The following is a 1,153,433-nucleotide window of genomic DNA, read 5'->3' as shown; positions in this document are numbered from 1 at the left end:
ATTCATATGCAGCCCCTCCTTTGAGGGTGCTGGGATGGCCGTCTCCCTGGGAAGTTATAAAAGAAGCTCCCTCATGAGAGCTCTGGGGGCAGAGTAGTTGAGTTTGGAGGTTTGGAAGAAGTTTGGAGATTTTTTTTACCCTTAGTTTGATTTTTGGCCTACCTGGGGGCTCCATCTTCTTGTGATCCTTGGGCCAGCTCAGGGACTCCACTCCTTTATCCTACTCCTTAGGTGCAGGGTGATTAGTCCTGGGTTATTTTTAGGGAGTTTTTTTTTTATTTTTTTGTAAGAAGACTGTGAGACCCCAGAGTCTTTACTCAGGGAGAGGTCTTGGAGAAACCTCTTTTTGGGGAACCCTGGGAAGGGATGACCTACCCCGCTGTGACCTGTTCAGAAACAGTGTCTTCTGAAGTTTGAATCTATTTTGGGAGCTAAAACCTTTTTTGGGTTTGTTGCCCAGTTTTGCTGTTCCTGGAGACAGGAACACAGAAAGCTGTGTGTTCTGAGTGGATCCCCTTCCCTCTGGGGATTTGAGCAAGGAAAAGAGCAAGAGAGTGAAAGAGGAAAAAAACCCCCAATGAACAGTGAGTAAAGCCTTCTGGAAGTCAGATGCCCCCCCCCCCAGTCGGAGTCTTCTACTCCTGGGGGAAGAGGTTTGGAACTCCCTGTGCCAAGACTATGTTTATCTTTTTTACCAGAATTGGAGGGGTTCTCCTGCGCCAACAAAGGATACCCTGGCCACTTGGAAATCTCACTTAGCCAAGCCCTGGACAGTAAGGGTTAGATTTATTTTTAAAAAAACATGCTTGCGTCCATGTGCATGCGCTACCTGGTGCACACGCGCACATGGATGCACAATTTTATAACTTATGTGCGCTGGTGTGCACATGTTATAAAATTGCAGGTGGCGTGCGCAAGGGGGGAGGGGCAGACATATGCAAAAATTGTGCGGTGACGCATCGTCTGGCTTCCCCAGTTTCCTCCCAGTCTGGTCCAATTAAGGAGTGGACTGGGAGGGAACTTCCCTCCCTAGGTACCCCTATTTTTCTTTTTAAATTACCTTTTGCTCTTTCAAAGGAGCAGTAGCAAGTTGCGTGTGCCAGCACCCTGCCGGTGCGCGATCCCCTCGCACAGTGGCAAATGGCCGCTGTACCGGACACATCTAGCCCCACCCCCCTGGACCGCTACTCTGCCGAGGTCCAGTTCTTGTGCACATATCAGGGGTTATGTGCACTGCCGGGCCCCTTTGAAAATGTGCACGGCCCGCGCAAGGCCCAGCCGCGTGCGTAACCCTGCGCAGGCCATTCAAAATTGAGCCTTATGGATTTACCAAGTCCTGGAAGGGGAGACATGCACAGTTAGAGAGATTGTAAGAAAGAAGAAATATTCTCTGTGGTGCTGTATTATTTGTATTTATTGTGCCATATATCATCTGCTTACCCATCAGTAAAGCATTTATTTTTGGACACTAAACTACAGCCCCCATTGGCACTCATAGCATCCACAGTGGGGAAAAGACAGGGTACCTCTTCCATGAATCAATATATAAAGGCAGCCCCAACACTCTGGGCCCTAAAACAGATCTTTTCCCCTCCTCCAATAAAGGACTCAGGCCCTGGGGAAAAAGACGTGTGTGAGCTAGCCTGAGTGATCCATGGTTATGGTGCCATGGTATACAACAGCACCTGGGGATGGGGTTACAACTTTTGAAAAATATTCACAAAACACAGTTCCCCTAGAAGTTTAAGTAAACTAGGGCCATAAGTTAGGGCAGTGCTTCTGAACCCGGACCTCAAGGACCATTTGGCCAGTCTAGCTGTCAGGATATCCACAATAAATATGTATGAGATAGAATTGTATGCAAGTCATTTTATGCAAATTTTTCTCATGAAAATTAAGGGACAGATTTTAAAAGCCTTGCATGTGTAAATCTGTCTGGATTTACGTGCGCAAGGGGTTACGCGCATCGAGCCTATTTTGCATAGGCCCGGCGACGCACGCAAGCCCCGGGTCGCACGTATGTACCAGGGCTTTGAAAAAGGGGCGGGAAGGGGTGGGGTGTGGGCGGGGAACCGGTCCGGGGGCGGTCCAGGGGCGGTCCGGGGGAGGGACTGAGGCCTCCTGCATATCAGCCGTGCCAGGGGATCATGCACTGGCAGCCGGCCGTCGCGCGCAAGTTGGCAGGCGTAAATAACAAAATAAAGGTGGGGGGAATTTAGGTAGGTCTGGGGGGGGCAAGTTAGATAGGGGAAGGGAGGGGAAGGGGGGAGTGGAAGGAAAGTTCGGAGCGGCCTCGGAGGGAATGGGGAAAGCCATCAGGGCTCTCCTAGGGTTCGGCGCGTGCAAGGTGCACAAGTGTGCACCCCCTTGTGCGCACTGACCCCGGATTTTATAACATGCGCGCAGCTGCGCGCACATGATATAAAATCGGGCGTAGATTTGTGCACGCCGGGTTGTGCGCACAAATCTACACCTATGTGTAGCTATTACAATCCAGGCCCAATTGTGGACCTTCTGAAAACCAGCCTATTCAGTTGGCCCTCAAGGACTGGGTTGAGACCTTTTGGCACTGGACTTTGGACTCAGGTAGGATCTTTTCATGGTGTGGAGCTCTCCCCCTAGGATTCCCAGTCTAATGGGCTATTTGCACAGATGAGTAGTCAGTGGCAAGCTCCCTCCCAGGAGCTGGCGAGATGAACAAAAACAAGCAAGCTGAGAGACCATATATATAGTTCAAATGTATAGTTTAATTTGTTGAATGTTTGTGAAACAGTGATTGACCTTTAGGAAATGATCAGTAAATTTGATTTGAACACCCAGTCTGAGTCCTGCCTGTCTGTCCTCGAGGAGAATACATCAGTAGAGAGATACACGTGTGCATTCGGTCCCTACGTATTGGCAATCCGCAACAGATGTGGCCATATTCGTTGTATTCGTGGGGAAGCGAAACGTATTGCGATTCCCCACAAATACACGAATCTTCGCCGAATTATTCGGCCGCCTAAAGAAATCAATTTAAACAACCCTTCCCTCCTGACCCCCCCCCCAAGACTAACCAAAACTCCCTGGTGGGACCCTCCTGACCTTCACAAGACTTGCCAAAAGTCCAGCGGGGGTCCGGGAGCGACCTCCTGCAATCCGGTCGTCGGATGCCAGTACTCAAAATGGCGCTGATTGCCTTTGCCCTCACCCCGTCACAGGGGCCGACGGTCGGCACCTGTGACATAGTGCATTTTATAATCTGTGCATGTTGAAGAAATTACCAGTTAGTCCATCAGTTTGCCCAGTCCTTCTGCAGCTCATCGAGACCTTCAGCCTAAACTTACCCCATTTCACCCAAACCTTCCACCCAGTCAGTACTACACAATAAACACATTTATTTTCACTTGTGCCAGATAATTAGCAGATGAAAAATGCACATGTAATCTGGAAAATATGGGATAGATTTTCAGATATACAAGCGGGCGTACGTGCATGCGCTACCCGGCGCATGCACATGTACGCCCAATTTTATAATTTCATGCGCAGGCGTGTGCAAGTTATAAAATTGGGGGTTGGCGTGCACAAGAGGGTGCACACTAGTGCACCTTGTGCGCGCCGACGCCCACGGGCTTCCTCCATTCCCTCCCAGGCCGCTCCAAAATTGGAGTGGCCTGGAAGGGAACTTCACTTCCCCCTAACCTAACCTTCCCACCCCCCTTCCCCTAACCTTCCCCCCCCCCCAGCCCTACTTTAAGCCCCCCAAAAGTCTTAACAAACCTTTTGTGCCTGCCTGGAGGCTGACGCAGGTTGCGCACACCGGCAATCTGACGGTACGCGATCCTCCAACACAGCGGCAGCACAGCGGTACATAATAAAGATACTTAGACATGTCCGGTGGCTTTACGCGCGTCGCCGGGCCTTTATAAAATAGGAACAGCGCCCGTAATCCCCCCTATGCGCGTAAATCCAGAGGATTTACGCGCATAGGGCTTTTAAAATCTCACCCTATATGTGTGTAAATGCCTGTAAAATAGCAGCTTACTTGTATGATTGTTAACCCCGCCCAGGAATGCCCCAGACCAACTTTATTTTTAAACGCTTAAATGAACATATGTGCCTGTTTTGAACTTTTATAAAATATGGAAATTGTGAGTAGAGGCTATTTTCTGTATTTGTTTGTTTTATTTTTCTATTTTTATATATCGCTAGTTTCCCCCAAGGTACAGTAGTTTATCATGGTTTACAGCAAAATAAGCAGCATAATAAAGATACATCATATACATAACATACTAATAAAACCAAAACCATTATGAATTAATACTTAAATGCTTCTTCAAAATAAAAAGTCTTCAATTTTTTGCAAAAGGACCAAGTCCTTTTCAAGACATAATTCAGAGCGGAAAGCATTCAATAGAATGGGGGCTGCATGAGAAAAGCCACTGGTGATATTTTCAACAAATTATCTGACTGCGATTTCAATATTCTTCTGGGAGTATACCTTCTCAATTTGTCAGCAAAAGAACAGGGTTCATTTAAATTCAAAAGTTTAAAAACAATTGTTAGCAATTTAAATTGCATACACCACTTAACTGGCAGGCAATGTAATTGGCAGGGCGCAGTGCTAATATGATCAGTACGTCCTAGACCTATTAAGATCTGACCTACAACATGCTGAATTAACTGTAGAGGTCTAGTATTAACTAGCTGTTTCAGTGGCTTTAACATTTTCAATTTAAAAAAAAAGTATTCATTAAAAAAAAAGTATATTAGCATATACTTATGAGGATCCAATGACTAAATTGATAATGGCTTAACAAAAGTGATAGTGCACACAAAAGTGCCAAATAGAATGCATAGTCACATTTGCAAATTTTATTGTGCACTAATTGGTGTTTTAGCGTGTGCTATTTTTTTGTTTGCAAAGCTGTTCACAAAGATTATGTTATATTGCTAATGAGCTGAAAAATCATACAAATCAGCTCATTAGTAATTCAGAAGTAGAAAAGGTTCAGGCAAAAAATTTGCAAATTTTGACATTTTTTTGCAAAACAATTACATCTCAGGAAAGTGTAGTTAAGATTTTTTGCCAAAAAAAATCAGTGATTTTTTGCAGATTTTTATTTTTGCAAAACACAGCCCTGCAATGCAATTATAATACTATCTAAAAGATCATCAACATACAAACCTTTCACTTTATAATGGCCCATTTCTGTGAAGCATATATCAGCATCTAAAAAATGGCAAAATAAGTTCAATCTGCAACATTTTTTGACCAAGATCATTGATGATCAACCAGTTCAGAAGTATTTAGGCCAACTGACCAAATAGCTCACTCTATACTGTAGTATCCCAGATTCCTGCCTCAAAATCTGTAGGCTGATGAATGAAAACCTGTGCTAAACTCTGGGCCAGGTTTTAGCATGGGTTTTGCTTTACTCATGCACAAGAAACCTGTGGTATCATGGGATCCATTAAGCTGACATACAAATGGCCCAGGAGTAAAAATCAAGCTTACTGGAAAAAAATGGACTTTCTTTTTACACACAAGCCATTTGCATGCCATTAAACTGCAAATCTGCAAATCATACAAATCAGCTGGGATGAGATCCCGGCTTACACAAGCACCATCCTGGGTGCTCCCGGCACCGTACCTAGCTATGCTGAGCCACACTTGCTCTTGCTTGAGAACATAGCTTAGCAAGGCAGGACCACTTTGGATCTGAGGACTGCTTCCTCAAAGAGTAGCTGCAACCGTTCAATCTTGCTGCATGTCATGACTGCCATTGACAGGATAGAAGAGGAGGAGGCAGTATGATGAACTTTCTTGTCACAATGAATTCAGGAATCTTCAGAGCTTAGACAGCTCAGAAAAAACAGTGAATCTATTCCCTAAATGTTCTGTGAGGTACATGCAAAAGTACTTAAACAGAATGCACTAAGAAGAAACTACTTGAGGAGAATTACAGAACTTTAAAAGAAAATGTGTTTTTATTGTGAGGTCCACATTCAGCTGTTGTGTAGCTCAACAAGCTAGCTGGATAAACATAGTCAGTGACACACTATCTTAGTTAGCCAGATAAGTTTATCAGGCTAACTTTAGGTCAGGTGTATCGACCAACCAGAGTTGGCTTGATAACTTAACTTGATAGCTTAACTCAGCTCCTCTCAATTAGGGCCTCAGAACACTTTTGACTTATCCAGCCAAATTTTAGCCGGATAAAAAGTTATCTGGCTGAAATTTAGCTGGCTAATGTCCAAACATTCATTTAGCTGGATAAGTTCTGAATTATCCACTTATATGCTTCTAAATATGAACCTCTGTCGGTTTAAGAACATAAGAACATGCCACACTGGATCAGACCAAGCATCCATGAAGCCCAGCATCATGTTTACAACAGTGGTCAATCCAGGCTATATGTACCTGGCAAGTACCCAAAAACTAAGTATATCCCACACTACTGATGCTAGTAATAGCAGTGGCTATTTTCTAAGTCAACTTGCTTAATAGCAAGTAATGGACTTCTCCTCCAAGAACTTATCCAAACCTTTTTTTAAACTCAGCTACACTAACTGCACTAACCACATCCCCTGGCAACAAATTCCAGAGTTTAATTGTGCTTTGAGTGAAAATGAACTTTCTCCAATTAGTTTTAAATTTGCTACATGCTAAGTTCATGGAGTGCCCCCTAGTCTTTCTATTATCCGAAAGAGTAAATAACTGATTCACATTTACCCGTTCTAGACCTCTCATGATTTTAAACACCTCTGTCACTTCCCCTCTCAGCCTTGTTTTCTCCAAGATGAACAGTCCTAACCTCTTTAGCCTTTCCTCATAGGGGAGCTGTTCCATCCCCTTTATCATTTTGGTCACCCTTCTCTGTACCTTCTCCATTGCAACTATATCTTTTTTGAGATGTGATGACCAGAATTGTACACAGTATTCAAGGTGCGGTCTCACCATGGAGTGATACAGAGGCATTATGACATTTTCGGTTTTATTCACCATTCCCTTTCTAACATTTCCTAACATTCTGTTTGCTTTTTTGACTGCCGCAGCACACTGAACCGACGATTTCAATGTATTATCTACTATGATGCCTAAATCTCTTTCCTGGGTGGTAGCTCCTAATATGGAACCTAACATCATGTAACTATAGCATGGGTTATTTTTCCCTATATGCATCACTTTGCATTTATCTACAATAAATTTCATCTGCTATTTGGATGCCCAATTTTCCAGTCACACAAGTTCCTCCTGCAATTTATCACAATCTGCTTGTGATTTAACTACTTTGAATAATTTTGTATCATCTGCAGATTTGATTACCTCACTCGTCGTATTCCTTTCCAGATCATTTATTAATATATTGAAAGGCATGGGTTCCAGTACAGATCCCTGAGGTACTCCACTGCCCACCCCTCTCCATTGAGAAAATTGTCCATTTAATCCTACTCTCTGTTTTCTGTCTTTTAACCAGTTTGTAATCCACAAAAGGACATCGCCACCTATCCCATGACTTTTTACTTTTCCTAGAAGCCTCTCATGAGGAACTTTGTCAAATGCTTCTGAAAATCCAAATACACTACATCTACCGGTTCACCTTTATCTACATGTTTATTAACCCCTTCAAAAAAGTGAAGCAAATTTGTGAGGCAAGTTTGCCTTGGGAGAAGCCATGCTGACTTTGTTCCATTAAACCATGCCTTTCTATATGTTCTGTGATTTTGATCTTTAGAACATTTTCCAATATTTTTCCTGGCACTGAAATCAGGCTAAATGGTCTGTAGTTTCCCAGATCTCCCCTGGAGCCCTTTTAAAACATTGGAGTTACATTAGCCACCCTCGAGTCTTCAGGTACAATGGATGATTTTAATGATAGGTTACAAATTTTAACTAATAAATCTGAAATTTCATTTTTTAGTTCCTTCAGAACCCTGGGGTGTATAGCATCCGGACCAGGTGATTTACTACTCTTCAGTTTGTGAATCTGGCCTACCACGTTATCTAGGTTTACCGTGATTTGGTTCAGTCCATCTGAATCATTACCCATGAAAAACTTCTCTGGAATGGGTATTTCCCCAACATCCTCTTCAGTAAATACCAAAGCAAAGAAATCATTTTAATTTTTCTGCAATAGCCTTATCCTCTCTAAGTGCCCCTTTAACCGCTTGACCATCTAACGGTCCAACTGACTCCCTCACAGGCTTTCTGCTTTGGATATATTTTAAAAAGTTTTTACTGTGAGTTTTTGCCTCTACAGCCAACTTCTTTTTAAATTCTCTCTTAGCCTGTCTTATCAATGTCTTACATTTAACTTGCCAAAGCTTATATTTTAGCCTGTTTCCTTGTGTTGGATCCTTCTTCTAATTTTTGAATGAAGATCTTTTGGCTAAAATAGCTTCTTTCACCTCACATTTTAACCATGCCGGTAATCGTTTTACCTCCCTTCCACCTTTCTTAAGGTGTAGATTACATCTGGACTGTGCTTCTAGGATTTTTTTTTTTTAACAATGTCCATGCATCTTTCACACTTTTTACCTTTATAGGTGCTCCTTTCAATTTTTTTCAATTTTTCTCATTTTATCAAAGTTTTCCTTTTGAAATTTTAGCACTAGAGCCATGAATTTGCTTATTGTCCCCCTTCCAGTCATTAATTCAAATTTGATCATATTATGATTACTATTGCCAAGCGGCCCCACCACCGTTACCTCTCTCATCAAATCCTGTGCTCCACTGAGAATTAGGACTAAAATTGCTCCCTCTCTCGGTTCCTGAACCAATTGCTCCATAAAACTGTCATTTATTCCATCCAGGAACTTTATCTCTCTAGCATTTCCCGATGATACATTTACACAGTCAATATTGGGGTAATTGAAATCTCCCATTATTACTGCAATACCAATTTGGTTAGCTTCCCTAATTCCTCACCATCTTGGCCAGGTGGACAGTAGTAGATTCCTATCACTATACTCTTCCCCAACACACAAGGGATTTCTACCCATAAAGATTTGATTGTGCATTTAGTCTCATGCAGTATGTTTACCCTGTTGGACTCTATGCCATCCCGGACATAAAGCGCCACCCCACCTCCCAGATGCTCCTCTCTGTCATTGCAATATAATTTTTACCCTGTATAGCACTGTCCCATTGGTTATCTTCCTTCCATCATGTCTCTGAGATGCCAATTAAGTCTATGTCATCATTCACTGCTGGACATTCTAATTCTCCCATCTTGCTTCTTAGACTTCTGGCATTAGCATACAAATATTTCAAAGTGTGTTTTTTGTTTGTATTTTCATTCTGCTTTTTAATTGATAGGGATAAGTTAGAATGTTTATGCTCAGGTGAGTTTTTAGTTGCAGGCACTTGAACTACTTTTCTTATTATTGGAACCTCACTGTTGGGATGACCTAATTCTAATGCATCATTAGTAACTTTCAAGATACCTTCCTCCGAACCATGCGCTGCTGAGCGACTGTCGGCTTTCCCCTTTGTTCTATTTTAAAAGTTGCTCTATCTCCTTTTTGAAGGTTAGTGCCAGCAATCTGGTTCCACCCTGGTTAAGGTGGAGCCCATCCCTTCGGAAAAGACTCCCACTTCCCAAAAGGTTCCCCAATTCCTTACAAAACTGAATACCTCTTCCTTGTACCATCGTCTCATCCACGCATTGAGACTCCGGCACTCTGCCTGCCTCTGGGGACCTGCGCGTGGAACAGGGGGTATTTCAGAGAATGCTACCCTAGAGGTTCTGGATTTCAGCTTTCTACCTAAGAGCCTAAATTTGGCTTCCAGAACCTCCCACCCACATTTTCCTATGTTGTTGGTGCCCACATGTACCACGTCAGCAGGCTCCTCCCCAGCACTGTCTAAAATCCTATCTAGGTGATGCATGAGGTCCGCCACCTTAGCACCAGGTAGGCATGTTACCAGGTGATCCTCACTTCCACCAGCCACCCGGCTGTCTACATTCCTAATAATTGAATCGCCAACTATAATGGCTGACCTAACCCTTCCCTCCTGGGCAGTAGCCCTGGGAGACACATCCTCTGTGCAAAAGGACAATGCACCACCTGGAGAGCAGGGCCTTGCTACAGGATCCTTTCCTGCTGCACCAGTTTGATGCTTTCCAATCATGAGACCTTCTTCTTCCAAGGCAGCACCCAAGCTTTACGCTCGTCCCAGGGCTTGCGTGCGCCACAGAGCCCATGCAAAATAGGCGCACCTATGCAAAATAGGCACGTGCAGAAGGTTTTTGAAAGGGTTACGCGCATAACCCTTTTAAAATCTACCCCTAAATGTCTGGTAGTGGCTTAGAGGGGAATGATGAAACTTTCAGTAAGGTGTGGGGAATTCATGAAGTGAAGTTAAAAGGCAGATTTTTTTTTTTAGTGTAAACGTGGCACCTGCCTATAAATTTAAGGATGAGCTAGGGTGGGTGGGAGAGGGGTGAGAGGGTTGGGAAAAACTTCTGCTTATTAGCTGCCTTACTGACTATTAAAAGCACAAACACACTAAATAGTTTACTTCTCAATACTTTAAAAAAAAATTTCCCAAGCAAAACTTAATGATTTCTTTCAGCCACCAGCAAGGTGATCCTTCTCTTTCACTACTCCCACTGAAGGAAAAAAATGGAGATATTCTTTAAAGTCAAACATTTTTACATCAGGAAAAAAGTGCTTTCATTTATTTCATTGGTTCTTATAAGGGGCAAAAATTCCCAGGGGTGAGTTCTGTTGTGTGAAGCTGGAAAGCAGGTATTTGTAAAATCCAATAATGTGGGAAGTGATCGTGTTCTGACTCTGGAGTTACATTTCCTGTAAGAAAAAAAAATGCCCAAAGCAATCCCACCTATTAGCATGCCTCTCTGCATTGTAGGGAAATAGCGAATATGATTATTATCATGGTATTTGCATTTAGATGTACTGACTTTATCCTGGTTTTTAACACATGATTTAGCATTTGGTTTTCTACGCAAAAGCCCCGTTAAATACCAGGGTTAATTTAGCACTGAAAAATGCATGCTAAAACACAGGTTGAAACTTGTGCTAGGGTCAGCCCATTTTATTACATTATCTCCCTATGTGTTCTAGAGAATTCAAGAGACAACAGCTCTACTAATCACATTATTTATTTATTTATTTACTTTGCATTTTTATATACCGACATTCTTGTATCAGATACAAATCATACCGGTTTACATTAAAAACAGAGTATGCAGGAAAATAGGTTTCCTAAGTCAAATACATTGAACATATTTAATAAACAAAGGATTACTAAACACTATGAAAAAGGTTAATTAACAAAGGAAAACTTAAGGGAATTAAAATAAGCGTAGCACAAAGGATTGCATGAAGGGGTGCACAAAGGGCAGTGCCCCTTTGGCGCACCCCTTCAGCACACGACGCCTAGTGGAATGTGGCCATTTACCGGCTCACCGCAGAGCGTGATGATGTCAGGGGGGGTGGGTCTCTTCATCCCTGAGTTCACAGCATTCTCAGTTTCAGCGCGAAGTGTTTTTTTCAATTTTTTTGGTCTTTTTGGTCTCTTTTTCTCTCAGCGATTGCCCCTAAAGGTGCCCGGTACTGGTGGGCTGCCCCTCCGCACCACTGCCTGGTGGAATGTGGCCGTTTACCGGCTCGCTGCTGAGCGTGATGACGTCAGGGGGGGCGGGTTTCTTCATCCCTGAGTTCACAGCATTCTCAGTTTCATTACTCCGCTATTGTCTGAATTGTATTGGTTACCAATGTCTCAGCCAGTGAATTTTAAATTGATTGCTCTTCTTTACAAAGCTTTCATGGGGAAGGTCCTGCATACTAAAAAGATTTATTAAAGTCATATTGTCCAATGCAAAGTTTATGCTCTGAGGATCAGGGGTTGTTGACTGTTCCCCTCATTGAAGGAAGTTTGTTTACAAATAATTCAAGGGTGAACATTTTCCATCATCAGCCCTATCCATTGGAATGCTGTCCTATCCTTAGCTTAATAAATCCCTGATTCTTTTCCCTATTCCAAACAAGGCATTTTAGTTTTTGCAAACATCTGACAGCTAATTGTCTGTTTAGCTAAAATGCAGAAGTTTTATAAAGTTTTATTAAGGTAAGTTAATTTTTTTGATTGATGTGTTTGCTTTCTTTGTTATTGTTGAATGTAAAACAATGTGAGATCCTCCCTGAATACATGTCCAGGTAAGGAGCAATATAAACTGCTTTTAAATAAATACATAATTAGCTAACAGCAGGTCCCTCCTAAAAGCCAAACAGTAAGAGGATAATTCTCAAAGTCATTTATGCAGGTAAATAACAACTGCCCCAGGTAAATTGGCTGGTCTGAAAATTGCCCTTTTCAGAGTACTAGGTTTCACAATACACAGACTGTACTTTTAGTCATATTGAAAAGGAATGATCCTCTGGACAAGTTTAGGCTAAAGGTAAAAAAAAGTGTGCATGCATTGTATTTTCAAAGGCACTATTTTTACCCTTTCAGCTGACTACATGATATTTATTTATTTATTTTATTTAATTTCTTTTACTATACCGATGCTCAAGACTAGGTCTTATCGTACCGGTTTACAATGTAACTGAGGGGAAACCAATTAACATCAAGGTAGAAAGTAAAGTTACATTAAACAGGGAGCGTAAAACCTGGGCAATGGAAGACAGTACAGAATTTAAACTAAGAAACAATTAGAGAGAGATAAATATATATATATATATAATCAACAAAAACTATAAGATACGTAAACATAGATTTATCCTAGGCAGTTATTAGCATGGTATGTCCAGTGGGAGAAGGAAAGGGTGAGGTTGGGTGGGGGGGAAGGGGAGAGGGAAAAGAGGGGGGGGGGTAGGGATTAAGGAGGGGTGGGAGAATGAGAGACAGTGATGGTTGAGGAGATCCTTCAGCGGTAGGCTTCTGCGAACAGCCAGGTTTTCAATTTCTTTCTGAATGTTGAATGGCATTGTTCTTGGCGTAAGTCTTGGGGAAGTGAATTCCAATGTAGTGGACCTGCTGTTGAAAGAGCACGCTTGTGAATAGAGTTGTGGACAGATGATTTGTTGGGGGGGGCCTTGAGCGAACCTTTGTAGGCAGTTCTGATCGGTCTTGCTGAAGTATGTAATTCGAGTGGGAAGGTGAGTTGGAGAGTGGATTGCTGGTAGACGGATTTGTGGATGATGGTGAGAGCCTTGAAAAGTATTCTATATTGGATGGGCAGCCAGTGTAGGATTTTTAGGATTGGTGTGATATGGTCCTTGCGACGAGTGTTTGTAAGGATCCTAGCCGCTGCGTTTTGCAGCATCTGAAGAGGTTTGGTGGACGAAGCGGGGAGACCAAGTAATAGAGCGTTACAATAGTCGATCTTTGAAAACAGTATGGCTTGAAGCACCGAACGGAAATCCTTGAAGTGTAAGAGCGGTCTAAGTTGCTTCAGGACCTGTAGCTTGAAGAAGCATTCTTTGGTTGTGGCGTTAATGAATTTTTTGAAATTCATTCTAGAGTCAAGGGTGGCCCCAAGATCTCTGACCTGGTTTGCTAATGGGGTGCTAGCATTATTTGCGAGGGGGTTGTTGTCACTAGGGGAGATAACCAGTAGTTCCGTTTTGGAAGTATTTAGGACCAGGTTGAGATATATCTCAACCTGATATATCATGTACTTTTCACATGATATATCATGTGCAAAGTACAAAGGCTATTTTAATGCACATACTTTATGCAAATTTTAAAAGCAAAAGTACCCATGTAGTTTCCTTTTCAAAATTCAAGTAAAGTATGCACGTTAAAATGACATGCTTGAACTGCAACCATGCAAGCTATTTGAACAGCTGTTATTGTTCTAAAGCTGTAGGTGTGTCTCCAGCTTTTCAGTAAAAGGGATCCAATCTCATACTTGTGTTTATTTGAAATTTGTATTAAATGAATGCAATTTTGATGGATGAGTCAGCAGCAGGGCTTAATTTGTGAGGGGAATGACTAGGAACACAATTCCAGCACTTTTTTTCAGGTTTAAGAGATAGAGTAGCAGGGGTGCTCTCTAGCCCCTCCCCTCCAGGAAGATGGCAGGGAAGAGAAGCAGAAAGGGTGAGCTTGGAGTACATAGAAAAGAGAATATCCACTGCTCCGTAATCCAGCCCCCTCCCTTCTTGTTCCCTCTCTCTCCATCTCTCCTCCTCTAGTACAGGGAACAAAAGGGGAAGGGTGACTCTGAAGCAGACTGTGCAGAGCAAAGAGCAAACAGTGTTTGAATTAGCATTTGAAAATTATAGGCAGCACTGCTAATTGGCAAGGCTTCATCCCTGGCCTTGATGAATGGCACTACTGCCCACAACTTTCAAGCTTGTATTAATTCATCGCCTATTGTGTCCATTATCAAAGACTTAATTTCTGGCAGAGTAACCAAGAACAGTATTCTGTCATCTTTTTTTCTGGGGCTCAAGAACGCATAGTAGCAGCGTATATCAGTTCTGGCTCCCCTAAGGAAACAGAACAGAACCAGTAGCTGCACAGATTGTTATGCCCCTTCCCCTTCGCCCTTGAATGAGGCAGAGAAGGACATAGAAAGTGGGAGCTTCTTACCCTCAGACAAGAGGGCTTTGATTTTTTTGAATTTCTGAGCACAGTTTATGAGGGACTACGGCCAAGGTTAAAAAAAAAAGACACGTAGTGAATGCCTGTAAAACCACTGCTTCTGCTATTCCTGGGTATATTAGCTTCCTGTGTATCATACCATCGTCCCACGTCCTGCCACCTCTGCAGTTGGTGACCATAATGGTGAAGGTGAAAAAAGTCAAGAAAGTGAATGAGGAGATGGGGGGGGGGGGGGGGGTGAGTGAGTGAAGGTATCAGAGGGAGGGGAAGAAGAGTGAGATGATAGGATATGGGAGGCCAAGAGTGTGTGAAGGGATCGAAAAGGCTGTAGATTGTGTGGGTCAGAGGGAGAAAGAGTGAATCAAGGATCAAAGGTGCTGCAGGATGTGCTGGAGGGTTGGCAAGGACTATGAGATGCGAGAGAGATGATCAGAGTGGGGGGGGGGGTAGACTGTGAGTGAAATGATTGGAGGGTTAGAAAAAGGATTGGGTGTGATGAGGGGAGGAGGGGCGGGAGAGAGAAGAGAGTGAATGAGAAGATCAAGTGGCTTTGCTCCTTTCCTTTCACTCCCAAGGAGGAAAAGAGCAGGTCATGCTTTTGAATTCCAGGCTCCATGGACAACAGACCCTGCACACCAGTCTGCTCTACCCCTTTCAGTGGAGGTGACCAGCTGATTTTGGCTTGAAGATGAAGCCTGTATTTTACTGGCTGAGGATATGGAGGAGGAGAGTTGCTTCAGAGAGTGATTTTCCAGGGAGACAAAGGGTCTTGAGGATCACCAGGGATAGGGGTTTAGACTAAAGGGCTTTAGAGCCACTTGGCGAAGAAGGGGACAGGAACCACAGTCATTTGTATAGGGAGGACTGGAGAAGGAGGATCAGAGTCACCAGGGCAGAAAGGAGAAGTGGGTTAGGAGATCCCCTCTCTCTTCTGCCTTCTCCTTGACCTAGTCATCCTGCATCCCTTGACCCCCAGCCATCCTTTGCTCATAAAGCATGTGAGGAATCTGAAGAATGTGTTCGGGTATATGTGTGTGTGGGAGAAAGAGTTACACCTGGCCCTGGACCCACCCCTTTGCACAGGATAATACCTGGCCCTGCCCATCCCGCTGCTCTCCAAAGTTCCACTTCCTTTTTGTCTAAATATTAAGCCTGGTCAGCAGTGAGCCAGCTTAGATCTTATCTGTTATCTCCTGGGTTCACATCCACTCAGGATTGACTGTCCTCCAGAGTTAGAGCAGAGGCAACACGTTCTACCTGAAATTTTACTTTTCAGGAAGATTCATTGAGTCTGAGGCCTTTTGGTTAAGAGTGTTGCACTTCCTGAAACATTATTGAACATCACAAGAAAGCAAGGAAAGACCCCTGCAGCCCAGACAGATATATGGGGCAGGGTACAATGTATGAAAATATTAAATAGCCAGATAACTTGTCACATATATTCAGCAAGATAAACATCCTGCTGAATATACCAGCCTTTACTTATTTGACTACATAACAAAAAACCTACTACTACTACTACTACTACTACTTAACATTTACCGGCTATGTTTGATTATAGCTAGTTAGCTTTGAGTTATTCAGCTTTGTGTAGCCAGACAACATGCTATTTAACTGGATATTTTTAAAAGATATCCAGCTAAGCAGTGCAATCATTAGCTTTCAAAATAAAGGTACAGAGGGTGGCCAATTCCCACCTCCCCCTTCTCAAAGCGTGATATTGAGGCCCTGACAGGCTGTAGTTTCCTACCCTCCCCTCAAACTTTTTTAAAGATTGACAAAGTGCAAGGTATTGTATGTCGATCCCCTGTCCTGGTCCCGATTGTCAAATGAGCAATTGGACTGCCTCCCCACCTTCTCCTCCAGCCACCTACAAAAACAAATCCTGACGCTTTCCCTCCTCATTCCCCAGACCCTCCCATCCTGCCTGATATCTTGTTTATCTGAATCAGGAGCAAAGGAACAAAAGATTTGCCATACTGGGTCAGAACAAAGGTCCATCAAGCTCAGTGTCCTGTTTCCAATAGTGGCCAATCCAGGTTGCAAGTACCTGGCAGGATCGCAAGGCGGGAAGATAGATGCTTATCCTAAAGATAAGCAGGGGATTTCCCCAAGTCCACCTTAATAATTGTTTATGAACTTTTCCTCCCGGAACTTGTCCAAACCTTTTTTTTTCTATTTATTACATTTTTCATATATACAAAGAATAAACTTTGCACAGTAATATGAGAGACACAAATAATTAAAGAACAAAAAATAAAATTATAGCAGTAAATAAACCTGCTAAAACAATCTTATTCCCTCCCTAAAGACCAACACAAGAAAATGAGGGGGAAAGAAAATTGAAGTGTAAATAGGGAATACAACATTGTATTTAAACAGCGTGAAATATACCACCCCTTAAAAATAATTTTGATGGATAACCTTAAGGAGCCTCTGGTTTTGATGTGATTTTAACCACTCTATGTATACCTTTAACATCTTTCCCCAAAGACTGAATAGAAACCGAGTACTCCTGGAGACTTCTCTGATGATTCTGGGCTACAATGTCTAACTTTTGAGAAACTGTTTCTAGAAGCTGAGACTGATCACTAAAAGTCAGGGATAAATTCTTAATGAAATCCCAAATTGTCAACAAGATAACCTTTGCCAGTTTGACAATCATAGAAGGGCTTGAGGAGCAACATGCTCACCTTTAGTTAGGGCTCCTGCCACCCGCAGACTCCCTACTGGTAGCTCCAACATAGAAATGCCATCAGCTGTGCCTACCTCCTAGCATCGCAAAAATGTGGAGGGAAAGAAGAACTTGCCCTGCTGCCAGCCTCAATGCTAACATCTCCTTCCATGTGTGCAACCCCATGGTGAGGTCATTATCCAGTGCCCCTCCACTGCCTGTATGGTGTTCCACTGGTCAGATACAGTCAGCCGAGGTCTAATACTCAGTGGGCTGAGAGAGACTTCCTCGGGCAAGTCCAAACCTTTTTTAAAACGCAGCTGCACTAAGAGCTTTCACTACATTCTCTGGCAATGAATTCCAGAGCTTAATTATGCGTTGAGTAAAAAAATATTTTCTCTTTGTAGTTTTAAATGTATCACCTAGTAACTTCATTGTGTCCCCCTAGTCTTTGTACTCTTTGAAAGATTAAACAAGCAATTAACATTTACTCATTCCACTCCACTCATTATTTTACGGACTTCTATCATATCTCTCCTCTGCCCTGCTCCTGCTGCCTCCAGCCCTGCTCTGACAGAGGCAGCACTGGAGGCACTAGGAGTGGGGTAGAGGATCTCTCACTCCCAGCTCTAATAAAAAAGGGATCAGGCTGGATGGGGAGGGGCCGGGAATAGGGGGGCGGCAGGTGAAAGAATTCTTCTTTGTGGGTAAGTAGGGAGAAAGGTGGGGAGGCAGCCCGATTGTGTGTTTCACAATTGGGACCAGAGAACGGGGACCAGCATACAATGCCGGGCACTTCATCAATCTTTAAAAAGGTTTTGGTGGATGGGAGAATACGGCCTGACAGGACTTTAACATCACGCTTTGGGGAGGGGGAAGAAAGGGATTGGCCACCCTCTGTATCTTTATTTTGTTAGTTAATGATAGTGTTTCTTAGCCAGACAACTTTTAAAGATATCCGGTTAAGTAGCACTATGGGACTGAGTGATGATTCCCAGAGGCCTGGAGACAAGCTAGTCTGATTCCAGCCTTACTTAAAACAGTATACCTTTATTACATCTTAACATATGCACAACAGTAGACTATCTTCCCTTCAGAACAGTGTACTCTCTTTACTGTTCTTAATGTAGTACTCACCAACTTTGTCTCAGCTTTGTCTCAGCTCAGTGTTTGGACAGTGTTACGTTACAGGAGCTGCCTTCTATCTGGAGATCTGTGCCTTGTCTGGTTATCCCCATTGGATCCAGGCTTTTATTCCCCAGTCTCTGGTTATGCCCTCTGAGCCCCACCTGCCCTGCAGGATTCTCCCATAGTACTATAATACAAATCCTGTGTGCAACGGTAGTGGGAGAGACTTTAAGTAAAGGCTCAATGTGACCTCATAAAGCGTGCCCGAAGGGCTACAGGCTTAAACAAGCTTTCAGCGGCAAGGGCCTTTTTTAATCATTGGTCAGAGAGAGTCATTTTTGGAAAGCTTCCTAGTGCGGAGCTGAATATACACTTATCTTATGAGCCCTCCAGTCCAAATTTTACAGGTAAGAGCTCCAATCTGAGGTACCCGGCTGGGTGAAGAAATCCGACACTGTCCGACACGCTGTGTTTCGGAGAACATCTCCTTTTTCAGGGAGTCGGATATAATTCTTGCCAGTGCTGGAAATACAGTAAAATAAGGTGTGTATACCCAAAACTCCTACTTGCAATTATTAAAGAAAGGTGGCGCCTCTAATAGGAGAAACTTACATATGTCAGTGAATCTTATCTGACTGTGATGAAGCGTTTCAATGTAGCTCTGCAATTTAACAATTGTGCATAAAGTGTAAGAAAGATAACTGGATAAATGGACCCATGTTGAAGATTTTACCTGATAGCCATACCCACTCACTTGCGCGATGCTGGTAAGCACTCTATCGCCTTGAATTGAACCATCTATCAGCAGCGGTGCTGGAGCAAATACGCTGACATTTAAAGCTCCAGCGGCCCGCCAAATTCTCAGGTCGATGAATCGGAAATGACCAAATTTGGGTACCTACGTCATCTGGTTGCTATCCTATTTATTTTTAATATTTAACACTTTTCTATACCGACCTTCATGAATAAATTCAAATCAAATCGGTTTACATGTAACAAAGGGTAGAACTTAATCAACCATTTAACAAGAGGCGAAAGTTACATATAACAAGGAGGTAGTAACTTGGGGGGCTAAGTTAGCCAGAGACAAAGGACAGCAAAACTGAATAAACTAAATAACAAAACAAAGAAACAGAGGCAAAATATCAAGCCTAAACTAGGTGGGGCACCTAGTCAGGTAAGTGGAGTCCTGTCTGGTAGAAAATGGATGGTTTTGAAAGTTAAGGGAAGGCTTGGAGGAAGAGCCAGGTCTTAAGTTTTTTTTGAAAGGTTAGAGGGCAAGGTTCTAGCCTGAGGTCTGTGGGCATGTTATTCCAAATGGCTGGACCCGCTGTAGAGAATGCTCGTTCTTTGGTGGTTGATAGACGCATGGATTTCTTTGGGGGGACTTGCAGGGTACCTTTATACGCTTCTCTGATGGGTCTTGAGGATGAGTATAATTTGAGAGGGATCTGAAGGTCTAGTTGTTGCTGATTATGAATGGTTTTGTGAATTGTGGTAAGGGACTTGTGCAAAATTCTGTATTTTATTGGCAGCCAATGAAGGTTCCAGAGTTTGGGAGTGATGTGTGCTCCTAGGTTGGTGTTGGTTAGGATTCTAGCTGCTGCATTTTGGAGCATCTGTAATGGTTTGATGGAGGAAATGGGGAGCCCAAGGAGGAGAGCGTTGCAATAGTCTGTTTTGGAGAAGAGAGTGGTTTGGAGCACAGTCCTGAAATCCTGGAAATGAAGGAGGGGTCTGAGCCTTTTCATAACCTGTAGTTTATAAAAACAATCCTTGGTAGTGTTGTTGATGGATTTCTTTAGATTCAAATGGTTATCGAGGATTACTCCTAGGTCCCTTACTTGTGTGATCTGGGTGTTGGGAGATGACGGATGGGTTAGTGCCGTGTGGTCAGAGGAGATGAAAAGGAGTTCTGTCTTGGTCATCTTGATGGTAGATGGTCCAAATAAGGGCATGTATGTCATTCGGGGCCATCTTGGTTTTTTCAAATGGTAGCAAGCCTTATTAGAGAGCCGTGGGTGATCCAAGTAGGGGCTTGTATGTCATCCGAAGCCATCTTGGTTTCTTGCAACAGCAGCAGGGTATGTTAAAAAAGTGGTTGATCCAAATAAGGGTACTTATATCATCTGGCACCATTTTATAAAATTGACAGTATCATTAAATCACAGTTACAAGATTCACAAGAACATAAGAGACCAGATTGTCAATTATGAAGTATGTGCGATTTGAAAGGCCCAATGGGGCTAACACATTGTCCCATGAAAAAAGATGCTATTGTGGCCAAAATATTGGTATCATGAGCAGGGATGAAAAGAAAAAAACAAAGCCTGCATAACCAGTATTGACTAAATCACTTTTAATTCACTATCTACCTACAGCTGGGCTTTTTATGTTAGCTGATACAAACCTTCTACTTCCTGGCTGTCCCTGCAACCAAGCCCACTCACAGTTTACTCTCTAGTTGAACTTTGGATTTTTCTCTACAGTGCAGTCTCTGAGCCATACCCTTTCACAAGCCACCATGCTCTGTGCAACCCTGTGCTCTGTACTTTGTTTTAGATCCACAGGCCACCTGTGTTCTGTACTACATTAAGAACCATAGGTCCTCTTCACAACACTCTGTACTCCGAACAAATACTTTCTTGGAGGCTGGGTTTTTTTTCTGTGAAAAGCTTTAGAAAAATTCCCATGTATTATACCATATATGGGACTGAGTGGTGATTCCCACAGGCCTGGAGACAAACTAGTCTCATTCTAGCCTTGCTTAAAACAGTATACCTTAATTACGGCTTCACACATGCACAACAGTAGACTGTCTTCCTTTCAGAACAATGTATTCTCTTTACTTACAGTTTAGTACTGCTTCCCTCAGTACTCACAGTTCAGCTTTGTCTCAGCTTAGTGTTTGGACAGTGTTGCCTACATGAGCTGCCTTCCTACCAGAGACCTGGCCTGGATTGGCTATCCCCACCTGGATCACAGTTCTTATTCCACAGAATCTTGCCCATAGAGCATACACTTGAGTATGTTGCAAAAAAGGAAGGCAGATATAATAGGTCTTCAAGAAACACACTTATCAGAAACCGAAAGTAAAAAACTAAAATGGGGATGGGTGGGCCAATGTTTCTTTGTGCCTGCCAAGGGGAGGAAGGCAGGTGCAGTGATCCTAATTCATAAGAATGTGAGATTTGAACTTATTAAGCAGGTATCAGATACAGAAGGGCGCATTCTTATCGTGGTTTGGAAATTACAGGGAAAGGAAGTCACCCTTTGCTCCACATATGCTCCGAACCAGTATTCTCATGTATTTTTTCAAGGTTTGGTGGGCCAATTGCTCCAGGTGCAGCAAAGTCCCCTGGTTCTGTTAGAGGATTTCAATTGTGTGCATGATTGCGAGTTGGATACTTCACAGACTTCTGGAAGAAGGGGTTTATCGGACAAGAAAGGGATTGCCTACCTATGTCGTGAGCTTTGCTTAATGGACATATGGAGGACAATGAACCCAAGTGAGCGGGATTACACTCATGTATCAAGGGCACATGCAACATTGTCCAGAATAGACTACATACTCCTTTCAGAAACACTGTTCCCCAGGGTCCAAAAAGCAGATATCGGAACAATATCCATCTCGGATCATGCACCGATAGGTGTAAACATTACAGAAGGGGGAGAAGCAACTACCACTAGGATTTGGCACTTTCCTGGGCACCTGGCGGAGGACAAAAACTTTCACGCCCATCTCCAAGCTAAGTGGAACGAATACACCAGCAATAATGTAGAACATAAGGAGGATCCAGGCTTGTATTGGGAAACCAGTAAAGCTGTCATGCGGGGGGAAATAACCTCATATGTGATCGTGCAGTCGAAAGTGATACATATTGTTTTTAGAAAGTCAGCTAAATAAGGCAAAGACTCAGCTGGGTCTTAATAATTTGGTGGCCAATCAACAATGTTGTAAGGAGTGTCTCAAATCGTTAAATTCGGCTCTACATATTCGGGCGCAGAGGACCTTATTAAAAGGGGCCCACAAACTGTTTCGCTATGGTAATAAGGCCGGCAAATTGTTGGCAAATTTAGTACGATCGCAAAGAGGGAAAACGTACATTGACAAATTAAAAGATCATCAGGGTTGCCCAATTGTCTCTAGTTCAGGGGTGTGTGCGGCTTTCCGACAATTCTATTCTGTACTATACACGGAAGATAGGATAGGAGGCCCCCAGGAAGAAGAGGCTTTCTTTAAAGGTCTCAAACTCCCTCAAGTAACAGAGGCACAGCTTTCACAATTAAATACACCTATTACCTTAGAAGAACTTCAAACGGTAATAAAACATAGCAAGAGAAACAAAGCGCCTGGACCTGATGGCCTCAGTGCCGAATATTATAAAATCTTGTGTAACCAAGCATCAGAAGCACTGTTGGCCTTCTTTCAGGAGGCACAATCCCTTAGGAGGTTTCCCGATGGGGTAACTAAGGCTTTCATCACAGTACTGGAAAAACCAGGGAAAAACCTATGAAAACCAGCAGCATATAGACCGATCTCCTTGCTAAACTGTGAAGCTAAACTGTTTGCAAAAATCATGGCTGATCGGTTGAGTAAGGTATTTCCCTCTCTTATTATGCCACACCAAGCAGGTTTTGTCAAAGGTCGAGCTATCTGTTCTAATATGGCTAAACTTCTTATTTCCCTAGAGGAGTGTCAAACCAGAGGTATTGGGGCGATGGTAGTAGCCTTCGATTCAGAGAAGGCCTTTGATAGGGTGTCATGGCCCTATCTTTTTTCGGTTCTAGATAGATATGGCCTAAAAGGCGAACTTGTACATAGTATATCTCTGTTATATCGCAACCCAACATCTGCGATCTTTGCTAACGAACAGGTATCTGAGGACTTCCCATTGTACAGGGGCACACGGCAAGGGTGCCCTCTCTCACCACTCCTTTATATATTGTCAATAGACCCCTTATTAAGAAAAATAGCAGAAGGCCCCCAAATACAGGGATTCAAGGTGGGGAACCAAAACTTTAATATCTCGGCGTTTGCTGATGATGTCCTAGTTTTCTTAACAAATCCACAAAAAGCTCTACCATTGGTATTACAAATCCAAGCTGCCTTTGGTACTTTTGCAGGCTTAAACATTAACACGGAAAAATCCGAAGCTATGGCAGTGGATTCCAAACTACAAAATCAATGGGAGGGTCCGTTTCCCTTAAAATGGGTAGACAAGGAAATGCGTTACTTGGGCATACGACTCACCAAGGATATTAACCTATTGCATAAAGCTAATATAGATCCACTCTTTCAATATATGGAAGAAAGGCTAAAAGGGTGGGCAAGCTTACCTCTGTCTATTTCGGGGAAAATATTTTTATTAAAAATGATGGCATTACCGAAATGGATTTATGTGATGCAGCAATTACCGCTTTGGTTGACTAGGGAGGAGATTGCCAAAATTAATAGAACAGTTAGGAAATACATTTGGGGTTCACATAAGGCACGTTTACCACTCTCTACCTTAATGTTACCTAGAGAACAAGGTGGACTCACATGCCCGAGTTGGAGGGATTACAATCTTACTTGTATATTACGTCATATTTATGATTGGATAAATGGCACTAATATGTATACCAACAAACAAAAAAAGAACCACAATGTGTCTTATTACTGTAAATACGAAAAAAACCAAAAAGACAATCAATTCAATCTTTAAAGCTGTGTGTACCCGAAGTGCTACTTCGGGTACACACAGCTTTAAAGATTGAATTGATTGTCTTTTTGGTTTTTTTCGTACTAATATGTATACTCCATTATCCTTCCTATATGATTGGTTGGCACCATAGAGGCCTCAAAATTTCATTCAGATACCAAAGGCCCTCATCCCAGGGCACTTTCAAAAGAGTATTCTTTTACGATCTGGGCGAAGTGCATGGCAATACCTTTGCAGGGTGAAGCTTCACCTTAACAGCATTGCTACTCCCTACTTGACCTTTGTGGACAATCCTCAATTCCCGAGTGGCCTTTCCTCTGATATATTCAGACAATGGTGCTCTGGAGGTCTGATCAGTGTCCTACAATGCTTAGAGCCCAAAACCATGGTGATCAAAAGCTTTTCTGAACTTCAAAACCAATATGGCCTGGTTTCGCGGAACTTTTACGGATATCTTCAGATACAACATTATATACACTCTTTGAAGTTTTCATTATCAGACTTACAGGCTGGTAGAAACCTTAAGGCATTTTTTTTGCAGGTAGGGAGGAAGAGTAACTCCAGTAGTGTCTTTTCCCGCCTCTTAAAAGCGATCAGTGGCCCTGATGCGTTGGTATCTATTCAGGAGAAATGGTTGAAACAGGCACAATTATATCTATTAATAGAGGATATTAAAAGTATATTGAAGGAGGGTTACAAAATCTCGGAAAATGTGTTGTTGCGGGAAGTGGGATATAAGGTTTTAAATTGTATGTATATGTCTCGTTCTTGGATGTACGCTGCAAAACTCTGTGATACTGATCTCTGTCTGAAATGTAAAACCGAAAAAGGAACACTCTATCATTGTCTTTGGGAATGCGAAAAGGTCAGTCTATTTTGGGATGAGATTATCACAGAAGTGGGTGGGATAATCGGTACCACTATACAAAAGGACCCGAAATTATGTCTTTTTCGACTTATAGCAGAATTGCTAGACTCTGAACAAGCCTTTCTGAGGAAAGCTCTGTTGATTGGATTGCAAACGATTATGGGCAGCTGGATTGCTATGGATCGTCCAATAAAAGCGCAATGGCAGACCAGATTGATTAATCTTATGCAATTTGAATACATGTCCGCTACTGTTAAACCGCTGACCGCATACAAGACCTGGGAAGGAATATGGAAGACATATCTGGCGACCCTTCCACAACACCAGAAATACTCCATCATATCTCTGCATAAAATGGATTATAAAGCAGCTTCCAGAGGTTTGAAATAATTTTCTTTGGAAATAATCTTCTTATGAAAATGACTTTGATCACAAACTTTGAAGGTACACGGGGGGGGGGGGGGGGAATTGACGAAGCAGTAAGAGAAACATATCAGAGACCATTTTGAGGGCGTAATGATGTATTAGCGATGATTTTTGGGTTTTGAGCTAATGTTTGCTACGCTGTTATTTGTATTTTATACTGAAAAAGTTAATAAAGAAATGATAAAAAAAAAAAAGTAGTAGAAAGCACAGAGAGGAAAGCACACACCAGAGAGTATATGAATATTGTGTGTGTGTGAGTATATATATAAAGTGTTTTAGTAATGGGAATTCAATATATTCCAGGTAAGAACCAGGCGAAAGTCAGTTAATCCTGTAAGATTAATATCTATGGCTGAATCTCGTGTGTTTTTAACAGCCATTGATAGAAAATTCATGTACTGCTTGAATCTGAGTCGCGAGATTGTGAAGGGAGTTTAAAATCACACATCCAGTTATCCAGCTATGTATATCTCTGCTATACCTCTGTCTCTCCAATAATAAGGAGAACAGAGAAATTAAAGTCCGGGAGAGAAGTTTATTTCCTGAGAGGGAAAAAGATTAATTAATGGCACCTGTTGTATGATAGCCAGATTCTCTATGAAAGAGGGGAACAGAAAATGTCAGTGATTATTTTTTGATAAGGTGTGTCTGGCTAGCTAATATGGGACTTAAGGGCCAATTTGCTTAAACTGCTTGCCTATATTACTTATAAGTAACAGAATCCCACTGCACAAAGTTGTGCTAATAAAGAAAATAGAGTCAAACACTTCACATTCAATGAAGAGAACAAATTAAATGTGGAAAGGATTAATACTCAGGGTTTAAAACACAGATCTGTGAGTGTGAAAAGAGATACAAATACAGTGGTGTACTATTATATTTGCACTGCAGCAAAGAAGAAAATCCTATTTTCTAAACCCAGGATATAAATATATTTCTACAAAGTGACTCAGCCTTATATTATTTAAGTGCCTGGTCCGGAAAACAATGACCTGTAGTAAGTGTATGAGTACAAAGAGAGAGAGTGAGAGTGTGTAATTTCTGTAAAACACATAGAAATTGCTGAAGCAATTCCTCTGTGCATAGATAGTGAGAGTGAAATGTAATTAATTTTTTATTTCATTGACTAAGCTAGCCCAGTCCAACAAGACTCCTGGACAACAGTTTGAGGGAACTCAAATGAGTACACTTGCATAAGAGACTTTCGGTGCCAGTGTATTTAGCACACTATTTCTGTTATTTAAAGCTTAGGTAGGCACAAAGTCAAGCCAGGAAATTACCCACCCCAATTGGATTCGGTGACAATGTCCCTCCAGTTGCAAAAGCTGCAATCCCTAACAGCAGTTTAGCCAGCTACGTTATCAAGCATCAGTGGAGGGTTCGAAGATTGACTGCAGAGCAAAGGAAACAGCTAAGTGTATCCATTGCAAAACCAACACAGTCTAGCTAGACTACAGAAAAACTGAGATATCATGAACACTTACACAGGGAATCCTAGGAAAAGAGATTGAAACCATCGTACTTATCTACCCGGATTTAAATATTATAAAGGAGAGAAAGAGAACACTTACAGAGTTCCAGTATGCAAAAGAGACATAAAGAGAGTAAAGTAGTTTTTTTAAAGAGAAAAGTGGCAAACATCTTGGGGTAAAGAACTGGGTCTATTCATTTTCATTTTTGTAATGTGTAGATATCTATTGAAATATAACAAGAACATTGTTAAACGTTAATCCTGACTGTTAATGCTATTGCATACTTGTTCTTAAAACTTGCTAAAGAGTAAAAAATAAAAGTTAATACATCCAGTTATTTACATATAACTGTATTCCATCTAAGTTATTTCCATCAAGACTTTGTCTTCCCTCTCTATCCCTGGGAGACTGCCTGGGTGGGTTGTGTCCCATATTTCTTTGGAAGAAGATGCAGCAGGAAGAAGAGCAGTTACATTTTTCCTCTCTCAAGCAGTACTTTGATAACATCTGATAGTGACTCTCTTATTAACATCTTTAACCCTATTAATTGAAATTTTTCACTCAGCCAAGGAAGCAGGAGAGGCACTTCCACAAAATGTCTGATTGGTGAGCGTGGCATGCTGAAAGATCATGACTGTTGTGAGAGAGACTGCTTCCCCCCCCCCCCCCCCAAGAATATCGATGGATTGACCATATTTCTGCAGGGAGGACAAACGCCCTGCATTGGCTTGATAGGCGGTTGGTCATTTTGGGCAGGTCAGTTAGCCATGCCAACCCAAGAGCTGGATGGCCATTTTAGGAAGGTCAGGGTATGTTGGTTATGCTGATAGTGGCCATGTTGGTGAGGTCAGGGTGAGGGCTATTGTCCATACTGGTGCAGTCATATCTTCATTGCATGCAGTGCAGCCATTTTGGAGGTCAAGTAGGGAGTGCACAAATTATATGACTAGGACATTGAATGTTAGGCACCTTTAAAAAAAAAAAAAGAGGTTTCTTGGCAAGAGAATGTTGTTCAATATGAGGCAGCTGGGGTGAATGTCGGCATATAAAAACAAAACAAATAAAAAAAAAGAGTTCACGTACAAAACAAAACAAGCAAAAAAAAAAACAAAACAAAAGAGGCACTCTAGGGAAGCAATTGCATAGTGATATTGATTTAGTGAAAGCTATAAGAATCTGGCAATATCATTGCACAAGTACCTTCTTGTCATGCAAATGCTTAATGCATTTTCTCCTGCAGTATTATCTTTTAGGTCAGCTGCCAAACTTACAATGGCCCCAAGAATTCAAAACTGAGCAGAGTGCCGAGAAGTGTAAGAACATAAGGGTGGCAAAGCAAAGAACACCTAACAAGAACAGTATGCCTAATGCTAGAACTGTATCAAAGAGAGCCCCTTGATGCTCCACAATATCCGAGGTCACAATGGAATACTCATAATATGATGAAAGAGCAATAGGAGCTAGAAGATTTAATGTTTGGGAGAAAGAAAGGGTGCATGGAATGCCATGGTAGTACACCTTTGAAACAGATTCCTCTTTAGTCTGGATATTTTGTGCTTTGAAAAGTTGGCATCCTAGGACCTGCAAGCATCCTGATGGGCTGTTCGATATCTGGTGCATACCTTGCAAAGTTCAGTTCATTTGTGCACTGGGTAGTGGGTAGACATCGGGATTCTCAAATATAGTATACTACCTCGATGACTTCCTGTTGATGACAAGATAGAAGACCTTGCCTCTGCATTTGTATTTCTGGGTATAGAGCTGAACATGTGAGCATGAGTATCTAGGCTACCAAGGAACAAGTCAAACAGTTGGGCAAGGCATTAGCAGCTTTAGAAAGAGCAAGAATGGCCACACTGGGACAATTTCAATCCTTAATTGGCCTCCTTAATTTTGCATGCCATTGGGAGGGTTTTCATCTGGAGACTAGCAATTTCAATATCAGGAGTTACTAAAAAGCGCCACCACTTCCAATTTAGAGAGACAGTCTGGCAGTAATTTCTTTGTATGTTCAATAGTGTGGTAATTTAATTTGGCCAGACCCACCCAGATTTAACAGAGAGTTGGAGCTTTTTACCAATGTTTCAGATGCAGTAGGTTTTGGTATTTACTTTAGAGGGCCCTGGTGATGCAGACGCTTGGCCTGAGGAATAGCATAGATTGGGGATCACTGGGCACATAACTTTCCTGGAGTTATTCCCGATAGCAATGGTCGATAGTGGTAGCCTTGCACATTTGGGTTAAGGAGCTATGTAATGTAAGCATTAGATTTAGATTGGACAACATATCAGTCATGAAGTCAATAAATAGACTTTCCATAAAGATGGTAGGTGGAGTTGTACTGCTAAGGGAGTTAGTGCTAAGATACATACAAAGTAACATTACTCTTCATGTGGTGCACATTTAGGGCATAGAAACAGCATTGCTGAGCTGACTCATTCTCTCTAAGTTGGCCTCATTCAGGACTCTCGCTCTAGAGGCAGACTTAATTGGAATACCAATTCCTGAAGAGGTTTGGAAGCTTGGCCCACCGAAGTTTGAAAGCTAACATTGGATTCCTTTTTTGACAATACTAAGCAGAACTACTTAAATGCTTTCCTCACCAAGAATGGCACTACCCTTACATGGACAATCAATATATACTCATGGGCTTGTTTCATACTTCAGCACAAGTGCAAGGGATCCACAATAGCAGCCCATCTAGCTGGCATAGCTTTTTTTTCTCCAAGGCACTGGGATATGAATATCTTGCAGCCTTCTTTGCTTTAAAGAGAATCAGATAGGGATTGGCTTGATCCATGGGAACACCATGGAATAAGAGGCGACCCATCACATATGAACACTTAAAGTGTATAATGCATGTCTTAGTTAGTGTTTATTACAGCCCGTTATGCTTTCTCATTAGCCTTTTTTACAGCTCTAAGAGTCAGTGATGTGGTGGCTCTATCCTCAGGAGAGGGGTAATCCTCTGGACTACAATTGAAAGATGTAGTTTTGGCTTGCAACATGGTGTCAAGATGTGTAGAAGAAATAATTGTTTTGTTTCATCGATACATTTTGCGGGGACCACAATTCATTTCTTTAGTTTCAAAAAGAAAATTGTTTATTTGATTTTTTTTTTCTGTTTGCCATTAAAATCAATGGGAGAAGCATTGAGCATATTTTGGGCTCCAGAATTAGTTACCTCATCAATTCTCACAGAACGTTTGGCAAGAAATTAATTTAGGAATGTGCATTCATTGGTCCATTCGTTTAATTTGTTTTGGTGGTGTGCACATATCTCACGACTGGAAGGTACACACACAAAACTGATAGTATACACACATTTAGGTGGGTGTCCATGTGCACACATATCAGTTTTTTGCACATACTTTCTGATCACGAAATACGCACACACCACAGAAACAAATTAAACAAATGGACCAAAGAATGCATGTCTCTAGAAATTATCAGGTGGCGAACAACTCTAAGCTATCTAGACTGTGGCAAAGTTGGCACTAAAAAGTGACACAGATAGGTTAAAGCTCCAAAATGGGTCAAAGGGGTACTAGCATTGGCAGGAGTTCTCCAAGGCATTATCAAAGAAGCAAAGAAGAAATCTAGTGTGGGAAAAACAATCCAAGGCTCCAAAAGAGGGCATCAGCATGAATGACATGAACCCTTGATGGCATTACGTGAGGCAAACTGGCACCAAAAGTAGAATCAGCATTCAAAAAAGGAATGAAGCATAAAAGGTGGCAGGAAAAGCTCCAAGACACTGATAAAAAGGCTAAGCAGCACAAAGAATGGCATCAAGACACCAGAACAACATGAGAAGTGCAAAGCAGCGAAGACTGGTAAGAACAATTCAAGATGTAAAATCTGGAATATGACAGGAAGGCACAGTGACTAGGGGTGTGCATTCGTTTTGAACTTAAATGTAAAACGCAACTTTTTTTTTTTTAACTTAAAAAAGTGATGAGGCGAAAACGATCGGATTTCCAACTTATTTAACATAGCTATGTTGAATACGTTGGAAATCGCGATTGTTGATCCTAAATAAAAATTTAAACCCCTCACCCTCCTTAATCCCCCCCCCAAGACTTACCAAAACTCCCTGGTGGTCCAGCAGGCAGTCAGGATGCCATTTCTGAACTCCTTTGCGAGGAGCACGTGACGTCGGCGTCACGTCGGAGTGACGCGGCGTCACGTGATTCCCCGCGCGTTCGCTCCGGGACCCTCGTTGCACCCAAAAGGAACTTTTGGCCAGCTTGGGGGGGCCTCCCAAGCTGGACTCCCCGCTGGACCACCAGGGAGTTTTGGTAAGTCTTGGGGGGGGGGATTAAGGAGGGTGAGGGGTTTAAATTTTTATTTGCACGTATGGACATAGACTCAACTTATGGAATTCTCCATATGTCCATATTGACCGAAATTGATCGAAATTGACCCCCCCTTTCGACTTATGGACTTATGAACATAAACTTTTGGTCTGCACATCCCTAACAGTGACAGAAAGAACTCCAAGGTATAAAGTCTGGGCTTGGCAGCTGCATAAGGGGTATAGCAGCAAGGCAGATTGGCATGGGAGTGCCAGTCATTCTGTTGAAGCATGCTTGCTAATTACAGATTCAGTACAAGAAAATGAACCGTGATAAGTATAATTTACTTGTCATAAGCTTTTATTACATTCTTTGCTTAGCTTGATCTAACTGCTGTGTGGAATTTTGATGTTCTTGTTAAATGGGTTTTCAGAAAGAAACATATATCACATACAGGACACGTAAATAGTTTCTAATGAATGTGGTTTGGTTTTCTTGGTAAGCTGCGATAGTTGCTTTATTTATAAACCTTTCCCCATATTCTATAGCTGAACTTTGGTTGTTCTATTTCCTTATGTTCTGGTTTTGCATATGTTCTTTTTGACTACTGTAACTACAGTATTATGACATTTAAAAAATCAAAATGGTTTCTTTTCTGGGACTGTGGAATGATAGCAAGTCCCCTATGGTGTAATAAGAGCCATGGCAAGTAGGCATGTGGCAGCAAATTCCCTAAGATGGTATTAGGGGTATGGAAAGCAGGAATAAGGTAACAATTCCCCTATGGTGGAATGAAGGACATGGTAGTAAGGCATGTGGCAATAAGTCCCCTATGGTAGTATTAGGTGTATGGCAGGTAGGTCTGTGGCAGCAAGTTGCCTATGGTATTATTAGGGGCATAGCAGGTAGACATGTTGCAACAAATCCCCTATGGTGGTATTTGGGGTATGGCAGATAGGCCTGAGGCAGCAAGTCCCCTATGGTGGAAAAAAAGGTATTATAGGTAATGGCATTCTCCCAAGATGATGTCTACAGAGGAAATGCACAGTATATCTCATGGTCAGCCATCAGGATCAGCATCACTGCATCTAGAGAGTAGCATTAGGCTGGATCACTGTGATATATTGTTTCTGTGGTGTGGTCTTGACAACAACTAACAGCCTCACACATGACTCACTAGGAAGGATTAGCTGCTAACTTGCATATAGTTACAATTACAAACTGACACTTGTTCTTCATTGATTTATATGGCCCCTAGACTTCAATGGTCTATAGAAATGAATAGGAAATTAAACAAATGGGATGAATAAGTTTCATTTAATTTGTGGGACCCCCTTCATGTGTTTCAGGGACCCATGAGAGAAACAAATGGGGTTCCATTCATTTCAGAATGCCCATTCATTTTAAACAAATGCACATCCCTAACAATCATTTGCAAATCCAAGGCAGATCAGAAGTCTAGAAGAGCCAAGATAGAGTTGAATATGTTACATGACTGTACTTACCCAGTGATGAACTTGAGGCACCATTAAGACCATTAAGACCTCATTAATATTTTACTATTTAGCCTTATTAATGAAGAATTTGCCTTTATTACAGGTATGGGTCAACAATTACATCACTTGTAGGTCTCTGGCATTTGTTTGTGCCTTGGGATCATAAGAGAAAAAATGAGATCTTTAAGGGAGCATTTGGATATGGCCAGGTTTAGGATCATTAAAACTTGGAAGGGCCACCCAGGGATGATGTGGGACCAGCTGAATTCTTTAATAATATAGATAAGTAAAACACAAACTCACCTCTTTGCTGTAATACTTTATCTGGGGGATAATGACTTAACAAAGATGACAGAGTGGAGTTGATACAGAGGAAGTAGAGAGAGTGCATTGCCATTGCAGAAAATTTCCTGCAGATCTGCATCATTTGCTCTTGCATCACCCTTAAGCATGTTTGGAGAGGAGAGTGACCACATCAAGCTCTAGAAAGAAGAAAAAGAAGGATAAGCAAATGGATGTGCCAGTTCATGCCCCTTATGCACGGTTTCAGCACACCCTACAACATAATTGCTGAGAGATGTAGATCTAGATTATGTACACTTGTCGGATATATGCTTAGAAATATATAACAGTGGCCTACAGGACCTTCTGGAAGCTTTGCTGGAGAGACATGGCCATAGCACTCAAATGGTGGGGACACCCCCCCCCCCCCAAATAAATGAGGCGTCATTACCAGTTGGCAGTGTGGGGCGGTGGCCAGCTGACAGAAAGGAACAATGTAAAAGGATCCCCTATGGTGTTTATAGCCCAATAGCATTTGTGGTGCTGTGATTTAAGTGCAATGGCTACGGCTATTTCTTTGCTTTGATGGCAGGAAACGCAAGGTCAGTGGGGAGGAATTTGGGGCCCCAAACTTTTACAGAACTGGGTTCTGGCAACTGATGTTCAAAAGGGTTATTAGTGGAACGGCTTCTAAGCAGCACATCTGAAGTTAGAGCTCAAGTTTGCTCATCCCAGGTGCTTTAATTAAGGTTCACCATTCTGATGTTATAATGGTTTGGGGAATTTATCTGTTGTGTATCAATATAATGGCAGTTTCTGTTTTGTTTAGAAATTCATAAGCATTTTCATGTTTGTTTCTGCTGCAGCAATGACATTTTCCATAGAAAAGAAAACTTTGAACCAGAGCCATGTATCCTTATTTGAGGAATCATAGATTTTTTTTTTTAATGAAGTGCTATTTATGTGAGAATGCACAAGAGAGAGGAGGATACTTGCATCTACACATACTGAGACAAAATAAATATAGTAATGGAGTTTCTGACTAAATCCATATGAGACTTAGAAAAGGGTTGGACATATCTCTGATTCATTTCATTTCATTTATTACTTATATACCGCAGTGGTTAGAAGAAGACCAGATGTAATATAATTCAAGCCTGGGTATCTATTATGAAATGATTCTATTGTTTATAGTATAATGATAAATGTAGTATATGTGAGAGATCACAGCAGTCTCTGGGGCAAAGAATTCCTATTTTTGGCAACAGAAAATGACACCTGATTTTGAATGACTGAGAACAAGATTATTAATAATTATAGTTATTAAATATGCTGGCACACTCACTTGGCCCCAATTTGAATCTAAAAATAAAATTGCTATTCTTACATGGAACCATCTTTCTTTTATTCCAGAACACCATAATAAAAGAACATTAAGAAAGGTTTTGGCTTGCTATTCATGATTTATTTTGAAGAGCATCAGTTGAAATAAACACTGAACAGGGAAGTAAGTGACTTAGGACAATTTAAGGAGATACACATACTATGCTGTAGCCAATAGAGTACTTGGAACTTAGCCACAATATATAAGCAATATGAGGTGAATAATTTTATTAAATTCTCTTTCTTGTTAATTTTGGAGAAGGAGGAAGGAAAGTGGAAGGAAGAGATATTTGTTTTATAAAAACTAGTAAGAGTGTATTCAGTAAGGGTGTGTATTTGTTTGAAACAAAAGTGTAAAACACGACAAATGACCCAGTTTTTGCTTATCTTAAACAAACTGAAAAATAAAAAAAATTAAATCAATTTTTTGTTGTTGGGAAGTGCTCACTATTAGCAAAATAGGGAGCACTATTTGCTAATAGGGAGTACTATTTGCTAATAGAGGGGCCGATGCAATACAGTGCGCCTATTTAACGCGTGTCCAACGCGGAGTGAATGGGATAGCGCTCATCACATGCAAATACATGTGAATGAGGCTATTACTCAGTCACTCCAATGCAAAAAAATAAATGTGCGTCTCAGACTCACAATTATCGCTCAGCTATTAACGCCTGCCTGGAGCAGGCGTTAATAGCTGAGCGCATTGAAAAGAAGTACAGAAAAGCAGAAAAAACTGCTTTTCTCTACTTCTTTTAAAAGTTTAAAAGTTAAGTTTAAAAAAAACAACCAAAAAAACCCCCGCCGGACGCATTGAAGACCGACGTTGATATACTCAGCGTCAGTCTTCATAATCGGCTGGCTGAGTTATGAATACCGATGCCGCGCAGTGGGTGCGTGCGCGGGAAGAAGAGACCATGCTAGTGTGGTCAGCATTGGCCCGAAGAACAGAAGAGAGATGCGGCCTGAAGAATGAGCAGCATGGCTCAGAGAAAAATGAAGAAGACCGTCCATCCCTGCGGCCGATGGGACTCCTTTCTCCACGAGGGCTGAAAATGAAGGAGGTTAAGGTTGGGAGGAGGCTGCTGCTGCCGCTAGTTCCAGGAAGGGAGGGAGGGAGGGAGAGAGAGTGAATGAATGAGCAAGCATGTGGGTTTGAGATCCTGTGTGTGTATGTGTGAGAGTGAGATAGCATGTATGTGAATGATTGAGAGCCTGTATATGTGAGAGTATGTCTGTGATTGAAAGCCTGCCAGCGAGAGAGAGAGCATGAATGTAAGTTTACAATTGGGAACCTGTATGTGTAAGTTTGTGATTGAAAACCTGTTTGTGTGAAAGAGTATGTGTGTATGATTGAGATCCTTTGTGTGTGAGAGAGATCATGTGTATGTATGATTAAGAGCCTGTGTGTATAAGTAAGAGAGAGAGCATGTGTATCTGTGTGTGATTGAGAGCTGGTTTACGTGAGAGAACATGTCAGTATGTGATTGAGAGCCTGTGTGAAAGTGAGAGAAAGAGAGAGCATGTGTGTCTGTGTGTGAATGAGAGCTGGTTTAGGTGAGGGAGCATGTGAGTATGTGATTGAGAGCCTGTGTGTAAATGAGAGAAGAGAGAGAGCATGTTTGTAAGCATGCGAATGAGAGTGTGTGAGAGAAAAAGACAGCATGTATGTGTGTGATTGAAAGCCTGTGTGTGTAAGCATGAAAAGATAGACAGGATGTGTGTAAATGTGTAATTAAGAGCCTATATAAGTGAGAGAAAAAGCATGTGTATATGTGTGTGACTGAGAGCATGTGTGTATAGGTGTGTAATTGAGAGCCAGTGTGAGAGAGAGCGCTTGTTATGCTCAGGCTTGTGAACCCTTGGACCGACGGGAGGATGGTATACCTTAGGAGGTGGATCTGTAGATTCTCCCATCGGGTGGCAAGGCAGAACAGAAGATGCGACCAGCTGACCCTCAGCACTGGAGACTGAGGTAGCTGTGGAGGCAGACGAGGAGTCGTGATATCGAGGAAAGAACTGAGTCTTCATCACTGGAAGCCCGCGGTCCCCCCGGGAGGAGCCCATAGGGACCCAGGCCGCTGGGACTTAGGTGGACCTTTGAGAGGTCAAGCAGTCATGAGGTCGGTGCAGAAGCTAACTGGAGCTTCACCCCTGGAAGCCTGCGGTCCCCCCGTGAGGAGCCAGTAGGGAACCGGACCCCTGGGACTTAGGTGGGCCCTTGGAGACGATGGCCCAGAGGAAGTCCGAGGTCAAGTGCCCGAGGGTCGTCGTTTACCAGGCCGAGGTCACACACCAAGGGATCGCCGCTTGCCAGTCCGAAGTCACACACCAGGAATCACCGCTTGCCAATCCGAAGTCAGGAACCAGGAATCACTAAGACAAGACAGGAACCAAGAAGCAAGGATCCAAGGCACAAGAAGACTCACCGAAGCAAGCAGACTCAAACAACGCTGGAAGGACGTTGCCAAGTCAAAGAATGAGCAGAGGAAGTCTCATTATAAACCTCCCCTGCTCTGGCTCATAAGAATCAGCTGTGGTCACTTAAAGGGGCGAGGTCCATTTAAATCTCGGAAGGAGGTGCGGCCATGTGCCTAAGATGGCGGTGGCCATCTTGGATCTCAGGCCACGGAGGAGAGCTGCCTGATGCCGCGAGGGAGGAGCAGGGACGGCTCCCGACCCGGCGGCCAACCCAGAGGCCCGCGCCATGGGAACAATGGGCACCAAACTACAGACTTCTCCCCTGTTGCTGCCGTGGCGGGTTGCCATCACGGTCAGGTAGGGGGGCGCGACCGCGGTTGTCTGCGGCCATGGATCACAACAGCGCTGGTATGTGACTGAGAGAGAGGAGAAAGTTCCAAGCAAACCACTCCTCCTACTAATTCAAAACAATCTCAGGAGACCTGGATATCAAATGTTCCCAGGTATGCAGAGGAAAAAAAAATTTGTATCCTTATTTTTTATTACTGGGTCTTTGTGTCTGCTATTTTGAAATATTTTATTGGTATCTAGAAAATTTTTATATGAGTTTTTAATTATTGGATATTCCACTCATCAGCTGTTTCGAAATAATCTGTTCTTTTTGTTAGTATGGTTTTACTGCTACTGATTTTATATTTCTTGATTTGTTTTATAAGGATGGGTGATGCTTCTTTTTTTTCCTTTATTACACTGCATACAGAGACTCTGGCTTGTTGCAGTTTCCAAGTCAGTTTTTTCTGCATGCTTCTAGTTATGCGTTTTGGTCTCTTAATTCCTTGTGAGGTGAGGGTCAGCACATGTGATTTAGGTGAGGTTTTCTGCTGGCGTGTAGTTTCTGTATAGGGCTCTATAGCAGCCTGACTTGGTCCATTTTCCTAATAGGAGATGTATTGGCGTCTTAAGGCCTGGTGTAATATTTTCAGTGTTGCCTTTTCTTAGGTAAGGTCGTTACTGTTTAAGTGCTGGAAATTGGTGCTGTTTTGGTGTGGAATGTTTACTATTTATGCAATTTCTGTTCAGACAGAATACATATCTTTTCCTTGTGTCATTTTAAACAATAAAAATAATTACAGGACCTTTACTTTTTATTTCCGCTGTGAATTGTAATGAGCAGTGTGTCACACATGTGAGCGTGGCCTGTCAGGTGTGTCATGATGGGAAAAAGGTTGAGAACCACTGGTCTAGCCAAGACCATATGGCTTCATGAATAAATGACACAAAATCTGATTATTCAAAAAAGGGTTGGTTCTGGCACAGATTTCTGAGATAACCAAAACAACATCTGGAAACAGCTGCAAATTTATTTTGCCTAGTTTATCCCTCATTCAAAATAACGCCCTAAGTACCTAGTCTTGAAAATATAGGCACACCCTCAATTATCAGAGGGATATTGAAATCTGGCTTTTTCATCCATAATACCATGTTTTTTGCAGGATTAAGCTTTAAATTACGAGGGTAAGTCAGTAAGTAAGTCACAAATCTCTCTACTAAGGTAATAAAAGATATATCTGCAATGTTTTCATATTCCATAGATGGCAGCACCTTAGAAGTGCTTATGTACATAAATAGTTATTTAAACTGTGCATGCGCAGGGGCTGTGTAGACAAGGAAAATGGCTGCCATGTTGACAGATTGTACGGTCGAAGAACAACGTGCTGTTGTCCAACTTTTATGGGCTAAGGGCATAGTGGCAAAAGACATTCATAAAGAAATGTATCCAGTATATGGAGAGAAATGTCTCTCGCGTAAAGTAATTTATAACTGGACCGATAAATTTGCACAAGAACGTGAATGACGAAACCAGACCTGGTCGACCTGTAGAGATTGAGACAGAGGCAACTGTGAAGCAGGTTGAAGAGATGGTTCGCGATAACCGGGAGGGTAACAATTGACGAAGTTGCCAAAGGAATTGGGTGTTCTCACAGATTAGCATATTCCTTAGTGCATGATGCATTGAACTTTCACAAAGTCTGTGCAAGATGGGTTCCCAAACAGCTGACCGAAGACAATAAGAACAACCGGATGGGTGTCTGTTTGGAAAATCACTACCGTTATGCAAATGAAGGTGAATCAATGATGGCACGTATTGTTACTGGTGACGAGTCATGGGTGCACCACTATCAACCAGAGGCGAAACGCGATTCCATGCAGTGGAAGCATCCACTATCACCGACACCGAGAAAGTTCAAGCTTATGCCTTCTGCAGGAATGGTGATGTTGACTGTGTTTGGGACCAAGTTGGGATACTCTTAACCAGTTTTCAGAAGCGTGGTGAATCTGTTAATTCGGCTTCCTACTGTGCTACTCTATTAAAGCTTAAAGGAGCTATTCGTAGAAAACACCCAGATCTGGAAAAAAGAGGAGTGCTGATTCTTCACGATAATGCCAGACCACACACTTCGAATGAGACTCGTCAGACAATTGCGAACCTGCACTGGGAAGTTCTTGAACATCCACCATACAGTTCGGATTTGGCACCAAGCGATTTTCACTTGTTTGGCAAACTGAAAAGCCATCTCGGTGGTAAACATTTCACCAGCGATGAAGAAGTGGAACAAGAGATGAAGAGCTGGTTATGATGCCAGCCAAAAGACTTTTACGCAGAAGGTTTTGACGGACTTTTCAAACGCTGGGACAAATGTATAAATGTTCGCGGCGATTATGTTGAAAAGTAGTTGTTTTTTCCAGAAAAACTGTTTGTGACTATGGGCCTCATTTTCTATAGTATCGCAGGCCTGAGATACTTTAGAAGATGAGGGACGGGGGGCCGAAACGGGGGGAGGGCCTGTGCTAGCCGGCAGTGATCGCACCATCGCGGTGCGATCGCTGCCGGTTTCGCACCCATTAGCGCCACCATAGGAGGTGTAGCTATTGGGAACGAAAGCTGCCGCAAAAACGCATTTACTGTTTTGCTGTCCACGGCGTCGGCACAGAGTCGGCCCCGGTGACGCCCCGACTCCTCCTCTTCCGGGGCCGACTCCACTCCCGACTCCACCCCCATCGTGTGAGCGGCGTGGAAAATGAGGCCCTATATTCTGCAATACAATATAATATACAAAAATAATTAAATAAATAAAATGATTTAAATCTTTGGTATGCCAACCAAGGCTCTGGGGCTGGAAACTACCTGTGGTATCTAATTGGAACTCACACTGATCTTGGGTTTGAAAAGGCAAGTAATGAAATAAAATATTCTAAAAATTCAAATGACCTTGTTCAGCTACAAGAGTCTTTGAGGGCAATTTTCAATAGTATTCTTTATTGATAAATGGATGTTTTCCTGCAGAGAAATCCCCTTTCAAAAAGCAGCCTCTCTACAAGTGTGGGGGAAAAAGGCAGGGCCAGGGCAACATTAAGGCCATCCTGGAAAATTACACATGGAGAGTTTATTTTTAATTCCTTGAACACGCTACTTATGGGTAGTTTGCACCTGCAAACTATGTTGGTACTATTGTACCTGCAGTTGGTTCCCTCTGGGGCTACCATTTTCAAAGAGAATCTCCACAAGGAATTTACCTTTGAAAATTAACTTGCAGTTCCACAGATTATCCTGAGCCTGCAAGTTCCATGGGGAGGCTGAAAATTGGTCTCATTTGGGAGTTTTTTCAGACTGGCTGCATACCTGTGAACATCACACTTATTTTTAAAGTGAAAGCATGCACCTCCTTTAACTTTGAAAATCTCTTAAAATAAAAATAGCTGCCCATATTAATACCTGCTATTTTGTTCACATAAGTTTTAGGAGAAAAAAATACATGCATGATTTTGAATTTTTAAAAGTATGTGTGTAGGTCCAATCCCTGCTCCCAAGAATGCCTCCATCTACTGTAGATAAAAGTACATGCTTACTGGCACTATGCACTTTAACTTGCATAAAGAGATGACTATTTCCAAAACAACCATTTCTACAGGTAAAGCACCATTGTAGCTGTGGAAATTGCATTGAAAATTACTCTAAATTTGTTTCACTTGAGGATTGGCAGATTTTGAGGTGTGTGGGGTAGTGACACCCCTTCCCAAGTGAACAAGGCAGCGTCTAGTCATGTGGGCCAGAAGGCAGAGAGGAGGTGAGACTTGTGTGGGCTTTTTGACTAGATTATATAACCAGGGAGCATCCTATATTTGTTTATGTACAGTGTTATGTACATCTAATAGAACTATAGAAAGGGGTATATAGAGGAAAAAATGTTATTTTGGTTTAATCATTCATTTCATAGGGCATCTCTACGAGTACCTGGTGGTCCAGTGGGGGCGCGGGGACCGATCTCCCGCTCTTGGGCCATCGGCGCCATTTTGGCCGCCACTCAAAAATGGCGCTGATGGCCCGATAAAAAAAAAACCCACCCAACCCTTTAAAAATGACCCCTTAGCTTCCCCCACCCTCCCGAGCCCCCCAAAACAATTTAAAATTACCTGGTGGTCTAGTGGTGGTCCCAGGAGCGATCTCCCATTCTCGTGCCGTCGGCTGCCACTCATAAAGATGGCGCCGATGGCCCTTTGCCCTTACCATGTGACAGGGTATCCGTGCCATTGGCCGCCGCCATCTTTAAAGATGGCGCTGGTCATCCAGTGCTCCTACCATGTGACAGGGGCCAGCCAATGGCACGGATACCCTGTCACATGGTAAGGGAAAAGGGCCATCGGCGCCATCTTTATGAGTGGCAGCCGACGGCCCAAGAACGGAAGATCGCTCCCGGGACCACCACTAGACCACCAGGTAATTTTAAAATGTTTTGGGGGGCTCGGGAGGGTGGGTTCATTTTTAAAGGGTTGGGTGGGGTTTTTTTTTATCGGGCCATCGGTGCCATTTTTGAGTGGCAGCTAAAATGGCGCCGATGGCCCGAGAGCAGGAGAGCTGTCCCCGCACCCCCACTGAACCACCAGGTACTTGTAAAAAGTTTTGGGGGGGGGGTTCGGGAGGGTGGGGGAAGTTAAGGGATTAGTTTTATAGGGTCGGGGTGGGTTTAGGGGTTGTTTTGGTGTGCCGGTTTTCCCGCCCTCCCCCCTCCCCCGATTTACGATTTTTCACGATAAATCGGGGGAATTTCTATTGTATCGCGACTCTTAACGATTTTTGACGATTTAAAAAATATCTGACAAATTTTTTAAATTGTCAAAAAACGATTCACATCCCTACCCTGTGGTGCTTGGACTACCTTGGTTACAAATGCACAAGCCACACTTCAATTGGAGCACCTTACAGTTGGCTCAATGGGACAAATCCTGCCATGGAAAGTGCTTAGAGGTTGTAATTCCGATGCCATGCCTGACCACCACCACTTCCCTTCCGGGCCTTCCGATACAGTACTCCTCATTTCAAGACATATTCTCCAAGAGAGCTGAAGATACCTTGCCGCCTCATCGCTCATTTGATTGTGCGATCAACTTGCTACCCAACACCGAACCACCCAGGGGAAAGGTGTACCCACTTTCTCTGATGGAAACAAAAGCTATGTCCGAATATATTCAAGAGAACTTGACAAAAGACTTCATCCAGCCTTCTAAATCTCCTGCCGGAGCTGGATTCTGTTTTGTGGGTAAGAAGGATGGTTCCCTTCGCCCATGCATAAACTACCGCGGCTTATATGCGATCACCCAGAAGGACTGATACCCATTGCCACTGATCTCTGAACTTTTTGATAGGCTCCAAGGAGCCAAAATATTCACTAAATTAGATCTCCGAGGAGTGTATAACCTGGTTAGGATACGCCGGGGCGATGAATGGAAAACCGCATTTAACACCCGCGATGGCCATTTTGAATATTACTATGGAGAGACTACCTGGGTATTGCCTGTGCTACAGGTCACTACCATATGGTCATTACTGAGAGACTCCTTTGGTGTACCTGTGCTGCAGGCCACGGCCTTTCACCACTACGAAGAGACTTCCTCGGCATACCCCGCCCTGCGGGCCACTACCGGATCTCCTTCTCTGAGGTATTCCCTCTGGGTATACCCTCTACTCTGACATCATCACTTCTCCTGCACTCCCACTCTGTGGGCTGTGTTCTTCTATCTATCTAATAAAGACTCTATTCCACAGCTGTCTGCTGGGACCACCCCTCCCGAAGGTGAGGCTCACAGGGCTCCTCCCTGTGGGTGGTGACACCTCTCACCTCAGCCCAGGGTCCACATACTAACAAACTATAACATCTGCAGCACTCCTTTGGAAATAAATTGTTAATTTCTCTCTGCTCTCTAGACTTCTTTTTTCTCATTGTTAGTCTGGGAGGAGCAGTTCAGTCAGCAACAGAAAACCTATAAAGGTAATAATGTATCTAAAATAATGAATATTTTTTTGGGGGATCTTAATTGTCTAGTTATTTTTTAGCTGGCCATGTTGAAATTAGAGATGTTTCGCAGTAAAAAAAAAATTTTCAGGATTTGGTTCATCTAAAATTATTTCAATTTTGTTTATTTGCTGAACCAAAATAAACATTAAATAAAAAACAAAAGAAATGAAAAGAAATGCCCCCTCCAACCTCACTCTTCCATAGCTTTCCTGGTTCCTTTACCCTCCTAGTAGTAGTATGGTCCAAGGTTTGAAATAGACTGAATCAAAAATTGGCATTTTGAGTTTGGATTCAAAGAAATGCAAATTTCTAGTTGCATTGGTGTTTTGAGATTAATTAACAGTACTGTGAGCTCATTTTATATAAAATGTACCTTTCTTTTGTCTGCTGGCTTGGTTTAGATAGATGTATTATTGCCACTATAATAAAAAGGATAATACATTCTTGCGTTATCAAAATGTATAATGCAACAGCAAAGGTGGCCCTGATAGCTACTTGGTGTACATCAAAAGTAAGTTTTTCAGTTTGATGTTTTTCTTCCAGCATCTGTTTATCTTGTGGGTCAAAATCATCTTTTGTTCTTTGCACATTTTGGGAATTACAGTCAATAACAGTGATGCCTGTTGATGAGGACAGCAGTAATATAATCAACAGCAGCCTTCTCCAAAGGAGATCTTTGCCAACATATCAATAAGACTTCAAAAAAGTGGATTTCCTTTGTATAACACATAAAAAATCACAAATTAGTTTTATCTTCATTGGAACTAGAACTTGGCTATCACAATTTTTTAAAAAGCAAAATATTTGAATAATTGTTTATATATGATTTTTTTTGGGGCAGTTTTCATATGAAATCTGTTTTGATCTCACATTGAAGAACTTCAGCATAAAACACCTATATATGTATAATATACGTATACTATATGAACTGCTCAAGATTGTATAAAAAAAATTCCGTGGAAAAAACTACAAATATTTAATGTTTACATTAAAAATAATACTTTTTCATAAATGACAAACGTTAAAATAAATGAGCAGTTTCTAACTTGATCGTTCCTATGTATCTTGTTACATGAATGCTCTTTGAACTGTACTAATTTACGTTTTACAGTCTTATTCTTGTACATTAATAAACACATACAACAACTTAATGGGGCAGATTTTTAAAAGTACGCAAGCACGTACTTTTGTTCGCGCACCTGGCGCAAACAGGAGTATGCCAGATTTTAATAGATACGCGCGTAGCCACACATATCTTTTAAAATCTGGGGTCAGCACGTGCAAGGCTGCACAAAATCGGCAGCCTGCGTGCGCCGAGCCACGCAGCCTGCCTCCGTTCCCTCCGAGGCCATTCCGAAATCGGAGAGGCCTCGGAGGGAACTTTCTTTCCAGCGCCCCCCACCTTCCCTTTCCTTCCCCTAACTAACCCGCCCCCCCAGCCTTAACTAATTCCCCCCCTACCTTTATTACAAAAGGTACACCTGCCTGAGGCAGGCGTAACTTGCGCGCGCCAGGCCAGCTGCCGGCGCGCCATGTTCTGGTCCGGGGGCTGGTCTGGAGGCCACGGCCATGCCCATGCCCCCAGAATGCCCCTGGGCCGGAACCACGGCCGCGGCCCCACCCACGGAATGCCCCCGAGACGCACTGGCCACGACATGCCCCTTACACGCCCCGGCATGCCCCACAGGAAAGCCCCAGGACTTACGTGCGTCCCGGGGCTTTGCGCGCGCCGGCAGCCTATGCAACATAGGCTCGGCGCACGCAGGGGGAGCTTGGGGCAGGTTTTCGGGGGGTACGCGCGTATCTCTTGCGTGTACCCCTTTGAAAATCTGCCCCAATGAATTTAACCACTATAAATTATGTGTATATGTATTTCGTTTATACAGTGAATTGAATTATCCCAAATCTCACAAATATGTAATAACCTGTTCCTAAAATCCTCACTAATCACAGATAAGCAAAAAAGTATTTCAAATGCTCACTATTTCAGCGAATCCTAATTAAAGTACCGAGGTGAGTTTAGTTCCTGCATGCTGTTTGGGAGCAGGAGAAAGGTCAGTTTTTCAAAGTCATCATGTCTAAAATGTGTTAAATAACCTGTTTCTTTTTACAGTAGGAGTGCCTACCCCATTCAGAGGCAAGTCAATGCCAAACTAGTTCAAGTGGTCTCCCGCGATGTTAAGCATTTTTTGCCTGAGCAGCATTTGAGCAGTTTCTGCTTAGTGAAGTCAGCAGAGCTACTGCCTTTCTCTTGTCAGAACTCCAGCTTAATTTATGTCCAGAAAAAAAGATTTTCACACTGTTTAAATGCTGAGTTGTACGATGTAAAAATATTGGTCTCTTCAGCCATCATTTCATCCAGCTGTGAGCTAGGATTTTACTGTGTTCTGTGCCAGGGGTCCCCCCCTGAGGAAGCCTTCACTGGTGAAACAAAGGCCTTGCAGGGAACCTTCCACCAGGCACAAGAAATAACACAAAACATAAGTTTATAAGAACAACTTATATTTTGTGAATGATAGTGTGTATGTGAATGTGTACTTTAATTAGGATTTGCAGCGAAAGTGAGCATTTGAAAATACTTTATTGCTTATTTGTGATTAGTGAGAATTTTAGGAACAAGTTATTCATATTTGTGATATTTGTGATCATTCAATTCATTTTATATATGAAATATATGTGCACATACTTTCATTAAGTTGTATGCATTTATTAATGTACAAGCATGTAAAACATGTAAATTTGTACAGTTCAATGAACATTTATGTAACAAGATACATAGGAAGGATCAAGTTAGAAACTTCTAATTTATTTTAACATTTTTAATTTAAGAATAAAGTATTATTTTTAATGTGAACATTAAACATTAGTGGGGGGGGGGTTTCCATTTGGGGAGTTTTTTGATATACATATATACACACCTACATGTATACAAAGAGAGAAAATGTGTGTGAAGGTGGTGGGTGAAGTCTATGGCCACGACAGGAATAATGATGCTGAGGACCCCAGGACCTAGCAAGCCTGGCCTAGGGTAAGGGGACAGAGTAGGACCCAAGTAATAGGCACCCTTGCCTTTCCTTCACAGTTTGAAAATAAGGGTATACTAGGGATGTGAATCGTTTTAGGACGATTAAAATTATCGTCCGATAATTTTAATATCGTCTTAAACCGTTATGGAACACAATACAATACAGATTCTAACGATTTATCGTTATAAATCGTTAGAATCGTGAGCCGGCACACTAAAACCCCCTAAAACCCACCCCCGACCCTTTAAATTAAATCCCCCACCCTCCCGAACCCCCCCAAATAACTTAAATAACCTGCGGGTCCAGCGGCGGTCCGGAACGGCAGCGGTCCGGAACGGGCTCCTGCTCCTGCATCTTGTCGTCTTCGGCCGGCGCCATTTTCCAAAATGGCGCCGAAAAATGGCGGCGGCCATAGACGAAAAAGATTGGACGGCAGGAGGTCCTTCCGGACCCCCGCTGGACTTTTGGCAAGTCTCGTGGGGGTCAGGAGGCCCCCCACAAGCTGGCCAAAAGTTCCTGGAGGTCCAGCGGGGGTCAGGGAGCGATTTCCCGCCGCAAATCGTTTTCGTACGGAAAATGGCGCCGGCAGGAGATCGACTGCAGGAGGTCGTTCAGCGAGGGTTCCGGCGCCTCGCTGAACGACCTCCTGCAGTCGATCTCCTGCCGGCGCCATTTTCCGTACGAAAACGATTCGCGGCGGGAAATCGCTCCCTGACCCCCGCTGGACCTCCAGGAACTTTTGGCCAGCTTGTGGGGGGCCTCCTGACCCCCACGAGACTTGCCAAAAGTCCAGCGGGGGTCCGGAAGGACCTCCTGCCGTCCAATCTTTTTCGTCTATGGCCGCCGCCATTTTTCGGCGCCATTTTGGAAAATGGCGTCGGCCGAAGACGACAAGATGCAGGAGCAGGAGCCCGTTCCGGACCGCTGCCGTTCCGGACCGCCGCTGGACCCGCAGGTTATTTAAGTTATTTGGGGGGGGGGGATTTAATTTAAAGGGTCGGGGGGGGGTTTTTAGGGGGTTTTAATGTGCCGGTTTTTCGATTTTTTCGATTTTTTAATGATTTTTCACGATTTTTCACGATATTTTACCCCCCCAAACGGCAACAATACGATTCCCTCCCCCTCCCAGCCGAAATCGATCGTTAAGACGATCGAGGACACGATTCACATCCCTAGGGTATACTACCATCTAATTGGTTGGCAGCCATGAAGGGATAATGTGAGTGATGTGTGGACAAGACATAAGAGGGAAGATGTTCTAAAGCTTGCCTCACTTTTAGCAGGACCTCAGTTTGAAAATCTTTGGAATGTTTGGTTTCTCAGGCACCAGAAGCTTGGGCCACTTTTTGGTGAACTCAGGCCTGTGTAGGACATCATCAGAGCATCAATCTGAGGTCGGAAATTTGACCGTGGCTATGATGCCACAAATGAAAATAGTCCATGTCAGGTCCAGAGGCAGAGCTGAAGGGAGTTCAGCAGGTGGCAGGTTTGGTGAAGCAGCTTTAAAGAAACAGAAAGGGAGAAGTTGGAAAGATGCAATTTACCCAGCCATGGTGGAGGCAGCAAAAGTGGAGCTGTGCAGTGGATGAGGTGCATGAGAATGATGAATTGTGGATGGCAAAGAAAGTGGAGGTGGGTGGAGGTCAGAAATGATGCAGCACATGGAAATGGGCATCAGACAGAGAGCAGAGTGGTTGGGGGACAGCAAGGATTGCAGCAGTCAAGAGGGGCTGATGTGATCCAGGGACAATGTAGTATGTAATATGGCATAGGGAATCAGGGACAGTGAGGATAGCAGAGAGGTCTGGGGTATAGTTTGTCACAGGAATCTCAATGCTCAGGGATGGCAGCAGGTAGGGGGCATGATTTGTCTCAGAAGTCTTATACAAGAAGAAGGGGGAAGTTAGAATATCCCAATACCGAGGTGGTTGTAAATGCTGAAAAAGCCATATGTATTTAAATATAGAACACACAAATTAAAAATGATTCCAAGCTGCTTGTATTATTTGAAAATAAGCAGATTGTAAGTACATATACAAATAGAAACACAAATAAACTTACTTTACAATGTCTGTTTGCAAATGCTAGAATTCTGATAAATAAGGCTGGAGAGTTAGAATATATGGACACTCTACCTGGGTAACATCAAGCTAGGTGGCGAGAACATTGCACAAATCTCATCTTTGGGTGAGTTTCCTCTCTCTGTAGGTCATCAAATCTTCACAAGAGACCACTGTTCTGTTCGTACATCTCACGTTGAATGTCAAAGTGGCCCCTAACCCCCTACACTAATACCTAAACCTCACCTCGAGTTACTAGGTGTGCCACCCATAGGGATACAAATATCTATCTAGGGAGAGCACATTATGGCTAGGCTCTCTCTCCCTTCCCCCCCCCACCCCCAAGCTAGGCTGGTGCTCTGGGACCTTCAAACCTACTAAAACAGTCTTTCAGGAGACATTGCAAAATGCACTAACACCATCCACCCTGTAACACAAGCTATCACACAGCTTAACACTACTGAAAAAGGTGTAATTAAAATCTACATTAAGCCTGTGCAATAGCATTTTGCAGACTAGCAAACCCAGCCCACTCCTCCTCTTTTTCGATAGGCGTTTTCTCATGCATTAACAGGGCTTTTCACATGTGATAAAGCCCTTAACACATGCGAAAATTCCTTAGCGCATTTTGATAAATGACGCCCAATGTTTATTAAAATAAAGAAAATAGTTCAACATTCATGGTTACTTGCAAGGCAAGAAGAATACCGGTACAGACAGCAGCCTGGTTAGCTGTTATGAGTTTCTGGAGCTCAGCAATCAGACTAAGACTACTTTAGCCATAGTAGAAGTTGTGGCTACTAGCATATAGGACAGGCTAGCAATGTAAGGGAAATAGATTGTGAGGTGAGGATGATGGCTTCTAGGAGCTTGACTAGGATATAGGAGAACTGTTAGCATTTAAGAACCTGCTTCTAACTGAAAGCTCACCAGGAAGTTAGAAAGTTCCAGATTGCTTTGAGTCAATAGGAAGAGGAGAGAAAACAAGGCAGAGATAGAGAGCACACCAGAACATATTCAATAAGAGTTCAGCAACATTCTAACAATAACCAATAAGAAAAAGAGAGCTCTACAACATGCAGATATCACAAACAACATGTGCGATATCACAAAATAACACTGGGTGGCAGCATAATAAAGAAACATATATACCGTACATACGGGGGCCGATGCAATATGGGGCGTTCGGCTTAGCACGGTCGTAAACGGGCGGTTGACCACACATTTTTCGAGCACAGGGGGAATGCGAATGCTATATCAGTTTTTATGCATCCTTAATGCATGCGGAAATTCTGCATGTACGGCATAACGCCAATGGCATGCAAATCTTAGTAAAATGCGTCAATTAGGAATTAGTACCCAATGCAATAACGCAGGCTGAAATTTTTTGCGTCTTTAGCGAGTTTTCTAGCGCTCGAAAGTTTGTGCCTGCTTTACACTGGTGTTATTGTGCTGATAGCTGCCGGTTTATGGGGTTTTCTGTTTCTGTAATAGATACTGTTTATTTCCTTGTCATGTTGACTTTTTTCTTGCGTCTGTGAGCAAGAATTAGGGCAACTACGTGGGCAGTAGCAAATAATCCTGTCAACAACAGAAGACCGGAAGGTCATAAAGACCGCACGGAACAGGCAGAGGCTAGGAAATGATTCTTTTGTTTTCAATTTTCATTGAAATCTGTTAAATTCACATCCAATTTTTGAGCCATTAGAAAGCAGTACATACTTTTTTGCTTTTGCACATTGAAAGAGAGGAAGTGCAGCTTCCGCTCTGTTCAGTGACATTACCAGCTTTACTTGCTTATTCTGGAATAATTCAACAGGAAAATGGTTAAAAATGCATCTTTAAATTCTGTTTATTGTCAGGAAATCTCTGTTAATAAAAAGTGGGTGCATTTTTATCTATTTGTGCCTGATAGTATGGTTTTCGTTGTTTTTGGTATAAGGTGGGAATCTCAGGATTTGTTTCCCAGTAGTTTACAGGAAATCTGCGTGAACTGGAGACAGACAAGGTGAAGTGGGATTGGCAAACTGGTGATTTTAATTACATGTGTGTTTTTTAAAAATATATCTACCTCCACATATAAATCAGAATTTTATTTGAACAAATTCCATTTTTTGCATGTAAAATATGTATGCAAGTATTTATAAAATAGGTAGTGAAAGTACATGCTTCCAATGCATTATAAGTCTTAGCATGTGCTGAAACATGTACATGTAGGTTGGAGGTTATAAAATACTATAGCAGATTTCCACATGCCCATATATGTATATATATCTATCTATATATATAGATAGATATATATATATGGGGCCAAGGGGAGATTTGAAAATTCCCCTTTTAAAATCACTTTGCATCTATTGTGTGTACAAATAAACATCTGAAATCCAATTAAAATGAACTATTAAAATTAGACTACAAAGAAGACCCTAGACCTAGTCTGATTGATTTGAATTGATTAGTTTATATATCAACTTTCCATGAAAGGTCAAAGCCTCATACAGACTAAATAGAGGATTAAAATAATCAATCAATAAAACCATACAGAATAAAACAATTCAAGACATAAAAGTAATATTATATTAATTAATTGGTTATTTTAAAGAAAGCCAGTTGTTAATCAGCTACAAGTATCATATTTCACACTGAAAAAGTGGAGCATACATTCCAGAACATGCATACATTTATATAGGAAAAACTACCATGTCTAATTCCTCTTGCCCCGTGACAGCTTCTATAAATTTGCTGTAAATCAGATGCAAAGCAACAAGTAACTGCCACAATTGCACAATTGTTTATTCTATCCAAAGAAATATCCCTTTCATGATTCTCCAAGACCCCATAACATATCTTGAGAATTTTATGTGAATTAGAATAGCTATAGTATACTTCATTTTTACCAAATTAAAGTATATCCAGTTTGAGATTGTAAACCAACAGATTTTACCTGGTTTTAAATACTTGGATTAAGGACATAAATTTGGTTCAAGATCCTAAATGGTGATTTTGTTCTATTCCATTTCCATGCAAGTTATTAATTAACATCAATAGGTTTAATTATAATGGTCAGTTCTACCAATGAATGTTCTGTAGTACTAATAATGTTAAAAAGGCAGGGGTAGATAAGAAATAATAATAGAGAGAATTAAGATAATTTTACGCTAGTTTTATAAACAATTAGGAATGGTCTCGAAACAGAATATGCTGTATATATGTAAGTTTTCATGAACTGAGCGGAAGTATTCCTGGAGGTGGGTTTGGCATTGTAAATTTTCCTGTTAAAAATAATCTGCATACTAGCAGGTGTACGTGTGTGTGGGTAGATCTGGTAGAATAATTTTAAATGCAAATTAATATATATAAATTTGTTTTGAAAATGTAACTTATGTATGTGTTTGATTTCCTAGTTAGACAAGCTGTTATTAAATTACCCCCTGAATAATCATTAAAATTGTGCTTGTTAATTGATTGAAGCATGTATGGGGTACAGTTGACCTTAGCAGAAACACATTTTGTATACTAATGCCAAAAATTGTTGCACAAATATTGCTAAAATCCTGAACTGTTGAGAAATCAAAGTAAACAAATAAGGAAAACATGCAGAGGTATGTTTTGGGAATGCTTTCCAACATATATCTATAGAAAGAGTATCTGTAGCTGTAGGATGGGTGGTAGGGGGTTGGGGCATATTTGGGCAGAATGGAGGGTGAAGGTGTTTGAAGGGTATGGGGTAGTGTGTTTAGCATATGTGTGTGTGTGTGGGGAGGGGTTGGGAGAGATTGTGCATGTGGGAGATGTCTGTGTGTGCATGAATTGGTGGGTGTGATTGGTGGAGATGTTTGGGGATGTGGGGCTTCGGGGTGAATATGTGGGGGAATAAAGGTGTATGTAGTGTGGGTGAGTGTGTGTGTGTGTGTGTATGTGTGTGTGAAGGGGTATTTGGGAGGATGTTGGATGTGTGTGTGTGATTTTGGGTGAGTAGGAGGTTGTGTGAATGGGAGGGATTTATGGAAGGTTGTGTTTATATATCATAGAGTGGAGTGTGTTTTTTGGGATGTATGGATGTGTGTTTGTAGATAGTAGATGTGGTTGTGAGTGAGTGTAGGCATGGTTTATTTTATTTTATTTTTATTAATTTCAACAAATATAAGCAAGATATTTCCTTATTACAGAAAATAAAAATGGTATCTCAGAAAAAAACCCATGAAATATAAAATTAAGAAAACAGGAATCATAGATACGTCATTTTCGAAAAAGAAATTGAAGAACCCAAGGGGCCACAAAAAGGGAGATATAAAGAAATCTACAGATAGAAACAGGCTTAACGTGCACAACAGACAACATTATCTTGGATCATTGGATGTATTATTCCCCAGGATGAGACAATGGAATATTTCTGGAATTAATGAAGGATTTAAGTTGCTCAGGAGGAAGAATACAAAGCATTCACTGTGGGAACAAATTACACATTTCCATGGATATCTTAATACAAATGAAAACATTGAAATAATCTGTGGTCTCAAAACAAGAAAATCATGTCTCCTTTCTTGGGTGACTCTAGTGAAGTTTGGGAAGATACGTATAGCTGACCATAAAAGGGAGCAGAAATGTTCTTAAAGTACCTCTTCATGACTTCACTCAATTCTTGTTCTGAAATAAAAAAAACAAGAATAGTTGATTGCTCAAAGATCTCAACTGTAGAGTCCTCAAGAAATTAAGTTAAATTTGCAATGACTTCAGGATGTCCATCTTCAGATGATCTATCTTTACTAGTACCCAGAAGAAAAAACAATTAATTAAGGGAACCTTCCCCACTTTGAAATTCAAAATTTCTAGGAAGAACTTTTTCAAAGTGTGAAAGGGATCCTCACCTATCATTCTGGGAAAATTCAAGAAACGGAGATTGAAATGCCTTATGCGGTTCTGGAGAAACTCCAGCCTATGAGAACAATTTCCAAAGTCTTTAGTCAATTTAAAATTGCAAGCCTGAGTTTGAGATGCAACCACCTCCGAAGATGCAATTTGAGATTTGAGATCGCAAATTTGGCCATCAAATTTTACATCTATGGAATCAACTTTTATAGTTAGAGTCTCAATCTTTGTTTGGCATTCTTTCATAGAGCCTCCAAATCCTACTATTAGATCCCAAAGGGCATCAAGAGTGACAATAACTTGTTTGAGTGGAGGATGGAAAAACTCACCCACAGACCCAGAAGAAGCTGCTCCTGGGGTAACTATCACTGACACTGCAGTGGTCTTCTACCGATCCTACTGAGTCCCAGCTGGAAAAGAGGAAACTGTAGCAGCTGCAAAATCCAAAGGAAACAATGCTTCTGAGAGACTCAGGGAAAGCAGAGGCAACAACGGCAGAACTCCACTGACCCCTGCTGCAGTGGAAAGTTGGCGGTAGCAAGCACAGTGGTAACAGAAGATCCAGGGGACTCAGCGTGACTTCCTCAGGTGATTCCGATGCTCTTTCACCGGTCATCGCAGCAAAGTCAGGTACCCCCTCATTTCCTGCCAATCCAAACGTGAAGGATGTTATCAAATGCTGTCTAGTGGGGAGGGAAGTGTCTGGAGGAAGACATGTACCTTCCCCTTTTGTTTGGATGGCATTTTCAAGGTAAAATTGAGCAAAGAAAGCAGAGTGTTGAGAGCATGTCCAGTTCACGCCACCATCTTGGCCCCCTCAGGTGTGGGTTTTTGTATGTGGAGATTGTGTGTGTTTGGAGGGTTGTGTGTTAATTGGATATGTGTGGAGGGGATGTGTGCATGGGGGGATCTGGGTTTATGGTATCTTTGTATATATGTATACTAATGATGCTTGAGAAACAAATTAATGAGAGATTGTAAGAATTTCAATACAAAAGACAGAATAATATGTCAAATATGTTATCTTGTTAATTTTTATTTCTACTTTATTTTATTCTATTTTATTTTTGTACTTCACATCCTATGTCCTTAAGACTAGATTTTAAAAACATACGCACGCACCTCCATGTGCGTGCTACATGGCACATACATATGGACACACAATTTTATAACATGCACGCACCGGGGGAAGATTTGACCAGTTTATGCTTGGGAATCCCCCAGTTTCCTCCCAGTCTGCTCCAATTAAGGAGTCGTTCTGTCGTTCCAAGTATAAAGATCACAACGATTTATAATAATGACATTCATAGGGATAAATCTGTAAATAATGACAGATTTCATAGGAAGTATTCATTACCAGGCATTAACATCTATCAATTGAATTGTTCATAAAATACATATTAGTTAAAGATTAACGGCAAAATTTTAAATCCCCTGCGCATGGAGAAACAGGGGTTATGCGCACAACCAGGCCTTGCGCGCATCCAGCACATCTTCAAAGTGGACTGAGAGGGAACTTTCCTACCCCCTACCTATCCTCCCTCCCTCTTCCCCTCTCTTCCCCGACCCCTTTTCAGGGCCTACCTTTTTTTTCCCTTTATTTCAGAATTTACGCCAGCTCCTGAGCTGGCATAAGTTGTGCGCGCCGGCAAATCACCGCTGTACCAGCTGCCTCCAGCTCCACCCCTCCCCGCCCCCTCTCCACCCCTTTTCTTGGGCCCGGCACCTGCGCATAACAGGTTTGTGTGTGTAGGAGGAGTTTTGGGGTATGGGGTTTTTGGGGCATGGTGGGGTGTGTGTAGGTATATAGGTGGGGGTGTGGCTGGGGCAAGTGTGTGTAGGGGATATGTGTATGAGCATGGGAGAAGGAGTGAATTGAGAAGCTGCATCATTTATTTCCCTGTCTGTGGGTTAGGAATGCAGGTATAGGTGTGGATTTGCTGGGAGCAGTAGTGTGTGCGGTATGTTTGTGTGGGATACATGTCAGGGTGTATGTGTAAGAATGTGTAGAATGTGTGTGTATGATATATGAGGATGTGGGAGTATGGGAATATTGGTGGGGTATGTTTTGTGTGTGTGGTGGGTTCTTCTGATGGTGAATGTGGGACAATGTGTGAAGGGTGATCTATGTGTGGGGGATGTGCATTTGTGGGTGTGAAGGTATTTGTGAGTGTGGGGTGTATGTGAGAATGTGCAGTATGTATGGGAAAGATGTGTGGATGTTGGAATGTGAGTCAGGGTGTGTGTAGATGGGTGGGTGGGTAGATATGTGTGTGAACTTTGAGAGTTCATTTTTGTGCCATTCTTTTCCAGTTGCCTCAGTTATTTCCATTTTTCTGTTTCTCTCTGTCTATCTTGCTATGTGGAAAAGTGCTGGACGGATGAGTGAACCATTTGTAATACAGTCCTGATTAACAGTATAAACAGCTTTTAGCAGTTTCTCATAGACATTAATGAGAATTTTTTCCCATTGAAAGCATTGGGGATATTTTTTTGGAGGCTTGGTTTTCTAAAAATACTGATCTGATGTTTTAGATTTTCAAACTCATCTGAGATATTCACATTCTTTCGCTTCATGGCAAATGTGTGAATTTCCATCCCGTTGGAGAATCATTGTGCCTACAGTTACAGATACAGTTATAGACATCAATCCCTTTTATGTAATTTTTTCCAACATTCCTTATGTTGGAAACGGAAAGCATATAAAGGATATTTGGTGGTAGAGACTTTTGGGTAAAATAATTGAATATGCTCCAGTTCAACAGCTGACACAAAAATGTGATGACTACAAATATTTAGATCCAAATAATTGTGGATTTCATGAGATTCATGGTACCAAAACTACCCTCCTGGCCCTAATGGATGATTTTCTGGTATTTCTTCTTGATCTATCAGCTGTCTTCAATATCATGGACCAATGCATTCTGTTGAAAATGCTGCTGGTCTACAGTATTGAAGACACTATGCTTAAATGGTTCTCTTCTTTTTCCCAAAACAGAATGCAAAGTGTTTTGCTTGGTGATTCCCTATCTCAGTCTAGGAACAACAGTATGGTATTTCTCAGAGGTAAGTGTTATCACCTTTTCTTTTTAATATTTATCTCCATAAGAAAATAAGACCAAGGTCCACCAAGCCCAGCATCTGGTTTCTGAAGGTGGCCAGTCCAGCTTGCAAGAATATGGCAGAGCCCATAAAGTAGATTATTTCCTGTTACTGCCAGGGATAGCAACAGATTTCTTAAGTCTATCTGGCTAATAATATTTTAGTGATTTTTTCTTTAGCCACTAGGGAAGCTGGTTAGAGAACACAGCCTACAATTCCAAATTTTTGCAGATGATATTTAGGTGTATTTCAGCTTGGGGGAGAATCAATCAGAATCTGTTGCAAAATTGCAATCCTGCCTGGATGCAATTAGTGAATGGCTTGGCATTTGTTATGATCAGGCTTGTGAACCCTTGGACCGACGGGAGGATGTGAACCCTTTATCAGTGGGATCACTGAAGCTCATTCGGAAGAGCTTCCAGAACTCTCTTAAATTGCTCAGGATGGGTTCATCCCATTCCCACAGGGGAGAAGCCCACTTTAGGGCCTTCCCTTCGAGGAGAGAGAGAATGAAGGTGGTCTTGGTAGCGTCGTCGGGAAAAAGTGCCGACTGCAGGCGGAAGTGCATGTTGCACTGGTTAATGAAACCCCTGCAGGACCGGGGTTCCCCAGAGAAATGTGGCAGTGTAAGCAGGCGGATTACTGAGCGGACCCCGGAAGCCACAGGCGGGGGCAGCAGAGTGGGGTTCATGGGCCCTAATGCCTCGAAGCATTGGTTCAGGCCCTCCACTGCAGAGACAAGGGCATCCAGGGTCTTTTGCTGGTCCATCAGATGCTGGGCCATTCCCAGAATGGCCTGGTGGGCAGATGCCTCCACCGGGTTCATGGACTTGGCAATCTGTTATGATCAGGCATGTGAACCCTTGGACTGATGGAAGGATGGTATACCTTAGGAGGTGGATCTTGAGGTTCCCCCATCAGGAGGCGAGGCGGAACAGAAGATGTGACCGGCTGACCCTCGGCACTGAAGACTGAGGCGACTGTGGAAAAGGCGAAGAGTCGAGACGTCGGAGAAGCCAACTGGGTCTTCGCCACTGGAAGCCTGCGGTCCCCTCAGGAGGAGCCCGTAGGGACTCGGGCCGCTGGGACTTAGGTGGACCTTTGAGAGGTTGAGGAGTTGTGAGGTCGGTGCAAGGGCTAACCGGAGCTTCGCCACTGGAAGCCCAGGGTCCCCCCAGGAGGAGCCCGTAGGGACCCGGACCGCTGGGACTTAGGTGGGCCCTTGGAGACGATGGTCCAGAAGAAGTCCAAAGTCAAGTGCCAGAGGGTCGTCGCTTACCAGTCCAAGGTCACACACCGAGGGATCGCTGCTTGCCAGTCCAAAGTCACATACCAGGAATCACCGCTTGCCAATCCGAAGTCACACACCAGGAATCATCACTTGCCAATCTGAAGTCAGATACCAGGAATCACAGAGATGAAACAGGAACCAAGAAGCAAGGATCTAAAGCACAAGAAGACTCAGCGAAGCAGACTCGAACAACCAAGGAAATTGCCATGTCAAGGAATGAGCAGAGGAAGTCTCCTTATAATCTTCCCCTGGTCTGGTGCATTGGAAACAGGTGTAGGCAATTAAAGGGAATAGGTTACTTTAAATCCAGTAAGGAGGTGCGGCCTCGTGCCTAAGAAGGTGGTGGCCATCTTGGATTTCTGGCCGCAGAGGAGAGCTGCCCGACGCCGTGAGGGGGGAGCAGAGATGGCTCCCAACCCAGCGGCCACTGCGGGGAACAACAGGCACCAGACTCCTGTGGCTTCCCCGAAGCTGCCTGCGGCAGCCCGCCACCTCGGGTCAGGTAGGGGGCCGCGGTTGTCTGCAGCCGCAGAACTCAACAGCCTTAGTATGTTAAACACATTCAAGGCAGAAATACTGTAAATCCATAAACCTTTCATGACAGGCTATATGCCTCTTTTAGTTTTAGATAATACTTTATTATGAGTAAAAGTATAAGCAAAAATTTATAGGTAGTGCTCAATAATGAACTAAATATGTGGTCACAAATTTCTAATGCTATGAGATCCTCTTTCTTTCATCTGTGTCTGATTTGCAATCTTAGCCATATTTGCACTGATCTGCACAAATTTATATTGTTGCAATTTGCTGTATTAAGATCCAATGTATGCAGAACACAATTGTAGGGATGAATTGTAGTTCTGAGGGTGTATGTGAGTGTGGGATAATTGTTTCACCTGCTCTGGAACAGTTACATTATTTTCTAGTGATTTTTAGAATTCAATTTATAATGCTACCTCTGGTTTTTAAATCCTTAATATTTTAACTTGCAAGATTGCTTGCAAGCCTATATTCCCACTAGGACAGAGAAATCATCACAGGAAGCTCATCTTTGCATTCCACTCATTAAGGAGATTAGATTATCTGAAATGAGGAAAATGGCCTTTTCTTTTGTAGGTCCTAATCTCTGGAATAGTGCCCCTAAGGCATTGTGATTGCTGGAGAAGTTTTTGAATTTCAGAAAGCACTGCAGAGTCTGTTTATTTTAACAGTACTTCTAACCAAAGACATTTGTGGGATGTCTCTTTCAGGCTTTAATTTGATATTAATTGCTGTGTTGAGACTGCTATATATATTCTTATAGTTTATGGAGGTCATTTTCAAAGAGTTACACTGGGGTTCACATGTAAAAATTGCATATACATACTTAAATAGCATGTATGGGCACACATGATATTTTATAAACCTCGAGAATCCTCGTGTGCTTGCAGTATTGTGTGTACATGCTAAACGGAAAAAAGAAGCAGTCCCGAGGCGGTTCAGAAATATGCACACAAGTTGCTATTTTGTAAGCTGTATACCCGCATACATTAGTGAACTTGTGTGAACATGTTTGTATTTGCTAATTGCTTCATGCAATTGAAATCAGAGTTTTCTTCTCTCTGCAGTTTTTGGATGGGAGATCTGGGCGAAGAGGTGAGGGGAGGGGCTGAATTGCTAGAGAGCCTAGGTAAAGGTACAAGTGAAGTGGAAGAGGCATGGGCGAACTGGAGGTTCCAAGGATGCAGACGAATATTTTCAAAAAAAGGAGTACGTGCAATCCTTATAAAATACCTGCACTTTGGGTTCTTAGAAGCAAATTGGTAGAATTATTATATGCACATTTTTTGTTAATTAGAGAATGCTTGTTCATGCATCGCAAATATACACACATACTTTTGGGGTGAAAATAAGTGTTACTTTATAAACTGTGAGGTCCATATTCAAAAGCATTTAGCTGGATAACTCAGAAGTTAGGGGGACCTAATTAGGAGGAGTTGTTAGCTGGATAATTTACCTGGCTAACTCCTATATACAGAGTTACTTGGATATCTTAACCAGCTAAGTCCAGTCGGTCCAAAGCGATGTCTTAAAGTTAGCCAGCTGACTTTAAGATAGCTGGCTATATTCAATAGTGAAGCTGCATTATTGAAACTACCTTCAAAATTAGCTCGATAAGTTTTATCTGGCTAAATTTATTATTCAGACAGTGACTGAATATGGACCTCTGTGTGGCTCCAGCACCACAGTTTATAAAATACAAGCTTACATTTCTTTGGGCCAATTTACACGAGCAAATGTTGTACCACGGACAGTTTTGAAAGTTTGGCTGCTTGTCTCTTTTTATGTTGATGCAAGTAATTGTCTGTATAGGATTTTGTCTATCTACTGTTATTTCTGCCTTATTTTTAAATGAGTGCTATTTATTGTTATTTTTTGCCACACTATTACCTGTAATTAGTGCATGTATTAGAAACAAAATAGGAAATAATAGTGACATTTCCTATTTTGTTTCATTCCATTCTCAAAATAAAATGACTGAAAATATGATAAATTTTGTCAGTTTTCATGTTTCATTTTGAAACTCCCTCCCCCCCTCAAAAAAATATCACTGGTCGGAGCCTCACCCTGGCAAAGGCTACAGACCAAAGCAGAGGCCATGGTCTATACCTACTGGGCCCTATTCTGAGGCCTCAGCTGAGACCCGAGCAAAGGTCCAGGCCCCAAAAACCTTGCCCCCACTTACCTGATCCATCAGGTATCCAAAAACATGGCCAAGATACAGGCCCAATACTGGGGCCAAGTCTGGAGACTGTGTTACAATGCCTGGCCACAGTCTGAGTCCAGACATGATGCCAATGCCCAGCCCAAAGTTCGGGCCCTGACATCTTGGCCCAGAGGTCGAGTGCTAATCCTGGGGCCTCAATCCAGGTCCAGATCCTGGCCTAAAGGCTGGAGTCCAGTCGTTATGCATGCTGTTCTCTTCTTTCTTCTGTCTTCTTACAAGTGATGGCATTTGCTAGGGACATGCCAAAGTTAAATAACTCTAGCACCTTTCTCTTCAGCAGAAGGTCCCATTTTGATGTACGGCAATTTTTTATTTTTATTTTATTTATTTTATTTTATTTAACATCTCTTTTATACTGATATCCGTTCGCACATCGCATCGGTTCACAATAAACAAAAACTTTTGGGCGGGGCCCTTACATGTAACAGATAACTTAGTGAACTAGGAAAAATACAATTAACTTTTGGGAGGAGCCCTTACATATAAAAAACATCAATGGGTAGATGCAATGCAATAGAACTGTAACTATAACTATATACATGAGAGTGCACAGTACAAAATCAGCGGACATAAGGCGTTCATAACAAAATAACAGTGTAAAATTCACAGAGGGGTTTTATGTAATAGGGGGTGACATGGGGTAGGCTTGTTGAAAGAGCCAGGTTTTAAGTTTCTTTTTTAAAGTGGGGGTATATGTCTCCATGCGAATACCATGGGGCAGGGAGTTCCATATGGTGGGGCCGGCAAGAGAAAAGGCTCTGTTTATAGTAGAGGAGAGTTTAAAAGATTTGATAGATTGGGCACGAAGTGTTCCTTGGAGGGCTGGGCGGGTAGGTCTCTTGGAGGTGCGAGGTAGGAGGGGGGGATTAAGCCAGTTGAGGTTGGAATTTAATAGACTCTTGTGTATGATAGATAGTGTTTTATATAGAATTCGTGACTGTATAGGGAGCCAGTGTAGTTCGATAAGTGTGGGAGTGATGTGATCTCTTTTCTTTGTGTTTGACAGAATCCGAGCGGTGGCATTTTGTAGGAGTTGTAATGGCTTAGTGTGTGTTGCAGGAATGCCAAGGAAGAGTGCATTGCAATAGTCAATTTTCGATAAAATAATAGACTGGAGTACTGTACGGAAATCAGTGAAGTGTAGTAGGGGTCTGAGTTTCTTTATTGTTTGTAGCTTAAAATAGCAATCCTTTATGATGGATTTAATGAATGGTTTAAAAGAAAGGTGATTATCAATAATGACTCCTAAATTACGAGTGTGCGATGGGAAATTGGTGGATGAGTAAGCAAGTGGGATGTCTGGGAGCGGTTGCCTATTAGATATGATTAATAGCTCAGTCTTGTTGGAATTTAGAGCTAGGTGCATGTCCTTTAGGAGTTGGTTGATGGAGGAAAGACAGGATTCCCAGTTTTGTAAAGCAGTTTGGATAGAGTCAGAGAAAGGGAAGATGAGTTGCACATCGTCAGCATAAATAAAATGCTTGATGTGCAGGTTAGTGAGAAGCGTGGTAAGGGGAATCATGTATATATTAAATAGTGTCGAGGAGAGTGAAGAACCTTGGGGCACACCTTGGGGAAGACTGATGGGATCAGATTCATAGTTGTCCACTAGGACAGTAAAAGAGCGATTTTGGAGATACGATTGAATCCAGGCGAAGGCATTGCCAGTGATCCCAATACTTCTGAGGATGTTGAGTAGGACATCGTGATTGACTGTGTCGAACGCAGCCGAGATGTCAAGCATGGCGATCAGATAGGAGGATCCTGAGTCGGTTCCTCTGATAAGAGTATCGTGTAGGGAGAGGAGCAATGTTTCAGTACTTAAATGCTTCCTGAAACCATATTGGGTGGAAGGAAGGATGTTGTTTTGTTCAAGGTGATCGGAGAGGCGTGAATTAACTAGCTTTAATTTAATTTAAATCAAATGCTATACTCCAAAATAACACCCTCCACTGAGGAGGAAGGCTCTAGAGTTAATTAACTCTGGTGTGTCCCCAGCAGATTCCATCATTTGAAAAAAGACAAAAGAAAGAAGAGGACAGCACTGGGCTATGTCCTGGCTTGGGCCTGGACCTGGGCTTAGACCTGGGGGGAGGCCCCTTCATTGGGCTGGGAAAACGCCCAGGCATCAGGACCCAGCCTCTGTGCTGGACCCCGGTGTCATATGGGTCCAGGTGAAGGGCCAGGCATTAGGACCCGGCCTCTGGACTGGACCCCAGCATCGAGACTGGGCCTTGCCATAGGACAAGCCTGATGTCCTGTCATCTAGACTCGCCTCTGGCTTTGGGATTAGGCTGAGTGTCAGGTCAGGCTGTAAAATCTGGCCTTTGTGTAGGGCCTAGGCCAAGGTCACGGCAACCTATGTGGCCTAGGCCTATGCAAGTCCAAAGCTTCAGCCTGGGCCTAGGACTCTTCAATGGATCCTTCCCCATTCTGGGTAATTTGGGTCCTGGGAGGATTCTGGTCCCAGCATTTTTTTGAGTGGGAGGGATGGATGGTGAGGATAGGAGACTTCAGGAGGCACAATTTATTTTTTAGATTTGTTTTTGGGTTTTTTTTTTTAATATTTTATTTTGTTTCTGTAAACTAAAATAATTGAAATAAACATTAAACAAAACAAAATTTCTGAAAAAAAAATATCCCAATAATGAAATTAAAAAACAAAACAAAATTTTTCTCCCACACATCTTTACTATTAATATTGTATTTTAATGTTATTTAGTATGCTTCAATCTGAGCCTGTATGGATGTGCAGATGCCAAATCATACAAATAAATACATGACTTGAAAGAAAAACAGTGAGAATAATTTTCAGCAGTTCATGGAGGCCTAATGTTTGTGTGTAGAAAGTATATTTATAAGTCTATTTTGAAAATTAGGCAGCACATGTGGATGCTTTGTGACATACGTGTACACATTTACATCTGTATAGCGAACAGAAGAAACAAGATCGGTATATGAAAACCTTTTATTCTGACTGAATATAAACACTACAATTATATAGCTTGACAGACAGAGTGGGAATCCAACCTCTCAATTTCTACCCTGCTGACATGTAGTAAGAGGTCCTTTTTTTTTTTTACCTTTTCTTATTTTTTACCTAGTCACCTATTATTATTTAATATTTAATATTTATTTTTTATCCGGTTACCCCGTTTTCTTTTTATGTTATCATTGATCTGCTGATATGCTTCGCACTAACACCAAGATGTATTTTTCGCACTTCACTGTTATCTTTACCTAATCGAGTGATCACTTTTCAATAATGTAATTATATTTTTCCATATAGGCACTAAATATTTTTTCATTTGCTGACATATCCCATCATTCTATCAGTAATCTGTTTTCTAGTCCTGGTATATGCCATTATGATGCCTTCACATCAGAATGGCATATATGAGGAGGAGGAATAGAGCTTAGTGGTTAGAGCAGTGGGCTATGAACTAGGAGACCAGGGTTTGAGTCCTGCTGTCGTTCCTTGTGACCTTGGGCAAGTCGCTTTACTCTCCATTGCCTCAGGTACAAACTTAGGCCTCGATTTATCAAAATGTGATAAGTATCACATGTGATATCAAAAGGGGTGTGGTTTATGCTGATAGCCAGTTTATTGCAATTTGCACTAATTACCTATGCAAAGAGCTAAGTTAGCGCAAATTGTGATAACGTTTTCAGACTTTGCAATAAGTGCCAGACCTGTTGCATTTCCTGCATACAACCACTGGAGGACACGAGAACAAGAGAGAGAGAGAGAGCAAACCTAGCCATAAAGTCCTCTCTCTAGATAGGTATTTGTATCCCTATGGGAGGCCCACCTAGTAACTCAAGGTCAGGTTTAGGTATTAGTGTAGGGGGTTAGGGGGCCACTTTGACATTCAAAGTGAGACATACGAACAGAACAGTTGTCTCTTATGAAGATTTGATGACCTTCGGAGTGAGGAAACTCACTCCAAGATGAGATTTGTGCAAGGTTCTCTCCACCTAGCTTGATGGACACTCTACCTGGGTAACATCAAGCTAGGTGGAGAGAACCTTGCACAAATCTCATCCTGGGGTGAGTTTCCTCTCTCCGTAGGTTATCAAATTTTCACAAGAGACCACTGTTCTGATCATACGTCTCACATTGAATGTCAAAGTGGCCCCTAACCCCTTACATAATACCTAAACCTCACCTCGAGTTACTAGGCGGTCCTCCCATAGGGATACCAATACCTATCTAGGGAGAAGACATTATGGCTAGTCTCTCTCTCTCTCTCTCTCTCTCTCTCTCTCTCTCTCTCTCCAGGAGCTTCAAACCTACAAAACAGGCCCTTCAGGAGACATCACAAAATGCATTAACACCTTACTGCCCTATCACACAGTTTAACACTACTGAAAAAGGTGTAGTTAAAATCAGCATTGAGTCTGTGTGATAGCACTGCACAGACTGGCAAACCCAGCCCACTCCTCCTCTTTTTCAGATTTGCATCACACCATACAATATGGTGCGTTAAAGGCGTTTTCACATGTGTTAAGGGCCTATTGCATGCATTAACGGGGCTTTTCACATAGACAAAAGTAAAGGTAAACAGATGAAACAAAAGAAACAGGACAACTCCATCTGCTAAGTGCTAATTGAATAAAGAACTCCTGTAACTACACCTTCAACTATTAACCAAACTCCACTCCTCCTCTGACATGCTTATAGAGGCAGTTTCAGGAAGCCAGTATGTATTTAAACAAAAAAAATTAATGCAACATACATAAACAGACCTACAATGCATAAAATGATGTGTGATGAATCACACAACGCGATGCAATATTTTGTTAATTTCTCTAATCACACCCATCTTTCTATCATGGGATGCTAACACACCACATTTGTGCTATTTTTACTTTGGCTTGATGAATCTAGGGGTAAGTTATGCCTATTCAATAGCAGGTCGAAACGTAGATGGATACAACTTATCCACCTAAACAGCAACTTCTACGTGGATAACTTAGACCTAGATTTATCAATCTGCTGTAAATATCGCATGTAATAGGAAAAGGGGCATCTTTTATGGTAATAGCCTAATTATTGCAATGTGCACTATGTTAGTGCTTCACAAAGGTATTACTGGAAAGTGCATTAATTTTTCCCACTTTCCAGTAATACCTACATAATTACATTACCCAGGTAGAGAGTAAATCAAGCTAGGTTGAGAGAATATTGTACAAATCTCATCACTGTGTGAGTTTCCTCACTCTGAAGGACATCAAATCTTCACAAGAGTATACTGATCTGTTCATTCGTCTCACTCTGCATGTAAAGGTGGCCTCTAACCCCTACACTACTACCTAAACCTCACCTCGAGTTACTATGTGGGCCTCCTATAGTAGCATAAATAGCTGTTTAGTATGTTACTAGCCCCAGAGGCTTGTGCTCTCTCTCTTTCTCTTCCCCTCAGGCCCTTCCCCTACTCTATTCTCCTCCCACATCTCTAGCCCTTCCCCAACCTAAAAATGCCCAAAATGGAACTTGCAAAAAAATCACAAATTGCATTATGGACATATCACACAGCTTAACACAATTGAAAAAGGTGTAGTTATTTTCAGTGTTAAAACTGTGCAATATCATGCGTTATGGCTTCATGAAGTCAGCCCACTTTTTCTGAAATCCCACCCCCGACTCCTCCCCAATTCCTCCCCTTTTAAAAATTTGCATCACACCATGCACTGTGGTGCTTAACGCATGCAAAAACGCCATAACACAATTTGATAAATGACCCTGTTTAGCCAGATAAGGCTAAAGATTCATCATTCTGTTATATTTATAGCATATGATGTCATGACAAAAAAGGGACAGGGGGCGATAGTGGGCAGCCAGCCTCATCATAGCCATTCATTTTCACCCGCTGCAGTTGCAGCTGCGCTGCCCACTATCGCCCCATAGCACCACACTAAAAGGTTGTGTTATTTCCGGTGCTGCTGCTGGCAATAATGTGTAAAACATTATCGCCCGCAGCGGTACCAGAAGTAATTTTTTTTGCCCACCCAAATCCCACCCTAACTCTGCCCTAACCACTACCCTTTCCCGAATTTAAATATTACCAATGCGATGAGGTAGTTATCACGTGCATTAAGGCCCTAATGCATGCGATAATGGCCTAAGTTACTTATTGAGATAGACTTTGAATATTTACCCCGTTTGTATTCACTCACTACTGTTAAAAACTCACTTTCAATTTCAAAATAAATAATATGTCTTACTATATGCTGCCAGTGCTTCAATTTTGAAAAACTTGAAAAAAAAAAGCTTTTAACATAGCAGCAAGTGAATACATTTTATTTTTTAAAAATTGTTTTCACTCTTGGAGTTTCATTTTGTATTATACTGCAAACTCTTTTAGACATACAAATATACATGAGCTTCCAAGACCTCACAGGCATCTTTCTTTTCTGAAGGTACCTATGAGATCCTGAATGCTCAATTCCCCTTCTTTAAATAAATAGATAGGACATATCCAGGAGGGCATTGTTAATGTTGAAGATGCTGCAGAGTAAAAATTCTGATGAAAGGAAATGAAAAAAATGAGACATGTTTTTTTGAGATCCAAGAGACTCAAAGAAATTCCTAGTAGTTGGGAAGTCACAGTACTATGCTAGGATTTTGGATGTGTAGTACCTCACCTTGTGTAGTTTTTCTGTAATTTATATTTATGTGTCTGCTATAAATACTAGCTATTTTCTGCCTGCTCTTGTTTTTTGATATGCCTTTTCTCAATATACAGGGGAGCTTGCACCATCTTAACCTGACTTGATTAAACTCAATCTAAAGTAATTATCTTGTTCAGTGCTTTCTGAAATTATTAATAAACAAAGGGTTCAGAAGCCTAAAATGTACTTGTTGCTCATGGCAACAGTGCTTAATTGAAATCTATATTAGCAGCACCTTAAGAAAGTTCACCGCAATTAAAAACTATGAACAAATAAATATATATTTAGTTAAATACAGAACACTTTTCTTGCTTTTCTGATGTGCTGCTTTCAAATGCCATTCAAAATTCAACTCAACCTATTGAGTGTGGAAAGTAATTAAATCATGTATGTTTTAATATATATTTATTATTAATAAACAATAGAGATGTGCATTCATTTTAAATGAATGGATAAAATAAAATAAAAATTGACACATTTGTTGTATTTGTGGACTCCCAAAACAAAAGTAGGAGGGTCCCACAAATGTATACCTCTTATTCATTTATGTTTCTCATTCAAGTCTATGGCACATTCAAGTCAGTCAGTCAGCAGTGCACTGCACAGCGCATGCATATACACTCTGTATATGTATCAGTGTGTGAAAGACATTTCTACACAAAGTAGAGTGGTACTATGAATGGTGGTACAGTATTAAGAAATACATTTCTTTATGATATCAAAACTCCAGTAGGCATTTCAAATTCAGTCATTTCACCGAGAGGAAAAGACAGATGTTCCTCTCCCTCTTATTTTGGAGCAGAGGGAAAAGGCAGCAAACCAAGGGGGTCATTTTCCAAGGAGTTACCGTGGGAGATAATTCCGCAAATCGCGCTAACGCAATTTGCAAATTTATTCAGGGGGCGGAGCATATGTAAAGTAGGAAAGTGTTATCGTGTGCCGCGAAACAGCCGCAGTGTTAGCACGGCTCCTAACGCGGCCAATAGCTACACCTCTTTCATTTGCGTTACGTTGTGCGCTAGAGGCCGGTAAAGGTTTATCGTGGTTCACGGTGTTTCCAGACAGCCTGTTTCAGTATGTGAGAGAGAGAGAGAGAGAGAGAGAGAGAGAGAGAGAGAGAGAGAGAGAGAGAGAGAGAGAGAGAGAGAGAGAGAGAGAGAGAGAGAGACTTGCTATAGTGCCTCCTCCCTAGACAGGTATTTGTATCCCTATGGGAGGCCCACCTAGTAACTCGAGGTGGGGATTAGGTATGAGTGTAGGGGGTTGGGGGCCACTTTGACATTCAACATGAGACGTACAAACAGAACAGTGGTCTCTTGTGAAGATTTGCTGGCCTTCGGAGTGAGGAAACTCACTCCAAGATGAGATGTGGACAATGTTCTCTCCACCTAGCTTGATGGACAATCTACCTGGGCAACAACAAGCTAGGTCGGCCCCTGTGACACAGTGAGGGCAAAGGCGATCTGCTGCCAGTGTTCAAAATGGCGCCGATCGCCTTTTCCCTCACTATGTCACAGGGGCCAACCGTCAGTACCTGTGACATAGTGAGGGCAAAGGTGATCGGTGCCATTTTGAGTATTGGCATCGGACGGCCGGCGTGCAGGAGGTCGCTCCCGGACCCTCGCTGGACTTTTGGCAAGTCTTCTGGGGGTCAGGAGGCCCCCCCAAGCTGGCCAAAAGTCCCTGTGGGTCCAACGGGGGTCCCGGAGCGACCTCCTGCACGCCGGCCGTCCGATGCCAGGACTCAAAATGGCACCGATCACCTTTGCCCTCACCTGTGACATAGTGAGGGAAAAGGCGATCGGCACCCTGCTGTCCAACCCTGAGGTTGCTTTTCCTCTTTTTTTTATTTATCTGCTTTTTCTGCCTCCGGGCAGGTTGTACCTCATTACCCAAGGAAGTTAATTTTTATTTTATTTTATAGGGTTTATTCCTTAGGGTAGTAACTTCAACTCTGTGCAGATTACTCAATTAACATAAATTACCAATTTCCTTCAGCTCCATACTTTAGCCATTAGGGATCTCCTGGGTTTTTCCCATGACACTTTCCAATCTTCAGAAAAAGATGTTCCCAGAAACAATAATATAGGAAAACATCATTGGGAGCTCAGTGAGAATATGGAAGAGAACAAGATGTTACCAGAAAGACACAGAGAGGATGCTTCTTTCTGCTCTGACTGAGAAAAAAGTAGAGGAATAAATGTATCACAGAAAAGAAGCAAAGAAGTTCATCAGAAAATTCTCCTGTACATGACCAAAGTGCCAGTAATATCACACCCAGAGAGGAAGAGAAATGGGATCCTGTAAAGCTGAAATCACACTAGAGATCTGATACTTAAGATAGCCAAATTACATATACAACCTATGGAAAACCCCCCAGTCAGAAGGAAGAAATTCAGGCACAACAGAAAACATGCACATGAGAGACCTTTTACATGTTCTGTATGTTACAAAGGTTTCAGTTGGAAGAGAGAACTAATGCAAAACCAGAAAATCAGCAAAGGAAAGAGACTGTGTTCAGGGCTGGCAGAACCACTAGGCAAGCTAGGCTTGGGCCTAGGATGCTGACCATTAGGGGGCACGAGTCATGTGGGGCTGTGAGTGGCGGTGCCAAAGAGGAGTGGAGATTCAACAAACTGCCTTTATTGATGCAAAGTTTGAGGGTACTTTTCACCCAAAGATTTTCCACCAATACTCAAAACAAAAGTATGCAGATAATTATTTCCTTGGAATAATGCACACTGATTTTAAAATACATCTATGTGTGTTATTTCCTCCATCGACCTAAAGAAGCCCTTGGAAATGCTTCCTGATAGTGTGGATAAAGTTGTGCTTTTTAGGTGGCTAAATATAGCCAGAGAAGTGATATATAAGTACTGAAAACTCATAATTTTATCCATATTGAGAGCATGCAATTTTCAAACTGCCCATTCCTGCAGGGGTAAAATGGAACAAAATATATAGCTGGATATATCTGGGTAACTTTATTTAGGATATCCAGCTAGATTTAGCTGGATAAGTTTGCCACTGAATATACTTAGATAACTTTACCAGGGTAAAGGTCACCAGAATAAAGTTATCTGACTAGACTTATCTGGCTAAATTTATTCAGCTAGTGCTGAGTATCAGTGCAAGCTAGATAAATTTAGTCATGGTCCTGAAATGCCCCCTGATCTGCCTTTTCTATCTACCTAAATTTTACCTGAGTAATAACTTACCCAGGTAAAATTTTACTGGTGAGAGGGACAGGAATTTTAAATTTTGGGGTTTGTCTGGCTATCCTAAATTTAGTCAGAGAAACCCTTCTGAATATTGATGTCATGGTCTTTTACCCACAGAAATTGTTTTGAAAATTGCTCTCTATGGGGCGGATTTTAAAAGGGTACACATGTTATAAAATCGGGCGTAGATTTGTGCTCACTGGGTTGCGCGCACAAATCTACGCCCGCGCGTAACTCTTAATATCCGACCCTATGGGTTTGCTTTTCAAAGCACTCTGAGGCCGATATTAAGTAGGCTGTTTAGTGGACAAGTTATCTGACTAACGTTAGCCAAATAACTTGTCCTATATATTCAGTGGGATAAATGTTCCGCTGAATATACTTGCTTAAAGTTATCCAGCTACAGGTAGCAGGATAACTTGAAAACCTGACTACGTTTGAATATAACTGGTTAGGTTTTCAAGTTATCTGACCATCATCTTCAAAGAGATCCAGTTAAGTAGCTGTCTATGTCACCCAAAAAGAATAAATTCTAAGGGCCTGCAGCCCAATTGTGAGTCTTTCCCTCCTCCACTCCCCTATACATAAACAGCCCTGTTAGGTCAAACAGCTCCAAAACACGAATGATCCCTTCCTTCCCCCTCACCCCACCGCCACTCCCTCCACCTCAACCTTTCCAGGTTTCATTCAAAAAGTTACCATTGGTACCCCCAGCCTTCATTTCCCCTCTCCCTGATTACAACAGAAACTGTATCACCTCTCCCCCACACTGGGCTCCCCTATCCCACTTCCACCCTCCCCCCTAGACAAAAAAGATCCCCTGCTGGGAGCCAGGGTCTTACCCACTCCCGGCGGCTCCACCTGAGCAATTTATTCTTCCAAAGAAGCAGTGCTGAAGCCGCCGGGAGGGAATGAGTAAGACCCTTGTTCCAGGCAGGGGATCTGTTTTGACATTTGGAGACCGGGGAGTCCAAGGTAGTGGGAGGGGTAAGACAGTTTCTGTTGGGATGGGTTGAATGAAACCGGGAAAGGTTGCAGCAGCAGTGGCAGCGAGGGTGAGGGAGAAAGAATCGTTCTTGTTTTGGAGCTGCTGGGCCTAAGAGGACCATTTACATATGGAGAGGCGGAGAAAAGGCCCATAATTGGGCTTCGGGCCCTTAGAATTTATTCTTTTTTTGGGTGACAATACTTAACCAGATACCTTTGAAGATATCCGGTTAAGTAGAAAGTTATCCGGCTACACGAAGGCTGGTATACCCGATATTTGGCTAGGTTAGCTGGATATCTTAGTCCCTCCTTGGAATGCCTCCGAAATGCCCGTTTATTATCTGGCTAAGTAGTTATACGGCTATAATTTAGCCAGATAAGTGGCTAAATAAACCATATTTGCCATTTAGACATATAACTTTTGAGTTTTTGTCTAAATGGCTTTTGAATATCTACCTTGCTATGCACAGAAAACCCTGTTTTATACACAGAAATCACACTGAAAATCATCATCTAGAGAACTCTGCAAGTAAAAGTATGCATACAACCTGATTTAATTCATAATTTTATTCACATTCCAAGGAGGCTTTCTGGGAATTTACACGACACACTCAGATTAATCTATCAGATTAATACCCTGTGCCAAAGACTTTAAAAACGTTTTGAAAAGTTATCTATTTCAACAGGCATTTCAAGACATCAGCAATTCGAAACTTTCTGAGCCCAGCCACAATTACTTTTGGGCAGAGAGATAATTCTTTCTAGATTTTGCCCAGTCCAGCTTCATTGATTAATGCTTTGTACAGCTTGCAGGGCTTAGTTTGCTTTTTGTCTTTTGTCATTTGTTTTTTTTCTTATGAACATGTTCTTGCTTTATTGTGAATGTTTTATTGTAACCCTCCCCGAACATTGGAGGCCACAGGTAACAAGTTCTTTTACCATAAATAAACAAACAAACAAATAAATAAACACACACACATGCTTTTGATTTCAAAGATACATGTAAATGTATATGCAGGCTGCAGTGCCATTTCCTTTCCGAACCGGAGGAGACCGGAGGAGAATTTCCTTTAACTTTGTTGCTTTGCTCACGCCCACAAGATCTGCATTTTGGAGCCCTGAGCCGCAGCAGCTTCATTTTCTTTCTTACCGGAGGAGAATTTCCTGATAACACAGCTGTTCGTGAGGTCAGGACGTCGGGGGTGGAGCAGGGCTCACGCCCATAAGATCGGCGTTTCAGAACCCTGAGTTGCTGCAGTGCCATTTCCTTTCTGTACCGGAGGAGACCGGAGTAGAATTTTCTTTAACTTTGTTGCTTTGCTCACGCCCACAAGATCGGCATTTTGGAGCCCTGAGCCGCAGCAGCTTCATTTTCTTTCTTACCGGAGGAGACCGTAGGAGAATTAACACAGCTGTTCTTGAGGTCAGGACGTCAGGGGTGGAGCCAGGCTCACGCCCATAAGATCGGCGTTTCAGAACCCTGAGTTGCTGCAGTGCCATTTCCTTTCCGTACCGGAGGAGACCGGAGGAGAATTTCCTTTAACTTTGTTGCTTTGCTCATGCCCACAAGATCGGCGTTTTGGAGCCCTGAGCCACAGCAGCTTCATTTTCTTTCTTCCCGGAGGAGACCGGAGGAGAATTTCCTGATATCACAGCTGTTTGTGAGGTCAGGACGTCGGGGGTGGAGCCGGGCTCACGCCCATAAGATCGGCGTTGTACCGGCGCACCGCAGCCGCCGGCGCGCCGCCAAAGCCGCACGTGCCTAAGGGGCGCACGTGGCTTTGCTCGGCTTAGCTCGGCGTGCTTGGCCTTGCTAGGAGCTTTGTCTGCTTGCTGTTCCCACTGCAGCCACAAGTTTATGAGAGAGACGAAACTAAAGAATTTGTCCGTGGTGAAGACCCTAAGTAAAGTTTCTTCAAGACGTGAGTTAATAACTTTATTTCTTCTATATTTAGGATTGAATTTTGCCCATGGTCTTTGTTATGCCACACACAAAGAGGAAGGCTAGGCTGCGGGATTTGTCCTCAACACTGTTAGACAACCAACCTAAAATTAAGGACTGCTTCACAAAAACTCCCATAGAAACTCCAGGAGGCATCGCTGATGGAATTGACCAAGAGCAGGGAGCAATCCATCTGACCCAAGATCTATCATTAACCCCTGGAGCGCCAGAAACACCTGAGCCACCATCTGGCAATAAAGTTGGGATCTCCTATTTAGAAGATCCCAAAATAAAATTAGATTTTTCATCTGCCTTAGTGCAAGATTTTGATGGGAGTACAAGTACCTCCTTGAATGTTCCAGAAATGGACTTTAAGGAAGGGAATGGTACTCCAATTCATCAAATTGCTGTTGGACTGGCACCAATAGAGGAAGGAATTGGGGATACCCAAAGAGGAGGAATAACTGAACTTACAGTAATTACACCAAGAGGATTTTCACTTAAAGAGATTGGGACAATGCTAGTGACATTACAGAAATCAGTAAATAATATTGCTAATACTTTGAAAGAAGTATTAAATAGGAATACGATATTTCAGACTAAAATCGAAAAGGTAGAGGAAAGGGTGAAGGAACTGGATAAGGTTCAATTCAACTTAATCAAGTCAGAGAAAATTCATAGTAATAAATTGGAAATGATAGAAAACCAAATAAGGCAGAATAATTTAAGGATACTCAATTTTCCCAGAACTCATTTAATTTCTGCACAAGACTTATTTAAAAGTTATCTGGTAAATATATTAGGTTATAGTAATGAAACTCTACCTGTAATTGATAAGATCTATTATATATCGCAGAATCAGAAAACTGATAAATTGAATCAGGAAAATGTCATTCAGGAAAATTTAAACCTATCTGATTTGCTGGAGAAATCTTTCGAAATGAATATAAGTCTTAGAGCCACCCTTATTGTACAACTTTCCTTCCTATCTGAAAAAGAATCTTTAATGAGATTTTACTTTAGAAAACAGAATAGTAAGTTCTATGGACAGAACATAAGAATTTTCCCCGATATCTCAAGGGAGACACAGTTGAGGAGGAAGGAATTTTTAACAATGAAAGGGTTGTCTCAACAAAAAGGGATCAAATTTATATTAAGATTTCCCTGTCGCTGCGTTGCCTCATATCAAGAGAAGAAATATATTTTTAATCAACCAGCTCAGTTGAAATCCTATTTGGATTCCCTAGCCTAATAAGTCTCTATTGGTACTGGAAAAGAGAAGGGAGGGAGACAGGACAAAAATTGAATATTATATTTTCTTTAAATGATACTGCTCTCTGGAGGTTTCTAAGTCTCTCCATATTCTTGATTTACCTGTTTTTATTTCTTATTTTTTGAATTTATAACGGAACTTGGTATGTTCTCTTTATATCTATATAGCAATGTGTAAGATTGTTTTTTCTTTCTGTGATCTGCTGTATATTGAAGTGAAAATACTCAATAAACAAATAATTTAAAAAAAAAAGTATATGCAGAAAGTTATACCTGCTTTGAGTAGAGTGTAAATTTCTTTATATTAGTCTGTGAGTGGTTCAGGCCAACCCACAATGTTCTAATGTGGACTTATGAGCATAAGTCTACTTTGAAAATTCAGATGAAAATCTGTGGGTATTTTCCCTCTGCAAATTTTTTGAAAATTACCCTGGGTAAATTATCTTGTCTAACACTAAAACCACTGAAATTGGCTGTACCCTAGAACAACTGAATCCATGTTTTCATGCATTCATGTTTTAGGCTCTAGAATTGAAAGAAAAAACATATTTGTATAAAAATTGATGCTCTGTAATAGAGATGTGAATCGTGTGCCTGATCATTTTAACGATCAGGTTCGGATGGAGGGAGAAAAAAATCGGATCGTTAGAGATGTGAATTGGAATCGGTTCCGATTCCAATTCACATCGTTAATTTTTTAGTGAGGCCTGAGCAGATAAAAAAAAACCCCGACCCTTTACAAATGACCCCTTTGCTCTCCCACCCTCCCGAACCCCCCCCCTAAATGTTAAAATCCCCGGTACCCCCGTGTGGGGGGGGGGGTTCCTGGCGCGATCTCCCGCTCTCGGGCCATCGGCGCCATTTTGGCTACCACTGATAAAAATGGCGCCGATGGCCCGATAAAAAAAACAAAACACCCGACCCTTTACAAATTACCCCTTTGCTTCTCCCACCCTCCCGACCCCCCCAAAAACCTTTTACATGTACTTGGTGGTCTAGCAGGGGGTCCGGGAGCCATCCCTTCAATCATACCCTCGGTGCCGGTGCTGGACTGTCACAGGGAGCGATGGTCGCTCCCTGTGACATAGTGAGGGCAAAGGCGATCGGCGCCATACTGGCAGTCGATCGCCTTTGCCCTCACTAACTAATAAATCTAACTCAAAAGACATTGACCATTATTATCCCACTAAAGTCATATTCCAGACAGTGACCAGGACTAATCCACATGACCAGGAGTAATCCACATAACAGTTTATCCAATGTAAATGCAACAAAAATCCTTTCAATGCACACCAAATCCTCTGTACCCCGTATTACAATATCCCTTCAATCTAGCTCAACTCCTCTTCATACAGTAAGGTAAAAAATAAAAGAAAATAAGAGCAAACTGCAGTAAATTAAGGCAACACCACCTCCAAAGTGGAAAAAGAAAATGAGTCACAGAAGCATCACTCCTAGTTAAAGCAAACTAAAGCAGAATTGTTTTCATTTAGACTTTGGACTGCATTTCTTAGGAATATCTTACATATGGCTCAAGGGGATAGATCTTTGAAAAGTAATTAATTTCTTCCAATTCAGTAAAAATATCTCCAGAAAATCAATACTAAAGATGCAAATTTGTTGAAATGAAAATGGAAAACAGGCCAAATAAGCCTGTTTTAATTTTGTATCAAATGAAACGAATTCCCCCCACTCAAAAAATGAAAATGTTAGTTTGCATGTGCTTTAAGCAAACTATTTGCAAATAAATAAGTACATGCTTTTTGCAATATTTTGCTGAAAATGAATGCAAACTGAAAACCAAAAAATAAAAGCAATAAAAGACCCACAAATGAAAAAGAAATATACCCATAAGAGGTAGATTTTAAAAACCTTGCGCACGCAAAAACAGCCACATATGCTCGTAAATGGGTCATGCAGGAGCTTCGCAAATTTTAAATAGCCGGAAGGGCATGCGTGCATTGATGTACACACCCACCCAGAAAAAGTAGATGGGGCATGGGCATTCTAGAGGCATGTAACCCCTAATTTTCCTGAGCCACCACACATATGTTACACATGCAATTTTGCTACAGCTCCTCAGTAGGCTTAAAAGTCTGATGAACATCACGGGGGGGGGGGGGGGGGGGGGGAGGGAAGAGAGAAAGAGAGAGAACCTCTTTATAAGGCTCAGCTTGACACTCAATATATGGACCATTGTAAGGGGGCACTTTGATTCAGGATGAGTTTTTGGCAGGTGGGTTGGGGTTGGGGGGAAGGTTTTACAGACACATTCAGAGGTATCCATTGTAAAACTGACATCATTAAATAAGTTTTGATCTTATAAGTGATGAAAATTCTAAGAAGAGGAGTTGATTTGTACACTGCAGTCTCTGCTAGCTACACTGTACAAGTCAACTCCATGGCCCTTTTAAAATCTACCTGTAAATGAATACAGAAATTAAATATTTGGCCATGCACATTTTTAATATGCACTTTCCCCATTTTCAATAATATGATAATTCTGTTTTGTCCAAAATTAAGAATATGCATTGTGTTAAGAAATAATTTCACAGTTTAATAAAGCTAAATAAATAGTTTCAGCTTTGCTCAACATTCTTTTTTCTTTTAAACTACTTTAAATAAATATATTACAGATGTGAGACAAATTCTATTAAATTTTATTGCCTGCTTGATTTCTGTCTGATCTTTCAGTAAAATTATATTCAAAAAAGAAATTAGCAGAATGATTCATAAGAAAATAAAATCTAATCTGAGAGACCAATAACATGAGGAACTTGTAAAAATGGTTTTTCATATTTTTCTTTGATTGTAGATAATAATGTATTGTGTGAAATAAATAGTTAATGCCTGTGGGTTTTTATTAATATAGTCTGTGCAGTGCTTATAGTATTGACAGTAACAAGTTAATATGAATACAAATCATGGAGACAAAATATTTGTGTTTATTTATTTAAAAATGTTTATATACTGCTTAATCAATAGAGGTAGGTCAAAGTGGTTCACAAAAAAACTACACATAATTTATCACAAAGCAATAAAAATAATATAAATAAATAAAAGAAAACAAAGTAAAATCACAATAAAAATCATTAAGCAAAATACAATAAAAAGCATAAAACATACGAAGAAAATCAGTGACTGGTGTGTGAGTGTGTGTGTAAGTGTGCTTTCAGGTTGCTATTTTGAAATGGACCAAAGATTGGTGATATTTGAGCAAGCTTATATCCATGTAGCACTTTAAACATTGAGGATCATTTCCCAGAACTGTGAAGAATTAAAATAATGAGCCTCAGGAAAATATTTCTAGATGATAACATATTATGACAAGAGGGTATGCCTCACAATGGTTGAATGTAAGGGTAGGGGGAAAAGGAAAACAGAGGTAGATTATTGCAGTGAACTGGTAGAATACTGGTAGAACCCATTAGCAGTGGTAAGAATTCTGAGAGCCAGTGTAGTGAGAGATAATCAACAAGAGAGTAGAAAAAAAAAAGATAAAAAAAAATATAAATATTTTGTGCAAAACACATTGTTAATCAAATGTACAATAGCTACAGAAAGTGCAGAACTGAAGTCAGGCGTGGATTTGCTAATAGGTCTGTGCCTAGAGTGGCAAAATTCTTGGGGAGGAACAGCAAGCCAGCTGAAGACTTCCTGCCTCCCAGCTCTGTTGAATCTCACTCAGTAGGGAAAAGGAGGGAGGAGGTGAGGATGGAAGGGAAAGAGCAAAGAAAAACTACTCTATTCCCTATTCCAGGCTCCACTGCCCCATGCCTCCCACCCCAAACATGGGAGTCTAAAAAAACCACTCTGCTCCCTAAACCAGCCCCTATTTCCCTGTCATTTGTAGATATAAGGGGAAGAATTGAGCATGAAAGAGATAGAGCAAAGAAGGCTGTGCCTTAGACCTTCTGCTCATTGTCCCTTGTCCAGGGGAGGGAGGGGGCGACAGCACAACTAGTGCCTAGGAATGGCAAAATCCTAAATCCAAGACAAAATGCAACTACCTCACCTAAAAAATCATATAAATCATTAAAATCATAAAAGATGCTGCAATTGATATACATGACCTTCGTACTAGGCGTGATCATAAAGTGTAAGACACTGATAGAACTCCACCTTATTTATAATCATCGGTCATCATTACAAAGTCTTTACAGCAAAGTAACCAAAAGTGAGAATAATATTTTTTAGTTTTTAGTATGCTAGTGAACACCTATTGTCCCATAGTTTGCTTTCTTTTTAAAATAAAGACCAAAACTTTTCATATGAAAGAGCTACTTAGTTTGTCATGTTGTACATAGATCTTGTCATTCCCATATTAATGCTGTACATATCTTCACAATTATTCAAAGTTTCCATAGTTGCTATTAACAATTATGCAAAGAAGTCATGGTGGCTTAAAGATGCTGCCAATGCAAAAAAGCCAGACATGGTCCGTCTTTTGGTAGATGGTCCTTCTTCTTGGGGCAAAAAGATGCATCTAAAACACACAAATTGAAGTGGAACAATTCTTAAAGAGCAGTAATAATAAAAAAAAATGTTTAAAGATAGCATGTACTTCCATGTACTTCCATGTATCAGCATTCGTGGATTAACAGCATCAGTTTCTGGCAAAACGTACCTGAACTATGCATTGCTTACATGCTTTTGAACCCTCCCTAATGTCAATCAAAAATGACGTAAAAAAAGAAATGATGGTAACCAATTAATAATGAAAAATAAATTGATTCATAACATGGAATACCATTCTATGGCAATATTGAGGCCATGAAGATGAACACTGTTTAAACCCGTAAATCCATTCTTGTTCTTTAAGATTCAATAAGAATTTTGGATCATTGACTGAAGTAAGTACAACCTTAGCAGAATGATGACCTGATTCATATAAGGCTCACAAAGAGTAACTTGAGTCCTAGTTTGAAATATGTTCTCAGGTACAACTTTAGCTAGCAAGGTTCTGTAAAAGAAGGTATTCTTAGTGGGTGCGGCTGCTTAAACAGGATGTTTAAAAGGATAAGGATTCAAAGCCCTGTGAAATAAATAACCATAAACAAACAAAAGGATAGAGATCCAGGATCTAACTACTGTATAGATTACCAATATGAATGTGTGCCAAGATGGGCAGCTAGTAATATATATGAGTAACTAGTGTGTATATTCAAGATATGTTTTATCCTATTGTGTTAATATTTGTTGAAACAAAAATGTAATGGTATTTTATCTAATACATTTTCCATATATTATTATGCAATTATGAAGCATTAATTTGGTAATTTTGTAACGGCCTGCATAAGAAAGTTGATAAACATGTGCATAAATTACACCAATTTTCACAGCAAACTTATATGCATATATTTGTCTTGAAAATTATCCCACTAACATTCCCTGCACACAATTACATCTACATTTATATACAGGACTTTTATGAGGAAATTAATACTCATGCTTTTGAAAATTCTAAATTATGCATACAAGTCCAAACCTCTCCATCTCTGCCCCTGGGAATGCCTCTGCTCAATCCGGGTAAACTGACATATATAAGACATATGCACATCAGTTTGCCAGAATACCAGGCTGCCAATTTTACAACAAGCTAGGTCCACTGGAAAACAATACTTTTTACACATGGAAAAACCTTAGAAAATTACCCTCTGAGAATGCAGTTTTATAACTGTGCATGTAGGGCTGAGGCCTGAGTGTCTTTTAACATTCTTTATACAACCTTTTTTTTTTTTTTTTTACATTGTAGCTCCAATAAACCTTAAGAGACTTCTTGCTGCATTCAGTACATGTACTTGAGTACACTTTTACCACTGATATTAATAATTCTATGGCTGGAAAATGAAGGGGATGTTGAATTTGAAAGCGATAGGGGGATTACCATAGAGCAACCAAAAATATATTCAACAATTTGTTTTCCAATCTGAAATGACTGAGGTTTGCCATGTGCCTTTTTTTGTGCCTCTTCAGTAACTGTGACTCACCTTAATATCACTGTTTGACATTAGAAGTCTCTCCAGAGAGGAAGGAGCTGATCCAGAAATGAGCTGGGTAAAGGTTATTAAGCTAAACACTTAAAATTCTGATCCTGCACAGTTCACTTTACCCCCTAATTAAATGGCAAGAAAAGTGATGTGAAATTGTCAATGTGCACAAATGCTGTATAGACCATTATCAGAGGGCAAAGAGTCTAGTGGGTATTCTAATTTTGTTCTTAATACTTCTGAGCTCATATTTGTGCATTTTAAATGATATTCCACCACTATAATTAGTTTTGATCAGGAAAAGAGCTCTATTGAAAAGAAGAAATTAAAAAAAAAAGTTTTAGAGTGCTTTACGAAGAGAAACCAAAAAGATAATATAAAATGGATGATTTTCTCTGTTCTCAGGATTTTTGAAAATTACAAGGAGTTATAAGTGCAAGGTTGAAAGTTCATCTCTACCAAACAAAGGGCCTCATTTTCCACGTCGCTTGCACGCGATAAGGGACCTTTCGCACGCGAAAAGTCCCTTATAGCGTGCGATACCAGGATGGGGGTGGAGTCAGGACGGAGTCGGCCCCGGAAGAGGAGGAGTCGGGGCGTCACTAGGGCTGACTCTGCGCCGACGCCGTGGACAGCGAAAAGGTAAGTGCCTTTTTGCGACAGCTTTCGCTCCCAATAGCTACACCTCCTATGATGGCGCTATTGGGTGCGAAACCGCGACGGTGCAATTGCTGCCGGCTAGCGCAGGCCCTCCCCCCGTTTCGGCCCCCTGCCCCTCATCTTCTAAAGTATCACAGGCCTGCGATACTTTAGAAAATGAGGCCCTAAGATACTATGACAAACATTAATTTGGAAAGCACTCTAAAACTTTTTTTTTTAATTTCTTCTTTTCAATAGAGCTCTTTTCCTGATCAAAACTCATTAAGTGCCGATGCACGATCCCCCAGCCTAGCGGCCCTAAAGAGGCCTCTGGCCTCTTCAACATTTATCTTCTACCCCTCTGCTTCCTGCTATCTAAGCTGAAAATCAAACATTTTGTATATGCAGATGACATACAAATTCTCATCCCTATAAGGAAGTCCCTTCAAAACACTTTAATTTTCTGGGAATATTGCTTTCAGGAAATCAGCTCGCTCCTTACCAAACTTAACCTTGTCATCAGCAAGCAAAAAACGGAATACTTCATCATCTCCCAGGATGACAACTTCATTCCTAGAGAGACATCTAACATTATAATTGATCAAACACAAAAAGACATTTCCTCTAATCTTAATCCTCTCGCAACTATCCTGGACAACCTCAAAAACACTTCCCACGTAAGAGATCTAGGCGTGCTTTTGGACAATCATCTGAACCTCAAAAGATTTGTAAATAACACAACTAAAGAATGCTTTTTCAAATTACAAGTTCTGAAAAGGCTAAAACCCCTGTTGCACTCACACGATTTCCGCCTTGTCCTTCAATCAATCATCCTCTCCAAAGTTGACTATTGTAACGCTTTGCTACTTGGTCTTCCAGCCAACTCCATCAAGCCTCTACAAATGTTACTGAATTCAGCAGCCAGGATCCTGACCAACTCGAATAAGAGAGAGCCATGCCAAACAGGAAGTCGATGCCGGGACGGAACACCGGCGCTCAGGAGTTATCTCACAGGTAACAAAGTTGTTTGAGGTGGATTACAACTTCAATATTTTACAACATAAATTAAAATGCCAGCCAAGTCCCAAGTACTCCATAGGATTATTCTACAACATTGTAGCACCATTGGAGATGCTGAGTCATTCAAGCCTCACATCCCAAGTCACAAACTGCTCCATGATATCATGCTACAGCAATGTAGCACCATTGAGGGACACAGGGTCATCAAAGCCTTGCCTCAGTTATCTAATCTCTATTACCAACAAAGTTATCTGTGGTGCAACAATACCCTGACAGATAGGAGAGCAGGAGTCGATAATTAAGAATGCAAATTAATTTAGGGTGGTGAACAGGCAAAGCCTCACCATCAGAGCTGAAGACTTGACAGGCAACTCATCTCACCTACCAATGCAACGTAGGAGCAGGAATACCCCACTACTTGGTATTCTCTACTTGACCAGTTTTCAAACATTGCACTTGCCATGCAGTGTAGGTCATAGTCAGCCACTGTCTCCCATGCTGTGACTGTTTCAGCAAGCCCCCTCCATGATTATCCAAACTATGCAATCCATCCCAAATGTGTGGGTTGATTGGGAAAACCGCCAAAAGAACAGCTGGTGGGCGGGCCACCTGGCCCACCTTTAAATCATACTTATCAGTCCAATCACCAGCATTTGCCACCTCCTTTGCTCCCCAAAGTTGTCCACCTCCATGGTTGATGTTGTTAATCCACACCACAAACCTATGGCTTCTTAGCTCCTGTCAGAAGAGAAGAAGATATGGTCTGCCACTTGACAATTATCAGATCTTAATTAATTCATTAATTGGTGTTATCTTTTTTTAAGTAGCCCAGGAATTGTCTTCATTTGTCATCCTCTGATGCAGTACTTTTGAAGGGTCACTGGATGGCAGGTTATATGAGTGCTTAGCTAGGTTCTTCTCCGCTTAGGATGAGAATTATAAATATATCTCACAACAAACGTACTCTCTCCTATAAATGAAATACTTGTGAACTAATTTGCTTATGCAAAAAATATATTAATGGTTTAAACGTGAAAAATTATTGGAGAAAAAGAGGTAAGTTTCATATTCAGGGTGCTCACCTCCGCGGCGTAGCGACCTTCTTGTGGTCTAATCATCAACTAACCTCCGTCCTCCTTTATGTGTTTATTTAATAGTTCAAAAAACAATTTTTGTTGATTTTCAATGTGTAAATTTTCTTAAAAATCAAATGTATTCTCCACCTTACATAATTGGATCATTAAATTTGCTTGTCAAACAGTCTATCAAATACTGCTGTTTAATGTCCCATTTCCTTTGTCCTATGTTCGGGGGAAATTATTTGAATTAATTTTAAACTTGTTCTCATTACAAATACTCTATAAATAATCTATAAATAGAAACGCCAATCTCTAAATTTATGGACGCTCGACTCTTATACTTTAAATTGCCACTACCATCAATGAAACAAAGTTATGACTTATCTCCCTAACTTATCTCCCTAACTATATGAGTGAACTTATCTCCCTAACTATATGAGTGAACATTGTATATTATGTGCTGATGGAAGTAATATGCATCTGTTCCCTTAAATACTTGGGCTATGGTGATTGTATGGCCCAAGGTTAGCAGGATATCTAAAAGAGGGCATTTTTGAAGGGTTTTTGCCCATTCTTCCTTCCCTTTCCAGAGGAGGATGGAGTATTAGGACCTCCAGGAATAAGATCTTCTGGAGTAGCCAGCCTGTGAACTGGTGGGCTCGGGGACATTCCCAGCAGGGAGTGGGACCCTGTATGGGTTCTTCCCCTCAAAGGGAGAGTCCCAAGGCTGTAAAGAAAGGAAAGGTTTCCCCATCTCCTGAAGAACCTATTCATGTAATTTTACACCTGCTAATTAACTAGCACAATTGATATCAGACTTCTCTGTTATCTGGTTGGATGGAAGAAATGGGTGGAGTTCAGGGCGAAGAACTGGGAGGGTCTCAATGACCTGGGGAAGGAATGGGTGACCTGATGGAGGTATTGTTACGGCTATGGCTGCTGTACAACCGCCTCACCAACAGGGGTCCTTCAAGAGCAGGCTCTCCTGACTGGCCCAGTCCATCTTCCTTGTTTTCTCTATGTTCTGGACTTCCCCTTATAACCCTGCCTGGCAGTTCCCTTGGTGCTTTGGCATCGAGCTCGCTTGGGCTCCCTGCTCTAGCCTTCCTTGCCTTGCTGTGCGTGTGGCCTTCGGGCCTTCTGCCCTGCCTTGCCTTGCTGTGCGTGTGGCCTTCGGGACTTCTGCCCTGCCTTGCTTTGCTGTACATGTGGACCTCGGGCCCTCTGCCTTGCCTTGCCTTGCTTGCCTCGCGGTGTGTGTGGCCTTCGGGCCTTCTGACTTGCCTTGCCTTACCCTGCCGTGTGTATGTGTGGCCTTCGGGCCCTCTGCCCTGCCGGGTGTGTGTGGCCTTCGGGCACTCTGCCCTGCCATGTGTGTGTGTGGCCTTCGGGCCCTCTGCCCTGCTGTGTGTGTGGCCTTCGGGCCCTCTTCCCTGCCGTGTGTGTGTGGCCTTCGGGCCCTCTCCCTTGCCGTGTGTGTGTGTGTGGCCTTTGGGATCTCTACCTTGCTACTAGGTGTCCTGACCCAGCCTGGACTCTGACTCTGCTTGCCTGCCGCCTGCCTTGACCCAGCCTGGACTCTGACTCTGCTTGCCTGCCGCCTGCCCTGACCCAGTCTGGACTTCGACACTGTTTGCCTGCCGCCTGCCTTGACCCATCCTAGACTCTGACTCTGCTTGCCTGCTGCCTGCCTTGACCCAGCCTGGACTCTGACTCTGCTTGCCTGCCGCCTGCCCTGACCCAGCCTGGACTCTGACTCTGCTTGCCTGCCGCCTGCCCCGACCCAGCCTGGACTCTGACTCTGCTTGCCTGCCGCCTGCCTTGACCCAGCCTGGACTCTGACTCTGCTTGCCTGCCGCCTGCCCTGACCCAGTCTGGACTTCGACACTGTTTGCCTGCCGCCTGCCCTGACCCAGCCTGGACTTTGACACTGTTTGCCTGCCGCCTGCCCTGACCCAGCCTGGACTTCAACACTGTTCATCTGTCGCATGCCTAGACCCAGCCTGGACTTGGACTTTGCCCCAGCAAGTACTCTGCTCCATTTACCAGCCATCACCCAGCTCCATATACTCCTGCCGCAACACTTCTCTCCCAGCCATCATCAGAGACCTTCCAGTTTCCCCTGTCTCTCTCCACCTGGAGCCACCCTTCTGGGTGGTGTTCACGACACCGGACCATTGCTCAAGCGTAACAGGTATTGGCAAACTAGTGATTTCAGTTACACACACATGTTTTAAAATATACCAATATCCATGTATAAATCAGGGTTTGATGTGAGCAAGTTCTATTTTTGCGTGTATATTATACACATATGTGTATAAAACAGGTAGAAAAAGTATGTGCTTTCTATGCATTACAGGATCCAGGCATGACCAAACATATGTGCAAATGATGGGGGGGGGGGGGGAATATACGTGCAGGTTTATAAAATACTGTAGTAGCTCTCTGTGCAGCCATATACATGCACATATGGAGCCATGCGGAGTTGTTTGAAAGTTATTCTCTTTCAGGCCGATACAGTGCAGTGCGCTCCCCTGAAACTAATAGCACCCGCAACATGCAAATGCATGCTGATGGCCCTAATAGTTATTCCCGCGTGATTCAGAAATTAGCGCCTACCCAAAGGTAGGCATTAATTTCTTCGGGCACCGGGAAAGTGTACAGAAAAGCAGTAAAAACTGCTTTTCTGTACACCCTCCGACTTAATATCATGGCGATATTAAGTCGGAGGTCCCAAAGTAAAAAATAAGTAAAATAAGTAAATAAATTTAAAATCAGCCTGCGGCTCGCGAGTTGAAAACCGGATGCTCAATTTTGCCGGCGTCCAGTTTCCGAACCCATGGCTGTCAGCGGGTTTGAGAACCGACGCCGGCAAAATTGAGCATCGGCTGTCAAACTTGCTGACAACCGCCGCTCCTGTCAAAAAAGAGGCACTAGAGACGCGCTAGTGTCCCTAGCACCTCTTTTTACCGCAGGCCCTCATTTAAATATTGACTCATGCGCACAGGAGAGTGGCCTGTGTGTGCGCCGGGAGAGTGGGCGCTCGCCCGCTCTCCCGTGACTTTTACTGAATCGGCCTGTTTGTTAGTAAATAATGAAGTAGTTTTGCCTATAGAATGCTATTTAGTATATCCTATTGGTACAAACTAAAGCAGGATTATTATGAACATCGAATGCTTATAACACTTTAAAGCCTCTGTTTCTCACAGCTTAAAGAATATATATTTTTATTTGAAATTCTTGCTTTCTGTAGTACATATGACAGCTGTCAAAAGTTGTTAGATGAACTTGTGAATCACACCGCTGCTATACAGATCCAGCAGATTTTATTTGTGTGTACTTATCCACACAGGTATAAAGACAGACCTGCAGTACATTTGGCAAAACACTTTTACTGTCAATATTATGTGCAGTGTTCACCACGTAAAGCTAGTAATAGTTGCCTTTCTGACATTTCTATTGGTATCTTGCTATGCCAGTGATTTGCAGTGATTTTCACCAGATGTTAAGCTGTCAGTAGGTCAGAGATGCATGGTGTCATGCAATGAGATATAGAACTGGCAGAGTTTATTACCATTTTCTTGCTTGATTGAAAATTGCCATGGTTCTTAATATAAAAAGGAAATGTAATTATGCAGCCCTGCCTAACCGTTGTAATGCATCATAAAGCTGAGTCTGCTGAGCATGCATGCCTGCTGTAAAGGATTCTGGGATTTGAATATTTATTTATTTATTTAAGGCTTTTATATACCGATGTTCCTGTACTAGTACATATCACATCGGTTTATATAGAACCAAAGTTGGAAATTACATCAAACAAGAGGGTACAGATAACAGGGCTAACTTGTAGTAAAGTCAAGTATTGCCACTTGTCGATAATAGATATTTACCAACTTTCAACTATACTACATCAGGGGGTTCCCAAACGTTGTTGGGAGCATTGACCCCTTTTCAACCTGAAAAATTTTCTTGGACTCCCAAATGCTTCCTTTTAATTTTTACCTGCAGTTGTATACCATATATAGAAAAGTTATTGATGTAATAACAAAGAAATAATTATAAGCACACCAGACCCATTCATAATATATAAAACTAATAAAATAGGGGGGGCGCTCTCGCGCGATACACAAGATGGCCGCCTGAGTCTAAGGCTCTGCGAGCCCCCGCTCCTTTTTCTAAGATTAACTTGGACCATCGCTTTATAACTGCTACTTTTCAGCGTATACATCTCTCTAAACCATGGCGACATCGAAATCTGGGAAAATTGAAGCGGCATTTGCTGCTTCGGCGGGTACAAAACGCTCTAAACCGGATCCCCCTTCTCCGGACAAACTGCCTGCTGCAAAAAATATGGCCTCCGCGGATCTGGTTTTGGCCGAGCTTAAACACTTGAAAGAACTTATACAACTCAATGTGGATAACACTACGGCTATTCGAGCTGATTTTCAGGTACTTACTACTCGTATGGACTCTTTTCAATCGAAATTAGACGACGCGGAATCGCAGATCTCGTCTCTATTATTAACAACTGCGTCACTTACCAAACTCCCTAACGACATGGAACAACTCAAAGCAGACTTGGAAGATCTCTCTAACCGTAACCGGCGAAATAACATCCGCGTTCTGGGGGTTCCGGAAGGCGCTGAAGGGTCGGATTGCATTCACTTTTTGGAAAAGTTTATCCCGTCGGTTCTGCAAATTACGTTTGAACAGCCCCTGGAACTGGAACGAGCACATAGGATACCTTCGAGGCCTATCCAACAAAATCGATATCCTAGACCACTAATTCTTAAATTGTTGCGTTACCCGCAAGTCCTGCAGATCTTCGCTACAGCACGGAGTAAATCGCCAATTTCTTTTCAAGGGAACACCATTCTTTTTGTTCCTGATCTTGCGAAAACGACGGCTACGAAAAGAAAATTGCTACTAGCGCTGAGACCCCGTCTACAGGCCATAGGTGCTAAATATGGGCTGTTATATCCAGCTCAAATGCGGGTAACTTACAATAATCGTACCCAGATGTTTCATACGCCGCAAGCTCTGGAGGATTTTCTTTCCATCCCTGAATCGGCTTCTGCTATGGTCACTTGAGTTTGACTTTGGCTGCCATCTGTTATCAGGACTGATTTCATCACCATGCCTTTGCATTTACAGGTATGGTTGTTTTTCCCAGATGGGATGTGTGCTATTTTTGGGTTACCATTTCTTTTGCTATGCTCCTACGGAGAGATCTGACCTTCTGAATTAAAATACATAACGTCTTTGACTTTCTCATTTTGTCAGCGTTTGGTCCTTCTTATTTATACCAAGTTGATCAGATGGAGCGGGGGACCAGGAGGTCGTCTGGTTCGCCCTGAGGTCACATATTTTGGCTGATAGACAGCCTAGTGCTGTCCATGCCTTTTCTATCATGGTTCTTCTTTTGTCTAGTTTAGTTGATTTCTATTTTTTTACTGTGACTCTGGCTACTATGGTAGGACACCTGGTCACCTGTGTTAAGTTTTTGTTTTTTGGTTCACGATTTAGGTTTTCTTTTTTCAGTTTTTCATATTCTACTGTCACTGTAGGAGAACTGGAAGTTGCACAACGCTGCTTGGTCATATTAAATACTCTCCCATGGCGCTCAATATTGCTACTCTTCATCTAACTTCATTGAATGTTAATGGCTTCTCACATCCGATTAAACGCAAGAAAATTCTCACGTATCTTCAGACCCTTAATACTGACATTGCTATGCTACAAGAAACTCATCTAACTGCAGCGGAGTCTCTTAAACTTAAACGGACCTGGGTTGGCCAGGTCTATTTCAGCTCGGCTTGGAAAAAAAAAAGAGGTACGGCTATCCTGTTTCATAAAAGACTTCCGGTCACGGTTACTCATCACCTAGCTGATCCTGAGGGTAGATGGAATTTAGTTCAATTTAGCTTGCAACAAGAATCTTTTCTACTGCTCAATATTTATGCCCCTAATTTGGACACTCCTTCTTTTTTTCATGATACTTTTAAGCACCTTTTACACTCTACTACAACTCAATGTCTCATTGGTGGAGATTTTAATCAAGTTTTGGATCCTGTGCTAGATAAAAAATCTACGGCACGTGCCACATTGACACGTTCCACTACGGCTATACGTCAACTTATTAAGGATTATGGGTTTGCAGACCCGTGGCGTTTACTCAACCCTACAGAAAAGGATTATATGTTTTATTCTTCACCGCATTCTTCTTTTTCACGTATAGACTTTTTTCTAACAGCTAATTCACTGATTCCCAGGATACTTTCAGCTCGGATTTGCCCTATTTTGATCTCTGATCATGCAGCTGTGACGATGTCTTGTTCCTTACTTCACCCACAAATAAATCATCATCAATGGCGCTTCAATTCATCGCTCCTTGCGGAGCCGGACTTTCACCCATTTCTGGTCCAAAAAATAGCTGAATATTTTCAATTTAATGCTACAGAGGATGTCTCGCCCACATCACTTTGGGAGGCTTTTAAAATTACCATCCGCGGAGAGATCATCAGCTATACTGCCAGACGGAATAAGCTTCGCCGTGCGGAATTGCAAACATTGCATGACCAAGTAGCACACTTAGAGACTGAGCACCTTCACCGCCCTACTCCTTTATCACTGACGACACTGATTAAAGCTCGATATCAATACAATAAGCTCCTTAGTGACAGAGTCAATTTAGGCATTTTTTCTTCTAAAGCTCAATACTACGCTGGCAATAACAATTGTGGTCATTTGCTAGCTTCTTACCTGGCAAAAAAATCTGAAAAACGTCGTATTGTGGCTATTACCTCCCCTTCTAATACACTGTTAACGGACGACTCAGCGATTCTCCTCGAATTTCAACGGTTCTACTCATCTTTATACCAATCGGAAGTGTCTCCATCAATGACTTCTCTCACAGATTTTTTGTCCACAATTGAACATCCTTCGCTGACTCCGGAACATTGTCACCAACTGGAAAATCCCATCACTCAGACAGAAATCACTGAGGCCATTGCTTCTCTACAGCTTAATAAAGCACCGGGCCCCGATGGGTTTACTTCGAACTTTTATGCTGCCTTTCAGCCCTCTCTTAGCTCTCACTTGTTGGATTATTATTCTTCCTTTTTGTCTCCATCTGGTATGTCTTCTTCTTTTACTCAAGCATGTATGATTGTAATTCCAAAGCCAGGTAGAGATCATACCTCCCCTGCTAATTATCGACCTATCTCTTTATTAAACACCGATTATAAGATTTTTGCAAAAATTTTAGCTACTCGTCTATCCAAAGTTATGTCGATTTTGGTGGAACCTGATCAATCCGGTTTTATACGAAATCGCCTAATCGCTAATAATGCCCGCTTATTCTTGCATGTTCAAAATGAGGCTTTCTCGGATCCAACTCCTATGGTGGCAGTTTCGTTGGATGCGGAGAAAGCCTTTGATCGTGTAGAATGGCCTTTTTTATTTTATGTTTTGCAATGGTATGGCTTAGGTCCCAATTTTTTAAACTGGATACGCTTAATCTATACGTCTCCTTCCGCTTATTTGTATGTTAACCAACATATTTCCTCTTCTTTTTCATTGCAAAGGGGTACCCGACAAGGTTGCCCCCTCTCCCCCTTGTTATTCAATCTGGCTTTGGAACCTTTACTTTCTGCTATTCGTCAAGCGCCTCAGATTCAGGGTATACCCATTGGTAATGAAACGTTTAAAATATCAGCTTATGCTGACGATGTTATGCTTTTTTTACAGAACCCTGATGACACTCTTCCGCACCTTTTTCAGCTCCTGTCTTCTTACTCTTCTATCTCTGGTTATAAGGTTAACTGGCATAAGACTGAGCTTCTTCCCTTAAACTATTCTGCTTCTTCTTTGGATCTTACTGCTTTTTCCCTACATCCTGTAACTAATGGTTTGAAATATTTGGGAATCAGATTTTTTACTAACCCTTTGGACACCATAGTTCGCAATGAAACTTATGTATTACAAGTGGTTAAAGATTTAATACTTTGCTGGTCTCCCTTACATTTAACTTGGTGGGGTAGACTAGACACGATTAAGATGGTGATTACACCGAAGATATTGTACACTCTCTCTATGCTTCCAATATTTTTTTCCGCTGATTTTTATAAGCACCTTGATCGCTTATTGGTCAAATTTTTATGGAAAGATAAACCACCCCGTATTGCTCTTTTTAAGCTCAAGGCTGCAAAATTATATGGGGGGGTTAATTTTCCTGACTTTTATAAATATCATATGGCGTATATGTTGCAACAAGGTTCTCATTATTTTGATTTTGAGCAACCTCTTCTTGAAGTACCTCGTTGGTTGTCCATTGAACGTTACTGTAATGCCCCTTTCCCCTTATACTGTTTTCCTGGTATGAAGCTCATAGCCTATGCAGCGGCTAATCCCATACTGCGCTCTTTGCATAGAGCCTTTATGGAATTTGACTCACAAGTCTCTGAAGTAGCGTCCAAGTGGCGTACTTCGGGCTTAGCTCCACTTTGGCGAAATCCCTTGTTGACTATCGGGGGTCAGCTGATTAATTGGACTCTTTGGCAAAAATGTGACATTTGGCTCCTCTCCTCTGTTTTAGATTCGGGTCAATTTATTACTTTCCCGCAACTTCGCTCTAAGTTTGGTATACCCGCCTCGCAATACTTTGCTTGGTTGCAATTGCGTTCTTTGTTTCAGAGTAGCCCCTCGCGGAACTTTGCTATGGACAAAGTTCCCCCTCTCCTGGAATTTTATTATACTCAAGGCCCAAAAGGTCATTGTATTATGTTTGATGCTGTTCTGTACGAATTATGAATATGTCTTAGGGATATTTGGACATGCTACTTCTTATTGTCCTTGGATATTTTTCTTTTGTTTTGTATATCATAAATCAATAAAAATATTTCAACTAAAACTAATAAAATAGGCTTATTAATATAAACTGAATACATATAATTGCAAAGCTCAGCCATAATTGTAAAATAATGTGCTAGTATGCTCAGTAACTTATATAGTGTAACTACAAGCAGTCACACAGCTGGATCTGTCTGATCTGGAGTGATTGGGGGAATGGACAGATGGAGAAAGAGAGAAAGAGAGACTGGTGGAAATGGACTGGTGGAAGGATGAAGAGTGAGAGATTGGTGGGGATGGACTGGTGGAGAGAAAGAGACAGATGGAAATGGACTCATGGAGAGAGACAAGCAGATTGGAGGAAATGGGCTGTGGAGGGAGAAGTAGAACTGGTGGAGGGACATAGAGGGAGATTGGTGGAGATGTACTGGTGGTGAGGGAGGGAGAAAGAGAGAGACTGGTGAGGATGGACGTGGAGAGAGAGAGAGGAAGACTGGGAGGGATGGACTGGTGGAAAAAGAGAGAGCAACCAGCAGGGATGAACTGGTGGAGAAAGAGAGAGAGAGAGAGAGTAAATGGGGGGGGGGGGGGGTTGGGCTGGTGGAGGGAGAGAGGAGGACTTCTTGGGATTGACTAAGGAACAGAAAATGAGATAGGTGGGAAAGAAGGAAGAGGGATGTTTGAGATAGGCCCACATCAATAAAGGAAAGAGGTGGAGAGAGGTTTGGTGTACATATTTCCCTCCCAGCCACCACCATGGTCATTTTTAAAATGAAAATTATTATTTTTTAAAGAAAATAACCTTTGATAGGGAAACCGCCCTGTTAATTTGATCTTGGTGTGGGTCCAATGGCTTTCTATGCCTGCCATTTTCCAAATTCTATACATGCAGAGATAGGACACCCCCACTCATAAAATAGAGGCACAGCTACAAACATTTTGCACCATTGTCACATGGAGCTAGAAATGCATATCAATGGCATCTCTAAATAGAAGAACCAAAAACAAAGAAACACCTGGCCAGTTTCAACCATCTAATAAAAATACTACTAAAATTATTCAAGAGCATCAATCAATAAAAATTCTTCTATATGGGAGTGAAGTCTGGGGTCTGTACAGGCGAGGATAGAATCTAGAGGCATACTTAAGGAGGAAGGGGGGGGGGAATGCCCCTGAGCAGAGGGTCATGGGGGGCATTGATGGCCGACATAGGGAGGCCCATACAGCCACTGTGGATCCCATCCCACTGGCAGCCGAAAAACAGGAAGACAAGCCTTGCGGATACTAGTGGATCTTATCCCACAGGCGACTAAACAGGGAAGCGTGCTGCTTCTATCCTGTGTGATGGCCACTGTTCCCTCTAAGATGCAGGCATGCATGCATGGCCATGCACAACTTTCTCATGGCTGTGCACAGCAGGAAGATTGGCGGAGCTGAGGTGGAGCTCATCCCGCCATGGCCTGAAGAAAATGTCACCTCCAAACCTCCAGTGCTCCTTCTCCATCCTGCCTGTCTGGCTCCAGAAAAAATGTTGCTGGAGTCATGCGGGTAGGAAGGAGGAGGAGAATCGGCCCACGTGCAGAAGAGAAGCAGCATTTGTAACAGGGCCACTGGGGATCCACCTCATGCCAGTCCGAGATGAGGAGGCCCAGTGGCAGGGCTGTTGTGGACTCCACTTCGTGGCAGCCCAAGAAGATCAGGGCCACCATGGAGCCTATCCTAGGCAACCCATGAAATGGCGGCCCAGAGGCAAGAGGGAGTGAAAGCCTGTATGTTCAGGAAGAGAGCATGTGAGAACCTCTGTGTGTGAGTGAGAGACAACATGTGAGTGTAAGAGTCTGTGAGTTTGTATGAGATAGCATTTGAGCATGAGAGAGCCTGTATGTGTGTGTGTGAGAGAGTGGGACAGCATGTGAAAGACAGAACCAGTGTGTGTGTATGAGAGAGAGACAACATATGAAAGTGAGAGCTGTGTGAGTGTGAGACAGCAGGTGAGAGTGAGAACCTGTATGAGAATGTAAGAGGGAGAGACAGCATGTGAGAATGAGAGCCTGAGTGTGTGTTTAAGAGAGGAAAGGAAAAAGACAGGTGGAGAGAGAAGAAACAGAAAAAAAGACCCTGTAAAAGGAATTGGCAAAAGACCAAGAAAGGGAAGGTGGAAAGAAAAGTCTGTGGCCAACCAATTAAAAAACTAATATCAGACAGAAAAGGTAAAAAAATATATAAATTTTGAATTGATAGTGATTGGCATATGTTATCTTTGTGAATGTGCAAGAGTAACACTTTATGCTGATCTCGCAATGTACGGGATCAGCATGGAGGAACTGGAATTCCCGCAAATTTTTAATACCACAGAGCCTGCACAGAGGAGGCAGTAGATCGGGCTTCAGAGCCAGTAGCAGTGATTGGCACCTACCCAATAGCCACGTGGCAGCAGTGACAGTGGCAGAAGAGAAATTAGAGCGGCTCTAAGGCTGCTGGCAAAAGAAAGAGAGGGGGTCTGTCTTTGGTGTGTGCATGTGTGTGAATGGGAGTCTACCTAGGGGTGGGTGTGTGTGTGTGTGTGTGTGTGTGTGTGTGTGTGTGTGTGTGTGAAAATGTATGGCTGCTTCCCTGGGGGCATGTCTGTGCATGAAAATGAATGGGTGCCTTCCTGGGGTCTATCTGTGTGAGAATGGGTCCCTGTGTGTGTGTGTGTGTATGTGTGTGTGTCTGTGTGTGTATTTGTGTTTGCATGTGTGTGTGTGTTTGAGAATTAATTGGTGCCTGCCTGGGGGGGTCTTTGTGAGTGTGTGAAAATGAATGGGAACTTGTCTGGGTGTATGTGTATTTATGTATGCATGTATGTGAGGGAGCCACTGAGAGTGAAAGTGCATGTGTGTGTGTGTGTGTGTGTGTATGAAAGAATCTGGGGGAGTAAGAGCTTGTATGTGGAGGGTGGGGGGAGAGACAGCCTGTGCATGAGAGTGTATCTGTTTGTGTCTGTTTGAAAGAGAGGTTGTGGGTGTGTATAAGAGCATGCATGTGTGTGCATGGGACAGTATATGTGTGATAGAGAATGGACATGCGAGTATGTGTGAGAGAGAGAGGATAAGGTTTGTGTGCCCTCCTAGGCTTCTAATCCTCGACAGTCTCAGGGTGACCGGAAATCAAGAGTTCCCAGGTATGGACAGCAGGGGCTTTTTTTTTTTAATCCTTGTTTTAATTATTGGGTGTTATTTGATATGTGTGCATTTTGTTTTTTTGGTGCTTTGGAAATTTTTAAAAAATGAATATCATTTTAATGAATAGAAGTTATTCTATTTGTCAGTAGTTTTAAAATATTCTTTTATTAATATGGTTTTACTATTCTAATTGATGTTTTATGTTTCTTGATTTTATTTGTTTTATGAGGAATGGTGGTTCTGTTTCTACATTGTTACACACGGAGTCTGGCTTCTTGGGGTTTCCATTTCAGTTTTTGCTGAAATATTTTTCTGCATATGGTTGATTCTAATTTGTGATCTTTTATTCTGTATTTGGTGCTCTGTACACATGACCAAGATGAGAAATTCTGCTAGTGTGTACGTGTGTAGGGATCTATAGCAATCGTGTTTGTTTTGTTTCCCCAGTGTTATGTTCGTAAGGTTTTGGGTGGACCCTTGGACACTGTGACAGGTGACCATGCCCACGGGGGGAAGTCCCGTGAGGCGCCACAGGTCAGGCTCAGCTTAGGACACACAACACAGAATTATCTTTTATTAAATAGAGTTGAGAAGCCACCAGAGGTGGCAGTAGTGACTGAGTAGAGATGAAGCCCGGCTGGGCTTGTAGTCCCTCAGGACACTGGAACAGCGATCCCTCAATAGCTGTGCTGTAGTGGAGAGAAACTGAGAGTGAGTACAGTGGAGCATACACAGGGTTCTGGTATGGAGCCTCGTAGGTTGATTACTCACACAGCGGTTTCTCCCGGAAGGTAACACAGAAGCTGGAATAGAGGTAGGCCCTCGAGGAGCGAGTACGTGGTTCCAGGGAACAGCTCTGAGAGAATATAGATGGTAACTCACTGATGGTGTAGGCAGCAGATTCTTCCAAGCAGAAGTGAGCTCAGGCAGTGAGTCCGGGAACATGGGCCCTTGAGGAGCGAGTACCAGTTCCAGACAGTGACCTGAAAGAAAAGAGAGAGGCCCCCGAGGAGCGGGTACCCCAATAGAGTAGGTCCAATTAAGGAGAGGCAGAGTAGCTAGGTACAGAGAGCGAATCCCATCCATAAGGGGTCCCTTGCTAACTCAAATAGTTAGCAAACAGAGTAGGCTTTTGTATCCGGGATGCGTGACGTCATCACAGGGGGACACCCTGAGGTTCGTGCCAAAGAAGGAATAAGAAGCAGGGGCCATGCGGCGCGAGTGCCCTATGGCAGCTGAACAACATGGTGGGAGGCAGCGCCCAGGCCGGACCAGGGACGCCAGAGAGGACGGCAGGCAGACGCCGCGGCAGCCAGACGTCCATTAACCGCGGGAAGAGTCATCAAAGAGGTAAGGAGGGTGGAGTGGAGATGTCGGGCAGCGACAGTCGTAACAGTACCCCCCTTCAAAGGGCAGACTCCTCTGTAGGTACCAGGTTTAGACTTCAAAGGATGTGTGAGATGAAATTGATGGAGCATCTCTTTATCAAGGATGTTAGTCTGAGGCTCCCAAGAGTTTTCTTCGGGGCCAAAACTTTCCCAAGAAAGAAGGATTTCAAGTGTTTTGTGTCATCTTCAGACATCAAGAATCTCTTCGACCTTAAATTCTAGGTCATCTTCTGCGTTGATGGCACGTGGTTCCTGAGTCTTGGAAGAGAATTCACTGAGTATGAGAGGTTTCAAGAGTGAAACGTGAAAAGCGTTGTGGATGTTTAGTCCGGGTGGTAGCTTCAGACTGCAAGTGATATTGCCAAGATGTCGGAGGATTGGAAATGGTCCATCGTAGCAAGGAGCAAAATGAGTGGAGGGTAACTTCAGTCTGAGATGCTTGGTAGATAACCAGACTTTGTCACCGGGTTTGAAGACAGGCGCTTGAGAATGGTGAGCATCATAAAACTTCTTAGCACGGTCACTCGCTTTAACTAGCATGTCTTTCGTCTGAGTCCACAAGTTATGGATTTCATCAGCAGTAGATTGAGCTGCTGGGGACGTCACTGAGACCCATCTTGCTGAAGCGATCAACTGTTACCCAGATGGTATTCATTCCTCCAGAAAGGGGTAAATCAATTACAAAGTCAGTAGTGATGTGTGACCAGGGCTGTTCTGGAACTGGCAGTGGTTGCAGCAATCCCCACGGTTGGCCAGGAGCAGGTTTGTGTTTGGCACAGTTCATACAAGATGCCACGTAGGATAGGGTATCTTTCTTGATAGTAGGCCACCAATAGAACTTCTGGATCTTGAGCAGGGTGCGGCGTTGACCAGGATGGCTAGCCAGCTTGGAATCGTGTGCCCAAAAGAGCACTTTCTTCCTGAGGTGTTAGGCACAATGATCTTACCATTGGGCACAGAATGTGTAGTCGCTAAGATGACTTTATTCGGGTCAATTATCTGCTGAGGTTCTTCAGGCACATTCTCCAAGAGAAAGGAGCATGACAAGGCATCAGCTCTGGTATTTCTGTCTCCGGGGTGATATTTAAGCACAAAGTCAAAATGATTGAAGAATAAGGACCATCTGGCTTGTCTGTGGTTAAGACATTGCGCATGGCGGAGATACTCTAGATTTTTATGGTCCATGAGTACGGTTATTTGATGTTGAGCACCTTCGAGCCAAGGCCGCCATTACTCGAATGCTAGCTTAATAGCCAAGAGCTCTTTATCTCCGAACCCATAGTTCTTCTCTGCCGGGGAGAAATGTCATGAGAAGAAAGAACAGGGACGTAAGGATTTAGAGTCTCCAGTTTGGCTCAATACAGCCCCCACGCCGACATCCGAAGCATTAATGTCTATAATAAATAGCTTGTTGGGGTCAGGATGCCGCAAGCATGGTTCTGAGGAAAAGGCAGTCTTTAATTTCTCAAAAGTGGAAATGGCCTCCGCAAACCATTTTGAAGCGTTGGCACCCTTGTGGGTCATTGTGGTCAAGGGTACTGTTAAAGAAGAGTAGTTCTTTATAAAGCTTCTATAATAGTTGGTAAACCCCAAAAATCATCTCAGGGCCTTCAGGCTGGTAGGTTGGGACCGATTTTTGATACTGTCTAGCTTTTGAGAGTCCATCTGGAAGCCATCTTTAGGCATGATATAGCCAAGAAAAGGCACGGAGTCTTTATGAAATTCTCACTTGGATATTTGGCGTAGAGCCGGTGTTCACAGAGTTGGCGTAGTACTTGCTTGACATCCTCTAGATGAGTGGGCAGATCCTGAGAAAATATCAGGATATCATCTAGGTATACCACAACACTCTTGTACAACAGGTCCCACAAGATGTCGTTCATCATGTTCTGAAATATAGCGGGTGCGTTGCACAGGCCGAAGGGCATTACTAAGTACTCAAAATGACCATCTCGACTATTGAAGGCTGTTTTCCATTTGTCGCCACTGCAAATGCAAACTAAGTTGTAGGCCTCCTTCAGGTCAAGTTTTGAGAATATTTTGGCCCCCTGAAGCCGGTCAAATAGCTCTGAGATTAAAGGCAGGGGGTAGCGGTCTTTAATCGTGATCTCGTTCAGACCTCAGTAATCGATACAAGGACGTAAGGTACCATCCTTCTTCCCCACAAAGAAGAAGCCTATGCCGGCTGGAGACTTCAATGGTCTAATAAACCCCTTCTGTAAATTCTCCTCGGTGTATTTGGACATCGCCTTGTTCTCAATCGCTGAGAGTGGCTAGACACGTCCTTTAGGAGGTTCAGTATTGGGTTTCAGTCTTATGGCACAGTCATAGGACCTATGCGGAGGAAGAATGTCAGCAGCTTCTTTGGAAAACACATCACTAAAAGATGCGTATCGGGGCGGCAGTCCTGGCATCACTGGAGTTGTAGGCATGCAGATGACAGGAGCAATCTCCTTAAGGCACTTTCCATGACAACCTAGGCCCCAGCAGGAGAGTTTCAAGGATGCCCAGTTAAATTGGGGTTGGTGCGACTGCAACCACGGTAACCCCAGGATGATAGGATGCTTGGCCTTCTCTAACACAAAGAAGGGAATTGACTCGGTATGGAGAGCTCCGGTGCGAAGAGTTACTGGTACAGTTTGGCAAGTCATATCACCCGGTAAGGGCTCCCCATGGATGGAAGATAGGAGAAGTGGAACCTTCAAAGTGACGAGGGGGATCCTCAAATGTTCTACTAGGCGCCAAAGAATAAAGTTGCTTCCTTCCCCTGAATCCACCAGGGCAAGAGTTTGAAACTCAGACGGTCCGCAGATCAAGGAGACTGGGAGAGAGCGCGGAGAAAAGGGCGTAGTAAGGCCTAAGGACAGTCCTCCTGCAGGACTTAGGCTCGTCCGTTTCCCAGATGAATTGGGCATGTTGGGACATCTTGACCAGCCTGTCCACAGTACATACACAGACCATGCCTCTTCCGAAGTCTTCTCTTTTTGGAAGTCAAATGACTGTGACCAAGTTGCATCGGTTCATCTCCACTGGCAGCAGGAATTACTGGAACCATCCGAGGTGCAGGATAAGCACTAGCCTCCTTCTGACCTGGTCCTCTATTAGGCCGGAGTTCTTTCACCTTATCATGAAGCCGGTGGTCGATCCTAGTAGCCAAAGCCACTAGTTCATCCAGAGAGTCAGGTGTTTCATGAGCGGCCAGCTCGTCTTTCAAGCGAGTATCCAGGCCTCTGAAAAAGAGAGTTTTCAGGCATTTGGGGTCCCAGGAGAGTTCTGTAGCAAGAGTCTTAAACTCTATCGCAAAATCAGCCAGTGGTCAGTTGCCTTGCTTCAGGTCCACCAGAGCAGAACCGGCAACGGTCACTTGGGCAGGATCATCGAAAACGGATTTGAATAAGTCCAAAAATCCATCTATATCCTGCAAAATAGGATCCTTGCGTTCCCACAGTGTAGAGGCCCAAGACAAGGCCCTTCCATCAAGATAAGATAGAATGTAAGTAGTCTTGGCAAAAGCTGTGGGGAGTGATAAGGCTGTAATGCAAAATGCCTGCAGCACTGGTTTAGAAAGCCCCTGGTTTTCTGAGTCTCTTCCAAGAAAAGAACTGGAGCAGCCAGCAGTACAGTAGTCTTTAAATTTACTTCAGGTAACTGACCTTCATTACTGGAAGTAGCGCCTTGGGTTTTCTGTGTGTGCAGCTGATGAAACGCTGAAGTGAGTTTCTCCAATGCATCTTGCTGTTCCGAAATGCGCAGGGCCAGGCCCGGAATGGCCTGCAGGGCATTGACCTGTGCCGGATCCATGGAGTTAGCAATCTGTTATTGTTTGTAAGGTTTTGGGTGGACCCTTGGACAGTGTGGCAGGTGACCACACCCATAGGGGAAGTCCTGTGAGGGGCCACTGGTCAGGCTCAGCTTAGAACACACAACATAGAATTATCTTTTATTAAACAGAGTTGAGAAACCACCAGAGGTGGCAGTAGTGAGTAGAGATGAAGCCCGGCTGGGCTTGTAGTCCCTCAGGACACTGGAACAGCGATCCCTCAATAGCTGTGCTGTAGTGGAGAGAAACTGAGATAGTGAGTACAGTGGAGCATACACAGGGTTCTGGTATGGAGCCTTGTAGGTTGATTACTCACACAGCGGTTTCTCCCGGAAGGTAACACAGAAGCTGGAATAGAGGTAGGCCCTCGAGGAGCGAGTACGTGGTTCCAGGGAACAGCTCTGAGAGAATATAGATGGTAACTCACTGGTGTTGTAGGCAGCGGGTTCTTCCAAGCAGAAGTGAGCTCAGGCAGCGAGTCCGGGAACATGGGCCCTCGAGGAGCGAGTACCGGTTCCAGACAGTGACCTGAAAGAAAAGAGAGAGGCCCCCGAGGAGCGGGAACCCCGATAGAGTAAGTCCAATTAAGGGGAGGCAGAGTAGCTAGGTACAGAGAGCGAATCTCATCCGTAAGGAGTCCGTTGCTAACTGGAATAGCTTGCAAACAGAGTAGGCTTTTGTATCCGGGATGCGTGACGTCATCATAGGGGGTTCCCCTGAGGTTTGTGCCAAAGAAGGAATAGGAAGCAGGCCTTGCGGCGCGCACGCCCTATGGCAGCTGAACAACATGCCGGGAGGCAGCGCCCAAGCTGCACCAGGGACGCCAGAGAGGTCGGCAGGCAGACGCCGCGGCAGCCAGACGTCCATCAACCGCGGGAGGAGTTGCCAAAGAGGTAAGGAGGGCGGAGTGGAGACGTTGGGCAGTGACAGTCGTAACACCCAGTGTAATATTTATAGTGCTGCTTTTTCACAGGTAGGGTTCTTGTTGTTTGAGCCCTTGCTATTACTACTGTTATGTTATGATAGGTTTGTTATATAGATTTTGAATATCTTTTTTGTGAGATTTTGTGTTAGTTCACAATATGTCTGGCAGTGGAAAGTATTTGTGCTGCTACTACTGTGAGGTGACATCAGAATTTGAGAACAGTTTTTTGTATGATGAATTGTAAGAGAAACAGTGGATGCACAGTGTGTTACAGAACTGGAGGTGCAGGATTTATATTGACATTCTGCCCCTTCCTATATTCTTTCCAGACTTCACTCTCATAGCCATATAGAATTAGTTGAATGAGGTTATCAAATAATTTTAATAGCAGTTTTACTAGATATGTGAAACTAGCCAGCTTTTAAAATTACTCAGAAGGCCCTTTGGATCATCTTATTGAGATTTTTTTATAGCCAGTTTTAAGGCAGGGGCCCATGCTAGGGAGATGGGTGTGATATGTGGAAATGCCATTTTGTCTTCCTCCCCCCCCCAAAAAAAAAAAAAAATTCTTCTGTCTAGAGATGCCATTGATTTTCTGTGACCTTAAGTATTAGTACAAGAAGGATGGGGGGATGCTGGAGAGGCACACATATGCATTAGCCCCCGGGTGCCAGAGACCCTGGGTACGCCACTTATAGATTCACAATATAAAACCTACAACTCAAGTTCTACAATACCCTGCATTCACAGATATGCTCCCAGCAAAGGTGTACAGCAGAACAAATATTCAAATTCTGTTGTCACCTTAGTAACAGCAACACAAATTCCCTCCACTACCAAGAACATAGTATAATAAAAAAATCCTGCAAAAAATGTACTCTGAACCTATAGGAAACCTGTTATGCCATAACACCCTAACTAGACGTACTCAAACAAAAATAACTATACCTAGGAAAAGGCAACACTGCAAATATTACACCAGGCTTTACAACACCAAGACCCCTCCTATTGGGAAAACTGGTCAGGCAGAATACCGTACCTGGGTCACACATGCAGAACAGAGACTGTCATGGTTGGAAAGCCCTTGGTACTGAGGGGTGATTGAACCTACTAGGCTCATTTCATCATTAGGTGGACATGCTCAGAGACTAAGTTTCACCTTTACCAACACCTTTCCCCACAGGTTAAGCCCTTGGGTTCAAATGCCGGCAAGTCTTAAGCAAGATCTTAATGAGTGAAGGAAGTCCAGAGGTAGGCCAAGGGACAAGGCAGGCAGCATACGAGCAAAGTTAAGGTCCAGGCGGCAATCGAGGTTGGCGGTGTGCAGGAAGAAGCAAAAATCCAAATAGGGCAGTCAGCATTCAGGCAAGTCAAGGAATGAACAAGATCAAGCACAAGAGATCAGTCTAAAGCGGCAAGGAATAAGGCAAGGAGGCAGACAGGACTGGGCAGGAAAAGAGGAACAAGACAGGAGAGTGAAGGCAAGGGTCAGAGCAAGGGACGCAGGCAAGGCTGGGTCTGGAGGTAAAGTGGGAGGCAAGATGACGTTGAGGCAGGAAAGGCAAGAGCAGGAAATGGAGCGGAGGCAGGATCAGGAACAGGAACAAGGGTAGGAGCTGGATAGCAACACGCACTGCAGGCTAGGTAGGTACACCTGTTGCTAAGGCGCCAACTAGAAGTGTGGCTGGGTATAAATAGCCAGCACTGATATCATCAGCCAGAGTCAACCCATCTTTCCTGCCATGGGGCCTTGACAATTCAGCGAATGGCTAGGAAGAGCATCACCAACTGGAAGATGATGGCAGCATCTGAGGGTGAGTGGAGGCTCACAATAGTGGTTAGTCATTTTAGATATTATGGCCCAATATTTTTATCAAAACATTGAAATTTGTTTAGTGAAGAAACAGGCTTGTTCAACAATGGCAGAAATACCTAAGGACATTTTTGTTTTTTAACTTTGTACATTACAACTCCATACTGTATATAAACTGACAAACATTTTAATGTAAAATTAATTAGGAAACCTGCAAGAAGTTAATGGGAAAAAATAAATGAAGCATGCATAGAAAAGATAATAGGAATAAAAGGCACAGTGTAAAGCATTGCCAAGAAAATGCTGGTAAATTGATTTTTCCCCCTCTTTGTTTATATAGAAATACAGTGATAAAGATGGGATTGAATAATCTCTAAACTAATTGTGCTTATTTTCTGAAGCACTGACTGCATAAAATATCAGTAAAAAAAGAAAGGTGAATAAAGTGTCAGGAATGAATGTATGCTCATTGAAAAGAGCAGGAAAGAGGCAATTAGCAGATGTTTTGAGTAAGTATGTAGGTACATAGAAGAAAAAAAAAGTTTAAGGAATGTGAAAAAGTAGGGATATTTCAGGTAATTAAAGCATTTAGACTTGCTAATTGAAAACCCATTAGTTTATTTCCGAACTTTGATTGTATTTCGCTTTGTGCAGTTGTGTAATTAGGCAACTGCTTAATTTAGTCATCTAAAGTACTTTCAAACACTTGAACTCACACATTGACCATAGCACTTTAACAAATGCATTAAACAAGTTTATATTGCTTACTTTTGTCTTTACCCATGATAAACCTGGCCTTTGCATTAGACTTCATAAGTATTTTATATTGTTCTACTTGAAGGAGGTTATAAATTGAAACTTAATAATTTAGGTATTGATTAAGCAGGGAATCATATTGGGAAATTGAAATTTTCTCATGTGCCCTATACATGGTTTTCAAGATAGTTAATTTAAGAATGGTCTAGGTCAGCATGTGTGCAGGATTTATAATACAGTGAATTCATCTTCACTATGGGCTGTAATGTATGATTATTTAAAAATCCTAGAAACATTGGCATGAAGAGGAAAAATATCTGAATTCAAATCAATAGTTTAATTTAACCTTGACTGTGGAATAGTTATACTTTTAGGTTCATAACTTTTCACTACATAAGCCTTATTTTACCAAGATTAATTCATTCCTTTATATCTTTATCTACCTCAATATATTAGGGATGTGAATCGTGTCCTCGATCGTCTTAACGATCGATTTCGGCTGGGAGGGGGAGGGAATCGTATTGTTGCCGTTTGGGGGGGGGTAAAATATCGTGAAAAATCGTGAAAAATCAAAAAACGTAAATCGCAAAACCGGCACATTAAACCCCCTAAAACCCCCCCCCGACCCTTTAAATTAAATCCCCCCCCCCTCCCGACCCCCCCCCCCCCCAAATGACTTAAATAACCTGCGGGTCCAGCGGCGGTCCGGAACGGCAGCGGTCCGGAACGGGCTCCTGCTACTGAATCTTGTTGTCTTCAGCCGGCGCCATTTTCCAAAATGGCGCCGAAAAATGGCGGCGGCCATAGACGAACACGATTGGACGGCAGGGGGTCCTTCCGGGCCCCCGCTGGACTTTTGGCAAGTCTTGTGGGGGTCAGGAGGCCCCCCCCAAGCTGGCCAAAAGTTCCTGGAGGTCCAGCGGGGGTCAGGGAGCGATTTCCCGCCGCGAATCATTTTCGTACGGAAAATGGCGCCGGCAGGAGATCGACTGCAGGAGGTCATTCAGCGAGGCGCCGGAACCCTCGCTGAACGACCTCCTGCAGTCGATCTCCTGCCGGCGCCATTTTCCGTACGAAAACGATTCGCAGCGGGAAAGCGCTCCCTGACCCCCGCTGGACCTCCAGGAACTTTTGGCCAGCTTGGGGGGGGGCCTCCTGACCCCCACAAGACTTGCCAAAAGTCCAGCGGGGGTCCGGAAGGACCTCCTGCCGTCCAATCGTGTTCGTCTATGGCCGCCGCCATTTTTCGGCGCCATTTTGGAAAACGGCGCCGGCTGAAGACAACAAGATTCAGTAGCAGGAGCCCGTTCCGGACCGCTGCCGTTCCGGACCGCCGCTGGACCCGCAGGTTATTTAAGTCATTGGGGGGGGGGGGGGTGGGGGGGGGGGGGGGATTTAATTTAAAGGGTCGGGGGTGGGTTTTAGGGGTTTTAGTGTGCCGGCTCACGATTCTAACGATTTATAACGATAAATCGTTAGAATCTCTATTGTATTGTGTTCCATAACGGTTTAAGACGATATTAAAATTATCGGACGATAATTTTAATCGTCCTAAAACGATTCACATCCCTACAATATATCATTCATCTTGCATAGATTTAGTATGCCCTTGGCCCAAATGGGCCCAGCTGAGTAGCCCGGCTTTGGGCTAGATTTTTATGGCCAGGCATAGAATCAGAGGGGCCCAGGGAGGCCCCCAGCTGGGCTGAGGAGGCTCAGTCAGATTGGTTAAGCCCCAGGCTTCTCTTTGCTGGTTGGAGGGTGGCTCTGGGATTCCCATGTTGGCTTTCTTTTTTTTTCTGTTTTTTTGGAGGGGTCTTTATGTTTTTTGTTTTTCAGTAAATGAACCAAACAAAAAAAAAAAAACCCTCCACATTAAATTAACTAACAAAAAAATGAAACCCCTTGAAATGAAAAAATGAACTAAAAGAAAAATTTCAAATAGCATACCCATATTACTCTCTTAAAAGCTGCCCTTCTCAGTTTTGTCCCATTTATCTTACATATTCTCAGTCATGGCCATGCTATCTTATCCAAGGCCTCTTGTTTATTTTCTATTATGTGTCCTGTTTGTCTGATTTGACTAGATTGTAAGCTCCAAGGTCTAGGTACTGTCCATGATGAGGGCAATTTTCAGAGGAATTTCTGCAGTTAAAGTAGTACTTTACCTAACAAAATGGCCCTTTAGAAAATTGAGTGAACAATACAAATGTATAATTCAGTAGGGATGTGAATCGTTTTTGAACGATAAAATTATCGTCAGATAATTTTAAAATCGTCCTAAATCATCAGAGTGCACGATACAATACAAATGCCCCCGATTTATCATCATAAATTGTCCTAAATCGTTAAATAGGGCACAGGAATTATTTGGGGGAGGGCGGGAAAACCGGCACACCAAACCCTAAACCCACCCCGACCCTTTAAAACCAATACCTTACCTTCCCCCATCCTCCCGAACCCCCCAAAATGTTAAATTACCTGGTGGTCCAATGGGTGGGGGGTCCCGGCACAATCTCCTGCTCTCGGGCCATCGGCGGCATTTTGGCTGCCACTAATTAAAATGGCGCCGATGGCCCGATAAAAAAAAAAACCCACCTGACCCTTTAAATCAACCCTCCTGACCCCCCAAAAACCTTTTAACATTACCTGGTGGTCCAGGGGGGCCTCGGCAGACGATTTCCCGTTCCCAGGCATCAGCTGCGCTAAAAAAAAATGGTGCTGATGCCCCTTTGCCCTTACCATGTGACAGGGTATCCGTGCCATTGGCCGGCCCCTGTCACATGGTAGGAGCACTGGATGGCCAGCGCCATCTTTAAAGATGGTGCTGGCCATCTTTAATCATCAGCCCCTATTATAGAGTATAGTAGGCACCTAAGAAAGATTTAGGGAAAATGGCCCATATTATGAAGGTCATGAAAACTATTGAGCATATGAAATATGCAAGCTCCAAACATCTTAACTCAGCTTTTTATGTTCTTACATTCCAGATGTTGCAAAACATGAAAAATAATATTCTGTAAATTAGTGATGCACAAATACATGAAACTGAAATTAGAAATAATATAACTATTATGAACGTCATGAAAACTATTGAGCATATGAAATATCCAAGCTCCAAGCTGGACAGATAGGCCCAGCGTTTGAGGTCAGGCCCTTGTAGGGACGTAAGGCTTGGACGGACAGGCACAGCATTTGAGGTCAGGCCCTTAAGGGACGTAAGGTCCAGACAGTGGTTGGACAGGCACAGCATTAGAGGTCAAGCCCTTGTAGGGACATAAGGCCTGGACAGTAGATGGACAGGTACAGCGTTTGAGGTCAGGCACTTGTAGGGATGTAAGGCCTGGACTGTGGATGGACAGGTAGTGTTATAGCTCAAGCCCTTGTAGGTACAGAAGGCCTGGATAGTGGACGGACAAGCACAGTGTTTGAAGACAAGCCCTTGTAGGGATGTATGGCCTGGATGGACAGGCACAGCATTTGAGGTCAGGCCCTTGTAGGGACGTAAGGCCTGGGTGGACAGGCACAGCATTTGAGGTCAGGCCCTTGTAGGGACATAAGGCCTGCTGAACGGACAAGCATTGTTAGAGGTTAGGCCCTTATAGGGATGTAAGGCCTGGACTGTGGGCGGACAAGCACAGCGTTTGAGGTCAAGCCCTTGTAGGGACGTATGGCCTGGAGAGTGGACAGACTGGCACAGCATTTCAGGTCAGGCCCTTGTAGGGACGCAAGGACTGGATGGTCAGGCACAGTATTTGAGGTCAAGACCTTGTAGGGATGTAAGGCCTGGATGGACAGGCACAGCATTTGAGGTCAAGCCCTTGTAAATATCCAGAAGCTATTAAATGTACTTATGTACTTCAGCTGATGACAAAGGAACTTGTAGATCTCTCAGAAATAAAAAAAACCGCTACTCAAGTTCAAATCTACAATATCAATCTTTGTTGACTATGGGAGCACAGACGATGAACTAGAGTGCAGCTACCACCCATTTTCTACAGTACTAGAAACATTAATATTGGCACCTAAGAAAGATTTAGGGAAAATTGCCCATATTATGAAGGTCATGAAAACTATTGAGCATATGAAATATGCAAGCTCCAAACATCTTAAGTCAGCTTTTTATGTTCTTACATTCCAGATGTTGCAAAACAGGAAAAAGAATATTCTGGAAAGAAGTGATGCACAAATACATGAAACTGAAATTAGAAATACTAGAACTATTATCAAGGTCATGAAAACTATTGAGCATATGAAATATCCAAGATCCAAGCTGGACAGACAGGTACAACGTTTGAGATCAGGCCCTTGTAGGGACGTAAGGCCTGGACAGACAGGCACAGTGTTTGAGGTCAGGTCCTTGTAGGGACATAATGCCTGGATGGACAGGCACAGCATTTGAGATTATGCCCTTGAGGGACGTAAGGCCTGGACTGTGATTAGACAGGCACAGCGTTAGAGGTCAAGCCATTAGGGACATAATGCCTGGACAGTGGACGGACAGGCACAGCATTTGAGGTCAGGCCCTTGTAGGGACGTAAGGTGTGGACTATGGATGGGCAGGCAGTGTTAGAGGTCAAGCCCTTGTAGGGACATAAGGCCTGGATAGTGGACAGACAAGCACAGCATTTGAGGTCAAGCGTAAAGCCTGGATAGACAGGCAGCAGGCACAGCATTGAAGGATAGAGGTCAAGCCCTCATAGGGGCATAAAGCCTGGATAGACAGGCAGTAGGCACAGCATTCGAGGATAGAGGTCAAGCCCTCATAGGGGCATAAAGCCTGGGTGGACAAGCAGCAGGCACAGCATTCGAGGATAGAGTTCAAGCCCTCATAGGGACGTAAGGCCTGGATGGACAGGCACAGCATTCGAGGTCAAGCCCTTGTAGGGACGTAAGGCCTGGATAGACAGGCACAGCATTAGAGGATTTACTTTGTGCAGGTATGTTGTCTTTTGATCTGTCACTTCTTCTTGAACTGGTTCACTGCCAGAAGAAAATGGCATCTTTTTCATTTCTGAAAGATAATTCAACAGAAGATGCTTTTAGAGCAATAGAGACTGCCATTTGTGAAGCAAGAACTGATCTGGAGATTATTTGTGAATACCCAGAAGCTATTAACTGTAGTTATGCATTTCAGCTGATGACAAAGGAACATGAAGAGCTCTCAAAAATAAGAAAACCGCTACTCAAGTCCAAATCTACAATATCAACCTATGTTGACTTTGTAGTTTACACAGTGCCTCTGTAAACTATGGGAGCACAGACGATGAACTAGAGTGCAGCTACCACCCATTTTCTACAGTACTAGAAACATTAATATTGGCACCTAAGAAAGATTTAGGTAAAATTGCCCATATTATGAAGGTCATGAAAACTATTGAGCATATGAAATATGCAAGCTCCAAACATCTTAAGTCAGCTTTTTATGTTCTTACATTCCAGATGTTGCAAAACAGGAAAAAGAATATTCTGGAAAGAAGTGATGCACAAATACATGAAACTGAAATTAGAAATACTAGAACTATTATCAAGGTCATGAAAACTATTGAGCATATGAAATATCCAAGATCCAAGCTGGACAGACAGGTACAACGTTTGAGATCAGGCCCTTGTAGGGACGTAAGGCCTGGACAGACAGGCACAGTGTTTGAGGTCAGGTCCTTGTAGGGACATAATGCCTGGATGGACAGGCACAGCATTTGAGATTATGCCCTTGAGGGACGTAAGGCCTGGACTGTGATTAGACAGGCACAGCGTTAGAGGTCAAGCCATTAGGGACATAATGCCTGGACAGTGGACGGACAGGCCACAGCATTTGAGGTCAGGCCCTTGTAGGGACGTAAGGTGTGGACTATGGATGGCAGGCAGTGTTAGAGGTCAAGCCCTTGTAGGGACATAAGGCCTGGATAGTGGACAGACAAGCACAGCATTTGAGGTCAAGCGTAAAGCCTGGATAGACAGGCAGCAGGCACAGCATTGAAGGATAGAGGTCAAGCCCTCATAGGGGCATAAAGCCTGGATAGACAGGCAGTAGGCACAGCATTCGAGGATAGAGGTCAAGCCCTCATAGGGGCATAAAGCCTGGGTGGACAAGCAGCAGGCACAGCATTCGAGGATAGAGTTCAAGCCCTCATAGGGACGTAAGGCCTGGATGGACAGGCACAGCATTCGAGGTCAAGCCCTTGTAGGGACGTAAGGCCTGGATAGACAGGCACAACATTAGAGGATTTACTTTGTGCAGGTATGTTGTCTTTTGATCTGTCACTTCTTCTTGAACTGGTTCACTGCCAGAAGAAAATGGCATCTTTTTCATTTCTGAAAGATAATTCAACAGAAGATGCTTTTAGAGCAATAGAGACTGCCATTTGTGAAGCAAGAACTGATCTGGAGATTATTTGTGAATACCCAGAAGCTATTAACTGTAGTTATGCATTTCAGCTGATGACAAAGGAACATGAAGAGCTCTCAAAAATAAGAAAACCGCTACTCAAGTCCAAATCTACAATATCAACCTATGTTGACTTTGTAGTTTACACAGTGCCTCTGTAAACTATGGGAGCACAGACGATGAACTAGAGTGCAGCTACCACCCATTTTCTACAGTACTAGAAACATTAATATTGGCACCTAAGAAAGATTTAGGTAAAATTGCCCATATTATGAAGGTCATGAAAACTATTGAGCATATGAAATATGCAAGCTCCAAACATCTTAAGTCAGCTTTTTATGTTCTTACATTCCAGATGTTGCAAAACAGGAAAAAGAATATTCTGGAAAGAAGTGATGCACAAATACATGAAACTGAAATTAGAAATACTAGAACTATTATCAAGGTCATGAAAACTATTGCTTGCCTCTGCTAATAGCCCTGGCACAGTAATTACACTGAGCAAAACGTGGGTCCTCTGTCACTTTAAAGTGGCTCCAGATCACAGATTTCTTTTGTGATCCCTTTTCTATAGCCTTTGGGGTGGATGCTGGCACTGGAGCTGGAGTAGTGGGTGTAACTGAGAAGCAATGCCAGGGGCATCAGTCACACTCTGTGCCTGCGCTGACTGCTCTTCCTCCTCATCATCATCAGTTTCATCTCTCCCCTGCAGCACTGGTGGCGGCTAAGACAGAACTAACTAATCATCCTAAACCTTCTTCAGCTCTTACTTCTTCCATTAGTGATGATGAGAATCCCACACAAGATGATTCTTCATTATAATCAGAAGTAAACAGTGCCTGCGCTACATTTTCAATGCTAAGTTGAGTCTGCTGTCACACTGCTGCTTTTGGGTCTCGCCCTTTTGTCTTACATGACACAGCCTTCCCTTCCCTCACCTCCATAACTACAGGGGCAGAAACAGGTGGTGGTGGTGATGCATCATCTTTAAATTTCAGTTTTTTCTGGATGGAACTGCCTGCCTCTCCAGAGATTTTAGATTGGAACAGGTCCCTTTCTAACTTTAATGGGGGACTGGCACTGCCTTTTGAAGTGCCTCTTCTGCCACTTGCAATCACTCGACCACATCTAGTATTCCCTGACATCATGGATTTAATGTCACTGCCTACTAGGGATTTCAATTAAAATAATTATTTCCAAAAGAGGCCTACTGGGGATTTGGCTTCAAAGAGCACCACTGTCCCAATATATATGTGAGTCTCCAAAACTTCCCACAGGCTCACGATGCAGTGCCTGGATGTACGGTACACTACAACTGGGACCACTGTATGTGCACACTCCAAAGTTGTAACTACAGAAGAGGCCTACTGGGGATTTGGCTTCAAAGAGCACCGCTGTCCCAATATATGTGAGACTGCAAAACTGCCCACAGGCCCACGGCACAGTGCCTGGATGTACACTACAATTGGGTCCGCTCTATGTGCACACACCAAACTTGTAACTAGGGATGTGAATCGTTTTTTGACGATTTAAAATATCGTCCAATATATTTTAAATCATCAAAAATCGTTAGAGCCGCGATACAATAACAATTCCCCCGATTTATCGTCAAAAAATCGTAAATCTGGGGAAGGGGGAGGGTGAAAAAACCGGCACACTAAAAAAACCCTAAAACCCACCCCGACCCTTTAAAATAAATCCCCCATCCTCCCGAACCCCCCAAAAATGCCTTAAATTACCTGGGGTCCAGAGGAAGGGTCCCGCTGTGATCTTCCACTCTTGGACCTCCGGTGCTTGTAGAAATGGCGCCGGCGCTACCTTTGGTTTTTCCGTGCGGAAAAACGATTTGCGGCAGGAGATCGCTCCCGGACCCCCGCTGGACCCCCAGGGACTTTTGGCCAGCTTGGGGGGGCCTCCTGACCCCCACAAGACTTGCCAAAAGTCCAGCGGTGGTCCGGAACGACCTCCTGCAGTCGAATCGTGTTGTCTACAGCCGGCGCCATTTTGCGCAAAATGGTGGTGCAAAATGGCGCCGGCCATAGACAACATGATTCGACTGCAGGAGGTCGTTCCAGACCCCCGCTAGACTTTTGGCAAGTCTTGTGGGGGTCAGGAGGCCCCCCCAAGCTGGCCAAAAGTCCCTGGGGGTCCAGCGGGGGTCCGGGAGCGATCTCCTGCCGCAAATCGTTTTTCCGTACGGAAAAACCAAAGGTAGCGCCGGCGCCATTTCTACAAGCACCGGAGGTCTGAGAGTGGAAGATCACAGCGGGACCCTTCCTCTGGACCCCAGGTAATTTAAGGCATTTTGGGGCATTCAGGAGGGTGGGGATTTATTTTAAAGGGTCGGGGTGGGTTTTAGGGTTTTTTTAGTGTGCCGGTTTTCCCGCCCTCCCCCCCCACTGGACCCCATGTAATTTAAGGCATTTTGGGGGGGTTCGGGAGGGTGGGGGATTTATTTTAAAGGGTCGGGTGGGTTTTAGGGATGTTTTAGTGTGCCGGTTTTCGATTTTCACGATTTTCACGATATTTTAAAAACCCAAACGGCGATGATCCGTTTCCCTCCCCCTCCCAGCCGAAATCGATCGTTAAGACGATCGATCACACGATTCACATCTCTACTTGTAACTACAGAACAGGCCTACTGTGGATTTGGCTTCAAAGAGCACTGCTGTCCCAATATATGTGAGTCTGTAAAACTGCCCACAAGCCCATGATGCAGTTCCTGGATGTACACTATAACTGGGACCGCTGTATGTGCACACACCAAACTTGTAACTACAAAATAGGCCTACTGGGGATTTGGCTTCAAAGAGCACCACTGTCCCAATATATGTGAGCCTGCAAAACTGCCCACTGATTCCCTTTGCACTGCCTTGTTGGCTTAAAAAGAGCACTGCTGTACCAATATATGTGAGTCTGGAAAACTGCCCACAGAAGCCCAGTGCACTGCCTTGTTGGCTTAAAAACAGCACAGAGAGACAGTCTGAGTTCAATCTAAAAAAAACTGCAGTTTAAAAAAAAAAGCCTGGCTGACACAGCAGCAAAAACAAAGAAATATCTTTTTCAATGGAAAATTATATCAAACTAGCTAGAAATTGAAGATATCTCATACCCACAACACCCAAATCCTGCTTGCAACCTACCCCAGGGGGGGTAAAATAAGCAGCAAAATGCCACTGCTAGCAGCTTGTCTCAATAAGAGAGACAGTCTGAGTTCAATAAAAAAAAAAGTGCAGTTAAAAAAAAGCCTGCCTAGCTACTTTGACACAGCCTGTCAAAGTAGCTAGCAATTGAATACAGGTTTGAGACACTCAGACTAGCTCTGAGCAAAGCCACCTCCCCGGACCACCCCCACAAAGAAAGAAAATGGCACGCCGCGTGCGTAAGGTATAAATATTATAGCATCATCAGGAACAGCATCACAGAGCACTGAGTGATAGCAGCGATTGGCTGCATTAGTAAAATGCTTAGCTCTGATAGGTTACATTCTCATCTCCTTGCCAACCTGTCTGACCCACTCTATGGCAGGGCTGTGAGGTCACTCATAAGCCATAGGAAAGGGATGGTTTTTGCTATGGATACTCCCACATGGCCTCCTCCTATTTCAAATGGCTGCTAAGAAATCACTGCGAACCAAAAGAATGAAACTAATATGATATGTTTTATTCGTGGGGGATCGCCATGCATTTCGCGAACCCATGAATACAATGAATAGGGACTTATGCATTGCGGATTGCACATTTGTTAAAAACAAATGCACATCCCTACTATTTTATAGAGCTGTGCAATCATTTATCATGAATTAGGCAATTTCAACGGGGCCGTGAACCCCGACACGGATTTTCCCCGAACTTCAGGGAAAATCCGTTTTTCAGGTTTGTATGGGGGAAGGGACACATTTTATTTTTTTAAATTAAAAAACACTCCAAGCATTACAATTAACTATAATACAAGCCGCCCCCCCCCCCCCCACCATCCCGATCCTTCCCCAAGACTTACTAACATCCCTGGTGGTCTAGCGGGGTCCCATGAGTGATTTGTCCCTCCGAGCCCAGCGTGTGTGCCTGCCTCACTCAAAATGGTGCCGATAGCCTCTGATCTATGTCTCAGGGGCTACCGGTGCCATTGGTCAGCCCCTGTCACATGGCCATTGGCGCCTTCTTGTGCTCCTGCCATGTGACAAGGGCTGACCAATGGCACCGGTAGCCCCTGTGACATAGTATGGGCAAAGGCTATCGGCGCCATTTTGATTACTGGCAGCCGATGACGAGATTGCTCCCGGACCCCCGCTGGACCCCCAGGGACTTTTGGCCAGCTTGGGGGGCCTCCTGACCCCTCCAAGACTTGTAAATAGTCGCTGGGGGTCCAGCAGGGGTCCTGGAGTGATCTCCTGCCCTCCTGGCCCCCAAGGCTTGCCAAAAGTCCCTGGGGGTCCAGCGGGGGTCTGGAAGCGATCTCATCGTCGGCTGCCTTGTGGGGGTCAGGAGGGTCCCCCAAGACTTGCCAAAAGCCCCTGATGGTCCAGCGGGGGTCCGGGAGCGATCTCCTGCACTCGGGCCATCGGCTGCCAGTAATCAAAATGGCGCCGATAGCCTTTGCTTTTACTATGTCACAGGGGCTACTGGTGCCATTGGTCAGCCCCTGTCACATGGTAGGAGCACAAGATGGTGTGGGCCATCCAGTGCTCCTACCATGTGACAGGGTCCGGCCAATGGCACGGATACCCTGTCACATGGTAAGGGCAAAGGGCCATCGGTGCCATTTTGATTAGTGGCAGCCAACAGCCAGGGAGCGGGAGATCACTCCAGGGACCCCCACTGGACCACCAGATACCTGTAAAAAGTTTTTTTGGGGGGGTCGGGAGGGTGGGGGAAGCTAAGGTATTAGTTTTAAAAGGTCGGGTTAGGTTTTTTGGTTATCGGCTTGGGCGCAGCCGATAAACAAAACCGCGATCGGGCCCGATGAGAAAAAAACACATGGAATCGGAACCGGAATCCGAACTGATTCCGGTTCCAATTCACATCTCTAGTGAACATATCCACTATAAAATGATAATAATAATTTGCTAAAACTGTTGGGATTTCAGGCAGCCCAGTGGATCAGTAGTAGGCATGTACAGAGGAAAACTTTTATTGCATTATAATTTCTTTTACTATGTTTTTCCTCTTTTCTTTGTTTCATTTCTTTTCACAGCAGATTGCAAAATGGAAATGAAATGAAAATTAGATGGTTTTTTTTGGGGTCATTTTGGATTAGAAATGACATGAAATAAAACAACATATTTTGTGGGTGTTTTCAATGTTGTTTAAATGACTGACATTCCTAGTCAGTAGCATTGCTGCCATTGACATGTGGAGGAACCGGGGCTCAATTCTAAGTCAGATCTTCTACTCCCCAGGTCAGCTGGTGCAGGAAATGTTACAGAGGCAGTATTCACAGCCCCTGGGGAGAATGAGTCTTAGTCATGGAATAAAAAACCAAACTTCATCTATTGCTGATCTCAAGTATTGTTTTATAGCAGTAGCCTACTGGTTTAGCAACCACAAACTCAAATTAACCCCCACCAAATGAGAACTCCTCTGGCTCAATCATCAAGGTAATCTCCTTCAATCCTTACCTTTCCTGGCAGGTATTCTCTTACAACCTTAGTAGGATGCCTAGGAGTTCAACCTGATTAGAATCTCATGATGGTAACTCGTATTTCTAACTTGCCAATTGTGCAACTACTTTGATAAACATAATCTAATCTTTGCTATTGTGATCAATGCTGTAATTAGCAGCTGAATCAACAATTACAACTCTCTATTTAACAGCATCTCACAATACAGTCTGAAGCGTCTTCAATGTCTACAGAATCCAGCTGCTAGAATCTTGGCAGGGGCTAAAGAAACTGACCTCATAACACAATATTATACCAACTGCACTGGCAAGCAATTGAAAGCAGGATATACTTTAAAAGCCTCTGCTTCATTTACAAGTACATGAATAAATAAGTCCATGAGTATCTCTCTCACGTTCTCTTCTTCAACACTCTTATTAGATATTGATCTCTGTTCTTCCACAAGGCTCTTCTCTCCTCTTCTCCTCTTGCTTCAGCTAGAGATTCCTAAATAAAACTTAAAGCCTTCAGTTGTTATGCATCAAAAACCTGGAACAAGATATTATTGCGATTACATTGGGGGCTGGTTACGTTTTTGAGGAGTGAGAAGTGAAGAAAGCATGACCTGACAGAGACTTTAAAGATTTTTGACAGGAGGGAGGGAAATCTGCTGAGGGATGGGATGGCCCACTCTCTTTGTTTAATACTTTTCCTTTTGACAGTGCTACTTAGCTGGATATTCAAATATTGCTGGTTAGGTTTCAAAGTTATACCAAACACAAACAGGATATAAGAACATAAGAATATGCCATACTGGGTCAGACCAAGGGTCCATCAAGCCCAGCATCTTGTTTCCAACAGTGGCCAATCCAGGCCATAAGAACCTGGCAAGTACCAAAAAACTAAGTCTATTTCATGTTACCGTTTCTAGTAATAGCAGTGGCTAATTTCTAAGTCAACTTAATTAATAACAGATAATGGACTTCTCCTCCAAGAACTTATCCAATCCTTTTTTAAACACAGCTATACTAACTGCACTAACCACATCCTCTGGCAATAAATTCCAGAGTTTAATTGTGCGTTAGGTGTGTTGAGTGAAAAACGCAAGATTAATGTGTCTTGAAGGGTGTCAGCAAGCCAGGAAGCCAGTGTAAGACCACCTCTAGGATGGTTGCCCAGTCTACTTTATCATCCACCCAAAAGAAAGTTTTTAAGAGAATAAAGTAGAAAATGTTCTTTTTGTATTTTTTAACTTCGCATTTAAAAATCAGTAATTTAGAGAAACAACAGTGTTCACTATCATGTCCCATATAGATGTGACAGAAAAGGCTCTGTAATGCACAGAACGAACCCTGACATCAGCCGATGTTTCACTTTCCCTGCATCAGGGGGTAAGAGATTTATCTTGGGTATGACATCTTCCTGTTGCACTGGAGGTGGACCCTTGGCTTTGTGCAGGATTGGTACGGCCCTCTGGTCGGACCCAGAGAGTGCCTGCCACCAGGAGTCGGAGCACACGAGGAGACAGAGGCAAACTGGAGCTTCACCAATAACAGTCCGGGGTTTCCGCAGGTTGAGCCCTTGGGTACCCGGACTGCCTTGACTTAGGTGGGCCTCAGATGGTCTCCCGGAGAGGTAGCGGAGAGGTGTGTCCACCACAAGCAATGGTGAGCGGCTAATGTAGATAGGATGGACTAGACCCGAACTGGAAGCTCCGGAGACCTCAGGGAGGTCACAGTTCAGGAAGGCTCTCTGGGCGAGACAGGCAGTGCCTGCGGGTCTAGTCGGGTGGAAGCCGCGACTGGATTCCCAGCAGGCTGGTCTGGTAGTCACAGTAGGCCAAAAGAGAGTGTCCGAGTAAAGCACAAGGGTCAGAGCCAGAGTATCAGTCCAGAAGTAGTCAGCCAAAGCAGGGGTCAATACCAAGGTCAGTCCGAGCGTAGTCAAGGCAAGCGAAGGTCAGTTCCAGGCAGCAGGCAAGAGAATGATCAGGCAGGCAGAGGTCAGTTCCAGGCAGCAGACAAGAGAATGGTCAGGTAGGTAGAGGTCAGTTCCAAGCGGCAGGCAAGAGAATGGTCAGGCAGGCAGAGGTCAGTTCCAGGCAGCAGGCAAGAGAATGATCAGGCAGGCAGAGGTCAGTTCCAGGTGGCAGGCAAGAGAATGGTCTGGCAGGCAGAGGTCAGTACCAGAGGTCAGTCCGAAGGGGTACTACCTGGGAAGGATGCAGGTACACATGGAGACTCAGGAACAGGGAGACGCTGGAATGAGGAGATGCTGGAGCATGGAGTAGGCAAACAAATAACACCACGGTGTCAACCCAATTGCCAAGGCGAGGTCCTGGGGGACAGGGGCCCAACAGTGCAGGAGCAAGTTGAGCAGGCCCAGGTATGGGCCTAGCACGGATAGGACACGCAACACTTCCAAATGTAGTGCTTCAAATTGGATCTTCTGATCTCCTCTTCTTCATCAGAAAGCAGCATGAAACCGATCGCATCCTGAGCAGCATTTATGTAAAAATGTCAAAAGAACTTAAAGTGGCAAGAAATGTCAGAGAAAATGTTAACTCCAATTCTGATTTTCAACATCTCTAGTTGAGCATTGTTCTAGCTCAGGACATACTTTTGAAGATCTCTGCTTTTGTGCACTTGCCCAATTGACAGCATCATGGCAAGGAGGAGATTACTCCTGCCAGCTGATACAATTAGAACAAAAGTGGATTTATCTTCTACAAACTCTTACACCTCAATGACTCATTTCAGAAATGGAGTTAGCAGTTTTTCTCTGACATTGCTGCTTTAAGTTCTTTTGACATTTTTACATAATGTCAATGCTGATAAAGTTTGTTTTATTGTAGGTCTTGACATCCCAAGCAGGACGCAGCACTTGTTCCAATGGTGCCGTCTTTAAACTACTGCTCGGGATGCGAACGGTTTCATGCCGCTTTCTGATGAAGAAGAGGAGGAGATCGGAAGATCCAGTTTGAAGCTACATTTGGAAGATCTCATACCCAAGATAAGTTATATTTCTGATTTAAACTGAACTGGAAACCCAAAGGAGTGGAGGGATCAACCAAGTCAAGGAGTGAGCATTTGGTCTCAACTCAAGTCTCTTATGATTTGCCTGGCTCTAGTTGTTTTCATCCTTTTTTCTCCTATTTAGATTCTTCTATTAAAAAAAAATATCTCTTGACTATAATTCTGTGAGATCTTTATATCATAAATGATTTAACAGATGATTTTCTGTGGTACCATTCCAATCTTATGAGATGAAAGGTTTTAGAACTAATTGGGTCCTTTTATCAGATAATGATGAAGGGATCTTATTAAACATGAAATCTTGTACCTTAAAACATTAGTGGGCCTTGCAAAAGCATCATCTCTTTCCAAATAATTTGATAGTTCTCCTTTAACTCATTGTATTTTTGGTGAGTCAACATGGTGTTCTCTTTCTACTTGCTGATTTAGATGAAGGACAAGCAATCTCTTTTGTATGTAGTTGCCATTCTATTTTTTTTTAATAGATTTATTCTCTGGCAACATATTAGTACTAAGGCAAGCTAATACAAAATGCACTACATACTTTCTATGTATTTCACTCTTGCCCATCTGCTCTTTTGCAAGTTCCCCTGAGAAACTCTGTCTGACAAGTCATCATCATCACCACCATCATCTGTTGTCTCAACTATATAACAGTTTCACCTCAGCAAAACCAAAGCACTGGAACAGTACAGATGCAGAATGATTTAGTAGGTAGAAAATAATAGCTTTGAGATGGCATGCTGATTCTGGTGTACCTTTTATAATATACTCATAAGCAAACTGACGGCAAGAAAGAAAAACTGTTGAGAAATCTATCTATTACATTAAATGTGAACAACAGTAATAAAGAATGCCATTAAATAATCTCTCTCAGTGTGGACTCAATGAAGAACTGAATTTAAATGAAATCCTGTGGGTTTTGAGTACTTCCTTGGAGAAATATCAAATGGACTCTAGAGGGACATGACCACCTTGTTTTGAAAATTTGGTATGGATATATAGCATCTTAGTTGCATGTTAAAAATATAAATAAATATAAGACATTACAGTACTAGATGATTTTGTTAACCTGTACAGAAACCAATTAGAGATGTTAATTGAATTTTCAGCAACATAGATTTCCTTTAATGTATTCAAGATTATTAGACTTCAGAATTCAAACTGGCTAAATATCAAGTCAGATAAAAGTACCAACTTGGCAGACTAATAGGTTTTCTTGGGTATCTATTTTGAGTAATCATTAGAGAAGTACAAATCTCATTTTAAAAAGGCAGACCCCCAATTCAATGAACCTGCAAAAATTCTGATGGTTTGTTAAACTGGTTTGACAAACTTTAGAATGAAAAACGTTTTAAAACAGTCTGCATTTGTGGCAAAATCTTCCTTAGACCTTTGAGAATTCTGAAATGACGTGCTTCAAATTGGTAGATCTGGTTCTGATTCTTACCAGATATGCCAGGGAAAATATGATACAGTTCTCTTAAAACTCTGGGGAAATTCCAAAATGTTGTTGAAGCTCAAAACTGGGGGAAATCCATCTACCTGAAGCTTGTTTTTTAAATTGGCTGCTATTGCTAGCAATGATGCTAGTATATCTAACCCTTTTGTCAGAAACAAAGATCTAAAAGACTGATAGTAAATTATTTTAGGACCTGCTTGGGTCTAAAAGCTAGTTAGGTATGGAACAAAAATCTGCTTGAATTTTGTGGATGTGTTCCTTTTTCTTTAAGTTAAATGGTGCAATTTTCAAAGAATCTGCAAAGCTGCAGACTACCTGGCTATATACATTATGCAAATATCCAAAGAACAATAAGAAATAAGAACTTGCCATACTGGGTCAGACCAAGTGTCCATCAAGCCCAGCATCCTGTTTCCAACAGTGGCCAATCCAGATTACAAGTACCTGACAAGTAACCAAACACAAAGTAGAACCCATGCTACTGAAGCCAGTAATAGCAGTGGCTATTCTCTAAGTTAACTTGATTAATAGCAGTTAATGGACTTCTCCAATAACGAATCCAAACCCTTTTTAAACCCAGCTAGACTAACTGCACTAACCACATCCTCTGGCAACAAATTCCAGAGCTTAATTGTGAGTTAAGTGGAAAAGAATTTTCTATGATTAGTTTTAAATGTGCTACTTGCTAAATTCATGGAGTGCCCCCTAGTTCTTCTATTATCTGAAAGAGTAAATAACCAATTCACATTTACCTGTTCTAGACCTCTCATGATTTTAAAGACCTCTATCATATTGTTTACATTGTTTCTCTTTGAAAATTCACAAAGTATGAAGACTAAAAGCATGTGTGTATTTTGTACTTGTTATTTGGCTGGGCAGCTAAGTGAAGTCGAAATAGTTTGGAATACATTTGGAAATCAAATATATGCATGCCATGGTGAGATCACACCTTGAATACTGTGTACAATTCTGGTCGCCGCATCTCAAAAAAGATGGAGAAGGTACAGAGAAGGGCAACCAAAATGATAAAGGGGATGGAACAGCTCCCCTATGAAGAAAGGCTGAAGAGGTTAGGGCTGTTCAGCTTGGAGAAGAGACGGCTGAGGGGGGATATGATAGAGGTCTTTAAGATCATGAGAGGTCTTGAACGAGTAGATGTGACGCGGTTATTTACACTTTCGAATAATAGAAAGACTAGGGGGCATTCCATGAGGTTAGCAAGTAGCACATTTAAGACTAATCGGAGAAAATTCTTTTTCACTCAACGCACAATAAAGCTCTGGAATTTGTTGCCAGAGGATGTGGTTAGTGCAGTTAGTGTAGCTGGATTCAAAAAAGGTTTGGATAAGTTCTTGGAGGAGAAGTCCATTAATGGCTATTAATCAATTTTACTTAGGGACTAGCCACTGCTATTAATTGCATCAGTAGCATGGGTTCTTCTTAGTGTTTGGGTAATTGCCAGGTTCTTGTGGCCTAGTTTTGGCCTCTGTTGGAAACAGGATGCTGGGCTTGATGGACCCTTGGTCTGACCTAGCATGGCAATTTCTTATGTTCTTATGTTTATCTCCCCTGATCTAAATATTCCTATTATTCCTATACTAATGCTTCTTTTCTCCTTGGCCTTAAATATGCGTGTCGTAGAAGCCCATGCTCACTTTTATCTGCTTTGAGGAGTGAAATTTTCAGTCAAGCCATTGTATTCAAGTAAATCACTATTTACTCCTGCAAAATGGTTTTGAAAATTGCTCTCTTGTGCTTTAGAACATGCAAGAGTAATTTACTATATTCTGACTGTAATTATTTATTACAGTAATATTCTAAAGAATATTTAGCACCTGAATCTTCCACAGAAATATGACTTAAATTGGCTGATCTTAACTTGAGAGTCTACATTATAATAGAAAATGTGATGTATATTTCACAATTTTAATGGATCATTTCCTGTGACATTTCATTACTGGCTTCCAAAATGATAAAAGAGGGCATTGTTTTGTTTATCTAACATTTCCCATAACAGGCACATTCTCTGTGAGGAGCTTTCATTCCAGATGTTTTTAGCAGGAAGATTGTGACAGAAAGATCTATTTGAAAACAATTATTAATTGTGTATCATAAACTGCATATTGATTTCAAGTGAAACATTTAAAGGTTACTGTTCAAAGCCATTTCCATGGTTAAAATTGTTATACTTGGAAATGAACTTTTAAAAAAATTGTCAACCCAACATGCATATTTGGGAGTATTTTACTCAGTTTGAAGAGGTGTTATTCTGAGCAAGGTTGAGTAGGTTTGGGATTGGCTGAAGATATTGTGCAGATGTTTCAAAATTCTGAAGATCTGCCTCTTGAATATTGGAACAAGAACATGAGGGAAGTACTAATTCAAACTGACCCAGTGAAAGTACTTTTGTAAACCCAAATAAAAAAAAAATCCTTTCCATGGTTCCATCCAGGGCTCTCACTGTTAAATAAACAGTTACACAATTTTGTAAGATAATGGGAGAAAGTTAGATAAGAGGCATGTGGATGCAGATGTGCATACATTTTTTGGCCCAAGATGGCGTCAGCTGTCCCTTGCTCCTACCATGTGACAGGGGCCGACCAATGGCACTGGTAGCCCCTGTGACATACTAAGGGCAAAGGCTATTGGCGCCATTTTGAATACCGGCAGCCGATGGCCCGAGTGCAGGAAATCGCTCCAGGACCCCCGCTGGCCACCCTCCCAAGACTTGCCAAAAGTCCCTGGACTTTTGGCAAGTCTTGGGAGGGTCAGGAGGGTGAGAGTTTTATTCATTAATGAAACATTGCATTCGTGGGGTTTTGCCATACATTTTGGAACCCACGAATGCAACAAATATGGACTATTACTTTGCGGATTGCACATTCGTTCAAAACGAATGCACATCCCTAATGTCTTTGCATGCTCATGTGACACCAAGCCTCCCAGGTACAGGTGCATAACTTGACATGCACACATTTGTCAGCTATGGGATGAGGCTGTAAAAAGGGAACTCTGTTATTGATATCTTAAACTATCTACCTGTACCTTTAGGCCGTGCCTTTAAGCTTCAGACCTAATTGTGATTTATAGCATTTCTAGAGCAGTTACTCTCCATGCTTGAGGCCCAGCTGGAGTCCCATCACACCTATGGCACTAGTTCAATCACATGTGAAGGCTAGGAGTTGAATGGGGAGGCCTGCCAAGGCAAACGCCACAAGCTAGGCCAAGCTACATACACTGTGTGGCAGTCATACACAAACTCTCTTGCAACACATGCCTCTTTTAGTCTCACTATCAGGCAGAAAACAAAAAGCAAGCACATGTATTTGGTGTTATCTTTACTTTGACTACTGTTTTTCAAGTACAGTCTACTTCTCCATTGTCAAGAGGAATCCTACGTAGGCATGCATCTTTTCTTCACACTGACCCAGACAGAGTATCAGTGAGTGAAAGAAAGATGATAGAGAGGAGAGCAGCAGCAAACACTGTATGGCCACTCTTCCCTGGAAGGGGATGGGGTAGTTGAGACCTAACAGGCAAAGTAGCATTCTATGAGGTTTTGCTGAAGTGGACTACCATTCAGCGTGGTGTTCACGGCTTGTGTGGGTGCACATGGGGGATCCAGGGATAGATGCATTCAGGGGCAGATTGACCTATTGGGGGATCGGGCTTCCCCCGGTGGGCCGGTCACTCCTGTCACATGATTTTTTTTTTTTTGTATTATAAAATTTCCAACCAAAGTATTAGGGGGTGCCGCGAGCAGTGGTATCCCAAGGGGAGCCAATGCCCCCGGGCGCAAGGAGGCTCATGCGGCCACTGAGCAGAAACACTATATAGCAGGCAGATCGGCAGGGCCGTGGTGGCGTTTAAACGCACTGATGCTCCTCCTCCTTCCTGCCTGTGCGGCCCCGGAAGTAAACGTTGCCAGAGCCGCGTGGGCAGGAAGGAGGAGAAGCATCAGCGCGTGTAGAAGAGGAGCAGCGCTTACGGGCCACTGTGAATCATCGCAGCGGCCCGAGAAGAGGAAGAGGCCCAGTAGCAGGGCTGCCACGGCCCGAGAAGATCAGGGCCACTGCAGAGCCCATCCTGCGGCGACCCGCGAAGAGGAGGCCCAGAGGTGAGAGAGAGGCTGAGGGTCTGTTGAGTGCGTGTGTGCATGTATGAGATGAGTTGAGAAATTGTGTGTGGGAGTGAGGATCTGAATGTTTGCAGAGACAGCATGTGAGAGCCTCTGTATGTGTGAGAGAGAGAGCATGTGACAGTGAGAGTCTGTGCTTGTGTAAGACAGCATGTGGGAGTGAGAGAGGGCCTGTGTGTGTGAGAGTCAGATGGCATGTGCCAGTGAGAGACTGTGTGTATGAATGATTGTATGAGAGAGAGCATGTGACAGTGAGAGGCTGTGTGTGTGTGTGTGAGAAGAGAGAGAAAGCATGTGAGAATGAGAACCTGAGTGTGTGTTTGAGGGAAGAAGATAGAGAGAAAAGAAATAGAAAAAAAGACAATATAAAAGGAATTGGCAAAATATAAGAAAGGGAAGGTGGAAAAAAAAGGCCTGTGACCAACCGATTAGAAAACTAAGATCAGCCAGCAAAGGTAAAAAAAAAATGAATTACTTTTTAGTGATTGGCACATGTAATCTTTGGGAATGTGCAAGAATAGCACTTTCTCTATGCGGATCTCACAATGTACGAGATCAGCATGGAGAAAGTGGAAGCCCATGGGGCCTGCACAGAGGAGGCAGCAGAATGGGCTTCAGTGTCAGTAGCAGCAATCGGCGCCTCCCCAATAGCCATGCGGCAGCAGTGACAGTGGCAGCAGGGGAATGAGAGAGGTTCCAAGGTTGTTGGCAAAAGAAAGAGAGGGGGGTCTGTCTTTAGTGTGTGCGCATGTGTATAAATGGGACTCTGCCTGGAGGTGTATGTGTGTGAATGCATAGGTGCCTGCCTGGGGGTCTGTGTATGTAAGAATGAATGTGTACATGCCTGGGGGATGGGGAGGGAGTGGTATGAAAATGAATGGGAGCTTGCCTGGGGGTCAGTGTGTGTGTGTGTGTGTGAGTGTGAAAGCATGAGTGTGTATGAGAAAATCCAAGGGAGTAAGAGTTTGTGTGTGTGTGTGTGTGTGTGTGTGTGTGTGTGGAGGGAGAGTGTCTTAGAGCCTGTCAGTGTCAGTGAGAGCGAGAGGTTATGGTGGGTATAAGATCATGAATGTGTATGTATGTGACAGTGTATGTGTGAGAGAGAATGGACATGTGAGTATGTGAGAGAGAGAGAGGATAACCTCCTAATCCTCAACAATATCAGGGTGACTGGAAATAAAGAGCTCCCACAGAAGGGGACAGCAGGGGCTTTTTAAAATCCTTATTAGTTTTAATTATTGAATGTTATTTGATATATGTGCTGTTTTGAAATATTTTATTAGTGTTTGGGACATTGTAAAAAATGTATATGATTTTAATTAATAGAAATTCTATTTATCAGTAGTTTTAAAATATTCTTTTATTATGGGTTTACTATTATAACCGATGCTTTATGTTTCTTGATTTTATTTGTTTTATGAGGAATGTTGGTTCTATTTTTCTATTGTTAATACATGGAGTCTGGCTTCTTGGAGTTTCCATTTCAGTTTTTGTCATTTGTGCTCCTTCATTTTGTATTCTGTATTTGGTGAGAGTTTGTGTTCTGCATGCAAAGACTGAGATGAAGCATTCTTTAAGCATGTGGTTTCTCTGTAGGGATCTGTAGTAGCTTGGCCTGTTCTGTTTTCCTGATAGGAGGTGTATTGATATTTTAGATTCTGGTGTAATATTTGTGGTATTCTTTTTCATAGGTGGGGTTGTTATTCTTTGAGTGTTGGCAAATAGTACTGTGTTGATATGGGAGGACCATACCGAAATATAGGGGTGTGTACATATATATGTAAATTATATGTAAATTATATATGTAAATTATACTGTATATGTAATTAGTTACCCATGGGCCAGTATGGAGAAAAATCCCCCGGGCCACTATTTTCCCACAATCCGCCCCTGGATATAAGAATTCAAAATAAATAAATAAATGGCGAACTGTTAGATTATGGAATACACAGCAGAGCAGCACTATATCTCCTACTTTGGGTGGGGCATACATTAAAGCTCCACCCATTTTGTCCAAACAGTGAAAATTACTTTTGAGAACTCTGAAGGGGCGTTCTATGACAAGTGGGCAGAACATAAGGCCTCGTTGTACCTCGTCTTTGCCAACATGTTGGGAACTGCAATGCGGGAGAGAAGTCAGGTCCTGCAACCTTAGCCGGAATCTCCCGCATCAAAGACAGATTTAGGGCATCAATCACAGCAGTCACTTTGAGATCTGGCTGCTAAACCTGTTGTAAGACAGTAGAAGCTAGCCTGTAGGTTAGCCTGAGCCTTAAAAACTTATTTCCCTACCCTAAATGCATGCAACATTTTTCTGGGACAGTATATGTCCAGGACAGCAGTAGCTAATTCTCGGTCAGATCTTCCGGACTAATAAATTGCATCTGAGGATTCCACCAAATACGCGGCAGCCCCTCAAAACCAAGCTAAGGCTACTCATTCATAGCAGTCAGCCAACCTTGAAGGAATACATAAGAGCTACCATACCTGTCCTAGCAGAAAAACCTCTACCTCATGGTCTGATTGGGCAAGTCCCTGCTTGATCTGCAGCATGTCCTCCAGAGATACCAATTTGTGAGCCCTGACACAGGGAATATGGCTGGCCCCCAAAATGCACAGGCCACTGCTTCTGGTTTAGCTGTCTGATAGCCAAGACAAACTGTGCTTGACATCCTGGCTGACCCATCACTAACACACCACACATGATCTGGAAGTACCAGCAATGTGGACACTTCAAGCTTGTGATTAACCAGTGAGATTTCAACTGCTCCAAATGGGAGGAAAGGAACAGGCCACTTTTTAAAGTGAATAAGTAGAAAATGTATAATGCCTACTGACACACATACAGCTTTGTGACAAGTACATTGTTTTCTCTCACATGACTAACTGACATCTGCAGCATGGGAAGAAAAAGGCAGGCCCTGGGGCAATGGCTTGCAGATGTAACTATACAAGACACTTGTCATGGCAGCGATGCTGTTACATCCCCCACGCCCCCCCCCCCCCCCCCATGTACGGCAACATGATTCGACTGCAGGAGGTCGTTCCGGACACCCGCTGGACTTTTGGCAAGTCTTGTGGGGGTCAGAAGGCCCCCCCAAGCTGGCCAAAAGTCCCTGGGGTTCCAGCGGGGGTCCGGGAGCGATCTCCTACGCTCCTGACATCGGGGGACAAAAAACAAAATGGCGCTGGCGCTACCTTTGCCCTGTCATATGACAGGGCAAAGGTAGCGCCGGCGCCATTTCTACAACGCACCGCAGGCCCGAGAGTAAAAGATCACACAGGGACCCCCGCTCTGGACCCCAGGTAATTTAAGGCATTTTGGGGGGGTTCGGGAGGGTGGGGGATTTATTTTAAAGGGTCGGGGTGGGTTTTAGGGATGTTTTAGTGTGCTGGTTTTCCCGCCCTCCCCCGATTTACGATTTACATGATATTTACAAAAACAAAACCGCGACGATCCGATTCCCTCCCCCCCCCCCCCGCCAGCCGAAATCGATCGTTAAGACGATCGATTACACGATTCACATCTCTACTAGCAAAGCTTTCTCATTCATGCTTGCTCTGGGAGGTGCCATGCTCTGTTCTAAACAAACAGTGCTCTGGCAGCTCAACTTCTCTGTTTAGGGACCCTACCCAAACACAGTCTCTCTGCACACTTTTTCTCTACCCTTTTTTTTCCTCTCACATGTAAAAAGATTTAAAAAGCTTGCCTTTCCAGCACTAACTCACTTTTTTTTTCTAACTCAGATGGAGATAATCTCCTTGGCCTATTTATTTTCCTGATACTCTTATGGCTGTCCCTGCAGCCAGGCCCAATAAAACGGTTTTCCTCTCTAAATTAAAAACGTTTAAACTGTTGTCTTTTTGTACTCCTTGAGCCACTGTCTTTAACACTTCTTAGTGCTCTGTGTACTCCTGTGCTCTGTAGAGATGTGTTTCGGCCAAACCTTTTGGTTCGGCCTTTGTTATCGACCCGCCGCGAGAAATTTCATTTTCCCGCAGTTTGGGCTGATTTTATTTCATCTGCCCCCCTAACCAAAGCCCGAAACATGCCCCGACCCTTTGGGGGTTGTAAAAAAAAACAAAAAAAACCCCCCCAATCCCACCCCAAACCTTCAAATTTAATTAATTGCAACCCCTCACACTCCCAACCTCCCAAGACTTGCCCGACCCCCCCCCCCCCCCAAGACTTACTGAAAGTCCCTGGTGGTCCAGCGGGGTCCCGGGAGCTATCTCCCCCTCTCGGGCCATCGACTGCCACTAATAAAATGGCCACAAAAAATGGTGTGGTCTATCCATTGCTCCTACCATGTGACAGGGGCCGACCAATGGCACCGATAGCCCCTGTTACATGGTAAGGGCAAAGGGCAATTGGTGCCATTTTGATTAGTGGCAGCCAATGGCCCGAGAGGGGGAGAATGATTGCTCCCGGGTCCCCGCTGGACCACCAGGGATTTTCAGTAAGTCTTTGGGGGGGGGGGGGTTCAGGCAAGTCTTGGGGGGTCAGGAGGGTGGGGGGTTGCAATTAATTAAATTTGAAGGATTGGAGTAGGTTTGGGGGTTTTTTTATGTGCCCTTTCTACCCCCTGAAATACGATGAGAAAACCACACAAAGTTTTGTGAGTTTTCTTATCGTTTCGTCGCCCCTGAAATGCAACAAAATAGGGAATATCATCTCTATTCCCTATTACATTGGAAATGAATACACTCCTTAGTGCTCTGTACTCTGTTTTGAGCCACAAGTCTTCTTTTCAACTCTCTATGTTTTAAACAGAAAATCTTTTCTTTGTAGACTGCTTTGCTTCACCATGCTCCCTAAGCCACACTCTTAAAACTTTTCAGCACTGTTTTTCCTCCAAACCTCTTGGCAGGCTACACACACAACAACTTTCTCTCTCAATCTCCCCTGGAGACGTGGGATTTCTCTGTGTCTTGCGTAGAGAAAAAAATTCCTCTTCTAAAACCGTATGTGGCACGGTAAATGAACGGTCAAGGCTTTATTCGGTGTTTTTATTTACAGTGCACATCAAATCACAGCATAACTGCTTACCTTCAGCAGTAAACATTGATATAATCACTATTTGAATACAGGCTTCATCTTTAGGACAGCAATGTTGCACAAAAGCTGCCTTCTCCTAGAGATTTGGACTTAGTTTACTGATCTCAGCTGGACTCCTCCTCTTAGCCTCCCTATCTGGGTTCCACCCACAGCACGCACACATGCACACACTCTCTCTCGGATTTAAGGTGGATCAGGAATCTAGCTTGGTCCTGCAAAAGTTAAGGAGGGAAAATAGGGTCAACTCATCAAAGAGCCATTTTTGAAAACTGGTCCACTATGATTCAGATGATAGTACAGCTATTAGTACAGGGCTTCTCAAACCTGTCCTGAGGACCCACAGTTAATCAGGTTTTCAGGATATCCACAATAAATTTGCATGGGTTAAAATTTGCATACTATTGAGTCTCAGTATATGCAAGTTTATCTTATGCATATTCATTGTGAATATCCTGAAAATCCAACTGGCTGTGGAGTCTCCAGGACAGGTTTGGGAAGCCTGCATTAGTAGGAGGTTTGTCGGTGATAAAGTAAATGGCCAATTGAGTCCATGCTTTCTCAGGAGCTGGCAATGGTTGATTCAGCCCCCAAGGGTAAGAACTGGAGCTCTTATTAACTGCACAATTAGAAGACTCCACATGTGCGGCACGATGTGGAGTCTTCTAATTGTGCACTGCCTAATACAGATAACTCAATGGCAGCTGATGAGGAATGACCAGACTCCTTGAATATCTGCCAGAACTGTTTCAGGTAGTTGTGCAGACTCCCACCACTCATTCCCAAAGAGTGAAAAAGTCTTATTTGTTTAATATGTACGTACTGATTTTATCAAGAGTTTTGCGGATCCTTCTTTGTTACCCGCCCCGAACCTTGGAGGGTGTGGGCTAAAAGCGATTTAAAATAAATAATTAAATAAATAGATAAAGATGAAGCCCAGGCTAGGGCAGAACTCACTAAGAGATAAATAATAAATATCACTGCAGTCTTGTCCAAGGGTAAGTTTGTGACCTGTAGCTCAAAGTGCACTGATTAATAAAATCATGGTAGACCTTAGGATCCCATTCATAACTGGGCAATGGTGGTAAGTGTGGCATGGGTCCCAGATGCCAGGTTGATGTAGCTGGAGGAGGTGCCGGTGCAGGTACGTGGATCTGCATGAAATCCATTCAGGCCGCAAGGCCTTGAAGTATACCAGTCATGCGGTTGAGCTGGTCTTGCTGCTGCTGGACCTGGAGCATCAACCCTGAGATAGCCTGAGCCAGGGACAAGTCCACTGAGCTAATGGCGTCATACATCTGTCATCAATATGAGCCCTTGGGCTCTGGCATGCCTTATGCAGCCCAGCAGGCAAACCTACTAGGCCCACACTGACAGCAGGTAGACTCGCGCTTATTAGGACTAGTTCTAGTGCTTCATCTATACCAGCCCCATTCCCCTCAGGTTGAGCCCTTGGGTTCCAAAGACTGGCAGGGCTTACATGAGAATCCTGTAAGGAGCAGTCAGATGATGTCAAGTAGTAGGCAGAGGTCAGGGCAGGCAGAAAAGAAATGGTGTCGAGCTGGTGGTGGAGGTCAGGTAGTGTCAAGGACTAAGCTAAGGTCAGGGCAGGTGGCAGACCAAAAGGGTAGTCAGATCTGAGGCCAGGATCAGAACCAGAAGTCAGGCAGAAACAGACAAACAAGACAAAGACAGGCACTGGGAACCAAGACATGGAAAGAACAAGCAAGGCAAGGCAGGGCAGGCAGGGCAAGGCAGCAACAATGCAGGACAAGGCAAGGTAACAAGGAGGTAAGACAAGGCAACAACAAGAAGGCAAGGCACAGAGACAATAACGCAACAAGCACTGCAGAAGCAGGAGGACCTGGTGTTGAATCAATGGGCTGGAGCACAGCTGGGGTTTAAATTCCAAGCCATGCTGACTTCAGCAAGGAATGCCACCAGATCTTTCCCGTGACGGGGTCCTGAATCCCAGGTCGAGTGCACATGTGTGCACCGAGGAGGAGGCATGGCACAATAGGCCAAACATGTTTTGGCAGCATCCTTGCTGCGAAGAGATCTCAGAGCATCCTGCAGCCTTCTCTGTGTTAGGTGGTAGGTGTGGCCGGTCGCGGACCTTCCACAGTCTGCCAAAGCATTACATACTTCTGCTATTGGTCAAATGTAAGTCTGAATAAAAGTATTTATAGCCACATATGAAATGCTTCAAGGTCTGGGTAAACTGGGTGGAGTTCAGGTTAAAGAATAGGAGGGTCTTGATGACCTAGGGGTTTGACTGAGCAGATTGGTGGATCAACTGTTTAAACTGGTCATTTTCTTCATGCACGCATGTTATAAAATTTCCTTACCTGAGCATGTAAATGCAGATAATTCCCTGCTGTTAATGTAAATGCTCAAAATAAGGAGCACCCATTCACATGATAATCCTATTTTATAACATCAACGTGCAGGATATAAGATTTCAACATATATGAGTGTGTGCCCATATGGGTGCCTGTGTGCTCGTTTGAAAGTTACGATTAACATGATGATGGTAAGCATCTGATTATTTTTACTTTCCAATGTCTTTCTAAAATTTTCTGTTCACATGGTTTTGACTATGAACTTCTTTGGAGCATATAACAGAGATGACGCTGCCTATGCTGCTACAAGCAGGATGACAAATTGAAGTCAGTTATTGAAATAATGCTGTAGATTGTGACATCTAAAGAGAATGCTAGAAAGATGGACCAAACCCCCAGCTGATGTTATGTAAAAATATGCAGCCATGAAATATGCACTTGCCGACTTCTTTGCAGATGTCTGCAGAATGCAGATAATCAGTATTCTGAAGTGGTTTGCAAATTAAACTCTACTTGACCATTTAGAGTTATGGCACTGTAAGGACAGAGTGACACAGTGGAGTAATGAAATGGCCTTTAATCTCTGGCAATGTGAATTATAATCTGCTTTAGGATGCAAGTGAAATTAGTTTGGTGGTTTTAGCTCACTGCTTTTGTGGACAATAGCCTTCTTACAAAAAAAGGGATAATTTTGCACTGTGGCGTAATGAACAGTTATTATCCAGAAAGCCTTAGAATGAAAAAGCCTGCTGGAGGCACCTTCCTTTCATCCATTCTGCTTAAGATAAAGGTACAGTACTTTAGTGTACTTCAAATGCTTAAATGTACCCATTCTGTACTGCACAATATTTGTTTTTCTTGACGTGAACATTCCTATTTCTAACAATTTCTATATATTTTATTGGCATTATGCTTCGTTCTGATTTTATTTCAAGCCTTTTCTTATTTGAGTGCCTACTATGAGCACTTTCATCTTGATACATTTCCCTATGGTAGAATGCCAATTTTAGTAAAGTATTTGTCATAGCATGTGTAAGAGTCACAAATACAGCAAGGCCTTCAAACATTGGCTACCATAACATGATGGACCATGAGGCAAACACATTTTTATCTCCATTCATAGTCCTTAGAACATGAATAGAAAAAAGCAACTGTTTTTCAATTCAAATAAAAATACTACTATATCCACTACAGTTTTACAGAACAGAGAGAAAGCCAGCTCAGTCCAAAAATGTATTCCATTGCAAGAACAGCATTTAAAATAATCATAGCTGGCAAAAAACTTGAAAGATAAGTCACAAAAATGTTTTATTAAGCATTTATTACAAAATACCATGGTTTACTCGTTTATTATTTCCATTTTTATGCTCAAATCAGTAATTCATATTCTTCCTTAGTGGAGACTTCTAATTCCATGGTTAGAGAACTGTAAAAAAGTACTAAAAATCCACTTCTGCTATTTTTTTTATTTTATACTAAAGTCAGAGATCTATATGTTCCCCTGCTGGAGACTTCTTCACAATGATTCATGCACTCATGGTTAAAAGACTGATAAAATCCAAACTTGCAATTTCCTAAAACATCTCAAATCCCAACAAAGATCTCTTGTTTCAACAACCTAATGTTGGCTTTCTCAGGAGATCACTCAAATTCAACAATACTGTTACTGACCAACAAACTTTTCATTTTTTATTCTATATGAGTGTTCTCAATTCAGGAACACATTTCCACAGATATTAATCATATTTGATAGAGAATTCTGTTTTCAATTCCTTAATACAAAATAGGATATTTAGCTTAAGGAGAAGATACAACCCTCAAATGTTCTTTCAAAGAAGAGCTTTTCTGTATCATTGATTTCAAATATCAGACTGACTTCTTCCCTCACAGATTCAGCTTCTTATTCTCCTCACAGGTTCGGACTTCCTGTATTTATAAGAAGCCGAACCTGTGAGGGGAGAAGCCAGTTTGATATTTGATGATTGATTATACTGGGGTGGTTTGTCCACAAAAGTCCTCAGTCAAGGTAAGAAATACCACTTCAAGAGCAAAATATATCTTAAGAGAAACCATTTCAATTTCCTGAATTTGATAATAGTTACAATAGTCAGAGAAAACTCATACAACATCAGGAAATCAGGAAATAGAACAACCACAGTTCAGTTACAGAATATGGGAAAAGATTTATATATAAAGCAGCCCTCATAACTTACTAGGAAAACCAAACTACGCTCATTAGAAAACATTTATATTTGCTGTAGGTGATATGTTTCCTTCAGAACTCCCATTTCACAAGAATATCAATTTCCACACAGTATCTAGATCAAGTTCAAGCAAGGAATGTAATAAAAGCTTGTCAAGAAAATAGTTATCACAGTACATTATCTTTATTGAATCTGATAATTGGCAACAACTGGTATCTCCCATGCCACTCTGCTTTGCTGCTATACCCCTCATGCTACACATTGGGAGTCTTTGTGCCATTCAGCCTTGCTGCCATGCCAAGACTTTACATCTTTGAGTTCTTTCTACCACTGTGACTTGCTGTTGTACCCCAGACCTTAAACCTTGAATTGTTCTTGCCAGTCCAGAGGGGCTGCTTTGCACCTATCATGTTTTGTTTTGTTTTTTTTTTTTGTGCCTTGATGCCACTCTTTGTATTGCTTGGCCCATTTATCAGTAACTTGGGATTTTTTTCTACTACCTTTTCTTCTTTTTTCCCCCTTCATGGTGCCTTAGGATGCTGATGACACTTATGGTGCCTGTTCACCTCTCATGGTACCATCAATGGTTCATGTCACTGTTGTTGGTGCCCTCTTTTGGAGCCTTGGGATGTTTTCATGCTAGCTTTCTTCTTTTCTCTTCTGATGGTGGCTTGGGAACTCCTACCAACCCTTTATGAAATAGGCTATCCATGCCACTTTTGATACCACTTTGCCACAGTCTAAGCAACTTGGAGTTCTTTTCCCCTTCTGATGATTTTTTTCCCAGGACTTCCATGAGAATTGATGAGAAAACCTGAATTCTTGAGCCCCAAATAGGCTGCAATATTTCCCCAATTGAGTTTAATGGCAAAAGAAAAAAATGAATCAAATAAATAAATGAATTTTTTTTTAGTTTTATTTATTTTTTTATGTATTTATTTATTTAGATTCTTTTATATACCGAAGTATAGCAGGCTGCCTTCACTCCGGTTTACAATGTAACAAACATCATACATAAAATGCATTCATAATGAACATATTGAAACATGTATAGACAACTAGTAACAATTCGGCATATGTCAGAAATGTGAGGATAGTTTTGAAACTAAAGAAACAAATTGGGGCCCCCACAAAATGAATGGATAAAATGAAATGAATTTTTGTCTTGTATACCACCCTACTAACCATTTTCTTCATTTTATCATTTTATCATAGTCTCCCTTTTGAAAATTAAATGCAGTAGATGTCCTTAGTATCTTCCCTTTAGTTATCAAGTCAAATTTGATCATGTTATAATCACTATTGCCAAGTGGTTCCAACAGTATTACCTCTCATACCAAATCATGTGTTCCACTAAGGATTAGGTCTAAAATAGCTCTCCCTCTTGTCAGTTCTTGTACCAGCTGCTCCATGAAACAGTCATTTATTTCATCTAAAAACTTTACCTTCTTAGCATATCTTCTTAGCATTCGTCCAATCCACTCCAGCATTCCTTCAGCCACTCCAGCATTCGTCCAGCCACTCCAGCATTCCTTCAGCCACTCCAGCATTCGTCCAGCCACCCCAGCATTTGTCCAGCCACTCCAGCATTCCTTCAGCCACCCCAGCATTCATCAAGCCACTCCAGCATTCGTCCAGCCACCCCAGCATTCGTCCAATCCACTCCAGCATTCCTTCAGAACTCCAGCATTCGTCCAGCCACTCCAGCACTCCTCCAAGCCACTCCAGCATTCGTCCAGCCACTCCAGCATTCGTCCAGCCACCCCAGCATTCGTCCAGCCACTCTAGCATTCGTCCAGCCTCTCCAGCATTCCTCCAATCCACTCCAGCATTCGTCCAGCCACCCCAGCTTTTACAGCAGTATCTCTAATCCCTAGCAACACATTCCCATCAACTTCGCCATAAAGATGCACCTTTGCACCATACCCACAATCTGGAACAAACACAGAATGCACACAAAACCTGCATATCATCAAGATGCACGACAACAAAGGCTAATCCCAATAATGATATTACCAATCACACAACTCTTAGGTCTCTCTCTGTTCACTCTAACTTTATTCAATGCTCAATCGCTCTCCAAAAAAATGCACATCCTCAATGACTATCTTATTGAAGTCAACCCTGACATCTGTGCAATCACAGAAACCTGGTTAAAACATAGAGATATTGTACTAACAAACCAGCTTCCCACGCAATCATACAACCTCTTCTCAATCCCCAGACCCCAAAAAAGAGGTTGAGGGCTCCTCCTGGCAGCAAAAAAAGGACTAGGCATAATTTTACAACAAACAAACACCTCCACCAAGCTAGAATTCTGCCTCTTTAAATCTGAACAACTTCAACTAGCCCTCATCTACGCCCCACCAGGAACCTTAGAATCAGACCCCTCTCCTTTGATTGAGCTTATAGCCAAACACATTAATGCCGACAAACCCGCAATAATCCTAGGAGACTTTAACCTGCATGTGGACACCTCCCCACAATCCATCAACTGCGTAACAGTTCTCTCCTCACTCAGCCACTTGGGTTTCACTCAAATTGTCAATAGCCCCATCCACAAGGCCACCCACATTGGACCTCATCTTCATTAACAATAGCTTTGCCATCCACTCCAATCCCACCTGCTCTCCAGTTCCCTGGTCAGACCACAGGGTCATCTACACGACCTTTAAGATCAAAATTCCTCCACCTCAAGCCTCCACCAAATCCACTTCAGGAAACCATGTTCACTAGACCTACTCAGCGAAAAGATATCCAAAGCACAAAACCAACTAGACCTCACAGACGCAACCACCTCATGGATCTATCTCACCAATAAAATTGCGGATCAAATCTGCCCAACATCAATCAAAACCATACAAACCACATTGGACAACAGAAAACCTTGGTTTACCTCCGAACTCAAATCCCTCAAGCAAACACTAAGAAATAAAGAACAAAGCTGGAGAAAAAACCCGACCACTTCATCACATACTATCTACAAATCCCTCCTCAACACGTACAGGAACGCCATCCTTAGAACCAAGAAAGATTTCTATGCAAAAAAAATCCAAAACTTCATTTTTGACTCAAAGGCACTTGTCTCCTATGTCTCTTCACTCACCAAACCTTCTCCTCCTACCATTCCAGATGACCAAGCACTCAACAAAGCCAACAAACTCGCCAACTATTTCAAGTCAAAAATCTCCAACCTTACCTATTCTCTCACAACCAACAGTCTCCCCCAACACACCATCTCATAATCCTGCCTCAACAAAACGCTAGTCTCGAGTCATTTGAGCGCACCTCTTCTCTTGAGATAGAAAATACCCTTAAGAAACTCAAACCATCCTCCCACCCATCAGATCCATTACCAACAAACCTGCTCATCGCCATCCCGAACACCATCTCAAAACCAATTTCTGAAATTATCAACACATCTCTATCTCAAGGCTTAGTACCTAACCAGTTAAAATTGGCAATCCTCAAACCTCTGCTAAAAAAACCAAATGCCTCTCCATCAGACCCAGCTAACTTCCGACCAATCGCGAACTTACCTCTCATTGCCAAATTGATGGAAAATATTGTCAACAAGCAACTGTCAGAATACCTGGAAGATCATTACATTCTGTCTCTGGCTCAGTACGACTTTCGCAAATCCCTAAACACCGAATCTCTCCTACTCTTACTCACGGACACCATCCTCGTAAACATGGAGAAAAACAATCCTACCTGCTTGTTCTCTTAGATTTGTCTGCAGCCTTTGACACGGTAAAACACACAATACTTTTAGACCAACTAGCCAACATAGGCATCAAAGGCTCAGCTCTCAGTTGGTTTCAGTCCTTCCTGAGCAACAGGTTCTATAAAGTCAGGATAAACAACAAGGAATCTCATCCCGTCCTTACAGAACAAGGAGTCCCTCAAGGATCTTCACTTTCACCCACCCTCTTCAATATTTACCTCCTCCCTCTCTGCCACCTTCTCGCAAACCTTAAGCTTACCTATTACCTCTATGCAGATGACATAAAAATCCTTATCCCAATCACAGAGTCCCTTCAAAAAAATATCACCTATTGGAATGACTGACTTCAGCCAATTAAAGACCTACTCTCTAGCCTCAAGTTAGTTCTGAATGCCAATAAAACGGAAATGCTCATTATCTCCCATGACTCACCCACCATCTCATCAAGCTCATCTCAACTAACAAACTCAAACATCAATTTCTTTCCTGAAGTCAGGGATCTAGGAGCCTGGCTAGATAACAACCTAAACCTAAAAAAGTTTATAAACACTACCACAAAGGACTGCTTTTACAAACTGCAAGTCCTCAGAAAGCTAAAACCCCTCCTTCACTTCAATGACATCCGGCTTGTACTCCAATCAATCATACTATCTAAGCTCGATTACTGCAACTCCCTTCTACTCGGACTCCCCACAAATACTATCAAACCCCTACAGATGGTTCAGAACGTCGCCGCCAGAATCCTCACAAACTCCAACAAAAGAGAACATATCACTCCATTCCTCCGTAACCTTCACTGGCTTCCCATCAAACACAGGATCCTCTTTAAAGTTCTCACAATCGTTCACAAAGCGACACACAAACTCGCTCCCGTCATGTTAAGCACACAACTTCAACCACATGCATCCTCCAGACCCATTAGAAGCGCATACTAAGGCACTCTGTATGCCCCACCTGCAAAAACATCACTAAGGATGAAATTTAATGTGGATAAGTGCAAGGTGATGCATATAGGGAAAAATAACCCATGCTATAATTACACAATGTTGGGTTCCATATTAGGTGCTACAACCCAAGAAAGAGATCTAGGTGTCATAGTGGATAACACATTGAAATCGTCGGTTCAGTGTGCTGCGGCAGTCAAAAAAGCAAACAGAATGTTGGGAATTATTAGAAAGGGAATGGTGAATAAAACGGAAAATGTCATAATGCCTCTGTATCGCTCCATGGTGAGACCGTACCTTGAATACTGTGTACAATTCTGGTCGCCGCATCTCAAAAAAGATATAATTGCGATGGAGAAGGTACAGAGAAGGGCTACCAAAATGATAAGGGGAATGGAACAACTCCCCTATGAGGAAAGACTAAAGAGGTTAGGACTTTTCAGCTTGGAGAAGAGACGACTGAGGAGGGATATGATAGAGGTGTTTAAAATCATGAGAGGTCTAGAATGGGTAGATGTGAATCGGTTATTTACTCTTTCGGATAGTAGAAAGACTAGGGGGCACTCCATGAAGTTAGCATGGGGCACATTTAAAACTAATCAGAGAAAGTACTTTTTTACTCAACTCACAATTAAACTCTGGAATTTGTTGCCAGAGGATGTGGTTAGTGCAGTTAGTATAGCTGTGTTTAAAAAAGGATTGGATAAGTTCTTGGAGGAGAAGTCCATTACCTGCTATTAAGTTCACTTAGAGAATAGCCACTGCCATTAGCAATGGTAACATGGAATAGACTTAGTTTTTGGGTAGTTGCCAGGTTCTTATGGCCTGGATTGGCCACTGTTGGAAACAGGATGCTGGGCTTGATGGACCCTTGGTCTGACCCAGTATGGCATTTTCTTATGTTCTTAGGAAATGAGCACTATCTTCTGCAGGCCCTCACCAATGGAACGCACTCCCCCCAGATCTAAGACTTGAACCAAGTCATCAGGAGTTCAAAAAAAAGCTAAAAACTTGACTCTTCCGCCAAGCCTTCCCAGATACTTAATGCTGCCTAGATGCAATAATAATCTCAATCATGGGTCTCCTCGTTGAGTTATACTAATCTGACTCCCTCGATCAATCACTGCGCCTGGTCAGTCGTTCCACTCAATTCATCTAAATGTTCTCTATCAGGTCATAGAGCTACGTTATATTACTATCACCATCTCCTGTCCATGGCCCCTCCCTCCCAAAGGTTCTCTCCCCACCCTTTTCCTACACAAGACACTTCCCCTCCCCTTTTATAACTTAAACTCTTTTAGGCAGTTCCAGGGTCTAATGCCTATAACAGATTTCAGCTCGAATGGACTTATTCAGATTTTTGTACTTGCATTCAATATTTTTCAGTAGTCATTCACGTTGACCCGTCCTCTTATTCCCCTATTAAGACACTGTGCTCAATGGTTTTTTGTATCTTTACTTTTTGTATCTGTACAAGGGGTGTGCATTCGGTCCCTATGTATTGGCAATCCGCAACGGATGTGCCAATATTCGTTGTATTCGTGGGGAAGCGAAACGTATCGCGATTCCCCACGGATGCAACTAATTTTCGCCGAATTATTCGGCCGCCAATTTAAACAACCCCCCCACCCTCCTGATCCCCCCCAACTTACCAAAACTCCCTGGTGGTCCAGCGGGGGGTCCAGAAGCCATCCTATGCACTCTACACCCTCGGTACCATTTCAAAATGGCGCCGATAGCCTTTGACCTGCTATGTCACAGGGGCTACCGGTGTCATTGGTCAGCCCCTGTCACATGGCCATCGGCACCATCTTGTGCTCCTACCATGTGACAGGGGCTGACCAATGGCACCGGTAGCCCCTGTGACATAGTAAGGGCAAGGCTATCGGCGCCATTTTGGTTCCTGGTACCCGACGGCACGAGTGCAGGAGATCACTCCCGGACCCCCGCTGGACCCCCAGGGACTTTTGGCCAGCTTGGGGGGGCCTCCTGACCCCACAAGACTTGCAAAAAGTCCAGCAGAGGTCCGGGCACAACCTCCTGCACTCGGGCCGTATTGCCAGTATTCAAAATGGCGCAGCCGCTAGCCTTTGCCCTCACTATGTCACGACCGTCAGCCCCTGTGACTTAGTGAGGGCAAAGGCCCGCACCATTTTTAAAGATGGTGCCGGCTGTCCATTGCTCCTACCATGTGACAGGGACCGGCCAATGGCACGGATACCCTGTCGCATGCTAAGGGCAAAGGGCCATCGGCGCCATTTTGTTTACTGGCAGCCGACGGCCCGAGCATGGGAGAATGCTCCCGGGACTCCCGCTGGCCCACCAGGTATTTAAAAATGTTTTGGGGGGTCCGGAGGGTGGGGGGATACTAACAAACTCATTTTAAAGAGTCGGATGTATTTTTTGGTTATCGGCTTGGGCACAGCCGATAAAAAAAAACCGATTGGACTGCAAGATAAACATTTCACGATGTGAATCAGAACCGGAATCCGAACCAATACCGGTTCCGATTCACATCTCTACTAATAAGCTTGGACAAAGCTTAGTACTTGTCAGCTGCAGTCCAGCAACTGCTAACGATCCCTTCAGTGAAGCCTCTGAGAGCAGCATCTGCTTTTACATACCTTAAGCTATTCACACAAAATCCAGCTGTCCAGATCCAGAAGAGATTTGTCTCAGGCAACGAGTGCTCAGAAAAAAAAAAAGCACTATCCACTCCCTCAGCTCAGCAATAGGGTCCAGCTTTGTTTCAGCCAGCCCAACAAAGGGCTCCAGCTTTGGTCCAGAAAAGGGTTCTAGATCTGTTCCAGTCATCCCAGAAGAGGATTTTTGCTCAAGCACAACCAGCCCAGCTGAAGGTTCTTCCCCAGATGCAGCCAGCCCAGCAGATGATGTCTCCACCACCAGTCTGCCCAGTAGGGGGCATTCATTTATATCCAGTATGCCCAGATGAGGGTCCCCAGCCAGTTCATCTAGCAGGGGGTATTCCTGCATATTGAGTCTGCCCAGAAGAGGGCACCTACCCACAGCCAGTCTGCCCAGAAGGGTGTGCCTTTCCACAGCCAGTCTGCCCAGCAGGGGTTGCCTTATCACTGCCAGTCCACCCAGAAGAGTGCATCTGTCCACAATCAGTCCTCCCAGTATGGGGCACATGTCCACAGCCAGTACACCCAGGGGAGGGTGTCCATCCACAGTCAATCTGCCCAGAAGGGGGAATCCGTCCACGTTGCAAGAAATGCTTACTCTGGCAAACAACTTCTCAGCTGAGTCTCGCCTTCCTATGACACACATAGAAAATGGGACCCAGGAGTAGGGGGTCTTTAGGTGGTAATGTTATGCCTTCACTGGAGCTACAACAGTTTTTCATTGCATTTTTCATTTTATTACAAAACAAATGCATAGCCTACAAGGTATATTTTTTTTGTTCAATTTCAGATGTTATGCTATGATATGGTATGCTTTTATACTTGCTTCCTTGAAGCAAGTTCAACCCAAGGCAATTTAGATCAATCAAGAAGTACAATAATTAAAATACAGCATGTAAATAATATAGCAATAAAATGCAACACAAAATACAGCATAAAAATTCATCAATAAGATAGAATCAAGACTCAGAAAGCATAAAATAACTCTACTTTTCACTAGCAGAAATAGTCACAATCAACCTAATCATTATCAGCGTAACAATTATACAGCTATCCACCATAATAAACCCTGTGACAAATTAACTCATCCAGCAACCCAAATAGCTTCTCCAACCCTAAACTCCCTTGTCCCCTGTTTGTCCCAAACCTTTTAGGAGTTACCTAAGAAGAATGTCTTGGATGATATCAGTGGGGAGGGGGCATGGTCTCCAGCATGTGGATGGTGTCAGAGGAGACATGGCCTGAAGCATGATGACAGTGTCATTGGTAGCAAGAAATTTGATCTGCTCATCGAAAAAGAGATAAGGTTCATGCATATAGCTATGAAAGAAATAATGAATTTTATGATTCAAAGCAGGAGGTCACCTAAAGGAGCCTTAATCATTTTCCATGAGATACACAGAGTCTTATGAGGCACATTTCTTTCAACCTAGGATTTAAATATTGTCCAAAGTTGACAAATTTTACTGACAGAATCTGGGTAAAATGAGCCCTGTGTCACTATTAAACTCCAAAGACAAGCCAATGGGGCATGCATAACATAATGTCAGTGCCCTTCATACAGCCTGCATTGATGAGAAAGAGGATAACATCTGGTGTACTGATAATGTATCACAGGTATCGCACAAATATGAATAAGAAATAGACTTCAAAGATAATTAATAAATAATGATTAAATAGCATATTAGTAGAAGCAAAAGATTAAAGCATTGCTTCCTTTATGAAAATATGAAAATGAAGCACTGACCTTGATTATGCAGGTCAAAAAACAATGTAGATTCATTTATGATATATTTCCATTCTATGTAATATTTTTAATATCATCATGAACTGTATAGTACATAGCAGATGTATGTAGCACTGAACAGAACCACACAGTAGGTTAACTTTATAACAGCCTACATACATTTCCAATCAAATATGTGTATGTTACATCAGTTATCAAATAGAATGTACATGCCACCAAAACTATCTGCACACATTTATACTTGCTAATTTGTGTGCAGAAATTTTCTGAGAAAATTAATGTGAATACCTTTTGCCCTCCAAATTGCATGTATGTGCAACTCCCTCCTCAATATTGTCCTGAGAATGCCTCTTTTAACTGTGAGTAAATTTATGTGCATATCAGGTTAACAATTTTATAGCAGTCTTTTTCTGTAGGAAAAATACTGTTTATGTATGGAAATGCTTATGAACATTAACCTCAAAATGGACAGTTCCTATTCCTTGGAGCTTATGATCTAGTCAAGACAGACAGACCAGGACAGACATCCAACAAAAAGATCAATTGAGAGACTTTGAGTTAAGAGAGTAAGGGGTGGATTTTAAAAGGTGCATGCGCACGTCCATGTGCGCGTGGTTCCCGGCACATACATATAGACGTGCCAATTTTATAACATGCATGTATCGCCACACTCTTATTATAATATACAATATCCTTGTGCACATACAAGCCCGATTTTATAATTAGCGCATGTATGTGCAGGCATGTGTCTGTCACGCATGCAACGGGGGAATTTTTAGAAAATATGTGCGGCGACACAGGTAGGCCTTTCCCGGTTGCCTCCCAGACCGCTCCAATTAAGGAGTGGACTGGGAGGGAAACTTCACTAAAACTCTAACCCTATCCTTCCTCCCTCTTCCTTTCTCCTCCCTGACCCCTAACCTAACCCTACCTATCCCCTAATTTTTTATTTTAATACTTACTTCTTCTCTGGAACAGAAGTATCTTCTGCACGCCGGCCAACTGCCAGCATGCGCTTCCCCAGGACAGTGTCTATTGGGGCTGTTCCTGCCCACACCTGCCCCTTCCCACCCAGACCATGCCCCCTGACCCACCTCTTTTACTTGGCCTGGCACTTCTGTGCATAACAGGGGTTACGCATGTGGCTAGGACTTTTGTAAAATCAGCAAGGTGTGCGCTGGGCCTGGCCACAAGCGTAACCTTTTGATTTTTACATGCGGGGCCTTTTAAAATTGGCCCATAAGGCTATTGCTGAGATGTGGTTTAATGAATTATTTTGATTATCATCAAATGTATCTGCCAAAATTCTCAGATATGTGCTCTTGAATTGTGTACGTCTTTCAAATTAGTTATTCTGAATGGGGTAGATTTCATAAAGCTGCACGCGGGCATCCATGTGCGCACGCTACCCGGCACATGCAATTGATGCCCGATTTTATAACATGCGCGCAGGTGTGCATATGTTATAAAATCGGGGGTTGGCACATGCACAGGGGTGCACAATTATGCAACCTGCGCACGCCGACGCCCACGGCCCCCAGTTCCCTCCCTTGGAGTGGCCTGGGAGGGAACTTCCCAACCCCTACCCTAACCTCCCTTCCCCTTCCCCCAACCAACCTGCCCCCTATATCTGTCCTACTCCCCCCCAAAAATTATTTTACCTGCTGCGCGCACCGGCACCTGGCCGGCACGTGATCCTCTGACACAGTGGTAAATGGCCATTGTGCTGGAGGGCCTCTGTCCCTGCCCTGCTCCCTGACCACCTGCCCACACCCCGCCCCTTTCCCGAAGCCCCAGGACTTAGACACGTTCCAGGGCTTTACGCGCGTTGCCGTGACTTTGTAAAATAGGCCCAGCCTGTGTAGGGCTTTTAAAATCTACCTCTATATGTGTAGATTATTTTATCATTAGATTAATATAAGCAAATCTGAAACAAATGTCAAACTGTTTTACCAAATTACACTGCATGCCTTTATATTTACATATAAAAATCAAACTTGTTTTTGAAAAACTCTTAAGAATGAATGAATATATAGATCAGGCTCACAGTAATCTTATAATAAACATTAATTATACTTGAAAGTGAGCTAGTCTGTATACTTTCCTCTTGATACATAATGCTTGGCTACTAGCAAAGAATTACAGATTCAAGAAATCAAGTTAATTTTAAAACCCTGAAGGAATATGACAAAAAAATGTAATTTAAAGTACAATAATGAAATGCGGTTTAAATATTAATGTTGTAAAAAAATTCCTAATCTATTCCTTTTCCGAGACCAGGCAAGAATAATTATTTTTGCTTATGATGAGAAAATGGGTGTGAGCTGGTATCTTGACCCTGAAATATTTCATACTCCAGTCTATATTTTTGAATTGCAATTTAAGAATTTAAGGTGGCTATGAATGAAGGCTTTGTGTGCTCATTAAGGTTGCTTAGCATACGCTCTTAATAACTTGCTGAGATATAAGTTCCTAGTGTGAACACTAAATCAGTCACTGAAGATGTTAATATATAAACAGTTATATTAGGTGGAATGGAGAACACAACATGTTAAACTAGCACAGACAAATTATGAAATTTATCAATTTCCCAATCAAAGGATGCTTTTTTAAAGAAAGCTTTGGTATTGATTTATTATACACTATGGGGCGGATTTTAAAAGGCGCGCGAATAGCCTACTTTTGTTTGCGCTCCAGGCGCAAACAAAAGTACGCTGGATTTTAGTAGATACGCGCGGAGCCGCACGTATCTACTAAAAACCTGGATCGGCGCGCACAAGGCTATGGATTTTGTATAGCCGGCGCGCGCCAAGCCGCGCAGCCTACCTCCTTTCCCTCCAAGGCCGCTCCGAAATCGGAGCGGCCTCGGAGGGAACTTTCCTTTGCCCTCCCCTCACCTTCCCCTCCCTTCCCCTACCTAACCCACCCGCCCGGCCCTGTCTAAACCCCCCCCTTACCTTTGTCGGGGGATTTACGCCTCCCAGAGGGAGGCGTAAATCCCCGCGCGCCAGCGGGCCTCCTGCGTGCCGGGCTGCGACCTGGGGGTGGGTACGGAGGGCGCAGCCACGCCCCCGGACCGCCCCGGGCCGTAGCCACGCCCCCGTACCCGCCCCCCAAACGCTGCCGACACGCCCCCGAAACGCTGCGACGACCGGGCCCGCCCCCCGACACGCCCCCGACACGCCCCCCTCGGAGAACCCCGGGACTTACGCGAGTCCCGGGGCTCTGCGCGCGCTGGGAGGCCTATGTAAAATAGGCTTCCCGGCGCGCAGGGCCCTGCTCGCGTAAATCCGCCCGGTTTTGGGCGGATTTACGCGAGCAGGGCTCTGAAAATCCGCCCCTGTTTGTCATAAGATTAGTGTTTATGTGTCATAGGATTGATGTTTATGTTTGATTGTACATCACTTTGTAGCCCTATAGAAAGACAACATTCATAAATGTAATACATAAATAAATACACAAAATAAAGATAACATTGATGGCCTACCTAATATAACAGATACAAATGACTGTATGCATGTAGGGGCGGATTTTAAAAGGCGCGCGAATAGCCTACTTTTGTTTGCGCTCCAGGCGCAAACAAAAGTACACTGGATTTTAGTAGATACGCGCGGAGCCGCGCGTATCTACTAAAAACCTGGATCGGCGCGCGCAAGGCTATGGATTTTGTATAGCCGGCACGCGCCGAGCCGCGCAGCCTACCCCCGTTCCCTCCAAGGCCGCTCCGAAATCGGAGCGGCCTCGGAGGGAACTTTCCTTTGCCCTCCCCTCACCTTCCCCTCCCTTCCCCTACCTAACCCACCCGCCCGGCCCTGTCTAAACCCCCCCCTTACCTTTGTCGGGGGATTTACGCCTCCCAGAGGGAGGCGTAAATCCCCGCGTGCCAGCGGGCCTCCTGCGCGCCGGGCTGCGACCTGGGGGCGGGTACGGAGGGCGCAGCCACGCCCCCGGACCACCCCGGGTCGTAGCCACGCCCCGTACCCGCCCCCAAAACGCTGCCGACACGCCCCCGAAACGCCGCGACGGCCGGGCCTGCCCCCGACATGCCCCCGACACGCCCCCCTCGGAGAACCCCGGGACTTACGCGAGTCCCGGGGCTCTGCGCGCGCTGGGAGGCCTATGTAAAATAGGCTTCCCGGCGCGCAGGGCCCTGCTCGCGTAAATCCGCCCGGTTTTGGGCGGATTTACGCGAGCAGGGCTCTGAAAATCCGCCCCTGTTTGTCATAAGATTAGTGTTTATGTGTCATAGGATTGATGTTTATGTTTGATTGTACATCACTTTGTAGCCCTATAGAAAGACAACATTCTTCCCAAGGGAAGAGAACTAAGCTTTTACAGCCTCAACTGCTACACCCTGTGGCTGTCCCTAGTGAGAGAGAATCGTCGGGAATTCAACTTGCCTTGCTCCAAGTGTGCCTGCTGAAGCCTCCCCGAGACCTGGTCCCTCCCCCCAGCGAGACGCCGACCCTCGGGTGACGTCATATTCAAGCGCGGAGTGGATTTAAAACGCTGACCAGGTCGGCGGCATTTGCCCAAGGGAAGAGAACTAAGCTTTTACAGCCTCAACTGCTACACCCTGTGGCTGTCCCTAGTGAGAGAGAATCGTCGGGAATTCAACTTGCCTTGCTCCAAGTGTGCCTGCTGAAGCCTCCCCGAGACCTGGTCCTTCCCCCCAGCGAGACGCCGACCCTCGGGTGACGTCATATTCAAGCGCGGAGTGGATTTAAAACGCTGACCAGGTCGGCGGCATTTGCCCAAGGGAAGAGAACTAAGCTTTTACAGCCTCAACTGCTACACCCTGTGGCTGTCCCTAGTGAGAGAGAATCGTCGGGAATTCAACTTGCCTTGCTCCAAGTGTGCCTGCTGAAGCCTCCCCGAGACCTGGTCCCTCCCCCCAGCGAGACGCCGACCCTCGGGTGACGTCATATTCAAGCGCGGAGTGGATTTATAACGCTGACCACGTCGGCGTCGCGCACCGAGCGTCGCGCGCCGAAGGGGCGCGCCTAAGGGGGTTTCCCCCTTAGTGCTCCCCCTTTGTGTCTCACCTTTGTGGCTCACTGACGACCGAGGGAAATTTGGAACTGTGTCTATTGAATTGTCCCAAGTTGTAAGTAATTATTGACTGCATCATGGAAGTATTTAATATTCCCTGTTTAGTAAATGCCCAGAGGCAACAGACTAAATTTAGGCCTAAAACAAAGATTTTAAAAGATCGTTGTCTTATTCAAATACCAATTATAAATAAGGCCTCGCTTTTAACGTTTACGGTTCTTTCTCTCTCCTTTTTCAACATCCAATCAATAGGGAACAAAATTCCAGTTTTAATTGACCATTTAGAAGAATGTAGTCCTGATCTGTGTGCAATATCAGAAACATGGTTGAAGCCCTCTGATGTAGTAACTGTTAATCAGCTACCTCACACCAACTATGATATCTTTTCTATACCACGTATAGATAAAAGAGGTGGGGGCCTCTTGCTATTAGCAAAAAAAAAATTTCAGCTGATTCAACAAAACGTGAAATTTCCAACTAGATATGAAGTGGCATTCTTTAAGTCTCAAGTGATCCAGATAGTTCTGGTATATACACCTCCTGGTCTTTTAGATCATAATTGTTCTCCTATTATTGAATTTTTGGCTTCTTCTATTGATTTAAATATTCCTAATATTTTGTTAGGTGATTTTAATTTACATGTGGATAAGTTTCCTTTACCATCTAGCTGTGAGACATTCTTAAATTCGGTGGAAGCTTTAGGATTCACTCAGACTATCAAAACTCCGACCCATAAAGCAGGACATATTTTAGATTTGCTGTTTATAAATGACGCTCTTCAGATTGAATGCCAACCTAAGACTGTTCCAGTGCCGTGGTCAGACCATTTTTTAATTACTGCTTCTATCTCTTTCAAAAATCCCTCAGTTAATTCAACAGTATCTAGTAAACTAGAAATTGAATTTATAAAATCGTGTTCTTCAGAGGAACTTATTGATAATCTTCCGGAAGTACTTACAAATCTTGATATTACTGATACACATAAAGCAGTGACATCATGGACCGTTTCTACAGCTGATCTAGCTAACAAAATCTGTCCCAAAATTAAGAAATGGATTACCCCGTCTAATAAACAAAAATCTCCTTGGTTTTCTCAGAATTTAAAAATTCTTAAGACAGGCCTGAGAAAACTGGAAAGAATTTGGAGAAAAAGTCGTAACTCCGATACCTTAACCAATTATAGAAGAGCTCTACATACATACAGGAAAGAAATCAATGTAGCTAAACGCAATTTTTATGCAGAAAAGATTCATAAATATCAATTTAACCCTAAACTATTATTTTCTTATGTTTCTGATCTTATTAAACCAAAGGGAAATAATTATTCTTTTGAGAACCAGAAAGAGAAAGCAAATGAGTTTGCATCTTTCTTTAAGAATAAAGTCCAGCTGGTTTTAAACGATCTAGATAATTTGCCGTTGCAAAATATAATCCTTCCTTGTAATCCCTCAGTCACATGGGATACTTTTGAATCAGTTTCTTCACTGGAAGTCTGTAATCTTATCAAAAAGATTAAACCAGCTTTCCATCCGCTTGATGCTATACCCACAAAACTGCTGAAGTTAGTTCCTGATATTATAGCCAAGCCTTTAGCAGATATTATTAATAAATCTTTGGAAGAGGGACATTTTCCAGATCTACTAAAATGTGCAGTTGTTAAGCCGTTATTGAAGAAAAGTAATCTTGACCCGGAAGTTTTGGCAAACTATCGTCCCCTCTCTATTCTTCCTTTTCTGGCTAAACTTCTAGAGAAAATAGTGAATCGTCAGCTAATGGAGTATCTTGATGATAATCATTTGTTATACCCCTCTCAATTTGGTTTTAGAAAATTTCATAGTACTGAATCTTTACTGATCTCCTTGACGGATACAATACAAAGGGGTTTTGATCAGAATAAATCTTATCTTCTAATTCTATTAGATATTTCAGCGGCTTTTGATACCGTTAAGCATGAAGTACTACTAACAAGGTTACATGAAATAGGATTAAAAGACTCAACTCTGGCATGGTTTAAATCATTTTTAGCTAATAGATCTTTTAAAGTCAGATTAGACATAACAGAATCAGATTCAGTATCAATGTCTACAGGGGTCCCTCAGGGTTCCTCGTTGTCACCTACACTTTTTAATGTCTATATGGCACCACTCTGTAGATTTTTAACTGGCTTGGGATTGGTACATTTTCTTTTTGCGGACGACGTCCAAATTTTGTTACCCATTGATGATTCTCTTCAAGCTACTTTGAAACTTTGGGAACTCTACTTTTCATCTATAACTCAACTATTATCGCATATGTCTCTTTCGCTAAATAGATCCAAAACGGAAATCCTATATTTGAGTAATAAAGTTACTGAGAAAATGGACAGTGAGATAAAATCCCTCTCACCGTCATATAAAATTAACTATGAAGTAAGAGATTTAGGCCCTTTTCTAGATGCTGAGTTAAATATGAAAGCTTATATCAAAGCTATTAATAAAGATGGTCTTTTTAAACTTAACATTTTAAAAAAAACTAAGACCGTTTCTTCATTCTGGGGATTTTCGCACAGTGCTTCAGGCTCTGATTTCTCCAAAGTTGGATTATTGTAATGCGTTATTGTTAGGAGTACCAAATGTCACTCTTCGCCCTTTAGAGCTACTTCAAAATGCGGCAGCCCGCCTTTTGTCTAATAGGAAGAAATTTGATCATATTACACCAGTTCTGATAGAACTCCATTGGTTGCCGATTCATGCAAGAATTCAATACAAATGTCTGACTCTTATTCATAAGACAATATATGGGGATCATTCTGAATGGCTTAATGCCTCTCTCAGGATCCATACTCCGGTTAGAAATTTAAGATCTCTGGGAAAAGCATTGCTTACAGTTCCTTCTCCAAAAGCGGCACATTTGAATTCAGTTAGGGACAGGACTTTGTCTTTGGCTGGTCCTAAAATTTGGAATTCCCTTCCTGTTGATATTAGAACGGAAACTTGTATCCAGAAATTTAAGAAATTGATAAAGACTTGGCTATTTGAACAGACTTTTTTAGAGTCAAGCTGAGTTATTTAACATCTTAGATTCTCCTATTGATTATATAGAATTTTAGTGTTATTGTTTTTTAAGTTTTAAATTAATCTAATTTTAGATTTTTTAGTAATATTTTATGTTTTAAGATGTACTATATGTGTATCAAATAGACTTAGAAATGTTTTTTAGAGAGATTATAAATGTATGATTTATTTTATTATTGATGTTAATTGACAAAAATGTGCGTCCTTATGATCGTATAGATCTGTATTGACGTTTTATTCTGTTAACCGTCTTGATTTCTTATTGAGGAAAGTCGGTATATAAAAATTTGTAAATAAATAAATAAATAAATAAATAAATAAATAATACATAAATAAATACACAAAATAAAGATAACATTGATGGCCTACCTAATATAACAGATGCAAATGACTGTATGCATGTAGGGGCGGATTTTAAAAGGCGCGCGAATAGCCTACTTTTGTTTGCACTCCAGGCGCAAACAAAAGTACACTGGATTTTAGTAGATACGCGCGGAGCCGCGCGTATCTACTAAAAACCTGGATCGGCGCGCGCAAGGCTATGGATTTTGTATAGCCGGCGCGCGCCGAGCCGCGCAGCCTACCCCCGTTCCCTCCAAGGCCGCTCCGAAATCGGAGCGGCCTCGGAGGGAACTTTCCTTTGCCCTCCCCTCACCTTCCCCTCCCTTCCCCTACCTAACCCACCCGCCCGGCCCTGTCTAAACCCCCCCCCTTACCTTTGTCGGGGGATTTACGCCTCCCAGAGGGAGGCGTAAATCCCCGCGTGCCAGCGGGCCTCCTGCGCGCCGGGCTGCGACCTGGGGGCGGGTACGGAGGGCGCAGCCACGCCCCCGGACCACCCCGGGCCGTAGCCACGCCCCCGTACCCGCCCCCAAAACGCTGCCGACACGCACCCGAAACGCTGCGACGACCGGGCCCGCCCCCGACACGCCCCCCTCGGAGAACCCCGGGACTTACGCGAGTCCCGGGGCTCTGCGCGCACCGGGAGGCCTATGTAAAATAGGCTTCCCGGCGCGCAGGGCCCTGCTCGCGTAAATCCGCCCGGTTTTGGGCGGATTTACGCGAGCAGGGCTCTGAAAATCTGCCCCGTAGTGCTCATGCTACATCTTGAAAGGGAAAGGGGAATCCTTTTATTCCTTCAATGTGCAAAGAGCATTGTAATGTGCCCTTGCAAGAACTGAATGTGATGGCCAGATATCCTAGGTCCTGCAATAACTCCTTTATCCTGTGACAAATTTGAGGATGGCCACTAAGTCTATAATCTTCTACAGCTATTTTAGATAACTGTGGCCTGTAAAAGAGCTCTGCAAGAAAGTAGGTTTTTGCTGTGTTTTGGTAATACAGGTAACACTGGTTTATCCCTGTTGTCTTGTGATTGTTGTGATTCTATGGCTACCAATAGCATCTGCACTCAACATTTCTATGAGGTTTTGTTGACAGTGTGAAGTGGATTAGACAGACATGGCATGGGAAGGGCCTGGATTATGGCAGCCTTTTCTCAGATGCCCCTTTTGATGTTCTGATAACCATATTTGATGTTTGATGGTTCTGTGGGTGGCTCCAAAGCTGCTATCTAAAACTATTCTTTGCCAAATATTATCCTTTGCTACCAGAGATTTCTAATGCAGTCTCTCCAAAAGAGTACAATAGAGTTTTCAAGTAACAGTTCCAGGTTCTTCTTCTCTTATTGAATGAAATGTCTATTGGAATGGTCATACCCCGCAGCAGCTCCTTAGCAATTTCCTCCTTCTTGTCCTCCTCCTGCAGTTCCTCTTTCTCCCTCTCTTCCTGTGGCTCCTGAGATATATGACGTATCTTTATTTTGTCTGGTTGTTCTTCTTTATGCTTCTTTCACCTCCTCTCCTAGGGTCCAGAAGCTCTTTTGCTCAGCACTGATAACTAGCACTGTTTACCAGGCTTACTTTTAAAACTTTTGAAGCAAAGAGGACAAAAATACTGCACATGCTCCATTTAGTGAGTACACACTAGTTAATGCAGTGTCCATATGCTATTTAGTGCATAGACACTACTATATTTTGAGTTACTATGGGTGCTAATAGTTTGCACATACTATTGAGCATATTTTTTAGCATATACACTAAAAATGTAGTAAATTTTGTATTAGATGATGCCTAAGGGGTAGATTTTAAAAGGTTGTGCGCACATGTCCATGTGTGCGTGCTACCTGGCGCGCGCACTTGGACCCCTGATTTTATAACATGCGCACGCAGGTGCGCTCATGTTATAAAATTGGGGTCGGTGCGCACAAGGGGATGCACAATTGTGAACCTTGTGCGCACTGACGTCCACGGCCTTCCCCCATTCCCTCGGAGGGAACTTCCTAACCCCCCTAACCTAACTTCCCTTCCCCTTCCCCTAACCCTCCTGCCCCCTAGCCCTATTGCGCCTGCCTCTGGCAGCCTACCGCCACGCGATCCTCTGATACAGCGGCAAATGGCAGCTGTGCCGGAGGTCTCTGGGCCCACCCCTTCTCGTCCCCCCCACCCCTGGACCACCCCACCCCACCCCCTCCCCACCCCTTTTTGAAGCCCCAGGACATACGCGCATCCCGGGGCTTTACGCACGTCGCCGGGCCTTTCTAAAATAGGCCCAGCACGCGTAACCCGATTTACGCACGTAAGCTTTTGAAAATATTCCCCTTAATTAAAATGTTTAGCAGGCATACTAAAAAAATTGTCAGAACAAGTTTTAGTCCATGGGCCCATACATGATAGTATGCAAATTGTACCCTAAAGCAACCTAAAAAATGCAAACATTTATATGGAATAGAAATGAATAACCCATGAGAACACTTAGAAAGCTTTGCAGCATAAAGAAAAATATCCAGGCTTGGATATTTGCTGCGATTCATTAAGAATTTTAGACATTCAAGGTCTATGTATTTGCTTTGTGTTTCCCCTTAAGTACAACTGTTCAAAATAGCAAAGCTATATTTATTTTAACAAGTAACATGAGGTTAAGTAATTGAAGTGGATCCAGAAATAATTTTATTTTCTTAAAAACTGAACTTAAAAATTCTGGCAAAACAGATAACCTATCCAGCTACAGTTATCTGGGATATTCAGTGGGTTAAACTTTCCACTGAATACCCTTAATTAAAGTTAATCTGGCAACTGTAGCTGGATAACTTTAAACCTAATTGGATATTTTTTGAATACTGCTGGTTAGATATAAAGTTATCTTGCTGCTGTTAACTGGCTAACTTTATCTTTAATTGGTTATATTCAAAAGAATATAGTGCCAAGCTGCAGGGGTTTAAAAAGAAAATTGCGGGCCTACGTGCCCTATCACATGCCTCCTCCTTCCTCTCAAAAGTTCAAACTTATTGGGCTGAACCTGTAGCCTCCTCATCTTAACCCCCTTCCATTTCACATTTCTATAAATAAAAGTGCTAGGCATGTGTTAGTCTCTCCTCTGCTCCTAGGTTCTGTCTAATTTTTTAGAAATCCTATCCTCCAGGACCCCCCTCTTCCTCCTCCACACTCCCATCTCAACCATAACTCTCTTGGTACCTTTCAAAAAGATTTTTCTTCAGCTCAGATCATGCTAGCAGCCTATTGTGACCCAGGCCTGACACTTCTTCCAACTCTAGGAAGCTAGTCTGGAAGTGAAAGCTTCTAGCAAAGAGCTTCTAGGGACCTGTGCAGGAAGCAAACACTTCCAGATTATCTCCCTAATGACAGAAGAAGTGTCAGGCCCAGGTCACAGTAGGTTGCTACTGTGATCTGGGCTGAAGAAAATATTTTGGAAGGTACCTAGAAGGTTAGGATTGGGGTGGGGTGGAGGGGGAGGGAAGGGGCTTTGGAGGGTAGGATTTCTAAAGGATTAGATGGGACTCGGGAATGTGAGGGTTTGGTTAGAGGAGAGACAGGCACTGGCTCTGGCCTTTCTATTGGTATGATTACGAGATGGAGGGGACTTGAAGCAGGAGAGGCTGAAGTTTTGGCCAGGCAGGGCTGAACTTTTGGAGTTCAGGTAGAAGGAAGGAGGAGGTTTGTGATAGGGCCTATAGGCCCATGATCTTATTTTCTTATTTAAACCCAACAACTCGGCATGTAACTGGTTATAGTCTTTTGATTAAAGCTAGTTAAATTTATTTGGGATTAAATTCCAGGATAACTTTAGACCTGCTCTCTGGCATGTCTAGATTTACCTGAATTACATATTTGGCTAACTCATCCTTTCCCTGGAATGACCGCAATATGCCCCTTTCTTATTCAGCTAAATCTTAGCTAGACAAGCAGGGGGAATACACAAATCTTGTCATTTACATAGATATCTTGTGAGTTTTCCATCTACATTAGAAGATAAGAACATAAGACATTCCATACTGGGTAAGACAAAGAGTCCATCAAGTCCAGCACCCTGTTACCAACAGTGGCCAATCCAAGTAACAAGGACCTGGCAAGTAACCAAACATTAAATAGATCCCAAGCTACTATTTCTTATTGATTAATAGCAGTTTATGGACTTCTCCTCTAGGAACCTATCCAAACCATTTTTAAGCCCAGTTACACTAACTGTTGCGCTGGAAGTGGACCCTTGGCCTGGTGCAGGTTGGTACAACCCTCCGGTCGGGCCCGGAAAGTGCCTGCCACCAGGAGGCAGAGCACAGGAGGAGACAGAGGCTAGCTGGAGCTTCGCCAATAGCAACCTGGGGATCCCTCAGGTTGAGCCCTTGGTTACCCGGGCCGCCTGGTCTTAGGTGGGCCTCACAGGGTCTCCTAGAGAGGAAGCGCGGGGACATGCCCACCACGAAGAAGGTTGCACGGTCGATGTACAAGTGGGAGAGTCCAGAGGTCACAGGAGGCCAGAAGAGAAAGCCCGAGTGGATAACAAGGAACAAGGGACTAGGGCAGAATATCAGTCCAGAATAGTCAGCTGAGGCAGGGGTCAGTACCTTTAATCAATCCAGGAGTGGTCAGGTCAGGCAGAGATCAAGTTCCAGGTAGCGGTCAGACGATGTCTGTGAACAGGCAGCGGTCAAGTTCCGGGCAGAAGTCGGATGTGGTCAGCGGACAGACGAGCCGTGGAGCAACTAACCCAAGAAGGAAGAGAGAAGTTGCTAAGGCGAGCCCTGAGTGTCAGGAGCCGCCTTATGTAATTCTCCAGGGGTTATGTCATCTGGAGGAGCCGGCAGTCTGGCGTGCCGTGGCCCCTTTAAGAACGGGGGAGGAGCGCGTGCGTGCGGCTAAGGAGCTGTATCGGGGAAATCGGCAGCGTCTCTGCCATGAAGCAAAAGCCTGCAGTGGGAGGGCAGGCCGCAGCACCTCCCCCGCTTTGCTTCACAGCAGGGCTAGCTCCGGGATGGCATGGGAAGGCAGGTAAGAGGGGCCGGTCGTGAGTCCTGCTACCGGCCGTCGCAACACTAACTAACTGCTGTAACCACATCCTTTGGCAAAGTATTCCAGAGCTTAATTATGCATCGAGTGAAAATGAATTTTCTCAGATTTATTTTAAACGAGTTACTTGCTAAATTTAAGGAATGCCTCCAAGACCTTTTATTATCTGAAAGAGTAAATAACTGATTTACTTTTACCTGTTCAAGTCTTTTATGATTTTGTAGAACTCTCAGCCATCTCTTTTCTCAGCCATCTCTTCTCCTCATACAGGAACTGTTCCATGCCCCTTATCATTTTGGTCACCCTTCTCTGCACTTTCTCCAGTGCAACTATATCTTTTTTGAGATGTGGTGACCAGAATTGCACACAGCATTCAAGGTACGGTCTCACCATGAAGTGATACAGAGTCTTATGACATCCACCGTTTTATTTGCCATTCACTTCCTAATAATTTTTAACATTCTGTTTGCTTTTTTGACTGCCACAGCACAGTGAGCCGATGATTTCAATGTATTATCTACTATGATGCCTAGATCTATTTCCTGGGTGGTATCTCCCAATATGGAACTTGACATCATGTAACTATTAGGGATGTGAATCGTTTTTTGATGATTTAAAACAATCGTCAGATATATTTTAAATCGTCAAAAATCATTAGAGCCATGATACAATAGCAATTCCCCCGATTTATCGCCAAAAAATTGTAAATCGGGGGAGGGGGGAGGGCGGGAAAAACGGCACACCAAAACAACCCTAAAACCCACCCCGACCCTTTAAAACAAATCCCCCACCCTCACGAACCCCCCCAAAATGTTTTAAATTACCTGGGGTCCAGTGGGGGGGGGGGGGTCATGTCACGAGTGCAGGAGATCGCTCCCGGACCCCTGCTGGACCCCCAGGGACTTTTGGCCAGCTTGGGGGGGTCATATGGGTTGTATGACATAGTGAGGGCAAAGGTAGCGCCGGCGCCATTTTGAATATTGGCAATACAGCCCGAGTGCAGAAAGTCGCTCCCGGACCCCCACTGGACTTTTGGCAAGTCTTATGGGGGTCCCCTGAGGAAGCCCTGTTGAGGGTGAGACAAGGATCCTTGTAGGGTCACTACATAGGAAAGGTTATTATACAGAAAGGACATTATAACAGGGTTAATATATATTGCAACATATTGTAAAAATCTCCTGAATGATACATAAGAAGGATATTGTACTGTAAAAGGTGATGGTGATGTTTTAAACAATATATGAGTGTATAGGTATGTGTGTGTTTGATGAATAGATGGGTTTTATAATGAGATGTGATGATATGTAATATACAGTATTTTATTATTTGAGGTGCACCTCAGAAAGTTTATACTGATTTTGTATTTTGTTGAATAATAAATGTAATAAATATAATAAACATGATTGTAATAGTTATTTGAACCATTGTTGTGGGAATATATGTAAATTATATATTAGACCTCTGTTTATATATATTATTGCTGTTGATTTCAGAGGGAATCATACTCCTTATAATTATCTGTCTGAACCACACCCAGATTCCAGCATTACTTAAAATAGTCTGTCCCTTTCCTCAATGCTTCAACATCAAATTCCTTTGTACTCCTTGCTCTAGCCACTTCTGTCTTCTGGCCTTCTGTGGTTTTTCCTTGTTTTGCCTTGTGGCCTTTGGGTCTTCTGATCTCTGTTTGCCTTGTCTTGTCCTTTGGCCTTTGGACCTTTTGACTTAGCCTTCCTTGTCTTTGCCTTGTGGCCTCTGGATCTTCAGCTTCTTCCTTGTTTGGGGCTTTCCCTGATCTGTGGGCTTGATGGACCCTTGGTCTAACCCAATATGGCATTTTCTTATGTTCTTATGTGGACTAGCCTGAGGCCTCTCTAGGTCTCTTCCTGACTTTAGGCTTCTTCTCCCTTGCCCCTCGGGACCTTTCTACATTGTTGCCTTCGGGCTTTATGTTCCATGTTCTGTGATATCCTTGTCCTGTTCTATCTTGTCCTGTCTCAGTCTGTCCATGTCCTAACCTTGTTCCAGTACCAGTTCCATGCTTACCCACACTGTGCCCCAGTGTACCTGAGTTTCACAGCACACTGAGCCAGTGATTTCAATGCTAGATCTATATCTTCTGGAAAGAAAATCCATTCAGCCGACTTCTAAGAAAAAACATCTGATGCTCTCATCAATTTGGAAGCCTTTCCTGAACTCTTCGCTGATCGCAGTGGAGGATATATCCGCCAATTGACTACTTTATCATTTGCCCACCCACAGGACAAACATTCCTTCTTTTCTTCTGGATCTTTCTTCTGGATCTTTTGGGGGGTTTTTCACCTTTTTGTAATGCTAACTGCAACTTAAGCTCAAAATCCTGCTATCAACGCACATAGTTAACCATATGGCTGGACCTTTCTAGTATGCTTAAGATGCTGGGGAAGGGTGGGAAGGGTGGGGTGGTTGGGATGGGTGGGTGGGTGGGAGGCTACAATAGGGTGTTATAGGGGTTGATGTTTACCAGGTTGTTCATTATTGTGTCAGATTTCTTTGATTCTATGCCTGGTTGTAGTTGTTTTGTTCTGATGTATGTTGAAATTCAATAAAAAGTATTACAAACAAAAAAAGTTATCCTTTTTGTTCCCGACAAGCACTTTTGACCTTCTGAGTCACTCCTACTGCTGTGACATCAGAGGATAACAGGTAAGGGATGAGAAGAAGAAGATTGGGTAGGGCAGGGAGAAATAAGGATATCTAGGGCTAGAAGAGGAACCAGAGGATCAGAAAAAGGGGAAGAGAAGAAGTAGAAAAGTGGAACTAAAAAAGGGATTGGGAAATGATGAAAGAGAATAAGAGGCAGCTGAAGAGGAAGATAAAGGAGAAGTAGGCAAGATTGGGATGGGGTGGGGTGGGGGAATCTGAAGGCATGAGTATGATAAAAGAGAAACTTAATATAAAGGTGGAAGGGAAAGGAGAGACATTTGAATTAGGGCAAGGGGAAGAGGTGAACTCGAAAGGAGGAAAGACAGGAAGGGACAACTGAAAGCATGGACATGTGGCAAAACAATAGGTGTCACTCTTGAGGAAAAAAAGGAAGGAAGAAAAGAATATGAGGGGATAATAGGGAATGAAATAGTGTAGAGAAGATAGAAAACAAAGAAAAAGTGATAGGGATGTGGAGAAGAGGAAAAAGTGAAAAATAAATCCAAATAAGTACTGGCCATTGGAAGGAAACTAGAGAGGAAGAAGGGGAAAAGGGAAATTGGAAGACCAGAAAGTGAAAACAGTTCTCCATTTATTTCCTCTCTTCTACTACTACTACTACTACTACTACTACTACTACTATTCTTTATTATTTCTATCATGGATTTCGGTTTGATTTTTGATTCCTGTTCTTTAAAATTTTGTTTTTCAATTCATATAGGGGGTAATTTTCAAAGGAGTTACACATGTAAATGTGACATACTATCGTAGCAATTTTCAAAAGCTATTTACTCGAGTAAAGTGCACTTACTTGAGTAAATCCTATGGACAATTCAATGGCATATATTGTAGCAATTTTGAAAAGCCCACTTACTTGAGTAAAGTGTATTTACTCGAGCAAAAACCAGTTTTGCTCGAGTAAATGCTTTTTAAAATCTACCCCATAATGTTTATTTTGGTTTGGTTCATTTGTCAAACCTAAATGAACATTATTTATTTATTTGATTAAATTATCTCTCTACAAAAAAAAATCAAAATGGGGTTTCCTGGGTTCCCCATTACTTCCTCGGGTCCTGGGGCCTCCATGGGCCCCTCTACTCTCCCCCACCTCCGCAATAGTCAAGGGTCAGGGCTGGGACCAGCCTGGGCCCCCTCAGCCACCTATCTTCTATAAATAATCCATGGTTGGGGCCTGCCCCAACACTCACATATCTCTTCCATGTGGGTCTTCATCCACAAAAGGAGTAGGAGTAATCCTCATTCATTTCTGCCCTGTCTTTTTCATCTTAAAAATGGCACTGACCAGCCTTGAGACCAACACCAGGTTTCATATCAACAAAATGGTACCAGTCTCAGAGCTGGCTGGAGCCATTTTATTATACAGCCATATATTTACAATCCTCCTTTTTAACCTTATCTGTACAACATCCCTATCTTCTTGTCCTTTTTCGCTGGAAAAATGAAGGAAAAAAATTTTGCAGTCAAATTGATTCAATTGTGATTGTGAGCGACCTTTGCTGAATATTACTCCAACTAGTTTATATTTGATTGTAAATATATTTGATGGTAAAAAAGAAAAAAAGTTGGATATCAAATGTTTATAAATAAATAAATAGAACAAAGAATAGTGCAGTTTCTGGAATCCAATAGTTTACAATACCAGAGACAACATGGTTTTACCAGAGGTCAGGTAATTCTTATCAATTTGTTTATCTGAGTGACCAGAGACTTGGATTAGGGGAGAGTACTACATGTAGTATACTTGGATTTCAGTAAGGGCTTTCACATGGTTCTGCATAAACAAATTCTAATTAATCTGAGCACTCTTGGTATGGGATTTAAAGTGACTGTATTAAAAACTGGTTGAGTGAGAGGTGACAAACGGTAGCGGGAAATAGAGTTCACTTTGAGGGGAGGGGTGTTATTAGTTGAATACCATGTGGATCAGTCCTTGGACTGGTTCTTTTCAACATTATCATAAGCGATATTGTGGAAGGACTAGCAGGAAAGGTTTGTCTTTTTGTGGATGATACCAAAATTTGTAATAAGGGAGACATACAATAGGGATGTGCAGGCAAAACGTTTTCGTTGCGTACGTGATCCGTATTCGTGGGGGGTCAATTCCGTTTCATGCGGAAGTATGGAGAATTCAATAAGTTGTCGATCTGTAAATACGTTACTACTAAATTAACTACAACCCCCCACCCTCCTGACCCCCCCAAGACTTACCAAAACTCCCTGGTGGTCCAGCAGTGGGGTCCGGGAACTCACTCAGACCCTCTGTGCTAGTTTCATCATGGCGCCGATAGCCTTTGTCACAGGGGCTACCGGTGCCATTGGTCAGCCCCTGTCACATGGCCATCGGCGCCATCTTGTGCTCCTACCATGTGACAGGGGCTGACCAATGGCACCGGTAGCCCCTGTGACATAGTATGGGCAAAGGCTATTGGCGCCATTTTGAGTCCTGGCGTCAGACAGCAGGTCGCTCCGGGACCCCCGTTGGACCCACAGGGACTTTTGGCCAGCTTGGGGGGGCCTCCTGACCCTCCCCAAGACTTGCCAAAAGTCCAGTGGGTGTCCAGGAATGACCTCCTTGCACGCTGGCCGTCCAATCCCAATACTCAAAATGGCGCCGATCGCCTTTGCCCTCACTATGATGGCGATCGGCGCCATTTTGAGACTCAAAGTCACCGTCCTGCCAATACTCAAAATGGCGTCTGAACTTATTTCTGAGAGTTTGGATCTTATAGGATTCTTGCAAGATTCACAATTTGAAGTTGCCTTGGAGACTGATAAAAATTGGACCATGAAAATGTTCTTTCAGGCTAGACAAAATCTTTTCCATGGATGTAAATTTGCTTTGTATCCAGATCTTTCCAGACTGGCAAAATTAATGAACATTTTTTTTTTTTGCTAAGAAGTAAGGAAAACATGCAGAGGCATAACTTCAGGATTACTTTCAAACAGATTTGTAGAATGTATTTGTGGTGTGCTGTAACATTTTGCGATAGCTATTCCATGGCCAGTGCCCCTTTTTTTGGCTGCTGCTCCAGTTCCTGCAGGCCTCAGTCTCCAGCTGCCATGGCAAGGGCTGCTTGTTTCCATAGGCATGCACAAGCGCAATGCCTCCAAATCTAAAGAAATATTAGCGAGAAGCCTACCTGTGGTGCACTGATGATGTCAGCAAACCAGAGTACTTAAGGATTAGACTTGTCGTTGTTTGGGGCCTCAACAATAGGTCTCATGCACTGGTCATTGATCCTGTGTTCCTGCCTTGCTGTTTTCCTCTGTGTCCCCAGCCTGCCTCCCATGTTCCTCTGCGTCTCCTGTCCAGCTTGCCTTGTTCTGCGTTTTCCCTGCCTTCTGGTGCTCCTCAGATCTCTGCCTTGCCTCTTTGTCCCTGCCTTCCATTCCTTGTCTCGCCTTCTCTGTCTTCCTTGTTGCTGACATGGATGGCTTTTTGGACTTTGATTTTGCCTGACCACCACTTCCTCTTACCACTGCCTGGATTCTGCTTCTTCCTGACCACGGCTTTCCCTGACCACTGCCTGGATTCCACTTCTGCCTGACCATCACTTGCCCTGACCACTGCTGATTTCCACTTCTGCCTGACCGCCACCTGCCCTGACCACTGCCTGGACTCCTCCTCTGCTCACAGCCTCCGGTTGTGACTTCTGTTTGGACTTCATCTTGCAGCCCCTTGCTTGTTATGACCCTGGTGGGGCTCTCCAAGTCTTGATGACCCACAGAACCCAAGAGCTCAATGTGCATGGGAGATGGATTCCTACGTCTAGCACTGGATGTGTAAATTATGTATAGTTTATGCTTCCAATGTAGCTTTGACAGAAGCTAAGCTGGAGCATGCCAGGAACAGTTAGGTGCATATCTCATTCCTGGCAGGGATTTCTGAGGTTTGGGAGGGTGGAAGGAGGGACTTGAGGGGGTGTAACACAAGACATGTCCATATCTCAAAGGAGGGGAGAAAATGGGGAGAGTGCTTCAGGGAAGGGGATGGGGATGGGGGGGAGGGGAGGCCCACCCACCTACCAACTACAATTTTATTTCATTTGAAAAGGGGTTGGGGTGAAAGGCCCAAAAGGGAAGTATTACAGATAAAGGAAGAAAGTTCTAAAGTGCCCATAACCCTTTACAACTTTTTTATTCTTACATTCAAAGTGCTACTGTTGTGGATGTGGTCCCTTGTACTGAGGTGGGTTGATGCAACCTGCAGGGAGGAGTCCGTAGGTTTTGATTTGTACGTGTACTTTGATATGTGTGGTGGTAGCTTTGAAAATACCTTTTGGTGCCATCTTTCACCAGTTGCTTCTGTTATTTTTCCCTGTTTTTGTCTGCTTCTGTTGCTAAGGGCAAAGTGCTAGAAGAGCCATGGTGGTGATGGTATGGGGGAGGCTTTTGGAATGCAACATTAGTTAGCATTATAAGAGTTCTAACAGTTTTCCATAGAAATTGGGAATTTTCCTTTAGAAAGTAATGAAGATTTTTTTCAAATGAAAGCAAAGGGGAGTTTTTGAAGGTTTAGTTCTCTGATGATACTGATCCAAAGTTTCTGATTTCTGAACTTGTCCAAGAAATTCACATTTCCTTTCTGCATGCCAAATTTGGTGACTTTCAGTTACTTTCTTTGGAGAATTATTGTGCCTATGGAAAGACAAACAGAAGGACAGACAGACAAACGTCAATCCCATTTATATAATTCTTTCCAACATTCCATATGCTGGATAGCAGAAAAAGAGAAGGAGTGGTTTCCTGGTGATGGTCATTGCTTGTGCATCTGACAGATGGCAGATATTATTTAGCTGGAGCAGTGTAGGCTGGGGCAACCAGACAGAAAGGATGGATCAAATGGTCCTTATTTGCTGACATCTACTATGCTCATATTCAATCATGATACTAATCAGAATGCTTTTAGAGTAATTAGTGTATTTGAAAAGACAAAGAAAAGCAGGATGGTTATTTGAGTCATTAATGATTTCTAGTGACTTTCACTGTAAAGATGACAGTATATTGGCTTACCAGATGTTGAATCCTGCTATGGGCCATTAACAAGAGAGTGTTCATGAACCAATTTCAAAACAATAGCAGCTGGTTTATTTCAGTTTACAGACATAATCACATGCATCTCATATAATATTCAATACTAGGTTGTCAGAGTTCTCATAAATTAAAGTTCTTGAGTGCTAATTACTTTATTTTAAAGGCACAGTCTTGCAGAATACATATCTTAAAACCCTATTGATATGACCTAAAATTTTAATCTGTTGAGGTTTTTTGTAAGCTAATGCTCTTCTGTACAACTATTTATTCAAACATTGTTCACAAGACTGCTAAAATAGAACTGGCAATCGCTAAAGGATTTCTATTCTGTCATAAAAGTTTTCAAAGCAAAAATTAAGAACACTGTTAGTGCTTAATAAATTTCAGAAACCGCAGTAAAATTGCCATGTTCAGGGAAATGGAATAGAAAGAAGAAAAAAATAATTGCTAGACAACAATATCTAATATTCCCAACCATGACAACTCGTTTTTATTGGCAATCTGATTCTCAAAATAATTGTGAAGTAAAAAGTTGCACTTTTCCTACATCTTCCTCTCAAATGTGAAAATCTAGAATAAATGATTTCAAGATCTATCCAGTCAAGAGTCAGGCTCCATATATGAAAAATAATAAAATATGTTTTAATGTAAGTAGAGAATCCAGTGAATGTCTACTAAGAGGAATGTATTATTTATACAGGGAGAACAGCAGTATTGTGGGTTTTAGCTTCCCCATGTGAGAATTTGAGATGGTAAGCTCCTTACCTATATAAACCCCATTACCATCTTAAGTTGTAGAATTTTTATTTGACCCTGTATGGTAAATTTGCAGGAATTCTTACTTGAATTCCATTCTAGCTGATGCAGACAGCTGTCTGAAGATTTGAGACTGTGCATTTAAGCATAGTAATATGGCTGGAACTGCTCAAGGCAAGAGAACCAAAGATGATGTTGCTACTGCATGCTAGGAAATAAACAGTTACCCTTCAGGAGCTAAAGTGTATCATATATAGTAATAAATGCAGTTGTTACCACTAAGAGGACAGTTAGATCATGCAGGTAATGCCTGACTGTTGCTTTGGTTAAGGAAGGTTCATACCTAATTGATAAGAGTATTGAATACTGACAGCTGATTTGTTAATTGCTTATTATCACACAGACCGATACACAGGTTGGACGCATGTTTTCGACGTGCTAGCTTTACCCCTTATTCAGTAACGGGTAATAGCGCGTCCAACCCCCCCCCCAAAAAAAAAAAAACAAAAAAAACTAATGGCGCCCGCAACATGCAAATGCATGTTGATGGCCCTATTAGTTATTCCCGCGCGATTCAGTAAGTAAAATGTGCAGCCAAGCCGCACATTTTACTTTCAGAAATTAGCACCTTCCCAGAGGTAGGCGTTAATTTCTGCCGCACCGGGAAAGTGCACAGAAAAGCAGTAAATGCTGCTTTTCTGTACACCCTCCGACTTAATGGTGATATTGTCGGAGGTCCCAAAAGTTAAAAATAATTTAAAAAGTTAAAAATAAATGATAATAATAATAAAAAAAAATCAGTCCACGGCTCGCGGGTTGAAAACCGGATGCTCAATTTTGCCGGCGTCCGGTTTCCAAACCCGTGGCTGTCAGAGGGTTTGAAAACCGAAGCTGGCAAAATTGAGCGTCGGCTGTCAAACTCGCTGACAGCCGCCGCTCCTGTCAAAAAAGAGGTGCTAGGGCCGTGCTAGTGTCCCTAGCGCCTCTTTTTACCGTGGACCCTAATTTGAATATTTTTTTTTAGTGAATCGTGTGCACAGGAGAGTGGCCTGTGCGCGCAAATTTTACTGTATCGGCCTGACAATCTACAGATCATATATAAGTGTGAATTTAAGCTGTGCCACTCAAAATGCTCCTGTTTTCTGTTGATAACCAGTTTTATCAGTTTGCATGTAATCTGATAACTAAAAAAAGTTTAACTGCTTCTGCCTGTCACTGTTTCTTAGAGGTTTTATTTTTGTATATTTATTTTATTTTATTTATTTAAGGTTTTTATATACCGGCAATCATGAGAACATATCTTGCTGGTTTACATGAAACGGGAGTGCATTAAATACATCAAACTAGAACTGAGGTGACCGAAGGTACAGTTACAATTAACAAGGGTAGCAAAACTTGGTGAAGAGGAAGAAATAGGAAAGAATAAACTGGTTAAACGATATACAAGTCACATTACAAGTTATGTGCAAATGGCATGATTAATGGCTGAATGTTTTAGAGGAGTCCTTGGATTGTGTCCTTGGATTGTGTCATTAAATTGTGTCTGGGAAAGCTTGCTTGAATAACCAAGTCTTAAGTCTTTTCCTAAAAGTTAGGAGACAGGGTTCTAGTCTGAGATCTGTGGGCAAGGAATTCCACAGAAGGGGGCCAGCTGTGGAGGTGGCGCGATCTCTTAGGGTAATGTGTCTAGTCGTTTTCGCAGGGGGAACTTGGAGTGTGCCTCTATAAACATCTCTGGTAGGTCTTGTCGAGTTGTATACTTGGAGAGGGAATTGAAGATCGAGGGAAGTGCATTGATGTATAGTTTTGAAAATGATACATATGGCTTTGTACATGATACGGAAGTATACGGGTAGCCAATGTAGCTCTTTCAGGATGGGTGATATGTGGTCTCTTTTTCTTGTGCCTGTTAGTAGTCGGGCTGCTGAATTTTGCACCATCTGTAATGGTTTGGAATAGGAAGAAGGCAGACCTAGCAATAGGGAATTGCAATAGTCTAATTTTGAAAAAATGACTGCCTGGATGATCGTTCTGAAGTCTTGAGCATGGAAGAGAGGTCTTATCCTTTTCAAAACCTGGAGTTTAAAGAAGCAGTCTTTGGTTGTTTTGTTGATGTGTGCCTTGAAGTTTAGCCGGTTATCCAATAACACTCCTAAGTCTCTAACTTGTGTGGTATGTAGGTTGGTAGGAAGAGCAATGTTAGGTGTATTGTTCTCAGGAGAGATGAGTAGGATTTCTGTCTTGGAGGAATTTAAGATGAGGTGAAGGCTGTTGAGTAGATGTTTGATTTTTTGGTGGCATGATTCCCAGTAGTCAAGAGTTTTAGAGTATGAGTCTTTGATGGGGATGATGATTTGAATATCATCTGCGTATAGGAAGTACTTTAGATTGAGGTCAGTGAGAAGTTGGCAGAGAGGAAGCAGGTAAATATTGAATAGAGTCGGAGATAATGAAGAACCTTGTGGGACTCCTATGGCCGAGTCAAATCTTGAGGATTCCTTGTTTTGGAGTTTAACTTTGTAACCTCTGTTATTGAGAAAGGTTTTGAACCAAGATAGGACAGTGCCACAGATTCCTATGGACGACAACTGGTTTAGGAGGATGGCGTGGTTGACAGTGTCGAACGCTGCGGATAGGTCTAACAAGATCAATAGGAAAGAGTTTCCTTTGTCGAGGCCCAGTAATATATGGTCTGTCAGCGAGGTGAGGAGGGATTCTGTGCCTCGATTTTTTCGGAAGCCGTGTTGTGGTGTGAAGAGAAGATTGTTGTCTTCGATGAAATCTGAGAGTTGGGAGTTCACTAGTTTTTCCATGATCTTGGCGATGAATGGGAGGTTAGCTATGGGGCGGAAATTGTTAGGGTCCTTCGGGTCTAGGTTAGGTTTCTTTAGGAGCGGTGAGATTGAGGCCATTTTGAGATCATCTGGTAAGGTTCCTTGGGCTAGAGAGCAGTTGATGATATTTTTCAATGAGGTGGCTATTGTGTCTGGAACAGATAGAAGTAGTTTGGAGGGGATGTGGTCTGCAGGATGAGACGAAGGTTTCATTCTTCTCAGGATGGTTTGTATTTCCGTGGAAGAGACGGGTTCAAAGGTGTTTAAGCTGACGTTTTTGTGGGCAGGTTGTTGATATGTCTGGAGGTCGGCTGTATTGGGAGGCAGTTGTGTTAGGAGATTGGTGATTTTATCTTGGAAAAACTGAGCGAGTTCTTCCGCTTTGGGTTGTGCCATGTTGCCGGGGATTTCTCGCGGAATGGTTTGAGTGAGGCTGGAGACATAAGCGAAGAGGGCTTTGGCGTCAAAGACCAGGCTGTGAATCTTAGAAGCATAATAGTCTTTTTTTGATTTTGAAGTGAGGGATTTGTACTGGTATAGTGTGGATTTGTATGAAAAGATGGTGATGTCACAAGGGGTTTTGCGCCAAGTCGCTTCTTTTTTTCTTAAACTTTGTTTTAGTTTTCTGAGTTCATTAGTGAACCAAGGTTGTCTGTTGGATGCATTGGTGTGAGATTTTTTTGTAGTTGAAGGACAGAGCTTGTTGGCTATGTTTTCTGTTATGTTGTTCCAGGAGCGAATGGCAGTGTTCGGGTCGGTGAGGTCTAATAGGGGGAGCTGTGAGACCAATTGGTTGTTAAGGTCTTCTGGTGAGCATCGCCTCTTGTAGTGGAATGAAGGAGAGGGGATGTAGGGAGTGTTGGATTTTTTCAGCGTGAATGAAGTAGAGATGAGAGTGTGGTCTGACCATGGAACCTTTTTGTTCTTCAGATTGGATGTAGTCGTAATGCCCTTGTTGACGAAAATCAAGTCCAGAGTGTGACCCGCTTTGTGTGTGGGTTCGTTGACTAGTTGTTGGAATCCCATAGCAGACAGGGCTGTGATGAGTGTTACACAGCTGTTAGATGGTGAGGGATTGTCTATGTGCAGATTGAAATCTCCTAAAATGATTGCTGGAGTATCCAGGTTGATGAGCATGGTGGTGATTTCAAGGATGGGGGAGACATTGGATTCTAGGAGTCCCGGGGGGGCGTAGACAAGAAGGATTTGAAGATGTTGTGAGGTGAAGAAGCCGACTTCCAGTTTAGAGTTAGAGCTGAAAGGATGTTGGGAGAAGTTGAGGCTTTTTTTGGTAGCCAGAAGGATACCACCTCCTCTTTTTTTCAGTCTCGGGAGTGAAAAAAAATCATAGGTTTGTGTAGGTAGTTGGTTTATTAAAGCTGTATCTGAGGGCTTAAGCCATGTTTCGGTAACTGCACAGATATCTGGCTTGGCGTCGGTGAGATAATCATTGAAAATTAGGGATTTCTTCGTTAGAGATTGTGCATTGAAAAGAGAGAGTGAGAAGAGGGAGAGGCCTAGAAGCTGGGTGATTGGTGTAATCAAGATTGGGGTGAGGGTTTTTAAGTTATTGTGAAGGGCTCGTCTGTTAGATGTTCTTTTAGGTAGGAGGCGGTATTGTAGAGTTGGTATTGGAAGAGCAAGAGACATTGTGGATGGTTAGCTGGCTGGCGCAGAGTGTAGGCGGAAGGCAGATGGGAGGATAGGCTGGGATTAGGAGATAAATAATTGGTTGGTTAGTGCTCTGGAAGAACGCTGGAAGGTTGCTTGCTGAATGGGCGCAGACTGGTTGGTTGCTGAGTGCTTGCTGAGAGGGCGCAGACTGGATGCTTGCTGAGAGGGCGCAGACTGGATGCTTGCTGAGTGCTTGCTGAGAGGGCGCAGACTGGATGCTTGCTGAGTGCTTGCTGAGAGGGCGCAGACTAAAGGGCGCAGACTGGTTGCTTGCTGAAAGGGTGCAGACTGGTTGCTTGCTGAGTGCTTGCTGAGTGGGCGCAGACTGGATGCTTGCTGAGAGGGCGCAGACTGGATGCTTGCTGAGTGCTTGCTGAGAGGGCGCAGACTAAAGGGCGCAGATTGGTTGCTTGCTGAGTGCTTGCTGATGAGTGCGCAGACTGGTTGCTTGCTGAGTGCTTGCTGATGAGTGCGCAGACTGGATGCTTGCTGGGTGCTTGCTGAGAGGGTGCAGGATGGTTGATTACTTAGAGGGCGCTGTATGGGCGCTGGATGGTTGCTTGGCGGAAGAGAGCTGGAAGGACGTGAGCATGTTGGATGCTGGTTGAGCTCTAGTGCGGTATTGGTGTGAAAACTGCTCGGGGACGCGAGGGTCGAAACGAAGGGGCGAAACAAAGGGGCAGGCCCCTTTGTCGCGCTCCTTCGTGCGCGCGACGCCCGGCGCGCGACGCCAGGGAGAGCGGTGGTTTAAATACCCCGCCGGTCGCACCTGTGACGTCACCGCCGCGACGTTTTTTGTGGGCGGTTCGGGGCGAAGGCTCGCGGCTTGGCTCGGGGCCTACTGGCAGCGTGGGCTCGTGGTCCGGGTCGAGGCCGGCTGGAGGCGAGGGTTCGCGGCTCCGATCAAGGCCGGCTGGAGGCGGAGGATCGCGGCCTTTCAGGTAAGTAAGCCGCTGGAGAGAAGGGCCGGCGATCGGCGAGGGAGCCCGATCGGGGGGAGCGGAACAGGAGGCCTTACCCCGACGGGCTTCAGTGCCGATCGCGCAGGCCAAGTTCACCGCTGGAGCCCCGTGGATCGAAAGGAGGATGAAGAGGAGAGCGGCGGTTTAAATACCCCGCCGGTCGCACCTGTGACGTCACCGCCGCGACGTTTTTTGTGGGCGGTTCGGGGCGAAGGCTCGCGGCTCGGCTCGGGGCCTACTGGCAGCGTGGGCTCGTGGTCCGGGTCGAGGCCGGCTGGAGGCGAGGGTTCGCGGCTCCGATCAAGGCCGGCTGGAGGCGGAGGATCGCGGCCTTTCAGGTAAGTAAGCCGCTGGAGAGAAGGGCCGGCGATCGGCGAGGGAGCCCGATCGGGGGGAGCGGAACAGGAGGCCTTACCCCGACGGGCTTCAGCGCCGATCGCGCAGGCCAAGTTCACCGCTGGAGCCCCGTGGATCGAAAGGAGGATGAAGAGGAGAGCGGCGGTTTAAATACCCCGCCGGTCGCACCTGTGACGTCACCGCCACGACGTTTTTTGTGGGCGGTTCGGGGCGAAGGCTCGCGGCTCGGCTCAGGGCCTACTGGCAGCGTGGGCTCGTGGTCCGGGTCGAGGCCGGCTGGAGGCGAGGGTTCGCGGCTCCGATCAAGGCCGGCTGGAGGCGGAGGATCGCGGCCTTTCAGGTAAGTAAGCCGCTGGAGAGAAGGGCCGGCGATCGGCAAGGGAGCCCGATCGGGGGGAGCGGAACAGGAGGCCTTACCCCGACGGGCTTCAGCGCCGATCGCGCAGGCCAAGTTCACCGTTGGAGCCCCGTGGATCGAAAGGAGGATGAAGAGGAGAGCGGCGGTTTAAATACCCCGCCGGTCGCACCTGTGACGTCACCGCCGCGACGTTTTTTTGTGGGCGGTTCGGGGCGAAGGCTCGCGGCTCGGCTCGGGGCCTACTGGCAGCGTGGGCTCGTGGTCCGGGTCAAGGCCGGCTGGAGGCGAGGGTTCGCGGCTCCGATCAAGGCCGGCTGGAGGCGGAGGAAGAAGGATACAAAGCCAGTTTTTGGGGTCTTCCCTGAGAATCACAAGGGATATTCTACACCTCCTAGAGCAGGGCTTCCCAAACCTGTCCTGGAGACCCCACAGCCAGTCGGGTTTTCAGGATATCCACATTGAATATGCATGAGATACATTTACATACCGTGGAGACTCAGTATATGCAAATTTATCACATGCATATTCATTGTCGATATCCTGAAAACCTGACTGACTGTGGGGTCACCAGGACAGGTTTGGGAAGCTCTGTCCTAGAGGCAGGAAGCATGTTCCTTTATTGCTCCCTTCTGGTTTATTTATTTAACCAGATCTCTAGGATTGAGACATGGGTTAGATGAAGAGGTCAGTTTGATTTTTCTATTTTTGTCATGGTTGTTGGAAATCTTTCTTTTGTGAGGAGGACTTTTTCCAACCTTACTATCTCCTGTTTGGTTTTCCTTTTTTTTTTTTAAGAATTAACTTTTGAGTTTTATCTGAGTAACCAAGGGCCCAAACTCAGCTTTCTACCATCTGGAGGAAGTGATGTCTCTCATAGAGAGAGAAACTCAAGGCTGACTGTGTCCTCATGAATGAATGGATCTGCATTCATTCCCTGAGAGAAGGACTTGGGGGAATGAGTAGAAGAGATCATCAAGGGAGGAGAACAGCATAAAGGTACCATTCAGGTACAAACCAAAAGAAGGAAGAGAACACAGAGTAACTGAAAATTGTTCTTGAAAATATCACAACTAAATTGGACTGAAATCCTATCTACCAGTTATTGGAAGGAAACTTAAAAATGTACTTCAATGATTGGCATGGAGTAGGAATTAAATTATTAAATGAAATATAAGAACATAAGAAATTGCCATACTGGGTCAGACCAAGGGTCCATCAAGCCCAGCATCCTGTTTCCAACAGTTGCCAATAGAGGCTACATGTCCCTGGCAAGTACCCAAACCATAAGTAGATCCCATTTTACTGATGCCAGTAATAGCAGTGACTATTCTCTGACAACTTGATTAATAGCAGTTAATGGACTTCTCCTTCATGAACTTATCCAAACCTTTCTTAAACCCAGCTACACTAACTGCACTAACCACATCTTCTGGCAACAAATTCCAGAGCTTAATTGTGTGTTGAGTGAAAAAAGAATTTTCTCTGATTAATTTTAAATGTACTATATGCTAACTTCATGGAATGCCCCCTAGACCTTCTATTATCCGAAAGAGTAAATAACTGATTCACATTTACCCGTTCTAGACCTCTCAAGATTTTAAAGACCTCTATCACATCCCCCCTCAGGCATCTCTTCTCCAAGCTGAACAGCCCTAACCTCTTTAGCCTTTCTCATAAGGGAGCTGTTATATTCCCTTTATTATTTTGGTCACCCTTCTCTATACCTTCTCCATTGCAACTATATCTTTTTTGAGATGTGGCGACCAGAACTGTACAAAGTACTCAAGGTGCAGTCTCACCATGGAGTGATACAGAGGCATTATGACATTCTCCATTTTATTCACCATTCCCTTCCTAATAATTCCTAACATTCTGTTTGCTTTTTTGACTGCTGCAGCACACTGAGCTGATGATATCAATGTATCATCCACTATGATGCCTAGATCTTTTTCCTGGGTGGTAGCTCCTAATATGGAACCTAACATCATATAACTATAGCATGGATTATTTTTCCCTATATGCATCACCTTGCACTTGTCCACATATGCATGGGATCTGCAGCACAGTGACAGAAGGGAGAATGGCTCATATGCACGCGGTGTGCAGCACAGGGGCAGAAGTGAGAATAGGCAAACACTTAATTATTTTATACTCTGTAGAGCTATGTTTAGTTAATAGCAGTGTACTTTGGAAATGCTGCACAGTACAAAACCACAAAGGACACGTTTTTTCTTTTTATTCAAGTTCATACACCAACTCCAGATCCCCCCCCCCCCCCCTATATATCCTCTCATGAAAGCATCACCACTCATGCATGGAGCTTGTCATACCTAACTGCCTCCTGACTTGTTCCCATCAACTACACGGGTATAATTCATGTTGCTTCCACCTGACATGCACCTATCAACCACACTGGAGCTTGTCACACCCTGCTGCCTCCAGATATATCCCCATCACGAACACTGGGGTCTGACTCAGCTTAAGTCCTGATATCAACAAAACTAGGACCTTTCACATAGTTCTTCTACCTGACATGTTCCTAATCACAACACGGGTTTCAGTCCTCCTGTTTTCTCCTGACATGTCACTATCAATAACACTGGAGCCTGTCACATCATGCTTCTTCCTGACATGTCCCCAACCACAACACTGGGACCTGACACTATAGGGGCCTGACAGCATATCCAGTAGCAGCCTTTCACTTCTGTACCACAACATCATCAGCACAAGTAGCATCAGCCTTACATTGCCATATACCTCATACAACCTCAGCTGTTTGATACATCTTCCTGTTATATTCCAAGTTTTTCACACACTGCAGTGTCATGACTTAATTGATTTCCTCTTCCTGCTTATCCTGAAACACCACCACAGGGCCATAATTCCACAGAATTCATCTGCCTGCTTAGCCCCAAGCATCATGGCAGGGTCATGACTCCACTGAGTTCTTCTGCCTCCTTTTCATCAAATGCCACCACCAAGGCATGATTCCACGGAGTTCCTCTCCTTCCTTTTTGTCAAATGCCACCACTCTGGCTTGACTCCATTGAGTTCCTCTGCCTCCTTTTTGTCAAATGCTACCACCAAGGCATGAATCCATTAAGTTCCTCTGCCTCCTTTTCCCCAAATGCCATCACTGAGGCATGATTTCACTGACCTTCCCTTCCTGCTTTACTCCAAATAGTTGTTGAGGGAAAAAAGTCAGGGCAGGTCAGTGGAATTATGCCTCAATGGTGGTATTAGCCAAACATGACCACTGAGATATGACTCTACTAATTTCCTCTGCATCTATTTCCCTATGTGCCATCACCAATGCTTGGCACTGCTCAGTTCCCCTGCCTCCTTTTCCTCAAATGCCACCACTGAGGCATGATTCCACTGACCTCCCCTACCTGCTTCAATCCAAGCAGTTGTTGAGATGAAACAGTCAGGGGAGATCTGTGGAATCATGACTCACTGGTGGTGTTAGCCACTACTGACTTCCCCTGTCTGCTTTGCCCCAAACAATTGTTAAGGATAAGCAGGCAGGCAAAGACAGCGGATTCACGCTCTTATCCTCTAAAGCCAATTCCCGACTCTGTGCTTTCCACCTGGTTGCACTGTGTGCTTGGAATAGCCTTCCTGAACTGGAGCAGCATGCTCCCTCTCTCGCTATATTTAAATCCAATCTAAAGACCCATCCTTTTGAAGTTGTTTTTAAATATTTGGCTTGATCGTCTGCTTTTAGCCTCATTAACTAGCTTACTTTTTCTTTCCTTTTATAACCATTTATTTGTTTAAAAACATTTTTTGTCCATTTATAATGAAAAACAAATCAAAACAAGCGGATCATATCTTAACATATATCAATAAGATCACAAACAAAAATTAAAACAAATCTAATTAAAATCTGTTAGCAATTAAATGCTTCTTTAAGCAATAATGCTTTGAGCTGTTTCCTAAAATATTTTAAATCAAACACCAACCACAGCTCTATGAACAATTCATTCTGTAGCTTTGGACCGATTATCGAGAAGGCTGGGTTCCTTATTGCCTGCAACCAAGCCTCCCTATATGAGGGATCTCTAAAAGTTTTGATTGGCAGATCATAAGCAGCGAACAGGTTTATAATACTTAAACATTTTTGCAAAATACAGAAACAATCACTTTTTAGAGCTTTGAAAACCATTATCAGCACTTAAAATTTTACCTGAAACACAATAGGCAACCAATGAAGCTGCCACATTTGGGAGTGATGTGATCCGTAATTGGCTTCTCGTAACTAAACATGCTGCTGAATTTTGTAACAGCTGCAAAACATGTAAATGTTTTAGAGGTAGACCCATATACAGAGACAATAATTTACCGTAGACAGGATAAACGCTTGACCTACAATTCTAAAGCCTTCCACATTTAGAATAGAACATAAATGGCGCAGAAGCCAGAGTTTAAAATAACCTGAAGAAAGAATATTATTCAACTGGGGCTTAAAATTCCAATTACTATTAAAAATAATCCCAAGATTCCTCACCTGATGATCAAAGGGGATTACATTCCCATTAATTACAATGGTTGATAACTTTTTTGGTCTAGGCCTTACAGAAATCCATAACGCCTTAGATTTTGCAGAATTCAAAACTAAGCCGTTGGAACACATCCATTCCCCAACTGCCTTCAGATATTGAATAATCTGAGAAAAAAGTCCATTATCACCTGAACTAGAAAAATATAGTTGAACATCATCTGCATAACATCTAAAAAAGATGTCAAAAGAGATCAACAAGGTGCATAATGAAAGCAAATAAATTTTGAAAAGCATGGGCAACAGAATAGACCGGTAGGAAACTTCCACTGAAGATACAAACCACTCTGAGGTATTAGAATTAATCTTCACTTGTTATCTAGTATTGAAAAAGGATTGGAACCATAAAATTATTTTATCTCCTAAACCCAGTTCCTTCAGTTGATGCATTAATATTAAATGATTTACTGAATCAAAAATAGAAGAAATATCCAAATATATAGCAATCACACACTCCCCAAAATTAGTTTTCTGCAGTATATAATCATTAACTGCAAAAGCTGTTTTGTGCTTTGATATTGCCTAAACCTACATTGGTTCTCATGGAAAGCACTATTTGTATACAAAAAAATCCTTTAACTGCTTACAAACTACTCTAACACCTTCCCAAGTGAAATTAAGTTAGAGATAGGCCTATATTCACTACATTGATCTGAGCCACAATTCCCATTTTTTAAAACTGGGCAGATTTGTGATCTCTTCAATCTACTGGGAACTATGTCCTCAGTCAAAGAGAGATTTCTAAATCAACCAAATATCAATAAACTCATCCTTTATTAAAGAGAAAATCCAAGATAGACACGGATCCAAAGAACAGTATGAGTTCTTAAACTCATTACTTTAGCCTCTATTTCTTTTCCTGAGACAGAGCGTTGTGGTAAATTGATATTTTGTGTGAGCTTGGGAAGGTTTTCGGGATTAATTAGCCATGTGTATTGAACATGAGGATTTTTTTATGTGATTGGTTAATATATGGTAGTAATGTGCAATAAAAAGGGAGATTGTGAGCTGACGTATCTAACACATTGGAGTATGTTGGCGAGCCCGTCATTTCCGGTGTGTGAGTAGCGTGATTTGGATAGCATCTGATGAGATATGTGAATTGTTTTCTTTCCTGCTTTCTTGGTTATAATAGAGTTTATTTTCGGGATGTAGTTGTTGCAATTGGATAAACTATGTGAAGAATCTTGTACCGTATTAAATTTATGAAGGAATTGAAATATAATGACCGGCTTTAAGTCTTTTTGATGTGTGAAGAATATGGGAGTTACAGGAAGTAAGCACATGGAGTGGTAAGTTTATAAATTTTGAGTTATAGAAATGGTGTTGATGGTAATTGTTTAATTAGATTGATTGTTACAGTTTTTACTGTGGAATATCGGTGTGAATGAGTCCCTGATGAAGCCCTAAGAAGTTAGGGTGAAACACATCTTTGTTGGATGGCTATAAGGAGTATGGACATAAAGTGCGGATTGAGGACAGCATGAAGATAAGAATGCACATGGCATGGGGACGGATAAGAATGTGAAATGAAGTTGATACTGTTATAGGTTAGGGCTCTGACCGACGGCCTGCAAATGCGCAGTAGAGAGCAGCTCTACCGCGCATGCGCAGGTGAGCACATCAGCCAGAGTTTGCCTGTTGACAAAAATGACGCTGGGAGGGCCCGTAGCAGAGGCGGCGGCGAGGACCCAAAGCGGCGGCGGCGACGAGGACCCGTAGCAGCGGCGGCGCGCGCGTGCCATCCGAAGAGGTTGAGAATTAGCTGGGAGAGGAGGGGAGTGACTGAGGGGAGGGGGAGGAAGGAGAGAGTGAGGTGAGAAGGAGTGGGAAGGAGAATAGAGGTGGGAGGAAGAATGGGGGAGGGGAGGGGAAAGTGGAAGGGAGAGGTGGAAGGGAGAATGAGGGGGAGGGAGAATGAGGGGAAGGGGAGGTGGAAGGGAGAGGAGGGGAAGGGAGAATGAGGTGGAAGGAAGAATGAGGGGAGGGGGAGGGGGAGGTGGGAGGGAGAATGAGGGGGAGGTGGGAGAGGGAGGGGGAGGGAGAATGAGGGGGAAGGAAATGGACCGAAAAAATGTTTTTAATGTAGCCCGTTGTTACAGGCTTAACAGCTAGTTTTGTTATAAGTGAGAGTAGCAGTATATTACATATTAGAAAATATGTGAGAATATTGTATAAAAACTCAGTATTTTGGGATATGAAACATATGACAAGTTATACTGTATGATTATAAAATTGTTGGAATTTTTGTAGCTGTTGACTATGATATATGTTTGTTTTTAATATGACTGGATGTGTGTGGATGTGATAAGTGTGAATGTGTTAGACAGTACTTATTTGTCTAGAAAGGAGTTTTTTATATATATATGAATAAACATTTTGTAAACTGAATATTATATTGTGATGTGCATAGTTCTCTAGAAGTGTAGCCACTATTTGAGTGTAGAGAACACTGTAATTCTATACCCTCTGTATTAGTGTTAGCTAGATATGTAGGCACATTAATCAATTGTCTTAAATTAAATGAAGACATCAATAATTCATATTCCTGAATCCCCATCATAAAAACCATATCTGTTTGGTATGAAATAACCATTAAAAAATCACATAATATAGACAAATCCCCACTTAAAAAACCCAGTGGGCAATATAAAAGGACTAAAACCCAATCATTCTATTTTTCACATTCATTTCCTGCCCCTAGTTCCAGAAAAATTTCCTTCACTGGAAATTGAGTTTTGAAAAATAATATCACCCCCCCCCCCCCTTTCCAACCATCTCTACTTTTATGTACAAACTGATAGCCCCTCAGGCAGATCAACTGTAGCAAAGAAAATCCTGATGCTGCATGCCATTTTTTTGATAGAAAAAACAAATCTGGACTTACATCAGATAAATACTGCTCAACCATTTTTATCTTTGTCTTAATAGAGCAGAAATTAACGTAAGCGATCATTAATACTGCTAACTCCTGGTAAACCAAATTAGTACCCTATATTGAAACTCTGATTGGATAAACCAAAACACTTGACCTAACCCTAAAAGATTCCTATGAAAGATTCTTACATGGATTATGTCACCCACCTCCTCATCACTGTTGAAATAGTTGACATATTAATAACAAAGAAGGCTAAAAACCACACACTAAACATCAGTTCAAACATTGGTACAAGTGAAGGGTCAAGAAAAGTATCAAAGCCCTTTGTTGTGGCCCTTCACGGGTGGCTTGCCGCCAGCAGGCAGCTTCTTTTATCGGTCCAACGATGCTCCAGCGATGACATCAGCATGGGTAGAGCTACTCAACTCTGCTCCAACAGATAGCAGGAAACCACAGCAAACAGTCAAATTATATGAAATGTCCCAAGTCTCTTCTCCTGAACATTGTTCTTAGCATCTAAAATATATTTTATGTACTTTTAACAGATTTTAGATGCAACTATATTTGATAAATGTTTGTATTTCTTTTATGTTACTTAATGTGAACCGTTCTGAAGGCCAGGCCGATGTGACGGTATATAAAAACAATAAACCATAAGCCATAACCATAAACCTGTATGTTTGCCTTATTAGATTGTAAGTTCAATTGAGCAGGGACTGTGTTTTTGGTGTGTTATTTGTACAGCACTGCATAGTATGTCATGTGTTGTTTTTATGGCTTCACTTCTCTATATCATCCTGCTTATCAGCTAGATATTTGTATGATCTTTCAAGTTTCTTGAGTTATTGATAGGTCACGGTAACAGAGTTGGACATTTCATCCACCCTCATCTCAATCTCCTCAACTTGGGTGTTGGTCTCGTTCACACTAGAGATCAACTAAGTACCTTATTTACCACAGTTGCTAATTGGGAATCCAGGCTGGCATATATTTTGGTAGAGAGTTAGTCCAGCATCTCTTTCATTGCTGCAATCATGTCAGAAGGAAGGGTCGAGTTGTTCGATGCAGGTGCACCAACAGCCATTTTATCCTCAGCCAATGCAACCTTGAGCCAAGATTTCCCACTATTTTATTAGGCTTCCCAGCCTGATCTAACCACAGCTCTGGCAGAGAAGCACAATTACAGTCCATATCTGTAACTTTGGACATTCCAGAAAACTTTATGATAAATGTAAGGATTAATGGGAATGCCTGTTGGAGTGAAACAGCTGAGCTCCTTCTCCTACCATAGCATCACATGATCCCATACATTTCTTTCTTTTTTTTTAACTATTTTGGCCACCTCAAGAAGCAGCAGAGAAGGTGGAGCAGGTGTCTCACATGCTGTCAAGAGTTTGAATGCTGCTGGGAGGAGGGGTGGAACTGAGCCACTTGGCCCTTTAAAAGATGGCTTCCCCAGGCTGTGGGGCTATCCGCATGTGCTGAATAGGGGCACTTACTATAGTATCTTTCCCATCAGTATTTACAAGGCTGTCACACTTATAACAACAACCTAGTAAATCCCACAATATTTATCCCAGAAGGAAAAATATTGTGGTTTTGTAAATAGACCCCATTGCCTGAACATCCCACCTCCAGGTCCTCTGACCAGATTGATTTGCCACAATCTCCCTCTGGTAAAAATATGCTTTCTCAGATCTCAAAATACACTAGATTCAAGATGTTTCACTATCCTATTCCTCAACAAGTCTCCATTAATTTTCACACCACTGGTCAGACTAACTAGTTTGTAAAATACATCTTCCTCCATATTACCACTTTTATAAATAGAGATGATATCCACCTTTTCCCAAACATGTAGAACTGCTGTCTCTAGAGATCTATTGAACAGGTCCTTTAGTAAACTTGCCAGATCCTCTTAGACCTCCCTTAATATCATAGGCTGTATCCCATCTGGACTTATGGCTTTGACTACTTTTAGTTTTTCTAGTTTTACATGAATGCTCTTCCATGAATGTTGTGGCATCTACCCCACTATCATAAATACATTTGTCAACAATCAGAGATCTTTGATTAATTCTATCTTCAGAGAAAACCAAACAGAAGAATTTGTTTAGAATATCTGCTTTTTCCTTAGGAAAAATATTGAATATTGGAGACATTAATCTGCTTGACGTAGCCTGGAGAATCCCTTCTGTGGAATCTACCAGAATTAGAGAGTTAGTGGATGCCCTTCAAGGGGCTCTGTTCAAACAAATGATAATAGAACCCACGACGGAGGAAGTTATACTTAACCTAAGGCTCACTAATGGGGATAGTGTCTCTAATGTCCGGGTGGGTGCCCATGTCTCTAATGTCCGGGTGGGCGATCATCACAGTATGGTTTGACATCACAAATAAGATACGGAGAAGTCACATGAAGACCTGAATTTTGAATTTCAAAAATACAGACTTGGTCGAAATGGGGACATACCTAGATGTAGAATTACTAGACTGGGAGAAAATGGGAGAGGTGGAACAACAGTGGGACAAACTAAAAAAAGCAATTACAAAGGCAACAAATATATATGCTCGAAAGTAAATAAAATTAAGAGAAATAAGAAACCAATCTGGTTCTCAAAGGAGATGGCTTAAAAAATAAAAGCAAAAAGAACAGTGTTCAAGAAATATAAAGGATCCCAAAAAGAGGAACACAGGAAAGAATATCTGGAGAAACTGAGGGAGATAAAGTAATCAAGAAAGCAAAAAGTTAGGCAGAAGAAAGGATTGCTAAAGAGGTAAAGCAAGGTAAGAAAATATTTTTCAGATACATCAGAGAAAGGAGAAAGATTTGAAGTGGTATAGTGAAACTGAAAGGTGACAAGGATCAATGTGTGGAGAGTAGGGATGTGAATCGGGCTTCGGACGATTGAAAATATCGGACAACATTTTCAAAATCGTCAGAAATCGGGGGCTCCCCCAAAACGATAGGAAAACCCCACAATATTTATTGTGGGGGTTTTCTTATCATTTTGGGGTAGGGCAGGAAAAACGGCACACAAAAATAACCCCTAAACCCACCCCGACCCTTTAAAACTAATACCTTAGCTTCCCCCACCCTCCCGACCCCCCAAAAAACTTTTTACAGGTACCTGGTGGTCCAGTGGGGGTCCCTGGAGCAATCTCCTGCTCCTGGGCTGTCGGCTGCCACTAATCAAAATTGCGCCGATGGCCCTTTGCCCTTACCATGTGACAGGGTATCCATGCCATTGGCCAGACCCTGTCACATGGTAGGAGCACTGGATGGCCCGCGCCATCTTGTGCTCCTACCATGTGAAAGGGGCTGACCAATGGCACCGGTAGCCCCTGTGACATAGTAAGGGCAAAGGCTAACGGCTCCATTTTGAATACTGGCAGCCGACGGTCAGAGTGCATGAGGTCGCTCCCGGACCCCCGCTGGACTTTTGGCAAGTCTTGTGGAGTCAGGAGGGTCCCCCAAGACTTGCCAAAAACCCCTGGTGGTCCAGCGGGGGTCCGGGAGCAATCTCCTGCACTCGGGCCATCGGCTGCCAGTAATCAAAATGGCGCCGATAGCCTTTGCCCTTACTATGTCACAGGGGCTACCGGTGCCATTGGTCAGCCCCTGTCACATGGTAGGAGCACAAGATGGCGCGGGCCATCCAGTGCTCCTACCATGTGACAGGGTCCAGCCAATGGCACAGATACCCTGTCACATGGTAAGGGCAAAGGGCCATCGGCGCAATTTTGATTAGTGGCAGCCGACGGCCCGGGAGCAGGAGATCGCTCCTGGGACCCCCACTGGACCACCAGGTACCTGTAAAATGTTTTGGGAGAAACAGGAGTGGTGTCGAGTGATTTGAGAAGGTGTGGTGATCCAAAAGAGTAGTATGTGATGGGGTGGGGGGGGGGGGTGTGAAGGGCTATTGTACACAAAGAAAGAGAGAGACCTTGGGGTGATTGTGCCTCATGATCTGAAGATGGTGAAGCAATGTGACAAGGTGATAGCTAAAGCCATAAGAATGCTGGGATGCATAGATATATGAATAATCAGTAAGAAAAAGGAAGTGATAATCCCCTTGTACAGGTCCTTGGTGAGGCCTTACCTGGAGTCTTGTGTTCAGTTTTGGAGACAGTATCTCAAAAGAGACAGAATGGAGGCAATCCAGAGAAGGATGCCAAAAATGGTGGGGGTCTCCATCAAATGACTTACGAAGAGAGACTGAAGGACCTAAATATGTATACCCTGGAGGAAAGGAGATGCAGGGGGATATGATACAGACCTTCAGATACCTGAAAGGTTTTAATGATGCACAATCAACAAACCTTTTCCATTGGAAAGAAATCAGTAGAACTAGGGGTCAAGTAATGAAACTCCAGAGAGGACGACTCAGAATCAACATCAGAAATATTTCTTCATGGAGAGGGTGGTGGATGCCTGGAATGCCCTTCTTCCGGAAGTGAAGACAAAAATGGTGAAAGATTTCAAAGGGAAATGAGATAAACACTGTAGATCCCTAAAAGTTAGAGAATGGAAATGAAGAAAAGAGTACATGGGGGTAACTTGCTGGTGTGGCAGTTACTACCCTTAACCAATAAACATTCATATTTTTTATGCAACTCCATTATTACTTTCTGCTTTAATGATAGGGGGAAAAAAGAAAAAGGGAATTAGATTTAGACAGCAACCAACAAGGACCCTGACTTTGATGGTTAGGGATACTAAGTATGGGGGTAACCTGTATGGTGAGGCAAATGCTACCAAAGCTTGCTGGGCAGACTGGATGGACCTGTTGGTCCTTTTCTGCCATCATTTTCTATGTTTCTATGTTTCTTACCAGAGATGTGAATTGGTACCGGAATCGTTTCCGGTATTGTACTTGTAGAACCACCGCGGGAAATCTTAATTCCCGCGGTTCTGAGCATTTTTTTTTTTCGATTGTCCTGAGCTGAAAAAAAACAACCCACCCCGACCCTTTAAATTTAATTATTTAGAATTCCCCACCCTCATGACCTTCCCAAAACGTTTCTAAAGTACCTGGTGATCCAGCGGGAGTCCCGGGAGCCATCTCCCTCCTCAGGCCGTCGGTTACCAGTAAACAAAATGGAGCCAATGGCCCTTTGCCCTTACCATGTGACAGGGGCTATCGGTGCCATTGGCCGGCCCTTGTCACATGGTAGGAGCAATGGACGACTGGTGCCATCTTAAAAAATGGCGCGGACGATCCATTGCTCCTACCATGTGATAGGGGCCGGCCAATGGCACCGATAGCCCCTGTCACATGGTAAGGGCAAAGGGCCATTGGTGCCATTTTGATTAGTGGCAGCCGATGGCCCGAGAGTGGGAGATCGCTCCCAGGACCCCCGCTGGACCACCAGGTACTTTAGAAAAGTTTTTGGGGGGTCGGGAGCATGGGGGATTCTAAACATTTAAATTTAAAGGGTTGGGGTGGGTTTGGGGGCTTTTTTTTCAGTGTGCCCTTTCTTCTCCACCCCCCCCCCCAAAAAAAAAAACGATAAGAGAACTACACAAAAATGTTGTGGGGTTTTCCTATCACTTTCGGGGACCCCCCCAATACCTGATGGATGAGAAAATATCGTACAATATTTTCATCCATCAGAAAAACGATTCACATCCCTATTTCTTACATGTTTTTCCTTGTTTTAGTTTTACCATCTCGTCTCTGGTCTTCCTCTATTCACTAACTTACCTGAAAAACGTCTTATCAGCTTGCTTTACCTCTTTAGCTATCCTTTCTTCCACTCACTCTTTTCCCATTCTGACTACTTTACCCATCTCTTCCAGCTTTTATCAGATATTCTTCATTGTGCTCCTCTTTCTGAGATGCTTTGAACATTTGGAATACTAATCTTTATTTCTTTATAACAAATTTATTTCACATGTATCTGTTAAATTGCCTTTTATTCTATTAAATTGTTTTAAAAATAACTGCAGAGCACTCATATCATCATAACAGCTTTCTTGTGATATAAGACACATCACAGAGTGGGCAATTTTCCCTTTTCTAATGTCTGATAGTTCTATAACTATTATGTAGCATTTATACCGTGTAATTATTTATCTAGCTTGGAAAATAAGGATCTCTATTTTAAGAATGCCGCATCAGATTTCCCATTATTTTCTTTGGAATTGTCTTCAACTTGTTTCTTTAATCTTCTTCTTCAGTTTGTGAGTTAAAATCTTTGGAAAGAAATGTGTATATTCCTGAATGACGGCATGAAACATATCCGGGCTATGATTTCATTATGCTAAGCATTCCTTGGCTGTTTGTTAATTACAAAGATTTATGTTAAATATTGTTTTGCAATATACACACTACACTCATTATAAGATGTTACTATCCCTTAGAGTCAAACATTTTATATATTAGAGCATGATTGTTGTAAAAAGAGTAATTATTGTTCAGTTCTAAAACAATGTATTCATGTTTTTTTAGAACTGCAACCTCATTCTAATAAATTTCTTTGCACATTTCTGATGTCCATGATATTTTATTCAAAAGTATTAGGCAGAGTTAGGTGTCTAAAAATACAACTGGAATGGTCTAGTTGAGATGGCAGAGGCAAAAACGGTAACAGAATTTTAAAAAGCATGGGATAACCACAGAGGATCCTTAGTTCCAAAGAAGTGAAGGTAAAGCCTGAGATCAACATGGATTTATGGTACTGCTACAAGAATTAAATTGGACAGACTAGATGGTCCTTACAGTCCTTAACATAACATAGTAGAATAGTAAATGGGAGTAGAAAAGACCAACATTCCATCCTGTCTGTTTCACTATTCCTAGGGATGTGCTGTCATTTCAAATGATATAGTAAATGTGAAAGGCATTTTCTATGTTGTTTCATGTCTGAAAGAAAATGAAAGAAATATTTATGAAATTTCATGCATTTTCTGTTTCTTTTCTTTTCAGTTTTAGAGCACTCTTTTGCAAAATGATACACATTAAAACTACAACTCATCCCAGCTTCAACTGCTATTTTTAATTAAAACTTGTGCTCTGATTTAAATAAACTCCCTAGGCTTTCTCTCAAGCTCCCACCCCCAGACCTCCCTGCATCACCTCCTGCTCCCACCCCAGCTTACTTTACAACTGTGACTGTAAATTACTTTTGATCAATGTACGGTAACTGTTAGTTCAAACTTGTTTTGTAGCCTGCCTTGAGGTCACTTGATGAAAAAGGTGGAATATCAAATGTCTTTAAATAAATAAGACTGCCCAAAGAATGGGGCTAGAATGATCCCAGTCACTCCTACTCCACCAGTATGGCAAACCAAAATGGTGCCAGCTGATGCAACACTGATTCTATTGTGATGTGCAGATAATTTTTAATTAACAGTGTAAATTTGGGGCTGAGGAGGTCCTAAACCTTGGCTGATTTCTAAGGGATTCAGAAGGGTCTGAAAGGTCCGAGGAGTACCTGGCTGGGTTTGGATCAGGCCAGCTGGGTAGGCTTAGGCCCCAATATCTTGGTGAAGGGTGGAGGGGTTTGAGGGGCCCAGGGAGGCCCCAGCTAGGCTTGGATTAGCTAAGCAGGGTAGGCCCCAGTCCCATTTAGTGGTGAGTCCATATCTATATTTTTTTGCTCTGGAAATTATTTTATTTGCTAATAATGAGTACTGTTTCCCAAAATGAAAACACATACACATTTTTGGGTAATCCACATCAAAACAAAATTGGACCATTTAGTTCAGATTACCCATTTATTTATTTAGCATTCGTTTATATACCGAGGTATAGCAGACATTGCCTTCACTCCGGTTTACATTATAACATTATAACAAACCAGTTACATTTAAATCCATAACAGTATAACAGAAATTGAATCAGAACAATAACTTAATAATAGTCAATGAATACATTATACATTAGATAAATGACTGTATACAAATCTTGTAGGGGGACAGTTGATACCGTAACAAAAACGAGAAAGGTTTCTGTGAATCGGGGCGGTCGTCGTAGGAGGGGGATTGCTAGCATAAAATGGAACGCGCAGTGGATGTGATCAAAGATTTATGCTCTGCTGTCATTGGGTGAGCAGCCATTGCAAGACTGTGTGAGTAGCCAAGCTTTAAGTTCTTTTTTAAAAGATTTAAAGTTTTCTTGCGAATTGAGGTGATGAGGTAATGAGTTCCATAATTTTGGGCCGACGATGGAGATGGCTCTATTTCTTGTGGAGGATAGTTTGGCTTGTGGTAGTGAAGGAACATCCAGCTGAATTTTATATGTTGACCTTGTTGTACGTGATGATTTATGTAAATGTATAATATTGTCCAGGGCAGTGTAGTCTGCTTTATGAATTGTCTTGTGTAGGATTATGAGGATTTTGTACTCTATTCTTTTTTCAATCGGTAGCCATTGTAAGTTGTAGAGTACTGGGGATAGTTTGGATTAAAAGTATATCAGAGCAGACTGCACTTTAAGATAATCTCACATCAAACGAAAAGTGCAGGGAGAGGGTCAATCCTGACAAAAGACTCCAAATGGATTTCAAAGTTGATAAAGATTTTTATTCATTTATGAGGCAACTCCACTGATTCAAATCCCAAGCAATGCTTTACGGCGTCCCCCGACACGGTCCCGTGTTTCGCCTAGGGCTGCATCGGGAGGGTAACACCAACAGGGTTTCTCAATAGGAAGGCTAAAGCAAATTGAACAAAATGTCAGGATGCTATATAGGACTTACGCCGATTAAAAATACAAACAATAATCATTCACCATAACTCTTACCTGACAGCTTGGTTTTCTGAATTCTGACAGGGAGCGCACTAACCCTAGACGCTGTCAGGTATTTCAAGGATAGCGGTGGCGCCAAAATCACAGGTGAACCAATGACGTGGGAAAATTATCCCCGTTCATTGGTTCCCGTTCCTGTGAGGTGCCCTAGCAGCATAGTATGTGACCAGTGCTTACTGTGAGAGATCTTATGTGAATAGAAACCATTCTATCTCCCGGTTAAGTCCCTTGGGGGTTACTGAATCTAAGATAAATATCCACCGCTGTTCAATGCGTCCTAGCTGTTCTGCATAGCAGCCCCCTCGAGTAGGACGTGGGAACACTTCAATGACACTGAACTTGAGGTCAGCGAGGTTATGAGATTTGTTTACCCAGTGCTCTACCAAGGGTTCGTTCTCTCTTGCGTGCCGAATGTTAGAGCAATGCTCTATAATGCGTGTTTTAACCATTCTCGTGGTTTTGCCTACATATATTAAAGGGCACAGGACACATGATCACGTAAATGACTCCTGAGGTGGTGCAGTCAGAGTAAGAGCGAAGTGGAAAAACTCTGTGAGATGTTGGATGAATGAATGAAGTGGTAGATTGTGTGTATGAACAGACTGTACAATGGCCACAGGGGTGGTGTCCGAATGTGTTGGGTGGATACCGTTGCTGCACTAAGTCTGCGTGAACAAGTTTGTCTCGTAAATTTTTTCCCCGCCGGTACGTGAACCGTAGGGGACCAGGGAATACCAACTGCATGGAAAGTGCACGCCAGTGTTTGCGGATCATAGTTGTGATTTGACGACTAAGTGTTGAGAATGGCAAAATACAGTTTGTGACTGCGGTATCGGAGCTAGAATGTGGGAGAAACAGCAAATCACGGTTAGTAAATAAAGCCCGTTTCATGGCTCGCCTAACTACCCGCTTAGGATATCCACGGGTCAAGAACCGGGCTGACATGATTTCTGCCTGAAGGAGAAATTCTTCACGAGTGGAACATAACCTACGAAGTCTGAAAAATTGACCCGTGGGGATGTTGTTTCTTAAGGGGCTAGGATGACAGCTGTGAAACTCCAGAAGTGTGTTTCTGTCTGTGTCTTTACGATGGATAGTGGTCAAAAATTGGGCATTGTGAACTAAAACTGTAATGTCTGCCTTTTCGTGGCAGAGTTTGAAGACTCCCAGATATATCCATCAGAAGGGTTTCAACATATTGCAACCTGGTTAAGATTCATTGACGACGTGTTTATGGTCTGGCTAGGTACAGAAATACAGTTGTTTCTGTTCATTGATTGGCTTAATGCTCAAGACTCTAATTTGCAATTTAATTTCAGTTGGCATCAATCACAGATAGCCTTTTTAGACATTACAGTTTTAGTTCACAATGCCCAATTTTTGACCACTATCCATCATAAAGACACAGACAGAAACACACTTCTGGAGTTTCACAGCTATCATCCTAGCCCCTTAAGAAACAACATCCCCACGGGTCAATTTTTCAGACTTCGTAGGTTATGTTCCACTCGTGAAGAATTTCTCCTTCAGGCAGAAATCATGTCAGCCCGGTTCTTGACCCGTGGATATCCTAAGCGGGTAGTTAGGCGAGCCATGAAACGGGCTTTATTTACTAACCGTGATTTGCTGTTTCTCCCACATTCTAGCTCCGATACCGCAGTCACAAACTGTATTTTGCCATTCTCAACACTTAGTCGTCAAATCACAACTATGATCCGCAAACACTGGCGTGCACTTTCCATGCAGTTGGTATTCCCTGGCCCCCTACGGTTCACGTACCGGCGGGGAAAAAATTTACGAGACAAACTTGTTCACGCAGACTTAGTGCAGCAACGGTATCCACCCAACACATTCGGACACCACCCCTGTGGCCATTGTACAGTCTGTTCATACACACAATCTACCACTTCATTCATTCATCCAACATCTCACAGAGTTTTTCCACTTCGCTCTTACTCTGACTGCACCACCTCAGGAGTCATTTACGTGATCATGTGTCCGTGCCCTTTAATATATGTAGGCAAAACCACGAGAATGGTTAAAACACGCATTATAGAGCATTGCTCTAACATTCGGCACGCAAGAGAGAACGGACCCTTGGTAGAGCACTGGGTAAACAAATCTCATAACCTCGCTGACCTCAAGTTCAGTGTCATTGAAGTGTTCCCACGTCCTACTCGAGGGGGCTGCTATGCAGAACAGCTAGGACGCATTGAACAGCGGTGGATATTTACCTTAGATTCAGTAACCCCCAAGGGACTTAACCGGGAGATAGAATGGTTTCTATTCACATAAGATCTCTCACAGTAAGCACTGGTCACATACTATGCTGCTAGGGCACCTCACAGGAACGGGAACCAATGAACGGGGATAATTTTCCCACATCATTGGTTCACCTGTGATTTTGGCGCCACCGCTATCCTTGAAATACCTGACAGCGTCTAGGGTTAGTGCGCTCCCTGTCAGAATTCAGAAAACCAAGCTGTCAGGTAAGAGTTATGGTGAATGATTATTGTTTGTATTTTTAATCGGCGTAAGTCCTATATAGCATCCTGACATTTTGTTCAATTTGTTTTAGCCTTCCTATTGAGAAACCCTGTTGGTGTTACCCTCCCGATGCAGCCCTAGGCGAAACACGGGACCGTGTCGGGGGACGCCGTAAAGCATTGCTTGGGATTTGAATCAGTGGAGTTGCCTCATAAATGAATAAAAATCTTTATCAACTTTGAAATCCATTTGGAGTCTTTTGTCAGGATTGACCCTCTCCCTGCACTTTTCGTTTGATGTGATAGTTTGGATTACCCATTCCTTTGAACCAAATGCACATCCCAACTGTTCACATCCCTACTTCATTTGTACCCACAGCTTTACCAGAGAGCATCCCACTACCACTTACCAGCTGCACTGACCCAGCCTGTTCCTGAAGAGTTGTAGCCTGATGGTACTAACCTGGCTAATCCCATATTTTACAGAATCACTAGGCTGTGCTTTTGCTGTGGTTTTTTTTACACTTTTCTACAACTAATGATCCTCTGGGCTTATCCCATTTCTTGTTGAATCCTATTACTGTTTTAGCTTCCACCACTGTTCCAATGAAAATATATTTCCTGTAGGGATGTGCAGAAGGAAAAAAAATGTTTCAATTCGGTATTCGTTTCGCCGGGACCCAAATCCATTGCATTCATTTCAGGGGGGGGGGGGGGGAGGCGGGAAACCCAATTTGTTGATTAGTTTTATTCGTTTTCCGATTTCCCTATTTTTGGCTGCAAAATTGGAGATTTATCAATTCTGATGAAACTTCTGAGGAGCAATCATCAGAACAAGAAAAGAGCTCCAAGTTACTTAGACTGTGGCAAAGTGGCACCAAAGTGGCATGAATAGCCTAAGGTACTTTAAAGGGGCAAAGGGGTACCAGGAGTGGCAAGAGTGCTTTAACAGAGGTGCAAAGCAGCAGCGAGAGTGTCAAAAACACACTACAGCTTCAAAAGAGAGCACCGATAATAGATGCATGCACCTTCGAAGGCAGCATGACAGGCAAAGCGGCAAGACAAGTGGCGTCAACATCCTACAGCACAATGAAGGGGGAACATAGCAAGCACAAGGACTAGCACAACACACTGAGGAACCATGATAGTGGCAAGAACGCCACAAGGATTTGAGTGAGTCATTTGGTATATGGCAGCAAGGCAGAGTGACAGAAAGATGATAGGGGCAAGACAGGCTGGCAGAGTGGAGGTAGTCTGGTCCCTGTGGTTTTGTTAGGGGCAAGACAGTCTGGCAGAGCTGAGGTAGTCAGGTCCCTGTGGTTTTGATAGGGGCAAAACAGGCTGGCCCCGGGGAGAGTTCCCTTTCCTTTGCATAGGTAAGGGCTCCCTAGAATGGGTTCACCCCTAGAGTGGGGTGTTTCCATTGGCATCTAATGAGCTCTCGCTGGTCTTTTAAAATCTGGTAGAGTTAGCAAATATACAAACGAGAATTTTCAAGGCCGAGGCAGAGCAGGGTATCATGTGAACAGCGGTTCAACATGGGTCAACAGGTACTAAGAGATAGGCTGGCCGTCTAACCCAGGGAGAGTTCCCTTTCCTTTGAGCAGGAAAGGGCTCCCTGGAATGGGTTGGCCCCTAGAGTGGAGCGAAAAGAGAAAGGTCCAAAGTGGTATAGCAAAATTGAAAGGTGGTAATGATCAATGTGTGGAGAGTGATGAAGAAATGGCAGAAATATTAAACGAATACTTCAGCTCTGTGTTCACTAAAGAAGACCCTGGAGAAGGACCATCTCTACACAACAAGAAACTGGAGGGAAGTGGAATAGATGAAAATCCTTTCACAGTAGAAAATGTGTGGGAAGAGCTAAAGAACCTGAAAGTGGACAAAGCCATGGGGCCTGATGGTATCCATCCAAGGATATTGAGGGAGCTCAGAGATGTTCTGGCGGCTCCACTGTGTGACCTGTTCAATAGATCCCTAGAAACGGGAGTGGTGCCGAGTGATTGGAGAAGAGCGGTGGTGGTCCCGCTTCACAAGAGTGGCAACAGGGAGGAGGCTGGAAACTACAGACCAGTTAGCCTCACTTCGGTGGTGGGAAAAGTAATGGAGTCACTGCTGAAAGAGAGAATAGTGAACAATCTACAGTCCGGAGAATCGATGGACCAGAGGCAACATGGATTCACCAGGGGAAGATCCTGTCAGACAAATCTGATTGACTTTTTTGACTGGGTAACCAAGGAATTGGATCAAGGAAGAGCACTCGATATCATATACTTGGATTTCAGCAAAGCTTTTGATACGGTTCCGCACAGGAGACTGGTGAATAAAACGAGAAGCTTGGGAGTGAGAGCCAATGTGGTGACCTGGATTGCAAATTGGTTGACGGACAGAAGACAATGTGTGATGGTAAATGGAACCTTCTATGAGGAGAGAGCGGTTATAAGTGGTGTACCGCAAGGATCGGTGTTGGGACCGGTCCTGTTCAATATCTTTGTGAGCGACATTGCGGACGGGATTGAAGGTAAGGTTTGTCTTTTTGCGGATGACACTAAGATCTGCAACAGAGTGGACACGCCGGAAGGAGTGGAGAGAATGAGACAGGATCTAAGGAAACTGGAAGAGTGGTCGAAGACATGGCAGCTGAGATTCAATGCAAAGAAATGCAAAGTCATGCATATGGGGAGTGGAAATCCGAATGAAATGTATTCGATGGGGGGGGGAAGGCTGATGTGCACGGAGCAGGAGAGGGACCTTGGGGTGATAGTATCTAATGATATGAAGTCTGCGAAACAATGCGACAAGGTGATAGCAAAAGCCAGAAGAATGCTGGGCTGCATAGAGAGAGGAATATCGAGTAAGAAAAGGGAAGTGATTATTCCCCTGTACAGGTCCTTGGTGAGGCCTCACCTGGAGTACTGTGTTCAGTTCTGGAGACCGTATCTTCAAAAAGACAAAGACAAGATGGAAGCGGTACAGAGAAGGGCGACCAGGAAGGTGGAGGATCTTCATCGGATGACGTACGAGGAGAGATTGAAGAATCTAAATATGTACACCCTGGAGGAGAGGAGGAGCAGAGGTGATATGATACAGACTTTCAGATACTTGAAAGGTTTTAATGATCCAAAGACAACGACAAACCTTTTCCGTAGGAAGAAAATCAGCAGAACCAGGGGTCACGATTTGAAGCTCCAGGGAGGAAGATTCAGAACCAATGTCAGGAAGTATTTCTTCACGGAGAGGGTGGTGGATGCCTGGAATGCCCTTCCGGAGGAAGTGGTGAAGACCAGAACTGTGAGGGACTTCAAAGGGGCGTGGGATAAACACTGTGGATCCATAAAGTCAAGAGACCGCCAATGTAGAGTGGGTGGCTCACCAGAAAGATGGCTACTGCCCGGAGACAATACCCTTATTAAATAAACATACAGATGCTTACTGTGACTCCAACATCGCTCTAAGCTTCAACGGCAAGAGGAAATGTGGAAAAAAGGATTTGCTATCACAAAGAGGGGAGTAGCTGGCTTGTTACGGCGGTTACTACCCCAAACCAAATAAGCCTAATACTTCACTTTCCAAGCATATACAGCATAGTTCTCTGCTTCAACGGCAGGGGAGAAGAAAAGAGGGTTCGCACTCACAAAGCAGGGAGTAGCTGGCTTGTTACGGCGGTTACTACCCTAAACCAAAAGGGCCTGATACTTCACTTTCAATGCATAACCAGCATGGCTCTCCGCTTCAACGGCAGGAGAGAAGAAAAACAACCAATAGGGGCTGTATGACATAGTCTGGGTAAAGGGAATAAACATGGGTGTAGCTTGCTTATTGCAGCAGTTACTACCCCTACTACCCCTAACTAATCAAGCTAGGTATTTCACTTGGATGCAGCTCCATCACTGCTCTCTACATTAATGGTGGGGGTGGAAGGGAAATAGAACCAAGAGTTAAGAGAAAATGATAAGTATGAGAGAAAAAAATGTGTGAAGCTTGCTGGGCAGACTGGATGGGCCGTTTGGTCTTCTTCTGCCGTCATTTCTATGTTTCTATGTTTCTATGAGCCTTCAAAGTGTGGCGATGTGGAGCAGGGTGCCATGTGAACAGCAGTTCAACATGTATCAACGGGTACTAAGAGATAGGCCGCCTACCCCAGGGAGAGTTCCTTTTCCTTTGAGTAGGAAAGGGCTCCCCAGAATGGGTTGGACCCTAGAGTGGAGCACAAGCCTTCAAAGCGTGGCGATGTGGAGCAGGGTGCCATGTGAACAGCAGTTCAACATGGGACAACAGGTACTAAGAGATAGGCCGTATACCCCAGGGAGAGTTCCCTTTCCTTTGAGCAGGAAAGGGATCCCCGGAATGGGTTGGCCCCTAGAGTGGAACACGAGCCTTCAAAGCATGTTTGTGTTAATTAAGTATCCATGCTGTGAAGGATTAGTATTTTGAATTGCCAGAGACTGAGGGTTCCCTTTGCAATGAGGATTCAGCCGTTAGGAAAAAAAAAAGCGCTGACATAATCTCTCGCCCAAATCTACAATATCAACCTATGTTGACTTTGTAGTTTACACAGTGCCTCTGTAAACAGAGGATGAACTAGAGTGCAACTACCACCAGTTTTCTATAGTACTAGAAACATTACTGTTGGCACCTAAGAAAGATTTCGGCAACATGGCCCATATTATGAAGGTCAGGAAAACTTTTGAGATATGAACTATGCAAGCTCCAAATATCTTAAGTCAGCTGTTTATGTTCTTACATTCAAAATGTGTATGGAGAGGTACAGCATTCAAGGTCAAGCCCTTTTAGGGACATAAGGCCTGGACGGACAGGCTCAGCATTCGAGGTCAACCCTTGTAGAGACATAAATCCTAGACGGACAGGCACAACATTAAAGGTCAAACCCTTGTAGAGACATAAAGCCTAGACGGACAGGCACAACATTAAAGGTCAAGCCCTTTTAGGGACATAAGGCCTGGAAGGACAGGCACAGCATTCGAGGTCAAGCCCTTTTATGGACATAAGGCCTGAACGGACAGGCACAGAATTCGAGGTCAAGCCCTTTTAGGGATATAAGGCCTGTACGGACAGGCACAGCAATAGAGGTCAAGCCCTTTTAGGGACATAAGACCTGGCGGACAGGCACAGCATTCGAGGTCAAACCCTTGTAGAGACGTAAAGCCTGGATGGGCAGGCACATCATTCGAGGACAAGCCCTTTTAGGGACATAAGGCCTAAATGGACAGGCACAGCATTTGAGGTCAATCCCTTTTAGGGACATAAGGCCTGGACAGACAGGCACATCAGAGGTCTTTTATTATTTGTGATAGTTGTGGGTGGATCCTTGGGCCAGTGGCAGATGACCACGCCCACGGGGGAAGATCCCAAGAGGGACCACCGGTCAGGCTCAGGGTTGGGAGACAGACACACACAAGTTCTTTTTTTAAACTGTTTTTGAGAACCACCAGAGGTGGCAGTAGTGAGCTGGAGAAGCCCAGCTGGGCTGTAGTCCCTCAGGCACTGGAACAGTGATCCCAGGAAGGCTGAGCTGTAGAGAAACTGAGATAGTGAGTAGGCAGAATATGCAGAGTTCAGGAACAGAACCTTGATGGTACACTCATACGATATCCTCTTAAAACAGCCCAGGAGCTGGAATGAAGTAGGCCCTCGAGGAGCGAGTACCTGGTTCCAGGGAAAGCTTTGAGAGAGAGATGGTAACTCACTCGTATTGTAGGCAGTGGTGACTTCCTGGCAGAAGTTATATTCGGTAGCAGGTCCAGGAACGTGGGCCCTCAAGGAGTGAGTACCGGTTCCAGATTGCGACCTGAAAAGCAAAAGAGAGAGCGAGGCCCCCGAGGAGCGGGTACCCTTGGTAAAGTCCGAGGAGGCAGAGTAGCAAGGTAAACGGAGAGCAAATCCTATCCGCAGCAATACCTGGAGGTAGCTAGGTAGTAAACCCTTTGCTAACTTGATTAGCTAGCAAAACAAGAGACCTTAAATATCTGGCGATGATGACATCATCTCAAGGGGACGCCCCTGAGGTTCGCGCCACAGCTAGTACTTGAGTCGGGGCAGCGCCGCGCATGCGTCCTTAGCCCTCAGGAGAACATGGCGGAAAGGCAGTGTCGAGCCGGTCCGGGGACACCGGAGAAGGTTGGCAAGATGATGCCGCGGCAGCCAAACATCCATCAAGCAAAGAGGGAGTGGCCAAAGAGGTAAGGTAGGCGCAGTGGAGACATCGGGCAGCAACGGTCGCAACAAGGTCAAGCCCTTTTACAGACATAAGGCCTGGACAGACAGGCAGCAGGCACAGAATGCGAGGATAGAGGTCAAGCCCTCGAAGGGGCATAAAGCCTGGAAAGACAGGCAGCAGGCACAGCATTCGAGGATAGAGATCAAGCCCCCATAGGGGCGTAAAGCCTAGATGGACAGGCAGCAGGCACAGCATTGGAGGATAGAGGTCAAGCCCTCATAGGGACGTAAGGCCTGGATGGACAGACACAGCATTTGAGGTCAAGCCCTTGTAGGGGCGTAAGGCCTGGATAGACAGGCACAGCATTAGAGGATTTACTTTGTGCAGGTATGTTGTCTTTTGATCTGTCACTTCTTCTTGAACTGGTTCACTGCTGGAAGAAAATGGCATCTTTTTCATTTCTGAAAGATAATTCAACAGAGGATGCTTTTAGAGCAATAGAGACTGCCATTTGTGAAGCAAGAACTGATCTGGAGATTATTTGTGAATACCCAGAAGCTATTAACTGTACTTATGCATTTCAGCTGATGACAAAGGAACATGAAGAGCTCTCAAAAATAAGAAAACCGCTACTCAAGTCCAAATCTACAATATCAACCTATGTTGACTTTGTAGTTTACACAGTGCCTCTGTAAACTATGGGAAGACAGAGGATGAACTAGAGTGCAACTACCACCAGTTTTCTATAGTACTAGAAACATTACTGTTGGCACCTAAGAAAGATTTCGGGAACATGGCCCATATTATGAAGGTCAGGAAAACTATTGAGCACATGAACTATGCAACCTCCAAACATCTTAAGTCAGCTTTTTATATTCTTACATTCCAAATATTGCAAAACAGGAAAATAATATTCTGGAAAAAAGTGATGCACAAATACATGAAAATGAAATTAGAAATACTAGAACTAAACTCAGACAGGCACAGCGTTTCAGGTCAGGCCCTTGTAGGGACGTACGGCCTGGACAGTGGATGGACAGGCACAGCGTTTCAGGTCAGGTACATGTGCTGATATTATCTGGAGCACAGGAGGCAGTTGGAGCTGCTGCAAGGCTTTCAATTGCTTTTATTCATCTTGTCATTCACAGGGAAAATTTGGACACCCAAGCAAAGGCATGTTTATTTTCAAAAACACTAGCATTTCCATCAACTCGGGTGCCAGCCTTGAGCGGCGAGGGCTCATCATATCCCCTGTCATTGAAAATACACATTTACTGGGCACACTGGTTGGTGGACATGACAGATATCGCTGAGCCACTTTATATAGGTGTGGCCAGACAGTGAACTTGTGTGCCCAATATGCCAGCGGATTTGTCTGCATGTCTTCTGTGGGATCTGAGAGATACCATGTCACTGACAGTTGTGCTGGTGTCTCCTTTGTTTGTGTGGACTGAGAGTCACTCATGCCAGCTGCTTTCTCTCTAGCCCATAGCACAAAAGATGAATCTTTATGGGCAACATGCTGTTGGCATACTGAGGTGGAGGAGAAGGAGGTACTAGCTGTCGCTGGGCCTGGATGTACACCAAAAGTGGGAATGCTGTAGGTGTGCACACCTCAAGCTTATAAGTACAAAAGAGGCCCACTGGGGATATGGCTTCAGAGAGCACTGCTGTCCCAATATACATGAGTCTGCAAAAGTGCCCCCAGGCCCACAAGGCTGGGCCTGGATGTACATTAAAACTAGGAATGCTGTATGTGTGCACACACCAAGCTTGTAACTACAAAAGAGGGCCACTGGGGATTTGGCTTCAGAGAGCACCCCTGTCCCAATATACGTGAATCTGCAAAAGTGCCCCCAGGCACATGAGGCTGGGCCTGGATGTACACTAAAACTGGGAACGCTGTATGTATGCACACACCAAGCTTGAAACTACAAAAGAGTCCCACTAGGGATTTGGCTTCAGAGAGCACCCCTGTCCCAATATGAGTGCTGCTCATGCTTGGGCTAGCAGAACTCTCTGAAGTGCCCGCTGATGTTTCCTCCTCTGCTTCATGCCTAATCTGTCTCTGCCTATGGCGCTCCTGATCACAGACTTTTGCTAACAGCAGTTCCTTCACAAATGAGAGACAATTGGACTGTAAGGCGAGTTTCCCTTTCACATGGGGATCACAGACTGTGGCGAGCATGTATGTGTGCTCTTCTGTTAAAGGCCCTAAGCTCTCTTGCACCTGCTCCTGCAAAATGTCCAGACAATGCAGCACCTCAGCTGTCATTCCCTCTTCCTGTTTAAAGCCCTCCAAATTTGCCTCCAGAAAATTAACTATAGGGATGATGTCAGCCAAGGTGGCACTTCTGGAACTCAGCTCCTCCGTGACATCTTTGAAGGACTGCATAATTTTTACCAGATGACTCATGACTAAACAATGATGATGCCCTAGCTGATTCTGCACACCTATGTCCATTGAACCAGAAAGTTCATGAAGGGGTTTCTGCAGCTCCACTAACCTCTGCAGCATCATAAAGGTGGAATTCCACCGGGTGGCAATGTCTTAAAAGAGACGCTTGTGAGGCATGTCCAAATCAGCTTTTGTCGGAGAACCTGCCCCGCCTTCACACTTCTGTGGAAGTGAGCTGCTATGTTCCCGCACTTGTATATTAATGTATGCAGGTATTCATTCTCTTGGTGATTGGACTCCAACCCCAAAGCTGACTTCACTACCAGGTGCAGAGTGTCTGCAAAACATTGGATGTTCTGAAAGCGCCTGTCGGTTATTGCCTTAACCATGTTTGCACCATTGTCTGTGACAAAGAACCCTGCCTGAGGATTCCTCTCTTGCTGGTATAGTTGCCAGCCCTCCAGCATCTGTCTGATGCATGCTAGAATGTTGGCTGAGGTATGGGCCTCGTCTGTCAGGTGGGTGTGTAGTAAAGCCCACCTCCACCTTTATACTTGTTCACTAATAGAGCTGCTGCCTGCCCCTGCCTTAGCCAGGTCCCACCAGTGTGCTGTCAGGGAGAGGTAAGAGTGTGCAGCATTCATGGTGGTCCAGATATCGCAGATGAAATGCACACTCCCCTGTGCCTTAGCTAGAAGCGCTTGGATGTGACTGTGACACTTCTTGTACAGGCTGGGGATGACCTTTCTGCTAAATGTGGTTCTGGAGGGGACTTTGTAATTTGGAACTATGACCCTCAGAAAATGCTTGAAACCCACATTCTCCACTATCTGCAAGGGATAGTCATCATGGGCAATCATTTCCCCAATGCTCCTGGTTACAACTTTTGAAGCTGCTTGCCTCCTACCCCAGGATAGCGTTACCGCACACCACTCCATTTCCTCCATGGTGGGTTGTCGCTTCTGCACATGGCAAGGGGCTGCTGGCCTGCCATCTGACTGCTAGAAGGGGCTGAGGGCATGGGGGTGACTGTTGCGTCCATTGCTGCTCGACGCCCTCACTCTGCCCTCTTTACCTCTGTGGTGACTCCCTCTGGGTCTGATGGACGGCTGGCTGCCGCAGCGTCTCCATGCCATCTCTCCGGCATCCCCGGACTGGCTCGATGTTGAAGATCCACCATGTTGCCTGATGACCTAGGGCGCGCGCACGCGCGCGCTCTGATTGAAGTACCAGCAAGGGCGCGAACCTCAGGGGCGTCCCCCTGAGATGACGTTATCCGCTTCCAATATTTAAAGGTCTCTAATTCACTATCAAATGGAGTTAGAAAGGAGAGGATTTGGATACCGATTCGGCTATGTTTCCTCCAAGCTACTCTGCCTCCTCGGACTTACCAGAGGTGCCCACTCCTCGGGGGCCTCGCTCTTTTGTTTACTTTCAGATTACAGATAGGAACCGGTACTCACTCCTCGAGGGCCCATGTTCCTGGACATTCTGAAGATTCTCTACTGCCTGGAAGCTATTGCTGCTATAAACAATTGTGAGTTACCATCGCTCTCTCAGAGCTTACCCTGGAAACAGGTACTCACTCCTCAAGGGCCTAAACCTTTCCAGCTCCTGAGCTTCCTTGAAACCTTATGTGAGTTTTGTCATCTAGTTCTGTTCATGAACCTTGTCTACACTACCTACTCATTTTCTACAGTTTTTCAACAGCTCAGCCATCCTGGATCGCAGTTCCAGTGCCTGAGGGACTACAGCCCTGCCAGGCATATCGGTTCACTACTGCCACCTCTGGTGGTTTCCAAAACCTGTTTAATAAAAGAACTATGTGTGTCTGTCTCCATACTCAAGCCTAGCCGGTGATCCCTCTCAGGATATCCTGCCGGGTGTGTGGTCATCTGCCACCGGCCCAGGGATTCACCATTACTATCTCAGATTCTTAACAGATATAACATATTGCTAAACACCAGCTCTAACACAGAGCTTTCATAAGAGATTGCTAACTCCACAGTCTAACTATCAGAAGATGTATTACAGATTGCTAACTCCTTAGCAAGACAACATCTGAGATATTACAGATTGCTAACTCCTATCTGATTGCTCCTGCCATCAGAGAGCGGTTTCATAAGTGTGAGTCTGCTCCTTTTCAACCACTTTACGCTGCCTGGAAAAAGGGGTCCCCTGACTGGTACTGCCACCATCCCCAGATGGCAGTACTGTTGTTGGGTGTTGCCTCTTCATATGATGTGTCATGCCAAAATTAGATAGATGTCCCATTTGCTTGCCTTTGCTAATAGCCCTGCCACAGTAATTACACTGAGCAAAACGCGGGTCCTCCATCACTAAAGTGGCCCCAGATCACAGATTTCTTTCGTGATCCCTTTTCTATAGATTTCGGGGTAGATGTTGGCACTGGAGCTGAAGTAGTGGGTACACCCTGAGAAGCAATGCCAGGGGCATCAGTCACACTCTGTGCCTGCACTGACTGCTCTTCTTCATCATCATCAGTTTCATCTCTCTCCTGCTGCACTGAAGTGGAGGCTAAGACAGGACTAACTAATCCTCCCAAACCTTCTTCAGCTATTACTTCTTCCATTTCTGATGATGAGAATCCCACACAAGATGATTCTTCATCGGAATCAGAAGCAAACAGTGCCTGCGCTACATTGTCAATGCTAAGTCAAGTCTGATGTCGCACTGCTGCTTTTGGGTGTCGCCATATTGTCTGGCATGACTCAGCCTCCCCTTCCCTCACCTCCAAACCTACAAGGTCAGAAACAGGTGGTGGAGATGCATCATCTTTAAATTTCATTTTTTTCTGGATGGAACTGCCTGCCCCTCCAGAGATTTTAGATTGGAACAGGTCCCTTTTTAACTTTAATGGGGAACTGGCACTGCCTTTTGAAGTGCCTCCTATGCCATTCCCAATCACTCAACCACATCTAGCTTTCCCTGACATTATGAATTTAATGTCCCTGCCTACTAGGGATTTCAGTTAAAATAATTATTTCCAAAAGACGCCCACTGGGGATTTGGCTTCAGAGAGCACCCCTGTTCCAATATATGTGATTGTGCAAATGTGCGCCCAGGCCCACGAGGCTGGGCCTGGATGTACACTAAAACTGGGACTGGTGTATGCACACACCAAGCTTGTAACTAAAAAAGAGGTCCACTTGGGATTTGGCTTCAGAGAGTGAGTCTGCAAAACTGCCCACATGCCCACTGATGCCCAGTGAGTGCACTGTGTATCTTCTTGGCTTAAAAGAGAACAAAGAGACAGCCTGAATTCAATTTAAAAAACTGCAGATAAATAAAAAGGATGGCTTGCTTGGCACAGCAGCAAAAACGAAGAAATATATTTTTCAATGGAAAATTCTATCAAAGTAGCTAGCAATTTAATATATCTCCCACCCACAGCACCCAAATCATGCTTGCAACCTACCCCGAGGGGTAAAATAAGTAGAAAAATGCCACTGCAAGCAGCTTCTCTCAGTGGCACAGAGAGACCATCTCAGATCAATAAAAAAAAGTGCGGTCAAAAAAAGCATGGCTACGCTAGCTGGCTGGCGGCAGCACTGCAGCCAAATCGAACAAATATGTTTTTCAATAGAAAATTCCATCAAAGTAGCTAGCAATTGAATACAGATTTCAGATACTCAGACTAGCTCTGAGTGCAGCCACCTCCCTGGACCACCTCCCCAGACCATCCCCACCAAGAAAGTGCGTGGCACACAGCATGCTTAACGTATAAATAGTGCTGTGTCATCAGGAATAGCATCACAGAGCACTGAGTGAGAGCGGCGATTGGCCGCATTAGAAAAATGCTTACATTGCTTAGCTCTGATAGGTTGCATTCTGGTCTCCTTGCCAACCTGTCTGACCCACTCTATGACAGGGCTGTGAGGTCACTTCTTACTCACAGGACAGGGCTGGTTTTTGCTATCTCCTATTTGAAATGGCTGCTAAGAAATCACTGCAAGCCAAAAGAATGAAACTAATATGATATGCTGTATTCGTGGGGGATTGCGATGCGTTTTGCGAACCCATGAAAACAACGAATAGGGCCGTATACATTGCGGATTGCCAATACGTTGCAAACAAATGCACATTCCTAATTTCCTGATGTTGTTCCTGAATCTCCTCCTTGGTCTTCAGAACATGACTCCTTCTAGAATTGTTTTCCTCTGAAAAGGTTTGCTTCTTGTATATCCTTTATGCTTTTGAGATATTTGAATGTTTCTCCTCTCTTACCTTTCATTTTGTATGCCATTTTAGTAGCCTTACTCTGGATTATCTCCAATCTATCTACATGTTTTCAAAGATAGGGCCTTCACAATAAGACACAATATTCTAGCTAAGATATCAGCAATGCCTGAGAAAGTTGTTTACTTTTTTTACTTTACTGAGTCCTTGGAAAATAGTGCATGTGGAGAGCATACTACATTATTTCCATTGAGCTCTTCAGCTCAATAAAGCATCATTTGCTTATAATGCTCTCTCATTAACATACCAGAGGGCACTAATTTTAGCACATCACTAAACATCATGAGGGATCATTTTAACATGCATTTTAAGGCTTTACTGCACTATTTTTTTTTTTTTTTTGTAACTTGAATTTTATTGAAACTTTCAGAATACAACACAAAACATGCCCATGGTCATACATGTCAACATCTAGAGTACAAGCAAACAACTGATATATTCCATTGATACATCACTGCATGATAACAGTACATGACTCTAACAGGTACATAAAATAGATTGTGTTGCCTCTTAAACACCCTAAAAGTACCACCCCTCCCCTTCCCATCCCTCCCTCCCCCAACCCCCAACCCGTCCCACCTAGTTCATATGTGTGAGCGAATGCCATTAACCAAGCATGCTATCTCCATACGCGTAGCTTTGAAATAGAAGTATGCGTGCGTAAGTCACAGGTACTGACCTGAATACCTATATCGATTTGGTGTGTAGCGGAGAGCGAACCATACCGACATACCTGTCAGAAAACAGTCCCTCAAACAATGGAAATCCTGTAGATCTACAATAACCCCTCCAGGGATCGAGAGCCTCCTGCTGAGCACCGCCACCCAATCTACTGTCTATCTAACTGAGATTATGCGCAAAGCACCTCATACCAACAGGTGTTTAAGGGGTTTCCATGTTGTTATATGAGCGGTCACCTTGCGGTACCGAAGGGCAGTGAGATACGCCAGCCTATGATGATGTTTTAAGCGACGCAGCAAATCCTCCCTAGTCGGAAGAACCGCGGTCCTCCAGCACTGCGCCACTGCCAATCTTGCCGCGATTAGCCAATAAAGACTTAACCGCTGTTGGAATTTATCTAGATTTTCCATTGGAGCATTAAGAAGCGCGGACAGGGGTGTCAGAGTGACCTGTCTTTGAAATACCTCAGTCATCCACTCACCCAGCGAGGTCCAAAACAATTGTATGTTCGCACAGCCCCACCATATGTGAAAATACGACCCAGTCTGTCCACAGCCCCTCCAACATAAAGGAGATATGGATGGATACATTATATGTAATTTAGCGGGGCAAAGATGCCAACGATAAAGCAACTTATAATTATGCTCCTGCAGTCGAGCTAAGATCAATCCCCGAGTGGCCCGTTGAAAAATTTCAGTTTGTAAGGATGGGGATACTGCACTATTTTTATACATATTAGCTTACAATGAGGATAACTTTCAAATAAATTCATGCGGCTCCATATTCATGCACATATGGCTGTATGGAGATCTACTACATTATTTTATAACCTGCATGTATCACATATGTGCAGATTTCAAAACACATGCATGTCTACTCCAAACATACTCAAGGATATAAGGTGACTACTGAAGTTTGTGGTGCACAGAAAATTTGCTGCTGACATATGACCAAAAAATAGGACTTTTGAGATCCTCCAACAAAATTATATCTAATCCTCTAGCAGGCTTTAAATCTCAGCATTGACCTATTTTATATACTCCAGGCCATAAAATGTTAATTAGATGTTGGTTTCTTTTTCATATAGTTCTTACTTTAAATCTAGTGTTAGATTAAAATGATTTGGGAGATCACGTGATGTGGTGGGCTTGCTAAGACGTGCTCTTGCGAGCTCCGGCTGTCTCCCCGGCGATCCCTCACCATCTTTCGCTTCCCCATTGATTTTTTGAGCTGGACTTGTCTTACTGCTTACTCGCTTTGGCCGGATTCTATCGTGGGCTATAAACATAGCGCTATATGGCTACTAGGACTCTTCGGAAAGAGAAAGACAAACCGAAGATTCCCCCACCCAAGATGGCGGCCGCAGCGCATATGGAACCAGAGGAAGAAGGCGAAACTTTGGAAGAGAAAATTTCTCAAGCGGTAGTGGCGGCGCTTGATATTCGCCTTCATCAGCTGTCAGACCAGATTGCAGATGTCAGGGCATCGCTAACAGAATTTGATGCACGGGCGGAACGACTTGAAGGCCGTGTGGGCCTAGCTGAGGACGATATTGGCGCCTTAGAGAAACGAGTGGAAGAATTGACCAAACAAGCGGCGGTAAGCGCAGAAAAAATTGACGACCTGGAAAACCGTTCCCGTCGGAACAATCTTAGGTTTGTGGGGTTTCCTGAAACCCTCTCGGAAGCTGATCTACCCCGTTTGCTTGAGGCTTGGCTGCTTAGCATTGTTCCGTCCTTGGCGTCCCCCTCCGGGGCCTACTAGAACGCGCACACCGGGTGGGGCGGCGGCCTGAGGGAGAGGCTGCTCGCCGCCCACGAGTGATACTCGCCCGTTTTCTACATTTTGCACACCGGTCGCTTGTGTTGCAGCACTTCCGGAAAGCCCGTGATCTCACATTTGAAACGCATCGTATAATGATATTTCAAGACTTTTCGCCGAGAGTTACCCTGCAACGCAAAGCCTTTAATGAGGTCTGTTCGGAGCTGGTGAATCGGCAGATCAGGTTTGCACTTATGTTTCCAGCTAAATTGAAGATCATGCACCAAGGACAGACAAAAATGTTTGACTCGGCGGGGGAAGCAAAATCTTATGTTCAGACTCTCCCGGGTCCGGAATTGCCGTCTACCTCGTGATTGCTGGCTGACGAAAGCGCTTGCTATACTACACCGGTGTCTAACCAACGCACGCCTGAAGTTTTCTCTTCATGCCTTGGTCATGATTGTTAATGCTAAGTTCTTCTGGTTATGGTTTGCCTTTCTTTTATGTGTGTGGTGCCATAATCTGTTGGAATTGTGATAATTGTATACACTGCGTCACAGTTGGTAATATGTGTGCCCCTGGGGATATATGACTAGGGGATCGAAAGTTTTTCTGTTTAAACTTTAAGCGAGGGGCCCCGGGGAGAGGCCGAACACATGGATATATCTTCGTGCTCTCCTCCCTATTTCCTGGTCTGTTTTAGGAGGATCGGGATTTGGGGATTTTCATGCTGAGTTGCATTATTGGGGAAATGTCGGGGTGGGGGGAGGGTGAAAAACCGGTAGAGAGTCTATATGCTGACATATTGTTCAATGTGTATTATGGGATTATCTTCATCTTTTGGGTTTGTAATATGTACTGTGTGGCACGGATTGAGCTTCAGAAGGGCTGGCTGATTGCCCACAAGTTGCAAACAGACAGGAGTGGGCATGCGCTTCCCAGTGGCCTGATAGTCTCTGCTAATGTCTCTTGAAGTAATAACCTGGAATGTAGCGGGCCTGGGCACCCCAATAAAAAGAGAGAAGGTATTAGCCCGCCTGGGCAGACTTCGAGCTCACATAATATTTCTCCAGGAGACTCACCTATCCCCCCAGGAGGCTCTTAAGCTGCAGAAAAAATGGGTAGCACAAGTGTATTCTGCCTCGGGAACCTCTAAAAGTAGAGGGGTAGCCATTTTATTGCATCAGACAGTCCCCTTCATAAAACAGCAAGTGGTGGCAGACCCCCAGGGTCGATATGTGTTGGTGAAGGGGCTGCTGAGGGGGTCACCGATCCTATTGGCATCGATTTATGCTCCCAATGTATATGACCACACCTTCTATACATCTTTGCTCTCCATTATCACTGGTTTTGGGGACTGCCCCATAATCATAGGGGGAGATTTTAATTTCGCAATAGACCCGGCGCTTGATAGATTGCCTCCTAGGGGTGGACACCAGATTAGTGAGCGAAAGGGACCCAGTTACTTATGCAAACATTTGGATTTGTTGGATCTCTGGCGGGTACTTCACCCAGGGGACAAAGAGTTCACCCATATGGCCAAAGCGCACCCATCACAGTCAAGGATTGACTATTTACTTATATCTGAACCACTCTTTACTAAATTTACTAGATCCTCTATTGAGAACTTAGTGATCTCCGATCACTGCCCGGTGACTGGCACTTTTCAGCCTGGGGGACCGGGTGTAGGGGGTCAATGGCGTCTCCCCACATCTTTAGTCAACGATCCTGCTTTTGCTGTTTTTTTAAGGGATAAGTGGCGGGTCTTTTTGGAATCTAATGCTCAACATGAAGACCAGCCGATTCTTCTGTGGGAAACAGCAAAATGTGTTCTCAGAGGGGACATTATCAGCTACTCTAGCTATAAGAAAAGGAAGCTGGATGGAGAGATAATAGATTTGGAAAAACGTCTTAGGCAGCTTCGACGCCAGGGATTAGGGCCAGGGGATAAAATGTGGAGTGACCAATTTAGGGAAACCCAGACAGCTCTAAATGATCTCCTTCATACTAGGGCGGCCCGCCACCTCAGGTATAAGCAATTTAATTTTTTTAAACATGGCAACAAGGCGGGACGCCTTCTTGCTTGCTTATTAAAAGCACAAGAGGCCTCTAAATTTATAGCGAATCTCAAGTCTGACAAGGGGGAAATTAAATCTACCTCCCGAGAAATAGCAGCAATTTTTTCAGACTATTATAAGTCCCTTTATTCGGCTGATCCGGTTGATGAGGGGAGAATTGCTGAGTTTTTAAAGGGGATTAACCTGCCTGGTTTGACTGAGGGCCAGACCCAGAAATTGCAGTCTCCCATAACTGAGGCGGAGGTGATTGCAGCAATCCAGACTCTTCCTAATCACAAAGCCCCTGGACCCGATGGGTTGACCTTGCTATTTTATAAAACTTTGCAGACAGAGATTAGTCCGGTCTTGCGGTCCCTATATGAGAAAATGGTGAATAATCGGGAAATGCCTCGCACTTTGAGGGCAGCTACTATTGTGGTTCTCCCTAAGGCAGGCAGAGATCCCCTACTACCTTCGTCATACCGCCCGATTTCCCTACTAAATTTAGACATAAAAATTTTTGCGAAAATTCTGGCCACTCGAATACAGCCTTTTCTTCCCTTACTGATTTCCCCAGACCAAGTGGGCTTTGTGGCTGGCAGGCGCTCTACGGTTAACATCCACAAAGTCTTAACTGCTTTGGAGCTCTGCGCGGCTGCTAAGGTTCCAGAACCATTGGTAGTTACGTGCGACGCAGAAAAGGCTTTTGATAGAGTCGCTTGGCCTTTTCTTCAACAAGTTCTTACTAAGATGGGTTTTGTGGGGAGAATTTATGATTATATTATGTTGCTATATTCGAATCCTACAGCCCGTATTTTGGTAAATGGCGACCTGTCGGAAGAGTTTACCTTGCAACGGGGCACGCGGCAGGGATGTCCCCTATCCCCGTTATTATTTATTTTGACTGTCGAGCCTCTGGTTTGTAAATTGAAGGTTACACCTGCCGTCACGGGTGTCACAGTGGGAACCAGCTCTTATCTTACTCTATTATTTGCTGATGACATTCTATTACTGCTTTCCAGGGCCAGACAGGCTCTTCCTGCAGCCTTGGACATTTTTCGGGTCTATCAGTCACTGTCGGGCTTTAAATTAAACCTAGATAAGACAGAGGCTTTGGATGTTGCGGGGAATCTACGTAATACCTGGGACAATTTTCCCGTAAAATGGGCGGAAGATACCATCAAATATTTGGGTATAATTATACATCCGGACCCCAAACGATGGTACGCTCTCAATATACCCCCCACTATCAACAAGATGCTACATAAAATGAAGGGCTGGCATTCACTTCCTATCTCTTTGCAAGGCCGGATTGCATTGGTAAAGATGGTTATTGCTCCCCTCTTATTATATAAGCTTTTAATGTTGCCTTTCCTTATTCTAGGGCGGGATGGCCATAAATTGCAGTCTGCACTGCGTAAATTTTTATGGAAAGATAAAAGAGCCCGACTCTCTTATCAGACTCTCATGGCTCCCCGAGTACAAGGGGGCTATGCTCTTCCCAATTTTTACCTCTACTCTTTAGCGGCTAATCTTAGATTTTTGGGAGACTGGCTTTTTGGCACCTCAGAGTACACGGCTCCCGAACTGATACGCCTGATGTTTATTCCTTACGACCCAAGTTATATTTTACATGCTCAATCACAAAGTTTTCAGAATCTGCATATTAACTTTACACTGGTCACCACTGTTAGAAAGGTGTGGAGGAGGACGCGGACCCTTATGGGATTGTCTCCCACAGTATCCCCTCAGTTCCCTCTGCGGGGGTCCTCCCTAACCTCCCTCTCGATGTTGCCTTCTCACCACCGTTTCTCCTTTGCTCCAAACTGGCCCCTTGGAGCTTTTATAGACCTTTCAACAGGCCAACCTTACTCGTTTGCTCAGTGTCAGACTAATTTGGGCTTTCGGCCCGAGCAATTTTTGCTCTATGGTTATGTCCGAGCGGGAGTGGTCGCTGCTCTGGGAGCTGATGGGGACAAATTGTCTAGCCCAATGTACACAGACTTAATTTCTTGTTTACAAATGCATAAAGGTACATTGTCATGTTTATACTCGTTTTATCTTGTGGTGCAACCGTACCGAATCTTTCAGAGGCTTCTCCCCAAGTGGTCCCGAGATTGTCATGAGGAGCTACAAGTACACATGCTTAAGAACTCTTACCTTTCCATCTTTTCCATTACTATTAATGTGGCTCTCCGGGAACTACAACAACGTATTTTTCACAGGATTATAGTTTCTCCTGCAAGGGCTTTTCATATGGGATCTATTCTATCGGCCAGATGTCTAAAATGCTCTGCTCCTGTTGCTACTTTGATACATTGTCTGTGGGACTGCCCGGCTATCAGAGACTTCTGGGATGCTGTACGTGGAACCCTCTCCACTATCTTCCGGATGGAGGTTCACTGGTCTTGTTCGCTGTGCCTGCTGAACAATGATGTTGGTGATGAGAGCCTGAACGTGGACAATCTGCTGTTTATCGCGAAAGCTTGCCTAATTGCAAAAAAATGTATTCTCCTGAAGTGGTTGGATAAGGATCCACCATCTTTGAGTCTATGGTCTTCCAAACTCACCGAGATGTACCAAATGGAGTATGGTTCTATGTACAAACATTTCTCTCCGCGGAAGAAGCAAGCTTTTCATGACATTTGGGCTTCCTACTATGAGACGTTATCTTTGACAGTTCGACTTTCTGCCCCACTGACCAGTGGTGACCGGCCTACATCAACTGTTACTTGAGACATTATGGGGGTGGGTCCTGCCGGGAAGGCTGATGCTTATGATTAGGTCGGTGGTGTTAGACTTATTTGCCTCAGTACATTGTGTTCTTTTACTTTTCCCATTGGAGATTAAACGGCTCTCTACCGGGGGGAGGGGGGGTGGGGGGGATGATTGTGTTCTGAATTTACATTGTTAGATTCTCTATTGTTACATTGGGATAAAAGGTTTGGGTGAAACAGGCTGGTTATTTGTACCTATGTTTTTTTTTTTTTGGATTGCTGCAATGTTATTACCTGTTTGCCCAATAAAACATATATTACAAAAAAAAAAAAAATGATTTTAGCATTAGAAGAAATCAGGTGCTATAAGCCTTATCTAGATTTGCAGAGTTTAGAACTCCAGTATGGATGTCTATTGCAAGTCTTGGGCCTCTGGGTCTATGAAGGTTCTGCTCCTGTATTAGCATGTTAGTCTAGACAGACTGGACTGAAGATTTCTAGGAAGCTGGCGAAGCTGTGGTCCCATTCATGAGGCACTTTACACAGTTCTCAAGGACAGTAGCTGGTCTGAACAAGGGTGCACACATCCTAAGGATATAATAGCTAGGCAGAAACAAGACACTCTGACAGGCCAATGCAATACCATGCGCTGGCCACAGTGCATGGCTCAGCACTCGATTGGACACATGTTTTGGACGCACGTGTCCATAACCTCAATGCAAAACGGGGGTTAAAGGGTCCAAAATGAGTGTCCAATGGAGTACGTAGATAATAGCGCTCATCACATGTAAATTCATGTAAAATCCGGCTAGACGTCGGAGGTCACGGCATGTGCGCATGCGCCTTTGCTGCCTTGAGCGCCCATATTGGACCTACAGGCGTGCACGTATTCATCTTTGCTGGCGGGGCTGCTGAAGCCACTCTCTCTCGCTGCCCTTCTACTTCTACTGCTGCTGCTGGGGGCTTGCGTGGCCATGGCCAGGGCAGGTGAGCAGGATCTGGGGGAAAGTTTGGGACAGTGAAATTTCGTCTCTCTCTGCTTGGGCTTGGATTGGATTGGGTTGATTTGGTTTGGGACTGGGCGGCTAAGTGCAAGAAGCATTTTTTTTCTGTGGATTGGGTTGGTTTGGAACTGGGCGGCTAAGTGCGAGAAGTATTTTTTTTCTGTGGATTGGGTTGGTTTGGGACTGGGCGGCTAAGTGCGAGAAGCATTTTTTTTTTTCTGTGGATTGGGTTGGTTTGGGACTGGGCGGCTATGTGCGAGAAGCATTTTTTTTCTGTGGATTGGGTTGGTTTGGGACTGGGCGGCTAAGTGCGAGAAGCATTTTTTTTCTGTGAATTGGATTGGTTTGGGACTGGGCGGCTAAGTGTGAGAAGCATTTTTTTCCTGTGGATTGGGTTGGTTTGGGACTGGGCGGCTTTTGGTGGTAGAATCAGATAATTACATTCTTGTGAATACAGACAGTGCAATGGAATGTATGGGATCATGCTGAGCCTTAAATACCAAGTTTAAAGCTTTAAATTGAATATGCTGAGCAACCAGTGAACCACACTAACGCAAGGGTCAGGGTAGGCGGTAAATTAGTAGGTTAAAGACACGGCAAGATAGCAGGCTAAAAAGGCGATAGTCGGGGCGCACTTTACTGTATGGGAGGGAATAGCTAATCGGATCGTTTACATGCTGCAGGCGGAAAGGGATACGCGTCGAGTTAAAGAAGCGGTAAGGATCGGTAAAAACAGATAGTGAATCGCGGGTTAGACTTACGCGGCAAAATTGTGAGTACACAGCAGGTTAGAAACGGGGTAACTGCGGCCGCGCTTTACTGTATCAGCCTGTAAATTTCTTATCCCAACCTCCCCTTCCTCACCTTACTACTGCGATGAAGGATGTTTCCAATATATATCTTCTAGAGTGGGAGATACAAATGTTGCTTCAACAACAAGCAATCCAATTAGTTCCAAAGAACAAAATCAATTCAGGTTATTACTCCCAATACTTCCTCATTCCAAAATGCTCAGGGGGTCTCCACCCCATTCTAGACCTCCAATCCCGAAACAACTACCTTTGGAAAGAGAAAATCAAGATCACATCCCTCAAGTTAGTTCTACCTTTCATACAGGAAAATAATTGGATGGATCTCAAGGATGCATATACTCACATTGCAATACATCCCTCCTGTTGGTGGTTGGTGGTGGTGGTGGTTGGTGTTGGTGGTTCCTGTGCATGCAGGTGAACTCCATACACTACCAGTACAAGGTTGTGTCCTTTGGTCTTTTCTTCGCTCCCAGAGTCTTTATCAAATGCCTGGCTGTGGCAGTAGCCCATCTGAGATGTCAGGGGATTCGACTATTCCCTTACCTGGACGATTGGCTAATAGTTTCTCCTGACCTGAACTAATTGTCTCACCAATTAGAGATTATAATCTCATGTCTAGAGTCTCTGGGTTTCCTTATCAACTACCCGTACTCAAACTGACTCCGATTCTTTGATTCATAGGAGACAGAATAAACACTGTTGAATTTCATGCATTCCTTCCCCAGGAGAGAATTCATCACCTAGGTACAGACTTACTTCTAAAGTCAAAAGTCACTGCCCATCAAATCCTAATTCTGCTGGGTCACTTGGTAGCTGCCATTCATGTAGTTCTACACACTTGCCTACACATGCAATGCCTTCAATGGGGATAAAAAGCACAATGGATCCAACATCTCCAACCAATGTCCACCATAGTGACAGTGTCGGAATCCATAGCAAAAAGACATTCGCTGGTGGTTAAATCTGGAAGCTCTGAAAGTGGGATCTCCTCTTCAGGATTCAGCTCGCAAACTAATCCTCACCACACAATTCTCTACACAAGGTTGGGGAGCACATCTCCTAAATTACAAGACACAAGCTCTATGGTCACAAGTCGAGAGGACGTATCCAATAAACCTCCTGGGACTCAGAGCCATGAAATAAGCTCTATAAGCCTTTACGCATCTATTAAGAACATAAGAACATGCTGTTGTGAACCTGCCCGCTAGGAGCGTGGGCAGGCTCCCTACCTCCCACGGCCAGTTGGGCCGCTGACGTATTTCCCTCCGCGGCAGTTGTGCCGCTGTGTCTGGGCTCTTCCCTGGCTGCCTCCTGCCCTGCGCAGCAGGGCTGAGCCGCTGGGAGCTCTCCCTCATGTCTAGGACCACCGCTGCTGCTCCTGCTCTCCCCGACATGCTGCAGCCACTCCCAGGGTCCTCGGGAGGCAAGGAAGCCGTCCTTGCCATGCTGGGGTCTTCAGCCAGCAGGGAAGCTGTCCCTGCCGGTGCCTGCTCCTGCCCAAGTCCTTGCCCAGCAAGGAAGCCATCCCTTCCAGTGCCTGTAGTCCTCCTACTCTCCCTGCTTGATTTCTTCATGGCTGAAAGCCACTCCTGCAGCCTGCCTTCCTCCAGCTTCTTGGCAGGGCTGCTCCCGCTGCCTGCCTGCTTCTTGGGCCTTCCACGTGGCTGGGAGAATGCCAGCAACGATCCTGCTTCTCTCCTCTAGCTCTTCTTAGGTGCGGGCGCGCGCCTCTCTTCTCCTTTTCAAGGACCAGCCAGGTGTGGCCCTCTCCTAGCTCCTCCCCAGGCATTGACCTCTTCAGCCCTACAAAAGGGCCCAAGTGTTCAGTCCAGCATTGCCTTCGCAAGGAGTTAGATGCTCCTGGATGTTCCTGTCCTTTGCTCCAGGAGTCTCGCTGTTCCATCGCTTCTTCAAGGTCCTGTGTTTCCTGTTCTTCGTTGGAGCTCCTCATCTTGTCCTGATGTCCATGTTCCAGTCCAGATGTCTGCCTGCTGTTCCTGATGTCCATGACCGAGTCCTGAGGTCTGTCTCCTGATCCTGTAATCCGTGTTCCAGTTCAGATGTTCGTCTTCCGCTCCTGATGTCCATGATCCTGTCCTGATGTTCATCTCCAGTTCCTGATGTCCATGTTCCAGTTTAGATGTCCTGAACCCCTGGTTTCTCCTTGCCACCCTTCCTGGCATGCCATGTCATAGTCCACGACCAGTCCCATGGACGGGCTGTGTAGGGCGCCTCGTGGTGCAATGCCTTCTAGAGATGTGAATTGGAACCGGAATCGGTTCCGGTTTTGGATTCATGGACTATCGGGAAATTATTTTTCCCATGGTCCAATTGTTTGTTTTTTTTAATCGGCTGTGCCAAGCCAATAACCCAAAAACACAGCCCGACCCTTTAAAATTAGTTCTTTAGTATCCCCCCACCCTACGGACCCCTCCAACCCCCCAATAAAATGTTTAAGTACCTGGTGGCCCAGTGGGGGTCCCAGGAGCATTCTCCCGCTCTCGGGCCATCGGCTGCCAGTAAACAAAATAGCGCCAATGGCCCTTTATCCTTAGCATGTGACAGGGTATCCGTGCCATTGCGCTGGCCGTCCATTGCTCCTACCCTGTCACATGGTAGGAGCAATGGACGGCCAGCGCCATCTTTAAAAATGCATCACCTTGCACTTATCTACATATTAGGAGGTCACACCCTCATGGTTCACACCAACAATCAAGTTGCCATGTTTTATATAAACAAGCAGGGTGGGACAGGCAAGGAAGCAGTTTGGATCTGGGAAGGGCACTCAGCAATTCAGTACTGTTGAAGGCAACTTATTTGTCAAGGATAGCGAACGTTAGTTGACCGTATCAGCAGAGTATTTCATCCCAATGAATGGTCGCTCAACCAATCAGTGGTGGACCAGATTTTCCTTCGATGGGGTCAACCTTGGATAGACCTTTTTACAAAAGAACAAAATCAAAAGCTTTGTCAATTTTGCTCAGTATACCCAAGCCCCCTCAGGAACAAACAGGACACCTTCCTGATGTCATGGTCTCGAAGCCTACTTTATCTATTTTCCTCCAATTCCTCTAATCTCAAGGCCAGTTCAGAAATTAATTTTGGACAAATCTTGCATGATACTCATAGCACCTGCATGGCTGAGACAACCCTGTTTTGCTTATCTAGTACAGTACTCCAAAACCAAACCCTTAAATCTCAGACAAGACCCAAACCTATTAACTCAGGAGGGTGGCACCCTCCTTCACCATCTTCACTCTTCCCTCCACATGATGGCCTGGATGTTGAACGTGAGATCTTGCAAGGCTTAACTCTTACAGATTATAATAGCAGTGACAAAGCCATAAACGAAAAAGAACTTATCCTTCAAATGGAAGAGATATGCCAAATGGTGTCTAAGTCAAAAAATGTCTCCATTTTCCTCGATACCTACAGAAATCCTCACTTACTCACATCACCTCTTCAAATCAGGCTTAGCTACTTCATCAGTACACCTCAGCACTATAATGGCATATCATGAGAGACCTAATGGCTCCTCACATCCTTTAATATCTTGTTTCATAAAAGGACTCTTTAATCTTCATCCTCCAATCCATAAACCCCCAGTCTCTTGGGATCTAAACCTAGTCTTATCAACCTTAATGAAAGCTCCTTTTGAATCTCTGCAGTCTTTTCATTTGAAATATCTAACTTGGAAAGGTGTTTTTCTAGTAGCAATAACTTCAGCCAGAAGAGTAAGTGAACTTCAAGCCTTAGTTCATTTCTCACCTTACTCAGGGGTTGATGCAATAAATATGCGTAGAAAGTAGGCGCTGAACAGTCAGTACCCACTTTCTTAACGCGCCTCAGGCACCCCCAAGGAGGGCACCATGCAATATTTAAATTAGGGGGTCGAATTAATAAGGAGGCACTGGGGTTGCTTGTGCATCCCTAGCACCTCCTTCTAACAAGAACCCGATCAGTGTCAGTGGTCCAGCAGTTAGGAAAACCAATGGCAAGTTTATCGGCATTGATTTTCCTAAACGGCGCACAGCCAGGGGGTTCAGGAAACGGACGCTTGTTATTCGAGCATCTGTTTTCTGCACCTGACTGCCAGTGTTTTTTTTTTCTATTTTTTAACTTTATTTAATTTTGTTTTTCCTCCTACTTAATATCACAATGATATTAAGAAGGAGGCAGTACAGAAAAGCATTTATTTCTGCTTTTCTGTACTGGTTTAAGGAGTGCTCAGCAATTAATGCCTTCTCCAGGCAGGCATTAATTGCTGAGCACTAAATATGTGTCCTAGATGCACATATTTTTTTTTTTGGCATCTGGAGTGAATGCTAATAGCCTAAATCACATGCATTTGCATGTGATTAGCGCTATTAGATTCACTCTGAATCAGAAGCGCGTTAAATAGGCACTAATCTCCTTATTGCATTAAGGGATTCATTAGCGCCTATTCAACTCGTGTCCGACTGCAGGTTATACAGTGCACTCGGCTGAGTGCACTGTATTGCATCGGCCCCTTAGAATTTTACCACGACAAGGTAGTTCTCCAGATTCATCCTAAGTTCCTTCCCAAGGTGGTTTCAGCTTTTCATATTAATCAAGATATTACACTTTCAATATTCTTTCCCAGGCCTCATGTAAATGAGAGAATTGATACTCCATACGTTAGATTGCAAAAGAGTATTAGCCTACTATAATGTTCCTACAGAACCGTCGAGTTTCCGTCCAATAGCCAACCATCCCATGATAGCAAAAATCATGGAAAAAATAGTCAACAAACAGCTATCAGATTATCTTGAGGAGCATAACATTCTCTCCCCCACGCAACACGGATTTCGTAAAACACGCAGTACTGAAACCCTGCTCATTTCACTAACAGACACTATACTACTAAACTTGGAAAAAGGACAAACATATCTTCTCGCTCTCCTTGATCTGTCCGCTGCCTTTGACACCGTGAACCATAACATCCTGCTGGAACAACTAACATAGGCGTCAAAGGCCCTGCCCATGATTGGTTCAGATCCTTCCTATCCAATAGATACTACAAAGTCAGGATCAACAATAAAGAATCTCCCCATGTTCGCTCCAACCAAGGTATCCCTCAAGGATCTTCCCTTTCTCCAACACTCTTCAACATAAAGCTTATACCACTCTGCCACCTACTCACTAGACTAAAACTTTCCCACTACCTCTACGCGGACAATGTCCAAATCCTCATCCCGATCAATAACTCTCTTCAAAAAACATTGAACCACTGGACCACTTGCCTCCAAGAAATTAACCAACTACTTGCTACACTCAACCTGGTTCTAAATAGTGGCAAAACTGAGATTCTGATCATCTCAAAGGAAATCCTCAACAAACCCCCAACATCACCATCCCCAACTCATTCGGTCAATTCAACGATCAAACCAACTCCTTTCGTCAGAGATCTAGGCGTGATCCTAGATAATCAGTTTAACCTGAAGAACTTCGTGAACACCACAGTGAAAGAGTGTTTCTTCAAATTACAAGTTCTCAGAAATTTAAAACCTCTTCTTCACCTCCAAGATTTTAGACTGGTATTGCAATCCATCATCCTCTCAAAACTGGACTATTGCAACTCCCTCCTGCTCAGACTCCCAGCTAACACCATAAAACCTCTTCAAATGGTTCAAAATTCAGCCGCCAGGATCCTCACCAACACCAAAAAAAGAGATCATATCACCCCCGTTCTTCAGCACCTCCACTGGCTTCCCGTCAAGTTCAGAATCCTCTTCAAAGTCCTCACGATTATCCATAAAGCTAAACACAACCTCACATCCATCAACACCACCATTCAATTCACACCTCACACCTCATCCAGACCCTTTAGAAGCGCCTATAAAGACACCCTGTTTGTCCCACAAGCAAAATCAGCCCTAAGAAAGAGGGCCCTCTTGACAGCAGGACCCCATCAATGGAACACATTGCCACCAGACCTCAGGCAAGAACAATGTCCATCTTCCTTCAAAAAAAGACTTAAAACATGGCTATTCAGCTTAGCCTTCCCGGACTCCTAATGCTATTCTTCTCATAATCCAGATTCCAGGCAAGAACAATGTCCATCTTCCTTCAAGAAAAGACCTAAAACATGGCTATTCAGCTTAGCCTTCCCGGTCTCCTAATGCTATTCTTCTCATAATCCAGATTCCAGCCTTTATAGTCTCTTAGTTCTGGCAACCTCCGACTGTTTATTCCCCCTATCTTCCCACCGTAATTGGCTCACACTTTGTTTCCCACCCACCCTTCCATAGCTTTCCACCGATACATATTTACGAGAAGTTAATTTATACGATATGAAATGTTCTGCCTACTATATATTAAGTTTATACTATATATCATGTTTATATTAAGATATGTTCTGCTTTATATATTAAGTTTAAAATTCTTTTCATATTTGGATGCCACCTTAGTTATGTTGCTCTCTGTTATATGTTATATGTTATTTGTTATATGTAACTCTCCTAAGCGAATTTTGTTGTTATCATGTAAACCGGTGTGATCTGTATTTGTACAGGAACTTCGGTATAGAAAAATTAAAAATAAATAAATAAATAAATATAAGCAAAGAATTTAGCCTCATCGCAAGTGTTCTCAATTATTCATATCATTCAACTCAAACTCACTAAGAGTGGCAGTTTCCAAAAGAACCATATCAAACTGGATCATAAACTGTATTCAGTTCTGGTTTAATTCAACACAAATTCCCTTATCAGGTTCAGTTTCAGCGCATCAACTGTGAGCTAAAGCTTCTTGTATAAATGTATGTGTGAAATGTTCCCATAGAGGACATATGTAAAGCTGCCACTTGGTCCTCAGTTCATACTTTCACTGCATACTACTGCTTAGACCATTTAGCAGCTACTGATAGTGGACTGGGACAGGCAGGATTATCCAGTGTGCTAGACCAGAAAACCATGTCCACTGTGGAGTAAAAAAAAAAATGGTAAGGTATGGTTTACTAGGTAAAAATAAACCAACACCTTTATTTCATACCTTGGGTTTTTCTTAGTATGCTCGGGACTCCCAAATAGCAGGACTAATTCAGCCTGCTTAACATGGAAAAAAGCAAGTTTGCTTACCGTAAACGGTGTTTTCCTTAGATAGCAGGATGAATTAACCATGCTTCCCACCCTCCTTCCTGGACATGTTGTTTTCTGCTTCTATATACTATTCTGCCATCTAGCTTTTTTAGTAACTGGTGACTTTAATATTAGAAAAGCACAATTATAATTACTATGTCTATTTATGTTTAGCTGTCTCTCGAGAGATTTATGACAGCTATATTAAAGTATATTATAGAATGATACAGTAGATTTATTCAGTGTTATTGGAGTGACATTGAGTTTGAGCAATTAATGCATGAATGGGAATATAAGTGTCAATATAAGAGTATTTGAATAAATATCAGATATATTCCAGAAAAATCATTCAACATAAGAGTGAGATATTTAGAACTGTATGTAGCTAAGGAAAGCTAGATATTTAAATATGAAGAAGAGAACAAAATTATATGTTGATAGTACAGAAAGGCATAAATCAAGAAGAAGAAAACACTCTAAAAGCTACCCACCAGTTAAGAAAAAGAAAACTTGCCAAGTTAGAGTAAATTTGATTATCCTTTGTTTTTCCTAGTTAGAATTCAGTTACAATAAGGTGCAACATTAGCACCTAGGTAACACACTGATACAGTATACAGAAGCTACACTGTTAGGAAGATTATATCTCTTTTTTATTTATTAAAGATAGGAAGTAGGTACAAACAGACAAAATAATAATAAGAAGAGGCAAGGCTATTCAATGCACTCAAGTAATGCACACAAATAGAAGAAAAAGAGACTTAAATATATAAGAAGAACTAAAGCTAAGTAAATACATAAACAAGCTTGTTTATAAATACAGTGAAGTAAAGAAAGGTTGCTTACCTGAGTAATAGGGACTGAACTGAATGACTTTTTTAAATACCTAGAAAGAAAGATAAACAAAAAGAAACACAAAGTAACAGTTGCAAAAAGGATTGTATTATATAAGTATAAGAAAAGTCTGATATAAGGTATAATAGAAAGTATTATATAGTATACTGATCTGAAGGTATTTCTTTAAGAGGAGGTTTATGAATGTTTATGATATTGCATACATTCATTGGAGAACTAAGAAGAGAAAAAATAAAATATTTAAGGTAAAGGATAACTATTAACATAGCATTGGCCTTTATTCTGTTTGGTTTTTTTTTTACCTCAGTTTCCTTTCCTAACCAGCAGCTGAACAATAGTTCAGGTGATAAAGGATATTATTACACTTTATCCTTTAAAATTACTTGATAAGGGATAAGGATTTTCACATATACCTCTTTACATTTAACAACAAGGTTCACAAATCCTACACTCAACCTTAAACTTGGAAGATAACCTGTATAAAGATGGTTTGTAATACAAAAACAGGCCCCCTCAGTATATCACTTTTTTTTAATATACAATTATTCAAGATGCAACAACACCACAACAGCCATAATAACAACAATAGAAAACATTTTTAATACACCACCAACTGATTTACCTGGTTTTGCTCCTTCAAGCCTGATTTTCTAGTGGCAGGAGTGTCCAGTTGCTATACTCGAGGCCCATCAGCCTGGGGAGAAAGCTGCGAGAGTCAGGGCTGGCAGCAGGATCAACTAAACCTCAGGGGTGGGTGGAGGACTCAGGGTAGTGGCAGAAGATAATTCCGGAATCAAGAAGGTGATTGCTTCCTGTTCCCTCCTCTCACTGCTTGCTCAGGGAGGGTGAGAGAGTCAGGGCCAGCAGCAAGAAAAATAATCCGGGGAGTGGGGGGGGGGGGGACCGAGGACGTGGTGGAAGCTTTCCAATATTGAGGGAGAAAGTCCCATGGCTGCAGTGCATAGCCACCCACAGAGTTAGGTGACACATGACCAGGATTTGTCCAAGGCAAGTATCCAACAGCAGGCAGCTGTAAGAGCCAGGAACAGGAGGACATAAAAAAATTCAGACTCACGGCTCCTCGATAGAGGATAAGGCTGGGACTCGGCTCAGGACTGGGAGGGCTTACCACACATAAGATACTATGGAGTGGACCACAGTCACACTAGAGAACTAACTCAAGGGAGTTGACAAACTAAAGAGTAGCAAATCATCTGGACTGGATTGTATGTATCCCAGCGTTCTGAAGGAACTCAAAAATGAAATTTCAGATCTAGTAGTTAAAATTTGTAAGCTCTCATTAAAATCATCCATTGTACCTGAGGGTGGCCAATGTACCTGGAGGGTGGCCAATGTAACCTCAACATTTAAAAAGGGCTCCAGGAATGATCCAGGAAACTATAGACCAGCGAGCCTGACTTCAGTGCCAGGAATAAAAGTGGAAACTACTCTAAAGATCAAAATCACACAGCATATAGAAAGACATGGCTTAATGGAACACAGTCAACATGGATTTACCCAAGTGAAGACTTGCCTCACAAATCTGCTTCATTTTTTTGAAGGGGTTAATAAACATGTGGATAAAGTTGAACTGGTAGATGTAGTGTATTTGGATTTTCAGAAGGTGTTTGACAACGCCCCTCATGAGAGTCTTCTAAGAAAACTAAAAAGTCATGGGATAGGAGGCAATGTTCTTTTGTGGATTACAAATTGGTTAAAAGATAGGAAACAGAGAGTAGGATTAAATGTCAATTTTCTCAGTGGAAAAGGATAAACAGTGGAGTGCCTCAGGGATCTGTACTTGGACTGGTGCTTTTCAATATATTTATAAATGATCTGGAAAGGAATATGATGAGTGAGGTTATCAGATTTGCAATAAAACAAAATTATTCAGAGTAGTTAAATCACAAACTGATTGTGCTAAATTGTAGGAGAACCTTGTGAGACTGGAAGATTGGGTATCCAAATGGCAGATGAAATTTAATGTGGACGTGTGAGGTGTTGCATATAGGGAAAAATAACTCATGCAGAAGTTAAACGTTAGGTTCCATATTAGGAGCTGTGACCCAGAAAAAAGATCTAGGCATCCTAGTTGATAATTGATTGAAATTGTTAGCTCAGTGTGCTGCAGCAGTCAAAAAAGCAAACAGAATGTTAGGAATTATTAGGAAAGGAATGGTGAATAACACAGAAAATGTCATAATGCCTCTGTATCACTCCATTGTGAGACCACACCTTGAGTACTGTGTATAGTTCAGGTCACCGCATCTCAAAAAAGATATATGTTGTGCTGGAGTTGGACCCTTGGCCTGGTGCAGGATTGGTATGGCCCTCTGGTCAGACCCAGAGAACGCCTGCCACAAGGAGACGGAGCACACAAGGAGACAGAGGCTAGCTGGAGCTTTGCCAATAGCAATCCAGGGTTTCCGCAGGTTGAGCCCTTGGGTACCCGGACTGCCTAGACAGGTGGGCCTCCGAAGATCTCCCAGAGAGATAGCAGAGAGGTGTTCCCACCACGAGCAAAGGTGCGCGGCTAGTAAAGAATGGATGGGCTAGACCAGGATCAGGATCACCGGAGACCTCTGGAAGGAGACAGGAAGTGAAGGTACTCCAGGCGAGATAGGCAGCACCTACTGATCTAGTCAGATGTAGGCCACAGGCAGTGTCCGAGCAGGCTGGTCTGGTAATCACAGGAGCGAACAGGGTATCCGAATGTAGAGCAAGGGTCAAAGCCAGGGTATCCATCCGAGGGTGGTCAGCAAAAGCAAGGGTCAGTTCCAAGATCAGTTGATACGTAGTCAAGATGAGCAAAGGTCAATTCCAGGCAGCAGTCAAGTGTGGTTAGAAGGCAGGCAGTGATCAGTTCCAGTCAGCGGTCAAACGTGGTCAGAAGGCAGGCAGTGGTCAGTTCCAGGCAGCAGTCAAATGTAGTCAGGCAAGCAGAGGTCAGTACCATGAATCAGTCTGAGAAGGTACGACAAAAGGAGGAACGGAGAGCAGGAATCAGGTGAGACACTGGAACACAGAGAGGACCATGGGAACACAGGAACGCAGGAGCTCTGGAACAAGACAGGAACACAGGAATGCAGGAACACTGGAACAAGACTGGATCAAGAAAGCAGGAGAACACAGGATCGAGGAACAGCAAACTAGCTACACCGAAGTGTCGACCCGAAGCAGTGCACAATGTACATGCTGCCAGACGAGGCGAGGTTCTGGGGACAGAACCTCGCCTTAAGTAGGAGCCTTAGGTGACGTCATCGGGCGGCATCCAAGATGAGCTTCCCACCCTTGGCCCTTTAAATGTTCTAGCGTCAGCCGCGCGTGCACCTAGGGGCGGGACCGAGGAGGTCAAAGACGTGGAGCCCCTACGGGAGCTCCGCTGAGAGGCCTGCAGCGTGGTGGAAGCCGGAAAGGGCCGCGGTGAGCGTCGGGGACGTCGGGATCTGGCAGCAGCGGCAAAGGAGTAGGAACCGGAGCTGGTGGAGGGAAGCACAAGATGAGCAGGCCCGGTCGCAGCAGTAACACGGCCGGGACGCGCAACAAAATAGTTGCACTGAGAGGGTACAGAGAAGGGTGACCAAAATGATATAGGGGATGGAACAGCTCCCCTATGAGAAAAGGCTAAAGGGGTTAGGGCTGTTCAGCTTGGAGAAGAGACAGCTGAGGGGGGATATGATAGAGGTCTTTAAAATCAAGAGAGGTCTAGAACGGGTAGATGTAAATCTGTTATTTACACTTTCGGATAATAGAAGGACTAAGGGGCACTCCATGAAGTTAGCAAGTAGCACATTTAAAACTAATTGGAGAAAATTAATTTTCATTCATTGCACAAAAGCTCTGGAATTTGTTGCCAGAGGATGTGGTTAATAGCTGGATTTAAAAAAGGTTTGGATAAGTTATTGGAGGAGAAGTCCATTAACTGCTATTAATCATGTTGACTTAGAGAATGGTCTCTGCTAATACTGGCATCACTAGCATGGGATCTTCTTAGTGTTTGGGTACTTGCCAGGTTCTTGTAGACTTGTTTGGCCACTGTTGGAAACAGGATGTTGGACTTGATGGACCCTTGGTCTGACCCAGTATGGCAATTTCTTATGTTCTTATGAGGCAAACATGCTATGTGAATCTGGCTTGCACATGCAGCGTACACAGTGCTGTAGCCAACCTATCAGCACTTGCCACCTAATATGTGCTGCGGTGGTAACAATTGATTAACTGTTTGGATAAAATAAAATGCATGCTACTGAAGATGAAAATCCAGAGGTGACGGGGAAGCCAAAGTATAGCATCCATTTTGGTGGTGCATGGAACACCTCGTTTCAATGTTGGTGGTGCCTGTGCACCACTGTGCACTATAGAAGAAACTCCCCGAATACACAAATTCATATTTGGTTACACACACATACCTGCAATGCAATGAATGTGTGTACTTTTCCTATCTACTTTATAACACTGGCAATGCAGGGATACAGGACACGGAAGGACACCCAGAGAAGCAGAGCAGGCTGCAGGATACTAAAATGTGTCCACAGAAACCAAGGAACAGGGAGTGCATCAAAAAAAAACAGACAGACAAACAGACAAGACAGAACAAAGCTGAAAAAGAATACAAGGCAAAACAGGGACATGGCAGATGAGACACCAGAAATTCAGTAGGAAGTTAAACAAGAAAAACACAATAAGGACGTGCATTTGGGAAAAATGAAATAGAAAATGAGACAACATTTCCTATTTCATTTCATATCATTTTCAAAATGAAATGATTTAAATTTGGACAAACTTTTGGTCTGTTTTGAAAATCAGGAGAAAAAATAAGTCACCCATCAAAGCCCGAAGCCGGGGCCTTGCATGGGGAATAGATTAAGACCCAAATCAGGGGCTTCAGCTTATACTTGTCACAGGGCCATGGCTTATGCCCAAGTATGATGCCAAAGTCTTAGCCTAGGCCCTGGCCTGATGCCGGGCCTCAGCAGAGACAGAGAAAAGGCCCAGGCACAGGAAATTTCTCCACCTCCACCTACCTTATCCATCAGAAATCTGATGCCACGTCCAGGCCCAGTCCTGATGTCTGGTCTTCAGCTTAGGCCTAGTTCTGATACCAGAGCACAATCCAGAGGCTGGGTCTTGACACCTGAGCATAGACCCAAGCCCAGGCCTGATGCCAGGGCCCGACCAGGAGGCCATGTCCCAAAGTCTGGGCCTCGACATAGATTAGGGCCCGCTGATGCCAGGGCCAGGTCCAGAGAATTAGCTAACTGACATCATGGTCTGGCCCCAAGGCTGGGTCACAACACCAGGCCCTCGGCACAGGGTCAGGCCCTGACCCCAGGCTTTGGCCTAGTTCCAGGCCCAGGCATCAGGACCTGGCCTCCAGGTTAGGCCCCAATGTTTGGCCTGGACTTGAGCTAAGGCCCAGGCATCATGATCTAGCCTCAGGCTCTGGCATTGGGACTGGGCCCAGACCCTGGTCTAGGATGAGGCCCAGGCATTGGAACCAGCCTCCAGAATGGGTCCCTGCATTGGCCTTGACCTGAGCATTGGCTTAGACTTAGGCCCCAAGATTGGAACCAGTTCTCCAAGCCTGGGCCTTGCTTAGGTTCTAGGCCAAAATGGTGGTACCCTGACTGGGTAAGTGGGGGCCAGGGAGGTCCTAGCCCCAGCACTTTTTGGGTGGGCGGGATGGGTGCTGGGGATAGGAGGCCTCAAGAGACCCCATTAATTTTTTGCCCATGTTTGGTTTTTTAATGTTTATTTTGGGTTTTTTTTTAAACTAAATAAATGAAATAAACATTAAATGAAATGGAATTTGTGAGGAAAAGTCCCCCAAAACAAATAAAAAAACAAAATGAAATTTTTACTTCTGTACACCTCTAGAACACAACACACATACAAAGACCAAGAAGGCCAGTAGAAAGGTCACAATTAAACAGAAATAAGCAAGACAGGAGCTAGAAATAGGAATTCATAAAGTAAGAAGATCCTCTAACAGGAAGGGTCAAATCCAAGACTAGAACAACGGCGAGCCAGCACAAGGAACAAGAAGACTCCATGATGAGATGGGAAGCTATGGGTGAGGCATGCTTTTAAGACATGCAGTGTTGACCCATGCGCCTTTAAGGCAAGATTGTGCAGTTCAGACTGCAGACCACTGAGGACATCTACAGGCAGGAGAGTCACACAGTGGCTAAGATTGTTTCAATTTTAAAACATGTATGCAAAATTGAAATTATCAGTTTGCCAATACCTCTACCAGTTAATCTAGTGCTTCTCGTGGTCATCGAGATCTCACTAGTTTTTACCCTGAACCTCCCAGTTCACCTAGACCACCCACCCAAACAATAGCAGACAACAGTTGAGTTTGATATCTATTGTGTGAGATAGTTAGCAGGTGCATCAATAAGTTGCCTAATGCACTTATGTAAGTCTCTTATAAATGTAGGCAGAGACGGTTCTATAATGAGGCAGGGTGAGGTGGCCGCTTCAGGTGGAAGAAATTTGAGATGTCAAAAAATACCTCTTTCAGAACATCGTTGTGGCGTCTGCCTCATACTGCCTGCCCTTACTGTGGCTGAGGGATACTGCGGGCTGCTGCGAGCCTGACAAGAGGGATGCTGCTGAGGGGCCACCACCGCTGGAGAACAGGTCAGCAGCAGCTGAAGATAGGAAGGACGCTGCTGTGGGCTAGCCAGGCCAGCAGCGGCTGAAGAGGGAGGCATGGCAAGAGGAGGGCAGGGGGCGGGGAAAGAGAGGGGCACCATCTCATCCCTTACCTCAGGTGGCAGACTGCCTTGAGCTGACCTGAATGTAGGGATTCTGTTAGCTCCCTACCAGTATTTAGACAGAATGACCCATTGGTGTGGGGATGAGGCAGAGCAATAATGCAGGTGTTTGGTTTACCTAAGTAGAAGAGAGTATTGGTAGGTTCCTCTGGTATAAAAAGCTAGACCACCGTTTTAGTGTGTAGATTCTTTAAGGTTTTTTATTTGTAGAGGCAGCATGCTTTGGCTATCTTCTGATATCCTGTTGTTTGATTTGGTGCCTCAATGGCGATTATTATTTGGATGGGAATTTCTTTCCACCCTCTTTATACTTTTCCTACTATTTTTTTAATAAGCTATTTGAGTTTTGAGTACCCATTAATTAGAGACTCAATTAAGTTAATTTCTTTCCTGCTCTAAAATCAAATGGGAGAGGTTCCCTTCAAGAAAGAAAAGCTTAATATCATCAAGATCTGAGGAAAGCAATAAATTCCAGCCATCCAAAGGACAAGAGAAGGGATGAAAGGAATTGGAATGGACCCCTTATAGGGCCCATGAACATCTACTGGAGATTTGGAGAAGAGGCGTAACAGGAGTTTGTTCTGATACTAAAAGGGAGATGAGGAGAATAATTGGTGCCATTCAGGTACTGGGAGGAAACTAAGGAGTTCAGAGGAGAAAACTGCATGGAGAGGTAGGAGCTAAATGCATAAAAATGGATTTCATCTTTAATACTTCACCAATATTGGGAGGGAAGCATTAACTTGCCCTATGCCATTGCTAATGGGATAGAAGAAACATTAAAAACTAGATGAACTGGCTTCAACATCTTAAACTTAAGACTATGAAAGAACAAAAATGTATTTAGAAGCACTTGTAACCCAAAAATTGACTTAAACAGCTGTAAAGACTCTTTTCAACATTTTACAACATTTCAGTAAAAGTATTGTTGGAAACCATCAGAGCTTCGAGTGACTTTCACTGTCTAGTGACTTTAACACTCATTAATAGGGGTGTGCATTCGGATTGACCGCATTAGTAAAACGCAACTCATATTTTTTTTTTACTTAAAAAATTGATTCGACATAAACGATCGGATTTCCCACATATCGAACATAGATATGTTCGATATGTGGGAAATCGCAATTGTTGAGCCAAAATAAAAATATAAACCCCCTCACCCTCCTTAATCCCCCCCCCGACTTACCACAACTCCCTGGTGATGGAGCGAGGAGTGAGGACGCCATTTCTGCAATCCTTGGCGAGAAGCATGTGACGTCGGCGGCACGTCGAGTGACGCCGGCGTCACGTGATTCCCGGCTCGTTCGCGCCGGACGGCTCGTTCGGCCCAAAAAGAACTTTTGGCCAGCTTGAGGGGGTCAGGAGGCCCCCCCAAGCTGGCCAAAAGTTTACCCCCAACCCCAAAAATTCCCCCAACACTAACAGTATAACCCCCTCCATCCTACACACACCTAACATCCTCACTTCTTTTGAACCCTCCTCAACACTAGAAATAGAAAACATTTTAAAAAAGATGAGACCCTCCTCCCACCCCTCAGACACTATCCCTACTAAACTACTACTCGCTATTCCTAAAACAATAGCCACCTCACTCTCCAAAATCGTGAATTGCTCCCTGGAACACGGCCTGGTACCCAACTCCCTGAAACAAGCTGTGGTCAAACCTATCCTAAAAAAACCCTCCCTTGATCCTTCCAACCTATCCAACCTCCGTCCCATCTCCAATCTCCCTTTCCTCTCCAAAATCATTGAGAAACTAGTTAATTCCCGCCTCTCTGACCACATAGAACAATCCAACATACTCCCACCTACACAACATGGCTTTCGTAAACACCTCAGTACCGAATCCCTACTCCTTTCCCTCACAGACACCATCATCAAAGGAATGGATGCCGGTAAATCCTATCTCATTGCCATGCTAGATATTTCCGCCGCCTTCGATACTGTAAATCATAACATCCTTATCAACACTCTCACCAGTATAGGAATCTCAGGTACTGCCCTCTCCTGGATAAAGTCCTTCCTCCAAAACCGCACCTACACAGTCCTCATTGATAATTTCACATCCCCCCCTGTTAATCTCGACTGTGGCGTCCCCCAAGGATCCTCCCTCTCTTCCACGCTATTCAACATTTACATGCTCCCCCTCACAAACCTCCTTTCTAACCTTGGTATTACACACTTCATCTATGCAGATGATGTGCAAATACTCATTCCTTTCACAGATACTGTACTCACCGCTCTACATAGATGGGACACCATTCTCACTTCCATTAACCAACTCCTCACCGACATGCACTTAGCCCTCAACCCTCAGAAAACTGAACTCCTCCTCATCTCCTCCAAACATGCACCCATACCCTGTCCCTCCACGCTTCAGACTCCTAACTTTATCTCCGACACAAGAAACTTGGGTGTTATACTTGACAACCAACTAACCTTCAAACCATATATCAAATCTATCGTTAGCAGTTGCTATTTCAAACTCCAAACCCTCAAAAAACTCAAACCCCTCCTCTACTTCCATGACTTCCGCACAGTACTCCAGTCACTAATTTTTTCAAAAATCGATTACTGTAACGCACTCTTACTTGGACTCCCTGCCACCCACCTCAGACCTCTCCAACTCCTTCAAAACGCTACTGCACGCATCCTCTCTAATGTCAAGAAGAATGACCACATTACCCCCACCCTCATCAACCTCCATTGGCTGCCCATCCATTCACGCATCCTATACAAGACCCTTACCCTCATCCACAAAAGTATTACTAATGAACACTACAACTGGTTAAGCCCACCCTTCCTCCCTCGTACCTCCACAAGACCTACACGCTCCTCCCTTCGTGGAACTCTTATCCCCCCATCTATAAAATCCACAAGACTCATCTCCACCACCAATAGGGCCCTTTCCCTCGCAGGCCCTTCCCTGTGGAACTCCATGCCACTTGACCTTCGCACCGAAACCTCCACACCCACCTTTAAAAAGAAACTCAAAACCTGGCTCTTCCTCCAAGCATACCCCCAATCACCTTCACCACCTATAAACACCTTAACCCAACCTCCATCTAGTACTAGTACTAACACCCCTACCACAGGACCTACACCCATCCCCTCAAGACAACCACAAACCCCTCACTTATCATCCACACAATAATCTATCTCTTATTAGCACCGTACATATCTTTTACCCCTTTCACTGTTGCCCTTGCGCATTTTCAAATGTTGCACACAACCTATGTACATACCACTTGTTCATTGTTTCCCTGTACATATTTTCTCCTCACGTTTCCGTCTTCACCCCCCCCCTGCCCCCCCCCTTTGTCTCGACCACCCCCTCCCCTCCCTCCCCTATTTATTTAGTTATTGATCTGTTACTATGTTCTAGGTTACACAATGTTCCTTGTAAAGGCTTTGCCTATATATATCCTTGTTTTAAGTTATCTGTAAACCGGCACGATGTGCAAACGGTTGCCGGTATATAAAATTAAATAAATAAATAAATAAATAAAACTTGCCGGGAATCACGTGACGTCGCGTCTGAGTGACGCGGCGCCACGTGATTCCCGGCTCGTTCGCGCCGGACGGCTCGTTCGGCCCAAAAAGAACTTTTGGCCAGCTTGGGGGGGTCAGGAGGCCCCCCCAAGCTGGCCAAAAGTTCTTTTTGGGCCGAACGAGCCGTCCGGCGCGAACGAGCCGGGAATCACGTGACGCCGCGTCACTCGACGTGCCACCGACGTCACATGCTTCTCGCCAAGGATTGCAGAAATGACGTCCTCACTCCTCGCTCGATCACCAGGGAGTTGTGGTAAGTCTGGGGGGGGGATTAAGGAGGGTGAGGGGGTTTAAATTTTTTTTTTGCACATATGTACATATACCCAACTCATTGGATTTTTTTTATGTCCATATTGGCCGCAAGTGGGACCCCCTTTCGGACATAAAAAATATGAACATAAAATTTTGCTCTGCACATCCCTACTCATTAATGCTGTTATCATAAGAACATAAGAACATGCCATACTGGGTCAGACCAAGGGTCCATCAAGCCCAGCATTCTGTTTCCAACAGTGGCCAATCCAGGCCATAAGAACCTGGCAAGTACCCAAAAACTAAGTCTATTCCATGTTACCGTTGCTAGTAATAGCGGTGGTTATTATCTAAGTCAACTTAATTAATAGCAGGTAATGAACTTCTCGTCCAAGAACTTATCCAATCCTTTTTTAAACACAGCTATACTAACTGCACTAACCACATCCTCTGGCAACAAATTCCAGAGTTTAATTGTGTGTTGAGTGAAAAAGAACTTTCTCAGATTAGTTTTAAATGTGCCACATGCTAACTTCATGGAGTGCCCCCTAACCTTTCTATTATCTGAAAGAGTAAAAAACCAATTCACATCTACCCGTTCTAGACCTCTCATGATTTTAAACACCTCTATCATATCCCCCCTCAGCCATCTCTTCTCCAAGCTGAAAAGTCCTAACCTCTTTAGTCTTTCTTCATAGGGGAGCTGTTACATTCCCTTTATCATTTTGGTAGCCCTTCTCTGTACCTTCTCCATTGCAATTAAATCTTTTTTGAGATGTTGCGACCAGAATTGTACACAATATTCAAGGTGTGGTCTCACCATGGAGCGATACAGAGGCATTATGACATTTTCCGTTTTATTCACCATTCCCTTTCTAATAATTCCCAACATTCAGTTTTCTTTTTTGACTGCCGCAGCACACTGAACCGATGATTTCAATGTGTTATCCACTATGATGCCTAGATCTTTTTCTTGGGTATACATTGCTGTATACCATGACTTAAAACTAGGATTAATTGTTGCAGTGCGAAGGACCTTGAATGTAATATTTTCTCCTGCTTAGTGAATTCTGAATTAAGACACTTTAGCATTATGAGGATTTTACCATCTGAAAATTTTCTTTGAGATATAGCCCATTATCTGGGTACAACCATCCCAGCGGTTACATAAAATAGAAACTTACTTATATAGCTCTTAGCCCTGCTCCAGATCACCCTTTCATTGGGGCCAATGCAATACAGTGCGCTCAGCCAAGCGCACTGTTTAACCTGCTGTCGGATGTGGGTTAAATAGGTGCTAATCCACCCCCTAATGCAATAGGGGGATTAGGTCCTATTTAATGTGCATCCAACGCGGAGTGAATGAGTTAGCGCTCATCACATGCAAATGCCCGCCTGGAGCTGAACTGCTCTTCTGTACTTTTTTAAAAGTAAAAAAAAAAAAGAAAAAAAAACCCTCTGCTGGCCACTTTGAAGACCGAAGCCGATATGCTCAGCATCAGTTTTCATAACCAGCCGGCTGCAGTAATGAAAACCTACACCAATAAACTCTGCATCGGTTTTCATAACCAGCTGACTGCAGTTATGAATACCGACCCTGAGTTTATCGGCGTCAGCGTTCATAACTGGCAGACCGCCGGTAACCGTGGGGTCATGTTAGCAAGGAGGCGCTAAGGTTGCACTAGCGACCCTAGTGCCTACTTGCTAGCGTGACCCCCTAATTTGCGTATTGCATGGCACCCCCCTTGCAGGCGTCATGTGTGCATTAAGAAAGCGGGCACTGAAAAGTCAGTGCCCGCTTTCCGCGAATAATATTGCATCGGTCCCATTGTAAGTGTGTGGGCGTGAATCCAAATATATGTACATATTTTTTTATGTTTATAAAATAACATGTAAGTACAAGTATGTATGCATACATATGCTAATTTTACACGTATAACTCCTTTGAAAATTCACCCCTTAATCAATACATCTTTAAAAGGCAGTTATTATTTACCTGATTTTTTTTCTGAAATTTGTTTATTGAGCCAAGACCAAAAAAAACATACAAAAACAATGGTCTAATACATAGCAATGCTAACCGATATGCCATGATTTCTTCCTACATTAGACTCTACATTCCTAGACAATTACCATCCAGTTTCAAATGTATCCTTTTTAGATAAAATTATAAAACACACACTGGCCACTCAACTTGAGTGAACACTTAAAAATAGTATTTTAGACCTCCTACAAGTGGTATTTACTCAAGATCATAGTATAGAATCTGTACTTTTGGCCCTAATGGGTGATCTGTGGTGTGGTCTAGATCAGATAAATTTAGTGCTGGTAATACTGGACTTATCCATAGCATTCAGCACCTTTTACCATGGGAGACTGGCTATTTTACTATATGACATAGGTTTAAAAGAGACTGTTCCAAATTGGTTCACTTCCTTTTTGAAAGGGAACTCCCAAAGCGTTAAGTTTGGCTTTCATTTATCATCTTCTTGGCAGCTAAAATATGGGGTGCTTCAGGCCTCCCTTATTTCACCCAAGCTGTTTAATGTTTATATCCAACTGTTAGCAAAGTTAATTAGAAAATTTGGACTAAAGATTTGAATTTAGGCAGATGGCATCCAGCTGTATGCCACATTGGGGAAAGATTGAGTAGAGATATTAGCTAGGCTTAACAGCTGATTTATAAAGATAGCAAAAAGGATTCAAAACAATTACTTATGCTTAAACCCTGCTAAGACAAAAGTTTTGTGGGTACATAAACTTTCAAAGTCAATAACAGGCCCATTGTTGTTACTAGATGGTACATTACTTCCAATAAGTACATAAGTACATACCTTAGGCAAATTTAAATATATCCTCACAGGTTGCATCAACTTACCTGATTTCTTTTTTGCAGCTTTGAGTGGCAAGCTAATTATAATCCTTCTGTGTAGGGATATGTTTTCATTGAAATGAACTGGGACATTTTAATGAATTTTCCCCATTTCATTTAATTTTTTAAATAAAATAAAAGACAAACAGGCATAGTTTCATTTGTTTTCCTTCATTTTGTTAAAAAAAAAAATGTCCAGTTCCCATAAAAAAAAAAAAAAAAGTAAAATCCTTCTGGACCCTTTCCAAATGTCCCTAGCCATCCCCAGACCCTCCTACCCCATGAAGATTTTCACATCTTTTTAAATCTCCTTCAGGGAGGAGCAATCCTTACTTGCTCATGACCTCCTGCTACCACTGTTTCAAATGGTGTCAGAAGACAGAGGCCAGCACCATTACTACTTTCTCTCATGCAAAATGGCTTGAGCCTGAGTCTGGATGGCGTCATTTTGAATGGTAGAAATTAATAATTTAGCTGTCCTCATTCTGCTGATACCATTTCAAATAGTAGCAGGACAGTTATAATGTTACACAAGTCCTGAAGTGCAGGTGAAAGATAGGGAAGGTTGGAGGCAAATGGTATGGATGAGAACTATTTGTAGATTTATTATTACTATTCTTATCATCTCCAACTATGTGAGTAACGAGCAGATGAATGGGCAGAGGAACAGAGCACAGAGTGGTGACACCTCTGAATTCCATCTACTCTCTGCTTGTTGAGCGCTAAAGGAGAGAGGGAAGGGGGTTGGAAGGTTCTGTGGTTGACATTGGTTAATTTGGAATAGGTTGCACTTGCCAGCATTTTATTGGGTGGGCACCTTCAGCAATCAGCGAGTGTGTGTGTGTGTGTGTGTGGATGAGGGGGGTAATATGGAGAGAAAAGTGATAAACAACCGTTTTGGTCTCCCCAGCCCTTGGACGCAATTGGTGCTTCATGCTAAATTTAATTGTATGGGAAGCTTTGGCATCACTGTGACTGTCCAGCCTGTGAGTTAGGAATACCCTGGAAACCTTAGTTCCACATAGGCATAGTGGGGAGCCATGCCAAAGTGGCATCCCAGCCAATAATATGGTGAGGTCCCAAGCTGCACTTATTGGCTTATAGATTGGTTTGCTTACTGCATGGAGTGTCCTCAGCTAGTAATATTGTGTTACATATAAGCTGGTTATTTTGCCTTGGCTTGGCTTGGCTAGTCTCAGGCTGAGGCTCTTGTTTGTGTGTTTATTAGTGATGGGTTCCTTAATAAAGCTAAGTTCATGACTGTGTTATTGATGATGGGTTTTCAGGGAGGGGTGAGAACGACCATCCCAGCTTCCCCTGTTATTAAACAAAGTGATTTCATTGTCAAGATACAATTTATTAGTTAGTTTAAAATGTTCATTGTGTATAGTATGCGGCAATGAATCCATATGTGAAAATGTGATCATCTTTGACCAATAATGCTGCTTTAACTCTTTTTGATTTTTTTGAAATAATAATTTATGTTGCCAGTTTGTTCTCCAGTTTTAACTTCTAGGGTGAGGCAATAATCTAGGACTGCACTGAAGGAAAGTAGGATAGAAGTGATGAGAAAACCAGAGAACAAGTTGGGTCTCTGATATCATAACAGGAAGGAAATTGGACTACATAGGCCTTATGGTCCTTATCTGCTATCATGGTTTGTGTTTCTGTGTAAATTCAAGTCATACCATCCTGAAATCTGATTCAAATTTATTTCATTTGTATTCTCTAAAGAATTTAATATGAAGTTTATAAAACATCTAGTTCTGAGAGTGGCAGCATTCACATTTCTGAAGTCATAGTTGTCATAGTAGTAGTATGCTGGGATTTTATTTAGATCGATTATTATAGTAAATATTACTAATAATCGGAATTCTGGCTAAGTAAGATCTTAGAAAAGAAACAGCATAGCTGATGTTTACAGTGAAAGAAAAACATGGTGCAAAGTAATTTGTTTTCATAAAATACTGGATATAACAATTGTTTTCAGCATTCCAGTTCCATGTTGCAAGACAATGATCGACTGGCCTAGAACCTAATTCTAAATGAACTCTCAATACAAAATACTGGGTGCAGTTACATGTAAAATTATGTATCCAGGCTTTTGTGGTCCTGTTTTCCTATCTAAATGGAAATAGATACCAAAGTTATAGAATTTTTTTTATTTTTTGGAATATTCACTATACAGAGGCAGAGTCTTAGTGGAATGCAGAGCAAATGCACAAATGACAACAGTAGTATGCTATCCTGCATAGAATGGATGAGACATCATTTGAATTTAATTTCCATCACCTGTTCGATGACCATATGTTACAACTAAATTGAATGCATCCATTTTCTTTATAAAGACATTTTCATTTTACTCAATGTTGCACTGCATGCGGTCTTTAAATTATAATAGACTCGATTCATCCAAAAGCTTTTTGCCCTCTTGAGGGTAAGTAGAACCATAAACTCAAAATAACAACTGTTGTGAAAGCATTCAGGAGATATTTAGGGGGGGGGGGATATAAATTATTTGCCATGGCCTGAAACTGAATATTCAGGAAGAGGACTCACTGCAAATATTTAATGTATACTTTCCACTAAACCCACAGACATGTCTTCAGACAAGTATATATATGCTCTGCTTGAGGCTAGAGTAATTTTGACTCATGCCATAGTTGCAGAGCTCTCATTATTTCTTTTGGAAGCCATTTTCTAAAAAGAAATGTGTCCTTTTGGAAAGCTAGCTACAACCAAATCTCTTCTTTTACCATCTTGCATAGAACCTAAAAAAAATGGTAAGGACTTTTCCTATTTTTAAATGCAAGCTAACATTTTCCATGCAAAAGCTGATTATTTTAGGGACAATACTGCTTTTTGCACAGGATATTGCAGTGCTTGCCTGTTAAAATCCATTTTAACATACCCTTATGACTACATTAACCCATATGACATTTATACTAATTCTCTTATTTCATTATCTTTTCAGTCATTTCCCTCACAAACAACACAGGTATTCTCTGCCTTCAAAAGGCCATGACCTGAAATGCACAACATGAACTGTAGATTACAATTACATCACACTAGTAGATGATAGTTAATGGATCTTTTGATGTTTCATTAGCAAAATCTGGCCAGTTTTCAAACTTAAGGGAATAAATGAATCTAGTACAGAGAACATGTATATTCTAGTACAGATAACATGTATATTCCAGCTGTATATATTCCATATATATATATTTCCATGTATATTTCCGCTGATTATAATCCATGTTTTTTGTATTATTAATTTATTGTTTTATGTTAATTTATAGTTTGTAATTTTGTTAACTTATTGTTCAATTACTTAATTCTGTCCTATCTTCCGACATCCATGTTTTTACTCTCCCTGTTTTAATGTAACTTCTCTTTTCCACTTATACGTTAATTGATTTTTCCCCTTGTTCTAATGTAAACCGGTACGATAAGACCTGGTCTTGAGTGTCGGTATAGTAAAAGAAGTTAAATAAATAAATAAATAAAGAACATTAATCCTACTAACATTCTCAGGTTTGTATGACTGAAGTCTGCAATGGATTCCCATAAAATAAAAATCCAGACATATAAGAATCCTGGTGATTTCCTGCTAGAAATCTAATTGCTCCATGGGTCTCAATAATGTTACGTTTTGCCATAAAACTTGAAAGCTTCATTTATCTTTATTGCTGTCTTTGCCAATGGCCCAAGAGGGAGATTGATCTCTTGTCTCCACTTCAAAATGTTTATGACAAAAATACTGTAATGTGCAGAACACAGGAACCACTGATACACCGTCACAATGTACTATACCATGGGAGAGAAAGAGAAGAACAAGCTCCCTTACGTGGGCTGAGCTTAGTGATGGGATGGAAGGGCTCCCTCACTAAATTATTTTCTGAATAAAAAGGGAGATCCATATTGAGTAAGCTGGGGATCAAGAAAGTTATTTGGGTAAAGTTACCTGGATAACTTTAACTGGACATTTATCTGAACTTACCTGAATAAAGATACTGGAGGGTTTTCAATATAATGCCAATTTTTAAAAGGGATCAAGGGTGATCCAAGAAACTATAGATCAGTGAGTCTGATGTCTGTGCCAGGCAAAATGGTAGAGATTAGGGATGTGCAGAAGGAAACACATTTGTTTCATTTCATCAAGGTACTTAGACTGTGGCAAAGTGGCACCAAAATGGCATGAATAGCCTAAGGCACTGTAAAGGGGCAAAAGGGTACCAGGGGTGGCAAGAGTGCTTTAACAGAGGTGCAAAGCAGCAGCGAGAGTGTCAAAAACATACCACAGCTTCAAAAGAGAGCACCGATAACAGATGCATGAACCCTCGAAGGCAGCACGACAGGCAAAGTGGCAAGACAAGTGGCATCAACATCCTACAGCACAATGAAGGGGGAACATAGCAAGCAGAAAGGGTGTCAGAAAAAACCACAAGGTGCCGATAAAGGGACAAAGCAGCAGAAAGAATAGCATCAACGCACTGAGGAACCATAATAGTGGCAAGAACACCACAAGGAGTAGAATCATCTGGTGTATGGCAGCAAGGCAGAGTGGCAGAAAGTTGATAGGTGCAAGACAGGATGGCAGAGCGGAGGTAATCTGGACCCTGTGGTTTTGATAGGGGCAAGACAGGGGCAAGACAGTTTGGCAGAGCTGAAGTAGTCTACAAACAACCTTCTCAGATAGAACCGAAGAAGAAAGTACACTGTGTGCTATGCTTGCTTAAGGTAGAAATACAGTGGACCCTTGACTTACAAACGCAATTGATTCACAATTGCACAAATCTCATCTTTGGGTGAGTTTCCTGACTCTGAATGTCATCAAATCTTCACAAGAGTGCACTGTTCGGTTCATACATCACACTGCATGTCAAAGTGGCCCCTATCCCCTACACTAATACCTACACCTCACCTCGAGTAACTAGGTGGGCCTCATATAGGGGTATAAATACCTACCTAGTATAAGAGCATTAGAGCTAGGTGCATGCTCTCTCTCTCTCTCTTTTTCTCTCTCTTCCCCCCCCCCTTGCAGATTACATATTTGTTGAAAACAAATGCACATCCCTAGTAGAGATCATCATAAAGAACAAAATTTCTGAACATATAGAAAGAAATAGTTTAATGGACAAAGCCACCATGGATTTTGCAAAGGGAAGTCTTGCCTCTCCAATTTGCTACTTTTTTGGAAGGTGTAAATAAGCATGTGGATAAAGGTGAGCCAGAAAGCATTTGACAAAATCCCTCATGAGCGACATCTTAGAAAATTAAAAAGCCATGGGATAGGGGGCAGTGTCCTATTGTGGTTTGGGAACTGGTTAAAAGATAGAAAACAGAGAGTAGGGCTAAATGGTAAATTTTCCCAATGGAGAAAGATGAATAGTGGACCGCTGCTTTTGAATATGTTTATAAATGACCTGGAAATGGGAACAATGAATGAGGTGATCAAATTTGCTGATTACACAAAGTTATTCAAAGTTGTTAAATCACAAGAGGATTGTGAGAAATTGCAAGAGGACCTTGCAAAACTTGGAGACTGGGCATGCAAATGTAAATGAAATTTAATGTGGACAAGTGCAAAGTGATGCACTTAGGGAAGAGTAACCCAAATTATAGCTACACAATGCAAGGTTCCACATAAGGAGTCATCATTCAGGAAAAGATTTAAGTGACATCATTAACAATACATTGAAATCTTCTGCTCAGTGTACAACAGCAGCCAAGAAAGCAAATAGAATGCTAGGAATTATTAGGAAAGGAATGGAGAATAAAACAGAGAACATCATAATGCTTCTGTATTGCTCCATGGTGTAACCTCATCTTGAGTATTATGTGCAGTTCTGGTCACCACATCTCAAAAAAAAGATGTAGCAGAATTAAAAAAGGTACAGAGAAGGACAACTAAAATGGTAAAGGGAATGGAACAATTACCCTATAAGGAAAGGCTAAAGAGATTAGGAGTTTTTAGCCTGAAGAAGAGACGACTGAAAGGAGATATGATATTGGTCTATAAAATAATGAGTGGAGTTGAATGAGTAAACGTTAATCAGTTGTTTACTTTTTCAGAGTTGAAAGACTAGGGGACACACAATGAAGTTACTAGGTGATACACTTGAAACTATTAAGAGAAAATATTTTATCACAATATACTGTCTCTTGCTACTTAATGAACTACAAATGGTATCAGAAGGCAGCACCATGCATTCATTCATTTGCTAGTTTAAAATTTCTTTCTACTGCTATCCCATATGCAATATTTCCCACTACTATCATATATGCAACACTTATCTAAAAATATATGTCCACCACAGTTCAAAAAGCTGTGCTCAATACAAACCATCATAGGCCCATATTTTGGCATGCAAATGCCTGCATCAGAGAATCAAATTGCCTACAAAATAAAGTCAAAGTTAAGCAAAAACACACCAAACATACAATAATCAACTTAAAAAATATTTTATCAAAAGCGGCTATACATATTCACTACAAGCTTCAAAAGATGGCAGCTAGCTCAATGCCCAACGCTAACGGACATCACTCTTAAGTCCACACTAATTTCATACTGCTCTAAAAAGAGCCCTCCCCACCTAAACCACTATCCATTCACAATCCCACATACATAAACCCTCCTATAAGTGGGGGTACATCCCCATTTGTCAACCACAATAATCAATCAGAATGGCTCCTCAACATCCAACATGCAGCCCACTCTCTCTCCTTATTTAAGCCATTTGGCTGCATGGTGTTAAGATAGTGTATCCAACATTCAGCCCCTCAACAGGTTACTGTTACTGATAAGACAGAAACAACAATTGATACACTATCTTAATATCTTCTGTATCTACAGTGCTTTGGTTTAAGATTAGAAATATTCCTTCTGTTCTAATCCTGTTAGCTGTTAGCTGCTGTCATACTGTGTTAATTTGCACAGGTTTATACGTTTTATTTTTTAAATATCTCACTGCTGTCACTGCCACTGACATAGAGGAAGGTTGGTGTTTTCCATCATTCCCTTCTACCCTGTAGGGGGAAGGCACTGCAGGCCTTTTACAGAGATTTATTAAATTTTAAACCTGTTGCTAACCAGTATAGTGCCAACGCTGTAGCTGAACTCTGCTACAGTATTTCACATAAAGAGGCTGTTTTAACTCTCTTTGTCTGGATCTGTGTCTGCTAGATAGATATGTCAGTGCAGCCACAAGGAGTGCAGTAGGTCTGTGCCAGTTACCACAGGTGCAGCCAGCCATTTTGTGGATTAATTTATTTTGTTGCTGAATTTAAATTACTAGTGCATTCATTTTTAGCTCTGTTTTTCCGGTAATGTGCTCACATACATAGTATAGCAGTATATCGTTCTTTGCTTTTTCTGTATGTGTTATGTGCATCTGCATGTGCCATAGTCAGCAGGGCAACATATTAAAACTGTTTGTTCTACTGTAGTGTAGTCTTGATGTGTGTTGTTCAGTCTTACCCACAGAAGGAGCACTGTAATAGTTAGCCACACTAGTATCATCAGTGAGACTAACTACCACATTTTCAGAAATAAAAATTAATTGACAACCCCTTTTTGTCCAGCACTGCAGAGAAAAAAAAAATCTATCATGTCAGGCAAAGGACATGGGAAGCCAGCAGTTATTGGCAGGGGATTCACTAGCCAGACAACAGTGAGTCCCCCAACTAAGATAAAGAGAGGTTTTTTCAAATCCCAAATCAACAGGAGAGAGAGAGATATGTCAAGATGCAAGAAGCCAAGATTTGGGGAGGATATGGCAATTGTTCCATCAGTGTCTCAGCCAAATCCTGCTGTCTTCTGACTTGTCCCCATCCACAAACTGGGGTCTGAGTCAGATGCTTCCTCCTAACACATTACCATGAAAAACACTGGGACCTGACACTATAGGGGGCTGACAGGACATCCAGTAGCAGACTTTTACTTCCGTAGCCCAACATGAACAACATAGGGATGTAGTAGCAGATCCTGCAGCAGCCTTACACTAAAGTACCCTTACACCAACAGCACAGGAGTAACATGCAGCAGCAGCCTTACACTACCATACATTCCACACCATCCTTGGTATGCCTGCCTTCTTCTAAGTTCCTCTGCGTGCTCAAGATACCTCTGAGGCATGACCCAGCTGAACTTCTCTGCCTCATTTTCCACAAAATCTACCTCCAAGGTATGATTCCATTCAGATCTTTAAGTGACCTCGTTACAATGTAAAATGTTATAAGATACAAATTACCTCATTACAAAGTAATATCCTATATATATTAATATATTTAATGTTATTTTGAATGCTATCTCCTTAATATATCATATTTGTTACAATTTACACCCAGTTATTTAGATCATAGATACGTTACCTTGTTACAATGTAAAATAGGGCAGACCTTGCCCTATTCACTCAGTTTTATGTAAACCGATGTGATATCTCAATCGAATGTCGGTATATAAAAGCAAATAAATAAATAAATAAATAAATAAATAAATAAATCATCTGCCTCTTTTTCCCCAACATACACCTCTAAGGCATGAGTCTGCTGAGAACCTCTGCCTCATTATCCCCAAAATCCACTCCCGAGGTATGACAACACTGAGATCTTCTGCCTCCTTTTCCCCAAATGCAACCAGGTAGACCTGACCATTGGGTTCCTCTTTCTATGTTTCCCAACATCCATCTCTGAGGCATGACTCTGCTGGGTTCCTCTGCCTCCTTTTCCTCAATTCCCCCCTCTAGGCATGACTTCGCTGCGTTTCTCAGTCTGCTTTTTCCCATCCACATATAAGGCATCAGCCCCCTAGTATTCTCTATCTCCTTTTTCTCAACATCCGCCTCTAAGGCATGATTCCACTGAGATCCTCTTCCTCATTATCCCCAAAATCCACCCCTGAGGTATGACAATGTTGAGTTCCTCTGCCTTCTTTTCCCCAAATGCAATTGGGAAGGCCTGACCACTGGTTCCTCTTCCTTCTTTTCCCCAACATCCACCTCTGAGGCATGACTCTGTTCAGTTCCACTGCCTCCTTTTCCCAACATCCATCTCTGAGGCATGACTCCACAGGTTTCCTCTGCCTTCTTATCCCCAACATGCACCTCTAAGGAATGACTCCTCTGAGGTACTCTGCCTCAGTTTTCCCAGATACAACCAGATAGACCTGACCACTGGGTTCCTCTTCCTCCTTTTCTCCAACATTCACCTCTGAGGCATGACTCTGCTGGGTTCCTCTGCCTCCTTTTCCCCAATTCCCCTCAAGGCATGTCTTCTCTGGGTTTCTCAATCTGCTTTTTCCCAACATCCACCTCCAAGGCATGACTCCGCTGAGCTCCTCTGCTTCCTTTTCCCCAAATGTAAATGGCAAGGCGTGACTCTGCAGAGTTCCTCTGCCTCCTTTTCCCCAACATCCAACTCCAAGGCATGAATCTGCTGGGTTTCTCAGCCTCCTTTTACCCAAAATCCACCTTGAAGACCTGACTCCGCTGGGTTCCTCAGCCTCCTTTATCCCAATATCTGCCTCAGAGGCATGACTCCATTGAGGTCTTCTGCCTCATTTTCCCCAAATGCAACAGGAAAGGTATGATTCTGCTGAGTTCCTCTGCCTCCTTTTCCCCAGCATCCATATCTGAGGTATGACTCCACTGAAATCTTCTGCCTCCTTTTAACAAATGCTACCTCAGAGGAATGACTCTGCTGAATTCCTCTGCCTCCTTTTAACAAATGCTACCTCAGAGGCATGACTCTGCTGTGTTCCTCTGTCTCGTTTAAAAAAATGTAATCTCCAAAGCATGACTCCGCTGAGCTCCTCTGACTCCTTTCCCCAGATGTCACCACTGAGGAATAACTCCACTGACTTCCCCTGACTGCTTCAACCCAAACAGCTATTGAGGCAAAGCGGGCAGGGGAGGTCAGAGGAATCAAGCATCAGTGTATTGTTTGACAAACATCACAGTGGCATGACTCCACTGAGATCCTCTGAGTCTTCTACTAAAAACCAATCTTCATCACCCTGGGTTCCTCCAACCCTAACCACTGAGGCCCGATACAGCTTGCCATGTTCCAACCCTTGCCAATGAGGCCTGTACAGCATGCCATGTTCCAAGCATCACCAATGAGGCCTGTCACAGCTATAGGCATGCCATGTTCCAACCAATAAACTGTGGCTTGTCACTTACAGATAGGGCATGTCATGTTCCAAACATTACCACTGAAGCCTTTCACTTACTCATATGGCATGCCTTGTTCCAATTATTACCAATGAGGCCTGTCATTTACAGCCATGGCATGCCATCTTCCAATCATTAACACTGAGGCTTGTCACTTACAGATATGTATGCCATGTTCCAAATATTACCAGTCAGTCCTATCACTTATATCAGCTATTGCAGGCCATGTTCCAACCATTACAAATGGGCCTGTCACTTACAGCAGCTACGGCATGCCATAGTCCAAACATTAACACTAAGGATTCTCACTTTAAGCTATGACATGCCATGTTCCAACCTTTGAGGCCTATCACGTACAGCTGCAGCATGCCCCATTCCAACCATTACCAGTGAGGCCTGTCACGTACATCTAAGGCATGCCATGTCCCAAACATAAACAATGAGAATGCCATTTAGATCTATGGCATGCCATGTTCCAACCATTGAGGCCTATCACGTACAGCTGCATCATGACATTTTTCCAACCATTAACACTGAAGCCTGTCACTTACAGGTATGGCATGCCATGACAACTATTATTGAGGCCTATCACGTACAGCTACAGCATGCCACATTCCAACCATTACCAGTGAGGCCTGTCACTTACATCTAAGGGATGCCATGTCCCAAACATAAACAATGAGAATGTCATTTAGATCTATGGCATGCCATGTTCCAACCATTACCAATGGGGCCTGTCACAGCTACAGCATGCTTTCACCACTCACTGTCACCCCTCCCCCAAATCAGTTTCTCTCTCTTACCAGTCACTGTCACTCCTTCCCTGCAGATCATTCTCTCTCACCAGTCAGCCCTCCCCCACCAGATGTCTCTTACTCTCACCAGTCAGTCACCCCCTCTCCCCAGATCAGCCTCTCTCTCATCAGTCACTGTCTCCCCCTCCCCCCAGATCAGACTCTCTTTCTTCAGTCACTTGTCATCCCCTGCTCCCACACCAGTCTCTCTCTTCTCAGTCATTGTCAGTCCACTTCTTGTCCTATGTTCTTCTCTCTCTCCTCTACAGCTATCCAGAAGCGGCAAGAAGCAGCGAGAAGCTGGAGTGCTGTTTGGTCAAATTCGGATGTTGTCAGGCTTCAGAGGGAGTTTATCTCCAGCTCTTAACAGGGCTGCTACTAAACAGGAGGGCCTGCAGATCAAAGCTGTGCTTATATCAGTTTTCCTGTTGTCAGTGAATGACAGGATATGCTTTTCTCTTATCCTACCTTATTCACATGACCCTCCAACCCTTAGGAAGAAGTTTATTATTTAGAGATGTGAATTCTCCAATAGAGTTATTCAGAGAAATGATCCAGTCTGAATGTATGAAAATAATAATTTCTTTATTCAGATAAAAATTATAATATTTTAAAACATGTGGTTTACTTATGAAGCATTATATTTCTCAAATCTTATCTTAATCAAACAATACAGAGCTATCAGTCAGGCCGATACAGTACAGTGCACTCCGACAGAGCGCACTGTTAACCTGCCATGGTACGCGCGTTTTCCCTTACCCCTTATTCAGTAAGGGGCGGAAAACACGCGTCCAACCCGCCAAACCTAATAGGGCCCTCAACATGCAAATGCATGTTGAGGGCCCTATTAGGTATTCGCACGTGATTCAGAAAGTAAAATGTGCAGCCAAGCCGCACATTTTACTTTCAGATATTAGCGCCTACCCAAAGGTAGGCGCTAATTTCTTCCGGCACCGGGAAAGTGCACAGAAAAGCAGTAAAAACTGCTTTTCTGTGCACCCTCCGACTTAATATCATGGCGATATTAAGTCGGAGGTCCCGAAGAGTAAAAAAAGTTAAAAAAAAATTTAAAAAAAATTGGAAGTTGTCCGGCGGCTGTCGGGTCGAAAACCAGATGCTCAATTTTGCCAGCGTCCGGTTTCCGAGCCTGTGGCTGTCAGCGGGCTCGAGAACCAATGCCGGCAAAATTGAACGTCGGCTGTCAAACCCGCTGACAGCCGCCACTCCTTTTGCCCGTTTCTACCGCTGGGCCTCATTTAAATACTGTATCATGCGCACAGGCGAGTGGCCTGTGCGCGTGCCGGGAGAGCGGGCGTTCGCCCGCTCTCTCGCGGACTTTACTGAATCGGCCTGAGTGTAAGCATAATAATAATTGTGATTGCAACTATAGCAATTAGATAAATATCTACTAAAGATATTTTCTTGTACAATACATTCTTTTGTAATACATGATTAGCTAATACTAGCTAGAATTAACTATACTAGCTAGGAAGGGTTCTCTTATGCAGAAAAAAAGTAAAAGTTTACCAAACCTCATAAAGCAATTAGCCTGTCTTACTGTCTCTCTCTCTCTCCTGCCGTTAATCAAAGATTATCTTGCTTTGCTTTGCTACTGTTTCTCTTCTTAACAGGGGTTTAAATAAACAGAATAGCCAGGTTGGGGGCTAGTCTGCTCCTTCTTATAATAAAAAGTTAACAAATTTGCCCCCCTTCCTAATACAGAGGGGTCTGAAGTTGGAAGGCTTCCCAATTCAAGAAAGTTAACTTTTTTGCCCCCCTTCCTCCCCCCCCCCCCAAAGGTAGTCAGGTGGAGACTCTTATTTTCTAACTCCACAAGAGCAAAGATAAGAAGTAAAGTTTCTTACTCTGTTTTTCTAAGCCTCCAAGGAAACAGGTGTCTGGAGTTGGAAGGAATCTCAAATGAGGCCCTTTTCTAGTACAGGGCATATGAAAATGCAATTCTTTGTTTCAATACTAACTTGGTATAACTGACTACACTGACTATACTGTACATGCATGATTACAAACACATTTTTTCATATTTTTATAACACATTTTCTGACACTGTGGCTGTTCTCTCCCCTCTGGCCATAGCCCTGCCCTGCTCTGCCCCAAACTCCACCCCCTGTGTGCTGCCTGCCTGCCACTGCCTCAGCTCTTCCAACCCTCTGGTTGTATGGCCATGGTCCCACCTCCATCCCTGTGCTTTTCCTTCAGGCCCCTACTGAGCCATGCACTGAGCAACAGAGGGAACTTAACTGGGGAACCACAGTTCAGCTAATCAATGATGACATGCCTATGTTGCTCACCAGCTTTTTAAAAATAATAATGCAACTGTCATTTTAACTAGTTTTTTTACTTACGTCCCACAGGGACAGGCACTAAGGCAGCCCAGCATCAGCACACAGTACAGGCTGCAAACAGCACCAGCACAATTTGAGGAGGACAAGTTGAACTAGCAAGGCAAGGGGACAGCAATCACACGTTTGCTTCCATCCTGCTTCATGCTCAATGAAGCAGTACAGTACGAGGTGGAATAAAGTGGTGTGCTCACATGCCATGGTGACATGGGATGCTCATGCTGCACTTCTGTTTTGAAATATGTGCTGCTCTGGTAAGGTGAGGCACTGAGGCAGTCGCTGCAGGGGAATTTTGTTTTTTAATTTTGGAGGGGAAGCATTTTTTGCCACCTCAAAGTTCTGCCTCCTGAAGCGGCTTCCTCACCCTGCCTCATTATAGAACCACTCCTGGCTCCACCCTATCCAGTCTTACTTCAGCCTGCCTGTACTCACCATGAGTAGATTCTAAAGCTGTTTTGGTTCCTCTGAAATGTGGTGTTGTGTCTGTTCTGGTGCACTGATGAACTTTCTTTGAACATCAGGTTACGCTGAAAAAAAATGCAATAGGTTTCTATTTTTCTGAGCATTTTTCCAATTTCTTGAGCTCAGTGTTTCCAAAAAGTGAAAAGCTTCAGATGAACACTTTTTAATGAAGTATTTGTAATATTTTGTTGCACTTTTTTGATATGTTAATAGATTTCACCTAGGTTTGCATGCTAAAAGGTTTTATTAATACATTTTGAAAAATATAAATTTAAAATTCACTTTTCAAAAATGTATTCTTGGACCAATGATTACTTAGTTTTTTTCAGATAAATTTCTATGAAAAAAGATTAAAAACTGGTATAATGATCCTTGAAAGTCCTTTTTTCTAAATTGTTTTTTAAACGGTTGACTATATATCACTGTATTTCCCGGTAATACATATGATGCTCTGATTTTGTTACACATACATCCAAATTTTCAAATACTGACATGCATAAAATGTGGCAGATACGCGCATTGCCAGGCCTTGTGCACGCCAAGCGCATTTTGGAAACAGCCCAGCCACGTACGTATCTGCTGGTATATGCAGAAGTGCTGGAGATCAAAAAGGAGCAGTAAGTATTAAAACAAAAAAATTGGGAATAGCTAGGTAGGGGTTAGGAGTTAGGGAAGAGAGGAGAGGAGAGGAGAAAAGGCAGGAAGGGTAGTTAGGGGGATAGAGAAGTTCCTTCCCAGTCCGCTTCTTAATTGGAGCTGCCTGGGGGGCTAGACCTACTCGCATTGCCGTGTGTTTTTTAAAATTCTCTCCCCCCCCCCCCCCGCGCAAGCAAGTCACGACCTGCCCGCACATGTATATGCAGATATAAAAATCCTCTATGCACATATTATTACATAACCATGTCCATGTGCATGCACCAGGAACCATGCGCACATGGATGCACATGTACTTGTTTTGAAATCGACCTCATAGAGCACACACACACTTATCTATGTACAAGAAATATTACTTTGAATTCATAACAGGGTCTTCTTTCCATGTTCCGGAATGGAGAACTCTACTCTCGGGCATAGTTTATTGTTGATATCAGTTCTCAGCAATTCTTAATTTGCTAAATTTTTTCTCCATTTGAGCTCTACAGGGCAGAGCAAACTGTTCTGTCATGCACCTCCATGAGTAATAATGTTTAGTTCTTGTTTTTAGTAGATGGATTTGTTCTTACAAAAGATGATCAGATTTTGTGCTTTTCTTCAAAATCAAATGCAGGCAGTTAACCAACACACTAATTGCAGCTTCCTTTTGCAAAGCAAATTACAAATTAAATTGTTTAGAGCAAAAGAAGAGAATGAAAATAGAGGCTGTTAGTTAAACTCAGTCCTATGAAATGTAAACTATCTGTCCTTTCAAATTGTCTTCTCAAGACATTACGAGACAATCAGTTGCTAAGTGTGTGGCAATCGTGTGGTATACAGAAATAAAATTGGTTTAGCACACATCTGTTTAAATCTGTTTGTGATTAATGTGAAAGCACAAGACTCTTGTAGTTTTTAATTTTGCGCTAGTTAATACACAGAATATACTTATATTAATCTATAAGAAATAAAATAGACGATGAAAGAAAAAGACCAATTGACCCATCCAGTCTGCTTTGTAGGGATGTGCAGGCCAAAACATTGGTTTATTTGAGTTTTTATTTTTCATTTCTTAGTTTGTTTATTTCAGTTCAGTTAGTTTCCCAAACCAAATTAAACATTAACTCTTCCAAAACAAAATAAAAACCTGAAATTGAACCTCCCCAGAGCCCTCCAATCTCCTTCTCACATCCCAAGAAACTTGTGGGGTCTGGTCCTACCCAGCTAGGATGAATTAATCCCAGCTGAGACCATTAAGGGCCTCTATAACCCCCCCCTCCAGCCTCCCAAATATAAACCCCTCTTCAATTTATGTCCAGAATATGGGAGCACTACAGTCCCAGGACCAATCTTATCTTCCCAGACCTCTAATTCTTCCTGCTATGTACACGCCATGAGTTGTGCACTGGGACACCAGGGTTCCACCGGCAGGGAGAAGGAAAAGCTTCCAGGGTCCTAGGCACAATGGTACTCAATCCTGTAGATCTCAGAGGCTTTTTCTTGAACTTGGAAAAAGCAGGCGGGACACTTGAAATGGTGTTCAAGAAAACCAGATAAGTCCATCAATGGAGATACCATCTCAGGATGTTCTGCTTGAGTGTTCACATTCATATTGCCAGGGGAGAACAAAATGGCACCGTGAGAGAAAGATGCGGTGAGACGGAGCTCCTGATTTGTTTGGTTTTTCTGCCTTTTTGAAGATAATGCCTCACACAAAAAGAAAAGGGAAGGTGAAAGAAATGGGAACCTCGACCCCTTTAAAGCCTACCTTACAGCAAACAAAGATTCAGGAGTTCAACGCTGCTGCGGGTATAGCTCCGGGAGAGCCGGCTGCAGTGCCAGGAGCAGGTTCTGACGCTGCTCGGCAAAACATCTCTTAGCCTCGGAGCGCCGGCAACTCCTTCACCTCCCACCCATTCCAGCATGTTTAGACTGGCCTTAACCCCTGGATGGATGGCATTTGGAGGGGAAAATGGCTATCGAGGGACGTGCACACATTAAGAAAGGTTGAAAGAAGGCAAAACGATTACCGGCATAGTTAAAAGGGGAGGTGAAAGAAGCTATTTTAGCCAAAAGATCTTCATTCAAAAATTGGAAGAAGGATCCAACAGAAGAAAATAGGATAAAGCATAAACATTGGCAAGTTAAATGTAAGACATTGAAAAGACAGGCTAAGAGAGAATTTGAAAAGAAGTTGGCTGTAGAGGCAAAAACTCACAGTAAAATCTTTTTTAAATATATCCGAAGCAGAAAGCCTGTGAGGGAGTCAGTTGGACCACTAGATGATTGAGGGGTTAAAGGGGCACTTAGAGAAGATAAGGCCATCGTGGAAAGATTAAATGATTTCTTTGCTTCGGTGTTTACTGAAGAGGATGTTGGGGAGGTACCCGTAACAAAGGAGTTTTTCATGGGTAATGATTCAGATGGACTGAATCAAATCACGGTGAACCTAGAAGATGTGGTGGACCTGATTGACAAACTGAAGAGTAGTAAATCACCTGGACCGGATGGTATACTCCCCAGAGTTCTGAAGGAACTAAAAAATGAAATTTCAGACCTATTAGTAAAAATTTGTAATCTATCATTAAAATCATTCATTGTACCTGAAGACTGGAGGATAGCAAATGTAATCCCAATATTTAAAAAGGGCTCCAGGGGTGATCCGGGAAACTACAGACCAGTTAGCTTGACTTCAGTGCCAGGAAAAATAGTGGAAAGTGTTCTAAACATCAAAATCACAGAACATATAGAAAGACATGGTTTAACGGAACAAAGTCAGCATGGCTTTACCCAAGGCAAGAATTGCCTCACAAATGTGCTTCACTTTTTTGAAGGAGTTAATAAACATGTGGATAAAGGTGAACCGGTAGATGTAGAATACTTGAATTTTCAGAAGACGTTTGACAAAGTTCCTCATGAGAGGCTTCTAGGAAAAGTAAAAAGTCATGGGATAGTTGGCGATGTCCTTTCATGGATTGCAAACTGGCTAAAAGACAGGAAACAGAGAGTAGGATTAAATGGACAATTTTCTCAGTGGAAGGGAGTGGACAGTGGAGTGCCTCAGGGATCTGTATTGGGACCCTTACTTTTCAATATATTTATAAATGATCTGGAAAGAAATACGACGAGTGAGATAATCAAATTTGCAGATGACACAAAATTGTTCAGAGTAGTTAAATCACAAGCAGATTGTGATAAATTGCAGGAAGACCTTGTGAGACTGGAAAATTGGGCATCCAAATGGCAGATGAAATTTAATGTGGATAAGTGCAAGGTGATGCATATAGGGAAAAATAACCCATGCTATAATTACACAATGTTGGGTTCCATATTAGGTGCTACAACCCAAGAGAGAGATCTAGGCGTCATAGTGGATAACACATTGAAATTGTCAGTTCAGTGTGCTGCGGCAGTCAAAAAAGGAAACAGAATGTTGGGAATTATTAGAAAGGGAATGGTGAATAAAATGGAAAATATCATAATGCCTCTGTATCGCTCCATGGTGAGACAGCACCTTGAATACTGTGTACAATTCTGGTCGCCGCATCTCAAAAAAGATATAATTGTGATGGAGAAGGTACAGAGAAGGGCTACCAAAATGATAAGGGGAATGGAACAGCTCCCCTATGAGGAAAGACTATAGAAGTTAGGACTTTTCAGCTTGGAGAAGAGATGGCTAAGGGGGGATATGATAGAGATGTTTAAAATCATGAGAGGTCTAGAACGGGTAGATGTGAATTCGTTATTTACTCTTTCGGATAATAGAAAGACTAGGGGGCACTCCATGAAGTTAGCATGTGGCACATTTAAAACTAATCGGAGAAAGTTCTTTTTTGCTCAACGCACAATTAAACTCTGGAATTTGTTGTCAAAGGATGTGGTTAGTGCAGTTAGTATAGCTGTGTTTAAAAAAGGATTGGATAAGTTCTTGGAGGAGAAGTCCATTACCTGCTATTAAGTTCACTTAGAGAATAGCCACTGCCATTAGCAATGGTAACATGGAATAGACTTAGTTTTTGGGTACTTGCCAGGTTCCTATGGCCTGGATTGGCCACTGTTGGAAACAGGATGCTGAGCTTGATGGACCCTTGGTCTGACCCAGTATGGCATTTTCTTATGTTCTTATGAGGGAGGTCTTCTCGCGGGTCTGACGGGGCAGCTTCAGGGCAGAGAAGTTTTAACCATCTTGAATGAGGCAAACATTGGAGTGTTGAGCAGTGCTGGTGTGGATTTGTCAACACTGCCCATACAAGTAAGGAGTCAGACGGAACCCCCTAAGGAACCCAATGAACATCAAGGAATCCAATGAACACCAAGGAACCCAATGAACATCAAGGAACCCAATGAACATCAACACGGAAGACACAGCTAACAAACTCTGCCCCCTAATAACCAAAGAGATCCCGCCTTCCACAAATACTAAGCAACCCTGGTACACCCCTGAACTAAAACAACAAAAACACAATCTTAGAACCCAAGAAAAAATATGGCACAAAGACCCATCCCCCATGCAACTCGGCAAATACAAAACTCTACTACACAACTACAGAACCAACACCCTTAAAGCTAAACGTGACCACTACGCTTCCAAAATCCACGACTTTCAATTCAACCCGAGAGCCCTGTTTTCTCTCATCGCGAACCTCACCAAGACATCCACACCGACTGCACCATGCGAGGACCCCAAAACCAAATGCAACCTACTCGCCCAATATTTCCACAATAAGATTGCCACTATTGCCTCCCGCTTTCCCCCTATTCCCCATCCGACCAATTATACCCCTAAAGTACTTGACGTCAAAATGGACACATTCGAAAACACTTCCCCATCTGAAATCGCTACAATCCTCAAGAAGATGCGCCCCTCCACACACCCCTATGATTTGATTCCATCTAAAATGCTCTTAACCATCACTGAAAGCATCTCACAACCGCTAGCAGATATCTTTAACACCTCCATTTCCACTGGAGATGTTCCGACACAACTTAAACTAGCTATCGTCAAACCCATCCTCAAGAAACTGAAACTGGATCCGTCCGACCTGTCCAACTACCGCCCTATCTCCAACCTTCCTTTTGTCGCTAAAATCCTAGAAAAAACTGTCAACACACAACTCTCAAACTACTTAGACCAACACCAAATACTCTACCCATCACAACATGGCTTCAGAAAGCGCTTAAGCACTGAAACGCTTCTTCTCTCCCTCACCGACTTTGTCATCAAAGGCTTTGACAAAGGTCATACTTTCATCCTAGCACTTTTAGACATCTCAGCAGCCTTCGATACTATCAACCATTCTATTCTACTCCACAGGCTAGCTGACATAGGCATTGCCGGGACCCCACTTCACTGGTTCAAATCCTACATTAGTGATAGACACTTCAAGGTAAAAATCGAAAACCATGAATCCGAACCAATCGACATCACAAGGGGCGTACCACAAGGCTCCTCTCTATCATCCACCCTCTTTAACATATACCTCCTCCCCCTTTGCCAGCTTCTCTCAACACTCAATCTCCCGTACTTCGTCTACGCAGACAATGTACAAGTCCTAATACCCATAACTGATTCCATATCAAATGCCCTAAAAAGGTGGGACATTGCCCTCTCATCCATCGACCAACTCCTTACTCAACTTAACCTAGCCCTGAACCCCAAAAAAACTGAACTTATGATCATCTCACCTCAAGCCATCAACCCCCTACCCATTCTCTCAGCCAACTCACCCCCCACCCCCACTTTCTCTCAAACCGTAAGAGACCTAGGTGTCACACTAGACCCGCAATTCAACCTTCAGAAATTTATCACCTCCACCCTTAAAGACTGTTATTTCAAACTACACACCCTCAAAAAACTTAAACCCTTCCTGCATTACAACGATTTTAGAACCACCCTACAAGCCCTCATACTATCCAAAATAGATTACGCAAACTCTTTACTCCTAGGTCTTCCGAAGCACAGCACTGCCCTCCTTCAGCTACTCCAAAACGCTGCTGCACGCATATTAACTGGCTCCCGTAGAAACGAACACATAACACCAGTTCTTAAACAACTTCACTGGCTCCCCATTACCGCCAGAATTCAGTTTAAAGCCCTCACCCTCATACATAAAGCCATCCACAATCCCGACATGCTATGGTTCTCAGACAGCCTACAGATCTGTCCCTCTTCCAGACCTACTAGAACACCCTACACAGCAAATATTTACACTCCATCGCCCAAACATATTCACCTAACCTCCACCAAGCAACGTGCTCTATCCCTAGCTGGACCCTTACTATGGAACTCCATTCCCACCCAACTACGCCTTGAGACATGCTCCAGAAAATTCAGACAAAATCTCAAGACCTGGCTCTTTACTCGAGCCTACACTAGAACCTCCCTACCTATCTCCCATCACCAACCCACCTATCCTCCACTCCTCTCCCCACTCCTTCTCACCTCCCCCTAAGCACACCCTTGATCCCCCCTCCTCCCCTCGCCCACCAAGTATTTAACCGCTCTACCCACCTCGTAACGCCCCTCCCTGATTATTTCTGTAAATAAGTTCACCTGCATATAATGTTTTCATTGCATGTATCTATCCATTTTATATCGCTTGTTAATTTGTACAGTTTTACCCCTGTTTTCTCCCCCCCCCCCCACCTTCCCTGCTACCCAGTTCGCCTATCAGTTCTTTGTAAAGCCCAATTGGCTACTTTATGTTACATGGAAACCGATGTGATGTTATCCTAACAAATGTCGGTATACAAAAATTGCAAATAAATAAAAATAAATAAATAAGAAAAAGGTAAATATTTCTTCAAATACAATACTTATTAAACCTCCAGTTGTGACTATGGAAGCTCTGTGGAATGCGGTAACATTACTTGAGAATGCGATTGTTTCTTTAACTGATATGATTAAAGAATCACAACACAGCTGAATGCAGTGAATCCAGTGATTTTAGCCCATTCAAATAAAATCCAGGAAATGGACTCGCAAATACATAAGATCCAAACTATTCAAGCAAGTTTAATTCAGTGGGTTTCTAAGATAGAAAAAAGGATGGAAAACTTGGAAAACAGTGCACGATATAACAACTTAAGAGTACTGAATTTTCCTAAATGTAAACTAATTTCTCCCAAGGAACAATTTAAAAAATACTTGCTGGACATTCTGTCTTGGCTTAGTGGAGAATTGCCAACTATCCTAAAAAATTATTTCCTTACAGAAGATAATCAAAGGCCAACCAATACCATTTTTAAAGGATTATGGAGGAGAAGGAGTGAGTGAGCATTGCTCCTGCCATTTCTTTTCTCCAGGATAACATTGAAAGGTTAAATGAGGGCTAGAGAGGTCCCTGGCTCAGGGGTCAAGAGGAGAGTTGGAGTGGCCCGGGAAAGACTTGGCTGGGCTCAGCTTAATCCAGCCCATTAGGTCCTGGTTCCACTGTTTTCCTGGAGTGTAGGAGGGGATTGGAAGGACCCAGGGAAGTTCTAGGAAAGTCCTGAGAGTCAGTGGTGGGAACCTGAGGGGGCCAGGAAAGCAATTTTTTAAATAAATGGGACAAAAATACCCACACATTTATGGATATTTTCATGCAAGGCCATTTTTGGTTTGCTCCATTTAGAATGAACCAAAATTGGCCTTTTTTGTTTATTTAGTTTACAAATTATATATATATATATATATATATATATATATATATATATAACAAAATTATAGGCCTCACATCCCATTTTCTGGGTAGCTTACATGAAAATTATACATTCATAAATATTTAAAAAATTAGCAAAATGAAAAAAAATATGTTTTAAAATTAAAATAAATAAATGTAAAATGGCAAAAAATATTAAATCATAAAAAGACCACTTAAAATACAAGGCAAACACGGACAGTAGCTTTCTAACTGGCACGTGGGTACACATGTGCACGTGTTCATTGAGCCACACCCAGGGACGCAGTTATTTTGCAACTTGCGCACGTATATGCTCATATGATATAAAATAGCCTGGCTACGCAAACATGTACACCAAATTTTAAGTGGGCCCAGGTATATGCGTGCAAATGCTACTTCTACCACACAAATGAGGGGATTTTAAAAGAGGCATGCGTTGATGCTATTGCCAGTTCATCCCCTGTTTGCCCAGTTAAGAGATAGGTCTTCCAAACCCCCCTTGTTAAATAGCCTTCACCCCCCCCCCCCACCGGTAAAGTTACCGGCAGATGGATCACATAAATATGTACATGCGCATCTCACATTCACGCCCCGAAATGCTCATTCCCTGCCCAGACCACACCCATTCCTCATCCCTTTTTGAAAATTTCTGAGATATGTGCACTCTGGGAAATACAAACACATCTTGGCAGCTTTTAAAATCTACTAGGCGCACGCAAGCCAACATATTCATGCATACCCTAATTAATGCATGCGTTGGGCTTTTAAAATTCACCTTTAAGAGTACAAAGCCATACAAAAACAACAACATGAGCTGTTCCTAACTTGAAATAGATCAAACCATATGATTTCATCTTCTGAGCAATTTTTGAAACCATGGAGCTGAACTTCAAAGCAATTAATAAAAAGCCTGTTGAAATAAATACATCTTTAGCTGCTTCTTGAACAACTTGCCCATGCTTGTTTGCATAAATCTACTGGAAACTGGTCCCAAAGCATAGCGCCAGCTACTGAGAATAATTTCTCTCTGGATCCTGTTAAATGAATAATCTTTTGGGAGGGACCTGCCTTTTGTTTAACATGAATGAACATTCTTATTGCTTGCTTTGTATAACACTACATTATTACAGGTTCAGGGTAGTGGGAGCTATCCTTTTGCACTCTGTCTCAGCTATAAACATGAATGCAGTGAGATACAGAATCATATTCATTAACACTGGTGGAAATGATCACTATTATGTGTCATTGTGATCAGCATGAAACTGTAATGTGGAATATTTTTCGGTGATGAATGTAATAAACCACTAGGATGGAACTCTGCACAGTAGAAGTAGTTTATTGCATAGACATTTGTTAGCTTTGCTGGTTTAATCATGCATTTCTACAGACAAGTCAGACTTTACGATAAATGTTTAATTTTACATATACACCATCCATAAGTAAAAAAAATAATATTTCTGTTGAATCTAGCTTCTTTGAGAGAAGAATCAGTTTCCTTGTGGATCAAAATATTTTAAAATCTCACACGGGAAAACATATCTAGAAATGACATTTATCTAGTTGTTGGTAATTTTACATATCCAGAGAGAAATGTAATGTGCCCTATGGACAACTCTGTTTAGTGTCTTTGATTTAATGAGATCAGAGCCTGTGGTGGTATGACTGCTAGGCCATTGTTAGTTGTTCCAACTCACAAGAGTAGCCAAGTTTAATTGGCATGTTTCCCATGTTTAATTTGGTATGGTATTGACGATATTAGGTTTTTCCCTGTTCTATTTATTTCCAATGTTAATTCCCTATAGCTACCAACGTTTTGCTGTTGTATGTCAATCAGTGAAACTGTGCTTTCCTGCTTCATGCAATGCTAATCCCCATACTTTTTTTTACCAGCTTAAATGACAGATTGCTCTTCATTCCACCTTCAGTCATAGGACTATTATGTCAAGATTTCCTACTATTACTATTACTACTACTTAACATTTCTATAACATTTCAATAGAGTTTACAATCTAATAAGACAAACATACAGGACAAGAGACTTGGGCTATTTCATAAAGCAAGATAATGGTTAAAAAGAAAAGAAGGTTAGTTAATAAAACTAAAATCAGACATGAGGTATAAGATTTAAAAGCAGTTTCAATAAAAAAATGTATTAAAAAAGGTGGGTCTTTAGGTGGGATTTAAACATGGCAAGAAAGGGATCATGATGCACCAGTTCAGGGAGACTATTCCAAGCACACAGCGCAGTCAGGTGGAAAGCACAGAGTCTGGAATTGGCAGTAGAGGAGAAGAGCAGAGTTCACGAGGAGGAATGTAGAGAGAGATAAGAGGCAGTGAGGGGCTGCAGAGTGAAAGCATTTGTAGGTAAAAAAGAGGAGCTTGAACTATATGCGGGAGTGGATAGGGAGCCAATGCTGTGACTTCAGAAGACAGGTTATGTGAGCATAGCATCTTTGGAGAAAGATAAGTTGTGCAGCTGAATTTAGGGCAGATTGCAGTGGAGAGAGACAGCTTGCTGGGAGACCTGTGAGGAGCAGGTTGAAATATTCTAAGCGGGAGGAGATGAGAGAGTGGATAAAGGTTCTGGTAGTGTAATCAGAAAAGATAGGATGGATTTTGGCAATGTTATAAAAACAGTAATGGCATGTTTTAGTAGTGTTTTTGTAAGGTCAGGCAGGCCCCATACCTGCCTGGCCACTGTAAAATAGGGTCAGGCTCCACCCTTGCCAGCCGGGGGTTAAGGTGTGCAGGGGGATGGGAGCTGCGGCTACCTGTATCCGGGCCCGTGCAGCAAGATAGGGCAGGGGAGGGGGAAGTCGGAGGTTTGTTTCAAACCTCCTGTTTCTGGGGAACCCATTGGTTCCCCTTCAGCAAGGATAGATGAGAGTTGGAGGAGTTGAGGGAGGGAAATTGCAACTGGCGGGCATTCTGCCACTTGCCTGCTGTTGCGCCTGGTCGCTGCAAACCACCTGCCCATGGGTTTTGGCAGTGTTGCAGCTGCAGGGGGGGGGGGGGGGCGGGTAGCCCAAGCTGATTGGGGGATTATGCAGTGGTTAAAAGTGTCTGACTTGACAGGTGTCAGGTCAGTGGTTCCTAACTGAACAATTGGGTACAATTGTTGATGGTCCGATTCCTTGCTGGGATGGTGGCGAGGGTCGATGTGGTCAGCTCCTTGTGGGGGTCGTGGGGAGTGTGTTCATGATGTGACTACATACAGGCTGGGTTAGCCTCTGAGAACCCATCTTGCTGGTTCATGGCGGATGAGCGGGGGGAGGGGGAATTTGTTGTTACGGTGAACTGGCTCGGGCTCCGGGATGTTGATAATAAAAGCTGCGGTCTGTTTGATCCCAACCTGTGTTATGTGTATTCATTTGTTGTAAAGGGTCGGGCATGGGCAGAAGCGTCAGTCCTGGCTACTACCCATATTAAGATATGTATAGAATAGAAAAGGAGAGAAAGGAGTCAAAGAGGACTCCAAGGTTACGGGCTGATGGGACCACAGAAAGAGAGAAAAAGGGAAGAGGGAAGGTGGGTTTGGGGCCATGTTGAGTTTAAGGTAGTATGAACAAAAGACCCCTAATGTCGTCCTCTAACTTTTTATTATGAGAAGGGAACCAGTGTAACTTATGTGGATAACTCTCAATCCCCACACCTCTTAATGTAAACAATTTATCTTGCGCATTCCTAATAGACCATCATAATAGGCGTCAACCAATGTCAGAAGTCCGAAGTCAGATACCGAAGACAAGCCAGGAATGGAAGCTGAAACCAAAGTCAAGGACGAAGCAGGGTCAGAAGCCAGAAGTCAGAAGTCAGTAGCCAAAGCCAGGGACGGAAACTGAAGCCAGAGTCAGTGAACAAAGCAGGGTCAGAAGTCAGGAGCTGAAGACAACAGGAATTCAAAGCAGCAACTAGCAACTCAAAAGAGTGAACCTCGTTGCAAGGCGAGGTCTAGCTGTGGCTGCAGGGTTTAAATAACCCGGCCGTGTCTGACGTCATCGAGGAGGCTGTCCTCCATATCCCGCGCTGGCCCCTTTAAATTCTGAGCCCCGGCGCGTGCGCACACCTAGGGGGCGGGGCCAGTGGTGGAAGGTTGGCGGCGTCTCCCTCGTAGAGGGAATGCCGCAGCAGGCCGCGTTTTAGGGCTAGAGGGCCAGAGCAGGGTTCCCGTGGCCCGGTCTGGCCACAAGGTGAGTGACAGTCCCGGGGCACGGCCCGGGACCATAACAGTATCCCCCCTCCTACGCCCCCTTCCTGGAGGCCTGGGTTTAGCTGGATGATCCACATGGAACTGGTGGAGAAGGGCTTTGTCCAAGATGTTGGAGGCTGGCTCCCAGGAATTCTCTTCGGGACCATAGCCCTCCCAAGAGAGGAGGTACTCCCAGCATCTGAGGCAGAACCACACATCCAGTACTTCCTTGACTTGATAGACTGAATCCTCGTGTGCCACAGGAGTGGCTGGTGCAGGCATCGTCCTATGAAGAGAGAGAGGACCAGTGGCTTCAGCAGGGAAACGTGGAAGACATTGTGTACCCTGAGCGTATGCGGGAGATGGAGGCGGTAGGAAACTGCCCCTACCCTTTTAATGATGGAGAACAAACCAATGTTCCTTGGGGCCAGGCGCATTGAAGGAAGCCGTAAGTGAAGGTATTTGGTGCTTAGCCACACTTTGTCCCCGTGGAGGAATGACGGGGCTGGACATTGTAGGCGTCTGCAAACCTCTTCGCAATCACTGCAGTGCGCAGAAGTTTCTCCTGGGTGGTTCTCCAGAGCTGGCATAACTGTTGGGCCGTGAGTTGTACGCTGGAGATGGCACTTCCAACGGCAAGGGCAAAGAAGGTCGAAGGTGTCTCCCATACACCGTATAGAAGGGAGAACTGCCGGTGGCGGAGTGTTTGTGGTGGTTGTATGAGAACTCTGCCCACGGGAGTAGGGGCACGTAATCATTCTGAAAATCTCCCACAAAGGACTGAAGGAACGTCTTCAATGTCTGGTTCATACGTTTCACCTGGCCGTTAGCCTGGGGGTGGAAGGCAGTTGTGAAGTCTAGCTGGACCCCAAACCTTTTACAGAGCACCCTCCAATACTTTGCCATGAATTGAGAGCCCCTATCTGAGGCAATGTGTTGGGGAAGTCCATGAAGGCGAAAGATGTGGCGAGTGAACAGGTTCGCAAGTTCAGGTGCTGTGGGCAGCTTAGCGAGGGGGACAAAGTGGGCCATCTTGGAGAACCTGTCAATCGTAACTCAGATCACCATCTTCCCTTCTGAAGCGGGTAGGTCGACAATGAAGTCCATGGACAAGTGGGTCCATGTTACGGTAGGAATAGGCAGTGGCTGAAGAAGACCCCAGGGGCAGCTGGTAAGATTCTTCTGTTGGGCACAGGTCGGGCAGGAACTGACCTAGAGCCACACATCCTTCTTAAACTGGGGCCACCAGTAGAACTCTGAGAGTAATTCCTGGGTTCTAGCTACCCCCAGATGACCTGCCAGCAGGGAGTCATGGGCCCAAGAGAGTACCTTTTTCCGGAGATGGACTGGTACTACCGTCTTTCCCATAAGAACCACGTTGGCTGCCATGAGAAGCACTTTGGCTGGGTCAAGTATGTATTGTGGTGGGGGGCGCTCTTGCACGGAGACCAAGATGGCCGCTTGATCGCTCGGCCCCTGTAATCTATACATGGACGTAATGTTCTGTCCTTTTAGCCCACAAAGAAAATGCCTGTGCCAGCAGGGGTCTTTGATGGTCTTATGAAGCCTTTTTGAAGGTTTTCCTGAATATATTCGGGCATGGCTTTATTTTCTGCCATGGACAGGGGGGTACATCCTACCTTTGGGTGGCTCCATATTAGGCTTCAGATTAATAGCGCAGTCATAAGGTCTGTGAGGCGGAAGTACATCTGCAGCTTCTTTTGAAAAGACATCTTGGAAAGATGCATATTGAAGCGTCAACCCCAGCATTACTGAGGTGGTAGGCATACAGGGTAATGGAGCTACCTCCATCAGGCATTTATTATGGCAGTCTGGACCCCCATCTTGACAGTTCCAGTGTAGCCCAATTGAATTGAGGCATATGCTGCTGCAGCCAAGGAAATCCCAGTACTATAGGGTGCATGGCCTTCTCTAAAACAAAGAAGGAGATGGTCTCCGAATGGAGGGCACCGGTTCATAGACACACTGGTTCGGTGAGTAGTGTTACTTCACCCGGTAAGGGCTCTCCAAGGATAGACGAAAGAAGTAGTGGAGACTTCATAGTGGAAGTGGGGATCTGTAGATACTCCACTAATCGTTGAAGAATGAAATTGTCTCCTGCCTCAGAGTCCACTAGGGCAAGAGTCTGGTACTCTAAGGGACCTCAGACCAAGGATACAGGAAAAGAGAGTGGAGGAGAAGGAGTGGTGAGACCTAAGAAGAGTCCTCCCGCAGGACTTAGGTCTGACAGTTTCCCAGACATATAGGGCAAGTTTGGACAGAATGACCAGCTTGACCACAGTACATACACAGCCCCAATTTCTTCTGCATTTTTCTCTTTTTTTTTATGTCAGATGGTTGCGGCCTAACTGCAAGGGTTCCTCTTCGCTGGCTGCTGGGACCGAAGGAACAGGCCTGGGTGTGGACTTGACTCAAACTTCACTCAAAAAGGGTCTCCTGGGAGTCTTGGTGACTTGAAACTTGTTGCGAAGTCGGCGATCGATCCTTGTTGCCAATTTCACTAGTTCAGCCAAGGTCTCAGGCCTCTCACGAGCGGCGAGTTTGTCTTTCAGATGGGAGTTCAGTCCTTCAAAGAAGAGAGTCTTCAGGCATCTCGGGTCCCAGGATAATTCAGACGCCAGTGTCTTGAATTCAATAGCAAAGTTAGCTAGTGGTTTGTTCCCTTGCTTCAGGTGAACCAAAGAAGATCCTGCCATGGTATACCAGACAGGATCATCGAAAACTGACTTGAACAGTTCGAGAAATCCTTCAAGGTCATGAAGGATCGGATCCTCGCGCTCCCACAGCGAGGAGGCCCAAGACAATGCTCGTCCACGTATATACGACAGGATATAGGTGGTCTTGGCATTGGCTGTGGGAAAGTGGCCAAGTTGTAATGCAAAGAGCATACAGCACTGGTTAATGAAGTCTCTGCATCTCCAAACTTCTCCCGAGAAGCGGGTAGGAGCTGCTAGAGGCACAGTAGTCTTGACTGTCACCTCAGACGGTTTAGCTTCTTTACCTGAGGTGGAAGGCGAGTTCATCTGTGTATGCAGTAGATTAAATGCAGCGGTCAGTCCCTCCAGTGCAGTGTGCTGTTCAGAGATCTGCTGGGCCAGGCCTGGAATGGCCTGCAATGCAGTGAGCTGAGCCGGATCCATGGAGTTAGCAATCTGTCATGGTTACGTGTGGTTTGGTGGATCCTTGAGTGCTGTGGAGATGACCACACCTATGGGGAGGAGTTCCATGAGGAGCCACAGCACTGGGCTAGACTCATACACACAAAACACAAATTAGTTCTTTATTTAGAAAGCTTGAAGAGAGCCAACAGGTGGCAGTAGTGAGCCAGTCCATAGATGCAGTCTCAGGGACCTCGGCAGAGGGAGCCCTTCTCTCCTAGATGATGTCAGGAGATACCGCAGCAGGTCTCCCAGTAGGGAGATACTGTGGATGATATAGACTGAGAGTTAGAGTACTCACTACGCGCGTATCTTATAAAATCCCGCGTACTTTTGTTCGCGCCTGGTGCTTGAACAAAAGTACACACGTGTGTAGATTTGTAAAATCTACCACTAGGTGTTTGTTGTAGCTGTGCAATTCCACCAGGTATGTTGTAGATGGTACAGGCACCGAGGCAGGGAGAGCAGGCCCTCAAGGAGGGAGTACCTGTTCCCTGTAAGGCAACTGAAAGAAAGCAGAGGGCCCCTGAGGAGCAGGTACCCAGGTTAGCAGTTACCCTGAAGGGCAGAGAGAGAGCTTCCAGCGGCAGCACTGAAGGAGCAGAGTAGCGTAGACAAGAACAGATTTGAGTCCTTGCTCGAGCTAGCAAATTAGTGAAGGTACTATACCTGGATGGCGTGACATCAGCATGAGGGAACACCCTCAAGGATCTCGCCAAGGGTGGTAGAAAGACATGGGTTGCGCGTGCGCGCGTATCCTAGTAGGTACTAGGGATATGAATCATGTGCCCGATCGTTTTAACAATCTGGATTGGCTGGGGGAAGAAAAAAATCGGATCGGCATGATTTTTTTTAAAAAAATCATTTTTCTGAATAGTGCCCACTAACGGAAGGTTAGTGTGCACTAACGCGAGTTAGTGTGCACTATCAAAAAATTGTTACTTAATGGTTTAAAAGTAACATTTGAGGAAATGTTCATTAGCTAGAGGTGCACACTAAGCCGCACATGCTTGGTGCTGTCCCCCGTGGCCATTTTGCTACCAGATATAGCACGCACTAGCCAGAAAGAGAAAAAAAGTGCCAGCAGGCTGCAGCAGTGACAGTGCCAGCAGTAGCCACTAGCCAGTAGCCAGTTTAGCCTCAGCCTGCTCTTTAAATTTAACCACTGTAAATATAATAAATTAATAATAAAGTTTTTTGTTTAGTTCTTCTATAGTATGTTAATGTTTTGAAGCTCAGGTTGCAAGTTTCTTTATTAAATGTTTTGTTTCACTAAGGTAGAATATAGAGAAGTACTTAATTTCATGTTATGTAAAGTTTCTTACTTTCTTTAGTTTAATACACAAAGTACTTCATTTTATTTTATTCTACTCTAGTGAAAAAAGTTTAGTTTAACACAGGAACTGCAAACTTGAGCACAGTGAATTGGGGGGGGGGGGGGAGGGATGTGAAGGGGGAGACAGCCCCTGCATTCAGCAGCTCTGATTTTCTGAAGAGATCTGTCCTTCAGAGACTGCTTGGCCCTTCATCTCCCCCTTTCCCTTCCCTTTGTCAAGCTACCAACCGTTTCCATTTCCCATCCCCCATATATTAAACCATCACCTCAGTGGGAACCTTGGTAACATCAATAAATAAGAGGGCAGCCAATAGGAATACATATTCATTCCTAACTGAGTTTAACTGACCTGAAAAGTGTCAAATTGTATCATTTTCTGTTAGTGCGCACTAACAATGGGTAGTGCGCACTAACTCCAGTTAGTGCGGACTAACCCGATTAACGATTTTTTTTACGATAAATCGGGGGAATTTCTATTGTATCGCACTCTTTAACGATTAATGACAATATTAAAAATATTGGACGATAATTTAAATCGTTAAAAAACGATTCACATCCCTAGTAGGTACCTGGGAGCAGCAATAGTGGGAGGCTGCACATAGCCGTTCTGGGAACACCAGAGAGGTCGGCTTGTAGATGCGGCAGTACCATCTTTCTCAGGTAAGCGGGAGGAGCCGTGAATAAGGTGAGGCAAACTGGGCGAAGCCGTCTAGGACCAACGGATGCAACAAGTTTAAGGTCTTTTTTGGCTGCAAGTAGTAGGCCACCGCCTCTTTTTTTGGGCCTTGGAATGGAATAGAGGTCATATGATTGCGAGGGCAGTTGGTTTAAAAGAACAGTGTTTGTATGTTTAAGCCATGTTTCTGTGATGGCACAAATATCCGGTTTGGAATCTAGAAGTAGGTCATTGAGGATGGGAGTTTTTTTCACTAGGGATTATGAATTAGAGTATGATTGAAAGGGCGGTGAGGCCAAGGAACTGAGTAAATGGAAATATCATTATTGGAATCTGGGTTTTGGGATGTGAGAATAGGTTATGGAGATGTGGCTTTAAGTGTTGGTGAGTGAGGTATTTGAGAATGGGAATGGGGTGTCCAATCATGGGTAGCTGTGTAAGGAGTGGTGTTGGAATTGTGGGTGTTGTTAAGGGAGTGTTGTTAAGGGCAGGGGAGGTTATGTAGGAGGTGGGTGCGGTTGGGAGGGGGTGGTGCGGGAAAGCTTGGAGGGGGGGGATGTATATGCATGGAGGGGGGGGGTGAACAGGATTTAGGAGAAGTAGGGAGATTCTCAATGGGAGAGAAATGGGATTATTATTTTGTGAGGGAGTCGGTTGGACCATTAGATGACCAAGGGGTTAAAGGGGCTCTTAGGGAAGATAAGGCCATTGCAGAAAGACTAAATTAATTCTTTGCTTCCATGTTTACTAATGAGGATGTTGGGGAGATACCAGTTCTGGAGATGTTTTTCAGGGATGAGGAGATAGACGAACTGAACGAAATCACTGTGATCCTGGAAGGTGTAGTAGGCCAGATTGAGAAACTAAAGAGTAACAAATCACCTGGACCGGATGGTATGCATCCTAGGGTACTGAAGGAACTCAGAAATGAAATTTCTGATCTATTAGTTACAATTTGTAACCTTTCATTAAAATCATCCATTGTACCTGAAGGCTGGAGGGTGGCCAATGTAACCCCAATATTTAAAAAAAGCTCCTGGGGCGATCCGGGAAACTATACACCAGTGAGCCTGACTTCAGTGCTGGGAAAAATAGTGGAAACTTTTCTCAAGATCAAAATCGTAGAGCATATAGAAAGACATGGTTTAATGGAACAGAGTCAACATGGATTTACCAAAGGGAAATCTTGCCTAACAAATCTGCTTCATTTTTTTGAAGGTGTTAATAAACATGTGGATAAAGGTGAACCAGTAGATGTAGTGTATTTGGATTTTGGGAGCCCGAGCGGACCTTGTGTCCGCTCGGGCAGGATAATGTGGGCCCAGGCCCACTCCTTGGTCGGGCGGCCCCGGTGGGGGGGGGGGGGGGGAGCGAGCGGGTTGCGGTGAGGTCGCGAGGGGGAGGGGGGGAGGAAGGAGTGAGGCAAGGGGAAGCCGAACAGGGCGCGTTGCCATGGCAATGGCAGCCCTGATTGGTGGACGGTCGCGCGAGTGTGTGCGGAGCGTGGGGGCACGGTGGGGGGGGGGGGTGCACGCGCAGGCAAGAGGATTCTTCGGGCAGCGGCGCGGTGGTAGGCAGCAGGCTTTCTCCCTCTCGTGCGGGTCGGCGCTATGGCGAGCCAGGACAGTCCGGATTCAGAGGAGGCGGCGTGGGTGCCTGGAGAGGAGGTCCAGGACGCGGCGGTGGTGGCCGGTGACGACTCGGAGGACGAGAGGAGCGGTCTAGCGATCTTTAGAAGGGGGCAGGCGGTCCTGGAAAGGGTAAGCTGGGGCGCCGTTGAAAGAGGTGGAGGGGGGTTGACAGTGCGGCTGGTGGGGTAGCTGTGTTGGGGATGGGGGCCGAGGGGGGGCGGTGAGCGGGCCGTTCGGTGCGGACGCAGAGGCAGTCATGCAAGGGGGGGCTAGAGGCAGGGGAGCGCGTGCAGCGTGATCCCGGGCTCGGGGGCGGGGTACAGGGGTGGCTGGAGCGGCCGGGGATCGGGAGGTTGCTGTGGGCAGCAGGGCCAGCGTGGGTCAGGCCGGAGGGGCTGGGGGGGGGGAGTGAGTGCTGGAGTCATCCACAGGAGGGAGCAGTTGGGGGAGGGGCGGGGGGCGGGCTTGGGGCCCGAGGTCGCCCTGAGAGAGGGGCCGGACGGAGTGAGTGCCGAGGTCTGCGGCAGCGGGGGAGAGGGGCGGTGCAGGGCTCGCCGGTCTGCGGCAGGGGTGGGGGAGAGGCTGGCCGGAGTGGGGCGGCCCGGTCGCAGGAGGACCGGGAGGGGGAGCCGGGGGGCTATGCACCGGGGGGAGGGGCGGCTTTGGGGCACGCCAGGGGGAGGGGAGTCCGAGGGTGGCCTGGGCTCGCTGCGGCAGGGGGGGGGCAAGGGGGTCTACCAGGGTGGTTTGGCTTAGGGGGAGGGGGCTCGGCGGGTTTGCTCGGGCCGGCGGGGCAGCGGAGTGGGGCCCGCGCAGTGCGGGCGGAGCAGGTGGAATGGGAGCCTCCGGAAGGGGTGCTTGACCGCTGGAATGGGAGCCGCGATGGCTTGAGGGTGCTGGGAGAGGTTTGGCGCACTCTCCGTCGGCTGCTGTGCTGTCCTTGCAGGCGGACGGTGCGGCGGCGGACCTGGAGGAGCCGAGCTCATCCCGATTCGAGGAGTGGTGGAGCGTGGCCCCAGAGGATCCGCGGAGGGGGTGAGCGGAGCCCGGGTAGGAGCCTGAAGAGCCAGGGGGGGCCCTGGGGACGGCAGGTGAGTTCATCATTTTCCCCAGGCCGGCGTCAGGGGGGAAGAAGGGGGGTGGTTTCCGGGGCGACGGGGGAGGGGGAGGCGCGGGAGGTGGACGTGCGGCGGGGTAAAGGCGCGGCAACGGGTGGTGCGAAGGGGGTGAGGGGGAGGCGTGGCAAGTCTACGAAGGCGCGGAAGTGAGTGAGGGACACCTCCTCTGATTCGTCCACGTCCTCTTCTTCAGGGACTTCGTCATCCTCTTCCGTGGAGTCGGTGGGGTCGGCGAAGGACGCAAAGCGGGGGGAGGTCACAGGGCGCGGGGCACCAGCATTGGTGGCCTTAACGGAGCTTTGGGAGGAGGTGCCGAGATCTTTGCGGAAGCGGATTAGGCGGCGGCAGTTTATTGATATTTTTCGGTTGATGGAGGGGCGTCGGGGGAGGAGAAAGGGGAAGAAGAAACGGGACAAGAGGGACCGAGTTGCGGGGGGGGCCACAGCCGGTGGCAAGGAACATCCACAATTGGATGTGGGCGTTCTTGCAATTGGCGAGTGTGGTGGGTCACAGGGATTCGTCGCAGTATGGTCCGTTGTTGGCGAACGCGGACGCGATTCTGGCAGCGAGCAAGGCATATGAGGGTTGGTCGTGGTTGAACTACGACGAGCGTTTCCGGAATCGCATGGAGGAGAGTAAATTCGTGTCCTGGGGTACGCAAGACGTGGGTCTGTGGCTCAAGCAAATGGCGGCGAAGGTGTCGGCGGGTGCCTCGGTGCTGGGGGCGAGTACGGGTGGAGGTTTGGGGCGGCCCTTTCGGAAGGAGGCCCTGGTGGGGGGGTCCTACTAAGGGAGGGGCGGGCCGCAGCGATGTGTGTTGGCGGTTTAACCGCGCCACGTGCCTCTTCCCGGACTGTAAGTTCCGCCACGCTTGCTCCTCATGCGGAGCCGGGCACCCCGCTGTGCGGTGTACCAAGAAGCCGGGAGAGGGAGCCACGGGCGGCGCTTCCGGTAAGGGTCTCAGTAAGTGACTGGTCGCGGAGGGCGGACACGCAGGTCCGCTTAGCGGCCATGCTGCCGTGGCTGGGGGCTTATCCGGTGGGGAGGGCGGCGGGGCTGCTGCGGGAGGGGTTTCTCGAGGGTTTTCGGATTCCGTGCATGGGGGGTGGTGCGGTGGGCGGGGGAGCCAATTGTCCGTCGGTGCGGCGGCTGGTCGCGGTGGTACGAGATAAGCTGGGCTGTTTCAAGACATGGCGGCCGAATTCGGGATCCCCCTTGCTGCGGATAAGTCGGAAGGGCCGTGTACCAGGCTCATTTTTCTGGGGATCGAGCTGGATTCGGAGGCGATGGTCTCGCGGCTTCCGGCGGCCAAGGTGGAGCGGCTGCGGGATTTGGTGCGGGATGCGTTGGCGCGGAGCAAGCTGTCGCTGGTGGAAATGCAGTCGTTGGTGGGCAGCCTCAATTTCGCTTGTAGAGTGATTCCTATGCCTCGGGCTTTCTTGCGGAGGCTGTCGCATTCCACGGCGGGCGTTCGAAGGCGTCATCACCGGATTCGGGTTACCGCACCGATGCGGGCGGATTTGTGGGTGTGGGACGTCTTTTTAGCGCAGTTTAACGGTGCGGCATTTTGGCAATCCAGCCCGGCGTCAAATCACGACCTCGAGCTTTTCAAGGATGCGGCGGGAGCAGTCGGCTTTGGAGCGTACTTCCAGGGTTCGTGGTGTGCAGCGGCATGGCCAGCGGACTGGATGGCGACAGGGATGACGAAGAATATCACGTTCTTGGAACTGTTTCCCATCGTGGTGGCACTGCATGTCTGGGGTGCGTGATTGCGAGACAGGCGGGTTGTCTTTTGGTGCGACAATCGGGGGGTGGTGGAGGTCATTAATAAACGGGCTGCTCGTTGCCTTTTGGTCTCGGAACTGTTGAGGGAATTGATCATGCGCTGCATGCTGCTGAATGTGACGGTCTGGGCTCGGCACGTCCCAGGGGTGGCTAACGGTGTGGCTGACTCTCTTTCTCGTTTCAAGTGGGAGTCATTCCGCGAGCTGGCCCCGAATGCGGATCTATGCGGGGCGGAGGTGCCATCTTCCCTTTGGAGATTCGGTTCCCAGAAGCCTGGAACATGCTGTGGGCGTCATTAGCCCCTTCCACCTGGTCAGGTTACGTGGGGGGCGTGAGGAAAGTGGCGATGTTCCTGTCATCCCTTGGTTGGTCGGGGGGTCCGGTGTCGGATGTCGCTCTGGTGCGTTTTTTGGAAGGAGCCAGGGCGGCGGGGGTGTCGCAGGCTGCCGTAGGGCGGCAATTGGCGGGATTTTCGTTTTTTATGCTGGCCCATGGGTAGGGCTATCCCGCGGGGCGGTTCGTGGTGAGGCGTGTGTTAGCCGGCTGGTTGCGCGTGGTGGGGAGAAGGCCGGACGGGCGTAGGCCAATCACGCATGCGGTCCTGTTGCGTCTGTGGGATGCGTTGCTGGGGATTTGCACGTCTCGGTATGAAACTGCGCTGTTTCAGGTCGCGTTCGTCTTCGCTTTTTTCGGGGCATTCCGGGTGAGCGAGCTGGTGGCCAGGTCGGCCTCCAGTGTGGATTTCCCGGGGTTGTTGGCGTGTCACGTGGTGGTGACAAGTGGGGCAGTGCACTTATGCATTCCATGCTCCAAAACGGACCAGAGTGGACAGGAGTTGACGGTAGTCCTGAAAGCGGTGCGGGGGTTGCGATCTTGCCCAGTGGCGAATGCGGCCCGGTACTGTCAGTGGCGACCTTCGGGGGCGGTGGGGTTTTTGGTCCACGAGGATCTTCGTCCGTTGATGAAGTATTAGTTTGAGGTGGTGTTGCGACGGGCATTGGGAGCTGCGGGCTTTGACGCCCATGGCTTCGGGACGCATTCCTTTCGGATAGGGGCAGCTACCTCCATGGCAGAGGCGGGCTTGTCTGGGGGTGTCATCCAGAGGATCGGGCGGTGGCGGTCCCGGGCGTTTCAGAGTTACGTGCGCTCGGGGCCGATGCTCTGAGGAGTGGAAGCTAATGCTTGTTTTCTTGCAGGTGCTGTCGCCGCAAGGAAGTCCATGTGGATCATTGGACATTCCTACACTTTTTGGGCTCACAGGCATGCCTGCGGACGACCGTATGGGCCAGACCTGGATCTCTCCAGCAGGGGGGTTCGGGTGCATTGGTTGGGGCGTAGGGGGATGGGTTGGGACGAGCTGATTCCCTGTGTTCGACGGGAGCGGGATTGGCGGGAACCGCCGCAGGCGCTGGTAGTCCATTTGGGGGGTAACGACTGGGGATCAATGTCGGGCAAGCACTTCATCAGCATCGTCCGCAAGGACTTGATGTCGGTGTCCCTGTTGTTATCGGACACCATCTTGTGCTGGTCGGACATTGTGGTAAGGCCTGCTGAATGGGAGCGTGTCATTTGGCGGCGGAGCCGCTCTAAGGCCAACCAGCAATTCGGATCTTGGTTGGCCCGGATGGGGGGATGCCATATTCGCCACGAATGGTCTTGGGGGAAGGTCACCGGGTTATTTGGAAAGGATGGGGTCCACCTGTCCTTTTTGGGCATGGACCTGTTTCTAGTTACCATTCAGGAGGCCTTGGAGGAAATATTCCCGCGTTAGGGGAGGCCGCATCTTTGGGGGGTCACGGGGCAGGATCTGCCCGTGTCTTTGGCGGATGGCCCGAGCCATAAAAGTTATGGAATTGTTGATTGTTAAGCGAGGTTTCAGCAAAAGGATGGTGATGACAACTGGGAGGGGCTGTTGTCGAGGAGGAGCTCCTTGCTGACAAGTGGCGGGAGATGGCCGGCCGGACTCCTTGCAGGTTGGCGGCGGGAGTCCACCCGGGTTGGCTCCTTGCAGGCTGGCGGCGGGAGTCTGAACCCGGGGAGGGGCGTGCCGGATTGTCGAGCCGGGTGGCTGGAAGCGACCAGTCCTGCCGGGGGGCGGCGGATGGTCGATGGGGGTGGAAGCTGAAACCGCGTGGTTAATATGGTTAATATGTTATGGCTGGCTCGGGCCTTCAGGTTAATAAAGCTGCGGCCTTAATTACCCAATAGGATGTCTCTTGTAATTATTGGATTGTGAATGAGAGGCGGAGAACGAGTGAGGTCCTGGATGCCCATATTATGGGAGCCCGAGCAGACCTTGTGTCCACTCGGGCAGGATAATGTGGGCCCAGGCCCACTCCGTGGTCGGGTGGCCCCGGGGGGGGGGGGGGGGAGCGAGCGGGTCGTGGCGAGGTCGCGAGGGGGGGGGGGGAGGGGGGGAGGAAGGAGCGAGGCGAGGGGAAGCCGAACAGGGCGCATTGCCATGGCAACAGCAGCCCTGATTGGTGGACGGTCGCGCGAGTGTGTGCGGAGCGTGGGGGCACGGGGGGGTGCGCGCGCAGGCAAGGGGATTCTTCGGGCAGCGGCGCGGTGGTAGGCAGCAGGCTTTCTCCCCGCCCACCTGCCCTTATGTTGTCTGGTAGTACCAAATGTTTGTTGTCGCAGCTGTTTTGGGGGGTGTATGTGTCGGCGGATGGCCCGAGCCATAAAAGTTATGGAATTGTTGATTGTTAAGCGGGGTTTCAGCAAAAGGATGGTGATGACAACTGGGGGGGCTGTTGTCGAGGAGGAGCTCCTTGCTGACAAGTGGCGGGAGATGGCCGGCCGGACTCCTTGCAGGTTGGCGGCGGGAGTCCACCCGGGTTGGCTCCTTGCAGGCTGGCGGCGGGAGTCTGAACCCGGGGAGGAGCGTGCCGGATTGTCAAGCTGGGTGGCTGGAAGCGACCAGTCCTGCCTGGAGGCGGCAGATGGTCGATGGGGGTGGAAGCTGAAACCGCATGGTTAATAGGGTTAATATGTTATGACTGGCTCGGGCCTTCAGGTTAATTAAAGCTGCGGCCTTAATTACCCAATATGATGTCTCTTGTAATTATTGGATTGTGAATGAGTGGCGGAGAACGAGTGAGGTCCTGGATGCCCATATTATCAGAAGGCGTTTGACAAAGTCCCTCATGAGAGGCTTCGATGAAAACTAAAAAGTCATGGGATAGGAGACGATGTCCTTTCGTGGATTACAAACTAGTTAAAAGACAGGAAACAGAGAGTAGGATTAAATGGTCAATTCTCTCAGTGGAAAAGGGTAAACAGTGGAGTGCCTCAGGGATCTGTACTTGGACCGGTGCTTTTCAATATATATATATAAATGATAAAGAAAGGAATACGACGAGTGAGGTTATTAAATTTGCGGATGATACAAAATTATTCAATCACAAGCGGACTGTGATACATTACAGGAGGACCTTGCAAGACTGGAAGATTGGGCATCCAAATGGCAGATGAAATTTAATGTGGACAAGTGCAAGGTATTGCATATTGGGAAAAATAACCCTTGCTGTAGTCACACGATGTTAGGTTCCATATTAGGAGCTACCACCCAGGAAAAAGATCTAGGCATCATAGTAGATAATACATTAAAATTGTCGGCTCAGTGTGCTGCAGCAGTCAAAAAAGCAAACAGAATGTTAGGAATTATTAGGAAGGGAATGGTTAATAAAATGGAAAATGTAATAATGCCTCTATACCGCTCCGTGGTGAGACCGCACCTTGAATACTGTGTACAATTCTGGTCACCACATCTCAAAAAAGATATAGTTGTGATGGAGAAGGTACAGAGAAGGGCAACCAAAATGATAAAGGAGATGGAACAGCTCCCCTATGAGGAAAGGCTGAAGAGATTAGGGCTGTTCAGCTTGGAGAAGAGATGGCTGAGGGGGGATATGATAGAGGTCTTTAAGATCATGAAAGGTTTTGAACAAGTAGATGTGACTTGGTTATTTACACTTTCAAATAATAGAAGGACTAGGGGGCATTTCATGAAGTTAGCAAGTAGCACATTTAAGACTAATTGGAGAAAATTCTTTTTCACTCAACGCATAATAAAGCTCTGGAATTTGTTGCCAGAGGATGTGGTTAGTGCAGTAAGTGTAGCTGGGTTCAAAAAAGGTTTGGATAAGTTCTTGGAGGAGAAGTCCATTAACGGCTATTAATCAAGTTTACTTAGGGAATAGCCATGCTATTAATTGCATCAGTAGCATGGGATCTTCTTAGTGTTTGGGTAATTGCCAGGTTCTTGTGGCCTGGTTTGGCCTCTGTTGGAAACAGGATGCTGGGCTTGATGGACCCTTGGTCTGACCCAGCATGGCAATTTCTTATGTTCTTATGTTCTTATGAGGGTGGGAAATTTAGCAAAGGGACTGCGCTAAGGGGCACGCCAAGGGATAGGCTCCTTGGTTGTGCTCCTTAGATGCGCGATGCCAGGCGCTTGGCGCCTGAGGCCTGTAATCAATTTTAAAGCCTGCTCAGGAGTCTCCGCCCCCTTGGATGATGTTGCGGTCAGGTTCCGGGTTGCGTCAGGTACAGTGAGGCGAGGCCGCGGCTTGGGCCTAGCAGGGCAGGGGCTCTTACCCCAGTAGATAGCGCCGACATGCGCGAGACGTAGCTTCGATGGCCTCGGTCGATGGCTCCGGGAGGTGTCGAGGGGGTCACAGTGGAGTGCCGGGTTAAAGGCTGGATTAAAGGCCGGGATGCATTTAATCTGGTTAATAAGGACTGAAAGACAAGATGCTCACGTGCATAAAAGTACAAAATATCATTAGTTGATTCCTAAGTACAGAACATTGTAGACTTTTTGATAAAAAGGATTACTATAATAAGTATGTAACCTTATTTTACTTGCAGTCTTTTTACTGGAATATTGAAGCTGGTGAAAGGCAGTTTGCAAATACAATAAAGATTATTTTGTCTTAACAGAAAGGCAAAAAAGAACATCCTGTTTTTCTGTGGTCTGTAACTCACAAAATGAATGCATATCTGTCTGTATCATTCCAAATGGCATGCAATGTACTTGTTGAAATTAATAGCTATGCAGAGCTTCAATATTTAAATATTGCTTTGAAGTCAAACAGATTAGCTCCTTTTCAGTATACTATGATAAAAACATTAGCTCCAAGAGTGATATAAAGGTGCCCTATGCATAGGCCACATACTGCTGTAACATGTTTGTATCAACCTATGGCCATAAGCTGTAATTTTCTCTGGATAGCAGCACAAAATAATGATCATACTGTTTTAAAATATTTCTGTAACAAAAAATCCACACCCTCTTAATACTACCTGAAATTGACAAAATTCATAAACATTTTTAATATCTATTTCAAAAAATAAAAATTATGGAAAAGGTTGGTGACTTCATATTAGGTTAATACTGTTACACCAGGTAATCAGGACCATTATACGTCTCTAATCATTAACCGCCAACCTCCTTCCAATACTATACTATTCTTTACAAAAGACATTTTTTGAAAAAAGATTTTTTTAAGCATTTAAAAACCTGTATGCTGCACCAAAAACTGAAATGGATCCATGCGTATAATATCCATAAATATCAGGTCTTTTAAGTGGTACAATCAAAAGTGTTCTTAAATCTTTGGCAACAATGATTACACACAATCTTACTGCCCTCCCAATGAGGCCACATTTCAGATATGTCTTTCATCAGGGGATGTTGCTCCTCTCATCCTGTGCTGGTGAGTAACATGTCTCTACTGCTTCAGCCGATCATACACTGGATAGGCTTTAAATGGTGTCCATTTCTTATATATCACCCATGCGATCTGGAATAAACCAATGGAATTTAAAATAGTTTATAACCCAATCAGAATGAAATGGAATATAAAAAGTCAAATCATGTTAACATGGAGAAAAAAATATAACAATACATTAAAAAATCTGTCAAAAAAGTATGTCAAGAAAACATGTAAAAAACCCCACAGGATTTGGAGCCATCAAAAAAGATTACAGAAATGATGTCCAGCCTATCTCCTCATTCATGCTCAATCGAACCACTGTCTTAAGAGTATAAATCCTAAAAGCTTCGCAATAGTTGAGATGCTATGCTATATCTCCTCCCCATATTGTGACTGGTTCTTGCTCAATAACAGTCCATTTCAAACAGTCAAAAGTCTGCCTAAATTCAACACAATGCTGTACCAAAAGGGCAGTTATCATAGTTGTTTTAAGTGGGATTTATGTATAATCAACTGCAACTTAATGGATAAAGTTGTATGCCCCACATATAATTTCGGGCAGGGGCAATTGTTTTGCAATCTTCTTTTAATTCAATATCCCGATATGGGATCTTCCAACTCCAGCACTTTAGGTATTGTGCCAGAAACTGCACGAACTACATTTAAAGTAGCCACTTTTGATTAAAGAAGGAGAATCTTCTAATAATTGGGAATGTACCACCTTTTCTCTTATATTTGGTCCATGAGATGTAGCTATTAAACGGAGTTCCTGAAATACATCATATAAGGCTAAAATGTGCTAATGTTTTCTAATAGAAGCTGCTATGACAGTCACTGAGGTGGTCTGTTTTATTTATTTATTATTATTATTATTATTATTATTATTTATATACTGACATTTTTTATCTCAATTGAGATATCACATCAGTTTACATTCAGGTACTGTAGGTTTTCTCTATCCCCAGAGGGCTTACAATCTAAGTTTTTTGTACCTGAGGCAATGGAGGGTAAAGTGACTTGCCCAAGGTCACAAGGAGTGATAGCAGGACTTGAACCCTGGTCTCTAACCACTATGCTATTCCTCCTCCCCTCTACCTGCCCTTTTAATATGCAGACTAAATGTGAATGTTCCTTAGTGGGCTTATATTGTAACAGTGACTGTCTATCAGTAAATTTATCCCGTTTATAATCTCGTCTGATTGCCCTGTAGGGATACCCATGTGCATAAAATCTTTCGTATACAGCATATACACATAGGGGCAACCTATCTATTCATATATATGTTTTTTCTACACCATATTCAAAACCATATTCAAAACACCATATTTTTATTAATCTTACCCAATTTGTATGCATATACATGTAATATTACAAAATGTTGCTTCACAATTACAAAATGTTACATCAAAATTACCCTACACATTCAGGCTTAATACTTATGGACATGTTAATAGCACATCCTCCACCTTTACATCATATTAGACATAACAATATTATACCCATATCATATAACCACTACACCCATACACACCCATTCATTCATCATCACACCATCCATACATCATACAAATCTAAGATCATTCCCTAAAATCCCAACCAACTTTCCCACACTTCAATTTTTAATTCCAATTTTCCAACTATCCCAAAATCTTTTGGCCATAATACTGGCTTGACATTCAACTTCCTTGGTCCCCTTTCCTTGTCTTATCTGTCCATCTCTGCCTAATATCTAGTTCATATCCTGACTACTAGTTTGGACTGCTGCCTGCCCTGATGACCACCACCACCAAACCCATTTCTGATTTTTTTTTTAAATCACTTTTTTAATTGCAGGAACCCCCTGAAGAAAACAGGTGGGATAACTATTAATATTCACTTCTGACCCCAAATCCTAAATATGGTCAGGTCACAAGAACCCCTAAACCAGACCAGCTCTGTCAAATAAATATTATTATGCTCCTCACCAAAAATGCCACCACTTTAAACCTTTAAAACTACTGGTTTTAATTTTATTAATTTTTAAAATTTAAATTTTCCTTCAGACACATCCTGACCTCTGGGCCTTCACTGCTAATATGCCAGGGCTTTGCATAGGGCCCGACATTGTCTATCTCTTTCATTTCACAGCAGAGGACTCCCAGCACTGCCTTTGCTCTCTGGGCTGAGCTTGGATCTCAATGCTATCTGATATCTGCCTGCCCCGACCACAGACTGGACTTCAGTATTGCCTGATGTCGGCCTGTTCTGACCTTTGCCTGATCCTTGACACCTCTTGCTTGCTGCCAACCCTGACCTTGGCCTGCTACTCAATTTTGTCTGACTGCTCCTTACAGGACCTTTGCTTAAGCCCTGCCGGCCCCTGGAACCCAAAGACTCAACCTGCAAGGAACAGAACTAGAATAGGTGAAGTCTTAGCCCTAATCCTTGTAAGAATGAGTCCATCTTCTGTCTGTGTGGACCTAGTGGATTCACCTGCTAGGCTGTCAATCACACCACAGCCCAAGGACTCACATCCATGGCAACTTAATTTTTTAGTCTATGAGAAATATATATTTTTTTAAACTTTTCTCTTAATTCTAGAAAATAACTAAAGTTTCATGTGCAATAGCTACTTGTAAATGGCCAGTGTTGATATTCTAGGAAGGGATTGCATTAAAAGACTTTTAAAATGTGCTTTGACTAACCATAATGGCTAATAAGGATGTGCAGCTTTGAAAAATTTGTTTTGGTTCTGTAAATAAGGGTAAAATATAAATTAAATACCTCCCCGGTGGTTGTTGGGTTAATGGAGCCCATGAGAGGTGACCTGATGGCTGGTGCTCAGGCTAGGAAGACCTGTTGGAGAATGCAACAATTTTTTTTTAAATGCGGGCCGTAGAGAGGAGCAGCATGCCCTTGCTGCCAGTGGCTCATGCCAGAATAAAAATGAAAAAGGCTGTCAGCCGTGATGCTGAGAAAGTACTCCACGGGCTTGGAAAGCTCCCTGGGAAGGGTTATGTGTGGCCCGGAGCAGGGGCAGCCTCCTGCTGCCAGTGATGGTCAAGCCGCAAGTGAAAAAGAAAGCAGTAGAGAGCTGCAAACAAGAAGAGGCTGGCCACTCCAGGGAATGCTCCCCCAATGCGGCAGAGCCACAAACAAGAAGAGGCCAGCCTTTCCAGGAAATCCCCCCTCCTCCACTCCTCGACAAGGCAGAGTGCCGAGATTAAAGTAAATGCGACAGTCGGATGTGAAAGCAGGCAGTACTGGGGCCACGGGAGCCTGGGGTGATTCCAGCGGCCCAAAGAGCCCTAAAGTGCCTCAATCATTATTTTTAATTAAAGCAGTGCTGCTTCAGTGTGGCTCGGCCCAGAAAGCAAAGGCAGTGCTGGGAGTCCTCTGCTGTGAAATGAAAGAGATAGACAATGTTGGGCCCTATGCAAAGCCCTGGCATATTAGCAGTGAAGGCCCAGAGGTCAGGATGTGTCTGAAGGAAAATTTAAATTTTACAAATTAATAAAATTAAAACCAGTAGTTTTAAAGGTTTAAAGGGGTGGCATTTTTGGTGAGGAGCATAATAATATTCATTTATTTGACAGAGTTGGTCTGGTTTAGGGGTTCTTGTGACCTGACCATATTTAGGATTTGGGGTCAGAAGTGAATATTAATAGTTATCCCACCTGTTTTCTTGAGGGGGTTCCTGCAATTAAAAAAGTGATTAAAAAAAAACAAACATCAGAAACGGGTTTGGTGGTGGTGGTCATCAGATGGGATTATAAAAATAACAAAAAACAGTTTTGACCCTTGGCATCAAAATGCTAGAAATATAGCATAAATAGTTCCCATGATAAAAAAGGGGGCATGGTTAGGATAATTTCCAAGCTCCCACATCACATAGGTAATTTCCACAATGCATAATACATTTATCACACCCACACTATTTTTCGCATCACATGGTGATTAATCCACCACTGGCGCACAACGCACATAAAAAAGGTGTAGGTGCTGTGAGTTACTCTATTGCATTTGATGTTAGGAGCCGCTCATTACCATTAACTCCACTCAAACTCCACCTACTTGAACAGCAAATGTCACAATTGCATACTAATGTGCATTGTGCTATTTACCATGCGCCTTACAGCGTTATCTTGTGTGTTAGGGCCTTAACACTAGCACTGAGGCCCTAACATGAAATAATAAATGACCCAGTTGGTTTGGGAAATAAATGTTTAAGTCTGAAGTTAAAAATATAATTAGCTTTAAAAGTGTTTACAGTAACTAATATGTTATAAAATACACATGACACTTGTTACATTTATTTGGAACTAACCTGAATATTTGGTGTGGTTTGAAACTGTGTGATTAGAGTTTTTTGTTTGGTTTCATTTAACAAATTGTCCTATTTATTTTAATGGGCAATGTTAAAAGTGGTCAAAAATAAAATCTGTCCAGCACTCAGAGAGGTAAAAAAACCCACCTCCTTAAGCCACCTCATAGACAATGCCATGGCAATGCTATAATAATACTAGATCACCTCAGTGTCTATGCAAAGCAGTTAAGTAATCAGGTCTTTCATAACAATACTAAATTAAGATAAAGCACAGAAAGATTAAAGAAGTAAATTACATAAAAATAATTCTTTGAGCTTACTAAAAAATCTTTTGAATGCTGTTTTCCTTAGCTAAGGGATTTTTAAGTGGTTTCTAGGGGAATAAGTAGGATTCCTGAAGCAGATAATTACTATTTCCTAAAAATGACATCAGAGGAGTAGGGATTTCTAATGACGATTTTCAGAGAGTACGATGTGAAACTGAGAGCAGAACTGAGCAGGAGACTAAAGGGGAGAGACCAGGTCACAGGTTCCAGTCACAGAAGCCTAGACTAAGTGGATTAATACTGAAACACCTTAGGAAACACTAGTTTTGTGAGTGGCAGTATGGGAAAGTGGTGTTTATTGTAATTCTAATCCTATTTGAGTAAGGAATTAGTTGAAATTAAGGTTAGGTTGATTCTCTATAGCTGAACAAACAGTATGTTTCTTTAAGAGCACTCTCTGAAAAAAATCGAGAGGCCTTACTTATTATGAGGTATCACGATCCAAAAATCAGCGATGTTATGATGTTCCCTTTGTATTGACTAGCAACATTACATCATACCTTATACAGTTACTAGTGATTTCCTGTTAGAACAACAGTATTTGCCAGCTTTGATAGTCAGTTGAATGTGAAGAAAGTGGATGATTGATAATCTAATTCTGAGTTGATTTACCTGAAATATAAACTACCTCAGAAAATAAAGCATTTCATAAAGTCCCACAAACTTCAAATTGAATACACTCCACCCATAGATAAAGGTGTTGCAGTGTTGATCACATGACATATTGATAAAAGTACTTCTGTATTGTTTCCTTAGAGGAAAAAATCTTGGAAATATTTGGAATATAGAAATCATATAACTCGTTCCTGTCTTTACTGGCAAATTGAAGTGTTAAATGTGAGAGAGAGAGAGCTATCATTTCATATTTTTCTTAATCTATGTTCTCAAAAAGCCCATATGTTTAGAAAGGGCTGATATAATTATCTTTTGATTTCTTTCAGCAAGAACTCCAGTCTCAATTAGATGTCAAAATACACACTAGCAACATGGTAGACTGCGGAAGATTGGTGGCGTAAGGAAGTCAGTCTTTGTTATTGATTGGATTTGCGTTAATGTAGTAGGTAAACCACTGTATCCTGAGACTTCATGATCAAGACTGGTAGTCCAGGCCCAGCCTGTTCCATCAAGCAGTGTACGCTATTCATCGATAACATGCCACCAAAGCTTCACATCATTCCTGGGTCAGAGTTTTCTAACCAGTGTTCGCAAGCTGTTCTCTCAAAATGTATTACCCAGAAATAAAGATAAGTGTGCACCAATGAACTGTGACACAATTATGGTAAATTATACAAGTACAAACACACATGGACAGACAAGAGGTCATAGTTATGAGTTAAACCAGGTTAAAGAGAAAAACTGTTCATACTTAGCTCAAGGGAAACCTGGAGGATTCCAGAATATCCTAGAGGCTGTAATGATAAAAAGTTGACACAAAAATTTCCTGTATTGATTATGTACTATTTGCTGTCATTACTATTCTTTCTTTAAATGTATGCAATTGTAAAAAAAAAATTATAAATAATAAATGAGAGAAAAAAAATAATTTATTTCTCTTTGGGGCTGGAACCACTCACTGGCCTGCTCTTTCACATTCCCTCTTACTCCCAGGGCTGGATCCTTTGTAGGTGGAGGGGAAGATATATTTCCAGGGCCCAATGTGATAGGGGTGACCTTTTTGCACATTTCCTTTTCCTTTGTTTTCCCTTGAGAGGGGAGACTTGTCCTTATAGTGGGCGCAGTGAGTGCAAAAGAAATACTTCTGGAGTTACTCAGTTAGTGTCCAAATTTAAAGTCTTTACTGTTTAACCACTGATGATGAATAACTCAAACTGCAGCACCACAGAATTATTTTGTTTTCTTTTCTTACAATCTCTTTTCCTCTATCTGTGCAGGACTCACGTATCAGGGGCCAGGGAAACATCCAATCTCTTGCATTAGGAAAAGTGGAGATCCCAGGCGGGCAGGGTTTCTTTAGACTGGACAAAAGCCCCTTCCTATCTGATAAAAATGTTAAAAGAGTCTATGGCACAGAGACCCTATCCCTGGGCGTCCCAGACACAAGGTTCCCCAATCCCTGTGCCCAAGAAAGGTCCAGGTGTCCAGAGATGCTCTTACCACGAAAAAATCTCAAATGCCTGAAAACAACCCAGAGGGATATCCCAACCAGATAGTGAGTAGATTGGAAGAAAAACCTTCCCAATCCTGCTCAGTATTTCCCAGGTTGGGTTAGCTTGTTTCCACTGACTGAGCCTGAAAAAATAATAAAGACAAAAGCTCCTCTGCACCTCCTAACTCTTTGCAAACTTAAAGGAACTGCCTCCTGAGCTCTCTCTGGAGAGCTGCTGTATAGACTGACTCTCAAGGGAATGGCCCTTCCAGAACCCTCAAAAGGAGGGGCTGCATTTGAATGGTACCTCCCCTCATCGACCACACTGAAAGGGTCACCCAGGTCTTACTGGTGACATGATACTACTCTTCTTATGGAGTGCACTTCCAGAGGTAATAACTTGGGAACTGCTTAGATAGGAACTCAGGAAGTTGTGAAGGTTCTCAAAAATATAAATGACATTTTTATATGTAATATAACATTGAGCAAGATATTTCAAAGAAAAATGTGTTTCTAACTTAGCGTACTCAGCGCATAGGCAGAAAGTTATTTCTCTTAGTCTGAGTCAAATATGACTCATCCAGATAAATCCTAACAACATCCCATGAAAATCTTTTTAATATTATGGAAGAATAGACACATTATTAAATTCTTATCAGGCTCCAGGACGAAAGGAACCAAGTCCTCTTGTTAAGAGCTTCTGCCATACATCACAATTCCAATTCCTGCATCACTAACAAAATCTGCTGTGGAGTTGCTGATTTAGAAGAAAGGTAAATTACTTTGGATAAGGGAGGTAAAGCCTCCCTTGTAATCTGTAAGCATTCAACCCTATATTTTTTAAATAATTCCATGCCAGAAATAGACACCAAATGTGGAAAATTTATAACCTTGATATTTTGCAATTGAATATAATTCTGAAGAGATTCAATCCTTCTGGCAGTAGATAAACTTTCCTTGGCAACCATAGATTTAAATAAATCCAGTTCTCCTATTTTCTGTTCTTACTTGCTGACAGAAGTAGTGATTGACATCAATTCAATATCCTGGGTATTAACCTTCTTTTCCAAAAGATCCACTTTATTCCTAAATTGCTTATTCTCAGGTAGTAAATCCTTCCTTAAAGCATATATAGCTTTCCAAACTGTTTCTAAAGTTAGTCTCTGTTTTTTCACAAACCTGTTTGTAGTTTTTCTCTTTCTTGGGTCTTCTGGTAAAAGCTCACATTCTCCCTGAGCTGGTATGCAAGCTACAATATTATACATGCATTGATCTATAACTCTAATTCTACTTGGCTTTGTTCTAATTTACGGATTTATAAACCCACATGACAGCTTAAGTCTCTTTCAAAAAATGTATTAGATATTCCTACGATCAAACTGGCTAAATTGGAAATAACCAGGAAAAGGGCCTTCTCAGTTGCTGGCCCTATTCTTTGGAATAGTCTTCCTGATCCATTTCGTCTCACAGCATCTGCTCCTCAATTCAAAAAAATGTTAAAAACTTATCTTTTTCAGAAAGCTTTCAACACCGTAACTACCTCATAACTCTTCTATAACTCTGTTTTTTACCTAATCAATTGTTTTATTTCATTTACGTTACTGATTGGCTGTACTGTTATAGTTTTTATTTTTTATGTGGTTTTGTTGTAATTATTAATTTTACGATTGTTATCCTGGTGATTAAATTTTATGGTTAATTTTATGTATGTTACACTAAAAACCGTTTTGATTAATTCTTTGAATTGTAAATGCGGTATATAAACGTTATAAAATAAATAAATAAATAAATAAATAAATACAAGCAGCACGTCCTCACTCACTCAAGAGGAGCTCATTACAGTTTACAAACTGCCTCCAAGGCAGGGAGCCTTTGCAGGGTGAGTAACTACTGAGCTAGTACTAGACAGCATTTCTCTTCCTTTCACAGCAGGAGAGAACTGTTTTGGCTGCTCCACTCATCTTCCCCGGTATTTCCATACTCATAGTACTGATGTCTCAGAAACAGTATGGCTTCCTGCAGGCAGGCCCCTAGACATAAATGTATCTATAAGACCAGGTGTAATGTACTTAGTTATTTTTTAACAGACTGAAAAAAAAAATCTACAAAAGATAGAGAAGCAGGGCAATTCCAAACAGAAGATAAGTACTAGCAGCCACAGCCATAAGCCATCTTACCCTGTTTAGACCTTCTTCTTACTAGAACATGCTAATGTTCTAGTAAGAAGAAGGTCAGAAGGAGCCAGTAAGCTCTTGCTTACTGGCTCCTTCTAAAAAGTTATAGACATTGCTAGCATCAGTCAGTCCTTAGATGATGTGTCATTTCCCTTATGGGTGCCAGAGTTGCCTACAATCCCATGTATTAGGAGGAGAAGTGAGATATGTAGAGTTGTTTTAGGAGGGAGTTTAATTTTCCATTTGAATTGCTGCTATTTGACTGTATTCATGTGGATTCGTTCCTCCCAGAGTCCAGAAAGCTATCTACCATTAAAGGGCTGTTTTAGACAGAGGTAGGCAACCTCCAGTCCTTGTGGACAGCAGTCTGCTTGGGTTTTCAAGATATCCCTAATGAATATACATGAGATTAGAGATTTTGTTTTGCTTTGTTTCATTACCTAAATGAAACAAAAGAAGCAAAAAAGAAATTTTCTTACTTTTAGTCTTTCATGTTTTATGCAACCTTTTTCCTCTCTGACTACACCCAACCTTTAAAGCTTAAAAAAAAAAATAATCCCCTCTCCCAAGCTCCTATTGTGTCCCTCTCACTTTCTCATGGCCCCCTCCACTTAGCTTACCCCATTCCAGGGTTCAAATGCTCCTGCCCCATTGGTGCTGTACTTTAAATAGCACAGGCTGATCCGAGGCCGGTCCCATTTTTGGATACAAAATTAAAATTAACCCCTGTACACAAAAGAAAAATTTGCATGCAATTGAAGCAGTGTGAATGCAAATCTATCTGATGCATATTCATTACGGATATCCTGAAAGTCCAAGCAAATTGGTATCTATGGGGACTGGTTTTATAACTTGTTTGCAGAAGAAAAAATCTCATTATAATTTGCTTTTATCCTTTAGATGATATCATGTCATTGAGCATTCTTTCAATGTGTCAGATTTCAGGTAGAATAACATGCTATATTTGTTCTTTTCCCATATGAAAAAATTCAGTGGGGAATATTTAAACTAATTACAACATCCCTTCAGTGTCTTGAATTTGTGAACATATTGAAATGTTTTATTCTATATATGATTAGGTAAAAAGATTACTTGTTTTATTAATACTGCATCACAACCTCTTGGAAAGGAAACCAAGATGTGTATTTAATAAGGCTGCACTACAGAAGAGTACCTTCATAAAGACAGAGAACTTGGAGAGAACAAATTTCAGAGTCATTTATATGCATAAATAGTAATTTCAATATGTAAATAGCTGTGCTTCAATACAGGGCCAGTATATTAAGATAAGTTTCTTTGGTCTTTTTCTTCACAATAGCTAAACAATATCAACATAGCATTTTGAAAGCACAATTCTTTCGAAAAAATGTATCGGGGGACCTATGATTATAACATTTGAAAGGGTGTTGGATCTCTTTTTGAACTTGGCAAAACTAATTTAAATAAGTGAATTAAAAAATCACCCATTATACATATCTATATATGAGGTCTCCGTTACTTTAAAAGAATTTGGTTTCCTACACGTGTGGCTCTGCACATAGTTTTCAATACAGCTAAAAGCACAAACATAGTAGAACACTGTGTGTACTTTTAGCCACATACAGTGAATGAGAGGCATACCTGAGGTTGTATTTTGAGTGGGATCAGAAAACAATGAGGTAGATTTTAAAAGTTATGCATGCGGCATACATTTGTGCACATAACCCGGCGCGCACAAATGTACGCCCGATTTTATAACATGCACGTGCAGCTGTGCGCATTTTATAAAATCAGGGGTTGGCGCGCGCAAGGGGGTGCACAATAGTGCACCTTGCACATGCCGAGCCCTCGGGGAGACCAGCTGGCTTTCCCCGTTCTCCCCCCCCACCTTCCCCTACCCGTCCCCCCCAGCCCAAAATCCCCCCGTACCTTTATTTCACAAGTTTCACCTGCCAGAGGCAGGCGTAACTTGTGTGCGCCGGCCAGTTGCCAGCGCATGATCCCCCGGCCCAGTGGCCTTGCAGAGGCCTCTGGCCATGCCCCCGCCCTGCCCCCGACTGTCCATTTTTTTTAAACCCCGGGACTTACATGCATCCCGGGGCTTTAAGCGCACTGCTGGGCCTTTTGAAAATAGGCCCGGCGCGTGTAACCCCGCCCCCCCCCCCCCCCCCCCACGTGCATAATTCCTCCTGGATTTTCGCGCATAATCCTTTGAAAATCTGCCCCAATGTGCATAAATTGCATTTTCAAGTCTATGCATATTTTATAACAGTCCACCGAAAATGTTCAGGACCGCATGTAGCTTCGCAAGGCATAGACACTCACGTTTACACCTGCTAGACAGCGAGGGTAAATGCTCTCATGAATATTTACCAGCATATTTTTGAAAATCAAAAGTATTCACGTAAATGATTTCTGACTCAACTCCACCCCCAGAAATCTTTCTTTGCAATGCACATGAATGTATACACAAAATTGTTTTGTGTGTACTTTTATGCATACAGTCCCTGGGTAAATTTCAAAAAGCCCTTTTACACATGTAAATGCATTAGAAAATTACTCCCATTATATTTAGTAGAAAATCTATCCACATAAAAAGCAGGAAAGATATCACGGGCACTTTACCTGTTACAGTTTACAGTTTGAAACTGAACATACAAATAATCTTTTTCTTTGAAACTTGATGCAAAATCTGCTGTTATAAGGCACCTGTGGACTTGTCCCAAAGCAAACTATTTGAAATTCTAGAGAATGATTAACAAAAGGAAAAAATGACAGATAACCAAATTAACCAGTAAATGTCAAATATCATGCATGCTTCAGATTTAACTTTTAAACAGGAATTTGGCTACTTCTGAATGCAATAAAGCAATTTTTGAACCTAAATTTCCAATGTAAATATATTTTCTATTTTCAAAAAATATAATTAGCAAATTGAGTTACAAAAATTGTTGTTGGGTATCCAATAAATGTGTACATTTACCTGCCTCTCCCCCTCCCCCCTCCCCCCCTGGCTAAATGGTTATTAGGCTGATTTAACATTTGATTTCTATGTCAAATGTCTCAGACTTCTCAGTGGGTTACAATAAAAATTTATCTTTTATACAAATTGAAACAAAAATATGCATAAGCACAATTTAAAATCACAATTTTCCCCCAAAACATATTGTAACATCACACAAACCTCCTCCACTTTCTTTCATAGATGAAAACACATCCCTGTTTTATAGGCAGTACCTTGCCTCCTACACCTTAATCACATTCCTACCAAGAATACATACTGCTGAGCGTGGCTCTGTATAATTCCTGTTTTTCCACTATGGGGTAGTTTATGAAGACCTGCATGGGATTTATGCATCCCAAATAAGGTTGTACATGTATAAATGTTTCTTTGGGCCAAGTACATTTTTCATAAGGTCAGCAATATGATGGTAACTTTTAAACACACGTGTGCGCGTGTTCTTCGGCCTGCACCCAGGGACATGGCTATTTTACAACAATTGCGTGTATATGCATGCATGTTACAAAAATTGACTGAACACGTGCACGCGTGCGTGCATTTTTAAGTGGATGTGCTCCTGTGCGCACAAATGCCGCTTCTACAGCATAAGTGGGGGGAATTTAAAAGGCATGCACGCTGACGCCATTACCAGTTTTCCCAGTTCATTCCCAGTTTGCCCAAGTAAGGGATAGGACTTCCAACCCTCCTAGTACAATAGCCTCCCTTCTCCCCTGTTAGCTCTGACCCTTAAAACCCTGCTGATCTATCTATTTATCTTTATTTTATAAATTACACAGCCTCCATAGCAGAAGTAAAATTACACAGCAGGGGATGCCAGCCCATGCTTTGGGGGGTAAGCATTTACATGCTAATTTGAAGTTAAAATCCAGGAATGCCCATGCCCTGGCCCTTTTTTGGAACTTTTCATTTGTGTGCACAGTGGGAGATATGTGCATACTCAGCAGCTTTTAAAATCCACCCAGCATGCACTGGCCCAACATATTCATGTATCTGCTGGTTTTGGTGTATGCTGGCCTTTTAAAATTCAGCTGTATGCAAGTACTGCCAATGTCATGCATAAATATATGCTTATAAAAGAAGAACATTTCAAGGCCATAATGAGACAGGGTCTGCAAGTACATGCACATTTAAGAGACGTAGGTGCTTATGTATGCACATTTATGTATTTATAAGTAAAGTATGTATTCATGTTTTATGATATCCATCTGCTAGTTTTATGCTCATTAATATCTATCTGGATAAAACAGCTTATTGGTTATTGATCACCACTGCATTTTGTCTCATACTGTAGATATAATGACCACAGCAGACCATATGCGTGATTACTCCATTACTCCAATAAGGAATCTTCCTAACTAACTATATAACAGAGCCCCATGTACAGTATATTTCTCATGTCCAAAACCCTGATAGTTCTGTCCTTAGTGTTTATCTAGTGATCTTGGGCAGAAATAGCCTGCTTACTGAACTACAGCATTTTGTCTCCTACTGTGAGGCCAATTCAATACAATGCGCTTAGCCTAGCACACAGCTTGACGCACGGTTGGACGTGCTTTTTGAATGTGCTATAACTTCCAATGCAATAATGGCAGTAGTGCATCCAAAACATGCATCCAAACCTGTGCCTAGCTAATAGTGCTCATCACATGTAAATGTTATGTTGATGAGGCTATTAGCTACTATACCCCTGATGTAAAAAATCACTGTGCGGTCGACATGTTTTAACTCTCAAAAATTAATGTCAGCTCTAGGAGCTGACATTACATCTTGAGCCACCCCAAGTTATCAACAGCAAAGCAGAAAATACTGCTTTTCTGTGGTTCCTCTTATTTAATATCATCACAATACTAAGTAGGAGGAACCACAGAAAGCAGCAACATAAAAAAAATTTTGACAGCGGTCAGGTTAGGCAAATGGTCGCTCAATTTAACAGCATCTGTTTTCCTAACCCATGGCTGTGCACACTGCCACCTCTCTTGGGCACCCAATGCCAAGGACACATTAGGGATACATAGTTTCTCCTAGAAAGTCTTTTTTAATGTGGCTTTTCATATTGTATCACACATCCTGGATGGGCACGCGTTAGGAAAACGGGCACCCAGTTTGGATGCCCGTTTTAAGAGCATCCATATTGCATTGTAGTGACCATCTCAGAGGACCTCAGACCAGAGATGGCAAGACTGCAGATGGACAACCAAGCTTGGTAGGGAAAAATAAACTGCCTCCTAACCATTGCTAATAGTTCCCACTTGATGATGCTTTCTGTGAGGGACTTACTATTCACCTACTGCTGCCTTGTTTCCAGTGTGACACCTGTCTTGCAGACTATGGGAACCATTTGAGACCTTGAAGGATACAGAACACATTTTTTTTTTTTATGGAACATTTTATGAAAACAGGTAACAGAAAACCAATAAATAATAATATTACCTAACATAAACTACAAAGAGTAAATAGGCAGAATTAAGTATTTTAAGACAAGCATCTGGCCTACCAACAGTTGGTAAAAACATTAATAGGGAACAAACTACAATCACATATTAAAGACTGTACTGAACAGAAGAAAGAAAAAAAAAGAAAATTACCAACTCACCTCCTATGTGACCCACAAATACCCCCCCCCAAAAAAAATCCTGTCATAAATAGCCATCCCAAGAACAATAAAAAGAGTGATAAAATGAACAAAGAGACCAAAAATGATGAATTGTTGCGGGTAGCTGTGGACCCTTGGGCCGGTCTTGCAGAGTGAGGTGGAACAGTGCTCTGCTGAGAGGAAGAAGACCGGTGGGTGGAGACAGGTGTCACGGAGATCTGGAGTCTTCACCCAGGAAGCCTGCGGACCCCCCGAGAGGAGCTCATGAGGTCCCAGACCGCTGGGACTTAGGAGATCAAGCTTAGAGATGAAGAACAGTCCGAGGTCAAGGCAGACGGCGAAAGAAGAAACCAGAAGCAAGCTGAAGTAGGAGCCAGTAGGAGCTGAAGTAGGAGCCAGGGAGTCCAATCGAGGGTAGCAGGAAGAAGGAACGGAAGGCAGGAGAAGCGGGAGCAGGAGCAAGGTTACCAGGAGCGAAGGCAGGACCGGAAGACGGGAGCAGGATCAGGAGCAAGACGACTGCAGCAGAACCAGGAGTCCAAGGACCAGGAACTGGAACAGGAACAGGAACAGAATGCAGCAGCAGCAAGCAGTCACGAAGGGAACCTCTTTGCAAGGCACAGGAAGGATGCAGACACCAGCTTATACCCTAGCTGGCATCTGACGTCATTAAAGGGGCGGGCCACGGTCCGGCGGGAAAAGCCCTTTAAATTGGGCTTCCCCATGCATGCGCGTACCTAGAGGGGGAGGAGTCAGCTTGGAAGTCTCGGCGGCGTCTCCCTCGTGGAGACGCCGCCGAGAGAAGGCCCGATCTGGGCCTGTTGCCCGCGCGTCCTGCTGCTGGGCCTCCGGGGAGCCCGCACAGCCCCGAGTCTCCCGCAGACGCCGCCGGGCGGCGAAAGGTAAGGGCCCGGTCGCAAGACTTGTGACCGGGACCGCAACATGAATGGCAGAAAAGGATAACCAATTAACAGCAAGAGAGAGATAGCTGTCATCCCTTGAATGGATCCAATACTCCTACCTCAGCAAAACCCACAAATGGTTTCCAAATCTTTGAAACATCCAGGTAAGTGTCTCTTACCAGATGAGTTAGTAATTCCATAGAATAAATATGCTATAACTTTTGAAACCATAAAGTGATAGGACATTTGGTGGTGGAATTCCAATGTAAAGCAGAGACAGCATACTGCCACTAACCTTTTGATGATCAACGTGAGATACTTAGAAAAGTCTAAACTAATAACTTTCAAATTATTTCTGAGGAGCATAATTGTGGATTCCTGGGGGAGTTTCACCTGTTTAATTTTATCAATCCAAGAAATTACTTCAGACTAAAATATTGTGATAACAGGGTAATCCCACCAGACTTGCAAAAAAGTTCCCCTACCCTGATACTGCATCTAACAGAAGGGGGTCTCTTCTAAACATCATTTTATGTAACTGCACAGGTGTGAGATACTGGAGGAGGAAAGTTTTGTATCCAGACTCCTAAATAGAAGCACTAATAGGATTACCCTTAGGGAGCCTAGAAAAAATCTCTTCCAGCTTTTTATCACATAGTCTAATCCCCAAATCCTTTCCCAAACCCTCTTAAGGTCAGCAACAGGATTAGTCAGTCACTATTCACTCAGGGCCAGATTTTTAAACTTATGCACAGGCGTAGATTTGTTCACGCAACCCGTCGCGAACAAATCTATGCCCGATTTTATAACATGCGCACGCAGCCGCGCGCATTTTATAAAATTGCACACACCGAGCCCAAGGGGAGCCCCGATGGCTTTCCCTGTTCCCTCCAAGGCCGCTCCGAAATCGGAGCGGCCTTGGAGGGAACTTTTTTTGCAATTCCCCCCACCTTCCTCTCCCTTCCCCTATCTAGCCCACCCCCCATCCCTAACTAAATCCCCCCTACCTTTTATTTCCAAAGTTACGCCTTCCTGAGGCAGGTGTAACTGTGTGCGCCGGCTCGCTGTGCCAGAGGACTTGAGACCACCCCCGGACCGCCCCCGAACCTCCGCCATGCCTCCGGACCAACCCCTGACCGCCAGACCTCTGCTGGATTTCACTCTTATCAGTTAACTAATCTATTGCATTCATATATTCATCCACATCCACATCCACAATCCAATATTCCTTGGATGGAATGAGAATTGCAGATTAAATGGAAAGCCCCAATGGTATTTAATGCCTTTGTCTCTGAGTAAAGAAGTAAGAGGGCAAAAATTCTTCCCAGAGTTACTGGGAAAGATCCTGAAAGTTTTTAATCTTCACCCCCTGGAGCATCATATTTTATTTACTCCCCATCACAGTAAAAAGAACTTTTTGTCCTCAAAGTAGTGAGCACATGCAAGAAATGTTCTGGTAAATATCCGACCTTCCATCTGCAGCCTCAAATTTCACAAAGCAGTCCATGAAACCTGGTAAGCAAGCTCTAAACAGCTCATTCAGAAGCTTTGCGGTGTCCTCATTCGTGCCACTTTTGGGACCACCAACTACTCTGACATTATGTCTTCACTGATAATTCTCTAGATCATCTTAGCATTCCTTAAGCTCCCTTGTAATTTTTTCAACCTCCTTCATTTTTCTGTAAAAATCCACAATCTGTTTCCTGATATGAACTTCATTCATAGACACACTCTCTTTCAAATCTGTAATCTCTTCTTTGAGATCAGTGATAGCATTATTTACCTCTGTTCTTAAGCATTTGATTTGCTTGACCAGTTTGGAGATCACATAGTCAGCCTCAGTGATATTGGGTCCAGATTTAGGGTTAGACATACCAAAAAGGTTGTTTTGGAGTTCAGAAGGACCCCTTGAAGATCTGAATTTAGCTAAGGAGGCAGCATATAAAAGCTTTGTCTTCATCAAGATGAGAAAGAAAAGGGGCCACTGAAGGTGTAGAGCCAGCAATGTTCACAAAGGGGAAACTTCCAGAAATCTGAAACACAAGAGGAGAGAGAAAAATAAAGGTCAGAGATCTTCCATCTTCACAAAAAAGAAGTCCAAAAAATAAGGAAGCACTCAAGGCAAGATCCCTATTTTCACAACATTGTATACAGTGAAGGGGAGAGTAAACTTGAAATGGCTTTATCTCCAGGCTCCTATTAAATGCAGTAGTGAGCAGTCCTGCTACATGTAAGGAAAGGTAGGTTGAGACACATTTAAGAAATTGAATGCCTCAAGCTCACTGCTGGAAGACATGACTGTGCAGCAATAAAGGATAAACAAATACTTAAGAATATAAATTAAAGCAGCATATATCTGCAGTTCAGAAGTTCATCAGTATTTCCAGCACTCCACCCAAGACTGCCATGTTTGAATTAAGCTCAACCCCTTGGGCTCGACAGAGGAATTCACCCCCTTACTGAGGTCATTGAGCAGGAGTGCAACAGGATAAAGCCATTCTGTACAAGTTCCACGCACCTGGAGGAGACCTTTACCTATCCATATTAGGGATGTGAATCGTGTGCCCTATCGTCTTAACGATAGAAATCGTCTGGCAGGAGAAGAAAATTGTGTTTGGCACGATTTTTTAGTTCAAAAATCATTAAAAATCGTTTTTTTCCGATTAGTGCGCACTAACAGGAGTTAGTGCGCACTAACTCCCGGTTAGTGTACACTAACTCTCGTTAGTGCACACTAACAGAAAATGATACAATTTGACACTTTTCAGGTCAGTTAAGGTCAGTTTAGGAATGAATATGTATTCCTATTGGCTGCCCTCTTATTTATTCACGTTACCAAGGTTCCCACTGACAGTATATGGGGGATGGAAAATGGAAACAGTTGGTAGCTTGACAAAAAAAGTAATGTGATCAGTCAATGTGACTAGAACTTGTGCCCTAACCCTGATACCAGGGGTGTTGTGATCTTCCTGCACAAAGTGCCTTAACCCTGGCACCAGGGGTGTTGTGATCTTCATGTACACAGTGCCCTATCCCTATTAATACCAGGAGTGTTGTGATCTTCCTGCACACAGTGCCCTAACCCTGATACCAGGGGTGTTGTGATCTCTTGCACACAGTGGCCTATCCCTATTAATACCAGGAGTGTTGTGATCTTCCTGCACACAGTGCCCTATCCCTATTAATACCAGGAGTGTTGTGATCTTCCTGCACATAGTGCCCTAACCCTGATACCAGGGGTGTTGTGATCTTTCTGCACACAGTGCCCTAACCCTGACACCAGGGGTGTTGTGATCTTCCTGCACACAGTGCCCTATCCCTATTAATACCAGGAGTGTTGTGATCTTCCTGCACACAGTGCCCTAACCCTGACACCAGGGGTGTTGTGATCTTCCTGCATGCAGTGCCCTATCCCGCCTGCATTACTAGTGAGAGGCTGGCTTCACAGACAGGGGGGAGCTTCCTGACCCTCACTCCTCCTGACCCTCACTCCTCCCCTCCCCCATGTCCCAGCCAGTGAATGGTGTGTGGGTGAGGGGGGGGGGAGGATGGTGATGCTGAAACAGCTCCTTCCCTGCATTACTAGTGAGAGGCTGGCTTCACAGACAGGGGGGAGCTGCCTGACCCTCACTCCTCCCCTCCCCCATGTCCCAGCCAGTCGCACATGCTCAGTGCTGTTCCCCCTCACGAAGCTGGAGTCAATGTGTGCAGGAAAGGAGACCTGCCTTTTCCACAAGCTGGAGTCAATGTGTGGAGTAAAGGAGACCTGCCTTTTCCACATGCTGGAGTCAATGTGTGCAGTAAAGGAGATTTGCCTTTTCCACAGCTGGAGTCAGTGTGTGCAGTAAAGGAGATCTACCTTGTCCCCAAGCTGGAGTCAGTGTGTGCAGTAAAGTAGACCTGCCTTTTCCACAAGCTGGAGTCAATGTGTGCAGTAAAGGAGACCGGCCTTTTCCACAAGCTGGAGTCAATGTGTGCAGGAAAGGAGATCTGCCTTTTCCCCAGCTGGAGTCAGTGTATGCAGTAAAGGAGATCTGCCTTGTCCACAAGCTGGAGTCAATGTGTTCCGGAAAGGAGACCTGCCTTTTCCCCAGCTGGAGTCAGTGTGTGCAGTAAAGGAGATCTGCCTTGTCCACAAGCTGGAGTCAATGTGTGCAGGAAAGGAGACCTGCCTTTTCCCGAAGCTGGAGTCAATATGCTGTAAAGGAGACCTGTCTTATCCCCAGGCTGGAGTCAGTGTGTGCAGAAAAGGTGACCTGCCTTTTCCCCAAGCTGGAATCAATGTGTGCAGTAAAGGATACCTGCCTTTTCCCCAAGCTGGAATAAATGTGTGCAGGAAAGGAGACCTGCCTTTTCCACATGCTGGAGTCAATGTGTGCAGTAAAGGAGATTTGCCTTTTCCACAGCTGGAGTCAGTGTGTGCAGTAAAGGAGACCTGCCTTGTCCCCAAGCTGGAGTCAGTGTGTGCAGTAAAGGAGATCTACCTTGTCTCCAAGCTGGAGTCAGTGTGTGCAGTAAAGTAGGCCTGCCTTTTCCACAAGCTGGAGTCAATGTGTGCAGTAAAGGAGACCTGCCTTTTCCACAAGCTGGAGTCAATGTGTGCAGGAAAGGAGACCTGCCTTTTCCCCAGCTGGAGTCAGTGTGTGCAGTAAAGGAGATCTGCCTTGTCCACAAGCTGGAGTCAATGTGTGCAGGAAAAGAGACCTGCCTTTTCCCCAGCTGGAGTCAGTGTGTGCAGTAAAGGAGATCTGCCTTGTCCACAAGCTGGAGTCAATGTGTGCAGGAAATGAGACTTGCCTTTTCCCCAAGCTGGAGTCAATGTGCTGTAAAGGAGACCTGTGTTATCCCCAGGCTGGAGTCAGTGTGTGCAGAAAAGGTGACCTGCCTTTTCCCCAAGCTGGAATCAATGTGTGCAGTAAAGGATACCTGCCTTTTCCCCAAGCTGGAATCAATGTGTGCAGTAAAGGAGACCTGCCTTTTCCACAAGCTGGAGTCAATGTGTGGAGTAAAGGACACCTGCCTTTTCCACATGTTGGAGTCAATGTGTGCAGTAAAGGAGATTTGCCTTTTCCACAGGTGGAGTCAGTGTGTGCAGTAAAGGAGACCTGCCTTGTCCCCAAGCTGGAGTCAGTGTGTGCAGTAAAGGAGATCTACCTTGTCCCCAAGCTGGAGTCAGTGTGTGCAGTAAAGTAGACCTGCCTTTTCCACAAGCTGGAGTCAATGTGTGCAGTAAAGGAGGCCTGCCTTTTCCACAAGCTGGAGTCAATGTGTGCAGGAAAGGAGACCTGCGTTTTCCCCAGCTGGAGTCAGTGTGTGCAGTAAAGGAGATCTGCCTTGTCCACAAGCTGGAGTCAATGTATTTGAACTGTGTAGTTCCAGCCAGGACCACCTTTCTAAAATGCACAGTGATTGGCAAATTCAACATGCACTAGCATTTCACGTGCCTGCTAACAAAAATAATAAACAAACAAGTTCTAGTCACATGAGTGTTGATCATCACATTACTTTTTTTGTCAAGCTTCCAACTGTTTCCATTTCACATCCCCCCAACCATTACCTCAGTGGGAACCTTGGTAACATCAATAGATAAGAGCACAGCCAGCCAATAGGAATACATATTCATTCCTAATTGACCTTTACTGACCTGGGAAGTGTCAACAATTTGTATCATTTTCTGTTGGTGTTCGTGAGTTTCCAGTTCCATTTCCCATCCCCCCAACCATCACCTCAGTGGGAACCTTGGTAACATCAATAGATAAGAGGGCAGCCAGCCAATAGGAATACACATTCATTCCTAACTGACCTTCACTGACCTGGAAAGTGTCAATTTGTATCATTTTCTGTTAGTGCGCATTAACGGGAGTTAGTGCGCACTAACTGGGAGTTAGTGCACACTAACTCCCGTTAGTGCGCACTAACACGATTTAACGATTTTTAACGATAAATCGTTAGAATTTCTATTGTATTGTGTTCTATAACGATTTAAGACAATATTAAAATTATCGGACAATAATTTTAATCGTTGAAAAACGATTAAAATCCCTAAATATGTTCTGTGAAGTGCAGCACTGGAAGTCAGGCTAATGGCAGCAGTACTGCAGCAATTCCAGTTTGCAATGCAGATTGGAACTGGCAGTGGCAGGCCTCAAAACAACTGCAGAAACATGCGGAAGGGAGGTAAGAAGAGAAGAGAATCAGAGAATATCCATTCCAGTGCTTATGTTGGGACCAGCATTCCCCCAGGAGGACAAACAAAGCACTCTGTATATTAATGCCCCATCAAGATTAAAAAACTGAAGAAAGAAAAAACATTAGAAAGGTCAAGGAGGAACAGAGAAATGGGATTATGCTGCCTTCCTCAACGTGGCCCTCTAGCGCCCCCCCCCCCCCCCCCAGTGAAACAGTTCTGCACTATCTCAGCAATGGATAAGAACTTGTGGGATGGCCTTTATTTGTAACTTTCTGTTTATTGAAAAAAACTTATGATGTCAATAACAAAGATATTGAACAATCATATCTCAATCAATTAAGTGAACAGAACCACAAAAGTCAATTCCAATATATTAACTTGTTCAATTTAATAATAAAGTTCTTAGGTTTGTACAAACACAATTTAGTTATTCAGTATACTGTATAAGCATATTAACCGACTTAGCTAAACTGTTGGTAAACTTTTCTCTGAGATGCTTATATCTAGCAAAGAAAAATCACTACTGTTGCTGTTACTATAGATAATCTTTAAAAGCATCCACAGGCATATTACAGGAAACAGAGAGTCATTAAAGGTCAATGTGCTTTACATGTTTTAAAGTGCACAACAATGTTAGAAAAACAGTTGTCCTTTGCTAATCCAAATATTTCCAGACAAAGGGTTATCTAAATAAATACACATTTAGTTTTGAAGTGATCAAGTATGTGTTGGTATTACTGACCTCCTTGTATCATTCACTCTTTCCAATCTCCCTCTCCTCAGTCTCTCTTGACGTCACAACTCCCATAACTCCTCCTATTGCAACCCCCAATTGAATTGAGCACCGTGAAATCAAATATCTTGTAATAAGTTTGCAAACTTATAACAAAAGAAAAGCCAATTTATATGGGTAAAACGCTTTTTACCTGTGAACAATGTTTTGGAAATTGGCACGTTAATGCATAATTCCATAGAGATCTGCAGACAAGCCAATATCCATTTCTAACTAGAAATCAGTATCCCATTCCATTGAATCCCTTAACATACTACATTGTGCCAATCAAAATACACCTGATAGTTTGATTTTTAAACATATAATGGCCAATGAACTCAAGTTTAACAAGCAAACACAACTTGATGAAATGTACTAAAGCCTTAGCATACACATTAAATTTGGTTGCAATTCATTAGCATCTGCACACTAAAAATATCATGCACATGCAGATGACTAAATGAGATACAAATGATGGTGATAATGAGCAACTTGCTTTAATGTCTCTAAGGGCCTGCTTTAAGACTAATCGGAGGAAATTCTTTTTCACTCAACGCACAATAAAGCTCTGGAATTTGTTGCCAGAGGATGTGGTTAGTGCAGTTAGTGTAGCTGGGTTCCAAAAAGGTTTGGATAAGTTCTTGGAGGAGAAGTCCATTAACGGCTATTAATCAAGTTTACTTAGGGAATAGCCACTGCTATTAATTGCATCAGTAGCATGGGATCTTCTTAGTGTTTGGGTAATTGCCAGGTTCTGTTGGCCTGGTTTGGCCTCTGTTGGAAACAGGATGCTGGGCATGATGGACCCTTGGTCTGACCCAGATTGGCAATTTCTTATGTTCTTTATTAAGGCTTTTCTCTCATTCTGTGTTACCTTAGTAAATCAGTCCCTAACTTGCCCTTTAACTCATTTTGAATTGAAATATTACATTTCTGGCTAGTTTTTAAGTTCTTGTATTTCAATAAAAAAGATCAATGATGAAATTATTTGATGGGTATTGTTTGTGTCTGTGGAGGGTTCTACCTGTCTTCAGCTTCTATGTGTAACAGCAGTGAAACATCCCTCTACTACATTCTTGCACTGGACAATGTATACCCTTGGACCAATATGAAACCCAAGCATTGGGGAAAAGTCTATGGATACATCAGTTTTCAAAGAGAAAACACATGCATACTTTTTTTTTGAAGCTTGACACAGGTACTTTTTGTTTAGAAAATAAGACATATAGAGTTGAAAATGCACATTTTCCTCTCCTGTCCTAAATGTACCCCCATGAACATCTCCCTTAAATACTGCCAAAATTATGCATGTTGTGGGACAATATGTGTTTTGTGCTTCCCGGCCGCGTCCGCTTCACGGCTGGTCCTGCTCACCTCTCCCGTCCATCTACCAGCTCCGGGCTCACTCCCTCTACTGCTGCAGCAAGTTTGCAGCATCCATGGCCCCACCGCTCACCGTCTCCAACGCTGGTCTCACTGCAGAGCTCCCGCAGGGGCTCCGCGTCCTCCTGCTCCTCGGCCCTGCCCCTAGGTGTGCACGCAGCCGACGTCATCGTACTTAAACCCACCAGCGTGGGGAAACTCTAACCCTGCGCCCTCCAATGACATCACAACTCCCTTGCATAAAAGGCCAGGCCCATTCCCTGTTAGTGCATTGTAACACCGAAAAACGAAATTTCTGGGAAATTGCCTTCATTTTTCGGGGTGGTCGAAACAGGACGAATTAGACAATTTAACAACTCCATACCTAGCATGTACATGAACTGACTCAGAGAAGTATCAGTAGTCTCTCAGAAACATCACAAGGGTAAGGATACAGTAACAACTTTTACTGTTGTTACAGTTTAAAATGGCAAGCAGAACATTGTGAGAGAAAGCAGATTTTTACATGGCTACTCTGTAACCAGATCATACAAGAGGTGTTATAAAGTTAAAAAAAAACAAACAAATCCTGGAATACACTAAATTAATTGTGAGAATATGAAACAATGACCATAATTAATGGTATTTGATTTAAAGTGCATGTAATAGGTAAGGGACAGGAAGATGTAGCTTTAGTTAAAAATAAGCTGATCTGTAGATGTTTGTAATCAGTTTAGAGAGGTATGTGACTGCAGGATAGTCTGATAAATGGAATGTTGCTAGTTACACTGATTACTTTCAAAAGAATAAAACCAACCATTCAGTGAAAAGGAAGAATCTATAAAAGAAAACCTCTGTCCAGATAAAGCCTGAAAATGTACTTGACAGCAGAAAATAGTGCCATAATAAGTAAGGAGCACTAGCTGTATTTATTAAAAATAAATGGCCAGTATTGATTCGTTTGCTGAATAATCCCATAAGTAGCCACTCTCAGGAAAATGCTATGTACAAGAGATGTTCTTTCATTGATAATAAAGATTAGGGGAATTTAATTATCTGTTAATTTACATAAATAGCTAGCTAAGACAGTACAACAAGGCAACAAGATATATATTGCAGGAAATATTCCAGCTACCAGAAGAATATCAGGCACAGAGTAGAAGGCAGGTTTTCCTTTTTTTAATTAGAGTAGTAGGAGGAATAATCGAGACTAAAATGAAAGACTGAGCAGGATACAGAGACAGCAAATTCAACAAAGAAGTGTCACACCCTAGCAGCACCAGCCTGCAACCCCCCTCCCCAAGCTTCAAGATATTCATAAACATTCATGTGTGCACTCAAACAGCATGACTAGAACAAACAATTAATAAAAAAGACAAAACACACTAAGAAAAAACACAAGAAAAGGAAAGAGAGAATATGGAGACAACATAAAAGGTGACATTGAGAGAGAGACATAGTTACAAGTAGTTGCCCATTGAAGGAAAACAGGAACTCTGTAAAAGCAAATTATACTACGAAGAATCAAATTCTTTTAGGAAATAGTAATACAGTTCAAACAATTCTAAAATTTGTTAAAGAGTTCAAATTGAAAAAGAAGAAAGGTTACTTTCGGATATAATTACTGCAATATAGAACCAGTTCTAGAAAGAGAAATAAGTTAGAATTTGTATCAATTTCATTGTTATTACAGAATTTGCATATAACATTTTTGCCTCCAGCACTTTTATTTCTCTTACAATGAATTAAAACAAAAAATACAATCAGATCATTGCATCATTAACTAATTTCCCTTTCCTATTACCCCTGCTCTCCTTCCCTATCTCCAAGAGACTTAATTGGATGCACTCTGGGTCTCAATTCACAGGAGAGGATTTTCTGGGAGTGCCCCTGGGAGAACAACGTGAGCTCCTAATTTTCATCTGTACCTTACCACAGGCCTTGATCACTTCAGCAGGAGGGACTCCTCTCATGGGGGTTTACAAATGGAGTGGTGAGTACAGTTTTTGCAAACATTTTATAAAGAACACACTAAAAGGTGAATTTTAATAAATAGTTGCACATGTAAAAATGAGCATATGTGCACACAAGGTTGGTAATTTTCAAATGGGTATGTGCGTCAGCGCACACCCTGAGACACGGCAATTTTATAACATGCGCGCGCATACACACACATTATAAAATAGCTTAGGCGCGTGTATATGTGCGCCTAATTTTACGTTTATGCGCACCCAGCAGTGTAGGTTGGGTTGGAGCCGCATAAATGAGGGAATTTTATAACAGGCATTTTTCATGCCATGATGAGTTTCACCAGTTTGCCCACCAGTCCACCCAGTCTAAAGCTAGGTCCTCCAAACCCCCCTGGCTCTTTAGCCAGCACTCCCCTCAATTAACCCCAACAACGTGTGGACATTTTCTGTGAGACAATGGAGACTCAACTTTGATATGAAATGTGAAGTTTGGGATCACTCATAAAGGTGAATTTTAAAAGCTGGATGCATGCCAAAATCAGGAGATGTAGGTGCATCTAGCACATGCTTGTGTCCCTGACATTAGCATGTGATTACAGACACATGACCAGATATGTTGCAATTTTATTAACTGCATGCACATATGAGCACATGATTATTATTTGTGCTATCTAACCTTGCTTTGTGTCAGATGCATATACTGTATGAAACAAGTCTTACTGCACAAAAAAGTGTTGTATTGAACTCCATGAGATATTTGTACAAGAGGAAATAAAATTTGAGTACATTCTGTTCTATTTTGTTTTACTCCAAAATGAATACACAGTCCCCCTAAATATCTAAAAAATATTTGGACTCGTTCATTTCAGACAATAGTGCATTCAATTTGCAAATATAGAAGATAAATGCAAAGAGTGTACACTATTTTCTGAAATGAATTAAAATACAAAAAAAGCCCACAAAAAGAAAAAAATGAATTAAAAAATTATCTGAAAACAAGCAAAGCAAAAGTTAAAAATTTCTCTGCACATCCCTAATGTTGATGCATAAGCTCACAATCAAGTTGTGTAATCTATTGGCAGAATACTTGATCAATGTGAATAGCATAGCGAGATTTACATGACATTTGGACAACGTTCTGGAGGAATAGTCCATAACACATTAGCCAGGTAGACTATGTCTGGAAGGGAGTAACAGGAATTAGATCTACTTTATGGGATCTGCCAGGTACTTGAGATGTGGATTAGCCACTGTCGGAAACAGGATGCTGGGCTTGATGGTCCTTGGTCTAATCCAGCATGGCAATTCTTATGTTCTTATTTTATGTTCTTATACTGGAAATGAGTGATATACAGATGCTGGTGAGACAGTGAGATGAATAGTCATTTTTAGGATATACATCAATATAAATAGTTCATTATAAGATAGATATCAATATAAATCAACTCAATTTATAATGATTTATAATAATATAAATAGATAATAATAGGCATTGATATATGATACTGATATAACTAGTCTAGGACAGATGTTTATAAATAGAATCAGTTTACAGAGTAGATAGTGGTAAAGTGAGTAGTATATAGGAAATGATATGGATTTTTGGCTGATGTCAATTAAGGAATACATGATAGGTTGTAGATTGAGTGTGTGCAGGTCACAGTCAGTAGTTCTTACCAATGAATGCTGGGCTAAAAAACCAAGTTTTAAACAGCTTTCTGAAAAAGAGGGAGTTTTCAATTTTGTGCAGCATTTCTGGTAGGGCGTTCCACATGACAGGGGCTATGCCTGAGAAGGCCCTATTTTGAGTGTTGGAGTACTTTATTTTCTTTGAAGAAGGGGTAGCTGTGGAAGATCCTTGGGATGACCTTAGTTATGATAGGCTTGTAAAGAGAGAGTTTCCTCTTCAGGCAGTCTGGGTCATTTCCCTTTAAGGCTTTGAAGGTTAGGCATATAGTTTTAAATTTGATCCTGTAAGGCACTAGGAGCCATTGAAGTAATATGTTCTTTCTGCTTGCAGCCTTCCAGTAGGCATGCTAGAGTGTTCTAGATTAATTAAAGTTGGTGAAGGCCTTTTATTGTAAGGTGTCATGAGGCATGGGCCTCAGAGTGAATGCTGGGGTACTGTGAGACTTGACCTGCAAAGTAATAAGGACAGCATGGACCTGCAAGTACCTGGGATAGCATGGACAAGTAGTTAATCATTTACAAGAAAATAATAATGTTGAGTTAGCGATGCTTTACTTAAAGCACACTACTCATGATTCCAACCTAAAATATGGGCTGGTTGTGTTCAAGGCTGATTCTGGAGTCACTTCAATTACTCTTAAGAAAATACCACTCAGCACTTCCAATTCTTCTTCTTTCTTCAGCATTAGCTAGCAGACTTGCCCCTTTAGCCTGCAGTCCTCTTATTCCAACATAGACTGAATATTTGTTTTAATCTCATTTCAACCTCTCTAGGAATTATAAAGATACCTTAGCAATCTAGAATACTTTCCCTAGCTCAATTATCAACTTTGTTTCAGGCTCCAAATGTTTCTTTAAACTCCTTTACTGTGATTTTAATTCTGAGACATTCAACATGGTGGAGATTTCTCTAAAGTAACTTCATTCCCCTTAAACTCTCAATACCAGTGTTTAACTGGCTTCAACATCTGCTCCCAGGTCCCAGAAGTTACCTGGTCTCAGTCCCTCTGATTACAGTCATTCTTTCCATATTTCCTCCTTTTGAAAAGTGACAATACAGCAGGGATTTCAAAAACAGCAGCTTTTTATTAGAAGGTGTTTTGCACATAAACACCTTTTCATTTCAGCAGATTCATATCACTTCTCTCAGACAGGTAGGAACACAGTTCTCAAGACAGAATTCATCATACACTTTACAGTGAAACACTGGTTGTAGTATCCCATCACACTGTAGTAGTTTGGTTCTCTAGGCTTAATCCAAACTAGCTGATATTCAATTAGTGTTGGCTGTAGTTTTTCTGTATCACTTACAGTCCCTTACCCTTAGTTAATCTTCTCCGAAGGCAGCTATAACAAACAGTGCTTGCCCCGACTAGGCTTCTCTCTCTCTCAGCTTTACTTTAGTATTGTTTGAGTCCTTATCTTGACCACTGTTTGATTTTCACTTAAGTTGCAACAGATCCTGCCTCATAGTAAACATATAGCAGTTTACCTCAGCAGTAGTAACTCAACAAAGAAGATCCCTTTCAGGGCTTCTAGAAAGCATTTATTTTACTTATTCCTCACAATAAAACACAGTCCTAAAGCTTAAATATATGTTTTCTTTCAAAAAAAAAAAAAAAAAAGAAAGCTTCATTTAACTTAATATTGTGAGTTGCTTGCTGAATCCTTCTTCTGGAACTGGGTTCTCTGACTCTTCCATCATTTCACCAAGCTGAGCTGCCTCTCTGGTCTTGACGGCTCAATCTCTGTAGTTGTGCTCTCTGGGATGCTGAGATCCTCTCCTCCTCTTTCTTCATTACTGGCAGCACTCGCTTTATACAGGTGCTAGTCTACTACTGCAAGAGTGGTTAGCTACACCTCCTCTACTCAAAATACCGTAGCTAGTGACTCCTTAGTTTGGGATTTGTACTCCTTCCGGCATCCTTCTGAGCAGCACATTTTTTCCAGTTCTACAAAAGACTCCTATTGGAGGAAAGCTAGAGGTTTTCCTGCTTTTTGAAGTGCAGGGATTAAACCAAAACATAGTGAATCATCACATAAGGCCATTGTATAGTGCATTGAAGCAGTCCAGCAGAGCTATTATCATGACATAGATTACTGTGAATTATCATGATGAAAATGACCTGGTAGTGTATATCATTGAAGAAAAAAGGCCCCCTGATCTAGAACAGCCCAGGTACCTCAAGTCCAGGAGCTGAACTAGACCCATTTTACTGGGGCATGGATTCCCAAAGTAGGCAGGAGTGGTGGTTCTAGGAGTACACCGGGACAAGAGTTTGAGGAGGAAGACTTCCAGAAGCCAGAGTTCCAGGAGCAAGGTCCCAGAAACATGTAGAACAATCCAGCAGGAAGTAAGAATTTTCAGGAGTTGTTTGTGTCAGCAAATGCTTCCCTCTCAGTTGGGTTTAAATATTAGCATCAATCAGGGCTCCACTCCTAAACCAGCCAATCTAATCTGAGGGCATAGATGGAACCTTCTTGCTGACAGACAACTTTCTATTGCCGGTTATACCATCCATGTGGTCTTGATAATTCTTTGTCTTTAAGAAGTCAATTTTAAAAAGATTTATCCAGCTAACTTTAGAAGTTCACTTGGTAATTCAAACTGGTTAAATCTGTATATCTGAAATTGCAAGGCACTCAAATTTAGCAGGTCAAAAAGAGGAGGAACCAGAGGCAGAATTTAGATTTGGCCAGTCTGAACTAACCATCCTTTTTGAGTCATATAATTCTGGTCTCATAAATAACTGGCTTAAATTGAACCAGATAAATATTGTCCAACTAGATTTAAGAAAAAAATTCAGGAACAAACCTAGCTAGCAGGCCGATACAGTAAGGACGCGTAAGAAAGAGTGTGGCAGTGCCGGGCGCACCCTCGTTTGCTGCGCGCACAGTTTGGATCAAATACCGCTCGATACAGTATTCAAATGAGACGCAAATGCAAGCCGGGTCCAAAGCGCGTTCATGAAGCGGTAGGCGTGTGCAATCCATTTTACTGTATAGAGCGATATACAGCACCTGTACAGTATCCTGGCTGCGCTGGTACCTGTCATTTCAAATGTCATTTGAAATGTCATTTGAAATGTTATTCCACCAGGAAAGTGGATGGTTCTCCTACAGACCCCGCTGCCTTGAGCGCCGGCAGCAGCAAGCCCCAGCAGCCGGCGATCGGCGGCAGGGAGCGCAACAAAGCACCTGTGCACGCAGCTCCGAATTTCTGCCTCCTTTGGATGGGCAAGAGAGAGACGAAATTTCACAGGCAAACTTTCCCCCAACCCCTGCTTACCTGCCCTGGCCATGGCCACGCAAGCCCCCAGCAGCAGCAACAGAAAGGCGTCCATGGGTGCCGGTCTCCCATGTGGGTGCGCTGACAGCTCCGGAGCAGACCCAGTCTTCTCTTCCCTCCTTCCGAGGCGCGCACCACGGCTCCCCTGCCTCCCAGGGGCAGCTGGTGGCGAGAGCGGCTTCAGCAGCCCAGGGCGGATCGGGCGCTCCCCATGCGAGGCAGCTTCCAGCAGCCCCCACCGGTGAAGGTGCATGAACGCACGCCTGTATGCCCAATTTGGGCGTTCAAGGCAGCAGGCGCATGTATGCACACCGTGACCCTACCCTTACCCCTGCCTCTAACACAGGGGTAAGGGTAGGCGGTAAGTTAGCAGGTTAAACGCGCGGCTAAACTGCAGGTTAAGAAGGCAATAGTCTGGGCGCGCTTTACTGAATGGGGGGGAATAGCTAATCCGGTTTACATCTCATATACATGCCGCGGGCAGAAGGGGTTACTTGTTGATTTAAAGAGGCGGTAAGAATGGGTTAAAGGGGATAGTGGATCGCGGGTTGGGCTAACGCGGCCAAATTGTGAGTAAAAGGCGGGTTAGAAACAGGGTAACCGCGGCCGCACTTTACTGTATTGACCTGATAGTGAGTTTTTGAAAATTGATCCCAAACATCTGTCTTCAAAACTGCAAAATGCCAGTTCTACTACCATATTCCTTTCACATAGTTCCTTCAATTGTATTATGTTGATGTATTGTACTATGATTATTTGGATGCATTTGATATTTTCATTGTATATTCTTTTGTTGTAAATTGCTTTGGGTTGAACTTTTCTTTGAGGAAGCCAATCTATAAGTCTACTATAACATAAAATTCCATAATGTGTGGCAAAAAGGAGCCATTTGTCAGCTGGCAGTGCAGGAGTTACTGGGCATCACTCCTGCCCAATTGGGGACCTCAGCCTCCATCAATAAAGGGCATTCTAGTGGGAAGGGATTATAGACAAAACAGGAACAGTTATTTATATAGGAGTCGATTTAAAAAATCGTGTGCGTGCCTCCATGTGCACTCAATTCCCGGTGCGCACACATTGACGCGCTGATCTTATAACATGCATGCGCCTGCACGCGCATGTTATAAAATCCAATGGCCACATACACATATGCGCCAGATTTTAAAATCCTCATGCGCATGTGCAGGTGGCCCGCGGCTCGCACATGAAGGGGGGGGGGAATTTTCTAATTTTGCGCAGCAACACAATCAGCCTTTTTCCCAATTCCCTCCCAGTCTGCTCCAATTAAGGAGCGGAGAGGGAGGGAACTTCCCTACCCCCCTACCTAACCTTCCTCCCTCTTCCCCTCTCTTCCCCTCTCCTCTCCTCCCCGCCCCTAAACCTAGCCTAACTATTGCCAAATTTTTTATTTTGGCACTTACTGCTCCTCTGGAGCAGAAGTAATCTCTGCGCATCGGCCAGCTGCTGGCGCACGCTTCCCCAAGACAGTGTCCAATGGCGCTGTCCTAGCCCACCCCCCTCTATGCCCCCAGTCTGCCTCTTTGGAGAGGCCCAGCACTTTGGGGCATACTGGGGTTTTCGCGCAAGGCTGGGCCCTTTGTAATATGTGCGTAGTGCGTGCAAAGCCCGGCCATGCGCGTAAACACTGAAATTTATACGTGCAGCCCATTTAAAATGTACTTGATATTGGGTGGGGGCAGCACTTTTATCCAAGGGTCATGTTTGGAGTTGGGTGGGGGAACTACTTTGAGGTTGAAAAACTCATGTGCTGAGGGGATGGAAATATCTGGATTTGGGGGCATTTTTTCAATCTGCAGTGAGGGCGACACCACTCAGGTCTAGCTTCCTCTTTAGGAATTGGAGTGGCCTCAGAGCATCAATAGGCACATTTACCTCTCAATTCTCTTGGTGGAAAGATAACTATACCTCTTGATGTCTTGAGGTCCATAGTTAATTCTAAAAGATGTATGCTGGATTGCAAAACATACTGGGATTCAGATTCCTGCCTTTTATTGTTAATGAGTTACTTTGCATGCAGCTCATCATTATTTTCTTTCATTGGCCAGAATTTTTTAGCATTATCATTAATGTTTGTATGAGCATAATCAATAACTTTCATTAACATGGTTTTAATGTGTTAAATCAAATTATAAACATGCAAAATAAACACTGGTTCAAAAAATTCCCAACAATTTTTGCAAACAATATTAAGTACCTAAATAGTACACTGCACAAAAAATGGAAACAATTCAGATGGTCAACATTAAAGTCCCTAGACTAATTAGTGCCCAAATTAAAGGCTTTCACTGACATCATAGTTTAAAAAATATATACAAAATTTTCAAAATTCCATAAAGAAATTTTCAAACTTTTTTCAACAAAACATCAAACTAGTGAAGTTTTAAAATCCAACATAAAAATGTGCAGGGCTTATCTCAACAAAACACCAGCCAGCATTACATTCATTGTGCAGTACTTATCTCAACAAAATGCCATGGGCCATGTTTCACTTCAGTTCAGTTGCTTCAGGGCCAAATAATCAGGTACTTCAAATTCTTCACTGACAGCAACCTTCTATTCCAGGAAAAATGATACTTAATATTGATTGCAAGAATTGTTGTGAATATTTTGAACCATTTCTTTTGCATGCTTATCTTTTGATTTATCCACTGGGAAATTTGGATTATTTTTTTATTTAAAGTGTTAAAATGTCAAATTTTATAACATGCATTACCATATTAACACTGCTTAATGAATAGGCCCCTAAAATGTATGATCCATACAACTTCCAAATAGTGATCTGCAATTAATTTTGGTTATAGTGACTTATAGATCATGGTTTGAAATTGTGTGTGTGTGTGTGTGTGTGTGTTGATACACAGTACATAGGTAATCTCTGCTAAGGATTTTGTTTTGGATTCATACTCTGAAAAACAGATAATCATGAAACTCTCAGATGCTTGTCCCAGCATAAGCTACATTGACAGAAATGGGGAATGAAACATACACATTGGTGTACTACAGCTTGTTTCCTGAGAAACTATCGTAGCATAAATTCAAATCTCACAAAAAGGATATGTATTCAACAGGCTTCCAATGGAAGTGGTAGAGACAAAACAATATTTGTATTCAGTTAAGCAGTGGTAAGCACATAGGTTTAGTGAGAGAAGTAAAAATTCAACCACATATCAGGTAGTGTCAGTAGTATTATAGCAGAAGGGGAAATGGGCAGACTGGATGGGCCTCATGGTCATTACCTACAATTATAATCTTTGTTTCTGTGTTTAACTGAATGATATGTCATTAATGGTCACTGGATGAGAACAACTAAGTTAAATGAATTTCTCTATCTTCACCTCCACTTCCCAAAGGAAATCCATTCAGTACAATCCACATGTCCAAAGGGTAATGGAAACAATAATTAACCTCCTACCAGCTGGCTCAGTTGATAAAGAATCTGCCTGGAAGTGAGGAAGTCACATCTCAGAGCCTGTCCAGTAAAAGGCTATTAAGTCACAGATAATCTGAGTTGTGTTGATTAGGATGTAAAATTATATCAAAAGCACACTGAATTATAAATATGTTGGATAGGCTTTAGAAAAGTAAACGAGCTAAACAAATAGGAATGTAATGAAAGTGTTAAAAATAACAGCATTATGTACATTATGAGTTGCTTTTATGCAGAAGTGAATGCATGTGAGAATCGTATAAAATTCACAGTTAAAGCATTTAACAGCTATAAAGGAAGCAATTTAATGCATTTAAATGTATAAAAGCTAACTGGTTTTAATGCTTCAGTGAAGTAATCCAAAATAAAGATGTACAGGTGAAGGAAGAAATCATCTTGCCATTTTACATGGGGAAGGCAAGTCATAATGAAAATGACTAGCATTATATAATTTTTACTGTTTTGTTTCATAGATCTTCAAAATATGAGTAAAAGCTCAAAAGGAACACAGAAGCCTATCCTTGCATATAAGTTGTTTTCTTACTATGGAATATCCATATGCCCTGGCTTCGACAATTTTGACAGCTGTAAAAGTATCCAGCAAGCTCACAAATTTTTCTGAATGGAGATTTATTCATTGACAGTGTAGTGAATAAATGAATACCAAATGTAGGTAGGATATTAGTGCTACCAGCACTTAGGAGTGAATTTTCAAAGACTTGCACATATAAAAATTAGTATATAAGTGCATAAGTAGCACATACTTGCCTACCTACTATTTTATAAATCTCAAACATATGCACATATTTTTGCTTTTGCATGCATGCGTGCATAAAAGGGGCCATTCTGGGGCAGGGCTAATGTTTACATATGTAAGATGCTATTTTATGTTTAAACGTTTTTTATTGAATATTTTAAAAGACACTCAAGCACGTAGATTTGCCAACTCATGTAATTTTACTCTAGCTAATTAGCTTGCAGAAATTATCTTGAACATGTTTATTGCATGCTATTGGTGGGGTGGGAGGTCTGGGTGAACTGTGGTGATTGAAAAAGCAGGGGCTTTACGCACACTGAAGCCAGTTGGAACAAGAATCAAAAGGCTGCTGGGAAATGTAGTCTGCAGACTTTGTGCAAAGAAAGCAGTTAAGGTCAAAGCAAGCAGCCAGGCAAACAGATGGGGCTGATTGGGGAAATATAGGTGAGTCTGCTTTTGTAAACAGCATGACTCTTAAGCCCTGCTTGTAATCAGAGAAAGGGAGAAAGAGAGAGACAAAACCAGATGAGGAACTCAGAGGGAAAGAGCTTCCATGGACCCAGGGGCAGAAAAAGCTACAGTTTTTGATTAAGGTTCTGTTGGGAAATTATTGCTAAATGATCCTAGAAAGTAGGACTGGCATAACCCTAACTTATGAGTGGAAACTTAGGAGTGGAGGAGTAGCCTAGTGGTTAGAGCAGTGGGCTATAAACCAGGAGACCAGTGTTCAAGTCCAGTTGTCGCTCTTTGTGACCTTGGGCAAGTCACTTTACCCTCCATTGCCTCAGGTACAAACTTAGAGTGTAATCCCTCTGGGGATAGGGAAATACCTGCAGTACCTGATTGTAATCTGCTGTGAAAAGTGGAATATAAATAAAATGTACTGTTCTGGGGATGATCTGATGTGTCAGGATAGAAAGTAGAATACTTTGAATTCAGGTTAACTTGGAGAGTGTGAAGAAGGACAGGAAAAGGGAAAGAATCCCTGATACAAAGTGAAGTTGAGATACTGGTACCAGTAGTATGGCACTAGAAGGGTTCATAAAGTTGAAGCCATTCAGTGATGAGGCAAAGTTGGAAAAGAAGAAGAAATGGGTAGAAAAAAATGGCCAAAATACTTAACAGCTAGAGAGGAACCTAATGGTGAGAAACCTTAGGGCAAATGGACACCCTACAAGGGATGCTAAACTGAGCAAAAAATAGGTCTGCTGAGGCCTGGAGTTTAGATTGTGAAAGAAAAGGTCAGATCTACAGGAAAGTAGAGTTCCTAAAGAAGATTTATAACCCTAGCAAAGATCACCAAAGAGGGGCTAATAAAACTGCAGGGGTGTCAAGGTCTTTAAACAGGGACCCAGAGGGAAAAGTAGTAGGAAGAAGGGAATCACAGACAACAGCATAAACCCTGAGGTCCATATGCAAAAGCCGTATAGATGGATAACTCTGGTTGGGCCATATCCTAAAGTTAGCTGGTTAGACTGTATTGCTGGATATCTTTATCTGCCTAACTATCTGAGCTGCACAGTGGCTGAAAATGGACCCCATTCCCCACCCCCACCCCTATATCCACTAGTGAAACTGGGAAAGGTAGAGTTTGGTGGATTTTTAAAAGCTCTGAGAAAAGACATACAGGAGGGTCCACAGGATATAGATGGAATAGATACAGAAAAGATAAAAAGTTAATAACTTCGTGACCGCAGATGCACTACGCGCACCGCTGCTCTCCTATACCTTTTGTATCTTACTACAATTTATTCAAACATATGAGACTCAGTCTCCTTGTGGTGTAAAAAGGCTGCAGCTTTATTATTTAATTAACAATAACATAATGATGCACGAGTCGCCCTTCTTATCTGTATATAATCGCCAGTCCAGGGTGCCACCCGCCGAGTCTCCTAGTGAGGCGGTCCCTTCTACCAGCCCCCCGCCGTTCTCCTCCTAGCAAGGGGGCCCCCATCAGGGCCTGCCAACTCAGGACCCGACTCGTGCACCCGCCACCAGCATGAGGTAGTATCACTTGCCTCATGCCTCCCCAAAACTGCGGCCTTTTCAACGAAAAATTCTTCAATGGCTTCCTGAATGGAGTTGTTGAAAAGGTCAATGCCAATATCTGAAAGATGTATGTGGTCTGCCCTGTAAAACTTTCACACATGTCTTCATCCCAGTCGTGTCATATGTGCCGGCCCCCTAAGCTGGTCACCCATCTTCCTACTTGCCGGTTTACCTTCTTTCAACCTCTTTTCCATAACTTACTGTCCTTCCATTTTAGCCACTGTATTATGTCTGATCACATGATACATGAATTAGGCAGGTAAGAAACCAATTCTTTCCAATCATATTTTTTGCGTCTTATTAACTCAATGCATGACGTTGCTCCCAGGTCATTGCCTCCCAGGTGAATGACCAGGGTGTCGGGTTCAGCCAAAGTGTCTTTACTGTGCTTTATTCTGGGTAAAAGTTGTTCCCAGGTCATCCCTCTCAGACCCATTCATATGATTCTCACATTTTTTGGTGTCAGACCCAAGTGAGTCCCGTATGATTGCACCCGCGCCCTCTTTTCTGCCCAGTGAACAAAAGAGTGTCCGATAATCCAGACACTCCTTTCCCATGTCCGTGTTTCTGTAAAAGAGGTTAAATAAATGAGGTTATGTCATATGGCGCTTGGTCTAATATATTTATACACCGCATCCGATTTCCATCTACCGATACTCTGAATAGTGTCTATATTTAATCCTGCTTGCGCAGCGCTGGTGGCCGCGCCTATCCTGAAAGTGAGTACTGAATTCATTGGGGTTGTGTCCTATCTGCTTGATTGTCAATTTGAGGACCATATCTAGTGAGTGGTGTTAGATCTTATGTACTAGCAATTACGTGCCACCTGCTGGGCAGTTAATAGGTACATCTTCAGATGTACCTATTAACTGGCATGTGCAGGTCTGTATCTTCTTTAAATGCAGTTTAGCACCTCTAGCAGCTTGGTCTGTTTTTGATCTATGAATGGTTATCTGCACTACCTGTTCGGTCACCATGATGTTGTTGAATAAGATACCTCCAGCACCAGCTTTGTATTTTGATGCAGCACCATCTCGCTGATTCGTAGTGCTCCGAAAAATGCGAGAGAAAAGGCTGTTCTAAATAACTGGGCCTCGAATTGTGATACACATACAATGGGTAACACCGACCACATCTGTGAAAGCAAGTCATGAGTGATTGGCTTACGCCAATCTATGGCTGGTCCTGCCATTTTGGCTCAACCTGCCATTAATTTCTTAATCAACCTGCAATTAATTTCTTAATCGCCCCATCCTCTTGCCTTTGAGAAAAAGGCGAAGCCGGCTAACTGGCTAGTCACCACTCCTCTAGATACACCCCTCTCTTTTGAATTGACAATGAATTTGACTATTAATTCTTGTGTAACAGGTACTTCATTCCAACCTCTCTCCTTAATGAACTCTGACACTGTGTCATATGCTCTGGTGTACACATTCCATATGGAGGGGGTGATTGATCTCCTTAGAAGGTCCTTTGTGGCATCGTCCCAATGCTCCACAACTTCCTCGTATGCTCCAGGAACCTGTTTATGAAACAAATCCCATTTAGCTCTTGACAATGCATCGGAAACCGTGTTATGCACGCCTGGGACATGTCTTGCCCTTACTATCATGTTCAACGGAATACAAGTTAGTATTACCTCCCTGAGTAACTCTGCCACTCTTTGACATTTTGCCGATTGCTTATTGATAACTTGTACCACTGACATATTGTCGCACCAAAAAACTATGGGCAGGATTTTAAAAGGGTTACGCACTTAAGTTAAGCGTGTAACCCTTAAAAAAAACCCCTGCGTGCGCCAAACCTATTTTGCATAGGCTCGGCGGTGCGCACAAGCCCCGGGATGCATGTAAGTCCTGGGGCTTTGCTAGGGGGCTTGTCAGGGGCGGCGCGACGTTCAGGGCATTCCGGGGGGCGTTCCAGGGGGCATGGTGCTGGCCCGGGGGCATTCCGGGGGCATGACCGAGGCCTCCGGACAAGCCCCCGGGTCGGGTGATGGCGCAGCAGTGGGCCATTGGCGCGCGCGAGTAACGTCTGCTTCGAGCAGGCGTAACTTGTGTGATAAAGGTGGGGGGGTTAGATAGGGCCGGGGGGGTGGGTTAGGTAGGGGAAAAGCGGGGAAGGTGCGGAGGGTGGAAGGAAAGTTCCCTCCGAGGCCGCTCTAATTTTGGAGCGGCCTCGGAGGGAACGGGCAGCGCGCGCAGGGCTCGGCGCGCGCAAGTTGCACAAATGTGCAACCCCTTGCGTGCGCCGACCCCGGATTTTATAAGATACGCACGGCTACGTGCGTATCTTATAAAATCCAGCGTACTTTTGTTCGCGCCTGGTGCGTGAACAAAAGTACGTGCACGTGCTGTTTTTTAAAATGTACCCCTCTATGTTTATTACGCAACTTGCTGCCCCAAATTACTAGTGCTACAAGAATGGGGAACAACTCCAGAAAAGTAATGTTGCGCGTTAAACCATTCTGTACCCACTCCTGCGGCCACTGCTCGGCCACCCTGGAGCCCTGCCAGTATAGACCGAAACCCCATCCTCCAGATGCATCGGAGTAAATTCCTATGTCCTGGTTTGATATTGGGGGGTCTTGCCAAATGGATGTTCCATTAAACCTGTCCAGGAAAGATGACCATAAATGCAAATCATCTTTTATTGGAAGCGTAATTCTGATGCGATGTCTTGGATGTGAAACTCCGATCAGGCTTGTTATTAACCTTCTCAGAAAAGCTCTTCCCAATGATATCACTCGGCATACGAAAATGCCTAATAGTGATTGCACCTCGACCAAAGTCATCTTTTTTGCCGCTGTCACTTACTTCAGCCTTTTACGGATGTCGGCTAGCTTGTCATGCGGGAGCCTGGATTCCATCTTCATGGAGTCGATCTTGATGCCCAAGAATTTGATTGAAGTGGTGGACCCCTCAGTCTTCTCGTGTGCAATAGGGATTCTGAATTTGGTTGCTATTTTATGGAATGTACTTAGTAGTCTTGCACATGCCGTTGAACGATGGGGACCCACAAAAAGGAAATCATCTAGGTAGTGCATGATGTTGTTCATTCCTGCTTGTTGCTTCGTTACCCAATGCAGGAATGAACTGAATGCCTCGAAGGTAGCACATGATACCGCGCACCCCATTGGCATGCATTTGTTGAAATAATACTCTAAGTTGAAACAGAAACCCACTATGGGAAAGCAGCTGGGATGGACAGGGAGGAGCCAGAAAGCCGATTCAATGTCTGTTTTTGCCATTAGTGTCCCCCTTCCGCATCCACGCAATATTTGTATGGCACTATCGAAAGAAGCATACTGTACTGCACATTCTTCTCCCAGTAAATGATCATTTACTGATACGCCCTGTGGGTATGAGAGATTTTGAATCAGTCTATATTTTCCAGGCTCTTTTTTTGGTATGACTGCCAACGGATATATCCTCATTTTGTTGTAAGGTGGAAAGTGGAAAGGTCCTGCTATTCTGCCTTTGGCCAACTCCTCTTGGATTTTGTCTTGTATGAGTGCTTGATGCTTAGTGTTCGATTTTGCATGGTCAGTCTGTGTTTCCTCCAGGCTCCCTTGAAATGGTATTTTGAATCCTTCGCGAAATCCCTCTGTCAACTTAACTGCCTGTTGTTTGTGTAGGTACTTTTATAACCATGGTATCATGGCTTCACTGTTAATAGGGGATGGTGCTTTTTCAAATATGGTATTAGCTCTTCTCTTTGGGATTACTCCCTGGCAAACCCTTCTTGTTACATTTAAAAGCGGAAAGAGTAGCTGAGCAAATTGAGCATATATGCTTGAATTTGTAATCTTGGAAGGAACAGGAAGACTTGCTATATCTCCAGCACGCTCCGTTATTATGGCTGTACACTCCGTTGTTATTGCTGTAGGTTGCTTGACCGCTGTGATTGTTTGATTGTCTTGGTCTGTTGTATGGTCGCATTGTATTTGCTGTATCCTGCATCTTGCTCTTCATATGCCTGAGCCACAGGCTGACATCTTGCGTCCCTCAAGACATGAAGCGGTTCTCTTCCATTTTGTCCCTGAAACGCTCATCATAATTTAACCATGCCCATCCTTCGTACTCTCTGTATGCATCTAAAATAGTGTCTGCATAGCTGAGCCTTGGGGCATATTGTGCTGGATCTTCTTTTCTCATGATGCTTATCATGCGCAAAAATGCTCTTATCCAGTTTATGATGTTTCTGGCAATCGGTTTATCAAATCCATGGACATACTTTCATTTTTGACTCCCTTTTTTCTCACTTGTGTTTCTTCTTCCTTCCATAATTTTAAAAATGTTGATGTATATCCTTTTTATAATTTTTTTTACATAGGTTTTTGGGCACACTCTCCCATAATTGTGTTAGAGCTGTCAATGCAGGTGGAGCATGTGATGACTCTTCGTCCTTTGCGCTCGGCCTTTCATGGTCATCCTCGGATGAAGAGTCCGTGTCAGAGTCTGAAGAGGAGCTCGAAGAAGAGGACTCGGAACCCGATTCAGTTATTACTTGGAACAACAACAAAAGATCCAGAGATTGGAAGAGAATGATAGATTACAAATTAATTGAAATAGGTCTGAAATTTAATTTTTTAGTTATTTCAGAATCCTGGGGTGCATACCATCCAGTCTAGGTGATTTACTGCTCTTCAGATTGTCAGTCAGACCTACCACATCTTCCAGGTTCATCGTGATTTGATTCAGTTGATCTGAATCATCATTCATGACAACCATGTCCAGAATGGGTATATCTCCAAAATCCTTTTCTGTGAACACCATAGCAAAGAAATTGCTTAATCTTTCCACGATGGCCTTATCTTCTCTAAGTGTCCTTTTAACCTCTTAATAATCCAACAGTCCAACTGACTCCCTTGCAGGCTTTCTGCTTCGGATATATTTTTAAAAGTTTTATTGTGAGTTTTTCTCTCTATGGCCATCTTCTTTTCAAATTCTCTCTTAGCCTCTCTTATCAATGTCTTAAATTTAACTTGCCAGTGCTTATGCTTTATCCTATTTTCTTCTGAGGGATCCTTCTTCCAATTTTTGAAGGAAGATCTTTTGGCTACAATAGCCTCTTTCACTTCACCTTTTAACCATGTCTTCCTTCTACCTTTCTTAATGCGTGGAATATATCTGGACTGTGCTTCTAGGATGGTATTTTTTTTAACAATGCCTATGCCTGTTGCAAAATTTTTACCTTTGTAGCTGATCTTTCAGTTTTTTTCTCATTTTCTCAAAGTTTCCCTTTTGAAAGTTTAGCACTAGAGCCATGGATTTATGTACTGTGACCCCTACAGTCATTAATTCAAATTTGATATTATTATGATCAGTATTACTAAGCGGCCCCAACACGATTTCCTCTTTCACCAAATCCTGCTCTCCTCTGAGAATTATATCTAAAATTGCTCCCTATCTCGTTGGTTTCTGAACCAAATGCTTCATAAAACATTCATTAATTCCATCCAGGAACTTTATCTCTCTATCATGCCCTGATGTTTCACTTGCCCAGTCAATATTGGGGTAATTGAAATCTGAATCAAAAAAGTGCAGATAGATTAATTTTAAGTCCCGATCAAAGGATTTCCAAACTCTTTTTTGCAAGAAATAATTTTTATATTTTATTGCGGCAACTCCACTGCATTATATTTCCAACGAAAGATATATTCAAAAGTCCCCTGACACGGTCCCGTGTTTCGCCGGTGGCTGCATCGGGAGGGACCACAAATTTTAATGAATCTGAAAATTAAAATAATTGAAGATCAGTACATAACAATGGACTTAGGCCAGCAATGAACTCAAATAAAATAGTTACATACCTTGGTGCAACGCAATTCAAAACATGGCAGGGAGTGCATTAACCCTCAGTACAACCAGGTATTTAAAGACAGAGTTTGGGCGCCAAATTACAGGTGAGTTGATCACAATTTGCATGGGAGCCAATCACCGGTTCCCAAGAGTCTGTGCGCCCAGTAGCAGTGCAAGGGCGGACTACCAGAGAGAATTATGGAGATTAAGCAACATGGTTAAGAAAACAGATGCCACTCGATCTCCCGATTTAGACCTTTGGGAGACACAGTATTCAAAGTAAAAATCCAGTTTTGTTCTTGTCTACCCAGATGTTCTGCATAGTTACACCCCCCCCCCCCCCCCGAGCTGACTTAGGAACTACCTCAATGACAAAAAACCGCAAGTCAGCAACACTGTGAGAGAAGCTCATCCAGTGTGAGACAAGAGGTTCTTGGTCACGAGAGGTTCTAATATTCGAGCAGTGCTCGATAATCCGGGTTTTGATTTTGCGGGAGGTTTTTCCAACGTAGAAAAGAGGACATGGGCATTTAATTACATAAACCACTCCTTGTGATGTACAGTCAGAATTAGTTTTTAGATAAAAAGTTTTATTAGTAACAGGGTGTTGAACACATGAAAGAGTCTCCGAATGGTGGCATACTATACAGTGCCCACACGGCCGATGTGTATAAGCTCCAGAAGGGGACGCATCAACCCTGCCTCGATATACATGAACCAGTCTGTCTCTTAAATTACGCCCCCCACGGAAGGTAAACCACAAAGGGCCTTGGAACGTCTGATGTAAAGACAAGGCATGCCAATGTGAGCGAATAATTTTAATGACTTCTCGACTCAGAGTAGAGAATGGGAGAATGCAATTATTAGTAGGCTCCGATGAGGAGGACTGGGGAAGAAAAAGTAAGTCTCGATTTACAAAAAGAGCCCGTTTGAAGGCATTTCGAATCACTTTTGTGGGATAGCCTCTCAGCATAAAGCGGGATGTCATGATTTGTGCTTGTTTTAAAAATTCTTCACGGGTCGAGCAAAGACGCCGTAATCTTAGAAATTGACCTGTTGTGATGTTTTTATGCAGGTTCCGAGGGTGACAGCTGTCAAAGACTAGTAAAGTGTTTCTATCAGTTTCTTTACGATATATAGTGGTGTGAAATTTGTCATTTTTAACAAAAATTAAAATGTCCAGAAATGCTATAGACGATGGATCTATAGAAAAATTAAACTGAAGATGTTGGTTAAGAGAATTAAGCCAATCTAAAAACATCAGGAATTGAACATCAGTACCCCGCCAGATGATAAATATATCGTCTATAAAACGTACCCATAATGCTATCTGATTTGACCAATGAGATGGATAAATCCATGAATCTTCAAATTTAGCCACATACAGGCATGCAAGGCTGGGGGCCATAGTGGCCCCCATCGCTGTGCCTTTAATTTGCTGATAGAAAGTATCTTCAAAACAGAAGTAGTTTTTTGTTAGTGCAATTCAGCAAGTTTCAGTACAAATGACGTAGAGATACGACAGGGGGCAGGGCAGGAATTCAAGATATCTTCTATCACTTCTAAAGCTTCAAGCTGAGGGATGTTGGAATAAAGGGATACTATATCAAGTGTGACAGAAAAATTGATCCTTAGGGGGGGACATGGACTCCAGAATGGAAATGAGATGTGAGGAATCTCGGACATATGATTTGATCATAGGGACAAATGGTTTCAAAAAAAGTCCACAAATTTTGAAAGAGGCTCAAGCAAGGAGCCTATACCTGCAACTATTGGATGCCCAGGTGGATTTTCTAGGCTTTTATGGATCTTTGGGAGTGTGTAGAAGGCAGGAGTAATAGGATGCTCTACTAGTAATTTTTTTTTTTTTTTGAGAATGTTGACGCCCCGTGAAGGTAAATTTTTACTAGTAGAGCATCCTATTACTCCTGCCTTCTACACACTCCCGAAGATCCATAAAAGCCTAGAAAATCCACCTGGGCGTCTAATAGTTGCAGGTATAGGCTCCTTGCTTGAGCCTCTTTCAAAATTTGTGGACCTTTTTTTGAAACCATTTGTCCCTATGATCAAATCATATGTCCGAGATTCCTCACATCTCATTTCCATTCTGGAGTCCATGTCCCCCCCTAAGGATCAATTTTTCTGTCACACTTGATATAGTATCCCTTTATTCCAACATCCCTCAGCTTGAAGCTTTAGAAGTGATAGAAGATATCTTGAATTCCTGCCCTGCCCCCTGTCGTATCTCTACGTCATTTGTACTGAAACTTGCTGAATTGCACTAACAAAAAACTACTTCTGTTTTGAAGATACTTTCTATCAGCAAATTAAAGGCACAGCGATGGGGGCCACTATGGCCCCCAGCCTTGCATGCCTGCATGTGGCTAAATTTGAAGATTTATGGATTTATCCATCTCATTGGTCAAATCAGATAGCATTATGGGAACGTTTTATAGACGATATATTTATCATCTGGCGGGGTACTGATGTTCAATTCCTGATGTTTTTAGATTGGCTTAATTCTCTTAACCAACATCTACAGTTTAATTTTTCTATAGATCCATCGTCTATAGCATTTCTGGACATTTTAATTTTTGTTAAAAATGACAAATTCCACACCACTATATATCGTAAAGAAACTGACAGAAACACTTTACTAGCCTTTGACAGCTGTCACCCTCGGAACCTGCGTAAAAACATCCCAACAGGTCAATTTCTAAGATTACGGTGTCTTTGCTCGACCCGTGAAGAATTTTTAAAACAAGCACAAATCATGACATCCCGCTTTATGCTGAGAGGCTATCCCACAAAAGTGATTCGAAATGCCTTCAAACGGGCTTTTTTTGTAAATCGAGACTTACTTTTTCTTCCCCAGTCCTCCTCATCGGAGCTACTAATAATTGCATTCTCCCATTCTCTACTCTGAGTCGAGAAGTCATTAAAATTATTCGCTCACATTGGCATGCCTTGTCTTTACATCAGACGTTCCAAGGCCCTTTGCGGTTTACCTTCCGTAGGGGGCGTAATTTAAGAGACAGACTGGTTCATGCATATCGAGGCAGGGTTGATGCGTCCCCTTCTGGAGCTTATACACATCGGCCGTGTAGGCACTGTATAGTATGCCACCTTTCGGAGACTCTTTCATGTGTTCAACACCCTGTTACTAATAAAACTTTTTATCTAAAAACTAATTCTGACTGTACATCACAAGGAGTGGTTTATGTAATTAAATGCCCATGTCCTTTTTTCTACGTTGGAAAAACCTCCCGTAAAATCAAAACCCGGATTATCGAGCACTGCTCGAATATTTGAACCTCTCGTGACCAAGAACCTCTTGTCTCACACTGGATGAGCTTCTCTCACAGTATTGCTGACTTGCGGTTTTTTGTCATTGAGGTAGTTCCTAAGTCAGCTCGGGGGGGTAACTATGCAGAACATCTGGGTAGACAAGAACAAAAATTGATTTTTACTTTGAATACTGTGTCTCCCAAAGGTCTAAATCGGGAGATCGAGTGGCATCTGTTTTCTTAACCATGTTGCTTAATCTCCATAATTCTCTCTGGTAGTCCGTCCTTGCACTGCTACGGGGCGCACAGACTCTTGGGAACCGGTGATTGGCTCACATGCAAATTGTGATCAACTCACCTGTAATTTGGCGCCCAGACTCTGTCTTTAAATACCTGGTTGTACTTAGGGTTAATGCACTCCCTGCCATGTTTTGAATTGCGTTGCACCAAGGTATGTAACTATTTTATTTGAGTTCATTGCCAGCCTAAGTCCATTGTTATGTCCTGATCTTCAATTATTTTAATTTTCAGATTCATTAAAATTTGTGGTCCCTCCCGATGCAGCCACCGGCGAAACACGGGACCGTGTCGGGTGACTTTGGAATATATCTTTCATTGGAAATATAATGCAGTGGACTTGCTGCAATAAAATATAAAAATTATTTCTTGCAAAAAAGAGTTTGGAAATCCTTTGATCGGGACTTAAAATTAATCTATCTGCACTTTTTTGATTCGGATTATCTTGTAGTGCAGGATTCTGCTTGTGTCTCTCTGGTAATTGAAATCTCCCATTATTACTGCACTACCAGTTTGGTTAGCTTCCCTAATTTCTCTTAGCATTTCACTGTCCGTCTCACTATTTTGGCCAGGTAGTCGGGATTTCTACCCATAAAGATTGTATTGTGCCTTTAGTCTCATGCAGAATCTTTATCCTATTGGACTCTATGCAATCCTGGACATAAAGCGCCACCCTGCCACCAAGATGCTCTTCTCTGTCATTGTGATATAATTTGTACCCTGGTATAATACTATCCCTTTGGTTAAACTCTTTTCCACCATGTCTCAGAGATGCCAGTTAAGTCTATGTCATCATTCACTGTTATACACTCTAATTCTCCCACCTTACTTCTTAGACGTTTGGCATTAGCATACAAACATTTCAGACTGTGTTTTTTGTTTGTATTTACATTCTGCTTTTCAGTTGACAGGGATGAATTGGAATCTTTTAGCTCAGGTGAGTTTTTAGCTCAGGTGAGTTTTTAATTATAGGCACTTAGACTACTTTTCTTAGTATTGGAACCTCTCTATTGGGATGCCCTAATTCTAATGCTTCATTAGTATCCTTTGAAGATACTTCCCTCCGAACTATGCGCTGCTGAGCAACTGTTGGCTTTCCCCTTTATTCTAGTTTAAAGCTGCTCTGTCTCCTTTTTAAAGGTTAGTGCCAGCAGCCTGGTTCCACCCTGGTTAGACACACTGTTGGATAGGGTACAGGAATGGGAATGCCAGAGACAGAGGAACTGTGGGGATGCAGCTCAGGAAAGAGAGGCATTCCATACAGTACTGTCAGCATAAGAAGCACCCTGTCAGCTACCACTTCCTTCCCTACCTTTACCTGCTACCCACCCCCATGTCCACCGCAGAATCAGCTCTTCTGTCGTGGGCCATACCTCTAGCTGTTGTAAGCAGAGGAAATTAACCCCAATTGCAAAGGAGACCCCCAGCACAAATGTAAGTCATATGTTCTCAAAGAGTTCATTGATGACATGACCACAGATCCATTGGCATATTGGGCACACAAGGAAATGATCTGGCCCAACTTGGCTAAGGTAGCCCACATTTCCATTTCTATCCACCAACCAGTGTGCCCAGTGAAAGGATATTCTCAATATAAGGAGACACTATGAAACCATGTTGTTCACTCCTGGTACTAGAGTTGGTGAAACAGTTGGTCTTCATTAAATAAACCTCGCTTTATTGGATGTTTCTGAATTTCTATGTGAGTGGCAGGAAGACAGGTGGCACAGCTACAGTAAACCAATGCTTACAGTTTTTTCCCTGAGCACTTTGACTTCTTGTTATAAGTTGCCATTTCTGCAACTCCTATCCAGTCTACTCCTCAAGCCCTGCCTCTCTCCTCATTCAATTCCTTGATGTGCTGCTGGACCACTTTTGAGTCCCATCTCTTCCGTTTGTCATGCCTCTTACTGGGGTGCTTTGACCCTAAAATAAAAAATATGAAAAAAGAAAATAAAATCAAAACTGAATCCTTCCTTCCCTTCTCTGGATGTCTTGGGATCCTAGAGTATTGCTTCTGCTGCTTCCTGGCCTATTCCTCCGCACATGCCAGCCCTTAGTCCCTGCCTCTCTTAGTTTAGCAATTTGCTGATTTGTTGTACCATGTTTGAGGCCTGCTTTGTTCATCTCTAGGTTCAGTACCTTGCTGATTTTTGTACTACCCTTATATTCCCTTTCCATTGATAAATCAAAGAAATTTGCATCAAATTTGAAAATTAGCATTGTGTTATAAACATGACACAAAACAAAATACAATAAAATAGACAAAACAAAGATGAAATACTCCATAGAACAATACAATCACAACTATGTAATCATCTTTAAAACAAATCCAATAAAATACCTTGTTAATCATAACAATAACATTGTAAATAGTTCACTTGCCAAAATACATGTTGAAAATACATGAATTATAACTAAGGGGATGACCTTGCGCAAGATGACTGTTGTATAACTCATATTCTCCATGGTATCCTTGAAAGGCTTCAAAACTTATATCAGCTGCACCAGGTGTAGCCAATCAGGATTCCCCGGGGAGTCTCATACCTTACTTTCCAAAGATGTGATTAAGGGTTACCATTGCTTCACTAAATTCTAGAGGAATAGATAGGTGGAATTCCACCTGTTGCCTACATCCTGAATAAGCATGTGCAGATTCACCCCCCCCCCCCCCCCACATACACACATATACTACTTCCTGCTTTTCACAGAGCTGCTGTCCACCCTGTATGCTCTAGTGAAAATGCCACATTATTTTTTAGCATGTCCATCAGTTCCTTCAGATACTAAGCTGCTGTATTCCTCCTTGGCCCTCTGGGCATCCTTTATTGTCAGATACAGCAAATGTGCAAAGCAATGGATCCCCTCATAGCCTCTATCTTCTGCTACCTTTTTGATGTAGGCACCACTATCTTTAGCAAAAAACAAAACAAAACAGGAACAACACCAGCTCTAGCTACCAGTCCTCTATCATTTCTAGAGATGTAATTCGGCCAAACCTTTTGGTTTGGCCTTCATTATTGGTCCACCACGGGAAATTTTGTTTTCCCGCAGTTTGGGCCAATTTTGTTTCGGCCCCCTCCTGAAACGAAACTTGAAACCCACCCCAACCCTTCAAATTTAATTAATTGCAACCCCACCACCATCCCGACCCCCACCCCCCCAAAACTTCCAAAATTCCCTGGTGGTCCAGCGGGGGTCCCGGAAGCAATCTCTTGCTCTCGGGCCATCGGCTGCCAGTAATTAAAATGGCACCGATGGCCCTTTGCCCTTACCGTGTGACAGGGGCTATCGGTGCCATTGGCCAGCTTCTGTCACATGATAGGAGCAATGGATGGCCGGTGCCATCTTAAAAAATGGTGCAGGCCATAAACAGTGTAGCCAATACGGTCTGCCCCATGCAATCCCGAGAATTCAACCCTGCGAATATAAAAAAGAAACCCTGGTACACCCCGGAACTTAAAACCATGAAATACCATCTTAGGAAACAAGAAAAAAGATGGCGTAAAGAACAATCCCCAGACCTACAATTCATGTCCCACCTCCACACCTACCAGGTAACCATCGACAAGACTAAAAGAGATTTCTACGTCCAAAAGATCCACCAACTTCAGTTCAATGCCCGAGCCCTCTTTGAATTCATTGCTACTTTAACTAAAACTACTCCTACCCCCTCCCCTGACATAGATCACAAAACCAAATGCGAAGAGCTTGCCCTATATTTTCACAAGAAAATAGAAAACATCATGGCACACTTCCCCCCCTCTCCCTCATGCACTAATTCCCCCACTACTAACCCCACTGCCACCACACCCACTCCCACCACATCCCAGGCAGTAAACACCCCTGCAGTACTCGAGTCATTCGAGACCACCACACACATTGAGATTGAATCCATCCTTAAGAAAATCAATCCTGCAGTGCATCCCTTAGACACCATGCCCACCAAAACCCTCCTCTCTATCCCTAACATTATCTCTAAGCCTATCGCTAAAATCATCAACTGCTCTATATCATCCGGCACTGTACCAATCCAACTTAAAAAAGTTATAATAAAACCTATCCTTAAAAAACCTGCCCTAGACCCAAAGGACCCGGCCAACTATCGTCCAATTTCCAACCTCCCATTCATTTCAAAAATCCTAGAAAAAATAATCAATAGGCAACTAACCAACTACCTAGATGATCACCACATCCTCTTCCCCTCCCAATATGGTTTCCACAGACACCACAGCACCGAAACCCTCCTCATCTCCCTTTCTGACTATATTCTGAAAGCCCTTGACAAAGGCCAATCTTACATCCTGGCCCTCCTGGACATATCCTCCGCATTTGACACAGTCAACCACAACATCCTAATAGAGCACCTAAGAGAAATTGGCATATCCGGCTCCGCACTCTGCTGGTTTCTATCATACCTCACCAACAGACAATTCAGAGTAAAATGTGGACTCTGTGAATCAAAACCCATTAACTTGTTGCAAGGTGTTCCCCAAGGTTCCTCACTGTCCTCCACCCTCTTCAACATATACCTCCTTCCTCTCTGCCATCTCCTATCCGGGCTTGGTCTCCCGCACTTCATATATACGGACGACGTTCAGGTCTTCATACCCATTACCGATACCCTGCTTAATGCCATGAAGACCTGGGAATCTGCCCTTGTAGCCATCAGCTCCCTGCTCTCTGACAACTACCTTGCCCTCAATACCTCCAAAACGGAGCTCCTATACATCTCACCCCACTATAACAATCCCAACCCTCCCCATACCGAACAGACCTCACCCCACCACCTCCTTCTCCCAACACGTTCGCAGCCTTGGCCTTCACCTTGGACAATCACTACAACCTAAAAAAATTCATCAATTCTACCCTGAAAGATGGCTTCTTCAAGTTTCATATGCTAAAAAACCTGAAACCTCTGCTTTATCTTAATGACTTTCACACAATCCTCCAAGCCACCATTTTATCCAAACTTGATTATTGCAATGCCATCCTCCTAGGCCTCCCCAAAAATGCCCTCCAGCCCCTTCAGATGCTCCAGAACTCTGCTGCACAGCTCCTCACCAGCGCCCACTGATATGATCACATCACCCCTGTCCTCAAACACCTACATTGGTTGCCAATTACCTCACGGATTATGTACAAATCCCTCACCATCATTCATAAATCTATTTGCAACCATGACATGCCCTGGTTCAAAGAACACCTTTGATTTTGTACCCTTGACAGACCTTCCCGAACATATCACCGTGCAACGCTGCATACACCCTCGCCTAAATTGATAAAACTTAAGTCTACTAGAGAACGTGCCCTCTCCATTGCCGGGCTTGCCCTTTGGAACAAAATGCCCCCTAGTCTCTGCCAGGAACTGTGCCCAAAAAAATTCAAACAGAACCTCAAGACCTGGCTCTTTAAACAGGCCTACACCTGAACACCTTCTCCTCGCCTCTCTGTAAATACCCTCCCAGTACCTCTATCTCGAATACCCTTAATGTCTTCCCTCTGCTTGTACATCCCCCCCTCAGGTCACAGTGAATTCCCTGAACATGTTTCCTCCTGTACATATCCTCATTATACCCCTTCTACATAGTTAATCTTCCCCTGTTTTTTACTTGACTTTTATTCTGTTGCCTCATTCTGTTACTTGTTCATTGTAAAGCCTCTTGCTGCCTTAAGTTACCTGTAAACCGAGGTGATGTTCCCAGCCTAACTCGGTATATAAAAATGCCTAAATAAATAAATAAATGACCTGTTTAATTTTGATTTACCAATTCATTTCAAACAAATGCACATCCCTATCTGGTTTTGTCTCCTTCTCTCTCACTCTCTATACATATTTAGTGTCCAGCTCAAACTTCTGTGCATGGCTAGTATCTGTTGTAAAGAAAGGAGACTTACAGTATAAAAACTGAATCAACCATTCAGATTGCTTACATACTGTTTTCTAGCTCTTACCTCTTTTCTTTCTATCTTTCTGTGTAAGACACCCACTCCACCTGAGAAAGTGTGAATTGAAACCCTCCCTCCCTTACACACACACACACACACACATAACAGAACTTAGGCAATTTTTAAATATATAACAAATTGCACAGGTTGATCCTGCACAAACCACATACAGTTCTTGGGAACCCTACTCAGAGCTAGCCACTTGCAGTAAAAACAATTTTATTCAATGCATCAGTGTTCACCTTTTGCTCATAGCTTTCAGTTTCTGTCCTGAGACTCCAGGACCAACCTAGTGAGATATGGTAATTCCATATAGGCCAGCCCATTTCCCCAGGGCTATGTATAATTTACTTCCCAACCATACTCTTACATTCAAAAATCCCTAACCAACTGTGCTTCTAGGTGTGGGTGAACCCTCTCTTGGCTCCTCACCTGGTTCTCTTTCTCTATCTCTGAAAGGCAATGCATTATCCTTTAAGAAACCTATCCTCTGCAATAATTCTGCAAATAGCCTCAGTTATATCTCCCAATGAGTAGTATAGCTGTCTGTGGCTGCTGCTTTTATTCTAATTGGCTCTCTGCCTAGGGTCTCTAAACTACATTTCCCAGCAGCCCTGTGTTTTTTGTTCCTTCTGTCTTTACAGCTCCCTAACCAACTCTTGTTCACTTTTTCTTTCTGACTTAAGTCAGTATTTCCCTTGCAGTTCCCATTAGAGCTCCCTCTGTCTTCTGGATAATATAACTGTCCTGTCTCTTTAGGCTGTGTCTGTCTTTGTGAAACTCCTGTTTCATGACACATGATATAGAGCAAAATAAGTCAAAATTGTAAAATATTATAATTCCATAGTAAACTCAGAATTTCACTACAGAGTTTCAGGAAAGAGTAGTTTCTCCACAAAGCTGTGCCGGAAATATGAGACAGAAATAACTTTTACAAGCTTCATGGAGCAAGGATTATATACAGACATTTCTATTGCTTCTGTGTCACTTTAAGATGTAATTGTGATTTATGCTGTTTTTGCATGTGCTTAGACTGAGGTAGACAAAAATACTTGGCAATCTTGGCCATCCAGTGATTTTTCTCTATAACTGGCTTTCTGTTCTCTATAACGGAAATTCTACTCAGTCAAAATAATTGGAAGAAAACAGGTGTAAGTTGTAGATCTCTAAAGATATGACAAATCTATTTGTTTTTAAAAGATAAATGTTATCTGCATTTTTGTTAAGTGCACCTGTACAAGCAGTTGCAGTTGGTGAAGTGATGTTGCACAGGAAGTACTGAGAGAATAATAGCAGAAAAACAGATATTTCAGATCTGTTTAGACCTGAACTGAATTCTAAAATTATATTTCTCAAATGGGATGTACTAATAATCATTCAAATGGCAACACAACAAAATTTGCACAGACCAGATCACTACAAATGCATCAGCTTTAAAAGATAATAATACAAAGATAGTACATTATCATAAAGAAAAGTTCAATAGTTTCTTTTATAAAAGAAAAATATCCCTGATAAATACTGAATCCAAATCATTTGAAGCCTGCTTATTCTTTGGGCTCTTTTAGCTTTAACTGAAAAGGAAGTCTTGGATCACCTTTTGAAAATATTTGCTTTTTTCAGTACCTGGGACAATCAAGCTTGTGTACAAGTCCAGTGTTACCATTTATACCCTGATGGCCTTGGTTATAATATTGATTTCTATGTTGTATTGGTGTCTGATGCCACTATCTTGCTTATGAATGCTCATTGACAAACTATATTCTACCACTCACTTTTGCTGTTTTCTCTAAATAGACATTCATAGGATGTAAGGTAAGCATTAAGGTGGTGGAAGAAGGAAGGTCAAAGGATTTAAGTTCATCAGGACTAATTACATTTTTTTTGTGTAGGCTGGTTGGTGTCCCAGCTTCTCCAAAGGAATTCCTCTGTTCATTTGATTTTGGAATATAAATATCTCCTGGATCTAATCAAGCACTGGATCCCCACTGAACCCACTTCAATCTATGACTAAAAAGAAGAAGCAATCCCCTGCCCCCTACCCTCTCCCTTCTCCCCCCATTCCTTCTCATCCTTGGAGTCCTGGAGAGCTACAACTGGCAGCTGCCTCTCCCTGCTCCCTGGAAGTTGTCTTGCTGAGTCACCTCTTATGTCTTGCTGGGTCACCTCTTATGACCACTGCCCCACCTTTTAGGGGATGGACCTACCTATCACTTCTAAATTACCACTAATCTCTTAGATCCTTCCATTTGTGGAATATTCCCGTATTATAACATATTGCGGGGACTAGTCAGCCATACACTTAGAGGAAAATTTGTGCTGCCAGCTGGACATTTGGCTACATGAGTTGTTATCAGTGAAATCTTTAAATAAGTAATCTTTCTGCCCAATTAATTGTTCACTTCTCCCCCAGCACACATTTATCTCAAGCAAAGTTGCATTGGCAAGTTCAAAACAAATGGTTTGATTAGCTGTCTGTGTTAACTTGAAGTCCAGTAGTTCCTACCGCTTGCACGGATTTCTTGCAAAGGGTTCAGTTTGCAGGCGATCTGAATTTAGCCAGAAGAGAATGTGAAATGTTGCTGACTTGATGGCTGAGGATATCATGCAACCCAGGTTCAGAAACACCAAACTTGCTTTTACTTCTGGTTGCAGGGTCTGAGGCTCTCACTGAAATGCTATTTTCTCACAGAGAAAGGCTGCTGTTTGTGCTTCTTTCTGTGGCAGTGGCTCAGCTTTATCAATGGAGGGTACTGCTGACTACTCCAGCAGCAGGTTCAGCACAGCAGTTGCAAATGCTGGGAGGGGAAGATAGCATTAAATTATTGTAGAAAAAAAGGCGAATGAAAACCAGAAGTCTTTACGAATCACAAGGTAACAAACTTACATTTCTGCCAAGCTGCTACTGCACAGCTTGGTTCTTATTTCCCCCGAGATACAAATCCTCCGTGTTACAAAGCTTCACAATAGAGCACGTAATCCACCCTTGCTATGCATTCATAAAAGGCCTTTCGATCTAAGCACACTAAGTCCAAAACTAGCTCTGAGATTTCCAAAATGACTTTTTTTATACATGCAGGTAGAAAGGGCAGAGTACAGATTGGAAAGATTCAGAGGTTCTTATACAGAAAGTTTTACAGGAGTTTGGCTTCTTATAGACCGATTTTTAGAATCAACCTTAAAGCTGCAGTACTTGCTAGATTGCAGAAAGAATTAACATGCCTGTTTCTTGGATTCCTCATTATGATATTTTCCCTAGATCTCCTTACTTTTATAACATAGTATAGGTTATAATGTTTGTCTATACAATTATATTTTAATGGACATGATAGACTTATTTTGGCCAGACCTCCAGTTTAAAATTCACTTCCCTATATTTAGTTGTTTTTTTCAGCCTACTTTCCAAAGAAAAAGAAGGCTTATGAGATCACTGTGTGCATTTGTGTGTGTGTGTGTGTGTGTGTGAGAGAGAGAGAGTGTGTGTGTGTGTGTGTGTGAGAGAGAGAGAGAGTGTGTCATTAACACATTTCTTGTTTGATGTCCTATCCTCACTACATTTTCAAGACATGTCAGGAGTAGATGAAGACACTAATAGGGTGTTTATTTTTATCCTCACATATGTGTGGACTGCAGACATATGCACATTTGTTTCCTAGAAAGTAGGCTTCTTTAGTTCTGATAGGACTTCTAATTTTTTTCTATAATATATTTTGCATGCATGATTGGTGCTAGAATAGGGTGTTCAGATGACAGCCAGCAAGACCGCTTCCTGACAGTGCTAACAGCATTAGCTAGTTTATTTCCAGAGCAACACAAAAAGCTATTTACAGTTACACCAAATGTTTACGTCAGAAAGGATGCACATGTCGGTCTAGCTTAGTAGGCTGAAAGGCATGGTAATTTTCAATTATCTAACTGCAAATTTTGGGTACCTTTACAGATAAGACTCAAAAGGTGCATTGAACAGTCTTTAGCTCTAATACTAAAATTCTATCTTATTTAAGAAGTATGGGATTACTCTTTGTCAAGTCCCCATTTCTAGACAAAGAAATGCTGTTTAAAGACTAAACTTGTACCTGAGAGAGGAGACTGTTATCCCTGTCCAAAACGTTACACTGTACAAAAATCCAGGGCTAATCACCCTCTGAATTTTCTCGTCACCTTCCCTATACCAATCCATTCCAGAAAGTGACATAGGGAGGACAATTTTCAAAGGGACTTCTGTGGGCAAAGTAGTGCCATACTCTAGTACTGTAGTATAATGCTGTACTGTAAGTACTTTTATACTCATAAATGATAAGTGCTTTAGGGGTGGAGTCTGGGCAAGGATGGAACATATGCAAATATTTTTTTAAGTGGTAAGTATATAAATTCTCTTGGCAAAACTATGCACACCAAAAAGCAGGTATAAATTGGATGTGCATAATTATACCAAAATAATTTTCAAAGCACACTGAAGCATGTAAGGCCACTTTGAAAACTGGTGTAATTCATGCGCATATTTGCTGGCTAACTTATGCAGTTAGAAAAGTTACTCCCATAGGGGTAGATTTTCAAAGGGTTAAGCGCATAATATACATGTGTAACCCCCGAAAACCTACCCCTGCGCGCGCCGAGCCTATTTTGCATAGGCTTGGCAGTGCGCGCAAGCCCCGAGACGTGCATATGTCCCGGGGCTTCGAAAAAGGGGCGGTCCGGGGCGGGGCTGTGGGCATGGCGGCAGTCAAGGGCATGCCCGAGTCCTCTGGCACAGCGGCTGTTCCGGGGGATGGTGCACTGGCGCGCGCAAGTTATGCCTGCCAGAGATAGGCGTAACTCCATCAAATAAGGTAGGGGGGGGGGATTTAGGTAGGGCCGGGGGGTGGGTTAGATAGGGGAAAGGACGGAAGGTGGGGGGGGGGGCGAAAAAAAAGTTCCCTCCAAGGCCCTTCGATTTCAGAGCGGCCTGGAGGGAACGGGAAAGCCATTGGGGCTCCCTTTGGGCTCGGCGCGTGCAAGGTGCACAAGTGTGCACCCCCTGGCATGCGCTGACCCTGGATTTTATAACATGCACACGGCAGCGTGTGCATGTTATAAAATTGGATGTACATTTGTGCGCGCCGGGTGGTGCGCAGAAATGTACCCCGTGCGTGCTCCTTTAAAAATCTGGCCCATAGTGTTCTTTCTTTACAAAAATGAGCTGGGACTCAACTTTTTTTTTCTTACAAATGTTGAGTTATAGCAAATTTTGACAGGTGTTCTTATTAATATACAATTTATAATTTACTTTAGGAAATGACTATTTTTCTACAATCTGTTTTCAGGGCGGGAGTTTGATACAGGGATTATTGCAACGTTCTGAGTAATATGACTTGGTGGTATTCCACAGAGGACCTGTGAACTTCTTACAGCTGATTGTAGATATTGTGCTATGGGCAAATTGATTTTAGTGGACATACTTATGGGTTACCCAGCCAGCCATGACAGACTTACACCTTGATTTCAGATCACTGCCACTTTATAGCAGACAGCACAGGATATACATTCAAAAGGGTGTTATTGATGAGAAGATATACTCTGGGAAGGGGTGCTTATGGACATTCAAGAGAGTATAATATACACTACATTGAGTAGTGTGAATATGTGATTTGATATTTTATAATGGATGTTTTGTGTGAATGTGGGATGGGGGCGATGTCCTTTCATGGATTACAAACTGGTTAAAAGACAGGAAACAGAGAGTAGGATTAAATGGTCAATTTTCTCAGTGGAAAAGGGTAAACAGTGGAATGCCTTAGGGATCTGTACTTGGACCGGTGCTTTCAATATATATATATAAATGATCTGGAAAGGAATACGATGAGTGAGGTTATCAAATTTGCGGATGACACAAAATTATTCAGAGTAGTTAAATCACAAGCGGATTGTGGTACATTACAGGAGGACCTTGCAAGACTGGAAGATTGGGCATCCAAATGGCAGATGAAATTTAATGTGGACAAGTGCAAGGTGTTGCATATAGGGAAAAATAACCCTTGCTGTAGTTACACGATGTTAGGTTCCATATTAGGAGCTACCACCCAGGAAAAAGATCTAGGCATCATAGTGGATAATACTTTAAAATCGTCGGCTCAGTGTGCTGCAGCAGTCAAAAAAGCAAACAGAATGTTAGGAATTATTAGGAAGGGAATGGTTAATAAAACAGAAAATGTCATAATGCCTCTATATCACTCCATGGTGAGACCGCACCTCGAATACTGTGTACAATTCTGGTCGCCGCATCTCAAAAAAGATATAGTTGCGATGGAGAAGGTACAGAGAAGGGCAACCAAAATGATAAAGGGGATGGAACAGCTCCCCTATGAGGAAAGGCTGAAGAGGTTAGGACTGTTCAGCTTGGAGAAGAGAAGGCTGAGGGGGGATATGATAGAGGTCTTTAAGATCATGAGAGGTCTTGAACGAGTAGATTTGAATCGGTTATTTACACTTTCGAATAATAGAAGGACTAGGGGACACTCCAGGAAGTTAGCATGTGGCACATTTAAAACTAATCAGAGAAAGTTCTTTTTTACTCAACGCACAATTAAACTCTGGAATTTGTTGCCAGAGAATGTGGTTAGTGCAGTTAGTATAGCTGTGTTTAAAAAAGGATTGGATACATTCTTGGAGGAGAAGTCCATTACCTGCTATTAATTAGGTTGAATTAGAAAATAGCCACTGCTATTACTAGCAACGGTAACATGGAATAACCTCTGTTGGAAACAGGATGCTGGGCTTGATGGACCCAGCATGGCAATTTCTTATGTTCTTATGTTCTTATATGGCTAGTATGTTTGTTATAGGAGATATTTTTAAATTTTGGTTATATGAGAATGATGTATTATTATTGCTGTATTAAAATGTTAAATATTGTGAATATGTATTTAGTGTTATTTATGATTATTGCACATGCATTAAAATATGCTATTTTTAGGAGTATGATTAAATAGTTATACATAACCGATAGATGCCTCAATTTTGTATTGTATTTCTGTTTATGAGGATCTAATATATTCCTTCATTAGTTTATTTTGCTTGAAGGGGGTGCTATTTCTGTTTCCAGAGAAGTGTCCTCCCACTCCTCTCTCACTTCCCTTCCTCCTCCCCGCACCTACCTTACTGACTCCTTTCCCCTCTGCCCTCTCTGTCTATCCCTTGCCTGTGTTCTTCACCCCACCAGACTCACCTGCCTAGGCCCTTCTCCCTCCCACCTCCTTTTATCCCTTGCCCTTTCCCTATCTCTTCTCCTGTCCCTGTCCTTACTCCTGCTACTTCTCCTCCTTCCCCTAGCACTCCTGCCCACATCCTCCCACCTACTCTTCTCTCTCCTCTCCTCCTCTTCTCACACCTCTTCTCTCCCGCTGCCTCTCACACTCCATTCTCTCTACTCAACACCACCACCACCACACCTCACCACTACTCCTCCTCCTCATGACCATGCCTAACCACTAGGGATGTGCAGAGCAAAAGTTTATGTCCATATGTCCATATGTTCCAAAGGGGGTCCCCATTTGCGGTCAATATGGACAATAAACAGTATTCAATGAGTTGGGTATATGTCCATATGTGCAAATAAAACTTTAAAAAACCCCTCACCCTCCTTAATCCCCCCCCCCCCCAGACTTACCACAACTCCCTGGTGGTCCCAGCGGGGTCAGGACGGCCATTTCTGACCAACTTTGCAAGGAGCACGTGACGTCGGCGTCACGTCGGAGTGACTCGGCGTCACGTGATTCCCGCGGTGGGCGGTCGCTTCCGGGATCCTCGTTCGGCCCAAAAGGAACTTTTGGCCAGCTTGGGGGGGCCTCCTGACCCCCCCAAGCTGGCCAAAGTTCCTTTTGGGCCGAACGGGCTGTTCCGGCGCGACCCCGCGGGGAATCACGTGACGCCGCGTCACTCGACGTGGCGCCGACATCACGTGATTCCCCGCGGGGTCGCGCCGGAACAGCCCGTTCGGCCCAAAGGAACTTTTGGCCAGCTTGGGGGGGCCTCCTGACCCCCCAAGCTGGCCAAAAGTTCCTTTTGGGCCGAACGAGGATCCCGGAAGCGACCCCGCGGGGAATCACGTAACGTCGGCGCCACGTCGAGTGACGCGGCGTCACGTGATTCCCCGCGGGGGTCGCGCCGGAACAGCCCGTTCGGCCCAAAAGGAACTTTTGGCCAGCTTGGGGGGGCCTCCTGACCCCCCCAAGCTGGCCAAAAGTTCCTTTTGGGCCGAATGAGGATCCCGGAAGCGACCCCGCGGGGAATCACGTGACGCCGCGTCACTCGACGTGGCGCCGACATCACGTGCTCCTCGCAGAGGATTGCAGAAATGGCGTCCTCACTCCTCGCTAGTTCACCAGGGAGTTGGGGTAAGTCTTTGGGGGGGATTAAGGAAGGTGAGGGGTTTAACTTTTAATTTTGGATCAAGAATCGCGATTTCCAACATATCCAACATAGCTATTTTGGATATGTTGGAAATCCGATCGTTTATGTCTCATCACTTTTTTAAGTAAAAAAAAAAATATGTGTAGCGTTTTTCATATGCGGTCAATACGAATGCACACCCCTACTAACCACTCCTCCTCACCACTCCTCCTCACTACTATGCCTCACCATAATGCCTTACCCCTCCTCCTCCTCCCCATGGCCACTCCTAACCACTTCTCCCCATCACACCTCCTCTTCCTCACCACCACGTCTCACCACCACGCTTCACCACTTCTCCTACACTTCACCACCATGCCTCACCACTCCTCTTCCACCTCATCATCACTCCTCCTCCTGACACAAACACAGACAGACAAACAAATAAATTGACAAAAACCTTCACTCACACAAAGAAGGCAAAGGCCAAGGTAAATGGAAACAGATTAGAATAGAAAAGACTATGCACTCAGAAAATCAAAATTTATAAGCTCCTACACCCACTAATCCACTCAACTCTCCTCTCTTCAATGCCTGACACACCTCAAAGAGGTAGCTGCAGGAAGCCAGTATATATAAACCCCCCAAAAAATGTTCCATGCACAAATCAGCATGCATCGCATAAAATGATGCACAATGCGCTAGGCGCTGATGCAGCGTGTGACATGCTAATGCAACGTGTGACATGATATCTCCTCTGTAATGCGATACACAGGAAATTATCCTAATTACACACATTTTTTATTGTGGGTGGGCGTGAGCTCACATATGCTGGAATTTTAAATCGTCCATGCAACTGCGCATATGTGCTCCTCCTCCTTTAAAGGTGAATTTTAAAAGCTTATGGCTGGATTTTGAACTCCCCATGCGTAAAAAACAGGGGTTATGCGCGTGGACAGACTTTGCACGTGCTGCTCACATTTTAGAAGAGGTCCGGCTGTGCACGTAACCCCATTACGCACAAGAGCCAGGCCCCTCTGTGAAGGGGTGATCCTGGGGGGGGCGGAGCAGGGTGGGCTGGGAAAGCACCATTCCTTGCTTTCCTGGCGCACCAAATTACTTCAGGTTGGGCCCTGAAGTAACTTGCGAAAGAAAAGATTAAAAAAACCAAAAAAAAAACGGGTTTTAGAGGGTGGGGAGAAGAGGGGAAGGGGAAGGAAGGTTAAGGTAGGGGGTAGGAAAGCTCCCTCCCAGTCCACTCCTTAATTGGAGCGGACTGGGAGGGAACTGGGGAAGGCCTATATGTGTCACTGCGCAAAAGTCACCAAATTCAACCCCCCGCCTTGTGTGCACCGCCCCTGATTTTATAATAGGCATGCACCAGTGTGCGCATGTTATAAAGTCGCGCGTCCATGTGCGCGCCGGGTATCGCTCGCACATTGACACGCGTGTATCTTTTTAAAAATCTACCTCTTGGTGTGCACATTAAATAGGGGATGTGTGACTAAGTTGGGCTCATGTGTACTGAACAGATTTTAAAAGCCACCCAGATATTCAAGTATCTCCCTCAGCTTCAAAGTTTTTAAAAAAGGGCAGGGCCTGGGCATTTTGGGGCATGAACCAGAGTTGTGCGTGTTAATACTTATGCTCCCCAGTGCATGCTAAGGTCCCTTGCCATGTAACTTTACTTCTGCTATGGATGACTTGTAAATTAAAATATAAAAGGATCAAGTCAATACTGAGGGGTTTAAAGATTCTTGGTTAACTGGGGGGAGTGTAGGCAATCAAACCGATGGATGTTGGAGAACTTATCTGTTAACTGGATAAAATGGTGGATGAACTGGTAATCTAGGAATGGCGTGGGCACATGCCCCTTTTAAAATCCCCCGATTTATGCGGTAGAAGTAGGATTTGCATGCCAATGCACATGCCCACTTAAAATTTGGTGCCCATTAGCCCGCAGCCAGGCTATTTTATAACATGCACACATATGCGTGAGTATATTATAAAATGTCCGTGGCATGGGCCAACGTATGTGTGCAAACGTACACCCATGCGCTGGTTTGAAACTTACTGTCTATTTGCTTATTTTTCCTTAGGACTTTTCTGCTTTTATACATGCAAATGAGTACATTTGAATACATGCATGCATTTTATTTATTTACAAAACTTATGTGCCATGCAATCCTGAGTTCAAGGAGGCTTGCAAAAATAAACATTCATAAAATTATAAATTTCTAAAAATAAGTGCAAATAAATTAAAACAAAACACAGAAACATTGATAAAACATACATGGGGTTAAAAAAGATAAAAGTAAAAAGACATAAAATGAGAGCTTTGACTGAGTCTCCAGTTTGTGTAAATACCTCTGCTATCAAAGTATTTTAGTAAAATGCCAACTGAAATAAATGTGTTTTCAATTGTTTTTTGAACATTTTTCTATATTGCTATTTTCGTAGACAATAGATAAATTATTTCAGAGTATGGGAACTGCCACTGATAATAGTCTCTCCCTTGAGTCAATGAGACAAATAGACTTAAGGCTGGGAACATCTAATAGGCACCTGCCTTCTGATCCTAGGTTTCTTGTTGAACAGTAGATTTTTTAGCAACGGATTTAGCATGAAGGAAATAACGAGTTTCACACTTAGTCCACCAGTTTGCCCAATCTATCTCTAGGTCATCAAGACGCCTCTGGTTCTTCCACCTGCACTCCCTCCAGTTTATCCTGAACCCTCACCCAGTCAGATTTTGTCTATAATGAATTTTATTCTGACTTATACCTGAAAAGGAACAGAAGTAAACATGTGCAGGTAACAGTCCAATGTGTACTGGCTGGGTAAGCAAGCGTGGGAGTAGCTTGCTTATTGCAGCGGTTACTACCCCTAACCAATTAAGCTAGATACTTCACTTAGATGCAGCTCCAGAACTGCCCTCTACATCAATGGCGGGGGTGGAAGGTAACTAGAACCAAAAAGTTACTAATAAGGGCCAAGAGTAACAGATAAGTATGAGAAAAAATAAGTGTGAAAGCTTGCTGGGCAGACTGGATGGGCCGTTTGGTCTTCTGCCGTCATTTCTATGTTTCTATGTTTCATTCACTGGTTTTAAAATCAGGATTTACACGTGTAAATGTTGGCCCTGCCCCAGAATGCTCCTGACCTGCCCCAGATTGCCCCTTTTTTTTGCATGTTCTGTGCTCGTGCATACGCATGCACATATACACATGTAATATTCCGGTTTTAAAATAAGAGTTGCTAACAATTACCACTTATACTTGCATATTTGGCCTTTTAACACAAGCATCTCTTTTAAATTTCACCCCATGAGTACATACATACTGTCACAATGAGTGCACTTCTAACTGTGTTACACAGGAGAGTCCCAAAGGCATTTCAGAAGAATGATTGAAAAGGATGCACAGACATGTAATTAAAAAAATGTATGTAAAGGGGCTCTTTGGGCACCTAATATATTACAATCCTTTCTTCAGGGATAATATTGGTTTGGTCCATGACTCATGCACCCCTGTCAGATGTCCATAATGGAATGATATCCCAGAAAAATGTTACTCAAAAAATGTGGTCAGTAGAAAAATAAATTCCCAAGAAAATTGTTTAACAACCATAATAAACATACAGAAGAACTGTATTAATAAACTTAATGACTGATGTCTCAACAAGCATGTCATTGGAAGTAGAAGATATCTTTAAACTTGCAGTCTTATAATCAAATGTAGATGATACCACTACAGAAATTGTTTAAGTTTTTTTTTTAAATGCACATAAAAATGCCTTAATAGATGGCTTAAAGCACTTATCAACTAGCTTTGATGGTAAGTGATCTGACTAATGAGAAGTGTCCTGTAACATTATGAAATCCGATTGTCCGTATGATTGCATAAAACTGGATTTTAACCTTTAATTTAAACTGTAACTCACCTTGATGACATATCAAAAAGGTGAGATATAAAATAAAGAAATAGAAATTGTGGGGATCAATTAGGTGAGTGTAATTGCTTGGAAAGTAATCAAGGTGTATAGCAAGGTGAAACCACCAGAGAAAGACTTCCAAAATCAACATAGCAAGCTTAAAATGTTTTCCATGTGGACCTAGTAGATAGACTTGGCTGATCTGGATTAGCAATATAAGATGAAATGTTTGAAGCCACAGTAGCATTTTGAGGAGGTGGTGACTTAGGACGGCTTCCTGTACACTGAGCAGCTTGTGCAGATTTGCACCTGTGAGCAAAACAATTTGGCAAGTTCCTTAGTATTAATCCAGCAGACAATGTGCCCAGGACTGTGATAGGCACCTGCCCCATCTTCAGAAGCAAGAGCCAGAGGGAAAGAGTACCATGTTTTCCCTACCCTTTTACTTTCTTTATTATCTCTTGCCGGACCTTCTTCAATATATGGTTCTCTTATGGTTGTGGAATAGCAAATCTTAACCTCTCATTAACACAGTCGTATTCCTGATTCATACTATGGCATGACCTCGAGACTCTTGCTTTCCCTTAAAGGTGCATTTTAAAAGCCAAAATCGGGAGATGTGTGCACATGATCAAAATGCACATGTCCACTTGATTTTACAAGCTGCCTATATGTGATACGTGAATATCTCACTTTGAATGAAAAAGGGGCATGGTGTGGCTGGGGCATGGACATTCTGGGGTAGGGTGAACTACGCAAGTGCACCCTCAGGTCCAGTGCCAGGTAACTTTACTTCTGCTATGGAGGCAGTGTAAGTATAAAAAAATAAAAATCCAGCCATTCCTGAGGAGTTTTAAGAGTCTGGGGGCAGTGAAGGCTATTAAACCGGGGAGGATCTAGCTCTACACTGGGCAAACTGGTGGACAAAATGGTGAAACTGGTCATAGGATAGAACATAAGAACATAAGAAATTGCCATGCTGGGTCAGACCAAGGGTCCATCAAGCCCAGCATCCTGTTTCCAACAGAGGCCAAAACCAGGCCACAAGAACCTGGCAATTACCCAAACACTAAGAAGATCCCATGCTACTGAATCAATTAATAGCAGTGGCTATTCCCTAACTAAACTTGATAAATAGCTGTAAATGGACTTCTCCTTCAAGAACTTATCCAAACCTTTTTTGAACCCAGCTACACTAACTGCACTAACCACATCCTCTGGCAACAAATTCCAGAGCTTTATTGTACGTTGAGTGAAAAAGAATTTTCTCCGATTAGTCTTAAATGTGCTACTTGCTAACTTCATGGAGTGCCCCCTAGTCCTTCTATTATTCGAAAGTGTAAATAACCGATTCACATCTACTCGTTCAAGACCTCTCATGATCTTAAAGACCTCTATCATATCCCCCCTCAGCCGTCTCTTCTCCAAGCTGAACAGCCCTAACCTCTTCAGCCTCTTCACCGGTTATAAAATTCTCCTACTTGTGCGGCTCATAGCCATATGTATGCAGCTGTGTACGCTGAGTTGCAAAACAGGGCACACACATAGGTGAACCCAGGCTATTTTATACCATACATGCCTATGTGTGCATATGTTATAAAATAGCCATGTCCCTGGGCATGCGCCAATGCACACACACGTCAATGTATGCCCGCGTGCCCCTTTGAAAGTTACCGCCTTAGGGCTAGATTTTTAATAAACGTACATGTGTCCATGTGTGCACAGTTCCTGGCATATGCACATGGACGTACTGATTTTATACATGCACATGCTGGTGCATGCATGTTATAAAATCCAATGGCCACAACACATGTGCGGGCGGGTCGGGACTCACACACGCAGGGTTATGGATTTTGTAACCTAAGCGCAGCGACACAATCGGGCCTTTGCCCAGTTCCCTCCCAGTCCATTCCAATTAAGGAGTGGACTTGGAGAAAACTTTCCTTTACCCCTATCTACTCTTCCTCCCTTTTCCCCCTCTCCTCCCTGACCCCTTAAACTAACCATAACTTTCTTTTTTTTTTTTTGTTTTTTAACTTACCTGCTCCTTCGTAGCACAAGTAAGTTATGCTCGCTGGCTGGCTGCTGGTGCACACTTCCTCAGGGCAGCATCTATTGGTGCTGTCCAAGCCCCCCCCCCACCCTGCACCTCCCCGCCCAGACTCCACCCACCACAGCCCGCCCCTTTTCCGTTGCCCGGCACTTTGGCGCATACCGGGGGTTATGTGCATGGCATTGGCCAGGCCCTTTCTAAAATGGGGGCAAGGCTTAATCACACGCATAACCCCCTGTTTTAACGTGTGCCGAGCTTTTAAAATTTGGGCATTAGTGTTGGATTGTTCCCAGGGAAGGTGTGTTTCTTAATGTGGGTTTCCAATTATAATCCAAGAATACTACCTAAACAAAATTAATTTTATTTTCTTCTTCCATACAAGGCTTTTTCAAATTATTGTTCTTTTCACTCAGCAAGAAACACTCTTATCAAACCAATAATTGCACTTCATTTGGTTAGCTTTCATTCCAAAAAAGAAAATAAAACTCACACAATTTCCCATATAGCTTTTCAGTTCTTTGGGGTCTAGATGCTGATGGCTTCAATTAGATAGGCTTAAAAGCAAGTTCTGAAATTCCCAGTCCTAAATTAGCAGACTTCCCTACTTTGGTAGTAATTTTTTTTCTTTGCCCCAGGGAGGAAAAGAAAGAATGGTGCCAGTAACTAAGACCTGATAACTTCACTATTAAGTATACAGTTAATGTTCATCATTTTTCATAGCCAATTTGCTTTTGATGGGGAGATTCCTTTTTCATGGATTCAGGGAACAACAGTGATTTGCGCCCCACCCGTGGCCATCCCGCACATGGGACTGCTCACCTGCATAGTTCCTCAGCGTGTCCCGGGACGACCTCCCTCGCGGTAGTTGCTAGCCCAGCCAGGCTCTGGCGTCCTGTGGCGGCGGTCGCCGGGCCTTCCACTGTGTGCCAGGCCTCACGCCGAGATTCGGCATCTTCCTCCATGCTAGCCATGCCCATACGCACGTGCGCGCGGACTGCCCTGACACTTGTAGGGCCGAGGGCGGATATGGGTTCCACGGCGCGCCCTGATTGATCTACAATATAAGGAAGTTCCTGACTTCACTTCCTTGCCTTGGCAATCGGGTCGGCTTGTATAGTAGATTGTCTCTGTGCTTGTTCCTGCTTGTTCCTAGTCTCATTCCAGGATCCTTCTGTTCCGTTCCTGACTTGTTCCTGCATCCTCGTTCCTGAGTCCTGCCTGTTCCTGTGTTCGTCTGTCTGTCTACCCAGGAAGTACCTTCGGACTGACTTTCTGGTACTGACCTCAGCTTGCTCCTGACCTGCCTGCCTCCCTGCCATCTGTCTACGACCTCAGCTAGTTCCTGACTCGCCTGTCTGTTTGCCGCCTGCCTCAAGACCTCAGCCTGCTTCTGACCTACCTGCCTGTCTGCCGCCTGCCTCAAAGACCTCAGCCTGCTCCAGACCTGCTCGCCTGACTGCCGCCTGCTTCTAGACCTCTGCTTGCCTCTGACTACGTCTGACCTCTGGTATCTGACCCTTGCTTTGTTGACCACTCCTCAGACTGACCTATGGACATTGACCTTTCGCCTGTCTGACCTCGCCTCCAGATTCTGGCTCTGTTCCTCGCCTTGTCATCACCAACTATATTCTGGTTCTCCCTGCTCCAGCTCGAACCCAACCGTGCTCCTTCTGTGTCTGTGGGCACGCCGGACTTCCATTCTCCCAGGAGATCCTGTGAGGCCCACCTAAGTCCAAGTGGCCCAGGTCCCTATGGGCTCCTCCCAGGGGGACCTTGGGCTTCCAGTGGTGAAGTTCTACCTATCCTCTGTCTCCTTCAGTGCTCCGCCCCCTGGGGCCAGTTACCTCCTATTCCCTTTCAGGAGCCATTCCATCCTTGCCCCAGGACAAGGGTTCACCCCCGAGCCCAGCAAGTAGCACCCCTGTGTCAGTAATTGAGCTCTTTCATAACTATTAAGTCCAGTCCCTAAACCCAACTGCCACTTTGATTTTTATATCTAGTCAAGTAAAACCTTTAAACCTAGCTGAACTGCTTCTGGTGCAGTTTCAGTATTTAAAAAAAAAAACCAAACAAAAAAACATTAGGTAAAACAAACATTCAGGAGATTGCCATATCTCTCCTGTGTGCCCATATCAGAGCAGTAATTAGAACAAGGTAATGCTGCCCAGACGTAGCCGTAAAGTTTCAGAAAACAAAAAAGTACAGCTTTACTTTCCAATTCCTTGGCAACTCAGTCAAACAGGTTACTGTTTCACTTATCAGTCTTCAAGAAGCCTGCTTCTAGGTAGCCCAAGATTCTTTACTAGCGGAGAAAGACACTTTCTTTGCAATCTTTAAAGTACATAGTAATGACGGCAGAAAAGGACCAAATGGTCCATCCTGTCTTCCCAGCAAATAGGTGTTGCCATTCCCCACAGCTTCAAGCGGCACTCTGATTTACTTTTGGTGGTGCTCAAGTATGGGAACTAGAAGGCATGTGTGGAAACCACTGACATTTCCTGGGTAAATATTCCCCTCTTGGTCTTCTGGCACTTCCTTGTCAACTGCCCCTCTTACTGGCTGGTCTTTTTAGCCTCTTCACTGGGATATTCTCCCTCCCAGCATGAGTTTCGTTATCTAGGTCCTCTAGAATGTCTTTGCCCTCTAACACTGACAGCTCCTATCTGCCTCTAAATATAGTACATAATAAACTAAGAAGATAAGTTTCAAACAACTCTGCGTGGCAGCATACATGCACTTATATGGCTTTACATAGATCTCTCATAGCATTTTATAACCTGTGCATATCATATATGCACATGTTATAAAATATGTATGTACTAGCCGTTAAGCCCATAACAACGGGCAGCATTTAAAAAAATGTTTTCGGTCCATTTCCTTCCCACTCCCACTCCCACCCCCTCACCTCCCCCCTCTAGTCTCCCTCCCCTCCCCTCACTCTCCTCCCTCCCTCTATTCTCCCTCCCTCTCACCTTCCCCCCTCCGCTCACCCTCTCCTCCCTCCCCCCTCTGCTCACCCTCTCCTCTCCTTCCCCTCTCCTCACTCTCTCCTCCCTCCCCCCTCCCCTCTCCTCACTCTCTCCTCCCTCCTCCCTCCCCTCACCCTCTTCTCACCCTCTCCTCCCTCCCCTCACCCCCTCCTCACTCTCTCCTCCCTCCCCCTGTCCTCACTCTCTCCCCCTCCCCCTCCCCTCACTCTCTCCTCCCTCCCCTCACTCTCTCCTCCCTCCTCCCCTCCCCTCAGCTCAGCTCAGCTCACTCTCTCCTCCCTCCCCTCACTCACTCCCCCTCTCTCAATCCCCTCCCCTTTCAGCTCATCCATAACCATCAGATGTGGGGTGTCCCTCCCACGCACATTGCTGCCGCTCCTGCTTGTCGCCCCCACCACTGGTACTTCTCCTCCCGCTCCTGCTCCTTGCCGCCGCCGCTCCTGCTCGTCGTCGCCGCCGCTGCTCCTGCTCCTAGCCGCCACCGCCGCCGCTCCTGCTCTTTGACCCAGTGCCATTTTTTTTTTCTGGCACGCTCCGCTCTGACCAACGTGCTCGCCCACGCATGCGCGGTAGAGTTGCTCTCTACTGCGCATTTGCGGCACGTTGGTCAGGGCTCCCTTATCCAGTAGATGCTTTTGTGTGAATACATGCAATGTATTGAAAGCAAGCATTTCAATGCATTTCAATACTTTTCCTACTTATTTTAAATATATATGTACATATAGGGCTGAGTTTTAAAACATATGCGCGCGGTCTACATGTGCGCGTGCATGTTATAAAATCTGGGGTCGACGTGTGCAAGGTGGTGTGCACCTTGCACACGCCGAGCCCTATCCGAGCCCTGCTGCCTTCCCCTGTTCCCTCCCAGGCCGCTCCAAAATCGAAATTGGAGTGGCCTTGGAGGGAACTTCCCTACCCCCACCCCACCTTCCCTTCCCTTCCCCTACCTCCCCCACCCTTTCCCTCCTTCCTTTGTTGATTTCTTTTTTTTTGTTTTAAAACGTACTTCAGCTCTAGGGCCGAAGTAAGTTTCATGTGCCGGCCAACTGCCGGTGCGCAATCCCCAGCCCAGCGGCCATGCAGAGGCCTTTGGCCATGCCCCCGGACCACCACCGGACCCCGTGCCCCACCCCTTTTGTAAAGCCTGGGACTTACACACGTCCTGGGGCTTTATGCACGCCACCGGGCCTTTTGAAAATAGGCCCGGCGCAAAAGATTTTGAAAATCCGGCCCATATTTTATGCACAAAAATAAAATAGGACTTACGTGAAACCCAATTTATACATGTAATTCAGTATATTTTAAAATGTGTGAGCATAATTGAAATTAGCAGTTTATCAATTACTCCACTAGTTTGCCATGTCTTTCTCTAGGTCATCAAGGTCATCCTAGTTCTTCAGGCTCAACTCCCCCCAGTTTACCCAGACCCACCCAGCCAATAAAACACAATAAGCAAGTCTGATTTAAATTACACAAGATAATTATTAGGTGTAAAATTATGCAAGTTGCCAAATGTATGCACAATACATAAGTATCTTTTAAAATGGCAACATGCATATAACTATTCACCCCAGAATGCCCCTAGATTACGTTTTTTTTATGTGTGTTTATGAGTGTGTGAAATGTAAAGTACATGCATTCTTTTCTAAAATATGGATTGTGTGAGTGTAAGCTACTTATGCGCATATGGGGGAATTTTAAAAGACTGGCACACACAAATCACAGGTGATACACTCGTGGCTGGGCCATGCACATGCTGAGCACATTTTCAGATCAACCCGGCTACATGCTTCCTGGATCAAACACCAGTAGCCGGCTGGCACGCGGAACTTACTTCTGCTCAGAAGAGCAGGTAAGTTCAAAAACAAAAAAAAAATATGGGAGGTAGGTCGGGTTTAGGGGTTGGAGAGGAGAGGAGAGGAGAGGGGAAAGGGAGGAAAGCTAGGTAGGAGGTCAGGGAACTGGGTCTGGCCAATCGTGTCACCTTGCACTGTTAAAGAAAATACTCCCATTTGTGTGCGTGAGTGGGCACCCATGCACATGTGCATACACCAATAAAAAATCAGGTTTGCAAGTGCGCATGGGTATCAGATTCTATAACATGCACACATCTACACATGCATGTTATAAAATTAGCAAGTCCATGTGCAAATATTTGCTAATTTTTACATGCATAACTCTGAAAATTACCTCCTAAGTTTACAAATTAACAAATCAGCACACTTACATTGGAGGTCTGTTCATTTCAGTTTCTCGGGTTCTTCTCATGCCCTCCTGACGTTCTTTACATATACCTCCCTCCACCCCCCAGTATATCCTCCTTTCTTCTTATTGGCTGTCTGTCCCTGTCATGCACCATGGAGCAAGAGGACAGGCTACAGGAGCTGGCAGCTCTAGTCTGTGCATGCAGCATTAGCAGCAGCAGGATGCAGGGGAGAGGTAGAGGAGCAAAATGGTAGCAGCAGTGGCTGCTAAATGGCAGGAGAGCAAACACTTTGCCCAGGTTTACAATATCATCATAAAAACAGAGAATATATTGGTAAGTATAGAATCCTTATGAATAAAAATTCCATATGTGATGGGGAAGAGAATAGCATGGTTTCTATTAAAAAAATGCATGTAAACAAAATTGTACCCCAGCTCTGGACTTTGGAATGCTTTTTTGTTTAAAAAGTATGTGCAAAATCAAGTTACTGTATACTTTTGTGCATAGAATCCAATCCACAAGCAATTGTATAACATCCCATTTACATGCATAAACCCATGTTTTATGCTTGCAAATAGCGTTGAAAATTATGCCCAAAGAGTTGTTAGAATTAAAATTTAATGAATGTATAGTAAAAGAAAATAAGACTGTCACTTTGCAGTAAAGAACAATTTGTATTAGTCCCAAACAAACCTTTCTTTATATCAGCACTTTTAATATCATTCTAAAATGCTGACAATTGTTATGCTAATGTCATTGTGAAAGAAAAAAAACATATTAGCTAACTTTTTTTTTCTCCTTGAACTGATGAAGTGCATGGACAGACAAAAATCTTCTTGGAATACACATCAGTCAGATCTGATCACCCAAGTAAATGCTATTAAGAATGTTCTATAATGTTTCTAGGTGAAACTACTTAGGGTTAGCTATGTCAAACCTTTATTAAATTATGTATCCTAATACAAAAAAATAGATCACACTTATTGATATAACAAAAATTATTTTAAATTCCCAGTGCTAATAGGAGAACCAGTATATTGTGACAGACTTTTATAGCATGATATGTATTTTTTTTAAATTATAGTCATATTGTATTGGTAACCATCAAGTGGAAACAAAAGAAGGAAGAGTGCTGGGAATTTTCACCACCATGTGGTTCAAATAGCAGAGGCCCACTATGGGCCTCCCTTTTTTCAACATCTGGATAAAAAATACAAAAAAGACAGTTCAGTTCATAATAGCCAGTCTAATGTGAAATGACCATGGTTTAAAGTATTATGTTGAAAAATTAATAGCATGGTACAAAGTTTCTATGCCTGATTTTGGTTCTCTTAAATGCCCTGCTGGCAGATAAACTTTTGCAAGACCAGTTGTATCCACAGTCCTGGAATAAATAACATTGTTCTCTTTCTTTTCTGTTCTAATTGAACTCATTTTAATTTTTTGTAAAAATTATTCACTGTGAAAATAAGCAGCTCCATAATATTATAAGGATTTATTACCCACCTTTTAAAATAGGAAAGTTATCCATGGTGGAGTACAGCATTTTAAAAAACAATTTAAACAAACTATAGGTGTAGTAGCATACCAAAAGTCTAATAAACAGGATGGTTCATAAAATAGATGTAGTTGCATAACAAAGTCTAAATCTAAATATCTTTCTTATTCACTTGACCATTATAATCAGAGCCATCAATTTCATGTGACATCTAGGGATCTACAGAGGCAAAGGTTTTGTTTCATTTCATCCATTTGATTGGTAGGTCACCTCCCTTTGATTTATAATAAATGAAAAAAAAAAGAATTCTGATTATTCGTTCTATGTGTTTTTCATATTCTATTAAGTCAATGGAGGAAGCAATCCCCAGGCCCTAATAACTTCAATGAAAAAGAAAAATGAGCCAGGGCATGGCACCAGCCAAAATCTCAGTCCTGACACCAAGACTTAGGACTGGCACTGTAGTCCCTCCTGAGGTCTGACACCTAGTGCAGAAAACTGGCCCAAGGCCTGGTCCAAACACCAAGGCCCCTTCTAAGGCCTGGTCCCAGGGCTGAGGCCAGAGCTCTCCTTATTTCTGGCCCTGGTGCCGACATCTAGGCCATACAAAAAATGGTGCTGTCCACTCAGGTGAGGGTTAGGTATTGGTGTAGGGGGTTAGGGGCTACTTTGACATTCAATGTGAAATGTACGAACAGAACAGTGGTCTCTTGTGAAGATCTGAGGACCGGTGGAGAGAGGAAACCCACTCCAAGATGAGATTTGGCCAATGTTCTCTCAACCTAGCTTGATGGACTCTCTACCTGGGTAACATCAAGCTAGGTGGAGAGAACATTACCCAAATCTCATCTTGGAGTGGGTTTCCTCTCTCCGCCGGTCCTCAGATCTTCACAAGAGACCACTGTTCTGTTCGTACGTCTCACATTGAATGTCAAAGTGGCCCCTAACCCCCTACACCAATACCTAACCCTCATCTCGAGTTACTAGGTGGGCCTACCATAGGGAAATACCTATCTAGGGAGAGGGTACTCTGGTTAGTCTCCCCCTCCCCCTCCCTCTCCCTCTCCCTCTCCCTCTCCCTCTCCCTCTCCCTCCCTCCCTTCCTTACATCTACTCAAACAGGCCTTTCAGGAGACATCACCTTACTGCCTGGAAACGCATGCTATCACACAGCTTAATGCTATTCAAAAAGGTGTAGTTAAGTCTGCGTGATAGCATTTCGCATTCTGGCATGCCCACTCCCTAACTCCTCCTCTTTTTCAAATTTGGATCGCACCATACGATATGGTGCAATCGCATGCGATAAGCCCTTAACGCTTGCGAAAATGCCTTAGCACATTTTGATAAATGACCCCCTTAGCCGGATAAGCAGCGCTTTTAAGATTTATCTAAGTAACAGCAAAACTGCCATTTAGCTGGACAAGTTGGAACTTATCCAGCTAACATGAATATCTATTTGTGCATATCTTTTACATGCATAGGAATGTTGGAGGGTAGATTTACGTGTATTTTATAAGCCATACATATATGAATTGCACTGCTTATAAAAAGCTAGGGTAGATCTGCATACAGCCATATATATGAATATATGGTTGTGTATACAGGTCTTTTAAAGTTATCCTCAAAATGTATGTGAAGAAAAAGTAGACTCAGTGGAGTCACTCTGGGGCTGGGGCTAACTTTAGCTAGTAAGTGCACATGTTCATCACCGATTGGCTAAAAGTTTGTGTGTAAGTTTGGTAGGGAAATCTGTCTTAAAATTATCTGGGTGAAGTTATGTACATAATCTTTCACATGGATATTTGGCAGGAGACGTATACACATAAATCATGCTGAATATCAATGAAAAGCTACATGCATAATTTTTGTTGGATAAATTTGCCTGCTCTCTGGCTTATTGAATATTGACCACTTATTGAATAAAGCAGGAAATTATTTTGTAGAAAGTATATATTCTTCCATTTAGTTCATTAAGGCCAATGAAATACGGTGCGCTCAGCCGAGTGCACTGTTTAACCTATGGCTGGATGTGGGTTTTGTATGAGCATCCATAAACCCTTATTCTACAGGGTGGCCCATGGAAAAGTAGCCTGCCTCTAATATGAGTGCCACCCTGTATAAGGGGATTAGTGTATCCAAAATGTGCGTCAAACCCCCACAACATTAATAATGTTCACTTCATGCAAACGTATGTTGATGAGGCTATTAGCTATTCTCCCCAGATCCCCTGAAAAAATGTGTGCCCGACTCATACATTTTTATGCTCAGAAATTATTGCCTGCCCAGAGCAGCCCAAAAAAGTCTATTTCTGCAAAGCAGAAAATACTGCTTTTCTGTACTTCCCCTGATTTAATAGCGTGGCAATATTAAGTCAGAGAACCAAAAGAACCAACAGGTTAAAATTTGGTTTTTTATAAAGTGTGCCAGAGGTAAGGTTAGGAAAAGGGACACTCAATTAAAAAGCGTTCATTTTCCTAACCCATGGCTGTGCACAGGTTAGGAAAATGGATGCTTGTAAAAGTAAGCATCCATTTTCCTATCCTGCTGACAGCCATCTCTCCTGGGTTCCTGTTGCCAAGGAGGTACTAGGGGTGCACATTTGTTCAAAGCACCTCCTTGGCAGCACAACTCCTCATTTAGATATTCGATCACATGCCTAGGAGAGGTAGCTGGGCGCGCATTAGGAAAGCAGGCGCTCAACACTGAGCGCCTGTTTTCTGCATAGATTTATTGCATCTGCCCCATTGTCTCTCATGGTGTTTGCTTGAGCTAGCTACTGCTTATTTCTGGCATTATTAGCATGGGATTTATTTAATATTTGGGTAGTTAACAAGTACATTTATCCTGGATTGGCCTCTGCTGGAAATAGGATACTGGGTTTGATGGACCTCGGTCTGACCCAGTATGGCAACTTCTTGTTTATATTCTTAGAATAATCTACTATGTATTATAAATAATATATCAATTATAAAGTATCTTAATATTTGTCATGGAGTCTGTGTGAGTACTTGGCTGTAGTGTGGTTGATGCAGCCTTGCAGGCGAACCCACTAGTCCCACACTGACAGCTGGTGGACATGCTCTATGTAGGACAAGAACTAGGCTTCACCTATCCAAGGCCCGTTCCCCACAAGTTGAGTCCTTGGGTTCCAGGGGCTGCCAGGGCTTAGGTGAAGGTCCCATATGGACCAGACAGGTGAAGTCTGGTGGCAGGCCAAGGTGAGGGAAGGCAGTGGATAGGCAGCATTGAGATCCAGGCAGAGGTCGGGGCAGGTGGAGATCAGGCAGCATCAAATTCCAGGCAGAGGTAAGGGTAGGCGAGGATCAGGAATCATCAAGATGATGGCAGAGATCAGGGCAGGCATAGATCAGGCAGCATCAGAATCTAGACAGAATTCAGAATCGGAAAGCAATCAGACAGACACGAGAGTGATAGACAATGGCAGGACAGGAACTAGGTAGGACACAAGGAAAGGAACACAGCAGGGAACAAGGCAGAGACTAGAGCTCAGCAGGAATAAGACAAGCAAGGCAAGGAACAGGGCCAACATAACATAATGTAACATAACATAACATAACATAACAGGTACGAGCACAAGCACGGCAGGAACACAAGTAACACACACTACAGGGATTGCAGGAGAACCTGTTGCTGAGGCTACGGATGTTTGTGGAAGTGAGGTTTAAATGGCCCCAAGGTCTGATGTCATCAATTGGGGACATAGCAAAGTTTTCCACCACAGAGCCCATAAAGCCTGGGATCGTGCCTGCGCGCTCACACCTAGGTGATGGCGCAGTGTAGCCAAGAGAGGGTTTGATGGCGGCGTTTGTGCTGCAAAGACAGTTCAGTAGTGTCAGGGTGAGTACAGGCCTGCTTCAGTGAGGGAACATCAGTTGGCCCACCGTTACCATAATTGAGATTTTTACATTCATTGTATAACCTCCCTTCAGATGCTTTAGCTGTAAGTTAAGGGATCATGATAAAATGAAAACTACTCCATAGTTCCCATTATATAGTGCTCAAAATGGGTTCTTACCAAAGAGAAGTATTTCATCAAAGTACATTAAACAGGTACAATAAAAACTGCCCAGCTCCTGCCAAGATTCCCTCTGTCTTATCTGCTTCGCATTCTTCAGCACTGTAAGCAGCATTCCAACACTCAAAGGTATAAAAAAAAACAAAAAAAAAACTTAGAACAATATAAAAGAAGATAACAGATAAAGCCATACCAATTGCTGTGACAAATATGTAGAAATAAGAGAAGGAAGCAGTAAATAAACTAGTATCAAGAAAAAGAGGGTGGGAATGAGATAAATTAATACTTTCAGTTTTGTAGCCCACGGATAAGTGTTTTTCAGTATAAACTTCAGTACAGATAAATAAAGGAAAAGCTGAAAAAAATGGAAGCAATTTGCTTCTGAAGAAAACACTGCAGGATGGCAGTTGCTTTCAATTTTTGCCTCAGATCTTCCAGAATATCTACAATAATTGCTGCAAGTACTGACTCTCTCAGTTGGATTTCAGCTTTGTATTATTGACTGTACACAGTTTTGAATGGTTTTTGGAGAACAGTATAAAAGCATTTTTAAATAAATATATTAACTATTTAAGAGGAGGTCACAGTTTCCTTTTCTCCTGGACTGGTAGTACTGACTCTCCCTCCTAATCTTCAGTGGCCAGTGAATGGCAAGGAAAACCTTGCAGTTCACCTCATTTTCTGCTCCATCTTTCTCCTCCCTTTCTTTTGACCTCTCTGCACAGAATCTCAGCCAATTTCTCTATGTCCCCTTCTGACTGCTTCTTCTTGCCAGTCAGATTCTAATGCTACTCACTGTACAGAGTCCTTTTGCATTTGTTTGCAGGTAAATTAACCCTATAAATGCAATTCTACTGTGTCCTCACCAGGCATATTCTGTATGGGTATAAAGCAAAATGGTGCTGTGCCTAGGGACCTGGGGTGGTGCCTTTTTGTTGTACAGCTGTATGTTTTACAACCTATAGCAAAATGGCACCAGCCATTTTCAAACTGGGACCTGGTAAGAGAGCAGCTAAAAGGAATCAATACTTTTCACACCCTAGTAAAGGGATAGGCGAACTTTGGGGAATAGTGGGGGTTGAAAAGGCTTATGGGAAAGGTCATGGGGGAAGGTTATCAGCTGCTTTTTTGTTGACTTTCTGAAACAAGTGAAACAAAAAATTTTTTTTGGAGGGTTGGTAGGTTTATTTGTTCGTTTTAAAATGAAACAAAACAAAATGCAGTTGTTTTGTTGTATTTTTTTCATTACATTTAAAAACAAAAACACATCTCTAAAATATCACACCAAAAGTATTTCCAGCCCTGAACCCCACTCAACTTCTTCTTTTATGCCCGGCATTTTAGTATTTTGTATGGCCCATTAAATGTAATGCAGGAGTTTCGGGATTTACGTTAGGGTCCCGGGGCTCCTACATTACATTTAACGTTTCCTAGGGAGGTGTTTTTATTTTATAGTGGTTGACCACTTTCTCGTTCAGCCATGATAAAGGATTAACATAGAATTACCTAGTGATGAGCCGCTTTGCATGGATTTACAAGATTCATGCATGCAAAGCAGCTCATTGTAATAGAGGGAAGGGCTCTTCGTAGGCCATACAAAATGTCATGTATATGATGCGATATCACCATAATAGGGTTCTATCACATGATATATGCTGTTTAACCCGTGTTAGAGCCCTATTGCAGCTTGATACATCTCCCAGTTAACTGGCTAAATTATAGCTGGCTATCATATTAACCAGATAGAATTTAACCGAATAAATGCCCAAATATTCATTCAGCTGGCTAACTTCTGAGTTATTGAGGTAGGTGGAACAAAGATTTATTTTTAATTGGCGTACATCGATTCCAAATGGACTGAATGGTCCCATAGAGTGCACTGCGTTTATCGGATGAGGTTAACTTTTGAAGGAGATTTCATATTGAGTTGGCACTTTCTTTTGAGGTTGCATAGGGATAGTATTGTTGTGATCAGTACGTGTGATGGAATGCTGTGGTAAATTGATGTTTTGTGTGAGTTAGGGAAGGTTTTTGGGATTAATCAATTTAGGGGTACATTTTATAAAAAAGCGCAAGCGCGTACTTTTGTTCGCACACCAGGCACAAACAAAAGTACACCGGATTTTATAAGATACGCACGTAGCAACGCGTATCTTATAAAATTCGGGGTTGGCGTGCGCAAGGGGGTGCACATTTGTGCACCTTGCATGCGCCGAGCCCTGTGCACGCTGCCCATTCCCTCCGAGGCCGCTCCGAAATCGGAGCGGCCTCGGAGGAAACTTTCCTTCTGCCTCCCCCCACCTTCCCCACCCCCCATCCCTATCTACCCCTCCACCTTTATTCCCAAAGTTACGCCTTACCAAGGGCCGGCTGCCGGTGTGCCAGGTTCCAGTCCGAGGGCTGGTCTGGTGGCCGCAGCCACGCCCCCGGAATGCCCCTGGCCGGAACCATGCCCGCGGCCACGCCCCCGGAACGCCCCCGTATGACGCGCCGCTGTGACACGCCCCCGACATGCCCCCAACACGCCCCCCCCCCCCAGGAAAGCCCAGGGACTTACATGCGTCCCGGGGCGCGCGCAGGGGGGGGTTGGGGTAGGTTTTTGGGGGTTACTTGCATACGTTACACTTTCCAAAATCGGTGTTCCGGGGGCAGGGTTGGGGGTGTGGCAGCGGTCTGGGGATGGTGTGGGGCGGTCCGGAGTGCTCCGGCACAGCGGCCTGTGCCAGGGCATGGTGTGCCGGCAGCCGGCCGGTGCGCACAAGTTACGCCTGCCTCAGGCAGGGGTAACTTTGACAACACATTACTATCGTGTTAGCGCGCGCATGTTATAAAATTGGGCATAGATTTGTTTGCGCCAGGTAGCGCGCACAAATCTACGCCTGCGCGCAGGTTTTAAGATCTGCCCCTCTATGGGGACGGACAAGATAGTGAATTCAAGTTGATATTGCTATTAGTTAGAGTAGCAGTGTATCATTTTGGTATAGGAAAGTGTAGTAGTATATTACATATTAAAAATACGTGATGAGAATATTGTATGAATAACCATCTTTTTTGGATATGATTAGTTATACTGATTGATTATAAAATTGAGAGAATTTTTGTAATTGTTGATTATGATATATGTTTGCTTTTAACATGATGGATGTGTGTGGATGTGATAGGTATGAATGTGATAGGCAGTATTTATTTGTCTAGATAGGAGTTTATTTTGGGGCGGATTTTAAGAGCCCTACTCGCCTAAATCCGCCTAAATCCAGGCGGATTTAGGCGAGCAGGGCCCTGCGCGCCGGTGCACCTATTTTACATAGGCCTACCGGCGCGCGCAGAGCCCCGGGACTCGCGTAAGTCCCGGGGTTTTCAGAGGGGGGAGTGTCGGGGCGTGTCGGAGGGCGGGCCCGATCCGCACAGCGTTTTCGGGGCGTGTCGGGAGCGTTTCGGGGGCGGGCCCGGGGGCGTGGTTACGGCCCGGGGCGGACCGGGGGCGTGGTCGCGCCCTCCGGACCCGCCCCCAGGTCGCATCCCGGCACGCTAGCGGCCCGCTGGCACGCGGGGATTTACGTCTCCCTCCGGGAGGCGTAAATCCCCCGACAAAGGTAAGGGGGGGGTTTAGACAGGGCCGGGCAGGTGGGTTAGGTAGGGGAAGGGAGGGGAAGGTGAGGGGAGGGCAAAAGAAAGTTCCCTCCGAGGCCGCTCCGATTTCGGAGCGGCCTCGGAGGGAATGGAGGTAGGCTGCGCGGCTTGGTGCACGCCGGCTATACGGAATCGATAGCCTTGCGCGCGCCAATCCCGGATTTTAGCGGATACGCGCGGCTATGCGCATATCTACTAAAATCCAGCGTACTTTTGTTTGCGCCTGATGCGCCAACAAAAGTACGCCAAATCGCGCTATTTGAAAATCTACCCCTTTATGTACATGAATAAACATTTTTGTAGCTTGAATATTATATTGTGATGTGTATAGTTCTCTAGACGTGTAGTCATTTAACTTCTGAGTTAGCCAGCTAAATGCTTTTGAATATGGACCTCTACATACATTGTGTAGTAAATCAGTGCTAATTTCTATATTAAAATAGGTTATAAATGTGTATTAAGGTCTGATTTGAATACAGTTTAGTATATATATCTCTGGTAGGGTCATTCATCAAAATGAGTTATGGCCCTAATGCATGTTAAATGGGATCTATAGTGCATAGCGTGCATGATAAATATCGCAACGCAAAAAAATACGAACTTAGGGTAGGGAAATAGTTTTTTAAGGCTCATGTTAAGATAGAGGTTAGATTCTACTGTCTTATAGCATGCTGTGGCTTGCCAGCCATATCTAAAAGTCACAGTGGTGTGAATACTGCAGCTTTTCTGTCTTTGCTGCAGGAGATTCAGGATACAGTTGCAGGACCTGGCTATTCTCACCCCTGTTGATATTCCTAACACACTGGTGGAGATGAGGTACCATAAGGCCTTATGTTTTACTTGTTTTGTTATAGAATCTACCTTAAGAGTTCTTACAAGTAAAGTTCACTGTTTGGACAAAACAGGGGAAGCTTTAATGTATGCCCCACCCAGAGTAGCAGAGATAGTGCTGCTCTGCTATGTATTCCATAATCTCGCTCTACACCATGGGATACCAATAGAAATACTTCCTTATCTACCCCAGGATCTCCCATATGTACCCACAGAAGCTGAGGACACCATGCTGAATTGCAGCCAGCTTCGGCAAAGCCTCATACAATGCTACTTTGCCTGTTAGGAAAAATCTACTCCTTCCTCTTCCATGGAAAGGAGCCCAGTAGAGTAGGCATGTGAATCATTTTTCTAACGAATCGAAATATCGTACGATATTTCTAAATTTGTTAAAAATTGGTTAAAAGAAGGAAACGATTAATTTTACCCCCGATCTTTCGTAAAAATTGATTTTCAGGTTAGTGCACACTAACTCATGTTAGTGCGCACTAACAAAAACCCGTTTATTTTTGTTACTTTTTGTTATTTTTTGCTATTTTTGTTAGTGCGCACTAACATGAGTTGGTGCACACTAACGGGGAGTTAGCACGCACTCGCAAAGCCCCAGGACGCGAGTAAGTCCTGGAGCTTTGCTTGGGGGGCATGTTGGGGGCGTGCCGGGGGACATGCCGGGGGACGTGCCGGGGGCTGCGCGGCATTCGGGGGCATTCCGGGGTGGAGCCGAGGCCTCCAAACCAGCTCCTGGGCCGGGGAATGGTGCGCCAGCAGCCCGGCAGTCTGGGAGCCCGGCAGCCTCGGGCAGGCGCAACTTTCTTAACAAAGGTGGGGGGGGATTTAGTTAGGGCTGGGGGTGGGTTAGGTAGGGGAAGGGAGGGGAAGGTGGGGGTGTCCAGAAAAAAGTTCCCTCTGAGGTCGCTCCGATTTTGGAGCAGCCTCGGAGGGAACGAGGCAGGCTGCTCGGCTCGGTGTGTGCAGGTTACACAATTGTGCACCCCCCTGTGCACGCCGACCCTGGATTTTATAACATGCATGCAGCAGCGCGCGCATGTTATAAAATTGGGCGTAGATTTGTTCGCGCAACCCAGCGCGAACAAATCTACGCCCGCATATAACTTTAAAAATCTATCCCAATGTGCATAGCTTGGCCTTGCTGTCAGAGTTTTGCTTTGCGGGACTACCCCTTGGACCCTGTCCTAGTCTTCACATGTGGGTGAGATAGTGCCATAGGTCTTATGAAACTCCAGCAGGTCCTTGAACATGGAGACCAATTGCTCTACAAATCCCATAAATCACAAGTAGTTCTGAAGCTTAAAGGCACATCCTAAAGCTACAGGTTGACAGTTAAAAGTATCAATTACAGCCTCATCCCATAGCAGACATATATGTGCATCTGAATGATTGGTCCTGTACATGGGATGCTTGTGTCACATGGGCCTGCAAAGACACTGTTGACAGCACTGACTCAGCTGTTTCAGAGCCTGTGCTGAAATCAGAGTGCTCACCTAGCAGGCCTTCAGTTACAGGCTTTAGTAAAGCACCTGTCAAAGATTGTGGCATTCCCACAATGCTCACAGGTTATTGCAAGCTAGCATACCTCAGCTTCCCGGAGAGACTAGACAAGGATGCTGGTCAGACTGTGTGAAAGCAGGATTGGGAATCAGATAATGTCATGCCTTCACTTGTATTTGAAAGTCACCTATGAAATATCAAAGTCAGAGTCTACTTTCTAATGACTCTAATAGCACCCACATGTCTCCTAAGAAAAGGTTCACCTAACTGAACCCAATGCAAAGATGAGATGGTAGCTATTTGCCTTGCCTAACATGTCACAGGTACCCTTTATCAAATATGAAGAAGTCACATTGCTGTAAGGCCCTTGGGAAGTGCAGCTTAGGGCTATTCATGTTGTGCTGCTTATGTATATACCAAGAAAATATGCAGAGTAGTTTGTTTGTTATGATAGCTACTATCAATTAGGGATGTGAATTGTTTTTTGACGATTTAAAACAATCGTCAGATATATTTTAAATCATCAAAAATCGTTAGAGCCGCGATACAATAACAATTCCCCCGATTTATCGTCAAAAAATCGTAAATCGGGGGAGGGGGTGGGCGGGAAAACCGGCACCCTAAAACCCACCCGACCCTTTAAAATAAATCCCCCACCCTCCCAAAGCCCCCCAAAATGTTTTAAATTACCTGGGGTCCAGTGGGGGGGTCCCGGCGCGATCTCCCGCTCTCGGACCACGGCTGCGTTAAAAGAAATGGCGCCGGTGGCCCTTTGCCCTTACCATATGACAGGGCAAAGGTAGCGCCGGCGCCATTTTGGTTCCTGGCTCCCGACGTAACGAGTGCAGGAGATCGCTCCTGGACCCCCGCTGGACCCCCAGGGACTTTTGGCCAGCTTGGGGGGGGGCTCCTGACCCCCACAAGACTTGCCAAAAGTCCAGTGGGGGTCCGGGAGCGACCTCCTGCACGCGGGCCATATTGCCAATATTTGAAATGGCGCCGGCGCTACTTTTGCCCTTACTATGCCGACATAGTGAGGGCAAAATGGCGCCGGCACCATTTTTGCCCTCACTATGTCGACATAGTGAGGGCAAAAGTAGCGCCGGCCGTATTGCCAATATTCAAAATAGCGCCGGCGCTAAGTTTGCCCTTACTATGTCGACATAGTGAGGGCAAAATGGCGCCGGCACCATTTTTGCCCTCACTATGTCGACATAGTGAGGGCAAAAGTAGCGCCGGCGCCATTTTGAATATTGGCAATATGGCCCGCGTGCAGGAGGTCGCTCCCGGACCCTCGCTGGACTTTTGGCAAGTCTTGTGGGGGTCAGGAGGCCCCCCCAAGCTGGCCAAAAGTCCCTGGGGGTCCAGCGGGGGTCCGGGAGTGATCTCCTGCACTCGTGATGTCGGGAGCCAGGAACCAAAATGGCGCCGGCGCTACCTTTGCCCTGTCATATGGTAAGGGCAAAGGGCCACCGGCGCCATTTCTTTTAACGCAGCTGTGGCCCGAGAGCGGGAGATCGCGCCGGGACCCCCCCACTGGACCCCAGGTAATTTAAAACATTTTGGGGGGCTTTGGGAGGGTGGGGGATTTATTTTAAAGAGTCGGGGTGGGTTTTAGGGTGCCGGTTTTCCCGCCCTCCCCCGATTTACGATTTTTTACGATTTAAAAAAAAAAAACAAAAAACCATGACGATCCGATTTCCCTCCCCCCCCAGCCAAAATCGATCATTAAGACGATCGATCACCCGATTCACATCCCTACTATCAATTACACTCATTATGCTATCTGTGGCCACCCTTAAAGAACTTAGGCTGAGAACTCCTGTGGTGAACAGCTTGCAGAATGGTCAGTTTTCAAGGTGAGTCACTGGAGTCACTGCGTTTCTGGTGTTTTATGGTTGGAGGCCCTTGCTGGTTCACATGACTGCCATGACTTGTGGACAGGATGGAAGAGTTGCTGTCCTATAGGCTGTGGCTCATGTGGTGTTTGACAGTTTTACAGTTTGTGGTCAGCTGAGAGACTATCAATCATCAGTTCCATGTATAGCATAAAGTGTACAGAAGATGTTGTCAACTGATTACCTCAGGAGCCTGCACCCTACCTCATTCTGAAACCTGCCACTGTGCTGAATATTTAGGCCGCTCCTAGAGGTCTCTTGTGGTTGGCATGATGGAGTATGTACTTTCTGTGTTGGTCTCTTGCAAGACAAGCTTTTAGTGTTACCTGAAGGCTTGAGGGGCCCATTTGAGTACCTCTGACAAACTATTTATCATATATGCTTCTCATAGATGTGTGTCATACTGGGAGGTGTAGATAATCTTCTTTGCTTAGTTTTGACTCTTATTCCCTCATTAGCAGTTAGGGACCAGGCTGCCACAGACATCAATGATGTTTGATTAGGAACAGGGTAGGAACACACACATTGGCCATATGTTTTATGTGCATACATAGAAGTGGTGGCACATTTCTGCTGTTGATTTTAGGGGACAGAAAGCTACAAACGTTTGCCGCATAACTTGACAACTGCACAACCTTTGCATTAGGTACTTCTGTCTACTTGCAGGCTGCGCTAACACTGAGCCAGCAGCTGTATGACAACTGAGGAGGTGTGAGGAAGTTGTTTAGGTTAGGGTATCCCCACAGCCCAAGAGTAGACAGCTATACCTTCTGTTGTTTGGGACCAGGCAGACTTCCACAGACTGGCTGCCACCCCTGTACTGAAACATAGAAACATAGAAACATAGAAATGACGGCAGAAGAAGACCAAATGGCCCATCCAGTCTGCCCAGCAAGCTTCCCTCATTTCTTCTCCCATACTTATCTGTTTCTCTTAGCTCTTGGTTCTAATTCCCTTCCACCCCCGCCATTAATGTAGAGAGCGGTGGAGGAGCTGCCTGGCATGTGGATCTATTTAATATCTATTTGCCCAGATTCCTGGGTGAGACCTGTGGAAACAAAGAAGAAGACATAACTACAAAGCCAAGAAATACAATTGTACCATTTGGCATGAGATGCATACTTTGTATCTCAATTAATGTGAGCATCCTATGCCAAATGATGTGGACATCTGTAGCAGCCTTGCTATTTACAGGTAAGGTGAACTTACTGGCTCCAGCGTGTCCAGCCACTCAGCATTACCCTCCAATACATTTGGTCCCAGCCATTGGACAAGGCAATCCTCCATTAGTGTCAGCACCATCGGACAAGGGGCTCCAATTCCAGTCTGCCATATTTATTTGTTCCTGTTTGACACCTTCATTTTCAATTGGACGCTTATGTAATGGTATCTGTGGACCACCTGCTCTCCATTCTGCTTCACATCGCTCTGCCTGGATAAGCCTGGGCCAGATCTAGCCCCTGGATACCCTCAATGACTTGGCCGCATGGTTACCAATGAGCATTGCGTAATGTTTGAGGACTTCTGTGGTGATCATTTCATTGTCCTCCAAGCTGAACTTCAAAGCTCTCAGATGAGTGTGCGCGCTGTAGCCAGGGTGCCACTTCTGCTCCCAGAGAGGTGTTTTCCATTTCCTCACTCTTGCTCCTATTCCCATCTCCTCTCCCTCCCTTCCTCCCCCTACCCCTGCCCTCCAAACTCCCTTCCCCTCTGCCCTCTCTATCTATCCTTAGCCTGCTTTCCTTCTCCCTCTATACTTGCCTGCCCATCCCCTTACCCCACCTCCTCCTATCCAATTTCTCCTGCCTATCTCTATTTCTGTCCCTATCCCTACTCTTAATCCTCCACCTAGCACTCCTTCCCTCGTCCTCCCTCCCCCTCTCTTCCCTCTTCTCCTCCTTCTGATGCCTGTCCTCTCCTTTTTCCCTACTCACTTACTCTCCTCTCATTAAATACCTGACTCAAAGAGGCAAATTCAGGAAGCCAGTATATATAAACCAGAAAAATAACATACCACTCATAAATCAATGCGTGCTGTGTAAAATGACATGCGATGTGCAATGCAGTAACGTATCACGCTTCATGAAAATTGCCTTTGCGATGAAATAGATAGAAAATTAGCCTAACCACACTCTTTTTTTTTTCATCACAGGTGCTATTTCTGCTATATTTATAGCAATTTGAATAATCTAGGCCTAGGTTTGCTGTTCTAAACAGCAAGTCAATGTGGAGTACTGAACAGTAGTCAAAAATTGTAAGATCAATGCAAGCTCATTTTCTATGTTATTAGGAATCTTATTTTCTGTAACATATTTTGACAGTGTAACAGCTGTTAAAGTTCCATAGATACTCAGCATTTCATTTTGTCTAATTCAACTTAAGTAATTGTAAATAATAATAATCAACAAACCAGTAAATATAAAAAATCAAGCCAGATAGTCTATTTCATTAATTCTAAAACTATCTAATTTCAGGCTTCTATAGTTTTTCATAGACAGGAACAGAAAACCTACATGCACCTTGATTTCAAGAAATAGAATCACAGTTGGCAGTGCATTATGCATGAGGATTTCAGTGGTCGACACTCTACCTACCATTTCTTAAGTAACTATGACCTCTACAAATTTGCATTAAATAATAAGCATCAACATACCAAAATGCATGTTATTTACCTCAGACCCCATTATTTTCAGTGGAACCTGATCATTTATAACATGCATTTTTGGCACATTAACACTTAATGCACCTTCATGCATAGGGGCTTATAGGCATTTATTATGTTAACATTCAAGATTTTTATAGCTTGGTTATAGGTTAAAATGTCAAAACATGGGTATCCTGGACTTTCTGGAAGTCGTCACTCACTTATCCTCTGTTGCATAGTTTCTAACAGCAAGTCATATTGTAAAGAAATAAAAAATATATAATTTGGATTCCAAGAGTCACAATTTTCTTAACAATCCACATGATGACAATCTGAACAGCCAAATACAAGGAAACCAAGCTAGATGGGCCACCTTCAATCCAGCCAGAGCTTTTTCTATCCAGTAGTGTGTTGCCACAATCTGGGGCCCAAGACATATCCCAGATAGGTCCTTTCTCAGTTCTCATAACCCCAGTCATACCCTCACTGCTATCATTCAGTTAGACACCCACCATATTTCCTCAATAGCTTAGCAGAATAGCTGTCAATCAAGCAAAATATCTCCACTCAATCCTAAACACTGAAATTGTACTCATATCCAGCACTGATGTATTCAGGAGAGGTTTTGATGGTAGACAAGGTTTTGTTTTGGCCCTTTGGATGTCTCTGCAGAATACTCTTGACCATCACATTTTATTATACAGGTTGCGTGAATGTAGGATCTCTGGCAATATGCTAAGTTGGATTAACTCCTATCTTTCAGATAGGTTCCACAGAGTATCTATTAGGCCTAATCATTCACAATGGTGCCCTATAACAGCAGCGGTCCTTCAGGGCTCAATCTTGTCCGCCATGCTTTTCAAACTTTATTTGGCCTATTATGTAAGTTACTGGCTAGGCTCTGTGTATCATACTGCATTTAAGCAGATGATATCCAGTTTTGTATCACTATTATCTCCTCCTGGTCCTCTACTTTTGGCTCATTGTCTATTTGTATCTTTGCCATCAGGCAATGTTGCTTTGAATGTACAAAAAACTGAAGTCATGGTGCTGCAGAGGCATACCAGGTCCCAATGCATAACTTCCCAAATTCGATCCAGTTCCAAGTTTGAAAATATTAATATTCCAGTGGTTGCCCAAGTCAAGAGTCTTGGGGTTATTTTAGACAGGGATCTGTCTATTTTAGTGCAGATTGCTGTCATTATTAAATCCATATACTTTAACTTTGTCATTTAAGATCATTAAAAAAATTACTGATCAAAGAGGACATTCAATCAGTAGTACAAGCATTGATCCTCTGCACTTTAGATTATTGCAATGCATTTTTTTCATTAATACTTTGTTGAGGGCCAAAAGCATCGACATCCTCTGTAACACCAACAAACACATCAGAGCCTTATAATTCATCCTAACACATAAAATATATATGTACTGAGCTCAATTTATATACAGCCCAGAATCCTTCTTTTTCAGATTTACCCCATCCTATCCCCTCCCAACCCCCTCCCCTGGGTTAGGTCTTCCAAGTCTCATAAGGTTTCCAGATAGCCAAAAGATGATCATTTTATTTTTCTAATTGCAGTAAGTTGCTTGATTCTATATATTGTCTCCAGCCTTTTATACACGTAAGCTACTGTTGGAGCAGCCACTTTTTTCCCGTTAGTTGCAATGTTGCATCTAGCAGCATTAACACCTTGGGAAATCAATGTATTCTTTTCATGCAGAGCATCATCAGATTCCTCCAAAGGGTCTCATTTTAAACCCCACCCTGTCAAAAACTGTATATACTCCTGGACTACTTTCCAAAAAGGAAAATTACCACACATCCCCACCATATATGGCTCATTGTGCTTTCTCCTCTACTACCTCTCCAGCACTCAGTAGACACTTTTCAGGAGTAAGATACGATCTATAGTAGAACTTCAATGTTCTCTATGTGAAGTGTACAGAGAGGGATGCTTGTATACTTTCCTACATCTCCTTGCCCAAATCTGCATGCAAATCTTTTTCCCATGCTACTTCATGTTTTAACCTTGCCTTAGGTTTACCTAAAAGTATTTGATACAAAAAAGACATCAGACCTTTAAGGCTAGTATTTTTTAGTAAATCAATTCCATTTCTGTTGCTTTTTTCCCCAGCCCAAGCTGACCAATAGTTTTGACTAATATAGTGCTGTGCTGCTTAGAGGAAAGCATACAAATTCATATTGGATACGTGGAACTTATCTTTTAATTGAGCAAAACTTATCACAGGCCTATCCAAGATCAATTGCCCTAGCACAGTTAAGTCTAGCCTTTCCCATTTTTTAACCCCACCCCTTTGTATTCCTAGCATAAAACCCCTATTATAGGTGTGATAGGAGAGAGTTTTCCCTAGGAAACCATTTGCAAAGAGTATCTATCCCATACCTTCAAAGTATGTCTGACATACTTATAAATCTTTACAGGAGACTGATATTTTTCCTCCAACCAAGAGTATATTTAGTAGCAAAATAGGCATATATAAACCACAACATGTCCTATCCTTCCCTTCTTTGGGCAACATCATGATACCTGCCTCTTTCATGGAAGGGGAAATCTCATCAGACCCCCAATAGTGCATTAAAAATATCCTTTGGTCTACCAAAATATTCCCAAATTTCTTATAAAAGCTGTTCATAAAGCCATCCATTCCCAGAGTCTTATCAATTTTCAATGTTTTAATAGCCTGTAAAATTTCTGCTGTAGAAATTTCCCCATCCAACCTCTACTGTTGAATAGAGTCCAGAGCTATACCTCTGACAGGTAGTTTACAATATCCTCCTCTCTTATATTATTATCTGCTGTGTAAAGCTCCTGATAACATTGTCTAAACCTCTCCCATATCTTCCCTGGGGTAAATACTAACTGCCCCTGCCCATCCTGGATCTGAGTAATCTGTGATTGAGCCATTTTCTTTTTTAGCTTCCTCACCAATAATTTTGAGGCCTTACTGCTAAAGTAAAGAATTCTTGTTTCAACAGCATAAGATTATAAGCTATAGAATCCACTTGACAATTCTGCAATTCCCCTCTCACTTAATCCAATTACTGCCACATTTTTTGGAACCCAGTTTTCCTATGCTGTGCCTCTAACTACCTTATATGGGTAAATAGTACCGCAACCTTTTTCCCTGTTCCTTATTTTCCCAGGCAGACCAAGAATCAACCTGCCATCAAGTACTCCCTTCAACCCATCCTATCCCATGATGGGGCGAGCTTCCCCCATTTTTCTTAATTTCCAGAGTTTCTCATAATGCATCCTCAACCTTCTTAGCTATGGTCCCATTCTGTAATAATGCATCATTGAGCTTCCAAAGAGTCTTTTTATCCTGCAAGGATACTCCCCTCACACACACTTTTATCCTTACCAGGGCATGGTCCACCCAAGAAGAGGCCTCAATCCCTACTCCCCACAACTGATTCATTATGGTGTGTTCTACCAAAAAATAATCAATATGGAAATATGTCCCATGTGGATGTGAGTAAAACATATGATCTCTGGAAGTACTGTTCTGTGCCCACCATACAGCCATAGTATTCTATCAATGATTTTATCATAAGCAAAAATTTACTTCTCTACTTTTTTGACACTATCCCTGAAAAGATGAAATATCCAGGTCTGGTTTTATTGCCAGATTAAAGTTTACCCCTATTAGTAAAGGACCTTTAGCATATAAAAAAATTTGCCCAGTCAACTCCTCAAAAAATTGTCCTTGCTCTGTATTTGCAGCATACAAGTTGATAATTGTAATCACAGCGCCCGCCACTTTTACATTGAGAATCAAATATCTATCAGTCTCGTCTTTATATATGTCATATACCTCCCCTTTTAATACCTGCCGCACAATGCTTTTTTCTGCCTACACAATGTCATTACCACTTGATAATAATTCTTATGTTTGAAAACTCTTTCATCCCGTTGGCTGAGGTGTGTTTCTTGGAGCAGAACTATATCCACTTGTAGTCAGGATACTTCCTTAAACAAATAATTGCCTTTTTATATATGAATTCAACCCCTTTACATTAAAAGAGATTATTTAATACTCCCCATGAAATAATCCAAAACTACTATCAATAGACCCAACATCCCTCTAGAAACTCCCCCTGCTTCTACTTCTCCCTCCCCTCCCCCATAAGCCTTCCCTCTTCTCCCCCTCCCTCCACCCCTACCTTGGAACCCTCCATCTCTTTGTTCCTTCCACCCCAGCAAAGATTTTGTAGAAGGAAGAGTTCACTGACCAGACATCCCCCATCACTATACACCCTTTATAATAACAACCGAGCTCATGTAATTACCATACAAAATATACCACAGTCTGCAAATATTGAAACAATTCCCCTCTATTTTACTACCCCCCTACAAAGACTGTTCCTTCAAACAACCTAGTCTCTGCCACATAGGGGGCTAGTATATCCAATCTCCCATCTTCAAACAAACCCCAAAGGCCCACTCAACCAGGTAGCCACATCTGCTGTTCAATCAGCTCTGTCTGCACGTCTGCCATTCCTTTTTAAAGTCGGAACTCTTTGCCACTTAGAAAAATCCTTGTGACTCCATTTTGGTGGTCCCTCTCCTAACTGAACTCCATCTTGCATCTGCTGATCAACCCAGTACTGCAACAATACCACCCTTTGCATAGTGACTCATGCTCAGTTTTGACAGTATAGGCACCTCCTTGGCAGAGGCTCAGATGAGGTTACCCTTGTAGACAATCAGAGCTGCCTATGAAAGAGTGACGTACGCCAATCAAGACTTACTTTTCTAATACTATGATTCCACTAGTGATACACATCTCAAATATGTACTGAGGCATTCAAATAGAGCCAATGCAATAATTACTATCATTAACAAATATTGGCATGTTTTACAGTGGCACGAGGAATTTAATGAACAACCATGCTTTGCATTCACCCAAGGAAGAAACATCAAAGAGAATATTCCTAAGGCAGCCCTTTCAAATATTATCATAGAACAGTTAACACTTGGTGGACACTCTAGCTGCAGCAGTTGTTCACATTGCGATCAAACTATCTGGGGTGAAAAATGCAACCGTGTAATAGAAATTTATCTATCAAATTACACACACAAAGAAATTGCACGTCACAATGGGTAATCTATGCAATCACTTATCCAAGAGATCTTAGGATGTACTAAGAGACTGAACAAAATTCATCTTAATGAATATAAGAGCCATTTGGATAAAGGCAAAATTAAAACTCCCATAGTGCAACATTGCACAAAACATAAGCACAAGTTCAAGGATCTGAGATGGCTTGTCATAGAACAAATTTTTCAGCCTATCAGAGGAGGGAACTGTTGTTATATGCAAGCACTGTTCTATCTGTGAAGCCATTTAAGGATCTCCCTGAGGCAGGAAGATTCTGAAACACAGCTCATGTTGGGGATATTTTCAACAAGATAAATGACTCTTTATTAATCTCAATTTTGATGGTTCCAACATCCTCAGCGAGATTTTCATGTGATGATATTTTTCAGCATGTAACAGTTTTACTGGTTAAATGCACATAAGTTTTCAACGTTGTTCACTTATCATGCAGGTTGTTTTAATTGCAAAATCTAGAAAACAAAAAATGACAAGGATGTATACTGCAGGACAGATGATTAAATTTGAGGGCTAGTAACCATGTGTTACCTTGAGAGATTTTACCAATGAGATTAGCCCATCCTTATGAAGGTCCCATATTCAATCACTAAATTTGGCTATGATGTATGATTGATCATTAGATTTCTACATAAATTACAATCTTAGGTATTATAGTTGTGGGGGTATATAGTACAGTGGAATTATTTTTATTTTTGAAATATTACTACCCTTAACATAAGGTTTGTGGTAACTTGCAGAGAGCAGCAGTTACTACTTGTAACAGAAACATGGGGGTAACCTGCACAGAGCAGCAGTTTCTATGTTATGAAGGGCAGCCGAGAGGGGGTGTTGTAGATACCACCTCCCGGAGTGGGGCAGGATGTCAGGACTGCAACTGGGAGTGGACGGACCAGTGCAACTGGAGCAAAAGTAAGTGCAGGCTGGGTTGGAGCTCAGAAATGGAGTAGAGGCTGCAGTGGAAGTCTGGGCTGGAGGGCAGACTGAGCTGGAGTCCTGGAAGGCTGTCAACCCAAAACAGACTGGATTTGAGTGCAGGTAAGGGTGGAATATAACAGCTGGAACAGACTCAATCTGAGTGCAGGTAAGGGTGAACTGCAACAGCTGGAAAAACTGGATCTGAGTGCAGGTAAGGAATCAGGATAAACTGGAATACACTGGAGCTGTATGGAGGTAAGAGTGAACTGGAACACATTGGAGCCGAACAGAGATATGAGTGAACTGGAACACTCTGGAGCTGAGTGGAGGTAGAAGTGAAACTATAATATACTGGAGCTGAATGGAGGTAAAAGTGAACTGGAATATACTGGAGTTGAGTGGAGGTAGGCGTGAACAGGAACTCAGGGAGAGATGAACACAGGGGTTAGACAGGTCAGAATTGGAGGGGACACACACAGAACATAAAACAAAGAGCCAGAAGGCTACAATACAGGAAAGCCCCAAGGGGGATAGGCAGAGAGAGGCCCAACGGCAGGGAAGAGACCTAGGAAGTCTCATGGTAGGCCAGAAACCAGGAAACAGAGAGGCCTAGTAACATAGAAGAGACCTGGGAGTCTCAGGGCTAGGCCAGGAGCCAGGAAACAGAGAGGTCTAGTAACATAGAAGAGACCAGGAAGTCTCAGAGCTAGGCCAGAGGCCAGGAAGCAGAGAGGCCTAGGGTAGACCATGACAAGGAAAGGTCAGAAGGCCCACAGACAAGGAGGACAAGGAGGACTCAATGCCAAAGCATTGAGGCATGGGAAAAACAGAGTTCAGTATGGCTGGTGTTGCATAGGCAGGAGAGAAGGGCCTGGCCAGTAGAGCTGCTGGTGTGGAGGCTGTAGAACTGGCTGAGGACAGGAACCAGAGACATGCTAGAAAATGTAGTTTGGAGTCGAGCTCACTGGCGTTCTCTGGTGGAGGAGAGGCTGTGCAGCAGCTGGAAACGCACCATACTACCATTAACATAAGGCTTGGGGGTAGCTGCATGGTGCAGCAGTTACTACTATTAACAGAAACATGGGGGATAACCTTCATGGAATGACAGTTACTATCATAAGAAACTTTCTGGGCAGACTGAATGAACCAGATAGTCTTTTTCTGCTGTCACTACCATGTCACTATATTATTGTTACAATATTACAAAAAAAAGTCTTAAAGGGCAATACGATATTATAACCAACATACAGAATTAAACGTATTTGCCAAATTTCAATTTATATAATTTTGTGATTTATGGGACCATCACATAAACCCCTTAGTTGTTATCTTTCAGAGCCTTGCATTATGCTCCATCAATAAATAAGAGGGGCACTCTTTTAATCATAGGTCCATCTTTAGATACTTTTAAGCATTTTTTTCAAGCATTTTTCAAAAATTGTGAGCATTAAAAAGTGCACAACTTCCCCATTTTTTGAAGTTACTTCAGGCCCAACACTGTACCATGTTTCGCAAACTGCTGCTTCAAGGGCTGGAATCAACGTGTATTCAATCAAGAAATTCTCTTTTCAGTCCTGTTTTATTTCTCTGCAAAACGGCATGTGTAAACTTAAATGTCTCATTAATAAGTAAAAGCTTTTTCAATGGGAAATGGACTTACTTAGTCGAATAGACAGCTTTCTCTTCTCATAGCATCTCGGCTCACCGGGCACTCAGCATTTTAAGATCTGTAGCACCAAGCCTAGCTTTTTAAATTTTCATGTGATGACGTATTATCACAGACGTGATGGCTTCCTTCAAAGAACTTTAAAGGGCTTTGGGATTTTACCTTAAAGTGAACTCACTATATTCTGAATGCTGTAGGCAAACACTCATGTAATCAGACCCTTGAATGGAAACATGATTGAATACTTCAGCAAAATGCCATCCATTCTATTTCTTTATTAAGTCCATGGGGAACACGGTGTGAAGCTTGAAGATCAATTTCTGCTCCTGTTGACGTAAGCGGGTTACTCTATCTCCATCCCACCAATGAGGAAGGACTTTCTCCAAAATTGTCCATCTACATTCATGGATTTGATGATTGTGTTGCAAAAAATGATCAACTAAAGGTGCATCTTCTTTTTGTATTTTCAAACATGATTTATGTTCCGTAATCCGGGTTCGGAACATCTGCTGTGTCATTCCTACATACAGTAATTTACACGGACATACTATGCAGTATACCACATGGGTGGTCTTATATGTAAATTTTGAAGAAGATACAATTTTACAACCTTGAAACAAATGATTTTCTGTGTCAGGAAGCTTTTGTTGACATAGACGATAAAATTATATAAATTGAAATTTGGCGAATACGTTTAATTCTGTGTGTTGACTATATTATTGTTGGCATAAATTTTGTAGTTCATGTCAAGACAAGCAAGTAAGGTACAAAGTGGAGCAATGTTCAAATTAAACAAGGTTGCCAATAAGGGAGAACCTTGAGGGACTCCAGTGGTCACTGTAATGTTTCTATGTTTCTATGTAATCAAGTCTGACACTGCATCTCCAATATGAATCTGTTGGACACAATTGGATAAATAAGAACAAAACCAGTCTTTCATACTACCAGGTAGCCCATGTGATTTTAATAGATCAGGAAGAATTTAATGGTCAAGAAATCAAATGCAAGCACTGGGGGTGGAGTCAAGATGGCGGCAAGTGAGCAGTGTCTCTCGCACTGCCCGACTACAGCTTCAGCGTTTGTGGTGTTTTTGCAGTCGCTATGCCTCCAAAATGAAAGGATACAGTGCAGGTGTTTCCCTCGGCACCCACCTCTCTCTGGGTCAGTGTACCATCACAGAGCTTGCTACTCTCTACTCCTTGCCGGGGGATGGGGTCTATGCTGACGGATTTGAAAGAGGTGCCTCCATCATCTGGGGAAATATCTTTAAGTCCCCCAGAACTAAGGCCACGTCTGGCACATTCCTCCCTTTCTCCTCCAGACTTGGCACTCACAGCCATGGGAGCAGAACACCCGAGTGCTGTGGTAGAGGGCATTGCCTTGGAGGCTGTGGTTGGAACAATGGTATTGACGGCAGGGAATGTGAGTTGTTCTGACAACTCTGCTATCCCTCAGGCAGCCCTCCCTAGCAGAGGTGAGTCTATTTTGACTTCTACTTTATCTACACAATCTTTAATGATTGCACCTTTGCTATCTGCGCATTTACCTCTACTGTCCCTCCCCTAGCCGGCCGTGGTGACATTGTACCCTCTGTGGGAATTGGTGGCTCAGCTGGGCCCTGCTTTTCAACAATGTTCCTTACAAATTAATCAGATTTCTTCAAAATTGGACACTCTAACCCTGGGTCACAACTCCCAACTAACGGACCATACTAACAGGATTCAAACTCTAGAGGATCAAGTGCAATCAGTTCAGAATATGCAAGGAACATTAGTCCAGAAACATCTGATTCTGAACAGGAAAGTCAAGTTTGTTGAAAATTGTCTAAGATGTTTAAATTTAAGGTTTTTGAACTTTCCAAGGCTAGTTGGTGAATAGCCACATGTTACTCTCCGGAAGTATATGACTGAGATATTACGTATTTTTTCAGAAAACATTCCTTTATTTAATAAAGTATATTTTCTACCTTTTTCACGAGCAAGAGAGAATGAGGTATAACACCTTTTGGATTTAGGGAAATTAACTGAACTCTTAGAATCTTCTACTACTGAGATTATTGAAAGAGCAACGTTGCTGGTATCATTTATGAGCAGGCTTGGTCAGGCATAATTATTTCCAGTATATGGGAATTAATTTCAAGAGTCAGTTTGTTCAAATTTTTCCTGACCTGGCCAAAGCTACCCAAGAGAGGAGAAAAGGTTTCCTGTCTTTACATCAGGAGACCCAATCTCTTGGAGCATCTTTTTAACTAAGATATCCTTATAAATGTATTATAAATTGTAAAGCTTAGCAATGATTGTTACATATTTTTTGTTCCCGAACAACTTAAATTGTTTCTTGATTCTCATAAAAGGCTGCTTCCATCCTTTTCCCCTAATGAGAGCCCTATACCTTAGGATAGAAATAGGGTAGATTATACATGTTATAGCTATTTTCTTTATATTGTTTCTTATTTTGCGCTCCTCTTATGGACTTCCCCCACACCTCAATTTGATTCATGGTCTGTATATTAATAATGTGTTTCTTTCAAGAATATTAATGCTATATTTTTGTTTCCTGTTTTTTTCTGTGCAAAGATATTAATGCTTTGTAATTATGTTAAATTACCAAGTTTATCTTCTACTTCTGGCTTCTTCATCTCCCTAGTTTCCTTGCCCCTGTTTTATTGTAACTTTGTTTCTTCTTCTATGTTAATGTTATAACCCCTTGTTCCATGTAAACCAATATGATATGATCTGTATCATGAATGTCGGTATAAAAAAGATTCAAATAAAATAAACAAAATAAATTAATAAAAATTAAATTAAAAAAAAGAATATCAAACACAGCAGATATATTGAAAAGAACTATAGCAACCTCAACATTACTGCTCTGTTATCCATTGTTACCCCGATTCAAGCCTAATCTCCTGCTAGTCTTCCATTGTTCAGTTGGTTTCCCCAACTGCATTAATTGCAGTCATGCCATTTAGCCAACGTTTCTTAAATTTTATGCTTACGATCTAATGTTAAGGTTTACGCTTATGTTTATTGTTAACGCTCTAATGTTTTTAGGCTCTAATGTTTATAGGGTCTCCCTCACGTTCCCCTCGAATTGCTTATATGTTTAATATGTTTATTTTCTCTTAGACACAATGTTTCATTGTAACGCCTTACCTGCGACTGTTCTGTTGTACTGTAAACCGGTGTTATTTGTATATTATACAGGAATATCGGTATATAAGAATTCAAAATAAATAAATAAATAAATTACTATTAAACCCTCTAATGATGGAATCAAAATTTGAGATTAAGAGAAACTCGGTGCTGTAATGTTATCTAAAACCAAACTGATGTTATTGAGACTAGCATTGTCAGCAATGTAATCAGTAAGTTGAGTTAATGCTGTCACTTCAATAATCTTAGCAAGAGATGGTAAGGAAGATATTGACCTGTAATTGGCCAAGATAAGCAGATCCACAGTAGGTATATTTGATAATGTCTACACTGATAACTGTTCAAGGAATCTAAAACAATATCAGAGGACAGCAAAAAATTAATAATTTCCACAACATACATGGCAAACATCATGTCATAGCTTTTAACAATGTAGCTGGACATGGTTTTAATGGAAAAGAGGCAGATTTCATCCTGGCCAAATTCCAACAAATGTCCTCAGATGACTCCTAGAAAGCATGTTCTCTAACATCAGGAGTAATCATCTTAACTGGATCCGATGTAACGTTTTTACAAATTATACCAATCTTAAGGCCTGGATTCATCATTCTTCGCAGAATGATGAATCCTGCGAAAATGGGGGGGCGGGGGGCGAAGGGGGTGCGGGCCAGTGAAATTCTGCAGCCTTTGCACCATGGCGGTACGAATTTGGCGGCTGAGGTGTGCCGGCTGCCAGCTTCCGCACCGAATAGCGCCACTGAGAAAGGTCACGCTATTTGGCGCGCTACTGCCGACGATAACATTAGTAACGTTATCGCCGGCAGCGAAGCCACCACTGACTCCGACCCCTCCCTGGCACAACTCCGCCCCAATCTAATTTGCATGCTATCGCACGTGAAAAGGGCCTTTTTGTATGCGATAGAGACTTATCGCACGCGATACGGCCGTTTCGCGTGCAATAAGCCTTTGGAAAATAACCCCCTTAGTTGTAAAATACAAAGAGATTTCATTACAGAGGGCAACATCAGGGGGCGGATTTTTAAAGCCCTGCTCGCGTAAATCCGCCCGGATTTATGCGAGCAGGGCCTTGCACGCCAGCACGCCTATTTTCCATAGGCCTGCCGGCGCGCGCAGAGCCCCGGGACTCACATAAGTCCAGGGGTTTTCCGAGGAGGGCGTGTCGGGGGCGGGGCCGATCGGCGTGGCGTTTTGGGGGCGGGACGTGGCGTTTCGGGGGCGGGCCCAGGGGCGTGGTTTCAGGACGGGGCGGTCCGGGGGCGTGGCCGCGTCCTCCGGAACCGCCCCCGGGTCGCGTCTCCGCGCGCCAGCAGCCCGCTGGCGCACGTGGATTTACGTCTCCCTCCGGGAGGCGTAAATCCAGGGATAAAGGTAGGGGGGGGGTTTAGATAGGGCCGGGGGGGTGGGTTAGGTAGAGGAAGGGAGGGGAAGGTGAGGGGAGTGCGAAAGGGAGTTCCCTCCGAGGCCGCTCCGATTTCGCAGCGGCCTCGGAGGGAACAGAGACAGGCTGCGCGGCTCGGCGCATGCCGGCTGCCCAAAATCGGCAGCCTTGCGCGCGCCGATCCAGGATTTTAGCAGATACGCGCGGCTACACGCGTATCTACTAAAATCCAGCGTACTTTTGTTTGTGCCTGGTGCGCCAACAAAAGTACGCGAAGACGCACTTTTTTAAAATCTACCCCTAGAAGTATAAATGAATGAATGGGAAATGACCCAGGCAATTCATCCCATCTATCTGCTCATAAGAAATCCTAAGGAAAAACAGAAAAATGTCACAACTCTGTTATCTTTATCTGGATATTCAGTGGCATTTATCCGACTAACTTCCTGATTAACTAAGAGTTTTCTCCTATTCTGTGTCTATGGGAAAATACCCATATGAATCAAGCCCTAAAAGTGCTGCTGAATATCTGACTAAATAAACCCCCATAAATTATGTGTGAGTAGATTTAGGGCAAGTATTTGTGCAGACTGAGTTGTCTTCACAGATTTAGCCGGGTACTGCTGAATAAGTGAATATTGCAATAGTCGGATAATTTTGAAAAGCCCATCCCATGAAAGCCCAGCCCCTTTCTTTCCCAGCTAACAGGGTCATTCTTTATTCTGCAATGGGCCATTATCACACACGATAACGGTCGCATCGTGGTGAAGCCATGCTAATTAGGGGAAGGGGAGTTATGTAGGTAGGATTTGGGCGGGGTTATGGCTCACATTATAACCAGCAGCACCGCGGAAAATAACACCACCTTTTCCCGTGGCACTATGGGGGTGAAGGTGTGCGGTGCGGCCACACCACAGGCGGCTGGCTGCCCACTATTGTCCCTGCCCCTTTTTTTTCACGACTCATCATTCTGCTATATAAATAAAATAGAATGATGAATCTAGGGGTAAGTTTGTTCAGATAGCAAATTTACTTGTACAAATGTAACCAGGTAAAGAGGGGTCGGGAATTTTGAATGGGTAAGAATGATCAGGCTAAAACCCACTCAGGTAAATCCTTTGAATATTGGCCTCATGTTGTAAATAGGTTACAAAAAAAAACCTTAAAATATTTGGAGGCAATAAAAGCCTCATACTGGCATAATAGGTTGTCTGTATTTGGGATACATCACAGGACACAGGAGTAGCGTGGTGTCACAAAAGATTTCAGGTCTGTGACAATCCTGAAAGGAAATCTGAAAAAGATTGCATGAAAGAATTTGTAAGTGTTTCATTTTTAATCATGCTCTAAAATAAAAATGAAGACAGAAGCATAGATTAGTTTTTAGCTCATTAACAAAATCAAACCAATAAAATTTTGTAGATGCAAAGCCAAACTTAACCATGATAGTTTTGACCTAGCACCGATAGATAAACAACGCAAACTATTTTTTATAGCAGGAAAAGTTTGCGGTATTACTAAAATGTTCCTCAAAATATTAAAAATAAACTTGCCCTAAATTTTGTGAAATGGCTGATATGCATCAATTATTCACATTGGTGAAAAAATAAACTTCATGCTAATGATTTCTACTACTCAGCCATTCTCTCCTCCACCAAGTTCTATTTTTTAAATGTAAACCCTAGTAATCTACCCATTATATGTAATTCAGTATTATAATGGAGGTTTTTTGAAATGCTGCTTCTTCCTATTGAACTAGAGGCCAACAGGATTTTGGCCTGTATATCAAACATAGCTAGCATATGTACAATGATAACATGAAGGTTGTTTAGACTATATTAGCAACCAAAGCAAATTTCCTGATGAATTAAACACTGTGGTAAATTGTGGAGGTGTCTAACTGTATTTTGAGCAATCATACAAGCAAGTGATATACCATGTGTTCTTAAGCTGCATCTGGTAAGAGGCAATACTTATCGCTAGAATTCTACATTCTACTCATAACTATGTCAATGATTGAATCTGAAGTGGTATTATTATCTTTCCAGCAAGATTAATTTTTAGCCATGTGATACTATGCATATTTATTAATTCATGATCAAAGGTTAAATTTTGTCATGCTCACATTAGAATATGAAGCGAGCCCTAATTTTGCTTTTCAACATTTGCATATTTGTAGTGATATGTTTATATTAAAGCTATGCTGGAAATATGAAAATAAATATTAAAACAACAACACTAACATAGACTTGCAGAAGACAGGCAGATTTTTAAATGGCATTAAGATCTCTTAAAGCTTAGCTGACCTTTTTGTTGTTACTTAAATTTTTAAAACATTCATTTCATTTCAAAGCTGGAATATTAGCCCATTTATATGTAAATTGCCTTTAATTCATGCCCTTGATTTAAAAGACTAATCCACAAGATCCTTTTACCATCAGTGACCTTTTCAACTCTGTACTTCTGGGAAAGCAGTAAAGTACTTCCTTCTACTCTCACATCCACCTGTAATATAATATATACCTACTTTACTCTGTACAAATCACTCAAAATTGTACAGTTTTCAAATCATGTTAAATTACTGCTGATGTGATAGTCTTGATTGCTATGATTGTTGCTGCAGTTCTGCTGAAATAGAAGGCTTTGCAACGCCGGAGCTTTAGACTTATTTTGTCCTCAAACAAAAGCAAAATAAATCTTTTATTGATGAGTACAAATATATTATCTAAGAAACATGTAAGTCTGATTTTCATACACAGTACATTGACTATGAGGGCTGTACATCCTAAGGCTAAAGAGGAATTCAAATCAAATACATTATTAAATTAAAAAAAAAATCTGATTTGAATTCATAATTTATCTAGAGAAGCAAAATTTCAGGGCACTTTACCTATGGGTCATTTTGCCCCAAGCAAATGAGGATTTAGTGATGGAATTCAAAAGGGCATGGGATAAATATAGAGGAGCTGTACAAAGTAGGGGATGGAAATGAAGAAATGGGGTAACCCAGATTAACTTTAGATGTAACATTTCTGCATGATGTAACATACAGGGAGCAGCAGGTACTACCCTTAACAGAAGGCATGGGGGTAACCTGCACAGGGTTGCAACTTGCTAAGCAGACTGCATGGACCATTTGTGTTTTTAATCTGCCACTCACATTTGCCAAAAGATTGCATTCCTTTATACTCATTAGTGATGTGAATCGGGCTTCGGATAATTAAAAATATTGGACGATATTTTCAAAATCTTCAGAAATCGGGGGCTCCCCAAAACGATAGGAAAACCCCACAATATTGATCGTGGGGGTTCTCTTATCATTTTGGGAGAGGGCAGGAAAAATAGCACACAAAAATAAACCCTAAACCCACCCCGACCCTTTAAAACTAATCCCTTAGCTTCCCCCACCCTCCCGACCCCCCCCCCCCCCAAACCTTTTACAGGTACCTGGTGGTCCAGTGGGGGTCCCTGGAGCGATCTCCCGCTCCCGGGCTGTCGGCTGCCACTAATCAAAATGGCGCCGATGGCCCTTTGCCCTTACCGTGTGACAGGGTATTCGTGCCATTGGCCAGACCCTGTCACATGGTAGGAGCACTGGATGGCCGGCGCCATCTTGTGCTCCTACCATGTGACAGGGGCTGACCAATGGCACCGGTAGCCCCTGTGACATAGTAAGGGCAAAGGCTATCGGCGCCATTTGGATTACTGGCAGCCGATGGCCCGAGTGCAGGAGATCGCTCCTGGACCCCCGCTGGACCACCAGGGGATTTTGGCAAGTCTTGGGGGACCCTCCTGACCCCCACAAGACTTGCCAAAGGTCCAACGGGGCTCCGGGAGTGACCTCCTGCACTCGGACCGTCAGCTGCCAGTATTCAAAATGGCGCTGATAGCCTTTGCCCTTACTATGTCACAGGGGCTACCGGTGCCATTGGTCAGCCCCTGTCACATGGTAGGAGCACAAGATGGCACCGGCCATCCAGTGCTCCTACCATGTGACAGGGTCTGGCCAATGGCACGAATACCCTGTCACACGGTAAGGCCAAAGGGCCATCAGCACCATTGTGATTAGTGGCAGCCGATGGCCCGGGAGCGGAAGATCACTCCAGGGACCCCCACTGGACCACCAGGTACCTGTAAAAAGGTTTTTGGGGGGTTGAGAGGGTGGGGGATGCTAAGGTACTAGTTTTAAAGGGTCAGGGTTTTGTTTATCGGCTTAGGCGCAGCCGATAAACAAAACCGCGATCGGGCCCGATGAAAAAAAAAACACATGTAAATCGGAACCGGAATCCGAACCGATTCCGGTTCCGATTCACATCTCTAATACCCATGCAGTTGGAACATGGATTTTTATTATTTTTAAAGCAAGATATCATCAGAAAACATTTATGTAGCATAGGAACTATATTCATACTCAGACTGCTAAAAATTCTCTTCAGTCATAAAAATAAATTATAATTCAATCATATTTAAATATAATCAACAAGGTTAATTTGATTTCGTTAAGATAGACTACATTATAATATAGAGAAGCACCTTTCTGTTATACACATGTTATCATTAAAAAATCTCTCTCTTATTTATTATATGATCCATTGCTATAAAACCAGTATCAGCTGAATGTAGGGACTGAATGTTTTTGAAATCTGAGCTGTCATCAATAATTTGAAATCTCGATAATGTCATAATTGCTCAAACATGTGCTAATTGAATTATATGTTGTTTTATAACATGTGGCTTTCTCTGCATTAATTAAACACAACATGCTTATTACTGAAAAGCCATACTTTCATTGGGTCAGATCAAGCTACATTATAAAAATTAATATTCAATATATTATCATAGGAATCGATTGCTCTAAGTTAAAAAAATATAACAACTCTATAGTCAGAATCTGCTCATATCTCATCATCTAAATAGGAATGAACGTAATCAAAGGGACACTTCTATTTTATTATAATGATTGATATTATTTTCTCAGTAGGAGTTATTCTTTCCTCCTAATAACTATTGAAGAAAATACCTTTAAAGTTTGGCCTACAACAAGCCGTTAAAGTCTTGTCTGCAGTAAATTAACAAAGTTTACTTCAAACCATCAGGGTCATTTATCAAATCGTGTTAGGTCCTTATGCCCACAATAACTCCTTAATACCCACGATAAATAACGCATTGAGAGATGCATATGCAAATTTAAAATGTTTTCCCAAATGGGAGGAGTATGGGTGGAGTAAATTAAAATGAGGGTTGTTTAGCATTGTGTGCGATAGCATAACGCATGTTATCATGGGTTTTAAAGCTGGAAATAACTAAGCCTTTTGTCCTGGCATTATGCTGTGTGATATGCCCAAAATGGGATTTGCGCTACATACATAGAAACATAGAAACATAGAAATGATGGCAGAAGAAGACCAAATGGCCCATCCAGTCTGCCCAGCAAGCTTTCATATTTATTTTTCTCATACTTATCTGTTACTCTGACCGCTGAGGTCAGGGCCCTTTATGGTAACCTTTTGGTTCTAATTTCCTTCCACCCCACCAATTGATGTAGAGAGCAGTGCTGGAGCTGCATCAATGTGAAATATCAAGCCTAATTGGTTAGGGGTAGTAACCGCCGCAATAAGCAAGCTACTCCCAAGCTTATTTGTTTGCCCAGCCTGTGCAATTTAGTCCTTGTTGGTTGTTGTCTGAATATAAATCATCTTTTCTTCATTCCTCCCTGCCATTGAAGCAGTGAACTGCACTGTATATGTATTCAAAGTGAAGTATCAGGCTTGATTGGTTCAGGGTAGCTAAAAATCACAAATCCCATTTTGGGCAGGAGGGAGAGGGAGAGAGAGAGAACACCTCTGTGGAAGCACACATATTAGTCAACTTTGTATACACTGTAAGAGGGGCAACTAGTAACTCGGGGTGAAGTTTTAGGGGCAGTTTTACATGCACAGTCAGAGGTATGAATAGCACAGACCATATCAGTGAAGATTTCATGTGATTTGGAGTGATGAAGGGTACACAAAGATACAAAGATGAAATTTGTATTTCATGCTAGGTCGAGAGTACAATGTACAAATCTCATCTTTGTGCACCTTTCATCACTCCAAATCACATCAAATCTTCACTGATGTGTACTGTGCTGGTTGTACTTCTGATTGTACATGTAAAAGTACCCCCAAAACCTAGGCCACCATCAAAACTTCATCCCAAGTTACTAGTTGCCCCTACTACAGTGGTATAAATAGTTTACTTATATGAGAGCTTTAGTCTCTCTCTCTCTCAGCAGTCACCCAAAAAGTTGTAAAACCTGTCTGAGCACATCTCAGCTTTCAATGTGAAAATATCACAAGTGTGGTAAAATAGAACATGTGGTATCTCAAAAATCATGGGTGCTATTCTTGCAAAATTTATAGCAAAATGATAAATCTAGGTCTATAATAGAGAAAATTCATAATGACACAATTCAATAACACATAAGACATTAGTAAGGTGTTTGACACTGTTCCGGTAAAGAAACTAGGCAGTATGAGAGAATGTAGGGCAGATCACAGGAGTGAAAGTTAAACAGCAGAACTCAGATTTATGATAAAGGGAGTCCACTCTTGTGAAGTTATTGTGACCAATTTAATGACTTAGAGCTCAGTGCTAGGGCCAGTTTTGCATTTTATCATCAACATTGTTGAGGCATCTGAGAGAAAATATTTGCCTCTGTTGTTAGGCACTCTGGTCACGGCCACCCGCGGCCAGCCCCCTTACCTCCTTCTCTGACGCCGGCACCTCTTCCGGGACCCATGCAGCTGCGGGGAGATGCCCCCACCCCACGCCCCTGGTCCCATCCGCTCGCACGGCTCCCACCACCAAACTTGCGCCACCCTCCGCAGCAGGAGGGATGACCCAAGATGTCTCTTCATGGCCCCAGACCGCAAGCCAATGCCACCAGCAGCCTCCTCCAGGCCGGGCCCTTCTTAGGCATGCAACCACGCCCCCTGCTGATTCTAAAGGGCCAGCCACGATGAACTGCAGCCCAGCCCCCTGGATGACATCAGGGGCCTGGGACTATTTCTGGGAACTTCCTCTTCCTGTCCTTTGACTTGGCAATGAGTCTGCTTTGCTTCAGTGGAGTCGTCTGTGCTTCAGTGGTGCCCTGGTTCCTGTTCCTGCCTTCTGAGTCCTGTTCCTGCCTTCCGAGTCCTGTTCTTGCCTTCCGAGTCCTGTTCCTGCTCCTGCTCCCATCCTTGGTTCCTGCGGATGGATCTTCTGGTTTCTGACCTCGAACTGGCTTTTGGTGTCTGTTCTGGCTTCAACCATGGATTGGCTTTTGGTGATTCTCTGGCTTTTGACCCTGGACTGGCTATCGGTGATCCTCCGGCTTTTGACCTTGGACTGGCTATCAGCGATTCTCCCTGCTATTGTCCAACCATCTTCACAGGGGCCCACCTAAGACCAGCCAGCCCCGGCACCCAATGGCTCAAGCTGCAGGGAACAGGGTTGGTATTGGCGAAGCTCCAGCCGACCCCTGCACCAGCTCAACCTCACCTCCCGATGGTGGGGACCTGAGGGGGTTAACCCTCTCGGGTTGTGCCAACTCCCCCTCGGGCAAGGGGTCCATACTCTCATCTGTCAACTCAACATCTGTAACAGAGTAGATTCCTTGGAAGGAGTGGGAAAAATGAGAGGGGTATAAAAAATGAAAGAGGACTTGAGAAACTCAAAATGTATATGCTAGAAGAAAAAATGAAAAGGGGATATGAAAGATACTTTCATTTAGGAAGCTTCAATTTCATGCAAAAAAAAAATTAAGGTCATGATATGAAGCTGGAAATACTTTTTATACAGAGAAGTTATTAGAAGCCACCAGCAGAAACTGTGGAAACTAAAACTGTCAAAACCAAAAACGATGGGGCAGTGAAATCTCAGATTTTCCAGTGTCTTTATCTTTAAGAGATATTTACTTATAGTTGCACAGATGGATGCAAATACATCGCTTAAAAATGTGAAAAAGAAAAATTGCTTTTGTGACATTCGGTCCCCACATTTTCTACTGAGCTGCTCTTCTATTTAGCTTTATATATTTTTAAAGCTGGGATTGTTGGTCCCTCCTGATGCAGTTGTTGTGCAAAACACGGTCTGTGCCGGGGGACAGTGTAAATTTATAATAAACCTTCAATACCCTCAACACATTTGTTCAAGTATAAATAAATATCTCTTAAAGATAGACACTGGACAATCTGAGATTTCACTGCCCCGTTGTTTGTTGCTTTTGATTATTATAAGGTTGGGGCAATCACCTTTTTCTTTGTGCCAAAACTAAAACTGTTACAGAATTTAAGCACACTTGGGACAGATTGAGGGCAGTGGTAAGAAACGGGTTGTGTAAAACAAAAGGTTAAAAAGTTGTTAAAGAAAAAAGAGTTGGATGTTGATTTGGTTTGGAAGAAATTGTAGAAGAACAAAAGAAGGGAAGACAAAAATGACAAGTGCTAGCAATTTCCTGTTGAAGGTGAAACATGTATAGCTGACTGCTGAGTCAAGATGCCATTATCTAGAGCAGTGTAGAGTGGAACAAATGATCAGATTAGGTGAATCATATCTGATATCTATTGCACTATCCTATATTGTGATACGTTAATTTGAGTCTCATTTCATGACCTCTACTTTCTTGGACTTGGTTTCCTCCCCACTTTTTGCCATCTGTAACAGTAATTTATTCTGTCAGATTGAATCTAGTTACAGAGGTCCTAAGATATTCAAGTTTAACTTAGTAAAGCCAAGGTCATAAGAGATGAATCAAAAATATTTTCAAAGGCATTTACTTAGCAGCAAATGAGAGGTGAAACTACAGCCTGGAGGTCATCCTCCTTAGTTGGTTTGGTTGTTCAAAAGACCAAACTATATAAAGAAAATAGTAGTGGCTAACTAAGATATCTTGAGACTTTTATGTTAGATAATAAGCTATTTATTCCCCAATTGGTAAGAATGTCTGTAGAAACAGGCTAATTAGGATGTTTCAACAATATGATACCAGAAATACTCAAATAAATAAAAACAAAACATATATAAATGTGGTTTCTGTGACTAACAAGTGAATTATCTTTTCTGTATTATTTGTTCTTGTACTGTTCCTTTTTTTTATGCAGTGTTTTTCACCTTAACTGACAAATGATTTTATATTGTGCAACATTTCACTCTTGATTTCCCTTCTAGTCACATTTGTATTCTAGGAACCTTGGAAAAGGAAGGAGGTAAACATTTCTACACTATTCAGGATGTCTGTAGTTGAATGGTACATTCATTGCAACACCCAAAAAACAAATCTTGTCATAGACCTCATAAAAGTTGTTTATGAGAAGTGAGAATAATGCCTATTTCTGTGTGTTCCTTCTGCTTATCATAGCAAATGGCTATGCTGTTTACTTATGATCATATGCAGTAGCAGAAAGGTTCATCTATTTTAGATCAGTCTGCTATATCTCATTTATATAATCCTGACTGGCCATTCTGCCATGACTCTGCTACCCTTGCAAATGTTAGCATTTATTTATATTTATTTACCTAATTTATATATTTATCTGATTTATATTTTGCCTTTCAGATATTTCAAAGCAGATTATGTTCAGGCATTCAGATTTGATCACCCATTGCACATCATAGAACCCCTCAAAGCAGGGAACAATAATTTGTTGCCAGAGGATGTGGTTAGTGCAGTTAGTATAGCTGTGTTTAAAAAAGGATTGGAGGAGATCACGTGATGTGGTGGGCTTAGTGGCAGCGTGCTAGCTGAGCTCCGGCCAACCACCCAACCATCCAGCTTTTAACTTGTCTTTACGCTGACTATAACTTTTCATCTTGCAACCTACCACAGCCCACACTAAAGTGTTGCCACGCGATATCGATTCAGCGACTTTATGGCAACAAGGGCCGTGAAAAAAGATAAAGAGAAATTGCGGGCCCAAGAAGCCAAGATGGCGGCCGATCCCTCCTTGGAGAGAGAGAAGGAGGAGGAATCCTTAGAAGATAAAATCTCTCACGCTGTAGTCTCAGCTCTCGATGTTCGCTTGCACCAACTATCGGAACAAATAGCGGAGGTACGAATCTCTTTTGCTGAAATTGACTCCCGTGTGGATAGGGTCGAAGGACGCGTATCTCTCACGGAGGACGACATCGGTGCACTGGAGCGCCGTGTGGACGAGCTAGAAAAATCTGCTAAACTCCGGGACGAAAAGCTTGATGACCTGGACAACCGGTCACGCCGGAATAATCTCCGGTTTGTCGGGTTCCCTGAATCGCTGATAGAAATGGATATCCCGCGATCGCTAGAGGCCTGGCTGCTCAGTGTGGTTCCATCTTTGGCGTCGCCTTCTGGAGGGTTACTCAAGAGAGCGCATAGAATCGGCCGCAGAGAGGAGGGAGGGAGGTCGACCGCAAGTGATCATAGCGAGATTTCTACACTTTGCCCATAAATCGTTGGTGCTTCAACATTTCAAGAAAGTCAGGGATCTATCGTACGAAAACCATCGGATCCTGATTTTCCAGGACTTCTCTCCTAGGGTCACTCTTCTACGGAAGGAGTTCTCAGGAGTCTGCACGGAGCTCTACAAAAAGAACATTCGTTTTGCCTTGATGTTTCCAGCTCGCCTCCGAATTACTTACCAGGGCACTGCAAAATTCTTTACTGCACCGAGCGAAGCCCAAAGTTACGTGCGCACTCTGCCGAGTGTAGAAACTGCAAGTTCGACCTGAAGTTATTTTTCTTCTTTCGTCGGCTCCTTTGCTTAATTCTGCCGCAGTATTTTCAACGGAGGATGTCAGTTGATTTTCCATTTTGTGACTGTAGTTTGCTGGGCGCCTTATGCATTGGATAAAAATAAGGCCTGTCCTGGTTTTAAAATGGCGGCCCTCCTACTATATCTCTGATTCCTGCTGTCCCATGGCCATTATAGGGTCCTGTTCGCGTGGTTCTGAACACTGCTCTATGGGTGGTGATCTGGGTTCTAGTTATGTTTATTGTTCTTTCACCTTTTGTGTTGTGTCAGCATTACTAATATTCATTGGGTGGGGGGCTGAGCACATTATTTCATCTCATGCTCTTGTTCCCGTGGGAACCCCACACATTGTTCAGGGGTTATAGCTGTGCTTTTTGTATGGTTTGTACACCATGAACGTTAATAATGTGTGGGATGTTTATCCTGGTATGCTTGGGGGAGGGGGGGATGCGGGGGGAGGGACGGGACATGTATATTTCTACTTGATTTTATTAAGTGTGAGCACTTCTCTATGAGTTTCCTAGTAGCTGCAATTGGGTACGGGGTGGCACTTTTTGCCTTGGACTGTGGTACTGAGCTGATCTACCAGGACGTCCTTTTCTCTTTTTTGTAAAATGACACACCAAATTGTAACTTGGAACGTGGCTGGTATGGGTACGCCGATCAAACGGGAGAAAATCCTGGCTAGGCTTAATAGATTACATACCAAAATCGCCTTTCTGCAGGAGACCCACCTTCTACAGACGGAGATTGTTAAATTGAAGAAAAAATGGGTAGGCCAGCTTTATTATGCCACGGGGTCGTCCAAGAGCCGAGGCGTGGCTATTCTTTTCCATAAAACCTTGCCTTTCACATGCCAAGAGCAGGTGGTGGATCCGGATGGCCGCTTTATCATTTTAAGGGGAACACTCATGGGATCACCTATCACTCTGGCCGCCGTCTATGCCCCAAATGCTTATGACCACAGCTTTTATGTGCGTCTGCTGACCTCTCTTTCAGCCATGGGGGACTCTCCGATTATTGTTGGGGGAGATTTCAACTTTGTAATTGACTATTCTTTGGACAGGCATCCACCGAGGAGTGGCCATCAAATTAGTGAAAATAAAGGCCCAAATTTTTTATGCAAAAACCTTTCCCTGGTTGATCTGTGGAGGGTACTACACCCGAGCGAACGCGAGTTCACGCATGTCGCTCGTGCCCCATCTGACCTGCTCCCGCATAGACTATCTCCTAGTATCAGAGACCCTGTTTCCCAGTTTCTCTGCAGCGGTTATAGAAACGCTTGTTATTTCAGATCACAGCCCGGTAGTGGGCACCTGGGGGCAGCGGGGTCCGTTTTCTCCCAGTCAGTGGAGATTACCCTTCCATTTATCACAGGATCCTGAATTTCCTAAATATCTGCAACGGCGATGGGCGGATTTCCTAGATTTTAATCAACAGCATTTGGATAATCCGTTTCTTTTCTGGGAAACTGCGAAGACTGTTCTTCGTGGAGATATAATCAGCTATGCTAGTTTCAAAAAGAAACAACTGGATAGGGAGATCTTATCTTTGGACAAGCAGATACGTTCTCTGAAGCGCCAGGTTATTACTTCAGGCACTGATACATTACTTCCCCAACTTAAGACGCTTCAGACAGCCTTAAGTGATTTATTGCACAACAGGGCAGCCAAAGCACTCCGGTCCCGTCAATTTAATTTTTTTCATTATGGCAATAAGTCAGGCCGTCTTTTGGCCCGCCTAATAAAAGCCCAAGAAGCATCAAAATTAGTAACTAACATGAGAAATGCACAGGGCAACATTGAGACAACCACTCAAGGAATTGCACAGATTTTTTCTCAATATTATCATACACTGTACTCGGCGGACCCGGTCGAGGAAACTGAGATAGATCGCTTCCTTGAGTCGTTGTCCCTTCCCCAACTGACTAGGGAGCAATTTGGCGTGTCTTCAGAAGAATATTGATCTAGGGGAAGTGATGGATGCTATAAAAAAATCTTCCAGATCGGAAAGCACAAGGACCGGATGGCCTGACTTCTCTGTTTTATAAATCTCTTTCCTCTGAGTTGACCCCGATACTTCAACAGGTGTTTGAACGGATGGCTGATGAGCAAGTAATGCCGGCCAGTATGCGGGTTGCTACCATTGTTGTGCTCCCTAAAGCTGGCAGAGATCCCACAGTACCCTCCTCTTATCGACCCATTTCGTTACTGAACTTAGATATTAAATTATATGCTAAGATATTGGCCACAAGATTACAATCTATTATGCCATCATTAATTTCTAAAGACCAAGTAGGTTTTGTTGCTGGGAGGAGGTCCACAGTCAATATACACAAAGTTTTCACGGCGATCGAATCTTGTCATTTTTTGCGTGTGCCAGACCCCTTATTGGTCACATGCGACGCTGAGAAGGCTTTTGACAGGGTGGCCTGGCCCTTTTTGAGAAAGGTCCTTGCGAAATTTGGCTTTACAGGGCGGATATTTGATTACATCACTGTTTTGTACTCTAATCCCACAGCACGAATCTTAGTGAATGGAGCCCTTTCCGAGGAATTTTGTCTTGCTCGAGGTACTAGGCAAGGGTGCCCCCTTTCGCCCCTTTTGTTTATTTTGACTGTGGAACCACTGGTGTGCAAGTTAAATAACACTATGGCAATACAGGGAGTAACCGTGGGGTCTCAGAAATATCTTACTCTGCTGTTTGCTGATGATATTCTCCTGCTCCTCTCACATGCCCGTACTTCACTCCCAAGGGAGCTACAGATTTTTGCGTGTTACCAGACACTGTCTGGCTTTAAATTAAATTTGGATAAGACAGAGGCCTTGGACATTAGAGGCTCCCTTAAGGACACATGGGTGAGTTTCCCGGTGAAGTGGGCTGACACAACTATTAAGTATTTGGGCATTGTTATCCATGCTAATCCACACCGCTGGTATGCCCTCAATATTCCTCCCACGATTAAAAAAGATATTGCGAAAATGTAGGGATGGCACTCCCTTCCGCTTTCCATCTCCGGGAGGATAGCGCTTGTAAAGATGGTACTAGCCCCACAACTTTTATACAAGCTTTTGATGTTACCGGTTATAGTTCTCTCTAAAGATCTACGTATATTGCAGAAAGCAATGCACCACTTTTTATGGAAAGGGAAAAAAGCTCGCCTTTCCCTTACGACTTTAATGGCACCGAAATGTCAGGGTGGTTATGGTACCCCAGATCTTTTGACGTATTCATGGGCGGCAAACCTACGATTTCTAGGCGACTGGCTCTTTGGCACTGCTGAATACACTGACCCTCAATTGATTCATGCTATCTGTGCTCCTTGGGACCCTAGTTATATTTTACATATGACCCCGATGGAGTTTCAACAAGTGTCTGTGAAATATCAATTGGTGCGCACTGTCAGAAAGATTTGGGGGATCACGAGGAACTTACTAAAGTTATCGGTCACAGTGTCCTTACAGTATCCTATGCGTAGTACTGCCCTTTCTCTCCCTGCTTACTTACCAGCTACGCATGCATTTCGGACCACTTCTCAGTGGCCTCTTAATGATCTTTTAGATCAGACCACGGGCGTAATATATATACCTTTGCTCAATGCCAAGAGCGATTGGGGTTCCGAGATGAGCATTTTTTGTTATATGCTCAGTTACGGGCTAAGACACGGGTTATCTTACAAGACACCGGGGGTGTTATTGATAATGCCTGTTATGCTGACTTACTTACCTGTTTTAAAGAAAAAAAGGGCAATTTATCATTTTTGTATTCGTTTTACTGTGCAAACCGTCATTATGGCATTTATGATACCTTGTGGGTGAAATGGTCTAAGGACTGTGGTGAAGATCTGTCTATCTCTATGTTAAAATATTCTTATGCTGCTTTGTATCAGGTGACCGGTAACATATCCTTGCGTGAACTTCAACAAAGAGTGTTTCATCGAATGGTTTTTTCCCCGGCTAGGGCTTACAGGATGGGATGTGCTACTTCGCCGGATTGTCTTAAATGCTCCCAAACTCCTGCTTCGCTAATCCATTGTCTATGGGATTGTCCCTGTATACGAGACTTTTGGGAGAAGATACGATCTACTCTTTCAAAACTTTTTAACGTTGACATTATATGGTCCTGTTCCTTTTGCCTTCTGAACAATGACTGCGGGGATCAAAGTTCAAATATTGACAATGTGCTTTTTCTATTTAAGGCATGTCTTATGGCAAAAAAATGTATTTTGTTACACTGGCTGAAACAAGAAGCGCCTACGGTATCGATGTGGACTGGCCTAATGACTGAGCTATACCAATTGGAATATGGGTCAAAATATAGGCGTTTTTCCCATAAGAAAAAAGGTTTTTTAGGGAGATTTGGGGTACATATTATTCTTCCTTACCTTTACATATTCAGGTGTTGGCTCCCCTTAAGATGGAGAACCTTTAGTGGGGGGTTCCTGGTAAGTGCCCTACACTTCTCATACTGGGCCATGTTTGCTTGATCACCCTGCAGTCCAGGGTCACGTTTTGCTTCTCTTCTTTAGAAATCAGAAGCGCTACCCAAGAAATGCAGTTCAGTAATAAGTGATATTGCTCGATGTTTGAGTGCTGTCATAGGAATATACTTTTATTTTTTCCAATTCTTTGTGCCACACTTCCGATTCCTGGTGGAGTATATCTGTCTCGGGGGATATGGGTGGGGTATTTGGGGTGAACAGTTATAAAAATTAGGATTGAATCCTGCTGTTCTATGTTATTGTTAAGCAATTGCCTTTTTGTCTTGGTACATCCTTGAATAAAGATAATTTACAAAAAAAAAAAAAAGGATTGGATAAGTTCTTGGACGAGAAGTCCATTACCTGGTATTAATTAAGTTGACTTATACAATAACCACCACTATTATTAGCAACGGTAACTTGGAATAGACTTAGTTTTTGGGTACTTGCCAGGTTCTTATAGCCTGGATTGGCCACTGTTGGAAACAGGATGCTGGGCTTAATGGACCCTTGTCTGACCCAGTATGGCATATTCTTATGTTCTTAACCAACCTTGAACAAAAGAGCAAACATGACACATTACAGTCTTCAAAAACAAAACCTTAAGAACGCACATACACACACACACACACACACACCACTCCCCTTCTTCCTCCGATTCTCAACCTAACTTCCAACCCTTTTCCTGAATGTTGTGCCTTTCTTGTCTAGGAAATGGGATGTAATCGAAGGAGAAGGAGATGTTGTGGCGGATTTTATAAGGGTTATGCGCGTAACACTTAAACCCCCCCCCCCCCTGCACGCGCCGAGCCTATTTTGCATAGGCTCGGCGGTGCACGCAAGCCCTGGGATGCACGTATATCTCGGGGCTTGCAAAACGGGATGGGGCGTAGGTGGTCTGGGGTGGTCTGGGGTGGGGCGGGGCCTGAGCCCCCGGACTGCCATTTGCCGCTGTGCCCGGGATCGCGGACCAGCTGTTGGCCAGCGCACGTAACTTCTTCAACAAAGGTAAGGGAGGGTTCTAGGTAGGGCTGGGGGGGCGGGTTAGGGAAGGGAATGGAGGGGAAGGTGCGAGGGGCGGAGGGAACGGAGGCAGGTTGCGCGGCTTGGTGTGCGCAAGTTGCACAATTGTGCACCCCCTTGTGCCGCAGACCCTGGATTTTATAACATGTGCGCGGCTGCGCACACATGTTAAAAAATCGAGCGTAGATTTGTTCACTCTGGGTTGCGCGAACAAATCTGTGCCCGCGCACAGGTTTTAAAATCTGCCCCACTATGTATATTTTTTTCACATCTTTAGTGCAACAACATTTGACTGCAGGTAGAGAAGGGAAAGCTCAAGTGATTTAATAAAACATGTCCATATGAAAATTGTGTGCTTGTCTTAGTATGAATACTGAATTCCCCGTGCTTTATTTCTTGTTTGTGTTGGCATGGTGAATGGAAGGAAGGGGAGGAGACAGATTTAGATCAAGAGATGACAGTGTGAGAAAAGTAGGATGCTGATGTAGATTCTAATTCATCTAGGGAAATAAATATTAATAAAGGCAAAAGTTTAAAATAGTGTATGAGTGGCAAAGGGTGGATAATTAGGGGTCAATTGCAGGGGCAGATATGGTGAATGATGGAACTAGGGACTATAAATCAAATAAATAAATAGGGAAAGATTGAGCGCATAAAGGGAATATGGAAGAATGTGAGGGCTTGTAAGGAAATAGTGGATTGAAAAGAGTATATACAGGACAAGGGTAAGTGAAGGGTAACTAATGAAAATAGAAAAGGAACCAACTTTATTGTTTTCACTGATTGATGGTTAGCATTTTCGCATCTGAATATGATCTTTTGACTTCTGCTTGTTCTTTTTGTTGCTAAAAGGTTCAATATTGGCTGCATTGCTTGATTCACAGAGAAAAGAAGGCAGAGGGGAGAAATAGGAGATTAACAAAGAGAATCCATGATGGCCAGAAAATAGATAAGGAGAGCTGGGAAAGTCAGACAGAATGCAGATTTTTATGGCTGAATTTAAAACAACAAAGTAAGGAAGGAAACAAAAAAAACCAACACATTTTGTGTTAGACAGTAAGGAAACTAGGAGACCTGTGTTTTTCTGCAGTCAGAGGTACACTCATGCATACGAACTAGAATATGAGGAAAATATATTATAGGCTTGCTGTACCAGGAACAAACAGTCAAATTGGTTAGATACAGTTAATGTATCTCCAAGTATAAGCAATATATTTTTCTAAGACTATCAACTTGCCCTAGTCTTTTTTAGGTTAGACAGTATTTCATTTCTCATTTGGCTCAGCAGTATCAAAATTTATATTCATCCATTTTCAGATATTATTTTCCTCCATGATGCTAAACCACTTTTAGCTACAAATTTGTTTCTTCTCTCCAGTCCCAGAATCCTCCATATCTGCTAACATTACACACTCATTATCCTCTTCTCATGCTTGTTTGGGTACAGTTTATGGCAATACCCAGGTAGAAAGGAGGAAGGAGAGCAGGCAATACACTGAAAATTAAGACTTTTGAAAGAAGAATTTTCTCTCCAAAAGTTATCAAAAACTGGATTAGAAATATTTTTGGTAGGAGATAGTTAAGATTATTAGACCACAAACTGGAGCCAAATAGGCTCCAACAAACAGAAAAAATATACATATTTCTTGTCTTTTATGTGGCATGCAGTACAGATATCCAAGTAAAAGAAAACAATGGGAGGGGAAATTTCCACATGGAGAAATGACATATGTACTTAATTTTAGCCACATGTCCTTTTTAAAAGGAAATTTATGTGTGTAAAATAATGTTTTATCTACAGAAGTCTCTATGAAAAATTACCCTCCCTATGTTAAACATCTTGGAACGCATGTTAAAAAAATTAACCCAACTTGACCATATTTTGAGAAAAATGCCTTCTTCTAGGGATTGCTCCAATATAATTTAAATATGTGACCCTCAGAGAGCCACGAGTAAAAGGAATTTCTGTATAAAAACAGCACTAACTGCCAGCACTCAAACAGCAACAAGAACAACAAGAAAGAAAATACATATGGTGGTAAACCTATGTATGGGCTAAACACAGGAATGAGATCGATATAATAAGTAGCAGTGGGAACATAATTCTCCATCAGGTCCACACAATAGAAGTAGCAAGTACACACCGAGGAAGGAAGTTCTCCATCAGGTCCGATGGGTGAAAATTCCCCGATCGGGGGAATTAGACAGTTTCACATTAAAATTTGTAAAGGTATTTATATCAAGATAGAGTAGCAAAAGGGAATAGGAGTAGTGAGAAATAAATAATAAAGAGAAAAGATCAAAGAGAAAGAAAAACAAATCAACCTCGAGTGACGTCATTACATCACATGATCGAGGGCACCCTAGGGTGCTAGTACCCTAGCCTCCACAAAGACAAATGTGATTGGTCTAAGAATGGGGAAAGTGGGCTATAAAAGCATGGGAATAGGGAGAGACACCAGATTTACACATGAAGGTGCCGCTCACATGAAGAAGTGATATACACGTAGAAAAAGTAAGTACTATATACCTGGGCAGTGGGTTATAGATAAACTGGGAAAAGTGATTTTAAAAATGTTTTGTAATTACTCATGAGTTTTATTGATGGTGAACCCACATTTAGATATAACAGCAGACATTTCCCAGAGGCCCCTGAAGCAGGCAGAGTGCTGCCGAAACATGGTCATTGCCGGGCGGGCGGTTCTGAACTCATCAGCAGCGGCAGCAATTAGCTTTTAAGAGATAAGTACCTAATTTGAGATTTATACAATTGAAGGGTGGTGGTTCAGACCGCATATATCGGGAAATATAAGCACAATGAATTAAGTATCGCCAAGTGGGCAACATATCAATGAAATACGGAAGTTTTTGAAATTTATGAGAAATAAAACAATGAAATATGGGAACTATTGAAATAGGCCAGCCACAGAGTGGTTGGTCTACCAATAGTTACCGCACAAAAAAAAGACCACAAACCAAGGGGTTTCCTTGTTATTTGGCGGTTGAAGATTGAGCACTCAAACAGCAACAACCCTGCCTATTTATTTATTTATTTATTTATTTTTAATTTTTATATACCGGAATTCCTGTATACAATACAAATCAGTCCGGTTTACATTAAACAATAAGATACCCTGGATGGGATGTTCCACCCTGGGCTTATTACAAGAAACATAGAACCATAATAGTTAACAATTGATATTAAACAGAGCGTGTTAAGTTAATACTACAAATATTATACCAGGCATAAAATAGTAATACACTCCCTATTACGAAAACAGAACAAGCCAAACTACATAGAAACTACACACTAACAGAATAACTCACTTTAGGCACACATGCAAAATACAGATAGACCCTCAAATATAGAATAAAGAGACCATATAGTGTAGATGGAAATGTACATACAAAAACTGAACTGGAAATTGCAACAAGCCAAATTCTAAATGCACTGCAACAATGTAAAAAACAGAAACATTAACATTCCACATAAAACAAAATTAGTAAAACCAATAAAAGGAATAATTCAAAATAATCAGGGGTCGGTTTTAAGACCTGTGTGCATGTGTCCATGTGCGCGAGGTTCTCGGTGCGCGCACATGGACGTGCCAGTTTTATAACATGCACACAGTGATGCGCACATGATATAAAATACCATATCCATGAGCATATGCATGCCTTCTTTCAACATCTGTGCGCGCATGTGCAGGCAGCCCGTGACTCGCGTGCGCAGGAGGGTGGATTTTATGCACGGTAATGCGAGTAGGGCTTCCCCAGTTCCAGCCTAGTCCTCTCCAAATAAGGAGCGGACTGGGAGAGAACTTCCCTATGTCCCTATCTAACCATCCTACCCGACCCCTACCCACTACCTAACTATTAGAATTTTTTTTTACATTGTATCTTACTGCTCCTTCGGAGCAGCAGTAGACTCCGTATGCCAGCCAGTTGCCAGCGTGCACTTACCTGGGACAGTAGCTAATGGCGCTGGCCTGGCCCACCCTCTGCCCCGTCCCTCCCTGCCCAGACCATGCTCCCCTGGCCCGCCCCTTTCTTTCGGCCTAGCACTTCAGCCCATTATGGGGGTTACATGTGTGGCCGGGCCCTTTGTAAAATGCACGTGGTATGCTCCAGGCCTGGCCATGTGCATAACCCCCATTTTTTACATGCAGAGGCCTTTAAAAATCAGGCCATATATGAATAGAATAACATTCAATAACTAAAAATTGATATACAAATCTTTACAACATCAATAAAATATTTAAAAACAGACACATCAAATAACACCCAACAATTAAAATATGGATTTTAAAAAATTTTCCTTATCCATATCTTGGAACTTTTGTTTTCCAGATGCCCTGAAATTTTCATGGATTAGCAGGCAGAGAGTAACTGGGATAGTTGTGCACACACATGTGCCCTCTCATACACACACAAGCTCTCTGTTACTCCCCTACATATATACACACACATGCTCTCTCTCACTCTACCACACACAAGTAATCATGCCATCTCTCTCTCACACACACAAGCATACATGCTCTCACTCTCCCACATACTTGCTCTCACTCTCCCACACATGCACACATGCTCTCTCACTTTATCACACACAAGCATAGATGCTCTTTCACTCTCTCACACACAAGCACACATGCTCTCTTTTACTCTCCCACACACAAGCACACATGTTCAAATTCATTCTCTCGCACACATGCTCTCTCTCTCATTCTCTTCCTCCTTGATGGAGCAGGCAGTGGAAATCTCCTTTTATAGCCCCTGTAGCCAAGGGAAAGATTTCCAGCCATGGGGCCATGTCAGCTCTAGAATTGGATTACTTCCATCAGGGGCATCCTCCTCCTCCGAAGCAGTGCAGCCCCGCAGAAATTGATGACGTGATAAGTGTGGCTTTAGTAAATGGAAAAGCAGCACGGCCCCACCAGAATCAGCAGCATTGCCAGTGGGGCCACTCTGCTTTTCCACTTACTAAAGCCGTGCCGACCACACTGTCAATTTTGACAGGGCTGTGCTGCTTTTCTTCTGCCGAGGACCCGTCGGTGGCTAGCCATACTGCTCTTATTGGCATATGACATCTTTTGATAGTGGCACCTGTCGCCATGGCCATATTGACTATAGGCACGCTATGGTTCTGGAGTCAGGAATAGATTCACCAGAGGTAGGTTTGAGCAGGAATTGGTGTTCCAGTCCAGAGACTCAAGAAAATGTTCACATGAAAGCAGGCTGTAGTAGAAAGTTGAACTTCAGACCAGGAACTGGAGTGAGGAATAAATTCACAAAGAAGCAAGCTTAGGAAAGCAGCTGAACTTACAGACTAGGAACTGAGTCAATAATAAGTTCATGTGGAAGCAAGGTTAGGGAAGAAGCTGGATTTGCAAACCAAGAACTGGAATCAGGAACAAGTTGCACTCTTGGAAGTAGTAGATTGTGTTTCAGTCTTCAGATTGCTGTGAACAGGTTCCTGCATCCTAGCAACCACTTTTATCCAAGCCCCAGCCAATCCCTGATGCCCAAGGGTATTGGCTGAAAGGTTTCCTGAACTAGTCTTCTTTCCCATTGTTTCTATTTGGTTTAGGTTCTTGGGTGGACTATAGCTTAGGATTCCTGTCCTAAACTCCAGGGCTGACACTGGTCCAAGCTCCTGTTGGGGTCTTGTCCTGACAACTAATTTGCAATAATGCTAATGCAAAGTATATAGTAATGAGTTACAAAATAGTTTATTAGTGATGCAAATATACATACAATGTATCCCTTGTGGAGATATAGCATTTTTGCATTACTAGGTAGTATATATGTATATAATTTACCATCTATGGTAACACATGTGTAACCTGCCACTACACTGCCTCTCAAAATCAGCAGGATTTCTCAAGGGGCTAGGCTATGGATGTGCCTTCCTTCCAGGTCCCTCTGCCTTCCATGCCCTCATGTGACTCCAAAATAAAATCACGATTCACTGCATTTGAATCCAACTATCTCATTTATTTTCTTGCACAAATTTGGCACAGCAAACAAAGGTCCCGGTTCAGAGGTAGTTGCTAAAGTTCAATAAAATACCCCAAACTGCCAATACATCAACAGATGCTATTGCTGTCTGATGCAATTTGATTTCCCGCATTAGGGAATTCTGCTCATATTTTTGAGTTTTCACTAACTGTAACTCCATGGTACTCACACCAGGATGATACTCACACCAGGATGATTTGCCCCATGCCTCAGCCAAAGGAATCCCAATAAATCAGTTAATATTTCCCTCTCTGGAGCTCACAAATGCTGAACAGGGAGCTGGGTTCTTTAGGGCAGTATGCTGAAGAAGAAGATGTTGCCTGTTCCAGTTCTTTCTCAAGAGTGGCTCTACCAAAACTGGAATATACTCAGATAAAACAACAAAATAACATTAGAAATTCCACAAGGAGCACTTGAATACCATTTTAGCTGGTAACTATTCCTCATTTGTATCTTATTAGCATCAGCTAATATGCATGAGAAATGCTGCATTTATAATGGCTCCTGTTAATGCAATATAGTAAATGGGCCTCTAAATAAACTAAATACATCAATATGGTGCAAGTGCTCTCTTTTTCACTGGCAAAGTAATTAATAGCAAAACCATAGTTGCAGAAATGGTGTTCTCCTGCTTGTATTGAAAGGATTTGACAAATTGCACTATCACAAATCCACTCATATATCATCATAAAAGATTGGAAGTGACTCTAAAACAAAAGCAATGGCATAGTTCTTGGGGGTCTTCAAATCAAAGCAGTACTGATGGCCCTAGGTCCCTGCTTAGAATGTTTGCATCTGTGAGCCTTCCATTCCTTTCTGCCCCTTCCAACCTGTAAGGCTCGGATTGGACACGTATTTAGTCCAGCCATTTTAGTATCATGTATGGTCAGTTTTAGAAAACCTCTTAACAGTGAGGATGTCTTTTTTCAGCTCTCATTTGCCTTAAATTTGAAGAGATTTTATCATGCATTTCCTGCCAGAAGGTCCCTCTTCCATTACAGATAGATTTTTGAGCTGGATTCCCTGTTGCATTCTCAGTCCAGTGGACAAGACCCGTGAGCTCCACTCTATTCCCTAGTCCCTAGGTGGGTAAGATTTGTTATAGCACTTTCTGAAAGAGATTTTGATGACTAAAGATGTATCCAGTTTCCTTAAAGAAAGTATTTTAGACAATTGCTTTAAGGGGAGTTTTTTTCTGACTCACCCTTCCCCAATGGGTTCCAAAGATGAGATAGCCTGGTCCCCTCTTTCTGACTTTTCCTGCAAGAGAAATCCCCAACAACAGAACTGAGGAGAATGATCAAGACTGGGAGACCCCAATCGGACACCCAGCATGTCCTGGACCCCATGGGACCAGGACATGCTGGGTGTCCAAGAATGGGATAGATTCAGGTAGGACTGATTTTCTGAGTTTGAGGGACCCTTCCAATATGATTCCTGTTTAGTCACTGGGAGAGCTTTGTGCACTTAACACCACCATGGGAAGCTTCACCCAGATGCCTGAAATTAGGGATATCTACCTAAAGAGAAACTGACATCTCTACCATCAGTCAACTGTAACTTCTGTATTATGGATGAATTGGACTTTAATTTAATGGTTGCAAAATCAGTAAACTTTATTTTCACACCCAGAGCGTGGTCCTGCCTGGTTTGTTCTGGCATCTCACTCCTTGGGGTTCAGCTATTTACAATACATGGAGAATAACACATTACTGTCTGGGCTATAAGCGAGCGTTTCTCTCCACAGAAAGAATCCACTCAAGGATACAGAGTTAAGCTCTTGGGACTTAAACCTCCCCAGTAGGGTTACATATAGGTAGGGATGTGCAGACCAAAAGTTTAAGTTCATAAGTCCATAAGTCGAAAGGGGGGGGGGGTCAATTTCGGTCAATATGGACATATGTACAATTCCATAAGTTGAGTCTATGTCCATACGTGCACCGATTCCCTAAATAAAAATTTAAACCCCTCACCCTCCTTAATCTCCCCCCCCCCCAAGACTTACCAAAACTCCCCAAGCTGGCCAAAAGTTCCGTGAGGGTCCGGGAGCGGACGCGCGGGGAATCACGTGACGTCGCGTCACTCCAATGTGACGATGACGTCATGTGGTCCACCGCGGTTCCGCTCCCGGACCCCTCGTTGGACCCAAACGGCACTTTTGGCCAGCTTAGGGGGGCCTCCTGACCAAGCTGGCCAAAAGTGTCGTTTGGGTCCAACGAGGGGTCCGGGAGCGGAACCGCGGTGGACCACGTGACGTCGGCGTCACGTCGGAGTGACGCAACGTCACGTGATTCCCTGTGCATCCGCTCCCGGACCCTCACGGAACTTTTGGCCAGCTTGGAGAGTTTTGGTAAGTCTTGGGGGGGGGGGGGATTAAGGAGGGTGAGGGGTTTAAATTTTTATTTAGGATCAACAATCGCGATTTCCAACGTATTCAACATAGCTATGTTGAATAAGTTGGAAATCCGATCGTTTTCGCCTCATCACTTTTTTAAGTTAAAAAAAAAATTACGTTGCGTTTTACATATGTGTTGAAAACGAATGCACACCCCTACATATAGGCAAGAGACACTTTCACATTAAAAATCAATCAAGCTTTTATCTAAAACACAGGATTTCCTCAACACCCTATCAAGAATTTGACTCCCCTTGCAGGTCACTAACAAATTAATAGTGATTACACCAATAAACTTAATTGGCTCTAATTTACACATTCCTACTTCTTTAGCAACCTAAACTTAACTCAACAAAATTAAGGTGAAGGCAGCAATCCAGCAGCAAGAGGGGGGAGGGGGTCTTCCATTCTTTTGCATTGAGTACCACATGTATGAATTTTTACCCACCAGTGAGAGGTTGTACATATACACCTGGTGCAAAGAGCTCCTGGCTGTCAGAGAATGAGTCCAATATCTGGAGATTAGAGTGACAGACCTGGAGGAGCTGAGGCAGACAGAAAGGTATACAAAGGAAATCTTCAGGTTCATAGTAGCCAAGTCCCAACTCCAGTCTGACAGCCTTGGAGGAAGATGTTCTCCTGGTTGGGGAGTATCACCCAGGTACAGCAGGATATGAACCTATAACAAGGACCTGATGCAGAGGATGCATTGTACTCTTGCACTGAAGACAAGTCTCCGGGGGCTACTTCCCAGGAGAGAAGGGTTAGGCCAACTGTCATAATTTGTGATTTGATTATTAGGAATGCAGCTAGCTGGGTGGCTCGTGGATGTGAAGATCATATGGTAACTTGCCTGTCTGATGTGAGGGTGGTGGAACTCATGCATCATAGGGATGTGAATCGTTTTAGGACGATTAAAATTATCGTCCGATAATTTTAATATCGTCTTAAACCGTTATGGAACACAATACAATAGAGATTCTAACGATTTATCGTTATAAATCGTTAGAATCGTGAGCCGGCACACTAAAACCCCCTAAAAACCACCCCCGACCCTTTAAATTAAATCCCCCACCCTCCCGAACCCCCCCCAAATGACTTAAATAACCTGCGGGTCCAGCGGCGGTCCGGAACGGCAGCGGTCCGGAACGGGCTCCTGCTCCTGAATCTTGTTGTCTTCAGCCGGCGCCATTTTCCAAAATGGCGCCGAAAAATGGCGGCGGCCATAGACGAACACGATTGGACGGCAGGAGGTCCTTCCGGACCCCCGCTGGACTTTTGGCAAGTCTCGTGGGGGTCAGGAGGCCCCCCACAAGCTGGCCAAAAGTTCCTGGAGGTCCAGCGGGGGTCAGGGAGCGATTTCCCGCCGCGAATCGTTTTCGTATGGAAAATGGCGCCGGCCATACGCGTATGGCCGGCGCCATTTTCCGTACGGAAAATGGCGCCGGCAGGAGATCGACTGCAGGAGGTTGTTCAGCGAGGCGCCGGAACCCTCGCTGAATGACCTCCTGCAGTCGATCTCCTGCCGGCGCCATTTTCCGTACGAAAACGATTCGCGGCGGGAAATCGCTCCCTGACCCCCGCTGGACCTCCAGGAACTTCTGGCCAGCTTGTGGGGGGCCTCCTGACCCCCACGAGACTTGCCAAAAGTCCAGCGGGGGTCCGGAAGGACCTCCTGCCGTCCAATCGTGTTCGTCTATGGCCGCTGCCATTTTTCGGCGCCATTTTGGAAAATGGCGCCGGCTGAAGACAACAAGATTCAGGAGCAGGAGCCCGTTCCGGACCGCTGCCGTTCCGGACCGCCGCTGGACCCGCAGGTTATTTAAGTCATTTGGGGGGGGTTCGGGAGGGTGGGGGATTTAATTTAAAGGGTCGGGGGTGGGTTTTAGGGGGTTTTAATGTGCCGGTTTTGCGATTTTTTGATTTTTTGATTTTTCACGATTTTTCACGATATTTTACCCCCCCAAACGGCAACAATACGATTCCCTACCCCTCCCAGCCGAAATCGATCGTTAAGACGATCGAGGACACGATTCACATTCCTAATGCATCACCTAGATAGGATTTTAGACAGTGCTGAGGACCTGGCTATCATGGTACATGTGGGCACCAATGACATAGGAAAATGTGGAAGTGAGGTTTGGGAAGCCAAATTTAGGATTTTAGGTAGAAAGCAGAAATTTAGAACATTCAGGGTAGCATTCTCTGAAATGCTTCCTATTCCGCATGCAGATCCACAGAGGCAGGCAATCTCCAGAGCCTCAATGTGTAGATGAGATGATGGTTCAGGGAAGAGTGATTCAATTTTGTTAAGAATTGAGCAACCCTTTGAGGAAAGGGGAATCTTTTCCAAAAGGACAGACTCCACCTTAACCAAGATGGAACTAGGCTGCTGGCACTAACTTTTAAAAAAGAGATAGAGAAGCTTTTAAATGAGAACAAGGGGGAGAACCAACAGTCACTCAGGAGCACATGGTTCAAAAGGAGGAATCTATGAGGGATATTAATGAAATAGTACAGTTAGGGCATCCCAACAAAGAGGTTTCAATAAAAGCAAAAGTATTCCATGTGCCTATAAGTGAAGAATCATCTGAGCTAAAAGATTCTAAATTATACTTGTCAACTGAAAAACAGGTTGCTAAAATAAACTAAAAACATACTTTGAAATGTCTGTATGCCAAGTCTAAGAAGTAAGATATGAGAGTTAGAGTGACAGCAGTGAATGATGAAATAGACATAATTGGCATAATTGGCATCTCAGAGACCTGGTGGAAGGAGGATAATCAATTGCACTGTGTAATATCAGGATACAAATTATATTGCAATGATAGGGAATATCAACTTGGTGGAGGGATAGCACTTTATGTTCAGGATGACATAGAGCCCAACACGATAAAGATCCTGCAAAAGACTAAGGGGCAGATTTTGAAAGGGTTATGAGTATAGGCTCGGCGGTGCGCACAAGCCCTGGGACGAGCGTATATCCCGGGGCTTGTGCCCAGGATTGCGGGCCCACCGTCGGCCGGCTCATGTAAGCTACGCCTGCCAGGAGGCAGGCGCAACTTACCCGACAAAGGTAAGGGGGGGTTCTAGGTAGGGCTGGGGGTGGGTTAGGTAGGGGAAGGGAGGAGAAGGTGGGGGGAGGCGGAAGGAAAGTTCCCTCTGAGCCGCTCCGATTTCGTAGCGGCCTTGGAGGGAACGGAGGAAGGCTGCATGGCTCGGCGTGCACAAGTTGCACAATTGTGCACCCCCTTGCGCACGCCGACCCTGGATTTTATAACATGTGCGTGGCATTTAAAAATGGCGCGGGCCATCCAGTGCACCTACCATGTGACAGGGGCCGACCAATAGCACCGATAGCCCCTGTCACATGGTAAGAGCAAAGGGCCATCGGCGCCATTTTGATTAGTGGCAGCCGACAGTCCGAGCATGGGAGAATGCTCCCGGGACCCCCGCTGGACCACCAGGTATTTAAACATTTTTTGGGGGGGGTCCGGAGGGTGGGGGGATACTAACAATCTCATTTTAAAGGGTCAGGTTGGGTTTTTAGGTTGTGTTCTTTCTTCCTGCCCCCCCCCCATAACGATAAGAAAACCCACTAAATTAATTGTGGGGTTTCCTATCGCTATCGGGGACCCCCCGATATCTGACGATATTGAAAATTTCAGACGATATTTTCAATCGTCAGATAAACGATTCACATCCCTAGTTAAGAGTGTACAACAAGCAAGGGCATTGCTTAAAAATACCATCTTTGAAGCACAGTCCAGATGAATGCCACACCTTAAGAAATGTAGAAGGAAGGCCAAACAATTGCCTGTATGGTTAAAATGCAAGGTAAAAGAGGCTACTTTAGCCAAAAGAACTTCCTTAAAAAATTGGAGGAAGTATCCATCTGAAGAAAACAGGAAAAAGCATAAGCATTGGCAAGTTAAGTATAAAGCATTGTGAAGACAGGCTAAGAGAGAATTTGAAAAGAATTTGGATGTAGAGGCAAAAACTCATAATAAAATTAAAATATATATGAAGCAGGAAGCCTGTGAGGGAGTCAAGAGGCTACAGGGGTACTTAGGGAAGATAATGCCATTGCAGAAAGATTAAATTAATTCTTTGCTTCAGTGTTTACTAATGAGGATTTTGGGGAGATACCCATTCCAGAGATGGCTTTCAGGAAGTACAATTCAGATGAACTGAACCAAATCATGGTGAATCTGGAAAATGTAGTAGGCCAGAGTGTAAACTGAAGAGTAGCAAGTCACTTGGATGGGATGATATACAGAAAAGTGTTCTGAAAGAACTATGAAATTTCAGACCTATTACTAGTAATTTGTAACCTATCATTAAAATAATCCACTGTACCTGAGGACTGGAGGGTAGCCAATGTAACTCTGATATTTAAAAAGGGCTCCTGGAGTGATCTGGGAAACTATCAATGAGCCTGACTTCAAGTCCAGGAACAATCATGGAAACTATTCTAAAAATCAGTATCACAGGACATGTAGACAGATATGGTTTAAAGGGACACATCCATATTGGATTTACCCAAGGGAAGTCTGCAAGGGGTTAATAAACATGTGGATAAAGATGAACCAATAGATATAGTTTATTTGGATTTTCAGAAGGCATTTAACAAATTCATTCATGAAAGGCTTTAAAGAAAACTAAAAAATCATGGGATAGGAGGCATTTTCTTTCTGTGGATTATAAACTGATTAAAAGAATGGAAACAGAGAGTAGGATTAAATGGTCAGTTTTCTCAGTGGAAAAACGTAAACAGTGGCGAGCCTCAAGGATATGTATTTGGACCAATGCTTTTTAATAAATTTTTAAATGATCTGGAAAGAGGAAAACAAGTGAGGTGATCAATTTTTCAGATGACACAAAATTATTCAGAATAGTTAAATCACAAGCGGATTGTGATAAATTGCAGGAGGACCTTGCGCGACTGGAAGATTGGGCATCTAAATGGCAGATTAAATTTAATGTGGACAAGTGCAAGGTAATGCATGTAGGGAAAAATAACTCATGATATAGTTACACAATGTTAGATTCCATATTAAGAGCTAGTAACCAGGAAAAAGTTCTAGGTATCTTAGTGGACAATAGGGATGTGAATCGTGTCCCCTATCGTCTTAACGATTGAAATCGTCTGGCAGGAGAAGAAAATCGTGTTTGGCACGATTTTTTAGTTAAAAAATCGTTAAAAATCGTTTTTTCTGATTAGTGCGCACTAACCATTGTTAGTGCGCACTAACAGAAAATGATACAACTTGACACTTTTCAGGTCAGTTAAGGTCAGTTTAGGAATAAATATGTATTCCTATTGGCTGCCCTCTTATTTATTCATGTTACCAAGGTTCCCACTGACAATATATGGGGGATGGGAAATGGAAACAGTTGGTAGCTTGACAAAAAAAGTAATGTGATCAGTCAATGTGACTAGAACTTGTGCCCTAACCCTGATACCAGGGGTGTTGTGATCTTCCTGCACACAGTGCCCTAACCCTGACACCAGGGGTGTTGTGATCTTCCTGTACCCAGTGCCCTATCCCTATTAATACCAGGAGTGTTGTGATCTTCCTGCACACAGTGCCCTAACCCTGATACCAGGGGTGTTGTGATCTTCCTGCACACAGTGCCCTATCCCTATTAATACCAGGAGTGTTGTGATCTTCCTGCACACAGTGCCCTAACCCTGACACCAGGGGTGTTGTGATCTTCCTGCATGCAGTGCCCTATCCCGCCTGCATTACTAGTGAGAGGCTGGCTTCACAGACAGGGGGGAGCTTCCTGACCCTCACTCCTCCCCTCCCCCATGTCCCAGCCAGTGAATGGTGTGTGGGTGAGTGGGGGGGGGAGGATGGTGAAGGCGGAGACAGCTCCCTCCCTGCATTACTAGTGAGAGGCTGGCTTCACAGACAGGGGGGAGCTGCCTGACCCTCACTCCTCCGGGGTGTTGTGATCTTCCTGCACACAGTGCCCTATCCCTGATACCAGGGGTGTTGTGATCTTCCTGCACACAGTGCCCTACTCCTGATACCGGGGGTGTTGTGATCTTCCTGCACTCAGTGCCCTATCCCTGATACCGGGGGTGTTGTGATCTTCCTGCATACAGTGCCCTATCCCTAATACCAGGGGTGTTGTGATCTTCTTGCACACATCCCCGGTATCAGGGATAGGGCACTGCGTGCAGGAAGATCACAACACCCCTAGTATTAGGGATAGAGCACTGTGTGCAGGAAGATCACAACACTCCCGGTATTAGGGATAGAGCACTGTGTGCAGGAATATCACAACACTCCTGGTATTAATAGAGATAGGGCACTGCATGCAGGAAGATCTCAACACCCCTGGTATCAGGGATAGGGCACTGTGTGCAGGAAGATCACAACACCCCTGGTATCAGGGATAAGGCACTGTGTGCAGGAAGATCACAACACCCCAGAGGAGTGAGGGTCAGGCAGCTCCCCCCTGTCTGTGAAGCCAGCCTCTCACTAGTAATGCAGGCGGGATAGGGCACTGCATGGAGGAAGATCACAACACCCCTGGTATCAGGGTTAGGGCACTGTGTGCAGGAAGATCACAACACCCCTGGTATCAGGGATTGGGCACTGTGTGCAGGAAGATCACAACACCCCAGAGGAGTGAGGGTCAGGCAGCTCCCCTCTGTCTGTGAAGCCAGCCTCTCACTAGTAATGCAGGGAGGGAGCTGTCTCAGCCTTCACCATCCTCCCCCCCCTCACCCACACACCATTCACTGGCTGGGACATGGGGGAAGTCAGGAGTGAGGGTCAGGCAGCTCCCCCCTGTCTGTGAAGCCAGCCTCTCACTAGTAATGCAGGCGGGATAGGGCACTGCATGCAGGAAGATCACAACACCCCTGGTATCAGGGTTAGGGCACTGTGTGCAGGAAGATCACAACACCCCTGGTATCAGGGTTAGGGCACTGTATGCAGGAAGATCACAACACTCCTGGTATTAATAGGGATAGGGCACTGTGTGCAGGAAGATCACAACACCCCTGGTGTCAGGATTAGGGCACTGTGTGCAGGAAGATCACAACACCCCTGGTATCAGGAATAGGGCACAAGTTCTAGTCATATTGACTGATCACATTACTTTTTTTGTCAACTACCAACAGTTTCCATTTCCCATCCCCCCAACCATCACCTCAGTTGGAACCTTGGTAACATCAATAGATAAGAGGGCAGCCAGCCAATAGGAATACATATTCATTCCTAACTGACCTGGAAAGTGTCAATAATTTGTATCATTTTCTGTTAGTGTTCCTGAGTTTCCATTTCCATTTCCCATCCCCCCAACCATCACCTCAGTGGGAACCTTGGTAACATCAATAGATAAGAGGGCAGCCAGCCAATAGGAATACATATTCATTCCTAACTGACCTTTACTGACCTGGAAAGTGTCAATTTGTATCATTTTCTGTTAGTGCGCACTAAGCACTAACACGATTTAACGATTTTTAACGATAAATCGTTAGAATTTCTATTGTATTGTGTTCTATAACGATTTAAGACGATATTAAAATTATCGGATGATAATTTTAATCGTTGAAAAACGATTCACATCCCTAGTGGACAATACATTGAAATCTTTGGTGCAGTTTTTTGCAGCAATTAAAAAAGCAAACAGAATGTTAGGAATAATTTGGAAGGGAATGGTAATAAAACAGAGAATGTCATAATGCCTATGTGTCACTCCATGGTGAGACCGCACCTTGAATACTGTGTGCAGTTCTGGTTGCCACATCCAAAAATGATATAGTTGCACTGGAGAAGGTATAAACAAAGGTGACCGAAATGATAAAGCGCATGAAATGGCTTCCCTATGAAGAAAGGCTAAAGAGGTTAGGGTTGTTCAGCTTGAAGAAGAGACGGCAAAGGGGGGGATATGATGAAGGTCTACAAAATCATGAGAGGACTATAACAGGTAGATGTGAATCGGTTATTTACTCTTTCAGATAATACAAGGACTATGGGGCACTCCATGAAGTTAGCAAGTACACATTTAAAACAAATTGGAGAATTTTTTTTTTCACTCAATGCACAGTTAAGTTCTGGAATTAATTGGCAGAGGATGTTGTTAGGGGAGTCACTGTATCTGGGTTTGAAAAAGGTTTGGATAAATTCCTGGGGGAGAAGACCATAAAATGCTATTATTCAAGTTGACTTAGGGGTCAATTTTAAGACCCGCGTGCGCATGTCCATGTGCGCAGTTCCCGGCATGCGCACATGGATGTGGTTATTTTATAACACGTCGGCGCATGCATGTTATAAAATACAATATCTATTTGCATGTGTGGTAGTTTTTAACATTCATGCACGCATGTGCATGCAGATGGCCTCCACCGCGCGCAGGCGGGGAAATTTTAAAAGGACACGCGCAGCGATGGGAGTAGGGCTGCCACAGTTTCCACCCAGTCTGCTCCAAGGAGACTGGGAAGGAACTTCCCTATACCCCTACCTATCCTTCCTACTCTTTCTCCTCTTCTCCCCGACCCCTAACCCTACCTAGCTACCCTGCCCCTCAGCCCGCCCTTTATGAGATGTCCAGCACTTTGGCACATAACGGGGGTTATGCACATGGCCAGGCCCAAAAATGCAAGCAGGACTCACAAGGCCCGGCCACACACGTAACCCCCCATTTTTATGTGCGCAGGCTTCTGAAAATTAGCCCATTAGGGAATAGCCACTGCTTATTACTGGCATCAGTAGCATGAGATCTACTTAATGTTTGGGTACTTGCCAGGTTCTTGTAACCTGGATTGACCACTGTTGGAAAACGGATGATGGGTTTGTTGGACCTTTGGTCTGACCCAGTAAGGCAACTTATGTTTTTCTGTTCTAGAGGATTCATTTCCCAGCATCCTGGTACTCTTGGAGAATGGGACTCCATTCAGTCACTCTTCCTTTCAAAGTATATTAACTACTTTATATACTTGCTATTACAGATTGTAACATGTTTACTGTGCCAGTATTATAATCCAGAAATTGCTTAGAAGTAAAATAAAGACGGTCAATAAGTGAAAAGAATCTAGTAGATGGTAGAATAACATGGACAGCTTTGAATGTCTGGCCTTCTGTCATATTCACCTCCAACTCTTTCACAGTGTTTTTACCCTAACAGACTCACATAGATTTTGGAGAAATCAAGGATTGCAAATTTATTAACGTACCGCATACATATGACAACACCCAAGCGTCAAAACAAAACAAAACAAAACTTAATTGCGCTGGAAACCCATTTGCCTAACCCAGCTAACTGTGCTATCCCTGACTGTACCATCCCAACCTTTTAGCATTAGTCAGGTCAGAAACTGCCATTCAGTTGCCCCACCACATCCCAACATAGTTGCCTTTTTCAGATGTGACTGCACCCAATTACACTAATAGCTCCCCAGGGTATCCTAATATTGCCAACCCAGTCATCCCAGCGAATCAGCTAACATTGTCTGGTACAAATTAGCTTTATTATTCTACCACCTCCCTTCCAAAGCTGTGGCAAAAACAAGGAAAGTTTTGTGTCTTGATCTCTGTTACCCTTTAAAAGGAATACTGTATGGCTGAGTTGTCAGATCTCCATAAATCTTTGAGTTACCCCCTGATGCAGAATTCAAAGCTTCATAACATTGGACAAATGTTGGATTCAGTTGTTTCTTGAATTATCCTGGGGATCTTCTACACACAAGCTAAGTGTTCTTTTAAGTACATTTCACAAAAAATATTTATGAAAACAGTTCATACTGCATACCAGTGATTGATGATTGTAATTGATTGATGGAATTTGTCCGCCATTTTGTGAATACTAAGACATAATTGTTAAAATAAATTGAGTCATATATCATGATCGCTAATTGCTGTGAGTATGCCTTGTAGATAAGAGGGGATTTTTACATTTGTGGCCTATATTTTACCCTGCTCTTGGGTTTCTATTGCAGTATATAAAGAAGAAGGAATAACACTTACATTTGAGAGAGTATAGTGTAAGGGGTTTTGCCAGCTGCTGTCAGACCAAATTGATAGGGAAGTCCATGTCCCACTCCTGTTATCCCATGCCTCATCCTTCCCAGTTTTCCCTTGTCCACATTTCCAGTCACATGATTCAACACCATGAGAGGCCTGTTGAAGGATTGGTTCCACATTACTCAAAGAAGCATTGGAGGAAGTGGAAATCTAAGGTCAAGTGTATGGCCCTGTTATACTCGAGAGCCCCTCCTGCTATCCTGTTCCACATGTTCATTCAATGATGATCTCCAACATGAACATTATTTTTTTTATTCAGATCACACTGTAGTCAAGTTTACTGGAATTTAAACTTTCTTTTCTGATCTTATTGAGGTTTTTTATATTTAGTCAAACTCTGGGGCTTTTGAACTTCCTCCTGAAGATTATTTAACTGAAGACCTATGAATCTACTTTTCCTTCAAGTGCATTTTTGAAGAAATATGATGGTTATGTTCTTCATTCTTTTAAGATTTGATGGACAGAGACCCTTCCTGTTTCCAAAGACTTGACTACAGAGTTGGTGTTTGACAACTTTGAAATCCTCAAACCATATAGTTATCCTTTCTTGGTATAGTTAGCAAAGTTAGCTGTAGAAATGAGAAGCTCACCACAAAAGAATTGCTTGGAAATATATACAAGTCTGTCATGTTTTTTTTTTTTCACTGATAGTTCTTTCAGGTCTTACCAGCACCCTGTGGAGAAGCCCCACATCAGAAATACCTCTTAGCCTTTTCACCTCTTCCCTGATGCTTTTTGATGTCTCTGCTGTTGAGATTTTCATCCCTCTATCAGACTCTAAAACATTTTATTTAGATCACAAACTGTGAAGCTATCGTCATACCATTGACTTTGCAAGAAAAAAGTCGACATTCTTGGTTTTTTAATCTTTGTCCAACTGAAAGTATAAAATGGATTGAGTTCAAAGGCAAAGAATGGACTAAGTTCAAATCTTTCTCTCAATCACAAATACAATAGTTTTTTCTTAGACACTACTGTTTATCTATATAATGCTACTGTTTTTTTTATTTACCTCACAATACAATATTTTTGTTAACTTCTTTTTTAAGGCAAAAAAACTAGCTGGCCTCAAATCAACAGCTTGTTGGGCAAGAGAATGGTACTCTGCCTTCAAGGCATGGACTGGTTCTAAGTAATTAAGTAATCCAGAAAGGCTTGCTTGCAGCCCAACCCTGAGAATTGGATTAGTCCTCAGGGCTTCTAAAGGGGTACTGGGATCCCGGGAAGAAATTCCCAGAAACTTGGGGACCAAGCTGTGAGAACCCGGAGGAGACCCATGATGTCTTAAACCTTTGAGAGTATGGACCTGATTTTCAAAAATATTTACACATGTAAAAATGAGTTTTACATGCGTGAATACACTTTACCTGTACGTGGGCTTTTAAAAATTGCTACAATATATGCCATTGAATTGTTCTTAGGATTTACTTGCATAAGTGCACTTTACTAGGGTAAATGACTTTTGAAAATTGCTACATTTACACGTATAAGTCCTTTTTGAAATCAGGCCCTCAGTGTATTTGTGCCTGCAAGGGTGAATTATTGAATTATTATGTGACTGGATACTAAGAACCTGAACCAGACTTAATTGTGAGTATGTTAATTGGATCTACTTAAATTGTTTGAACCTAAAATGCCATTTTGTTCTTGTAGGGAGGGAACCTGTGCTTCCTGTTTAACTCCTGCAATGTTTAAGGTAGGAACTAGTATTTATATTTCTGTTAATTTCCTACTTCAATAGAGTTCAGCTTGGAATTTCTGAAGAATGTGGCTTATAATTACAGGGATCCCCAAACTGACACCTCTTTACTAATATGTAAATGAAATGCAATGCATCTACATCCTATATAAGAAATTTCAACCTCATCTGTAGTATGTTGCCTTAAGAAAGGATCCTAACAATCCTGAAAGTAACAGTGGTAGTTTTCTTTTAAAACATGTTTTTCTGTGTAGCTTCATGTTTAAATTACCTAACAATTCTTTAAGAATTCATATTTGAAAATCAGCAATCTTTTGCTAAGGCTTACACAATTAGGAATCCCATTTCCAACAGGAAAATGCTGCTCATTCAGTGAAAGGATTATGCATTTGGAAAAAAGGAACACTTTTTACATCTAATTGCTTGAACATTGGGTAAGTGCACAATTTATGTTTGTAAATTTGGACAAGGGAGCAATGCTGATCTGTTGAACAAGTGTAACCTTGCATATATATATATATATATATATATTTTTTTTTTTTTTTTTTTTTTTTTTTGTTACTCTGTTGTTAAAAAGATCCAGAATGTTTAATATTCAAGACTGAAACTCTAGAAGTTTCAGTCAAGAATCCAGGTTCAATAATGAGGTTGCACAACTCGTTAGCATATGAATTCCATTTTTACAAGATAAAAATAGATGAATTAACTTGCTCACAAAAACATGTGTAAAAGGTTTACAGATTTATGCAATTGAGTTCACTTCCAATTTGCCAAAGTGTGCAAGTACTTGCTCTGCAAATAGCAGTGTCCAAACTCAACTATTCTAATGTTGCTTGTGCTGAGTCCCATGAAAAATCTGAGCTTCATGGTGCATTAGTAGATCCTTGGACCAAGGCAGGATTGGCCAACCTGCAGGAAGTACCCCTGCAGTTTCCCACTGTTGGCAGGCAGACCCAGAGAAGGCAGAGTCCCAGCTGGAGCTTCGCCTATACTAGCCCTCTTTCTCCTCAGGTTGAGCCTCTGGGTGCTGGGGCCAGCAGGTCTTAGGAAGGGGCCTCTGCTGATGGTGTAGGTGATCCTCCTAGGGTAGCTGGGTCGAAGCATATGGAGGTCAGATGAATCTAAGGTCTGGGCAATAGTCAGGGCAGGCAGCAGTTAAGCATATCTGATGGTAGGCAGTGGTCAGTGGCAGGCAGCTTCAAGCATATCTGGGATCAGGCTGATGTCAAAATCAATTATCCATCTGAAAGGGAAGTATGGACATATAGGAAGGGAAGGTCAGACAAGGAGAACTGAAGACAAAGCTGGTACTTAAGACAAAACACTGGAACTGAAGACAAAGCTTGGACAGAGAACAAGACACTGGAACTGAAGACGAGGCACTGGAACTGAAGACAAGGCACCAGAACAGAAGACAAGATGCTGGAACAGAAGATGCTAGAGCAACACACCTTATTGCAAGAGTAGGGGGACCTGTTGTTGAGGTGTTGAAGGAGTGTCAGCAAGGGCCTTTCTTAGGCCTGAGCAAGTGAGGTAATCAGGAAGTGCCTTGAGGCTTTTTCCGCTGTGGGCCCTTTAAGTAGGGTGATGTTGGATGCACGCACACACAGCAGGAATCAGTGACATTCTGCTGCGTGGAGCATTGGTGGCATCTCGCCACATTGGAGCTTGGCAGCTCACTACAAAGAGGAAAGGAGGAATCGCACCATCTCAGGAGTCAGCAGGGAAGGCCTAGCCCAGAGGGTGAGTGCGGTGGTTCTCGGGAGCAGGCCATGGACCACCAAGTGTAACAGTACCGCCCCTCTTAAGCCCCCTCCCTGGAGCTTTGGGTTTTTTGGGATACCGATGATAGAATTCCATAAAGAGGTTGAGCTCCAAGATATTGGAAGCTGGCTCCCAAGAATTTTCTTTTGGGCCTTAGTTTTTCCCAAGAAGTTAGGTATTCAATTCTCTTGCCTTTATGACAGGTTTCCAAAGCTTCTTCATCTTTGTAAACAGTATCTCCATTGATAGTCACATCCTGTAATTTGGGTTGCACCCTAGAGCAGTGATTCTCAACTTTTTTCCCATCATGACACACTTGATGGACAATGCTCACATGTATGACACACCATTTACAGCTGAACTAAATCCATAGTTAAACTAAAAAAAACAAAGGCCTTACTATTACTTTTATTGTGAAGATTGACACAAGGGAAAGGTAAGACTACTCTCGCTGAACAGAAATTACATAATCTTTTTATAAACTGTGCTCTCTGTCCCCTATGGGGCCACCAAACTTTTTTCTTCTGCTGTCACTTTTGGGCCCAGCAAGAAAAGATAGAATCAGTTATTACTGGCCTAGGAGAGAAAGAGAATAGCTATTTCTCGCTGGAATCCGGCAAGAATGGAGAACAAGAGCTGTCTCCAACTAGACCCAGTGGGTAAAGAAGTCTGCTTTGTAAACTATACAGCCTTTTGCACCCTCCCCTCCCTCCCAAACCAATTAAAAATACTCATCTCGGTCACACAGAAACATAAACAGAAACATGCAGACAAAAACTGAACTGAAAACCACAACAAGCCAGAGTCTGTATTCAATACAACAATGGAAAAAATAGAATCATCATTCCTTAGGAAAAAAATGAAATAAAATCAAGAAATATAAAATCAATACATCATACTAATTAAACAAATATATATTTCATAATTGAAGAATAGAATAACATCCAACAATTAAAAACTCATAAAAATGTTCCAAACACCAATTAAACATTTCAAAACAGCAGACACAAATATCCAATAATTAAAATTATTAATAAGGATAAAAAAAAAATCCCCCTGCCCTCCATACTTGGGACCTTTTCATTTCTATGTGCCCTGAGATTGTCTTGGATTACCAAGAGGAGAGGAGTGGGGTTGTTGCTCATAAACTTTATCTTCTCTCTCTCTCCTATATATGCACATATACTTTCTCTCATGCTCACATGCTCAGTCTCACATAAGCACACATACATAGGATGTCTCTCACTCACATGCTCAGTCTCACACAGGCACACACACACACACACATGGCATGTCTCTCATTCTCGTGCCCAGTCTTACACAGGCACACACATATGCACACACAGACTAGCTCTCACTCACATGCTCAGTCTCACGCATGCACACACACATGCTGTTTCTCTCCTCCTGGAAGAACAAGTGACAGCAGCAATTTCAGCCTGTCCTCTTCCAGTCTCTGTGGCTGACAGGACTCATTCTCTTTTTTGGGGCTGCAGGGGCTGTCACTTTGCCTCTTCAAATTTGGCTTGCACTGCTCCTTCTCCTCAATCAGCCCCTGCACCTTTGCCTATTTATGACAACAGCATAGCCTCTTGTTCTAGCGCAAGTCCAATTCACTTCATCTTCCAATAAGGAGAGGCCATATCTCATGTGCGGATACCCCCCCCCGCCCCCAGTGTTCTTTCTAGGTGCCCACTCTGTGCTGCAATTGGCTCTGCTGCTACGTTCCGCCTGTGTTTGAAAATGCTGACAGCCCAGCTAGAAGAGGAGATTTCTGTATTCCACTGGAGCATAGGAGGGGGTGGGAAAAGTAGCTGCACCAGCAGGAGACAAGGGAGCACAGTATTCTTGCCATAGAGGTGGTGACACACCAGCTTATGCTTTACGACACAGTGGTATATTGCGACACACTGGTTGAGAATCACTGCCCTAGAGGGCCATGAGAACACCAGTGGTTTGAGTAGCGATACATGAAATACATTATGTATGTTCAGTGTAGGTGGTAACATTAATTGGTATGTGACGGGCCCCAGTTGCTGGAGAATAGACAAAGGTCTAACATAACATGAAGCCATATGGAAGGAATGTGTAAATGACATGTGCTCAGCACACTTTCTCTCCAATCTTAAACTGAGGAGCTGGTCTTCTATGGGCATCCACAGTTTTCTTGGCTCTGTCAGTGGTTTTCTGAATTGGGTGATTGGTCCTTCCCATAGTTTATGCAATTCCTGGGTGAAGAGTTGAGCCACTGGTGAAGGCACTGTCACAGATAGTGGCAGGGGAGGAAAAGGGGAAGATCTGGTGACTGCATTGATATGGGTATTATGAGAGAATTCAGCCCAGGGTAAAAGAGTGGCCCAATTATCTTGGCACTCATTGACATTTGAGCAGAAGAAGGTCATGAGAATATGATTGGTGAGCTCTTCTTGTCTGTTCCCTTGTGGATGATAAGTAGTAGTGTAGTCTAGTATGATGCCAAACTTTTTATAGAGAGAGCACCAACATTGTGTGGTGAAATGCACTCCTCTGACAGTATGTGCTTTGGCAATCCAAGCAGGTGAAAGACATGGAGAATGAACAGGCATACCAGTTCTGGTGCTAAAGGAGGTCTGTTAGTGAGACACAGTGTGCCATCTTAGAGAATCGATATATCATGGTGGCACCACCTGAGAAAGGGTGGTGCCATCATGATATATCGACAAATCTTGGCACCACCTGAGAAAGGGTGGTCCAAGATAAAGTCTGTGCACAGGTGGGTCCAGGTGGGTTTACAATGGCTATAGCAGCCCCCAGGGTCGGCCATGCAACATTTGTTTGCCATACACACGTGGGACATGAGACAACATAGGCCTTGATGTCTTGTTTCATTTGGGGTGACCTGTAGTATTGTTGAAGCAATTCAAGGATTTGTGCCTACCCAGGGTAACCTGCGACATGGGAGACATGAACCCATTTCAACCCTTTCTCATGTAGTCTGGAAGGTTGAACCATCTTCCCTGGAGGGACAGTTATCATGGTAGCCAGTAGTATCATATCAGGATCAATGCTATATCTAGGAGGTTCTGGAACATTCTCGGTCTGGAAGGAGCGAGAGAAAGCATCTGACTGTTGATTTTTGAGTGGTGGGTGATAACAAAATTTGAAGTTGAAGTGAGCGAAGAACAAAGACCAATGGGCTTGTCTTGCATTTAGCTGTTTATCTTGATGTAGATGTTCGAGGTTCTTGTGATCCATGTATACTCTAACACAGTGTTAGGCTCCTTTGAGTAGGTTGCCTCATTCCTTTATGGCTAATTTAACAGCCGAAAGCTCTCAATTTCTGATGCTGTAGTTACGCTCAGCTGATGAAAACTTCTTCAAAAAGAAGGAACATAGATTAAGTCCTTCTCTGAGAGTATGTTGGCTCAGGACAGCCCCTACGCCAAGAGTAAAGGCATCAACTTCCAAGATGAAGGGCAGCATAGGATTTGGGTGACACAGACAGGACCCATCCACAAAGACATTGTTTAACTTCTGAAATGCCTCTAGAGCCTCAGGTGGGCAGTCTTTGTTGTTGGTGCCCTTGCGGGAAAGGGCAATAAAGGGGGCTGCCACAGAGGAGTAGTTTGAGATAAACTGATGATAATAATTAGCAAATCCCAAAAATCTTTGTAGAGCCAGAAGCCCCATGGGATTGGGCTAGTCCCTGATGGCATTTACCTTGGCAGGGTTCATGCAGAATCCATCACAAGAAACTATGTACCCCCAGGAAGGGTAGTTCTTCTTGTTCAAAGAGACATTTGTCCAACTTGGTGTAGAGATTGTTCTCTCACAGGCATTTCAGAATGGTGTGGACATTTTGGTGGTGGGCCCGCAATGTTTGATCAATATGTCATCTAAATACATGACCACACAAGCGTAAAGTAGGTCATGAAAAATCTCATTAACCATTTTCTGGAAAATTTCTGGGGCTTTACAAAGCCCCAGAAATTTACCCCAGAATTTAGTTATGCCCAAAGGGCATAACTAAATTCTTGCAGTGTCTGTCATAAGTGTTACATGCAGTTTTCCACTCATCACCAGCTTTGATACAAATAAGGTTATATGCACCCCTGAGGTCCAGCTTTGTAAATATCTTGGTGCCTTGTAGGCGGTTGAAGAGTTCTTTTATTATCCTTCTTTGTGATGGCATTCATGGGCTGAGGGAGCTGTATTTCTTCATGGCAAAGAAGAACCCAACCCAAGCAGGGAAAGAAGAAGGACAGATAAATCCATGTTCCAGGTTTTCCCAGATGTAATCAAATATGGTCCGAGACTCAGGAATTGACGTGGATAGACCCGTTTGCGCAGGGGCTTGGCCTCTTAGAGGAACTCAATGCCACAATCGTACATGTGGTGAAGTGGCAAAATCTCAGCCTTTTTTTTTGAAAAGTTATCTTTGTAGTCCACATACTGTGGAGGAAGCCCAGGAGGTAAGGTAGCCATGGTCATAGGGCAATGAGGTTCAACAGGCTCTAGGCAGGAATCCATACACTCACAGCCCCATCGGGCGAGTTGTAGGATAGTCCAGTTGAACTGCAGTCGATGCTACTGGAGCCACAGCAATCCCAAGATAATGGAATGGATGGCCTTGGAGATCACATGCAAACTGAGCTTTCCTAGATGCAGGAGACCAGTGCATAAGAGGAACTTGGCTTGGTAGGGGGTCTCCATAAACAGAAGAGATTATCAAGGGAGAGGCCATCCAGACCATAGGAATTAGTTGGTGGATGAGTTCTTCAAGATAAAGTTCCGTCCAGAATCTGAATCCACAAAAGCCTAAATGGAGAAGCATTTGGAACCCAATTCTAGGGTGACAAGAAGAAGTAGTAGGGGAGCTGGAACAATAAGCCTAGGGTCATCTCCCTGCAAGACCCTAGGCATTGGGATTTCCTGGCCTCAATGGCATTGGGTCAAAAGATGACCCAGCCCAGCTCAGTATAAGCAAAGACCCTGGTGTCTGTGATGGAGTCTCTCCACTGGAGCCAAAGGACTCTGGCGCAATTACATGAGTTCTTTGTAAAGAGTAGAGGTCAAGGGTACAGGAGCCAGTGGCGAGTTTGGGTGTTGGAACAGGGTGCCAATGTGATTTTTTTTTTCTGGTGGACACGTCTCTCATGCCTTTGCTGTAGATTGCAGTCAATTTTACCAGTTAGAGTGATAAGCTCTTCTAAGGAGGCAGGGATATGCTAGTTAGTGATTTTTGATGAGATGCCTTCAAGGAAGATTGCAGCTAGGTTGTCCTCTTGCCATCTGAGCTCTTTAGCTAGTGATGGAATTCTATTGCATACTCTTCCAGGGTTCTAGGGCATTGATGGAGGTGAATTAAATCAGAAGCCATGGCTGCTGCATGGAAAGGCTCCTCAAAAGACAATTCTGAATTGCTCGGTGAACTGTTTCAAGTTGAACAAGAGGGGAACCCCTCGCTCCCAGAGGATAGAGGCCCAAGCTAGGGCTGGTCTTTCCAACAGAGAAAGAATATATGTAGTCTTTGTCTAGTTTGTTGCGGTTCTGGCCACGAGCGCCACACCCAGACCCTTACCTCCGCGTTCCTGGACCTGTTCCCGCTTTCGTTGGCCTAGTTCCTGGCCTGCTTGGTGGCATCCTTGCGGGGGCCGCGCCGCCGGGAAGCCTTCTGTGGACGCTCTGTCTCTAGGCACGTGCGTGCCACTTGGGCACTTTTCTAGGCCATTTCCCGCCAGTGGTGACTCCGCCCAATTCCTGACATCAGACGCCGCGGCCTTGATAAGCCGGCCGCAGCCACCCAGTCTTTGCCTTGCAACGGGCTTACCTACCGGATCCCTGTTGCATTGTGCCCCGGAGCGACCTGTCTTGCTACTCGCTCCATTCCTGCTACAGTACCTGCCTGGTTCCTGTTTACCTGCTACAGTACCTGCTTGGTTCCTGCCTGCCTGCTACTGTACCTGCTTGGTTTCTGTTTACCTACTACAGTTCCTGCCTGGTTCCAGTACCCGAGTCCTGCTACAGTTCCTGCCTGGTTCCAGTACCCAAGTCCTGCTACAGTTCCTGCCTGGTTCCAGTACCCGAGTCCTGCTACAGTTCCTGCCTGGATCCAGAACCTGAACCCTGTTACAGTACTGACCTACTGTCTTAGTCTGGTTCCAGTTCCCTGTCCTGATCCACTACCGCCTAAGTCCCAGCGGCCGGCCCAGCTTCAAGGGTGAAGAGCACCTCTCGTCCAGCCTGAACATCTGCCTCCCGGCCTGCCAGTTACTAGAGACATTGACCATCTTTTCCCAGTCTCCTGCAGGTCGGCCTAAGAGTCCACTAAACTGAGACTCCCACAGCATAGTTGTTGGGGAATAGTTTTGCTTGTAGTAGATAATTTGATTTCCTGTTAATATATTATTAGTCATCCAAAAACAAACGATACTGAAAACCACAATAAATCCAGCATATTTGTACCACCTAGTGTGCAGTGAAAAGGTGAATTTTTTTTCTTAATTTGACCTCATACATAGGCATTATAAACTTCTAGATAGCATGAAGGTAAGATGCCAGTATTTAATCATAGGTTAGATAATGAAACATTTTTTTGCTTCAGTGCTCCAATGTGAAAGTTCATATATTTGTCAACTTTTTTATATATTTTTTTTAATTTTTCACTTAGCTTAATAGCTTGCTAGCGTGAAGAAACGCCATGCTGCCAAGATGTACAAGGCTCATCTTATCTGCCCGACGGAACCGTGTTTCGGCTTCGCCTTCATCAGGGGGCCAAATTTAGCTGTAAAGTAACAGAGAAAGTCATCAAATGTTAAAAAAACATCAATATTTCATTAAACAATTATAATGGAAGATGCAGCACCAACATTTTATTGAACAGCGGCTTGGCTTGCCAACCTGCCGGTAAAGCGTTTCCTCAGCAAGAGTGTCGAAAATTTGCGCCGTTTTTTAAAGGTTTTAGGGCCAATCAGAAACTGCCACATCGGTTGATGTCCTGGATGATTGATAACATTCATTTTAAATAATGGAATACCACTCGATAGATAAATTCAAACCTTCGGGTTGTACTGTGTTTAAAGCAAAAATCCATTGTTGCTCCCTTAAATTTAGGAGCAATTGTGGATCGCCCTCCCTCCCGGATAGATGAATATGATCTATCACCCGCCATTTCAGATCCACAAAGCTATGATTTTTTATCAGACAATGTGTGACAATTGGGGCCTGAGTTTTTTTGGTTAGCAGGCAACTACGGTGTTCAATTAATCAGGTACGAATGGGACGTTTCGTACGTCCAACATAAAATTGTTTGCAGGGACATACAATAATGTAAATGACCATTGATGTTTGACACGTAGAATGGAATCGTGTTGTATGTGTTTTTCCAGTATTGTCCGTCCATGTTGGACCTGTCAAAGTCTGAGAACAAAGAGAACAATTATAATGCCTATGTATGAGGTCAAATTAAGAAAAAAAATGCACCTTTTCACTGCACACTAGGTGGTACAAATATGCTGGATTTATTGTGGTTTTCAGTATCGTTTGTTTTTGGATGTGTGAACAACTGATACCGCTACCAAAAGTTTTTTTGAGAGTTGGATTGTGACGAATATATTATTAGTACCATTATATGGTACTATTTATTCTTTGTTTCTGTGAAACCAAATTTTTGTTTGTGAAGTGTGTGTCAACTAATGTTTTTATTATGTATGTATGCTTTGTTCATTGCCTAGGCCTATTTGTGTTAGGTGATTAATACATTTTAATAAAATGAAAAATAAAATGAAATTAAAGTGCATACAGCTCTGATTTAAAAATGCTCAACAATGCTTGGAGTCCTGGAGTACCTGGGTGGAGCTGGCAACTGCATAGAACAGCTGGAGGCTACAGAAGGTAATAGTACTGGTGTGAGTGCAGGTGACACCACAGAGGTAGTCAAAGCTTCCAGGTGGGTGGACAGCCAGTCCATGGAGGTGGCCAGGAGTTCCAAAGTTTTTTGCTGCTAATGCATCCTGTGGGCTAGACCCAGAATGGCCTGCAAGGATGTCAAGTTCACCAGATCTATGGCTTCAGCAACCTGTTGTGTTAGTGTACCTTTGGGCAGAAGCAGGATTGGCAAAACTGGAGGGAGGAGTCCTGCCGGTTCTCACTATCGGCAACCGGACCTGGACAAAGCAGAGGCCCAGCTGGAGCTTCATCTATACCAGCCCTCATTCCCCTCAGATTGATCCTTTTGGTGCTGGTCTTAGGAGGGGTCCTCTGCTGACGGCAGAAGTAGTTGTCCTAGGGTAGCTGGGTCAAAGCAGATCGAGGTCATATGATTCCAAGGTCCGGGTGATTCTCAGGTCAGGCACTGGTCAAGGGTATCCCATGGCAGGCAGTAATCAGTGGCAGACAGCGGTCAAGCATATCCAATGGCAGGTAGTAGTCAGTGGCAGGTAGTGGTCAAGCGTATCTGGTATTAGGCTGAGGTCAAACCCGAGTACCATCCAATAGGGAAGCAGGGGCAGATAGGCAGGGAAGGCCAGGCAAGGAGAAGCACAGGCAGGGAAGGAGAACTGAAGACAAAGATGTTACCGAAGACAAAACAATGGAACTGAAGCTGAAACACTGAAACTGAAGACAAGAAACTGGAGCAGCATGATCTGCTAAAAGAGTAGGGGGACCTTTTGCCGAGGCATTGAAGGAGTGTCAGCAAGGGCCTTTTATAGACCTAAGAAAGTGAAGTCATCAGGAGGCGCTTTGAGGCTTTTTTCACCAAAGACCCTTCAAGTTGGGCAATGTCAGGCATACACATGCCCTAGGAGGTGCAGGACCAGCAGAAGTCAGTGGCACCCTGCCGTGTTGAGCATCGTGGTGTCTCACAAAGTTGAAGTGCAGCGGGCCCACTGCGAAGAAGCCAGGAGGGATTGCCCCATGTCGGGAACCTGTGGGGAAGGCTCAGCCCAGAGGGTGATTGCAGCAGTTCGCAGGAGCAACCAGCGAACTGCCAAGTATAAAACTTCAGTAGCTGTAATAGGAGTGTACACACTGGAATCACTTTTGTTTTGATTTTTGAATTTTTTAAATTTTAGTTTATATTTATTTTGTCTTATATATTCAAATGAAATAAACAAAATTGTAAAAAACAAAAGGAAAAACAAAATGTGTCTCTTTGGAGCACTGCCTGCTCAACTTACAAAAATTAATTACCCCTCACCACCCCCCTCAGCTACCCTACACTCACTGGATCATTTCATACCCCAGCCACAGTTTAAATGAGGCAGGAGAAATCTCCAATTGCTAATATGAAATTAAACAAATTGAAAAACAAATGACACTTCGTCCATTTTTCTTTCATTTGGATATGAAAATAAAGCAAAATGCAATAGGAAATCTCGACATTTTCTATTTAATTTCAAATTTTAGTGCATCTCTAGCTGATAACAGAGATGACCCTCCTGTCATACCAACACTAAGCAATCCAAAGCACTCATACTAGCCCTTAATTATAAAGAACTTTTGCACCAGAGCAGGTTATTTTCTGTGCTTGACCAGCAAGCTACAGCAGACAATCTGTACCTGCCAGGTGTAGTTTACATCTTAGAAGCTCTTAAAGAAACAGTACTGCGTGTCCAGCCCTGTAGTGTCAGGCAGTAGCGTAAATTCCTAAGAAACCTTTATACTAAGCCGTGATAATGCAGCAGTGCATACCAAACACATAATTCAGCATTTAATATACGCTAAAATTATACTAATGTGCAATAACAATGTTCATGTAAGCAATGGCAATATCCCAAACCACAGGTGGTCCTACTTAAGAAAAATATTAATGAGCTGCAATGCATGCAGATGCATGCAAAACAGCTCAGAGCAATGCAGATTGTGATAAACTTTGTGATCAGCATTATTTCTTGGAATGAAGCGCAGTCTAATAAGAGTCTGCACTAAAAAAAAATTCAATTTTGTTTCATTAAGGGTTTTTTTTTTTTCCTTTCTGGGTTTTCTTATTGTTTCATTTGATATTTATTTCTGTTTGTTTCATTTATTGAAATGAAATAAAAATAAAAAGGAACATAAAAAGAAACAAAATAAAAATTAACTAAAGGGCTAGGTTGCCCCTTTCTCCACTGCAATCAGTGCTGCAAATAGGCTGGTAGGGTCAAGTACGCAGTACCTGTAAGACATTTTCTGCTGGTAACTGTGCTGGCAAGACACAGAATCAGGCTACTAAAGAGCACCCCCACAGCAGCAGAGGATCAGGGGCATTGCCCACCCACAGAGTTAATGCCTCTAGACTGTTAGCCAGTGCCCAGAATCTTGGACAACAAAAGACAGCTGCTCTATTTACTGTTTCAGCCCCACCCTTCAAACAGCATGCAATGAAACAGGAAGGGAGGAACATGAAAAGGAACAAAACAGATTTGTTTCTTCTTTCCTGTGCTCTACAGCCGCATCCCCTCCCATCCTGTCAACATGCAGGATGGGAGTCTAAATCTGATGTGGGAGGAAACAAGAGAGAAGAGCTGGAGAAGGCAGCAAGTAGGGGGAGGGTAGAGATGAACAAAGTAGAGATGTGAATCGTTTTCCATATCGTCTTAACGATAGAAATCGTGTGGCAGGAGAAGAAAATCGTGTTTGGCACGATTATTTCATTGAAAAATCGTTAAAAATCGTTTTTTCCGATTAGTGCGCACTAACTCGAGTTAGTGCGCACTAACTCAAAATGATACAAATAGACACTTTCCAGGTCACTGAAGGTCAGTTAGGAATGAATATGTGTTCCTATTGGCTGGCAGCCCTCTTATCTATTGATGTTACCAAGGTTACCACTGAGGTGATGGTTGGGGGGATGGGAAATGGAACTGGAAACTCATGAACACCAACAGAAAATGAAACAAAGTGTTCACACTTCCCAGGTCAGTAAAGGTCACTTAGGAATGAATATGTATTCCTATTGGCTGGCTGTGCTCTTATCTATTGATGTTACCAAGGTTACCACTGAGGTAATGGTTGGGGGGATGTGAAATGGAAACAGTTGGAAGCTTGACATGTGATGATCAGCACTCACGTGACTAGAACTTCTTTGTTTATTATTTTTGTTAGCAGACACGTGCATGTTGAATTTGCCAATCACTGTGCATTTTAGAAAGGTGGTCCTGGCTGGAACTGTACACAGTTCAAATATATGTAATTGATTGTTGGTAAGTGTATTTTTTAAGTAGCCACACTGGCACAAGTATGTTTACTTTTCCTCCTACTTAACTCACTAGCTCAGCTTTGTAAGAAGGGCTTCTCTGCTTGAGTGAGGGTCAGGCAGCTCCCCCCTGTCTGTGAAGCCAGCCTCTCACTAGTAATGCAGGGAGGGAGCTGTCTCAGACTTCACCATCCTCCCCCCCCCCCTCACCCACACACCATTCACTAGCTGGGACATGGGGGAAGTCAGGAGTGAGGGTCAGGCAGCTCCCCCCTGTCTGTGAAGCCAGCCTCTCACTAGTAATGCAGGGAGGGAGCTGTCTCAGACTTCACCATCCTCCCCCCCCCCCTCACCCACACACCATTCACTAGCTGGGACATGGGGGAAGTCAGGAGTGAGGGTCAGGCAGCTCCCCCCTGTCTGTGAAGCCAGCCTCTCACTAGTAATGCAGGGAGGGAGCTGTCTCAGACTGGTATCAGGGTTAGGGCACTGTGTGCAGGAAGATCACAACACTCCTGGTATTAATAGGGATAGGGCACTGTAAGAGATGACTGTAGTAGATTGAATAAAGATCTGATGTTTCTGCTCTCCTCACACCAAACAAAAACAACACACAAGCAGAGAAGCCCTTCTTACAAAGCTGAGCTAGTGAGTTAAGTAGGAGGAAAAGTAAACATACTTGTGCCAGTGTGGCTACTTAAAAAATACACTTACCAACAATCAATTACATATATTTGAACTGTTTACAGTTCCAGCCAGGACCACCTTTCTAAAATGCACAATGATTGGCAAATTCAACATGCACTAGCATTTCAGGTGCCTGCTAACAAAAATAATAAACAAACAAGTTCTAGTCACGTGAGTGCTGATCATTACATTACTTTTTTTGTCAAGCTTCCAACTGTTTCCATTTCACATCCCCCCAACCATTACCTCAGTGTTAGCCTTGGTAACATCAATAGATAAGAGCACAGCCAGCCAATAGGAATACATACATACATATTCATTCCTAAGTGACCTTTACTGACCTGGGAAGTGTGAACACTTTGTTTCATTTGCTGTTGGTGTTCGTTAGTTTCCAGTTCCATTTCCCATCCCCCCAACCATCACCTCAGTGGTAACCTTGGTAACATCAATAGATAAGAGGGCAGCCAGCCAATAGGAACACATATTCATTCCTAACTGACCTTCAGTGACCTGGAAAGTGTTTATTTGTATCATTTTCAGTTAGTGCGCACTAAATCGAGTTAGTGCGCACTAACGGGGAGTTAGTGCGCACTAAATCGAGTTAGTGCGCACTAATGGGGAGTTAGTGCGCACTAAATCGAGTTAGTGCGCACTAACGGGGAGTTAGTGCGCACTAACTCCCGTTAGTGCGCACTAACACGATTTAACGATTTTTAACGATAAATCGTTAGAATTTCTATTGTATCGTGTTCTATAACGATTTAAGACGATATTAACATTAACGGACGATAATTTTAATCGTTGAAAAACGATTCACATCCCTAGAACAAAGGCGCATGCAGATTCTGCCTACAGCTCTCTGAGATCCCAGGATTTGGGACTCAGTTGAGGACAAACAGGCCGATTCAATAAGCTCCGCGGGAGATTCGGCGTTCCGAGGTGAGTGCCCACTCTCCTGACGCACACCCAGGCACCTCTCCTGGGTGCGATTCAGTATTTAAATTAGTGCCAGCGCTAATAAGGAGGCGGCGGCTGTCAGCGGGTCTGACAATTGACGCTTAATTTTGTTGAACCCGCTGACAGCCACGGGTTCGGAAAACGTACGCCAGCAAACTTGAGCATCCTATTTCCAACCCGTGGGCAGATTTTTTTTTTTAAAGAAGTATTTTTAAGTTTTTTTTTTAATTTTCGGGGCCTCCGACTTAATATCGCTATGATATTAAGTCAGAAGGTGTACAGAAAAGCAGTTTTTTCTGCTTTTCTGTACACTTGCCCGGTGCCATCTGAAATTAACGCCTGCTTTGGGCAGGTGTTACTTTCTGTATTTCGGGTGAATAACTAATAGGCTCATCAACATGCATTTGCATATGATGAGCGCTATTAGTTGTTTTTTTTTTTTGGGGGGGGGGGGTTGCCACGCATTTTTCACACGCTATGTGTAAGGGGTACTAGCGTGTCAAAAAAATGCGCGGCCAAAGAGGGGCTAAACAGTGCGCTCGGCTGAGCACACCGCTCTGTATCGGCCTGAAAGTAGGGGAGAAGGAAGGAGCAGTGGTACAATTACGTGAGTCAGGTCAGGTATACAGAATCAGGAAGATTTATTGCCAGTGCAGGACTCCCACAGCAACTGAGCACAGGGCAGCTGATCTTGTTGTAGAGAACTTGCCTATTTCTGCCATTTTTTTTGTCTTCAAATGGTTTGCTACAGCTAGCGTGTGCAGTTCTGAAAGCCTCCCATTCCCACATGGAAAGCCTGCCTGTCTTCAAAGATGTTGTAGTCAAGCCAAAACCCACCAGCTCTCTAAGCACAGAAGGCTGCCCCAGGGATCAACTCCCCTGACGGTCTGGCAAAGAAAAAACATCTGTGGCCATGGGCATATCTCTTGTAGAGCCTAAACAGCCACCACTGCTTTTCTTTCTCAGGGTTGGCCATGGGAGGGAGGGGGAGAGGGAAAAGGCTGCTGGTCCAGAGGTGTTTGTGCTGTAGCTGTGCAACACTCTGTGTAGGGTTCAAACTTCCTATTCTCCCTCTGGGCTGATTTTGTGAATGAGTGGCAGGGTGGAAGAAGTCTGGGGTTGCTTCTGCTGCCACCATAGGCTGCAAAGTATTCAAACAAAACTGTCACTGCTGTTTTTCCTTCAGGACTACAGATTTGGGATGGGGGAAGGAAGGCAGTAAGGTTGTAGTCGAGGGGAACGCCTGTCCAGATCAACCTGAATGGGTAGATCTAGTCCTGATTTTGCTCCATTGAATTCAAGGAGAAGTAGTTCCTACTATTCATAGATTTTCCTAGAACTACATCCCCAAGCATGCCATGATGCAAAATGTATTTATTTTATTTATTTAAACACTTTTATATACCGGCGTTAGTGGGGACATCACACCGGTTCACAAAATAACAGCAGATAAGAAATTACATCTTAACAAGGAGAAAAAAAACTTGGAAGGGGGGAATGAAAGTGAAGCATGGAAAGATAGTGAAACAACGCAGGTAAACATTGGAACAAGTAACAGCACTAGTAGCATAGGATAAAGCAGTTGCCTATTAATGGGGATTTAGCAGACTAAAATGAGAAAAATCAGGAATGGATTAACCCATTCAAGGTGACTTTGGAGAGGTGCCTATCCTACAGGAGAGTGGGATGGGTGAGGGAGCAGGGATCTTTCTCTAGGTTTGTTTTGTAATTATAGTTACCAAGTTCTTGGTTTTGGACCAAACAGTCTGGTTTAGCTTCCTTTTGTACAATGTCCAGATACTATAGGAATTAGGGATGTGCAGACAAAAAGTTTGCGTTGATAAGTTGAAGTTGAAGTTGAGGGTCGATTTCGTTCAATATGGACATATGGAGAATTCCATAAGTTGAGGGTCTGTCCATACGTTCACCGGTTCCCTAAATAAAATTTAAACCCCTCACCCTCCTTAATCCCCCCCCAAGACTTACCAAAACTCCCTGGTGGTCCAGCGGGGAGTCAGGAAGCCATCCCTGTATTCCTTTGCGAGGAGCACGTGATGTTGGCGTCACGTCGGAGTGACGCCAACATCACGTGCTTCTCCGCGCCTCCGCTCCCGGACCCCCGTTGGACCCAACCGGAACTTTTGGCCAGCTTGGGGGGGTCAGGAGGCCCCCCCAAGCTGGCCAAAAGTTCCGGTTGGGTCCAGCGGGGGTCCGGGAGTGGAGGCGCGGAGGAGCATGTGACGTCCGCGTCACTCCGACGTGACGCCGACATCACGTGCTCCTCGCAAAGGAATACAGGGATGACTTCCTGACTCCCTGCTGGACCACCAGGGAGTTTTGGTAAGTCTTGGGGGGGTCAGGAGGGTGGGGGGTTTAAGTGTTTATTTAGGTTCAACGTATTCAACATAGCTATGTTGAATAAGTTGAAAATTGCGATGCGTTGCGTATCATCACTTTTTTAAGTTTAAAAAAAAAAATAAGTTGCGTTTTACATATGCGTTCAAAACGAATGCACACCCCTAATAGGAATAGAATACTATAATCTCTGGTAGAGCCATGGCCCGGGGGCAAGGAGACTGTACCACTGCCTGTATAGTCCTGCCAGCTGGATCCCACATGGCTCTGGTGTCAATTCTTGTGCCTGTTCTGTGACACTTCTTTGAATACTCCACACATAGTTTTATTTCTCACTTGTGGTCTCTTAGTTTGAATTTGCTGAGGATTTGTCTGGTATGCATGCTTGACCAAGGTGAGATTTTTCCAAGCCTTGTTTCTTCTAAATTCCTTTGTTGTTCTGCTGATGCTTGTTAACATCCTTTTCTTTTGCAGGCTTGGAAACTTTTTGTTGAGATAAGGAGGGTTCTAGAGAAGCTCGAGGAATGGTCTAAAGAGGGGCAGCTAAGATTTAATGATAAAAAATGGAAAGCAATGCATTTAGGCTGCCAAACCCCAAGGAAGAGGTATAGTATTGGAGGTGAAATTCTTCCAAGCCCAAAAGAAAAGCGAGATCTGGGGGTAATTGTATTTGATGATTTTGAGATGGCCAAGCAAGTGGAGAAAGAGACAGCAAAAACCAGAAAAAGATGAGAGGAATGATCAGCAGAAAAAGGGAGGTGATATTGCCCCTGTATAGGTCCCTAGTGAGATCTCATTAGGAATATTGTGTACAATTCTGGAGGCTGCACTTTCAAAAGGAGATAAAACGGTTGGAGTCAGTCCAGAGGCTGGCTACTAAAATGATCAGTTGTGTTTATTTTAAAGCATATAGGGATAGATTTAAAGATCTAAACATGAATAACCTGGAGAATGACAATGTTAAACGTTATAATCCTCTCTTGAAAATCTGATATCTTTTAGTTTATCCCATTATTCTTTATTGTTATGTTACCAACTGTTCCATGTAAACTTTCTTTCCTTATTTTTCATACCTGTTTCATGTAAACCATTGTGATGTGTAAACGAACATCGGTAAAAGAAAGCTTTAAATAAATAAATAAATAAATAAATAAATAAATATATAAATAAATAAATAAGGTATGGGAGATATGATTGAGCATTTAAATACTGTATCTCAAAGGTTTCCATGCACAAGATGCTAGCCTCTTTTATCAGAAAGGAGACCCTAGAATGAGGGGTCATTGGATGAGGGTGAAAGGGGATAGACTCTGGAGAAATCTTAGGAAACATTTCTTTACAGAGAGGTAGTAAATGCTGGGAACGGCCTCCCAGTGGAGGTGGTGTCTGAATTTAAGAAATCATGTGATAAATACAGGGGATATCTGAGGCAGTTATGGGAATTGTAGGACTAGATAAATTGGATGGATGGGCAGACTAGATGGGCCATATGGTCTTTTTCTGCCATCATGTTTCTTTGTATTTTAAAATACCGAGTGGTAAAGAACTTTTCTTCAATTTCCATCATTTATTAGTAAAGGTTAAGCTGGATACCAGCTCAGCTTCTGGCATGCTTATTACTGCTGTTTACAATGAGATTATTAGTGTTGTTTATCAGAGACTTTGATTCTTAAATAAGACTTGAACACTACAGCACTCAGGGCCTAGAAGAGAAATCATCCCCTTATCAGGGAATTCTGGACACTCAGAATAAGTAATTTCAGGAGAGGAATGTAACAACTAAAACTATGATTGAAGTGTGGCCCTTGGGGTTCTATGAGGGAACTTTAGCCTAGATAACTTTCATACTTAAATGGATATATTTGAATATAGTGCAAATCAATAGGGGTGTGCATTCGGTCCCTACGTATTGGCAATCCACAATGGATGTTGCCATATTCATTGTATTTGTGGGGAAGCAAAAAGTATTGCGATTCCCCACGAATACACAAATCTTCACCGAATTATTCGGCTGCCTAAATAAATCAATTTAAACAAACCCCCCACCCTCCTGAGCCTTCCAAGACTTACCAGAACGCCCTGGTGGTCCAGCAGGGGGTCCGGGAGCCATCCCCTGCACTCTCACACCCTCGGTGCCAGTTTCATCATGGCGCTGATAGCCTTTGACCTACTATGTCACAGGGGCTACCGGTGCCATTGGTCAGCCCCTGTCACATGGCCATCGGTGCCATCTTGTGCTCCTACCATGTGACAGCTCTCAAATTCAGCTCTGCCCCTTTGCCCGCCTGATCCGTCTTAGATCTTGGTATAATCACTCTAATGGCATCCCTCAAAATCTTCATCTGATAAAACTGAAAGCCTGTATGTTCAGCCACTTTTCCAGCCCTCATGACCAATTCACCTATCTTAAAAGCCCCAAAGAATGCTAAAACAAATGCCACATGAAATAGGCTTACCTCAAAAGAAAAGGAACAGACAGCGGCAGTTGCATCCCACAATTCTACCAATATAGCATGGGTAATAGGTTGCCTGCCATCGTGTGTGACTCTATCACACCTAGACCAACCCACCAATAACCATCATACCAAAAAATGCCCCATAGGATTTCCCCAACCATGAGCTCTCATGAAGCATGAGAACCCGGCTAACTTTAGAGCCCCCCTGCTTTATGAGCCTCCTTGATGTATTGCAACAGCAATATGTCTGATACAGGTCCCCAACACCAGCCCCTCAAAAAAAGGAAGTCCACCACTTTTGCCACTCCACTTTACCCTGCCCATGTCGAAGGAGCTAAAGATGCTCGCAACAATTGCCATGCTTCAGGGAACCGAACCTCCAATGGGAACTTGGAATGGGGGCCCTGCACAAATCCGCAGTAGGGGGCGAGCTTCCAGAATATTGCCCACTTTAAATGAGAAAGAGAATCATCAATATTGTTAAAGACACATGGAACATGTTTTATCCAAGTGTGACATTCAATAACATACAATGCAAAACAAATTCTCGCATCATTTCTGACACTAGTAAGCACTTAGCTGACCTTTAGTTAATAACCTCAACCACCCCCATATTATCACATCAGAATGCCACCCTATGATCCCTCAGACGAGTTCCCCATAAGGACAAAGCAACCACAATCAGAAACAATTCTAGAAAAGCAATATTCCTAGTAACCCCTGACTGCATTCAATCCTCCAGCCATGGGAATGCACACCAAGATCCTTGAAAATAAACTCCAAACGCTTTGCCTCCTGAAGCATCTGAAAACAATTCTAGATAATGACTGGACAACAATTCCTTCTGTGACACACAAACACCATTAAACTGATCCAAAAATACCTGCCATATATCCAAATCTTCTCACATTAAATTAGATATTCTAATATGATGATTAGGCTTATGCACCCCCAACATAGCAATGGACAGTCTCCTCAAAACACTCTTCCCATTGGTAAAGCCTTACATGCAAAGTTTAGACTGCACACCAAGGACTGCATGTCCTGCAAGGTCAACAATTTGCTAAAACGGGCACCTACCACCAATTCTCTCAATTTGTCCACTTTATCTTTGGTCAAATGAGACACCATGCCTATTGAGTCCAATTTGAATCCCAAGAAAACCAAACTACATGGCCCCTCAGTCTTTTTCTCCACGATGGGTATCCCAAAATCTTCAGCCATTCCTAGAAAACTTCACATAACAATCCAGGCATGCATTAGAATCTTTAGGCCCAACAAATAAAAAGTCTTCAAAACAATGAATAATGTTAGGTACCCCTGACACTCGCTCAGACAGCCAGTGCACAAAAGAACTAAACATTTCAAAGTAGGCGCAAGAAATGGAACAACCCATGGGCAAACATTTATCAAAATAGAACTTATCCTGAAAACGAAATCCCAATAAAGAAAAAATGTCTGGATATATTGGCAATAAACAGAAAGCAGACTCGATATCAACTTTAGCCATTAAAGTCCGCTCCCCACATTTGACCACTAACCGCACAGCTGAATCAAATGAGGCATAGGACACTGCACACAATTCCTTGGGCACAAAATCGTTCATGGAACTCCCAGCTGGAAAAGAAAGATTATGAATAAGCCTAAACTTACCCAGCTCTTTCTTGGGAACCATTGCTAATGGTAACAAAAACATTTTCTCAAAAGGAGGCTCATTGAAAGGTCTCGCTACTCTCCCCTTTTCTAATTCAGTTAATTTACCTTTCATAATATCCCTCAACTGAACAACCAACCTACAGTTTTGGAAATCAAACTGCTCCACAGTGCGTGTAAACGGAATTCTAAAACCAAAAGAAAAGCCCTCCAACAAAATCCTGGCTACCTCTACTTTGAGATAAATCAGCAACCACAGCTCCATTCCACCCAAAATTATAGGAGAAGGAGCAGTTCACATCTTTTCATCTCCCTGAATTCCCAGCAGCCACACTGCCCCCACTCCCAGCTCCACTCCTGTTTCATACATTTACTGGCTGGATGATTGGCTTTGCAATTGGAGCACAAATGCTTGAACTTACAATCCGGAAAGTTGCATATGGATCAGTTGAAACACCAACACACATCAGTAACCCCTGATCCAGATTTGGCCGCACCGCACCAAAAGGGCCAACTACTAGCTCCACTACTTGCAGTCGTGACATGCCCACCACCCTGCACTGTCATCGCGACTTTGTTTGTCATTTGAGTGAGCCATAGGCTCATATCATGAGTTCCCCAGGACATAAATTTGTTCTCCTCCATTTTGTCTTGAAAGTGCTCATCATAGTTGAGCCAAGCCCAACCTTTATAATCCTTATGCGCCGCTAAAATAGCATCCACATATACTAGCATCGGCCCAACTGTGAAGAATCCTCATGTCCAATGACACTGGATAATCGCAAAAAACAGCATATCCAATTCAAAATAGTCCGATGGACTCTCTTCTGGGTTCCTTGCAAACGTTCCCTATCCTTTTTATTTTTTCCTTTCTTTCTACCACCACTCCTACCTTGTAACAACTTAAAAATATCAATATATCTCCTCTTCTGAATTTTATATCTCAAGGAATGTGGCATCCTCCCATAACTCTGACAGTGTCACTAAGGCAGGGGTACCTCTGTCCTGAGCTTTGGAGCTAGAGGGCGATGACATAGAAGATGATGAAATGGATGAACAGGAATGGCCTCGTCAACACCTATGCTTCAACCTACCCCTCTTCCATTCTTTCACTAGCCCCTTCTCTTTAACGCCCTGCTCAACTCGATCCCACTGGTAGCAACCCCCACAGAACCCACTACATACTCTGTCATCTGCCCACAGGAACTATCCACCTCTGGCCCAGAATTTCCCAATGCCAGCAACTCACACTGCCTGCCAGATTCTGTGGCAGCTCCATAAACTCCTGCAACCTTCCTGCAGTGGGTCTCACTGCCGACCCTGATGAACTTGTTGCAAGATCATCATTCGTCTGCTCCACCGGACCTCCAGGCAATGGCCCCCGCTGCCTTCTTCCCAAAATGCCAACCTGTGAAGAAGAAACAGCTGACTCAGAAGCAGGAACAAAACTGGCAGCACTACTAGGAGGTATTTCCCAGGTCTGAAATCTTGTAGCACCCAGAAGACCTCCAGACAACATGCCCATCCCCCAAAGCAATCATCACAGCCTATAATTGGAATATATCCCATGCTTCCTTCTGTCCCACCAAAACCCTATATCTGCAGGAATACCCAGGAAAGCCCCATTTCCCATTCCCACGAGGGGCTTGACTAAGCCCCACCCAAGGGGGGACTCCCCATCCCCCAGACCCAGAGTTGTGCCTGGGAAAGGCCCTCCCAGAAGCCCACCCAGACCAACCCGTGCCCTGACTGGTCCCTACACCTGCCAACTGTGGATCCTCCCATGTCCCCATCCAACCCCTCTGAAACATCATCGATTCGGTTCCCTGCGGGCCCGTCAAACCCTATTCCAGGCCACACACCTAACCCATCATCTCCATCCCATGCCCCTTCCCCCTAGCTCTGCTCTGATGTGCAGCACACACCCCAACTATCTGTACCGAGACAGCATCAGAGCACTGAGACTCCTCACAGCTGAGTGTGCTTCTCCTACCAGAGACCCCACTCCCCCTTACAGGGTCACTTATTGCCCTGCACCCCCCCTGACTAGACAAAGGGCACAAAGACACTCCTCCCCCCACAGCCTGCACCGGACCTGGCAACAGTTGCCATGGAGGCCTCCACATTCAAGGCCGCAGCTCCCGAAATTGACAGGGCTCCCCTGCCCTGACCTCTCCTTCTGCTCCCCCGAAGAATAACCAGGCTCGACACAGCAGGATCATTTGCATTGCCCATGTTCGCTGCAGCCAATAGCTGTGGAAGCACACAAACATCAGGCGCGACACAAGGCAGAGGCTCCATCAGCAGCACACTGCCGCCGGACATCTCCACCAACAGATCCCCGTCACCAACCCGAGGGGCACGACTGGCCCTGACGACCCCCCTCCCTCCTCCTCAGAATCTTGGTCACTGATTGCGACCTCGACGCCCGATGACAAGCCCAGTAAGAAATTGAGAAAACGTTTATTATTACCAACCCGGCACCTTAACTATGCCGCTCACGGCCAAGCCACAAAGCAGGTGAATCCCACTTTGCTTCACTTCATGATGCTTTCCCAACACTCAGCTTGGCCTTCCTCCAATAGGGCAAGGCCACGTCAGCAGCATTCTTTAAATTTAAAACCACTGCCGAGCTAGAATGTCCCCACAACCCCCTCCCTCCCACATGTCCCCTTCCGGTTCTGAGCAGCCGAAGTTTGTTGGCTTGCCTGTTATCCTGTGCCAAAACCACAATTCATCTAGGCTACAGCTTCCACAGTCCTTGTACTCTTTCCAATACATAAAACTAGAAGGTTCATTTGCATATTTTTCTCTGCAGCACCTCCTGTGGATTCCAATTGGAGGGAGAACAGGCTGTGATGGGACTGAGTAAACTACACTAGGGCTTGGAATGGGAGGGGAAGTTGGGCTGTGGCTGGAGCGGAGTTGATCAATTCATATTGGCCTCCAGAGAATTTCCACAGGTGTCAGCTAGTAAAATATATTATGAAAATTGATGTATTTCAGGAAGTGTTTTGTAGAATCTAGTTTTACATTTCATTCAGATATTTCTTAAACTGTTACATCATCCTGGGGGATAATAATGAACAATATTTACAAATATTCAAACTAATACTGCATGTAATTTATGTCAGTATTAAAAAGCATGATATAATGAATCCATTATTTCTGGATGAATAATTACACTGTGGGTAAATAGATCAGAAAAACAAATCTGAAAATCAAAGACAGCATTTATAGTAGGTTTGCCATAAAAAGCTGTTGGTTAAGGCAGATTTAAGAGAGCATGTTTCACTGATTTTGTATAACCCACATATGTCAGTGAGTTTTCTTCAAAGTTTTGACACTTGCATTTAAAGTGCTGAATAAAATGAGCCCAGGGTATTTAATTACGAGGTTATCTAGATACCATTCAGGTTGTCTGCTGTGGTCCCAAACAGTGAGTTGTTTGGAGGTGCCTTCTATGCAGGTGGTGGGTCATTTTAGAGCTTGTGCCTGGGTTTTCTATTGCATAGTTCCACAGCTGTAGAATAAGTTGCTTTTTGGGCTGTGACAAGTGGGGGATTTCGAGAAGTTTAGATGATAATTAAGAAAATAATTTCTTTTGTGCAGTAGGTTAGGTCAGGGGTGCTCAAACCTGTCCTATGGGCCCCTCCAAGCCAGTCGGGTTTTCAGGATATCCCTAATGAATATCCATGAGATTTATTTGCATGCAGTACCTCCTGGATATGCAAACTATTTCTCATGCATATTCATTAGGGATATCCTGGAAACCCAACTGGCTTGGATGGGCCCATAGGACCAGTTTGAGCACCCCTGGATTATGTTATAAGAGCTGTGGCTGAGTGGTGGGTTGAAGGGGTCAGCAGATGGAGCAGAGGTCTTGCCTGGTTTTATTGTAGCATGTATCTGAGTATGAACGTTATGATGTAACTCATTCTGAGCAATTTTGATGGGATGAGATAAAATATAAAAGTAAATAAATAAAATTTGTACCAGTAATAAAAAACATTTTGTCATTATTAAATTAGAAATAAGGTTTTGAATCCATAACTACAGCATGTAACTGAGACTGAGTAATGGCTCAATTAGGATGGCCAACTGTTCTGTTGTGATGGATACAGGTCAATTGAAATGTTCTTTGATTATCCTAGACTCGATTTCCTCTTCCAGTTTAGTTTCCTCTCATTCTGTATTACCTCAGGTTCACTTATCTGCCAAAGTTCAATGTGCATTCTCCAGAATAAATGTAGTTAGTTCAATTGTATCACTGCTCTACTGTGATCTTTTCTCCAGTGTGGGGCATTAAAATCATGGTATTTATGCATACTGGTCTTGTGTTTCAGTCTCTGACTAGTTTCTTTGTGGTTGTTTTTCTACCAAACATAGGGGCGGATTTTCTAAGTTCACAGAAGTTAGAAAATCCGGTGGTAACAGGGGGCGGGGGGGCAGTCTTGCGCTAGCCGGCAGCGATTGCTGCCGGTGACGCGCCGAATAACTACACCATAAAAGGTGTAGTTATTCGGCGCAAAATAGGCAGCGAAAAGGCTCCTTACCTTTACAGAGAGGTTAGTGACGCCCCGACTCCTCCTCCAGGGCTGACTCCGCCCGATGTCCCCTTTGCGGGCGTGCGCTACAATTTCTATCTATCGCACGCTTGCGCTGGTATCGCAAGCGTGCGATAGCCTTAGAAAATAAGGCCCATTATGGTTAACTCTGCACCCACAGCTATTTCCTTTTGACTTGTCTTCTACACAGTTTCTGCTATTTTCCCTACTGCAGCCTGTCTCCAAACACTGCATGTTCAAATATCATACACAGTTTTCTACTGATTTGATTCATTCCCAATTCTTGGTCAGTTTCTCTGCTGCATTCTTTCTTTCAAAACTGAAATCCACTCCATGTCTGTATCTGACTGAGCTCCACTTCCATCACTCTTAGTCTCTCTACTATATCATTTTTTTATTATATAAAGCACTCAGGGATATGGGAGGTGTTCAGGCCCTCCCTCTCCAAAGGGCTCTGCCTTCAGTGCCCTGGAAACATGGAAACCTGACAGCTGAAAAAGACCTTGCAGTTTATCTAATCTGCCCGTCCACCCAACTAATTCAGCTTTACAGTTCCTGCCACTCCCTCAGGATTCCCCTGTGTTTATCCAATGCTTTCTTGAATTCAGATACTGTTGTTGCCTCTACCATCTCCACAGGGAGGGTGCTCCATGCATCCACTACCCTCTCTGTAAAGTAATATTTCATACAGTCTATCATTTCTCTAGTTGGTGTTCTTGTCCTCTTTTCACTCTCTCCTGGGACTATTAGTAGCTGTCCCTGCTCTTCTACACCTTTGGGAAATCTTTCCCTGCTTTTAAAGTTGGCTGAGTATAGTGAAGGGTGGCCAAAAGTGAATATTTGCCACATGAAAAAACATTATCGCTTCCACATTCAGTGGGATAGCCATCCTAAAATATTCCCTAAAATTAATCTTCCTGTTGCACAGAATATAAATTCCATCACACCTGAATTTGTAATTTTCTTTAAAACTGATCATTTTACACTGTCTACTTTTTTTTTAATCCAATCGAAGGTAATTTTCAGTTGTGTGCATAAATCAGCGCATATGTGCGTAAATCGGAGCATCTTAATTTAAGGCTGTACATTAAACACATTTTTTATATGCAGGGATCAGCACAGCTTGTGTATCAATTTTATGAGTGCATTTATTTTACAAGGGAAAATATTGTAACCTGTGCATGTAATAACCCTCAGTTTATGTGAGAAGTGTTACATTTGGCCTCTCACAGGACTGCCCTGAGAGCGCTGCCGCACTTAACCCCATTGCTGACCAAGGCGGCTGAAGGACTCCTGTCATGATAGAATGCTGCCATCGCTGCATGCTTCCGACTGCTGCTGACATTGCCAGGCTGCCGCCTTCACTTAGATATGCATGCATAATAGAGGCCCTGAGGCAGTATACATTGAGTGGTGCCTCAGGATGATGTCAGTCCAACCAAGCTATTTAAGTAAGAGCCCTGCAGCATTAATGCCTTGTCTCAGCAATGGGTCTCATGCCTAGTAGAAGAGTGTGCTACTCCTGCATTCCTGGTTGTTCTACGTTCCTGCTTGTTGCTATGTTCCTGGTTTTTCCTGTGTTTCTGTGCTACAGACTTGCCTTGCCCAGCCTGAGTCGTCCATTCATACCTTGCCCTAGTGTTTCGTCCAGTGTCGCTTGGGTATCTTCATCTGTTTTGGCCTGTTCTCCTGGACCTGACCTCTTGCATTGGACCTGACTATGCTTGCCTGCTGCCTGGATCTGAACTCTCACATTGTACTCCATCTATGCTTGCCTGATGCCTGCCCTGACCATTGGCCTGTTCCTCATCTCTCCAGTCTGCTGCCTCTTGTTCACTCCACCGCCTTAGGGACTCACCAGCTGGACGCCAGAACCCAAGAGCTTAACCGCCAGGGAAGGTGGCTGGTATAGGTGAAGCTCCAGACTGTCCCACATCAGGGTCCATTCGCCAGTTGTCGGCATAGGCCTTATTGGTTCGCCTACAAGGCCGCGTCAACTGTGCCACAGAAACAAGGGCTCACTCTCACACCGCTCATCACACGAAGGCAGGTATTTTATAAAATATGCACGAAATCCATTTATAAAATATTTGTTCATGTCCTTTTAATCACCAGTTCAAAAACACTTCCACCAGATCACCTAGATTTCCTGCTACTTCACTCTGACTTCCTATCCCAAAACTGCAGAGAAAAGGCAAGTGCCAGTTCATTTCCACAATTTGAATAGCAGGTATAAAAGCTTGCATGTAGGTCTGCATACACTGCTTGCAAAATGCTAATTTGTATATGTATTTCTTAACCCTACTCTGCAAAGCCCTTGAAATGCCCTTTCTTATGTAGAAGTAACTGTGAAATGATAAGTAGGCATGTACTTTTGACCTTCTGATATAAGCCCAAGGGCTATATATGTGCATATAACCTGATTTTACATGCACAACTTCCAAATAACTCTTTGAAAATTGATCCCAAAATATTCAGTTTTCTCACACTACATATCTCTATATTTTTTTCAAAATATATTGTAAGAGATGAACCAATAGCCCATGCCAATACTATGTGCTGCCATAGAAAAAAACTCAGGATTGATTCTCAGAACTGACTTCTGGTCATCTGGATGCAGGAACTGATAGCGTGGAGGTACCGTTCACAGTGCCTGGGAGAGTGAATCACCGTCATTATATAATAATGACGTTTAAGTGTGGGATTCAGGGTGCACATTGCAATGACTGTCTTACAGAGGGAGGAGGGTGGGTAAAATTAGATAAAATTCATGTTGGTTATGAATGATGTTTCATGAAGATCTGGCTCAGCCTCTTCCCCTATCCCCTTCATCATAAACAGCAGTGATAAGTGAGTTTGGGCTAGGTTTCAACTGAGTTGGAAGCTAAAGTGTGGAAGATGGTAAGTCAAGGCAAAATAAATTTGTCTTTCAATATTGACTACCATGAGTTTATATGAGTACTGTCTGGTGTGGTGCATTAAAGCATGTGTAGGAAAAAAGCAGCAAGTAAAAGAATAGCGTAGTCTGAAAATAAGCCAAGTTTATACATTATCCAAAACAGGCTTATATAAGGTAGAAAGAATTACTAGACATTTTACAGATAGATTTCTTTGATTGCGAAATATATTTAAATCATATTTTAGGTGATAAGTGAACAGAGAAAATGTGTGCTAAGAAAAAACATAAATGGAATTTATAAGATACATTCTAAAACACTTATTTGTCACTGTCTGTGAGAGAGTACAAAATTAGGATTCTAGTCATGCTTCCTTGTTATTATTTTACACCTGTATTAGAAGTTAAAAAAAAATATGCTTTACATTAGACTGTGTTAGCTGAGCTGCAATCAAAGAGGACTCTTTTTCCACATGCATTATGAATCCATACACTCAAAGATTTATAATTTAGCAAAAAGGATAGCCCTGTGTATATTTCTAATTCTTAATGGGAATGTGATTTGTATTTCTTGATACTCCTGTACCCTCAGTACCTATCTTTGAAGATGAGTATTAGACAACATGGGAACTGGGGATTGCAGCAATTTCCTGCTCTGTGTTTATCTGAGTGTTTGGGAAAATAATGAATTAGTCTTTAGAATTCTAGACTGGCTTTAGAATTCCTTTAGAATTCTAAGGATGTTCTTTTGGCTTGAAAAAGCTTAGTTGAAAGGAAGGGGCAGTAATTGTGAGTACAAATCTCCAAAGACATTTCCCTGGGTAAAGAGCCATTTACCCAGGTAGATTGGCCTGGTTGAAATGTGTCCTCTTCAGAATGCCTAAAGTTGGAAGCAAGTTTTTACAGCATGTGTAACATAGTAACACAGTGAATGATGACAGATAAAAACCAAATGCTCCATCCAGGGATGGTGCTAGCTTTTTTTTTTTTTGCTGCCCTGTGCAAATAATTACTGTGCTGTCCCCTTTCCCATCACAATTCATTCAGTCTCTATCCTGGGCCATTAAAAAAAAAAAAGCCCAGCTCCCTCCAGCAATCTATATTTTTAATAAATGGCACCTACCGCCACCGCCCCCCCCCCCCCCCCCCCCAGTAATGAATGGTCAGTGGAAGGGTATTAGGTACTTTAAGCACACAAACTACCCCCCTCCCACACCCTCCCTCACCCTCTACAAACACACACACACAATTAAATTATGCATTTGTAACAGATTTTACATGAAAAAGAACAATCAATAGTACAGTCTTCTGAGGCAAAAATATCACTTACAACATGCATATTAGAAGGCTATTTTAAAAGTCCTGCAGGTGCCAAAACTGGGAGATGGGTGCACAAATCAGGCTGTGCACACTGAGCAGATTTTAAAAGCTACCTATATAGGTGTGCATCTCCTGTTTATTTGCACAAATGAAAAGTTTCGAAAAAGGGGTGTATCATGGGTGTAGTCTGGGTGAATCATGGACATTCTTGGATTTCTCAATGAAACCAGTACATAAACACTTATGCGCACAAGAGTGCACTGGGGTTCCCTGCCATGTAATTTACTTCTGCTATGGATGACGTGTAAGTCATAAAACCAAAAAATATAGGCATATCAGCAGGGTTTTAAGGGTTGGCGTTAACAAGGGAAAAGGGAAGCTAATAAACTGGTGGTTTGGAAGGCCTGTCCCTTGCCTGGGTGAACTGGGAAGGAACTGGGGAAGCTGGTAAGGGCATGGACATGTGCCTCTTTTAAAATCCCCTCACTTATATGGTGCAAGTGGGATCTGCAAGCACATGTGTGTTGTCCACTTAAAATTGTACTCACATTTTTGAACGCTCAGCCTATTTTATAACATGCGCGTATATACATGCGTTTGTTATAAAATATCAGTGTCCATGGACGTGAGCCGGCAAACCCGCACACCTGTTTAAAAGTTATCATCCTTATTTGCATGCAGTATGTGATACCAACCAGAAAACTCTGCAAAAACACTTGGAACTCATATGGAAATGGACGTTTAGTAATGCATGTTGGGTGTGGGCTTGACCCTCAGAAAGCCTTGAGTAAACAGAATAACCATTAGGGATGTGAATCCTTTTTTGAAGATTTAAAAAAACCGTCCGATATTTTTTAATTCGTCAAAAATCGTTAGAGTGCGCGATACAATAGAAATTCCACCGATTTATCGTGAAAAATCATTAATGGGTTAGTGTCCACTAACGGGAGTTACTTGGGGGGAGGGCGGGAAAACCGGCACACCAAAACAACCCCTAAACCCACCCTGACCCTTTAAAACTAGACCCTTACCTTCCCCCATCCTCCCTGAACCACCCCAAAAATTTTTACGAGTACCTGGTGGTCCAGTGGAAGCCCCGGGACCGATCTCCTGCTCTCAGGCCATCGGCGCCATTTTGGCTGCCACTAATAAAAATGGTGCCGATGGCCCGATAAAAAAAAACCCACCGACCCTTTAAAAATGACCCCTTTGCTTCCCCCACCCTACCGAACCTCCCCAAAACCGTTTTAAAATTGCTTGGTGGTCCAGTGGGGGTACAGGGAGTGATCTCCCGCTCTCAGGCCATCGGCTGCCACTAATCAAAATGGCGCCGATGGCCCTTTGCCCTTACCATGTGACAGGATATCCGTGCCATTGGCCGGATCCTGTCACGTGGTAGGAGCACTGGATGGCCGGTGCCATCTTGTGCTCCTACCATGTGACAGGGGCTGACCAATGGCACCGGTAGCCCCTGTGACATAGTAAGGGCAAAGGCTATTGGCGCCATTTTGAATACTGGCAGCCGGCGGTCCGAGTGCAGGAGCTCACTCCCGGACCCCTGCTGGACCACCAGGGGCTTTTGGCAAGTCTTGGGGGACCCTCCTGACCCCCACAAGACTTGCTAAAAGTCCAGCGAGGGTCTGGGAGCGACCTCCTGCACTCGGACCGTCGGCTGCCAGTATTCAAAATTGTGCCGATAGCCTTTGCTCTTTCTATGTCACAGGGGCTACCAGTGCCATTGGTCAGCCCCTGTCACATGGTAGGAGCACAAGATGGCGCCGGCCATCCAGTGCTCCTAACATGTGACAGGATCCGGCCAATGGCACGGATACCCTGTCACATGGTAAGGGCAAAGGGCCATCGGCGCCATTTTGATTAGTGGCAGCCGACGGCCCGGGAGCGGGAAGATGGTCCGGAGCGGGAGATCACTCCCAGGACCCCCACTGGACCACCAGGTACCTGTAAAAAGTTTTTTGGGGGGGTCGGGAGGGTGGGGGAAACTAAGTGGTTAGCTTTAAAGGGTCGGGGTGGGTTTTTTGTTTATCGGCTGGGGCACAGCCGATAAACAAAGCCATGATCGGGCCCGATGGAAAAAACCCCACATGTGAATCGGAACCGGAATCAGAACCGATTCCAGTTCCGATTCACATCTCTAATAACCATCACAATAGAGTAAACCTCCCATTCCAAAATCACCCTGCCAGCACTCAAACTGTAGCAACCTTATCTATAAAAAGGCAATACTGCACATCTTTATCTTTATTTAAAATGTATTAATCGCTTGCGCACGAAGAACTAAGTGATGTACAATTAAAACAAACATAAAAGTTCAAAACGATATATATAAATTTATTTATAAAAATGTTATACCACTCTCTACATGGATTGTTCAATGTGGTTTGTAAGTTAAAAGAAACATACACAGTTAAAGTAAAAATAACATAGATATGATAAAGGGCATAAGGATCATAAGACTGCAGCTGATTTTGTCAGTACACAGGGGTCAGATTTTGTTAATCAAACCTGGCATTTGATGGAAAAAATGAACACACTGAAAAAGTACAAATAATTCAAATGCAGGGATCGGAATTTGTTAAAACAGATCTGGTTGTTGAAAAAAATATTAACACAGTAAAAACATTGCAAATGCCTATTAAATTAAGTGCCTTCAAATTTCTTTTAAGGTCTGATTGTTGCGGTCCCGGGCCGTACCCCGGTCCCTCCACCTACCACGGGGGCGGCCTGGGCTGTTTTGAGTCCTCCCCAGGTTGTTTCCACCAGGCTCCGGGCCTGCAGGCCTTCCAGCGCATCTCTCCCTCCTCGGGAGAGATGCCAACGCTCCGACATGGCTGGCCACGCCTCCTGACGCGCGCGCGCACGGGGAGGAGCCCCATTTAAAGGGGCCAGCGTGGGAAATACCTTTCCTGGGCTGAGAATTTATTTATTTATTTATTTATTTATAACTTTTCTATACCGAAGTTCAAATAACAGAGTTAATTATCACTCCGGTTTACATTGCAACCATAAAAAACAGTGACAAAGTTGTCTTACATAGAACAGGGGGAGAGAAAAACTTGGATACAGCTTAAGCATGGGGAGTAACGTGTCAAAACTGGTAAGAACTGATAAGAGTTGGCTTTTTGGGGTAACAAGGTATTCCGAGGGAGGGGGTAGGAATGAGGGATTGGAAGGGGGTTGGAAGGGGGGTTGGAAGGTGGGGGGGGGGGGGAGGGTAGTGGAGGGTTACCATAGATTTAATGAAACTAATATACATATATTAAATAGCTTAGGCAGCGGAAGAAAAAGTGCTTAGGCATCTGAGCTTAGGAAGAGAAGGTCCGTGGAGGATGAGGCAAGGACGAGTGTTATGGGAAGGCTTGTCTGAATTGTAGCGTCTTAAGTCTCTTCTTGAATGTAATTGGGCATTGTTCCAGCCTAAGTTCCGGTGGGAGCAGGTTCCACTGTTTGGGGCCTGCGGTGGAAAAGGCTCTTTTACTAAAAGAGGTTTTGAATGTAGGTGTTCTAAGAGTCCCTCTTTGCGCTAATCTCAGAGGACGGGTTGAAGTATGAAGTTGCAGGGGGGTCGATAGGTCCAGCGGAGAGATGTTAAGAATGGCTTTGTGGGTGATTACTAAAAGCTTGTAGAGGATTCTGAATTTGACTGGGAGCCAATGGAGCTTCTTAAGGATCGATGTTATGTGGTCCCTTTTGTTAGACTTTGTGAGTATCCTTGCAGTTGCATTTTGAAGCAACAGGAGAGGTTTAATGGAGTTGTCTGGAAGGTCTTGAAGAGGAGCATTGCAGTAATCGATTTTTGAAAAAATGATCGCTTGTAAGACAGACCTGACATCTTGAAAATGAAGGAGGGGTCTTAGTCTTTTTAATACTTGAAGTTTGAAGTAGTACTCCTTTATTGTGTTGTTAATGAAGCCTGTGAAGCTCAATTGAGTGTCCATGACTACCCCTAGGTTTCTGACTTTGGGAGAGATGGTTGGGAGCATTGTAGGGGGTAGGTTGTTTAGAGAAAAGTTACTATCCTGTGTGATTAAGAGGAATTCGGTCTTGTTTGTGTTGAGAATCAGGTTAAGATTTGAAAGGAGGTTATTAATGGAGCATAGATAGGTGTTCCAACGACGTAAAGTACTGTCCAGAGAATCTATTATCGGTAGGAGGATTTGGCCGTCGTCTGCATACACGTAATGTGTTAATTTGAGCTCGGAGAGGAGTTTACAAAGCGGGAGTAGATAGATGTTAAATAATGTTGGTGATAACAACGAGCCTTGAGGGACTCTGAGGGTGGAACTGAATGGAAAAGATTCTTTGCTGTTGATCTTGACTCTGTAATATCTGTTCTGGAGGAAGGATTTAAACCAGTTTAAGGCTGTGTTTTTGATGCCGATGTCGGTTAATCTGTCAATGAGACAGTCGTGGTTAACTGTGTCAAATGCGGCGGTTAAGTCCAGAAGGATGAGCAGGCAGGGCTGTTTTTTTTCAAGGTTCATGAGGATGTTGTCTGACAGTGATAATAGCAGAGATTCTGTGTTTCAGGATTTACGGAAACCAAGTTGTGCTGGGGAGAGGATGTTGTTGATTTCAAGGAATTCTGAGAGCTGTTTGTTGACTATTCTTTCGAGGATCTTCGCAATGATAGGGAGATTTGCAATGGGGCGAAAATTAGCTGGGTTGTCTGTGGAGAGGATGGGTTTTTTTAATAGAGGTTTCAAGGTGGCAAGTTTGAGAGGGTCAGGGACGTGACCCTGGCATAAGGAGGCATTAATGATCTGGGCGAAGGGCTAAGCGAAGTTTTGATTCCAAATGACGTCAGACGCCCTCAGGGTACAAGTACCCTGCTACTAGCTCTCTTCTGTGCCTTGCAACAAGGGTCCTGGTCTTCGTCGCTGACATCGCCCGTATGACATAGTGAGGGCAAAGGTAGCGCCGGCGCCATTTTGAATATTGGCAATACGGCCCGCATGCAGGAGGTCGCTCCCGGACCCCCGCTGGACTTTTGGCAAGTCTTGTGGGGGTCAGGAGGCCCCCCCCCCAAGCTGGCCAAAAGTCCATGGGGGTCCAGGAGCGATTTCCTGCACTCGTGACGTCAGGAGCCAGGAACCAAAATGGCGCCGGCGCTACCTTTGCCCTGTCATATGATAAGGGCAAAGGGCCACCGGCGCCATTTCTATTAACGCAGCCATGGCCAGAGAGCAGGAGGTCGCGCCGGGACCCCCCACTGGACCCCAGGTAATTTAAAACATTTTGGGGGGGTTCGGGAGGGTGGGGGATTTGTTTTAAAGGGTCGGGGTGGGTTTTAGGGTTGTTATGGTGTGCCGGTTTTCCCGCCTTCCCCCCTCCCCTGATTTACGATTTTTTTGACGATAAATCGGGGGAATTGCTATTGTATCGCGGCTCTAACGATTTTTGACGATTTAAAATATATCTGATGATTGTTTTAAATCGTCAAAAAACGATTCACATCCCTAATATAAGCCACCACTTCTTGACACAAAGTAGTGGGCTGATGCTTCACATCACCACTAATTCCTGCCTCTATAACTAATGCTCCTGACTGATCTAATGATGTGCCAGATGTTAGCCCAGTCCTACCTACCACCACTGCTGCTGATCCCCTCAGCCTGCCTCTCCTGCCTCTAATTAAGCCTGCTGCTGCTGCTGATTCTGCATGCCGTACCAATATGACCTGCTGAATCTCTGACATCTCCCCCTCAGATGAACTTATTTACAGCCTGACTCAAAAGTAAAAAAGTGTTATGGGGAGCACTGGGAGAGTGGTCCTCCTTAGAGGGAGTGTGCCCTTGGGCCCCTGGCACAATCCCAGGTAGATCAGGACCACGCCAAGGGTAGGTGTAGCATGTGACTGTGTGGGTGGCGAGAGACGGCCCGACCCCCAGCCGGACCTGCATGCTTCTGGAACCAACTATGGAATGTTGGTAATGAACAGTCCTCCGACCATTCCCAGCCCTTTCGGACCTGCCACTTGGATGGCAAAAGGCAGCAGGCCGGACTCAGGGCGTGGGCAGACGGAGGTTCAGGCACAGAAGATGAAGACTTGGGAATTGTAGACTGTAGACGTAGACTCAGGAACTTGGAAGGTTCAGACATAGCATGGTCGCTCAGGGCGCCCTACACAGCCAGTACCACTGGTCGGGTCACGGTCCACTCTGTTTTACATCCGCGAGAGCGGGACCAGTGCAGGAAGGGGACGAGGTACTGCACACTGGCAGTCAGGAGCGAGGACTGGGACATGAACAATAGGAACCAACATCAGGAAACATCGGGAACGTGCAAGACACTGGACACCAAACTGGAACAGAGACCGAAGGCCTGATGGAGCCCTGGAAGAGGAGACCTCCAGAGACGAGTAATTCCAATGCAAGGCAATCCATGAGTGCTGGAGAAGAGCTTTTATACCCCAGGAGCAGGCAACTGCCTGGGAGGAGTCCAGATGGGCCACACCTCTCTGGCCCTACAAGAGTGGAGAGGAGCCGTGGGCCTGCCCCTTAGGAGAAGGGCGTGGCCCACACCAGAGCATCCAGGCTGTAGTGGAGTAAGCCTCGGGTAGGCCCTGCTGACACCAAAGGCCTCCCAGGCTGTGGAGCAAGATCCGGACGATTACTCAGGCGAGGACCCGGCTTTGGAGAAGCCGGGTCCAGAGAAGGTGAGAGGCTTCCCGTGGCACAGCTACGGGAGAAATCGTAACAAAAAGCAAACAATGCTTATTCCATTTACATACCTCCTCCATTATTGAAAGCTTTACTATTCACTTTAATTACCCACTAAAACTCCCATAAACAGACACAGGCCCTTGAAGTGCAACACTGCTACAACCAGCCAAGGAGAGAAAAGGCAGGTGAAACAAACAGCTCCAACTGCCTTTATTCTCTCCTTGCACCACCCCTCCCATATGCCATAGCTTTAGCCACATCCTTAACTTCAAATCAAAACTCTTAATTTACCTGGCAACAGTATTCCCATCAAACCACCCAATCATCCTGCAATCCCCCCTCCCCATCCCATTTTCTTACCATTAAACAGTTGATACCTTCCCCCTACCTAACACCATATAAAGAAAGAACTTTGAAACTGGCGTTCCCTGGCATACAGATATCTTTGGCAGCCAGGATAAATTTGCTTGCCTCTTCTTTTATGTGCACATGTTTTAAAATATGCTGACTTATGCATATAAATTGGGTTTTACATGAGAACTATCTTATTTTCTTGTATAAAATATAAGGGCATGTATTTTTAAAATAGGTACGAAAAGTATGTGCGTTCAATGCATTGATATACTTACTTTCAATGTATTGCATGTATTGGTACATAAGAATATATATATGCATATGTCCTGAGGTATAGATGCATGCATGTTATGTTGGTTATAAAATATTATTGCATACCTACTCATAGACATATATGCACATATGTAAGCTTTCAAACATAGGGTCTCATTTTCTAAAGTATCGCAGGCCTGCGATACTTTAGGGAATGAGGGGCGGGGAGCCAAAATGGGGGGCGGGCTTGCGCTAGCCGGCAGCGATTGCACCGTCGCGGTACGATCGCTGCCGGTTTCGCACCCAATAGTGCCACCATAGAAGGTGTAGCTATTGGGCGCGAACCCGGACGCGAAAAGGGCCTTACCTTTTCGTCGTCTGCGGTGTCTTCGCGGAGTCGGCCCCGGTGACGCCCCGACTCCTCCTCTTCCGGGGCCGACTCCGCCCCCATTTTGGTATCGCATGCGATCCGATTAGAAAATGATGCCCGTACTGTATTTGTTTGAAAGTTTCATAGAAACATAGAAACATAGAAATGACAGCAGAAGAAGACCGAACGGCCCATCCAGTCTGCCCAGCAAGCTACACACTTTATCCTTTTTTTAATTTTTTTTTTATCTTTTACTCTCTCCCACCTGTTACTATTGGCTTCCAGTACCCTCCAGCCCTAATTCCCCTCCACCCCAACACCAATGTAGAGAGCAGCGCCGGATCTGCATCCAAGTGAACATCCAGCTCAATTAGGGGTAGCAACCACTGCAATAAGCAGGCCACACCCCTGCCACGATACTCTTACCCACCCCTGTTGTTTTTTTTTTGAGATGGCAGCCCTCCATCCTTCCGCTCCGTGAAGGTGGAATACCAACCACTGGCATCCCGCTTCGTGAATGCCTCTGTGGCTACTGCCGCTCCGTGCAGTGTTTTGCTGCCTCCTCTTTATTCACGTCCTCTAGACTTGATGGAGCCACAATGTTTATCCCACCCCCCTTTTGTTTTAATTACAGATTTCTGCTAACAATATCTGCATATGAAAAATAGTTTTACTCATAAATAGGGCTAAAATATTCATTGTTTATATTGTACTAACAAGAGAAGGGCATTGAACATGATAAGATGCATCCATCAGGTTCACAGAACTATTAAAATGAACAAGATCCAGTCCATGCTTATATTTAGCCTATTTTCTTCCTTTATTAATTGTTTCCATTATGCCTGATTCTGTCTGTGGGAGTGTTATTTTCCATTTGATTGTCTCATTTCTGTTACAAGCATATTTTATACAATGAAATGCAGAAACCCTGTGTATAAATACCCATTCAGCCTGCCTTGATAAACAGGGGTCCCAAGCATGTTATAGTTTTTGCTAATAAGGATGACAACAGTTTTCTGCTATTTTGTAATAAACTAAATTTATTTTTCACCCATATATTTTGTTTATGATTATTTGCCTTATGACTAAGACAGTGGTTAATACATGCATGATGAAACATTGATTTATCAAATCAATAGAATTCAGAACTAAACACCAAAATATATATTTTTATTTTTATTTATTTATTTGTTTTTCTATACCGATGTTCAACTAGTGTTATCACACCAGTTTACATAGTTACTAAGGAATCCATTAATATAGGTTTCTTCTTTACAATGAGACTTTGTAGTCTGAGTAGCTGTGTAACATGAATAACTTTGTATCAAGGGAAACTTTGGCGTTGTCTCTTAAAGCAGAAGGAGAGAGGCCATTATAACATGTATCCTGAATTCTGTCATGGGGAAACTTAGTGATTAGTGTATCTTTGGCATTATGTATTATGGTAGAGGGAGTGCAGACCTTATAAGTTTTGTAGTGTATGTAATAATATAATTAAAGAGAAGGCATTGTTAATTGTGGTATTGGTGGTGAAAAACTTGTAAATTATGGATGGGCTGTTGAGAACCTTGTAGTATATTAACCTGTAAAACAAGAGAGCTTGATTCGTGGCGGGTTGACCATTATGTGTGGTTATGCAGTGAGGTGGGAGGGGGAGTGTTGTGTGTGTTAATTTGGGGGGTGGGCTCGTCTTCATGTAGTTGGTAGTGGTGTGAGTGTGGTTGTAGAATATCCTTTTTTGAAGAGCCAGGTTTTGAGGTTCTTTTTGAATGAGTGTGTTATAGGGTCAAGTCTTAGTTAGGGTGGTAGACTGTTCCAGAGTGTTGGACCAGCGACTGTAATGGCTCGCTCCCTTGTTGACGTTAGGTGGGCCATTTTTAGTGAGAGATTTGTAATGAGTTCAGTGTTGAAGGAGCGGAGAGTTCTCTGGGTGGGTTGGAAGTGCATGGTGTGGCTCATCCAGTCGAATTTGTCAGTGTATAGTGCTTTGTGGATGAATAATAGAAGGACTAGGGGGCATTCCATGAAGTTAGCAAGTAGCACATTTAAGACTAATCGGAGAAAATTATTTTTCACTCAACGCACAATAAAGCTCTGGAATTTGTTGCAGAAGATGTGGTTAGTGCAGTTAGTGTAGCTGGGTTCAAAAAAGGTTTGGATAAGTTCTTGGAGGAGAAGTCCATTAATGGCTATTAATCAATTTTACTTAGGGAATAGCCACTGCTATTAATTGCATCAGTAGCATGTGATCTTCTTAGTGTTTGGGTAATTGGCAGGTTATTGTGGCCTGGTTTTGGCCTCTGTTGGAAACAGGATGCTGGGCTTGATGGACCCTTGGTCTGACCCAGCATGGCAATTTCTTATGTTCTTATGTTAGGGATTTGTATTGGATCCTGTGAGTGATGGGTAGCCAATGTAGATTTTTAAGGATTGGTGAGATATGTTCAGATCTTTTGGTGTTTGAGAGTGATCTTGCCACTGCATTTTGAAGTAGTTGTAGTGGTCTTAGAGAATTGGATGGGAGGCCGAAGAGAAGGGAATTGCAATAGTCAAGTTTGGAGAATAATAGTGCTTAGAGAACTGTTTGATAGTCGTGGGGTTAGAGTAGTGGTTTGATTTTTTTGAGAATCTGGAGCTTGTAGAAGACATCTTTTATTATTGAGTTGATATGTTTCTTCATAGTGAGCTCGTTGTCGATGAGTACACCGAGATCTCTGGCTGAGGAGGTTGTTTTACTGTTTAAAGTAGGATCTGTGTTGTTGTCTTTGAGGGTTGTGATGGTCTTGTTGTTGATGTGGAGTATTTCTGTTTTATTGTGGTTGAGGTTGAGGGACATTTGTGCAAGAAGCTGCGTTATCTTTTGGAGGTGGATGTACCAGATTTTTAATTTGTTTGTGATGGTTTCTTTTATAGGGAGTGGGATCTAAACATAGTCAATGTATAAGAAGAAGGTTAGATTTAGATTGGATAGCAGGATACATAGGGGCAGTAGATGTTGAAAAGTGTTGAGGATAGAGATGAACCTTGGGGTACTCCATGAGTGAGGGGAATTTGTTTGGATTCAGCCATGTTTATTCTAACTTTGTATGACCGGTTTGTCAGGTATGACTTGAACCAGTTGTGTGGTATTGCCTAGGCCTATGTTATTTAGTCTGTTTAGTAGGGTTTCATGATTGATGGTGTCAAAGGCAGCAGAGATGTCAAGTAGGATGAGGATGTATGATTGACCATGGTCGAAGCCTCTGATGATGTGGTTGGTGAGGGATAAAAGGAGAGTTTCGGTGTTGAAGTGTTTTCTGAAGTCATGTTGATGAAGGGATAGGAGATTGTGATTTTCCAGGTGCTCGCTGAGTTGACAGTTGACAATTTTTTCGAGGAGTTTGGCGATGAAGGGAAGGTTGGAGATGGGTCAGTAGTTTGAAGGGTCGGTTATGTCGAGCTGTGGTTTTTTGAGGATTGGTTTGATGCAGGCGCATTTCAGAGCATCTGGGAAGATGCCTTGTTCTAGTGAGATATTTATTATGTTTGCTATGAGTCTGGCTATGGTGTTTGGTATTTGTTTTAGGAGTTTTATGGGAATGGGGTCGATGGGGTGTGCAGCTGGGTTAAGTTTTTGTATTATTGATTCTACTTCGGTTGAGGCAACTGTTTCGAATTGGGTCCAGGTGAGTGTGGTCAGGTGAGTTGAATTAGGAGCATGCTGGTGAGTGTGTGGGTTGGCGGCGATAATTTTGGTTATTTTATTGTGGAAGAATCACATGTTCTGGAAGAGGTGAGTTAGGGGTGGGTTGAATCAGGTTAGAGACGTAGGCAAATAATGTTTTGGGATTAAATTGGTGATCATGGATCTTTTTGACGTAGTAGTCTTTTTTGGCTTTTTCAATGTCTGTTCTGTATATATATAGGATGTTTCTATATCTGCCTTTTAGTTGCAGGGAAGGGTGTTTTCGCCATTTTCTTTTGGATTGTCTTAGAAGGTGCTTCATGTATTTTAGCTCAAGGGTATACCAGGGTGTTTTGTGTTTATTGTTTGTCTTGATAATTTTTTGGGTTGTTGGGCATTTGATTTTTGCTACCTCGTTGTTGATAGCCGTCCAGGAGTTTGTAGGGGTGTTTGTGTCATTCATGTCAAGGTTTTTTAGCATGTTTGGCAGGATTTTGGTGAGTTCGTTGCTTGGGCATAATAGCATGTTTGGCAGGTTTTCGGTGAGTTCGTTGCTTGGGCATAATTTCATGAATTCAATGTGTTTGTTGGGCCGGTTTGGTTTGGTGGGTGGGTGATTCAGTTGGATGTTGGTGTGGATGAGTTTGTGGTCTGACCAGGGGATGGTGGAGGTTGAAAGTGGGTGGGTTTGTTCTATGTGGTTGATGAATATTAGGTCTAGTATGTGTCCTGAGTTGTGGGAGGGAGTGTTAATTATTTGCTTGAATCCAATTGCCATCATGGTTTTTAGGAGGAGTTCACAGGTTGGTGGGACAGGGGTTTTGTCTATGTGTAGATTGAAGTCCCCTAGTACGATGGCAGGTTTGTCCATGTTGATGTTGGTGATGATAGTTTCGATTAATGCGGATAAGTTATGTTGTAATGTTCCAGGTGGGGCATATAGGAGTATGATTTGAAGCGACGTGGATTTAAAAAGGCTGATTTCTATGGAGGGTGGTGTGTTGATGGGGTGGACTGTGATGTTGTGTTTCTTTAGGGCCATGAGGAGTAAACCGCCACCTTTCTTTTTCGGTCTTGGTATTGAGTGAATATTGTAGGCTGCTTTGGGTAGTAGATTGATGATAGCTGTCTGTGTTTTTGAGCCATGATTCTGTTATACAGAGTATGTCAGGATGCAAGTCGATTAGTAGGTCATGTATTATGGATATCTTTTTGGAAATGGACTGCATTGAGTAGAAGTAGTGATATTATTGAAAGGGTTGTGATTAGATTTGTTATGTGAGTGGAGATTGTGATCTGAAGGTGTTTGTTGTTTTTGTGTTGTTGTCTGCGTCTGATTGGGGTTGATTTAGAGGTGTGTATTTGGGGTGTCTGTAGGGGAGGGGATATGGGGGGAGATATGCGGTTCGGGGGATCGGTGGGTGGACTGTGAGCATTTGTAGCGAGTTTTCAGCTGCTGTAGGAGCTGGTTTCATCGCATAGTGTTGAGGGTAGAGGTGTAGTGATGGAGGGTTTGGTGGGGGGTACTTGATGTTTGAGATCGGAGGGAGAGAGGGAGGGATGGGTTTGGGGTTTTTGGAGAGGGGGATGGGGATGTTGTTTGATGGCGCAACCTTTGCCGACGTCGCCCGTATGACATAATGAGGGCAAAGGTAGCGCCGGCGCCATTTTGAATATTGGCAATACAGCCCGAGTGCAGGAGGTCGCTCCCGGACCCCCGCTGGACTTTTGGCAAGTCTTGTGGGGGTCAGGAGGCCCCCCAAGCTGGCCAAAAGTCCCTGGGGGTCCAGTGGGGGTCTGGGAGCGATCTCCTGCACTCGTGACGTCGGGTGCCAGGAACCAAAATGGCGCCAGCGCTACCTTTGCCCTGTCATATGATAAGGGCAAAGGGCCACCGGTGCCATTTCTATTAATGCAGCCATGGCCAGAGAGCGGGAGATCATGCCGGGACCCCTCCACTGGACCCCAGGTAATTTAAAACATTTGGGGGGGGGGGGTTCGGGAGGGTGGGGGATTTGTTTTAAAGGGTCAGGTGGGTTTTAGGGTTGTTTTGGTGTGCTGGTTTTCCCACCCTCCCCCCTCCCCCGATTTACGATTTTTTGACGATAAATCAGGGGAATTGCTATTGTATCGCAGCTCTAACAATTTTTGATGATTTAAAATATATCTGACGATTGTTTTAAATCATCAAAAAACGATTCACATCCCTAGTATGAATAGCCTAAGGCACTGTAAAGAGGCAAAGATGTATCAGCATTGGCAAGAGTTCTCCAATGCATCATTAGAAGAGCAAAGAAGAAAAGTAGTTTGGGAAGACCACTCCAAACCTCCAAGAAAAGGGCACCAGTAACAGTGGCATTAACCCTTGATGAAAGTATGAGAGGAAAACTGGCACCCAAAGTAGCATCAACATCTAAGGCATCAAGAAGGGGGTGCAAAATAGAAAAGGTGGCAGAAAAAAACACCAAGGCATTAAATAAAGAGGCAAAGGAGCACAAAGAATGGCATCAAGACATCAAAACAGGATGAGATTTGCAAAGCACAGTAGCAGGAACACCTCAAACTATAAGATCTGGGATATAGTAGAAAGGCATAGTAGCAGAAAGAACTCAAAGGTATAAAGTCTGGGCATGGCAGCAAGGCTGAATGGCACAAAGTCCCCCAAGGTTTAGCAAGAGGGATAAGGCAGAGTGGCTTGGGAGAGGCCAGTCATTCTGTTGAAACACACTTGCCAATTATTAGATTCAATACAAAAAAATGAAATATGGTAAGTATAATTTTCTTGACATAAGTTTTAATATATTCCCTGCTTGAACCTAATTTAGTTGCTGGATGGAATTTTTATGTATTAATTTTTGTGAAATGGGCTTTTTGAATGAAGCTAATATCACATTAGATCATGTAAAATGAGTGTAGCAAGTTGTGATGATTGATTTGTTTAGAAAACTGTTCCCATATTCTACAGCTGAACTCTGGATGTTTCATTTCTTGATTTTCTGGTTTTGCAAGAGATCTCGCTGCCTTTCTGATAATTTTATCACACACAGAACATTTTTTTTCTCCTCTATATTTTCTGTTATTCCTAAATTTCTTCCTTCAGACTGAGGTCTTTTTTGGACAAACCACTCCAATAGAATCAGCAAACAGGGTTGGAGAACCAGGTTGGAACTGTGAATGGATAGAAGGAAAGGAAGAACCTTAGAACAGGTGCCATGGTAATAGAAACTTGTATCTTTTGTCTTTTTCTTCACATTTTTGTTCTGGAGACAAAACACCCCACCCCAGAATAGCAAACCAACCAAAAACCTAGTGGGGGAAGAACAATGCTCCAAAAGAGGGCACCTGCAACAGTTTCCTGATATGGCAGTTGGGCATGAAGCAGAAAGTCCATAGTAGAAGAAACTTCTTTCTTTCTTTTGTCTTTTTTTCACATTTTTGTTCAAGAGACAAAACACCCCAGTGCAATCAACAAACAAACAGAGTGGGAGAACCAGGCTGGGATCATTGTAGAGAGGTTAGAGTAAAACAAAGAACTATAAAATAGGTGGAAGGGGGAGGAGATTTGTTTTTAAAATGTTTCACTTTTTTCCTGAGGAAAAACAAACACCCGAGTACAATCAAGAAAAAAGCAAAAGCAAATACAGAGGCACCAAAATTCCCATGCTCATATATAATAGATATTAACATCAAGACATCTATGGTGGATAAGGGGCATGGCAGGCAGGTAGAATGGCATCAAGGCCTTCAAGGACCTTTCATTTCTCTTTCTACCTGCATGTAAAAACTGGAAACCCATGCAAGGGCAGCTTGATTTTCAGAAAGACCTGTTTTTCCATCGTGTGGCACCAGCTGTGAGTGATGAGGGCTCATGATGTCCCCTGTCATTGAACACACATGCTCTCTGGGCACATTGGTCAGTGGACAGAAATAGAGTGCTGTGCCACTTTGGCTATGTGTGGCCATATGGTGGACTTGTGTGCCCAATATAACTAACACATCTGTGTCCATGTCTTCAATGGGCTCAATGAGATAGCGTGTTACTGACTTTTGTGCTGCACACTCCTTTGCCTGAGTGGACCGAGACTCTTTCTTTTTGCCAGCTGCTTTCACTCTGGCTTGTGCCTGGAAAGATGGCTCTTGCATTCAAAGTGGCTTTGGCATATTGTGGTGGAGGAGGAAGTGCTAGTGTTTGGCTTCTGCTCCTGCTTGCACTACTCTCTGAGGTGGTCACAATTTCCTCCTGTGCTGCTACATCCCTACTCTGCCCATGCCTCTGGCACTTTATGTTTATGTTTCAACATTTTCTTCATGTGTCTGAGACACTGGGATTGGAGGTCAAGATTCCCTTTAACTCAGGGATCAAGTAGTATAGCTGTACAAAGATTCCACAAACTGTAATACCTCTGCTTCCATTCTCTTATCTTGATGGAAGCCTCCAACTTTTCCTCCAGAAAATTGACTATAGTGAAGACATTACTCAGGGTGACATTTCTGGAACTCAGGTCCTCCATAGCATCCTTAAAAAGCTTCAGGATTTTTACCAGCTGCTTCATGACTGACCAATCAAGATGTCCCAAGGGACAATTCACACCAAGCCCTATTGTTATGATTTGTAGGTTTTTAGGCCCTTGGGCCAAGGTGAGAGATGGTAATGCTCATGGGCATGAGCTCCACGGAGCCTCACCATCAGGAGGTGAGGTCTGGCCACTGGGTGTGTAATACAACAACAGTTAGATATGGATGAGAGAGCGAAGCAGAGGCAGAACAGGTTAGAGAGGGTGGCCTCCAGGAATGGAGCCTCTGGGGCATACACAGTCACAGTGGTGCTGCCGGTCCACAGAGTAGGGTACACCGATGAGGGATCCTCAGTAGCATTGGTACGGCAATGGTCCGCAGAGCAGGGTACACTGATGAGGGAGCATATGGATGGGGGTATACAAGATGAAAAATGTGGATATGAAACAATAGTAAATTGATAGGTAACAATGAGTACTCTGTTTCTATAATTGACTACGTATGTGCTGTGATATTTGAAGAGTCTATGATTTGCTGATATATTTTGACCTATGGTTGCCCCCTATTCATGGCTTCATGGTCTATATAGTACTGCAGAGTAGGCATTCTGTCTAATAGTCAAAATGGTATAGGGCTGGTAAGTACAATGGTGTTCTGTTCCTCAGCAGTTCCTCCTTCACCAAGTGTTCTTAATGACCCATATGTGCACTACAAGTACCCCCGTGAGTGTTTAATCTTTCCTCTGTCAGCCATATTACATTTACAATGTGTAAAATAAATAAACACATAAAACAAAATATAACCAAAAACATTTTTGGTACACAGCCTTGAGTGCCTCCCTACAGCCCATAGCTGTGAAGAAATAATGAGAAGATAGCTATGGAATTCTTAGTCATGTGTTTTTCTATATGTTTTGCATGTCCATGTAGTTGGACATCACAGCTGTATGTGTAGCTGGTGATGGTGCTGCCAATCTTCATTGCAAGGCTGATGATACTGACACTGCCACAGCTCCTTGGCTTGTCAGCTGGTTGTTCCTCCTTGACCATTGGAAGATTTGTTGAAGTGTTACCATAAAAGAAACCAGTCTCTTTTTCTTTATGCATGTTATTTTTTACAACTATACTCCCCTTCACCCACCCTTCCTACACCCCCATCCCCTGCCAAAACCATCCCATCCATTCCATCCCCCCTTCCATGAGCCCCCATCCCCCTTTCATGACCCACCCATCCATCCATGACCCCCTTTCCATGACCCTCCTGTCCATCCATGAACCCCACCCATCCATTCCATCCCCCCTTTCATGAGCTCCATTCCCCTTCCATGACCCACTGATCCATTCCATGATCCCCTTCCCCCTTCCATCTATGCCATCTTCCCCCTTCCCCGAGCCAGCCTTCCATCCATGACCCCCTTCCCCTTCCATGACTCTCTCTTCCATCCATGATCCCTCTTCCTTGACACTTCCTTCCATCCATGAACCCCACCCATCCATTCCAGTCCCCTTTTCATGAGCTCCCATTCCCTTCCATGACCCCCCTTCCATGACTCTTCCTTCCATCCATGACCCCCCTTCCGTGACCCTCCCTTCCATCCATGAACCCTACCCATCCATTCCATCCCCTTCTATGAGCCCCATGCCCCTTCCATGGCCCACCCATCCATTCCATGACCTCCTTCCCCCTTCCATCCATGCCCCTTCCCCCTTCCCTGAGCCAGCCTTCCATCCATGTCCCTCTTCCCCTTCCCTGAGCCAGTCTTCCCTCTATGACCCCCATCCATGAACCCCATCCATCCATTCCATAACCCCCTCCCCCTTCCATCCATCACCCCACTCCCTTCAAGCACTCTGCTTTCATCTAAAATAAACACCTATGTAAAACAGTCAAAATGTTTAATAGAACATTTGTGCACAACTATTTTTTCTTTTAACATTATAAACAATTTTTCTAAAAAAAAAAAAAAGGTTGGGAAGGGGATAACTAGGGACCAAACTATTTACAGAAAATAAAAAAACCCAGGGAATAGGGAGGCAGGGACAAGGGAGGATGGTCAGGACCAGCAGATGAGAACATCCAGGACCCTTACAGCTGTGCCCAGCAGCTGTAAACCCTGAGGATCCCATCCCTGTTCCGGACCATCCTCTCCTGGAAGGCATGCATGCCCCTCATTTCCTTTCGCACTTCCCTCACAAAAGCCTGAAACTCCATCTACTCAGAGGCTCATCATCAGGAAAAGGTGCTCCTGATGATGAGCCTCTGTGCTGCTGACGTGAGGGAGGGTATAGAGGAACAAGAGGGCTGTGTATGCCTTCCTGGTCCAGCAAAGGTTAGCCCGCCTGTGCCCCTGCATTCCTAACTCCCTGGGCAAAACGGAGAGGATGCCCTATGTGTGTGTGTGTGTGGGGGGGGGGGGGGGCTAGGGAGAGGCCTGAGATGCACCTCTTCATTGGGAGGTGGCTTTCGCCTGCGATGTTGCCTCGGGGTGGGGGGGGGGATTCCAGCTCCCCCTCTGGAGTGGCTGCTGCTGGTTCTGGTGCCGGAGCTGGGCCTGGCCTTTCCTGTTCCTGTTCAGGATCTGCAGCATTTTAAAACAAAAGGAGGGGTCAGAATAAACTGTACATTCATGTGGAAAAACATGTAAGAACATTCCATTAGCATGGAAGAATCACTTACCACCGCTCCACCCACAGCCGCTCCAGCCACCTCTGCTTCTTTAGACGCAGCCACCGGGCCTTCTTCAGGTTCTCCAACTATTGGAAAAAATGGAAAGAGTACCATGAGTGTACTCTGTAGGTGCTAATAGGACTTGTATACTGGTATGTGACAATGAGTGCTATAACTACATTTTGCAACCATGAAGAACCATGATACCGAAATTCAATAGTCATGTAGCAAATAAGCAATGCAAATAATTTTTGGGGTTTATATTACACTCTCCATCCATAACCCTATACTATAACACTCTGTTTCTCACTCACTTTCCTCCTCCCAGGCCTAATCTGATCTTCACACTCCCACAGTGCCCCCATCTGCAGTAGATTACATAACTGTAAAGACTGTCAACTTACTCCAGGTGGGTGCGAAGCTCGCTGCTTGAATGGGCCTGCACCTCCTGCCAGGCCCTACTCAAGCAGGGGTAGTTCATTCTCCGGCCTCTGATGGGAACAACCATCGTTCTTTCTCCACCACCAGGGACACAAGCAGAACAACGTCCCTGGTGGTGAAGTTTGGCTGCCTGCCTGCCAGCCATTTTGCATGCACTGGAGGAGCAGGAAATCCCCCCCCCCCTCATGTTAGCGTGCGCACGGGAGCGCGCGAATGCGTGGCGCGCACAAATATATGTATGCATAGCAGTGTGCGCAGCAGTGCGCGCAAATATGCACACTGCGCACAATGGACGCACACAACTTGCGGGTGAAACATACACATATTTTGCATAGTTCGTACACATTTGATGTGTATAGCCCTGTGTGCATTTATAACCGCACGCACACATCTTTTAAAATCTACCCCAATATGATCTACTGGTTAGGGGAGACAAAATCAATTAGTTGAAGAACTCCTCAACCCTAGGTTGAGGGGTTATTGAGTTAAAAGCTGCATTTATGTCTAAGAGAACCATAAGCAGCGGTTTGCCACTGCCCAAGCCAATGCTGATATAATTTAGTTTCTGCACTATAGACCTTTTGAAACCCTGATTATCTAGGATGAAAAACCAAGGTATTTTCTAAAAAGGATGTCAATTGTAGATGCACAACCTTCTGAATTATTTTAGACAACAGAGGAACATTGGAAATAAGCCTACAATTTTCATAAATGCTAGAATTTAGATTTTCTTTTTTTTAAGACCAGATGGATTCTGGCAGCTTTGAGGGGTCCTTGTAAATAAACTTGTTCTAAATTGAATTTAACAATCATAACCAAATATTAGAAGAAGCCAATATCTAGGTTACTAATATATTTAAATGAAAGCTAATCTAATGAAGAGGATGAAGATGATTTCATCTGTTTTAATTAGGGTTGTGCAATCATTTTTCCTGAATTAAGCAATGTCAACAAAATTGCCTAATTTGGAATGGTTCGGGAGAACTGAAAAACGATTGATTTTTTTCCGAAATTTCAGAAAAATTTCGTTTTTGAGTTAGTGCGCACTAACTCCCATTAGTGCGCACTAACTCTAGCGTATACTAACTCCCAAAAGTGCTCACTAACACAGAAATCGGGGCCCCCGAAAAAAAAACCCCCAAACAATGGGAAAAACGAAATTCCCATGGGGGGGCCCCGAAACGAAGCATGACACAAAATCTTTACCGAAGCACATCTTTAGTTTTAAAACAAGCTGAAGATTAGCAACTGAAACTTTATTAAAAGTTAAAAGTCTGCTAATCACAGTAATACTAGCTTCTACTGGTAAGGCTTGTTCAGAAAAAACAGCAAGGTTGAAAGTAGAATCATCTGGCACAAAAGATTGACTGAATTAACTGCACTTTGTTACGTTAAATAGTAAATAGGCTTTGTAGGGGTTTTGTCTAAGTTTATCAAGTTACTTTGCAAAATTTATTTTCCCAAAAGTTTCCATATCTTTATTTCTAATTTATGTTACAAATAAAGTGATAAATGCTATCTGATGAAATAGTGTTCCAGAGATATGTGACTCATTTCTCAGCATATTCCTATAATCAGTTACAAAGTTCTATGTGAACAATCCGTAACCCTGCTGAGAATTTCTGATTTTTTCTAGAGCCAGTCACCCTGTGGATTCAGATAATGAAATAGAGGCAGCTCTAACTAGGGTGTTTTTTACTTTATGGTTCTGACACATTTGTGACTGGTTGAGATTTGTACGAATAAACACTCAGCAGCATTTCAGTTAATTTGTTTCTTTGGTCATAATGCACTCTAAACTGCTTACATCTTTTTGCTGTTTACATGCTTCCTTCATTTCAAACCATTTCTTGTGCCTACGAACATGATTGATTTTTTTGGAAAGTTAAAAAAAAGAGTAGGAAAAGCTCAGTTACTTTATAAAGGATTTTAAGAATCATTTATTGTTAAAGTAAATCGTGTTTCAGCCCTTTCTTTGAGATCATACCATTTCATAATATAAAAATAAAGAGCTTTTTGAATTGCTGCTCATATTGTTAATGGCATCAAAATAACCAGAGGAAAATGTCCTTTCATAAAAAATATCCTAATGACATTTAAAATTAATAAATATGAACATCAGAAAACTGGAAAAAAGTTCCATAGACTAATTTCAAGACCTTTCTCAGTTGTTCTACCAGGGGCTTTTGGCAAGTCTTGGGGGACCCTCCTGACCCCCACAAGACTTGCCAAAAGTCCAGCGGGGGTCCAGGAGTGACCTCCTGCACGCTGGCCGTCCGATGCCAGTACTCAAAATGGCGCCGATCGCCTTTGCCCTCACTATGTCACAGGTACCGATGGTCAGCCCCTGTGACATAGTGAGGGCAAAAGCGATGGGTGCCATTTTGAGTATTGGCATCAGACAGCCGGCGTGCAGGAGGTTGCTCCCGGACCCCCGCTGGACTTTTGACAAGTCTTGTGGGGGTCAGGAGGCCCCCCCCCCCAAGCTGGCCAAAAGTCCCTGGGGGTCCAACAGGGGTCCCGGAGTGACCTCCTGCACTCCGGCTGGCCGATGCCAGTACTCAAAATGGCACCGATAGCCTTTGCCCATACTATGTCACAGGGGCTACCGGTGCCATTGGTCAGCCCCTGTCACATGGTAGGAGCACAAGATGGCACCAATGACCATGTGACAGGGGCTGACCAATGGCACCGGTAGCCCCTGTGACAAAGGCTATCGGCGCCATGATGAAACCGGCACCTAGGATGTGAGAGTGCAGGGGATGGCTCCCGGACTCCCCGCTGGACCACCAGGGAGTTTTGGTAAGTCTTGGGGGGGGGGGGGTGTCAGGAGGGTGGGGGGTTGTAGTTAATTTTAATTTTAGCTGGGACACAAATAGAAATTGCCGTATTAATGCATCGGGGTGCCATACGGCCGAATGCAACGTATCTGCTCCCTGACGAATCCGAATCACGAATGCAACGTATGCCGTCCCTCTGCACATCCCTACAAGCTATCCTATGCTTCATATCTTTACAATGGATGCTACAGATATGCAAATCAGTATGCAAGGAAAAATTGGCCTCACACATTGTAACCTAATATTTCACCTTGGTCTGACACTGTTTATTCATTCAGTTGAGGGGGGTATGTGTGGAAATTGGCTGCGTCAGAACTCAGATATGCAGTGCCACTTTGCCAGGTGAGAAGATATCTGCAGGTAGTGTATACCTCCCCCTCCCCTGGTGCAGGGATGCTGGGATGGAGGGAAGGGGGAGGGCCAATGGCTCTCTCATGCCAGATACTTTCAGGTTCTATAGATAAATAGGTTGGGGAAAGGGTCTGGGTCAGTGTGTTGATGATACCTGGGAGCAAGGCATGGCTTGATGTTCTGTTTTTCTAAACAGAAGCCTACTTATCTTTAGAAGATATATTGGTAACTAGACAGTGACCCTGCCATACAAGGCCACATCACTTGATGCTTACTCTCCCTCCCATATGAATACACTGGCAGATAAGGCCTATAGTGATTCTGCCTTATGTAGCTGCATACCTTTGGGTTGATCTTGCAGATTATAGGGGACAGCTTCAGCTGCTAACTGGAGATGCATTACTTGTCTACTAATCCAAACAAAAAGAGCCAATCAGATCCCCACACAATATCACACGCACAAAAAAAGTAATCCACAAAACTGTAAAAATATCTCACTTTGCCACTCACAATCGTTGCTTTTCAATCATTTTTCGCATAATTTATGAAAAATAGTAACTGCATCAGTAAGCCTGACAACATGCCTTATATACTTAAAAGGCCGTCCGGACTATTCAATCATTTGCAATTGCAATTCAAATCTTATAAATGCCTTGTTTTTCAATTGACAATTTTTAACACTATCAAGTCTCTTGCATAAGTGGCTTTTGACAATTTTTATAATTTTGCTTTTTGATTTTTTTTTTTTAGTTGAAATAATTTTTATTAATTTTCACATCAGAAAATACAAGAAAATACAAACAAAAACTATAAAAAATAGAACCACAACCATCTGACAATCTTATCCAGGTAAAAATATAATGTACGTGGCATAAAAGTAAAATAAAAGGAAAAAGAATTAACAAAAGATAATGAAGAAACAGGGGAGTAAAGGAAGGGGACAAAAAGGTAAACACTAGCAAATCCACAATTAGGAGACAAAAGAAGCAGCATACCAATGGACAAAGTATAATTAGAGAGAGGCAATGTAATCATCCAATGGCTTCCACACTTGAGCCCATTTACCTAAGCGGCCGAATTTCTTTGCCATAGCTTTTTCATACTTGGAGAATAAACAGATAGTGTTCCACCATAAATGTTCTGATAAAAACTCACTATGTTTCCAATTAGACATGATATTGTATTTTGCTATGGTTAAAAGAAAATCTACTAACTTACGATGTGGGCGTTGTAGGTTTAAGGAAGGGTCCGCTCCTTTCAAAATTATTAAGGAGTATGAAAGTGAAAGAGTGATCGGTAAAATACAGACAACTGTATGCCAAACCTGACTCCAGAAAGCATACACCAGGGGACAGTGAAAAAACATATGGCTAAACGTAGCATTAGGGGCCGAGCAGGACCAACAGGCATGAGATGTAACTATGCCAGCACGGTGCAGCTTCCAAGGAGTCCATACCACTCTGTGGATGATAAAAAAGGAGGTCTGTAATAGACTAGCGGATAAAGAAACACGAATGGTAGATGACCAAATGTATTTCCACATATCAGAAGTAACCTCCATCTCAATGTCAGAAGACCATATCAGGGTTAAGGATCGCATAGAAGAATGCTGAGAGAAACTTTTAATAAGTTTGTATATCCCAGATGCTAAATGGCCTTTTGAACCTTGGGTATAATAAAATTCCAATAATGGGGATACCTTATCCATTGCAAATTTGCTCAATACGCTTCTCTGAAGCAGAGATTGCAATTGTAGCCAAGCGTAAAATTGAGTGGAGGGTATACCATATCTAGTGCGGATTTGCTGAAATGTCATGAGGTTACCAGATTCTAGAACAGAAGATAAGAGCCATATATTGCAGGTTTGCCAAGCTGGCCAGCTAAGCGTCTTATCCCCTACATTTAACATGACATTCCGCCAAAATGGAGCGCGACCTAATGTACGCCATTTAGAAGCTATATCAGGCACTTGTGAATCAAACTCCGAGAAGGCTCTGTGTAAGGATCTTAATATGGGGTTAGCTACAGCATATGGAAGAAGTCTCATGCCCGGATAACAAAACAAAGGAAAGGGAGCATTTCGCAAACGTTAGCCAGCGGGGTGATTCTATATTAAGCTGATCAAAATCAAAGAAATGATACCCTTGTTGCAAAATATATGCCTGATGGTACACATAAAAATCAGGAAAATTGACTCCCCCTTATAATTTAGTATTCTTGAGTTTAAATAGGGCAATGGAGGCGTTTTGTTTTTCCATAAAAATTTAACCAAGATTCTCTCTATTTACTTATAAAACTCCACTGAAAAAAAAATGGGGAGCATGGATAAGGTATATAACACTTTGGGAGCCACCACCATTTTAATCGTGTCCAATCTACTCCACCATGTTAAAAGTAGAGGAGACCATCGTAAAATTAAATCTTTAACATTTTGTAAAACGGAGGTTTCTCCCTGAATAATAGTATCCAAGGGATTAGTAAAAAATTGTATTCCCAGATATTTCAAACCTTTAGTTACCTTTTATATGGAAAAACGATTGAAATCTAGTGAAGAAGCAGAATAGTTTAAGGGAAGGAGCTCAGTTTTGTGCCAATTAATCTTATAACCGGATATAGAAGAGTAAGCTGAAATGAGATGGAAAAGGTGTGGAAGGGTTACATCAGGATCCTGTAAGAATAGAAGAACATCATCGGCATAAGCAGACAGTTTAAATGTTTCATCGCCAATGTGTACTCCTTGAATTTGATCCGATTGGCGAATAGCAGAAAGTAATGGTTCCAAAGCCAGGTTGAATAAAAGTGGGGACAGGGGACACCCCTGACGGGTGCCCCGGAACAGAGGAAAAGAAGAGGAGATTTGTTGATTAATATATAAAAAAGCCGAAGGAGACGCATATAGCGAGCGTATCCATGTTAAGAAATTGGGTCCTATACCATACCATTGAAGGATATGAAATAGAAAGGGCCATTCAACGCGGTCAAAGGCTTTTTCTGCATCTAACAACCCTGCTACAGTTGGAATTTGGTCTGAAAAAGCCTCTTGTTGAATGTGCAGGAATAAACGAGTATTGTTGTTGATAAGGCGATGTCTTATAAAACCTGATTGGTCAGGGTCAATTAAAATATTCATTACACGTGAGAGACGGATGGCTAAAATTTTTGTAAAAATTTTATAATCCATATTTAATAATGAAATGGGTCTGTAATTAGCAGTACAGGTGTCATCTCTACCTGGCTTTGGAATTACAACAATACATGCCTGTGAAAAGGAAGGAGACATACCATTAGGAGAAAGAAATGAAGAAAAGTAATCATGCAATCTAGAACTAAGTGATGACTGAAAAGCTGAGTAAAAGTCCGAGGTAAAACCATCCGGTCCAGGAGTCTTATTAGGAGCCAGGGAAGCAATAGCCGTTTCTACTTCTTTCAGAGTGATGGGATCGTCTAGTTGAAACATTTGTTCCTTGGATAGTGATGGATGAACTATCGATGATAAAAAGTCTGTAAAGGAAGCAGTCGTAGGGGAGACTTCAGATTGATATAATGTCGAGTAGAAGTCCCGAAACTCTTGCAGAATTGCTGTTTCATCTGTTAATGGTTTGTTAGAAGAAGACATAATGGTGACAATGTGTTTTTTTTCGGATTTTTTCGCTAAATAGGAGGCAAGTAAGTGACCACATTTATTTAGCTTTGGAAGAAAAAATACCCAGAGTAACTCTACAGCTGAGAAGAAGATTATATTGATATCTGGCTTTGATTAGACTCGCCAATGAAACTGAGGAAGGACAGTGAAAGTATTATTTTTCTAGATCAGCAACCCGACGTTGAAGAACCATCAATTCTGGCCAGCTTCGACGAGCGGCATAGCTCAGAATCTCTCCACGGATGGTAACTTTAAAAGCTTCCCATAAAGAAGATGGAGAGATGTCCTCAGTAGTGTTGAAGCGAAAGTATTCAGCAATTTTTTGATCAATAAGTGTTTTAAAGTCAGGTTCTTCAAGGAGCGTTGCGTTGAATCACCATTGACGTTGAGTTCTAATGGGGTGCAGTAGAGAGCAGGAAACAGTAACTGCTGCATGGTTGGAGATTAAAATAGGACAGATATTAGCAGAGATGATCCGAGAAATCAACGAGTTAGAGGTAAAAAAAAAATCTATGCGTGAGTATGAAGAATGCGGTGAGGAATAAAAAGTATAGTCTTTTTCTGTTGGGTTAAGTAGGCGCCATGAATCAGAAAAACCATAAGTGGTATTGAGATGTTTCAGAGTTTTAGTAGATTGAGATATGGTGAAGCGCGCAGATGACTGCTTTTTGATTTTTTAATAAATTATACTAGCAAGTCCTTTGCTTTAGCCACTAATGTTGCCATTTGTAACAATGTATGTATATGTCTCAAAAAATATACTGGTCATTTCAGTTACAATGCCATATGCTATTTGATGTATTATCCTTGCAGAATGTGATTACCAAAGATGGTGACTTGCTTTGATTCTGGTGACTACAATTATTGGTTAATAATTACAGCAAAGAACATAGAAAGCAGAAGTGGCAAACAGTACAGTTCTAATGTTAGAGCTGATACCAGCACAATTATGTGATGGCACACAAAGGTCCAGTTACTCCATGTTGAAAGAGTACACTCAAAGGGGTACAGCCCAAGGACTAGGGCAACAGAGTTCAGGAAGAAGGTCCAGACAGTCCATTTTGAAAGAGTGCGCTAAAAGGGGAACAACCTAAAGGCCAAGGCAGCAGTGTTCAAGTAGCAAGCAGCAGGACCAGAATTGGAGAGCACAGCATGGAGGCACCCAGACCAGGACTGGAATTTATAATGTGGATGCAGGGGCCCCAGGAGATAACACAGTAGCATGGAGGCAGCATCAGGATGAGATGAGACACCAACATGGAGGGAGAAAAAGGATGAGATGAGACATCAGCATGGAGGCAGCAGCAGGATGAGAAGAGGTGAGATACCATCATGAAGGCAGCAGCAGGATGAGATAAGATACCAGCAGAACCATGACTGTAGACTGCATCAAGAAGGCATAGAGGAGGACATAACCAATAAGTATCAGGACAACACAGCAGACAATAGACCATCCCCATCAGCAAGCCGGCAGAGGAACTCTATATTCAGGATGGGTCCAGAAGACTTCTTCCATCTAACCAGCACAAAAACTCTGTAGTCAAGATGGGCCCAGCAGGCATATTCCATCTAGCAGGCACAGAAACTCTGTAGTCAGGATGGGCCTAGCAATCTCCTTCTATCTATCCTGCACAGGAACTCTGAACAGAGAACTGGCCAGGCTTGTTTTGACAAGTCTTCTTACCATTAGTTTCTTTTCACTATTGTGGCCTCATGGCCTTTTTCCTCTGTGTGGCTTTTGTGTTGGGGTGGCATCTGTTTGGAGGACCTACCCTTGGCCTGCCCTGATATCTGGGAACTGCTGGGTGGAGTAGATTCCAGGGAAGCTGGGGCTGTCACAAATGAAGGTTGTGACAACCGTTGAATAATTTGGTCAATGCGGTCATCATATTATTTATGGATGTTGCCACAGTAATTAGGTCCTGTGTAAGGGCTACTTTCTGATCCTGCATGGCCTGGGTATGGCTAATCTGAGCCCTCCTCAAGCACACCATCTCTATCCATATGTAGTGGAGGTGAAGGCCATGCCTCCTTTCCTTGTGGTCGAGCATCTCGTGCATTATCTGATCCATTGCTGCTGGGACTGCTGGTGCTGTGGTTGGTGGTGTTTGAAGCTTTGTCTTCCACTCCAGAGCCGGCATGTCTGGGTTGGTGGGCTGATCTTGCTTTGGTGTCTGCTGCCTCCTGATGGCAACATGGTGTGCTAGAGGTAGGTGGGGACAACTGGGCTCCCATGATAGGGTTGAGTCCTCTATGAAGCCAGATAGTTTAAGGCTCATGTTGAGTGGTAGCGATGATGCTAGGGGTGCCAGCATCTGGAAATGTTCTTGTGGCAACTGCTGCTCTTCCTGCTGCTGCTCTTCTTCCTCTTCGTCACTCCACTGGGTTTCAGCACTCATTTGGAAGGGTGCAGTGAACGGTGGGGCTGCGCTGCTGGTCCTTGGGGCTTCATGGCTGGGTCTGGTGTCGAGAGCTGTGGAAACAAAGAAGAAGACATAAGAATGAATGCTAAGAAGTACATATGTACTGTTTGTCTTTAAGATGCACACTTTGCATCAGTCAAGGTGATGTGTGCTTACTGGCCTCAGCTAGGGTGCTGTCCAGGCTCTTGTCCATCCCCTCAAATATGTACATGTCCCAGCCATTGAATAAGGTGATCCTCCAATTGGGGTCATTCTAATGGGGCAAGAGGCTTCTCCTCTGATCTGGCACAGATATTTATTACAACTCACCACCTTGTTATTCAGCTGGGCCTTTATGTTACAGTAGTGGTGGGCCATCTGCTTTCCAGTGTTTTTTATTCAGCTGCGCTTGAATATGGCCTGGGAAATAGTGCACCGTATCTGGCCCTTGGCTGCTCTGGATGTCTTCACAACACGATTGCCAAATAGCATATTGTACTTTTCGAGGACCCCAACAATGATCATGTCATTGTCCTTGATGCTGAACTTTAAAGCATGAAGATGAATCTACCCTGCTGCCTGGCTGCCAGATGATCTAGATGCCACTTCCACTTCTGGAGAGGTGTCACTTTCTTCAATCTCGCTCCCACTCCCCGCTCCCATCCCTTCCTCCCCCACCTCTGCACCTCCCTGCAAACTCCTTCCTGCCCTCTCTGTCTATCCCTACCCTGCCATCCTCCTCCTGCACACTCTCCTGCCTATCCCTTTCCCTTTCCCCTCCCCCTCCTATCTCCTCCTATCCCTTCCCTCCTCCCTATCTCTACTCCTGTCTTTGACCCTATTCCTACTACAAATACTATTTCTCATCCTCCTACCACTCCTGCCTTCCTCCTTTCCTCCCTCCTCCCCTTCTCTCCTCACATATCTCCTCTCCTCTCCTCTCTCTACACACCTCATATCCATTTTCTCAGCTCATCACTCCTCACCACTCCTCACCACCATAATCCTCACTACTCCTCCTCACCACCTCTCATCACCACCATGCTTCCTCACCACTACACACAGACAAACCACAAACTTACAAAGTCTTCCACACACAGATAAAGACAAGAGACAAAGGTAAAGATAAACAGAGGATAATAGAAAGCAATAGGACAATGCACTCAGAAATTGCTAATCGCTAATCCAGCTCCACTAAACTCCAACTCACCCCTCCTTTCCTCTCTCTCCCATGCCTGACACACCTTCAAAGAAGCAGCTGTAGGAAGCTGGTTTATATAAACCAAGAAAATAACACACCAGACGTAAACTGATGTGCAACGTGTAAAATGATGTGTGACATGGTAATAAGTTGTACAACTTACCTACACGATGCAGTATATTGGAAATTTTCCTAACATGCCCATTTTTTTTTAATGCAGATGAATCTAGGCTTAAGATAGCCAGCTGTATTCAATAGCTTTTTCGGCTGCACCTCCAAAGTTAGCCAAATAAGTTATCTGGACTGTGTTTTAATATAGACCATGTCATGTGCATTCTTCTTTCCTAGTTGACATAAACATGTCCTCTCAAAATCTAGGTAAATGCTTGCAGTGTATGGAAGTCCTTGCAGATGGCCATACAAGAAAATGGCAGAAGTTGGCTTGAAACCAGTACCATTTTGTAGATGTCAACTTGGTACTAGTCTCAAGGCCAGCACCATTTTTAAAAGGATACCACAGGGCAGGAATTCACACAAGACCCACATGGAACAGATAAAGGGGTGATGGGAAATGGCACTGGATGGTGAGAGTTCCTATATTTTTTTTTAATTTCAGCAAAAACTCCCAGAAATATTCAGGTTTTCAGACAAGGTAGAGAAGCAGGTTATTTGAAAGAAATCAAAGCGAGAATTGCCATTTTTGGTTTGTATTCCTTATTTGTTTCAAATAATACACATCCCTAACACCTGCATCCATGACTGGTAGAGAAGCTCAGCAAGTCTTATGAAGACATTTTTAAAATGAGACTATGCTACAATGTGATGGCTAGTTTCTTCGGAGCTGTCATTTTGCAATTATTACTGTCACTCAGAGAGCTACTGTACGTTTTGTAGGTTGTCGTTCAGAATCTACAACCACAGCCCCTCTAGAAATATACTATACTACTTTGATCAGCAGTGGATCAAACTTCCTTTGCCTGGATAAACAGCTCAAAATGCAGAAAACTTGGAAACTGTAAAAGGTAAGGTTATATGTCCAAAAAATGAATAGCTTGTATGGCCCAACAAAAATTGTAAATAGTATTCATTGATAAAAGAGATGCACCATAATGACCAGGCTAAATACCCAGCTAATTAATTTCCTTCATAATTCAGCTTCTTTGCCAAAGTTGATTGTTATTTAACAACCTCATTTGATGTTGTGACCACATAAATGGTATACCATAAATAAGAGATCAGCTATGCCACAGATTTTCTGGTTGTATGGTAACAATTTTGTGCAAGAACAATGGAATTTAAATCTATGTCCTCTCAATCTGGTACCTTTCTTGAGCATAAAATTCACAAACAACAAAAAATAATGAACTGAAATTGCATGGAAAAGCTGCACTATGGGTACCAGCTACTCTTCTCCCTAATCTTTTCCGATCCTGAAATATTCAGAACATTTAATGCTGGGTTATAGAGTTCAATGAGACAGTACCATCTGTAAAGATGCAAGTTCAAAGACATAGCCTTTGCACTCTGAATTTCAGATGAGATAAGACTCAGTGGCCTCCTCAGTGTTGCAGTGCAATGCTTACATAGCTTCTTGTGAAAAGCAATTTATTTTAGATTATAGCTCAGCAGCTATCATTTAAACTGCTAGAGATTGTAATTGAACTCAGGACCAAGCTCTCCCTGAGCCCTGGGTGAAGTAATAGGTTTACCTAAGCTTGTTCTAAATAACAACTTTGAAACCTTAAAGGTAAAAAAAAGGGGATGGTGTTTGGGTGAGTGGGTGGGTGTTGTGTTTGTGCGTGACAAGCTAATTTGCCACCAACCTTGCAAAATTGTGGCAAGTAGTGTGTTCAAAGACATGCAACCATTTTATGAATGAGATTTTCTATTTAAAGATTATGTCTATTATATACTGCCAGTGTGTTTTGTTGTTTCTCTCTGTGTCATAAAGGAGATAATCAAGCCTTATACCTCTCAGTTGATTTGCATTGTCTATGAATTTGTGTAATTCTTTATTGTAATTATGTTACAGTGTATGCTGCAATGAGTACTTTTCTGATATAGAGACTAATAGAATTGAAACAATAAATAAATAAAACCTCCTGTCCAATTACCAGAAGGCAGGCCCATGCAAACCCTGATAGAACTTAACCACAAAAGATGGCATTGCAGTTTATGAAAAAAAAAAAAAAAAAAAAAATATATATATATATATATATATATTAGGGATGTGAATCAGGCTTCGGACGATTGAAAATATCGTCGATATTTTCAAAATCATCAGAAATCGGGGGCTACCCAAAATGATAGGAAAACCCCACGATATTGATCGTGGGGGTTCTGTTATCGTTTTGGGGGAGGGCGGGAAAAACATCACACAAAAATAACCCCTAAACCCACCCCGACCCTTTAAAACTAACCCCTTAGCTTCCCCTACCCTCCCGACACCCCCAAAAACTATTTACAGGTACCTGGTGGTCCAGTGGGGGTCCCTGGAGCGATCTCCCACTTCGGGTCATCCTCCTGCTCCCGGGCCGTCGGCTGCCACTAATCAAAATGGCACCAATGGCCCTTTGCCCTTACCATGTGACAGGGTATCCGTGCCATTCGCCGGACCCTGTCACATGGTAGGAGCACTGGATGGCTGGCGCCATCTTGTGCTCCTACCATGTCACAGGGGCTACCGGTGCCATTGGTCAGCCCCTGTCACATGGTAGGAGCACAAGATGGTGCCGGCCATCCAGGGCTCCTACCATGTGACAGGGTCCGGCCAATGGCACAGATACCCTGTCACATGGTAGGGGCAAAGGGCCATCGGCGCCATTTTGATAAGTGGCAGCCGATGGCCCGGGAGCAGGAGGATGACCCGAAGTGGGAGATCGCTCCCGGGACCTCCACTGGACCAGCAGGAACCTGTAAAAAGTTTTTTGGGGGGGGGGTTGGGAGGGTGGGGAAAGCTAAGGGGTTAGTTTTAAAGGGTCGGGGTGGGTTTTTGTTTATCGGCTCGGGCGCAGCTGATAAACAAAACCGCGATCGGGCCCGATGGAAAAAACCCCCACATGTGAATCGGAACCGGAATCCAAACCGATTCCGGTTCCGATTCACATCTCTAATATATATATATATATATATATATATATATATATACACACACACACACACAAAAAAAACCCCCCAAAACAAAAATATTTGGGGAGAAAAAAGCACTATTACTTCTAATTTAATTAATTTCAAGAACTCCATAATTCAGTTAAAATAATTATACTTTATTGAAAATGTAACATAATATTAATTTTACTTTTTTTGTAAAACATGCCAACATCTAATAAAAATATTTTATTTTCAACCTTAATAATAGTGGATACTGTTATTAAGGTTGAAAATAAAATATTTTTATTTATAACAGTGGATACTGTTATTAAGGTTGAAAATAAAATATTTTTATTAGATGTTGGCATGTTTTACAAAAAAAGTAAAATTAATATTATGTTACATTTTCAATAAAGTATAATTATTTTAACTGAATTACGGAGTTCTTGAGATTAATTAAATTAGAAGTAATAGTGCTTTTTTCTCCCCAAATATTTTTGTTTTGGGGTTGTTTTTTTTGTGTGTATATTACATTGTAAGCACAAATAAAACACAATACTTTGCCTTATTTTTTGATATCTCTCTCTCTCTCTCTATATATATATATATATATTTTTTTTTTACCAATATACTTGACATCATTTTTAGATCATGAATTGAAAGATATCTTCTCCCCTTCTCCCATGTTCTCTAAAAATCTTATCTTAAAGAATATCTTAAACCTTAAAATTATCTTGTTCTTCCATATTATGTAGTATTTCAAACCAGAGCCCTTGGGAAAACAAAAGTCTGTACCTAAGCAAACAAGAGAATAGAGATTTCAACCCTGACACATCTGAAAAATGAAAATGTGGTGAGATAAAGAGAAATGACGCAGAATTAAGTTGCATTAGCAAATTAGCCCTAGGCAAATTGTATTACTGCCAAACGATCAAATTTATTAGCAGGAAAGATATGGCAATTATGTCGCTCAATATGCTTTTAAGGAAAAGGCATGGCCTAGTGTTACATTATATTTATAAAGAGTTAAACAAATGGTAATACCATATAAGCAAAAACTGTGGTTACAAGTTTCTTGGTTTTCTTTTCATTTTTCCCTTTGTTTGTAATACTTCTAAAGATTAATGTTTCTAATAAGAAGATTAATACTTCTAAGACTGCAAAAACAACTTTGAAACAGGCATGCAGGTGCACATACACACGAGTGTGTGTGGTTGCAAGCCCAGAGATGCAGCGTTTTTATTAAATACACACACATACATATGCACATTTTATAAAATAGCCTAGGTACACGTATATATGTGTCTAATTTTAAGCTTGTGTGTGCTCAGCAGTTTAAGCTGGCTTACGGACACGCAACTGAGGACGAGTTTCACCAGTTTGCCCAGTATTCCTCCAAACCCCCCCCCCCCCCCCCTTACTTCTTTGGCCTGCATTCACCCCAGTTACTCCAGACTCCTCAAACACTTTGCAGATGCCTGTAAATATTTTTGAGACTTACACTTCCTCCATAGCAGAAGTAAAGTTACGTAGCACTGGACCTGGGTGCATGCCCAGGCGCTTAGGGGTAGATTTTAAAAAGCATTTACTCGAGCAAAACTGGTTTTTGCTCGAGTAAATACACTTTACTCAAGTAAGTGGGCTTTTCAAAATTGCTACAATATATGCCATTGAATTGTCCATAGGATTTACATCCATTCCAAATGACGCTCGCCTATCTCTTAGGACCGATGTTCAGCTGCTGTTCACATGGAACCCCTTCTCCACGTCGGCCTTCAAAGTTCTTGTATGAATATTTGCTACTACCACAAATAAGACCATGAGATTTTTGCCCAGCATGTCACAAATTTTGCAGGCTGACTGCAAGTCTAAGTGCTTTGCTGTATGCATTTGGGTCTATTCCCTCATCTTGAAGACTTCCTGACATTATATTGTTCACCTCATATACTGGGGTGGATTTTCAGAGCCCTGCTCGCGTAAATCCGCCCAAAACGGGCGGATTTACGCGAGCAGGGCCCTGCGCGCCGGGAAGCCTATTTTACATAGGCCTCCCGGCGCGCGCAGAGCCCCGGGACTCGCGTAAGTCCCGGGGTTCTCCGAGGGGGGGCGTGTCGGGGGCGCGTCGGGGGGCAGGCCCGGTCGTCGCGGCGTTTCGGGGGCGTGTCGGCAGCGTTTTGGGGGCGGGTACGGGGGCGTGGCTACGGCCCCGGGCGGTCCGGGGGCGTGGCCGCGCCCTCCGTACCCGCCCCCAGGTCGCGGCCCGGCGCGCAGGAGGCCCGCTCGCGCGCGGGGATTTACGCCTCCCTCCGGGAGGCGTAAATCCCCCGACAAAGGTAAGGGGGGGGTTTAGACAGGGCTGGGTGGGTGGGTTAGGTAGGGGAAGGGAGGGGAAGGTGAGGGGAGGGCAAAGGAAAGTTCCCTCCGAGGCCGCTCCGATTTCGGAGCGGCCTTGGAGGGAACGGGGGTAGGCTGCGCGGCTCGGCGCGCGCCGGCTATACAAAATCCATAGCCTTGCGCGCGCCGATCCAGGTTTTTAGCAGATACGCACGGCTCCGCGCGTATCTACTAAAATCCAGCGTACTTTTGTTTGCGCCTGGAGCGCAAACAAAAGTAGGCTATTTGTGCGCCTTTTAAAATCCGCCCCACTATGAGGGTAATAATGAAAGCCATTTCAGTAGGTAAAGTGCTGTTTTTCCTTTGAAAATGGGCTGTTTGACAATTGCCCACCCTCTATGTGGGTAAAAGAACACACACATGTCAACACCATTTGTTTTTTTACCTGTATATTTCTGAAGGCATTCTCAGGGTGGGGTTAGGTCAAAGGAGGTATCTACATGTATAGTTTTGGATATTCATAATTACATGTATTTATTTGCCTTTAAAAAGCACCTTCACATAAAACACATGCAATTTTGTGTGAGTACTTTTGAGGGGGCAATAATCAAAGAAAAACTACCCATATAGTTTTGATTTAATTATTGTGACAAATCTTATAGGTAAAAATTACCTGCAGGATTTGCCATAATGTGCATTGTTTGATTATTTACTTCTATATGAACATTTATTTCTTGACATTATTTTCTTTCTCCCACTGTTTCTGAACCCAGGATCAAATATTGTATCCCTGCTTCGCAGATGAGTCTGAGAGAGGGATGTGTGATCTCCAGGGATCCCAGTTCTGACATTAGCGTTTTTGTTTTTTTACATGAATATGTAAAGAAACTCCTAAAATATTAGCTTTAGGAATTATAAGTAAAATTAGTATGCTAGTTATATTAAAACAATGATATGTTTCAGTTTTTATGCTTCAGTTCTCTGCATGCTAGAACTGATTCTGAATGACTGAGAGGTACAATGAGCTGTTATGTTTGTGGAGAAGTATCCTTTTAAACATTTAAATAGCATCTTGCAATTGCTTAAACAGCTGGTGAAAGGATACCCACATGCAATTAGACATCTTCTGTCTCTGTGAGGGGTAATAAATCCCAGAAATCCTCCCATTTTTGCTTGTGCGTCTGTGTCTTCCAGATCAAACCAAATATGTTGAAACTGATGCCAGTGCTAATCAGCATATAGAAATAGAATGTTTTGATGTCCAAAACATGGTCTTGGAATCTGTTTTTGAAAGACATAAATTAGCAAACAATTGCTGGTATTTTATTTTACTTCCCATGGTAAGATATATTAAGTCTTGGTGTCTTAGCCTACCAAATTGTAGACGAGTAATAGTGAAATGCAACTTCTCTTTTCTCTCCCTTTTGGAAGCTGATTTTTTATTCCTGATACTGCATATAGATGAATAGATAAATCCCTAGATATAGGTCTGTCTGTCTCTCCCTCTCTTTTAATATACAGAATGCATGTACAAGGAGTTAGAATTTTAAAGCATTCCAGACCCACTTGTATTTTCCTAAACTAATGCATTATAACTTACTACCACTATTACTGCTTATCATCTCTAAAGCACTATTAAACATATGCCACACTGTCCAGTTTAATTTGAGAGACAGTCCCTGCTACATGGAGCTTACAAGCTTGTCAAAATACATAGACAAGATATGTTAAAATTCCATTTGACTGAGACTAGTGCTTTATAAATCTCATTTTTGTAGGCACTCCACTGATCCTGGGTGTTTGTAGAAGTTGTAAATTAGAAGAGAGACTTAAATAATGTTTAGGAAATACAGCACAAAGTCATGAAAGGCTGTGCATTGAAGGGCATAATGGTATCAAAAGAGCAGTGAAGGTTCTGATGAAGACCATGATATAGTTGGTCATGATGGTAGGGCTGTGTTTGGAGGGTAGAAACTACATTGTAATGAAAATGTTATCTAGGTCAGACAAAATACAGGAGCAGATATCCATGTTCAGTCTTCCCACTGCTTCTGACAAAAGCCTACACTTCTGTGTCTTTGCCACCTGTATGAAATGGTATCCTTCCATACTTAAAAATATCTCCAAGGAATAATAATTATTAATAAGTAGTCTTAGTCGACCCCCCCTAAAATAGCTACTAAGATTGAGAGACTCATGCTACTTTGTCTGTCATGCCTATTTTGAAGGATGAGAGGAGAGGTTACTATATACATAATGAGTAAATGAGCAAATGTTTGGTTTGAGAGCTCTTCAGGAAAGACCATAGCAAAAGGAAATGCTAATAACTGTTTGAGTATGTTAAATGTGCATCTCCCTGCCAGAGCCAGTTAACTGCCTGTACTAAGAGAGTTAAGTAGTGGCGAAAACCAGCTGATGTCTGAGATTGACATCAGCACAAAGTCATGTGATTTGTTCTGATTGCATCAAATAACAAATAATGTGATTGATAGAGACAAACCAATTATTGATAAAGCTTTTCTATCTGATTAGCCCAGGTCAGTGGGGGTAGCGAGAGAAGAAATAGTTTTTGTATCTGTAGACAGAGAACCAGCCAGACACAGAAGTATAGGCTTTTGTCAGAAGGTAGTGAGAAGACTGAACATGGATGTGTGCTCCTGTATTTTGTCTGACCCATTCAAGTTTACATACTAAATTTTGTGGAACTGCTACATACAAGGAGTCCGATCCGCAGACCTTATCCAATCACACGGCTAGGGCAAGGTCAGGTCGGCTCCCCAATGCAAGATCCAGGATATGGTAAGGGGGGGGGGGGGTGTTCTGGAGACAGTGGAGGTGGGAGCTTGAGCCTTCAAGGGAGCTGGGGGGGTCAAGAGTGGGAGGGCATGAACCGCCACCAACGCCATCGACACATGCATATTTGCACTTATTTTTCATTTTTGGGGAGACAGGACTGCCTCGACTAGTGGCCTTGGATTGAAAAAGAGTCAGCACTGACCCCACTCAACTTTCCCATTTGGCTGTGGTTTTTTTTGAGGGGCGCCAATGGCCCTTTTTTTAAAAATTTTATTTTTAATGAATTTACAATAAACACAAGATACCTTGTACCAATAATAGGAACATCACAGAAATACAATTTTAGGATATTTAAAAAAAAAAAAGAAAAGAAAAAAGAAAAACAACATTGACATTCCTTCAAATATTAGAGGAAATTGGGGAGACCAATGGAGTGAAACTTCCAATGAAAAATCATAAAAAGAAAAATGAGAGCTTAGCCTAAGTTACAACATTACTGCCAAGACTGCAAAAGTGACCCTTAGGTGTGAGAGTCCAGAAAAGCCCTAAGCTGTGACGGTTCAAAGAATACATTAATTAACATCTAAATAATTCACTAAACATTTACATGGATAGCGTAATACATATTGCCCCCCACGAGAAATAACCTCAGCTCTCATGGACAGAAATTTCTTTTGTCACATTTGTGTTGTTCTTATCACATCTGGGTAAATCCAGATTTGTTTTCCATGAAAAGTAAGGTTCCTATTTCATAGGAAAAACCTTAAGACAGTATTCCTTTCACTCATAAAAGCAAAGGAAATCAACACAGTCCGCCTTTGCATAATCTCTGTCTCTTGGGAAAGTTCCAATACATCCATAATATCCATAAGATGTTGATCTTTAGAAACAGTTCCCGATGATTCTAACTCCTCTCGAGGTAGATAGTAGGGATGTGAATCGTTTTTTGACGATTTAAAATATCGTCCGATATATTTTAAATCGTTAGGGCCACGATACAATACCAATTCCCCTGATTTATCGTCAAAAAATCGTAAATCGGGGGAAAGGGGGAGGGCAGGAAAACCGGCACACTAAAACCCCCTAAAACCCACCCCCGACCCTTTAAATTAAATCCCCCACCCTCCCGAACCCCCCCCCCCAATGCATTAAATTACCTGGGAGTCCTCCGTAGCGGCGGTCCGTAGCTAAATCAGGGGAAGGGGGAGAGCACGAAAACCGGCACACTAGATCGTGAGGTCTTCAGCCGGTGCCATTTTTCAAAATGGCCGCTGCAAAATGGCGGCGGCCATAGACGAAAACGATTCGACGCAAGAGGTCGTTCCGGACCCCCGCTGGACTTTTGGCAAGTCTTGTGGGGGTCAGGAGGCCCCCCCAAGCTGGCCAAAAGTTCCTGGGGGTCCAGCGGGGGTCAAGGAGCGATTTCCTGCCGCAAATCGTTTTCCGTACGGAAAATGGCGCCGGCAGGAGATCGACTGCAGGAGGTCGTTCAGCGAGGTCCGGAACCCTCGCGAGATTTCCGGACCTCGCTGAACGACCTCCTGCAGTCGATCTCCTGCCGGCGCCATTTTCCGTATGGACAATGGCGCCGGCCATACGCGTATGGCCGGTGCCATTTTCCGTACGGAAAACGATTTGCGGCAGGAAATCGCTCCTTGACCCCCGCTGGACCCCCAGGAACTTTTGGCCAGCTTGGGGGGGCCTCCTGACCCCCACAAGACTTGCCAAAAGTCCAGCGGGGGTCCGGAACGACCTCTTGCATCGAATCGTTTTCGTCTATGGCCGCCGCCATTTTGCGGCGGCCATTTTGAAAAATGGCGCCGGCTGAAGACCTCACGATGTAGTGTGCCGGTTTTCGTGCTCTCCCCCTTCCCCCGATTTAGCCACGGACCGCCGCTACGGAGGACTCCCAGGTAATTTAATGCATTTGGGGGGGGGGGTTCGGGAGGGTGGGGGATTTAATTTAAAGGGTCGGGGGTGGGTTTTAGGGGGTTTTAGTGTGCCACTGGACCACCAGGTAATTTAAGGCATTTGGGGGGGGGGGGATTTAATTTAAAGGGTCGGGGGTGGGTTTTAGGGGGTTTTAGTGTGCCGGCTCACGATTTTAACGATTATGACGATACTTTACACACACAAACGGCAACAATACGATTCCCTCCCCCTCCCAGCCGAAATCGATCGTTAAGACGATCGAGGACACGATTCACATCTCTAGTAGATAGTAAGTCCTCGTTATAAGGGATATAACATTGGATGAAATCTTGAGAATATTTAAAATATAACTTTTAAAAAATCCATCAATGATATAAGTTTAAGTACCGGGAAGTTAAGTACCCTTAGATTTTGGCTTCTTGGAGAGTGCTCTATATTCTCAAGTTTTTATGAATGAGTAATCTCAGAATGTACCAATCCTTATTGGATATTTTCATAGGAAGAAAATTTAGTTTCTATAGATTTAATCTTCAAATCTTGTGAGGTAATCAGTCCTTCCATAGCCAATACATGTTGATTTGTATCTAATGTAACTCGAGTTAAGGAGGTAATAGCTGTCTCTAAGGAAACCAAGGCATCCCAGACACTATCTAGTGTTATTATTGCAGATTTTTTTTAAATTAAACTGCATACCTGGAACTTCACCTCCTTCACTCTGCAGGATATTAAGGCCTGATATCCTCGATGGAATCACCTTCGATATAGCCATTTGAGTCTCTGAAAAAAAAGAAGTGGAAATATCTTGACTCGCAGTCTCAGGAACATGAAGCGGCATTAATTCTGTACCCAAAGAATCAGCCCTTTCCCTCTGTTACAAGGGAGAGGACAATATAGAATCCAAACGTGGCATGGGTGATCCACAGGGGGGAGTCGATGTTCTTGGCGCTCTGGGGCTTAAGGAGATTTCGTCGGCCAGTGGGGTTGGTGTCCGCTTCACGTCAACTCCCACAGCGGCCTCAGCTCCCAGTATCACCGGTGTGGATGAGAGAAAGTGCTCTATCCTCTACTGTATCAGATCTGAGGAAACAGCTTGCTGAAGTGTTTCTTTAAGTTTGCTTTACATTTTGTGTGAGGCATATCGGTTAGAAATCACGCTAAATATAGCCAAAAGAAAAATCAGATCTGAAAGAGACAGCTTCCTCAGTGCTACTCATTCGGCGGCCATCTTGGTCTCCAATTAAGCCAGTGGCCCTTTAAGGTGATAGCAGTCCCATGTTAGACCACCATCAAATTAAAGGGCCACTCGTAGCATTCTTTTGTGTTGTGGTGTTTGGCTGTAACACAAATGAACATGCCATACAACCACGATGCATTTTCAGGGGAGGTGACACCCCTCATGATAGTAAGACCCCTTCTGCAAAAAATATTGTGATATGATGAATCTAGGCCTTAGCCAGCTAACTCAACTCCTCCCATTTACACCCCTAACTTAGGCCTAGATTCATCATTTTGTGATAAATATAGCGAGAATAGCGCTCACAATAAAGAAAGGGGCATTGTTAGGGTAATTTTCCTGGTACCGCTTTGCATAGCTATTTTACTATAATGTGTGTTAAATTTATTGTAGCCATGATATTTTTACATTGCAAGCTGAGAAATGCCTGGACAGGCTTTTATTGCATTTATGGGCTGTTGGTTGGTGGGGAGGGAGAAAGAGAGAGAGAGCCTCTGTAGAGGCTCACAAAAAATGTATTTATACCACTGTAAGAGGGGACACTTGTAACTCAGGGTGAGGTTTGTGAAGTGGGTTTCTGGGGGGGGGGGGGGAGGGAGGGCAATTTTACATGCACAGTCATATGTACGAATAGCACAGTTACCATCAGTGAAGATCTACTATGATTTGATGAAAGGTGAAAGAAGAGTAGATTTGTACCACGTTCTCTCTACCTAGCTTGATGCATTAATCCCTCCAAATATCTCTCTCTCTCTCTTTCCCCCTCCCCTTAGTGAAAAATAGGGATTATCGCATGGTGTGCTAAGTTTCCCGCACCATGTGATACTACTGATGTGAAGCAGTAAGTTACCGTGTGGTATGGTAATTAAAACATTTCCATAAACACACCCCTTTTTGTTAGCGCGGGTGTTATCATTGAGTTAGTAACACTTTTTGATGAATCTAGCTGTAAATGCTTATGAATATGAACCTCCTCATATGTATTAAAAAATAAATCCTGGTCACAGGCACCACTCCCAATCTCCATCCCTTCTATTTGTTAAAACATAGCCCCTCCCCCCAGGATCAGTATCCCCACATTTCCCAGCTTGCTTATCCCACCTTTCTGGCCCCTTCTCTTCTCCCTGGTGGTCTACTGGAGGTCCAGAGCAACCCCTTTGTTCCCAAACCCATCCCGTGCCAACTTCCAAAAAGGTGCCAACTGGCCCTTTGCCCCTCTCAAGTGACAGGGGCAAAGGCATCGTGGCAACATTTTGAAAAATTAAGCCAGCAGGGTCCGGGAGTGGAGGAGTCACTCCAGGCACCCACTAGACCACCAGGGAGGATTTGGTAAGTCTTGGGCAGGGGGTCAGAAGGGTAGTCTAGGGTGTGGGTGGGGGCAGCTCTCAAGAGCACAATGTTTTAACAAATGGGAGGAGTTGGGGGCAAAGCCTTTGATTGGGGTTTTTAAAAATAAATATATTTTGGGAGATGACATCCATCTCCAGGAGCAGTGGGAAATGGGTTGAGGGTCTCCAAAGACCCCAGGGTTGGGATGTTTGTTGGGGGTGCTTTTGTGCACCATTTGCAAATAGTGTGCACTGTTTGCAAATACTGCGCACAAAAAATGATAGTGAAAAAAACACCAAATTTTGTGAATTTTTTTCTATCATTTAGTTTAAAAAACAAAATGAAATAATTTAGTCAATATCATTGATAGCCTATGTTGTTTCAAACAAATGCACATTCCTTCTATATACCAGTGTGAGTTCCTCTGTGACTGAACCCTGGAATAATGAAAAATCCTATGGTTCCTTAAGTTCGAAGTGGTTGATATTTTGCTTTAGATAGATACATTATTATAGTGCATGTTTCATGTTTTATGATGGGATTGGTTATACCCCCTCTGCCAGTGAGGAATGAAATCTGTGCTAAATTACCATATGTTGTGCTGATGATGCATAAGACCATGCATCACTGCCCCCTCCCCCCCCCCCCCCCTTCACCTTACCAAGTCTGTGTGGACTTTCCAAAGTCCTGCAAGGATCAGAGATTTTAATGTGAGACCAATTGCAGTGTGAACTTAAATTCTACAATTAGTTAGATAAGGTAAAATTTGGATCCCTAAGGGTTGTATCTTGAACTAAAGGGATTCTATGACCATATTGTTGGGGGCTTAAAAAATACAAAGGACATTTTGAACCAAGATTTGTTGCTGTCTAAGAGACATTGAGGAAGATTTTCTAAAAGTGCACCAGCGCCTACTTTTGTTCGCGCACCAGGCGCAAACAAAAGTACGCCGGATTTTATAAGATACGCGCTTAGCCGCGCGTATCTTATAAAATCCGGGGTCAGCACGCGCAAGGGGTTGCACATTTGTGCATCTTGCGTGCGCCGAGCCCTGCGCGCGTTGCCTGTTCCCTCTGAGGCCGCTTCAAAATCAGAGCGGCTTTGAAGGGAACTTTCCTTCCACCCCCCCCCCTCCGCACCTTCCCTTCCCCTACCTAACCCACCCCCCTGGCCCTATCTAATCCCCCCCCCCCCATCTGTGTTTTAAAAGTTACGCCTGCCAGAAGCAGGCGTAACTCGCGCTGGCACGCAATTCCCCGGCCTGGGACCAGTTTCGGAGGCCTCAGCCACACCCCCGAAATGCCCCCAGGCTGGCACCATGCCCCCCAACATGCCCCCTGGAACACCCCGAATGTCGCGTCGGCCCTGACATGCCCCCCCCCGTCATGCCCCCCCCCCCCGGAAAGCACCGGGACCTACGCGCGTCTTGGGGCTTGCGTGCGCCGCCAAGCCTTTGTAAAATAGGCTTGGCACGTGCAGTGGGGGGGTTTAAAGGGTTACGTGCATAACTTATGCACGTAACCCTTTTAAAATATACCCCATTGGGTGCACCAGGAGCTGGATATTTGCACCGAGTTCAGGGTGGCTAGGGCTATAGGAATACGGGGAATGCTGGTGGGGGGAGGATTTTGGATTGGGCTTGTGATGGGAAAGGGAAGGATGGGCTTCAAGAGGGGGGGCCTGGATTTTAAATTTATATTTCCAATTAAGAGAGGGGCTGAGTGGGAAGGCTTCTTGGGATGATAGGCCTGCAATTTGTTTTGTAACTTTTGGGTGGCTTGGTTGAAAAGAAGTGGGATTAGACATTATGACCCACATTACCTATTCATTTTTAGTGATGGTTATGGACCAGCAGGCCCATAATAATGGTTTTCTTTTGTTAGGGTCGGCATTTAACCAGTTATATATTGAATATAGCCAGTTAAGACTGTGTATACATACCTGGAAAACTTTAAACCTAACTGCCTATATTCAAACATAGCCAGTTAGGTTTGAAAGTTATCTAGTAGATATACACAGATAATTTTATTCAAGTATATTCATTCAGAGGGATCTTGTTCTGAATGAATATCCTGGACAACTTACCCAGCTAACTATAGCTAGATAAGTTATCCATTTTCTGCTGTTCTGAATAATGGCCTTATTGATTTTTTAAAATAAATGTGTATTTCTTTGATTTTACTTATTTTTAAGCAACACAAATAACTAGTCCATCTTTTAAATGTGGAAACTCTTTCAGGTTGATTTAAAAATGTTGTACATGCAAAAATGTCCAGATACCCAAGTCTGTGGATCTCAAGTTTTAGGGCTTATAGGATAGGTTGAGGGGTCTGGGTCAACTGGGCAGCATGCAGAAGAAAGAACCAGAGGGGTGTGGAAGACCTTGCTATTAACTGGACACTCCAGTGGACTAATTGGAAAACAGGGACTGTGCCACATGCGAGCGTGTTTTAAAATCCACTGACATACATGCATAAAAGCCGACATGGTTCTATTGAAAGCACACACTCACAAGCTGTGCTCGAGTATCCTTTTAAAATTAGGAGCATATTTACGCGTGGTTGGTGCACGTTAAAACATATGCACGTAAATGCATGCATGATTTAAAATTCTAATGTATCCTTACTCACACATGGGCTTCTTTTAAAATAAACCTCTTTGTTCTTAAAAGGAAAGACAGGTACTGTCCATAGTGACAATTTAACTCCATGTCCAAGCAGACAAGCTGAGACACTCCTGGTTTTATCCCATTGTAGTTAAATGTTTTCTTATATTAAAATATTAAAACTCAGATTTTAACACACTTTGATACATAAATTTTTAAGTGTGTTAAAGTATGTTATTCACATATAAATTTGTGTCAGAGACTTTATCAAACTTCTGACTTTGGTTTCTAAGTAGCAAGTTAAAATAATTAGAATGGGAAACAGTCTTTAGTACTGGCACAGACAAATCTTCTGAATTTTTTTGCCTCTTCTATTTATCAAAGAGATGTTTCAGTATACTACACATTTGCAACCTTAGTACTTCTGGCAATGGTGCTCAGCATCACCAGGGGAAATGGCCTCCAATGTTTTCACTGAAAGAAAAAAGCCAACCCTATCGATTCTCATTGTTCAGGCAGAATGATACCTTGAACACTTTCTAATGACATTTTTAATATGTGAATGGGATTACTAGCATCAGCCTGGTATTGTCCTTTTGATGTATCACAGAAATATTACAGTAAAAATTATTACATGATGTGGAAACTAAATAGTCCTACCAGTATAGTGCTTCACATTGCTTTTCAGTCAATTTATACAATGCTGAACTCTCCAATGTGCCCTGCTTAATATGCATTATTCTTTTACTTTTGCATATCACTGGCATATGCATTTACTTTCTAATGGACAGGAATTATTTATAACACAATCATATCTATAAAGTTGAAAATGCAGTAACCAGAACCTGCATTGAGTTAGAATGCAATATTTTAAGGACTGCGATTCCCTACTGTACATACAATTCTGATTTATTTCATTATGGCTTTGATCTATCCATATTTACTTTGTGTAGTACTGTATATACTGCTTGCACTAGGACAATTCCTAGAAAAATCATGTCCTGGGCAAGGATTGCCATCAGCATTTCCTCCCACCCCTTCCTGTCTCTTACCCCTTGCTCTGGTTTGCTGGACCAGCCCAAGGAGCATGCAGACACATCCTTGGGTTTGTGGGAAATTATAAGAAAAGGATCCTGGTGGTGAGTAGCTCGCCCTGCTTGTCTCTGCCCCCTTTCTTGGCACTCCAGGTTGGCATCCATCTTTCCTGCCTGTAGCAATGGCCTTAGCTTGTACCATATAGAATTATGATACTAAGAGCAAGATTAAAGCTTCATAGACTCCAAAAAAATGCTAGATGTTCTACCCTCCCCAAAATAACATTTAATTGGCATAAGCTAAGCAATACAAGTGATATTTGGGAATGAAAATATCTTCTCACGCCACTATAATTTGTTATATAAGTTCAAATAAGATTGTATTCAAATTATTTCATAGCTATGATATTATAGTATGAAATATCTGCTATGTACATGAGTTTGAAACAAATAAGGAATCTGAACTAAATCGGGCATATTAATTTTGGATCATGAAAAATGAAAATGAAAGGCCAGTGCTCCCAAACTCACAAACATTTTTGTTTGCATTTTCTTTTGGATCCCATTAAAGTCTATGGGGGCAATCAAAAGTGCTGTTTTGTGCCTCCTCAAGCAAGCTAGCAACCAATGATGTCATATTGACCTTAGACTGACTGGGGTCAGGGAGGAGAGGACAGAGTAGAACCAAAGAAACAGGATCAAGCAAGGTCAAATATTTTTTTAACCATTTTATCCTAGCTCATATCTTCATGGATTGACATTGACTTCCTCTTTCTTTAGCTAAAACAAAATTTGAGCAAGCACCATTTTAGTTTACTTGTATTTGGGCTGAAAGAAACAGAGATTGTGTTTTTTAGCTCTGAGAGATAAAGACAAATTTCAGAAAGCAAGAAAAAGGGGACTAGAACTTTAACTGAGATGGGCTCTAGCTCTGTTATTGTTTGTTTTGTCACACACTGTTACTATGATTAAAACCATTCTTTTTTCTCTTCAGTGTGATACACAATTACACTGGAGTATCACTCAATGAACAAGCAGAAGGAAAACCTTTTGATTTCTGTGTTCTTTGTGCAATGAAGTTTAACATTTCTCACACCACTGCAGACATAGAGACAGATTAGTGTTTAGACAGAGAGATTTGATTTATTGTAAGATCTGAAGTGACACTGTCAGTGTCAGGAATTGTGTCTGTCTGTCTGAAACACTCAGTGACTAGAGAAAACAGCAGTATGAGTGGCTTCAATTTTTGTTTTTTTGTAAGTTTCTTCTTGCAGTGGAAACTGCATCACAAACTGTCATCGGTGGAAAATAGTACCAGGCAGCAAACAGACATTAGGCAGTGTATGGCAAGCTTTGAACAACAAAATATTTAACTGTGTGCACTAGTCTCTGCCTGTCTATTATTTGACTTTTTCCACTCTCCATATTCTCAACACTGATGTGTGTGTGTAAGTACTGTGATTATGAAGAGGACATACTACAACATATTGTATAATGAAAATGCCTTCTCTTAAGCAATCATTGTGATTGCATGACTGCGTAAAATTGAATCCCATCATACTACAGGAAATGAGATCATGAGACAGAATCTATGGTTCAAGTCCCAATGGCAACACCCAAGCTCTGAAGAGAGGGGGAGGAGGCCCTGGAAGAAATCTGAGGTGTGGAGGCATTTCAGAGAGAGGATCCATGTTTTGCAGAGTTCATTCACTGTTGAAAATCCGTCAGAAGAGGAAAGGTACTGGGGCATCTTACAAACAGTAGCTTGCTGTATCATGTAAAACTAGAACACCCTTTAACAGTTTCTTCAGAGGAGGTTGCCTTTAACCTGCAGACCCTGTCTAACAGACAAAAAAGAGTAGTACTAGCAGCAGCACCCACATCAAGGCTGGCAAGGTTTATCACATCAGGTCAATGATTGCCGTGAATCACCAACCATTATAGATAGTGGAGAATGTGGGACTTATGTAGTTGCTTTATCAGTTAGCATCCAATTACAAAGTGCCCTCTTGAATAACATTTATTTGAAAAGGATATTCCCACCCTGTACACTCAGTGCTATGATGGCATATAGATGCAGCAGGCCAAGGTGGAAAAGAGAAGTATCCATTTTATAAGGATCTGCTGCTTGGACTATGTCCAGTTCTCCAAGTCCTGTGCTCCTCACTTTCTCCTGGCAGCCATCTTGTTTCCAGTACAAACTTGTATTTATACTGAGACAGTTTAATTATTCAGTTGCCAGACCTTGGTCCTACCTTCTGGTCCTTGTACTCTGGCATAATTCCTGTATCCAGAAAACTTCTTTTTTCTCCATATTTTACATTCAGTGCTCCTGCCTGCTCTCTTTCCTGGGTTCCGGGATTCATGGTTTGTTGCATCTCCTCACTCCAGTCCAGGCGTCTCACTCAATGTTTGTATAATAGGCTACCCTCTTTTCTTATGCCTTGTTGGCCACCAGTACCTGAGGACTCAACTCGAAGGGAAGGTGGCTGGCATAGGCAGTAGACCTTGTAATGTCAATGGCCTGGATTTCCTGATGATGGCTGTTCATTTCTGGAGCAACCCACAGACCATTGCACATTTCATTGCTATATCTGAATCAGCCAGAATACTGCACAAGCCTTTCTCTCCATGACAACAAACTGGTAGCAACTGGCAGAAGCAGTGGCAAGCACTGCAGCAGTTCTAGCATGGGTAGAGCAGCAGGGTACAGGTGGGCTGTGATTCATACCCAAATGATCGACAAGAGTCATACCACAGTGAATATCTTAGCAGCGATAGAGAAGGTGATGAAGGACAAGAAGGGAGCCAGAAGGGAGACATAGGAATGTTTATCCTGATTATTTCATGACAGACAGAAGTGAAAATATGAAAAAGTCAGTATAAGATGGGGAATATGAGGATGTCCATTGCTTTGCACACTTGCTGCAACTGATAGTTAAATATTCCATGGAAGCCAAATAGGAATATGGAAGTTTATTTCTGAAATAAGTGATCAAGAGGTACAGAAATGTAATGAGGAATTTTTACCATAGCATGAAGGGTGGGCAGCAGTTGTATGAGAAGCAGGAAACAGTAGAGATGTGAATCGGAACCAGAATCAGTTCGGATTTCGGTTCCGATTCACATCGTGGTTTTTTTTTTGTCCGGCCCGATCGCGGTTTTGTTTATCGGCTGTGCCCGAGCCAATAAACAAAAAACCCAACCTGACCCTTTAAAACTAATCCCTTAGCTTCCCCCACCCTCCTGACCCCCCAAAAAACATTTTACAGGTACCTGGTGGTCCAGTGGAGGTCCCAGGAGCGATCTCCCGCTCTCGGGCCGTCGGCTGCCACTAATAAAAATGGCACCGATGGCCTTTGCCCTTACCATGTGACAGGGTATCCGTGCCATTGGCCGGTCCCTGTCACATGGAGGGAGCACTGGATGGCCGGCGCCATCTTTAAAAATGGCGCAGGCCATCCAGTGCTTCTACCATGTGACAGGGGCCGGCCAATGGCACGGATACCCTGTCACATGGTAAGGGCAAAGGGCCATTGGCGCCATTTTGATTAGTGGCAGCCGAGAGCCCGGGAGCGAGAGATCACTCCCGGGACCCCCACTGGACCACCAGGTACCTGTAAAAAGTTTTTTGGGGGGTCGGGAGGGTGGGGAAAGCTAAGGGATTAATTTTAAAGGGTCGGGGTGGGTTTAGGGGTTATTTTTGTGTGCCGTTTTTCCCGCCCTCCCCAAAACGATAAGAGAACCCCCACGAACAATATTGTGGGGTTTTCCTATCATTTTGGGGGAGCCCCCAATTTCTGACGATTTTGAAAATATCGTATGATATTTTCAATCGTCTGAAGCCCAATTCACATCCCTAGGAAACAGTGGGGGGAGCCTCTGCATTGGCTTATGAAAAAATGTAGGCACCAGGTATAATTCCATCTATCTAATGATGCAGAGGTTAGTAGGGTAATGGATAGTCCTTCATGATTTGACTCTGGAAGATGACATAGGTGCAGCTCACTCCCTGGGACATTATGATTGTCTACATGACACAATTGATGTGAATTCTGAAGCCCTTCAAGGATGCCACAGAGGATCTCAGTTCTTCAAGAGCCACCTTGGTTGTGGTGATTTCCATAGTCAATATATTGCAGAATAAGAGGGTTTCTGTCAATGACTAACACAAGAGGTCTTTATGTCATTCTTTCTGCTGCTTTAATCCTCTCTCAAATACTTCTGCCACATTCGCCTTGGGCTGTTCATGCCACTGTTGTTGGTATCCTTTGTCCCTCTTTTGGGTCCTTTGGGTGTCCTTCCCACTCTTGCTGCTGCTTTGCTTCCCCTCATGGTGAATTGGGGTGTTGATGCCTGTTTGGGCTAAGTACTTTATCATTTCATGGTGCCTTGAATTATTCTTGCCACTCTTCCTGCAATGTTGACACAGTTCTAATGTCTGGGAGTGCTCTTCATTCTGCTGCTGGTGTATACCCACAAATTTCACCAAATTTGAACAGAAAATCCAAATTTTGAAGCCCGAAATAGGATTCATTGCTTTACCCATTGGCTTTAATAATAGAAAATGAATGACACAAATAAACAATTTTGTTTTCATTTTAAATGAATGAAATAAATGATGGAGACATACAAAACAATTTAACAAACTGAAACAAAATATTTGTCCTTGCACATCCCTATAAAATATTCTTCACTTACATTCCTATAAATGAGTTTAATATGTTGCCTTCTTGCCTTTCTGCTGTATGGTCATGGATGAGTTCTTACTTAATATATCCAGTAGCTAAGTTATCTTTTGTCCCCACTCTCACATCTCTACCATCTGTCTTTCCCTTAGCAACCAGTTCCACTACAACAACCATAAAATTCACCCTTCACTGTCCTTTGATGCTTGTTGTCTTCTCCTCCTTGCAGCCACTTTCTTCTGTCCTGATTTCTGTAACAATATTCTCATTGGCTTTCCCAATTTCTTTTTGCAACCACTCCAATTTCTGCAAAACTCTTCTTCTAGCTTCTTTTAGCAACTATCACATATTATTTTGCCTTCCTTTTGCCAGCCTCTTTCCTCTGGATTCTTAAGTTTTATGACATCACAAAAACTAGTAGATTGCTGCGCAGAATACACACCAAAAATAAAAACAAAAGACAAGTGTGTTCTGCATTAACATTCAATGTGGTTGCACATAATCAAAGAGTCTTCAATCATTCTAGGATCTCTGATTAAAAGACATTTTACATTCAGCTATGCTGAAATGTGCTTATCCTTCTGGAATGACTGAAGACTCTTTGCTTATGTGCAAGTTTTGTGTCATAACATAGAAACATGGTAGATAATTCTTCTGGTTCTATTTATAAACCCTCCCCTTCGTGGGGTGAACTGAAGAAAGGGGGTCACACAGTTCCCCAGGCAGCTCTTCTATATCCTTAACTTCTCTTCTTCTCACACATATGTCACAAAAGCCCCTGAGAACATCAAGGTTCATCCGGTGGTGGGAGGTTCTACTTCCTGGGCCCCTGATGCAATCATGGATACAGGTCATCAAAAGTCACACTCAACTCCACTCTTCACTATTACTGGTTGATGGTACTCCCTGGTGAGAGATTTTCCACTTAGGATGTAGCTGGAAATAAGCCACAGAATCAGAGGATGGTGTTCAAATAAAGATTTACTTTAAGTTTGAAAAGTAAGATCCAAGCCAGTACGGCAAAAATAAAAAAATAGCTTCAGAAAATCATAATCAAGAATGCAAGAGTCTCTTTATCCATGTGTAACCAGGGATTAAAAATACCATTTGTTTTTTTTCTGACCTGAGTTCTGAGACTGTAGAAAGCATTGCTGGGACATGGCTGGCTTTCTTTACCCTCTGGGTGTTTGTCTGCCTGGGGTGAGGGGCTGTTTTGGCTCAAAGTAAAGAACCTGAAGATGTATGACAAGTGTCAGGCTTCAGGGAATGATAAAAACAAACAGTATCTTGTTAGCAGTGCTGGCTGGAAGATGACACCTCAGGTAGACTTACAAGTGGGGAGAATCAGTTGTAAAGCTTTTTTCTGTCTTCATGTCCAGTTACAAGAGCTAAGCGGGGCTGAAGTAGAATGACTTCAGCCCCGGGAAGCCCCAGGAAGAGGAAGCCCCAGGAAGAGGAAGACTGAAGATTCTGATTGTCAGCTTGCTATGTCAGTCCTGCCAAAGCTAAGGCTTATGGGAACTCCATGCTGAGAGCTATGCTAATGATTAGTCCCAATAAGCAGGAGAGGTTTTGCACATGGAGAGATGAGAGAGAGAAAAAAGGGCAAATTGTTTCTGGCTCCTTTTACAGAGCCCCTTTATTTGTCTGAAAGGTTGGAATCCAGAGGGAATTGTTAATATATTTACTCAAAGTAGAATGTGTGTGACTGAAAGGAAGGAATGAGATTGTGTTTTAAAAATATTAGAGCAATCCAGGTAAGAATTGTGGCAGCAAAAGTATAATAACAGTCAGTTACTTAAAATTACAGCCAAGATGCTGAGATTTTCATTGGCTTAGTTCAGTTAGACTGTTGTAGTAAGAAAATTTACTGAGTATGAGCAATTGAGGTTTAAAATTGCTGTGTTCATATTCTTTTTACTTATTAACTGAAAAGTGTAAATAAACTTTTCAGATTGACCTCACTGCAAACTTTTGCTAAATAAATTGATAGAACTAGAGAGTTAATGGGCTGTTGAAGTTCTACAGTGCAAGTACTTAACTCAGATTCTGGTCTGAGAGTGACTGTGCAATTTAAGTGACTATTCAGTGTTTCATATGAAACAGAACTAGATAGTTCTGGGTGAGTTTTAATTGAAAACCTCCGAGATCAGTAATATATCAGAGGAGAGGAACTATAAGTAAGTTCAAGCTATTTTTCACTTAAGAGTTCTTGGTATGAAAGTGTGTGTATGAAAATATTTTTGAACCGACCTGAACCAAATCATTTTCCCTCTTTTTAGTAAGTTTAGGGTGAAACTGATTATCCTTTATTTAAGTGCCATAATGCATGGTGCGATGCAAATTTTTAAAAGGGGAAGGAGTCTTGGGTGGGATTTCTGAAAAAGTAGGCTGGTTTTGTGAAGCCATAATGCACAATATTGCTGAGAATAACTATACCTTTTTCAATTGCACTAAGCTGTGTGATGTGCATTATTTTTTTTAAATTTTTTTAAATTATTTATTATTATTTTTTATGGTTGCAATGTAAACCAGAGTGATAATTAACTCTGTTATTTGAACTTCAGTATAGAAAAGTTATAAATAAATAAATAAATAAATTATGCCCATAACATAATTTTTGATATTTTCATAAATTCCATTTTGGGCATTTTTAGGGAGGGGTTGAGAGAGAGAGAGAGAGCCTCTAGGTTGGCATCATATTAAGCAGCTATTTATGCTACTATAGGAGACCCACCTAGTAAGTTGAGGTGAGGTTTAGGTAGTAGTGTAAGGGTTAGAAGCCACTTTTACATGCAGAGTGAGACATACGAACAGAACAGTACACTCTTGTGAAGATTTGATGTCCCTTGGAGTGAGGAAACTCACACAAAGATGAGATTTGTACAATGTTCTCTCACCCTAGCTTGATGGACTCTCTACCTGGGTAACATCAAGCTCGGTTGAGAGAACATTGTACAAATCTCATCTATCTGTGAGTTCCCTCACTCCAAATGACATCAAATCGTCACAAGAGTGTACTGTTCTGTTAGTACATCTCACTCTGCATAAAAAAATGGCCCCTAATTCTTACACTACTATCTAAACCTCACCTTGACTTACTAGGTGGGCATCCTATAGAGATATAAATAGCTTACTACTATAAGGGCCTTGAAGATAGGCTCTCTCTCTCACTCTATAAATACCTTACAGCTAGGAAAATGCAATTATCTAGGTATTGCTGCAATGTGCAAAAAATTAACATACTTTGTAGTAATACTTATATACAATAATTATGAATAAACATACCCCTTTTTCTACTGCATGCAATATTTACAGCAATTTGATAAATCCTGCTACAAGTTAGGCCAGATCAATAAGATGTTGAAGACACCACATTTAGAAACATTATTTAAACACATCTTCAGGAGAGGGGGGTCATGGATAGTGCATTCAGGGAGCACAAGTTTGATTTATTTAAAGATAGGTAGGACTTCAAACATCTATACCAGGAGATGGAAAGAAGAGGAGAAGAGACAAACAGCCTTCAGCCATCTGCATCCAGGACCTGGAAAAGACAAAGGGAGAGCTGTAGTGAGAAAATAGGAACCAGTCTGGAAGGATTACAGGACAGCTAAGTGAAAGCATCATGCAGCACAAAATTGTTGGCCAACACAATATAGTAATAATTTGAGAAAGCTACATATATATAGAGATGTGAATCGTGTGCCTGATCGTTTTAACGATCAGGTTTGGATGGAGGGAGAAAAAAACCGGATCGTTAGAGATGTGAATTGGAATCGGTTCTGATTCCAATTCACATCGTTAATTTTTTAGTGAGGCCTGAGCAGATAAAAAAAACCCACCCCGACCCTTTACAAATGACCCATTTGCTCTCCCACCCTCCCGACCCCCCCCCCCCCAAATGTTAAATTACCTGGTGGTCCAGTGGGGGGGGGGGGGTCCCGGTCGCTCCCTGTGACATAGTGAGGGCAAAGGTGATCGGCGCCATTTTCAAACCAGTCCAGCACCGGCACCGAGGGTATGATTGAAGGGATGGCTCCCGGACCCCCCACTAGACCACCAGGTACATGGGGGGGTCGGGAGGGTGGGAGAAGCAAAGGGGTAATTTGTAAAGGTTCGGGGTGGGGGTTTTTTTTTATCGGGCCATCGGCGTCATTTTTATCAGTAGTAGCCAAAATGGCGCCGATGGCTCGAGAGCAGGAGATCGCGCCGGGACCCCCCCCCCCCCCCCCCCCACTGGACCACCAGGTAATTTAACATTTTGGGGGGGTTCGGGAGGGTGGGGGAGGGTAAAGGATTGGTTTTATAGGGTCGGGGTGGGTTTAGGGGTTATTTTGGTGTGCCGGTTTTCCCGCCCTCCCCCCAAATAATTCCCGTACTCAATTTAACGATTTTACACGATAAATCGAGGGAATTCCTATTGTATCGAGTCCCTTACCAATTAATGACGATTTTAAAATTATCGGATGATAATTTAAATCGTTAAAAAACGATTCACATCCCTACATATATACACTGCATTAGGAGTAAAAATAAACTGTGCTACCTCTGGTATTTTTTTTCTCTTAGATAAGCAAAGTAGGGATGTGCAGAAGGAAAAAATTTGTTTCATTTTGTTTTTCATTTCGCCAGGACCCAAATACATTTCATTAGTTTCATAGGGGGAGAAACCGATTCGTTTATTAGTTTCATTCATTTTTCACTTCCCATTAAAGTCAATGGGGGAAGTATTTGCAGCCTATTTTGGCTGCAGAATTGGGGTTTTCTTATCAATTCTGATGAAACTTCTGGGGAGCAATCATCAGAATGAGGAAAGAGCTCCAAGGTACTTACACTGTGGCAAAGTGGCACCAAAGTGGCATGAATATCCTAAGGCACTGTAAAGGGGCAAAGGGGTACCAGGAGTGGCAAGAGTGCTTTAACAGATGTACAAAGCAGCAGCAAGAGTGTCAAAAACACACTATAGCTTCAAAAGAAATCACTGATAACAGCTGAATGAACCCTCGAAGGCAGCACGACAGGCAAAGTGGCAAGACAAGTGGCATCAACATCCTACAGCACAATGAAGGGGGAACATAGCAAGCAGAGTGTCAGAAAAAAAGACAAGGCACCGATAAAGAGACAAAGCAGCAGAAAGACTAGCACCAACACACTGAGGAACCATGATAGTGGTAAGAACACCACAAGGAGTAGAGTAAGTCATCTGGTGTATGGCAGCAAGGCAGAGTGGCAGAAAGTTGATAGGGGCAAGACAGGGAGGCAGAGCAGAGGTAGTCTGATCCCTGCTGTTTTGATAAGGGCAAGACAGGCTGGCAGAGGTGAAGTAGTCAGCTCCCTGTGGTTTTGATAGGGGCAAGACAGGCTGGCCCTGGGAAGAGTTCCCTTTCCTTTGTGCAGGAAAGGGCTCCCTAGAATGGGTTTGCCCCTAGAGTGTGGTGGTTCCATTGGCATTTAGTGAGCTCTATCTGGTCTTTTAAAATCTGGTGGACGTCGCAGATATACAAACGAGAATTTTGAAGGCTGAGGCAGAGGAGGTTTCCATGTCAACAGTTGTTCTGGTTCAACATGGGTCAGCAGGTACTAAGAGATAGGCTACACCCAGGGAGAGTTTCCTTTCCTTTGGTCAGGAAAGTGTTGGCGTCTAGTGAATACCCAGAAGTTATTAACTGCTTATGCACTCCAGCTGATTACAAAGGAACTTGAAGAGCTCTCAGAAATAAGAAAACTGCTACTCAGGTCCAAATCTACAGTATCAACCTATGTTGACTTTGTGCCATACACAGTGCCTCTGTAAACTATGGGAACACAGAGGATGAACAAGCGTGCAACTACACCAGTTTTCTATAGTACTAGAACATTACTGTTGGCACCAAAGAAAGATTTAGGGAAAATGGCCCATATTATGTAGGTCATGACCCAGTATGGCATTTTCTTATGTTCTTATGTTCTTATTGAGCATATGAAATATGCAAGCTCCAAACAAACATCTTAAGTCAGCTTTTTATGTTCTTACATTCCAAATGTTGTTAAACAGGAAAAAGAATATTCTGTAAATGAGTGATGCACAAATACATGAAACTGAAATTAGAAATACTAGAACTAAACTCAGACAGGCACAGTGTTTGAGGTCAGGCCCTTGTAGTGATGTAAGAGCTGGACAGATAAGCATAACATTTGAGGTCAGGCGCTTGTAGTGACGTAAGGGCTAGACAGACAGGCACAGCATTTGAGGTCAGGCCTTTGTAGTGACATAAGGGCAGCACAGCGTTTGAGGTCAGGCCCTTGTAGTGATGTAAGGGCTGGATGGGCAGGCACAGCGTTGGAGGTCAGGCCCTTGTAGTGACATAAGGGCTGGATGGGCAGGCACAGCATTGGAGGTCAGGCCCTTGTAGTGACATAAGGGCTGGACAGACAGGCACAGCTTTTGGGGTCATGCCCTTGAGTGACATAAGGGCTGGACAGTGGACAGACAGGTACAGCATTTGAGGTCAGGCCCTTGTTGTGACGTAAGGGCTGGACAGACTGGCACAGCATTTGAGATCAGGCCCTTGTAGTGACGTAAGGGCTGGAGAGTGGACAGACAGGCACAGCGTTTGAGGTCAGACCCTTGTAGTGATGTAAGGGCTGGATGGGCAGGCACAGTGTTTGAGGTCAGGCCCTTGTAGTGACATAAGTGCTGGACAGAAAGGCACAGCATTTGGGGTCATGCCCTTGAGTGACATAAGGGCTGGACAGTGGACAGACAGGCACAGCATTTGGGGTCATGCCCTTGTTGTGACATAAGGACTGGACAGTAGGGATGTGCAGAGGGACGCCATACATTGCATTCGTGATTCAGATTCTTTGGGGAGCAGATACGTTGCATTCGGTCGTATGGCGCCCCGATGCGTTAATATGGTGATTTCTATTCGTGTCCCAGCTAAAATTAAAATTAACTACAGCCCCCCCACCCTCCTGACCCCCCCAAAACTTACCAAAACTCCCTAGTGGTCCAGCGGGGAGTCCGGGAGCCATCCCCTGCAGATTTTCAAAGACCTACACGCTTAAATCCAAGAGGATTTATGTGCGTAGGGGGGTTACGCGCGCCGGGCCTATTTTCAAAACGCCCGGTGGCACGCATAAAGCTCCAGGATGGGCGTATGTCCCGGGGCTTTTCTGAATGGGTGGGCAGGGGGCAGGATGAGGGCGGGACGGGACGGGACGGGGCAGATGGTCCAGGGGCATGGTGGGGCAGTCTGGGGTGTGGTGGGCTGGTCCGGGAGGCGTGACCTAGGATTCCAGCACAGGGGGATCGCACGCCGGCAGTTGGCTGGTGCATGCAAGTTACGCCTGCCTCTGGCAGGCGTAACTTGTGAGATAAAGGTACGGGGTTTTTTTTCGGGCTGGGGGGCGGGACAAGTAGGGGAAGGGAGGGGAAGGAGGGGGGAAATGAAAGTTCCCTCCAAGACCACTCCAATTTCGGAGCGGCCTAGGAGGGAACGGGGAAAGCCAGCTGGTCTCCCCGAGGGCTTGGCATGCGCAAGAGCACTAGTGTGCGCCCCCGTGCACGTGCCGTCTCCTGATTTTGTAACATGCGCATGGCTGCGTGCACATGTTTTAAAATCGGGCGTACATTTGTGCTCGCCGGGTAGCGCACACAAATGTACGCTGTGTGCATAGGGGTAGATTTTCTAAGGGTTTGCATAGGCTCGGTGGCGCTCGCAAGCCCCAGGATGCGCATATGTCCAGGGGCTTTGAAAAAGGGGTGGGAAGGGGTGTGAGCGTGGCACAGGTCCGGGGGCGGGACCGAGGCCTCCCGCACAGGGGCTGTGCCAGGGGATGGTGCGCAGGCAGCTGGCCGGTGCACGCAAGATACGCCTGACAGAGGCAGGCGTAAAAAATAAAACAAGGTAGGGGGGATTTAGGTACGGCTGGGGGGTGGATTAGATAGGGGCAGGGAGGGGAAGGTGTGGGGGAGTGGAAGAAATGTTCCCTCCAAGGCCGCTCCAATTTTGGAGCGGCCTTGGAGGGAATGGGGAAAGCTATCGGGGCTCCCCTACGGCTCCCCTAGGGCTCCCCTAGTGCTTGGTGCATGCAAGGTGCACAAGTGTGCACCCCCTTGCGCGCACCGACCCCAGATTTTATAACATGCGCGCGGCAGCATGCGCATGTTATAAAATCCTGTGTACATTTGTGCGCGCCAGGTAGCGCGCACAAATGTTCCCGTCGTGTGCTCACTTAAAAATCTGCCCCATACCTTTCAAAATCAGCCCCATACTGAAGAGTGCATGTAGCATGCATTTCCTGACTCTGCCTTTATAGCTTCCCAACACATCCAGACATAACAATCATATAAACATTAAAATTGATTTCACATGTTCTTGAAGCCTTTTTTTTATTTTGTCAATAAATAAACTGTTATAGCTTGAAATGATTACAGTGCATATGGACTTTTTTGAAATATACTTTCCATAATATTGGAACACATTTTAAATTGCTCATGTTTTTAAGACCTTCGAGGATACTGTACAGAACAGCTGTTTAATAAGGAGAGTAAACTAGTCAACCTAAAATAACATTTGTAGTTATATTATAACTTCAACGTATTCAATTATTTTACTGTTCTTCATAAAAGACTTTATTTTATGAAACTTGCAAGTGTGCTAAACTTGGACGTGTGCACAGGAAAAATCTTCGGGAGATAAAAATCAAATAATTCCCAAATTTGGCCTGAATATTTCTTTCAGTATCACAGGAAAAAATCTGTGATCCAATATTTTCAGATATTCATTCTTTTACAGACGGATGAATCTTCAAAATATGCACATTTCTAAATTGGGTCCCTACATTTTAGGAGGTCAATATTTAGTGACTAAGGGAGTCATTTTCGTAGCGTATCGCACGCGAAAAGTCCCTTATCGCGTGAAATAGCTAGGTCGGGGCGGAGTTGGCCCTGGAAGAGGAGGAGTCGGGGCATCGTCGGGGCGGACGTGGTGGAAACTTCGCTGGCGGCGAAAAGGTAAGAACCCTTTTCGCTGCCAGTAGCGTGCCCAATAGCACCACCTTTTATGATGGCACTATTGGGTGCGAAAGCCAGCAGCGATTGCACCCCGGAGGTGCAATCACTGCTGGCTTTCGCAGACCCACCCCCCACTTTGCCCCCCGTTACCGCCGGATTCTCTAAGGTCTGCGACCTTAGAAAATCCAGGCCTAAGTAAGTTATCTGGGTATTTTATTTATTTTTATGTTCTGCTTTTTTGACACTTCAAAACAGAATACATTCAGGTACTGTAGGTATTTCCCTATCCACAGAGAGGCATACAATCAGGGATGATAACTTTCAAACTGGCACCTGGTGCTGTATGTTGTGTGTGCGTCGGCGAGCACCCAGATATGCGGTCATTTTATAACTTGCGTGTGTATATGCTCGCAAGTAAATAAGTTGATCACGTGCACTTGTTCATTCAATTTTAAGTGGGTGCATGCCTATGCGCATAAATCCGTCTTCTACCGCATAAGTCGGGGAATTATAAAAGTGATTGTGTCCACACCATTGCTAATTTGACCAGTTCGTCCACCAGTTCACACAGTTAACAGCTAGGTCCTCCAAACCCCCCTGCTTTGATAGTATGCACTTCTCCTCAATTACCCCAGAACCTTTAAACCTGTGAGAAATGGCACTTTCTTTTTATTTTTTAACTTACACCTCAGCCGTAGCAGAATTAAACTTGGGACATGGGCACATGCCTAGGCACGTAAATATTTATACTCACATCTCTTGGCCATATCCAGAAATGCCCATGTCCCGCCGAGACCATAGCCAAGCCCTGCCTCTTTTTGAAAACTTTTGTGATCTGCACACAGCAGGAGATATGCATAAATATGGGTGGCTTTTAAAATTCAGAGGGCATGGATGTATCTCCTGATTTTGGTGCATGCCATCCTTTTAAATCTCATCCCTAAGGTGGTCATTCATCAAATTGCGTTAGGGCCTTATCGTGGGCATTAGAACCCTAATGCTCACAATAATGACATAACGCATGCGATAAGTAACGCATCACAAGATGCGTATGCAAATTTTTTTTATTTGCAATTTATCAAATTCTTAACACTCAGTATACAATGAAAAAGACAAAGCAAACAAATTGGAATACGTAGAAAAATATCCAGACCTTCCAGCAATTAAAAATCTAAACATTACAAGATGTTTCCAATAATTCCAGTCCACATTAAAATCTGGGAAGCTAATCAAAAGGAAAAAAAGGAAAAAAGTACAATTTATCATTGCAATAATTGGGAGAGAAATGTAAACAATTATACCAGTAAAAACTCTCCGAAACAAGCTGTTACAAATTTCCCAAACATCCACCCTTATCAGAAATAAAAACTTCCAGGTGAACAGGATCTAGAAATATAAACTTATTCTTCTGAAATGTTATCAAACATTTACAAGGAAATTTGAGAAAAGAAAGTGGCCCCTAAGGCCAAAACTTTCTGGGGTAGATTTTCAAAGGGTTGTGTGCATAAGATACACGTGCAACCCCCGAAAACCTCCCCTGCCTCCCCCTGCGCGTGCCGAGCCTATCTTGCATAGGCTCGGCGGCGTGCGCAAGCCCCGGGACGCCCGTATGTCCCGGGGCTTTGAAAAATGGGTGGTCTGGGGGCGGGGCTGGGGGCGGGGTCACGGTCCGGTGGTGTGGCCAAGTGCCCCGACACAGCGGCCTGTGTCGGGGCCTGGCCAGCCAGCGTGCGCATGTTACGCCTGCCTTGGGCAGGTGCAACTTTCTCAACAAAGGTAGGGGGGGATTTACTTTGGGCTGGGGGGTGGGTTAGGTTTTGGAGCGGCCTCGGAGGGAACGGAGGCAGACTGCTCGGCTCGGCGCGCGCAGGTTGCACAATTGTGCACCCCCCTGCACGCGCTGACCCTGGATTTTATAACATGCACATGGCAGTGCGCGCATGTTATAAAATCCGGCGTAGATTTGTTTGCGCCGGGTTGCGCGAACAAACCTACGCCCGCGCATATGTTTTAAAATCTGCCGCACAGTCTCATAGAAACTGCTTCCTCCTGAGTTGAGTATTACTAGAGACATCAGGAAAAACTTGAACTTTTTGGCCACAGAAGCAGATCTTTACTTTTTAATTATTTTTGATGCACTATGGGGTAGATTTTATAACATGTGTGCATGGTCTACATGTGCACACATGTACGCCCGATTTTATAACATGTGCGTGCAGGCATGCACATGTTATAAAATTCGGGGTTGGCACGCACAAGGGGGGCACAATTGTGCACCTTGTGTGCACCGAGCTGCACTGCCTTCCTCCATTCCCTCCCCCTAGCCTGACCTTCCCCCAATCTTTCCCCCCCTAGCCCTACTCTAACCCACCCCAAAAGTTTTATCCTATCTTTTGCGCCTGTTTTGCAAAGTTAAGGAACTATGCAATCAGATTGCTCTAATAATAAGTAAGCCATAATGCAAACTTTCTTATGGTTTTTATTAGGGATGTGAATCGTTTTAGGACGATTAAAATTATCGTCCGATAATTTTAATATCGTCTTAAACCGTTATGGAACACAATACAATACAGATTCTAACGATTTATCGTTATAAATCGTTAGAATCGTGAGCCGGCACACTAAAACCCCCTAAAACCCACCCCCGACCCTTTAAATTAAATCCCCCACCCTCCCGAACCCACCCAAAATAACTTAAATAACCTGCGGGTCCAGCGGCGGTCCGGAACGGCAGCGGTCCGGAACGGGCTCCTGCTCTGAATCTTGTCGTCTTCAGCCGGCGCCATTTTCCAAAATGGCGCCGAAAAATGGCGGCGGCCATAGACGAAAAAGATTGGACGGCAGGAGGTCCTTCCGGACCCCCGCTGGACTTTTGGCAAGTCTCGTGGGGGTCAGGAGGCCCCCCACAAGCTGGCCAAAAGTTCCTGGAGGTCCAGCGGGGGTCAGGGAGCGATTTCCCGCTGCGAATCGTTTTCGTACGGAAAATGGCGCCGGCCATACGCGTATGGCCGGCGCCATTTTCCGTATGGAAAATGGCGCCGGCAGGAGATCGACTGCAGGAGGTCGTTCAGCGAGGGTTCCGGCGCCTCGCTGAACGACCTCCTGCAGTCGATCTCCTGCCGGTGCCATTTTCCGTACGAAAACGATTCGCGGCGGGAAATCGCTCCCTGACCCCCGCTGGACCTCCAGGAACTTTTGGCCAGCTTGTGGGGGGCCTCCTGACCCCCACGAGACTTGCCAAAAGTCCAGCGGGGGTCCGGAAGGACCTCCTGCCGTCCAATCTTTTTCGTCTATGGCCGCCGCCATTTTTCGGCGCCATTTTGGAAAATGGCGCCGGCTGAAGACGACAAGATTCAGAGCAGGAGCCCGTTCCGGACCGCTGCCGTTCCGGACCGCCGCTGGACCCGCAGGTTATTTAAGTTATTTGGGGGGGGGGTTCGGGAGGGTGGGGGATTTAATTTAAAGGGTCGGGGGTGGGTTTTAGGGGGTTTTAATGTGCCGGTTTTTCGATTTTTCGATTTTTTCGATTTTTCACGATTTTTAACGATTTTTCACGATATTTTACCCCCCCAAACGGCAACAATACGATTCCCTCCCCCTCCCAGCCGAAATCGATCGTTAAGACGATCGAGGACACGATTCACATCCCTAGTTTTTATGCTATCTATTTTTGTTATAAAACTATAGGATCAATTTCTATTCCTGTACAGCTAGACTAAATGAAAATAAAGTGCAATTCCATTTCTTATATTTTTCTTTGCAGATATTCTGGGATACAGAAAGGAGAAGACAAGAGAGCTCACGTTTGTAATCCTTTAGGTTTTCTGACCTCAGCACATTTTCTATGGTTGATAGCCTTGGGCTTTTTGCCCGTATGCTTCATCTTTTCTGCACACGGATTGCATTAAATATTTGAAATAATGAAAGCATCTTAAAAGAAACTGATAGCATCATGAATGTAGAACAACACTGAGGCCCTACAGGCAGGAAAAATATTTGAAGTAATATGAAAGGTGAAAGGATAACAAGAACTCTATGTTGGGAACTACAGGTCTGTAGACTTATAAGTGATTTAGTGAACTGCACTAAAGCTAAAATTATGCCAGTCAAATCTCATTATAAGTCACTAGATCTGTGATTTCATCACCTTCTCTACAGGGCAATTTTGAAAGCCATATGTACTTTCCCTTTGAAAATTTGTGCAAAGTCCCTATATATAAAGTACCCACAGATTTTGTGCCAATCCAGACAGTTATACATTTACCCCCAATAAGTGAAATTTTCAAAAGTAATTTATTTACCTGGATAAATAGGCTCTTTGAAAATTGCTCAGACTGTATGCAGGTAAAAGTATGTACAGGGATCAACAACATACTTTTATTCATGGAGAAGTCGGGGGATCAGAGGCAGAGTTAGGTCTATCTGTACGCTTTCGCTGAAGTTATTAGCCTGCTGGTCTTTGAGATTTTTATGTCCGCTGATAACATTCAGTTCTGCATACCATTGGAGCAACATCATGTCAATGGTGGTAGCCAAGCTCTGTAAAGGCTTAGATATAATTGCTGCATGGATAAAGGGGAATAATCTAAAAATTAATCCTATGTAATCTGAGTTGTTATAGTTTAGCAAATCTTTTCTGATCAGGCTCCACCATTAGTAAAATTATAAGGAGCTATTCTCCCCAATGTAAGTGAAGCCCATCTTTTGGGGGGGTTTACTAGATTCTCATATGAGTCTTGAAGAAAGTGCATGTATGTCTCTTCAGTTGTAAGAAGCTGGAAGGGGGGGGGGGGGGGAGATTTCCAAGGCACAATTTAAATTTATTTCATCAGCCCTGGTCAGCCAAATAGCAGGCCTAAAGTTAGAAAAACAACTTTGTCCAGTTAACTTTATATTATATATAAACTTATTATATTATATATAAAGTTATATTATATATAAAGTTATTATATTATATATTCAGTGGTGCTTTTATTCAGATAGCTGAGAATAGTACTTGGATACAGATAACTAAGAAAAGTTACCTGATTATCTTACCTCATCAGCAGGTTTTTGAATATGGACCTCTGAATATGATTTCTAAACCACTGTTGATAAACATCTTATCAATGACAGTTTCACTTAAACCCTTCAATACAAGTTATCCAATGTATTTATTTTAAAAGATTTAATTACACATCCTATCAACAAAGCATTCAGAGTGAGATACAAAATCATAATGTTAAAAAAAACCCATAAAATTAAAATAACATACAGGAATAGAATAGGTCTAGCAATAAACATAAAACCGCATACAGTAATACAATCATTTAGCTCTCTACAGCAAATATAATTTCATGAACAAATAGCTAATCATAAAGCAGGACTATTCTGTAACCAGCCATAAAATGCCATCACATTTTTCTCCTGCTTTTTGCCCCTGATGTATTAGATGAGTTACAATATAACCTTTTAAAATACCACATACTTGATAGAAGAATTTCTTATACTATCAGGTATTCTCATTTTCAAAGAATATTTAATAAGACCTTTTTATTTTCCACGAAAAACATTATTGAATCAAATCCTATGTTGAAATATAGTGGAACTAGAAATGGTATAGAGATGGCCAACAAAAATGATAAAGAGAAAGGAACATGTCCCATATGAAGAAAGGATAAACAGGTTAAAGCTCTTCACCTTGGAGAAGAGATGACTGAGAGAGGATATGATAGTGGTTCATAACATCATGAGTGGGATGGAATAGATAAATAGGAGACAGATATTTACCTTTTCAAATAGTGCTGTATGAAACTAACAAGTAGCAGATTAAAAACAAATTCGGGAAAATATTTTTGCATTCAATGCACAATCAAGTTGTGTAACTATTTGCCGGATGATGGGGTCAAGGCATCTAGAATAGCAGTGTTTGAAAGGGGTTTAGACAAGTTTTTAAAGGAAAAGTCTCTAAACAATTAGTTAGGTTGACTTGGGAAAACCACTGCTTATCCCTAGGACTGGGATCAGTTGAGTGCTTCCTAGTAACATATATTGGCTACTGTCAGAGATAAGATGCTGGACTCAATGGACCTTTAGTCTGACTCAACATGGCACATTTTATGTTCTCATGTTCTTAAATATTTAAAAAAAAGTATTAGAAAAGATGAATATAAGAACATAAGACTTGCCATACTGGGTCAAACCAAAGATCCATCAAGCCCAGTATCCCATTTCCAACAGTGGCTAATGCAGGTCAAAAGTACCTGGCAGGATCCCAAGAGGTAGATAGATTTCATGCTGCTCATTCCAGAAATTAGCAATGGATTTCTCCAATTCCATCTTAATAACTGTTTATGGGCTTTTCCTCCAGAAACTTGTCCAAACCTTTATTAAACACAGCTACACTAATAGCTTTCACCACATCCTCTAGCAATGAATCTCAGAGCTTAATTATGTGTTGTGCAAAAAAAGATTTTCTCTTATTAGTTTTAGTTTCAACAATTTTTATTTTTCAGGAACACGAAACATGTCCTGCGGGGCTTGGTTCTGAGTCACAGCAGGTAGAAACTGCAGAACATAACATTGCAGTATAACAGTACAGAAAACATTTTCAGTACATCTATACCCCCACCTGTATCACCTAGTAACTTCATTGTGCATCCCATAGTCTTTCTACTCTTTGAAAGAGTGAACAACTGATTAACCTTTACTCATACTCATTCCACTCCATTCATTATTTTATAGAACTCTATCATATCTCCCCTCAGCCATCTCTTCTCCAAGCTGGAGTCCTAACCTCTATAGCCTTTCCTCATAGAGAAATCATTCCATCACCTTTATCATTTTGGTTACCCTTCTCTGTACCTTTTCTAATTCTGCTATATTTTTTTGAGATGAGGTGGCCAGAACTGCACAAAGTATTCAAGATGAGGTTGCACCAAGGAGCGATAGAGAGGCATCATGTTATTCTCTGTTTTATTCTCCATTCCTTTCCTAATAATTCCTAGCATTCCATTTCCTTTCTTGGCTGCTGCTTCACACTGAGCAGAAGATTTCAAAGTATTATCAACAATGATGCCTAGATCTTTTTCCTGAATGGTGACTCCTAATTTGAAATTTTGCATTGTATAGCTACAGTATAATTTGGGATACTCTACCCTAAGGGCATCACTTTGCACTTGTCTACATTAAATTTCATTGGCCATATTCATTCCCAGACTCCATGTTTTGTGAGGTCCTCTTACAATTTCTCACAATTCGCTTATGATTTAACAACTTTGAATACATTGGTGTCATCAGCAAATTGGATTATCTCACTCATTCTCTCCATTTCCAGGTTATCTATGAATGTATTAAAAAGCCATGGTCCCAGACCAGATCCCTGGGGCACTCTACAATTCACCTTTTTCCTTTAGAAAATGTACCATTTAGCCCTATTCTCTGTTTTCTATCTTTTAACCAGTTCTCATTCCACAAAAGGACACTGTCCTCTATCCCATGACTTTTTAATGTTCTAAAAAGTCTTTCATGAGGGATTTGTCAAATGCTTTCTGGAAATCCAGATACACTATATCAACTCGCTCACATTTATCCACGTTTATTTATGTCTTCAGAAAATATACCAGATTAGTGAGGCAAGACTTCCCTTGGCTAAATCCATGTTGGCTTTGTCCAATTAAACTATGCTATTTAAATGTTCAGCAATTTTGTTCTTTATGATAGTTTCTACCATTTTACCTGGCACAGATATCAAACCCACTGAAGTTGAGTCTGAAGTTTCCTGGATCACCCCTTGTATAAGAACATAAGAACATAAGAACATGCCATACTGGGTCAGACCAAGGATCGATCAAGCCCAGCATCCTGTTTCCAACAGTGGCCAATCCAGGCCATAACAACCTGGCAAGTACCCAAAAACTAAGTCTATTCCATGTTACCATTGCTAGTAATAGCGGTGGTTATTATCTAAGTCAACTTAATTAATAGCAGGTAATGGACTTCTTTTCCAAGAACTTATCCAATCCTTTTTTAAACACAGCTATACTAACTGCACTAACCACATCTTCTGGAAACAAATTCCAGAGTTTAATTGTGCGTTGAGTGAAAAATAACTTTCTCCAATTAGTTTTAAATGTGCCACATGCTAACTTCATGGAGTGCCCCCTAGTCTTTCTATTATCTGAAAGAGTAAATAACCGATTCACATCTACCCGTTCTAGACCTCTCATGATTTTAAACACCTCTATCATATCCCCCCTCAGCCATCTCTTCTCCAAGCTGAAAAGTCCTAACCTCTTTAGTCTTTCCTCATAGGGGAGCTGTTCCATTCCCTTTATCATTTTGGTCGCCCTTCTCTGTACTATATCCATTGCAATTATGGGCCTCATTTTCTAAAGTATCGCAGGCCTGCGATACTTTACAAGATGAGGGGCGGGGGGCCGAAATGCGGTGCGATCGCTGCCGGTTTCGCACTCAATAGTGCCACCATAGGAGGTGTAGCTATTGGGAGCGAAGTAGGCAGTGAAAAGGCACTTACCTTTTCGCTGTATGCGCCGTCGTCGCGGAGTCAGCCCCGGTGACGCCCCGACTCCTCCTCTTCCGGGGCCGACTCCACCCCGACTCCACCCCCATCCTGGTATTGCATGCGAGCCGCTTAGAAAATGAGGCCTTATATCTTTTTTGAGATGTGGCAACCAGAATTGTACACAGTATTCAAGGTGCGGTCTCACCATGGAGTGATACAGAGACATTATGACATTTTCTGTTTTATTCACCATTCCCTGGTGCTGATGCAATAAGGTATGCTAGGGTATGCATACATGTTAGCACACGACTACGCACACATTTTTGTGTGTACACCTTTACAAATTAGTGCTTCTCTATGCAACTCCCATATTCATCAAGACATTTGCTATTACTCTGCAGTATAGTGTAGACTTAATTCTTGTTTTCTTAAATCTAGAAATGTTACTTCTAGTTAGAGATGGAGAAACGTTTCTGGGGCTTTTACCCATCATCCTGCTCTCTTCCCCCAGTTTACCCAGAATTATAAGCATCTTAATGGGGCAGGAGTTCCTGTCCTGTTAGTGATTCAATACCATTTTGAATAGAGCACTGTCAGGGCAGGAGACCCTGCTCCATGAAGATGCTTATGATTGTGGATAAACTGGGGGGCGGTCTAAATGAGTAGGAAGTTGGGGAATAGCCCAGAGGGACTGGTTTTATTTTTAGAATTGCAATGATTTTTATGATGGGGGTGGTGGGCTCCAAGGTAAGTTGCTACTGTCTTTTTTAAAACATGCAACAAAATTAAAATGATTTGTAAACAATGAAATAGAATAAACCAACTAATAAAATCAAAATGGAAAAGAAAGAAAATCCTTTCTCACCTCTACTTTCATATGATGTCTCCTAGGTATACAAATTCCATATAATAAAAGTTTTCAGGTTCATGGATTGGGAACTATGATTTATTCTCAATGGTGCGACGTTTCATAGACTGGATCTTCAGCTAATGCAAATTCTACTGTAGTTTTTAGGGCTGTGAATTCATTTTTTTGATAAATGCTGAAAATACAATTATTGAAGCCATTTTTGGTTCCTTCTGAACAGAACAAATTGAAAATGGCTGGGATAGCACCATTAGATGCTGTCCTGGGGAATCGCACGCCAGCAGCTGGCTGGCACACAGAGTTTACTTTTGTTCCGGAGGAGCAGTAAGTATAAAAAAAAAATTGGGAATAGATAGGTTTAGATTAGGGGTCAGGTAGGAGAGGAGGAGAGGAGGAAGGATAGGGTTAGGGAAGTTCCCTCCCAGTCCACTCCTTAATTGGAGTAGACTGGGTGGGAACTGGGAAAAAGGTTGATCACATCGCCGTGCATAATTGAAAAATTTCCCCCCCCCCCCCTGTGTGTGTGAAACCCGCCCACACATGTGCATGCTGATTATAAAATCAGGCGCACATGTGTGTGGATTTCCTATTTTATAACGCGCACAACATGTGCATGTTATAAAATTGGCACATCAATTTTAAAATCGACCCTTTTGTATATTATCCAAAAATTTTTATTTTCTTACTAAATATATTTAATATACCTATTAAAAATATTAAAATAAAGCATGAGTAAAATAGCACTCCAAGTTGTGTGGTTGTGCTAACATATACAAAGTTTTGGATGCTGAAGATATGAGCACAAGCGCATGAGTAATTTACATGTATTTTTATAATGGTACACCATCTTGAGTTATTCCTTACTTAATTAGTATCTTGCTATGCATTATTGCCTACTTAATATCATAAAGTAGACTGGATGACATCCTAGTAAACAAGAGAGTAGAAACTTAACTGTTGTTGATGCTATTGTAACCTTGAGATTAGAATTACAGCATTGACATGAATGCTTATTTTTCACAATATACAGCAGCAACTTGCATAATTTGACAATTTAATACAAGATGCTGCCCATTATTTTGTGACAAATTCTGTTTAATTACATTAGTTGAATGTCATTGTTCCTTTAGTAAAGAATGACTTTCAGTCATGTTAGATGGGCTATACTTCACTAACCCTGACAACAACATATTGTCTCAAGTTTACAATTGACAAGGGTTGAAATGTATGGAATTTAAAGAGGTACTCCAGGTTCATTATGCTTTCATTTCAGTATTTTGCAAAATTTTATTTTATAAAGCTGACTCATGCCATCTAGAAAAATTATCATGGATCTGGTAACTTGTAATGAATGAATAAGTCATTGAGAACAAAAAAACATACTTATTAAAATCTCTGTGGAACCATACCATTTAAAAAAAATGTCTAGAGGAACTTTCAAAACTGAAAGCAGACAAAACCATGTGGTAGTGTGGGACACATCCTAGTATGTTAAAAGAAGTCAGAAAGACTTTGGTGAATCCACTATTCAATAGATCTTTCTCGAAAGAGTGGTTCTGCAGGAATGGCGAAGAGTGCATATAGTATTTGTTTATAACAGTAGAAATAGGGAAGAAGTTGGATATTATAGATCAGTTAGTCTGACTCAGTGGTGTGAAAATTAATGGAGACGCTTCTGGATAATAGGATAAGGATGCATCTTGAATCTGGTACCTTTTAGGATCTGAGACAACAGGAGGCTGATATTTAGTGCTACTTAGCTGGATAAGTATTGATTTATCTGTCTAAGTGGCATCTGCTGAATATCCAGCTATGTTCAGCAGCTGCCATTTAGCCAGATAAGTATTTATCTAGCTAAGTAAATAGCCAGATACCTTGGGGGTGGGCAATGGGAGGATCAGGATGGGGCTACGTATCTGGTTATCTTAACCAGATAAGTGCCGATATTTGGACTTATACTGTAAGTTAGACTTGCCATAGAACAGGTCTAACTTAGCCAGATTTGACTTAACTAGCTAAGTAGCAATTTGTACACAGATATTCATCAGTATTAGCCATGCTGCTGAATATCCTATTTAAGTTAGCCAGATAAGTCTTCTCAGGCTAATTTAAATAAACATTTATTTTCCAAGGCTCTCGCAGGCTTGGGCTAACATCGGGGCGGAGTCGGTCTTGGAAGAGGAGGAGTCGGGGCTTCACTGGGGCCGACTCTGAGACAACGGCGCAGACAGCGAAAAGGTAAGGGCCTTTTCGCTGCCTATTTTGCGCCCAATAACTACACCTTCTATGGTGCAGTTATTAGGCGCAATGCCGGCAGCGATCGTACCGCGGAGGTGAGATCGCAGTCGGCTAGCGTAGGACCGACCCCCCCCCCCTTTTCGGGCCCGCCCCTCATTACCACAAAATGAGGCCCTTAATGTTGAATATTGGGCCCCAGATTTAACTACCTATTGTCTGAACATATGCATGTTAAGGTGTGAAAAAAATGTAAAATGTACATGCAATAGCTATGATTTATACGTGAAGGCAGATATAAAGTATACTTGTATACAATTTTGAAAATATTTGTGTGAGTACTTGAAATCACCAGTTCGTCCTTACCTCTTCCAGTTCACCCAGTCCATCTCCAGTTTTCCTAGAGCCTCTAGAACTTCATCCTGAACCTCTACCATTTTTTTTTTTATTTATTAAAATTTATTGATCGCCTAACACAAAAAGTCTAGGCAATTTACAACCAGCATACACAATACCATAAAAATAACAACATGACAAACAAATGTCATTAAACAGTTGAGCTGTCATTGAATTTCATTGAAACCATAATTTCAAAAATATTACATATAGACACAATCTAGGTGTTGCAAGACTGGAGATAAGTCATACATCATACCTGGCAGAAAAATACTGAACTTAGCAATGCTATTACACTTTAGAAAATACTAAAGGCACGGTGGAGTAAGAAGTCTTTCAAAAGCCTTTTAATTTTTTTTTACATTTTCCAGAGTATGTAATTCAAATGGAATGAGATTCCATAGAGATGGAGCAGCAATTGAAAACGATGTCTCTCTTGTAAAAAATAAATGTGCTTGCCGCACAGAGGGAATATCCAACAGGTTTAATTGAGATGATCTTAGACTTCTAGTTGGTTTGTAAATGCATAGTAATGCATTTGACCAATGAGAAACATCTGAATTAAGGAGTTTGAACACCATCATTATGGTTTTTAATTCAATGCATTCATGCACAGGTTACCAATTCAGCTTGCAAAGGATTGGTGAAATATGTTCAGTTTGTTTCGTATGAGAAACAAGCCGAGCGGCAGCATTAAGTAAAAGTTGAATAGGCTGCAAAATAATCTTAGGTAAACCCATAAGAAGGCTATTGCAGTAATCTATATGTGGAAACATTATTGACTGGACAACAGTGAGAAAATCATGATCAAACAATAGATGTCTTAAACCAGCAATCAATCGAAGTTTGAAAAATCCAGTTTCGATAATCGATCTAACCTGTGGCTTGAAGTAAAAAGTCGCATCCAATAGAACACCTAAGCTCTTAAGGGGCTTAGTAATAGGAAATGAAATATTGTCAATGACAATAGATTCTTGACAGCTTCCGACTCAAACCTGCAAATAGATATCTGATTTCACTTGCGCTAATCGACTAACAGGTATAAAATTCAATGAATAAGTTTGATAATTTATATATGTATATCTCTGTTGCAGCCCTTGTCGTGAGTGCCGCGACCAGGACCTTACCTTCTGGGTCGGGCTCCGGTTCGGGGGGGCGCCGCGGTGGGCACCGGGTTCCGGTCTTGATTCCGGGTGGCTGCCGCGTGGCGGCGGGATACATCTTCGGCGGCGTCTCCACAAGGGAGACGCCGTCGCTTCGCTGAATTAGCCCCTCCTCCATGGGTGTGTGCGCGCGTGAAAGGCCAGGAGTTAAAGGGCCTTTCCTGCCTTGGGCGCCCCGCCTCCCTTTCTGAAGTCAGACGCCAGCAAATACTTAAGGCTGGTGTCTGCCTCAGCTTACTGCCTTGCCACAAGTTTGATTATCATTACAGTGTGCCTCTGGAGTTCCTGCTTGTAATTGTTCCATTTGCCTGCTTCAGTTCCAGCCTTGATCCTGGTTCCTGTTCCAGTTACCTGCTTCAGTTCCAGTCTTGATACTGGTTCCTGTTCCAGTTGCCTGCTTCAGTTCCAGCCTTGATCCCGGTTCCTGTTCCAGTTGCCTGCTTCAGTTCCAGTCCTGGTTCGTGTCCGCCTTCGGTGCCAGCCTTGGTCCTGTTCCAGACTTGCATGCCTTGATCTCGGATCTTCTCATCGGATTCTCCTCTCACCTAAGTCCCAGCGGCCTGGCTCCTACGGGCTCCTCCCGGGGGAGCGTGGGCTTCCAGGGTGAAGATCCTTCTCTTCAATCCGTCCAGTATCTGCCTCCTGGCCTGTTTCGCTAGTCCGGAGAATATTTCCATCTTCTCCGCCAGGCCGGCCTCAGAGTCCACTAAACCGCTTTAACAGTTTGCAAGTTTATGGACTAGGCGGATTTGTCAGGTCTCCAGGCAATCCCTGGAATTGCCCAGCATGTGCAGCAACAGCAGCATTGCATGGATGTTCTTGCAGCGACTGTAGAGCGACTTGCTAATCGTCTGGACGCCATGCCAGATCCAGTGCCTGCTGTGCCACTGGTTTCAGTGGTAAACATTGGTTCAATTACTCAGCTACCGGCGCTATCACATTATGCTGGAGAGGCTAAGACTTGCCGAGGTTTTCTGAACCAATGTTTTATATGATTCACGCTGCTTCCTCAACAGTTTCCTACTGATGCCATAAAGGTGGCATATATTCTGTTGCTGCTTGATGGGAAGGCTCTAATTTGGGCATCTCCACTCTGGGAGTGGAATGATCCCTTGCTCAGAAATTTGTCGCAGTTCATCTCCAATTTCAAGTTAGCCTTTGATGACCCGGTTCGCTTAACCACTGCCACCTCGGAACTACTGCAATTACGCCAGGGTTCCGCTCTTTAGCAGATTATGCCATGGATTTCTGCACGCTTTCTCTTGAAGTTGGGTGGCATGATGACAGCCTCCGGGCTGTATTTATGGAGGGCTTGTCCGGGCGTATCAAGGACGAGTTGGCTGCCCGCGATTTTCCAGCGGATCTCAACGGCCTCATAGATTTGACTGGTCATATTGATCGTCGCCTCCAACAAAGGGCAAGAGAACTAAGACCCACTCAACGTACCCCGTCTCTAGCTTCTGTATTCTCCAGACCACTATCTTTGGTCCCCTCTCCAGGAGCAACACATCCTGATTCTGCTTCTGAGGAACCCATGCAGTTAGGGCGTACTCCGTTTACCGCAGAAGAGAGACAGCGCCGCCGTACTCTAGGCTTGTGCCTCTACTGCGGTCAAAAAGGCCATTTCCTCGCTCACTGTAAAGAGCGTTCTGAAAACGCCAGAACCTAGGAGGTTGTGAGGAGCTCCTCCTAGGCTGTGCTGGTACCGCTCCTCAATGTACTGTACCCATCACACTCGAATACCCAGGGGGATCGTTGGAGACCCTTGCCTTTCTGGATTCAGGAGCAGGGGGCAACTTCATCCTGGAGGATTTGGTATGCCAGTTACAGATCCCCACTCGGCCTTGGGAGGTACCGCTGCGGATTACCTCCATCCGGGGAACACTTCTTCCAGGGAGAATCTCTGCTTCCACGATACCCTTGACTTTATGCACCGGGGCAATCCACTCGGAGGAGATTGCCTTCCTTGTTCTGGAGAAGGCCGTCCACCCCGTGGTGTTAGGCCTACCATGGTTACAGAAGCACTCTCCGATTATCCAATGGGACACATTACAGATCGTGAAATGGAGCCCCTTCTGCTTCGCTAACTGCCTGAAGGTTCCGAGAGTGTCTGTTCTCCCTCTCTTGCACACCACCATTGCTCTACCTGCACCATATGCCGACTTCTCCGACGTATTTTCCAAGACGAAGGCGGAGATCCTGCCTCAACATCGGCCATTTGATTGTGCCATTGAGCTTTTACCAGGAATGACACCTCCTCGGGGAAGAGTATACCCCTTATCACTACCAGAGACTCGGGCAATGTCCGAATACATCTTGGAGAACCTGGCAAAAGGATTTATCTGACATTCAAAATCTCCAGCAGGGGCAGGCTTCTTTTTTGTAGGTAAAAAGGACGGGTCGCTAAGACCATGCATTGACTATCAGGGTCTCAATGCCATCACCAAGCAGGATCGTTATCCACTCCCACTGATTCCTAAACTCCTGGATGGATTACAGGAAGCTAGGATCTTCACAAAGTTGGACTTGCAGGGCGCATATAACCTTGTCGATATTCGACCAGGGGACGAGTGGAAGATTGCCTTTAACACCAGGGATGGGCACTATGAGTACCTCGTCATGCCTTTCAGACTATGTAATGCCCCGGCAGTATTTCAACATCTCATGAACGAGGTACTTCGTGATTTACTGAATATGTCTGTCATCATGTACCTGGATGATGTATTAATCTACTCACGGGACTTGTCTTCTCATCGCCTACATGTCCGTCAGGTATTACAGTTACTCAGAGACAACAGATTATAATCCAAGTTGGAGAAATGCTGTTTTGAGAAAGATTCTCTTCCCTTTCTGGGATACATAGTCTCCACCACCGGATTCAAGATGAATCCTGAAAAGGTAGCCACCATCAGAGACTGGCCCCGGCTGAGGGGGCTAAAGGCGGTGCAGCGTTTCCTCGGCTTCACAAATTTCTATAGACATTTCATTCCACACTATTCTCGTATCGTGGCTCCTCTCACCGCCCTAACTCGGAGAGGAGCTGACGTGGTGGATTGGCCTGATTCAGCCTGTCAGGCGTTCGAATTCCTCAAAGAGGCTTTTCTACAGGATACGTGTCTTCATCACCCTGATCTGCTTCGTCCATTTGTCGTAGAGGTGGACACATCGAACATCGCAGTGGGAGCTGTGCTTAGTCAATGCACTGACTCCGTTCAGCTCATGCCATGCTCATACTTTTCTAGGAAATTCTCTGTTGCCGAGAATAATTATAGTCTTGGGGATTAGGAATTACTAGCTATCAAGCTCGCCTTTGAGGAGTGGAGACAATGGTTGGAGGGAGCCATCCATCCCGTTACAGTATATACCGACCACAAGAACCTGGCGTTCCTGTCCCAAGCCCAACACTTAAACCCTCGACAGGCCCGCTGATCTCTATTCTTCAACTGCTTCAATTTCACACTACGCTACTGGACAGCTGCCAAGAATGTTCGAGCGGACACACTTTTGCGCTCAACGGAGCTGGAGGAAGAGCAGGACCAGCCCCAATACATCTTAGACCCTGCAAAGATCAATCTTTCCGGGACCACTGTATGTTCTCTTGGTAAGATGGGGGTTCCTCGATGGTCTCGAAAGGGGGTCTTGCTCTGGGCCCACAACTCCCTTACGGGGGGTCATGCTGGCCGCGAGAAGACTCTTGACTTGGTAAACCGCTTCTACTGGTGGCCAACCTTGGGGAAAGATATCCGCGCTTTCGTAGACTCCTGTCCCACCTGTGCGATACAGAAGCCACGGATGGGGAAGCCTTGGGGTCTACTCCAACCCTTGCCCATTCCAGTGGAACCATGGACCCACATCGCCACCGATTATGTGGTGGACCTTCCAGCCTCAGAAGGGAATACAGTCATCTGGGTAACTATAGACAGGTTCTCCGAAATGGCCCACTTTGTTCCCCTGTTCAAGTTACCGTCAGCTCTCGCACTAGCCAGCTTGTTCACTCAACATATCTTCAGGATCCACGGTCTGCCCCAGGACATTGTTTCTGATCGTGGGCCTCAGTTCACCGCCCGGTATTGGAAGGCATTATGTAAGAAGTTCAATGTGCAACTCAATCTGTCCACCGCCTTTCATCCCCAAAGCAATGTGCTGACGGAGCGCACCAACCGCTGCTTGAAGACTTTTCTTCACTCCTTCGTTAACGAAAGACAGAATAACTGGGCACAGTTATTACCATGGGCAGAGTTCTCGTATAACAACCATTCTAATGCAGCCACTGGCAGTTCACCCTTTTTCATCGTTTATGGGAAACAGTTACGACCACCTCTACCACTGCCGCTTCCTAGTGCAATTCCAGCAGTACAAGCATCCATCCAGCAGTTGCAATCTCTGTGGACGTCCATCCAAGGGAGACTCGCCAAAGCAGCCAGGGCCATGAAAAATTGGGCAGATCGTCACCGACAGCCGGCACCCATCTTCCTTCCTGGAGATCGAGTGTGGCTCAGCACAAAGAACATTCAACTCCGAATCCTGTCCCAGAAGTTGGCACCGAAATACTGTGGCCCTTTTTGTATAGCTGAGCGTGTGGGGGCCGTTTCTTACCGGCTACGCCTACCCTCCTTGAAGCGTATACATAATGTATTCCATGTCTCCTTGTTAAAACCTCTCATCCTCTCCAGGTACCATCATCAAGTTCCTGATGTGGCGGATCCTTCTGTGCCCGATGAGCCCACCTATTAAGTTCTGGAGATTCTGGATGTCCGCTTCCACCAACGACGATGGGAATATCTACTTGCCTGGGAGGGTTGTGTCCTGGAGGACAACACATGGGAACCAGCTCGTAACACTCTAGATAAGGAACTACTGCTCCAATTCCATTGCCAGCATCCCGGTAAACCTGGGCCTTCTAAGAGGGGGGCGTAAGAAGGGGGGTACTGTTGCGGCCCTGGTTGCAAGTGCCGCAACCGGGACCTTACCTTCTGTGTCGGGCTCCGGTTTGGTGGGCGCCGCGGTGGGCACCGGGTTCCGGTCTCGATTCCGGGCGGCTGCCGCGTGGTGCTGGCGGGCCGGTGGGATACATCTTTGGCGGCGTCTCCACGAGGGAGACGCCGTCGCCTCGCTGAATTAGCCCCTCCTCCCTGGGTGCGCATGCGCACGAAAGGCCGGGAGTTAAAGCCCCTCCTCCCTGGGTGTGCGCGCACGCGAAAGGCCAGGAATTAAAGGGCCTTTCCTGCCTTGGGCACCCCGCCTCCCTTTCTGATGTGAGATGCCCCGCCTCCCTTTCTGAAGTCAGACGCCGGCAAATACTTAAGGCTGGTGTCTGCCTCAGCTTACTGCCTTGCAACAAGTTTGCTTATCGTTACAGTGTGCCTCTGGAGTTCCTGCTTGTAATTGTTCCAGTTGCCTGTTTCAGTTCCAGCCTTGATCCTGGTTCCTGTTCGTTGCCTGCTTCAGTTCCAGTCTTGATCCTGGTTCCTGTTCCAGTTGCCTGCTTCAGTTCCAGTCCTGGTTCATGTCCGCCTTCAGTGCCAGCCTTGGTCCTGTTCCAGACTTGCCTGCCTTGACCTCGGATCTTCTCATCGGATTCTCCTCTCGCCTAAGTCCCCGCGGCCTGGCTCCTACGGGCTCCTCCCGGGGGAATGTGGGCTTCCAGGGTGAAGATCCTTCTCTTCAATCCGTCCAGTATCTGCCTCCCAGCCTGTTCCGCTAGTCCGGAGACTATTTCCATCTTCTCTGACAGGCCGGCCTAAGAGTCCACTAAACCGCAGTATATTTCCATGCAGAAACCCTTTGAAAATGTACTTATTATAATGTAAAATAATCAGGTGCCACCTTATAGTTGGGTAATTTGTGATGCTATTCCAAATATGACTACTGTCTGGATTTTAGGGGATTTGCAAGGGAATATTAAAAAACTTTTGATTTCCATGAGTCAAAACAATTTTTAATTAAAAAAGGGTCAATGGTTAGTACACTTTTCCTTTGGCACTCCTTAATGTTCTCAGTGCTCATTCATTTCTTATTCGTTTGACTTTTAACATGACAGGAGTTATTGAGAACCAGATCTAAAACTAATGGAGCAAGATTCATAACCAGCTGCATGGTGTCCTTTCTTGATTTCCTTTTAAATAGATAGGCTCATCTTTGCCTGAAAGCAAATATTTGTTCTTGATTTGTGAGCGAGTTCTTGTTGGGGGAGATGGTGTTTGAAGAAAGGATTAACCATCTGCTCTAGTCATGTTTGACATCTTGAATAAACTCAGAAGCATGGTCTGCAATTCCATACTGCAAATACTTAACCAGGAATTTGCCTATGTGTTGAAGCTGACGCAAAAGTAATAGCCCTTGTTTAGCTGGTGCACTAAAAACTTAGAGGAGCACTTTAACCTGAAGAATGTGATCTTCTCATGGAATTGGTAGTAAATAATGCAATAAGGAGGGAATATTCAAAGTGTAAAGTGCTTAAAAATTTGCATAAAGGCACCTAAGTAGCCTGTACTTGCATAATAGATATTTTATAAAAGTGGAAATTATGTGCCTAATTTTTGTTTCACACTAACACATTCATGTGCATTAAAAAGGGGCAGTCTAGAGGCATTCCAGGGTGGGGCCAACAATTATGAGAAAGAGATGAGAAAGAGAACTAGGATGAATTTTGAAAAATTGCATAAGAACAGTAAAAGTAGGGTTATTTGCGCCCCTCCCCCCCTTAGCTTGGATTAGGGCCTTGGTAAAATATGCTTTTATTTGACTATAAAGAAGAAAATGAGTGGTAGTACATCTCAATTGTTCCTGACATTGTGAAAAGGATAGCAGTCGACCTGAATCTTTATCCAAAAATTCCAATAAACTCCATTGCAAAGAGACATTAAGTTCATGTCTCCTTGGTAATATACTGGAAGGAAATTAGGGAATACTGATTAAGGGTAGCAAAGAAGGCACTGTAACAGCCAGTGATATACTTTTTCTAAACTGAGACCAGCCATGCCTCATTAAATTAACTAATATGGAGGGCATTAGCCTTCCCCTTAGGTCTCCATTTTCTGCTTGTAGTACATATAAGGGGCAAAGAGGAGCATACATTGCTCTTTCCAAGTAGAAGTCCACAAAATCAGACTGCTCAAACAACCAGTCTCCCAAAAAACACAAATTGGCAGCATGATTATAAAATGTATAATTTGGCACTCCCAAACCTCCCTTCAGCTTCAGCCCCATCAAAGTGCTGTATAGCAGTCTTACTCTCTTCCCTATCCAAAAAACTTTTGAAAATATTCCCTGAATACCCTGAATTTCTTTTAAATAGAGATAGATCAGAAGTACCTGTAGTAAATATAACAACTCTGGGGGCCAGGGCCATCTTTACTAATGCAATGTCAAGGGTTAAGCAACCCCAGCTCTCCAATTTTGGTTAGGATTTTGATCAATGGTCAATTAATCAACACCTTTTCTTTATTTAGAGGAGTATATTATACCGTCTCTCCTCCCCTTCTATAATTGAATATATTTTTCTGCTAATATATAAAACTGGAGGCTCTACATAGCAATGACTACACAGGAATTCCTACACGTGCTCAGTGAAAGAAACCTCTTCAGGATGCAGAAAAACTGAAACTTATAAACTGAAAGCTGCAAGCTCAACAACCACTACAACTAGGAGATGGAGGGTTTTAGTGGCTGGCAATTTTCTTCTGAGGGGCATGGTTGCTGTACATCACATTGATGATTTTTTAAATGATTTTGCAGTTAATCAAGGAAAAAAGTAAAGCAACTCCAGAGACACCCCCCTCTGAATCAGACCCTGGGGGTCTCTGGAGACCCCTGTCCCATCCTCCCACTGCTATTAGTGGTTGCTGTTCTTCCAGAAAAAGTAATATTTAAAATAAATCCCTGTCACAGGCCCCACCCTAACTCCCCAGCCTAATTCCCTTTGTTAAAAAATAAACCTCTCATTCACCCTAGTCACTCTCCTGACTTCTCTCCAGACTTACCAAATCATCCCTGGTAATCTAGTGTGGGCCCAGAATGTCCCCTCTGCTCCTGGATCCAGTGGTCACCATTTAAAAAAAATGGCACTAGCTATCCTTTGCTCCATCATGTGATGGGGATACACAATGGCACCGATAACTCCTGTCACATGATGGGGCAAAGGGCCAGCTGGCACATTTAGCCCCTGTCACATGATAGGGGCATAGGGAAGCCAGGGCAATTTTTCAAAATGGGTGTCACTGGGTCCAGGACTGGAAGGGATGCTCCAGGCCCTATCTAAACAACCAAAAATGATTTGGTAAGTCTGGGGGGTCAGGAGAGTAGGCTAAAATCGTCAGCTCCCAAGGGGGTTATTTTTTAACAAACGGGCAGGGCCTGTGACAGGGGTTTATTTTAAATAAAGTTTACATTTTCTGGAGAAACAACCATCTCCAGTAGCAGCTGGGTGTGGGACAGGGTCTCTGGAGACTTCCAGGTTGCACTTTGTTGTAGGGAACATATGTGCACTATTTGCCAATAGTGTGCATTGTTTACAAATAGTACGTACAATAAGAGAGAGACAAAATATGAAATTTCATATTTCTTTCCATCATTTAGTTAAGAAAATGACATGAAACAACATAGATAATGTTGTTTCAAGTGACAGTACATCCCTAACATATAACTGCATGTATATGCTACGTTTATTCATGAAACCCACTTGAAAATTTGTAAGTTTGTACCTGAGGCAATAGAGGATGAAGAGATTTGGCCAAGATCACAAGAAGTATCAGTGCAATGGGATTGGAACCCTGGCTTCTCTTGTTTTCAGCATTCTGCTTTAACCATTAGGTTACTCCTCTACTTATTAGAGAGGTACATTTGTTTGAAATGAATGTGCAATCCAAACTGAAAATACTCAGTTTGGTTCATTTCAATTGAAATGAATCCCTAATGGCTCAAAAAAAAAAAAAAACCCAGCTTGTTTTATGACTATATTGCTTTATGGCTGTATTACTTTCTTTTTTTTAGTACGTTTGAAGTATGGCTTACATTTTTCTTGATTAGTATATTTCTTTACAGCTATAAACAACATGGCACCACCTGACCCTGAGACTGGTGCCATTTTTAAGGTGAAACCAGTGAGGCAGGATGACTGGGATCACTCCTGTCCCTTTACCCTAAGATCAGTGCTATGGAAGGGGCAAGAAGGAGCAAGGGGCAGTGAGGGTATTTTTTTTTAAATGTAATGTTTATCTCAGTTTGGCAAGTGAACCAAACCAAATTAAACATTTGAATGAACCATATCCTAAAACCTCTTCCCCAAAATGAAAAATAAATGAAAATGTTATCCCTACTCATCATTTGTCCTCATTATAAAGCAGATAAGGACAGACAAAGTTTTAAACATGCATTATACCTTGGAGAAAAGGCAGTGAAGGTGAAATATAATAGAAACATTTAAATACCTTCAAGGAATAAATGCACAGGAGGCAGGCCTCTTCCAACAGAAAGAAGGCTCTGGAACAAGGAGTCATGGGATGAGAGTTAAAGAAGGTAGACGTTGAATACTGTGTACAATTCTCGTCGCCGCATCTCAAGAAAGATATAGTTGCACCAAAATGATAAAGGGGATGGAAAGGTGACCAAAATGATAAAGGGGATGGAATAGCTCCCCTATGAGCAAAGGCTAAAGAGGTTAGGGCTGTTCAGCTTGGAGAAGAGACGGCTGTGGGTGGAATATGATAGAGGTCTTTAAAATCATGAGAGGTCTAGAACAGGTAAATGTGAATCGGTTATTTACTCTTTCGGATAATAGAAGGACTAGGGGGCACTCCATGAAGTTTGCATGTAGCAAATTTAAAATTTATCGGAGAAAATTATTTTTCACTCAATGCACAATTAAACTCTGGAATTTGTTGCCAGGGGATGTGGATGCAATTAGTGTAACTGTGTTTAAAAAAGATTTGGATAAGGTTTTGGAGGAGAAGTGCATTACCTGCTATTAATCAAGTTGACTTAGAAAATAGCCACTGCTATTACTAGTATCAGTAGCATGGGATATGCTTAGTTTTTGGGTACTTGCCAGGTTCTTGTAGCCTGGATTGGCCACTGTTGGACACAAGATGCTGGGCTTGATGGACCCTTGGTCTGACGCAGTATGGCAATTTCTTATGTTCTTATGAAATATTTCATTACAGAAAGGGTGATAGATTCATGGATCAGCCTCCTTGTGGAGGTAGTAAAGACAGGATCATATAAGAATTCAAGAATACATGGGACAAGCACAGGGATAGGAATGGACTATAAAACTGAGCAAGAGATGTGGATGGGAAGACTATATGGGATGTATGGTTTTTATCTGCTGTTATGTTCCCTGATACTCTGTTTCTAGTTATCATATCAGGCAATGTAGTAAAAATATAGTTCTACTTTTATTAATCCTAGAACATATTTTTATAGGAATAACTATGGTTATTGTGTTCAAAATGATGAAGTGAAGTTCGATTCTAAAAAATGTGTGTATTACATTAAAAACTGTTTGCCACTTTCACTGTAGATGGAAATAGTAAGATAAATAAAAAGCAATCTTTGGTATGATCAAGGCAGTACCATTATATTTCCATGTGAGTCAAAATAATGTGCCAATTATTTGTGTGTACCTTTATGAGACGAGTAAGAGCATCCAAGAGTGCTGTAACAATGAGTATGTTTAAGTTGTTTCCTACCATACTAGAAAAGTTCTATTGAAACAGGTAATTTAAAACACAAGTGATATCCATGCACTGATTTATGCTTGCTTATGACCTTGTCCAGTAAGAAATACTGACAGCCTGAGTTGTGGTTTTTAAACTTCAGAAAATATGACTATTATCATAATAATATATTGTCTTGCTCATTTTTTGTGACACAATATTTTTGATTGCTGTTATTGAATTGCCGGACAGTATAAATTGCTATTTTTCAACTATTTATCTCACTTGTGTATTGTAACTTTCAAAAAACTGATTTACCACAATGATGTGCATAGCAAAATCATTTAGTTTTTTTTATTTTTGATATAAATTGTCTTTTTTTTTTTCAGAAAAATGTAGAACCCATGAAAAGTATCATAACTGGGAAACAAAAGTTCTCTAACTACAGATCAGGTACAGCATGAGAAGCAGCAGTGTAAGCTTTCTGACATTAGCTGGCCAGTGCCCCAGTCCTGCTCTGGAGTGACCCATTTATAGGGATGAAAGGGTAATTCAGTCCTTTTGCTTATACACTCTTTGGCCTCTCTGCTGAAACTGTCAGTAATTTAGCAAATTTGTGCCAGAATGTAAGTGGTTTTAGTGATGCAGACATTTGCTCCCTGGAAACTGGACTAAAGCCACCAACTCATTTCATATCGGCCACCAAATGACCTTCAGATGGTTATGACTTTTTAGGGCCTATGAATTAATGGGCATTAGCAGTAACATTCATGTACAAAGTGTGTTAGTACATACTATTTGTATGCATTATTCTGACCTCTAGATCTCCAGCTGTAATATTAACATAATTAAAAATGACCCAATAAAAAAATAGTTAAGGTACCCAGTAAATACGTACTAATGCTGGGTATACTATCCAGAAATAATACCTAAGATGCTTAATATGACCTACTAATACTGCACTAACACTTGAGTGATCTTAATAGGCCATGTTAACTCAAACCTCTGGATCTCCATTCATACCTGAAAGGCAGAAAAGGACCTACTACCCAATCATTCCTACCACCTTCAAACCTACTCACCCACATCAAGTCTTCAAAATTTCCACTAGCAGAAGGGAGCCAGTTTCCTTTTTGCTGGCTATAGCGTCAAAATAAAAATGGTGACATTGATACTGCTCCATCATTTTAGTTTTAATATCATCAGAAGTTTGCAACCTCCAGTTCTCATGGACACCAATCTGGTTGGGCTTTAAGAATATCTCTAATGAATATGTATGAGATTGATTTATATGCAGTGAAGCAGTGTGCATGTAACTCTATTTCATGCACATACATTAGGGATAGCCTGAAAACCTGAATAGATTGGTATCTATGAGGATTGGAAGTTGCCTACCTCTGGGAATTATGCCAGCAGCAAGAAAACAATCGATCTGCTAGTGAAGATTTTTAAGACTGGTAGAGAAAAGAGAGGTGAGATGGTCTTAAAGCTCTTATCAGTGAATGGGGGATCCAGATGATAGCAAAATTGCTTACCTTGTAATAGGTGTTTCCCAGGACAGCAGGATGTAGTCCTCACATATGGGTGACATCATTGATGGAGCCCTACTGCGGAAAACCTTCTGTCAAAGTTTCTAGAAACTTTTGACTGGCCCTGTGAGGCCACTGAGCATGCCCAGCATGCCATGATATTCTCTGCCACAGGGGTCTCTCTTCAGTCTCATATGTAGCATTAAGCTTTAGCAAAAATAAAATAATAAAACATATCGGACCCAACTCCGCGGGGTAGCGGGTGGGTTTCGTGAGGACTACATCCTGCTGTCCTGGGATAACACATATTACAAGGTAAACAATTTTGCTTTATCCCAGGGCAAGCAGGATGCTAGTCCTCACATATGGGTGATTAGCAAGCTAGAAGCTGAGTCATTTTGTAGTGAAGCAACAGTGAAGTATTGTTGTTGAAAATGAGGCAGCCGAAGATCACAGCAGATTGGATGTAGAAGGAGTTGGGATTAAACTGGAAACAAGTTCTTTAAGACAGATTGTCCATATGCTGAATCTTGTCATCCTTGTTTGTCCAAACAGTAATGAGCTGCAAAGGTGTGAAGAGAACTCCATGTTGCTGCTTTACATATGTCAAGAATTGACACTGAACGGTAGTGTGCTACTGAGGTTGACATTGCTCTTACTGAATGCGCCTTTACTTGCCCTTGGAGAGGAAGGCCTGTTTTTCATAGCAAAACTGTATACAATCTGCTAGCCAATTGGATAGAGTATGTTTATCCACTGCTTTTCCTGGTTTGTTTGGATCATAAGATACAAAGAGTTGAGTGGATTGCCTGTGGACTGCAGTGCAGTCTAAGTAAAAGGCTAGCACACGCTTACAGTCCAAGGTATGTAAGGCTCATTCTCCTTGGTGAGAATAAAGCCTTGGAAAGAATGTAGGCAAAACTATAGATTGGTTCAAGTGGAATTCTGTAACTACTTTGGGAAGGAATTTTGGATGTGTACGGAAAACCACTCTGTCATGTAGGAATTTTGTATAGGGTGAGTACGTGGCAAGTGCTTGTAATTCACTAACCCTTCTAGCTGATGTAATGGCTATAAAGAAGATAGTCTTCCATGTTTGAAATTTAAGATCACAGGAATTCATGGGTTCAAAAGGAGAATGCATGAGTCTTGTTAAGACCAAATTCAGGTACCATTCTGTGGCAGGTGGCCGAATTGGTGGTTTAAGATGAATTAAACCTCTCATAAATCTACTGACAAGAGGATGTATAGATATTGGTGCATACCCGATCTTGTTATGGTAAGCTGAGATTGCACTTAAATGTACCCTTACAGATGATGTCTGGAGGCCAGAATCTGAAAGATGGCATTACTACAGAAGTTGTGGGGCAGGAGAAAGGGTCAATGTTCTTTTTCGTGAACCACAAAGTAAACCCTTTCCATTTTGAAGAATAATTCTTTCGTGTTGAAGGTTTATGTGAAGCTATAAGCACTTGAGATTAGCGGTGTAAATCGTGTGATCGATCATCTTAACGATCGATTTTGGCTGGGGGGGAGGGAAATCTGATCGTCGTGGGGTTTTTGTTTTTTTTTTTTTAAATCGTTAAAAATCGTAAATCGGGGGAGGGCGGGAAACCGGCACACCAAAACAACCCTAAAACCCACCCCCGAACCTTTAAAACAAATCCCCCACCCTCCCCAACCCCCACAAAAACCCCCCAAAATGTTTTTAAATTACCTGGGGTCCAGTTGGGGGGTCCTGGCGTGATCTCCAGCTCTCTGGCCATGGCTGCGTTGAGAAATGGCGCCGGTGGCCCTTTGCCCTTATCATGTGACAGGGCAAAGGTAGCGCTGGCGCCATTTTGGTTCCTGGCTCCCGACGTCACGCGTGCAGGAGATCGCTCCCGGACCCCTGCTGGACCCCCAGGGACTTTTGGCCAGCTTGGGGGGGCCTCCTGACCCCCCACAAGACTTGCCAAAAGTCCAGCGGGGGGTCCGGGAAGCGACCTCCTGCACGCGGGCCGTATTGCCAATATTCAAAATGGCGCCGGCGCTACCTTTGCCCTCACTATGTCATACGGGCGACGGTTGCCCGTATGACATAGGTAATTTAAAACATTTTGGGGGGGTTCGGGAGGGTGGGGGATTTGTTTTAAAGGTTCAGGGTGGGTTTTAGGGTTGTTTTGTTGTGCCGGTTTTCCCGTGCCCTATTTAACGATACAATACAAATGCCCCTGACGATAAATCGGGGGCATTTGTATTGTATCGTGCACTCTAATGATTTTGGACGATTTTAAAATTATCTGACAATAATTTTAATCGTTCAAAAACGATTCACATCCCTACTTGAGATACATTGGTTGAAAGATTGAGTGGTTGTAAAATCAAGCTTTCAAGATCCATGCTGTCAGGGATAGGGATTGAAGGTTGGGATGGCGCAACTGACCCTGATCCTGGGTTATGAGAGTGGAAGCTACACCCAGGCGAATTGGTTCTCTGATTGAGAGGTCTAGAAGTGTGGGAAACCATACTTGTTGAGGCCAATATGGGGCTATAAGTATCATGGATCCCTTGTCCTGTTGTAACATCACTAGAGTTTTGGTTATGAGCGGTATTGGAGGATACGCATATAGAAGGCATGAGTTCCAAGGGCGAGCAAAAGCGTCCTTGGTTAGTTGGTGATTCTGTCTGTGCAGAGCACAGAACTTGTCCACTTTGTGATTGAGTGATGCAAAGAGATCTATTGTTGGTTGTCCCCAATGTTGAAATATCCTGGTTGCTACTGAGGGATCCAGGGACCATTCGTGTGGTTGGAACTGGCGACTGAGTCGATTCACCACTACATTGTGAATGCCTGCCAGATAAGTGGCCCGGAGAAACATTGAGTGTGTCAGGGACCAGTTCCAAATCTGTGCAGCTTCTTGACAAAGGAGATACGAGCCCGTACCTCCCTGTTTGTTGATGTACCACATGGCTACTGTGTTGTCCATTTGGATCAGAACAGTCTTGTGTGAAAGGCAGTCCTTGAATGCATGCAGAGCATAACGTATAGCTCGAAGTTCCAGGAAATTGATTTGAAATGTTGCTTTGAGTTTTGTCCAAGTACCCTGGGTTTGGAGATTGTCTATGTGAGTTCCCCAACCTAAGGTGGATGCATCTGTAGTTAAAGTTATCTGTGGGACTGGTTTCTGGAAGGGAAGGCCCTTGCGCAAATTGTCCTTGTTCGCCCACCAAAGTAGAGATGAAAGTAGCTGGTGGGTTACTTGAATTGGAGAGTACAGTGGTTGAATGGCTTGGATCCATTGTGATCTTAAAGTCCATTGAGTTACCCTCATGGCTAACCTTGCCATAGGAGTGACATGAACTGTAGATGCCATGTGGCCTAACAAGGTTAGAAACTGATGAGCTGTTGCTTGTTGCTTTGAGTGAATCGAGTTTGCCAGTAGGGAAAGTGTGTCTGCCCGATCTCTGGGTAGAAAAGCTTTTGAAAGTATGGTGTTCAATTCTGCTCCTATGAATTGAAGCAGGTGAGATGGAGTGAGATGGGACTTTTGATAATTGATGAGAAAACCTATGGAGTGAAGTAGAGTAATTGTTCGATTGAGAGAAGCCAGAGCTCCTTGTTGAGATTGACTTCTGATGAGCCAGTCATCTAAATAGGGAAAGACATGGACACTTTCCTTGTGCAAGTGTGATGCTATTACTGCCAGACATTTGGTCTGGGAGCAGAGGCAAGTCCGAATGGTAGTACTCTGTACTGGAAATGTTGATGACCTACCATGAAGTGCAGATACTTGCGATGAGGAGGAAATATTGGAATGTGAGTGTAAGCGTCTTGAAGATCCAGAGAACAAAGCCAATCTCCTGTTTGAAGAAGTGGAAGCATGGTGCCCAGAGAGACCATCCTGAACTTTTCTTTCTTCAGAAATTTGTTGAGATTTCTAAGGTCTAGGATGGGACGTAGGCCTCTGGTTTTCTTTGGAATGAGGAAATAGTGGGAATAGAATCCTCTGCCCTGCTGAGTCTGGGGCACCGGCTCTACAGCCCTGGCCCTTAGAAGAGTGGATAATTCTACTTGCAATTGGATTATGTGGAGAATCTCTTGGAATTGAGAGGAAATTGAGTTGGTAATCTTGAAATATTATTGCAAGTACCCATTTGTCTGTTGTTATTTGTAACCAATGGTTGTAGAAGGAGGATACTCAGCCTCCTAACGGAAGCTGTGGATGAGGATTGGAGAGATTGCTTTGGTCTCTAGGAAAAAACTCAAAGGCCTGCAGCTGGTCCCGTCTGCGGTGGAGGTTGAGGCCTAGCCACCCTAGGTTGTCTGGATTGAGCTCTTTGGCCTAGTAGATCTGCCTCTATATGTTGGAGGGTAATAATGCCTCTGTCTATAGAAAGGTCGTCTATATTCCTTTCTGGGAGGCCGAGTCGACTGGGCAGCAGAATCCTGCGGAATTGAAAGTTGGCGCAGGGTTCTGTATGTTCTTTTAATTGTGCAACTGCATCTTGCACCTTGGAACCAAAGAGGTTATCACCCAGGCATGGTAAGTCAACCAATTTCTCATGGACTTCAGGCCTGAGGTCCGAGGCTTTTAGCCATGCCCAACATCTTGCACTTGTGCCAGAGGCCACTACTCTGGAGTCTATTTCAAATCCGTCATAAGCAGCTCAGACTTCATGCTTGTCAGCTTCAAGTCCTCTGTGAATAATTGCTTGGGCTGCTTCTTGATATTGTTGTGGTAATGATGTTGTGAAGTCTTGCATCTGTTTCCACAGATTTCTTTCATATTGAGTCATGTATAATTGATAAGATGAAATTCTGGAATTTAACATGGCTCCTTGATAACACTTTATTCCCAGAGAATCTAAGAATCTATGATCCTTTCCTGGGGGAGTGGAAGAATGCAGCCTTATCCTTTTTGACTTCTTTTGTGCAGATTCCACAACCACTGATTGGTGTGGAAGCTGCGCCTTTTGGTAGCCAGGAACAGACTGTACCAAATAAGTAGTGTTCATTCTTTTATTGACAGACGGTACTGAGCATGGGTGCTTTACAAAGTCGATGCTGTAGTCCATGAGGACTTGATGAACAGGTATGGCTACTATTTGTTTTGGAGGATCCACAAATTGGAGAACCTCCAATGTTTGTTGCCTATAATCCTCCTCCGTCACCAATGCCTGAGAGAGATCCTGTATGGGAGAATATATTTGAGAAAAGTGACTTTTAGTCAGCAAAACACTGTGAGAATATCTCACAAGGCTCCTGCTCCACGATGTCTACAGCAGCACGGAAAAACGAAGACTGAAGAGAGACCTCTGTGGCAGAGAATATCATGGCATGCTGGGCATGCTCAGTGGCCTCACAGGGTCAGTCAAAAGTTTCTAGAAACTTTGACAGAAAGTTTTCCATCAATGATGTCACCCATATGTGAGGACTAGCATCCTGCTTGTCCTGGGATAACTTATCTACCCTGCGGAAGGTTAGTTAAGAGCTCAGATATTCTTATCTATTCCAGAGTGGGGATGAGGATCTTCATGGGCTAATTAGGGGAGCTTCTGAGATTATTTTTATGTGAAAATAAACAAGGTTTTTTTAATAGTTCAGGTACCCCTACTTGAGCTCATAGTTAAAACTGGCTCAATCTGGTATGCAATAGAAATCTTATAATAGTCCCTGGACATGTGTCAGCATAATGCCTGTCTGCATGAGATTCACATAAAACTCAGTACTACAGTGATCAGATTAAAGCATTTATTGACTAAGTCATTTTAAAATTGAGCATTGATACTAGGGATGTTCAGACAAAAAATTTTGGTTTGCACTGTTTTTGGTTCAAGCACTTTTTGGGATTTTAGTCCTGAAAATCCTATTCATTTCCATAAGTTATGCATGTAAAAAGTGCATCAAATTCACTTTTTTTGTGTATAAGCTTTACTTATGCTCATAAAATTAAATTTTAGGCATGTAAAAAATGTATGCACACTAACCTCCAAAGACAAACTGAATGAATGAACATCCTTAATGAACCACTTTTAACACACGTTAGCAACTCAAGTAACTCATGTTCTGAAGTAGTTTGCACAAATTTATGTTAACATCCTTCTTATGCAAAAACTTAGTTATACCACTGGGAAGTATCGCTAACTTTCTCCATTAGTGAGCCCAATGCAAGCCTTGATAGAGGCCTACATTTATAGTGATGCCAGAAACAAAGGAGCAGGAGACACTCCCCAGATGTGTAATTAAGTTTTAATATTGCCAATGTTTAAACACAAATTACATTACTTCACCTGATGTATGCTAATCTAAATTAATTATTCATGAGCTGTTTCACATTTAATTGCATGCTAAGCATCTCATTTATATTTTGTTTCTGTTAGGCCACATTAAGTCCATGTTAAATGTTATGCACACCATTGCGCTAATTCTCACAGGTCTGTTTAGCTAATACAGGTCTTAACACACATTAAGGCCTAAATTAACCCTATAACATTTTAGTAAATAAATCGCTAAGTTATCTTTCTAATTGTGAACATGTTTAAGTAGAAGGAATTTTCAAAAACTTTAAGCTTTAATATCTTCTCCAGTATTAAGTATGCAAAACAAAATAGGGGCTAACCTAATGACTGTGTTTGTGATAACTGAGAACAGAATTATCTAAAAATAATTCCCTGGTCCTGGTGCCTTAAATTCAGTTATCAGATCAATCTAATGTTTACTTTTTGCTGCAAGGAAGAAAGTCATAAATACATTATTTCTTGCTCTTAAAAAAAAAAGTCATGAAAAAAGGTTCTGAAATGAGGAAATGGAAACATTTCATGAGTCTACATTTTGTTCTTTGATCTTAAATAGCTAAAAGAAGTGGAGTTCAAGTCCCAAGCTATTATTTCTGTTTGATGGCTACTGCCCCTTTCCAATCTCTGATCTTTCTGATCAAGGACCCCACATAAAACTGACTGGCTTGCCGCAGGGTAGAAGATATCCATTCCAGTCATGCCAGCAGAGCACAAAATGAACAAAGTAAATCTGGGTTAAAGCAGGAATCGATTAATCAGGACTAATACCACCTACATTGGATTACAAAATGGTTTCTGAAAGTGGGTCAGAATGGGTGCCAGAGGATGGAGAGGAAAAAAAAATAGTAGAACATATAAAAGGAAGATATTTATAATATCATCTTGTTAAAAATTATAAAAAGGTGAAATCTGCTGTATCGAAGACAGGGGTATTGAACTCTGTTTTCCAAATGTTTGCCACAGGCACAAAACATCAAATTTTGTTTTAAAATAAGACCACCTTTCATTTTCTATTTAAAGTCACTGAAATAGAAATACAATCTGGATAACATATGTAAACATTTTCTTTTATCTTGGCACCAAGATATAGATTTCCATGGGAACTGATAGGAAAAAATGAAAATATTATTAATAACTAAAGTAAGACCTACAGTACAGCTGTCTCATCAGCTTTGAAAATAAGAATATCAGTAAATTATCTTCTTTATATCGACTTTTTAGAATGAGGTCAACATTCAAAGCCATTTAGTCTGATAACAAACAGTGGGTAGCACGCTTCCAGCACTGATTCTCAGAATCAACGCTGGAATACTGGGAGCAGGTAAAGTTAAACCTCACTGCTGGCAGGGTTTAATATGAAGCGGGGAGGGGGGTCGGGAGGAGGGGGGGTGCACAGGGAGTTGAGGAGTGGCCCAGGACTTAAACTATGAATGAGTGGGAGGGCCTGGGGTATATGTGATATGATTTTTTATTTTAAAATCAGGAAAATGGTTGGGGGGGGGGGGGAGAGACCCAGGCCATGATAACACTTAGAAGAGTTTGTGGGGTGGGGGATGTATGGCCCAAAAGAGCCTTATCCATAATTTTGGGAGGGGGAAGGAGAGAATTGAGCCACAGACACACATATATATATATATATATATATATATATATATATATATATATACAGTATATATATGTTTTATTTTACACACTGTTACTTTTTTTTTTTACCGGTATATTTTAATTCTACAAAAGTGTATAAATATTTTAATTTACATCAAATAATACCATTACACTGCATAGTAACTATTATAATTTAACATCCATTTCTTTTACAAATGCCATTTTAGTTTCAAAAACACCTTGGCAGCTGTATAGTGATTTCTTTACATGATCCAGTATACTCTAGCACCCTTTTTAATGGAGGGGAAAGATAAGTGCCCAGCCAAGTTCATACAGTCATTTATTATACATATACATAGAATTAAAAAAAAGCCCATCCATTACGAGACCCTATGGAAAATGTTGAGGTGGTCAGTTTATAAGAAGTTATGAAATGTCGTAAAACACATGGACACTGAAAAGTGGGCAACCTGGGCTTACACACTGTTACTTAATCAAATATCTTGGAAGATATCCAGATAGGTAGCTAGTTATCCAGCCACACAACTTTAGCTGGATAACTTGTCTGATCACTGACTTACTGAATATGGACCTCAATAACTTCAAGAAAAAAACAAAACACATCTTGAGAAACAAAGGCAAGTCATATTGAAATCACATACCCTACACCACCAAAGCTGGTGCTACCTGTTTTGCTGCCCTGTGCAAACAATAACTGTGCTGCTTGCTCACCCACCCAATTGCCTCCAATACCATTGCCAAACACCTGTGGATTTTAATGGAGCTATTCATGGGCTTCCCTTTTTTCCTTTCTGTGTTTGAACATCATTTACAGGTGATACGTGGTTAGAGTAAAGAGACCAGAATTCTAGTGGGTATATCTGGAACACTTCTTCCTTGTAGTGACAATAATGGGTACATTTGTGGGGAACGGTGGCTATCTGACAGGGACTTGTGGCTGTGCCTGCATTGCTGCTACTTCCCTAGTAGGGCTTGGAATAGGCTCTGGCTGATCTTGAGGTTTTTCTGGTTCCACATGTTGTTGTCTGCGGCGAGCCTGCTGAGGCATCCAGTATGCCATGACAATTGCAATTGCCAGAAACAACATGGCTTTAGGAAGGAAGACCATGAAAATTGTAGCAATCTACTCCAAAATATATTTAAAAGTAGAGATGTGAATTGGAACCGGAATCGGTTCGGATTCCGGTTCAGATTCACATGTGGGATTTTTTCAATCGGGCCCAATCGCAGTTTTGTTTATCGGCTACGCCCCAGCCGATAAACAAAAAACCCACCCGACCCTTTAAAAGTAACCCCTTAGCTTCCCCCACCCTCCCAACCCCCCAAAAAACTTTTTACAGGTACCTGGTGGTCCAGTGGGGGTCCCGGGAGCGATCTCCCGCTCCGGGCTGTCTTCCCGCTCCCGGGTCGTCGGCTGCCACTAATCAAAATGGCGCCGATGGCCCTTTGCCCTTACCATGTGACAGGGTATCCGTGCCATTGGCTGGATCCTGTCACATGGTAGGAGCACTGGATGACCGGCGCCATCTTGTGCTCCTACCATGTGACAGGGGCTGACCAATGGCACCGATAGCCCCTGTGACATAGTAAGGGCAAAGGCTATTGGTGCCATTTTCAATACTGGCAGCCGACAGTCCGAGTGCAGGAAATCACTCCCGGACCCCCGCTGGACTTTTGGCAAGTCTTGTGGGGGTCAGGAGGGTCCCCCAAGACTTGCCAAAAGCCGTGGTGGTCCAGCGGGGTTCCGGGAGTGATCTCCTGCACTCGGGCCATTGGCTGCCAGTAATCAAAATGGCGCCGATAGCCTTTGCCCTTACTATGTCACAGGGGCTACTGGTGCCATTGGTCAGGCCCTGTCACATGGTAGGAGCACAAGATGGCGCCGGCCATCCAGTGCTCCTACCATGTGACAGGATCCGGCCAATGGCACGGATACCCTGTCACATGGTAAGGGCAAAAGGCCATCGGCGCCATTTTGATTAGTGGCAGCCGATGGCCCGGGAGCAGGAGGACGGCCCGGAGTGGGAGATCAAGGGAGATCACTCCCGGGACCCCTACTGGACCACCAGGTACCTGTGAAAAATGTTTTGGGGGGTTGGGAGGGTGGGGGAAGCTAAGGGGTTACTTTTAAAGGGTCAGGGTGGGTTTAGGGGTTATTTTTGTGTGCTGTTTTCCCCGCCCTAACCCAAAACGATAAGAGAACCCCCACGATCAATATCGTGGGGTTTTCCTATCATTTTGGGGGAGCCCCCGATTTCTGACGATTTTGAAAATATCAACGATATTTTCAATCATCCAAAGCCCGATTCACATCCCTATCTAAAAGTACATTCCTTGAATTTTGAAACCACTAAATATTTCAACCCCCAATGCAAAGCCTCAGGGCTGGCAAATATGTCTAATATACAAGGGAATTAATTATGCACCAGAAAGTTCAAATCAGTCAACAAAATCCAATTGTTAATGCAATGTAATTTATAAAAAATACTCCAAGAATAAGTGACAACCTCCCCCCCCCCCCCCCCAAGTAATATAAATCCTGTGTGGGAGACACGTCCCAATCAGAAATTTTAAATTGGGTCCCAGGATATTTTATTCCAGGGCCAATACAAGAAAATTAGATACCCTAAGTTAACTTTACAGCCTTGCACCCTACCATACAAAATTAAAAATTATGAATTTATAATAACAAATGTTACATGAAAAATAATTTTCAAGGTATAGTCTTCTATGAAAAATATCACTTACAAAAATATGTATAGGGGCAGATTTTAAAAGGTACACGTGCGGCGTACATTTGTGTGTGCAACACGGCGCGCACAAATGTTTGCCCGATTTTATAACATGTGCGCACAGCCGCGTGCATGTTATAAAACCATGGATCATCATGCGCAAAGGGGTGACCAGCTGGCTTTCCCTGTTCCCTCCGAGACCGTTACAAAATCGGAGTGGCCTTGGAGGGAACTTTCCTTTCCCCCCCACCTTCCCTTCCCTTCCCTGTCCTGCCTCCCCCAGCCTGAAACCCCCCCATACCTTTATCTCACAAGTTACGCCTGCCAGAGGCAAGCGTTTCTTGCGCGCATCGGCCAACTGCTGGCGCACGACCCCCGGCCCAGAGGCCTCTGGCCATGCCACACCCCGCCCCGCCCCAGACTGCCCCGCTACACTCCTGCCCCACCCCGGACCACCCATTTTTTCAAGCCCCGGGACTTACACACATCCAAGGGCTTTATGCGCGCTGCCGAGCCTTTTGAAAATAGGGCTTTGAAAATCTGCTCCCTACTATTTTTACATATTCTTCTATGATGCCAAGGTTAGGATCAGGGACATTTTGCTAATGAATATGTTCAAAGAGTATAGTGTGTGCTCACTGAGCAAGCTTTCGGAAAGAAATACGACGAGTGAGATAATCAAATTTGCAGATGATACAAAATTGTTCAGAGTAGTTAAATCACAAGCAGATTGTGATAAATTGCAGGATGACCTTGTGAGTGGAAAATTGGGCATCAAAATGGCAGATGAAATTTAATGTGGATAAGTGCAAGGTGATGCATATAGGGAAAAATAACCCATACTATAGTTACACAATGTTAGGTTCCATATTAGGTGCTACAACCCAAGAAAGAGATCTAGGTGTCATTGTGGATAACACATTAAAATTGTCAGCTCAGTGTGCTGCGGCAGTCAAAAAAGCAAATAGAATGTTGGGAATTTTTAGAAAGGGAATGGTGAATAAAACGGAAAATGTCATAATGCCTCTGTATCGCTCCATGGTGGGACCGCATCTTGAATACTGTGTATAATTCTGGTCGCCGCATCTCAAAAAAGATATAATTGCGATGGAGAAGGTACAGAGAAGGGCTACCAAAATGATAAGGGGAATGGAACAGCTCCCTATGAGGAAAGACTAAAGAGGTTAGGACTTTTCAGCTTGGAGAAGAGATGGCTGAGGGGGGATATGATAGAGGTGTTTGAAATCATGAGAGGTCTAGAACGGGTAGATGTGAATCGGTTATTTACTCTTTCGGATAGTAGATAGACTATGGGGCACTCCAGGAAGTTAGCATGTGGCACATTTAAAACTAATCAGAGAAAGTTCTTTTTTAATCAACGCACAATTAAACTCTGGAATTTGTTGCCAGAGGATGTGGTTAGTGTAGTTAGTATAGCTGTGTTTAAAAAGGGATTGGATACATTCTTGGAGGAGAAGTCCATTACCTGCTATTAATTAAGTTGAATTAGAAAATAACCACTGCTATTACTAGCAACGAATAACTTAGTTTTTGGGTACTTGCCAGGTTCTTATGGCCTGGATTGGCCACTGTTGGAAACAGGATGCTGGGCTTGATGGAGATTGGTCTGACCCAGTATGGCATGTTCTTATATTCTTATATTCTTATGTTCATGCATTGTTTGCTGTCACAAATGTTGCCAGGCTCAGAAGCATATTATCCCAAAAAGAAAGTCACATGTGACACACAGTTCATTGGTTTACCCTCATAGATGGGCTAATGTACACTTCCGCTGATTTAGCGTTTATAACTTTTGTGCCGAGAAATCTCTGGCTGCCCATTCATAATTCAATCACAGGGTAACCGTTTTATGAACCATGGTTGACACTGCCGCTTATGTGCTGCCGTTTGTTTAAAGCAGAACTTTCAAAAAAAGATTTTTCACAATTTTTTTAGAAACATTTTTTTCTTTTTTTCAAAAATCTCCAATTATATCCATATTCCCCGTCAAATTAAATGGTTGTACTTATCTCATTAATGTAGCAAAATTGCTGCAGTCCATTGAGTGTCTTTAACTCGCTCTGCTAATTTCTGGTTAGCCCAAGTCTATGGAGCGAACTGAGAGAGAGACAGTATGTGAAAGTGAGAGCCATATGTGTGTCTTTGTGTTTGTGTGAGAGAGCATGTGAGAGTGAGAGCCTAGGTGTATGTGTGAGATAACATGTGATATTGAGAGCCTGTGCTGAGAAAACATGTAAGAGAGAGCCTGTGTGTATGTATGAGAGAGACAGCATGTGAAAGTGAGTGTGTGTGTGTGTGTGTGTGTGTGAGAGAGAGACAGCATGTGATAGTGCGAGAGCATGCAAGAGTCTGAGTGTGTAAGAGAGAGCCTGTGTGAGAGACTGTGTGTGAGAGAGCATGTGAGAATGACAGCCTGAGTGTGTGTTTGAGGGAGGAAGTGAAGAAGACAGAGAGAGAAGAAACAGGAACAAAAAAGGAGACTGTAAAAAGGAATCAGGAAAAGCCCAAGAAATGGAACATGTAAAAAAAAGCCTAGGACTAAATGATTAGAAAAATGAGCTCAAACAACAAAGGAAAAAATAAAATTTATTTTGAATTTTTAGTGACTGGACTATATTATCTTTGGGAATGTGCATTATATATTTGTATTATTTTTTCTTTTTTTCATTATTCCACTGTTCACAGTCTAGTTTCTCTGGTTTTCCATTTTATTTTTGTCTGCATGCTTCTGTTTCTAATTTGTAGCCTCTTATTCTGTATTAGATAGGGGTCTGTTTGTGTTCTGCATGTGTAACTGAGATGTAGTATTTCTGCTGGCATGTAGTTTTTCTGTAGGGCTTTGAAGTAGTACACCTTGTTCTGTTACCCCCAGTAGGTGGTATATTAGTGTTCTAGGGCATGATATAATATTTGCATTGCTGGTGTGTCATAGATAAAGCTGCTACTGTTTGAGTCCTGAGATAGTGCTGGTATGGCAAGGGTCCAGGTGTCTTTTTTTTTTGCAAGGGTTTGTGTTGTCAATGAAGGGTTTACAGTTACTGAGATGAGTGTGGGTGTTGAAAAGGAGAATTGAGTGAGTATGCTTGTGCGTGAGAGTCTGGGGAGTGAATATATGGAATGAGAATGAGTGTGTGTGTGTATTTGTGAGACTGAGCTTGTATGTGTGAGAAAGAGTATGAGAGCGAATATGCAAGTATGTTAGTGTGTGTGTGTATGTGCTACCATTGTTTTCTCTAAAGATTAGGTTGCTAAGAGCATAAAATTGATAAGCTTTTTGCTTCAAAGAAAGTAGTGTTCATGGGGTAATGAAGCCAAAAACCTTTGCTCATGATAAAAAATATTTGTATACAACAACCCAATCCTTAGAGGGAACAATGTCTTTAAGGCTTCTTTCTCATTCTGTATACATGGGGGAAAAAAAGTATAAATCAGGCCATGTGTTTTTTTTTGTGCTTAGTGCTAAATCCTTTCAAAAAGATGGTCTCTCATATCCATAATTATATTGATGATACCAGTGTCTATATATTTTTAATTCAAGCATAAAATTCTAATTAAGCTTTTTTGTGTAACTCATCCTTACAAATTCAGTAGATGAGATAAAACAATTGGAGAGATAATTCTTTTCTATGAGACAGAGATTGAAATTGGTCCTGAAAATACAAGGTTTTCATCCGTAGACTTGAAATGATAAAGCTGGTCCACTGATGTGCAACCAATAAATTGTAATCAGAATGAATTTTGTTATGATACATTGTCACTATTTTTTTTTCAACCTATCACTTTCACTTTTCCAGATATGGTAGGTAACTACCATATGGTAGGTAACTACCATATCTGGAACAGTAGAGTGATCTTAGTTTTTCAGTTTTGCTGTTTATTTATTCAATTTACAGGTCATCTTTTCAAAACATTTCCTCAAGGAGGAATATAATGGAATAAAATAATATAACCTAAGACATGAAAAAAATAGAACAAAGTATTATGAACTATACAACATAAATACAGAGAAAATGACATCTTTTTTTACATCACTAGAACTATATAACCCTTTTTCTCAACTTTACAGTTCAAGGTTCAGTTATTTGTCTGAAACTGCATTCACTTTGCTGCTCCTCATTACATATCTTGTCTTCTCTCACTCTATATCTTTCCTTGCAAACTTCATTCATCAGGCATGTTGCTTTTATCTGTGAGTTTCTCCTCAACTGCCAACTCCTGATACCACACTTTCCACTTTGCTGCACCATATGCTTGTAATAGACTTCCTGAGTGGTTGGGGCAAAGCTCCCTTTCTGGCCATATTCCAGTCCGGTCAAAAAACTCACCTTTTTGTGGTTGCTTTTAAGTTGAAACCACTTTCCTGTAGACTCCTGTTTGACCTGTATGTTTGATGTGACCAGAATGAATGCTCAGTCAAGGAGGGACTGTCTATTATGCGCATCTGTGCAGCCCCAAATGCATGTAGAGGTGCTTTGAAAATAAGTAAAATTAGTAGATAAAGAATGTAACAAATTAAAATTTAAAAAACTGAATATATTGTAAAATAAAAGCAGAAGACTTGGATAAACTTTTCTACAAAAGAAAGATTAATGAAATAAAATAGTAACAATTTTAGGTGAGATTTATCAAACTGCAGTAAATATCGCATCTGATAGGAAAAGGGGTGTCTTTTATGATAATAGCCTATTTATTGCAATGTGTATTATCATAACGCTTCACATAGGTATTACCGCAAAGTGCATTCACTTTTTACACTTTGTGGTAATGCCTATGTAACTGCATTTCCTTACCTGCAAATTGCTCATTTTGCCACTGGGGTGGGGGAGGAGGAGAGAGAGAGAGTTTCTGGGGGTACTACCATCAGGCCGATACAGAAAAACGCGCGGGACAGCTGGCAAGCACCTGCCCTCCCGGCACGTGCACAGGCCACTCTCCTGGGTGTGCGATTCAGGAGGGTGGCCTATGCAAATTAGGTACCGAGGTAAAAGGAGGCACTAGGGACACTAGCGCATCCCTAGCGCCTCCTTTTTGTCAGAAGCGGCGTCTGTCAGCGGGTTTCATAGCCGACGCTCAATTTTTCCGGCGTCAGTTCTCAAACCCGCTGACAGCCACGGGTTCGGAAAACGGATGCCGGCATAATGGAGCGTCCGTCTTCCGACCCGCGGGCCAATTGTTTTATTTTTTAAATTTTTATTTTTTTTTTACTTTTGGGGCCTCCGACTTACTATCGCTATGATATTAAGTCAGAGGGTGTACAGGAAAGCAGTTTTTTCTGCTTTTCTGTACACTTCCCCGGTGCCGTCCGAAATTAAAGACAGCCTTTGGGCAGGCTTTAATTTCTGAAAGTAAAGGGCCGGATTTTAAAAGGGTTACGCGCATAAGTTATGTGAGTAACCCTCTTAAAAGGCCCCTGCACGCGCCAAGCCTATTTTGCATAGGCTCAGCAGTGCACGCAAGCCCCAGGACGCGCGTAAGTCCCGGGGCTTTGCAAAGGGGGCGTGTTGGGGGCGTGTTGAGGGCGTGTCGGGTGGGCGGCATGAATTTCGGGGTGGGGTGGGAGGCGTGTTGGGGGCGTGATGCCGGCCTGGGGGCGTGGTCAAGGCCTCCAGACCAGCCCCCGGGTTGGGTGATGGCGCGCCAGCAGCCCACTGGTGCGTGCAGATTTACACCTGCCTCCGGCAGGCTTAAATCTGCCAACAATGGTAGAGGAGGGGTTTAGATAGGGCCGGGGGGGTGGGTTAGGTAGGGGAAGGGAGGGGAAGGTGAGGGGAGGCAGAAGGAAAGTTCCCTCTGAGGCCGCTCTGATTTCGGAGCGGCCTCGGAGGGAACAGGCAGCGTGCGCCGGGCTCAGCGCAAGCAGGTTGCACAAATGTGCACCCCCTTGAGCGCGCTGACCCCGGATTTTATAAGATACACGCGGCTACGCATGTATCTTATAAAATCCAGCGTACTTTTTGTTCACACGTGGTGCGCGAACAAAAGTAAGCATGCGCGCTGTTTTTGAAAATGTACCCCAAAATGTGCAGCTTTGCTGCACATTTTACTTTCTGTATTACGCGGGAATAACTAATAGGGCCATCAACATGCATTTCCATGTTGCAGGCGCTATTAGTTTCGGGGAGGGGGGTTGGCCGCGCGTTTTCAACACGCTATTACCCCCTACTGTATAAGGGGTGAAGCTAGCGTGTCGAAAATGCTTGTCCATACCCGGGCTAACAGTGCGCTCCACCTGATAGTAAGCAGCTATTTATGCTACTATAGGAGGCCCACATAATAACTCGAGGTGAGGTTTCGGTAGTAATGTAGGGGTTAGAGGCCACTTTTACATGCAGAGTGAGACATACGAACAGAACAGTATACTCTTGTGAAGATATGATGTCCTTTGGAGTGAGGAAACTCACACAAAGATGACATTTGTACAATGTTCTCTCAGCCTAGCTTGATGGACTCTCTACCTGGTAGGGATGTGCATAGGGACGCCATATGTTGCATTAGTGATTCAGATTCATCGGGGAGCAGTTACTTTGCATTCGGCCGTATGGCGCCCCGATGCGTTAATACGGCGATTTCTATTTGTGTCCCAGCTAAAATTCAAATTAACTACAACCCCCCACCCTCCTGACCCCCCCAAGACTTACCAAAACTCCCTGGTGGTCCAGCGGGGGGTCCGGGAGCCATCCCTGCACTCACACCCTCGGTGCCAGTTTCATCATGGCGCCGATAGCCTTTGCCCATACTATGTCACAGGGGCTACCGGTGCCATTGGTCAGCCCCTGTTACATGGTAGGAGCACAAGATGGCGCCGATGGCCATGTGACAGGGGCTGACCAATGGCACCGGTAGCCCCTGTGACAAAGGCTATCGGCGCCATGATGAAATCGGCACCGAGTGTGTGTGTGCAGGGGATGGTTCCCGGACCCTCCGCTGGACCACCAGGGAGTTTTGATAAGTCTTCGGGGGGTTCAGGAGGGTGGGGGGTTTGTTTAAATTTTTATTTAGGTGGCCGTATAATTCGGCGAAGATTCGTGTATTCGTGGGGAATCGCGATACGTTTCGCTTCCCCACGAATTCTACGAATAGTCCAATATCTGTTGCGGATCGCCAATACGGCGAAAACGAATGCACACCCCTACTACCTGTGTAAACACATGCTAGGTTGAGAGAGAATTATACAAATCTCACCTTTATAAGAACATAAGAACATAAGAATATACCATGCTGGGTCAGACCAAGGGTCCATCAAGCCAGCATCCTGTTTCCAACAGTGGCCAATCCAGGCCATAAGAACCTGGCAAGTACCCAAAAACTAAGTCTATTCCATGTTACCATTGCTAATAATAGCTTTGGTTATTATATAAGTCAATTTAATTAATAGCAGGTAATGGACTTCTCGTCCAAGAACCTATCCAATCCTTTTTTAAACACAGCTATACTAACTGCACTAACCACATCCTCTGGCATGTACGCCAGATTGTATAATTGTATAATGTGGCGTACTGCTTCACATGCTAACTAGCATGACACTATATGCCTATGTATGAGGTCATTTAAATGAGTTTAAAAAAACTCCGTTCCACCTTGGGTGTTGATATACAGTTGTAAATCTTATGGGCATATTGCATGACATTGTACAGCTTAATACAATTGAAAAAGGTGTAGTTATTTTTGGCATTAAAACTGTGCGATATCATATGATATGGCTTTGTGAAGCTAGCCCACTTTTACAGAATTCCCAGCCCCCCAATCCCTCTCCTTTTACAAATTTGCATCACACCATGCATTATGCTGCTTTCCACATGCATTAAGGCATTTTTTGAATGTGAAAATGCCTTAATGCATGCAAAAACACCTTAACGCGATTTGATTAATGACCCTGTTAATTAGTTATTCCTTAAAAACAGAATAAAAAGCCAAGTTTTAGCCAAAAGTCTAAATTTCTAATAGTTAAATACATTTTGCTCTTGGTACACAATATGAAAACTAGAAAGTTTTAGGAAAGTGAAATGGACTTTGCTTAGTTTCCTTAATGAAAACAGAAAACGTATTGTGTACCTAGAAATAAAGGTCAACAAACTTATTGAAGATGATACCATTTTTATTGGACTAAATACATTTCTAGCAAATGTATTGTTAGTTCAAAAAAGAAATAAACAATATTACCAGCAACATGGTTGATGATCTTCATTTCTTTGTATGTAAGTGGACTAACGATAATCTCTTTACACATAATATACAGAATGTTAGCATACAAGAAGTGCCATCTGATTGTCTACTCATAGAAACATAGAGATGACAGAAGAAAAAAAACAAAATGGTGCATCTAGTCTGCCCAGCAAGCTTCTTATAGTAGTATCTGCCCAGCTAAGCAGGTTACCCCAAGTTTCTCTTAAAGGTAGCAACTGTTGCTTCATGCAGTTATCCCCAAATTTTATGAGAACCCATAAAAATTTCCTGCAAGCAACATTTTTACTGGGTGAAGAGCCTTTTTGAAAATTCAGACAGAGCAGCTTGACATGCTTTGCCTATGGATTTGGCCATAGAAGCAGGACTGTATTTTTTCCCTTATGTCTGCACAACAATTCCCCAAATCTTAAAAGTCGGGGCCCTCGGTTCCCGTCTGAATCCAATTCCCCTTTTCACCTTGCTGTTCAAGCAGAGAGCAATGTTGTAGTTGCATCAAAGGTATCAGGGCTTATTGAATAAGGGTAGTAACAGCCGCAGCAGCAATTTACTCCCATATTTAAAAGTTCCCTGGACCATAAATGTCAGGCCCTCGTTAGTTGATGCCTGAACCCAAATCCTCTTTCCCCCTTGCCATTGAAGCAGAAAGCAATGTTGGAGTTACATCAACAGTATCAAGGCTTATTGGTTAGGGGTAGTAACCGCTGCATCAGCAAGTTACTCTCATGTACTCTTTTCTTAATTTACATTCTCTTGCCTTCAGGGATCCACAGGGGCGGATTTTAAGAGCCCTGCTCGCGTAAATCCGGGCGGATTTACGCGAGCAGGGCCCTGCGCGCCGGTAAGCCTATTTTACATAGGCCTACCGGCGCGCGCAGAGCCCCGGGACTCGCGTAAGTCCCGGGGTTTTCGGAGGGGGGCGTGTCGGGGGGCGGGCCCGGTCGTCGCGGCGTTTCGGGGGCGTGTCGGCAGCGTTTTGGGGGCGGGTACAGGGGGCGTGGCTACGGCCCGGGCGGTCCGGGGGCGTGGCCGCGCCCTCCGTACCCACCCCCAGGTCGCGGCCCGGCGCGCAGGAGGCCCGCTGGCGCGCGGGGATTTACGTCTCCCTCCGGGAGGCGTAAATCCCCCGACAAAGGTAAGGGGGGGGTTTAGACAGGGCCGGGCGGGTGGGTTAGGTAGGGGAAGGGAGGGGAAGGTGAGGGGAGGGCAAAGGAAAGTTCCCTCCGAGGCCGCTCCGATTTCGGAGCGGCCTTGGAGGGAACGGGGTAGGCAGCGCGGCTCGGCGCGCGCCGACTATACAAAATCAATAGCCTTGCGCGCGCCGATCCAGGGATTTTAGGGGTAGATTTTAAAAGAAGCGCGATCAGCCTACTTTTGCTTGCGCATCAGACTCAAGCAAAAGTACGCTGGATTTTAGTAGATACGCGCGGAGCCGCGCGTATCCACTAAAATCCTGGATCGGCGCGCGCAAGGCTATCGATTTTGTATAGCCTGCGCGCGCCGAGCCGCGCTGCCTCCCCCCGTTCCCTCCAAGGCCGCTCCGAAATCGGAGCGGCCTCGGAGGGAACTTTCCTTTGCCCTCCCCTCACCTTACCCTCCCTTCCCCTACCTAACCCACCCACCCGGCCCTGTCTACAACCCCCCCTTACCTTTGTCGGGGGATTTACGCCTCCCGGAGGGAGACGTAAATCCCCGCGCGCCAGCGGGCCTGCTGCGCGCCGGGCCGCGACCTGGGGGCGGGTACGGAGGGTGCGGCCACGCCCCCGGACCGCCCCGGGCCGTAGCCACGCCCCCGTACCCACCCCCAAAACGCTGCCGACACGCCCCCGAAACGCCGCGACGACCGGGCCCGCCCCCCGACACGCCCCCCTCCGAAAACCCCGGGACGTACGCGAGTCCCGGGGTCTGCGCGCGCCGGTAGGCCTATGTAAAATAGGCTTACCGGCGCGCAGGGCCCTGCTCGCGTAAATCCGCCCGGTTTTGGGCGGATTTACGCGCGCAGGGCTCTGAAAATCCGCCCCTTAGTGGATACGCGCGGCTCCGCGCGTATCTACTAAAATCCAGCGTACTTTTGCTTGAGTCTGATGCGCAAGCAAAAGTAGGCTGATCGCGCTTCTTTTAAAATCTACCCCACAGTGTTTATCCCATTTTCCTTTGAATTCTTTCACATTTTTGTCTTCACCACCTCCTCCGGAAGAGCATTCCAGGTATCCACCACCCTCTCCGTGAAGAAATATTTTCTGACATTGGTTCTGAGCTGTCCTCCCTGGAATTTCATTTTGTGACCCCGAGTTTTTCTTATTTCCTTCCAACGGCAAAGGTTTGACATTTGTACATCATTAAAACCTTTCAGGTATCTAAGGTCTGTTTCATATCTCCCCTGATCCTTCTCTCTTCTACATAGTCAGATCCTTCAACCTCTCTTCATAAGTCTTCCAATACTACCCCCACACAATTTTGGTCGCCCTTTCTCTGGACTGCCTCCATTCTATCTCTAACCCTTTGAGATAGCAGCTCCAGAACTGAACATAGTACACAAGGTGAGGCCTCATCAAGGATATGTACAAGGGCAGTATCACCTCCTTTTTCTTACTGATAATTTCTCTCTCTCTATGCATCCCAGCATTTTTCTGGCTTTAGCTATTCCTTGTCACATTGCTTCGTCATCTTCAAATCTCGAGACTCTATCACCCCAATATCCTTCTCTTCATCTGTGCACATCAGTCTTTCACCCCATCACATATTGCTCCTTTGGATTACTGCATTCCAGATGTATGACTCTGCACTTCTTGGCATTGAATCCCAGCTGCCAAATCTTCGACAACTCTTCAAGCTTTCATAAACCACTTTTTATTCTCTCTGCTCCTTCAGGCATATCCACTCTGCTGCAGATCTTAGTATCATCTGCAAATAGACAAACTTTACCTTCTATCCCTTTCATAATGTCGCTCACAAAAATATTGAATAGAAGTGGACCCACTTAACACTGTTCTTTCTTCAGAGTAGGTTCCATTTACCATTTCTTGCTGTCTCCTCTCAGTCAACCAGTTTGTAATCCCTGCCACCACCTAGGCGCTTACTCCCAAGCTTCTCATTTTATTTACAAGTCTCCTATGTGGGACTGATTCAAAAGCTTTGCTGAGATCCAAGTAGATGACATTGAGCACTCTATCTCAATTCATTTCTCTAGTCATTCAATCAAAAAAAAAATCAATCAGATTTGTCTGACAGGACCTTTCCCTGGTGAATCCATGTTGCCTCAGGTCTAGCAACTTCCCAGCTTGTAGATAGTTCAGTATCCTTTCTTTCAGCAGTGTCTCCATTAATTTTCCTACCACCGAGGTGAGGCTAAACAGCCTGTAGTTTCCAGCCTCCTCTCTGCTAACACTCACATGAAGCAGGACTACAACCGCTCTTCTCCAATATCATGGCACCACTCCCTTTATTTTTCAGCCACCTCCTTTGAGAACCAAATCAGTTTCTTTTTCCTTGTACTTTTGCTTCCTTTCCTAACATATAGATTTGTTGCCTTAGTAATAGTTCCTTTTAATTTGACCCACTGTTGTTCCACCTCGCTCCTTGTCTTCTAGTTCTTTCTCCAGGTACATCCACATTTTGTTGAAGTCTGTATTTTGAAATTCAAAACTTGGGTGTTCATGTGACTTTTCTATATCTTATTTGCAATATCAAATCATACTGTCTGATGATCACTTGTGCTCAGGTGGGCACCTGTCAGGACATTAGAGATATTAACTCCATTTGTGAGCACTAGGTTGAGAAAAGTCACATGAACACCCTCCCTCGTGGGTTCCATCATAATTTGTTTGAGCAGAGACCTTTGGAGGGCATACACTATCTCTCTACTTTTTGTAGATTCCACAGAAGGATACTCCAGTCTGCATCTGGCAGATTAAAATCTCTAACAAGCAACTCTTCTCCCTTCTTCCTTATTTTATAGATGACTTTGATCAGATCTCTATCCAGCTCTTCTGTCTGAATCGTAGGCCTGTAGACCACACTGAAGCAAATGGAAGAAATAAATATCATCCTTTTTTAGGATAGCCCACAATGCTTCTTCTCTACCCTACATTCCTTGCATTTCAATTGTTTGGATATTGTTTCTAACATAAAGCGTTACTCCTCCCCCTTTCCTGACCTCTCTGTTCTTCCTTAATAAGTTATAACTTGGGATGGTTGTATCCCAGATAGGTGACTCCATGAACCATGTCTCTGTAACAACAACGATATCCAAGTCCGCCTCCACCATTAGAGCCTGCAGGTCTGGGATTATATTCCCTGGACTACGAGCATTTGTGCTCTTAGTTTTCCAGCTTCTCTCCTTCAGTTTACTGCTCTTCTTGAACATCTTTTCTGCCTTATTCAGCTGATTTTTGTTAATTTCTTCACCTAATTTTTGGAGATGTTGGGGGTGACATTCCAATTTTCTTCTGCCACCCCCATCATCTAGTTTAAATGCCTTATGGCATATGATTTGACTATTTTACTTAGGATCCTTTTTCCTGCCACAGACAGATGTAAGCCATCTTTTACATAGAGCCTTTTACTGCTCCATACATGGCCCCAGCCTCCAATATATCCAAAACTTTCTTCCTTACACCAGGTTTTCAGCCATGCATTGAATATTTATGTGGCTTAGTCTCTCCTACCCATTTTCATGAACAGGTAAAACTTCTAAAAAAGACAATAGTTTTTGCCATGTGCCTAATCTGCTTCCCCAGAGTCTGGAAATATCTGTACTGCTTGGATGCTGTTTCTAACACGGTAGATGGTTCCCAGATGGTTAATAATATTAACTTCAGAGTCCTTATTTTCTTCATTGATTGCATTGACTACTTGATTTACATTTCTTCCAGCTGAGGATCAGGGAAGGCATTTATCTATAGTCTTCTCTTTGAAAAGAATTCCAAAATTAATGCCTCTGGTGACTGAGTCTCTTAATACCCTTCCATCATAGTTGCCTAACAACGGCAGAAGCGTCCCCAGAAGCACCAGTTCCAGATCGCAGTAGGAGGCTACTGTGATCCTAGAGACCAACTTGAAAGAAAGGAATGGGGTGTAGGGAAGAAGGGAAAGGGTTGGGGTGGGTGAGGGCAAGGGCGGGGTAAATCTGGAGGTCACGATTTTGCAATTTTAGATTAATATAGGAAATTCTGAGTAGGGGTGGGGGAGGAGCAGAGGGAATCCCAGCGCTAAAAATTTCAGTTTTTACATTGAATGGCCTGTTTTGAGGGGGGTGACTAGTTACACCCCATAAGGGCCTTGGCAACTCAGGTGGTGGGAGGGAGGTGAGGATCAGGCTGCAAATTTTTTTTTTTTTTTTTAAGGAAACAAAACTTAGCCAGATATATTCTTTTTTAAATATAACCAGTTAAGTCCAAAGTTATATGGTTAACTATAGCCAAATAACTTTATACATAACCAGTGATATTCAAAAAGAATATCCTGTTATGTTTAAAGTTATCCGGCCATGGTTAGTCGGATAACTTTAAGCAAGTTATTTGGCAGCCGGATAACTTGTCCACTAAAGTTCTACTGAATATGAACCCTTATAATTTTAGCTTACATGGCGTTGTCGGGATCTTGTCAGATCACATGTATATTTAATGAGGGCTTTTTTTTTTTTATTATTATTCCACCCTTTTAGCACTGCTAACAAACAGTAACTAATAATCCACAGTTTCTGCCCTTCAGTGCTTCAATCTAAGCCGTCCCCTCAAAGGCACACCAACAATGCAAATATACAAAACTTTTTTTGCTAAATTTCAGAGATATAAGACAGTAATTTATACTTAGTTTTGAGAGCCCTTCTGGGCTGAAAAGATATAGGCATTAGCCCCTTCTATTCACAAGACTATCTGGCTGTTATTGATTAGGATCAACCCCACCCCAAGAGTTTGGTGGGTAGGTTGAACATTTTCATAAAAGCCTTTCATGGTTTAGTTTTCCTTCTTCACTTTTGTCACCCATTTAAACAATATAGGGAGTTGCTACTAGTAATACATTTCTTTAGTCCTCACACTAGTTTTGATTACTACCTGGCTTATATTTCATGGATAGGAGGTAAAGTATTCTTTACCTTGCTGATTCTGAAAATCTATATTGTTGACTTTTGCCATTCACTCTAGGGATCCTTTTACCCAAGCAACAGATGCCATACTAGTAGACAAATAAAATTTGCAATATTTCTATTCTTAAATAACTAAACAACAGGGCTCTAATTAAAAACACATATAAATCCAATATTTAACTTTAAATTATAACTAGATAACAACTGTGCAAGACTCAGCAAGCAATGAGGTTCTAAAATAGACCAGACTTGATATTCTGTGCTTTAGCATCCCCAAAGTTAATCTGCTTGCCACATCTGTGTTTTGTCTTCTATGGCAGTGCATTTGTTTCAAACAAATGCCCCAAGTGCAGGGCCTCCCTAGGCCAAACATCAGGCCTAGCGCTGAGGTCTCCTGGTGAAAGACTGCTAAAGTTAAATTAACCGCTCAAATGAACCAATTATTTTAATATATTGGAATATTTTTTATGTGTTGAGGGCTATTTTCAGTTCCCCTCAAAGCTTTGTACCCATTGGCATGCAAGTAGATTTTCAAAGGGAAACTCCCAGAGCTTTTTCTGTTTGAAAATCTGACAGCAACCGGTGTTTCATGAATTTCCTTTCCCCCACATACTTTGCACGTGCAAAGGATACAGGCTAAACAATGTGTTGAATGTACACATGAAGTGCCTTTGCATAGTTCATCCACCCTAACCCCCAGCCCTTCCTCTTTTCCCAACGAGGAAAAAGTTACCTTTGTTGGATGAATTCTTATTTACCAATAATATAAAAAAAAAAAAAATTTTGGGGGGGGGATGTCAGCATAAATGTATTGATTGTCATCCATTTCTTAATCTTTTTTAAACAGTTGTTTACCTCATTAGATTGTGACTTTACTTCATCTCCAAGAGCTATGTACAAATGAACATCATTGGCTAAGAATTTTTTTAGTTTTGTTTTTTTTTAAATGCAAAAATAACTTTAAAACGTCCATATATGGATCACTTAACTTTCAATAGCTCAGTGGTTCCCATACCACTAGTATCATTCTAGATGGTTGGTCTTCTCTGCACCCTTCCATGAGCCTTTTCCGTGAGCCTATTTTTGTTTTCATTCTCATTCTCCCTCCCTCTCAATCTCCCTCCCTCCCTCCCTCCCTAAGAGAGGCTGGGAGACTGGAGGGAGATTGAGAATGAAAAGGAAAACGAAAATAGGCTCAAGGACATCTCACTTATTGCCACCAGTGACTGATGATTATATATAAGGCAAACTCTGCAGTATAAAATTACATTGATGATGCCTAGTATGATGGTCACTTTTCATAAATAATAATTTTGTTGCAATATTCAGCATCATTGGAAGTGTGAAATTTTGGATAGAGGCTGGTATTTTTGTAAGTTATCGAGTTAACTTCCTATCCACAAAAAAGGTTGTTGGCACTCTCTAGTTGCATCGTAGTTGAACCCAATAATATAACCATAAATTGGGAAGGGTCATGCCGCTCTGAGTCTTTGGCATCCACAGTGTACTAATTTAGATCCTAGGTAGTCTGTGCTGTCATATAAATTTAGTGATGGAACTATATAAATCCAAAAAAATCACTGTCTGGTATATTGCAGAGGACGTCCTAATAATGAACCTAAGAAAGAAATCTAGGCGTCATAGTGGATAACACATTGAAACACATTGAAACACACAGATTACATCAGTTCAGTGTGCTGTGGCAGTCACAAAAAGCAAACAGAATGCTGGGAATTATTAGAAAGGGAATGGTGAATAAAACGGAAAATGTCATAATGCCTCTGTATCGCTCCATGGTGAGACCGCATCTTGAATACTGTGTACAATTCTGGTCTTCGCATCTCAAAAAAGATATAGTTGCGATGGAGAAGGTACAGAGAAGGGCATCCAAAATGATAAAGGGAATGGAACAGCTCCCCTATGAGGAAAGACTAAAGAGGTTAGGACTTTTCAGCTTGGAGAAAAGACGGCTGAGGGGGGATATGATAGAGGTGTTTAAAATCATGAGAGGTCTTGAACGAGTAGATGTGACTCGGTTATTTACACTTTCAAATAATACAAGGACTAGGGGGCACTCCATGAAGTTAGCATGTGGCACATTTAAAACTAACCAGAGAAAGTTCTTTTTCACTCAATGCACAATTAAACTCTGGAATTTGTTGCCAGAGGATGTGGTTAGTGCAGTAACTGTAGCTGGGTTCAAAAAAGGTTTGGATAAGTTCTTGGAGGAGAAGTCCATTAATGGCTATTAATCAAATTTACTTAGGGAATACCCACCGCTATTAATTGCATCAGTAGCATAGGATCTTCTTAGTGTTTGGGTAATTGCCAAGTTCTTGTGGCCTGGTTTGGCCACTGTTGGAAACAGGATGCTGGGCTTGATGGATACTTGGTCTGACCTAGTATGGCATGTTCTTATGTTCTTAAGCCTTAACTGTAACACTTTGGCAAAGACAGATATGTCATTATTTATTTTTTATTAGGAACTGTACTCTAAGGCATCTTTCTTGTCTTTGTATACGAGAGAATTATTAGCTTCAGTCATATCCCCCAGTCCACACCCCTCACTGCCTGAATATGGGAAGTAAAAAAGGGGCAATTTCAAGCAGATACTTTTAAAAATATCTATATCAAACCCATTGGGGCCTGGGCATTTTCCACCTGGCAGAACCTTAACAGCAGTCTGTATTTCAAATAATGAAATGGCACAGTCATCTGCTCCTTCTGCATCTCAAAGAGCTGGAGCAGATGCAGTGGAGCCAAAATATACTTGGATTTTGTTATTTATTTATTAAAATATATTATAATCCGTCATTAAGTTTTTTACCATCACAACGGTTTACAGGAAGGCACATAAAGTATATAACCAAGTTAACGTTTCATAAAAGTGCCAAAAATGAAAAAAGATTCAGTAACAAAGTGTTTTCAAATATATAATTATATGAATAGTTAGTTTGACTTGTCCTTTTGAAACCTGTATCATATTCTAACTTACAGAGTTATAAGTGAGAGAAAAAAATATAATAACTAATCATATCGTAAATCTAAGTGCTGAGTTTGTGGTGCTTGCCTTTATTTACTTTCTCCATTCTCTTTGTAAAAGGCCTGTTTAAAGAGCTGTGTTAATGTCTACTATATCTGTCTCAGGTAGTAATAAGTGAAGTTGTATACCTTAGGGTGTTGAAATCTTCAAAAGTCCTTGAGCTAAAATGTGTCAATCAATATTTTAGCAGCGGAGAAGCCAGGAGAGCCAGTCCTAGCTGTGAGGTCTTGTAAAGAAGAGGATTGGGTCAAACATTCCAGTCTCCTCCAATACAAAGCTGATTAAACCCAAAGAGCACCATTTTGTCTGTGAGCAACTTGTAAAATTCTGTCTGGTCACAGTTAAGACCATAAAGAATAATAAGTGTTAAGTTAACAGTAGGGATGTGAATTGTTTTAGGACGATTAAAATTATCGTCTGATAATTTTAATATCGTCTTAAACCGTTATGGAACACAATACAATAGAGATTCTAACGATTTATCATTATAAATCGTTAGAATCGTGAGCCGGCACACTAAAACCCCCTAAAACCCACCCCCGACCCTTTAAATTAAATCCCCCACCCTCCCGAACCCCCCCCCCCAATGACTTAAATAACCTGCGGGTCCAGCGGCGGTCCGGAACGGCAGCGGTCCGGAACGGGCTCCTGCTACTGAATCTTGTTGTCTTCAGCCGGCGCCATTTTCCAAAATGGCGCCGAAAAATGGCGGCGGCCATAGACGAACACGATTGGACGGCAGGAGGTCCTTCCGGACCCCCGCTGGACTTTTGGCAAGTCTTGTGGGGGTCAGGAGGCCCCCCCAAGCTGGCCAAAAGTTCCTGGAGGTCCAGCGGGGGTCAGGGAGCGATTTCCCGCCGCGAATCGTTTTCGTACGGAAAAATGGCGCCGGCAGGAGATCGACTGCAGGAGGTCGTTCAGCGAGGGTTCCGGCGCCTCGCTGAACGACCTCCTGCAGTCGATCTCCTGCCGGCGCCATTTTCCGTACGAAAACGATTTGCGGCGGGAAATCGCTCCCTGACCCCCGCTGGACCTCCAGGAACTTTTGGCCAGCTTGGGGGGGGCCTCCTGACCCCCACAAGACTTGCCAAAAGTCCAGCGGGGGTCCGGAAGGACCTCCTGCCGTCCAATCGTGTTCGTCTATGGCCGCCGCCATTTTTCGGCGCCATTTTGGAAAATGGCGCCGGCTGAAGACAACAAGATTCAGTAGCAGGAGCCCGTTCCGGACCGCTGCCGATCCGGACCGCCGCTGGACCCGCAGGTTATTTAAGTCATTTGGGGGGGGGGGTTCGGGGGGGGGGGGGGATTTAATTTAAAGGGTCGGGGGTGGGTTTTAGGGGGTTTTAATGTGCCGGTTTTGCGATTTTACGTTTTTTTTGATTTTTCACGATTTTTCACGATATTTTACCCCCCCAAACGGCAACAATACGATTCCCTCCCCCTCCCAGCCAAAATCGATCGTTAAGACGATCGAGGACACGATTCACATCCCTAGTTAACAGTGTATAAAGAACAATCAAGGATTACATATCTGACATCTGTGTCCACCAGTGTGCAACTGAGCAATGGACTATCAAGAGTAAGGTTATATCAATTAAGACACATAGCCCTCAACTTTGTGAATTATAAGGAGAATTATATACCTGTGCAGCCCAACCAGTTTTCAACTTCCTGTGATCAGTCTTTGTGAGATGGGTTTCCTTCAATAAAATTATCTGAACTGTATTGGGGTGTGCAAGTTGGGACACAATATTCACTTAGGAACCCTTGAAAGTAATAACATCATTATGAAGAAGATGATGCGGTGTAATAGCATTTCATACCTGAAGCTGCAAATCATGTATATGGAAAGTTGGAGAACTAATGGAAAATATTTATAGAAAATAATGCAACACAGTGCCTTATTGCCTAATATACCAATTACCCTGATAACCCTCTAATCTAACAACAACCCCCGAACTACCATAATTAACACCCACAACCCCTAAAACTAAGATCCCCAAATATCCCCTCCTCTACTCCAACATCCCCCCCCCCTGTACTCTCAGATGCCCCTCAAACCTATAAGACCTGTACCATCTCAGGTAGGATGACCATCGGAACCCAAGAGGTGGGTCAAAATTCACTAACCTTCTGAAAAAGAACTCCCCCCCCCCCAGACCCCTCTTTGTCTCTAATCTCTCCACTTATAAAAATACAAACACATACCAAATCCTTCAAATCTTCCTACAACCCTTCCCTCCTACTCCTTACCCATCCACCCCCAAATCTTACCCAGTACAAAAAACAAAATATATGTATCCAGTACAGAAATAAACTCATAATTAAAACAAATTAAAAAAGGCAATACAAGGAATAGGATTCCAGAAACAGGAAAGTCCTGAAGTAAGCAGGACCATAAAACATTTGTCGATCCCAGGCAGACAAACTAGTGAAAATAGCAGACTTTTCTTAAGTGATCTAAAAGGGTTCAAGCTGGTGAGAGGAATAGTAGATGACAATAATTATTATTTCACAAAAAACCCTAACAAACTCAGTGTAAAGTCTGAAGCCCTGACAAATATTAGGGATGTGAATCGTTTTTTGATGATTTAAAAAAATTGTCGATATTTTTTAAATCGTCAACAATCGTTAGAGTGCGCGATACAATACAAATTCCCCCGATTTATCGTCAAAAATCGTTAAATCGGGCACGGGAATTATTTGGGGGGAGGGCAGGAAAACCGGCACACCAAAACAACCCCTAAACCCATCCCGACCCTTTAAAACCAATCCCTTACACCCCCCCCCCAAAATGTTAAATTACCTGGTGGTCCAGTGGGGGGGGTGGGGGTCCCGGCGTGATCTCCCGCTCTCGGGCCATCGGCGCCATTTTGGCAGCCACTAATATAAATGGCGCCGATGGCCCGATAAAAAAAAACTCCACCCGACCCTTTAAACCAACCCCCTTAGCCTCCCCCACCCTCCCGAACCCCCCCAAAACCTTTTAAAATTACCTGGTGGTCCGGGGGGGGGGGGGGGTGCAGGGAGCAATCTCCCGCTCTTGGGCCATCGGCTGCCACTCATAAAGATGGCGCCGATGGCCCTTTGCCCTTACCATGTCAGAGGGTATCTGTGCCATTGGCCGGTCCCAGTGCTCCTACCATGTGATAGGGGCCGGCCAATGGCACGGATACCCTGTCACATGGTAAGGGCAAAGGGCCATCGGCGCCATTTTTTTTTAGCACAGCTGATGGCCTGGAAACGGGAGATCGCTCCCCGCAGCCCCCATGGACCACCAGGTATGTGTAAAATGTTTTTCTTTGGGGGGTTGGGAGAGTGGGAGAGGCTAAGGGGGTAATTTTAAAGGGTCGGGGTGGGTTATTTTTTATCGGCGCGGGCCTCACTAAAAAGAATTAGTGATGTGAATTGGAATTGTAACCGATCCCAATTCACATCTCTGACGATCAGATTCTTCCCCCCCCCCAGCCGAACCTGATCGTTAAAACGATTCACACGATTCACATCCCTAACAAATATTGCACAATCCCCACGATTCACATCCCTAACAAATATTGCACAATCCCCACTCCCCCTCCACATTGCATAAGCATCCAAGGGACCATGCCACTCGCAACAGGAATGCTGCGGAAACATCCAAGCTTTAGAAACATCCATCTATCAGAGCTAGAGGAATGGTCTAAGGTCTGGAAGCTAAGATTTAATGCTAAAAATGCAGAGTAATGCATTTAGGGGTAGATTTTTAAAAACAGCGCGATCGCGTACTTTTGTTTGCGCAGCAGGCGCAAACAAAAGTACGCTGGATTTTATAAGATACGCGCATAGCCGCGCGTATCCTCTAAAATCCTGGATCGGCGCGCGCCGAGCCGCGCAGCCTGCCTCCATTCCCTCCGAGGCCGCTCCGAAATCGGAGCGGCCTCGGAGGGAACTCTCTTTCGCCCTCCCCTCACCTTCCACTCCCTTCCTCTACGTAACCCACCCCCCGGCCCTATCTAAACCCCCCCCTTACCTTTGTCCGTAGATTTACGCCTGCGAGAAGCAGACGTAAATCTACGCACGCCAGCGGACTGCTGGCATGCCGTCCTCCGACCCGGGGGCTGGTCAGGAGGCTTGGACCACGCCCCAGGGCCGGCGCCACGCCCCTGGTCCTGCCCCCAAAACACCGCGCCCCACCCCCGAAATGCAGCGTCATCGGGTCCCGCCCCCGACACGCTCCCTTCCAAAAACCCTGGGACCTACATGCATCCCGGGGCTCTGCGCGCACCGGCGGCCTATGGAAAATAGGCGCGCCGGCGCGCAAGGCCCTGCTCACGTAAATCCGGGCGGATTTACGTGAGCAAGGCTTTTAAAATCCGCCCGTTAGGTTGCAAAAACCTAAGGGAAAAGTGCAGTATTAAAGGTGATATTCTTCTAAGCACAAAGGAAGAGGGAGATCTGGGATTAATTAGATCTGATGATCTTAAATTGGGCAAACATTAGAGTGACATTAAAAGCCAGAACGATGCTTGGCTACATAAGGAGAGGAAAACTCAGCAGAAAAAGGGTCATGATATCACTCCTGTATACGTCTCTGGTGAGACCTCACACGGAATACTGTATACAGTTCTGGAGACTAAACCTTCAAAAGGATATAAACAGGATGGAGTTGGTCCAGAGGGTTGCTACTAAAATGGTCAGTGGTCTTCGTTCTAAAGCATATGGGGATAGACTTAAAGATCTAAACATGTATAAACTAGAGGAAAGGCAAGATAGGGGAAATATGATACAGACATTCAAATATCTCAAAGGTTTCCATGGCAAAGAAGCTCTAGAATGAAAGATCATGAGATGAGGTTCAAAGGAAGTAGAGTCAGGAGTACCGTATTTTTTGCTCCATAAGACGCACTTTTTTTCCCTCAAAAGTGGGGGGGGGGAAATGTCTGTGTGTCTTATAGAGTGAATATAAAAAAACCCCAAAAAACTAACTACAACCAATGTTTTTTTTTGTCCCCATTCCCCATCCCAATCCTTTAAATTTAATTAACTACAACCCCCCCACCCTCCAGACTCCCCCAAGACTTGCCAAAAGTCAATGGTGGTCCAGCGGGGGTTCGGAGCGATCTTCTGCACTTGGGCCGTGGCTGCCAGTATTCAAAATGGTGCCGATAGCCTTTGCCCTTACTATGTCACAGGGGCTAACGGTGCCATTGGTCGGCCCCTGTCACATGATAGGAGCAATGGATGGCCAGCGCCATCTTGTGCACCTACCATTTGACAGGGACTGACCAATGGCACCAGTAGCCCCTGTGACATAGTAAGGGCAAAGGCTATCAGCGCCATTTTGAATACTTGCAGCCGATGGCCCAAGTGCAGGAGATCGCTCTGGACCCCCGCTGGACCACCAGGGACTTTTGGCAAGTCTTGGGAGGGGGGGGGCAGGAGGGTTGGGATGGGGAATGGGGACAAAAATAATATTTTTGCCCTACCCTAATTTGCTCCATAAGATGCACAGATACCCGGGAACAGAGCCAATTTAGCACACCATTTTTTTTTAAGTATCCCACTCTGAATCCTAGGTGAGTCTTATGGTCAGGTGCGTCTTATGGTGTAAAAAATACGGTAATTTTAGAAAATATTTCTTTACAGAGAGAGTGGTGGATGTGTGGAATATCCTCCCAGTGGAAGCAGTGTCTGAACACAAATATATTGTCTGAATTCAAGAAAACATGGGATAAATACAGAGGATTCTAAGGAAGTGATGAGAAATATAATGCTAAATTAATTGGACAGATGGGCAGACTGGATAGGCCACATGGTCTTTTTCTGCCCTCAAGTTTCTATGTTTCTAAGTTAGAAGAAAATTTCAAAACATTCCATAGCAAATTGTCAGCCAGCAAAGTTTCCAGCTAGGGCCATCTATGCTGGGGGATTTAGTAAAGTTACAAAACTGCTCCTATTCATGCAAAAGATTAAAAAATGAGAAAGAACATGTACAAAGGGTAAAAGAGAATAAAAAATGAAGAACACTGCACAAAAAAAAACAAAACAAAGGATGTTAGATTTCATCGATTTCATTGCTCTGTACAGGCTACCGAAGCAGCTCAGCATAAGGTCTGCAGCATTCTGACGAAGGCCCCTGCCTCAAAAAAACAAATCCACCACCATAACAGGAAGAGCATTGTATTGGCTAGGCCACAGCCACATGGCTTTTCCCATGCTTCTCAACCATTTTTCAATGGCTTGAACAGTGTTCAGCTTGACTGCAGACCCATTGTCCATAACTCACAACTTAGCAGGATAGAGCATATCATACCTAATTCTCAATTTCTGCAATTGACACTTGTCATATGAGAAGGCTTGTTGCTTCCTCTGAACCTCTAATGAAAAATCTTGAAAATCATAATTTACTTGCCTTAAGCTTACAGAAGTCTTTGTACTATGCTATCTCGCCCTAGCTTTATGGAAGCCTGTTATGGAGTCCATCAAGCTAGGGCAAGAGAACATATTAGAAATGTAATCTTTGTGAGACTTTCCTCACTCCAAATGACATCAAATCTTCACCAAAGTGTATTAGGCTGTTCGTACGTCTCACTCTGCATTTCAAACGGTCCCCTAAACCACCACCAAACCTCACCTCGAGCTATTAGATGCTCCTGATATAATGATATAAATACTTGACTACTATAAAGGCCTTATAGATTCTCTCTCTCTCTCTCTCTCTCTCTCTCTCTCTCTCTCTCTCTCTCTCTCATTATAGCATTTTGATGAATCTAGGGGTACGTGAAAATATGTATGGGGATATTCAGTGCATTTCTGTGCTGCCAGATATCCCATGCAAGTTAGCTGAATAAGTCTTATCAGGCTAGTTTTCTTAAGTCCTAGTTTTTAAGTTATTTTTTTTTGTAAATTAAAGGTGAAGTGCTGTCTTCCTTGGCAGCATATTTAACATTTTGATAGTGGAAGTAGGAAATTACAGTATTTTTGCTTTTTAGGCCTCAGTGGTGTAGAACCTAACATTTCACCCAACTCGACATAGTTCACCTGTTATTCTCTGTTTCCCATTATAGATTGATAGGATTTAGAAACTAAGAAAATCAGAAATGTGTTCACTGGTAGAAAATCCAGAAATAAACCACTTCACCTTTCTTAAACATTTAGGGCCAGATTTTAAACCTACGCACGGGCGTAGATTTGTGCACATAAACTGGCACGCACAAATCTACGCCCGATTTTATAACATGCGAGCGTAGCCGCACCCATGCTATAAAATCTGGGGGCAGCGCTCACAAGGGGGTGCACACTTGTGCACCTTGCACGCGCTGAGCCCTAGGGGAGCCCCAGAGCAGCCTCGAAGGGAACTTTCCTTCCGCCCCCCCCCCCCACCTTCCCCTCCCTTCCCCTACCTAACACGCCCCCCAGCCCTATCTAAAACCCCCTCTGACCTTTGTTGGCGAAGTTGCGCCTGCCTCCAGACAGGCATAGGTTGCGCGCACCGGCCAAGTGCCGGCGTGCAAACCCCCGGCATGACTGCTGTGCCGGAGGCCTCTTTCCTGCCCCCACCCCAGCCTGCCCCTGGCCCGCCCACTCCCCACCCATTTTTTCAAGCCCCGGGATATACGCGCGTCCCAGGGCTTGCAAGCGTCGCCAGGCCTATGCAAAATAGGCTCGGCACGCGCAGGAGCGGATTTTCGGGGTTACACGCATAATATACGTGTGTAACCCTTTGAAAATTTGCCCCTCAATATTTTGCTGGTACACTGAAGTATAAATTGAATTTTCTGTATGCATATAAAATTAGCTTTATTTGTTCATTTTAAAGAATATGGAATGAAGTCTTTTTTTTTTATCATGTTGACATAGACTTTAAAAAAATATTATTTGTAATATATAACGCAGTCTTCATATATTTGCAGCATTTAGATTGCTATAAAACATTAAAGCTGAAGTACTCTATGAAGCTTCCATGAAGCTACTGATGCATTCAGGTTTTTTAAATTTTACTCTGAAGACATATTCATGAGATTTAATCATTTGTTTATCATAAATATCCCATGGAAATAGATATTCCTTCACATAGTTAATTTTACATATTTGCTTTCTCAATTATGTTCAAAGCATTAAGTACTATCCTAAAAAGTAATTTTATTTGACATACTTTAACTTGATACAGTACATTATTGAAAAAGATTCATTTCTAGTAGAACTAATACTATTGCTTCTTTTATAGTGAAGCATACTTTCACTATCAGTAAATTCTTTTTTTGCTCTGCATTGCTGTAATGATATCACATATATGATATGATTAAGCAGATGTTTTTATTTTTACTTCATAAACATATAGTCAAGGGGAAGACCTCCCAGGCCGAAGACTACCTTATCTTTTTATTTATTTATTTATTTATTTATTCACTATTTATTTATTTGCTTTTTTATACCAATGTTTGTTGAAACATCACATTGGTTTACAATAAAAGATATAAAACTGAGCTATAAAAGAAAGTTGAAAAAGATGCATCTAAAATATTAAAAGCAATTAAAATAACGTATGCATTCAAATAAGCATAAAAGTGGAGGTTAATATAACATTCTGATATAAAAGGTAATCATAAATAGGGTAAAACTAATAAGTAAAAATAAGAAATAAAAGAAAAGACTCTGCTTTGTGGCTTGGGCATCCTTATTAGAATAATGGTGAAAATTATGGGTAGCTTGCTGGAACAGCCAGGTTTACAAGTTTTTCTTAAAAGTACGTGGATTGGCATCAAGCCTCAAATCTTGCGGTATAGTGTTCCAAATATGAGGACCGGCTAGGGATAGTGCTCAATCTCTGACAGAAATGAGGTCTGCTAATTTTGGTGAAGGCATTGGTAAAATCCCATTGCTGGTGGAATGGGTGATTCTTTGTGGGGTTTGAAAATGAAAGGAAGCATTGAACCACTCTACATTTTGATTATATAATGATTTATGGATCAATGATAAACTTTTAAACAGTATTCTGTGCGATATCAGGAGCCAATGGAGCTCTTTCAATATTGGAGTAATGTGTTCATTTCTTCGTGTATTTGTGAGCACTCTTGTGGTGGCATTCTGAAGTACCTGAAGAGGCCTAGTAGACACTGGGAGACCTAAAAGTACAGCAATACAATAATCAATTTTTGAAAAGAATATTGCCTGAAAAATGGTTCTAAAATCATTCAGTTGAAGGTGAGGTCTTAATTTTTTTAATACATGTAGTTCATAATAGCAGTCTTTTATGGTTGTACTTATGAATTTTTTAAAGTTTAATTCAGTGTCGAGAATGATCCCTAGGTCCCTTACTTCTTGCAGTATGTGATATTTGGATGAAGCAGATTGGATATCTGATAGCACTTTATCAATTAACTTGTGACAAATTATTAAAAGTTCTGTTTTAGAGGGATTCAGGGATAAACTCTTCTGCGTTAAAAGTTGGTTTATGGCAGAAAGTTAAATTTACCATAGTTTGAGGGCTTTGGCTATAGACTCTGTGATGGGAATTAGGATTTGCACGCCATCTGCAAAGATGAAGTGTGTAAGCCCTAGGCCAGTTAATAGCTTACAGAGTGGCAGTATATATATATATATAGGGTCAAGGATAGGGAGGATCCCTGGGGGACACCTTGTGTCAGCTCAATGGATTCAGATTCGGAACTGCCTATTTTGACCTTGTAATGTCTATTCATCAGATATGACTCGAACCATAGCAATGTATTGTCTGTTAGACCAATTTCAACAAGTCTATCAAGTAGTGTTTTGTGATTAATAGTATCAAATGCTGCTGATATATCAAGGATATAAGATTGGCTGTTATCGATTCCTCTAAGAACAATGTCGGTGAGATAGATTAAAAGGGTCTCGGTACTAAAACATTTATGAAACTCGAACTGTGAAAGATACAAAATATTATATTTTTCTAAGTGCTCTGATAATTGCTAATTTACTACTTTCTCTAGTAATTTGGCCAGAAATTGGAGACTGGATATTGGCCTGAATTTGGCAAATTCTAGGGGGCTTAGATGAGGCTTTTTTAGAATGGATTTGACTGTGGCACATTTAATTATGTCTGGAAAACTGCCTTGTGTTAGGGATTAGTTGATTATATCAGACAGAGGTTTGGCTAAAATGTTTGAGACTAGTTTTAGGAATTTTATTGGAATTGCGTCTGCTGGATGTGCAGCCGGATTCATTTTTTTAATGAGAATCTCTATTTCAGTGGAAGAAATATTATCAAAAGAAGACCATATTGTATTAGGGTTTTTTGGTAGGACAATTCTGTTGGTATTAGAATTGGGTAATTTGGCCATTAGATTTATAATTTTGTCTCGAAAAAAATGAGTGAGATCTTTATATTTAGTGTTGGCATTGTTGTCAGGTAAAACTAGTGGGGTGGATTTAGTTAAATCAGCAACATAAGAAAAAAGAACTTTTGGATTAAATTGGAAGTCGTGGATTTTTTTTGTGAAAAAATCTTGTTTGATTTTAAGAGTTGTTCTCTATTTATGTAGTAAGGCTCTATAGAAGCCTAAAACTCTGGGTGTACAATACTCCCGGTATAAGGGATAGGGCACTGCGTGCAGGAAGATCACAACACTCCCGGTATCAAGGATAGGGCACTGTGTGCAGGAGGATCACAACACTCCTGGTATTAGGGATAGGGCACTGCATGCAGGAAGATCACAACACCCCTGGTATCAGGGATAGGGCACTGCGTGCAGGAAGATCACAACACTCCCAGTATCAGGGATACGGCACTGTGTGCAGGAAGATCACAACACTCCCGGTATCAGGGATAGGGCACTGTGTGCAGGAAGATCACAACACTCCTGGTATTAGGGATAGGGCACTGCATGCAGGAAGATCACAACACCCCTGGTATCAGGGATAAGGCACTGCGTGCAGGAAGATCACAATACTCCCAGTATCAGGGATAGGGCACAAGTTCTAGTCACATTGACTGATCACATTACTTTTTTTGTCAAGCTACCAACTGTTTCCATTTTCCATCCCCCATATATTGTCAGTGGGAACCTTGGTAACATGAATAAATAAGAGGGCAGCCAATAGGAATACATATTCATTCCTAAACTGACCTTAACTGACCTGAAAAGTGTCAAATTGTATCATTTTCTGTTAGTGCGCACTAACAATGGTTAGTGCGCGCTAACTTCTTGTTAGCGCGCATTAACTCCCGTTAGTGCGCACTAATCGGAAAAAACATTTTTTTAACTAAAAAATCGTGCCAAACACGATTTTCTTCTCCTGCCAGACGATTTTGATCGTTAAGACGATCGGGCACACGATTCACATCCCTAGTCTACAAAATGATGAAAGGACTTGAACAGCTTAATGCAAATCAGTTTTTTACTTTCTCAGACGAACTAAGACGCACTTCATGAAGTTAGCAAGTAGCTCATTTAAAACATAATTAAACTTTAGTATTCATTGCCAGAGGATGTGGTTATGGCATTAGTGTAACTGGGCTTAAAAAAGATTTGGATAAGCTCCTAGAGGAAAAATTCTGCTAAACTACTATTAATCAATAAACAATAGTAGCTTGAGATCTATTTATTGTTTGGGTACTTACCAGGTATCTGTGACTTGGATAGGCCACTGTTGGAAACAGGATGCTGGGCTTGATGGACCCTTGGTTTGACCCAGTATTGCATATCTTTTGTTCTTATGTTCAGATTCAAAGCAAGTCAACATCTTTGGTAATCACATTCTACAAGGACAAGATATCAAACAGCACATGACATTTTAACTGAAATGACCAGCACATTTAGTCGAGTCGTACATACATTGTTACAAATGGCAATATGACATATACAATATTATAATCTTATCCTTTTGCAAAATCATGATTATTGCAAAGAACCTAGAAAGCAGATGTTTCAACCCAATAGCTATAGGACAGCTCTAATGATAGAGCTGATGCAAGGACAACTATATGATGGCAAGTGAAGACCCAGACAGTCCATGATGAAAGCATGCACTCAAAGGAGGACAGCCTAAAAGCCATGGCAGCAAAGATAAGAAGGCCCAGACAATCCATATTGAAAGAGTGCATTCAAAGGCGGGCAACCTAAGGCCATGGCAGCAAAGTAGCAAGCAGTTACTTTGCTATAACAGGACCAGACAGTGCAGCATGGAGACAGCACGACCCAGACCAAATAATATAGCATGGAGGCAGCAGGACCAGGACCGATGAGCACAGTATGAAGGCAGGAGCCCTAGGACTAGAGAGAACAGCATGGAGGCAGCAGCAGTATGAGATGAGAAGTGACATCAGCATGGAGGCAGCAGCAGGATGAGATGAGAAGAGACACCAACATGGAGGCAGCAACAGGATGAGATATGAAGTGACACCAGCAGGACTATGACTGGAGATGTCTTCAAGGAGGCAGGACTATGGGCTGACCAAGGAGGAGGGCATATCAAGTAAGCAGCAGGCCAACACAGGCAGACAGTAAACCACCCACATCAGCAAGCTGGCACAGGAACACTGTAGGGAGAATGGGCCCAGCTACCTTCTTCCATCTAGCCTACACAGGAACTCTGTAATGAGGATGGGCCCAGCAGCCTTCTTCCATCTAGCCTGCACTTGAACTCTATAATGAGGATGGGCCTAGCAGCCTTTTTCCATCTAGCCTGCACAGGAACTCTATAATGAGGATGGGCCTAGCAGCCTTTTCCCATCTAGCCTGTACGGTAGTCTGTAATGATGATGGGCCCAGCATTCTTCTTCCTTCCAGCTGGCACAGGAACACTGTAGTGACCTCCGCATTGAGCCATGCCCCATGAAGTTCAGAAAAATGCTCAAAACATGGCTTTTCTACCAGGCCTTTCTGGACTAGCCCCCCCCTCTCCACCCCGCCCCCCCGCCCCCTTCTTCGATGTAAATATGTTTATCCTCATACCCACTTCTTCGATGTAAATATGTTCATACCCACCCCGAATCTTTATAAACATGTTATGTTCTATATATCATCTTTTGCAATCTTTGTAGATATGTTCATATCCCTCCACTACCCCCCCCCCCCCCCCTCTTTCTTTCCTAGCTTGATATCTGGCTCCTCCTCATAGCCTCTTCTCTGTTGTTTATTGTTCTCATGTTACCCCCTCCCCGTTTAATGTAATTTCTACCTTTCGTTATGATGTAAACCGATATGATGTGTATTTTAATGTCGGTATAAAAAAGCTGTTAAATAAATAAATAAAATAAATAAGACCAGCCAGGTTTGTTTGGACAGGCAATCTTTGATAACATATTTTTCCCTTTACAACTGGGTCTCATGGGTCTTTTCCTTTGCTGGAGATTTTGGTTGGGGGTAGCATCCCTTATGGGGGTCCTACTCCTGGCCCTTCCTGCTAGTCAGGGACTCCTAGGAGGATGGGGATGGCACAGGTGGAGGCTATGCCAATCAAATGGTTTGTGTTATTGCTGTTGTGTGATTATTGATGGAGGTAATGACAGTGGATAGGCCCTGTGTAAAGGCTGCTGTCTAAGCCTGCAGCACCTGGGTGGGTGGATCTGAGCCCTCCTCAACTGCACCAGCTCTGTCTATATATGGTGTAGGTGGAGCCCATGCCTCCTTTCAATGCGATCAAGCATATCATTTACTGTCTGCTCTGGTGCTGCTGATGCTGCTCATGGTATGGTTAGTGATGACTGAGGTGCATCTGTGGCTCCAAAGCCAGTATATCTGGGTTGGTGGGCTGATCTGGCTGGATGACTGCTGCATACTGCTAGTTACTTGGCATGCTGGAGGCAGATGGAATCAGGCCAGCTTCCTGTAGCAGACTTGACATTTATAGGTGAGGTGATCTTGCCGGCCCTGGCTTGTGTGGTTTCCAGGGTCTCATCCATCCCCTCGAAGAGATATGGTCACAGCTCCTCAATCAGGTGTTGCTCCATGGGGGTCAGAGCTATGGGGCAAGGGGCTTCACCTCCCATCTGGCTCAGATACTTATTGTGGCTTGTCAGTTTGGTCTTCAGCTGGGCCTTGATATCATGGTAGTGGTGGGCCACTTGGTCTGGTCCTCTTTATTCCACTGTGCTGGGATATGGCCTGGGCGATGGTATGCCTTATTTGGCCTTTGGCTGACTTGGACATCTTCGCCACACGATTTCCAAACAGCATGCTGAAGTTGTCAAAGACCCCAGCAATGAGCATCTCATTGTCCTTGACACTGAACTTGTATGTGCAAAGACAAGTCTGCCCTTTTACTTGGCTGCTGGATGCTTGGTTTGCTACTTCCGCTTCTGGAGATGTGTCACTTTTCTCGCTCTTGCTCCCACTACCTGCTCCTCTCCCTTCCTTCCCTCCTTCTGCATTTGCTCTGCCAACTCCCCCCAGCCCTCTCTGACTAGCCCTACTCTGCCATCCTCCTCCCACCACACTTGCCTGCCTATCCCCTCTCACCTCCTCCTATCCATTCCCTCCTCTCTATCTCTACTCCTACTGTCCCTACTCCTACACATTCTCCTCCTATTACTCCTGCCCTCCTCTTCTTCTCCTCCCCTTTCTCCCCACACCTTCCAAGCTCCATCCTCCCTACCATTCTGCACTCCGTCACCACCACTCCTCACCACCACCACTCCTCACCACCACTACTCCTCACCACCACTACTCCTCACCACCACATCTTCTCATCACAACTCCTCCAGTACATAAAGTCAAACAGAAACACTTGATAAATACACAAAAACTTCCATGCACAGATAGACATGAGACAAAGATAAATGTAAACAGATGATAACACTAAACAACAGGGCAACTCACTCAGAAATTGCTAAACTCCAACCTCCCCCACCTCACCAGATGGAGGAGTCTAGCACCAGCTCCAAGGACAGTGCCGCCTACCACCCGCTCACATCTCTCCTAGCAGCACTAAACCACTGTGGCGACACTGAATGGTATAATGAAACTCTGAAAGAATAAAAAAAAAACACCTAAGAAAACTTGAAAAACAATGGCGAAAAAATTCCTCTGAAGAATCCCTAAAAAGATACAAATCTCATCTCTCACAATACCGACAAATACATCTAAAAAAGATTACTATGCAAAACTAATCCACGGAGTAATCTTCAACTCAAAACTTATTTGATACAATAAAGAATTTGATCAAAGAACCTTCATATCATCAAACAGCCAACTCTACTTTCTCTAAACAATCTTGTAACGAATATGCAACTAACTTATCTCAAAAAATTCTGTTGCTTAATCAACAATTCCCTACCAACATCTCTCCCTACAATTATGATGTAATCAATCCTAAAAATAAATGGTCAAATGGTCAAATAAGTAAATGGTCAAATGGTCAAATAAGTAAACTCATATCAAATCTTAAACCAGCTTCTCACCTCTTTGACCTGATTCCAGCATCCTCACTAAAACAAGTTATCCAAACAATAACCCCCCCCCCCCCCCCCCCCCCCATCACAACCATGATTAACCTCAGTCTCACAGAAGGCTTTGTGCCACTTAAGCTAAAACAAGCTGTAATTAAACCAATTTTAAAAAACAAATATGGAAATCTTGATGACTGGGATAACTATCGTCCAATTTCCAACTTAACCTTCCTTGAAAAAATCCTTGAAAAGGCAGCTCTCTCTCAACTGGAATCTCACTTTGATGACAATAAAATCATATATCCTAACCAATTTGGCTTCAGAAAGAATCATTTTACAGAGACTCTTCTTCAATCAGATTTTGACCCTGTTCTAAGTGGCTTTGACTCTAACAAATCTTACTTTTGTCTAATACTGATTGACTTAACCGCTGCCTTTGACACAGTAGACCATAACCTTCTATGTCTCCAACTAAAAAACATTGGAATTGAAGGCAATGTTCTAAATTGGATCTCCTCCTTTCTTACTGACAGAAACTTCCAAGTAAAACTTAATAATTGCCTGTCATACACTTTCCAATGCACCACTGGTGTTCTGCAAGGATCCTCACTGTCAGCAACTTTATTTAATATCTACTTGCTTCCCCTATGCAAATTGTTAACCAAGCTCGGACTGAATTTCTTTCTGTATGCAGACAATATGGAATTCTTTATCCTTTTTACAAACTCTTTTGAGAAAACAGCATCACTTATTTCTGAGTACATGATCACCATTAAAGAAAACCTCTCTCAATTGAAACTCACAATGAACTCCCAAAAAACTGTACTAATCTGGCTAAAAAAAACCCACCTAAAATTATTTTCCCCAACATCCTTCTAAGAAACCACCTTCTCTCTCCTACTACTCAAGTAAGAGACCTTGGCATACAAATTGACGAAAATTTATCCATGAAACCTCACATAGGTATATTAATCAAATCTGGCTTCTTCAAACTACGAATACTAAGGCGTCTAAAACCCCTTCTTACTCTAACAGATTTTAGAACTGTTTTGCAATCTCTTATATTCTCTTATCTTATCTGGACTACTGCAACTCCCCACTCCTAGGATTTCCAGCCAATCACATCAAATCTCTCCAACTTCTGCAAAATGCAGCGGCCAAACTCCTCACTGGAAAAATATATATTTTTTAATTTTATTTTTAATTGCATTTACAACTAACACAAGATAAATTGCACCAGAAATAAGAATGTCATGAAAGAATACAAGCAGAGAAAAGATGAAAGGCTGAAGAGGTTAGGGCTGTTCAGCTTGGAGAAGAGATGGCTGAGGGGGGATATGATAGAGGTCTTTAAAATCATGAGAGGTCTTGAACAAGTAGATGTGATTTGGTTATTTACACTTTTGAATAATAGAAGGACTAGGGGGCATTCCATGAAGTTAGCAAGTAGCACATTTAAGACTAATAGGTGAAAATTCTTTTTCACTCAACGCACAATAAAGCTCTGGAATTTGTTGCCAGAGGATGTGGTTAGTGCAGTTAGTGTAGCTGGGTTCAAAAAAGGTTTGGATAAGTTCTTGGAGGAGAAGTTCATTAATGGCTATTAATCAAGTTTACTTAGGGAATAGCCACTGCTATTAATTGCATCAGTAGCATGGGATCTTTTTAGTGTTTGGGTAATTGCCAGGTTCTTGTGGCCTGGTTTGGCCTCTTTTGAAAACAGGATGCTGGGCTTGATGGACCCTTGGTCTGACCCAGCATGGCAATTTCTTATGTTCTTAATATTAGTAATAGAAGAAATAGCAGTTCCAAACAATGCCAATACTTCCCATATACTGTCCAATGTTATTATTGCAGGTTTTCTTTTTTTAAATTGCGTAGGTAGAATTTCTGTATCCTCACCTCCTTCATTCTGCAGGATATTAAAGTATTTATACGCCTCTTGTATAGCTCTTAACATTTCCACTTGATTCTTCATGGAAGTATCTGCAGATTCCAACCCCACAGAATTTGCCGAAGGTACAGAGTTCAAAGACGGCAATTGCCCTATATCAGAATAGTTAATCCTTCCCCTCTCTTGAGGAGGAGAAGATATCAAGGTATTTCCACATATCGTCGGTATTCCAGAGGGAGGGGTCGCATTCTTGGTGATCCCGGGCTTAGTGAGATTTCATCGGCCAAGAGGGCTGGGGTTCGCTCTGCTCCAATCCCCAACGTGGCCTTACTTCCTGGTTCTGGCGTGAAAAAGAGAAATCGCTCAATCCGCTGCTACACCAATTTCGTTTCATATGAGGCATACTTCACAGGTAATAAGCCAGGAAAGTTAAAAAGAAAAACGCAGGTCGGAGAGAGACGGCTTCCCCCTGCTACTCAGTTGGCGGCCATCTTGGTTTCTGGGAAAAGAAAATTTGATCACATCACCCCAACTTTGTTTGCCTTACATTGGTTACCCATGCCATCCAGAATAATATACAATGTCCTAACAATAATTCACAACAATGTGAATCCAAACAATAAACTACTAGGAATACATTTTAATCCTCATACTCCTGCTCATTCTCTTAGATCCCTAGACAAACGATTACTCAAAATCCCAGCTATAAAAAACTACCACCTAAAGCATACGAGAAAGAGCTATTTCAGTAGCTGGCCCCCATTCTCTAGAACTCAATACCAGAGAACCTTCGAACATCTTCTCACACCAAGAAATTTAAACAAGATCTGAAAACCTGGCTTTTCAACAACTTCTCTAATTCTTTGTATTTATAGCTCCCCCCATTAATTCTTTGTTACATCCCTATTGTCTCTCAGTTTATATGTCTACCTTTAAACTCCACTTCTGTCAATTTGTTTAACCTTATACACCATTGTGATCTAGTGATTCTCACTTGGAATGATGGTATATAAAAACCTAAATAAATAAATAAACAACAGGACAACTCACTCAGAAATTGCTAAACTCCAACTCCACTAAACTCTAAGAACTCACCTCCTCTCCTCTTTCTCTCATGCCTGACACACCCTCAAAGATACAGTTGCAGGAAGCTGGAATATATAAACAAAGAAATTAATGTGCCAGTCGTAAAATGCGCTAATGCGTCGCACAATGTGATACCGAGTCATGGGACACAATAAAATATTGCGAGTTGCACAACTTACTGATGAGATGCTGTATCTCTGCAATTTCCCTTATCATGGCCTTTTTTTTTTTTTATCACGGATGCTAAGACATCATTTTTCTGCTTTATTTATAGTATTTTGATGATTCTAGGCCTCTGAATGGAGTTAGCTGGATAGCTTAGCCAGCTAAAGAAACTTCTCTGTTATGCCCTATTATGCCCCTAACTTATCCAGCTAAACTCTAGCTGGCTAACTTATTATCCAGCTAGAATTTAGTCAGATAAGTGCCCAAATATTCATTTAGCCGGATAACTTCTGAGTCATGTGGCTAAAAGCTTTCAAATATGGATCTCTGTGTCGCTCTGCTTACATAGTTTATAAAATATGGGTGTAAATTTAGGTGCTCCAACTTTTCCATTGTCATGGTTCCTCCTGCTATGTAGTCTCCCCATACCACAGTTCTGCCTGCTATGCAGCATCCCCACCAGCAGAGGTCTTCAGTAAGCCCTATTCACAGCTGCCCTAACCACCTTCTTACTGATCACTTGATGCAGCAGTTCTAGCCCTACTTAATCCAGTCTATCTAGTCCCTCCTTGCCTCTTCATGGAGTCACCTCAGCTCCTTGACCTGGCCAGCCTTGCCTTGCTCTTCTACTTTGTCTTGCAGCCTATCCAAGTCTTCTGCCTTGCCTTGTGGCCTAACCAGGGCTTCTAACTTGCCTTTTGGCCTATCTTGGCCTTTTACCTTGCCTTGTGACCTATCTTGGACTACTGCCCTGCTCTATAACCTACCTTGGCTTCCTGCCTTGCTATGAGACCTTCTAGGCTCTCCTGCATTGCTCAGTGGCCTTCTGGCTACCAGGGTTACCTTGCCCTGTCTCATGCCCTGTTGGGCTTTCTGGTTTACTATTGCATGACCTAGTCCTGTCCTTGTCTAGTCCAGTCATTGCCTGGTCCTTGTTCTGCCAAATCCTCTTCAGTCTCTTGTCTGTTTTCCAGGCCTTTCCAATGGTTCAAGCCCTACCTGTATCCAGCCCCTGCCTATCTTCACTGCCAGCCTTGCGCTCAGCCCTGCTTTTATTCATCCCATGCCTGTCCTCAGTACCAGTCTTGCATTTAGCCCTGCCTGTATCCAGCCCCTGCCTGTCCTCAGTACTAGCCTTACCATCAGTGCCTAGTTCCATCTCCCAATCAGTACCTGTATCCAATTCCCAGCTAGTTCTTGAATCCAGCTCCCAGCCTGTGCTTGAATCCATCTCCCAGTCAGTGCCTGGATTCAACTCCCTGCCAGTGCCTGAATTCTGGTCTCAGCCTGCCCCTGACTCCAGCTCCCAGCTGTATACAGCTCCCAGTCTGTGCTTGCTTCACCTTGATGTTCACTAGAAAGAAAGTCCTACTGGCTCCCAGAATTCAAGGGCTCAACCTGCAGGGGAAGGGGCTGGTTAAGCAGAAAACTAGGGATGTGAATCGTTTTCCATATCGTCTTAACGATAGAAATCGTGTGGCAGGGCAAGAAAATCGTCTTAGGCACGATTTTTTAGTTAAAAAATCGTTAAAAATCGTTTTTTCCGATTAGTGCGCACTAACTCGAGTTAGTGCGCACTAACGGGAGTTAGTGCGCACTAACTGGGAGTTAGTGCGCACTAACTGAAAATGATACAATTTGACACTTTTCAGGTCAGTTAAGGTCAGTTTAGGAATGAATATGTATTCCTATTGGCTGCCCTCTTATTTATTCATGTTACCAAGTTTCCTACTGACAGTATATGGGGGATGGGAAATGGAAACAGTTGGTAGCTTGACAAAACAAGTAATGTGATCAGTCAATGTGACTAGAACTTGTGCCCTAACCCTGATACCAGGGGTATTGTGATCTTCCTGCACACAGTGCCCTATCCCTATTAATACCAGGAGTGTTGTGATCTTCCTGCACACAGTGCCCTATCCCTAATACCAGGGGTGTTGTGATCTTCCTGCACACAGTGCCCTATTCCTGATACTGGGGGTGTTGTGATCTTCCTGCACACAGTGCCCTATTCCTGATACCGGGGGTGTTGTGATCTTCTTGCACACATCCCGATATCAGGGATAGGGCACTGCATGCAGGAAGATCACAACACTCCTGGTATTAATAGGGATAGGGCACTGCATGCAGGAAGATCACAACACTCCTGGTATTAATAGGGATAGGGCACTGCATGCAGGAAGATCACAACACCCCTGGTATCAGGGATAGGGCACTGTGTGCAGGAAGATCACAATACCCCGGAGGAGTGAGGGTCAGGCAGCTCCCCCCTGTCTGTGAAGCCAGCCTCTCACTAGTAATGCAGGGAGGGAGCTGTCTCAGACTTCACCATCCTCCCCCCCCCCTCACCCACACACCATTCACTAGCTGGGACATGGGGGAAGTCAGGAGTGAGGGTCAGGCAGCTCCCCCCTGTCTGCGAAGCCAGCCTCTCACTAGTAATGCAGGGAGGGAGCTGTCTCAGACTTCACCATCCTCCCCCCCCCCTCACCCACACACCATTCACTAGCTGGGACATGGGGGAAGTCAGGAGTGAGGGTCAGGCAGCTCCCCCCTGTCTGTGAAGCCAGCCTCTCACTAGTAATGCAGGGAGGGAGCTGTCTCAGACTTCACCATCCTCCCCCCCCCCTCACCCACACACCATTCACTAGCTGGGACATGGGGGAAGTCAGGAGTGAGGGTCAGGCAGCTCCCCCCTGTCTGTGAAGCCAGCCTCTCACTAGTAATGCAGGGAGGGAGCTGTCTCAGACTTCACCATCCACCCCCCCCCCCCCTCACCCACACACCATTCACTAGCTGGGACATGGGGGAAGTCAGGAGTGAGGGTCAGGCAGCTCCCCCCTGTCTGTGAAGCCAGCCTCTCACTAGTAATGCAGGGAGGGAGCTGTCTCAGACTTCACCATCCTCCCCCCCCCCTCACCCACACACCATTCACTAGCTGGGACATGGGGGAAGTCAGGAGTGAGGGTCAGGCAGCTCCCCCCTGTCTGTGAAGCCAGCCTCTCACTAGTAATGCAGGGAGGGAGCTGTCTCAGACTTCACCATCCTAGTCACGTGAGTGCTGATCATTACATTACTTTTTTTGTCAAGCTTCCAACTGTTTCCATTTCACATCCCCCCAACCATATTGGTAACATCAATAGATAAGAGCACAGCCAGCCAATAGGAATACATACATACATATTCATTCCTAAGTGACCTTTACTGACCTGGGAAGTGTGAACACTTTGTTTCATTTTCTGTTGGTGTTCGTTAGTTTCCAGTTCCATTTCCCATCCCCCCAACCATCACCTCAGTGGTAACCTTGGTAACATCAATAGATAAGAGGGCAGCCAGCCAATAGGAACACATATTCATTCCTAACTGACCTTCAGTGACCTGGAAAGTGTTTATTTGTATCATTTTCAGTTAGTGCGCACTAAATCGAGTTAGTGCGCAGTAACGGGGAGTTAGTGCGCACTAACTCGAGTTAGTGCGCACTAACACGATTTAACGATTTTTAACGATAAATCGTTAGAATTTCTATTGTATCGTGTTCTATAACGATTTAAGACGATATAAACATTATCGGACGATAATTTTAATCGTTGAAAAACGATTCACATCCCTACAGAAAACCATTTCCAGTCCTGCCTTGCAATCCTTTGTTGCTTCTGTAGGGCTGATTCTTGATTCCAGCCTGCCAGACCGTGACACGTGTGAATGAATGTGTCTATTTAAGCGCTGTACTTAAATTACCCTTTTTTGGGTCAACAAAATAAGATGGTTACTGTAGATATTGTGCAAATGCTGACTCCAATAACTAGGTGGCAGCCACGCTTATTACAGTTAAGAGTATACAAACCTTTTTTGCTATGCTGCAAGCTCTCTAGTTCTCTGTGTAAAACCAATATATGCTAGCTTTGAGCTCCTGAATGAAGTTATGCTGTCATACCTTCTTCTCCTCACTCACTTTAGGCAATGCCACAACAATGTTATTAATATTTATTCTGAAACCAGTCAATGGAACATAATACGCTTGATTGGTTTTGCTGAAGTTCTGTAAATAGTTGCCTAGCAACCATGACATTAGAGGTGAAATGTCTTTTTGACCTTTTCTCCACAAGAGATATACAAATTTACAAGTGCTTCTGAAAAGAACTGCAGTTTGCATCTGAACTCCTTCCATTCAATAGCCATATCATATTTCAGTGTGCTGACTATTATGGAACTACATTTCCTGAAATGTACAGCTAGTTGGTTTACATTAAATCCAAGCCTCCTCAAGGATGTGTGTGCAATTTTTTTTTAGCTTGAATTAGCCAAGTCACTTTCTTTAACATGATCAGAATCCTGACTAATCCAAGTTTCCTGCGCCTGACCTCACAAAAGAGCTCATGTCCCATCCTCCTATTCTGGCAGATTGTTGAAACATTTTTAGCAGTTGCTAAGTGAGCAGAGAATTGCAAAAGGAGTTACATAGATCTCATTTGTCGTTCTGCAACCCAAAAGTGCAGAAGAAGGGGCTGTAGATGGTAAAGAAAATACAAAATTAAAAAAAGGTAGAACTCATAGAGAGAGAGAATCAGAGGTTGGGGAAAATGTTTAAATACTGTAGCTCATGGAGTTGCAAAATACATGAATACTTTTACTGCACTCTCTTAGTAACTTCTTTTTTAAAATTAGCTAGCATAAAGAATGTCTTCTAAAAGCTTCTGTGCACAGTGCATCTGGTATTTATGCAGGTGGCTGGTGGAGGGGATGTAAACTAGAGTGCGACTGCGTACTTCTATAAATGCCATGTACCTGTACTGTTTTCTTCCCCAACCTAAACATGACCCCTACGGATGTCTCTCTTTATTATGCACATACACATTTCCACACAGACCAGTATAGGAGGTAGGGGTGTGCATTCGTTTTGATCTTAAATGTAAAACGCAACTTATTTTTTTTTTAACTTAAAAAAGTGATGAGGCGAAAACGATCGGATTTCCAACTTATTCAACATAGCTATGTTGAATACGTTGGAAATCGCGATTGTTGATCCAAAATAAAAATTTAAACCCCTCACCCTCCTTAATCCCCCCCCCCCCAAGACTTACCACAACTCCCTGGTGATCCAGCGGGGAGTCAGGACGCCATTCCTGAACTCCTTTGCGAGGAGCATGTGACGTCGGCGCCACGTCGGAGTGACGCAGCTTGGGGGGGTCAGGAGGCCCCCCCAAGCTGGCCAAAAGTTCTTTTTGGGCCCAACGAGGGTCCCGGAGGGAACCCGCGGGGAATCACATGACGCCGCGTCACTCCAACGTGGCGCCGACGTCACGTGCTCCTCACAAAGGAGTTCAGGAATGGCTTCCTGACTCCCCGCTGGATCACCAGGGAGTTGTGGTAAGTCTTGGGGGGGGGGGATTAAGGAGGGTGAGGGGTTTAAATTTTTATTTGCACGTATGGACATAGACTCAACTTATGGAATTCTCCATATGTCCATATTGACCGCAAATGGGACCCCCTTTCGACTTATGGACTTATGAACTTAAACTTTTGCTCTGCACATCCCTAATAGGAGGGAAGTTTTCACACAGGCCCATTTACCCAGGTTAATGGCTTTGAAAATTGTCCTTTGGTGTAGTAATTCACCTCAGGGCAGTTTTTGCATTAGATTTGGTAGCAGTGGATCTGGCACTCTGAAAAGTGTTGCTTGGTAGAAAGAGACAAATTAAACCATCTTATGAGACCACTGCAAATAACTGCTCCCCTCCCATGATACCTGACATCCACCATATATTTACTCAGTCGATGATTAAATGTTTAGGGGCAGATTTTCAAAGAGTTAGAGTTGAACATTGGGGACATTTTTCAAAAGAATTTACCCAAATAAATAGATATTTCCACAGATAGATTGCCCTTGTTGAAATTAACTCTTTTAAATTGGTTTAAAAAAGTACTTCTGGAGGAGGGAAGGGAGAGGGGTTGTTGTTTAGGTCAGGGAAGGAAAGCTGTCTATGCATGTTTGATTTTAATTTCAATGTGTGCCTTTCTTTCCAATCATCTGCCTGTAGATAAAAGCAAGTGCAAATGTATGTAGTCACTTTGTAGGCAATTTTCAAAAGATTTCTACCTGGGTATTTCCCTTTGAAAAGTAGCTAAAAGGTATACACATATTTAAATGCTCACATACCTTGCTACAATGCAAATTATTCAAAAATTGCCTCCCACAATGTTACATATCAAAAATGACATAGAGTCATTTTCTGTTTCATAAATTGCCCCAGCCTCTAATATATTCAGAACTTTGTTCCTTGCACCAAGTAATGAGCCATGTATTGAATTTATGTATATGGCTTAGTCTCTATTTCCCCTTTCTATGAACAGGAAAGATTTCTGAAAAGGCAATAGTCTTCGCCATGTGATTAATCTACTTTACCAGAGACTGGAAGTCTCTCTATACCACTTGGATGCTGTTTCTAGCAAGGCCATTGGTTCCCAGATGGATGATAATATCAGCTTCAGAGTCCTTGCTTTCTTCTGTAATCGCATTGTCTATTTGAATAGCATTTCTACCAGCCAAAGATCCAGGAAAGCTTTTAACTATAGTGTTCCCCTCGAAAAGATTTCCATATTAGTGTCTCTGATGATTGAGTCAACCAGCACAATGAGCTTGGTCTGATGGTTATTGTTTATATTCTGGAATTTTTGCATGCATTGGGTTTCTTCCTTCTTGTTAGATGCCTTTTCAATCTCCATCGCTTTAGCTTCTTCATTATGTAGTTCAGAGAAAGCATTTTGTATTTGTGTCACTTGAGAGGATGTGTGTCTCCTCATTACAGAGCCCATAGTAATCCATTTGTTCCTGGGTTGCTGTTTGCTACTTTTAAGTGTGTGTGTGTGTGGGGGGGGGGCATGTGGGCTGCACACTTGTGAAGGATGAGTGTCTTTGGGTCACATGTCTTGTCCTACCTGTACCCACTGAAAAACCACTTTTTCATGGGCTTTTGAGTTATCCTTGGTAATGGTGAAATGATTCCTGAATTATACTGTAGAGTGGGTGTGGATTCCTTGTTAGGTTCTGATATTTTCTTTATTGCAGCTAATTCAGCTTTAAGATGAGCCAATTCCTTTCTCATGGAAGAAAGTTCTGAACAAATGGGGCAAGCCCTAAGTCTCCAGATGATTTGCCTCAAACTAAAGGCTCCACAATTGTTACATTGGATAGTCTTCATTTTTCTCAATTAATTTGATGGAGAGCACCTAAGGCATTGCAAAATTTCTAAATTATCTTGTTTCCAATTCTTTATCCAGGTGGACTATATTAGAAGAACAAGCCTGGAATGGGTGGGTAGTGGGGTAGGGTGGAGGGAACTAATCAGTGCCTATACTTAAAAGACAGTATAATTTCCACACCTTTTGTCTGCCCCTCCTACAACCAACACACTCTACTAGTATCCTTGGCTGAATATTTCTACTAATCTAATTATATATACATCAGTAAAAGTTCACCCAGCCACATGTGGAAGTCTCTTGCAGTTGAAAGACACAATTGTTATATAACCCATCAACCTTGTGGCCAGCCAAAAACAGTTCACTCTCCCCCACTAGAAACAGTGCCTATACTTAAAATGTATTTCTCTCTTTGTTCAGACCCAGAAAGACAGTATCATTTGCACACATTTTGGTTGCAGATGAATAAATGTCTGCCCCTCCTTCAGTCAAAGCACTCTACTAGTATCTTTAGCTGAATATGATTACTAATCTAATTATATATAAATCAGTAAAAGTTAACCCATCCAAATGTGGAAGCCTATTCACTAGGGGTGTGCATTTGTTTTTGAGGTATTGGCAATCCGCAAAGTACATGTCCCTATTTGTTGTATTCGTGGGGTCACGAAACATATGGCGAACCTCCACAAATACAATGTATCTAACGAATAAACCCCCCACCCTACTGACCCCCCAAAACTTACCAAAAGTCCCTGGTGGTCCAGCATGGGTCCTGGAGCACAAGATGGCGCCGGCCGTCCATTGCTCCTACCATGTGACAGGGGCCGACCAACGGCACCGGTAGCCCCTGTGACATAATGAGGGCAAAGGCTATAGGTGCCATTTTGAATACCGGCAGCTGACAGCTTAAGTGCAGGAGATTGCGCCAGAACCCACGCTGGACCACCAGGGACTTTTGGTAAGTCTTGGGGGGGGGGGTCAGGAGGGTGGAGGGTTGTAGGTAATTAAATTTAAAGGGTTGGGATGGGGTTTTTTTTGGGGGGGAAACGAATACAAACGTAACTAATGAATGGATCGGGGTCCCCCGAGAATGGATGCAATGGATTTGGCTCCCCACGAATACGAATACCGAATGGGACGAATCCATCCCTGCTGCACATCCCTACTATTCACACAAGGAAGCCTTATAGCCACTGGGATAGTATGCACATTAAAAATCACCATGGGTTCTATCCAGATGTCTGTAACAAAGGACACCTACCTACAGTGAAAGAAAACTTTGTGACTACCGTTATATGTAATCTTACACTTCTGAATTATGGAGTCTATTTTACCTTAAACTAATCAGTAAATTATTATTTAACATCCAGTTCCTGGTCCTGTACTGTTGCATCATCTCCCTCCTGGAGATGCCACAGATACAAAAAAACACAAGGGACACACTAAAGTTCTTTCTCACTGTCTGGGCCATAGACAAGAGTCTCCCCCATAGAAAAAAATCTCATCCCCCCCCCCCCCCCCCCAGAGGATCAAAAATCAAGCTGGGAAACAGTCAGTTAGCTGGAGCAGCCCCAGAGATTATAAATGTGATTGTGTGCCCTTGGGACTAAACACCCCGAAAAAGGGTTACATAATTTGGCGCCCAATGTTTTCTAAAAGAAACTCCTTGGGGTGAGACTGGGAGGCCTCATGAGAGTGTGGAAAAATACATCTTGCTCTCTGACCTCTCTCTAATTGAATCCCATGGTGTCTTAAAATGGCTGTGCTAAATAGTCATCTAATCAGAACCTCCAGATGGGAAGGACTGAAGGGTATGGATGGCCCCCTTTCTAAATGTATTATAAGGACAGGCATAGTGGCATCTAGACACCAGACTGGGAGGGTCTGCCATACTCTCCCCCCCCCCCCTTCCAAAAAAAAAGGACACTTACTCACTTAAAATTTCCACAGATAGACATAGACAAACATATAATAGTAAGCAGGTGTTATTAAAAATCCTACCACCAGGGGGAGCTCTTCCTCTGTAGACATTATGGCTGGCTTGCATAGCCTGTAGACTTAGGGTCTTACTCTATCTTGAGGCATACATTAAATATTGAAACATATCGTTTGGCCAATTTCTCCTGTAAGATGAATAGTGGTTATTCTGAACTGACCAGCACTGCCACTGCTGGGGAAGACAGGAGGGTGCTGCCACCACCCAAAATAAGGTAGACTCTTTTACCATCACTTGTAAGGAAAACAATTTACACAATAAGAGGTAGACATCACTATATTAGCAGCATATTCATCCACTATCCCTGTAATGGAATACCAATTAAACTTCTATTCAATAATATGCTCAGAAATTCTGGTGTATCCTAAGGGGTACACTATACAACCTTTAAATGCATGGGAATACTTTATTACCCATCGTAATTTTTTCTCTTTCAAGATACTTTATAGCTTCAGTTTGAAATTTCTTCTTTTGACTCCTTCTCTTCTTCCCATAACATACCGAGTGACAGAATTCTTTAAAAGGCAGGAACACAGGATCATCATTTTAATTTCAGAGTACCTCTCCTGTAAACAAATAATGAGTTAGTGTATAAGGTATCAAATCTTATTAGGAGACTCCACCTGAGAAGAAAAACTATAGCTAATCACAAAAAGATAATAAAACACCTGTTTTTATAACTTTTCCTAAAGTTTGTATACAACCACAGGCAGGGAAACACATAGTGCAATAACATGAATGCATAGAACAATATTATGAGATATAAAGGCAAATAGTCAACTTTAATTGTATTCATTAGCAGCTTTAGATATTTTAAAGGTGTCTCAAAATGAGAGACCCTCAACCTGAGGGTATCTGGAACTTCAGCCTCCCATGGAGAGTCGGTTTACAGTCTTCACTTATTCACCCTCCCACAGAGGGCTGGCAAGCAGTTCTGTAAACTCTTTCTTCAGGCCAAGCCCAACAGGAACAAATCTGGAACAAAGCACAGACACACAATGTAGAAAGAAATGTCCCTTCAGATGTGTATGCACAGTCTTTTGAAGTCAGCCTCACCTCAAAGTGCAATCATCTACTAATGGATCCTCAGGCTTTGGCAGTCTCCTGGGCTCGTAGTGGTTGGGGTTAGGCTTCCTTACAGTGACTCCATTTGGCAAAATACAGTTCACTGCATACGAATGCTGTGATGAAAAACCACTGTGTGCTTGTAAATGTTCCTGCCCGATTGCAGTTCAGCAATCTTGCAGTCTAGATTTTGGCAATAATCTGGTGGTATTCTGGGATAGCAGAATCTTTTACAATGGTGTGGTCAGCATATTCCGCCAACCAGGCATCTTGGTTCTCCTCGAGGAAGTTCATCACATGAATGAGCACATAAAAATGCTGTAAGCCGAACATGGCCTGAACCCTGTGCTCTAGCAGCCTCTGGCCATGGGATACTTTTGACAAAGTTGATTTCTCTCCCAAAAGGCTGGGGCAGCCCAGGACTGATCCTAAACCTCCAGTGGCAATAGTTTGTCCAAGAGATTCTCTCCATTGAAAGCTTCAGAGACTCCTGATGGTGCAGTTACCTCTGAAGGCATAGACCTTCTCCCACTGGAGTAAGGTGAAATACCTGGTAGTGCAGAATCTCCTTCTGACCAGACTCCAGAGATGGATGGCAAAACTGATACCTCCATGGCCATCCAGAAATATTCACAAAAAGTCTTAGGTCCCACACCATTAGATTGATGGTTGGGATGAATACTCTGTAGAGTTGTTCAGCCTATTCGTCAGTAATTGCGATACTCCAATTCCTCCTGTTGGACAACCAATAACTCGTAGAAGGTTGTGATTGGCTGATGATCCAGAATTCTCTGAAAGAAGATCCACAGATAATGCTCTGCCCCGACCCATAAGGGGAGCTGATGCAGCACTGAGACATCCCAGAGGAATTCTCAGTAACCATGGGGTTTCCGAATGGAGTGGGTTTTCATAACCCCTGACATCGCCCAACTACAGAAGCAATCATAGCTCTCTACTTCTTTTAATTCCAGGTCTCTATCCAGTCAGCCCAGAAGAGATGTCCAGCATTGATGCTTATCCCAGCCCCAGAGGAGTCTTCGACTTAGGCCTTGACCATTACATTGGGGCTGTCTCCGTATGAGAATGCCTGACCACACCCGGCATCCATCTTGGCCACGCCTGCCACTGCAGGACTGCCTGGTATAGAAGGTGACAGTGGTTTTGCCACTGAGGCAGCCTTCTCCTTCCCAGTACTACCACTGCTCTAATATGACCTAATCAGGAAAATGTGACCACAACTGAGGTGTCTTGCTTACCAGTAAAACACGCTGGTAGCAGAAGGGCCTTCTTGCCAGTCGACAGTGTTGCCAGGTTCCACGCTGACATCTTAGAATAATGGCCCATTGCAATAGTAGTGGTGGGTGAAAACCTGCTCGGGTCTCTGGCATGCCTGTTAGTAGGCGCACTCAACAGCAAAGATTGTACCCGTTCCAGTGAATGTTATATAGAGACCTGCCCAGTACTCTATTGGACATGCCACTTCAGTTAAGTCAAAGACATGCACTGAGCCACAAACGAGTACTACGGCCTCGCTTACAAAGAGTAAGTAACACATTCCTTATTGAGTGTTTGTTATAATTATTAGTCTACTTTTCAAAGAAAAAGAAGGCTTATCAGGTTGCTTCATCTGTGTTTCTGTGCCAACTAGTAACTTGTATTTGGTGTCCAGACTGCTTTTACAGGAAATGATGGGGGAGACACAAGGATACTAACAGAGGTGGGTTTTGTGTTGTTTTTTTTCAGATCTGCAGCATGAAAAAAATGGTTTCTTTTCCATAGTGACAATAAGTAAAATTTTCTTGCTGTCAGTGTAAAAAAGAAGCCATTTTTTCTTGTTGTCAGCGTGATAAAGAAGCCATTTTTTTTCATGATGCGGATATAAATAAAAATAATACACCTCTGTCAGGTCTTTGTATCTCCCCAGCATGTCATGTAAATGCGGTCTGGATACCAAATACAAGTTATTAGGGGGCACAAATACACAGATGAAGCAACCTGATAATCCTTCTTTTCCTTTGCAAAGTAAGCAAATAATTATAACAAACATCCAATAATGAATGTGTTATTATTGAAAATGTGCAGGCCATGGGATACAGATTTGTGCCAAAGCATCCGCGCTAGTGTTTTGATGTAACTCTCACATTTATTTTCTGTATGTGAAAGCTATTTTGTTTTGCATAGTCTCCTCTATCAGCTGATGATGCTATAGAAAACCTAGAACCTAAAGTAGACCCTACAGCCTGAGTTTAAAGAAATATGTTCATATCACTAAATATCTTATAGTAATTGTAATTCACTTGTACTAACATTCGTCTTTTGTTAAGCATGAAAAATGAAATTAAACATTACTGCAGCCCATAAGGGATTTGAACTTCCATTGTAAATAAAATGATTCATTTATTTATTATGTCCCAGTATTTTCAGCAGACAAGATATTGATTGTTAGATTTCCATTCAGAATGCCATAAGGGGTACTACTGTAACTCAAGGAAAGCACAGCAGCATTTGTGAATTGATTAAATGCAATAAATAATGACAGAGATAAACATTGGTTCTACAGCAACACAGAATTATACAAGAAATTGTTCACAGCTTATTTAATCAGTTCTAAGAAAAGCCATTCAAGTGAATCTTCTGCTCAGCCTATCAGCCAGACACATGTTGCCACAACTACCAGCTGATAGATACAAAAGGGAAGCTTGTGCCTCACTAGGGAGAAAACACTTTTTTTTTTTTTTTAGCATATTCTGCTCATGAGATGCAGAAGCTCTCCATGCCATATAAATGTATGTTCTATAAGTGTTCATTTTAGTGCATACATTAACATCTTCTGAGACCAGTTTATCATGCATGCTAGTAGGGATGAGCATTTGAGAGAAATGAAATAGGAAATGAGATTACATTTTCTAATTTACTTTGGGACATATTCAAAGCAAAACAATTTAAATTCCAACAAAATATAGTCTGAATTTTGTTCCATTTTGAAAACTGGGGAATGAAAAGTCACATTTCGTGCTTAGGCCTAGACCCGAAGCCAGGGTCTCACATAAGGATTAAAACTAGACTCAAAGCAGGGGCCTCGACCTACACCTGAGAGTAATGCCTAGGCCCTGACCCAATGCAGTAGCTTAGCTGAGACCTCAGCAAAGGCCCAGGCCCAAGGAAATGTCCAAACCCCTACTTACCTTATCCATCAGAAATCTGATGCCAAGCCAAGCCCAAATCCAGGGACTAGCCCAGACACCTGAGCATCAACCTAACCCCAGGTCCGATGCAGGGGTCTGGCCCAGAGGCTGGGTCCAAATGCCTGGGCCTTAGCCTAGGCCAGAGCTTGGACCTAGGCCCAACATTGGGGCACAGTCTGGAGGCCCACACCCAATGCCTGGGCCTCAGCCCAAGCCCAGGCTTGTGCTGGGGCTGTCCCCAAAGGCCAGGTCCTGACAACTGGGCCTCAGCCTAGACCAAGGCCCAGTCCCAGGCCTGATGCAGAGGAATAGCCAGAGGCCCAGTCTCAACACCTCAGCCTTGACCCAAGCCCAGGTGCAATGCCAGGTCCCAGCCCAAAGCCTGGGTCCCGACACTTGGACCTCGGAGCCCAGGCCTCATAGGTCCTCTTTGTCTTCTTTCTTCAGTCTTTTTTCAAATGATAGAATTTGCTGTTGACATGCTGAAGTAAATTAACTCCAGCACATCTACCTCAGTGGAGGGCACCATTTTGATGTATGGCAGTCTGTCCACTATTTAGAGTGCATGATAACTAGCCTTATCATGCACAATAGGCTTTAGTGCGCAGGCCTTTCTCTCTCTTATGTACTAATTTGAATTAATAGCTATATAGATCAATTCAGTCTTCAAGTAAATTTCTGTTTTGCTTTTCAAAAAAATGTTTTGAAAAAAATAATTCAAAAATTAGATTCAGAACATGAATGATTGGCAAGGTATTGATTAAAGTAGAATAATGCAAAAAATCTGCTTTTAAATAATGAAAAGCTATAACAATAATTAAAGTAAATTAAATTTGAAACAACATTTTAATTCATATGAGTGCTGGGGCATATTATATTAGAAAATATTGGCAGAGCACTTGGTCTATCTAGTCCTCCTACTCTGCTGCCATTGACCGCACTCTACTCTAGTTTCCTCCATCCTTGCCTTGTCGTTATGGTAACTTTGCCTCTGTCCAAAGCATAATTGATTTCTGGCTTCTACTACCTCCACTGAAATTCCTCACTCTAGCTTTATACTATGACCCCCTTGTCCTTGAGCTTCTCATTCTACTGAAAATGCTTACCTTCTGTATCTTACTTAAATTAGACAGACATTTGAATATGTAAGGAAGGCTTCACTTCTTACTAGACATTTTTGCCTTCTCTATGTGCTGGGAGAGTTTTTTGAATTTTAGATCCTCCCCAGTTAGCTGGCCATTCCCCCTTGTTTTGGGATTGGCTGAGATCCCTGTTATAAGCTGGGTTGAGCATGAGGAAATTGTGGTTGGATGCAGGTTTTTGTTGGCAGAGGAAGCTGCTAGGGATGTGCAGCAGGAACAGATACGTTCAATTCGGTATTCGTATTCGTCAGGACCCAAATCCGTTATATCCGTTTTCGGGGACCCCGATTCGTCCATTAGTTACTTATGGTATTCATTTCCCATTAAAGTTAAAAAAACACCCCATCCCAACCCTTGAAATTTAATTAACTACAACCCCCCCACCCTCCTGCCCCCCCCCCCCCCCCAAGACTTGCCAAAAGTCCCTGGTGGTCCAGCATGGGTCCTGGAGCATTCTCCTGCAATCTGGCCATCGGCTGCCGGTATTCAAAATGGCGCCGATAGCCTTTGCCCTTACTATGTCACGGGGGCTACCGGTGCCATTGGTCGGCCCGTCACATGGTAGGAGCAATGGGCGCCATTGCTCCTACCATGTGATGGGCCGACCAATGGCACAAAGGCCATTTTGAATACCAGCAGCCGACGCCCAAGTGCAGATCGCTCCAGGACCCCCGCTGGACCACCAGGGACTTTTGGCAAGTCTTGGGGGGGTCAGGAGGGTGGGGGTTTTATTTGTTAGTGATACGTTGCATTCGTGGGGGTTTGCCATACATTTCAGAACCCCACGAATGCAGCGAATAGGGACCTATACATTGTGGATTTGGCATTCGTTCAAAACGAATGCACATCCCTAGAAGCTGCTGGCCTGTGTGGATTCCAGCAGGACCCCAGTCTGCACCAATGGGATACACCAAGAGAGTTTGAAGGATTTTGACTTTTGAGAGGGACCTCTAAACCAAGAGGGGGTTACAAATATTTTCCCTTCTTTCTTCTAGCGAGTATATCCTTTGTTCCTTAAGTCTCTCCACATAAGGCTTATGGTAAAGAAAAGTCACCATTTTTGTGGTCCTCTTTTGAACTATTGATTTTAGTGGGTTTAATTTCTAGGGGTGGGAAGGGGGACAATTTAATTTTGTTTTTCATTTTTTTGTTGGGGGGCTTTTCCCCAACAAATTTCATTTAATGTAATCTTTATTTCATTTCTTTAGTTTAAAAAAAACAAACCATTGACTCCCCCCAAAAACAAACAAACAAAAAGAAGAAATAGGGCTACCAGGGCCTCCTATGCTCCCCCCCCCCCCCCACCTATGCCTCTCATCTAGAAAAATGCTGGGGTCAGGATCCTCCCTAGATCCAACTTACACCGTCTGGGAGGGGATACGCAGATGAGGCCTTGGCCTTTGCCCAAGCAGGGGCCTTGCATGGGGCCTCTGCCCCAGGCCTGACACCTAGACCCAGGCCCAATGTCAGGGCCCAGCCCTGCATAGGGACCAGGCCAGGACACGCCATCTTATTTGGTAAGTATAGGGGGGATGTCATTGGGAAATTTCCTGGGCCTGAGCCTTAGCTCTGGTCTTGGCCTAGGCTGAGATCATGGTGTCATGCTCAGGCTTAAGCCGCAGACCCTTCATCGAGCTATGGCTTATGCCTAGGCGAGGCCCAGGCTTTGCGACATGATCTAGGCTGAGGCTCTAGAGTCGTGCTTGGGCGTAGGCCAGGACCCCTGCTTTGGGTCTTGGTCTACTGCCTAGGTGAGGCCCAGGCTTTGGGCTAGGCATAGGTCTGAATGGCGACTTTTTTTTTTTTATAAGTTTTCAAAACAAAACGAGATTCTGATGAGATTTTATTGGAATTTAACTCGTTCCATTTTGAAAATGATATGAAATGAAATATGAAACTTCGCATCATTTCCAATTTCATTTTTCCCAAATGCCCATCCTTATTAATTCCCAGAACAAAAGGACAATGGAGAAGTATCTAAAAATTAGTGTTTCTCCTACTTTTAAGCTGTGCCTCCCTTTTCCTTCTTTATACTACTTTTAGCTACCCTGTCTCCCAAGGAAAAGGTAAAATTTGCTTTTTAAAAAAAATTACAAGTGCAATTTACTACTATTAAAGTTACATGAAACCAAACATTTTATGACGCCTCCATAATCTTGCCTGCTAATCTCTCCTCTCCCCTGCTAGGTTGAGGAACACTGCCTTAAAATGCAGAGTAAATATGCTCCCATTGAGCCTCCCTTTCAAACTTATTCACAGTAGAGCACAGAGATTTATCCAGGCATTTCATAAACTGTACAGCAGAAGTTACAATTTATAAAATACCAAGTATTTCTGCTCTTAAGGTAAACACATAGGGCCGGATTTTAAAAGCCCTCACATGCCGGCGCGCCTATTTTGCATAGGCCGCCGGCACGCGCATAGCCCTGGGACACGCGTAAGTCCCGGGGCTTCGTAAAAGGGGCGGGATGGGGCGTGTCTGGGGGGCATGTCCGGGGTCAGGGGGCGGTTTGGGGCGGGTCCGGGGCGTGGCGCCGGCCCGGGGGCATGGTCGAGGCCTCCGGACCAGCCCCCTAGTCGGGTGATGGCACGCCAGCAGCCCGCTGGCACGCGCAGATTTACACCTGCTTTCGGCAGGCGTGCAGGTTGCACAAATGTGCACCCCCTTGCATGCGCCGACCCCGGATTTTATAAGATACGCGCGGCTACGCACGTATCTTATAAAATCCAGCGTACTTTTGTTCGCGCGTGCGTAAATTTATAAAATCTACCCCATATATTTCAATACGTGCAAATATTTCCAATGCAAGAAAGTGCTTACTTTCTCTACGTATTTTATAAACATACGTGCCTAGGAGTGAATTTTCAGAGGAGTTACATGTGTAAAAGTAGCATATATCGTAGCAATTTTCAAAAGGCTATTTGCAAGTGTAAAGTCCCTTTACATTCATAAAACCTTTTAAAATTTCAGCCTTTTGGAGTGAATTTTCAAAGGAATTATGCACATGAAAGTAGCAATTTTCAAAATCCCATTTACATGTGTTAAGTATATTTATACACATAGAACCTTTCAAAAATTACCTCCATATAATTTATATGCAAAAAATATAACATGTACAAATAATAACCCTGATTTATATGTGGAAGCAGATATTTTATAAAGAACATGCTTTTACCATTTTGATAGCACTTACTTGCTGTTGTGTGCCGCGGACGGTCGCGGCCCCCTACCTGACCTAGACCGGCAGGCTGCCGCGGCAGCGTCGGGTAAGTCTCGGGAAGCTGAGGCCTGTCGTTCCCGCGCGCCGATGTGGGTATCTGTGATGGTTGCCGGGCTTGGGAGCTGTCCCTGCTCCCTCTTCGCGGCGTCGGGCAGCTTCCCCCATGGGCTTGGAATCCAAGATGGCCACCGCCATCCTTAGGCATGAGGCCGCACCTCCTTTCTGAATTTGAAGGGACCTCGTCCCTTTAAGTGCCTGCACCTGTTTCCAATGAGCCAGAGCAGAGGAAGTATATAAGGAGACTTCCTCTGCTCATTCCTTGACTTGGCAACACTTTGGGTTGTTCGAGTCTGCTTGCTTCGGTGAGTCTTCGTGTGCTTTGGATCCTTGCTTCCTGGTTCCTGTCTCGTCTTAATGATTCCTGGTTCCTGACTTCGGATTGGCAAGCGGTGATTCCTGGTGTGTGACTTCGGACTGGCAAGTGGTGATCCCTCGGTGTGTGACCTCGGACTGGTAAGCGATGACCCTCTGGCACTTGACCTTGGACTTCTTCTGGACCATCGTCTCCAAGGGCCCACCTAAGTCCCAGCGGCCCGGGTCCCTACGGGCTCCTCCTGGGGGGACCGCGGGCTTCCAGGGGTGAAGCTCCAGTTGGCCCTTGCACTGACCTCTTGACTCCTTGACCTTTCAAAGGTCCACCTAAGTCCCAGCGGTCAGGGTCCCTATGGGCTCCTCCTGGGAGGACCGCGGGCTTCCAGTGGCGAAGATTACTTTGGCTTCTTCGACGACACGATTCTTCGTCTGCCTCCACGGTCACCTCTGTCTCCAGTGCCAAGGGTCAGACGGTCACATCTTCTGTTCCGCCTCGCCACCCGACGGGAGAACCTACGGATCCACCTCCTAGGTATACCATCCTCCTGTCAGCCCAAGGGTTCACAAGCCTGAGCATAACACTTGCACATGTACTTGATATTACCACTCATATCTCTGCCAGTACACCCAGTCCATGTCCAGTTCACCTTTACCCTCTAGCACATCACTCTGAATTCCCATCAGTTCACCCAAATCTCCCACCCAAAAATTGAGGACAAGTCCAATTTCATTTGTGCTAGTCAATTAGCAGGTGTAAAATTGTATGAATAAGTAAATAATTTATATGCATATATATTTTATTAAATAGCAACTATCACGTGACTTCTTGACCCTGCTCTGGATTGCCCTTAGACCTCCCCTTTTTTTGTGCCAGTAAACTGTGCACATGAAACAAAAATTATATGTGTATTTTTTATGTTTATAGGTGTGTAATTGTGTCAAAAAATAGTGTAAGGGGAAATACTATGATTAGACAATAAAAGCAGGTCACACGCTAGACCTCATTTTCATAAATGATGGAATATCCCCCTACACCAACCCAACATGCTCACCAGTCCCTTGGACGGACCACCAAATCATCTCCACGGTTCTAGAGATCAAGGAGCACCCTTCCCAAGCAACCCTTTTAACCTCAGTATCCGTCAAGAAACCCTATTCCGGGGAACTTCTCAGCTCGCATCTTTCCAAGGAACTAGCTCACCTCGACCTCTAACGTCAACACTGCCACTACATCTTGGATTAACATCACCAACAAAGTCGCAGATCAAGTGTGCCCCATGACCATGAAAACACTCCATCCGGATAAGGACAACAGGAAACCTTGGTTCACCCCCCAGCTGAAGTCGCTCAAACAGGAGCTCAGATGTAAAGAACACAGGTGGCGTAAAAACCCTTCCACAACGACCCTCTCTGCCTTCAAATCCAGCCTAAACGCCTACAGAAATGTCATTAACAGAACCAAGAAAGAATTCTTCTCTAAAAAGATACACCACTTTATCTTTGACTCCAGAGCATTGTTTTCCTACGTTTCAGCCCTCACTAAACCAGCTACTCCCCTCATCCCAGATGACCAAGCTACCAACAAGGCCAATGAACTGGCAGACTACTTCGAGAGAAAAATCACCACCCTCGTCGCCCCCCTCACGGGGCCCGCTCCTCATCCTAATTACTTATCCCCCACCGGCTCCCAACTCGAGCACTCAACCCTCCAGCAACAAAATTCAACCACAGCTACCCTTGCCACCTTTGAGCTGACATCTGCATTAGAAATAGAAAACATCCTTAAGAAGCTGAATCCTTCATCTCATCCTTTAGATTACATACTGTCCAACCTGCTTTTCTCCATTCCAAACATCATCGCCAAACCAGTAGCAGACATCATAAATTGCTCACTGTCTCAAGGACACGTCCCAGAACAACTCAAGCTTGCAATGCTCAAACCCCTCCTAAAAAAACCCAACCTGCCACCCTCAGATCCAGCCAACTTCCGCCCCATAGCCAACCTCCCAATGATCACCAAACTCATGGAGAAGATAGTAAACAGACAACTATCAGAATACGTAGAAGAAAATGACATCCTCACCCAAAATCAATTCGGATTCCGAAAGGCCCTGAACACCGAATCACTCCTGGCCACGCTCTCGGACACCATCCTCCTTAACCTAGAAAAAGGTCAACCATTCCTACTCGCACTTCTGGATCTCTCCGCAGCGTTCGACACCGTGAACCACACGTCCCTTCTATTGCGTCTAGCAGACATCGGCATCACAGGATCGGCGTTCAATTGGTTCAAATCATTCCTCGAAAACAGGTTCTACAAGGTCAGGATAAACAACAAAGAGTCTCACCCTATCAGATCAAATCTAGGGGTACCCCAAGGATCATCACCGTCACCTACGCTATTCAATATTTACCTCCTCCCACTCTGCCACCTACTAACCAACCTCAAGCTAACGCATTTCTTATACGCGGACAACATACAGATTCTCATCCCCATAGCTGAATCACTCCACAAAACATGGTCTTACTGGAATAGTTGCCTTACCGCAATCAACAACCTACTCACCAGCCTCAACCTCATCCTTAACACCAACAAAACCGAAATCCTCCTAATAGCCCCAGACAACTGCATTCTGCTTAACCCCCCTATTTCTTCCCAACTCCCCATCACATGTATAGACCACACAATGCATGTAAGAGACCTGGGTGTGCTACTAGACAACCAACTCAACCTAAGCAAATTCATAAACCTCACTAAGGAATGTTTCTTTAAATTGCAAGTATTAAAAAAATTAAAACCACTTCTGCACTTCCGAGATTTCTGCCTGGTACTACAATCTATCATCCTCCCGAAACTGGATTACTGCAACTCACTTCTTCTGGGCCTACCTGCCAGCACAATCAAACCTCTTCAGATGGTCCAGAACGCGTCAGCCAGGATACTCACAAACACCAATAAAAGGGAACACATCACCCCTATCCTCCAGAACCTTCACTGGCTGCCAATCAAATTCAGGATACTCTTTAAAGCCCTCATGATGATCCATAAGGCCTTACACAACATCTCCCCCCTCAACCTCACCTTCCAACTTCAGCAGCACAACACCATGAGACCCATCAGAAGAGCATACAAGGACATGCTACAAACCCAGCCTGCCAAAACCTCACTTAGGAAACGTGCCCTTTCCACAGCTGGTCCCTCACTTTGGAACTCGCTCCCTCCAGTAGGGGTGTGCATTCGTTTTGAACTTAAATGTAAAACGCTACTTTTTTTTTTTTAACTTAAAAAAGTGATGAGGCGAAAACGATCGGATTTCCAACTTATTCAACTTATTCACGTGGCGCCAACGTCACGTGATTCCCCGCGGGTTCGCTCCGGGACCCTCGTTCGACCCAAAGGAACTTTTGGGCAGCTTGGGGGTGTCAGGAGGCCCCCCCAAGCTGGCCAAAAGTTCCTTTTGGGTCGAACGAGGGTCCCGGAGCGAACCCGCGGGAATCACGTGACGCCGCGTCACTCCGACGTGACGCCGACATCACGTGCTCCTTGCAAAGGAGGTCAGAAATGGTGTCCTGACCCCGCTGGACCACCAGGGAGTTTTGGTAAGTCTTGGGGGGGGGGGATTAAGGAGGGTGAGGGGTTTAAATTTTTATTTGCACATATGGACATAGACTCAACTTATGGAATTCTCCATATGTCCATATTGACCGCAAATGGGACCCCCTTTCGACTTATGGACTTATGAACATAAACTTTTGCTCTGCAGATCCCTACCCTCCAGACCTCCGTCAAGAACCCTGTCTTTTGGTATTCAAAAAGAAGCTAAAGACTTGGCTATTTAGCCAAGCGTTCCCTGATAGCTAAGAGCAGATGAATAGAGCGTTTCAGACGCTGGTCCACCAATCCCACTGTAAATATGTTTTGAACTGTATATGCTTTGAATTGTATTTCTTTTTGCTAATCATGTTTTGAATTGCATTCCACTGGGTTCTCTGTAAGTTTCAGTTTCAACCTTTGTTTCAATGTATCCGCCCCTGAGGTGACAGTTCAGTTCTCTGTAAACCGGTGCGATATGTATTCTATACAGGAACATCGGTATATAAAAATAAAAAATAATAAATAAATAAATAAATAAATAAAGGCTCACATACACATACCATAAATAATAAATGACTCCCAGACGTTCATAATAGGCATTACCGGCATAAGCAGCCTTCAATTGCCTTATAATTATTAATTGGTCTAAGCCATATAGAGATGGTGCTCAGTATTTTTTGATAAATTTTGAATTCTTGCAAGTGAAAACAACTTGGCTTTCAGGATGGGCTCAAAAGACAACATAGCAGAAAGAACCCCAACACGGTCCATGTTTCAAATCAGGATTCTGCATCAGGGGGTATTGACTGTGATAGTATTCAGTTCAGACAATCAAAATATGTTACAAATTTATTGCCAGGCATCTTCAAAGATGCATATTCACAAATACATGCTACTTACATGCATATATGCAAATTTTCTGTGCAGAACCCCTTTGAAAATTTACTCAAATTTACTCAAATAAGAATTGTGGTAAAAGGTTATTTTGTATTCTTCAATAACAGTTTTGATTTAGCAGTATATATGGAGGAAGATGCATCTCTGAAAATATTTCAGGATAATTTTCTTACTTGCTTTAAATTATAGTCCATTCACCAACAAACTTTCACTATTCATAAGAACATAAGAACATAAGAAAATGCCATACTGGGTCAGACCAAGGGTCCATCAAGCCCAGCATCCTGTTTCCAACAGTGGCCAATCCAGGCCATAAGAACCTGGCAAGTACCCAAAAACTAAGTCTATTCCATGTAACCATTGCTAATGGCAGTGGCTATTCTCTAAGTGAACTTAATAGCAGGTAATGGACTTCTCCTCCAAGAACTTATCCAATCCTTTTTTAAACACAGCTATACTAACTGCACTAACCACATCCTCTGGCAACAAATTCCAGAGTTTAATTGTGCGTTGAGTAAAAAAGAACTTTCTCTGATTAGTTTTAAATGTGCCCCATGCTAACTTCATGGAGTGCCCCCTAGTCTTTCTACTATCCGAAAGAGTAAATAACCGATTCACATCTACCCGTACTAGACCTCTCATGCTTTTAAACACCTCTATCATATCCCCCCTCAGTCGTCTCTTCTCCAAGCTGAAAAGTCCTAACCTCTTTAGTCTTTCCACATAGGGGAGTTGTTCCATTCCCCTTATCATTTTGGTAGCCCTTCTCTGTAGGGATGTGAATCGTTTTAGGACGATTAAAATTATCGTCCGATAATTTTAATATCGTCTTAAACCATTATGGAACACAATACAATACAGATTCTAACGATTTATCGTTATAAATCGTTAGAATCGTGAGCCGGCACACTAAAACCCCCTAAAACCCACCCCCGACCCTTTAAATTAAATCCCCCACCCTCCCGAACCCCCCCCAAATAACTTAAATAACCTGCAGGTCCAGCGGCGGTCCGGAACGGCAGCGGTCCGGAACGGGCTCCTGCTCCTGCATCTTGTCGTCTTCGGCCGGCGCCATTTTCCAAAATGGCGCCGAAAAATGGCGGCAGCCATAGACGAAAAAGATTGGACGGCAGGAGGTCCTTCCGGACCCCCGCTGGACTTTTGGCAAGTCTCGTGGGGGTCAGGAGGCCCCCCACAAGCTGGCCAAAAGTTCCTGGAGGTCCAGCGGGGGTCAGGGAGCGATTTCCCGCCGCGAATCGTTTTCGTACGGAAAATGGCGCCGGCAGGAGATCGACTGCAGGAGGTCGTTCAGCGAGGGTTCCGGCGCCTCGCTGAACGACCTCCTGCAGTCGATCTCCTGCCGGCGCCATTTTCCGTACGAAAACGATTCGCGGCGGGAAATCGCTCCCTGACCCCCGCTGGACCTCCAGGAACTTTTGGCCAGCTTGTGGGGGGCCTCCTGACCCCCACGAGACTTGCCAAAAGTCCAGCGGGGGTCCGGAAGGACCTCCTGCCGTCCAATCTTTTTCGTCTATGGCCGCCGCCATTTTTCGGCGCCATTTTGGAAAATGGCGCCGGCCGAAGACGACAAGATGCAGGAGCAGGAGCCCGTTCCGGACCGCTGCCGTTCCGGACCGCCGCTGGACCCGCAGGTTATTTAAGTTATTTGGGGGTGGGGGATTTAATTTAAAGGGTCGGGGGTGGGTTTTAGGGGGTTTTAATGTGCCGGTTTTTCGATTTTTCGATTTTTCGATTTTTTAACGATTTTTCACGATTTTTCACGATATTTTACCCCCCCAAACGGCAACAATATGATTCCCTCCCCCTCCCAGCCGAAATCGATCGTTAAGACGATCGAGGACACGATTCACATCCCTACTTCTCTGTACCTTCTCCATTGCAATTATATATTCAGATATGTTAAGTATCGCATTGAAATAAATACGTTTTTTCAATGGTACTGCTTTTAAAACACTAATGGCTTGATTTAGATATTTGCTAAGAGTAAGACTTTGGAAAGGTAGTATTATGAACCTCACTGAAATACACAACACCTTCTAAAGCATAAATGAAACTTGATTTTGTCCGACTGTCATACCAATCATAAATGTTAAAAATGTAAATGCATGAAAACAAATCCAATTGAGAAAAGCAACTTTAAAATTGCATGCTTTTCTTGTAATGAGAGACATGACTTTTTCTTGGACTTTGTTATTCCATGTAAGATTGGAAATGACCTTGCAAATGTATTGTGCAGATCACCCTATGCTCATCCAGTATTACCATATATCTCATTATGTCAAACATGTCATCCAGTTTCCTGAATATATAATTTTATTTTCTTGGATGTTTTAAGACACAGCAATTCCCATAATATCCAAACTACTAATAATGTATAGTTATAATTATCATTGATGGGCATATTCAAATTGTTACTTTTTCATCTACCATAATATTGAGTATTAATAATGGGGCAAAATTACACTAGTCTTCTCTTGTCTTTCCTAACATTAAATTAAATGCTATTTATTTTACAAAAAAAAAAAAATAATAATTAACAAGATTTCATAATCCCTGTTATCTAGAGTCATATAGCAGTGCATGAAATACATGTATAGAGGTAAAATTTAACTGATAAGCAGTTGTGCACTGAAATAGGATTTAGGAAAGAAGTTTATGTATGTAGAGAATAATATAGATTTTTATTCAGTATTCAACATTTTAAATGCCATTTTAATATCAGGTAAAGGGCTATATTTATCAAGCTGCATTAGGCCTTTACCATGTAGTAAATGCCTTAATGCAGCAATAACACACAGTATTTAAATTACTGAATGTTATTTAACCTCAAATAATGCCAAAATGGTAATGAGCTGCTTTGCATGCATATACTTTGCAAATGAATGCAAAACAGCACATTATTAGGCTATTATATGGTAATAAAATAATGTGGCTTGCCTGAAAAATTGCAAGCTGTGTTGCTTTCATGAAAGTTAGCTACATCTCAGGTGTTATAGCTAACTTTTCCAGAAGTATTGGAATGTTAAAGTTCATCCTGATGCTCCTGGGAAGTATCTTAAAGAACCTAGGTGGCCTGAACAAAGCCTCCTCCCTCCCTCCAAAAAATTAAAAATAAATCAAGATCAAGAGATCACGTGATACTATGAAAGGAGTAATATGCTGTTCTGCTCTGTTCTCTGGACCTCCCCATCCTGCTTGAAGGTCATCCTGCTTTTGCAAAACCCTAATCAGGACACAGAACCTTGGGTGAGGAAGGAGGCATCTTTCTGGGCATTTTTCTTTTCTTTTCTTTTCTTTTTTAATTTTCTTTTTATCATTTTAACAATTTACAGCAAGATATTTCTCATTTGTTGAAAATAGAAATGCATGCTTACATATAAACAAAAAATATAAACAAATACCAAAAACCTTGCATTCCCCTATAAAGCAACATCGACCAAAGGGAGTGAAATCAAAGGAGAGAAAATTTGCAAGAAAAATAATATTACATATTAAGAGGCAGATTTTCAAAGCGTTATGCACGCCGAAACCGGCATTTATGCGCATAAGTGGCAGGGGCGCACACAACCCAAATGTTGCATAGGGGTATTTGTGTGCGTAAATGACCCTGCGTGCAAAACCTTACGCGAATAGCAAAGGGGCATGTCGGGTGCGTGTCGGGGTGGATACCGGACATACACGCGTAAAACGTATTTTATAAGCAACACGCATAAATCTACCGGTGCGCGCTGCCAAGGTCACGCGCGTATATTTACTACTGCTTGCCTGTGTGCGCAAGCGATGAGTGAAGGGTCTGCAGCTGCTGGCTCTCATCGCTAAAGGACCAGACATTCTGGAGAAGGGCAGAAGGTGGAAGGAAGAGGCCGTGAGGGAGTAACCGGTGGTAACTGGGAAAGTAGAAACATTTTCCATAGCCACCATTAATGTGCGTATAATGGTAGCTGATTGCCTCAGGAGCGTCTAAAGTCAACAGCTATTCTTTGGTTATTCCTTGTCTACAGGAGGACTTCCTAAATACTAGGTATCCCTAAATTATCGACACCTCACCGATTCCTACTATCAGGACTCCACAACTGCTCAATCAATTTTTGAATCCATAAGTTCACTATATTATTCTTATTGTATCTATATGGTAGATTTGACAGGTCTTCTCTACTACGTTAAATAGTTAAATTGTATATACATATTATATTATATTTATTATTACTATGTTAAATTGACATCCGGTTTTATTGTTCCTTATGTTCTACAGTACTATGTAAAGCCCCCATCCGCTGTTGGGCAGTTCATCGTTTTATGTAAACCGGAGTGATTTGTAATTCCCACAAGAACTTCGGTATATAAAAAGTAAAAATAAATAAATAAATAATAAATATGGCTCCTGCAATCGATATGGCTCAGAAGAGAAAGAGAGAGGAGGAGGAGGAGGAGAAGAATGCTGAGACAGAGACGGTACCCTTTATGTAGAGTTTACAGGACTCGCACACAATTTCTGGATCTGTCTGAGGAGGAAGTAATACACCGTTTCAGATTTAATAAGGAGACCATACTGTCCCTCTGCCAAATGTTAGAGGCTGACCTGCAACCTCTCACCCAAAGGGGCCATGCCTTGCCTGTACCGGCACCTTCCAAACACCGCTTGCCGTGACTTCTGAAATCACTCAAGCTGCCACATCAAGGTGTCGTGAGCAGGCCCTGGCTGCCTTGCTGCGACACACACACCACTTTATCTCCTTCCCCTTCAGAAGAGAGGAACAGCATGAAACCATGAGAGACTTTTACCAAATAGCACACTTCCCCTCGGGAGCTATTGATTGCACTCACGTGGCCCTAAGGGCAGCAGGAGGAGATGAGGCCATCTACCGCAACTGCAAGGGTTTCCACTCACTAAACATGCAGGTGGTGTGCAACGCCAAGAGACCCATCACCAATGTGGTGGCCCACTTTCCTGGATCCACTCACGACGCCTACATTCTCATTCAATCCAGGATCTATGAACAGTTCCAGCTGCGACACATCACTGGGGGCTGGCTCCTAGGTAGTACGCTAACCAACTGCTCAGATGAGCCCCCACCTATATTAGTAGAACCCTTATATTTAGGGTGCCACAGTAGGCATTCTGTTTGGAAGCCCTGTGAGCTGTACCCCAATGAAGCACAGACGGAATGTAACCTTCATTTTTTCTCTTATGCCTTAGGTGACAGAGTCTATCCACTGAAATCTTGGCTCATGATTCCCATGGCCAGCCCCAACACTGCAGCTGAAACTCGCTACAACAGGGCATACCGTAGGACCAGGGTTGTCATAGAGAGAACATTTGGCATCCTGAAATCACGCTTCCACTGTCTGGAAAGATCTGGTGGATGCCTCTTGTACTCCCATCCTAAAGTGTGTGAGATATTCCTAGCCTGCTGTATGCTACATAATCTTGCACTTAACAGACACATCCTTGTACCAGTGGAGGCCCCTGAAGAGAATGAGGAGGATGAGGACGTGCAGCTGACTGAGGAGGAATTGGCAGAAATCCATCGCTTGAGCCAAAGGCGGGCAATACGAAAAAGGAACACTCTCATAGAAAGCCATTTCAGTAGGTGATAGTGCATTTATTTTCAAGTGCGTCAAAGTGCTAATCAAATAAAAGTAAAAAGCAAGAACAGAAATATAGCAACAGTTCACTTCCTCGGCCACCCTCTCCTATGGCCATCAGGAAGCTTAGACTGCCCCAACCGGGTGCTCCGGCGCAGTGGACTCCTCCCACTGCTTACACTACCCTCAGAGGGCAGAGGAGCTTGGGGCAGTTCCAGGTCATGGCTGCAGGACGGTACAGCCAGGGGCAACAGCGGTTCTGATGCTGGTGGGGGAAGCATCACAGGAGGTGCAGGCGGGGGTGGTGGTGCCATCCACGGATAGCCTAGAACAGGCTGAGGCGCAGGTGGAGGTACCACACCGGGTGCCTCTACACAAGCAGGTGCTATCCATGGGTATGGAGGCCCATAAGGTGGAGGGTAATGCATCCAGGGCCGCATGAAAGCCCATGAAGCCGCTGGTGGCTGCGGCTGCACAGGAGGCAACCGCTACAGCATCTCCCTCCAAACCTCCGTCTGTTCCTCTGTAGCCCGGCAAAGGTCTTGGAGGCACGCCTGAATCCCCTGACACTCCTCTCTGATGGTATCACAGAGGGAACTCACTTTCTGCTGCACCACATCAGACAGGCCAGAGATAGCATCCAAGAGGCTGGCGCCCTGCTGTAACAGTCTCTCTGCCTGACTGGTATACAGGTTAGGTTCGGGCTGGTCCAACGCACTGCTGTCCTGCCGCTGATCACGTAGCAGTTCAGCCAGTGGGTCCTCCGGCTCCTCTCCCTGCCGCTGCTACTCCTCCTCCGCAGGCTGTTCCATGTGTTCACGGGCTTCTACTTCCTCCTCTGGCGACGAGTCAGGGACCACCCGCAGACGCCGGTACATCCTTTGGGGTCAACTAATCGAGCCCCACTGTTATATGCATTCCAGGGACACATGACCTGTGCAACATGCTATGGAACCTGTGAATTAGGCATGCCTTCTAGAGGAAGGGGGGAAGGATGTATGGTCCACAGTCTCATACCGTGGGTACATACAGGAAGGAGCAGATCTGGAGAGGGAGCAGGCACGCTGTCAACTCCGTGTTCCACCACAATCGGAGTATTGCTGAACTCATGCACAAGTGGAGGGACATGAGGAGACGCGTGAAGCACAAGCAGGCCAGGCGCCTTGCAGAGGGAGATTGGAGCCACATTACCTTCTCATCCTCTGAGCAGCTGATACTGGGTACCATCTCTGAGGTAGCTGTGGGTGGAGTTGGCCAGCTTGACACCATGCCCCGTGTAGGGCAGGAAGGTAAGCAGAACTACAACATTTTCAATCCCCCTTTTCAATCCTATCCATGTACCTCCTCATATTATAGCAGCATATGTCTTCATATATCTCTACTACCTGGGCAGCTGTACTTTTTCTGAACTGACATACCTTTCATCTCTGCCTATATGTAAGTACTGATTACTGTTAACCTGTATAACCAACACAGTGGCCATTGCATGTAGAACAGTCAGTATCCAAGATTCCAGGCAGGGCTGCTGTACAGATGTATGTACCAAGCCTGCACAGAGGATTGTACTGCTCCAGCTTAGGTACTAAACTAGCAGTACAGCATGCACTGGTCTCGTAAGTGTGTGTATGGCGATGCTTTATATATGTGGTCATACAGCAGGCCGTATACGGCATTATAGTGTAGGGACTGTCTTACAATATTTTGTGGATGTTATTTCTTAGGGGCAAGGTAGGCTGTTAGAGTATCTGCTGGTCCACATGGGTAAGCAGCCACACAATGCTAGCTTTCCACACTGTCTGCAATGAGAGTGTGCAGTTTTTGTATGGGAACTGATGAGAGGCATATGACCGATGTGTCCATTACAGTTGGTAGTGTCACCTGTTCATTATTGGATGTTCCACCTTGCAAAGGAGTTTTTAACTCCCTCCCCCCCACCATTCCCCATGTTCCCCTTCAGCCCCTTCCTACCCTTCCCCTATGATTTTCCTTCCCCCCTTCCTCTAGAAGGCATGCCTAATTCACAGGTTCCGTAGCATATTGCACAGGTCATGTTTCCCTGGAATGCATATAACAGTGGGGCTCGATTAGTTTGAAGGTTAAGGCGCTGTTCATTCGACAGGGCTCTCTGTCCTAACTCAGCCTGGTACTGACCATATTCCATGCAGCACACTGACAACCCTCTGTGTCCAGAAGGGGTTGTTGGGCAGGTGCTGGATGGTTTGGTTGACAGCCCCACTATGCCACACATGATACCCCCAGGGGTGTACATCAGGATACTGGCCTACTTAGAGTGCCCAGTCCCATGTCACTACCACTGCATTAATAGTCAGGTCTGCTACTGTACCATGTATCACATATGGAGCCAAGTAAATAACACCCCTATTGCCAGTAGGCTAATGTCTATATGCTTTTGAATGTAGGGGAGCAAGATGATGAGCAACCTGGACCTGCACCTAGATGACCCCAAAGGATGTACCGGCGTCTGCGGGTGGTCCCTGACTCGTCGCCAGAGGAGGAAGTAGAAGCCCGTGAACACATGGAACAGCCTGCGGAGGAGGAGTAGCAGCGGCAGGGAGAGGAGCCGGAGGACCCACTGGCTGAACTGCTACGTGATCAGCGGCAGGACAGCAGTGCGTCGGACGAGCCCGAACCTAACCTGTATACCAGTCCGGCAGAGAGACTGTTACAGCAGGGCGCCAACCTCTTGGATGCTATCTCTGGCCTGTCTGATGTGGTGCAGCAGGAAGCGAGTTCCCTCTGTGATACCATCAGAGATGAGTGTCAGGGGATTCAGGCGTACCTTTGTCGAGCTACTGAGGAACAGACGGAGGTTTGGAGGGAGATGCTGTAGCGGTTGCCTCCTGTGCAGCCTCAGCCAACAGCTGCTTCATGGGCTTTCATGCGGCCCTGGATGCATTACCCTCCACCTTATGGGCCTCCATACCCATGGATAGCACCTGCTTGTGTAGAGGCACCCGGTGTGGTACCTCCACCTGCGCCTCAGCCTGTTCTAGGCTATCCGTGGATGGCACCACCACCCCCGCCTGCACCTCCTGTGATGCTTCCCCCACCAGCATCAGAACCGCTGTTGCCCCTGGCTGTACCGTCCTGCAGCCATGACCTGGAACTGCCCCAAGCTCCTCTGCCCTCTGAGGGTAGTGTAAGCAGTGGGAGGAGTCCACTGCGCCGGAGCACCCGGTTGGGGCAGTCTAAGCTTCCTGATGGCCATAGGAGAGGGTGGCCGAGGAAGTGAACTGTTGCTATATTTCTGTTCTTGCTTTTTACTTTTATTTGATTAGCACTTTGACACACTTGAAAATAAATGCACTATCACCTACTGAAATGGCTTTCTATGAGAGTGTTCCTTTTTCGTATTGCCCGCCTTTGGCTCAAGCGATGGATTTCTGCCAATTCCTCCTCAGTCAGCTGCACGTCCTCATCCTCCTCATTCTCTTCAGGGACCTCCACTGGTACAAGGATGTGTCTGTTAAGTGCAAGATTATGTAGCATACAGCAGGCTAGGAATATCTCACACACTTTAGGATGGGAGTACAAGAGGCATCCACCAGATCTTTCCAGACAGTGAAAGCGTGATTTCAGGATGCCAAATGTTCTCTCTATGACAACCCTGGTCCTACGGTATGCCCTGTTGTAGCGAGTCTCAGCTGCATTGTTGGGGCTGGCCATGGGAATCATGAGCCAGCAATGCAAATTTATCTCATGCATATTCATTGTGGATATTCTGAAAACACGCTGGGGTAGATTTTATAATTTTGTGCGAGCGCGTACTTTTGTTCGCACACCAGGCGCGAACAAGAGTACGCAGGATTTCAATAGATACATGCGTAGCCGCGCGTATCCATTAAAATCCGGGATCGGAACACGCAAGGCTGCCAATTTTGGGCAGCCTGCGCGTGCCGAGCTGCGCAGCCTGCCTCTGTTCCCTCTGAGGCCGCTCTGAAATCGGAGCGGCCTCAGAGGGAACTTTCTTTCGCCCTCCCCTCACCTTCCCCTCCCTTCCCCTCCCTTCCCCACCTCCCTGGACCTATCTAAACCCCCCCTACCTTTATCGCTGGATTTACGCCTGCTGGAGACAGACGTAAATCTGCGCGCGCCAGCGGGCTGCTGGCGCGCCGTCACCTGACCCAGGGGCTGTTCCGGAGGGCGTGGCCATGCCCCGGGAACGCCCCCGGACCGAAACCACGCCCGCAGCACCGCCCCCGAAATGCCACGTCACGACCGCCACGCCCCCGCCACGCCCCGCCACGCCCCCGCCACGCCTCTCCATGCAAGCCCTGGGACTTACACGCATCCCGGGGCTTGCGCGCGCCGCCAAGCCTATGCAAAATAGGCTTGGCGCACGCAGAGGGGGTTTGGGGTAGGTTTTCGGGGGGTATGCGCGTATCCTACGCATGTACCCCTTTGAAAATCTACCCCACTGGATGAGGGGGCCCCAGGACAAGTTTGGTAAGCCCTGCTATAGATTCTAAGATGGTGGAGAATGGTGGTTTGGCTGTGAGCCCCAATCCTGCTGACAATGGAGTCTTGATCCACCCAGTTACAACATTAGTACTCAAGGTGAGGTTTAGGTATTAGTGTAAGGGTTAGGGGCCACTTGGACATGCAGAGTGCGACATACGAATAGAACAGTGCAGTCTTGTGAAGATTTGATGACCTTCGGAGTAAGGAAACTCACACAAAGATGAGATTTGTGCAATGTTCTCTCAATCTAGCTTGATGTTACCCAGGTGGAGAGTCCATCCGTTTCCATTACCCAGGTAGAGAGTCCATTACCCGGTAGAGAGTCCATCAAGCTAGGTTGAGAGAACTTTGCACAAATCTCATCTTTGTGTGATTTTCCTCACTCTGAAGGACATCAAATCTTCAAAAGGGTGCACTGTTCTGTTCGTACGTTGCACTCTGCATGCTCAAGTGGCCCCTAACACCTACACTAATACCTAAACCAGACCTCGAGTAGTGAGATGGGCCTCCTATAGAGGTATAAATACCTACCTAGTATGAGGGCCTTATAGCTAGGTTCTCTCTCTCTCTTTCTCTCAGCTTAAAATAGTAAAAATGCTACTTGTGAAAATATCACAAAGTGCACTAAAGCCATATTGCATGGCTTAACACAAATGAAAAAGGTGTAGTTAGTTTCTGCATTAAAACTGTGCAATATGGCATTGCAAAGCCAGCCCACTTGGCCAGAAATCCCACTCCTCCCCTTTTCCTAATTTGAATCACACCATGCGTTATGATGTTTTTGTATGCATTAAAGGCGTTTTTTTGCATGTGAAAATGCCTTAACGCATGTGAAAACATTATATAGCACTTTGATAAATGACCCCCCTCTCGATATGAAATTCAAGCAACCTTTTAAAAAATTTGATGAGTTATCATTCACGATGACAACTTTTGCTCAGAGAGTTGATGCACTGGAACAATGTATATCAGACTTGGAAGATGGTGTCCATGTAACTTTGCCCATGATGAGCACTTTTAAAGACAAAATGGAAGCACTCAAATCTAAGCTTGAGAATCTGGTAAAACATTCCCTTATTTTTTATATACTTAACTTCATTTTCCATTTGTTGATTTGGGGATGGTATAATGGGATGGATGGCATAGCATCAATAACAGAAGGGTGGGAGAGGTAAGGGGCAAGGGGGGAGGGGAAGGGAGGAAGGGATGGGAAGGGAAGGGAGTGGAGAGGAAATGAGGAGGTGGGATTGGTTTGGTTGGGAGAAGAGTGGAGAGGGGTACGCTTAGGACCAGATTTTAAGAGATACGCGAGGGTGTAGATTTGTGCGTGCAACCAAGTGTGCACAAATCTATGCCCAATTTTATAACATGCACGCGCAGCCGCGTGCATGTTATAAAATCCGGGGTCGGCACGCGCAAGGGGGTGCACACTTGTGCACCTTGCATGCACCGAGCCCTAGGGGAGCCCCAATGGCTTTTCCCATTCCCTCCCGCTCCCCCCCACCTTCTGCTCCCTTCCCCTATCTAACCCGCCCCCCAGCCCTACCTACTCTTCAGTTTGTAAATCAGGCCTACCACATCTTCTAGATTCATGATTTGGTTCAGTTCATCTGAATCATTACCTATGAAAACCTTCTCTGGAATAGGTATCTTCCCAACATCTTCTTCAGTAAATATCCCTTGATCATCGAATGGTCCAACTGACTCTCTTGCAGGCTTTCTGCTTCCGGTATATTTTTAAAAGTTTTTACTGTGAGTTTTTGCCTCTACAATCAACTTCTTTTCAAATTCTCCCTTAGCGTATCTTATCAATGCCTTACATTTAACTTGCCAACACTTATGCTTTATCCTATTTTCTTCTGTTGGATCCTTCTTCCAATTTTTGAATGAAGATCTTTTGGCTAAAAAAGCCTCTTTCACCTCACCTTTTAACCATGCCAGTAATCAATTTTCCTTCCTTCCACCTTTCTTAATGTGTAGAATACATCTGGACTGTGCTTCTAGGTTGGCATTTTTTAACAATGTCCATGCCTCTTGCACACTTTTTACCTTTTTTTCTAACTATTTTTCTGAATTTATCAAAGTTTCCCTTTTGAAAGTTTAGCTCTAGAGCCATGTATTTACTTACTGTCCCCATTCCTGTCTTTAATTCAAATTTGATCATATTATGATCAATATTTCGAAGTGGCCCCACCACCGTTACCTCTCTCACCAAATCCTGTGCTCCACTGAGAATTATCTAAAATTGCTCCCTCTCTTGTCGGTTCCTGAACCAATTGCTCCTTAAAACTGTCATTTATGCCATCCAGGAACTTTATCTCTCTAGCATGTCCTGATATTACATTTACCCAGTCATTATTGGGGTAATTGAAATCTCCTATTATTACTGCACTAACAATTTGGTTAGCTTCCCTAATTTCTCATAGCATTTCACTGTCCATCTCACCATCTTGGCCAGGTGGACTGTAGTATACTCCTATCACTATAATCTTCCCCAACACACAAGGGATTTCTACCTATTCTACCTATAAAGATTAGGGATGTGAATCGAGCTTCGGACGATTGAAAATATCGTCGATATTTTCAAAATCATCTGAAATCAGGGGCTCCCCCGAAACGATAGGAAAACCCCATGATATTGTTCATGGGGGTTCTCTTATCGTTTTCGGGGAGGGCGGGAAAAATGGCACACAAAAATAACCCTAAACCCACCCCGACCCTTTAAAATTAATCCCTTTGCTTCCCCCACCCTCCTGACCCCCCAAAAAACATTTTACAGGTACCTGGTGGTCCTGTGGGGGTCCCGGGAGCAATCTCCCGCTCCCGAGCTGTCAGCTGCCACTAAACAAAATGGCGCCGATGGCCCCTTGCCCTTACCATGTGACAGAGTATCTGTGCCATTGGCCGGCCCCTGTCACATGGTAAGAGCACTGGATGGCCCGCACCATTTTTAAAGATGTATTTAGTTTTGGTCGCCACATCTCAAGAAAGATATACATACACTGGAGAAGGTACAGAGAAGGGCAACCAAAACGATAAAGAGGATTTGACAGCTTACTATGAGGAAAGGCTAAAGAGATTAGGGCTCTTCAGCTTGGAGAAATCGGCTGGAGGGGATATGATGGAGGTTTACAAATTCATGAGAGGACAAGAACAGGTAAATTTGAATCAGTTTTTCATTCTTTCAGATAATAGAAGCACTAGAGGGCACTCCTTGAAATTCACAAGTAGCACATTTAAAACAAATTGAAGAAAATTATTTTTCGCTCGACATTCAATTAAGCTCTGAAATTCATTGCCAGAGGATATGGCTAAAGAAGTAACCTTAACTGGGTTTAAAAAAGGTTCTTGGAGGAGAATTCCAAAAACTGTTATTAGTCAAGTTGACTTAGGGAATAGCCACTGCTTATAACTGGTATTAGTAGCATGGGATCTATTTAATGTTTGGATACTTGCCAAGTATTTGTATCCTGGAGTGGCCAGTCTGGCCACCACTGGAAACAGGATGCTAGGCTTCATGGATGCTCAGTCTGACCCAGTATGGCAACTTCTTATGTTCTTATGAGAGGAAAAGAAGGGGTATACTGAGAGACAGATGGCATAAGGGAGCTAGAGATGAAAGACTAGGAAGGGAGTAAAGGAAAGGGGGAAAGCACCAGTTGGGGAATGGGTGAAGGAGAAAGGGAAAGATGGCTAAGTGGGAGAGTGTGGAGAAGGAAGGCTGGGATGAGGTGATGGAAGAATAAGATAGGAGACACAGGGATGAAAGTTAAGCAAAATAGATAAGATATAATAGAATGAAAAGAGTGATGGATAAAAGGCGAGACGGGAGAAGTACATAGTTGGGAAACAATGTCAGCTCTAGGGGGAGGCTTAGAGAAAGTAGAAATATCATGGAAGGAAAAGTAAAAAATGGAAAGAAAAGCAGGTAAAGGAGTCAAGAAAGGCCAGTAGATGAAAGCAGAGGAGAGAGAAAAATATGATATATTGCAATAAAAAACTGTGTGCAGGTGCAGGGGATTATTAGACTTTTTCCATCAGATATTTATTATTTTTATTTATTTATTATTTTTATATACTGACATTCGATCTCAATCAAGATATCATACCGGTTACATCACCCCATCCATAATATTTTGCATTTCTCCAAATTTCACAAATTAAAGGCCTATTTGTATGCAGCTACAGAAGTATGCTCCTGCAAATTATATTCTCGGCCTACCAATGACCTTTTTGCTGCAGTCAACACAACAGTAACAGCAGGCAGATAGTTAACAAAGAATTGAGTAGATATTGCAGAGACTTGCACTTATGGCAGAATATAATTAAAAGGGATGATCGGAACACATCATTATTCATAATAAATGTCACACAATTACCATAAGCAGTGACACACGTATTCTGAATTCTCACTTGTAATGAAAATAGATTTGCAAAATAGTCAATAGGAAATTACATTTTGTCCCATACTGTTAACAGCATATTAGAAATGTTATGTGCTATTGAGTGGATTTTAGCATTCCACCCCTTATCCCCTCCAAGATATTTGGCTCAGACTCTGACATGAGTTTCCTCTTTGAACTCTTCAGTGGAAAAGATTTCCTTTAAACTTTTCTGCATATGCGAGCAGTTCTCATAAAACATAATAATTGGTATTTTTGCTGTAGCTTCGCACATAGCGAATGATCAATTTTCCTATTTTTTAAGTTGACATTTTGATAATTTAATGAAGTATTATGCCGAATATTGCTTGGCTAAACATTATTTTCTTCTATAAGACTAAAAAGTAATCATGTTACATTGTATCAAGTGCATTTTACCATGGTGCATTTTCAAATGATTTTGTAGTAAGACTATTTTCTGGCACAGACCTGATGCTGTTGATATTTACCTTTGTCTTTTTAGATCATCAGCAATGCCCATTGTTCAGAGTTTAAATAGTCAGTTTTCATGGTTTGGTTGAGGCCATATAAACAAATTTTGTGGCATGACTCAGGTCAGTTAGCTGGCAAATATGTATATAAGTTTTACAATTTTTGAAGCACACTTAGCGCATTCAGTCCACTTTGAAAATTATTTTACTATATCTACCTGCACACAATTACACATGCTAAAATATACACACAATTTTTTGGGGAACATTTACATGCATAATTTTAAAATCCAAAAGTATGCATGCAAGTACAAATCCTCCCCTACTCTACTGCCAGGAGTAGATTGGATAATCCATGTAAATAGGCATGTGAACAGATCATATGTGTGTAAGTTTATCTACATATTCAGTGGACAATTTTTAAAAAGCCCATTTCTGTGGATAAAACACTTATTTACCTGCAGAAATGCTTTTGGAAATTACCTCCCTGTTTGATGAGACAAGGGAAAATTCCATAGTGAAACACCCAACATTCACAAAGGCTTCTGCACTCAGTGCATAGAGCTGACTCACAACATGGTACCGTTCCCCAGTGGCTGCCCCTACCCTGGTTTCTGTTTGTTGGACTTGGTGGGAAAATCTTCCACTGCAGTCTGTAGAAACTAAAGCGATTTGGGGAACAATGGGTGGAGCAAGATCAGGCTCTTGGACCAAGAAATGCGAGCAGCAGCATTTTCCTGCTGCCATGCCTGCAGCAATCTTCTCCCCCACCCCTTATCTTGGTTGTTGCTTAATTCACTTTTGCTTATTTTATGGTTTGTTGTCAAGTAAAGCAAAATTGCTTACCTTGTAATAGGTGTTATCCCAGGACAGCAGGATGTAGTCCTCACATATGGGTGACCTCACTGACGGAGCCCTATTGCGGGAAAAACTTCTGTCAAAGTTTCTAGAAACTTTTGACTGCCACTGTGAGGCCACTGAGCATGCCAAGCATGCCATGATATTCTCTGCCACAGGGGTCTCACTCTAGTCTCGTATGTAGCAATAAGATTTAGCAAAAATAAAATAATAAACTAATAAAAGGAATGAGACCCAATTCCGCGGGGTGGTGGGTGGGTTCTGTGAGGACTACATCCTGCTGTCCTGGGATAACACCTATTACAAGGTAAGCAATTTTTCTTTATCCCAGGACAAGCAGGATGCTAGTCCTCACATATGGATGATTAGCAAGCTAGGGGCTGAGTCATTTTGTAGTGAAGCAACAGTGAAGTATTGTTGTTGAAAATGAGGCAGCCGAAGATCACAGCAGGTTGGATGTAGAAGGAGTTGGGTTTAAACAGGAAACAAGTTTTTTAAGACAGATTGTCCATAGGCTGAATCTTGTCGTCTTTCTTTGTCCAAACAGTAATGAGCTGCAAAGGTGTGGAGAGAACTCCATGTTGCTGCTTTACATATGTCAAGGATTGGTACTGAACGATAATGTGCTACAGAAGTTGACATTGCTCTTATTGATTGTGCCTTTACTCGCCCCTGGAGAGGAAGGCTTGCTTTTTTATAGCAAAACTGTATGCAATCTGCTAACCAGTTGGATCGAGTATGTTTATCCAGAGCTTTACCAGGGTTGTTTGGGTCATAAAAAACAAAATGTTGATTGGATTTCCTGTGGACTGCAGTGCGGTTTAAATTAAAAGATAGTGCATGTTTGCAGTCCAAGGTATGTAAAGCCTGTTCTCCTTGGTGAGAGTGAGGTGTTGGGAAGAATGTGGGTAAAACTATCAATTGGTTCAAGTGGAATTCCGTAACAACCTTGGGAAGGAATTTTGGATGTGTACGGAGAACCACTCTGTCATGTAGGAATTTTGTATAGGGTGAGTACGTGACTAGTGCTTGTAGCTCACTAACCCTTCTAGCTGATGTAATGGCTATGAGGAAGACAGTTTTCCATGTGAGAAATTTAAGATCACAGGAATCTATGGGTTCGAAAGGAGAACACATTAGTCTTATTAAAACCAGATTGAGGTCCCATTCTGTGACTGGAGGCCGAGTTGGTGGTCTAATTTGAGTTAAACCTCTCATAAACCTACTGACAAGAGGTTGTGTGGCTATAGGTGCATCTCCCATCTTCTTATGGTAAGCTGAGATTGCACTTAAGTGTACCCTTACAGATGAAGTCTGGAGACCAGAGTCTGAAAGATAGTATAAGTAGTCTAGAAGAGAAGTAGTGGGGCAAGTGAGCTCCTTCTTGAGATGGACTTCTGATGAGCCAGTGGTCTAGATATGGGAAGACATGAACACCTTGCTTGTGCAAGTGTGCTGCTATTTCTGCCATACATTTTGCAAACACTCTGGGAGCAGAGGCAAGTCTGAATGGCAGAACTCTGTATTGGAAATGTTGATGACCCACCATGAAACCTTTCATCACTCCAAATCAGATTACATCTTAATTGATGGTAACTGTGCTGTTTGGACATATGACTATGCATGTAAAACTGCCCCAAGAACCCACTCCACCCCACCTCCACAAACTAATGCACCCTCTTACAGTGATATAAAAAGTTCAAATATAATTGAGCCTCCACAGAAGCTCTCTCTCTCTCTTTTTCTCTCTCACTGGCATTTGCGATAAATACCTTTTCAGCCAATAACACATAGAAAAAAAGGTATAGTTAAAACCCATGATAGAGTGCATTACTTTAACGCAAGCCACATTAACCAACCCTCATTTACATTAACTCTGCCCAAACCCCTCCCACTCAAATACTAATTAAAAATTTGCATACGCATTTTGGTGTGCAGTATTTATTGCATGCATTACGGAGTTATTGCGAGCATTAGGGCTCTAACACCTGTGATAATGCTCTAACGCATTTTGATAAACCATATTAGGAGACTATTTTCAAACTGTGCACTTTGGAGCAAAGCCAACAGGTATGTTTTACCCACAGACTTTGTACCTATTTTCTCAAAGCAAAAGTACTTATGAATCTTTGTGCAGATGCAAATTACTCGCAGACAATTGTATCTGCTTTTCTATGGAAAATAATGAAGGCAGATGAGAAATGTAATCTACGCACATAAAAGGGTCATTTTCAAAGGAGTTACACTTGTAAATGTAACATACTATCGTAGCAACACTAATAATCTATTAACGCATATAGGGCCGGATTTGTAAGAGGTACGTGCTGCGCAGTAGCAGTGTGTTGACGCAGCTGAACCGGACTGAAAGTTTTACCTGGTGAGAATCCAGAGACCAACATCAACTTCTACCGCTGGCCCTGACGTCATTGGGAGGGGCCCATGTGCCAACAAAACCGGCGCAGTAGCGGCGTGCCACTGCCGCCGGCGCACATGGCTTGGTCCGGCTTAGTCCGGAATAGAACAGAATAGTAGAGAAGAAATTTTCATTCTATTTCAGCTGCCACAGAGGTAAGGAAATTTCACAGTTATTGACTATATACGGAACACTCTGTTGAAGAACTGTATAAGTTTCCTTCGTTAACATGCCTCCTAAACGAAAGGGGAAAATCAAGGTATATCCCCTGATGCCCCTTCCATCCCCTATTCAACAGGAGATTGTTCGGTATATGTCAGCATCTGTACTAAAAAGTCCAGCTGCCAAAGAACCTGCTGAACCAGATCATTTGGGAGGAGGATCTGGATGTATAGAGGAGGCACTGCTGAGTCCTAATCTTGGACTACCACCTTTGCAGAGGGCGAATGAGAATTCTCCTGGGAACATTCTGACTAAACCACCTTCCTTAGGAACCGAGGTTTCCTTGGAATGCCTGGAGGTCCCCAGCTGCAGAGGAACCTACCGTGGACCAGAATAAAGAACAGCAAGAGGGTAGGATATCCCTCGAGGCCACATGGGAGGAGAAGAGCGGGCAGCTAGGGGTGAGGTTTTGGAGATTTTAAATCACCCTGCAGTGCTAACACTGGAACAAGTGTGGGACCTGATGGTTGCGATGTCAACTAATATTAAAGGATTAGAAAAGAAGATTGACTTTATAGCAGGGAAAAGTCAACAAGATTTCTTAAGTGTTCAAAATGTGATTAAAAAAATCTGAGGATAGAATTAAAGTCCTTGAGGAAACAGGAGTAAAGAATTTGGAATTTCAGGCTGCTGTAGCAAAAGATAGAGAAGTATTATCTAGACGAATAGAAATCTTCGAAAACAACTCCAAATGTCTAAATCTCCGTTTACTAAACTTCCCAAGAGTAGCTGAGGAAGTTGTGATGGAGTCGTTGCAAAAATCCCTAAAGGAAATTCTCTGAACAAGAATTTCCAAGTATAAGTTACTGTTATTTTTTACCTAAGAAAAATGTCAATTTGAACGTTTCAGAGTTGCCTTTCCAAGGTAATTTAACAAACTTTTTGGAAAGTTCAAATAATCAAATAATAGATCGGGGAATATTACTTGTTTCCTTTATAAATTTTTCTGACCTTAATAAGGTCATGAAAAGATATTTTTCTAAATATCCTATTTCATATCATGGAAATGTACACAGCAGAGGAGAAAAGAGTTTTTGGTTTTCCGTCAGGAAGTGTTATCTATGGGATATTCTTTATTTTAAGATTCCCGTGCAAATGTTTAATAAAGAAAGAACAAGATGTTTTTATTTTTTTTCTACCCGATCAGTTAAAAAAATGTTGTTGAGCAGAGGAGAATAACCACCTCTTCCCCACTATCCAGTGAATAAAAAAAAGTAAGAGTTCAGCACTGTGAATTGTAATGTGTAATAATGGTATCTCCCAATGATCTATAACCTCTGTTTAGTTGACAAACGTACCTGTTTCAATTTGATTATGCTATAATATAATTTCTTAACAATTATTGGTGGAAGTAATAAGTTTGGTGGGTTGTTTACTGAACCAATCTTATGTATCTCTTGTTTTGCTGTTTTAATTATGGAAAATCAATAAAGATATACATTATAAGAGGGTCATTTTCAAAGGAGTTACACTTGTAAATGTAACATACTATCGTAGCAACACTAATAATCTATTAACGCATATAGGGCCGGATTTTAAGAGGTATGCGCGGGCGTACATTTGTGCGTGCAACCCGGCGCACACAAATGTACGCCCAATTTTATAACATGCGTGCGCAGCCACGTGCATGTTATAAAATCCAGGTTCGGCGTGGGCAAGGGGGTGCACACTAGTGCACCTTGCGCGCGCCGAACCCTAGAGGAGCCCCGATGACTTTCCCTGTTCCCTCCGAGGCCGCTCTAAAATCGGTTGCCTCTTAGGGAACTTTCCTTCCACCCCCCCCCCCCACCTTCCACCCCCACACCTTCCCCTCCCTTCACCTACCTAACCCGCCCCCTAGCCTTACCTAAACCCCCCTCACCTTTGTTTCACAAGTTGTGCCTGCCTCTGGGCAGGCGTAAGTTAGCGGCCCTATGAAGGCCTCTGGCCACACCCCTGCCCTGCCCACTCCCCATCCCTTTTTCTAAGCCCCAGGGCATATGTGCATCCCAAGGCTTGTGGGTGTCGCCGGGCCTATGCAAAATAGGCTCGGCGTGCATAACCCCCCTGGGCGTGTAAATCTTTTAAAATCTGCCCCATAAAGTGCATTTACACATGAATAACCTATGGGCAATGTAATGGCATATATTGTAGCAATTTTAAAAAGTCCATTTACATGGGTAAGTGCATTTACATGTGAAAAACTCATTTTTAAGTATGTAAATACTTTTTAAAATTGCCCTCATTATTTTCCTGTCTTGGCAAGAACCCCTTTCCCTAAATGCAGCTAAAAAAATGTGTATGCTGTGAAATAATGATTTTTTTTTTTTTAAAAACCTCTTTAATTTTCAAATAAATTAAGAAATCCTTGATACAGAGAAAAACATAGCAAGTCATATATCAAGAAAATTATTAAGAACATAAAAACCAGGAAAAGAATAATACATATGCTTGTCATTTATTAGTCCACTGTAGGGGAAATATTCACTAAACTTGTAAGAAAAATAATGAGAGTACATCATGAGAGACTGAAAACCCTATAGTTTTATAAAACAGGAATAGATCTATCTCTATTCAGTAAAAATCTTTCCAACTGGATGGGATCAAAGAAAACCCAATTGTTCCCAAGCAACTTAATCAGAAACTTACATGGGAAACTTAAAAGAAAAATCACACCTAGATAAATTACCCTCTGCCTCTTCATGAGAAACATTTTCCGTCTATATTGAGTTGCCTTAGCAACATCTGTGAAGAGAACAATCTTCTGCCCTAAGAAATAAGTATGTTTAAGATAGAAAAAACATTCTCATTGTCAGTTTATTTGATTCTTAGGAGACCAAAAAAGTTGTTCTGCCTTTAATATGTGAATGAGTATGTTCCAAAAAAAATCTGAAGGATTAAGACTTTCAGACACAAATGCAATCCCACCTAAATTCTCCCTAGGTGATGCTTCTTTTTTCCTTTCAGGCAAATAAAATGTAGGAATTGCCTCTGGGAATTTTTAAGAATTCTAATTAAAATGTCCTTAGCATTTTCTATGGGGAAATTAGGGAACAAAGGGGAAAACTCAAGAACATTAAATTCAATCTTCTAATAACATTTTCCAATTTTTCAGTCTTATGATGAAGTGATTGATTATCTTTGATTAAGGTTACATTACACTCATGAAGAGTGAAACATTTTTACCCAATTCTACTAATTTTTCACCATGCTCTTTCAATAACTGAATATTCATTCACCTGAGTAGATACCTTTCCCAAAGAAGTCAACATAGAATCAATTCGAATAGGTACACATTGTTCCAGATTAGTTATTGCTGTTCATAATACATCAAGAGCAACAACAACAGGTTTTCTCAATGATGTGCATTCTAAAACTTATGACCCAATGAGAGTAGATGAAGATACCCCCCCCCCCCCCCCGCCCCAATAACTTGGAGTTCTTCACCTTGGAGAGAAGAAAGGGTGGAAATATATTCCAGCACAACCTGATCTTCAGCTTCAGGCTGAGTCAATAAATCCATCTGCAGGAGAGAAGGGCTTTCAGAACTCAAACACATAGGTGTTGCTATTAGAATTGAGTTAACAACTTTAAGTTCATTAGGTCCTGAACCGCCTTGTTTTTGAAAATTAAATACTTCAAGGGTCAGTAGGGAGGGAGAAGGGGGAGCGACAGGTTCAAGTGTGAAAGCATGGACATTGCCTTCCCTATTTTTATTCATTCTGATCCTTGGGTAAAAGCAAATAAAGGAGAGCACAGACTTGAGAAAATTTGGACTTGGGGGCGTGTGGCTTTGACATGCTAGCAGAGGTGCACTGCAGTTTACTGGCCTTAAGTAGAGAGCAGTCCCATACAGATGACAACAGCATGAATGTCCTCCCCCATGGAGACCAAATCCTCAGGGTAAGGGCTGTAAACTATAGTTTCTCTCCTCCCGCTCTTGAACTGCTCACAGTGTTCTGGTCTTAAATAGAGAGCAGTCCTGTAGTCATGACATCAACAGGAAGTTCGTCCCCCACAGAAACCAATTCCTTGGGGTAAGGGCTGGTGACAATAGCCTCTCTCCTGACCAGTCAGGCAATAGGACAGCAGTAGGGTGATCCCTATCCTCAGATGAGTGGTTAGGGGCCAATGATCCTTATTGCCCAGGGGCTCAGATCACTGTCAGCCCACCCTTGATTGGGGCATTTTTCAGTCAATCAAATTTACAAGTGTAAAATGGCACTGACCTGTTAAAAGTTGCTTTTCATGGGAAAGTTTAGACAGTGATGGGGGGATAAGAAAGGAATATCTCACAAGTACCAGACAAGTACCCATACATTGATGTTATGTCAACTGTGATGAAGCCAACTGTGAATCTGATAATATCTGTATAGTAATTCAAATTAACAGAAACATGAGGGTATCCTACATGCAGCAGCAGTTGCTACCATAAGAACATTCTGGGAAGACTGGATGGACTATTTTGTCTTTTTCTGCCATCATTACTATATTACAATGTTCCTAAGTAAATGATATTGTCTGGATTTTACATTTGTTGTGATCCACCTTGAGGCCATTCGTGGTAAAAAGCAGATTATCAAATATCTTTAAATAAATAAAAATATTAAACAAGAAGATTTGCTTTTCATCAAGTTTAAAAACATTTTAACTGTTGCAAAATTCTTCCCAACAAATTAATAGAACTCCATGGCTGCCGCCCTGCTTTGGCTTTGTCTTTCAGAACAACAAGTCTGTGTTCTGCTGGAACCTGTTATGGTTTGTGGGTTGGTGGACCCTTGGCCTATGGTATGAGTTGTTACAACCTGTGGGGAGGAGCCCCACAGGCCCACACCAATGGGAGGCAAGGACAGGCATGGCAGGGAGTTCTGGGTAAGACTGTGGAGGGGTCCCGAGGAGTCAGGAGGGATTTCCCAGTAGACAAGCAGGCTACCGATAATACCTTGTCTGAGACCCCTAGAAGGGAAGGCCAGGCAGGTTGTAGGCTTGGGACTGGCGTGCAGGAAGAATGGCAGAGACACACCCCTGAGGGACGGAACTGCGGAGCCATGGAGCAGGGAAGTCTGAGTCAGGTCTCTGATGTTGACATAGGTAGACCTCGAGGAGCGGGGAGCACTGGCAGTCTCTGTAGATAGCAAAGCACAGCCCCGAGGAGCAGGGAAGTATAGGTAGCCTCATAGAACGTAGGCGTGACCCCGAGGAGTGGGGAGGCACGTACAGTCACAGTAAGCATCAGGACACTGTCCCAAGGAGCGGGGCAGTGCTGAGAGTCTCTTGAGAAGCAGAGAGACGCAGCCTCAAGGAGCATGGAAGCACTGACAGTTCAGACAGCACATAGGCACAGCCCCAAGGAACAGGGAAGCGCTGGAGTAACTCCTGAATGGTAAGGGTGTTCCAGGGGACTGCCCTGAGGAGCGGGAAGCCTTGCAGAGTAGGACTTCCAGAAGCACAGGGCCAGCCCGAGGAGTGGGGGAGTCCAGGAGACAAGGTCCACGTGAGAGCGCTACTGGCCCCTGAGAAGCGGGTACCAGAGTCCAAGGTCCACTGGAGTCCAATAGCGTAGCCACCGGAACATGGAACAGGAGCTAGTAGAGATGTACGGAACTTGTTGCCAAGTTGGCTAGCTGAGGGTGACGGTGGAGCTTAAGTACCTTGATCTGATGACATCATCAAGTAGGGACACCCCCGAGGTTCCCGCCGAAGAGGCTTCAAAGGAGGGCCCGGTGAGGCGCGCACGCACCTAGGAAGGCCCTGAGACGACGTAGCTGGCAGCGGCGCCTTGGCCGCCACGAGAAGCCATGGGGAATGCGGCGGTAGAGATTGGCCTGTGCCGCGAGCAGACCCGGGGAGGGCTGGAGAACAGTGCAGGATGTAAGTAAGTGCAGTCGCAGCCGCCTGCGACTGACGGGCATAACAGAACCAAATAAAAGGCACTGCTAGAGGAAACTGTGAAGTTTAAGGTTTTCTTCTTATTAGGAGGCAAATTAGGGAGACCAAAGAGGAATAAAATTCATTTACTTTTTGTGAATTGCTTTCATAGCTATAACAGTTTCAAAGAAATCAGGAAAACAAATGCTTAATGGTGGGTTACACAGTTATTGCGATTGACTTTAAAGGCATGAATTAAAGTGCCAGAAGAGGCTGTTAAGACCTTTAAATATTTAACAAGTTAAATCATGGCTGCTTTCTGGTCTTTTAGAGTACTGGGAAAAATTAAGATTAAGTATTGTACATTAGAGAATATCCAATGACATTATTTTGTTTATCCCTGAAGCCTGCTTACATTGAGATTCCTGCGTAACATCTTTTAAAAATCAATGCTACTGATTTGCTAAAGTGTCCTACCATATTACCATGTTATTAACACCTTTAATATTGCCACATTAAAACTGGTTCTTAACATGCTCTAACAACCTCCATTATTGTGGCCAATTTTTAGTGTAGCTTAGTAAATCATCCCCAATGTTTGATGCATTTTTTGGTAAATATTAACAGAGACTATGAGAAATGGTGCACTGTAATCTATTTCACTGGTTTGTTTTCTTAATTTAATTTCCAAATTTATATTCCTAATTTTTCAAGATACATGCTCATATCAAAATACAGTCATTCCATTATTCCAAAATGAAATCAAAACTTACATATCCAAAACACAGTAAAACATATCATATTGCATAATAAAATCATAAAAGCAACCAGGACATTATCAACAATAAAACTTCCAACCGCCAACTGAACCCTCTATAAACTCCATGACGGTAAATTTCAAACTGCCACACAGGTGTACATTTGTTTGCAATCATCAGCCCATGCCCAGGGCTATGGCCATTTTATAGCATACATGCACATATGCGTACATGTTAAAAAATAGCCTGGCTGCGTGCACATGTGGGCGCGTGCATGTGCGCACAAATCCCACTTTTACTGTGTAAATCTGGGGAGTTTAAAAGTGGTGCACACTGACGCCATTGCCAGTTAAACTAGTTCAACCTCAGTTGGCCCAGATAAGGGGTAGACCCTCCAAACTCCCCTAATTTAATACCTTTTACTCCTCCCAATTAGCCCCAACCCTTAAAACCCTGCAGATCTGCCTATTTTTCTTTATTTTATAACTTAAATCTTCTCCAGAGCAGGAGTAAACGTAATCAGCAGGGGATCACAGCGCATGCTCAGGTACATAAGTATTTATGTGCACATCTCTGATTCATGCACTGAAATGCCCCTGCCCCTCCCAGACCACGCCTGCACCATGCCCCTTTTTTAAAAACTTTGGAGATGTGCGCACTGCAGGAGATGCACACGTGTCCACATGGCTTCTAAAATCTGCTCGGCGTGCATCAGCCCAAATTATTTGTGCATCCCCAAATTAATACATGCATCAGGCTTTTAAAATTCACCTTCATGTTTGCCAACTGTAAATCCTAGCAATCTGGTTACCATACAATATTTGACCAAAGAACCATGTTTAACACCTTACAATAAAGTCCATAATCTTCTATAAAGAAAAAAATAAAACAAATACTCTTGCACCATGAATTCCATGAATGGAAGGAGCTATCGGCCACTTCTCTTTCACAGAGTGCAAAAACTTAGCTGGCACCTTAAATGTCAGATAAGAGAAGTCATTTGTCTCAAAGCTTTGAATGTCAGAGCCAACAGTTTAAATATGAAACTTTAAACAAGAAGCACTCATTATTAGAGATGTGCATTAGTTTTTGCCGAATTGGAAAATTGCAACGAAATTGTCCAATTCGGCATGTTTTAGGGAGCCCGAAAAAAATCAGGATTTTCCTGTTTTTTCGCAAAAATTTGTTTTTCCTATTAGTGCGCACTAACAGGAGTCAGTGCGCGCTATCTCCCGTTAGTGCGCACTAACAAAAACTAACAAAAAGTAACAAAAAGTAACAAAATCTAACGGTTTTTGTTAGTGCGCGCTAACAGGAGTTAGCGCGCACTAACGGGGAGTTAGCGCGCACTAACTAAAATTTGATTTTTCGCGAAAAAAAAGACCCGAACCGAAAAAAACCAACATTTTCCATGGCGGCCGAAAAACGAAGAATGACACGAACACAAAAAACGATGCACATCTCTACTCATTATATAGGACTAATTTTGCAACAGTAAACAGTCAAAACTATGACGACTTTCACATAATACCAGAGACTGCCATTTAGGCTAGAAATCCCCTTGATAGTTTCTTGGATGTTTTGATAAATAGGGGAGATTTTACAAGGCTTTCATTTGTTTTGGGAACAGTGACAGGTGTGAGAAGCCAGATCCTGCAGCCATATCCTGAGTCTCCTATGGGAAAGAGATAATGGCTGCGTCACTCACACCACTGTAATTTTTGTCATCACTACCAGCCCACAGCATTACACTTGAAGCTAGGCACTACCTTTACATTAGCCTGGGAAGGAGATGTCATTACAGATAATGCATGCAGCCAGCGAGTCTTATACAACATTTACACTACTGCACTTTGTAATGCTGTGTCCAAGCATAGTTCATGGAGATCTGCATCCGGGATTAAGACACAAGTTTCACGTGACTGTAAGCGATCAAACCTCATACAGTTGACAAGTTGAAACAAGATCCATCTAACACTGAAGATGGATATCACAGCTAACACAAGTATCATAGCAGAAAGAAGTATAAAATGTGAAATGGCAGTTAATGCCCCTGCCCGTTCCACAGTATGTCAACCCTGGACACACATTTGTGTGACATGACGCAGTACTGAGTAATGGCCTAAAGATATACAGGATGTACATCCCACAGCTTCTTTTGAACCAGTTTACATTTACATGTGTCATGGTAAAGGAATCATTGTCAAATGACAACTAGTTGGTCACATCTTGGCTGGCAGAGCAGAAGGTCTGCAAACTGGATATTACTATGCCCTGCGCTAAGTGAGAGCTTTTGTTGGTTTCAGGTCACCAGCTGAGGAATCACTAATAGGGCACACGTGACTTGTGAGTCCCTGTTTTTTTTCCCCTAATATTTTCTAATTGGCAAGTGACGTTTTACGAAGGACAAGAGACTGTCATTCCTGAGGCACTAGTTATAGTAAGACTTCTGTCTAGCATAAACACTGTAGTGCTTTTGACTTTGTGCTGTCTAACTATGGCCACGTTACCTTCCAGGGCTGTACTGCATGGAGAGAGAAACCTTTGCCATGTCCTTGGACTTTATAGTCAAAATGAAACAAGATACTTCTCATAGAACTGATGCATTTACAGAAACTGACAGACAACACAGCTCCTGACCATTTATTGTAAACACTAGGGATGTGCACACAGGTTTTTTTTTGTTCATTTCTGTTTTCGGGTTCGGGGTGGACCATTTCGGTCCACTCCCCGAACCCAGAAACTTTTTTTGTTTTGTTTTCAGAAACGGACCGAAAAAATCCCCCCGCCCCAACCCTTCAAATTTACTTAATTGCAACCCCTCCCCCCACCATCCCGACCCCCCCCCCCCAAGACTTACTAAAAGCCCTGGTGGTCCAGCGGGGTCCCGGGAGATGGCATTGGCTGTCCATTGCTCCTACCATGTGACAGGGGCCGACCAATGGCACCAGTAGCCCCTGTCACATGGTAAGGGCAAAGGGCCACTGGCGCCATTTTGATTCCTGGCAGGCCCGATGGCCCAAGAGTGGAAGATTGCTCCCAGGACCCCCGCTGGACTACCAGGATTTTCAGTAAGTCTTGGGGGGGATCGGGATGGTGGTGGTAGGGGGGGGGTTTGTAATTAAGTAAATTTGAAGGGTTGGGTTGGGTTTGGGCTTTTTTAAATAAATGTGCCCCTCCCCCCGCGCTAATCCGAAAACACATTTTTCCTGAATTTCAGGAAAAATCCGATTCAGGTCTCCTGAATCCTGACGAATTAGGCAATTTTGTTGAAATTGCCTAATTTGTTCTAAATAAATGCACATCCCTAGTAAACACATAGATTGAGATGTATGATAGAATGAAGCACATCTCTTACCTTGTAGCCCTCTGTTACCATGCAGGCCATATTAAAAACCTAAAAAACTGCAGATTGGTAAAATATATAGGAATCATGTGCAGCTCTTGGAAACCTGGCCACTACATTGAGGATGTGTAATTGAGTGTCTCAGACCACACATTGATGGAGTAGTTCTGTTGTGGTAGGCCTCCTCCTTACCACAGGGTGGGACAAGAGCTAGTCTATAGCTCCCAGAACATGTGGAAATTGTGCCAGTCCATAGAAACCTCTCTTCAAGTTCAACAGGTCCTGCCTTTCCCAAGGGAATTTGATATAAATCTGAATGTGGTTGCGTATAGCTTTTCTGACCTACTGCTGACGGCAGGAAAATGATGCCTGGATCATTCCCCCAATGACTTGACAGTTGTTTGGAATGAGTTGTAAGCCATAAAATGCAGGTTGCATAAAAGTTTGGTAAGGCCAGGTATGGCAGGGGACCTTTCAATGACAGGATCCAAGTGCTTCAGGAGTTCTGAGAGCTCAGGCAATGCCTCTTAACCATGCAATCCCCTGGCATCCCCAGCAGTGTGGTGTGGGGATTAAATATGCACTCCCTGTAAAGTCTGTGTGCCCTCCTGCATGGCAAGCCCTGATGTGGACCCTCCTGCTCCACCTGTGGAGTTTCCTGCTTCAGCTCCAGTGCCGTGCTTCCCTAGGAGGATTTTCAGCCTCCCTTCTCTTTTGGTGGTGTTGTTGAAGCATCCAGTATCCCAGGACAAGCAAAATGCCACCTAACATCCTGGCTGTAGGAGACAGGCCAGGTAGCAAAACACATTTTTATTGGTTCAGCAGGCCTGTGTAGGTGTGAGTGAAAGAAGGCCTCATTTTAGCCCATGATAAATTCCTCTAGTGCATGACAAATAATTGTTTCCCATGATAAAAATGTTTCTTCTCCACCGTACCGCAAATGGAAAAGGTGTTATTGTATTAAATCCATCAGTATCATGCGTTATTTGGTAACAAAATGCGTTATGACTCCATTATTTGCATTATTTTGCATAATTTGAATACAAATTCGCACATTTTGGTCATAACGTGTGGTGCGATAAACATGGTGCGAAAATACCATTGCGCGTGATAAAGCCCTTTTATCCCATGATAATGCCTTAATGTGGCTTGATGAATCTACTGATAATAGTGTGCAGTGCACTGCACACTATTATCAGTTAGTGTGCACAATTTCTAAACAGTGTGCATATACTGCGCACTAAATGGAACTAGTGTGCACTAAAACAAAAATTGGAAAAAAATGAAATTTTGGCAAATTTTCTTTTATTTCATGATATAAACAAAATGAAATGGAATAGACAATATCATCAATATTGCCGTTTTCATTAAAAATGAAAGCACATCCCTAATTAAGACTGAGTCAGAGCAGTTCTAAAGTTATCTAGGTTAGTGTATCAGATAACTTGATACTTGACTGACTAGGCATAGTAAAAGAAAGTCCTGCCGGACCTTAACACCCAATTCTCCCAACACCCCAGCCCCAAAATGCTTTCAAATAGTTGTGGGCTAGTGCCCAATTCTTCCCAACCCCCAACCCTAAAATTGGAAAAAAAAAAAAAAAAGGATGTGGGCTTTTCAGTCAGAGGCCAGCCACTCTTTCTCTATAATACTGAAACCAAAGGCATTAAGGGCTCTACTGCCCCACACCCCTCATTCTCCACCTACCTGCAAATATAACTACTCCCTCTCCACCTACAGATACTCCCCAGATCCCAGCCAGAAGTATGATAAAGTTTTACCTGCTTTCCAGTATTGCTCTACTAAACTTTTACAAAAACACCTTTTACAACTAAAGTACATTGTTTTTCATCATAGTTATATTATTCAAAAAATAGGAAGAAAAGACTTTAGCTAACTGAAGAAAACAACTCTCATTCAAAATAAATAGTCACTAGTCAGAAAAACATCATTCTAACCTCTATAAATCTAGAGCTTTTAAAAGAGACAGCAATAAATCTGAGAAAAAATAAACTATTTTGCTTTAGTGGAAAACGATTGTCCTTTTTCCAACCCTGCATTTTTGGACAAATTGATTGAAAAAGCTCCAGCCTGTAATATGCTATCAACTGTGGACTGCTATACAGCAGTCAGCATTCCATACATTATGGCTCTGAATCCAGCATGGTTCCTGGCATCCTGATCATCTAATGCATCTTGCAGCTCTGTCTAAGGGGCTTCACCAACTATGCAGTTTTATAGGTCCAGTACACAGGATTTCCTGTGGGCACATCCTAATATAATTACTGCTTTACTATAAAGGAAGCTTAATCCTGTGAGCAACAGGTTTTGGTTCCGTGTATTCCTGTAGGTTGCTATTCTTATTGCTATTTTTATCTTTGACTTGGCCTGATCCTTCACCCTGCCTTGACTGCTGCCTGTCCTGACTTCTTGCTTGCCTCTTGACTCTGATTGAACTCCATCTACCCTGCCCTTGGCCTTCCCCCTGACATTGCATGAACTCTACCTTCCTTGACTCTGCTTGTCTGACTACACCTCTGCCTTCTGATTCTTTTCTGGTGCATTGATTCTGACCATCAGCTAGAGTGAGTCTACGTCTGCCTGTGACAGTTTGCTCAGGCCATGGATGTGGCTGATATATTCCACTGCTAGACTTTCTGAGGGGTCTTTCATAGATGGTTCAGCAGTAACGGGAGAACAAGACCACATTCTTGGTCTTGAAGTCTGCAGGACCTGTCTCTGTGATGGAACAAGCTGCAGTCATCTGTATCTATCTATTTATTTATTTAACAATTTATTTGTTGTTTGGAAGGGTTTCTAACTTGCATGTTTGAAGAAAAATGTTCATGGCGGTTTACAAATGTTTCATAAAATACAAAGAATGAAAATGGCAGCAAACTTTATGAACATAAAAAGATCAAAAAACCTGACCATTTTATTGGTGGTAACACAACCCCAGAACCTTTAAAGGCAATCAGCCTTAGTAGTGACTACACCAACCCTAGCTAATCCATGACCAAGCACTGCCTCCACCTCCTCACATACCATCACTACACTACATCTTCCCTTATCATCCCGTCATTAAGATGATCCTAAGATTTGTAGGGGTTTCTATTTTGAGCTTCAGCCAGCCAGCTTCACATTAGAACAAGCCAAATTGGCTTTTATGATCTCCTTACTCATAGGCTAGGCTCCTGCATGGGTCTCACCTTGATAAGAAAGAAATGACCCCAGTCTGGCTGCTTTTCAAACATTTCTAACTCAATTCAGGAAGTTCTTTGATATATCTACCTGAGCCTCTTCTGCAGCCTCCAAGCTATTCCACCTGAGACAGGGATCTATGACAGTGGGACAGTGTGTGTGGTACAATTCAGCACCATGGCCTCAGAGATCTTCTGGAATGATGAAGCGCAGGTGCCATATTTTGGCAAGGCCTGTCAGACTGAATCAAGGATGAATTGGCAAGCTGTGATGTCCCCACCAAGATGGATGCCCTTATATCCCTGGTCATGAAACTTGATGTCCAGTTCCAGGAAAGATCTCGTGAGTGGGACCCGACTTGACACTGTGGTTGTCTGGCTCCCATCAGACAACCACAGTGTTTGTGGTTGTCTGGTGGAGGAGTGGCAGAAGAGGTGGAGGGCAGGCAGATGTTCTCCTGCCTGCCCTCCACCACAGCTATCCTCAGAGGAGGAATCCATGAAGCTGTATTATGCCTAGCTCTCAGAAAAGCAAAAACACCAGCAACAATTGCTCAATATCTGCATATGTTGTGTGGGCAAGGGCCATTACTTCACCTCATACCCTGAGATGTTGGGACAATGCTCATGCCTACAATTAATGGGGGAAGCTACCCAAGGCAATGCCCCCACAGAAAATTATTCTGATCTCCAGACTTAAGAAGTTGTTCTCGGAGTCCTTTTTGGATTCTTGCATGGCCAGCAACACAGAGGCGTATCCAGCGCTAACTTTTTTGCAGCCCTGTGTGAACAATTACAGTGTGAGCCCTTCCTCATTATGGGTTTTTTTTTTTTTTACATTTTATATGTATTCTTTTTCTAATCGGGGTCCATGCAAGGGTGTTAGGCAACATAAGTGAATCTTACAGCTTTGTACCCAGCCTTCCCACCACCACCACAGCCCTCTCCACACACAATTCAAATTATGCATTTATAATAAAAGATTTTACATGACAAAGGACACTCAAAGCAGTCTTTTGAAATAAAAATATCACAACAGCATGTATATTATATTTACATGCAATGCTGTGGTGTCAACCAGAAAACCCTGCATAAAAACTAAAAAGTCGCTTGGAACACACATGATATTAGGACTATTGTAATGCATGTTGAGTGTGGGCTTGGTCCTCAGGAAGCCATGAGCAAACTAAATTATAATTACAATATAATAAACCTCGCATTCCAAAACAGCATTAACTGACATCACTCAATTACAACCCTATGAAAAGGTGACCCTACAAACATTACATCAGACCATAAAACATCAATATTCCTCCCATAAGGGAAACAGAACAAACCAAACTTCTACAGATCCCTACATTGAAACAAAACATTAGCAGAAAACTTAACCTCAGTCACAAATGCAGAACACAGACATACCCTCACCAAATATAGAATAAAATGAACATAAAGTATAAATGGAAAAGTGAGGACACAAACTGAACTGGATACCGCAACAAGTCAGATTCCGTATGTAGTGCACCAATTGAAAAACAAAAGCATCACCATTCCTCAGAAAACATCAAACAATAAAATCAAGAAATATAAAGCATCAACCACAATAGTAAAACCATACTAAAAAAAAGAATTAATATTTCAAAACAGAGGATGAACAGATTAATATCCAATAATTAAAAACTCATTTTTTTAAACATTTCCCAAACACCAAGACAATATTTCAAAACAGCATACACATCAAAGAACATTTGATTAATTAAAATCAATGAGGATTAAAAAAAATATCATTCATTCTCCATACCTGGGAACTTTTGACTTCTGGTCAATCTGAGATAATCGTGGAGTAGTAGCAGGGGTAGGGAAGTGCACAAACTTTCTTCTCCCTCATATACATACACGTTCATCCTCATGCTCACACAGACACATACAAACATTCTTTCAAAACTCACACACGGTCACAGACACACTAAAGCTGGCAAGTTCCCTCTCTTGAAAGCTCACATGCCTTGGTTCCTTTCCCTCTCTACCACACAAACTGCTGACTTAAGAACATAAGAACATAAGAACATGCCATACTGAGTCAGATCAAGGGTCCATCAAGCCCAGCATCCTTTTTCTAACAGTGGCTAATCCAGGCCCATAAGAACCTGGCAAGTACCCAAAAACTAAGTCTATTCCATGTTACTGTTGCTAGTAATAGCAGTGCCTATTTTCTAAGTCAACTTAATTAATATCAGGTAATGGACTTCTCCAAGAACTTATCCAATCCTTTTTTAAACACTTATACTAACTGCACTAATCACATCCTCTGGCAACAAATTCCAGAGTTTAATTGTGCGTTGAGTGAAAAAGAACTTTCTTCGATTAGTTTTAAATGTGCCACATGCTAACTTCATGGAGTGCCCCCTAGTCTTTCTATTATCTGAAAGAGTAAATAACCGATTCACATCTACCCGTTCTAGACCTCTCATGATTTTAAACACCTCTATCATATCCCCCCTCAGCAGTCTCTTCTCCAAGCTGAAAACTCCTAACTTCTTTAGTCTTTCCTCATAGGGGAGCTATTCCATTCCACTTATCATTTTGGTAGCCCTTCTCTGTACCTTCTCCATTGCAATTATATCTTTTTTGAGATGCGGCGACCAGAATTGTAAACAGTATTCAAGGTGCTGTCTCACCATGGAGCGATACAGAGGCATTATGACATTTTCCGTTTTATTCACCATTCCCTTTCTAATAATTCCCAACATTATGTTTGCTTTTTTGACTGCCGCAGCACACTGAACCAACGATTTAAATGTGTTATCAATATCCTCTATGATGCCTAGATCTCTTTCTTGGGTTGTAGCACCTAACATGGAACCTAACATTGTGTAACTATAGCATGGGTTATTTTTCCCTATATGCATCACCTTGCACTTATCCACATTAAATTTCATCTGCCATTTTGATGCCCAATTTTCCAGTCTCACAAGATCTTCCTGCAATTTATCACAATCTGCTTGTGATTTAACTACTCTGAACAATTTTGTATCATCTGCAAATTTGATTATCTCACTCGTCGTATTTCTTTCCAAATCATGTATAAATATATTGAAAAGTAAGGGTCCCAATACAGATCCCTGAGGCACTCCACTGCCCACTCCCTTCCACTGAGAAAATTGTCCATTTAATTCTATTCTCTGTTTCCTGTCTTTTAGCCACTTTGCAATCCACGAAAGGACATCACCACCTATCCCATGACTTTTTACTTTTCCTAGAAGCCTCTCATGAGGAATTTTGTTAAACGCCTTCTGAAAATCCAAGTATATTACATCTACCGGTTCACCTTTATCCACATGTTTATTAACTACTTCAAAAAAGTGAAGCAGATTTGTGAGGCAAGACTTGCCTTGGGTAAAGCCATGCTGACTTTGTTCCATTAAACCATGTCTTTCTATATGTTCTGTGATTTTGATGTTTAGAACACATTCCACTATTTTTCCTGGCACTGAAGTCAGGCTAACCGGTCTGTAGTTTCCCGGATTGCCCCTGGAACCCTTTTTAAATATTGGGGTTACATTTGCTATCCTTCAGTCTTCAGGTACAATGGATGATTTTAATGATAGTTTACACATTTTTACTAATAGGTCTGAAATTTCATTTTTTAGTTCCTTCAGCACTCTGGGGTGTATACCATCCAGTCCAGGTGATTTACTACTCTTCAGTTTGTCAGTCAGGTCTACCACATCTTCTAGGTTCACCGTGATTTGATTCAGTCCATCTGAATCATTACCCATGAAAACCTTCTCCAGTACGGGTACCTCCCCAACATCCTCTTCAGTAAACACCGAAGCAAAGAAATCATTTAATCTTTCAGTGATGGCCTTATCTTCTCTAAGTGCCCCTTTAACCCCTCGATAACGGTCCAACTGACTCCCTCACAGGCTTTCTGCTTTGGATATATTTTAAAATGTTTTTACTGTGAGTTTTTGCCTCTACAGCCAACTTCTTTTCAAATTCTCTCTTAGCCTGTCTTATCAATGTCTTACATTTAACTTGCCAACGTTTATGCTTTATCCTATTTTCTTCTGTTGGATCCTTCTTCCAATTTTTGAATGAAGATCTTTTGGCTAAAATAGCTTCTTTCACCTCCCCTTTTAACCATGCCGGTAATCGTTTTGCCTTCTTTCCACCTTTCTTAATGTGTGGAATACATCTGGACTGTGCTTCTAGAATGGTATTTTTTAACAATGAACATGCCTCTTGCACACCTTTTACTTTTGTAGCTGCTCCTTTCAGTTTTTTTCTAACAATTTTTCTCATTTTATCAAAGTTTCCCTTTTGAAAGTTTAGCTCGAGAGCCGTGGATTTGCATACTGCTCCTCTTCCAGTTATTAATTCAAATTTGATCATATTATGATCACTGTTGCCTCCCTCTATCCTCCATACACACACACACATACACACACACACACATACACACTCTCACACATGCTCCCTTTACTCCCTCTCCACCAAACACACACACACACACACACACACACATGCTGGCTCCACCGTCTCTCCTCCACACAAAATCACATAGGTTGGATCTGGCTCCACCTCTGCCACCAGGCTGGATGGGCTCCCCTAGCGGCTGCGAACCTCCTCCCAGTAGCATAGCCAAAACTGATTTCTTGGGTGGGCCCAAGGTTAAGGGTGGGATGTAGGCATATAGGTCTGATCCCCACTAGTTGAACTCTTATTGATAAATAATGCCTTAGCATTAGTAGTATACAACAGCCCTTATATATCATGAGTGAAACATTTTAGAATATTTTAACTCTATTATTTCAAGCACTTATCAGTAATAAAAATTCCTTATTAGTCTGCATAAATTTATTTTTATTGTAATTTATAAATGCACAAGAATATCAGGTAAAAAGCAAAGAACACATAAACATCAGAGTAATTAATCATATCATAAAACAAATATCAATGTATTCTTTCACGAATCATTTTTCCAGAAAGAGAGAGATCACCATAACTACAATAGAATGGAATAATCATAAGAACAGTTGCAGAGCAAAAGTATGATAGTTCACATTACAACCCAAATTGAAAAAAAACAACCTATATTTAAATTCTGGAGTCACCTCAGCAAAAAACAAACCAAAAACTCCCTCCATTGCTAAACTTTTTGGGGTAGATTTTAAAAGAATCTGCGCACACGTCCATGTACGCATGCTAACCGGCACGCACACATGGATGCCCGATGTTATTTTTTATTTATTGATTTATTTATTTAGAGTTTTTATATACCGGCAATCATGAAAACATATCTTGCTGGTTTACATAAAACGGGAGTGCATTATAAACATAAAACTAGAACTGTGGTGACCGAAGGTACAGTTACATTTAACAGAGGTAGCCGAACTTGGAGAAGGAAGAAGACAGGAAAGAATAGAAATAGTTAAACAATATACAAATTAAATGTTGTATACAAATTAAATGTTATATACAAAAGGCATGGTGTTTTAGGAGTCATTGGGTTGTGTCATTGGGTTGTGTCCGGAAAAGCTTGCTTGAATAACCAAGTCTTAAGTTTTTTCCTAAAAGTTAGGAGGCAGGGCTCCTGTCTGAGATCTGTAGGAATGGAGTTCCACAGAAGAGGGCCAGCTGTGGAGGTGGCACGATCTCTTAGGGTAATGTGTCTGGTCGTTTTCGCTGGGGGAACTTGGAGGGAGCCTCTGTAAACATCTCTGGTAGGTCTAGTTGAATTATATACTTGGAGAGGGATTTGAAGATCGAGGGTGGTGAGTTGATGTATAGTTTTGTAGGTGACAGTTATGGCTTTGTACATGATGCGGAAGTATACGGGTAACCAATGAAGCTCTTTCAGGATGGGGGATATGTGGTCTCTTTTCCTTGCGCCTGTCAGTATTCGGGCTGCTGAATTTTGAACCATCTGTAGTGGTTTGGAGTAGGATGAAGGAAGACCTTGCAATAGGGAATTGCAATAGTCTAATTTCGAAAAAATTACTGCTTGGATGATCGTTCTGAAGTCATGAGCATGGAAAAGAGGTCTTATCCTTTTCAGGACCTGGAGTTTATAGAAGCAGTCTTTGGTTGTTTTGTTGATGTGTGCCTTGAAGTTTAGCCGGTTGTCTATTATCACTCCTAGGTCTCTAGCTTGTGTGGTAGGTAGATTGGTGGGAAGAGTAATGTTGGAGGTGTTGTTCTCAGGAGAGATGAGTAGGATTTCAGTCTTGGAGGAATTTAAGATGAGGTGTAGGCTGTTGAGTAGTTGTTTGATTTTTTGGTGGCATGATTCCCAGTAGTCAAGAGTATTAGAGTATGTGTCTTTGATGGGGATGATGATTTGAATATCATCTGCGTATAGGAAAAACTTTAGATTGAGGTCGGTGAGAAGTTGGCAGAGAGGAAGAAGGTAAATATTGAATAGAGTCGGAGATAATGAAGAACCTTGTGGGACTCCTATGGCAGAGTCAAATCTTGAGGATTCCTTGTTTTGGAGTTTAACTTTGTAACCTCTATTGTTGAGAAAGGTTTTAAACCAGGATAGGACGGTGCCGCTAATTCCTATGGACGACAACTAGTTTAGGAGGATGGCGTGGTTGACCGTGTCGAACGCTGCTGATAGGTCTAACAAGATCAATAGGAATGAGTTTCCTTTGTCGAGGCCCAATAAGATATGGTCTGTCAAAGAGATAAGGAGGGATTCTGTGCCTCGATTTTTTCGGAATCCGTGTTGTGGGGTGAAGAGGAGATTGTTGTCTTCGATGTAATTTGAAAGTTGAGAGTTGACTAGTTTTTCCATGATCTTGGCGATGAATGGGAGTTTAGCTATGGGGCAGAAGTTGTTAGGGTCCTTCGGGTCAAGGTTAGGTTTCTTTAGGAGTGGTGAGATTGAGGCCATTTTGAGATCGTCTAGGAAGGATCCTTGGGCTAGAGAGCAGTTGATGATGTTTGTCAATGATGTGGCTATTGTGTCTGGAATAGATAGAAGTAGTTTGGTGGGGATGTGGTCTGCAGGATGAGACGAAGGTTTCATTCTTCTCAGGATGGCTTGTATCTCAGTGGAAGAGACGGGCTCAAAAGTGTTTAGGCTGAAGTTTTTGAAGGCCGGGTGTTGATATGGCGGGAGGGCGGCGGCGGTATTGGAAGGCAGTTGAATTAAAAGATTGTTGATTTTATTTTGGAAAAACTGAGCGAGTTCTTCAGCTTTGGATTGTGCCATGTCGCCGGGGATTTCTCGCGGTATGGTTTGAGTGAGGCTGGAGACATAAGCGAAGAGGGCTTTAGCATCAAAGACCAGGTTGTGAATCTTAGATGCAAAATAATCTTTTTTTGATTTTGAGGTGAGGGCTTTGTACTGGTATAGTGTGGATTTGTAAGAAGAGATGGTGATGTCACAAGGGGTTTTACGCCAAGTCGCTTCTTTCTTTCTTAAACTTTGTTTTAGTTTTCTGAGTTCATTGGTGAACCAAGGTAGTCTGTTGGAGGCATTGGTGTGAGATTTTTTTATAATTGAAGGGCAGAGCTTGTTAGCTATATTTTCTGTTATGTTGTTCCAGGAGCGAATGGCAGTGTTTGGGTCAGTGAGGTCTAATAGAGGGAGCTGTGAAACCAACTGGTTGTTAAGGTCTTCTGGGGAGCATCGCCTCCTGTATTGGAATGAAGGTGAGGTGTTATAACATGCGCGCTCAGGTGCACGCATGTTATATAAAATCGGGGGTCGGCAAACGCAAGGGGGTGCACACTTGTGCATCCTACGCATGCTGACATCCGCAGCCTTCCTCAGTTCCCTCCCAGTCTGCTCCAATTTTAGAGCAGACTGGGAGGGAACTTCCCAACCCCCTACCCTAACCTCCCTTTCTCTTCCCCTAACCTACCCGCCCCCTACCCTACCTAGCCCCCCCCCCCCCCAAATCATTATTTTACCTCTTGCATCTGCCTTGGAGCAGGCGCAGGTTGCGCGCGCTGGCACCCTGCTGGGGGCCTCTAGCCTCACCCCACCCCCGGACCGCTCCTCCCCACCCCTTTCCCAAAGCCCCAGGACTTACACACATCCCACGGCTTTACACGCATGGCCAGGCCTTTAAAAATAGGCCCGGCATGCATAAGGCCACCTGCGTGCCTAAATCCACGGGATTTACTCGTCTAGGCCTTTTAAAATCTGGCCCTTTGTGAAGTAACAAAATCCCTGTGGAAAAAAAAAAAAGGAGCATACAACTTGTCATAATACCATATCATAAAAGCAATGACTCTCAGGACTCAAATAACAGCAACCTTATGAAAAAGCAGCATTGTCAATACTACACCAGGCTCTAGAACATTAATTCACCATCTTCTGGGATAACAGAACAAGCCAGAATGCTACAAATCCCTACAGATACACTATACACTAGCAGAAATACTGCACCTCAGTCACACAGGGGAAGAACCCAGACCGACCCTTACCTAATACATAAATAAGGTACTAAAATTTAGAAATAGAAACATGCAAACAAAAACGAAACAGAAAGCCTGAGAAACTAGACTCTGAACAGTGGAACACAAAACAGCAAAATACAGGTCTCCTCCTCTTCTGCCACCAGGTGGAAGAGGTGCCCCCCGAAGCCATAGAGCCTTTTCTTTTTTGGTGGGATGGGATTCCTGCCATCTTGGTGCCCCCCTTCAGCCTGGCACTTGGGTACCTTGGCAACCCAGACCCCTCTTGCTACTCTACTGCAGCAACTTTATTGATGAAGTATAGTAAAGGAGGTCTAGATACCACTAGTACTGCTGGATAACCTTGTTTGATTAGCATCTGTGTATGGGAAGCTGCTACCTGGCACTGTCCATTATCAAATAGAAATGATAATTCTAATGGTAGGACTTTTGCATGAAGAATCCATCTTATTGTTTGTGTTCCAGAAGTCTATCAACCCTGTATTACTCATTCTGTCCAATGGCACTGCTCAGGCATGGATTTGGAAAATAGAGGGATCTTCTCCTGGAGCACTTAATATTTTCCAAATTTCCTACTTCTGGTGCACCCTTCTAGACAGCTTGGCACAGAAGACCTTGACACCCTGCCAGGATTTCCTACCTCCTAAGTCTCTTTTGCAGAAATTTTCAATAACATGCAGGCGGAGACACTATTTCATCATCATCCCTATGACTGTGCTGTTGACCTAATGCCAGGTAAGATACCACTCCATTGTAGAGTATACCCTTTGTGCATTCCAGAGATCAAAACTATGTAAGAATATATCCAGGAGAACCTCGAGATAGGGTTCATCATACCATCCTCCTCACCTGATGGGGATGGGTTCTTCTTCATTGGCAAGAAGGATGGTCCACTATACCCATGTATTGAATACTGGGGTTAAAAACTGTAAAGACTTAGTGATATGCCCAGTACAATCATGGACTTCAGACCAGAATTCTACTACTGTTGCGTCCTTCAGTCTCAGACAGCTTTGACCCTTGTGCCTCACCTTTTTCTCTGCTCTCCCCATTAGCCTTTGGAAGATGGCCACTGCCGCGTCTGCAAGCTGCTCTCTCCAGCGTCCCCGGAACGGCTATGGCGTTGCCTCCTGCTATGTTTCTCCCAAGGGTCTCCTAGGGTGAGTGCGCGCGTGCTACCCACATCTTTATTCCAGCTATGGCGCAAACCTCGGGGGCATCCCCCTCGAATGTCGTCAAGCCATCCGGGTATTTAGCCTATGCTTGTTTGCTAGCTCATTGAGTTAGCAAGGATTGGACTCATCCAGTCTAAGCTACTCTGCCGCTTCTGTGCGGCCACTGGAAGCTCTCTCTGCCCTTCGGGGTATTCTCTAACCTGGGTACCCGCTCCTCGGGGGCCCTCTGCTTTCCTTTCAGGTGCCTTACTGGGATCAGGCACTCACTCCTCGAGGGCCTGCTCTCCCTGCCTTGGTGCCTGTAACCATCTATTTCAGCCTGATGGAATCGCCAATCTTACAGCTACCATCTAGTGAGTAATTATTCTCAGTCTGTCTCATCTACAGCTTTGCTGTGCTGGGAAACCTACACCTGGATCTCCCTATACCAACTTGGTGAGACGGGTTCTTTCTGTTGAGGGTTCCTGGACTGCCACCTCTGCTTATACATCAGCTGTACAATAAAAGATCTAACTCTGTGTTTGTGCATCCTGAGTCTAGCACAGTACTGTGGCTCCCCACGGGGCTCCTCCCCATGGGCGTGGTCATCTGCCACACTACCCAAGAATCCACCCAAACACCGCTAAACCATAACATATTGCTAACTCCATGGATTCGGCTCAGCTCACCGCATTGCAGGCCATTCCAGGCCTGGCCCAGCGAATCTCTGAACAGCAGAATGTGCTGGAGAATTTGACTGCTGCATTTAACCAGCTGCATGCACAAATGAACTTACCAACCACCACAGGTAAAGAAGTTACACTACCAGAAGTGACGGTCAAGACTATTGTACCTCTATCTGCTCCAACACGCTTCTCAGGGGAAGTTTGGAAATGTAGAGGATTTATCAACCAATGTTGCATGCACTTTTCCCTGCAACCTAATCATTGTCCTACAGCCTACGCCAAGACTACCAAGACTACCTACATCTTGTCTTATCTGGATGGAAGAGCGTTGACTTGGGCCTCTTCACTGTGGGAGCGCGATGATCCTATCCTCCATGATCTTGCCGGGATCCTTGAACTGTTCATTTCAGTTTTTGATGATCCTGCCCAACACAATACTGCAGGATCTTCGTTGGTTCACCTGAAGTAAGGTACTAAACCTTTATCAGACTTCGACATAGAATTCAAGACACTGGTTTCTGAATTACATCGGGACCCTAAATGCCTGACAACCCTCTTCTTTGAAGGACTGAACTCTCGTTTGAAAGACGAGCTGGCTGCTCGAGAGATGCCTGAGACCTTGGCTGAACTGGTGAAGTTGGCAATAAGGATTGATCACCGACTTCGTGACAAGATTCAAGAGACCAAGACTCCCAGAAGACCCCTTCAGGGCGAAGCTCGAGTTAAGCTTGGCTGCTCATTTTACTTACTGAATCGCGTGGGAATGACTAATAGGGCCATCAACATGCATTTGCATGTTGTGGGCGCTATTAGTCTCGGGGGGGTTGGACGCGCATTTTTGACTAACTATTACCCCTTACTAAATAAGGGGTAAAGCTAGCGCTTCGAAAACGTGCGTCCAAATGCCACCGGAGCGCACTGTACTGTATCGGCCTGTTTGTATTACTTATTGTTTACCTTCTAAACCTATCAGTCTGGTAATTTCAGCTTGTTGATTTACCTCATCAATGCTCACTCTATCAGACCTCATGTTGTTTTACTATGATTTACTGATTGATGAACATCCTGATGTTCTATGCATCACTGAATCATGGTTACTTGACACAGATCATGTACTACAGTCACAACTCTGCCCTGATAACTATGGGTTGCTATCTAGATTTAGGTCAGTAAAATGTGGGAGAGGACATCATTTTATTAAAAAAAAAAAATCCCTAACATTGTCAGTACAAACTCTTCACCTTGATGATCCATATGGGACCCTGTTTTTCTGTAATAAGAAATGGGGTATTTGCGTTTTTTATTGCCCTCCCACCCTATTGTAAACTAATTGTTTTCTATTTATTGAGGTTTATTGGATATTAAATTAGAATTGAACCAAATTGTTGTTTTAAGTGATTTTAATTTACATATGGACTCCCTTCCTCTATCTTCAGCCTGTGAGGATTTTTTAAATGCGATGAGTGCCTTGGGCTTAGAGTAAGTGATTTCTTAACCCTCACATCACCATGCTCATATACTTCACCTGTTTTGTTTTTTTTTCAAATAAGTTTTTAAGTAAGTTTTATTTTACTGATAATTTTTCAGTGATCTCTTGTTCTGAAATATTTGTTTAGACCATTTTTTAATTGAAATTTTCTATTGTAGTTCCTGATCTTGTTTTAGAACTTTCTATTCTTATTAGAAAAATTATTAAATGCAATCATATAAATCCAGATCAACTTATTCAGCAGCTCCTAAGCTTATGTATATCAGTCTATCTGATACTACTTCAGATGTTAAGATTCTGGTTTTTGTTTTTGTTAGGCATGATATATTTGTTGTGGTTCTGGCCGTGAGCACCGCGGCCAGGCTCTTACTTCCTGCTCCCGCTTCCAGAGGCCTGGTTTGCGGCCTGGTTGGCAGCATCCCCGCTGGGGCTGCGCTGCTGCGAGCTCTCCCATGGACGCCCTGCTCCTAGGCGTGCGCGCGCGCCACTTGGGCGCTTTTCTAGGCCGTTTCCCACCAGTGGTGACTCCGCCCAACTCCTGATGTCAGACGCCGCGGCCTCGATAAGCCGGCCGCGGCCATCCAGTCTTTGCCTTGCAACGGGTTAGCCTCCCGGTTTCCTGTTGCGCTGTGCCCCGGAGTGACTCGCTTTACTTCGTCACTCCATTCCTGCTACAGTACCTGCTTGGTTCCTGCCTACTTGCTACAGCACCTGCTAGTTCCTGCTTGCTTGCTGCAGTACCTGCCTGGTTCCTGCTAACTTGCTACAAGTACCTGCTTGGTTCCTGTCTGCCTGCTACAGTCCCAGCCTGCCTGCTACTGTTCCTGCCTGGTTCCAGTACCCAAATCCTGCTACAGTTTCTGCCTGGTTCCAGTACCCGAATCCTGCTACAGTTTCTGCCTGGTTCCAGTACCTGAGTCTCGCTACAGTTCCTGTCTGGTTCCAGAACCCAAACCCAGTTACAGTATTGCTACCGTCCTAGTCTGGTTCCAGTTACCTGTCCTGATCCACAACCCGCCTAAGTCCCAGAGGCCGGGTCCCTACGGGCTCCTCCTGGGGGGGCTTCGGCTTCCAAGGGTGAAGCCACCTAAGTCCCAGTGGTTGGGCTCCTACGGGCTCCTCCCGGGGGAGTACCAGCTTCCAGGGTGAAGAGTATCTACATCCTGCCTGAACATCTGCCTCCTGGCCTGCTATTCACTAGGAGGTAGATCTTCAAAAGATACGTAGCCGCGCGTATCTTATAAAATCCGTGGTCGGCGCGCGCAAGGCTGCGCAAAATCGGCAGCCTGCGCCCGCCGAGCCGCGCAGCCTGCCTCCGTTCCCTCCGATTTCGGAGCGGCCTCGGAGGGAACTTTCCTTTGCCCTCACCCCACCTTCCCCTCCCTTCCCCTACCTAACCCCCCCCCCCCCCCGCCCCTATCTAAACCCCCCCTTACCTTTGTTGGCAAAGTTACGCCTGCTGAAAGCAGGCGTAACTTTGCGCGCGCCGGCCGGCAGCCCTGCTCCGTCCTCCGGTCCCGGGGGCTGGTCCAGAGGCCTCGACCACGCCCCCGGGCTGGCGCCACGCCCCCGGACCCACCCACAAAACGCCGTGGCACGCCCCCGAAACGCCGCGTCGTTTCGGGAACGCCCCCGGACACGCCCCCTCCCGCCCCTTTTCGAAAGCCCCGGGACTTACGCGCGTCCCGGGGCTTTATGCGCGCCGGCGGCCTATGCAAAATAGGCGCGCGGGCGCGCACAGGCTTTTTAAAATCCGCCCCTAGATACATTGACCACCTTTCCCAGTCTCCAGCAGGTCAGCCCAAGGGTCCACTAAACAGAGACTCCCATAACAATATTCCTATAGACAGTGTGTTGCAATTCCGGTCGCGGGTGCTCTTACCTCCATGGCTGTCCCCGGGCTCGGGCAGGTCTCCCCGATCCAGTTCGAGGCCTGCGCAGGCCTTTTCCAGCCATGGCACCTCCACGAGGGAGACGCCATCGAGCTTTCCTGCTTGGCCACGCCCTCAGGGTATGCACGCACGTGCGCAAGGAGACAGCTCTTGAAGCTGCAGGGGCGGGAGATTTTGGCCGGCCCCCGGAATGACATCAGATGCCGGCAGGGGATTTAAACCCGGTTCCTGCTCCAGGGTATTGCCTTGGCATGAGGTCACTCTTTTGAGTATCTAATTACTTGTTCCAGCTTGTTCCTGCTTCAGTTCTTGTTCCACTCCTGATCCAGCCTCCACTCCTGATCCAGCCTCTGCGCCTGATCCAGCCTCCGCTCCTGATCCAGTCCTATCTTTCCTCGGATTGTCTGCCTGGGTTTGACTCTGGACCGCACCTGCTTCTGTCCTGCCTGCCGCCAGCCCTGAACTGTGTCTGCCTTTCGTCTTGAGTTTATTCTCCTAAGTCACAGCGGCCCGGGTCCTCATGGGCTCCTCCCGGGGGAACCTCGGGCTTCCAGGATGAAGCTACCATCTGGACTCCTGGCTTGGTGCCACCTTCCGGCCTTTTCCACCTCTGCGGAGTATCTCTCACGTGCTGACATCACTCCACACGGCCGGCCCAAGGGTCCACCATCTCAGTCATAACACAGTGTCTTGCTAGATTATAATTCACCTATACATTGTCAGTGATGATAGTTGCAGGTCAATAATGCAGTAATTTGTTAAAATTTATCATAATGCTAGGTGGTTTCTTTCTAGTTTTTCCTATATTTTCCCAGTAGCTTTGAAGGTGCCTGTCTTTTTGATATCCGATGTCTGTGTGATCTAAGTTTTATTATTTTTCATTGTTTTATTATAATTATTGTCTTGTTAACCGTCATGGATTTTGGATATGATGGGATACAAATGTTTTACATAAATACATAAAATTCAAGATTTTATATAGAATTATTGTTATAATCTTCACTAATGTGCCACCTTAATACACACACATGCATATCATATTGCAAATAAACAGATTGGTAATTTCAAATATTTGCTGGCAGAATGGAATGGGAATGTGTTTTACAAGTATAATGTACTTTTTATAAGAAATAAAATAGCAGAAAATAGCTATACAGCAGATTATTTCTTTATAAATAAAGATGCTTCTAGAATATAGTCTTTAACTAATTATAATATATTCACAAAAAACATCTTTCTTTTACATGGAACACATTAGATTTTTGTCAAATTATAAATGCTGTAGTCTTCTTTCACTTAGAATCATAATTAAAGTATTTAATGTCCTTTAACCATTTAATGAACTCCGGGGTAATGCATTAGAATACAAATATTTGACCTTCCTGACAGTGACTGATGGATCAAAACTGCATAGCATGATATCATTAGAATGTCAAATAACATCATTATTCATGATTATCAAGAATTATTCAGGTGAAATGGCAAACCTAATGGAAAGCTATTATTTGTGTGTGGGCTGCATATGACTGTCCTTGTCAATGCTAGTTCTGAAATGACACAGGGGAGAGGCACACAGGCTTATTAATCTACAAAGAACAATTAGTGTTGCAATGTAAACAAGTGAAAGCAATAATAAGAAAGTGTCTCAGCAGGTTAGGGCAAGCAAGTAACACTAGACTGCCTTTCAAAAGGATGGTGTAATGCTCATTCTTAAGTGACTGTAAATATTGACATGTGTACTACCATTACTGGAGAAGAAATGGTCCAATGCTCAGGGATTGGGGACCAGCAGAACTCAAGAGATTCTACCTAGTCCCAGATCTGCCACTAATAGTTTGACCTTTGACAAGCCATTTTACCTCCCTGTATTTCAATATATCCAGCTATAATGAATTATTATGTGATAGATCTGCTGTGTCCCTTACAGGAACCAAAAAGAATAAGCAAACATGTGTATTGCCTTCTGCTGCAGAGTTTGTATATTTCCAAATTGCTGTGATTTTAACTACAATAAAATCCAGTTTGGATGAAAGAAGCTATATAAATGCAAATTATTATTCTTCAGATGCATATAATATTTTTTTATTCAAACATTCTTGTGGGTTAGTGCAAATGTATCTTGCTAAAAATGATTTGTATTGAGCTATTGATAGCTGTTATAGAATGTACTATCAATAAGAATATTAAAGGTACTTGTACAAATATAATAGGTATGTGCATTTGTTTAAAATGAACAGGTAAAATGTAACAAATGAGCTGATATTCATTTCTTTCATGGCCCCCCCCCCTCCAAAACAAATCGAGGGGTCACACAAATGAAAGACATAATCATTGTACCATTCGTTTATGTTACCCATTCATTTCCATGACCCATTAAAGTCTATGGCCGTGTACAGCTGAGAAAAAAATACTGGTCACTATAGCTGCCAGCTCTTTCCTATGTGACCTCACCATCTATCTTATTAGAGCTAAGCTGGCAAGGAGACTAACCAGGACAAATCATGGTGCAGCATCTCTTTAGTCTACAGCTGCAATCTAGATCAGTTAATGCTAATATCCTTTCACTGTAAAATGTGAGCCTATCCAAGAAGCTTTGTATTTCCTCTTTAGCTCTTGGTGGAGAAGGACTTACCACTGGAAACTCTCACAGAGTTTTAAAACAACTAACAAACTTTGGAATTGGGCACTGGAAATGGACTACTTCTGCTCTTCTCCTGCTGCAGTGATTTCACATACTGTGCCAGAAAGAGAGGCAGTGCAATAATGCTGAATTTGATTTTTTTTTCCCCACTGGGCAAGGATCAGGGTGAGAGACAGTGTGGATATTATAGTTGTGGCAGTGCTAGTGAATTTTTTTGGCTCTGTCTATCTGGATACCAGTGAGGTGAGCAGTGCCTACTTAGAGACTGAAGAGGCTTACCAGGCTATCAGTCTTTCTTTCTGTCAGTGTTGTTTAACAGGTTTTTTTGCATGTGGATTCAGTCATCACTAGTGCACACATCACAGCACACATACACGATATATGAGGAAAGGCTAATAAGGTTAGGGTTGTTCAGCTTGAAGAAGAGATGGCTGAGGGGGGATATGATAGAGGTCTACAAAATCATGAAAGCACTTGAATTGATAAATGTGAATTGATTATTTACTCTTTCGGATAATACAGGGATTAGGGAGCATACCATGAACTTAGCAATTAGCACATTTAAAAGAAAATGGAGAAAATTATTTTTCTCTTATCTCACAATTAATATCTGGAATTCATTTCCAGAGAATGTGGTTAAGGCAATTAGTATAGTTGGATTTTAAAAGATTTGGATAAGTTCCTGGAGGAGAAGTCCATAAACTGCTATTTATCAATAGGAAATAGCCATTGTTTGTTGCTGGCATTAGTAGCATGGGATTAATATTTGAGTACTTGCCAGGTACTTATGATTTGGATTGACCACTGTTGGACACAGGATACTGGGCGTCATGGATACTTGGTCTGACCCAGTATGGCATATCTTATGTTCTTATGTACGTATGTATGTTCTTATGTCTCTATGTGCCACATTTTTACTTCCCATGCCCTGTATGTAGAACATTAGGGGTCTTACAACCACTCAGCCTACCTGCCATGCCCTAGATGTACCATCTTAGGGGTCTTAGTGCTACATGTCTACCTTCAGATTTAGGATTTTGATGGTCTTAGGGACTTTTGGTGCTTTCACCTTCCATCTCCTATGAGGATTTGTTACTTGGTAGCAGAGGACTGTCAGAGAGATTCAGCAGAGCTGCAAGGCAGCATATCTTAGCCTGCTCCCCCTAAATGTTTTCAGCCCTAGGCACAATCATAATGAGTCCCCTTTGACAAATCCAGGGTTGCCTATCTGCCATACCCTGATTGCTTCTTTAGGGGTCTTACTGCCAGATGCCTACTGACCAAGCTCCTGATATGCAACCTTAGGCATCTTGCTGCTACTGCTCTGCCTACATACCTTGCACCTGATATAACATCTTGAGGGTCAAGCTGTTTGTATGCCTACCTGCTAGGGATGTGAATCGTTTTTGAACGATTAAAATTATCATCAGATAATTTTAAAATCGTCCAAAATTGTTAGAGTGCATGATACAATACAAATGCCCCCGATTTATCGTCAGGGGCATTTGTATTGTATCGTTAATTAGGGCGTGGGAAAACCGGCACACCAAAAAAACCCTAAAACCCACCCCGAACCTTTAAAACAAATCCCCCACCCTCCCAAACCCCCCCAAAATGTTTTAAATTACCTGGGGTCCAGTGGGGGGGGTCCCGGCGTGATCTCCAGCTCTCTGGACACAGCTGCGTTAAGAGAAATGGCGCCGGTGGCCCTTTGCCCTTATCATGTGACAGGGCAAAGGTAGCACCGGAGCCATTTTGGTTCCTGGCTCCCGACGTCACGCATGCAGGAGATCGCCCCCGGACCCCCGCTGGACCCCCAGGGACTTTTGGCCAGCTTGGGGGGTCCTCCTGACCCCCACAAGACTTGCCAAAAGTCCAGCGGGGGTCTGGGAGCGACCTCCTGCACGCGGGCCATATTGCCAATCTTCAAAATGGCGCCGGGGCTACCTTTGCTCTCACTATGTCATACGAGTCTGTGCTCTGGCCTAGGCGGAGAAGTCAACCTTGCATAGGCTGAGGCCGATGTTGCAGTGACCTATAGCAGCCTCAGCCTATGCAAGCTAAGGCTTTGGCCTGGGCCTAGGCATCACCAGCAAATCCCCATCAGACAGGGTAAGTGGGGGCCAGGGAGGGATCCTTGCCCCAGCATTTTTACAGGTTGGTGGGAATCCCTGTTTTTGTTTTTTGGCTTTATTTAAATGTTTGATTAGTTTTATTCACATGAATTAAACAAGTCAAACATTCCACAAACTGAAATTCATGGGAAAAACAACCTCCTGAAAATGAACCAAAAATAAAAATGAATTATTTTTCCCTGTACATCCTTATGTTTTGTTGTCCTTCTTTATAATTCCAGCCTAGTTCGCCCACCCTATTTCTTTTTTTGTTATACCGGGGTATTTTATCCCCAGAAAAATAATTGAAAAAAGAAAAAAGTACAAGATTACAAGTTTATCCTCCCACCTCATCTCTTTTCTGGTATTCTATCATGCTATTTTGTTGTATATCTCTAGGATCCCAGCCTAGATTTCCCATGTTTCTTCTTTCATGGTTATTCTGGGGTATGTTCTCCCCAAAAACTCCTCAGTTAAAAGGAAGAAATGCAGGTGCAAGAGAAAAGATGCACAGGAGAGACCTTTCACATGTTCTGAATGTACTAAATATTTCAATAGGAAAACAGAACTAATGCAGCACCAGAAAGTCAACAAAGGGAAGAGACTGTGTTTAGTAGCAGAATATGGAAAAATATTTCTTAATAATGCAAACCTTGCAAAATTACAAAGAAAGCCACACTGATGAAAGTCATTGTCATGTTCTGAATGTGATAGTTTCAATCAGAAAGCAAATTTCACAAGAAACCCAGAATTTCACTCAGCAGCAAGACCAATTTCTAGTAAGAAAGGTAATAAAAGTCTATGTCAAAAAAATGATAGAATAACAAATAATTCTCTTATACTAAATCTGTGCTTCAACAGGAATAGATACATCTCTCATGACACTCTGCCTTGCTGCTATACTGCCGTGTTACATCTTGAGGGTCTTACTGCCACTCAGCCTTGCTGCCAAACCCAAACTTTATAATTTGAAGATCTTTCTGCCACCATGTCTTGTGCTATACCCCAGACTCTACAAAATGGGCTATTCTTACTAGGGATGTGAATCGTTTTTTGACGATTTAAAACAATCGTCAGATATATTTTAAATTGTCAAAAATCGTTAAGAGTCACGATACAATAGAAATTCCCCCGATTTATCGTGAAAAATCATAAATGGGGGAGGGGGAGGGCGGGGAAAACTGGCACACCAAAAAAACCCCTAAACCCACCCCAACCCTATAAAATAAATCCCTTATCTTCCCCCACCTCCCGAACCCCCCCCCCCCAAAATGTTTTACGAGTACCTGGTGGTCCAGTGGGGGCACGGGGACCGATCTCCCGCTCTCGGTCCATCAGCGCCATTTTGGCTGCCACTCAAAAATGGCACCAATGGTCCGATAAAAAAAAACAAACCACCCGACCCTTTAAAAATGACCCCTTAGCTTCCCCCACCCTCCTGATCCCCCCAAAACATACCTGGTGGTCTAGTGGTGGTCCTGGGAACGATCTCCCGTTCTCAGGCCGTCGGCTGCCACTCATAAAGATGGCGCCGATGGCCCTTTGCCCTTACCATATGACAGGGTATCCGTGCCATTGGCTGGCCCCTGTCACATGGTAGGAGCACTGGCTGGCCGGCGCCATCTTTAAAGATGGCCGCCACCTTCGTAAAGATGGCCGCTGCCGTATTTAAAGATGGCTGCCGCTGTATTTAAAGATGGCCACTGCCATCATAAAGATGGCCGCCACCATCTTTAAAGATGGCGCCAGCCATCCAGTGCTCCTACCATGTGACAGAAGCCGGCCAATGGCACAGGTACCCTGTCATATGGTAAGGGCAAAGGGCCATCGGTGCCATTTTTATGAGTGGCAGCCAATGGCCTGAGAACGGGAGATCGCTCCCGGGACAACCACTAGACCACCAGGTATGTTTTGGTGGGCTCGGGAGGGTGGGGGAAGCTAAGGGGTCGTTTTTAAAGGGTCAGGTGGGGTTTTTTTTTATCGGGCCATCGGCGCCATTTTTGAGTGGCAGCCAAAATAGCGCCGATGGCCCAAGAGTGGGAGATCAGTCCTCGCACCCCCACTGGACCACCAGGTAATCGTAAAAAGTTTTGGGGGGGTTCGGGAGGGTGGGGGAAGGTAAGGGGTTAATTTTAAAGGGTCGGGCCTCATTACAAAAAAAATAACGATGTGAATCGGAACCAATTCCGATTCACATCACCCACATCACCCACGATCAGATTTTTTCCCCCCTCTAGCTGAACCCGATCGTTAAGATGATCGGGCACACGATTCACATCTCTAATTCTTACCACTATAGTGGGCTTCTTTGAACCTCTCATGGTGCTTTGGTGTGTTGAAAAAATATATCTTAGTCCAGATATCTTCCAATTCGTGTTTATTTTATCTTTGTATTCAAAGCGGCAACTCCACTGTTTATAATAACATCATATCGGGTCCCCCGACACGGACCCATGTTTCGCTGTGGCTGCGTCGGGAGGGACAAGGCATTTCACAAACCATCCGTGTTCATCTTAGTCATAGTTTGGAGCGACTAAGAGGAACATGGATGGTTTGTGAAATGTCTTGTCCCTCCGGACGCAGCCACAGCAAAACACGGGTCCGTGGTCTAAAACAAAATATTTTCTCTGCATACTCCTAAAATATAATGAAAAGCTCAGTCAATTTCTTATGACTAATTGTATTTGTATTAACAAGATACTTTAATTATGTAGCATAAACCCACAAAAACAGCAAACATTTTAGAAATTCTTCAATTTTGTTCTTGTGTTTTCTAGAATAGCATATTGGTATTTGTTAATAATTATGTAAATTTATTATTTCTGTTTTATATCTTATCTTGACTCTCAGAATCCAAAGCAGGGAAGGTTATACCTTTTAAATATGTTTGTGTTTAGTTTATCCATTCATTATTATTTCCATATAATATACAACATATTTCAAAATTTAAAAAAAATTCAGATAGTTACTTAAAATGCTTCTTAATTAAAGCATGAATTTCTATATGAAGACACACTAACATGCATATTTATTAAATAAAGCTTACATATTTGAAGATAATCATACTAATAGAAATGTTCTCCAGTAATTTGATTTGACAGATTTCATTCACAGGTTAGTTCACTGCTGTAACTCTGCAGCTTATGTTTAATGTTTGCTTCTGAAGATAGGAAATTTATGAAAGGTGCAAATAACTCAAAATGAATATTAATGAATGATGATTCCTCATATTCTGACTAGACAATAGCACAGAAATGACTCTATGAATGGTGTGGTTGTTATAGAAGCTGTTTAAGAATCCAGGGGCACAAAGATTTACATTTATTTCCAGCCAAGTAGTTAATTACAAGAACATGCATACTGTTTAGATATAGTCTCAATTCATTGAAACACATGGAGTTAGTTCATTTCTTCTGCACAGACATGCCCATTAACTCTCATTGGATTTCACCCCAGATGTGCTATAACTATTTATTATTTGACAGGCCCAAACATCCCATTCAATCGTTTCCCCAATACTTATCACAGTTTTGCTTGTTTTTTCTGGGAACTGTACTTCATGGTAATAACACCTTGTTTTGATAACTAAAACTTTCTCAGAATACTTTCTTATTTATTTCTTTTAAATGAAAAGTAGTCGAATAGGGATTATATGATACAAGAAAATAAAGAACTGAAAACTGTTATAGACCAAAAATACAATTTAAGAAATGTGCAAATTTAGATAAATGGGACCTACATTTATAGCAAAGATGAGTCAAAGGATAAGCCCTAGTGACTGATTAGCAGGACAAGAACAAAGTAAATGTGGTTGGAAACTGATACATAGATATTATTATTTAAGAGGCTGAAATTCAGCTTCACTTAGCCGGCTAAGTAGGCAGCAGCTGAATATCTAGTTCCATTCAGCAGTCAGCACTTAGCTAGAAAAATATTTAACTAGAAAAGTACTTAGCAGTAAATAATTCTTCAGCTAAGTGGTGGGGGAGAAATGAGAAAATTGGCTATATGAGCATACACGTGCACGCAATTTTATATGAATACGTGCATGTGCGTGTAAATACCGGCTCTACCACATAAGTGGGGGGATTTTATTAGATATCCATGCCAATGTAATTACCTGTTTCCCTAGTACATTCCCAATTCGCACAGTAAAAGATAGCACTTCCTAACCACCCTAGTTAATATGCTTCCCTTTTACTCTTTTAGCCTCAACCCTTAAAAGTCGGCTAACTTGCCTAGTTTTCTTTTTTTCATTACTTACATGCCATCCATAGCAGAAGTAAAGTTACATGGCAGGGGACTTAGGCATACGTTTCATGTTACATACTCGGATTGGCCATGTTCCACCCATTCTTCACCTCTTTTTTAACTTTCCCAATTGTGCATTTACAGGGAGATACGCGCATACATGAGCACTTCTTAAAATCTGCATGGTGCATCTCCAGTTACTCGCATATTTCCCAGCTTTGGTGGACACGGGGCTTTAAAAATTTGCCTTTCTATGTACATTTAAATAATAACATTTACCTGTCCTGTTTACTTCTCTGACCTAAACATGCTATCAGGAACACGTCATTTCAATCCAGTTTAAAAGTATGCCCCATTAAGATTTTTACCAGAACATTTGGAAAATTGTTACCCCAATTTTTATTGAAATTAAAGGATTCATGTATATTCATAATATTCATTCATAATATATAACCAAATGCAAATATAAACATTATAATGCCATTCAATAACCTTTGGGCAGTAAATTTTGGAAAAAAAATCATAAGGAATGTTCTCTCTTCTGCATTAGAAAATAGGGGTGGAAATTTGAGAGAAACAAAATAGGAAATGAGACAAACGTTCCTATTTTGTTTCAGGTCATTTTCAAAATGGAACAATTTAAATTCCTAAGAAATGTCATCAGAATCTCGTTTTGTTTTGAAAATCAGTAAAAAAAAAAAAGGTTACCAGCTGGGCCTAGGCTTAGGCCCGAACTTGGGGCCTTGCCTAAAGAATAGGCCAAGGGATAGAACAGGAACCCCGCCCTATGCCTGAGTATGATTCCTGTACCTTGGCCTAGGTCTAGTCCCGAGGCCTGGGCCTCGCCTTAGCATAGGCCTTGGCCCAACAAAGGGGAAATGGCATGACAAAGGGGACAAGACCTATTCCTGAGTTTGACTCCAGGGTCTTGGCTTAGGCCCTGAAACCAAACCAGGGCCTCAGCTAAAATGTAAATAAAGGCCCAGGCCCTCCAAATTTTTTTTAACTTATATGATCCAACATCCTAGCCCAGTCTGGAGGCCAGGTCCTGATGCCTGGGCCTCAGCTCAGACCAGGCCCGACAACAGGGCAGGATCCAGAGGCTGGATCCCGACACCTGGGCCTTATCTTAGACTCTAGCCTGATGATGGAGCATGACTCGGAGGCCAGGTCCCAATGACTGGGCATCAGCCTAGCCCAGGCCCAGGCCTGACACCAAGGTCTTGGCCCAGTATCAGGCTCAGGTTCAGAGCATAGGTCTCAGAGGTCCTCTTCAGAGGTCTCCTGTTTTCTATCTTCTTAAAATGCCGCCATTTGCTGGGGACATACCACAGTAAATTAACTCTAGTGCATCCTCCCCAGAGAGGGTGCAATTTGGATGTATGGCAGCTAATTGAATTGTTGTATATCAAAATGGCATGGTCCACTGGGGAGGATGTGAATGAGTTAATTTACTCTGGTGTTTCCCCAGCAGACAGCATCGTTTTAAGAATAAGAAAGAAATCAGAAGATGACTGAAGAGGACCTCTGAGGTCTGAATGCCAGGCATGGGCCTAACCCTGGAATGAAGCCCTGGAGTCAAACTCCAGTCTGTGGGCTGGGCCCCTGCATCAGTTCTGGGCCAGGACTGAGGTTCAGGTATCAGTTCCCAGCTTCTGGGGCAGGCCCTGGCCTAGGCCAAAGCCAAGTTTTGGGAACTGAATTCCAAGCTGGGCCCAGGTGTTGCACCTAGGACCGGGCTCTGGCCAAGGTTGAGGCCAAGTTGTCAGGACCTGATCTCCAGATTGGGCCCTGGTGTCAGGCCTTGGCCTGAGCCTTGGCCTAGGTCAATGGCCCAGGTGTCAGGTCCTGGTAACCATGTCAGGCCCAGCATTGGACCTGGGTCTGGGATGAGACCCAGGTGTTGGAATCCAGTCTCCAGATTAAGCCCTGGCATTGGACGGGTGTTGGGACCCAGCATCTGGGTCATGCCCAGCTTTGGGCCTGGGTCTGGATTGAGGCCCCGGCATTGGGATTCATCACCAGACTGGGCCCCAGTGTTGGGCATGGGCCTAGGCTGAGGCAGAGAATTGGATGATGGGCCTAGGTCCCAGCATTGGAACCAGGCATGAAAGCCTGGGCCTTGCACAGGGTCTAGGCCAAGGTTGCAGCAAATTACCATGACCTAGGCCATGGTGTCAGATCCCTCCCAGACCAGGTAAGTGGGGAAAGAGGAGGATTCTGGCCCTGGCATTTTTTGGGGTTGGAGGTTTGGGTGTTGGGAATAGGCAGCTTTGAGAGGCCCTGATTCTTTTCATTTTCCATTTTTGGATTTTTTTTTAATGTTTATTTCATTTTTGTTTAACTTTTAAACAAAATTCATGGGAAACCCCCTCCCCCACCAAAAAAAAAATGAAATGTAATTTTTACCTTTTCCCATCTGTATTAGAAAATATGAGGTAGGGATCTGTTATTTGTGCTTTTAAAACAAATTGCTCTATGAGTTCAGAACAAGCTCTAAGACTGTATAAATGCAGGGAGAAGAGACTGCTTGTTCTATGATGGAATTATTTTTTTTCTTACTGATAATTAGGGAAGTGCAGAGGCAAAATTTTAATTTCAGTTTGTTTATTCATTTTGAAGGTTTACCTCCAATTGTTTTTTTTGTTGTTGTTGTTGTTTTTTTTTAAATGAAGAAAAATTGTTTATTTGTTCCATTCATTTTTCATTTTCCATTAAAGTCAACGGGAGGACATATACAGTCTATCTTGACCTCAAATATTGGGATTTTCTAATCAATTGTAATTAAACTTGTGGGCAAACATCATGAAAATGGGGATGTGAACACCAAGTCACCAAGACTATGGCAAAGTGGTACCAAATGTAGCATGAATAGGTTAAGTCACTGTAAAGGAGCAAAGGAATACCAGCAGTGGCAGAAGTTCCCCAAGACACCATCAGAGGAGCAAAGAAGAAGCAAGAGTGCAAACATTCCCCAAGAATTCAAGAGAGGACACAACAACAGTGATATGTACTCCCCAAAGACTACACGCGAGGGGAAAAGTAGCACCGATAGTGGCATGAACATCTTAACACACCATGTAGGGAAAACAATGCGGCAAAGGTGGCAAAAAAATCCCAAGATACTGGTAAAGGTACATAACTGCACAAAGAGTAACGTGAAAACCTCAAGGCATTATGAGAGATGCAAAGCATCCACTCATAGTGGCAAGAACACACCAAGGTGTAGAGTCTGAGCATGGCAATAAGGCAGAGTGGCAGATAGAAAACTCCAATATTAGAGACCAAGAATGAATGCATTTCTGACTTTAATAGAAATTTATAATATAAAGAAATGAATGAACTTGGAGAGCCGGTTCTCCATGATGAGTGCCCGCTCTCCCGATGTGCACCCAGGCACCTCTCCTGGGTACGCGATTCTCTATTCAAATTAGGTATCGTGTTAATAAGGAACCACCCGTGACAATAGCGCATCCCTAGCTCCTCCTTATTAGAGTTAGGGATGGCTGTCTGTGGGTCCAACAACACTCAATTTTACTGGTGTCGGTTTTCAAACCCACTGACAGTCACAGGTTAGAAAATAGGACACCAGCAAAATTGAGCAATTATATTTTTTACTTGCTGACCGGCAGGCAGAATTTTTTTTTTTTAATTTTTGGTGCCTCTGACTTAATATCGCTAGGAATGTTCTGCTTTTCTGTACACTTTCCCGGGTTGCTTAGACTTTAACGCCTGCTCTTGGGCAGTATAAGGGGTAATTGATGTGCATCAAAAACGCATGGCCAAATAGATGCTAAACGGTCCACTCGGCTGAGCGCACCACCCTGTATTGGCCTGAAAATGAATAAAAAAAAAGCAACTGAACCAAAATAATGAAAGGAACCAATTTTTTTTCTGTGCACATCCCTAATTATAAAGCCCACAGCAGCAGCACCCAGAGCCACCAGTGGAAGGAAGCCTTAATCATCATGCAACTCTGATATGTAGTGGCTGGACTTAGGGGGTCACATTAACTGAGTTCTCAAAAGAACTGTAGCTTGTGGCCCTTGGTGAAGGGCTGTCACTGCAACAAATAGGCTGAGTTCATATGGAAAATCTGAAAAGGATAAACAAAGCCTGAGTAATTGCAAATAAAGGTTCATAGCCCAAAGACAGCCTGCTCCAATTGAATTGCAAGCCTACAGGAGTTGGAGGAAACTGCTGAGTCAAAAAAAAAATAAATTTAGTCAAAACTTTTTCATCTTAGCATGTTTTGCATCACATCATTTTCCAAAATGCCTTATTACATTAAGCGAGTTTTGAATTTGCATAAGGATGTACTTTGATAAATGATGGATTTCTTTTAAATTAATATGAAGTTAATGCATCGGAACAGTAATTATAAAGAAAAATCTTTGATAGGAGTGAATATATCATCTTAAAATCTACTCTTTCAATTTAAAACAAATACTTTAAAGAACTTTCATTTTCTACTCTCTGTAGTAAAACTGGAGAGAAATTAATAACAACACAAAGACAAAATTAGTGACTTTCTCAAATATTTCAATCAGAATGAAGAAACCTTAGCATTTTCGCTGAGTTAATGGTTACAAAAAGAAATTCTTTTAACATATAATTGAAGAAGATGTTGTTGCTATTCATTAAAATGATCATTAATAACTTGTTAAATAAAGAAATATTATATTCATAAATATTTTAATACAAATTGTAGTCAGTTGGCAGGTTATATGAATTGATTATCTGACATTTTCTGGTTTTGACCAAGAGTTCTGATTCAAAAGATATTGCAGTATTAGAAAATGTACAGAGAAGGGCAACCAAAATAATAAAGGGGACGAAACGATTTGTTGCACTCGGGGGTGGACCCCTAGCCTGAGGCATTATGGGAACTGATCATAGGGGGCGGAGCACTGAAGGAGACAGGCAGTGTAGATCTTCACCACTGGAAGCCCGAGGTCCCCCCCGGGAGGAGCCCGTAGGGACCCGGGCTGCTGGGACTTAGGTGGGCCTCGCAGGGTCTCCTGGGAGAGGGAGTCCAGCAAGCCCACAGGGACTGGAAGAGTGCTATTGGGTTCGAGGCTGGAAACAGGTTGGAGATAAGCGAACCAGAAGAGTGTTGGTGACGACAAGGCTAGGGACAGAGCCAGAATCAAGCAAGGTCAGGCGAGCAAAGTCAACTCCAACAATCAGTCCGAGGGGTGGTCAATGAAGCAAGGGTCAAGATCCAGAGGTCAGGAGCGTTGAAAATCAGGCAGAGGTCTTGGGCAGGCAGGCATGTAGACGAGTCAAGATCAGGCTGAGGTCTTAGGCAGATGGCAGGCAGGCAGGCAGGTCAGGAACAAGCTGAGGTCTTTGGCAAGCGGCAGACGGGCAGGTCAGGAACAAGCTGAGGTCTTTGGCAGGCGGCAGGCAGGCAGGTCAGGAACAAGTTGAGGTCTTTGGCAGGCAGCAGGCAAGCAGGCAGGTCAGGAACAATCTGAGGTCTTTACCAAAAAGGCAGTCCAAGGTAAGACCAGGAAGATGAACAATGAAGACTGGAACAAGCAGGGCAAGGAAGCAGGAACAAGCAGGAACGGAACTGGAAAAGAAGGATCCTGGAACAAGACTAGGAACAGGCAAGCAAGAACACGAGCAAGGGCAATCTCAGGAACAAACCGACCCAATTGCCAAGGCCAGGAAGTGAGGCCAGGAACTTCCTTTTAACATCCATTCAATCAGGGTGCGCTGTGGAACTAGGTACTGCCCTAGAACCCATATCAGGGCAGCTGGTCTGAGCGCACGCGCATAGAGGCGTGGCTAGCTACTGGGACGCCGAGGCCCATCGTGGGGCCTGGCATGTGACCGAAGGCACGGCGAATGCCGCCGCGGGACGCTGGGGCCTAGCTGGGCTCGCAATGGCTGCAAGAGAGACAGAACCGGGACCTGCTGTGTGACCCCGAAGGTGAGCAGTTCCGAGCGCGGGACGACTGTGGGTGGGGCGCTTAACAAGATTCTCCTTTGAGGAAAGGCTAAAGAGGTTAGGGCTGTTCAGCTTGGAGATGGCTGAAGGGAGATTTAATAGAGATCTATAAAATAATGAGGGGTAGATTTTCAAAGGGTTATACGCATAAGTTACACACGTAACCCCCGAAAAGCTGCCCAAGCTGCCCCTGTGCACGCTGATCCTATCTTGCATAGGCTTGGTGGCACGCACAAGTCCCGGGACGAGCGTATGTCCCAGGGCTTTCAGAAATGGGCGGTCCGGGGGCGGGGCTGGGGCTGTAGCAGTGGTTAGGGGGCAGGGCTGGGGGCAGGGGCAGGGGCATTCCCGAGTCCTCCCGCACTGCGTCTGTGCCGGAGGTTCGCGCGCTGGCAGCCTGCCGGCGAGCGCAAGTTATGCCTGCCTCGGGCAGGTGTAACTTTTGAAACAAAGGTAGGCAGGGGGATTTATTTAGAGCTGGTGGGTGGGTTAGATAGGGGAAGGGAGGGGAATGTGGGGGGGAGCAGTTGAAAAGTTCCCTCCGAGGCCGCTCCGATTTTGGAGCGGCCTCGGAGGGAACGGAGGCAGCCTGCGCGGCTCGGCACACACAAGTTGCACAATTGTGCACCCCCTTGCGTGCGCTGACCCTGGATTCTATAACATGTGCACGGCAGCGTGTGCATGTTATAAAATTGGGCGTAGATTTGTTTGCGCCGGGTTGCACGAACAAATCTGCACCCGCGGGCAAATCTGCCCCTGAGTGTTTATGCTTTCAAAAAGCACAAAGACTATGGCACATGTAATGAAGTTACTAGGTGATATATTTAAGACAAATAGAAGAAAATACTTTTTTACTTAACACATAGTTAAACTCTGTAATTCTTTGCCAGAGAATGTAGTAAAATCTAATACTGTAGCTGGGTTTAAAATAGGTATGGACAAGTTCCTGGAAAAAAGTCCATTCACTATTATTGGCAAAATCCACTGCTTGTCCCTGGGATAAGCAGCATGGAATCTATTAAATTTAGGAATCTTGCCAGGTACTTGTGACCTGGATTGGCCACTGGTGGAAACAGGATGCTGGGCTTGATGGACTCTCGGTCTGACCAAGAATGGTAAAACTGGAATAGTAACGTTCAAATAGCCATGCGGGCGTATATGTATATGCCAGCTTCTGCGAATGGACACAGCCATTTTATACCATACACGCATATATGCATGCATATATCCTCAGGCACACACAGGGTTAGGTTTCAAAGGGTTACACGTGTAATCCTTTGAAAATCTACCCCAATCTGAGAGAATAAAGGAAGAACTTACAACTCTGGACCTTCCTCCATCCCTTGAAATACTCATTGCCTTGGCTATTCATATGACTTGAGATTCCAGGAACAGGTTCGTGAAAAGAGGAACTCTCAGTGGACCTCGCTCATGGTTCTCAGACCTCCAAATCCTTTGCAACTCATCCTAGACCACCGTAGATGGTTGCCTTCGAAGAGTCTATGCAGTTGAGTAGTTCCCAACTGTCACTTGGTGAGAAACAAAGGTGAAAATCTCAAAATCTTTCTCTACTGTGCCACACAAGATCATTTTGTGCATCAGTGCCACCTGACAGACCAAACTATATAAAGAATAAACTCTATAAAGATAATTTTTGTGTGGAAGGCAGCCTTGCACCATCCTGCTTCCTCTCAGCTACTTATAGTTCTGGTGTGTCTTACCTATGGAAAACACTCAGCTCAAACTGAAGCTTTTGTAGATTCCGGAGCCAGGGCAACTTTATTCAAGAATCACTGCTACATCAATGTGGTTGCCCTACTACCAGCTTAACTGCTCCCTCTATCATTTCAGCCATTGACAGAGAACCCCCTACCTGGTTATGTGACCACAGCTTCCTCGCCCATCAGGATGCAGATTAGGTCTCACCAAGAGAACATTAAGTTCTATGTACTATCTAAAGCATCCAGCCCTCTTGTACTTTGACTTCCCTGGCTGAATCTTCATCAAAAATCTATTGACTGGAATTCTTACAGATTGACCAATGGGGTACATTCTGCTGAGAACATTGTATCATTTCATCATTGTCTCAGACGTCTTCACTTCAAGTCAACTCATCTGAAGTGCCGTTTTGCTGCTTCAATGTACATCCTGTTCCTACATGAATTCTGAACTATTTACATATAGTGTGCACATGCAGAGTTTGTAAACAGCACACAATATTTCCCTGAACTACAGACCCTGGGATCTCTGGAGACCCCCAGTTTCACCCCCTCCAACTGCTCCTGGAAGCAGCTGATACACCCCCAAAAAAATCAATATTTTATTTTTTTTAAATTGCTCACAGGACCTGCCCTCAACATTTCCCCTTTGTTAAAAAGTTCATCCCCCCAGTAGCTGACCCCCCCCAATACCTACTCTAGCTCAGTCTCCCAACCCCCCCTCCCCTTGGATTCAGCAAAATATTTCCGATTGTCTAGTGGGGGTGAAAGGAACTGCATTTGCATGAGCTCCTCTTCCCGTGACACAGCCTTGTAGTTACGCGCGTAACTCTTTAAAACCTACCCCTGCGCGCACCGAGCCTATTTTGCATAGGCTCGGCGGTGTGCACAAGCTCTGGGACGCGCGTATGTCCTGGGGCTTTGAAAAAGGGGCGGTCCTGGGTGGGGCTGGGAGCGGAGCGGAGGTCTGGGGATGGTCCTAAGTCCTCCAGAGCGGTCTCAGAGGGAACGGGGAAAGCCATCGGGCCTCTCCTAGGGGTTGGCGTGAGCATGGTGCACAAGTGTACACCCCCTTGCGCGCGCCGACCCTGGATTTTATAACATGTATGAAATTGGAGCAGCCTCAGAGGGAACTTTCCTTTCACTTCCCCCCACCTTCCCCTCCCTTCCCCTATCTAACCCACCCCCCCTGCCTATCTAAATCCCCCTCTACCTTTATTGCAGGAGTTACGCCTGCCTCTGGATTGGAACGGCCTCAGAAGGAATGGGGAAAGCCATTGGGCCTCCCCTAGGGCTTGGTGCACCATTTTTGGTATACATCACATATATACTCCCCCTGTTGGACCATTTTTGGTGTACATCACATATATACACTTGTGCACCCCCCTTGCACATGCCAACCCTGGATTTTATAACATGCGCGCGGTAGCGTGCACATGTTATAAAATCAGGTGTACATTTGTGTGCGCCGGGTAGCGTGCCCAAATGCATCACGCGTGCATAAGATTAAAAATCTGCCTCATTATCTCTACCAAAAATTGGTGGTTTGGCTTTCTTCGCCCCAACCGAGTTCGGAAGCTAAGGTATGGAATTCTACCTCATATTCCTCAACAGAATGATTGTCCTGATGAATATGAAGAAGCTTTGTGGCAGCGGCAGTGACACACCCAGGGTGATCAAAGATCAGACAGAATTGCTGAATTAAATTATCCAAATTCTTGAGAAGCAAATCATCTTGTTCCCAGAAGGGAGAGGCCCAAGCGAGAGCTGGACCGTCCAACAAAGGGAGTATATATGTGATCTTGACATGGTCGGAGATAATAATGTGCCAGCTGTAATTTAAATTTCATCTTGCACACATTAAGGAATCTTCTACATGCTTTAGGATCACCCCCATGCCTTGGAGTGACTCACCAGTCCGGATAGGTGCTGGTGCAGAATTTGCCAGGTCCGTAATGAGTCTGTTACTTGATCGAGTTGCGCGGACCTTTTGCATAAACTGGTGCAGGAGACCAATCAATTCTGTTTTTTGCTCCTGCAGCTGGGTGATCAAGTCAGTGAAGGCCTATTGTGGGGATGCATTCACCAACTAATGAACTCAGCAAACAGTAAGGAACTGTGGTATGCATGAACCCCTCTTGCAGTGACACCGCCTCATAGATAGAGTCCTGAGACCCATGTCAGCAGCAGGTGAATGAGTCTTGGCACGGGCCAGACTATGACTAAGACCAAAGGTCTATACAAAGACCAGGCTGCAGCAGAAGCCAGGCAAGGTTAAAGCTGATGACTTGAGACAAGGCTGATCACTTGAAACAAGGCTGAGGCTGAAGCAGAGCTGAAGACTGCATCAGAGTCACATGTAAAGACTGAAGCAAAGCTGAAGACTAAGAAGATGGAACTAGGCAAAAGCTGAAGACAGGAGCTAGGCTGGAGCCAAAGACAGGAACTAGGCTGACACAGAAGGCAGGAACCTGGCTGGATGGTTTGAGCAAGACAGAAGCCTAGAATCAGAAGGAGCAGGAACCAAGAGGCATTCTTGCTGAGGCAATGAAGCCAACTCCAGGTTTGCTAAGTAATCTTGAACATGTGACATCCTCCTTGGAGTGGGTACCTGATTCTCCCACCAGTGTGCACCGAATCGTACGCACCGATGCACATGCATAGCCTAAGCATCTCTTTGCTGGGTCCTAGTATCACATGTGTCAGGGTGTCCAATGGCAGGTCCCTCCTGCACGGTGAACATCCGCACCGAGGAGTCTGGGAAAGCGTCTGGATTCTAACAGAGGGCCTATGAGTGACACCCCCCCCCCCTTGCTCCCAGGCCCAATGGCTGCCATTATTCAAAATGGCTTGGGCTGTCCTTTGCTCCATCATGTGACATGGGCTACCATCAAATGATAGGGGCAATGAGTGGTGAGTGCTATTTTTATAAATGGTGTTGGCCAGCACTTTGCCTCTGTCATGTGATGGGTTACCCAATGGCATTTGTAACACCTATCACATAATAGGAGCAAAGGGCAGCCATGTCTTTTTAAATAATGGTAGCCATTGAGCCCAGAAGTGGGGATCATTTCTGGATTCCCATTAGACCACCAGGGACATTTTGGTGAGGACGGGAGAGCTCAAGAGGATGAACAGAGGTGGTTAGCTACCTGGAAAGTGAATATTTTAACAAAGGGGGAAGAGTTGGAGGAGGGGTCTGTGAACATTTTTTTTAATATTTCTTTTTTTGGGCACGCACAAAAAAATGAGTGCTAAAAATATGTAAAGTTTTCTGTTTTTTTCTATCATTTAAAAAAACAACAACAAATATCATTGTCATTTCCTATTTTGTTTCAAATGAATGCACATCCCTAGCTATTTACTTAGTAAATAAGAGGTAGATTTTAAAAGCTCAGTGCGCACAACAATTGGGGGATGTGCGCACAAGTTGGGCTTTGAATTTTAAAAGCCATCCAGATGCATGCATTTCTCCCACAACACGCATATCTTGATTTCAAAAAGGGACATGGTCAGCGCGGGGAATTGGTGTTTTGGGGCATGGCCAAGAGATGTGCACATAAACACTTATGTGCTCCAGCTAGTGCCCAAATCCAGTGCCATATACGTTTACTTCTGTTATGGAGGAGGTATAAGTTTAAAAAGAAAACCAAAAACATCTGTTTCAAGGGATGTAAAAGGGTCTGGGGTGACTAGGGGAAATGCAGGCTATTAAACCAGGGTGGTTTGGAGGACCTAACTGTTGACCTGGTGAACTGGTGGATGAACTGGTCATGGCATGGATGCACACCCATTTTAAATTACCCTGATTTATATGCTAGAAACCTGACTTACATGGCTGGGCGTGCACACACTTAAAATTTCATGCACATGTGCACATGCCCTGGCTAATTTATAACATGTGCACATATGTGCATGCAAGTTATATAATGGCTGCACATCTGGGTGCATGCCGATGCACATGGTCAATGTGTGCCCGCACTCCACTTGGAAAGATACTGTCTAAGTATTTACCTGGACAAATTAAACTGGCTGAAAATTGCCCTTCTCAGTCCATCTAAAAATACATGAAACTTTTACAACGCATGTACTTTTAGCCAGATTGCGATGAGGTATCCTCAGGGACATATTTTAAGTCACTGGAGGAAAACAACTCACGTAGATTGATTTTCAAACTACTTGCATTAATTTCCCCTTATTTCACTTTGTACTTGCAAGCTTGGTAGGTAGTTTTCAAAGAGAAACTATGTGGGTCGTTTCCCTTTGAAAATGTGTTATAAAGATTCTCAAGTACAAAGTCCCCTTGCACATTTCCAGCAATATGAACCCTTAAATGGGCACATATTTTGTCTCATCATCATAAGAAACTTCTAATGAAAACTGCAGAACAGGACCATGCAGTGGTTTATATGATACAAAAAAAGGAGTATCTAACAATGTTATACTTTTGATCTTTTTCCAATAGGCCTTTGGTCATAGAACCTACAATAATATTAAATGTACACCTATGTCAGATGATCAAAAGAGAACAACTAAGCAACTATTTACTAACTATATTTACAGTGAGCCTTCTTTATAGCACATTTTTTAACACATCCAGAGACCAATGTACTAAACAATGAATAGCTTCACAAACACAATAATACATGGAAAAACAGCAAGTAGCATGCTTGTTCACATTTGCAAATTTTAATGCATTATTTACTATTTTTCATGCATAATTTTGCATTTCTAAAAGCATTTACAAAAACTATGCAAAATGTTTAATAAGTTGCTCATACAAATTAATCGGTGATTTTGGCAAATAAAATTATGCATGAAAAATTACATATATGCATGCACACACACACTTACACACTGACATGCTTATACATGCATACCCTGCACAGTACAATCACTACACTCTCTAAACATACAAGCATACTCTTCCACTGCTCACACCATTCTACACTCCCCCAAAATACACACATACTCCTCCCCATATCCCAACATCCCATCACATACACACCCCATTCATATACCCTATAGACGCCCACATACCTATCCCTACAACCCTCCACATACAAGCACAATTGTATTATCCAAACTGATTTTCCCCTATCTCATGGATGCAAAATATACATTGCCAGAATTGGAAAATCCATACCAAAACATTTCATTTATTCAGTACGCAAAATAATAAAGAATTTGCCTCCTCCTTCTACAAATCTATATTGAAAACATTACCAAAGTCATGATTCTGCATTCTTCCCCTATTTATTTAAGCTTGCATTGTTAAAATAAATATTTTTTGGTCTTTATTTTGCCAAATAGTTTTTATGCTATTTATGTTCTCTCCTGCCATTTTCCTTCTTATTGTGGACTCCTAAAAAATATCATACTCTGGCTATTAGTGCACTCTTACTCATGTACTGGACTCTTGCTTAGATGTTTACCATGCAGGCTTCTTTCATTCGGATTTTCTTTAATGAAAACTATTCTTTCAAAATGTGACACAGTAGGCTATTTAGCCATGCTGCTGAATATGCCATGTAAATTAGCTGGATAAGTCTTATATGACTAATTTACTTAGCCAGCTATGTCTGAATATTGATGTCTCAATTTATAAAATGTAATAATAGATGACTTTTTGAAGGCAAGTATTAAAAATTCCATGCTGGGTCAGACCAATGGTCCATCAAGTCTAGCATAATATCTCTGAATGAACCCACCCCAAAAAGTAGATTTTTATTGTTCACTCTCAGTGACAAGTAGTGAGTTTCCCAGAATCACCTGATTAATAACTGTTTATGGACCTTTTATCCAGGAACTGGTCCATACCATTTTTGAACCTAGCCGTGACCATATCCTCTAGAACAAATTTAAGAACTTGATTGTGAACTGAGTGAAAAAAACTTCCTCCAATTTCTTTTAAATCTACTACCTATATTATTTCAAAGGGTAAATAACTGTTCCCTATCTATTCCACCTCATTCATTATTTTATTAACCTCATGAGCAGAAATGCACACAGTACACAAAGTATGTTTGCACCATAGCCCTATGCTGTGGCATTAAGATGTTCTCCATTTTATTTTCCATTCATTTAGGAATGATTCAATAGCATTCTGTTAGCTTTTTGACTGCTGCTGTACACTGAGCTGAGGAGTTCAATGTACTGTCCTCGGTTTCTCCAAGATCCTTTTCCAGGGTGATTACTCCTAATGCAGAACCCAGCATGGTGTATTTAAAGTAGGATATTTTTCCCTAAGTGCATCACTTTGCACTTGTCTACATTGAACTTCATCTGCCATTTAGACATTTAATTCTCCAGTCTCAAGGGTTTCCTTAATTTCTCACAGTCTGCCAGTGTTTAACTGCATTGAATATTGTTGTGTCATCTACAAGAATGATCACTCATTGTTCCCTTTTCCAGATCTTTAATGACTATGTTGAACAACACAGATTTATTTATTTATTTAGCATTTTTATATACCGAAATTCATGTAACAAGTTACAAATCACTTCGGTTTACATTATAACGATAACCAGCACATAAGAATCCATTACATTAAATAAAGATGCATCAAACTTGGATCCATGGAACTGGGTTTAACAGAGAAGATAACTAGAAAAACTTTAACCGGCGAGCCGGAAGCTAACTTGGGACTAAGACCAGGTGTCTAAGAACATGACGCTGGTACTGGGTACTAAGGAGAAAAATTTGTTAGGTCGTCTGTACAAAGGATGAATTGCTAGAAATGATGGACTACTAGCAAATGGCATAATTGATTCAACGGGTCTGACCTGAGTTTGAGCTAAGAGAAGGCTTGGTTGAACAACCAGGTTTTGAGTCTTTTTTTAAAAGGTGATCGAGCATCGTTCGAGCCGAAGATCTGGAGGGAGAGAGTTCCATTGTGTTGGGCCTGAAGAGGAAAGAGCTCTCTTCCTTAATGCAGTTTTAATGGGGGGGGGGGGGGGGGGGCATGGAGGGTGTCTCTATTCGCTGATCTCACAGGTCTGGAGGGTATGCGAGGCCGAAGTGGAAATGTGAGCTCCAGTGGGGTGATATTGTGAATGGCTTTGTGAATGATTGTTAGAGCTTTGTACAAGATTCTGAATTTGATTGGGAGCCAGTGCAGGTTCCGCAGGATGGGTGTAATATGGTCTCTTTTGTTGGTCTTGGTCAGAATCTTTGCTGAGGCATTTTGTAGCATCTGTAAGGGTTTGATGGTTTTAGCAGGGAGGCTGAGCAAAAGAGAATTGTAATAATCAATTTTTGAAAAGATGATTGCTTGGAGAACTGTGCGGAAGTCTTGGAAGTGGAGGAGAGGTCTCAAACGTTTTAAGACTTGAAGTTTAAAAAAGCAATCCTTTGTGGTGTTATTGATGAAACTTTTGCAGTTCAGTTGATTATCCATGATGACTCCTAGGTTTCTGACTTGGAGGGAGAAAACTGGTTGAATTGCGGGGTTTGTGTTGGACAGTGGGTAGTTTTCATCTTGGGTGACGAGGAGGAGCTCCGTCTTGTTGGTATTCAGGATCAAGTTGATCCTGAATACCAACAGATGCCAGGAGAACAGATACCAGGAGAAGTTCCTTAGACTCCTGAATACCAATACTCCTGAATACTCCTGAATACTTAGATCCTGAATACCAACAGATGCCAGGAGAACAGATGCCAGGAAAAGTTCCTTAGACTCTCTATTATTCACCTTTCTTTATTGGGAAAACTGATCATTTCATCCTACTCTGTTTCTTATTCCAGTCCACAATAAGACAATGCTTCCTAACCCATGATTCTTCAGTTTTCTCAGGAGTCTCTCATGAGGGACTTTATCAAAAGCCTTCCAAAAATCTGACCACATATTATAAGTTGGCTCACCTTTATCTTCATTCCATCTTGCTCTTCTTGGAAGGGAGCTGTGAACAGTCTGTTTCTTGGATAAATGTTCTAATATTTTATTTAACTACAAATTATTCAACAAATCCCCAACTACAAATGTTAAATGTTTGATAGCGCTTCAGTTATATGACCTTCATAATAGGCGTCATAGTGTGGTAATCCTTACCATTTTATCACTCTGCCTTATGCTTAATCATTGGTCAGTCCATTTTTTATATAATTTTTCATGTGCTGGTGCTCCGTGTATTAAAACGTTTACTCAATTGTTACAAAACTTGCAGTCTTTTTTCGATACTTATCTTAACATGATGTTACTTCTTTGCATGTTATTAGCCCGAGACTCTCCTCACAGATGGTCCGTAGCAATGTGACCAATCTCACATCGCTGCTCCGGTGTCTGTGCCCACACTGTACAGGGTTTCGGACGTGCGTCGTCCTTCCTCAAGGGCAAAGATCTGCGCCACGAAAAAGTATTTTAACAGCAAAACTTAAACATTGTGTACCAAAGGTCAAACGTGTATTAGCTACTCACTCATATCAGGCTCATCATGGCTCTCAGCGTTTTTTTATGCGTCTTTTCCGGTTTGAATTTCCCGCCTCCTTTTTAAAGCCCCCTCTCAATAGTGATGTACAGGCTACGTCACTTCTGGTGCTACAATGAATACCATTCAATCATAGCATTAAGTCCTGATGGTATGACTGTGTGCATACGGAAGATCCACTGCTGTTCTCTTAAATTTAATAAAAAATTAGGATCACCTCCTCGTATATTCTCTGAAACCACTTCCAACACCCGCCAGCGTAGTTGTTGGAAAGTATGATGATGTTCAAGGCAGTGGGCCACCATTGGGGCAAGCATTTTTCCCGTAGAGATACAACTGCGGTGTTCCGTTAAACGGACTCGTATCTGGCGTTTAGTGCGCCCTATATAATAAAGATTACACGGGCACACGATAATGTATATCACTCTTGAGGTCTCACAAGAAAACGCAGCGGTCGATGACCGGGGGATATTGGCTAATATTTTATTTGACATTCACTAGCTCATTTATGCTATATATTTTTCTTTTTTCTGGCTTAATTGGTGCTGGTGTGTGTGTTGCTTTTTTGCTTGCTGTTTTTGCAATAGCCTGCAGAGTTTAGGCCATTCTTTTTTCCTCCCCTCCCAGTTTTTCTATGGGAGCTGGACAGAATCTAACACTAGGAATTTGAACCATACTAGGATTTTCACTCCTTGGAAACCATTACCCATTGCTCTCAAAGTAGCATAGTAGAGAAGGCCCTTAGACACATCTCACTCCATCTTGTCTTTCTTGGAAAGGAGATGTAGCTCATGCTTCTTGGGTAGGTGTTCTAATATTTCATTTGAAATTTTCTTGTTGAGTTATCTAGTTTGTTTATACTGTGAATTTTTCTTCTCTCTGACTTAACTGGTGCTGGTGTGTTTTTGCAGTAACATGTAAAATTAAAGCTATTTAAAAAAAAAAATGTTTCCTTTCTTTGGCTTAACTGGTACTAATGTGTCTTTTTGTATGCCAGCTAGGAGCAAGGTGGATAGGTAGTTTTGTAACCATGGATCTGGTAGGCAATTTTCAAAGAAAATGATGCACATACTTTTTTTTTTTTTTTTGAAAATGCACTCCTGCAGGTACCTGGTGACAAATGTGCCCACAGATTTTGCACCTCCTTTTTCTATGGACCGATGAAAGAGGGAAAATAGTACATGTACAGATCTGAAAATTCCATTCTGCTCATATTCTTTACCCCCCTGATGCCCCCAGAAATGCCCCTTTTTAAATGTGGCTGAAAGTATGCATATTTTGAACTCAGAATATGCTTTTTTGCCATTCTGAGGAGTGCAATTTTCAGACAATTCAATTTGCCAAGGTAATCACTATTTACCCAGATAAAATGCTTTGAGATTTCTCCTCAGAATGCCTTGGGATTACATTTCCACAATCTAGAGTTTGCTGTTGGAATCATTGTTTAACAGATCATAATATGCTTTCCCAAACTAGAATGTCTTCTTTTCCCAGTGACCGCACAGAAGTAACACACATGTACTCTAAACATACAAAAAGGAAAAATGATAGCTGGAAGCAAACAAGATTCTAATAAAGCAACATCTGGAAATGAATCTAACATTTTGATTCATTGAGTCTTTCTATGATCTGTCAAACTGTATTGGAGGAAGGACTAATTATCTTAGGAAAGCTGCACCTGGCATCTATTCTACTCTGTTCACCAATTCTTCTTTAAAACTTAGTTTACTGTTTTACTTCCATGACCAATCTTCACTTCCTTCTTCTTTTTAATTCACTGAATTTTAATCACTTTTCACAGCTTTGATCCATCTTTTTTGTTTATTTTTACTGTATTACTTGCCTCTAGAAATTTTACATCAATTATATATTTTTCATCTTCTACCCTAAAACAAACAGGAGAGGTGTTTTCAAATGTTTTATTAGTAGTTTTTCTGGCAAGATTAGCTTTTACAGACTACACAGCTATTTCAAAGAGCAGCTGTTATATTGAAAGACTTTTTATTACTTTAGTAACAAAGGGCCAGATTTTAAGTAGTGCTTCAGTGATTCAGAAAAAAGTACATACTTGTAATCCATAGACTATTTTCCATTTCTACATTCCCCTTTTGCAAAAAAAAAAAATAGCACTCCTTTGTTTATTACTTCTGCTAGAAAAACAGGCAAGCTTGGGGCTTTAATTATTGATTCAACATTTCTGAAAATAGATAGAAAGCCTTGCATTTGCCCAAAGAACTGCCTCATCATGATTTCCTGCAAATTTTGTAATTAGGCTAGGAAACATTGTTTCAAAACACACTGATTTTAAAAGGACATGTTATTCCACTTAACGGATCATTGGCAATTTATTAAAGCTAAACCTCAGGAGAGTGTAGTGTGTTCTGAGAACCAGCAAACCAGATTAGAACTCCTGATATCGAAGCACTGCAATTTGTGTGGGCAGTGTACTACACTGAGAATCAGTATTTTATCCCAGTGACAAATCTTTTCTCTAGTTTTAATAGCTTTGTTGCAGCTATTTCAGGACAAAATGAAAATAACCAACACATTTCTGAGGCAATCTCCGGTGTCTCTCTCACTCTTCCCCCTTCCAAGAGCGTGCTTTATTCTCTGAATGTATTGTAGGCAAATTTGCCATTACATCATCATGACATTAAGGAGGAAGAGACTTGCATTCAAAATTCCCAATACATATTAACAGCTTCTTTGTCCAATCCTTTGTCTTTGTTTTCAGTATAATTAGCCTTTAAGTGCATACTTTCCTATTGCTGTTTGCAAATTTTCTTTTATCTGAACTTACTTTTCACTTGATTCATTTTTTAGATTCAATCAGGCTGGTTTATCACCGATTATTTTGGCCTCCAGAAAGAAAATAGTAGTCAAATAGTTGGCTTTCCCTATCTCTTGTGCTAAAGAGAATATTCAACTATTATTCAATCTATTCAAAAGATATTCACAAGGACCAGAATAGAGGTATTCACAGCAAGCAGGAGTTGGAACCTTCCTATAGTTTCTATTTTAAGTATCCATGTCACCTCCTTTCCTACTCCTAACAAACAATTCATCCCCTAAATTAATACATTTTGTATTCATCTGCCAGATAACTTCACCTTGAATGCCTTTATTCCAGGAAAAAGCAGGAGCACGTTTAGCCAGCATCTCATTTGCTGCTATAACTCCCATTATATGCTACAGGAGGAAAGATTTATTTGGGTGGAGGGCAGTTCAAAAAGATTTCAGGGAGTAAATGGGAAACAGTCCTTTAAAATTGACCCCCCTCCCCCCCCACACACACTGTTAGGGTTGTGTACCCTTGGGCCGGCTGAGACTGCAGGTGTAGTACTGTGGGGACCCAAAGTAGGCGACGTAGCTGGGAGGCGGCACTGAAGAGGTGTTCCAAAGAAGGCTTCACCACTGGAAGCCCGAGGTCCCTCCAGGGGGAACCCATAGGGACCCGGGCCTTTTGTACTTAGGTGTGACCCTATGTGAGCAAGGATCAAGGAAGCGGCTGAAGAGATTGTTGATGGGAGCAGATGGCCCTGGAGGCCAGAAGAGTCTTCACCCTTGGAAGCCCGCGGCTCCCCCGGGAGGAGCCCATGAGAGCCCGAGCTGCTGGGACTTAGGAGAAACCTCCGGGCAAGCAAGTACCTGTAGATGACGAGGAGGCTGAAGAAGGAATCAATGGACAAAGCAGGATCAGAAGCCAGAAGTCAGAAGTCCGAAGCCAAAACCAGGGGCAGAAGCTGAAGTCGGAGTCAAATGGACGAAGCAGGATCAGAAGCCAGAAGTCAGAAATCTGAAGCCAAAACCAGAGGCAGAAGCTGAAGTCAGTCGGTGGATGAAGCAGGGTCAGAAGCCAGAAGTCAGAAGTACAAAGCCAAGATAGCCGGCGTCCAGAGACAGCAACTAGCAACTCCTAAGAGCGAACCTTGTTGCAAGGCAAAGCTTAGGGCCAGCTGCAGGGTTTAAATAACCCTGCAGCGTCTGATGTCATCTTAGGGCTGGGTTCAGTTTTCCCGTGCTGGTCCCTTTAAATGATGAGCTTCCCACGCTCGCGCCTAGGGGGCGAGGCCAGTGTCCAAGGATCAGCAGAGTCTTCCTCACCGAGGGAACGCCACAGCAGGAGCCAGGTCGGTCCTACATGGCCGGAGGAGCATCCCCGCGGCCCGAGCTGGCCTCGAGGTAGGTGGAGGGACCGGGATACGGCCCGGGACCATAACAGTACCCCCTCTCTAACGCCCCCTTCCCGGGGGTCTGGGCTTGGCAGGATGGGCCAAGTGGAACTGACAGAGGAAAGACGTGTCCAGGATATGGGAGGAAGGTTCCCAGGAATTCTCAGGGCCATACCCTTCCCACAAGAGGAGGTATTCCCACTGGTGATGGTGGGACCGAACGTCCAGAACATCCTTCACTGTATAGGTGATGTCGGTTTCGGCTTCAGGGGTGGTAGGTTCTGGAGGCTTGTCATGAAATGTGGAGAGCACCACAGGCTTAAGCAGAGACACGTGGAACACGTTGTGGATACTCAGGGTGTACAGCAGACGTAACCGGTAGGACACTGCCCCTACTCGCTCCACCACCGTGAATGGGCCAATGTACCTGGAGGCCAGGCGCATAGAGGGAGTCCGTAAGTGGATGTTTCTGGTACTTAACCATACCTTCTCCCCCGGAAGGAAGGCCGGGGCAGGCCGCCATAACCTGTCCACATATCTTTTAGCCTTGGCTGCCATCTGACGGAGTTTCTCCTGGGTGGATCTCCAGAGGTTGCGCAACTGTCGTGCCGTAAGTTGTACTGCGGAAGATGGTACTGTCATAAGCAAAGGCAAGGGAGGCCTGGGGGTTTTCCGGTAGACCACCTAGAAGGGAGAAAGATCAGTTGTGGAATGTTTATGGCGGTTGTAAGAGAACTCCGCCCATGGTAACAAGGTGACCCAATCGTCTTGAAGGTATCCCACGAAAGCCCGAAGGAAGGCTTTCAGCGTCTGATTCGTGCGTTCGGCTTGACCGTTGCCTTGGGGATGAAAGGCTGTTGTCAGGTCTAGTTGTACTCCAAATTTCTTGCAAAGGGCCTTCCAATATTTTGCTGTAAACTGGGGGCCATGGTCTGAGGCTATGTGCAAACAGAGTCCATGTAGTTGAAAGATATGCCGTGTGAAAAGAGTGGCCAAATCCGGCGCTGTAGGCAGTTTAGCGAGAGGCACGAAGTGAGCCATCTTGGAGAATCGGTCGACCGTGACCCAGATCATGGTCTTCCCATCAGATATGGGCAAATCCACAATAAAATCTGTGGACAGGTGGGTCCAGGGCTCGGTAGGGATGGATAGAGGCTGGAGGAGTCCCCAGGGTTGACCATACATGGGTTTCTGCCGGGCACAGGTAGGACATGACCGAATGTAGAGACTAACATCTCTCTTGACCTGTGGTCACCAGTAAAATTTGGTCAAGAGTTCCACCATCCGGGCTACACCTGGGTGTCCTGCGGTCAGGGAATCATGGGCCCATGCCAGCACCTTTCTTCATAGATGAGAGGGCACCACTGTCTTACCCGCGGGAACCACCTCAGACATGGCAAGGATAACTTTGGCCAGATCCAGGATATATTGAGGCCGGCTGCTGGTATCTTCAACTTCCATCGTGCGGGAGAGAGCATCCGCTTGGATGTTTTTGGATGCCGGCCTGTAGCAGAGGGAAAAATTGAATCAGCTGAAGAAGAGTGACCAGCTCGCCTGCCAAGGATTAAGGCGTTGGGCGCGGCACAAGTATTCCAAGTTTTTGTGATCAGTGTAAACGATCACTGGGTGTTTGGCCCCCCTCCAACCATTGGCACCATTCTTCGAAGGCTAATTTGATGGCCAGAAGTTCCTTGTCCCCAATGCCGTAGTTTCTTTCTGCGGGTGACAACTTCCGGGAAAAGTATGAACACAGCAGAGATTTGCCGTTGTTGGACAACTGAGTTAGAAAGGCTCCGACCACCATGTCGGAGGCGTCAACCTCCACGATGAACTGGAGTTGGGGGTCCGGGTGATGGAGGCATGTGTCCAGGAGGAAGGCGGTCTTCAAATGTTGAAAGGCTCGTATTGCCGTTGCCAGCCAATTCCTAGCATCTGCCCCTTTCCTGGTGAGGGCCGTCAGTGGGGCCACCATCCGTGAATAGTGGGGAATAAATTGGTGGTAGAAATTGGTGAAGCCAAGGAACCATTGGAGTGCCTTGACTTTCACAGGTTGAGGCCAACCTTCTTGGAGTCCATATGGAATCCCCTGGAGGACAAAATAAACCCAAGAAAGGGTAACGCCTCCTGCTCAAATTGGCATTTCTCTAGCTTAGCATAAAGCCGATTCTCTTGAAGTTTCTGCAGCACTCGGTGAACATCTCGGCAGTGCGTTTCCAGGTCCTTCAAATAGATCAATACGTCGTCAAGGTACACAATGACTGAGGTATGTAACATGTCTCTTAATACCTCGTTCATAAGATTCTGAAAGATGGCAGGAGCATTGCAAAGTAGAGATGTGAATCGTGTCCTCGATCATCTTAACGATCAATTTCGGCTGGGGAGGGGGAGGGAATCGTATTGTTGCCGTTTGGGTGTGTAAACTATCGTGAAAATCGTTAAAAATCGTGAGCCGACACACTAAAACCCCCTAAAACCCACCCCCGACCCTTTAAATTAAATCCCCCACCCTCCATAACCCCCCCCCAAATGCTTTAAATAACCTGGGGATCCAGCGGTGGTCCAGAACGGCGGCAGTCCAGAACGGCCCCCTCAATTGAATCCTGTTGTCTTCAGCCAGCGCCATTTTGCAAAATGGCCGCCGCAAAATGGCGGCGGCCATAGACAAAAACGATTCGACGCAGGAGTTCGTTCCGGACCCCCGCTGGACTTTTGGCAAGTCTTGTGGGGGTCAGGAGGCCCCCCCAAGCTGGCCAAAAGTTCCTGGGAGTCCAGCGGGGTTCAGGAAGCGATTTCTTGCCGCGAATCGTTTTCCGTACGGAAAATGGTGCCGGCAGGAGATCGACTGCAGGAGGTCGTTCAGCGGCGGTCCGGAACCCCCGCTGAACGACCTCCTGCAGTCGATCTCCTGCCGGCGCCATTTTCCATACGGAAAACGATTCGCGGCAAGAAATCGCTTCCTGAACCCCGCTGGACACCCAGGAACTTTTGGCCAGCTTGGGGGGGGCTTCCTGACCCCCACAAGACTTGCCAAAAGTCCAGCGGGGGTCCGGAACGACCTCCTGCGTCGAATCGTTTTTGTCTATGGCCGCCGCCATTTTGCGGCGGCCATTTTGCAAAATGGCGCCGGCTGAAGACAATAGGATTCAATTGAGGAGGCCGTTCCGGACCGCCGCCGTTCTGGACCACCGCTGGATCCCCCAGGTTATTTAAAGCATTTGGGGGGGGGTTCTGGAGGGTGGGGGATTTAATTTAAAGGGTCGGGGGGTGGGTTTTAGGGGGTTTAGTGTGCTGGTTTTCCTGCCCTCCCCCTTCCCCCGATTTACGATTTTTTAATGATAAATCGGGGGAATTGGTATTGTATCGTGGCCCTAACGATTTTTGACGATTTAAAATATATCGGACGATATTTTAAATCGTCAAAAAACGATTCACATCCCTATTGCAAAGGCCAAAGGGCATAACGAGGTATTCATAGTGGCCGTCCCATGTGTTGAATGTGGTCTTCCACTCATCGCCAGGTCGTATCTGGACCAGTTTGTATGCCCCATGAAGATCCAATTTTGTGAAAATTCTAGCTCCTTGTAATCGATCTAGTAATTCTAGGATCAAAGGTAACGGGGATCTGTCGCGTCGAGTGATATTTTTTAGACCACGGTAGTCGATACAAGAGCGGAGAGACCAATCTTTTTTGGCCACAGGTAGGCACTAATTTCTGCCGGCTCCAGGGAAGTGCTCAGAAAAGCAGTAAAAACTGCTTTTCTGTGCACCCTCCGACTTAATATCATGGCGATATTAAGTCGGAGGTCACGAAGGGTAAAAAAAGTAAAAAAAAAATTCGAAGTAGGCCCGCGGCTCGCAGGTTGAAAACTGGATGCTCAATTTTGCCGGCGTCTGGTTTCCGAACCCGTGGCTGTCAGCGGGTTCGAGAACCGACGCCGGCAAAATTGAGCGTCAGCTGTCAAACCCACTGACAGCCGCCGCTCCTGTCCCTAAAGAGGCGCTAGGGACGCGCTAGTGTCCCTAGCGCCTCTTTTTACCTGTTTCTACCGCCAGACCTAATTTGCATACTATATCGTGCGCACAGGAGAGTGTCCTGTGCGTGATCTCCCGCGGACTTTACTGTATCGGCCCGAGAGTACTTACTTGTTACTGACACATCTATAGCAACAATGTTCTGTTTTTTATTGTTTTACCACAATATCCGATTTTTTTTTTCTGTTTGTGTGTGTGTGTTGAGTTTAACAGTTGGAACAAGAATGTCTCAGGTGAACACAACTTTTTCATTCTCTACAATTTTATCAATGTTATAATCCCATTTTTTTTCAATACAGCGATGTTATACTATTTACACAGTTTCCAGTGGATGAGCCATGCCAACACTGTATACAAACCTGAAATCAGTATGTCATAAGCAGTGATATGTGAAACCATTTCCATTTCTATTTAAAATAATCTTCATTTGTCTATTTTACCATTTTTCTATGCAGGTTATGAATCATCTTCTCCATTATCCACAGTCTATGCTGTGATTAATATTCTCTCATCTTAAACTTTTTACTTCACCTCTCCTTTCCTGTGTCAGGTTTTGAACTACATGTGATTGCTGAAGTAATGTATTTACACATGTAAAACCCAGTTTTAAGTGTGTAAATGTTTTTTTTAATCAGTTCCTATATAGCATATATATGGTTTATATATGACTACAGTATTTACATAATATAGCATATTCTAAGCTAGTGAAATCATTTGTATTTTTTACTTCACAGAGTTCCTGTGCTGTTTTGGGCATCCAAGTAAATTGAAACTGGCTTCCACTAGAGCTATAGCATCATTACTCTTCATTTGCAATGAATCTGAATTTTTTTTTCCTGCTTTTTAACCTCCTCTCCCTTTCATCTTTCTCAGCCTTAAAGTGATAGCTCTCTGCCTGAGGCCACAGAACTCTGGTCACTCTTGCATGCTAAGAATAACCAGGGCACCAGGACAGCCGCTCACCGCACTCCCCCCCCCCCCCCCCCCCCCCCCCCCCGGTTCTGCTTGCTCCCCAACAGAACGCAGAATGCCAATAATGAAATAGCAGACACTAGAATCACCTTCGAATAATATGCCTGCAGCTTTATTAACAAACAAAATCATAACTGTAATTCAGGTGCTGAGCCTCAGCTCCCAACCTTTTCCTTCCCACTTAATTGTTTGAGCTGGGACCGAGCTGGGACTGAGCTGGGACCGAGCTGAGACCTTCCTCTGGTCTTCCAGGGCCACAACCAGGGTCATTATCCTGAACCATCATTAGTGAGCCCTCATCAGCCCACATCTATTGATGGGGTTGAAACTGCCCCGAGACAGAAGTTCCAGGGCCCGTCATGTCTCACAAGGCACTGCCAGTCATTTGCTGAGCCCTAGTTTATTTATTTATTTATTTATTTTTCGAAGCGGATTGCATTCAGGTACTGTAGATATTTCACTGTCCCCAGAGGGCTCACAATCTAAGGGGTTCATTTACTATGCATTTTTCCCATAGACATAGAATGGGCGAAAACCTTTAGTAAATAGGCCTCTAGGTTTGTACATGAGGCAACGGAGGGTAAAAGGACTTGCCCAAAGTAACAAGGAGCAGCAGTGTAGTTCCCACTCGTTTATTTAATAGGTGGTCTAAATAGATCCCACCTCAGCCAATACAGAATGATTTTCCTTCCCTGAGGCTCAGACACCCACTAAAGTTGAGCTTTATTCCCTCGGCCATCAATATGTGCCAGTGAGCAAGGCACAACCCTCAACACCTCAGCGACCATAACCCCCATTACCAACTTTTTTCTTTTTTAAGCATAAGAATACAACTAAATCATCCCAAACTGGGTGACAGCACCTTAACCAGAGAATTTAAAAACAATATCATGCCCAGGCTAGATAAATGTACTCCATCTTTCTAACAGAGGTCAGTACAAGAGGCGATTACCTAATCATTGAGAATATGGCTGCCTCTTAGCAGCCCACCTGACTTTTAACCCTGGCCACCCCTCTTGTCCACAGTTGCTGGTGTGCAAACATATATAGAGGTATGATCTTGAACTAAATTATGGTAACTCCATGGGAGCCAAGCGGCGTTTCCCAAGACTCTTCAGAATTCCTGACCATCTTTTCTCAAAGTTCTTCACCATAGTTAAGCCATGCGAAGCCTTCATACTGCTTCGTCCAAGTCCAGTGATGTCCAATGACATCCAAGTAAGCTCTCAAGGGGAGTGCTTGATACATGTCAGCCCTACAAATGACTGTAGCCAAACACGCAAAAGCCTGCACCCAATTGATCACCTCAGACTGGGTAGGATTAATGGACACCTTTCTCTATGTTTTAGGCCTTTTTTTTGGTAGATGAAAGATGTCATTATAATGATGCCTTCTGATCCATCTATGCAAAGACCTAGGGATGCTGTCTATAAGGATGAGTAAACCGACGCTGAAGGCATGGGAATGGACACCACACTCAACTGAAGAGCTTCTGGGTCCATTAGAGCTATCTTGACTGTAGCTAGAGGAATGACACCTAGATTGTCACTTGCACTTTTCTTGTGCCCAAATTGACATGTTACCTTGTGAAGCCACCACTGAGGATTCAGGTACTGTTCAGTGGCATTACAGGTGATGACTGATGATGGATTTGGGTGATGATTAGAATCCACAACATCTGCCATAGTAAGCTACCATTTAGAGATGGCCAGAAGATCCTGCCCATCACGGTAAAGTACAAGAGAAGAAGGGGGGGGGGGGTTACATATCCTTGGGAAGCATCAACAATTCCCTGGTCTAACCATCATCTAATCAAAGCTAATATTCTATACAAAAAGCAAATAGTTAACCTGCCACCTACACATTTAGAAGGAAAATAAAAATCAAGACTCTAACCAATGCTTTAGAATCCAAAATCAACACCTTAAAACGTTCCAACTACACTGAAGCTTTCAACTCATGGAATTCAATAGGGATGTGAATCGTTTTTTGACGATTTAAAATATCGTCCGATATATTTTAAATCGTCAAAAATCGTTAGGGCCACGATACAATACCAATTCCCCCGATTTATCGTCAAAAAATCATAAATCGGGGGAAGGGGGAGGGCAGGAAAACCGGCACACTAAAACCCCCTAAAACCCACCCCGACCCTTTAAATTAAATCCCCCACCCTCCCGAACCCCCCCCCCAAATGCCTTAAATTACCTGGGGGTCCAGCGGCGGTCCGGAACGGCAGCGGTCCGGAACGGCCTCCTGCAATTGAATCGTGTTGTCTTCAGCCGGCGCCATTTTTCAAAATGGCGGCGCAAAATGGCGGCGGCCATAGACCAACATGATTTGACTGCAGGAGGTCATTCCGGACCCCCGCTGGACTTTTGGCAAGTCTTGTGGGGGTCAGGAGGCCCCCCCAAGCTGGCCAAAAGTCCCTGGGGGTCCAGCAGGGGTCCGGAAAACGATCTCCTGCCGCGAATCGTTTTCCGTACGGAAAATGGCGCCGGCAGGAGATCGACTGCAGGAGGTCGTTCAGCGGGGGTCCGGAATGATTTTCACAATTTTCACGATTTTCATGATACTTTAAACACCCAAACGGCAACAATACGATTCCCTCCCCCTCCCAGCCGAAATCGATCGTTAAGACGATCGAGGACATGATTCACATCTCTAGAATTCAATGCTTAAGGAAATTGCAGACAAATTTAGCATGATACAAATAAAAAAACTGAACAAACATGGCAATATCAAATTAAAATCAATGAACTCCTGGTATATTGAATCTCTGAAAGAATAAAAAAAAAAACTCTTAAGAAAACTTGAAAAGCAATGGCGAAAACACTTTTCAGAAGAATCTCTAAAAAGATACAAAAATCATCTCTCTCAATATCGAACCCTTATGAATAAATCTAAAATAATTACTATGCAAAACTAATTCATGGAGTAATCTTCAACTCAAAACTTTTCTTTGCTACAGTAAAAAATCTGATTAAAGAACCTTCATCTAATCAACCAACCATACCTTATCTAAATCTTCATGCAATGAATATGCATCTGCTTTATCTGAAAAAATAATTAAACAACAATTCTCTACAACTACCTTTTCTTACAAATTCAATGTTATTGATCCTAAAGATAAACGGTCAGACTTTGACCTGTCTCGAAATTAGAAATAAGCAAAATCATTTCAAAACTTAACCAGCTTCTCACCCTCTCATTCTGATTCCAGCCTCCTCTCTAAAACAAATAATTCAAATAATAATGCCCACAATCAAAACAATGGTCAACCTCGCTGTCACTGAAGGAAATATACCTCATAAGCTAAAACAAGCAATAATTAAACTAATTTTAAACAACAAATCTGGAAAATCTGACAATTGGTATAACTACCGCCCAATCTCCAACTTAACCTTTCTTGCAAAAATCCTTGAAAAGGCAACTTTATCCCAACTTGAATATCATCTTGACTAAACAAAAATCCTATACCCAAACCAGTTTGGCTTCAGGAAGAATCGCTCAACAGAATCTCTTCTTCAATCAATAACTGACCTGGACTGTGTGGCTTCGACTCCAACAAATCTTACTGCCATGTATTAACTGCCGCCTTTGACACCGTAGACTACAGTCTTATCTGTCTCAAACTAAGAAACATAGGAATTGAAGGCAATGTCCTAAAATCATTCTCCTCCTTCCTTACCAACAGAACCTTCCAAATAATATTTAATAATCATCTATCTGATACTTTACATTGTACTACTAGTATTCCACTATCTGCAACTCTTTTTAATTTCTACATGCTGCCCATATGCATGCTAACTGATCTTGGTTTAAATGTCTTCCTGTACGCTGATGATCTTCAATTATATATCCCTTTTACAAATTCTTATGAAAAAAGAGCTTCACTTATTTCGAAATATATGATCACCATTAAAGAGAATCTAGCACAATTAAAACTCTCATTGAACCCTAAAAAAAATGAACTAATCTGGCTAAACAAAAATCCATCTAAAACTATTCCCTCCAACATTGATTTTGGAAATTACATTCTAACTCCAGCAACACTAGTAAGAGATTTTGGCGTCCAAATCAACAAAAACTTAACCATGAAACCTCACATAAACAAACTGATAAAATCCAGTTACCTGAAACTCTGAATACTAAGCCACTTGAAACCCCTACTGACACTATCATATTACAGAACTGTTTTACAATATCTTATATTCTCTAATCTGGACTACTGCAACTCTCTCTTTCTAGGACTTCCAGCAAGTCATCTTAAACCTCTCCAACTTCTTCAAAATGCTGCAGCCAGACTCCTGATTGGTAAAAGAAATGATGGTTACATTACTCCAACTGCTCTACATTGGCTCCCAGTGCAATCTCGAATTATAGTGGGCCCTTGGGTTATAACCAGCATTCAAGGTTTTGGATTAGTTACAACCATAATATGGGGGGAGGAAGGAGGGAGAGAGAGAGAGAGAGAGACTAATTTTATTTATTTATTTATTTATTTATTTATTTATTTATTTATTTAAGGTTTTTATATACCGGCAATCATGAGAACATATCTTGCTGGTTTACATAGAACAGGAGTGCAGTAAATACATCAAACTGGAACAGTGGTGCCCGAAGGTACAGTTACATTTAACAAGGGTAGTAAAACTGGGATGAGGAGGAAGAGAGAGATAAATTAGTAATGATTAAACAATATACAGCTTAAATACTATGTACAGAAGGATGGTTGAGGGCAGCCTGCATGGGAAGGAAATAGTGAGGACATTAGAGTGTGTCCGGGAAGGCTTGCTTGAATATCCAAGTCTTAAGTTTTTTTCTAAAAGTTAGGAGGCAGGGCTCCTGTCTGAGATCAGAAGGAATGGAGTTCCATAGGAGTGGACCAGCTGTGGAGGTGGCCCGGTCTCTCAGCGAGACATGTCTGGTGGTTTTTGTGGGGGGTACTTTGAGGGAACCTCTATACGCATCTCTGGTGGGTCTTGATGAGTTGTAAGTTTGGAGAGGGATTTGCAGGTCGAGGGTGGTAAGTTGATGTATGGTTTTGTATATGACAGATATGGCTTTGTACATGATTCGGAAGTGTACTGGTAACCAATGGAGCTCTTTCAGGATGGGAGATATGTGGTCTCTTTTCCTGGCTCCTGTCAGTAGTCGGGCTGCAGAAGTTTGTACCATCTGAAGCGGTTTGAGGTAGGATAAAGGGAGACCTAGCAATAGTGAATTGCAATAGTCTAATTTCGCAAAAATGACTGCTTGGATGATCGTTCTGAAATCTTGAGCATGGAACAGAGGTCTTATCCTTTTTAGTACCTGGAGTTTGTAGAAGCAGTCTTTGGTTGTTTTGTTGATGTATGCTTTGAAGTTTAGCCGATTGTCTATTATTACTCCTAAGTCTCTGACTTGTGTGGTAGGTAGGTTGGTTGGAAGAGTGTTGTTAGAAGTGCTGTTCTCCGGAGAGATGAGTAGGATTTCTGTCTTGGAAGAATTTAAAACGAGGTTTAGGCTGTTTAGTAGGTGTTTGATTTTTTGATGGAAATATTCCCAGTAGACAAGAGTTTTTGAGTATGTGTCTTTGATGGGGATGATAATTTGAATATCATCTGCGTATAGAAAGTATTTTAGATTGAGGTTGGTGAGGAGTTGGCAGAGTGGAAGAAGGTAAATGTTGAATAGAGTCGGGGATAGTGATGAGCCTTGTGGGACTCCTATGGTGGAGTCAAATCTTGGTGATTCCTTGTTTTGGAATTTAACCTTGTAACCTCTGTTGTTGAGAAAGGTTTTGAACCATGAAAGAGCGGTGCCGCTGATTCCTATGGACGACAGCTGGTTAAGGAGGATGGCGTGGTTTACCGTGTCGAACGCTGCCGAAAGGTCCAACAAGATCAGTAGGAATGAGTTACCTTTGTCGAAACCCAGTAAGATATGGTCTGTCAACGAGATGAGGAGGGATTCTGTACCTCGATTTTTTCGGAAGCTGTGTTGTGGAGCGAAGAGAAGTTTGTTGTCTTCAATGAAGTCTAAAAGTTGAGAGTTCACTAGTTTTTCCATGATTTTAGCGATGAAAGGGAGGTTAGCTATGGGACGGAAGTTGTTGGGGTCCTTTGGGTCGAGGTTAGGTTTCTTTAGGAGAGGTGTAATTGATGCCACTTTGAGATCGGCTTGGAAAGGTCCCTTGGGCTAGAGAGCAATTTATGATGTCTGTCAGAGCTGTGGCGATAGTGTCTGGGATAGATAGAAGCAGTTTGGTGGGGATGTGGTCCGCAGGATGGGAAGTAGGTTTCATTCTTCTCAAGATGGATTGTATCTCAGTAGAGCAGACAGGATCAAAGGTATTTAGGCTGATATTTTTGTGGGGGGGGGGGGGGTGTTGGTATGTCGGAAGGGCAGCGGTATTGGGTGGCAGGTGGGTTAAAAGATTGGTGATTTTGTTTTGAAAAAACATTGTAAGTTCTTCGGCTTTGGATTGTGCTAGATTACATGGGATTTCTAGGGGGATGGTTTGAGTGAGGCTGGAGACGTAAGCGAAGAGAGCTTTGGCGTCAAAGACCAGGTTGTGGATCTTAGATGCATAATAGTCTTTTTTTGATTTTGAGGTGAGGGCCTTGTATTGGTATAGTGTGGATTTGTATGAGGAGATGGTGCTGGCACAAGGGGTTTTACGCCAAATCACTTCTTTCTTTCTTAGACTTTGTTTTAGTATTCTGAGCTCGTTGGTGAACCAGGGTTGTCTGTTGGAGGCATTGGTGTGAGATTTTTTTATGGATAATGGGCAGAGCTTGTTTGCTATATCTTCTGTTATGTTGTTCCAAAAGCATATGGCAGTGTTTGGGTCGGTGAGGTCTAGGAAATGGAGCTGTGAATCCAGCTGGTGGTTGAGGTCCTCCAGGGTGCATCGCCTCCTGTATTGGAAGGCGGGAGAGGGGGAATGCGGAGTGTTGGGTTCTTTCAGAGAGAATGAGGTAGATATGAGGGTGTGGTCTGACCATGGAACCTTTTTGCTCTTCACATTGGTTGTCGTTGTAATGCCTTTGTTGACGAAAATCAGGTCCAGAGTGTGACCCGCTTTGTGTGTGGGTTTGTTGACCAGTTGTTGGAATCCCATTGCTGAAATGGCTGTGAGGAGGGTTACGCAGCTATTGGATGGTGATGGGTTATCTATGTGCAGATTGAAGTCTCCTAAGATGATTGCTGGGGAATCTAGGTTGAGGAGCGTAGTGGTGATTTCAAGGATGGGGGAGACATCGGATTCAAGGAGTCCCGGGGGGGCGTAGACAAGAAGGATTTGGAGATGTTGTGAAGTAAAGTAGCCGACTTCCAGTTTTGAGTTAGAGTTGAAAGGTTGTTGGGTGAAGTTGAGGCTTTTTTTTGTTGCCAGCAGGATTCCGCAACCTCTTTTTTTAAGTCTGGGGAGGGAGAAGATGTCATAGGTCAGAGTGGGTAGTTGGTTTATTAAAGCTGTATCTGAGGGCTTAAGCCATGTTTCAGTTACTGCGCAAATATCTGGTTTGGCGTCGGAGAGGTAGTCATTGAAAATCAGGGATTTTTTTGTCAGGGATTGCGCATTGAATAGTGAAAGCGAAAAGAGGGAGAGGCCTAAGAGCTGGGTGATTGGAGCGATCAGAATAGGGGTGAGGGATTTTAAGTTGCTGTGGAGGGCTTGTCTAGACAAAGTTCTTTTGGGTAGGAGGTAGTGTTGCAAGGTTGGGATTGGAAGAGCTGAATACATGGTGGGTGGTAGACTGGCTGGCAAAGTAGGTAGGCCGAAGGCAGATGGGCGGTGGCATTCGGCGTCTATCGTGAACGTTGTGGTGTAGCTGTAATTTGATGGTGTTCAGAAGCAAAAGGTGGGCCTCAGTGGATGGTGGTGGAACTCCGTGGCCTTTCCGAGCGCTTGCAGTACCCGGGAGTTGAGATGGATTGCAGATTCGTCCCACATCGAGATGTATGGAGTTGGGACGTGCAGGGTCGAGCCTCCACTCGGGGCTTCACGAAGGGGCTCACAAAGGGGCAGGCCCCTTTGTCGCGCTCCTTCGGTGCGCGGCGTGCGGCGTGCGGCGCTGAGTAGTGAGTGATTTAAAGGACAGCAGGGCCTGTTCTGATTGGTTGGAGCAGCTTTGTGGGCGTGTCGCGGCACGACTTTCTTTGGTTTTTTGATTTCTTGCTGCTGCTGCTGTTTTTGATTTGTTTTCTAGCGGTTCGGAGGCTTGGGCCTCGGCGCGCGGCTGGCGATGGGGTCCCCCGGGTGGGGAGGCCGAGCACTGACCTGACCTTCCCCCGGTGGGGCTCCGGCGCCGGTCGCGCAGGTCTTCGGTCGCCGCGAGGAGGAGAAGGAGGAAATGGCGCCTGCAGCTTCGATTTAAAGCCCAGCCGGGCTGTAGCTGGTTGGCTGGCTGCTTTAGAGGGCGGGCCTAGGCGCGTTTCCTTTCTTTTTGTGTTTTTTTTGCTTTCTAGCGGTTCGGAGGCTTGGGCCTCAGCGCGCGGCTGGCGATGGGGTCCCCCGGGTGGGGAGGCCGAGCACTGACCTGACCTTCCCCCGGTGGGACTCCGGCACCGGTCGCGCAGGTCTTTGGTCGCCGCGAGGAGGAGAAGGAGGAAATGGCATCTGCAGCGTCGATTTAAAGCCCAGCCGGGCTGTAGCTGGTTGGCTGGCTGCTTTAGAGGGCGGGCCTAGGCGCGTTTCCTTTCTTTTTGTGTTTTTTTTGCTTTCTAGCGGTTCGGAGGCTTGGGCCTTGGCGCGCGGCTGGCGATGGGGTCCCCCGGGTGGGGAGGCCGAGCACTGACCTGACCTTCTCCCGGTGGGGCTCCGGCGCCAGTCGCGCAGGTCTTCGGTCGCCGCGAGGAGGAATAACCTTCCGCTAGGTAGGTATTTATATGTCTATGGGAGGCCTACCAAGTAACTCGAGGTGGGGTTTAGGTATTAGTGTAGGGGTTAGGGGCAACTTTGACATTCAGAGTGTGGCGTACAAACAGAACAGTGTTCTCTTGTGAAGATTTGATGACCTTCGGAGTGAGGAAACTCAACTAAAGATGAGATTTGTGCAATGTTCTCTCAACCTAGCTTGATATTACCCAGGTAGAGAGTCCATATGCAGATATCATAAAGGAACTGGTGGAGGAGATGAAATTGTTGTTTCTGGTAGGCTAGGCACATTTTATAACCTTTTGGTAAGTACACCAGGGAAGTATTGGTGTTTCTGGTAATTTATGATCTTATACTACCATTTTTTATTATAGAAATGGTTAGGTAAGGGGTGCTTTTGGGAGGTTCAGAATGCATTATTGGTTTTCCCATTATTTCCTATGGAAAAAATAGTCTTGACTTACAACCAACTTGGGTTACAACCAGCCCTCTGGAACCAATTGAGTTTGTAAGTCAAGGGACCACTGTATATACAAAGTTCTAACAATAATTCACCATAACCTGAATCCTATCAATGATGTGCTTGAAATAAAATGTTATCCATGTATTCCTTACATTCTCTTAAATCTCATAATAAAGGTTTACTGGAAATACCAACTATAAAAATCTACCACTTATGACAAACAAGAGAGAGAGCTATTTCTATAGCAGACCCTATGCTCTGTAACTCCTTACCTGAAAACCTTCAAACTATTTCTGACACCAAGAAATTTAAGCAAAACCTGAAATCCTGGCTTTTCAAATATGCCTTCTAGATCTTGTTATAACTAAACGTTCATCCTTAATACTAAGATTTGTTCATTGAATGTCTTTATGTTTAAATGTCTTCCTCTCACCTCTCATTTGTATTTTTCATCTAACTTATGCACCGTTGTGATCTAGTGATTCTTATGTGGAATGACAGTATATAAAAACTTAAATAAATAAATAAATGTTATAAAATAGACCTGGCATGCTTATATGTGTGCCCAATTTTAAGCTTATGCACACTCAGCAGCATAAGTCAGCTTTGGTACATGCAAGTGAGGGAATTTTATAACAGACGCGAATCTAGCCCATGACAAGTTTCATAGGTTCATCCACCAGTTTGCCCAGTCAAGAGCTGCATTGCAAAATGGCGGCGCAAAATGGCGCCGGCCGTAGACAACACGATTCGACTGCAGGAGGTCGTTCCGGACCCCCACTTGACTTTTGGCAAGTTTTGTGGGGGTCAGGAGGCCCCCCAAGCTGGCCAAAAGTCCCTGGGGGTCCAGCGGGGGTCCGGGAGCGATCTCCTGCCACGAATCGTTTTTCCGTACGGAAAATGGCGCCGGCAGGAGATCGACTGCAGAAGGTCGTTCCGGACCCCCGCTGGACTTTTGGCAAGTCTTGTGGGGGTCAGGAGGCCCCCCCCCCAAGCTGGCCAAAAGTCCCTGGGGTCCAGGAGCGATCTGCTGCCGCGAATCGCTGAAAAACGATTTGCGGCAGCAGATCGCTCCCAGACCCCAGGGACTTTTGGCCAGCTTGGGGGGGGGGGCCTCCTGACCCCCACAAGACTTGCCAAAAGTCCAGCAGGGGTCCGGAATGAACTCCTGCAATCGATCTCCTGCCGGCGCCATTTTCCGTACGGAAAAACGATTTGCGGCAGGAGATCGCTCCCGGACCCCCGCTGGACCCCCAGGGACTTTTGGCCAGCTTGGGGGGGTCTCCTGACCCCCACAAGACTTGCCAAAAGTCCAGCGGGGGTCCGGAAGGACCTCCTGCAGTCGAATTGTGTTGTCTACGGCCGGCGCCATTTTGCGCCGCCATTTTGCAAAATGGCGGCGCAAAATGGTGCCGGCCGAAGACAACACGATTCGATTGCAGGAGGTCATTCCAGACCCCCGCTGGACCCCCAGGTAATTTAAGGCATTTTGGGGGGGGGGGTTCGGGAGGGTGGGGGATTTATTTTAAAGGGTCGGGGTGGGTTTTAGGGTGTTTTAGTGTGCCGGTTCACGATTTTAACGATTTTAACGATATTTTAAAAACCCAAACGGCGACGATACGATTCCCTCCCCCTCCCAGCCGAAATCGATCATTAAGACGATCGAGGACACGATTCACATCTCTACTAAATACTGCATGTGATAGAAAAAGGGGCATGTTTTATGGTAATAGGCAGTTTATTGCAATTTGTGCAAATACCTGTGCGAAGAGCTAAGTTACTGCAAATTGTGATAACTTTTTTGCACTTTGAGATAAGTGCCAGAATGTGCTATTTTCTACATACAACCACTGGGGAGACCATGTTTACTACCAGGGCCAATGAGGAGAGAGAGGGAGAGAGAGAGAGAGAGACAGAGAGACAGAGAGAGAGACAGAGAGCTAGCACATAGCCATAATGCCCTCACCCTAGATAGGTATTTATATCTCTATGTGAGGCCCACCTAGTAACTAGAGGTGAGGTTTAGGTATTAGTGTAGGGGGTTAGAAGCCACTATGACATTCAATGTGAGATGTACGAACAGAGCAGTGCCCTCTTGTGAGGGAACTTACCCAAAGATGAGATTTGTGCAATATTCTCTCAACCTAGCTTGATGGACTCTCTACCTGGTAACATCAAGCTAGGTTGAGAGAACATTGCACAAATTTCATCTTTGGGCGCGTTTCTTCACTCTGAGGGTCATCAAATCTTCAAAAGAGAAAATGCCTTAGCACATTTTGATAAATGACCCTATTAGATAGGTATCTAGAAGAAAACTTCCTCTGGAATCCCAATCAGAATGGGTTTAGGAGAGATAACAACACAGAGTTGCTACTGTTATCTTTGTTATATACATTTTTGAGTGGTTTTGAGCAGGGTCAAAGGTTCCTATTGGTGCTGCTTGATATATCAGCAGCATTTGATACAGTTGATCATACTCTGCTGCTATTTTCTCTGTCTGAATTTGGGATATCTGGGTTTGTGAAAGACTGGCTTTCCTCATTTCTTTCAAAAAGAAGCTTTAAGGTAATCTCTGGTATGGGAACTTCTAAATTGTTCAAAATTAAAATGGGGGTTTCACAGGGATCTTCCCTGTCTGCCACCCTATTTAATATTTATATTGCACCATTATGCCAGGTACTAGGAAAATTGGAGGTAGAATATCAGATGTTCGCAGATGATATTCAATTTTGGTTTCTAATTAAGGATTGCCTGAAGGAAGCATTTGAGACCCTGACATCATATTTGTCAATAATAAAAATATGGCTAACTCAAAATTGGTTAGTGTTGAACTCCAGTAAGACCGACATTATATTGGCAAAAAAGTGTTTAGATGATACTAGTGTGTTGAAGATGTCATTTGAAGGAATTGATCTTGCACCATCATCAGTTGTACGTAACTTGGGAGTCCTGTTGGATTGTGAATTAGCTTTGAAAAATCATGTGTGTAAGCTGGTGAAAATCTGGTACTTCAAGTTGTGTATATTGCATCGATTAAAGCCATATTTGAGGTAAGATTATTTTTAATTAAATATGCAAATGATGGTACTAAACAATATTGACTATTATAACTCACTTCTTCTAGGGTTACCAAAAAACATGATAAAATCAGTACAGTTGTTGCAAAATTCCACGGCCAGAGTATAGTGTGGAGTGGGGAGGTATGAACATGTTATGCCTGTATTTAAGGACCTTCATTGGTTGCCAGTTTCTTTTAGAATCCATTTTAAAGTGTTGGTAATAATACATAAGGTTCTCAATAAACTGGAAAATGGATGGTTGAGATCCAGATTACAATGGTATGTTCTGCAAAGGAAATTACAGTCTGTGAATAAAGGTCTTTTAGTGACCACTTCAGTGAAGGAAGCAAGCTTGAACATGGTGCATGCATGAGTGATTACAGAGGCAGGACCAGTACTTGGAATTCAATGCCAGAGGAGTTACAGTTATTGAGAGAGCATAAGCTATTTAGGAATATATCAAAAACCTGGCTTTTTAAGGAGGCTTATAATGATATATAAAGGTAAAGAGATAGGACTGAAGAGTTAAGCAGCAAGAGGGTTTAAAGGGGAAGGTCAATAGTTGCTTATTCATGTTGTATGTTTTATACTATTTTGATTAGTATTGTATTTTATTTATTTTAAGTATGCAAAATTTGTAAACCACCTAGTTTGATAATAGGCAGAATATTATAAAATCAGGCATACATGAGCGCGCCGGGTAGTGCGTGCACATGTACACCCGCGTGCAACCTTTTAAAATCTACCCCTATATGGATATGTTTATAAAATAGGTAAGAAAAGAATATGCTTTTAATGATTTGCAGATATTCATGCATGACATATGCATTCATGCATAACATATGAGTGTATATTGAGGGTTGGACATATGCATATGTTATAATCAGCATGTACCTTATAATCACAGATTATAAAATGCTATAGTAAATCTGCACAGACCTGTATACATGGGTATATTGGACTACACAGAGTTCTTTGGAAGGTATCCTTGTTGTTTCTGTCTGAAAATTAGAAAGTGCAAAGTATACATGCAAAAATCATACTGGAATGATTTCATAACTGGATAACATGACTTGAACAGGATTCGGACTATGATTGTCACATCTGCTTATGTTGTTTGAACCTAAATCCCTGACTCTGAAGGAAAGGAAACTGTGTGTTATGTTTAAATTCTGAAAAGTGTAAGCCAGGACATGTTTATACTGTGGCGTGCTTATATAGTGACATAATATAGTAACGTATTGAAGGCAGAAAAAGAACAAATGGTCCATCCTGTCTGCCCAGCAAGTTTCTAATGGTAGTAACTCTTGCTCCATGCAGGCTACGCCCATGTTTCTGTTAAGGATAGTAACAGCCACTTTGTGCAGGTTACCCACAGGTTTCTGTTAAGGTTAGTAACTGCCGCTTCATGCAGGTTACCCCCAAGGCTTATATATTAACAAAGCAATATTTTTGCTGGGTGAGGAGCCTTATGTGACCAGCTTCATTCTGTGGCTTTCCCCATGTAGTTTTGCTTTGATTATTTCAGCAAACCCTTTGTGGGTAAAAACTAGGGGTGTGCATTCGGATTGACCGCATTAGTAAAACGCAACTCATATTTTTTTTTTACTTAAAAAATTGATTCGACATAAACGATCGGATTTCCCACATATCGAACATAGATATGTTCGATATGTGGGAAATCGCGATTGTTGAGCCAAAATAAAAATATAAACACCCTCACCCTCCTTAATCCCCCCCCGACTTACCACAACTCCCTGGTGATGGAGCGAGGAGTGAGGACGCCATTTCTGCAATCCTTGGCGAGAAGCATGTGACGTCGGCGGCACGTCGAGTGACGCCGGCGTCACGTGATTCCCGGCTCGTTCGCGCCGGACGGCTCGTTCGCGCCGGACGGCTCGTTCGGCCCAAAAAGAACTTTTGGCCAGCTTGGGGGGGTCAGGAGGCCCCCCCAAGCTGGCCAAAGTTATTTTTGGGCCGAACGAGCCGTCCGGCGCGAACTTGCCGGGAATCACGTGACGTCGGCGTCACGTGATTCCCGGCTCGTTCGCGCCGGACGGCTCGTTCGGCCCAAAAATAACTTTTGGCCAGCTTGGGGGGGTCAGGAGGCCCCCCCAAGCTGGCCAAAATTTCTTTTTGGGCCGAACGAGCCGTCCGGCGCGAACGAGCCGGGAATCACGTGACGCCGCGTCACTCGACGTGCCACCGACGTCACATGCTTCTCGCCAAGGATTGCAGAAATGACGTCCTCACTCCTCGCTCGATCACCAGGGAGTTGTGGTAAGTCTGGGGGGGGGATTAAGGAGGGTGAGGGGGTTTAAATTTTTTTTTTGCACATATGTACATATACCCAACTCATTGGATTTTTTTTATGTCCATATTGGCCGCAAGTGGGACCCCCTTTCGGACATAAAAAATATGAACATAAAATTTTGCTCTGCACATCCCTAGTAAAAACTACCCATGGATTATTGCTAGACTGAGGATAGTTTGATTATCTACCCCTAAAGTACAAACTACTTTAGGGGTAGATCCAGACAACAGAAAACCATGGTTCACCCCAGAACTGAAGTCCCTCAAGCAAGACCTTAGATGTAAAGAACACAGATGGCAAAAAAACCCTTCCACCTCAACATTAGCTGCTTACAAATCCCTACTAAATTCCTACAGGATCGCCATCCTCAGAATAAAGAAAGATTTTTTCTCAAAGAAAATCCACCACTTCATCTTTGACTCGAAAGCCCTGTTTTCATACGTCTCAGCGCTCACCAAACCATCCCCTCCCATCATTCCGGACGACCAAGCACTAAACAAAGCCACAGAACTTGCCAAATACTTTGAAAAAAAATCACCAACCTAATCGACCCCCTTAGAACAGCCAATTTCTTGCCTCCTCTCCCTCTCTCTTCCTTGCCTCAACAAAACTCAATTTTTGAAGCTTTCAAGTCCACATCATCTCTGGAGATAGAAAATATTCTCAAAAAACTGAAACCTGCATCATATCTGTTGGACCCAATACCGCCTAACCTCCAGTGCTCCCTCCATGTGACAGGGGCTGGCCAATGGCACGGATACCCTGTCACATGGTAAGGGCAAAGGCCATCGGCGACATTTTTATTAGTGGCAGCTGACTGCCCGAGAGCAGGAGATCGCTCCCGGGACCCCCACCGGACCACCAGGTACCTGTAAAATGTTTTTGGGGGGGTCGGGAGGGTGGGGGAAGCTAAGGGATTAGTTTTAAAGGGTTGGGGTGGGTTTTTTGTTTATCGGCTCGGGCGCAGCCGATAAACAAAACCGCGATTGGGCCGGACAAAAAAAAAAACACGATGTGAATCTGAAACGGAATCTGAACCGATTCCGGTTCCAATTCACATCTCTATAAGTGGCTGCCTCAGGGGCTTGCTTGCACAAAATACAAACATAAGATGTTTATGCATCAGTCTGTTTTGTAGCATCAATCTTCTTTGTTGACACCATTATGGCCTTCATAGATTGCCTCCCTTCTTGCTTTGTGGGTCCAAGGGTCTGGGCAGGCAGCAAGCAGAGAGTAGACAGAATCCATGCAGGGGTCAAAACCAGGACGTTAGGCAAGCCAGACTGGTCAGACAGAAATGAAACACTGAGCAACAAGACAGGACAGAACAGGCAGGACAAGGCAACGAGAAACAGGGCACAGCAGAAAAAGGATAAGGTACGGAGGGCAAGGCAAGGGCACAACCAGGCAAGGCAAATGGCAGGCACACAGGCAGGAACAACAAAGAATAGGAACAGCAAGATGAGCACAGGAAGAAACAACACACACTGCTGGGTAGGAGGACCTGTTTCTGAGGCAATGATCCAGGGCTCCAGCTGGGTTTAAATGGTCCAAGGGGCTTGACATCATCAGGGAGCACTGAGTCCTGGTTCCCGCTGTGGGGCCTTATGAGTTATATTGCCACAGCCTGAGGCAGATGTAATGCCATGCCGCGAGTTGAGCATCATTGGGGCTGGTCAGCGGCATTCAGGGTAAGTCCAGCTGGTCGTGAGGCTGTCCCACAACAGGCCAAATGTTACAAGCCCAGCTTGAACCCAGAACAGAGGGTGGCTTATATTTGCAATGGCACATAACATGACAACACTAGGATCCTAGTGCTATTCCCATGCATGCTAAACAGACTTTGTGTGCATGCTAAGCTTTAATGTGTAAGCCCCATTATTTTTCTTTTCCTAACTTATTTTTAAAATAGTATTATAACTTTATACTGCCTTTTCTCTCTCTATTAGTTTTAGTATTTCCCTGTAGTCCTATCTAGGTCAAATTCTTTCTCTACCCTTGTTCTCTCCCAGCATATAACACCAGCACATTATTATGTCTACCAAATACCTCTTTGAGATCCGTTTTGGATTGTGATTGCCAAAAACCCTAGATCAAAAAGATGTTTAGATTTTGTTTTTAAATAGTATCCATCTTTAAAAATTACATGTGGAAAAGACTTGCATCCTCCCAAGGCCGTTATTATTCTTGCCTTGTGATTTCACAGTTTCTTAGCAAAGCAATTGGAAATCCAGTGTTGAATGATCTGTCTGTTTTATAGTCCTGAATTATCTGCTTCAAGATTTCCTAATCTGTTGTTCGGGCGTGTTGTTTCTTATCATGGCCCAGAGGTCTAGAACACTTTTCTTGGGGTCATTTTAGAAAACATTTCTATCTTTTATGGCAGGTGAAACAGACTGTGCTATGGTGATCATTTTGCATGTCTCATTTTTTTTCTTTGAACAGCATAGTGTATTCACAATGCCACACCTTTTCATTTCTCTTGATACTTTCAAAACTGTCCACAATAAACCATGAATGCATATAAGTGAGCGCACAGAGATTTATATTAGTATTTATAAACTGTGCATCTTTTCAAAGGTCAGTGTTATGGTAACATGATAAACATGATAATTAGTCAAATATGGTTGCAAAGAGCCTTCATCACAATTGGGATACTGAGTATGATATTTTGTATATATACCTTATAGCCCATTTATAGATAAATTAAAATTTTGTGTGCAGTAAGTGCAATGGACCTGTTAACCCACAGTCAAAAGGAAATAAATTGTGCAGTGTTAACATTTTATAGTACTATATTTTTCTGTTTTAGCAATATTTCATAGTGTGGTTCACATTTATTTATTTCAACTATTTACATCCTGCTCAATCTTAAATTCTTGGAAGTTCACAGCAAGAAAATGCATAATGATGATAACAGAAAATATAAAATAATAATACAAGGTAACATATCAAATGCTTAAACCATCATAATTTTAAGTTACAATATTTTATTTTTCAGATAAATCACAGATCAATCAATATAGAATGCCAAAGCACTAGAACTGATTCACCAAGAAAATGGCACTACATTTTAGACTAAATAGACAAAAGCATTGCTAAGCATTCATTTCTAATATTCTGGTAGAATTTCTTACTAAAATATTCATTTCTTTCTTTGAAGGCATGGAATAATAATTAATTATATTTAGATTCAAGAATAATTAAATGCTACAATCTTGAGAATATAAATCATGACCATGAAATTTACAAAGTAATACAAATCATGCAAAATCAGATGTGGTGAGTAATAATAAAACTTCAATCATATCTATAATCCCAAAGAAAACAATTCAGATTTTCATTATATTTCCTCATAACAAAAGCAGTTTTGTTATACAGAATTGCTCTTTGATAACTTCACTTGATAAAACTTAGATTGTAAGCCCTCTAGGGATAGAGAAATACCTATAGTACCTGAATGTAAACCGATGTGATATCTCAGATCGAATGTCGGTATATAAAAATAATAGGGGTGTGCATTCGTATTGAACATAAATGTAAAACGCTACTTATTTTTTTTTTTAACTTAAAAAAGTGATGAGACATAAACGATCGGATTTCCAACTTATTCAACATAGCTATGTTGAATAAGTTGGAAATCGCGATTGTTGATCCAAAATAAAAATTTAAACCCCTCACCTTCCTTAATCCCCCCCCAAAGACTTACCACAACTCCCTGGTGATCCAGCGAGGAGTGAGGATGCCATTTCTGAAATCCTTTGCGAGGAGCACGTGACGTCGGTGCCACGTCGGAGTGATGCGGCGTCACGTGATTCCCCGCGGGTTCGCGCCGGAACGCTCGTTTGGCCCAAAGGAACTTTTGGCCAGCTTGGAGGGGTCAGGAGGCCCCCCCAAGCTGGCCAAAAGTTCCTTTTGGGCCGAACGAGGGTGCCAGAGGGAACTCGCGGGGAATCACGTGACGCCGCGTCACTCCGACGTGGCGCCGACGTCATGTGATTCCCCGCGGGGTCGCTTCCGGGATCCTCGTTCGGCCCAAAAGGAACTTTTGGCCAGCTTGGGGGGTGTCAGGAGGCCCCCCCAAGCTGGCCAAAAGTTCCTTTTGGGCCGAACGAGGGTGCCGGAGGGAACTCGCGGGGAATCACGTGACGCCGCGTCACTCCGATGTGGCGCCGACGTCACGTGATTCCCCGCGGGGTTGCTTCCGGGATCCTCGTTCGGCCAAAAAAGGAACTTTTGGCCAGCTTGGGGGTGTCAGGAGGCCCCCCCAAGCTGGCCAAAAGTTCCTTTTGGGCCGAACGAGGATCCCGGAAGCGACCCCGCGGGGAATCACGTAACGCCGACGTCACGTGCTCCTTGCAAAGTTGGTCAGAAATGGCGTCCTGACCCCGCTGGACCACCAGGGAGTTGTGGTAAGTCTTGGGGGGGGGGATTAAGGAGGGTGAGGGGTTTAAATTTTTATTTGCACATATGGACATATACTCAACTCATTGAATTCTGTTTATGTCCATATTGACCGCAAATGGGACCCCCTTTGGACATATGGACATATGAACTTAAACTTTTGCTCTGCACATCCCTAAAAAATAATAAATAAATAAATGATATTAGAAAGAATATTGAGCACAATTCTTACATTATTTTTACTTTTGATTTGCTAGCTGTAACACAAACTTTAATTTGAATGCCTATGTATACATACCAATATCAGTAAAAAATGTTATCAGCTTGATTGAAAATTATGTTTTTTGTTTATAATCTGGAGTTGGTATTGAAAACATTATTTCAGATAAGTACTGTAGTTCATACTTTCTGAATATAAAGCAGAGATTGGGAGTAATTTTCAAAAATATTTACACATGTATAGTCATAGGGCCTCATTTTCCATGCCGCTCGCATGCGATAAGGGAACTTTCGCACGCAAAAAGTCCCTTATCGTGTGCGATACCAGGATGGAGGCGGAGTAGGGGCGGAGTTGGCCCCGGAAGAGGAGGAGTCGGGGAGTCACTGAGGCCGACTCTGCACCGACGCCGCGGACATCGAAAAGGTAAGTGCCTTTTCGCGTCAGCTTTCGCTCCCAATAGCTACACCTCCTATGGTGGCGCTATTGGGTGCGAAACCAGCAGCGATCGCACCGCGATGGTGCGATCGCTGCCAGCTAGCGCAGGCCCTCCCCCCGTTTCGGCCCCCCGCCCCTCATCTTCTAAAGTATTACAGGCCTGCGATACTTTAGAAAATGAGGCCCATAGTGTGGTTTTATGTGCATAAATGGGCTTTTTGAAAATAACCCTGGCTGATGTGCATGTAAAAGTATGCACAGAAGCAATTTCTCTTGCCTTTTGAGGTGTACTTGAAAGAGGAATTCCTGAGGATGGGGATGGGACTGGGAAGCCATTTACATGTACACTTTCAGTTTTCAAACTTCTGCACATAAATGTGCGAATACACATTTATATCTGCTCTCAAGCAGGTGTAAATGTGCACACATAGGGCCGGATTTTAAAAGGGTTACGCGCGTAACCCATCTAAAATGGCCTTACGCACGCCGAGCCTATATTGCATAGGCTTCCGGTGCGCACAAAGCCCCGGGACGAGCGTAAGTCCCCGGGCTTTCTTGGGGTGGGCGTGTCGGGGGGCGTGACGCGGTCGGTGCATCATCCGGGGGCATGTCGGGGGGGTGTGACGCGGTCGGCGTGTCATCCGGGGGCGGTGCTGCGGGCGTGGTTTTGACCCGGGGGTATTCCAGGGGCATGGCCTCGGCCTCTGGATCAGCCCCCGGACCGGAACATGGCACGCAGCAACTGGCCCATTGCGCACAAACTTATGCCTGCCTCTAGCAGGCGTAACTTGTGAGATAGAGGTAGGGGGGGGGTTAGGTAGGGGAAGGGAGGGGAAGGTGGGGGGAGGGAACGGGCAGCGCGCGCTGGGCTCGGCACACGCAAGTTGCACAAATGTGCACCCCCTTGCACGCGCCGACCCCGGATTTTATAAGATACGCGCGGCTACGCGTGTATCTTATAAAATCCAGCGTACTTTTGTACGCGCGCGCGCTGTGTTTTAAAATGTACCCCATAGCTGCATAGGATTTTGCATGCACCTGCTAATTTTCAAAGTGGACCTATCTATCTATTTATTTATTTATTTATATGTGTTTTAATGTATTTATTTGCATTTGATAAATCTCCGACCCAAGGCTCAAAGCAATGTACAGTCTAAGATATGTGCAAAATCTATTTATCACTAGCAGGCAATAGATTTTAGAAACAAGGCCCTTTTCACAAAATGGATCTAAAGCTATGTGCTTTTACCTTTTATGCTTCCTCCCACCCTTCTTCTTAATTGAAGGTTTAGTAAGCAACCCTTTTGGATGCAAATACTGAAATACTGATTTTCATAAGAAATTTGGTTTTAACATCCTTCATGTATTGTAGCTTTAAATGAAAGAGACATAAAATGCTAAACTTAAAACATACTAAATTTATTTAATTATCTATCGAGTTTTATATACCGTCGTTCGGTTTCGCCATCACAACGGAAATAGTGGCATGCTTTAATAAAACATATCTTTCTAAAGGTATTAGCTAGTACATAAATGCTGTACTTCAGTTTGTTATTCATATGTACTTTAGCTGAATTTATTTTGATAAATTCCTTTATCTGTAGACTAAAAGATGATTTAAATCATGCATACAGTACATTCTTTGAAGGCCTTGTGTTATTTGTACTAGCTTCTCTTGGAATAATGCCAAGCAAAGTTCTAGCTCTCTTTGATTGTTCCTTGATTAAAATTATATGCACAGCACCCACAGCCCGGAGTGGTACCAAAAGATGCACCATTGTGCTCTACTGCACTTTGCTCATTAGGGTTGGAGACAGAAGGATACAAAGATTGAAAGGTGTGTGAAGCATAGTTTTAAGCCATATGGTCACAGCTGTATGTTGCATATTAAAAGAATCTTTCACCCTTCTGCAAGGTCACTGCTATTATCCATAAATGGGACTGAAAAAAGTATTCCTTTCTAAATATTTAAAAATGTACATGTTTTTCACCTGTGTTTTTCAATTTTACAGAATCAATTCCCATTAGCGACACACACTAAACCTAGCATAGAAGAGTTAGCCAGTGCCATTAAGATATTGCCATTATTTTTATAGCAGTCATTATTTCTCTCAGAGGAAATATCTTTTCTTGCCAAGTTTTTAAACAAGTGAAAATATTATTGAATTATTTTCCACACTCAATATGAACAACCATGTATTTATGATAGACTAATGCTATGGGACTAATGATGGATGATGACAGAAAAATGCTACGAGTTTATCTCCAACAGAGGAACACTGGCCATTGTATTCAGAAATCAGAACAGCTTTAATCTAAGCAACTGGTAGCTATAACTTGCTCTATCTTTTACTTTTTGCAGAAGATTGAGCAAGCTGCAGTCTTATGAGTATCTTTTCAAAGGGGTTCTGCAAGAAAAATAGCATCTACACAAGTAAGTACCATATATTCACAATTTTGCTAAGTTATAAATATCCAAAATACATGCATATTTTTTGTTTCATCTGCACATTTTATTGGTGGAAAAAATGGGATGGTCTATGCAGGCTCAAGAAGTATGCTCAGAAGTTGCTGTTTTTAAAGAGCCATGCGCATATAAATTATTGAACTTATTCATATAATTTTACACTTGCTAATTGACTAGCGCAAGTGAAATTGGACTTATCTGTTATCTGCACTTTTTGGGAGACCTGGTTAAACAGGCAGGGGTTCAGGGTAAAGTGCCATAGGGTCTAGATGAAGCAGAGACAAACTGGCAGAGGGATCCATGAACTGGTGATTTCAAGTATGCATACAAGTATTTTCAAAAGATTACATGCATACTTTATATAATTCTTGCTTCCAGTATAAATTAGGGTTATTACACATATATGTTATAATTTTTTTCACACTTAAAATATATACATGTATGTTTATATAATAGATAGACAAATGAATCACTTTCATTGCATTGGAAATACTCATAAATACTGAAATATATGCACATACTTTCAGAGCAGAACTACATGGTATTTTATAAATTGTGCAGCTCCTGCTATACAGTTTATAAAATAATAAGATAAATCTCCATGCATCCACTTATATGCATAAATGCAGTACTGCAAATAAGTTTGAAAGTTAGATTCAGGAGATCCATATTCAACATCTCTTACAAGGATAAACTTGAACTTATTTGGCTAATTGGAGATGTATGAATATTTGGCCACTTCAGCAGCTCCTAGGGATGTGCAGCAGGGACAGATACGTTCAATTCAGTATTCGTATTCATTGGGACCCAAATCCATTACATCCATTTTCGGAGGACCCCGATTCATCCATTAGTTAAGTATGGTATTTGTTTCCCATTAAAGTTAAAAAAACCCCATCCCAACCCTTTAAATTTAATTAACTACAAACCCCCACCCTCCTGACCTCTCCAAGACTTGCCAAAAATCCCTGGTGGTCCAGCGGGGGTCCTGGATCATTCTCCTGCACTCAGGCTGTCGGCTGCCGGTATTCAAAATGGCGCCAATAGCCTTTGCCCTTACTATGTCACAGGGGCTACCGGTGCCATTGGTCGGCCCCTGTCACATGCTTAGGAACAATGGACAGCCGGCATGATCTTTTGCTCCTACCATGTGACAGGGGCCGACCAATGGCACCGGTAGCCCCTGTGATATAGTAAGGGCAAAGGCTATCGGCGCCATTTTGAATACTGGCAGCCAACGGCCCGAGTACAAGAGATCATTCCAGGATGTCCGCTGGACCACCAGGGACTTTTGGAAAGTCTTGGGAGACACTCATGACCCCCGCAAGACTTGCGAAAAGTCCCTGGTGGTCCAGCGGGGGTCCTGGAGCGATCTCCTGCACTCGGGCCGTTGGATGCAAGTATTCAAAATGGCACCTATAGTGATCCTACCATGTGACAGGGGCCGCCCAATGGCACCTGTAGCCCCTGTGACATAGAAAAGGCAAAGGCTATCGGCGCCATTTTGAATACTGGCAGCCGATGGCCCGAGTGCAGGAGATCACTCCAGGACCTCCGCTGGACCACTAGGGACTTTTGGCAAGTCTGGGGGGTGTCAGTCTCCCCCCAGACTTGCCAAAAGTCCCTGGTAGTCTAGCGGGGGTCCTGGAGCGATCTCTTGCACTCGGGCCATCGGCTGCCAGTATTCAAAATGGCGCCTATAGCCTTTGCCTTTTCTATGTCACAGGGGCTACCGGTGCCATTAGTCGGCCCCTGTCACATGGTAGGAGCACAAGATGGCACCGGCCGTCCATTGCTCCTACCATGTGACAGGGGCCGAGCAATGGTACCGGTAGCCCCTGGGAATTATTAGAAAGGGAATGGTGAATAAAACGGAAAATGTCATAATGCCTCTGTATCGCTTCATGGTGAGACCGCACCTTGAATACTGTGTACAATTCTGGTAGCCACATCTCAAAAAAGATATAATTGCGATGGAGAAGGTACAGAGAAGGGCTACCAAAATGATAAGGGGAATGAAACAGCTCCCCTATGAGGAAATACTAAAGAGGTTAGGACTTTTCAGCTTGGAGAAGAGACGGCTGAGGGGGGATATGATAGAGGTGTTTAAAATGAGAGGTCTAGAACAGGTAGATGTGAATCGGTTATTTACTCTTTCAGATAGTAGAAAGACTAGGGGGCACTCCATGAAGTTAGCATGGGGCACATTTAAAACTAATCGGAGAAAGTTCTTTTTTACTCAACGTACAATTAAACTCTGGAATTTGTTGTCAGAGGATGTGGTTAGTGCAGTTAGTATAGCAGTGTTTAAAAAAGGATTGGATAAGTTCTTGGAGAAGAAGTCCATTACCTGCTATTAAGTTCACTTAGAGAATAGCCACTGACATTAGCAATGGTAATATGGAATAGACTTAGTTTTTGGGTACTTGCCAGGTTCTTATGGCCTGGATTGGCCACTGTTAGAAACAGGATGCTGGGCTTGATGGACCCTTGGTCTGACCCAGTATGGCATTTTCTTATGTTCTTATGTTCTTAGTCAGGCAAGCAGAGTACAAGTACCGAACCCAATGGTAACACTCACGCAATGGTCTCAGGAAGCCCAGGTGCTGGAAGGTATAGGCCCTCGAGGAGCGAGTACCTGGTTCCAGGGAAGGCTCTGAAGAGGTAATGGTGAAGACTCCCAGATGTAGCAAGTAGCGTGGCAGAAGTATAAGCAGGCAGTCCAAGAACAAGGCCCTCGAGGAGCGAGTACCTGGTTCTGTAAGTAACCTGCAAAATAAGAGAGAGAGGCCCCCGAGGAGCGGGTACCTCTGGTAAGTCCGGGTGCAGAGTAGCTAGGTCGAAAACCGTCCGTAGAAAAACCTTTGCTAACTCACCGTGTTAGCAAATGCTGTGTTCTCTTATCTCAGTTGCGGGTGATGTCATCTTCGGGGGATGCCCCCGAAGTTCACGCCATCGCCGGTACTTCCGTCTGGGTTGCGCCGTGCGGGTGCCCTTAGGTCTGCAGGAGCCAAAGCGGTTCGCAGCAGCTAGTCCTCCCGAGGGAAGTGCCAACAAGGTAAGGAGCGCAGGAGGAGGGTGTCTGGAACCGACGGACGCAACAGTACCCCCCTTCAAAGGGTGACTTCCTCTTCGGGTACCAGGTTTAGGTTTTGAAGGATGTGCAAGTTGGAACTGATGAAGCATCTCTTTATCCAAGATATTGGTCTGAGGCTCTCAAGTGATCAATTCAGGACCAAAGCCCTCCCAGACCAGTAGGTATTCCAACTGTTTGTCTCTGTTACGAACATCCAAAATCTCTTTAATTTTGAGTTCAACTTTGTTTTCAGCAAGGGTGATGGAAGAATCTTGATTTTTTGAAGAGTCTTGCTGAGTGTTCTTCATGGTATCAGCTGCAATGGGTAGAGCTGCTGTGGACATCACTGAGGGATTCAGTGGAAGTGGTGGTATAGAAGAAGGTCCAAAATCCACTTCTAAAGATAACTCTCCAATAGCTGTAATTAGAGGAGAGTTGATAGCGTCATCAACAGAAACAATAGCTGGTTGCTAAGGATATCTTCTTTGGATCTATTATATACCGAGGTTCATCATACATATCTTTGCTAACTTCCGGACCTTGAACCCTCCTACTTACATAAATCATGTTTGACATGTGAATTAATGTACTTAGTCATAGCTCTTGTAAATATTTCAATTTTGTACCCTGTATATAGTTACCTTATAGCCTTCTTGTTACACCTTCTAATATCTCTTTATGAGTTACACTATACATCCTCCTGCTCTACTTTTCTCGTGTAATCTGGACATTTTATGCTCCCCTCCCCCCTCCCTGTTCATTGTACTTTGTTTCTAAGCTGTCTGTTATTATGTAAACCGGCATGATGTTTGCACACTAATGCCGGTATATAAAAGTTTAAAATAAATAAATAAATAAATATCTTCTGAGTGAAATGAGCGAGACAGAAATACTCTAGAGTTGAACTGTGAATACGATTCTTGGGATATTGAAGAACAGTCACTGGGTATATTATCATCCTCATCTAGATATATTGAAGAACCTTCACTAGGACTAGAATCATCTTCTCTTCCTTCAAAGCAAAAGTCTAAATCATCTGACAACCCTTATGTTAGGGAAAAGCCCTTCTAGAGACTTTCTTCCATGCCTTCCGACATTGTTTTACTCTCAAAAGCTGAGAGAGGGTGCCTCTTACCCTTCGGTGGCTCAAAGTTGGGCTTCAGTCTTATGGCACCATCATAAGGCTCCAGTGGAGGAAGGACATCAACTACTTCTTTGGAAAATATATCCCTGAATGGTGTGTACTGAAGCGGCATCCCCGATACTGCTGGGGTAGCAGGCATGCCTATAACAGGCGATATCTCCTTAAGACATCTCCTATGACATTCTGGGCCCTTAGTGGGAGAGATCTAGAGATGCCCAGTCAAATTGGGGTTGATGTACTTGCAACCAAGGTAACCCCAGGACGATAGGGTGCATGGCCTTTTCTAGTACAAAAAAGGAGATTGTTTCCGTATGGAGTGCTCCGGTGCAAAGCGTAACTGATACGGCCTCACAAATCACATCGCCTGGCAAGGGCTCCCCATGAATGGAAGACAACAGTAGTGGATCTTTTAATTTGATGAGAGGGATCCTCAGGTATTTCACCAAATGTCTAGTAATGAAGTTATCTCCTGCCCCTGAGTCCACCAGGGCAGGAGTTTGAACCATGACTGGTCCATAGGTCAGGGAGACTAGGAGAGAGAGTGGAGAAGAGGATGTGGTAAGGCCCAATAATAGTCCTCTCGCCGAGCTCGAGTCCCGTCCTGTTACCTGGACGAATGAGGCAAGTAAAAGCGTCATGGCCGGGCTGACCACAGTACATGCATAAACTGCGTTTCTTCTGAAATCTTTTCTCCTTTGAGGTCAAGTGACCATGACCAAGTTGCATCGGTTCTTCGATAACAACAGCAGGAATTGCTGGACCCATCCGAGGTGCAGGGGTACTGGTCTGTTTCAACCCTGTTAACACCCTAGGAGGGAGTTCCTTCACCTTGTCTCGGAGCCGACAGTCAATCCGAGTGGCTAAGGATATTAATTCCTCCAGCTAGTCAGGTGTCTGACAAGCAGCCAGCTCGTCTTTTATGCGGGTGTCCAGGCCTCTGCAAAAGAGTGTCTTCAGATATCTGGGGTCCTAGCGCAGTTCTGCTGCTAGAGTCTTTAAATTCTATGGCAAATTCAGCCAGGGATCTGTTACATTGCTTCAAGTCTACTAAAGCAAACCCGGCAACAGATGTACGAGCAGGGTCATCAAAAACGGATTTAAACAAATCCAAAAATCCTTCTATGTCCTGCAAGATAGGGTCCTTGCATTCCCACAAGGTAGAAGCCCCTGACAAGGCTCTCCCATCCAAATAAGACAGAATGTAGCTAGTCTTAGAGAGGCTTGTGGGAAACAACGAAGGTTGTAGTGTGAAATGTAAGCTGCACTGGTTCAAAAAGCCTAGAGTCTTCTGGAGTACTATGGAGAATCGAACAGGTGCCGCTAGTGGAACAGCTGACTTGAAAGTTACCTCTGGTAACTGGCCTTCTTGTATAGATGCCGTGCTTTGTGCCTTCTGCGTATGAAGCTGATGAAAGGCTGCAGTAAGTTTCTCCAAGGTTTCTTGCTGTTCTGAAAGGCGTTGAACCAGGCCCGGTATAGCCTGCAAGGCAGAAAGTTGTGCCGGATCCATGAAATGCTGCAGTAAATTTCCCCAAAGTTTCTTGCTGCTCTGAGATGCACTGGGCCAGACCCGGTATGGTCTGCGAGGTGCTGAGTTGTGCCGGATCCCAAGGGGTAATGACATCCCAAATTTTAAGCTGGATTCACTGGAGTTGATGGCTTCTCATACTATTAAGCCGGATCCACTGGAGTTAGCAATCTGTTCAATGCTGCTACTCCAAGGGGAGGAGCTAGCAGTTTATAATACTCCGTAGGTGGAGCTAATGGTCTGTAGTGGGTTGGCTCCCACAGAGTGGCAGTCTGTATGATACCGCTCGTAGTATATGAAATAACCACTTAGCAGAATTGGTGAATCCCTGGGCTGATGGCAGATGACAGCGCCCCCAGGAGGAGATCCTGAGAGGACCACTGGCTAGGCTGGAGTATGAGACAAACACAGATAGTTCTTTATTAGACTGGAAGTTGAACCACCAGAGGTGGCAGTAGTGAGCTGAGGTGCCCGGCAGGGCTGTCGTCCCTCAGATACCGGAACAGCAATCCCTGGAAGTGGAGCTGTAAAGACACTGAAGATATAGTGAGTAGGCAGGCAAGCAGAGTACAAGTACCGAACCCGATGGTAACACTCACACAATGGTCTCAGGAAGCCCAGGTGCTGGAAGGTATAGGTCCTCGAGGAGCGAGTACCTGGTTCCAGGGAAGGCTCTGAAGGGGTAATGGAGAAGACTCCTAGATGTAGCAAGTAGCGTGGCAGAAGTATCAGCAGGCAGTCCAGGAACAAGGCCCTCGAGGAGCGAGTACCTGGTTCCATAAGTAACCTGCAAAATAAGAAAGAGAGCAGGTAAGTCCGGGTGCAGAATAGCTAGGTCAAAAACCGTCCGTAGAAAAACCTTTGCTAATTCGCTGTGTTAGCAAATGCTGATTCCTCTTATCTCAGTTGCGGGTGAAGTCATCTTCAGGGGACGCCCCGAAGTTCGCACCATCGCCGGTACTTCCCTCGGGGCTGCACCGTGCGTGCACCCTTAGGTCCGCGGGAGCCACAGCGGTTCACAGCAGCTAGTCCTCCTGAGGGCGAAGAGGGAGGCGCCAACGAGGTAAGGAGCGCAGGACGAGGGCGTTGGGAACCGACGGATGCAACACACGGATAGGACTGTGAAAGCAAGCTAAGCTCTGGAGTCTTAAAAGGTGAATTTTAAACCCGACATTTACATCAATTAGGGAATGTGCGAATAAGTTGGGCCGGCATGCACTGAGTGGATTTTAAAAGCTTCCTAGATATATGCACACTTGCTGCTATGCACACAAATGAAAAGTTTAAAAAGGGGCAGGGAATGGATGTGGTCTGGGCGGGGCATAGGCATTCTTGCATTAACTATCGCATAAATATCTATGTATACAGGAACACATCAGGGTGCCCTGCTGAATTACTTTACTTCTGTATGGATGATGTGCTAGTTATAAAATAAAGATAAATAGATTGTCAGAATTTTAAGGGTTGGGGCTAACAGGGGAGAAGGGATATTAGTAAATTAGGGGGGTTTGGAAGTCCTATTCCTTACCTGGGTGAACTGGGAATGAACTGGTAAAACATAATGGTGTGGGCATATGTGTCTTTTAAAATCCCCCCCCCCCCCCACTTACTCAGTACAAGAGGCATTTGCACATTTAGGTGTGCATCCACTTAAAATTATGTGCATATGTTTGCGCAGTCAGGCTATTTTATAACAAGCGTGCATGTACGCACCTATATTATAAAATGGCTGTGTCCCTGGGCAGAGGCCAGCAAACACATGCACAAATGTACCCTTCCATATGTGTGAATGAGACAATGGTTTTAGAAGCAATGAGGGGGATGTGTAACTTTTGATCTAGGTCTCAGCGGAATGCAGGATGGTATAAAATGTAATTTGGTGGAGCCACTTGGAAATAGTGACCATAATGCTGTTAAATTTGGCATAATTACTTTAGGTGAAATAATCAAAATTACTGGGGTAACATTTGTTTTTAAAAAGGGTGACTTTGATAGCGACCCTGCTTAGTAATGGAATTAAGCCCTCGATAGTCAATGCATGGCGTCAGCGAGCCGTCCTTCTTGCTGACAAAGAAAAAGCCCACCCCAGCAGGTGATTTAGACGGGCAGATAAACCCCTTGGCCAATTTCTCAGATATGTATCTGGACATGGCCCGGGTTTCGGGTAGTGACAAAGGATATACCCTACCTCGGGGGGGCATGGTTCTGGGTAACAGGTCAATGACGCAGTCATACAGACGGTGCTGTGGGAGGATCTCCGCCTTCATCTTGGAGAAGACATCTGTGAAGTCCTCATAAGGTGCCGGAGGACTGAGGGCGGAGTGCAGTAACGGAAGTCCTGGAGCCTTAGGTACCTTCATACAATTAGCGAGACAGAACGGGCTCCATTTGGTAATTTGTAGAGTATCCCACTGGATCGTAGGCAAATGCTTTTGTAGCCACGGCAACCCTAACACCACGGGGTGGACGGCCTTCTCCAAGACTAAGAAGGCTATCTTCTCCGAATGAATCGCCCCGGTGCGGACAGTGATGGGTGCCGTGGACGTCATGATAGGTCCTGGAAGGAGCGTCCCCTGGATGGAGGTAATTCATAACGGAACCTCCCATCTTTCCATGGGAATCCGCAACTTGGAGACTAAGTCCTGCAGGATAAAATTACCCCCTGCTCCTGAATCCAAGAATGCGAGTGTCTCTAGAGACCCTCCTGGGTACTCCAGAGTAATAGGCACAGTACATTGAGGAGCTGTAGCACAACCTAGGAGGAGCTCCTTTCGACCTCCTAGGTTCTCGCGTTTTCCACACGCTCCTGGCAGCATGCCAAGTAGTGGCCCTTCTGCCCACAATACAGGCACAGGACCATCGAGCGACAACGTTGTCTCTCTTCTGCAGAGAGCGGGGCACGTCCCAGCTGCATGGGTTTGCAGGTGGGGACGTCTGGGCGAGAAGTCTTAGGAGAAGACACTGGTCTCTTAGGAACAGGAGTTGGACTGCGTCTGGTCAGCCGCAACTCCCTGGCCCTTTGTTGTAAGCAGTGGTCAATGCGGGCAGCCATCTCTATAAGAGCATTGAGGTCCTCCAGAAGGTCACGAGCGGCAATCTCATCTTTGATACGTCCGGATAGTCCCTCCAGAAAGATGGCTTTGAGGCTGCCGTCTTGCCAGGCCACCTCTTGGGCAAGAGTCCGGAACTCCATAGCTTTGTCTGCCAAGGAGCGAACCCCCTGACGGAGCTGTAGCAGTTCGGACATAGCCGTGGCTAATCGGGCCGGCTCATCAAAAGCCTGTCGGAAGTTCGAGATGAACTGTTGTAAATCCACTAATGAAGAATCATTATGTTCCCAAAGGGGGGAGGCCCACACCAAGGTCTTCCCGTCAAGCAGGGACAGGATGTAGGCTACCTTTACTGTGTCGATGGAGAACTGCCGGGGCAGCAGGGAGAACCGTATGAAACATTGGTTCAAAAACCCGCGACAGGTCTTTGCATCCCCAGTGTAGCGAGAGGGTGCAGGTAGCTGAGTTACAGAAGTAGCTTGTCCCTCGGGTGCCGGCCCAGCGGCAGGCAGGGAATCATCAGGCCAAGAATGAAGACGAGTCACTAGTTGTTCTACCGTGGCTGCCAGCATATCAATGCAGTGTTGCTGCTGTTGCATCTGCTGGGCCATCCCAGGAAGGTCCGGACGGTCCGGCATATCTGCCGAATCCATGGCCTTGCAATCTGTTATGGATTAACGGTTTTAATGGACCCTTGGGCCGGCCTGCAGGAGACTGGGGAGAGGTGGACTATAGTCTCAGTGTACAAGCAGGCCAGGAGGCGGATATCAGGCAGGATGCAAATGATGATCTTCACCCTGGAAGCCGGTGCTCCCCCGGGAGGAGCCCATAGGAGCCCAGCTGCTGGGACTTAGGTGATCGGTGGTGAGACTTCACCCTGGAAGCCGGAGCTCCCCGGGGAGGAGCCAGTAGGAGCCTGGCCGCTGGGACTTAGGAGAGTACTGTAGCTGGATCAGGAACAAGCAGGCTTGGGAAATGGAACCAGGCAGGGAACTGGAGCAAGACTCGAGTACTGGAACCAGGCAGGAACTGAAGCAAGACACGGGTACTGGAACCAGGCAGGAACTGAAGCAAAGTCTGAAGCAGGAACCAGGCTGGAACGTAAGCAAGTCTGAAGCAGGAATCAGGCTGGAACGTAAGCAAAGTCTGAAACAGGAACCAGGCTGGAACGTAAGCAAAGTCTGAAGCAGGAACCAGGCTGGAATGGAGCAACTACCGGCAAGTAGTAACACACTCTGGGGCACGGAGCAACTGGGAACCGTAAGGTAACCCTGTTGCAAGGCAAAGACTGAGGGTCTGCGGCCGGCTTACATAGGCCGTGGCGTCTGACGTCAAGAAGCAGGCGGAGCTTTGAGTTCAGGGAACAGGCCTACAAAAGCATCCTTGCGTGCTTGTGTGCCTAGGGACAGGGCGTCCACCGAAGATCTCCCACCGACGTCGCCCCCACGGGGACGCCGCCACACAGGCCTCAAACTCCACCAGCTGAACTGGGAGTGGGACCAGGAACACAGAGGTAGGGCCCTGGTCGCGGCACACGCGACCGGGACCGTAACACCCTGTGCAAGGAAACCCATGATGGGACCTGGTAGTATGGATTTTCATGGAATGACAGGAATCTAATACTCTACTGTGAATTGGAAATTATCAACTCTGCTGTATTCAGCAGCAGTGCCTTGGCATGGCTAGCTTGCTCACTCCTTGTGGCCAGGGTGGCAAGGAAATTGGTGGGTTGAAGTAAGAAGAAGATGAGAAAAGCACCGAGGCTACTTCCTTGAGCCCGGGTATTCAACAGGCAGAAGAGAAGCCAGACCAGGTTTGGGAGAACTGGGCCGCTACTACCTTTCAGCAAGTGGAGGAGGCTGAGAAGGTCAAGAATGAATAGAAAATGGAGACCTCAGACATCACACTTGGAGAGGACAAGTTGTAAGTTGGAAATTGTGAAATGGGACAGTAAAAGAGGGTCTGACACCCCAAGCCAGGGTCCAAGATGGGCAGCAAAATTCCATGGACAAAAAGTGTCCATACAGTGAGTGTAAGTTTATGGATGGTGGTAAAGTAACAGGACTAGCACTGCCACATGGAGTTTGCAATGATATAGTGGAGTCTCACAAGGAGAGACAGACCCTGAGATGGCATGCTCCCACTAGGCAGAGGAAGCAAACAATATCCATAACTGCCCAGAGTGAAAAGATAAGAATAATAAGCGTAAACTAACAAAGTCTGTCAGAATAAGCAGACTGGAGGAGTTCGCCATATAAGCCCTGATGGATCCAGAGGGTCATAAGACTCTGGTACGGAAAGGCCAAGTCAAATGGGTATCAAATAGGTACAAGAAACTGCATCTTAAGCGATTTTAGGTGGTTAAGCCATGAAGAAAATTACAATGGAAAAGAGCCAAGCAAGTCCAACTGTTAGAGACTGTTGCAGGTAGAGCCCCGGCAGGAGAGGTCAAGGGCAAAATAGATTATTAGGCCAGGGAGGTAGCCCAACCTAGCAAGGTTGAGCTGAGGGGGAGGGTATGTGACAGAGCAGGTACTCAAGAGCCTCAGAACACCTTAAGTACTGACTCGTTATGTGACCCAGTCTACCTTAAGGCATAATGCTGCCAGGAATCATGTCCCAGAGAGGATTCCATACAGAGGATTAAAAGTGCAGGCCCAGGGAGAGGACCCAGAACTCCAGGAAAATGCAAACTGATTGTGAGTAACAAGGGAGAGGCAGCCCCTCAGAATAGCTAGCCTGTATTCTATATGTATCATGGGAGTTGGGGAGAGAGAGAGAGAGAGAGAGAGAGAGAGAGAGAGAGAGAGAGAGAGAGAGAGAGAGAGAGAGAGAGAGAGAGAGAGACTATCTACAAGGTCCGTGTAGTAATTAGTTATTTATATCTCTATAAGAGGCTCACCTAGTAACTTGAGGTGAGGTTTAGGTAGTAGTGTAGGGGTTAGGGGCCACTTTTACATGCTGTGAGACATACGAACAGAACAGCACACTCTTGTGAAGATTTTATGTTCTTCAGAGTGAGGAAACTCACACAATGATGAGATTTGTACAATGTTCTCTCAACCTAGAATGATGCGGTAAGTTAGACCTGCTATTTTAAAGTTATCTGGATATATTTATCAGGTTACATTCAGTAACATAGCCATGCTGCTGAATATCCTCCTAAGTTAAATCCAGATAATTTAGGTAACTGTATATCTTTGACTATTAGACCCATAATTATTATTTATTTATTTACTTAATGAATTGCAACATCTTACGAATATAAAGCAAAGCAATGTACAAAAAAACCATCTCCCTTTCTGACACACATACATTAACATACATAGCAACACATGCACACAGTAACAATGTCTGTCACCAAATAAGCACGTACATGCAAATTCATGCAATCTTTGAAATACACACACACACACACACACACACAAAATCTCAGTTTCACAAACACACATAGCTTCTCCATCACAAAAACATGCAAAACCTCTCTCTGGCACAAAGAACCACCCACAAATCTTGCTTCTGATAAAAACACGCTCAAAGTGAACTTTTTCTTTCTCATTCAAAGTCTCATTCATATATAAAACATAGCCTGTCCATTTCTTACACACACAAACACATTTAGGAAGTGCATACTCAATGAAATGAATGCCATTAGAAAATTTGCATATTCTGTGGAGTCTACTTTTCCAGTTCTGTTAAAATGAGAAATGGGAGAAGAAATCACAGTCAGGAGCAAATTGGTTCCCAATTTCTTGCACGCTTATCATCATGATCTGCAACTACAACATTAAAAGGTCTCAACCACTGGGGAATGCTCTGACTATAGGCAGAATTTATAAAAGTGATAATGGAACATGAGCTAGTTTTTTTGGTTGTCTCTTGAAATTAAATTCCATGGTTGTTATGAAAATTAGGTAGACATAAAGGTCAGCAAACAATCTGTAGAAAAAAAACCTTTCTACTGCACTAACAATACATTTGTTTTTTATTATTTTTTAACTATCTCTTTATTATTTTTTTAAAAAGAGAATCACAAGAAATATCAAAACATGGCTATTCCGACAGGCCTCTCCCGACACAAACCAAATTTAATTTCTCCCCAGCCCCCCCTGTTCGAACTCTCCACCCCTTCCTTTTGTTTCCCTCGCTTCCCCCCGCACCACCCATGGATACCCTAGAAGAAACAATATCCCCCCCTACTGCTTAATTTATCCCTTTTTGATCTTGATCGGTTAATGTGTCCTTTTGTAAGAAATAGTATTTGGTTCTAAGGTTACATTGTTATGGTTTTACTTTTATTTTATTCTTTGTACATTGTTTTACTGTTTTATTGTATCGCCCACCTGAGTTATTTGTAAACCGGCATGATGTGCTGCACGAATGTCGGTAAATAAAAGTTAATAAATAAAATAAATAAATAAATAAATAAATAAATAAATATCTTGTTTAAAGAATAACACAAGCATTGAATAAGAAAGAAGAAAAGGAAAAAAGAAGCAATTTAAACAGAATTACAATTGCCATTTAATTCACAGCAATGAGAAGAGAAAAGAAATAAACAAGCAAAGAATTCAGCATATTTACCAACAATGTATTAATAACTAGCTTTAGAGAGCTATGCTCCCTTTTCTCTGAAGCTAGCCACAAATCTATTGTTAGTCAAATGAAAAGGTGTCACTTACAGATAGTTTGCTGGTTTATTTCTTTGTATTAATATTTAAGTGGACTAACATGGCAATCGCAGCACTTTATTCATTAGAATTTACAACTAGAAGAATTTGTTGTTTTAATCTTTAAATTACTTTTAAATAAATCCACTGTATTTTGTCTTTGATAGAAATGAGTTTCTAGAAAGAATTCTGTGTGTAGATAACTATTTCAGTAAGTTATTTACAAACCTCAATATTCAATGCTACATCAGATTCATGATATTCATGGTACTTGGCCAAATAATGGCTATGACTAATACTCAGGCACAAAAGCGCAGTTGACCTCTATCAAGTGTACAGCTTCCTCTGTGTAATCTAAAACATTTGGGGGACCATTTTCCAGTGCATAGACACAAATATTTTTATTGCCAAAACTAACTCATTAGGGGTAATTTAAATTTTGCAGCAGCCCACATATGCCTAAGTTACACCGATTTTCAAAGCAAATTTATGTGCACAAGTTCACTTTACAAATGATCCCATGAAAACTACTCATAGAAAGTTACACTTGTCAATTTGTATGGAGAACTTTGTTGGGAAAGTTTATGCACATACGTTTCAAAATAAAAAACCATGCATCAGAGTGTTCACTAGGGTGAGAGCACTGTATTTCATTGGTCCCTTTAAGAGGTGAATTTTAAAAGCCTATTGTGCGTATTAATTAGGGAATATGTGAAGAAGTCAGACTCACGTGCACCGAGCAGATTTTAAAAGCCAACAAGATATGTGCATATCTCCCACAGCACGCACATCTCAAAAGTTTTCAAAAAAGGACAGGGTGTGGGCATGGTTTGGGAAGGGCAAGGTTGTTTCAGGGCATGACCCTAAGATGTGTATGTAAATTCTGACACGACCCAGCATGTGCTGAGGCCCCCTGCCATATACGGTAACTTTACTTTTTCTATGTATGCCATGGAAGTTCAAATTTAAAGAAAACTATGTAGATATTTGTGGTTTAAAGAGTTGGGGCTAACTGGCGGGAATGAAGGCTATCTAACCAGGGAGAGTTGGAAGACCTCTTTCTTAACTGAATGAACTAGGGATGAATTAGTAAAACTGGGAATGTCATTGCACACGCCCCTTTTAAAATCCCCTGATTTACACAGTAGAAGCGGGATTTGTACGCACATATGCACGCTCACTTAAAATTTGGTGCTCATGTGCTTGCGGCCATTTGGTGCTCATGTGCATGCGGCTCATGTGCATGCGGTAAACATTAGCACATGCACATAAAATAACAAATACATGAGTATATGCTATTTTAAAAACTGCAACATACATGCATAAATCAGGGTCCATGAGTAAATGTATGCATGTAAAAAAGCAGTGGGCCAGGAGCATTTCAGAGAGGAGTGTTCACTTGAAAATCTGCTAGGGAGTTAGCAATCTGTTCTCAATCTGCTGCCTGATGGGAGGAGCAATCAGATAGGAGTTAGCAATCTGTTCAGAATCTGCTAGGGAGTTAGCAGTCTCTGTTATAGTTGTGGATGGATCCTTGGGCCAGTGGCAGATGACCACGCCCCCGGGGAAAGATCCCGAGAGGGACCACCGGTCAGGCTCAGAGTTTGGAGACAGACACACACTAGTTCTTTTATTAAACAATATATTGAACTACCAGAGATGGCCCAGCTGGGCTGTAGTCCCTCAGATACTGGAACAGCGATCCCTGGAGGCTGAGCTGTAGAGAAACTGAGATATAGTGAGTAGGCAGGGTATGCAGATGGTAACACTCACACATTGTCCCAATAAAGCCCAGGCGCTGGAATGTATAGGCCCTCGAGGAGGAAAGCTCAGAGAGAACGATGGTAACTCGCTGATGTAGCTGATATAGTTGGTAGTGATGACTTCCAGGCAGAAGAGTATATGAAGCAAGTCTGGGAACAAGGGCCCTTGAGGAGCGAGTACCGGTTCCAGACTGTCACCTGAAAAACAAAGGAGAGAGCGAGGCCCCTGAGGAGCGGGTACCTTTGGTAAGTCCGAGGAGGCAGAGTTGCTTAAAAAGACAAAGTGAGTCCGTTGTCAATCCTTGCTAACTCGACGTTAGCAAATACTGAGACCTTAAATATCCGTCGCGGGTGACGTCATCTTCGGGGGACGCCCCCGAGGTTCGCGCCATTGCTGGTACTTTAGTCGGGGCTGCATCGCATGCGTGCCCCTAGGCCTCCAGAAACATGGCAGATAGCAGCATCGAGCCAGTCCGGGAACACCCAAAGACTTGCGGCAGAAGGATGCCATGGCAGCCAATCTTCCAGCAGACGGAGAGGGAGGCACCAGAGATGTAAGGAGGGCAGAGAGAGGGCATCGGGCACCGACGGACACAACAAGGAGTCCACATTTATGTGAGTAAGTTGCTATTTTACAGCTGGGGGCTATGGGTGAAATGGGGGGACTTTATGCTGAAGATCCAGGAGTATCTTCAGGAGCTGCAGATGGACTGGGTGAACTGGTAGACCATATATGCATGCTTGTGGCCCATATATGCACAATGTGTATTTTAAAAAGGGGCCATATAAGTGTATATATATATGTGTCTTCATGGGTAAACATATGAGCATATAAAGGGGGTATATTAAGGGCGTGTCAGGGTAGGGTTTGCATGAACATGCGTAATGAAGTATTTTAAAAGCAACATATGTGCGTGCATCAGACAACATATGTGTTCATTTACTACTGCTAATTTAAGCACACAATTCCTAACTTTGTGTGATTTTTATCTTAGCATTTGGCAGGTTGGCATCTCCAGCTGAGTGGACACAGGGGCAGGCTAGGTGGTGGGAGGGAGTGTACCTATGATAGACTGGGCCATACTAGATAGTAGGGATGTGCATTCATTTTGAACGAATGCTCAATCCGCAACCTTATAGGTCCCTATTTGTTGCATGCGTGGGGTTCCGAAACGTATGGTGAACCCCCATGAATGCAACGTATCATTAACAAATAAAAACCCCACCATCCTGACCCCCCTAAGACTTGACAAAAGTCCCTGGTGGTCCAGCGGGGGTCCTGAAGGGATCTTTTGCACTCGGGCCGTCAGCTGCCGGTATTCAAAATGGCGCCGATAGCCTTTGCCCTTACTATGTCACAGGGGCTACCGGTGCTCCTACCATGTGACAGGGGCTGACCAATGGCACTGGTAGCCCCTGTGACATAGTAAGGGCAAAGGCTATCGGCGTCATTTTGAATACCAGCAACCGGCGGCCTGAGTGCAGGAGATCACTCCAGGACCCCCGCTGGACCACCACGGACTTTTGGAAAGTCTTGGGGGAGACTCCTGACCCGCCTTGGCATTTTTGACCAACCCTAGAGATCATGACTGGAATAAGCTAATCTGCCACTCTGTTTGTGTGTATATATAGAGCAGTTCTTATCTGCCTCACTCAGGAAAACATAATGCTATATATCCTTCCCTTGGAGAAGTCAGCAACAACATCCAATAGTGACTGTTTCTATCAAATAGCACATTTCCCCTCTGTCATGGCAGCTATCAGTTGTTCTCAATCCCTTTAAGGGCTCCAGAGGCAGATAAGGCCACCTACCACAGACCTTTCTAGCCTGCTATATGCTAAAATCTGCTATATGCTAAAATATGATGCATGTCACCTCCAGAGGGACTGGAAGATAAACCAGATGAAGAAGAGGAGGAGAAGGAAGAAGAAGAGAAGATGAGTCATGAGGAATTGCAGGAATTACATTGCATGTGTCAATGGCAGGCTATAGAGGAAAGGAATACTGGCACAAAGATATTTGAGACAGTGATGGTGGATTTATTAAAATGGTGTGCTCAATGTGAATTTTCAAGGGTTATGTATGTAAATGTGACATACAATCATATGCGCTCCAAGTCCTCCTGAAGTGAATTGTTGAAAAGGTCAACCCCTGTACCAGATAAATGAATCCCATCCACTTGAAGTAATCCCAGACACCTGTCCAGTGAGCACTCATACTGATTCAAGGCATCATCCTGGGACTCAACTCCTGACCCCAGCAACCTCCCACTTCCACAAAGGCTAATCGCATACCCTAGGCCTCACCAATATATATGACCATATGAGTACCTGTCATCACATTCATTAGACACCCCAAGTCCTTTTTTCCTATTGTGATAAATTGATGACATGTCTACAACCCCAAATCATTACCTCCAAGGTGAATTATCAGGTCACCACCTAGCCCATAACTGCTCAGTCACCATGGGAAACAACTGGTCTCATCACATATCCCTAAGACCAAATCATTGCACTTGCTTATTGGAGGTGCCATTCCAAGATGATCTCCATATGGCTGGTCCTCTACCCTTTGATGCATCCAATGAATGAATGAGTGGCCCACAACCCAGGCATATTCATTCTTGATCTCTCCTTCCCAAACTCCTGAAAGAAAAACAAAGAGACAACAAAATTGCTTAAACCTCTTTTAACTCATCCCCATCCCTGGCCGAATATATCTAGTAAAAATCCCAGATCGCCAGCACCGTAAGCAATGAATTTCATCCGATAACATCCCCACCACATACTCGTCCCAACCTGCCAACCTTATCACTTGCTTTGAAACACAGACAAACTGGTACCAGGTCATCAGGGACCCGTCATCATGCACCAAGTATTGCCCGCTAACTCCCAGATGAACATGTTGAAAATCCTCAAAAAAAAAAAAAGCACACAAAATAGTGCATTCCATCAGAAGACATTGATCAAAATAGTAACATCTCTGAAAGGAAAACTTCAACAGTGGGAAGTTCTAAGGGTACATTGCCGGTGACACTGACAGCCTGGGTGACCCCGATATCAACTCCCCTACTGCACTTACCACCTCAGCTATGACAATGGGAACCCCCTGCGCTTGGCACCCTGTGCCTACTCGTAACATCCAGCTTGAAGATGGACTCTGACATGAGATCCAGCCACTGCGGGCCCTTCTTTGTCCTGACCATGCCTGCCTCAAAATAACTGCAGCAAGAAAAGGGAAAAAGGAGAAGCCCTAGCGCCACCTCATCAAGGACTGAGCGAATTATTGCCAAGGTAATGGCAAACTACCCTGACTAAAAACCCCACCCCAACCAACCAGATGCCCAGCTCTCTACATTAAAAAAACAGCTCCTTATATATGTATATATACAGGGGAAAAACCTCAGTATCCTCAGTAGCAGGAAAGCATTTTTGTCTGTGATATTCGGATGAGTCTAACATTCTGTGCTCAGAGGTTTGCAATGTTTTCCAGTGGAGCACTGTGAAACACTGCGGTTTTTTGCATCGGGCACTCAGCACTTATAAGTTTTATTTTATACTACATGCAGTTGGATATTTTCACTGAGGCCCCTTTAGCACAGCAGTTTGTCTAAGGATGAGACCGACTTGGGAGCTGGCACCCGCTTAATAGACTTTCTATCAAACTTGGACTTTCAAAAAGACATTTGCTAGAAAACAAATTGTGATGCATTCATTATATGAGTGAAATCTAGCCTCTCCAGTCCAAATTACCAGGTTGTGACAACACATTTATATACTGTATAGCAGTTCCTGAAATGAGAGAATAACATGTGACATTTTTATGGTGTCTCTTATACCAGGGTTCCCCCTGAGGAATCTTTCATCGGCAAAAAAAGGGCCTTTGCTGGGGCTTTTCACCTTTCAGATTGGGACACTATTCACTATAGTTTGTTAATTTTATGTGATTGGTGGTATGCATGTGTGTGTTTTTCTATTTATATTTAGGGAGTTTCCATGTCTAGTGGATTAATATGCGTTGTATCCATATTCATAAACATAAAGTATTTGTTAAGCTACAAATAATGAAGTGGTGTAGTGTCACACCATTTTTCCTTTTTTCATGCTGTATTTTTGTATAGACATTAAGTTACTATTTATTGCTATGTATCTGACCATGCTACTATAGAATATAATGTAGTTTACTAGATTTTATCTAGTTGTCATTATATTAGTTTTTGCTCATTTATTTTAAAGTGTATTTTATATGAATAAAAAAATCTTTTTAATATAGGAAATTCACATCTGTGTTTTTTCCCCCTTTGGGAATTTTTCCCTGTGTATACAACAGAGCACTTTATACACTATATATATTGCCCACTCTCTTTATATATATACATTTTTTTTTTTTTGCCTTTCCATAACTACCTTATTTCAAACATTAAGACTGGCTATGCACATTGTTTTGTAATTTGTTTTTCAAGTTGCAATCTACATTACAAAAGAAAGTTACTGCTTCTGATCAGAATGCAGTGGCAAGTGCTCACTGACTGCAAGGAGCGGAGCGCTGAACAGTAGTATATGTGCACATTATAAGGGTCATTCCTAATTCTCAGAGATATATAGGGCCTCTTCAAATATTAAAATAATATATTTATGGAGAATAACTTTAAATCAGTTTACACAGATTGGATTTGGCAAGATGTCAACAAACCTGACCTTTCAATCTATCTTGCAAATGGTGATAAAACCAAGTCTATCTAATCTGCCTGTAAACAGCTACAGCTTCACTGATCTAGTCTAATCAAAAGAACAAGCCCAGAAGGGTTTGAAGGATTTCTTGCTGTTTCCTCTGCCATTAATTTAATTGCTTAAGTACAGTGAACTATTAGGAAGTACAGTAGATGTTTGAGTCTGTAGAAAGTACAGAAAAAAAAAAAAGCAATACCATTGAGATGGATTGGCTGAATTGGGAGGGCATATAAAACAATGGAAAAAGCTCAGGTAGTTGTGAATGAAGGCTCATGGCCCCATAATCACTAGAGGCCAGTTTAAATTAAGCCCAAAGGAACAGGAGGACATTGCCAAGCCAAACAAATAAAGTATATTGTACAATTTGACAATCTAATGTCTATGGCTATTATCCCTGCCTTTTCCTTCCTTTCTGTGACAGATAGTCTGATTTGATGACAACTCAGCTTTCACACAGTCAGAGGCTAGAAAAATGAACAAATATTATAAAAGGGTCCCACTGACATTAGCTTATTTTCCTATGCACAAAATACAAGCACAACAAAACCTAGTTACTACAAAAATGCCATGCTTTACTGCAGGAGCAGTTCAAGACAATCTGCTGCCTGAGGTGAGGGATGAGATGACACTCCTCCCCCAAGGCACAGCACAGATCAAATCACTGAGAGGGCCAAAAGGCAAGGACCCCCTTTGGAGTTTTGCTGTGTGGGAGTCCTTTAGACTCTGCAGAATAGCCTTACGGTCCTTTTCTACCTTTCTATAGCTATCTCTTTTCAAAGCAATAAGACTGGCAGTATACTTTTCTTTGTAATTTGATTTTCAAGTTACAATCTACATTGCAAAACAGAGTTACCGCTTCTGATCAGTATGCAGTGGCAACTGCTTGCTCACTGCAAGGAGTGGAGTGCTCACTGCAAGGAGTGGAGGCTCATCTGCATACAGTTCCTAGCGTCCACTGAGAGAGGGACTCCAGAGGTCACAGCAAGCGATCCAGGCCTTGAAGTCCACAGTCTCAGGTTTCAGAGGTCCTGCATCCCTTTCATCAGAAGAAGACTGGAATTGCGCACCTAACGGTGCTCACACGTCAAACCTCCTTGCTATACTCTATGGGGTAGATTTTCAAAGGATTACGCGTGTAGAAAACGGCACTTATGCGCGTAAGTGACAGGAGCGCGAATAACAAATTTTGCATAGGGGTATTTATATGCGCAAATGACCCTGCGCGCGTAAATTTACGTTAATAAGAAAAGGGCGTGGCGGGGGCGTGGTGGGGCGAATACCCGATTTACGCACATAAGTCGTATTTTATAAGTGACGCGCACAAATCCACCGGCACGCGCTGCCATTGTCACGTGCGTATATTTAATACTGCCTGCCTGTGTGCGCAAGCGACTACTGAAGTGTCCGTGCCTGCTGCTTCTCATCACTCAGGGACCCTACATTCTGGAGAAAGGCAGAAGGTGGAAGGAAGAGGTTGTGGGGGGCTAACTGGTGATAACTGGGAAACTGCAAACGATTTCCCTAGGCACTGTTGATGTGTGTAAATGGTAGCAGACTGCCGCAGGAGCTCATAACTCAACAGCTATTCTTTGGTTATTCCTGTTTCTACACATGCTTATAATAGCGATATGGTTCCTGCGCTCTATACGGCTCAGAAGAAAAAGAGAGGAGGAGGAGGAGGAGGAGAAGAATACTGAGACAGAAGCTGTACCCTTTACATAGAGTTTACAGGACTCGCACACAATTTCTGGATCTGTCTAAGGAAGAAATAATGCACCGTTTCAGATTTAATAAGGAGACCATAAAGTACCTCTGCCAATTGTTAGAGGCTGACCTGCAACCTATCACCCAAAGGGGTTATGCCTTGCCTATACACATCAAGGTGACTACCGTCCTGGCTTTTTTGGCTACTGGCAGCTTCCAAACACCGCTTGGCGTGACTTCCGGAATCACTCAGTCTGCCACATCAAGGTGTCTGGAGCAGTTCCTGGCTGCCTTGCTCATAAAAACACAATACTTTATTTCCTTCCCCTTCAGAAGAGAGGAACAGCAAGAAATAATGAGAGACTTTTACCAAATTGCACGCTTCCCCTCAGTCTTGGGAGCTATTGATTGCACTCACATGGCCCTAAGGGCACCAGGAGGAGATGAAGCCACCTACCGCAACCACGAGCATTTCCACTCTCTAAGCATGCAAGTGGTGTGCAGGGCCAAGGGTACCAATGTAGTGACCCACTTTCCAGGATCCAGTCAACGCCTACATTCTATCACAATCCAGAATTCATGACCACTTCCAGCAAGGACACATCACTGGGGGATGGCTCCTAGGTAAGCTTACAAACTTCTAACATAATACCTCCCATCTATATGTCTGGTAAGCTTCTATTTAGGGTGGCACAGCATGCCTCATGTTTGCGTGCCTTCTGAGCTTTGCCACAATGAAGCATAGAAGGAATGTAACCGTGATTTGCTGTCTTCTCCTACAGGTAACATAGGCTATCCACTTGAAACCTGGCTCATGATCCCCATTGCCTCCCCCGCAACTGCCGCTGAGACTCGCTACAAAAGGGTGGACCGTAAGACCAGGGCTGTCATAGAGAGAACCTTTGGCATCCTGAAATCCCGCTTCTGCTGTCTCGAAAGATCTGGAGGATGCCTTCTGTACAGCCCCCCTAAAGTGTGTGAGATCTTTCTAGCCTGCTATATGCTACATAACCTTGCACTTAACAGACACATCCCTTTGCAGGAGGAGGCCCCTGAAGAGAATGAGGAGCCAGAGCATCTGACTCAAGAGGAATTGGCAGAAATCCATTGCTTGAGTCAAAGGCAGGCTATACAACAAAGGAACACTCTCATAGAAAGCCATTTCATAAGGTGATAGTGCATTTATTAGGGATGTGAATCGTTTTTTGATAATTTAAAATATCGTCCGATATATTTTAAATCGTCAAAAATCGTTAGAGGCGATATTTAATAGGAATTCCCCCGATTTATCGTCAAAAATCGTAAATTGGGGAAGGGGGAGGGCGGGAAAACCGGCACACTAAAACAACCCTAAAACCCACCCCGACCCTTTAAAATAAATCCCCCACCCTCCCGAACCCCCCCAAAATGCCTTAAATTACCTGGGGTCCAGTGGTGGGGGGTCCCGGTGTGATCTTTTACTCTCGGGCCTCCGGTGCGTTGTAGAAATGGCGCCGGCGCTACCTTTGCCCTGTCATATGACAGGGCAAAGGTAGCGCCGTATGGCCGGCGCCATTTTGTACGGCAAAACGATTCGAGTGCAGGAGGTTGTTCCCGGACCCCCGCTGGACTTTTGGCAAGTCTTGTGGGGGTCAGGAGGCCCCCCCAAGATGGCCAAAAGTCCCTGGGGGTCCAGCGGTGGTCCGGGAGCGATCTCCTACGCTCCTGACGTCAGGGGACAAAAAACAAAATGGCGCCGGCGCTACCTTTGCCCTGTCATATGATAGGGCATAGGTAGCGCCGGCGCCATTTCTACAACGCACCGGAGGCCCGAGAGTAAAAGATCACACCGGGACCCCCCCTCTGGACCCCAGGTAATTTAAGGCATTTTGGGGGAGTTCGGGAGGGTGGGGGATTTATTTTAAAGGGTCGGGGTGGATTTTAGGGATGTTTTAGTGTGCCGGTTTTCCCGCCCTCCCCCGATTTACGATTTACACGATATTTAAAAAAACAAAACCGCGACGATCCGATTCCCTCCCCCCCAAGCCGAAATCGATCGTTAAGACGATCGATCACACAATTCACATCTCTAGCATTTATTCACAAGTGTGTATTTAAAGTGGATGTATGCACAAAAAGTGCACAGAAATAAAAAAGTAAAAGAAAATAAAATAGATAAATATATTTAAAGTTCACTTCCTTGGCCGTCCTCTCTTTTGGCCCTCAGGAAGCTTCGGCTGCTCCAACCTGGAGCTCCTGCGCAGTGGACTCCTCCCACTGCTGACGCTACCCTCAGAGGGCAGAGGAGGTTGGGGCAGTTCATAGCTGCAGGAAGGTACAGCCAGTGGAGCAGCAGCTCTGGTGGTGGTGGTGATGGAAGCATGACAGATGGTGCAGGTGGAGGTGGGAGTGCCATCCACGGATAGCCTAGGGCAGGCTGAGGCGCAGGTGGCTTTCCCACGGTGGGCTCTTCTGCACGGGCTGGTACCATCCATGGGAAGGGTGGCCCATAAGATGGAGGGTAATGCATCCAGAGCCGCATGAAAGCCCATGGTGCTGCTGGTGGCTGCGGCTGCACAGGAAGCAGGAAGCAGCATCTTCCTCCACACCTCAGTTTGCTCATCAGTAGCCCGGCAAATGTCCCGGATCGCCTGCTGAAGCCCCTGTCCTTCCCCCTGTTGGTATCACGGAGGACTTGTGATTCCTCCCTGATGGTATCACGGAAGGACTCTGCTTCCTGCTGCACCACATCAGGCAGGCTGGAGATAGCATCCAAGATCCCGGCTCTCTGCTGTAATAGCAATTTCTCAGCCTGACTGGCAACCAGTTCAGGTTCGGGCTGGTCTGACGCACTGCTGTCCTGCGGGCGATCATGAAGCAGATCAGCCAGTGTGTCCTCCAGCTCCTTTCCCTGCCACTGCTGCTCCTCTTCCTCCACAGGCTGTTCACGGCCTCCCCCTTCCTCCTCTTCCGACGAGTCAGGGATCACCCACAGACGATGGAAAAGCCTTTGGGGTCATCTAGGTACAGGTCTAGGTTGCTCATCATCTGGCTCCCCTAAAAAAAACATCCACAAATCAACACACTGCCAATTGGTGTCCTATGTACATTCCACCATATGGGGTGCATGGTTCACTATATGACCTCAGTACTACCTGTGTGGTATTGAGTCAAGGATGGACCATGCATTCTAAGTAGGCCATAACCCTGTAGAGGGTTATGGCCTACTTAGCTGTAGAGTCCTGGGGGTATTCCATGTGGCACAGGGAGGCCTTATGGGACATCACTGAGTTCTTGTCCAATAAGACCTTCAGAGGACACTGAGCATTGTCAGTGTGCTGCATGGAATAGGGACATATTCTATCACATCTACTAACAGAAGGCCCTGTCCTTGGAATAGTCCAGAAGGGGAGCCATACCCAACAGAAATTGCTAAGGACATCATTGACACATGACTTGAGCTACCTGCGAGAAACCTTGTGAGGTTTGAAGTGGGCAAGGAAGGTGGGGGAAGGGGGGAATGGGCTAGAATAGGAGAAGTGGGGATGGGCTAGAATAGGGGATAGGGGGGTGAGCATACAGTAGAGATGTGAATCGGAACTGGAATCGGTTCGGATTTCGGTTCCGATTCACATGTGGGGTTTTTTTCATCGGGCCCGATCGCGGTTTTGTTTATCGGCTGCGCCCGAGCCGATAAACAAAAAACCCACCCCGACCCTTTAAAACTAATCCCTTTGCTTCCCCCACCCTCCCGACCCCCCAAAAAACATTTTACAGGTACCTGGTGGTCCAGTGGGGTTCCCAGGAGTGATCTCCCGCTTTCGGGCCGTCGGCTGCCACTAATAAAAATGGCGCCGATGGCCTTTGCCCTTACCATGTGACAGGGTATCCGTGCCATTGGCTGGCCCCTGTCACATGGAGGGAGCACTGGATGGCCGGCGCCATCTTTTAAAATGGCACGGGCCATCCAGTGCTCCTACCATGTGACAGGAGCCGACCAATGGCACGGATACCCTGTCACATAGTAAGGGCAAAGGGCCATCGGCACCATTTTGAATAGTGGCAACCGATGGCCCGGGAGCGAGAGATCGCTCCCGGGACCCCCACTGGACCACCAGGTACCTGTAAAATGTTTTTTGGGGGGTCGGGAGGGTGGGAGAAGCAAAGGGATTAGTTTTAAAGTGTCGGGGTAGGTTTAGGGGTTATTTTTGTGTGCCGTTTTTACCGCCCTCCCCCAAAATGATAAGAGAACCCCCACGATCAATATCGTGGGGTTTTCCTATCGTTTCAGGGGAGCCCCCGATTTCTGACGATTTTGAAAATATCGACGATATTTTCAATCGTCCGAAGCCCGATTCACATCCCTAGCATACAGGTCTTTGTCAAGGGGGACAACCCAATACTGTGCTGGTTACAGTACCAACAGTTTTCATGGCCAACCTGGTGTTATTTCTGTACTCATGTCCACTACATCAACAGTGCAGTATATCATTGCATACATTGTGGAAAGCCAGGAGTGTATTGCAGCTATAGCACGTACAGCAGCTGGTAGTCAGCCATCCCACATTGTCCCAAACAAATACCCTCCCCCAGTGATAGTTATATACTGCCTTTGCAGGAACACCTTAATAACTGTGCTGTATTCCCACATATTATTCAGAGCATTGGTGCATACACACATTAAAGAGCACTGCACACTTTCAATGAGCTTATATGACCAAAGCAGTAGCACTTGGGACCTGTGTGCTGGCTTATGTCCTAGGATAATGAAAGTTCACAATACAATGGCCCCTGTGTGTCTTATACGGTGTAACACACACCACTGTACTCTACTTACGGACAGAGATGGCACCTATGTTAGCTTCCATACAGTACATGAAAACAGGTAGTAGCTGCATATCTTGAGAAAAGCAGGGGTATGTAGAAGTGCTACATGGATTTCAGTACAGGGGTCAGACATTGTAAAACTCTGCTTACCTTCCTGCCCTACACGAGGCATGGTGTCAAGCTGGCCAACTCCACCTACAGCTGCCTCAGAGATGGTGCTGAGTATCAGCTGCTCAGAGGGAGAGAAGCTGATGTGGCTGCCTTCTCCCTCTGCAATCCTCCTGGCCTGCTTCCACTTCACAAGTCTCCTCAGGTCCTTCCACTTGTGCATCAGTTCACCAATGCTCCGGTTGTGGTGGAGCACAGAGTTGACACAGTGCCTGACCCGCTTCCAGATCTGCTCCTTCCTGTATGTACCCACTGTACGAGACTGTGGACCATACAACAGATCCTGGTGCCACATGACATGCTGGACAAGCATATCAATCTCCTCTGGTAAGAAGTTGGGCTTACGAATCTGAACTGCACATGCCTGAGACATGGTGAAGCTGGCCATTGAGTGGAGAAGGGATCCTTTTGTAGGCAGGCTAATTTGTGCATTTCACCACCACATCCGCGTAAATTAGGCGCACAGGTGGCTCCAATCAGCGCGAATAACATGCACGCCGCCAATTAAAATTGATGCAGAACTTGTGCGCACTGGGTGATTTGCGCGCGCCGCCTATTAATTTTAATGGAGATGTGCGCGCAACTCCTATTGATTGTAATGGAGATGTGCGGGCAGCCTCTATTAACTTTAATTCAGATGTGCCTGCCTATTGCAATTATGGCTTATAGGGTACATGTGTGTGCTGTTTCATTTCCCCATGGGTAATTAAGACTAGGGATGTGAATCGTGTCCTCGATCGTCTTAACGATCGATTTCGGCTGGGAGGGGGAGGGAATCGTATTGTTGCCGTTTGGGGGGGTAAAATATCGTGAAAAATCGTTAAAAATCGAAAAATCGAAAAATCGGCACATTAAAACCCCCTAAAACCCACCCCCGACCCTTTAAATTAAATCCCCCACCCTCCCGAACCCCCCCCCAAATAACTTAAATAACCTGCGGGTCCAGCGGCGGTCCGGAACGGCAGCGGTCCGGAACGGGCTCCTGCTCTGAATCTTGTCGTCTTCAGCCGGTGCCATTTTCCAAAATGGCGCCGAAAAATGGCGGCGGCCATAGACGAAAAAGATTGGACGGCAGGAGGTCCTTCCGGACCCCCGCTGGACTTTTGGCAAGTCTCGTGGGGGTCAGGAGGCCCCCCACAAGCTGGCCAAAAGTTCCTGGAGGTCCAGCGGGGGTCAGGGAGCGATTTCCCGCCGCGAATCGTTTTCGTACGGAAAATGGCGCCGGCAGGAGATCGACTGCAGGAGGTCGTTCAGCGAGGTGCCGGAACCCTCGCTGAACGACCTCCTGCAGTCGATCTCCTGCCGGCGCCATTTTCCGTACGAAAACGATTCGCGGCGGGAAATCGCTCCCTAACCCCCGCTGGACCTCCAGGAACTTTTGGCCAGCTTGTGGGGGGCCTCCTGACCCCCACGAGACTTGCCAAAAGTCCAGCGGGGGTCCGGAAGGACCTCCTGCCGTCCAATCTTTTTCGTCTATGGCCGCCGCCATTTTTTCGGCGCCATTTTGGAAAATGGCGCCGGCTGAAGACGACAAGATTCAGAGCAGGAGCCCGTTCCGGACCGCTGCCGTTCTGGACCGCCGCTGGACCCGCAGGTTATTTAAGTTATTTGGGGGGGGTTCGGGAGGGTGGGGGATTTAATTTAAAGGGTCGGGGGTGGGTTTTAGGGGGGTTTTAGTGTGCCGGCTCACGATTCTAACGATTTATAACGATAAATCGTTAGAATCTGTATTGTATTGTGTTCCATAACGGTTTAAGACGATATTAAAATTATCGGACGATAATTTTAATCGTCCTAAAACGATTCACATCCCTAATTAAGACTAATCACCTACGAGTGTAAAACCCTGGGGAGGGGTTGATAGCCACGCTGGGTGTGGGAAGGCTGTTGATTAGCAGTTGTCCTTGATTGAGCTAATCCTCTCTGTGACCCTGCAATCAAGATCCTGCTGTGTTCTGAACTATGTGCACATACTGGTGTGTTGACTGCTGCTGATATAGGAAGCACAGTGAAATGTGTAGGTAAGAATAGTGACTTACATACTCAGAACTGGCATTATGTATTTTTGGCCTGCTCTACTTGTGTTTGGAGTTAATGTCTCAGAGTAGCAGACACATGTGTTTGCTCCCAAAGGGGATCCCTCCAAGACTTTCTATGTCAACCATGTCTTCTCTGCTTCTTACCTGCCTATGAGAGTTTCACCCTCAAGGTTTGGTAGAAGTAAACTTGTCTTTTCACAGCGTAGGAGCTCTGCAGAATATCTGCGATCTGGATGGCAGCTTCCTGTGTGGTATGTAGGAAGGTATTGAAAGGTAGAGATAACCTATATGGAATGTGAAGCTGTATAACTGACATGAGTGGCTTCATGCTGCCCACAGCTGTGAAGGAATTAGTAAACAGCATGGTGTTTGCTCATCAGCTCTATTCCTATATGTGTAGCATGTATGTGTAGCTGGAGATGGTGTTTGTCTTCCTCCTGGATGGTCACTGTGCCAGAGGACCTTGGGTTCCACGTGTTTTGTTGCTTCTTCACCGTTGGACAATATCTTGCATTGTTCATGTAACCCTTACCCCATTCCTCCCAAAACCTCTACCCCTTCCTCCCAATACCCCTCCCCCTCCTCCCTTCCTTCAAATACCTCTCCCCCTTCCTCCCAACACCCCTCCCCCCTCTGCCCTCTCCCCCTTCCTCCCAACACCAGGTCCTCATTTCAAATGAACACATAGGTATGGTAATAAAATAACCTTTTACTGATCACTCTGTTTGAACTATGTACAAATATACAAAATAAAAAGGAATGGGATGGGAAGACCTAGGGAGCAAAACTATTTTCAGAACCCCCCCCCCCAGGAAGTTAGGGAGGCAGGGACCAGAGAGTATTATCAGGACTGCCGGATCTGATCCCCCAGGACTCTCACAGCTGCGCCAAGCAGCTGTACAGCCCGGAGGATCTGCCCATTGGTCCTGGTCATCCTCTCTGTATAGGCAGAGATGGCCCCCAGTGCCCCACGCATCCCCCTCACATATGCCCGGAATTCACCTCAGGTCAGAGGCTCATCATCGGGAGACCGTCCTCCCGATGATGAGCCTCTATGTTGGTAATGTGAGGGGGGCCGTCGAGGCACGAGAGGGCCGCCCCTGCCTACCTGGGCCAGCAAAGACTGGCCCCTGGGTGCCCCTGTGTTCCTAATTCCCCGGGCAAAATGGGGAGGAGACCCTATGGGGGGGGGCTAGGGGAAGGCCCGGGCTGTGTCACATCATGGGGATGTGGCCTCCACCTCTGCTGTCTCCTGACAGGCCAGGGGGAGATTCCGCCTCCCTGCCCAGAGCGGCGGCTGCTGCTGCTGCTCTTGGCGCTGAAGCTGCTCCTGGCCTCTCTTCTTCAGGTCCTGTAAAATAAACCAACAGATCTGACTAACCTGTAATGAATGTGCAAACTCATGATTAAACATTTCATTATGGCAGGATTTTCAATGGGTGATGCTTGCCCGGGTGATTGTGAAAAGGTGCTGAGATGCACCTATCTCCCTGCCCCTTGAAAAAGGAGTGGGTACTGGCTGCTGGGGCAGGGATCGCATGCTCACTGGAAGCCTGCAGACACAACAGGTATTAACTATTGTTTGTGGGATAACTTTAGGGCTGGGGAGGGGGGCCAGAGAGTAATGGGAAGGTGGGGGGGAGGGGGTAGGGAAGGTCCCTTCCAGGCTTTCCCAGCTGCCTGGAAGGGAACGGGGGATGGCACACGGTAGGTGCACAATGTCCTACCTCCTTGCTTGTCCCTACCCCACCATTTTATAAAATGCACATGCATGTTATAAAATTGTCTGTCCCACATCTTACAATATGTACCCCTTATCATGGAGGGATTACTCACCACCAGCCCAGTGCGCTCGCCCTGCAGCTGCTCCAGCCACCTCCTCTTCTTCAGGTGCAGCCAATGGGCCTTCTTCATAAGATCCTCTATCTATGACAACAAATGGAGAGACAAACATGACTGTACTGTGATGATGCTGGATTCTGCAAAGTACCAATGACTGTTCAAAATACATTTGGCAACCATGAAGAAGTATGACAATCATGTTGCTAATTACCTCTGCCTATTATCTTTTCACATTTCAGCCTCAATCCAAATGCCTATACTATAACCCTCTGTTTCTCACTTTTTTCCCTCCTCCCAGGCCTAACCCCATATTGACAGTTCCACAGTGCAGTAGTACACACTGTACACTTACCCCACGTAGGTGGGAGGCCCTCTCATTATATTGAGCCTGCAGCTGCCTCCAGGCCCTCCTAAATCGCGTGAAGTTTGTCATCCGGCCTCTTATGGGGACTAGCTGTTCCTCTTTCGCCACCACCAGGGATGACAGCAGTTCGACATCCCTGTTGGTGAAGTTGGGCTGCCTGTGCCCCCTGGCCGCCATGTTGTGGAACAAATCTCTGCATGTGCGGATCTGCCCTCACACGTACACCCGCACAGGATGCATGCACAATTGCACTCGCGCGCACAAATGCACAGACGTGCACATGTGCACCCGCGTGCGTAAGTGCAGTTGCGCGCACAAGGGCATTTGCGCGCGCCAACCAGCGCGAACAATGTCCGGATGATATATTCCCATATTTTGCATAGTGCACGCATCTCTGCGCAGTGCTATACAAAATAAGTGCCACCTCCTAGGCGCACTACTGCGCACCCTTAGCCAACGGCATGCGCACGTTTGAAAATCGTTGACCTTGCTCTACCTTATCTGTTTACTATATCTTATCTGTTTTTATTTGGTTTTATATGTTTTGAATTTACATGGTAATTGTGTTTGATAGGAGTAATTTGCTACAGATTTATACAGAAGGAATTTAGTTCAAAAAAAGAGTCAATAAGATAGGTAACTAGGGAAGGAGTTAAGATGGTGGCAAGTCATTAGTTCAGCTCACCTCGCCCTGCATTCTGATTTTTTTTCCTCCTCCGACATGCCTCCTGAGCGCAAGGGGAGGGTGCGAGTTTTCCCTCGGCACCGTCTCTTCCTTCTGTGCAGAGAACCATTCCGGAGCTGACTACATCCCTGCCATTGGGAGCGATGTTCCCCACTGACGAACGTGGGATAGGAGCTTCCGCTTCGCCTGGGGAGATTTCTTTAAGCCCTCCCGCCCTAAGAATGCCTCTGGTATTTTCTCCTGTGCTGTCTCCAGAATCGGCGTTAGAAGGCCCGATTTTACTTAGTACAGGACCTGCTATCGAGGGAGTTATCCCTGAGAGCACGGTTAGGCATTCAACTTTGATGGCTCTAAGCGGGGGTTTGGAGGCTGCCATTGCTCCTGATCCTGTTCTTCTTAGAGGTGAGCCTATTTTGAACATTATTTTAAATGAGCAGACCTCCATAACTGCAGCAACTTTGGGCCGTATAGCTTTGGCATCTACACCTCCAAAGCCACCTGATGTGACTTTAGACTCTCTCTGAGAAATTGTGGCTCCATTGGGCCCTTCATTTCAGGGCTGTTCTTCTCAAATTAATCAGCTATCTTTAAAATTGGACACTATGTCCTTGGGATATAACTCTCAGCATACTGATCATTCAACTAGAATTCAAAGTTTGGAAAAAAAAGTAGAAAATGTCCAGAAGGTTCAGTCATCAATAATTCAGGAACACATGGAAACATAGGAAAGTTGAACTTGTGGAGAATCATCTCAGGCATTTAAATTTAAGATTACTAAACTTTCCAAGGATAATGGGAGAACAGCCTTGTGCTATACTTCGTAAATGCATGACTGAGATATTAAAAATTTCCACAGAGGATATTCCTATAAGAGATGTGCATTGGGTGCCCGATCGTTTCCGCTTTAGGTTTCGTGTAGCCGAGGGAAAAGTTTGTATTCCCACGGATCAGCATTTTTTTTTTCGTATAAAATCGGTTCCGGTTTAGCGCATACTAATGGGAGTTAGCACGCGCTAGCTCCCATTAGTGCATGCTAATACAAACCCATTAGCGCACACCCCGATCCTTCACATTTAATTATTTACAGAAAAAACCCCAAACCTACCCCAACCCTTCAGATCTAATTATTTACAATCCCCCACCCTCCTGACCCCCAAAAACTTTCCTAAAGTCCCTGGTGGTCCAGCGGGGTCCTGGGAGTGATCTCCCACTCTCGGGCTGTCGGCTGCCAGTAAACAAAATGGCACCGGTGGCCCTTTGCCCTTACCATGTGACAGGAGCTATCAGTGCCATTGGCCGGTCCCTGTCACATGGTAGGAGCAATGGACGGCGGGCGCCATCTTAAAAAATGGTGCAGGCCATCCATTGCTCCTACCATGTGAAAGGGGCTGGCCAATGGCACTGATAGCCCCTTCACATGGTAAGGGCAAAGGACCATCGGTGCCATTTTGTTTAATGGCAGCCGATGGCCCGAGAGCAGGAGATTGCTCCCGGGACTCCTGCTGGACTACCAGGGACTTTAGGCAAGATTTGGGGGTCAGGAGGGTGGGGGATTGTAAATAATTAGATCTGAAGGGTTGGGGTGGGTTTGGGGGTTTTTTTTCTGTGTGTCCTTCCCCCCGTAAAACGATAAGAAAACCACACGAAATGTTGTGGGGTTTTCCTATCATTTTCGGGTACACCCGATACATGATGAAAAAGGAAATATCGTACGATATTTCCTTTCATCATAAAAATGATGCACATCCCTATATTCCTTTATTTAATAAGGTATATTTTCTACCAATGTCAAGATCAAGAGAAGTTCAGGCACAACACCAAGTGGACTTTGAAAATCTAACGCAGTTCCTGGAATCCTCTACTGTATAGATTCTTGAAAGATTAACACTTCTGGTTTCATTATTTATGAGAAAGACATTGACTTAGTAATGTGTAACTACCAGCTGGCTAGAGGTTGTATGTGTGCACTAGGTGCAAAGAGCTCCTAGTCTTCAGAGAATGAGTCTGAACTGGAGGCTAGTGGCAGACCTGGAGAAGCTGAGACAGAGAGGTATATAGAGGAGAACTTCAGGGACATGGTAGAGAAGTCCCACCTCCAATCTGTTAGCCCCTGTGCTGCCTTAAAAAAGAAAGGTCACATGGAAGGAGAGCTTCACCTTGATGAAGCAGGAAGCAATCCTGTAACTAAGACATACCCTCCAGGTGATGTCGCATCTTTTCACACCAAGGATAGGTTTCCAGGAGGGAAGGGTTAAGCAGCCATTATAGTTAGTGATTCAATTATTATGAAGGTTAATAGCTGGGTGGCTGGTGGACATGATCACTTGGTAATTTGCCTGCCGAAAAGATGGGCTCCATCTTATTCAGCTGTTAACATAGATGAGGGAAAGTCAACAGTTGCTCAGAAGTGCATGGTTTGGAATGATGTATCATTGAAGGATGCTAAAAGAAAAGGGAAAAGAGGTTGCAATGCTAACGTGGGCAAGGGGTCTTTAAGTAAAGTGCAGAAAGATTCCAAATTACCCCTGCCAACTGATGAGCAGGTTGTTAATACAAACAGAAAACATACTTTGAAATGTCTGTATAAAATGCTAGAAGTCTAAAAAATAAGATAGGAGAGTTAGTGTATAGCAGTGGATGAATAGGTAGAAATAATTTGCATCTTAGAGACCTGGTGGAAGGAGGATAACCAATGGGATACTGAGCTACCAGGGTGGAAATTATATCGAAATGATAAGATGGATCAAATTGGTGGAGGGGTGGCACTATATGTTAAAGAGGCATAGATTCAAAAAGAGTACAAATTCTGCAGGAAATGAAATGCAATGTTGAATCTTTATTAGAGATGAGCTTCGTTTTTCTGGCTCGGGGCGGGTTTCGGTTTGGGCGCTTCATGGGAAAACTCGTTTTCCCATGGATCGTTTTTCACCAAAAATGAAACTGGAACCCAAACCCCAAACCGGAAAAACAAATAAAAAAAACAAACCACAAATCGGAAAAAAAACTGCGAATTGGAAAAAAAAAACACACCAACCCTTCACATTTACTTTCTTACACCCACCCACCATCCCGATCCCTCCCCAAGACTTACTAAAAGTCCCTGGTGGTCCAGCGGGGTCCCACAAGCGATCTTTCCCTCCATGCCGTCAGGCTGTCGGGCCTGCTATGACTTAAAATGGTGCCGTTAGCCTTCCCTTTATGATGTCACAGGGACTACCGGTGCCATTGGTTAGCTCCTTCCATGTAACAGGGGCTGACCAATGGCACCTATAGCCCCTGTGACATCGTAAGGGCAAGGCTATCGGTGCCATTTTGAGTCATAGCAGGCTCGACAACCCGACAGCTTGGAGAGAGAGATTCCTCGCGGGACCCTGCTGGACCACCAGGGACTTTTAGTAAGTCTTGGGGAGGGATAGGGATGGTGGGGGGGGGGTTATAAGAAAGTAAATGTGAAGGGTTAGGGTGGTTTTTTTTTTATTTTTTTAAATAAATGTGCCCCTCCCCCTGCACTAACCCAAAATTTTCCCCGAAGCTCGGGGAAAATCCGTTTCATGGTTCAGGTCCCCCTGAACCACAATGAATTAGGCAAGTTCAATTCGTGATAAACAAATGCACATCTCTAATCTTTATGGACAGAAGTTGCAGGTGAAAAGGGGAATAAAATGGTAGTAAAGGGGCATTACCGTCCACCTGGCCAGAATGAACTAACTGACAATGAAATGGTAAAAGAAATTAAGGAAGCTAACAAAATCAGCAGCAGAATAATGGGTGATTTATATTACCTCAGTATTGGCTGGTTGAATGTGTTACATCAGGACATTCTAGAGAGGTAAAGTTCCCAGATGAAATAAATGACTACTTCATGGCGCAGCTAGTAGAAAAACAAATAAGAGGGGAAACAATTTTAGACCTATTCCTATATCCTGGAACACAGGATTTGGTGCAAGAGGTAACAGTGTTGGAGCCACTTGGCAATAGTGACCACAACATTAACAAATTTGACTTAACTGGAGGGAGCACACTAAAGAAATTTACTGCAACAACATTTAATTTTCAAAAAGATGACTATGATAAAATAAGGAAAATGGTTAGGAAAATACTGAAAGGAGCAACCGCAAAGATTAAGAGTCTAGCTCTGGCATGGGCATTATTTAAAAATACCCATCTTGGAAACTCAGACCAGATGTATTCCATGTATTAGAAAAGATAGAAGGAAGGCTAAATGACTACCAGCATGGTTAAAAGGTGAGGTGAAAGGGACTATAATATCTAAAAGAACATCTGCCAAGAAATAGAAAAGGTATACAAATGAAGAAAACAGGAAACAGCATAAGCACTGGCAAGCCATATGCAAAGCATTCATAAAGAAGGCAAAAAGATACTTTGAAAAGAAGCTTGCCATGGAAGCAAAAACTCATAATAAAAACTTCTTCATCTACATTCAAGGTAAAAAGCCTCAAGGGAGTCAGTTGGACCATAAGATGATCAAGGGGTAAAAGGGGCACTTAGGGATGACAATGCCATAGCAGAGAGATTAAATTAATTCTTTGCTTTGGTGTTTACTGAGGAAGATATAACAGGGAGCACTGAAAGGAGAGGATCACCTTGATGGTGGCTGAAAGGAATCAGTAAGTTTTTGCTTGGGACATTTTCTTTTTTAAAAGTATTGGGGTGAAGTTAACTATTTGGGAATATTATTTAGTGTGTTTGTGCTTTTAATAGTCAGTAAGGCATTGAATAAAAAGAAGTTAGACTGTTTGTATTTTTAAATAGTCAGTAAGGCAGCTAGTAAGCAGTAGTTAGTGTGTTTGTATATTAAAAAGAAAAAAAAGAAAAAAAGAAAAAAGTAGCCAGAAGCTAGAAATAGGCTAGGAGCAGTGTATACCTAAGTAAAAAGGTTGAAAAATTCAGTTTGGTTACTCACCTTAGAAAGGTGTTGAGGTAGTATGATTTGGTTTAATTAGGTACCAACAAGTGTTAAGCAAGAGAGTAGTGAGTCACTCTGGCTGACTAACTGAAGTTAGACTGTTTGGAAAATTGGGCATCGAAATGGCAGATGAAATGTAATATGGATAAGTGCAAATTGATGCATATAGAGAAAAATAACCCATGCTATAGTTACACAATGTTAGGTTCCATAATAGGTGCTACCACCGAAGAAAGAGATCTAGACATCATAGTGGATAACACATTCAAATTGTCGATTTAGTCTGCTGCAGCAGTCAAAAAAGCAAACAGAAAGTTGGGAATTATTAGAAAGGGAATGGTGAATAAAATAGAAAATGTCATAATGCCTCTGTATCGCTCCATGGTGAGACCACACCTTGAATACTGTGTACAATTCTGATCGCCGCATCTCAGAAAAGATATAGTTGCAATGGAGAAGGTACAGAGAAGGGCGACCAAAATGATAAGGGGAATGGAACAGCTTCCCTATGAGGAAAGACTAAAGAGGTTAGGACTTTTCAGCTTAGAGAAGAGACAGTTGAGGGGGGATATGATATAGGTGTTTAAAATCATGAGAGGTCTAGAACGGGTAGATGTGAATCGGTTATTTACTCTTTCAGATAATAGAAAGACTAGGGGGCACTCCATGAAGTTAGCATGTGGCACATTTAAAACTAATCGGAGAAAGTTCTTTTTCACTCAATGCACAATTAAACTCTGGAATTTGTTGCCAGAGGATGTGGTTAGTGAAGTTAGTATAGCTATGTTCAAAAAAGGATTGGATAAGTTCTTGGAGGAAAAGTACATTACCTGCTATTAATTAAATTGACTTAGAAAATAGCCACTGCTATTACTAGCAATAGTAACATGGAATAGACTTAGTTTCTTGCCATGTTCTTATGGCCTGGATTGGCCACTGTTGGAAACAGGATGCTGGGCTCGGTGGACCCTTGGTCTAACCCAGTATGGCATGTTCTTATGTTCTTATATACCCATGCCAAAAATGATATTCAAAGGTGATGATTCAGAGGAGCTGAAACAAATCTCATTAAACCTGGAAGATGTACTAGGGTAAATTGGCAAACTAAAGAGTAGCAAATCACCTGCAGTAGATAGCATACATCCCAGAGTGCTGAAAGAACTGAGAAATGAAATTATGGACCTGCTATTAGAAATTTGCAAACTATCAGTGTCTTAGAATTTGTTCCGATAGATATTTCTAAGGGGATAATGCCCTTCTACTTGGCTTACCATACATACACAGGAACACAACATAGAGATGATTCTCAATCAGCAATGAGTACAAGGAGTATGAGGAGACCTGTTGCAAAGGCAACACTATAGAGCGAGGCCTGAGCTTATATATGCTGAAGAGACTGACGTCAGCATCCGGAACCATGGCCAGGTTCCCTCCGCGGGCCCTTTAAAAGAATCAGCGATGCGCGTGCGTGTGCCTAGGGAGGGGCGCGGCGCCCATGGCAGCATCTCTCCGTGGGCCATGTGGAGAGGCCCGATGAGCAGGGACATCTTGGCTGGCAACACTGGGGACCATGGCAGAGCCGGAAGTACCAGTGGCGAACTTAGGTCGGAGTTGGCGGCCCACCACCACCAGTGAAGACGAACCAGGAGCTGGAGTCCATACAAGAAGGTGAGAGGGCATCGCCGCGGGTCTGCCACGGGTGGTACTCATAACAACGTCAGGACATCTGTGTGCTTTAATCTAGTATAGCAATTCCATTTAATTGACAAAAGAGCACTTGATTTTACTTCTCTGTTTAATGTATTTATATATTGTGTGTGTGTGTGTATGTGTGTGTGTGTGAGGCTTCTAATGTTTAAATATATTGTAATAAATGTATGCAATTGGTATATGTTTATCATAAATGTAAATGGTTAAAAGACACCGTTATTTTTTTTATCCAGAGTCCACTGCTAATTAAAGACACAGACTCTGGTAAATCTGTTCTACAGATTCTGGGAGCTCTTCCATGCCTGGGACATAGATCACTCCTAAAGCACCAGCCTGTTTCCCAGACCTGATAACTGGAAGAACTGACCGCTGCATTTAATCTACTGCACATACAGACGAACTCGCCTTTCACCTCAGGTGAAGAAGCTAAACCGTCTGAGGTGACGGTCAAGACTACTGTGCCTCTTGTAGCTCCCACCTGCTTCTTGGGAGGTCTGGAGATGCAGAGACTTCATTAACCAGTGCTGCATGCACTTTGCTTTACAACCTAGCCACTTTCCCACAGCCTATGCTAAGACCACCTATATCCTGTCATATATAGACGGATGAGCATTGTCTTGGGCCTCTTCGCTGTGGGAGCGTGAGGATCCGATTCTTCATGACCTTGAAGGATTTCTCGAACTCTTTAAGTCAGTTTTCGATGATCCTGCCCAGTATACCATTGCAGGATCTTCTTTGGTTCACCTGAAACAAGGGAACAAATCACTAGCTGACTTCACTATAGAATTCATGACACTGGTATCTGAATTATCCTGGGACCCAAGATGCCTGAAGACCCTCTTCTTTGAAGGACTGAACTCCTGTCTGAAAGACAAACTCGCCACTCATGAAATGCCTGAGTCTTTGGCTGAACTTGTGAAATTGGCAACAAAGATCGATCACCGACTTCGCGATAAGGTTCAAGAGACCAAGACTTCCAGGAGACCCTTTCTGGGTAAATTTGGAGTCATGTCCACACCCAGGCCTGTTCCTTCTGTCCCAGCAGCCAGTGGAGAAGAACCTATGCAGTTAGGCCGCAGCCACCTGACATCAAAAGAGAGAAGAATGTGGAAGAAATTAGGGCTGTGTATATACTGTGGACAAGCTGGTCATGCTGTCCAAACGTGCCCTATATGTCCTGGAAAACTGGCAAACCTAAGTCCTGTGGGAGCTTAGGTCTCACCACTACTTCTCCTCCGCGCTCTCTTTCTGGATCTGTGACCTGTGGACCTTTAGAGTACCAGACTCTTGCCCTAGTGGACTCCGGGGCAGGAGGCAATTTTATTCTACAATGATTAGTGGAGCACCTATGGATCCCCACTTCCACTATGAAGCCTCCACTACTTCTTTCATCCATCTATGGAGAGCCCTTACCAGGTGAAGTAATGCTACGCACCGAACCAGTGTGTCTACAGACCGGTGCCCTCCATTCTGAGACCATCTCCATCTTTGTTTTAGAGAAGGCCATGCACCCTATAGTTCTGGGATTACATTGGCTGCAGCAGCATATGCCTCAATTCAATTGGGCCACACTGGAACTGTCAAGATGGGGTCCAGACTGCCATGATAAATGCCTAATGGAGGTAGCTCCGTTACCCTGTATGCCTACCACCCCAGTAATGCCGGGGTTGCCGCCTCAATATGCATCTTTCCAAGATGTCTTTTCAAAAGAAGCTGCAGATGTACTCCCGCCTCACAGACCTTATGACTGTGCTATTAATCTGAAGCCTAATATGGAGCCACCCAAGGATAGAGTGTACCCCCTGTCCATGGCAGAAAAGAAAGCCATGTCCGAATATATCCAGGAAAACCTCTAAGCTTCATAAGACTATCCAAGTCCCCTGCTGGTGCAGGCTTTTTCTTTGTGGGCAAAAAGGACGGTATACTACGTCCATGTATAGATTACAGAGGCCTCAACGAAATAACAATAAAGGATCGCTACCCTCTGCCTCTGATATCAGAGCTATTTGACAGACTACAAGGAGCTCAAATCTTTTCCAAACTGGATCTGAAAGGAGCCTACAATTTACTTTGCATTCGAGCTGGTGACGAGTGGAAGACAGCATTCAACACTCGAGACGGCCACTTTGAATATCTAGTGATGCCCTTCGGCCTGTGCAATGGCCTGGCTGCCTTTCAAAATTTAATGAACAACATTTTCTGGGATCTCCTCTATAAGTGTGTTGTTATTTACTTGGACGACATCTTGATTTTCTCTCAAGACATGTCCACTCATCTGGAGGATGTTAAGAGAGTACTACAAAGGCTCTGTGAGAACCATCACTATACCAAGTTATCCAAATGTGAATTTCACAAAGAGTCAGTACCTTTCTTAGGCTACATCGTCTCCAATCAAGGCTTTCAAATGGATCCACAGAAGCTGGAGAGTATCCAGAAATGGGCGCAACGCACCAGGTTAAAAGCTCTCAGACGCTTCTTAGGTTTCACCAACTATTACAGGACCTTCATCAAGAATTGCTCTTCACTTACAGTGCCGCTTACAGCTATGACGAAGAAAGGTGCCAATGTTGCTAATTGGTCTCCAGAGGCTATAGTCACATTCCAGAAACTAAAAGATGCCTTTTCAAGCAAGCCGTGTCTTTGACACCCAGATCCCTCCAAGCCTTTCATCGTGAAGGTCAATGCCTCAGATGTTGGCGTAGGGGCCGTATTAAGCCAGGCTGGGGATTCAAAGGTTCCACAACCCTGCTCATTATTCTCCCGTCACTTCTCTCCTGCAGAAAAAAATTACGGTATAGGAGATAAGGAGCTTCTGGCTATTAAGATGGCATTCAAAGAATGGCACCCTTGGTTCGAAGGAGCGCAACATCAAGCAACAGTCTTCACAGACCATAAGAATCTGGAGTACCTCCACCACGCACAGTGCCTAAACCATAGACAAGTGAGATGGTCTCTGTTTTTCAACAGATTCAACTTTGTGCTCAAGTATCGCCCTGGAGATAAGAATATCAGAACTGATGCTCTATCTCGCTCATTCCTCTATGAGGACATACCAGAGGATCCACAACACATCATTGACCCAGAGAAGGTCATATTGGCAGCTACCCATGCAGTACCTGCAGGAAAGACCATCGTACCCAAGAACCTCAGAAAGAAGTTATTGAGTTGGGCCCACGACTCTAAACATTCAGGACACCCTGGCCAACGTACAACCCTGTCTAAACTTCTGACCTATTACTGGTGGCCGACCATGAAGGAAGATACATTCTCCTATGTCATTTCCTGTGCAAACTGCACTAAACAGAAGACTCCGCTGGGTCATCCATGGGGTCTACTCCAACCCTTGCCAGTGCCAGAAGAACCATGGACACATATTGTCACAGACTTCGTGGTCAATTTACCATCTTCAGGAGGAATAACACCATTTGGGTAACCGTAGATTGGTTCTCGAAGATGGTTCATTTTGTGGCTCTCCCAGGCTTACCCTCTGCCATGGAGCTCACCAAGCTATTCATTACACACATCTTCCACCTGCATGGCTTGCCTAAGCACATAGTCTCTGATTGAGGAGCCCAATTCACGGCTAACTTCTGGAAGGCACTATGTAAGAAGTTTGATATTTCCCTCAACTTCACATCAGCATATCATCCTCAATCCAATGGGCATACAGAGAGGATGAACAGGACACTGAAGCAATTCATTCGTGCCTACGTGAACTCACCAGACTGATTAGAGTGAACTGTTGCCCTGGGCAGAATTTGCCATTAATTCTCATCCAGCAACATCCACTGGATCAACACCATTCAAAGTGGTTTATGGACAACTACCACTGCAACCACTGTCACTTCCATTATCAGTGTCATCCCCGGCAGCTCAATCTACTGCCAAAGATATCCAACAACTTTGGACTCAGACAAAAGAGATGCTTGATAAAGCAGGACTTCGAGCAAAGAAAAGATATGATACCCATCATTGTAAGGCTCCAGACTTTAAGCCTGGTGATAAAGTCTGGCTTTCCATGAAGCACTTAAGACTTAAACTTCCTTTAGCTTGCTTCGCTCCACGTTTCGTTGGACCATTTCCCATTCTCCAACGACTGGGCAATCTCACCTACAGTCTGAAGCTACCATCTACTTTAAAGATCCACAATGCATTCCATGTTTCACTATTGAAGCCTTTGATTCTTAGTGAGTTCTCCAACAAGGTACCTGATGTTACACCTATAGATGCAGAAGAAGATATCGAATATAAAGTAGATGCGGTTCTCGATGTGAGAAGATGAGGCAGAGTATGGGAATACCTCCTGTCATGGGAAGAGTATGGCCCTGAAAAAAACTCTTGGACACCAATGTCTAACATGGTGGATAAAGAGATGCTACAGGACTTTCATCACTTGCATCCTCAAAAACCAAGACCTGGTAGGAAACAGCATAGATGTCCTTTGAAAGGGGGTACTGTTGTGTCCGTCGGTCCTCAACAGCTTCGCCCCATTTGCCTCACCTTATTCACAGCTCCTACCACTTACCTGGGCAAGATGGCTACCACTGTGTCTACAAGCCGACCTCTCTGGTGACCCCAGAACGTCTATGGTGCAGCCTTCTACCATTGCTCCTGCCAGGTACCTACTAGGGTGTACACGTGCACGCAACCCACGTCTTTGTACCATCCTTGGTGCGAACCTCGAGGGCAATTCCTCATGCTGACATCACACCATCCGGGTATATTACCTTCACTCATTTGCTAGCTCCCTGAGTTAGCAAGGACTCAAATCTGTTCTTGTCTATGCTACTCTGCCGCTTCTGTGCTGCCGCAGGAAGCTCTCTCTCTCTCTGCCCTATGGTGTATATGCTAACCTGGGTACCCGCTCCTCGGGGACCTTCTGCTTTATTTCAGGTGCCTTACAGGGAATAGGTACTCGCTCCTCGAGGGCCTGCTCTCCCTCGGTGCCTGTACCTTCTACAACGACCTGGTGGAATTGCATATCAAAAGCTGTCTCAGTCTATATCATCCACAGTATCTCCTTGCTGGGAGACCTGCTGCGGAACCTCCTGATGTCATCTAGGAGAGAAGGGATCCCTCTGCTGAGGTCCCTGAGACTGCAAATACAAGATTGTCTCACTACTGCCACCTCTGGTGGATGTTCTCAAGCTATTTAATAAAAGAACTCTTGTGTTTGTGTAGTATGTCTAGCCCAGTGCTGTGGCTCCGCATGGGGCTCCTCCCCATGGGTGTGGTCACCTCCACAGCACCCAAGGATCCACAAACACACATAATAACAACATGCCCTAATTCATAGCCCTGCTTCTCCTATTGGCAACTTCTTTCTCCTATTGAAAACTTACCAGCACCATGTAGTTTGTAACTCTCCCAAATGTAACTCTCCCAAATATTTATTCTAAATGAATGAATGAATGAATGAATGAATGAATGGCCATGCCACTAAATAGTGCCAGCCTCAAGGCCAGCCAACACCATTTTAAAAATGGGCACACTGATGTAGAATTGCATGGCTCACAAATTATTTTAAATAAATAAGTGGCAATACCTGGAAAGAGGGATAAAGTACTTTAAGTACTGATACATTTACTACCAAGTATGGTATTTGCATTTGAATGAGTAATTACACAAATTGCAGATCTACATTTGTAGTTTATTTGATTGAATGCCCATGTCGTAAATATTGTGTTGGCCAACCTAAACAGATGATTGAAACATGGTTGATAGAGCACAAAAGCTGCATTCATAATCAAACAATGGAAGCTCCTATGGCTGAACATATTCAACATTCCAATCATTCATTTTAGGATACACGATGGTACGTCATTGATCAAGTTAGATCTGATTGTCATACATCAGCCTGAGCCCAGGTATGCAGTCATTTTATAACATATGCATGAATATGCATGCATGTTATAAAATAGCCTGGCCGCATGCACATGAGCACAAAATTTTAAGTGGGTGCGCATATGTGCGTACAAATCCCACTTGTACTGCATAAATTGGGAGATTTTAAAAGATGCATGTGCCAAAGACATTCCCAGTTTTACTAATTCATCCCCAATTCATTCAATTAAAAAAGAGGTCCTCCAACCCTCCCTGGACTGGAAAGAGCAGGAATGGATTTTTCACTTGCAGATGGTATTTCCCATGGGACTCAATGCTGAAATCAATTGGAATATATTTGTATAAATATTTTGTTTTCAGTGATATATGCTTAGAGGTTTATGAAAGAAATATTCCTGAGCATAACGAGTGATGATTACTGAAATGTACTATGTAGTTTAAGTACTGAAAAAAAATTGTAATGTTGGTGTTCTCCTGCCATAATTGCTTTCCTTTAAAAGAGCATAGAGATGGAAGAAGTGGAAGCGAGTGGCTGTGTAAGGAATGGTGGTCTCCATCACTGGTTTTTCATGATCAATTTCTTCACAATAAATTGCACTAAGACAACAGTTTGTTTAAAGAAGATTCTGGGCACAGAGATAAATATATCTTCAAACTAAGGGGGTTATTTTCCAACTCGCGTTAAGGGCTTTTTGCATGCAAAAAATGCCTTAATGCATGCAAAAAGCACTATAACGCATGGTGCGATGCTAATTTTTAAAAGGGGAGGAATTGGGGGTGGTGTTTTTTGAAAAGTAGCCTGGCTTCACAAAGTGCAAAGCCATATCACACAGTTTTAACGCTGAAAATAACTATACCTTTTTTGGTGTTAAACTGCAATATACCCATAACACAAACTGCAATGTGTTTTAGGCATTTTTAGGCTGGGGAAGGAGGGCTCTGAGATGGATGGGTGAGAGAGTAAGAGAGAGAGAGAGAGAACCTCTACCATTAGCACCATAGTAAGCAGCTATTTATGCTACTATAGGAGGATCACCTACTAACTCGAGGTGAGGTTTAGGAGTGAGAGTGAGACAACAGAACAGTACACTCTTGTGAAGATTTGATGTCCTTTGGAGTGAGGAAACACACACAAAAATGAGATTTGTACAATGTTTTCTCAACCTAGCTTGATGGACTTGTTTGCTCAACCTAGCATGATGTTACCCAGGTAGATAGTCCATCAAGCTAGGTTGAGAGAACATTGTACAAACCTCATTTTTGTCTGAGTTTCCTCACTCGGAAGGACATCAAATCTTCAGAAGAGTGTACTATTCTGTTCTTTTATCTCACTATATATGTTAAAATGGCCCCTAACCTCTACACTACTACCTAACCTCACCTCGAGTTACTCCCGCCCCCCCCCAGTGGTTGCAAATAGGAACTACAATAAGTATGGTATTACTGCAAAGTGCACTCTGTAGTAATACTTGTGCTAAGATAGTGCACATTGCAATAAATATTATCATAAAACATGCCTTTCTTCCTTTTGCATGCAATAGTTTGTTGAATCTAGCCCTTAATTAGTTTAACTATAGTCCACAGTGAAGGTCCACAAGCTATAGCTCCCCTCTAGAATTTGGTAATGTGCTCTTTGGGTCTGGACACTATGTACTGCCAGAACAATAGCTGCTATTCCTTTTCTCCTGGAGCATTTCCAGCTAGACCAGGAAGCAGCCTCCAAGCCTGGGAACTGAATTCAGATCCTCCACATGGCAGCATACAGGACTGCCACTGAGTTACTGGGCAGTCCCAGTACTTCTTTAGCAACTACTTAAATCCTCCTTCTTCTCTGGAGTGTTATTTTTAAAATTGTAGTATATATCAGACTCCTGCAAGCAGAATGTATTCCCTAGGTGGATTGTTGTGGTTTGATTGCGTTGAGGGGTAATTAATATACCGAGGCTGTGCTACAGAAACGGTGAACGGAAGAACTGGTGATGCAAACGGGATTGCTTATTTAATGAACAGTGCCCTTAACTGTGAGGGTCTGATGTGAATTCTGTTTGAAGAATGTTTCAGAATTTTAATGGATTTTTCAGTCCTTAAAAAATTGCTTTAGTCTGGTGTGAGTTAAAATGAATGGATAATAATAACAAATGAACATTAGTATGCAGCATCTCGAGATGTGACTCAGACACTGCAGTTGCTAGCTATTATTGCCTCTTACCTTAATAATTATATAATCCTAGCAGCAGTAGTAAAGATGACAGCAAGAAACAGTTGGTTGCAGAAATATTTTAGTAAATAATCCAGTTAATCAAAGGAGCAAGCAATAACCACATTTGTTTAAAAACTGCACAGTTAAGGATATTGTCTATCAGGAATTGTTCATGCTGAGATGTTAAAATGGACACAAGTGATAAATCTGCATTAAAAATACTTTTGAGCAGTTGGATCAGAAGGTGGGTTGTTGACCCGCACAGATCACCAGGTCAGTCACTGGCATCACAATAGATTTCTACCCATAGTAGTTTCAGGGATTGCCAACAATTTAAAATTAGGTGTGTGCAGGCCAAAATATTTTGTTTAATTTTATTGGTAGAAGTTTTTGCTGGGCTTCTTTTTTCTTTATTTTGAGAAATGCTGCAACTATTTCTGAACAGTACACACTATGGGGTAGATTTTCAAATAGCGCGATTTGGCGTACTTTTGTTGGCGCATCAGGCGCCAACAAAAGTACGCTGGATTTTAGTAGATACGCGCGTAGCCGCGCGTATCCGCTAAAATCCGGGATCGGCGCGCGCAAGGCTATCGATTCCGTATAGCCGGCGCGCGCCGAGCCGCGCAGCCTACCTCCATTCCCTCCGAGGCCGCTCCGAAATCGGAGCGGCCTCGGAGGGAACTTTCTTTTGCCCTCCCCTCACCTTCCCCTCCCTTCCCCTACCTAACCCACCCGCCCGGCCCTGTCTAAACCCCCCCCCTTACCTTTGTCGGGGGATTTACGCCTCCCAGAGGGAGGCGTAAATCCCCGTGCGCCAGCGGGCCGCTAGCGCGCCGGGACGCGACCTGGGGGCAGGTCCGGATTTAGGCGGATTTAGGCGAGCAGGGCTCTGAAAATCCGCCCCTATTTGTCAAAATGAATAAAAATGAAAAGAATCTATTTTTTTGGCAGGATTTTTATTTTGATTTATTTTAAAACAAAACAGGGTGTTTTCTTGCATTTTTCTGTTTCATTTTCAAATGAATGCACATCCCTACTTAAAATGACGGGCATTGCATTATTGTGTATTTATCATATTGGTCAATTGAGTCTTTTCCAGTGTGGGAATCCTCTCTTTATGTAAGGTGACCATATACAGCAGTTCCATGTCAGGAGTAGACTAGTAGAGTCATTCCTAGTTTATTTCATTGTATACATGGAAATATAGTCCTGTTTTTTTAGGTAAAAAAGTTCTACAAATCCATGCATGCATTGGGGTAAAACTGGTTGAGCCTCTCCTCCTTGACATGAAGCGAAATGATCACTCTGTAGGCTGTAAACTATGCAGACATTTTCATTGCACATACTTTATGGAAATGTTGAAAGGGAAACTACTTATGTTGTCTCTCTTTGACAGTTAACAAGTAGAGAATAGGCATGTTTAAGGGGTCTGAATACTTTGCACCTGCTATTTGTATGGGCAGCAGAGGTAGGGGATGGTATTCATATATTTGAAAATCAAATGTACTGTATGTACGGTTTTCTTTCCCTGACTTAATGTGTCTAAAATTACACATGCTCTCTAGCCAGTTCATTCATTCACTGCCGGCGGGGGCCGCTGGATGAATGCACGGCCCCCGCCGGCAGTAAATGAATGCCCTGCGATTTCGGCGCTCATGCCTTGAGCGCCGAAATCGCACGGGCATTCATTCGCTGCCAGCGGGGGCCGTGCATTCATCCAGGCAGAGGAAGCTGGAGGCTGCTTTCGCCGCCGGCTCCCTCTGCCTGGATGAATGCACGCCCACCCGGCCGCCTTGAGCGCCGAAATCGGGAGGAGAGGAGAAGGGAGAAGGAACTACCGTAGCAGGCCCGAGCCTTGCTACTTTTTCAGTTTTGTTTTGTTTTTTTTGCTTCGGGAGGAGGAGACAGGACTGGGGCTGCACCAGAGACCGGACGGGGCCAGGGCAGGTGAGCGGGGGCTGGGGGATTGTTTGCCGAGCATCGGGGAACATAACTGTCCACTTCCTGGTACCTGTCATTTCAAATGTCATTTGAAATGACATTTGAAATGACAGATGCCAGCGCGGCCGTGAAGCGTTAGGCCCGCGAACCCAGGATACTGTATAGGCGCTCTATACAGTAAAATGGGTTGCGCGGGCCTAACGCTTGCCTAAGGCTTCGCAGCCGCGGCATGCATTTGCATGCAATTAGAAGAGAGTATAGAGCGGTAGGTGAAGAGAACTGTGCGTGCGGGGAACGAGGGTGCGCCTGACACTGCCGCACTGTTTCTACCGCGGCCTTAGAGTATCGACCCGTAAGTGGGCTTCTGAAAATTTCTAGAATATTGTATGTCATTGAATTGTCCATAGGATATTCACATGCAAGTGCACTTTATGGGCCTGAATTTAAAAACATTTACATGCGTAAAACAGAGTTTACATGTGTAAATGCACTTTACTCATGTAAGTGAGCTTTTGAAAATTGTTACAATATACACCATTGTATTGCCCATTGGATTTACCTGCATATGTAAGCTTTTTTGTACATAAATGGCTTTTGAAAATTGCTATGATAACATGTTATATTTATGTGCATTACTCCTTTGAAAATTAACCTGTATGTGCATAAATGGCTTTTTAAAATCACTACAATAGTATGTTACATTTACACATGTAACGCCTTTTAAAATTACCTCCAAACAGGTGAATTTTCAAAGGAGTTATGCGCATAAATGTAACATACTATCGAAGCGATTTTCAAAAGCCATTTACATGCATAAAGTGCACTTGCACATGTAAATCCTATGGACAATTCAATGGCTAATATTATAGCAATTTTCAAAAGCCCATTTACTTGGTTAAAGTGCATTTTTAAGTCTGTAAAGACGTTTTGAAAATCAGGCCCATAGTGTGTAGATTGCAGTTTTAACTGTATGTGCATTGTTTTCCATGGAAAATATTATCTGTGCTTAAGAAAGGTTTGGACAGTTCCTTGAGGAAAAGTCCAACTATTATTAAGGTGGAGTTGAAGAAATCCATTGCTTATTCTTGAGATGAGAGGCTTGGAATTTATTAACCTCTTGGGATCATGCCAGGTACTTGTGACCTGGGTTGGACACTGTTGGAAACAGGATACTGGGCTTGCTGGACCTTTGGTCTGACCCAGTATGGCAAGTCCTATGTAAGTACCAACACAAAAAGCAGCAGTGAATGTCTATGGATACTTTTTATCCTCGGCAAGTTTCAAAGTTAAAGTATGCATGAACTTTCTCTTTGAAAATTAGTGCAAAGTTCACTATTAAAATATATTTGCAGATTTGTTCTAATGTGGACAGTTTGGAAATTGCCCTCATATCTTAGTACAATTGTTTGTACTAAGGTAGCCAAAGGATTCCTCAAATCAAATAAACTCAGTTTTATCTGCTGATTCTTGTTGCTGCACTGAAAGAGCAAATCAGAAGCTGATGGTCTACTAAGTTTATCCACTATCCCCACTACAAAATAAATGATGTATTAATAGAAAATACAATTTCTAATAAAGGGGACACTGAATACCATAGATAGTTATTCTATTAACTTTTTTTTAGTGAAAAGAGGAATAGAATTTGACTAATATTCTTTGCTATAAGAAAGAGGCTTTGGAGATTAATCCAGTCATCATTACAGGGGTGGCTAATGGAAATTAGTGCCTCAGCTGGACTAATAGATATATAGAACCATGTAATTATTCACTTGCTGAGGTCTTCATCAGAGCTGCAATTATTTAAGCTTCTATCTTTCCAGTTTCTAGCCTTTTTCATTCCAAAAAATACATACTACGGTACCTAAGGGAAACACAATAAATCAATTTTGAATGGATCAGTGAGTCAATCTGATGAGGAATAAAAACATAAGGTTGAATAGCAGGTCATTCTCTAGAAATGGGATTTGTAATTGTGTGATATGCAAAATAATTACATTTAATAGATATTACTCTCTGAACTGCTAGAAACAGTGGTGCCCATGTGTGAAGTCTGCCAGTACCAATGATTCAGAGCCACTATGTCACAGTTCATTGTTAGAATCCAGCCACTGTCCCAGACTTCTCAGTGGAAGATGTTCACTATGCAGCAGGGAGCGACCATTGGATACTAGGGCTGTGAATCGTTTTTATAACGAATTTAAATATCGTACGATATTTCTTAATTCGTTATATATTGGGTAAATCGTGAAACAAAAACTTTTTCCCCTGAATTTTCGTGAAAATTGTTTTTTGTTATTTTTTGTTACTTTTTGTTATTTTTTGTTAATGCACGCACTAAGCCAAAAAACGATTTTTTACTAAAAAAAAAATGCCGATCCGCGGGAAAATGAGATTTTCCCACGGCTACACGAAACTGAAAGCACAAACGATTGGGCACCCGATGCACATCCCTATTGGATACTGTGATGCGTGTGATATTAGGACCCAGTGAAGAGATGCTTAGGGGCGGATTTTAAGAGCCCTGCTCGCGTAAATCCGCCCGGATTTACTCGAGCAGGGCCCTGCGCGCCGGTGCGCCTATTTTACATAGGCCTACCGGCGCGCGCAGAGCCCCGGGACTCGCGTAAGTCCCGGGGTTCTCCGAGGGGGGGTGTCGGGGGCGTGTCAGGGGGCGGTCCCGGTCGTCGCGGCGTTTTCGGGGCATGTCAGCAGCGTTTTCGGGGCAAGTACGGGGGCGTGGCTACGGCCCGGGGCGGTCCGGGGGTGTGGCCGCGCCCTCCGTACCCGCCCCCAGGTCGCGGCCCGGCGCGCAGGAGGCCCGCTGGCGTGCGGGGATTTACGCCTCCCTCTGGGAGGCGTAAATCCCCGGAGAAAGGTAAGGGGGGGGTGTAGACAGGGCCGGGCGGGTGGGTTAGGTAGAGGAAGGGAGGGGAAGGTGAGGGGAGGGCATTAGAGGATTCCCTCCAAGGCCGCTCTGATTTTGGAGCGGCCTTGGAGGGAACGGGGGTAGGCTGCGCGGCTCGGCGCGCGCCGGCTATACAAAATCGATAGCCTTGCGCGCGCCGATCCAGGTTTTTAGCAGATACGCGCGGCTCCGCGCGTATCTACTAAAATCCAGCGTACTTTTGTTTGCGCCTGGAGCGCAAACAAAAGTAGGCCTATTCGCGGAGTCTGAAAATCCGCCCCTTAGAGCGTGTGTGTACATCGGTGTGCACAATTTGGCACACATTGGCGGGAGAGTTGGGTACCCGCCTCAATGATGATGTCATATGTTCAAGACTAATTAGCCTGCCTGGAACTGGATTCATTGCCTCAGCAAGAAGGTTCTCTGGTTCCTGCTCCTACTGGTTCCAAACTTCTATCTTGCTTAAGCCCTCCACCGTGCTTACTAACTTCAGTGTCAGCCTCGACCCTGCCTTCTGAGTCAGCCTGGTTCCTGTCTTCAGCTTCTAAGAACATAAGAAATTGTCATACTGGGTCAGACCAAGGGTCCATCAAGCTCAGCATCCTGTTTCCAACAGTGGCAATTCCAGGCTACAAGTACCTGGCAAATACCCAAACACTAAGCAGATCCCGATTAGTTTTAAATGTGCTACTTGATAACTTCTTAGAGTGCACCCTACTCCTTCTATTATCCAAAGAGTAAATAAATGATTCACATCTACCCATTCTAGACCTCTCATGATTTTAAAGACCTCTATCATATCCCCCCTCGGCCATCTCTTCTCCATGCTGAACAGCCCTAACCTCTTTAGCCTTTCCTCATAGGGGAGCTGCTCCATCCCCTTTATCATTTTGGTCACCCTTCTCTGTACCTTCTTTAGTGTAACCATATCTTTTTTTGAGATGTGTGACCTACACAGTACTCAAGGTGCAGTCTCACCATGGAACGATACAGAGGCATTATGACATATTCCATTTTATTCACCATTCCCTTCCTAATAATTACTAACATTCTGTTTGCTTTCTTGACTGCTGCAACACAATGAGCCGACAATTTCAATGTATTATCCACTATGATACTTAGATCTTTTTCCTGGGTGGTATCTCCTAATATGGAACCTAACATCATGTAACTACAGCAAAGGTTATTTTTCCCTATATGCAACTCTTTGCACTTGTCTACATTAAATTTCATCTGCTTTTTGGATATCCAGTCTTCCAGTCTCGTAAGGTCCTTCTGCAATTTATAACAATCCGCTTGTGATTTAACTATTCTGAATAATTTTGCATCATCTGCAAATTTGATTACCTCACTTGTTGTATTCCTTTCCAGATCATTTATAAATGTATTGAAAAGCACCAGTTCCATCTTCTCAGCCTTCAGCTCTGCTTCAGCCTCAGCCTTGTCTCAAGCATGCAGCCTTGTCCTTGCCTAGCTTCAGCTGCAGCCTGGTCTTTGTATAGACCTTTGGACTCAGTCATAGTCTGGCCTGTGCCAAGGTACGCTCACCTGCCATTGGCGTGGGTCTTGGGACTCTACTTACAAGGCTGCATCATGGCAAAATGGACTCACACATACGCAATTCCTTATACTCATATAGTTCATCCATATTTCTGTATGTGGGTAAACATGAATTTCATTCTAATTCTGGAGTTATTTAACACCATCACTAAATAACACTGAAAAGGGTTCTTGCTTACACTGTGTCTTATTATACTACATATAAGATGATTTTCTAACAGCCTGCCTAGGTTAAAAGTCCACATGCGCCATTTTGATCTTTATGTGCCATCATTTAGGGGTAGATTTTTAAACATATGCATGTGTCCATGTGCGTCCACTTCCTGGAGCGCACACATGGACATGATGATTTTATATCATGTGCTCACCAGCACATGCATGTTATAAAATCTGGGGGCTGTGCGCACATGCGCACTGGATTTTATAATCCATGCGCACATGTGCAGGCGGCACACACAAGGGGGCCTAATTTTAGAAAATTACGCACAGTGATGAGAACGGGCCTCTCCCAGTTCCCTCCCAGTCCGCTCCTTAATTGGAGCGGACTGGGAGGGAACTAGAATTAGAAATTCAAGTTTATCCACATACAGAAATATGGATGAACTATATGAGTATAAGGAACTGCGTATGTGTGAGTCCATTTTGCCATGATGCAGCCTTGTAAGTAGAGTCCCGAGACCCACGCCAGTGGCAGGTGAGCGTATCTTGGCACGGGCCAGACTATGACTGAGTGCAAAAGTCTATACAGAGACCAGGCTGCAGCTGAAGCCAGGCAAGGCAAGCAACTTGCACACGCTGGCCAACGTAACTGGGGTTACGCGTATGGCCGGGCCCCTTTGAAAATGCACACAACACATGCAAGGCCCAGCCACGCTCATAACCCCCGTTTTTTACGTACGAAGCCCATTTAAAATGTACCCATTAGTGTTATACTATGTTGCTGTTTGCCTCTGTATGTTGACCCTAATTGTCTACAAGTACAAAAAACCTGCAGATTTTCCACCTGCTTTTTTAGTGAGAATATTTTTACTAGAAAAAAATACACTTGCAGACCAATGTACTTTTAAAGTATACTAATGCTTTTGCAAATGTTAACATGTTAAAAGCTTTGTTAGCTTACACAATCTAGTTTTTAAATATGTAAAAAGGTAGGTATTCCTTTACTGAAACTAAAGCAGTTTGCCTCTAGAAGGAGCTCTAAAGGCCAGACAGAGAGTGAGATCACATCTGAGAAGAACATACTATGCAGTCTTCACTTCAGATATTATGAATAAAGAAAGCAGCTGAAGACAAATATGAGGTTTGCATCTGAGTTTAAAAAGACAAATTCCCAGAGCAGAGAAATAGAGAAGTGTCTGAATATTAGAAGAACAAGGCCATGAGCATGGCTAGAAGCCAGCTGCTGGGAATCTATTATGGGACAGGTTAAGACAAGAAGGTTGCACTCTATAGTATGGATAGCTTTTCCTGCTGCAACCCACCCCAAACCCAGTTCATTTCCAGGCATGGAAAAGTATGCACTGTGAAACAATAGGCCCACTTTTGCCTGCAGTGAAGAGGACATTTTCTAAAGGCATTTTTACATGGGTAACCTTGTGTTTACCCATGTAAAAACATCTGAAAAATGTCCTTCCCATGTTCTGTGAAAATATCATAAACAATGTTTGCAAGGATAGCATGCCAAATAAAAACTGCAAACAAATTTAGCAATTCGTGTTCCTCAGTTTATCAAGTTTCATTATTGTGGCACTGTTGTCTCAGAAAAACTCAGGAGCTCCACACCAGTCAGGGTGCCAAGGAGTATCATGTTAAGAGTGATGTAAATGTTCTCCTGTGTACCTGAAATAATCTGTATACAATGAGAGATATGTCCTATCACCTTTCCCTAGAATCCCACCCCTCTTCAAGATAACTTGAGTAACACCCTGCCAAAGGTGTGTGTGTGTGTGTGTGTGTGGTTTGAACATACGAAAAAACTTCCTGCCTTGTAGGTAGGTGGAGGATGATATATGCATGTATCTGTCTCAAGAATCAGATACTTAGAGGTCCATAGTCAGAGGCATTTAGCTGTAGAACTCACAAGTTACCTAGCTAAATGCCAACTTTTGAATATTTTGGGCACTTATCTAGTTAACTTTAGCCAGATATCTCATTATCTGGCTACAATTTAGATGGATAACTTTAAATCTTTCCAAAGACTTTTCTGGTTGAAGTTAAAATAGATGTATACATTATTTGGCTTGCTCTGATACTCAGAGTAAGCGAGATTACATATTCAACTAATTCTGGTCATTCCATAGAACAGGCCTAAAGTTAGCAGGTTAAACTCAGATGGCACTCTTTATGATGTATCTATATTCAATAGTGCAGCTATATTACTGAATATCCCTCCAAAGGTAGCCGGATAAGTTTATCTGGCTAACTTTGCAATCTGCCCAGTGACTGTACATGGACTTCCTAAATAATTATAACAGTATGCCTTTGTTTACTGTTCCCTCCTGCAATACTCCAGAAAGGAGCCATCGTACCTGCCTCAGTCAGTTTCCACTCAGGGTACCTTTTGCTGACACCCCAGCATCTTCTCAGGCACCTTAGATCCTCTGATGCTGCCACTTTTCTCAACAGGAGAGGATATGTTTGTTTGCTTCCCTATTGGGTCTCACAGCACAATCCAGGCAAATTCAGCTTCAGACCTATCCTGCCTAAACCATAAAGGCTGTAATTGAGGCTTCCAGTTGTCCCCTGCCACCAATGAGAGAAGAGGCGGCTAATTATTAATAATACCAGACTACATTATAAATGAACCTTGTTCTCTGTAATTAATATTAAAGTTGCTAAAATTAATAAACAAATATTTTACACCCTTTATTTTCAAATACTTCCGAAAACATACCTCTGGGAATGTCTTTCCCCAATCTGACTAAACGTATGTGATGACCCTTGAGCCGGCTAGAGATGATGAAGGTGCATCGTGAGAAGGGCCACAGTGGAGGTCGTAGCCGGGAAGCAGTTCAAGTCAGGAGACCCACCAAATCTTCACCACTGGAAGCCCAAGATCACCCCAGGAGGAGCCCTTGAGAATCCGAGCTGCTTGGACTTATGTGCGGTCTCCTGAAAGCGAGTACCTGAAGAGTAGTCCAGAAGTTGCGGAGTGGAGGAGGTGCTGGAACCAGGAGACCAACTGGAACTTCACCACTGGAGGCCCGAGGTCCCCCCAGGAGGAGCCCTTGAGGACCCGAGCCACTTGGACTTAGGCGAGATCTCCGGGATGGAGCTAACCAGGAGTCTGGGCCAGAGGCAGACAGCAGAATTCCGGGAGACGAGCCAAAGTCAGGAGCCAGGAACAGGCAAGGACAGCAACTAGCAAGACTCATGCGAGCGAACCTCATTGCAAGGTGAGGTATGAAGGGAGCAGCTGGGTTTAAGTACCCAGCTGCATCTGACTTCATCCCAGGGGCCGGGCCAGGATTTCCCGCCATGGCCCCTTTAAAGCCCGAACCCTTGCGTGCACACGCACCTAAGGGGCGTAGAGGTAAAGGACCCCCGTGGTCCGGTTTGTAACAGTACCCCCCTCTTACGCCTTCTCCTCGGGGGTCTGGGCTTATCCGGATGATCCAGATGAAATTGGGAAAGGAGAGACTTATCCAGGATGTTACTTGCAGGTTCCCAGGTATTGTCTTCAGGTCCACAACCTTCCCAAGACAATAAATATTCCCATCTGCGATGATGGAAGCAAACATCCAAGACATCACGGACTTGATAGATGGAGCGACAGGCTGCGAAGAATCCTGTGGATTGCGGTGGTATTTAGAGAGAATCAGATGTTTCAGCAGAGATACGTGAAAGACTTTGTAAATGTTCAAGGTACCGGGAAGACGTAATCAATAAGAGACAATACCCACTCTTTCTGAAACCGTAAAGGGCCCAATGAACCTAGGGGCAAGGTGCATGGAAGGCAAGCAGAGGTGGATATGCTTGGTTCTCAACCATACTCTATCTCCTGGTTGGAATACTAAAGCTGGACGATGATGTTTATCAGTGTTCCTCTTAAAGGTAGCCGCTGTTTGCTGAAACTTGAGTTGAGTAGACTCCCAAAGAGAATGGAACAGTTGAGCGGAGAGCTGAGCTGCAGGAGAAGGTCAAGACAAGGGGACAGGTAGAGGAGGCTTGGGTGGTCTACTGTAGACAAGCTGAAAAGGAGATGTTCCCATAGCTGAATGGGTATGATGGTTGTACGAGAACTCGGCTCATGGTAGAAGGGACACCCAATTGTCTTATTTGTCCCCAACGAAGGCTCTGAGAAAAGCCTTTACGGAATGATTGGTTCATTCCACTTGTCCATTGCTCTGGGGGTGAAATGCAGAGGTAAAATCCAAATGGACTCCGAATTGTTTACAGAGGGCCTTCCAGTATTTTGCGGTAAACTGAGGACCCTGGTCTGACGTAATATGGAGTGGCAGTCCATGGGCACGAAATATGTACTGTGAAAAGAGTTGGGCTAACTCAGGAGCAGACAGAAGCTTATGTAATGGGACAAAATGAGAAATTTTGGAGAATCTGTCCACGGTGACCCATATGACTGTCTTTCCTTCGGAGGGGGGCAATTCTGTTATAAAGTCCATAGATAAGTGGGTCCACGGTGAACTGGAATGGGAAATGGCTGAAGCAGACCCCAAGGATGGCCTGGTATCAGTTTCTGTTTCGCACAAACCGGACAAGAGTCAACGTAGACTCGAACATCCCTTCTTACTTGAGGCCACCAGTAGTAGCATGTGAGCAATTCCAACATTCATACTCTACCACGATGTCCTGGATTAAGGGAATCATGGGCCCAAGCGAGAACCTCCCTCCTCAAGCAAAGGGGCACTACTGTCTTGCAGATGGGAGCTATGTCTGTGGTGGCCAGTAGGACCTTTGCAGGATCCAAAATATACTGAGGTGGAGTAGGTGTGTCCTCTGTCTCCATAGTATGGGAAAGAGCATCTGCACAGATATTCTTAGATGCTGGTCGGTAGCATAGGGAGAAGTGGAATCGACTGAAGACTAAGGACCAGTGATCCTGTCTCGGATTTAGTCATTGGGCACGGCACAGGAATTCTACATTTTTGTGGTCTGTGTATACCACTATGGGACATTGATCCCCGTCCAACCATTGACGCCATACCTCAAAGGCTAGCTTGATGGCCAAAAGCTCCTTGTCGCCGATTCCATAGTTTCTTTCAGCTGGGGAGAATTTTCAAGAAAAGTAGGAACAGGGGAGTGTTAGGGAAGATGGAGACCTTGAGCATGGGAAAGCTCAGAAGCCTTCGCAATCTGTTAGGGAGCGTAGGAGAGCGGTTCCATTTCCGAGGAGATTGTGTGCCCTTGGACCTCGGCACAATCCCAGAGGGCTCCAAGGTGGTACTGAGGCAGGCAAGACATGTCTGAGCCTAGGCTGAGACCAGGAAGCCCAGGCCCCTGCCGACCTGCACAGCCTCAGTGAGGCCAACCACGCAAGGTTGGTCTCTGAGTGGTCCTATGACTACTTCAAACCCTTTTGGACCTGCCACTGGGAATGGCAAAGGCATCAGGCCGGACAGGAGACGAGGGCAGACGAAGGCACAGATGAGAAGCTTGGACGTGAAGACTCAGATGAGAGGCTTGAGCATGAAGACTCAGGATCAAGGTTCAGGAACAAAGTTTAGTTCTGGGTTGAGGCTGTGACACAGCGTGCCCTACACAGCCCACCACAGGGCGGACCCACGGGACTGGCCATGAAGCAGACTCCAGACGAATACAAAGAAGATGAAGCCGGAACATGGCGAAGATTCAGTAGAAGCCTTCACCGAGATGCGCCCTACACAGCTGCCCATGGCTGGTCACGGACCACGCTGGAACGGAGCAGGTTCAGTCAGAGTCTTAGGCATGGACGGAGCAGCCACAAGAATATTCGAGGGCCGAGATGAGATGCAGCGTAAGGGACCAAGATGAGATTTGGCTTCAGGCATGAGACACGGGACCAAGATGAGACTTGGCTTCAGGCAAGGATGACCCTCCGGAGGCTTGAGCTGCAGACGAGAAGACAGGCTCATGCCACGAGGTGACGAGACATGACATGGCACACCAGAAGAGATAGCAATGAGGAACCAAGGGTCCAGGAAGCAGAAGCAGAGACGTGGCATCAGAAGGAACATCAGGAACATCATACAACATCAGGAAGACCACGGAACATCAGGAGAAGACAAGGGATATCCAGAAGAGACCAGGACATGAAGAATGATGAGGGATCCCACAAGAAACAGGAAATACCAGCAGGAGCGAAGGCGAGAAGTCCTGGAGAGGAACTATCTCCTTGCAAAGGCAACTAAGGACTGGAAGCTGAACCCTTACATAGGGCTGAAGATCAGGAGACACCCTGGGAGGAGTCTAGGTGGGGTCCAGGGCATATCTGGCCATGGGCCCTTTAAATCTGTGAAGGAGGCATGGCCCGCACCCTAGGAAGACAGGAAATGCAGGACCCTGGACAGAGGCCCTGCACAAACACTGAGGAGACGGAGCAGAGCTGGGCTGTGAAGCAGGCCCCGATGTCAGCCGCAGCTCCTGCCACTGCAGGAAGGACTGAGGGTGGCTCCATCTACCAGGAAAGCCCGGGGACTGCAGCCTCTGGGCCGCGAAGATGGAGAAGACGTCGGCGGCGACTCCAGCTGCATTGAAGCTCGGCGGCAGGGCCCGCCATGCAGGAAAGACATACCAAAGTCCGTGGATCCTGCTACGGTGAAGTAAACAGGCTGGCTACGGCTCCTGCCGCAAAGAACATCGGCAGCTCCATGCCGCGAAGGTAGGTGAAGGAGTGTAACAGGGAATAGCTTGCCCCTGTTGGAGATTTGACTGAGTACAGCACCCACTGCCAGGTCAGAAGCATCTACCTATACTATAAAGGGTCGTAAGAGGGTCTGGGTGATGTAGGCAAGTGTCCTCTAGAAAGGCCTGTTTTAAGTCTTCAAAAGGTTGATGTGTTGTTACAGACCACTCCTTGGCGTTAGCTCCTTTCTTTGTGAGGGCGGTAAGAGGCGCTACTTTCTGAGAATAATGAGGTATAAATTGTCTGTAGAAATTGGCGAAGCCAAGAAACCACTGGAGGGCCTTGACCCCCACAGGTTGTGGTCAATCTCGAATGGCAGACACTTTGTCTGGGTCCATGTGGAACCCGGTGTAAGACACAATATACCCCAAGAAGGGTAATGACTCTTGTTCAAATAGGCATTTTTCCAATTTGGCTAACAGACGGTTGTCTCTCAGTAACTGTAGCACCTGTTTTACTTGCTGACTATGTGTAGGAATGTCCTTAGAGTAAATTAGAATGTCATCCAAATAGACAATGACAGATGAATGGAACTTATCACGTAGTACCTCGTTCATCAAGTTTTGGAAGACTGCCGGGGCATTGCATAGCCCGAATGGCATGACGAGGTACTCGTAGTGTCCGTCGCGTGTATTGAACACGGTCTTTCATTTGTCCCCAGGACAAATTCTCACGAGGTTGTAGGCCCCACGGAGATCGAGTTTTGTGAACACCTTGGCTCCTTGTAATCAGTCCTGGAGTTCTGGGATAAGCGGCAGAGGGTATCTGTCTTTGCGCGTGATGGCGTTGAGGCCACAGTAATCTATGCAAGGTCTAAGAGAACCATCTTTCTTTGGGACAAAGAAGAATCCTGCTCCTGCAGGTGAGTTCGAAGGGTGAATGTATTTGGACATAGCTTGTGTCTCCGGAAGGGACAAGGAGTATACCCAACCTAAAGGTGAAGTTGTTCCAGGCAGTAGATCGATAGCGCAATCGAATGGTCGATGTTCCAGCAGTAATTCTGCCATCTCCTTGGAGAATACATCCTTGTATTCGGAGTACTGAGGTGGCAACGTGAGGGAGGTCACCAACAACGGTATACTGGGTCATGGTAAGGCTGGTAAACAGAAAGAGAAGCATTGTGGGCTCCAAGCCACTAATTGCAAGGTGTCCAAGTGGATGATAGGAGAGTGTCTTTGAAGCCAAGGCAAGCCCAGGACGATCGGATGAATGCCCTTCTCTAGTACAAGGAATGAAATCTCCTCAGTGTGCAAGAAGCCAGTATGGAAAGTTAAAGGTTTAGTGCTGGTAGAGATGCTCCCCAGGAGGGGAGTTCCGTCAATCGAAGAAACTCAGAGTGGAGGAACTCGAGGTTGCAAGGTGAGCTGTAATTGCCGAATGAGATCGTCGAGAATGAAGTTTTCTCTGGCTCCCGAGTCAACCAATGCCAAAGTGTCGAAGGAACCACCAGGGAATTCGAGAGTAACTGGTGCGGTACATTGAGGAGCAGAATTAGTACTACCTAGGGTCAGCTCCCCGATGACACCTAGATTCTGGCGTTTTCCGGCCTCTCACCACACTGGGCTAAAAAATGCCCTTTATTGCCACAGTATAGGCAAAGGCCTAGCAAGCGTCGATGTCTTCTTTCCTCTTGAGAAAGAGGGCTTCGCCCCAGCTGCATAGGCTCCACCCCTTGGTTGCTTGAAGAAGCGGAGGGTGAGGACAATGGTCGAGAGAATGTAGGTGCCAGGTTAACCAGTCTATGAAGCGATCTCCCTTCACAGAACCATTGTTGGAGTAGATGGCCGACTCTTCCTGCCAGATCGATCATGTCATCAAGGTCGTCCAGAAGATCCCAAGCCACTATCTCATCCTTGAGGCGTGAAGACAATCCTTTCAAGAATATACCATGAAGACTGTCTTCCCTCCAGTCCAGCTCGGTGGCCAGCGTGAGGAATATGACCGCATATTCGGCAAGAGAACAAGAGCCTTGGTGTAGTCGTAGCAATTTGGCAACCACCATAGATTTACAGGCAGGTTCATCAAAGATGTGTCTAAATGTGGACATGAACTGTTGCAAGTTTCCAAAAATAGGATCGTTACATTCCCATAAAGGGGAAGCCCAGGCCAGGGCCCTGCCCTCTAACTAAGACATAACATAGCTGGTCTTTACCAGATCCGTCGGGAACTGAGTTGGCAGTAATGTGAAGTGAATCTAGCATTAGTTAAGGAACCCACGGCACTGTTTTGCTTCCCTGGAGTACCTGGGCAACGTAGGTAGTTGTGTAGGGGCCGCAGGTCCGGGAATAGGTGTTGGCACTGAAGCAGGAGGTGCTACTGGAGGTGTGGAGTCCAAACGGTTTGCCAGCCTCTCTACTGTCGCTGTCAGGACATCTAAGCAATGTTGCTGCTGTTGTAGCCACTGGGCGATTCCAGGAATGGCCTGCAGGCCGGCCAAGTCCGCCGGGTCCATGGCCTTACAAACTGTTGAGTTTGTGGACCTTTGAGCTGGCTAGACATGATGAAGGCACACCGTGAGAAGGCCCACGGTGGAGGTCGTAGCCAGGAGGCGGTTCAAGTCAGGAGACCCACCGAATCTTCACCACTGGAAGCCCGAGATCCCCCCAGGAGGAGCCCTTGAGGATCCGAGCTGCTTGGACTTATGTGCGGTCTCCTGAAGGCCAGTACCTGAAGAGTAGTCCAGAAGTTGCAGAGTGGAGGAGTAGCTGGAACCAGGAGACCAACTGGAACTTCACAACTGGAAGCCCGAGGTCCCCCCAGGAGGAGCCCATGAGGACCCGAGCCGCTTGGACTTAGGCGAGGTCTTCAGGACGGAGTTAACCAGGAGTCAGGGATGGCGGCAGACAGCAGAATTTCAGGAGACGAGCCGAAGTCAGGAGCCAGGAGCCGAGCCAAAATCAGGAGCCAGGAACAGGCAAGGAAGGGCTGGAGAAGGAACAAGGCAGGAACAGGTAAGGACTGCAACTTGCAAGACTCATGCAAGCAAACCTCGTTGCAAGGCGAGGTATGAAGGGAGCTGCTGGGTTTAAATACCCAGCTGTGACTGATGTCATCCCAGGGGCCAGGCCAAGATTTCCCACCACAGCCCCTTTAAAGCCCGAACCCTTGCATGTGTGTGCATCTAAGGGGCAGGGCTTGGAGCAGGAGCTTGGTGGCGTCTCCCTCGTGGAGATGCCGCCGCGGAAATGCCTGAGAGCAGCCGGGGAATGCCGTGGCTCGGCCGGCAGCCAAAGAGGTAAGGGACCCCCGCAGTCAAGATTCGTAACAGTATGTACATTATTGAACCCTTCTTATACTTTTAACATATTCATGGAAGGCCTTTCTCAGACAGCCAATTTATAAGAATAACTTGATATTTATTACTTTGAAAATTGCCCCCAAAAAGGTAAATGGCTGAAGGAAAAGGATTCAAGTTGCATTATATTAAATGTAAAAAAAATATTTGACTCTACTGTAACAACATCAAAATACCAAAAATAGAGTTACATATAAGATGTAACATCTGAAATATAGACGTAAGGGGTGTCAAAAACTCAACACCATCTGCAGATAATTCTTAGGTTGGTTTTATAAGGTGACACAACCTGCAAAAAAATCTGGTTTTCTTCAGGAGTGCTATGGCTACTACTCTGCAAAAGATCAAATCTTCCCTACTTTAATATAATTTATGAAAATATTGAATAGGGATGTGGATTTGTTTTCTAACAATATGAAAGTGGAATCTTTTAAAAAATAATAAGGGGGCAGGACCCTCAAACTGCCCTGGGTGAATGGGGTAAAAGGAATTAAGATATATCTCAGATCAGAATGGATTTTTTGTATGCAAATTTTACTGAAAAATGTCTGTGTATATTTTAGTAGGTGGAATTGTGTGTGTATGGATAGATAGGTGGGATCATTTCCAAAGTGGACTTGTGCACGTATGTCCACTTTTAAAATAGATGTAACTTATGCATGTATTTGCTGGCTAACATTTGCAAAATTATATAATTGCTCCCTGTTAGCCTGATTTTAAATGGCCTGTGCACATAAAAAACGGGGGTTACGTGTGCGGCAGGGCCTTGTGCATGCTGCACACATTTTAAAATGGGCCCGGCCGCGCACGTAACCCTTTTTACATGCACATGAGCCAGGCTGAAGAAAAGGGGCGGTCCGGGGAGTAAGGAGGAGTGGGGCTGGAGGCGCCGGTACAGCGGTCATTTGCTGCTGTGCCGGGGAAGTACACGCAGGCAGTTGGCTCCTTTATTGGAGGTGACTGGGAGGGAACTGGGGAAGGCTGCAATGCATCACCATGTGAAACTTGCCAAATTCTACTCCCCTTTGTGTGCGCCGCCCCAGATTTTATAACATGCGCACGCTGGTGCAGGCATGTTATAAAATTATGCATCCATATGCTGGAAACCCCCGAAGACTATTCATACCAAGGACAGCATATAATGCAGATAGAGAACTTTAAAAATACAGATATTTCATAAACAAACACATATTTATTATGAATACAGTAAACAGTATGTAAAAAAACAGAAATCAGACCCTTTAACATGATTCCAGACCTTTCTGGCACAGTCTAAGAGGGAGTGGTACTGCTGAATCAAAATAGTCAATGATCACCTTTTGCCTTATCTCATTCCCCTTCGCAATGTTGTCAATTTCTGGGACTGGAGTACACATCTCCGGCTCTATTGCTAGATACAAGTTCAGTTCCTGCTCGATACCATAATAAAGGGCTATATTGTGGAGCATACAGCATGCTCCCACAATATCTGCTATTTTTTCAGGTGAGTATTGGAGAGCCCCTCCTGAGCGGTCCAGGCACTGGAATCTACTTTTATGTAAACCAAATGTGCACTCTATTACCCTCCTGGTTTTGACATATGCCTCCTGATATTTTCTTTCAGTAGCATTTCAAGGCACTGCCAATGGCGTCAGCAGCCACGACCTGCATCCATAGCCAGCATCACCTGTAGAACAGACACACATAAAAATATCTTTTCTAAAACAAAATATGATTGCATTTCCTGAAAGTTCCCTGCCATCTTTACCCACCCCTGTGAGTTAACCACTCAAATATTTTATCATGCACACTGTTCACCCATGACCCTATAAACCCTTACAGTTCTGCCTTAGATGCTCAGCACTGCATGCTGCCATGTGCGGCATATTATTAGGCATGAAAGCACATATGTAGCATACAGCATGTACAATGATGACTTAACTAAATCTGACTGCATGCATATTAGTACATTCTGACCGAATCATGTTTGCTCTGATAACTACTAATCAGGTAAACATGTCAGCTTGAAAGCTCCCAGGGTATAATATTATTTCTCAAGTATGTATGCTAAAATGCAAAGCTAAAGGTAACACATAAGACTTCACAGGTAAATAACAAATTTAATAGGGCCCACATATAACAGAAAGCACATACCAACTAGACTTTTATTCCATCCTCTGCACACTTCTGTTTTTAACTGCACACCCCATCCCAAGATAGCAAATAATGAAAAAGAAGTCACTTTTTTATATCTTACCAAGCAACCTGCCTTTCCCTTCTGTGAACTACTCAGCCAGTGCTGACTGCACCAGGATGAATGAATCATGGCTGCTACCAGGGAATTTTGCCACAGCGCTGAGAGTCTTCAGTTTAGCATTGCTCACCACTTGCATGTTAGGGGAGTGCTAATGTTTCTGATTCTGGTATGCCATCTCCCTTTCATGAGGAGGGGAGAGAGCCACATGGATACAATCTAGAGCATTCATCGCAATTGGCATGCCAAATATATAAAAAATGCTCTCTTCATTTGTAGCTATTCCTGAAGCTGCTGTGGGTATCTGATGTACTGCTTCACTCTCTTCAGCATGGCCCTCAGTACCTGGGTGAAGTGACAAGAGAACGTGGATTGCTCCATGCCAGCCACCACAGCCACTTTATTCTGGAAAGAACCAGTGGCCAGTAAATGAAGATCTCCATCAGCTTCACCAGGCTTAGAATGGCATGTCCACGCCCTGTGAGGGGGATCCTCTCTGAGTTCTTCATACAGGCTCATATTAGCCCTGGAGCTCAATTTGTAGGTCCTCACCACATCCGACTCTGGCATCCTCAGCTGCATGGCCCTGAGGCAAAATATCCACTGTCTCTATAACCTTCCATCTGGAACAGCCTGCTCCTCACGATCCCTCCTCTCCGCCTGCTCCCTCCTAATCCTCTCTCTCCTGCCATGACCTCTGTCACCTGTCAAACCTTCTGCTGCTGTCAACCTTTGGCGAAGACGCAGGATATTCCACAGCATCAGGAACATCTGCACACAATCTGACATTTCCGTCATAGAAATCACACCAGAGCTCCCTACATTGCCCGTGAATAGATAATCGCCTTCTTTGCATGCCATTAGTATGCACTCGCTCAGAAAAACCCCAGGTCTATAAGCAAGTTTTACGCACTTTCTTCCTGCACACAAAACTCTTATTACATCCCCATATAGAGCTTTGCATGGAAAAACGTGTACAAACGCGCATACATACACGTACAAACTTGCAGCAGCTTCAGCGCACCTTATTACATTAGCCCCTTTATGTTTTACAAAGTGTTTATTTTGTTGGTAGAAATATTTTCCAGCTTCTTTTAATTTTCTTAAGCTATCCTGAGTCCTGTTGAAGCCTCAAAGTCCCCAGCAATATTTGTTAATTTTTTGTTTCTTTGAAGTCTATTCGTTTTAAAAACGTTTATTTGGCTATTTGGCTATTCTTTATATTTCTTCCTGCTGACCCTGATCAAGATTCCTTTGTTGTTTCTTAATTTTATATCTTTAACTTGTAGTGCTTTTCATTGGGTGTTTAAAAGTTACTTTGGAGGAGGAGTGAAGGTTTTACCCAGGTCCCCTTAGTTGTGGATTATATTTACTTACTCTAATTGTGCTTAGTTTTCCTTATTTTATGCTAAATTGATAGCTTCCCCCCCCCCCCCCCAAAGATCATGAGTTTTTTATGACATCATTAGTGACATTTTCTATCATTGCCTGAACTTTTTATTTATATTAGAGCTTCCAGTCAAATTGCAACACTTTTCCTTTGAAAAATAAAATTACTTTTAAATAAGCCCAAAGGTACTCACTAGAGTAGATCTGGCAGTGGCAGCAGGGGGCTGGTAGGCTTCTTCTTTATTTTTTTATTTTTTTTATTTTATGTGGTGGTTCTGGAGTCAGGAGAAGGACACCCCAGCAGAGGCAGCTTTTGTTATCAATGCTGACCGCTGCTGGTCAGATTAATTCTCCCGTTTCTTTTCTTGGTCAGAGCAGGTCTTCCGATGCACATCCGCTCTCTTCTTTTCTTCGGCGCACAAGTGTCACCACCTGTTCACAGCTTCCTGCCAGGGTATTTCTGGATCTTTGTGGTCTCTTACTTTTTTTTTTTGTATTAGTGATTCTTTTCCTTCCTTGTGTCTAGACTTGATGTGCAGAAAAGGTCAGGGCATTGTAGTCCTCTTGCCTTTCTCTTTCTCTGGTTCTTTATGGGATCGTGGCTCTTCATTTTTAAAATTGCTCTGGTCAATCACACCGATGCTCATCGCTGTTGCCACAACCCCTCTGTTGGCTTGATCACAACTCAACATTTCTTTCTCTGTTCTCCCTTGATGCATCACTTCTGGATCTTCGGCACACTGGAGCACCATCTTGGCCCTTTTCTCAGCTGTCCTGCAGCATTTAGTCATGTGGCCTGCCTCAAAAAAATTTTTAGTGTGTTACTTCTGGATTGTTACAGTTTTCTCATCTTCCTACTTTTTAAGTGGATCACATTTATCGGCCTCTGCGCTGTTCCCATAGCTTGTGCTCCTACTCGATCGCATTTCAATGGCCTTCTTACAGTCTTTACATGCCCATTATACATGCATTTATTAGGGATGTGAATCGTTTTAGGACGATTAAAATTATCGTCCGATAATTTTAATATCGTCTTAAACTGTTATGGAACACAATACAATACAGATTCTAACGATTTATCGTTATAAATCGTTAGAATCGTGAGCCAGCACACTAAAACCCCCTAAAACCCACCCCCGACCCTTTAAATTAAATCCCCCCCCAATAACTTAAATAACCTGCGGGTCCAGCGGCGGTCCGGAACGGGCTCCTGCTCCTGAATCTTGTCGTCTTCAGCCGGCGCCATTTTCCAAAATGGCGCCGAAAAATGGCGGCGGCCATAGACGAAAAAGATTGGACGGCAGGAGGTCCTTCCGGACCCCCGCTGGACTTTTGGCAAGTCTCGTGGGGGTCAGGAGGCCCCCCACAAGCTGGCCAAAAGTTCCTGGAGGTCCAGCGGGGGTCAGGGAGCGATTTCCCGCCGCAAATCGTTTTCGTACGGAAAATGGCGCCGGCAGGAGATCGACTGCAGGAGGTCGTTCAGCGAGGGTTCCGGCGCCTCGCTGAACGATCTCCTGCAGTCGATCTCCTGCCGGCGCCATTTTCCGTACGAAAACGATTCGCGGCGGGAAATCGCTCCCTGACCCCCGCTGGACCTCCAGGAACTTTTGGCCAGCTTGTGGGGGGCCTCCTGACCCCCACAAGACTTGCCAAAAGTCCAGCGGGGGTCCGGAAGGACCTCCTGCCGTCCAATCTTTTTCGTCTATGGCCGCCGCCATTTTTCGGCGCCATTTTGGAAAATGGCGCCGGCTGAAGACGACAAGATTCAGGAGCAGGAGCCCGTTCCGGACCGCTGCCGTTCCGGACCGCCGCTGGACCCGCAGGTTATTTAAGTTATTTGGGGGGGGTTCGGGAGGGTGGGGGATTTAATTTAAAGGGTCGGGGGTGGGTTTTAGGGGGTTTTAATGTGCCGGTTTTTCGATTTTTCGATTTTTCGATTTTTAACGATTTTTAACGATTTTTCACGATATTTTACCCCCCCAAACGGCAACAATACGATTCCCTCCCCCTCCCAGCCGAAATCGATTGTTAAGACGATCGAGGACACGATTCACATCCCTAGCATTTATCATGTCTTTCTTTTATTGCCAGCTCCTGTTTCTTCTTTTCTCACTCATCTTTCTGCCCACTGCCATAGCTCCTTCAGCTCTAAGCATTTGTGAGCTGAATGTGGCCTTCCTCCTTCTCTCTAACGCTATTCAGGTCTACCCTGTAGCTGACTACAGTGGCTGCTTCACTCACAGTTGGGATTGACTTCTCTGTCCTGCTTCCATATCATTGTTGCTCCCACAGATCTCTGCCATTGTTGCAACCAAAATTTCTATTGACATCACCACCATAGGCTTCCTCCTTTGCAGTTCCATTGCTAGCTCCAATGATGCCAGCTCTGATGCCTTACTGACCTCCTGGCATCCTGAAGGCTAAGCCTGTCTCGATGTGATCTATACAGGAGAGTGTCATGATCTTTGTTTTAATGATTTTCTTTTTTATTATTATTTGTTATTATTTTCTCCCCTGCTCTGTCTTCTTGCAGGGGAACTTATCACAAGCATTGCTTCCCACTGTAACCTCTGCTTTTCATTTTATAATGTCCTTTCTGTAATCTTGGTTTTCTCTCTTTTTCTTTTTATTACAGGTTTCTTTCCTCTTGAGCCTCCACTTTTACTCTCCAGCTTCTGGCAATTTCATGTAGCTTTAAAGAGCGCTGTTATAAGCTTTAGGCCTGCTGCCATTACTGCCTATGGCCTTCTCATCTAAGGCCTCTTAACTCAGGACCCATTCGGACTCTGCCAGCCCCTCTGGAGCCTCAGGATCAGGTAAGTTATCTATTTTATATTTTTTTATTTTTAGGGTACCCCTTTAACAGAAGCAAAGGCCAATATAAACAAACCCAGGCTGCAGAGATGATGAGTTCATCATCCATACATGCACTGCTTTCCTTACACCCAAGATATAACTTAAGGCCAGAAGGATAGTTGTAGACTTCCTGTCATGAGGGACAGACAGAACCAGTGCAGGTGTTACCCCCAGTGAAAGCTATGGGGATAAACACTAGGGATGTGAATCGTTTATCTGACGATTGAAAATATCGTCTGATATTTTCAATATCGTCAATTATCGGGGGGGCCCCGATAGCAATAGGAAACCCCACGATTAATTTAGTGGGTTTTCTTATCGTTATGGGGGGGGGGGGGGAAGAAAGGACACAACTTAAAAACACAACCTGACCCTTTAAAATGAGTTTGTTAGTATCCCCCCACCCTCCAGACCCCCCGAAATTTTTAAATACTTGGTGGTCCAGCGGGGGTCCTGGGAGCATTCTCCCGCGCTTGGGCTGTCGGCTGCCACTAATCAAAATGGCGCCGATGGCCCTTTGCTCTTACCATGTGACAGGGGCTATCGGTGCCATTGGTCGGCCCTTGTCACATGGTAGGTGCACTGGATGGCCCGCGCCATTTTTAAAGATGGCGCCGGCCGTCCATTGCTCCTACCATGTGACAGGGACTGGCCAATGGCACGGATACCCTGTCACATGCTAAGGGCAAAGGGCCAACAGCGCCATTTTGTTTACTGGCAGCTGAAGGCCCGAGCGCGGGAGAATGCTCCCGGGACCCCCGCTGGACTACCAGGTATTTAAAAATTTTTTGTGGTGGGTCCGGAGGGTGGGGGGATACTAACAAACTCATTTTAAAGAGTCGGCTGTATTTTTTGGTTATTGGCTCGGGCGCAGCCGATAAAAAAAACCCGATCTGACTGCAAGATAAAAATTTCATGATGTGAATCGGAACCAGAATCCGAACCGATACCGGTTCCGATTCACATCTCTAATAAACACTAGTCCAGATCTGACTATCCCATGTATAGACAATAGAGATGTGAATCGTGTCCTCGATCGCCTTAACGATCGATTTCGGCTGGGAGGGGGAGGGAATCGTATTGTTGCCGTTTGGGTGTGCAAACTATCGTGAAAATCGTTAAAATCGTGAGCCGACACACTAAAACCCCCTAAAACCCACCCCCGACCCTTTAAATTAAATCCCCCACCCTCCCGAACCCCCCCCCAAATGCTTTAAATTACCTGGGGATCCAGCGGTGGTCCAGAACGGCGGCGGTCCGGAACGGCCCCCTCAATTGAATCCTGTTGTCTTCAGCCGGCGCCATTTTGCAAAATGGCCGCCGCAAAATGGCAGCGGCCATAGACAAAAATGATTCGATGCAGGAGGTCGTTCCGGACCCCCGCTGGACTTTTGGAAAGTCTTGTGGGGGTCAGGAGGCCCCCCCAAGCTGGCAAAAAGTTCCTGGGAGTCCAGCGGGGTTCAGGAAGCGATTTCTTGCCGCAAATCGTTTTCCGTATGGAAAATGGCGCCGGCAGGAGATCGACTGCAGGAGGTCGTTCAGCGGCGGTCCGGAACCCCCGCTGAACGACCTCCTGCAGTTGATCTCCTGCCGGCGCCATTTTCCGTACGGAAAACGATTCGCGGCAAGAAATCGCTTCCTGAACCCCGCTGGACTCCCAGAAACTTTTGGCCAGCTTGGGGGGGCCTCCTGACCCCCAGAAGACTTGCCAAAAGTCCAGCGGGGGTCCGGAACGACCTCCTGCGTCAAATCGTTTTTGTCTATGGCCGCCGCCATTTTGCGGCGGCCATTTTGCAAAATGGCGCCAGCTGAAGACAACAGGATTCAATTGAGGGGGCCGTTCCGGACCGCCGCCGTTCTGGACCACCGCTGGATCCCCAGGTAATTTAAAGCATTTGGGGGGGGTTCGGGAGGGTGGGGGATTTAATTTAAAGGGTCGGGGGTGGGTTTTAGGGGGTTTTAGTGTGCCGGTTTTCCTGCCCTCCCCCTTCCCCCGATTTACGATTTTTTAACGATAAATCGGGGGAATTGGTATTGTATCGTGGCCCTAACGATTTTTGACGATTTAAAATATATCGGACGATATTTTAAATCGTCAAAAAACGATTCACATCCCTAATAGACAACTTTACACACACCTAAATGAAAACAATCCACATATACCACAACATTATACACATGTGTGTATGTTCAATCAACATACGCAAGTATAACTTATGCGCAAACTTGTACTATCTATTTTTTTAAAAGTTCCTACATAAATTATTAACGTGTAGAACATGCCCTTTTATATGCGCTAAAAGAATTTGCTCCCAATGTCAGCCTTCCTAAACAGGTGCAATTTATTTATTTATTTAAAATATTTATAACCCCCTTCCATGTTTCAGGGCAGGGTACAATCTAACGAACAATTAAGAGGACAAACTTCCAGCCAAAAGAGATAGGCCTTCTGGTTCATGAAGTAATGAAGGTCCAGAATAACTTGTATGGGAAGAATGCAAGAACGTGGGCTTATAAAGGAAAGAGCAGATGTGAGAGAAGATCTATCACAGGCTCAATGCAGTCTTCCACAATGATCAAATTGCAAGACCTAAACCACAATGGTGAGACCAAGTGAAGCAGAAGCAGGCCAGGATGAGAGCAGAGGGACCTGTAAGCCACATCTTCTTCTCTGCAGGAGAATGGGTATAGTCCTCAGCACCATTTCAGAGGCAACTGTGAGAGGTGTGGGAGAGCTGGACACTTTGCATCCTGAAGGCCATCAAAGTGAGCATTATATACAGGAAAGGCATATAAAGAGCTCCTATGAAATGAATAAAATAATGACTATTCTCACACTGAAATATTAGTAGCTCCCATCCAGTTTAGGTGCAGGGCATGGGCCACACGGGGAAGTTCATATATGACACAAGGCACCATGACCTCCCATGGTTCCTGTAAAGGGGTAAAATGCAGAGTTTCTTAAAGGACATAAAGGTTTTGTACTCAAAGGGGCTCTTCCTGCTCAGTAGTCAAGCTCCAAACCTGTTTCTGTTGAAAAAAAAAAGCTTTAATGACTGTTGGAAGGGAAATTAATGTCCAAACATGAAACACTTGTGAATGGTTTTCCAAAATTACCTCAATCCAAAATGAAACTAAAAAGATACTGATTTTCTTTACCTCCTGACCCCAAAACAGTCAGATCTATGAGAAAGGTATCAATTCCACCCTGCACCCCCCAGCCAACTAGTGGGTAGATTTTATAATTTAGCGCGAACGCGTACTTTTGTTCGCGCACCAGGCGCGAACAAGAGTACGCAGGATTTCAATAGATACACGCGTAGCCGCGCATATCCATTAAAATCCGGGATCGGCGCACGCAAGGCTGCAAATTTTGGGCAGCCTGCGCGCACCGAGCCGCGCAGCCTGCCTCTGTTCCCTCCCTTCCCCTACCTAACCCATCCCCCCGGCCCTATCTAAACCGGGGGGGTAAATCCGGCGATAAAGGTAGGGGGGCTACCTTTATCGCCGGATTTACGCCTGCCAGAGGCAGACGTAAATATGCGCGCGCCAGCGGGCTGCTGGCGCGCCATCACCCGACCCGGGGGCTGTTCCGGAGGGCACGGCCACGCCCCCGGAATGCCCCCGGGGCCGAAACCATGCCCGCAGTGCCGCCCACGAAACGTCGTGTCACCCACGCCACGCCCCTGAAACGCAGCGTCACAACCGCTACGCCCCCACCACCCCCCCCTGCACGCCTCTCCATGCATGCCCCGGGACTTACGTGCGTCCCGGGGCTTGTGCGTGCCACCGAGCCTATGCAAAATAGGCTCGGCGCATGCAGGGGGGGTTTGGGGTAGGTTTTTGGGGGGTACGCGCGTATCCTACACGCGTACCCCTTTGAAAATCTACCCCTAGATGTTTAGTAGATGAGATCTATTTTTTCTAGATCATTATCTATCTCTTTCTCTCTCCTTAGAGTCTTGGGCTGCTTGTAGCTGATTCAGACTCTGGTGCACTTTCACTGGTTGGTAGGATGCCCTTCCTCTTTCACTTTCCTGAATTCTGGTTCCCAAATCATAAGACTCTCTTTCTCTCATCGCTCTTCTGGACTTCCTGGAACTCCTATCCTAGAACCCATTTCCTCAACACTCCTCTGAGTCTTATTCATGGAAATCACTGCACTATGCTGCCACTCAGTGAAGACATAGCTCCAAACTCAAGTAGGACTCCAGATCTTAGATTCCTATCTTTGCTTATGCCCCACACCCTTTGGCTGCTGTGGATTAGATAGTCTCCTAACACTCATCCCAATGGTGAGTTTTTCCTTAGCACTGATATCAGACAGGCAAGATCTAAACCTCTGTCATACTCAGAACACTCAGAGAAGCTGAACCCACATACAGCATGTTTGTAAAGAGCTGGGACATATTCTATTGGCCAGAAAATGGCCACCCAATTACACTGGGATATGTTTATGTTTTGTTTTTTTTAATATGAAATGGTGCTCAAGACTGATGGGACCAGCAGTCAAGAGCCATGCCAATTTGTGAATCCTCTGTCCATGCCTGCTGGTGGTTTACAAATGCTTCATGGCAGCTTTCTGACCCCCAGGAATTCTTGATAAATAGATTGCGGTGTAGCAGGAGGAGTTTCAGTAGGGCCCATGGAGCTGTTGTGTTACCCAAAAAGGAAGGTCCTATAAGTATGAAGAGTAAAGCACACATGGTATGTATACTGAAAGTATGTACACTTTTCCTTTTTGCAGGGCAGGAGATAGCAAGGACTTTGATGCTCCTGGACCAGTGGCAAGGTAGCATTCATGGATGCTGTCTGCAAGCCCAGAAGAAGACATTGATGCCAGAGGCAGTTACCTACATTGCCTGTGCCTATGTCTGGGCCTGCTCCCCAGGAACTGTAAACACTGTTTCTGTAGCATCCCCAGTCCAAAGTAACCTGGGTAGCAGAAGCCAGGCCCAGGTATCAAATCCAGCTCCTCTGTATGGCAATGCACAGCACTTGCCATTGACTTCCTTTAAAACACATTTTAAGAAAAATCTAAGCACAGTCTAATCTTTAGTCTGTATTACATATTCTGTACATTTCCACATTGATTATCTACAATAAGAACTACTACAATATTAATATACCAAAAAAGCATTTGAGTATGTACAGCTAAAATTTTTGAAGTGCCTTTGGAAATAAAAAAAATGAGCTTGTTCAAGCTTATAGTAATTAAACTGTTCATGACTGCATGTAATTACATCATTATGTACACAGCCTGGTTTCTTTAATTTGGATCATTGGCGGGCAAAGTGTCAAAGTCTCTATAATGATGTTTAATTCCATTTTAGCATATCCTAAAGGAATTTTTAAAAAACTTTTGAGAACTATAAAACTTAAAAATGCCTTTAATTTTAAGTTAATTCATTTATAATAGACATGAAAAATGTGCAGGGAAAGTAATTTCTTGATTTGGTAATACTGTATTTATAAGTAGTACCTAGTTTTCATCTGTCTCTTCCTAAAGTATGCATTAGTTTAGCACGGATATAGTAAATAGTAGATAGAATTAACAAAGAAACACAGAGGTCCATATTCAAAAGGTTTATCCAGCTAAGTTTAGGCCTTTGCTAGATAAACCAATGGTTTTAAATATATTCCTTCTCACCCTCCCTTGTTGACCAGATAAGTTTTAGCCAGATTAGTACCAGCTAAAACGTATCCAGTTTAAAATAAGGTAGTGCAGGGCGATTCAGTAGACAGGGTTCAAACTTTGCCAGGTAGCACTGATATTCAGCACTACCCAGACCTAACTGGCTATATTCAAATATAGATGGTTAAGTTACAAAAATGTTGTTAACAGTAAGGAAGACACAATTCTTCTACCTTCCACTCCCTGAATAATTCAAACATATGTTAGCACCTATCACTTGATCCCATCTAGCCCCCAAAATAATTAAACCAATGTTGGTACCATAGCATCCCAAGGCACCCCCCACTAGATCTGAGTCTTTTTTTTTTAATTTTAATTTTCAAAACAATCTCCAATTATATAGACCTTGTACAGTAAAATAGATACTGGTACACAGAAAACATTATTAATAAACCAAAAATTCTTCAATAATAGAAATAAGCTTATGATTCCAAATATCAAAATTATAAGAAAATTGAGGGGGGCAGAAAAGGAGCATACTATTTAAGCAGTAATAATATATATTTTAAAGAAACATGCAGTGAATAGTGCTGGGCGTTAACTTTCTAGAGCAGGGCTAACAACTGGGGCTATTTGGGATCTTGCCACCAAAAAAGCTCTTAACTGGTCTGGTTCATATAACACATATTGAACATTCAAATATCTAATTAAACATTTGCAGGGAATTTTTAATATGTAGGTTGCCCCTAACTGAAGGACCTCTGGACGCATCCATAGAAAATTATTTTGACGTATTTGTGTGTTTTTTATTTGATCAGGGTATATCCAAATAGGTTTTCCGTAGAAAGGTAATTGTCTATTTCTAAGGAATAATCTCAATATCTGGTTGTGTTCAGAGAGAAAAGCAAAATAGATTAACAATGTCTTTCTTTGAGAAACCTCAGTTTCTAAAGAAGATTCCAAAATATTTGTTAAATTGAAACTTTCAGGGGCATTCCCCTCTGGTTCCCTTCCTTCCTCCCTGGCATGCTGCGATTGTTGAAGGTAATACGCTTTTACAATAACTGGAGTAGCAGCTTCTGGAACTTTTAACACGTGATGTAAATATGTTTTAAAGAGATCTAGTGAGGAGATTAATCTTAAAACAGGAAAATTATGTACTCTCAGATTTGTGTGCTCTAAGGGCCGGATTTTAAAAGGGTTACGTGCATAAGGTACATGCGTAACCCTTTTAAAATGCCCCTGCGCGCACCGAGCCTATTTTGCATAGGCTCAGTGGCACGGGCAAGCCCCGGGACGCGCGTAAGTCCCGGGGCTTGCAAAAAGGGGTGGTCGGGGCATGGCCAGGGGGCGTGTGTCAGCTCGGGGGCGTGTTCAGGGGCGTGTGGGCGATCCGGGGGTGTGGCCAAGTGCCCTGACACAGCGGCCTGTGTTGGGACCTGCCGCGCCAGCAGACAGCTGGTGCGCATAAGTTACTACTGCCCGGAGGCAGGCGTAACTTTTCGAATAAAGGTAGGGGGGTTAGATAGGGCCAGGGGGGTTGGTTAGGTAGGGGAAGGGAGGGGAAGGTGAGAGGGGGGTGGAAGGAAAATTCCCTCTGAGGCCGCTCTGATTTCGGAGCAGCCTCGGAGGGAACGGGCAGCGCGCGCAGGGCTCGGCGCGCGCAAGGTGCACAAATGTGCACCCCCTTGCGCGTGCCGACCCCGGATTTTGTAAGATACGCGCGGCTACGTGCGTATCTTATAAAATCCAGCATACTTTTGTTTGTGCCTGGTGTGCGAACAAAAGTACATGCGCCCGTAGTTTTATAAAATCTACCCCTAAGTGCATTCTCCACTCCTTCTTGCCTTTTATTCAAAATCTTTTCAGAGGTAATCAATTTACTTTGAATATTCTCTGTAGTGTCCATTCTTTTTTCAAATTCCTCTGTTTTTTTACTATAAGTTGTAATAAGGCTGTTATTTAACACAATCTGATCCCTGGTGTCCAGAGTTACTAACGATAATGTTTGGATAGATTTCTCTATCACTTTTAATGCTTGCCATATTCCTTCCAATGTTACATTTCCCTGCATAGAGGTATCCGAGCCAGCCAGCAGGGCTCTTAGGTGGCTTTCTCCCTCCTCCAGATTGCTGCTCCCCTCCCCCACCATACCTTGAGATTTTGCTGTTGAGTCCAAGTTGTTCTGGAGCGATATCCAAATTCAATGGTACCTCCTTCGATCTTTCGGGGATCAATCTCCCTTCTTTCTCCATCATTTGGGTCGCTCCTGGACTTATCTCCTGGCCTGAGATTGGGCTTCCATTCCGAGCTACCATTGGCGGAGTCCTTCCCAGCTCCAAGACTCTCAAGGCTGCATCATTGTTCGTCGGGGGAGCCGGCCTCCTTGACTCTCCAGGACTAAGTGTGGTGACGGGGGTCAGGGAGGAGAACGTGTGCTCTCGCGTTACTGCTCCAGCGACCTGGCTCACCAGTGATGACGCCATGGCACCCGTAAAGAAGCCTTCAATTCAGGGTTGGAAATAGTCTGGCAGGGGCAATTCCATCGTCCCTCTTAATCTCCCCTTTCTTTTGGTGTGCGGCATATTTTTGTAATGAAGAAAAACACAGAGGTAAGCACCCTTCTTGATTGGCGTCTTTCACAGTCTACTCTCTGTTGGCCATCTTGCCTCAGATCTGAGTCTTAACTTCTAAACCCCTCTTGCCTGCATCCTCCTGGCCCATCCCAAACCTTCCCAAAACCTCAAGTCATAGCCAGGAGGCAGTAGACTCTATCTGCATTCCCACCACATTCAATGCCAACAGTTTTTAAAAAATTATTTTGGGATGAGGAGGAATCACCCTCAAATTCAATTTTTATTTTGTGACAATCAGTGACTTTTGCTTATATAGCAAATGTTAAAGTTACCCGGGTAACTTTAACTATGCCATTGAAAATACTAGAGATGTGAATCGGAACCGGAATCGGTTCGGATTCCGGTTCCGATTCACATCTTGTTTTTATTTTCGTCCGGCCTGATCGCGGTTTTGTTTATCGGTTGCGCCAGAGCCGATAAACAAAAAAACCCTCCCCGACCCTTTAAAACTAATCCCTTAGCTTCCCCCACCCTCCAGACCCTCCCAACAACATTTTACAGGTACCTGGTGGTCCAGTGGGGGTCCCAGGAGTGATCTCCCACTCTCGGGCCGTCGGCTGCCACTAATAAAAATGGCGCCGATAGCCTTTGCCCTTACCATGTGACAGGGTATCCGTGCCATTGGCCTGCCCCTGTCACATGGAGGGAGCACTGGATGGCTGGCACCATCTTTAAAAATGTTCTCTCCACCTAGCTTGATGTTACCCAGGTAGAGAGTCCATCAAGCTAGGTTGAGAGAACATTGCCCAAATCTCATCTTGGAGTGAGTTTCCTCACTCCGAGGGTCATCAAATGTTCATGAGACCACTGTTCTGTTCGTACATCTAACATTGAATGTCAAAGGGGCCCCTAACACCCTACACTGATACCTAACCCTCACCTCGATTTACTAGGTGGGCCTACCATAGGGATACAAATACCTATCTAGGGAGATGACAGATTGGCCAGGTGCTCTCTCTCTTTCCTTCTCTCTCTCTCTCTCTCTCTCCCAGTGGTTATACAACAGGTCTGGCTCCTATTGCAAAGTCTTGTAATGTTATCACAATTTGCACTAACTTAGCTCTTCACATAGGTAATTAGCACAAATTGCAATAAAATGAATATTTGCATAAACCACACCCCTTTTGCTATCACATGCGATATTTACCGCATTTTGATAAATCCAGGCCTAAGGTACATCCATGTCTGACAATTTCATTCGTGGTGCAGTGGTTTTCCCCTAATTTCTTCACATCTAAGGAATGTCTATTCTTGCTTATCCAATGCTCTTTAAACTTGTTTTACTGGTTTTGCCTATATCACCTGTGATGGGAATACATTTAATGCATCCACAATCCTTTTGTGTGAAGCTGATGTTGCTTCTAAGTCTATCCCTTTGGTTTCCAATATTGTGACCTCTTGTTCTTCAACATTCTTTTCAATATAAAAGTTTATTTCTTATGCATTTGTATATATTTCAGCTATTTGAATGTTTTTATTATCTCCTCATGTTTTTCCACTTCTCCAAAATATACATATTTAGTTCATTAAACCTCATCTCATTTTGGTGTAGACTAGCGATTTGCATTCATTTTGCAATGAAATGAAACAAAATAATACCATCAAAATTATTATTTTTTTCATTTCCTTTGGTTTCAGAAACAAACAAACAAAACAGTGCTGACAAAATAGAAACCCTCTACCCCTGGGTCTTCCCATATGCCCTACCCACCCCCTCCAGATACCTCTTACCCTCTGTAAGGGTTTCCAAAGTTGAAATGGGGCAGGAGTGATCCCCATTCACTCCTGCCCTGCCAAGTCCCATTTTGAAAATGGTGCCAGCTGGCTCCATCACCATTTCAAACTTGGAGATCCCATGGATTGGGCAAGAGGCATCCAGAAATGGTGGGGGGATAGGAGAAGTCCTTAGGGCTGTGTTTCAACTTTAAATATCAGGGGTTCTAGAGATTGTTGGAGAAGGCCAGCTTTTTATTTTATTTTCTTTTTCTTTTCTGTTCGATGTTTATTTCCTTTCTAGTAAATGAACCAAACTGAAATAAACATGAAATGAAATTAAAAATGAGTAACAAACAAATTTTTTCATGCACATCCCTAGTGTAGACACTGCATCATTTTGATAGCCTCCAAACAGTTTCTATCTTTTTGTGGGGTGTATTCTGTGGTATTACACAAACTGTGTGGGTAAGGTCTCCCCAACAATGTGTACAGAGGCCATATCACCTTATTTTTCTAGTGACTATTCCTTTTCCGATGCACTTAATATCTCCCTGGCCAATGCTTTATTACACTGTTCACTATTATGAGATGATTAGACAGAATCACCCTGAGGCCTCTCTCCTGGTTGGTGTATATTAGCATCTTCCCTTAGATTTTTGTATCCCAAATGCAAGATTATGTGTTGCGATCCCCCCTGCTGCTGCGCTGCAGGAGGTCTCTTACCTTCCTCCAGAGGCCGCTCTGAAGCCAGGGCCTCGCCTGCGCATCATCCAGGACTTGCTCCAGGGCCTGAGAGGCCTAGCTGCTCCTGAGGCATGCCGGTGGCTTGCAGCCTCAGTGTTTGGACTTCCTGTTGGGCGACGCCCTTCCCTAGGGGCTGGCCCGCAGCTCTCTACCCTAGTTATAGGACCAGCGGTGGGCGGTCCTGGCAAGCTCCTCCCAGGGAGTTGCCTTCTACCTCCAGTATTTAAGGACTTTCGGTTCACTGTGTCTTTGCCTTCGGATTGGGTTACACAGTTGCCTGTGGCCTCTCCTGATCCAGGTCCTCCGTGACTCTGACTCCTGCTTGTCGTCAGCCTGCCTTGACTCCGGTCCGTGACTCCGACTCCTGCTTGTCTTCAGCCTGCCTTGACTCCGGTCCGTGACTCCGACTCCTGCTTGTCTTCAGCCTGCCTTGACTCCGGTCCGTGACTCCGACTCCTGCTTGTCTTCAGCCTGCCTTGACTCCGGTCCGTGACTCCGACTCCTGCTTGTCTTCAGCCTGCCTTGACTCCGGTCCGTGACTCCGACTCCTGCTTGTCTTCAGCCTGCCTTGACTCTGGTCCGTGACTCCGACTCCTGCTTGTCTTCGGCCTGCAGATTGTGCATTACAGTTGTCTGTAACCTTGCCAGTCCAGGTCCTCCATGTTTCCTGATGTCTGCCTAGACGTGTTTCCTGATGTCTGCCTTGACGTGTGCCTGTTGTCTGCTCCTGTTCCTGCCAGCCGAAAGGGCTTCGGATGTGAGTATCCCAGCATCGGAGTTCCTGTTCGCCTGGGTCTTCCCCGCGCCCTCCTTCTCAGCGTGGTCCGCGACCAGCCTTCCTAGGCTGTGTAGGGCGCGTCTGGGACAGGGTGGTCCGCGACTCAGTCCCACGGGTGGGCTGAGTAGGGCGCCCTGATGGACAGTGCAATGTTCCCGTCCAGCCTTGTCTCCAGTGTCTGCTTCAGCCCTTGCCCGGATGTCTTCCTGTCTCTACCTTGACCTGGTTCCTGAGCCTTCTGTCCTGTTGGGCCCTGGAGTGGCCAACAGGAGGGATTCGTCCCACGGGCTCTTGAGCTTCTGCCAGCCGAGGGGGCTTCGGATGTGAGTATCCCAGCATCGGAGTTCCTGCTCACCTGGGCCTTTCCTGTGTCTCGCTTCAGCCCTTGTCCTGATGTCTCTGTCTTGCTTCAGCCTGCTTCTGCCCCGTCTGATGTCTTCAGTTTAAGGACTCTGTCTGCCCTCGCCTCTGTCCGGCCTCCTGCCCATTGCCGTTCCCTGCGGCGGGTCCGAAAGGGCCGGGAACAGTCGGAGGACCGTTCACTAGTCAACTTCCCCGTGTTGGCTACCATGGGCATGCAGGTCCGGCTGAGGGCCGGACTCCCTGTTTCTGTTCCTGCCTGCCTGGCTCACCATGCCTGCTCAGCTCACCTCCCACGGTGTGGCCTTGGGCTCCTCCTGGGGTCCTGCCGTGGCCCAAGGGCTCACCACCCGCCCGAGACGACCGCGCCCGCGCGCGCTCGTAACATTATGTACATTTTTTCAGATGAATCATAACTGTGAAGCCCCTGGCCATCTCTCGTACTTTCATAGGTCACATCTTATTCTGTCTACATCTTCAGGGATGTCCACTGACCACTGTTACAGTTCTTAGTGTCAAATGCAAAAAGGCAAACTTTTCCACCTAACCCCTCTTTATTATAGCTCACAATGATAACGAAGAAAACCTGTTAGGGATGTGCAGAAGAAAAACAAATTGTTTTGGTTAGTTTATTTGGTTTTCTGGGACCCATATTTGTTTCATTAGTTTCAATATGAAAAAAAAATTATTTGTTTCATTTGTTTTATCGTTTTCCATTAAAACCTTAGAGGGAAGCATTACAGTGTATTCTGGGCTCCAGAATAGTGATTGTTTTTATCTGTTATAATGAAACTTGTGAGATGAAATCATCAGAAGGGGAAAGAACTGCAAGGTATTTAGAGTGTAGCAAATGTTGTCAAAAGTGGCATAAATAATTGCCTAAGGCTCAGCCAAGGGACAAAGGTGTACCAGGCTTACAGGACTGGCAGGAGTTATCTAAATCATCGTGAGTGGAACAAAGAAGGAAGAGGAGGAACAAGAATACCCCAAGGTGCAAACAGAAGTTAGCAGCCCAGCAACTTGATAGCAACCCAAGAGGCAAAGTGGAACCAAAAGTGGCATCAGCACCCTAAGGTATGGGGGAATGAAGCAGAAAAGAGGCAGGAAAAATCTCAAGGTACAGATAAAGGGACCAAGAATCAGAGTGGTATCAAGATTTCAAAAGCCTAGAGAGGTGCACAGCAGCACCCCAGATTAGCAAGAAGACCTCAAAGTATACCATCTGGAGCATGCCAGGAAGGTATAGTGGCAGCAGAGAAGTTAAGAACCCCAAGATGCAAAATCTGTACATGGCAGGAAGGCCAAGCAGCACAAGGAACCAAAGGTGTAGGATGAGTGGCACAGCATTAAGGCAGAGTAGCTGTTGAGGTGGACCCTTGGGCTGAGGTGGGTGTTGACGCTGCTCATAGGGGAGGCCCTATGAGTCTCCAACATCGGTAGGCAGAGCAAGGCCAAGCCCAGGACTAAGAATGTAGAGGTTTGTGGAACAGACTGAAGTCAGGGCAGGTGACAATCAAGGAGCAGTGGCAAGACAAGGCTAAGGTCAAGTCCAAGAGATGATCAGAAGCATAGTCAAAAAAAGCAGAGGTCAGGACTAGGAGATAATCAGTAGCATAGTCAGGTGAAGTAGAGGTCTGGACTAGGAGATGATCAGTAGCGTAGTCAGGCGAACCAGAGGTCAGGTCTAGGAGACGATCCGTAGCATGATCGGGCAAAGCAGAGGTCCGTTCCAGGAGACGATCCATAGTGTGGTCGGGCAAAGCAGAAGTAGTGTCCAAGAGATTCAGTCCAAAGGAGCAAGCAGGGAAACACAGGACACTGGGGCAGGCAACTACCACACACTTAGTGTGACAACCTGTTGCCAAGGCAAAGAAACGTTGACTGGGCCCGGCCTTATATACCGAGACCCAGTGACATCATCAGAAAAGGGCCGGATGCATAGTGAGCCGTGGGCCATTTAAATAATCTGAAGAGGCGCACATGCGCGCCTGGGAAGCTGGACATGCCGAGGGGGCGACGGCGGCGTTTGTGCCGCGCCCGAAGGCCGTCAGTGGCAAACAAGGCCACAGAGAGGGCAGTTCAGGAGGTGCTCCCTCCGCGACACAGGGAAGCTGAAGCTGGTTCATTGCAAGGCAACGGCAAAGGGTGAGGAAGGCCGGTCAAGGGTTCCGTGGCCAGCCGATGCAACAGTAGCATGAAAGATGCCAGACATTCTGTTGTACTACTAAATCAAAAAGAGATCACTCCCAAGTGTTTGTATAATGTCACTCCCAAAACCCACCTGGTATGTATATTTTACAGGTATTTTCTTGCTGCTTGTGGGCGCGCCTCTCTACTATCTCTCCGGGAGATCCTGCGAGGCCCACCTAAGTCCAAGTGGCCGGGACCCTACGGGCTCCTCCCGGGGGGGACCGCGGGCTTCCAGTGGTGAAGCTCATCCTAGACTCCACGAAGAGGAGGCCCAGAGGTGAGAGAGAAGCTGAGGGTGTGTGTGTGTGCACGCGTGTATGAGATGAGTTGAGTTTGTGTGTGAGAGTGAGTTGAGAGACTGTGTGTGGGAGTGAGGACCTGAATGTTTGCAGAGACAGCATGTGAGAGCCTCTGTGTGTGTGTGTGTGTGTGTGTGAGTGTGTGAGAGAGAGACAGCATTTGACAGTGAGAGCCCGTGCTTGAGCAAGATAGCATATGGGAGTGAGAGAGAGAGAGTCTGTGTGTGTGTCAGTCAGCCTCTGCCAGTGAGAGACTGTGTGTATGAATGATTGTATGAGAGAGAGCATGTGACAGTGAGAGCCTGTGCTTGAGCAAGATAGCATGTGGGAGTGAGAGAGAGAGCCTGTGTGTGTGAGTCAGTCAGCATGTGCCAGTGAGAGACTGTGTGTATGAATGATTGTATGAGAGAGAGCATGTGACAGTGAGAGCCTGTGCTTAAGCAAGATAGCATGTGGGAGTGAGAGAGAGTCTGTGTGTGTGAGAGTCAGACAGCATGTGCCAGTGAGAGACTGTGTGTATGAATGATTGTATGAGAGAGAGCTTGTGAGAGTGAGAGCCTGTGTGTGTGTGTGTGTGTGTGTGTGTGTGTGTGTGTGTGTGTGTGTGAGGGAGAAAGCATGTGAGAATGAGAACCTGACTGTGATTTTTAGGGAAGAAGATAGATGGAGAGAAAAGAAATAGAAAAAAAGACAATATAAAAGGAATTGGCAAAACAAATAAGAAAGGAAAGGTGGAAAACAAATCCTGTGACCAACCGATTAGAAAACTAAGATCAGACAGCAAAGTAAAAAAAAAAAATTACTTTTTACTGATTGGCACATGTAATCTTTGGGAATGTGCAAGAGTAGCACTTTCTCTATGCACAATGTAGGAGATCAGCATGGAGGAAGTGGAAGCCCATGGGGCCTGCAGAGAGGAGGCAGCAGAATGGGCTTCAGTGCCAGTAGCAGCAATCAGTGCCTCCCCAATAGCCACGCAGCAGCAGTGACAGTGGCAGCAGAGGAATGAGAGAGGCTCTGAGGTTGCTGGCAAAAGAAAGAGAGGGGGTCTGCCTTTAATGTGTGCATGTGTATGAATGGGAGACTGCCTGGGGGTGTATGTGTGTGAATGCATGGGTGCCTGCCTGAGGGTGTGTCTGTGTATGAGAATGAATTGATGCCTGCCTGGGGGTCTGTGGGTGTGAGAATGAATGTGTGCATGCCTGGGGGATGGGGAGGGAGTGGTGTGAAAATGAATGGGAGCCTGCCCGGGGGTCAGTGTGAGAATGATTGGGAGCTTGCCTGGGTGTGTGTATTTGTGTGTATGTGAGGAAGCCAGTGAGAGTGAGAGCATGAGTGTGTATGAGAAAATCCAGGGGTGTAAGAGTGTGTGTGTGGGGGGGAGGAGTGTGTGTTGGGGAGAGAGTGTCTTACACCTGAGAGTGTGTCAGTGTCTGTGAGAGCGAGAGGTTATGGTGGGTATAAGAGCATGAATGTATATGTATGTGACAGTGTATGTGTGAGAGAGAATGGACATGTGAGTATGTGTGAGAGAGAGGATAACCTCCTAATCCTCGACAATATCAGGGTGACTGGAAATCAAGAGCTTCCATGCATGGACAGCAGGGGCTTTTTAAAATCCTTATTAGTTTTAATTATTGGGTGTTATTTGATATATGTGCTGTTTTGAAATATTTTATTGGTGTTTGGGAAATTGTAAAAAATGTATATGATTTTAATTAATAGAAATTCTATTTATCAGTAGTTTTAAAATATTCTTTTATTAGTATGGTTTTACTATTATAACTGATGCTTATGTTTCTTGATTTTATTGTTTTATGAGGAATGGTGGTTCTGTTTTTCCATTATTAATACAGAGTCTGGCTTCTTGGGGTTTCCATTTCAGTTTTTTCTAATTTGTGCTCCTTTATTTTGTATTCTATATTTGGTGAGGGTCTGTTTCTGCTCTGTGTGTGTGTGAACATGATGAGAGATTCTGCTAGCATGTAGTGTCTGTATAGGGATCTATAGCAATCGGGTTTGTTTTGTTTCCTCAGTAGGTGATGTATTGGTATTCTAGGACCCAGTGTAATATTTATCCTTGCTTATTCACAGGTAGGGTTATTGTTGTTTGAGTCCTTGGTGTTATTACTGTTATGTTATGATGGGATTGCAGTATAGATTTTGAGTGTCTTTTTTGCGGCGTTTTGTGTTAGTTCACAATGTGCCTGACAGTGGAAGGTGTTTGTGCTGCTGTTACTGTGAGGTGACACCAGAATTTGAAAATATCTTTTAGTATGATGAGCTGTAAGAGAAACATTCAAGCTCCATTGTTTGGGGGAATTTCAGTGGATGCACAGAGTTACAGAACTGGAGGTGCAGGATTTATATTGACAGTCTGTCCCTTCCTATATATTCAAGACTTCACTTTCATAGCCATATAGAATTAGTTGAATGAGGCTATCAAATAATTTTATAGTGTGAAACTGGCCAGCTTTTTAAAATTATGCCGTACGGCCGGCGCCATTTTGCGCAAAATGGCGCCGGCCGTACGGCAACACGATTCGACTTCAGGAGGTCGTTCTGGACCCCCGCTGGACTTTTGGCAAGTCTTGTGGGGGTCAGGAGGCCCCCCCAAGCTGGCCAAAAGTCCCTGGGGGTCCAGCGGGGGTCCGGAACGACCTCCTGCAGTCGAATCGTTTTTCCGTACGGAAAAACGATTCGGGGTAGGAGATCGCTCCCGGACCCCCGCTGGACTTTTGGCAAGTCTTGTGGGGGTCAGGAGGCCCCCCCAAGCTGGCCAAAAGTCCTGGGGGTCCAGCGGGGGTCTGGGAGCGATCTCCTACGCTCCTGACGTCGGGGGACAAAAAAACAAAATGGCGCCGGCGCTACCTTTGACCTGTCATATGACAGGTCAAAGGTAGCGCCAGCGCCATTTCTACAATGCACGGAGGTCTGAGAGTAAAAGATCACACCGGGACCCTTCCTCTGGACCCCAGGTAATTTAAGGCATTTTGGGGGGGTTCGGGAGGGTGGGGGATTTATTTTAAAGGGTCGGGGTGGGTTTTAGGGATGTTTTAGTGTGCCGGTTTTCGATTTACACGATTTACATGATTTACACGATATTTAAAAAACCCAAACTGCGACGATCCGATTCCCTCCCCCTCCCAGCCAAAATCGATCGTTAAGACGATCGATCACACGATTCACATCTCTAATTTAATTGCACCTTTACTATATTTGTGACTATTGGTTTAAGTCTTAATTTGTCACCCTTGCCAACTATTTCACTCTAGCCTTACATTGCATTGGCAACACGTGTATATACACCATGATATGTTACCCTTTTTGCCCACATTGAGCGTCCCTAGTAGCTCTCCATTCACATCCTGACCTGACTTCAACCCTACTCCCTAGAGCCCTTCTAGTGATTCCCCATGCACATTCTCCCCTGACTGCATCCCCAACTCCCTAGAGTCACTTTACTGATCCCCGTGTACATCCTGATCTGATCCCCACCCCTACTACCCACATTCTACTTTCCTCATATGGTTATAATGCTCCGTGGTTGAATAGTCTTCTAACCACGACCCTGAAGAATTGGAAATTATGCATAGGAGAAACATGAATTTGGATGATATATGCAAATTTGTATGTAAACTATAAACCATGTGCAAATGTATGTATGTCCACGTACAACATTAATGTCAAATTTAAATGTATTTTAGATCCTGCACATACATATAAGATACATATATATATAAGTGTGTAAGCCCATCTGTGCATGTACGTAGGTTCATGTGCAATTATTTTTACATTATCCTCCCTGTGATTTAGCCCTCTTTTCTTACTCAAAATTCCAAAACCTCATTCCTGCTCCAAATTCTGGATAAATGTGCATATATAGTATATACTACATTCAAAAAGTATAAGGACATTACTAGACAGTCAAGAAAATGGTTGACAGCAGAAGGATTTTTTTCTAAATATATCTCTATGAAATATTTCCTGTGTATATATTGCTCTAAGTATATAGTTACAATGATACATGAATACATGCCATCTGCTTCTCAGTACTTTATGGAAGTATATGAAAAATGAAGTTTTATCTACTTTATAGCAGAACATTAAGTACTGCATGTGCCAAAAAGGTAATTCAGCTTACTTATCTAAGATAAAAAATAACATATTTAAGGAAAATTTAGCAAATAAAACCTGCAGCATTAGAAGAAATCTAAGAGGATATTTCTTGTTTTGTAATGCAAAAATACAAGGTAATAAAAATACAGTTTTGATTTTTTTTCTAATTTTATTATTATTATTGAAACAGGAGGGGAACTATCAATCAGTAATAGAATATGCATAGCTTTCTTTGCCTGTAAAAATATATAACTGTTATTTTTGTATTTCTGATTGAATCCTATCAGAAAATGATACACAACTCTACATTTCAGCTAGGTTTTTGAATGGTATTTCTGAAAATAATATTTTTCCAAAGAGAGGGCAAAAATTATTTGCAAATAATATATTTGCATAGTTTTTGCATTAAGAATGATTTTAAGGGATAAATGTTGTTTATAGCTTCCATACCAATCCCTGGAGCATTTGATAAAGTGTTATCCTAAGTCTGTAAAAGCTTGAATTTTAAATCAAATTGGAGATGAAATGAGTAAAAAACAAATTGCTGCTGTTTCTAGAAGTATTTTTATATGTGCAATGAGTGGTAGGTAGTGATACTTTTAGACATTACCTTTCTGTGGCAGTTCCACTGATTAAGACCCGACATCACATTTATGTTGAATAGTGTCAATTACTTTCTTCCTTGTCTCTATGAACCTTATGGGCAAAAAGACTATGTTCAAATCTGATTACCCTACATACAACCTGTGTAGCAGACTGAGGAAGATTGTGATGGTAATATACAGATAAAAGAAAACATAAAAGCAAGCATGATGGAACTAAATGGATGTAAGGACATAGATGTAAGCTAACAGTATAGTTTAAAAGCAGAAATCTAGTCATAACAAAAGAAAAATAATATAAGGCTATAGGAAGGTGAACACTAGATTTAAGACAAAACTATTCCTTTAAAAATATCATTGTCTATCCTTCCACTGACATAGGGACTGAACGAACAAATTAGGTGCATCTGAGGATTCAGATGTGACTCTCTGCATGGATTGTGCGTTCCAGCTTTCCATTAAAGACAGTTTCTGCTTTGAAAAAGTAGTGATTTACCTGAGAACCCTTTCCAATTGCAGTTACTGCATAAATGGTCAGATACATGTTTTAAACCAAGAGATACTTGCCAGATATGAATGCATTTCTTTCAACAGGCATAGAAAGATTTCTTATTCTCCATCTATGAAGTCAAAAAATAAATAGATAAACTGGAAATATATTCCCTTTAGAAACATTCCATTTAGTCTTTTATAAGACCCCATCTATTCTTGCAAAGGAAAAATAAGATGGTAATGAGAAGAAAATGGTTTACAATACAGTTACTGTTACCACGGATGGATTCAGCTGGGTTCCTTTTGTGGTGAATCTCCTTTTTCTCCCTTTATGCAATACACTGTTAGTCTGTCTTCAAAGACTAGTTCTGTAACTGTATGACTTGTGTTCAGTGCAGTGTGGGTTGTGTTAGAGACCAAGAGAAGGAAATTAAGAGGAGAAAGGTTGAACAGGATTAGTTGTATGAATGACTGCGGAAGATTAGGAGTTGATGTAACATTGGTTACATTTTATGGGAGAAAATGGAAGATAATTTATGCAAGATCAAAACAGCAAAACTTTTATTTTTTTTTAACTTTACTAGTTGATAGTATCTATAAAGAAGAGTCCTAGAAAATTGAAGTGATGGCACATAATTCAGAAAGAGAAAAACACTTTTAAAAAATTGGACGCTTGCAGTACTTCTACAAAAGAACAGGGAAGATAATTTTCAAACAGACCTCTATGTGTAAAGTATAGTTTTATCTACAGAAAAGGCCCTTTAGAAAACGGCATGACTGATACATGCATAAAATTACATGCACAACACATAAAGGGGTGGAGAAAATTTTAGCCGCTGCACCATGAACAACATTCCATAAAATAAAATGGATATGGTATGATAAATCCAGTACTAGAGAGCCCACCAATTTAAGCTCAGTCTTTAAATGTCTAGGGGTATTTTATATGATAACAAAGAGAAGGTGTGGGGGAGTGGATGGAGGATACGAATATCTTGGAAAAAAATGACTTCTTGCAATTGCCTGCAGGGTACACAAGAAACACAGTTCCTGAAGGGTATGTTTTTTGCTGTTTTTTCTTTTGTACCTAATAAAAGAATTAAAACATAAAGCCAACAGTCTTTGACTTGAAATTCAAAATTGGAATGATTATAATCATTTACAATGTCCTTTGCTAATGTGTATTATAGAAATTCCTGAGCTGTACAAACCACACTCCCGTAACAAAATGTTCAATATGTATCCAAACCGAGTACTTATCAAAAAAAAAAAAGATCCACAGTTAAAGTAAAGTCAAAGTCCCATTTATATTCTCACTCAGGGCCTCATTTTCCATCCGGATCGCACGCGATAAGGGACGTTTCACATGTGAAAAGTCCTTTATCGCGTGTGATACCAAAATGGGGGCGGAGTCAGCCCCGGAAGAGGAGGAGTCGGGGCGTCACCGGGGCCGACTCAGCGAAGACGCCGCAGACGATGAAAAGGTAAGGCCCTTTTCGCGTCCAAGTTCGCGCCCAATAGCTACACCTCCTATGATGGCGCTATTGGGTGCGAAACCGGCAGCAATCGCACCGCACCGGTGCGATCGCTGCCGGCTAGCGCAGGCCCGCCCCCCGTTTCGGCCCCCCACCCCTCATTCCCTAAAGTATCACAGGCCTGCAATACTTTAGAAAATGAGGCCCTCAGTAATAAATAAAGATAAAGATAAATAAATAAAGATAGAAATCTTTATCTTTATTTGTGAAAATGTACTAGCCCCTAATATGCAACTTTAAATCACTTCAATAATCAGTTATTTAGCCTTTGCAAAGATAACACCCCTGTTTGTCTTTACCACCTTCCCACAGGAGGCCATTTCTTGCATCCACCACCCTCTCTGTAAAGAAATATTTCCTGATATTGCTCATAAGTCTACCCCTTGCAGCTTCACACTTTGACATCTTGTTCTAGGGCATCCTTTTCCTTTAAAAAACGGTTTGCTTCCTGTGCATTTTTTATATTTTTAAAGTATTTCAATGTCTCTCTCATAGCCCCCATGCCTCTCCTCTTCTCTAAGATATACATATTCCCCAGGTTTCATTTAATAGGCTTTTGGTGTAGACCTGCACCATTTTAATGCCTTTTCTCTGGAACACCTTCATCCTATCTGATAGGGATGTGTTATTGTAATCATTACGATGAATTCTCACTCTGACAAAAGTGAGGTCCCTTTAAAATTTCCACAGACCTTGCAGTCAGCACTAGGGATCTCTTGTTTGCCTGTGAATTAGTTGCTATAGCAGACAAGCAGAGGCTGTAATGGAAACCATTCCCAGAGCTAATCAAGTTTTAAATAGAGCTGAGGAGAGACCCTAATATTATTATTATTTTTAAAAAGGTACCCTGTTGTGTGCTGAGAATCAAACATGATACAAGGCTGACCAACTACCCATCTCCCCATCCCCTCTTGCTGTTTGAAGTTTTAGCCTGAAGGTAGCAATTCTACCTGGAGATAGTAGGCCTGCATTTTCAAAATACTTGTGCACACATATAAATTGAATTGGAATTCACCTACAGGACCAATGAACTAAGCTCAGCAACATTACGAACATAAGAACATAAAATTTGTCATACTGGGTCAACCAAAGGTCGATCAAGTCCAGTATCCTCTTTCCAAAAGTGGCAAATCCATGTAACAAGTAACTAACAGGATCCCAAAAGGATCATAGATCCATGTTCCTTATCTCAGGAATAAGCAGTGGATTTTCCAGGAACTTGTCCAAACCTTTTTAAAACCCTGCTACACTAACAGCTTTTACCACATCGTCTGGCAACAAATTCCAGAGCTTAATTATGTATTGAAGAATAAAATATTTTCTCCTATTTGTTTTAAATGTATTACCTAGTAAACTCATTTTCTGTCTCCTAGTCTTTGTACTTTTTGAAAGAGTAAACAACCAATTCACCTTTACCTGTTTTACTCTACTCATTATTTTATAGACCTCTATTATATCTCCTCTCAGCCGTCTCTGCTTCAAGCTGTTTAATCCAATGCAAATTTAAATAATCCCATGCTAACAGAGTGTTCCACATTATATTTTGTGAAAATAGTTGTGTTAATCCGTGCATACCTCTACTAATGTGAAGATTGCTTTTCTTATCTGATTGCCTTAGTAAAAGCTCATCTGTTGCAATTTCTTTACTATGCTGAATTTTGAAACGTATTTTATCTTTATCTTTGAAATCCTTTTACAACTTTACTCAGGCAGAACCACAAGCCTTGCAGTCTCTTCAGAATTATTCTTCTTTCATCATTAAGCCCATTGATTAAGGAGGGGCAGTAGTCATCATGGATCGATCTAAATACCAACAAGGGATGATGCAAATCTGGTGACTCTTACAATTTACTTTGGATAATAACCCTACTGCATCTGTCAAGGAATTGGTGGATACGTGTCTGGAAAATGGTATTGAATGTGGCTGCATTACCAAGAAGGAATTTGAGTTTTTAAAGTTGACTTTCCAATTATACTGGTTATGTATGTTATCCCTAAAGTACACAAGAGCTTGGTTGATCCTCCAGATCAGCCTATATTTTCTGCCAATTGTTTCTTGTTAGAGCCCCTATCCATTTTTGTGGACAAATTCCTGAATACTTTTGTATCTAAATTACTTTCTTATGTTCAAGAATCTGCTGACATCATCTCCACTCTTGAAGGCTATTTGGGTCCTTGGTTACCATTCTTTTTACTAATATCCTATCCTGCAGGATGATGCTATTCTTATTTTTCTATTCACCTTAGCTCAATGTCCTGAACTCATCTAGGTACCCACATCATTTTTGTGTGAATTGTCAGGTTTTGTATTAAAGTACAATTTTTTCATGTTCAATTATTTCTTTTTTCAACAAATTTATATATTGCCAATTTATATGTGTACCATTTTGAAACATTTTTAGTTCATTACTCTTTTCAACAGAACATAAAATCGTAGTGATGTTTCACAGATGACATATTTATGATTTGGTATTATTTATTTTATTTATGTATTTAAAAACATTTCTATGCTGCCTATAACACAGTTCAAGGTAATTTACACCTAAAACATGCATAAAATAATATTAATAATATTAAACAAATGTAACAAATAAAATGTGAAGTAGTTTATACAATCAGTTCAACAAAAAGAACATTAATACAGTATCTAAGATAAATTTACTATGGATGTTCTTTTTAATGAATGAAGTCCTATATTTTATAGTTGCGGAATGGTTGCCTGCCATTTTAAAGTAGCCTTATTGAGCTACTTTATGTTGCAATGGTCGGCCACGGGTTCCGTGGCCGGCCTCTCTCATCTCCTTTTTGCTTCCCTCAACCTCATGGCGCGGTGAAGATGCCGCCGCTGGCCCCCCTCTGGGCCTTTATCGTGGCCGATTCTCTGCCGCTGAGTTCTCTTTCCTTCTGGGTTTCCCCTAGCACGCACACCTCGCTGCATGATTTAAAGGGGCCGTGGCACACTAGGGCTGCTGGTCCCCCTGGATGATGTCACTCCCCGGACCTATTTAAAGCAAGCTCTGAAAGCCAGAGCTTGCCTTTGCAACAAGGTTCCTCCCTCTTGTTGCCTCTGGTCCTTCCTCTTGTTCCGGTTCTGTTTCCCTTAGACTGCTGCCTGGAATCGACCACTGCCTGTCTGACCATTCTCATCTGCTGCCCAGAATCGACCACTGCCTGTCTGACCATTCTCGTCTGCTGCCTGGAATCGAACACTGCCTGTCTGACCATCCTCGTCTACCACCTGGAATCGACCACTGTCTGTCCCACCATTCTCGCCTGCCTGCCTGACTATTCTCGTCTGCCGCCTAGAACTGACCACTACCTGCCTGACCATGTACTGGCTGACCATCCTTGGACAATACTCTGGCTTGACCCTTGTGCCACACTCCACCTTCCGCTTCACCACCACTCTAGGAGACCACCAGAGTCCCACCTAAGTCCAGGCGGTCCGGGTACCCAAGGACTCAACCTGCGGAAACCCCGGACTGTTATGGTGAAGCTCCAGATAGCCTCTGTCTCCTCGTGTGCTCCGCCTCCTGGTGGCAGGTGCTCTCTGGGTCCGACCAGAGGGCCGTACCAATCCTGCACCAGGCTAAGGGTCCTCCTCCAGCGCAACACTTTATTCCCTGTGATTATAAATTGGCTTTTCTTCTTCTTTTTGTGTCCATCCACCAAAATCATATTTCTTCCCACTGACAACACAAGCACATTTCAGTGTTCATGAGTTGGCTTCAGTGAGATCCTATGCTATGTAGTGGCTATTTAAAACAATGGGAAGACCAAACAGTGCTAAGAAAATGCATTTGTTTAATACAAATGACATTTTTTATAATGAAAAGCCAATTTTTTTCTTTGTTACAAATAGAACAACCGAAAATCAACTTACCCAAAAATAGCTGAACATTTTCAGATATTTTCAGTATGGTACAATAAAGGAAGCCCCTACAGGCCCCTCAACACTGCCCAAATAAACTGAGGCTTACTTAGGCCCTTATGTTTCCCCTAACTCCTCACAAAATAGCTATGGCTGGGGGCTCCCTGGGCTAAGCAGAGCCAGGATCTCCTCGAGCCCCTCCTTCACCCTACCCCAATAAATAAGTTTGGGCCAAATCCTTCCTGGTCTGGATTGAGCCAAGCCAAGCCAGGGCCTTCTTAGGCCCCTCCCCCCAAAATCTAAGACCAGGGCCTCCTGGGCTCCTCTTACCCCTTCTCTGAGGGTCTTCATGTAGAAAGGGGAAGGAGTAAACCCCAGTCACTCTTGCTTTCCTGACTGACACTCTACAATGGCAACAGCTGACCCTTAGACTCACACCATTTTGTTTTACAGCCATATGCTTTATGGCAAAAAAAAAAACAGCGACCCTGATTTCAGGGCAGGCCAGCATTATTGTGAAGTGGGAGATGGAGGGGCAGGTGCATCTTGGAATCACTCTTTCCCCTTTCTACATTGAAAATCCCCATGGAAGGGATAAATGGGGGCCATGGAGGCCACAGCCTTGGCTTATTTTGGTGGCAAGAGGAGCAGAGGGGTTCAAAGTAGCTGACTTGGCTTAGCTCTGTTCATAAAGGCCCCAACTCCAGATTATTTGCAGGGGAGAGGGGCCTGAGGTAGCCTCAGCCACTTTAGGTAGCAGCATGGGGGGAGGCACCAGGGGTCCTGTTTTGGTTCCTTTTTTTAATTTAATTTTTATTTCAATTTGGCAAACAAACCAGCATAAAATAAACCTTAAACAAAAGAAACTTAAATAATTTCCCCTCCCCTAGAATTGAAAAATTAACCAAAATAATTGTTTGAAATGGCATTAGGCAGTAAGAAATCTGCATTTGGTTGAAAAACATCTAGAGCAATTGGCACCATCTAAAATGTTTTCTCATTTGAGATTATTCAACAGATCATTTTTGGCTTCAGTCCTGATTTTATGGAACAGTCTCCTGCTTGATATAAGAATAGAAACCGATTTAAAGCAAGTTTGGAAAAAAAAACTGAAAAATTGGTCGATGTCTACAATCTTCAATTAATCCTTTAAAGGTGATTTTAAAAGCCTGATGTGAGCCAAAACCAGGAGATATGTGCACAAGTTGGGCTCGTGCATGCCGAGCAGATTTTAAAAGCTGCCCAAATATGCGTGTACTTGCCGCTGCACGCATAAATAAAAGTTCAAAAAGGGGCATGGTGTGGGCATGCTCTGAGAGGGGCATGGGTGTTCATGGATTTGAAATTTACGCATAAATACTTATGCACACTGACATTCGCTGGGGTCCCCTGCCTCAAAACCTTACATCTGCTGCGGATGACATGTAAGAGGTAAAACAAAATATTCTAGGCAGAATATCAGGATTTTAAAGGTCAGGGCTAACAGAGGAGAAGGGAGGATAATAAACTAGGGGGACTGCTTGAACTGGGAACGAACTGGGAAAACTGGTGATGGCATCGGCATGCGTGTCTTTTAAAATCCCCCACTTACACAGTAGAAATGGCATTTGTGCGCATAAGCATGTGTCCACTTAAAATTGCACGCACATGTGCATGCGGTCAGGCTATTTTATAATGTGCGCATATACACACGTATGTTATAAAATAGCCATATTCACTGGTGCACCTGTGCACCAGTTTAAAAGACACTGTCATATTGAGTAACTATCAAGGGTTGCTAAAATGGTTGCAAGAACTTATAATGTATTCTGTATAAGAACATTAAGGAGATCTAGTAGAAGTAATTATTACTAGTATGGGATAATGATGCTGGCAATTGGTATAGAAATGTTATTTTAATATTTAAATGTTATATTGTATTTTTGTATATTGTATTTTGTTTTATAATTGTGCATCACTTTGGGTGTTTATAACAGTAAGATGATTAATAAATGTAATAAATAAATAATAAATAAATAAAACAAAATTTTCTTTTCTGCACATTTTGCTTTGTGCCGCAATCACATGTATCAGTTTTGATAGAGTATTCCTATTTTGCCATGTCCCCTTTTTTGGGGGAGGAAGATTTTATTATTATTATTTATTTAAGGATTTTTTATTTAAGGATTTTTATATACTGCGGTTCGTTAGCAAACATCACCTCGGTTCACAGAGAACATTAAATTAGCAACAAGCTTTACAGTCAAAATTAAGTTAAGGCAAAACAAGTTTGTAAACAATAAAAACGTAACTAATACTTTAGGATAATACACAATAAAACTCAACAATACTTCCAAGGGGGGGGTAGGGTACAAGGAGATCAAGAATATCAGTATAGACATAGCAGATCAAGATGGTATATAAGCTGAAAATAGAATAGAATAGAATGTCTGTTCTTGATCTGCTAACTTGCAGAACGATGGAATAAAATGCGCATAAAAAATGTCCATCCAAACTGGGCGCCCATTTTTCACCATGCACACATTCACCTCTCTTGGGAGCTTGATGCAATAGGCAAATGATCTGCCACACCAAAAAGAGTGAGCTATGGATAAATTCTGTGTCCCTAGTGCACCCATGGCATCGGGAGCCCAAGAGACGTGGCTGTGCATGGGTTAGGAAAATGGATGCTCAATTTTACGAGCATCCATTTTTCTAACCTGAGCAAAGCCACGGTTTAGGAAAATGGACACTTGTAAATTGAGCGTCCATTTTCCTAACCTGACCGCCATCAAGATATTTTTTCTCTTTCATTTTGTTGCTTTCTGTGGTTCCTCCTACTTAGTATTGCAGCACTATTAAGTCAGAAGAACCACAGAAAAGCAGTATTTTCTAGGGATGTGCAAAGCCTGAACCTTTCGGTTTGGGCTTTGTTTTCAGCCCACCGTGGGAAATATTGTATTTCCTGCGGTTCGGGCCTTTGAAATTCGGGGAGACCTAAATTTTGGGTTAGCGCGCACTAATGGGGAGTTAGCGTGCACTAACGGGAGTTAGTGAGCATTAACCCGAAAACAAATTTTTCCCGAAATTTCGGGAAAAATTAGTTCGGGTTTCGGAGTCCCCGAACCAGGATGAATTAAGCAATTTAGTTGAAATTGCCTAATTCATCCTAAACGAATGCACATCCCTAGTATTTTCTGCTTTTGGGGTGCCTCAAGATTTAATGCCAGCTTGGGGTTGGCATAATTTTTGAGGGTTAAAATGTTCATGTCAGGCACTTTTTTTTTTTTATGTCAGGGGTACTAACAGCCTCATCATCATGGCATTTACATTTGATGAGTGACATTAGCTATGCACTGATTTGGATGCACATTTTGAACATGCTGATCCCTTTATTGTTTCAGGAGTTATGGATGTGCAACCAAAACGCGTGTCCAACCATGAGTTAACCTGTGTGCTAGCCTGAGCATACTATATTGCATCGTTCTGTTGGTATAGAGGAAATATAGAGCTTTCCAGATTGTTCATTCCTTCTCTGCTCTGCAGGAAGCTGCCTGGTTACTCTGATACCCACATTAATCCCAGTGGCTAGATGATTGACTGAGTGTGCTTCATTTGATTTTTCATTAACATCTTATAGTACATGCAAAGGGTGCTTGTAAAACCTGCTACTATATGAGATTCAGAGTTATGCAGAAAATTATCCACAAAAATAATTCTCCGGAACACAAAATATCCCTTGTGCCAATTTTAACATCTTTTGTTGTTGAATGACAAAAAAAATACTTCTGGTTATTTCAATAGTTGATCAGCAAAATTAGAAAGATAGGGGAGAGGACACCATTAATAATTGTGGTAAAAATAAGATAGTGTATACCAATAAATCTATATTATCTGAACAAAATTATGCAAAAGAATATAGAGATTCATTTAATTCTTTGAGTAAACCAGAGTACAGAAATGGATTACAGGTCCTCCAACATGGAACCATGTTTTGCCTTAGCTATACCTGGGAGGACACACGTCTACAAGAAAATAAACATATTTAGAAGAAATTCATAATATTGTACCAATGTAAACAACCCAGGAAAAGACCACATATTTGAAGGAGTTACTGTGCATGATAATTCTGCAAACTGTGCTAATGAATGCAAATTTTTAATTGAGATTGAAAGTGAGAGAGAAAGAGAGAGAGAGAGAGAGAGACCATAGTGTCCTGCTCCCTAGACAGGTATTTGTATCTCTATGGGAGGCCCACCTAGTAACTCAAGGTGAGATTTAAGTATTAGTGTAGGAGGTTAGGGGCCACTTTCACATTCAACGTGAGATGTACAAACAGAACAGTGGTCTCTTGTGAACATTTGATGACCTACTGAGTGAGAAAACTCACTCCAAGATGAGATTTGGGCAATGTTCTCTCAACCTAGCTTGATGTTACCCAGGTAGAGAGTCCATCAAGCTAGGTTGAGAGAACATTGCCCAAATCTCATCTTTGGGTGAGTTTCCTCACTCCGTAGGTCATCAAATCTTCACAAGGGACCACTGTTCTGTTCGTATGTCTCACGTTGAATGTGAAAATGGCCCCTAACCCCCTACATTAATACTTAAACCTCACCTCGAGTTACTAGGTGGGCTTCCCATAGGGATACAAATACCTGTCTAGGGAGGGGCTACTATGGCAAGTATCTCTTTCAAGCCTGCATCATACTGAAACAGGCTCATCAGGAGACATTATGAACAGCAATGTAGCCCAAATTGGGCTAATAGTGCAACTTGTGATAACAGCATTTTCAATAGGTGATAGTGCAACTTGCAATACACATGCTTATTAGCATAAGGTACACCCCTTTTTGGTATCACATGCGATACCAATGCGATATTGGAAAATGAGGCCCATAGTAAGATAAATTTATAAATTCAAGTCCGGCTAGAGAATAGCTCAAAAAGTGGTAACAAAATGAAAGTGAGTGTTTAAAATACAGAAAAAGTACCAAAATGACAGATCATGTGAGCAAACTTTACCAATCAAAATGAAGTATATAGATACATTGTTGGGGAATTATATAAAAGCATAATAGCCTAGTGGGATCATATATAGAAAAAATATTAAACTAAGGAAAAAAAATCTAAAAGGAAATCAAACCAGAGAACAGAAAAATTTGATAAAATAGAAAGAATGGAAACTGGTCACATGATCAGAACATAGATAAGGAAACACATTGGAGTCAATTACTATTAGTAAAATACAGTATATTCAATGTCATGATTTAAACCAGATGGATGCATTGTGTGAAGACCCAGTGTTCTTCATGTTGGATCAGGAAGCGAGAGAAGACATCACAACGAGCAGAGGGCTGGCATAGTTCAAAGGTGAAAAAACATATATCAGAGATTGAATGTAATACTGATATTCAATATTCCACGAGAGGGGCTTCTGTCCAATTATGCCTAAAGCAGCTACAATGTTAAAAAAATATGAGTTTTAATCATCTGTACAGGTTTGCCAATGTAAAGTAATGGGCAGGGGCACATGTTAATATATATTAGACCAGTTGAAATGCAAAGGAAAACTGGAAAGGATATCTTTAGTGAGTAGGATGTTCAAACACCGATAGGAAAAGTGACATCTCACATGCTTTATAGCTGCTACACTGGCATGTCCAAGAAAGTTCAAGGGGTGAGCTGGTGCTGGAAAATATTCAGAAGATACAAAAATATCATGGAGGTTATAACCCTTTTGAAATGCAAAGTGGGGAGGCCAATTCAAAGAGCCCAAAGTGAATAAACATGTCCAATGATGTCGGATTAATATACATATTTTGAAAAAACAGAGGACACAAGTAATTTATTGTCCTCAATTGGACAGATATTATTTATTTTATATTCCACTTTTCAGGCACTTTTGAAGTAGATTACAGTCAGGTACTGGAGGCATTTCCCTATCTCCAGAGGGCTTATAATTGAAGTTTGTACTGAGGAAATGGAGGGTAAAGTGACTTGCCCAAGGTCACAAGAAGCTGCAACAGAATTTGAGCCCTTGTTCCCTGCCTGCTACTTTAACCCCTGTTATTCCTCCACTCCATAATAGTCTGACACAAAAGATCTCTGTTAATGTACAGGTCCCACTTGAAGGCTGTCCTAAGCACTTTATGTGGGTAGCCTCTTTCTTGAAAATGATCAAACATTCGATGTACTTGAATCAAAAAATCTGCCTGTGAGGAGCATAAACGCCATAAATGGAAAAGCTGGCAGACAGGAATGTTGTTATGGAGAGAGCAAGATGGTTGCTATCATATGAGAGTAGAGTATTTGTATCCGTGGCCTTCTGAAAAATTGATGGGATAATGGTATTATGATAGACTTACAGAAACATCTAGAAATGAGATTGTTGAATGATGAATGCAATGTGAGAACCACAAATTACAGTACTGAGTATTCAATCAATCTAAAAAAAAGAAATAATTGAACATCCACTACAGTCCATATTAAAAAGGCATTGTCTATGTAGCATAACCACACCAGAATCTGTGAGCAGAAAATCGAAAGATATAAAAACCATGACTTAAAGTCAGATACATATAAACAAGTGACATCAGGGGCCATAGAGGCCCCCATAGCTGTTCCTTTTCTTTGTTTGTAAATATGGCCATCAAAGGAGAAAAGATTTTCAGTAAATGCAAGTCGGGTTAGCTCAACAAAAAGGTATGTCAGAATTCTCGAATGGCATTCATGAGAGACTAAGACATTGCTGATTATGTCAATTTCCTCCTGCTGGGAGATATCCTTTTTTCCTTAGTTTAATATTTTTTTCTTTATACCCACTGGGCTATTATAATTTTATATGCAGCTGGTTCCCCAGATAGATAGTTATCCTCAACCAAGGATGCTATGGGTTCGGGTCCATTGTCCAGATGGGGAAAAAGAATTATCTTCCAGGGCCCCCGGGCAATGACAATTACAATCTCTGTAACAAATTTATACTCTAGTTAAAAAAATCTTTAGCAGGGAAGCCAAAATTAACACCATAGGAAGAAATCATGAATCAAGCCAGGGTAAGTGCATTTCTTCAAGTCCAGAATAGGGTATAAAATAAGAAAAACTCTGGCATCCAAAACTGGTGTTCAAATAAAAGAAAGTTTTTACTATAACTTAAAGAAGAGGATCCATGTCAAAATCACAAAAATCAGGATCAGCATACAGCAATTAATCAGATCAAAACATGTGGTTTATTTGTTCATTCTTGTTCTTTTCACATCCCTTACTGCTCTTGCACCTTCAACCACTGAAAAGATAAACTGACCAGTGAAGTTGGGATAGCTAGAGTGTAATTCCAACATCAACAAAAACACGTGGAAAAAATATCCCTAAGGGCCTCATTTTCCAAGCACTTTACCGCGTGCGATAAATTCACGTTAACGCGATTTGCAAATTAGTCATTTGGTATTCAGGGGGCAGAGCATATGTAAAGCGGGAACCTGTGTATCGTGTGCGGCGAAACAGCCGCAGTGTTAGCACGGCTAATAACTACAACTCCAACCTCGCGTTATGGGCCTGAAAAGGATTACCGCCATCCACAATAGTCCCAGACGAGAGAGAGAGAGAGAGAGAGAGAGAGAGAGAGAGAGAGAGAGAGAGAGAGAGAGAGAGAGAGAGAGAGAGAGAGAGAGAGAGAGAGAGAGAGAGAGAGAGAGAGAGAGAGAGAGAGAGAGAGAGAGAGAGACTTACTATAGTGCCTATGCCCTACATAGGTATTTTAACCCCTATGGGAGGGCCACCTACTAACTCGGGGTGGGGATTAGGTATGAGCGTCGGGGGTTGGGGGCCACTTTCGCATTCCACATGAGACCTACGGACTGAACAGTGGTCTCTAGTGCAGATTTGCTGGCCGTCGGAGTGAGGACGCTCACTCCAAGCGGAGATTTGGCCAACATTCTCTCCACCTAGCATGTTGTTGCCCAGGTAGAGTGTCCATCAAGCTAGGTAGAGAGAACGTTGCCCAAACCACTTCTTGGAGTGAGCGTCCTCACTCCGACAGCCAGCAAATCTGCACTACAGACCACTGTTCTGTCCGTAGGTCTCATGTGGAATGCGAAAGTGGCCCCCAACCCCCGACGCTCATACCTAATCCCCACCCCGAGTTAGTAGGTGGCCCTCCCATAGGGGTTAAAATACCTATGTAGGGCATAGGCACTATAGTAAGTCTCTCTCTCTCTCTCTCTCTCTCTCTCTCTCTCTCTCTCTCTCTCTCTCTCTCTCTCTCTCTCTCTCTCTCTCTCTCTCTCTCTCTCTTTCTCTCTCTCCAATAAAAGAAACTGGCAAATATCGTGTAGTGTGATAAATGACTGAAAGAATCATCGTGCACTGGGAAAACATTGGTAACACCCCCTAATGCAATATTGGAAAATAAGGCCCTAAGTTCAGAAAAATATCAAAATTTCAACAGTAATCCAATTAAAAAAAAAAACCAGAGTCTCTTGATTCCTTTTCTCAAAAGGCTCTGTTTTTTTCTTCATTTTTGCTTTCCTAGTCACTTAGGCAAAAAGGTCTCTTGACCCAATCCTCTGGGACACCGTGGGTATGCCCTTCCCTTTAGGCTGGTCAGATAGAAAAATCTAAAATACAGCTAAGCACTGGAATCAGAAGTAAGTATGCTAAGCAGAAGTTCACCAAAATATCCATCTCCTCTGTTGAGACCCTGGGTGAATCTCAAGCTCTCACTCCTTCCTTCCACCCACTGATCAACAAATATGTTTCAGGGGACTTTCTTCTCCACTGAAGACTTTCCCCCCAAAAGGTGGGGCTATAGCAAGGGGAGGAATCCTAGGCATCAAACCTCCCTCCCATTGCCCATAGAATATACCTGGGAAATATACTGTATTACCGACTGGCAAAGCCCTGTCACAAAAAGAATGTCTGCAACAATTTATCTATATGCTTATTTTTGTTTGGTAGAGGTTGGTCACATGAGTTGTCATTTTGGCACCGTTTCCGTGTTTTAAATACTCACTTCCATTGTGTTATCACCTTTTTTTTAGCTATTCTCTAGCTGGACATGAATTTATGAATTTATAACTATGAGAGCAACTTGAATACATAGGTAAGATTTGGTTTTTACCTTACTATGGGGGTCATTTTTCAAATATCGATGAGCTGTCAACAAGCTGAGAGTTGAAAATGCAAATTAGGGAAAGGGGAGGGGTTTGGTGGGGTTTAGTTAGGGCTAAGGAAATTTAGGAACTTTTAGCGCTGTGGGCAATAATGTATCACACATTATTGCCCGCATTAGCGCTGGAAATAGCTATAGCTATAGCTATTTCATTGGTGCTATGGGGGCGATAGTGTGCAGTAGGTCCGCATTGTGGCTGACTGCTCATTATCGACCTCCTCCCCTTTTTTTCCCATGACAGATCATTTCACTATAATTATAGCGAAATGCCAAATCCTCCAGCACATGTGATCTTGCCTAGGTTGCTCATATTTGTACAATTTTATGACTTTCTTCTAAATATGCTTATTTTCTTGTAAATGTGTGTCCTCCCAGACACAGCTAAGGTGAACCAGTGTTCTGTGTCGGGGAACTGTAATCCATTTCTATACTCTGGTTTACTCAAAGAATTATTTATTTATTTATTTAAAAAAATTTTCTATACCGTCGTTAAGTTAAATACCATCACAACGGTTTACAGAAGGGCACGATAAAGAGAAATATGGGTGGTATAGATTACAAATTACTCGTGTACCATCATAGTACGGTAACAATTTAAAATAATAAACTAGGTGTGTAAGTTAAACCTGATTGTTAGGAACAAATTAGACAGTTTGATTTTAACATTAATATGCTTATGAACCTCCATATTCCTTTGCATAATTTTGTTTTGAGTATATAGATTTATTGGTGTACTCACCCATATTTCAATAGTTGCCCAATTTATGGAGCTCACATTTGCAGAATTGAAGCCAAAATGCTTGAAAACTAATCTAAAGCTACAATAAGACTGGAAATCAAAAATCTAGTTTTCCATTTCTAGTTTTTATCTGTTTGCAAGTATTGCTACTCCATGTCGTTTAACCTACAATACAGTACTACAAGTTAATTTTGGCACAATATTTAAGTTTTAAATATTTTTTATCACATAGATTAAAATTGCAGTGATTTGTATGTGCAGCTCAATTAGGTATCAAATTTGCAAAATTCCTGAATTGCATAAATGGCCAAATATTGGAAAATAGTCAACCTGTAGAATATTTATTTTATCATCATAAAAAATAAATATACTTAGCTGAACACTATGGATATTTGATGCCATTTTGCAGAGATTTCCTATTTAAAGTACTTGTTTGTGCACAAGTACTTTGAAAAGTACTTTTTAAAGTAGTTTTATACCAAGTATAAGAGTAGCGTACAATTGCATAATCGTGTGCCTTAGGTTTTAGGAGGGGTCAGATTGAATTTAAGAAAAACATGTGCAATCTAGACTGCTTTATAGATTTCAGAAAAAAACAAACCCTTGACGTTGGGTTTTGTACCTATTTGGGGAGGTGGGGCTGATTGAATTGCCTGGCCATAACACTATTGTGCTGAGGCAGAATAGTCTTTCTGCCTGCAGGCATTCCTGGATTTACAAGGCTTCCAAAAGTGCAGTTTACTTTTTGCTGTTTAAATTAGTTTAGAGGTAAGTACAGCAGTGGTGTATAATTGCATTATTGTGTGCCTTTGGTTTTTGGAAGGGGCAGATTGAATTTAAGAAAAATAGTGTGGAATCTAGTCTGCTTTTGTAGGTTTGTAAAAGTAAGGGAAACAAATCCTTAACTTTCACTGTATTAGATAAACTCACAATAAATACATATCAAGGAATATTTTGTTCACGGATAATTTCAACTGTTGAAAGCCCTCACTCCCTACCCTTTTACCCACCTACCCCAGTCTTGCTGGGGTACATAACTGCAGTAACAAGACCATGGATGTGTCTGCTTATGCTTGGGAAGTACACAAGGGCAATGTGTATTCACAAAGAATATGGACCACACATAAACTTAGTCAAGATGAAAGCCATTTTCAAAGCTCCAGTATCTTTAGAATAATTCTTGAAGGAGATAATTCTCTAAGTTCAAACAGACAATAGTGTGGCCATAAACAAACCGGGAAGCATGGGCTCAGATTGTCATATCAGAAAGTAAACAAGATATGGTTTTGGGCAGAAGAGAGGACAAGGTTTCTCATCACCACATATATTCCAAGAAAAACACATCATCATCGAAACTTGTAAACCATTATGATAGCGAAACCGAATGACGGTATATAAAACTCGATAAATAAATAAATAAATAAATAATTCTTTATCAGATTAAAGGAGATTTCTATCAAACCAAATGAACAAAATGACTAGAGATGTGAATCGTGTGATCGATCGTCTTAACGATCAATTTTGGCTGGGGGGGGAGGGAATCGGATCGTCGCGGTTTTGTTTTTTTTAAAATTGTGTGCATCTTAAATCGGGGGAGGGCGGGAAAACCGGCATACTAAAACAACCCTAAAACCCACCCCGACCCTTTAAAATAAATCCCCCACCCTCCCGAACCCCCCCAAAATGTCTTAAATTACTGGGGTCCAGTGGGGGGGGTCCCGGTGTGATCTTCCACTCTCGGGCAACGGGTGCGTTAATAGAAATAGAAATTTCCTGGACTCACACCCCCAAAGTGCAGAAAATGGTTGAGAGTGAAAAAATTATTTAAATTGTTGTTATCTCTTGTTGCCTAGTATTATGGGTGATACCATATTTACCTTATATTTTTCACTCTGTTTAATTTTCCAACGGTCCACTTTTTCTTTAAATATTACTATTATCTGATTATATGGGTAAAGATTGAGATTTAGTTCCCACAGGAGATGTATAAGTATATTTTATGTATTGTATCCATTTGCCTGTTATAATTAAGAAATGTAAAATAAAGAATTGAAAAAAAAAAAGAAATGGCGCCGGCGCTACCTTTGCCCTGTCATATGACAGGGCAAAGGTAGCGCCGGCGCCATTTTGGTTCCTGTCCCCCGACGTCACGAGCGCAGGAGATTGCTCCCGGACCCCTGCTGGACCCCCAGGGACTTTTGGCCAGCTTGGGGGGGCCTCCTGACCCCCACAAGACTTGCCAAAAGTCCAGCGGGGGTTCGAGAGCGACCTCCTGCACTCGAATCATGTTGCCGTATTGCAAAATGGCGCCTGCCATACGGCCATAAGGCCGGCGCCATTTTGTATTGCAGTACATTTTGTATTGAAGTACACAAGGCGTTGCCCCAAGGAGTGGGGGAGCATGGCACAGTCACTGAAGAACACAAGGCACTGCCCTGTGGTGCAGGGGAGCGCAGCACAGTCACTGAAGTAGAAAGGCAATGGCCTGCGGAGCGGGGTACACCAATGCTGAGTCTCCAAGTAGCAATGTAGTTCCAGGTGCAACCCTGAGGAGCGGGGAAGCTAGCAGGCAGGGCTTCAGAAGCACAGGGCCTTCTTGAGGAGCAGGAAGCCAGAGACAGGAGCAAACTCCCAAGGATCGGGTACTCAGAGAGTGTCTCATGCCAGGAAGTACAGGAAACCAGAACCACAGGTCCGAGGAGACTGCAGCAGGAATCAGCAATGAGGAAACTCGTTGCCAAGTCAATTAGAGCCAGGCCAGGTTGGTGCTTAAGAGTCCAGGGCTAGTGATGTCATCAGGAGGAGACGCTCCTGAGGTTCCCACCCTAGCAGCCTTAGTGGGTCGAGTAGAGCGTGTGCGCTCGCCTAGGAAGGCTTGGAGGAGACATGGAGTCGGCGACATCCCTGCCACCATGAGGAGTCCCAGGACATGGCAACATGCGTCGGGAGTGGCTAACCATAGTCGCAAGTTCACCCAAAGAAGAGAGGGCAGTAGCACATGATGTAAGTAAAAGAGGTTGCAGCCGTCTGCGACCGACAGTCATAACAGTATTATATGTATACTTGTACTAGTTTTGATAATAAACAGAGTGCAAGTCTTTGAAAAGTTTTCTAAATGATTGTTGTTTATTAATTTGTTATAGGTTTCCCTCATCTTGTTATTAGTTACTAGCAGTACCTGGCCACGCGTTGCAGTGGCAGAGTCAGGTTCTTTACCCTCCCTCCCCCTTCCTCTTGCTCATTTACCTCAGTCACTCATCCTCCTCCCCCTTGGTCACTCACCCCCCCCCTTCCCTCCCCTGTCCCCACTCCAACTCTCTCCCCTCACACTCACCTCCCCCCTCATTCTCCCTCCCCTCACTGTCACCTCCCACCTCCCACCACCTACTGCCTACCCTTCAGATCAGAAAACCTTTGTCTTTCTATTTCTGTGGGAACCCCCCACCCCAAAAAAAAACAACCCAATCCCAACCCTTTAAATCAAATAATAACTCCCCACCCTCCTGCCCCCTCCCAAGACCTGGGAAATTAAAATTGTTGGTGCTACCTGTGGTCTGTCCCTGGGCATCTGTGCGTGTTATGTAGCCAAATAGGGGAGTGCCTAACCAAATTTGCACTTCCAAATTTGTTTTGTGGTCTGGGGAGGGCTATTTTGGTGCGTTCCTGAGATTGTGCAAGTTTAGTGTATGTATTTGTGTGTGAACCTCCCCCTTCCCCCAAAAAACAACCCTATGAGAAAAGTTCTCTTAAACTAACCATCCCACACTCTCCTGCCCCCCTCCCCCAGCCATGCGAAAAACAGTAGTCCACCCCCCTGCCCCCCCCCCCAGAGTTGCTGAATGAATGAAACTTGCCCCCCCTCATGACCCCTCCCCAAGATGTGTGCAATAAATTCATCACCACCCCCCACCCTCCAGACCCCCTGAGACCTGATAAAAATGTCAGTCGGTGGAGCGGGCGTTCAGGAGCGGTCCAGGAGCGATGTATTGGCGTTGGTCCGTCGGCTGCGAACACTGAAACGGGTTCCGACAGCCCTTTGCCCTTACTATGTCCGTGGGGTGGAGCAATGGCAGCGGTAGGTCCTCTGACATAGTGAGGGCAAAGGTCTGCCGGCTGCCAGTCCTGAAAATGGCGCCGAGGGGCCCTCGCCCTTACTATGTCACATGGGCTACTGCCGCCATTGGTGTCCCCGAGTGGCATAGTAAGGGAAAGGGTCGTCGGTGCCATGTTGATTGCTGGCAGCCGACAGCCATAGTGCAGGAGATGTGTCCCGGACCGGTCCTGGCCCCCCGCTGGAGCCTCCCGGACTTCTGTTAGGTTTTGTGTGTGTTGTGAGGGCCTGGGAAGTAAATAAATTTGGCATGTGTGTGGGGGGTGTGAGGAGGGAGGTTTTGTGTGTGTTGGGAGGCTGTGGGAAGTAAATCAATTTGGCATGTGTGTGGGGGGCGTGAGGAGGGTGGTGGGTATATTTTATCTGTAAAGGAAAAAAAAAGTGCGCAAATGTGTTCAAATGGAATTGAAACGTGGACCTGGACTGGCGAAATGATTAGTGTAGTGTGTGTTAGTGTAAGGTGTAACAGATGGCACTTACGTCCAGCAGATGTCGCTGTTTTCTGGAAAAAATTTTTTAAACCTATCTTACCTGTCATAGGTGTGACATATCTGTAATGTAAGTACAGAAGAACCTTCCTGTATGCGAAATGAAGGTTGTGTCCAAATTTGAAAGCAATCGGTTCAGTGGTTTCTGAGATTAGCGATTTTGTCCAAACTATTTAACATTTTTATTTATATAGATATATATGTGGGGGATAATTATTAGGGATGTGAATCGTGTGATCGATCGTCTTAACAATCGATTTTGGCTGGGGGGGGGAGGGAAATCTGATCGTCATGTTTGGTTTTTTTTTAAAATCGTTAAAAATCGTAAATCGGGGAGGGCGGGAAAGCCGGCACACCAAAACAACCCTAAAACCCACCCCGACCCTTTAAAACAAATCCCCCACCCTCCCGAACCCCCCTAAAATGTTTTAAATTACCTGGGGTCCAGTGGGGGGGGGGGTCCCTGCGAGATCTCCCGCAATCTCCCGTGATCTCCCGCTCTCGGGCCACAGCTGCGTTAATAGAAATGGCGCCGGTGGCCCTTTCCCCTTACCATATGACAGGGAAAAGGTAGCGCCGGCGCCATTTTGGTTCCTGACATCCGACGTCACGAGTGCAGGAGATCGCTCCCGGACCCCCGCTGGACCCCCAGGGACTTTTGGCCAGCTTGGGGGGGGCCTCCTGACCCCCACAAGACTTGCCAAAAGTCCAGCGGGGGTCCGGGAGCGACCTCCTGCACTCGTGCCATATTGTTGCGATTCCGGTCACTGGGCAGTGACCGGGCCCTTACCTCCTTCTGAGGCGCCATGATTCCCCGGTCCCCGAGCCTCTCGAGCCGCGTGGCAGCGGCTGAAAACCGCCGGTTCCTGGGCCTCCCAAGCCGCATGGCAGCGGCGTCTCCACGAGGGAGACGCCGCCGAAGACTCCGCCCCCTTGGAGTGCCTCGCGCGCGCGCGCGAGGACCGCCGTTTTATTGGTGCAGCCCCGGATGTCAGAATCCGCCTCCTGATGACGTCAGACGCCAGTAAGGGGGATTTAAACCGAGCCCGGGGATTCTATCTTTGCCTAGCAACGAGGTCACTTTCTGAAGTGCTAGTTGCCTCCTGTCGGTTCCTGATTCCTGCCTGCCTGCCTTGTATTCTGCTTGCTTAATCGTTGGTTCCTGTTTGCCGCCTGCCTTGATTCCAGCTCGTGACTTTGACTTTGCCAGTTTGCTGCCTGCCCTGATTTCTGCCTGTGACTCCGACCCTGCTTGACTGCCGCCCGCCTAGACTCCGGTCCGTGACTCCGTCTCCGCTGCCAGCCTCCAGTCCTGACTCAGCTCCGTGACTTCACTTTGCCTGTTTGCAGCCAGTCCTGACTCCGGTTTACACTCTTCCTGGGTTCATCAGTACTTCGCCTAAGTCCCAGCGGTCCGGGTCCCTACGGGCTCCTCCTGGGGGGACCTCGGACTTCCAGGGTGAAGGCGCCTAAGCCCTAGCGACCCGGGTTCCTACAGCTCCTCTGGAGGAATCACGGGTTTCCAGGTGAAGCTCGTCAGCCCAGTGTGTGTTCTGCCTCCCGGTCGTCCTTCCTGGCCGGCCGGCCCAAGGATCCACTTCCCGGATTGGATAGTCGTAACAGTTTGCTAGGCCATGGATCCGGCAGACCTCGCTGGTCTCCAGGCCATTCCGGGGCTCGCCCAACGGCTGGTGCAACAGCAGCAAGTATTGGACTCCTTGGTTGCCACTGTGGAACGCATGGCAACTCGCATGGATACTGAACCACAGGCTCCAGCACCGGTACCTGTGGCTGCTCCGGTCGTCACATTGCAGACACCCACGCAGCTTCCCGCTCCCTCTCAGTACGCAGGAGACTCTAAAGCGTGTCGTGGGTTCCTAAACCAGTGTTTTGTGAGATTCGCTTTACTCCCGAACCAGTTCCCTACCGATTCGGTTAAGGTGGCATACATCTTCTCCTTACTAGACGGTAAGGCATTGAATTGGGCATCTCCAATATGGGAGAAAAATGACACAACTCTCTCCAATTTGGATCACTTTGTGGCTAATTTCAAAGCAGCGTTTGATGAACCCGCTCGTCAGACTTCTGCAACCTCTGAATTACTACAGCTCCGCCAGGGACCCCGCACTTTGGCTGAATATGCGCTGGAATTTCGCACGCTGGCGCTGGAAGTAGGCTGGCGTGATGACGCCCTGCGCGGGATTTTCCTTGAGGGTTTAGCGGGACGAATCAAAGATGTCTTGGCAGCCCGAGACATCCCCGAAGACCTTAACGCTCTCATCGAGCTCACTGGACGCATAGACCAACGTCTGCAGCAGAGAGCCAAGGAGGTACGTCCTCCCCGATGTATGGTGCCTTTGGCTCCCGCTTTCTCGAGGGCGCTCGTGTCCATGCCTCGATCCACGGGGGCGTCCGCTGAGGCCTCTCCCGAGGAACCCATGCAATTGGGTAAAACTTCTTTGATGGAGGAGGAGAGACGTCGTCGCCGGTCTCTGGGCCTTTGTTTGTATTGTGGCGGAAAGGGTCATTTCCTGTCGCAATGTAAAGTAAGGCCGGAAAACGCTCGAGTCTAGAAGAAGCAGAGGAGTGTCTTCTGGGCTGTTTCAACGCTGCTCCTCAATGTACAGTTCCTGTAACTTTAAGGTTTTCCGGAGGTTCCTTCGAAACTCAAGCTCTCATTGACTCCGGAGCTGGAGGGAACTTCATCACCCACACCTTAGTTCAGCAACTTCAGTTATCCACGCAACCTCGTGTTCCACCATTACGGGTTACTTCCATCCAAGGAACTCCGTTGCCCGGGAGTATCTCTGTTATCACGAAACCACTGATACTTCAAACCGGGATATTATATGAAGAGACAATCTCATTTTTGGTCCTGGAGCGTTCTGTGCACTCGATTGTCCTCGGTTTACCTTGGTTGCAGTTACATTCACCAACGATTTGCTGGGATGATACTCAGATTACTCGGTGGAGTTCACATTGTCTCCAGTCCTGCATCAGGGCCACACCGGTTCCACCCATTCCATTGGCTCATATTGGAGTTCCACTCCCAGCTCCCTACGCGGACTTCGCGGACGTCTTTTCTAAAAAAAAAGCGGAGATTCTACCCGAACATCGCCCCTTTGACTGTGCTATAGATTTACTTCCTGGAACCACGCCTCCACGAGGTAGGGTCTATCCTCTCTCTCAACCTGAGACTAAAGCCATGACAGAGTATATCCGTGAGAATCTCGCTAAAGGGTTCATCCGGCCATCTAAATCATCTGCAGGAGCGGGGTTCTTTTTTGTGGCTAAAAAGGATGGTTCCCTCAGACCATGCATTGACTATAGGGGTTTGAATACCATTACTAAGAAGAACCGCTATCCGCTACCATTAATTCCTGAACTGCTTGACAAACTTCAGGGAGCTCGAGTATTCACTAAACTGGATTTGCGGGGGGCTTACAATCTGGTCCGGATCCGTCCCGGGGATGAATGGAAAACTGCATTCAATACCCGGGACGGGCATTATGAGTACCTGGTCATGCCATTTGGGTTATGTAACGCCCCAGCGGTACTCCAGTATCTCATGAATGAGATTATTTGTGAACTATTGTATTCTTGTGTTATTGTGTATCTGGACGATGTCCTTATTTTCTCGCAGGACTTGAAGTCTCATCGACGCCAGGTACGACAAGTACTCCAGATTGTCCGAGAGCAACACCTATATGCGAAGCTAGAGAAATGTTTATTCGAACAGGATTCGGTACCATTCTTGGGATATGTTATTTCCGCTACCGGGTTCAACATGGACCCCGAGAAAGTGTCAGCAATCCAGAAATGGCCACAACCTATCGGATTAAAAGCCTTGCAGCGCTTTTTAGGGTTTGCGAACTTCTACAGACATTTCATCCCTGGATACTCACTTTTAGTAGCACCATTGACGGCCCTAACTAGAAAAGGGGCAGATGAGTATCTGCCCCTTTTCTAGTTAGGGCCTCCCGAAGCTTGACATGCTTCGGGAGGCCTTTTCTGGCCTCCCGAAGCATGTCAAGCGTTTCAAGACCTAAAGGAGGCGTTCCTGATGAGGACATGTTTACGCCATCCTGATCCTTTGCGTCCATTCATAGTTGAGGTGGACGCTTCTAGTGTGGCTGTAGGGGCGGTTCTGTCTCAATACTCCAGCACGGGGAAGCTATTACCATGCTCATACTTCTCCAAAAAGTTCACTCCTGCAGAAAGCAATTACGGAATTGGCGATAAGGAACTACTGGCCATTAAATTAGCTTTCGAGGAGTGGAGACAATGGCTGGAGGGAGCCCAGCATCAGGTCACCGTATACACTGACCATAAGAATCTTGAGTTCCTAGCACAGGCCCAGCGCCTTAATCCTCGGCAAGCTAGGTGGTCTCTTTTCTTCAGCCGATTTGATTTTATTCTGAAGTACCGGCCTGCCGCTAAGAATGTCCGGGCTGATGCCTTATCACGTAACACCATTTTCGAAGAAAAAGATGACCCCCCACAGTGCATTATCGATCCGGCCTGAGTTCTCCTTGCTGGCACCAGTGTATCCACGCAAGGAAGGGTGGTCGTTTCTCGACGGGATCGTAGAAGGGTGTTAGAATGGGCCCACGACTCCCTTACGGGAGGTCACGCCGGTCAGGAGAGAACATTAACTCTTTTGAACCGATACTATTGGTGGCCACGAGTTCGGCAGGATGTGCGAGAATATGTGGCGGCATGTCCGACTTGTGCCAGACAGAAACCGCTAACTGGACGGCCTTGGGGTTTTCTTCATCCTCTGCCCATACCCACAGAACCTTGGACCCATATTGCCACAGATTTTGTAATGGATTTGCCCCCATCTGATGGCAACACGGTAATATGGGTCACCGTGGATCGGTTCTCTAAGATGGTGCATTTAGTTCCGCTGCCTAAACTGCCATCTGCAACAGAACTAGCAGCCTTATTTACTCAGCACATCTTTCGAGCCCATGGTATTCCGCAGAGCATTGTCTCCGATCGAGGACCACAGTTTACGGCCCGCTTCTGGCGCGCTCTGTGCAAGAAATTTGGAGTACAGTTGAATTTGTCCACCGCGTTTCACCCACAGAGCAAAGGACAGACTGAACGGATGAATCGCTCTCTCAAGACTTTCCTTTGGAGCTTCATTTCAGAACGTAGGGATAATTGGGTTTCCTTACTCCCATGGGCCGAGTTTGCCTACAATAATCACATCCATTCAGTTACAGGGCAATCTCCGTTCCAAACTGTCTTTGGACGACATCTTCGGTCTCCTGTTCCTGTTCCGGTTGAAGTTCCTTCACCAGCGGCTCAAACTATGGCCGCGCAACTTCATCAACTCTGGAAACTACTTCAACGACTCGCTACTGCTGCTCGAAAAGCACAGGACACTACCAATCGTCATCGACGTCCAGGCCCTGAATTGTTGCCTGGGTCCAAGGTTTGGTTAAGCACCAAGAACCTTCATTTTCCAGGACGGTCCCGCAAGCTAGCTCCCAAGTTTTGTGGACCATTTCCTGTGGCAGAACGGATAGGCCTGGTTTCATATCGGCTTCGGCTGCCTTCAACCCTACGCATCCACAATGTGTTTCATGTGTCCCTCTTAAAACCTGTAGTGTACTCCCGTTTCCATCGCATCACTCAAGATGAGGTACCCGCTTCAACACCTGCAGATCCGGTGTACCAGGTACATGAGGTGAAGGATGTGCGCTTCCATAGTCGGCGCTGGGAGTACTTACTTGCCTGGGAGGGTTGTGGTCCGGAGGAAGATTCGTGGGAACCGGCACGGAATATTCTTGACAAGTCTCTGCTGACCCAATATCACCTGGACAATCCTGGAAAACCTGGTCCTCTTAGGAGGGGGCATAAAAGGGGGGGTACTGTTGCGATTCCAGTCACTGGGGCAGTGACCGGGCCCTTACCTCCTTCTGAGGCGCCGCGATTCGCCGGTCCCCGAGCCTCTCGAGCCGCGTGGCAGCGGCTGAAAACCGCCGGTTCCTGGGCCTCCCAAGCCGCATGGCAGCGGCGTCTCCACGAGGGAGACGCCGCCGAAGACTCCGCCCCCTTGGAGTGCCACGCGCGCGCGCGAGGACCGCCGTTTTATTGGTGCAGCCCCGAATGTCAGAATCCGCCTCCTGATGACGTCAGACGCCAGTAAGGGGGATTTAAACCGAGCCCGGGGATTCTATCTTTGCCTAGCAACGAGGTCACTTTCTGAAGTGCTAGTTGCCTCCTGTCGGTTCCTGATTCCTGCCTGCCTGCCTTGTATTCTGCTTGCTTAATCGTTGGTTCCTGTTTGCCGCCTGCCTTGATTCCAGCTCGTGACTTTGACTTTGCCAGTTTGCCGCCTGCCCTGATTTCTGCCTGTGACTCCGACCCTGCTTGACTGCTGCCCGCCTCGACTCCAGTCCGTGACTCCGTCTCCGCTGCTAGCCTCCAGTCCTGACTCAGCTCCGTGACTTCACTTTGCCTGTTTGCAGCCAGTCCTGACTCCGGTTCACACTCTTCCTGGGTTCATCAGTACTTCGCCTAAGTCCCAGCGGTCCGGGTCCCTACGGGCTCCTCCTGGGGGGACCTCGGACTTCCAGGGTGAAGACGCCTAAGCCCTAGCGACCCGGGTTCCAACAGCTCCTCTGGAGGAATCACGGGTTTCCAGATGAAGCTCGTCAGCCCAGTGTGTGTTCTGCCTCCCGGTCGTCCTTCCTGGCCGGCCGGCCCAAGGATCCACTTCCCGGATTGGATAGTCGTAACACATATTGCCAATATTCAAAATGGCGCCGGCGCTACCTTTGCCCTCACTATGTCATACGTATCACGGCTCTAACGATTTTTGACGATTTAAAATATATCTGACGATTGTTTTAAATCGTCAAAAAACGATTCACATCCCTAATAATTATACTTTTTTCCTTCTTTTGTGGTACATATTTAGATATGCTGAAAGACCAGTTCAATAGATCCATGGAAACAGGAGTGGTGCCACATGATTGGAGAAGAGTGGTGGTGGTCCTGCTTCACAAGAGTAGTAGTAGAGAGGAGGCTGAAAACTATAGCCAGGTTAGCTTCACCTTGGTGTTCAGAAAATTAGTTGAGCTCTGTTGAAGGAAAGGATAGTGAACAATTTAAATACGGTGGGTTATTGGACCTGAGGCAGCATAGATTCACCAAAAGAATGTTCTGCCAGACAAATGTGATTGACTTTTTTGATTGGGTGACAAGAGAACTGGATCAAGGAAGAGCGCTTGATGTGATTTACTTGAATTTCAGCTAAGCTTTCGATATGGTCCTACATAGGAAACTCATGAATAAAATGAGAAACTTGGGTGTGGGAGTTAAGTGGAGTCCCTTAAGGATCAGTTTTGGGACTGGTTCTGTTCAATATCTTCATGAGTGACATCGTGGAAGAGTTATTAGGAAAGGTTTGCCTTTTTGCAATTTTGCCATGTTTATGATGCTATGAACCTCTCTGATCAGTTCTGAATGTGTAGTATTAAAAAATCTGTAAACAAATAAATGACGCTAAGATCTGCAACAGAGTGGCACGCCTGAAGGAGTAGAGAGAATGAAAAGTGATTTAAGAAAACTTGAAGTGTGGTCAAAGTTTTGGCAGCTGCAATTCAATGCCAAGAAGTGCAGAATCATGCACCTGGGGTGCAGAAATCCAAAAGAGTTGCTTGTATTTGGGGTGAAAGTTTATCCTGCACGGACCAGAAGAGGACCTTGGGATGATTGTGTATGGCAATCTGAAGATGGAGAAGCAATGTGACATGGTGGTAGCTAAAGGCAGAAAGATGCTGGGCTGCATAGAGAGAAATATAACTAGCAGGAAAAGGGAAGGGATTATGCCCTTGTACAGATTCTTGGTGAGGCCAAACCTGGAGAACTGTGTTCAGTTTTGGAGACCTTATCTCAAAAAAGATAAAGCAGATTAGATGGACCATTTGGTCTTTATCTGCCATCATTCATTACTATGTTACTATGGCCTGGATTTTCTAAGGTGCAATCCCTTTAGAAAATGACCCCCTATGTTACCTCTGAAAGTCAAAGAACTGAGACCAGTGCATTTGGTGATCCCATAACTTCTAATCTGTGCAACCTAATCAAGAGAATGGTAAAAGTAGCATGCGTTATATTCATCCTATGTCCACAATTTTTTGATGCAAGAATGAATCTTACATCTGGAAAATCTTATTTCTCTCATTATTAGGAAAATTATTGTGAATCAGCAGAAAAAGAGAGAAAAAGATCCTATGAGCACTTCAGGCCCTAGAGATGCTGTATTGAGGGCTAAATATTCCTATTTAGTACACAATAAAAAAATCAACTAACTGGCAATTACTTTAAAAGAGGTAAAATACATTTTTAACAATAAGCACTTTGTGAAATTGCTGAGTATCCTGAAATATATCGAGAATTATACAAAGTACTTACCTAGCAAAATAAGAGGTTTAATTAAGATATTTTTTAAAGGTTGTACAAATAAGCACATTCAGTTTCTGTGGTAGGCAGTCAGGACATTGGAGGCTAACCAATTGTCCATTTGTAGCAAATCATTGTGCAAGGAAGAGCTATGACAGCAGTGCGGCAAATCTTCCATCCCCTACATTTCTTGTTTTGGGTATATTTCAGAATAACTTGATTTCCCCCCAAAAAAAACAACAAAAAAAAAACAAAACACCAAAGTAATGTGATCTATCAGTGTCTAACTGCAAATCAAAGAGATATACAGGAAGACAACAAAACCAGAAATACACATAAATAAATATTTGAATCTTAGTACAATTTTCTATATCAACGCACAACCTGATATTCTGATATTTATTCACAGGCATTCTTCTTGACAATCTCACTTTGCAGATGAAATAAGCACACAGATTTATTCCCTGCTGATTTTGTAATTACATTTCATAAAGGAAAAGTGGACAAAGCTGATTTGAGCTGAAAAGCAAGGTTACAGAGGATTTACTTCATCCCAGTCCTTTATTATTGTCTTGCAGAAAAACTAATATTCTTATCATTAAAGAATATGCCTTTTTAGTTTCATGAACAAAAATAGTAGATATTATGGTTTGTTTTATTACTGTATGTACGCGCACTTGATAAATCATGTGCATGAATCTGGAAGGAGCACATCTTGACAGATGAATATAATAATGACAATTAGTCCAAATATGTAAATATAGCCAAGTACAATAACTTGTTGAAGCAAAACTGTTCTGTTCTTTTGTTTACTTCCTAACTATCCTGGCGAATATGCCCACCTTTTAATTTTGTGCATAAGCAGGAACTGAGCTGCTCGTTTGTCAGATGAACTGCAGTTTGAAGGCACCAGTGCAATGACTCATTATAGAATGTAAGAGCTGATATGTACTTTTTATTTTTATTTTTTTAAATGGGAGGCTTAGTCCTTTCAGCTTGGCATGCTCCCAGTGGAGATCTGCTAGCAGGAAGCTAATCCCTTATATTGTATAGTTTCTCGGACAAAAGGCCAAGAAGGGACCATTCTCAGCTCATGACTCAGATCTCACCTTTGACCTTAGCCAAAAGGCCAAGAAACAAAATGATGATACTTACAAAATAAATGAGACGTCGTTTGCTGGTGCTTATACAGTTGAAGCTCAGCCCAGAAGTAAAGAATGGTGGGAAGAATGTATGCACATATCTACTTATGGCAGTGACAAGATAAATTGTATGAATTCAGCCATATTCCAGTTGTTCACAATACTGCCACAGAAATTAAGAATATGAAAAATTGTAAAAGTATATTTTGTGAATATTCACCTAAATTTTCATAATGGTGAACTTCAACTGGTGAACACAGATTTTCATGATTGAATTTCTGCATGGCAGATGGAAAATATATCCCAATAAACAAAAATAGACCAAACAATGACTATTTTAAATAGTCAACAATATCTTGAAGAAAAAGGTAACAGAGATTAGTGCTCAGAGATTAGTCTCTCAGCATTTTCTTGTCTCTGATACCATTTTTCTTCACGATATTCATTTGATCATTTAAAATATTCAGGGAAAGGTAAGTTTTTTGCTTTGGGGTTTTTTTTTTTTCTTTTTCCCAAGAAGCTTTTCTGCTTTATGATGTTATTTTCATGATGTACCTTATTCGGTAAATATTTATATATTAGAATGGAATTGATAAGAGTATTCCTAACGGGAAGTGGAGGTGAGGGGTATTGAAAATGTTTAAAATACAAGTTCTATGTAATTCTTCTGTGTTCCATGTTTGGCTTGATATGTGTCAGAGCCCAATGTATATCAAGCATTTATTGTGTTTCTTGTCTCATATTGAAAGTGCGTTGAGTACTCTAGCGGAACGCTCAATATCAGCGGGCTGCTTGATAGCTGGATAAGTCATTTATCAGACTATCTCTTAGCTGGCTTGATAGTGGGCGGGCAGTGGGTGGATCTGGGTGGTGCTGCTGAGCCAGATAACCTATCTGGCTAAGTGGTGACATTTAACCTTAGCCAGAGAAATTTTGTGGGTAAGTTATACCATGCCGCTGAACATCCCTTGTAACTTAGCTGGATAATTAATATCTAGTTTAGGTATTTTAAAGGACAGGTATCAATTTTGGGCCCAAAATATTCATTGTTTGGTCTCTTATTTCTGTTTATTATGATATATTTGAAGACACTGCTTACATATCAGGACAGCTTACAAAAAAGTGAAATTTGCCAGATCAGTACTTTATTTTTGGTAGTTTAAATAAAGGGTGTGAGTGAGTGAATGTGGTAAAAGGGGAGAATTTCCTTGTTTTGCCAAAATGTTTCCCTTTAAATTCTATGGCAACCACATTTTCAATAGCAGATATTTTTCATTTTTTCCTGAAAAAAAGTTTTCACTTCATTTCCACTGCATCTCTGGTCATAATAAATCATCTTATTTATTAGCATCCATTCCAACAAAGAGGGTTGCTTATCCCTTTGAGACAGGATGATACAATTCTTGGCCTGGGGTCACTCAAACACTCCCCCTTCTGAGTGTGAAATCATGTTCCTAGAATCTGGACACTAGGTGTGGCTGTTGAACAGTAGCCAAAGCCTCTCTCCCCATCTCCCTCCTCCAGGGTCAATGAATGCTGACTTTACTGTATTCCCAGTTGCAGCCAGCCTGGGCAAGCAAAGTCCTGGACAGGGAATCAAACCTGGGTACCTCTGTAAGACAGCTCATACCACTGTCAATGAGCCACTGGACTGGCTAAAAAAAAAAAAAAAAAAAAAGAGTATTTTAATGCTAAGGAAGGATTTAAATTCTCATCAGTATGTACATTTTATAATGTCCTTATTTATTTATTTTGCTGAAGATTTTGGCAAAGACTAATATTAATACTTTCACTGCTCTTCTCTGAAACAAATATTCCTTGTGTGGCAGCATTCCTCTTATGCTAAGGATTTCTTATGTTTGATTTTTTTTACCGTCTTTTTGTGCTGTCTTTTTGCTCTGTTTGCATAACAAACATCCAGCGCACTTGGCCTTTGCAAGCTCTATTAGCATAACCTCATACTCTAGTCTATTAGTTCTTAAGCCTATCTTCTGTAAAACTCTTCAGCTGTGTAAACAGCCAAATATCTTATGATCTTCAGCTCTCAGTTTTATTTTTTTATTTTTTTAAGTCAAGATGAAAAAAGTGCATTTAGGATGATGAGGAGGAAAGGTTTGTCCCTCTCCTGCAGTACATAATTTTTTGAACTTAGAGTCCATTTTCATCAGCATTTAGCCAGATAATTTGTGAATTATCTGGCTAAATGCTGACTTTTGAATATTTCAGCCATTTATCCGACTAAAGAGTTTAGCCAGACAATGCATAATCTGACTAAAATTTAGCCGGATAACAGAGGGATGTTCTGGGGTCATTCCAGGGCAGAGTTAAGTTGGGTAAATTATCCGGCAATTCCAATACTCTGTTTATCCTGTATATTAGTCCTAAAGTCAGCCGGATAAAGTTATCTGGCTGACTTTAAGACAGTCAGGTATATTCAACTGCGGGGCTGCGACACTGAATATGCTGTCAAATTTAGCCAGATAAATTTTTTTTTGGCTCAATTTGTAAGCCAGCCAATGGCTGAATATTACCTTACCCTTTCAAATTTCACAGAAATAAAGATGCCACAATGAAAGTCAGAAACCCCCCCACAATGTATCTATTTAAACAAAGAGCATACAAAATAGCCTTCTGAATATTACATGGGCATGTTTTGCTTTTTCTGGCTTGGCTAACAAACGGGCCGATACATTACAGTGCGCTCCGGTGGGGCGCACTGTTAGCTCGGGTTTGGCCACGCGTTTTCGACGCGCTAGCTTTACTCCTTATTCAGTAAGGGGTAATACCGTGTCAAAAACGCGCGGCCAACTCCCCCAAAACTATTAGCGCCCGCAACATATAAATGCATGTTGTTGGCCCTACTATTAGTTATTCCCACGCGATCCAGAAAGCAAAATGTGCAGCAAAGCCGCACATTTTACTTTCAAAAATTAACGCCTGCCCAAAGGCTGGCGTTAATTTCTGCCGGCACCGGGGAAGTTTACAGAAAAGCAGAAAAAACTGCTTTCTGTACACCCTCCGACTTAATATCATAGCGATATTAAGTCGGAGGCCCCAAAAATAAAAAAAAAGTAAAAAGTAAAAAAAAAAAAAAAAGTAAAATCGGCCCGCAGCCCGTGGGTCGGAAGATGGACGCTCAATTATGCTGGCGTCCGTTTTCCGAACCCATGGCTGTCAGCGGATTTGAGAACTGACGCCGGGCAACATTGAGCGTCGGCTGTCAAACCCGCTGACAGCTGCCGCTACTGTCAAAAGGAGGCGCTAGCGCCTCTTTTTACTGTGGGCTCTAATTTGCATAGGCCACCCTCTTGAATTGCGCACTTAGGAGAGTGGCCTGTGCACCGGGAGAGCGGGCGCTTGCCGGCTCTCCCACGCGTTTTTCTATATCGGCCTGAAAGGCAGCCTATTTATGTGAGTCAGGTGGGGGAGCTTAATAACGTGGCTTCCAGTCCTCTTTGTCTCTCCACAGGTGGTGTAATGGTCAGAGTGCAGGAGTTAAAAAAGAGAGGTGGGTTGAATCCTGGGCAGCCATTCCTTGTCAGGTTAGGTAGGGAAAAATAAGAGGAGTGGGAGGATGCAGGGTTTAAATGAAGAAGAGTTATTGATTAAGGGCCAGATTTAGCAGCACTAGACCAGGTATTGACAGTTTAACCCCCAGGTCCCTGGTTAGGTATTTATGGAAAATTTCTGAGACTGGCCCACTTGCTTAGATAATGTGACATTTAGTTTTGTTTGTTTTTTTAGTTTATTATTTTAGGTTGATATGTTTTATTTTCTTGGAAGATAATTTTCAAAAGGATTTATGGAGCAGCATATCAAGGGTCTACAGTGCCTGGGGGGGGGGGGGGGGGGGGGGGGGGCAATGCATTTGTGCTGCATCCCTTTTGCCCCTCTTCCCTAGCTTTCTTGTAATAATGCTTAAGTTTATAGAAAGATACAATAATACTCAAAAAGAAACCTTATTCAGTCAGTATGGAAAGGCATACCTATGGAAAGGCAACACTTCAAATAATATATCAGATCTCAGAACACCAATATCCTGTATCTATTATTAGGAAAGAACAAACCAGGCTGCTATAGATCCCTACAAAGAAACTATACCTTAGCAGAATACCTCATCTCAGTAACACATGCAGAACACAGAAAGACCCTCCCCAGATAAAGGATAAAAAAGGATAAAATATATACAGATAAAATATATACAGTATATATAAATAGTAATATGCAGACAAAAAAACAACTGAAAATCTGTTATGAACTCTGCCCGCGGGTCTCCCCCGTGAGCAGGCTCTGACTCACCACCATGTTGTCTTCGCCGACGCGGAAGGACGCCGCCGTCGGCCTGCCCACGCGGCCTGGAGGCCGCCCGTGCTTCCACTCTTCACCGCAGCTGGAGCTGCGGACTTTTTCACCCTCTTCAGGGCTGGGAGTGCCCCCGACGTCATCTGCCTCTTCGCGGCACTAGGCCGCAAGCCCCAGTGCCATCCGGTGGCTGGAGCCGCCCCTGGGGCTCCCCGCAGCAGCTAGAGCCGCTGCCGGCATCAGGGCCTGCTCCTCAGGCCCTGCCCTACGTCCTACGTGATGACGACGGTGCAGGCCACTGTCCGCGGTCCTGCACAGCTCCTGCTCTCCTCCTAGGCGTGCGGCTGCGTCTTCCTTCTGTATTTAAAGGGCCAGACACAGGAAGTGTCTGGGCCCCACCTTGATGACTGTTTCCTGCTCTGCCCTATAAAGGGCTGTTCCATTTGTTGTTCCTGGCCTTGCAACGTCGTGGAGTCTTCGTTCTGGAGGCTCTGGCCTGCCAAAGTCCATGTAAGGTCTTCCAATCTTCTAGGAGCTCTTTGTTTCGTTCTGCTGTTCCATGTCCAAGTCTTCGTTCCTGAGGTCCATGTCCAGGTGTCTTCATGATCCTCTACGTCCTAGTGTTCCTGCCTTCCTTGATATCCTTTCCTTTGGGAGAGCACCCGATTTCTGACGATTTTGAAAATATCGACGATATTTTCAATCGTCCGAAGCCCGATTCACATCCCTACTAGGTATATGCATTTTTTTTTAACAAACCTGTTGCGGCTCTGGCTGCGAGCACCGCGGCCAGGCCCTTACCTCTGGACTCCCAGACCTGCTCCCACTTCCAGAGGTCTGGTTTGCGGCCTGGTTGGCGGCGTCCCCGCTGGGGCTGTGCCGCTGTGAGGTCTCCCATGGACGCCCGGGTCCTAGGCACGCGCGCGCGCCACCTGGGTGCTTTTCTAGGCTGTTTCCCACCAGTGGTGACTCCGCCCAACTCCTGACTTCAGATGCCGCGGCCTTGATAAGCCAGCTGCGGTCATCCAGTCTTTGCCTTGCAACGGGTTTGCCTCCCGGTTTCCTGTTGCGTTGTGCCCCGGAGTGACTCGCTTTTCTTCGTCACTCCATTCCTGCTACAGTACCTGCTTGGTTCCTGCTGGCTTGCTACAGTACCTGCTTGGTTCCTGCTTGCCTGCTGCAGTACCTGCTTGGTTCCTTCCTGCCTGCTAGAGTACCTGCCTGGTTCCAGTACCCGAATTCTGCTACAGTTCCTACCTGGTTCCAGTACCCAAATCCTGCTACAGTTCCTGCCTGGTTCCAGAACCCGAGCCCAGTTACAGTATTGCTACTGTCCTAGTCTGGTTCCAGTTACCTGTCCTGATCCGCAACCCGCCTAAGTCCCAGCGGCCGGGCCCCTACGGGCTCCTCCCGGGGGTGCTTCGGCTTCCAAGGGTGAAGCCACCTAAGTCCCAGCAGTTGGGCTCCTACGGGCTCCTCCCGGAGGAGTACCAGCTTCCAGGGTGAAGAGCATCTACGTCCTGCCTGAACATCTGCCTCCCGGCCTGCTATTCATTAGAGACATTGACCACCTTTCCCAGTCTCCAGCAGGTCGGCCCAAGGGTCCACTAAACAGAGACTCCCATAACAGATTGCAAGGCCATGGACTCGGCGGATGCACCTGCTCCCTAGGATCTGCCCGGGATGGCCCGGCAGATGCTACAGCACCAAAGCTGCATAGATACCTTGGCAGCCACGATGGAATGGCTATCCTGACTCCTGGAGTCCTTGCCTTCCGCTGGCAGGGCCCCTGAGGGTCACAGTTCCTCTGTGTCTCAGCTATCGGCACCCTCTCGTTACGCTGGTGATTTAAGGACCTGCTGCGGCTTCTTGAACCAATGGTTTCTACGGTTCTCCTTGTTGCCTCGGCAGTTTCCCTCAGATGCGGTGAAAGTGGCATATATCCTGTCCCTGCTTGATGGGAAGGCCTTGATCTGGGCTTCTCCCCTCTGGGAAAACAATGATCCTTTGCTAACGGACTTACAACAGTTCATCATGAACTTTCGCCAGGCCTTTGATGAGCCTGCCCGAGTAGCCACAGCTACGTCTGACCTGCTGAAACTTCATCAGGGGTCTCGCTCCTTTCCAGATTATGCAATGGAGTTTCGGACCTTAGCCCAAGAAGTAGGTTGGCAAGATGGTCGTCTTAAGGCCATCTTTCTGGAAGGACTCTCCGGACGCTTAAAGAATGAGACTGCTGCTCGAGATCTACCGGAGGACCTCAACGCCTTGATTGAGATGGCTTCCCACATTGACCGCCGCCTACAACAATGGGCCAAGGAGCAACATTCCTCTCACCGTAGCCTGGCTCGTGGGCCGAGACCTGTGCCCTCGCCCAAGATTTCACGTCCAGACGCTCCCACCTGTGAACCTATGCAGCTGGGACGAGCCCCGCTTTCTGCTGAAGAGAGGCAACGGCAACGTTCGTTGAAATTGTGCTTGTACTGTGGTCAGAAGGGCCACTTCTTGGCATGCTGCCAGGAGGGTGCGGAAAACACCAAAGCCTAGGAGGTCGGGAGGAGCTCCTCCTAGGCTGTGCTACAGCTCCTCAATGTACTGTCCCTGTTACCTTGGAATATCCCGGAGGCTCCTTTGAGACGATGGGGTTCCTGGATTCCGGAGCCGGAGGTAAATTCATCTTGCAGGACTTAGTCTCCCAGTTGTGTATCCCTACGCATAAACAGGAGGTCCCATTACGAATTACCTCTATCCAGGGGACGCTTCTTCCAGGACCTGTCCAGATGTCCACAGCACCTATTACGGTACACACCAGGGCGATTCATTCGGAGGAGATAGCCTTCCTAGTGTTGGAGAAGGCTGTCCACCCTGTGGTGCTAGGGTTGCCGTGGTTACATAAACAATCGCCCACGATTCAGTGGGATACGCTACAGATTGTCAAATAGAGTCCTTTTTGCCTAGCCAATATTATGAAAGTGCCTAAGACTCCCGCACTTCCCTTGATGCACGCTGCTGTAGGTCCTCCTGCACCTTATGAGGACTTTACGGATGTATTCTCCAAGACCAAGGCGGAGATCTTTCCGCAGCATCGTCCGTATGACTGTGCTATAGACTTGCTACCTGGTACTATGCCCCCCTGGGGAAGGGTTTACCCCTTATCCATACCTGAGACCTGGGTCATGTCCGAGTACATTGAAAGAAACTGGAAGGGCTTTATCTGCCCGTCCAAGTCGCCTGCAGGGGCAGGTTTCTTTTTTGTCAGAAAGAAAGATGGCTCACTGAGGCCGTGCATAGACTATCGAGGCCTAACTTCTATTACCAAGCGAGACCACTACCCGCCCCCGTTAATCCCAGAGCTCCTTGATCGGCTTCAAGGAACGAAGATTTTCACAAAGTTGGACTTGCGAGGAGCATACAATTTAGTCAGAATCTGTCCCAGAGAGGAGTGGAAAACCGCGTTTAATACCCGAGACGGGCATTACGAGTACCTGATGATGCCTTTCGGTTTATGTAATGCCCCGGCGGTGTTCCAGCACCTGATGAATGAGGTGCTGTTGGATCTTCTGAACACCTGTGTAATTGTTTACCTCGACAATGTGTTAATCTACTCCCAGGATCTGTCGTCACACCGTCAGCATGTCCGTCAAGTGTTCCAGATAATTAGGGAGCATGGTCTGTACGCAAAGCTGGAAAAATGTAGCTTTGAGAAGTCGTCCCTGCCGTTCCTAGGCTACATAGTCTCTGCAGCTGGCTTATGAATGGATCCTGAGAAAGTGGCGGCTATTAAGAATTGGCCCCGGCCGAGGGGTCTTAAAGCGTTGCAACGCTTCCTCTGCTTTTCCAATTTCTCCCGTCACTTTATTCCCAATTACTCTCGTATTGTGGCTCCGTTAACTGCCCTCACTTGAAAGGGGGCTAACGCGGTGGATTGGCCTGCCTCTGCCAGTCAAGCCTTTGAGGCCCTTAAAGAAGCCTTCTTGCTAGACACCTGCCTTCACCATCTGGATCCCAGCCTGCCCTTCGTGGTGGAAGTTGATGCCTCCAATGTGGCCGTGGGGGCAGTACTGAGTCAGTACTCTGATTCTGGACAGCTATTGCCCTGTTCATATTTCTCAAGGAAATTCTTCCCAGCAGAGAGCAACTACTGTGTTGGTGACAAAGAGTTGCTAGCTGTGAAACTTGCCCTGGAGGAATGGAGACAGTGGTTGGAAGGAGCCAACCATCCGGTTACGATTTACACCGATCACAAAAATCTAGCATTCTTGAAGCAAGCCCAACGCCTGAATCCAAGACAAGGCCGGTGGTCGCTGTTTTTTGACCGGTTTGACTTTACGTTACGTTACTGACCCGGCTCGAAGAACGTTCGAGCTGACGAGCTCTTGCGCTCCTCTGAGGTCGAAGAGACTCCTGAAATACCCCAATATATCTTGGACCCTAAGAAAGTAAGTCTTGCTGCAACCTCAGTGTCCTCCCAAGGGAAGAACGTTGTTCCACGTCGCTCCCGGAGAGCAGTTCTCACTTGGGCCCATGACTCCCTCACTGGGGGCCATGGTGGTTTGAAAGGGACTTTAGACTTGTTAAACCGTTTCTACTGGTGGCCAATGGTGAGACAGGATGTCCAAGCCTTTGTGGGCTCATGCCCTAACTGTGCTGTTCAAAAGCCGTTCATCAGGAAGCCCAGGGGCCTGTTGCAACCATTGCCCATCCCGGTGGAGCCTTGGATGCACATCTCCACCAATTTTGTCATGAACCTTCCTGCCTCAGGAGGTAATTCGGTCATTTGGGTAACAGTAGACCGATTTTCCAAGATGGCACACTTTGTCCCTTTGCCTAAGCTACCTTCTGCACCTGACCTGGCCGGCTTGTTCGCCCAGCATATCTTTAGACTTCATGATCTCCCGCAGGATATAGTCTCCGATCGAGGACCACAGTTTACAGCTCGTTATTGGAAAGCCCTATGCAAATGCTTCAATGTGCAACTTAGTCTTTCATCAGCGTTCCATCCTCAAAGTAATGGGCAAATGGAACGAACCAATCGAACCTTGAAGACTTTTCTTCGTGCCTTTGTGAACGATCGACAAGATAATTGGGCTAAGTTACTCCCGTGGACGGAGTTCTCATATAATAATCACATGCATGCTGCTACTGGAAGTTCGCCGTTCCTTGTTGTTTATGGGAAGCAACTTCATCCGCCCCTACCTTCGCCTGAACCTAGTGCACTCCCGGCAGTGCAACTCTCAGCTCGCCAGCTTCGTTCCTTGTGGATCTCTACCCAGGAAAAGATCCATAAAGCCGCCCTGACTGCCAAGAAATGGGCAGATAAGCATCGTCAGTCAGCACCCATCTTCCTTCCAGGAGACCGTGTCTGGCTTAGCACCAAAAATCTACAGCTACGTATTCCGTCTAGAAGACTAGCTCCAAAATTCTGTGGGCCTTTTCCAGTCGCCGAACGAGTGGGAGCAGTCTCCTACCATCTGCGCTTACCCTCCTCCATGCGCATACATGATGTGTTCCATGTGTCATTGCTGAAGCCTCTTGTGTTATCCAGGTACCACTCCCGGGCTCTTGAACCATCGGATCCTTCCGTACCAGATGAGGTCACGTATCAAGTGCGTGAAGTTTTGGATGTCCGGTTTCATCAACGCTGATGGGAATACATTAGGGATGTGAATCGTGTCCTCGATCGTCTTAACGATCGATTTCGGCTGGGAGGGGGAGGGAATCGTATTGTTGCCGTTTGGGGGGGTAAAATATCGTGAAAAATCGTTAAAAATCGTTAAAAATCGAAAAATCGAAAAACCGGCACATTAAAACCCCCTAAAACCCACCCCAGACCCTTTAAATTAAATCCCCCACCCTCCCGAACCCCCCCCCAAATAACTTAAATAACCTGCGGGTCCAGCGGCGGTCCGGAACGGCAGCGGTCCGGAACGGGCTCCTGCTCCTGAATCTTGTCGTCTTCAGCCGGCGCCATTTTCCAAAATGGCGCCGAAAAATGGCGGCGGCCATAGACGAAAAAGATTGGATGGCAGGAGGTCCTTCCGGACCCCCGCTGGACTTTTGGCAAGTCTCGTGGGGGTCAGGAGGCCCCCCACAAGCTGGCCAAAAGTTCCTGGAGGTCCAGCGGGGGTCAGGGAGCGATTTCCCGCCGCGAATCGTTTTCGTACGGAAAATGGCGCCGGCAGGAGATCGACTGCAGGAGGTCGTTCAGCGAGGCGCCGGAACCCTCGCTGAACGACCTCCTGCAGTCGATCTCCTGCCGGCGCCATTTTCCGTACGAAAACGATTCGCGGCGGGAAATCACTCCCTGACCCCCGCTGGACCTCCAGGAACTTTTGGCCAGCTTGTGGGGGGCCTCCTGACCCCCACGAGACTTGCCAAAAGTCCAGCGGGGGTCCGGAAGGACCTCCTGCCGTCCAATCTTTTTCGTCTATGGCCGCCGCCATTTTTCGGCGCCATTTTGGAAAATGGCGCCGGCTGAAGACGACAAGATTCAGGAGCAGGAGCCCGTTCCGGACCGCTGCCGTTCCGGACTGCCGCTGGACCCGCAGGTTATTTAAGTTATTGGGGGGGGGGGTTCGGGAGGGTGGGGGATTTAATTTAAAGGGTCGGGGGTGGGTTTTAGGGGGTTTTAGTGTGCCGGCTCACGATTCTAACGATTTATAAAGATAAATCGTTAGAATCTGTATTGTATTGTGTTCCATAACGGTTTAAGACGATATTAAAATTATCGGACGATAATTTTAATCGTCCTAAAACGATTCACATCCCTAGAATACATGTTTGCCAGGGAGGGTTATGGACCCGAGGATAATTCTTGGGAACCGGCCCGTAACATCCTCGACAAGGACTTATTACGGCAGTTCCATCTGGACTACCCAAGGAAACCCGGACCGGCTAAGAGGGGGTGTAAGAGGGGAGGTACTGTTGCCGTTCTGGCCACGAGCACCGCGGCCAGGTTCTTACCTCCGTACTCTCGGACCTGCTCCCACTTCCAGAGGTCTGGTTTGCGGCCTGGTTGGCGACGTCCCCGCTGGGGCTGTGCCACTGTGAGGTCTCCCATGGACGCCCGGCTCCTAGGCACACTTGTGTGCCACTTGTGTACTTTCTAGGCCGCCCAATTCCTGACGTCAGATGCCGTGGCCTTGATAAGCCGGCCGCGGTCATCCAGTCTTTGCCTTGCAATGGGTTTGCCTCCCGGTTTCCTGTTGCGTTGTGCCCTGGAGTGACTCGTTTTGCTTTGTCGCTCTGTTCCTGCTACAGTACCTGCCTGGTTCCTGCCTGCCTGCTACAGTACCTGCTTGGTTCCTGCTGGCTTGCTACAGTACCTGCTTGGTTCCTGCTTGCCTGCTACAGTACCTGCTTGGTTCCTGCCTGCCTGCTACAGTACCTGCCTGGTTTCAGTACCCGAATCCTGCTATAGTTCCTGCCTGGTTCCAGAACCCGAGCCTAGTTACAGTATTGCTACTGTCCTAGTCTGGTTCCAGTTACCTGTCCTGATCCACAACCCGCCTTAGTCCCAGCGGCCGGGCCCCTAAGGGCTCCTCCCGGGGGGGGGGGGGGGGGGCTTCGCCTTCCAAGGGTGAAGCCACCTAAGTCCCAGCGGTTGGGCTCCTACGGGCTCCTCCCGAGGGAGTACCAGCTTCCAGGGTGAAGAGCATCTATGTCCTGCCTGAACATCTGCCTCCCGGCCTGCTATTCATTAGAGACATTGACCACCTTTCCCAGTCTCCAGCAGGTCAGCCCAAGGGTCCACTAAACAGAGACTCCCATAACTAAACCAAAAGAAAAATGAATATATTTTTGTACACTTTTATTTTTTCAAAGGCCATCACTGCTGCCACTTCCTCCATCCTTACTCTTGGACTCTCCCCCGATTCTTTCAGTCCCCCTCTGATCCCTCTTACCCTCCCCTGGCAAAAATTTATAATGCTGTGGTCTGCTGGCACCATTTTCAATAACAGCAACCTGGGATTACTCCTTCCCTGTGAAGACATTTTCATGAAAAGTATAAGAGGGCAAGACAGTCCAGAGAGGAAGGATGGAGAGGGAATGGGGGAGGTTGACGCCTGGTTTAAGATTTTGGCACTCAAAGGAAGATCGCTATGGCAGCACCTAGTGAAGCTGTTCCTGCACATGGTCCTAAAGCAAGCAGAAACATAATCTCTTTGGTCTGGATATATAGGGCCTTCAAAATGTGCTATTCCAGGTGATTGCCTGTGCTAAATCTGGGCCTGGGGGAAGAGGTAGTTTGTGGACATATTTTTTTTTTTACTTTGGTTTTTCATTTTGATTTTGTATTTTAAATTTGTTAAAGAAATTAAACAAATAAAAGAAAATAAATTATGAAATGAAAAACAAAACAAACACTATATTTGTGTACACCTCTATTTTATACTGCCTACATTTGTTTTGGAAAAATACTCATCGTGTGGAGATTTTTATTGGAGAGGCAATGTGAGTAATCGCCTTGAGTTTTCTGGTATTCCAGAACAGGCAACGATACTAAGGGCCTCATTTTCAAAGCACTTTACCGCGTGCGATAAATTTGCGAATCGCGTTAACACGATTGCAAATTAGTCATTTGGTATTCAGGGGGTGGAGCATATGTAAAGCGGGAACCTGTGTATCGTGTGCGGCGAAACAACCGCAGTGGTAGCGCGGCTGCTATCGCAGATTTTAACTACAACTCCAAGTTATGGACTGCGCTACGGGCCAGAAAAGGATTATTGCCATCCACGGTAGTTCCAGACAGCCTGTTGAGAGAGAGAGAGAGAGAGAGAGAGAGAGAGAGAGAGAGAGAGAGAGAGAGAGAGAGAGAGAGAGAGAGAGAGAGAGAGAGAGAGAGAGAGAGAGAGAGAGAGAGAGAGAGAGACTTACAATAGTGCCTGTGCCCTACATAGGTATTTGAATCCCTATGGGAGGGCTACCTACTAACTCAGGGTGGGGATTAGGTATGAGCGTCGGGGGTTGGGGGCCACTTTTGCATTCCACATGAGACCTACGGACAGAACAGTGGTCTCTAGTGCAGATTTGCTGGCCGTCGGAGTGAGGACGCTCACTCCAAGCGGAGATTTGGCCAACATTTTCTCCACCTAGCATGTTGTTGCCCAGGTAGAGTGTCCATCAAGCTAGGTGGAGAGAACGTTGCCCAAACCACTTCTTGGTGTGAGCGTCCTCACTCCGACGGCCAGCAAATCTGCACTAGAGACCACTGTTCTGTCCGTAGGTCTCATGTGGAATGCAAAAGTGGCCCCCAACCCCCGACGCTCATACCTAATCCCCACCCTGAGTTAGTAGGTAGCCCTCCCATAGGGATTCAAATACCTATGTAGGGCATAGGCACTATAGTAAGTCTCTCTCTCTCTCTCTCTCTCTCTCTCTCTCTCTCTCTCTCTCTCTCTCTCTCTCTCTCTCTCTCTCTCTCCAAAAAGTGGCAAATATTGTGCACTGTGATAAAACACTGAAAGAATCATCGTGCAGTGGGAAAACATCATGTGTGGTGCTAATGTTTTCGCGAATGGTGAAAACATCGCCGCACACGATGTTTCCCCACTGCACGAAAGAAGCCTCATTTGCATTGGTAACGCCCCCTAATGCGATATTGGAAAATAAGGCCCTAAATTTGCAATATCCATTTTTCATGCAAAGTCATTTCTTCAGTTCTACTTTTTGGTACCTTCCTGGTTCTCTTCTTGATATCATCTGGCTTGTCATCCCATTGAAAGAGTCAGTAGGACATGAAGGAGCTCTCTAGTTCTTACATTCAACAGTTTTGTTTATCTTAAGACCAGTCAACAATTCCAAAAATGTAGAATAGTACAGGGTAGGGATGTGAATCGTTTTTTGACGATTTAAAACAATCGTCAGATATATTTTAAATTGTCAAAAATCATTAGAGCCGCGATACAATAACAATTCCCCCGATTTATCATCAAAAAATCGTAAATCGAGGGGGGAGGGTGGGAAAACCGGCATCCTAAAACCCACCCCGACCCTTTAAAATAAATCCCCCACCCTCCCGAAGCCCCCCAAAATGTTTTAAATTACCTGGGGATCAGTGGAGGGGTCCCGGCGCGATCTCCCGCTCTCGGGCCACGGCTGCGTTAAAAGAAATGGCGCCAGTGGCCCTTTGCCCTTACCATAAGACAGGGCAAAGGTAGCGCCGGCGCCATTTTGGTTCCTGTCACCCGACGTCACGAGTGCAGGAGATCGCTCCAGGACCACCGCTGGACCCCCAGGGACTTTTGGCCAGCTTGGGGGGGTCAGGAGGCCCCCCCAAAATGGTGCCGGTGCCATTTTTGCCCTCACTATGTCGACATAGTGAGGGCAAAAGTAGTGCCGGCGCCACTTTGAATATTGGCAATACGGCCCGCGTGCAGGAGGTCGCTCCCGGATGTTTCGGGGGCGTGGCGCGGCGTTTCGGTGGCGGGCCCGGGGGTGTGGTGCCGACCCGGGGGTGTGGTTGAGGCCTCCGGGTTGGGTGATGGCGCGCTAGCAGCCCGCTGGTGCGCCCAGATTTACGTCTGCTTTCAGCAGGCGTAAATCTGCCAACAAAGGTAAGGGGGGTTTAGATATGGCTGGGGGGTGGGTTAGGTAGGGGAAGGGAGGGGAAGGTGGGTTTAGGGCGAAGGAAAGTTCCCTCTGAGGCCGCTCCAAAATCGGAGCGGCCTCGGAGGGAACAGGCAGCGCACGCTGGGCTCGGCGCGCGCAGGTTGCACAAATGTGCACCACCTTGCGCGCGCCGACCCCAGATTTTATAAGATACGCGCGGCTACACACGTATCTTATAAAATCCAGCATACTTTTGTTCGCGCCTGGTGCACGAACAAAAGTACGCGCTCGCGCAAAATTATAAAATCTACCCCTGTATTTGTATCTTAATATGTAGGAATGACACCAGTATAGTGACTATTCTGAAACCCAAGACACAAAGGAAAATTTATGATATTGTTGTGTCCTGTGGCTGTGGGAGGCCACGACCACGTTCCCCTACCTCATCCGTGGCGGCAACCTGCCGCGGCAGCTTTGGGGGAAACCCCTGACCACGTGCTCGGTGCCCCAGCATGGGTCCCCGGCCTGACCGTCAGGGGGAGAGCCGTCCCTGCTCTGCCCCTGCGCCGTTCCTGCAGCTGTTCCTCTGCGGAGGAAATCCAAGATGGCCGCCACCATCTTTCGGTGCGAGGCCACGCCCCCTTCACAAATTTAAAGGGACATGATCCCATTAACAAGCCTCACCTGTCCTTGATCAGCCTGAGCAGGGGAAGTATAAAAGGAAGCTTCCTCTGCTCATTATCTGACTTGGCAAAGTCCTCCAGCGCTGTCTAGTCTGCTTGCTTCGGTGAGTTCCTTGAGCTTCAGATCTTTGTTCCTGTTACGTCTTGGTCTTCTCGGTTCCTGACTTCGGATTGACTTATGGTGATTCTCTGGTGTGACTTCGGAATGGCAAGTGGTGACCCTCGGTGTGTGACCTCAGACTGGTAAGCGACTCTCTGGCACGATTTTGGACCCCTCCTGGACTCCGTCTTCAAGGGTTCGCCTAAGTCCCAGCGGTTCGTGTCCCTACCGGCTCCTCCCGGGGGGACCGCGGACTTCCAGGGCAAAGCTCCAGTCAGCCTTTGGACCGATTCCGCGACTCCTCTGGGTCCACCTAAGTCCCAGCGGTCTGGGTCCCTATGGGCTCCTCCTGGGGGGACCACAGACTTCCAGGGGTGAAGACACTGCTCCTCTTCTAGCCTCTTCATCTGCCTGCAGTCGCCTCTGTCTCCAGTGCCGAGGGTCAACTGCTCTCCTCTTCTGTCCTGCCTCGCCACCCGACGAGAGAACCTATGGATCCTCCGCAAGGTATACCATCCTCTCGTCAGCCCAAGGGTCCACAAGCCTGAGCATAAGAGACATTAACATAAAAAGTTGAGAAATGTACTAGAACCATTAGTGAGGAATTTCATCCTGAGATCTAAATACTGATAATTATAGCAATGCATTGGGAAATACATTTGAACATTATATAATTATGCATTATTTGCTAATAAGGGTGCTCTTTAATCAGTTGAAATGGTTGGAATTTTTAAAATTTTGATTATTTTGATGTTTTTTGCATATCAGCATATATTTAGGCACCATTTTTTTCCTTTCTCCTATCTTTTCTCCAATAGTTCCCCAGAAGAAGCCATGAATTGGTGAAACAAGGGCCTCTTGTCAGGAGTATGTTAGAATTCTGGGGCTCAATATGTTACGTTCGTGGACCCTTAGCCCAAGGTGGTGTTTCTGCCATCTGTGGTGAGAACCCCTACAGGTTCCCAAAATTGGGGGCGAGGTCGGATGGGAAGCAGAGGCCAGCTGGAGCTTCGCCACTACCAGCCCATGTTCCTTGCAGGTTGAGCCCTTGGGTACCGGGCTGGCTGGTCTTAGGTGGGCCTCTCCATGGATGATCCCAGGGAGATGGTGAGAGCACAGTGGCAGCCAGGAAAGAGAGGCCTGAGGCTGAGGCCGAAGCTGAGTGGAGTCAGATCCAGTCCAGTGGGCCAGGTGGGTGGTAGAGAACATGGACAGACCTGGTCCTGGAGTCAGAGGCAGGGGGCAGGATGCGTAGTCAGGTCCAGTCCAGAGGTCAGGGACAGGCAGCAGAATGCGTGGCCAGGTCCAGTCCAGAGGTCAGAGGCAGGCAGCAGAAGGCATGGTCAGGTCAGGTCCGGTCCAGAGGTCAGAGGCAGGCAGCAGAAGGCATGGTCAGGTCCAAAGGTCATGCAGAAGGAGGTTAAGAGATACTGTTAACCGGTGTGAAGGTGTGTGCCGACACCGGTATATAAAAACCAATTAAATAAATAAATAAAATAAATAAATCTGAGGAGGCAAAGAACAAGCGGGGACTGGAACAAGGAGATCTGGAGCAGAAGCAGGAGCCAGAGACAGGTGCAGGAACAGGAACGCAGGAACTGGAACAGCAACTCTGGAACTCAATCAAACAAGAGCGAGGAGACCCATTGCCAAGGCAAGCTCTGATTGTCAAAGGTTACCTTATATACTTAAAGTTGGAAATGACATCACTAGGGGCCACGGGAGCTTCTCCTGCCACAGCCCCTTTAAATACTGGCTGGCGGCACACTTGTGCCTAGGAGCAGGAACCAAGCAGAGCTGCTGCAATGGCATGCATGGCATTGTTCCCTCGCCACAGCTGGGGGACGGCCCATGTGGAGATTGAAGTGGTGGCACCCCTCCGCCGCGGAGGGAAGAGTGAGGAGCAGTCTGGGGATGAGCCGGGGAGCCAGGAGGTGGCAGGACCACGGTGGCGACCTCCAGATGTGGCCGAAGAGAGAAGGGCCATACCCCGTGCCCGGTGCTGGGAGTTAGGAACAGGCTTCTTGAGACCGGGAGTTGTAACACAATATTCAAGTACGTTCAGTGCTTGTTCAGTGCTTGTTATTTTCAGCAGCAACTAGATAGCCAGATAAGTCACTTATCTGGCTTTCTCATAGCTGCATGAAATATGGGCAGGCAGTGGGCAGATCAGGGTGGTGCTATATATCCAGTGAAGTTAATTGGATGTTAAACCAGTCATAGTGCTGGTCTAACATAGCCGGATATAACTTATCTGGCTAAGTAGCAATTTGTGCACGGATTTTCAGTGGCATAGCTATGTCGCTGAATATTTCTTATAACTTAGCCGGATAAGTTAGTCTGGCTAAGTTACATATCCGGATAGTTCTGAATATTGGGCCTCTGATGTATAGGGCTTGGGAGTGTATACTATTTATTATTTATTTATTTTATTTATTTTTAACTTTTATATACCGACATTCCTGTATAGGATACAAATCACACCGGTTCACAATAAACTTATAAATAAACTTGCACATTAGAATCCTGAAAATTTTTAGCATAAGGTTTTTAAATGTATGTATATTGAATGTATGTATATTGAATATGTTAATGTATATTTGTTAGAGAGTATTAAATACATTTGTGATGTGAGAATGAGTGTGAATGTTTTATCACATTAATTTTATTTGTGTGTTTAATTGTATTCTTTATTATAATAACTTATTTGCATATAAATATTGTATATATTGGAGATAAAAATTATTTTAAGATATATGGTACTATTGTTGTTTAACATATTATTATTTATAACATTTAAGATAGCCTTAGATGTATACCTTCAGTGAATTATTTACCTATTGTTTAAGCAAGTGGCGCCATATAGATCCTAGAGGATACCGGGCAAAGATAGCATTCACCGGCATACAGAGTCATTTGTTGATTGCAGAGTTTTGCTCATTTGTTTTGAAGTCTTCTGTTACAAGTTTCTTCTGATAATACTTCTCTGAAGCAGGCAATAACTGTTGTTGAGGAAACATCAACATTGAGATTATCACTGAGAACATTTTGAATTTATTTGTCACATGGCATTTCCATTTTCAGTGTAATTTTTGGAATTACCTACATATTGGGACAGTTTTTCCTTCAGAGGCAATAACTTGACATCAGTGCTGTTTCATCAACAAAGTCAGTGTATTTGCTTTAAATTATTTTGCTGAACTTTATGTTGTACGTCCCAGCCGCACTGGCAACACAACCGGGCCTGCTCACTTCGCACTTCCCTCCACAAGCTCCGGGCACTCCTCTCTCACTGCTGCAGCCAGCTCACGGCATCCTCTGCGCCGTCCCCGCTAACCTCTGTCTTCACAGGCCTCACAGTGGTGCTCCCGTCTGGGCTCTGCGTCTTCGGCACCCTCTGCCCCATCCCTAGGCACGTGCACGACCTGTGCTCCCTTTTTTAAAGGGCCCAGGGTGGGAACCTCGGGCTGAACACCTCTCGATGACATCACCTGAGCACCACTTAAAAGGCGAGGCCCTTCCCATAGTTCCTTGCCTTGGCAAACGGGTCTTCTCATTCGTGATAAGCTAGTTGCCGTTCTGTTTCCTGTTTCCTTGATCCTGCGTTCTAGTCTTTGTTCCAGTGTTCCTGTGTTCTAGTCCTTGTTTCAGTATTCCTGTGTTCCTGTGTCTTCCAGTGTTCTTGTGTTCCGTGGTCCTTCCTGTGTTCCTGTGTTCCAGGGTTCCTGTTCTACGTTCCACTTCCCAGGTTGTACCTTCTCGGACTGATACTCGGTACTGACCTCGGCTTGCCCCTGACTACATTTGGATCACTGCCTGGAAATTACTTCTGCTTGCTACTGACCATGCTCGGACTGATACCTGGAATTGACCTCTGCTTGCTACTGACCACGCTCTGACTGATACCTGGAACTGACCTCTGCCTGCTACTGACCACAATCAGACTGATACCTGGAACTGACCCTTGCTTTGGCTGACCACCCTTGGACGGATACCCTGGCTTTGACCCTTGCCCTTCATTCTGACACTCTCTTCATGTCTCCTGTGACCACCAGGCCTACCTGCTCTGACGCCACTCGTGGCCTACTACGAGTTAGACCACTAGGCGCTGCCTATCCTGTCCGGAGGACCTTCTGTTCCTACTCTATACCTGTGGTCCCCGGTACTCCTTGTTCCGGTCTAGCTCACCTCTTCAGCGACAGCCTTGCACCCTTGGTGGGCACACCTCTCCGCTACCTCTCCGGGAGACTCTTCAAGGCCCACCTAAGTCCAGGCGGTCTGGGTATCCAAGGGCTCAACCCGCAGAAACACTGGACTGTTAATGGTGAAGCTGCAGCTTGCCTCTGTCTCCTCATGTGCTCCGCCTCCTGGTGGCAGGCACCCTCTGGGAACCCTCAGGCCAACGGTCCATCTCCAGCGCAACACTTTAGACATCATCAGAATAAGATATTTTTATCCTTCAGGTTCAAATAAGTAAAAAAGTACAATTTTTAAGGTTGATAATGATTATATATGCACAGCCACATTTTAAATCCTCCCCACGTGCAAAAAACAGGGGCTACACATGTGGCCATGCCTTGCACACGCCGTGCACATCTTCAAAGTGGCCCAGCCACGTGCATAACCCCGTTATGCGCCAAAGTGCCAGGCCCAGTTAAAGGGGTGATCCAGTGGGTGGGAAGGAGTGTTTGGGGGGGGGGGGGGTCGGGGCGGAGCGGGACTGGAGGCGGCCAGTACAACTGTACCGGGGAAGGATCGGAAGGCACGTTAGGAGAAAGGGTTTAGGGGTGGGGTAGAGAGGGGAAGGGGAAGGGGAAGCCTTCCCCAGTTCCCTCCCAGTCTGCTCCAATTAAGGAGTAGACTGGGAGGGATGTGCTCCGTTCATATTTTATAACACGCACACAGCCAAGTACGCGTGTTATAAAATATGCACGTCCACGCGCACATGGACATGCTCGAGTGTCTTTAAAAATCTACCCCACAGTGCATAACATGATTGTATATTTTGAGTATTTGATATGATGCTTATTTAAATAACTTTGCAATATAGAAATGTAGGCAAAACAGAAAACATGCAGATAGGAGATCAATTCGATGTTCTCAATTTTGTAAGTTTCAGAAGGAAGAGAGAACTAGAACAACACCCGAAAATCAACAAAGGGAAGAGACTTTGTTCAGCTATAGAATATGGTAAAAACTTTTGATGTTGATGCTGTGATGGTTGCTGTCTGTTGGTTACGCCAGAAATGAGTGGTCTAATCCTAGTAAAGTTAAATTCAGGCCATTGACGATAGATAGACTTCCACTTTAGGTTGAGCTTCTGATGCTGGTGGCTGCAAGGCATGAAAACCTGGGGAAGCTCCTGACACAGACAAGGAAGAAGAGGCCTGGAGAAGGATAAGAACCAGGAATGAACCAGAAATCCAAGAGCCCAGAAAGTATAACATATAGGAGTGCTGGATGTAGAAGTTGAATATCATGAAATCTTCTGGATATAGGAGTGGAGCCAGAGTATGAGGACCAGAAGATAGGCCAAGTTCAGGCAACTGGCACCTGAGATTGCCTCAGTATTTGTACAAGTCTATACAGGAAACAAGATAGATGCCAGGAGGAAGTGAGAAGCAAAGAGCTGGGAAGACAAGACAGACAGTTTAAGCAGTTTACAGTGCTAACTGCAGGCCAGATCAGAACTCAGCAATGGATCTCTAACGATGCCATTCTTGGTGCTTCTTTGTCTCTTGAACTGCCTTCAAAGATTCATGCTTTGGGATGATCTTTGCGATGATCTGGTCACTCTTGCTGCTTTCTTGCTCCTCTGATGGTGCCATGGAGATCTCCTGCCATTGCTGGTACCCCTTTACCCCTTTACAGTGCCTTAGGCTACTCATGCCACTTTTGGCGCTATTTTATGACAGTCTAGGTACCTTGGTCTTCTTTCCCTCTTCTGATGATATCTGCCCACAAATTTCCCAAGAATTGATGTATAAACTCCAATTCTGGAGCCCCAAATAAGCAGCAGTGTTTCCCCCGCTGACTTTAATGGCAAACAAATGACTGAATAAAACAAATAAACAAATATTTTTTTTTTTTTTGGGGGGGGGATTGAAACTAAAGAAATGAATTGAGGTGCCCATGAAATGAATGAACAAACTGAAATTATTTCTTCTCTGCATATCCCTTTCATCTATCTTTGGCCCAATGGGGGAGAAAAGGAGAAAGAATATATTCAGATTTGTTCACCAATACCAATTCCTTCAGGTATATTTTTCTATACCTGATTATAAATGCATATATTTGTTGATTAATATATTGTGCTTGTTCAGCAAAAATTATATGCAAGAGCCCTATGTTTAGGTGTATATCTTCAGCATTGAAAGGCTTTGTGAATGACTTTACAAGCAGGGATTAGTCTATGTTTGTATATAAAATGCTGTGCACAGATCACATAGGAGCTCATAAAATGCTCCATAGAATTTTGTGATGTTTAACTGAGACCTTGTGAAAGGAGACAAACATGTAAATGAAGTCAACTTTATAGACCTCTGGGATCCATTACAGCATGAGATAGTCTTAACAGATAATTAGCTGAGGCTGTTAATCAAGTTTAACAGGTGTTGAGTAATGAACCAAGACAGGGCATCTGCTGTGACCTGCCTTTCCCCTAATCTGGTTAGGGAACCTAATGCCAGTTGGAGCCCAAAACGTTTTGGAATGAGATCCAACATTGTTTTGTTTTTTTTTTTTTGCTTTTTTTTTTTTGGATGCATCTATTAGTCTTCTGATCATTGAAGAACAGTGACATTCACAGCAGGACTCCATAAGGAGCTTGTCCAAAATTCCCCAAGTGCAAGATATAAATGAGTGTATACTTCTTCCCTCAAAGATGTCATTTTCTTTCTTTTGCTCAATATTTAGTTCAGCCATTATCCTTGTGCACACTTTTAGCTTTGGAAATACTATTTACCATTGCGAGGTAGATCTTGCTCAGAAAGTTAAAATGCCTTTCTGTTTATCTTTACAAAGCATTTTAGAATGTTTAAATTCTTCTTTCTATATAATAGAATTATTTCTGCAAAATTATTTTTCTAGAATTCAAATATCAATGGTATATGCAATCAATTTATCTGTAATGCTGTAGTAGTAATCCTATTATACTATCAGATGGCAGTGGAAAGTAAATTGATGATTTCCTATGAAATTGTGGTGCAAAATGTGCTTTCTTCAGAGGATTAAGAATTAATTTGATAAATGTTTGCCAGGGTTAATTACTAATTTAAAATATAAGAGAGAAAGAGGAATGCTATCCAAGGAGCCATAGAAGCAAAAGTAGAATGAAGCTAATATACCTTTGCTGCTTATTTCAAGAAATGAAGTAAATGTGCTTGCATCTGCAATTTTGCTATAAACTTGCCAATGTAGACTTCAGTTTCATGTTAAATCAACCTTGCATGTTTTAAATGGTTCCTTAAAAGCTTATATTAAGCTTTAAAAGTTGTAACACATGTTGTCTTCAAGCTGTATTCTTAAAGCCATTCTCATTTAGAATCTTCAGGGATTAAAAAACATGCAGTTAAATGCCCAGTCTGAGATAATGAGGTAAAATACAATATTTTGCCATATCCTGCCATCATAATACATAGTAGCCTAGTAATAGGCTCTATCTATTTATTGTTATCTTCAATGTTTATTTATTTATTGTAAACTATATTGGTATTTATTGTTTCTCTATTTTGTTATCTATGGTTATCTATGCATAGTATTCATATATTGTTATCTACATGTTCCATGTACTCCTGTTAGTTCTGTTACAACTTGTTATATTTATTACCATGTTATAATGTAAAATATTCTTGTTATATTTATTACCATGTTATAATGTAAAATATTCTTATATCTATTTAATACCATGTTATAATGTAAAATAGGGCTGTTACCACCCTATTCCTTTAGTTATCTGGAAACCGATGTGATATCTCGATCGAATGTCGGTATACAAAAGAAATAAATAAATAAAAATAAAAAATATGCAAAGCATATACTAAGTTAGCTATGTTAAACATGCAAAGCATATACTAAGTTTTGGGTTCTATGTAAGCTCTAATGCGAAGTTATCTTGTTCCACTGTAAACCGGTCTGATTTGTATTCTTATACAAGAAGATCGGTATATGAAAGTTACAAATAAATAAATAAATAAATAATACAGTGTTATGGCCGCCAGTCACGGCGGTTCATGACCGGGGCTGACTATCATGGCCGTCAGTCGTGGCGGTCCACGGCCGGGGCCCAAGGCTCACCCGCGGCGCCAGATCCTTCTAGGGGCTCCTGCAGGGGCAGGCAGCCCCTCTTGAAACTCTTTTTGCTGCTGTTGCCGCCGCTAAGACCTGGCCACCGGTCCAGCTGTGCCGGATTGACTCCGTCCCCTCCTGCTTGCTATAGAGCCGCGCGCTTCCTTCAGCAAACTCCTCCCTATTCGGGTATTTAAGGCAAGGTCTCTTCCACAGACCTTGCCTTGGTATTGAGGCCCTGCGCTTGGTTACCGGTGCTCTGTGTTCCGGGATTTGTGCTGTTCTTCGGCCCACTTCTGCTTCTCTTTCCCGTTGGATTGATTCTGTGGCTTCTGACCTTCGGACCGGCTCTGGTGATTCTCTGACGTTGACTTCGGACTGGCTTTGAGCCCTTCTCCAGTGTTGCTCCTGGACTGGCTTCAGATCTCTCTCCTGCCTATTCCTGGACCGGCTCACGACCTCTCTCTGGACTTCGACCCTTGGACTGGCTTTGGACTCTCCTTCGACTTCTACTCCGGAACTATCTACGACCAGCTGGAGGCGCAAGCTGTCTGGAACCTATGACCTGCAGGAGACGCCTGCATCCAGACCTTCATTAGTCTTCAGGGAGTCTCCTAAGTCCCAGCGGTCGGATCCCTACGGGCTCCTCCTGGGGGGGATCACGAGCTTCCAGGATGAAGTCTTCATTCAACATTTACCTCACCAAGCCTTGTCCTCCGATGGTAGAGACCATCGGAGGGCATGGCTTGGTGAGGTAGCACTAACTCTGCCTCGGAATAGGGGTACACCTCCTGATTCATCACATACAGGGTCTGTTTCAAAGGGATCTAGCTGGTTAAGTAACAACTTAGCCAGCTAGATTAAAACCTTTGAAAACTGAATGGGCACGAGCAGCTAAATTTAGCAAGCCAAATTCTGGGCAGTTCTAGCAACAGAGTTGGGTTAAGAACATAAGAAGAACATAAAAGCATGCCATACTGGGTCAGAACAAGGGTTCATCAAGCCCAGCATCCTGTTTCCAACAGTGGCTAATCCAGGTCATAAGAACCTGGCAAGTACCAAAAAACTATGTCTATTCCATGTTACTGTTGCTAGTAATAGCAGTTAGAGATGTGAATCGTGTGATCGATCATCTTAACGATCAATTTCGGCTGGGAGGGGGAGGGAATCGGATCGTCGCAGTTTGGGTTTTTTAAATATCGTGTAAATCGTGTAAATCGAAAACCGGCACCTAAAACATCCCTAAAACCCACCCGACCCTTTAAAATAAATCCCCCACCCTCCCGAACCCCCCCAAAATGCCTTAAATTACCTGGGGTCCAGTGGGGGGGGGGAGGAGGGCAGGAAAACCGGCACACTAAAACAACCCTAAAACCCACAAGACAAGTTCCTACAAGTGTTTGACTTCGATTGCTCTGCCTGTCCATCCAGGCCTTATGTTCCTACAAGGGTTTGACCTCCATTGCTTTGCCTGTCCATCCAGGCCTTATGTTCCTACAAGGGTTTGACTTAGATTGTAAGCCCTCTGGGCATAGGGAAATACCTTCAGTACCTGATAGGGATGTGAATCGTTTTACGACGATTAAAATTATCGTCCGATAATTTTAATATCGTCTTAAACCGTTATGAAACACAATACAATAGAGATTCTAACGATTTATCGTTATAAATCGTTAGAATCGTGAGCCGGCACACTAAAACCCGCTAAAACCCACCCCCGACCCTTTAAATTAAATCCCCCACCCTCCCGAACCCCCCCCCAAATAACTTAAATTACCTGGTGGTCCAGCGGCGGTCCGGAACGGCAGCGGTCCGGAACAGGCTCCTGCTATTGAATCTTGTTGTCTTCAGCCGGCGCCATTTTCCAAAATGGCGCCGAAAAATGGCGGCGGCCATAGACCAACAGGCTTCGACGGCAGGAGGTCCTTCCGGACCCCCGCTGGACTTTTGGCAAGTCTTGTGGGGGTCAGGAGGCCCCCCCCAAGCTGGCCAAAAGTTCCTGGAGGTCCAGCGGGGGTCAGGGAGCGATTTCCCGCCGCGAATCGTTTTCCGTACGGAAAATGGCGCCGGCAGGAGATCGACTGCAGGAGGTCGTTCAGCGAGGGTTCCGGCCTTTCTGCTAAATGTGGTTCTGGAGGGGACTTTGTAATTTGGAACTAAGACCTTCAGCAAATGCTTGAAACACACATTTTCCACTATCTGCAAGGGCTGGTCATCAAGGGCAATCATTTCCCCGATGCTCCTGGTTACCACTTTTAAGGCTGCCTGCCTCCTTCCCCTGGATAGCATTACCGAACACCACCCCATTTCCTCCATGGTGGGTTGTCGCTTCTGACACATGGCAGGGAGCTGCTGGCCTGCCACTTGACTGCTAGAAGCTGCTGAGGGCGTGGGGTGACTCTGCTCCTTTTCAACCACTTTATGCTGCCTGTTAAAAGGGATCCCCTGACTGGTACTGCCACCATCCCCAGATGGCAGTACTGTTGGGTGTTGCTTCTGCATATGATGGATCATGCCAAAATTAGATAGATGTCCCATTTGCTTGCCTCTGCTAATAGCCCTGGCACAGTAAGTACACTGAGGAAAACGCGGGTTCTCCGTCACTTTCAAGTGGCTCCAGATCGCATATTTCTTTCATGATCCCTTCTCTATAGCCTTCGGGGTGGATGCTGGCACTGGAGTTGAAGTCGTGGGTACACCCTGAGAAGCAATGCCAGGGACATCAGTCTCACTCTGTGCCTGTGCTGACTTCTCTTTCTCTTCATCATTATCAGTTTCATCTCTCCCCTGCAGCACTGAAGTGGAGGCTAAGACAGAACTAACTAATCCTCCTAAACCTTCTTCAGCTATTAATTCTTCCATTTCTGATGATGAGAATCCCACACAAGATGATTCTTCATCGGAATCAGAAGCAAACAGTGCCTGTGCTACATTTTCAATGCTAAGTCGAGTCTGCTGTCACACTGCAGTTTTTGGGCCTCACCCTTTTGTCTTGCATGACTCAGCCTCCCCTTCCCTCACCTTCAAACCTACAGGGTCAGAAACAGATGGTGGCGGTGCATCATCTTTAAATTTCAGTTTTTTCCGGATGGAACTGCCTACCTCTCCAGAGATTTTAGTTTGGAACAGCTCCCTTTTTAACTTTAATAGGGGACTGGCACTGCCTTTTGAAGTGCCTCCTCTGTAAGTGCCTCCTCTGCCAGTCTCAATCGCTCGACCACATTTAGCTTTCCCTGACTTCATGGATTTAATGTCACTGCCTACTAGGGATTTCAATTAAAAGAATTATTTCCCAAAGAGGCCTACTGGGGATTTGGCTTCAAAGAGCACCGCTGTCCCAATATATGTGAGTCTGCAAAACTTCCCACAGGGGCACAATGCAGTGCCTTGATGTACACTACAACTGGGACCGCTGTATGTGCACATAACAAACTTGTAACTACAAAAGAGGCCTACTAGGGATTTGGCTTCAAAGAGCACCGCTGTCCCAATATATGTGAGTCATCAAAACTACCCACAGGTGCACGATGCAGTGCCTTGAGGTACACTAGGGATGTGCAGGCAGAAAGTATTCATTGCATTCGGGATATGTATTCATCGGGGGGGGGGGGAAGGGGGGGCATTTTCGTTGCATTCGGACGTATGGCGCCCCGATCCGTTGATACGTGAATTCATTTTCCAGTTCCCATAAAAGTCAATGGGGGAAGGATTTGCAGCTTATTTTTGGCTGCAGAATTGGGATTTTATTATCAATTTTGATGAAACTTCTGGGGAGCAATCATCAGAACAACAAAACAGCTCCAAGGTACTTAGACTGTGGCAAAGTGGCACCAAAGAGACATGAATAGCCTAAGGTACTTTAAAGGGGCAAAGGGGTACCAGGAGTGGCAAGAAAAGTGCTTTAATAGAGACACAAAGCAGCAGTGAGAGTGTCAAAAACATACCACAGCTTCAAAAGAGAGCATCGATATTAAATGGTTGAACCCTCGAAGGCAGCACAACAGGCAAAGCGGCAAGAAAAGTGGCATCGACATCTTATAGCACAATGAATGAGGAACATACATAGCAAGCAGAAGGACTAGCATCAACACACTGAGTAACCATGATAGTGGCCAGAACACCACAAGGAGTTGAGTGAGTCATCTGATGTATGGCAGCAAGGCACAAAGGCAGAGGGTAGATACAGGCTGGCTACATCCAGGGAGAGTTCCCTTTCCTTTGTGCAGGAAAGGGCTCCCTAGAATGGGTTCGTCTCTAGAGTGGGGTGTTTCCATTGCCATCTAGTGAGCTCTCGCTGGTCTTTTAAAATCTGGTAGAGTTAGCAGATATACAAAAGAGAATTTTCAAGGCCGAGACGGAGGAGCTTACCATGTAAACAGCGGTTCAACATGGGTCAGAGGGTAGATACAAGCTGGCTACACCCGGGGAGAGTTCCCTTTCCTTTGAGCCTTGAAGGGCTCCCTGGAATGGGTTGGCCCCTAGTGTTATGGCTATGGCTGCTATGCAACCACCTCACCACCAGGGGTCCCTCAAGAGCATGCTCTCCTGGCTGGTCCAGCCCATCCTAGTCAGCTGCTCTATGTCCTGGACTGTCCTTATAATCCTGCTTACCCAAGACTCCTGTGCTTCGGCATCGAGCTCGTTTGGGCTCCCTGCTCTAGCCTCCTTGCTACCTTGCCTTCGGGCTTCTGCCTTGCTACCTGGCCTTCGGGCTTCTGCCTTGCTACTTTGCCCTCGGGCTTCTGCCTTGCTACCTGGCCTTTGGGCTTCTGCCTTGCTACCTTGCCTTCGGGCTTCTGCCTTGCCGTGTGTGTGGCCTTTGGGCCTTCTGCCTTGCTGTGTGTGTGTGGCCTTCGGGCCCTTTGCCTTGCTGTATGTGTGTGGCCTTCGGGCTTTTGTCTTGCCGTGTGTGTGGCCTTCGGGCCTTCTGCCTTGCTGTGTGTGTGTGGCCTTTGGGCCCTCTGCCTTGCTGTGTGTGTGTGTGGCTTTCAGGCCCTCTGCCTTGCTGTGTGTGGGTGGCCTTCGGGCCTTCTGCCTTGCTGTGTGTGTGTGGCCTTCGGGCCCTCTGCCTTGCTGTGTGTGTGTGGCCTTCAGGCTCTCTGCCTTGCTGTGTGTGTATGGCCTTTGGGCCCTCTGCCTTGCTGTGTGTGTGTGGCCTTCGGGCCCTCTGCCTTGCTGTGTGTGTGTGTGTGGCCTTCGGGCCTTCTGCCTTGCTGTGTGTGTGTGGCCTTTGGGCCCTCTGCCTTGCTGTGTATGTGTGGCCTTTGGGCTCTCTGCCTTGCTGTGTGTGTGTGGCCTTTGGGCCCTCTGCCTTGCTGTGTGTGTGTGTGGCTTTCGGGCCCTCTGCCTTGCTGTGTGTGTGTGGCCTTCGGGCCTTCTGCCTTGCTGTGTGTGTGGCCTTCGGGCCCTCTGCCTTGCTGTATGTGTGGCCTTTGGGCCCTCTGCCTTGCAATAAGGTTCTTGTGTGGCTGCCTGGTTGTGGACTCCTGTGTTTGCCTACCTTGACCCTGCCTGGATTTTGACTTTGTTGCCTGCCGCCTGTCCTGACCCTGCCTGGACTGTGACCTTGGTTTGCCTGCTGTCTACCTTGACTCTGCCTGGACTTTGGCTTTGTTTGCCAGCCAGTACTCTGCTCCTCATATCACAGCTATCACCCAGTTCCATACTCTCCTGCCTGCATCACATTCCTTCCCAGTCATCATCAGAGACTTTCCAGCAATCCCTGTCTCTCTCCACCTGGAGTCACTCCTGAAGGTGGTGTTCACGACACCTGACCACTGCCTAAACATAACACCTAGAGTGGAGCACGAGCCTTCAAAGCATGGCAACCTGGAGCAGGGTCTCACTGTGAGCATGGACTCACTGTGTTGTGTTTGCCACAGTCTAAGTACCTTGGAGATCTTATTTATTTATTTATTTATGTATTTATTTATTTAGCGTTTTTCTATACCGTCATTCATGATACCATCACATCATGCTGGTTTACAAATAACAAGGGGTATAATAACCAAGAACATTAAACAGGTGCACGGACGTAATAAAGTTACAATAAAACAGGACTGGTCGAACTAGGGGAAGAAGAAAGAGCTAGAGTAACTTATAGTAATAGAGGTAATTATTTACATTATTCTGAAATGTCTCATTATAGTTGTTGCTGTACTTCAGTTAGGATCTGGAAAGGCTTGTTTAAACAGCCACGTCTTAAGTCTTTTTCTGAATGTTAGTAGGCATGGTTCCATTCTCAGATCAGAGGGAATGGAATTCCATATTGAAGGTCCGGCAGTGGAGAAGGCCCGGTCTCTAAATGTTAAATGATGTGTGGATTTGGTTTGTCGCAGTCACATCCAAGCGCTGCTAGCTAAGGCAGAGGGGAGTGTGCATTTCACCTGCGATATCTGGACTGCCAAGAATGCTGCACTGCACACTCTTAACTCTCCCTGACAGCACTCTGGTGGCACTTGGCTGAGGCAGGGGCAGGCAACAGCTCTAATAGTGAACAAGTGTCAGGGTGGAAGTGGACTTTACTGCACACACACCTGACGGACGAGGCCCATAATGCAGCCAATATTCTAGCATGCATTTTTGTGCCTTTTCCATGCTAACAACTCTGCTTCAAATGTATGTATTTGATTCATCAGGAAAAAGTACTTAGGAAAAGTACCTACACTACAAAAACACCAATTTTTGGGACTCCCGAAGAACGCTTAATTTGTTGGAAAATGAACACCTAAATTCACAATTTATGAACTCCTAAAATCAGATGCCCTAATTATAAATCTGTGCACTAGAGATGTGAATCGGATCTGGAATCGGTTCTGATTCCGGTTCCGATTCACATCGTGTTTTTGTTTTCGTCCGGCCCAATCGCGATTTTGTTTATCGGCTGTGCCCGAGCCGATAAACAAAAAACCCACCCCGACCCTTTAAAACTAATCCCTTAGCTTCCCCCACCCTCCCGATCCCCCCCAAAAACTATTTACAGGTACCTGGTGGTCCAGTGGGGGTCCCGGGAGTGATCTTCCGCTCCTGGGCCATCGGCTGCCACTAATCAAAATGGTGCAAATGGCCCTTTGCCCTTACCATGTGACAGGGTATCTGTGCCATTGGCCGGCCCCTGTCACATGGTAGGAGCACTGGATGGCCCGCGCCATTTTTTTAAAGATGGCGCCGGCCATCCAGTGCTCCCTCCATGTGACAGGGGCTGGCCAATGGCATGGATACCCTGTCACATGGTAAGGGCAAAGGCCATCGGCACCATTTTTATTAGTGGCAGCCAACAGCCCGAGAGCAGGAGATCGCTCCCGGGACCCCCACTGGACCACCAGATACCTGTAAAAAGTTTTTTGGGGGGTCAGGAGGGTGGGGAAAGCTAAGGGATTATTTTTAAAGGGTCGGGGTGGGTTTAGGGGTTATTTTTATGTGCCGTTTTTCCCGCCCTCCCCCAAAACAATAAGAGAACCCCCATGAACAATTTTGTGGGGTTTTCCTATCATTTTAGGGGAGCCCCCAATTTCTGACGATTTTGAAAATATCGTATGATATTTTCAATCGTCCGAAGCCTGATTCTCATCCCTACTGTGCACATTCTGATACATGCATTCTTACTTTCTGGCAGAGATAGGCGGTATTTTATAAATTGTGCCGCTCCAGTTACCCTTCCTAAATGCAGAATTGAATGAGTCAATTCTGCCCTAAGTTTATCCAAACAATATTCAGTAAATATTACACAGGTTTCCATATAAAGTTTTCTTTATCATTGGATGAATAATTCATTCTGAAAATCCAGAAATCTCCAATGAAATGTGATTTTACATATTTGTGAGTAGTCCACCACACCAGATGGCACCAAAATTAGCTTTTTTAAATTTCATTTGTATTCTACCCTTTGATGCAAATTAGCATTCTATTTGCTTCTTTCACTGCAGCTGTGTATTGGGTTAAAAGCTTTATAGATTCTTCTACAGTAAGTTCCAAATGTTATTATTTATTATTATGCAGTAGCCATTTCCAATTACTTTGATATGCATCTCTACTTTCTTTTGCCTTGTTGCATGAATGTTGTATTCATCTCATAACACTTCAGGGTGTCATCATGCATTAAAGAACGACTTCATGTTAAAGGTGAATATACATAATCTCTCACTCTCATTCTCTTTTTTTATGTTTTAATTTCTTTTCTGCTTTATTTGCTATTATTTAATTATTACTTTTTTTGGTCACTGATTTCACTTTCTATTATCTTTTCCTTGCTTGTGAATTTCCTCCATGACAATATACATTTTGCCAGAGCAGAGAAATCTACTCAAATTCTCCAAACAATTGTTGCTCAGAAGATCAATGTCAAAAGGCTGAAATATGGGTATGCTTGTTTTTCATCTGCTATATGAAAAATCCAAATCAAGTCATACTTTTGGTTCATAGTTTGAATTTCTAGAAATCCACTGTCCACATCTTTTCTGGACTACATTAATCTGATCTTCTCATACATGTCTACCCGTGGGACTGGTCACAGACCATGACAGCGGTACGCCAGGAAAGTGGACATCGAGGAACCAAGGCATGGAGGTGGAGACGAAGGCAAAGACATCGGGAACATCGGGACAACAGAAGAGCAGGACATCAGGCACTGGGAACACAAAGACAACAGGGAAAGAGGACATCAGGAACATGGAGACAACTGAAGACCTGGACGAAAGACATCAGAGACATGGAGACAAAGCCATCAAAGCAGAAGGAGACCATGGAGGACCTGGACAGGTCAGAAGACACAGACAACTGTGGAACCCGATCTGAAGGCCACGAGAGACTGAAGAGGAATCCCCTTTTATAGGGCTGAAGCAGGAAGTCATCATCAGAAGGAGCCAGCAGCACTTCCTGTGGCTGGCCCTTTAAATAGAATGAAGAGGCGTGCACCGGCAGCTAAGGAAAGGCTAAAGCAGAGAAGCAGGACCACGGTCAGTGGTCTCCCCCTGCTTGCTGACACAGATGCAGGGAAAGGGAAGCTGGCTGCAGGCACCGACAGGGACAGCCTCCCTGCCGGTCGAAGACCCCAATAGCAGCAAGGACGGCTCCATGCCGTCTGAGGACCCCAGGAGGAGCGTCATGGAGCTGGAGCAGCATCGGCCACGAGGGGAGGCTCCCAGGTGTTCAGCCCTGCCGTGCAGGGCTGAAGATGGGCGTGACCTCGGCCACGGAGGATGGAGTCGGTGGCGTCTTACTGCCTGCAAGGCTTCTGCTAGTAGCGCTCCCAGCTCCGGGGCAGGCAGGTGGTGGCTGAGGTGAGAGGCCTGCTCGCAGAGAGTAGCTCCGCTTGCAGGAATCGTAACAGTACCCCCTCCTTAAAGACCCCCTCCTCAAGCTTTGAATCAACAGCTTAGAGGAGACAAGGTATCAGTCCAAACTGACAGGAGAGTAAGGATCCAAGAACAAACATTGGAAGATTCTTGGCAAGAAGCTGTAACGACGGTAGTACTGTAGCTGAAGACATGAAGAATGTTGAAGATCCAGGCAAGACGAAGACGAGACACTGAAGACATAAAACAGCAAGGCACAAGATTGCAGGACCGCAGGTTTGCATCTCACATTCTAGTGACCAAAAGAGGCAGAGTTCAAGGCAAGACATCCAAGATGAACAGAAGACATTGCTGAGTATTAACTTGTAGTGAAGACCAGTTCTTGGTTCCCCATCGTAACATGAAGTGAAGTTCAAACTGGATTCTGTAGCTGTAATTATGGATCTCAGGAAAATACGTAGACAACTTACTAGCTAACGTTGAATAGCCGGGGTGTCAGGAGAACTCTAATGGAAGTCCGATGCACAGAATTCAGATGCTGAAGAGCAATTCTAGAGGCAACTTGCCTAAAGAAGATGGTGATTCAATACTGAAGGAAGACTCTCAGGGACATTCATAACCGGGATACTCACAAGATCTTCACCATAAGAAGCTTGAGATCCCTCCCAGAAGGAGCCCTTGAGGAACTGAGCCACTTGGGCTAAGGAGTAGACATCTGGGAACTAGTGTGCGATGGAAGTTTCAAAGGACATGAGTCAAACAAGAAGTCGGAACCAGAGAGACCCACAATCTTCACCATTGGAGACCTGAGATCCCCCCGGGAGGAGCCCTTGAAGATCTGAGCCGCTTGGGCTTAGGTGGGGTCCACGGATGGCGGAAGTCTGAAGCTGAGCAGGAAGTGGAGACTGAGAAGCTCAGGATTTTTGCTTCTTGACTGGCATGGTTGAGTGAGAAAGGTCCTTACAGCTTAGTATGAGAATGAGAAACTTGGGAAATCCATGAATACTTCGGGCACTCACAACGTAGTGACGTCACACTCAAGGTTTATGGTCAGTAGGTGTCACTATAGTACTTAAGCAAGGGACTGATTGCTTCGATGACGTGAGGATGTAGTCTCCTTAAGCTGGAACAAGGAGCATACCAGACGATAGATGTCACTGTGGCACTATGCAAAGAACTGTTAGTCGAGGGAAAACACTCCTTTAAGGTGGAGTCAAGAAGCCACATTGAGATGGAAGAAGCTTCATGAGACTAGACTTAAAGATGGCAATGGACTCCAATGGGTACGAGGAACCCCCACAGACAGATGGTCAAATATAGGCACTGGTGAGCAAACTTGCAAAAGTGAGTAACTGGTGGCAGAAGAGATGACAAGAAATCAGGAATTCCAATCCTGATTGAAGGCTTGAAATGCTGCGTATTTGAAGAACTCATGGTGGCGAGCTCATAGGTGCAGGATGGCTCGCGATGGTGATCCTGAGTCAAATTCATCTGTATGGAACGGAAGCTGGACCAAACAATGGATTCAAGGAAATTCGCAGGAAGGTGACATCTGCGAAGAACCAACCGACTTCTACTTGAAGATGGCTCCTATGGCAAGCACTAGGACAATGCAAGCAGGAGCAGAGTCAGGAGTGAAGAGATGAAGATGTGTCTAGTGTGCAGGCACCCCCTGCTGGTCGTAAGAACCCTAGGTGTGAACTATGAAGGAAACTCCTGGCTGAGAAGACTCCAGAGCCAGCACTAAGCCAGTGCAGGCACGAGCTGAAGAGACTGAGAAGATGTGAAGACAGGTCTCAGGTGCAGGCACCTCCTGCTGGTCGGAACATGCCAATACCTGAGGTGGTGTAATGGTACACTTCGAAGACAGGTATTCCCTGAAGCATGAAGATTCTCGAAGTCAAAGATGCTGACTATTGGATGTGGAACCTGGGTGCAGACGCCTCCTGCAGGTCGAATGAAACCCAGGGAGCTGGACCACATTGAACTGGGAAGAACGGAGATGATCACTGGAACCATGACAGGCAACTCCTGTCAGTTGAGGAGTTCCAGGACGAGTGGATGCAGAGATGGTCTGGCTGCAGGTGACTCCTGCAGGTCGTGGGAACCAGACAGCTGTAGCGAAGACATCAACAACACAAAAAAAAATTTTTGATTACAGCAAGCATTGAATGTCCACAAGCTAGGAGCAAAAATGTCTTTGGGCAAAAGCAGGCTAAAGAAAGTCCAGTAACTGAAGAAAGAAAAAAAAAATTCCAGGCAAAAATCAAGGCAAACGTCCAAAAGAAACTGGAGCCCATCGGGCACAGCTCACCGAGCTCATGGCCTTCGGTTCATGTTACGAGTGCGACCTCCGGCCGATGTAGGGACTGATGGCTTGGGGTCTTCGGATCCCGTTATGGCCTGAGGGCTCGGTGGCCTTTGGGTCCTATTATGAGTACGAGCTCCGGCAGCTGTTACACTCCGAGGCATGGAGGCGCGGTCGTCTCTGAAGCTGGAGATGTGAGCCCTTGGGCCATGGCATGACCCAGGGAGGAGCCACAAGCCATACCGCAGGAGGTGAGCTGGTGCAAGCATGGGTAACGAAAGCAAGAAAAGGCTGAAGCAAGGACTGGGGTACACGGTCTGACCCTCAACCGGACCTGCACGCCCCAAGATAACCAACAATGCAATGTTGATTGATGAACAGTCCTCCAACTATTCCAAGACCTTTCGGACCTGCCGCTGGGTATGGCAATGGGCGGCAGGCCACACAGAGGATGAGGGCAGATGGAGTCCTTGGAACACAGAAGACTTTGGACGAAGACTGAAGCGAGAACGTTGAAGACGAGGATGCTGAAGACGAAGGCTGGAGTAAGACATCAAAGACGAGGACTGAAGCAAGACACCACTGATGAGGACTGGAGGAAAGACATCATGGATGAGGACTAAAGAGAGATCATCATAGATGAGGGGTGAAGCGAGACATTGTAGGTGAGGGCTAAAGCAAGACACTGTAGATGAGGGCTGAAGCAGGATCAAGAGCTGGGGCGAGCGCACCCTACACAGTCCACCCACGGGACTGGTCATGGACCACGCTGGGCTCGAGGTACTACTCCAGGAGGAATAGAAGCTGATACTGGAACATGACAAAGCAACTGCAGAGACCTGCATTGGGGCCCGCCCTACACAGCCCCCCGCGGGACTGGTCACGGACCATGCCGGACTCAGGGCAAGTTCAAACAGAGACTTGACATGGACATCACGCAGGTTGCAATAGGCTCTGAAGACCGGGACACCTCTGAAGAAGGATTCGATTCTCAAGGATTAAAAATAATGGACTGAAGCAGGAGGTCTTCCAGAGGGTTGCACTGCGGAGATGAGGATGGCCTTGTACCGTGAGGCGCCCTACACATTCTACCCATGGGACTGGTCACGGACCATGACAGTGGTACACCAGGAAATTGGACATCGAGGAACCAAGGCATGGAGGCGGAGGCAAAGGCAAAGATATCAGGAACATCGGGACAACAGAAGAACAGGACACCAGGCACTGGGGACATGAAGACAGCTGGACAACAGGGACAGAGGACATCAGGAACCTGAAGACATCTGGATGACAGACATCTGGAACATGAAGACAACTGAAGACCTGGATGATGGACATCTGGAACATGGAGACAACTGAAGACCTGGACGAAAGACATCAGAGACATGGAGACGAAGCCATCAAAGCAGAAGGAGACCACGGAGGACCTGGACCAGTCAGAAGACACAGATGACTGTGGAACCCGATATGAAGGCCACGAGAGACTGAAGAGGAATCTCTTTTATAGGGCTGAAGCAGGACGTCATCATCAGAAGGAGCCAGCAGCACTTCCTGTGGCTGGCCCTTTAAATAGAATGAAGAGGCGCACGTCGGTGCCTAAGGAAAGGCTGAAGCAGAGAAGCAGGACCACGGTCAGTGGCCTCCCCCTGCTTGCTGACACAGACGTAGGGAAAGGCAGGCTGGCTACAGGCACCGGCAGGGACAGCCTCCCTGCCGGTCGAAGACCCCGGCAGTGGCGAGGACAGCGCCATGCCATCTGAGGACCCCAGGGGGAGCGTTGGGGAGCCGGAGCGGCATAGGCTGTGAGGGGAGGCTCCCAAGTGTTCAGCCCTGCCGTGCAGGGCTGAAGATGGGCACGGCCCCAACCACGGAGGATGGAGTTGGCGGTTTCCTGCTGCCTGCAAGGCTTCTGCTAGTGGCGCTTCCTGCCATGGAGCAGACAGGCGGTGGCTGAGGTGAGAGGCCTGCTCGCGGAGAGTAGCTTTGCGAGCAGGAATCGTAACAGCAGCAGTGATGGAGATTCTTTTGCACAAAACTCCTTGTAACTCCATATCTTGTAGAAAATTGGCTGTTATACGGCAAGGGGTGTAAAGGAGAATAAAGTCTGGAAACTGCATTGGTTCTTACTTCATACTTGGCAGTTGAACAACAGTGAGAGCAATGGCTTGCACATTATGAAGCATGAAACTGAAGAATAATTGAAGGCTAAAACCAAAGCTGTCTGAAGCCAAAGCTGAGATGTCAATGAGAGTTTGGAATTTGATCAACGGCTCTAAATATGATTGGAGGTTAAATCAAGCTGATGGTTTGTTCCATACAAGAAGGACAGCTGGAATGTGGTTGTGGCTAACCGAAGCTGGGTACAGGTGCCTCCTGCAGGTCATGAAAAGATAAATCCAGGAACAAATGCAGGCATCTTCTGCGAGTTGTGAGAAAAAGTTCCAGGAATGGGTGCAAGTGCTTCCTGCTAATCGATGGTACATTGATGGAGAGAGAACCAGAAGACTTGGAACTACTATAGAAGTTGAAAACCTGGGTGCAGGCACCTCTTGCAGGTTGTATGGAACCCAGGAAAAAATACAGGTGTCTCCTGCAAATTGAGGAAGAGTTCCAGGAACAGTTGCGAGCACTTCCTGTGGGTCATCAAAAAAAAAAAAAATTCAGAAGCAACAAACTTGAAAAAAAATTCTTGACTTGGAACAAGATGTCAAGGAATCCAGGAAACATAGGCCCGTTGCAGGGACATGCTTACCGAGCTCATGGCCTTTGCAACCTGTTGCAAATGCAGGGATGCGGTCAATTGCTCAAGAGACTGTGAGCCCTTGAACCACGGCACAACCTCAGGCAAGGCTCTAAGGTAGACATTGTGGGAGGTGAGTGAACTAGTCACAGACTGGGCTTGGAACTTGGAATGTAGCTTGGATCTAGGAACATAGATTGGAACTAGGAACAAAGCTCACTCAGGCCTCCGCTGAATCTGTATGCATGGAGTGAGATCCAATAACACAATGCTGGTATCTAGGGTAGCCCTCCAGACACTCGAAAGCCCTTTTGGACCTGCCACTTGGGAATGGCTTGTGCATCAGAACAGATGAAGCCTAAGGACATGGCATGACATGGAACTTGGTCGAAGAATCTTGGAATTGGGGACAGAAACCCGGGGGCTTGGAACTGGGGATGGAGACTTGGAACTGGGGACAGAGACTCTGAAGACTTGGAACTTAGGACGGAGACTTGGAACTGGGGACAGAGACTCTGAAGACTTGGAACTTAGGACGGAGACTATAGAGATAAGGAACATGGAACGGAGGCTCAGGTTCAGGAAAAGTGTTCAGCTTCTTGGGGCATTGCATCTCAGTGTGCCCTACACAGCCCCCTGTAGGTTGGTCGTGGACCATGCTGTCCCACTGTGCGCCCTACACAACTTGCCACAGGTTGGTCGCGGCCCATGTGGGGAGCAGGATAGGCTTAGGATTGAGACTCGGACAAGGACAGTAGTCAGGACATCACTGGATTAAGAAACACTATTAGAAATGACCAGGAAATGTGCTTTTCAGTGGCAGGGTCCTCTACTTTGGAATTCTCTCCCAACCTCTCTGAGAACCATATTTAATCCAAAGGAATTTAAGAAAAAATTAAAAACATATCTCTGTTGCAACGCTTTCGATTTAACTTATACAGACTAATATCACCATCCTACCAATGCTATTTCTCTTCTGTATTACGTTGTTTTATTTGCCTTGTTTAAAACATTAATTTTATTTAAATGTGTTTTATTTTGATTGCCTAGGTTTTTATCTTCTGAATTATGAATGTGCTATCCAAATTGTAAACCGCTTAGACCATACTATGTATAAGCGGTGTATAAGGAATTTTCAAATAAATAAACAAATAAATAAATAAATAAATAAACACACAAGACTTGGATGAGGAACCAATGAGAGACCAGGAATATGGAACAAGCAACAAGATGGAGCTCCAATGAGGGACAAGGAAATCAGGACTTGGAACAGGAACATCCAACAAAGAACATGGAGACCATATAGACAGGAGAAGACCATGGAAGACCTTGAAGGAAGACACACCATGGACGACCATGAACACTTCTTGCGAAGGCCCCAAGAAGTGACAGGAAAGCCCTTTTATAAGGCTGCATGAGCGAGGAGGTGGTGATATCATCAGCAAGGGCCATGGGGCTTTTCCTGCCCCAGGCCCTTTAAATTTACAGGAGAGGCGCGCATGCACCTGAGATGTCAGGTGTAGGAGGAACCAAAAAGCTCAAAGGAAGGCGATCTATAAAAGCCGTCAGGGTGAACAAAGGAATAGATGCCAAAAGTCTTGTAAAATTCCTTTATTGAAGTGGAGACAAAGGGTAGCCCGACTCTGGCCGAGTTTCACCGTATCGAGACGGCTGCCTCAGGGGCTTGTGTGTATTCTCTTCAATTCACAAATTGAATAATTTGTGTATGGAGGATCATATATATCACTATATGACCAGCAAAAGTAATATATCTTTTGGACGCATTCACGGATCGATCTCCACTTGTGCGTGTGTGTATAGGAGGAAGTCAGCGGCATCCCCAGCCACATCGAGGGACCTACAATGGTGACATCCAAGCCACAAAGGTGGAAGCGGTGCTGGTGGCGGCGGGCCACAAAGATGAAAGCGTCGGCACACCAGGCTGGCATTGGCAGCACCCGGGCTGTGAAGAGGATCTTAGCAGTGGCTTCAAGGCGCACAGAGAAAACACGGACGTCGTCTGAGTTATGAAGAGCTGATGGAGGTGGCCCTGCCGTGAGGGAAGCAGCATCGATGGCACTCCATGCCGCAAAGAAAGCATCAGGCCAGCTACGGTGAACCACGCGGATTTGGGCCAGTGAGATGAGAGGCTGCTCGCGGACAACCCTGTGAGTGGCATCACAACAGCAGCTGAGAATCTGCTATGCTTATCCCATGCGATCTTAAATTCTTTGACTGTTTATGCCTTCCACTTGAAGGTTCTTACATGCATCCACCTTCTATGAAGTAATATTTTTTGGTTTTCTGGTATTACTCTTTTGTCTACCATATTTGAGCCTCATATCAAATAATTAAAAAATAAATAAATAAATTGTAAAGCTCTCTATCTTTATTCTTTGTCCAATCTCAAAATGATATGGATTTTTCAAAATTGATATATATATATATATATATAACCTGTTTGTTTTTCTTCTTCAGGTAAACTACTCTTCTCTACTGCTCTAGTTAGTACCACAAGATAAGAGTCAACATTACCCACAAATTACCTGCCATATTGTACCATCTGGATAAATATTAGGGATGTGAATCGTTTTTTAACGATTAAAATTATCGTCCGATAATTTTAATATCGCCTTAAATCGTTATAGAACACAATACAATAGAAATTCTAACGATTTATCGTTAAAAATCGTTAAATCGTGTTAGTGCGCACTAACTCCCGTAGTGCGCACTAACAGAAAATGATGCAAATTGACACTTTCCAGGTCAGTAAAGGTCAGTTAGGAATGAATATGTATTCCTATTGGCTGGCTGCCCTCTTATCTATTGATGTTACCAAGGTTCCCACTGAGGTGATGGTTGGGGGGATGGGAAATGGAAATGGAAACTCAGGAACACTAACAGAAAATGATACAAATTATTGACACTTTCCAGGTCAGTAAAGGTCAGTTAGGAATGAATATGTATTCCTATTGGCTGGCTGCCCTCTTATCTATTGATGTTACCAAGGTTCCAACTGAGGTGATGGTTGGGGGGATGGGAAATGGAAACTGTTGGTAGTTGACATAAAAAGTAATGTGATCAGTCAATATGACTAGAACTTGTGCCCTATTCCTGATACCAGGGGTGTTGTGATCTTCCTGCACTCAGTGCCCTATCCCTGATACCAGGGGTGTTGTGATCTTCCTGCACACAGTGCCCTAACCCTGACACCAGGGATGTTGTGATCTTCCTGCACACAGTGCCCTAACCCTGGTATCAGGGTTAGGGCACAAGTTCTAGTCACATTGACTGATCACATTACTTTTTTTGTCAAGCTAGCAACTGTTTCCATTTCCCATCCCCCATATATTGTCAGTGGGAACCTTAGTAACATGAATAAATAAAAGGGCAGCCAATAGGAATACATATTAATTCCTAAACTGACCTTAACTGACCTGAAAAGTGTCAAATTGTACCATTTTCTGTTAGTGCGCACTAACGGGAATTAGTGCGCACTAATCGGAAAAAATGATTTTTAACGATTTTTTAACTAAAAAATCGTGCCTAACACGATTTTCTTCTCCTGCCAGACGATTTCTATCGTTAAGACGATATGGAACACGATTCACATCCCTAATAAATATGCATTTATTCCTATAAATATCTCAAATGAATTACTGGGAGCCCTATCTATGATAAGCAGTAAATATGAAAACAATATACATTCATTGTCAGATATGCATTCTCTTAAGCATCAATTGAAAAGTCAAGTCTATGTTCCCTGATATTATCTTATTTTTGGCACTGATAGTCCCATGCCAAAGATGAGTGCATGTAGCAAAATGACAAGGGCAATGATCACAATCATGCTCAGTGTTAAAGCTTAGAACATCCTAAACACATATTTTAAATGACTTTCTTCTTTTAACTGACACTAATATCCAGGAGGCTATCAATTAATAGCAATGTATCTGGCTGCTGACTGACTGGTGCTAACATTTGATTTTCTAATTATATTTATATCAATAGAGGTACAAAAGATTTAAAGCAACATTAATAGACTTAATGAGATATACTATATCATTCTCTGTTTTCCATGCAGGGGGCAATTTTCAAACTGCTCTTAACCAAGTAAGATCATTGGCTAATTTCAGCCAGTTATCTTTAGGTGAACATTCAGCTGAACCTAGCTGGCTGGTTTTTCAGCTGAGTATTTGCCTCTATTTACTATCACTGTTTTCCCTGGCTAAACTACTTAGTGCTGAAAATCAGGCACTTGCAAGCTAAGTCCTCTTTAAAAAAAAAAATCCATATTTTCCTCCCTCTAAGAATTAAAATCATAAAATTAATAGACCCTATGGCTTCCCAGCCTCCTGCATACCTGCCACCACCCTTAAAAATATTTACAAATGTCCTTGTGTGGCAGTGGCCCCTTCCTTTCTCTCCCACCATCCATCTAATAATGAACATGTGTTCATGGCAGGGAGAACAAGTACTTTTTTGGACAGAAGGGAGAGGGCATTCCCCCGACATCACTTTCCTTTTTGGAAGGAGCTGGAATTCCTGCCAGTTTGCCAGAAGACAGAGAGAACAGTAGGAAAAGAAAAGGATCCTCACTGCCCCTGCTGCATTTTTTCTCATTTTTAAAGGAGCAGAGGAAAGGAAGGTGAGGGGCTTCAGCCTTTGAGGGACACATTTTCATTATTAGAATGGTGGCAGAAAGGAAGGGATGAGAAGGGTAGGGGTTGCCTCCGCACAGGACACATTTTCATTATTATAAGGGTGGTGGGAGGGAAGGGAAGAGGCTTCCACTGCATGGGGACACTTTTTAATATGTTTAAGGATGGATGGAGGCAGGGAGAGGTTGGGATTCTCTAGGAATCATGTGGAAACAGATCAGGCTCTGTGGGGAATTTTTTAAAATTAAAAGAGCCATAGGGCATGAGACTACACAAACTTAGGGTAAGTATTGCAGCTCCTAAATTTGTTCAGATATGTTGGATGGCTAGTGTTGACAATCAGCAGTAGCTGTTTAACTTTCTGGCCCTGCCTTCATGCCATCCCAGGCCTGCCCATAATTTAGTTGGCTAAATTTAGTCGATTAGGTTAAACAATTATCAAAGGCTTTGATCTAATCAATTAAAAGGTGAATTTTAAAAGCCCGGTGCCCCAAAACCAAGAGATACAGGTACAAGTCAGCACGACGCTTGCCGAGCACATTTTAAAAGCCGCCCGTGTACGCGCATATCTCTCACTATGCGCACAAATGAAAAGTTATGAAAAAGGGGCGCTCCTGGATTTCACCTTGAAATTTGCGCATACTTTCTTGCCTACTTCTGCTATGGATGTTGTATAAGTTGTAAAACAAGAAAACCTAAACCCATCAGCAGGCTTTTAAGGGTTAGGTTAACAGGGGAGAAAGAAGGCTATTAAATTAGGGGGGGTTGGAACTCCTATTTATTATCTGGGTGAACTAGGAATGAACTGGTAAAACTGGTAATGGTGTTGTCATGTGTGTCTTTTAAATACCCCTAATTATGCAGTAGAAGCGGCATTTGTGCACATAGATGTGCGTCCACTTAAAATTGCACACACATGTAATCACATTCAGGTTATTTTATAACATGTGTATATATGTGTGTATGTTATAAAATGGCTGCACACCTGGATGCGAGCCAACCAACGTGTGCACATTGCGCCCACACGCATGTTGAAAAGTCACTTTTCCAGTCCTTACTATCTTGAAAATATGGGGTAGATTTTTAAACATCCGCTCACATCCAACCAACGTGTGCACTTGTGTGCTCAGGCGTGTGCTCACGAGTGTGCTCACATCCAACCAACGTATGCACATGTGTGCCCACATGCATGTTGAAAAGTCACTGGCTTGTCCTTACTGTCTAGAAAATATGGGGTAGATTTTTAAACATTCGCTCACATCCATGGCACGCGCGCATGTTATAAAATCCAGGACAGCGTGCGCAAGGGGGGGGGCAATACTGCAATTTTCATGTGGCGATGCATCGCGGCCTTCTCCAGTTCCCTCCAAGCCCACTCCAATTAAGGAGAAGACTGAGAGGGAACTTCCCTAACCCCTACCCTAACCTCCCTTCCACTTCCCCTCTCCTACCCATACCCTATATCTGTATCCTAGATACCCCTGTTTGTTTTATTTTATCTTTTGCTCATCGAAAGGAGCAGTAGCAGGTTGCGTGCACTGGCACCCTGGCAAATGGCCGCTGTACCGGCAGCCTCCAGCACTGTTCCACCCCATCCCATGGACTGCCCTCCCTGCCTCCTGGACCACCCCTTTGCCGAGGCCCGGCTCTTGTGCATGTAACAGGGGTTACATGTGTGGCAGGGCCCCTTCTAAAATATGTGCAGTGCGCACAAGGGAGAACCACACGTGTAACTCCCATATTTTAGTGCACAGGCAATTTTAAATCTGCACGTATATTCTATTGTAGCTGGGTTTGTTTGCTTGGAATAATATCTTGCTATTCACAGTAAACATTTTAATTAAAACAAGTGTTGACCCTTGCTTATGAGGACTATAGCTGCTGCAGATATTATATTTATAGTACAAAGATATTCTAAATGAAGAACAAACTATATACACAAGAAAGTTAAATAATATGACCACTGCACAAGAGGGTTTCCTGATGAGGGAGCTGGGAAAAGTGTGTACCCACCTGATGAGAAGAGTGTGAAGAGGGGGAAAAGAAGAGGAGGTGTGCCAAATGGAGGAGGGCTGGGAGAGGAGTGGGTTCTCTTTTGAGGGAGCTGGGGAAATGGTGTATCTGATGGAGAAGGGAGTAAAGAGGGAAAAAAGAGAGGAGGCATGCCTAATGTAAAAAGGGGAGTTGTGAAACAACTGTAAAATGTAACAAACAAGTCTGTTTTTGTTTCATTTCAAAAAAACTGAAAAATGCAAAATAAAAAAAAAACCGTCAATTTTTTTGTTTTTGGGAAATAGTACACGCTAGGGATGTGCAGAAGGAAAAAATTTGTTTCATTTTGTTTTTTGTTTTGCCAGGAACCAAATTCGTTTCATTAATTTCATAGGAGGAAAAAACAATTCGTTTCTTAGTTTTATTTGTTTTCCATTTTCTCATTAAAGTCAAAGGGGGAAGTATTTGCAGCCTATTTTTGACTGCAGAACTAGAGTTTTCTTATCAATTCTGATGAAACTTCTGGGGAACAATCATCAGAATGAGAAAAGAGCTCCAAGGTATTTAGACTGTGGCAAAGTGGTACCAAAGAAGCATGAATAGCCTAAGGCACTATAAAGGAGCAAAGGGGTACCAGGAGTAGCAAAAGTGCTTTAACAGAGGTGCAAAGCAGCAGCGAGAGTGTCAAAAACACACCACAGCTTCAAAAGAGAGCACCGACATAGTGAGGGCAAAAGTAGCGCCGGCGCCATTTTGAATATTGGCAATACAGCCCGCGTGCAGGAGGTCGCTCCTGGACCCCTGCTGGACTTTTGGCAAGTCTTGTGGGGGTCAGGAGGCCCCCTCAAGCTGGCCAAAAGTCCCTGGGGGTCCAGCGGGGGTCCAGGAGCGATCTCCTGCACTCGTGACGTCGGGTGACAGGAACCAAAATGGCGCCGGCGCTACCTTTGCCCTGTCATATGGTAAGGGCAAAGGGCCACCGGCGCCATTTCTTTTAACGCAGCCATGGCCCGAGAGCGGGAGATTGCGCCGGGACCCCCCCACTGGACCCCAGGTAATTTAAAACATTTTGGGGGGCTTCGGGAGGGTGGGGGATTTATTTTAAAGGGTCGGGGTGGGTTTTAGTGTGCCGGTTTTCCCGCCCTCCCCCCTCCCCCGATTTACGATTTTTTGACGATAAATCGGGGGAATTGTTATTGTATTGCGGCTCTAACGATTTTTGACGATTTAAAATATATCTGACAATTGTTTTAAATCGTCAAAAAACAATTCACATCCCTACCATGCATAAGTCTGCTCCTAATTTTAAGAAGTTACTTGAACAAACATCCTTCACATATCTTCCTTAGGACTTTTCTGGCTTTAACTTGCTTATATAAGAGGATTTTAAAATATACTCACGAGGGACATTCCCAGTTTTTCCAATTGGTCCACCAGATTGTCCATTCAATCTCAAGGTCATCTAGACCCCTCTTCTTCTTTAGCCTGCACACCCCCCCAGTTGATCCAGACCCCTCACTCTGTCATAAAAGTCCTAAAACGTGATTTCTGCAGACTTGCTCTTCATTAGAAGCTGCAGTAAATATATGCAACTAATAAGCCACCGCATGCCATGGCCTTCAGTATGCACATAACCTTTAGCCCCACCCTAGAATGCCCCTCCCCGCCCATTTTCTGCCGCCTATTTTTGCTCAGGCAAGCGCATATACACACATAATTAGTGGCTTTAAAAATCCATAATACTCATGTATGGCCCACATACTCATGTATGGGTCTTTTAGTGAGACAAGAGCCATGCTCTTTAACATTTAGGAAAAGACTAAAAACTTGGCTTTTCAAAAAAGCATTTCCAAGCCTTGAATAAAACCTCCTCTCACTAGCACTAACTCGTATACAATAATGGAATGTAAACACGAATCAACCAACCTCAAACCCTCTCTCACTAATTCCTGCTGAATATTTATCATACTATTACCATTCACAACTGTGTCATATTTATTCATTTGATTACCTATGTACCGTTTCATAGTCTTATTTTTTCACTTGCTATTCTAATGTATCAATAGGCTGAAATGTAAATATTGTGCTGTTCAATTTCTCCCCTTCCATCCCAAGTTTATTTTCCTTGTTTTTTGTAACTTTCCCTCTCCCTTTTTCTGATTCACTGTATTTAAAGTTCAAGGTTCTTATTGAAAATATTGTTTTTTACGTTACGTTATGCTTTACACTCCTTGTTATTTGTAAACCGTGATGTGATGCCTATCATGAAACTCGGTATAACAAAAACAATAAATAATAATAATAATAAAGTAATGCTTTTAACATTTGGCCCTTGGCATATAGCATGCACTAGTTCCTAATAGTGCCTTACTGCTTCCTGAAAATGAAAAAATAAAAAAAAATGAAAACAATAAACTTTTCTAAAATGAAACATTTTTTAAAAATCTACAAAAATGTTTAAAAAACATCTATTCAAGTCTGAATTCACAGAACTGTTTTGGGATTTGCCTTTGCTTGAAACAAATATTTTTGTAATGAAAAGCTGGTTTACAATTTGTTATGAATGGAATGAACCAAAAGTCAATCTACCCGAAAATATTTTTTTGTTTTATGTAAAGAAAGGAGAAGTCTCCTTGGCCTCCCCCACTGCTGCCTCAAGTGACTGGGGTCCCCATGGGCTCCTCTGCTCTACCCAACACTGCTGATCTGGGTGAACCCAAGCTAAGCTGAGACCTCCACAGCATCTCTACCATCCCCATTCTTACATCCTACAAAATAAGCCAGGGCTGGAGCCTCTCAGATCCTACTTACCCCACCCATGGCTGTCTTTAGCATGCAAAGGAGAAAGAGTGATCTCCAGTCTCTCCTGCCCTGCCAATTTTTGATCTACAGTGGCACCAGTTGACTCCGAGGCTGGTTCAATTTTGTTCTATAGCCACTCAAACTTATGGCCATACAACAAAATGGTACTGGGTGGCCCTGAAACAGGTGCCAATTTGTTTTACAGCCATAAATAATTGGTTCTAATCTCAGAGCCGTTCAGTGTCATTATGGAGGGGAATCCTATGGGGCAGGAGCAACTGGTGATTGGTCATGCCATTTTCTAAACAGAAGACCCCCAAGGAAGAGGTAACAGGGAGCTGTGGAGGCCCCAGCCCTGGCTTAATTTTTGTGGGAGGGCAGAGGGTGGAGATAGATGGGTCTGGAGAAGCCCCAGCTCAGCTCAGCCAAGTCCAGGAAGGCTTCAGCCTCAGCTGATTTGTGGAGTGTGTGGCAGGAGCAGAAGGGCTCAGAGAGTTCTCGGTCCTATGAGGTTTGAGGGGAAGCATCCATTTTGGTTCATTGTTTGGGGGTTTGTTCTGAATTTTATAAACAAACCAAAACCCAAATTGAAAAAAAAACAAAAAATTAAATGAAAAATTAAATCAAAGCTAATATTTTCTTCCTGTACATTCCTAGACCTTTTATTTTTCATGAATGTACTCAAACTTTCAAAATATACTAATGCTATGACAGGACTTAGCTTTGCATCTGAACGTATATGCAAAGATAACAGAAAAACACTTCTGTCTGAAACCCAATAGCATATAAGAAATTGTCATTCAAATGAAACCACTCTAATTGCCTTTCAGGTTCTTTACCCTGCTCAGAATAATGTTGAATGAAATCCTGAGTACAAGCAATTTATTTTGAATCCAGTATTAATAGCAGCTAGCAAGAGACATTAGTATCAAGGTACTCTCATAAGCTTTAATTAACCAAGAATTGTTGAGGACATTAGACATCCTTGATGTAACTATTCCAGTTAAACAACAGCAGCTCAGCCTCTCCCCCCATTATTTATTATGTACTGTTAGTGTTATATTCTACAGATTTGGCCATTAGGAAGGGAAGAACAGTGTTTCTGTTGGTTTTGGTGATGCACTACTGTACACATCAATTCAGAGCTATACTGAAAATGTGAAAAAGGGAATCCAGTGTATACTACAGAATTTCAAAAACTGAAGAAATAAAAGTTTTGTACATGCATATTGGGGTAGATTTTAAAAAGATGTGCTACCCGGCGCGCGTACATGTACACCTGATTTTATAACTTGAACACGCAGGCACGCGTAAGTTATAAAATCAGGAGTTACCGCACTGCCTTCCCCAATTTCCTTCCCTCTATCCTGACCTTCCCACCCCTTCCCCTAACCTTACCCCCCCAAGCCCTACTCTAACCCCCCCTGTCCTTTGTCTTACCTTTTGTGCCTGCCTCTGGGCAGGCGCAAGTAGCGCACGCTGGCAGGCTGCCAGCACGCGATCCTTCGACACAGTGGCAATGGCTGCTGTGTCAAAGGCCTCTGGCCCTAACCCTGGACTGCCCCATCCCCGGACCGCCCCTTTTGTAAAGCCCCAGTACTTACACACATCCCAGGGCTTTATGCGCATCACCGGGCCTTTCTAAAATAGGCCCGGCACGCGTAACTGTTTTAAAATCCGGCCCATTGTGACCAATTATTTTTGACTAAAAATCCCAAAACAATCTGGAAGACAATCCAGCCTGCCAAGGAGTGGACTGAGAGGGCATTTTCCCGACCTTTCTCGTGAACTTACAGGCTGGTGGGCCTGAGTCCCAGAAGTAGGCCAAAAATCAACCTAGAAACAATACCTCTCCTGCTTCTACTAATTCCAAAACCAAAACTACACTCCTCACTTTTACACTGATGCAAACTGCTTTTATACTCTCAGGGGCTGGCCATTCCAGCAACCTCAAGGGAGAAGCTGTTTAGACTGGTGCCTTCCCTGTTCTCTACTGATGCCTCTCCTAGGTCAAAAGATTTGACTAGGGTTTTTGGTAATGAACCCATAGGGTCATTACTCTACATTATGCTATGACAATTTTCTTAAATATTGAAGCATCTCTATTTCCTGCAGGTTCTTTCATTCATGTAGGGAAGGTTTCCATGTTGTAAAGAGTTTTGAAATGTAAAAAAATTCATGAAAATTGTACTTAGGTAATTTAGGTTTCTTTTCTTTTGGCTAAGTTCATAACAACCATTTAATTATCAATTGATTATGGAAAATGGGAGTCAAACCTTCAAACCTATGTGCAATTCAGCATTTTGTGCATAAATGAACACAAAAAGATTTATCTTAGTTTATAATATACTGCAACAGGAGCTGCACAATTTCCGAAATTGGAGCGGCCTGAAAGGGAACTTCCCTTCCACCTAACCTGACCTTCCCACCCCTTCCCCTAACCTTCCTCCCCTCCCCTCATCCTTTGTCTTACCTTTTGTGCCTGCCTCTGGGCAGGCACAAGTTGCGTGCACAGGTAGGCTGCTGGCGCGTGATTCTCCAACACAGTGGCAATGGCTGCTCTGATGGAGGCCTCTGGCCCCACCCATACCCTGCCCCTGGACTTCCCCACCCCGCGCCTGCCCCCCCAACCCGCCCCTTTTGTAATGCCCCGGGACTTACATGTGTCCTGGGGCTTTACGTGCATCGCCGGGCCTTTTTAAAATAGGCCCAGTGCACGTAACCTTTTAAAAATCCGGCCCTAAGTAAATAGCCCCCTCTGTTAAACAGTGTTGCTAAGCACTGAAGTGAACTTAGACTCTTAATTTGATTGAGTGTGTGACAGACAAGACAAACGGTCAGTATTAGAGTGGTACTGGTTAATGGTACAATACTTCATAAATTATATTGTGACATCAAAAATCCCAATATTCACTTGTAATTCCATCATGCCACTGTGAGCAAAGAGGAGAGGAATGAATGCAGTGGGAAGAAGAATGGCAGGGGCAGAAGATTGTTTGTTCATGCAGAGCCAGAGAAGGCTGTCAGACGAAAAGCAGTATTATAGTCTGAGAAAAAAGGGAGTCATGCCCTTAATTTAAGAGACTTTTTGGCCAAAACAATCGTGAAACAAATCAATAAAATCAAGATATATAAATCATTAATCATATTTATAAAACCATACAAATAAAATAATTTCAAAACAGCTGATGAATAGAATATCTAATAATTAAAGATTCATGCAAATTTTGAAAGTTTTACCAAATATCAATAAAATATTTCAAACAGCAGGCACATTACATACTACCCAATAATTAAAATGGTAGTCAATCAAGAAAAATGAACTTAAAAAGCTACCTTTTCTTACCCTCTCCAGCAGTTCTCCTACTCCTTTCCCTTGCAGGCCACATCAGAAGCAGCAGTAGCTACTGAAGCTGTCCTCACAGTCCTCTTCCTTAGGAACCACAACCAGTCTCTTCTCTCTCTCTCTCTCTATCTCACACACACACACTAGTCACACCTTCAGGACTAGTTTCTGTCTCTCATACATCAATCATCTCCGCAACCAGTCTCTCTCTCTCTCTCACACACACAAGCACACACATACCAATCATCTCCCTGATCAGTCTCTCTCACACATACACACGTCACCTCTCTGGCCAGTCTCTCTCAATCACACAATGCTTTTGCTCTCTCTTACTTACACACAGGCTTTCAATCACACACGTGCTCTCTCTATTTCACTTACACACAAGCTTTCAGTCACACACATGTTCTATCTCACTTACAAACAGACTTAATCACACACATGCCCTCTCTCACAGCCATAAGCCAGCCAAAAACATGATCCATCTCTCTCACACACACACACATTGACACACACAAGCACCCTCCCTGTCTCACATACGCGAAGCACCCTCCCTGTCTCACATACACGTTACACTCTTACAGAAGCACCTTTCTTTCAGACTTGCATCATTTTTCACTTTTACTAAAAGTGAAAGTGATGCTCCCAACCTTTAAATAAGAAAACCACATTCCTATCAGAAGGCGAAATGACACCCTTCCTTCAGGTTCTGTCTTCCCAAGGGACAGCCACCCACACCGTACAGCTTCTTTGTTTTATGCTTTCAGGCAATAAAGCAAGTTTCTTTCTTCAAACTATCAGTCGTATGATTATTCATGTGGGAGATATGGAACAGAAAGACATCCTTAGTCAGCTTCCCTTTTAAATGGGAAGATTCCAGTCTTAGTCATTTAAAAAATATACATTTTCTAAAGGCTTAAAAAAAAAAAAAAAAAGCAAAACCGTTTCAGATTGGAACTATTCTAGTCTTCATGCTTAAATTATGCTTCAAAAAAAAAAACCCAAACCCCACCTGGCATCAGTATCTTAAATTTGTAATTTTTTTTTTTTACTTTAGTATTTGTCTCTACCCACTTTGTTAAATTTTATTTTCCAGAAGAGGAATGCTTAAAATTCAGTAATTTCATCTTTCATCCAACTTTCAACAAAACCAGCACAAAAGTTGAGGTACATATATTATAACATTTCATTTTTTTAAACTGGCTGATTCCTTTCTCACATACACATCACAAACACACACACACACAGAAGCTCCATTCCTTTCCCACATATACATCACATCACATACACACACACACACACACACACACACAGAAAGAAGATTGGCACAGCCGGTCTAGCTGATCACGTGGCCAAAGAAAGGAAGATCGGTGCAGCTGGAGACCAGACACTGAGACTTAGGGGGCACCGCGGCAGGCAGCCAGCCCTCGACTCGCCCTGCCTCCCCCCCAATGCCACCCTCCCGACGCCCCCCGCCCCCTGGTGGTCCAGCGGAGGGCCCGGGAGCGATCTGCCACTCCCGGGGCCTCGGCTGCCATGAAGCAAAATGGCGCCGGTAGCCTTCAGCCCCTGCATGTGACAGGGGCTACCGGTGCCATTGGTTGGCCCCTGTCACATGGTGGGGCTAAAGGTCACCAGTGCCATTTTGCTTAGTGGCAGCTGAGGCCCCGGGAGCGGCAGATCACTCCCGGGCCCTCCGCTGATCCACCAGGGGGGGCATCAGGAGGGTGGAACTGGGGGGGAGGCTGGGTGAGTTGAGGACTGGCAGAATTTTGAAAGGGCACTTTTTGCCCTTTGAAAATTCTGCTGCCTGCCATGGTGCCCCCCTAAGTCTCGGCGCCCTAGGCATAGGCCTAGCTCGCCTAGTGGTTCCTCTGGCCCTGCTGGGTACCCTTTGCCTTTATTTAGAACCTTGGAGTGTTCTTGACACTATGGGTATTTGCTTTGTACCTCCTTTGGAGCTTTGGGGGTCTTCATGCTACTTTTTCTGATACTTTGACCCTCTATCAGTGCCTTGTTTTTAATGTTTTGGGAGGTTTTTTTTCCCATTTTTAATGTTTCATTTCCCTTTCATGGTGACTTTGAGCTGTTCATGCCACACTTGGAACCACTTTGTTCCTTTTTACTGCCTTGGCAAGTTCATTCCACTGTTTTAACTTTTCGCCCTTTTTTGGAGCCTTGGGTTAGTCTGGCCAGTCCTGAAGCTCTTTAGTCCTTTCATGGTACTTTGGAGAATTCTAGCCATTGCTGGTACTATTTTTCCTCATTGTAGTTCCTTGGACTAGCCATACCACTTTTTAATGCCATGCTGAAACAGTCTTGATGCATTGGCATGCCTGTCAGCCTTCTGATGATATCTGCTTACAAGTTTTATTAGAAAAGATTAGAAAATCCTGATTGGGGAGGCCAAAATAGGCTGCATTGCTTCCCCCATTGAATTTAATTGTAAACAAAAGAACAAACAGAACAAATAAATGATTTTTTTTTTTTGGGGGGGGGGGGCCTCTGAAATTAACCAAATGAATAATTGTGAAATGAATAAAGCAAAGGGATGTGCAGATCTAAAATATTCATTGCAGTTCATTCATTTGGTTCATTTGGACCCATATTTGTTTCATTAGTTTTAATACAAAAAAAAATGTTTATTCATTTATTTTGTTTTTCATTAAACCAATGGAGGAAGTGCTACAGTCTAATAAAGGCTCTAGAATAGTGATTTTTTTAAAATCATTTCTAATGCAACTTGAGGGAAGAAATCATCAGAAGGGGGAAAAAAACTGAAAGGTATTTAGAGTGTGGCAAAGTGGCATAAATAGTAGCATAAGGCTCTGCAAACAGGTACCAGGCTTGTGGAATTGGCAGGAGTTCTCTAATGCAATATGAGTGAAGAAAAGAAGCAGTAAGTAGAGATGTGAATCGTGTGATCGATCGTCTTAACGATCAATTTCGGCTGGGGGGGAGGGAATCGGATCGTCGCGGTTTTGTTTTTTAAATATCGTGTAGATCGTAAATCGGGGAGGGCGGGAAAACTGGCACACTAAAAACATCCCTAAAACCCACCCCGACCCTTTAAAATAAATCCCCCACCCTCCCGAACCCCCCCAAAATGTCTTAAATTACCTGGGGTCCAGTGGGGGGTCCCGTTGTGATCTTCCACTCTCGGGCCCACGGGTGCGTTGATAGAAATGGCGCCGGCGCTACCTGTGCCGGCGCCATTTTACTTCCTGTCCCCCCGACATCACGAGCGTAGGAGACCGCTCCCGGACCCCCGCAGGACCCCCAGGGACTTTTGGCCAGCTTGGGGGGGCCTCCTGACCCCCACAAGACTTGCCAAAAGTCCAGCGGGGGTCCGGGAATGACCTCCTGCACTCGAATCGTGTTGCCGTACGGCCGGCGCCATTTTGCAATATGGCCGGCGCCGGCCGTACGGTTGGTTTAATGGAACAAAATCAGCATTGCTTTACCCAAGGCAAGTCTCACCACACAAATCTGCTTCACTTTTTTGAAGGGGTTAATAAACATGTAGATAAAGGTGAACCAGTAGACGTAGTGTATTTGGATTTAACAAAGTCCTCATGAGAGACTTCTAGGAAAAGTAAAAAATCATGGGATAGGAAGCGATGTCCTTTCGTGGATTACAAACTGGTTAAAAGACAGGAAGCAGAGAGTAGGATTAAATGGACAATTTTCTCAGTGGAGGGCAGTGGAGTGCCTCAGGGATCTGTACTGAGACCCATGCTTTATAATATATTTATAAATGATCTGGAAAGGAATACGACGAGTGAGGTAATCAAATTTGCAGATGATACAAAATTATTCAGAGTAGTTAAATCATACGCGTATTGTGATAAATTGCAGGCGGACCTTGTGAGACTGGAAAATTGGGAATCCAAATGGCAGATGAAATTTAATGTGCATAAGTGCAAGGTGATGCATATAGGGAAAAATAACCCATGCTATAGTTACACGATCTTAGGTTCCATATTAGGAGGGAGTACCAACAGGAAAGAGATCTAGGCATCATAGTGGATAATACATTGAAATCAGTGTGCTGCGACAGTCAAAAAAGCAAACAGAATGTTAGGAATTATTAGAAAGGGAATGATGAATAAAATGAAAAATATCATAATGCCTCTGTATCACTCCATGGTGAGACCGCACCTTGAATACTGTGTACAATTCTGGTCGCCGCATCTCAGAAAAGATATAGTTGCGATGGAGAAGGTACAGAGAAGGGCAACCAAAATGATAAAGGGGATGGAATGTCTCCCTTATGAGGAAAGACTAAAGAGATTAGGACTGTTCAGCTTGGAGAACAGACAGTTGAGGGGGATGTGATAGAGGTGTTTAAAATCATGAGAGGTCTAGAATGGATAAATGTGAATCACTCTTTCGGATAATAGAAGACTAGGGGGCACCTCATGACGCTAGCATATAGCACATTTAAAACTAATTGGAGAAAGTTCTTTTTCACTCAATGCACAATTAAACTCTGGAATTTGTTGCCAGGGGATGTGGTTAGTGCAATTAGTGTATCTGGGTTTAAATAAGGTTTGGATAAGTTCTTGAAGGAGAAGTCCATTACCTGCTATTAATCAAGTTGACTTAGAAAATAGCCATTGCTATCATGAGCATCAGTAGCATGGGATAGACTTAGTTTTTGGGTACTTACCAGGTTCTTATAGCCTGGATTGCCACTGTTGGAAACAGGATGCTGGGCTTGATGGACCCTTGGTTTGACCCAGTATGGCATGTTCTTATGTTCTTTGTTATATGGCCCGACTGGTGGCTTTGGGGACACAGCAGGACTCAGCTTTGGTTTTATGAGCCTTGGATTGGCTTTTGGGCTGGTGAGGTGGCATGTATTTATTTATTTAAAAGTATTTATATACCGTTTTTACAAATGTAAGTTTTATCAAAATGGTTTACAAAAAGTAATATAAACTAAAAGAGAGATTAGAAAATAAATTAAAAAGAATAAAAATTACACAAAATTGGTATAATAAACAATAAAAGTTAAAAAGAAAAGGTTTTATAAAATAAAAGGGTCTTAATAGGAAAAGAAAAACTTGTGCCATCAATTACCCTGTAAAATAAGGGGGGAAATGGGAGGGGGGAGTGAGTAAGTATCTGGAAAGGGAGGGAGAGGTGAAAAAGTTTTGTAGTGTTATAATAGCTCACGGAGGAAAAATACTAAAAAGGGGGGGGGGAGGAAGGATTGCGTGCTTATTGTTGTGTATTTGATGAAGAATTGAATGCTAATTGAAACAGATGTGTTTTCAGAGATTTTTTTAAAGTGAAGTGGATTTGATAATAGATGGAGTGGATTCGGTAATGAATTCCAGAGGGAGGGTCCTGCTACAGAAAACGCTCTCCTTCTGGTGATGTCTAGTCTTGCCAGTCGTGGTGATAGAATGTCTAATAGATTTTGTGTTAGTGATTAGAGATATGAATCGGAACCGGAATCGGTTTCGATTCCAGTTCCGATTCACATCGTTAATTTTTTTTTGTGCGGCCCGATCTCGGTTTTGTTTATCAGCTGTGCCCGAGCCGATAAACAAAAAAACCCACCCAACCCTTTAAAACTGTTCTCTTAGGGGCGGATTTTAAGAGCCCTGCTCGCCTAAATCCACCCAAATCCGGGCGGATTTAGGCGAGCAGGGCCCTGCTCGCCGGTAAGCCTATTTTACATAGGCCTACCGGCGCGTGCAGAGCCCCGGGACTCGCGTAAGTCCCAGGGTTTTCTGAGGGGGGGCGTGTCGGGGGCGGGCCCGAACCACGCGGCGTTTTCGGGGCGTGTCGGAAGCGTTCCGGGGGCGGGCCCGGGGGCGTGGCTACGGCCCAGGGCAGTCCGGGGCGTGGCAGCACCCTCCGGACCCGCCCCCAGGTTGCGTCCCGGCGCGCTAGCGGCCCGCTGGCGCGCGGAGATTTACGTCTCCCTCCGAAAGGCGTAAATCCCCCGACAAAGGTAAGGGGGGGTTAGACAGGGCCGGGCGGGTGGGTTAGGTAGGGGAAGGGAGGGGAAGGTGAGGGGAGGGAACGGGGGTAGGCTGCGCAGCTCGGCGCGCGCCGGCTATACGGAATTGATAGCCTTGCGCGCGCCGATCCAGGATTTTAGCGGATACGCGCGGCTACACGCATATCTACTAAAATCCCGCGTATTTTTGCTTGCGCCTGATGCGCCAGCAAAAGTACGCCAAATCGCGCGGTTTGAAAATCTACCCCTGTGCTTTCCCCACCCTCCCCACCCTCCCGAACCCCCCCAAAACTTTTTACAAGTACCTGGTGGTCCAGTGGAAGTCCCGGGAGCGATCTCCCACTCCCAGGTTATCTGTGCCATTGGCCAGGCCCTGGCACATGGTAGGAGTAATGGACAGCCGGCACCATCTTTAAAAATGGCGTGGGCCATCCAGTGCTCCTACTATGTGACAGGGGCCAGCCAATGGCACGGATACCCTGTCACATGGTAAGGGCAAAGGGCCATCGGCGCCATTTTAATTAGTGGCAGCCGACGGCCCAAGAGCGGGAGATGGCTCCTGGGACCCCCACTGGACCACCAGGTACTTGTAAAAAGTTTTGGTTGGGTTCGGGAGGGTGGGGGAACTAGTAATGCAGGCGGGATATGGCACTGCATGCAGGAAGATCCCAACACCCCTGGTATCAGGGTTAGGGCACTGTGTGCAGGAAGATTACAACACCCCTGATATCAGGGTTAGGGCACTGTGTGCAGGAAGATCACAACAAACCTGGTATTAATAGGGATAGGGCACTGTGTGCAGGAAGATCACAACACCCCTGGTGTCAGGGTTAGGGCACTAGTGTGCAGGAAGATCACAACACTCCTGGTATTAATAGGGTTAGGGCACTGTGTGCAGGAAGATCACAACACCCCTGGTATCTGGGTTAGGGCACTGTGTGCAGGAAGATCACAACACTCCTGGTATTAATGGGATAGGGCACTGTGTGCAGGAAGATCACAACACTCCTGGTATCAGGAATAGGGCACAAGTTCTAGTCATATTGACTGATCACATTACTTTTTTTGTCAACTACCAACAGTTTCCATTTCCCATCCCCCCAACCATCACCTCAGTTGGAACCTTGGTAACATCAATAGATAAGAGGGCAGCCAGCCAATAGGAATACATATTCATTACTAACTGACCTTTACTGACTTGGAAAGTGTCAATAATTTGTATCATTTTCTGTTAGTGAGCCTGAGTTTCCATTTCCATTTCCCATCCCCCCAACCATCACCTCAGTGGGAACCTTGGTAACATCAATAGATAAGAGGGCAGCCAGCCAATAGGAATACATATTCATTCCTAACTGACCTTTACTGACCTGGAAAGTGTCAATTTGTATCATTTTCTGTTAGTGCGCACTAACGGGAGTTAGTGCGCACTAACACGATTTAACGAATTTTAACGATAAATCGTTAGAATTTCTATTGTATTGTGTTCTATATTAAGATGATATTAAAATTATTGGACGATAATTTTAATCGTTGAAAAACGATTCACATCCCTACTAGTGTGTGTCTTTCTCCAAACTTTGAGCCTGACCGGTGGTCCTTCTCAGGATCTTCCCCCGGGGGCATGGTCATCTGCCACCGGCCCAAGGATCCACCCACAACTATCCCAAACAATAACACTTAGTCCAGGTTGAGGGCCCGGTATTGGGTCTGGGTCCTGGTCAAGGCCTCAGTGTCAGGACCCAGCCTCTGGGTCAGGCAGCAGTATCAGGCCTAGGTCCAGGCTCCAGCCTATGCCAAGGCATCAGCTTTGTGTAAGCTGAGGCTGAAGTTGCAGTGACCTAACATGGCCTTGGCCTAAGCAAGGCCAAGGCTTTAGCCTGGGCCTAGGCCTCGGCAGCGGCGGATCCCCACTAGACTGGGTAAGTGGGTGCCAGGGGGGATCCTGGCCCTGGCATTTATCCTGGTGGGAAGGATAGGTGGTGACATTTTTCCAGGTGGAGGAATGGGACTAGAGATGTTGGGGGACCCCATTTTCTTTTTTCAGGATTTTTCTTTTTAATGTTTGATTTGTTTCTTTTTCATGAATAAATTGAATCAAACATTCCATGAACCAAAATTTGTGGGAAAATCCCTCCCAAAAATGAACCAAAAATGAAAACAATTTTTTTTCCTGTACACCTCTACATTTTTTGTGTTATTGTCCACATTTTGTATACTGAATAGGGTTTCACTGTTTATAATGGTCTGGATAATGTTACACCGTATCATTGACTGATGAACTACTATGAATGTCTCTATTCTGCTGCATTCATGAAGCCAGAAGCACCCCACTAGGATACAAATTAAGAAAAATCACTAGTCAGTAGTCATTTTGGACTAGAACGCTGTTTCACTGCAAGGTGCAGTCAGGCGCACACTACATAATTATATAGGTCTATGAGAGAGGTTTTCAAAGTGCCCTTTCTAAGCCCCCTCTTCTGTCTCTTCTTTTCTGATTTTTTTGTTGAATACATATTTAACTCTTGATTTCTTTCTCTCACTGCTATTTCCTTACCTTTCTGTCTTTCTATAATTCTTTGTTCATATATTATCTGTGATCATAGACAGCTGTTCTGTGTAACTTTCCTGCTGAGAAATACTGCAAAAATAACAAGGTAGATAGGAAAAGTCAGGGCAAAGTTTCCATCTGGGCAGTCATGTAGAAGGCAACACAGACATAGTGAACTCTACAGAAAGAGTGGAGACCGTCTTTACACAGATGGCGTACAAATAACTACCATTATAGATACATATTGTATATATGCAATATAGGCATCTATGCTTTATCTTAAAGTTTTATTTCATTTCTGAACACTAGTGCCTCAAGAGCCTGCAATTGTCAAACTGTATGTTTCAATGAATCTCGAAAGAACAGAAGCTGATACAATCTCTACATGGTACAAAATTTAAGAGACAATCAAACCAATGAAATAGAGAGGAAATATCTTATTTATTATCCAGCCTATTAATATCTAATTGCTACCATGAAAACAACATCATCAGAAATAAGTGCAGATCTAATTTAATCCACTGCCTCTCGCCACACAATGGGCCGCAGACAGTATCAGCAGTTTATCAAGCACTGTATTATAATCATTTGATGTTGTTTCCCATCTAATCCCACTATTTTTATTTAATCCACTTAAAAACTTTATTTTCTTTAAACCCAAAACCCAAAAACTTTCATTAAATCTAATTTCTATTTAATGAAGCATTATTCACGCTAAAAATTGAACTGTAGTTCATTTTATTTTAACACTGTCCCGACATGGACCATGTTTCAACTGTTTCCAGTCTTCATCAGGGGATGCCTTGTATCCTAATTTCATATTTGCCTTTCTGACACTCTAGTCAATCAATTCAGCCTAAAACAAACAACAATGTTAAAAATTCTCACTACATGAATACGTCTCACCCAACACCACCCATTAAACATTTCATTTCCAAATTAGTTGTTCACTATTTCATTCTCGTAGTTTCCTACCTTCAAAAAGTATCACTACATACGAAATAATTCTACCGTAGTTTCAATTGCAGCATTAATGGCGCCTCGGCGTTCAAACTCATGTCTTCACTTCCTTCAACAACATTTATACCCAGCCACCCACCCGGAAACTTCAGCTGTCAATCACATTTAAAGGGACTGTTCATCATTAAACAAGCTTTATTTAAAATACTGACCAATCAATTTCCCTGTTTAAGCCGGAGGGAACTCGCGGGGAATCACGTGACGCCGCGTCACTCTGACGTTGCGCCGAAGTCACGTGATTCCCCGCGGGGTCGCTTCCGGGATCCTCGTTCGGCCCAAAAGGAACTTTTGGCCAGCTTGGGGGTGTCAGGAGGCCCCCCCAAGCTGGCCAAAAGTTCCTTTTGGGCCGAATGAGGGTGCCGGAGGGAACTCGCGGGGAATCACGTGACGCCGCGTCACTCCGACGTGGCGCCGACGTCACGTGATTCCCCGCAGGGTCGCTTCCGGGATCCTCGTTTGGCCCAAAAGGAACTTTTGGCCAGCTTGGGGGTGTCAGGAGGCCCCCCCAAGCTGGCCAAAAGTTCCTTTTGAGTCGAACGAGGGTGCCGGAGGGAACTCGCGGGGAATCACGTGACGCCGCGTCACTCCGACGTGACGCCGACGTCACGTGCTCCTTGCAAAGTTGGTCAGAAATGGCGTCCTGACCCCGCTGGACCACCAGGGAGTTGTGGTAAGTCTTGGGGGGGGGGATTAAGGAGGGTGAGGGGTTTAAATTTTTATTTGCACATATGGACATATACTCAACTCATTGAATTCTGTTTATGTCCATATTGACCGCAAATGGGACCCCCTTTGGACATATGGACATATGAACTTAAACTTTTGCTCTGCACATCCCTAATATTTGTATATACTGCTACTACATCTAATCCTAGCTAATGCCAGGTTCTCACTGGGAAAAATTTCCTTAACTAAGGAATCAAGTTGAACAATCATATCAGAGGAATCTCTAACAAACGATGGTAGTTCCTTGACCAGGGGCGCTAAAAATTTGTCCAGCCGCTTTCAGTCTTTGTGGACTAGGGATGTGAATCGTTTTTTAACGATTTAAATTATTGTCCGATAATTTTAAAATCATCATTAATCAGTAAGGGACTCGATACAATAGGAATTCCCTCGATTTATCGTGAAAAATCGTTAAATCGAGTATGGGAATTATTTGGGGGGAGGGCGGGAAAACAGGCACACCAAAACAACCCCTAAACCCACCCCGACCCTTTAAAACCAATCCTTTACCCTCCCCCACCCTCCCGAACCCCCCCAAAATGTTAAATTACCTGGTGGTCCAGTGGGAGGGGGTCCCGGCGCGATCTCCCGCTCTCGGGCCATCGGCGCCATTTTGGCTACCACTGATAAAAATGGCGCCGATGGCCCGATAAAAAAAAACCCACCCCGACCCTTTACAAATTACCCCTTTGCTTCTCCCACCCTCCCGACCCCCCCCAAAAACCTTTTACATGTACCTGGTGGTCTAGCGGGGGGGGTCCGGGATCCATCCCTTCAATCATACCCTCGGTGCCGGTGCTGGACTGGTTTCAAAATGGCGCCGATCGCCTTTGCCCTCACTTTGTCACAGGGAGTGGTCACTCCCTGTGACAAAGTGAGGGCAAAGGCGATCGGCGCCATTTTGAGTCCTGGCATCGGACGGCCAGCGTGCAGGAGGTCGCTCCCGGACCCCTGCTGGACTTTTGGCAAGTCTTGTGGGGGTCAGGAGGCCCCACCAAGCTGGCCAAAAGTCCCTGGGTGTCCAACGGGGGTCCCGGAGTGACCTCCTGCACTCCGACCGTCTGATGCCAGTACTCAAAATGGCGCCGATAGCCTTTGCCCATACTATGTCACAGGGGCTACCGGTGCCATTGGTCAGCCCCCTGTCACATGGTAGGAGCACAAGATGGCGCCGATGGCCATGTGACAGGGGCTGACCAATGGCACCGGTAGCCCCTGTGACAAAGGCTATCGGCGCCATGATGAATCCGGCACCAAGGGTTTGAGTGCAGGGGATGGCTGCCGGACCCCGCGCTGGACCACCAGGGAGTTTTGGTAAGTCTTGGGGGGGTTATTTACATTTTTATTTAGGTGGCCGTAGAATTCGGCAAATATTCGTGTATTCGTGGGAAATCGCTATACGTTTCGCTTCCCAATGAATACTACAAATAGTGCAGTATACGTTGCGGATCGCCAATACGGCGAAAATGAATGCACACCCCTACCGGATATGTGCAGAAGTGCCAGGCCACCCAAAAGGGGTAGGGGATGTGGTCTCGGCAGGGAGGGATGGGGCGGGGATGGTTGGCACAGTGGCCATTAGGCCCTGTCCCGGGGAAACCCTCATCGGCAACCTTACTTCTGCTCTGAAGGAGCAAGTAAGTTAAAAAACAAACAAAAAAAATAGGGTAGCTAGGTAGGGGTTAGGGGTCAGATTGGAGAGGGGAAAAAGTAGGAAGGTTAGGTAGGGGAGTAGGGAAATTCCCTCCCAGTCTGCTCCTTAATTGGAGCGGAGTGGGAGGGAACTGGGAAACTGCGTTGCTGCGCCTATTTCTTTAAAATTCTAGCCTGTCAGGTTTTCAGGATAAGCAAAATTAAGAAAATCAGTGACCTCCCGGTCAGCCTTGAATCAGACTACTTAAAAATTTCCCCGGGCTGGTTTCTACTTCCCTCCGGTTGTGACAACAACATAAGATTATCCTCAAATTTTTCAGCTATGAATTTGAAGACCCCCTGGTCTGCCTAAAAAGCTTTTATTTCACTGTCTTTCCGCGATGGTCCCAGGGGTGCACTCTCCCGGTGATGCAGAATTCTTTATACAGGAGAAAGTCCCTGCATATGTTTAAGATTTATGACACTTCAGCGCTGCCGCTACTGCTGCATCTCCGCCTCCCTGATCTCTTGCCTTGAGCTGCTTAACCACCACAAAGTAATTACAGACGTTTGCTTCCAACACACAAATTCTGAAAATCCTGGTCCCCCTGACGCAGCCTGTCACGAAACACGGCCGTGTCGAGGTCGTCTCAGCTGAATAAAAACTGTGCTGCTTGATAAATTGTTATTGTTCAGTAAAATTATTTGCCGCACATTATTTTTCAGGTTTTCAGGATACCCACAATGAATGTGCATTAGATAGATTTGCATGCACTGCCTCCATTGTATGTAGATTTCTTTCATGCATTATGGATATCCTGAAAACCTGACTGGCTAGGTGTATCCCGAGGACTGGGTTAAGAACCTCTGCAGTTGCCCATTATGCAAGGTAGCTAAATTCACAGTCAGTCCCTACTGGGTGACCTCCAGGAGTGGGGTGCCAGCCAGGAGGAAGTTTGATGGCTGGAGTGGAGCTTATCTGGTTTGTAGCAGAAGACAAAGGAGGTGCTGGTGGGCTGTGAGCAGAGCCCTTCGTGCTTGTGGCTGAAGATGAAGGAGGCCCAGTGGGCCATTAGTGGAGCTCATCCCATTCACAGCTGAAGACAAGGGAGAAACAGGTGGGCTGTAAGCAGAGCCCATCATGCTTGCAGCTGAAGATGACAGAGACCCGGTGCACCACAAGTGGAGCCCATTGTGTTCATGTCTCAAGACGAAGGAGACCCCTGGGCCACGAGCTGAGCCCATCACACTTGCAGCTGAAGATGAAAGTGGTCCCTGGGCTGCAAGCGAAGCCCATCCTGCTTGCGGCTGAAGATGAGAGAGCCACTGCAGGTTGCAGCCGAAGAGCAGTTAACAGCTGATATCGCAGCCTGTGAGTGTGAGAGTGCACAGAATGACAGGCACCGGAGGGTGTCCATGTGATTTCGAGCCTGTGTGCCTGAGTGGGGGTGCATGTTTATGTGTGAGAGGGAGCCAATGTGAAGGAATGTATGTAAGTGAGAGAGAGAGCCTAAGTATAGGGGTATATGAGTGTGCAAGAGAGAAAAGGAGCCTGTGTGAGTGCCTGCTTGCCAGAGAGAGATGGAGCCTATGTGAGGAGGGTGTGTACAATAGAGAGAAGGAGTTTATGTGAGGGTGTATGTGTGTGTGCAAGAGAGAGGGAGCTATGTGAGGGTGTGTGTGTGTGAGGACAGAGGTAGCCTGTGTGAGTGGCTGTGTGTATGCGAGAGAGGGAGACTGTTTGAAAGGGTGTGTGTGTGTGTGTGTGTGTGTGTGTGTGAGAGGTAGCCTGTGTGAAGAGGTCTATATGTGTGAGGGAGAGACAAATGGAGGGAGTGCATATGCAAGGGTGTGTGAAAGTGTGTGCAAGAAAGAGGGAGCCTGTGTGAGGGAGAGGGGATCCAGAGATCACTGGTGGGAGGAGGGAGGAATAGGGAAGTGAACCTTGGTGAGAAGTGCTAAAGGAGGTATCCACCACGAGTTCCAAATATTTTAGGTACGCCACAGTAAAAAGGCTCCAGATTATTTAAATCATTTTATTTATGTATTTATATTCCATCTTTCAGATACTTCAAAGCAGATTACATTCAGGTACTGTAGATATTTCCCTGTTTTAGGGGTCTCACAATCTAATTGGATCATTTATCATTTAGCGTTAAGGCTGTAACACCACAAATGTCACACTTGTTATGCAAGTGGGAGGAGTTTGGGCAGAGGTAATGGTAATGAGTGGCTCCTAAAGTCAAATGCGATAGATAATGCAGGTTTTAACTACACCTTTTTTCTGTGCATTTTGCGGCATTAGCTACCAAAAAGGGTTTTAATTGCACATGCCAGTTCAGGGAGAGAGAGAAAACAATATGTAATTTTACTATTTGTAGTTATACCACATCACAAAAGATTTTCTGTCATTTGGAGCAATGAAAAATAAAAGAGTTGATTTGTACAATGTACTCTCCACCTAGCTTGATTGAAGCTAGGTAGAGAGTGCATCAAGCTAGGTAGAGAGTACATTGTACAAATCAACTCCTCTTTTACCTTTCATCACTCCAAATGATAGAAAATCTTTAGTGATGTCATCTTTGCTGTTCGTACCTCTGACTGTGTATGTAAAACTGACTCCCCAAACCTACCCAATCCCTCAAACTCCACCCCGAGTTAAAAGTGCCCCTTCTTACCATGGTATAAATAGTCTCTCTCTCTCTCTCTCTCTCTCTCTCTCTCTCTCTCTCTCTCTCTCTCTCTCTCTCTCTCTCTCTCTCTCTCTCTCTCTCTCTCTCTCTCTCTCTCTCTCTCTCTCTCTCTCTCTCTCTCTCTCTCTCTCTCCCCAAACCAGCATGTGTGATAAAAACCTTTTCAGTCAGCACATGATGCGAAAGATAGCGTGTGTGCGCTAAAAGTATTGTTGGTTGTTTAAATTATTTATGCAATGCGGATGCAAGGAAATTATCCTAACCATGTCCCCTTTTTTTAGCATGGGTGTTATTTCTGCTGAACTTCACTGGAATTCGGACTGCCTACGTACTATCTTCCTCGAAGGTCTCAGTCCCCGGATCAAGGATGAGCTCGCGGCCCGGAAACTGCCCGAATCCCTGGATTCCTAGATAGACCTTGCTGGTCGTATCAACCACCACCTTCAAGAATGTTCACAAGAGGCTAGAGTGTCCAGGAGGATTGCACCAAGCTCACCCCGAATTCGACGAATGCACTCTCCTAAGCCCCACACCACTCAGAATAAAAAAGTGGAAGAGCCAATGCAGATGGGTCGAAGTAGGCTTTCTCCGAAAGAAAAACACCATCTCCAGCAATCAGGTCTCTGCTTGTATTGTGGCCAACCCAGACATGCCATAGCTTCATGCCCTGTCTGTCCAGGAAACTCCCAGGCCTAGATTCTGCCAGAGGACTATTCCTAGGCCTGACTTCACCCTCTCCTCTATTAACCGTGCCAGTCTCCATCAAACTAGATATTCAGGATTTTCACACTCTGGCTTTGGTGTACTCTGGGGCTGGTGGGAATTTTATTCTGAAACAACTTGTGAAACATCTCCGAATTCCCACCGTCTGCTCCCCAGTGCCCTTACTTCTCTCCTCCATTCACGCAGAACCTCTACCAGGTGAGGTTACTCACTCCACGGCTCCTATCCAGCTCTGTGCTGGCTCTCTACATGCAGAGACCATTTCATTCCTCATTCTGGATAAAGCAATACACCCCATGGTCCTGGGACTGCCGTGGTTACAGCTGCACACCCCGCAGTTTGACTGGGTCACATTACAACTTTCTCGATGGGGTAATTCCTGCCATGACAAATGCTTAGAGGCCGTCTCACCTGTGCCTTGCCTAACCACTTCTGCTTGTCTTCTGGGCCTCCTGCCACAGTATTCCTCATACGCGGATGTCTTCTCCAAAAAGGCTGTGGCCACCCTACCTCCACATCGTTCCTTTGTGCAATAAATTTGCTGCCCAACACAGAACCTCCTCGCGGTAGGATTTACCCTTTGTCCTTGACCGAAACGCAAGCCATGTCGGAATAAATTCATGAGAACTTGGCCAAAGGCTTCATCCGGCCCTCCAAATCTCCCATTGATGCGGGCTTTTTATTTGTGGGAAAGAAAGACGGCTCATTCCGGCTGTGCATCAACTACCGTGGCTTAAATGAGATCACTCTGAAGGATCGCTATCCTCTACCTTTCATTTCATAACTCTTTGACAGACCAGGGTGCTAAACTTTTCACCAAAATTGGACCTTAGAGGGGCTTACAACTTGGTCCAGATCCACCAGGGCGATGAATCGAAAACTGTGTTTAACACACGTGATGGCCACTTTGAATATCTTGTGATGCTGTTCGGTCTCTGTAATGCTCCAGCAGTTTTTCAGAATATGATGAACGAGATCTTCAGAGACATGCTCTACCGATGTGTCATAGTAGTACCTGGACGACATCTTAGTTTTCTCTCAAGGCCTTCAAAGCTACCATCAGGATGTCTACAGTGTTCTTCAGTGTTTGCGGGGCATCCAGTTGTATACCAAACTGGAGAAATGTTCTTTTAAACAAGAGTCCATTCCTTTCCTTGGCTACGTGGTTTCCAGCCAAGGCTTTTGGAAGGATCACCAAAAATCCAAAAGTATCAACGACTGGCCTCAACCCACAGGCCTCAAGGCCCTGCAGAGATTTCTTGGCTTCACCAATTACTACAGATCATTTATTTATCACTATTCTACTCTGACCGCTCCACTCATGGCCATGACTCGCAAGGGGGCCAATCCATCTCAGTGGTCACCCGAGGCCATGACCGCCTTCCAGGTTCTCAAGGCTGCCTTCCTACAGGAGCCGTGTCTTTGCCAACCGGATCCACGATGGCCCTTCATTGTTGAAGTCGATGCCTCTGATTTTGGCGTAGGAGCAGTACTCAACCAATATTCGGCCACCCATACCTTAAACCCCATTCATTCTTCTCCAGCAGAACATAATTATGCAATTGGGGATAAGGAGTTGTTGGCAATTAAACTGGCTTTCGAGGAATGGCGTCCCTGGCTCGAGGGAGCGCAGCATCAGATTACAGTATATACTGACCACAAGAACCTCGAGAATTTGCATCGTACTGAATGCCTAAACCATCGACAGGCCCGTTGGGCCCTTTTCTTTACTCAATTTAATTTCCTGTTACGATATCATCCAGCCAATAAAAATTGCCATGCCAATGCACTCTCCTGGTCCTTTATCACTGAAGATGTCCCCAATGTTCCTCGGCACATAATTGATCCAGGTAAAGTCCTCCTTTCTGCTACATTCACTATGCAGCCTGGAAAAATGGTAGTCCATATTGAATTTATAAAAATCTACATACAGGTAAAATTATTTTTACTTTACCAGTTAATTCTCAAAATAATATTTCTGTGGTCATTCTCATGTTTAATTCGTATGCTGATTTATTCATATTTATATGTTATAATTGTTTTTAGCCCCTGAGGCAGCCCTGTGGGGGCGAAACTCGGCCTGAGTCGGGCAAAAGTATGAATCTTGTGTCTCCATTCAAATAAAAGAATTTTTGGACAACATCTGGTGTCTAATCCACTATTTGCCCCCACTATGAAGAAGGACACACAAGTCTATGTTGAGACTTGCCCCACATGCGCACATCATAAGCATCCGGTGGGTCATCCTTGGGGTCTCCTGCAACCACTTCCCATGTCCAGTGAACTGTGAAAACACATAGCCATGGATTTCATTGTGGACCTTGCTCCTTCAAGTGGCAATAATACTATTTGGGTCACCATGGACCAATTTTCGAAAATGGATCACTTTGTGGTGCTACCTGGCCTTCCTTCGGCTCCAGAGTTAGCTAACTTGTTTATCCACCACGTATTCTGCCTCCACGGTCTCCCTATATACTTTCAGATCAGGGAGTACAATTCACCACCCGGTTTTGGAAATCCCTCTGCAAAATGTTCGACATCTCATTGGACCTCACTTCGGCTTACCATCCCCAAGCCAATTGTCAGACGGAAAGAACAAACAGGACTTTATAATAGTTCCTTCAAGCCAATTTATTTATTTATTTATTTATACTTTTTTTATACCGACCTTCATTAAAAATATCATATCAAATCGGTTTACAAGGAACAGTGTGATAAAACCTTAACCTTAACATAAACAAGTTACAGGAAAGTTACAATAAAACAGGGGTAATGGGGCTAAGGAGTAGAAGACGCTAGAAGCGGAAGGAGTAACTCAATAACAGTAATGGTGCAGTAACAGTGACTTTGCTGAAGTTTGTCTAGTTACAGGACTAATATCCGCGACCTATTCCATGACCTAGCTGGTGCTGGTTTAGTTACAGGAAGGCTTGACAGGTCTTAAGTTGTTTTTTTTAATGTCCGTAGACAAGGTTCTTGTCTGAGATCCGGGGGGATGGCATTCCAAATGGTTGGTCCCGCTGTCGAGAAGTCCCATTCTCTAGTGGTTGTTAGATGTGTGGATTTAGTGGAGGCGGCATGTAGGAATCCTTTGTATACGTTCTTGATAGGTCTAGAAGACGTGTGGAGCCTGAGTGGGAGTTGCAAGTCTATGGGGACCTGGTGGTGAATAGTTTTGTGAATGATAGTAAGGGCTTTGTGCATGATTCATGAAGCTTGCACAAAGCCTTCCAGAATTTTGCCGTGAACTGTGATCCTCGATCCGAGACTCTGTGCTTCGGTAGGCCATGAAGGCGAAAGATGTGGGTTATGAAGAGGTTTGCAAGCTCCAAGGCTGAAGGTAAGCCAGGCAGTGTCATGAAATGGGCCATCTTGCTGAAGCGGTCGACTGTGACCCAAATGGTATTCATACCTCCAGAGAGGGGAAGATTGACTACAAAGTCAGTAGCGATATGCGCCCAGGGCTGTTCCGGAGCTGGAAGCAGTTGCAACAATCCCCACGGTTGGCCAGAAGTAGGTTTGTGCTTGGCATAATGAGCCGTAGGAGAGTGTATCTTCCTTGATAGTTGGCCACCAATAATACTTCTGTAGCTTCAGCAGGGTACAGCATTGACCAGGATGGCCAGCAAGCTTGGAATCGTGCACCCAACAGAGCAATTTCTTCCTGAGGTGTTTAGGCATGATGGTTTTACCAGCGGGCACAGTATGGGGTACATTTTATAAAAAAGCGCGAGCGTGTACTTTTGTTCGCGCACCAGGCGCAAAAAAAAGTACACCGGATTTTATAAGATACGCACGTAGCCGCGCATATCTTATAAAGTCTGGGGTCGGCGCACACGCAAGGGGGTGCATATTTGTGCACCTTGCATGTGCCGAGCCCTGCGCGCCCTGCCCATTCCTTACGAGGCCGTTCCAAAATCAGAGCGGCCTCAGAGGGAACTTTCCTTCTGCCTCCCCCCTACCTTCCCCTTCCTTCCCCTACCTAATCCACCCCCCCAGCCCTATCTACACCCCCCTACCTTTATTCCCAAAGTTACGCCTGCTCGAGGCAGGCGTAGCTCATGAGTGCGGGCTGGCTACTGGCGTGCCAAGTTCTGGTCCGGGGGCTGGTACGGAGGCCACGGCCATGCCCCCGGAACACCCCCAGGCCAAAACCACGCCCGTGGCCATGCCCCCGGAATGCCCCCGATGACGTGCTGCCACAACATGCCCCCAACACGCCCCCGACAAGCCCCCCCAGGAAAGCCCCAGGACTTACGCATGTCCTGGGGCTTGTGCGCACTGCCGAGCCTATGCAAAATAGGCTTGGTGCATGCAGGGGGGGTTGGGGTAGGTTTTCAAGGGTTAAGAGCGTATGTTTTGCACGTAATCCTTTGAAAATCTACCCCTATGAGTAGCCACCAAGATGACTTTCTTCAGGTCGATAATATGCTGAGGTTCTTCTGGAACATCCTCCGAGAGAAAGGAGTGTGACATGGCATCAGCTCTGGTATTCTTGTCTCCAGGGCGATATTTGAGCACGAAGTAAAAATGGTTAAAAAATAAGGACCATCTGGCTTGTCTATGGTTAAGACGTTGCGCATGGCGGAGATACTCTAGATTTTTATGGTCCGTAAACACAGTAATTTGATGTTGAGCACCTTCGAGCCAAGGCCGCCATTCCTCGAATGCCAACTTAATAACCAGGAGCTCTTTATCGCCTATCCCATAGTTCTTCTCTGCGAGAGAGAAACGTCGCGAGAAGAAAGAACAGGGATGTAAGGATTTGGAGTCTCCGGTTTGGCTCAATACAGCCCCCCACACCAACATCAGAAGCATCAACCTTCATGATGAATGGCTTGTCGGGGTCTGGATGGTGCAGGCATGGTTCAGTGGAAAAGGCAGTCTTTAAATCCTCGAATGCGGAAATGGCCTCCGCAGACCATTTAGAAGAATTGGCCCCTTTCCGGGTCATTGCAGTTAAGGGCACAGTTAAAGAAGAATAGTTCTTTAAAAAGCTTCTATAGTAATTAGTGAACCCCAAAAATCATCTCAGGGCCTTCAGGCTCGTAGGTTGGGACCAATTTTTAAAACTCTCTAATTTTTGAGGATCCATCTGGAAACCATCTTTAGACACAATATAGCCAAGAAAAGGCACAGATTCCTTATGGAATTCGCACTCTGATAGCTTGGCATAGAGCTGATATTCTTGAAGTCTTCATAGTACTTGTTTGACGTCCTCTAGATGAGCAGATAAGTCCTGAGAAAATATCAGGATATCATCTAGGTACACTATGACACTCTTATACAACAAGTCCCGCAAGATGTCGTTCATCATGTTCTGGAACACAGCGGGTGCGTTGCACAGGCCAAAGGGCATTACTAAGTACTCGAGCATTGAAGGCTGTTTTCCATTCATCGCCACTGCGAATGCGAACTAAGTTATAGGTTCCCTTCAGGTAAAGTTTCGAGAATATCTTGGCTCCTTGAGGCCGGTCGAACAGTAGAGGTGTGAATCATGTGATCGATCGTCTTAACGATCGATTTTGGCTGGGGGGGAGGGAAATCTTATCGTCGGGTTTTTTTGTTTTAAAAAATCGTAAAAAATCGTTAAAAATTGTAAATCGGGGGAGGGCGGGAAAACCAGCACACCAAAAAAACCCTAAAACCCACCCCGAACCTTTAAAAGAAATCCCCCACCCTCCCGAACCTCCCAAAATGTTTTAAATTACCTGGGGTCCAGTGGGGGGGGGGTCCCGACGCGATCTCCCTCTCTCTATGGCCACGGCTGCATTGAGAAATGGCGCCGGTGGCCCTTTGCCCTTATCATGTGACAGGGCAAAGGTAGCGCCGGCGCCATTTTGTTTCCTGGCTCCCAACGTCACGCCTGCTGGAGATCGCCCCCGGACCCCAGCTGGACCCCCAGGGACTTTTGGCCAGCTTGGGGGGGCCTCTTGACCCCCACAAGACTTGCCAAAAGTCCAGCGGGGGTCCAGGAGCAACCTCCTGCATGCGGGCCGTATTGCCAATCTTCAAAATGGCGCCGGCGCTACCTTTGCCCTCACTATGTCATACGGGCGACGGTCGGACTGGACTGGAGTTGTTGGCATGCAGAGGACAGGAGAAACCTCCTTAAGGCACTTGCCATGACAACCTGGGCCCCAGCGGGAGAGTTCCAAAGTGGCCCAGTCGAATTGAGGCTGATGCGATTGCAGCCAGGGTAACCCCAGAACGATAGGGTGCATGGCTTTCTCTTACACAAAGAAGGAAATTGACTCAGTATGGAAGGCTCTGGTGTGGAGGGTTACCAGTTCAGTGCGACGGGTCACATCACCCGGCAAAGGCTCTCCATGGATAGATGATGAGAGCAGTGGAACCTTCAAAGTAATGAGGGGAATCCTCAAATGTTCCACTAGGCGTTGAAGTATAAAGTTGCCTCCTGCCCCTGAATCCACCAGGGCAAGAGTTTGAGTTTTGGACGGTCTGCAGATCAGAGAGACTGGGAGAGAGAGCGGAGGAGAGGGCGTAGTAAGGCCTAAGAACAGTCCTCCCGTAGGACTTAGGCCCGTTTGTTTCCTGGACAAATTGGCCATGTTGGGACATCATGACCAGCTTGTCCACAGTACATACACAGGTCATGCCTCTTCCAAAGTCTTCTCTCTTTTGAAGTCAGGTGACTGTGACCAAGTTGCATCGGTTCCTCTCCACTGGTGACTGGTATTGCTGGAACCATCTGAAGTGCAGGTTTAGCATGAACCTCCTTCTGAACCGGTCCTTTACTAGGCTTGAGTTCTTTCACCTTATCATGAAGCTGGTGGTCAATTCTAGTAGCCAAAGCCACTAGTTCATCCAGCGAGTCAGGTGTCTCACGAGCAGCCAGCTCGTCTTTCAAGCAAGTAACCAGACCTCTGAAGAAAAGGGTTTTCAGACATTTGGAATCCCAGCATAATTCTGTAGCAAGAGTTGAACTCTATTACAAAATCAGCCAGTGGCTGCTTGCCTTGCTTCAGGTCCACCAGAGCAGAACCCGCAACAGTCACTCGATCAGGATCATCAAAAACGAATTTAAACAAATCCAAAAATCCATCAATATACTGCAGAATTGGATCCTTACGTTCCCACAGCGTTGAGGCCCAAGATAAGGCCCTTCCATCAAGATAAGATAGAATAGAAGTAGTCTTGGCGAAGGCTGTGGGGAAGGGAGAAGGCTGTAATGCAAAAGGCATGCAGCACTGATTTAGGAAACCTCTAGTTCTTTGAATCTCTCCAAACGAACTGGAGCAGCCAGAGGTACCATCGTCTTTATAGTTACTTCAGGTAACTGACCTTCATTACTGGAAGCAGCGCTTTGATTCTTCTGTGTGTGCAGCTGATGGAACGCAGAAGTGAGTTTCTACAATGCATCCTGTTATTCAGCAATGCGCAGGACCGGGCCAGGAATGGCCTGCAAGGCATTGAGCTGTGCTGGATCCATGGAGTTAGCAATCTGTTATAGTTAGTGAGGTTTGGGTGGACCCTTGGACACTGTGGCAGCTGACCACGCCCACGGGGGTTAGTCCCGTGAGGGGCCACAGGTCAGGCTCAGCTCTGGACATACAAACACAGATAGTTCTTTATTTAGACAGTTTGCGAAGCCACCAGAGGTGGCAGTGGTGAGTAGAAGTTGTAACCTGGCTGGGCTAATATTCCCCAGGGCGCTGGAACAGCGGTTCCTCCGGTAGCAGTGCTGTAGTGGAGAGAACTGAGAAAGTGAGTACAATAGAACATTCACAGAGTCCCAAATATGGAGAAGCCCTGAGATAGGGAGAGCTGGCGCTCGAGGAGCGAGTACCAGATCCCTGGAGGAAAAGAGATTTGTTATCAAACAGTGGTTCCACGTAGGAGATGGCACTGGCGCTGGAACGGGGGCAGGCCCTCGAGGAGCGAGTACCTGGTTCCAGGGAGACAGCTCTGAGGAGTGGATGATAGTAGTACTCACTGATGGTGTCTGTAGCAAATTCTTCCAAGTAGAAGAGGAGATAGATGCAGGCAGCAGGTCAGGGAACATGGGCCCTTGAGGAGTGAGTACCGGTTACCTGATAGCGACCTGAAAGAAGTAAAAAGGCCCCCGAATGGGTACCCCGTTAGCAGAAAGAGTCCAATGGAAGTTGGAAGGCAGAGTAGTTGGGTACGGAGAGCGAATCCCACCCGTAAGAACACCCTTGCTAACTCAACGGCTAGCAATAAACAGTAGGCTTAAATACCCAGGCTGCATGACGTCATCACAGGGGGACGCCACTGAGGAACGTGCCAATGAGGAAATAAGAATGAGGGTCGTGTGGCGCGAGTGCCCTAAGGTGCCTGAAGAGCATGGCGGGAGGCAGCGCCCAAGCCAGTCCAGGGATGCCGGAGAGGACAGCAGGTGGACTCCATGGCAGCCAGGCGTCCGTGAAGAGCTGGAGGAGTCACAAAAAAGGAAAGGTAGGTGGAGTGAAGCCATCGGGAAGTGACGGTCGCAACAAAGCGTGGAAAGAAGTGAGAGTATCTCCTCTCGTGGGAGGGCTTTGGACCTGAAGAAAACAGTTGGGAGCCTGCAGACAACATCTTTGACAAGGATTTAATCAGGCAGTTCCATGCCACACATCCTAGAAAACTCAAACCCCCAGGGCAGGCCCTTAAGAGAGGGGGTACTGTTATGATCGTCGGTCGCAGACGCTGCGACTTTTCTTATTCACTTCGAGTGCTGCCGCCCTCTCTTCCTTGGGGGAACTCGCGGCTGTGGCTAGCCGCTTCCGATGCACATTTCCCTGTTCCAAGGACGCCGCCGACCGCCATGTCTCCTCTGGGCCTTCCTAAGCATGCTCGCACGCTACAATGCACTCCTTTAAGGACTCCAGGGCGGGAACCTCAGGGGTGTCTCCTCCTGATGACATCACTAGCCCTGGACTCTTAAGCACCACCGGGGCCTGACTCTAATCGACTTGGCAAATAATTCCTTCTTTGCTGAATCCTGCTTATCTCTCTGCGGATGCTGGTTCCTATATCCTGCACCTCCTGGCGTGAAACGCTCTCGGGTACCCGCTCCTTGGGGGCTTATTCCTTTCTCTGGCTATCCACTCCTCGGAGAGCCCTGCACCTCGGACGCTGCTTGCCAGCTTCCCCGCGCCTCAGGGTCACTTCTGGAACTACTCTACTCATGGAGACTTAACATTGGTGTACCCCTCTCTGCAGGCCATTGCCATACTGCTCTGCTTTGTGGAGTCTCAGCGTAGGTGTACCCCACTCTGCAGGTAATTGAAGACTCAGTGTGGCCATACCCCGCTCTGACGGCCATTGCCTTTATGTTGTGACTGTTCCGCACTCCCCGCTCCTTAGGATAGCGCCTTGTGTACTAGAGTAACTGTGCCATGCCCCCCACTCCTCAGGGTAGCACCTTGTGTACTTCAGTGACTACGCCTTGCTCCCCAGTTCCTTGGGGTAGTGTCCTTGTGCATTGCCAGAGACCCCTGGGCTTCCCCACTCCTCAGGTAAGCCTACATCATTCCTCCCATGCTGACTCACTCCGTGGCTCCGCTTCCTGGGATCATTCCTTCAGCACTCCTCCATACCCTGCCTTGCATTCCCCACTCCTCAGGGCCTGCTCTGTACATCTCCACTAAGAGGACCTACTCAGGCATTCGTATCCACACCCCAGCCTCCTACTCTCTCTGTACTCCCTGGGCTATGTCACCTGTTGCTACAGACCTCGTCTCCTGAAGGTGAGGCCCCGTTGTGCTCCTCCCCGTGGGTGGTACCACCTCTCACCTCGGGCCAAGGGCCCACTAACTAATAGATCCTAACACCCGGTACTACCTAAGGAGTTAACAGAATCAGGAAAGAAAGTGAAAAACACTTCTGGTGATATCTGAGGAGTTAAAGGATGTTTAAAGGATTTCTTGAAAGATATTAAATTTAGGACTAAATTCTAATTAAATATTGGGACTATATGTATTCTAACCACTTTCAGTGGGAAGATTTAAGAATTAAATTGGGAGATGAAGGGGGATTGAATAAATTTACATAACCTGAGGAATTTGAGTAAGTGGAATAAGAAGAAATTTCAGTGTAAATAAGGAGGACTTCCAAAGTGTTTGAGAGACTTTGCTAGAAGATGTGAAGCCCCAAGTTTCTTCTATCTGCTGTCTTATTATCTATTGCTGCTAATCAATTGAATATGAGAAGTGTAAATATTATTCAGTCATTTGATTAAACTATCAGTAAAGAATTTGGAAACCATCATTCTTCTCCTGTATGTTTATTGAATGCATTGACAATATAAATTGGCAGTGCTGTGAACTGAGATAGGGCTTGATTACAAAAAAGCAGGGTTGTTTGTCCTCACACATAAGAGCCTGGCCTTGGAGAATAAAGCTATCTGTAGAACAAGGGAAAGGTATATAGAGAATGTGGAAGTGTTTTAAGCAAAAAGGGGTCCATCCTTTATTCTTTCTATGTGCCCCTGGGTACCAAGTAAGGGATCAATCCCACCCAGGGGTTATATAATTAACTTAGATTTCATCATTATGCTTCTACAGAGTAGATTGAGTCTACTCTAAATTTGGCAATAAGCATCACTCCAAAATGAAGATGTCAAATCCTGAGACAAAGGAACAATGAGATCCTGTGAAAGCAGAATGTAGAGCTGGGGAAAGGCAATTAGAGAAAATCTTAGAAGAAATGTATAGGGGAAAAGACAAATGTGGTTCTTCTTCTGGATTTGTAGATATGGGCTGCAAATTCTAAAGGTGTACATTTGTTTTGAAATGACATGAAAAATGAAAAAAAAACCCAACCTGTTTAATTATGTATAGTTTTAAAACAAAACATCCTATGAAATTGTTTGTGTTTTTTAATTTCATTTAAAAAATATAAGGTACCCACTCTGGCACTGTCACCCACCACCACCATCAAATAGGTGCTGCTGGAAGTTAAAAACTGTGCCGCCCTACCAGATCTTCCTTATAACCCTACACTCTTCCACTCAGATGTATCTTACCACTTCTGTGGGGTCTCCAAAGTCCAAATTGGGCAGAATCCACAGACACTCTTGCAATGCTGGTTCATAATTTTGACAATAGAGCCAGACTCAGGGCCAAATGATGTCATTCTGTTGTAGAGCCATATGCTGTATTACAGTTCAGTAAAATAGTGCTGGCCTCAAAGCCAGCCATCATTATGTTCAAATTGGGACACAGCTGGGGAAAACTCCATTTGGATTTCAGGGATCCCACAGAAGGGATAAGAGGTAACCAGGGGAGCGAGGGGCATAATGGAAGGCCCAGAAGGGGTTCCAGTTTTAATTTTCAGTGGCACTAAGTTTTCTTTTGGGGGGGAGGGGCAGGGAGGAATCAGACCCCTTAGTTTCCTCTAGTTTTTCTTTCTTTCCTGTGCCTTTGGATGTTTCTTTCATTCCAAATAAATGAAATGAATAAAAATAAACCTTGAATGAAACAAAAAAATCACACAAAAAATGAAACCATTTTTTTTAGTGCACACCCCTAGTAAATTGCTAAAACATTTGCATTTTAAGTTCAAACAGCATTCCTTTAATTTCACTTGAGGAAAGTTTATTAAGGACCCAACTGTAAAGGTACCACTATACAAAAATATTATATACTATACTATAATTTTTAAAGATGAAAATAACTTTTGAATGCTAGGGGTTAAAAATCCTCCCACTTTTGCTCTCTCTTTCAATAAAGTCATGTCTTTTCTTCTTTTAAATTAATGTGTTTTTGTTGTTCTTGTTTTCTTTCTAGTCTCTGCTCTTCACTACCAAAGTCTTATTTAATATCCTGTTACCATAGTGAGCTGCCCCGTCCCTGGCTTTTTGCCAGTCAGTGACATGTTTATACATGTTATGGAAATGACCGCAAATTGTTTATGCAAGACTTAACAGAGTTGCCATAATGACAGAAAACATAAAGAATGGTTCCCTCCTACAAGCCATGATTAGTGTTGGCAGCGGTACCTAAGACAATAAATGTCATGCAGATATGTAGGGTAGCTATCAGCTAGGCACGTTTCTAAATCATCTTCATTTAACTTCTTAATACCAGCATTCATGCTGTAGAATGTCATATTCCCAGGATAAATATTTCAACTTCTAATGTCAAAGAGCTATTTTTCATTTTATTGTAAGATATTGGCAGGAGTATGAAATGTTATCAAACGAACAGATGTAGCAACATCCATTATTTGTGCTGTTTACAGTACTTAGTGCTGGGAATATTGGTAATTAAAGATAATGATTTTGGCAGTGAACATACACTAATAGACTTATTCATCTCTTTCTGGTTTTGCTTCTTTGGGAGAACAGGTATAGTTTGTTTTCTGCATGCTGAAAGTAAAGCAAAAATAACTTTTTAAAAATTAATTTGAAAGGAATTGAAGAAAAGTGGGTATGAAAGTGTATTTTCTATAACACATAATGGTTTACTAATTTTGGCTACCCTTCCTAGTGTGGGACACTAATAAATTGCATAAATTGACCTCAGTCCCTGGACCCCAGAAGTAGGAAACAAATGGGAGCTGTCCTTCAGTTATGGAGTTTCTTGTATTTACACAGGGATTGCTTGCAGATGGTCTCCATTTTCAATGGTCAGTATTATACTCATTCTCCATGGCTTACTGGTAAAGCATAGCACTAAATGCACAATATCAGATTTATGCAAAATAAGATGACAGAATTAGTATAGGAATAAAATGGCAGTATGGTAATAAACTGATACATTTCCAGTGGCTAGTAAAAGATGAGCACAAAATCCTGCAGTGTCTGATTTTCTCTTAAAAGTTTTCTTCAGACTCCCATTATTTCCCCTTATTACAAAGTAATGTGGAAATCTCTTTATTGTGTCTTCCTTCGCCAACCCCTCTAACTGGAGCTTTCCACCCACCAAACTCTACATTCAAATTTGAATGCTCACAATTTTTCACAGATTGTCAATCAGCAATGCATACCAGTGGAAATGTTTGCATACTGACACAGATTAGTGCAGCTAAAGTAGGGAAAAAGGGAAACTAGGTTAAAAGGACTGTTAGCTTTCAGTAGAGCCAATGAACCAAGTCCACCATTACCCCTATACTTTCCATTTTAACCTCCTCATTTCAATACAGTGATTGCTTGTTTGTATTGTATCTTCATCCTGACTCCTCAGCCAACCCATTCTTTTCAGAAGTACAAGGTTTTATTATAAAACCTCTTTAGTTTCTCCCCATAACTGATAATGCACAAACAAACACAGGGGTACATTTTAAAAGAGAGTGCGCGTGCGTACTTTCGTTCGCGCATCAGGCGCGAATGAAAGTATGATGGATTTTATAAGATATGCGTGTAGCCGCGCGTATCTTATAAAATCCGTGGTCGGCGAGCGCAAGGGGCTGCACATTTGTGCAACTTGCGCGCGCCGAGCCCGGCGCACGCTGCCCGTTCCCTCTGAGGCCACTCCGAAATCGGAGGAGCCTTGGAGGGAACTTTCTTTCTACCCCCTGCACATTCCCTTCCCTTCCCCTACCTAACCCCCCCCCCCCCCCCCCGGCCCTATCTAGACCCCCCCCACACCTTTATCGGAAAAGTTACTACTGCCTCGGGGCAGTAGTAACTTACGCGCGCCGGCACAGCAGGCCCAGACACAGGCCGCTGTGTCGGGGCACTCGGCCACGCCCCCGGACCGCCCACACAACCCCGGACAACCCCCCAATCCCAAACCATGCCCCCTGGCCACGCCCCCGACCACCCCTTTTTGCACGTCCCGGGGCTTGCGCGCGCCGCCGAGCCTATGCAAAATAGGCTCGGCGTGCGCAGGGGGGGTTTGGGGTTGGTTTTCGGGGGGTACGCATGTATCTTATGCGCGTACCCCTTTGAAAATCTATCCCTAACAGCGCAAGCCTGCGAAAGTTTGCGAAGGTAGCGCACGCCACCTTTCATGGTGGCACTATTTGGGTGCAAAACCAGCAGCGATCGCACCTCGGTGGTGCGATCACTGCCGGCTAGCGCAGGACCGCCCCCCCTCCCCCGTTTCCACCCCCCTGCCCCCCATTAGCGCAATTTTCTAAAGTATCGCAGGCCTGCGATACTTTAGAAAATGAGGCCCTTTGATAGACTTTTTCAATCTCTATCTCACCATTTGAGATTTGATAAGCCTATTGGACTTTTACCAGAAAATCTGGGGAAATAGGATCTGAGAATTTGCTGGGGAAAAGAAATTCAAATAATTTGATGTACATTTTGAAAAACTTCAAAATGGATCCTCCAATTTGAAAAAATTCAGATTTTCCAGAAGGACAAACTTTTTTAAAAAGTTGCTTCAATATATTCTTTGAATCAAGTCTTTCCATAGTTGGGAACTAGTAACTGTTAGGTTTAAGAAAAACAATTTGTGTTTCATTGAAGCACGGAGCTGCAACACCAGTGTCCTGAATGGTAGTGTAAAGAGACTCTAAATAAGGAAGAAGAGGAGAAGCAAAGACTTTGTAGAATTCTACTGATAATCCATCCAAGCCAGTGGCCTTCCTGGACTGGAGGGAGGATAAAAGGGAGCCAGGTCCACTGCTGTGTAAGTTTACTTCTGCTATGGAGGAGAAGAAAGTTAAAAAAAATAACAAGCATCCCTGAGGGCATCTGGAAGGAATGCAGGCTAAAGAATCGGGGGGGGGAGGGGGGTGGAGGACTTAGTTCTACACTAACTAATGAAACTGGTCATGGTGTAGATACATGTCTGTTATAAAATTTCCCACTTGCATGGCACAAACTCAGCTTTATGCAGCTGTGCGCGTCCACATGTAAAATCAGATGCTCACATATGCACGCTTGGGCTATTTTATTACATGTGTGCATATGTGCGTATATGCAATAAAATTGCCGCTTCTCTGGGCGTGTGCTGACACACATATGTACATATGCACTTGCATGCCTGTTTTAAAGTTACCATCTCTAATTTGGATTTTACACATGTAAATGCACTGTACCCATGTATGTGGGCTTTTGAAAATTGCTACGATATATGACATTGAATTGTCCATAGGATATTCACGTTTAAGTGCATTTTATGTGCGTAAATGCCTTTTTAAAATTGTTATGATAGCATGTTACATTTACACATGTAACTCCTTTTAAAATTACTTTCTTTTAAATTAAATGATAGGCCCTTTAGAGCAGCGATTCTCAACTGGTGTGTCTGCTGTTAAGATTTGAAGATACCAAGTATAAAATAAGTTAATAAATAGAAAATATATAGTATGTTTATATAGCATTTATATATTGAATAAGAAGGAAAAGTCATTTGGAAATAAAATTACTTTACTGTTTAATTTACGAATTTACTAGTCCTTGTTATCCCTGCTAACTTTATGAAAATAGTTTGTTTATATTAAAGAAGTTGGGCATATTAAACATATGCCTTGTGTGATTACCATCAAATTAATTGCCACCATACACGACTACACACAACATCTAGAAACTTGATCACGACAAGTCTTCATCGCATGAGTGGGTGTTTATATTAAGGTTGGCCTTCAGTCCTGCTTTCCTCAGACTGGTTAGCATGGCCTGTGTCTTCAAATCTAAGCTATACACCACAATATCATCCAAGTAAGAGGCTGCATAATCTTGATGTGGGTGGAGCAGGCAGTTGGCAAAGTGTTGAAATGCTGCAAGGGTACCATGGAGCCCAAAAGAGAGATGGTGAACTGGAAAAATCCAACTGGCATGAGAGGCAGCTGCCAATACCCTTTTGTAAGGTCCAAAGTAGAAAAGAACTGGCTGATCCCAGACAGTCAGGCATCCACTCAAAACATTTGATATGCATCAAGTTTTGAGACCTTGTTGACCTTTCTAAAGTCAATGCAGAACCTCTCAACTGGCTTCAGCACCAACATTATGAGTGAGGACCAATCACTGATAGACGACTCTATAACTATGAGCTGGAGCATGTCCTTCACTGCAGTCTCAATGATGCAGTGCCTGGCCTCGGGAATCTGATATGGATCTTGCCACACAACAACTCCAGGAGGCATATTGATGACATAATGCACCAGGTGGGTATGACCTGGTAGATTTGAGAATATCCCCTTGTTTTGCTCCATCAGCTGATTTAAGTCAGTTTTCTGTGCGGTGGACAGTTGCTTTCTGAAAATAATCTGGGTTTGATCAACTTCAGGTCCGACTTCTAGAGCAAACTCTTCTTCTTAGATCCATCTGCATGCCTGTGCAACCCACTTCTTCAGAAGGTTTACATGGTAGATATGTGTTTTCTTTCATTTATCTGGCAAGGTTATTTTGTAATCCACGAGCCCTGTTTTCTCCAAAACGTCATGCGGTCCTTGCCAATGGACTAGAAACTTTCTTTCCAAAGATGAGTGGAGGGCAAGGACATGTTCCTCTGGGTGGAATACACTTTGGACCACAGGATAATCATAACCTCAGGCTTGAGTAGCCTGAGTCTTCTTTAGGCATAGGCAGGCTGCCTCCCCAGCTATTTTTACATTATCCTGAACTCAGAGAATGTATTCAATGAGGTTCTTCCCTGGTTTCTCTTTTTCTTCTCAAGTTTCACAAGGTATGTCCAAGATTTTTCTTGACCTCCTCCCATACAGTAACTCAAAAAGGGAGAACAAAATTGAGCTCTGGAGTACTTTGTGGATTGCAAACAGCACATAGGATAGCAATGAGTCCCAATTCTTGTCACTTTCATCCACAAATTTCCTCAACATTTGCTTGGGCATCTGATTAAAATGCTCAATGAGGCCATTGGTCTGCAGGTGATACACCAAGGTACACAGAGATTTTACCTTGAGCAAGGTGCAGAGTTGTTTCATTACCTTGGACATGAATGGGTAACCCTCATCCATCAAGGTCTCTTTGGGTAGCCCAAGTCGTGAAATACCTCCATTAGGGCAGTCACCACCATCAGGGTCTTCATATTCCATAGCGATACTGCCTCTGGATATCTTGTAGCATAGTCAAGACTGATGCCAATGTAATTTCCTGGAGTGGATCTCTCTAATGACCCTACTAAATCCATGCCCACCCTTTCATAAAATTAAAAAAAATGGGCATTTGAATGAGAGGTGCCGCCCATACACTGACAGGCTTTGTGAGTTGGCAGATAGGGCAGGACCATCACTACAACTGTACCTGTTTATGGAGGTCTATTTTCTCTTGGGTCTTTTCCTCCTCAGGTGACCCCCTAGAAGGTAGCTAAGCACTAGTTGCATAACCTTCTGATGATGTGGTTTGGGAACTAGGAGTTGTTCTATCAATACTTCTCTTTCTGATTTGGTAAATTATGTCCCCTTTTATTACAAAATAAAAAGGAATAGGGTCTGTAACCTGCACTTCAGGGACTAGCTTTCCACCTACCATATATATATGTTGCCTGACCCATTTAGAGGACTCACCCTCCTTCTAGACCCATCTGAAGCTTCCCAGGTTACTTCTATTTTCCCACTCAAAGGGGTTATGTATAATATTCTGAGTGGGTTGCTGCTCATTAGGGATGTGCAGAGCAAAATTTTATGTTCATATTTTTTATGTCCGAAAGGGGGTCCCACTTGCGGCCAATATGGACATAAAAAAAATCCAATGAGTTGGGTATATGTACATATGTGCAAAAAAAAAATTTAAACCCCCTCACCCTCCTTAATCCCCCCCCCAGACTTACCACAACTCCCTGGTGATCGAGCGAGGAGTGAGGACGTCATTTCTGCAATCCTTGGCGAGAAGCATGTGACGTCGGTGGCACGTCGAGTGACGCGGCGTCACGTGATTCCCGGCTCGTTCGCGCCGGACGGCTCGTTCGGCCCAAAAAGAACTTTGGCCAGCTTGGGGGGGCCTCCTGACCCCCCCAAGCTGGCCAAAAGTTCTTTTTGGGCCGAACGAGCCGTCCGGCGCGAACTCGCCGGGAATCACGTGGCGCCGCGTCACTCAGACGCGACGTCACGTGATTCCCGGCGAGTTCGCGCCGGACGGCTCGTTCGGCCCAAAAAGAACTTTTGGCCAGCTTGGGGGGGCCTCCTGACCCCCCCAAGCTGGCCAAAAGTTCTTTTTGGGCCGAACGAGCCGTCCGGCGTGAACTCGCCGGGAATCACGTGGCGCCGCGTCACTCAGACGCGACGTCACGTGATTCCCGGCGAGTTCGCGCCGGACGGCTCGTTCGGCCCAAAAAGAACTTTTGGCCAGCTTGGGGGGGCCTCCTGACCCCCTCAAGCTGGCCAAAAGTTCTTTTTGGGCCGAACGAGCCGTCCGGCGCGAACGAGCCGGGAATCACGTGACGCCGCGTCACTCGACGTGCCACCGACGTCACATGCTTCTCGCCAAGGATTGCAGAAATGGCGTCCTCACTCCTCGCTCCATCACCAGGGAGTTGTGGTAAGTCTGGGGGGGGGGATTAAGGAGGGTGAGGGGGTTTATATTTTTATTTTGGCTCAACAATCGCGATTTCCCACATATCGAACATATCTATGTTCGATATGTGGGAAATCCGATCGTTTATGTCGAATCAATTTTTTAAGTAAAAAAAAAATATGAGTTGCGTTTTACTAATGCGGTCAATCCGAATGCACACCCCTACTGCTCATCCCCTCACTCCGATCCTTCCTCCCCAGTTGCCTTTAGATTAGCAGAATAACTGTATTTTTCCATCGGCATTGATTCCAGGATTTAGGAGTCCTAGAGTCTTTATGATTCAGATATGGATCTTCTAAGAGGAAGAGCTCTGGAGATGTGAGGTCTTTGTTGTTGGTCTGAGGTGAACTTAATGTGAGTTGTTTCCATAGGACTTTGAAATTTGGACAGTTCCATTCTATCTCTACCGGTAAGGAAACCAAAGAAGAACTTCCATTTCTGTTTAGTCCTGGCTGACCAGGTTCTTCAACTGTACTTAGTTTCTAATGTACTGCCATTGGTTCCTGTGAATACACACCAGGGCCACATTTTTCCCATAGTAAATCTGTATCCATTTCGCTAAATCTCATCAAATGAGCATTTTCATACTCAGAATCCACTAATGCCTGGAATTCAGGTCCTCTAACTCCACAGGAATCACAAAAGTATAGACTTCTTGGTTGGGAACATCCACAAAATTACAATAATATGGGGCATGGAATTAATATCCATTGACTTATCTTCCCTGCCAAGACAATCTCTGGCAAAACGGTCCCTTTCTTCATAGCTGAATCATGGTAGTCCAGCTGAGGCTTTTGGATAAGATAAAAAGTCTTGCAGGATCTGCACTACTGGTTGTCTGAGCTTCTGGTTCTTAGTACTCTGTCATCCTCTACCCAGGTCAAGAAGCTTCTCTGGAAATTGTGGTGACTCAAGCATGGTCCTGGTAATAGGCCTCCGAGACTTCTAGTGCCTTTTCCAGCATAAGGTTTGTGTGTCAGCAGACCCACTGCTGTATAGGTATTCTAGGCTATCAAGGAACAGCTCCAGCAGAACCACTTTGGCTATCTTTACACTCCGGTCTTTTCTTCAGGGAACTGCAACTTCTAAACAACATCCTTGAGTCTGTAGAATAGGTTCCTTCTATTTTCCCCAACTTGAGGAACACCCCACTGAAATCGCTGTCTGTAGGCATCAGGGGTGAGTGCAGCCCCCTCTAGAATGGTAGTCTTGACTTCCTCGTAGGTGTTCCTCCCTTCTGGATTGGCAGTTTAGAAAATATCTTGACTATTCCCGGTGAATAGATTCCCCATATAGGTAGCCCACTTATCTTCCGATCAACCTGTCATCTGAGCTGTATGCTCAATGTTTTTCAGGAAACAGTCGGGGTCTTCTCTTGGGGTCATCTTAAGTAGTACCAGTGACAAGAGAGGTGGCCTTGCTACTTGAATTAGCACTGTGTTTTGCTGCAAAACTTGCTTTCTCAGCACCTGCTGCTGGTCTATTTGAGTTTGTAGGGTAGTCTGCAATTGCGGCCACCCTTTAGTAATAATCTGGATCACTTGCTCCATCTACCCTGCTTTCCCAGCTGCCTCCAAACTATGTATCTCTCCAAGGGAAGGAGAGGGGAAGGAAACAAAAAAATACCTGTCCAAGCCTTAGCTATTTCTTGAACCCTGACTACACAGGTGTGACTATCCCACTTGACCTTCTGTAACTTAGGCTGGATGAGTGGAACTGTGAGACCCCAGGAAAAAAAGGAAAACATTTTATATGTTTTTTGTTATTTATTTCCTCTGCTGCAGCTGTGTGCTTTTGCCTGTGCTTCCAGCTTAGGCAAGAAGATCCCCATGCTCACACCGGGCCGGATTTTAAAAGCCCTGCCGCGTAAATCCGGACGGATTTACGTGTGCAGGGCACTCATGTGCCAGCGCACCTATTTTGCATAGGCCGCTGGCGCGCACAGAGCCCCGGGATGTGCATAAGTCTCGGGGCTTCGTAAAAGGGGCGGGGAGGGAACATGTCTGGGGGCGTGTCCGGGGTCAGGGGGTGGTTCGGGGTGGGACCGGGGGCGTGGCGCCGGCCCGGGGGCGTGGTCAAGGCCTCCGGACCAGCCCCCGGGTCGGGTGATGGCTCTCCAGCAGCCCGCTGGCGCGCACAGATTTACACCTGCTTTCGGCAGGCGTAAATCTGGCAACAAAGGTAGGGGGGGTTAGATAGGGCCGGGGGGTGGGTTAGGTAGGGGAAGGGAGGGGAAGGTGCGGGGGTGGAAAGAAAGTTCCCTCCAAGGCCGCTCCGATTTCGGAGCGGCCTTGGAGGGAACAGGCAGCGCGCGCCGGGCTCCGCGCGCGCAATTTGCACAAATGTGCACCCACTTGCGCGCGCCGACCACGGATTTTATAAGATACGTGCGGCTATGCGCGTATCTTATAAAATCCAGCGTACTTTTGTTCGCACCTGGTGTGCGAACAAAAGTACGCGCTCGCGCAAATTTATAAGATCTACCCCACCATATGTAGTAATGTGGTCATTCGTGGCTTAGGAAACAGTCAAATGAAATAAGGAGGCAAAGTCTGGCTATTTCCTTATCTCACCAATCAGACACTTCATGGTAGTGACTTTCCACTTCGGTGGCTGAGTGAGAAATTTAAATAAATGTGATAATAAGAGGGTCAGTAACAGATGTTATCAAAGTACTGATTGAGAAAGGAAAAATATGATACTCTTCTTCCTGATGGGTCTTCTTCCAAAAAAATAGGGACATAATCAACCCAGGCAGTCTCCCAGGGTAAAAGAGGGAAGAGAGAGTCTTTAGACAGCAATAATTCAGATGGACTACTGTTATTTATAAACAAATATTGGGGCTGTTGTAATAAGGTGCACTGAAGCTGCCGCAGGTTTGTGCGTGCATATATACATGTTTGTATGTGCATTTTCTCTCGCAAAGCCCTATACGGGGATGTAATAAGGGTTTTGTGTGTGGAGAAAAAAGCACATAAGAAAGCGCTTACTGACCCGCGTTTTTTTCTGCATGAATGCATGCTAACGGCATGCAAAGGAGGTGATTACCTAATCATAGCCAATGCAGAGAGCTGTGCTAATGTTAGTATGGGATTTTTAATGCGAGTTTTTTACCACCATGGTCAGGGCATAAGTTAAGTGACAGCGCTGACTCAGGAGCCATTTTATTCCATTGCTTGCATTGGTGTGGTGTGGTTGTGTGTCTGTGCAGCTCTGGTGTGATTTTAATGTTGGAGATTTCTGATTGATTCCAGCTGTTCCTGATGCTGTGGTATATCCTGCAGGTTCTCCAAAGGATGACAGCAGCGGAAGGTTTGACAGGTGACCAAGTCATGGCACCCAGTTTTCTGCAGCACACAGTTAGTCAAAATAATAAAAATACATTCCAGGGTCATACTTTTACTGAACAGGGAGACACGTTCACGTCTAGATTCGTGATTAGCTAGGAGCTTTTCTGGGTTCCCAAGCATCCAGATTGGTGATTACCTAGGTGCCTTTCTGGGCACTTGATCATCTAGATTTGCAGCTAGCAGAGTGCCTATCTTAGTGCCAGAGCAGCAAGATTTGTGAGTATCTAGGCACCTTTCTGAGTGCCCGATCGTCCAGATTCGCGGCCAGAAGAGCTCCTACCATAGCGCCCGAGTAGCCAGATTCACAGCCAGAAGAGCGCCTATCTCAGGGCCCGAGTGGCCAGATTCATGATTAGCTAGGTACTTTTCTGGGCACACAAGTGTTCAGATTGGTGATTACCTAGGTGCCTGATTCGTGATTGCCCAGATTCGTGGCCAGCTGAGCACCTATCTCGCTGCCATGCCAATGTGAATTATCATCCATGAAAATATTTTCTATTTTTTCTGCAGCACAGTTATTCGAAACATTCAAAATACATTTCAGGGTCATACTTTCACAGAATTTGGAAACCCGTTTGCTCACTCACTTTTATGCACAGATTGCCAGCACAGCTTTTCAATGTGGATGCAGCTGCTTATTACTTAGGGCATTACTGTGCTTAGATACATGTGTTTCTTCATGACTGCTTGGATTTCTGTGTGCAAATCATTTGCATAATTTATTTTTTTTACATCCCATGGAGCGCCAGCTTTAGCCACGCATGGTAATCAAAACCCAGGCTCAGAGCTAGCGCCTGTTTTGCCGCAGGTCTTATTACATCGGCCCCATTAAGCGTTAACATTTATTTCTTTCACTCTACCAAGTTTGCAAAACTAAATATACAATAACATCCATGCTATCAATATCAACAAGTAACACTTTTTCTTTTCTTATATTCCTACAGCTATCTACAAATTTACCTATGAAAGGAACCAGTTCATAAATTTAAGAGTATTTATTAGATAAGTTGGTCTCTATAAAACAAACTACTTTACTCTCTTGAAAAGTGTGTTTCTTTACTGCTTTTCCTTAAAGAAATTGAATCTTTGTATTTACTTCTTGTTTTACAGGCATAAACTATAACCACAGTCTCTGAAGAAGGTAAGTATACACTGTTACTCTCCTTTGTTATATGATGTTTTTCCTTATATATGTGTGATTCTTTCTTTTTGTCTCTATTGTAGACTGTAACTCTCTGTAAGTGTTCTTTCTTTTCTTTATAATATTTGAATAGGGGTCAGTAAGTACTATAGTCTCAGCTTTTTCCTAGCATTCCTTGTGTAAGTATTGGATTGCATCCACTTAGCTATTTCCTTTGCTCTGCAGTCAATCTTTGTCCCCTTCACTGATGCTTGATAAGATACCTGGCTAGATTGCTGTTAGGGATCGCAGCTTTTGCATCTGGAGGGACCCTGTCACCAGATCTAATTGGGGAGCATAGTCTCCTGGCTTGAATTTGTGCCTAACTAAACTGTAAATAACAGAAATAGGGGTAGATTTTATAATTTAGCGCGAACCGGTACTTTTGTTTGCGCACCAGGCGTGAAAAAGAGTACCCGGGATTTCAATAGATATGCGCGTAGCCGCGCGTATCCATTAAAATCTGGGATTGGCGCGCGCAAGGCTGCCAATTTTGGGCAATCTGCGCATGCCAAGCCGCGCAGCCTGCCTCCGTTCCCTCCGAGGCCTCTCCGAAATCGGAGCGGCGTCGGAGGGAACTTTCTTTCGCCCTCCCCTCCCCTCAGTTTGAAATACTGTACTCTAAATTTTTTTTTAATGGTACACTATTCAGTAGAGTTCTGGTACTTATTTACCTTACCAGCTGCTTGACCAGCATTTTAGGGGAATTGATCCTTAAACCCAATATTAGTTTGCCAGATACCTTGTCCCAAATTACTGAGGCTGTCTGTTTCTCCATTCACCAAGAAACCAGTTATATCATATAGCAGAGGTTCTCTCAGGAGATAAACTTCTCTCATGGACTTTAATTTCTCCTGTTCCCCTTGATAGCTGAGAAACAGAGATATAGCAGGGATATACACAATGGTATAACCAGATGTGTGAACAGAAATTCACTTCAAAATCACACTTATCAGGTTCAGACAGCACATGGATTTTCTATCAACTGCTGCTAAAATCACACACACTGCAGCCAAAATTATTACTCTTACAAGATTAACTGTCTTTATCCTGACTTTTACCTGGAATATACTGACTCCACCACTATTAAAACTCTGTATATACTCACACACACAATACTCATATACTCTTTGGTGTGTGCCTTCCTCTCTGTGTTTTCTACTACTTTTTAAAGTTTCTGATCAGACTCTGGTAGAGCTGAGACATAAAGGGCTAGATTTTAAAAATCCTGCGCGCGCCGGAGCGCCTATTTTGCATTGGCCGCCGGCGCGCTCAAAGCCCCGGGACGCACGTACGTCTCAGGGCTTCGTAAAATGGGCGGGAGGGGGCATGTCCGGGGCATGTCAGCAGTCCGGGGGCATGTCCTGGGGGCGTGTCCGGGGTCAGGGGGTGGTCTGGGGTGGGTACGGGGGCATGGCGATGGGCGGGCCATGAGGGCGGTCCCGAGTCCCCCGGCACTGCGGCCTGTGCTGGGGGATGCCGAGGTGGCGCGCGCAGGTTACGCCTGCTTCAAACAGGCGTAACTTGCACAACAAAAGGTAGGGGGGATTTAGGTAGGGCTGCGGGGTGGGGTAGATAGGGGAAGGGAGGGGAAGGTGGGGGGACGCGGAAGGAAAGTTCCCTCCGATGCCACTCTGATTTCGGAGGCAGGCTGCATGGCTCGGCACACATAGGCTGCCGATTTTGTGCAACCTTGTGCGCGCCGACCCCGGATTTTATAAGATACGGGCGGCTACGTGCGTATCTTATAAAAGTATGCGCACGCGTACTTTTTTAAGATCTACCTCAGCATGCCTTCTGCTCTGTCTCTCTCAACTGCCACTCTCTGACTGGAATCCCAACTGCAACAACTGTCCTGTCAGCTTAGCTTGAAGCACTTGGGTTACCATGGATACAGTAAACTAACAGTTTCCAGCAGCTCCTAGGTTCCAGCATGGGCTCTGATAGCCCCGATCATCCAACAATTTCCACTGAGAGCTGGGGATAGGATCCCTGAACCTGTATACTGTGATAGCCAATTTTACCATACATTTCAGTTTTAAGGCATTTTCCTATCTATTATATTTAACAAAAAATATATGTTACCCTCCCCCCCTTCTTTTATTTTATCCACTGGGTTACACTTAGGTGCCGGTTTTTTTACAGTGCAAAACCAAAACAGAAAGAAAACTGCTCACCTCGCAGAGCTGGATATAAACAAACTTAAATGTAACTGGTCTTCGCATACACTACCTTACTGCCTGCTTCCCTGTGCCTGTTTAACTCTTCTGGGCCCTGACTTCTTATAGTATGGTAAAGAGAGCCTCTCTTCACCCAGAATCCCTTGCAGGGCTGATCTTTAAGTAGGACCTGACTAGATAGCTATGACCGGTCACTTAAGGTGGTTTGAGGGAGTTTCCTGTACAATTTCTCACACACACGAATAAATGCAGTTTATTGATACCACGTATTTCGGTACACTGAATTTGCCTACATTTCCTTTCTTTTTTTAAAAATATGAGCGTATATGTTACTTGCAAAAGTAAGGTAGGACATATTTGCATGCCAATTTTAAAGCATGCACACATAAATACAATTAACAAGTTTATCAGTCTATCAGTTTATACAGTCCTTCTCTAGATCTAGAGACCTTCCTGGTTCTTCAGCCCGAACACCCTTACCAAGGCTCCCACCCAATCAATAATACACAATAAACAATTTTAATATCACTTATACAGAATAATTAGTAGGTGTAAAATTATATAAGTTGGCGAGTGTACATGCATTTCTTTTAAATAGCAATTTATGCATATTATTGGTGGCTCCAGAATGCCCCTGTTTTACGCCCATATGTGTGCACATGAATGTGGAAATACGTGTGTATTTTTTACTTTTATAAAATATCAATTAAGTGAGTAGAGGCTATTAGGCACATATATGCTAATTTTTACATGTGCAACTTATGGAAGTTCACCCTATGGTAGAAGGTCCCAGAAGTTACAGAAGAAAGAAAATAGAATATGAGAAATAGCCTACTGCTGAAGCATAGTGGACAACACACTCATGCATCGAGAGACAACGCATTCAAGAAAAACAGAGAGAGACCAAAGCTAAGGGGGTCATTTTCTATAGCTTTCACATGCAATAGCTAGATCAGGGTGGAGTCAGGGCGGAGTCATCACTGGAAGGGGAGGAGTCGGGGCAGCACCGGGGCGGACGCAGTGAAGACATTGCTGACGGCAAAAGGGTAAGGCCCCCTATCGCTGCCAATAACACGCCCAATAGCACCACCCTTCACGGTGGCACTATTGGTTTCTGAAAGCTGGCAGTGATAACACCGCGGTGGTGCGATCGCTGCCGGCCTTCGCAGGCCCGCCCCCCGCTTCACCCCCCTGTCCCTCGGTACCGCGCGATTCACTAAGGCCTGCAATTTTAGAAAATCCAGGCCTTATGTGTTCCTATCAACATACAGATGTCAACTATTCTAGCCAAAAAAATAAACATAACATACAGAAGAGATACACAAAAAACAATTTAACACAAAAACAACCAGGAGACACTATATTTACTTCGTTTGGAAATATGAAACACCTGTAAGGAGGAAATAAAGTCACATAAAGAATCACATTTCTTCAGACAAAACTTACAGGTTAATTCTTTATTGTGTGATGTGCCACTATCGCGTGCGATAAGGCACTACTACACACAATACTGGCTGCATCACGGCAATATTATAAAAATTAGGGGAAGGTGAGGAGTGTAGGTGGGGTTTAGGCGGAGTTATCTCCTGGCAGCTCTGCAGGCAATAATGTTTTTCATATTATTGCCGGTAGCACTGCAGGAAATAACTAAATTTCTTTTCTTGTGACGATATGGGGGGCGATAGTGTGCAGTACAGCCACACCGCAGAAGGCGAAACCGTACTGCCGCGATCCGCTGCACACTATCATCCCCTGCCCCTTATTTTTCGCGACACATCATTCTTTTTAAAATAACTGGTTTTAATCTAAAACAAAAATAGAATCTTTATTAATTCTATTGTATTTGTTATATGCAATATTAGGGGTTTTTTTTTTAATACTTGTGGCCAGCTACTAATCATTTGATCACAATAAAATTTTGAATCAGAAAATCATCAATAATTATTCCATCTAATTTGCTACTTTAACCTTGTTTTCCCTATCAACCATTCGGAGATGAGACCGAATAGGTTCCGGATTCCTTTTTTATTTTAAACTTGGTTGGAAAGAGGACATCAATTGGCTCTTCCCATGGGTATTACATCTAGGGACCTTACATCAGTACCCCATCTGAAACCACACACATACTACACACTTAGCCACTGACAGTGGGGAGGTCCCTGCTATGGGAAGGAGGTGATCAGACTGGTAACAGGCTTGCCCTATTTATTGTATTGTGTTTAATCTGGGTACAATAACAGTACACATTTTTTTTTTAAAGATATCACTGAAGAAATTAATAGGGAAAGATAATAATGCTCATATTATGGTCAATGTTTTATTTTACTGTTAATTGAGTTATAAATGTCTCTTTACATTAATTGGCTTTTTGTTTAATTCATTTCTGGATTTAATAGAAAGATATAGACTTGCCTTTGTCAAATTACTGTGACATGCTATTTCTTTGGGGTCATAATTTTGCTAATTGTGGTAAAAATATTCTACGATTTAAAGTCTAGTCCATGTTTACAGATACATCCTTCTGTATCATCTGGTTTTGAAGTAGTATTGCACATTTATATCAAAGTGTTCACTGCTAATTAATAGAATCATGATCAGAATGTAAAATATAAGACAGTGTTCTTGCCTGAATGTGAAGAAATCATAGCAGCTTGCTTGGATAAACAAAATCCCTAGTGTTGCTGGAACAATGACCAAATTGTTTGCAAGAGCCAGTCCTATCACTTAATCCTACTGTTACACTGCAGAGCAAGGTATTTTGGTTCCAGACTTCTGTTTTGTGGGATTTTCAGGATTCAGACTTGTTGCAGTGGTGCTTAGCTTGATCTCTAGGGAGGTTGTAGGATGACTTTTGTTATGGTGACGTGATATGCTGGAGAAGGCTTCTGGGAATCCCTTGTTCATTGAAAGAGAGGTGATGAAAATTCCTTAATGGGACTAGGAATCTCTAGTGGTCTCCCTCGCTGGCTGATAGGGATGTGCATTTGCTGGAAACAAAATGAGAAATTTTAGCAAATTTCAAGTTTAATTTCATTTCTAAAATGAAGCAAAAGAAAAAAAATTCATTCATCTAATTATAAAAAGGCCATCATTGCCACTACCCCATCTCCCCAGGATCTTCCTTAGTTATCTCAGTCCCTCCCCCTAGATCTACCTACCTTGATCCATGAAGAAATGTTCGACAAGAAATAAGATGGTCCAAGGGGGTTGGAAAGGATTAGGGGAGAGCCTGAGAGTGGTGGTCATGGTGATGGTAGGTGTTGGCTGTGAATCCATTTTTTTCTTTTTTCATTTTCATTTTCTTTTGTTTTTCATTTTTATTTTCAACATTTTGTTTACATTTTTATTTTAAATTTAAAAAAATCAAAACAAACAACAAAATTGAAAAAGCAAAACAAAACAGAAAACAAAGCAAAGTGAAAAATAAATGTCTGTGTATGCATCTACTTGCTGTAGAAGATCTTTTACCAGGTTATTTTCAGAAGAGAGTTCTCCTCCAGCTCTCATTCAAAAAGGGAACCTAAAGCTTCCTGGGTAGGTCATCTGGAATGGCAGTAGTTTGTAAATTCATTGGTTGGAGGCAGCATAAAAATAAAATATAGAACAGCAAGGACTGAAAAATGATTCCTTGTGCTTAAGCAACTGACTCTGCCTTCTGTCTCTGACATATTTCCTTTTATAATGCTTCGCAATAAAGGACACTATTGGACATTTGTTTGGTTGAAATTTATAGTTGTGTATATATTGTAGATAAAAGTAATCAATATGTTGCATTGTAAATTAAATTTAAATAAGGTAGGCAAGGTTTTTATTCATCCAAATGACAGCTAGAGTCAGGGATGCCACTGCTTGTCTCTCAAAGTAGACAAAAAGTGAACAAGACAAGCAGCATGTGAAATAAATACTTAACAGAGAGACACAATCTCTACTACAGGGAAAATGCTATTTTAATTTACTAAAGAGAATATTTTATTGAACAATTTTAGGTTATTTCCTCTCCTCCCAGCTTGGTCCATATAATGTTAGAGCAGCTTAGATATTAGTAGTTAAAAGATGAATACATCCTTTTAGCAGCTCATTACAGCACATTTATGCTAACAGTTTTGATTTAGGGAACACTACCAGATGGAAAGGGTGTGTCTAACCCTTGTGAACCCAAAATGTTAAACTTAGATTAAGCAGTCTGACAAAATGCCACTAATTTCTTGAACCTGCTAACAAAGTTTACTTATTTAAATCTTGTTAATCCTGGGTCAGGACAGTGATGATGACTGACAGTGTGTAAGACCTGTAGATAATAAATGCAGGTAGTATAGAGAAAAGAGATGAAATTGAAACCCCAAGATGGAGGTACTTTCAATCTCCTAACTCCAGCAAGTATAGGGCCTCATTTACTAAGCATTTTCCCTTAGACACAAAATGGTAGAAAACCTTTAGTAAATGGACCCCAGAATGAGAAAAGCCTTAGTAAATCAGGTCCATAATGTGCAAGATAGGGATGAAAAGGAGAAACATTTCTGTTTCGGTAATTTTTTAAAATTTGTTTCTGGCTTTGTTGAATGTTTACGTTGGTCTGGTTCATTTGTCAAACTGAAATAAACATAAGAAAAAATTAAAATCAAAACAAAGCAAGAAAATACACCAAAACTGGGCCCCCCCAGGCCATTCTCTTGCTGCAACCAAACTTGACCAAGGCCCTTACCCTCACCCCCAACCCACAAATAAGCTGGAGCCTCCCTGCTCCCTACTCACTGCAAATAAGCCATGCCTGGGGCCCTACCTGATCCCCAATAACCTCTTCCATTGGGTTTTTGGCTACAGAAAGGGGAAAGGGCAATTCTTAGTCACTTCTGCAGCAGTGGAATCCCTTTTAAATATGGCTCCGGCTTCCAGGCCCATACGACACCATATTGATTTGCATTCTAAAAGGTGAATTAACGGATACACAAATATGTTGGGCCTGCAGGTCCCGAGCAGATTTAAAAAGTCACTCATTTGCACGCACACATTATTTTCCAAAAAAGAGGCGAAGTGTGGGCATGGTTTGGATGGGGCATGGATGTTCCTTCATTTCACTTAGAAATTAGCATATAAAGATTTACATATACAAGCAAGTGCCGGGGTCCCCTGCAGCATAACTTTACTTCTGCTATGGATGGCGTGTAAGACATAAATAAAAAAAAATTAAACAGATCTGCTGGATTTTAAAGGTTGCAGCTAACAGAAAAAAAAGGAGGCTATTTAACTAGGGGGTTAGGGAGTCCTATCCCTTTCCTAGTAATGGTGTTGATGTGTGTCTATTAAAATCCCCCCACTACATGATAGAAGCAGCATTTGCGTGCATAGGGGTAGATTTTCAAAGGGTTACGTGCGTAATTTATGCATGTAACCCCGAAAACCTGCCCTTCCACGCGCAGAGCCTATTTTGCATAGGCTCGGCGGCATGCGCAAGCCCCGGGATACATCCGGGGCTTTGAAAAAGGGGTGGTTAGGGGTGGGGCCAGGGGGTGGGGTGGAGGTCCGGGGGCAGTCCGGGGTGGTCCTGAGTCCTCCGGCACAGTGGCCGTGCCGGGGGAAGGCGTGTCGGCAGCGGGCCGGTACGCGCAAGTTACGCCTGCCTCAGGCAGGGGTAAAAAAGATAACAAAGGTAGGAGGGGATTTAGATAGGGCTAGGGGGAGGTTTAGAAAGGGAAGGGAGGGGAAGGTGGGGAGAGTGAAAAGAAAGCTTCCTCTGAGGCCGCTCCGATCTCGGAGGGAATGGGGAAAGCCATCGGGACTCCCCTAGGGCTCAGCGCGCACAAGGTGCACAAGTGTGCACCCCCTTGCGCTCGCTGACCTCGGATTTTATAACATGCGCACAGCAGCGCGAGCATGTTATAAAATCGCGCATGCTGTTTTAAAAATCTGCCTCTGAGGGGTAGATTTTGAAAAAGGGGCGGGAAGGAGGCCTCCAGCACAGCAGCCGTGCCGGAGGTTTGCGTGCCAGCAGCTGGCTGGCGTGCGCAAGTTAGGCAGGCGTAAAATCGATAACAAAGGTAGGGGGGTTTAGGTAGGGCTGGGGGCGGGTTAGATAGGAGAAGAGAGGGGAAGGTGGGGGGGAGCGGAAGGAAAGTTCCCTCTGAGGCCGCTTCGAAACTTGACCAAGGCCCTTATCCGAGGAGTGGCCTAGGAGGGAACAGGGAAAGCCATCGGGGCTCCCCTAGGGCTCAGCGCATGCAAGGTGCACAAGTATGCACCCCCTTGTGTGCGCCGACTCCAGATTTTATAACATGCGCGCCGGGTTGTGCACACAAATCTACGCCCGCATGGTAGGTTTGAATATCTGGCCCATAGGCACATGACCACTTAAAATTGCATGCACATATGCCCATTATTAGCCTATTTTATAACATGTGCGCATATATGCACGCATATACGTGCTTATGTTATAAAATAGCCACCTCCCTTGGTGCAAATCAACAAACGTACGCACATCTGCACCCATGCATCTGTTTAAAAGTTACCATCCCTGAGTAACTTGGCCATGGAAACATAGAAATGATGGCAGAAAAAGACCAATCGATCCATCCAGTCTGCCCAGCAAGCTCCCACATTTATTTTCCCATACTTATCTGTTTCACCAACCACCAAGTTCAGGGCCCTTGTTGGTAACTGTTTGCTTTGTTGGTAACTATTTGATAAAGCTATATGGCCAAATATAGAAAAGCAAGCTTTATAGCTGTAAATTCAAATACTATATCAACATGTACATTTACTTGCATACTTGGTGGGAAATTTTCAATAAGCCTTTTTACATGGGTAAACAACTATTGATATTTAAAGACAATTACCTTCTTCTGGAATTGAGACATTTAACTCACTACAAGAAATCATTTTACTGTCATCCTCTTATTAGTCTACCACATCATTGGCTGCCCATACAAATTTGTGTAGCAGTAAAGAAAAGTTGGAGATCGGTGTGTATGAAAAAAAACTTTTATTGAAACTTGCCCGACTCTGGCTAAGTTTCGCTCTTTTCTGAAGAGCTGCCTCAGGGGCTACTACAATTCAAATTAAAACACACATATATAAGTAATACAACATACATAAGTGCATGAATATTAAAGAAAAATTTATTTAAAACAAATCATTAGACAATTAAAATAAGCAATGACTCACAAAAACATATATGCGTGTAAAAACATCATAATGGCGCACAACAAAAATAAAGTGGTGATAAAATTCTAAAAGAAATTAAGAATGAAAAGAAAAGTAAATAATCTTTTGAGTATGGTTAAAAAAAACAAAAATAAAAAATACAAATTAAAAAAGGAAAAAAGGAAAGGAGACTGCTTACTGCTTGTCAGCCGGATAGCGCATGTTATAACATTGGGCATAGATCTTAAAATCCAGCCTCTAGTGTTCTGCTGATATGCTCCATACTAGAGATGTGAATCAGAACCGGAAGCTGATCGGTTCCGGTTCCGATTCAAATCTTAAAATTTTTATCGTCCGGCTCGATTTTTTTTTTTATCGGCTGCGCCAGATCCGATAACAAAAAACCCCTCCCCCATCCTCCCGAAGCCCCAAAAAAATGTTTTAAAATTACCTGGTGGTCCAGGTAATTTTAAAATTTTAAAGCAGCCGACCTCCCGCTCTCGGGCCATCGGCTGCATTAATAAAAACGGCGCCGATGGCCCTTTGCCCTTACCATGTGACAGGGAATCCGTGCCATTGGCCGGCCCCTGTCACATAGTAGGAGCACTGGATGGCCGGCACCATTTTTAAGATGGCGCGGGCCATGGCCGACGCCAAATAACTCCCGTACCCGATTAATGATTTTTCACGATAAATCGGGGGAATTTGTATTGTATCGCGCACTCTAACGATTTTTGACGATTTAAAAAATATCGGACGATTTTTTAAATCGTCAAAAAACGATTCACATCCCTACTCCATACTAACACCTAGTTGTAATTTTAACAATTCCATTCATTCACACACCACTGTATAAATCCCATGTTCTTGAATTGTAGTAGCCCCTGAGGCAGCTCTTCAGAAAAGAGCGAAACTCGGCCAGAGTCGAGCAAGTTCCAATAAAAGTTTTTTTTCATACACACCGATCTCCACCTTTTCTTTACTGCTACACAGCAATCTTGAATCAGCTTCTGATTTGTTTTGTGGGTCCATACAATTTTGTGTACAATATAAAATGACTCTGCTAATTCACTCATTATGGAGACTTTTCTTTTTTTCTTGGGCTAATGACATCTTAAATATTTATAGTCCTTTATTTTATTTTATTTTATTTTTAACTTTATACTTATTGAATTTACAATAATTTCACAAAGTATCATCTATGCACAGAAACATGATGAATGAAAAATATAGGATCATCTCTTTAGTTTACCAAGAGAAATAAGCTGAAATAACTAAAACACAAACCATAATAAACTGCAATAATATGAATATCCGGTGCGCGCATGTTATAAAATTGGTGGGCCGTGTGCACATGCGTGCCGGATTTTGTAATCGACGTGCATATGGGAGGGGTAGATTTTAGCTAGGTTTGCACAGCGATGCATCAGAGCTTTCCCCTACCCGCTACCCTAGTCTCCCTTCCCCTTTCCCTCTCCTCCCCACCCCCTAAACCTAATCTGCCTTATTTTTATTTTTTTGTTGCTTAAGTTGCTGCTGTATCGGCGCCTCCAGCCTCGCGGACCGTTGGCGGCCTATCTGGACTAGCAACCACTGCGAGATAGGTCGTCTCGGGACCCGCTGAGGAACTATGCAGGTGAGCGTTCCCGTGCGTGGGATGGCTGTGGGTGGGGCGCGTAACAGCACTGACATAATTTGGTTTCAATGTGTTTAAATGGATTCAAGCAGGAAGAATATATGTGACTGCAATTTTTGAATGAAGACACTCTGCTGTATAAAGTAAGTTTTTTGAAAAGAATCGTTCCTTTTTGAATTTTGATGGTATATAGGGTTTAATTTTTGCCTTATAAAGTTATAAATCTCCAGTGATAGCCCCTGGTACAGATAGATGACCACCGAAACATTGCAATGTTGGGCTTTTACCGAGCTATGTGATTGCTTCAACAGCAGCTGATTATAGCTACAGGAACTACAAATGCCAAGGTAATATTAAACAATGTATACAACACTTAGGGCCAAATTTTCAAAGGCCTACGCACGTAAATCCTGTGGATTTACATGCGTAGGTGGATTTATGCGCGTAGGAGGCCTTAAGCGCCGGGCCTATTTTCAAAGGCCTGGCTATGCGCATAAAGCCCCAGGATGTGTGTAAGTCCTGGGGCTTTGGGAAAGGGGCGGGGCTAGAGGTCCCCAGCACAGCGCCCATTTGATGTCGAGCTGACAGGGTGCCGGCACGTGTAACATGTGTCTGCCCCAAGGCAGGCGCAAGAGGTACAATAAAAAGTTTGGGGGAGACTAAGTTAGGGCTAAGGGGTGAGTTGCTTAGTGGAAGGGAGGTAAGTGTAGGGGGTTGGGAAGTTTCCTCCCAGTCTGCTTTGAAACTGGAGCGGACTCAGATGGAACTGATCAAGGCCGTGGGTGTCGGCGCGTGCAGGATGCACAAGTGTGTACTCCACTGCGTGCGCCGACCCCCGATTTTATAACATGCGTGCACCTTTGGTTTTGAATGTTCTACTAGTCACTTATATATTTTAATGGATTCCAGTATATAGTATTTTTTTTTTTGCATCACAAATGAGCTGTATCTATTGCTAACATTTTATGAGAAATTGAAAAAAACATCTTTGAATTGATTGCTTGACATGAGAAAAAATATTTTCTCAATTTGATACATTTCTTTACATTCACTCGATTTCACCTAATGTGCAGATTCAACTTAAAAAAAACCAACTTAACTTTTGCTGTATATTTAAAAAAATGAAAACTTTAGTAATTTCAGTTCAAGCTACCACTACACAGTTTACTTTACCAAACCACATTATTGAACCTCCAAAAAAATAAGATAACTTCCAGCAACTAATAGTGGTCTGAAATAGTTTTGTATAGCAGCTATTTCAAGGAACACTGTGTTATTTCTACAGCTAGCTTTTAAACTACTAACAGTGCATAATAGCCACCCTGAGCATCAAAATGTAATACCTGCTGGCAAAATGTGCAAATCTTTCAAAGACAGGCTAGAATGAAAATCTGCAGCTTTCTCATTAAATTCAAAAAATCTGTACATGGATTTCAGACTTGCTGAAGGGGTTTTAGTAGCTTTTTCAAGTTTTGTTTTGGGTCTTTAGAAAATCTGAAGCAGATTTCATCAGATTTATTTGGAGTGTTGTTCAATACTTTTTTGCAGATTTGCTTTGGATATTCCTCAGAATTGAAAAAAATCTGTTGGATTGTCCTATCAATCTCAAACCAGGTTTAACTTACAATTGTTGAAATATCTCTCTACTTCCTTATGTATGAATGACAATCAATTTCATCAATAAAGTTACATTGTATTTATTTATATATGTGGAAAACCTTTGGGTTCCCTCCCAAATAGGAGTGTAATAATTGCTGGGGAGGTCCAGTACAGAATCAATAAAGAGGTTTGGGATTTTCTCCCTATGTGGGAGCTGCAGATGGTAAGCTCTAGCAGTTTATAATCCTCAGTCATCATTATTCCTGGTGTATTTTTAGTAGGCATTTCTTTAGGACAGGAGCTCTCTTTCTCCTGCCCCTTAATTTTTCCTAATTATTGAAGGAAATGGAGTCTGTTTTTCTCCTTAAGGGTCTGCCTACAAGTAGGACACCATTTGATGTTATTTTAAGTTATGTTATTCTTTTAAGCCAATTTTTGAGAATTGTTTTGTGAGAGGAGGATTGGGGTGTCCCTGTGTGAGGCATTATAAAGAGGTAGGGAAGATCTTCTAGTCTTTACTGCTCATCCTCCAGAGAGTAGACTTGACCACTAGTGATCCAATGCAGAAGAGTTTCAACTCTTGTTGGGGAGACAAGGAAGTTTTTCCACCCTTTCTGTCTCTGCTTTGATTTTTTTCCCTTTTTTTATGGAGTTCAATACAGCTTTTTGTTCTCTGGAGCTGAGTGCCCTTGCTACCAGAGACTCGATGTCCATTCTATTGGGATAAAGGTGTTTTCCCTTTTGAAAGAATCAGGAGATAAGAGGAATCATTCCATGAGGCAGTTCTGCCTATTGCAGGAAACACAAGGAAAGAATGGTATATGATGCTGACTCAAGTGAGTGGTACATTAGAAGAGAGTGCCCATCTGGTACTACATAGGGAAGATAAAGTATTACAAAAGACTTCAGGAAAGGTATGAGAGCTGGGACTATGTTCTGATAAAGTACTGGGACTGTATTGCTACCCACACTACAGTGGGGAGAAGCTGGGATCACACTGAGAATTTAAAGGATTGAACTTTCAATCTGCACAGATCTGAGTAACCTGAGAATTGTAGTAAGTGGAAAAAAGAAAAAGATCAAGTGTTAAGAAGTGTGCTTTAAGAGACTTTACAGTATCACCTCCTCTTTCACAGCAATCCTGTGAATATCCTTCCATTAAATCTCTATCCATTTACTCAGTCTGTGAAGGAGATCTGTATATTACACCAATATAAATGTTCCTTTCCTTCTTTCCATAGAAGTCACTGTCTGTTAATCTGTAAAGAGGGAATGAACGTGAAAAGAACAGATGTGGTTCCTATTAAGAACATAAGAACATAAGAAATTGCCATGCTGGGTCAGATCAAGGGTCCATCAAGGCCAGCATTCTGTTTCCACAGAGGCCAAACCAGGCCACAAGAACCTGGCAATTATCCAAACACTAAGAAGATCCCATGCTACTGATGCAATTAATTCACCAACTGAAACATGCAAGGGAATCCTTGTCAGGTGGTTGTTTTGTACGGAGGTTTTTCACAAGGGTAACCGATTTGCAGTTATCCTTTTCTTTTCCTCCGTCTATTATTCTTTTATTAGGTGACCATGATAATCTGCTATTTTTAATAGCAGATTATCATGGTCACCTCAAATGAGTTTTGAAATGTATGGACGTAGTGGGCATAAGTTTCCCAACAGGTCCGCCAAATAATAAACGCAAAATAAAAAATAGCACAGTAATCAATGATTAGGATAGTAAACTATTTATTTGTAAGAAAACACATAAAAACGCTAATGGATACACAACATTGCAGCAGTAGAGACTGTTTATTGAATAGAGGAGAAACCCTTTTGAGCTCGCCGCCTGAATAGATTATTCACAGACAGGCGCGGCCCCGCAGCCCGCCCGGAAACGCCTCCAGCGTCAATCAATGACATCAAGCAAGAAGCAGGACTATACAGCGGACGTGGTGGGGGCTGGCTCTCTACCAGGAACGCTTGATTCGAATAGAGTACATGTTACCAATCAGACATAGGCCTCCATCAGGTCCGCTGGTCGCGAAAGCCAAAACACCATGATTATATTGTATAATTGGATGTAGAAACAGTACAATATGCCACGTAGGGGTTTTAAATGTTTAATACAAGACACATTAGATCGTCCGGATTGCAAACACAAGTCAATATAAGGTAGACAATTAATCTTGATTATACACACCTGAGACAGCCTCGATCTGACTGAGATTAGGAGGTGCACTCCCTAGGCAGGTATAAAAAGAGTGAGAGTAGATCAGACGCCCAGACAAGCACAGAAGGCGTCGCACGTTTGATACACGAAGCTTTGAAGAGTAAGTTTCTAATGAAAAGGTGGGCATAGATTTAAGAGTGAATATACTTTGAAGTAATGCTTTTTATAGCTTAATATATAAGTCAATATTTTAATATGTTAAAGGTAACATGAATGCTGTGAACCCTATATAGGACACAGTAAATTCTCCCGCAGTCCCTGAAGCAGGCACATAGTGCCGAAACATGGCCCGTGTCGGACATGCAGCTCCGTACCCATGAACATCAATAAAGGCGGCGACCTTAATAAGTATGAAATAAAAATTGAAGTGGGTCGGAAAAGCAGCAGGGGAGAAGGGATTTTAAGAAAAAACAAAAACAAAAAACAGAAATATTTTTGAAAATAATAAAAGAATAATAGACGGAGGAAAAGAAAAGGATAACTGCAAATCGGTTACCCTTGTGAAAAACCTCCATACAAAACAACCACCTGACAAGGATTCCCTTGCATGTTTCAGTTGGTGAATTGATTAAAAAGGGAAAGAGGTTGGTTAGTGACTGATGCAATTAATAGCAGTGGCTATTCCCAAAGTAAACTTGATTAATAGCCGTTAATGGACTTCTCCTCCAAGAACTTATCCAAACCTTTTTTGAACCCAGATACACTAACTGCACTAACCACATCCTCTGGCAACAAATTCCAGAGGGTTGAGTTTAAAAGAATTTTCTCTGATTAGTCTTAAATGTGCTACTTGCTAACTGCATGGCATGCCCCTTAGTCCTTCAATTATTCGAAAGTGTAAATAACCGAGTCACATCTACTCATTCAATACCTCTCATGATCTTAAAGACCTCTATCATATCCCACCTCAGCCGTCTCTTCTCCAAGCTGAACAACCCCAACCTCTTCAGCCTTTCCTCAAAGGGGAGCTGTTCAATCCCCTTTATCATTTTGGTTGCCCTTCTCTGTACCTTCTCCATCGCAACTATATCTTTATTGAGATGCGGTGACCATAAAAGTAGAAGTAAGGAGGAAGCTAGGAAATACAGACTAGTTAGTCTGACTTCTGTGGTGAGAAAACTAATGGAATCACTACTAAAACAGAGTATAGTGCAATTTTTGGAATCCAATAGATTGCATGATCTGAGGCAGAATGATTTAAAGAGAAGTAAATCTTATCAGATGAATCTGATAAATTTATTTGATTGGGTGACCAGAGAGTTGGATCAAGGGAGAGTGCTAGATGTAGTGTACTTGGATTTCAGCAAGATCTTTGACGTGGTTCCACACAGACAACTTATAAATAAATTGAGAACACTTGATATGGAACCTAGAGTGACTTACTGGGTTAGAAACTGGATGAGTAGGAGGTGTCAAAGGAAAGTGGTAAATGGAGTTTTCTCTGAGGAGGCGAATGTTACTAGCAGTGTGTATCAGGGATCAGTCCTTGGACCAATACTTTTCAACATTTTTAAAATGACATAACTGAAGGATTGTCAAGGAAAATTTGTCTTTTTGCCAATGATATCAACATCTGTATCAGGGTGGAGACCCAGGAAGATGTGGAAAAAATGAGGAGGAATCTAGTGAAACTCAAAGAATGGTCTAAGCCAGGGATGGTGAACTCCAGTCCTCGAGTGCCACAAACAGGCCAGGTTTTAAGGATATCTACAATGAATATGCATGAAAAAGATTTGCATGTACTGCCTCCATTGTATGCAAATCTATCTCATGCATATTCCTTGTGGATATCCTGAAAACCTGGCCTGTTTGTGGCCCTCAAGGACTGCCGTTTGCTATCCCTGGACTAAGGTTATATTTAATCCTAAAACATGCAGAGTTCATTTAGGATGCAAAAACCCAAGGGAAATATACAGTATTGAAGGTGATATTCTTCTAAGCATAAAGGAAGAGTGGGATCTGGGTATAATTATATCTGATGATCTTAAGGTGGCCAAACAAGTGGATAAAATGATAGTAAAAGCTAGAAAGAGCAGGCTAAGAGAAGTGATATTGCCCCTGTATAGGTTCCTGGTGAGACTTCACTTGGAATACTGTGTATAATTCTGGAGATCAGAACTTCAAAAGGATATAAATAAGATGGATTCAGTCTAGAGGGTAGCTACTAAAATGGTCAATGATCTTCATTCTAAAGCATATGGGGTAGACTTAAAGATCTAAACATGTATACCCTGTAGGAAAGTTAAAATAGGGGAGTGATGATAGAGATAGAGATAGTCAAATAACTCAAAGGTTTCCTTGTACAGGAAGTGTGCCTCTTTCAAGGGAAAGGAGGCTCTAAAACAAAGGATCATGCAATGAGATTTAAATGTGGTAGGCTCAGAAGTAATCTTAGGAAATATTGCTTTACAGAGAGGGTGGTAGATGTATGGAATAACTTCCCAGTGGAGGTAGTGGAGACAAAAAACAGTATCTGAATTCAAGAAAACATTGGATTAATAAAGGGGGTTTCCAAGAAAGTGATGGGAATTATAATGCTAAATTAAATGGATGGATGGGCAGACTGGTTGGGCCACATGGTCTTTTTCTTCTGTCATGTTTCTATCTTTGATAGAAGAGTGAAGTCACAAGTTTATTAATCTTTCTTGCTGTCCTACTATTTATTGCCTTTGTTTAAATGCTGAATTGAGAGTTGTAAATATTCTTCAGTCATCATATCAACTATCAGTAAACGAAGTTGGAAACCACTTTACTGTTGATGTGAATTTTACTGCTAGAGATTTGGGAGATTATCAGTGCCGTGTACAGAGGATGGAATGGGGCATGTACATGGACTATTGCAAAAAGGCCTTGGAATTATTATCCCCCCCCCAATCCCACTGTGAGTCCTGGAACTCAGAACATAGATGCTATTCAGAGGGAGACATAGATTGAAAAGTAGTTGTGTTCACAAAGGGTCTGAGGAATTTCTATATAAAAACTGGCCATTATGAAATTCCTCTTCAGGCCCAGATTCTTAGCTCTGTTTTACACTGTCTGAATTTGTACAAAAATAGTGTTGTGAAGACAAAGGAGGGAGTGGACCCCTTGCCCGAGAGGGAGTTGGCACTACCTGAGAGGGCAAACCCCCGCAGGGCCCCACTGTCTGGAGGCAAGGCCGAGCTGACACAGGGGCCGGCTGAAGCTTCACCAATACCAGCCCTGTTCCCCGCGGGTTGAGCCTTTGGGTGCGTAGGGCCGGCTGGTCTTAGGTGGGACCCTGAGAAGATGGTGGATTCATAGCCGGGAGAGTCTTCCGAAGTCAGTCCAGGATCAGAAGCCAGAGGATCGCTGATAGCCAGTCCAGAGTCAGAAGCCAGAGAGTCGCTGATAGCCAGTCCAAGGTCGAAGCCAGAAGAATCACCAAAAGTCAGTGCGATGTCAGAAGCCAGAAGATCCGTCCATCGGAACCAAAGAATGGAAGCTGGAGCAGGAACAGGACTCAAGACACCATCGCAGCTCAGAAGACTCCACCAGAGAGAAGCAGACTCGTTGCCAAGTCGAGAAACAGGAAGAGGAGGCCCCAATAAATAGTTCCCAGCTCCAGACATCATCCAGGAGGCTGGGCTGCATCAGTTAGTGCTGGCCCTTTAAGAAAGCTTCAGGAGGCAAGGCCGCACGCCTAGGGAGGACCCTGCCCAATGTGGGCTGCTGGGAGCGGAGGCCTTCAGCCTGGTGCTGCGAAGTGGGGAGTTGGGAATCATCCAGGCCACCGCAGTGTGGCACAGATCCAGCGGCAGGACCCACGGGAGTGGAGGAGGCCCGAGGCTTGTGGCGGGAGTGACTCCCCAGTGCCGCGCAAGTGCTGATGCCCATAGAGGAGGTAAGAGGGGCCGGCTGCGGCCACTTGTGGCGTCTAACAAATAAGTTTAAAAAATACAGTAAGAAACAGAAACAAGTTGAAATCTTATTTCCTTTATTTCATATCAGATGCATGCACTTTGATAAAAAGAAAAGGTTACCATCAAAATCAGGTAGTTGTTCTGAGCCAGTGTCACAGTTTTAATTCTTATATATGCTGTACAGATCATAGTAATAAGCAATCAATAAATCAACTGGCAGTACTTAATACTATATTTAAATGTTCATTAACTACCAGTAGCTAATAGAGATGTGAATCGTGTCCTCGATCGTCTTAACGATCGATTTCGGCTGGGAGGGGGAGGGAATCGTATCGTCGCCGTTTGGGTTTTTAAAATATCGTTAAAATCGTTAAAATCGTGAACCGGCACACTAAAACACCCTAAAACCCACCCCGACCCTTTAAAATAAATCCCCCACCCTCCTGAATCCCCCAAAATGCCTTAAATTACCTGGGGGTCCAGCGGGGTCCGGAACGACCTCCTGCAATTGAATCGTGTTGTCTTCAGCCGGCGCCATTTTGCGCCGCCATTTTGCAAAATGGCGGCGCAAAATGGCGCCGGCCGTAGACAACACAATTCGACTGCAGGAGGTCGTTTCGGACCCCCACTGGACTTTTGGCAAGTCTTGTGGGGGTCAGGAGGCCCCCCCAAGCTGGCCAAAAGTCCCTGGGGGTCCAGCGGGGGTCCGGGAGCGATCTCCTGCCGCAAATCATTTTTCCATATGGAAAATGGCGCCGGCAGGAGATCGATTGCAGGAGGTCGTTCTGGACCCCTGTTGGACTTTTGGCAAGTCTTGTGGGGGTCAGGAGGCCCCCCCAAGCTGGTCAAAAGTTCCGGTTGTGTCCAACGAGGGTCCCGGAGCGAACGCGCGGGGAATCACGTGACGTCCGCGTCACTCCGACGTGACACCGACGTCACGTGCTCCTCGCAAAGGAATACATAAATGGCGTCCTGACTCCCCGCTCGACCACCAGGGAGTTTTGGTAAGTCTTGGGGGGGGATTAAGGAGGGTGAGGGGTTTAAATTTTTATTTAGGATCAACAATCGCGATTTCCAACGTATTCCACATAGCTATGTGGAATACGTTGGAAATCCGATCGTTTTCGCCTCATCACTTTTTTAAGTTAAAAAAAAAATTACGTTGCGTTTTACATATGCGTTCAAAACGAATGCACACCCCTATCCTCCCCCCCTCACCCACACACCATTCACTGGTTGGGAAATGGGGGAGGGGGAGGAGTGAGGGTCAGGCAGCTCCCCCCCCCCCCGTCTGTGAAGCCAGCCTCTCTCTACTAGTAATGCAGGGAGGGAGCTGTCTCACCCTTCACCATCCTCCCCCACCTCACCCACACACCATTCACTGGCTGGGACATGGGGGAGGGGAGAAGTGAAGGTCAGGCAGTTCCCCCCATCTGTGAAGCCAGCCTCTCACTACTAGTACTGCAGGGAGGGAGCTGTCTCACCCTTCACCATCCTCCCCCTCCCCATCCCCCACACACCATTCACTGGTTGGGACATGGGGGAGGGGAGGAGTGAGGGTCAGGCAGCACCCCCTCCATCTTTGAAGCCAGCCTCTCACTACTAGTAATGCAGGGAGGGAGCTGTCTCACCCTTTACCATCCTCTCCCCCCCCCCCCCCCCCCCACCACACTGGTGACACTGTGGTTAAACTTTTTTTTTCCCACTAAACTAGCATAAAATAAAATGAAGTACTTTGTGGGTTAAACTTTTAATTTCCCCTAATGTAACTTCATTTAATATTATTTTTATATTATTTTATGCTTCTTTACCAAAAAAAGTGCATTAACTAACTAACGATATAACTAAACTAACTAAGTAGTAAAGTAACTATATAATAATACTGTAGAAAAACTAAAACAAAACCTTATATACTTACAGTGGTAGAATTAGAGCTGTACGTATATACGTACACTTGACTAATTTATTGACTAGGACTACACAGTACACAGTAGAGTCTGCTGCACTTTTGTGTCTGTCTCAGTCTCTGACTCTGTAGCTTTGTTAATTGTTAGTGCGTGTAGTAGAAGCAAAATGGCCCCTGGGGACACCACAGAGCATGTCCAAGTTAGTGCACACTAACTAGAGATAGTGTGCACACATTATGCCATAGTGCGCACTGACTCACGTTAGTGCGCACTACGCCGGATGAGTAAAAGAAATGGTTCTACATTCCCATTGGCTGTCTTCAAGGTGAAGCGAACCAGTGGGAACCCAGAACCATAGCTCTAGGTAACGAACTCCTCATAAATTGATACATTTTAACTTTTAAGTTGCACTTTTTGTTCGTGCGCACTAACGCCAGTATAGTGCACACTAATGCTGAGATAGTGAGCAGTACGCCCGTTAGTGCGCACTAACTCCATTTGTCGAAAAAAAAAAAAAATGACCCGTGAAAGAACTAAATATTTGCACGAAGCATCTGACCAAAGCCCAACCCGATATCTAAAAATGAAGCACATCTCTAGTAGTGCCCCTAGCCTCCCACTATTGTGGGGCTGTCAGAAAATCTGAATTATAAGCTTGTTTCCACTTTAGCAGCAACCTGACATAGAATCAACATTGTGTCTGCCTTCGGTCTCAGCTCTCTCCGCTCTTCATCTTCTCCTAAACAATCTGCAGGAAACAGGAGGGGAGAGTGAGTCTGAAACTGGAGAAAATTAATGTCTCTCTCTAATAAATGTTCTTATAACTGCATATGTGACCAATCCTATACCAGCAGCTGCTGGTGTCTGCAACTGCTGGTGTTTCACAGCTGGCAGAGATGGCATTAATTTTAATTCATAGAAGCTTGATGACACTATTGCTGACAAGTTTCAAACTTGTGCTAATTCAATCTCTTTTTGTATCTGCTACCATGTACTTAACATATCTTTCTGGATAATTAACAGCATGACAAACTGCTGATGTTGAGGGTATTTTTTTAACATACTTGCTCATATACTCAGAAAGATGACAAGGACTTTCTCAAGAAAATTATATATATAGGATTTTGCACTATTTCAGTTCTGTACCAAAATGAGTTAAAAGTTTGTAACTGATATGTCTTAACTTGATAAGTTGCTGAATTTTGTAGTTGGTACATTTTTTATTTGTAAATAGTTTAAATAGTGTTCATAAACAAACAATATGAACAACTTTCAATAAAAAAATGATGTTTTTGCATAGTTAGAGATGTACATCTTTACACAAAATTATGCAAATTTGGCACATAATTGCCTCTGAATTTTGAAAGTTCTGCTGCAGGAAACTGAGGTTATGAATAAGGGGAATCTGATCAATCAATAAGGTACTAGAAAATTCTTAACTTGTTAAGGCTTTGATTGCTATTGCAATCGTGTCTCAAACCCAGCTGACCCAAGGGACAGGATCTAAATTTGAGATCTTACCTGCATTGCCTTTTTAGCATGTCAATATCTATGCCTAACTAATAATTAGAGTCAAACTGAGCCAAGCCACAAATTGACAAAAGATCATATGCATTTGAATCATTTTGATCTATTTTGGATCTGGTTATGCACTTTCATTTGTATTGGAAGAGATGCATGGTCTTTTTTTCCCATTGGATTAGTTTCCTTCCACTCCTTTTTGGTTTCCAGTTCATAAATACACAGAGGTTAATTTTCAAAGAACTCCTTGAAGCCCCATATATACATGTATATGGCCACACAGAGATGTACTACAATATTTTATAATCTGTGCATATCAGGTAAGCACAAATTATAAAATACATGTATGTTTGGTTAAGTGTGAATTCCAGCAATGCATTGAAAGCATGTACTTTTTCTACCTTTTTTATAAATATGCACATTTTTATTTAACACATGAAATAAAATATAACTTTCTTATGTAAATCCCTGATTTATATGCATGTCAGAATATTTAAAAAATGTCTGCATAATTTAAATCAATAGTTTGCCAATACTTCCACCCAATTGCCCAGTCCAGTTCATTGAGGCTCTCTAGTTCTTCACCTAGAACTTCTTCCAATTCACCCAGACTTCCAACCCAATCAATAACAGACAACATATGAGTCTGTCACATGTGCTAGTTAATTAGCTGGTATAAAATTATATGAATAAATTGTTAAATATACTCATGCTAAATCTCATAAAATAGCAGTTTATGTACATAACTCTTACTCTTTGCCCCAGCCAAGAACACCCCTAGGGGCCTTATTTTCTAAATGTATCGCACGAGGTAAGGGACGTTTCGCACGTGAAATGTCCCTTTTCGCGTGCGATACCAAAATGGGGGCGGAGTCGGCCCCAGAAGAGGAGGAGTCGGGGCGTCACCGGGGCCAACTCCACGAAGCTGCCGCGGATGATGAAAAGGTAAGGCCCTTTTTGCGTCCTTTTTCGCTCCCAAAGCTACACCTCCTATGATGGTGCTATTGGGTGCGAAACCGGCAGCGATCGCACCGCGATGGTGCGATTGCTGCCGGCTAGTGCAGGCCCGCCCCCCGTTTCAGCCTCCTGCCCCTCATTTCCTAAAGTATTGCAGGCCTGTGATACTTTAGAAAACGAGGCCCTAGGTCACCTCTTTTTTGCAAGTGTATATGTGTGCTCAAAATTGAAAAACACTCGTATTTTTTTTTTAGATTTCATTTTTATCAATTTCAAAAAATACATCAATTAATACTTGAATAAGAAAAAGAACTCTGAGATGCATTAATTAATAAAAACTACAATATCAAATAATAATTCACTCAGCAGTCCTATTAGTCTACATATGTCGTGATTCAAGCTCAAATAACCACAGAGGAGTAGGTGTTATATTAGAAAAATAAGTATAAGAAAATTAACATATGCCAGCCAAATGACATAATATAAAGTATGAATACCAAACCTGTTGTAAGTTTCACCAAATATTCAAAAATTAATCAAATGTCAAAGCTGAATTTTAATTGAGTACATTTTTAAAGGCCAGCCCGCGTAAATCCCGTGAGATACGCACGTGGCCGGGCTGCATGCATGCCGAGCACATTTTCAGAATGACCTGGCCACATGTGTATCTCCGAAAATGTGCAGACGTTCTGGGCCTTTAAAAAGAGGTGGGGTGGGGGTGGAAGCCAGCTGGGACAGCGGCCATTAGGCCCTGTTCAGGGGAAGCGCACACTGGAAGCCGGCCAGTGCACATTACTTACTACAGCTCAGGAAAGCGAGTACGTTAAAAAACAAAAAAATATAAGTTAGTTAGGGGGGATAGTGGTTGGGGAGGAGAAGGGAAAAGAGAGGAAGGGTAGGTAGTGGTATAAAGAAGTTCCCTCCCAGTCCACTTCTTAATTGGAGTGGACTGGGAGGGTACTGGGAATGGCCCAATCGAGTTGCCATATGTTTTTTATAAAATCCTCCCCCTTTTCTTCGCACATGATATAAAATCAACATATCCATGTGCATGTACTGGGAACCGTGTGTACATGGACACTCGCGTGCTTGTTTAAAAATCTACCCCAATATGCATAATAAATGGAGGGAAAGACCTCAGAATTAAAGCATGTACTGTATGATTCAATTATTGATCAAAGAAACCTCCAACTTTCCTGAGCTTTATGGGGTAGATTTTTAAAATTATGCGCGGGCATAGATTTGTTCGCGCAACCCAGTGCAACCTGTGTGCGCCGAGCCGAGCAGCCTGCCTCCATTCCCTCCAAGGCAGCGACGAAATCAGAGCGGCCTTGGAGGGAACTTTTTTTCCGGCCCCACCCCACCTTTCCCTCCCTTCCCCTACCTAACCCATCCCCTAGCCCTAACTAAATCCCCCCCTACCTTTGTTCAGAAAGTTACACCTGCCCGAGGCAGGCATAACTTGCGCATGCCAGCCAGCTGCCGGCGCCCATTCCCCGGCCCGGGGTCTGGTTTGGAGGCCTCGGCCATGCCCCAGGAATGCCCCCGGACCAGCACCATGCCCATGGCCCCACCCCCAAATGCTGCACCGCCCCTGACACGCCCCCGCCCCCATACAAAGCCCCAGGACTTATGCATTTCCGGGGCTTTGCGTGTGTAAATCCGGCTGGATTTACATGCACAGGGCTTTTAAAATCTGCCCCTATTTGTTTATAAAAAAAAAATTTGTTTTTTTTTAATTTTTGTATGAAACTTATCTCAATGCTTTATCCTTTCAATTTACAATCATGTGCCACCAGCATTGGCCAAGGATTTCGCAAACAAGGCTACTTCAGGGCATCATTACTTCCATTAATTCAGCATTATTTATTCAGGGAGCAAACTGCTCTCTCTTGGATTTTTACAAAGGTTTTCATAAAAAACAAAAAAGTTTTTGTGAATAAATAAAGCTCAGGAAGTTTGGAGGTTTTTATGACCAATGATTGAATAATACAGAGCATGTTTTCAAGTCCAGTGACCCAGACATGCTTTCATTCTGAGTTCTTTTCCTCCATTTATTATGCATATTAAATTCAATTTTGATATTTGAATAATTTTTGAATATTTGGTGAAAGTTACAACTGGTTTGGTATTCATAATTTCTTTCACCTGCCCATATTGATTACAGTATTTCAAAATATAAAGTATGATAGAGATTATAAGCCTTACCCATACCTTTTAACATTTTAGAATAAATAGAAACATGAACCTGCTGCAACCTAATAAAATATTTACAAGGATATCAGATAATGAAATATGCACCAATAGATACAGCCTCTGTCACATTTCTAAAAACACACATCAGAAAATACCCAAACCTTACTACCCAAAATCAAGGACACACGATTGTGAAAGTAAGACACAAAATGGTGTCCTGATTGTGATCAAATACAAATGACACCAACAATGGTACCCTACTTGTCATGTCTTCTGATCTTTCTAACATAGCTGTCAGGCCCAGATTATCCAGAGGTAAACCTTCAGCTTCAGTTCTTTCCCTTCAGGCATATAATGACCTTACTAGTGGAAGGAATTGCATTCTCTGTAATCTTGAGAATTTCCATCAAACATTTCTTAAACATGTTTCTAAGTAATACTGTAGAAACCGTAGGAAAATGAATACATTAAAATATCTTATATAGTTCTCAAATCCTCAAGAATTCTAGAAGTGATGAATTTAAAATGGACTTACATAGACTGAACTGCTCTAAGATAGTCAATTTAATCAGAAACGACCAATTTCTTGAGCTTGAGATATCAAGTTAGAGGCCTGATCCTGTAACCATATATGCACTTGTGAAAAGGATGACACACTCAAAGTAACAGCCTGGTGAAGGGAGGCAAGAGCTGACCATATGGTGGTTAATGCCATCACATTTACTTTGATTAAAGGAGGAGCCACTGAGATGATGTCAATTCTAAGGGAAGCAGAAAACATTCACATCACACTCCCCTGCTAGAACAGCACCATCAGCCTCTCTGATTCCTATGCTCTTCAAAGCAGCTCCAAGTCTAGAGAGGTCTCCATTCCCCAGCGATTCCCATAACACCGTAGAATTCCAGTCAACTTGCTGGTCTAATCCCATGAGCTCTGAGATTCTCAGCTGTAGCAGACTCATGTTTTTTCCCATTAGAGACTACCTCATTACCAGCCCCTAGATCAAACGCAATGTCTCCGGAAGTTGGTTATTGGAGAGAATATGCAGATCCAGACTGAGCAAAATATCCACCACAGAGATAGATAGAAAACCCTCTGACTCATAAACTCCCATGGATCTGCTTATTATAGACTAAAAGAAGCCAGTGATCATAACTTGGGTAAGTCCAGAAATCTGATAGACATTCCCTATACAATCCCCTTTCATTTCTTAACCATAGTTTAGAGAAAGTTAATTTAGAAATACAGCCACAGCTCAGAGACCTGGTTTTAACATGATAAGTCAGAAGCCATCTGGAATCCATGCACATACTTTTGTTGTATCTAAGATAATATATACATTAGTACAAGCTACTTATCCACATAAATGCTAATTTTACATAACTGCTTTAAAAATTAACTCAATAGAATATGATGGCAGATAAGGACCTTAAAATCTGTTTAGTCTATGCTTTATTCACTTTCTATTATAATGCCATTGACACCTCAGTTGATCTCTGGCTCAATTGGAATTGACCTCTTCTTAGGCAATAATAATAGGATCCTTAATTTCCAGCTACCCAGTGAATATTTCTATACCATTTAGCTCCACCATCAGGTCTAGAACAGACCATTTCTTCCTCTAGAATCCAGTATGCATATATCTATTGTCTAGTTTCTAGGTATTGCCACTGTGCAAAGATGAATCTTCCTCTATCCATTCCCAGGATCATCTGTATTATCCCCAGATGCTCAAGAAGCAGATGTCACCAACTTCATAACACTGTTACTAAATCATTGGACCAGACCAGCATAGTCTTCTAATCCTACCAGTGCTTCAATGCTGCAAATGTATGGATACTTTACACCTTTCTTAGTAAATAATAAGACAACAAAATTAAAAAAAAAACTTTTGGTTTGATTCCAGAAATATCATATTTTAAAATAGTGGTGTTATTTTCTGCATAATTGCTAATCAAAAATATACATAGAGGTTCATATTCTATCAGATTAGCCAGATTGAAAATTTAGGCCAGGTTTCATCATTCCGTGTGGAATGATGAAGCCTGCACTAAAGGGGGCGGAGGGGCAAAGGAGGAGGCGGGGGGGGATAGCCCGCAGCATATTGCACCACAGCAGTGTGATTTTGCCTGCAGTGGTGTGGCCGGCTGCAGGCTATCGCGGGCATAGTGCCACCGTAAAAGGTGGTGCTATTCCCCACGCTACTGCCGGTGATAATGTGGATAAATATTTATATGAGCTACACTGCATGTAAATGCATGTGATGTATCTCATAAATATTCTTATGTGCTATGACAAACTGTCTTAAGTCACATGATTTGCATTAACCCATGGGTAAACAAAAAATCTTAATTACTGTATTCTTTTGGAAGTATAGTTAGGCCAAGTGAAGAAAAATGCTCCTCCAGTATGAAGAAATCCCACCTGCACATCCCCTGAGTGTGCCAAACACCAATCTGGTCCAAAGATACCACCTGAAACTGCCTGAATATGTCAAAGACCTCCCATTTCCCATCCCTTTTATCAAAATGGCCCCACATGGCGCAAACCTAACCACCACCCTGGTCTTCTGCCAAGTCAAGCCCAAAGACTTTTATTGGCACTATTGACATCACCAGTCTTCCTCCCTTCCCCTGCCATGTATTTTCATTCATTTATTTATTTATTAAGCTTTTATATACCGTCGTTCAGACTGGCCATCACAACAGTTTCCACATATAAAATATAAGTAAAAACATAAATAACAATGTTAGATAATGAGCAATTGTTCCTAAAATATGGTAAATAAAACAAATAAGATACAATAAACAAATAAAATACAATGTAACCACTCTTTGCCTATCCCATTCAAAGATTCACAATTATCAAGGCAGTGGGCACTACTACTTATGACCCCAGCAACTCCTAATTTGAACAATTAGGGGGGTTGATGTCCAGGCCTATTGGTTCTGTGGGGGAGAGGAGGAGGAAAGGTCTTGAGGAGGGAATAATTTTCATGATCTTTATGATAACGGAGAAAGTATGGTATAGGGGGATCCCGACCTTCAGGCCACAATGTTTAAATCAAAGTCAGAAGAGTTTGGGGTTTGGGGGGGACACAATCTGACAGCATCATCTATTGCATTTGGTTGGGGAAGGGAGATAATAGGGCTAAAGGCCCATTTCTTCCTTTTATTTTTTTTACATTCTGATAGCGCTACTTATCCGGATATCTTTAAAAATAACTGGATATAGTTCAAAACTGGCTAAATTAACTGGATAACTAAAGTCCTCCCAGAAACACCCCCAGAATGCCTCTTTTTTATCCAGCTAAATTATAGCCGGATAATGACGTATCTGGCTATAATTTAGCAAAATAATTGGCTGAATATGGTAAAATTTGCCATTTATATAGATAACTTGTGAAGTATCTGTCTAAAAGACTTTTGAATATTGACCTCTCTATATATTGATGTACATTAGAGATGTGCTTCGTTTAAAGATATCTGGCTGGGCTTCGGAATGGGCGCTCCGCGAAAAATTTCATTTTTGCACGGTTCATTTTTTTTTTCAGCAATTTTCAATGAAGTGCATTAGTGTGCACTAATGTGCTTTACTGCACACTAACAACCAGTTAGTGCGCACTATCTCAGCATTAGTGTGCAGTACACCGACCGAGATACTGCACACTAGCTAGATGTTAATGCGCATTAAGGCTCATTAGTGTGCTTTAACAGGTTAGTTAGTTATCACTAACAGGTTAGTTTGTACGCCCTAATAGAACTTACAGTGCACTAAATATGTGTTAGTACACTGTAACTAATGTTAGTGCGCACTAAAAAATGCAACTTAAAAATTAAAAAGTATCAATTCAGTTCGTTAGCTAGAAAAACAGTGCACACTAATTGGTATTACTGAGCACTAACAGATATGCAGTGCACAGTAACTCCGTTAGTGCGCACTAACATGGAATATAAATTTTACTGAAATTTTGGCAAAAATCTCTTCATATTTCAGCGCTTCCGAACCATGATGAATTAGACAATATCATTGGCATTGTCTAATTCGTGAAAAATGAATTCACATCCCTAATATAGATTGTATTTCTAACAACACTCTTTATTCTATTTGAGGATTCCAGGACTGTATGTAAATTGATTTAATTCAATTACTAGAAATCCATGGTTATTTCCATAATCTAAGGAAATGGGTATCACAAAGAATCAAGTCACAGTTGAGATTTCTGATTGAGAATTTATGTTTTTAAAAGTGTAGCAAAGGTATCACATTTGTAAAGATCATCCAGAGGTTACCTGCCAAAGTCCCAAACATAATCTAAACAAATCATTTTGTGACACATTGAACCCAGTCAGCATCAGCTGAAATGCTGAGGCTTAATATGCAAATATATCAACCCTTTCCTTTTAAAATAAGCTTATATATATATATATATATATATATATATATATATACACATATATATATATATATATATATATATATATATATATATATATATATTGATTTGTTATAATTTATTTATGTCATCTTGTAATACAAAATTAGTCCAATAAAGTGCCAGCATACTAAACAATCCTTAAATTGAATAATATCTGTAAATAATACTTTAACTTTTCTTCAAAAACGTTTTGCAAAATATAACACTAGCATCACTCTGAGAGACTTAAACCAGCATATCTTCTTGACTTAATAAGGTCCATCATAACACCCCACAGATTCTTCACATTTCAGCATTTTCACCACTATTGGGCCATTGGCGACCTATTCACTACTCATCGGCCACTAACCGGAAGGCTGATGGGAAGTGAATAAGTTGTCTATAAAAAAGTTTACAATGGGGCAGATTTTAATTATTTCGCATGTGGGGTACATTTGTGTGTGCTACCCGGCACACACAAATGTACAGCCGATTTTATAACATGCGCACGCTGCCAAGCCCTAGGGGAACGCCGAGCCCTAGGGGAGGCCCGATGGCTTTCCCCATTCTCTCCAAGGCTGCTCCGAAATTGGATCGGCCTTGGAGGGAACTTTTTTTGGGTCCCCCCCCCCCACTTTTCTCTCCCTTCCCCTATCTAACCCACCCCCCAGCTCTACCTAAATCCCCCCTACCTTATTTCATTGAGTTACGCCTGCCTCTGGCAGGTGTAACTTGCACGCGCCATCTCACCATCCCCTGGCACTGGCCGCTGTGCAAGAGGATTCTAGCCCGCCCCTGAACCACCACCATGCCCCTGGCCACGCCCCCGGACCGCCCATTTTTTAAAGCCCCGGGACGTACGCGCATCCCGGGGCTTGTGCACGCCACCGAGCATGCATAGGCTCGGTGTGCTCAGGGTAGGTTTTCTGGGGTTACGCACGTATCTTATGCACGTAACCCTTTGAAAATCTACCCCAAACTGTGCTGTAAAAAGTGACAGATAAGAGGTCCTTGAAGCAGTGGTGTTGAAACATGTTGGGCATTGTTATGGGAAGTAGTTACTCTTCTTATATTTTATAAGCATTGAAAATTTTTTAAAAATTATTCAAAATTGCACAGCTCTAGGACTGATGATAATTTATAACCCAATAGCAGTGAAAATGCTGAAATTTGAAGCATCTGTGGGGTGTTATGATGGTCCGTATTAAGTCAAGAAGATATGCTTGTTTAAGTTTTTCAGAGTGATGCTAGTGTTATATTTTACAAAATATTTTTAAGAAAAGGTTAAAATGTTGTTTACAGATGCTTTTTGACTTAAGGATCTTTCCTTATAAACCAGTAGTTTCCATTGAGGCTCTATTATTTTTACACTACCTATATTGGATAAAGATGGTTCCTTCTGGTTACTACCATAGTCAAAAATCTCATGATGCCACTATAATAAGGATTTAGAAATTAATATAAATGTGGAATGTTTAGCTGAAGGTTCAAACTTTACTTTCTGCTCTAGGTAAAAGTACTGTGGAGAATGACACCTATCAAACAATCGGCATGGCATTGCCCAGCAAAGATTAATACCAGGATTTTGCTGCAGTTGATCCATTTTTATCCTTGGAGCATGGTCAGCCTATAGCCTGTGTTCTCATATATACTTACATTGTAATTTTGATATGCTATGTTTCTGTTTACAGTATTTAAACAGCTGATGCACATCTTAGTCTCTCCTTTTACTCTTCTCTGTAGCTAGAAGTACATCCTTCTGAAAGTCTTCCCCAATAGGATTCTTTAAAAGATCATTCCTTATCTTGAGACACTTTATATGATCATAGGAAGCCTGCTTAAACTTGAAAAACATTGTAACCACCTCAGGGTTTTTCCAATATGCTAACACTTGAGACAGCTTGTATAGCATAGTAGAAGAATCAAAGCACTGTCTGAAGGAAGAGGACATAAAACAGAGAAAACCAGAAAGACTCAGACTGAACTGCGCTGAGCACTAAAATGTGTTTCTTTATTGTTCATCTACACAGTATATATAATCATTTGGGAGCTATTTTATCTGAATTATAGCTTGTTTAACTGGGTGATTTACAATGTGCAGATTTCTAGCAATTGATATATTTATCCTGAGGAAATAGGATTCTGCGCAGGGATGGACTTAAAAGGGATGTAAAAAAATTAGTATGCACTAAAACAAAATGAATGAAATGAAGAAATATACTTTTCGAACTGAAACAAAATTAATGAAATACATAAATAATGAAAAGAAATATGAACTAGAATGGTTCTCACGGCATACCTCTAATCTTTAACTGAATTAATATTACAAAGATCCAAAGATGATTGTGACAGGACCTCCAAATCCACCACTACATGCCCTTACTTTCATTTCCATTCCTTAAAACAACACTTGAGCTATCTTTCTCTCTCTTGCCCTCCTCTCACCTAGGAGGGCTGGGATTTGTTGCTCCCTGCTTTATAACCTGGCCATTTTATGAGTTAAAGGTGTGGCTGGGATCAAATCAGGTCAGACATGCAAGAGTCAGGATGCAGATTTTTTTCCCTCCCTGGTGAAGCCTCCCTGCCTCATCAGGTTTCCACTTCTTGAGAGAAGTTTATCTGTGCGCACCCTGCCAGAGGATCCTTAGGTATTTAGTAGCAGTACAGATTTCTTTTTTGCCTGAACCCACTTGGGACTTGCACTTCTTGCTGGAAGACCAGTGAGCCCATTCAACTCTGAATGAGGCAAGCAATTGTGACAGACTTAGCTGTATAAGGCACTTGAAAGCTGGAAGAACCCTATTATATAAGGGACTGTGTTTAACCCTACTTCTTTGAAGAAAGTCATCCTCGCTGGCTGGACTTAGAGGACAGAGGCTGAAGATCAGTGAGTCCTTTCAACCCTGAATGTTGCAGACACCTGTGACAGCAGAGCAACAGTCTAGGAAGATTTTTGATCAAGGAAAATATTTTCTTTTGTTGTGAAGAGTTTTCATAGGCCACCCATTCTAGAGATGTGTGACATTCTTCAAAATATATTCCGTGAATATGTTAAATATGAAAATATTTTGAAGACCATAATCAGCTGCTGATTCTTGACATGGTTGCACCTGTTTCACAAGCTCTCCATGCCCTGTTTCAGCCTGTTGTGCAGCCTTCTCCCCATCAGGGTCCGAAGTGAGCCTCACTTCTAGCATTGCCAAGCTCCTTTTCACTTCTCACACCATAACCAAGCTCCAGCCCCATTTAACCCTGCCTTGCCAAGACCTTAGTGCCTCTTCATGTAGTCACTTTTGGTTCTCTGACCTGTCTGCTTTTCCCTTGCTCCATGCCTTGTGGCCTCCGGGCCTTCTTGTACCTTGCACTTGTCTTGGGGGCCTATCTTGGCCTCTCCTTGCCTCATAGCCCTTGGGTCTTCTGTTACCTTGTGGCCTACTCAGGTCTTACCTTACCGTGTAGCCTCCAGTGTGCTCTTATCTTATACCATGCTCCATAGCCTATTTAGACCTTTCTTTGCTTTAGGGCTTCTTGGTCCGATCTTACCTTCTGCCTTGCCCAGCAGCCTATCCAAGTCTCTCTTCACCTAGTGGCCTCCAGGCCTTATGCTTAGCAGCCTTCTGCATCTCTGCCTTTGGGCCTCAGTATTCTCTATTCTGTGTTTTCCATGTCTAGTCCTTGTCCGGTCCTGTCCTTATCTGCCTTGTCTTGTCCTGTTCTTGCTGGTCTTGTCATGTCTTGCTCAGTCCAGTCCCTAGTATCCATTCCCTTGCCTTCTTTTGTTTTGCCCCAATCTGTGTCTGTACCCAGACACAGATGGGGCCAGTCCCAGCTGTAGCCAGTCCCAGCTCGTGCTCATTATCTTACTATCCTCCTGCTCCAGTATCTAGACTTCAGGTTCAGTCTTGTCCAGCCTGTCCAGCCTAGCCCAGCCTGCTCAGCTAGTCCAGCCTTGCCCAGCCAACCCAGCCTCATCCAGCCAGACCAGCCTTGTCCAGCTTATCCAGTACCTACCAAGCCCAGTACCAGACTAGCTTCCAGCCATAATGTACTGCCACTTCAGCCAAGCCCTACTGTCCCCCTGAACCCAAGAGCTCAACCTGTGTGGGAAAGGGCTGGCTAGGTGGAAGACTGGACTTTGTCCAGCCTTGCAATCCTGCACCACACCTATAGTGGTGTATCCGATCTCCAGCCCGGCATCCCTTGACAGTATGAAGTGACCACAAACCTTCAATGGGAGTGGGGGCAGAGGTCCTTGCCAAGATGCAGAATCAAGTACAGATTCTAAATGCTTTTCTAGAGATGTTCCCTGTGCTAGTTTTGCCCCAGTATACCCACATACCCTGACCATGGGCGATGTTTTATCTGTTCCATCTGCCAGATTCTGAACTCCTTGCACTACTTGGAGTGCATTGCTTGTCATTTTTTCCCAACTTTAAAATATGGGACTGTTCAAAGTATTGGACTGCTAATCCTGCCTCTGCTAATGCCTATGGCAGCTGTACTACAGTTCAACCAGATCCCAGACTAACAATTCCCTTGACTGATGATACAGTTTAGGAATGCAGCAAATGCATGGCAAAAAATTATCTGGTATGACCTGAATATTTGGGGTGGAACTTCACTAACCCAACCTGGTGGAAATGTCAGTGTTTTCCCAAGTATACACCTCTAGATAGAGTCTGTCCATTTTGTGCTGCCTCCAAGCCAGCATCTAGGAAAATCATGGAGCAGTCCAAGTATAAATTCCCTTGCCTTGCCTTGTCTTGCCCCAGTCTGTGTCTGTACCCAGCCCCAGTCCTTGCTTAGTATTAGGGATGTGAATCGGGCTTCGGACGATTGAAAATATCGTCGATATTTTCAAAATCATCAGAAATCGGGGGCTCTCTCAAAACGATAGGAAAACCCCACAAAATTGTTTGTGGGGGTTCTCTTATCGTTTTCGGGGAGGGCGGGAAAAATGGCACACAAAAATAACCCCTAAACCCACCCCGACCCTTTAAAACTAATTCCTTTGCTTCCCCCACCCTCCCAACCCCCCAAAAAACATTTTACAGGTACCTGGTTGTCTAGTGGGGGTCCCGGGAGCGATCTCCCACTCCGGGCCATCGGCTGCCACTAATCAAAATGGCGCCGATAGCCCTTTGCCCTTACCATGTAACAGGGTATCCGTGCCATTGGCTGGCCCCTGTCACATGGTAGGAGCACTGGATGGCCCATGCCATTTTTAAAGGAGGGGGAGGAGGGGGCTGGCTAGGCAGAAGACTGGCCTCTGTCCAACTTTGGAATCCTGCACCACTCCTGTGTTCATGTATCCCATCTCCAGCCTAGCACCACATGACTGCTGGCTAGAAAAATTAGCCAGATAAACCAACCTAGCTATGATATTTAGCAGCATAGGGATCTATCTTAAAGTTAGCTGGATAAGCTTGGCTAACTTCAGGACTGCTCATCAGCTGTTCTAAAATTATCTGGCTACCTTGACTGGTAGCCAGATAATTATAACTGGATAATGGTGCTTTGGATAACTTAACTAGATAATGGTGCTTTGTCCTGGAATGCCCCAGTAACATCTCTGACATAGCCAAATAAGTTTTTAACTGGATAATAAGTTATCTGGAATTATCATGGGCAGTTAAGAAGAATTTTAATTTTTTAAATCAAGTAGTCTGTTGGATATGTACCAAACTTAGCTAAACACACTGAATATGGACCTTTTTGTGAATCTCTCACATCAGCTTAATGAAATTTATGAAAAAAAAGTTCAAAGTGGATCTGAAAATCCAGTTTGAATCTGTTATGATTTTGTGGATCCAGTGGAATAGGGTAACAGTCTTACCTCAAGCTGGAGACTGAATGGAGATTGTAGAGTAGCATCAGAGCTTGGCACCCAGTCCAATCTATAAACCAGCTAGGATTCGAAGTGGATGAGAGACCAATCAAATCCCAGTCCAGGCAGGGGTCAAGGCAGGCAGCAGACAAACCAAATCCAAGTCCAGGCAGAGTCAGGGCAGGCAGAAGACAAACCAAATCCAAATCCAGGTAGGGGTCAAGGCAGACACGAAGAGACTCAAGACAGCAAAGCACAAGCACAAGCAACCGAGGCTCTCACTGTGGGAATTTCTGGCAAGGATGCTCAGCATGACGGGGGGGAGGAGTCACTATGGAGCGTGCATCCTGTCACGCTCCTCTCAGAGGAAGCCACCACTGACAGTGGCCATTGCCGCACTGCGGGATCGCCAGAAACAAGCAAGGTCTGGCTTGCTTCTTAACAGAATCTTCAACAAATCTGAAGAATATTTGAAGACCGGACAGCATTTTGATTGATTACTTTGAAGATTCTGGTTTGAGGATGAATGCATATTGTTCACTCACCTTTACAACTTTCACCTCAAGTGTTCTTCCTTTCTTTCATCCATACATTGAACTTCTTTCAATTTTTTAAATTTTATTCTAATTATTCTTTCAGCTTTATTTTGATTTTCTTTATAGTCGTACTTCTAATTCTCTCTTTCCTGACTTTTTTCATTTAACAACTGTGCATATCTCCTTTGTTTTTGTTTGTATCTGTATGTATTTTTAATACCCTAATTGAAGTCTCCGTATATTACACTGCCTTTATAGACAGATTCAGACTTCACCAAGAGCAATCATTTTAAATCGTAGATTACTAAAGTAATATCTGAATTTCAATAAAAAAAAAATAAGCTGCACTTATGGCATTTACTTATTACTAACAAGCAATTTCAGATTACTGAAGACTAAATTTATAGCTATTTCAATTATACTTACATGATTAATATTTCCTGCTGAAGAGAGCATACTCCCATTAACCCATAGGGTGAATAGGCAAATGAAAATAAGTTCTTTATGTTGGGAAAGATGGTTTATGTCTTAATACAGCCTCTCCCATAAAATACCTGAAATTACAAATCAGAAAAGGTTCCAGGTAACTCTTTATCTGGCTAAATTCTAGCTGTATAAAGAGTAGGGATGTGCAATCATTTAGGATGAATTAGGCAATTCGTCCTGGTTCGGGGAACCCGAAAACCGAATCAAATTTTCCTGAAATTTTGGGAGAGTTCTGTTTTTGGGTTATTGCGCACTAACGGGAGTTAGTGCACGCTAACATTTAAATGTTAGCGTGCACTAACCCAAAATTTGGGTTCCCCGAATTTCAAAGGCCCAAACCACCGGAAATATGAAATTTCCTGGGGTGGGCCGAAAACGAAGCCCGAACCGAATAATAAAGATTTATCTGGCTTGAATTTAGCCAGATCACTCATTTCATTTTTTTTAAATTTTATTTAAATATTTTAAATACCATTGTTCCATATCAAGACACATTTTGACAGTTTACAGGGGTAGTATTCATGAAAAATCATGGCTAAACCATTTAGATGGATAACTTTTCAGTTATCCGTTTAAATGGCTTTTTAAATATCGGTCCCATAGGTCTGAAGTTTTCATGTTTTGATTTTTTTTTGTTATGTTATTTTTTACAAATTCAATGATAATATAAACAACTGAGTTCTTTTGCTGGCATACATAGCATAAATATCCATAAGCAACCAAGCGGAAGCCAGCATTCAGCAAATTGTAAAATACACACAACAAATGCTGGATTAAGGTAATACAGTCCAAAAGTCTCAAAGCAGTTTATATGTCCGAAAATTCTTTATTCAAAGGCGGCAACTCCACTGTATAACATCAGCATGGTTTTTTACTAAGGGTCCCCCGACACGGACCCGTGTTTCGCCAGAGGCTGCGTCGGGAGGGATGCCCAAGAGGTATTTTATTAGAATTTCTTAGACGGCATTCACAGGTTCAAGGCAGGGAGCACGATGTTATACAGTGGAGTTGCCGCTTTTGAATAAAGAATTTTTGGACATATAAACTGCTTTGAGACTTTTGGACTGTATTATTCACTGGGAGGTTGTTCCATTATCAATCACCTTTTCTGTGAAGAAATGTCTCCTTATGCTACATATCAGTTGAACAGCTGCCTATTGGCTATCTCATTGTTTCAAATGAGCCTCTATATTCTTATGTGCAATTGGAGTATCACAAAAAATGAGAGATATATTACTATTTTTCAGCATCAATGTCATCTTTAAAAATACCATATACAAAAATATTGTGAGGCAGATATTTAGCAATATTTGTTCAGCTAAGGTCAGACTTAGCCAGACAAATATCAGGATTTGAAAATTTCACCATGCTGACTGGCTCAGTCGAGCCATATTCAGGCAATTCCGCACTTATGGCCAAGTAAAAAAGTGCGCCATCCCCAACATAAGCTTGGGGACGCTTCATTTTTTTTAACTTAAAACATACAGTAACATTTATTTATATTGTGTGGCCCTTGTCTCTTTGTATATGATCCTTAATTTCTACCGAATGGATTATTTATTCATGTACTTTGATATACCACTTGATAAAAAAAACCTAATTGATGCACAATAATTATAAAATTCACAAATCACTCCCAACATATACTAAAACAAAAATTATCTTTCTTGTTAAACAGCAGGGTTTGAAAAAGTAGTGTATGCCTTGAAACCATTGTGTCATGTATTTTTCTCTTCTATTGTAGGATTTTTCATTATATTAAACTGATTAGGTTCTAGATTTCATTAACAACAAAAGCAAGCTCTCTCTATTACCAGGCACATTGTGATGCACCTCAAAACTCTGCCAAAAAAAACTTCAGAACCTATGTAGCAAACCTCCATACCATAATAGCAATAACACCCAGGACTCATACAGCAACAATGTTGCGTATGAAAGTGTCACACTAGAAATATTACTACAGGACCTAGAACACCAAATCACCTCCTACTGGAAAAATAGACAAGCTATAGATCCCTACACAGACACTACATGCTAGCAGAATCCCTTACCATAGTCACATAAGCAGAATACAGGCCAAACACCTCGGAGCAAAAGAATGTGCCTAGAGACTCTTTAATAGGGATTTGCATTCATTTCATCCGTTTCATACGTTTCCTATACAAGCATGTAATATGAAACGTATGAAATATATGAAACAAATGCACATCTAATTGACATATAATGGGAAACGTATGAAACGAATTAAACGAAAGAAATGAATGCACATCCCTACCCTTTAATGCAATAGTGGCCCCAACCTAAAGGCTTCTGGCCACCCCCAAAAAAAGATGTGCCACAAAAATGGGGAAATGCTGACCACCGTTTCAACCCAAGGATGCCTCGACTCTCCCAAGGTTTAAAAATAGATTAAATGTTGCCATTTTGGCGAAGGCTCCAACCCCCTTTCCCCTTCATACCCAGCCCTGTTGGTGCCATTTTCCAAAATGGTGCCAACTTGACCTTGTCCTAGCTTCACCATGAGAGCCCCATCGGAATGTATGGTTCAATAGCTGCAGGAAGGAGTTAGAAGTGGGTGGCCTGGACTAGGGATGTGAATCGTTTTTTCAACGATTAAAATTATCGTCCGATAATGTTTATATCGTCTTAAATCGTTATAGAACACGATACAATAGAAATTCTAACGATTTATCGTTAAAAATCGTTAAATCGTGTTAGTGCGCACTAACTCGATTTAGTGCGCACTAACTGAAAATGATACAAATAAACACTTTCCAGGTCACTGAAGGTCAGTTAGGAATGAATATGTGTTCCTATTGGCTGGCTGCCCTCTTATCTATTGATATTACCAAGGTTACCACTGAGGTGATGGTTGGGGGGATGGGAAATGGAACTGGAAACTAACGAACACCAACAGAAAATGAAACAAAGTGTTCACACTTCCCAGGTCAGTAAAGGTCACTTAGGAATGAATATGTATGTATGTATTCCTATTGGCTGGCTGTGCTCTTATCTATTGATGTTACCAATATGGTTGGGGGGATGTGAAATGGAAACAGTTGGAAGCTTGACAAAAAAAGTAATGTAATGATCAGCACTCACGTGACCAGAACTTGTTTGTTTATTATTTTTGTTAGCAGGCACCTGAAATGCTAGTGCATGTTGAATTTGCCAATCACTGTGCATTTTAGAAAGGTGGTCCTGGCTGGAACTGTACACAGTTCAAATATATGTAATTGATTGTTGGTAAGTGTATTTTTTAAGTAGCCACACTGGCACCAGTATGTTTACTTTTCCTCCTACTTAACTCACTAGCTCAGCTTTGTAAGAAGGGCTTCTCTGCTTGTGTGTTGTTTTTGTTTGGTGTGAGGAGAGCAGAAACATCAGATCTTTATTCAATCTACTACAGTCATCTCTTACAGTGCCCTATCCCTATTAATACCAGGAGTGTTGTGATCTTCCTGCACACAGTGCCCTAACCCTGATACCAGTCTGAGACAGCTCCCTCCCTGCATTACTAGTGAGAGGCTGGCTTCACAGACAGGGGGGAGCTGCCTGACCCTCACTCCTGACTTCCCCCATGTCCCAGCTAGTGAATGGTGTGTGGGTGAGGGGGGGGGGGAGGATGGTGAAGTCTGAGACAGCTCCCTCCCTGCATTACTAGTGAGAGGCTGGCTTCACAGACAGGGGGGAGCTGCCTGACCCTCACTCCTGACTTCCCCCATGTCCCAGCTAGTGAATGGTGTGTGGGTGAGGGGGGGGGGGAGGATGGTGAAGTCTGAGACAGCTCCCTCCCTGCATTACTAGTGAGAGGCTGGCTTCACAGACAGGGGGGAGCTGCCTGACCCTCACTCCTGACTTCCCCCATGTCCCAGCTAGTGAATGGTGTGTGGGTGAGGGGGGGGGGGAGGATGGTGAAGTCTGAGACAGCTCCCTCCCTGCATTACTAGTGAGAGGCTGGCTTCACAGACAGGGGGGAGCTGCCTGTCCCTCACTCCTGACTTCCCCCATGTCCCAGCTAGTGAATGGTGTGTGGGTGGGGGGGGGGGGGAGGATGGTGAAGTCTGAGACAGCTCCCTCCCTGCATTACTAGTGAGAGGCTGGCTTCGCAGACAGGGGGGAGCTGCCTGACCCTCACTCCTGACTTCCCCCATGTCCCAGCTAGTGAATGGTGTGTGGGTGAGGGGGGGGGGGGAGGATGGTGAAGTCTGAGACAGCTCCCTCCCTGCATTACTAGTGAGAGGCTGGCTTCACAGACAGGGGGGAGCTGCCTGACCCTCACTCCTGACTTCCCCCATGTCCCAGCTAGTGAATGGTGTGTGGGTGAGGGGGGGGGGGGAGGATGGTGAAGTCTGAGACAGCTCCCTCCCTGCATTACTAGTGAGAGGCTGGCTTCACAGACAGGGGGGAGCTGCCTGTCCCTCACTCCTGACTTCCCCCATGTCCCAGCTAGTGAATGGTGTGTGGGTGAGGGGGGGGGGGGTGGATGGTGAAGTCTGAGACAGCTCCCTCCCTGCATTACTAGTGAGAGGCTGGCTTCACAGACAGGGGGGAGCTGCCTGACCCTCACTCCTCCGGGGTATTGTGATCTTCCTGCACACAGTGCCCTATCCCTGATACCAGAGGTGTTGTGATCTTCCTGCATGCAGTGCCCTATCCCTATTAATACCAGGAGTGTTGTGATCTTCCTGCATGCAGTGCCCTATCCCTATTAATACCAGGAGTGTTGTGATCTTCCTGCATGCAGTGCCCTATCCCTGATATCGGGATGTGTGCAAGAAGATCACAACACCCCCGGTATCAGGAATAGGGCACTGTGTGCAGGAAGATCACAACACCCCCAGTATCAGGAATAGGGCACTGTGTGCAGGAAGATCACAACACCCCTGGTATTAGGGATAGGGCACTGTGGGCAGGAAGATCACAACACTCCTGGTATTAATAGGGATAGGGCACTGTGTGCAGGAAGATCACAATACCCCTGGTATCAGGGTTAGGGCACAAGTTCTAGTCACATTGACTGATCACATTACTTGTTTTGTCAAGCTACCAACTGTTTCCATTTCCCATCCCCCATATACTGTCAGTAGGAAACTTGGTAACATGAATAAATAAGAGGGCAGCCAATAGGAATACATATTCATTCCTAAACTGACCTTAACTGACCTGAAAAGTGTCAAATTGTATCATTTTCAGTTAGTGCGCACTAACTCCCAGTTAGTGCGCACTAACTCCCGTTAGTGCGCACTAATCGGAAAAAACGATTTTTAACGATTTTTTAACTAAAAAATCGTGCCTAAGACGATTTTCTTGCCCTGCCACACGATTTCTATCGTTAAGACGATATGGAAAACGATTCACATCCCTAGCCTGGACCCTAAATGATATTTTTTGCATTTGGAGAAGAGAAGTAGGTATGTGAAGGGAGGGCTGAGACTCTATTTTTAATTTTTAGCTCTTGGGGAAGGAAGAGGATGGGGGTATTGGGGGACCAAGACTACTCATTTCATTTTTGGTCTTAAGTGGGAGGTGTCGGGGATCTGGGACAGGTTGATTTCATCTTTGGTCTTTGGGAAGGAGGGGGTGTCAGGCGGCTATCAGAGGGGTATCAGAGGACTGGGACTGGCTGATTTCATTTTTGGTCTTTGGGTTGAGGAGAGGGAAGTGGGTGTGGGCCATCACCACTTGACAACATTTAATCTAAAAGTTTGTGGGAGTTGTGGCCACTTGAACTGGTGGCCAAGGGTTGAGATGGCCTCCTGCTACACTTTTTGAAAATATGTTATTTTATTATGGCTGACCTCCTTCTCGTTAGACCATGATAAAATATTTGCATAGGATTGCCTATGCATAAACTTCTTTGCATGCATCTGCATTATTCATGCATGCAAACCACATGCAAAGGAGGTCATTGTAATAGGAAGGGAATCTGGGCAGGGTGATGCAAAATATCACGCATATCACGCTATATCATCCCGATAATGCTGTATCACATGATATGTGCTGTTTAATATGTGTTAGAGCACAACAGAGGCTTGATGCATCTCCTTGTAAGAAAGCCAAAAATAACAATGTACCTGCACTACCAAAAATCCCTGCAGAGTTAGCCAGATATGATTAATGTTGCTTGCCGGTCAGTAGCTGAATATGAACCCCCTAGATTTATTTAGAAAGAACTAGCAGATGGGCAATTTCTTTTGCCCACCTGACCACCCCCCCAGTCAGTTCAACAATTTATTGATCACACTCCTATGTACAGTTTGATGAGATTCATTGTTTGCTGAATGAGGTAAGCACATAATAAGCTCACAATGGAATCAAACTAACCCATAAATGGCAAACAAGAGAAGGAAAAGAATTTTCACTAAATGTAAGCGATTATACAATTATGCAAAACTAAAATACATAGGACAAAAGGAGAAAAAGTTGTGACTCACACTATGAATTGCTTCTAAATAGATGTTGATAAATCTGGCAGCATCTGTTTTATTTGTGCTCCAGGAATTGTACTATGTACAAAGGTTCTTTTTTTTTTTTTTTTGAGGGGGAGCAAGGAGAGTAGTAATAATCCTGCTCCTTTGGAGAGCCAAGTCATTACAATGATGATCTTCTGCAGGCAGTTACATACCAGGGCTCCTTCCAGAGCCCTGCAGTCATGAGCCCCCATATCAGGTCACTAGGCATCACTGATGTGCAATTATTGGGACTTTATTCCTCCAGTAGCTATAAATGCTGGCTTAGCAGCATTTCCAGCTCCAGTTGACCCAGAGAGTGTAAGACTTGACTTGGGAATTGAATCCAGCTCCTCCATCTGTGCCTAGCACTGTCACTGAGACAATGAGAGTGTCATCCATCTGTGCATAACACTGTCACTGAGACAGTGGGTGAGCCCTATGCATATTGTTTATTTGTTCATTTATTTAGATTTAGCAGTCAACTTTTCATTGGTAGCTTAAGGCAAGTTACATTCAGGTATAGTAGGTATTTCAGAGGACTTGCAGTCTAAGGGGGTGATTTATAAATGCTGTGTTAGGGCTTTACCATGTGGTAAAGAGTATTCACCATGTAGTAAATGCCTTAAAGGCTACTTTTAAAAGACAAGCACAGGTGTCGATGCGCGCACGGGTTCCCGGTGCACACATATTGATGCGCCGATTTTATAACATGTGTGCATGGACATGCGCATATTATAAAATCTGCTACCCGTGTGCACATGCATGCCCAATTTTATATCAACGCTTGCAAGGGTGGGTGATTTTGTAACATGCGCGTGGCGACATGCTAGGGCCTTTACTAGTTCCCTCCCAGTCCACTCCAATAAAGGAGCGGACTGGGAGGGAACTTCTTAAACCCCCTACCTACCCTGTCTGCCTTTTCCCCTATCCTCCCCGACCTCTAAAACCCCTCTAACTTCTTTTTATTTTGTTTCAAAACTTACCTGCTGTCCTGATGGCGCTGTTCAGGCCCACCCCCAGCCATCCATGGCCGGCCCCTTTTTAATTTGCCAGCTCTTCCACGCATACCAGGACCATAGGAACATAAGATAAGAACATAAGAACATGCCATACTGGGTCAGACCAAGGGTCCATCAAGCCCAGCATCCTGTTTCCAACAGTGGCCAATCCAGGCCATAAGAACCTGGCAAGAACCCAAAAACTAAGTCTATCCCATGTTACCGTTGCTAGTAATAGCAGTGGCTATTTTCTAAGTCAACTTAATTAATAGCAGGTAATGGACTTCTCCTCCGAGAACTTATCCAATCCTTTTTTAAACACAGCTATACTAACTGCACGTGGCCGCGGACCTTTGAAAAAGCCCATGGGGTGCGCATGGCCTGGCCACAAGCATATCTCCTGGTATTGGCGCATGCCAGCCTTTTAAAATTTGGGCATTTGTGCATAGATAACACGTGGTATTTGAAATACTACATGTTATCTCCCCTCTCCCCCCCCAAAAAAATAAAAAGATACAACAATGGTAAGGTATTCATGCAAATCAGCTCATTACTAGTAAATCTGATGGAAATAAAATGGCATGGGTTGCATGAAAATTCACAAGCCACATTATTTTGAGACTTAGTACACCTCAAGTGTTGTTGTTGTGGACCCTTGGGCCAGGACAAGTGATGAATTGACCACTGAGGGATTGCCCCCCAATGGATCTCATCTCCGGTAGGTGGAGCTGGTGAGGACAACCCGACTGGACCTTCACCTATACCAGCCCTCGTTCCCCGCAGGTTGAGCCCTTGGGCGCTGGGGCCGGCAGGACTTAGGTGAGGGTGCCTCGTTGAAGACGACAAAGCTGAGTATGAAGACAGGATCAGAGGTCTGGGTCTGTGCTGGCAGTGAAGGTGCAGAACGGGGTCCAATCCGAAGATCCGGGGCAGGCAGCAGGCAAGCAAGAGTGAAGTCCCAGGCCAAGGGTTGAGACGGGCAGCAGACAAGCAGAGACGAGAAGACAAGCCGAGGTCAAACCAGGAGATCAAGCCGAGGATGAGGTCACAGGAACTTAGGATCAAGGAGGAAGCCGGAGACAGGAATGAAGGCACGGGCAGGACAGCAGGAACCGGAATGCCAGGACAGGATATAGGAAGTCAAGGACTGGAACAGAAGCAGGAATGGAACCAGGATCAGGATCAAAGCAGGAACAGGAACAGGAGACGTTTGGAACAGCAACTAGCACTCCAAAGAGATGGCCTGTTACAAAGGCAAGGAGCTGGAGCCTGCTGTGGGGTTTAAATACCCCTCCAGAATGACATCATCTCTCTGGGCTGAGCTGAGTTTCCCACCGCAGCCCCTTTAAAAGGCAGAGTCTACCACGCGCACGCGCCTAGGGAGAGCCCCGCTGGACGGAGGAAGACGGCGTTTGCCACATGAAAGCCACATGGAGTGGGGCACGCCACGCCGGACTGTGGCTGTGGCCGGCAGCAGAGAATGTAGGGGGGACCGGCTGAGGCCTGCCACAGCCGGGAGCCGTTACATCAAGAGGTGAGCTAACTTTCTCTGAGGAGAACCGGGACACTAACGCATGTCCCAATTTTCCTAGGGCTCATTTGAAGAGGTGACAAGGGTCCCTCAATAACCTCAGGGATTATAATGCCTCAAGGGAAGGGGGGAGGGGATCATACTTGGGGCACCTAAGTCACAGTATTTTTCCCAGTGGTATTTTATCCTTGAAGAAAATACCATGGATTTCCCTGAAGCTTAGGGCATCCCGTGGTTATTGCCCCTCTAGAGAATGTACTGCAGCTTAGTAATTAGATCCCTAAATTTGTACCTGAGGTAATGATGAGTGAAGTGACCTGCCCACGGTCACATCAGTGTAGGGATTTGAATCTTAGCTTCTCTGGTTTTCAGCCTGCTGTTCTAACCAATAGGCTACTCTTCCACTCATAGATTAGAGTTAATTGACCAAATATGAACAAAATAATCTCCTTCCAGACACATCTAGATCACCATCTCCATGCATTTTTCATGCCTTGTTTGTCAATTATTTTAGCATTTTCCTTTGTCATTCATGCAATCTTTTTGACAACAAATGTCACCCTGTAAAATTTAGTCATTTGAGTTCCTATCCACAACTGAATCTGTCATTTTTATGTCTTTATCCCTTGTTCATGCATAGTGCATCTGTTTGGTACACAGAGTGAAACTGATTGATAAAAAGTTCAACGTGACAATCAAATAAGAAATGACAGATTATGATTAGGTAAGACACCATTAGGATGGCCTATAAAAAAAACAGCCATCTGCTGTGCTAAACAGACTTTTTCTTGATAACAGTGATAATTTTCTAATTGAGAACTGCAATTTTGTAAAATTTAAAAAAAAAGGTTGTGATGGGTTTTGAACATGGTGTCTGGTCAATCTAGGGGCCAGTGATTTGTCACCAGGGCCATAAGTGGGCAAAACTAAAATATTTCTGGTATGAAGCCTGCTGGAAGCGGTGGGGATCCTGCCTTAAGAAACCAGATTGGTCTACAGTGCTACAAAGGGGTTTGCTGCAAACCAAAACACTATTCGCAGCAATGAGATCTGGCATGAGAGTGAGAGTCCACAACCAAGGCACTTTCAGCCTCTGAAGGGAAGTAAGTGCACTTAAACACATGCTGAAGAAAAAGCAAATTCTTGCACAGGTTGTACAAGTAAAGGAGACAGTGTCCAACTTCAGCCTCCAGCCTGACAGATTTATAGAATATTGTGATGAGGCTCACTGTTTACCCAGTAAGGAAAATCTGGACTGGACTACCCCAGGGAGAACCAGAGGCAAATCCAGACAGCAAAGGCCAATATTTAAGGTACTGTTCCGAAAAACCTGCCATGAGGGAGGAGACTCTGCATATGCAGAAAATACTTTGAATCCTTTGTGGCTGCTGCATCCCGCAAGTGGCCATACTGAAAATGCCTTAAAACTGATGTCACAGCTCACGTTGCGACTCATTTGTCCACTTGCACCAGCCCGGCTATCGCTTTCTTCGGTGCAGCACAGAAATGCACCGGTTGGATCACTTCCAGCCTACTTAGGTTGTGGAGAAGGGAACAGGGAGATCGAAGGGGTCACTGATGTTTTGGGGGGCTGATTAACAGGTTCGCGAGATCAAAGGTGTAAGCAGGCAGGGGAGGGGACCCCAACCTGAAGGATCCCCTCCGATGTTCTGGAGGGGACGGGGGGATAAAAAGGCCCCGTATCTCGCTGAGCAGTTGTCCGGCCATGTATGGGTGCCTCATGCTCATGCACTGGGCCAGCACTTCTGAGGACTCCCAATGCCACTGATCTATGCTGAGGAGATCACCGACCCACATGATCCCTGACTCTATGAGCGATCAGTGCACCTGAGGGGTCTCCAGGGCCTTCACAATCAGAGTGGGGTTGTGAAGAAGTGGCTCATCTGGACCGTCCAGACTCAGGCATTTCAAGGGGTCTCTTGTTCCAGAGACCACACTCCAGACTTTGAAAATATCTTGGTATAAGACTGTCAGCAATGAGAAGTCGAGTGCATACTCTTCTGTTTTGATCAAGAGCTGCCAGTCATACCGCAACCTGCCCACTTGCTGGAGGAAAACTTCTCCCAGTGGGCACCACTGCAGAGGTGGGTCTGCATACAGGAATCTCCACAGGGCCCGGAGATGTGGACTCTGCATCTGATGTCCACCACCCCCTGCCCTTCCTTCTCCAGGGCAAGGCCCAGGACACCTGGAGAGACCCAGTGCCACTTCCCGGCCCAAAAGAAGTCTGAAATGAGATAATAGAAGTGTAAAGCAAGTTTGGTTTTGTTTTACGCTTTAAAGCATTCTTCGTGCCTTATGAATGTCTTGTATCTTCTGGATCTCCATATCCCTATTCCCATTATGGCTGTTGTGGGCAGGCCATAAACTGCAGCTATGGTTGCTGCCCCTATTCTGAATGAATGGGATATAAAATCTGAAGGTTTGACACCTGCTGCCTTTAGGACCTGCTGCAGTATGCATGTAAATTGAAAGCGTGAAAGCGGGCGCTTGTTCTCGTGTATTAGAAGCTGCCCTTGTACACGTGAGCGGAAGGCGAGGAACCGTTTTAGGTCCCCTATCGGGTATGCGCTTCCTTTGAGCTGGCGTAATTTTACTTTGGTTCCTTTTGCTGACTGATCTGTCTTGGAATGCCAGATCCGGAGCGACATCTTGTTGTTTTCTATTTCCAGATCTTATATTTACAAGCCAGAACCCGCTGCTTCTTTTCTTGGTCCAGCTACTAACTCACTGATTCTAAGGGCTGAACAGTGCCACCTCGTAGCTGTCAAAGCAAATGAGCGGTAGTGCCTGCAGTATCTTCTTTGGACATTGGAACGTGATGGGTTGCCTTTTATTTCTTGCTCTGCCAGTAGCTTTGGCCCAACCTTTCATCATTTTCTGAATTGGAAATTGTGCTGCTGGGTTTTTGAGTCCTAAGGCCTTTGAGAAAAAGGCTATGCCCGCAAGATGGGAAACCATAGTTGAGCGTGCTAGTCCTTCTTATTTTTGCTGTAAGATGTAATGTGCGAGGGTGCTCGTGTTGATCGACCAACTTAGTCTACATTTCCTCTCTTTGATGAATTCTCAGAGGTCAGATATGACTGTGATGTAATTCTTTATTGTGTTGGTTGACAATGAGTCCATGATCATTCTCCAAATCTCAGGGGGGCCAAGTCTCCATACTTCCGCCGGTGCCGGGGTGCCTGTCTTCTCTGCTGCTGGTGCTAGTGATCTGAAATAAGCCAATTTTTTCTGGAGAGAGAGTCAGCGATGCAATTTTGATTCCTGGCACATGCGCTGCGCGTAATGTGATGTTGTATTGCAAACAGATTAGTACAAGGCTCTGCAGAAGTGCTATTCCTCCTCTGATCTAGCTAAAAGCCTGTTGATGGCTTCCACTACTGCCATATTGTCGCATCTGAATATGACGTTAGCATTGCGCAATCATGTGCCTAAATGTGCAGTGTGACAACTAAGGGAAAAAGCTTGAGGAAAGTGATGTCTCTGGCTATTCCAAGAAGATGCCTTTTCTTGTGGCCATTTTTCCGCACACCATGCCCCCTTGAAGTAGATGCCAAAACCTACACCTCTGGCTGCATCTGTAAAGAATTCCAGGTCACTCTTGAATCTCAGGGGGTCTGCCCATATCGAGACCCTGTTGAAGTGTTGTAAAAAGTTTTCACATACTTTTAGGTCCTGTTTTATGGCTTTGGTGATGCATATGTGGTGGAATTTCCAGGTAACTCCTGAGGTCACTTGTGCAAGTCTCCTTATGAATGCCCTGCCCATCAGTATTAACTTACATGCTAAATTTAGTAGCCCAATTAGGGACTGGAATTTTTCTAATGTCGCTTTCTTTGCAAGGGTCATGTGTTGTAAAGAGACTTTCAATTTTTCTACTTTTCCTTTGGGGAGCTTGGATAATCTGGCTTGTGTGTCTAACTCAATTCCTAGGAAGACTATTTTTTGGGCTGGTCCTTCTGTCTTGCCTTGTGCCAGTTGAATCCTGAAAATCCCGGTGGTCTTTTGGAAGCTCTCCAGCAGAGCTCTGCATTCGTGCCTGTCCTTGCCAATGAAGAGAAAGTCATCGAAGTAGTGAACTAAGCATTTTGATCCGGATGAAGGATCTGGATGAAGGAGCTGAAGTTCTCGAAATAAGAGCAGGAAATGGAACATCCCATCAGGATGCATTTATCAAAATAGTATTTGTCTCTAAATTTGAAACCCAGTAGGTGGAATGAACTTGGGTGTACCAGGAGCAGTCTGAAAGCGGACTCGATGTCTGCTTTTGCTAGGCAGGCCTGACTGTCCAGGCCTTGTAGGGTCCTTATCGCTTGATCTATAGAGGCATACCTGACTGCACATAGGTGAGGATTAACATGTCGTAGATTGAGTTGCCTTTGGGGTAGATCATGTATTAATCTGTATTTTCCTGGCTCTTTTTTTGGTATCACACCGAGAGGGGAAATTACTAGATTACTGAATGGAGGCTCCTTGAATGGGCCCGCGACTCTACCTAGTGTTAGTTCTTGTTTTATTTTCTCATAGGTTACCTCCCCGTATTGTTTTATGGAGGAGGCATTGCGCACATTACAGTGCATAAAGGTGGGGGGGGGGGGGGGGGGGTTGTCATTTCTACATGGGATTGTATATCCTGATGTGAAACCTTCAGTTATTTCCTTTGCTTTCTTGACGTGCGGGTAACGCTAGAGCCAAGGGACCATCGCTTCAATTTTGATTGGGGATGGGGCCAGTTCTGTCAGCATTACGGTTGTAATGTGGTGGAATGCGCTTGTCTTTTTGTGTTCTGCAATGAGCAGCTAGGTGCAATCCTCCACATTGGGAGCAAGCATGACGAAACTTACAGTGGGCCCAGTTGCAGTGCCCAGCATTGAATTGCCTGCATGTTTCAAGCCTCCCCAGGGGTCCGCCTAAATACTTGTCTCTGGATATGACATAGCTATAGGGCCACTCGTGGCCCATGGGTTTTTGTGTTGTCATTTCATCCAGCCATAAATCAATAACCCTTTGTCTCCAAGAGATTGTGCTATCTTCTGAAATGGCTTTACGAAATTTAATGTAGTTGAGCTATGCCCGGGCGCTGTATTTCTTGTGAGTTCTCATGATTACGTCTAGATATCTTAAGGTACGGTGCCTGTTCAGGCTACCTTTCTACAATAACACTCATAAATATGTGAAAGGCTGAGACCCAGTTGTGCAGTGTTTTGAAGATTTTCGGTTTTCTGTCTCTATTTTCGGTTGGTGTATATTTTTCTTTGTTTTCATTGGATCCCTCATCTTGATCTGGGAGCAAGAGCGAGAATATATCTAGGAATTCCTTTCTCCATATTCCTTTCCGCCCCTTGCCCTAAGCTTCCTTTCCATGGTGCCATACCTATTGGAATACTGCATGGAAATATTATAGTGAGGCAATAAATTTATCAGCTTCTTATCACTATTAATTGTTGGAAAGAGTGAGATTAGTATCTGTCCGACCTTCGCCTTCTTCTCCGCGCTGACCCGCCGGGGTCCCGAGCACAGGACAACACGCTTTCCCACATCTGGACCCAGAAACCACGACCCAGTGCCAGCCCCTCTCGGACAAGAGGCCCCCCCCACCGACTGACATCACCGGCGAGTGACAGGAGAGACCTTTAAAGCAGGCACCGGCCTGCGCTCTCCATTTTGCCTCTGAGCCATCCGACCCTCACCTCCTCCTCCGCACGATCGGCGCTGACCCACCGGGGTCCCATGTACACAACCGCACGCCTTCCCACATCCAGACCCAGAAGCTATGACCCAGCACCGGCCCCTCTCAAATGAGAGGCCCGCCCACTGACTGATATCATCAGTGAGCAACAGGAGAGACCTTTAAAGCAGGCACCGGCCTGCACTCTCCATTTTGCCTCTAAGCCATATGACCCTCACCTCCTGCTCTGCGCTGACCCGCCAAGGTCTCAAGCACACGACCATATGCCTTCCACCTTCTGGACCCAGAAGACACGACCCAGCGCCGGCCCCTCTTGGATGAGAGGCCCGCCCACCAACTAACATCACCGGTGAGCGACAGGAGAGACCTTTAAAGCAGGTGCCCACCTCAGGCGTCGTGTACCTGAAGGAGCACGACCTGCCCCTTGGTGTGCCCCTTTGTGCCGCCTCCTTCATACTTCCCACTTCAACTCATATCAGAACTACTACTCCCAAACCCCGGCTAATTTCTCAGCAATCTCTGTTCAGGTCTCAAATTCCCCCTCTCAGAAACCCCAGACAACTTTCTGGGGCTCTCATCCCTTTACCTCAAGCACTCCAGCAGAACTGTCCCCATTTCTCCCCCCCTTCATCCATCAACCCCACTCTCCACCCACGATAGTCCCACCTTTTACTCCTACTTCACACTAAAGCCTCTTAGTGAACTCTTACCTCCCCCTATAGGCCACCAATATACCACTACACTCTAACCCCTTAATATTAAGATAACCAGCTACATCACCCCTCACGATACAGCCTTGAGCTCCAATCAAACATGGAATCAACTACAATACCTAAGATCAGAACACACTCCCACAGAAAACCTCTCATAAACAGGCTCGCTATTCACTCTAAATCACTAATCCCGATTATGATATCCCCCGTAACCCAGCTACTAGGTCTCAGTGTCTTCTCTCTAAAACTATTCAAAGCACAATCATTAGTAAAAAAAGACCCCAATCCTTAACGACATCTTAATTGACAACAAACCAGACATATGTGCCATCACAGAAACCTGGTTCAAACAAACTGACTTAGCACTCATCAACCAACTACCAATTCACCTCTACGACAATATTTCCATTCCTAGAACCAATAAAAGAGGAGGTGGCCTTCTTCTGGCCACTAAGAAATCCCTCGAATTAAGGCTTCTGACCACCCACCCAACACCTCAATTTGAAATTGGCTTCTTTAAATCCAATCATGTGCTCAAACTAAATGCCTCCCTTCTAATAGAATTAATCACTGAAAAGATTAACATGAACATCCCAGCCATCATCCTAGGCGACTTCAGTTTACACGTAGACACTCTTCCCCTAACCCCCAACTGAGAAGCCCTCATGACCACTCTAAACGCCATAGGTTTTAAACAAATCATAAACCTCCCTACACACAAAGCTGGACAATCATTAGATCTAATATTCATAAACTCACACATACAATTATCCAAACCCCTCTCATGTACACCCGTCCCATGGTCCAATCACTCAGTGATACAGCAAAATTTCTCCATAAGCAAATTATACAACCCTCCACCAAACCACAACTCTACAGTTCAATACAGAAAAGCTTGCAAAACTGACATCCTGATAGAAACGCTTCCCATCACCCTAAAAAACTTAGATTTAACTAATTTTGAGTCTTCCCTTGATACATGGAACACCATTACAAACAACTTTGCCAACAATTACTGCCCTATAATAACTAAGGAATTAAACTCTTCCCAACAAATCAAAAATGCCTGGTACTCCCCAGAACTAAAAAAAACTAAAATGCAGACTTAGAAACATCAAAAAGAAATGGCGAAGTACCCGTGAACACAACCTTCTAATCACATACAGAACCACACTTCACAATTACCGGGCAAAAATTCAAAAAACCAAACGCGATTACTACGCAAAGAGAATACTCGATTTCCAATACAATGCCAAAGCCCTCTTCACCTATATAGCTAACCTTACAAAGATAGCTCTCCCCACCATACCTGATAAAGACTCCAAAATTAAATGTAATGAGCTTGCCCACTTCTTCAAAGATAAAATCACAAACCTAATGACCAATTTCCCTCCAACAAACCCAATTAAAACCACACTCCACGTAAACACAGACGCCATAATAAATAACTTTGAAAGTACTTTCTCTTCAGAAATCGAATCCATCATTAGAAAAATAAATCCCACAACACACCCTGCAGACGTAATCCCTTTAAAAGCTCTAAAATCCATTCCAAACATACTAGCCAAACCATTATCGGACATCATTAACACATCTCTTACTCATGGAAATTTACCAGTCACCATAAAAGGTGCATTGGTCAAACCCATATTAAAAAAAAAAAACATCTAAACCCCGCAGAGCCAGGCAATTTCTGACCAATTTCCATTCTACCCTTCTTAGCCTAAATTCTTGAAAAAGCAGTAAACCAACAATTAACAGTGGTGTCCATCAGTCGCAGATGGCTGTGACCGCTCTGCCTCACCTCTCTTCTACCCTTTACTCCTGTCTTGGAAGGATGGCTGCCTTCGCTGCTGTTTGACGAAACTCTCGACGTCTCTGAGCCAGCATGGGCATCCCTGTCTGCCATGCTTCTTCCTAAGGTATCCTACGGCACGCATGTGCACGCTGCCTACGTTTATGAATACGTCATGGCAGGAACCTCGGGGGCGGCCCCACCGCATGACATCAGTACCTCCGGGTATTTAAACCTTCGCTTCGCTCCAAATCAACAAGTTAGCAAGGACTTCGGGCTTGCTACTCTGACTGCTTCTAAGCTGCTCACTTGAATTCCTCACTACCCTCCTGGGTATCTCGCTCCTTTGAAAGCTCTGGGTACCCGCTCCTCGGGGGCCTCTCGCTTCTACTCGCCCTCCTGGGTTAATCTGCCTAACCGTAAGGTCACCTCTCTCCTCGGGGGTCCTGTTTGCTTTCTTTCAGGAACCCTCAATGCTCCTAGGTACTTGCTCCTCGAGGGCCTACTCTACTCAGGGTATCCTGCATCTCAGACCTTGGGTCCCCCTCTTCATTCAACTACCAAAGGAAGTTATCAGCACTGCTACTCTGTTAGTATCACTACACTCCAGCTCTCTTCATCCCACTCTTCAGGTGCTAGGCCTATCCCACGCTGCGGAACACTACTGCACCTTTGCTACATCTGGGTGAGACCATCAACTACAGAGACTGTCTAACTTACTGGACTATAGTACTGTCCATTCCTTGGGCAAGATTCAACTCTTCAACAGCAGTATAATAAAGCTTTCTTTCCCCAGTGTCTGCTTACTAGATTCTAGCCAATCATTGTGGTTCCCCACGGGGCCCCTCCCCATGGGAGGAGTCATCGCCACTTTGACCAAGAGTCCACAATATGCCATAAACCCAACAAACAGACCACTTAGAAAAACACAAAATCCTATACCCATCCCAATTCGGTTTCTGTATATTTTTTAGCACCAAAACCCTATTAATCTCCCTCACCGACAAAGTTCTCAGAGGTATAGATAAAGGCCAGTCCTATATTCTAGCAATGCTAGATATCTCGGCAGCCTTTGACACCTTTAGCCACAAGATTCTAATAGACAGAAAATTGGCTTCACCGGCATTGCACTACAATGGTTCAAATCCTACCTAGACAACAGACATTACAAAGTTAAAATTGATAATAACGAATCAGAACCCATCAAACTAACTCAAGGCATGTCCCAAGGTTCCTCCCTGTCATCTACCCTCTTCAACATATATATGCTCCCAATATGCAAACTACTATCTGATCTCGGACTCACACACTACATCTACGCAAATGATGTGCAAATCCTAATCCCCATCACTGATTCCTTATCAAAATCCCTCCAACTCTGGGAATCCTACCTCACTGCCATTAACCAACTCCTCACTCAAATGAATTTAGCTCTGAACACCACCAAAACTCAACTACTAATCATATGCCACAAACTAAATGATAAAATCATTTCTGACATCACCTCCAGTCAGTCGATACACCCAATCATGCAAGACTCCGAACTTAACCTAAAAAAATTCATAAGCACAACAATGAAGGAATGCTATTAAAAACTACACGTTCTTAAAAAACTAAAGCCCCTCTTACACCACAACGATTTTAGGACCGTCCTTCAGGCCTAGAAGTAACATTATACTTCTAGGCCTTCCAGCAACAACATTCAAACCCCTTCAGCTGCTACAAAACGCCACCGCCAGAATCCTCACAAATACCCAAAAAAACGAACACATCACCCCCATTCTAAAAGATCTCCACTGGCTTCCGATCCACTTTAGAATACTATTTAAGAGCCTAAAACTAATACACAAATCCCTGAACAATCAAAACATGCTTTGGCTAAACAACTCCTTCCTTTTTCAAACCCCGCAAAGAATCACCAGATCTGCAAATAACAGAACTCTGCAAATACCCTCTCCCAATTCCATACACTTCACCATGACTCGAGAATGAACACTAACAATTGCCGGCCCTTCCATATGGAACTCAATGCCACTTGAATTAAGACTAGAGCCAAACACTTCAAACTTCAAAAAGACATTGAAAACATGCCTGTTCAAGCAGGCCTTCTCATGACACCCTCCACATACTGACTAGCAACACACTAAATGCAAAATTCTTCAATAACACCCTATGTATAAAGTTTTCTTTTACTGTACTCTATATTTATTAACATGACCGTTAGTTGTTTACATATCTATGCTCAGCCTGAAGTTTCCGCTTACCTTCTGTAACTTAACTTTCTCAACTGCCGTGAAATGTTTTGAGCAGTGTGAACGTTTCTTGAGATGTAATCCCCTATCCACATGTTTGAGATGTAATTTCTTCTTCTCTTGTTTCAATGTAAACCGATGTGATGTGCAAACGAATGTCAGTATAGAAAAGCCACAATAAATAAATTAAAAAATATATATATATATTTTTTTTTTTTTTGCCTTTTTATGTCTGCCTTTCTTATTTCTTTTTGCCCGTCCCTAAGATGGCCACTGCCATGCCTTTGCCAGTTTTAGACATGGCTGCCGCCATGCTTTTCCTTTGTTTTTGCTTGCCTCAAAAATGGCCGCTGCCTGTTGCAAAACATGGCCGCCACCACTCATTCTTTCCTTTAAAGATGGCTGCTGCCTGCTTTTAATATGGCCACTGCCATATTGTTGTATTCCCCAAGATGGCTGTTGCCATTAACCAACATGGCCGCTGTCATGATCATGCTTCACCTAAAGATGGCAGCTGCCAATTTCAAATAAGGCCATCACCATATTATTATTATGCAATTTTTTGCCCTCTCCCATGTTTTTCCCAGCTTCAAGATGGCCACCGCTGCCAAGTGCTTCGGCACCATCTTGATTTGTAATAGCAGAGGAGCTGTGCCTTTTCCAGTGCCAAGGCTGGGGCTCTGTTCATCGGGCTTCAGTCCCGTCGGCCTGGCTTCACTTAATCGTACGGTCCCGAAACTGCCAACGAGGTAATTGTTGCCTACACCATGTGAGTTTTTTGTGGATGGGGAGGGGGGGCAGGGCAGTTGGGTGGCCTTCCCGGCTAGTATGCCAGCTCTGTGAGGATTCAGTTTGGGGTTTTTTTGTTGTTGCTGCAGCCTCCGTGCCATGTCAGCAAGAGACCGGTAGAATAACCACGCGAGTCTCTCTCCCGCTGCCGTGTCACACGAACAGCCACCCCCGAACACCCCTGATGCAGAGATGCGAATGGCCACCCCCTAAACCCCACTGATGTGGACATGTACCGCAGTCTCTTCTCCTCTTCAGCTGCTGCCTGCAAAAAACCCACTGCCACTGGCCTTCTAATGTCAGGTTTTTAGGGGGGGGGGTTGTATTTTGGCTGCAGCTGCTGCCGTTTGAGAATCGCCGTTGCCCAATTCGTTTTTTCCTAAGCTGAGGGATCCTTATAAGATCCCCCACCCCTGTTTTTTTTTAATATATCCATGTTGAGCCGCCTGACTGTGCCCCAAACTTACTCTGCAGAGTCCTGCACTGCTTGTAAGGAAAAACCAAGAGAAGCCTGCTGGAACTGCTGCCAAGGACGCCAGCTGAATGGAAAAAAAAAAGGGGGGGGGGTGTCCTTGCAGGTCAAAAGCTTTTAAGCTTCAGCGGGCATCCAATAGCAGCCTTTGTTCCCTCCCCCATTTAATCCCTCCCTTCACCTTTTTCTTTCTGGGGCTCACCTTTCTTTACCCTCCCTCCTCTTAATCTCCCCTTCCCTGAGACCTTCTACCTATCCCACCCAAGCCCTACCTCCCTACCTGACTCACCTTCCCCTCCCCATAGCTGGCTCATCATCTGCTGCCCAACACATATTGTGCCTGCCCACGGACATTCATCTGTTTTCGCTTACGGGACTTATTTTGCTGCATAATAGTGATTAGAGATGTGAATCGTGTGATCGATCGTCTTAACGATCGATTTTCGGCTGGGGGGGAGGGAATCGGATCGTCGCAGTTTTGTTTTTTTAAATATCGTGTAAATCGTAAATCGGGGGAGGGCGGGAAAACCGGCACACTAAAACAACCCTAAAACCCACCCCAACCCTTTAAAATAAATCCCCCACCCTCCCAAACCCCCCCAAAATGTCTTATTTTACCTGGGGTCTAGTGGGGGGGGTCCCGGTGTGATCTTCCACTCTCGGGCACACTAAAACAACCCTAAAACCCACCCCGACCCTTTAAAATAAATCCCCCACCCTCCCGAACCCCCCAAAAATGTCTTAAATTACCTGGGGTCCAGTGGGGGGGTCCCAGTGTGATGTTCCACTCTCGGGCCACGGGTGCGTTGATGGAAATGGTGCCGGCGCTACCTTTGCCCTCTCAGTCACACACATGCAGATAGGCTCTCACATGCATTGGAGCTGAACGCTGGACTCAGAAAGTTAAAATCTAGACAGACATTTTAATCTTCCATTAGACTTCAGGATGTTAACTCTGTAATCAGGACAGTCTGGAAAAAATCTGGACAGTTGATAACCCTATTGGAAGAACTTTATGTGTGTCCCAAATAGAGGGCTATATGTAAGGAGCTCTAGCCTGATACACCTTTGCTGTCCAACAGTCCACACATCATTTGCTATGTGACATACTGTTGACTAACTTTGGCTGCCTTCTGCCCTGGTCCTGGTCTTCGGTCCTTCCTGGTTCCTGCTTATACCTGAGAAGTTCTGGTAGCTGCCTTACTCAAGGCTCAACTTGCAGAGAATGGTAGCTGCTTCAGGCAGAAGACAGCAGCTCCAGATAATCCGGCCTCTCCAAGGTACATTCCTGCCTAGACATTTTGACTGAAACATTCTTTATATATAAAAGGCTTGTGCCTGTTTTACAAACAGTAATCCCTTTGAAAATTACCGCCATTATGTCTTCATTTAGTGCCATACATTCTAATTCTCTGATCCTAATTTTTAGACTTCTGCCATTTAAATACAGACATTTAAATGTATTCTTTTTGTTCATTTTCACAACTCATTTATTAGCAGTTGATTCAGGTAATTTGAAGAGGTAGATATTCAAAGCTTGCCATGTAAGTACTTAGCCAGTTAGAACTCATCTGGCTAAGTTATTATGTATATTCAGTGACACAGTGGAGCCACTGAATATACATACATATATATATATATATATATATATATATATATATATATATATACATATATATATATATATATATATACACACTTAATCAGATATGTCTGCTGGCTAAGTTTAGATCTGCTCTATGTGGCATCTAAACTTACATGTATACATATGCAGCTAACTCCAGATATTGATAGTTACCTGTATAAGTTGTAACATCTACCCAGTACACACCTACTTTTTGTGGGTGTAACTTTTAGCCATATAACGGACTTAATATGGTTAAGTGGTGGCCGCTGAACATAGGAGCATATTCAGCGGCTGCTTCTTAGCAACATACGTCCCGCTTATAGTGTTACATAACACTGAATGTGATTTGAATATCAGGCCTGCTCTGTTCTCTCCTCAAAAATGTGTCTTTTTTTTTTCTAAGCTGCATATTTCTGTTGATGGTCTGAGCTTTCTGTTTGAAATGTGTCCTCCTGATGTCTTCTGGTGGATGCATTTATCTTTTTACTATAGAAAACTCTGCAGCTTATTTAAGTTCTACAAAAAATATATTGATTTGTGATGTGTCAATGTTTGGAGCAGGGTCAGGCTGACCTTCTATTGTTATCATTTACCTTCAATCTGTGAACAGTAGGTGGAAATCTGCCTTGGATTTGATTTGTACCAGCTGGAAAAGTCACAACAGCAATTGACATTGGCATTACAGTAAAAAGTAGATACGCAGTAATTTAAGATTAAGGTAGAGAGCTGACATATTATCCTTTGGTTGATTTACTTCCCTTTGTACAATATCCAAGCTCTGAACATTTAAACAATTCATTGTATTACATCTTATAAATCACTTCTCACAATAGCTTTACTTTCCCTATTACAATGATTTGTGAATTAGAGCCCCAAGCTCCACCTTTTAATATTTCAATTTTCCATAGAGAAGTGTTGGTTTGAACAAAACTGACATGTCATTTTTTTGCACCTAGGCAGACACAGATATCGCAGAATGCAGAAACATGGAGATGGCAATTTTCAAAGGCACACCCCAGGAAACAATAGAGAGAAGACTGTACATGCACTGTACAATAAACCTGCTTATTTTGCTCAACTGTTTTTTTTTTATGATGCATGCCATAGTCCCCAGCTTGAAATAGTGTTGGGAATAACAGATGAGATATGGAAGGAAGTGGGATTAACTAAATGACTAATCCTACTCTTGACAAATCTCACCACAGACCTCAGGCTAAAATGATGCCCAGGGATCTATTTGTGCTAAATTATATAGGATACAGATTGGTTAGAAAAATACATATGCAAGTCTCCATGGAGTGGCAGATGGCAGAAAAGAAAGAGACAACACTCATGGGACAGCTGGGTAACTGCATCATGCTTCCAGGAGGGGGCTGTATGGTTGACCAGCACAGAGTGAAGATGCACCGGTAGTAAGCTCTCAAGCATAAAATGAGGGATGGTGTCAAGTTTATCAAGATGACAGCTACTCTCCCCAGGTAATAGAAAGAAAATAAGGAGCTACTTCTTTCATGCTGTCAAGCTTGTGTGACTAACATCGGGATTGCCATGACAAAGTTAACTTAAAAAAAATTGATGGCTTTGTTTTTAAGATATTGTATATTTATATGGGCTCATTTTGCATTGTGCTATATATAATAAAGCTATGACCTGGTTTGCCACTAAAACACCCGTCTTGGTTATCATTAATGACCGGATTTTAAAACCCCGACACGAGTAAATTCTGGGGTTTATGCGTATGGCCGGGCCTTACGCGCACCAGTCCAATTTTCAAATGGGCCCGACCACACGCGTAAACCCCGGGTCGTGAGTAAGTGCTGGGGCCTGAAAAGGGGGAGGTCCGGGAGGCAGAGAGGGATGGTCTGGGAGGCGGAGAGGGTGGGGCTGGAGACACTGGTACAGCGGCCATTTGCCGCTGTGCCGGGGGAACGCACGCCGGCAGTCGGCCAGCGCACGCAAGTTGCTTCTGCTCCAGAGGAGCAGCAATTTCAAAAACAAAAAAAAACCCAAGGTAGGACTCATTTAGGGGGTGGGGAGGAGAGGGGAAGAGGAAGGGAGGTTAGGGTAGGTGGTAGGGAAGGCCAACGATGTATCGCCGCACGAATTTAGCTCAATTATGCCCCCCCCCCCCAGCACGTGCACATGGACGCATGCACATATTTTATAAAAATCTACCCCTTAGTGAATACATGTAGTGAAAGCTGAAAGATATAGAGGTGTGATCTGATTAAGAGTTAGACATGTTTGTAATTAAGAAATGTATCTAAAAAATTTGAGAACACAAAAGTTTTCACTCATCCAAATGCATTAGGCATTTTCCCATAGAAGAAAAAAAGGAGAACTTTCTAAGTGAAACTGATCTCCAGTTGAATAAGCTTCACTCTGTGACTCAAGTCTGTCATCCATCAAGGCTGAAGGGGCCTGGCCATACTGCTGAGGAGATCCACTTAGGCCAAGGAAGGAAGAAAAGAAGCACCCTAAGCAATTCTTGTTGGCAGCCAAGGACTATCAGTAGTGGCAGCTACCTCAGGAAAGTAATTGTCCAGCCCATGGTTTGGAGAGGGTTCCTTAATAGCAGCTGGGCATGCCATCTACAAGGGTAAGAAAAAATCATAGATGAAGAGAAAAAAGAGTTAAATATAAGAACACATTTAAATAATTATTTATTTTTTCCAAAGCAAATTATATATTTGCATGGTAACAATATAAAAACACAACACCATTATAATCAGTTTATGGCTGATATAGTTTCATACATATAGGAGTAATTATCAGATACTGATTGTCATTTTTGCGTGTAAAGACATTTTTAAAATACTCTTTAATCTTTGTCTCAGTTAATTGCACATTTGACTCATACACCCCCCTGCAATCTCTAAACTCCTTTTATGTCTGGAATAAATTTGTAAACACGTTTTTTTAACTTATTTCAAAATATGTTTGTTCCAACTCATTTATTTGCAGACAACTCACTTGTCTCTGGAATCTTCAGCTCCTGCCTTCTAATGATTCTTTTGAAATATTATTTTAATGAACCTATGAAACACATCATTGTATTCTTTATTTTGCAGTTGGATTGCTAATGATACCCATCCATTAAGTAAATGGGTTTGTAAGCAATACAAATGTAATAAATAAAGTTACTCAGTTCTTTTTTACTACTTTTCTGCTGATGGGCAATGCCACATGCAGAGAAGGTAATGTTTTGTGACTAAAACAGTTCAGTTTGTAGGCGGATTGGGAATCTTTGTGTCTTGACTCAGTCAAAGGAATTCAGAGAACATCATAAAAGCATATTTATTTGCATTCACCATCTTTTTCTATTGAGCTAACATGGAGTAAAACAGTTCCAAGGCAGGCATTCATAGTCAATAGCATGGAACAGACATGCACATGATAGAGGTCCCTGTCACTGCTAGATACTGATAGGTGTTTCAAATTGACATAATTGCCCACAGGTCTTGTTACAGATTCAACCATATTTTAGTAAAAGAATGTGGGATGTCAGGCCAATTAAGGCACTTCTTTTATGTGTATCCAAGGGCTTTTATTTTGCAGAGCTGTTAGAGATAGGGCAAGACTTGACTACTTCAGCTGAGAGCAGTTCACATATCCCTGGGAATTAAGGGCACCTATATCAGAAGACAAGAAACTTCATCTACAGACTTTTCATAAGAAGCTCAGAGAAATCACAGACAAAGGCAACCATAGGTATTAAAGACTCTTACACTTTATTTCCACTAGTTCCAGTATCATTTGAAAATGACTGCCTGGGGAGTTAATTCAAGGCAGAAAAATGCAGAATAAAGGATAATATAAAGAGCCCACATGGATATCACACATTTAAAAAAGATTCAAGAAAATTATCCACTTCTCTAGATGATCCTAAATCACACATAATGCACAAAAGAATAGAATTGCTTTTTATCATTGTCTATATGTGATGCATTGTGCATTTACCTATAGTTTTATGAGGAATGAAAATGAAATGCAACTTCCAATTTCCCTGAAAGTTAATTGTCATACATGATACATTTGGTAATAATACAGCTTAGGGACACTACATTATTGTGCTATGATTTTATACAAATAATGTTATCTGCTATTAGGGTTATAAAATGAACACATTCCAAATAAGACAGTAAATTATGTTTCAATATAGAGTAAAATTGAAACACCACATAACTATTGTGCATGCTCAAAATAGTTCTATTTGTTACAAATTTAGGATTAGTGCAGAAATCTCATAGATTTCTATTTTATGCAAAACAACAGTTTTGTAAAGAAAACAAACATATTTTAACCTGCAAAATTTTGAAATGCTCAAATTTGTCTATAGAATACAAAAAAAGTGGGAAAATAGTGCTGAAAGGATGTTGTTCATTCCTAAAAACATTGCTCAGTATATTTTACATGTATTGTTTCTTTGCATATTAGTATTCCAATCTTAACACAGTCAGCTTTATGTCTTATCCCACCCCCATTCCATCCCATTTCTTGATCCTCTTCATAAACTCATAAGACCAGAACTTTGGAGAAAATAGAGATGCTGCTGCTGCTGCTTTGTTACAAATTAGCATACACTATTATATTAAAAAATTTTTTTTATGTCTATTCAAATTAACTTTAGTTAACTGTGTAAACATTACCCAACTTCTACAATTCATAAATAGACTGTACAGTACTCTCAGAGAATATGTGTTCAAATCTGATTTTTTATTTTTCATGGGAACACCAAACACATCTTCTGTCAGATGAAATGCAAGGCTGCGGGCAATGCCCATGCCTCTCATCAAACTGCAAAATTTGAATAAACATACTTCAGAGGACTAGCACCTATCCTTTGCCTCATGTGAGATGAAATGTGGAGGCTAGAAATGCCTGTACTAAGTAATTTTGCTTTATTTCATTCAATTCATATTCAGGCTGCTTTTTGCCTGAATTTCATTTTGGGATTTGTTTTTGTTTTGTTTTTTCATGACAATTCATTCTGGGAAAATAGCATGTACTACTTGCAAATAGCAACTATTTGCAAATAGCATACATTATTTTCTGAAACACATAAGTTGGAAATTTTTCAATTTTTTGGAGGCACAATGCAGTCACTTCAGGTAAAACAGACCAAAGCAAAAGTGGGTCATTTTGGTTTGGATTACCCATTCATTTTAAAGAATGCACATCTCTAGTAGAGGCAGAATTTTGTATTTTGATGAAGAAACTGAAGATTGATATTTGCTCTGGTGCATTTTCTATTGGACAATTGCCTGGTACAAAGTATGCATAAACACTTATACCTGCTTTTTGTGTAAGTAGAATTTTGCTTAAAAAGTACTCATGTATGGAGCCTAACTTTCAAAACTATCCACTTTATAACATTTGCAAACATAAGCTGAACATGCAGAAATTAATGCTAGCATTTATAAACTATGTGGTGGATCTGCACAGTTTATAAAATACTGTGTATATCTGCTCCAAAATTACATGAGCATGTTTGAATATATGCAAATATTTGCAATGCAAGAAAATGGGGTAGATTTTCAAAGGGGTACGCGCGTACCCCCCGAAAACCTACCCCAAACCCCCCCTGTGCGCGCCAAGCCTATTTTGCATAGGCTCGGCGGCGCGCGCAAGCCCTGGGATGTGTGTAAGTCCCGGGGTTTGCAAAACGGGGCGGTCGGGGGCGTGACCAGGGGGCGTGGTTAGGGATCGGGGGCGTGTCAAGGGGCATGTGGGCGGTCCGGGGGCATTGCCGAGTGCCCCGACACAGCGGCCTGTGTCGGGGCCTGCTGTGCCTGCGCGCGTAAGTTACTACTGCCCGGAGGCAGTAGTAACTTCTCCGATAAAGGTAGGGGGGGGGTCTAGATAGGGCCGGGGGGGTGGGTTAGGTAGAGGAAGTGAAGGGAAGGTTCAGGGGGGTAGAAAGAAAGTTCCCTCCGAGGCCGCTCCGATTTCGGAGCGGCCTCGGAGGGAACGGGCAGCACGCATAGGGCTCGGCGCACGCAAGTTGCACAAATGTGCACCCCCTTGTGCGCGCCGACCATGGATTTTATAAGATACACGCGGCTACGCACGTATCTTATAAAATCCAGCGTACTTTTGTTCGCATATAGAGAATATCTACAGGTACCACACAATAATACCACCCAACATATAACATTGAGAGATCGGGCCTTCTCCACAGCAGGTCCCCCACTGTGGAACTCCATCCCCCTAGAACTAAGACAGGAACCATGTCTTCCAACCTTCAGGAAAAGACTGAAAACATGGCTGTTCATGAAAGCATTTCCGGACCCTTAAAGATTCACTACCATCAAATACAGCATTACTGAACATTTCCTATTAAACTGAAACAGTCTCTATCTACCAATCATTACAATGTTTTACTTCTCGTTAAACTTTTTATCTTTCCTCTAACTCTAATCCCAGTTAGAATGACCCCCGTTTTATTGTAACTTTTTTCTTCCATGCACTTGTTTTACTTTTTAATGTATACTCCTATGTTATTAGTTATTTATGTTATAATGTATTTCTCACCCCTTGTTTTATGTAAACCGACATGATACGAACTCCGTGAATGCCGGTATAGAAAAATACAAATAAATAAAATAAAATAAAAATAAAAAAATGTTTTTAAAATCTACCTCACTGCGTTTTACACCAAAAATAATTGTGACACTATCCTAATAAATAAACACTCAGATTTAAATGCTGAGGCAGATATTTTATAAAGCTTGTGCATATACCATTTTGAAAAAAATTGTGTACCTGGGATCACCAAATTGCCAATACCTCCACCAGTTCACCCAGTCCTTCTCCAGTTCACCTAGACCCTCTAGCACTTCACTCTGAACTCCCTCCAGTTCACCCAGACCTCCACCAAAACAGTGCAGACAACAGACAAGCGTGATTTCACTTCCACAAGTCAATTACCAGGTATAAAAGTGTATGAATAAGTTTTGTAATGCATATATATACACTATGGGGCGGATTTTCAGAGCCCTGCTCGCCTAAATCCGCCTAAATCCGGGCGGATTTAGGCGAGCAGGGCCCTGCGCGCCGGTAGGCCTATGTTCAATAGGCCTACCGGCACGCACAGACCCCGGGACTCGCGTAAGTCCCGGGGTTTGGCGAGGGGGGCGTGTCGGGGGGCGGGCCCGGTCAGCGCGGCGTTTTTGGGGCGGGCCCGGGGGCGTGGCCACGCCCTCTGTACCCGCCCCCAGGTCGCGTCCCGGCGCGCTAGCGTCCCACTGGCGCGCGGGGATTTACGTCTCCCTCCGGGAGGTGTAAATCCCCCGACAAAGGTAAGGGGGGGGGGTTTAGACAGGGCCAGGCGGGTGGGTTAGGTAGGGGAAGGGAGGGGAAGGTGAGGGGAGGGCAAAAGAAAGTTCCCTCCGAGGCCACTCCGATTTCGGAGCGGCCTCGGAGGGAACGGGGGTAGGCTGCGCGGCTCGGCGTGCGCCGGCTATACAGAATCAATAGCCTTGCATGCGCCGATCCAGGATTTTAGCGGATATCTACTAAAATCCCGCGTACTTTTGCTTGCGTCTGATGCGCCAGCAAAAGTATGCCAATTCGCGCGGTTTGAAAATCTACCCCTAAATCTCTTACAAAATAGCAACAACCCCGGGTACTTCAGAACCTGCCCAGGAATGCCCATAGACCTCCATTTTATTTTTCCTGTAAAATATCTACATGAAACCAAAAATATACTCTCAATATTTATAATATAGTATATTCATTCAGTTATGCTACTTTTGCATATATATGCTATTTTTACACATGAAATTCCTTTGTAAATTCACTTCTATGTGTATATGTTTGTGTATGTGTGTATGTTTGGGGTTTTACTAGGATAGTGTTTCTGTATACATTCATTTATGCCTAAACACTCCCCCTGGGATCATCTCCTCTCAATTCAGCTAAAAGTATGTGAATTGTGGAACAATGCATTGACTTTTAATCATATTGAGGATAGGCAACTTTCAGACATCCAATTTTCATGGATAAAAACACTTTTTACCTGCAGAAATCACTTTGAAGATTGGCCTTAATTGTATTAAATTAGTCCAACAAAAAGGTATCACTTACAGCTTGTTTGCAGCCCTTTATTTCTAGAGATGTGAATCAGAAACTGAATCGGTTCTGATTCCGGTTCCGATTCACATCGTGTTTTTTTTTTGTCTGGCCCGATCGGGTTTTTTTTTTATCGGCTGCGCCCGAGCCGATAAAGAAAAAACCCACCCCGACCCTTTAAAACTAATCCCTTAGTTTCCCCCACCCTCCCGACCCTCCCAAAAAAACTGGACCAGTGGGTATCCCGGGAGCGATCTCCCGCTCTCGGGCCATCGGCTGCCACTAATAAAAATGGTGCCAATGGCCTTTGCCCTTACCATGTGACAGGGTATCCGTGCCATTGGCCGGACCTTGTCACATGATAGGAGCACTGGATGGCCCGCGCCATTTTTAAAGATGGCGCCGGCCATCCAGCAAAGGTTCTGAGAGAATGTGTGTGCGTATAAGAGAGTAACAGCCTGTGAGAGTGTGTTGTGAGAGAGAGCCTGTGTGCATGTCTGTGTGTATAGGAGAGAAAGAGAAAGAGGATGTGAGTTCCTGCATGCATGTGTGAATGAGAGAGCCTGTGTGCATATATGAATGTGTGTGTTTGTATGTTTGTGTTTGAGAGAGAGAGAGAGAGAGAGCATGAATGAGTGCATGTATGCATATGTATGTATGTATGTATGTGATAGATCTTGTATGCATATATGAATGTGTGTTTGTGTGTGTGAGTGAGAGGGTTTGTGAGTGTGTCTGTGTGTGTGAAAGAGAGAATATGTTTGAGAGTCTGTGTGCTTGTATGAGTGTGCGTGTGTGAGAGAGATAGGGTATGTATGTATGTATGTGTGAGAGAGATAAGATGTGTGCATTGGGGGGGCAGAGAGCCTGTGTATCTATGAGAGAGGGAATGTATGAGAGAGCATGAGTGTGTGTTTGAGAAAGAGAGTGTGTGAATCGGTCTTTGTGGGTTATGGCGTTGAGCCCTCTGTAGTCAATACAAGGGCATAAACCACCGTCCTTTTTCTTAACGAAGAAAAATCCTGTGCCAGCAGGAGAATCAGAGGGATGAATAAACCCCTTTTCTAGGTTCTCTTTGATATATTCGGACATGGCTAGGGATTCTGGGTGAGACAGTGGATAAGTTCTGCCCTTGGGAGGCAGAAGTTCTATGGGACAATTGAACTTGCATAACGGAGGCAAGGTATCTTCCTTCTGCTTCAAGAAGACATCTTCGAAGTCAACAGACTGACTAGGCGACCCAGGTAGAGTAGTAGACTTCAGAACAGGAACCACTGGAGATACTTGACGTAGACATGTCTTCTGGCATTTGGAGCCCTACAGCGCCAACTGCAGGAACTGCCAATCGCACTGGGGTTTGTGGGCCTGGAGCCAGGGCATCCCCAGGATAACTGGATGTGTAGAATGTTTTAGCACATAGAAGGACATCTTCTCCTCATGGAGAGTGCCCACGGTAAGATGGACAGCCACTGTTCGAAGGGTGATGAGCCCTGGAAGAGCTTCTCTTTGAATGGATGTGATGCGGAGCCTCATATCTAATGGCTGAAGAGAGATGTTCAGATGCTTGACAATGTCATCCATAATGAAGTTGCCACTTGCTCCTGTATCGACAAGAGCAGTGGTGGCAAAGGAGTGGGCCTCGATGCCCATAGAGATGGGAAGCAGGAGTTGGGGGCTGGTAACAGTAGTGCCTAAGCTCGGGACCCCCGCCGGGCTCAGACGTTGCAGTTTTCCGGACGGACCGGACAGAACTGCCGAGTATGTCCGGAAGTGCCACAGTAAAGGCAAAGACCCTCCTTCCTACTACGGAGATGTTCAGTTGGAGACAGTCACCCACGGCTCACCTCCATAGGTTCCACCATGGAAGAAGGCAGCGGTGCTGGAGTCTTGGCTGGAGGGCTTAGGACACACGTGGGATGTGGTGTAGGAGAGCGGGAGACCTTTACTTCTAGGTGTCTTTGCTGGAGACGATGGTCGATCTTCCCAGTGAGGGAAACCAAGTCCTCTAGAGGCGTGGGAGTCTCACGGACGGAGAGTTCATCTTTGAGAGCGCTGGAGAGTCCATCTAGGAAGATGGCTTGCAGACAATCTTCTTGCGACTCGAGTTCAGTAGCCAGGGTCTTGAACTCCACCATGTACTCAGAGAGGGTCCACAACTCTTGACGGAGGTGGAGTAGACTATGGCTGGCTACAGCCTGGCAGCCGGGGGTCTCCGAAGGTCTGCTTGAAGGGAGCAATAAACTCAGATAACTTGGAAAGTATGGGATCAGAGCATTCCCATAAGGGAGAGGCCCATTCCAGAGCCTTCCTTTCCAGGCGGGAAAGGATGAAGGTCACTTTAGTGGTCTTTTTCAAGAACAAGGAGGGTTGCAGTGCAAATTGCATGAAGCACTGATTGAGGAAGCCACGACCAGAGCATGGGTCCCCATTGTATCAAGGAGGTGCAGGGACTGCCAACAATGTTTTGGGTAGCATAGAGGCCGATAGACCCACGGGATTGGCCAGGGCTGTATCTTGCAGCTGGGAACAAAGCTCATCCACCAAAGAGGCTAGCGCTTTCAAAGCTTGGTGATGTTCTTTGACTGGCCGAGGTCAGTACCAAGAGACAGTCCGAGGGTACTACCTGGGGAAACGAGACAGACAGACACTGGAACAGAAGGATACTGGAACAAAACTGGAACAAGGCTTAGTACACAGTGACAATCTAGCACACAATACAATGCTGACCCGATTGCCAAGGCAAGGAAGTACAGGCAGCAACTTCCTTAAGTAGTTCCTTCAATCAGGGTGTGCCGCGGAGCTAGGACCCGCCCCTGGCCCTACAAGAGGCCGGGCAGTCCGTGCGCATGCGCGTAGGGGCATGGTCAATGCCACGGAAGACGCCGAACTCTGGCGTGAGGCCTGATGTGCAATGGAAAGCCCAACGACCACCACCGCAGGACGCCGAGGCCTGGAGGAGCTCACGGCTGCCGCTGGGGAGGCTGACCCAGGACATGCAGAGGAGCCAGAGAGGTGAGCAGGCTCGTGCATGGGCCGTATGTGGACAGGGCACGAAACAGGTGATATGATAGAGGTATTTAAAATCATGAGAGGTCTAGAATGAGTAAATGTAAATCGGTTATTTACTCTTTCGGATAATAGAAAGAGTAGGGGGCACTCCATGAAGTTAGCATGTGGCACATTTAAAACTAATCGGAGAAAGTTCTTTTTCACTCAACGCACAATTAAACTCTGGAATTTGTTGCCAGAGGATATGGTTAGTGCAGTTAGTGTAGCTGTGTTTAAAAAAGGATTGGATAAGTTCTTTGAGGAGAAGTCCATTACCTGTTATTAATTAATTTAACTTAGAAAACAGCCACTGCTATTACAAGCAACAGTAACATGGAAAAGACTTCGTTTTTGGGTGCTTGCCAAGTTCTTATGGCCTGAATTGGCCACTGTTAGAAACAGGATGCTGGGCTTGATGGACCCTTGGTCTGACCCAGTATGGCTTGTTCTTATGTCTTATGTTCTTAGGCATTTACAGCTTAGGGAAAAATGAGATAGCTTCTTTATGGAAAGCATTCTTAATTTTGCTATGTGCCTATACTGCTAGGATGCAATTTACATCCTTTGATATTTTATGATCATTTCATTTACAAGTATGACATTCTTCTTTGTCAAGATTAGTAGTATTTAGATTTCTCTAAAATATTATGCTTTCTAGCATGTAATACATTTTCATGCAATTTTCTAACAGTCTACACTGGGAGAAAATCTACCAGTAATTTTAACTCAAAGGCTTTGCACCAATTTCAAAGCTCGTGCATACTTTCACTTTGAAAGTTGCCAAGGGTATAAAGTACCCATATGCAGGTAGAATTTTACTGAAAATGTACATGTGTAGAGTCTAAAATGCTATCTCTGCATGTTATTTTCTTTCTCTGACCTAAAATGCTCCAAGAAATGCCTCTTTTCAATCAGGCTAAAAGTAAGCACATTTTTTCCTCAGCAAGTGTACTTTTAGTCTTATTGGGAGAGGGCAATTTTCAGATAGATTTATGCAGATAAATTGTTATTCACCATTGTAAAATTGTTATTCACCTTTGAAAATTGCCCTCTCTTAGAGGGCAATTTTCAAAGGGACTTCTACAGGCAAATGTGTGCATTTGAGTGAAGGCATAGCAGAGTGGTTACAGCAGTGGGAAGGGACACAGGGTTCAAAACCCACTATTGCTCCTTGCAACCTTGGGCAAGTCGCTTTACCCTCTTACCTCAGGTACAAGCTTAGGGGGTCATTTTCCAACTCATGTTATGGCATTTTCACATGCGTTAAGGCGTTTTTGCATGCAAAAAGCACCACAATGCATGGTGCGATGCTAATTTTTAAAAGAGGAGGGATTGGGGTGGAGTCAGGGGTGGGACTTTTGTAAAAGTGGGCTGGCTTTGCACTTGGTGAAGCCATATTGCATGATATTGTATACTTTTAACTACTACTTTTTCATTGGTGTTAAGCTGTACAATATGCCCATAATGCAATTTGTGATTTGGGCATTTCTAGGCTGGAGGTAGGCCAGAGATGAGAGGGGGGAGAGAGAGAGATAAAGAGAAAGAGAGAGAGAGAGAGACACTACATATAAGGTCCTTGATAGTTAGTTGTTTATGCTACTATATGAAGCCCACCTAGTAACTCGAGGTGAGGTTTAGGTAGTTGTGTAGGGGTTAGGGGTCACTTTGACATGCTGAGTGAGACGTATGAACAGAACAGTACACTATCTATTAAAATCTGGCGTACTCTTGTTTGCGCCTGGTGCGCGAACAAAAGTACGTGCGGGTGTACTTTTTTTAAATCTGCTCCCGTGTGATATATGTGTGTGCCTGAAGTCTGAAATCAGCACAGAGATTCTGGCTTAGGCCAAGTTGCAAAGGAGTCTGGGTAACTGAAACTCTGGCCATAAAGACCTCAGATCGACCCTAGCTTGAATAGACTCTGGGAGACATCTGGACTACATTTGGAGCTGTTCAAATATGATGGAAGATTATGAGGTCACAAAGAGCACATGGATGAGGTAACATGCTCATAGGATACCTCTCGACTTGAGGGGCCTCAGTGAAATCAGAGATTCTTGGAGATCTCCCTGAGGATGAAAGATTGACAGGACAAATAACTAACAGAAGATTGACAGTAAGTGGCAGGCACGTGGGACTCAACTAGGCCTTAATTGGATCTCAAGGTGGGAGGGAGGAACAGGGTACTTAGATTTGGTTTGTCTTATTGGGACACAGGACATGTGGTATGTGATGCTCCCATTCATGGATTCCTATTAGGGATCATTGTATGTTTTACCTATAAAAAGTCAGCACTCATGGACATACAGTAAGACACACAGGAATAGCTCTGTAAATATGGAGCTACAACTTTGTGTCTTCCAGAGGTCCCATGATTGCCTTTTGATATGCAATAATAAACAAATTTGTTTCTACTAAATTTGGTATGGTACCTCTGTATTCATGGGGCAGCACCTTTAAGCTGATTTTAAATGCTCTACATTTGGTGCTGAAACCCGGGACCTGACAGTGGCTGCGGCTACTGTATTTTATGGAGTCTTAGGTTTGAGTCTGCTGGCAGACCTAGACCTAATGCTGATACCCGAACCAATTGGCTCTAAGTCCGAAGGAAGGTACCCAGACCAGGAGGTCTGGACGTCTGCTTATTCAGCAGATGTAATTCCCAGGAAGATTCCTGGATGGCTGTTTATTGAAGAAGTGAATACCTTAAGACAGTAGTACTCGAGAAGATGGCAATGCTCGCATTAGCGAAAGACAGTTCTGTAAGTAGAATTATTTTTGTTATTTGCAAGAATGATTTCTTTGGCCAAGTATAAATAAAAGTGCACTATTTAGTTTAATTTTGATGTGGGGATGCTTAGATTTGTTTTGTCTAGATTATGGAAACTTATTAGACGTGTTTCTGGATTGTTTGCCTGTATAGTTGTTAATAGATTTGCACTGGAAACAATATCTAGGGGTTTCAAGACGGCAACAGTTATTTCTTTGTTCTAAGATCTTGCCTTGCTTGCATGGCTGAGCAAATTGCCGCCATGGTGTGAATTACAGCAGTTTCAAGTTACAATAGCCATGTAAGTTTTAGCATTTGAAAAGGCTACTGGGAGCTGGAGAACCAACTGTCCTGAAGAGGGAATTATGTAAATTTCAAAGTTGTTTGTATGTACACATAGAAACAGTGGGTCTGCGAGGAAGTTATAATCTAAGTTACAAATTATGGATACGTGTTGATTTCTATAGAAAGTGGATTTAATTTAGTGGATTGTTTACACAAGTTTGGTTTCATTGGCTTTCTCTTGATAGCTAGTATTGAATTTGGACAGAAACTACAGGAAGGTAACAATAGCTTTGAGGTTTGGGTTTTTTGTTTAGTTTCTCTGCATATAAGATAGGGGTGTGCATTCGGATTGACCGCATTAGTAAAACGCAACTCATATTTTTTTTTTACTTAAAAAATTGATTCGACATAAACGATCGGATTTCCCACATATCGAACATAGATATGTTCGATATGTGGGAAATCGCGATTGTTGAGCCAAAATAAAAATTTAAACCCCCTCACCCTCCTTAATCCCCCCCCCAGACTTACCACAACTCCCTGGTGATCGAGCGAGGAGTGAGGACGCCATTTCTGCAATCCTTGGCGAGAAGCATGTGACGTCGGCGGCACGTCGAGTGACGCCGGCGTCACGTGATTCCCGGCTCGTTCGCGCCGGACGGCTCGTTCGGCCCAAAAAGAACTTTTGGCCAGCTTGGGGGGGTCAGGAGGCCCCCCCAAGCTGGCCAAAAGTTCTTTTTGGGCCGAACGAGCCGTCCGGCGCGAACTCGCCGGGAATCACGTGACGCCGCGTCACTCGACGTGCCACCGACGTCACATGCTTCTCGCCAAGGATTGCAGAAATGACGTCCTCACTCCTCGCTCGATCACCAGGGAGTTGTGGTAAGTCTGGGGGGGGGATTAAGGAGGGTGAGGGGGTTTAAATTTTTTTTTTTGCACATATGTACATATACCCAACTCATTGGATTTTTTTTATGTCCATATTGGCCGCAAGTGGGACCCCCTTTCGGACATAAAAAATATGAACATAAAATTTTGCTCTGCACATCCCTAATATAAGATATGTTTTGGTTCTGACTCATACAGGCATGTTTGTTAGATGACTGTGTTATAAATTTGGATATCTTAGCCCTATTAGCTGTACTCGCATACTATAGATACTGAATTTCTTTCTTTTTAAGTTAGGTAAAGTGTTCACAGTAGTTTTTGTGATTAGATTTAAAAGATGAATCCAATTTTTCTCTGTCCATGAGAATCTATTTCTATATGTTAAGATCTTTGCTCTGTTAGTTGTGGGTGTGTAAAATGCTTTGTTACTAAATAGACTATTGATTGCAGTGTAAAAGTAAAATCTGTGGATCATTGTTTTACGGGAGCTGAGCAGTAGGAGTAAGCTTACCCCCCTGTAGGAATTAGCTTTTTTTTTGGAGTAGGAAAAAAAAAAAAAAGGGTGTTGCCTTTAAACTGAATGGAAGGAGTTTTCGTGTAAGAGTTTGTGTTAGCTTGATACTGTAAATTGTTTGATGGTCAGGGTTCATCAGGGGATGAAGTGTGGTGAGTTAGTTATGCAATGGTAATGTGTCTGAGAGGAAATAGATTAAGGATGAGTTATTTAATTAAACAGATGTCAGAAAAAAAAAAGAAAGAACTTATGGGGTAGATTTTCAGAGCCCTGCTCGCCTAAATCCGCCCAAAACCGGGCGGATTTACGCGAGCAGGGCCCTGCGCGCCGGTGAGCCTATTTTACATAGGCTCACCGGCGCGCGCACAACCCCGGGACTCGCGTAAGTCCCGGGGTTTTCGGAGTGGGCGTGTCGGGAGGCGTGTCGGGGGGGTGGGGCCGGATTGTGCGGCGTTTCGGGGGCGTGCCGGCAGCGTTTTGGGGGCGGGTACGGGGGCGTGGCTACGCCCCGGGGCGGTCCGGGGGCGTGGCCTCACCCTCCGTACCCGCCCCCAGGTCGCGGCCCGGCGCGCAGGGGTCCCGCTCGCGCGCGGGGATTTACGCCTCCCTCTGGGAGGCGTAAATCCCCCGACAAAGGTAGGATCGGGGTTTAGACAGGGCCGGGCGGGTGGGTTAGGTAGGGGAAGGGAGGGGAAGGTGAGGGGAGGGCAAAGGAAAGTTCCCTTCTAGGCCGCTCCGATTTCGGAGCGGCCTAGGAGGGAACGGGGGTAGGCTGCGCGGCTCGGCGCGCGCAGGCTATGCGAAATCGATAGCCTTGCGCGCGCCGATCCAGGATTTTAGCCGATACGCGCGACTATGCGCGTATCTACTAAAATCCAGCGTACTTTTGTTTGCGCCTGGAGCGCAAACAAAAGTAGGCTGTTCGCGCTCGTTTGAAAATCTACCCCTATATGCATAGAATCCATGCTGAAGTATTTGTTAATTAAAGAGCTTATGTTATATCCTGATGATAATAGATATATCTTGGTTGTCTATAAAAAGCTAGAAAAAGGGAATGAATTGGGTTTTTTGATTCTGATAGGAGCACAGGTATTGAATGTTGGTATTGTGGGAAATTTGGACATTTTGCAAATGAATGTAGAGCAAATCCTGAAAGAAATTCCTCATATACAGTCTTAGATTTGGCTAATGCATATTACTGTGTGCCTAGGGTTGTGCAAAGTAGGGAAATAACAGCTTTCTAGTATAACAAACAAAGCTCTTCTATCTTTGTTAAAATCTTGTCTTGGCAGCTCTCACACCACAACTCGTAGTAGTGCCTTCTAGAGGTATAACAATATAGTCAGAAAAGTAGATTTATGACTGCTATTTGCTGAATTAAGGCATAACAGAATGTTTAGTTTCAAGGAAACTGTAATGTCACTTTAAAATTTCACTTTAATCATCACATTAATTGTGTCATATGCCAGATCTTATATTTTCCAGATTGACAGCCTTCCTGCCATGGGAGATGTAATGCTTGAAGATTACATTTTTCCCCAGTTTGATTTCTTTTCATTGTTTATTAGATCTATTCTAATTCTGACTTTTGTTTTATTTTTTGGATTGATCCAATCACTTTCTAAACATTTTCAAGTACTTTTTGGTCTAATTTTTTAGCTCAAATGTCTGTCCATTGTTCTCTGTCTTTGTGTGTCATTACAAATGCATGAATTTATGTAATTGGTTCAGTGAAATATATGTTTATATGTAATGTCTGAGTATTTAAGTTATTTGTGGTTTGGACTATTGCATGTTGCTTTATAATAATGTGGGAATATTATGCAGATTAGGAATAGAGATTACTAGATGCAAGGAGTTTTGATGCCATTTTCTTATTGATTAATTTGATTTGTTTTGCTCTTAAATTAGGCTCTAATCCATAATATATGCATCTAACCTAATAATGAGTTAAGAGGCTATGCTCCGATGTCAGAAACTGTATATGCCATGGGTCATTGATTTCAGAAATCATCCTTTGCCGCAGAAGTCATCTTGCACCCTGCATTATATGGACTGAAATGTGTACAATTTATACCTGATCTTTGCTTTATGTTTTTTCTTGTTCTATGGGAGTAGCTTTACCTAGAATCTGGTTTCTTTTGTTTTCTGAGGCAATGTACCTTTGACATATGTTAACTGATTGTCACAAACTTATTTTTATGATATACCTAGTTAATATCTGGTTATGTACCTATCTGCAAATGCCATTACTTAGGTTTTCAAGCTAATGGCATAGTCTGAATTTATGCAGTTTCTATTAGTTTCTATACTCCGTTTGTAGCATTTTCCAGTTCTATAACTTCTAATACTTATATGCATTCCTTTGCTGGGTTAGCTAAATGATTATTTAATATTTTCTTCTTTACGTTTATCTATGAAAGCTGGTTTGATCACACTAATCAATCACTCTGTCCCACTGCTTGCCATTTGACAGTATGACATGTTTTAGTGTGGATCAAATGTTCAGTTGAATCCCTTATTCTTTGATTTTCTGTCTTTTTCTCTGGATCTTCCTTTCCTGTAGTGGATTTTGTGGTTTCAGTGATAATTCAAGGGTCAAGAGGGATATATATTTCTGCCATGCCAGCATATGTTAAATACATACTGTTCTGTATACTTTAAGCTATTCCTAGCCTTCTCTTGCTTGCTCCACTGTTGGTGCCTCTGCACAAGTCTTTTCTTGTATTTCTCCTTTTGCAGTCTGCATTTATGGTAATCACATTGCTGGTTTTTCATAGTCTATTCCCCTGCTCCTATCCTTACCCAATATACTGAATTTGGTTATTACCTTTCTATTATGATTTCCCTGTATCATTTTTTGAACACTTCTTCCCGTAACATTACCTATTAGGTTATTTACCTAGTTTGCTTATACCATCTCACAAATGTTTTCTGGTAATGTGGCATCTTTGTCTACCTATATCCCTATTTCTGCCTATGATCAGAATATGTTTTATGTTTTTCAATCTGGTGTTTGTTATGAGATTGTCCTCCTTGCGGAGACTCACCCATTATAAATGAGGCTCACTTTACGATGGCAGCGGCCATCTTTAAATACGGCGGTGGCCATCTTTAAAGATGGCGGAGGCCATTTTTTCAATGGCGGCAGCCATCTTAAAGATGCGCAGGCCAGCCAGTGCTCCTACCATGTGACAGGGGCTCTCCAATTGCATGGATACCCTGTCATATGGTAAGGGCAAAGGGCCATCGGCGCCATCTTTATGAGTGGCAGCCAACGGCCTGAGAACAGGAGATCGCTCCTGGGACCACCACTAGACAACCAGGTAATTTTAAAATGTTTTGGGGGGATCGGGAGGGTGGGGGAAGCTAAGGGGTCGTTTTTAAAGGGTCGGGTGGGTTTTCTTTTTATCGTGCCATCAGCGCCATTTTTGATGGCAGCCAAAATGGCGCCAATGGACCGAGATTGGGAGATCGGTCCCCGCGCCCCCACTGGACCACCAGGTACTCGTAAAAAGCTTTGGGGGGGGGTTTTGGGAGGGTTGGGGAAGGTAAGGGATTTGTTTTATAGGGTCGGGGTGGGTTTAGGGGTTTTTTTGGCGTGCTGGTTTTCCCCCCCCCCCCCCCCCCCCCGATTTATGATTTTTCACGATAAATCGGGGGAATTTCTATTGTATCATGACTCTTAACGATTTTTGATGATGTAAAATATATCTGACGATTGTTTTAAATCATCAAAAAACGATTCACATCCCTAGTAGACAGTGATGACTTCCAGGCAGAAGAGAATCAGCAGATAGTCAGGAATGAGGGCCCTCGAGGAGCGAGTACCGGTTCCTGTCTATTACCTGAAAAGCAAAGAGAAGCGACGCCCCAGAGGAGCGGGTACGCCTGGTAAGTCTGAGGAGGCAGAGTAGCTTAGGTAGAGTAACCCGAACCCATGCTAACTCAGTTAGTTAGCGATATCAGAGACCTTTAAATATCGGAAGCGGATGACATCATCTCAGGGGGACGCCCCTGAGGTTCGCACCCTTGCTGGTACTTCACTTGGAGCGCGCGCACGCATGCACCCTAGGCTTCAGGCAACATGGCGGATCTGCAGCATCGAGCCGGTCCGGGAACACCGAAGGGAGATGGCAGGGAGACGCCGTGGCAGCCAGCTGTCCTTCAGACCTGGAGGGAGTCGCCAGAGAGGTAAAGAGGGTGGAATGAAGACGTCGGGCAGCGACGGTCGCAACAGTACCCCCTTCAAAGGGCGATCTCCTCTTCGGGTACCAGGCTTAGTTTTTGAAGGATGCACAAGGTGGAACTGACAAAGCATCTCTTTGTCCAAGATATTGGTCTGAGGCTCCCAAGAGATTATGTCGGGGCCAAAACCCTTCCAAATCATAAGGTATTCAAAAGTCTTGCCTCTTATATGAACATCCAGAATCTTTTTGATCTTTTTTTTTTTTTTAATTTAATCTTTATTAAATTTCTTGAACATTTTACAATGAAAAAAGAAATAAGAATATTTGGTTTACATAACACATTAAACCATCCCAGGAAATTATTTATAAAGAAAACAAATTATTTGTAAACTCAAATATAGTCCACATTACTGGGAGGACTTACTACAATGAAATATTATAAAGAAAAGTTACCAATAAACATGGTTACTGTGGAATTAAATATCTTTGACCAATATTTCCGTGAGGGTTGTTAAAAACTTCTCATCCTTCTTTATCACCAAGAAAAGTTTCTAAGTGAGCTGGCTCAAGGAAAACAAACTTATTTTTATTATACATGATCAGGCTTCTGCAAGGGAATTTGAGAAAGAATGTAGCCCCAATGGCTAACACTCTCTCTCTCAACGCAAGAAATTGTTTTCTTCTTACTTGGGTATTTTTTGAGACGTCAGGAAACACCTGTATTAGTTGTCCACAAAATTTAAATTCTTTATTTCTAATGTATTTTTGCATAACAAGGTTTTTTTTCCTGTTCTAAACTAAAAGCAACAATTAATGTTGCTCGTGTTTGTATATCGTCTAGAGATGTGAATCGTGTCCTCGATCGTCTTAACGATCGATTTCGGCTGGGAGGGGAGGGAATCGTATTGTTGCCGTTTGGGTGTGTAAACTATCGTGAAAATCGTTAAAATCGTGAGCCGACACACTAAAACCCCCTAAAACCCACCCGACCCTTTATATTAAATCCCCCACCCTCCTGAATCCCCCCCAAATGCTTTAAATTACCTGGGGATCCAGCGGTGGTCCAGAACGGCGGCGGTCCGGAACGGCCCCCTCAATTGAATCCTGTTGTCTTCAGCTGGCGCCATTTTGCAAAATGGCCACCGCAAAATGGCGGCGGCCATAGACAAAAACGATTCGACGCAGGAGGTTGTTCCGGACCCCCGCTGGACTTTTGGCAAGTCTTGTGGGGGTCAGGAGGCCCCCCCAAGCTGGCCAAAAGTTTCTGGGAGTCCAGCGGGGTTCAGGAAGCGATTTCTTGCCGCGAATCGTTTTCCGTACGGAAAATGGCGCCGGCAGGAGATCGACTGCAGGAGGTCGTTCAGCGGGGGTTCCGGACCGCTGCTGAACGACCTCCTGCAGTCGATCTCCTGCCGGCGCCATTTTCCGTACGGAAAACGATTTGCGGCAAGAAATCGCTTCCTGAACCCCGCTGGACTCCCAGGAACTTTTGGCCAGCTTGGGGGGGCCTCCTGACCCCCACAAGACTTGCCAAAAGTCCAGCGGGGGTCCAGAACGACCTCCTGCGTCAAATTGTTTTTGTCTATGGCCGCCGCCATTTTGCGGCGGCCATTTTGCAAAATGGCGCCGGCTGAAGACAACAGGATTCAATTGAGGGGGCCGTTCCGGACTGCCACCGTTCTGGACCACCGCTGGATCCCCAGGTAATTTAAAGCATTTGGGGGGGTTCGGGAGGGTGGGAGATTTAATTTAAAGGGTCGGGGGTGGGTTTTAGGGGGTTTTAGTGTGCCGGTTTTCCTGCCCTCCCCCTTCCCCCGATTTACGATTTTTTAACAATAAATCGGGGGAATTGGTATTGTATCGTGGCCCTAACGATTTTTGACGATTTAAAATATATCGGACGATATTTTAAATCGTCAAAAAACGATTCACATCCCTAATATCGTCTACTGACGCCTTCAAAAAAGCTGTTAAACTAGGACTTTGATTTACCATAACATCAATGCCTCCTTCAGGGGCTAATTCAGTTCTTTTCTGTCTTGATAAATAATACATTTTAGAAATCAATAATTCTTTAGATATCCCAAAAATCTCTTTCACATATTTCCTGAACAGTTCCTGTGCAGATAAAAGCCTTGTACTTGGAAAGTTCAGGAAACGTAGATTTTTATTTCTCATATTATTCTCTAGATTTTCCAATTGCCTATAAAGAATCAAAGAATCCTTAATAAAGGCAGTCCCAGTAGCTTGCAAGGAAGAAATTTGTGAATTAGAAATAGTGTTTGCTGTTTCCAATAAATCTATTCTTTTTCCTTGGTCTTCCAACTCCTTTTTAAATTCCGCAACTGTTACAGAAGATTGAGAAATGGAGTGGGACAGTTTCCTCTCCATGTTTTTAACCACTCTCCAAACATCTACCAGAGTGATATTTTCTGGTTCAGGTATCTCTAATAGATCCTGCTCTTTTCCCAGGGCAGGATTTGATTCACTCCTCCCAGGAGCTACTATCTTCACTTCACTTCCTCCTGAACACGAATCTGGTATTTTAGTTGTTAATTTGGTCGTACTAGGGACAGTTTTACATACACCGTCCCTGATACTTCCATTGGATATGGAAGATTGGTCCTGAGCAGGACTAGCGGAGGCCCCCGAGATTGTAGATGTATCAAATAAAACCTCACATGAGGCTTGACTCACCCTCCTAATGTGGGAGTCCATCGGGCCCTTTACTTCTTTGGCTACTGGAGTTGATGCGGCGATCTTCATCTTTCTTTTTTTCCCCATCTGCTGAGCTTAGGTCTGGCCGGCAAATTTCACTGCCAGGGGCGCGCCCCTTTGGCACGTGGCTTTGGCTGCGCGCCGGCGGCTGCGCGCCGCTGCTCCTGCACTTATATAGAGCAGCTTCCTCTTCCGGTTCACCGTAGAAGGTAGGGACCAGGTGTTCTTGCCGCCACAAATCAGTCCTTCCTGCCCCAGACGCTCACCAGTGCGATCTCTCCACAGGGGGAATGCCTCCAATGTTAGACTGCTGCTCCTGCACTTATATAGAGCAGCTTCCTCTTCCGGTTCACCGTAGAAGGTAGGGACCAGGTGTTCTCACCGCCGCAAATTAGTCCTTCCTGCCCCAGACGCTCACCAGCGCGATCTCTCCGCAGGGGGAATGCCTCCCATCTCTTTGATCTTAATCTCTAAGTCATCTTCTGCATCGATGACAGGTGGATCTTGAGTCTTGGAAGAATTTTGTTTGTAGATATCAGCAACAATGGTTTGAGCTGCTGTGGATGTCACTGAGGGATTCAGTGGAAGTGGAGGTGATAGGGAACGTCCAGAAACCACTTCAATTGGTGATTCTCCAGTATATGTTGCTGGATGAGAGTTGATGGCATCACCAGCAGATATAGACTGGCTGGATGCCTAGAGTATCTTCTTCGGGTCCATATGTGCTGTGGCTCTGCAGGCACATCTTCCAAACGGAAAGAGCAGGACAGAGATAATCAGAATTATGATCCGTGAATATGGATTTTGATGTTGAACACCTTCGAGCCAAGGTGAACGTTGAAAGCGTTATGAATATCAGCAGCAATGGTAAAGTTGCTGGGGATGTCACGAAGATCTTCAGTGGAAGTGGCGATGTTGAGAAACATCCAAAACCCACTTCAAGTTATAATGCAATAATGGATCTTCGCATTTCACAAAGGGACTCCTCAGGTCTTCCACTAGACATCTGAGAATGAAGTTGCCTCCTGTCCTTGAGTCCCACCAAGGCAGGAGTCTGAACCGTAAAATAGTCCATAGGTTAAGGAGACTGGGAGAGAGAGTGGAGGAGAGGACATGGTAGGGCGTAAGAACAGTCCCTCTGCAGGACTTAGGCCCATCCATTTATCGGACAAAATGGAGCATGTAGAGACATCATGGCCGGACTGACCACAGTACATGCATAGGCCGCGCTTCTTCCGAAATTATCTCTCCTTGGAGGTCAAGTGTCCATGACCAAGTTGCATTGGTTCATCTGTATCAGCAGCGGAAGTTACTGGAACCATCTGAGGTGCATTGGTAGCACTGGCCTGTTTGAACCCTGGTAGCACCTTAGGTCGGAGTTCCTTCACCTTGTCCCAGAGTCGATGATCAATCCGAGTGGCCAAAGCTACTAATTCGTCCAGCGAGTCAGGTGTCTGGCGAGTGGCCAGCTCATCCTTCAAACGGGTATCCAGGCCTCTGCAAAGAAGAGTGTCTTGAGACATTTGGGATCCCAGCAGAGTTCTGCCACAAGAGTCTTGAATTCTATGGTGAATTCAGCCAATGATCTGCTGCCTTGCTTCAAGTCAACTAAAGCAGAACCAGCAACAGAGGTTCGCGCAGGGTCATCAAAAACAGATTTAAACAAGTCCATAAATCCTTCTATGTCCTGCAAAATGGGGTCCTTGCATTCCCACAAGGTGGATGCCCACGACAGCGCTCTACCATCCAAGTACGAAAGGATGTAGGTAGTCTTTGAGAGTGCCATAGGAAATAAAGATGGTTGTAAAGTAGTGCATGCAGCACTGGTTCAATAGCCCCGGGTCTTCTGGATTTCTCCAGAAAAGCGGATTGGAGCTGCCAGTGCTACAGCAGTCTTCAAAGTTACCTCCTGTAACTGACCTTCATGGTTGGAAGCTGTGCCTTGAACTTTCTGTGTGTAGCTGATGAAGTGCTGCAGTAGGTTTCTCCAAGGCATCTTGCTGCTCTGAGATGCACAGGGCCAGGCCTGGTATGGCCTGCAAGGCAGAGAGTTGTGCCGGATCCATGGAGATAGGCCGGTCAATGCAGTTAAGCCAGATCCATAGATTAGCCGGATCCTGGAGTTTAGCCAGATCCATGGATTTAGCCAGGTCCTGGAGTTAAGCTGGATCTATGGAGTTAGCAATCTGTCATAATCTGCTATGCTGATGGGAGGAGCAATTAGATAGGAGTAGCAATCTGATGTATTCCGTAGGCAGGGTAGCAATCTGTTGTTATAGACTGCTGGAGGTAATAGTGGATCCTTGGGCCGGTGGCAGATGACCACGCCCCCAGGGGAAGATCCAGAGAGGGACCACCGGCTAGGCTTAGAGTATGGAGACAGACACACACTAGCTCTTTTATTAAACAGGTCTTGAAGCCACCAGAGGTGGCAGTAGTGAGCTGAAGTGCCTGGCAGGGCTGAAGTCCCTCAGATACTGGAACAGCGATCCCTGGATGGCTGAGCTGTTGAGAAACTGTAGACAGTGAGTAGGCAGGGTATGCAGAATTCATGAACAGAACTAGATGACAACACTCACATGTTGGTCTCAGGGAGCTCAGGAGTTAGAAAGGATAGGCCCTCGAGGAGCGAGTACCGGTTCCTGTCTGTAACCTGAAAAGCAAAGAGAAGCGAGGCCCCCGAGGAGCAGGTACCCCTGGTAAGTCCGAGGAGGCAGAGTAGCTTAGGAAGAGTAACCCGAACCCATGCTAACTCGGTTAGTTAGCAATATCAGAGACCTTTAAATATCGGAAGCAGATGATGTCATCTCAGGGGGCCGCCCTTGAGGTTCGCGCCCTTGCTGGTACTTCACTCGGAGTGTGCACGCGCACCCTAGGCTTCAGGCAACATGGCAGATCTGCAGCATTGAGCCGGTCTGGGGTCGCTGGAGGGAGATGGCAGGGAGATGCCACGGCAGCCAGCTGTCCTTCAGACCTGGAGGGAGTCGCCACAGAGGTAAAGAGGGCAGAGTGAATATGTTGGGCAGTGATGGTCGCAACAAAAAGCCAGCACTCATGGACATACAGTAAGACACACAGAAATAGCTCTGTAAGTATATAGCTACTACTCCGTGTCTTCCAGAGTTTCCATGATTGCCTTTTGATATGCAATAATAAACTTAAATTTGTTTCTACTAAATTTTGTATGGTACCTCTGTATTCATGGAGCAGCACCTATAAGCTGATTTTAATGGCTCTACAAATGATGAGATTTGTACAATGTTCTCTCAACCTAGCTTGATGGACTCTCTACCTGGGTAACATCAAGCTAGATTTCTTGCTTGGTCAATCTGCCAAAGTAGAGAGTGGATCAGATTGACAAGTTGGTGGTTCCTTTTTTGTGGCTCAAACTTCAGAGTGCTGTTAAGGCTTTGCCAAGGGGAAATGTCCGGGTTCAGATGGTTTCCTGCTGGAATTTTATAAAATGTTTCTCCCAGAGGTCACTCCTTTTCTTCTCTCATTGTTTCAAAAAGCATGTGAACTGGACATTGCCCTGTATAATATAGTGGATGCTACAATTATTTTAATTCATAAGAAGGGAAAAGACTGCTGAATTCTAATTTGAAGATTCTGGCTAAGATGTTGCAGCTGCAGTTAGAAGTGGCTTTACCTGACTTAGTTCATGGGGATCAGGTAGGTTTTGTGAAAGGTAGGGTTTCCACTAGGGATGTGCATTATTTTTCTGACAGATGAAAATATCATACGATATATTCTAATCCATCAAGTATCGGGGGGTCCCCAAAAGTGATAGGAAAACCCCATGAAATCTTTGTGTGGTTTTCTTATCATTTTGCAGGGGGGGGGAGGGGGGGGAAAGAAAGGGCACACAGAAAAATAAAAAAAAACCCAAACCCACCCCGACCCTTTAAATCTAAATATTTAGAATCCCCCACCCTTCCGACCCCCCAAAAAAACTTTCCTAAAGTACCTGGTGGTCCCACGTGGGTCCAGGGAGTGATCTCCCACTCTTGGGCCTTTCAAAATGGTGCCGATGGCCCTTTGCCCTTACCATGTGACAGGGGCTATTGGTGTCATTGGCCAGTCCCTATCACATGGTAGGAGCAATGGATGGCCCACGTCATTTTTTAAGATGCCGCCGGCCGTCCATTGCTCCTACCATGTGAAAGGGACTGACTAATGGCACCGATAGCCCCTGCCACATGATAAGAGGAAAGGGCCATTGAGTGGGAGATCACTTCCGGGATCCCTGCTGGACCACCAGGTACTTTAGGAAAGTTTTTGGGGGGTCGGGAGGGTGGGAGATTCTAAATAATTAGATTTAAAGGGTCGGGGTGGGTTTTGGTTTTTTTTTTGGCTCGGGACAGCCAAAAAAAAAGGCGGTCAGAACTGCAGGAAACGAAGATTTCCCGCGGTTCTACGAACACGATACCGGAAACTATTCCGGAACCAATTCACATCTCTAGTTTCCACTGCTACTATGAGATGTCTCGTCAACATTCTGCACATGGCTATGAAGGAGGGTAGACTAGCGATGGTCATCTCTCTAGATGCTGAAAAAGCCTTTGATAGGCTGGGGTGGCCATTTCTGTTCCAGAATTTAGCAGGGGTTGGTATTCCTGACTGGTTCCTTATTTGGAATAGAGCCATGTAAAATTGTCCGAGGGCTAGAATATTGATTTAAGGATTGTTATCTGCCTTTTTTGATATCACCAAGGGTATGAGACAAGGCTGTCCCCTGGCCCCTTTACTTTTTGATTTAGCCATTGAATCGTTGGCAGCTGCTGTTCAGCATTAAACTTGGTGGGAGGGAGCAGATGATTTTCCTCTATGCGAACAATGTTTTAATTTATCTGTTGTTGCCCTCAACATTGGGACCTGTCTTGTGAAGCTTGCTTCCAAGTGTGGAACTCTTTTGGGATATAGAGTTAATCTGGATAAGTCTGAGATATTTCCTATTCACCGGAAAATGCTGATTCCAAACTGTTTTTGGGGGGGTTTTGAGTTGTACCAGATGGATTTGTGTATTTGGGTGTTTATTTTCAGAGGGATCTTCGTAGTATTTGTAAAACATTTTGGCGAACCTATTGGGGTCATTAAGAAAAAGATGCAGCTTTGGGCGAGATGCCAATTTCTTGGATGAATATTCTTCTTTCTCACTTTCAGCATGTCCCATGCACGGTTCCTCAGAGGGTTTCTCTGAACTGCATGATGCGATGGGTAGATATATCTGGAATTATAGGTCTGCCAGGATACAACTGCGCAAGCTTTGGATGCGTAAGCAGTTTGGTGGGATGGCGCTGCCCAATTTGCAATTGCGTAGGCTTTGTCAAGCTACTTTGATCTGGAACAACTGTTATGGAAGTTAAAGGGTGTGGAGGCTTTTCTGGGCACTGCGGGTATGTAGCACAAGGGAATAGTTATTGTATATCGTGGCCTTTGAAGGATAGGTATGGTAGGGAGTTTCCTCCTGGCCTCATTGAGGCTTGGAACATGGACCTTAATCTTTCCCTAGGGAGTGGTGAATGAAAAATATTTGTATATCTGCACACCGTGTCTCTCTGTGTGCTCAAAGGGTTGCCTCGATGATAAGACTGCTCCATAGGACTTACCAGATCCTACTCTTTTATTCTAAAATTTATCCTGAGTCCAGTAGTGCTTGCTGGAGAGGCTGCGAGGATATTAGTACCTTTATACACATGTGGTGGCACTGTCCAAGTGTAAATTACTTCTGGTCTCAGGTCACTCAGGAGGTGGTAGATATCCTGGGGTATGCGGTCTTTATTGGACCTAGTTTGGGGCTGCTGGGTAGATGGGTTCACTCCTCCATCCCTGTTAAACACTGACCATTGGTTGAACATATGCTATTGGTAGCCTGCTTCATGATTGCTACGTTTTGGAAATCCAACCTTTCCTTGGCATACTGACATGCCCAGGTGCGAGACATCGCTAATGTTGAATGGCTGCATTATGATTTAAAAAATGAACGTTTTAGACTAAATACGGGGTCCTTATGTGGAATATAACAAGACCTAATTATTAGTGCTACCTGTTTATTGGTAGGTTGTGAACCTAACTGATAGCTGGATAACTATCTATGAAATATTATTGTGTGGGGTTTTTTTTCTTTTTTCATATTTCACTTCGTCTGCAACTTGTATGCCTGACAAAACTTGTTAAATAAAAAGTGTTAAAAAAATGTATGTGCATATATTTACATGCATTGGGAAAGATACTCCAGGGATGGAGTATGGGAAAGGATGGGACTTCATACTTTTTTATTTAAAAAAAAAAAAATTGTGCATAAATTCTCTTGGCAAAACTGTGTGCACCAAATAAGAGGATTGATTTGTACACATAGCTTTGCCAGAATAATTTTTAAATTGGTGTTGCTAGGGAGTACAACAGTATGCAAATCTATGCAAGCTGTCATATAATTATTCCATTGGAGGGTCATTTTCAAAGGAATTTCTGTAAGTAAAACTCTGTTTATACACAAAACCTTTTTTTTTACAGAATTGCCTGCCTGATATGTGGGTAAATGTATGTGAATATGGCATATTCTTGTATATATTTCCCTGTATTGAGTGGAGGCACTCCTCTGGGTAGAGTTGGGATTGGGGGTTGGAGTTATGTGAATTATTTTAGATTTTAAAAAGCATGCATTTACATTTTTATGGAAAATTTGGGCAGAGAGTTTACAGGTATAACTTGTGTGGGTAGAACTGATGTTATATTTTTCAAGGTGGACATGTGCATGTAAGTCCACTTTGACTATCTGTATAGCTTACAAACCTTTTGTCGACGTTCTTATGTGGGCTGTTTGAAAATTACCCTCTTAGTTTTCAATAACTTCTTGTGTAAAAATCTTTTCCAATAGGGATGTGAGAATCTTAAAAGCTCACTAACCAATATGATAAATCCATATAAAATCCATTCTGGTCGATTTTAAAAGCTCTATGCGTGCCAAAGCCAGGAGATATGTGCGTGACTCAGCCTGGCGTGCACCATGTGGATTTTAAAAACCTCATGAGCACGCGTGTATCTCCCAGTATGTGCATAACATTTTCTTCACAAAAAGGGATGGGGCATGGGCAAGGTCTAGGCAGGGCATTGGTGGGACATGGGCAGGCTAGGACTGCAACATGAAGTCTACACATAGGTATTTACTTGCACAAGTGTGCTCTGGGTCCCCTACCACATAACTTTACTTCTGCTACGGATGCCATACAAGTCATGAACAAACAAAACTAGACTAGTCAGCAGGGCTTTAAGGGTCTGGGCTAATAGGGTAAAAGGGAGGCAAGTTAGCTAGGGGGATTAGGAAGTCCTCTCCTTTACTGAGGCAAACTAGGAATGAAGTGGGGAAACAGATAATTTTGTCAGCATGCATATCTTCAAATATTCCCCCCACTTGCACGCTCGAGTTGCCATTTGCACTCAGATGCACGCGTCAATATAAAATCGTGTGACTTGTATATATTATAAAATTTCCACATCCATGTGTGTGCACCGACAAATACACACACATGTGCACCCACACGGGGGGGGGGGGGGGGTGTGTCTTAAAATTTACTTCATTGGTTGGTTGAATAGGTTTAAATAATCTCTTTCACAGAAATAGAAACTCATTGTTGGTAAAATCCAGAGTGAATCTGTGAAAATCCAATGCAGATCAGAAAAATTCCACCATGTATTTCCTCAGATTTCCATATATTCACAGCAGATCTTCCTAATATCTGTGGGGGAAATTTGATAGTGATTCTTTGTGGAATTAAAAGAGATGCACATTTTTTAAACTTGAGTTTCCATAATTTATTTATTTATCTATCCATTTATTTATTTATAGCTTTTATATACCGACATTTGTTTGCACATCCTATCAGTTTACAGACAAACTAGAGGAAAAAAAAAAGAAATTACATCCGAACAACTTTCTTTTTAACAAACTTCCTCATACTACAGGGCAGATGAGTTACAGTTAGGTCGCAGAGGCAAGGTGGAGCTTAAAGGTAGGCAGTGAACAGGAACAACAGTAACAGTAATTCTAACAGGTAAAGTTTAACACAATAGGAACAAGTAGAAATTCTGGCAGTTATATATTAATGATCATGGTGAGGGAGGAGAGGACAACATAAGGGATCCACATAATAATAATACTAATAATAATAATAATAATAATAATGATCCACATGAACAATCAAGTCGTCATGTTTTACATAAACGAGCAGGGAGACTTAGATTTCTTGATCCTTTGCAAAGAAGCAACCCTAATATGGGATTGGACAACCAAACATTCCACTCTTCAAGCGACCTGCTTGCCGGGTATAGCAAACTTGCAATTGGACAGACTCAGAAGAATATTTCACCCTCACCAATGGGAATTAAACCAAGATGTGGCCAACAATACATTTGCCTGTTGGGGCAATTCTCAAATAGATCTATCTGCAACAGAAAGCAACATGAAACTGCAAAGGTTCTAGTCAATTCTACCCAACAAGGAGGGAATCGCAAGACACGTTTCTCTTACTGTGGTTCACAGGACTACTGTGAGCCTTTCCACCAACTCCACTCATCACTTGAACAGTACAGAAGTGCATGCAAGACAAGGTGGAGATAATCCTCATAGCGCCAGCATGGCAGAGACAACCATGGTATGCTTATCTAGTACAATTCTCTTAACCAAGGCGATTGGGGCCTCACCCAAATCTGCTGCCAAGAAGGGATGCTCCTCCACCCTCTTCTTCACTCTCTCTACCTAACAGCGTGGAGATTGAACACAAGGTCTTAGCACCATTACTGCTTCCAGACCATATATAAGAGGTCCTCTTCACTCCCCAGAAGCCCTCAACCCATTGTAACTATGCATTAAAATAGGTACATTACACAAATTAGTGCAGAACACATGCAGTAAACCCGTTCAATTGCTCACCAGAGCTCTTGATGGATAATTTATATCATTTATCCAAAACACTGTTGCAAACTTAGGCCTGGATTTTCTAAGTTCGCAGAACTTGGAAAATCCAGTGGTAACGGGGGGGGGGTGGGGGGCGGGCCTGCGAAAGCCGGCAGTGATCGTACCTCTGTGGTGCTATCGCTGCCGGCTTTCGCACCCAATAGCGCCACCGTGAAAGGTGGCGCTATTGGGCGCGATACTGGCGGTGATAAGGATTCTTACTTTTTGCCATCAGCAAAGTCGTCGTAGAGTCCGCCCCAAGGCCACCCCGACTCCTCCCCTTCCGGTGTGGACTCCGCCCAGATTTAGATATCACACGCGAAAAGGGACTTTTCGCGAGCAATATCGTTGGAAAATGACCCCCTTATTCAGTCAGACCTGGGCGGAATCCAGGCCTAAGTTTGCAGTTTCCATTTGGTAAATGCTGCTTATCACCACAGGACTGTCAATCTTTCCATAGCAGCACACTCACGGGTGTCCCGCTTCGTGAAGTGGTTACTCCACTTGCATCCACCAATTCAAAAATCAGCAACTCCATGGGACATCAATATAGTACTAACGGCACTGATGAAAGAGCCATTCAAACCAATGCAGACTACACTGCTTAAGTTTCTTACATGGAAGGTCCTATTCCTAGTAGCAGTGACCTCGGCCAAGAGAATCAGTAAGCTGCAAGCCACAACAAAGTGGTACTCAGACCACATCCCAAATTCCTACCGAAGGTGTTAACAGCTTTTCATCTTTATATTTATTATTTTTTAAATGTTATTTTTAATGAATAAACTGAGTGGTTCAAATCTGACTTCAGAAGGTTTGGGCATCTTTTTTTAGGAATACATTGGGAATTCAGTAGCAACTCTTTACAAATCATGTGCCAGGATAATTCCAACAAGCAAGCTGTAAATGACTTGAGCTTTGTTTTCAATGTATTTTCAATACAATAGATCAGTGGTCCCCAACCTTTTTTGCACCAGGGACCGGCTTCAAGCAAGACCATTTTTCCATGGCCCGGCAGGGCGGGGGGGGGGTGGGGTAGAGGCGGGGCTTTGGTCATATGGGGGCGGGGTTATGGAGGGGGTTGGATTTTAGTGCACACTTATCATTTAATTATGACATTTATAATGTGAATGTGACTCATCTCACCATAGGTTCTCACATGCATGGCACAATGTCCCATGATCGCCACGGGGCTAGATGTAAAAGTACAGTTTGTATCCACGGGAACCCCCCTGACCCACAATAATGGATGTAAAGCAGAATTATGACATTCCCCATACAACTCACCCTACAAAAAAGATATTCTGGTTCTGGTGACATCTCAGTAACAGCAACTCAAACTCCTTCTACTTCCAGGCTCAATAGCCCTACTTATTTATTTATTTATTGTTTTTGTTATACCGAGTTTCATGACAGGCATCACATCAACCCGGTTTACAATTAACAAAGTGTGAAAGCATAACGTAGCGTAGTAAACAATATTCTCAATAAAAACCTTGAACTTTAAATACAGGGAATCAGAAAAAGGATGTGAGAAAGTTACAATAAAACAGGGAAAAATTAACTTGGAACTGGAAGAGGGGAGAGAAAAGAACAGAGCAATATTTACATTTCAGCCAATTAAAGTAAAAAAGTAACAAGATGAGTAAATAAGACTATGCGAATAAATGTGGCTGTACATCACTGTGAGATGGAACATACGTAACCAGAAGGTTAAGTATGACACAGAATATGAATAAATAAATACTTATGAAAAGACAGCAGTTTACCACCAATGCATGTCCTCTGAGAAAACACAACAAATAAGACCGATACAAACGCTTACATGCTAGCAAAATATCTCATCTCGGTAACAGACACAGAACCGACCTAACATACTCCCAGGATCTGTAGTAATGCACATAAACTAATCCGCACATAGTTACACCTGTATTATGGAATACACTCAAACAGGAGCAACCCTATCTATGAAAAGTAGGGATGTGAATCGTGTCCTCGATCGTCTTAACGATCGATTTCGGCTGGGAGGGGGAGGGAATCGTATTGTTGCCGTTTGGGGGGGTAAAATATCGTGAAAAATCGTTAAAAATCGTTAAAAATCGAAAAATTGAAAAATCGAAAAACCGGCACATTAAAACCCCCTAAAACCCACCCCCGACCCTTTAAATTAAATCCCCCACCCTCCCGAACCCCCCCCCAAATAACTTAAATAACCTGCGGGTCCAGCGGCGGTCCGGAACGGCAGCGGTCCGGAACGGGCTCCTGCTCTGAATCTTGTCGTCTTCAGCCGGCGCCATTTTCCAAAATGGCGCCGAAAAATGGCGGCGGCCATAGACGAAAAAGATTGGACGGCAGGAGGTCCTTCCGGACCCCCGCTGGACTTTTGGCAAGTCTCGTGGGGGTCAGGAGGCCCCCCACAAGCTGGCCAAAAGTTCCTGGAGGTCCAGCGGGGGTCAGGGAGCGATTTCCCGCCGCGAATCGTTTTCGTACGGAAAATGGCGCCGGCAGGAGATCGACTGCAGGAGGTCGTTCAGCGAGGCGCCGGAACCCTCGCTGAACGACCTCCTGCAGTCGATCTCCTGCCGGCGCCATTTTCCGTACGAAAACGATTCGCGGCGGGAAATCGCTCCCTGACCCCCGCTGGACCTCCAGGAACTTTTGGCCAGCTTGTGGGGGGCCTCCTGACCCCACGAGACTTGCCAAAAGTCCAGCGGGGGTCCGGAAGGACCTCCTGCCGTCCAATCTTTTTCGTCTATGGCCGCCGCCATTTTTCGGCGCCATTTTGGAAAATGGCGCCGGCTGAAGACGACAAGATTCAGAGCAGGAGCCCGTTCCGGACCGCTGCCGTTCCGGACCGCCGCTGGACCCGCAGGTTATTTAAGTTATTTGGGGGGGGGGGTTCGGGAGGGTGGGGGATTTAATTTAAAGGGTCGGGGGTGGGTTTTAGGGGGTTTTAGTGTGCCGGCTCACGATTCTAACGATTTATAACGATAAATCGTTAGAATCTGTATTGTATTGTGTTCCATAACGGTTTAAGACGATATTAAAATTATCAGACGATAATTTTAATCGTCCTAAAACGATTCACATCCCTAATGAAAAGGCAACACTACAAATATTAAATCAGGTCCTAAAAACCAATACACGTCTTATTAGGAAAACAGAACTAGCAAGCAGCTATAGATCCCCACACAGAAATAATTGTAAAACTATACTAATAAGCAGAATAAATGTTTCAAAACAGCTATGAACAGAATAACATCCAACAATTAAAAACTCATAAAAACTATAACATTCTCCAAACACCAATAAAATATTTCAAAAAAGCAGACATCACACAATTAAAATGGCAGTCAAGAAAAATAAACTTAAAAAGCCACCTTTACTTACCCCCTCCAGCAGCTCTCCTACTCCCCTTCCCTGCAGGCCGTGGCACTCACCAGAAGCAGCAGTAGAAGCTAAGCTCTATACTTATGGTCCTCTTCCTTAGTGCCCATGTCTCTCACACACACACCATACCAGTCATGCCCCCATGACCAGTTTCTGTCTCTCACACACCAATCATCTCCCAAACAGTCTTGGCACACACACACCAGTCACCTTCCTGAACAGTTTCTCTCATGCCATACACACACAGGCTTCCCACTCCCGTGTTGTACTTACATATATGGGCTTCTCACTCTCATAATCACTTTCTGTCTCTCTCTCTCTCACACACATACACACACACCCCCACACACACTCACTCACCAGTCTCTCACTCCCATGCTTGTTCTCTCCAAATGCACAGGCTTCTCATTCCCATAATCATTTTCTTTCTCTCTCTCACACACACACACACACTCACCAGTCTCTCACTCCCATGTTCTCTTTCAGATATACAGGCTTCTCCCTCCCATGATGTGTCTCACACACACCCAGGTTTCTCACTCCCATGCTCACTCTCTTCACATGCACAGGCTTCTCATTCCCATAATCACTTTATTTCTCTCTCTCTCTCACACACACACACACACACACCAGTCACCTGATCTCGCTCATGCATACACACACACACAGGCTTCCCACTCCCATGTTCTCTTTCAGATATACAGGCTTCTCCCTCCCATGCTGTGTCTCACACACACCCAGGATTCTCACTCTCATGCTCACTTTCTTCACATGCACAGGCTTCTCATTCCCATAATCACTTTCTCTCTGTTACACACACACCAGTCTCTCTCATTTCCAAGCTCACTCTCCACGTGCACAGGCTTCTCATTCCCTGAATCACATTCTCTCACATTCACACACACCAGTCTTTTTCTCTCACACACACCGTCACCTTACCAAGCAGTCTCTCTCTCTCATGCACGCACACTCACCCAGGTTTCTCACTCCCATGCTTTCTTTCACCCCCACAACACCAGGCTTCTTACGCCCATGCTTTCCCACATACCCAGACTTCTCACTTCCATGCTTTTTCTCTCTCTCACACACACACACACATCAGTCACCTCCCTGACTAATGTCTCACACTCTCACATACACATCAGTCATCTCCCTGAGCAATCACTTTCATTGTCTCTCACATACACACACACATCAGCTCTCTGACCAGTCAATCACACACAGGCTGGCTGGCTGCTTCTCTCTTCTCTCACTCACTTCCTCTTCTCTCTCCCCCCCCCCCCCCCGAGCACAAATGGGAGCTGCAGCAGCTCCTGCAGGCCAAGAAAGAAGAATCCCATTGGCTGCGAGATGCTCATGCTGCTGACTCCTTTCTCGATTACCGGCTGCTTCTATTGCTCGGGGACCGACGCTGCAGCCGCCGCTGCTACTTTATCACGCGGCACGGCTCTTTCTCCTTCCCGCGCACCGCGTATCACTTCCTGTTCCGGGTCACGGGAAGGCAGGCTCGGGAAGAAGAAAAGGCCAGCCGCGGGTGCCACAGCTTCTTCTAGCACCGCTGCCGTTCCCGCTGGACTTGAACGTGCTGACAGCCCAGCGGCAACGGCAGCAGGAGAGACTGGGAGCGCGCGACACACCTGGCGGTGCTGCGGACCGGCAAAAAACTGCCACGGCCCGGTCCCGGTCCGCGGACCAGTGGTTGGGGACCCCTGCAATAGATGATATTTTTTCTTTAATATTAGTTTCTTGAATTTCTATTTTTTACTTCCTCTCCCCAACTACTAAATCCTCCTCCCATGCTAAATCCTTCAATTCCATCTTCCTACAATAGTTTGTATCCCTAACCTCATATTGCCATTAACACCTGAATGCTTCACCACTGTACTGTCTTTACTATGTCAATTCATTGTGTTTCTTTTCCTAGACTGACTCACATTTGTTCTTCTTCCATTTGGTAAAAAAAAACAAAACTTGAACTAGAGGAAGAGAAATCACAAGAGCAACTATGGGCATGCACTGGTTCATAGCTCTCACATTCAGTGACAGACTACATCTACTGCTGTTCCCCTTTAACAGCAGGATTCAGGACCACTAGTCCAGCTCTGCTGCTTCAGAATAGGGATGAGGCATATGCACAAGGGTGGGGATGGAGTAAAGACTCACAAAATAGGGGAAGGACAAATTGATTTTGCCATTTTAGGTGATCTCCCACCCGAGATAGTTATCATCTGTGGTTCCTGTATGGTATCACCAATCTGGTTTCTTCATCAGCTTCAAACAGTACATTCTGCTGCCACTAGTTACAAGCAAGCTGCTTGCAGTAGTTGTAATAATTATTATAATAAATAGCAGTAAATTAAGGCACAGTGCAGTATGAAGCTTTTTTGAAGGCAATGCCTATTACTTGCAAAACTGTTATAGGCACTTTCCATTAATCAAACTTTATAGCAATAAGTCTAAAAATCTGATAAAGCATTCAGCCATAATTTAAAATTGGCAAAACACAAATATTTACCCATCTGCTCCATTTCTGACCGCCAGCTTAGCTTTGGATCATTGTACTTATTATCCAGTTTGAAAGCGAATTGGAAAATGTTGTACTTTAAATTGCAGCTGTCATAACAAATTATGATTTTATGATATACTAAATGCATGTCCAACTGGATTCTTGATTGTTTGTACTTGAATAGGAAGGCATTTTAACTGTAAACTAGGTTTCCCAGAAAATCCAAAGAGGAGAGATTGCCATATCCTCACATTTAACATTTGACCCTTGGACTGGGAAATCTATTACAGTCAGGAAATCAGCAATCCAAGGGCTTGATTTACTATGACAGTTTTCTCTTTCTGTGTCTATGGGAAAAAAAGGTTTAGTAAATAAGATCCCAGGTATAGGAAAGGTCTCTGTGGGATGCTAGCAGCTTTCCCATTTGGATTAAATTTGAGGTGGCAATGCTTTTCATGTTGGGTTAATGTTGAGAAGCAATGCTGAAATTATGAAATTTTCTGTTATTTATTTTAGTTTAAAAAATATATGTTTGGGATCTTGGAAACTGTTTAATTTGATGCTAACATTTTAAAAAATATTGACAGTTTCTAAGCTTCTATGCCACCTTTATTAAAGATTCATATGTGATACTTATTCTTAAACTGAAGAATTGAGCTATGCACAGATGTTCCGAGTTATTACTATAATAAATTACATTTATCTATGATTGCTCTTTCTTCTTTTTACAATGGCTTGCAAGACCTCTTTCCCCTTCCTTCTTTCCTATCTGGTTCTTATCAGATAGGCAGGAACACAGATTGCAGATTTATTTTGCTATTTTCTCACATAGCCTCTTGCTATAATTCAGGGCAAGAACAAAATCTTAAGTCTGGAATCAGGTCCAGATTTCCTGAGTCACAGTGAGGGCAGTAAATGAATGACTGGTCCATCAGACTATTACAATGATGATGACATTCAAGAATTTGAAAGCAGCTTTACTCAACCAAATATTAATTATCAGAGACTATAGTATTGCAGGGGGACTAGATTCTCTCAGGGTTAGCTAAATGTGTGTTAAATATAGTTGCTGCTTAAATCTACTATCACCTGTGTTTCTTGTGATGTATTAAAAAAACAGTGTTTCTGAACTGAAGAGCATGACTCGCTCTCTCCGCTAACCAGAATAGACCTAAACAAACCACAAGGTGGGAGACAGAAGGCAATTGTCTGCCTCATTTTCCCCTCTTATCCACCAGAAACAAGAAAAAGAAACCACAGAGGAGCAAGCCTGTCTGCCATTTCCTGCCCACCTGGATGAGCAATCTGAGAAGCTGGGGAAAGAACAAAGGTGAGAGAGGATTAGAGAGGTCACATGGGGAGTAAAGATACCCATGATAAGGACATTGCAGGTAAAGTAAAAGAGAAATTAATAGAATAGAGAAAATGATAGTGAATGGGGATGTGTATTAGGGATGTGAATCGTTTTCCATATCGTCTTAACGATAGAAATCGTGTGGCAAGGCAAGAAAATCGTCTTAGGCACGATTTTTTAGTTAAAAAATCGTTAAAAATCGTTTTTTCTGATTAGTGCGCACTAACTCGAGTTAGTGCGCACTAACAGGAGTTAGTGCGCACTAACTGGGAGTTAGTGCGCACTAACTGAAAATGATACAATTTGACACTTTTCAGGTCAGTTAAGGTCAGTTTAGGAATGAATATGTATTCCTATTGGCTGCCCTCTTATTTATTCATGTTACCAAGTTTCCTACTGACAGTATATGGGGGATGGGAAATGGAAACAGTTGGTAGCTTGACAAAACAAGTAATGTGATCAGTCAATGTGACTAGAACTTGTGCCCTAACCCTGATACCAGGGGTATTGTGATCTTCCTGCACACAGTGCCCTATCCCTATTAATACCAGGAGTGTTGTGATCTTCCTGCACACAGTGCCCTATCCCTAATACCAGGGGTGTTGTGATCTTCCTGCACACAGTGCCCTATTCCTGATACTGGGGGTGTTGTGATCTTCCTGCACACAGTGCCCTATTCCTGATACCGGGGGTGTTGTGATCTTCTTGCACACATCCCGATATCAGGGATAGGGCACTGCATGCAGGAAGATCACAACACTCCTGGTATTAATAGGGATAGGGCACTGCATGCAGGAAGATCACAACACTCCTGGTATTAATAGGGATAGGGCACTGCATGCAGGAAGATCACAACACCCCTGGTATCAGGGATAGGGCACTGTGTGCAGGAAGATTACAATACCCCGGAGGAGTGAGGGTCAGCAGCTCCCCCCTGTCTGTGAAGCCAGCCTCTCACTAGTAATGCAGGGAGGGAGCTGTCTCAGACTTCACCATCCTCCCCCCCCCCTTACCCACACACCATTCACTAGCTGGGACATGGGGGAAGTCAGGAGTGAGGGTCAGGCAGCTCCCCCCTGTCTGTGAAGCCAGCCTCTCACTAGTAATGCAGGGAGGGAGCTGTCTCAGACTTCACCATCCACCCCCCCCCTCACCCACACACCATTCACTAGCTGGGACATGGGGGAAGTCAGGAGTGAGGGACAGGCAGCTCCCCCCTGTCTGTGAAGCCAGCCTCTCACTAGTAATGCAGGGAGGGAGCTGTCTCAGACTTCACCATCCTCCCCCCCCCCCTCACCCACACACCATTCACTAGCTGGGACATGGGGGAAGTCAGGAGTGAGGGTCAGGCAGCTCCCCCCTGTCTGCGAAGCCAGCCTCTCACTAGTAATGCAGGGAGGGAGCTGTCTCAGACTTCACCATCCTCCCCCCCCCTTCACCCACACACCATTCACTAGCTGGGACATGGGGGAAGTCAGGAGTGAGGGTCAGGCAGCTCCCCCCTGTCTGTGAAGCCAGCCTCTCACTAGTAATGCAGGGAGGGAGCTGTCTCAGACTTCACCATCCTCCCCCCCCCCTCACCCACACACCATTCACTAGCTGGGACATGGGGGAAGTCAGGAGTGAGGGTCAGGCAGCTCCCCCCTGTCTGTGAAGCCAGCCTCTCACTAGTAATGCAGGGAGGGAGCTGTCTCAGACTGGTATCAGGGTTAGGGCACTGTGTGCAGGAAGATCACAACACTCCTGGTATTAATAGGGATAGGGCACTGTAAGAGATGACTGTAGTAGATTGAATAAAGATCTGATGTTTCTGCTCTCCTCACACCAAACAAAAACAACACACAAGCAGAGAAGCCCTTCTTACAAAGCTGAGCTAGTGAGTTAAGTAGGAGGAAAAGTAAACATACTGGTGCCAGTGTGGCTACTTAAAAAATACACTTACCAACAATCAATTACATATATTTGAACTGTGTACAGTTCCAGCCAGGACCACCTTTCTAAAATGCACAGTGATTGGCAAATTCAACATGCACTAGCATTTCAGGTGCCTGCTAACAAAAGTAATAAACAAACAAGTTCTAGTCACGTGAGTGCTGATCATTACATTACTTTTTTTTGTCAAGCTTCCAACTGTTTCCATTTCACATCCCCCCAACCATATTGGTAACATCAATAGATAAGAGCACAGCCAGCCAATAGGAATACATACATACATATTCATTCCTAAGTGACCTTTACTGACCTGGGAAGTGTGAACACTTTGTTTCATTTTCTGTTGGTGTTCGTTAGTTTCCAGTTCCATTTCCCATCCCCCCAACCATCACCTCAGTGGTAACCTTGGTAACATCAATAGATAAGAGGGCAGCCAGCCAATAGGAACACATATTCATTCCTAACTGACCTTCAGTGACCTGGAAAGTGTTTATTTGTATCATTTTCAGTTAGTGCGCACTAAATCGAGTTAGTGCGCACTAACGGGGAGTTAGTGCGCACTAACTCGAGTTAGTGCGCACTAACACGATTTAACGATTTTTAACGATAAATCGTTAGAATTTCTATTGTATCGTGTTCTATAACGATTTAAGACGATATAAACATTATCGGACGATAATTTTAATCATTGAAAAACGATTCACATCCCTAATGTGTATGTTTGTATGGTGAAAGAAAGAAACTGTGGCTAGATATGAATGTATATTTACATAGGCTATATTCCTTTCCATGTGTAACATTTGTTAATTAACAGGGTGTTTTGGCATGCATTAAACCCCTTTAATGCATGCAAAAGCACTATAATGCATGGTGTGATGGAAATAAGAGAAGAGTGTGATTGAGTAGGCTGGGTTAACAATTTTGTATTAGTGTTAATGCTCTGTGAGAGAGAGAGAGAGAGAGAGAGAGAGAGAGAGAGAGAGAGAGAGACTAGCCATAATGGCTTTATCGTAGGCAGGTATTTATATCTCTATAGGAGGCCCACCTAGTAACTCGAGGTGAGGTTTAGGTATTAGTGTAGGTGTTAGGGGCCACTTTGACATTCAAAATGAGACATACAAACAGAACAGTGCTCCCTTGTAAAGATTTGATGACCTTCGGAGTGAGGAAACTCACTCAAAGATGAGATTTGTGCAATGTTCTCTCAGCCTAGCTTAATGTTACCCAGGTAGAGAGTCTATCAAGCTAGGTTGAGAGAACATTGCACAAATCCCATCTTTAGGTGAGTTTCCTCACTCAGAAGGTCATCAAATCTTCACAAGAGAGCTCTGTTATGTTTGTATGTCTCCTTTTGAATGTCAAAGTGGCCCCTAATCCCTACACTAATACCTAAACCTCACCTCGAGTTACTAGGTGGGCCTCCTATAGAGATATAAATACATACCTAGGATGAGGGCATTATGACTAGTTTGTTTTTTTTTTCTCTCTCTCTCTCTCCACAAATTGCAATAAACTGACTATTACCATAAAACACACCCCTTTTCCTATCACATGTGATATTTAGTGCATTTTGATAAATCCAGGCCTCAGATGGTTATACAAATGCATTAAATTTTATTTTATAAAAAACATATAGGCTGAGGAAAAGTGAATTAAGATTTGGATTCAGAGTGATGATATTACATGGAGGAGAAGGTGGGACTTAGTGTGATAAAGGTTGAAAACTATTGATTTAAATCCAGAAGATGAGTTTATAAATACATCTAGAATTAATAAGTTGAAGGAGGTGGAATTAAAGTTCTGACTGGGACTTCATTTTCCTTTTTCACTAATATACTGAGTAAGTGGATTCAATATATATCTTATCTTATAGGGGATACAAGACTATAGACATTTCTTAGAATCTAGTTGAAAAGAGAATAGGAAGAACAGAAGAGATGTGAATTTGTATGAAATGCATAAGTAAAATGCAATAAATGACTCTATTTTCATTTCATTTGTGGACCCCTGAAATAAATGGAGGGGGTCCCACAAATTAAAAAAAAAACATGTTTCCTTTGTTGATGTTTCCAATTCAAGTCTATGGCCCATTGAAAACTATGGCTGAGTACTGCTGTGCAAAAAAAGCCAAAAAAAACAAAACAAAAAAACCCTGGTAACTAGAGCAACCAACTCTTGCCTGTGTTACCTCACAGACTTGTCAGAGCCATGTCAGATCCGAGGCAGGACAAGTTGACAAGGAAACTACACAGAAGTCAAATCACAGTGAAATATCCTTCTAAACTTCCTATAGCTGCTATCTGGATCAAGTAACACTAACATATTCTCACTGTAAAGTCTGAGCATGTGCAAGAAGCAATATTTATTTCCTCTCTAACTCTTGGCAGAGAAGAATGTGTTAGAAAAAGCTCTCAAGGACTTTTTAAAAAAGCTTGGAAACTTTTAGATTTGGCATTGGTAAATGGTTGTTTCTGATCTTCTCTGTGCTGCAGTGTCTGGTCTCACTTACTATGCCAAAAACAGAGTCAAAGCACTGCTGCTGATTTTGATGTTTCTCTTTGCTGGGGGAATATCAGGGTGGGAGATTGCAGTTGCAACAGTACTAGTGACTTTTTTCTGTCTCTGGACATCAGCTAGTTGAAAAGTGCACACTTAGATACTAAAGAGTCTTACCAGACTGCCAGTCCTTTTGATTCTGTTAATATTTGTGTGTAGAGACTGCACTAGTGCACATAGCATAACACACACACACCATATATGTGTGTGTGTGTGTGTGTGTGTGTGTGTAAAACAGAAAATACTCCATATAGTGAGTGGTACTGTGAGTTGGGGGTAGAATTTCAGCATCACATACATTGATTTGTTATATCCAAACCTCTAGTATGCAGTGTACTTCAACAAATTCCATCATGTCAGGACAAGGGAGAGGAGATAATGTTGACTGAGCTGGTGAGAGTAGAGCAATTGGTGCAGAGGCAATTGGCTTAAAGGTATAAAAATGGGAGTCCTGCTCCAAATTAAAGAGAGACTTTTTTAGCTGCAGAGTGGTAGGAGTGGAATGTAGCTTATCGCAAAAGAAAGTGATTTCTTCTCTATTTGTTATATCTGCTGTTTGAGGCCATTCCTTGATTTATACGACTTGAAACTACTGACCCACGCCTTCATTGCCTCAAGATTTGATTACTGTAACTCTCTCTTGTTAGGTCTTCTGCAATACCAACTCAAGAGATTACAAATTGTATAGAACACAGCTGCTAAGATTATTTAAGGTTTAAAGAAATTCTCCAATTTTGCAAGAGTTACACTGGTTACCCATCTCCTATAGAATTAATTTGAGTTCTTCATTCTCATTTCTCTCTATCTTTCCAAACTTCTCATTCCATATTCTCTTTCATGTTCTCTCCACTCTTCCCAGAAGGGCCTTTTATGCCTCCTCCTTCCCTCAGTCAAAAGAGTGGATCATATTAGAGAATCTTCTTTTTCATGACGAGCACTACTCCTTTGGAATACACTTTCTCTTGACATCTGGGCAAAATCTTACATTTTGAAATTCTAAAAAACAGTAAAATAATATTTTGGGGGTTTTTTTTGCCTTGCTTTTGATTTATAGATATTTTTCTGGACAAGCCAGCCATTCAGGTCCAATTGAATGTGTCTGTAACAGTGAATGAGCTACAGCTTTTTTGTCCCTCCTGATGCAGCCTTCTTGGCAGAACTCGGTGTTCGTGTCGGAGGATACTTTTTTATGTTAAATAAGAATGATTCTGAGATTCAAGAGTTCCTCTGAATAAACATGAAAAGCTTTATGAAAGTGGAAGGACTCATAATTTTCTGCACTCTTGTGCTCCTCCATTATACACGGAGAATGGAATTACCCTCCCATTGCATTAGGTGTTTGTTTTTGCAATCTGTTTGACATTTGTGCTTTTGTGCTTTTGCTTTTGTGAGAACTGTTTTTATATCATTTAGAATCAAGTACAGTGGTACAGTTTTGTCTGCTTTTTATGATTTTTAATTGTTTGCATTTTTGTTATTTTAATATGTGTCAGGTTGAACTACTCTGTTATTTTGTTTTTTAAACTGATTATATTTTTTGGTTATTTTTATTGTGAACTTCTCAGAAACATTTTTTACAAGTGCATATCAGGTTGAATAGATTGAATTGAATTGAATTGAACAGGTGGAAGATTCATCCAAGACTGGTAGTACTAAGGAAGGGATATAGACAGAGGTGCAATAAGTGAAGCCAAAACCAGTGCCTCTGTGGTTCCTGCTTCGGAAGCAGTGAAGGTGCTATTTTTACCAAATGATTCATAGAAAGGATTTTGCTTGGGATTCTATGAATCAGAAGTTATTGAAAAGATAGTAGCAGAAGAAAATTTGGGAAGTTTTGGGAAGTTTAGTAGGGAGAATATACTGACAATGTTGAAATCAACTCCCAGGAAGAACAGGCAGATAAAGAGTGTGATTGAAGCCACTGGCATTTTTCCTCAAAGTCCATGCTGGACTTCAACTTCAGTCAGCATCAGTACTCAAGGATGTAGAGATGCGATTGAAAAAGATATCCCAGATCTAGAGGCACTTTACAGTGATGGAGAACCTGTGTTTTCCTCAGTGTATTCACTGCAGCAAGGATATCAATTGAGGGAAGCAAATCTTACAAATGCTGATATACAGTATCACCTTCAGAAGCAGCAGCCATTACAATTGGCATCAGAGGAGAATGGCAGTGGTAGCCTGGGGAACTCTTCTATAACTCAAAGTAAAAGCCAGAGTAAAGGAGTTGAAAAGGGGAAGACGTTTCCCCAAGCAAATCCAATGGCCCCTTCCTCTAGTCAGGGGGGCCAGCCAGATGTCCCCAGCCTTGTATCTGAAGTGGCAACCCACCATAGAGGAAATGGGGCAGTGTTCCATATGTCCAAGAGCAAGAGGAAGGGAGCATCTAAAGAATGTACTCAGAGCATCAGGGAAATGACTACCCTAATGACCAGCCCCTGCAGGTAGTGGAGAACATGGCTTTTAATAATCTTCTGCATGTGTTTTCCCCTAATTACAAAGTCCCCATCCATGATGACATTTAGTAGGAAAGTCATCCCCACCTGTACAACCAGTGCCATAGTTACATGCTGGTACAGCCTGCTAAGGCAGCAAGGAATAGCATGCATTTCATTAGTGATATATGTACCAACATTAACACTAGGCACAGTATTCATGCTGGTCCATGCCTCTTCCTGATGGCACACTGGTGGGACCAGGGCTAAGACAGGAGCTAGCAGCAGCTATAGTGAGAATAGAACATCAGGATACAGGTAGATTTTTCTGCATATCCTGTTGATGCATAGCCCCATACCTGATGCAATATTCTATCATACAAATATAAAGTGCCTAAGCAAATTTACAAAAACTTTTATTAAACAAGTTTAATTATGTAACACATTTTTAATACATTAATATGTGCACAGAAACCCAAACACATTAAAAGCACACATATTCCCAATTATAGACCACATGTTTGCCAATACACAGGCTAACTTCCTCAGGGGATATGTACATGCAAACAAAAATTTAAAAACAACAACAAAAATTCTGCACACAAAAACCAAATGAAAGCGAAATAAAGCCTTTATACATAACACACATGATGGTTGCATCGACTTGTTCTTCAATCGGCCCAGTGGCTATCATAAGAAATATATATCAGATGGTGAGTACTGAAAATACCATCCCCTTAAGGAAAGTTTTTTTTCCATGAGATGAAACACATTTAAAACTAGAGAATACTTATCATGTTGGACAGATGTTCCACACCACTAGTACCATGCTGCTAATAACAAATACTGGCATGCTGGCAAAACTGTGGCCTGTAGTTCGGAAACGCCCTTAGGGGTAGATTTTACAACATGCATGCGTGGCCTACATCTGTGCGTGCTGCCTGTCAGCGCGCACATGTAGCCCGATTTTATAACATGCGCGAGTAGGCGCGCGCATGTTATAAAATCCGGGATCGGCGCGCGCAAGGGGGTGCACAATTGTGCACCTTGCACGCGCCGAGCCGTGCTGCCTTCCTTCGTTCCCTCCCTCCTAACCTGACCTTCCCCTAACTTTTCCCCCCCAGCCCTACTCTAACCCCCCCAAAAGTTGTATCCTACCTTTTGCGTCTGCCTCCGGGCAGGCGCAAGTTGTGCGTGCCAGCCGATTGCCGGCATGCGATTTCTGACACAGCGGCAAATGACCACTGTGCCAGAAGCCGCTGACCTTGCCCCCACCTCGCCCTGGACCGCCCATACCACGCCCCTCCCCCTGATCCTTTTTGCAAGCCCCGGGACTTACGTACGTCCTGGGCTTTACGTGCGCACAGGACCGGTTACACATGTAAATCCTCCGGATTTACGCGCGTAACCTTTTGAAAATCCAGCCCTTAATGCATTTCTGTTTCTGTACACATAGATGATTTAAAACTTTGTTATATATTTTAACTTGTTTAATAAAAGATTTTGTAAATTTCCTTAAGAACTTTATATTTGTAAAAGTGAATTTGGCTAGTGCCTGTCCACTATACCTTCCAGTATAATTTACTCTGGTGGCAATATTCAATAAATCACAAGAAAGATGCTGGAACTTGGCAGCCAAACTAGAAAAGTAAAAGTCTTCAGACAGGTTTCTTTATGACAGACAGTGATACAAATATGGTAAAGGCAATAGAAGATGAGAGCTTTCAGAGTGTCCATTGCTTTGCACATTTGCTGTGCCTAGCAGGGAGGGATGTCCTGGGGCTGGGGCCCATGGACCACAGGAATCTATTCCTGAAGGATTTCGCAGAGATGAAGAAACTCAACAGGGCATTTCAATTGAGGCATGGAGGTGGAACAGCTTTTCTATGATAAGTATGAAGAATTTGAGCTGCCTCATAAACATCTGGTTCAAGATGTTGTGACAGGCTGGAATTCCACCTGTATGATGCTGCAGAGGTTGACGGAGCAGCAGACATCCTTTCATGATTTGTCTCTGAAAACGGAGTTAGGAATGACATGATGGATAGTGATGAGGCAATTAGTATAACCAGAAGGCCTTCAAGGAAAGCACGGAGGATCTGAGTTCCAGAAGCATCAAGCTGTGTGGGGTTATCCTTAAAGTAAATATTTTGGAGGAAAAGACAGAGGACTTATGTGAGCAAAAGGGAATGGAAGCAGAGGTATTGCAATTTGTGGACTCTTTGCAGCAGCAGCAGCAGGTGCATGTGAGACTGAAACCTCTCACACAAAACAATTCAAACATGCTTCCTACACTTTGTGATCCATGAAAGTGAAAGAAAATCTCGCTCCCCAATCCCAATGTTTCACATTCAGGAAAGAGATGCTAGCTGGGATGTATGAACAGGCGAATCAGAGGCAGTAGAATAGTGGGGATGTAGAAAAGGAGAGAGTTGCCACAAAAGAGAGAAGTTCAAGCAGGAGCAGCTTCCTCTCATCTATCACTTACTATCCAAACTCAATATGCCAAAGTCACATTTCCCACAAAGAACCATTTATCCAGATACAGGCCATAGCTAAAGCAACTGGCCTTACTCCCCTGTGTGGGAACCTTAGGCTGGCGACGACTATGTTGTACAGGGATATCGCCAGTTGGTGGAAACTAGGTCTAAAATTTCTGGGACATTTATGGGAAGGTGATAGCACTCAATTCAAACCCTTTCCCAGGAGTGATGTCCCCCTCTCAGGGCCGTCGCCTGCCACAAATCAAAATATCGTGGGCAGTCCATTGCTCCTAATATGTGACAGGGGCTGGCCAATGGCACCTATAGCCCCTGTCACATGGTAAGGGCAAAGCGCCATTGGTGCCATTTTGATTTGTGGCAGCCAACGGCCCGAGAGGGGAACATCACTCCCGGGACCTCCACTGGACCACCAAGAACTTTAGACAAGTTTTGAGGGGATTGGGAGGGTGGGGGATCGTAAATAATTAGATCTGAAGGGTTGGGGTGAGTTTGTTTGTTTGTTTTCTGTGTGCCCTTCCCCTCCCCCCCCCCCCAAAAAAAAAGATAATAAACCCATATGAAATTTCATGGGGTTTTCCTATCATTTTCGGGGACCCCCGATACATGACAAATTATGAAATATTGTACGATATTTTAATTTGTCATAAAAATGATGCACATCTCTACTGGGTATAATGCAGCAATGGAATAGAGATCTCCAGCTGGAGCTAACTTGCCAGCACTGGAAAGGAATTTGGGAGAAAGTGCGAAAGATTTCTTTATGTATTCATTGTTTTGAAATGATGGTAAAGCTTCTCTACAGATCTTATAGATTTCCCTTATTTTACAGTTTTCTTCAAATTCCACCTGGTTATGCTGACTGGGGTGTGGTCATCCAGGATCTGATATACATGTCTGATGGTCCTGAGAATTCATTGTGGCTTTCTGGTGACTGGTCATGGCAGTTTGTCATCTTATCTTGGGAAAATAGATAGCCATCAAACCCAAACTATTTTTACTTGGGATTTGGGGGTAACATAACCTCACCACCATGCAAAGAAGAGTGGCAGATCAATTGATACACGCCAGGACATTTACGATAGCCTCAATGTGGAAATCAGCTCCAACGTTGAGTCATGAGTGAGCCAAGTACATGAAATTGCTCTGGTGGATAAGCTTACCCATATGCTTAAGGGGAATATGCTGTTATATGAAAAAAGTTGGTCCCCCTAGTGGGAGTACCGGAATAGCCACTCAGTATGAATACAGTTGTATGGACGTGATGTGCTTGCCTATAGTACTTTTGAAATGTTGCAAATATGGCCTGTGATGCTTAATATCTTGATCTCATTCTCTTCTTTGGGTGGGGGGGGGGGAATTACTGTTGTTTCTAGTGGGAGATGGATTCCCTTTTATTCTTCATTTTGGATTGAAATTTACTAAATGAATTATATAGAAAAAAAGCAGCTGGCAAGAGAGACCCTCAGCCAACCCTAGCAAAGGAGACCCCAGCATAAAGATCTGTGACATGCTAACTGGCAAAACCCATCAGAGGCATGGATACAGATATGCTGGCATATTGGGCACACAAGTCCACAGTCTGGCAAGACCTAGCCAAAGTGGTTTAGCTTTATGTTTCCTGCCCAGTGATCTTGTCTTCCCAATGGCAGGTGACATTGTGAGACCTCATCACTCAAGGCTGTTGCCAGAGTTGATGGAAAAGCTGGTCCTTTTGAAAATCAATCTACCTTTGTTTGGGTTTCCAAAATCTGCACACAAGTGGCAAGAAGACTAAATGTACCTTGAAGGTCTTGCTGCCACTCTGCCTACTTCCCTTGACTCAGATGCACCACCTTATGGGTCTTGCTGATACTGCTCTGCCTATCGGGGTCTGTAGGAATAAAAACTATAAGTTTCACCAATGTCCCTACAGCAAAATGAATTCTTACTTCACATTTGAAACCTTGGCCTGTATTTCAGAGAAATATAGAGATGTTGAATTCTGACAAAGCTGCAATGCATGAGTGACATCTCATGTGCCAAGTACATTTTTTGTCTAAGCCTCTGTTAAAGAATGAAATCTTCTTTCAGCAATTAGTGAGGGGACAAGACAATGCATACATATGTGTGTGTGTGGAGGCAGACCCGAAGTTGTAGGCCAGCTCTGAAGTACCTGGCAAACTAGCCTCCAATCCCAAGAGGATACCTTATCATATCCAAGTCAACTCCCAAGTCAGCTGCCACACGACAGAAGGTGGGACCTCCAGGGAGGAAGGTGGAAGCTATGCTTGGGGTCGGAGTGTCAAGCAGTTGAAGTGAAGAAAAATGAACCAATCAATTTGACTCTTGTTCCTGTTTTCATATGCGTGAAGCTACTGAACATGCATATAATTTCACATAAAATCAGCTTGGAAGAAGGGCTCAGATCAGCTAAGAAGATTCCAATCCTTGCAAGAAGCTATCCGAGTCACCGCTTCCAGCCCTGCCCTGCAACTAAGCTGCTAACAGTGGTGAGACTTAGGAGAATGAAGTCTGGGTTTTGTCTAAGGACTAGTAAGTTAGAACTGTTTTTGATTTATAAGCATGTTCCAGCTAAAGTGAATTGTTATGTTTCTTCTGATTTAATCATACCTAGCAAACTAATCACTGTAAGTGCTAAGTATGTATTACAAGTTTCTAAGATCACTAAGTTGTTAGTGTTTGTTTTGGTAACCTAATGCCTTGTAAATAAATCTCTATTTTGAAACAAATTAGTGTGTGTCCTGGACTGATTGAGTCATATATAAAGGTAAAATAAATGCTAATTTCTATGTACTGCTAGTTTCCATAGAGAGGGAGAAAATAGCAGTATCCAGACCAACCTATGCTTATAAATCCTTACAAGTCATGCTGTTAATGGGCCTACCTACCATGCCCCTGATATACCAAGTTAGAGGTCTTGCTGCTAACACTCTTCTTACCTGCCATTCCCCTGATAAACCATCTTAGGAGTCTTGTTGTTACTATGTCTTCCTGCCATGTCCCTGATATACCATCTTAGGTGGTCTCCAAACTTCTATGGCTAACTGCCATGCTCTTGATGTACCACTTTTGGGGTTTCTGCAATTCTCCTGATGAACCACTTTCGTGGTGTTGTTGCCAATCATTCTGACTACTATTCCCCAGGCTCTGCACCTTGGGGGACTTTCTGCCCTTCAGCCTTGATGTCATACCTTAGACTTTACAATTTGGGATCTTTGTGCCACTTAGCATTTCTGCTATTCTCCTTGAGAACCAGCTTGGTGGTTGTGCTGTCAATCAGCCTGGATGCCATACACTAGACTTTATGCTTTGGGATCTTTCTGCTAGTCAGTTTTCTTGCCATAGCCTAGATTTTACATTTTGGGGGTCTTGCTGTTAATCCCTGTACTTTACATGTTGAGGGTCTTGCTGCCATTCTGCCTTGATGCTATAAACCTCATGTTACATCTTGGAGGGTCTTTCTGTCACTCAGCCTTGCTGCCATACTCCAGAATTTACATCTTGGGGTCTTACTGCTATACCCCATCCTTAACATCTTGGAGGTCTTGCTGCCACTATAACTTGCTGCCATATCCCAGATTCTTCACCTTGGAGTGTTCTTGCCAATGTGGGTGGCAGCTTTGCACCTCTCATTGTGTCCTGGAGGCTTCATGCCACTCTTAGTGCTACTTTGTCCCTCTATCAGTGCCTGGATTTTATTTCTATCATTTTTTCTGCTTTGTTCCCTATTCATGGTGCCTTAGGATGTTCATGCCACTTTTGGTACCACTTTGCCTTATTGTGCTGCTCTTGGGAGTTCATACCACTGTTATCATTGCCCTCATTTGAAGCATCAGGGTTTTCTTGACTTCTTGCTGGTGCTTTGCTTCTTTGATGGTGCCTTGGAGAACTCTTGGTACCCTTTTGTTCCTTTACGGTGCCTTCGGTTATTCATGCCACTTTTGGTACCACTTTACCATAGTCTTAGTGTCTTGGAGTTCTTGGCCCCATTCTGATGTTATCCTCTCAAAAGCTTCATTAGAATTGATTTGAACCCCCAGTTTTGAAGTTCCATTACTTCCCAATTGTCTTTAATGGGAAATGAAAAAAGAAATGAACAAAGAAAGAATTTTTTATTTTGTTTGAAGTTAGTGAAATAATGGAGAATTTTGCATATGTAATCCCTAAACAACCAGTTATAGAATAGCTGATAAATCTTCAAATTTGAAAATCATTATGGTTGTCAGGTGTTACATTGATGGCCTCAAAAGGCCTTGCATTCTGTTACAGTGAGGGTATTTTCGTGTGCCTTGGGCCTCAGCCTGACCCCAGACGGATCCAGGACCGAACCGAAGGTTGGTGACATGTCCCAGAATGGCAGAGACACGGTCTTACCCTCTGCCAGGCCTGCAAGCTCCCAGTGCCAACAACATGATGATGTTGGTAGGAGAATGGTCCTACGACCGTTCCGAGCCCTTTCGGACCTGCCACTTGGATCGGCATGGAGCAGCAGGCCGGCCTGAGGATGAGGGCAGACGGAGGCCTTCATACGAAGACATGACACCAAGGTTGATGCGACGGCATCACATATGAGGGTTGAAGCGAAGACATGACACCAAGGCTATTGAAGACATGACACCAGGGCTGTTGAAGACATGACACCAGGGCTGATGCAACGGCATCAGAGGCAAGACAAGGAACTTGATGAAGTCCAGACAAGACGAGAAGCTGGGTGGGTACACATTAGCACTGTCTCTCAGGGCACCCTACTCAGCCCACCTTCACGGGTGGACCCAATGGGCTGGTCGCGGACCACCCTGTCCCACTACACGCCCTACACAGCCCAAGGAGGCTGGTCATGGACCCTCGAGGAGAGCGGGACGAGCGCAGGGAATAATCCAGCCGATGTGGGACTAGACGACGAAGCCAGATGTCATCCGAAGCACCACGAAGGCTGGCAGGACAAGACGGTTCAGGAGCACAGGACACCAGTCCACTGTCGGCATCTCCAATGACGAAGCTGCGTCACCCGGAGATCCACGGCCAGCAGAACAGAAGGCTCCGGAGCAAGAAATGAACACTAAGGAGGGGCTGGAACACCAGGAAGCGATACACCAGGAGATGAGACACCAGGACACCTGAACAGGGTCCTCAGGCAATGAAGACATGTCATGACAAGATGACAAGATGAGAAGAGGAGCTCCACGAAGAAGACAGAAGACCTGACAGAGCTTTGCAGGCAGGAGTCTCCAGACTAAAAACACTCCGATGAAAAGCAAAGAACAATGGCAAGACCAGCCCTTTTATAGGGATGAGCAGGAAATAGTTACAAACGTGGGGCCCAGGGCATATCCGGGCCGTGGGCCCTTTAAATACTGAAGAGAGGTGCGGCCTCATGCCTAGGAGGAAGGAAGCAGGAAGCTGGCTGTGCAGGACCGTGGAGAGCGGTCCTGCACCGATGTTCACGACGCAGAGGCAGGGCTGGGCCTGGAGGCAGGCCCCGAAGATGGCAGTGGCTCCAGCTACTGCAGGAGACCCGGAGGCGTCTCCAGCCACCAATCCAGGCCAGGGCTTACGACCTCCGGCCGCGAAGATGGCAGGGACGACGGGTGGGCGGCTCCAGCCGCGAAGAAGAGGCAGACAGCGTGGGAAAGTCCGTGGCTCCAGCCGCGGTGAAGGTCCGACTTTGGCGGCTCCGTGCCGGGATGGAGGCAAGACAGTCCACGGCTCTGGCCATGCGGGAAGTCCCGAATTTGGTGGCTCCGTGTCGTGTCGGGCAGCAGCAAAAGGTGAGGAGCCTGCTCGTGGGGAGAACCCGCGGGCAATGTTCATAACATCAGGGAAGCATTAAAACAATTCCTGAAGTTTGAATGGCAGGGAAGGAAACTGAACATTGGAATAAATTATTTTATTCTTATTTATACAAGCTAGGGATGCACACTAAAACAGCAACCGAAATGTTACCTGTTGTCATTCATGACAACGTTTATTCATTTCTTTCTTTGTCATCCATGAAACAAATTTACCAATGTTTTCTATTGTGGATTAAATTATTTGTTGAGTTTGAAGATGAGATTAAATCAGTCTCAAGATCTTAAGTACATCATCATAAGAACATACACCTTGCCATACTGGGTCAGACCAAAAGTCTGTCAAGCTCAGTATCCTGTTTCCTACAATGGCCATCCAGGTCACAAGTTCCTGGCAAAATCCCAAGGGGTAGCAGATTCCATGCTGCTTATCTCAGGGATAAGCAGTGAATTTCCCCAAGTCTACCTTAATAATTGTTTATGAACTTTTCCTCCAGAAACATGTCCAAACCTTTAAAATGCAACTACACTTGTAGCTTTCATCCACACTCCTCTGGTAACGAATTCCAGAGCTTTAGTATGCTTTGAGTAAAAAAAAATATTTTCTCTCAGTTTTAATGTATGACTTAGTAACTTCATTCTTGTCTCCTAGTCTTTGTTCTCTTTGAAGGATTAAACACTGATTCATTTACTCATTCCACTCCACTCATTGATTATAGACTTCTATCATATCTCCCCTCATATCTCCTCTTTTCCAAGCCAGAGTCCTAAACTCGTTAACCTTTCCTCATAGGGAAATTGTTCCATCCCCTTTATCATTTTGGTTCCCCTTCTCTGTAACCTTTTCTAATTCTGCTATATCCTTTTAAAGATGTGGTGACCAGAACTGGACACAATATTCAGATGATGTTGCACCATGAACTTCATATAATTTCTATATGGACTGAAAAAAAGCTGATCACATTCAGTACCTAAATGTAATCTGCTTTGAAGTGGATAAAGGCAGAATATAAATCAAATAACTTAAATAACTTAGCATTGCTATCTACAAAGAAACTAATTTTCCCCAGAGCCAGTATTGCTACTGGTAGTCTACATATTGAAGACTATGTTAAATGATATGTATTTAGAAATATTTGCCATGTTGGAGGTGCAAGTAATATCTGTCTTCTGTTCCAGATGTAAAGATAGATATGGATTTAATTCTTAGGATAAAAACAATTAATTGTATATGTGCTTCTAGGAATTTGGGACTGGAGGGTTGCAAGGTTAATTGCATTTGATTATGGTAACAAAAATGCTGCAGCAGCATAAATCACAAAAGTTTAAAGGTGAATCCAAACCTGATCTCTCTTAGTGATTTTTAAATATACATGTGGCAAGCAGTTTTTGGGATATTTTTTGCTGTGGCAGTGCTTTTACTCTGATAACTTCAAACTTACTGTGATAAAATATAATTAATTATACAATTGGTAAAATGTAAAGGTTAATGAGTTACAGTAATGCAAATGATTAATCATGAAATGAGATTCTAATCAAAACTGTATCAGTATATGTTGGATTGGACTATAGCACTAGTCTATTCATTTTTTAGTATATAAACATGGACACTTAGAAGAGCTTTCTATTTGTAGGATCAGTAGATAATGGATACATGGTTTTGTGCAAGCAATTTACTAATAACTATCAATGCATTGTGGTTTATATTTGGCCTTGTGAAAATATAGTCATGCTATTTGCAAAATTCAAAGACAATCTAACATGGTAACATATATAACATAGTAGTGTTGGCAAAAAAGGACTACATGATCCATCCAGTCTGCCCACCAAGTTTATGGTAGTTTCTACTTTGCCATGCAGATTACCCCATGTTTCTCTTAAGACAGCAACTACTGCTCTCTGTGCAGTTATTTGATGAGCCTTCTTAGAAATTAAGACAGTGCTGACTTGTTTTGATTATGGACTTGGCCTTAGAAGCAGTCCTATATTTTTTCACTTATGTCTGCGTATCAGTATCCCAGACTGTAAAAATCAGAGCCCACGTTGTTTATTTATTTAAAAACTTTTTTATACCAGCATTAGTGGGTACATCATACCGGTTCACATATGAACCAAAGGTGGAAAATACATAAAACAGGGACAAGGGGTGGGACTGAAAAGAAAAGAGGAGGCTGAAAGAAGCACACAGGGCAATTAATAATGTATAAATAACAGGATGAATGTCAAAAAGCTATAAGTATAACTAACAGGGGAACACTATAAAAAATTATATACATGGGTTCAGTAGAACACTATCAAAAAACTATATACATGTTTGTCATCTGGATCCAATTCCTCTTCCACCTCTCCTCCCCACCACCCCCCCAATTGCCATCAAAGCGGAGAGTGATGTTGTAGTTGGGCATCCAAATTGCAGATGAAATTTAATGTGGACAAGTGCAAGGTGTTGCATATAGGGAAAAATAACCCTTGCTGTAGTTACACAATGTTAAGTTCCATATTAGAAGCTACCACCCAGGAAAAAGATCTAGACATCATAGTGGAGTGGATAATACTTTAAAATTGTCGGCTGCAGCAGTCAAAAAAGCAAACAGAATGTTAGGAATTATTAGGAAGGGAATGGTTAATAAAACGGAAAACGTCATAATGCCTCTATATCGCTCCATGGTGAGAACGCACCTGGAATACTGTGTACAATTCTGTTCGCCGCATCTAAAAAAGATATAGTTTGCAATGGAGAAGGTACAGAGAAGGGCAACCAAAACGATAAAGGGGATGGAACAGCTCCCCTATGAGGAAAGGCTGAAGAGGTTAGGGCTGTTCAGCTTGGAGAAGAGATGGCTGAGGGGGGTTATGATAGAGGTCTTTAAGATCATGAGAGGTCTTGAACGAGTAAATGTGACTCGGTTATTTTCACTTTCGAATAATAGAAGGACTAGGGGGCATTCCATGAAGTTAGCAAGTAGCACATTAAGACTAATCGGAGAAAATTCTTTTTCACTCAGTGCACAATAAAGCTCTGGAATTATTGCCAGAGGATGTGGTTAGCGCAGTTAGTGTAGCTGGGTTCAAAAAGGTTTGGATACGTTCTTGGAGGAGAAGTCCATTAACGGCTATTAATCAAATTTACTTAGGGAATAGCCACTGCTATTAATTGCATCAGTGGCATGGGATCTTCTTAGTGTTTGGGTAATTGCCAGGTTCTTGTGGCCTGGTTTGGCCTCTGTTGGAAACAGGATTGCTGGGCTTGATGGACCCTTGGTCTGACCAAGCATGGCAATTTCTTATGTTCTTATGTTCTTGCATCAAACCATCAAGGATTATTGGTTAAGGGTAGTAATCCTTTGCCGTCTGTTAAGAGTATAATTGCTGCTCCATGTAAGTTACCCAAATGCTTATTAATTCCCTAGACTGTAAAAAATTGGGGCCCCCAATGGTTATTGAATCCAGTTTCCCTTTTCACCTGCCATCAAAGCGGAGAGAGCAATGTTTGCAGTTGCATCAATAGTATCAAAGGCTTATTGGTTAGGGTAGTAACCACCAAACCAGCAAGTTACCCACATGCACCCTTTTCTTCATATCAGTCCTCTAGCCTTTAGGGATCCACAATGTGTATCCCATGCCACTTTGAATTTTTTTGACTGTTTTTGTCTTCACCACCTCCTTTAGAAGTACATTGGTTAGGAGCGTGGCCTTCAGATCCTGTTAAGGATGTGAGCCTTTGGATCATGGCATAGCTCAGGGAGGAGCCCCAAGACACACCGCGAGAGGTGAGCAGGTATGAGCACGGGCAGAGCAGGAGTAAGGCTGGACTGAAGACAAGGCGAGGAATATCCGGAACAGGAACAAGGCAGACTCAGCCCTCCACTGGACCTACATGCACCAATGAGACCCAGCAATGCAATGCTGGTCTCGAGAGTAGCCCTGCGGCCACTCGATAGCCCTTTCGGACCCGTCGCTTGGGTATGATGAGTGTGTGAGGCCAGACGGAGGCTGAGGGCAGGAACAAGAAGACTCTTTCGAAGACTCAGGATACTCGGAGGATTCAGACGTAGACTTGGATACTCAGGAGACTCAGACTCAGACTTGGATACTCAGGATACTCGGAGGACTCAGACAAGGATTCAGGTTACTCAGAAGACTCGGACAAGGATTCAGGTTGCTCGGAAGTTTCAGGCAAGGATTCAGGAGTCATGCGAAAGTACTGGGTGAGAACTGCATTGCAACGTGCCCTACACAGCTGCCCATGGCTGGTCGCAGACCACGCTGAACGCGAAGCAGACTCCAGGTGAAGAAGTGGAACTTGAGACTGGAACATGATGAAGATTCAGTAGAGGTCTGCACCGGGTGCGCCCTACACAGCCGCCTGTGGCTGGTCATGGACCACGCTGAAGCGAAGCAGGTTCTGGCATAGTCTTAGGCATGGATGGAAGCAGACACAAGGGACTCCAAAGACCGGGTCAGGATTCAAGACTCAGGATTGAAGACTCAGGATTCTCAGACGCAAAGCATTAAAAACAGGAGTCTTCCGGAGGCTTGCGCTGCAGATGAGAAGAAGGCCTTGTAACAAGAGGCAACCTACACAGCCCCCATGGGCTGGTCATGGACCACGACAGTGGCACACCAGGAGAGGTGGACAGACAAGGGACCTGGGAACTGGACAAAGAGCTGAAGATTAGACGGACGGAGTCAGGACAGGAACATCGGACATCAGAAACAGGGAACATGGCACCTCAGGACACAGGACATCAGGACATCTGGACACGGAACATCTGGACATCAGGACATCAGAAGAACTGGACATCTGGAACATCAAGAACATGAGACAGGCAGTGCGGGAGCTCCAATGAGAAACGAGACAAGGAACATCAGGATGATGAAGTTCAAGAACATGAAGAACATGGAACAAAGATCCATCAAGGCACAGGAAGACCACGGAGGATCTGGATCTGAAAGAAGACCACAGACGCTGTGAAGACTGGATCCGAAGGCCCTGAAGAACTGAAGCAGGGCCCTTTTATAGGGCTGAAGCAGGCGAAGGCTGATGACATCACTGGAAAGGGCCATGGGGCTTTTCCCACCGCTGGCCCTTTAAAAACTGAAGAGAGCATGGACGTGTGCCTAGAGAGGGCAGAACCACAGACAGCATCGGCGTCATCCATGCCGTGAAGAAGAGCAGGAAGGAGCGGCACTAGGCTGTGAAACAAAGTCCTGATGTCGGTGGCCTTCTGCCACAAGAGGAAATCCCAGCAGGGACTTCCCCGCTGCGGAGGCGGCATCAGAAGCGGTGGCTCTAGCCGTGAAGATGAAGGAAGGCATCGGGCAGGCTCGGCCTGCTGCGAGGGATGGCGTTGGTGGCCTGGCTGGAGGTAAGGGACTGCCTGCGGCTCGGCCCACAGGCAGAATTCTAACACATTCCAGGCATCCACCATCTTTTCCATGAAGGAATATTTTCTAGTATTGGTTCTGAGTTATCTACCCTGGAGTTTTATTTCTTCAACATAATTCTACTGATTTCTTTCCAATGAAAAAGGTTTGAAGTTTGTGCATTATTAAAACTTTTCAAGTATCTGGCGTTCTGTATCATATTTCCCTTGCACCTCCTCTCTTCCAGGGTATATATATATCTAGATCTTTCAGCCTCTCTTCATAAGCCTTCCAATACTGACCCCACACTGTTTTGATCACCCTTCTCTGGACTGCCTCCATCTTGTTTCTATCTAAAAAAGTATGAGCATTTTATAACTGTGAATTATATGGATTCAGGAGGGGGACACTGTAAAATCAACACCTATATCAATAGCAGTACTATAAAAGCCCAAATACTACTAGATATTACTGATTACAGAGAAAATAGAAGATACTGTTTATGAATATATTTAAGCAATATTGTGCACTTGTGGCACCCATGAAAAATGTACTGGGTACAATCAATGGCTCCTTTCCTAGCTGGGCTCAGCAATAGCAATAGCTCTTCTCCTGGCCAAACCCAGCCATAGCAATAACTCCTTTCTCATTACAGTGCTACCCCATAGTCACTGCTGAAAATTGCTCTAGCTACACACACACACAAACACACACACGCACACACTGAGTGAATTTTCAAAGGAGTTACATACCCAAATTACAAGCTTCTTCCTTTATCCATGTTATGGTTTGTGGGAATGTGGGCCCTTGGCCCGAGATGTGAGTTGTTACCACCTGTGGGGAGGGGCCCCACAGGTCCACACCGTCGGGAGGCAAGGTCAGACACAGCGGGGAGCTCTGGGTGAAGCTATGGAGAAGTCCCGAAGAGCCAGGAGAGTACCCCAGTGGAGAGGCAGGCTGGAGACAGTACCTGGTTAGGGACCCCAAAGGGAAAGGCGCCAGACAGACCACAGAGCAGGAGGTGCAAGACTGGCCAAGCAGGAGGTACTCTGGAGGGGCGACACCAAGGGGAGGAGCTGCGCAGTGTAGAGGATGATGATTTAATGTCGTAGGCCAACCCACAGGACAGGGAAGCCCAAGGCAAGCCTCTACTGGTGACATAAGTACAGTCCCGAAGAGCAGGGTAGTGTTGACAGTCTCGATAGAGTACATAGATGTGACCTCGAGGAATGGGGCAGTGTAGTAGTCACAGAGAAGCTGGAGGACGCTACCCTGAGGAGCAGGGAAGCTCTGGCAGTCACTTGAGTAACACGTAGGCGCGGCCCTGAGGAGTGGGAAGCACAGACCAGTCTTGTTCAGGAAGCAGGCACAACTCCGAGGAGCGGGGAAGCCCAGTTGTAGAACTCACAGATAGCAGAGTTGTTCTGGAGGTGGTCCCGAGAACAGGAGACCTTGCAGCACAGGACCCAGGAGGCGCAGAGTCAGGCTGAGGAGTGGGGTAGGCTAGGATAGTGAGTCCCCCGATGCACTCACTGGCCCCCGAGGAGTGGGTACCAGACAGAGTCCAGTCCACAAGCCCGATAATGTAGTCAGAGGAACACGAAAGCAGTAGTCAAAGACATACGGAACTTGTTGCCAAGTCAGCTAGCTGAGGGCGAAGGTGGAGCTTAAATACACCGGTCCAATGAATCATCAAACAGGGACTCCCCCAGGTTCCCGCCGAAGAGGCTTCAAATGAGGGGCCCGGTGGTGCGCGCGTGCCTAGGAAGGCCCAAAGTCATCGTGGAGGCAATAATGATATTTATGAACCAAGGGTAATGCAAACTTTTAAACAGGACCATTTTAATATTTCCTTTATTGCTATGGTTTGTTTAATGATTGCTCTATCCTGTGGATTAATAATAGTTTAATTTGAAACATTAAAAATAAACAGACGTGTTTTGTATGATCACTCATGTTTTCTTAAAATGCTAAATCAAACAACAAGCCCAAAAATACCTCGGAAATCTGAGGACCAACCAAAACTAAAATAATCACAAAAATGTCCTCAGTAGAAGACTTACTCATTTTTGAGGTAATTTGTAGGGACCTTTATGACCACAACTTGTCAGTCCAAACAAACTGCCTAGTCCATTTGGTCAAACCTTTATTATAATTTAAATATAGTGCTCACTCGGAGTCAAAATAGTTTTATTTCATGTTTTCAAACTTTTCCTTAAAAAGTCATATTAGGTCCGCAGGGGTCCTTTTGGCTGAAGAGATTCATACAGACAAAATTGTTTATCCAGGAGAAGGATAAACAATTTTGTCTGTATGAATCTCTTCAGCCAAAAGGACTCCTGCGGACCTAATATGACTTTTTAAGGAAAAGTTTGAAAAAATTAAATAAAAATATTTTTGACTCCGAGTGAGCACTATATTTAAATTATAATAAGGTGGACCAAATGGTCTAGGCAGCTTGTTCGGACTAACAAGTTGTGGTCATAAAGGTCCTACAAATTACCTAAAAAATTGAGTAAGTCTTCTACTGAGGACATTCTTAAAATGCTAAACATCTTACTGATTCTGCCAGGGGTAAGTAAACTTATGAGCACAACTGTAGGTTGAATAATTTGTTTACAGTTGCAAATGTTATGATTCCTGCCCGCAGAGCTACTCTCCGCGAGCAGGCCTCCTACCTCTCAGCTGCCATTGCCTTTCTCGAGTGGCAGGGAAATGCCACTAGCAGAATCTGGTCCCACGGCAGGACGCCGCCAATGATTTCCTCTGCGGCCTGGGCGCCGCCCCCATCTTTGGCCCTGTCCTTAGCCCATCCTTCACGGCTGGCTGCTGCTTGCCAACTTCACCTCCATGGCCCGGAGGCTGCGGCCGACGCTGTCACTCCTCTTCACGGCCTGGAGCCGTGAAGTTGCCTTCAGGATCCTCGCCGGACAGCAGGAGGCCGTCCTGAAGCCTGCCTGCCTGCTTGCTGAATCTCTGCGCTGAGGTGCAGGAGAGCACCACTGTCCGTGGTACTGCATCTCTCTTCAGCCTTCTCTTAGGCGCCGGCGTGTGCCTCTTCATTGCTTTTAAAGGGCCAGCCACAGGAAGTGTTGCTGGCTCCATCTCATGATAACTTCCTGCTTCAGCCCTATAAAAGGGATTCTTCATCAGTCTCTCGTTGGCTTTGGATCGGGTTCCACAGTTGCCTGTGTCTTCAGACTGGTTCAGGTTCCTCCGTTGTCTCTTCTTGCTTAGAAGGCTTTGGTGTTCAGTGTCTTTGTGCTCCTTATTCCCAGTCCTGGTGTTGCTCGGATCCGGATGTCCGTGTCTTCAGCTGTTTCCTTGCTCCAGAATGTTCGTCCGTCCAGGTCTTCAGTGTCTTCAGGTTCTGGATGTCTCCTGTCCCTGTCTTCAGATGTCTTCAAGTTCCCGGTAACTGATGTTCCATGTCTCTGCGTTCAAGAGGTCCCTTGTCCAGGCTTCCTCACGTCTCAGCCTTCCTGGTGTTCCAGCCTTTCCTTGGTGTTTTGCTTCTGTGCTCTGGAGCCTTCTGTTCTGCCGGCCGTGGATCTCCAGGTGACGCTGCTCCGTCTTAGGAGATGCTGCAGTGGACTTGTGTCCTGTGCTCCTGAGCTGTCCTGTCCTGCCAGCCTTTGTGGAGCTCTGGATGACATCGGCTCCGTCGTCGAAGCCCCGCCTTGGCTGGATTCTCTCCTGCGCTTGTCCCACTCTCCGCATGGTCAATGACCAGCCTCCTTGGGCTCTGTAGGGCGTGCAGTGGGACAGGGTGGTCCGCGACCAGCCCATTGAGTCTGCCCGTGAAGGTGGGCTGAGTAGGGCGCCCTGAGAGACAGTGCCAATGTCTACCTTCCCAGACTCTAGCATATATTGAATATATAATAATAATCCATTTGATAATTGGATTATGTTCTGCTCTGCAATCCATAGAATTTGAAAAATATGATCCAGACACAAGATAAAATATGGTTTTAGATCATGAAAGTAAGTGTACTGGCAAAAGTATATAATGGGGAGGTCAGACCATCACTTGCTCCTATGGCTCAGATGGGGTCCCCTTTCTCATAGTGGGCCGGATTTTAAAAGGGTTACGCACATAAGGTACCCGCGTAACCATTTTAAAACCCCCCTGCGCGTGCTGAGCCTATTTTGCATAGGCTTGGTGGCGCGCGCAAGCCCCGGGATGCGCATAAGTCCTGGGGCTTGCAAAAAGGGGCAGTCGAGGGCGTGGCCAGGGGGCACGGTTTTGGATCGGGGGCATATTCGGGGGGGGGTGGGCGGTCTGGGCGTATGGCCGAGTGCCCCGACACAGCGGCCTGTGTCGGGGCCTGCTGCGCCGGCGTGCGTAAGTTACTACTGCCCGGAGGCAGTAGTAACTTTTCTGATAAGGTAGTGAGGTCTAGATAGGGCCGGGAGGGTGGGTTAGGTAGGGGAAGGGAGGGGTAGGTGCCGGGGGGGTGGAAGAAAAGTTCCCTCCGAGGCCGCTCCGATTTCGGAGCGGCCTCGGAGGGAACGGGCAGCACGCACAGGGCAACTACGCGCGTATCTTATAAAATCCAGTGTACTTTTGTTCGCTCCTGATGCGCAAACAAAAGTACACGCGCGTGCTCTCTTTTAAAATGTACCCCAGCAAGTGTACTATCAAAATCAGAAATGGGAGTGGTGGTACTGGGAAGCTGACTATACACAGATTCTACAGCTTGGATAGGGACTCTTTATCATTAGTAAAAATACTGACAAAAACACAAAACTGGAAAGCAGGCCAATACATTCTGTTTGATGGACAGAATGGTGATTCCCACACTGGGATATAGGCAGCAATAAAATGTCTGTATCTATTAATAGGTCTATAAAGCCCTGTAGACCCTAACTGTTAGTGTATGAATTATTAAATTTAATGAAGAATTAAAGCTACATCCATGTAATTCTCCGAATTCTAGGGCTTCTGGGTGTTTCTTGCAATGAATTCAAATTCTTTGATGGATCAGGGAAAGCAAGAATATGAAGGGAAAGATGGGTCAACAGAATACAGCTGGGCAGGATTTTGCTGATGGGATCTGATTTAACAAGGGATTTCTTATTTTGTTCCCCTAGGTTAAACCTTGGAGTTATCAGAGCTTAAGGTAATGAAAACATATGATATGCCATTTTGGATAAGGCCAATGGTCCATCAATCCCATCATTCTGTTTCCAACAGTGGCCAATCTGAGTCACTTGGAAGTCACTGAAACAGTCACTGAACAGCTACACTCACAGCTTATGCTTCCAGCATTGCCATCCAGAGTAACACTGGAAGCACCCGGGGGTTGCAGTAAATTGAGATCCCAGGCCTTAAAAAGGGAAAGCGTAGGTATTGGGAAGGTTGGAGGGCTTGGGGGAGAATGGTGGTGGAGGAGGAGAGAAGGAAATATTTATTTTCAGTTTACCAGCGAGGGAAGATGAAAAGCTGGAGGGCTGATCCCAATATTTTCTTTTCTGGTTTCCTTACGAGGGGTTTGGGAGAGGCCTCAGCTAGCAGGGCTTTGATACATTTGTGTTGGGGGGGAAGGAATCAGACCAGGAGGCCCAAGTTAAGGTTTTTTTCCCCGATAAGAATGTCACTTAACCAGATATTTTTTTAAGATATCCATTTAAGTGTCAAGTTATCCAGCCACATAAGTCTGGGTAACTTTAGACCTAACCCACAAAAGAGGGGCAGAGTACACAGCTCACACATAGAGGAAATACAATAGGCAATAATGTGTGGCAAACAATATACTGGTCAATATATGTTGACAAAATTTTTTATTTGTGAATACACACATCTAAGTGGTACATAGTTCCAAGCATAAAAAATTAAGTCAGTGTGAAAATGAGGACCCCAATACGGCTGAGTTTCACATCAGGGCTGCATCAGGGGGACCGAATCTTCCATGTATCTATAAATCCAAAAACCATGATTAGAATAGTGAGCAGATAGGTGAGCACATAATCATTTAAAAAATATATTTAAAAGGACTGGTAAGGGAAGGAAACCAGGGAGACCCAGATAAACATATACATTGGAAAATAAATATATAAATAGGAAAGCAAATTTACAATCAACTTTACAAAGAACAAAGCAGGTAGATTGGACCAGATTTACCTCAAGGCATGGAATATCTCAATGTAGGTGACATAAGCAAGAAGACACACATCTTGCTTATGTTAGTTTCTTTAATCCTGAACCTGTGCAAGACTTGCTCTCAGACAGATCAAAAAAATAGTGCCCTGGTTCTGTATACTGTTTCAAAGGGCTACCTCCTCTTCTTTCCTCTTCAAGCCTTGCTTCTGATCATCCATAATATTCTTGTTGAATGTCATTATGCTACCATTCACACACATACCTCAGTTAGCCCCAGTCAGCCTCAGTGACACAGATGCACACACCCACTCAGAAATATAGTGCCATCTACTGAAAAGTTTTCCCAAAGGAAAGAAGTAAACCTCGTTTCAGACAGGACAGACCCATAAAATGTTACATGAGATTCCAAAGGAATTTATTGGCAAGGACAAACAATTTCCTAGTTTAGCCCTCCCTCAACCCTTTCCCTGTACTCTTAGCAAGATGCACTTTCTACTCATCATGAGAAGCCAATATATGAAACACCAGGTCCAAAAAGACAATGAAAGTTTAATCTGTCGCATAAATAGTAGACTAAAAAACATTTGTGCATCCTTGATGATGTTTGTGCATATGTTCATTATAAAATAAGTATGCGTGAATATCCAAATCACAATCATGTTTCAAAACATGACAACCAATGTAAACATGCGAGTTCACGCGTACTCAACCTGTTTTTAAAATTGCTTATATACATGTACAAGACACTTATTTTTAATGCAAAATCCATTTAAAAATTCTCAGCTGTAAGAATTATTTTTCCCTATTACTATCACTTTGCACTTATCCATGTGAACATTTCCACTGCCATTTAGTTCCTCAGTTTGGCAAGGTCTTTCCTGCAGTTCCTTACAGTCTGCTTGTGTTTTAACAACTTTGCATATTTTTGTGTCACCTGCAGATATGATCATGTCACTTATTGCTCTCTTTTCCAGATCTTTTTTTAGATGTTATTTTCTAGATCATTAATAAACAAGTTAAACAGCACTGTTCTCAGTACAGATCACGGAGTCACAACACTATTTTCCCTCTTTCCAATGGGAAAACTGATCATGTAGTCCTGCTCTTTGCTTTCTGTCTTTTAACCAGTCTTTAATTAGGTCCCAGGAATGCTGTTTCAGGACAGAAAGATGCAGTTGATCATTATCACTGTCAATATTTTTCTTTCTGTGTTGGCATTAGGGATATGCAGAAGAAAAAAAATGTGTTTTGGTTTGTTAATTTGTTTCTTTGGTACCCAAATTTGTTTCATTAGTTTCCAAATGAAAACAAAAAAATGTGTTCATTTGTTCAATTAGTTAATTTGTTTGCCATTAAAAGCTATTGGGGAAACATTGCAGTCTGTTCTGGGCTCCAGAATTGTGTTTTTCTTATCAATTCTAATGAAATTTCTGAGAAGAAATCATCAGAAGGGGAAAAGAACTGCAAGGTAGTTAGACTGTGCCAAAGTGGCATCAAAAGTGGCTTAATACTAGTCTAAGGCTCCTTAAAGGGGCAAAGGGCTACCAGGCTTCCAGCATTGGCAGGCATCCTCCTAAGCACCGTGAAAGGAGCAAAAAAGCAGCAAAAGGAGGAAGAACACCTCAAGGTGCAAAAGAGGACGCAGGCAATAGTGATATGAACTCTTATCAGCATCACGAGAGGCAAAGTGGCACCAAAAGTGGCAACAGTACCCTAAGATGCCATGAAGGGGGAACAAAGCAGAAAATGTGGCACAGATAAAGGGACCAAGCATCAGAAAGAGTACTATCAAGATTTCAAAAGCATAGGAGAGGTGCACAGCAGCACCCCAAATTGGCAAGAGGACCTCAAAATGTAAGAGATGGAGTGTGCCAGGATGGTACAGTGACAGAAAGAAGTTAAAATCCCAAGGTGTAAAATCTGTGTACCAGACTCTTGTGTTGGATTTGGGCTATGGCAGGGGAAGGCTGTTGCTGGATGTGCTGTCAGAGCCCTGTAGTGTCAGGATCCAGTGTTATTATTGGGGACATGTAAGGAAGAAGTAGGAGGAGTGAAGCCTCAGTGTTGTTTTTGGGGATGTGTAAGGAGGAAGGAGCCCAAGTCATGTCCAGCTGTTGTTATTGGGGTCAAGTAAAGAAGAAGCAGGAGTAGTTAAGCTCCATGGTTTTTGCTGGGGATGTGTAAGGAGGAAGCAGGCTGAGTCAGGTCTCACTATTGTTATTGGGGACATGTAACGAGAATGCAGGATTAGTGAAATCCCAGTGTTATGTTAGGGATGTGTAAGGAAAAAGCAGGAGGAGTCAGGTCCCACTGTTGTTGCTGGGGATGTGTAAGGAGGAAGCAGGAGGAGTGAAGCCCCAGTATTGTTGGGGACATGTAAGGAGGAAGTAGAAGAAGTGTAGCTCTAGTGTTGTCATTGGTGACACGACAGGAGGCAGTAGGCTAAGTTAGGCCCCCAGTATTATCACTGGGGACATGACAGGAGGCAGCAGGATTTGTCAGACCCCAGTGTTGTCACTGGGGACATATCAGGAAGAAGCAAGATTGTTGGATTGGTTATGATATTATATGTCTGTTTTCTTGTACAGTGTCTTATGTATGTCTTCTGCAGGAACAATGTCTCCTCGGTGTCTTCTACTACCATCATTGGTGGTTGATACCCTTAAACTGCCTCCAACACCTCTGGAATTTCCTACGACATATTTACTGTTGAGTTATCACAGAGCTGAGTGGTTACCTGAACCACATCTACTGCAGTGGATGCATAAAAAGAAGGGGAACTATGGTAAATTTCTGGATTTCAGGCTTAAAAATCCATTGTTAGGTCATGCTAACTGCTTCATAAGGCTAGAAACTACACTTTTAGGCCTAGCTAGTAACAGCTAAAGGCAGACATATTGAAAATACGTAGCTACTGCATGCTAGGATTATATATTTATATAATCTTTAGTAACAAAAGCCTTACCATATATAGAGGTATGTAGAGTTGTTTACTCCAAAAAGTTAACTATAATTTCTTTAGGAAAAAATAAGTTTATGGATATGTATTAGTTACAATGAGTTAAGTACAAGCTCATGGAATTCAATGAATAGGGATAAAATGTAATACATATTCATGCAGAGTAGGATTTGCTGACTGTTGATTTCTCCAGTGCTTATCACTGTCACAAGATCATTTATAAGGTGTGAAGTTTTGCTGTGTCACTCAGAGCTCTCATATCTTGAGTTCCAGCTGGTAGCCTGTATTATCTGTGTGCATATAATCAGATAATAAAATAAGGCAGTAAGCTAATTGCATTCTGTTTCTTAGTGATTACAAATTTTTCTTTAAATCTTTTAAATTGAGATAGATAGAAGTATACAAAGCCAGAAGAAGGGGCTTCCTGGATAAGACCCCATCTATGGGATTTTCTCAGGACATGTCAAGAGGCAGGAGGGTATGACAAGCTCCAGTTTTCTTGATGGAGACAAGTCAGGAAGCAGCAGGATGTGATAGGCCACAGTTTTCTTGGTGAGAACATGTCAGTAGGAAGTAAGCTGAGTTAGACCCCAGTGTAGTTGACAGAGACAAGTCAGGTGGCAGCAGAGGTGTGACAGGCCTCAGTTTTTCCCTCATGGGTACATGTTAGGAGACAGCAGGGTGTGACAGGGCCCAGTATTTTGATGGGGATAAGTCAGCAGGCAGCAGGGTATTGTAGAGCATTAGGGCTTGCTGCAACCTCAGGAACACAATAATACTGGACCAACATAATTCTGGTATAAATATTTATTTACAGTGCTTCAAAGTTACAGAAACCAAAATAGTAGCTCACCTTATATCAGGCACAACTATCAGGTAAACATAATCTGACCAGGTGTATCATGAGGGTCCTACCAGCTCCCTGGAACCTTTCCAAGCCCTCTAGGCTTAGGCTCTTATGGTAGGGTGAAAAGAACTTTCCTTCACTCAGAGTCCCTTGCAGGGTTCTGCCTTAAGGAGGCCTGGATTAATAGCCTGAACCAGTGGAGTAGCCAGAACTGAATTTTTTGGGGGACACAGGGTTAACATGGGTGGGCAGTAGACATACATATCTAGGTCCTGCTAGTTGTACTCTTGTTGATAAATAATGCCTTAGCATACACACTACAATGGATTTCTGAGTAGTCTGCAGCAGCCATCATGCATCATAAGTGACATTTTAAAATATTTAAATTCTATTATTTCAAGCACTTACCAGCATTAAAAAATGACTTATTAATCTGTATTAATTTATTTGATATTTTTTGGAGTTTATAAATGCACATATCATGCAAAAAGTAAACAAAGTACACTTAACAGAAACATCAGATCCAATCATAAAATAAAACAAATATCAATATATTCTTTTATGAATCCTCTTTCCAAAATGCATAGAACTCCAATAAACCAGCAATAATCATAATAATCATTATTAAAATATTTGCAACAGGTGCAGAACAGAACTAAGACATGCAAAAAAAAATTCAAATTCCGATGTCACCTAAGTGGACAGCAAAACAAACTCCCTTCACTGTACAAACAGAACATACAAAGTAACCTTCAACAACAAAGAATCAAAACAGTTCCCCCCCTTTCACATGGCGTCCCCCAAGGATCATCACTTTCCTTCATCCAGTGCTCCTACCAATGGCACGGATACCCTGTCACATGGTAAGGGCAAAGGGCCATTGGCACCATTTTGATTAGAGGCAGCCGATGGCCCGGGAGCGGGAGATCGCTCCAGGGACCCTCACTGGACCACAGGTACCGATCCGGGCCTCCTCCTCCGTCGACGAGAAAGCCAATCACAGAGAGGCAAGGAAGGGCAGGACAGCCAATCAGGGGGACAGCCCCTGATTGGGATTTAAACTTCAGCTCAGTTAGGCGTCGCGTGTCGAAGGAGCGCAACAAAGGGGAAGGCCCCTTTGTGCGCCCCTTAGTGCAGCCCCCTTAGTGCAGTCTTATCTTCACTCCCAGGGTGGTATACAACCTTTCGAGAAGGCACTCACTCCAGTTCTCCTCAGACCAAATACCACCACCAGCTGCCTCGGCCAGCAATCAACCAACGAAGGTTTACTCTCACTATCCTGTTCAATTCTCTCCATCTTATTCTAAGCTAGTCGCAGCATTCTTCCTGCTTTCAATCCTCTCCAGATTACATACGCTACAGCACTACTTTAACCCAGATAAACACTCATCCATTATAGCCTTTCATCCACCTCATCCCAGCAACCTCTCGCCCCAGCCTTCAGCCATCCTGAACCAGATCCAATAAATTTCACCATAACAACCAACGCTTCTGACTCAACAGTCCACAATGCAGCCTGGTCTCCCAATACTGACTCTCCATCACAGTTCATTCTTCACAGGAAAATCATCCATTCTACCCCGTCACCACAACTACAAATCCCTCCTCCCTATCCTGATCTCACCTATTACCCAAACTCTAGGCCTCGCTCTACTTTCACTGATATTATTTAATACGCAATCACTCACCAAGAAATCCCTGATCCTCAATGACCTTCTCCTCGACTCGAACCCGGACATCTGCGCCATAACAGAAACATGGCTTAAACCTACGGACACAGCATTAATAAATCAACTACCAACTCAGATCTACGACTTATTCTCCATCCCCCGAAGGAAAAAAAGGGGTGGGGGCATCCTCTTAGCAGCAAAAAAAGATTTGAGATTCACACAATACCCAGTCAATACAGATCCCAAACTAGAAACAGGCCTCTTCAAATCAGACCATCTACTAATCCTCCTTGTCTATGCACCGCCAGGCCTCCTAGAATCTGATGCCTCACCCATTGTCAAAATAATAGCATCACACCTTAATCTGGACTCTCCAGCCATCATCCTAGGAGATTTTAACCTGCATGTCGACAACCCCTCACTCTCAACTAGCTGTGAAGCTTTCCTATCTGCCTTGTCAGCCATGGGTTTCAAGCAGATAATCAACAAACCCACCCACAAAGCAGGTCACACCCTCGACCTCATCTTTGTGAACTCTGGCATCTCACACTCCTCACTCCTCTCATGCAAGCAGGTCCCCTGGTCAGACCACGCATTAATTTTCTACCTCCATCATGCTGGCTCATAAGAGTAACATCCAACCACCTCATCAACCATTTATCTACAGGAAATCCTGCTCCTCTGACACCCTCAGTGAACATCTGGCCTTAGAACTCCCACACATTGACGTCTCCACACCACCCAACTCTGCCATCCCACTCCTGTTCTAAAATAACAGAGGCGTTAGCAAACAAACTATGTCCACTTTCAACAAAAAAACTCAACCACAAACTCGTCAAAAGACAACCATGGTTCACTAATGAACTCTGAAAACTCAAACAGAGTTTACGACAGAAAGAAAGTAAATGGTGCAAAGCACCATCCCCCAATACCATCACTGCCTACAAACTCGCCCTTCAAACATACAAGAGCTCCACCTTAAAAGCATAAAGGGACTTCTATGCTCATAAGATCCATGACCTCATCTTCGACTCTAAAGCCCTTTTTACAATCATCTCCAATTTAACACAAATCAACACTCCAGACATCCCACTTAACCATGCTTAATCCAAAGCAGAGGAGTTGGCCCTCTTCTTCCATAATAAAGTCAATAACCTCCTAACACAGCTTACTCCCAAAGTCTTATCGCCCTCCAGCTCATATCGCCACCACCCAACAGTGACATATCTCTCCAATCATTTGAAACCATCACATCCATAGAAATCCAAGCAGTTCTGAAGAAAATGAAACCATCTTCACACCCTTTCGACCAAATCCCGACTACTAATCCCTGACACCATCGCCAAAACACTGGCAGACATCATTAACTGTTCTTTTTCCCAGGGAATCTATCCAGACGATCTCAAACTGGCATCCATCAAACCTCTCCTAAAGAAACCAAACTTGGATCCCTTAGATCCCAACAGCTTCCGTCCGATATCCAAGGTCATGAAAAAATTAGTTAATACTCAACTATCAGATTACATTAAAGACCACAACATCTTGTTCCCCACTCAATATGGATTCCGAAAAGCATTAAGTACAGAATCCCTACTCATTTCCCTGACAGACTACCTCATCATGGGCCTTGATAAAGGTCATGCCTTCTTACTGATTCTCCTCGACCTCTCGTCAGCATTTGACACTCTCAACCATTCCATCCTCCTCAACCAGCTGGCAAACATCAGCATAACAGGAACGGCATTGGCCTGGTTCAAAACATTCCTTGGGAACAGAGGCTTCAAGGTTAAAATCCACAATAAAGAATCCCTTCACTATCCTTCCTCCATAGGAGTTCCCCAGGGTTCTTCCTTATCCCCCACGCTCTTCAATATTTACCTTCTACCACTATGCCAGTTGCTAACCAAATGGAACCTAAAACACTTCTTATACGCAGACGATGTCCAGATCTGATCCCATTAAAGAATCCATCACAAAAACACTTGAACTTTGGGAAAACTACCTTCAAGAAATCAATGGCCTCCTCACCAGCCTAAACAATACTAAATTCATCAAAAACTGAACTTCTCATATCACTGGAAAACAGTAACATCACGAAGAATCCACCAGCCACCTTCACATCACCAAAGCAAGAGACTTAGGAGTTATCATTGACAATCGTCTAAACCTAAAATCATTTATTAACCAAACAACGAAAGACTGTTTTCATAAACTGCATGTCCTTAAAAGAATAAGACTACTCTTTCACTTCATGAATACAAAACGGTTCTGCAAGCAATAATCTTCTCTAAGATAGATTACTGCAACTCTATCTTATTAGGTCTCCCCTCGTCTCGCACCAAACCTCTCCAGATGGTCCAAAACACGGCAGCCAGAATATTGACAAACACGAGGAGAAAAGACCACATTTCTCACATTCTCAAAGACCTACACTGGCTGCCAATTCACTACAGAATCATTCATAAGTCAATCACCTTTATATACAAATCCATACATCAACATGCTCCACTCCACCTACAAATCCCATTCAGAAACATACCTCCATCAGACCCATCAGAGAAGCCTACAGAGATTCACTTCATGTTCCACACACCAAAATCTCAACATATAACATTCAGAGACCAGGCCCTCTCTACCGCTGGACCATCGTTATGGAACTCCATTCCTCTAGATCTTCAACAGGAACCATGTCTTCTAACATTCAGAAAAAGGCTTAAGATGTGGTTGTTCAGCAAGCCTTTTCCAGACCCCACCTGACCATTAATTCACCAACATCTACAGTCAGACACTCTCTGAACATTGCAAACAATTGCTCGTTCTGTTAAATTCCTCTTGCTTTTCCTTCTCCTCCCAGTTTTGAACACCCCTGTTTTATTGTAACTTCAGAGTTTTCCTTTCACCTGTTACTGTTTGAGTTTATTTGCATTTTCACCCCCTGTTAAATGTGAACCAGCATGATGTGATCCTTATCGCGAATGCCAGTATAGAAAAGCAGTAAATAAATAAATAAATAAATAAATAAATAAATAAATTTAATATCACTATGATATTAAGTTGGAGGGTATACAGAAAAGCAGTTTTTTCTTCTTTTCTGTACACTTTCCTGGTGCCAAGCCAAAATTAACTCCTGCCTTTGGCAGGCATTAATTTCTGAAAGTAAAATGTGCGGCTTCGCTGCACATTTTACTTTCTGTATTGCGCAGTAATAACTAATAGGCCCATCAACATGCATTTGCATGTTGTGGGCGCTATTAGTTTCGGGGGTTTGGCCACACATTTTCCACGCTCTATTACCCCTTACTGTATAAGGGGTAAAACAGCGCATGGAAAATACGCGGCCAAATGGGGGCTAACAGTGCGCTCAGCCTGAACGCACTTTACTGCATCGGTCCAAATCTTGGTTAAACATACTCCTTTCCTCACCCCTAACAGTTGCTCCCCCCCCCCACCCCTCTCCCCATCCCCCTTCCCTACCTCAGCCACCCAGTCCTTATTCAAGTGTCTAAACTGCCAAGTATATATTAGTTGCCCCATCAAGATGAATAAGGCACCACTATTTAGAGATGTGAATCGTGTGATCGATCGTCTTAACGATCGATTTCGGCTGGGGGGGGAGGGAATTGGATTGTCGCGGTTTTGTTTTTTAAATATCGTGTAAATCGGGGGAGGGCAGGAAAACCGGCACACTAAACATCCCTAAAACCCACCCCGAACCTTTAAAATAAATCCCCCACCCTCCCAAACCCCCTCAAAATGCCTTAAATTACCTGGGGTCCAGAGGGTGGGTCCCGGTGTGATCTTTTACTCTCGGGCCTCCGGTGCATTGTAGAAATGGCGCCGGTGCTACCTTTGCCCTGTCATTTTGTTTTTTGTCCCCCGACGTCAGGAGCGTAGGAGATCGCTCCCGGACCCCCGCTGGACCCCCAGGGACTTTTGGCCAGCTTGGGGGGGGGCCTACTGACCCCCACAAGACTTGCCAAAAGTCCAGCGGGGGTCCGGGAGCGACCTCCTGCACTCGAATCGTTTTGCCGTACAAAATGGCGCTGGCCATACGGCGTATGGCCGGCGCCATATATGACAGGGCAAAGGTAGCGCCGGCGCCATTTCTACAACGCACCAGAGGCCCGAGAGTAAAAGATCACACCGGGACCCCCCCCACTGGACCCCAGGTAATTTAAGGCATTTGGGGGGGGGGTTCGGGAGGGTGGGGGATTTATTTTAAAGGGGTCAGGGTGGGTTTTAGGGTTGTTTTAGTGTGCCGGTTTTCCCGCCCTCCCCCTTCCCCCCCCCCCTTCCCCTGATTTATGATTTTTGACGATAAATCGGGGGAATTCCTATTAAATATCGCCTCTAACGAGTTTTGACGATTTAAAATATATCGGACAATATTTTAAATCGTCAAAAAACGATTCACATCCCTACCACTATTTCATCATCTCATGCTTTCTGTATGTCTCAAACTAGAGTTCCAAATGGTTTAAGTTACTTTGTTTCTTTGTATATCAAATGAGAGTTCTAATTGTTAAATAATCTATTCTGTTACTATGTAAAAATAATAAGACACTGTTGTCATGTTATCCCATGAGTTACTCTGTAAACCGATGTGATATTCCATATCAAATGTCAGTATAGAAAAACAAATAAATAAATAACTAAATAAAATAAATTAGAGAGATGCTGGAATGTTGGCAGCTAGAGAGGAGAGCAAGTAGTTTAAATGTAGGTTTCTTTGTCACAAAAAAATAACACAAATTTTAATAAAGGCAATACATTAGGGGGCTTTCAGGGTATCTGATGTTTTGCAGACATTCTGCACCTGGTAGTGAAAGAAGTGTTAGGATCCGTGGGTTAATATACCCTTGGCTTGAGTTGAGAGTTGGTACTGCCCAGGGGGAGGAGCCCCCACTGGGCCTCACCGTCGGGAGACGAGGTCTGTAGCAGCAGATGACACAGCCCAGAGAGTACGGAGAGAGAGAGGCTGGGATGTGGGTGCAAGTGCCAGAGTAGGAATTCACTGTGGCGGAGAGCATAGCAGGACCTGAGGAGCGACGAGTGCGAGGCAGAGTATGGAGGAGTGCCGAGGGAACAACCCCGAGGGGTGGAGCCACGTGGTGAGCCGGCACAGGAAAAATGGCGTAGACTTACCCGAGGAGTGGAGAAGTCGAATTGAGTCTCTGGCAATGCATGTAAGCACTACCCCGAGGAGTGGGGAAGTGAGCACAGTCTCTGATGTGAATCAGGGCTCTGCCCCCAGGAGTGGGGGAAGCACAGCACAATCACTGAAGTACACAAGGTGTTGCCCCTGAGGAGCGGGGGTGACGTGGCACTGTCCTGAAGAACACAAGGCGCTGCCCCCGAGGAGTGGGGGAGCGCGGCACAGTCACTGAAGGAGAAAGGCAATGGCCCGCGGAGCGGGGTACACCAACGCTGAGTCCTCCATGAAGCAGTGTAGTTCCTGGAGCAACCCTGAGGAGCGGGGAAGTTGGCAGGCAGGGCTTCAGAGGCGCAGGGCCTACTCGAGGATTGGAAAGCCAGAGACAGGAGCGAGCCCCAGAGGAGCGGGTACCCGGAGAGTGTCTCATGCCAGGAAGTACAGGATATGAGAACCAGAGGTCCGAGGAGACTGCAGCAGGAATCAGCAATGAGGGAACTCATTGCCAAGTCGATTAGAGCCAGGCCCGGGTGATGCTTAAGAGTCCAGGGCTAGTGATGTCATCAGGAGGAGACGCCCCTGAGGTTCCCGCCCTAGCATCCTCAAAAGTGGGCCGGAGGAGACATGGAAGTCGGCGGTGTCCCTGCCACCATGAAGAGTCCTGGGACAGGACGACATGCATCGGGAGTGACTAGCCACAGCCACGAGTTCACCCAAAGAAGAGAGGGCGGCAGCACATGATGCAAGTAAGAGTGGTCGCAGCCGTCTGCGACCGATGGTCATAAAAAGAAGTTTGGAGCTGGTGTCCAAGGTCCATGAAAAAGATGAATTCTTGGCAGAGCTTTTAAAGAAGTGCAAGAAAATAGCAGGCACTTCCACAGAAATGTGAAGGTGGGTCAGCTTCAGCGGGAGAAGCAAGTGGACATCAGGCTACCTATCAAGTAACTTATTCTTATTATCAATATTGACACTCACTGCAATTCCACTTATCTGAAGCTGCAGAGGTTAGTGGAAAAGAAGACACCCATTCATAAGCTATTTCAAGAAATAGGGATAGGTGTGAAATGCCCCCCCCCCGGGACATCTTGCTTGGGCAGGCATGAAGAAGCTAGTAAAAATCCTAAAGACTTCAAAGATACCACAGAGTAGCCAAGTTCCAGAAGGGCCATAGCCCTCTTATGCACATAAACTGGTATTTTTTGTGCATAAATAGCTTCAAAATGTATCCTTTAAATTTTAATGTTTAATTTAATAGAAATATATACATTCAAAATAACTAAGAGAGGGCAGAGATTTAAATCTTTATTCATTTCAGCTTGCAAGAATTTTCAAATCTACATTTTTAATTTGTCAAATGTCTTATTACATTATCAATAATCTGTCATAGTAGTCCAAAATAATAGAGACAGTAAGTTATTTATTTTTCTGCATAAGTAATATGTAGGAATTTCTTAAGTTCCTTTATAGGTTATAAATGTTGCAAGGGGAAAGCTCATCTTTAATGGGAAGATCTATTTCAATAATTTCTTCTAATCGTATTTCAGAAAAAAATGTCTAGGATCATATTTAAAACAAGTTTAAGCATGATTTTTATACAATATGCCTTATATCTTCATTATTATTCATCTGTATATTATTATATATGAATTACTGTGCACACTCAGTTACACTTGCTTTTTGGTGCACAAAGTTTCACTGAGACAATTTATGTGCATACTTTTCAACGTCAAAAACTATACACATAAGTCCCAACCCCAGCCAGACTGCACCCCCTGGAACATTTCTCACCTATGCTCATAGAAGTACATGCATACAGTATGAATGTATGTATGTAATTTTATAGGCATATTGGTCATGCAATATTATAGAGGACCAGTTTAGAGGGTAAATCCTACTTTAGCCACAGATGTCCCTTTGAAAATGTTGCTCAAAGAGATCAATATTCAATAAGCAGGTGTGCAAAGCTATCCAGTTAGTTACATGGTTAACTTTATTTGACTATTTAGCATAACCTATCCGGAAAAGTGTTCTGCTGAATATACTTGGCCAAAGTTATCCGCATAAAGTTATCCAGGTAGCTTTATCATTCATTGGCTTACTGAATATTGAAACAACAACAACAAAAAAATACCTAGCAGCTGAGCAATAGCTGATTATCCACTCACTCTGCAATATTTAAAAAATGTATAGCATGGGCTAAGTGGTCCCTACCTTCCAATATCTTGCAAATTTTAAGGGGATTGGGGAGCCATGCCATCATAGCTCCCCATGATCACCACCATCATCATCCCCTACCTTCAAAAACTTGAGGACAAAAATCCCACCCTGAACCCTTAAAAGTGTCACAAAAGCAGAGAGCCTTTTACCTCCTTCTGGTCTGTTGAATAATAAGTGCCGATACAGGTGATAAGTAGCAGCACTTAGTATTAATTTATTTACTTTACTACAGGATATAAAGTTCAGTTCCCATGCAGAACTCAGTACTGAACAAGGATTGGCTCTTTCTCTGTCAGTGATTGCTGAATTAGGATTGGTCTCTTCCTTGTCTATGAAAAGACCTGTCCCATTCAGCACTCACTGCTAAAAAAAAAAAAAAAAAAAGCACCTTAGGTCATAGCTTTTCAAACCTGTCCTAGGACCCTACAGCCAGTGAGGTTTTCAGAATAACCACAATGAACACACAAGAAGAAAATCTGCATTAACTGAGTTTCCAATGTATACAAATGTATCTCATGTATATTCATTGTGGGTATTCTGATTACTCAATTGGCCGTGGGGTCCCAGAACAGTTTTGGGAAGCCCTGCCTAATGTATATTAGATTAACAAAATGGGGATTTAAATTTCAGGACAATCAGAAGATATTACAGAAATGTAACTTAAAAAATAATAAAACATGATTTTAAATTGGGCAGGTAGGTGGAAGAATTGAGGGATTTTATTGGGAGGGAAGGAGGGGGAGTCGGAGATCTTATTATTTTGTATACTGAGTTGGTGAGAAGGAGGGAAGACTATTTATTTTCTTGAAGTTTGAGTCAGAGGAAGGGAAGATTACTTACTCTATAATCAGGGATGGCAGCTAGATTTAAACTAGCTATGCTTGCACTTAGGTTTGGCCAGTCAGCAAACTATTTTACCCCAAAACTAACCCTGCCCTTAGGACCACCCAAACTTTGAGTGGCTATATTTAGCATCCTAGTAAAAACTAGCAAGGGTAAATTTTCAAGTGGCCTATCTCCCTCATTAGATAACTAGATGACTTTGAAAATCAGCTGATAAATGTACTGTTTAACTAGACTGTTGGACATACAAATTTAAAATTAATCTATTGTAATACACCTGGAAGGAGACTACACTAGTGCTATAAATTTGGTAATTTAGGATATGAAAACTGAAATCTCCTATCTCCTCTATATCATTCTTTAATTCTATTTTAATTTTCAAAATAACCCTGAGCAGATATGAGTGTTCTTGGCCAAAGGTATCCGGATAAAGTTATCCAGGTGGTTTTAAAGATTTTTCTATTTTTGAAAGGATTTCCCTCCTGTTAAATGGATCTATTTTTATGTTTTATGTTTTTTTTTATTTTTTTAAATGTTTTATTATATTTATTATGTATTTTATGGTTTTATGTAATGTATTTGAAATATTAGAGTTTGCTTTTAGATTGTAAGTTAGTGTTCTGAGATCAATTTTTGGCTTTTATTATTGTAATTTTGTATTAGATATTTAATTTGATTGTGGTTATTAGTATTTAATGTCTTGTTTTTATTGTACTTCACTTAGATCATTTTATGTAAGATTTGCAATTGATCAAATATGTAAAATAAATAAATAAATTCTTCTTGGTACACTATACTGGATCTGGTATATGGTAAATTAGCTATTTTATTCACATCATTAGATAATTCAGATCTCATGATGTGAATATCCAGACTTATGGATCATAGAATGCCTTTAAAATCTCTAACTGTTCTAAGAAGTTACAGATGTTTCTTAATCTCTTGATATGTCCTCTATTTTCAAGTCCACAGGGCTATCCCATTCTAGAAGGAACATGAATGCTATAGCCTTGCTTTCTGTGGTCTTAAAAAAAAAGATTGGTCAAATACAGATTTTGTTATTCAAGGTTACACTTTTATTTTGCTAATTTTCAGAGGTGAAAGTGTCAAACCCAGATATATGAAACAACAAAGCTTGATTGAGATGGTGTGCTGAACCAGGGGATTCACACACATTAAACCAAACTGAAAGGACAGGGCAATTAGGGTCTCCAACACACAGATGGCAAACGTATAGGGAACTCTATTCCTAAATGGGAAAGAAAGCTAAGTCAAACTTGCTTGGGAGAAGATAAAACCTGGAGCAAGAAGAGACACAGGGCTGATGGGAAAGGTAGTCTGGTGAGCTCTGGAAGAGAACCAATCAAGGTTAAGCTAGCTGTTACAGATAGCTGTGCCAGTGAATAGGAGACACAGCTGCACTTAATTAAAGAAGCTGTTGCAGTAAGACAAGGGGCATTTTAAGCAAAGGAGCAATTGTCTTTCAGTAGAACCAGATGGGAAGTTGGAAGAACTTGCCCAAATGCAGGATCAGCGGTGCCCTGGCTTGCCAGTTACACAGGAGCTGCAAGAGACATTGTAGGGGAAGTGGGCTCTAGGGAGTCCAGTAGGGCTTGTGCTGGATTACTGTGTTATTACCCAAATACTTTAGAGTAAACCTTGTCTCAATAGACAGCTGGAATTGTGAAGTAATGCCTGGCACTTAGAATAAAACAGTTTTGGGTTTTTTTTACTGTAAACAACTGTCGGTGTGCATGTAACCTAGAAAATCTCAGCAGGTTGTGCAGCGCTCAGGCAGTAACCTGTGACAGATAGGTAATTTTTTTTTAATTTGAATCTGTCAAGAGAACTCCATGTTATAATATGTCTCAGTATATATATTCAAATAAACACCTTTTAAGATTAGGGAATCTTTAATTTATAAGGGATAAAAATGAGATTACTTTTTTATTTATTTAAAAACATTTATATTCTGCATCTTACAACTCAAAAGATTGTACAGGGTGGATTACAATAAAATAATGAATGTAACATTTAATTACGCTGAGATCCATAATACGCAAGAGTTCTCATCAGGAGTCAAATAATTAATTTAGCTTAGAAGTATCAGATGACATATCAAAATGTCATTCTCCAAACCAAACAACCAGGGGTTAACATTCCCTGGCTGTGTTACCTGACCCTACATGGGAATGTATGAGACTGTAAGGATTGCTTAGATAGGATGTAATTTGTAGTAGTGCATTGATTATCTTCCTCCCTACCTATCGTATTTGGTCATACTAGTGCAATCATCTGTACAGGACCATGTAACTCTATCAATAGAAGTCCATATTCAAACATTATCCAGCTAAGAAAGTTAGCCAGATAAACATATTTGGCTAACAGGCCAAGATTCATCATTTTTCCAGGCCTAATGCCTGCGGTAAGGAAAAGGGCCATTGTTAGGCTAATTTTCTTGTTACCACATCATACAGCAATTTCATTGCAATGCACATTAAATGTATCACATGCCTGGACAGGTGAGAGAGAGAAAGAGACTCAACGTAGGCAAGTGGGTCAGTTTACTATTTATAGTGTAACAGGGAGGACCTTAAACTCGGGGTGAGGGGTGGTCGGGGTTGTTGACGACTTGGGGGAGCAGTTAAAGATACACCGTTACAGGTACATACAGCACTATACGCACCTGTGAAGATCTGGTGTCATTAGGAGTGCTGAAAGTTTTAGGTACAGACTAGGTAGAGTATAGGCTGTAGGTACAGGCTAGGTAGAGAGTACAGGCAACTAATTTACTTTTCTTTCAACTTTCAGCACTACTAATAATACCAGATCTTCACAGGTGCAAACTGTGCTGTATATACTCGTAAAGGTGTATCTTTAACTACTCCTCCAAGCCTTCAACACCCACAACACCCCTCACCCCAAGTTTAAAATTCTCCCTGTTACACTGATATAAATAGTCAAGTGGGACAGTTTACTATGTTGAGTCTCTCTCTCTCATTCTCATAAAAGCAGTTTTGGTTCTCTTGTAGGCACAACACGGGGGGGGGGAAAAGAGATGTAGTTATTTCTGGCAAAAAAAAACACATTACCATAGGCGTTAAGCCCTCATTCAGACCATTTAGCTAAATGGTGTTGAATATTGGATCCATAATCTTTATAGTTTTTATATCCTGGTTTCCTAAGTGCAGTTTCCTTGCAAGTGTCACAGAAGATTCTGAGCCATTCTGATTCACAGTAACTGTTTCTCTTGAAGGCATCCAGGTCTGAACTATATATACCCTATACTGACCCTGAACAAGTAGCTCAGGCCAGAATAGTACCAGATAGGAAGAAAAATCTATCACAAATTATATATTGAGATTGATAAACTGAATATAACAGTTACAGGGCATAATTTCTAGAGTAGCTCAATCCAAAATTAAAATTAGTGCTGTGCAGATTATAATCCTTGAACCTCCCAGTTTTTGATCTGAGGCATCTGGTTAATTGTGATCACCTAAAATGAATCAAGACTGTGGACCCAGTCATTGCACATCAAAGCCTGTGCACAATCCTTTTCTCAATCCTCAATTCAATGAGAATCAAATTAATTGGAAAATATCCTTCTCACTTGTAACAACTCTGACACTTCACTTTATTCAAATACAGAAGTAGCAAATACATTTCTATTAATCTGGTTTAGCAGGAACACTTTGACTTTTCACTGCAGTGCATTATTCTGAAGTAAAATATTTTGAAAGGAAATTAATGATTCAGGGCCCATGCATAGCATGGATGTGTATGCAGAACACAGTATTTGTGGAGCTGAACCACAGAATATCGTGCAAGTTACTACAATATCTTACATTACAACTTAGCATAGCCAGATACATCTCAAATGTATTAAAGCAATAATAACAATAAAAATTATTCACTGTGTGTGTTTTCACCACAGGACACATCATCCATTGAAAAGTTCCTGATGAGTATGTGATGTGAGATGTGAAAAGTAAAAGCAGATCAGAATCACAGAGCCTGCATTCAGTAAATTGCTACTTGATAAACTAAAATGAAGTTTTTCGCAGATCATGATTGTTTAATTTCCTGTCTTGTTCTCTCCTTTCACCAGGCACAGAAAAAATTCACACAAAATAATGTATTACAATGAAATTTGTCTCATAAGCAAGAATTTATGAATTTGGATTTGTATAATACATATACATGTCCAGAAAAAGCAAAGATTGGCTTTTTTTTGCTTTCTTTAGCTGAATTTATTTTCAGCTGAATAAACAAATAAAACTTATTAAGTGCATATAGGATAGACAAATTGGTTTAAATCTATATATTCCTTCCTCTTTACCCTTTGCCTCATAATAGACAAATTTGAGGAAAGAGGGGAAGTTCTTTCTGTTCTCAAGATATCTGAATTCCACTGCGCCCTTCTACTGAGATATGTAGACTCCTAGCACATGCACAACCATAGTCCCTTATGTCTAATTGTTTAATCAAATCATAGAACCAAGAATGCAATTCGAAAAATCAAATCAATAAACAAAACTATGGCAAGTTTTTTTTTTTTCTAAATGTAATAAAAAAAAACAGGGGGAAATGTACTGATGCATTCAAAAATAACTGTAATTTGTTATAATATTCTTAGCCATCTATTCAATTATTAAAGAAGAAAGAACATCAGGAATTTTCATAGCAAGGATTTGTGATTTTAATCACGTATTCTGCCATTCTTATGTATGGTTTATCCTGCAGATTACCCACTTGATAGTGGAGTATATTTATATTGTATTGTCTGAGTTTGATCCCTCTAGTTTGATGTCACCCCTGACTGAAGTAAGAAATGGAAAATATGAATAGAAAAAAAAAAAAGATGTTTTGACATAAAAAAAAACAAGATTGGAGCTTCCATTGGTCACACATTGAAACTATTCTGTAACAGTCTGTTTTCTGCTTGTCATCAAAACAATTTACCTCAGCTGGGTCATAAAGAAACTGTAGGTATTTTGTCATTGTTTGTAGACGTCATTGATTTGAAGAGTCTATTAATCAATTTTCCTTGGATGTAAATAGTTGTCCTGCAGTATTCTTTCTCTGCTTTAGTTTACCATATAGTGGAGTCTCAATATTGAATTGTGTTAGACTTAATGCTGTCCTGAACACATGTAAAATGCCTGCATTACTGAACACAGGGATGTACAGGACTTTTTATTTCATGTTGTTTCTATCATTTTATTAGTTAGTGTTTTTGGTTTCCTTTTTGTTTTCTGTGGGTTATTTTTTTTTTGTGTGTGTGCATTATTTTACAATAGCACATACTAAAAATAAAAAGCAAGCCAAAACAATTACCAAAAAGCTCCCTACCCAGGCCTCTGGAAACCCTGGCATTTTAGCCTATTTGCGGTATACAAAAGAGCTGGAAGTGATGCCCAGTCCTTCCTGCCACCCGGATGCATATGGAAAAATGGCACTGTCTGACCAGAGGCTGACACCCACAGCTGGGTCCAAAGCAGATACAGAATTATGCCCCCCCCCCCCCCCACTTCTCTTAATGTTTGCCCTGACAGCACTTTCTCCTTTAGCACCAAAGGCACAGCTGTCCTTAGTGGTGGCGCTTCAGCAAAGCATCCTTTTCTTTCTCTCTCTCTCTCCTACCCAGCATCCTCTCCTCTTTCTTCCCCTACCCCATGTCCAGCAATCCCTTTCTCTTTCCCCTCCCCTCCTTTTCCCGAATCCTCCTCTCCCCCACTCCACTCCCCTGAATCCTTCTATTTCTCCCTAATCCTTGCCCTGCATCCCCCTACCACCTCCCCTAGATCTTTCTCTTTCTCCTCACCCCCACTACTTTACTTATCTTGCATTCCCCTTTCACTCTCACCCAACCCCTACCCAGCAGAGGGAGTCCCCTTTCCTCTTCCACTCTGCCCAGCAGCAGCAGCTCCCTCAATCTACTGCATAATAGCAGCCCCTTCTTTGGCACCCTTATTTACCCCTGCCAAGGGCCAGCCCTCTCCCCCTCCCTATTTCTGTCTCTCCTCCCTTCTATGCTCCTCTGGCTGCAATGCTGTAGAAACAGTTGAAGAAACTTAAAATCAACACAGGGCCAATGGGCCATGAGGCAGCCCTTACCTTTCTCCTACATAAGTTTATTCATTGCAGTTGCCTGAAAACATGAGTGGCTGGGGGTCCCCCAGAACAAACCACTTCTCTAGGTCTTGTGCACCTTCCTCAATTCATTTACAGGCTCATAGCCCCCCCCCCCCCACCCCCCCAAGTTTTTATAATTAAACTTAACTATCATTATGTCCCCACCACAACCCTTCCCAGAATATTCTTGTAAAATCACATACCTGGACATCATACTTTTAAACATTACATTTTTTTATTTTGTAAAGTATATGTTTCAGAAATCATGCCACAGTCTGAACAAATGTTCTGTGATTGTTGGAAATATACCAAAAAAAAAAAAGATACTAAGAAATGCCTAAATTTATCAGTTTATCAATTAAATGTCTAAAATGGCTGGCTGGGCTTAGCTGGAATTTTTTCCCTTTACTACTCACCATAGGAAAAACATTCAATTATGTTGTCACTTTAGTTACAGTGACACAAAGTCCCTCGATTACAAGGCACTTTGTGAAGTAACACACAAATCCTGCAAAAAGTCACTCAGAGCCTCCATAGCAAGCCTGCTATACCAACAGCATTAAATCACAGAACTCACACAGCAGCAACCCTGCATAAAAAGGCAACATTGCAAAATACTCCACTTGAGTCTAAAACACAAATATTCTTCTAGTGGGAAAACAGAACAAGATGGAATACTACAGATCCCTACACAGAATGTACATGCTAGCAGATTACTTAACCTCCACCACACACATAAATACGGACAGACCCTCACCAAATATAAAATAAGGGAACTCAAATTAGAAACAGAAATGTGCAGATAAAAACTGAATTCTTCTTTGTTCTGCTATCCTCTCTAGTCCCCCGTCGTCCCCCCCCCCCCCACACACACACACACACACACACCCTTTCTTGTCCCTGCAGATAGGAGAAGAAGAGGGAAACAAGAGAGGAGAAGGGGATGGATTAGGGAACGCACTTCTTTGCTTTACACTGTCTACTCCAGGCTCACATCCACCCCCATCTAGTTCTTTGCATGCTGCCTGGGAGGGTAGGGCCTGGAGTAGGAAGCAAAGAGCTGATCTCTGCTGCCTAAGATTCAGGGCACTGGCCAATAGAGTCATCGGTGCAGAGGCTTTTGTGCTTATACCCACTGGTAAAAGCAGCCTTGCCAATGACGCCCTGTTGGGCTTGACACCCAGGGTAGCTGCCCTTCTCAAACCCTCTTAGCCCGGCTTTGCTGACAAGATTTTCATAATAGCATCGACCTTGGCTTAGCTGACACCATGTTGCAGTATGGAGTTTGCAGGACAGGAGCTGCTGTGGGTTGCTCAAGCCCCCTTTACAGACTGCAGATGGAAATTCTGAGGAGAGGAGGGCTACAGAGTAGAGCAGAAGGGGAGAGGGTCTTGAGGGGTTTCTGGGTTTGTTTTATTACATTACAGAAAAGAGTCTTGAATCTATAAAATGAAACAAACTGAAAATGAATGAAATCTTGTGCTTTTTTTTTTTTTCATTTCATTTTAAAAACTAAAGGAAACAAAACATGAAATTTCAATGAAATATGTTTTCATTTCCAACAAAAGCACATCCCTAATTAACACAGACCTCTGTTAGTTCACATTAGTGCTTAAGAAGATTTATTGAGGTTAAACACAAATATTGTGAAAATGAGCTGATTCACATGCAAATACATGCTAAGATGCTTATTAGCAATTAAAACAAGTTAGTTCAAATCATATAAAGTTTCATGCAATTTACATTAACCTGCCAGTAACACAAAAGTTTAACTATGCTAGGAATGTACAGAGGGCAAATTTTAATTTCTGTTTAGTTATTCATTTCACAGAGCACCTTCATTTGGTTCTTTAGTTTCAAACAAAAAAAAATGTTGTATTTGTTCATTTGTTTATCATTAAAATTAATGGGGGAAGCACTACAACTTATTTTGGGCTCCAAAATTGGGGTTTTCCACTCCAAGGAACTTAGACTGTGGCAAAGTGGTACCAAAAGTGGCATGAATAGTCCAAAGGGCAAAAGCATACCAGCAGTGGTGGGAGTTTTCCAAGGCACTATGATAGCAGCAAAGAAGCAGAAAAAGTGGAAAGAACACCCAATGGCTTCAAAAGAGGGTACCAAACATTAGGGATGTGAATCGTGTCCTCGATCGTCTTAACGATCGATTTCGGCTGGGAGGGGGAGGGAATCGTATTGTTGCCGTTTGGGGGGGTAAAATATCGTGAAAAATCGTGAAAAATCGTGAAAAATCGAAAAAACGTAAAATCGCAAAACCGGCACATTAAAACCCCCTAAAACCCACCCCCGACCCTTTAAATTAAATCCCCCACCCTCCCGAACCCCCCCCCAAATGACTTAAATGACCTGCGGGTCCAGCGGCGGTCCGGAACGGCAGCGGTCCGGAACGGGCTCCTGCTACTGAATCTTGTTGTCTTCAGCCGGCGCCATTTTCCAAAATGGCGCCGAAAAATGGCGGCGGCCATAGACGAACACGATTGGACGGCAGGAGGTCCTTCCGGACCCCTGCTGGACTTTTGGCAAGTCTTGTGGGGGTCAGGAGGCCCCCCCCAAGCTGGCCAAAAGTTCCTGGAGGTCCAGCGGGGGTCAGGGAGCGATTTCCCGCCGCGAATCGTTTTCGTACGGAAAATGGCGCCGGCAGGAGATCGACTGCAGGAGGTAGTTCAGCGAGGCGCCGGAACCCTCACTGAACGACCTCCTGCAGTCGATCTCCTGCCAGCGCCATTTTCCGTACGAAAACGATTCGCAGCGGGAAATCGCTCCCTGACCCCCGCTGGACCTCCAGGAACTTTTGGCCAGCTTGGGGGGGGCCTCCTGACCCCCACAAGACTTGCCAAAAGTCCAGCGGGGGTCCGGAAGGACCTCCTGCCGTCCAATCGTGTTCGTCTATGGCCGCCGCCATTTTTCGGCGCCATTTTGGAAAATGGCGCCGGCTGAAGACAACAAGATTCAGTAGCAGGAGCCCGTTCCAGACCGCTGCCGTTCCGGACCGCCGCTGGACCCGCAGGTTATTTAAGTCATTGGGGGGGGGGGGTTCGGGAGGGTGGGGGATTTAATTTAAAGGGTCGGGGGTGGGTTTTAGGGGGTTTTAGTGTGCCGGCTCACGATTCTAACGATTTATAACGATAAATCGTTAGAATCTCTATTGTATTGTGTTCCATAACGGTTTAAGACGATATTAAAATTATCGGAAGATAATTTTAATCGTCCTAAAACGATTCACATCCCTACCAAACATCAAGCGTTCAAGAATGGCTTACACCCTTGAAGGCAGCACAAGAAGCAAATTGTTACCAAGTGTGGCACAATATCCTGAGACGACATGAAGGGGGAATGAAGCAGAAAAGATGGCAGAAAAAACACCAAGGCCTAATAAAGGGACAAAGCAGCAACAATAGTGGCATCAGCACACCAAGGAACCATGAAAGTTGCAAAACAGACTCCCACAATGGCAAAAACACCCCAAGGTATAGACTCTGGGGTATGGCAGCAAAGCAGGGTGCCAGAAAGAACCCCAAGGTGTAGCATGAGGGGTATGGTAGCAAGGCAGTCGCACAGGAGATTTCTGTCTTCTTCCTGAAGCACTTGCCACTTGTGAGATTTAGTTCAAGAAAATGATCTGTCAGTAGTATCATTTTAATGAGATAAACGTTTATTATATTCCCTACTTGAAATAGATATTGCTGCTGGGAGGAATTTTGAGTTTTTTGTAAAATTTGCTTTCCAATTGGAACAAAATTTTCAATTAGAACATGGCAATGGTTTTTCATCAGTGTGGCTTTCCTGGTAATTTTTAAAGTTTGCTTTATTAAGATTTTCCCATATTCTGTTGATGAAGACAGTGAGGCCAGTAATCAAAACTTTAGGCACTACTTATCCAGATAAAATTGCCTCATCTGGCTAAATCTGACTTATCCAGTTATATAGCATTTTCAGCAGCTGACATTTTTCTGAATATCTCTGCTGAAAGTCACCATTTAGCTGGATACAAGAAGGGGAGTTTTGGGGCATGTTGGGACGTGGCCAAAATTTATCTGGGAAAGTCTGTTCCTTTTGACATTCAACTGATAACTGGTCTAAGTTTAGCTGGATATACGCTATTTAGACATCTGCAGAAGCAAGCCCTTAAAATACCCAGATATCTTTTTCAGGATAGCATTTTACATTGCCGGGACAGCATTACCTGCCACTTAAAGCCTTTAAAATACACAGCATGTTTCAGATAAGGTGGGTTTTTGTGCAAAGAAGCTGCACTCAGCAGCAAAGGCAGCAGAGGAGAAGGATATATTGGTCACAAAGGGTGAACAGACCTAGAATTACTATTTTTGGAACTCTTTGAATAGCAAGTATTCACAAGGTACAGGTTTAATAAGCAAACTATATTGTATTTGTATGACTTGGTCAAAGAGGATCTGGAAAATTGGTATAACATAATCTGTCATTTCTCATAGCATATATCAGTTTATTATAGTTCTTTGCTGAAGAATTAAGGACTACATTTATTTTTCCCATACTAGACTGGAGAGAGAGGAAACCATACTAGACCTCAATAACACATACTATAGTAACAAACTAATGAGGGCAAAAAAGGGCCAAATGGTCCATCCAGTCTGCGGCGCCATACGGCAATACGATTCGACTGCAGGAGGTCGTTCCGGACCCCCGCTGGACTTTTGGCAAGTCTTGTGGGGGTCAGGAGGCCCCCCAAGCTGGCCAAAAGTCCCTGGGGGTCCAGCAGGGGTCCGGGAGCGATCTCCTACGCTCCTGCCGTCGGGGGACAAAAAAACGAAATGGCGCCAGCGCCATTTCTACAACGCACGGAAGTCCGAGAGTAAAAGATCACACCGGGACCCTTCCTCTGGACCCCAGGTAATTTAAGGCATTTTGGGGGGGTTCGGGAGGTGGGGGATTTATTTTAAAGGGTCGGGGTGGGTTTTAGGGTTGTTTTAGGAGGTCGTTCAGCGGCGGTCCGGAACCCCCGCTGAGCGACCTCCTGCAGTCGATCTCCTGCCGGCGCTATTTTCCTTACGAAAACGATTCGCGGCAAGAAATCGCTCCCGGAACCCCGCTGGACTCCCAGGAAAATTTTGGCCAGGTTGGGGGGGCCTCCTGACCCCCACAAGACTTGCCAAAAGTCCAGCGGGGGTCCGGAACGACCTCCTGCGTCGAATCGTTTTTGTCTATGGCCGCCACCATTTTGCGGCGGCCATTTTGAAAAATGGCGCCGGCTGAAGACAACACAATTCTATTGAGGGGGCCGTTCCGGACCGCCACCGTTCTAGACCACCGCCGGATCCCCAGGTAATTTAAAGCATTTGGGGGGGGGGGGTTCAGGAGGGTGGGGGATTTAATTTAAAGGGTCGGGGTGGGTTTTAGGGGGGTTTAGTGTGCCGGCTCACGATTTTAACGATTTTTCACGATAGTTTACACACCCAAACGGCAACAATACGATTCCCTCCCCCTCCCAGCCGAAATCGATCGTTAAGACGATCGAGGACACAATTCACATCTCTAATGGCTGTATATGCCAATGATGGTCAGTGAACTCTGGCAAATAGAGGCAAAAAAAAAAAAGAAAGTAAGAAACAGAATATTTGTAATATCACAAAACAAGTAAGTCAACTATATACAACAAGAGGTATGTATTAAATGCCCTGTGTAGGGCCTACAGATTATCACAAGGAGTGATTCTTAAGGGGCAGAGAGAGACAGGTCACGAGCTGCTGATGATCTGTACATCCCTATTTTGGGATCCATGCCTGCATCTCCAGCCCATCAGTTCCTGCACCAGCCCATCATTTCTGCGGCGCAGATATTGGAGTTGCTTCAAGGCCTGCTCCATCTGTTTTTTCCAAGTGATAAGCGGCCTTGTTTAGGGAGGCAGGGCTCGTTATTGGGAATGTTTTTTTTTTTTTTTCTGGGGGCTAGTTATTTATTTCCTCCACTTCTTCCTCCTTTCCTCTTCCAGGCCTGGTTGTGCCATCTCTCTCCATTCCTCCTCCTGGGCTGCTGTGGCATTATAGTACCTGAATTATAGTACCTGTATAATTGAGGCCAGATGTTATAACATCTGAGCCAAATGAGGAAACACATTTAGAGAAATCTTCTGTTTGCCTAGTCCTATAACTTTCATGGTCTGTACATAAACTGTGAATGAGCATATGCTTGACTGAACTGGTTGAATAAGGGAGCTCATTAGTGAGTACATTGCACATGACAGTTAACCAGCACAGTAACCTTTACCTGTAAAGCTGAAGTACTGAGTGAAAGTAGCCCATGGATCACCACACAGCATAATTAAGTATTTAGCATGGGTCATAAGTGGTGTAAACTAAAAGCTTTGTTGCATAAAGGAAAAGCTAACAAATCCCATACTTGTGAGAATCCAGCTACAAACTATGATGACATATCAACTGTTGTGGAGAAGGTAAGAGTGATAGGGGCGATAATGTGAATTCAGAATGACAAAATGGAGCCCAAAATAGAAATGTAGGTGAAATAAGCTGGGCATCCTATGATAGTGGCAAGCATGGTTTGAGAGACAGAGAAAGTTAACTTAAAAAATAAAGTCTACATATAACAAGACTTTGTTATATGCTAACAGGCCCACTGAAACATGTGAACAATTATTTTCCTCAGCCTCAAGTTCTTTCCGGACTCTGAACCAGGTCAGGCCCCTGCCTTTGAATCTGCCAGAACTTGACTTTCTATTGTTCAGTCTCCTGAGAGATGCATGTTTGCTAGGAGAAAACACCATCTTAACCAGATAACATAATTATCTGGTTAAGTAGTGATATTCTGGTTAAGTAGTGATATTCATCTTAACCAGATAACATAATTATCTGGTTAAGTAGTGATATTCGCTGATACCTAACTGGATATCTATGTTATCTGTCTAAAAGCAAATATTGCTACTTAACTGGTTATCTATGTTATTTGGCTAAGGAATGATATTCATATAGAAGGTTAGCCATCTTTATTTCTAGCTGGATATTCCCATATATTTAGCCAGACACCTTTTTCTGGTTTAAAAATTCTAGCTCTTTTTTTGGCCATTTATTTTTAGCCAGCTATCTCAGTGCTAGCCAGCTTACTGAATATGGACCTGAGTCTCTTTCTTTTGTTGATATTCTGGTGTTGCATTAGTTTTCTCTTCCTACTGAAACCTTTCTCACATTCAGAATATGTAAAATGCCTCTTTTGTGCATCTTTTCTGTTATGACTGCTTTTTTTCCTTCTGAATGAGGGTTTTTGGGGACAACACACCCCTGTATAACCAAGAAAGTAGGGTGGGAAACTAAGCTGGGAGTCTAGAGATGTACAGTAAGGGGGTCATTCACCAAAGCTTTCACACGTGAAAAGTCCCTTTTCGCATGTGATACAGTGATCGGGGCGGAGTCGGCCCCGGAAGAGGAGGAGTCGGGGCATCACCGTGGCCGATGCTGCGGTGACATTGCTGGTGGTGAAAGGTAAGGACCCTTATCACTGCCAGTTTTGCGCTGAATAACTACACCTTTTATGGTGTAGTTATTTGGCGTGAAAGCTGGCAGCCAGCGCACCGCAGTGGTGCAATGGCTGCCGGCTTTCGCAAGCCCGCCACCCGTTACCACTGGATTTTCTAAGGTCTGCGCCCTTAGAAAATCCAGGCCTAAGGTAGAGAACCAGAAAAGAGATAGGGTGGGAGGATTAACTTATATGTTTTTTTTTCTTTTTTAACATTATTTCTTTTTGGGGACAAAATACCCCATTATAACTGAGAAAAAAGAAGGTTGGGAGAACTTGGCTGGGCTAGAAGAGGGGTACAACAAAACAGTAAGGTGGAGAACCAGAAAAGAGGTAGGATGGGAGGAGAAACGTGTAGTTTTTACATTTTTCCACCTTTTATTTTCCTGTGGACAAATCACTCCAGTATAACAAACAAATGCAAACAGGGTGGAAGAACTAGGCTATAATCCAAACAGCACCAACACAAAGGCATCAAAATTCCCATGCAGGTACATAGAGTAATAGGTATGATAGGTAGGCATATTTACAGTATTGTTACGCTAGCCTTACAGATAGTAGTGGAACCGCTGGTGAAACCGCTTACCTGAAGGCGAGGAACGTAGTACACAGTCCGAGTCAGGGCAGGCGGCAGACCATCAGGAACCAGAGGCGGATAATCCAAAGGCAGGCGGCAGACAGCGAAATCCAAGACACAGTCCGAGTCAGGACCGGCAGCAGACAAGCAGGAACCAGAAGCAGATAATCCAAAGGCAGGTGGCAGGCAGCGAAATCCCAGACACAGTCCGAGTCAGGGCTGGCAGCAGACAAGCAGGAACCAGAAGCAGATAATCCAAGGGCAGGCGGCAGGCAGCGAAATCCAAGACACAGTCCGAGTCAGGGCCGGCAGCAGACAAGCAGGAACCAGAAGCAGATAATCCAAGGGCAGGCGGCAGGCAGCGAAATCCAAGTCACAGTCCGAGTCAGGCAGCAGTCAATGAGCAGGAATCGCAGGCACAAACCCCAGACAAGCGCTCAACAGCAAATGTGGCCGAAGCAGGGGACCAGGGAAACAGTCTCCTTTAAATACTCAAGTTTCCCGCGCCGTGAAGCCTCTGCCGGCGTCTGACGTCGAGGGGGGCGTGGCCAGGACCCGAATCGCGCGAGAGTTGGAGGCCCTAGTAGCGCGCGAGAGCTGGCTGACGCGTCGAAGAGAGAGGCCCCGATCCTCGCCCGCTCGCGCCGCCATCGCTGCCAAGTCGGCCCCGCTGCTCCCCGGAGCCCGGACGGCCCCACCCCCACGCCGCCGCGCCGAGACCCGCGCGGCCGAGGTAACAGTACCCCCTCCGCAAGGACCCCGCTCCCCACCACGAGGACCCGGTTTGGAGGGAAAACGAAGATGAAAGGCCCGAAGCAAACGGGGAGCCTGTATATGAGAAGAAGGTTCCCAGGTATTGTCCTCAGGGCCGAAGTGTTTCCAAGAAATAAGATATTGAAGTCGCCCTCTCACTCGTCTGGAATCGAGAATATCATGCACTTCATACTGACCATCATCAGGAAGAATGGGTACGGTGGTCCTCCGTCTCCGTTGAGGCCAAGAGAGGATAGCAGGCTTCAGTAATGAGATATGGAATGCATTGTGAATGCGCAACGAGGACGGTAGGCAAAGCGCATAGGTAACTGGGTTGATCCGTCGCAGAATCGGAAACGGCCCAATGAATCGGGGCGCGAACTTGGCAGATGGGAGACGTAAGCGAAGGTGACGAGTACTCAACCAAACGAGATCCCCACAATGGAGATCAGGGGCTGGAATCCGCGTCTGATCCGCCCGCCGCTTCATGGCCGCAGTGTGTTTGGCCAACAAGGCATGAGTGGCGGACCACAGACGAGACATAGAAGTGGCCGTGGCGTTGACCGCAGGGCAATTGGAAACAGTACGAATGGGCAGAGGAAAATGTGGATGCCTGCCATACACCAAGAAGAACGGGGAGCCGCCGGTGGCCTGGCGAACGTGATTATTATGGGAGATCTCAGCCCAGACTAACAGAGAGGCCCAATCATCCTGGCGTTGGTTTACATATGCTCGAAGAAACGTCTTCACCGATTGATTGGTTCGTTCAGTAAGGCCGTTGGACTGAGGATGATAGGCAGATGAGAAATCAAGCTTCACTCGTAGAAGTTTACAAAGATTAGTCCAAAACTGTGCTGTAAACTGGACGCCCCTATCGGACACAATACTAAGAGGCAGTCCATGGAGGCGAAATACGTGGTGCAAAAAAAGTCGTGCCAGTTCCGGAGCCGAGGGCAAACCAGGAAGAGGGATGAAATGCGCCATCCGGGAAAAACGATCCACCACCACCCAGATTACCGTATTACCACCGGAGGGCGGAAGATCAGTCATAAAATCGGTGGCAATATGTGTCCAAGGGGACGATGATATAGGAAGCGGGTGTAGTAAGCCAAGAGGTCTCCGGCGCGGTGTCTTCTGAGCCGCACAGACAGAGCAGGAGTCCACAAAATCCTTGACGTCCCTCTCCCACTTGGGCCACCAATAATGGCGCGAAAGCAATTCCTTGGTACGGGCGACCCCCGGATGGCCCGCTAGTTGATCAGCATGAGACCACCGAAGGACTTTGAGGCGCAACCGTTTTGGAACAACGGTTTTCCCAATCGGTACAGTGAAGGTGGCAGCCAACTGAAGTTGAGCGGGATCAATGATGAAGCGGGGAGGATCTGGAGCATCAATGACGTCGAAGCTACGTGAGAGGGCGTCAGCTCGGACATTCTTTTGTGCCGGACGGAAGCGGACGAGAAAATGAAACCTGCTGAAGAAGAGCGCCCACCGGGCTTGACGTGGATTCAGACGCTGGGCCGTCGCCAAATATTCAAGGTTTTTATGATCGGTATAGACCGTGACGACATGGCGGGCCCCCTCCAAAAGGTGTCGCCACTCCTCAAAGGCCAATTTTATGGCCAAAAGTTCTCAGTCACCAATGGTATAATTCCGCTCCGCCGGTGTAAATTTCTTAGAGAAGAACGCACATGTTACCCACTGATCCTCTTCTGATCGTTGTAGAAGAACCGCCCCTACTCCCACTGCTGAGGCGTCAACTTCGAGTGTAAAAGGCTTTGCAGGATCAGGATGGCGGAGGCACAAATCGTTGGTGAATTCAGCCTTCAACCGGTGAAAGGCTAATACCGCCTCCTTCGGCCAGTTCAGTATAGAAGCACCCTTCTTAGTGAGAGCTGTGAGTGGCGCCACTAAGGAAGAAAAATGAGGAATAAACTGTCTATAATAGTTAGAGAACCCCAAAAATCTTTGTAAGGCTCTCAAGCCTACCGGCTGAGGCCAGTGCAGAATGGCATTAAGTTTGTCAGGGTCCATGGATAATCCGGTGTTAGAAACAATATAACCGAGGAACGGTAAGCGTTGCTGGTGAAAGACACATTTCTCCAGTTTGGCAAACAATTTATGCTCCCGGAGGCGTTGCAAAACTTGTCGAACATGAAGCACATGCAGAGGCAAGGAGGGAGAAAAAATCAATATGTCGTCCAAATAGATAATGACGTGGGAATAAAGGATATCGCGGAAGATGTCATTTATCATGTCCTGAAACACCGCTGGAGCATTGCAAAGCCCAAAAGGCATTACCTGGTATTCATAATGCCCGTCGTGGGTGTTGAACGCGGTTTTCCACTCATCCCCCTCCCTAATCCGTATCAAATTATAGGCTCCCCGCAAGTCCAACTTGGTGAAGATTTGAGCCCCCTTAATCCGGTCGAATAATTCTGAAATGAGAGGAATAGGGTACTTGTTCTTCCGGGTGATAGAATTGAGACCCCGATAGTCAATACAGGGTCTTAGGGACCCATCCTTCTTTTTAACAAAAAAGAATCCAGCTCCTGCCGGGGAAGTAGAGGGTCGGATAAATCCACGGACTAAGTTCTCAGAGATATATTGACGTAAAGCGGTGGACTCCGGTTCCGATAAGGTGTAGATTCGTCCCTTCGGGGGAGTCTGCCCAGGCAGAATGTCAATGGCACAGTCATACCTTCGATGAGGTGGCAAGGTTTCTGCGGATTGTTTATTGAAAACGTCCTGAAAGTCTTTATAAGGAAGCGGAATAGCACTGGAGAGTTGCGTGGCATATACGGAGGTATCTGGAAGTCTCTCAAGGCAATGGTGGAAACAGAAGGGGCTCCATGCTGTGAGCTGTAGAGAAGCCCACTCTATGTGCGGCTGATGAATCCGTAACCAAGGTAGTCCCAATATTATCTGATTCACTGATGCTGGAAGTACAAATAGTTGAATGGTTTCTTGATGAAGAATACCGGTGCGTAGCAACACAGGTTTAGTTATGTAGGCAATATGCATTCCCACCGGTTGTCCGGAAACAGAGGTTACCGCCAGAGGAATGGGTAATGGTTCCACCGGAATTTGATACTTCTGCACTAAGTGTTCCTGAATGAAGTTTCCCGCTGCTCCTGAGTCGATGAAGGCTTGGAAATGCAGGGAGTCGCCATTGAGGCAAATGGTTGTTGGTAATAATAATTGCGGAGAGGGAATGGTTGAACCCAGGGAGGCCTCTCCCACCCGACCTAGGTCCGGGAGTTTCCCGACTTGTTGGGGCATTTATTGAGGAAATGACCTGCTCCAGCGCAATATAAACAGAGATTCTTTGCCCGTCTGCGATTCCACTCTTCAGGAGTCAGGCGAAATCTATCAATTTGCATGGGTTCCTCCGAGTCCCCCGCAGTCGGAGACGTTGGAGGTACGACCAGCGGTTGCTGGAACGTAGGGGCCAAACGGAAATTCCTGCGAGTGACAGCTCGCTCTCGGTTTCGCTCTTGAACACGTAAGTCCAAACGGATAGCTAACCGAATCAAGCCCTCCAAGGTCTCCGGAGGATCCCGACCAGCCAATTGATCCTTGATATTTTCAGCTAGGCCTTGTCGAAAAATGGCCGTGAGACTCTCCTCTCCCCAGGCCAGTTCAGCTGCTAAGGTACGAAATTGAATGGCATATTCCCCCACAGTTCTGGAGCCTTGTCGTATCTGGAGCAATTCATTCGCTGCGGAAGAGGAACGTCCGGGTTCATCGAAAATCAGACGGAATTCTTTAAGGAACCGGTCCAGAGAATGGAGGATAGGGTCATCTCGTTCCCATAAGGGAGACGCCCACGCCAGTGCCGGACCTTCTAGTAAGGACAGAAGGAAGGTAATCTTCGTCTTATCATTGGGGAAAGAAGCAGGTTGTAAGGAGAAATGCATCCGGCATTGATTGATGAAACCCCGACATAAGACTGCAGTCCCATTGAATCGAGGCGGAGGGGGCACCCGGATAGGAGCAGGAGTAACCACCGGAATGGGAGCGGGCCCTGTGGGTACGTGGGCTAAAGCATCCATACGTGCCACCAACCGATCTAGGACCCCCGTCACTTGATCCAAGACTCCCTGCTGCTGTTGGATCTTATTGGCCATCCCGGGAATGGCTTGTAGAGCGGTCAAATCAACGGGCTCCATGGCTTCGGCCAACTGTTACGCTAGCCTTACAGATAGTAGTGGAACCGCTGGTGAAACCGCTTACCTGAAGGCGAGGAACGTAGTACACAGTCCGAGTCAGGGCAGGCGGCAGACCATCAGGAACCAGAGGCAGATAATCCAAAGGCAGGCGGCAGACAGCGAAATCCAAGACACAGTCCGAGTCAGGACCGGCAGCAGACAAGCAGGAACCAGAAGCAGATAATCCAAAGGCAGGTGGCAGGCAGCGAAATCCCAGACACAGTCCGAGTCAGGGCTGGCAGCAGACAAGCAGGAACCAGAAGCAGATAATCCAAGGGCAGGCGGCAGGCAGCGAAATCCAAGACACAGTCCGAGTCAGGGCCGGCAGCAGACAAGCAGGAACCAGAAGCAGATAATCCAAGGGCAGGCGGCAGGCAGCGAAATCCAAGTCACAGTCCGAGTCAGGCAGCAGTCAATGAGCAGGAATCGCAGGCACAAACCCCAGACAAGCGCTCAACAGCAAATGTGGCCGAAGCAGGGGACCAGGGAAACAGTCTCCTTTAAATACTCAAGTTTCCCGCGCCGTGAAGCCTCTGCCGGCGTCTGACGTCGAGGGGGGCGTGGCCAGGACCCGAATCGCGCGAGAGTTGGAGGCCCTAGTAGCGCGCGAGAGCTGGCTGACGCGTCGAAGAGAGAGGCCCCGATCCTCGCCCGCTCGCGCCGCCATCGCTGCCAAGTCGGCCCCGCTGCTCCCCGGAGCCCGGACGGCCCCACCCCCACGCCGCCGCGCCGAGACCCGCGCGGCCGAGGTAACAAGTATGACACATAAGGTGGTATATTAGAAGCAAGGCAGTTAGGCAGAGCAGTAGCAGCAAGACTCATAAGTTGATATTTAAGGGGCATGGCAGTAGAATGGTAGCAGCAAGATCCCTAAGATAGAATGTCAGGGCAGGGCAGGTAAGCAGAGTGGTAGCAGCAAGATTCATAGGATGATATATAAGAGGCATGGTAGGTAGGCATTTGGCAGCAAGACTCCTAGGATGGTACATCTGGGCTATGGCAGGTAGATAGAGCTGCAGTAAGGCTCAAGGTGCTTTCATCATGCAACTAAATGGAAATTCTGGAAAATAAAGCAAAGGAAAATTGGTTTTCAAAAAGTCCAGCTTTTCCATCAACTCTGGTGCCAGTCTTGAGCAATAAAGACTCACGATGTCCACTTTCATTGAGAAGACACACTCACGGGGCATGCTGATTGATGGGCAGGAAATATAGTGCTGAGCCAGCTTGGCTAGGTTTGGCTAGACTGTGGACTTGTGTGCCCAATATGCCAGTGCATCTGTGTCCATATCCTTGACGTTGTCTGCTAGATAGCATATCACAGAAATTTGTTGGGGTGGACCAAGGGTCTCTCATGATAGCTGCTGTAGCTATGGCCTGCAAGGATAGCCCTTTCTTTGCAGGCAGAATAGCTTTGGGATATTAAGGTGGATGAAGAAGTCATAGATTACAGGGTGCTGTGCTTCCACCTCTGGCACATCTGTTCACACAACCTGGTAACCAGCATCTCTTTCATGAATGTGAGACACTAGGATTGGAGGGCAAGACTCCCTTTCACCCATGGATCACAAAGTGTACCAAGCATTTTATGTATAGTTTTGAGTGAGAGGCTTTAGTCTTTCATACTCCTTTTGCTTCAAGGAATCCAAAAATTGCAACATCTCTGTTTGCATTCCCTCTTGATCAAAGAAGTCCCCTAACCTTTCCTCCAGAATATTTTACTATAGGGATGACCGAACTCAGGATAGTGATTCTGGAACTCATATCTTCCATGGTCTATGAAGGGCTTCAGTATTTGTACCTGCTGCCTCATCACTATCCAATCATGATGCTCCGGGAGCAATATACACCTATCTTTGTTTCCAGAGACAGATCATGAAGGTGTGTCAGCTGTATCAATAACCTCTGTAGCATGATCTAGGTGGAATTTCAGTGGGTGCTTGTGAGGCATCCCAAATTCTTTCTGTTTTTGCATGGATAAGCTGCCCTGCATGCATGCTTCTATGAAAATACCTTAATATTTTCCTGCACCTCTTTATCAGTCCTTATAAATGGATTCATCCTTGGGCCCCAGCCCAAGGACAGCCCTCACTGCCAGATGCAACAATTAGAGATGTGAATCGTTTTCCATATCGTCTTAACGATAGAAATCGTGTTGCAGGAGAAGAAAATCGTGTTTGGCACGATTATTTCGTTGAAAAATCGTTAAAAATCGTTTTTTCCGATTAGTGCGCACTAACTCGAGTTAGTGCGCACTAACTCAAAATGATACAAATAGACACTTTCCAGGTCACTGAAGGTCAGTTAGGAATGAATATGTGTTCCTATTGGCTGGCAGCCCTCTTATCTATTGATGTTACCAAGGTTACCACTGAGGTGATGGTTGGGGGGATGGGAAATGGAACTGGAAACTCATGAACACCAACAGAAAATGAAACAAAGTGTTCACACTTCCCAGGTCAGTAAAGGTCACTTAGGAATGAATATGTATTCCTATTGGCTGGCTGTGCTCTTATCTATTGATGTTACCAAGGTTACCACTGAGGTAATGGTTGGGGGGATGTGAAATGGAAACAGTTGGAAGCTTGACATGTGATGATCAGCACTCACGTGACTAGAACTTGTTTGTTTATTATTTTTGTTAGCAGGCACCTGAAATGCTAGTGCATGTTGAATTTGCCAATCACTGTGCATTTTAGAAAGGTGGTCCTGGCTGGAACTGTACACAGTTCAAATATATGTAATTGATTGTTGGTAAGTGTATTTTTTAAGTAGCCACACTGGCACAAGTATGTTTACTTTTCCTCCTACTTAACTCACTAGCTCAGCTTTGTAAGAAGGGCTTCTCTGCTTGAGTGAGGGTCAGGCAGCTCCCCCCTGTCTGTGAAGCCAGCCACTCACTAGTAATGCAGGGAGGGAGCTGTCTCAGACTTCACCATCCTCCCCCCCCCCCCTCACCCACACACCATTCACTAGCTGGGACATGGGGGAAGTCAGGAGTGAGGGTCAGGCAGCCCCCCCCTGTCTGTGAAGCCAGCCTCTCACTAGTAATGCAGGGAGGGAGCTGTCTCAGACTTCACCATCCTCCTCCCCCCCCCCCCTCACCCACACACCATTCACTAGCTGGGACATGGGGGAAGTCAGGAGTGAGGGTCAGGCAGCTCCCCCCTGTCTGTGAAGCCAGCCTCTCACTAGTAATGCAGGGAGGGAGCTGTCTCAGACTTCACCATCCTCCTCCCCCCCCCCCCTCACCCACACACCATTCACTAGCTGGGACATGGGGGAAGTCAGGAGTGAGGGTCAGGCAGCTCCCCCCTGTCTGTGAAGCCAGCCTCTCACTAGTAATGCAGGGAGGGAGCTGTCTCAGACTTCACCATCCTCCTCCCCCCCCCCCTCACCCACACACCATTCACTAGCTGGGACATGGGGGAAGTCAGGAGTGAGGGTCAGGCAGCTCCCCCCTGTCTGTGAAGCCAGCCTCTCACTAGTAATGCAGGGAGGGAGCTGTCTCAGACTTCACCATCATCCCTCCCCCCCCTCACCCACACACCATTCACTAGCTGGGACATGGGGGAAGTCAGGAGTGAGGGTCAGGCAGCTCCCCCCTGTCTGTGAAGCCAGCCTCTCACTAGTAATGCAGGGAGGGAGCTGTCTCAGACTTCACCATCCTCCCCCCCCCCCTCACCCACACACCATTCACTAGCTGGGACATGGAGGAAGTCAGGAGTGAGGGTCAGGCAGCTCCCCCCTGTCTGTGAAGCCAGCCTCTCACTAGTAATGCAGGGAGGGAGCTGTCTCAGACTTCACCATCCTCCCCCCCCCCCTCACCCACACACCATTCACTAGCTGGGACATGGGGGAAGTCAGGAGTGAGGGTCAGGCAGCTCCCCCCTGTCTGTGAAGCCAGCCTCTCACTAGTAATGCAGGGAGGGAGCTGTCTCAGACTTCACCATCCTCCTCCCCCCCCTCACCCACACACCATTCACTAGCTGGGACATGGGGGAAGTCAGGAGTGAGGGTCAGGCAGCTCCCCCCTGTCTGTGAAGCCAGCCTCTCACTAGTAATGCAGGGAGGGAGCTGTCTCAGACTTCACCATCCTCCCCCCCCCCCCCCTCACCCACACACCATTCACTAGCTGGGACATGGGGGAAGTCAGGAGTGAGGGTCAGGCAGCTCCCCCCTGTCTGTGAAGCCAGCCTCTCACTAGTAATGCAGGGAGGGAGCTGTCTCAGACTTCACCATCCTCCCCCCCCCCCTCACCCACACACCATTCACTAGCTGGGACATGGGGGAAGTCAGGAGTGAGGGTCAGGCAGCTCCCCCCTGTCTGTGAAGCCAGCCTCTCACTAGTAATGCAGGGAGGGAGCTGTCTCAGACTGGTATCAGGGTTAGGGCACTGTGTGCAGGAAGATCACAACACTCCTGGTATTAATAGGGATAGGGCACTGTAAGAGATGACTGTAGATCTGATGTTTCTGCTCTCCTCACACCAAACAAAAACAACACACAAGCAGAGAAGCCCTTCTTACAAAGCTGAGCTAGTGAGTTAAGTAGGAGGAAAAGTAAACATACTTGTGCCAGTGTGGCTACTTAAAAAATACACTTACCAACAATCAATTACATATATTTGAACTGTGTACAGTTCCAGCCAGGACCACCTTTCTAAAATGCACAGTGATTGGCAAATTCAACATGCACTAGCATTTCAGGTGCCTGCTAACAAAAATAATAAACAAACAAGTTCTAGTCACGTGGGTGCTGATCATTACATTACTTTTTTTGTCAAGCTTCCAACTGTTTCCATTTCACATCCCCCCAACCATTACCTCAGTGTTAGCCTTTGTAACATCAATAGATAAGAGCACAGCCAGCCAATAGGAATACATACATACATATTCATTCCTAAGTGACCTTTACTGACCTGGGAAGTGTGAACACTTTGTTTCATTTTCTGTTGGTGTTCGTTAGTTTCCAGTTCCATTTCCCATCCCCTCAACCATCACCTCAGTGGTAACCTTGGTAACATCAATAGATAAGAGGGCAGCCAGCCAATAGGAACACATATTCATTCCTAACTGACCTTCAGTGACCTGGAAAGTGTTTATTTGTATCATTTTCAGTTAGTGCGCACTAAATCGAGTTAGTGCGCACTAACAGTGCGCACTAACTCGATTTAGTGCGCACTAACACGATTTAACGATTTTTAACGATAAATCGTTAGAATTTCTATTGTATCGTGTTCTATAACGATTTAAGACGATATTAACATTATCGGACGATAATTTTAATCGTTGAAAAACGATTCACATCCCTAGCAACAATTATACAAAGCAACAGATTCGCTGAAAGCCCCTATTTTGTACTGCTTTTACCATATTTGCACCACAGTCTGTCACAAAGAAACCTGCATGATCATTCCTTCCTCTCTGTCTAGCTGCCAACCCTCATGTATCTTTACTATGGCTGACATCATATTGCATGAAGTATGTGGTGTGCAGTAAAGCCCATCTGCACCTTGATGCTACATCCCCAGTAGAGGTAGTGCCTGAAGGATACTTTTTAATTAGGGATTAACACATGCAGGAGACACTTAACGCCCACATTCTATACCACTTACAGGGGCTGGTCATCAATAGCAATCATTTCTCTGATTTTCCTTGTTACTATTTTAAATGCTGCCTGCCTTTTGCCCTGAGGCAATATTACTGAACACCACTCAATTCCCTCTATGATAGGTTGCCTCTTTGGATGCATGGTCAGAGACTACTGGCCTGACTGTTGAAAGGATCAGCTTGGGAAAAGTTCTCTCATTTCCTCTGGCTTTTCCTTGGAGTGGCAGAAGATGTCCCTAGGCTCGTATTGTCACCTTCCCATGAAGCTGATGCTATCAGGTGCTGCTTCTACAAGTGATGCTGCATACCTGTGTAACCATGACTAGAGGCACCAAGCAGTGATAGACGTTTCTGGAGGGCTCCAGCTTTCCAGGTTCATTATGGAGTGTGCTCATATGCTTCCTGCTCTCTAAAAGGTTATCTAAAGAATAGAGAGTACTGGTATTGCAGAGCTTGTGTAGGTTACAGGATTTGTACACTTTGCATATGCCCTTCCTGTTAAGAAGGGGAAAGGGGGATTAGGAAGTGGTGTTTACAGGTGATGGGTATTTGATGGAAGGTTATTTAAGATGCTTTTCCAGGCATCTTAACAGAGATAATTGGACTTACTTGGGAGTGCAAGGCCTCCTGAGATAGAGGTAATTGTTAATGTTTTAAAGAAGCTAATAGATTTCTACAGTCAACTAGAAGGAGGACCCGGAAGACAAAGGGGTACTGTTCTTGCTGGGGAAGTTTCAGGAAAGAAGTTGACCCATGCTGCTGAGGAGGCCTTGGGGCTACGTGGGATTTTTTTTTGTAACTTCTTTCTCAAAGAATGCTATTTGAAGGTTTCTTCTGATTTTCTTGTTTGTGGACGGTATCTTGTGATTCAGCTAAAGATTTATCCTGTAAAGAATTGGTTTACCTTTGCATTATCAATATATTTTCTTTATTTGGGCCAACAATTGTTGTGGACATTGGTTTCTGTTAGATTTTCTAAATCTTTCCTTGGGTCTCCCAGAGACTGAGCTGGTCCTCGCTGGCGATTCCTGGAGGACCTTGACAAATCCTGGAGCTACAGCAGTGTAATAAAGCACACCTGCAGCCTCCAAAGGTGACTCCAAGGAAAAGTGAATTACACCAGCATTTGTGAGATGCCCAACATTATTTTTTTCAACTGATATACTTCATGCAGTGAATACACTGAGCAAAACTGTGCCTCCAGATCAATGATTTCTTTTGGGATTCTTTCACTATATCTTTGGAGGCTTATGCTGGCACTGGAGTTAAGACAGAAGGTGGACACTGAGAAAAAATGCCAGGCGCATTGCTCATTTCTCTACCTACACTGCCTGCTCTTGCTGAAGGTTGTTGAAAATACTGCTTCCATAGCCTCAGAAGCAGAAACCAATGTACAGAAGTGTACAACTGGTTTTAGCTGTACTATTCCGGCCTCTGTCTGTGCCCTTGCCCTGCTATTGCCATTCTTGGATGACTCTCCCACGTTTTCCCTCATCTCCAAAATAAGATGGAGAAGAACAGACAGTGGACACACTAGAGATGTGCATTCAATGAAATTGCCTAATTCGTTGTGGTTCGGGGGGACCTGAACCACGAAACGGATTTTCCCCAAGCTTCAGGGAAAATTTGTTTTTTAGGTTAGTGCGGGGGGAGGGGCACATTTATAAAAAAAAAAAACAAACAAAAAAAACCACCCCAACCCTTAAATTTTACTTTCTTACACACCCCCCCCCCCCCACATCCCGATCCCTCCCCAAGACTTACTAAAAGTCCCTGGTGGTACAGCAGGGTCCCGCAAGCGATCTCTCCCTCCATACAGTCGGGCCAGCTATGACTCAAAATGGCGCCGATAGCCTTGCCCTTACGATGTCACAGGGGCTACAGGTACTGGTGCCGCGCGCATGTTATAAAATCCGGGGTCGGTGTGTGCAAGAGGGTGCACCCTTGTGCACCTTGCGCGCACCGATCCCTAGGGGAGTCCCAGTGGCTTTCCCCGTTCCCTCTGAGGCCACTCCAAAATCGGAGCGGCCTCGGAGGGAACTTTCCTTCAGCCCCCCCCCCACACCTTCCCCTCCCTTCCCCTCCCTAACTCACCCCCAGCCCTACCTAAACCCCCCTAACCTTTATTTTGTTAGTTGCGCCTGCCTTTGGGCAGGCGTAAGTTGCACGCGCCGGCCAAGTGCCGGCATGCGATCCCCGGGCCCAGCAGCAGTGGAGGGGTCTCTGACCACGCCCTTGCCCCACACCCGGACCGCCCCATCCCACCCACGCCCAGCCCATTTTTTCAAGCCCCGGGACTTACACACATTCCAGGGCTTGTGCACGTCACCGGGCCTATGCAAAATAGGCTCGGCACGCGTAACCCCCCCTATGCACGTAAATCCACCTGGATTTATGCGTATAGGCTTTGAAAATCTGCCCCATAGAGTGTATGGGTGCTGTGCTATGTGCAATAGTGCTGAATGACTTCATGCACAAAAAAACTCTTAACACTATCAGAGAAACAAGACTGGCAGCCTAGTAAGACTCTTCTCTTCAGTCGCTTTCTGCACAACAAAATGGTGCAAAATAGGCTCGGCACGCGTAACCCCCCCTACGCACGTAAATCCACCTGGATTTATGCGTATAGGCTTTGAAAATCTGCCCCATAGAGTGTATGGGTGCTGTGCTATGTGCAATAGTGCTGAATGACTTCATGCACAAAAAAACTGTTAACACTAACAGAGAAACAAGACTGGCAGCCTAGTAAGACTCTTCTCTTCAGTCGCTTTCTGCACAACAAAATGCTGCCATAGTGATGTCACTGCTGCATGACCTCCTGGTGGAGGGTGTTATTTCTAGTTACCAAATCAAGAAGCTGGAAAGTCTGTTCCAGGACCTGAGTCTAGGCCTCAGACCTGGGACTAGCCTAGACTTGGGATCCTGGAGATGGGACCTGGCCCCCTCAGCATTAGATTCAGCAATAAGCCTTGGGTCTAGACCTGGGACTTGGCAACTGAGACATGGCCTCAGGCCTAGGACAGGCCTCTGCAACTAGGAACTGGATTTGGCTAGGCCTTGGTGTCATACTGAGACTTAGGCCTAGTTCTTGATCTCAGTTACCAGGACCTGGCATTGGCTAGACCCCAGCATCAGACTCAGACCTAGGCCTTGCATCTAGACCTTGTGCCTAGTACTTGGTCTTTTGCAACTAGGACTTAGCCTCTGACCAGGCCCCAGTATTGGACCTAGGCCTATTCCCAGATCCAAGTCTGGGCCTCTGAGATCGAGCCCCAGCATTGAAAAAGACCCTAGGCCCATGCTCAGGGCTCAGCTGGACCCCAACATTAGACCCAGATCTAGGCTTTGTTCTTAGTCCTTGGGTCTAAGTCTTGGCCTCAATGACTGGAACTCAGCTTCGGCAGTGCCCCAGGATCGGGCCTCATGATGGAACTCTGTCTTGGCTGGACCCTGTTTTAAGACCTGGGCCTAGGCCTAGGCCTATTCCTCGGCTACTGTGACCCAGCTTTAGCTGTACCCTGGCATGGTAACCCATGCCTAAGAATGACCATGACCCAGCATTGGCTGGACCCTTGAATCAAACTGAGGCCTAGACCTAGGCCTCAGGGTCCAGGCACCAGCATTAGGTCTAGGCATATAGGCCCAGGCCTGGGCCTTAGCGATGGGACTCAGATTCTGTCAGGTTCCAGATTTATGTCTTGGGCCTAGGCCTGGATCTCAGTGGCAGGACCTGGACTTTGGCTCATCCTCAGTAATGGAACAAGGCTGAGGGCTCTCTGCCAGAGGTCTGGTTTTTTTTCTGCACAAATATGAAAGTACCCAAAAATATTCAGGTATTTTAATCTAAGGCTAATTTTCAGTTCATAGCATGCATTCAAACCAAAAATAGCCTCATTTTGAATCACTCAAAACAAATGCACATTCCTAGTAAATGTCTTGTTATAAAAATTTGTGGAAATTGTGCACATAAATTTATATACATATCCTGATTTCTCATATACTTTTATGCAAAATAGACGTTCCAAGATATGGAGTTGTAGTGGATTTGCGATTTGCATACAGACTGAGTCAGTTTTGGTAAGGAAGGAATTGAAGTTAGTAAAGGCACATTTTTTCCATTTTTAAGGATAATTAAATGAGATGCTGGACTATTATTTTTTTATTTTGTTGTAGTTGTTGGCTTTGAGGATTGTATTTCCTGGCTAAAGCGGGCTAGAGGGCAAACTGAGGCTATGGCTGGAAGGGTGGCAGGCAGTATGTTTTGGGGGCATTTTTGTGCTGTATTTTATTCCTTGTGTGTTGTTTAAGATGTATGTGACTTTGTAAACTGCTTTTATTGTAATTACTGTTTATGTGGTTAATACATTTATAAATAAATATATGCATATAAATTAACCCATATAATTTATACTCTGCAAAGAGGATATGGGAAAATAACTTCCAAAATAACTCAATGAAAAACAATACATTGAAATGTGATTTGCAAGTAGGTAATTTCAGCTAATTTTCCCCCATCATCATAGTATTCAGTCATTATGTATCAGTCTCAGAACTATCTCTGTAAGTATCTTCCAGCTCCAAAGCCCTGGTCGTAATATTACATGGTTGCAAAGTGCATATTATAAATGTAGAGCTATATTTTATATTAATTTTAAATTGAATGATTGGCCATTTGGTTAAATACAGCACATGTTCCCCTAATATGACACTTTAGAGAATGCAAATATATTTTCTGATCAGATTTGATTATTGAAAAGAATTACAGTCTGGGTCCTAAATGCCTACTTTTATTTCAGAATTATGTTCTGGAACCAGGGCATCAGGGAGCAAATAAGATTGATTTTGGATCCTGTTTAACATTATATATTGATCAGATCAGTACACTTTGAAGGATGTTCTCATATGTGAGGCCTAAAGATCATTTATATAAGAAATAGAAACACAGACAGGCAATACAAACCTTTTTGTCTGAGGAGACGTTATAAGCTGCAAGATTTCAGCTCAAGTGACTTGTGAATGGCTCTGAACCCCTCTCAATAATGAAAATACAGCCTTCAGTTCAGTTTATGAGTTTGCTGTCTACTGTTATTTATGTTTTATTGCCATGGAATATTGTCACAGGATGAACAGAAAATGTAGTTTTGCTTTGCTATAACAGTCTTAAAATTGTTGAGGCATTGCCATGAGTTGTTTATGGCTGTATATATGACACAAGAAAATATAGTGCTTGGAAACACAGTAAAGTCCACTGCAAAGTGGTAACCACCTGCAGGTATGCCCTTTACGACTGCCCTAGCAACTTACCAAAACCAAAAGTAATCTCTTTGACTTCAAACGAGTTACCTATGGGCAGCAAACAGCGTATCCTTGAGCTTCCCTAATGGTGATTCAAACCAGTTTCAAATGCATTTGGTAGAGAAAGTGAAAACAAGATACTAACAGTGAAAAAAGACGGGCAGCCTGGTAAGACTCTTCTCTTCAGTTACCTCCTGCACAACAAAATAGTGCACATCTCTTGGCCAGGCCCCGATATGCCAACACCATGCCCCTTTTTGTAAACTTTTTGTTTTTGTGCACAACGGGAGATATGCATATACATGGGCAGCTTATAAAACCGCTCGGCACACACCGACTCAACTTGTGCGTGTATCTCCCGGTTTTGGTGTGCACCGGGCTCTTAAAATTCTCCTACTAGTGTACAACAAAATGGCGCCGCCGTCCTGAAAAAGGTGCCATAGTGATGTTCCTAAAATTAGCCAGTGATGTCACGGTGGCACAGTTTCCCAGTGGAGGATGTCATTTCTGCACTTTTCAGCAGAATGCAGATAGAGTACATTCTTACAGTTTTAATTAGAAAAATACATAGGATGTGTGGAACATGTGTGGTATTTTAAAATGAGTTGAGTGGTATAATTAGCACCTTTATATTCACAAAAGGGAAGAATTAATTTTCTGTGCCCTAAAGCAGATGTTTTAGGACTTTGGGCAGCCAAAGTCTAAAATTAAAGAAAATTTAATGTTTAGACTTTATAATTGTGACAAGTATAGGGGTGCAAAATCAATTCTGACTTTCCTCCCACAATACCCACATTTGTCAAAAAAGTCATAGTTTTTTTTTTGTAATTAACTTTGAGGGCACACTGTATTTGTGGCAAAAGTTCATCCTTTTACTTCCTCCTCACCCTCAAGCTTTCCAAAATCATTTAGGGACCTTGGAAAGGAAATTTAGGTCAAATCTGCAACAGAAAAGGGGATAGTTTCATTTGTGGAAAAAGAATTTCTATAAGTGGATGATTGTGGTGATATATGGTAAAGCACTGGAAATTATGAGGTCCATATTCAGCCGGCACGTAAATCTGTTTGTTAGCCAGTTATACTTAACTGGCTAAGTGCTATATAATCAGCAGCAGAGCTGCACCACTGAATATACCCGCCTATCATTTTTTTTTTTTTTAATAATTTTTATTCTGTGAAGACACTAAAACAATCATTTTTCATATAAATGCCTTAGAAAACTTCTATTTTAAAGTTAGCTGTTATATATAACTGGCTAACTTTACGACAGCCTTATGGTCTGACCAGAGTTGATAAGAGAAATCAGCCGGCTAACTCGGAAAATTGGGTTAGCCAGTTAATTTATCCGGCCAACTCGACTCCTCACCAATCCGCCCATTCCAGGGTCATTTATCATTTTGCATTAGGGCCTTATTGCACGCAATAACACCGTAACTAATGCGATAATTACTGCATAGCAAAATGTATATGCAAATTTTAAATTTGTATTCAAGGGGGAGAAGTTTGGGCAGAGTAAATGGAAATGTGGGTCAGTTAGTGCAGCATGCAATAGAGTAATGCACTCTCGCAGGATTTAACACTGGAAATAACTTCTCCTTTTTTCTTTGTAGTACGGTGAAAAACTTTTTATCGCTGGCGATATTGCGGATCGCGTAATTATCTCAGCGATTATCGCACGCAATAAAAAAAGGACATCAAATGGATACATCTACCTGGCCCAATAAAAACATGTGTTTTAACCTGGTCTACCTTCCAAAAGCCATAATGTTGGTGGCCAGTGTAATAAATATGGCACTCTGGATGCACTGGCAGGCTCGCAGCAGACAACTACAACTGGAACAACACCAATCTCAGAAACAGGCAAGGCCAGTTCCCAGCCCTCCTAGGGAAGTACCTGCACCTCACGCAGAGCCTCAGGCCCCGCAGGGTGGCAGGCCAGGCCAACAACCAGCGCACACAGGTGCCCACGGTGCAGAAGATAGAGGGAGCGTAACTTTCCTCGATGAACATCCTTGCTGGACACGCCAGAGGACTATATGGTTTGCAGGTATCGCTTCAGCTCTTGAGCTATCCTGGAATTATATGAAGAAATCCAAGGGGATCTGGATCCAGTCACTGAAAGGTCCCACGCTTTGCCAGGCCTTACCAAACTGTTGGCGACCCTGCATTTCATGGCAAGATGCTCCTTCCACATGACAATAGGGGTCGTGGGAGGAATGCCCCAAACCATTTTTTCACACTGTCTGAAACAGGTCATCACAGCAGTCTCTGACCGCCTTAATCGCTACATAGCATTTCCTCAGGAAAGGCAAAACTTGATGGGCTTGAAGAGAGGCTTTTATGCCTTTGCCAACTTTCAAAATGTTCTGGGAGCTATCGACTGCCCTCACGTAGCCATCATTCCACCCCATGACAGGGAGGAGACGTACCACAACAGAAAGCTCTTCTACTCCATTAATCTGCATGTGGTCTGTGACATTCAAATCTACATCCTGGATGTGGTGGCCAGGTACCTGGGAGCTGCACATGATTCATTTATACTTTGGCAATCAGACCTCTGAAAATTTTGAGGACATCCTGTATGGTGATGGTTGGCTCATAGATAAGAGAGATGCTTCTTTCTATATTCCATCTCTATCTATAAGTTAATGGCAAAAGCCACAGAAATGGGGGGGGGGGGGCTGGATGGGAGGAAAAGCATCACTTCCATGGCAAGTGGCTTGTACAGTTACATCTGCAGCCCACTGGCCCAGGCCCAGGCTTTTTCGGCCCCTACTGCAGATGCCTTCAAATCTTGTTACGGCAAACAATGCACTGGCCCTAAAGCTTGGAATGTGAGTTGGCACTATACACTTTCAACGTGTTCATTTTCAAAATAGCCCCATTACTATCCTACCAGTGGGAGCTATATAAAGCTCACAGGTTTATGACAAGCTTGAAGTGCCACACTGCTGGCACAGCATGAACAAATGTGGCTGGTTAGTGAGAGATTATCCACATTGTCACCCACAGTTTATCTTGAGCCTCACATACCTCAACCAGAAACAGTGTCCTGTGCATATTGGTGGCATGCATTTTTCCTTGTGTTGTGGCCCACAAATGGGTTTATATGCAGGTCATACCACCGAGTTAGCATGGAGATTCCCTATCATACCATGAGGTACCATTTATGCAGCTAACAGGTGTGGCAGCTCTTATGTATCGCTTCAAGGTTGGCAGCTAGTTATACACCAGTAGCCGTAGCTTGTTTGCTGAGGCCTGGCATGCAATTGTTGCAATACCCAGATACGATTCAGTTGTCCCGAACAGCTAAGCAACTTTTGGGTACTCCTAGCCTGCACATATACTGGCCCGCAACAATCTGATATGCTGCCATGGTGTGCAAATCGGCCTTTAACGGCTCAGGGAAAGTTACAGGGTACCTTATACAGTCTTATAGGATGCTGTGTTTTTCAAGCTGGTCCAGCTGATTTTGCATGGACTCCTCTGGTGGCAGGGATGTTGATAGTGCTGGTGTTGCTGGTGATGGTAGTGGCAGTGCCGGTGCAGGGATTTCGACCTCCAAAATTGGCATGAGTGGGCTTATGTGCTCCTCCTACCAAGGGCATGGTGGTTGGGGCTGGAACTCTGCTGTGCTGGATTGAGATTCAGCAGAAAGTGGAGGCTCCCACTCAAGGCTTGTATTGTCAATGAAGGCTGTCAGGCAGACTTTGAGTTGGCTGCCACAACCTAGGGGGGGACAATATCACCAATGAGACCTCAGCTTGTGCCAGCTGCTGCTCCTCCTCCTCCTCTTCCTCACTGACCTGGGTCTGGGCATCCATGAGTAAGGACCTCTGCAGAAAGGGTGGTGTGATGCTGGTCCCTGGGGCATCCCAGCTGGTCCCTGGGGCTTCCCTGCTGGTCCATGGGGCTTCCTGGCTGGGACCAGCAGCTTCGTTGGTGAGAGCTGTCGAAACAAACAAAATACATAAGTACCAATGCCAGCAAGTATAGTTTTTTCATTTGGCATCAGAGGTGCACTGAGGTAATCAGCAAAAACTCCTCTACACTCCAAATCCAACTAAGCCCCAAACTTCCTCTCCTCTCTCTCTGATACCTGACACTGAAAATAAACCAGCGCACACCAATTATCATTAGACATGATGATGCAATGCGGCGTGCGATGCCTCAGCGTGGCATGCATTACTTAGCTATATGATGTGGCAGACCACAAATTATCCTAACCATGTCCCTTTTTTTTTTATCATGGGTGCTATTTTTGCTATATTTATAGCAAAATGATGAATCTGTGTCTTAGCCACTTATCCGGCTAAGGCCTGGATTTACCAAAATGCACTAAATATCGCATGTGATAGGAAAAGGGGTGTGTTTTATGTTAATAGGCAGTTTATCGCAATTTGCGCTAATACCTATGCGAAGCGCTATCTTAGCGCAAATTGCGATAACTGCCAAAATTGATGTATTTCCTACATACAACCACTGGGGGGCCCATGTTTAGTAGGTTTAAACTCCTGGAGGGAGAGGGAGAGAGAGAGAGAGAGAGAGAGAGAGCCTAGCCATATGCCCATCAAGCTAGGTTGAGAGAACATTGCACAAATCTCATTTTTGGGTGAGTTTCCTCACTCCGAAGGTCATCAAATCTTCACAAGAGAGCACTGTTCTGTTCGTACATCTCACTTTGAATGGCAAAGTGGCCCCTAACCCCTACACTAAAACCTAAACCTCACCTCGAGTGACTAGTTGGGCCTCCCATAGAGATATAAATACCAATCTAGTGTTAATGTATTTCTTCACGGAAAGGGTGGTGGATGCCTGGAACGCCCTTCCAGAGGAAGTGGTGAAGACCAAAACTGTGAAGGACTTCAAAGGGGCATGGGATAAATACTGTGGATCCATAAATTCTAGAGGATGGGAATGAAGAGAAGAGGCATGGGGGTGGCTTGCGGGAATGACAGCTACTACCTGGAGATTAATACCCTTATTCAATAAACATACTCACTGTCAATGCAACTCCAGCATTGCTCTATGCTTCAACGGCAAGAGGAAATGTGGTAAAAAGGATTTGCATTCACAAAAAAAAACTGGGGAGTAGCTTGCTTGTTGCAGCGGTTACTCCCCCAAACCAAACCAAATAAGTCTGATACTTCACTTTCAATGCATATCCAGCATAGCTCTCTGCTTCAACGGCAGGGCAAAAGAGGAAAAGAGGATTTATATTCAGGCAACAACCAACAAGGACTGAATTACATAGTCTAGGTAAACAAATAATTATGGGTGTAGCTTGCTTATTACGGTGGTTACTACCCCGAATTAATTAAGCCTGATACTTCACTTGGAATACATATCCAGCGCAACTCACTGCTTCAATGGCAGGGGGGAATAAAGAAAAGAGGAATTATATTCAGACAACAACCAACAAGGACTGAATGGCACAGGCTGGGTAAACAAATAAGCATGGGAATAGCTTGCTTATTGCAGCAGTTACTACCCCTAACCAATTAAGCTAGATACTTCACTTAGATGCAGCTCCAGCACTGCTCTCTACATCAATGACGGGGGTGGAAGATAACTAGAACCAAAATGTTACTAATAAGGGCCAAGTGTAACAGATAAGTATGAGAAAAAATTTTTAAAGCTTGCTGGGCAGACTGGATGGGCCGTTTGGTCTTCTTCTGCCGTCATTTCTATGTTTCCATATGTTTCTATGTGAGGGCATTATGGCTAGGCTCTCTCTCTCTCTCCCCTCCCTCCCTCTCTCTCTCCACCCCCCCCCCCCCCTCCAGGGGGGCCATGATAGCTTGGCTGGCTCTCCAGGAGCTTAAAACCACTGAAAACACCATGTACAAAAAACATCACATGTCTTCATAAAACTGTGAAGCCCAGCCCACTTGGCCAAAATTCCTGCCCCAATATCCTTATTTGCATCACAACAAAATGTTATGGTGCTTTCGCATGTGTTAAAGGTGTTTTTTTGCATGCGAAAATGCCATATAGCACTTTGATAAATGACCCCCTAAGTGACACTCGCTGATTGTAGCCGGATATTCATCAGCACAACTCATTGGGGTAAAAGCCATTTTGAATATTGGACTCAAAAAACAGTAGTAGTAGTAGTAGTAGTAGTAGTAGTAGTAGTAGTAGTAGTAATAGTTGAATTATTAACCTTAAGACAAATGAGGTTAACAGTGCTACTGGAAACTAAAAATAGTTTTTAGTATAAAAAAAAATCTAACCCTTGTTCTGTTCTTTATTTGATTATACATTTTAATCATAATAGTCTTAAGTCACATATATAGATCCTCTGATCCAAAACCTAAGGCTCCTTGTGACAAGTACCCTTTCTTATACTGAGTCAATCAGTATGGCACATGACTATTGTATGCTGGCTTCTAGCTACTGAATTACATCTTACATAATGTGCATATCAGTACAACCTGCATAATGTGACCCCTGGAAAGAACAGTTTGGTATCATTTTTTATGGTACCTTCTTATGTATTATGTTACCTGAAGTAATTTCACTACAATCATGCTAAATCTTTGTCCTGCTAAACTTTTCCACAGTAGCAGCATTTTGTGCCCTTTCCAAGGTGGTTTTGCCTTGTTCGTTCAATCAACATTACATTTCCAGGCAGCTGTTTAGTGGTGCTGAATAAAGACTTTAGACATTATAATGATAAAAACTGCTTTACATCTCTGTCTCTTGAATAATTACAGTGCTACTGTTAGTAAGTGATGTCAACTCACAGGGTGAGAGATGACATTTCATAATTTATCAATAAAATACTTACCAGATCCAGTCCTTTTTCCTCTCCTGACACTTTTCAGTGTTAAGAAGATATTGTTAAAATATACAATATTATTATATAGTATAGTATGTGTTATAAGCATTTTGAAGCACATAATTTCATACTTCAGCATGCATATTCTTTCATCTCTTAGGTATTCAATAATACTGTTAGGGTGTGTTTTGTTATTATTATTATTTCCAGGACTTGATTAAGTGAGTGCCTAAGACTGATGGAGAGTTTGTGTATAAGAACAAGCTCTTGACTATAGCAGAAAATGATGAGCTGCCCCTGCCACCCACGAGTGAAATCCATGAAGAGTTTATGACCCGTTTGACTCCTGATCGAGCATCTCTATCTTGACCCTCTGGGAGCAAATCATCTGGAATACTTACTCCGTCAATCTGAGTGATGTGCTTAGGATCCTTGTGATTACCGTATGGCTTGAGTGTATTGCATATGGCGAATTAGGAAAAGCAAAGTGAAAGAAGGGATCCATAAGGATTTAAGCTGTTCTGTGTTATCTGTTGCATGTCCTGGCTTTCTGACGAAGGAGGACTATTGTGATGCTACTCTTTGAGAAGAAATCAATGAGACATTTGGCATGTCTGATGCATTAGACAAAAAAATAGCTAGAAAAAAATGAATTATCCTAAGTAACATCATAGATGATGACAGAATAAAAAAAGAAAACAATTGACCCATACAGTCTGCGGTGTAATAAAAGTTCCTACTGACATGGTTAGAAGCCTAGCTGCCTGCCAGGGAAGCTTGATCACTTGTAAGATATTGCTTCTTATCCATCCGTTTTTGTTGTTTTTCTCATTGGTTCCTTACCATCCTGGGTAGATGAACATACCAGTTCCTCTATTTAGGCTTGATTTACTAACGCTTTTCTCCCATTGTATGTCTATATTAAAAAAAAAAAAAAAAAAAGTGTGAAACAGGCCATTAATACGATACCTACTGAGCTTTGTAAAAATCTGAAGAGCTATCAAAACTAGTGATGATGCTGCTGCCCAAACATCTGACATTGTAGGTGTCCATGACCTTGCTGTTTGTTACTTGGCAACCAAAAATCTGACTTAATTGATCCAATTGAATTCTGAGGAGTGTTAGCCTACTATCTCCAACATGGCACTAGGTTCTGTTTTCTTGACCTGCTCTTTTTTTTCTAGTCACTTTGCTGAGCAATACCTGACCGTCACCAGAATGCCAAAAATGATATGGTTGGTTTCTGGGGAGTTGTCACCTGATGATTCTCAACCATTTTCAGACTGAGCTTGATTTGGCTGAAAAATAATTGAGGTTCAGCTCTGCAGTATGTTAGTCTCTCACTTCACCTGAGTGTGTGAGCATTTTGGTAAGCCATGTTGTATGATTCCAATCTGGCTACCACACAGGCTGAAGTGCTGCTAGTCCATCATTTTTCTCTGAGAAGTTTCAGTAGTATATAATTTCAAGTGCCACTGCCTATTATAATGTCTATGGAAAACAATGTCCTATTGTTAGTATATATTTAGTGATATATAGTAGGGATGTAATGGAAACATTTTGTTCTGTTTCGGGTTTGTTTGTTTTTTTTTGGGGGGGGTTAGTCATTTGGATTTTCATTTATTTAATGTCTATTTTCATTTTTCATTTACTGAACCAAAATAAACATGAAATTAGAAAAAAAAAGAAAAAAATGGTATCCCTTAATCTACTGTACCATGTTTATCTATTTCTTAGGGGTCTCAGATGTAGAATAGGGTTGAAATGATCCCCAGTTGCTCTTGCCTCACTAGTTCCTGGTTCAAAAATGGTGCTGGCTGGCCCTGCTGTACAGATCTAAAGCAAAATAGCACCAGCCTCAGGACTAGCCAGCACCATTTTCAAACTGGAAACTAGTGGGGCATGAGAGACTGGGAATTGCGCTTACCCTTATATGTTGAAGACCCCCATGAAAGGAGTAAGCATGGTCCAGAGATGGTCTGTGGAGGAGGGTGGTGTGAGGAGTCTTAAGGGAAGGGGGATTGGGGGGCTAAATTTTGCTTCACAATATTTTTTCAATGATTTTCTCTAATGAAAGTAAAGGAAAAAAAATACAAATTTTGGAGGATTAATTTAATTTTGGTTTTAAATGAAACAAAACCAAAGTATTTTGTTGCATTTTTTATTTCATTTAAATACAAATGTACACTCCTAATATGTATATGCTATAATAGATCTCAGCATGCAGATATACCCGCACATATAGGACTATGCAGAGTTCTTTGAATATTATCCTCCCTCCTTTATGTGCGTGTATATCTGCATGCTGAGATATATTATAGCATTTTAGAATAGGGATGTACATTCATTTCTTGTTGTTTTGAAAACAAAATGATAGAAAAAGCCTACAAAATTTCATCTATTTCTTCTATATTTTTTGTGCACACTATTTCTGAATAATGGGTACTATTTTGCAAATAGCGCACTGCGCACTATTCGGAAACAGTGCACACTATTGAAAATCATGCACTCTATTTTGAAAATACTGCTTACTCTTCCAAAATGTAAAAAACAAAAACTAAATGGGAAAACATTAAGGAAAATGAAAATTTGATCTCCAAATGATATTGGGCACACAAAGGGGTGTGCCCAATCTTGCGTAGGCTCAGTTGCACGCGCAAGCCCCAGGACGTGCGTATGTCCCGGGGCTTGCAAAAAGGGGAAGGGTGTGGGTGGTCCCGGGCAGTCCAGGGGCGGGGCGTGGCCTGAGCCTCCAGGCACAGCGGCTATTTGCCGCTGTGCCTGGGATCGTGGGAACGGGAGGCAGGCATAACTTCTTCAACAAAGGTAAGGGGGGGGTTCTAGGTAGGGCTGGGGGGCGGGTTAAGTAGGGGAAGGGAGGGGAAGGTGTGGGGGGGGGGGCAGAAGGAAAGTTCCCTCCGAGGCCGCTCCGATTTCGGAGCGGCCTCGGAGGGAACGGAGGCAGGCTGCGTGGCTCAGAGCACGCAAGTTGCACAATTGTGCACCCCTTTGCATGCGCCGACCCTGGATTTTATAACATGTGTGCAGCTGCACGAGCATGTTATAAAATCAGGCGAAGATTTGTTCACGCCAGGTTGCGCAAACAAATCTGCGCCTGCGTGCAGGTTTTAAAATCTGCCCCAAAGTTGTTTATTGCTGAGACTTGTGATTAAGTCCTATATTCAGACATGTGCCCTATAATAGCCACCAAAGAAATTTTCTGTCTTTTATAATTTCTTTTTTTGCAAATAAAAATTCAAAAGTAATTTATCCCTGTCATTTTCTTCTGATTAATTCTTTCCTATAGCCCAATATGGGACTGTGTTTTGAATTAGAAGTTCTTGTTGTGATCCTGCTCACAGCAGGGCCGCGAGCAGGCTCTCACCTTTCTTCAGCTGGCCCGGCCTGACCCCCGACGTCGTCTTGCCAGCACGGCAGGAGCCGAGCTGGGATTTCCTATAGTGGCAGGAGGCCGCCATCGTGCCAGGGCGGCAGGAGCCACGCCGGGGATCTTCCTTGCACCATTGAGCCACTCTGGTCTTGCCTCCGCGGCCGGAGGCTGCCATCTTGCCGGCACGGCAGGGGCCGTGCCGGGGTTCCACGGCAGGAGGCCACTGCCGACATCTTTCCAATGTGGCAGAGAGCTGTGGACTCCAGCTCCTCTTCACAGCCCAGAGGCCGCAGTCCTCAGCGTCTTCTTGCAGCTGGAGCCACCCCCAGTCCTCTCTGTGCAGCAGGGACGCTGCCACTGATGTTGAGGTCTGCACGGCCCAGCTCCGGCTCCTCCCCTGCTTCAGTGTCTTCAGCAGGACTGCTGACTCCACGTCTGCTTCTCCTCCCAGGCACTCTGTTCCGTGTGGGATCCTGTGCCTTCGTCTATGTTCCATGTTCCGGTCTCTGCATTTCCTTGATATTCCTGATGTCCAGTGGTCTGCCTGTTCCTGATGTCCTGATACTCATCTGTTTCCTCATGTCCAGTTGTCCGCCTATTCCTGATGTCCTGATGCCCATGTCTTGATGTCCGTAAGCCTGATGTCTGCCTTGACTTGATGTTCTTGCCTGATGTCTTCCTTCCCTGGACAGGTCCTATCCTTCTGAGTGGTCTGTGACCAGTCCAGCTGGACTGTGTAGGGCACCTGAGGGATCTGGCTGCCTGCCCGTTCCTGTCCTTGGATTTCCGTGGCTCTGATACCTTCTCCTGTGGTCCACGACTTAGCCCGGCTGAGCTGAGTAGGGTGCCAGAATGGACATTGTTTTGCCTGGAGGTTCCGGACTTTTAACCATTGGTTTTAGTCTTGCCATGCCTGTCTTACCATGCCTTGCCCAGCCTTTCCTTGCCTGTCCATACCTTGCCATGCCTTGAGTCTTTGTCTATCCCGCAACGTCCTGATGTCTTCGTCTGCCTTGCCACACCTTGTGCCATGTTCCTGACTGCCTTGTCCTCTGTCCAACCTGCTGCTTCCTGCCGCTCCCCACAGGCAGTCCGAAAGGGCTTGGAACGGTCAGAGGACCATTCAGAAACCACCATTGCATTGGAGGTCTCAAGGAAGCATGCAGGTTCGGTTGAGGGTCAGGAACGTCTCACCGCAAGGGTATACATCTCTTGTCCCGCACTGTGGTGCTCCCCCTGGTGTTCCCTTCCATCCGCAGCGCAACAGGTTGCAAAGGCCATGCACCCGGTGGGATATCCTTGTCCCGGGTGTCGTCTCTGGACTTTATTTCTGGTCTCAAGAATTTTTTTTTTTTTAGGGATTTCTTCTCTCCAGGATTTTTCTTCTTTCCATGACCTGCAGGAGGCGCCTGCACCATCGATGTCCCTGGATTTCCAGTCTCCCGAGGATGGGAGGGGACCCCCTTTGAAGGGGGGTGTACTGTTGTGATCCTGCTCGTGGCAGGGCCATGAGCAGGCTCTCACCTTTCTTCGGCTGACCCGGCCCGACCCCGACATCGTCTTGCCAGCAAGGCAGGAGCCGTGCCGGGATTTCCTGCAGTGGCAGGAGGCCGCCATTGTGCTAGCATGGCAGAAGCCACGCCGGGCATCTTCCTTGTGTCATTGAATTACTCTGGTCTTACCTCCACGGCCAGAGGCTGCCATCTTGCCCGAACGGCAGGGGCTGGGCCGAGGTTCCACGATGGGAGACCACCGCAGATATCTCTCCAATGCAGCAGGGACCCGCAGACTCCAGCTCCTCTTCACAGCCCGGAGGCCACAGTCCTCAGCATCTTTTTGCGGCTAGAGCCACCCCCAGTCCTCTCTGTCCAGCAGGGACGCTGCTGCTGACGTCGGGGCCTGCACGGCCCAGCTCCGGCTCCTCCCCTGCTTCAGTGTTCAGTGACTTCAGCAGGGCCGCTGTCCGTGGTCGTGCACTTCCTGTTTCTGTCTCTCCATAGTCGCGGGGCCGCGTCTCTCTCTATCCTTCTTAAAGGGCCAGTGAGGGAGTGGGCTTGGATGACCTCACTTCTTGGATCCACTTCTTCATCCTACAAAAGGCTCTTCAGTTCATTCCTTCCTTGCCTTTGCAAAGAGTAAGTCCTCCTTAGGACTCCACATCTGCTTCTCCTCCTAGGCACTCTGTTCCGTGTGGGATCCCATGCCTTCGTCTATGTTCCATGTTCCGGTCTCTGCATTTCCTTGATGTTCCTGATGTCCAGTTGTCCGCCTGTTCCTGATATCCTGATGCCTGTCTGTTTCCTGATGTCCAGATATCCACCTGTTCTTGATGACCAGTTGTCCGCCTGTTCCTGATGTCCTGATGCCCGTCTGTTTCCTGATGTCCTGATGCCCATCTGTTTCCTGATATCTTCAGCTCTGGTGACCCATCCCTCATGGTTCATGACCAGCCCGGCTGGGTTGAGTAGGGCACGTAGTGGCCCAGTGGTCCGTGACCAGTCCGGCTGGACTGTGTAGAGCACTGGTGCGTCTTTCCATCCAATGGTGCCATGGAGTCTTCTCACCTCTTGTCTGGCCTGCCTTGTTTCTGATGTCTTGATGTCCGTACCTTGATGTCTGCCTTGCCTTGATGTTCTTGCCTGATGTCTTCCTTCCCTGGACAGGTCCTATCCTTCTGTATGGTCCACGACTAGTCCGGCTGGACTGTGTAGGGCGCCCGAGGGATCTGTCCACCTGCCCGTTCCTGTCCTTGAATTTATGTAGCTCTGATGCCTTTTCGTGTGGTCCGCGACTCAGTCTGGCTGAGCTGAGTAGGTTGCCAGAATGGACATTTTTTTGCCTGGAGGTTCCGGACTTTTAACCATTGGTTTTAGTCTTGCCTTTCCGTACCTGTCTTGCTATGCCTTGCCCTGCCTTGCCTTGCCTGTCCTTACCTTGCCATGCCTTGAGTCTTCGTATATACTGCAACGTCCTGAGTCTTCATCTGCCTTGCCATGCCTGATGTCTTATTCTGCCTTGCCATGCCTTGTGCCATGCATCCGACTGCCTTGTCCTCTGTCCGACCTGCTGCTTCCCGCCGCTCCCCAGTGGCAGTCCTTTGGCATATGTCCAGCACCTCCCTGACCTAGTAAGCTTGGTTCTCTTCAGAGGATAGGTCTGGCAGTTTTGGCACTCTTTGGGAGGGCCAGGAGAGCACTAAGGTTTTGAGCAAAGACATATGGAACACATTGTGAATCTTCAGAGAAGCAGGTAATTGCAACTGGTAAGAGACAGGTGCAACCTGGTGCATAATGGGTTAAGGTCCAATGTAACATGATGCGAGCCTCATGGAAGATACCCGGAGCTTGATGTGGTGGGTGCTTAGTCAGGCCCTATCCCCTGGTTTAAACTGGGGAGCCAGTCACCAATGAAGGTTTGCTAACCTTTTAGCTCATTGCGCCAGCCTCCAAATTAAATCCTCAGTTTGTAGCCAGAGAGTGTGTAATTCCTTAGCCATCAGCTGAGCTACAGGTGATGAGACAGAGAGCAGGACTGGAAGAGGAGGAGCTGGCTGTCTCCCGTACACTATCAAGAATGAGGAGGACCCTGTGGCAGCATTAACATGGGAGTTGTGAGAGAACTTGGCCCACGGGAGTAGTGTAGCCCAATTATCTTGCTGTGCATTGATAAATGTTCTAAAAAATGTCTTCAAGGTATGGTTGGTGTGATCCACCTAACCTTTTAGCCTGTGGGTGATAGGCAGTAGTGAAGTCGAGTGTAATATTGAATTTCCGGCAGAGTGAGTACCAAAATTTGGCCATGAACTGGACGCCTCGGTCAGAAACTATATGTTACGGGAGACCGTGCAGACAAAAAATGTGAGAAGTAGAGACATGCCAATTCAGGTGCAGAGGGGAAGCCTGGAAGTGCCATGAAGTGAGCCATCTTAGAAAATCGATCGATTACGACCCATATATTATGGCAGCCATTATAAAGAGGGAGGTCCACCACAAAGTCAGTGGACAAATGGGTCCAGGGTTGCTTGGGAGCTGGAAACAGCTGTAACAGCCCCCAAGGTTGTCCTACCACAGATGTTTGTTGTGCACAGGTAGGACATAAGTCCACATATGCCTTAACATTACTCTTCATCTGGGGCTACCAGTAATATCGTTAGAGTAGTGCCAGGATTTGGACCTATCTAGGATGTCATGGGACCATTCCAAAAATTTCTAATGGAGTTGGCTTGGGACGACCATGTTTCCTGGAAGAACAGTCAAGGAGGTTGCCAGGATGATTCAAGTGGGATCAATGATATGCCCTTATCGTTTTATTTTCTGGAAATTTCTAATTTGATAACTCAGTTTTTATGGATGTCACACTATTTTGACTGTATTTATTAAAAATGTAATAAAACAAAGCACCTCTTGGTGGGTGACATGATGTAGTTTCCTCCCTTTGTTTTGAATGTCACAGTGAAGAAATTCAATGAAATGTGGGTAAGCAGCAGGAATAACTATGACTCTTAATATAGCCAAATGTCTCATCATTTAATTAATGAGGTGCAAGAATGGATGAACGAGATTCCCACTGTCCCTATTATCTAGCAAAACCACTGCTGAAAGAACTGATTTGATGGAATCAGTGGGAAAAGAAGACCCTGTTGAGCTTGATTCTTGTCCTGTACTGTGAAGAGAATGGGAGTTGTCATCCAGTGAGGTGGGGGAACAGGCCCAAAGTGGTTGTCAATGGCAAGTGGAGAATTTGACTGGGGCAGTATACCTGTCAAACTGTAATGAAAGTGTCCTAAGGCAAGCTCAGAGAGGACAGAAACCACCCTGGAGCACAAGGATAAAAACCTGCTCAATCTTGATTTTCAGAATGAATACAGACCATGAAAGCAGGGCTTTGTGATCATTCTGACATTTTGTTTTTTTAGCAGGAGGTGTCAGAAAAGTAACCACAGGGATAACTGTTTTGTATCTGCAAAGCATTCACAGCAATGTCATATTTTGATCCTTCAATGTCAGCTTTTCCTATCATTGTGAAGTAGGATTCATCATGTATTGGATTGTTCACCCACTAATAGGGAACTTGACCTCAGTTTAGACCATTTATTTATTTATAAAATTCTTGTATACCGTCACAACAGTTTCCAAACATAAAATGCAAATAAAAGTACATTTAAATTTGTATAAAACACATCTACTAAATTATTATAAAAATAAAATAAAAATAAAGACAAATAAAAATAGTCAGATAATATGAAATATAAAATCACCCCATTAAAATAAATTAAACAAGAAATAAAACATAATAAAGTGCATTTATGATATAGATCAAAGCAAAGCAATTGAAAATTCATAGTTGTGAGACAGATTAGCTTTACTCTAGGTGTTGTTGCTATAGTAATCCTGCTCAGTATGAGAAGAACCGCAGGTTCAGACATTCGGTGTATGTGCTTGAGTGAGGAACCAATGAGGAAAAGCTATCATCAGTGGGATTATGTCTAAATGCTTCTAAGTCAGAATCCCTCCTAAATGGAATGATACTACAGCACTGCAGGACCTCAGTGGGTCTGGAATAGTCAACTCTCCAGCCGGTGAGAAGAGCCATTCACCTTGAGATTGGAGTGCAGGCAGAAGGGAACTGCTTCTCTCCCCTAGTGCATTTCATGTTCATGGAGAATCTGGTGCTAAATCAAGGGTAGACAACCTGATTCTGAGTCAGGGCTTTGTATATAGCAGAGCAGCTACCTTGCTGCAATCTATTTAAAGCCATACCTTGAGCCAAAATTTTGTCTTCTACCCAAACCAGCTGGGAAATCAAACCATGCCTCCTGCAAGAAGATGATGGCTGGGGACCAGCAGACATGGAAGCACTCTCCCAGGGGAGTGTTTCAGTTGCTGGTATTTTGCTGCTTCAGCTCAAAAGAACCAGATGATCATAGCTGCAGGGTGGCAAGACTGTTGCGTAGCATGATCATTTGTAGGAAAGACAATGAACATATTAGTCAGCCAATGGAAATAAAAAAAACCAGACAGTCATAGAAACAGATTAGCATTAGCAATTGCCATACACCAAAATGGCACTATCTGATGGGGTGAATGCACCAGAGTTAATTAATTCTGGTGCGACCCCCACTGGATGCTGTCATTGTGCTTGCAAGGACAATAAGAGGACACATAAAGGGTCATGGCCTGGGCCTGACCCTGGCCTCCCGGTCGAGGCCCCGGCATCAGGCCTGGGTCTGGGCCGAGGCCCTGGCATCAGGATCCAGCCTCCAGGTCATGTCATGGCATCAGGCCTGGGTCTGGGCCCGGCCTAGGCCTCAGGACCTGGCCTTCAGGTCAGGTCATGGCATCGGCCCAGGTCTGGGCTGAGGCCCCAGAATTGGAACTTGGCCTCTGGATCAGGTCATGGCATCAGGCCTGGGCCTAGGCTGAGACCCTGGCATTGGGTCCCGGCCTTCAGGTTGGGTCATGGCATCAAGCTAAGACCCTTGGGTTGGGTCACAGCATTGGACCTGGGCCTGGGACCCAGCGTCGGGACCCAGTCTACAGGTTGGGTTGCAGCATCAGACCTGGGTCCCGACTAGAGGGTGCCGACTAGAGGGTCCTGACTAGAGGGTGCCCGACTAGAGGGTCCCGACTAGAGGGCAACAAAGTAGATTAGAATCCAAGGAATTAGAAAATTTTATTTATGGAGACGTATTCTTTTTAAGGTGAGCCCGACTCAGGCTGAGTTTTGCTTTAAAACATTCTAATCGATTAGAGTGGAGATGGCACATATTGTGACAGTGCAGCAGGATAACCATCAGGAATAATTTGTTATGAGACTGAACTCACATATATTATATGATTGACTACATACAGGCCCTGAGGCAGCCTCAATGTGGGGGCGAAACTCGACCTGAGTCGGGCTCACCTTAAAAGTAATACGTCTCCATAAATAAAATTTTCTAATCAGTCATTCCTTGCTTCTAATCTACTTTGTTTCCCTCACGGCTTTTATAGACAGCCTGCCCTCCTGCTTTGCTGGTCTAGACTAGGCCGCAGCATCAGGACTCAGCCTGATGCTGCGGCCTAGTCTAGACAGATCAGTTAACATCAATTAGGCTATTCCCCCACTCTTTCAGGTTCGTATGTATTATGTGAGATGAATAACAAACTTGAGTTTAGGTAAATATGAGTTCTGATCTAGTTCAGTTAAATATGTAGAAATAAAGGCCACAAATTGCTGGCGATACATTTTTAATAGGAAAAATCCTGTATATTACTGAATAACTTTTGAGAATTATTATTCTATGATGAGGTTAGCATAAAATGAACATATGACTTTGATGACTGAACATACAATAAAACTGTTAATTGGATAACCAAAAAATAAGGGTGTACACACTGAATTTTTTCATTTAGTTTCATTTTTGTATCTTTTTATTTTGTTTTTTTATTGTTTCATCTTAATTTTTTAGTGTGCACTACTTGAAAATAGCACACACTAAAAGCTGACAGCCAGCCTTGCCTCTTTGCTGATTAAATCCAGCTCTCAAACTTTTAACCCTGCTCAGACTTGCCCTCCATTCCTCCTATCCTCCCCCCAGCCTTCCTCAATTTATTTTTGCACCAAGGTCCAAAGGGGACAGGAGCAATTCCCAGTTGTTCCTGCTTCGCTGGTGCTATTTTTCAAAATGGTGCTTGCTGATAGACCAGTGCCATTTTGGTTTATGGCCCTGGCAGGACAGAAGAGACTGGGACTTGCTCCTGCCCCCTTTGGATTCTCTGGCTTGATTAAGAAGTTAGAGTGGGAAGGGAAATAGAGCAAACCAGGGGAACATTTTTAAATATGTGTGTGGGGGGGGGGGGGGGAGGGAGCAATGTTTAATCATCAGAGGAAAATGCTTTAAATCATTCTAAGAGACCAATTGCCATATGTGAAAACTTATATAATTATTCTGTATGATTGTAAAAGGACAATCAGAAGCACTCTGAAGTCAAAGACTATCATTTGTGCATTATAGTAATCACTCCTGTTAAGATATATTGTTTTGTATATTTTTTGTGAATTCTAGAAAATACAAATAAAATAAAGGAACATCTTTTTGTGACTTCCTTAAATATTTTGACTGGTACTATATCAATTGGAAACCTTTGTATGATTGTTTGTGCACAAGAAAAACCCCAGTTTGGATCCATGTTTTGAAAACCTTCATCAGAGGATTCAAAGATCTCTCGAGAGGTTATTTTATCCTTCTCATCTGCCTGCAGAAAATAACAAGTGCAAGTACATGGGCATTTTTAATGCACATACTTTATACTAACCTTCAAAGAGAAACTACTCAGATAATGTCTTTGAAAATTAGCATAAATTATGTGACCTATCTGAAAATTATCCCTCACATCTATAAAAAAGCAAAGAAATGCTTGTTCTAGTTAATGTTGTTTTAGATTTTCCAATGATTGTTCTACTGATGAAAATTGCAAAACAAAAATCTATTCTATATTACTTTAGTCCCTTACCTGTTCATCTCTCACTTGAAATATAAACATTAAGGGAACCAGGCACTCAAGGATTGTATGCATGCAGAACTGCATGCTATGTATCATGGTCTTAGCATTCATCCTAAACTGTTCTCTAAAGACATTAGTGGATATGCACTAAAATTAATGCATATGCACATATAAATGAAGGAAAATCAAATGCAAACTGGATTTTAAGGTGCATATTGAAAATATCAAGGTTCATTCTCATCTACATACTGTTTAGAAGTCTGTGCAATAAACTTCAATGTGCACATTAAGATCCTCATGTGCATGCTAAAATTATCATGCTATAGAGCAGAGGCTCCCATACCTGTCCTGGGGGACCCCAAGCCAGTCAAGTTTATAGGATATCCACAATGAATATGCATAAGATAAAAAATGCATGCTGTAGAGGTGTCAGTTTTTCAAAGAAGAAGAAAAACAGAGTGCTGAAAGAATTCAGAAATGAAATTGTGGTCCTACTACTGGAAATTTGTATACTATCAGTATCAATATCTATGGTACCTGAAGACTGGAGGGTTGTCAAGGTAACACCAGTTTGTTTTAAAAGGATCAAGGTATGATCCAGGAACTACAGACCAGTGAGTCTGACGTCTAAGCCAGGTAAAATGGTAGAAACTATAATAAAGAGCAAAACTGCTGAACATAAGCATAGTTTAATAGGAAAAAGCCAACATGGATTTAGCCAAGGGAATGGATGGTGCGCCAGCCCCTGTCTCATGGTAGGAGCAAATGGATGGCGTGCCGGCCCCTGTCTCATGGTAGGAGCAATGGATGGCGCGCCGATGGCCCTTTGCCCTTAGCATGTGACAGGGGCCGGCCAATGGCATGGATACCCTGTCACATGCTAAGGGTAAAGGGCCATCAGTGCCATTTTGATTAGTGGCAGCCAATGGCCCGAGAGTGGGAGATCGCTCCCGGGACCCCTGCTGGACCACCAGGTACTTTAAAAATTTGGGGGGGGGGGGGTCGGGAGGGTGGGGGATGCGAAAGAATTAAATTTAAAAAGTCGGGGTGGGGTTTTTTTTCCGGCATGACACATCCAATTAAAACGAGTAAGATTCGCGGGAACAAAGATTTCCCGCAGTTTTTACCCGAACTCGATACCGGAAATGAATCTGGTACCGATTCACATCCCTAAGAGATAGGTCTATAAAATAATAAGTGGAATGGAATGAGTAACATTAATCAATTGTTTACTCTTTCAAAAAGTACAAAGACCAGGGACACACAATACATTACTAGGTAATACATTTAAAACTAATAAGAGAAAATATTTTTTACTCAACACATAATTAAGCTCTGGAATTTGTTGCCAGAGAATGTAGTAAAAGCTATTAGTGTAGTTGAATTTAAGAAAGGTTTGGACAAGTTCCTGGAGAAAAAGTACATTAACCATTATTAAGGTAGAGTTGCAAAAATCAACTGTTTATTCATAGGATGAGCAGCTTGGAATCTATCTACCCCTTGGGATCCTGCCAGGTATTTGCGATCTGCTTGGTCACTGTTGGAAACAAGATACTGCGCTTGATGGAACTTTGGTCTGACCCAGTATGGCAAGTCTTATGTTCTTTTCTTAGAAGATCTCCAAGGCCTGGGCACCAGTCATGTGCCTGACCCTGGGCTGAAGCTGATCCGTCGGGACTCAGCCTCCAGGCTGGGTCGTTACATCTGTGGGCTATGGCCGAGGCCCTAGCCTCAGTACCTGGCCTTCAGGCCTGGCCATAGCATCAGGCCTGGGTCATGGCACTGGTCTAGGCCAATGCCCAGGCATCAGGACCTAGACTCCGGTCCAGGCATCAGAACTTTGATTCCAGAGCCAGCTTGGCCTGATGCCTAGGCCTAATCTGAAGCCTCAGCCTTGCATAGGCTTAGGCTATGCTATGTTGTTGTGTCCTTTCCCTAGGCCCCACACAAGGCCCTGGCTTGGGCCAGGGCCGGGGCCTAGGCCTAGGCCTTATCTACAGATCCCCCTTAATCAGGTAAGGCAGGGGAGTATCCTGGCCCTGACATTTTTCTAGGTGGGAGGGATGGGTGGGGGGCATGGGAGACTCTGGGAAGCTCTGTTTCTTCTATTTCCATTTTTTTAAATTTTATTTTGTTGTTTTTAAACTAAAGAAATGAAATAAACATTACATGAAATGAAATTCATGGGGGAAAAAGCCCCTTAAAAGCAAAATGAAAAATGAAACATTTCCCCTTTTTCCCACCCCTTTTGATCATCACAGAGGTTTTTTGACCTACCAGGGCCTTTGTAGTTCCTAGCTATTTTCTTCTTGGAATCAGTCAGGATGGCCATTTTTTTTTTTGAAGGGTGGGCATGCTGGGCAGTCACATTAATGGGCTTCTCTCCGACTCCCTTCTCCACACCATGCCTCTTGGTGCAGCTACTTATCGCTTGATCTTCTAGTTCCATGGGTGGCAAATATCATTGGAAGTGCCTCAAGATGAAAATATAGGCCCTGACATGGTTTCTTTTTATGTATGGGCCTAAGGGAGGGAAGAAGAGATTGGAGTAGGATCAAGAAAGCCCAAAATAAAAATGATTGGGGGGGGGGGGGTGTGTTGTCCTCTGTATACCAGTTGGCAATAAATAATGAATTAGATACCAGATCTCACTGCTAATAGAGGGGGGAGAAAGGGAGGGAGCGGCCAGATTACCTGAACTCCCAGTGATAATCTTTTTTAGGGGTGGGAGTGGAAGAAGTGGAAGCATTGCTCTTGGTTTTGGTTAATATTCCACTTTTAGCCAATGATACCCAGCAGGATGTACCTGCTGTCAATACTACCACAATATGATCTATAATTGTTGGTGGGATGTGTGGTCCAATGATACTGCAGTATCAACAGTATTTATGCTTGTGAGGGGTGGGGATGGAGAGCAGGTCTATATGTGTATATACATGAGGGGTAGGGGGTAGTGGCCATGACTGGAACACTCACCACTGCCTTGTTGACTGAAATAACTAGGTAACTAGAGTAGAAACGGCCTCTAATCGCTGGGGTTCAGCCTAATTTTGATTGGGACTTTGGAGCATTAAGACCTGCTTAGGGATGGCAGGTATAATGTTCAGTTGCTTTATATACTAGCTTCAGGTGAGAGGCATTGTTTACACAATGTTGCAGGGTTCCTGCTGTCTTCCTTACTAAGTATATCACTGCATAGCACAAAAGCTTTGGTAAAGGAATGGTCTGTCTGCCTTGCACCTTGGTTCTGAGCTAGTGCCTGTGCCCCACACCCCTTAGCCCTATTCATTTGCCTCTCGCCCCCCTGCAGTTACCTTCTTCCATGATGGAGAATCTCCCCCTTCTCTCCATCCTATATTTCTTATTTTAAAATGTTATAAATGTTTACTAGTCACCCTTATTACTCCCCACCCCCTCGCTTTTCTTTTTCGTTCTGAGATCAGGACAGTGGTCGTTACAATGGCTAGGCCTTCTTAAAAAGCAAACTTTCCCTGAATATTTGGCATTTCATTACTTTTTCTATGTATATATTGCCTTGAAAACAATAAATATCTATGTATAGTCATGGAAATGGCATTGCACTTGCAAAAGGCAACCCCTAAAATATGCAGAAATGCCAGTCTTTACATTAGCCCAAAGGTTTTGTATAGCTTAAGGATATATTCCATGACCTAACTATAAAAATGGAAGCTTGATGGTAGGGATGAATGTGTGTGTCAGAATAATATTACTCTTTCAGGAAGAATAGCAGAAGTAATGACACTACATCTAACAACATGATTTTTATAGATCTGCCCCTTTGCCAGATGTCACCTTTTATAAACTACTTTATAAAAAAACATGACAGTGCAGTGGTCTTGTGATATGTTTATAGCTTGGTAAACTTTTCAAATAAAATTTAAAGCTGGCTTCAAATTAAAGTTTAAGAGCTATCATTAAGTATTTAGAAAGCCTATAGAGGGCAAATGCAAACAATCAAATACTCATTGTGCAAATGGAATTACTATTTTTTCAAGCCTCTATCCTAAACCACTGTTGCATTCTACTGCTTCATTACTAGATAAAGGGTATTTTAAAATATATTAAGAAAATAAAGATTGGAATACCCCATGCTTTGCAGATCTTATAAATCTGTTTTCACTTGTGGAGGCAATTTTGAGTCGCCCACATAGTTGCAAACTACATGGGTACTTTTATCACACAAACTTTGTAGCTAATTTTCAAAGTGAAATTAAGGGGTAGATATACTAAGCCATGGCATTTTCCCTGGAGGGAAAAATACCATGGGATTCACTAACCTGTGGTACTTTGTATCAAAGCTTAGTAAAGCCTGTGAGATTTTTCCCAGTGGTAAAATACCTCTGGGAAAACTATCACAGTGACAAGGTCCTGCGTGATGGTGGCCCTACCACCCAGGACCACCATTCTTTAAACTGTTCGTGCAGCCTGCACACTTCAATCCCTCTTTGTAGTGGCAAAATCAGTGGGGGGGGGGGGGGGGGGGGTCTAGTAACCCTCAACCCCATGAGACAGCCAAAGTTATTAAAAATATTTTAAAATCATGTTAAATATTTTGGCCCTGGTGCCACTACCAGTTCCAAATCTCACCCCTTGCTATTTAGAAAGATATTGTCTGACCGACCTCCCCCCCCCCCCCAACTTCCTTCTCCACATCCGGCCATTACTTTATTTTCCTTGGTAGTTAGTAGTACCTGGAGCACCCCCAAGAGCTCCAGGTCTAGTCGCACCATGTTCAAAATGGCACCAACCAGCCTCAGGAACACTTTCCACATGTTTTAGCAGGCTGTATTTATGTATTTATTTAGATCTAGCTTATACCTTTCCACTGGTAGCTCAAGCTACCATAGGTAGCCTAAAGACCTTGCAATAAAGTGAGATATTTTGGTTAATAAACATTTAGGAGCCAATTGAAACTATGCATATTTCTGATATTTTTTCATGAGAACTAGTGAAACCTGCCAATCAAATAGACAAATTCAGTCCTTTCCAGCAAAAATAAAGAGGAAGTTTGGGACAATGCTGTGCCTGACAAATGAAACTGCAGAGCAATTTTATGTCACTTGACTGTATACTTCTAGCACTGTGATAATAGAGGGGGACACTAGACATTGTTTGAAGATAGTCCATCACAGTTTAGGGTTTTGTATATTTTTTTTACAGAATACCAAAAGCTTCTATTACATTCAATATAACAATTTTAATGCCCCCAAATCAGAACACAAGCAAAACAGCTTGTTTTGTTAACCTAGTCTTTTTTTCTTTGAATAATGGAATTTTCTCATAATTTTGATTTCCAAAGAAATGTTAGTATCATGCTTATGGACCAACCAAGTGTCAGTGCTATATGTTGCTATTTTGGAGACCCAAGTTGATTGTTAAATTTGATCCTATGGCCAGCCATAGCTGGGGGTGCTGAGGGGTCAGTCATTGTGCCATTGCAACACCTGGGTACCAAACTAAGCCTGGATTTATCAAAATGCAATAAGTATTGCATGCAATAGGGGTGTGTTTTATGCAAATAGACAGTTTATTGCAATAATACCTATGTGAAGAGCTAAGTTAGCATGAATTGTGATAACATTTTCACACTTTGTGATACATGCCAGACCTGTTGCATTTCCTGCATATACCCAATGGGGAACCATTTTTGAGAGAGAGAGAGAGAGAAAGAGAGAGAGACAGACTAGCTATAATGTCCTCTCCCAAGATAGGTATTTATTTCCCTATGGGAAGCCCACCTAGTAACTCGAGGTGACATTTAGGTATTAGTGTAGGGGGTTAGGGGCCACTTTGACATTCAACGTGAGATGAACGAACAGAACAGTGCTCTCTTATGAAGATTTGATGACCTTCGGAGAGAAGAAACTCACCCAAAGATGAGATTGGTGCAATGTTCTCTCCACCTAGCTTGATGTTACCCAGGTAGAGAGTCCATCAAGCTAGGTGGAGAGAACATTGCACCAATCTCATCTTTAGGTGAGTTTCCTCTCTCTGTAGGTCATCAAATCTTCACAAAAGGCCACTGTTCTGTTCGTACGTCTCACATTGAATGTCAAAGTGGCCCCTAACCCCCTACACTAATACCTAAACCTCACCTCGAGTTACTAGGTGGCCTCCCATAGGGATACAAATACCTATCTAGGGAGAGCACATTATGGCTAGTCTCTCTCTCTCTCTCTCACTCACTCACTCACTCACTCTCTCTCTCTCTCTCTCTCTCTCTCACACAGGTCTTTTAGGAAATATTGCAAAATGCACTACCACCCCATAACACAAGTTATCACATGACTTAACACTACTGAAAAAGGTATAGCTAAAATCAGCAATAAGACTTTGCAAACTGGTAAGCCCACCCCTAACTCCTCCTCTTTTTCAAATTTGCATCACACCATACAATATGGTGCTATCGCATGCATTAACAGGGCTTTTCGCATGTGATAAGCCCTTAACGCATGCAAAAACGCCTTAGCACATTTTGATAAATGACCCCCCCTAAGGGTGCATGTATACTAGAGATGTGCATCGTTTTTTGTGTTCGTGTCGTTCTTCGTTTTTCGGCCGCCATGGAAAATGTCGTTTTTTTTCAGTTCGGGTCTTTTTTTCGCGAAAAATCGATTTTTAGTTAGTGCGCGCTAACTCCCAGTTAGTGCGCGCTAACTCCCCGTTAGTGCGCGCTAACTCCTGTTAGTGCGCACTAACAAAAAATGTTAGATTTTGTTAGTTTTTGTTACTTTTTGTTAGTTTTTGTTAGTGCGCACTAACAGGACTTAGCGCGCACTAACGGGGAGTTAGCGCGCACTGACTCCCGTTAGTGCGCACTAATCGGAAAGACAAATTTTTGCGAAAAAACAGGAAAATCCTGATTTTTTTCGGGCTCCCTGAAACATGCCGAATTGGACAATTTCGTTGCAATTTTCCAATTTGGCAAAAACGAATGCACATCTCTAATGTATACTGGATTCCAGAAGAAGACAGTCTGTAATCCACAAATGAGGTAGATAAAAGGGAACACATACAAGAAAAGAAAAGGTAGTATACTGAAGGTTAAGGGGGGTCATTTTCAAAGGAGTTACGCATGTAAATGTGACATACTATCGTAGCAATTTTCAAAAGCTATTTACTCGAGTAAAGTGCACTTACTTGAGTAAATCCTATGGACAATTCAATGGCATATATTGTAGCAATTTTGAAAAGCCCACTTACTTGAGTAAAGTGTATTTACTCGAGCAAAAACCAGTTTTGCTCGAGTAAATGCTTTTTAAAATCTACCCCTAAGGATCTATGCATTTAAAGAATTTCAGTTCGGTTTGTTATTTTGGTTCTTTCATCTCTATGATTTGTTTTATTTCAAATGAAAACTATTTTTTGTTTATTGTCATCATTTGTTCATTTGTTTCAGACTAAAGTCAATGAGGAAAGTAATACATTTTATTTGGAGCTTTAAGATTGGCATTTTCTTTTCACTATTAATGAAACTTGCAGATAGGCATGCACAGCAGAGGAACAGCATTCCAAACCACAGGGAGGACAACTTTAAAAGAACTGCATGTGCACCTATATAGGAGAGTGTATGGCCAAACACAGATCTACCCCATTATTTCATAACCCTCACGAAAGAAACTGCATATGTGTGAGCCCCTCTTGCTGTGATGCAGCCTCAGAGGTAGAATCCTAAGACCTATGCCAGCGGCAGATGAGCAAGTTTTGGCAATCACCAAAATATGAGTCCAAAAGTCTGTATAAAGACTAGGGAAGTGAATCGTGTGCCCGATCGTCTTAACGATTGGGTTCGGCTGGAGGGAGAAAAAAATCTGATCTGTGGAGATGTGAATCAGAATTGGTTCCAATTCACATCGTTAATTTTTTTTTTAGTGAGGCCCGACCCTTTAAAATTGACCACCCCGGCCATCTTTAAAGATGGCGCCGGCCAGCCAGTGCTCCTACCATGTGACAGGGGCTGGCCAATGGCACGGATACCTGTCACATGGTAAGGGCAAAGGGCCATCGGCACCATCTTTATGAGTGGCAGCCACCACTGGACCACCAGGTAATTTTAAAATGTTTTGGGGGGATCGGGAGAGTGGGGGAAGCTAAGGGGTCATTTTTAAAGGGTCGGGTGGGTTGTTTTTTTTTATCGGGCCATCGGCGCCATTTTTGAGTGGCAGCCAAAATTGCACCGATGGCCCGAGAGCAGGAGATCGGTCCCCGCGCCCCACTGGACCACCAGGTACTCGTAAAAAGTTTTTGGGGGTTTCGGGAGGGTGGGGGAAGGTAAGGGATTAGTTTTAGAGAGTTGGGGTGGGTTTAGGGGTTGTTTTGGTGTGCCGGTTTTCCTGCCCTCCCCACAAATAACTCCCGTTAGTGGACATTAACGGGAGTAACGATTTTTCATGATAAATCGGGAAAATTTCTATTGTATCGCGCACTAATGATTTTTGACGATTTAAATCGTCAAAAAACGAGTCACATCCCTAATAAAGACCAGGCTATGGCTGAAGCCAGGCAAGGACAAGACTGACAGCTTGAAAGAAGACTGATGGCTTGAGACAAGGCTGAAGCTGAAGCAGAGCTTGAAAACTGCAGCAGAGCCACAGGTAAAGACTGAATCAAAGCTGAAGGCTGAAGGCTCAGAAGAATCAGGCAGAAGGTAAAAGCAGGAACCAGGCTGTTGCCCTTGAGCAAGGCTGGAACCAGGAAGCCTTCTTACTGAATCAACAAATCCAAGTTCAGGCAGGCTAAGTAGTCTTGACTGTGTGACATCATCTATGGGGTGGGTACCCAACTCTCCCACCAATGTGTGCTGAATCGTGCACTCCAAAGCCAAAGAGAAGAAGCTTGAGGAGGGGAATTGAGGAGAGAGTACTGTTATCCTTCCCAGACTCCTCGGCAGTGGACTTCACCATGCAGCCAGAACCGCCATTGTACACTCTGACACATGTGATACTAGAAATGGTGAGCCAATAAAAACACCTTTTCTTACTTGCCCTGCCTTCCTAAAGCTACAATGTTAGAAGTGTACTTGTAGTGGGATACTGGTTACTTCAGGCTACTCAACAACAACAAAAAACAATAAGTACAACTACAACAGGCAAGGGAGATTCAAATGCCTCCTAGGGAAGTATCTGCACTATAGCCAGAGCTGCAAGCCCTGCGGGTGGAATATGCTGGTCCATGTCAGGGATTGCCATGCAGTAGGCACACAAGCAGTACAGGAAGCATATCTTTCATACCCCCACACATTGCTGGGGATGCCAGAAGAACACATAGTTATTAGTAGGGGTGTGCATTTGTTTGCAACGTATTGGCAATACGGAACATATATGCCATATTCCTTGTATCCGTGGGGGTCACGAAACATATGGCGAACCCCCACAAATACAACATATCACTAACAAATAAACCCCCACCCTCCTGACCCCCCAAGACTTGCCAAAAGTCCCTGGTGGTCCAGCGGGGGTCCTGGAGCGATCTCCTGCACTCGGGCTGTCAACTGCCGGTATTCAAAATGGCGCCTATAGCCTTTGCCCTTACTATATCACAGGGGCTACCAGTGCCATTGGTCGGCCCCTGTCACATGGTAGGAGCAGAAGATGGCTCCGGCCGTCCATTGCTCCTACTATGTGACAGGGGCAGACCAATGGCACCGGTAGCCCCTGTGACATAGTAAGGTCAAAGGCTATCGGCGCCATTTTGATTACTGGCAGGCGACGGTCCGAGTGCAGGAGGTCGCTCCTGGATCCCCACTGGACTTTTGGCAAGTCTTGTGGGGGTCAGGAGGGTCCCCCAAGACTTGCCAAAAGTCCCTGGTGGTCCAGTGGGGGTCCGTGGGTGACTTCCTGCACTCGGACCAGTTGTATTACAGTGAATTTTAATGCTTGGGGTGTTTTTTTATTTAAAAAAAAATAAAATGTGCCCCTCCCCCTGTACAAACCCGAAAAACTAATTTTCCTCGTAGTTCGTGGAAAATCAGTTTCGGGGTACGGGGGCCCCCAACCCATGATGAATTAGGCGATTTCGTTGAAATTGTCTAATTTGTGATAAACGAACCACATCTCTACTGGTCACGAGGCATGCTGGAGGCAGGTGGCGACTGGGCTGGTTGCTTCCAGAGCAGTTTTCTCCATAAAGCCAGAGAAATTGAGGCTGGTGTCAAGGGGTTGGAGCACCTTAAGGGGTGGAAGTAGCAGCTGCTACTGCTGTGGCTGGTCCTCCTCCTCCTCCTCCTCACTCTACTGCATCTTAGCATCCAATTGCAAGGGTCCCTGAGACCTAGGGCTGTGCTACTGGTACCTGGACTTTCACAGCTGGAATCAGGGATTTCCTAGGCGGGAGCTGTGGAAACAAAGACGATATAATTATGAAGCTAAGAACTGCACATATATTGTTTTGCATAAGATGACCACTTTCCATCATTCAATGTGAGCATCCTATGCAAAAAAGTGTGGACATCTGTAGCAGACTTGATATTTATAGTTCATGTGACTTGCCAGCCCCAGCACACATCATGTCCAGGACCTCTTCCATTCCCTCCAACACATCTGGTCCCAGGCGTTCTATCAACTGCTCCTCCATTAGCATCAGCACAATTGGGCAAGGGGCTTCTTCTCCTGTCTGGTGTATGTATTTATTCCTGCTTGCCACCTATCAGTAGCAGTGGGTCACCTGCTCTCCAGTCCTTTTGATGCCACTGCATTGTCATAGGGCCTGTGTGATGGTCCTCCATATCTGGAATTTGGAACCCCTGGACGACATCCCAGCCCGGTGGCCAAACAGCAGGTGGTAATTCTGAAGGATGATCTGCAGGGGCTTTACAACCAGGGCAATTATTTCCTTGATGCATCATGTCACCACCTTTGATGCTGACTGCTTCTTGAGGCAGTGATATGGTAAAGTATCCCATCGGCTATATGGTGGCTAACTGTTAACATAAGTTTGAAAGCTGCTTGCCTGTCACCTCACTGGAGGAAGGGGCTGGGGGCTCAGCTTGGGAAACAGATTTCTGCTTTTTTCTGGGTTTTATGCTGCTGCAGCTGCTGCTGCTTTGAGTGGTAGATGAGGACCCCAGGCTAGTACTGGCATCCTCTCCTTAAACTAATGCTAACAAGCATTCCTTTTTTTAAAATGATACTGCACGCCACTATTTATAAAATAGCCCAATCACTTTCCATTGCAGAGGGCCATACAACAGTGAATTTTTCACTTTATATTCTGGAACCCATATTTTTACAACTACATTTCCTCAGCATATAACTCTTATCATAATACATACCAATCTCTACTATCCAAGACAATTTATCCATCTTTTCTGAAGTCATTTGTATTATATTCTGTTTCTGAAGAAAAATCAAATTTCAGAATTTAACAAAAATGAAAACCCTTTATATGTAACAATACCTATAGTACCTGAATGTAATCTGCTTTGATGTACTTTGATGTACTACTTGTTTTTTCAAACCTGAGCTCAAGGCAAAATTATAATTCAAGTATTTCCCTGATCCAGAGGGCTTATAATGTATGGTCAATTTGTACCTGAGGCAATGGAGTGACTTGTCCAAGGTATCAAGGAGCATTAGTGGGTGAAACAGGATTTGAATCCTCACTTCCCAGGTTTTCAGCCTGCTGCTCTAACTAGTAGGCTATGCCTCTACCTAGGGACGGCTCAAGACAATCTGCTACCTGAGGCGAGGGAAGAGATAGCACCCCCTTGCCCTGCCCCCTCTCGCTACGTCCCCCGCTCTCCCCCTCTCTGCCCCTCCTCCCTTCAGCTGCCGCCAGCCTGGCCTCATAGAAACATAGAAACATAGAAACATAGAAATGACGGCAGAAGAAGACCAAATGGCCCATCCAGTCTGCCCAGCAAGCTTCCCTCATTTCTTCTCCCATACTTATCTGTTTCTCTTAGCTCTTGGTTCTAATTCCCTTCCACCCCCGCCATTAATGTAGAGAGCGGTGGAGGAGCTGCATCCAAGTGAAATATCTAGCTTGATTAGTTAGAGGTAGTAGGAGTAGTAACCGCCGCAATAAGCAAGCTACACCCATGCTTATTTGTTTTTACCCAGATTATGTTATACAGCCCTTATTGGTTGTTTATCTTCTCCCCTGCTGTTGAAGCAGAGAGCTATGCTGGATATGCATCGAAAGTGAAGTATCAGGCACATTTGGTTTGGGGTAGTAACCGCCGTGACAAGCCAGCTACTCCCCGCTTTGTGAGTGTGAATCCTTTTTTTCTTCTCCCCTGCCGTTGAAGTTATGCTGGATATGCATGAAGTATCAGTTTTTCTTTTCCCCTGCCGTTGAAGCAGAGAGCTATGCTGGAAATTCGTGATGTATCAGTCTTTCTCCGATGCCGTTTGAAGTAGAGAGCCATGCTGGATATGCGTCGAGAGTGACAGTATCAGGTACATTTGGTTTGGGGTAGTAACCGCCGTAACAAGCCAGCTACTCCCCGCTTTGTGAGTGCGAACCCTTTTTTCTTCTCCCCTGCCGTTTAAGCAGCGGCCCACAGCAGCGAGCCTCCTCTTTTCTGCCGCAGCCGGCAGCCATGGTAGGGATAGGCAGGGTGAGGCGGACGTCATAACGGCGTTCTGAGAGGGGCATTTTTTTACTTCCTAAAACCTCTGCCGCCTGAAGTGGCCGCCTCACCCTGCCTCATTTTAGAACTGCCCCTGCCTCTACCCCTTTCCCAGAAGAGGATGATTTCCATGAACTGCTCTCACTTTCCTCAACATAAACGCACAGGATGGAGTTTGTATACAGTTTACCCACAACATTAAGGCTTTCATTTGAAAAGAGTTTCTCCAACTTTGTGTCTGTGGATAGCTTGATTGAAATTAGAGACCTAAATATTTTCTGCCCATAGCTATTGATTGTCTGTCAGTGATATTGAAAATCTATTGAGAGCGGTGAATACCTTAAAGGCAAGTCAGTGAACAAACACCCTTACAAATTTCTTAAAGTGATATCAAAATGTATTGAGAAAATTTGGACTAGCTATTTGCCTTCACAATAGAAAGCCAAGTAGCATGACAAACGTGATTTATTTAAAATATTTATATCCCACATGCTCCATAGATCACAGTGGATTACAATACACACAGAAATCAATTACAAACTCATAGGGTCATTTATCATTTTGCATTAGGACCTTATTGCACTTTACAGCGTTATCGCGTGTGATTACGCAATAACTTGCACAATAATTAAGCAACACATCATGCATATGAAAATTAAAAATTGAGTATTAGAGTGGGAGGAGTTTGGGCAGAGCAAATTGAAATGAGGGTCTGCTAATGCGTGCGCAATAGAGTAATGCACACTATAGCAGGATTTAACGCCGGAAATAACTACACCTTTTTTTTTTGCGGTATGGTGAAAAACTATTTATTGCACACCCACGGCCAATATCACGGATCATGTGTATTTTGACAGCGAGTATCACATGCGATAAAAAGAGGAATTATATCGGACCCACCTACCAGGCCTTCCTGCCCCAATAAAAACACCTGTTCTTACCTAAAGTCATAATGTTTGTGGCAACTTTAAATGAAGGGGGAAACTGGATGCTTCGGGAGGCTCGCCACAGACAACAACAAACGGAACCACAACATCCTCAAGAACAGGCAAGTCCTGTTCCAAGCCCTTCTAGGGAAATCCCTGCATGGAGGCTGAGGCTCGGTCCCCACAGGGTCGGGGCTCAGGGCAGTGCCAGGCACGCAGGTAGCCATGGCGGAATAGATTCAGGGAGCGCATCTTTCCTCCACGAACATCCTTGCTGGGCACGCCAGAGGACTATGTGGCTTGCAGGTATCGCCTCAGCTCTCAGGCTATCCTGGAATTATATGAAGAAATCCGAGGGGATTTGGATGCAGTCACAGAAAGTTCCCAAGCTGTGCCTGGCTTCACCAAACTGTTGGCTATCCTGCATTTCATGGCAAGCAGCTCCTTCCAAACGACAATAGGGGTTGTGGGGGGAATGTCCCAAACCACTTTTTCCCACTGTCTGGACCAGGTCATCACTGCAGGCTCTGACCTCATTAATCAGTCACTACATAGCATTTCCTCGGGACAGGCAGGACTTGAAAAGAGGCATATATGCCTTAGCAAGCTTTTCCAATGTTCTGGGAGCCAATCTTCCACCCCATGACAGGGAGGAGATGTACCACAACAGAAAGCTCTTCCACTCCATCAAAAGTCCCTGGTGGTCCAGCAGAGGTTCTGGAGCAATCTTCTGTACTCGGGCTGTCGGCTGCCGGTATTCAAAATGGCAATGATAGCCTTTGCCCTCACTATGTCACAGGGGCTACCGGTGCCATTGGTCGGCCCCTGTCACATGGTAGGAGCAATGAACGGCCGGCATCATCTTGTGCTCCTACCATGTGACAGGGGATGGCCAATGGCACCAATAGCCCCTGTTATATGGTAAGGGCAAAAGGCCACCGGCGCCATTTTGTTTACTGGCAGCGACGGTCCGAGTGCAGGAGGTCGCTCCCGGATCCCCACTAGACTTTTGGCAAGTCTTGTGGGGGTCAGGAGGGTCCCCCAAGACTTTTGTTTACTGGCAGCCGATGGCCCGAGAGTGGGAGATCGCTCCTGGGACCCCTGCTGGACCACCAAGGACTTTAGGTAAGTTTGGGGGGGGTGTAAGTAAGCAAATTTGAAGGGTTGGGATGGGTTTGGGGTTTTTTAAAATAAATGTGCCCCTCCCCCACGCTAACCCAAAAAACGATTTTTCCACGAAATTTCGGGGAAAACCTGATTTTCGGGTCCTCCAATCCATGCCGAATTGGACAATTTCGTAGATATTTTCCAATTCTGTAAAAATGAATGCACATCTCTAATAACTAATACCCTCTTTTGAATGTGATTTGCATGCTCTTGCTCTAAGTGTAATCTGATAGGCTCAGCGTGGCTTATTACATTGGCCACAAAGAGTTCAGGATCCTAACTTTTGGAGTTAGGGTCCTAAATTGGCTCATTGGATAATGTACTAGATCTGAGTCCCTAAATATAGTATCCTAGTATCTTAGTCTCCTAAATTTAGGTCCCTAAAAAGTGGATGGCTACAGAGGTGGAATTAGGGTTGGGAAACAAGTTTAGGTGTTTAGCATTAACTTTTAGGATTAGGCACCTAATTTACCACTAGATTTATCAAAATGCTATAAATATAGCAGAAAGTACCTGCGATAAAAAAAAAGAGGAAGGAGAGAGAGGGAAAGAGAGGGAAAGAGAGAGAGAGAGAGAGCACCTCTATATAGTGTCAGTCTGACACTCTTTCTACATATATACCAGTATAGAGGGGCACTGAATTGGGGTGGGTTTCAGAAGGTGCGGTGGGGTTTGGAGAGGTGTTGTAACAGAAACATTCTGAGGTAGTTATAGTAATATGGACATCATTAAACATCATTAAACAGTATAATGGTAGCTGCACTAAGAAAATAGTGACCAACAACTGATTTTTTATACTCTCAGAGACTTCATAATTATTAATTAGAGATGTGTATCATACCGATAATCATTTCTGGTTTCATTTTTGTAGAACCGTGGGAAATTTCGTTTCCTGCGGTTCTGACCGTTTCTTTTCTTCAGCTGTCCTGATCTGAAAAAAAAAACCCACCCCGATCCTTCAGATTTAATTATTTAGAATCCCCCACCCTCCCGCCCCCCAAAAAAACTTGCCTAAAGCCCCTGGTGGTCCAGTGGAGGTCCCGGAAGTGATCTCCCACTCTCGGGCCGTCAGCTGCCAGTAACTAAAATGGCGCCAGTGGCCCTTTGCCCTTACCATATCACAGGGGCTATTGGTGCCATTGGCCATCCCCTGTCACATGGTAGGAGCAAGGGATGACTGGCGCCATCTTAAAAAAGGCACGGGCCATCCATTGCTCCTACCATATGACAGGGGCCAGCCAATGGCACCAGTAGCCCCTGTCACATGGTAAGGTCAAAGGGCCACTGGCACCATTTTGATTAGTGGCAGCCGATGGCCCGAGAGGGGGAGATCGCTCCCGGGACCTCAGCTGGACCACCAGGGACTTTCGGTAAGTCTTGGGGGGGTCGGGAGGGTGGGGGGTTGTAATTAATTTAATTTGAAGGGTAGGGGGTGGGTTTGGGTGGGGGTTTTTTTGTGTGTGCCCTTTCTCCCCCCCAAAAAAATGATTGGAAAACTACATGAAATTTCGGGGGGTTTTCTTTCATTTTGTCAGGCTCCCAAAACGCAACGAAAGAGGAAATATCATCTTTATTTCCTATTTTGTTGCAAACAAATGCATATTCCTAATAATTCATGAACAGCTAAAATCAGAAGCCTTAGTTATGTTTTAAGAACCTGTTTAATTCTTATCTATCAAACAAGATATGTTGGATCCAGTTCATATATATTGTTATTATTATTTTGCTTCTTAACCATTAAGAATAAGAATTTAAGTGAAAATGTTAAAAAAATTACTTTAAATGTGTGTATTTACCATGAAGATCCATTAATCACATGCTGTATATATCATTTCAAAAACTGATGAGCATTTCTGAATGCAACACAAGTGCAAACTATTCAAAGGCTAGAAAATGCCATCTTTCTTCCTTTCATGCTCCTTTTCATCTGATTCATCCTCACTGTGTTTAGAGGAATAATGTGGATATAAACCTACTTATTTAAACTCTCTGCAATTTACTGTACATTCTTGGCAAAAGCTGTTTAGATGTGAATAGTGTTAAAACATACCTTTCCCATTTAGAAAGTGATTATAGTATAGGAGAATCACTCATAAATATAAACATTTTCTGTAGTTAAATCTGATATTCATGTTGCATGTATCTACATGATTTCCTACAGAAAACAGAAAAAACTCCATTTTCCATCTTCTGTTTATCCTAATTGTTCCCATATTATGAACCAGTACCCTCATTTAACTACTGAAGGTTTTGTCATACAACGAAAAGTCATTGGCCTCTTGTTCAGCTGGCACCATTTTATTACATGGCAAAATTTAAATATGGCAACAACCTCGGGTAGGCTGGCACCATTGTGAGAAATAGTACCCATGAGGCAGGAATGACTGCGATCACTCCTGCCCTATGAAAACCTATGAATGAGGCAAGAGATGGGATGGGGGGACACAGTGGCTAGCTATAAACATGAGGAATTTTAAGAAGTTCACAAGCTTCTTTATTAATTCTTTGTGGTAGTGACATTTTATGCTCAAGATGATTTCAGGAATCATTAGTTGAAAAACGGAGGTATAGTTGAGTGGCAAGTACATGACAAACACATTGCATGTCACAATTTTTTTGGAAGGTAGATGAGCAGAATAGTTGTCCAGCAGAAACATATTCTTACAATTTTCAGTTAGCTGACTTGTGTGGAATGCTATCTGGTCTAAGGCACAAAATGATTATCAAACTAGCAACTGGTGATTTGTATGTGTGATCCATACCCACTTGTTGGACTGATAAATAATAAGAAACTCTTTCACATTCTTGACAACTGAAGAACTAGCACTTTTTCCAATGATCAGGGATTTGAACCTGTGGGTGCCAGCTGCCTTGCAACTCATCAAGACAGGTGGCATCCCCTTACTTTCCTTCAACCTGCATGCAGGCAAAGGTATTTTGGGGCAGACATCAACAGACCAATCCTGTTTTATCTGTTTTGTAGACTTCTTCTAAAGTTAGATTATTATCATGCAAAATATTCCACATATTTATCTGCAGCCTCAAGACCTACAGACACTCCAGACAGCTTTTCACCAGCAGTCTTGAGGCAATGAATGCCATGGTAACTCTTAAATCTATGAAGACAATTTGTGGTACAAGCACATTAACTTTGGACTTTCATTTCTGTGTGGTATGTATACAGAAGTGCAACATAAGACCCTGAACTACCCAACAGGGATGTGCAGCAGGGATGGATTTGTCCTATTCGGCATTTGTATTCGTGGGGAGCCAAATCCTTTCCATCCATTCTCGGGAGACCCTGATCCGTTCATTAGTTATGTATGTATTAATTTCCCCAAAAAAACCCCATCCCAACCCTTTAAATTTAATTAACTACAACCCCCCCCCCCCCAAAGACTTTCCAAAAGTCCCTGGTGGTCCAGTGGCAGTCCTGGAGTGATCTCCTGCACTCGGGCCGTCGGCTGCCGGTATTCAAAATGGCGCCGATAGCCTTTGCCCTTACTATGTCACAGGGGCTACCGATGCCATTGGCCGGCCTCTGTCACATGGTAGGAGTGCAGGAGATTGCTCCAGGACCGCCGCTGGACCACCAGGGACTTTTGGTAAGTCTTGTGGGGTCAGGAGGTTGGGGGGTTTATTCGTTATATCCGTTGTATTCGTGGGGGGGTCGCCATACATTTCATGACCCCACGAATACAATGAATAGAGGCATATACGTTGCGGGTTGCCAATATGTTGAAAACAAATGCACACCCTTACTACCCAATAATTGGGGTTTTTCCTATGAAAACAAAGGCTGGAAACTATGGTTATTGGGCCTATTTCTTTCTCTGTATAGATCTGGCAAAGGATCATAGCTCCAACTTTGTGAACCAGACGAGAACTCTAGTTCACTATGAGACCTTCAAAAATCAGAAACAGAGCAAAGAGAGAAAAAGTATTTTTCTACTGGAGATACAATGAGGTTTCAGCTATGAGACAGACTGATTCATTTCAATATGCAAGCAGAGAACAAGCAGGGGGAGTATATGGACACTGGGAATATAGACACAGATGTACAAAGTAGAAATTAAAAAGTATCTTATCCCTAGATACAGGCAAAAGGTTACAAAAATATGCAGGGCCTTGGCAAGTTTCTATTTGCTAGATCATGCGTGAGCAATTTTGGATATTTATGCTGAAGGCTTTGTGTCTCAGGGTGTATGAAGAGCATGGTTGAACAGTATTATTTATTATGATTTAATAAATGTTACTGAGAATTATTTTGAGAACTTTTCATGTACACTATGATGGTAACTTTAAAACAGCCGCGCGGGAATACTTGAACTCGCGTAAGTTGGCTTGCACCTATGAACGCAGTTATTTTATAACATACGCACGTATATACACGCATCTTGTAAAATTAGCTGGATGCACGTAAATATGCACGCCATTTTATATAGATGTGCACATGTGCCACTTCTACAATGTAAGTGGGGGGAGGGGATTTAAATTTAATTTGCATGTGCGCCGAAGCAATTACCAGTTAAACTAGTTCGTTTCCAATTTGCCCAGTTACAGGATAGGGTTTCCTAACCCCACTAGCTAACTAAACTCTCTTTTACCCTACCTGCCCCAACCCTTAAACCCCCCCTGACTAGCCTAGATTTTTTGTTTTATAACTTACATGAGATCTATAGCAGAAGTAAAGTTACATAGTAGGGGAACCTGGGCCTGCTTGTGCACTTAAATATATATGCGCTGGTCCATTTAAATTCCCGGAACACCCATCCCCACCCAGATCACTCCCATGCCCTACCCCTTTTTGGGACTTTTTCTTTTTTGCGTGCACCGGGAGATACACACATCCATGGATGCTTCTTAAAATATGTGTGCTGCATGCCAAACCGAGAGACACGCATATCTCCCTGATTTGGCATAGACTTTTAAAATCTACCCTAAAGGGTAGATTTAAAATAATACACGCTCGCCTCCATGTGCGCGCGCTACCAAGCGCACGCACATGCATGCATGATTTTATTTTTATTTTTTAAAATTTTTTATTTATTGAATTTTCATTAATTAAACAGACAAAACTTGTCAAACAGTAATTACTGAGCAAGTTATAATAAAACACAAAACCATTATAAACTCCTGCTCAGGTTCTATCTTAAGGAAAATTATTAGAGAAGGTTATTTGAGCGATTCAGCATTATTCATATATTCCTTAGGTAAACATGCATGAATCCCTTAATACCTACTTATTAGCTGGATTTACAATATTCTGAAGAAGACACTCAAGCTGTACGGGGTCTGAGAACAAATAGCCCTTCCCTTCAATCTTAACTGCACAACTACAGGGATATTTTAACAAAAAAGAACCACCTTTTTCCAACACTTCTTTCCTAGACATTAAAAATGTCCTTCTACGAAGCTGAGTACTCCTGACTAAATCAGGATATACCCAGATTCTCTGCCCATAGAATGTGCTTAGTCTAATTCGAAAGAAAAATCTTAATACATTTTCTTTATCAGTAATGAAAGCAAATTTTACCAGCAAAGTACTCCTATTTGTTATTGTTACTACCATTTCTTCTTGAGATTTTTGAAGTAAATCTGATATATTAATTACATTTCCTTGAGGAGTTATATGATCTTTTTCGTCTCTTCCCTCCATCTGAGTCAATCCTTGTTTATATTGTTCCTTCTTTCCTATATAAAATGCTATTTCAATAACAGAAATAACCTGTTCGGGAACCTTAAAAATCTGTGTAACATAAGTTTTAAATAAATCAACAGGATTGATTTGCTTAATAATTGGGAAATTTATTATTCTTAAATTCAAAGCCCGCATAGAATTTTCCAGATTTTCAAATTTTTTATAAAACTCCTCTTCAGCTTTAATCTGATTACTCTGAATTTTTTCAATTTTTGTAATACGTTCTTCTACACTACAAATTTCCTTCTGCTGATTTTCTATTTTTTCTGAATTACTCTTCATGGAGTTATTTGCTTCCATTACTGCCACTGTCAAATTTGCAATTGAGGTATCTAATTTGGCAATATAATTCCACAATGTTTTAAGTGTAATGTTCGGTGGCCTCATTATCACTGTTGGTAAACACTTAGATTTGGCAGTTGTAGCAATATCTTTTTGCTTTACCAGTCTCAGTTTCTACTTTGGGGGTACTTTCTTCTTTAGGGATAAAAGATAAAATAACAGAATCTTCGGATTCAGATATTCCAGAGGACACTTCCTTATTGGGATCGTTAAATATATAACCTTTTATTGCTCTCTGGTCCAGAACACCTGAGGTTTCTTGAGAAACACCTGGTTCATCTTCTGGGGAAACCCCAGTTTTACCAGGTGGAGGAGGTGTTACCGGCACCCCTGGATTCAATGAGATCTCTTCAACCAGGTGAAGTGTACTCCGCTCCACTTGCACTTTCACAGTGGTTTCCTCCACAGGGGTAATCTGAGGGGATTCCAGCCACTCTGTTACACTCATCTGGCTCATCTCAGTAACTATACTACCTGAGGAAGGTTTTAACTTTGCCTTCCTCTTGGTATGGGGCATTTCTCACACTAGTAATATCTCTAGTGAGCTTAAAGGAGGCAATTTGTAGTAGCAATGCAATAAATTTGAATAATAGCCTTCTCTAATGGGGGACTGAGAAGAACAATCAAATATCAGAAAACTTTGCGCCTACCTGGGGCTGAAATGTAGTAAGAATTTCATCAAAGTTCTGTCAGCAAATATAAACATCCCATAGATTTCAAATCCATGTATAATTTTATAACTCAGTTACAGTTATGTTTTTCCTATAATGCTCAATTATTGTTTGACTACTCTCTCTCCAACTGCCCTATCCTTTCACGCTTTTCTTGCCCTGTCTCCCTCTCACCCTTATTCTTGCCTGCTCCCCCTATCCCCCCTCATTGTAATTTCTGCCTGTTTCAGTTTTTTTGTAAACTGGCGAGATATGCCCTATGAATGTCGATATATTAAAAGTTCATAAATAAATAAATAAATAAATAAATTATATCCACATGATTCCAGACAAATCCAGGTGAAGCCAGGCAAAGCCACGCACCCCTTTGGAGCACGCGGCTTCAGTGCTGCACCAGCGGCGTCTGCGCCGCAAGAAAACCGGTTTTGAGATCTCCTTCCGGTCAAGGAAATTGCAATCAGCTGAGCCCCATCAGGGCAGGAATTGCTCCTACCCCCAGAAGGTAACGCTGCAGGTAAAAGTCTCTCCTCTTTCCCCGAGGTGTATGCTGTGAAATGACCGGTTTCGAGATCTCCTTCCGGTCAAGGAAATTGCAGTCAGCTGAGCCCCGTCGGGGCAGGAATCGCTCCTACCCCCAGAAGGCAACCCTGCAGGTAAAAGTCTCTCCTCTCTCCCCGAGGTGTATGCTGTGAAATGACCAGTTTTGAGATCTCCTTCCGGTCAAGGAAATTGGAATCAGCTGAGCCCCATCGGGGCAGGAATCGCTCCTACCCCCAGAAGGCAACCCTGCAGGTAAAAGTCTCTCCTCTCTCCCCGAGGTGTATGCTGTGAAATGACCAGTTTTGAGATCTCCTTCCGGTCAAGGAAATTGCAATCAGCTGAGCCCCATCAGGGCAGGAATCGCTCCTACCCTTGGAAGGCAATGCTACCTACCCTCCCTCCCTCTTCTCCTTGTTTTTGAACTTATGCCAGCTCCTGAGCCGGCACGCGTGATCCCCTGACACAACGGCAAATGGCCACTGTACTGGCGGCCTCCAGCGTTGCCCCACTCCGACCTCGGGATCACCCCACCACATCCCTGGACCACCCCATCCCCATCCCTGGGACTGCCCCTTGGAAGAGGCCTGGCTCTTGTGCGCATAACAGGGTTTACGTGCTCAGCGGGGCCTCTTCTGAAATGCGCGCAGCATGCGCAAGGCCCAGCCACGCGCATAACCCCGTTTTCCCAGTGTGCAGGGGATTATAAATCAGGTCTTAAGAGAATAACTTTCAAACAACTGTGTACAGCCTGTATATATGCATGTATGTGGCCATGCACATATTTGTTATAGTATTTTATTATACATTCATATATGTGCACATTTTATAAAATATGAGTAATTCTACCACGCAGCGTATGCACATATATAGGCTTATGTGCAATATATGCAATGCATTGAAACGACATATATCAATGGATTGAATATGTGTACTTTACCCATCAATTTTAGATATATACGTGTATATTTAATATATGAAATTAAAATTGGGCTTACTTATGTACGGCCCAATTTACAAATACAAGTCAGACAACTTTAAAGCATGTGTGTGTCAAGGAAATTAACCAGTTTAGCAATAGTACACCAGTTTGCCTAGTCCTTCTCCCGTTCATCAAAATCCTGGTTCTTCAACCTGAAACCCCCTCCCCCCCAATCTACCCAGACATCCCACCCTACCAATACTATGCAATAAACACATTTAATATTGCTTACACCAGTTAGTTAGCAGGTGTAAAAATATATGAGTAACCTGGAAAATGTACACATGTGTCATTTAAAGTAGCAACTTACACATATGTTAGCCCTGCCCCAGAATGCCCCTAGACTGCCTCTTTTTAACACACAATTATATATATCTGCGCAAAAGTAAACATAACGCACTTATTTTTAACTGTAAAATATTTGGAATATGCAAGTGCATACTACATACAAGTGTATATGATCTATTTTATGTACAACATTTTGAAAATGTATCTTTATGTGCATATGACAAAATATTGAGTTTTCTACCAATCTTATTTGTTCATCAACTTTCATGGATGCCATTGGTTGTTGTAAAATTAATTTGTATCAAGTCACTTCTGGATGTGATGTCACATTTGGTATATAATGTTGCCATTGATTCTTTTCTCATTTCAGTCATGTCAGCACTATATGGGGTAGATTTTCAAAGGGTTATGCGCGTAACCCCAAAAACCTGCCCCTGCGCACACCAAGCCTATTTTGCATAGGCTCGGCGGCTCGCGCAAGCCCTGGGACGCACTTATGTCTCGGGGCTTTTAAAAAGGTGCGGTCCGGGTCAGTCCTGGGGCAGGGTGGCGGTCCAGGGGCAGTCAGGGGGCAGTCCTGAGTCCCCCAGCACAGCAGCCGTGCTGGGGGATGGCACACCGGCAGCGGGCCGGCGCGCACAAGTTACACCTGCCTGAGGCAGGCGTAAAGAAGATAACAAAGATAAGGGGGGATTTAGGTAGGGCTGGGGGGCGGTTTAGATAGGGGAAGGAAGGGGAAGTGGGAGGATCGAAAAGAAAGTTCCCTCCGAGGCCGCTCCGATTTCAGAACGGCCTTGGAGGGAATGGGTAAGGCCATCGGGGCTCCCCTAGGGCTCGGCGCGTGCAAGGTGCACAAGTGTGCACCCCCTTGCATGCGCCGACCCTGGATTTTATAACATGCGCGCGGCAGCACGTGCATGTTATGAAATCGGGTGTACATTTGTGCGCACCAGGTAGCGCACATAAATGTACCCCATGCGCGCTGTTTTAAAAATCTGCCACTATACGTTTTAGATGGTTGAGCATCCCAATCAAGCTAAGAAAGTTTACCATGACAACAGTATTTTTTGTGCCTTCAGTTAGTTTGATTAAGCATAAACCCTCCTTGGGACAGTCAGTTGAGTTTTCCATCTTGCTACAATGTGACGGACTGCTGATATATTTTAGCTTCTTGAGGCAAAACATGATTGAAAACAGGAAGTTAATCCAGCTCAAGTTTGTCCCACTTAATAAAACTTTCTGGACTTGAAATGTTTAACTTCTGTTTAATATCCACCTTGTTATACTTTTTTGCACAACTGTTAAGAAAATGTATATTTTGTAAACCGTTATGATGGCTCTACCGAATGACGGTATATAAAACTCAACAAATAAATAAATAAATAAATAAACAAACCACTGACTGTTAATTCATCTTGCAGCCAGTTCATTTGGATAAACTTTCAGAAAAGTCTTTGGTTTTAATTTCTATATTTTTGTGTTCATTTGGATTAAATGACACTGTGATACAAATAATTTTGAAAAAAAGGACAATAATGGAAAGTAATGTGAGTTATTTCTCACTAGGCTTCTGTCTCCTGTTAGGATGGCAAAATAATTTGAAAATTTGTTGCCTTTGTTTCATCCTTTTTTTCACAGCTTGTATTTTTCACCTTCCTGTTTGCGGACTTATCTTTGTGGTATCATATAGTGGGCAATTCTGAGATTGTTTCATCAATTTCTATTCAATTTGAGATCAATGTATTGATGTCACCAGATGTAGCTAACATGCAAGTTTGTTTTCATATATGAAAACTTAGAATAATTAGCAGATGCTTTATAAATTTGTAATTTATCTCCTTCATAATGTTTAACAGAAAATATTTTGACTTTTTTCTTTCTCTCTCAGGGAGCTTGTGTAATAAGAACTCTCCATCATATTCGCTATAATTAATAAGTTCGTGATAATAAAATATACACTATTCTAAGAAGAATGTCTCCTTCTGATATCTAGGAAGAGAAGGGGGACTAGCAAACAGAAACATATACGGGCAGATTTTAAAAGCCCTGCTCGCGTAAATCCGCCCGGATTTACGTGAGCAGGGCCTTGCGCACCGGCGCGCCTATTTTCCATAGGCCGCCAGCGCGCGCAGAGCCCCGGGACGCGCGTAGCTCCCGGGGTTTTTGGAAGGGGGCGTGTCGGGGGCGTGTTGGGGCAGGACCCGATGACGCGGCGTTTTGGGGGTGGGGCGCGGCATTTCGGGGGCGGGACTGGGGCGTGGTGCCGGCCCGGGGGCGTGGTCCAGGCCTTCGGACCAGCCCCCGGGTCGGAGAATGGCACGCCAGCAGTGCGCTGGCGCGCGTAGATTTAAGTCTGCTTCTCGCAGGCGTAAATCTACGGACAGAGGTAAGGGGGGGTTTAGATAGGGCCGGGGGGGGGGAGGTTAGGTAGAGGAAGGTAGGGGAAAGTGAGGGGAGGGCGAAAGAGAGTTCCCTCTGAGGCCGCTCCGATTTCAGAGCGGCCTCGGAGGGAACGGAGGCAGGCTGCGTGGCTCGGCGCGCGCCGGCTGCCCAAAATCGGCAGCCTTGAGCGTGCCGATCCAGGATTTTAGAGGATACGCGCGGCTATGCGCATATCTTATAAAATCCAGCGTACTTTTGTTTGCGCCTGCTGCGCAAACAAAAGTACGCGATCGAACTGTTTTTAAAAATCTACCCCATAATCAGGGGATTTACAATTTGCAGTGCAACTTATCCTCCATTAATATTAGGGATGTGCATTCGTTTATGATGAATTAGGTATTTCAACGAAATTGCCTAATTCGTCGTGGTTCGGGGGCCCCGCCCCCCGAAACAGATTTTCCCCGAACAACAAGAAAAATGTGTTTTTCGGGTTTGTACAGGGGGGAGGGGCACATTTTATTTTTTTTAATTAAAAAAACACCCCAAGCATTAAAATTTACAATAATACATTAAATACAACCCCCCCCCACCACCATCCCGATCCCTCCCCAAGACTTACTAACATCCCTGGTGGTCCAGCGGGAGATTTGTCCCTCCGTGCCATCGGCCTGTGTGGCCTGCCTCGCATCAAAATGGCGCCAATAGCCTTTGACCTACTATGTCACAGGGGCTACCATTGCCATTGTTCAGCCCCTGTCACATGGTAGGAGCACAAGATAGCACCAAAGGCCATGTGACAGGGGCTGACCAATGGCACCGGTAGCCCCTGTGACATAGTAGGTCAAAGGCTATCGGCAGCATTTTGCGAGGCAGGCCACACAACCCGATGGTACGGAGGGACAAATCGCTCATGGGACCCCGCTGGACCACCAGAGATATTAATAAATCTTGGGGAGGGATCAGGATGGTGGGGGGGGGGTTTGAATTTAATTTAGTATTGTAAATTTTAATGCTTGCGGTAGGTTTTTTTGAGCTTCGTTTTCCCGGGTCATTTTTGGGGCCCGTGTCATTTTTCCCCATTTAGTTTTTTGTTTGTTTTTCCAAAAATCTTACCGAGGAAAAACGAACTTTACCCCAAAGCGTCCGACTCAAAAAATGAGCCGGTAGAAAAAAAACAAAGCTCATCTCTAATTAATATAGGCTTTTATGATGCTGGCGGAACCATTCATTCAGAACACTGGCCAAATCCAAATTCTGAGGCCCTTGTAATGTTTTGCATGTAGCCATACCTTTACCTGGTCACTCTCAGCCCAATACATGCCTTCCTGTACCTTAAATCTTAGATTGTCATTTACTGAACACCATAATTTTCCTGGAGTTTATTAATATATGCCTTTGATCATGGTTTTTAAAGCAGGTCTACATTCTGCTGAATCAATAGCACATAACTCTTCTTGTTTGCTCCTGGACTGATCTTCAGTTTTCCAAACTCAAAGCTCAAGGGTCATTTGGTACCTTCTGCTAGAGTCACTACTGCCAGAAATTCTGGGAACAGGAGAAAAGTAAGAATGCTGATCTGCTATGATCCTGACTACATAGGAATGACTTGCAGAAAATTCAGGCACTTTGGATTCTTTTCTAAATGCTGTGAACAGCAAAGGGGAAATACTATTGACCTGTCATGGCTGAGGCATTGGCTTATGATGTCTGCACAGCCACAGTGTGCAAATTCCAGATAATCAGTATTTTTCCAGGTAATAGACCATGGCCCAGAGACTCTGATTTTTTTTCCAAATAATGAGAGTTTCTGGTAAACAGAACTTCAGATAAATGGTGCTGTGGTATAGTTACCCAGCCAAATATCCCTTGATGAAAATTGCCCCCTTCACAGCAGCTAAAAGCATGCAGGGTTTTCACAACATGCATTCTTTTTAGCCATATCAAAAAGATGAGTTACTCGGAGTGTGTGTCTGTCTAGGTCAAGGGAGTAAACAACGTGTATACAATTGCATTTCCAAATGTGTTCATGGTGCCCTCTTTATGCTACCCATAAAAATAGGAGGTACAAAACTTGTGGGTACTTTGAACTCATGGATGTAGTAGGTAGTTTCCCTTTGAAAATTAGTTACACGATCTGTTGTTACACCTTCTTTGCAGCAATATAGGCTACTGAACATTGCCACCTAAATATATCTCATAGACCTAGGTAAGCAGTTTCGAATGAATTCTTGCTTGAATGAGGTTTTTCTATCCTTAATAATATTCTTTGGAAAAGATGTCAGCTCTGCAGAATCCAGGGCTTCCTGACCCTACGCTTAACAATCATAACCATATCAGAAAAGATAATTATTCTATACAAAAGAGTTGCACCTTATAATACAATTACTTTCTGTAAATCTGTACTTAGGACATTTGCAGACTAATATTAATGAGCTATACTTTTGCTTCTGCGATTAGTATAAAACAGCTACCTCTATCTTAAATCCTAATCCATGGGAGGTTAGCAAATTTGTGAGTACCCTGCCAGGTAATAAAGATGAAAGATGTTGTTCCTCACCAGGGACTTGTTTCCAATTTAGGTAGAACAGCAGCTCTTCCACCCCTACTGAGTAGGAGTACTCTGTTGCAGAGAAGCTGATCCATGTTTTGTGATCGGCAATCTACTTGGCAACTGAATTACTTTTTAGATTGCACCCACTATAAAAAAAAAAATTAAAGGGCAGGGACAGCAAGATGAAAGAGATTGTCCACCATATCTTTTATATAGCAAAGAGAAAGTAAAAAAAAAAAAAAAAAGAATACTTACACTATGATCCTATATGCCAAAAAACCCGAAAAGAAAAATCCTAATTTTTTAATATATGGATTGGCTTCAATAGAGGAAGACAATACCTCCTAATTATAAAAATAAATTTTCACTAATATAATGCAATTCCATAGTGCTATTTGAATAGAATGCCATTTACACTATAGAAAACAGAATATAGACATGGTACTTTAAAAAGTATGCATGCAGCCACTGTAATAGCTAATGAAAATATATATAATTATTACTATAATGATCTACTGAACGTCAAAACAAGCAGAGATAAATGGTAACCAAGTTAAGGTTTTGATATATATTAATATTTCTGAATACCCATCTAAGATTATCATTTTCTTAAATACAGAATAAAGACTCTATGCCTGATTCCTCCAGTGGCGCCATTTTGCACCAGCCCTACTAATCTCATGCTTTCCTAGACAACCCCAAACCACCCATCCTCCAGAGAACCATTACTCCTCCCAGAGTACCACACCGACCAGAATTTCCAAAAATTATAATATTTACGTTAAAGTGGTAAGGTTGCTGTATTAGTCCACTTGCATAAAAAGAAATAAAGGTCAATACATTAAAAAAAAATGAGGGTAATTCCTTTTCTTAGAATTGCTCATAGGAGCTAACTCTCCCTTGTCAAGTCAGAAAAAATGACTAATAAGGCTGTAGCATAAAACAGACTTCTAAAATGAGCATTGCACTAACATAATAGGCATTATTTTCAAAGGCCTTTGTGCTCATAAAACGGTTATTTTCAAATGGGCGTACGGACGCATAGCATGCCCAGATATTCGGCAAGTTTATAAAATGAGCGTACATATGCACACATTATAAAATAGCCCTGGCGTGCATATGTATGTACCTAATTTTAAGCTTGTGCATGCAAAGCTGCATAATGTCAAGTTTGAGGTGCACAACCACGCCATGACCAGTTTTTCTAGTTTGTCCACCAATTTGCCCAACCGACAATTAGGTCCTCCAAACTACCCTGATTATTTAGCCTGTAGCCCCCCCCCCCCCACACACACACACACACACACATAGTTACCCTATACCCCTCAAACACTTCATTGGTCGACTCACCTTCGCTGAGCCCACCCTTAACCGCTGCGTCGGCCTCCATCACGCAATGGACGGAGAGGGGGAAGGGGGTGCCAGCGCGCACTCCCTCGTGGGTGCGGGCGCCCCTACCAGCCCCTTCCCCGAGAAGAAGGCAGAAGGCTCTCGTGTCATAGCCCCGCCCAGGGCTGTGACGCGAGAGGGGAGAGACGCCGGCACACAGAGATGATGTTGCAGGCCCCTTAAAGGGCCGCATTTTGGATCCCCCCCCCAATGGAAACAGCAGCAGCAGCAGCACCCAGGGAATTCCATCGGGCCCAGCAGCAGCCGCATTGCGAGACCGCCCTGACACAGAACGCTGCCTACCTGTGATAGCAGTACCTCCGGAGTGGCAACCATCGTGATCCAGCCCAACGGTATGGCGCCTGCCCCCCCAGGACCGACCTGAAGATGAAGCATCCCCCGCTAGTCCCAGCCAACTGTGTCCCGGCCTGGATGGGTCCCCACGTGGCGCCCAGCACCCAGCCAGCTCCAGGCCCTACCGAGATCGCTGAAGCCTCATCCCGCTATTGCTGAAGCCACATCCCTGCCCGGATCCCTCCCATCAGAAGCAGCACGGTCACTGTGCCTGCAGCTGATCCGGACCTCGCTGTCCCCCCCTCACCCCCATGCCTCTTGATTGTCCCATATGCCCAGCAGCCTGCACCCTCCACGACATCCAGCCCCTGCCGGCTCAGCCTCCAGCGACTGCTTCTCGCGAGCCCCCCCCCCCGGTCCAGATCCTCCACCACTCCGCCGATCCTGTGGCTGGGCCTGCCGGCGGACCACGCAGCCACCTCCGTGTCTCACAGCATTTCCCACAACTGCAAGTATTCAAAAAATAATAATAATGATAATATAACAATAATAATTAAATAAATAAAGATTATTTGTGCTTCTTTTATCCAATGTGCTAGCATCTCATTTTGCTGATCCCCGTGAGCCCCTCCCCCCAAAAAATGTTTTTCTTTTTTTTTTCCAGTTTCAATATATGCAGTAAAATTTTGAGAATTTCCTTGTACATATATGTATTATTTGTTACCCGCATACTTTTGCATTATCAAATGCACACAGTTAATTCTAATGCGAATTTTCTGAGTTCTTAGTAGCAGCCATAATTATGATCAGGTAATGTTGGGGGATATTTCATAGTGTGCTTATGTAGTTAAGCATAGGTAGCACATGGGCAATTTTCAACTAATTTATGCAGGTGGTTACAATGTACCCCTTTAACAGACTATTCCTCCCCCGGGAAATTTATAATAGTAAAGCCCTGGGGCAAGACGCTACAATTACAAGTGGCTTGCAGCTAAGACAAATGAGACATGTCTAAGAGGGTGGCGATAAACAGCGGATGATCCCCCCTCATATTCCCATATTCTTCATACTTATGTGTCAACAATTAATGAACCCAAAAAGCATGATTTGAAATAAGCCATCCCAAATGCAAGCATTAAAATTCCTAGAATACGAATACCTACAAGGCTCTAAAATCATAGGAACATGCATTATAATAAATCCTGGGCAGTGCAGGATATAGAATTGAGAGTTTAATACACTGGGATGGTTCACAGATTGCTAGTGAATCTTAAAACCGTTGGCTACATTCAGGTCACGATCCAGCAACTACACAAGACACACTTTAAAAAAAAAAATTATGATTTCAATTAATTAGCGTATGAGGCTGACAACTGCAGGGGGTACATACACGCAGGGCAGAAACTGCAGCATTAGATGAAACACAAGTGGTTTATCCAGAATGGCTTGAGGGGAGTGTAGGACAATGGGCAGACATTTACAGGTTGCACAGGCAGATAACACGCAAGGGACCAAGGGTCCCATGATCAAAAACAAACAAAAAAAATTAATATACATATATATTTAGTTGAAGATGTTATTAACATATTACATATCATTCACAGGATACAGTGATAGATAATATGTCATCCGGTCCTGATAGCATCACCTTGGAGACAGCCAGGGAACTCAAGAGAGCCAGGCGGTGCCTGCGCCCAACAAGGATACGGAGACAAGAGGAGATGCAGCCACGATGGCAGGGCTGCAGCAGCATACCTCCGATAGTGCTATGACACAAGACACTGCACACCAGAGCACTACCGGAGGCCAACAGCTGCAAGCCAATGGTATACAAGCACAAGCAGGAGGCAGTAACCAACTGTACCCCCCTTGGCAGAACACGGACAGCGTCAATTGGTATTCAAGACCGCCTTAGGGATCCAGTGCACAAGGTCCATACCCGGCATGGAACCATGGGAGACCATGGGAGAGCGGGCCTTATGGAGGAATGGGTAGCCACCATTTCTTCCAACCACCGTGGTGGGCATGGCCGGCTCCACCTCAAGGGCCATACCAAAATCAAGGTGAACAAGCGCAGAATACACCAATCCAGAACAAGGAGATGGGAACACGTGCACGGGATGGAGAACACGACAGAGGGTCAGGTAAAATTCTTTCTACTGAGACTCCGGCACCAGGGAAAGGACTGGCTGGCACAGAAGCACAGAGCGACAAAGAAGTGCGACAAGAGCAACAAAGCACGGAGGAGGCGATAGGCACCAACCAAGGAGAAAAGACACAACAGACAAGAGTCCAAAACACCGGTGAGTGCGGGGGACAAGAGTGGGGAAAACGGGTATAAGACACCCTCTGCCGACGCCGGAGCAGTCAACAGGAAGCGCAAGGCGAAGCACAGGCGAAGGTCAAGTCCCAGCTCTGAGAGCACCTCTTTCAGCTCCACGTCTGACTCAGACAGTGGTAGCGAAACACTGGTAGCAACCAAGGCAGAAGACAAAAATTCTAGAGGTCCTCCAGTGCTAACTACATTATCAGAACCATGGGAGGTAGTCCCAAAATGCCTAAGAAAGAGTATCAGAAAGAGAAAGTACATCGACATCTTTAGCATCCTACAGGGGAGACGCAAAACGACTGATAGAAAAAAATCTAAGGATGGGTCTGCGACAGCGGAAAAGGAGCCAAGAATACCCGACGATCGTGAATTGGATGACTGCCTACCTGCCGTGACCTGTCACAATACGGGCCCATGCTGAGATATGCAGTGAACATCATGCAAGCATATAAAGAATATGAGAACTGGGCATGGCTTAACTACGACGAAAAATTCTGCCACAAGAGGAATGCACTGTTCAATACGCATCATTCAATTCGGCTATCGCACTGCTCAGAGCATGCGGAGAGGGGGCCATGATGGCGAAAGCTGACATCGAATCAGCCTTCAGACTTCTTCCAGTGCATCCAGACAGCTTTCCTTTACTGGAGTTCATATTCAAGGGAAAAATCTTCTTTGATAAATGCATGCCAATGGGCTGTTCCATCTCGTGTGCGTACTTCGAACTGTTCAGTTCCTTCCTACATTGGCTTACAACATAGAAGACAAATTCAAAAAACATTATACATTATCTGGATTTCTTATTCATCGGGCAAAAGGCACGGACACATCCGACAACTTGCTGAAAGAATTCCAGATGATCGCGAAGGAATTCGGAGTACCCTTGTCACACAAAAAAATGGAAGGTCCTACAACAAACTTATCATTCTTGGGCATAGAGCTGGACTCCACCAGAATGGTAGCAAAACTCCCGGAAGAAAAAGTACAAAACCTGCGCATATCCATACAACAAACAATGTCAGTAAAGAAGATAACACTGCAGACAGCGCAATCCATGTTGGGAATTCTGAACTTTGCATGTAGGGTCATCCCCATGGGGCGGGCATTTATGCAAAGATTGGCAGCGGCAACAGCAGGGATAAGATGTCCACACCATTTCCTGAGAATATCGAAAGAAATACACGAAGATCTAAAGATATGGAAAGAATTCCTTAGGGACTTCAACGGGGTATCAATCATACAGGAGGCACTGCTTTCTAACAGAGACCTGAACATCCACATAGACGCATTGGGAGGCTGGGGTTTCGGCGCTATCTGTCAACAAGCATGATGTGTGGAGCCATGGCCAGCGGAGTGGATTGAAACACAAAGAACATAACCTTTTGGAGCTATTTCCCATACTGGTTACCATGGTATTATGGAGCAACAGACTTAGGAATAAGCAAGTCATTTTCTGTTGCGACAATAAGGCTGTGGTGCAAGTGTTGAACTCCCAATCAGCTGTCCAAAAGTGGTCAATCTTCTCAGGGAGGTTGTGTTAGTGGCATTGCAAAATAATATAACACTGCGAGCTAAGCATGTACCGGGGACAAGCAATGGCACAGCGAACGCTCTGTCTCGTGAAAAATGGCATTTGTTTTTCAAACAGGTACCAACAGCAGAAGAAACAGGGACAGTCATGCCAGCACACTTATGGAGAATTGGTCCGAAACCACTTTGGACCTAGTATGCAGATCCGTCGCACCGTCCACATGGAAGGCATATTGCAGAGCATACAATTACGTAATCACATTCCTTAGAGAGAATGGATGAAGACAAGGACTGGTCAGTGATGACATGATCATCAAATATGTGGCCACATCGAAGGAAAGCGGTATATCAAGGAATGCGGTCCGAAACCACTTTGGACCTAGTATGCAGATCCGTCGCACCGTCCACATGGAAGGCATATTGCAGAGCATACAATTACGTAATCACATTCCTTAGAGAGAATGGATGGAGACAAGGACTGGTCAGTGATGACATGATCATCAAATATGTGGCCACATCGAAGGAAAGCGGTATATCAAGGAATGCGGTAATTATGCACCTGGCCAGACTAACATTCTTCTTTAAAGCAAGGGGCAGGGGAGACCCAACCAAGTCCTTCATGGTGAAGAAAATGATGACAGGATGGGCAAAGAAAATGGGCCATACCAGCGACAGAAGACATCACATCACACATGAAATGTTGCGATTGCTCTGAACAATTCTAGCATCCATATGTTCATCGGACTATGAATGGGAACTATTTCATCTGGCGTTTTCACTGGCATTCTTCGGAGCAATGAGGGTGAGTGAAATGACAGCTGCCAACAAGGACGACTCCGGTCAGACCGGAGGAGAATGTGACATTGACAGCAAACACATTAACCATCACAATTCACAAATCGAAAACAGATCAAGAAGGAAGAGGAGCCACACTGCTCTTAAAACAGGTAGTGGAATGTGAAACTTGTCCAATAGACAACGCAAAGCGATATCTACAGTTGAGGCCGAAGAAAGGAGCACATTTACCAATTTGCAGCAGTATTAAAAGCATCAATTCATAAAATAAATATGGACACCAAAAAATTCACAACACATTCATTTAGAATCGGGGCGGCAACAAGTGCAGCGCAAGCCAGGCTGTAACGTCCACAATAAAAAGAACTGGACGGTGGCGCTCCAACACTGTTAACACATATGTCCGATTGGACAGGGTAAACAAGGGTAACCATAAGTCTTGATTGTATGTTACAGATCGGCGATCTACTCAGCGCTCCGCATGTATCATGGGACACTCTTATGTGCATTGGGCAGGGAGATGAGCAAAGGAAAGAACTTACAGACAGCACTTAGGGCTTGCATCACGAGGATGGTACCTGTCATGGATGGGTAAACCAGGTATGTGCTGGAAACAGCTAGTGCCCCTATTACGGCGTTTGAGAGATTCGAGGGCGGCCCCAGAGGTAATAGTAATACATCTGGGGGGCAATGATCTATGCTCTTCAACATGCAAGCAACTAATACAAACAGCTAAACGTGAACTGGATCAGATCATAGAACTATATCCACAAACCGCAATATTCTGGTCAGAAATCATCCCATGCCCTAAGTGGAAAAATACTAAGTTATGGACTCGGGGCAGAAAGAAAGTCAATATGCAGATTGGAAGATGGATACAGGAGAGAGGTGGCATTCAGATCAATCACCTGTGGGCTGACCTTGAATGCCCAGGCCTGTTTAGGCAGGACGGGGTTCACCTCTCAGACATAGGTTATGACATTTTTAATAATGCAATACAGGAGGCCATAGAAACATGGCATGACAGACGCTGAATGCAGAGGCTTCAGCTTATTAATTAATTGGGAGGACACGAGGCAAGGGTACTCCCTACCTCATGCTGTGGCGGTGACCTGGGCCAGTTGGGGCCTATGGCAAGTGGTATCACAAGACGGCTGGGTAGTCGATTAGCGCTGGGGGAAGCGCAAAAGGTGACAGCATGGAAGGTACTCGAGGACAAGGCGGGGGGCCATGGATTAATACTGCCTTGCTTGGTCCCTACGGCGGGCAGCGATGGACACAGATTATGGCCCGGGTACCCATGAAGGTTTTAAGATATGATGTGTAAATAAAAGCTGCGGCCTTATTTTTCCAACTTCAGTGTCAGTGTGGTTTCCTGAGTCAAAGAATATATGTGACATAAGGTTGGATAAGGTATAAAGGTCATTCTAGGGACAAAGCGAGTCAGAGTGGCGACTGCTAGTGTTAATTGATACCTGTAAATTTGATAATCCGAGTTTAAAATTCATCAATAGCAGAAGTAAAGTTAGGTGACCCTGGAACTGGGTGCATGCCCAGGTGTCTGGGTACTTGGGCGTACATCTCTTGGCCCCGTCCCAGAATGCTTACACCCCATCCACATTCCACTCATTTTTTGTCTGATGGGAGATATTTGAGCATGGGGACTTGCGAGTACCTATGTAGGCTTATAAAATCGGGTGAATACACGCCTGCTGAAAGCAGATGTAAATCTGAGCGTGCCAGCGGGCTGCTGGCGCGCCATCACCCGGCCCAGGGGCTGGTCCGGAAGCCTTGACCATGCCCCAGACTGGTGCCATGCCCCCGGTCCCGCCCCCCCCGCCCCTGACCCCCTGGACACACCCTGGACACGCCCCCTCCCCGCCCCTTTTACGAAGCTCCGCGACTTACGCGCGTCCCGGGGCTGTGCGCACGCCGGCAGCCTATGCAAAATAGGTGCGCCGGCGTGCAGGGCATTTAAAATCTGGCCCTCTGTGTATACTTTAAGCAAGTGGAAAGAAGCGTTCTAGGGGTGGAGTTGGGCAGGGTTAGTATTTACTATGGGTGTGTAGGGAAAAAACATTCATTTTTGTGTTTTGGTTCATTTTTAGAAGGCTTTTTTCCCATGAATTTCAGTTTGTGGAATGTATGATTTGTTTCATTCATGTGAAAAAATGAATACAACTTTTAACACCACCTAAAAAAGGGCCAAAAAACTGAAAACAAGGCCTCTCAAGGCCCTCTATCCACCCCAAAAAATGCTGGGGCCAGTATCCCTCCTAGCCCCACTTACCTGGTCTGTTGTGGATCTGCTGGAGAGGCCTAGACCCAGGCCAAAGCCTCGGCCTTGCATAGGCTGAGATCACGTTATTATGCGTTGGCCTAGGTCGGAGCACAGGCCCAGGCCCGACACCATGGCCTGGCAAAATGCTGGGTCCCGATACCAGGGCCTCAACTGGACTGAGGCCTGATGCTGAGGCCCAGCCCAGTGGCCAGGTCCCAACCAGGTCCCAATGTCTTGGCCTTTGCTTAAGCCCAGACTGAAGCCTCAGCCTTGTATAGGCCAAAGTCATGGCAAATCTCTGCGACCTTGGCCTCGGCCTACTCAATGGCAAAGACTCAGCCAGACCCGGGCCCAGGGAATGGGTCCCAACAGCTGGGCCTGGGCTCAGGCCTGATGCCGCAGCCTGACCCAGCCCGGAGGCCAGGTCCCAAAGATGGAGCCTGGACTCTGACCCAGGCTCGACCCTAGAGCATGGCCTAGAGGCCGGTTCCCAATGTCTGGGTTTCAGGCCCAGTTCAGGCCCAGTTCAGGCCCAGTTCTGGAGCCCAGGCCTTGAAGCAGTTCTGATGCATCTGACGCCCTCATCTTTTATTCTTCAACTGAAGCCGCTTGCTGGGGTTGCACCTGAGTTAATTAACTTCAGAATATTCATCCCACCAGATGGCGCCACTTTGATGCATGGCATTGCCGTACATCAAAATGGCGCCAGCCACTGAAGTAAATGCGTCAGTTAACTCTGGCATGATTCCAGTGGACAGCATTAGTTGAAGAAGAAGAGGAAGTTGGATGCATAAAGGCTTTGGGCCAGATTTTAAGATCTACACCCAATTTTATAACATGTACGCACAGCTGCCCGCATGTTATAAAATCCAGGATCGGCGCGCGCAAAGGGGTGCACACTTGTGCACCTTGTGCGGGCCGAGCCGCACAACCTTCCTCGATTCCCTCTGCCCCCCACCTTCCCCTACCTAACCCACCACCCAGCCCTACCTAAACCCCCCCTTACCTTTATCTGCTAAGTTGCGCCTGCCTCTGGGTTGGCGTAGGTTACGCTCGCCGGCCAATGGCCGGCCTGCAATCCTGGGCACAGTGGCAAATGGCCGCAGTGCATGGAGGCTTTGGCCCCGCCCCTTTCTGGACCACCCCACCCCACCCACTCCCCACCCCCTTTTTCAAGCCCTGGGACATATGCGCGTCCCAGGGCTTGCGTGTGTCACCGGGTCTATGCAAAATAGGCTCGGCGCGCGCAGGAGCAGATTCTCGGGATTACACGCGTAACTTACGCGTGTAACCCTTTGAAAATGTGCCCCTTTGTTTTGTATTTTTGCTCTAATAGAGAACCAGTGCAGTGCAGCCTAAACTGGAGTTACAGTATGTACTCATACATGCATGCTGCCATTTTCTGAAGAAGTTGTAGGGCCTGCAAGGTAGAAGTTGGTACTCCCAGCAATAGAGAGTTACAGTGGTCAGAGCCCGCAAATATTAATGACTGTAAAAATGTTCTAAAGTATTTTATATTTAACAGAGGTTTCATATTTTTAGCATGCACAGCTTAATGTAGCCAGAATTAATATGATGTTTAATATGTGCTTTCATAGAAAGGTTGGAGTCAAGTCAGGTCATGGTCAGATGGGGAAACTGGAATAATATACCCACCAAATTCAAAATTTGAGGTCTCTGATGTTTCCTTGGTTCAAGATACCATGGTTATCTCCATTTTAGGAATGTTCAGTAACAATCAATTATGGAACATCCATTTGTCAATTGCTTCATAAAAATCTAGAGTGATTGCTAAAGAATTATTCATGGTGTAATACAATATTAATTTGTATACCTGTCCTTTAGGTGCTGCTTGTTGCTCACTGGAAATAATACACAAAACGCTAATATATATGTATATATTGTAGTAAAAGCAATTGGTTATAATAAAAAGCAATGGTTATGATAAATGCAATATAAGGAAAGGCAATATTCTGATGAGCACATTGATTATAAAGGGCAACTTATGAGAATGACCCAAAATGAGAAAGAAAGAGCGAAACAAAAATAATGAGAAAGTATTTATAAGAATATACCTTTGGTGGTTGCTTCTGAGCAATCAGATGACTTCCGATCCCTCATTTGGCCCCCTTCATATGGCAACTCTCTGATGGTTGTGTTCCCACTGAGAGTAGGGCATTGTCTCTACCCGGAGGTGAGAGCTCGCTTTCAGGGTCAGATGGATTCAAAGTCTCTTCTATCTGTTCCACAGTCCTTCCTGTATGGCTTCTTTTTTATAGAATATCAGAGAGATCTTACTGACACATGTGTGGTTCTTTCTTCATTGTGTGTTACAACTAAGCTTACTCCAGAAGAGCAGAGGGGCCCAGGGACTAGGGATGTGAATCGTTTTAGGACGATTAAAATTATCGTCCGATAATTTTAATATCGTCTTAAACCGTTATGGAACACAATACAATACAGATTCTAACGATTTATCGTTATAAATCGTTAGAATCGTGAGCCGGCACACTAAAACCCCCTAAAACCCACCCCCGACCCTTTAAATTAAATCCCCCACCCTCCCGAACCCCCCCCCAAATAACTTAAATAACCTGCGGGTCCAGCGGCGGTCCGGAACGGCAGCGGTCCGGAACGGGCTCCTGCTCTGAATCTTGTCGTCTTCAGCCGGCGCCATTTTCCAAAATGGCGCCGAAAATGGCGGCGGCCATAGACGAAAAAGATTGGACGGCAGGAGGTCCTTCCGGACCCCCGCTGGACTTTTGGCAAGTCTCGTGGGGGTCAGGAGGCCCCCCACAAGCTGGCCAAAAGTTCCTGGAGGTCCAGCGGGGGTCAGGGAGCGATTTCCCGCCGCGAATCGTTTTCGTACGGAAAATGGCGCCGGCAGGAGATCGACTGCAGGAGGTCGTTCAGCGAGGGTTCCGGCGCCTCGCTGAACGACCTCCTGCAGTCGATCTCCTGCCGGCGCCATTTTCCGTACGAAAACGATTCACGGCGGGAAATCGCTCCCTGACCCCCGCTGGACCTCCAGGAACTTTTGGCCAGCTTGTGGGGGGCCTCCTGACCCCCACAAGACTTGCCAAAAGTCCAGCGGGGGTCCGGAAGGACCTCCTGCCGTCCAATCTTTTTCGTCTATGGCCGCCGCCATTTTTCGGCGCCATTTTGGAAAATGGCACCGGCTGAAGACGACAAGATTCAGAGCAGGAGCCCGTTCCGGACCGCTGCCGTTCCGGACCGCCGCTGGACCCGCAGGTTATTTAAGTTATTTGGGGGGGGGTTCGGGAGGGTGGGGGATTTAATTTAAAGGGTCGGGGGTGGGTTTTAGGGGGTTTTAATGTGCCGGTTTTTCGATTTTTCGATTTTTCGATTTTTAACGATTTTTAACGATTTTTCACGATATTTTACCCCCCCAAACGGCAACAATACGATTCCCTCCCCCTCCCAGCCGAAATTGATCGTTAAGATGATCGAGGACACGATTCACATCCCTACCAGGGACTGAATGTCTTTACATTTGGCGAAAGTAAAATGTAGTTTTCTACTAATTCCTCATTCTCTAATAAAGTCAGCCATTCAATTAGAAGCAGTTAACTATGAGTGTTCAAAGCATGTACTCATCTCTGTCCTACAGGAATCTATGTAGAGGAAAAGGGGCCCCGTAAGAAGGCAATACATTTACAATATGTATTTTACAGTAATACATTAAAGCAGTTTTATATCACAATTTCATGTTTCCTACTTGTGGCAGACCACGACCGCGGCCCCCTACCTTGTCTGCGGCGTTCCTTCCCCGCGGGAGCCCCGGGGGAGGGCTCTGACTCAGGCCGTCGCTCCGGCGTGGCCCCCGGTGCTGCTCGCTGCAGGGGGAGCTGTCCGGCTCCCCCCTCGCGGCATCCAGTGACGTCTCTCCTCAGCGGGGAAAAATGAAAGATGGCCACCGCCATCCTTAGGCGTGAGGCCGCGCCTCATTTGCAGATTTAAAGGGACCTAATCCCTTTAACTAGCTTCACCTGTTCTTGATCAGCCAGAGCAGGGGAAGTATATAGGGAAGCTTCCTCTGCTCATTCAGTGACTTGGCAACGTCCTCCAGCGCTGTCTAGTCTGCTTGCTTCGGTGAGTTCCTTGAGCTTTGGATCCTGTTCCTGTTTCGTCTTGGTGTTCCTGGTTCCTGACTTCAGATTGGCCTACGGTGATTCTCTGGTGTGTGACTTCGGACTGGCAAGTGGTGATCCCTCGGTGTGTGACTTCGGACTGGTGAGCGACGACCCTCTGGCACTCGACCGAGGACTCCTTCTAGACTACCATCTCCAAGGGCCCGCCTAAGTCCCAGTGGTCTGGGTCCCTACAGGCTCCTCCCGGGGGGACCGCGGGCCTCCAGGGCAAAGCTCCAGTCAGCCCTTGCACAGATACCTTGACCTCTCAAAGGTCTACCTAAGCCCCAGCAGTCTGGGTCCCTACGGGCTCCTCCTGGGGGGACTACAGACCTCCAGTGGTGAAGACACAGCTCCTCTTCTCATCTCTTCATCTGCCTCCGCAGTCGCCTCAGTCTCCAGTGCCGAGGGTCAGCTGGTCCCGTCTTCCGCTCTGCCTCACCACCTGACGAGAGAACCTACGGATCTTCCGAAAGGTATACCATCCTCCCGTCGGCCAAGGGTTCACAAGCCTGAGCATAACAATATATATATATATATATATATATATCACTTGACAGCATCCATTTTATGCAGGGTGGTAGCCAGCCACTATCTCTGTGTGTCACAGCTAGGTGTCTTGCAATCCACTGTCCCTAAATATTCTAATACACAAGGGGATAAAAAATTGGTTGTCATCTGTGTAGGTAAAAAAATTCAAACCTAGACCGGCAAACAATTTACATAAATGTATTAGGTAAATATTGAAAAGCATTGCGGAAAGTGCCAACCTCTGAGGGACACCTGTATAAATTTCATTCCCATTCAGATATTTTATTACCTACACAAATCTGTTGCAATCTCTCACTAAAGTATGATTTGAACCAATTACAGACAATCCCAGTAATGCCTTGGTCTTTTAGGTGACAGATTAGGATTTTATAGTCAATAATGTCGAAGGCACTAACCAGAGAGTAAGTCTAATTTAGCTGGATTTAACTTAGGGGGTTATTTTCCAACTCACATTGCCTTAAAGCATGCAAAAAGCACCATAACACATGGTGTGATGCAAATTTTTAAAAGGGGAGGAGTCGGGGTGGGATTTTTGTAAAAGTGGGCAGGCTTCGCAAAACCATATCGCACAGTTTTAACACTGAAAACAACTACACCTTTTTCATTGGTGTTAAGCTATGCGATGCCCATAATGCAAACTGGGGCGGATTTTCAGAGCCCTGCTCGCCTAAATCAGGGCGGATTTAGGTGAGCAGGGCCCTGCGCGCCGGTGCGCCTATGTTCAATAGGCGCACTGGTGCGCGCAGACCCCGGGACTCGCGTAAGTCCCGGGGTTGTCCGAGGGGGGCGTGTCGGGGGCGTGTTGAGGGGGCGGGCCCGATCCGCGCGGCGTTTTCGGGGCGGGCCGTAGCGTTTCGGGGGCGGGCCCGGGGGCGTAGTTACGGCCCGGGGTGGTCCGGGAGCGTGGCTGCGCCCTCCGGACCCGCCCCCAGGTCACGTCCCGGCGCGCTAGCGGCCCGCTGGCGCGCGGGGATTTACGTCTCCCTCCGGGAGGCGTATATCCCCCGACAAAGGTAAGGGGGGGTGTTTAGACAGGGCCGGGCGGGTGGGTTAGGTAGAGGAAGGGAGGGGAAGGTGAGGGGAGGGAGTTAGAGAATTCCCTCCGAGGCCGCTCCGATTTCGGAGCGGCCTCGGAGGGAACGGAGGTAGGCTGCGCGGCTCGGCGCGCGCCGGCTATACGGAATCGATAGCCTTGCGCGTGCCGATCCCGGATTTTAGCGGATATGCGCGGCTACGCGCGTATCTACTAAAATCCAGCGTACTTTTGTTGGTGCCTGATGCGCCAACAAAAGTACGCCAAATCGCGCAATTTGAAAATCTACCCCATTGTGTTTTGGGCATTTTTAGGCTGGAGAAGGGACCTGAGATGGGGGAAAGAGAGAGAAAGAGAGAGAGAGAGAGTACCTCTGGGGGTGGCATCATAGTAAGAAGCTATTTATGCTACTATAGGAGGCCCACCTAGTAAATTGAGGTGAAGATTAAGTAGTAGTGAAGGGGTTAGGAACTACTTTGACCTTCAGAGTGAGACGTGCGAACAGAAAGATGCTCTCTTGTGAAGATTTGATGTCCTTCAGAGTGAGGAAATTCACACAATGATGAGATTTGTATAGTGTTCTCTCAACCTAGCTTGATGTTACCCAGGTAGAGAGTCCATGTCAAAGTGGCCCCTAACCCCTACACCACTACCTAAACCTCACCTCGAGTTACTAGGTGGCCTTCCTATAGAGATATAAATAGCTAACTACTAGAAGGGACTTAGAGATAGTCTCTCTCTCTCTCTCTCTCTCTCTCTCTCTCTCTCTCTCTCTCTCTCACAGTCTTTCTCTCCCTCCCAGTGGTTACAGGTAGGAAATGCAATAATTGTGGTATTACTGCAGTGTGAAAAAGTTAACACACTTTGCAGTAATACCTATGCAAAGCACTAAGATAGCCTATTTATCGCAATGTGCACTATTACCATAAATCAAGCCCCTCTTCCAATCACATGCAATAGTTTGATGAATCTAACCCTTATTTAGCTCAATAGCAATTGGTACACATATTCAGCAGTGTAGTCACTTAAGGCTTAACCGGCTAACTTAATTAGGATAAGGCTTATCCCATGGAAATGGCAGGTGACATTTTCAGCAACTGGTTATTTCACAAAACACAGAAACAGAATAATGAAATTGCAACATGAATGACAAAATAAAAAGGATAGAGGGTTGCAAAACCCCTGCCACATTTTTTGATACATTACCAAATTGTGATATAAGCAAACTTCCTTTTTCAAATATTTACACATGTCTGCATGCAGTAGACCTATTGGCAAGGAATATACAATTGATGATTCATGAGTGTGTATGATTCTACAAGAGAAATTGATCTGTGGCCATTTAGACAAGGATGTTCAGGCTAAAATGTTCAGAACCCACACATTAACTCTGCAAGAGGCCATTGATGCATGAAAAGCAAGCGCACAGACACTTAGAACTATATTTTTCCTATAGTCAAAAAATGAGAGAAAACAGGCAACTTGCATTGAAAGCACGAGCGTTAGGTCGTGCATAAGGTGGATAATTTCCAAAACTGCTCATATGCGGCCATTTGGGCCCCTGAATCCCCCATTATTTTAATGTTCAACTTTGAAAGGGGGTGGGGTGGGGGGGGGGCGTCATTGCTTGTGATTTTAAAACTTTTTTTTTTTACATGGAGGAGGAGTCAGGACCACCTCAAATGGTGACTCTAGGTTGAACCAGAAGTCAGCCCTCACCCCTGTTAAACTTATCTTACAGCTGTATGTGAGGGAGTCTATAGAAAATTCCCTCAGACTACCTTAAAAGACCGGGCACAGCTGTCTCACAGGGATTCCTAGGTGAAGGGAGGAGTCCTTCACAAGCATTTAAGAACTTATGGCCTGGAAGTGTTAGGCACTGGAAAGCAGGCAGAGACTTACGGTATGCCAGGACCTGTTATGTTTAATGGACTGAGTAATACCTGAAGTTAAGGAGAGCTGCATTCATTGTTTTGAGTCCTGAAGATTAAGATATGCTGTACTAGTAGTTTTGAGTTTGTTTTCCATTGTAAATAAACTTCACTTAAGGAACAGCCGCTTGGATGTTTCCAAGCTGCTATCGCTTCAGTTACCACACCGTGGTTTTGGGGTTTTTTTAGGTTGTGGCCCTTTAAATGTAACACAGGAGCCTTGAGACTCATGTTAAGGTCCCAGGTCTCTAATGTAACATTTAACAAATTTGGAAAAGGTGTTGTTATTTTATTGCAGTTGACCACTTTCTCAGTCAGTAGTGATAAATTATTAGCATGATGTGCTTTGCATACATTTACATTATTCATGCATGCAAATTGTATGCAAAACAGGTAATAGGGGAGGGTACCAGGCCTGGGTCATGCAAATTATCATGTATATCATGCAATATTACTGTGATGATCTATTGCGCAATATACATAATATATTGCATGATATATGCTGTTTAAGACACTTTAGAGCACTACCGCGACCCAGTTAGACAGAAAAATAGTATTTTAAGACTCATTTGGCTAAAAAGCATTTCTTATAGACTTATCCAGCTATTTTATATAACCAGTTAAGTCTGAAAAGTGTTACTTAGATGGACTAGTAGCAATTTTCAGACTTATCCTTCTGCTGTTATTTAGCCAGATAAATCTGCTTATAACCAGATAAATGTATTTATTTAAAAACATTTTTAGCCTGCTTATAACACACCAGGCAAGCTAAGCGTGTTACAACACAATAAATACAAATTCTACATTAAAATAAACTATACACAGCTCATAAAACCATAAAAAATAAACTCAAATTGCATTTATAATATAATGCTCTATATACATGCAATTAATTACTGTTCGCTTCTACAAAGGCTTCTTGGAACAACAGCCTTGACATTTTTTCTAAACATTTTTATATCTTAAATTACACAAGGAATCAGGTAAATGTTCCAAATTACAGGCCCAATTACAGAGAATGCTCTACTCCTAGAAATGTCTCTGCCTATAGGTTCAAATTTATAAGTTTAAATAGTGGTAAAGATGCTATTATCTAGATAAGTTGGAATTTAGCCAGATAAGTGTGCACAGTTGATATACCTACATATTTATACTTCAAATTTTAAAGAGATACACAAGTAGATTTTACTTGCATTATTTAGACATATTTACCCACCCACCCCCCGTCCCCCATAAGTTGGCTTTTGCATGCATGTCAGGGGATTTTCCAACATGTACCCAACAATTAAATAACCAATAACTGGCAGGACTCAATGACCAATTGGATTGGTTTTCTCTGATTTAAAGACTACTGATAGGTTTAACTGATATCCAGGAAGTGTGTTTAAAAACCAAACAGGAAGTAGGTGAATTTAGAATGCCGTCAGGACTGGGATGAAGACGGAGGCTCGTTCGAGCCCCGGAAAATTGAAGTAACAACTCTGGAAAAGAAAGGAAGAAATGAGGATGAATATACTCTGAGGAAGACAGTACTTGTTGAAACTTGCGCAAGTCAGGATTATTCGAGACATTTCAAAGCTAAGTATAACAGTTATACTTCCGACGGCTGAAAGAACCGGTTTAAGTGTGCTTCACACGAAGAAAAATAAGTTGATATTAAATTGAAGTTTATAAAATAAAAAACAAAAAATAAAATAAAAAGAGGGGTTTCTCTGTAGCCCATCTCATGAGATTTTTATGAAAAATACCTTTTCGAATAAAAATGGAGGCTGGAGGGTGCGTTTATGATTAAAATAATAATGACACTGAGGAGGTGGTCTACCAACATATGAAACCATCCCCTGCACTCCTATTAAATTTAAATTAAAATTAAATTTAATTTAAGTAAACACATTTGAGTAGGCTGATAGAGAACTCCTTATATAAAATATAAGTACCAGGTGAAGGGTTTGTGCGGTATATTATACATACACTTGGGGAGGATCTCGATTTTGTAATAGAAGCAATGGTTCCAGGCAGCAATCCAGAGAATTCCAAAAATCAAGCCAAGGTCATAGTCCAGGAGAATCGGCCAGAGACAAACAACAGAGAGGACCAACAGATGAATGGACAGAACAGGACCTGAGAAGAACAAGAAGCATGACAAGGGGATCAAGGCCCGGGAGGACAAGACAAGGAAGGAGGACGCACAGGTAAGGAAGGACCAAGCAAAATGAACAAGCAGAGGAACACAACTAGGCAACTCATACTGAGGGAACAAGATACTCAGGGGCCCTGTTGCCGAGGTGGGAAGCATCAGAAGGAGTGCAAATAAATGTCTGCAGGCGGGTGACATCATCTCAGTGCGACTCCTGGTTGTTCCCACTTATGTGTATACATAGCGCTCCTAAGGTACGGATCATAGGGAGCTTGCCGGCGGAGTGTGATGGCAGCATTCTGAGTGGTGGTGAGGGCTGGTGCCTGGTGAGTTTGATACTTAAGGGGCCATACTCAGAGGAAATGGGGTCTAGCATGAGGATTGTGTACTATTCTGCACTATTTTGCATGCAGTATGATGTGCTATTTTTCTACATATGCAAATAGGCTGTGTAGAAAAATAATATGGAAAATTTTGCAATAGACTACTAGGCTTCAAATGGAATCAATGCCACAGCAGACAACATTTTAATGTTTGGATGTGCAGACACTATCAAAGAAACAAAGCAGAACAAGACAAGAAACCCAGAAAAATCTTAGAGAAGGTGATTTCTAAAGCATTTACTTGGTATTCCCACTGCTCTGCACCACTGGGGTCCTAATTTAGATTATCCTGTCATTCCTTACAAACCCCTTTGAATACATTTCTGTCTGCAAATTTGATCACCTCATTGAGGTATAGTTACATTTTTCTTTTAATGTCATCCATGTAGCAAAACACAGAATTTACTTTCTCTGCTCTATTCTGACTCCACCCCTGGCCCTACCTTCTCTGCAGAGCCTCTGTACAATTTTCAAAGTGGCCTTCTCAACAGGAAAGCACAAGTTTACCAGTTGAAAATCACTTTGAAAATTGCCCTCGTGGTTGCTTTTTATGCTGGTAAAATAGTTAGCCATATGCAAATAAGTGGATATTTGGCCACCTGAAAGGGCACACATACTTTCATAACCCATATAAACTTGGCTGCATAAAAATGAGGCATGTATTAGATGTACACTCATACATTACATTTAGGGAGTGCTTCACATAGGTATTACCACAAACTGTCATAACACAACCACTGGGGGGGGGGGGGGAGAGAGAGAGAGAGAAAGAGACTAGCTATAAGGCCCTCATACTAGGTAGGTATTTATACCTCTACAGGAGGCCCACCTAGCTACTCGAGGTGAGGTTTAGGTATTAGTGTAGGGGTTAGGAGCCACTTTGACATGCAGAGTGCAACGTACGAACAGAACAGTGCACTCTTGTGAAGATTTGATGACCTTCGGAGTGAGAAAACTCATCCAAAGATGAGATTTGTACAATGTTCTCTCAATCTAGCTTGATAGACTCTCTACCTGGGTAACATCAAGCTAGGTTGAAAGAACATTGCTCTCTCCCTCTCTCTCTCTCTCTCTCACTTAAAATGCTATTTGCAAAAACATCTCAAAGTGCGATAAAGCCATATCGCACAGCTTAATGCAAATGAAAAAGGTGTAGTTGAAAGTCGTGCCATATGGCTTCGCAAATTGTAAAGCCGTGCCACATGGCTTCGCAAATTGTGAAGCCGGCCCACTTGGCCAGAAATTCCACCCTAAACTCCTCCCCTTTTCCTAATTTGCATCGCACCATGCATTAAAGGTGCTTTTTGCATGCGAAAACGCCATATAGCACTTTGATAAATTACCCCCTCAGTTTTTAACCCCTCCACCACCTTGGTCGCCACACCTAAACTTCTCATTTTAATCATGAGCCTCCTATGTGGGGCCATATCAAAAGCTTTATTGCTGGAGGGAATTGTTAATCTATTTTAGCCATCTCATCTTGGAAAATATTGTTACACTGCTTTGTGTCACCATCCTTGCCCTGTTCTGAGCTGTGCAGGAATTCTTGCAGTTGTGGGCAGCGAAAGCTCTAGCTTGTCAGGTGTGTAGCAGACAGTATCTCACCTGTTCAGAATGGGTGCATATTAGCAAATCTTTTATTGAGTGTGGCAGCCTTGACAAGCTGTCTTTTTCATGTCAGAGTCTATTTCCATTCACTGGGTTGTTTCCAGGTGGAACAATTATTCTCAAAATGCCCCAATTGCTGCAGTAATGGCATAGCTCAGGTGGCAGCTGTGCTAATTTAGTGGTTAATCAACATCCCTTCAGTTACTTATACTGCAGGTGAATTCAGGCATGGTGAGCCCACATTCCTGGTCTAGTATTTACTGCAGGTAGGTTAGCTTTAGAGGAACCTCGTGAAGCAGCACATTGATGCTGTTGATACATCGCTATCCCTCAGGCCTCCCCCCAGGAATTTCAATCTCTCTGCATTTGCCAGAACAGCTCCTTTGGCTCTTTCTTATTTCTTCAGTTATTCATTGACATAGGCAAATGCAGTTAATGGTCAGTTTGCATTTCTGGTCTAGTCTTTGATGCATGCAAGAAAACTTCAAGGAGCCCAAAGGTGGGGTTTCAGTGTACAACACCAGGATCTGCCCCTTTTTTGCTCCCTAAGACTGTAGTCTTGCATTTGGCAATACCCTACAGATTGAGTAATTTTTCTTCCTGCTACAATATCTTTTCAAATAATAAGACTGGAAAGCCCTGCAGCATTGCTCTGCTTTTGTTCACTACCTCTGTATGGATGATTATCACTGCCTTAGTTTCACCAGGTATCTCAGGATGTGAGTCCTGGGTGCATCACTAGCACCCATGGTTTGAGGTTATTCTGACCCATAGATTCACTACCACATTAGAGGAGATTCCTCTGGGAGAGGCAGTGGCTCCTGATGTGTTTTTTTGCCATATTGGGCCTGTGTTTTGTTTAGGAAGCAAACCGTGTGCTTCACAGAGTCTGAGGCATGGGCCCAATATTTCTACAGCTAGCTACAGCATGCTTATAGCTATATACAGTATTAGGCATTTTAATTTTTCCATCTTTGAGTTCCACTTTATTTTTGCAGTATGGGCAATGTCCCTCAGATCATGTCATCCTGCCACTACACTCAATGACTGTGTTATATGCCAACTTGCCATATGACTTCTCCAAGGAATATATTGCAATTTCAAAGCAATTCTCTAGCTGCTGGCGAATTGCTATGAAATTGCAATATATTCCTTGGAGTCTTCAAAGCCAATGGTTAATTGCTAATGGAATTTAAGATTGGGCAGCATGGACTGCTCTTCTGGTTTTATGAAAAATTATGCCTCATTCTTTCTCCCTCAGAAACATTGCAAACCCCTGACGTGTATAGCTGGGCATGGGGTGAGTGGTGGTTTCTGCAATTTTCTTCACCGGGGCAGTTAATCCTATACATGTTTTCATTTGCAACCCCCAGGCAACATGCACTATTGCTTGTGTATGCTTGAGAAAGGCACAGTAAGCCCCTGGTTGGACTGGTAATTTTAGGATAGCATAGTCCCTTTGGACAATAATATACAACACATCATCACTTCATATCATATACCCTGGAGAGTGGAGTCAGTGCACTAGGAGTGGGCTTTGGGCAGGTGTAATTTGTCAAGCTAATGTAATATTCATTACTGGGTCAGAGGTACAGCAAAAGGTAACGTGTTTATAGCAATATGCTGCATTTCTGAGTTACAGATAAGTGACACCATGCACTAGAGATGTGAATCGTTTTTTAACGATTAAAATTATCGTCCGATAATTTTAATATCGTCTTAAATCGTTATAGAACACGATACAATAGAAATTCTAACGATTTATCGTTAAAAATCGTTAAATCGTGTTAGTGCGCACTAACGGGAGTTAGTGCGCACTAACTCCGAGTTAGTGCGCACTAACTCGAGTTAGTGCGCACTAACTGAAAATGATACAAATTGACACTTTCCAGGTCAGTAAAGGTCAGTTAGGAATGAATATGTGTTCCTATTGGCTGGCTGCCCTCTTATCTATTGATGTTAACCAGGTTCCCACTGAGGTGATGGTTGGGGGAATGGGAAATGGAAATGGAAACTCAGGAACACTAACAGAAAATGATACAAATTATTGACACTATCCAGGTCAGTAAAGGTCAGTTAGGAATGAATATGTATTCCTATTGGCTGGCTGCCCTCTTATCTATTGATGTTACCAAGGTTCCAACTGAGGTGATGGTTGGGGGGATGGGAAATGAAAACTGTTGGTAGTTGACAAAAAAAGTAATGTGATCAGTCAATATGACTAGAACCTGTGCCCTATTCCTGATACCAGGGGTGTTGTGATCTTCCTGCACTCAGTGCACTATCCCTGATACCAGTCTGAGACAGCTCCCTCCCTGCATTACTAGTGAGAGGCTGGCTTCACAGACAGGGGGGAGCTGCCTGACCCTCACTCCTGACTTCTCCCATGTCCCAGCTAGTGAATGGTGTGTGGGTGAGGGGGGGGGGGAGGATGGTGAAGTCTGAGACAGCTCCCTCCCTGCATTACTAGAGAGAGGCTGGCTTCACAGACAGGGGGGAGCTGCCTGACCCTCACTCCTGACTTCCCCCATGTCCCAGCTAGTGAATGGTGTGTGGGTGAGGGGGGAGGGAGGATGGTGAAGTCTGAGACAGCTCCCTCCCTGCATTACTAGTGAGAGGCTGGCTTCACAGACAGGGGGGAGCTGCCTGACCCTCACTCCTGAGTTCCCCCATGTCCCAGCTAGTGAATGGTGTGTGGGTGAGGGGGGAGGGAGGATGGTGAAGTCTGAGACAGCTCCCTCCCTGCATTACTAGTGAGAGGCTGGCTTCACAGACAGGGGGGAGCTGCCTGACCCTCACTCCTGACTTCCCCCATGTCCCAGCTAGTGAATGGTGTGTGGGTGAGGGGGGGGAGGATGGTGAAGTCTGAGACAGCTCCCTCCCTGCATTACTAGTGAGAGGCTGGCTTCACAGACAGGGGGGAGCTGCCTGACCCTCACTCCTGACTTCCCCCATGTCCCAGCTAGTGAATGGTGTGTGGGTGAGGGGGGGGGGAGGATGGTGAAGTCTGAGACAGCTCCCTCCTTGCATTACTAGTGAGAGGCTGGCTTCACAGACAGGGGGGAGCTGCCTGACCCTCACTCCTCCGGGGTATTGTGATCTTCCTGCACACAGTGCCCTATCCCTGATACCAGGGGTGTTGTGATCTTCCTGCATGCAGTGCCCTATTCCTGATACCGGGGGTGTTGTGATCTTCCTGCACGCAGTGCCCTATCCCTAATACCAGGGGTGTTGTGATCTTCCTGCACACAGTGCCCTATTCCTGATACCAGGAGTGTTGTGATCTTCCTGCATGCAGTGCCCTATCCCTGATACCGGGATGTGTGCAAGAAGATCCCAACACCCCTGGTATTAGGGATAGGGCACTGTGTGCAGGAAGATCACAACACTCCTGGTATTAATAGGGATAGGGCACTTTGTGCAGGAAGATCACAACATCCCTGGTGCCAGGGTTAGGGCACTGTGTGCAGGAAGATCACAACACTCCTGGTATTAATAGGGATAGGGCACTGTGTGCAGGAAGATCACAACACTCCTGGTATTAATAGGGATAGGGCACTGTGTGCAGGAAGATCACAACACTCCTGGTATTAATAGGGATAGGGCACTGTGTGCAGGAAGATCACAACACCCCTGGTGCCAGGGTTAGGGCACTGTGTGCAGGAAGATCACAACACTCCTGGTATTAATAGGGATAGGGCACTTTGTGCAGGAAGATCACAACACCCCTGGTGCCAGGGTTAGGGCACTGTGTGCAGGAAGATCACAACACTCCTGGTATTAATAGGGATAGGGCACTGTGTGCAGGAAGATCACAACACCCCTGGTGCCAGGGTTAGGGCACTGTGTGCAGGAAAATCACAACACTCCTGGTATTAATAGGGATAGGGCACTGTGTGCAGGAAGATCACAACAACCCTGGTGCCAGGGTTAGGGCACTGTGTGCAGGAAGATCACAACACTCCTGGTATTAATAGGGATAGGGCACTGTGTGCAGGAAGATCACAACACCCCTGGTGCCAGGGTTAGGGCACTGTGTGCAGGAAGATCACAACACTCCTGGTATTAATAGGGATAGGGCACTGTGTGCAGGAAGATCACAACACCCCTGGTGCCAGGGTTAGGGCACTGTGTGCAGGAAGATCACAACACTCCTGGTATTAATAGGGATAGGGCACTGTGTGCAGGAAGATCACAACACTCCTGGTATTAATAGGGATAGGGCACTGTGTGCAGGAAGATCACAACACCCCTGGTGCCAGGGTTAGGGCACTGTGTGCAGGAAAATCACAACACTCCTGGTATTAATAGGGATAGGGCACTGTGTGCAGGAAGATCACAACAACCCTGGTGCCAGGGTTAGGGCACTGTGTGCAGGAAGATCACAACACTCCTGGTATTAATAGGGATAGGGCACTTTGTGCAGGAAGATCACAACACCCCTGGTGCCAGGGTTAGGGCACTGTGTGCAGGAAGATCACAACACTCCTGGTATTAATAGGGATAGGGCACTGTGTGCAGGAAGATCACAACACCCCTGGTGCCAGGGTTAGGGCACTGTGTGCAGGAAGATCACAACACTCCTGGTATTAATAGGGATAGGGCACTGTGTGCAGGAAGATCACAATACCCCTGGTATCAGGGTTAGGGCACAAGTTCTAGTCACATTGACTGATCACATTACTTGTTTTGTCAAGCTACTAACTGTTTCCATTTCCCATCCCCCATATACTGTCAGTGGGAAGCTTGGTAACATGAATAAATAAGAGGGCAGCCAATAGGAATACATATTCATTCCTAAACTGACCTTAACTGACCTGAAAAGTGTCAAATTGTATCATTTTCAGTTAGTGCGCACTAACTCCCAGTTAGTGCGCACTAATCGGAAAAAACGATTTTTAACGATTTTTTAACTAAAAAATCGTGCCTAACACGATTTTCTTGCCCTGCCACACGATTTCTATCGTTAAGACGATATGGAAAACGATTCACATCTCTACCATGCACTATTGCTGGTCAGGAAATTATATTGATTGCAAACCCCTTTCAGATCTTCGGCAGGCAATAGGAGGCTCACAGTAGGAGAGAGGGCCCCCCTTTTTTTTTTTCTCTGCTCCATCCATATAATGGAACAACTTGCATTAAACACACTGAAGAGGTGGCAGTGATAGTCATTGGTTGCAGCTTTGATACGTTTGTGGCAATATACAGTAGGGATGTGCAGCAGGGACGGATTCGTCCCATTCAGTATTCATATTTGTCGGGACCCAAATCCGTTGCATCTGTTCTTGGGGGACCCCGATCTGTCCATTAGTTACAAAAGTATTCATTTCCCAAAAAACCCCCATCCTAACCCTTTAAATTTAATTAACTACAACCCCCACTCTCCTGACCCCCCCCCCCCCCCAAAGACTTGCCAAAAGCCCCTGGTGGTCCAGCGGGGGTCCTGGAGCAATCTCCTGCACTCGGGCTGTCGGCTGCCGGTATTCAAAATGGCACCAATAGCCTTTGCCCTTACTATGTCACAGGGGCTACCGGTGCCATTGGTCGGCCTCTGTCACATGGTAGGAGCAATGGACGGCCAGCGCCATCTAAATATTATAGATTGATATGATCTATTGATATGATCATTGATATGATCTATTTTTTGTACACTGAATGGTATGATAATCACTTTGTTTAAATATGGATGTCACAATTTTACAATATTTTAATTGTAATTGTCTCACGTCATTTGGTTGTTACCTTAATTGGCTTACAAGTTATCCATAAGGCATTAGGAATTTTTTGGTTTATTGATTGTTTTTTATTATATGGTTTGTTTGTAGCCCCTGAAGCAGCGGCTGTTGAGCTGCGAAACTCGGCCTGAGTCGGCGGTTTTATGAATACATCTCTACTTTAATAAATATTTGAAAAAGATCAAGGCATCTATCCTTTTGTGTTTACCTGACGGCCATTATAGATCGCTTACCTCTTTGCTTTTTGGGACCATCCCTTTTATGGACCATGACTTTGTCGCACTACATAGAAAAGTTTGCCAATTAGTTATGGAGCAAATTGCAGGATACTCTGTGAGGTGAAGCTTTGCAGCCAGCTGTCCCAGACAGCAAAATGTGTAAAAGGGATTCACTTTAACGGCCCATTCTTGTAGTAATTTGATGCTTATTGAGTGTTTGCAAATTGGTATTCATCTGGCAAGGACATGGTGACCCAATGGGTATTTGATACACAATAGCCTAATTATTGATATTTGTTAATATTCATTGATTGTTTTGTTGTCTGCAATTTGCCTATGCTGCAGCCATATACATCCAATAATGGATCTTCTTTCTCAAATAATGGTGTTACGTAGAGTTTTTCATACATTTTTAAATTAACGAATTAATTTGTAAAATGTATAGCCTGCTGATCCACAGACCTCAGCAGGTTTACAATAAACATACATAAATAAACATGTATAATACAATTACAGTTAAAACAAAAATAAAAGTAAATTTAGTTGGGAAATGGGGGGAAAGAGTGGAAACTGAGGGAGGGAGTGGATTATAAATGGGACTGGAGGGAGGATGTGAGGTGCACCTGTCATAATTGTGTATAGGGACTTCCTCATTATGAAGGAATCAGTTACATTATGTATTTGATAGCTTAAATTTGGATTATCATATTTGCATTATGTTGCTCATTGAACTTTTTCAATGATATGAAAACTTTGCTAACTTCTTACATTGAACTCAATGTACTAAGCCAAGTACATTTTTACAAACTCCATTCTGCAAGCATAAACAGGAAATAGTACATGTTATTTGCATATCTGCAATATTTCCCATTTTACTAATTCATTTTCCAAGGAATTATCAATGTAAATATAGCATACTATTGTATCCATTTTCAAAAGCCATTCACCTGTGTTAAATGTACCTTACACAGGTAAAATCTAATGACAATTCAATGGCATATATTTTATCAATTTTGAAAAGCCCACTTACATGGGTAAAGTGCATTTACAATTGTAAAACCCAATTTTATACATGTAAATGCTTTAGAAAATCAGGCCCTGTGACAGTGTGCATTGAGGAGTTTGCAAAATTATTTTGTCTTTGCAAATATTAAAATTCTGCATGTAGTTTTTCTTATGCTAAATTTTATTAAAATAAATAGTTAATGAAGTGTTGCAATGCAAAACCATGCAAAGCAGCTCATAAACTGTTATTGTGAAGGTAAACTACATACAAAATTTGCTTTGTGGGCCTTATTTTGCAAAAGCAAAAACTAAACCATGAAGTATAGTAATTGTTTTTTCAAAATTTAGCATAACAAACCTTTTATGTGCTATTTTTCTATTTGCATCCAATGAAAAACATCATATGAAAAGCCACGTGCTTTTGTACATAACCCTTATAGTCTGAAATAGTAATTACTCCTTTTGCACTAAGAAATTTCTTTTCATTTTAGATTTTGAAGATTAATATCTCAAGCCAGCATGATGATGTATCTGACCTGTCCACATTCATTTCTTTAATTATCTATCTTCAGAGTTTTCTAATGTCAAACATGGAAACAATGCCCATTTCTTCAAGCAGTAAGAGAAAACATTATTTAATTGCACAGTTTCAAAAGACACCATTACAAATCTTAACAGCAACTTGTTATCAACTGAAAATGCACTTTTTAAGTCAAAATTTAACTTTTAAAAGCAAAGCATCTGTGGATAAATGGTTTAAAGGTTTACAAATCACAAACTTTGAATTGGTCCATCTCTGCTTAAGTGCAATTTTCAAGTGATACATGGTACAGTCATGGAATTTCTCCTTGTCATCTGGGTTATTCAAATAAAAATTGCATTCCAACGCTTAAGGAGAGTTACCAGCATATATTTATACAATAGGGCCAATGTACTTAAGTGTTACATTATCTGGTAACACATGTTAATTAGCTGCTGTTAACAGTTCATGTTAATGATATGCAAAGACGTTTTGCATTAATTTACATGAATTAAAGTTAATTTGTTAATATGGATTTTATTGCAAAAAATTTAACTATACCTCCCCAAGCTATAGTTGTTTTTTTTTTTTTATTTATGGGTGAGTTTTAACATGTGTTATTCTATGCACTAGAGATAATGGAACTGTTTTACATAGTTTTGAATTTCATTGCTTCAACATAGATTTTTATATTAACACTTTCACAAGCTAATTTACACACATTAAAAACACTGTCAATGTGTTTAAAATAGATTGTACATGCTAACAGAATAATTTTATAACTGAAAACCTCCAACAAAATGGAGACTTCCAGGTTCAAATAAATCTTTTGCAAAAGATTAGGGATGTGCAGAAGGAAAAAATGTGTTTAAATTCTTATTCGTTTCGCCAGGTCTCAAATTTGTTGCGTTTGTTTCATGGGGAAAACCAATTCGTTTGATTTGTTTTATTCATTTTCCTTTTTTCCCATTAAAGTCAATGGGGAAGTATTTGCAGCCTATTTTTGGCTGCAGAATTGGGGTTTTCTGATCAATTCTGATGAAACTTCTGGGGACAACCATCAGAATGAGAAAAGAGCTCCAAAGTACTTAGACTGTGGCAAAGTGGCACCAAAGTGGCATGAATAGCCTAAGGCACTGTAAAGAGGAAAAGGGGTACCAGGAGTGGATAGAGTGCTTTAACAGAGGTGCAAAGCAGCAGCGAGAGTGTCAAAACACAGCACAGCTTTAAGAAGAGGACTAATAACAGTTGCATGAACCCTCAAAGGCAGCATGACAGGCAAAGTGGCAAGCAAGTGGCATCAACATCCTACAGCACAATGAAGGGGGAAAATAGCAAGCAGAATGGTTGTAATAAAAAACCACAAGGTTCTGATAAAGGGACAAAGCAGCAGAAAGACTAGCATCAACACACTGAGGAACCATGAAAGTGGCAAGAACATCACAAGGAGTAGAATTGTCTGGTGTATGGCAGCAAGGCAGAGTGGCAGAAAGTTGATAGGTGCAAGACAGGATGGCAGAGTGGAGGTAGTCTGGTCCCTGTGGTTTTGATAGGAGCTAGACAGGCTGGCAGAGCTGAGGTAGTCAGGTCACTGTGGTGTTGATAGGGGAAAGACAAGGAGGCAAGACAAGACGAAGTTCAGCATGCAGCGTGAATGTCAACTGGGGTGTACTGTCCACTCGGCCCATCTTGAAACACGGACCAAGGAGTCTAACACACGTGCTAGGTCCTGAAAGATGATGAATTATGCCTGGGTGGGGTGAAGTGTTGCTGCTGTGCACAGGGCTAGTGCAAGGGTATTAGGCACCCTAGGCAGCCTGGCGCCCTACCCCCACTTCCCCATACATAATTTTAATTTATGCATATAACACATATTTTACATGAAAAGTGACATTCTGAGATAAAATTAATATATACGTTATTGTGATAATTTCATGCACTATTGTGATGCCAACAAGAAAACTTTGCATCTTGGAATTCATATGGCATCATACCTATTGTGATATATTTCAGCATGGTCCTCCTGTATCAACACAATACTACCTGCCAACACTCAAAGAATAACAACCCTACCTATGAAGAAGAATACCACAAATATTACACCAGAATCTAAAATATCAATACACCTCCTATCAGGAAAACAGAATAGGCCAAGCTAAAGCTACTACAGATCCCTACAGAGAAACCATATATTAAAAGAATGCTTCATCTCAGTCTTTGCATAAAGAACACAAACCCTCACCAAATACAGAATAAAGCCACATAAAGTATAAATAGAAATGTGCAGACAACAATTGAACTGTAAAATGCATCACACCAGACTCTATACAGTGCAACAATGGAAAAAAGAAATTTCACGATTCCTCATGAAACAATCAATAAAATCAAGATATATAAATCATTAATCATAATAGTAAAATCATGCAAATAAATAATTTCAAAACAGCTGATGAATAGAATATCCAATAATTAAAGACTCATGCAAATTTTGAAAGCTTTACCAAACACCAATAAAATATTTCAAACAGCAGACACATCAGTTACTACCCAATAATTAAAATGGTAGTAAATCAAGAAAAATGAACTTAAAAAGCCACCTTTACTTACCCTCTCCAGCAGTTCTCCTACTCCTTTCCCTTGCAGACCACACCAGAAGCAACAGTAGCTGCTGAAGCTGTCCTCATTGTCCTCTTCCTTAGGGACCACAACCAGTTTCTTCTGTCTCTCACACACACACACCAGTCACACCCTCAGGACCAGTTTCTGTCTCTTGCACACCAATTATCTCCCCAACCAGTCTCTCTCTCTCTTATACACACACACCAGTCATCTCCCTGATCAGTCTCTCTCACACATATACACGTCACTTCTCTGGCAAGTCTCTCTCAATCACCCAATGCTCTCGCTCTCTCTTACTTACACACAAGCTTTCAATCACACACATGCTCTCTCTATTTCACTTACACACAAGCTCTCAATCACACACATGTTCTATCTCACTTACGAACAGGCTCAATCACAAACATGCCCTCTCTCACTGTTGTATCCGTCGGTTCCTGACGCCCCCCTCTCTGCCCTCCTCACTTCTATGGCACCTCCCTTTTCATCCACGTAAAGATTGGCTGCTGCGGCGTCTTCCTGCCGTGGTCCTCTGGCGTCCCTGGACTGGCTCCATGCTGCTAACCGCCATGTTTCCTGGAGGCCTAGGGGCGCACGCGTGGCGCAGCCCCGACTGAAGTACCGGTGATGGTGTGAACTTCGGGGGCATCCCCCGAAGATGATGTCACCCTCAACGGATATTTAAGGTCTTAGAATTTGCTAACACATCGAGTTAGCAAGGAATGACAACCGACTCGCTTTGACTTTCCAAACTACTCTGCCTCCTCAGACTAACCAGGGGTACCCGTTCCTCGGGGGCCTCGCTTTCTCTCTTACTTTGTAGATTGCAGTCTGGAACTGGTACTCACTCCTCAAGGGCCCTTGTTCCCAGACTTCTTCGAATTCACTTCTGCCTGGAAGTCAGCACTGCCTACTATATCTGTGAGTTACCATCGCTCTCTCAGAGCTTTCCCTAGAACCAGGTACTCGCTCTTCGAGGGCCTATACTTTCCAGCTCCTGGGCTTCTATGAGACATTGTGTGAGTGTTACCATCAGGTTCAGTACATGTACTCTGCTTACCCTGCCTACTCACTATATTTCAGTTTCTCTACAGCTCAGCCTCCAGGGATCACTGTTCCAGCTTCTGAGGGACTGCAGCCCAGCCGGGCATTCCAGCTCACTACTGCCACCTCTGGTGGTTCAGTATACTGTCTAATAAAAGAACTAGTGTGTGTCTGTCTCCATACTCTGAGCTTGACCGGTGGTCCTTCTAGGGGTCTTCCCTAGGGGCGTGGTCATCTGCCACTGGTCCAAGGATCCACCCACAACTCTCCTAAATATTACAGATTGCTATCTCCTCAGCAGACTGTTAACTCCGAACTGAACAGATTGCTAACTCCTATCTGATTGCTCCTCCCATCAGATAGCGGTTTCATTACAGATTGCTAACTCCACCTACGGAATACATCACTCACAGCCACAAGCCAGCCAAAAACATGCTCCATCTCTCTCTCACACAAACACGTTGACAAGCACCCTCCCTGACTCACATATACACCACACACATGCAGAAGCACCCTTCCTATCTCACATATATGAGCACCTTCCCTGTCACTCACACAGAAGCACCATTCTTTTCTCACATACACGCCACATACACACACACAGAAGTGCCATTCCTTTCTCACATACACATACAAGCTCCATTTCTTTCTCACATATACACCACATACACACACCCAGAAGCACCATTCCTTTTTCACATACACACACACAGAAGCTCCATTCCTTTCTCACATATACACCACATACACACACCCAGAAGCACCATTCCTTTTTCACATACACACACACAGAAGCTCCATTCCTTTCTCACATATACACATCATACACACACAAAAGCACCATTCCTTTCTCACATTCACACACACATAGAAGCACCATTCTTTTTTCACATACACAGAAGCACCCTTTCGATCTCAAATACATATGCACACAAAGGCCCCCAGCTGAATAGCTTGTCTCCATCAGCGGCTGGCTGCACCGGTCTTCATTTCACTGGCGGCGGCTGTCAGCAGCCTTCTTCTTTTCTTCTAGTCCAGCCCACTGGGGGAAGCCCGATCCCCCGATAGGCCAATCTACCCCTACTCTCACATGGCCTTCTATTTCAAACGGCCACTAAAACACCACGGCACGAACAAAAAGAATGAAACTAATGATATGTTGCATTCGGGGGGGGGGGGGGGGGGGCGTTTCATGGATCCAAGAATGCAACAAATAGGGACCTATAAGCTGCGGATTGTGCATTCGTTCAAAACAAATGCACATCCCTACAAAAGATACCCAGTGAAACTAAATTATTTCACTGGGTAATTTTATAACAGATCATAAAGGACTAAAGTCTGTGTTTAGAAAGTACATACACGTAAGCCTACATACATACATATGTTGTGGATTAGAGATACGCCTATTTTATAAAACTTATAGGGCCTGATTTTAAAAAGCATTTATTCAATTAAAATTGGATTTTACTTGAGTAAATGAGTTTGAAAATTGCTACAATATATACCATTGAATTGTCCATAGGATTTCCTTGCATAAGTGCACTTTATTTGAGTAAATGGCTTTTGAAAGTTGCTACGATAGTATGTTGCATTTATGTGCATAACTCCTTTGAAAATTACGTCCATTTTGTATATATTATATATACAAATGTTATAAAATACTATGGAAAAACTACATGTAGTCATATATGCATGTACATGCCATTGCACATAGTTGCTTGAAAGTCATCCTCTCTGGGTGTGTGAAAAAGAAGTCAGCACATACATAGTGTCAGTAGCAGCATTCACCAAGGATCCAGAGGGGGAGAAGAGAATTTGGAAGACACCCATTGTATGGAGGCAATTTAGATAAAAGGAAGATCTTTTTTCAACTGAGTTCATTTACTGTTGTAAGGCTACCAGTTGCAGGAAGGTTCTGAGTCATTTTATAAATCTACCTACCCCTGCCTCAGCCAGGTCCTGCCAGTGTGCCATCAGAGAGAGGTAAATGTGTATAGTGTTCTTACTGGTTCAGATATCACTAGTGAATTTCATGCTACTTCCTTTTCTCTTAGCCAGATGTGCTTCGATGCAACTATGGCAGTGGTTGTGCAGGGTTGGAACAACCGGTCTACTAAATACAGTCCTGGAGGGAAATTTGTAATTGAAGGCTAACAAATGCAGAAGATGCTTAAAGCCTATGTTCTCCACTTCCTGCAGGGCCTGTCATTAGGGCAATCATTTCCCTGATACTCCTTGTAACTTCTTTAGTTGTTGCCTACTTTTGAAGATCACTTCTTTTTGCAGATTCGCGGAAATGCGATGGGAGCTGCCATGGCCCCTGATGTTGCCAATATTTATGTGGCTGATTTTGAAACTACATTTATCCAACACAGCAGATGGAACCACAATCTAAAATTCTGGAAGCAGTATATTGATGACATTTTTGTAATATGGCATGGGCTTATTCCCAGACTCCTTGAATTTCACCAGTGGCTCAATACATTAAGCCCTTTCCTCAAGTTTACTATGAACTATCAACAACATCAGATTGCTTTTTTGGATATTCTTATTATTAAACA

General features: G+C 43.9%; 2 long non-coding RNA genes across 2 annotated transcripts; one reads left to right on the top strand and one right to left on the bottom strand.

The window, feature by feature from the left end:
- Positions 1–273,395: 273,395 nt before the first annotated feature.
- Positions 273,396–346,709, bottom strand: LOC115089540. The gene is made up of 3 exons (XR_003856151.1): positions 346,682–346,709; positions 292,032–292,281; positions 273,396–274,926 (listed from the first exon to the last, which is right to left on the bottom strand). It is a non-coding gene; the product is annotated as an uncharacterized LOC115089540 (long non-coding RNA).
- Positions 346,710–346,866: 157 nt separating this feature from the next.
- LOC115091106 lies at positions 346,867–771,339 on the top strand. Its single transcript, XR_003856617.1, has 7 exons — positions 346,867–346,993; positions 411,350–411,392; positions 411,750–411,829; positions 696,784–696,855; positions 765,942–766,122; positions 768,550–768,928; positions 770,910–771,339. It is a non-coding gene; the product is annotated as an uncharacterized LOC115091106 (long non-coding RNA).
- Positions 771,340–1,153,433: the final 382,094 nt, after the last annotated feature.

The sequence above is a fragment of the Rhinatrema bivittatum genome, chromosome 4, assembly GCF_901001135.1.
Source record: "Rhinatrema bivittatum chromosome 4, aRhiBiv1.1, whole genome shotgun sequence".
NCBI lineage: Eukaryota > Metazoa > Chordata > Amphibia > Gymnophiona > Rhinatrematidae > Rhinatrema > Rhinatrema bivittatum.
The sequence above is the reverse complement of the archived record's forward strand: the minus strand, read 5'-3'. Positions and strand labels throughout refer to the sequence as shown.